This window comes from Eschrichtius robustus, chromosome 1, assembly GCF_028021215.1.
Source record: "Eschrichtius robustus isolate mEscRob2 chromosome 1, mEscRob2.pri, whole genome shotgun sequence".
Classification (NCBI taxonomy): Eukaryota; Metazoa; Chordata; class Mammalia; order Artiodactyla; family Eschrichtiidae; genus Eschrichtius; species Eschrichtius robustus.
Window position 1 is genome coordinate 52,250,945 of NC_090824.1, and position 1,153,433 is coordinate 53,404,377.

Genomic DNA, 1,153,433 nt, shown 5'->3' on the forward strand with positions numbered 1-1,153,433 from the left:
GGAATATCTTTTTCCATCCCCTCACTTTCAGTCTGTGTGTGTCCCTAGGTCTGAAGTGGGTCTCTTGTAGACAGCATATATATGGGTCTTGTTTTTGTATCCATTCAGCCAGTCTATGTCTTTTGGTTGGAGCATTTAATCCATTTACATTTAAGGTAATTATCGATATGTATGTTCCTATTACCATTTTCTTAATTGTTTTGGGTTTGTTATTGTAGGTCTTTTCCTTCTCTTGTGTTTCCTGCCTAGAGAAGTTTCTTTAGCATTTGTTGTAAAGCTGGTTTTGTGGTGCTGAATTCTCTTAGCTTTTGCTTGTCTGTAAAGATTTTAATTTCTCCATCAAATCTGAATGAGATCCTTGCTGGGTAGAGTGATCTTGGTTGTAGATTTTTCTCTTTCATCACTTTAAATATGTCCTGCCACTCACTTCTGGCTTGTAGAGTTTCTGCTGAAAGTTCAGCTGTTAACCTTATGGGGATTCCCTTTGTGTTATTTGTTGTTTTTCCCTTGCTGCTTTTAATATTTTTTCTTTGCATTTAGTTTTTGATAGTTTGATTAATATGTGTCTTGGCGTGTTTCTCCTTGGATTTATCCTGTATGGGACTCTCTGTGCTTCCTGGACTTGATTAACTATTTCCTTTCCCATATTAGGGAAGTTTTCAACTATAATCTCTTCAAATGTTTTCTCAGTCCCTTTCTTTTTCTCTTCTTCTTCTGGGACCCGTATAATTCAAATGTTGGTGCATTTCATGTTGTCCCAGAGGTCTCTGAGACTGTCCTCAGTTCTTTTCATTCTTTTTTCTTTATTCTGTTTTGCAGTAGTTATTTCCACTATTTTACCTTCCAGGTCACTTATCCGTTCTTCTGCCTCAGTTATTCTGCTATTGATCCCTTCTAGAGAATTTTTAATTTCATTTATTGTGTTGTTCATCATTGTTTGTTTTCTCTTTAGTTCTTCTGGGTCCTTGTTAAACGTTTCCTGTATTTTCTCTATCCTATTTCCAAGATTTTGGATCATCTTTACTATCATTATTCTGAATTCTTTTTCAGGTAGACTGCCTATTTCCTCTTCATTTGTTTGGTCTGGTGGGTTTTTGCCTTGCTCCTTCATCTGCTGTGTGTTTCTCTGTCTTCTCATTTTGCTTAACTTACTGTGTTTGGGGTCTCCTTTTCGCAGGCTGCAGGTTCGTAGTTCCCGTTGTTTTTGGTGTCTGTCCCCAGTGGCTAAATTTGGTTCAGTGGGTTGTGTAGGCTTCCTGGTGGAGGGGACTAGTGCCTGTGTTCTGGTGGATGAGGCTGGATCTTGTCTTTCTGGTGGGCAGGTCCACGTCTGGTGGTGTGTTTTGGGGTGTCTGTGGCCTTATTATGATTTTAGGCAGCCTCTCTGCTAATAGATGGTGTTGTGTTTCCATCTTGCTAGTTGTTTGTCATAGGGCATCCAGCACTGTAGCTTGCTGGTCGTTGAGTGAAGCTGGGTCTTGGCATTGAGATGGAGATCTCTGGGAGATTTTCTCCATTTGATATTACATGGAGCTGGGAGGTTTCTTGTGGACCAGTGTCCTGAAGTTGGCTCTCCCACCTCAGAGGCACAGCCCTGATGCCTGGCTGGAGCAGCAAGAGCCTTTCATCCACATGGCTCAGAATAAAAGGAAGAAAAAATAGAAAGAAAGAAGATAAAATGAAATAAAGTAAAATAAAATAAACTTATTAAAATAAAAAATAAAAAATAATTATGAAGAAAAGAAATTTTTAAGTATAAAAAAAAAATGGACAGAGAGAACCCTAGGACAAATGGTAAAAGCAAAGCCATACAGACAAAATCACACACAGAAGCATACACATACACACTCACGAAAAGAGAAAAAGGGAAAAAATATATATATCTTTGCTCCCGAAGTCCACCTCCTCAATTTGGGATGATTCTTTGTCTATTCAGGTATTCCACAGATGCAGGGTACATCAAGTTGACTGTGGCGATTTAATCCGCTGCTCCTGAGGCTGCTCGGGGAGATTTCTCTTTCTCTTCTTTGTTTGCACAGCTCCAGGCATTCAGTTTTGGATTTGGACCCGCCTCTGCGTGTAGGTCGCCTGAGGGCGTCTGTTCTTCGCTCACACAGGCCGGGGTTAAAGGAACAGCTGCTTCAGGGGCTCTGGCTCACTCAGGCTGGGGGGAGGGAGGGGTATGCGGGGAGATCCTGTGGCGGCAGAGGCCGGCGTGACGTTGCACCAGCCTGAGGCGCCGTGCGTTCTCCCGGGGAAGTTGTCCCTGGATCATGGGACCCTGGCAGTGGCGGGCTGCACAGGCTCCCGGGAGGGGAGGTGTGGAGAGTGACCTGTGCTCGCACACAGGCTTCTTGGTGGCGGCAGCAGCAGCCTTAGCATCCCATGCCCGTCTCTGGAGTCCGCGCTGATAGCTGTGGCTTGCGCCCTTCTCTGGAGCTCCTTTAAGCGGCGCTCTGAATCCCCTCTCCTCGCGCACGGGGAAACAAGGAGGCAAGAAAAAGTCTCTTGCCTCTTCGGCAGCTCCAGACTTTCTCCCGGACTCCCTCCCGGCTAGCTGTGGTGCACTAACCCCTTCAGGCTGTGTTCACGCCGCCAACCCCAGTCCTCTCCCTGCGATCCGACCGAAGCCCGAGCCTCAGCTCCCAGTCCCCGCCCGCCCTGGCGGGTGAGCAGACCAGCCTCTCGGGCTGGTGAGTGCTGCTTGGCACCGATCCTCTGTGCGGGAATCTCTCCGCTTTGCCCTCCGCACCCCTGTGGCTGAGCTCTCCTCCATGGCTCCGAAGCTTCCCCCCTCTGCCACCCGCAGTCTCCGCCCACGAAGGGGCTTCCTAGTGTGTGGAAACCTTTCCTCCTTCACAGCTCCCTCCCACTGGTGCAGGTCCCATCCCTATTCTTTTGTCTCTGTTTTTTCTTTTTTCTTTTGCCCTACCCAGGTAGCTGGGGAGTTTCTTGCCTTTTGGGAGGTCTGAGGTCTTCTGCCAGCGTTCAGTAGGTGTTCTATAGGAGCTGTTCCACATGTAGCTGTATTTCTGATGTATTTGTGGAGAGGAAGGTGACCTCCGTGTCTTACTTTTCTACCATCTTGAAGCTCCTCCCCCTCTGCTAGATTCTTACTTCTCCTTGGGCTCCAAATATATGTGTTAGACCATTTTATATGGTCCTATAAATCTTGCAGGCTCTGTTCTCTTTTATTCACTCTTTTGACTTTTGCTATTTAAATTTGGAAAGTTTCTTTGACCATTTAAGGACACTGATTTCACTGATTCTTTTCTCTGCTGTGGCCAGTCAGCTGATAAGCTCATAGGAAGACTTTTTCATTTCTGTTACTATATTTTGCATTTCTAGCATTTATATTTGACTATTCTTTTATAATATCTAACCCTCTGATGATACATACCATCTGTTCATTCTTGTTATCTGCCTTTTGCCCTAGATCTTTTAACATATTTATCAGTTACTTTGAAACAGCTGGCCTTTTCCATGAGACCCTTTAAAATTTCTATTTTGGTTATTATTAAATCACTGGTTGATAATTCCAACATCTCCTGACTGCTTCATTGTTGATGATAGGTCTCATTTTCTTTCTTCTTTTCTTGTCTAATAAATGTCTCTTAAATGTCAGAAAATTGTAAAAAAAAAAAAAAAAAAAAATAGATACTAATAAATTATATTTATATCTAGAAAAAAGCATGCCCCTTCTTCTGAATCAATCTTGAGTGTAGTTGAGCTTGGTCTAGAATCTGTTATTGCTTTTGTTAGATTTAGTTTACTGAGGTTTCAAATTATTTGAAGGTAAGTTCAGAACCTTTCTTTTAGTAGACTTGGGATCTGAATGCTTACAGCATTTGTTTCCCTGTCCTTAGACTTCAGTAGGTCCCATTCTCATGCACCTTGGAGAGTTTTAATTCATTTCTCTTTCCCACACCCACTCACACATGACTTCTGCCTCATGCTCATTGTAAGACTCAGAGTGTCTGTGGAGATTCTATTCCTTCTTCTGCATGGTTCTCAGCCTTCAGGAATCTCTGTGCACCTGCGTCTGAAGGGTTACTCTCAGCTCTCCTCCAAGCATAAACAGATGTTGCCCCCTACTCAGTAGAAGGTGTGGAGGGCTGGAGGCTTTCTCTGTTATCCTTCCCCTGCCTTCACGTTTTAGCAGGCCCATCGCACCATCACACAATGAGTACCTGAAGTGCACAGGGGTTTTCTCAGTGCTGCTGTCCTCCCCTCAGACTTCAGCATTCTCTGCATACCTGAATCCCAGGTAGAATCTGTCTCAGGTCTCCTGTGCTGCTCACAATTTTCTCATGAGTGCTCAACGAAGCTTGTGGAAAAGATTTGGCAGGTGGTTGCAAATTTTCTTTGTCTCTGCCTCCCTGGGATTCTAAACTGTCATACCAGCCCGTTATCAGTCTTTAACAACTTATTAAAAGTATCCCTTTTCTCCTTAGTCACAGCTATGATGGCTTCTTCCTCCTCCTGCTGTTTCACCAGATAAAAAAGTAGCCATGGATCACTTCTCTTCTAGGTCAAGTTAATTACTCTGTGGGTTATAATTCAGTAGGTTTCTTTGCATGCTCATATCTCTGATAAGCTTAAGAAACTATGACTTTAAGGTTCTTATTGCTAAGGTGGAGGAACATTCTCTTGCAACTCTTTCTATATCCAAAGTGGAAGCAGAAGTGCTCATCACAAATTTTATTTCTAATGGAGTAGTTCCTTCAATAGCCTCTTTGAACAATGACTAATGAAAGATGTTTTAAATTTTTTTAATATTTGCAATTCATTTCTCTTATTCCTAGAAGTTTTTTACTTTTAATTTCTCTAAAACTATTGAGCTGCCCACCATCAGCATTTCTCAGAAAGATATAAAATTTCTAGGTTCTGGATTTATTAAGCCTCAAGTGATTAATCCAATGTACAGTAGTAGCTGAGGTAGCATACATGGCGAACTGCTTAAGAGAATATTCTGATTCCCACAAGAATTATGAGCAATATTTCCCTACATGTAAAACTAGAACAATATTGCTACAGAACTAAAAGAAGGTTATGAATTTTCAAGTATAACTTTTCAAGTATAACTACGAAAGTCCAGGTGAGATTGATTAAGGTAATTCTGGGGACATAAAAAGTCAAGTTGAATACAAAGATTTATTGCTTAAGCCTAATCCTCAGAGTAATAGAAAACTAGTGCAATTCATTGAAATAATAAAGGGTCCATTTACTGGACTTTATATAAAGCGCTGTTTGAAGCTTAAGGGAAGCAAAACAATATTCTTGACATAACCTTAATATAAAATATTATCACATTTTAAGATACAATCACCTTGAATACAAGCTTGAAAACTTCAAATTGATTTTTTTAAAGCACTGATAGGTGGTTTTATCATCAAAATAGATAGTCAATAAATTCCAAAATACATATAACCATCCCAATGTAATGAATTGATATTACTGTATTCCAGCAATGCATTTCTAGTTTAAAATATATATAATTGTCCAAATAATCAGGAAAGTTCTGAGTTAGCAAGCAGGAAATTCAGAAATAAAGGGAAGAGAAACAAATACTTTATTAAATATTAGTATAGATAGATAATAAATGTTGAATAAAAACTACATTTGTTATTAAAAATTTCTCATGAATTATCCTTCAATACAAAAGGACTAATTATAACTGCAATATGGGTGAAAGGGAAGTAGAGAAACTGAACTTAAAGTATTTACTATGTGCCTGGCACTGGCACTGTTACATCACAACTTTATTTACGTATCCCAATGTGCATTTTATAGAACTTGTGGCTCAGCAGTCAGTATCCTGGCCTAAAACAAACACTAGTAGGGCTTAGTTTCCAAATCAAGCGTGGCTGACTTTTAATTCCATGTTCTGAGAAAAAAAAATTGGAGGTACTATGATCAGAAAGATAGGTAGAGGAGGCCTAACTTCAAAGGTAATAAGTACTCTGTGAAACCACAGAAAGCAGACATCAGAATGGGGAGAGCCATCAAACAACAAAATTCTCTCAGGAACCACTGAATCAATTCTTGGCCACAAAGAAAGGAATACAAAGATTCTGGCAGCTCTCCACTCTGGTTATCTAATAGTGAAACAACTTAGGCAGGGATTTAAAATATTACCAAATCACTCAGGGCTATGGCTGGAAGCATCAATCAAAGGAGGCATAAAAATGCCTCATAGGTGAGCTGAGGGACTCCTTATAAAATAAAGTTTGGTTAAAACATAGCTAGAGATCAGCAAATAGCTTGAATATCCTTCAGCAATGCTCAAGGCAATGAAAGAGTTGACTTGTTCATATACACAGCTCCAAGATATCCAAGCAGTGGTAAGGCTGGCAGTTTAAAGACACAGAGTGATCTTAAAAAGCAAATCAGCTGAAAAAGGAAACAACCTTCTACTTTTCTGAATAATTGTCTTCCTCATGACACTTATTGCCCCCAGAATATTCCTTATGAAATTAATTAAGGATTAACTTTACACATGTTAACTTTCTAAACTCAACCCACTAGTCAAAATCTTCATAATATACAGTAGCTCGAAAGAATGCTCTGCATTTGGATCACAGCATTTATTTATGCCATTTATACATGGCTGTTTGAAAGAGAAAAATTAAGAGCTTTGTATCTGACAAAGGGCATAACTGACTGGAAATAGAATTTTGCATATTAGAATTCAAACACATAATAAATATGCACATACATACATGAAGTCAAGTACGAAATTAAATAGAGATTATCCTATCATGCTGAAAAATATGTAATACAGCTATGAAATATGGAAGTTTAAATACTATCTTGTAAGGAGGATTATCCTCTTTAAAAGCTTTGCCTATGAAAATCAGCAATGTAGGTCAGTAAGTATAATGTTGCTTCCAAATGTATCCCAGCAGAATCAAACCTAATAAGTATTGGCACAGTTCTTTTTCTCACATAGAAAACTTGTTAATACAGACGATACTAATTATCGAAGTCTATGGATATATCTGTGAAGCTTTAATTTTTAATCACGGTGAATGATTTGTCTGCAAGTAACAGAAAAACCAACCAAGAAGCGAGAAAATATTTATTATTTTACCTAATGAGAACCCGAAATTAAGCAGTTACTCTTTCCATTATGTGACTTGAAAATCAAGAATCTGAATCAGCATCAGTGTTAGTTTAATTTTGGATTTAAGGGACAGGAAACCCCAAAATATAATGCGGGTCAAAAACATGGAAAATTAATTATTTATTACGTAAAAGTTCAAGTACATGGTCTGTGGCCAGAAAGATGCTCCACAGAATTGGAGATCTAGAATCTATCCTGTTGCACCACTATTGTATCACTTCCATTCCCAATTCACCTTATAGTATAGGATTGCTTTAGCCAGAGCCATCTTATTTTCATTCTAGACAAAAATAGGAGACAAGGGAGAGAAAGAAACTATCGGAATTTGCATATCTTTGGTCAGAACTTAATGACCTGACAGCAACTACCATCAAGAAAATTTGCTACATGTTAGCTTTATTTCAAGCAGCCGTGAACATAGCTAAAATTCAGAAAGCCTGTTATAAAGAAAAGGGTGGAACACCTGTTCCTTCTACAATATTCCTGCAATTTTCTTGTTTTCTCCAAGATATCAATTTTTTTCCCCCAGTACTCCCACAGGAGACCTCCGATTACAACTTATTGAACAGAACTATGTCACGTGCCCACCTGTAATTACAAGGACAGTTGTGAAAGCAAGGATCTGTCCCGGCGAATAAGATTGGTTTGAATGATCAAGACCAACAATAATTAATCTTCTCAGACTAGGAACATTCACGTCAAAACAAAATTAATTCAGTGGCATGTACATATATACACTACCAAATGTAAAACCAATAGCTAGTGGGAAGCAGTCGCATAGCACAGGGAGATCAGCTTGGTGCTTTGTGACCACCCAGAGGGGTGGGATAGGGAGGGTGGGAGGGAGGGAGACGCAAGAGGGAAGAGATATGGGGATATATGTATATGTATAGCTGATTCACTTTGCTATAAAGCAGAAACTAACACACCATTGTAAAGCAATTATACTCCAATAAAGATGTTAAAAAAAAAAAAGTTAAAGTTTTGTTAGCAAGCAAGACTGGAGTTTAGCTATTGACTGAGTAAGCCACAGCGTTTGTCAATATAGCAATGTTTTGAGTGTGCTGTTAAAAATGCAATGACATAATAAAGCCAAACATAAAAATACAAAACACACACTTTTCAGTTTTGGAAAGTGGTATTAGTGAAATCAGTGGAATTGATAGGGAGGAAGGAAGGAAGAAAGGTAGGAAGGAAGGAAGGAAGGAAGGAAGGAAGGAAGGGAGGGAAAGAGAGAAAGAAGGAAGATAGAAAATCAAAATCGTTTTTGTTTCTAAATATTGTTTTGTTTAAATAGGAAATCTATACATATTATATACTATTAGAATTGACTGAAACTGGGAATAAAACATATAAAATAATATGTGATACAGCTGAAATTTTTCAGAAGAAAATGTCTTAAATGTTTTATGAGAAAATAAGAAAGATTGAAAAATAAACTAAACATTCAATGTTGGAAGTAACAATAACAATATATCAAATCAAAATAAAAGAAATATGCAAAGATGAAAGTGAAAATTATGGGGTAAAATTTGAGAATGTTTTAGAACTAGATATCTATTAACCTATTTTAATATTACATTAAAAGATAAAAATATATTAAAATTTCTTTAGATACTAAAGAGGAATTGGAAACAATAAGTATACATTCTTTTTTTTTTTTTTTTTAAATGAATAGCCCAGTTTGCTTTTTTTTTAAAGAAATTCACGTTCTTTTATTTATTTATTTATGACTGTGTTGAGTCTTCGTTTCCGTGCGAGGGCTTTCTCTAGTTGCGGCAAGTGGGGACCACTCTTCATCGCGGTGCGCGGGCCTCTCACCATCACGGCCTCTCTTGTTGCGGAGCACAGGCTCCAGACGCGCAGGCTCAGTAATTGTGGCTCACGGGCCCAGTTGCTCCGTGGCATGTGGGATCTTCCCAGACCAGGGCTCGAACCCGTGGACCTGCATTGGCAGGCAGATTCTCAACCGCTGCGCCACCAGGGGAGCCCTAAGTATACATTCTTGATTTTAAAAAAATAATAATCACGTGACAAACTAAGACTAGGAGAAATTGCCTTTAATCTATGAAAGACTATCAGGAATCAATAAGAAACTCCTTATTAAGAGTGAACAAAGAAAAAAAGCCCCAAATCGTCAATTATTATTCACATTATTCTTCCAATATAGTAATAAAATTAGAGAATCTAGTCATCTGAATAATAGAAAGTTAACACAAATGATAATATCACTGTTATTATCATTAATAATAAATAGAAAATATAGGTACATTAACTAACATAGTAGCTAAACTTATGAGAAAATTCAGCAAGATGCAAGACAAAATACACATAGTCTATACCATATCCTTGCTCTATACCATAGGTCTATAATATTATCAGAAATAGCCAGCTTTTTAAAAAAGTAATGCAAAAGTATTTTATTCACAATACAAATAAAATAAATCAGAATAAAACAAACTCAAAATTAATCAGCAAGGGGCTTCCCTGGTGGCGCAGTGGTTGAGAATCTGCCTGCCAATGCAGGGGACACGCGTTCGAGCCCTGGTCTGGGAAGATCCCACATGCCGCAGAGCAACTAGGCCCGTGAGCCACAATTGCTGAGCCTGCGCGTCTGGAGCTTGTGCTCCGCAACAAGAGAGGCCGCGATAGTGAGAGGCCCGCGCGCCGCGATGAAGAGTGGCCCCCGCTCGCCGGAACTGGAGAAAGCCCTCACACAGACACAAAGACCCAATACAGCCAATAAATAAATAAATAAATAAAAATTAAAAAAAAATTAATCAGCAAGACTTTTATGAAGAAATAATAAATCTTTACTTAAGAAATATAAAACATGACCTGAATAAGTAGAGAGAGATCACGTTCCTAGAAAAAAGAATCACTGTGTAAAAGAGTTCACTTCTCTTCCAGCCTACATAAATACAGTACAATTAAGTTTCTATCACCCAGTAAAACCTGGATCGATGGCTTTCCCTAGAATATAAACTTTATAGAGTTCCTGAAATTCAAATTGGAAGTGCTGGGAAGACCTCAATAAACAGCTGATCTGAGAATCAACAAAAAACTTTGCAAGACTTCCAATTTCAAAAGATAGGCATGAAAACATCATGGTTAGACAAAATAATCCATGATTTCAATTATCACTCCCCCAACACAGAGCAATGAAAACCACAAGCCCAGTTGGTTCATATTCCCTGTAACAATTTGAGATATAGCTGCTGCTCACAGTAGCTAGCTCTAAGCTGAGAAACCAAGGAACTTATTTTCAATAGTGGCTAATAGTTACACTGAGCCAAGAGAGAGAAAACAAATCAGTGACAGTAAATTTAATGTAATGCCAATAGCAATCCCAAGGTAATTTTTTTAAGTTGAAAAAATGATTCTAAAGTTAATCTGGAAGAGTAAATACATAAATTTTGAAGGAAAATTCTAATGGGTAGTTCTACCAGCTAAACTTTAAAGTGTTCTATAAAGATATTGTAAATAAAAGGGTAAGTCACAGCACAAGACAAAGAAATCATTGGAACAAAACAGAGAGTACAGAAACAAATTCACAAGGAAATGTAGGATTTGATGAAGCATCGAAGGTTATGATATTTGTTCATAAAACAGTGTTGGGATAACTGAGTATAAATTTGGAGAAATAACATGTTTTATATCTGTTCCTCATGCCATAACCAAAACAAACAATCAAAAGGATTAAAATGATAAGCACTAAGATTTCAGAAACACAAACAAAACACAGGTAAATTTTTAGAAGGTATGCCAAATATTCTGGTGGAAGTTTTCTTCTAAGCATAGGTAATCAGAGACAACAAAGGGAATGCAGTAAACAGATATAAATTACCAGATCCTCAGCACTCTGTAAGAAAGCTCGGGATAAATCCTTGCAGGGGAGACATCTCATCCCTAATTTTTATTTTTCCTGAGCACAATAATTTGAAATCCTTGTCAACCATTTAAAATATACATAAATTCTTTTATAACATTCAGAAATCTTTTACTTTTCTTTTTTTCATCTTGAACTCATATTTCCATTTCACTCCATCATTAAATTGCATGATAACACAATATCATTTTATGCTTAAATCTCTTTTATTAAACACCCCATCTTAATTCTGTCACAAAATATGTATATATAATAAATTTTACATTTTGTTATACAAGGCTTTATTAAATTGTTTTTCTTCTAGATTGACTTGCATTATAATTATTAGTAGTATGTAATTGATCTTAGCACAAACATACCACTAATTTAACAAGTAATTTTAAGATAAAAATAATTTATTCAAAATGCATATCTCAATGAGATTAATAAAGCTATTTTTTAATTACTAAACTTATCCATGGATAAATGTGTTATTGCTGGAATATGACAGTTTATAGTCAACCTACTGACAGTTTTCATTTTATTACTTGAAGCAGTAAAGAAACTTGTTTATCTGTAAAGCGGATAGGAATGAAAGAGGTTTTATTTTAACATCACTCAATTATTTGAAATCCTTCAGAATTAAATGCCAAATAACATAAGTCTATTATCAAAAATTATTATTAATTATAAATCAGTTGATTAGGTTATGGTTTAGATTTGTGGAAAGCAAAGAACATGAAGTAACTTGAATTAGAAAATTTTTTAACCCAGTAATTAGCATCATTCATTGTTTTTTTTTGAGGAGGGTGTGATACTTAATTTTATGATCAACTTGACTGAGGTAAGGGATGACCAGATAGCTGATAAAACATCATCTCTCAAGTGTGTCCGTGAGAGTATTCCCAGACGAGAATAGCGTTTGAATTAATAGACTGAGTAAAGAAGAGTACCCTGCCCAATGCAGGTGGGCATCATCCAATTTGATGAGGGCCTGAATAGAACAAAAAGGTAGACGAAAGGTGAATTTGCTCTTTTTACTTGAGCCGAGACATCCAACTTCACCTGCCCTCTGGTATTGCTCTCCTGGTTCTAGGCCATTAAGACTAGGATTGGGACTTACACTATTAACTCTCCTGGTTCTTAGGCCTTCAGGCTTGAACTGAATTGCACCACAGGATTTCCTGTTCCACCAGGTTGCAGATGGTGGATCCTGGGCTTCTTGGTCTTCATAATTATGTAAGCCAATTCCCATAATAAACCTTCTTTTATACATATCTATGCATATGCTATTGGTTGTGTTTCTCTGGAGATCCCTAATACATCATTACAATCAACCTAAGTTTAAAATCATCATAAAATGATTATAATTTATGCCATAAAGGCATTTGGTTAAATCCATTAGCCATGCAGATTGGGTGAGTTAGCAGTTGGAGAATAACCAGGAAAACAACATCAACAACCAGAAACAACAACACAAACAAAGCTTCGACTAAACTGTATCAATATGAAACCAATACTCAATGGCATTCTGAACTGTTAAGCGCTAGAGGCATTCCAATTAAAATCTGAAGCATGTTGTCCCTAACATTTTTCAGTTTTCTAATGGAAGTTCCTGCCAATGGAATTTCACAAAAAGGGAGAAGAGGAGACTCACTACTATTGGAAAGAAGCAATCAGAATCATCAATACTAGCATATTATATTACTGCTCACTTACTGATAAACTCAAGACAAAGAAAAACAGGCCTAATAAGCAATTTCAGCTGATTAACAAATGAAGAGATTAGCATTTGACTTGATAAACTGAGTAAAGAAGACTGCCTTCACCAATTCAGGTGGACATCATCCAATCAGTTGAGGGCCTAGATAGAACCAAAAAGTCAGAGAAAGGGCAAATTTGCTCTTTGCTTGAGCTGGACGTGCATCTTTTCCTGCCCTCAGACATCGGGTGTCCTAGTTCTCAGGGCTTCCGACTCAACCTGGGATTTACACCATTGTCTCCCCTCATTCTCAGGCCTTGAGATTTGAAATAGAACTACACCACCAGCTTTCCTGGAACTCCAGCTTGCAGACAGCAGATCAAAAGACTTCTCAGCCTCCATAATCATGTGAACCAATCCCTCGTAAGAAATCTCTTTCTATATATCTATATATACGTATATCCTATAGATTGTTTCTCTGAATATCCTTCATTAATACAGGAGGGATCCCCTAAAATGCTTTATCAAAACTTTGTAAATGATAATTGATTGTACCTGTTATTCTTTCTCTTTGGTGCATCTTGTTTAACTTGATATAATAAGAAAAGACTTCTATTAGATGATAACTTTTATGTGCCCCTCCAAATTCTTCCTCTTTCCTTCTCTTCCCTGCTCTCTGCTCTGGTATGCTGACTTGCATCAAGAAGTCAGTGGGCTTCCAAGCCTTCTAAATTTCTCTCTGGCTTCAGCTAAAGGAAGCCTTAGCAGATTATCTGAAGGAGAGAAGGGAGCAAAATCAGCGTCTTTATTCTCCTGAATCCTTCCGCTTCAAGACTGCCTCAGACCGGCTGTGTCCCTAAACAAAAGGCAGCGCTCATTTCCAAGCAGCCTTGTCTACAAGATTAACTCTCCTTCCAGGGTTCAATAAGCCCTCCCTTCCCTTCCCTTGTCCTTGTGGCTAAGTGGTGGTGACAGCTTCACTGCTGCTTGGCCCTAGTTCTCATTTCACTGCTTGTGGTTCCTCTATAACTCCACCATTCCCCTTTGTAAATAAACTGTCTTCAAAAATTCTAATTTTAGCGTGTCATCTGCTGAATCTTGACAGATATAGAGTTGGAGTTATGAAGATATTTTAATTGTTATAATTTTATTAATGTTTTTAAATGTTCTTAGCTTGAACTTTAAAGATGTATTTGTCAGATATTTTGGAGCTGCAGATTAAGTTCATTCAATTTATGAAAAAAAATGTCCAGAATACAACCAAATTAGCAAAGCCAGTTCTCATTTTCAAGCCAAACATCCAATTCTTTCTCTTTGTCACATAAAGTCCTATTTCATTTATCATTTTGCATAAATATGTGTTTCAAGGAATATTATTAAAAAGATTCAGAAACAAATAGTGACACACATCTTGAAAGACAAATTAGTACATGCTGTGCACTCAAGATTGAAATGTTGTACATTTGACATAATGAGTTTATTTTAAATTATAAAAATTACATAATATATCAATATGCTATTTCCCATTATTTAGTTGTAATACGGCTATGCAATGTGTGTAGCTAGAATTTGTCATTTATGAGGCAAGGAGCATGATAAAATACATAATATTTCTTTGATAAACTTGTGTGGGTACATATATTTTTAGCTTTCAGAATAATTAAGTAATAATCAGAATAAAAATTAGAAATAAGTTCACTTTGTTATACATTGATCATGTTTTCTTACATATTTAATGAAAGAAACAATTATCTATTGCTAAAACTAGTATACCTGATAGCCAGAATACAATTTGAAAATTATAGATATAAAAGATTTTAATTTTATGTTTTATATTTTAATTTTATATAATTTCTTCTGCGTGTAAACAAGATGAGTTGACTGTCATTGGAGATATAGCTTTTGATATGATTTAATAAAATAGGATTTAACTTCCTTATTAAATACAGTGAAATTACAGATCAAAAAGAAATCTTTCTCTCTCTCTCTCTCTGTCACACACACACACACACACACACACACAGGTTTTATATTGAGACCATTTGCCTTGAGAAATTTGCTGTACAACATCCCACATACATTTTTATGTATTTTTATTAATAGCATAGATTCTTCAGTTTGAAAGTGCTTTTGAAACGGAACAGGGCTCTATGGTCCTTCCTGCCCCCACTTGCTTCAGCCTGCCTTTTGTCTGTGAAAAAAAACTTTAGCCAAACAATAAGTTTCATCAGAGTAGTGAGAAAATGCAGAAACAAAAGAAAACAGTCAAACTTGAGACCAAACAATAGTTTAGTCATTAAGCAAAGTCAAGGACCTTTAGTTCCTCCTCAATGACTATAGATAATATTCTGAGCCCTATCCTGTGAGCTGTCCTACAGATACTGAAACCCCCACCAGGTGGAAGAAGTTAACTACATGATGACCAGGCTGTAGCCGTGACATAAGCCGCCACAATTCCAAGAATTGGCCTCAAGGAAATGGGAAAAAACCGACCCTGGAACTAAAGACTACCTGTACCTACAACTAAAGACTACCTGTACCTACAACAATCAAGATGATGCTGATCAGACCACTGCATGACTAATTTCAAGGTGACCATCAGAACTGACAGTGCTGCTTCTACATGTAGCCCCTACCTCCATCAATAAAAGCTCTTCCCCACTGATTGTCAGGTAGGGAGTCAGCTTTTGGACAGGAGTCCGCCCTCCCCCCACCCAGGTTGCTGGCATCTGAAATAAAGCAAACTTCCCTTTCCACCAACTTGCCTTTTTATTGGTTTTTGCGCAACAAGCAGCTGGACCCCACATTTGGTAAGACTTGCTTTTTTTATTTTTTTAACATCATTATTAGAGTAATTGATTTACAGTGGTCTGTTAGTTTCTGCTGTATAACAAAGTGAATCAGCTATACATATACATATATCCCCATATCTCCTCCCTCGTGCATCTCCCTCCCACCCTCCCTATCCCACCCCTCTAGGTGGTCACAAAGCACCGATCTGACCTCCCTGTGCTGTGCAGCTGCTTCCCACTCACTATCTATTTTACATTTGGTAGTATATATATGTCCATGCCACTCTCTCACTTCGTCCCAGCTTACCTTTCTCCCTCCCTGTGTCTTCAAGTACATTCTCTACATCTGCATCTTTATTCCTGTCCTGCCCCTAGGTTCTTCAGAACCTTTTTTTTTTTTTTTTTTTATGATTCCATATATATGTGTTAGCATACGGTATTTGTTTTTCTCTTTCTGACTTACTTCACTCTGTATGACAGTCTCTAGGTCCATCCACCTCACAGCAAATAACTCAATTTCGTTTCTTTTTCTGGCTGAGCAATATTCCATTGTATATATGTGCCACATCTTCTTTATCCATTCATCTGTCGATGGACACTTAGGTTGCTTCCATGTTCTGGCTATTGTAAATAGTGTTGCAATGAACATTGTGGTATGTGACTCTTTTTGAATTATGGTTTTCTCTGGGTATATACCCAGTAGTGGGATTGCTGGGTCATATGGTAGTTCTATTTTTAGTTTTTTAAGGAACCTCCATACTGTTCTCCATAGTGGCTGTATCAATTTACATTCCCACCAACAGTGCAAGAGGCTTCCCTTTTCTCCACACCCTCTCCAGCATTTATTGTTTCTAGATTTTTTGATGATGGCCATTCTGACAGGTGTGAGGTGATACCTCATTGTAGTTTTGATTTGCATTTCTCTAATGATTAGGGATGTTGAGCATCCTCTCATGTGTTTGTTGGCAATCTGTACATCTTCTTTGAAGAAATGTCTATTTAGGTCTTCTGCCCATTTTTGGATTGGGTTGTTTGTTTTTTTGATATTGAGCTGCATGAGCTGCTTGTAAATTTTGGAGATTAATCCTTTGTCAGTTGCTTCATTTGTAAACATTTTCTCCCATTCTGAGGGTTGTCTTTTCATCTTGTTTATGGTTTCCTTTGCTGTGCAAAAGCTTTTAAGTTTCATTAGGTCCCATTTGTTTATTTTTGGGTTTTTTTCTATTTCTCTAGGAGGTGCGTCAAAAAGGACCTTGCTATGATTTATGTCATAGAGTGTTCTGCCTATGTTTTCCTCTAAGACTTTTATAGAATCAGACCTTACATTTAGGTCTTTAATCCATTTGGGGTTTATTTCTCTGTATGGGGTTAAGGAGTGTTTTAATTTCATTCTTTTACATGTAGCTGTCCAGTTTTCCCAGCACCACTTATTGAAGAGGCTGTCTTTTCTCCATTGTATATTCTTGCCTCCTTTATCAAACATAAGGTGACCATATGTGCATGGGTTTATCTCTGGGCTTTCTATCCTGTCCCATTTATCTATATTTCTGTTTTTGTGCCAGTACCATACTGACTTGATTGCTGTAGCTTTGTTGCATAGTGTGAAGTCTGGGAGCCTGATTCCTCCAACTCCTTTTCTCACATGTCTAACAATGTGAAAAGAAAAGGAAAGAAAAAGAAAGAAAAAAAGAAAGAAAGAAAGAAAGAAAGGGAGAAAGAAAGGGAGAAAGGGAGAAAGAATAAAATAAAATAGTTATTAAAATAAAAAATAAAAAAAAATTTTTTAAGTAATAAAAAAAAGATGAGAGCAACCAAATCAAAAATTAAATCCACCAATGATAACAAGCGCTAAAAACTATACTAAAAAAACAAAAACAAACAAAAAAAATGGACAGACAGAACCCTAGGACAAATAGTAAAAGCAAAGCTATACCGACAAAATCACACAAGGAAGCATACACATACACACTCACAAAAAGAGAAAAAAGAAAATATATATATTAAAAAAAAAAAGAGAACAACCAAATCAATAAGCAAATCTACCAGTGATAATAAGCTCTAAATACTAAACTAAAATAAACATAAAACTATAAACAAGTTAGATGCGGAAAGCAAACCCCAAGGCTACAGTTGCTCCTGAAGTCCACTGCCTCAATTTTGGGATGATTCGTTGTCTATTCAGGTATTCCACAGCTGCAGGTACATCAAGTTGATTGTGGAGATTTAATCCACCGCTTCTGAGGCTGCTGGGAGAAATTGCCCTTTCTCTTCCTTGTTCACACAGCTCCTGGGGTTCAGCATTGGATTTGTCCCTGCCTCTGCCTGTAGGTCAGCTGAGGGCATCTGTTCTTTGCCCAGACAGGACGGGGTTAAAATAGCAGCTGATTAGGGGGCTCTGGCTCACTCAGGCCGGGGGGAGGGAGGTGTATGGAATGTGGGGCGAGCCTGCGGCGGCAGAGGCCAGCATGACGTTGCAACAGCCTGAGGCACACCGTGTGTTCTCCCAGGGAAGTTGTCCCTGGATCACGGGACCCTGGCGGTGGCAGGCTGCACAGGCTCCTGGGAGGGGAGGTGTGCATAGTGACCTGTGCTTGCACAACAGCCTCTTGGTTGCTGCAGCAGCAGCCTTAGCGTCTCATGCCCATCTCTGGTGTCCCCGCTGGTAGCCACGGCTCGCACCCGTCTCTGGAGCTCATTTAGGCGGTGCTCTGAATCCCCTCTCCTCGAGCACACTGAAACAATGGTCTCTTGACTCTTAGGCAGTTCCAGACTTTTTCTGGACTCCCTCCCTGCTAGCTGTGGTGCACTAGCCCCCTTCAGGCTGTGTTCACGCCGCCAACCCCAGTCCTCTCCCTGGGATCTGACCTCCGGAGTCCGAGCCTCAGCTCCCAGCCCCCACCCGCCCCGGCGGATGAGCAAACAAGCCTCTCAGGCTGGTGAGTGCTGGTCAGCACCGATCCTCTGTGAGGGAATCTCTCTGCTTTGCCCTCTGCAACCCTGTTGCTGCGCTCTCCTCCGTGGCTCCAAAGCTTCCCCCCCTGCCCATCCCCCTTTTCCACCAGTGAAGGGGCTTCCTAGTGTGTGGAAACCTTTCCTCCTTCACAGTTCCCTCCCAGAGGTGCAGGTTCCGTCACTACTCTTTTGTCTGTGTTTTTTCTTTTTTCTTTTGCCCTACCCAGGTAATGGGGAGTTTCTTGCCTTTTGGGAAGTCTGAGGTCTTCTGCCAGCATTCAGTAGGTGTTCTGTAGTAGTTGTTGCACATGTAGATGTATTTTTGATGTATTTGTGGGGAGGAAGGTGATCTCCATGTCTTACTCTTCTGCCATCTTGCAGGTCGCCCAGTAACACTTTCAATATGAGAAAAAGTACTGAGAAGAGCTTAAAAGAACTGCCTATGTTTAAATACCTGGGGTCAGAGAGGATGGAAGTTGTTGTTAGCATTCAATCATTTCTTCATGTTTTTTCTTGTACTCACGGAACTCTCCCTCAAGTGTGATGCATTATTGCTGGCAGCCAAATGTTGGAAGGATGTCATTAAAAGAAATTTGTCATCATACTTACCACCCCACTGTACCGTATAGCAGATTCATTATATCGTATGAGGTCAAATGCCCCCTTTCAATGACCACATTTTGTATGCTTCACATACTTCACATAAATATGGTAGAAGCAGACATTAAGCCCTGTGGGTTTGGGTGGCTTTAACTAAATCATCAAAAGAAGTTGTTTTTGTTTCATGTCCTGAAATTTGTCAAACAATGCATTTTTGTGGTTAAAATAGCCACAATATCTAAGTTCAATTTCTTAAAACTATATTGCCAGATTGCATTTGAAAACTGTATAATAAAGTATTTAACCTTACCCAGCTGCTGGGCAATGGGAGATGATCTCTAGGACCTTAGGACATCCTCCATGATAAGCGTGTCTTTATTTACATGGAGGTCTTTACCACTGGATGTCTAACAATGTGAATTATGATGAGAACTTTGGGCCATATACCATATACTTTAGATACCCCCACTCTACCGCCAATGAGCTGGAGGCTAAAGGCCAGCCATGTGGAAAGTCAAACATGGAGCCCCAATAATAACTCTGGACACATGCTCAGATGCGCTTCCCTGGTTTCCAATATTCTGTGAATGTTGTCACATGTTGACGCCAGAAACATAATGCATCCTAAGGAAAATGAAAGCTTCACTTTTGAAACCCTCCCTGATTCTTCCCTATGTATGTCTCCCCTTGTCTGATTTTAATCTCTATCATTACCCTGTAATAAACCATACTTGAATAATACAGTTTCTGGTAAGTTCTATGGGTCCTTCTAGTGATTTATCAAATCTGAGAGCGATATTGGGAAACCCCAAGCTTGCAATTGGTATTAGAAGTGAGGACAGTCTTACAGACTGTGCTTCCTAACTTCACAGAAAATATCTCACATATCCCCCCTTACAGATACTCCCTTTGATAACATTGCACTAGAGGACGTTAAATGCATGTAAAATCGTGCCTAACGTGGATCTTTAATATGAAGTTAAGAAAGTAATCATGAGCTGGCTAGCTACCAAGAGATCATAGGAGGTAAGGAGATTTTCTTAGAACTGTTGTTCCCAAAGATTCCAGTTAGTAGAGGAAAGAGGAAACACTGGATCAGAGAGGATACTGCTGGCAACTACTGCCATAACCTGTGCTGCTGGTGTTTATTAACTGGGACATCCACTGGGAGAATGTCAAGCTGGAAAGACATTACAGACTGGAGGAGCCTGGTGGTTTCCACCATCCCAAGGAGTGAAACAATGAACATCTTGGGAAAAGGCTAAAGATGCCTAGGCTAAAACATTGCTTCACAGAGGAAAACCTGACTCCAGTAAGACTAACTTGCAAAAATTGTAGAAAAGCACTGGAATTTGAGGTTGTAGCCTAGCATTGGGTTTTCAGTAAAAGATTTGGTCTGCTAAAAGGGAATTACAGTGCTATTTTCTAATTGGATTTCATATAAAATTAGAAATGTGTTCATCTGGAACATAATTTCCTCCTAAGAATTACAAGTTACTTAACATCTTATAATTAAGCTAAAGTTAAAATTTTATATGTACACATATATGAATATACGAATGCTTGAAAATAATTCTAATAAATTAATAATAATATTTAAATTACAATAAATATTAACCGTAATTTACATTTGGCAGAGTGGCTTAAAAGTATAAGTAAATCAATATACGTATAACTAAAAAAACAAAACAAAACAAAGTTCCATTTAAATTACCTTGCTTGCTTGACAGAATGTGAACAGGTAGTTCAGTCTTTGGTGGGTCACATTTAACTGTTTTTCCAATGTTCGGTTTTTAGTAAGAAGCAGTTTACTTCAGGCTTAATGGAGGAATCAAAATACTATATCAACAATCAAAGATAGGGCTCTATCACTGTAAGAGAAGTTAAGGAAATAATAGGAAAAACACCTATGAAAATGTGTGGATTTAAAATATATAATATTAACTCAGGCAATGCATACTTAATCAGTTCACTGTTTAAAAATCCTGTGACAGTGAATTTCTGATCATTGTTTCTATATCGTAAGGTACATTTGTGTTCAGCGTTCCCAATAACCTGCAGAAGGGTGGAGGTATCAGGTGAAAATCTTCTCAACTTACTTCCCAAGAATCACCAGAGTACCTAGGGTTGGGGAGGGGGGGGGTTGGAAATTAGCCACCAAAGGTACTCAAGGACCTGTCAGGAGGGAAAGAATAAAAATACATTGGTAACATTCAGCAATAATTTATCTCTGATTGTAAGCTAAGCATATTTCTGCTTCACAGGAAAAAAGCTGTTGTCAATAATGATATTTGATTAACCTGGTGAATTATATGAAGTATTATTTAGTGGTATAATCTGACTCTTTCTACAACTCTCCAGTGGCAGGAAGGTGGGTGAACAGTTTGTATTTCCAAATTTTGGAGTTTTAGAGAAAATGATCTGTCTTTTGATAAAATTAAGAACTGTATAACTTTGTGTAATGCTAGGGATTGCAGCTATCTCTCTGACTTCTGGAAGGTAGCCTATTTTAATTGCAAGGTCAAAACCAGACATAATACATGTTTCTGAATGGGCATAGTAGATTTTTGCAATGTTCTCATACTTAGAGATATAATGCTGTGAATAACAGCAGAATGACAAGGTGGCTAAAGAATAGCTCCCCAAAAACATTCAAGGCAAACAACTGGGGGAGAAACGTGACCCAATATTTCCACTGAGTTCTTAAATCATTGCATTTTGGCAATAGATTAGGGGAAAGGAGGAGAGAAAGAAGAAAAAAATAACGAAAGAGATAACACAAGGACTAGAAATAATGAAGCTATAGGCATTTCAAGTGATTTAAATAACTCCCTTTTATCAAATTTCACCTGTGTGTGCAAGGCAGTGTTGTTCAACATAACAGTTGAGAAGTTACTGTTTATTATTGATGGCTGTTCAGGCTCGTTCAGAGGGAGGAAAAGCTGAGCACTTCTCCAGTGCAGCCTTATCTCCGTGAAGCAGCAGCCTTGAGAACATAGGCGCTCCATCTGTGTTATAGTCTGATCGCAGCAGCTGAGGAACAGCAGGTGATAGACTCCTAACCTCTGGGGAGCTGGAAAAATCAGAAAGCAAAGAAATAAATGCCTGGCACAAATAGCTCATTGTATCACCACTGTTTACCTACCTAGAGCTCTTTGGAAATTATGCATTATCAGTTTCAAATCATACACCTGAAGTTGCCTGATACTTGAAGCTGTTGTAGTATTTGGCTGGTAGCCTGAATTTTATTGGGTTATAGATTCTAGATGTTTTATGAATATTGTGCCTTTGATGCTTGTTTCATTTCATTATAACGGACAACACGTGTTATTTAATGCGTTATATTTTGCACAATTTGCTCTGAGTAAGCATGTTGTTTGGGTGAATATTTTTGTAAAAGTATTAGGAAGAACTCTGAAAGAATTCTGTTTTAAAATTTTCAGTTGTTGGGACTTCCCTGGTGGTGCAGTGGTTGGGAATCTGCCTGCCAATGCAGGGGACACGGGTTCGATCACTGGTCCTGAAAGATCCCACATGTCGCGGAGCAACTAAACCCAGGCGCCACAACTACTGAGCGTGTGCTCTAGAATGACAACTACTGAAGCCCAAGCACCTAGAGCCCATGCTCTGCAACAAGAGAAGCCACTGCACCGAGAAGCCTGCGCCCCCCAGCAAAGAGTAGCCCCCACTCGCCACAACTTGAGAAAGCCCACGCGCAGCAACAAAGACCCAATGCTGACAAAAAATTAAAAACAAAAAGTTCAGCTGTTATTGTTGCTTTAATGAGCTGTTTTGTTTTTGTCTTGATTTTGCCCATCGTTAGCTCTGCTAAATGGAAAAGGGGAGCAGGAATTTTTTTCTTCACACTTAAATAGCCTGATACAGCATCTAAGCTGTAACAGGGAGTGGATATAGAATCCCTTGGGATCGATCAGGGGTTTGCATAATTCTTCTAGGTACTCATTTTACTGGTGTTTATGTAACATATAAATATATTCAATACTTTTTAAAGGGCTGCAGATGGTTATTATGTGATTTTTAAAGTTCTGCTTTCCAAGCCATGGAAAATTGATGAGTTAATAAGAGAGGGAGAGAGAGAGAATAATTATAAACTATGAGTTGGTGATGGTGAGTAAAAGATTCAGAAGAGTATGTTATAAATGTGATACGTCAAGCCTTTCTCCCAGCTGAGCATGCATATCTCACTGGCTTCCCTTCGTGTACTAGCTGTGTGAACTTGGGCAAGTTCCATAATCTATGTATATCTCCCAGTTTCCTCTTATGAAAAATATGCAAAAGATGATTAAATAAGACTATTGTAAGGAGTAAATGAGATAACCCATATTAACAGCCTAGAATCATGCCTGGCACATAGTAAGTGCTTAGAAAATGCTAGCTATTATCTCTACCCAAATTCCCTTCCCCAAAGTCACCAAATAAAAAACGAACTTATCTAAATTATAAATCCAATAATTAAATTCTAGGGATTTAGTTGCTGGAATATGGTTCAGTAAAGTCTAGTTTTTGTGTTGTTCATAATATTTGCACATAACACCTAACACTCTATACTCCTTCTAGTTTTCAATGACAATCATGCAGGTTGCAGGAAGTATATAACATGGCATTCATGAGAGAAGTAAAATTCATACTCAGATTGGGAAACATTTGGCAGATGAAGAGACTTTTGAAGTCTTTTGTAGTGTTGGCATACATTGCTTATTTTGGATTTAATTAAGACTTCAAAAATTTAATTTTCTTAGAAGTAGTCTCCTTAATGTCCACATGCAGATATATTATTTTTGTAAATAAAACTCTTGGCCTTGTAGAATAGATGAATATGTCATCCCAAAATATGCCATTTTGGCATAAGGATTATTTTGAGCTGAAGGCAGTTGAGAAGAAGCAGGTACAGAAAAGCTCTTTACACTACCCCTATATGCCTAAAAGTAGGACATAAATTTGCAAGGGTGTCTCCCCTCCCATCTCTACCAGGAAGGACAGAAGTTAATTACCAGGGACAACTTTAGACTCCATCAACCTGGAGACTACAACAGTAGAATCTCCATAACAAACCTGGCTAAAACTAGCTCTCATCCACCATTAGTTTTCCTTTTCCGTATATTTGTCTTCCCACAATTTGCCACCCTAGAAGCTCAAAGTCCTTTTCCTTTGTCTTTCTACTTCTCTAGAAATTTTTTGTTCTTTTGTTAAGGTGCTAGTAAGCCCAAGTTCTAACCATCCCTTGGAGTTACTCACCTCTGGGTATTCTCATGTCTATGCATGTTGCACATGCTAATAAACTTCTTTTTGTTTTTCTCTTGTTAATCTTTCTTTGGTCAGTATAATTACTGGACCGTAGCAGGAGAACGTAGCGGGGGTAGAAGGGAAAAGAATTTTTTCTCGTTTACAGCCTTGTGGGAAAAGTTATTATGTGTTTTTAGTGTGTTATATTTTAAAAATGGCTTTATGCATAGTTCAAGAAGGGGTAATTGTTACAAAATTTTAAGGGGCTATAGTAAGGCTCCACTTGTTCACCCACTGGTTGATACTTGAGATTTAATATTTAGTGTTCTATTTTAGTTAGCAAAACTTTGATTTTTGTAAAACAGAAACTCTGCAGAATATGTAGAGGACACTCACTCAGCTGATTTCAGTCTTTTATATTTCAGAGTGAATGAGTTCATTCCACAAATCCCTTGAATGTTTAGAGATGATAAAAAGGAAAAATACCATGAAAAACATGAGTGTCAATGAGTGGGAAAGGTGCATAATTAGGAAGTAAAGTGGTAAAAAATGGAAATCTGAAGTACTACAAAAACATCTTTGCCTACTTTATAATTCCCTAGGATCTGCCCCTCTGTGCTCAAAGTCAGGGTGGGGAAAGGAGACCCCAAAGGCCACTGCAGAGGGACAGTGTTGGGGAAGGAATAAAGTCCAGTAAATCTAGGCCATTATAATATAAGGAAGGGACCACGGAGGTAGATCAGGACTGGGAAAACCCAGAAACCACAAAAAGAATAAAGCTCTTCACCAGCGCCATGGGGAGCCATGTCTGATCCTGAGGCAAAAGGAAAAGTGTGCTCTCCAATATGCACTTATCCAAAATATCAACAAATCCCATTTGTTGAACCAATGGAAAAAAGTTAATAAAAGCTCTATAATAAAACATTTATGACTAAAGTCCTACATTGCCCAATTGTTCCTATGCTATTGTCCACCCTCATTAACCCACTTCATGTGATGTGACAGAATTGCAGCCCTGCCTGGAACTCAGGGACTCATTAGAAACAACTATTCCTTTTGCACAGCACAGGGTCTTAAACAAACAACAGTCCGTCTTTATTTATAATTGTGTTCACCATAGTTTTTCTGGCATTAACTTTTAGTTTTAAAATATTGCATTAAAATGTTATTTTCTTACCTGCCAGATTTTTTTGGTGCTCCTTTACATTTTGGGCTGAGGTGAGCACCTCACTTGCCTCACCCTAATCATGGCCCTTCTGCTTATACACAAGTTTCCAGATCAATAGAAGTAAGAGTAACAGAAGAGGACTAAGCAATTATATAACTGTGACAATAATATAAGAATTATATAGAGAGAATTTTATAATGTATGGTTCATGTTTTCTTCCCCATAAAGCCTTTTGTTTTTTGTTCCTTTTTATTATATTTCTACAGAGATTAGGACCTCTATCACCATGTTAATTTGAAGTAGAGACATTCTGCATCTTTGTCATATTTGTGGTATTAAAGGAAATGTTTCTAACATTTCACCATTAGGAGTCATATTACTGTAGTTGTTAGTTATTGTTTATCAGGTTAAGGATTTATCACTGCATTTTCTTCAACTAAGTGATATTTCTCTTTAATCTGTTGTCATAATATTAATAATATTAATTGATTTTCTAATATTACTATCCTACCATTGTTTTGGTTCTCTGCTAATTAGATTTTTCTATATTTTGTTTAGGATTTTCTCTTCTAATAAGTTTGCCATGTTCTTTTATCATATTATTATCTGATATTTATATCAATATTATACTGGATGGTCTCAAAAAGGAGTTGGAAGGCATTCTTTCATTTTTTAGCCACTGGAGTTTTGTATAGAATTTAAATGATTTATTCCTTTACATTCTGGTAGACTTCACCATAAAACCATTGAATCTTTTATTTTCTTTATGGGAAGAGCTTTAAATTCTGCATCTATTACTTAAAGGCATTTCAATTATTCTTTGTAAAATTTGTAAAGTTATATTTGTCTACGTATTCTTTTCATTTTTTCTGCTTTCAGATTTTTTAGCAAAGTTTTTCATGGTTCTATTTCTTCTAATATCTGTTTTGCTAAATTGTGCTCTTCAAGAAATATGTCCTTGTCATTGAAATTTATATTCTTATTGGGATAAAGTCATTGATAATATCTTCTTATTATACTTTTCACATCTTCAGGATCTACAGTGATGTCCCCTTTCCATTCCTGATATTTTAAATTTGTGCTTTCTGGATTTGTTGATCAGTCTTGCTTGAGGTATATCACTTTGATTAATTATTTCAAAGAAAGAATTTGTTGCTTTGTTGATTCTCACTTTTGCATATTTGTTTTCAGGCTTTTGATGTTGCAGGTCATGATCCCTGGGATGCAGACTACAGTGAAATTTAGCACAGGAGGTTGATTAGGCAGTGTTCTTGGAATTAACTCATGCAGGAGAAGGGAAAGAATTAAAAGACAAATAAGTTGGGTTCTCTGATTCTTTACAAAAAAGGCTTCAGTCAACCCCACAGAGAGTTCCAGATGGCATTTTAGAGTTCTTCTAAGATGATGTGACTGGACCAGGACTTTATACCCCAGCATCCACAATTGTGTTTCAGGGAAGGGCGAAGAACTTCAAGTAAGCAGCGCTCCAAGAGCCCACAGAATAATAATTAGTTTAGTAAATGGGTGCTGAAGCAGAAATCCACTGTGGAATTTAAAATGTCCACTTTTAAATTCTACTCGAATCCACTTCCACGTATGTGTTGGGAACAGCAGCTTCTCCCTGACTCCAGTGTGCTGGTTTTTGTTTCCTGTTGGAAACTCATGAGAGAAGGAACCACAGCTCCCAACTGTGCAGCACATCTTGAAGCTGCAACTGATACTCAGCATCACCCTCCTTATTATGGACTGAATGTTTGTGTCTCCCTAAAATTCATATGTTGAAGCCCTAACCCCAATATGATGGTATTTGGAGGTGGGGCCTTTGGGAGATAATTAAGTTTAGATAAGGTAATGAGGGTAGGGCCTCCATAATGGGATTAGTGTCCTTATAAGAAGAGGAAAAGCAAACAGAGCCCTGTTGTGCTCTCTCTCTCTCCATTAGGTCCTACCTTCATCTTGTGAGGACATAGCAAGAAGACAGCTGTCTGCAGACGAGGGGCCTCACCAGGAACTGAATCTGCCAGCACCTTGATCTTGGACTTCCCAGCCTCCAGAACTGTGAGAAATAAATGTTTGTTATTCAAGGCACCCAGTCTATGATATTGCATTATAGCAGCCAAAGCTGAAAGACATTCCTTAACTATTCATTTCCATTCCCTTCAGTCTTAGATAGCATCTCTGTTGGTCTCTATGACCTAGTTTTGGATGACTCAGACCTTCATTCATGAGACTTCTGTAGTCCTGGTCACAATACCATCTCAAGCATTGATTGCTGTATTATTACATTTATTCTCAACATTGGGCAGTAAGAGACACCCAAGTGGATCACCTAGTGTTAAACACATTCCTCTCTGCTCTCATCTTGTACAAGAGCTCTACCTCTTCCTGAAGTTTAGATCAACTAGTGTCTCCAGTATGGTGACTTCTCGCTTTGCCTCTTGGAAAAAAATTGCCTGAAGTACTCAGGAAGAAGCCATAGCTTAAGTTCATCCCAGGGCCAATGCATTCTACCATTGTCAGTCAGAACTTCTATACCCATAGAGTCCAGAATTATGGGTCTGGAAAGCTCAAACACCCGAATTAAGTAACTGGGGTGATGTTGAGTTATTCCTATTTTAATATCTTGATTTTCAGACTCATGTATTCTACCTTTTGAGAACATAAAACCATATTAGGTTGTTGAGTTAGAATAATTACAAATCCTAGAAAATGACATGTATGGTCTCATGTCTAAGCACCTCATTAGAAACGTTAAATGGCCATGCCATTGTTCTACCATGTGACTGACTGGTCTCCATGCAGAATGGTGCTATTAGAGGGCTCAGTGATTGTCTCTGTATGTCTGGATATCATGCAGTGGCAATATATAGATACACTGGTGTTGGAGAGGGAGTGGATACTACTAAACTCATGCATAGACTCCCTCACAGCACTGTGGTACCCATTTTCACATGCCCATCATGCCAACATTTTGAGGTTGCTGTCAACTAAGCAAGTCACTCTGTGACCTAAGGGGTTTTTTTTAGTACTTTAATACTTCTTCCATAGTTAGTGTGCACTGATGAATGTGAACATTTGTAACATCTAATATATGGGTTGGAACAGCATCCTCAGATGTGGAATATGCTGTCTCCTGTATCCAAAAAGAACTACCTAGTATGTGCTTCCTTCCTGTTGATGAGCAGTGCAATAAGTAATCATTTGTCCTTTACCTTGTAGATGTCCCATGATGCCCCAAACCATTGAATGCCTAAGTTTCACTAACTTGGCAGCCCTTATTTTTGTAGTGTAAGAGAGAGATTAATTTTTTCCTTTATTGATATTTAGTTGTTCCAGCACCATTTACCACCACCCCTCCCTTAAAATGCATTGGCAAATTTGATGAACACCAACTGACTACATAGTTATGCATACCTTGCTGGATTACATTCTGTTCTATTAATTTAAATATTTGTCCTTCTGCCAATACTCTATTCCCTTTATCACTGTCACGTACCATACATCTTAAAATCAGGAACTGTGTGTTCTTCCACATTGCTCTTCATTTTTAAAGTCACTTTGACTATTCTAAGTTGTTTGCATTCCATAGAAATTTTAGAATCAGCTTGTCAACTTCTACAAAAGTCCTGCTGAGATTTTAATTTATTAAAAATATAGTTTCATTGTTTTCTGGATGATAATGTTTCAGATGAGAAGTGTGCTAATATTCTTGTTCTGACTGCTCAGTAAATGATGTGTCATTTTTCTCTAGCTGCCTTTTTTTTTGTGTGCCAGGTTAGATTTAGGGTTAGGGTCAGCTTGATACTTTTAAGCTGTTTAGGGTAGTTTTAGAGGATTCTTTACCTAAGGATTACTTTAACTCCTGTACTAAGGCATGACCCCTCTGAATGTTCTGGCTGGTTGGAAAGCAAACATTTCCAAGCCTTGTTTGAGCTCTAAGAATTATTCACCTAAAAGCTCCCAGCTTACTGATTTTCTTCCATGCATGTGCAACTTAGTGTTCAGCAACAGACGAAAGGAGTCCCCAGTGTGTGTTCCTGGAGCTCCTCCTCCAGGTATTTCTTTCTCTTTGGTGATTTGCCTTACACATTCCACACTCCAGGTACCTCAGCCTCCCCTTACTCTGATCTCTGCAACTCAGTGAGATCACGTGAGGGCTCATCCTCCTGTGGCACAGTTTGGAAAATACTTCCAGGCAGATCATGGGGCTCACCTTGTTTGTTTCCTTTTCCCTTGGACTGCAATCCTATGTTGCACATTATCCTATATCTGAAAGCATTTGACTAATACATTTTCCAAGTTTTCTAGATGTTTATAATATTAGGAAAATTGCAATCCCTGTTATTTATCCTGACTAGAGCAGAGTTCTGTATCTGCTCATTCTTGGTAACATTTTGTAGTTTACTGATTTTGTGACCTCGCATATTATTTGCTTAAACATTTTATATATGGTCATTCTACATTCCACTTCCAATCACTCCAATACCTGAAGCCCTTAGGAATCTAAATGAGATATTTGTTGTTTCTGGCATCTCACTCACTGTGGCTTGATTTATTTAATCTCAATCTTTGGGTTTTCTAGGATCAATTTTTCTCCAGGAGGTATATGAAATTATTTCTCTGAGGAGTTTGGTGTTGTAAGAACTGGGACCAGGCTTACTAACATAATGCCTGGTTCCCAAGATCAGCTCCCTCAGGCTTAGTCTTAGAACACAATGCTGATAGCAGCGTTTGTCTCAGACTAGCTCTGTCTACATTTCCCTTTTGTGTCTCGAAGGCAGTTTACTGTTCCTTGACTCTTTCTCAGGATTCAGGTCATTTTTTGCATGTTTACTAGGTTATTTATTCAAGGGGTGCTTAAAGATTCACTTATTTCCCTTTAAGCACAGCAATGCATTGAAATGTAGATTTTTATGAAGAATCTATATAGATTCTTTTTCCTCGTGGGTTATTTATGTTGATTTTAAAGATCTTTTTTATGTATGGTATTACTACAATATATCTATGTGTAATTTTGTTTTATCTCGCTCCAGATTCAGTGTGCTTCTCAAACTTTAGGATTCATACTATTTATCAATTTAAAAAAATTAATAGTTACTATCCTTTCTCCATTGCATCTATCCTATTTTAATTTATCACCTTTTTTCCCATCTTTTTTCTCTCTCAAACTTGCTTTAGTCTACATAAAATCTTCAACTCTTTGTGTTTGTTAATGTTCTCTTGGGAAGTGTCTTACCTGCTTTTTAACCATTGTGTCAGAAACTACAATTTGTTTTCTCAATATCCACATTCTCCTTTGTAGTAACCCAATTTTTAAATGGGTAATTGTCCATCAACCTACCCTTTTCCAGGCTCCATTGCAACTACCTATGGCCAGATCAATGGGATATAAGTAAAATTGACATGTACAACTTCTGGATCACAGACTTAAAATGAAAAAAGCAGGCCCTCCTATTCTTCATTGTCACTCAGGTACAGTGGAGTGCAGATGTGATGGCAGGATGTGGAGTAGCCATGCTGGACACAGATATAAAAGCTCACTGAGAATGTTACAAAAAGAAATCTGGTTTGCTGACAATACGGAAATGCCTTATCAGCCACAGGAGCCCTGAATTGCTTGCATTTAAGAAAGAGGAAGAAATATCTATCTTATTTGAACTACTATTTATTTGGAATTTTGTTATAGCCTCCTATATCCTGTTCAGAGAGTATACCTATTAAACCCATATGTTGGAAGGTTTTTCTTTACTTAATATATTTTTCATTTTTATAACTTCTACTTGGCCTCTTTCCAAATATATCTGCTTTTTTTGCCATCTTATCTTTTATAGTAATTGATTTCTTATTTCCTGCTACGTTCAGTTTAAAGCTACTTATTTTATAGTCTCTGTGTCAGTCAGAGTTTGATCTGAGAAGCAGCACTGCCAGATTTGTGTGTAATAGGGGATTTATTTAGGGATTTGTCCTTATATATTTGTGAAAGCTGTTTAAACAATCACTGTGAGGCTACCGTTTCTGTATCTGGTGCCAAGCCTGAAGTTATCAGGACAAGTAGTGAGGAAGAAAAGATGGGTGTGAAATGGGGGAAGCAATGACTACCTCATACCTGTAAGAATAAGCCAGAATCAATCAGGATGGATGGGAATTCAGGTTAGGTTTTCGCTGCTTCCAAGTCCCCAACCTCAAAGGTGGGCTGATCTGCAGAAGGCCTTGATATCAGCTAAAACACACCTCATTCATAAGTCAGAGGCTGAAAGGAGGAATCTGGCAGGAGTGGCATCCCTGTAGGCCCAGCTACTATCCCACTTCAACTAGGCAAGACAGCAGAGTAACAACAACCTGCATGAGTGGCAATAGCGCCCTGTGCCCAGCACTGACTTTCTGAAGAGAACAAGAACATACTTCTTGCTTCGCTTCACCTTTCCAAATCCATACAAAATCTCTCCCATGGCCCTCACTAACACAGAACTATGCTGGGAGGGCATTCTGGGAAGCATAATTTGAACTTAGTTAATTTAGCATAATACAAATCTACCACAGTCTCTGTGGTAGCCAGCCTCCGAGATTTCCCCAATAATCATTGCCACCTGGTATTCACACCCTGTGTAATCCCCTCCCACATTTAATAGGACTGACCTGTGTAACCAGTAGGATATTGCAGAAGTGACAGTGTGTGATTTATGAGGTTAGGTCATTAAAGATATAATGGCCTCCTCCTTGGTCTCTTAGCCTGCTCCTTCTGGGACAGCTGGCTACCGCATTGTGAGGACACTCAAGCAGCCCTGTAGAGAAGAATACATGGAGAAGAGCTGAAGCTTCCTGCCAACAGAAGCATCAACTTGCCAGCTGTGTTAGTCACCTTGAAGGCAGCTCTTTTAGCCCCAATCAAGTTGCTTTGGTCTGAACATTTGTGTCCTAACCAACCCCATATGTTAAAAACCTAATGCCTGAGGTGATGACTTTGGGAGGTGATTAGGTCATGACAATGAAACCCTCATGAATGGGACTTGTGCCTTTGTAAAAGAAGCCTCACAGAGATCCCTTGCCCCATCCACCATGAGAGGATAGAGGGAGAAGGCACAGTCTGGGAAATGAGTCCTCGCCAAACACCAAGTATGTTGGTACCCTGATCTTCAACTTCCTAGCCTCCAGAACTTTAAAAAATAAATTCTTTTGTTTATAAACCACCCAGTAATATGGCATTTTTTTGTAGTAGCCAGAACAGACTAAGACATAAGTCTTCAGCCAGTTCCAGCTAGTCAGCCCTCAAGTCTTCCAGCTGATACCACAAACAACATGGAGGCAGAGACAACCCATCCCATCTGAGCACTGAGTTTGTAACCCAAAGAAACGATAAGATAATGAGATTGGTGTAACTTAAGCCACTAGGCAACAGTTAAAGAATACAGTCTTTAGTTCTTCATACTGCTTTGAATGGATTATTTCTTCTCATGCTTTGTGATTTAGTATTTTGAACTCATTTTAGAGGGGCTTTATCTGAAATGACACCAGGTGGTTTGGCTTGAAAGTGTTCACCACCAGAGTGTTTGCATTTGTTATTGTCAGGTGCATGCATGGATTCACTGATCTGAGTATAACTTGGCATTGATACTTGTAGCTTGAGAATTCCCAGATCATATGGGTTATATAAATTTGAACCCCAAATTTACATGTGGTAAAAATTCCATTGTCTTAATTTGTATTTCTCTGAAAGCATTACTTGATACAATGACTTGTGTATACGTGTCATATGTGGGAGTTGATCCCAAGAAGTCAGAATGAGAAAGTAAAGACAGTAAGGCAAGGAAGGATGTAATACAAATAAAGGGCATGCTATTGCGCTATAGTCATATCTGGAGGCAAGTGGGGCTCAAACTTCTTGACGGTCTTCTGAGACACAATGTGGGGTGTTCCTCAGAATCTTACCTTTGAAGGGAGGGAGTTGAGAAATGTTTTTCCTAGTTCCCATCTTCCATTGACCGAGGATTGTTCAACAGGTGCTATGGGCTTCAGAAAAAGCTGGGGTGGAGGGCAGTAACTTGAGATGGGAAGTCTGCTAAATGCATGGAAAGTGTCTACCACCACTGGAGCTGAAATTGAAGATAGTCCTGGAGCATGTGATATATATAGAGCCTCTGCTCCACATAAGGTTTCAAATTCTAAGGGGGATATTTTTTTACTCTCCATCTAGAGACTAAAAGTCACAATAAAAAAGTTTTTGGATTATCTTACTGTGCCAGTGGGAGGATTGTTTTTAATTCCATCACTTCATTGAAGATTGATCACTTTGTGGATCCCAGCTTTACAGGGAAGACTCAGTTGTAACTCACTACCAGCATCCCTACTTTATCTTCTATTCTGATGTGGACACTGGAACCAAGCTACTAAATTAATTTCTTGTTCCCTGCCAGTAAAGCTGCAACATCAGCTCATAAATTTACCACTCAGTGTTCCATCTCGTCATCAATCTGAACCATAGACATTTTCTTTACTGAAAGTTCAGCTCTACATTTATAATATTTGTTTTTCAGTATTTTCATCCAGTATTTTAGGTGTTTTACAATAGGAAGGTATTCAATATATCTAGTCAAACATGTTAGCAAAATGGAAACCCCTGGTCTTCTTGATTGATTGTAGTATGGAAATTGTCTGAGGAAAGAAATGCTAGCCTGTCTGTCATTAAATTCAAATCATTCTCCAATGATTGAGAGGGCATTTTGGATACAAAGATCCTAATAGTATCCCTAAAATATAATTTGGGACATAATGAGTCTAGGGGGAGGATGAAAGGGGTTGGGAATGACATGCAGGACAAGGTCATTTGTTTTGGCTGCAAAAGTTATCCCCTAATGTTTAGCCTAAGATTGAAACCATACTTAATTTCAGGCTAAATGAAGTAGAGCATTGCAGTGATCATCTAAATAATTCATGACAAAATAAGACATAAGTGTGTTTCACATATATTATGTAGCTATTTCAGGATACTATTTATTTTTAGAGAATATTGGCACAGGGTTAAAATTGTCTCATCACCCTAAATTTCTACAATTATAGTCTAAATGTATTGTTATATTTTATATCCTTCTATCAGGAGATAAGCGAAAAGAGCATTTACTCTTCTCCACTTCATTTTATACTTGCCCGGGCTTCTTAGCAAGTGTTCATCTTCACCTGTTCCTTCTGTTGCTGAGGAAGCTTAGGTCTCTTTATGATCTCTGACAGGCTATCTTATCTAATTTGTTAATCACAGTTGAGGCTCTCCTTTGAAGAAATGCATCTCCTTGAGCCTATAAATTAATGCAAATCCAGTTATCAAGATTTTTCTAGTTCTTACCCATTGCTTGTAAAGAAGCCCTAATGTTTGAAAATGGCCAGGGGTTCCCAAGACTGGCCATGCATTAAGTATCAGCCCAGGAAGTTTTTTTTTAAAATAAAGATTCCCCATCCCAGACAAAATAAGCATTTACAAGGATGTGGATCAAGTACTGATAATTTTAACAAACCTTTCCAGGTGATACATATAAATTCAGTTTGGTTCTTATCCTCAGATTAGCAGTGAGAATTACTGAATTAGAACAGGTGATCTATTGTCCTCCAGGATTTAGACAAAATCAGGTAAATGATCTAAAGTTACAGGTCTTTCTAGGGACTTCATGTACCCTGGTACATTGTATTCTTGAATGAACAAGGGAACTATGGTTTAGAGGAAAAAAATCAAAATACTACTGCGAAAAAAGGGTCCAATCACTAAAGAAAATTGTTTAGAAGAAAACAAGGGCATTTTTAGACAGAATAGTTAATTTGCTACTTTATCTCTACAGTGGTGAGACTAAGAAAATGCTTTTATATTAGACAAAAGCATAAGGAAATACTTTCCCAGGGTAAAAGATTCAGTAAAATGTCCAGTCATTTTTGTATGATCAAACTGGTTTTATGTGAGAACATATGCATTTTATTTTGTAATTAAAATGTTTCATATTTTTGTCTGCTCTTTTAATTGATGTATAATCCATATATATCAACTGCACATATTTAAACTTTGATGTCTTTTTAAAATTAAGATATATTTACCATACATTATGTAAGTTTAATGTGTACAATACATTGATTCAACACATTTATATTGTAATATATTTAATTCCTCAGAGGAAGTTCTAGTAATTGCAAATCTAGAAACCAGAAAATCTCACTTAAACTTGTGCCTTAATAAGTTTGGAAGGGGAACAGTGGAGGAAAAGTATAGTATTAGCACTATCAACGTCTTGGCAGGTATTTAATAGCTGGATAGAAATTTAGGAACATCCATGTTGGATTAATCTATGAGAAAACTCTGGAGAAAGCAAGGCAAGGAAATATGGAAGGGCTGACAGAAATAGATTTTAGAAGGAGATTTGGAAGAATATTATAGTACTTCTAAAGTTTCAGTAAGATTTTTGGTACTGTCTTTCTCTAGTAAAGAGGGAAGGGAAAAATCGAGTAATTCTCAGAAGTTCCTCATGGTCTGCATATTTAAACTATGTTATTCACAAATTTGCACAGACGTGTTCAACTCCATGAGTAATCTACAAAGTATTGTAACATTTCCTTACTTCGTGTGTGGTATAACAAGATTATTTTAGCTAGGACTATTCAAAATTATGAATACGACATTAATTATAGATTCATATAACCATATGATATTATGTTTTAATCTTACATGGACACACTTTAGAAATAGAATATTATTTTTCATTTAAACAAACTCTGAGCTGATTGGTTCATAGGAAAAAAAACTCTTCATCTGTTTATATGATATTCACTACAATTATTTCCTAGTAAATGAAAAGGGAGCTCTATAATGTGATTCATCCATTCTGACTAAACTTTTCATGCAGCAAATATTCAACATATTTCATGCCATTAAATTTAGTCAGTCTCTTATTTTTCTTTACCTGTATATTCCATATAACCATTTCAACTATAATTATTCATTTTCTCCAACATAGTTTTTCTCATTTGAAGTCATAGAAATCCAAATAAGACTGAAAAAATATAAGAAAGAATGTTAAATATAAAAATATAAGGAATAATGTTAAAACCACCCAAAATATCACAAAACAGAAGCAAAGCTTTTAACAATTTGTCTATATGTATATATTCTGTTCAGAGCCAAACTTCTTTTGAATAACTTGGCCTTAGTGCTAAGCCTAGCTAAAAATGTGGATGTCTCCCTTTAGAGTAATTTTCTTCTTAGGGACTCTTGAATTTCCCTGCAATCATGCACTTGTAATTATAGTTCTAAATATCAAATATAATTTAATGTATTTGATCATCTACTGGGATGCAAAGGAATATCTGTTTCCTGGTCCAGAAGTCTTTTGACCTTCGCAGATGCATAGAGACAAAGAGGAGTGCCTCCATACTTTACTCAGCAGGACCACAGCCACCTACTCCCACCTACAAAGAGCATGTCTAAACCATGCCCGGGCAGTGGTGAGGAGGAGAACAGTGGGGAGGGCCAGGCACTGGAGGCATTGTCCTCTCCTTCACTGCCCATATCCCTCCAATACTAATAATCTCTGAACCTGAGTCTTGGAAAATTTTTAACGACTTTGAGAGCAAATACATTATAGGTTGCAAATTTGAATATTACATTTAACAAGTATTATCAAGTATTTAACAAGTATTTTCCTGAAAACCACCACAGTGGAACAATATTCATTTTCTTTTACCATCCTTGAACGATAAATTTGAACATCAAGAGAAAGAAGCTTTCTGTTTTGTTCTCTAATTATAATCTGAAAGTCAATTTTCCCTAAGGATGTTTATTTTCTTAGTAAAATAAATTAAAAGGCATCTTCCTCTTTAGGTATATACATAAAATCTGTTATTTAATTTATGTAGAATTTAATGAGGGATTAGGCAATGTGTTATAACAGTCTGCTGTTAATAGGGAATGGCAATTTTGTTTAATGATTATTAAATAGCTTTATTGCCAAAATGCATCATCAATACACATTATTAAATTGTCATGGAATCTGAAATGCAAACTGCATTAATTGTTTCCTTTTCATCCTCTCTGTATTTTCCCTCTGCACCACTGCACACAAGTGGCACCTACAGAGATCTTGTTGCAAAGTTACTAACTACTTTGAAGCAGATGTCCACCACAGTTTGATGGGCACAGCATCACTCAGGTTCCTTCACATCTCCTATTCCAGAAATTAATCACAAAGGATGGGAAAGCAGATTATGTGTTTTTTCTTCCCTGAAAAACTTAAGTTCAAACAGAAAGCCAATGCCAACATTGTGCATTAGCCTCCCAAATAAGAGGGAAGGCTAATAACTAAATATAACTTAGAAAGTGAATTGATTCTGCCCTGCAGCATAACTGCTTTCAAGTTGCAGGAAACTATTTCCAAAATATAAGAATCAGAACAAAATGAGTTGAAATACTAATTTATTTCTTCTACCTATTGCATTATCACTACTCTGTTAGACATCTCAGTATTTTTTCCCCAGGACTGTCATACTTTTATAAAATGAAAGCAAATATGATTCAATCATAATAGAATAAGCACAAACACAGAGGGTAGCAAAAATGATGTATCAGGAGTGACATGGAGATACGATTTAAGAAAAAAAAACTTACTTGTTTTTAAGCAGTCATTGCAGAATGTATTAGCAAATGCTGACAGCTTTCCAATCCTTTTCACAGCTCCCATTATAAACTTCATCTGAGTTCTCCAACACTCTCAGTAGTTCTTTCCAGTTATTGTTACTCAGTAGCTCTTTATTATGGGACAGAGGTTTGAAGGTATACCATTCTTTATTTTTTCTAAGATATAAAAGTGCAATGATAAAGTTACCTTATAATTCTTTTAAATAAAATTATAAATATAAAAATTGAGAAATATTTCCTTGGAGGATCTGAATCTGAAATCTTAGGACAAAAAAAGAAGTCTAAAATTGATTGCTGGATAATAGAGAATTATGAGATATTTCTCAGTGTATGTGTGCACGGGGAGGGGTATAAAATTTTTTATAACTTTGCTTTCTTTTCATTTCCATATTTCCATTAAAATGAAGTAGTATTTTCCCAGAAGACTCTAGCTTGCTAGGAACTCATAAAATTAGAGACTAGAAGAACTAAGAAAGAAATGAAGAGAATCACATTTAGCTCCTCTTTATTGCCTATAACAGCATTACTTAATAGTGATGAAACAGTAGCTCTCATTTTGATCTTTTGAAGTCCTATATGTGTATTGTATCTCAGCTTTAGCAATCAAAGTTGTGTTTGCTAAGGATTCATTAAATTCTTTTGAGTAAATAAATACAATAATTTGACCTAAAATATTATTTTACTTGTTTTCAGCTCTCATTGTCTTCAGTGATATGCTAATGCCAAAATGGGAAGCATCTCTGGGTCAACTGATGCCCAAATGATAGTACAAAAAACATTAGACACATTTGGACAGAGGTATAGCTAGTGATTATTATTGTATTTCAGAGTGTAGTACCCCTTTTGGGCATAAGGCAACTCATAACTTACAAATGTTGTGAATATTTTTATACTTAGGGTAGCTTGATTAATTGCCATTTTAGACCACTGACACACAGACACATTTTTATCTAGAAAACTAAAAATTTTCTCCCGAATGATAGCAACTTAGTTCCATAAGGTAATGGAGAAAAACTAAAATATCACTCAAGATTAATAAGATAGGTAAATTAGAAACCTGGGTCTAAATAATTGACCTATATATTAGATGAACTGTAATCCAATAATCAGATACCTTTTATTTGCCCACTTCTACTTTGTTTCTGATTGGTACCCACAGAGTGAAATCTTGCCTTGACCCCAAGACTAACTACTGTCTTGAAAGCACAATTTCCATGAATGAGTGCCTCAGTGCTTGCTGCATGATCTCTCTCAGTTTAGCACATGCCTTTCTGTTGTCAGCTCCTGCTATTCTTTTCTCTGCCCATTTTAAGGATATGTTTCTTGTCTACTGATTGATTTGGCCAACACTAACATAGTTAACTATCCTGGAAGTAGTGAGACTGTTTAGTGATTTCTACTCTATACATTTTACTCACTTGCCAATTGAACCTCAATTCTGAAAGAATGTATGTTTATTTTTTGAACTGTGACTATGCTTGTCATTATAGTATCTTATTTTACAAAGGTGCTTGCCAGAGCAGATCAAGTAATAATGAGTGTGTTAGCCCTGTTGTTCTAAATTATAATTTATTTTGGAAAAAGAGATTTTTGAAGTTATGTTCCTATTGCAGAAACACTTACTGTATTGTTATGCTTTGTCTCCATGTTGTACTTCCCCAATTTAAATATAAACACCTTCAAGGAGGAGACCATAGCAGACGAAGACAAAAAAGCACACAGGTTTTGAATGGGGACAAATGGGAAGGTAGATTTCTGCTCACATAAGAAGGTACTTTTTAATAGCCAGAGCTACTCCAAATGGAATGAGATAACTCAAGAACAACTGAGTGAGCTTGAAGATATTAAAATACAGATTAGCCAGTCACGGGATCGTGATGCTGTGAGTCTTAAAATATCAGAGAAAGAATGGTTTAGGATATGATCTCTAAGAAAATTTCCAATTCTATGATTTTATAATATTGTACTATGGTAAAAGTGTAACAAAGGTTATAAACCCAGCTCTTTCCAAATGTCATAGGCCCTTGCACAATTTGCTAAACTTTTCTGATCCTCAATACTCTCACATGTAAAAATAATAAAGCTTTCTTTCAGGGCTGTGGTGAGGATTAAAGAGAAAGTATATAAACATCTCAGACAATTTATTTGTAGGCAATGTTATAATTTTATTATAACTTATTAAAAGTGTTTGATTAAACTTTAAAGGCCATCTAGTTCAAGTGCTTAAATTTTCTTTACAGCACTACTGCCAGATGATTATGTAATTCAGTACTTGTAAAATTTTAAAATATAGATTTTTTTCTTTTAATCTTATATAAGCTGGATTCATAAAATATATAAACATGGAGCTGTTTTTATTGAGTTAGAGATGGAGGCCCCTTATCCTAGGAATTTGCCTCCTTAGCCATCTGACATCTTCTGAGCTTGAAATAATAATCACTGATTATTAATATATCTTCACAGCAACATAACTCTCACTGCTTTTTAAGACAGTTTTTTTTTTTTTTTTTTTTTGAATAGCTGCCAGTATCAGAAAGCTCTTTCTTACAGTGGAAAAAAAAATCTGCCTCTCTGGCACTTCCTCTCCATCATGGTGGTTCAACAATTTGAGGCCAGATGGAACAAGTCTACATGTTTCTCCAACAGGCATTCTCAAACATTTGAAAACAAAAGTTTTCCCCCAAGTCTATTGTTCAAAGGTAAAATTCCCCAATCTTAAGGAACATACTTCATACATATTTTCAAATGTCTCTAAATCTATCTACACTCTTTTATCATTTTTTAGTTATCTTAATGTTGTCACTTTAATGCCCCTGGTTACTCTGGGATAAAGCATAATAAGACTATGTCCTCTCTTATTCTCAAAATGTAACATAAATGTGTATTTTTTAGAAACCATACACCGCTATCGACTAATTTTAAGATTTCTGCTAACTAAAATTTCTAAGACTTTTAAAATATACTCTGCTGCTAAAATTTAGCTGTCTCATCTTGAATAGGCAGGTTATTTTTTTTCTTTTGACCCAAATTTATTTTATTTTCTCTTGTTAAATCTGTAACTCACATAATAAATACGATAAATTATTAATCCAAATTATTGATTAAAAGTGTTGAACAAGATTGGTGTAAATACAAAGTTCATGGCGGCAACCTCTCTCCAAGTTGACAATGAATGATTCATTAGATGTTTTTGAACACTGTTATTTCAGCCCATCCAAAGCTACCACGAGTATTCAGCTCCTTTTTTTCATCTATGCACAAAGGACATAGGAGGACATGTTCACAAGTTGATTTAAAAAATGTTCATGTATTAAACTCGTTGTTCCTCTATCTGTTGGTACTGTGATTGTTGATAATGACAAAAGCAAAAGGTAAACTGAAGTAAAATCTACTAACCATTTGTTATAATTTATGCCTTGGATTAGCACAGAGTCAAAATATTTATTATATGAGTAAAAAGTGGAGATGCTGAACTTTTGGCATATATAGAATATGAGGCATGATCACTGAATGATGGTACAAATGTGTACTTCATATTACAGCGCAACATTCAAGTTTAACCATTTATTTTTATAGTAATAGTATGATGAGAAACGGATGCTATTTATCATAGAAGGGAATAATTTTGCTGTTTGTATAACTAATAAAATCTTCATGTGAGATAACTGACTTATTAAAAGATGTCTATAAAATATCAAGAATAAAAGTTTTCACCAGCACAAAAGGATTAAAAATTATAAAGATGGTCAATATGGTATACAAACAGCCTACACGTTAACTCTAGCACTGATGAAAATATTGGAAATGTCAGATCTCAATTCTAGAGTAAGATAATAGGTTATGAGGACAACGGTCAACATTTGAATTTAGATAAATAGACTAGTTCTGAAAACATCACGAACACGTAGAATATTTCTACAGAACATCATGCTTCACATTTTGAGTGATAAACATTCATTCTCTTCTTCTGAGTAAAGTTAAGCAAAGTATTTCTAAAGAAAATAGTTGTCAGGATGAAAATATAGGTGTCTGGGCCTATGCAAAAATATATGTCAAAATCCAAGGAGAAAATTGAAGATGTCTGATACCCAAAAGCATATATGCTTTAAAAATCACAAATGAAGCCAATAGAGTTTATTTCCTCTGCATTAATGATGATCTTTATGCATAATTCTTTTCACAAGATCAAAATGTCAATCAAGTTTAGTATGTAGAAACCGTCCATTATTTCTAAAATTCAAGATGATAAATCTTTACCGTCTTTGAATCTGCTTTTAAAAAGAATATTCACAGGTTTTGAATATAATTTCAAAGAAAACATTTTAAATGGTTAGCTCAACATCATTCCACAAATGCATTTATGTATAAATGCATGTATTTAACTTATTGTTTCCTTTTCCAAAAAGGCTTTAAATGCAGAGGCAGCATATTTCGAAGAAGTGAATAGCCTCTCAAATAGACTGATACCTTTAAAAAGTTATTTTTCAATTGTACAAGCTTCTGGAAAGTTTATTTTTAAAAATCATTAGCACTATTTCCTAAAAGTATATTAATTACTTTAAATACAATTTTACAATAGTAAACACCATAAAGAGAAACAATTTTTATGGTTGAATTAATATGCATCCACTCTTTTTTTCTTATATGCATTAATTTATATTGTCAGTAATTTACTTGCTCTTATATTATTATGAAATTTAACAAAGAGTTTATTCCACTTAAAAATTGTGGGGCTTCGATAACTGTTTATCTTCCTTTATTTAAACAATTTCTGAAATGGAATTTGTTTTAATGGACATCTGTAAAATTAGCTTTTAATCACCTATCTTTATAACTAAAAGGGTTTTATTTTCCATTTTATTTTTTAATAACCCACAAAACAGACAAAAGTTTTAACATAGTAATTATTCATCTGGCATTTCATTATTAATTCCATTTTATAGGAACTAGCCATTTTATTCTGATGGGCTATTAACATTAGGGCAGATAAATTGAGTGTTATTAATAAATGTGTATATCTCCATGAAAATAGGGTGGATTAAGGAAGAAAATGTTATGACTTGAATATTTGATATTTTTATGCAATAGTTCCAAGTAAACTATTTTATAACCAAAGTGTTTTAAACTGCTCTACTTTGTGGTATATCTATTTAACCCTGTAAATTACCACATGGTAGAATGGGACATAGAAAAATATTTGAATATTAAAGTTCACTTGTCTTAAAATCATATATTATTGTGCTGTTTTAATCACAAGATTATATTTTTAATTCATTTGACAAATTTTATCATTATTACTATGTGCCAGGCAATGATTTAGGATCTGGAGCTACCTAGTGAAGAAAACATTTTAAAACATTCCTTTCCTCAATCTTACATTCTAGTGTGTACGTTTGAATAAATGGGCTGGAAGTGAATGTCAATTCACTTCCCCATAAACCATAAATGTTTTGATGTTGTTTGACAACTCCAACTTCTTGATTTAGTCTCTCTTGGCTCTACTTCTTTGCCAAATTCCTTCATGGTTCTTTTCTACCTACTTGATGTTACTCTCCTTTGCTAGCCCTTCTTTCAGTACTTTAAGTATTGGTGTTTCTAAAAATATGTCCTTTGGTTCTTTTGTCCTCGCATACTCTTGCTCTGAATATTTCCACTCACCCCCAAGGTCGTATATAACATCTTTATGTACATGATATCCAATTCTAATCGATGGTCTAGTCAATGCCTTTGAATTCCCGATTTAACTGCTTCCTGATCATATTCTGCTATGTACTTCAAAGTAAAATTCAAGGCAAAAGCATTGTATAAGGCAAATAGGGTACCTTAATTGATAAATAGTAAGTTTAATAGAAACATTGGTAGCTAGTAACATAGTTTTAAATGTTAAATCCAAGAATTATTATAAATATATACATTTGTTAACAAACCCACAGCAGTAAAGATGGTCTTAAACACATCTCTCAATAGGCTACGTTGATAAATGATCAATACAATTACAAAGCATCTGAATATGATAAATTAATTATAAGATATAGATTTGTCAAGTATTATACTCAAGAGTCGTTTTTTCAAGACTATGCAGTGCTTTTAATTAATTTATTTTATTTATTTATGTTTGGCTGCATTGGGTTTTCATTGCTGCACAAAGGATTTTTCTAGTTGCGGTGAGCGGGGGCCACTCTTCACTGTGGTGCACGGGCCTCTCATTGCGGTGGCTACCCTCGTTGCGAAGCACGGGCTCCAGGCACGTGGGCTTCAGCAGTTTTGGCACGCAGGCTCAGTAGTTGTGGCTCGTGGGCTCCAGAGCACAGGCTCAGCAGTTGTGGCACACGGGCCCAGTTGCTCCGTGGCACATGGGACCTGGCCGGACCAGGGATTGAACCCATGTGCCCTGCATTGGCAGGCAGATTCCTAACCACTGTGCCACCAGGGAAGTCCCAATATGTAGTGCTTTTACAAAATTTCAAATGTAGAAAGTGTATTCAGGTAAAAATATGGAACTATAACACAACAAAAACAGAAATTATATGTGAAAATTAATAACAAAATTTTATTACTTAAAAGTTACAGAAATTACAAAATTACACAATATTCTCCTGAACAATATCAAAATCATGATTAGAAAAACAAAACCATTAATATACAGTTATAAATTGAATACTAGCAAATTTAACTCAACAATAATTTTTTAAATATGAAGATAACATTACTAATTAACATTACTAATTAGAGTTCATTATTAAAGTCAAATACATATATTAATATCATTCATCATTCTTTAGTGAAAATAGATTATATAATTTTTTAAATTCTGAAAATGTTTGACTAAACTTATCATTTATTCCTGATAAAACTCTTGACCAACTTGAAGTAGAAAGATAGTATGATAAAGAATAAAACTTAAATTATTAACATTATACTTAATGGAAACAATTTTAAGATATTTTCATTAAAATTAAGAGAAAATAGAGCTCCTGAAGTTCTACAAGAAAAAAAAAAAGACATACAACTAGAAATAGAAATGAAGATTGTTTTTTTTTCTTTTTCTTTTGCCATTTTTATTGAAGTATAGTTGATTTACAATATTATATTTGTTTCAGGTGTACAATAGTATTTAATATTTTTATAGATAATAGTCCATTTAAAGTTATTACAAAATAATGGCTATATTTCCCTGTGCTATACAATATATCCTTGTTGCTTATCTATTTTATACATAGTAGTTCCTATCTCTTAATCCCATACCCCTAGCTTGTCCCTCCCCTCTTTTCTCTCCCCACTGTTAAGAACTAGTTTGTTCTCTATATCTGTGAGTCTGTTTCTGTTTTGTTATTTACATTTATTTGTTTTTTACATTCCACGTATAAGTGATAATAGAGTATTTGTCTTTGTCTGACTTATTTCACTAAGCATAATACTCTCTAGGTCCATCCATATAGTTACAAATTGCAGAATATCATTCTTTTTTATGGTTGAGTAATATTCCATTGTATATGTGTGTGTGTGTGTGTGTCTGTGTGTGTGTGTGTCTAAACATTGGGCTCCATGTATCTTTTTGAATTAGTATTTTCATTTTCTTCAGATATATACCCAGGAGCGAAACTGCTGGATGATATGGTAATTTTATTTTTATTTTTTTGAGAAACCTCCATACTGTTTCCCATAGTGGCTGCACCAATGTGCATTCCCACCAACAGTGTACAGAGGTTCCTTTTTCTCCACATCTTCCCCAACACCTGTTATTTGTGGTCTTTTTGATAACAGCCGTTCTGACAGCTGTGAGGTGATATCTCATTGTAGTTTGATTTGCATCTCCTGATGATTAGCGATGTTGAGCATCTTTTCATGTGCCTTTTGGCCATCTGTATGTCTTCTTTGGCAAAATGTCTATTCAAGTCTTCTGCCCATTTTTTAATCAGGTTGTTTGTTTTTTTGATATTGAGTTGTCTATATATTTTGGATATTAACCCCTTATCATTAATATCATTTGCAAATATTTTCTCCCATTCAGTAGGTTGTCTTTTCATTTTGATGATGGTTTCCTTTTCTATGCAAAAGCTTTTAAACTTGATTTGTTGATTTTTGTTTTTATTTCTTTTGCCTTGGGAGACAGATTCTTTTGCCTTTTTTTGCCTTTGTCTTTTTTTTCTCTTAGTATGATTGTCTATATGAATCAGACAAAATAATCAATTTAAAAGTATTAAAAATAATTATAGAATTCTATAAAGTATCACTGAAAACATACATATACAAATATCAACGCTTTCCTTATTACCAGCAAATCTGATAGAAAATTAAGATAAATGATGTACATGTAGTTGTAAATAAAACTTTTAAATACTTAAGAATATGAAAAAAATGAGTAAGAGCTCTTTAAAAATAAAAAATTAAAGTTAATATAAAACACATAAAATGAAGATCATGTAACAGGTTTAATAGGTAGAGGTTTTGCTTATCACAGAGAACCACTGCCATTCCCAGAACACATTTAGCTCATATTCACCACGGGGCCTGAGCTCTTCTCTCTGCCTGGGTCACTTCATTCCTAACACATTTGTAAGTTCACCCTGGAAATCAGTCTGGCTTCAATGTTGTCTCCCTAAAGAGGATTTTCCTGACCATCCAATTTAACCTAGAAACTCCAGAGCTCACTCTTACACTAAATTGCCACCTGTCATTCTCTAGTTTTCATAGTAATTATCAATATCTACAATTATTCTGAGTCTAAAGTTTTTTTCTTATGTACAGTTTCATGAATATTATTTTTGTGTTTCACCCAATTGGATCATAAGTTCTAAGAAAGCAGGCACACACAGTCTTGTCTTCTACTGTGTCCTCAGACCTAGGCTAGTGTCCAACCCACAGTAGGTTTGTAATAAAAATCCACTGTGGTAGTTGTTGGTCAATATGTCTAGACACCTTTCATCTCGTAACTGCTTGGTGCAGCCTCTAGGAGCTGATTTGTAGATTCACTAGTTGAAAGGAGATTTTGAATATCCATGGCTGGAAAGAAAACCTAGAGATCGGAGAAGAGCAAGGTCTGTTTTGGATACTCTCCCTGAGCCAGGCATCATTTCTGCTGGAACCTTGAGGAGAGAGAATCTGAAAGGTGAATTGTGGAGAGAGGATCTGAAAGGTGAATCTAAGACCACTTTTTCTTCAAGAGATTCTGAAACAAACCATCAATGCTTCAGTATTATGGTGAAAATGTGTTAAAAGAAGCTCATGGGGTTAAAGAATGAACTTGAAATACCTATCCTGTGGTCTAGCCACACAACATAATTTATCCCAGCTCCATGCCCTCACATACTCATGCCCTGCTCCCACCCCAAAATGTACTTTTTCACTTGTGGCAGAAACAAATTCCACCTCAGTTTGCAAAGGAAGACTACGTTCCCCAGTCTCTCTTGCAGGAAGGATAGTGGGCACGTGAACACATTCTTGTCAAACTCCTTATATTAGTTTTCAGGGCTGTACATAATCTGAGCATCATCTGTCTCTCTGACTCTGATTTCAACTCCAACTATTTCCTGTTTCGCTTTTTCTGTTCTTTATTATTTCTCAAACCCATCAGCCAAGCTGCCAATTCAGGGCCACTGAATAGGCTACTCCTTGCTGCTAAAAGCTATCCACACGCTCACTTTCTCATTTCATTCAAGTCTTTTCTTCATCATCACAATAATGCCTCCCTGGTTACCTGATATAAATGTGCAACTTTATTTTTCATCCTCGGTAGTCCTTATACTTCCATCTATGCTTTATCTTTTTTCATAATGCTGATCAGCTTCTAACCTACAATCTTGTTTGCTTTTTAATTTTTTATTTATTGGTTCTCTCTCCATGAAGTCTGGGATACTTCTTTTTCTATTTGTGTGTTGTTGATGTATCCTCAGTCTATTTTTAAAAGTGTTTTAATATTGAATGAACGAATGAATTATCAAATAGATATGATTTTACCCTATGAATTCTGGTTGTTATTGCCAAGAAACACCTAATATAAATATTTTATATGTATATTTAATATCAGCCTGTGGATCCAGGCTATATGCTCTAAAGATATAAACTTGATGTAGCTATTTTAGAATCAAAATATTTGTCTGATTCAGTCTTACCATGAGTTGAAGACTCTTTATCTGTAAAGTTGGGCCACAACATACTACCACTAGATGAACTTATTTACATGTTTGTTGAAACAAATACTACTAGACTACAATGTACTCTGTTTATGCAAAGCATTTATTCCAATATAAGAAGTAATTATTCTGCTTAAAATTTTAAAGATAATAACTGGATCATCACATATTTTCTATTTTTCATGTATTGGAAAATCCTCATAGAAAAAAGTTCAAGACAGTTTGCTTATAGCAATGAAAACTATCCTTGGGTTTGTTTCTTCTTTATAGATAAGAGAAATGAGACCTAAGTAATCAAAAACAGAAATGCTGTAATGGCAAGTTGAGAACAAAATTGTAATAAATCTGTGGCACAGGGTGGCATTCACCTGAGAGCTCTGAAGTACGAACCTCCCACTCAAAATAATTAATATTAAAGCAATAATTTTCCAGAAGCACTGAAAGTTGTCTAACTTTGTCCTGAATTTTAAAGATGTTTGTGTCTATACAGGGAATTATGGACCAGTAGGACTTATATTAGAATCCCCTCCTCCCTCAAAAAAGTCACAAGGTAGTTAAAAGAAAAAAATAAATATAGTCATAAAATACATAAATGAGTTTAATTACCCATGAATAAACCACTATGTTTTCTATAAGGGCACAAAAACTGTGGCCTGCATAGGTGAAAACAAGCATGCTAGCCGTCTCAAAACTATAAGATATATTTGAAAGAGGTCAAAATAATAATTCATCAAGGGAGGAAATTTAACCTTTTAAAACTTAAAAGAAATTTTATAATTTCTTAATGAGAAGATGAGAAAATAATTAACCATGGTATTATACAAAAGTCATAGATTGAGTACTAAGTGAGAGCTAAAACACAAAACTAAACAATCATCACTCGAACTGAAAAAAAAAAGTAACATTAGGGCAATAGTCTCTATCTTAGGGATTTAAATATGATTTTAACAGCTGTATATCTTTCTACCATGCATATTAGACTTCCTTCAACATATATGGCAACATTTGTTTAAAGACTTACATAACATTATATAAAATCATATAATTTTCTTTTGTCGTAAAATTATTATACAAAGGTGTGAAAATAACAAGTTTAAATATTTTTATGTGCTTATTATACATAGGTATAGTAGGCAGACTTTTAAGATGGCTCCCAAGGATTCTTGCCTCCTGGCATTCACATCCTTCTGTAATCCCTCCCCTTGAGCATAGGCTGGACCCAGTGACAAAAGGAATACAGTAAAGGCAATGGGATCTCACTTCCATGATAGGTTACAAAATATTATGACTTCCATCTTGTTGGCTGACATTCTCTCTGTTGCCTTCTTGGCTTGCACACTTTGATGAAGCAAGATGTTATGTTCAAGAAGCCCATGCAACAAGGAACTGAGGGCAGACTCAGGCCAACAAGCAGCAATGAACAGAGACCTTCAGTCCAACCGCCCACGAGGAACTAAATCCTGCCAACAACCACGTAAGTGACACTGGAAGTGGCTCCTTTCCTAGTCAAGCCTTTACATGATTCCTCAGCCCTAGCTGACATTTTGAATGCAGTCTTGTGAGATGAAGCAGAGGACCAAGCTAGGCTGTGCTGAGAAGCCTGACTCACAAAACTGTTGCTTTAAGGCACTAAGTTTTGGTGTAAGTTGTTATCCTCAGTAACTAAGTAATACAACAGGAACTATTTATTTAGCACCTACAGTATGCCAGACATTTTTCTAAGTGTTTAGTTAGTATCTATTAGATTTATCTTTTGACTTGCCTTATGAGATAGATGCAATTATTATCACTAACACACGTGGAAACAAAGACACATAGATGCAACATTCTCAAAGTTAAAGCATCCTCAATTAGCAAGCAGAAGATACAGTCTGACTTTGTTCATAAAAAATATGCTCTTAACTATTTGATATTGTCTTTCACTTAACTCTAACAACAGCTGTCATTTGTATAATTCTTTATGAGAGATAAAATTATCTAGCTTACTTCATTCGATCCTTGAAACAACTGAGTATTCTTTTTAATCCAGTTTAAAGAAAGATGAGGACCTACCCTACCTGATTTCAAAGTTTATTTTAAGCTACAGTAATCAAGACAATTTGGTAATTCTCTAGATAGTAAAATAGATCAATCAGAAATAGAGAGTACAGAAATGAATCTACATGTATATGTTCAATTGATTTTAAAAGGCACCATAGGGGCTTCCCTGGTGGCACAGTGGTTGAGAATCTGCCTGCCAGTGTAGGGGACACGGGTTCGAGCCTTGGTCTGGGAAGATCCCACGTGCCGCGGAGCAACTGGGCCCGTGAGCCACAACTACTGAGCCTGAGCGTCTGGAGCCTGTGCTCTGCGACGAGAGGCCACGATAGTGAGAGGCTCGCGCACCGCGATGAAGAGTGGCCCCCACTTGCCGCAACTAGAGAAAGCCCTCGCACAGAAACGAAGACCCAACACAGCCAAAAAGATTAATTAATTAATTAATTAATTAATTATTTAAAAAAAGGCACCATAGGAAGTCAATAGGGAAAGTCTTTTTTAGGAAAAACATACTTGAATAACATTATAGAAAAAATTCTCAATTCCTATCTCACACCATATCTAAATGTTAATTGGAAATGGGCCACTGACTTAACATATAAATTAAAATTATAAATCTTCTAAGAAAAAAATATTAGAGAATGTTCTCACAACTGGGGTAGTTAATGATTTCCTAGGACACAAAAGTGTTTACCACAAAAATAAAAGGTGGTAAATTGGACATATTCAATGTGAAATTTTCTGCTTATCAAAAGATACCATTAAGAAAATAAGATACCATTAAGATACCATTAATCTTAATACCAATCTTAATAAGGTACCGTTATATTAATGCCAATGGTATTAATATATCATTAAGTAGTGGAGCCACAGTCTGAGAGAAAAATATTTAGAACACATATATATGACAAGGGACTTGTATCCAGCATATGTAAGAAGCTCCTATAGCCCCTGAATTTTAAACTGGGCAAAAGATTTTAACAGAAACTTTACAATACAAGATATATGAGTGACTAACAAGCACATGAAAAGATGTTCAGCATCATTAATAATCAAGAAAATGTGATATAAAAACCATTAGATACCATATTACTCCTATTAGGTTGGCTAAACTTTGAAAATATTGAAAATACCAAGTGTTTCGGGGGATATATGGCCCCTTGAGTTCTCAAATATTGTTGGTGGGAGTGTATAATGGTATAAAACTTTTACAAAGTGTTTGGCAATTCCTTAGAGACTCAAGCCTACACCTACCCTATGAGCCAGCAATTCTGCTCATAGTTGTATTTTCAAGAAAAATGAGTGCATATGCCTCCCCCCAAAAAACCTGTGTAAGAATATTTGTGGCAGTTTTATACATAATACACCCAAGCTTAGTTAAGAGTATATTTAAGGTCCATGCATTTTTGTGTATGTTAATTATATAAAAAAGCAAAAAAAAAAAAAAAAAAGAAAAAGAAAAAGAAAACCTTTATATATGAAAGAATGAAACTCTTATAGATTAAGTAATTTTTCCAGGATCATATCATACTGCTAACACATAGAAATGCTTGGCCTGGGCTTCAGGTCTGCTGTTTCTAATTTAATTGACCTTTTCTATTGTGCCAGTTGTTTTCTAATACGTTTTAGAATAAACATTCTTTTTTCAAATAAAGTGTTATTTTAACAGTTTTATAATTTACAATGTTGGAGAGGAAAACACACACTCATGTGTGTGCATTTTTGTGTGTGTATGTGAGATGTGTAAATTGGTGTGACGTTTTGGAGGGCATATACATAATACCTATCAACGGAAAACATGTATAAGCATATTAACCAGAAATTACACTATTAGAACTCTATTCCACAGCGAACAATGAAAAAGACAAGGTATTGATTGTGCATTCCACATAACAGCCAAAGAGTGGAAGCAGCCTAAGTGTTTATCAGTGGGGAATTAGCAAAGAAATTACATAATGTCAATATAATAGAAATTAAGAGGTTATTTGAAACAAAGTTATAGATTCATATATGTGACATAGGAAGATCTCTGAGACATAATAAGCATAAAAGTGAGTTCCTAAGAATTTGCAAGTAATAACTCTGTTCAACTGGAAATATGAACATATACTTACATATAAGTGCACAGAATACCTCTGAAAGGATACAGAAGTTATTAAGAGAAAAGGACTGTAAGTCAGAAATGGAAGGAAGACTCACTTTTCACTGGATGACTTTTGACCTGTTAAATATTTTTTGAACAGACGTATTTTTTCTTTCACGACAACAAAAAGAACACACAAAATGTATGCTAACTCACAAATAATGGTTTCTCCTCTGTGAGAGTGCGTTGAGGTGAGTAGAGGCAATGATAGCAAAGAGGTCTGTGACTTTATCCAAATGATTTATTTATTTCAAAAACTAACATGAAAAAATGTTTAAGATCAATAATTCTAAATGATGAGAATATGAGTGATTTGTATTTAACATTTTATTGTTTCACAGATTTTTCTCAACTCAGAAAAAAGAAGAGAAGGAAGAAATAAGAGAAGAAAAAGAGAGAACAGAGGGAGGAGAGAGAAAGATAGAAGGAATTAAAGGAGAAAGGAAGGGAGGGTGGGAGAAAGGGAAGAAGAGACACAAGGAGTTATGGAGAGTGTGTGGAAGGGAAGAAGCAAGAGAGAAGTAGGGGAGAAAGAACTCCATACAGAACAGGAGGAATAAGGCTGCTTTTGTGGAAGCTGAAAAAGACCTAGATCCCCAAATGCTTTGCCTGGTTCTATTGCAGCCCCTGAGGCATCTTTAAGAATTTTAACACTCTTCAGAGCATAGCAAATAAGGCCTGTTTTGTACTATAGCAGACTTCTGGGTTTGCAGATATTAATATTCACTCACTGCGTGTGCAAAAATGTACAGCACTGGGCACTACCCAGTGATACTATACATGTAAACAAGTATCAACACTTGTTTGTATACATTTCTGGCCTTGAGAGTGACACCTGGAATCACCTACACTCTGCAGGTACTAAGTTTCCTATTTTTTAATTAATAAATATACACAAAGATGTATACTCACCTCATGATACTGGGGTAGAGAAGGAACAGATCTGGACATAATTTAAAACTATAAATTTCTTAATATGGCATCTATGGGAAAATTCCACAATGGAAAAATTATTGCCTTTAGTTGTGAGGAATATAATTGAGCATTTTTAATCATGTGCAGGTTATGAGAGAAACCACAATCAGCTGAATTCCTAAACACTGGATAGTTACAGAAAAGTAAAGAGAAAGAACATTCATCCCAAATAAGTGAGTTAACTGCTGACTTAGCTGATAATCCTAGAATTCCATCATTTTCAGAAAACTTGTAGAGGAAGCTTTCCTGGAACCCATATAAACTTTCCTTGAACCCATAAACTTTCTAGGATCTGAGAAGTTTACCTGGAAAGAAGTCTTTCTGGAAACACAAAATCAATTTGTACAATATCCTGCAAGGTTAGTAGCTGGCCAGTATTGGGGGTAGGGATGGAGGAATCATTCCTAATAAAGTACCAGTGGTGGCCAGTCAGATCATCATTTGGCCTAACCCTTCGTGTTCTTGCTTGAGTCTTAGGGCAAAAAGGATGCAATAAAAGTACAAGTAAAATTATTTTACTCTGATATTGAGAAAGCAAAATACGTGACAACACTGGATGCGAGCAGCTTCTGTGACAAGAAGTGATAGTACTGGTAGAATTTGTTTTGAAAGGAGTGTGTCTGAAATGACCAGTACATCTAAGCCTCAGTTATGGACAAGCAGCAGGAGGGATGGCAGCACCTCCGAGGGTCTCTGGCAAGAATTGTTGTTTTCTTGCATCAATAGAAACAGAAAGCATCACTATAGAATGTTGGCATAAGAAAGGAATAAAAAGGTAGGTGCTAAAGGGAAATCAAAAGTGCATTATCTGGAAAATTTAAAGAAGTTTTAAGAATCATTCCATGGTGAAGAATTAAAGATATATAGATATAAATATGTCCCCTTACTTTACATAAATAAATGAAAATCAGGGTAAGAATACCATACAATAGACAAAAAATAATGTTAAAGATGAAATGTTTGATAATAATATAAAAGAAATAATAGTTTAGAGAACATAGGAAAGAATTTGTTAAGGACTTGTAAGTAATAAAGCATTAATGAGTGACGGTATTTCATGGATACCCATTATATTTCCCCCAAATAGACAAGCTTTACAGTTAAGGTTAGAATCCCTGAGGCTCTGGCCTCCTCTTTCTGTACACTTCACTCTTTCCATAGGGAAATGCATCCATGTCCCTGCTTCATTTCCCATCTGTGCTACGACTTTAAAATGTATATCTTCATTCCAGACCTCTCCTTTGGACTCCAGACCTATATATCCAAATATCTATATTTTGGATATCTAAAAATTGTCTTAGGATGATGGGTCAAATCATTAAGATGTCCCCTAGTACCTTTCAGTCTGTTGTCATGAGTACCTCTTTAGCCTAAGCTATCATCATCTCTCACCAGGAATCTTTCTCCAGACTCCTAATTCATCTCCCTCTATCCATTTTGGTCTCTCTCACCAATTTGTTTTCCACAAATTATAAGATACAGAATGATATTTTCAAAATGCAGATATAATCATGTCACCCTGGTGTTTGAAACCCATCAACAGCTTCACACCACTTTTAGGATAAAGACCAAAATCCTTTACCTGGCATGCAGGGTCTTACATTTTCTGGCCCCTGTCAAGTGTTCAAGACTTACCATAACTTCCTCGTTATCTTTGTGCTTGAGACACTCTGCCTTTCTTTCAGAGCCTTAGATTCAACACTTTCTATTCACTGCAAGACCTTTGCTCAGGCCTCCTCTGCTGCTTGGAACATTCTTCCCTTCCCCAACCCCACTCTTGTCCCCTCCAATGCCCCTATTCCCAATTAACCCTAACTCCTTTTGGCTTAAGGAAAAATATTCCTGGAGCCTCTCATGTTAAACTAAACACTTTAACATACACTTTCAGAGGACAACATAACTTTCTCCTTGAAAGTTATGCAAGTGTGAATTATATGTTTATCAATGTGATTATCAGTTTAATATGTGCTTTCCCAACAAGACTGTAAGTTCCACAAGGGCAGAGCTGGTGTTTATCTATGCAATGAATCCCCAGTATTGCCTAAAAATATTAGTATGTAAATTATGGGCAAGTATAATAGAAACTACTTTGTATTAGCCCTCACAGCAACTATAATAGTGTACTGGCAGGAAACAGATTCTCTCTTTGAGACAGAGCTACACATATCCATTCCCATAGAAACTGGTGGCTTTCCTTTATTCCTCTCCGTGAAAAAAAAAACCACATCGTTTTCTTTTATGTAGATTTATATATTTCTTGAGCCATTCAAAATGAGATATCCACATAGGGTGATTTGAATGGTGCTCGGCAATTCTTAAAATTTAGGTAGGCACCACGCTGATGAACAATTCATAAGCAATAGGCAGGTGGCTCTTGATGAGAGCTGTTACTAGATACAACCAGAACAGCTATCATGGCTCCTCAGAAGAGACAAAATACAGTACTAGCTTCCATGACATTGGACAGCGTACAGCTGTCTTAACTTGGCTCAACTCCCTGATTTGAGAAAAAGAGTGTAGAGAAACCCCTCAGTGCTAACTTTGTCTAGCCACATAGTCGCTCAGATTCAGTCCCCTTATTGCCCACCCTACTGACCATGCAATTCTTCTTGCCTCTTCCCAGGCTGGATGATGCTCATATACTCTCCCTGAGGTCAGTGTTGTCTAGACCTTATTCTATACTAATTTCCAATCTATCAGATAATTTGACTTCCTTATTTTCAGGGCATTATTTCCTCTAATCAAATTTTTTTTTAATCAAAAGTTTTGACTTTCAGAATAACTGTACTGATCTCTCAGAGCCTAATTTGGAATTCTGAAACAAAATATTGACTGGATCTTTCTCTTCACATTCCTGGCCATAACAATTTTACTCTTCTGCAGATGTTCCGTCTCTGATTGCACAGGGAAAGAAAAGTGCAAACCCAAGTGTTACAGCGTATCATCTCACTTCACATGTTAACTAAGCACCTACTCTATGCCAGGGGGACGAGACATGCATCTCAGGAATTCCCTCTCAACTAGTTTGTCCTCCTTCACTCACACAGTCAACAAGGAAATACTTATGTGAATTACTTGAAAAGTAAAAGCAACCAGCCTGCATTTGCCACTAGTGTCACACTTATAGTATGAATAAATGGAATATATTAAAAGAATATTCCTCCAAAGGGAAATCTAAAGACCATTTAAGTTACCATAAGGAGAAATAAATAACTGTAATCACTAAGAACATTATAATTAGATTATGAGGTAATATGCTTTATGATTTTTTATATGAGCTTCATTTTAGGTTTCATTTTGTGTTCCTGCCTTTGTTTTTTCATATTTTTTCCTGTCTCACCTATTCTTATGTTATTGAATACTTTATATATTATTGTAAATTGTAAATTTCCTTTATGTATTTTTGGAACAAGATAGTATATAAATAACTAGGCCTTTAATGCATAAATAGGTTAGTTCAGAAAAAGTTAAAGATATCCACACGTGTACTAAGTGGAGTAGCAGATCAGTAGCAAGTCTAATCCCACATATCTTTGGTATATTTTACCCAAGTAATTATTGTCCATGGAGAATCTTTTTGACCTTTCATAAAATGTATTCTCAACCAAAAGTTCTTGGTATGCATTAAAAGCAGGTGTTGACAAATCACATGGGCTGAAAGACATGAAATAAGCTGATAAAGAATGTCTCCACATTGGGAATGTGGCATTACTGCTGCTATGAGTATAACTATTTGGATGGGAGTGTAGGTCATAGAGAAAGTAAAAGAAATACTGGTATCAGATAATTAACAAGAGAGACATCAATATAGGAAATATATAGGAAAAAATAAAATGAGATTCCCAAATTGCTGGCCAGAAGGATGCACAGAAGGATCAAAATACGTAGAGAAAAAAACAAGAAGAAAGAAGACTAAAATCTCTATTTCTATATATTGAATTAAATGGTGGGAGAGAGAACACAGGGTTAAAAGAAGACAAATTAATAATAATTGAAAATATTATAGCACATATCATAGCTCAGACTGCTATGACAAAATACTATAGAGTGGGTATCTTAAATGACTGACATTTATTTCTCATAGTTCTGGAGGTTGGGAAGTCCAAGATCAAGGTGCTGACAGATTCACTTCTTGGTGAAGGCCTTCTTCCTGGCTAGCAGAAGGCCACCTTCTCACTGTATCCTCACACGGTGAAGAAAGGAAGCTCTGGTGTCTCTTTCTCTCCTTGTAAGGGCACTAATCCCATGATGGGGCTCTACCTACATCATCTCATCTAAATGGTATTACTTTTCAATGGCCCCACATCCTAATACCATTACATTGTGGGTTGGTGTTTCAACATATTGATTTTGAGGGGACACAAGCATTCAGTCCATAACAGAGTATGTTGCAAGAAAATAGGGAAAAGAGAATGCAGTCAAGGAGAGAAGCCTGTATGACACACACAGAAAAGAGCATGGGAGAAATGCCAAAACCAGGTAAAATGTTATAGGATACTGAGCATATGTATTCTCATAGGATCATAGGCCTGAGAACACAGTGAAGTGTTTCAGATAGCAAAGAGTTCAAGAACGAGAACAATATTTTTCCACCTAGACTTTGAGAGGGCATCAAAAGCTTACTTCAGCAATAATAAATAACTCCCCTGGAGTGATGCAGGAAGTAGCCAAACTGAACAAAATCTACTAACTGTGAAAGAAATTTAGCAATACACAGAAGGAAGACAGAAATGGAGGGAACTACTATTCATTGAGTAATATCTGGATGCCAAATTCTGTGCTAGATACTTTGCTTGTGTTCTCTCATCCAGGGCTGCAAATACTGTAGGAATAATAAGAGGGTAGAATAAAACAAAGGTATTTATAAACTAGGAGACTTCAGGAATGGCACAATCAAGAAATGTTTCAGTCATTTAAAAGAAATTTTCAGACAAACAAGGTTGAGGGCTATTTATAAGCAATTAACTGGACTCTTCAAAAATGCTAAGATTATGAAAGACAAAGATAGACTGAGGAATTTTTCCAAATTAAAGGAGACTAATGACACATGACAGCTAATAGTATCAGAGTGTGAACATGGAAGTTAAATAACAATACTGGTATTTTCTAGATTATGTGATCTTGATGGTATTTTTCAACTTTTTAGTATTTGTAGTTTGTTATGATTTCTTTTTATTTCTAAATAAATATTCAGTCATGCTTATTATTTTGTAATGCCGTATTCTTTTTCTTCCATGGGATTCCTAAAATGTATGTGTTTCAAGCCCCACAAGGTCTTATTCTTCTCCTAGAAAAGAAATAAAAGAAAAAAAAAAAGAATAGGGGAAAAAGTTTTTATAGAGCAGGCATGTGCTCTAGTACAGTAAAGAAGTCGGGGTATTCATCTAAAATATGCACTTATCTTCTGACTGAAGTGAGTCCAGACTTTTAGATGGATGCATTTAAGCTCTAATCTTGAAGATCAATACACATTATTTAAATGATCAGTTACTGTGTACAGTGAATGTATACATACAATAAAGACTTAATTACCTATATTATTATAATCAGTAGTATTGATAGGTTTACAGAATGACTGGCATTTTCACTGAAGCAGAATGAATCTTTAGGGCCCTACTGGAATGTTTAAACTGTGACAGAGAAGAACTAATTTAAGGAATGCAGAAGTTAAAAATGAACAACTGTGAAGCTGGATTACCCTAGACATTTGCATTTAATTTTCTAGGCTCCTTTTTCATCCTGTTCATCTGGTATTAGGCAATTCTGTGATGACAATGTGAGCAACTGTACACACAGGCCCAAGGCAAAGTTTTAGGTACCTAATGTTTAAAAGACTAAAAGTTCCCATTAGTGGGTACAACTATTAGCTTTCCTCTTTTACATAAGTAATCCAAAAAAGACCTGGCTTTCTTCAAATGACAGCTGTTCTTTAAAACAGCACTCTTGGTCTTTACCCATTTTGGTTCTAATATTACTCAGGTACTTTTTGCCCATTTGCATTCTCAAGCTGTTTCTTTGTTCTATTGTCCTCAAAACTAGGCACTATTTATTACTCATTGACAGACCACATATTATGTCACCGGCAAAGCCCATTAACTCCCAAGAAATAAAAATAGAATCTGGGTAATAAACTAAAGTCTAACCTTGTTTTTTTTTTCCTTTATGTCTCGTCTAGTTTCACTTGCTCACAGGAAGCTGTGTGCAGAGGCCTTGCACCCGGCCCTTCAGACCAGAGTTCCCGGTGTGAAACGTTTGTGCCAACACCTCAGCTCCGTGGGCCATGTGCAGAAGCACCCGCATGACGCTGCAATTCAAGATGGCAGCGGCGGGCCAAGTGCAGAGACGCTACACCTGGGACTTCAGGCTGAAATACCAAGGTCAACATGACTGAGCCCAATCCCGCGAGAACTCCTCCCCGCTGACGGGATCCTATAACGCAGCCCCGTCCACCGCCTGCGGAAGAGAGCCTGTGCTCTAGAGCGAGAGCTTGCAGCTCTCCATTCTTTGATCAAAGAATTAAACTCTCCTTTGTTTCTGAACTCTGTCTTGGCACCAGTGACACGCTGGGCAAAAGGCCCCTTGTTGGGGACGTACTCCAGAGGGTTGGTAAAAACTTTAGGATCTATAAAATAGGTATATACTATATTTTATTCAATTGTATATTTGTATACAGACTTCTGTATCATATACAAGTAAATAAATATTTTGAATTTCAATAGCCATTTCAGTGCTTCACAATGACATGTAAACTCCCCTCAAAAAAAATTCTCCCCTGATATTGTGTATTAGTCACCTGCAGCAGTGTTCAAAAGATTTGGGTATGGTTTCTTAGTAACAGTCACTCATTATCTTAAATACGTGGTGCTTAACTTTAAACTCATCAGCCACTCCATGAATGTTGTCTTGTTTAAAGAATGTCTTGTTCCTGGTTTGTTCCCCTGAGTAAATAAGGTACCAACAAGGTATTAGTTACACTTATCTGTGACATCAGCCATCAAACTCACCAATAAACTGTGACTGTGAAGCAAGAGATGAGCCTTTAGAAAAGAGCACTGAAAGCCTGTCAAAGTTCCATTAAGTACTGATTCGGCTGGCAGGGTTGCCTTCCTAGCATCCACTCCCTGACATTGATTAGAAGCAAGGGATCTAAGGGCAGCTCATTGTTAGTTAGCCCCAAAATTGCACTCTGGAAAGAGATACACAGCATCTGGCTGAATTCTGTCAGAAATTCTTTAAAGCAGGGCCAGAAAAAGACGCGCTGTATCTCATTTCTGTGGCCAACACACTGTTAATTTCTAATCTGGTACAAAGACCTGATTAGTCAATGAACATATTTTGTTGATAAAAGTTCCAGAAAACAATTAAAATGCACACTGCTTTGTTTTGGAAACTATTGATGCTGTCTAAAAGACTTGCATCTGGCACCCTAAACATTTCAGCTTTCATCAAATGTTGCATGTCCCAGTTTTTGGCCATCCCAGTTCATGATTATTCTCAAATTTTTGGAAATAACCAAAGGACTAATTAGGTCACTTGTAGCTTGGCTTCAGTACCAGGCCCAGGATCCCAGCTGGAAGTGAAGGCACTTAGGAGAGCAATCACCATGTCTAACGCTGCTGCCTAGCTTTGGGGATGATTGACGTTTCAAGAGCTGAACAAGCTTAACATTGAATGAAATGCATTGAGGCAGAGCTGACACTAGGAAATGAACACATGTGTTCTACAAATATTTGCCAGGCATTTGCTATGTGCTATACATTGTGCTAGATGCTGGAGAGAGAACGGTTAGTCTGAAATTCCCCTACCCAAAGAAACCATAGCCTATGGATTTAGACAAATATGTTATTTACAATATAGTATGATAAGTGCCACACTGAGGGAAAAAAAGGGGGGGAGGGTTACTAGAATATAAAGTAGAAGAATAAAATTAGTTTTAAAAGAAAAAGGAATGCTTTGAGGAGGAAGAAATATCATTAGGGGTGGGGGGTGGCTAGGAAAGAATAGCACATGTAAAGAATCATGACAGTAGAAAACATGGCATCTTCTGGGAAATCAAAATGTTTAGAGTATGGAGTACAAGCAGTTTACCATGGCCCTTAATATTCTGCATTATTTGCTTCTCACTTTTTTAGCATCTTTTAGGTGTTCACTATTCTTCAGTTGCTCAGACCTTTGTTCAGATCCTCCAGTACTCCAGGCTTTTTCCTGGCTCAGTGTTTGCCCACATGGTTCTGCCATGATTGGGTCAATCTTATTAATCTCAGTTTAAATATCATCTCCTCAAAGACATATTTAAGTGATAACATCTCCTTTATATTATTCTCCATCAAGGCAACCTACAGAATTCTCGTATTAATATGTATTTCATTTTGTAATCACTTCTTTTTGCATTTATTTGTTTATTGCCTATTTGTTGAAAATCTCTATCTGAACCTTGACCTCTTTGCTTTCTTTCATGCTTCTTACTTAGTGGTATTTAGATAAATTTTGGAAACTGATTTAATGGTCCCAGATGAAAGCTATCTAATGTTTTATTAAGTCTGATAAAGATAACATTATTGTTGTAGAGTTTACTTAATATTATGTGCCTTTCATCATTCACTATGACAAAAAATAGTGATAGATTCCCTGAAAGTTTATTAGTTTTTAATATCTAGATAAGCATGAAGAGAAAGTTAAAAGACTCTCAGACACTTGTAATTTCTCCTCAGGAGACTATGTATATACCACTTAAGTGTAATAAATGACCAGAATTTCATAGCAAGTCAGCAGTAGAGCTCAGGTTTGAAAATGTTATACTTATACATAGACTTTGATTTAGTCTGAAACCAGGTTTGGTTTCTTTTCATCACTCTTTTCTTAGTATCTCCCAAATTCATCACATGAAGGAAAAATAAATGTCCCTCAAAGCTATCCTTATTCAAAGATCCTTTTTGCATTGCAGATCTTAAGCTCTTTGTAGGAGCATCTTGTATGAGCTGGTGCCTGATCAAACGGCATTAGAACTATGTATTTATAAATTTCATTGTCTCATAAAAATCCATGAGTCCTCAGACATGATTAGAAAAGAACAGATATTCAAAGAAAGAATACTTAATAAATACTAAGAAAAAGTGACATAGCAAGTGACCAACAACAATAAAAAAGAGTAAAAAATTGGACATTCACAAACTAAGATAAAATTGAAAACATCTTTAAGAAGATAATATTCTTAATAGCTTTTAATTGATAGAAATCTGGTAACAAAGGATATTTATTCACTTATTTATTTGTGCTCATATGATCTATACAATTGGAATCTGCTTTCCTTAAGCTAAAAAGAAAGACATAGGGCATGCTAATGTTATGACTGTGCTTCTTTGATGTCCTATGACCTTAGTAGAATACTCTAATTCTGAAAAGTAGTTTGTTTTTATTTACTTCTATTTGTTAATGCACTAATAGATTTTAATTATCAAGTTCATTGATAGAAATCTTTGCAGGACGGCTGAGTACTACCTAAGGAATACAACCTGAAGTTTATCCTATAGTTCTAACACAGTGCATATACAGAAAAGACTGGCCTTAAATATGTAAATGTCTTTGCCAGGGACAATATATCATGAAACAGTTTTTCCTGGAGACCAGGAAATGATTTATTGAAGCAGTAAGCCAGCCATGTCACAGTTCTTTACAGTCCGTCTATCGTCTATCCAAACATCTATAGGAACAATAACCGGGACTGGGGTTTATGATCTATTTTCTTGTTGCACTTAATTTCTGGCTTTTTATGGTAAAATATAAATTTTTAATTCCACTTAATGGATAATAACCTTCTAACTATTTTTAAGAAAAACATAGTTTGCCAATAATATTAAGCAAGATAGTGGTTTTTATTGGATAATTGTTTTATATGTCTCCTGTAATCTTCAGTTTTTGTTACACCATTGATTATTACATTTCAAAGACATTAGGCAAATCAATGGATAATATGGTTTATTTGGGGGGGCATAAATAGTGTTTCTAAAGCCTTTATCATGAATTAATTTTTATGCCACAATAAAATATTGTGGTTGATTCAATACCTACAATTGCTAGTTTGTGGAATCTAAGGGGCCGGAGGGCAACAACTGGCCAAAGGTCTTCTCTGTGGAGTATAAGCTCCACTCTCTCCCCTGTGGGAGAGCCGGACCATAGTGGTGCCTCATTTCTCATACTCTGGGGTTACTTCTTTTCTCAGCTTCTCAGCCAGCAGAGTGCAGTCAAACACATCCATGCTGACAGCACTCTCTGAAAAAGCAACTTACATACACACCTCCACTGCTTTCACAACTGCTGGGTTTAGGCAGTTGAGTGTTTAGAAGGTTTACTGGTGGAATACAAAGGGGCTTTGTTTTTTAACCAAAGGGAGTATTTAATAACATTATTTCTGTATTGCTTAATATGGGCATATTCTCTCTCCTACCATCACCGCTAACACACACACACACACACACACACACACACATTTTGTGGCTCATCTCAGGTCCCATGAATCAAAATTTTAATAGGTTGGGCTGAGGGAATTTTCAGTTTTATCAAGGAAATAAAAGTTTGAAAATCCACTCTTCCTAGGTAGTAACAGACAATAAGGCTATCTGCCCATATCACTTTAAGAATTTTAATGATTCTTAAAGGGACACTTACTACCAGACACAGAGGAGAAACATTATCTTACTTCCCTAGTTAAGCTCTGAGAATCTTCTAAATTAATGAATTTAGATTAATGAATAACTACAACAATTTTAGCCATGACAGAACCTAATCTATTATATAATCTTAAGAACAGCACTACATGTATTATTTTTATGAAAGTTTCCCAAAATACTGATTTAATCACATGTTATTTTAAGTTATTAGAAATGTTAATGTTTATATCTGTCCTAGTTACTAACATCTGTCAACTGATAAGTGTATGCAATTTTTTATTTTTCACATTTAGATGTGAACCCATCCTTTTGTCTATTCACTATCCATCACCAATGCAATACTCCTAAATGAGCAACCTTAAATTTTCCTTTTAATGTTTTAACATCACAAAGTTTGTTCTATTTGTAACTAGGTATGTTTTGGGGTAGATATAGAAATAACTGCTAGCAGTGATTCAGAGTTTCATAAAACAAAGAGCAAATGGAAAAAATGGTTTTAAATGTATTTGATTTGACTTGATTTAGATAAATTGGGTAGATTAGAAAATTTTTAAATGACCATTATGTTTCTGTGAATTGGCAGGAGAGGTGAAAGGTAACTGGCCTGTTTAACCTCCTTTCTGAAGCAGACTGATAAAATGCTGTAGTTAAAACTAATACTTGGCAGTAGCAAGAAGCTCATAAACCTGGAGTGACTTGAGCCCTTCATTTAAAAAAGGCAAATGGTAATATAAAAATGGACTCATTTCAGGTTTTAAATTTAGACTATATAAAAGATTAAGAAATGAAAAACACACATTATATAGAAAGAGAGCAAGACATGGCATTCAGAAACAATCTGCCTCAAAGCAAAGAGGGTAATCCCACAAAAAAGAGCCAGACAATAATTCTTATATTGTGGTTAATCAAATAATAACACTTGTATTCTATATTTATATAATGCTATTTTATTATATACATTTCCTATCAGTGAACCTGATTTGTAAAAGAATTGTCACCTAACTATAATTCACCATTGTTCCTTGCTTGTTTTTGTGTTTGTTTGTGCAACAGAGCAAAGTGATTCAGCAAAATTAAGTAATTCAGAAATTCAATAAAGGAACTAAGAAAAGAATAGTCCTTATTCTTGAGTTTTTAAAATAAATCCCTAAAGAGAGTCAAAATTTGGAAATTGTGTAATTCAATTAAAGTATAAAAACCAAATCTTTTTTCTGAATTATAAAATCTTAGGTATGACAAAGGATAGATGTGATGCATGGATTCTCACAAAGTTATGTGCCATAGAAATTTTTGAGAAGCTCTAAATTATAGCAAAAAATACCCAGCAAGAGAATTATGTTTTGGCTTAAAGGCCCACATACTATGAAGAATTCCAATAAAGATTCTCAGTAGTCTACTTGATCAGCTCACTCTCAGTTTGGGGGATATGTTTCAAGGCCACCAACTTTGATCCCAAGACCTCATCCTCTTGTGAATACAAAATAAATCAGGCTAGCCATTAATCCCACATTTTGTACCTTCATAACTACAGAACTTCAGCCCTCTTCCAAGAGATTCGCCCCACTCCAGAATCTATAGATATAAGCTATTGGATTATATCTCCAATGAGGCACAGAATCATCAAGGACCAAGGCCAGCTCCATACTCTGTGTAGCATAATCTTCTATCTCCTGTTTCCCAGTTAGGTAACTATTCAGAGCACCACTCAGGCTAATGCTTATGCTGCTGCTGAATTGCCTCAGACAATGGTGTCATCTCTGTTGTCTGAAGAGAACAATGAAATGTCTTCTTTACCTTTATTCTGCTTCTGTACAGCAGAGCCTCAAATCAATACAGACTTCGGGGATGCGGCTTTTTTCAGAATTTCACACAGTTCTTTACCCCCGCAGCATACACTGCTTCCAGCAAGTCTAGGTCAAGGCTGCCACACAGTACAAGGAGCCTTGGTATCTGTTGTTAAAGCTGCCTCATCGAGTCACACTTCATCAAGGTAGAATTGTCTCTGAAAATGTACAATCCCACCAGTTGTCTTCATTCTCATATCTCAATGTATTCACCCTGTAAGTCTACATGTGGCACTCTCCTATGAGGCATTTCTACTTCCATGTAAATCAGAAGATATAGATCAACTAGTTGTCAGGAAAATGGGGTAAAGCAAAACATTCCCTATTTCTATAAGCCATTTTAACATTCAGCAACCACAGTAAACTCAGCTGCTACAATGAACAGATAATTACAAACAAATAAGTGATATCAACTTAACAAGGTTGTTCAACTTAGCTTGTTATATACACAATTTTATAATCTCTTATGAAAGAAAATACTTATCTTTCTCAAAAACTCACCTGGAAAATTTCTGTGGTATATTAACATGACCATGATTTTGATCATCCTCTCCAACAACATCAAAAAGAAAAACAAGTTCTTAGGCTTTCCTTACACATTGTTCTTTTCCTCCATGGCACTAACATGTCACATGCATTTCACGTTTGCCAGGATGCTCTCCTTTATTCAATGTTCTATCCCCAGACACTAGGAGCATATCTGGATTAGAGTGGACGTTTGTAGTAAATATTTCTTGAATGAATGAATGAAAGAATAATTAAATGAATGACTCTATTAGTTTGCGAGGGCTGCCATAACAGAATACCACAGACTGGGACACTTAATCAATAGAAATTAATTTTCTCATAGTTCTGGAGGCTAGAAGTCCAAGATCAAGGTGTTAACAGGTTTGGTTTACCCAGAAGCCTCCTCTTCCTTTGGCTTGCAGATGGCCACCTTCTCACTGTGTACTCATATGGTCTCTTCTCTGTGCATGCACCCCCAGTGTTCTTTTTTATGTCCAAATTTACTCTTCTTATGACAAAAGATTGGATAAGGGCCCACCCTAATAGCCTCATTTTAACTTAATCACCTCTTAAAAGGCCCTATCTTTAAATACAGTCACATTCTGATGTACTGAGGTTTAGGGTTTCAACTAAATTCAACAAGAATTTTAGGGGGACACCGTTCAGCCCATAAAATGAACTATGAACATTTACACCACTTATCTAAAATTCAAGATTACAATAAAAGAGACAAATGCTAACTCACTTATGTGTAAAATCTTATTACTATCTATTTAGTCAGTATGTATGCATATCTTACAAGATATCTAAATATTTTATTAACAGAGAAAAAATTCTGTAACTATAATAAATTTTAATGGAAACAATCAAGAAATTAGCTCAAATGTCGATGTTTGTACAAGGAAACTAGGTAATGGTTTGCAGCAATTCTCATAACCTTTTACAAGTATATTAAGTAAGTAATCCTGAGAGAAAGTATGATGAATGAAGAGTAGCAGAGACAAGAGGAAAAGTGAAAACAAAGCTCTAGAGTCTCTATATCCAAGGACAATATTTATAGTTTAGAACTTAATTACATAGATGGGTTGTGTAAAAACTTTTCATAAAAGCATTGTAAAAGAGAAGCAAAACCCTGCAGTGGCTAAAAGCAGAGGCTGGGAGCAAAGCCGACCTGTGCCTGAATCCCTGTCCTGCCATAGCCTGGTTGTGATTTGGACAAGTTATTTCACCTTTCCGAACCTCTTTCTCCTTCTGTAAAACAAGTCATAATTGGAGATTAAAAGAAATAAGTAGGGCTTCCGTGGTGGCGCAGTGGTTGAGAATCTGCCTGCCAATTCAGGGGACACGGGTTCGAGCCCTGGTCTGGGAAGATCCCACATGCCGGGGAGCAACTAGGCCCGTGAGCCACAACTACTGAGCCTGCGCGTCTGGAGCCTGTTCTCTGCAACAAGAGAGGCCGCGATAGTGAGAGGCCCGCGCACCGTGATGAAGAGTGGCCCCCACTTGCCGCAACTAGAGAAAGCCCTCGCACAGAAACGAAGACCCAACACAGCCAAAAATAAATACATAAATAATTTTTTAAAAAAATAAGTAAAGAGCTTTGCACAGTGGATAGAGAACACTAAATATTCAATAAGTGAGAGAAAAAAGAAGGATGTAAATCAAACTGAATGCTAAATATTTGATTATCTCACGTTAAACTATGATTATGGATATGTGGTTCATTTGGCACATATTTAGTTTCCAGCTCAGAGCAAGAGATATAAGAGATCAAATCATCATCTTCTTCATCATTATTATCAACATTTTAGAATTTATATTTATTAAAGATTTACTCTGTGAGACAAAATATGCTTTAAGTTTTATGTTCATGATCTCATTTAATGTTCCCTCTACACTCACACACACACACACACACACACACACACAGGCACACTTTATGGGGTAGGTACTAACATTATCTACATTTTACAAATGAAGGAAAGCAATTTTCCCATCATATACTTACCTGTACTTAGGCCTTTATGATTCCAGACTGAACTTCGGTGCAGCATAGTTACTGTCAATTGCTAATAATATTCAGATTGAATCCAGAGAAGCCAACTGCAGAAGTATGTTAATGAGATTATTCAAAATGTTCAGGGTTAAATATATATTAAGGTTATCTATTTATTGGAAATCTGAACAAACAAAAAAGTCAAATGTTTTCTCTGTGTCCTATTTTACAGTGTAAAAAGGATATAACTGCCAAGTAGACAAGTTGTTTTTGGACATATACTTAAGAAGGTAACTAATCCACAGGATCTTTGACTTAACTGGTGTGGGCCATGGGTTGATCCTCCCAGAGGAACTGCCTTAGCTATTCACCTTGAAGAGAACCTTTGCACTGATAAGGAGGTAGTTAATTGAAGGGAACCCACACCCTTTCTTCTTGCCTGCCTTGATCACTAATGTGGAAAGACAGGATGCTTGAAGCAGCATAAATGATCTTATGACCATGACAGTAAAGCCAAGAGCCTCTCAGAGATGTTGGATTCAACAATTCTGGAACAACAGTTATTAGGACTTCTTGCTATAATTCTTGAATTAATTGTCCTTATGTTTAAACCATGTTGAATTGAGCTTTCTCATATGGAGAGCTGAATGTCTCCCTGAATGACCTAAGTTTGCTTCACTATGCAAAAATACTGAATAATCAAATGTGAATTAACTGTGATAACTCTTTATATTCATCGATTTTCTCTTTAGTTCACATAAAGCTTACTATATTCCTTCCTGGGGAAAAATAGATTATAATTTTAGAATAGAGAATATGGAAAGTTGTTCTTACAGAAAAACTATTTTTATGTGTGGCTAAATTAACATAAATGCCCTGGGCAAAAAATGAAATATCTGGCAAAAATAATTTCACAGATGATGTGAAAATTTTCCATACAGCACTAATTATGATTATATTGCCCATGAAGCAATTGTTCTTTTCTATATTCAGATCAATACCATGCCAAAAAATAAAAAATAAATAGAGAATGTCTCTTGCCATAACTCTAAATGCTAGTTTGGCTAAAAAGAAATTCATTTTGAATGAAGTACATTTTGTCTGTACTGCTTCATCATCAATAATAAAGAATTCATTCTGTCTTTCTGCAAAAATTGTTACATGATATATTCTTAGTGCAAATTTTTCAAAATTTGGAGACTTGATTCATGTGAACTGTATGTAATGCTGTTGCTGACACTTTCCCTGGTACTTACTATCCCTGAAATACTTTCTGAACTTTTCAAGTTATCATCACAGAATCACTCAACACTATGGCCTCCAGTCATCTGTACCATCACTGAAATTCCTTTTAAGGGCAATAAAAAGAACAAGAGAAAACATTCAGAAGCAAAAAGACAGGCCTTTCCCCCTAAGAGGTTTATATTACAAGATTCTCAAGCAGAACTGGACATATATACATAAACTAAGAAATGCATCACAGATTTGAAGTATACCTGCACCCACAAGCTAAATAAATAGTTATTTTTAAAATGTAAGCAGTTAATACAGATTAGACACCCGTGGATCTGCATAATTTATTACTTTCAAAAATGGTAGGCTTTCTTCTTTCCTCTCACACCCTTCACAAACCCTGCACAATGTACTGTAATATCCCTGTTCCTACGCTAGGACTGAAAGCGGGTGAACAAAACAACTTTATATTTCCACCTAACAAGACACATTCATACTTCATACAAATAAAGACGTTCTCACTCTCTAAAATAAGGAGACACACAGTCCCAATAGCATTGTATCTATAGTTGTTATATTAATTAATTCTCAAATTCATTCACCGTCCCATTGGATTTACTTTAAAGTAAAAACTGCACCTTTGAGGTCTGCCTGAGCGCAGCCTCTTATATACTGTTTCCACTTGATGACATATTAATTTTGCTCATGCCCAACCTTCAGTTTGATCAAAAAACAACATGACTGAGAGCTCAGACTTCATGGTCACCTGATATCCCATGGTGCATTGTCTTTCCTAATGGCAAGTAGTAAAAGTCAGAAGCTGCTTCTCAAAATAATAATAGTTACCGGCTGAAGAAGGTATGAGTTTTCTCCAAAATTTTTGAGGTTTGTACTACAATTCTCCTATAGGTTCTTGCCAGATTCTCCATACAGCATTCTTATGTGCCACAGATAATTTGAATATCATTGGATTTCCTGGATTATGAGGCCCAAGGAGAAAAGCAGGTTGCACTGGAGCCTGAACTTGCTTCAGAGTATTCTTTTGCTCAGGGAATAAAAACTTTTAGGTAATTTGGTATATAGGTTAAAAGAGAACACACAAATGTAGTATATGTTGCTTTTAAATTCCAAACATCATGTCTCATTGTGTTTGTGTGTGATAAGTGGTGTGAAATACAGTAGCTTGTGTTTCATCCTGATGAATATATCTTGTGCTCCAGATTATTCAACCCCTAGAAACTTCATTGAGGTAAGAAAGTCTTGAGATTTTGTGCAGTTTATCTGTTACTCTCTGGTTTGCATATATCTTACTAAGGCATTTAAATTATCTACTACCTCCACCTCATCCTATCTAATCAGAATAATATCAATTTATGGAAACAGTGTGGATAATTAAGATATTTGCAGACTATGTTATGGCAGAGAGCAGGAGAGTAGAAATAGCTCTAAAGTATAGCCATGAGGATGTACTATTGCCTGCTAGAAAAGGCAAACGTTCTGGTGGTCCCTGCAATTTTTTGTATGGAGAAAAATGGATAGGCCAGATCAGTATTTGCAAACCAAGTCCCAAGGGCTGTTTTGATTTGCTCTGTGCCTGTTTTATTGGCTGCAAACAGAGCCACCAAAGTTATTCTCCAAGATCCATCCAACTTTTGCACAGACCAAATAGTCAAGTTAAATGAGGATGTGATAAGTATAGCTTCTCTGCATCTTTACAATCTTCGATAACAGTAAAAATCTTTGCAATTCCTTCAAGGATGTAATATTGTTTCTGGCTTAATATCTGAATAGGAAGGGAGAAGCTCAGGGACTTTCACCATGGTCTTTACCCATGGGTCACAAAGTTAATGTAGGGATTCTGCCAGTTCCCAAGCATATCTATTTCAATTACATATTCAAGAACTGCTGTGAGTTAAACTTGGGCTGAGACTCCGGCTTTCCCCTAACTAGCATTAGCTTCTGCTTTGACTGGTGAACCATAGTGGCACTTTAGGTGGAAAAGAAATTACCTGGAGAATGCTGGCTTCAGGAGAGCCACCAGGGCTGCTGCCATGGGATGGAGAAATATTTCAGAAAGCATGAACTTCTAATCTATGAAACTTGGTACAGTGGTGAAGAGTACCAGGCCACTTGCATACCAATCCACTGACTGCCATGTTGAACCCAGAACACCCTTAAAGGAAAAGAAGTCCCTTCCTCCTGCTCTGATCTTGCAATGGCCTTTCAGTGCCCTCTATTGGTGAAGTCTAACATCAAGTTACCTAGCAAAGGAGAAATGTCCAGAAAGTCCAGGATCACAAAGCCGGGCAAGGCAAGGCAAGGCAAGATGGATTTGGAGCTCAGAAGTAATAAATAAATAACTAACACAGGTAACAAGATTAACTAAGTGAGAGATGAGTGAGTAGATCTCTCATGATAGATTTTAGAGGGTAAGAACAGTTATATCCTTTGTAAGAAATAACCAAAAGTCTCCCTTGCATTAATAATCAAGTATAGAAAGCAAACTTCTCCGTGGATGTCATTTGACCTCTCTCCCCTGCCAATATGGTATTTTATGAAATTTTAAGTTCTTTTTGTGTGACATATTCAAATGGAATATCTTTTTCAATCCTTTAACTTTTAACCAATTTATGTCTTTGTATGTAAAGTGAGTCACTTGTAGACAATATATAGTTGGATGGTTTTTTAAATCCATCTCTGCATTTAATTTGGAGCATTTAACTCATAGATATTTACTATTATTACTGATAAAGAAACACTTAATCCTGCCATTTTGCTACTTGTTTTCTGTAAGCCTTATATTTTTTGTTTTTTTCAGTTCCTCTTTTACAGCTTTCTTTTGACTAAATTGATATCTTCTGGTGTATTATTTTAATTCCCTTGTCACTTCTCTTACTATTTATTTTTTAGTTATTTTCTTAGTTGTTTTCCTGAGCATTACAATTTATAACAGGGTTACCAGAGAGGAGTGGGTTGGTAGGTAGGGGCAAAATAGGTGAAGGGGATTAAGAAGTACAAACTAGTAGGTATAAAATAAATAAGTTACAAGGATGTAAGGTACAGCACAAGAAATGTGGTTAATATTTTATAATAACTCTGTAGGGAGGGTAACCTATAAAAATATCTAATTACTATGTTGTACACCTGAAACTAATATAATATTGTAAGTCAACTATACTTCAATTAAAAATTTATGACAGAAGGAAATTTTTTAAACTCACAAATATGTGGGAGTCAAACAACAAACTCCTAAAAACCAATGAGTCAAAGAATGAATCAAAAGTGACACTAGAAAATATTTTTATATACTTGAAAACAAAACACAACAAACCAAAACTTATGGGATGCAATGAAAGTACTCAAAGGGAAATTCACAGCAGTAAATACCTTCACTGAAAAAGAAGATTTCAAGTCAATAACCTAAACTTTCAACTTGAAAAGCTAAAATTTAAGGAGGAGCAAACCAAACCAAATCCAAAATAAGCAAGAAAATAATAAAAGAAGAAAATAATAAAGATTAAAGAATTAACATCAATCTTTATCAAATTCTACCCCCCAAAAAAGAAAAGAAGAGAAGTGAACTCTTTCTAACTCATCCTATGAGGCCAGCATTACCCTGATATCAAAACCAGACAGACAATAAAAGAAAAAAGTCCACAGATAAATAACTCTTATGATGATAGTGCAAAAATCATCATTGACAACAAATACAGCAAATCAAAACCATAATGAGATGTCAATTTACCATTAGTAGGATAGCTTTTTTTTTTTTTTTAAGGAAAATAACAAGTGTTGGTCAAGATGTGGAGAAATTGAAACCCCCATATATTGATGACTGGAGTGTAAAATGGTTCGGCTTCTGTGGAAAACAGTTGGAAGAGTTTTGGCAGCTCTTCAAAGAGTTAAACATAGAGTCACAAAAGGACAGAGAAATTCCACACCAAGGTATATACCTAAGAGAACTAGAAACATAAATCTACACACAAAAACATGTACATGGATGTACATAAAGCATCACTGAAAATAGCCCCAAAGTGGGAACAACCCAAATGTCCATCAGTTGATAAATTTATATTAAAAATGTGATATATCTGTATAGTGGAATATTATTCAGCCATTAAAAATGATGTACTGATGCATGCTACCACATGGATAAGCTTTGAAAACATTATGCTAACTGAAAGTGAGACACAAAAGGCCATATATCATATGAGACAATTCATATGAAATGTCCAGAATAAGCAAATTAGTAGAGACAAAAAGTATTAGTGATTTCCAGGAACTGGGAAGAAGAAGCAAATGGGGAGTGACTGCTTAATATGTATGAGATTTCTGTTTGGGGTGATGAAAACATTCTGAAATTAGATAGTGATGATGGTTATACAACACTGTGAACATACTAAAAACCACTGAATTGTATGGCAAATTTAAGTTTTGTCAATTTTATCTCAATTTTTAAAAGTTTAAAAACTGATGAAGATAGTTTTTGCTATATACACAATTATACCAACTTAATGAAGAAATGTTCTTCTTCATATATGTTTATATCTTTATAAATAGACTTAATTTTTAAAAACAGTTTTATATTTACAGGAAAATTAAGAAGCTACTTATAGAGAGTTCCCAAATGCCCAAACCTAGTTTCTCCTAGTATGAACACTCTATATTAGTGTAGTACATTTGTTACAACTAAAAATGAGATTAATACATTATTATTAAGTCCATACTTTATTCAGATTTCTGTAGTTTTTACCTAATGTCTTTTTTTTCTATTTTAGGAACCCATTCAGGATACCACATTAGATTTAGTTGTCATGCTTCCTTAGGTTTCTCTTGGCTGTAACAGTTTCACAGATTTTTCTTGTTTTTGATGACCTTGACAGTTTTGAGGAGTACTAGTCAAGTATGTGGTAGGATGCTCCTCTATTAGAATTTGTTGATGTGTTTCTCATGATTAGAGTGGAAGAATTTCTGCTATATAAAAATTTCAAGAACTTTCTGTCACTGTGTATGTCACAGGAATTCACTCTATTAGACAAGAGGCTCATCAAGAGACTTTTCTGTCAGCTTTATTATTTATAACTGACAAATAAAATTGTAATATATTTAAAGTGTACAACGTGATGATTTGATATACATATACATTGTGAAAGGATTCCCCCTGGAAATCTTACCTAAATAATCCCTTCTTAATTTTTGCTTCTGCTGATACACCTGAAGGACTTTGCCCTCAAGTTTCCTAGAGGCTACTTAGTTTAATTGAGGGGATTTTTGAGTCATATCGTTAATCTCTCAAAGAGATCTTATGAGGTTCTAAGGGAGGATTTTATGGTCACACCTTCAGCATTTTCTCTAGAGTATTTTCCTGATAGTGAATTTCTGAATTTCAGCATTTTTTGCCATCTGGGTGGACTGACAGTTTCCCAAATCATCAGTTCTGGTTCTTTTTACTTTAATAATTTTTCCCTCAATTCATCTCTCTCCTCTCAAATTTTACTATAAGCAGCAAGAATAAACCAGGCCACATCTTCAACACTAAGCTAGGAAATCTACTCAGCTAAATACCAGACCATAGTATATTTAATCAGTTCCTATTAATGGATATTGGGTTGCATTCTGTTCTTCTACAATTACAAATAGTACTACAATAGATTTTCTTGTACATATGGCTTTTTATATGTTCTGTCAGTATGTATTTGAAATAGTACTAAAGAAGAACTGCTGGATAAAAGGGAAAAGTGTATATGTAATTTGCCAAATTACCTAATTTCTCTCTTTAGCTTGAGTGATTTTTGTACTATATGAGAATGCCTGTTCCCCAAGTCTTGCTAAGACAGTATTTTCAAAATTCAGTGTCTGGCACTCTGATAGATGAGAAATGGCATTTTAGCACAATTTTATTTTGCATTTTTTATTATTGTAAGAGAACAGTTTTTTCCTAATTTTTTACCTCTTCATTTCATTTTTGAAGACTATTTTCTGGGTATAGAATGTTTAACTTCTTTTAATACTCTGAAGATAGTATTCCATTGTCATATGGCTTCAATTTTGTTTTTCTGTTTGAGGAAACTGGCTTCAGTCCTATCATGACTTCTGTGCAGGTGATTCATCTCTTTTTCCCCAGATGATTTTGTCATTTCTCTGTGTCTTTTTTGTTATCTTTAGCACATTTACCTTGTTATGTATAGGTACATTTCCTTCATTTGCTTCTTAATCTGAGGATTTATGTCATCATCAGCTATTTAAATTCTGAGCTATTATATCTTTAAATCTTTAATATTTTTCTTTTTTCCTCTTTGGAATTCAATCATATTTGCATAGACCTTTGTTTTTTTCTTACTCTCTTATCTCATATGTTCTGTTCTGTATTTTTCTACTCTTTTAAATATTCACATTCATTTTTGAAATTTTCTTCTTTTAATCCAGTTCAAAATTCTCTCTTCATCTGTATCAAATATATATATATATATACCACATCTTTTTTATCCATTCATTTGTTGATGGACATTAAGGTTGTTTCCATGTCTAAGCTGTTGTCAATAGTGCTGATATGAACACAGGGGTTATGCTTCTAAATATTTTCTTCAAAGATTGATTTAAATGGATAGATTGGACATCTTTGAGGAATGAATTTGGTAAGGACATGAATATATTTTAAATGCTTGATGAATTAGAAAAACAAATGCAAGTATATGCTATCTGCAGAATAAACAATGTGGATGAAAAAATTTTCAATTCTGCTTGCTGGAAGTCACTGTTTCTGAGAGTAAAGTCTTTAGGTAATTTGAAAATTAAGGTCAAAAGAACAGAAACAATAAATTAATTTTCAATAATTTGTCACAACTTTAAGATTCTTGTATGTAATATTACTTTGTACTTAATTTTTTAACAATTGATAAGAAATCAGTATTTGTGCTTACTTTAATGTTTTATAAACTAAATATGATTATGTTAGTATTTGAATTGTCAGAATATATATTTGCTCCATATCATTAAAAGGGGAAAAACATTAAAATTTTATTATATGCCTAGAATTTCTCAAAGAGTGATGATTAACCAGATATGTTTTATCAATGTCCTACTTACAATTCAATTTTTCTTTTTAAAAAATTATAAACTCAAGATGGAAAATGAACATAAAAGCCAGGCATTATTCTGAAATTCAAATAAGTAGCTTGATGAAGTTCACTATCAGCTCTTTATTTCTGTGCTAACAAGAAGAGGACTACATTTTAGCTGAAAAAATAATACACTGAAACAGACACTGCAATAATTGTCTCCTTCGGGCATTTGTCTGTCAAATAAGGAAGTATCTAATGAATATGGAATTACTCTGCATTGTAGGGAAAGGCTGTTCCAGAAATACATTGCATTATGTCACTGTTAAAATTAATTACTTGGAGTACTTTATAAATTCAAAAATAGTTTTTTAATCAACAGATGTATCCTAATAAAAAAAATTATTATTCCAAAATGCCTCTAGTCATCCTAAAATAAAACTTTCAACATAGATTATGACTTAAATCCAAATAAAACAATTACTTGCAAACTGGGTTAAAGTTAGAATATAATGCTACAATAAAGGGATATTATTAATATAATTGTAGGGTTTCTTAGCAAAATAATCCAGTTCAAGTTGGGAAAGGGTAGCAATTCACAAAAAGTCAGTGTGCTTCTTACATGATCTTTGAACATAGGACATTACCTTCCCACTTAGTCCAAGCCCATATAGTGAAAATATGCCTTTTACTTCCTTACTATACATATCTCTTTGATTCACTAAATCCAGGTTTTAGTTCATTTCTACTTGAGGAGAACATTTTCCAACAAATTTTGGAAAAATTATATGCGTGTTTGTATGTAAAGTATGGTAGAGTTAGGGAGCAGTTTTGCCTTTAGGTTAGACTTAATAATATACAATATAAAGCAGGGTAGATGTAGAGATAAAATGACAGGAAGTCTGTTATTTGCTTAAAAGACTCATGCAAGCTAGAATTTAGAATGGTATTTAATTTTGTTAGTGTGAGCAGTAATTGACAAAAAGTGTATGTGTGGCAGGGAGGGAATTTGGGGGTGCTGGTATTAAATATTTTATTTATTTTATCTGGATGCTGGTTACATGAGTATGTTCAGTTTGAGAAAATTCATTTTGCTATATATATTTACAATGTGCATTTTCTGTGGGTATATTAAAATTCCACGAAGATCTTAAAAAACAAAAAATAAATAAGATAGGATATGTAAAAGTATAGTACATATGGATATTTATTGAAATTCGACGGCAGCTGCAGGATTATTCACAATAGCCAAGATATGGAAACAACCTAAATGTCCATCAAGAGATGACTCGGTATATATAATAGAATATTAATCAGTCTTAAAAAAGAAGTAGATCCTGCCATTTACAACAACCTGGATAGACCCCAGAGGACATTACACTAAGTGAAATAAGACAGACACAGAAAGAAAAAATCTGCATGACTTCACTTATGTGGAATCTAAAAACGTCAAATCCGTAGAAGCAGAGAGTAGAACTATGGTTAGTGGAGGCTGGGAGCACGGGCTGGGGAAATAGAGGGATGCCTGTCAAAGAGTACAACGTTGTAGTTATGTAGGATGAATAAGTCTAGAGCTCTAACGTTTCAGCATGATGACTATAGTCAATAATACTGTATCAAATACTGGAAGTTTGCTTAAAAAGTAGATTTTAGGTGCTCTCATCACACAAAAAATTGGTAACTATGTGAGGAGGTGAGATGTTAGTTTGACTGTAGTAATCATTTCACTATGTATATGTATATCAAATAATCATGTTGTACATGTTAAATATAAGCAATTATTATTTTAAAATAAGTTAAAAGAAAAGAGACTAAAAAAAGAAGTTGGATGACAGAATATGTGGGTTTTTATATTCTACATTTAGAATTCTGAAATATTTAAAAATTTTCAAAATACAAAGATTTTTAAAATGAAGTAAAATGATACAAGGCAGATAGCTGATTCGGCAACCATTGTTGACTTCCTGACATGAAACTTCTACATAGAAAACTAGCACTATTGTTATTGAGTAAAACAGTGGCTTGGAATAAATATTTCGATGAAATGTTTGATTGAATAGAATCATTTTCTAAAAATTACCACTTGCACTGCTTGCATTGATTGATTCCTCCCCCTAATATTTGCTATCATGTATACCCTCTGGGACTTTCCTCCTTTCTTCGAATGGGGTTCCCCCAAAAGCAGAAAGTCAATAAAAGATGCATTAATTAATAGAAATTGCTATGGGCAACTGGAGCTCAGACTTGTTGACTATTTGCTGAGAGAACTTTCCCACCAAGGAATGAGGAAGTCGAGGCATTTATCTCCCAATAAATGTCCCTTACTGTTTGAAGGTTGCTTCTGTGGGCACAACTCTGGCCTGCTCCTTGACTTACTATGTTTCTACACCTTGAGAATACCCTCACGCTGAAGTGCTTGAGGTGGGAAGCCATTCATTTATTCCATGAATTATTCATTAAAGACACAGGTGGCCTCCAGGGGGATCAAGAGACTAAGGCCAGAGCCTTATACAAATGCTACATTTTCCTATATATGGATTTAACAAGTATTTAAAATGAACAAATGCTTAAAAATGAACTAATATTACTACCCATCTAATAACTTGTAATTAATAGTTTGTGCTTTTGATTCCTTTCCTTTCATATGAAGTTGATTATAAACAAAATAGGAATGCATGATCTATAGAGTACAAGGATTTTGTACGCCCTCATGGTTCTGAGTATTCTCTCCAAGATTTTGAAACAAGAATTCTCTTACTTTCAACACTGATGACATGTGTTGAATCCATCTCAGTTTCATTTCTGTTGCTCTAGAGTGAGATTTGTATTATAAAAGATTTTATCTGTGATTCCATCATTCTCTTTACAGGTCTCTTGTAAACAATAAGGACGGCTTAACAGAATTCAAAATAACTTAAAGAATAAAAACCAAGGAAAATTCTTCATAATTACCAAGTAACAATATGAAGAATGATACCACTTATTCTGGGTTGCCTACAGAATGGAAGTAAAGAGAATATCTTAATGTAAAATAGATCTAGAAAATTAAATGTGCTAACACCCATTTAAATGATATGTGGCTAATAGACCACTAATGCAGCCCTCTCTATATGGAAAAAAAAGGTGGAAAAAGACAAAAACTAAAAGGTAAGTAAAACAGACACATAAACTCAGGCTAGAATCTGGGAGTAATTGACATAATATAAAGAGAAGTAGTTTGAGGGAGGAAAAAAAGAAAGGAAGAAATTTACTCTGGATTTAGTCCTTGACTAAAGTCAAGAGATTAGCTAAGAAAAAAATTAAGGAATATGCTTCGTATATCCCCCAACTAAATGACGCATTTCAGGTGCCATTTGCAGAGAAAACACCACAATACACACATTCTGGAAAGTATAACTACTACAGCTGAGCACTGGAGAGAGGACAGACATAACAAATCCTGTTGCAGCATGCTGGGAACTATAATCTTTACCTACTATCTTGGTTTGGAACCAGAAAATCAGATTATGCAAGTAGTGGAAAAATACCTTGAAGTAATAGAGAATTGCATGGCCTGTTCCTTGTTAAGGCTACATCAGTCTATCCTCTACTGTGACTCTCAGAAGAGAATTTCACCATTACTTAAGTGGAGAGAGAGCAGGACTTAAGACAATCCATATATTCCGTTAACAAAGATTAAATCCTGATAAATCTCAACTCTCTTTAAAAAGAAAAATAACCAGCATTGGGCTAATAAAAAATTACTGCAGCAACAGAGGAAGGGAATGGCATGGAGAGAGTGCATCTTTGACAATAGTTTATTGCAATATCTAGAAGAAATTACAATTAATTATTTGACACGTCTTGTGGCCCTGAGTGTCGGGCAGGACATAAGAAGAAACAGGATGAGGTAAAGAAAGCAGTGAATGAATTATCAAAGGGCTTCGATGATGATTATAAATTAGTGATAAAGTTAAAATTTCCATTTGACTCTGGTGTGGATATCCACTGCTGTAGGCAATCAAAGCAGTGATATGGACCAGAAGCATGGGAAGCTTTCCAAAAACGTAAAGGAAAATGACAAATTTGAACTAATAAGAGAAAATGAATGCACACACATACTATATATTTTGGATATATGAAGTGACTATATTTATATATATCGAGAGAGAGCAAAGAGTAAAGATAGAGCAAAGAGTAGTTGTTCCTGAAAGAGTATAGCCAGAATAAATAGAGAAGACATAAGTAAGAGAAAACATTTCAAAGGTGAGAAAGGAATTACTGACATTTAAGGTGTAGTTGCTGGGGAAAATCCTTATCTAGATACATCCTGATAAAATATGTGAATCACAGACATGAAGTAAAAACATTGAACGCACCTAGGGAGAAAAAGCAAATATCTATAGTGAATGAAAAGTCAAGCTGGCGTCAGACCTCTCCTTCCGTAATAATATTGACAAGTTACATTGGTGCAACAGACATCAAAATATCATTAGGATATAATGAAGGTAAATAATCTAATCAAGAAGGTTGCTTTTATATATTTATATTTACATATACAACTTTGTATCTTACATTTAAGATTACACTGTGTTTTCAGAATCCATGAAATATTTACCCAGAAAAAACCAGCTAAAAGACCACAGGGAACATTTCAACAAACATAAAAAACTAGAAATTGTATAGTCTACATTTTCTCATTATGCAATAATTGACATGGAAGATAACTAATCGCAGCAAATATTTTTAAAAATCTCTTTGGCAGCTGATTGGTTAACCAATAATTAAAAACTACAGTTATTATAGTCTAAATCCAAACTAACAAGAAAGACAACATATGTCAAAAATACAATGAAACAGGGGGCTTCCCTGGTGGCGCAGTGGTTGAGAATCTGCCTGCCAAAGCAGGGGACACGGGTTAGAGCTCTGGTCTGGGAAGATCCCATATGCCGCAGAGCAGCTGGGCCCGTGAGCCACAACTACTGAGCCTGCGCGTCTGGAGCCTGTGCTCCGCAACAAGAGAGGCCATGATAGTGAGAGGCCCGCGCACCGCGATGAAGAGTGGCCCCTGCTCGCCGCAACTAGAGGAAGCCCTTGCACAGAAACGAAGACCCAACACAGCCAAAAATAAATAAATAAATTAATTAATTAATTTAAAAAACAAAAACAAAAACAAAAAACAAAAACATCACCAGCAAAGCCCGTTAACAATTCCCGGGAAATAAAAATTAAAAAAAAAAAAAAAAAAATACAATGAAACAGCAAATTCTACACTCAGGACAAGAGGCATAAATCTAAATACTTTTATCAGTAACTAGGTAAGAATAAAAATAAATAAATGAATTAATCTAAGAAGCTATAACTGGAATGCCAAAATTATCCCAAGGAAACTAAGATAGTAATAGAGATGAAAACTAATACAAAACTTAATTAGGAAATATGAAATAGTATAACTGACAAGTAAATTTGAAAGCTGGTTGATTGAAGAGACAAAAAAAGATGAAACTTGAAAACTCACAAAACTTATACACTGACACATACACACAAAGAAATTAAAAGTACTAAATTTTGAGAATGAAAAAAGTGATGTAAACGCAGATCTAGAGAAGATGTTTATTAAATTTTAAGACTACACCACTCATAAAACCGTATTTCGTAAATGTTAAGAAATGCATGAATTACTCTGATACCATAAATTGAACAGGAATGCCCTTCAAAAACGTGAATGTCCAGATGACTATCATGGACCTTTCTGTAATAATTTTTATGATATTCTAGAGCTCATAAAAATTACAAGCTTCCCAGTTAACCTAATGATTACAGCACAAAGAAATTTCAGACCAGTTTCAAATAAGAGTATAAATATAAGAAAATACTAAATAAAATTATTAGTAAATCCAGAACTTTATTAAAGCCATAATACATTCTTACAGAAACATACACAAAGATATTTCAACATAATAAGCCCTCTGTGCCTCAGTTTCCTCATCTATAAACTAAATAATGATAGGTTCTACCTCATATGGTGATTTCAAAGATTGAATATATTAATAAGTTTAAATGGCTTAGATATTTTGTTATATAATTTCTCAACAAATATCAACAGCCATTGTAATATTAACAGCAATTAAAATTGATTACATACATCAAAACCCATCAAAGTAGTTTTGGATCAGATTTGTATTTAAAAGTCTGTGTCTACCAGTGAATTTAACCCTCTCTAACATCTCAGCTTTCCTCAGGTGCATATGCATAATGATAGCTTTCTTCTAGCTTTATTATGATGATTACATGATATAATACTTAGCGTGTTGCCTAGTACATTATAAATTTTCATGGTAGTTGTCATTGCCATTTGTGATGGTTAATTTTATGTGTCATTTGACTGGGCTAAGATACTTAGCTAAATCTCTGGTATTTACCTAGATAGCTAGTGAAACATTATTTCTGGGTGTGTCTCTGAGGATGTTTCTGGATGAGATTAGCACTTGAATGGATAGACTTGGTAAAAAAAAAAAAGATTGCCCTCCCCAATGCAGGTGGACATCATCCAATCCATTGAGGGCCTGAAGAGAATAAAAATGCAGAGAAAGGGCAAATTTGCTCTCTTTGCTTGAGCTGGGACATCTATCTTCTCCTGCCCTCAGCTATCAGCTTTACTGGTTCTAGGGCCTTAGGACTGGGACTGGGATTTATACCATCAACTCCCCTGGTTCTCAGGTGTTCAGACTTGGACTGAATTACACCACTGGCTTTCTTGTTTTCCAGCTTGGAGACAGCAGATCATGGGACTTCTTGCCCTCCATAATCTCACGAGCCAATTCCTATAATAAATCCCTTTTTGTGTACATCTATATATATCTTCTTGGTTCTTTCTCTAGAGAACCCTAATACATCATTACAATAAACCTAGGTTTAAAATAATCACAAAATGATTATAATTTATGCCAAAAAGGCATTTGGTTAAATTCATCAGCCATGCAGATTGGGTGAGTAGGTGAGAGAAAAACAACATCAACGACCAGAAATAACAACACAGACAAACCTTTCATTAAAATAGCAATTATATATCCATTTGAAATAGATAATGGCATTCTGAACTGTGAAACACTAGAGGCATTCTAATTAAAATCTGAAACATGTTATCACTAACATTTTTCAGTTGTATAACAGAAGTTCCTGCCAATCGAATCTCACAAATCGGGAGAAGTAAAGACTCATTACTACTGGAAAGAAGCAATCAAAATCATCATTATTAAAAAAAAAAAAAATCGTCATTATTAGCAGATTATATGGTTGTCTTCCTAACTGATAACTCAAGAAATCAAAGAAAAAAGAAAAATAGACCTAAAAAGCAATTTCAGATGGTTATCAAATGAGTATACAAAAATTAAATAACTCTCCTACATACCAACAATAACCAATTAGAAAATGTAAGTTTTAAAATTTCTCATTCATAGTAATGACATATAATTTTTCAAAAGTGTACAAGGCATACACAAACAAAACTACAAAATATGATTACGAACTTGAAAAAGTCTAAATGAATTAAGAAACAGTCCATGTTCCTGGGTGTATGTAAATTGTTTCTGAACTCTGAAACTGACTGTAAGTTTTATATGGTCAGTACCCAGATAGATTCATTCATAACCATAACCAATATATCTGCTGACTATAGGCTCTTTTCTCTCTTGGGATAGTCTCTGCCTCTGTCTTTCTCTGTCTCTCTCTCATCTCTCTATTTCTATTTCTCTCTGAGCTGTCTACGGGCTTCCACTTATACTGAGAATACAATCTTCTCTTTACACTGACCCACAGGGTTCTTCATGAGTTGGTCCCTAACTACTTCTCAGAAAGCCTTCTTTCTCTTCCTTCAAGGCATTAATCTCCAAAAACCCTTGTTTTTCCTTTTGTCTGTAGATCTCACCTCTTTATATGGTGGGCCTTTTATTCCTGAGGTCTATCTCATAATCACTTTCCTAATGATACTATCTAATCTAATCCCCAACCCTTTCAGAGTCTAACACAACACTGTTGTTTTTTTTTAAAGTACTTATTGCAATCTGAAATCATCCTTACTGTTTGTTTGGTTGTTTATTGTTCAATATCTGTCTCCTGCCATTAGAATGTAAGCTTTGAAACCAAACAAATGCCCAACATAGGGAGTTTAGTTAATTGATTATATTGCATTCATGCATTGGGATGATATTCAATCATTAAAACTGTTGCTGAAGATGATCACTTACCACCATGGCAAGATGTCACTCTATACTGAATGGAAAAAAGTGGGATACAAAATAGGTAAAGAAGTATGTCACTCAAAATACATCTTTAACAATTATCTCTGCTCCAAGCCTAACCAAGAGATTTATTGTCTCAGGGCAAGAGAGTTAGGGTGCATGCTCTTTATCTTAAGATAGAGAATTTGCTTTTTTTTTAGTAACACTACAGCATGTCAAAAGCCAGGCATTTGCACCCGATATGATGCTTGACACATTAAGGGGTTATGGAAAAAATTTAATATAGTCAGACCATACTTTTTAAAAGTAAAATAACATGGAAGAGAATGAAATGGAATGGAAGAGAAAGGAACACATCAAAATACATGCGGTAAAGGTAATCACTTTATGAGAAAAAAATGTGTTTTTTGTGTGTTTGTGTATGTACACTGAGTCATGATGTTAAATAAATTGTTGTGGGTTGAGGTTTAAAAAGATGGCAAGAAAAGAAAGTTTGAAAACTGCTGCTCTAAGTGAGTTTTATTTAAGGGAAGTAGACAGGAAGAAGAGGCAAATTCCCCTCTTCTGGTCACAGGAAAGTAAGAAAAAGAGAGGAAAGAGAAGGGAGAGATTTCCTCTTTCCAGGCTTTTGCCAAATAGAGGGTACTCATCAGAGAGTTGCAGGGGAACACTGAGGACAGAGACTTGTACTTTAATTAGTCTCTTGGGCATCCCAGGCTCCCCACCTCTTTACGGGGAGTGCTGCAGCAAAGTTAACTTGGGAATAGGAGTCCTTTAAGCCTAGTTTCCCTGGTCCTCTCTGGTTCCCTGAGAAAGGGCATGATCACCTATGTTTTAATAAACATCATTCCATTTAACTTTCACAACATTTTCCTGAGTGAGTAGTATACTTTACAGATATGGAGAGTCATGTGTTACTGAGGTTATTGGATTTGTCCAAGCTAGGAAAGTGTGATTCCATAGTGATTTAGAAGAAAACTTACTACAGGCAAGGATTTAAGATAGAAGCTCCAGAGGTTTCAACCAAATAGCCTTTGTGTAGACTGTTGCCCAAGAGACAAGTGTGGCTCCACTATTAGTTTTCTAGGGCTGCTGTGACAAAGTACAACAAACTGGATGGTTTATAACAAGAGAAATTTATTCTCTTATACATTTGGAGGCTAGAAGAATAAAATCAAGGCGTCAGCAGGGCCTCGCTCTCTGTGATGCTGGGGGAGAATTTGTTCCCTGCCTTTCCCTTAGCCCTTTGGCACTCCTTAACTTGCACATGCGTCACTCCAGCCTCTGCCTCTGTTGTCACCTGGTATTCTCCCCTGTGCATGTCAACTTCTGTGCCTTCTCTTTTCTAAGGACATCAATTTTATTGGATTAAGAGCCCACCCTACTCCACTATGACCTCACCTTAACTAATAACATCTTCTACAACCCTATTTACAAATTAAGTCATGTTCTGAGATTCTGAGGACGTGCTTTAGAGGGACACTACCAACCCAGTACAGCTCCCTGTGCCTCTTCTCTGCCGTCGCCTATTTTATTTCTCGCTTATTAACCCTCACCAGAGGACTCAGCCACATTTTTTTCTTGGCTGCTCTTATTTTCTTTGCCAGTTTGGTGGCACGCCGGGATATTTGTCTCTCCAACCTCCTAACAAACAATTTCCTACCTACAGGTTTTTTCTCCCTTCTTCAAGGAACTTCCCTCTGGAAACTCTCTGGCCCACCCAGCCCTGCATTCCTTTGGATCTGCCCTTGAACTTTGAACTTCCATGTGATATTTTGCCTTCCTGGGTCACCCCAAGTAGGCAAGACCTGGTCCTATCCCCTTAGTAACTTATTTATAGGGGACCAGGCCATGCAGCTATAACTAATGTTTTGAAATATTACCCTATATTCAATTTGTTTCTGACTGCCTGTAATTCTTGCTGCTCTAGGGTAATATATTTATTGAAGTTGGGCATCCCTTCAGGGAAAGGGCAGAAGCCAGGGAAAAAAGAAGTGTCAGACATTTGAGAGAAAAAAGGATTTTTGGGAACTCCTAGACCCAGGCTCTAAATTATTAAGCTCTGGCTTGGAGGATTCAGACCACAGCAGTTTTTCTACAAACCAGAGAGTAGGGAGAATGCAAGGTTGAAATGAAGTCCATTTTTCCCTTTAGAAGGAAGGTGAGTACCCCTGGTGTGAAGCTTGTAGTGGGGGAGAGTGGAGGACCCCAGAGAGAGACTGAGAGAGAGAAAGGAAAAAGAGAGGTAGAGTTGGAGAATAGGGATATGCATGTCCCTGAGGACTTCCCTGTCCTCTTGTGGTTGCACAGGGATTAGTGACCTTCTTATACTTTAAGAATTCCATGGTATAGAAAGCTTGTTTTTTGAATCTTGCCTTAACTCTTGGATGAAAATGCCTCGTAGGATGAAAATCAGAATTTCTACAAATGAGTAGAAATGTCAACACGGTATATTCAGGTAAGGGGAGAATGAAGAATAGTGCCATTTGGTTTCCTAATGTGAGTCATGTGTAGGAGATCCAGACTCTCCCGGTGGCTCCAGAGGAGCATGGGAAGGTGCTTCCATGGCTAGAGGTCTGGGAGAAGCCTGAGCTCGGAATGAGGTGGGAGCTGAGTCCTTATGATTCAAAGCCAACAGGGAAGATGGGAGCACTGGGTGAAGCAGGGTAAGTAGCAGACACCCAATAATCAAGTGGAGGACAGCAAAGCTGGATAGAAGAAGACACCTCTCCCTATTATCGGGACAAAATCTGAAACAACCACTAGTCAGATAAGGACAAGGAGAAGAGCAAATGAGAGAAACCCTAGAGAACGAAGTAATTACATGGGAGACAAAGTTTTAAACTGAGAAGAGACTCTGCTTCCTTGAATTTTTCCAATAGCTAGCTGATATGATTAGCTTGTTTGCAGATTGAGTTTAATTACAGAGAATGTTAAATGTTGATATTGTACTATATTATATTATGTCATATTGTATTGTATTGTATGTATTTTAGTGTTGTGATGACACATTTTGAATCCACCACCTGATTGTGACTCAGATTTCCTTTCCTTTATTTCCTATTACATGCATATCTGTAAATTGCTCCAAACATAGAATCTTGGGGGAAATTTTTGTTCAACTCTCTCGTAGTCCTTGATATCTTATCTGTGGCTTAATCAAATCACTTCTTTGTCAGAAACAGTGGGTTTCCTTATATTTCCACCACAAATCTTCTAATCCAACGCTGATGTTGATCTTTAATCTGGTCTCCTGGTGACCTAGATGTGTAAGCATTGCTTCACACTAATCTGTTTTTGAAAGATAGTAAACCAAGCATAGTGATAAGGAGAAACTTCTCTGCATTAATATTTAAGCTGTTGAGTTCTCCAAGGATACATCCAGGGACGCAGCAGTTTCAAAAATAATCTTGAAGCAGAATTGTACTCTCAAATTTTCAACTTTCCAGCTATACCTAAGTACTGAAATGCCAAATTGTTACAGATAAACTGTGGAAGGACTTCAGAGTTCAGTGTGACTGGACAGAAATGGGACAGATGAACTTTGAATAAAAGCAAGTGAAGTAATGCTTTTAGAGAAAAACACTTCATCATCCTTATAAAACTAAAGGTTCCAAGCTGTCAGCTAACCTCAGATGGAGTTCATTCCAGTTATTAGGCCCATATATTAATGCTCTCCAACAACTAACAAATATTAAGAAAAATATTAACAGTAATAACAATAACAATGTATTGCTTAAGTCAAGTGCTGAGCTATGTAACATTCATGTATTACTTTATACAAAACTCTTAGTAACCTCTTGCTCTCTTTTCATTTTATGGGATACAGGAAATGTCAAGGTCACAATGACGTCAGAAATTCAAGCTCAAGGCAATCTGATGTTAAAGCTCAGACATTTACCTACCACATTACACAGCCCTGCACTGAACATCTGCTCTGGAACAAATCAGCATTAGGTTTGTTCCCAAAATAGTATCAGAATTTTAATAATAGTGGAAAGGAGACATGTCAGAATAAGAATAAATCTAGGGCAGGGCTACTAAAATCACCAAGAGGTGATATGAGGGTATATGAGGGTAGACTTTTAAAAATAATTATGGGTTCAACATACAAACTGTATAGAAAACATGAATGGTTCTCAAAATCCCAGAAGTCTGGAACTAGAAACTAGCATGTCTGTCTTGAAAGGAGGGCCTATGAGAGGGAATGCTCTTTACCAAATGAGTAAAAACTCTCAGAAATTTGCTATTTTTAGCTGATGATAGAGTATCAAGAATATCAAGGCCCTTGGCTCATATTTTCTGCCTCTACTTTCCTCTGTTTGTCAGATACTCTTCATTGGCAGCCACGATATATCTGAGACCTTAGCCCCATCATCTGGTAACAAATTACTTTGGCATCCTCTCAAAACAGTATCCATATAGTCAGCCTCTCCTGGGCACCTCCTTTTTTATCTGGACCCTGTATTTGCTACTTCCAGGGATTATTCTTTGGGTACTTTGTTGCCTCCTCAAGCTATACATCTCTCCTTGACTTCTCTCAGTCCTTACAAAGGGGATTTGATGTGCTTCCTTATTTCTAATATTAGCAGTTACCATTCTCATTGTCCTTTTTGTTCTCACCAAAGCCCTGTCAAGGGACAACACTGTTTCCCAAAATGAAATCCTTGTCTCATATTTAACACCAGTGTCTGGGTTCTGCTTCTTATAAACAATTGCTCCCACCCTACCGCCTGGAAATTACCAGCACCTGGAACCTCCAATGCTATGCTCTGCGTCTCTGATAGGAAATCGTATCTGTCATCTGAAACAGCCAATTCTATGTGATGCTGCTTAGACTTCCAAGCTTGCATGCTGGAAGCTATTACTAAGTAGGAGGAAATAAAACCAGGCGAACAGGCATTTGGTTAGAGAAAATTTACCAGAATAGAAGATTCTGTGCCCTACAGAAGTGGTTCCAATTTAGGTTAGTCAAACTTTATTGTAATCTAGGTTAGCTTTCAAGAGATCTGGTCAGAGGTCGAGGGGGTGATGGTTCGTGGTCTCAGGTACATGTCTGGGCCATAGAACAATGAGCTTGCCTTAACTGATTTTGAAATATCAGAAGTATATTTAGTCTCAAGATTAAAGGAGTAGGCCAGGGATACAGACATGTAGCCAACTGCGGTATGATTCAGGGCTGGTTATATTCCTAGTAAGCTGTGATATGAGCCAGGAACCTGTGACCATGAAGAACAGAGCAAGCACAAGGAAGTATGGAACAACAGGTCAGGGTGCACAATTCCCCAGCGATTACTATAAACCACTGATGATTTTTACATTCTTGTTTGGTTGTATAAACTAGAAAGGGAAGAGTATGTATGGGAGTCAGTGTGATTTAAAGGGCCATAAGGGAGTAGCCTTAGTAAATAGTACAGAAGACCTGGTATTTGCTTTGGGGGAGGAGGCTAGCTCTGAAAGAAAGGATGCATTTGCCACTGATAGTCTGATTTTGCCTACTCCGCTGTATCTCCAGAGTTACTAGTTTTTCTCACTTCTGTCCCACTACCTTGGGTGGATTTTGTGCCAAGCTGTGACTCTCTCCATGACATTGCCTCTCTTCATGCTACCTAGGTTGGAACATCCTGCTTATACTGCAGGACAGAGATAGAAATTTAAAATGAAACTACAGTCAATAAAACTCTAAGGGGTTATTAAGGTAATTAAGGCTGTCAGAGGAGAGCCCCTAAATTTTCCTGGCCTTGTCATCACAAATGATAAAGTGTCCATTGATGTTTCTGTTAGAGACAGAGTAGTACTCTTGAGCGGGCCCTGGCAGTAATGCAATGGAGGATTCCTTTGAGTTCTGTACAATTTCCATATTCACTATGCAAAATCCAAGAAGCTGGCAATCCTTAAAGTTACTTACCCTTCCCCCATAGGAAAGTGCACTAATTAGGCCACACAGATTATCCTGGTCCTGATTTCATTACAGCCTTTGGACCTGCCTTCTGGAGCATCTCCCTTTCTCTCTGATAAACCACCTCCCTGCCTGCCCTTAGGACTCAGCTCAGCCTCACCACCTGGAGGTCTTCAATAGTTAGTGCTAAGGTGTGGCTGGATACATCATGCCTATTTGGTCAGGGCAGCCTAAAAAATGTTGACTTTTAAGAAAACAAACAAACAAAACAAAAAACCTTGGTTGATTGAATTGGCCAATTGTTTGTAGAAGTAATCTATCATTTTCATTGGAAGGAAAAAACATATGAGATCCAGTGCAATTTTTATTCTTACTGTCATATAACCTAATTAATGGTTCCATGTAAAATCTGCCACCATGGGACTTTCCTTAGATAGCACTTATAGTGTCAATAGAAGTAGTGGTGCATGTGTTGACCAACAAACCCTGTCCACTAGATTGTGTCTTTCTTAAAGGAAGGGATTCTGTCCTGTATATCTTTGAATGTTCAATATCCAGGACAGGACCTGGCCCAGAGTAGATACACCTGGTGGTTTCCTCAACTGAAGTAAATTGTAAAATGACTGGGTTCTCTACAAGCTCCAAATATTTCATTCAGGAATGCTGAGGGCTCCATGGGTGTTTGGTCCTTACCTAGGCGGAGGTGTGCATTACATGGAAAAGAAAGGCCCTGATCTTCTGAAGCTTAAGTCCTAATGTGGCAGGTTAAGAACAGTAATCCCTCTTAGAGATACTGACTTAGTCTGGGTTACTTTGTTAAAGTGATACACTGACTTTTTAGGATAATAAAATATTTCAGTGTAGAGTCCTGAAATCACTCAAAGAGCCTATGCTTCCATAAATAAAAGTCAAAAAAAGGACAGTACAAATATACAGGTGAAGTACTATCTCAGAACATGAGTGGCCAAAATCTGGAAGTGCCTCATGGACAAGACATATTCTGAGCTGCCATCTGAGAGAGGAGTTGCACTTTACTGCTCCTTGAAGCTGCTGTGCTGCTGTATGCAGGAATTATCTACTTTTAAAAGACAGATTTCCTGAAACATAAGACAATTCCCCTCACAGCTGACCAGTGAGTGAACTTCACTCATTCTCCTTCAAAAATGCCACACATTGAGTTTTGCTTCTACAGTGATACTTAATTCCATCTACTATGTGAAAGTGTCATTTCATAAAGAAGCGGTCTTCAACGCTGAGGCAGCCTTTGGGAACTTCTCAACATTGGTCCTCTTACCTTGTAAACCCAGAGCGTAAGCAGTAGATCACACCCTGTAAAAATAATATGCATAATTCACTTAAGTGAGGAAAAGGACCTTGGTGGAAACAATGGGGACTATTCATTTCCTAGTGCTCGGAGGTAACACACCCCCTCCTGCCCCTCCTAGCCATAGCAGAGGGAAAGGGACCTGCAGTGTGTTATACCAGTCTATTATGGGAGCAGATAAATGAATACTATGCTCCAAATTTTCCATAGCAATTACTTTTTTTAAACACATGTATAAATGCACGTTTTTAGCTATTTTAATCACTTCCCTACCCATATGTTGTTTGAAGAGTGAAGAACATATTCGACAAAGTGGATTGCGTGCAGGAAGCACTAATTTTTGTGGCTACAGAGACAAATCAGAAACCACTACTTATATTACCAGTTTTCCCCTATAAATCTTCGGTGGACTATTTCTACACTAGTTCCAATGTAAATTATAGATGCTTTGCATTTGCTAATCCTTTTGTAACTATGAATTTCTTAAGCTCCTCGAGAGCCTCTGTCACAAAAGAGAAAAGATTTTCAAAGCGGTTAACTTTAGTAGGAGACATTGCATATTAAACATACTAAGCTCTGAACTCTTAGTGTTTTCCCCCTAGAGCCTTCACTGCTGTGATGACCATATTTCCATTTAAAAGGACAGAAATGGGGAAGAAACAATGCTGTTTCCAAGTGCTGTGGCGGGTTCTGCCCCCTAGTCAAGCGGAACGGATCCTGGGAGACCTTGGGCGGCGGGGAGGGGATGGTGTGTCCTTTAATTACCCGGGGTCTAAGGTGGTAGCTGCCCTTCCGCGTGCAAACGCCAACAGCGGCATCGGAAACGATAACCGGTGTCCGAGGACGCGCAGCTCCGGGAGGTGGGGGGACGGGGGGCTCGCGGGGAAGGCTGAAGGCTGGAGGCCGGATGCCGTCGGCCTCGCGGAGCCTCTCTGCACTGTCCATACTGATGAGCTCCACGGCTGACACAGGAAGGCAGAGTGAGGAGGAGGCGCGGAGGCAGGCGACTGAGCCGCGCACCCGGCTTTGACGTCGCCCGGCTGCGGCTAGAAGCTCGCGCTCTCAGCACGTAGCGCACAACGTGACCACACACAGCCTTCCTCTCCGGCAGCCCGGCAGCTCGGCAGCCCCGCAGACCCACTGGCCGCTTCGCCCTCCTCCTCCTTTCCGCCTCCGCGGCGCGCACCCCCGCGCACACCCAGGGATTCCGGCCGGCGTCGAGCCCTCGGCGCTTCGCCGCCCGGCCCGGGCACCTCCGCCGCAGCTGGGGCCCGAACGGCGGCCACGCAGCCGGTGTCCTTCTCAGGCGGCCGCTCCCGCGTTCATCTCCGGATGCCAGCACTACGTTAGCCCAGGCGGGGAACCCCTTCTGCGGCGCCTTCCTCTAAACTCCCGCCTGTCCCGGCCGCCCCCACCCCTCCACCTGGCGGGGGCAGCGCGGAAGCGAAGAGGACGCGCGCGGTGCCGGTGGGCACGCGTAGACGTGTGTGCGATCCGCTCTCTGCTTGGCATTCTCCGTCTCTTGCAAGGGACGGTGCCTGGACTCTGCTTTCGGCTCCCGGAATTGGTGCGGCCGGCCTGAGCCCCCTCTTCGCTGGCGTGGCGCTAAAGGCTATTTTGGAGAACGGTGGAGGTGGCCGCGGCGGCGGCGGCGGCGGCTGAGGCTGGTGCCCGAGAAAGCTCCAGACTCACACTCTGCGCCCTGTCGGTCCCTCTCCTCCTTCTTCCCCCTCCTCCCTTCCCTTCCTCCCCACCCCCGTGCCCCTAGCCCCACTCCTCCTCTTCCTCCTCCTCCTCTTCCTCCTCTCCCCGCTCGGCGATGCGAGCCTGTATCGTGTAACAGGATTGGCGTTGCAATGGCAACTGATGGAATGGGGGAAGGCAAGACAGCAGGGCTGGGGGCTCCGGACTGCGGGCGGGCGGGCCGCTGCCGCCGCTTGACGCTCCTCCGGGGACCTTCGCGAGTTACTTTGTAAAGGCGAACCCAAGCGAGGAAGCCCCTGCTCGGTGCCCCGAGTCAGAGGCCACTTCCTGCTCCCTGGCTGCCCGCGTCAGGCTCGCACCGCTCGGCACACCCGGCCCCTCGCCAGCACCCGCCGCCGGCCCAGCGCGCCGCCGCCGCCGCCGCCGCCGCCGCAGCCGCTGCGGAGACTCCAGCCCGCTCCCCTGAAGAACACTTCGCCTCCCGGCCCCGCTTCCCATCACGCCCCCTGCTCCTCCCCGGCGTCTGCGATTTTCCCAGGCGCCCAGTGTGAGTGAGGCGTGCGTGTGAGTCTGTGTCAGGGTATTGTGTTGTGGGAGTGTGTGTGTGTGTGTGTATGTGTGCATGAGTGTGGGGTGTGAGGGGCTCCTGCGCTCCGCTCACGGCCGCCGCCGGGGGAAGACGGACGGACCGCGCTTCCCTCTTCCGCGAGCGGTTCCCGGGCACCTCGGCTCGGCTGGAGAGCGAGCGGAGCGCGCCCGGCTGGCCGCCGGCCTCCAGAAGGTCCCGCTGCGTCCACCCTGGGCTGGATATGTTCATGTTCACGTGAAGATGGATTTAGTGTACGGTCTCGTGTGGCTGCTGACAGTCCTCCTGGAGGGGATCTCCGGCCAAGGAGTGTACGGTGAGTGGAATCGCGACGCTATTGTGACCTTGTGATTCTTAGGGAAGATGGGCTGGTGAGCGAAAATGCACGACTCGCGCCGTTCCGGGGCCCCTCCCGGCGTGGCTTTTGATTTCCACTTCACGTTATTGGGAGCGATAAGGAGGCGGCGAGCGCGCTGCGAATCGGGCTGCGAACCGCTTTCCCAGCGCCTCGGCTCGGGCTCGGAGTTGGGTCGAGCCGGCAGCCCAGCACTCGTGCAAATAAGTGGCTTTGCACTTGATTTATCCCCCCTGGGGGACCCGAGCTCTAGCTGTCTTTGATTTAATAATGATTTGGCTCCTTGCATGCCTTGGTGTCGGTGCCGCGGTTTCCTCCCAAGGGAAGCTTCGAATGTGACCCCAGTGAGCTCCCCATTCCTCTCCGCCCCGTCCCTCAGCCTTCTCTTTTCCTTTTCCTTTTTCTTGGGGGGGGGGGGGCGTGGGGAGAGTTGAATGCCTACTTGACTTGATTTTCCGGCTCAGGAAGTGGGTTGACAGTCGAGTTGCGTTCTGCACCAACCGTTGCCATGAGCACTGACTTGGGGAGGGGAAAATAGCAGGCAAGATTCTCGGTGCCAGACACAATTAAGGGACATGTTTATGTGAATGGATGAGCAAATGCATGAATGAACGGACGGCCAAGTCTGCGCGTCTCGGCTCCGGGGCAGGACACTGGCTCACTGCAACAGGAACATAATCTCAGTTCTCCGGAAAACGCAGGTCTGGGAGGGTTAGGACGGAGAGAAGGATGAGCTAGTTAATTCGGATGTTTTTAAGTCCTCAAGAGCCAATCCAGGTTCCTTCGCCTGTCAGCAGTTGGCACCCTTGGTTTTCGGGACTGAAAGATACACACACACACACACACACACACACACACACACACACACACTCTCTCTCTCTCTCTGGCTCAAATGTGAGTCTTCTCCTGGGATAAGCAGGCGGTGCTACAAAGGAAAAAATAACTTTTGTGTTCTCGAGGTATGGTGGGAAGGTTAGGAGAAGAGCCCTTGAGGGGACAGCAGGCCGAGACTCACCCACAGCTCCCAGGCTGGGGCCGACATCCAGAGAAAGTGTGTGCTGGAAATTTGGCAGCTCGCCCTTTGTCTCCCTCGGGGTTGGGACCCCAGCGCTGCAGTGCTAGGCACCGGCTGCCCCGGGCAAAGGGCATGAGTGTTTGTGGAAGCGCAGACCCTAGAAGTGACTTGGGAGTGGGCGCGGATGCAGGGGGACCTTGAGCCCTCAAACTGTCTGGGAACGTGGAGTGCGCAGTGGGCAGGTGTTTGGGAACCGAGGCGGGAGGTCCGCCTTTGCTCTCTCCGCGGTGTCTTGTCCAGGGCTGAGCGGTGCTGGGGGCTGGTGGGGAGAGGGTCAGGAGCGGCGAGCTCTGGCCTCTGCTTCGCTTCATCGGCCGCTCCCCTTGCCTGTCTTCCTACTTCCCTCCTTGGCTCTGGACAAGAGATCTTCACTTTCTCCCACCTCTAAGCATCTTAATTTCCCCTCTCTCCTCACTCCCTTTCCCGAATGAAAGAGAGCTTTCTTGGTGGTGGTGGTGGTGCTGGTACCGCTGCTGCTGGTGTGTGTAGGAGAGATGCTGAGGTCTTGAACCTCTTGGCTTAAACCGCTTGGCTGATGGCAGGAGGTGAGGCCTTGAGCGGAGCAGGAATTCATTTAGTGCTGTTTTGACTTCTGCTGGACTCTGGTGTCCCGAAGCTGAGAGTGGCTGGGATTCTAGGGATGGAGGAATGCTGCAGATAAGATGGAACCTTCTCAGCGAGCTGTTCCCTAGTGTGAGTCTGAACTCTGCTTGTCCAAGTCTTTATTTCTCTCCCATTGGTTCAGATTAGCCCAAATAAAAAGTTTTTGTTTTTTGTTTTGTTTTTTTAAATGTGTGTGTTTGTGTGTGTGTGTGTGTGTGTGTGTGTGTGTGTAGGAGATGAGAAGTGAGAAAAATCGGGGGGGTGGGTAGGGGATGTTCTGGAACTGTCTTGATTAGAAAGGGTTCCATTTTTCTGTCACTGTTTGTCATTCAGATTGTTTGTCCTGGCAAGTCTCATGCAGGGCGGTGGAAAAGTGTAAGATGTAGGAGTGGAGACAAGTAGAGAACAATTGCATCAAAACAGTCCTGGGCCATGCTGCTTAACAATAAGGGGGAAGGCATTTCTGCTACTGAGCTGATCATTGTGAAGGTGGTGGTCTTTTTTTTTTTTCTTTTACTATTGATGTGGTTATTAGTCACTTAGCTAGGAGTAGAATTGACTTTGTTTGAAAATTAGTCAGCATCTCTAGTCATTATAAATGTCATAGCTATCAGGTGGGTGAAAAAATATATATATTACTTTTCAAATATGTCTTACAAATCACAGAAGTTAGATTCTCAAGGTGGGAATCCCTAACCTTCAGCATTAGCATCACCTGGGAACTTGTTAGGAATGCAAATTCTCTGACCCCTCCCAGGATTTCTAAATCAGAAATTCAGAGTGTGGGATCCACATTCTGTGTTTTTCACCTCAGGTGATGATTAGGATGCATGCTAAAGTCTGAGAACCACTGATAAAACTTCACATTTCATTGCTTTGACTTTGTAAACCATGACCTTTCTTAACCTGAAGTAGTTTCATCTTTTTATTTTTTGTGGAAGCATTTATGGGGAAGAGAAGATTTTATTTTTATTTAGGTATAAAATATTGATTAACTGTAAGAAGGACGTAGACATAAGAGTTAGTGTAAGATTATAAAGTGTGTTTTGAACATTTTACATGAGGAGTCTGGAAAATGATTAATTAAAAAAAGCAGTGCAATTATAAACAGAGACTTCAAAGACCTAGATAGGAACTTTGCTAGCATAAGTCTGTATCCCTGTCACCCTTTATTTGCCTGTGTTGGCCAGATGTAAAACCATTCGTGCTACACACAAAGTATTATTTCTTAATATTGTTTTCTAGTAGCTAAGTTCAAGAGAAAATAAAATTATTTTATCGGTAATTCAGGCAAAATCACTTCACTGTAGCCTAAAACTAATTACATGATTTAGAAATATATCATTGTAACCTTTCTTCTTTGAAATAGCTAGTCAGCCCTTCATTCTTCTACTGCTAGCCTGGAAAATTCTGAGCATGAAATTCAGATGTTTTTAAGTAATTGAGACTATTTGTTTTAATATATAGATTATATTGTCTTGAGTTACTGTAATCTTCTTCCTATTGTGTTTGATCAGCTTGGTACCGTGTGTACTACTTAAGTATAAAAGTTTCTGCTATAGACCTAGGGACTTACTGTCATTTATCTGGGGATATTGCTTAGCAGACTTACTGCACAGTAGCTGAGATTTGTGTATATGTGGCATTTGGGTAAGGGAGATTATCTTTTGATTTATATCTGCCTGTCTACCCTCCACCAATGATTCTGATGTCATTAAAAAACATTTTTTAAAAATGGCATTTTTCCCTGTAGATATCTATATTTGTGTAGTTTTTATTTTTTGATTTTTTTTAATAAATTTTTTTTTGGCCATGCCATGAGGCTTGTGGGATCTTAGTTCCCCAACCAGGGATTGAACCCGGGGCCATGGCAGTGAAAGCGTGGAGTCCTAACCACTGGACCACCAGGGAATTCCCTGTGTAGTTTTTAAAATCAATTTTCTTAAGTTATATATTCTCCCTTCTTGAATTAAAAAAAAATTTTTGGTATTCAAGCTTTTTCCTCAAAATAATCTTGGAAGTTTAAAGTTTTATTTTAATTTTCTTTTTACTATATTAAACGTCACTGAAAACCAAAAAGTCATTAAAGAACAGTGAACTGGTATCCATTTTTGGCATTGTTAATTTTGTTGCACTAAACCCATTGCATTACATTTAGGATAACTGATTAAACATAGCATCAAGGGTCACAATGTAAACCCCAGCTAGGTGTATGCAACTGCAATACTTAGAGCTGTGTGATCCAAAGTATTTTTCCTAGTTTTGAAAGTTTTCTTTGTAAGTTATTCTGTGGATGTTTAACTGTGTTTTTTAGAGAACCTGTTGATAATTACATAATTTTGAGAATCATATCTCCTGTAAACTTCACAGTTGTCTTGCTTAAAAAGGAAAAAACTGCTCCATTGCCACACATTGTATTTTTACTTCTGACCTATTATACCCTTAATTTCCGAGGAGGCTAATAAAAGATTATAACTGCATTAGCACAGGACAAATCCCCACTGCAATTGAAAAACAAAATAAAAGTCTATGTCTAAATAGTTTTTAATGGGAGCCAAATCTACCAATGACTTGGTGTCCTAAAATAATTAATGTACTGCCCATAAATAGCTTGCAGGATGTGCTAGAAAGCAATAAATAGAATAAGTTTATCAACACACGTGTATGACAAATTAGCAAGCTATATTCTCTCCATTCAAGTAATATCAATTAGTCTCGTAAATTTTAAGAATGACACCCTAGGCAGTAGATGACAGAAAAGGCTTGGTGGAATTGAGAACCAGGGGATAAGGTAAACAGGAAGGATCTGGAAGATCTTTCAGACTGTCAGTGGGTTGAATCTAAATGTACAGATAGACCCAAAGGGATAAGAGTGCTCTGGCAGGTCAGTTGACCATTACATCCAGTCCCAGGATGTTTCCATCCTCACAGCAAAATTATCCCAAGGTGCACTGAATTGTGATTTTTGTCCTGTTATGAGTTTGGAGGAACCCTGTGATCAGATTCTGCTTTTGACTGAACACATATTTAGGGTGTCAGCCTGTGGGAGATGACTTTAATGAGTGTTGCTAAAAAAAGGTAAATCTGAAGCTCTGTCATATGCAGTTAGCTTTAACCTTCTCTCTTCCCACTCCTCACCGCACTGTCCCTATGTGCACGCGAGGACACGCACACACATGCGCGCACCCTGGGTCATCACCACTTTGGTCACCATCACAGGAAAAGTGGGCTGTCCTTTGTACCTTGAGATTATTTTTGTACATTCAAGGTTGTCCTTACTGGTCGTGTTACTGAGAATTCGCATGACAAATGAGCAGATTATTTTATACAGTGTTACTTGCTCATGTCCTGTTTGTCCCTGGGAAGCCCCTAAGTGGGCTATTAAGTACTTTAGATTGAGCAGGTTGAACATTAAGCCTAAGGAATCATTTTCTAGAGAACAAATCGGTGAGGGTGAATAGATGTCATAAAAGAAATTCAAGGGAGGCATTTTTCATGATCTTCATTATCTTGGCTTAATTTTATTGTCTCTGATACCAGCTCTTATTGATATTGTAAAATTATTTTCGTTTTTGTTTTGTAAGGCAAACCACCTTAAACCTATTTTGAGAAACAGGTTTTCTGGAAAAAATGTGCCCTGTATTCTTTTAAAATGCTGTTTTAATGTGATTGGGGTAGGGCTCATGGGATGCAACTAATAGCATGAGCCTGTGGGTTCAGTTTATGTCTTAACACAGTGTTAGGAACCGTGATCTTGGGTTGCTTTCCACCTATTGAGATAATTCATCACTCATGTTCTCTGGCCTGGTCCTCATGCTTTGGGAAGAGTCTTGGAAGAGTTGGGCTCAAGGCTCGAAACCCACAAAGTCAAAGGCAAAGAGTCAGTTATACCTGCCTAGTCCTGGAACTGAGCTCTTGGCAGCTGCAGTGAACTGAAGAAATGTGCTATCAGCTCCCAGTTGAATTGGGGGAAGATCTTACTTTCCCTTTTGGCTATTTCGGAAGGACAAGCAAAGTATTATATTGAATGCATTTCAAGTATGAATAGGGTGAACGTTTTTAGCTTCACTGTAATTGCCGTTAACTGAATAGCCCCTCAAAATGAAATTTCATTTCTTTGCTTCAGTGACTGTCAATGTAAATATATTACTTAGAGCAGAATGAAGAAATGATTTCATTTATAGGCCACTGTATCCTATTTTTATTTTCAAATCCAATTAATAAACTTTTGGCCCTATAAAATCATAAAGTCAGAAGAGACTTTACGATGGCATTAAATCATCTCACTAATTTATGACACAATGGCTTTATATTATGCTAGTCTGATGGTGGTCCTATCCTATTCGTGAGATTTCTTTCACAACTCTTTTTTCCACAATCCAGGCTCATTCACTGGATGGATATTTTTTTGTCACCTTGCTAAAATCCCTCATCTCCATTATTGGATCATGCACTTAGTTATTTCCCATTTTATACCAGTACAATTCCATTTTTTTCTTAACTTATATGACCTTGAACTGATCCCAATTAACCTCTCTTATATTGGTTTCTTACTACTTTTCCAAGATACTAGTGCCAAGATACTATTTCCAAGATACTATTTCTATCTTGTGTTTTAAAAGACTTATTTCCTTTCCTGTTGATGTAATTGATTGAATTCAGTAAGAAAGATGATTTCCATTTCATAATCTAAATCATACTTTCCCCAGGAGTTCACAGTCATAGAAAAGGATTTCAAATGTTAGGAATATTTTTTTTGGCTATTACACATTTACTATAAATTTACCAATTAAAGACATATTATGGTAGGAGCAAAGGTATTAGAAATTATGACGTAAATTTTCTTTCTGTCTTTTAGTATGCTACCTCTACAACTTTACATAAAAATAGGAGACATCAGTTTCTTGCTGTTCCCTGTCAAAACTATACCAAGGACTATTGTGTGGTTGGCAGATGGGGTCAAATATGTGACATGTTACCATATCCGCAAGCAGCATATTTCTTGTCCTGTTTTGTTGGAATAAGAATGAGAGGGATAAAAATAATGAAGTGATTCTGTGGAAAGGGAAACATATATGTCTGAAAGAGGAAGGGTTGGTTCATAGCTAGGCCTCCCACAGTCTTAAAGGACAGCACAAAGGGCATTGAAATCTCAATGAGGTGAGTAGGAAATCAAATGCTGGCCTGAAAAGGCCATTCGAAAAATATATCTGTCCTATAAGTAATAGCAAAACAGCAAACTAATATTTTTCTGAAGTAAATAGAACTTTGTTCATGTGTGTCAAACAGAGGAAGAAAAAAAAATGTCTGCCATTTGACTGAATGACAACTTCAGGGAGATTTTTCTGTTCTCCTGAAAGGGAAAGATAGAAAGATGAGGAATCCTTAAGCAGAGCCTATGGTCCCAGTGGACCAGATTATCCTACCTGCCAATTGATTGTACTTAAGGAGAGATAGGCGCAGATTAAACATTGGGGCATTCTCTCTGTTATTTCTGAGTGGAGCTATGAATTTGGTCCAGGCCTTGCCTCGGGTCCACTTCCTACTGAAGAGGGGGAGGCTCCCACGAGTCTCCTGAGAAGGATATAAAACTCTGAGGAAGATATGCAACTTTTCAGAAATTTTCAGTAGGAATTGTACACAGATTCTGGTCCGATTGTGGGTAAGTTCTAGTAACTTGAGTCAGCAAATTAAGGTATAACTTCTATGGATTAAACATGTAACTAAGTAGTAAGAGCTGTGAACTCAAAGAGTTTACTAGTTAATTAAAAGACAAAGCCAAATGGAAAAACAAACAAAATAAGACTATGAGAAATATACAAATATTTGTGCAAGACGAGAGAGCATTGATAGCTGCCATGGTTGGAGGAAACTTGAAAAAGCTGGTACGTCATGATTTGAGTCTTGAAAGTAGGTTGATGTAATATAGATAAAGAGGGAGGATAGGCCAGTGCTAAAGCACAGATCCCAGCTGCAAGAATAATAGGGCAGAAAGGAAAATAACCCTGCAGTACGTGTCTAGTATTAAGCCTAAGCAATTTCTCCAAAGTTTGTCCCAACTAGAAAGATGTATCCATCATTAACCTATGGTAACTCCCTCTTCCCCAAAGTCTGTAAGTCTGTGAAATAAATTTGACTGTGTGATACTCTGGAACTTGCTCAGATATTTATGTTTACCAAGTTCCTAGGTTTGTGTGTGTGCAATGTGGAGCCACTTGACCTCATTAGGAGTTAAGACAGTTGTCTCTAAAGTTCCTGTAGGATACTGAGCCCTCCCCAATTCTACGCAAACTTGAGAAGCTTTGAACTTACATGGCAGCTCCTTTTGGAGTTAAGGTCAAAGACTTTTCAAAGCCTTTTTAAGAGTCCATGTTGTTCTTTACAAATGTACAGCCACTGAGATGAATGCGTTGCCTTTATGAAAAGAGGTATGTGCTTTCATTATTATTTTTTTTTATTCTTGTGCAAGGCAGCATAATGTGGTTGAAAACTGTTGGGGAACTTGGGCTTTCTTCTTGTTCACCTGCTGCTCTACTCCATGACCAGAAGCAAAAAAAATCTTAATCTCTTTATCCCTCAGTTTCCATCTCTAATAAACTCTTAGGAAAGTGGGCTGCTATACAGAGAAAATGTAAATAACAGCAAGAATAAAAAAGTCTGGTTGCATTTTTATATCTGGAGTAGAGGGAGACTGCATAGCAAGCATCCTTTATCTTCTTAAAAAAGTACACTCAGGTGGTCCAACAATTGGACCTCCTAGTGGGAGTGCCATTTGGTTCTCAGAACAGAGTAAGGGGCTTGGAAGTAACAGGGAGCAAGTAATTTTTTTCTGGAAAAAATAATTCCCATCTGTCAGTCTATCAGAAAATAACTCAAGTGGTATATTTTTAAACAGTGTATGTAATATTAATATGTGCATGAAAAATGCCATTTGCTATTGCATCTTGTATGCACATGTGGCTGGTATTGCTCCTCAGGCTAGTCTTCTTCTCTCAATCCATATAACCCTGGAGTTTCTCCTTTTGCTCCTTAATGGTGGGGGTGGGGAGCTGGTATCCCCCCTCATTTAAGAGCTCCAGAGACAGTGTCGCCTAAACCTTATGACCATGAGTATATTTATATATGTGTGTGTTCAAATATATGTATAAATCTTGCTTTTGTACCAAGGAGCGAGAATAGTCTCAATGTCCTGCCATTTCGAGACTAATCTAAAAATGATACAAATAGGGATATATTTGTGAGACTACAAGTCATTGGTAATTTAAAAATAAAACCAGAGAAAATGAGAATAAATCATTAAGTGGGGCTATCGCAAGTTTATTGTGTATTTGGTCCCAAAGTGACCAAAATTACTGTTTCCCACCTAGTCACCTAATCATTAAAAAAAATCTATAAAATTAACTGAAAAGGCTGGGACCTTATTCACCATTACACTGTAACAGCTACATACATAAGAAAGCATTTTTATATATAATGGATTTTAATTATCCTTGGTAAACACTTATTTTCTATTTTTTGAGGGAGAAAGGTAGCTCACCTCAATAATACCCATTCATATAACTAACTACATGGAAGAAATTCATTAGGCTAGTTTTCTGAGTGTCAGAATATTAGCTAGTTATTGGTTGGGAATATTGGTATATATATTGGGAATATTCTGTAACCAAACCAAAAGGTCATCTTTACTTGAGACTTTAAACAGGCAACAAAATTATTAGTTGAGAATAATTTTCCCCACTACGAGGGATGAACAATATTGGCTTTGCTAAGCATGTCACCTTAAGCATATACACACAGTAGACTCTGTGACATGCACAGATTTAACTGACGTGTAGTTTTTGAGTTGTCAGTCTTATCCTGGTAGTATTTCAGAACTAGTGAAGTTATTATCAAGAAGTTGTATAGTTGTTTTTATCCTGGTTCTGAACTTGTTCATTCTTTTTCATGGCTTATTCTACACCATTATTGTGATTCTCCCCTCATTCTTTTATTTACTTACCTTTTTCATTTGGTTCATGTTTCACACTGGACTATATTACCTGTACCCTTTCTTTGTACAGAGCTGCTGTGTTAATATTAAAGTTTTCAGTCTTAGTTCACAATTAATCAAACCTCAATCTTGGGCTAATTTTGTTCTTACTTTGTCATGTGTAGCTTCATCTAAGTGTAATTGCCTAAGGAGGCGCAGCTCTCTTCCATTCTGACCCTGTAATATTGCTAAGATTGGGGTTTAGAAACTTCCCCCTCTTTACCTAAGACAAGAATAATTCTCAGTGGGCCACAGCCATTTTACTCAGAGGCTACTTATCCTCTGATGATTTTCTGTATCTCACTAACAAACATTCCTCTAGTTGCAGCAGCTGGGGTTAAAAGTGGCCTTCTTCCTGCTTCCTGTGATTTCATAATTTACTGTTGAACTCTATTATGATTATATGATTTTAGTTGATATTTCAAAAAGCATTTAAGTTTTTAATTTTCTGTCATCATTGAAAACTCACTCGTTAATGCCTTAATTCTCTAAGCTTACTTATGCAAAGAAGTACTTTGAAACCTTTTAAGTTTAATCACCTCTCCAGTTTCAGAGAAAGTGTAAAGAAGATATCTATCTTTCTACACATAAACTACACATATATATTTGTATATATAATATATGTGTATATACTCTAAAATATATATTCATATATATTAACTGTCTATGAGTGTGTGGATATGTGGGTGTATCTGTGTATTCATGGAGTGGGTCTCATGGAGTAGCGGCTGAACTTTAGACAAGGAATTGGATGGCTTTCTTGCTTCCCTTGCAAAGCTGACTCTGATTCAGTGTTGACAGCAGGGCATGCAGTCTCTCATCTAACATTCATTTTGCTTTTAGATATCTTTTGTGATAATTCATGTTTGTATTGTTCACCAATTTCCAACATTACCTTCAGAAACTCTCATTACTTTTTTCCTTCTATATCTTTGCAATTGACAGAAATGTTTCTCAGCTGCATAAGAGCAATACACGTGAAGTTTATTTTACCTGAACTATAGTGATGTATACACTTAAAGCCCAGTGTCACTTGCATACTCAAAAGACCATGCCTCCTGCTCTATTAGCCAGGTCTTTATACTGGTCTTTCCTCTTTTTTAAGTGGGAATTTAGAGCATAAGACATATCTGTCTTCAAGTATGGATTCTAAAATATATCTGTAAACCAAATTCAATTAACTTGGGTTATCTGCTCTCTTTTTCCATCTGTCATTGAAAAATAAACATAGGATATCGTAATTTTTTCATAGAATAATTGCCGTTTTTCAAGTGCCTCCTATATGTCACACCTTCTACTAGGAGTTTTTTATACATTATGTCATAGTCTAATCTTTGAATGAAATAGATGAGAAATCTGAAACTCATACAGTTTAAATAACTACCATACAGTTACCAGTGGCTGAATTTGAAATCACATATGAAGTGTATATGAAAATAAATATTTGTATATATTCTTATATGTATTATTAAATTATATTCATATATGCGTGTTTATACCCACTATGATGAAGCCATGCAAGTTACCTGGATCATCTTGTGCCATGTATGTGACATCTCAGTCTATATTTGAAATGCCGACTGGGTGATAAATTCTAGCTTTTTGCCTGAGAAATATAAATAGGTAGCTAATGTCAGCACTTTGTATCATAATTTTCTTACTTGGAAAAAGAAGATATGATTTATAATTTTGGTTTTTTTTTTTTTGTTTTAGAAGCAAAATGCCCATACTGAGGACTCTCTCTGGTATAATTTATTTTTGGACTAGTAGGATATTTTAAGCATATTCATAATTAGTGACCTGTAAAAATGAAGACATGGCTCTACTAGATATTCTGCAGAAGTAGTTATATTCCTCCATGTAAAATAGGAAGCATGTGCTCATAAAAAAAATAAACTGTCAACTGTACTACTTTATTTTCCCCCAGGCTGATTAACAATCACTGGCCTTGGTAAGATTGATAGTTAAGTGTGATATTTGGCCTGATTTTTGCCTTGAGTTCCCTCTGGGTATTGCTTGGGCATTTTTTGCAGAGTTAATTGAGGAGACTATATCAGCGTATCAGCGGGTTTCTATTCTTGAAAATCGTGTTGTGCTCAAGAGGACAGTTGATTGCAAGCTCTGCCCTTCTCTTAGCTGCCAGGGAGTTCCTCAAACCTCAAAGCTTACAAATTAGTGCAGTTTGGTGATTTGTTTTAGGCTTTTAGCTACAGCATTTGCTGCTATAAAAGTAATTTTTTTCCTGTGCTTTTTGAATGTAGCTATTGTGTGATATAGTATAACCCTGTACCATTCTGGCTATTGTGTGATTGATACAGAAACTGCTTCGATAGGAAACCATTTCAAGCGAGAACAGGAAAGGTATTATATTCAGCTGTAATGCCATGCATTTCTAAACAGCTGATGTTTTCTTTAACTGATAACCACCCCCCAAATTTTCAGAGGCAGTTGAGGCTTTAGAACTTTAACTCTTAATTCAGTCTGGCTGCAAGAGCAGTGCCCTGAAATTCACTATACATTCACAATGCGGAATTCATTAATTCTTAGTATAACTGGGTGCTGTGATTGTTGTGTTTTAAAGTCAGACCTCTTTAAGAATATGGAGAAACATCGATTTTGTGAATTTTTCTCTAAAGAGTGCTTCTTCATACTCAAGCCAGATAGTTGAAACTAGTGGTCTATGACTTTCTGCACACTGAAAATTGTGATAATGTTGTGAAATGGAGTGGGCCATCATGTATTTTGCAATCTAAGAATCTCAAATTAAATTGCAAGCCTTTGTAAAGGAATAGAGTAAGAGATGAGTCAAATCAAAGTTCAAAAGAGTTTAATCATAGATTGTATGTTTTTCCTACCTCACATATTTAATGATATATCTGGGAGTACTTACAAAAAATAGTGCACCCTGTTTTTATGTCTTTACTTCTAATTTTTGTATTTTATGATACCTTGGATGCAATGATCTATTTTGGATGAAGGTGGATAGTGTCTTAATGATTAGGTATAAAATTATATACCTAAGATGCATCTGTACGTTATGGTTTATCATTTAATTGGATATTATAAATATTAACAATATTAATTCAATTAAATGTCTAAAAGAAGCTGGAATAGAGATTCTTATGAACTTGAAAATGCTATTTAAATATCTTTAGTTGTGACAAAAGGTAAAGTCTAGATATTTTTAAAGATTATTTTAAAATTGCTCTAAGAATCTTTTCTGGTGGCTTAACTATTGACTGCTTCTCATTCATTGTACATAGCTGTCATCCTTCCAACAATAATTATGACATTGCAGAGGTTTTCTCATTATTAATGAAAAACTCAGCATTTCTACAAATAGGAAGTGTTTGATAAAGCAAATAAATGAAAACCAGTAAAGCAAACTTCCAGTATACCATTGTGTGCTGCTCTGGGGGGATTGGATTTGAAGTTGCATGTGGAGGAACAGGTGAGTTAGTCTGGTCATGGTATTGGCCCCAAAATAGGCAGGATCAGCTGGAATCAATTTATTGCTATTACAGGAAAATAGTTGGGCCCAGGTCATGGGAATTAGTAGGATGGATCAAGGCAGGATGAGGTGTCTGCTTGTCAGAGACTGAGAGGCAGATTAACATGCAGGTGGTTTCGGAGGGAGTGCTTTTGGAACTACCACCTGGAAGAGAGGGAGAGGGCCGGAATTCAGCGGGGGGAGAATTTGAGCTGCGATTCAGTTACAGCAGAGTCCTAAACTGAGCAAATGGGGTACTGTGAAGTTGGGGTAGACCTTCAGAGACGTCCCAGATAGAGAAAAAATCCTTTTCACCCCCTTTTCCACCCATCACTGGGTGTGGGCTGCCCCTGGGGAGGGGGCAACATATCTCAGGTTCCCTTGGGTTGAAGGCAAATCCTGGGAGGAACTCAACTGTGAGCAGTCAGAAGGTAACACTCTTGGGAGTTGGGGGAATGAATGCCTTCATGCAGAAGGGGTTCTGGACGGTGCATCACATCTTCTAGACATCACCCCTGTGGTGTTCATATTTGCTTGCTTATGAAAGTTCATCCCTTCTGGGAACTGGTCCTCTGAGAGCAGGCCTCGTTTCTTAGGGATACATACAAGAAGAAAGTCTGCGGGATAAACTTCAGCCCCTGCTGCTGTTCCTGATCTCTGATACTCATCATCCCTTTTTTAACCACCTTTTCTATATCTCCCTTACCCCCAACGAGCAACTCTAATGGGCTGGTTGGGGAAGTGACCCTGAAGGGCTTGGGATCCTGGTCTCTATGCCCTTTTCAGGCTGCTTCCACAGCTGCTGCATTTGTCAATTTGCTTTCAGAATCAGGAGGGAGCACCAACAGATACTTAAGTGGGTCACCTGGGTGCCTGATGTCTTCTTCCCTCCTCACATTGAGTTCATAGCAGTCTTGCCTTCTCTCAACAATCAGGGTTAATTATCCCTGCCTGAAAGGTGACTTTTTCTTGCCTGCTTGTCTTTTGCACAAGGAACCCACAGTGGCTAGGTGGCAACTGTCACAGGAGTTTGAGACTCTTGCTCTTTTCCCTGGGGGATGTGTTACCCCTCTGGAAACCAGGAATCTTAGCCACACAGGGTCTATAATTATGGGGATTGGAAGCACAGATACCCCATGTGGGTTACCAGGAGTGAAGGTAAAGGGACTCTTGGACCTGTGTGTTCTACTTGCTAGGGACACAGTTCCACATAATGCTCATTAATTTAGGGTTATACTACATCCTGGGGGTGGGTACCTGATCCACTCAGGGTATTATCCCCAAGTTGCTCTATTAGATGCTCTTTCTTCTATCATTCTATCAGATCAGCAGCTTTTTTTTTTTTAAATTTATTTATTTATTTACTGCTGTGTTGGGTCTTCGTTTCTGTGCGAGGGCTTTCTCTAGATGCGGCGAGCGGGGGCCACTCTTCATCGCGGTGCGCGGGCCTCTCACTATCGCGGCCTCTCTTGTTGCGGAGCACAGGCTCCAGATGCGCAGGCTCAGTAGTTGTGGCGCACGGGCCCAGCTGCTCCGCGGCATGTGGGATCCTCCCAGACCAGGGCTCGAACCCGTGCCCCCCGCATTGGCAGGCAGACTCTCAACCACTGCACCACCAGGGAAGCCCCCAAGATCAGCAGCTTTTGAGTGGCACCTGATGTGGTATAACCAGTATATTGTATGATCACATAGTCATTGCTGTACTTTCTTTTCTCTTCTGTGGATCCCTGTGTTCAGTGCAGTGTTATGAGGGATCCTGTTTGGGTGGATTACATATTCTGAAAGCCCTTGGATTGAGGTGCTTGCTGAGGCCCTGTAGGCAGTAAATATAAACCCATATCCAGAATATGTGTCAATTCTAGTCAAGATGACTCTCTGCCTCCTTCATGTCTGAACGGAGTCCAATGTAGTCAATTACCACTGAATAGCTGGCTAGTTTCCTTGAGGAATGGTATATGTCAGGGTCTCTCTTACTGGTAGGTTGGACATTTAGCATCAGCGGTAGCTGATAAGCCTCTATGAATGGGAGCCTATGCTACTCAATATATGCATAGTGTCCCTACTTTTCACTGTGGCTGCTTTCTCCTTGCACCTGAGGTGACTGATGGCAAGCTGACTGATGTCAACTGGTCAAGTCTTTATGTCTATTTGGCTGTTTATTGCTTTACTCTAATTACTATTGCTCTGTAAAAAGCTATCCAAACTTAGTGGTAGAGAACAGCCACTTTATTATGTTCATGGAGTCTGTGGGCCAGGAATTCATACAAGGGACAGTCAGAATGGCTTATTTTTGCCCCATAGTTTCTGGACCCTTACCTGGGAAGACTTGAAGGCAGAGGGTGACTTGACATCTAGGAACTAGAATCATCTGGAGGCATCTTTATTCTGGCTGACAGCTGAGACCTCATCTGGTTGGCAGGTAGAATGCCTATATGGGGTGTCTCCATGTGGGCTGTCGCATCATTTGGGCTTCGTCACAGCATGGTGGCTGGATTCTAAGAGCATGTATCCCAGGAGGATAGAAGTAGTCTCCTGGGATCTTGCTTGGGAAGCCACGTGCATCAATTCTATATACTCTTGTTTGAGGCAGAGACAAATGTTCACCCAGGTTGAAAGGAAGGGACTATAAATCCCACTAGTTGATGGGAATAGTGCCAAGTTCACATTGGAGGAAGGATTTGTGTGATTAGAGAAAATTTTGCAGCCTTCCTTAGAAAGTACAGTTTGCAACATGACTCTTTCATGGTGGATGCTCTCTTGGGGGCAATAACATGGTAGACAAAGATCTGTCTACTTTGTGCCCACTCCAGGCATCCAGCCAACCAACCAGCCAAGCTATTCACTGCCAATAAATAAACAAGTAAGTAAGTAAGTATATATTCTTACCTCAACTACTTCTCTTTCCACACAGAGTGTATGATCCCTGAAGTTCTGTCCATGTTCTGAGGGTAGATTTCCCCTCACCACTGACTTTGAAGGCACCCCCTAGTGGGGTGCAGTTCCTTTTTAGTTTGTACCACATATCAAGCCAAACCAATCTGTAGACCATTATTGGACTTGGTGATTATAAGGGACTTCCCATGCAGTCACAGGTAGGAGTTGAGGATAGGGAGCCAGTGCTCATTATTCAGGGTAGTTGTAGGGGTCCGGACCACCTCCTCTGCATGTAGCTCACTGGTGCATTCTCTGTCTACTTGTGCTCAGTCCCAAATATACCATTTTTATCTAATAATGGATTAGTTCTGGGCCTGCTTGATCTTGCATGACTTGGCTGACAGAATCCAGCTTATAATGGACATTTTTGGCTGCATGGTCTCTTGATAGCCTGTGGTCAGGCACTCTGCCTCAACAAGGCTCAGTAGTACCTTATAAGCTATTTTCAAATGATTTTTAATTCTCTCTTGCAAATGACATGGGCTTTCTTAAAATCCTTAGGTGTTTATGCTGTAATTCTCTTGCTGCGGCTTGCCATAAATTCTATATGGTATTTTCTCCCACCAGAGATACTACTAATATCGTGGAGTTTGTGGGATCATATGGCCCAAGCTTCAGGATTTCTTCAGTGAAACCTGTACCTTCTGCAAAGCCTTTGACTTCCCTATGCCCCATTCCAACCCAGCATCCTTCTGTCACACATGGTAAATGGACCAGAGCAGTATTCCTAGCATAGGATGTGTTCCCTCCTGAATTTAAAGAGGCCTGTTAGAGATTTTGCTTCCTTCTTATTGATGAACGATGTGAGATGCAATATTTTGTCCTTTCCTTATGAAGAGTTGTCCTCGCATTACTCAGGTCTTCGAGCCCTAAAACTTTCATTGGTAAGATGTTAATTTTGCATTCTCTGAGCACATGTGTTTTTCCAAGGCTTCTAAAGTACTTGCCAATTTTTGCTTATCTGGCCCACTTAATAGGATGTTATTGATATAATAGACCAATGTACCAATGTAATGTTTCACATAATGTCCAGTAAGTTCATATCCTTATGGACTATATTATGGCAAAGGATGAAAAACTTATAGTCTTGGGTCAGGATGGTAGATGTATACCTCTGTTTGCCCCATGTGAGTGAGAACTGCTTCTGGTTCTTCTTCTTGATAAAGATGGACAAGAACGCATTTGCTAGACCAATTATCAATTACTGTTACTTAAAGTTGTATCAGTTTGCTCTAGCAAAGATACCACAACTAGCCACACACCTGTGATTGATGCTTCTACTTGGTTGAATATCTGGTAGTCCACTCTCATCTTCCATCATCCATTTGGTTGTTGTATTGAGCAAACTAGTGAATAAAATTAGGACATAATGTCTCCTTTAGGGTTTTAAGAGTGGCACTAGTATCTTCCATTCCTACTGATAAACAATATTGTTTGTGATTTGCTATCTTGGTTTAGGGTTGGGATAATAGGCATTTTAGTGACTCCCCTCACCCTGGCTGCCACTCTGCTGCTTTTTATGATTAATTGTGCCAACATTGCTACTGATGCTTAAGTGCTTCAAACTGGCCTCTATTATTTAGAGATCCTATCGTTCCCACTGCTGTCAGGGAATCCAAGTCTGTAATGACATCTCCTACTGTCAGTCCTGACCTCAGCAATGTCAAAACCCCTCTCACTGGTGCAGACATAGTCAGTTGCTGATTTCTCTGGCTTTAAATAGTATATGTACTCAAGCTTTCCCACTCTCTTAACCTTTTAGAAATATTCTTTGTTTAGTCACTCTGTGATAAGAGTATAGTGTTTGGTCTGGTTAGCCCCATTTTTTGGACAGCCCAGAGATAATGAAACCCCTTTCCCCTTCCCCCAAATAACTAGTAGTCTTGGTAACATTTAAAAATACTCCATTGTCATGCATTGTATTTCTACGTGTGACCAATTATACATTTGGTTTCCAAGAGGATTGTTATGGACTAAATTATGTCCCCCAAATTTATATGTTAAAGCCCTAACCTTCAATGTTACTGTATTTGGAGATTAGGGCTTTAAAAAGGTAATTAAAGACAAATGAGGTCGTAAGAGGGGGACTCCAAGAGGACTGCTGTCCTTGTAAGAAAAGGAAGAGATACTAAGAAAACGCTCACACAGAGGTATGAACACAGCAAGAAGGTTGCCACCTGCAAGCCAAGGAGAGAGGCCTCTGGAGAAAACAGTCCTGTCAGCACCTTGAACTTGGACCTCCAGCCTCCAGAACTGTGAGAAAATAACTTTTTGTTGTTTAAGCCACCCGATCTGTGGTTATGGCAGCTCTTTTGTTATGGCAGCTCTTGCCAACTAATTCAGGGATCAATAAATAAACTGACTACAATAGCACATATCTATCCCCCTTACTAGGAATAAAACACACTCTGTCTTTTGATCTACTTTTCCATTACATGCTGTGTTTCTGTTTCTGGTATTTCTGTTTCACCTAGTAAGGGATGTCACTTGCAAACCAGGTTTGCAAGCCTGTTTTACTAGTATTATTGCACCATTTCCTGGGGTCCTCACTAGGGCGTTAATAAATCCTTTATCACAGGAAGGTACTCCTATGTCAAAAAACTCTCCCTTTTATCCAGCTTTTTTATTCTTTCCCATCTTAATCCAGCACCTTCAGAATCTGTTTCCCTGCGTATTCTTCCAGCTCCTGCTAGTACTTATTGGCTAAATCCACTTCCTTCAGGGCACAGTGTTCTTTCTTCCTTGGCAATTCTAATACCTCCATGGCTGGGTTATGTTTTAATTTAACCCTGGCTATTGGATTGGCTACCAGTGTGGGCTTTAGGGTTAGTTTCTAAGGGAGAAAAGTTTTGTCTTACTGGACAGAGGTCTCTGTATCAATGAACTCTCACTGATCCAACTTTATGTCCCATTCCCTGTAGACTCAAGCATCTTCATACTCAGCCCCGAAGTTACTCTACAGCTCTGCTGGCAGTGTTGGCGAGGTCCTGTGTCTCTTGTGGGCCATTGTCCCTTTCCTCCCTCTGCAGGCTCAGCGCTTCCCCAGCCAGCTGTGACTTATTCCTAGTTGTGGACCTAGGCAGGAGAGGACACGGTGGCAAATCCTCAGTGAGGCTCATGTCCTCTTGCGGAGAACTGTCATTTGACTTGTCTTCAATCAAGGAGGAAGTAGGAAGCACTAGTCTCTAATGGGGAGGAATGTGCCACTTCTCGAGGCGTACATAGTCCAGGGAACCTGATATCGAGATTGTTGCATGTGTCAAACCCGATGTTCATTTCCTAAATCTCCAGGGTCCACAGCTTCCCAACTCGGCCCTTTATTTTCAAGTAGCTGACTTTTTAGTTGAATTCATCTGTATCTAAAGCCCCTAACATTATAATTAAATTCTGGACCTGACCCTCAAGAATTTTTTTTACCTTCTATTTGTAAGGAGATGAGATTTTTTCCATTTACTGACAAGAAAATTCTCTGGCTTTCACACTTGATCTTAAATTGATAATTGTATTAGTTTTCTATTGCTGTTTTAACAAATTACCATAAACTCGGTGGTTTAAAGCAATAAAAGTTCTCTTACAGATCTGTAGGTCAGAAGCCTGACATGGGTCTCAGTGGGGTAAAATCAAGGGGTCAGCAGGGCTGTGTTAATTTCTAGAGGCTCTAAGGGAGAATCCATTTCCTGTTCCTTCCCGGCTTCTACAGGCTGCCCATATATCTTGGCCCATAGCCCATTTTTCCATCTGCAAAGCTGGCAATGTTGCATCTCTCTGTGCCCTTTTTCCATAGTCACATCTACCTCTGATTACATTGGACTCACCCTGAAAATCCAGGATGTTCTTTCTATTTTAAGGTAGCTGATAGCAACCTTAATTTCATTTGCAGCCTTAATTCCTTTTTGCCTTGCAACCTATGTGGAAATCTTTGAGGAGGGGGCAGTATTCTGCCAACCACAGTAATAAATTGATGCCAGCCTTCCATTGTTTTTTCTCAAGTGCATGGGTAGTCCCCAGCAATAACCATCTAATTCTGCACTCCTTGTAGTTGCTACTTACCCCAACCTCTTAATACCTGAGGCATTGCATACACCTTCCTCTAGTATACCATCATTTCAGTTCACCTAGGTAAGACAGAGGTAAAACTATGAAAAGCTCAAGCAATCCTCATCACAGATCTCAGCAAATCTCAGCAAAGAACTGTTGCTTCCACAACATTGCTTTGATGAATGAATTCTTTTCTCTGGGGAAATTTGTTACCACTGTCTTGTGTTTCTTGTGGTCTATAGGAAATGAATCTTTTATTTTAAAGGACCTTAACTGTAGCAATGTCAGTTTTTCTTATGTTGAAATTTTTTTCTTGTCCATCTAAGATTCTCACTGTATAATAAGGATCTGCCATACCCACCAGTGTGCCATGAATTGGTTGTTGGAAGTTAGGGGAATGAAAATGGAGATTAGATGGTGTGTCAGAAAGCCGGATCTGGCTCAGAATTCCAACTACCCTCTGTGGTATTTTGGCCTTATGTGCCAAATCTTTAGGGATTTTGAGATCCTGATTTCAGAGTGTGAGTTATAGTTCTTACTCATTTTTACTTTTTTGAAAAAATTAATATATATTTTGTTCCACTATCAATTATCAGTTATTGGAGAAATATGTGTGTGTGTGTATGATATTGAAAAGATCTTTGCAATTTTAAAAATTATTAAAGAATTATAAGATACTGTTTTCTTATCCAACCTCCATTTTCCTGTTTTGCCGATATTTTACAGGACTTATTTTCCCTCAAGAAGTAATTATATAAACCTGAAGCAATTTTAATGGCATCTTCATAAGTTTTACATTTGTAAATTACAGCCTAATTCTATTTTAAAATGTGTACCTATTATAGATGTTGAATAAATTGATCTTTTCAGATGCAGGAAAATTACCTTGTGAGTTTTCCATCATTGGAGTTAGTCTTGTTTATGCAGAATTTAAGAACATTTGTGTATCACTTGATACTTCTATTGGTTGTTATGTATATATAATGAAAGTTCAGGTTTCTCTGTGAATAATTTATTACGTCTATATAGAACTTTTATTCTCAGAAATAATAGATGAGAGGAATATTGGCCATATTTAAGTTTGCTGTAAATAACCTTCCTTATTCCAAACAATTTGAGATGTTCCAATAGTACTTCATAGTAAAAGAAAATAATAATATTTTCTAACAAAGAAATCTGTTTCATAGATAATGCTTATCTGTATCCTTTGCTAATTCCTCCTCCTCTTAGTCACGAGATATTAGAGATTCTCAGAATTCTGTTCTTGTTGCTCTTTTTCTCCTCACTCTGCACCTTCTTGCCTTAAGACGTTTTACAAACCATCTCCCTCTGATGACCTGCAGACTTATACTCCATACCAGATCTTTGTTCTGAGCTCCAGAGCAACACAGGTAACTGCCTCTTTCACATTTCCACTTTGATTCCTCAAAAGCATCAAAGTTAATATGTCAAAAGCTGGACTCTTGATCTTTGCCTAAATCTTTCTCCTCAGCTTTCCCCTTTTCGTTACAGGTCACTCTGGTTTACACAATTATACATATCATCCACCTGGAAGTCATACTTAACACCACCATCTCCTTCATGCCACTTTAACCAGGCCCCAAACAGGTCTCAAATGTACTGCTGCCACCACCCTGGTCCATGTCATTTTTATAGTTTGTCTCTATAGATGCAGTTGGTTCTTAACTGTTCTTCCCCCAACCTTTTTGAACAACCTACTTCATACACCTCTGTACAGACATCCATACGTCAAGCCTGCGTGATTTTTGAAAACGTAAGTCGGATTATGTCACTCCTCTACTTTAAAAGTCATTCAGGAATCATTCCCATTCCTCTGAAGATAAATTTGAAACTCTCCTGCCATGCTTACACATCTAAGATGTGGTCCCTGCCCACCTCTGTAGCTTCATTTTGAATTGCTGCTTTCTTTAAACATGGTGGTGGAGACACAGTTGTTTTTGTTTCGTCCCATAAACCTGCTAAGCTCTTTCCTGCTTTAGAGTCATTGTACATGCTTATCCCTTGCTCTGAAATTTTCTGCCTAGTATTAGTCAGGGTTCTCTGGAGAAACAGAAGCAACAGGAGATTATCTATCTATCTATCATTTATCGATATAAATATATATGGTCAGAGATTTATTATAAGAAATTGGCTCATGTGATTATGGAGGCCAACAAGTTCCAAGATCTGTAGTCAGCAAGCTGGAGACATAGGAGAACACATCGTTTATAGTTCCAGTAAAAAGGCCATCAGGCTTGAGACCCTCAACCCAGGAACAGCCAGTGTTTCATTTTGAGTTTGAAAGCAGGGAAAAAACCCTGTGTCCCAGTTCAAAGGCAGTGAAGCAGGAGGAGTTCCTTCTTATTTGGGGAAGGTCAGCCTTTTATTTTATTTAGGCCTTCAACTGATCAGACGAGGCCCACCAACATTAGGGAGGGCCATCTGCTTTACTCAGTTTATCGGTTTACATGTTATAAATTCATCCAAAAACATCTTCATAAAACCACATAGAATACTGTTTGACCAAATGTCTGGGCACCCTGTGACCCAGTCAAGTTTACACGTAAAATTAACTGTCACATTCCCCTTACCCTTTACCAGTCCTTTCTGCCTAAGATTTTTCAATTCTCAGATTAAAAATAGAGCAGCCCACCATGACCACTCCGTTGACTTAACTTTAAGTCCACTGTTAAACCTCTCATAGCTTCATACATTTTATCTTTGAGTGCTTATCATGATTTATTATTCTGTATTTACCTGTGAAATAATTTGTTTAACATGTATCTTCCCCACTAAATTGGATGACCCGGAAGAACAAGGACTGCTCTAACTTATTCACCATTTATACGTGGAGCACTTTGCAGTTTGCCTGACACAACAGTTATTTTATTGGGGCTGGAGCATGAATGGATATATTCATAAATGAGCTCTTTAAGTTTGTCACAGAAGTAGAACATTGTGTGATTTTATTTATTTAGTCTTGTTCTATCTAGAAATGCTTTCACTTCCCATTTCTGGTGCCTTGTCTGCCATTGATCCTTCCCTGACTACACCAGCGCACTTACATCACATTCTGTGAAGCTGAGGTTTTCTTGCACTTATATTTCAATGCCTTCTGGTTTAGTACTTAATTGCTCTCTATTTATCTTTGGTTACAATTGTTCATTGAGCAAATCATTATTAGACATTATGTACATAGCATGGTACTTTCTAGACATTCAGGAAAACATTCAAACAATTTTGAGAATGGTCTTTGTCCTCAGATAACATATACTCCCATTGACAAGACAAGGAAATTCATAATCATACCCATGATACCATCATTTACTGAGAATGAACCTTGTGTTAGAAACTTTATTTCATAAATTCTCAAAATACTCCTTTAATAGTATCTGAATTCAGTGGAAGAAGCTGAGTCTCAGACAGATTGTATAATTCGTGAAAAGTTGTGTAGCTAATAAGCGCCAAAGCCCAGATTAGAAGCCAGAAGTGTCTAATGCCACAATCTGTATTCATGTCACTTAACAATATAAAATAGCACATCATGACATGGGCAGAGAATTGGAGGTTTTGCATGCAACATAGTTTGAAGTTGTGTGTATTTGAATGGATATTTGAGAACACAATTTAAGTGGTAGGCATAGTTTATTGTTGTTTTGTGATCTTTTAAAAATGTGTTTTAATCATGATTACTTTATAGTTGAAGAGAAAATAAAATGATAACAAAGGCACTATATCGCATATAGCTGACTTCATGTTTTATTATATTTCATTTTTAATGTTCTAGAGCTTTTAAAACAGTTATACAGCATATATGTTTGGGACATCTGGATATCAAATATCTATGTTATTTTGTGGTTTCACCCCAATATTACCCTACTGCATGGAATAGTATAAACTAAGTGTCAAAGTAAGTAATATGACTACTTTTGTCCACAAAAGGAGATCATATTTTATGCAGTCTTTCTAGAAGGTTATTTGTTTTTCCAATTAGGTTTTACTCATTCAGGATAAGAAATCTTATGATTATCAGTCTCTAAGCCAAATGGTGGAAGTTGAATTACATTTTAAAGGAACTGTGATTTTTCTTTTACCATATTAGCTTGTACCTGATGTTATTATATAGTGTTATAGGGAAAAGTCTTTCCAAAGATGACATTACAAAGACGCATACAGTGCAATCAATAATTCAGTTGAAACAGGCTGTATATGTTACTGTTCCAATATAATACACTGAAATTAATAAGAAAACTTTGAAGCATATTTCATAAGGTGAGGCTTCAGAGTGTATGTACAGATTCAAAATACTTGAACAATTAAAGTTTTAGAGTATTTTAAATCTTTTCAACTTATGAATGGCATGCATTTTGGCAAATGGATAAAATGTACATAAATTTAAAAAAAAAAAAAAAGTACATAAATTCATTTGAGATATTAGAGCACCATATGTGATACTAGAGCTAACGATTAATCCAAGCAATATTTGCTATAGACAGCCAAACTTCCTGTGAGAGGGCAATATGTTTTATTAGTAAACCATCTCATAGATATTCCTGTATATCAGTGTAGTGGAGTATGCCTAAATAGTTGTGTTAAACTTGGTACGATGGAAGCAGAGAATTCAATCATTGTTTGTCAGCTGTGTACATGCTAGAGAATGTGTATTTAAGGACCTAGTAAATCAAAGCTTCAAATTTCAGATTCATGAGCAATTTTATTTTATGTAAAACTTCTCTGTGATGCAGATTCACCCCTAAAACCAAACTGTCACCTAATGTTTGTTGAGCGTGTGGCAGATTTTGTGCTAAGGTTTGAATGGCATAAAACAACGCCTAATAATAACATAATAATTGAAATTGCACCCATGGTAGGGCAGGTACTTATATGTATTGTCATTTGCACACCATGACAAAGAATGCATTATTGTTATTCTCATTTACTGACTAGAATACCAAGCTTGGAGGGATAAATAACATGTTAAGTTCACCCAACTAGTAGGTGGCAGACCAAGGATTCAAACTCAAGCAGAATGACTCTGAAGCATCATTGTCAATCACTTTGCTACTCCTTCCAGGCTCAGAGTAAAAATTTAAACTGCAAATCTAGAAAGAAGTGAACACACGTTTTAAGAAAACTAGTTTGGTAATCTATCCTAGACACATCTTTAGCATGTGGAAAAAAACCCAACTATTGTTATATTATGTGTATTTATATCTTGATATTTGCATTGGGCATATTTCAGAAATAGAAATTTTTGTGTTGAAGGTGATAAAACTGAGGAAAGTTTTCTTCTTTTATGTTGTATATTAATCTGTCTTGAAACAATTAATGGTTGCACTTTGATTAGATCTTCTTTTGATCAGTTATAGACCTTTTATTCTGGTACTAGGTTTATGAGAACTTAAAAATTGTGTAATAATAAAACAGACATGTCTAACTTGAATTAAGTCCTTGAAAGTAATTTTTTCCTGTTTAGAATTTTCACTTGCAGGAGAAAAATAAAGATGATCATTCAGAAACTCTTGCAGATAGAAAAGAGGCAAAAGATAGTTCCCTTCAAGAGTGATATAGTAGAGGCTACATTATTTTTGTAAAAGCAGTGCATTTATTTCATATTACTGCTATAACAAATTACTATAAACTCAGTGGCTTAAAGCAGCTCAAATTTGTTATCCTACAGTTCTGGAGGCCAGAAATGTGAAATGGGTCTTAACGGGGATAAAATCAATGTTTCTGCAGGGCAGCATTCATTCTGGAGGTTCTAGAGGAGTATCTCTTCCCTTGCTTTTTCCAGCTTCAGGAGGCTGCCTACGTTCTTTGGCCCATGGCCTTTCCTCCATTTTCAAAGCAAGCTTAGTAGTAGTTTCAAATCTTTTCTCCTAGTCTGACACTCCTACCTATATCTTATGAGAACCCTTGTGATTCCATTGGACCCTTCCATCGGAAGGTAATCCAGGATAATCTTCACATCTCAAGATCTTCAAAGTAATCACATATGCAAAGTGCCATTTGCTGTGTAAGGTAACTTAATCACAGGTATCAAGGATTAGGATGTGGACATCTTTGGGGGGCTGTTATTCTGCCTACCACAGTCAGATTCTACAATATAGATTAAATTACTGTTTTCATATAAAAAGCATATCTTTATAATTCTTGCTGCATGTGTATATATGCTCTAATAAAATAACTTAAAATTAGCCATGAGAAAACTCACTTGCTTTACACTCTGATCCACTGAATGAACCTTTAATGGCTCATTTCCTCCTTTTCACTATGTAAATTATACGCAACAAGGAGAGTGCTTGGTAATGAGCTTTTAGCAGTTACTGCATTTAAAAACAAAGACTTATTTAATCAGTTTCCCTCACAAAACATTTTTTCTATTTAAATAAAGAAGAGTAGAGAATAATCTAAACCATTCTATTTTTATTTTAGCACTGATTATCCCCAAGTTTATCTTTGCAGAGAAAATGGAAAAGTAAGAACATTTTTGTTATTCTAGTAAAAAAAGATTCTTATTATTATATAAAGAAACTGCCAGTCAAAGTATGACTTCTTGATATTTTTATGAACACAACAAAGCTTTTAAGGAGAGATTAAGAGGTTCCACCAGGTATGTTAACAGTTGGTACCTGCTTGCTTTCCCATATTTTGAATGATTGGTGATAAAAAAATGCAAGGTTTTATTTCAATAACTAGGATGCTATTTCCTTGCATGTTAAACTACTTCTGAGAGATGAGTTTTCAGGAATTATTGGGAAGAAATTGCCATTTCATATTTAACATCATTAGCCTCCCTACAGCAAACCTGATGGGCTTAGAGAAATCAGTGATTTGCATATGCATCTCCAAAAATGGTGAATGTTAGTGATTTCTACGTCATTTTTATAATGATTGACAAGAAGTACCAGAGATGCTAAAACATTCTGCTCATTAAATATCTTTTCAACTTTTGATAGACATTTTATTAAAATTGCATAATGTAGTACTTTAAAATATTTTCCTTTTTTGCCTTTCCTTCAGGAACATAATTTAAAATAAATGAACATTCACAGAATCCATAATTTTTTTTTTTTTAAAGGAACTCCTTTATTTATTTATTTATTTATTTATGGCTGTGTTGGGTCTTCGTTTCTGTGCGAGGGCTTTCTGTAGTTGCGGCAAGCGGGGGCCACTCTTCATCGCGGTGCGTGGGCCTCTCACTATCGCGGGCTCTCTTGTTGCGGAGCACAAGCTCCAGACGCGCAGGCTCAGTAGTTGTGGCTCGCGGGCCTAGTTGCTCCGCGGCATGTGGGATCTTCCCAGATCAGGGTTCGAACCTGTGCCCCCTGCATTGGCAGGCAGATTCTCAACCACTGCGCCACCAGGGAAGCCCAGAATCCATTATTTATTTGGCTATTTCTTTAAGAGTAGAATTTGATTTCTCATCAGCATAGGGAAAGAGTATAGTCATTGTGCTTTATCCAGAATAACAATAATAATGATAAAGCAAAAGCTTACATAGTGCTTACTATTTGCCAGGTAATAGTCCAGGTGCTTTGCATATATACGTGCGTGTATATACGTGTGTGTATATGTATGTGTGTGTGTGTATGTGTGTATGTATATATGCACATACATACATTGTTGTTATCCTCATTTTATATATGAGGAAATGACTCAAAAACAGGTTAAATCTGAGTTCCATAACTAGTAAATATCAGCTGGGATTTGAGCCAGTCAATCTGTCTCAGCAGTCTGAACTCACAACAAAACAAATCATTACTGTACTTTTAAAATATTGTTAAGCAGTAATCCTGAAGAATATGCAAATAATTCACCCCACATAGAAATCTTCCAGAAGTTAGACTTTCAAAGATAACTTTTTTTTAGTTAACAGAGGTTGGAGTATAGAATTCACAATGTTTATGTTTTAATGTAGATATTTAGGGAGTTGTGACCTTAAGGGCTGTAAGGTTTCTATACTAATGAGTTTAGGGACACGGTTTGTTTGAGAAGAAGGAGGTGAAGCTGTGTTTGCCTAGCAATGTGTGTGAGGTTGAGAAAATGTTAATTTTTGATTCATATATATCTGATGGAGAATGAGTGAGAGCTAAAGCTCTGTCCAAGTCCTCCTTTGGAATGGCTGCTGGATATAGGTCCTTGTCTGTTTTCATCTGTTGGAAAGTCATGTTTTTGAGCTCATTTTGTTATGTTAAAATGCGTACATGTTTATTTAGCACACACAGTTATATAGTGATTATTATGTACCAGACTCTGTTCTAAGTGCCTTGAGAATATCGATTTATTTAATTCTTGTAACAATCCAATGAGATAAGTACCACAATAATCCCCACTTTACTGGTGAGGGGACTGAGTAGGGAGAAATTAACAAACTGCCCAAGGTCACTGAGATAATAAGTGGCAGACCCAGAATTCGAATCTGGGCAGTCTGTCTCCAGAGTCCATTCTCTGTTCATAAAGTAGTCCAAATCTGTGAGAACAAGTTTCTCTTGGGAGACGAGCCTCCCCTCTCCTAATTTTAGCCCAGTGCACACTTTTTCCTACTTTCCTGTCACAATTGGAATGAGGTAACTAAATACTATGGCACCCTACCCCCTCTCCTAAACCCTTGAGTTCTCATCTACAGATCGTATTAATTCTGTTCTGTTCTCTCCTCTCTTCTCTCCTGTTGTTGCCTCTCCTTCTCTCTCTCAAGTAAGTTGTATAGACTAATGGACTGGTAAGTGAATTTATATACATCTAAAGTGGCAGTTTGCGTAAAGTACCTGAGAACCTTAGCTTAAATTATTACCTAGGAATGAAGTATTACAGTAAAACTTTCTGATTATTGCATTTTAGCTTGGAGGGTTATCACAGTATTCAGCCAAAATTGTTTTGTAAGAGGATTAAATCCTTCCAATGACAAATAGCTTGTTAGAGGATTGCCACTGCTTATCAATCTTTCTGTTGATTTATTATTGATCGTGGTCTGGACTTTTGAACTCTTAGTCATCATTCAACTCTCTATTCGAATACTACTTCTTTTTGGTATCACTTTCCTCTGCTGGAGTTTCTCTCTCACTTCCCTTTTTCTCTGATACTTGGCCCCTCGTTGTAGTGTTTTCGTTAGTCTACCTTTTATGGTCACATTTGCATTTAGAATCGAGTAAGTAGAATGGTGAGCCATTTCTAGAAGCATTCATTGAATCAGGGATTACAGCTCCCCAGAGTGAGCAGAGTTGATAAGATAAGTGAGAAAACAGTTGATTGTGCTTTGGAATCAGACTTGCATATACTTGACAAAGGGGCATGTTTTATTCTTTAGACCAGTCATGGTAATATAGGCATCAAGGTAGTGATCTGTATCCCTGATTATAATATGAACTTCTTGGCTTGACTCCAAGTATATCAATATTTGATATATTTAATTTGCATTGGATGGATACATATGTGTAGGTGCACGCATATATTTTTGCAGTTTCTTAGTTGAATGAATAAAACAAAAAAGTTGAATACCTATCTGCTGTGTTTAATTCACTGGGAATAATGAGATGAATATTTCTTCTTGCCATTGAGGAGTTACTTGAGTAGGAGAGACAGAAGAGTAAAGAAATAATTGCACACTTGTTTCTTCAAGAAGTGTTTGACATGTACTTTCTAGGTGCGGATCATACTAAGCTCTCTACATGTAGTTGTAAACCAGAGAGGTAGTGCTCCTGCCTCTGTTGGGCAGGCTGTGATCTTATGTGATATGTACAATAAGAGAAATGCACAGAGAACTTGATGATAGCTCAAGACAGGAAGACTTCTTAGAAGAAATGATGTGTGAGCGAGTCTTCATAAAGCTATCAGTAGCATTGAGTGAGGGAGAGTGTATTTCAGGTGGAAAGACCAGCATGTGCAATAAGTCAGCCCTTGGAGACTACGAGTGGGAAAACTACTGGAAAATAGATGGTTGCGGGTGGGTGAGAGCAAGAAAGAGACATGGAAGAGGCTAAAGAAGAGGTGGAGCCCATATCGTTTGGGGCTTTATATGATATGCTAAAAAAAAAATATGGATTTTTAAGTACTCTAGAAGGATATAGGAATCCCTCCACAGATTTTCAGCAAGTAATATGAGATAGTTAGTTTTACCTTAAAAAACAATAGCAACCACAGCGACATAAAGGCAGCCATGTGGAAGGCTACTAGGATATAACTGGCGGCAAGAAGGACACTTAGTCATTGCAGTAAACCTGTTAAGGAATGACATGCATTGACATATTTGTGTCAGTGTTAAATGAGGGAGGATTTACTGAAGAGGCAATTAAAAGAAGGAGCCAATAGAAGCTAAAAGCTGGATATACATGGAGAAGTGTTTCTCAAATCCTTGGCTTGTGTGAATTTCATTTCTCAAGATGTAGAATATAGAAAAAGGGAACAATTTAAAGTTAAACTTAAGGAAGAGGGAAGAAGAAATGGGGAAATATTTGACTTATTTTTGAACATGTTGTGTCTTACATATTCGAAGAACCTCAGAGTCAAGTGAACATACCCTATTGGTAGGTAGAGCTTTGGCTCTGGAAATCTGGGGAGAGGTCTGGCTTAGAGTTGTGCATTGACTTGGGGTCATCATTCATTTAGTATATATTTACTTACCATCCATTTTGTGCCACATACTATGCTTAAAGCTAGTGATTCAGTAATGAGTAGGATATGGCCCTTTTTCTCAAGGAACTCAGAATGGAAGAGCCAATAAGGGTGTTTGGGAGTCAAAGCTGTGTAGATATCTGAGGTCATCCAGGAAGTGTTTCTACAGAGAAAAGACACACCATGGAGTCTTAGGGAACGCTAATATCTTAATAGATTGATGGTGGTGGAGAGGTCCTTGAATGAGACCGAGAAGCAGCAACGGTAAGATGGTAGGAATTGAACCAGGAAAGGCATGGAAAAATAAAACAGTATACAATGTGAACTACAATAAAAGTTTTAAATGGAAGATGAAAAAAAATGACATTTTTATTCAGAATTAAAGAGATGTTATATGTGACCCTAATGAGAAGAGTCACAATATAGTTGAGTAGAATTCAACTTTGCAGTGGTTCGGGATGAAAATACAAAGTAGACTGGAGCCCATGAATGATTGTGAAAGGAGAGAGAGTTAATTATTTAGATAAAATCTTTAAACAAGTGCATTACTATCTTAGTTGTATTCAAAGGGAAAGGAGGTGGATGTGAGAGAAGGGATTTATCCATGTCTTGGCCGGAGTAGATCAGATAATAAAATACATTGAGGGGATGATGCATGGAGATGGCAGCAGTAGTGCTTAATAATATGTTTGTTCATCAAATTTTTAATTGGGTGACATCCTCAAAAGACATGAACGGTTCTCATGGTGCCTACAGTCTAGTGGAGCAAAATAGACAACAAATTTACATCTATATGTGTCTATCTATACACATACACTTACATAAATATAGATTATATCAGCTGGTAACAGTGCTACAAAGATTATAAATTAAGATGAGAAGGTAGGGAACAATGGCAGGAGGTTCCTATTTAAAGTACAGTAACCAGGGAAGACTTCAGGTGGTGACATTTCATCAGAAGCCTAAATTACATGAGGAAGCTAGGACAGAGCATTCCAGGCTGAGGGAACTCCGAGTGCCAAGACCCTGATATAGGAGTGTGCCTCATGTGTTCATGGACTACCAAGGAACTGCACAGAACTGGAAGAAGTGTCAATAATAGAAGGTAAGACCAGAGGGATAACCAGGGACCAATCATGTAAGCCCTGAATATCATTAAATGCATTAAACATAACGAAGACTATTAAATACATTAGAATATATTCTGACTGAATGCAGTGGAAACCATGGGGCCTGAATAGAGATGTGAGATTATCTAGTACAGTTTTTAAAGGGATCACTCTGGTTGCTGGGTGTATGATAGACTAGAGAGGTTTGAAGTTGGCTGAGAGAGGCCCATTAGAAGGCATTTTCCATAGCTGAGGAGAAAGATGATGTGGTTTGACCAGAATAGGAGATGGTATGAAGATCCATGATTAGACTTTCTGTTTTGAAAGCAGGGCCTATCAGGATTGGCTACTGAACTGGCTGTGGGTAGGAAAGAGTGGAGGTCAGAACCTCCTTGGGAATTTCAGCTTGAGTAATTGCGCAGAATTAGACTGACTAAATCTGAGGGTAAAACTTGGGAGTTCTGCAGTTCCTACTCCTTTACCTAGTATTGGGGATTGTAGGTAGGCATCTGATGAATGTTTCACTTAGTCTCAATTTCATCTTCAAGGAAGCACAGAGGGAAAGTTTTGTTTAAGGTGCTAAGAATCACTCTAGGTACTGTTTTTTGCTAATTTCTTTCATAGCAGAACTGGATTTCTAATTTATCATTTTCCTGTGAATCATCTCAGCCCCTCACTCCTATCGCTCAAATTAAATTTATTTTGAATGATTTTAACTGCAAAATGGATTTTACGTTCCTATCTAGAAATTATGTGTCTGCACACACATCCATACACTCGGGCGTATTTTGTGGAGGTGCCTAGATTTATTGGCACTAATTTCTTCACTATTGAGTATTTCTGCCTCTGGATGTCAGTTGCTTCATCTGAATTCTTTGTGTTAGGCATCATTAGGCCAGCTTCTTTGACTGTTGTAGCTTTGAAGACCATAATCACATGCTCAAAGTCTGGCAGGATTTGATTGAGAATGACGATGACAAAGGAGACAGTAAGCAAAAGAATCAGAGTTGTGTCATTTCATCTCCTTGGGTAACCGCAAAGACATTTAATCTAAGCTTGTTGCTGTTTGCCTCGCCAAGGGCAGTGTGGGAACAGAACTATGCAATTAGCATGATAGTTCATTCAGGAAGAACAATGATACGAGACCAGCTAGAGTTTAGGATTAAATATATCCCATCTGAAATCTGACATTTTGCCCTATTTAAAACTATCTTGCAGTGAAAATTTGGATAACATTTTCTATGGTGACTTCATACTGGTATATATTTCATATAATATACTACATGAGGACATTTTTGTGCAGCGCTATACATATTTATAATCTACAGAATTTTTATTTCTTAGAAGTAGGAGTGATGTGACCTTTCTTGGGAATTTTTTAACCTTCAAAATTCTTTCCTTAAAGTCTTTGTAGGGTTATTATTCTTACAACATTATTTAAAATTATAACTTGTATTAGTTATTTTAAGTGGCCATTTGGCTATGTTATTCTAGAGGGGACTAAACCATTAAAAAGAGTCAATTCTCTCAAAATATTTTGATCTTTCCCTCAAATTCATTTTCTTTTATTGACATTTATGCCAGTTAGTTACTTTAAATAATTTACTGCCCACTGCTAAATGGTTTATCCATAAAATTAAAAATTTTGATACCAAATTTTTAACTACGGTCATCTTAAACACAGACATATTCTCATAGTGGATAGAGTTAAAAGTTCTGGATTTATTCTACTTGGATTTGAATCTTGTTTGTATCCCTAGCCAGCTGAGTGATCTTGGGCAAGGCATTCAACTCTGTACACACATCCATATGGATGTTTTATGAGATCTTGTTTCTTCATGTGTAAAATGAGGATATAATACCGGATTTCGTAAACTTGTACATTAAAATGAGAAAAATGCATGTACAATACATCTCATGAGGCTTAGCACATTGTATCAATAAATAAACACTTTTTAATTCCTGGAAGTTGTTGGATTTACACATGTATACATTCATTTACTAATGCTGGTTTCTGGATACTAGCTATCTTCAATTGATGTAGCTATCTCTAGCCCTGCAATAATTTTAGTAGATTTTCCGCTAATGATTGAGTCAAACCTAAAAACCAACAAAAGCTGTCTCCTTCATTTGTATTCAGTGAAGGCAGGTTAGACTGTGTTGTGGTTTCATGTTTTCTTTCCAGTTATTCTTAGAAGTTGTTGCTTTTAATAGTAAGATTAATATTCCATGTTATCTTTTTGCTTAAATTCAAGTTATGCTTTTAGGAGGATATCTTTGTTTAAGGAATTTTTGAGTCTGGGGGGAACAAAGTGCTTGAAAGTACTGTGTTACCATGAAAAGACCAGACGTAGTAATAAGATATCCCTGTTGTAAGAAATTATTGTCCTTTAGTGGCAAGCCTTGTTCCTTCAGCAGCTTTTTGAAAAATGTTCCCATTTATCCTACTTCCTCTTAGTTGCTCTTTGAGAATTTTAAAGTAGGTGACTTCTTGAATGAAGATTTGCTAGGGTCTATATTTTTTGTCAGTGAGTTCAGTGTCTGTCCTTCATTCCCTTAGATTATGTCTTGCATAAAGTGTGTCTGTTTTTACCATTTCTAAATTAATACCTTACAACCATTTTCTTGGATACCTCATACACTGCTTTGGATGAAACCTATGCTCTCTGGAGGGTAACAACCCAGCATGGTTGCTTTTCTTGACAGAAAATCAGCACTTAAGGGCCTTATTGTTCCTGAAAGTTTGAGTTGCAAGATTAGCAAAATTAACACTTCTGATTTCAAGGACCATTGAATTTTGGGGATTAACTGTTTTCTGTGAAGATAGATTTAATTAAGATAATGACCATAGTCCTGTCTATCCACACATTGATAATTTTTATTCTTGTAGGAAGGTGTTCGCACTCTGGCATCATAATACATTTGATAAGTAAGGAATAATGACATCTCATGACATTTGACCTGTTGAGGTTATTTTTTAAATTCATGTCCCCTAGAGAAACTGTTTTTTGCACAAGTATACCTACTTTAAAAAATTATTATTATTTGTAACCCATCTGTTCTGTGTCAGATACTGTGCCAGTCCATATAAAATGTAGGAGAGAACACATTGATTGTATCACACTGATTCCTGTTATACGTCTCACGTAATCCTAGCTAAAACGTATAATGTAGGTATTCATCCCATTTTGTTAGTGAGGAACCTAATACTCAGAGAAATAAGTGACCTACCTAAGGTCAACTTTAAGATAAAGAATTTCAGGACTTTCTCTTAGGAAAACAAAATGAAATTTATTTCTTTCAATGTACTTTGCAGAGAGCTTTAAATAAGAAAAAATATGTGTAAAACCTAGCTCTGATTAAAGTTGAGTGATGATTATACTAACATTTATATGCTGTTTTCTGTGTGTCTCTTCCTGTTTTAAGTACTTTCCATCTGTAAATATATTTAATGCTCACAACCACTCTATTAAGTAGGCATACTTAATTATTACCCATAATAATTAGATAAGAAGTTTGAAGCACAGAGATGTTAAACAACTTGCCTGAAGTCACACAGCTTAGTATGTGAGGCGCTATGATATGGTTTCAGAGCCTGTTCTTAAATTCAGTTCTTTCACATTAATGGTCTCTTTTAAAATGATTCAGTTAAAGGACTGATACATAATAATGATTCACATGAGAGAATCTAAGAACATTGTGCCTTTTAACTAGCATCCTGCATATTCTTCATTTGTTACAAATCAAAAAATAAAAATGGTTTTCATGCTATATAAACTGTGGCTGAGTAACTCACAAAGTCAAATTAACCAGTATTGAAATCTGTCTTTCTAATTCAAGTCCTGTGGTATGGACTTGAGACACAGAAGTAATCATTTTATTTTACAAAGTATAGTCCAAAGCATGGTTTATAAAAGCCCTTCTTTTCTATTGAAGACCAGACTCACAAGCAAATTTTTTTTCCAGAATGATAATACTAATAAACTTATAGGACTGATTTTTTACTTTTGAGGAACTTTAAAAATGGACAGATATTATAACAAATATATATATTTCACAGAATTTATTAAAAAGTGACTTCACAATTATACAACTCTTATAAATTATTTCTTAGCCATATTCACATCTATTCCTCAACATGAATATGCAGGCAACCTTGGAGATGTAGTGGGTTCAGTCCCAGACCACTGCAATAAAGCAAATACGGCAATAAAGCGAGCCACACAAATTTTTTGGTTTCCCAGTGCATATAAAAGTTATGCCTACACTATACTGTAGTCTATATTAAGCGTGCAGTAGCATTATGTCTTAAAAAAAAAATGTACATGAGTTAATTAAAAAATACTTTATTGCTAAAAATTACTGGCCATCATCTGACAACACAGGGTTGCCCCAGACCTTCAATTTCCAAAATCACAATACCTGTGAAGAGCGATAAAGTAAGGTATGCCTGTATCACTTCCATGTAATTGAAGTCAGTATATATAAAATATGCTTTTATTTGATATTATGTAACAACATAAAAATGCTTATGATATGGTCATAGTTTAATTTTAATTTTAAGGGCTGCATATGATCTGTCATAATACACTAAACTCTTTTCTTGTTTTGAATATAGTTTCTAGTTTTTCCTCTCTATTTTGAGAAATACTACAATAAACCATTGAATTTTGATGCACTTGGTTTTTTTTCTTTTTTCTTTTCTTTTTTCAAACATCTTGATGCATTTGGTTTTTTTCTTCTTTCAGAGTATTTCTTAAAGTGAATTCCCAGAGGGAGGAGTACTGGGTCAAGCTATACAAACATTTTCCAAATTACATTCCAGAAGACATGTACCTTATTTTCTTCCTTAAAGGATCCATTTACTGGTTAGGTATACATCACTATGTGTTTCATCCTAGAAGAGGACAAACAATCTGTTTTTCAAAACTTTCGCCTCCACAGTATTTCAAGATATAGAGTTTCTCATCTAAACTTTTACCCTGTTAATATAGTTGGCACCAACCCTCAGGTTACAAAAGCTCAGGGATCTTATATCTAACCTACAGGATATACTTTTGAAGGTGATTTGGGTAAGAAATAAATCCGGGGACAAAGATCTGCCTTATGTTTAAGGTGGATTACAAACTGAAATTTATAGTGTCTTTATAGCAGCATCAGTAGAATTCTGTGTCTTTCACATGGCATTTGTAAAATAAGCAAAGTACGCCGTATAGTTCACTGTTGAAATTATTGATATGACACCTGTTTTTCAGAATATATCATAATTCTTCAAATTAAAATTTTGGTGTTTCTTTTACATGCCCATTTAACATTTTGTCAAAATTTATCTATGTAATTATTTATACTTTACACTTACTAAAATATGTACAACATAAACTAGCATCTCAAATTAAACATAAAATTTAAAGATTATTCCTGAATGGTTTAATTAATACACACACGCACACACACACATACACACATACATACACTGCTTCATTGCTTCAGGAAGCAGCATGATGCTTTGAGAAGTGCACAGCCTGTGCAATTGGAATGGTTTCTTTTTAATTCTGAAGCCCCTGCTCATTTACGGAACTAATATTTAACTGGTGCTATTATAGGCTTGTCTCTGTGCCAGATGTCAGGAGTTCAATATTAAGTAAAATGGATGTGGTCCTGACCCTTAAAGAGCTTCTGTATAGTGGGAGCTAAAGAAAAAGATAAAACACTTGGTCATTCTATATAATGGGGACGATGGCAGGAGCAGTAGAGGGCATGGTAAGATCACTTAGGATACTGACCAAAAACATTTCTGGGGTCAGTGGAGCCTTCCCAGGACCATGTGAATAATAATATTTATTGACAATTAATATGTGCCAGGTAGTGTGCCAACCACTTTACAAGCATTATTTCGTTTATATTTTATGTATTCTATGACATGAATATTTCTATTATCCTTATTTTAAAGATGAGTTGACTGTGAATTAGGGAGGTTAAACAACTGTCGTAGGTTCACCCATTAAGAAATGCTAGAGTCCCGATTCAAACACAGCCTGAGCCTGAGGTATGAGCACCTACTGTTGAACTAACACCTGAAAGATGAGTGAAGTGTTATCCAGAAGGGGAGGAAGTCTGGGGCAGGGAAGAAGGGGAAAACAGTTCTAGGCAGAGCAAAGAGCCTGTGCCAAGCTGTGGAAGCCAGAAAAGTCACATGACAAATGGGAGGGACTTTAAGAAGTTCATTATAGGCGGTTCTTCGAAGGTGAAGGAGAAAAATCACATGAGATGAAGCTAGCAAGGAAAGAAGTGATCAGTTTATGAAGGACCTTTTAAGCTAAATCCGTAAGTTTACATTTTATTCTGAGGGAAATATGGGGCCATTGAAGAGTTTCCTCAAGGAAAGTGACATGATCCAATTTGCCTTTTACAATGATGCCCGTAATGGCCATGTGCAGATGATACGGTAGAGGGAACAAAATTAGAAACAGAGGGGACACTTAGGAGTAGTCATCTAGGTAGTAGAGAATGGTCGCCAGACTAGGGGAGTGGCAATAGAGGATGTTGTCAAGATGATATCTTTGAGAATTAAGAGGACTTAATGATTGGTTTAATGTTTTTGTAGGGGAAGAGAGGCTTCAGGAATGCATGTATGTGTCTGGGATGGGGCTGAATCATGGCACCCTTCATTGCCAAAGGAAAGAAAGCATGATAAGAAAGTTTGTGTGGAAGATTCTGAGTTCATTTTTAGACATACTAAGTTTCCATCGCTTGGAGATGTCTAATTTATAATAGGGTATATAAATCCACAGTTCAAGAGAGATTAAAACAGGGCATCAAGATTGGTGATTTACTTCCCTAATGGTGTTCAAGTGGGATTCATGTCTATGTACTATACAGGGTGCGAGAAGTATTGAATACAAGGAGAAACATAAATATATGAGACAAGAAGCCTGCAGAGTGACTGAGAAGGACCTTCCATATCATAGGAGGAAAGCCCAGAAAAGTGCAGTGTTGCAGAGAAGGAAAGAAATCAATTGAAAAAGGAAAAACTTAAGGGTCAAATGCTGGCAAGAGTTGTGAGGTATTGGATGAAAAGTGACATTTGTGATTTGGGTAGACTGCATCTTATTGAATGTTGGGGTAGAAATAAGACGGGACAGGAAGGGGAGAAAATGTCACCGTCCCTTACGGTTAACTTGGTGAAGAATTTTGGCTGTGATGGGTATAGACAGAACAGGCTAAAATGGTTTGTGGTGACAAAGAGGGTTTGGGGGCTTTGTTTTAAAAGATAGGAGAACCATGAGCATTTTAAGTTAGGAATGAGTTGACAAGGAGGGACAAGCTGAAATTACAGAATAAAGAGATGACTGTATATTCAAGAAGGTTCCAGGAAAGGAGGTGGAGGTGGGGGTGGGAGAAGAAGGTGCTGTCCAGCACTTAGGGGGAAAGAATTGGCATTAAGGGTGTGCGTGGGGGGGCAGGAATTAGAATGAATAATCTCTGGTGTAAATTGGGGGAAAAGTGAAAATTGGGGGAAAAGAGAATATTTGTTAGAGCTAGGTATCTAGGTTATGGTGGTGACAAGTTGAGGAAGTGCCTATTTGACAGAGTCTACTTTCCTTGTGAGATAAGAAATGAGAAATGAGGTCATCTGTTTAGACTGAGGGGGAGTAGATGAGGACAGAGGTATTCAGATGCTCCAGAACGGTGGCTCTCAGCTTTGGTGCACATTAGAATCAACTAAGGAACTTTTACACTCCATATATGAAGACCAAACACCTGGCTGTTTAAGTTAGAATCTCTAAGGGGTGGGATCCAAGAATTAGTCTTTTTAAAAGCTCTTCAGATTATTCCATTGTGTAAATGTGGTTGACAGCTATTAAAAGGATTTACGTATCTTTACAAAAGAAGATAGGAGCTGTCTTGCTCTGTGACCAGGAACATTTGTTTCATTTGTAGAATGGGGATAATAGGACCTACCTGATCTAGTTTGCCTTTAGAAATAGATAAGCAAAAAGATAAAGCAACTAGCAAAGTCCCTGGAACACGGTAAATTCTCAGTAAATATCGATTCTGTTCTTCCTTGTACCCCAATTTAAAGAATCTTAGAAATGTGTTTCATTTCTAGTATCTGGCTGTTCTGTGGACTCAGGACATTAGCATAGTTGTACTGACTTCATTGGAATGAAGGGAATAGATGTTCTGGATGTCCCTTTTTCCTTCAGCATTATCGCAATAATTCATTTTCAGACTTGTACAATGCACTTGTGGGTTGTTTTAATGTTTGGCTTTGTTTTTAATATTCAAACACCTGAAAGTATAAATCTCCTTACAGAAAGAAAGTCTCTGCATTGTTTAGATAATTCCATAAGCACAGAAAAAGTAAGATTTTTATTAAAGAGACATGAAACAAGAATAGTATGTGAATCAGCTTGTATTATCAAGCATTGTATCACATAAAATTTGACATAAAAACTTTCATTTGTGTGTGTATGATACACACACACAGCATAGATATGTATAGAAATTTCCATCCTGAAAATGTGGTTTTTGCAGTATGAAAATAACCTACTGAAACTATTTATTGTACCATGTAATTCATAATTACAAAACATATAACACTTTGAGGTTTACATTACAGAAATGATTTTCACTTGCTCCCCACAACTGCTCATTAAGGTCGACTAGGCCTTTGGTGTATTCATTTTATAAAGTACAATGAAGTGGCTAAGTGACTTTTTTTCATATATACTTGTGTGTGTGTAATTTTTTTTCCTTCAAAAATGGCATATATCCTTTTTTCCCCCCCACTGAGCAATATATCAGAGATATTGGCTTAAATCTAGATCACAGTCTATAAGCCCTAGCTACACGTTCTTTTGTGTTTTTTATACCCTTGTTCCTCAGAGTATGGTCCATAGATCGGAAACATCGGCATCACCTGGGTGCTTGTTAGAAACGCAGACTCTCAGGTCTCATCGCAGACCCCTAAATTTGAATGTGCATTTTAATAAGATTCTTTGGGTGATTCTTTGGGTGATTTGTGTTCATAATAAAGTTTGAGAAGCTCAGATGCCTCAAAAGAAACCTGTTCTTTCCTCGTAGACATTTTCTAATGAGCTACAGAGGTAGGAGAATGCATATGCCTTTAGAAAAGGGTAGGTGTTTAATTGAAAACACTTAGCTACACAATATGCATAGTTAAGGTACAAGAGAGAAAGTAATAAGCGTTAAATTTTAGCTAGTATGCTGAAAAACAGCTGCCAAAGTCAGCTGGATAATTCCTTTATTCTAATAACAAACATTTATATATTTTTCCTTTTGTATAAGGCCTCCCTTCTTACTCTGAAACTAGTTATATCTTTATCCTACAGCATTTACTGTCTGAACCAATGCTTATAAGGATGAGCTCCCATTTTCTGGAAAGATAAACAGATCATTGTGGTGTTGCACAAAATATGGCATATTTACCCTCCATCATTTCCTCCCTTGACACAGAAATAGCTTCAACAATGTACTTGTTCTCTTCAAGCAAATACAGACCATAATGCTTAATATTAAAAAAAAGAAAGCTGGACAATAATACCAATATATCTGTAAATAGCCACTCAGCTCAAATTAACTAGAATTGCTATTATATATAATGCTATTGAAAGAACCATATGGTATCCTTCTAATAGCTTAAAAAACCCTTTAATAATAATATATACATCTTCACAACACCAATGTATCATAAGTTCTTTATCTATCATTTTTATCCACATAAAACGCTAATTTTTCTTCTTGTCACAGAAAGGGTTTGCTGTGAAGCAGACCCTGAGATGGAATATGGCAGTCAGAATGTTCATTAGGGGTGGCTCTTGAGATCAATGTCTATAGAAGTGAAGGGAAAAAAGCAGGAGTGGGTAAAGGGAGAAGTTGAAAATGATCCAGTCCCTGGCCAGCCTCTGTGGACCCCAAGGAGAGCTCTGGAAGTGGGATGGCCCTTCAGCATTGTCCCAGGTTGGAATGAAGGGGCTGGACCTTTGGACACCCGGATGGAGAATGCCTCTGCAAGTAGGTGAGACCTGAAACATAGTGGTTTTCTTCAACTGAGGCAGTCCCCAAAGTGAGCTGACTAGGGTCACTCACTAGTGACTAGTGACTAGATTACTAGGGACGGTAATCTTCCTGAAGCACTCCTACCATCTGGGGGAGTGTCTTCACTTCTCAAAGGGGATCCTTCAGTATGTCTGGATAATCAAAGAAAGGTTAATGCTGTTCAGCATAATTTTTGATTCATCTTTGAAAACTGCCCATTCATTGATCTAATATTTAGTGAGAACCCACTATGGTCAGTTCTGCACTATACAATTATTTGGTATTACAAAGTCAAATAAAATCATTCCTCAAGAACAAGGATGCTTAGTAAAAGAGGCTTTGAACTCATTCAACAAATATTCCTGAGCCCTACTCTGCACCAGTCACTGGGCCAGGCACTGAGTCTGGAGTGATGAACAAACCCCAAATAGTCTCAGACCTCATGGAACCTACAGAGGATGTAGAGACAGACCTTAAACAAATGGTCATGTAAATAAGTACATAATTATACGTTTTGATAAATGCTGTGAAAGAAAAGTAAAATGTGCTATGAGAGGGGATGAGATGTGAGTTTTCCTGAAAATGGGTGGGGGGATGACTCTCTGAGGAGGTGTCATATAAGATGAGGCCTGGAGATGAGCAAGGGCACAAGTGGGGAGAGAGGCACTTGAGACAAGAGAAGAGTAGATGCTAAAACCGGGAAGGGGTTCAAGTTTTCTCCCCCTGCCCCCAAACTATGGCAGGGGCATAATGGGAAGGAAGAAAAATGTTGCCAGGTAGATAAGGATTTAGGCTTTGGCTGGGCAAGTCAGGTAGCACCGTTGGAGGCTGTTGTCCAGAATTCAGGGGGCAAGTCTGGACTGTTTTTTAATAATAAGATTAGATTTACATTTTTTTTAAAGTAACACCCTAGCTGCTATGCAGAAAATAGATTTAAACATGGATTACTGACTGATAGGATGTGACAGTTTAGAGGATGTGGTGAGGACACACAGGAGAGCATCTAATCAGATTCAAGGGTAAAGTAATGCTTGAGTGAAGCTTTAAGTCTCAGTGAGGTCAGCTGTACCAGCGAAGGGCAGGAAAGGACCCTAGGTAAGGGAACAGGATATTGGAATTTACAGAGATTTGAAACTCTGTCTCCAGTCCTGAGTCCCTGTGATTAGCTTGATAAAGATAGCAGAGGAGCCTGGGGTTAAAGAAAAGGCAGAAGCTAAGTCTTATGAACTTAGAGGTTAAGGTAGGAATTTTCCTTTTATTCTGAAAACTGTGAAGAACTAGTGAAAGCTATAAAGCAGAAAAATGACAGTCTAATGAGCATATTAGAAAGATAACTCTGATGGTCATGTGGAGTAAAGACTGGAGAGTGATAGGGTTAGAAATAGGGAAAAGGTTAGAGAGACATTTCAGTAATCCAGATAATAAGCAAAGGTGGCTTATTTTAAGATATTGAAAGTAAAGAGGAAGGAACAGAACCTAGAAATATTAAGCATGAGTGTATTTATATCTCTTTTCATGACCAATTTTGTTTAATAGCCAAAAGTCATTGAGCAGTTTTGATAGTTGCAAACCACAGTTATTCTATTTAAGACCTGAAAACACAATATGAATTTTGTGTAACATTGCTCTTAGGGTAATATTATCAATATTAGCACTGGTACGTGATTAGGAGGTACAATCTAAGTTTTAATATGAGACTACGTAAAACACTGTTATATAAGTCATTTAGTGCAACAAAGAATCTTGCATTCTGAAGTTAAATGAATTTTATTTTTTTTGCTTATACATTATTTAGGATCATCTGTGTTTTTTGTCTCTACTCTTGCTGCAGATATAAGAAGTTTGACCAGATTTTAACAGAGACTACTGTAGTGCTCTAAAATAAACCATTCCAAGATGAGTAAAAACCTATGCAGAAACAACTATACTATAACCTGTTGTTGAAAAAGGAGCCATAGATTTCAGGAGATATGGCTTGAAGTTTTTAGCTGTCACTTGCAACAAAATCTTGAGCAAATCATCTAATGTTTAGGACCTAGGAGTTGGTCAAGGCAAATAAATTCACTCACTCTATAGACAAGGAAACCTAAAAAAATGAGAGTTTGCGTGATTTGTTTAATTTCACATGTCAAGGTCATGGTCAAACCAGAAATAAATGAGGGCTCCATTTAATTGTGATTCTAATAGAAATGTCTATACAGGCAAAGGTAAAACCAATCTGTACAGAATCGACTTATCCAGCATTTGAAAATAGTTTTATATGGTGCCAAACATACTATCCCCTTATTTTTATGTGATACAGTCTTTGTTTCATCTGAAAAGCATTTATTTGGTATAAAGAAGATAAGCAGAAGTGTATATTTCCTAGTTTGAAATCAAAGGAACTGAATTGGTTTTGACTTCCACCAGTTCAATGTGACCTCGATTTTAATTTAAAATTAGAAGCACATAGGAAAATTGTTTACCATCTATTTCACAGCCTGGAGCTGTTTTCAGCTGATTGGTTATAAGAATATTCATTTATTTTTCAGGTCCTGGAACCAACCCTTTGGTTCTATTTAGATCCTTATAATTGAATAAGATGTATAATTTTTTTTTTTTTTTCCTCAAGGGTGAATAAAAAGATCTCCCAAACTAAAGGAATAAGGACATTCAACCTTACTTGGTTGAAGACACATCCTTTAAAGTTTACAATGATCAGATAAAAACAATATATCATAAAGGTAGACATTAAAGCAAAAGCAGTGCCTCAAAAAGGAGGATGATAAGGCTGATTAATAACTCCTAAAGATAATTCTCCCTGGAATGACCAGGAGGAGCCAGCCATTGGCCTGTGGTTTGGGAATCACACAAAAGAACTTGTTTGAGATGATGGGTGATTTCAGTATATACTGGGAGTTTGCCACATGGGTAGTCTACTTCTGCTTCTGAGTTTTCTCCATAAATTTCTTAAGAGACACATATCAAAGGAGTAATAAGCTGGATTTTATTATAATCCATCACAAACTCACCTTGGAACCTTAGGCAAGTTTTAAAATTTGCCCAAACCTCAATTGTTTCCAGTTATAAAACGAAGATATTAATACTGGTTTCCCATTACCATATGTTGTAATGTCAATCAAATGTGGTGTTTTCAATGAATGGGAAAACATTTGAACGTAAGGGAAGTGCTTGAAAATAAAGTAATAATAGAGGCTTAGATCACGTAAGTTATGCCTGTGTTCGGTGGTTTACAGAGAGAAGTGTTTACTGTATCCTGATGATACTTGTAGAGAGCAACTCCATCAGATATTGTATGGAGCCTAAATTTTTTTTTAAAAAATCCATGCTTTGGCTTCATTGAGGCCTCCAGTCCCTTGAAAACCTCTGCTTTTGCCACATCTATCGGTGGAAGCACCCACCCTCCTTTATTTTCCTGACTTAGACATCACATTCCATAGCAGCAGCCACGTCCTTGCCAGTATTCACAATTCCAGTTCCTTGCTGGCTTCAGTGCAACCATCTGGCGTCAGAAGCTACTCTGGCACAAACCACCTGCCTGCTTCCCTGTGAGCGTAACCAGTCTGAGTGCCACTGTAAAAAATCACCCCACTCTGATGATCAGTGCCACTCTACTGCTATGCTTTCCAATACGCCAGCAATAGTGCCTAGAAAGCTATCCCAATCTCTGGTCAGTTTCCTCACTCATTGTCTGTAATGGCAACATCGGTCCTTATCTAACTTCCTAAAGATCAGCTTTACTCCCTCCACCCCTTTCAGTGACAACAGATAGGTTTTTCTGTTTTCACCTGAAGAAACCTTCCTTGACCCCTTCTACGTGTTTCAAAGTCACTGTGCTTTTCCAAATGGGAGGACGTATAATTGCTACTTACTTTTCATTATTTCCCCATCTCAGTGAAGGCAAAATTGCCTCATTCACAGTTGCCTCCTTAATGTGTATCACTGTGTCTGACTCACAGTTAATTCTTCAATAAATATTTATTGAATAAAAAGAGTGATGGCATCATTCTTTCTCCCCTCCTCCCTCCAAATCTTATTCTTTGCCCTACTGTGGCTTTCTTCAGGTTACCTGTTTGTTACTTTTTCCTTTGACTTTATTTAATACTTATTAGGTACCTGTTACTCTTCGAGGCATATCAAGAATGACTATTTAGAAAACACATAGTTCTGTTCTTTGAAAAATGTGAGAAAATGAAACAGATACTTGTGGAATGATGCTGACTTGACAGTAGCTCACATGTATTGAATATCTCCTGTGTCACCAGCACCATTCACATTCTCTCATTTAGTTATCACTATAAACCTATGTAGTATTGTATTAGTTTTCTCTAAGTTATGCTGGGGTGACAGATAATCCCAGAATTTCAGGGGCTTACAGCAGTATATGTTTATTTCTCATATACATGTGAAGTGTGGTTCAGTTGTGATTCTGCCCTATGTCCTCCTCACTTTGGGAACTAAACAGAAGCAGCAGCCCCTATTTGGGACATGCCATTCTTGTGCTCACATTTTATTGGCCAGTGCAAGTCACATAGCCAAGCCTAATGCCCGTGTTTTGATGTGTTCTAAATATAAATAAGTGCTGTTTTCTAAGGGTACATGGTCAAGAAAATTAGATAAAAAGAGGCAAGAATTTGTGACTAATAATGAGTGGGCAGGAGTTCCTTTGGTTGGCTGAGTATTGTGAAATGTAAGATGGAAGGAAGAAGAGAGAATAAAAAATCCCTAAGAACTAGATCTTTAATGCATTCAGTGAAGAGTTTGGGGATTTGTGAAAGGAGTAGGGACTTTGAAAACAAAGGACAATAAAGTTCTAATACTTTGAAAAAAAAGGAAAATAAAGTTCTAATAATGCAGGGGTATGAGTAATGGGAAAGGGGGTTGGGAGTTAATGAGAGTGGTCAGTGATGCAAAATGTATGTATTCAGATATAAAGATCATTGCATTGATCAGGTAGTAGGAGGATGACTGGAATTGCAAAGGATTTGCTCTATTTAAGTAATCTTCAACTATTTGTTACATTAAAGTGTTTTAGAGGTAAATGACCGAAACTAATTTTCAGCACTGGGGATGCTCTGTGATTACAGTTGTAATTAGGCTTCAGGTGACAAATAGTGGGCAATTCTGCCTGTATGTGCTTCACATTGTCTTGATTAGAATGATGATGCCTCAGCCAGCCTAACTCAGTCAGAGTGAACACAAATATCCAATCATGTACTGCCAGGGGAAGTTCACATTTGCTGTTCCAAAAGACTGAAAGACATTGCCTTTAATTGTTCCATTCTCTCCTCAAAGCCTTAGCCTGCCTGCAAGCCATAACATGGCAACCAGATTCTTATTTTCTCGTAAGATTGTTTTGGACGCTTAGAAGAGTCGAGTGTGTATGCTAATCTTATCATTTAGAGATAAAAATGTGCAAAATTTTTGGGACAAAGTTTATGGCACAATTAGGCAGCAAGTAATTAGGTTCTTCTGCCCTCTCATTAATTGAAGAAGGAGGAAAAGCATTTTAAGCATATAACGTATACCTACAATTAAATGAAATGTACTTACACTTAATTGGATTTTTATGATTTAAGAATTTAGAACTCAGATTGAAGAAAGTAAAAAAAAAAATTACTCGTGTAGAATCAGTAATGCTTTCTATTTCTTTTAGGGAAGAAGTATACACTGTGTTGATTTGGTATGATATACTGGGAAACTAAGAACTACATGTGCTATCTTTAAAATTTAGAGACTTTAACTTCATAGGATAATTTAATTTGCATTTGCCAAAGATTTCCCAAAGTAAACAGTTTTCTTATGGTACCTTTATATATGTTAACAACATCACTGTGTAGTCCACTATGTATCATTTTGTTCCACATGTCCTCGAATAGGCTACAGTATCTTAAGTGCTACTTATTGTTCTAATTCAAGAACTCCGTTATTAGTATTTATCTCTTGTATCAGAAACAGTGATTAATGGCTTGATAAACCATCATATTGATATTAGCTTCTTGATTCATTTATTTCTAAAAGTTGGCATTTATTTGGTGCCTTGGTTTTCTTGATATATGCCCTATTAGATCTAAATTCATTTCATTCTTCAGTATTTAACTAGATCTCAAATATCAGCATTACGCCAAGGATTGTATGTGTATCTAGTCTGGAGCTTCCTGTGAACCTTTTATCGGGGTCTCTGGTGTAGCTAAGATAGGAAGGCAGGTCTGGGCCAGCAGAATCAAGTAGATGGCTGTGTGCTGTGATGAGGACAGCAGCGGATCAATGTGTGGGTCAATCATACCCCACTGTTGAGAGTGGAGCAGCTGTGGCTAACAAAATAATAAGTCAAATTGCAATCGCGTTTAAGATCAGTGTTGAAAACCTGTTCAAATATTGACTGTGTGGGGGAAAGTGTCCAATCAGATGACTGTATTTGTCAAAGGAAACAAAACATAAAATCAACAGCCTTTTTAAATGTCAGTACCAGGCTTGAAAAGGGCACTGGAGCTCCTTATGCTCAACCTGTGAGTACAGGGAAGTACCTGTTCATCTGTGAGTTGTGCTGCGTGGTCTCTTGAGAGCCTTCTGGGCTCTTTCGTTCTGAGATTCCATCTCTGCCAACAGAAAGCTTGAGTGGTGTTTCACTGCGCTCTGTATCCACCTCCCCCTACTTGTTCTGACTGAATACACAGTCCTGATTCATGGCTACTTCCACCCTTTATTTGATGCGTGGTTTTAGAGAAGCCTTTGATTTACCTATGAAATTATTGATATCAGCTTTAATGTACTTAAAGCTCTGCTTACTCATTAAAAAAAATCAATCAGCTAGTCCTCTATTAGCAGCCTACTTCGTGGTATTGACAATGCACCTGACACTATTCCATGAAGGGTACTGTTTTCATTCATGTGACTTATACTTTGAATATCATTATTAGGCACTAAAGTTATTAGGTACTATTTATGAGTGTCCTCTTAGTGTCTAACATAATGCTAGATGTTTTACTTACATTGTTTCCCATCAGCGAAAGTATTGCTACATATATTTAAGATTGAGAAACTGAGGCTCAGAAATGCTATTATGTTAATGTATCAAAAGCAGTATAACCCAGAGATTTCCATTCCAGGGTTGTGTGCCAAGGTCTTGATTCTTTGAGCCTTTGGGCCTGCAAAGAGGGGCCCAGGGAAGCTAGAGCCTGTGAATGGGTCCCACCTGACCACCATGAAAGGATTTGTTTGTTCCTTTTAGTGTACCTTACAGATGTGGTCCTTTTTATGAGTGCCATCAGTAGAAAGTTTGGAAAGCTCTACAGCTTACTAAGTTGTGGTACTGCAATTTCAACTCAAGCCTACCCGAATTCAAAGCTGTATTATTTTTCCTTTTTTTGCGTGACTTTTGTTTTGTTTTGTTTTTAAACTTAAGCTAACTTTGTTCATGATCTGAGTTTAAGGCCTCTTTTTATTTCTGTGGCGGTATAAAAGTACTGGAATAGTAATTGTAGCAAAGCAAATGAAAAGAAGAAATCCAAAGTGGTTAAAATAGAATATTGTCCTAGCTAGAGGGCTTATTTTCAACAGACCTAGAACCTTTAACACAGTAGGTATTGCAGCAAGAAAGGTACAAATGGAGAGTTTTAGAGAGTCTTAAGAAAGGATGTGTCACTTTCAGGTAGGGAATGATTGGTGGAAACATCCTGATAGATATCCATGCATCCATGGGTGGATGGGTAGGCTTTTGATAGAGAGCAGGATGCAGATGGATATTTGGCAAAAAGGAACAGAACAGCACAAATAGAGGTACTGAGCTGGGAATACTACTGACTTTTGTGGAATTTACTTATCTTGCATTTTGAAGTTTGCATCTGCAAAAGGAAACAAAAATGGTCCCCACTGCTTTCCAGGCATCAGAATGATATTTAAGAATTGCTGTGATAATATATATGAGTGGAACATTTTCACTGATTGGAAGAAACATCTCCATCTAGTACAGTTATGTGTGTTTACCTGTGTGTTTGTCCTTGTCTTCCTTTTGGCTGTAACAATAATAATTAGTATGTTTTGTCATAATTGCTCTGGGTTTAGCCATTTTCACCCCTACTGAAGACTGATCAGGTTTAGTAAGAAATTAAAAACTTCTGAATTCTTAGTTAAATTCAAATGTAAGATTCAGCCTATATTAGAAACTTTTTACATTTAATGTTCTTTGGGCTCTTTCCAAATGCTGGCATTGTTTTGATAAAAGTCTTGTACTATTCTCTCTCCCTCGCTCTCTCTTTCCTTTCTTTCTTTCTTTTCTGTCTTTCTTTCTTTCCCGCAGTGCAGCTTATAGGATCTCAGTTCCCTGACCAGGGACTGAACCCGGGCCCATGGCTGTGAAAGCCCAGAATCCTAAACACTAGGCCACCAGGGAACTCCGCATCTTTCTTTCTTTCTAACATTTATCTATCTGTCTATCTATCCATCTTTCTCTTTCTTTCTTTCTTTCTTTTTCTTTCTTTCTTTCTTTCTTTCTTTCTTTCTTTCTTTCTTTCTTTCTTTCTTTCTTTCTTTTTCTTTCTTTCTTTCTTTCTTTCTTTCTTTCTTTCTTTCTTTCTTTCTTTCTTTCTTTCTTCCTTCCTTCCTTCCTTCCTTCCTTTCTTTCTTTTTTTCTCTTTCTTTCTCCTTTTTTTCTTTCTTTCCTTCTCTCTCTCTCTCTATCCATCTCTCTATCTACCCACCTTTCTATCATAAAAAAAAAAAAAAAAAAATCTTGTACTAATCCACTCATTGGTGTACAGTGAATATGAAATTACCCGCACCCTCCAATTGCATTGCTCTTCTTCAAGCTGTCTCTATCTCACCTTTTGTCTCTGTATAGTATTTGGTGTGCATGTAGTATGTTGTATGCAAATATATAAATAATATACATCTAAACCTAAGAAACAAACAATAACTACAAGTTACTTTGCACCAAGCAACCCAGTAACATTTACATGTTTACAAATCAGCCAAAAAGAAACTGTCTTGGAGAGTGTCAACAAAGACACTAAATATTTATATAAATATATATTTATAAATTCAGTATATACTTATGAACAAAATATAATATATATATATGTAGTCTTGATGTTTTATGAAGTCTAAGAACTGCAGTGAGCTGGTAGATTTAGTGCATAAATAATTTTTTAAGATTGTAGTGATTATTAATAGTAGCATGCAAGTTCACCATTACCTTATTTAAAAAGAACTGATAAAACTTAAATAATCTTAGAAATGCTTTATTATTCACCTAGCTTACCAGATTATATCTACTCTTCACTATATAAAAAGATTAGATCATTTGGAGGCATATGCATTTAACTCAAAGTCTGTCATTTAACAATGAGGTTATTCCAGCAGTGATGCTCTAAAATCAGTGCTGTCCAATAGAACTGACTCTGATGATGGATATGTTCTTTATTTGTGCTGTCCAATGGGATAGTTGCTAACAACATTTGGCTTTTGGGCACTTGAAATGAGGCTAGTGCAACTGATGAAGTGACGTTTTAATTTTGTTTAATTTTAATTTAAATAGTTGCATGTAATTAGTGGCTACCTAGTGGATAGTGTAGCTTTAGATGACAGATCAGGTCACATTATTAATGTTTCTGGACAAATATGTCTTGTGAACATTCCATATATACGCTCATACAAATGTGGAAATAAACTTACATTGGCAGTCCATTATCTTAAAAATTGCTGTGTTTGGGCTTCCCTGGTGGCGCAGTGGTTGAGAGTCTGCCTGCTAATGCGGGGAACACGGGTTCGCGCCTTGGTCTGGGAAGATCCCACATGCCACAGAGCGACTGGGCCCGTGAGCCACAACTACTGAGCCTGCCCGTCTGGAGCCTGTGCTCCGCAACAAGAGAGGCCGCGATAGTGAGAGGCCCGCGCACCGCGATGAGGAGTGGCCCCCGCTTGCCACAACTAGAGAAAGCCCTAGCACAGAAACGAAGACCCAACATAGCAATCAAGCAATCAATCAATAAATAAATCTTAAAAAAAAAAAAAAAATTGCTGTGTTTTATATTATGGTGACTTAGGTGAAAATTTTAGAAATCAGTGGGGTTTCAGTTATCCTGTTTATGTGACAACCTCCAAAGTAACAAGTCACTGCTTGGCCTGTTATGTTATACTTAAAGCAGACCCAGTAATTAGCAGGAGAAACATAGGGATGGTGTTTGGAAGCTCAAACATGCCTCAAGCAAAAGGCTTCTGAGCTAAAGAAGTGCTTGCCTCAAAACTGCCCTGGCAGGTGTAGAAAGAGGAAGCAAGAGTTTAACAGCATTATAAAATCTAGGCTTTTTTTTCATGTTAGTCCAATATCTAGAACAACAATAAATCACCCGTTATCTCATAAATTATACAAGAGTAGCATAAACAGACACTATTAAAATAAACCCTCTAACTGGCTAATTCAGAGTTTACTGCCAGAGACAAAGTAATCTGGGAACTTTAGCAGCCGATCAGACAGTGCACAGATACTCACTTTGATTCTTCCGTCAAACTTGACAGTAATGCTCCGTCATATTTTACTGTCTGCTTCAAAACTGGAGTCAAATATATTTTAGTTATAATATATAACCTTATAGTGCTTATTGATCTTATGCTGAGGTTTCAGTGGTCTTGATCGCTCCTCCTCACTCTCTGTCACTCCTCGCAGGGGAGGTGCCGTGACTTTTCTGCTTGGCGAGATTGGAAGGAGAAACAAGGTCTGTTCTTCAACGTTTTCAGTCCCACTTGGGGTAGTGCCAGGAGCCCTGAACGAGAGGCCGAGGCTCAGATCGTTGAGTGCAGTCACTGTGGAGCTGGTTAGTCCGCTCGGTTCTGGAGTCAGTATCAGGATGCCCGTTTGCTCATATCAGCCACATTTTACAGTTTCAGTTTTGTCAGTTGTCAAGGTGAGAGTTGGTTTTATTTCCTAGTTCAGAACTCAGGTTGGGGAGGAGGGTGATATTGATGAGACTCCTTTGAAAATCTAATAGTTCCCACCTGCAATGGGAGGAAGGTGGCTGAGGGTTTGAGATTGTCCACTAGAATCACCAGAATAGCTTTTTCAAAGTGCATTTCTCCTTCTTTCCTCTCTCCAAACTGACCTCACTCCACCTCAACCCCTGTAAATATCCCCCACTGAGAACTGGCCTGGATATTGGAAGACCCAGTTATGATTTTGCTTAGCGTAGTTTCGCACACAACCCACATTTCATCCTCTGACTCCTCCAGGCTACTATGCTATGAACGTCCTGTCTGTTGGCTCAGGCTAGAGTCATACACTTTAGGGTTATCTTGGGCAGTCCCTTAATGCTCAGTATAGCCATGGATCTGGATAACTGGAATTATCCTTAAAATGTTCATGAATTTCAAATGCTCCATTAATTTTTAATAAACATACATTATTATAGAATGGTTGAAATAGTTATTTTGGTGGGAATTAAAAGCACCACTAAATCAAATGTTATTTTTATATTCTGAATAGTATCATTTTATATTAATTCAGCATCTATTCCTGAGGAGGTCAAGAGAAATAAAATACATGCCCGTATCTTTCTGATGGCCATAGATGTATGAAAGAGAATCGAAAAAATAAAACAAAACAAAAAACAACAACAAACCAGGAAGACGGAATTAACCTTGCTATAAGAATTTTTTAGCTTAAATAATCATTTTTCCAAATGAGTGTTTAATAAATACGTTTTTAATCAGCCCACCAACTGGAGAATCCACTTTGTAGCTGCCAAATAATAATAATAATGATAATAATGACAACAAAAAAACTTATGGAATACCTACTGCATACCAGATGTAGAGCTAAATCCTTAATAGATAGAATCTTTTAAAAAAACTAAACTCCACTTGAAGCAAGTACTATTATTGGCACCATTTTATAGAAGGAGGGACACAGAAGAACTATGTCACTATTAAGCCTTAGAGACATGGGTCTTATCTTTTGAATGTTCTGAATGAACTAGTTGATGTTTGAGATACATTAAAAAATTACTACCCTTCTTATTTACCCCTTCTTATTTTACAGTTAAAATGATGAACCACTAGAGATTTAATCTGATCAGGTACCATTTTAGACCTTGCTCTACTGGAGGGTTCTAAACTAGGAAACTTGACAGTTTTTCACCTGTAGCCATTTCTGAGAATCACTTAATGGTGAACCTTCTAATTAATATGGATTCATTAAAGAATGTTATATTAGAATTAATCTGTAATTACTCCACTGGTTAGCATAATGGATATGAACATAAATAACATGAATACATACAACAAGGCCAGTAGTTGCCTTAAGTAGGCTTTCTGCTCTATAAAATTGAGTGGAATGCATCTGAGGGAAAACATTGGTTTAAAAAGTGAATAACCTGTTTCTGGACAAATTTAACCAAGGTTTCTTATGGGGAAAAGAGGTTTTATAGGTCAAAGTTTATCAACTTTGTTTATATACTTTATAAACCTTGCATACTTCATAGTATATAAACAAGTTTATATACATTTTATATTGAAATATAGTTAATTTACAATGTTGTGTTAGTTTCAAGTGTACAGCAAAGTGATTTGCTTATGCATACACACATATATATATATATATATATATGTATATATATATATATATATATATATTCTTTTCCAGATTCTTTTCCTTATAGGTTATTACAAGATTTCGAGTGTAGTTCCTTGTGGTATACAGTAGGTCCTTGTATTTTACCTATTTTACATATAGTAGTGTATATATGTTAACCCCAAACTCCTAATTTATCTCTCCCCTGCCCCTCTATTCCCTTTGGTAACCATAAGTTTGTTTTTTATGTCTGTGAGTCTATTTCTGTCTTGTAAAAGTTCATTTGTGTCATTTTTTTAGATTGCACATGTAAGTGATATCATATGATATTTGTCTTTCTCTGACTTCACTTAATATGGTAATCTCTAGGTCCGTCCATGTTGCTGCAAATGGCATTATTTCATTCTTTTTTATGGCTGAGTAATATTCCATTGTATATATATATACCACATCTTCTTTATCCATTCATCTGTTGATGGACAATTAGGTTGTTTCCATGTCTTGGCTAGTGGTGCCATGAACATTGGGGTGGATGTATCTTTTTGAATTAGAGTTTTCTCCAGATATATGCACAGGAGTGGGATTGCAGGATCATATGATAACTTTATTTTTAGTTTTTTAAGGAACATCCGTACTGTTCTCCATAGTAGCTGTACCAATTTACATTCCTGCCAACAGTGTAGGAGGGTTCCTTTTTCTCCACACCCTCTCCAGCATTTTATTTGTAGACTTTTTAATGATGGCCATTCTGACTGGTGTGAGGTGATACCTCATTACATACTTTATACTATATAAGCAAGTTTATATACTTTAAAATAATGTATATGAATTTCTTTCAGAATGGCACAAATTCTGTTCTCAATTCCTCAAATAGGGTTATAGAAGCTATATTTAACACAACTCCAAATATAGCTCCAAATTTATATATATATATAATTCTAATATATATGTTTTAAATGTGTTCATATCTGATGAAAGAAATTAAAAATATTTCATATAAAAGTGCAAGTAAAATATCCTAATAAGTACATGAAGTTTCATTTTTAGTGTGATGTGGGAAGTTAACTATTATGTGAGATTGAGATTTTTCCATAGTAAAGGAAATGATATGGTCATCTTGTGTGGTGAAAGTTGACATGACAGATGTGTATTATTCACAAAGGAAATCAGGAGAACTATCTATAAATGTATGTGCAGAAAGCATAAAAGTCCATATCCTAAGCTATTTGGTTTACATTGGCCCTCACGGTATAAAGTGAATCCCTCTTTCATGATAAGTAATATTGTAGCAAGTTCACAATTTGTTTTTTGGTGTATGTGTGTGTGTGTGTGTTATACATGCAGATATAATAAATTAGGTAACGTTGTCTGCAGAGTGTGAATTCAGAACCTCTCCCTCAAAATACGCGTTCCCATCTCCTGGTGAATGTCTGAAATTGCACCATGCAGCTTGCGTATTTCTTTGGTTTAAGACTTCACTAATGGGTTAACATGCAAAAATTATTTTCTTGGGAGATGCTCTGGGCAGTTTGCCATCTAATGGAAAACAGGGCTATTAGGGTCAGACAAAGCCGGGACTGAACCTTGCTGGTAGTTGGCTGAGTGGCCATAGGCAAGTTATTTATACTCTTAAGTTCCTCAATTTTCTCTTCAGGAAAATAAGGTAACAGTAGTTACTTCAGAGTTGGTGTGAAAAAGAAGTGAGAAAATTATAACAATTATCACAGTACTGGCATATGGAAGTACTTAAAACTCAACGTGAACTGTTGTCTGAAATTCTTCCCCAACTTCAGTTTTCAAAGCTAAGTAATAGGGGAAAGAAAACATGGTGTCAGTAGGTCTCCAAAGGACGCTGAGAGAGGGGTGTCAGTGAGGGCCAGGAAGGGGAGATCCTACAGACAAACTTGGTCCACTTTTAGTATGGTCAGACTTAGATTTCAGGAACATACTTGCCTAACAAGTCGTGAACCAGCCGCGTATTTTAAACTGGATATGAAGTTTACTTTGTACATTTTTAGCTGTGGAAATAGAGTATGTTCACTTTATGTGTATAACATGTTTCCTGAGGTAGAAATGTTATTTCAGCACTTTATTTGGGAAAAGAAAAAACACCAATACAGCTAGTACTTAAAGAGCACAAACAGTGGCAAATTACTTGGAGAAGTTTTAAGGGTTTTCAAATAGGAGCACATCCAAGTAGCTTTGCATAGCCAACAGTGAAAAATATCAGACGATAAGTGCTGTATACGACTTAAAGCCAGTTCACTTTCAATGTTAATGAAAGTTAAAATTCACATGCCAGTAGTTATAACCTTAGGCATCTAGAACTTTGAGCAGCTTAAGAAAGTTATAGAGCCTATTTTGTTGTTATTGTTTTAAAGCTTATATTTATAAATGTTTTCACTTTAAAGTATAGTAACATAACAAATAGTTCTTTTACATTGGTGGTCTTCCCATAAGGGTGTGTAACCTCCTAAATTACTTACATGAATTCTACGCAGTAAGTCTTTGTCCTGCACCTACTAGATGTCGCACTCCATTCCAGAGACTGGCATTTGATAAAACCCAGGAAATAGGTACATAAACATATATTTTAAATATAAAATAGAATGTGGTGAGTGCAGTAGAAAAATAGTATTGGGATACAGATTAGGGGAAACATATTTCTTGGATAAAGTATTTGGAAACTTGGAAAATATTTCCAAATAAGATAGCCAGAGTTTTCCCCTCTAAATGCTACACTCAGGATCCCCAAATAATTGTTTATATTATAGTTCTGTGCTATCTGTGTCTTGCTAAACACATCCTTCCACTCTTGGGAAGTAATGGGCTATAGTGCACCTCTCCTTACTGGGCAAGTACTGCTCACACACGTGAGTCCCTGCTTGCGCCCCAGAATTGCTGAGAGCTAGCCTTTTTTATGTGCTGTGTTGGGTTGTTGGGCAATAATATGCTTGGTCATTGTGCACTAACTATATCGCCAATATCTTGCTATTTCTCTCGGTTCTGCTGTGCTTGGTTTGTCTGGCAATTGGCTTTCCAAGCACCTGAGATTTGGGACATCTCAAAATGAACATCAGAACTGAATGCCTGATTTTTCCTGATTGGACCTCCTCTTCTAGGATTCCTTTCCTTCTTGGTAAATGGCTTCCAGTTGCTCAAAGTAGAAACCTGGACTTTTCTCTCTCTTCCCAAACCAATCTCCAAACTGTCAGCATAGCTCTACGTTGATGTATATTCAGAATCGAGCCGCTTTCACTGCTACTGCCCTCCCTCGTCCGAGTCATAACGTCATCTCCTATCAACCGGGTCACAGACTAGCTCCCAACGAGTCTCCCGCCTCTGCCCTTGTGCGCCTCGGCCTACTTTCAATACAGCTGCCAGAGTTATTCTTTTAGAAGTTATGTTTGACATCTTTCTCCTGCTGAGAACTTTCCATGACTTCCCACCTCACTCAGGAGGAAAGCCCGACATCCTTACAGTGGCCTACCAGATGCTACCTGATCAGGGCTCTGTTGCCTCTCTGAACTTACCTCTCACAGCCCTGGTCCCCCACTGCTCCAGCCACAGGACTTCCTGACCATCGTTCTTCATATATGGACATTCTTTCACCCACTTCACAGCCTTTGTATTTGCTTTTCTCTTTGGAATTCTTTTCTTAGTAGCCCCATTGCTTACTTATTCATCCCTTCAAGTCTGCATGCCAAGGTCTTTCCTGACCCCTCTATAAAAGTGCAAGCTCCTCCACTCCCAGCAATGTAACTTTCCCTATACCTCTTACCTTGTTTTATATAGCAACATCGGATATATTATACATTAGCCTATTTATTTGTTTCTCTCTGCACCACCACCCCCACTCATCTCAGCTCCGTGAGAGCCCATATTTTTTGTATGTTCTGTTCACTGTGCCTAGACTTTCCTCTGGAGCATTATATGCTCTCAGTGAATATTTTTTGTAAGAATGTATGGTTTGGTGGGATCTAAACAAAAGTTGATGTATCACTTGTCTTACTGCTGCCCGAGGATCATACTATATAATTACGCTGATTAATTTCTCACAGTTCTAGTCAGAAGAAGGTGGGGAGGTCTTCCGGAATGAGCTATAATATACCCCAACTCACCAGGAATTGCTAGCACCTATCACCTATTCCTGAGCCAGTGTCTATGAGTGGTGATATGGCTGTGCTCGGTTTAGTGATGCCTTCCCCGCCATGGGGTATAGATATTACTAAATGGACATTAAAATATTTATTTTTTTGGGCTTACATGGAATATCTCAAACCATTACCAGTTGTGTGGTCATAGGATTGCAAAAGGAACTCACAGTGATTTTTGGCAAGTTTTTTAGAGTTTTATATTTTTCCCCCGTTGGGGAAAAGCAATCAGCGCAGTAAGTACATCAGGAAAACAACAACAACAGCAAGAACAACCACATGGCAGTGTTGCAGTGCAAAGTCTCTCTTTAGTACTTGATCTTATCACATTATAAACACAATTTTCCCGTGGGGCTGGATTAGGCCGTTTCCTATATACACAAGAACATTAACCTGTTTTAAGTAATTGAATAGCTATTGACTACTTATTTGAACGTACTGAATTAAGTTTGCTTATTAACCAGTTTTCTAAAATACAAATCCCATATCCCTTCTGGCCTACATGGTGCAGTCAAGACCACTTAGTCTGAATGTAGGACCCTTCCTTCTGTGTCTGTGGGTGTTTACATCCTCACCAGGCTTTCACCTGCAAGGATTCTCGCCCTTTATGCCATCTCCATTTGGCTCCTTGATTACTTGTTACTGACCAACACTGCCACCACTGACTCTCGCTGCCCCACCATACAATGATCTGAACCATTTCCTGGCTAGAAATGTTAGACTTAAAATTAAGGGCACAGAAGAGTATGTTAAAATTTTTATTTTGCCTGAGCTAAGTAGTTCCATTGATATACAAGCAAGTAAAATAACTTTATGCTTTTCCCACTTAGCTGCAGTAAAACTGACAGTAAAAAATAAATGGTGAACAAAGTGCGAATATCATTAGTTGTGACATCCCCTTGTTCCATAAGCGACACTGAAATACCTATCTTTATAAAGATAAAACACCTATCTTCATGTGCTTTATTTTCTCCCTTTTCCTACTCTAATCTCTATTATAGGAGAGTAAATCTACACAAATTCAGAGGCAACATATATCTGGAGACAAATGTCAAGCAATTTGTTTTCTACTGAAATATGCATTATAATAAAGAAATACGTGTTTATTTTCTTGGGCATGCATTTCTTACAGGAAGTCTTAACTTTAAAAATAATTTGACTCTTGCTATTACCCAAATAATCTTTAGCAAACAGTAACAAAAAATTTTGAAATTCAATTATTCTACAAATCCTGGGCCAATTAAAATTTAGGACAATTTGGTTATACTAGTGTATGCTTTTTTTTTTTTTAATTCAAGCTTCCTAGTGTTATAACCTTTTCTAACACATGACATTCTTCCTTAATATTCATTAAACTATTGATAAAACTCTAAAGTTTAAGTGGTAAGGAAAACTGGTGAATTATTTTAAAAAAACAACAAAAAAACCCCAAAACCAATTCTTTGTGGTTCATGGAGCGAGGCATTTCAGCTTTGCACAACATGCATGCTTTCTGACTCACTCACAGCAGCTCTTTTTGTCCTACAAACCGTTTCTTCCCAGTGGGAAACGAATCATATCATACATCTTTATAAGCGTACTGTGTGCTGTAGGGAAGGGTGGTGCCTTTTCAAAGTGGTGTGGATGGATCTGCTGACACAAGGCAAACTTGTACCTTTAGTATTTAGCCTCGGATGTAAGGTCGGAGCTGGAGGCCGTGATTCCAGGCTAGCTCTACACAGTTAGGTCTCAATTACTTCCACTAATGGAGAGTGGCGGGTGTCTCATGCCCTGACATGGTGATTACCAAAGTACATTTTGAACATATAGAATATATATTTAGCTCTTGGATTAAATTAGGTTCCTTTCAGTAGATACCATTTAAAAAGAGTTTCACGACCATATCAAAATTTACCTTTCTTTTCTGAGTCCTGGTTTTGATAGAAAAGGGAAGCGATTCCAAATTGTGTGATGTGGCAGGAAGAAGTTACATGGGATGACTTTTCGCCTGGCGAGGGAGTCAGCTCTGTACTTCCTATCTATGTAGTTCATTTGCCCACTCACACATTATGTTCACATATTCTAGGTGCTAAGGACATAGTCGTGAGCAAGAAAAGGAAGGTAACTGAACTCATAGACTGTATACTTTAGTTGAAGAAAATAAAAAATAAAATAACAGAAACATAAAATAATTTCAGTTAGTGATGTGTGATATGTAAAATTTTATAACCCGATTATATGTAAAACATTACCTGGGGGGAGCACCGTAAGGTACAGTGATTGGAGACAACCTCACTGAGACAGCAACACGAAGGAAGAGACTTGGATGTTGGTCAGGAGACAGCCGTGTGCATGGGCTGAGCATATTTGAGAAAAACCAAGACCGCAATAAAGAGGAGAATTGAAGGAAATGAGGAGAGATAGGGAAGGAGCTAGATTACTTAGGGTATTTATTACATTATGAAATACACTTGTACCTTATAATCAAATAGCAATAGCGATTGTTGGAACCTACGCTAAAATCTGTTTTTCTTTTTGTGTGGAATACTTCAACTTGTGAGAAGGAATTTCACAAACCTGCCTCAGAATTCATGTTAAAGTTATTTTGGGGAATTCTGAGTTTCATTTCTCTCATTGTAACCATTGTAAAGCTTATGTATAGGACTGTGGGAACATTGGATATTACCATAATTTTGTTCCCTTGAATATTTGCTGGGCTGATTTGATGTGATTTTCTCCGTTCTTGTAAATGATGTTGTTCCATCTATAATGTCTTATAGAAAAATATGAGATACAGCAGTTTCTAATTTCCTCTCCATCTACCAGCTGACTCATCCATCCCCCAGCTGACTCATCCATCCCTGTGGGTCCATACGCTCCTCTTGTAGTTAGGACTTCCTTATAGCTATAATCAAAAAATGTGTGTGTGTGCACATGCACACAGACACAAACACGCATGTATTGCCACTTAACTATTTTGCTTCTTATCTGTAAGTAGGAAAGTAATGATTGTCTTCATTCTCGCTCCTTGAGGTTAAATGAATTGATGGGTTTATAGCTAACTGCTGTTACTTACTAAAAAATTATTTACCAAATACAAAAATATGAACCCAAGGAAACACCTGTTACTAGACAAATGTCAATAGCATTGGTAGCACAAGATATCTTAAATTGTAGAGAAGAAAATAGGAAAAAAAGAGGAACTGAAAACAATGTATTTGTTGTGTATCCCTCCATAACAAACCACTCCCCAGTTTGGTAGCTTAAACACAATTTATTATTCCTAGTGATTTTGTGGCTTTTTCTTCTGCTGGTCTTGCCTGTACACTGTCATGCAGATGCTTCAGCAGGTGGGTCACCTGGGACAGCTGCACCTCTCTCTTCATGTGGCCTTTCAGCCTCGAGGAAGCCAGACCAGGCTTTTCCAGAGTATGACGATCTCAAGGTTGTAAGAGGGGGAGAATGAGGCCTTCTTGGAAATTGTCGGATATCATTTCCATGAAATTCACAAGGCCCACCCAGATTCAAAGGGTGGAGAAATAGGCCCCCTTCCTGATGGAAGGAGCTGCAAAGAAAGTGTGGCTATTTTTAATCTGAGAGAGCTAGAGTGAGATCCAGATTCAGGAGGAAGGAGGAGCAGAGGTGAGAGTGGTGGTGGGTAGGGAGAAAAAAGGGACAAATGAGGTACAAAGGAAGTGAGAAAAGTGACATCTGAAGTATCAAAGTACAAGTATTCCTTTCACATTTTACTCCAATTTGGCTCAAGGACTATCAGTCAATTACATGTATGTTCAGCAAAGTTTTCCAAAGGTTTGGAGACAATGGGCATGGAGCAGAGAAGGGAAGAGAGAAAGGAAGGGGGCAGAGAGAGACTATGAGAGATGAGTGGGGGAACAGGAAATAAATCCACATCTAATTTTAGCTTAGTCTTCGGACAAAATCAAAGCATTTGCTAATCAGCATCTTGCAGAATATAGATCTCTTGTTCCTTCAGAGGAGCAATCTGACACAGGAGCATTTTCAGTGTGACATCAAATAACACCCCTTTTTGAAGAAGTGCTTCTTTGAGCAGTGGTGATTTCATGTCTACTGTACATAATTTGAGGATGTACTCATGCTTTGGACTAATGCATCACTATGTGGAACTAGTACAGACTGATGTATTAGTTTAATAAAGCATTCCAGCGAAATCGGTTAGTTTCATTAATGGCTGGGAAAGGACTGTAAAAGCAAAATCAATTAGTGGTGAGACAAAAAAAATTAGAATCCCTTTATTTAAATCATTGCAGATGGAAAAAGTAAAAATATTGCATGTCTCTGTGTCTTGGCAGACAGACTGTGTTGTTGCTTAGAGAGCCATGATCCTAATTCTTGTTGGGGTAGATTTTATATAGACTCATTAATCTAAACCCCTAAATTGACCAGATGAACTTGTAAGGATAAGCAGGCTCCTGTGGCTTTGTGTGGGCAATAAATGAATGAAAGTCCTGTGTAGGCTCTATTTAATGTATGACTTATGGCCCATGTTGTTTCCTTTTTAACTGATAACCTTAAGCTTTCAGACTAAATACCTCACTTGGACTCCAGTGATATATATCAGAACAAAGTTCAAAAATATGCAGCATTGAACCTAACCTTCTGCGTTCTGGGGCCACTTCTATCTAGTACAACATGTTTCACAGTCCCTGAGCCCTATATAAGGGAAACATGGGTGTTGAGCTAGTTTTTTCCCCCAAGCTCTATCTTGCATGAAGTTTGCATACTGCGGACAAACTGATAGTTCAATTTTCCTGCCTTTGGAAGCCTCAAGCATACAATTCAGGTGCTTTGTCACTCCCCCCCCCACCCCTCCCCAAAGAAATTCCTGTTTAAAATCTTCTTTACTGGAAATAGTTTTCCATAGAGACCTAGTAGGAAACTAAACATATGCAAATTTCAACCTAGTAAGAGAGGAAATATAGGTGGTCTCTTTTTCCTGCTGCTTTTAGAGGTTGTAATTGTTTGTATTTTACAGAGCTTCAGAGCTCTGTAAACACCCTCGAAAAATAAAGCGGAATTATTCTACTGGTTTAATGAGTGATTCAGCTGATCAAAGTTAATGCTGCTCATCCCTCTTGGCACTGTCTGATCTAAAATCAGGCGCTAATTAGTGCTTTTACTGCGCTCACTCTGTGCTGGGCCTCTTGGTCTCGGCTGTCTCTTTGGATTTAGAATAACTGGTACTCACAGTACACCTTTGTGATTGTGCCTGTCGGTTAGTTGGTTAGTTGTTTACCATGGTCATTTCATAAACACATTAAGTTGCTGGTACAAGATAGAAGCCAAACACGTGCTACTTATTTAAAAAATAATTTCTGTTTAGATTTAAAACAGTAATAGGTTTCCACAGTCCTGACAGGAGCTTTTTTAGATTAAATATGCAGCATCAATTGTGGCATTTCTGTTCTTTCTAAATGAGTGAATTTCCTGCAGTGGTCATGTCTAAAACAGTAGATAGTGACTCCAGGAAAATAAGCCTAAACCAGAACTCCGAAGCTAAAAGAGAGAATATAAGTTTTGTATTTGTAAGGATTCATGAGACTTCTTTGCAGTTAAAGCGAGTTCAAGTTTTATTAAAGAATATCTGTTAGTACCGGCCCAGATACACACAAGCATGCTTTCATTCCCAGAGCTACATATACACTGGGCTAACACATCCAAGTGCTATTCACTGATGTAGTTGGATCATGACCCTTGGGCTTGTCTCAGATGCCACTGAAACTGGAACAAAAACTCTTTTACCCATATTTTTGAGAGCAAAATTTGAATTTCATCTCAACTATGTATGTAATTCTGACAGAGTCCTGTCTTTTTTATTTAAAAGGAAGAATTTTTTATAAAACCGTTTAGTTTCAGTATTACATAGTGGAAAAGAAAATGAATAGAGTGGTTTTATCCTAGACTAGTAGACTAGTAATAGAATATAGGTTTATATGTGAGCATCCTTTGTAATTTAAGGGCCATACCTTAAAACTCTTGCTCCCTAACCTTTTATAATCTTCCAAAAAAAAAATAACTGCTTTGGATCAATACACTTTTTTTTTTGATTCTACATCCAGGATGCAGAGGACTGTTGGAGAAAGTCACAAGTGTTGATTTCTATCACAATAGACACATGGCCTTTCACCTCACATGTGTCCTGGATCTTGCTCTGTAACCAAGGCTGTTCCAAACAGTTTCTCCTAGTTACTCTCTGCAGCTCTTACAGACCTTCAGTTTTTCTTCATGCCCTCTGTCTGACTCCTCAGATCTAGCTGATGGTATCAACTACCATTTATTCTGCAGAGTAAAAGGAGTTCCTCAACCTACAACCTAGTTGGTGCTCAAAAATATTTGTTCAATTAAATGCCTAGTATTTCTGTTTGTGTTGATATCAAATATTCTGTCAGCTTGTACTATCTTTGGAAATCTTGTGACAACAGACTTGTATTATTACTCTTTATAGCCATACAATATTATAGATGGTAGACATTTTGGGACACATCTCTCTGCATGTTGTAACAAGGTGCTAGTAATAACAGCGTATAATTCTGGTGTCACCAAATTAAAATTTCTTGTTAAAGTTGTCCCTTTAGTCAGGGAAAACTTACCGGCTCACATGACTTTTCAGTGTTTGAAAATGGCTTTTATTCAGCTGTCAAAAAGACACTTAAAGCTGCCTTTTAGCAACAGTGATGAATTTATACCAATTTTAGTGAGCTCTTTCCAGCTTTTATTCATGATCTGACATGCAGACACACATCTTTGATGTAGTTTACTAGGACAAGGGTGACTGAGGCTGTGACTATGGACCATAAGCATCCCCACCTATGGGTTTTGATGCATTTCTTTTGTCCCCAAAGCCTGACACTTTAAGGAATCAAGACTACTGAGAGCCCTTGAGAAGGTATGCACACAATTCTGTTACATCCAAAAGCAACCATGTAGTCATTAATTCAATAAGATTTAGGTAAAGTATTAAACTGTCCTCCTGGGACAACCATGTAGAGTAGTAGAGAGGAGAAAACTTACCATAGCCATGTAGCCTATACAGGTGCAAATCAAATGTATCTCATTTCCTTGTAAATTTCAATTACAGTTCTTTACTCTGTATGGTATAAACTAGAAACTAAATCATTTCTTATTTTCCTTCTTTGATAGAGCTATTACTGAGGATATCCAGAACATAAATAAGTTATCCACCTAAATCTGTATTAAATCTTTGCTTTCATTTATGTATATTTTTTACATTTCAAACAGATTTATGATTCATTTCAAAACACAGTGGGGTGAGGTGATAATGACACAGAATAACTCTTCAGCAGACCTGATGCCCAGCACTGACTCTATCCTTAACCAACTAGGTGATTTTGAGAATATGATTAACCCTCTCCTCACCTGATTTATCTGTGAAGAAAGAGGGTGGGAGCCAACTTATTTTTAAAAATTTGTTTCAACTGTAAATTAATGTAATTTTAGAACACAAGCTTGTAAAGTATATGAAGGAGACATTGTGTTTTCCAGATGGGGAAATTGAGGCAAACAAGATCAGTTACTTCTTCAAAGCCTATTCTTTTGTATGGGGTTAAACTGATTGATGGAGTTAAATGGAAAACTCATGACTCCTACGCTAAGCACATGCCACCTTCTGCTACTTCTTGAAAGAAATATTGAATGCAGCAAAATACTCAGCTGTGTGTCAGCGATTTGAGTTCCGTGTATTGCCTTTTCTTTGTGTGCCTAAGTAGACATCAGTAATTATTGTAATTTGATTTGCTGCCATTTGAATGAAATGGAAAACACCAGCACTTCTTAGTTTCCAACTGACTTCAGTCTTTCCTGCTAGCAGATTTTCTGTCTCTTTGTGTTTCAGATGGAATTGACTTGACAGATTCCTTTTAAGTTAAAAATCATTGACTCGGTTATGGAATATCCTTCTTGTGCATAATGATATTGTGAAGCATACTAGAGGAGGACAGACATGACATCTTCCCCAAGTGATCTTATTATCTAGTTTAGGAGGTGAAATAAACTGATGGGAAACAAATAGAGGATGGCACACTATTGGTGTTGCATCCCAGTTTCATGATTCCTTCTACTAAACTATATTCTGTCTAGATATTAAATATAACCCCTTCTTATAATGTATCTAGCAGCAGTTAATTCTCCTAGTTAATTGTTTCTGTGGAGAAATGCGCTGAACTACATTTGGGGGGGAAGAGTCTAGAGATAATTGCAACTTTCTTTCCTTTAAATTATTGTAATTGTGGTAAAATATACATAGCATACCATTTATCATTTTAACCATTTGTAAGTATACAAATTCAATGGCATTACATCCATTCATAATGTTTTGTGACCATAACCACTATGTATACTCAAAATTTATCATGCCCAACATAAATTCTGTACCCATTAAATAATAACTCCCCTGTTTCTACTTTCTGTCTTTATGAATTTGTCTATTCTAGGTGCTTCTTATAAGTGGAATCATACAATATTTGCACTTCTGTGTCTGGCTTATTTTACTAAGCATGTTTTCAAGATCCATCTATACTATAGCCATGTATCAAAATTTCATTCCTTTTTGTGGCTGAAAAATATTCTGCTGTATGTATGTACCATTCATCTGTTGATTGACACAGGTTGTTACCACCTTTTGGCTCTTGTGAATAACTCTGCTATGAAATTTGGTGTACAAGTATCTGTTTGAGTTCCTCCTTTCCGTTATTTTGGATGTATACCTAGGGGTGGAATTTCTGGATCATATAGTGTTTCTATGTTTAACCTTGTGAGAAACCGTAAACTGTTTTTCACAGGGGCTGCACCATTTTACATTCCTACCAACAATGTATGAGAATTGCAATTTCTCAACATCCTTGTCAGCACTATTTATTTATTTTATTGTAGGCTTCCTAGTAGATGTGAAGTGATATCTCATTATAGTTTTGATTTACATTTCCCTAATGACTAATGATGTTGAATGCCTTTTCATGTGCTTATCAAAGCTTTCTTTTACAAAATATATGCTAAAGCATACTTTGCATCTATATCTTATAGATACATTACTTGATAAGCTTTATACCTTTGATGTCCTAATAAATCAATATCTGTCCTTTCCCAGGGCTTGAAGAATTATATCTGGAGGTGGCAAGTCCAGACTCTGTGTTTTTTTTCTTTTAAATAAATCTTCCATATATGTAACTATCTTTTTGACTGTAATCTACTATATTTTTAAAGAGGAAGCCATTGTAGCAGCTGTTGAACCCAAACAAATATACGTGAAAGTGCTTTAAAGTTGTTATAGTAATTATGATTAGGGAGAAGGGTGTTGAGCAAAGGTCATTTTGATTCAAATGACTATTAACTTGTCACTTTTACATTTATAAAATATCTCTTTGAAAGGGAAACATAAAGTTATTTTTCAAAATTTTCAATTTCTGAGATGTAAAAATACAAGGTGAAGGATCATAATAAATTCCAAGATCTCCCATGGGCTAGTCATATTATAGTTGGAGTATTTTACTGACATTATTATTTTTAGTCCATTGTTGGAAAAGAGTGTTGGTGAATTTGCTAGGAAGAAGAGAGGAAGTTTCACCTAGGATATTTTCCCTATTGAATTTTACTGCAAAAAATTAAAATATTTTCTTTAAAAAATGGACAGACGGCTACATAGATGTCATTTCTTGATTGTGGAAGCAGACAATTTTAGTCAATCTGTGAGAAATAGTCATAGAGAATTTGTTTATTTTGATGATTCCTTTAGCTTTTTCTTAAATGACTAACTATTAAATTTAACCTTAAAGGGAAAATTTTCTTGACCTCAGATTCTTTGTTTTTTTTTTTTTTTAGGTAGGTGTTAAGTGGGAAGGAGGCAGAGGAATGGAAAAGGGGCCCTTGAGCCTATGGAAGGGTCTGCTTTCCCATAAGTCCCACAAGGCCGATACATCAAAGGGAGAAAGAAGAGATGGAGCCTGTCTGTGTGTGTTTTGGAAAGATGTTATCATGAAAGGTGCTCCTGAATCAAATTAATGCAGCATTTTCTGCGGTTGGGAATTTGTGTGAAGAGTCCGTGTGTGCAAAGAAAAGGCATTTGAGGAATTTATGTTCTCCCTAAGTATGGAAATTTGATTACAAGCACCACAGATACCCAGGACAGGTCAGATAGGAAAGACACAGAAAGTCTTTATTTTATAATGATGGGAAAATATGCATGTTTCTATCCTGGTATATTTACACACCTCCTCCATTACTCCCTCTCCACCAAACACATACACACTTTGTTCATTCTCTCCTCAATAACTTAACAAGTCATGTTTTTGCTCTCTCTCTCCAAATTGTTCCCACCCCCAGCCTGGAATGCTCATTCTCTTCTCCCAAATTATTATTATTATTTTTTTCTATGTCATAATATTGACATTCAGTCCAGTAATCCTCCACTGTAACAGCTCCTTTACTTTGCAGTGAAAATTGATTTGTATATTCTTTGCCTCTGAGTCCTTGTGGGATTTTTTTTTTTTTTAAATTCAGACAGAAAGTCACAAAAATTATACTCATCCTCATCAGTTCACTCAGTCCCATGTAATTAATTTTTTTTTTCATCTTGATCTTTTTGTTAGCACTTTTATGAGTTCATCAGTTTTTCATTAGAGTTCTGAAAATGCTTATTCATTCAGTTCAGCAGTACAGTCAGTTACCAGAAACCTGTACTTGTCAGAGTCTTTTCCATGAATTTCTTGAAGATGAAACCCTTTTATAGGAACATATTTGCAAAATCATCAGAGTACACCCAGAACTGTCTGTAAATGACAAAAGACTTAAAAATGACCACGGTTAAAGATTTGATGAAAGTTCATAATAATGCAGTTGACAAGAAAATTAGTTATTTCTGAGATATACATTTTAAGGTAATAACTAGGATTATTACTTATAACATTATACCAGAACATATAAGATTTTTAGAAATTTCATGTAATGTCTGAAACATTTATATTAACATATTTCCATACATATTTCCATACAAATACAAATATAAGATTTTTAGAAATTTCATGTAATGTCTGAAACATTTATATTAACATATTTCCATACATATTTCCATACAAATACAAATATAAGATTTTTAGAAATTTCATGTAATGTCTGAAACATTTATATTAACATATTTCCATACAAATAGCCCAATGAAAGTTTAGTATTAGTTGTTTTGTTTGTTTTTTTATACTGCAGGTTCTTATTAGGCATCAGTTTTATACACATCAGTGTATACATGTCAATCCCAATCGCCCAATTCAGCACACCACCATCCCCACCCCACTGCAGTTTTCCCCCCTTGGTGTCCATATGTCCATTCTCTACATCTGTGTCTCAACTTCTGCCCTGCAAACTGGCTCATCTGTACCATTTTTCTAGGTTCCACATACATGCATTAATATACGATATTTGCTTTTCTCTTTCTGACTTACTTCACTCTGTATGACAGTCTCTAGATCCATCCACGTCTCAACAAATGACTCAATTTCGTTCCTTTTTATGGCTGAGTAATATTCCATTGTATATATGTACCACAACTTCTTTATCCATTTGTCTGTCAACGGGCATTTAGGTTGCTTCCATGACCTGGCTATTGTAAATAGTGCTGCAATGAACATTCGGGTGCATGTGTCTTTTTGAATTACGGTTTTCTCTGGGTATATGCCCAGTAGTGGGATTACTGGGTCATATGGTAACTCTATTTTTAGTTTTTTAAGGAACCTCCATATTGTTCTCCATAGTGGCTGTATCAATTTACATTCCCACCAACAGTGCAAGAGGGTTCCCTTTTCTCCACACCCTCTCCAGCATTTGTTGTTTGTTGATTTTCTGATGATGCCCATTCTAACAGGAGTGAGGTGATACCTCATTGTAGTTTTGATTTGCATTTCTCTAATAATTAGTGATGTTGAGCATCTTTTCATGTGCTTCGTGGCCGTCTGTATGTCTTCTTTGGAGAAATGTCTATTTAGGTCTTCTGCCCATTTTTGGATTGGGGTGTTTGTTTCTTTGATATTGAGCTGAATGAGCTGTTTATATATTTTGGAGATTAATCCTTTGTCCGTTGATTCATTTGCAAATATTTTCTCCCATTCTGAGGGTTGTCTTTTGGTCTTGTTTATGGTTTCCTTTGCTGTGCAAAAGCTTTGAAGTTTCATTAGGTCCCACTTGTTTATTTTTGTTTTTATTTCCATTACTCTAGGAGGTGGATCAAAAAAGATCTTGCTGTGATTTATGTCAAAGAGTGTTCTTCCTATGTTTTCCTCTAAGAGTTTTATAGTGTCCAGTCTTATATTTAGGTCTCTAATCCATTTTGAGTTTATTTTTGTGTATGGTGTTAGGGAGTATTCTAATTTCATTCTTTTACATGTAGCTGTCCAGTTTTCCCAGCACCACTTATTGAAGAGACTGTCTTTTCTCCATTGTATATCTTTGCCTCCTTTGTCATAGATTAGTTGACCATAGGTGCGTGGGTTAATCTCTGGGCTTTCTATCTTGTTCCATTGATCTATGTTTCTGTTTTTGTGCCAGTACCATATTGTCTTGATTACTGTAGCTTTGTAGTAGAGTCTGAAGTCAGGGAGTCTGATTCCTCCAGCTCCATTTTTTTGCCTCAATAGCTTTGGCTATTCGGGGTCTTTTGTGTCTCCATACAAATTTTAAGATGATTTGTTCTAGCTCCGTAAAAAATGCCATTGGTAATTTGATAGGGATTGCATTGAATCTGTAGATTGCTTTGGGTAGTATACTCATTTTCACAATGTTGATTCTTCCAAGCCAAGAACATGGTATATCTCTCCATCTGTTGGCATCATCTTTAATTTCTTTCATCAGTGTCTTATAGTTTTCTGCATACAGGTCTTTTGTCTCCCTAGGTAGGTTTATTCCTAGGTATTTTATTCTTTTTGTTGCAATGGTAAATGGGAGTGTTTCCATAATTTCTCTTTCAGATTTTTCATCATTAGTGTATAGGAATGCAAGAGATTTCTGTGCATTAATTTTGTATCCTGCAACTTTACCATATTCATTAATTAGCTCTAGCAGTTTTCTGGTGGCAGTTTTAGGATTCTCTATGTATAGTATCATGTCATCTGCAAACAGTGACAGTTTTACTTCTTCTTTTCCAATTTGTATTCCTTTTATTTCTTTTTCTTCTCTGATTGCCGTGGCTAGGACTTCCAGAACTATGTTGAATAATAGTGGTGAGAGTGGACATCCTTGTCTCGTTCCTGATCTTAGAGGAAATGCTTTCAGTTTTTCACCATTGAGAATGATGTTTGCTGTGGGTTTGTCATATATGGCCTTTATTATGTTGAGGTAGGTTCCCTCTATGCCCACTTTCTGGAGAGTTTTTATCATGAATGGGTGTTGAATTTTGTCAAAAGCTTTTTCTGCATCTATTGAGATGATCATATGGTTTTTATTCTTCAATTTGTTAATATGGTGTATCACATTGATTGATTTGCGTATATTGAAGAATCCTTGCATCCCTGGGATAAATCCCACTTGATCGTGGTGTGTGATCCTTTTAATGTGTTGTTGGATTCTGTTTGCTAGTATTTTGTTGAGGATTTTTGCATCTATATTCATCAGTGATATTGGTCTGTAATTTTCTTTTTTTGTAGTGTCTTTGTCTGGTTTTGGTATCAGGGTGATGGTGGCCTCATAGAATGAGTTTGGGAGTGTTCCTTCCTCTGCAATTTTTTGGAAGAGTTTGAGAAGGATGGGTGTTAGCTCTTCTCTAAATGTTTGATAGAATTCACCTGTGAAGCCATCTGGTCCTGGACTTTTGTTTGTTGGAAGATTTTTAATCACAGTTTCAATTTCATTACTTGTGATTGGTCTGTTCATATTTTCTGTTTCTTCCTGATTCAGTCTTGGAAGGTTATACCTTTCTAAGAATTTGTCCATTTCTTCCAGGTTGTCCATTTTATTGGCATAAAGTTGCTTGTAGTAGTCTCTTAGGATGCTTTGTATTTCTGTGGTGTCTGTTGTAACTTCTCCTTTTTCATTTCTGATTTTATTGATTTGAGTCCTCTCCCTTTTTCTTGATGAGTCTGGCTAATGGCTTATCAATTTTGTTTATCTTCTCAAAGAACCAACTTTTAGTTTTATTGATCTTTGCTATTGTTTTCTTTGTTTCTATTTCATTTATTTCTGCTCTGATCTTTATGATTTCTTTCCTTCTGCTAACTTTGGGTTTTGTTTGTTCTTCTTTCTCTAGTTTCTTTAGGTGTAAGGTCAGATTGTTTACTTGAGATTTTTCTTGTTTCTTTAGGTAGGCTTGTATAGCTATAAACTTCCCTCTTAGAACCGCTTTTGCTGCATCCCATAGGTTTTGGGTCGTCGTGTTTTCATTGTCATTTGTCTCTAGGTATTTTTTTATTTCCTCTTTGATTTCTTCAGTGATCTCTTGGTTATTTAGTAACATATTGTTTAGCCTCCATGTGTTTGTCTTTTTTACGTTTTTTTCCCTGTAATTCATTTCTAATCTCATCGCGTTGTGGTCAGAAAAGATGCTTGATATGATTTCAATTTTCTTAAATTTACTGAGGCTTGATTTGTGACCCAAGATGTGATCTATCCTGGAGAATGTTCCGTGCGCACTTGAGAAGAACGTGTAATCTGCTGTTTTTGGATGGAATGTCCTATATATATCAATTAAATCTATCTGGTCTATTGTGTCATTTAAAGCTTCTGTTTCCTTATTTATTTTCATTTTGGATGATCTGTCCATTGGTGTAAGTGAAGTGTTAAAGTCCCCCACTATTATTGTGTTACTGTCGATTTCCTCTTTTATAGCTGTTAGCAGTTGCCTTATGTATTGAGGTGCTCCTATGTTGGGTGCATATATAATTATAATTGTTATATCTTCTTCTTGGATTGATCCCTGGATCATTATGTAGTGTCCTTCCTTGTCTCTTGTAACATTCTTTATTTTAAAGTCTATTTTATCTGATATGAGTATAGCTACTCCAGCTTTCTTTTGATTTCCATTTGCATGGAATATCTTTTTCCATCCCCTCACTTTCAGTCTGTATGTGTCCCTAGGTCTAAAGTGGGTCTCTTGTAGACAGCATATATATGGGTCTTGTTTTTGTATCCATTCAGCCAGTCTATGTCTTTTGGTTGGGGCATTTAAACCATTCACGTTTAAGGTAATTATCGATATGTATGTTCCTATGACCATTTTCTTAATTGTTTTGGGTTTGTTTTTGTAGGTCCTTTTCTTCTCTTGTGTTTCCCACTTAGAGAAGTTCCTTTAGCATTTGTTGTAGAGCTGGTTTGGTGGTGCTGAATTCTCTTAGCTTTTGCTTGTCTGTAAAGCTTTTGATTTCTCCATCAAATCTAAATGAGATCCTTGCCGGGTAGAGTAATCTTGGTCGTAGGTTCTTCCCTTTCATCACTTTAAGTATATCATGCCACTCCCTTCTGGCTTGCAGAGTTTCTGCTGAGAAATCAGCTGTTAACCTTATGGGAGTTCCCTTGTATGTTATTTGTCGTTTTTCCCTTGCTGCTTTCAATAATTTTTCTTGGTCTTTAATTTTTGCCACTTTGATTACTATGTGTCTCGGCGTGTTTCTCCTTGGGTTTATTCTGTATGGGACTCTCTGCGCTTCCTGGACTTGGGTGGCTATTTCCTTTCCCATGTTAGGGAAGTTTTCGACTATAATCTCTTCAAATATTTTCTCTGGTCCTTTCTCTCTCTCTTCTCCTTCTGGGACCCCTATAATGCGAATGTTGTTGCGTTTAATGTTGTCCCAGAGGTCTCTTAGGCTGTCTTCATTTCTTTTCATTCTTTTTTCTTTAGTCTGTTCCACAGCAGTGAATTCCACCATTCTGTCTTCCAGGTCACTTATCCGTTCTTCTGCCTCAGTTATTCTGCTATTGATTCCTTCTAGTGTAGTTTTCATTTCAGTTATTGTATTGGTCATCTCTGTTTGTTTGTTCTTTAATTCTTCTAGGTCTTTGTTAATCATTTCTTGCATCTTCTCAATCTTTGCCTCCATTCTTATTCCGAGGTCCTGGATCATCTTCACTATCATTATTCTGAATTCTTTTTCTGGAAGGTTGCCTATCTCCACTTCATTTAGTTGTTTTTCTGGGGTTTTTTCTTGTTCCTTCATCTGGTACATAGCCCTCTGCCTTTTCATCTTCTCTATCTTTCTGTAACTGTGGTTTTTGGTCCACAGGCTGCAGGATTGTAGTTTTTCTTGCTTCTGTTGTCTGCCCTCTGGTGGTTGAGGCTATCTAAGAGGCTTGATGGGAGGCTCTCTGTTTTTTTTTTTTAAGAGCTCCTGACTTATTTATTTATTTATTTATTTTGGCTATGTTGGGTCTTCGTTTCTGTGCGAGGGCTTTCTCTAGTTGCGGCAAGCGGAGGCCACTCTTCATCGCGGTGCGCGGGCCTTTCACTGTCGCGGTCTCTCTTGTTGCGGGGCACAGGCTCCAGACACGCAGGCTCAGTAGTTGTGGCTCACGGGCCTAGTTGCTCCGCGGCATGTGGGATCTTCCCAGACCAGGGCTCGAACCCGTGTCCCCTGAATTGGCAGGCAGATTCTCAACCACTGCGCCACCAGGGAAGCCCCAACCTCAGATTCTTAATGAAAGGTCTCTTGATTATTCCAGCACATCCATCTCTCACAGAATATTTCAGTCTTCTATGGGAAGAAGACCTTGATGGGATTTTGGATGTGTGGCCTCAGTGTGGTAACACAGTGACTCACTAACACATTAACAGTAATGCTTTATTTGATGTAGCTACCAATTAATGCAGAGTGGGGCTCTTATAGAATGGCCTTAAGCACCAAGGCATATTGGTTATGGATTCAAGCTCTTGATTGAAAGTTGAATCAAGACTCTGTAACCTACTAATTTTTAGAAGTTGGGAAAATTGCCTCATCTCTACAGGACTAGTTTCTTTATCTGTAAAAACGGTTATAGCAAAATACTTCAGAAGGATATTTTGAAGGTTAAATAAATGAATCCAAGTAGCAGAATGTCTGGGAAATACTGTGTTCAGGAAGCATTAGCTGTTGATGATATCGGTAATAATTTTTGGTAGGGATATGAGGCGAAGAGAAACCAGAGGACAGAATGTGTTTCCTGGGAGGAGACAGAGTAGGGAAAGTGGTGCTGAAAGTGGAGCTGGTTGGGTGGTCAGAAGCAAACTGCTTAATAATTTTACCATGGAGCTGAACATATGAAACATCAAAGAAAAATATAAATAAGAAAATAAGCCACAAAAAAATGACTTTGAAGAATGAGTCAGAAGTGCTTTTGGAAGATGATGAAGAGCTAAGTCCACATGTTTTTAGGTTTCAGTTCTTAGAATGAATCAATTGCATAATTTTTAAAAATTCTCATCAAATTCTACTTCTTGACTCCAGAATTATTAGTACAACACTGGAGACCTTTTGGGTTTTTTTTTTTTTTTTTTTAACTTTTAAACAAATTTTATTGAGTTATAATTAACATACAATAAAATTCACCCATCTGGAGTGTACAGGTCAACAAGTATTGACAAAATATGTGCACTTGTGTAAATACTCCTATAATCAACATATAGAATACTTTCATTACCTACCTTCCCAAATTATCTGGTTTTCCTTTGCAGCCAGTTCCCCCACCTTAGCCTTGGGCAACAACTGGTTAGGTTGGATTTTTGTTGTTGTTTTAGAATTTCCTATAAATGGAATCATATAAGATACACTTTTTAATATTTGAATTATTTTTTTCAGCAGGGGAGTCTCATAAAGTCAGACTTGTTCGTATAGAAAAGGCATTATACCTCATGCAGACTGTCAATTTCCTTGTTAGGGCTTTGAAAACTACCAAATCATAGAGGAAAAACTGAGTTAAGGGACAGAGATCTCTATATGCCTACCTGCTTCTGCCTAGTGTGGGCACTGCCTTGGTGACTCACTTCAGGTGATGAACATTTGATATGCGTGGCTGAGGATGGCTCCTTCAGAGAGTATAATTAATGCCTCTCACTCTATTAGGCTGTCATGCCCTTGAGTGAATTCTTCACTTGGATTCAACTGAAAATATAGTAGGATGAGTTTGTGTGGGTTGCTCCTTTTTTAAAAATTTCTTCGAGTACATTAGTTTTTATGTGTTCCTTCAGTGCTAGGGATCGGCAAAGAAACATGGTTGAAAATGTCTAAAGGATCTTCTTTTGAACGTCCCAGTTATTTCTTCTTGTTGGTTATGTGCAAAATCATTAAGGGTCTACAGTATGCATAATTTATTGTTAGGCACTTTCAGGGTGTGAGAGAAGCTGAAGTTATGGGCCTTGCTCTAGAAGAGCATGTATATGTGTTGGAGTGGGATTTGTGAAAGAGACTAGGTATTCAGCTAGACCTTGAATTTGGGTAATGTCTTAATTGTGAGGAGCGAGGAAGCATTCTCAGATGAAGGGGGAGAGCACCAACAAAGGCCAAAAGGTTGGAGGATATGGAGGAAACTGTCGAGACAGGTAAATGTGATGTACACCATATAATCTCTCTTATCCATTGCACTAGAAGCAACTTGAGAACAGAGAGCCTTCCTTGACCCACTCTATTCTCAGCATCTAGCATAGTGCTAGGTACACATTAGTATTCAGTAAATATTGGTTGAAAAAATAAAAAGCATGCATGGAACTTCATGGCGAGCACAGAGCCTAGTGGGGAGTGGCTCTGTCTCTACTACACTTGCAGTTAAGAACCAAGACCAAGTCCTTGTTTAAGTAATGAGCACAACTGCATCTGACTCCTGAGAATACAAAGACCACTTAGAAGGCTGCACTTCCTCCTTAAGCCCTGAGGGACACTGAACCTAAAAGTCTATTTCAAAACAATGACAGAAACCTACTTTTACTCAACCTGAACCTTAATGTTTCCATTAATTTATGTTTTTTGATTGAAACAACTTTATGGGTCCTTCAGAGGAATCTGTAGAAGAACCTATCCTCTTATTGGAATGTTGAATTTATTTACAAGCTCTCAAGACATTTTACTTTCTAACACTTTAAGATAAAAATTAGAGTAAATCAGTCATCAAAGCCAATAAATTATTATAGAGGTATGGGAGAGAATAAAGTAAAAGAGAAGGATATACATATCCAGGTTCTTACCAAAGTCCCAACAAACTAGCTCTTTAAAAGTATGAACACTTATTCTAATGTTTATCCTAGACAAAACCGTGAATCTCCTGAAAGGGAGCAAGCCTTAATTTAGGAGTTAATTGTACTTTGTACAAGGACTGTATTTCTCAAGCCACACTGAATCTGAATTCCTTACTGAGGCAAAGAGGTGAACTGATTGATTTTTGAAAAATTTACTTTTCAAATTTTTTTTATTTTATAGTTTTTATTTTGAAAAATAAAATTTTATTTCATACTTTTTTATTTTGAAAAATGTATAAGTTTCATTCTAAAAAACTTCTGGCACTTCTATAATTTCACTAGTGTTTTTAGTTTAATTACATTTTAAATATCATTTAAAACATGCATGTCACTGATGAAATCTCCCCACAAGAAACTGTTTGGAGTAGCAAAACACAAATAATCAAGCAGGGTCTTAACTAAACTGCTGTCTTTACATGACACTGAGTTTTCATATTGTTTGAATTGGTGCCAAACCTTAACAAATAAGTGTGAGAGCATGAATGGCAGATGTCCAATCTCAGCAGTCAAACCTGGGAATCTTCACATCAGAGATTAGCAATTTTCCTTTGCCATGAGGCAGCAGAGACAAAAATTTTCTTTTGTAAAACTGGTACTAAATTTCATAAGATTCCACAGGGGAGAGTCATTTCTTATGACATATCAGAGTTCTAATATAAAGATGAAATGGCCTCTCCTGTTCCAAAATTAGCCTGTAATTGGGTTAAATCGATACTTTTTCCTAACATTTCATCATTATTTGTTGATTAATCATCAGATTTCAAAAATATTACTTGGTTAAGCTAATGGAAAAATTTCCTTGTCTTATGGGTGTTCAGTGAACATATTACAAAATACCGTTTGGTGCATTATTACTATAATTATCCTAAGATACATACTGCATATGAAAATTTCTTGGTTTAACTGATCTGTATTATCTTCTTGACATTTTAATAACTAAATTCACAATAATGAGGACATACCTTCATTTTCTCTGTAAAATATTCAGTTATACCTAGTGTTCATAATCATGCCCTATGTCTTTCTCCCTAAATGCCTTTGCTTACACTTTCCTTCTGCCTAGAAGGTATCTTACCTTGTCAAAATCCAACTCATCCTTTAAGATCCAGTTTGTATTCTTTTATACCTACTGAAAAATGATAACTACATCTCCTGAAACTTTAGTTATTTGCATCTTTCTTTTGACAATTTTCATATTCTGCTTTTCATTTAAAATATTTATACTGAACATCAGCTATTTACTGTACCATGAACTAAGCCACTGCCGAGCTTATATTGTAATGGGGAAGACAGATAATTTAAGATAGTATTAAAATAAAGAATGATATCTTCTCTTACCACTCTATTCAACATTAGGGTCTAGCCAGAGCAGTTATGCAAGAAAAATAAATAAAAGGCATCCAGATTGGACATGAATAAATAAAACAATTTATATTTGCAAACAACATAATTTTGTTTATAGAAACCCCTAAGGAATCCATATATAAAAACTGTTAGAACTAATAAATGAATTCAGCAAAGTTGTAAGATACAAGATCAACACGTGAAAAGTAATTGCATTTCTATACATTGTCAATGAACAATTTGAAAATGAAAATAAGAAAGCAGTACCACTTACAATACCATCAAGAAGAATAAAGTACTTAGGAATAAATATAACAAAAGAAGTGTAAGACTTGTATACTGAAAACTATAAAGCATTATTGAAATAAATTAAAGACCTAAGTAGATGGGAAAATGTCTTATGTCCATGGATTAGAAGATTTACTATTGTTATCATGATAATATTCCCCAAATTGATCTACAGATCAACAAAATCCATATCAAAATCCACACCACCTTTTTGCAGAAATTGACAAGCTGATTCAAAAACTCATATGGAAATTCAAAAGACTCAGAATAGCCAAAACAATCTTTGAACAAAGTTGGAGGACTCAAACCAACTGCTATCAAAACTCACTACAAAGCTACAGTAATCAAGGCAATGTGGTATGACCTATTGGCATAAATCAATGTAATAGAGTCTGGTAATAAACACTTGTATTTTGGTAAATTGATTTTTGACAAAGATGCTAAGACAATTCTGTGGGAAAAGAATAGTCTTTTGAACTTATGGTATTTGTACAACTGGATATCCATAGGCGAAAGAATGATGTTGAACCTTTTTTTCATACCATATACAAAAATTAATGCCAAATGAATTATAGGCTTAAATGTAAGAGCTATAACTATAAAACTCTTAAAAAGAACGTAGGCCTAAATCTTTGTGATCTTGGGTTAGGCAATGATTTCTTACAAATGACACCAAAAGCACAAGTGGCAAAAAAATAAAAATAAATTGTGGCAGGTAGAATAACATCTCCAGAAAGATGTCTACATTCAAATCCCCCAAACTTGTGGTCACCTTACCTGGCAAAAGGGATTTTGTGGATGTGATTAAGTTAAGGATCTCAACCTGGAGAGATTATCCTGGGTTATCTGGGTGGGTCCAATAGAATCACAAGGGTTTTTTAAGGGGAGAAAGGACACAGGAAAGTCAGAGGAGGAAATGTGAAGACAGAAGCAGAGTTTGGAGTGATGCAAGACCATGAGTATGCAGTTTTAAGAAGCTGGAATAGGTAAGGAAACAGATTCTCCCCTAGAACCTCCAGAAGTAGTGCAGCTCTGCCAACATTTTGATTTTCACCCAGTGATACCCATTTTGGACTACTATATTGCCCAGAACTGCAATATAATAACTTTGTGTTGGTTTAGGCCATTAAGTTTGTGGTTGTTACAGCAACAGTAGAAACCTAATACAAAGATAAATTGGACTTTATTAAAATTAAATCTTTTGTGCTTTAAAGGACAACATCAAATAAGTGAAAAGACAACTTCCAAATGGGAGAAAATATTTGCAAATCACATATCTGGTGAGTTGTATCCAGAAAATATGAAGAACTTGTACATTCAACAACAAAAAAAGACAAATAACCCAATTACAAAATGAGCAAAGGATTTGAATAAACATTTCTCCAGAGAATATATAAAGATGGCCAACAAGCACATGATAAGATTCGCAACATTGTTAGTCATTAAGGAAATGCAAAGGAAAACCACAAGGAGATAACACTTCACAACCATTATGATGGCTGTAGTAAAAAAGATGGATAATAACAAGTGTTGGCAAGGATGTAAGATATTGGGACCCTCATACGTTGTTGGTGGAAATGTAAAATGAGTCAGCTATTTTGGAAAATAGTTGTTGGTTCCTCAAAATGTTAAGCACAGAATTATCTTATGATCCACCAATTCCGTTTTTGATAATATCCCCAGGAGAATTTGGAACATACTTTTTACACAAAAGCTTGTATATGAATGTTCACAATAGCATTATCTATAATACTCTAAAAACAGAAACAACTCAAATGCCTACCAACTTTTGAAATGTTAAATAAGATGTGGCATATGTATACAATGGAATATTATTCAGTAATAAAAAGAAATGAAGTAATGATATATGCTCAACATAGATGAACCTTTCAAACCTTCTAAATGAAAGAAGCCAGACACAAAAGGACACATATTTTATGATTCCATTTATAAGACAGTCCAAAATAGACAAATCCATAGAAAGAGAAAGTAGATTAGTGGTGCCAGGTGCGGGGAGTGTTCTGGGGAAATAGAAAGTGACTTACTGCACATGGGGTTTTTTTGGAAATGATGAATATGTTATACAGTTAATGGTGATGGACACAGAACTCTGTGAATATACTGAAAACTACTGAATTGTAAACAATAAAAGGTGAGGTTTATGGTGTGTGAATTATATCTCAATACAACTGTTATTAAAAATATGAAAAATTAAATTAGAAAAGGCAGTACGTGCTTTGAAAGGAAAAGTGCAAGGTGCTGCCAGAACCTAGGAGGGCCACCCTGGCATGACTTGGAGTGTTGTGGAAGGCTTCTTTATAGAAGATATCTAAATTGGAACATAAAGTAATTTGCTTCCTCCTCTTATGTTCTCTTGTAGGCTGTGAACTCCCTGAAAACAAGGACTATATTTTTGTGAGGTGCAGTATCAGAGGGGATAGGCAGTTGAAGAGAATAGAATGACACACAGTCAAGCCAGCAGAGTTAGCTAGATGCCCTTACTACTATAGGAATGTATAGCCTAGATTCAGCTCTATGGCCAAAAGTAAGGAAGCCAAGAATTATAGCTATTTATAGTCAGGATTCACGTACTGAACTCCAAAAGAAAGACAGTGTAGTGTTGACAATGACTGTCCAGGAAGTTGGAATGTGAGTAGGCATCAGGGATAGGACATTCATTAAGAAAGGGTTATTGGATTATAATGGAAAAGGATCTGAAAAAAAAAAATACATATATACATATATATGTATATATATCTGAATCACTTTGCTGTATATCTGAAACTAACACAATATTGTAAATCAGCTATAGTTTAATTAAAAAAAGAAAGGGCAAAGCAGGCCTCAATCCTAGAAAGTACATGGAAGGCCACTTACTGTGCGATGCCCAGCCCAAGTCCCCTCAGCATTCACCATTCCTACATTGATGTACTCCAGCAAACCTCTGTGACTTTTGCCTTGAAGAGCTTTCTTTCAGCCCTCATAGGGGATGTCTGGAAGCGCTTGAGGAAGGATATACCCTGGAGCTGCCCTCAGCCACTAACAAATGGACATTGGAGGATAAATATTCCAAATGCCTCATTCCTTGGGAGGCACAATTCAGAGAAGTGTCTCAGATGATCTTCCAGAGGTGCCCAGTGGAGTTAAGTCCCTGATGCCTGCAGAAATAACTTGTTTTTTTAATGCGTGCCATACTGGTTTGCTTCCATTCCTTGCCTTGCTTTGCTACTTCATACTGATGTTTCTGAGGATTATCTTACAAAAAATTGTTATACTCAAATCCTTATATTTGGGTGGGTACCTGGGAAAAACATTTTAGACACCACTGAAACGGGGACTATGAGTTAAGATATTAGGGAGCAATAAGAATAATAAACTAAATCTCATGGAGTAACATAGGTGGTCGGGGTAGAGCATGAAGGCATTGTGTCCTTGGTCAGGGTTGTGGCAAAAGTACGTAGTACTAAGTACAGTCCGACGCCAGTGGTCAATGCTGCTCACCACTTCTTTAGGTAGCAGTCAGTTAAAAGGAAAAATCAAAACAAATTTAAATTTAGCTAAGATCAAGTAGAAGATGGAAATATTAAGATGGATAATATTATAGCTATGGTTTTCATCTGTCCAGTAACAGACCTCACCCTCCAGAACTCGGGAGTGAACATGTGACCTAGGCTCTACCAGTCCAAGTAGCCTCTCTTCCCACCTACAGCAATCGGTTCCAGGCTGACTGCCGTAGTCCCTTCAGGCTGCTATAATATAATACGCTAAACCGGGGTGGCTTATAAGAAACTAAAGTTTATTTCGCATCATATCGATATGTATCGATATGTATATTCCTGTTGCCATTTTCTTAATTGTCTTGGGTTTGGTATTGTAGGTCTTTTCCTTCTCTTGTGTTTTCTGCCTAGAGAAGTTCCTTTAGCATTTGTTGTAAAGCTGGTTTGGTGGTGCTGAATTCTCTTAGCTTTTGCTTGTCTGTAAAGGTTTTAATTTCTCTGTCGAATCTGAATGAGATCCTTGCTGTAGAGTAATCTTGGCTGTAGGTTTTTCCCTTTCATCACTTTAAGTATGTCCTGCCACTCCCTTCTGGCTTGCAGAGTTTCTGCTGAAAGTTCAGCTGTTAACCTTATGGGGATTCCCTTGTATGTTATTTGTTGTTTTTCCCTTGCTGCTTTTAATATTTTTTCTTTGTATTTAATTTTTGACAGTTTGATTATATATGCGTCTTGGTGTTTTTCTCCTTGGATTTATCCTCTATAGGACTCTCTGTGCTTCCTGGACTTAACTATTTCCTTTCCCATATTAGGGAAGTTTTCTACTATAATCTCTTCAAATATTTTCTCAGTCCCTTTCTTTCTCTCTTCTTCTTCTGGGACCCCTATAATTCGAATGTTGGTGCATTTAATGTTGTCCCTGACGTCTCTGAGACTGTCCTCAATTCTTTTCATTCTTTTTTTCTTTATTCTGCTCTGCCTTAGTTATTTCTACTATTTTATCTTCCACGTTACTTATCCGTTCTTCTGCCTCAGTTATTCTGCTGTTGATTCCTTCTAAAGAATTTTTAAATTCATTTATTGTGTTATTCATCATTGTTTGTTTTCTCTTTAGTTCTTCTAGTTTCTTGTTAAACGTTTCCTATATTTTCTCCATTCTATTTCCAAGATTTTGGATCATCTTTACTATCATTACTCTGAATTCTTTTTCAGGTAGACTGCCTATTTCCTCTTCATTTGTTTGGTCTGGTGGGTTTTTACCTTGCTTCTTCATCTGATGTGTGTTTCTCTGTCTCCTCACTTTGCAGACCTTACTGTGTTTGGGGTCTCCTTTTCGCGGGCTGCAGGTTCATAGTTCCCGTTGTTTTTGGTGTCTGCCCCCAGTGGCTAAGGTTGGTCAGTGGGTTGTGTAGGTTTCCTGGTGGAGGGGAAAAGTGTCTGTGTTACAGTGGATGAGGCTGGATCTTGTCTTTCTGGTGGGCAGGTCCGCGTCCGTTGGTGTGTTTTGGGGTATCTGTGATCTTATTATGATTTTAGGCAGCCTTTCTGCTAGTGCGTGGGGTTGTGTTCCTGTCTTGCTAGTTGTTTGGCATAGGACGTGTAGCACTGTAGCTTGCTGGTCATTGAGTGGAGCTGGGTCTTGGCGTTGAGATGGAAATCTCTGAGAGATTTTCGCCATTTGGTATTATGTGGAGCTGGGAGGTCTCTGTTGGAGCAATGTCCTGAACTCGGCACTCCCACCTCAGAGGCACAGGCCTGACACCCGGCCAGAGCACCAAGAGCTTGTCATCCACATGGCTGCTAGTGTTGGAGGCTCTACTGCAGAGGTGGGGGACAGCTGTGGCTCACCATGGGGACAAGGGCACTGGCAGCAGAAGTTCTGGGAAGCACTCCTTGGCATGAGCCCTCACAGAGTCCTCCATCAGCCCCACCAGAGAGCCTGTAGCCTCCAGTGCTGGGTTGCCTCAGGCCAAGCAATGCAGTTAACAAGTATTCATTGAACAACCCTCATGTGCCCAGATTAAAGGTTAAGCTATAATAATTAGATGATTATTCACAAGTGTGATCAGGTTTTATATTTTATAAAATGACATTAAAATATCATTGCCAGAAGAGGCCAAATTTGATTCCTTTACATTTATGTGCTCAATGCCTAGAATTGTCTCTGAAAAATAGAAGGGGCACAATAAGTGCTTCTTCAGTGAATGAGAGATGAACAAATATCATGGAATCGGTGGATTAAAAAAAAGCGGAAAGTTTTATTTTAAAAAATGGATGAATTTATTTTTTAAATAAACACCTATGTGTTTCTCAAATAGCTAGCCTCTTGTCATCAGGAAGATAACTAGCTAAGATGATTACTTTTTATCCAGACACTTTGAAACCACGAAAATACAGACTACAGGGTAATCAAGAATAAGTAATTTAATTGCCCAGTGCCTCAGTATACTCATTAGCATAGTAGGGATAAGGTTATCTTCCCTCTACATCAATAAGATGTGTTGAGGATTATGTGGGTTTAAAGTAATTAAAAATAAAAGTCTGAATGGACAACTAAGCTCTTCAGAGAAAGGGCTGTTTATACCTAAGGTAATCATTTCACCTTCTAAAGACAGCTAGTAAGGAATTTATCTTAGAAAGTAATCACATATTACCTGGGGATCATATTTTGGCTTGAAGATAGTTGCAGTTTTATATTATTTTAATCCAAGATCCAAATAAAGGGATTTTAATAAAGAAGAGGTAGTGATTAATAAATAGGTATATTTAAAATCTCCATCATTTCTCCATCCCCCTGAGAGTTAGAGGCAGATGATTTTGTTGCTGAGACCTAAAATTTTCATCAATTTTTCAAGGTAGAGAGAGCTCAATACATGTATTTGATATACATATATATGTATATATTTACACATGTATGTATATATGTATATTTCAATAAAATCTTGGTTATTCAAGACCCCAAAGTCTGGTACCCTAAAGTCTCTGAAAATAAATTAAGAATCAATTACATAGTTTTAAAGAGAATTGTCAAGATGAATCAAAGGCTCTAATTCACATTTAAGCCAGGAATTGTAAAACTCTCTCTAGTTTCACTGGATAGCTGCTTCTTGTCATTTGGAGCTCACCATAAATCCAACCTCCTGAGAGAGATGTTTTCCCCAGCCATCCAACTTAATCTGGCTGCCCGGTCTCACATCATTCTGTCTTAAGTCTCTGCATCACACTACGTTTATTCATTTATTTACTTGCACATTATGTTTCCCCTTAAGCTCTGTGAGGCTATCTTGCTTACATCTTTCTCTCTGGTGCCCGAAACAATGCATTGTGGGTTCCTGATAAAGGTTTAGGGCATTAATGAGTAATGAATAAAAACCACAACTTGGATGGATAGTCTTGAGGATGAATATCTGAAGTTTTCACAAGATGGTGTTATTTTCCCATCAAATAGAGTGCTCTGGCATGCAATCAGATGCATATTTGCTCACTTGCCATAGTTAGAAGTTTGTGAAAGTGAGAGACTGAATTGAACATGACAAAGCAGTTGAAGTGGTGACTAATTCTGAATTAAGAGAAAATGTTTTGAATAATGCTATAATATCAAAGGTTACTGATAAACAAAATATGATTTTATTAAGAGCATAAAATAACTTCAAAGAAAACTGGTTCATCCTTTAATTTGCTGATCTGTTTGGGACAGAACAATGGTCATCTAGCAAAAGCCAAGCAACTATCCTTGCTGCACTCTACTTTTATTTAAACTAAGTAAAGGAGAAGATGCTATGTATATTGTATTTAGGAATGTAAGTTGTAGTGTTTATCCTATAATCAGTACTGGTACCTCAAATTTATATTAAAAATACAGTGTGATAATTACAAAAAATAAATAAGAAGACAAAAATAGAGGGACTTCCCTGGCAGCTCAGTAGTTAAGAATCTGCCTGCCAATGCAGGGGACACAGGTTCGAGCCCTGGTCCGGGAAGGTCCCACATGCCACGGAACAACTAGGCCCGTGTGCCACAACTACTGAGCCTGCGCTCTAGAGCCCGTGAGCCACAACTACTGAGCCCACGTGCCACAACTACTGAAGCCTGCGTGCCTAGAGCCTGAGCTCCGCAACAAGAGAAGAACCTCAATGAGAAGCCCACACACCATAATGAAGAGTAGCCCTCCCTCCGCAACTAGAGAAAGCCTGCATGCAACAACGAAGACCCAACACAGCCAAAAATAAATAAATGAATAAATTTATTAAAAAAAAAGAAAACAAATATTGAGTCATGGAAAATGCTTAAAACTTGAAACGCATATACAGAGGAAAGGATGTTTAGCATGTAATTTAGAAATATTTCCATCAAAATGATTTAAAATAATTTTAGTGTGAAAGAATTCCTATTCAGCCACATGTAAAAGTCATTTATTCTCAGCATCACATTTTTAAAACATGAATTTATTATGATTCCCATTTTGTTGTTGTATTTTTTATGAAAAATCTTGGAGTGTTGAGGTCCATTTTCACTACACTAACATTGAAGACTGGCCATTGGAAGGTTGCCCCCATCCCTTCCTTCCTTCTACTTTCACTTCCCATTTCCTACCTAGACCTTCGATGGCAGCTTGTGGCATGATACTGTGTCAATAATTAAGACATAAGTAAAAAAAAAAAAAAATAGTAAAACCATAGCTAACATTTAGTGGATGATTGCTGTATCCCCAGCATAGTACTATGGACTTTAAGTCTCTTATCTTATTTAGTCTTCACAGTAACAATATGAACTAGATACTGTTGTTATGCCAGTTTCACAATTGACTAACTGTGTTTGCAGAAGTTAGCTTACTGGAGGTCTGTGGTATTTCAGAGCTTGCATGCTTAACTGCCATTGTTTTGCCTAGAGTAATGAATGCAGCTCTAGGCAGAATGAGGGGAATGAATATGGAAAGGAATTATTAAAACACAATGTACTTTAGTCAGGTTTATACAATAATCAGCCCTAACAATGTTCAGAGACTTTTAATAGCAAACATTTATTTTCCATCTTAGGTTCAAGTCACTCCACCTGTTTTCATTTTGGGGCCAGCAACTGCTGGGAATACTTTTCCCATGGAGGAGCAAAAGAGCAGACAAATTTTATACTAACTGTAACCTATGCTTTGAATAGGCAAACTGTCACTTCTGCTCAGATTCCAATGATCAACACAAGTCATGTGAACGAGCCCAAACTCAGTGAGGTGAGAAAGTGATCTTCCCCCACAGAGTGAGAATCGTGAGTGGGACTATGTCCTGTATGTATTTCATATGGTGGAACCTTCTGTGTTCTGTGTTCTTCACGTTTATCAGCTAAGTGTCTCCCATAGATTTTCTGATTTCTTTTTAAGAGACTGTATTTGAACATATTACCATAAAAACCTGATTGTTCACAATTCCCAATTCTCATATCCTCAAATAATCAAAACAGTAGTCTTCAACCAGGGGCTGAGTTATTGGAAACTTGAGGACGGAGGGAAATAAGCGGGCAGAGGTGGTGTGGAAATACCACCTCCACATCGTACACTGCCCTCCCCCCCACCTCATCCTGTTGAGAACTGCTTTCTTAAAAATGTTGCTTTCCTCCACTCAGGAAGTAGGCCCCAATGAAGAGAGTAACATAGGATAGGCTGTAGAGAGAATTTCTTTTCCTATTTGTCTGTGAAGATAAAGGTTTAGGGCTTTCATTAGCTGGAAAGCTGAATTAAGGGATAAAGACTTTTAAAAGAAAATTGCTGAAGATATGTAAGGCACTGTGATAACTTGTATGTGCTTCTTGATTTCAGATGATTAAAATCTTGCTTTACCCAGTGATTGAGTCCTCGTGGCTTTACATTTATTAGCAATCATTTTTCTATTCTAAAACAATATGAGTTGGGGATATCTGCAAAGTCAGGCAACCACTGTTGATGTGCCCCTTTGATGTGTGACCTGTGGAGAGTGGCACTGTCACCAAGTTGACTAAGAGGCAATAGGCAGCATGTTATATAGCAGTAGCATTATTTCGCATAATTGCAAACTGTGAGGTAAGAAAACCAGTGCCTTGTTCTGATTTAAAACCTCAGGAAAATATAAATCCATATTGTTTCAAAGAAAAAAAAAATGACTTTCAAAGGATATGCTAGCATTTGTTTCTTTGTGTTCTCAAATATGTAGAAACCACATATATTCTACTCTTTCAGAGATTATTGCAGGTGAATAGTTCTTCTCTACATTCCTCTTCTACAATCTCATATTGTCTCCTCATATGGTTTATAACAGTGGGTTGAGTGGAAGCGTATTTATATGATTACATTTTATGAAAACTAATTCACATGTAAAAGCTTGAGCGTTGGAGGGTAAAATAAACATAAATAAAATAAAATAAATATAAATATAGCTGGGTTCAAATACTTACTCTGCCATTTAATTGTGATGTGAATTTAACAGAGAAAAGCAGTCTCTCTGGATCTGCTTCCTCATCTGTAATATGGGAATTATAATTATAATTCCTCCTTCTTGGACCTACTTTGTCAGTTAAATAATAGTATAATGCCTTGTATATAGTAAAAGGTCCCCCATAGTTTTTAGTGATTTCTGTCTCTTTTTCTAAAAACTGTTTTAACAAGAAAATGGACATGCAGAAAAAACTATCTACCCACTATATATCATCAGGGCCCATTGGATCCAATTTCAGATTTTCGTGTTTTCTGAGAGCAATTCTAACTCTTTGTAAGGATTGATATATCATGACTTTTGTTTCTTAGAGGTCTTCCAAAGGACAAAGAGAACATTTACTTGTTTATTTAATTAGAATAAAACTCACCCTATCTTGTAATTATCATAAGGGTCCATTGGGCCCCTTTATAAATCTAAGTCATATTATGGGATTTTAGTGATATTATTTTTCCCATATCTTAAAACATTTTGCTATTTCATTATCATATGAATTAGTTCATTTTTCATCTTTTATTCCTAGCTATTCTAAAAAAGACTTAAAAAAGAAATAAAATAAAGGAAGATGTTTCACAATATTAAATAAATCAGAAGATGAATGAAAAGAGACAGTAGCATTCTAGACTTTCATGATGTTGATGAAGTTTATTATGTAAATGAAATCTCAGACCATGAATCTTCAGATTATGATATTCTAGATGAATTTTCCCAAAATCAAGAATAATAAGTGGATGAATAATACATTTTTATGGACAAAAATAAATATAGCATTTCACTTCATTAGTCATTCAACTGGAAGGACTTAATCATGTAATACTTTACTACAAAAACCTGATCCATCCCATTTTGATAAAAGTTTATCTTTTATAATATTTGTATACTAAAATTCCCTTTAAAAAAAGAGAATGATATGTTCAAAATCCTATGACAAATTATAATAAAGTTTTTCACTATCACTTTACACATCTGTAAATTATATACAAAGCTTAAAATATATATTAAAATATATTTGTATTTTAAAAATTGGATGAAGATGGAAAATGGTGATGATTATTTTTCCTGGTGTGTTGAGGGTAAACTATTCATATACTTTGACCTAATATTGTACTCCCAGAAATTTGTCCTAAGAAAATATTTCAACCCAAGGAAGAAGAAATTCACTGTAGCCCAAAAATGGAAACAAGCTAAATGCATAACATATAAAATGCTCTAATAAGTTATGGTGTGTCCCCTGACAAGGATAATTGTGAACACCATGGAGATTTAGAAAACTATTTATGATGCTGAGTGAAAACAACAGCATATTAATTGATACATAATGATTATAGATGGTTTAAAAGGTAAATCATTAACTATGCTGTCCTTCAATTATAAAAAGAAAGTTAATTATCAAAATTAGCTAAGCTTAATTCTGCCCTACCTTGGTCATATATTACTATCATTGCTTGGTTGGGGATCTGAACTCAGATTTTGATAATTTCCAGAGTAAGGTGGAAATTCACCATGCTTTGGGCACATTATGAAGCCATTTTGCTAAAATGGGTTATTTCTATTCTATACTTCCCATCTCTTGTCTCATTTAACTTATTCCTTCCCAGAAATAGGCACCATAGCGTGAGTAACTTTCCAATTTTTCTTCAATAATACTCTGGTTAGTTGAGAAAGTAGAATTTCAAAGACCAAGACATTTGTTCTGCATTTGAGAATCCCCCAAATTTCATTTGATGCTTGATTATATGTTCTGGCCTATTTTTCTTCTTTGTAATTAGGTTGTAAGCTTTCTGAAGGCTGGGATTGTTTCCCACTTCACATAGGACCTGTGGTAAAAACACAAAAAATATTTCATAGATTGAACTTAAATGCATCTGTGAGAATAAACCTGGTGCAATGAGAACAGGGCATCTTGAGATAAGGGGAAGTGACTGAAGAAAACTGAGTCTTCTTAAGGAACTATAACGTGCCAGGCATGTAGATGAAGATTCTACATCTGTTCTTATGATAATTTTCACTAAAATTTGTAAAATACGTATTATTATCCATTTTTTAATAGTTCATGAAATTTAGGCTCAAGAATGTTATATGTTCAAGATCACGGTGCTGGTAAGTTTCTGAGCCAAAATTCCAATACTGGTCTACATGCTCCACACATAGTGGGCATACTGTACACTACTCTGTAGTGTGAAAAAGTAGAGAAACAGAAAAATATTGCTTACTGCATAGGTTAATCTCTGAGATTGGGGACACAGAAAATTATGTTAAGTTGTCTGCCATCTTTTACTAATGACTAAACAGAGAAAATGAGAAAATGTGTAAGTAATTATTTGACTAGTCCAAGGTTGTACAGTGGTCCACTTGGTAAAGAGAAATGAGCTTTGATCAGGTTTTGATTCTCAGTTTTGTGTCCTATAAGATAGTCTTTTTGGTCTTTTTAAACACGCACATACACTTTCTAGTATGATGTCTTTACAGTGAACCATCTTGTTATTACTTGAAGCTGCTTGGCTGGATGTAGCAAATCTATGGGCATATGTTACTCTGCGATGAAGTTCAAATAAGTGGGAATGAAAATAGAGCTATAACTAGGTTACTACAACAAATGTTTCAGGGCTTTTTTTCCTTCTATTTTTATTTGGAAAAGGAATAGCAGGTCATGGGTTTGTGTTGGCATTTTTATGGTGTGTACTCCAGAGAAGCTAATCACAAGTTTACAAAAACACTGACCTTGCAGTGGGCATTGGGAGTGCATTTGTGGAATTTAATTTATAAGGAAAGGAAAAACAATTATGACTTGAAACAACTGAAGACTGCGAAATATCATCCTCAAGTTAAGTTAGTGTGCTGGGATTTCTTCCTGACCTTATTAAATCTTATTTCCCTTTTCCCACTGAATTTAATAATGTTTCCCAACCTCCATAGACTTGCCGTGGATGGAGCTGCTGTGGAACAGAATCTCTGTGACGTGAATAACCTTTTTTTTAAGACTACAAAGCTGAAGTAAAAGTGGAAACATACTGATGGAGAGACCAGAGCTAGCAAACATACCGTGCATTTTTTGGAGTTGGCTATAAGAGGTTATTTAAAGTTAAATGAGTATTTGGCTCATAGTAAGTTATTAATACTCTTGTTGTTGTCAATAGTAACATTTTAGTTTCCCCCACAATATCCGACTAATATATTTATGCAAGGCTCTGTTCTCACATTTGCTCCTCCTTATTGTTTTCCAGTATTGCCAGGTTTACTCTGGTGATTGACACATGGGAAATATGGCTGTTTGATTTTTATACTGATTGAAATAATATTTGTACCACCAAGCATAACCTGATTTTGTGGTAAGACATAAATAGGGAGATGAAGAGCCAAAGTTACAAAGAAGAAGGAATTCCTTTATTTTTAGTTGTTCTTAACATCATATCAATTATCCACATTAAGGATGCATTGTAACAGCAGATTTTAAAATATTGATCTGTACTCTAGAGAGATAAATTATTTTTAGGGTAAGCTGCTTTTTACATTTATTTGTTTATGTTTACAGTACACTTGTTTCATGAAAGCTTTGAGACTGGTTAAAAAATAGGAATCGGTAATGAAATAGTAAAATAGAAATTGAATTAGAAAATCTGTTTCAAATATAAATATTCTATATTATAAGGGTACAGATAATCTCTCTGTGATTGACACTCAAATTTGGCTCTCAGCTTCCAGAAAGCTGGAGTTGAGGTTCAGGAGAAAACATGGTGTAATTATGTAGCTTATAATACTGAACCAGAATATATATACTGGTTCTTCAGAGGAAACACAGATTTTTTTTTAGCATTGAATCCCAAAATGTACCATGTTGGTTTTTATGTGCTGGATATGAATTTATATAATAGAGCCCTAAATTATAGGTTACATAATATTCTACATTAAATTTCATTTATATTTTATTACACTCAAAAAAACTGTAGGGGACACAATATTAAAATGTCTTTCAGTAAAGTTGATTCTGTGAATGTTAAGACTAATGTCATTCAAATGCATATCCTTGTATAGTAGCTGATTTTGATCTCTAATAAAATTTAAAATACTGAGGAAAGGATGAGATATACGTATTTTCTCTAAACATCACTTCTTGTCCTTGACTGGTAATGGAGGGCAAAACACCCAAAGTTTTCTTTTTTCTTTTTTTATCTTTGGCCACGCTGCATGGCTTGCGGGGATCGTAGTTCCCCGACCAGGATTGAACCTGGGCGCCAGCAGTGAAAGTGCCGACTCCTAACCACTGGACCGCCAGGGAATTCCCTCCAAGGTTTTATTTTCTGATGATGACCTGTGATGTTGGCATGATAGAACTCATTTTTGCCTAGAACTATTTTAAGCCCTATACTGATGGTCACCATGTTCAGCCAGTTGATCAGTGGTTCCAAGTGGCATGGTGTACTTTCTCTGTGAGTCTACGTAGTGTTTAATACAGACCAAATGGCTTTAGTTACTTGCCAAAAATAATGTTTTTGCTTTTGATAAAATTAATGTTGAGCTCTCATTCCTTTGACTATTTAGATATTAGGACCAGGATGTTGTTTTTTGCTATTTTATTTGAAAGCAATCCATTATGATGATTAAAATCATGTCAAAAGGGTATTGCTTTTCATGGTGCAAAGTTAGTAGATTGACTGCATTTGGTACAGTGGACACAGTGATTAGAAATGATCTTAATCTGCTTACTTCAAAAATAACTTGGAATGGTAAACTCAGAAGCCACTCTTACTGAAATAAATAGCTATGGGTGTTCTAACAATAGAATACTGTTAGTCTTATGCATACAGACACACATACACTCACTCACCACTGTCCTACAGTGGCATGGCATACACCTACTTCCAGCCGCACTACCCCCCCCAGTCCCAGCTGCCATTCTAGGAAAGAGGGTGTGGGTAGCCCAGTACCACACAGCAGCTGGAATGGAGTGGTGAAATGCACAGACTCTGGGGCCAGACTTGCTGGGTTCAGTTTCAGCTCCACTTACTGGCTGCATGACTGTGGGCAGGTTGTTTACTCTTCAGCGTCTCAGTTTCCTCATCTGTAAAAGGAGCTATCAATAGCAACTACCTTATGGAATTGGTAGTTTGGAAGTTGGAATTGGTAGTTGGAATTCCCAACTACCTTAGGGAAGTTGGAATTGGTAGTTGGAATTCCCAACTACCTTAGTGAATTGATGTCCAGATTAAGTATTTTGTATATGTAAACTATTTAAAAGTATTTGATCCATAGTAAGCACTCAATAAATGTTAGCAATTGTTTATGTTAGGAGTAGTAGTAATAGTAGCAGTACTAGAAATGAAGGCAAAGAACTTTCCTTATTTTAAGGGGAGAATTTAGATATTACAGTTGAGCTGTCATGGCTAGAGTAACTAGATTGGGTTATAATTCATGCTTAAGAAAATCAGAGTAAATTGTTTAATAAAGAGCATAATTGTAAATTGTAATCTGGTCATCAAAATGGAGTCAGAAATACAGAGTTGGGCTTTGGGGTGGATGAAGTAGGCCGAAAGGTCAGAGACAAAGCAAAGTCTGTCGCTGAGCCAAGGTCAAGAACCCAGGGGAGCAGAGAGACACTGATAGTGCTGGCTTATGCATAGGATTTGAACATGGGGATCTTAGCAAGGAACCTGGGAGTGACAATATAAAGGGTTAGGGAAGAGAAGCGTCATAATTTAGGCTTATGATATGGGTAAGGCCACAGATGCCAATCTTCAGCGAGAACAACAGTCCATGAGTCCCCTAATATCTGCTTGTGTTTAATCCACTCTCTCCTTGGTCTGACTCTAGCTTGCTAAAGATACACAGTGCACAGAACCCATCTTCTCCTCCATAAGAACTTGCCATTGATAAGCTAGTGTCTATGCTTGTACATGTATACATCATATGAGTTTTATCATCAGCAGAACAAAGAGAAAGGAGAACAGTGAAAAAAAGGCAAACAATGTCAGTTTGGGTTCAAAAGCCCTTTTGGTGCAGTCCATGGAATTCAGAGTACTTTCTTCCTATCAGTTTCAAAGCTTTGCCCTATACAGTTTCACCTTTCTGGGATTTTTAAAGACAGCAACATTCTACAATGAAATCAATTTTTAATTTTCAAAACAATGTTAACAAATTCATGGCTTGTAAAACACTCCTTCCATGTCATTTCCTCCAATCAGCTCTTCTGATTGCTTTTAGCTGATTTTAGCTGATTTTCTACTGCTTATTAAGAGCAGCTGTGTTTAAGCAGCTGGCACACAAGTTGGCCAGTAAATGCATGCTATATAGATATTTAATACCACTTAGTGCTTTATCAGGCTGTACAACCTCTAATTAGTTAAACCACAGAATACCCGAGAACATTAGGTAATTATTACTTTTCCCCCATTTCACAGATAAAGAAACTGAGCATGAGAAAGACGTGTTTTCTACTAGATTCTAATGGTTAAATGAAGACACATGTAAGCCGAATGTTGGGTTTGTTAAAAAATGTGCTATCTGGTAAGGTGGCAAGCCCTCGGGGCTCTAGCAATGAGAAATATAATAATATATCTGCCTGCATTATCCAAGGATTATAATGTGATTAATGACATGCTACTTTTCCAGGGCTAGAAATAGTCTATGCCTATTATGCTGGATTCTCTATCCAACAGTTCATGCTTAACTGCTTGGAAAACACTCCCCAAAAGAATAATACTTATTTCTTCAGTGTTGTTATCTTAATCAAATCTCATATTATTTCATATTTTCATTCATAATTTGATGGAATTGATGTCTATTAATGTTTCCAGAGATATAAAGTAAGCAGAGAAGCAAATTCCTTAATGGATATATTCAGTTACAGAATTAAGTGCTAAATTAGAGAAATAATCAGTTGCAGAGGGATTGGTGATTATTTTAAGGGATCTGTTCAAGGAAACACAAAACCATGGCAAATTAATTAAATTGATTCTTAGGATAATTTCTGCCTTTATTGATTTGGACTGAAGAAAATAATCAGGAGGTAAAGAGCATTTGTATCAAAATGCTAATCAAAGTTGAGGAAATTTATTTCTTACATGAAATTTAAATGAGTTTGCTGGTCTGCTTGGTTTATAATGCTGAATGATGCTACCAAGGCCAGAATTTTTAGTTCTATTTATATATAGGCTGGTTAATTTACACTGAGAGAAAAAAAACCACAACTTTTCTGCTTCTGTAGTTTGTATCCCCAACCCCAGCTTGTCATTTTCCCAGGAGTTGGGCTGGCTATCTTGAGTGTGGAGGTGGTAAGATCTCCCAACCAAGAGACTTAAAGAGATTCTATGCTGCCTCTTCTAGGTTTCTGTGGAATTTCCATCTGAAGGATTGACTTGTGATTTGGTCCTTTCTAAGGCAACTCACCAAAAAGCTGAGTATTAACTGAGGAATACTACCAGTTCATCAGGTGAACCTCTTTCGTGACTAAGTCTAATGTTTTAACCAGGTCAGAATTTTTAAAAATTGTCCAGCCAAAACTTGAACCATATTTAAGGGATTGTTATAGTTAATAACATGATCACAAGTATTTCTAAATCAAGTAAGGTATTATATGGCTAGGAATTATGAGGATATCAACGCACAAAATGTGGCTCATGATGTATATAGCTTAAAGTTTATATGAGGATGTTAGAAACATATGAGTGATTTTTGTAAAGTAATACAAATGACATAGAGGTCAGAATTATCGTTAATGGTCATTGTCCATACATGTACCTTGTTTTTTGCAGAGAAGAAAACTAGCAAAGCAATGAATCTTAAGTATCAGAGGCAGTGCAGGAATTTGGAGGAGCAAGGGATGGGATGGGGTAGCCTAGGATTCTTTTTGAAACTTCTTCCTAAAGTAGGACAAGAGATGTGCTATTCAGAGGGAATAACGAGAATAAATAGTGGAGGCCAAAAACCGAATCCTGTATTATTGCTCCATTGGCTTTTTTAAATTGGACACATGAGAAAAGTACATATGTGTATGCATAAGAATGTACTGTGCAAGTATGTGTGTGTGTGTGTGTTGATGTGTGCTGTACATTTTTAAGAGAAGATAATGACTTCAGTTGAAAATTTGAAATGGAAATACAGAAAGAGACATTTTTGTCCCTTACAGTGTGAGACGTCATTTAATCTTCTAACAGCTCCATTAAAGGGATTTTATTATCTCTGTTTTACACTCAAGTATGCTAAGTTTGAGAGGTTAAGGAACTTTCCTAATGTGAACATGTGTCTAACTCCCAAATCTGTGTTGTTGTGTTGTAAGTATGTGTTGGTATCTGTCATTTCCTTCACATAAAAAAAGCTTCCTCATTTTATTTTAATTTTTCCATTAATTCTGGGGCATACTTGAGAAAGAAGACAAGTTTTTTAGGATTAATTTTTTAAAGCAACTTACAACTGGATACTTTCTAATAATATACGTGGATAAAACTGTTCCTTTTTTCATTAAGTTGGATCATGTACAAAGTTAAACTTAATTTCATTTTAAACATTTTTCCGTCGTCATCAGTAATGTGGTTTGTTTTGCCTAAACAGTTTATTCAACACTTCATTAAAGTTCTTGCTTTGTGAGTATAACCAAAAATCTTTAAAAGCACTTTTAGTTTCCCATGCTTAAGATGAATCTTTTCTTAGAACTGATCTTTTTGAAATTAAGACATTAGACGTTATTACTTGCACATCAGTGGATACTGGACCTCAAGAGAGGGATCAATATCTGAAATGTACTTAAGTTTGAATTTTCAACTGGATTTTTCTTAAACTATATTTAATCAGTTAGGATACTATGAACTGTAAGTAATGGAAATTCAGACAAAGATAGCCTAAGCAATAGGGTATTTCTTATCTCCAGAATTTGTCAGTGCTCAAGGATTGTTGATTGAACCATATGGCGGGGGCCTTTCTATTTCTTTGCTCTGCCATCTTTGGTGTATTAGTCTTTTCCTCAGGCTCTTTTTCATGGTGATTGCAAGATGGCTGAAATCGTGACCTAGGACTGTGTGTTTTTGGTTCATATTTAGTGAGAGACGGAGAACTTATCCCCCAACTATGGATAAATCGTCTCGTTTATCTGACTGGGCCAGACTAATAGCAGTTGCCACGTTAATGCCATACGCTGGATAGCTCAGAGTAATCAAGATCCATCCTCTAGAGGCAGTGATGGGGTAGATATCTGAACAAAACTGTGGATTGAAAGGAAGAAAACAATGATTAGATTTTGGTCCTAAACTCTGTATGTGTGCATTTTTTTAAAAATCCAGTATCAGTGTTACTCTGATATCAATCCTAGTTTTTCTGTAGGATGTCTGATTATGAGAAAGAATTATTTTGTAAAGCAAATAAAGGCATTAACAACAAAAAGAACGCAAAATTGGGTTTTATTATTTATTTCAGTAATCAGCCAAGTTTATAACTAGAATGGCCGAAGTTTCATGCTTAGTTAAAAGTGATAGAAGAAACTTATATACCAAAAGGAAATAATAATCTCCAAATAGTGGCTTAGTTCATAAGCACTAAGTTAAAAAAAAGTATATATTTTATAACCAGCAAAGGCAATGCCATCTAAAATTGATCACATGAAAATTCTGCGTTTAAAAAATTTTTAACTCCACCAATAATTTCAAATATGCCAGGCTTCCCCTATTATATACTATACCCATTGATAGAAAGATAATTTTACCAGTCTACAAAGACTTCTTAACAGCAATTATCTAAACCTGCTTCATTTTTATTCTCCCCAGAGAAAAGAAGTTGAATCGTTTTGGGGACAATTTCTGTGAAATGGGAATTGGAATAAATGACCATATAAATAGACTTTGAGTGGTCTGAATCATCTAACTACCTTTTCTAAAGACATATTTTGAAGTCTTTCTTTACCATGCAGAGAAAATGTTCTTTGTTTTTGGTTCTTTTTTTTCTTTTGCTAAAAATTGGTTATTAATCCATATCCCCTACTGTCATATTTATATTTAGATGTGGTTGTCACAAAAAGGAGTTCACAAATAATTGCATTTTGTTAAATTGGAATGATTCATTCAGTTTTATATTTTATTTTAAAATTTTAAAAAATGACTGATGGTGAATGCTTTAAGTGGACGGCAGTAAGGGAAGCTGAGCAGCCATAACACTCTGACTTGTAATATAGGAACAGAATTCCCTGGAACAGCAGTTGGTTGATGACTTTAGTCTATATAGACAGCCTGAGGTCCAGAAAATCCACATGTGATTTTAAAACTTTTAACTTTAATGACCTTTCCGTGTCATCACTCAGCAGGCTGGAACATAATCCATACTGTTAGGGCCCCAGCAGTACTGACCAGTGAAGAAAACAAGGACACTAGGATCCTGTGGAAACACGGGAGTGAGCTGAGGAGAATTCTAAGGCTGGCTCCTTGTTTGGGGGCACTGGTATGGGAGTAGCCAGGAAAGTCCACAAATAGTATCCAGTTGCTGGGAGCATGCCAGCAAGCAGAGGGACAGGAGGTTTTAGAGAATCTGACAATTAAAAGCAGCATTCCAGCCAGGCCTAGGAGTAAAACAAATAAAATATACCTTACCAACACAAAGGACAAGATTTTGTTTGTTTATATATATATATATATATATATATATATATATTTATTTATTTATTTATTTATTATATAACATATATAATATATATTATATTATATATATTCATAATCTATATCTATGTATCTGCATATGCATACACAAAAACGAAACCAAAATAAAAAAGCCAACCAGACATAATGTCAAGTTAAGTGAGCTGCTCTGGCATTAGGGAAGTGGACTCAGAAGCCGTAGGCAAATGGCCTCAAAATGGTATGAGACACTCAACCCTCCCATTAATGCTAATTACCGTGTGAGCACTGGATCTTATAGAACAAGACTTAATTTCACCTTACTCATCCGTGTTTTGTCCATAGAGGACACTCCCTGTAGTGGGTGGAATGGGCTCAGAGAGTGGATGAGATTTAGCTTCTAGATGAAGAGTCCTGCTGCTTGGGCAAGCAAACGTTGAGTGGTTGCTAGAGTTTATATCTCAGCATTTGGCATCTCTATAATAATGTATGATGTGTTTGTCCCTTAGTTGATAAGGACCTCATTTTTGCTAGTCATAGGTAAATCTCACCATCTCATTCTATTATAGATCTTGTTTGGGACAGGTTCTATAATAAGAATACATTGCAAATACTTGTATATGATGGATGTTTGAATTATGTTTTTAAATATTTTAAAATAATACTTTTTTAACCTTTTATCTATTATTTTATTCATTAATATTTTTCAAGTGCTTACTTATTTGAGACATCTGCATAAAAACTTGAACAACTTCATGCAAAACTCTTTTGCAAGACCATATATATAATATACCTATACACACACACACACACACACACACACACATATATATAAACATATATATCTACATAGGTATATATAATTTTTTTTTTATGTGGACCATTTTTAAAGTCTTTATTGAATTTGTTACAATATTGCTTCTGTTTGTGTTTTTGGGTTTTTTTTGGCCGTGAGGCATGTGGGATCTTAGCTCCCTGACCAGGGATGGAACCTGCACCCCCTGCATTGGAAGGCAAAGGCTTAACCACTGGACTGCCAGGGAAGTCCCTGGTATATATAATTTTTAAGAAAATGAAGTAAAATTTACAGATTATAGCTGTCTATTTTACTCCCTTAAGAAGGATAAAATATCTCCATGCAGGAAAATCTTTAATCAGGGTTCTTTGAGAAGTTCTATTATTAAAAACGATCATTTATCAGCACAAATTCACCCCTAGGTTTTATTACAACAGTCTTTATATAATGTATATTCCCTACCTGCCCTAAGGGAAAGAGTTAAATTTATATACACTTTTAAAAGTGCAAGCATATTATCATTGACTGGCAGGCAACACTTATTATAATAGAGTCAGAAAACTCATTAAAACGGACAAAGAAAATGTGCCTATATATGTTCTCCCTGAAGACAGAGGCTGTTTATAAAATTCACTACTTAAGGGACTGCTTTCTTTTGTCAATTCACATCATTTATTCCTGAGATCCAGAGATGTTTACTCATTATTTTTGGAATCTTGACAGTTGTTCTTCATTTTGTTTAGGTATAAATAATGTACTCCCCCAGAAAACTGCATGGTGAGTCAGTCATTTTCAGTAAACATTACTTTTCTACTGAAAATATAACTTCCTCCAGATGCTGGGTTAAAATCAAAACTGGCATTATACCAGTCTACACCTAAAATTTGAGGATATCAAAGTGGATTTATTTTTTTTCTTATACCCCTGCCCACCCCTACCACAGATTTTTTTGAAACCAGGATTGGAATTTCTTTGAAAAATAATATTATTTTTTAGAAAGCATTATACTTTTATCCATAGGCATAGATGGGAATAGTCAGAGTCTTCATCCAGTGATAAATCTTGTTTTCTAAGGGTGCTGGAATCATGGTCTTATATATTATCAGCCTTCTTTCTGACACTGCTCTCCACTTGCCTTCCTCTTCACTGTCAACTATCCCACAGGATTCTATTTTTTAAAAATTCATGACAGCTCATCTGTTTTAGAAATGTGATCATTCAGACTTATATCTGAATTATATAAGTGAAAGAATTTTAATGAAAAATGTGGGAAATCCCAAAATCAATTTATTTGACTTAAAGCTTTGTTTGCAACTTTTTTATATGACAATGTGGAGAGGTGAGTTTTTCATATACAAGCTAACAAAGGGAAGCCAAATCAAAATGTGTTAAAAATTACTCACAAATCAATCACTCACAAGTGCGTGCACGCGCGCGCACACACACACACACACACACACATACACACACTCCAGTTATAGAACTGACCCAGGGTAGTTATACTGCTTCCTAACAAACAGATCATTTGTTCAACGTTATAGCCATAGTGCCTAACATAGAACATGGCACATGATAGGTACGTAGTAAAAGTTTGTTGAATAAATGAATAAATTAATAGATGGATTTAGTTGGACACAATGTAAGATTTGTGAAGAATTTTGAAATTTTGAACAATGACTCCAAGCTTCCTAGCTTTGTATCTGCCCTCCCTCCCTCCCTGTCCCACCTCAACCTGCCCAGGTACTGGAAATGTCATCTCTCCTTCTCTGGTTCTTTTTTGTTGTTGCTGTCTAGTCCTTAAGGCCTGTGCATAGGGGTTTTTTCTCACAATTGATTTGTGAGCCTGGACTATCAAGAAGTTTTATAGACATAACACTTCAAACGAGGGATGTTAAAACCAAATCAATTGACCTTTTTTTTTTTTAAACAAATTATACACTTAGTGTAAATTTTCCCCGGAGATAAGGTGACAAACCAATATCTGAAATGTCCCTAATCTTATTATGATGTTTATAATCAGTTAAATACTAAAATTTGTCCATCCTCAAATTTTTGTGAATTTTGCTTCCATTCTCAGTGATTCTCATTTTCACTGGCTCAGTATTGCTCTGTTTTCTTTTCTAGAAAAAGTGTCTCTTGAAATGTAGAAATAGTACTTTAAAAAAACCTCTTAAACATCACTATGATGGATTCTTACTTATACTCCTACTTATGAGTCCTCCCCTGGAGGATAAAATGTCAAGTGGCCCTAGCACATATACTGGTCAGAATAAAGATGCTGTGTCCTTCCCAGGTTTAGGAGTATATATTCTTAGTTCCATTTGGTGCCTGATTTTGTTAGTCTCTCTTACACACAACTCACAAACTCTTCACCATCCCACACCCCAGTTTTCATGAGCATGCGATCCCAATGACTAATAACGTTGCAGTGCTGAGGAATGAAAAACAATGGAAAGTCAAGGTTTCTGGGTTCTAATTCTAGTGCTAGTGCCAGCTAGCTGTATGACCTTGGTTTAAAATATTAGAGAGAGATTTGCCTTCAGTTTGCCAATTGAAGCCAGAGAAAGCATTGGCGATCCCCTTTTTTTTTTTTTTCTCAGTCAGTCGGTGAGAACGTACATAGTATCAAGCCTCTCTCTTGTTGCCACCCTGTACTCTGACAAAGGCAACAGCCCTGTTCTAATAATCTGCTTCCTGTAACATTTATAGGATGTAACTCAGCATTCAGAATGTTGTTTTTGGCTGAGTTGAACTTATTTATTTGTATAGATTTGGCCTTATTCTGCAATTCTACCAGGGAAAATTAGAAAAGAGAAATATGAAAAAAAAGAAAAGAGAAGTGAAATAGATAGTGCCATAGCAGCTTGTGGCAAATAACTTTTGCCCTCAGTTTCCACATCAGTGAAAGAAAGGAACTAAAGGAAGTGATTGCTAAGGCCACTTCCAAATATGAACTTCTAAGATTCTGCATTTGAATATAACCAAAGTATTCTGAGGTAGTGGGTTTGGATAGAAAGAGTCCAATTTCAACCACTGACTCTTAGGTGAAAAGGGAAACTAATATCTTCATCTTTAAAAATCAGAAGATTGGATCAGCGCATGTTAAAGCACTTATTATTTTAAAAATTATTTATCATGAATACAGTTCGGGAACAGAGATTTATTAAAAAGTGCTGGTAGTAAATTTGGCCTGCTCCTTGGAAACTTTCCGAAAGAATCATTATTAATTTTTCAGCCATCCAGTGTACCTGTATGTGCACATCTTCATCTGTCTGGGATAGTTTAGTTCTAATGTTGCTGGGGTGGTTTATGAAGACAAGATGATTTTTCATGTTTTTCTTTTTTGCATTCCTCTGAGCTTCTGTTTCTGTTCTTATATACAAACATACTCAAAAACAAACAAACATACATTTCAAAAAATAGTCTTCAAAGTTATTTTTTCCTAGCAACAAAATTTCCATCCATATCTCTGTTTTCCTGTGAAATAAAATAAACTACTAGGTGTGCAATAGACTCATTATCAGGCAGTCAGATGGCAAATGTAGAGTGTAGCTCAGAGAAAGAAAATCAGCCCAAATCAATAACACCTGTAATGGAACTCCCACTCAAACCCAGGACACAGGCATCCAGGGAATCAAATACCCTTCATAATGGGGAGTGATTTCAGCAACTGAACACTCATTGAAAGAAAATGGATTTCTTAAATGATAACAGAAGAAAAAAAATAGGGGAAGGGTTAAAACAGCAAGTTTGGACTAAAGTGCATAGAATTGCCATACCACACACCTGAAAATAAATAGAATGCTTGACTTCATTTTATCTGTGACTTTGCTGTTAGGACAGTATAGGGTATTTGCATATTTTCTTCATAGTTAGTAAACAAATATTTATTGAACACCTAATATATAGAAAACAACAGAAAGTTCTAGAGATGCAATAAAGTATAAGAAAACATATATCCTTATATATTATAAACAACTAAGTTACAATTCTGTGAAGTTCTTGATGAATGATTCTGGGTGAATGCAGATCAATGTGGAATGAGACAGCAAAATTGTGTGGGAGATATTGGACTTGAACTGATCCTTCAGATAACTTAAATTTCAATAATATGGGATTGCCTAAATAAATTAATTCATGTGCATTCAATGGACTATAATGACACTATTAAAATATTTTTGACAAATGGTTAATGACTTGATAAAGTATTTAAAATTAAGTATATTTTTCTTTATTATAAATTACATCTTATAGTATTGCTATATGTGTGTATGCATATGTATATATACATGTATATGTATATAGCTACTTGTAAGTATATGTGTATGCATAGGAAAAAAATTAGAAATATTCCAAAATATTGATCATATTGAGACAGAGGTGACAGTTTCTTTTTACCTTTTGGTATTTTCCAAAACTTTTCTAGTGATCACATAATTATTTCAAAAAAGGAGCCATTTAAAAATTTAACAAATAATAAAGGTATCAAACATTTTACATGTTATTTATTTATATCAAATAATGATACAAGTTATTGAATACCTAGCAGGGTTCCAAGTGGCTGACGGTAATACACTAGTTGACTTCCAGACATCCCATGCCTCATCACCATAGTTTAAAAATATTAATTAGGCATTTACTCTGTGTCACTACGTTTCTTGTTACTAGGAAGCGGTGAAAAAAATAGACAAAATCCTTTGCCATGATGGAGATTACATTCTAGTGGGGAGAGTTAGGTAATGATAATGAAAACAGAAAAAACGTATAGTATATCAAATGTTAAATGTATAGACAAAATAAAGCAACGAAGTGGCATGAAGAGTGCTGGGGGAGAGGTTAGGGCTGCATTTTAAAATAAGGTGTAAGGCAAGGTCTCACTGAGAGGGTAGTAGTTGAGCAAAGATCTGAATTGTTTGAGGGAACCAGCCAGCCAGCCAGCCTGCCAGCAGATATCTGAGGGAGGAGAAATCCACGAATGGAAGGAAAGTAAATGCAAAGATCCTGAGGCAAGAGCTTGCTTAGTGTGTTTGAGGTACAGAAAGGAGCTAAATGCGGGGTGAAAATGGCAAGCTTGAAGTGGTAAGAGATTGTATCATGTTTTGTAAGCCATTGTAAAGAATTTGACTGTTACTCTGAGTAAAAAAATAAGCCATTGGTGGATATGATCTGATTTATTTTTCTTTCTCTTATTTTTTAAAAGGATGTAAAGATAAAGACCAGTTATAAGGCTATTGCAGTAGCGTGGTTTTGTGGTGGGGAATGATGGTGGCATGGACCAGTGTAGAAGGGATAGAAATTATGAGATGTGATCAGATTCTGCACATATTTTGACATAACATATAGGAGTTGCTGAAGGAGCGGATACTGTGGTATGAGACAAAGAAAGGAATCAGGGTTTACTCCAATAAATTTGTTGTATTTGGTCTGGACTATAGGAGGCATGTAGTTGCAATTTACTGAGGCTGGTGAGACTGTGGGGAAGTTTTTTTGGTTGAGATATATCATGAACCCAGTTTTAGACATTGATTTGGAAGTGCCTATTTAATATCCAGGTTGAATGAATGAGTAGACAGTTGGTTAGTCAAGTCCGAATTTCAGGGGAGAGGTCCCAGCTGGAGAAATACTTTTGGGAATAGTCAGTTGGGATGGTGTTTAAGAATCTGGATTTAGATAAGATCTCTGGTGGAGTGAGTGCTTATCTAGTAGGATCACGGAAGCACTGTAATATATAGGGTCAGTGAAATGAGACAAAAGGACTAAGCTGGAATGGTGAGGGAGGAAGAAAGAGAACTAGGAGAGCTGAAGTCTCGAAATATTATTTTTACACTAATTTAAAAATAAACTCCAAATGACAATAACTCTTTCAAAAATGAAGTATACCTTCCTATTGGAAAACAGAAAAATAACTTGAGTCCTTTTGTAATTACTATTGTTGATGTTATTTCTACTGCTGCTTCTCCCTTTCCTCTTACACATACAATAATCTCTTCAATAAAGATAGAGTATATTGGGAAAGGACAAATGGGAATTGATTTTTTTTTAATTTTTAAATTTTATTTTTTTTAACATCTTTATTGGAGTATAATTGCTTTACATTGCTGTGTTAGTTTCTGCTGTATAACAAAGTGGATCAGCTTACGTATATGGGAATTGATTTTTTACCTCATGAGTATTTCATAAAAAAGAAGACATTAGTAGACATTTTTAGAAATATGCTTACAACTTCTTTTGATCTTGTTTGTTTTGCTTTCCAGTCTGTCAAGAAATAGTTATGAACATATTGTAATACTAAGGTCTTGGGAGACTTGGCTTTGAGTCTACTTCTATGGCGTTCTATTCTGTGTCTTAATTCTTGGGAGACACTAGATTGTAAAATATAGAAAACATCTAATAATGCAGAAACCCTTCCTTGGAGATTAATGCGAGATCAGATTTGGGGGAAATGTTGGGATCATTACAGTAAGATGCCAAAGACACCCTTTATTTAAATAAAATGCCATTAAAGTATTGCACAGAGACTCAGAGGAGCAATATGTACATACTTAGGTGGGTTGTGAAGACTTGAGAACATCACAATATTTATCCTGAACTGCAGCTGCATGCAGTAGAGATGTTTTGATAAACAGAAAAGCATAGAAAGCAAAAATGTTTATCCCCAGGCAAAGAGCAGGCTCAGTGATTTCTGAGCTGGTAATCAGACATCATTCTAATAGGTTAAAGGCTGGTCTGTGATAAAAGGCAAAAGGAAAACCACCACCTAAGCTGTCTGCAGGCAGAATTTAAAGGTATGTATATTTTGAGAATTTTTTGAACCAAAAACAAATGGTCTCCTCTGAATTATATTAAATAACTAATAATTATAGTTTTAGTTTAGTTTGGAAGATGTCATATTGTGCTTAATTTCTTCATAAACTTCTTTTGATTTTCATCTTTACTTAAAATTTAAAATATATTTAATAAATTAATATTAAACATACATGTTTCTCATTTCAACAAATACTTTAGATGATGAAAACACTCCAAAAGCAAAAATGGATGAGACTCTGTGCTTTGAAAAGACTGGGTTGGTTTTCCTCCTTGTGCTGCATAGGGACCCATGTAGCTGGATGGCCAAGAGTCGGCTTGGAAAGGGTGAGGATTCTGAGAGAGACTCTACCATTCTCTCAGTGTGCACCTTGGGCCAATCTCTGGACTTCAAATTCAATGAGGGAGTGTTTTCTTGATATGTTATCTGGTTATCAAAAATGAGATCACCCTAGGCAGAATAGGATATAACTTGTAACAGAGAAAAACCATTGTCCCTTCTGGCAATGCTCACATAATTCCAGGAATTCTGCCTTGCTGCTAAATGCGAGGACAATGACTGTTTACAAAGACACAGTCTCATGAAGACTATGGTGAGGCAGAAATTTGGTCATATTTATTTGTGAATTAAATAGTGAATTAAAAAGTGAAAAAAAATCAGTCAATGAATCATGTTTTGACTTATGTAACATCTAAGGATTACTGTAATTTTGCTTTTTCTTCACCAAATTTTCAGTTTTACTGGTGGGTTGTTTGCAGGTACTATGGATACAGGTTTAATGTCTTGCAATATCAGTGGCTGTGATAGCAATTTTCTATTTATAGAGCATAGCCTTTATATGCTTGATGTTATTGATTCTGAAGAAGGTGATGGAAGTATTAACATATCAAGCTGGCTTGCCAAGCACACTGTACTGTATCTTATAGCCACATCCATTAACATGGGTTTATATTCACTATAAACATGTTTATAACATGGGTTTTATATTCACTAAGAAGTCACAAGTAAAGAAAAGAAAATTCTATCTAGCCTTTAATCCCTTGTTTAGAAATGATCACTAAATAGCTTTAGAAAACATTTTATACGATCAACTCTGCTAGGGTATGGGTATGGGTAGCTGGGAGTGGGAATCAATAAAATTTAGAAAGGCAGGGAGAGTTGCTGATTTACAGTTATGAGTTCCAGTTGGAATATGTCAAGATTATGAGGCCAGAAGGGCATCAAGAAAGTGATACCAAGCAATAAGTTAAAAATACATGCTGATAATTTATAAATGGGTTTAAGAGTTGAGAAATAGATTTGGGGGAGAGACTATGAATATAAATTCATCAGGTTGGGTTGCCATAAAAACATACCACAGACATGGTGGCTTATTTTCTCACAGTTCTGGAGGATGGAAGTCTGAGATCAGGGTGCCAATACCGTCAGTTTCTGGTGAGAGCTCTCTTCCTACTTGTAGATGGCTGCCTTCTCACCACGTGCTCACATGGCCTTTCCTTGGTACGTATGGGTGGAGAGAGAGAGCTCTCTGGTGTTTCTTCTTATAAGGACACTAATCCTATTGGATCAGAGCCCCACTCTTACATACTCATTTAACCTTGATTATACCCTTACTGGCCCTCTCTCCAGTTACACTGGGAGTTAGGGATTCAACATATAAATTTGATGGGAGGAGACAATTCAGTCCATAACAGTAGCCAAAGGCAGGGAAGAGGTGGAATCACTGATGCTTTAAGTATAAAGAAATGACCCAAAGGAAAGGTCTGGCAGTCAAGAGTAATGAGGACTAAAGAAAACCATTGACTGTAGATATTAAGATGTCATAATAAGAGAAGCACTTCTGGAAGAACAAATAAGGATTTCCAAAAAGTTAGCTGTTCCATTAGAGAAAGAGAGAGATGGCGGGGGCGGGGGGGGGGAGCAGAAGGGATACTGGTAAGACCTGTCAACCTGAACTTTTTCAGAACTCTGGAAATCAATCAGAGTTGCAGCAATCCAAGGAGTATTTATTCAAGAAAGACCTCTGAATATCATAAGAACAGAGAGCTTAGTGGCACTTTTTTTTTTTTACCTTCTCTATATTTATCTCCCTTTCCCTACCTTCACAGTACCTATGAAAATCATCAGCCAAACATGGTAGCTATAAGAACCCATAGCCTATCAACCATTGGAAGGGTAAGACAGTTTTAGAGCCCCTTGAAAAGCTTCATCCCTTAAACAATCTACATACTTAATAGAATGACCAAAATCTAGAAGACTGACAACACCAAATACTGTTGGGATGTGGTGCAATGGGAACTCTCATATATTACTGGTGGGAATGAAAAATGGTACAGCCATTTTGGAAGATAGTTTGGTGGTTTCCTACAAAAGTAAACATACTCTTACCATGTGATCCAGCAATCATCCTCCTTGGTATTTACTCAAAGGAGTTGAAAAAATATGTCCACAGAAAGAACTGTACATGGATGTTTATAGCAGCTTCATTCATAATTGCCAAGATATGGAAGCACTAAGATGTCCTTCAGTAGGTGTATGGATAAATAAACAGTAGTACATTTTCCAAGACAGTGGAATATTATTCAGTGCTAAAAAGAAATCAGTTATCAAGCCATGGAAAGCCAATCTGAAAAGGATATATAATTTATGATTCCAACCAAATGACATTCTGGAAAAGGCAAAACTATGGAGACATTAAAAATATCAGTGTTTTCTAGGCTTTGGGGATAAGGAGAGGGATGAATTGATGGAACACAGATTTTTAGGACAGTAAAAATACTCTTTATTATACTATAATTATGGATACTTCTCATCATACATTTGTCCAAACCCATAGGCTGTACAACACCAAGAATGAATCCTAAGGTAAACTTCAGATTTTTTGTGATTATATGTATCAATGTTGGATCACTAATGTTAACAAATGTACCACTTTCGTGGGGGATGTTGATAATATGGGAGGGTATGCATATGCAGGGACAAGAAGTAGAGGAGAAATCTCTGTACATTCATCTCCATTTTACTGTGAACCTAAAACTGCTCAAAAAAAAAAAAAAAGGCTTAAAAAAAAACTTCATCCCCACTGAATTGTCACTATTTGACCTGTCTGGCAGATCTCTGGAAAAGCCTATTAGTAGGGCCTATCTTAATTTGACCTGAGTCAAGAGGTCATTTAGTGAGGACCAAGGACTTGGTTGAAAAAATTCAGCTGCAGTTGTTAACAATTGAAATGGTGATACCAGTTGGGAAAAACAAGAGGCTGACCAAAATCTTAAAAAGAAAACCTGACGAATAAGAAGTCCATGGGGGGATGTGAAACTCTCTGCCATATTCCTGGAGATCCAGAAGCCCACAGCCATAAGCATAGCTGTGTGCATGCCCAGGAAGTAATTCAGAAGGTTTTATTTTCTTACCTCTGGCTGAAAGCTTTGCACAATCAGGAAGTGAAGGCTCAGACAGAGTGCATATGGCTAATTCACTTTGTTGTACAACAGAAACTAACACAGCATTGTGAGGCAATTATACTCCAATAAAGATGTATAAAAAAAAATGCTGGGATTTTACAGGCATGTCTCCAAACATACACACACACACAGAGCTCCTTTTCAAAGGTTTAGAAACGTATTGGTTCAATGCATTTAAGCAAATCTCTGTCCAATCATTGGCTGCTCACTAAACTAAGCAGAAACTTCAATGACTAGACATGACAAAGAACACAGACTTTCTAGAATTAGTCTAGAAGATTCATTAAACAAACAGCAGCACCAAAAAACTGTCAGGATGGGGATCTGATTTATTAAATTGTAGTATCAACAACAAAAAGTATGGCCCATATACAGGTTTAAAAAAGTCAAAAGAAACCATCCCTGAGGAAGCTCAGATGATGAACTCCCCCCTCCCCTCCCCCAAAAAAACCCCTTAAACCAGCTATTAATAATATATTAATAATATATTCACCAAGCTAAAACTATTATATAAAAACTAAAATGAAAAATTCACTAGTGGGGGGCTTCCCTGGTGGTGCAGTGGTTAAGAATCCTCTCCCAATGCAGGGGACAAGGGTTCGATCCCTGGTCCGGGAAGATCCCACATGCTGTGGAGCAAATAAGCCAGTGCACCACAACTACTGAGCCTGCACTCTAGAGCCCATGAGCCACAACTACTGAGCCCACATGCTCTAGGGCCTGTGCTCCACAACAAGAGAAGCCACCACAATGAGAAGCCCGTACACCACAACAAAGAGTAGCCCCTGCTCGCCACAACTAGAGAAAGCCCACACGCAGCAATGAAGACTGAATGCAGCCAATAAATAAATAAATAAATTTATTTTTAAAAAAAATTCACTAGTGGGGCTCAACAGCAGATTTGAGCTGGCAGAAGAAGTGTAAACTCAAAGATAGATAAATTGAGATTATCCAGTCTGAAGAATAGAAAGAAGAAAGAAAAATGAGCAGAGCCTCAGAAACCTGTGAGACACCATCAAGTGTTCTAAGATGTACATAATAGGAATTCTATAAGGAGAAGAGAAAGGGCCAGGAAGAATGTTTGAAGAAGTGATGGCTAAAACTCCCCAAATTTGATGAAAAATGTTAATCTACATACCAATTCCAAGTAGAATAAACTCAAAGAATTCCATACCTACACACATTATAGTTATACTGTCAAAAGCCAAAGACAAAGAGGGAATCTTAAATGTACCAAGAGAAAGCACCTCATAATACATGCAAAGGATTCCCAGTAAGACTTTCAGCTGCCTTGATTAGGAACCATGGAGGCCAGAAGAGAGTGGAATGACATATTCAAAGTACTGAAAGAAACAAATTGTCAACCAAGAATTCTATATCCAGCCAAACTATCCTTTAAAATTAAGGAGAAATTAAGAAATCCCCAGAAAAACAAATTGAGAGAATTTGTCAACAGTAGACATGCTCTGCAAAATAAAGTACAAAGTCCTAACCCAAATCCACATGTAGAAATAAAGAGCACAGAAAAACAATAACTGCATACATGCATAAAAAAGACAGGAAGAACATGTTTTTGTTTGTAACTATCCTCCTATTTGACTTAAAAGACAAATGTGTAAAGCAATAGTTTTAAAACTTTGTTGACGGGTTTATAATATATGAAGTTGTAACTTGTATGACAGTTTTAGCACAAAGCAGGGGAGGGGCAAACAGAGCTATATTGGAGCAACATTTTTTCATACTTTGAAATTGAGTTGGTATTAGTCCTAACTAGATGGTTTTAAATTAAGATGTTAATTACAAACCCCAAAGCAACTACTGAGAAAATCATTCAAAAAATATAAAGAACATCAAAGGAATTAAAATTGTACACTAGATAATATCTAGTTAATACAAAAGTAGAGAATAATGGAAGAATTGAGGAAGAAAGTGACATAAGGTGTATAAAAACAAAAAACAATGGTAGATGTAAGCTCGATCTTATTGTTAATTACATTGAATGTAAATTGATTACAGATCTCAATCAAAATTAAAAATCAAAAAATAAACCACAAAGGAAATTAGAAAATACTGAGATGAATGAAATGAAGACACCACATACCAAAATGTACTTGATGCTGCTAAAGCAGTACTTATAGCTGTAAATAACTATATTAAAAAAGAAAATATCCTTAAATCAATAACCTTTTACCTTAAGAAACCAGAGAAAAAAAAAGGGCAGACTAAATGGAGAGCAATCAGAAGGAAGGAAAAAATAAAGGTTAGAATGGAAACAAATGAAACAGGGAATGGAAAAACACTAGAGAACATCAACAAAACTAAAAATTGCTTCTTTTAAAAGATCCAAAATTGCCAAACCTATAGCTAGAATGACCAAGGAAAAAAAGAGGAGACTCAAATTACTAAAGCAAGGAATGAAAAAAGGGACATCACTATTGACTTTGTAGAAATTAAAAGGTTTATCAGGAAATACTATTGCATCATATATCTTTGGTTACTGTCTTTATCACAAATTTAGTGCCCAAAACAACACAGACTTATTATTTTATAGTTCTTTAGTTCCAAAGTCTGAAATGACTCTCACTGGGTTAAAAGCAAGGTAGCAGCCAGGCTGCATTCCTTTCTGGAGGCTTTAGGGGAGTACCGGTTTCCTTGCTCTTTCTAGCTTCTATAGGGTGCCCACATTTCTTTTTGGCCCTCTTCGTTCTCCTATTCCTGTGATGGAGGTATTCTCATTTCACATCAGTCTGACCTCTTCTTTTGCCTTCCTATTCCATGTTTAAGGACCCTAGTGATTACGTTGGGCCCTCCTGGATAATCCAGAATACTCTCACTATTTTAAGGTCAGCTGGTTAGCAACTTTTATTTCTTCTGCTACCTTAATTTCCCTTTGCCATTCAAGGTAAAATATTCACAGGTTCACAGGTTCGTGGGCATCTTTGGAGGGCTGTTATTCTGCCTACCAAAATGATAAAACTGGATGCCAATGAAGTAGATAACCTAGATGAAATCGAAAAAATCCCTATAAAGATACAAACTACTGAAACTGACTTTAGAAGAAATAGATAAACCTGAATATATATATAACAAGTAAATAGATTTTTACTTTTGGGAAGAATTTTTAAAATTCCAACAAAGGAAAGCCTAGGTACACATAGCTTCATTGGTGATCTACCAAACTCTTAAATGAGAATTAATAATATTCCTTCACAAATTCTTTTCCTATCCCCCCACCCCCACAAAAAAAAGAGTAGGAAATACTTTCCAACTTATTTTCTGAGGTCAGTGTTACCTGAAACCAAAACTGGATAGACATCACAATAAAATTAAAGGCCAATATCTCTTGTGAGTATAGATGAAAAAAATCAACAAAATGCTGGCAAACCAAATCAAGAAGCATTTATGAAAGATTATACAGCATGACAAATGGGATTTATCGCAGGAGTTTAAGGTTGATTCAACATCTGAAAAATCAATCAATATTAGTAAACAACAAAAAATTACATGATCATTTCAATAAATACATAAAAGTGTTTGACAAAATCCGTAACATTTTAAAATTCAGGTAAACAGAAGGAGAGGGCAGTAAACTTTAAAGGAGTAAAAGAATCATAGATAAGTCCTGTGAGAACTGGAATGCAGGGAAGAAACTGAGAGAGAAATAAAAAATATAAGTAAGGGAGCATAATTTGATCATTTTATTTCATGTGAAAAAATACAACTTTCTTTAAATACAGATACATTGCTTTGAATTGATTGATTGCTGGTATTATCAAATTAAAACTGTATAATTATCCAATTTATGTACATTAAGTGCTTTTCCTCCTCCAAAGTTTGCATGACATTCTAACCCAAGCCAGATGTGAGTTAGGTCTGTGCTGATTCTGTGATTAGAAAATATCAAAACTGCATATTTTCAGCCTTGACCCTCTCAGTCATGAGAGTTGGCCTGTGCCTGACTGAAGTGTTCATGGTTTTCTCATTTGTCAGCCCATAGTAGTTTCTCAGCCTTTGTTGAATGGTTACAAAATTGTCACAATATTTAAAATATGTGAACTTGATTTGTCTGCTTCAACAATTTGATTGTTGCCTCTAAAACTCATATCTGAGGCTGTTATTTTTTTGTCAGATCTAGCATAAAATGTTTTGAATATTATCTTATTAGAGAATTTGACTTTTATAGGTTTTGTTCCCTAGTATCTAGAAACCTTAAGCTCCTAGAAATTCAAGAAAATATTATTGAGAGGCTCTTAGCCTTCTTTTCAGTGTATCAAAAGTACTAATAAAAGCCTACATTTACCTATCATAAGGCTACAAAGAATACCTAAGGAATCAAGATCATTCATTTAAAAATATATTCATGCAATGTGGAAATACAATGCTATAGTTAGATCCCCTGAATAGAAGCCCTGACTGTATGTCTACCTGTCTTTCTATTTATATGTTAAAACTGGAAAACTAATGTTGTTTCAAAATCAAATAAGTTGGTAAAAAAAAAAATCTCTTTAAGAAAAATCTCTCTTAAAAAGGCAATATAGAAGTCGTAAACGAAAGGCTTCAGATATTGCAATGCCTACCCCCTTAGGTTGGAGAAGATGTGGAAAAATATATCAATATGTAAATCAAATTTTATGTTTAAAGGAATGATTAGCATCTACTTTAAAAATTGACAAATATTCAGCATTATGGGTTTATTAATTATTTTTAGATTGTCATGGCAAACTTATAAATAGTACATCTCAACTAGTATCTTTTGTTTGCATGTAAAGATTTCCAGGCGTGGTGTAGTTTTTGTTTGCCTATGTCCAGTGATAATGAATAATTATCAAAAATGGTTCCCCAAATCTAGAGAGATAAGTTTAAAATAAAAACATTAGGGGTGATGAGAGTTAATGTATGCATGCTAGAAAATATTCTAAGCATTTTTCTTTCCTTGTGAACTCAGGAAGTCATTACAGCCACTCTATTATCAAATGAGATGGGAAGGACCAGAGAGGTAAAGGAGCATGCAGAGGTATGCAGCTAGTAAGTGGCTGAACTGAGATTTGAATCCAGACAAGCAGGCCTTCATTCATAATCATTATAGTACACTGCAATTTTTTCTTTTCTTTCATTTAGACAAAACATCTCTCATTCCTCTTTCCTTTCAACTTTACCAACATCCCCGAAGTAAATGCATCAAAAATAGGTTAAAAATGTATTCTTTTAGGAAAAGTATATCTAGATTTTATGGCATTAAAATTGTTGGAGGTTATTCACATGCTTCCATTTTTTCCCTGTCTGGTATAACAGACACATAGTTAATGCTTACATTACTCAGATAGATGAGCAAGTTCAGACATTTTTTTAAGAAATATTATGTGAAAGTTGGACTCAAATATAGCAAGACTGATCTCTCATTCTGCACATGAAAATTAATCTCATTATTACCATGGCTGTAGCAGTAGCAGATTTTTAAAGGACACCACTGATTATAGCAGTAACTTTACATTTAACTTCTGCAAAGAATTACATTTGACACAATTTTAAAGTATAAAATAATCTCGTTTAAAACTTGTTTAGGGACTTCCCTGGTGGCACAGTGGTTAGGAATCTGCCTGCCAATGCAGGGGACACGGGTTCGATCCCTCGCCCGGGAGGATCCCACATGCTCCAGAGAAACTAAGCCCATGCACCACAACTACTGAGCCTGCACTCTAGAGCCCGTGAGCCACAACTACTGAGCCCGCGTGCTTCAACTACTGAAGCCCGCGTGCCTGGGGCCCATGCTCCACAACAAGAGAAGCCACTGCAATGAGAAGCCCGTGCACTGCAGCGAAGAGTGGCCCCTGCTCCCCGCAACTAGCGAAAGCCTGCCTGTGACAACAAAGACCCAATTCAGCCAAAAATAAATAATAAATTAATTAATTAATTTTTAGAAAACTTGTTTAAAAATCACCTTGCTTCTCTGAGACTGAAGACATTATTATTCACGGAAATGAGGTTATATTGTTGGCAATATGTTATTATCCCATTTAAAGGACTATGAATGTGTGTGTGTACTTAATTTAAATAAATTTATTTGGCAATTATTATGGTTAACGGTAAGGTATAAATTCTTTTTGTATTACTACTAAGATTATGAATATGAAATTTAGCTTTAGAAAATATATACTACTATTAACAGTTTTTATTGTATGTATTCAGAATGGTGATGAAACAATCTTCTACAAAGAATAACCATTCTTTTAGATCTTTAGAGCTATTGATACCATCCACATATGTACCACAAATAGAATTGAGGTTTTGTTTGCTTTTCTTTTTTTTTTTTTGCTATTTTATTTATTTATTTTTGGCTGTGTTTGGGTCTTGGTTTCTGTGCGAGGGCTTTCTCTAGTTGCGGCGAGCGGGGGCCACTCTTCATCGCGGTGCGCGGGCCTCTCACTGTCGCGGCCTCTCTTGTTGCGGAGCACAGGCTCCAGACGCGCAGGCTCAGTAATTGTGGCTCATGGGCCTAGTTGCTCCGCGGCATGTGGGATCTTCCCAGACCAGGGCTCGAACCCGTGTCCCTGCATTGGCAGGCAGACTCTCAACCACTGCGCCACCAGGGAAGCCCTGCTTGTTTGTTTTTAATCCCAGTGCTTTTGCTCTGCTCACATTTGCTCTATGACAAATAAAAATTTCTGAACTTGGAACTAAGGATGTGGTTTATAACCAAACTTGAACAAAGATTACTGGTCCATCTGATTATTTGACTAGTTTTCTTATCATTCTTTTTTTTTTTTTAGAAATAGCATTGTTCATCCAGTCAACCAAATTTTTTTTTTTTTAAATGATATTCTTGTCTGCTTACATTCTTTTTATTTATGTATGTATGTATAGCTGTGTTGGGTCTTCGTTTCTGTGCGAGGGCTTTCTCTAGTTGTGGCAAGTGGGGGCCACTCCTCGTCGCGGTGCGCGGGCCTCTCACTCTCCCGGCCTCTCGTTGCCGAGCACAGGCTCCAGACGCGCAGGCTCAGCAATCGTGGCTCACGGGCTGAGTCGCTCCGCGGCATGTGGGATCCTCCCAGACCAGGGCTCGAACCCGTGTCCCCTGCATTGGCAGGCAGACTCTCAACCACTGCGCCACCAGGGAAGCCCTGCTTGTTTGTTTTTAATCCCAGTGCTTTTGCTCTGCTCACATTTGCTCTATGACAAATAAAAATTTCTGAACTTGGAACTAAGGATGTGGTTTATAACCAAACTTGAACAAAGATTACTGGTCCATCTGATTATTTGACTAGTTTTCTTATCATTCTTTTTTTTTTTTTAGAAATAGCATTGTTCATCCAGTCAACCAAATTTTTTTTTTTTTAAATGATATTCTTGTCTGCTTACATTCTTTTTATTTATGTATGTATGTATAGCTGTGTTGGGTCTTCGTTTCTGTGCGAGGGCTTTCTCTAGTTGTGGCAAGTGGGGGCCACTCCTCGTCGCGGTGCGCGGGCCTCTCACTCTCCCGGCCTCTCGTTGCCGAGCACAGGCTCCAGACGCGCAGGCTCAGCAATCGTGGCTCACGGGCTGAGTCGCTCCGCGGCATGTGGGATCCTCCCAGACCAGGGCTCGAACCCGTGTCCCCTACACCGGCAGGCAGACTCTCAACCACTGCGCCACCAGGGAGGCCCCTTATCATCATTCTTAAATGAATATATAAACATGTTTTTATTTAAAATATGCCATAAGCAAGATATTATAACACGTAAGCTAACTTTATTCTCAGACGTAAATCTTCATTTAAAAAGCAGTAAGTTAATGTGTTTTCTCATTTTAAACCACAGTGTGATTGTATATTTGTATTAATGGGCAGTAATAGCAACAGTATGTGATACTCGGTGGTTATTGCCTTCTCTCTTCAGTGCTAAATATTTTGGATTTATCGTATTTAATACTAATAACCATAGGTAAAGTGAGGGATATAATTTATATCCATTTACAAATACTCAACTGATACTTACAGAATTTAACTAACTTGCTCACGGGCATACCAGGAGGAAGCACAGGGCCAGATTTTAAATCGAACACTTCTTACTCTAGAACCTCTGTATTTAACCTATTTTGAACTTTGAAAGAATTTCATAAAGCAATAACTGGCTTTCATGCTTTTACGTGGATAAACCTGGGAATGTCAAGTAGTTGTGAAAATACCATTTCTGTATCAGCTACAGCCAGTTCATCTCCTACCATCCCACTTCCTTGGCTTCGCTGATTCCCAACTCCTACTCTCCCCTCTTTGTATTTTCTCCAGGCCAAGTCCCGGGGGAAAACTCATGAAAGCACCTGGGAAAAGAAAAGAGGAAAGATGAGGTAGTAGAGGAGAGCAAATTCCTAGTCTCCTCATTCAGTCTTTGCTTCTTTTGCGCATCAACAAAGTGATACAAAGTGTAGGTACAAGGATGAAAAGGCAAAGGGCCAGTGTTCAGAGGTTTCACAACCTGTAATTAATGCGGCAATTGCTAACAGCAGTTCTGTCCATGTTAACTACTGCCTTTTATTGCAGTCCTGCCCGTCTTCTGTCCTGAAATGCCTAAAATATACTGAACCCAGTTTTTCTCTAAGATGTAGCTGAGTCTTAATTCATTCTCTAATGTACAAAAGCCCACTACAAAATTTATCTATTATTTAGCTTTCACTATCTTATAAAGAAAAAAATAGGTTAGGACTAAAATGGAGCTGTTTTCTTCTAGAATCCCTTTAAGTAATTTGTGTGAGACACCTTCATTAAAAACTCAAGGGCCTAAGTATTTGCTTCAGGAAAATATACCTTGAAGAGAATTTGTGAAAACACGCGGTGCAGTTCCTTTGTGAGTTACAGAGGGTAATCTTTTTTGAAATAAAAGTGAGAATTTAACATTAATTCATTCAGTTTACTGTGAGCCTAAAATGAACCAGATACTGTTCTAAGCACTAGGTCTCAAAGTGAACAATGTTAAAGGCCTTGGCTTTATGGAGGTTCACTGAAGAAAAGAAAGAGGCTAACCCAGGAACTAGAGGAACCAAGAAACACTTTTGAGGTTTTAAAGTAATCTAAAGCCCCAGACACACAGCCCCAGTTCTGGAGCTCTCCTCCCCCGCTACTCTTCTGGGATATCCAGACCCCTTGTCAAAACCAAAGGGGCTTCCCTCTGTGGATTTTATGAGTTTCCATTTCTAATGGAGACAGAGGAAAAGTTCTTCATATGTGTGGAATAAATGCTTGACATCCCAACTAAGGGCTTTGAATTTGTCTTCCCATAGAAATGTGACAGTTCTCTTCATAGTCAATGGATATTGCCACCTGCTCCAATAGTATTATGACTTAAGTAGATTCTGTGAGTCAACAGAGATGTGTGTAGGTTTATATATAAACCTACACACACAAAGACACAACCTCAAATAAATGAGTGCAGATATATTCCTATTACTCTTGGAAACATATATTCAGAAGCAAATATTACATAAAATCGGTCCACATTATTAATTGATGAATAATTGCATGTTCTATGCTTCCCCATTGTGACCAGCTGACCTCCCTGAGTGCTTTCTGCCTGGACTCTTCCCATCATACCCAGTTACATGCTGCTCTCAGACTGTGCCTTGTTAGTTTGCATTTCTTGTCTTTGCCAGATTGTCGTCCCTGTTAAGCTCTATCGTTTTCCAAGTTCATATTAAAAGGAACCTCCTATGTAAAATATTTCCCCCCCATTATCTGTAACCTCCCCTCTTGTGAATAATCATAAAATTCTGTTTGCATTTATTTCACGGTACAAATATACCATTTGGAGTAATAGTTGTGTTATTCTCTTAAACCCAGCATGCTCTCCATTTCACCATCATACCAGCTATTTAAAGGCAAGGATTGAGTTTTAAATATCTGAATATTCCTTCAAAGTACCTAGCACAGATCACATACTTCGGTGAACACAGCTGGTTCATAAACTGGGCTACCTTATTCTCAAACATCTCAGTAAACACATGATTCTTAAATTGTTCACAATGCACTTGATGGGCATGGCTTTCGAATCCTTCCCACTATCTTCTTTATTTCTGTTTGTAGCACACTGCTGTATTTGAGACTGCTGCTGGGTTTTCATATTATCATTATTAAATGCTCAGTGTAAGGATTCAAGCAGGTTGTCTTTTTCCCTTTGACTGTGACTGTGACAGTTGTTAAATGTCAATGATTGACACTGCAGATTTGAAATGTATTTAAAGGTAGAAAGCTTTGTTGGCAGAAATTCACCTGTGTAAATAATACATCATAAGTAGCACCCTGCATAGTTTTCCTTGGCTTTTGGTGTGTATGGAGAGACCTTTAATCTATGGCTTTCATTCTTGTTTGCAATGTATATCAAATCATGAACATACTCCTTTTTGAAAAATAAAGTGTATCTAGCACATGATCCCTGCCCCTGTTCTAATCTTTTCTAATCTATAAAAACATGAGATGTTTTCAAACCAAATATTGAGTCTATCTGACCACAAAATGGAGATTTCTTTTTTAAATAAAAGTGTGTGTTGATGGGTTTTATGGTACGCAGTTTAAACTGCTTTCCAGCCATTAAATATGGACACTTAAATACATTTCGGGCTTAGCCATCAGCTTTTAGTGGCATCAGAATTTCTTTCTATTTTGTCCTTTTATTTGCACAAATATTATTAGACGCGACCAACAGTGACAGAATTAATTCTTTGATATGAAACTCATTTGTCACAGAATTTGACAGATTTTTACAATACCAATATGAGGCTAGGAGTTTTCATTTCAATACTGAACTTGGTGTTGCATAGATGAATAATAAAAATGATTCTTTTCTGAAAATAAATCATTTTAGTTGGCACAGATCATATAGATCATTATTTTATACCCACTTTTCTTAGTACTGTTCTTTTGGTGAATTAGATCAAATTTAGAAAAGGTTGGTTTACCTTTAAAAATAAATCCAGCCTTAACCTGCATATCTCTGGTAACACAAAGTAGTTATAAGACCAGTTCTTTCATACTGGTCCTGTGTTGTGACTCTCATGGTATCTTTATTTCTCTCTACAGATTTGATCCCCTTAGATAATCTTTGTATTCTCCAGTCAGATTGACTGTGAGAACTGGTCTGATTAGCTTTGCTAATTAGAATCAATGTAATTGTTTCACATTGTTCTTTTGGGCAATTAAAAAACATGTGCAGGTTAGGAAGCATGTATTTTATTACAGTTGTTAGTCCATGACTACAAGTTTGAAATATACAAATTATACATTTTATATCTGGAAAGCAAGTTAAAGGCCACTCTAACCGGCTAATGGTTTTGTAAAAATCAAAAGTGTTTAAACACTTAGTCTTATAACTGTTTAATCCTGAACACAATTAAATTTTTGATAACTGTTATTGTCTCACTGGTGATATTAACCCCAGCATTTAGTCTATGACATGCTTTCTAATCTTTATATTTCAAATATCTGGACATTATCTTTAGTTCTTTTGAATATGTTTGCTATTAGAACTTTATATGAACTAATCACAAACCTTCAAGATATTCCTGAGGAGTTAGTGAAGAAGTTTGGCCAAATGTTTCACTGGTAAATATAATGGAAAGATACTGGGTTAAAGGAAATTAATCAGGTTTGTTTACCACAAGTGTCCTCAGAGCCTTTATATGTTAATGTACTTTGAGATACATGCAGAGAGGGGTCATAGGCTACCCCTCCCCCTTTTTTTCCTTAATATCTCACTGGACTAAGTGCTGTGCCGTATTCACTTTGCTGAATTATATTTTAGTGCTTGATATCTTACACAGCATCTTTCAAACACATCTCCCTTGATGAGTTATAGATTTTTTTGGAGTCTGGTGGCTAGATTAGATGATTTATGACAGTAACTCTAGGAGTGTGCGTGAGAAAACTCAAGATATTTTTGAATCATATGAGTAAATACATTTGAAGTGGCAAGAATAAGGATCATTAACTTATTAACCATGTGGAAAAGCTGGAAAACTGATAATGTCACCTGCTCATAAGTTATATTCCATTCACTGTTTTGGACCATGCCTATGTCCTTAACTCCTTTAGAGTATTAACACTTTAACCAACTTCCCCCTTGTTTCAGGGTTAGTGCTTACTCTCTGCTTGACCGTCTTTAGGCATTAAGGGTTAATAATAATTACCCACGACACAGTGAGCTTTGTGCCTGAGGTGATTTGTTACACTTTCATAATTGAAATTATTAATTATATTATTTTCTACATCTTATGTTTTTCTACTCTCTATTCTTGTTAAAAGTGTGTATGCATTACTTTTTATAACCTGAGAAATGAAACACATTCATAGATCTATTTTCTAATTCAACACAAAGTCTACCACACCTTTGCATTAACCAGGTATTGATATTTAGAAATTAGTTGATAATACAAAATATAAGAGAAATAAATTAGAATTTTTACAACATTTTAGAAATCTAGTGTCAAAATTTTTTAATCTAATTTAATTGATTTGTTTTTATTACAGTTGACTTGTGGATAGTTTTCCTTAAATTTTTTTACCAATACAAATTTACTGTTTTACCTAAATGATGGTATTATGTCCTTGACCTAGGAATGATTTTTAAATGCTATCTCTCTTTAAACTATACTGTAGTCTAAAGGCTAAAGTAAGTATTGACTCTGAATTTACCGGTAAGAACATGAAATATTGCCAAGATTAAAGGAAAGTTGAAAGAACATCAGCTAGGCTAGTTGTAGTCAATCTCTGACTTCCCTTGTGTGCTAGAAGGCTAATCAAATGTGCTTCCTAGAGGTTTTTACAAAACCGATGGAGAGTTTGCTACCCACACATCTTTTCAGAAATAAACATGAGTTTTTAAATGTCTGTTAAGGGCATCATAAAAAGAGATTATCCTTTTCATGAACTATCAGGGAGAAATAAGTACTTTGTTGGAAATAAGTATTTTGTCTATAAAATACGCTGTCCTCTCAATTATTTACTATGACCACGTAGTCACAGAACCATGGAACACACAAGTAGTGCTTTAAGACTATGGAATCCATTCTTTTGCCTCCAAGAGATACTTGGTAACAAAATAATTATTCCTTTCTTAGTCTTCCTCTTCCTCTTCCTTTTCCTCCTCCTCCTCCCCTCCTCTCTCTCTCTCTCTCTCTCTCTCTCTCTCTCTCTCTCTCTCGCTTGACTGAGGAAAGTAGATAATAACACATTGAGAGAATAGCTCAGTAAATAAAAATAGTCTATGCTGAAAGGAGGTTATAGTGCCGGAATTTGGCTTCTTTTAGAAGACAAGCCTTGTGTGAGTCTCCCTATTAAGCAGAGATGGAATCAGGCTGCTCAGGGGAAGCGCAGCCAGAGGCCTGGGGGACAGCCCAGGGTATTGGAAAGTTATAGAAAAACTTCAGAAAAAGTGGTGTGTTTTCAAAGGAAACTCAAATACTATGAGAAAATTAGGGGTTGGAGTTGTAGAAATTGATCCAAGTTCTCATAAATATCAAGAGCTAGAGCTATAAATTCAATTCTTTTTTTTTTTAAATTCCAAAACAGATGGTCCTTTTGAAAATTTACTATGTGTAGGCAGAAAAGACTGAAAGAATAAAGGACATAAAGAGGACAGAGGGAAGAGATGTCTTTATGGGGGCAAAGTTTATTTGATAAGAGAGATGACTGAAACATTAGGGCTGAGCGTAAGTACCAGAAACATGAATTTAGAAATTAAACATGGAATTTCTGTAGTATAGCAGTGAGGGAAAATCATGTGATTCCTGGCTGCCGTGGCTGCCTTCTGCCTCCAGACATATTTTGTTTGTTTAGCAAAAGTGTTTTGGTTTTATTTTTGGTTTCTTTTTTTTTTTTTTTTTTTTAATTTTTATTTATTTATTTATGGCTGTGTTGGGTCTTCGTTTCTGGGCTAGGGCTTTCTCTAGTTGCGGCAAGTGGGGGCCACTCTTCATCGCGGTGCGCGGGCCTCTCATTATCGCGGGCTCTCTTGTTGCGGAGCACAGGCTCCAGATGCGCAGGCTCAGTAGTTGTGGCTCACGGGCCTAGTTGCTCCGCGGCATGTGGGATCTTCCCAGACCAGGGCTCGAACCCGTGTCCCCTGCATTGGCAGGCAGACTCTCAACCACTGCACCACCAGGGAAGCCCCTGGTTTCTTTTTGTTCTTAAATTGAATCATTACCTACATTTGCAAACTAGGAGATTATACCCAAAAGTCTTTATTTCCTGCCACTTTTGAAAAGTCTTAAATTGGCAAGGCTTAGTCTTATTCCTGTGTGGCCACAATTTTAAGTAGAGATGATGAACAGCTAACTCCCTTCAGACAGGACATGCATTCTTCCCTTCATCCAGGCACTCACCGCAGCCTGCTTACACTTACATTTCTTGCTTGGCATATGTAGGCATTTGAATTTTTAAATTTTGAAAGAGTGAGTCATGATCTGAGCTTACCTTATAGAATAAAATCATTCCACATGTATTTATTAATTACCAGGCATGCGTCGGGTGCTGATCTAGGACCTAAAATATAGTGCAGTGAAGAAACCAGAAAAGTTCCTCCATGGAGATTCTATTCTAACGTAGATGGCAGGCAATAACTAGTATAATCAGCTAAAATATATAGTGTGTTGGTGATAAGTGCTAAGGAGAAAATAAAGCTGGAAAGGGGACAGAAAGTATCACTGGGTTACTATTTTAGACAGGGTAGTTAGGGAAAGTCTTATTGAGAAGGTGACATTTGTGTAAGAACCTAAAGAAAACAATCCCTGTGACTCTTTGAGGGGAGAGTGTTCCAGGCAGAGAAAAAAAATCAAGGACAGATGCCCTGAATGGATTTGCTAGTGTGTTAAAGGTACATTAAAGAGGCCAGTGTGTGTGTGTGCGTGTGTGTGTGTGTGTGTGTGTGCATGGGTGGGGGGTTGCATAGAGTGAACCAATAAGAGCGGTAACAAGGGTTTGGATCTGAAATGCCTTATAAATTGTTAGCAGTCCAACTTTCACTCTGCGTATGAACTGTATGTCCATAAATATTAGGCCCTAAAGGAGTTGCATTTATGCCAAACTTGCTCTAAGCTACAAATATTCCCCAATTCTCTGAAATAAAAGTAATGGTAACCTGTGCTCTTTACCTAGATACTCCATTGCAATAGATTGCTTGGAAGAAGGGATGCAGGTTGGACCAACAGATAAGAGAATCAGAATGGTTAGATGCTAATCCTGATCCTCTTTTGATTGTTGAGTAATATTCCAGTTATTCATTCATTGCCTCTCAGCTTCAAATCCACCCTTCATTACCTGCTCAGCTATAGTGGAGTTAGATCCTTTAAGCATTTTTCCTTTGCAGTAAATGCAAAATTAAACTTTGTCAGTAGAGGGTGCTAAAGCAACATGACAGAAGGAAGAGTGTTTTCCCCTGCTGGTTCTCGTGTGAATCTGTTTTGCTTCTTGCTTTTAGTGCAAGAATGCTGGTGTAGGAACATACAGTGGTACCCTGCTTCAACCCTACACCCAGAGCATGCAGTCTGATGCACCATCTTGCTGTAGCTCTCCCAGTGGGATACCGTATATAGTAGCTCTCTTGGTGCTCTGCTGGTGAGCAGGCTCTAATACCCTGACTCCTTCAGTATGCCCACCTGCCAGCCTTGACCAGCCTGCACCCCAAAAGGTATTTCCTGCTTGCCTAGCAACTGTAGACCAGCTCTGGCCTGGACAACTCAGCGAACTTCTCCAATTAGACCTAATTCCAGACTTGGAGAGGTCTCCTCACCTGTCCAAGCTGTACCTTCCTCAGGTACTCTCCCTCAGCTCTAGAGTTTTCTCTTGAGCTCTCATTACACCTCTATATTGAACTTATACTTAATAATTCTTTGTTAGTTAATAATTTAAATATCATTTAATTTGTATTTACTGCTTATCATAATTCTTGGTATTAACTTTTGCCTGTTCAAATCATGGTATGGTTTCTGACCTGACTGGACCCTGAATGATACAGGTGGTAGAGCAGAATATTAATTCTGAAACTTACAGACACGTGTTTATTTTTTCAGTATTCTCAGGGACGCATCAAGTTGAAAAAGTCAGCCAAAGCATTACTTGACTTGCAGTTATCAGAGAACTCAAGAGTGAGACTAGCATGACAGGTGGGGTAAGAGAGGCAACTGATAGAGGTGCAAAGCATTCTTGACTAGCAAAGTGAACTTAATAAGGAATAGAAAGATATGGCTTAATTCAGGGACGTGCATATTTATTGAGCAATTTTTACATGCAAAGCAACTGTGTCACTTGCTCTGAAACTTACAGTGATTTTATTCACTATATATATTTGTTGAGCAACAGTTAAGTGCTGGCACCAGATAACTTATGGGTAATTCCTAGGATAACCATATAGTGTAGACAGGAAATTTCTACCTTTCAAGTAACTTAGAGCCCTATGTGGAGGGAGGGGTCGGGGGAGAGAGGGAGGGAGGGAGGGAGAGAACATGGGTGGGGAGGGGTAGGGAAGAAACACACACACTCACACACGCAGAGTCACATCATGATGTGATAAGGCTTGTGATGGGGGTGGTAGAGAAGTAATAGAAAGGTCAAGTATATCAGTCATGGAGAGGTAGAGATGTTTTCAGTGTGAGCAACCTTTCAGTTAAGGACCCCAGTCTATAGATATTGCATTGTTATCTTTATGTATAACACTAAATCTCCATAAGTTAATTTCTGAGACCACTTAGTCTCATTACAAGACTTAGACACTTTGACCTACCACTTACTGTTCTTGAACAATAATTTACTGAATCACCTGGTAGTCGAATAATGAAGTCAACTTCTTAGATGCTACTCAACACTCATGGAATAATTTGCTGGCCAGATTCTGCTAATTAGAGGAAAATAATTAATTCACAAATTGGAAATACCATGCTAATCACAAACAGTCAAACTTTAATAAAACATTAGGGCAGGAAAAGCACCCAATAATTTTATTTCATCAATAAGCCATGTATATCCAGGGCATACATTTACATATGGTTAAAATGTGTTAGCACAGACTCAAAACAGCATACCTTTGTTTAAGTACTGCCTCTTTTAAATAATTAGGACTTAAACCCAGCCAACATTGTAATTTAAATTGCAAATAGAAAAACACAGAGGATCTATTTATCTGAATCTGTATGGTCTTAAACATCAGTGCTGGTAACAGTGCTTTTCATTTAACAATATTTTTTTCCTATCATATAAATAATACATTAGGATATAAAACTGCCCACCTGTGCTGTACATGTTTATTATTCATTATGTTTTCTTGGGAAGTTTGGTTCCGAAATATTTATTAGTATGAGCTCATCGAGTTGTTTTATCCTTCAGGAGTACATTGAAATCTTAATCCTGTTCTTTTGAGATGCAGTGAACCCTGGAATTAATATGGTAGCTGAAATAGGGGAAAGTTTAAACCGCACTTCTTTGGCACAGGATCAATGGATCTGTTCCACTGTAAACAAATGTTGGTTCAGTCAAATTAGCCATCTGTCTCTGATGAATTTAAACAGTAATGTGACACAGTTTAGTACTGTAACAAGCTTTTGCTTATTTTTAAGTTTTTACAGTGAGAAGGTATCAGTGGATAATAGTAGGCCCCAGGTTTCCTCTTCAGAGGAATTCTTGAATTCCACTGTAGCATCCCTCTTCCATATCAACAGCTGTTGCAATTTGTTACAGCTGCACATTTGAAGGAACTTTCATTTCTAGATTCTACAGTTCTTAAATTCTTCTACAGTCACTTGACCTCTTTTCAAAGTCTTTTTTCTTTGTGGGTTAACCAATTTAGTCTGCCATTCTTCCGTGGAGTGGTCTATAAGCTTTAACTATGTGCTTAGAGTTAGTGCCATGCTTAACCTTCGAATAGACACAGAAGGTGTCTGCTTCTTTTGTTATATGACTAACTTTGGGGCAAGATCATATATTTAGGGGAATTAGATCACTGAAATGCCTTGATGGCCAAGCTGTATGGAATATTCATGCTGAGCTGTCAATATTGTTGGTGATGTAAATAAAAGCCTTTTACTTCTTACAAAGAAGTTATTAGTAATTCTAGATTGTCTTGCTGGAAAATTTTCATATTATTACAAACTCTCAATTATGTCTCACAATGGTATGGATATATTCTAGTGTTTATTCTTCACCACTGTTTCAACTGGTATGATTATTGACTAGTGTGATCAACTAGTTAATGGAGTACTTGTGAACTCTCAGTCTGAGTAATAGAACACTTGGAAACTCCCATCTGCTTTAGCAATGTAAAGCTCACAAGAACTTTCATACTTCACAATAGACATAAGACAATTATTACTTTTTTGTATGTGCTAATGTTGACATCACATCTGTACACACAATGCCCAAGGCTACAGATGTGCTCTATAAATATTGGACCAACAGCTGGAGGGGAAACATATGTCTTAGTTCATTCAGGCTGCTATGACAAAATACCATTGATTGGGTGAATTAGAAACAAAAGAAATTTAGGGCTTCCCTGGTGACGCAGTGGTTGAGAACCTGCCTGCCAATGCAGGGGACACGGGTTCGAGCCCTGGTCTGGGAAGATCCCACATGCCACGGAGCAACTAGGCCCGTGAGCCACAACTACTGAGCCTGCGCGTCTGGAGCCTGTGCTCCGCAACAAGAGAGGCCGCGATAGTGAGAGGCCCGCGCACCGCAATGAAGAGTAGCCCCTGCTCGCCGCAACTAGAGAAAGCCCTCGCACAGAAATGAAGACCCAACACAGCCATAAATAAATAAATAAATAAATAAATAAATAAATAAATTTATTTCTCATAGTTCTATAGGCTAGGAAGTCCAAGATCAAGGCCCCAGCAGATTTGGTGTCTGGTGAGGACCTGCTTCCTGGTTCATAGACAGCTGTTTTTTGCTGTTTCCTCACATGGTGGAAGGGGCAAGGGAGCTCTCTAGGGTCTCTTTCATAAGGGCACTAATCCCATTCATGACCGTCATGACCTAATCACCTTCAAATACCATGACATTGGGGATTAGGTTTCAACATACGAATTTGGGGGAACATGAACATTCAGTCTATGGAGACAATTAAATTTGTTTTAATAATGCATTTGTACGTATTTTATTTGGTAATTTTTATTTGCTTAACTGTTTTTGTGGTAGGTTAAAGTATGGCCCCTAATTCTTCACCGTGCCCTATGTCCGAGCCTTTGCCCGTTGTCTTGTGTCTTTGTAGTTCTTCCAACTAGAGTTAGAAATCCATTTCTTGATTTGGATTTAGCCAAGTTATATGCTTGGATCAATGGGATGTTAACAGAGCTTGGGAGTGGTTTGTTATGCATTATTTTTGTGGCTAAAATTTTGACTGACACCGTAGCTTTTATTGTGTATATGCATTGACTTTAGAACTATTGTTTTGGAAGTTAAAGAAGATGAAAAATTTCAGTCGGCATCTATTTCATGTTTACTTGTCCTCTTTTTTTGTCTGTGAGTTATTTATATAGGACATCACCATTCCTAAGACCCATAATCTCCCTCTATTATTTTGTCTGTCACTATTTTACTGAAATCCACTCCTCAACTCAGAGCCACTGCTTCTACCTCCTTTGTAACCCAGAGCTGACTAAACCCTTTCCTATTGTCTGGGTAATAACTGCAAACTCCTCACAATGACTGCTAACTCCCTTACAAAATCTTTCAGAACAGCCCTTTCCCCTGCCTGCTAATGTAAGACAGGACATTACTTCCATTCCAGTTAAACTGTTTGCACTTGACTTAACTTTCCAAAGTCAGGAGTTAACCTTTAGAAACTAATAAGTTCCTGACTTACATCTGCATGCCCAAGAGAGGAAAACAAAATGGCTCCTTCCAGAACAAAGAATCTGCCATAAATAGGATTTTCTGTTTCTGTTATTAGAACCACTAAAAACAAATAACCATCTGTTTTAGATATAGAAGTTTTATCTTTATTATTAGTTTTTGTGTACTCTTTTATTGAGTTGGTCAGTCAGGTGTGGCTACAAGAGGAGACTGAGGAGAGGCTCAGGAAAAAGCTAAGTGTGTTATACTCACAGGTGTTAGATATGGGAGGAAGAACATATAGTACAAGGCCATGTGGAAGAACACCAGGGTGGTCAGGAGTCAGAAGACGGGAGCAGGGGAGTGCTTAGGCCAATGGCCTTGTTTGGGGTTTCCCCAGGAAAGGCAAGTCAGGGCAGGGTACACAGTTTAGGATTGGCTAGTTTGAATAATTTTGGTGGGCTTTGGGCTATACAGCTGTTCTCTGGTTGTTGGTACTGGCCCTGGGGTGATTAAGACAAAGAAATACTGTCTCCTGGAGAGAACAGGCCCCATAGAGGAGATGTGTTTGCATATCAAAGGTCTGCTCTTGGCTGGGCCCTTTGCTGTCTCTAAGAAATATCCACCAAAGGAAGGGCAGTCTCTCCCAGGCAGAAAGATTTCAAAAAATCAACGTCATATTATACAGAAAAATTTTAAAAATACACACACATACACTCAACAATACACTAGTTGTCAAGTCTTCAGGAATAAGAAGGTCCAGTGTCAGTGCATCCTATTACCTGAAAGAAATTGTGTAAGTGACATAAATGGAATTTATATTACTGCTTTTTAATTTTTTCATTTTGCTAGATAGGAACTAAAATATGGCGTGAATCAATGTACAACACCTGGCAATCCTAATGATGACAAATAGATTGTGAAGAAACAAAAATGAAAACATGTTGTCATATGAATGTGGTTATCTGGCACATAACTTTTCACAATTCAGTTTCTAATTTTGAGACACAGTTTATGTTTCCCTAGGCTCTACCTGACTGGCTTTCACAAAAGGCTGCAAGAAGCACAGTAGTATTGTGTTCTTTGAGTTCTGTCCAAACAGATCTTTGAGACGTTCAGGCCCTTTAGTTTCTCTCCAGATAGTTTGGGAGTTCCTGGGGAGGCTCTACATTAAATGCTTCACTGTGGTCCTCTCATCTATCACCTGCTGTCTGACATTTTCGACCTTTCCTGCTATTGGTGCCTAATATATTCTCCCAAAGTCCTCAGACCTGGTTCAGTGTTCTTATCAAAACAACCTGTGCCCGTGAAGCTCCTATATTTGCTGGTGCCAAAGCTGTCAGATTCAAAGCCAGCACTTTTCCTTGTTACTTGCTTTTTTATTGAAGCCACCAGCCTCCCACTCACTGCACCTCCACCCTGGGATTTTATGTATGAGGACCTGAAGACTGGACCACAGATCAATCAGAGTGACAGACGTCTTCCTCACCTTAAAGCTCTCTTACCTCTTTAGTACTAGCTCACTGCCCTTGAATCTCTATTGAGCCTCACATCTCATCCGTAAGATTTTCTTTTCCCAGAAGTTTTCTCTAACATGAAGCTCCCTAGGCATATCCAGACCCATTTGAATACTATGGTGAAAAGGTTTAGGCTGCTTAAACTAGGACCTCCTATGAAATATAAGGAATTTCTCCCAGTGATGAATCTGACCACTTCAGTTGTATTTACCATGACTAAAGGAATGTCAAATTGTACTTATTTGCTTTCTGTCTTTATTAATCAAAGAATAGAATAATAATGCTATTTAACAAATAGATATTTGGGACCTACTATGTATCATGTCTTTTGCTGAATTCTGGAGCTCATAAAACAATCAATAACAAGTGATTTATTCTTCTAAATAAGTCTACAGTCTACTAAGGACATATATATTCATTAATAATACATTCAGGTGATAGGTAGAGGATATCAGGGCATAGGCAGCATAATGAGGTCATAATTCTCAGATATGCAAATTAGAACATAGGTATGGTAATATATGCTTTTTAAAATTATATTCTAGATACGCAGTTGTGTTTTAAGCATCCTCCCTATGTTTGTAGAGGTGGAAAAAAATGGATGGATGGACACATACCCTTCGATTACTTTATTCCTCCAAGCATTTAACCGGGCCTTAGATAGATGCATTAAACCATTTGATCCAAACATGTATGTCAGGTTGAAATTATTATTGATCAATCAATAAACCCCAACACATGTATTAATAATCAACTTCTGGATTTTCTGCAGTGCTGGATATTGTGGGACTGAGGAGTGAGGACAGGAGGGAAGACGATCTGTGCTTAGAGTTTGTCACCTGATGGGCCTGGTTTCAGACATTTTTACTTTCCTTCCCAGCATCTATTTCCCCTTCTCTCCACTCGGTACCCTGATTTTCCTTTGAAGGATTCATCTGCCCGCATTGTAAGCCTTGTGTTGTGGGAAGACTTGAAGCTTCCTCTGACTCAGTAGAGCCGTCTCTGATCTCAGTGATTGGTTTAGGGGTGTACATCTGACCTAAATCAGACCAAGAGAGAAGTAACCCCAGGATTTGTGTGGAAGCTGTCAGAAGAGATGTTGTCTTCTGCCCTGGAGAGTGTGATGTGAGGATTGGAGAACTGGAGCTGATGCAGCCATGCTGCTACCATGAGGGAAGGACATGATGCTGTTTCAGTGGCCATAGTATGAAGGCTAAGATGTAACTCCTCCTGTAGAAGGTAGAAGAGGGAAGCACAGTGAAATCCGCAGCACTGTTGTAAAGACTTTCTGTGAATTCATTTAATCCTTATATAAGGATTATAAGTTAAAAGTTGGAGTTATTATTATCCACATTTTATAAGCAAGGGACTGAGGCTCAGATAGGTTGTTGCACACCTAATAATATTGTATTTATCTGATGGCTGTCTAAAATAGTTCAAACACTTTCCTTTCCCTTTTAATATGGGACTTTGTTAGTACTGGCTTTTGCAGGACAATGTGACATGTGCACATTTTGTGATCATACACCTTGTATCCTCATTTTGAGAGTGATCATATTTGAAGTTCTGCTGAAATAGGGGTACCAAACTCCCAATGTTACATCTTCTACCCTGGAACTCAATGTTAATTTTCCAGGCAAATTTTAACCTCCTTTGGAAAATTAATTTTAGCCTGGAAACCTAATGGAATGTAGATTACATGGGTTTAATTAGCTTATAATTCAGATAAGGAAACCTTTAAGGTGAATGCTAGCAGAAAATTATTCTTTGTTTTATCTTACCTATCATTTTGAGTGCTGCTCCCTCATGTTTCCAAGTAGCAAAAATTCAAACTAAAGAAAATATGATTCCTGTATGGAAAATGCTTGCAGTTGTGTAAATGTCATAGCCGTACATAGCCTGCAACTCCTTCTGTGCATCTGTACAATTGCTTTGAATGACAGGATTTCCAAAATAGAAAAGTCTCCAGCTGTGACACGCAAAACAACATTTAGTCAAACACGCAGACTTCTTTCTTACCTACCGAAAAAGATTCTCTCTCCAAGTAGAGTTCTAGTTGACCATTCTCAGTGTTTTTCGTGACAGAAAAGAATTCAGAAATTCAGGTCAGGAGTTCAGAATGCTGGAACAGAGCTCTCTGTAAAAGGTCACTAAGAGTGTGGAAATGATGAAAAACGGGAGAAGAATTGTCCATTTTTCCTTTATAAAAATACAGCTTTTTTATTACTTAGTGAAATATTCTCTATAAAAATGCAAATAATAAATGTTCATGGTAGATATTCCAAGAAACAATGGAGCTAATGTGCATCTCTGATTTGTAGTTTTTTCAGGATGGTTATACGAAAAGGGGCTCGCTAATACAGTAAAGAGCTGTATTGCAGATGTAGTTTGTTATGAAAAAGTCCTTAACATCTTTCTCACTGCTACTCTGAGGTAATGATGTCTGCCCCTTGTCCAGAAAACTTTATGAAACTGTTTCATGGAATACAGATAGTCTCTACCCAAGAGTGGATGTTCAGATAGATAATTTTCTCTGTATAGTAGATGGATTGTCTTACAAAATAAAATCTATTGATAATCCTTATTCATGAGCTTCCCAATTCGATGCAAAAAGACCATTTATTTTAGGCTAAGTAAAATTATAAAAAATTATTTGATTTAGTCAATTCAGTCTAAAAGCTAATACATCTGAAAGAAAATCAGTCTTAACCGTCATTTCTATTACACAGATCATTAAAAAAATAACCTGGTTAAATGTAACTTTTAAACATTTGTTATACCGAATTTTCATAATGTATCTATAATTTCAGTGAATGTTTATTTTCTAGTCTTATTACCTGAAAATCTGCTGGAAACCTACTCTCAGACAATTATAGAAGAGACCATAATTTCTGTCTTCAGTTGGAAGATAGAAAGTTGCCACAAGTTTCCACGGCCACTGACTGAAGAACTTCCATATTTGAGACCCGTAACAATATGGTTGTTTGATGGGAGCATATATTGTTCTGTAAACAGCTAGAGTATAAGCTCGAGGGGGCAGGAACAGTGTCTGTTTTGGTCACTGCAATATTCGGCTTGCTAAGCTTCCTGCTGTGCCCACAGTGAGCACTGATTAAATATTTATTGAGTGAAAGCTTTGGAGGGCAGAGGTGGAATTTAGCAGTGCTGTGTCTGGGCACAGGAGAAGGAACACTAGCCCACTTGGGCACAAACAGATAAGAAAAGGCCTGGCTTGGCAGCAGTTCTTGTAAAAAAGATGTGTTGGTTTTATTTGGCCTTGAGTTTAATGTGCACCTGCTCTGAAACATGGGTACAAAAAAATGTCCGGGATAATCATATGCTATATCATAACATCCAAGGAAGGGATCTTATTTTGTTAACTTCATGTTCTCCTGCCTGCATTTTCAGTTTCTGCCTTCTGATTGTTTCTTGCCTTTAGTTGCTAAACATACCTAAGTCTCTTTTTTTTTTTTTTTTTTAACATCTTTATTGGAGTATAATTGCTTTACAATGGTGTGTTAGTTTCTGCTTTATAACAAAGTGAATCCGTTATACATATACATATATTCCCATATCTCTTCCCTCTTGCGTCTCCCTCCCTCCCACCCTCCCTATCCCACCCCTCTAGGTGGTCACAAAGCACCAAGCTGATCTCCCTGTGCTATGCGGCTGCTTCCCACTAGCTATCTATTTTACATTTGGTAGTGTATATATGTCCATGCCACTCTCTCACTTTGTCCCAGCTTACCCTTCCCCCTCCCTGTGTCCTCAAGTCCATTCTCTAGTAGGTCTGTGTCTTTATTCCCGTCTTGCCCCTAGGTTCTTCATGACTTTTTTTTTTTTTTCCTTAGAGTCCATATATATGTGTTAGCATACGGTATTTGTTTTTCTCTTTCTGACTTACTTCACTCTGTATGACAGACTCTAACTCCATCCACCTCATTACAAATAACTCAGTTTCGTTTCTTTTTACGGCTGAGTAATATTCCATTGTATATATGTGCCACATCTTCTTTATCTCTTGAGTTAAATCTAAATAACTTACCCACTGCTTTATCACTTTTCTTTCTGTCCTCAGCAAAGATCAAGGAGAATAATTGAGCACTGATGTCTTCCATTTCTCCTTTCTCATTTCCTCTTACCTCTGTGAAACCTGGCTTTGCCACCACTGCTTTACTCAAAATATTTCCATTTAAGCCCCCCGTGCTGGTATTATGAGGGTCCCATGAAGAGGGTGTTTGTACGAATCTTTGCTACATTTGAGGCTCTGCTCACGTCCTCTTTTTTGAAACTGTTCTCTTGCTCATGGAGAGTCTTAACAGTTTCCTCTTTTCTAACTACCCCAATCTCACTTCTCTCCAGCTTTTATACTTTAGCTTTTTCCAAGGTTCTTACCTCAGTTTTCAGTCCACTGAGTGTCTCATGGGCAAAGGCTTCAAGGATAATCCTTTCCACTGTTAGTACTTTTTACCCATCCTATATGCTGATGGCTGCCTTTTTCTTTCTTTCCTATGTCAACTGAAAACAATGCACACCCTAAAAGTTGGGAGTTATGTTTTATTCGGCAGACTTTTCTGAGGACTTCAAGCCCGGACACAGCATCTCAGATAACACTGAGAAACTGCTCCAAGGAGGCAAGGTGGGGGAAAGGGGAGCCAGGATATATAGGAGTTTTTGCAGTAAAAGACAACGTAGTCGGAACATCAAAAGATTACTGTTAATAAAAGAAAACCAGATATCTCAAGTTAAGGAATTTAGCGCTTTCCTATGTATGGGAAGATGCAAGAGTCTGGGCTCACTGAAATCATACCTTTGATATGCACCTCAGCTATCTGGGGTCAGTATCCTGTCTTTTCTCATCCTGAGTTTCCTAAGGGTGCACCGTTGGGGGTGGCTGCAGTGGCTGCCTGGTAGATGGACTTGGCAGTGGGCAGCCCATTTGTCTCCATCCTGAGTTCCCTCAGGGCTCACCATCTGGGGGGCTGTAATGTGATGGCTTGATGGCTGCAGCGTCCTTTGTTTACTGGTATGGCAGGCAATATTTTAGTTTTCACCTACCTCCTACCTTTCCTTTCTCTCTTCCTTCCATCCCTCCTTCTTTTCTTTCTATGCATCTATCTATAAAAGTCGTGATGGGTAGACAATAAAACAGTGACTGTCTGCTGGTGGGAATCAAGAGGTAGTTTCTAGTTTATTCTTCATAGTTTTATTCCTTTTCTGATTTTTTTTACAGTGAATGAGAATTACTGTTTTAATCAGAAGTAAAAAAAAAAAAACTGTTTCTTATTAGAAATAAACAAATGAACAGCGAATTTGCTCAAGAATAAATGCTTTCTTCAACACGCCCACTATCACCTTACACACTTAACTTTACTCTCTGTGTCAAGTGAAGTTAAGGGTGGGGATCATATCTTAATTATCTTTGTAGAATGTTTAGCACAGTGCTTAGGATTTAGTAAATATTCAACAAACATTTTTGAACTATGATAACCTCACTGCACCCTGCACAATTAAAATCACATATTCAAATCTTGATGACATGGGTGAAAATCCAAAGCAGACAGGACTTGGGCCAACACCCTGGAGAAAAGGGACCACCATGGTGGTCTCAACAGATCATTCTAGTTTTCTGTCACAGAACTTGTCAATTTTCAGCAGAGGGAAGAGAGACCGAGGGAGAGTGTCAGCCAGGAGCTTGCAACAGACTTGCTGGGCTGGAGAGAGAAAATTTAGTATTCAGGGCTACCGAGTAGATCAGGACATGAGGAAGAAACCTCCAAGAACTGAACCAGAAATAATATATGTGATTTCCTCTGAAAGCATTTTCCAATTCTTAAACTATACATGTGCAGGGTGAAACTCCTAGAAATCAAGTAGAAACCTGTTCCCAGGAGACCAAAGAGCTTAGCAAAGATATCAACAACCTGGTGGTCCTAGTGAGAGAGAAGTTAGAGTTCAGGGCCCAGGAAGGTGGAGTGGCCCTTGTCGATTTCACAGGCTTTCAGTCTTGATCCCAGAGGTACTCTCACCTAGGAATAAGGGCAAACTGGAAAAAAGACCAGCCCTAACAAAATCCAAAACCCACGCTTAACTGAATATGCCAGTATTCTACCTGCCTTCCAGAATTTGGTTTGGAATAACATGAACCAGAGCCTTTGCAACAATATTTTATATATGATGTCTAGTAGTCATTTAAAATTACCTAGCATGCACAAAAACAAGTCCAGAGAACTAAAAATAAAAACAAAATTTTATAGACAGAGACCCAGGGGATGATTTAGATATTGGAGTTATCAGATAGGAACCTCTAAATAACTATGATTAATATTTTCAAGAAAATAGAAGAAAAAATGGAGAATTTTCCCAGAGAACTGGAATCTGAAAAAATGCAGTGACTGAAAATTAAGGATCCAGTGGTTAGGTTAATCACAGATTTGACATGTTGGAAGAGAGGATTAGTGAACTGGGAGATAAAATGACTTAAAAATATCTAGATTAAAGCCCAGAGAGGGAGAAGCCTGGAAAATGAGGAAGAGTATAAAAAAAGTGACATATGCCTAACATATATATATAATACAGAGTTCTAGAAAGTGAGGTGCAAGAGAATGGGACAGGATCAGTGAAAATTTTCAAAAACTGGCAATTAAGCCACAGATCCCAAAATCTTCAGACTCCAAGGAGGAAAATACAATGACAAACCACACCTAGGTGCCCCGCAAACTACTGCAAACAAAAGAGGAAGAGAAAATCTTAAAAGCAGTGAAACTACATTTTAATTTTGTTCATTTTTGAGTTCCACATGTATAGAAGGTGACTGATGAACTAGAGCATATCCAGTGGCAAGTGTCCAGAGATCATAAAACACCTAGAGACTGGACCTAGAGACCAGGAAATAATAAAAAGGTGAAAGAAGTGGGAATGTTGAACCAGAAAAGAGTGAGTGAGACAATTATAGTAGTCTTAAAATTTTGAAGTGTTGTCAGGATAAAAAGGCAACTTACTTGTTCTGTGTTATCCAGGGGACAGACCTAGGATACAAGTTGAAAGGAAGCAATTTGTGACTCAGCATAGGAAAGTTTAATAAATATGCCTGAATGAAAATGACACAGTGAACTCCGGAACATTGGGAATTTTTAAAAACTGAGATTTCGATGACCAAGTTTCCGTGAGGTAGAAGGTATTTTTAAACTGAACGTGAGTTTAATGAGCTCTCCTGTAAGACTCCTTGCAACTCTAAGATTAAATAATTCTATAATGTGCATTCCAGTGAATGATTGTTGTATTTTCATGACCAGCACTGATTTAAGAAGCTGTCCATTTAATCCTTAACTCAGCAAATGTTAATGAGTACCCACTTCATGTAAGGCCCCATCACAGGCAGAGGAGCTACCAGGAGACGTAAGACACGGTTTCTGGCATCATCTGGATCGTGTACTTGAGAAAAGCCTATTCTGGAGAGTTTATATCTTATTCAGGTCACTATAACTTAATACAAGGGAAGATAGGACATATATTATTAAAATGGAGCTGAATAGTGTAAAAGAATAATTCATCTCCACTAGATGGGTGTTATATTCCTTTTTACAGAGGGGATTACACACTGTTTGTCAAACTGAACACAACTGCTATAAATATAACCCTTTTCAGGACAGCCAGGTGATCTTAGCATACTGTTGCTTCAAGGCTCTAGAAGGTATGCTTAGTACCTCAATATTGTTAGTTTAAACAATCTTGTATTTCTTCAACGAACCCTAGTTTCTGTATTGGTTGTTAATGTAATGATTCCAATTCTCTATCATGAAGTGATCAAATAAGTCTTTTTGTGGTGGTAGGAGAAAGATGTTATTAATAGTAATTTTTAAATGCGTTTTCTGTGCCTTTAAATCAAAATCCTCTGCAATTATTTTCTACCTCAAACATTTTCTCCTACTTAAATCTAAAGGGATTGAGAATCTTTGATCCCATCATTTTAATAACCCAGGCTGAGGGGTTGGCTTACACTGTAGTCTATAATGATAATGACACATATCTTCAAAAACATACTTTTCATACCAAATTCTATTTTTAAAACTATATTCATAGTAGAAAAGAGGTTTTACATTTTAAAAGCACCTTTTTAACTGGAGGGAAAAAAAGAAGGAAATACCACGTATCTCAGGTCTTTTTTATCTGTCCTTGATTTGCCCTCAAGCATCACAGAAAAATATTGTCAGTTCCACTGCCAGAAGATTGTTTTCTGGGGAAAATAAATGTTTCAACTGTGACATTGTGTTCCCATTTGATACACCTTTCAACTTGTAAGCTGCTGAAGAAAGAAATAGGGATATTTTGTTTCAGTCACAAACTAAGGCAAAAGCAACTTCTAATAAGATGGATAGCAAAATAAAAATGGAGATGTCCCTTCGTTGGGATCCTGTGCTGAAGGCTTAACGAACCTATGCATAGTCGAGCTGTAAGCCCACGTACAGGCAGGCACAGAAGCCTGGAATCTCTGTGGGGCAGGGTGTCTGGAGGTCAGAGCAGAGCACAGGTGCACTTGCCTTTCCATCTCCCTGAATGGTCCTTCCCTGTAGTCATCCCTTCAAGTTTCATGTGAATTTAGGTCCAGAGAATCTGAAGATTTTATGGCCCAATTAGAGATGTAACCTCCCTGTGTTCCACATTTCAGCCTGTCATTTCTTTTTTCCACTTCAAATAGGAGATTATGTTTAAAGTGTACTGATCTAAGGGCCTTCTTTCTCTAAATTGCTTTAAAATTAAAAAAATTAAAACTAAAATAATAGCCAGTAACTTAGGGTCAGTATCCATTAAATTATCTTCAACCCCTACTGTTTGTGTTACCCCCTACTGTACATCCCAGATTATTTTGTTGGTTCTGATTAGTGTAGGTTTTCCGTGAATAAAATTGTATACAAGGGAGTACTTTGTCATTCAAAACTGAATGAGCAAGGTAAATGGACTTGATTGTATTTTCATTATTTTTTTGGTCCTCTTTGGCCTTTGCTTAATAGGGCGGACAGGCTGTTTCTTATATCGGGGCATGTCGTTAGTGTTTGATAACTATATGAATGCATACAACAATACCGATGAGCCAGTGAAATTAAGTTTTTCAAAGGGCAGCTTTAATTTGTTGATTTGGAGCTTGAAAATGTGGGTTATTTTGTGATTGAATAACATTCTTGAATGTTTAATGCAGGGCTCCATTTACCTTGATTAGCTCAGCAGTTCACTACACATTATTTCCAAAGATGCTAATCAATATTAAATCAAAATAGACTGAATTGCCTCTGAAATTGTGAAGATTGCCTGAAAGTGTCAATCTCTTTGGGAAATTGAAATTCTGGCATCTTAATGAATATAACCTCATTATGGAAGTACTATATAAGAATAATGGGTTTTGGAAATATAAGCTGGGGTTAAATTTCTGAACATAATAGTTACTTTTAAATTAATTTAGCCCTAGAATTATTTAATCAATTTCATTCCAATTGGAGGAAATAACCTGTGGTATTATTGTGGATCTCATTCCTTCCAGTTGATAAAATTTGAAATTTAAAAATACTATCTCATTAGTTATTTATTACCTCATTCATTTCTTCTGGACTGTTCAAACATTACAATTTTAAATATTCTCCCTGATCCGATGGCAATGACACTGCTCAAAACTGCATCTATAAAGTTATTTAAAGCAGAAATAGAAGACAGTTTCTTTAGTGAACATACCCAACTGAATATAGCATTTCTAATTATATTTAATTAGTGTATATATGTGTATATATATATATATATACACACAAATATATTAATGTATTTTGGATATTCAAATATTGGAATACAACATTACATTGTTTTTATTAACCTATGTAACACATTAAAGGCAGACATTTATACTTCAACAGAAAATAATTGGCTTGCCTATAGAAAGAAACTGAAATGCAAAGCCTTCTGACCACGGGTTTATATTAGTTCATGTGTTTATTTTAGTTCAATGGAGTATTTAAAATAAGAGGGGAATAGAAAGGGAAAGTATGTTCCCGTTGAAGATTCATTGAGGGGCTAAGATATTAAGAAGTAGAAGGAGAGGTTTATTTATCCAAAAAGGAAGTGTAAACATGCATAGGGAGATAAAGTCCCAATATTTTAAAACATGAAGGCATTCTGAAGAGTGGTTCTAGCATTTTGGAGGTTGTAAAATCCCATTTCAAACTTGAGCTCCCTTCATTACTGTCCTTGGTCCTTTAGTTAAATTATTAAACTCTCTGAGCTTTAGTTTTTTTCATCTATAAAGTGAGACTAATTACAGCTGCTGTATAGTTTTCTCTTTTTTTGTGTGGGTTTTCTTTTTTTCTTTTTGTAAGAGAAAGGGTAGTGGAAAGATCAAGATGTAAAGAACTTAGCACTGTACCTGGTAGATGCTCTTGTTATAACTGCCCTTAAATGCATGAATTATGAGTCAGGGAACTTTACAGAGTACACTGAGTAAGGCTGAAAAGAAAACATGTAAGAGCATCCAAGAAAATATTCTCCAAATTCAGTTTCTGTTGCCTTATTCAATAATTGAATATTAAGAATGACAGTCATTGAACCAATGATTAAGATCCCCTGGAAGGAGGGAGCAAGTGTTTTCACGGAAAGATTGAGACTGGATTTGAGGGAGGTGGAAAATCAATTTTAGTTTCTGTGTATGTGTGTGTCTACAAAGTGGAAGTTATCTTTGTTAATTGCTATATCGATGACAGGTTTTGCCACCCTTGAGTTTAAATCAATGACAAAGTGTCAATGCTCTTTAATAAGCATTAGAAAAGAAATAAAACTCTGATGTGAGTTGAAATTCATTCTGTATTAAGATTATTTTACAAATTATTTTCCCTTAATTTTGGATGACACAGTTCTTATACTTTAAGAATGGTCAATAATTAGCTGTAATTTGGATTATTCTTTTAACTTAAGAGAAATTTATTTGAGACTTTCATGTAATGAATCCAATAGTTGGGAATCATATTTCAAGGAGTGGTTACTGATTCCTGCAGTGTTCTGAAGTGTACATTCATTTCCAACATGTCAGGTGCTTAATTTAAAACACTTACTGATGCTTGATTTTTGCTTGGCTGTGAGCTCATGTATTCTAATGGAGTTGTTAATAAAATGTCAGTTTTCTCCTGTTCTGTGTCAATTTTCTGACTACACTTGCTTGTGATCTGCCATAGGCAAAAAAATGGCTAATATAATTTCTCACGGCTTGCAAACTACTTACGCTTTAATGTCCATCTTATAGATTTTTGCGTTAGAAAGTTCACATGGGTTCATAATATGTAGCTTTAATTAGCACTGATATCAGCCTCTTCTGGGAAATTAATCCCGTGAATTGCTTCTAGTGTGCTAATAGCTGCCACTGTGATTTGGACAATCATTTTCAGTGTTTTAAGATTTTAGACAGCGTTTTTGTTGTTGTTGTTATTCCTATTTTCAGATACCCTTGAGTGCATTGTGTTTAGCTAGTTTCTGAAAGAGCAAATTCATTGAGTTCAAAACATGTGGTGGCTTAAAAAAAGGAAAGGAAAACACCATTAAAAAGAGAATAGTCCACAGTGAATGCAAATCCTTAGAAAGCTCTTGGTTACTACCAAGAATAAGTGAAGTAGGATGATTTAATGGTGTGGTGCTTCACAGAGAACATGGCTTAGAGGTCTACACTTCAGAGTACCTGAGATCTGGAATTAGCCTATCTAACAAACCAAATGCATAGACATGGAGCTAGCCTTTGCCAAATCAGAAGTGAATTTTCAAAAATCTGAGTTAGTTCCAGTATGGTTCTCCTTGTTCTCAAGCAGTGAGTTCAGCTGAGTTAGTATCTGGCTTCATGGAGAGAGAGAAGAGTATCAAGAAGAGTAATGGCCTTCCAACTCAGTGCACTAATTTACCTTAGATTAATATTGGAGAGAGGGGGAAAGTTTGTTAGACTCTTGCTTCTCTTTTAATTCCAGAAAAGAGGGGGAAGAGTTCTTACTGAGTTGGAAATCACTGTCTCATAAACTGTAGTTGCTTGGATACTCAAAGGTAAGAATGGTTGTGTACAGTATAAACTCATGATTTGTTTCCAGCTGACAGGATGACTTAGAAGAACATTGAGACAAAAGGACTTGGAAAGTAATCAGGAAGAGTAATGGGAGACAGAATACTTCCATTTCTCGTCTGACGAAAAGAAAAAATCAAATAAAATCTTGGGAGAACTTTTTTGCCATTTTTGTGCTTTCTTTTATTGCCCATTTTTCAAAGAAAACAATCAACCATTTCGATTAAGCATTATGTGTAAGTTCAAATTCTTTCCCTTAAAATGGAGTTGCAATTTAATTGCCCAAATGAGGAGTATTTTTAAAGTCACACATTGTACATAAAGTTGCAATTTTTTAAAAAATTTCATGAGAAAAGAAAAAAATGAAACCCCAAAAACAGGTGGCCAAAAGTATTTCGATCTTCCATCTGAAGAAAACCTGCGAAGACTGAATCAAAAAACTAAATCAGCTCCTTAAATAAGAACATAGCTGTGAGTAAAATATAAAATAGGTTAAGAACTAAAGATAAAATTGAACAAAATATTTTTAGTCGATAGGGATCTTAAAACTACAATACTACTTCTTATTTATTTTCTATGTTTTCGAGCATTCTACATAAAGATGAATATTTTATAAAGATACTCACTAGTACTTGCTAAAATAGGAAGCAAAATAGCACTAAAACATTTAGGTTTAATAGCTTTTTTTTTTTTTTTTAATAAAAAGAGGACATGTGGCTGCCAAAATAGGCAACAGTTAGAAAGTGAAAGCTGTAAAAATGATGATGACCTAGCACTTACCTGGTTCTGTGTGTCTCCTGAATATATGTGTGACAGCTCCCAGTGTCACCAGACCTTATATAAAGCAGACTGCCGCCATAGATGGCTTAGGGCTCTTGCGTAGCCATTTGTCAAATTCCTGTAAGTGATTTTCATGTTAGTCCTCAGCTTTCCTGTTTTTAAAAAAAAGCTTCTCTATAGGGATACCTAATGTAACAGAATATCAAATAGAAACTTAAAGCAGGAAGCAGGTGTAAAATAACAGTACATTTTCTTGGCAAGTACACTGCTGCAAATTATCTGTTATAGTGTGTGATGTGTACATCAGTGATAGAAAGCCTAAATAGTGTTTTGTTTTGTGCTAAACACTTAGTGTCATATAATAGTTTGCGCCAATTTTTATATATATATATATATAAACATATATCTATGCATATATATAATTTTAGCAAATATTTCCTCCAGAAATTATGTATTATTATATGTAAATATGTTAAAAATTATATGTTTTCTTTTTATTCAAAGGAAATTTATCAAATCTCTTCTACCTCAATATCTGTGAAGTCTATTGACCTCACCACCGCCTGCTCACCCTCTACCCCCACAAATTTAGTATGTTTTCATGGGTAGAATTTTCTGCCTCTAGAATTCTGAAGTATCATTTAGTCAGTTGCTGGGGAAGCATTATTTCTTAACCCACCTTGATAATATGCATATGCATATTCACTTATATCAGCATACAGTATCTCCTTACTCTTTACTGGTCCAGCCACTTCCAAAGTATCTCCTTAGTTCAACTGTGTCACGCCCCCTGACACCCACCAAACACCCCCCCGCCACACACACACACACACACACACACACACACACACACACACACACACACACACATATTCTCTCTCCTCATCGTGGGCATTCATCACCTTAATTTTTTATACTGTTGGATCTAAAAAATAATAATAACTGAAAAGAAAGGAAAAGAAAAAATTGAGGAAACTAAGACATGCAATACGTTGAGGACATCTTTTCTTTATACCAAAAATTTCCAGTTTTCTGGTTGAGAGCTAATAGTTTAGTAAATAGGGAATCAATGAACTCACATAATTAGGTTATTAGGCATTTTTGTAATTTTCATGCATTCAAGTATGTTATTCTTCATGTCTGAATGATATAATGTCTTCAATACCCTTATGTACAAATGTGTGAAATAACTGACAGTCAGAAGGTGTCTATGTACTGCTCAAGTTCATTGAGCTGATTCCACAGCAGAATCTAAATTAGAGTTCATTACCTCTATCTTTCTGGAATGGGCTAATTTTATACTGAATCATCTAATATAGTGTTTTGCATATAATATAAATTTAACATAATGTAAGTTTTTGATTCTCTCTGATTTGCATATTGCTTGTTTAAAATGAAAGAGTTAAGAAAAGTTAATATTTTTGAAAGTTATAACCTACTTTGTATATATTTTGCTCTAAATATCCTGTTTGCTTCTCTCTTTTTGTACCCGTGGGAGGAGTGTACAATGGCACACTAGTATCTCTGCATTAACTTTTGCTGGAGGATGTATTTTGACATCATAATTTCCCTTCAGAGCTCTAGGGTGTTTTAAACTTGACTTCTCTCCATTTCAGTCATTGAACGACTCCCACCTGCAGTCTGAGTTAAACTGTAAAAGTCAGGTGGAAACATTTTTGGCAGGCATGATTTTTTTTTCTCATGTACTTGTGAAAAAAAATTCAACCTAAGATGCCTTTTATCTGACTGACATTTTCAGTCCAAAAGGAGGATAAATAGTCATATGTGAAAACATTTGTTGATGTTTGTAAACAATTTGTTACTGTCACAACTACTCTGAGTCTCAATCTGGGATTCCTTCTGAAACAACTTCTGATTGTTTCTCTGCTGAATGTATTGCAGTAGGCAATTTTTTGGTAAATGTAATATCCATTATTTTTGTTCTTATGTGTAAGAATATATTTTCTGATCATTTTCTAGTTTGCTTTTGAATTAGGAATCTTTCACTTGCACATGGTAGAAAACCTAACCCAAATTGGCATAAAAAATAAAAAATAATTTGACTTATATATCTACAAAATAAGAGATTTTACTGACTTGAGGCACAGTTTGTACTAAATGTTCATGATGTCATCCAAATTTTGGCTTTTTTCTCTGTAATTCTCTAGCTGTGCACACGCTGTGTGTAGGCATAATATTCAGGTCGGCTTTCCACATGATGGCCACAGAGGGGTCAAGCCTCATAACTTCACACCATGAAGTCTGGAGAAAGAGAAGGCATCTGTTCTGGTAGCTCCCCTAAAAAAGAGGGGGAACTGCTCTCCTGGCAGTCCCAGTAAATACCTCCTTATGGTTCATTGGCTTGATCATCCCTGAACCAAAGTCTGCAGCCCAGAGTATGGAATTTGCTATCTGGTTTAAGCAATGTGGCTTTCTGAACCTGAGGCTCAAGAGGCAGGGAATGAAGTGATGTGGATTAGCTGGAGGAAAGTCTGGGTGCTGTTGAAGAGAGATTAGTGGAGATTAGATATTGAGGAGGCAATCAACAAATGTCTGCTCCAGGTCTATGCATAAAAGACCACTTCCTTTATAAAAAGAAGCATTGATTTGTTTTTAATGTCCTATACACTAATGGTTTTACTTGGTAAAGTGTAATGCAGAGGGAGGATTAGTAATAGGTATGAAGAATTGAAAATGCAAATGGGGGTCCACTGTGGCCATAAGGATCACCTATAAAAAAGCTTTGCATAAGTGCAGTCAATGCATAGAAAAGGTACTGAGTCTTTTGAATTGGGGTTAATGATTGAGCTGTGCTTATTTTCCGTTATCTCTAGGAATGAAGGGTCTCTATCTGCATTTCAGTAAATCCTCTTTGATTTAGGTTCCTAACAGTTGAATTCAGGCAAATCAGCTTAGTAACTGGTTGTGGTTCTAAAATTTAATTGGTGGTTCAGAACTCAGAATGAACATGTAGATATTGATTCTGTACTATTTTCAAGATGAGAAGACTGAGGTACAGAAAACTGGGCAGATTTGTCCAGGGTCACACAGTTAATAAGTGGCCAAAACAGTGTTTATACCTGTGCAGTCTGTGCTGTTAATCACTGCATACACTGCCTTTCAGACTTTGTATACTTTTCTCCTAAAAAATATTGTGGAACTTGATGATTCACTCATGTTTCCAGACTTGCCCACCATGGCTTATTTATTTCTTCATGCAGCTGAAGCATAATAATCTAAGGCTTGAAATTAACCCCTTCAAATGAGAGATTCCTCTCTGGTCTCTGTCTCAATTACTTGTTGATGTTTGGCATTCGGCCACTGAATATTCATTCCGTTATCAGTGTTGGGGGGGGGGATTCCAAAACAGTCAGGAAGCAACGCCCCACTGATCCCTATGCAAATATAAACAGAAGATATTTCATCTCCCTGTTCTTGGCCTGCAGATGTGTCATCACGTGACCCAGACGTGGCCCATCAGTTGTGAACTTTGCATCTTTGTGTGTGCAGGGTGTTCACAGGTTATTCACCGTGGTGGTAACCAAATTGAGATTTCGACAACACTGCTGAAAATTACTGTGATGATACCAGGGCCGGCATCCTAAATATCCATGTCTGTGGCATCACCTTTCTGTATAATCAATGGCCGAGCCCCTCATCCAGGCCTAATTCTCCTTTTCTATACAAGTTATGAGCCACCCTAAATCCTGAAATAAATTCCTTTCCTGCTCAAGCTATTCACAATCACTTTCTAATTCTGACTGGCAGAACCACTTTTTCTGCTCCCTGTTCTTCAACTAACCTTCTGTTTATTCAGTCAACTTTATAGGAAAATACAAAATGGGCACAGATACAAAGGTAGAACTTTGCATATATGAAAAGATAAAGTATAGTTAATCTTTATTTCAGAGACAACTATGCTTAGATTATCTAGAGAAATTCATCACAGGAGATGAAGTGGACCGCTAGTCTCTTGCTGGTATCATAATAACTAGAGAGGTGAGAAAAAAGAAATAACTTGGGGAGAATTTTTAACATTGTTGTGACGCCCTTGTAATCAAGAGTTTTGGCTGCTAAGAGGTATCTGAAAGTAGCAGAAAAAGAAATGAAGAGGAAAGGTGACATAAGAGGAGGGAGGAAAGGATCTCTTAGTCGGGACTGTTATTCATAGGTGGTCATTCAATTATAAGGCAGAATTTACCTTATACAAGTATAAATTAAGTACCACCTGTATAAAATGTACTGCAAGGCATGGGATCTGACAGAAGTATACTGATGATAAAATTACAAGGTATTCTTCAGGACCCAGGACTGATGTTAATAGGTTTGTGGTCTTCTGGAAAAATCTCAAGAGTTTCCAGTGTTCTCATCTGTAAAACAAAGATTAGAGGCACCTATAGATTCCTCCTTCTCCAATCATCCTGGAAGACTCAGAAGAAAGACAGAATTTCAGAAGTTAATTTTAGCCTAGGAGGACTTCTTGATCTAATTTTACTTGCCTCCTAAGCCCATGAGGAGCTCACAAATGAAGGATGGCTTGTACATATCACATTTCTCAGGAACTTGGAAGCATTACCAATCTCTCTTTTTAGACTTTGAAGAAGGAGGAACATTGTCTGAAGGGGAAAAAACATGTGTTAGGTGCAGTTTTCTCTTAACCTGGAGCAAGTAATTACAACAAGTACCACTCCACCTTTCTGAAAAACAAAACAAACAAGGAGGAATTTAGTAAAAAGTCTGTTAAGGTGCCCTAGCTAAAAATCAGAGCTCCTTGTTAAGTGGGCTGGTGGTTGCTTTGCTGTTAGCTTCTGAGTTGCACCTTCTTCTTCAGTGTCACTACATTCTTCATGGTGTTTTAGCCTAATAGACTATTCCTAGAAATCAACAAGATTTGTTGAGTATTTACTGTATTTCAGATATTACACATTATCTCAGTATAACCCAGTATCATCCAAAGGTGCTTAACAAAGAGGGAAGGTACAAAATAAATGAATGCTAGTTGGTTTATGAGTTAGTGACTGTCTTAATTTGGACAAATCATTTCATATTAATTTTTGCAGCATTAGAAATGGAGGTCAATGAGTTTGTAACTCAGGACATACGGGAATGCTAACCTAATGTGCTTTTCAGTTCTTTGAATTTCAAACATTCTGCAGCAATCATTTATGTATGGTTACTAGCCTTAGGCACAATATGCATTAGAACTCACATGCTAGGCAGTGTTTACATTGCAATTGATTCTGCTTTCGATTACTGAATGAAATGCTTATTTACCCATTCAATTTTTAGACCCCCAAATTATCGCTCTATTTCTCTATGTGGGTAGAAGAAAGATCACTAAATATACTAAGTAGGTATATTTAGATTTAATGGTCTAACATTTTTTATATAAGGAACCCTAGAACAAAAATATTAAGTTATCCCATGAGTTTATTATAGTAATTGTTTTAGAAAATATCTTTCATTGTAAGCTCCATTAGCACATAAACTATAATATTACTGTTTTGTTCATTGCTGTATGGGCATGTAGAAAGTTCTCAATACGTATTTGAAGAATTTAAGTGAATACTTCTCTTATATAATTTGTTAAATTTCCTATTTTCAATTAGCCAGCACATTCTCTCATCACGATCTTTACTTAAGTAACACAGCTATCTAAGAAATATTGTTTTTGTAAAATTCTTGCGTTGTTTTAGATTTGTTTGAAGGAAATTCATACTATAAACATTGACTGACTGGATACAATAGAACAAGATAGAACAATTCTTACTAAAATGTACATGAAATAAATTATATAATAATTAACTTTGGGAATATATAATATTATTAAAATTTTTCTTGAATGCCATTTAGTCAAATTTTTATGGCATTGTATAGAAGCATAGCAGAGTTTCAAAATTCAGCTCTGAATTGTGCAATTTAGGAAAGAGGATATGTTACATAACTATGATAACATGGGACATATTTTCTTTGCATTCTTTCATCCAACTCAAAGATGGCTGATACCCTCACAGTGAGAGAAAGCCATGGATTTTGAGTGGCTCTATAGGGAATCTGCTGTATTAGAGACTGACATCAATAATTTCAACATTATGCTGTCATCTCTTAAGAAAATCATTGAACTGTGGATTTAAATGAGCATTTCACAGTTGAAGTACTGTTAAGTATGGACCTTGGTATGGACTATGATAGATTTATGATGTCAATAGAACAAGGCATCTCTTCATAAGTCATTCAAATCTTTGGCACTTGAAAGGTTGATACCATTTCAGTAAGTAAAGTGGAGAATCTGATTTATGGTTTTATAGTCCTATAATTTTAGGATCTCTCTGAATCTTTATGAGCAATTTTGAACTATAGTTAGATTGAGATCATATTAAATGTTTATATCCCGTGAATTACTATATATGCCAAACATTTTAATGACTTTTCTAATGCAGAAAAATCAGAAGAACAATTTTACAGTGGGTAAATTTACAAGTCAGCCTTTTTTTTTTTTTTCATCTGACACATTCAATTTTGACTCATTGTTGGAGGTCAAAATCAGATTAAACAGAAAATATTTTTTATACTTTAATATTTTTATGTGTCCAAGTGTGTTACTGAATTTAGAAAGAAAATAAAGTGTTAAGACAATTGATATGCCTGTGTTCCCTGGGCAGTTTTCAGTAGCTCTCATGATGTCCCATGAAACAGTATCACATACCAGCTCTATGACCCTTGGCAAGGACTTCACTGAGCCAGTTTTATTATTTGTGGGTTGTTGTGCTTATGTGTTCAACATGGCTAGAACATTTGGGGTATGTAGACCTGCAGGTGTTCATCATAAAAAAAATCTATTTCTTTGAGGCGAGACCTGATTATGTCTATTTCTGCAGACTTGGTCATCATTCCTTTTTCACTCTCTTCATGCTCCTCCTGCATACTCAGTACAATGAAGATAGACTTCTAGCTTGAACTGGCTGCTCCATTAGTTGCATTTTATTTCTGGTTTAAAACTGTGTTTGTGTATTGTGGTCTGTGTAATTTCCTATCTTTCCTCTTTCTTTTCCATGTGTGCAATACTCAACAATTTTAAGAAATAAGTTGGCGGAAAGATTTTTATTCTCAGGAAAATACGTGGCATGTTTATGTGCATTAGAGTTGAAACCATCAAAAAAGGGCAAAAAAAAAAACACCCAACACTCTTACATGTTAATTATTTGCACATTAAAGAAATTTTTAAAATATTTAGCCATTTAATAGATGATTTCTATTTTGTAAATGGTTATATTTTTCTGTAAACATAATTGATGTTCACTTTATGGTAGAGTCTTTCAAAATTCAATTCCTTTTCTACCAGTAATGAGATTTCCTTTGGGCACCGTATAAATTGTCTTCATTCAGTCACTAATTCATTTTAATGAGATTTGTGTACTGAGGGCCTTCCTTCTGCTTGGTGTTACTCCAAAATCTGAAAACACACTAGTAAATGAAACATAGCCCTTACCTTCAAGGAGTTAATGTATGTAGGTGGATTGGTAGATGCAAATCAAACCAATAAAAATTAGAGAAGTGTAGATAGTGATATCTGTATAAAAGAATTAAGACTGGGTAATGGAATAGAGACATCCGCTTTAGCTAAGCTAGTTAGGGAAGTCTGTGCCAAGAAGATAGCATGTAAGCTGAGATTCAAACTATGGGAACAAAGAACTCACGTTCCAGACTGAGTAAATGGCAAGTGGCAAAGTCCCTCAGGCAGGAGTATATTGGAGGATGCCAGGACAGAAAGAAGGCATATTTGATGGAAGGTAAAATGTGATGAAGTCAGAGAGGCATGAGCCAGCTCCTTTAAGGACTTATGGGACAACCACAAGGAGTTTAGATTTTACTGCAGTACCAAGGGGAAGTCATTGGAAGGCTTCGCGTTTGTCCTTACATCCCTTGGTGACATCAGTCTTTTATCTCACAAAGAAAAGGGGGAGGAGGAATAACTTAAGGAAACATGGTTATTTGAGGCCGTGCTGATTGTCATATTTTTATAAGAGATATTGAATTAGAAAATGAAAATAAATGAAATTGCACAGAAATCTCAAGCTAATATCAGGAAGGCTGAAGACCAAAAATAGGATGAGGTTTATAAAATTGCTAACAAAAAGGACTTTTGGGGGGGTCTTATTTAGAGCAACAAGTTAAACAAGGGGAGCTCTTCCTCTCTGTCTCTTTCTCTGTGTACCTATCTCCCATGATTTATTGCTTCGCCCACTCTTGACATAAAGGGGCTCCCTGAACTTCCCTCTCCTGTGCTTTCACACTACTCTTCTTGAATGAGCTGATCGACTCTTCTGGATCACCACTGTATTTATAATTCCTAAACTGATGTCTTTAACTTGTTCTTTTTAGTTCCAGAATAAATATTCCAAGGGTTTTACTGTGTATATTCACACCCAGCCCCACCCTACCCCATCCCAGCAAAGTCTCTTCTAACATTCTATCTTTTTTGTATGACAGTCTACCCAGTTATTCAATGTCGACTAAATTCTCTCTCATCTAGACATTTCTATTTTTCTCAGCCCTCCCGTACAAATGGCAACTACTTTTTTACTTTCTCATTTTTTTTGTCTAGTCCTCAATAACTCAACTTTTCTCATAGAAACCTATATATGTCTGCAACTATCTCAGCTCCTCCCCTGTAGGCCTGTGGGAAGCTGTGTCACATTTTGCCCAGACTATTACTTGTATGTGTGTGTGTGTTTATCTTATTCCCACCTATATTGTGCAAGTCACAATCTCTAAACCATCCACCAGATCTCAAATCCGTATATAAATAACCACCCAAAACAAACAATGAAACAACAACAAAATAAACTTCCTTGCCTCACTCTTGCTTAGAGACTTAGTTTTTATACCAACAATGAACGGAAATATGGGGAAGATCAATATCATCCTTTTTTAGAAAATTCTATTTCTCATGCATAATAAAAACTTGTGAAAAATTACTGGTGGGAAGAGAATTGAGGCAATTGACAAATTAGAAAATACTTGGTTGGTACTAGTTAACTCTACATTACTCAGGTATTTTTAGGGGCATTAGTAAGCCATTGGAGATGCATACAATGTATTTATATTTAAAAAGAACAAAAAGTACAGTCCAACAATAATAATACTTACGTTAGATACCAACATTGATTACTATGACTTATTAATTGGATGATTAATAGTACTTACAGAGAAATTCAACACCTGATGCAGCATATAGGCACTAGGAATAAGAAATGCAACAGGACCTCAGTTTCTTATGTTGTTGTTACTCTTTTGTCTGTTTCTTTGTATTTCTGTTCTAACTAGACTAGAAAAGCTGAAGTCCTTTTTTCAATAATAGTACATATGATATATATTATTTATATTTAGACAGATTACATAAAAAATGACTTTTTAAATAATTTTGACTAATTTGGAGAAATAATGTCTAGATGATAAAATACATTAAGTTAATCTCATAAATGGGTTGTATGACTATACATGAAATCTTATAAATGAATGTATCAATACATCACCCTAGAAGGAGGCCTCTAGTGGCATTCTACTGGGTTCAGTTTTCAATTTCGTCCTTTTAAAATTTTTTGTTTATTACTTTGAAAGGGAGATGCATAGCATAATGATAAAACCCAAACACAAAGCAGTGATGAATAACCTGGGTATAGGATTGGGATGTACTTATTTTCTCAACAGGTTAGAAGAATAGAATGAATCATTCAAGGTGAAATTGAATAAGAATTAATATAAAATCTTTTACTTAGATAAAAATTTTAGCTGCACACATACAGACTAATAGCATATTTTTTAAAGACATGATAATTTTAAATGACTAACTTTGTTGTGTTGCTATTACTTACTGTTGTACAAAAAGGGCCCATAATAAGTTTTGAAGATAGCAAAATGTTGAACTAGTTTTAGCATAATGGTTTGATCATTATAGATAAGACTGCCGTTCCTGACTATTCTGCACTGATCAAATTCTCTTTAATTTTGTGATCCCTTCTAGATATCTGCAGAATATGGGCATATGAATTCCCAGTATGGTAAAGGTAGTGCAAACAGCTATATCAGAGATGACTTAAGGAACTGGAAGTGGTTAGTTTGGAAAGAAGACTTACAGGAGACATAACAGTTTTTGAATATTTGAATTGTAGTCATGTTGAAAAGGAATTATCTTTATATTGGGAGTCTTCTATAGAGGGTTGAAATGATTATACTACTATATCAGGAAGACTTCTGAACAAATAGAGCCATTCAAAACTTGGATTCTCTTTCACTGATGTCTGGAAGTACGTGGTGATATTTAGATAGAGGTAGGACTTGTCAAGAGAGGTGTAGAGAGATTCAAGCATGGGGATGAGTTGGGCTGCACTGGACTTGCAATCACTGTTTCAGTCACTGCTTCAGTTCTCAGATTCTCTATTGGAGTGGAGTAAAGAGCAACCTAGGCAATAAACTTAGAGATCTTAAGCCAAAATTTAATTTTATTCAGTTACTGACATAATCTCGGCAGCAAGAAAAATTTTGTATGAATTATTTAGGCAGTTCTGAAAATGAAGATAAGACCCATGTGAGTATTATCTGGAAAGAATCCTTTAGGTATAAAGAAAAACACTAAGAGAATAATGCATTACCTTGATCACTAGGGAAAAGTTGAAATCACTGTTCAAAACCTTTCTTCTTCTTTCTGTCTGATAATCTATAGCTAACATGTTATATCTACTTGAAAGGAACTTAAAATGAAAGGTTTATCAGCTCTGTCTTATTTAGGATCAAATATGGATCTGTGAAATCCTGTCCTCTTCCCTTTTCAGATCTGGCCTGTTTTGTACACTCTTTACATTTGGTGTTATACTGAGCTTATTTTCTCAGCTTATCTTTGAGCAAATGGTTTCTAAACTGAAGTTTCAGTCCTGCTTTCTTGTTAGTTCTTCTTCTAAACTTTTAACTCATCATTGAATATATATTTTTCATAAACTGTATTCATAATTCCCTCTTTTAAATCCTTTTCTTTATTCTGTGTTACTAATTTGAAAGAAGCCCAATCTCCATTGTCTCCTAAGCTAATATCACAGCTAGATAATCTTCTATTACAACTACAATTCTGTATTTTCTACAATTTACCTTTCTGTTCCCTCTGTTACATTCTCATATATGATATTAACTGATTTGATCTTGTCATCTATTCTTACTTCAATCCATTCAATGCACAACTTCCAATAAATTCTTCTCATCGAATTATAATGAAATAACTTGGAAAAGCACCATGGTAAGTGTGAAAAAAAAAAAGTTAACTATCTTCTTTTCTCTTCTTTCTTCACCTAATAAAGACCATAAAAACAGAAAAAAGTCTAAACTCATCCTGGCATTCAAAGACATAACATAAAGTCTGAATGTTAAACGTCTAGACTGGCTCTGCTCCAGGAAATCATCTAGGGACCAACCATTCTTCTCATGGCCCCATATTTTAGAGCATTTTCTTCACAAGTGTTCTTGAACCCTATTCAAATGCCAGAAACATTTAGCCCATGAGAATGGGAAAGTGAGAGAAACAAAGAAAATTCAGGGCAAGCAATTTCATCTAAAGCAGAAAAAAGGGATTTGCATTCGTATGCCAAGACAAGAAGTTGGTCACATGGCTACATCTGGCTGCAAGTAAGGTTGAGAAATATAGTTTCTAGATGGGTGGCCAAGGGAAAAATAGATTTTTGAGAGGACAATTAGCTGTGTCCTTCATCAATTCTATTTTTCATATGTCTTTATTCTATATCTTATGTATCAGCCCCCGTTCTGTGCCTTTGCTCTTCCTGGTCAGTCTATTTGGATATCTTTTCTGACATCCAGACTCCATTTTCCCAAACACCTTATGTTGAAATACTACTTTCCCCCATAAAGAATATGTTGATCACTCAAGCCAAAGGTAGTCTACTGAACTCCAATAGTTTTTTGTCTGTACTCTCTCTCTCTTTTTTTTTTCCACCAACCTTGCCTCTTTACTGGCTCTTTTTTTTTAATAGATCTTTATTGGAGTATAATTGCTTCACAATACTGTGTTAGTTTCTGTTGTACAACAAAGTGAATCAGCCATATGCATACATATATCCCCATATACCCTCCCTCTTGAGCCTCCCTCCCACCCTCCCTATCCCACCCCTCTAGGTCATCGCAAAGCACCAAGCTGATGTCCCTGTGCTATGCTGCTGCTTCTCACTAGCTAACTATTTTACATTCGGTAGTGTATATATGTCGATGCTACTCTCACTTCACCCCAGCTTTCCCCTCCCCCCTGCTATGTGTCCTCAAGTCCATTCTTTATGTCTACGTCTTTATTCCTGCCCAGCCACTAGGTTCATCAGTACCATTTTTTTTTTTAGATTCCATATACATGCATTAGCATATGGTATTTGTTTTTCTCTTTCTGACTTACTTCACTGTGTATGACAGACTCTAGGTCCATCCACCTCACTACAAATAACTCAATTTCGTTTCTTTTTATGGCTGAGTAATATTCCATTGTATATATGTGCCACATCTTCTTTATCCATTCATCTGTCATTGAACATTTAGGTTGTTTCCATGTCTTGGCTATTGTAAATAGTGCTGCAATGAACATTGTGGTACATGTGTCTGTACTCTCTTATCACTGAAACCTACATTTTATTAGTTATTCATGCATGTGCCTATCTCTCCTGCAAGCTACTTGTTCAAAGATAATAGTACCTTTGCCCTATGAATAATTTTCTCTCACTCCACTGAGAAGAGAGTGCTTTGTGTATCGTTTCTACTCAATATTCATTCAATGAGTGCATGAGTAATGTGGTTATTGTTTTTCTAAACTTGGGTTCAAAAGAATGAAAAATAAGTAAACAAGACACATAGTGAAAATATATAGAATAAATGAAGGTCTTGGCAGGGATTAAGAATTATTCGATGGATAAATGACTCTGGATTTGAATTTAAATTATATTCCTTTATTAATTTTGTATTAATATCACAAGAGACCGCAATGCAATTTGAAATTTGGAGTTTAATTGAAGATAAAGGCAGGATTAGTCTGCACTTTGCAAATAATGGCAAAAATTCCTGGCAAAAATTCCTAGCACTTTTTTTTACTAATATGGATTATAATAACCTAGATAATTCACTTATATATGAGTTTATTCATTCAACAAACACTTATTGAGTGCTTAATGATGCAACAGGCATTATTCTAGGTCTGTAGATAAACCATGAAGAAAACAGATGCTATCCTTACTCTCCACCTCATCATTTTATAACATGATATGACATATAATGTGATATGATATGATACAATATGATGGAGGATAGAGGAGAGGGGCACTGGAGATATTTATATGTATATCCCCATTTTTGTTGTGAATATTATCAGAACCAGTGAGCAGTAGCAGTTTCCTAGCCTATAATTCAGTACTCAAAAAATAATTTCCATGTCCAAAGAGTAATTTAGGAACTAACTATTAAAAAAAGAATTTTCAAAATGAAAATGTGAAAAAGTGAATCATTAGCCAGTTAAAACACCAGTCTTACAAGAGTTTGTTTACATTTTTTTAAAGAGTAATTTGGTCCTTAGCCTCCCTTAACTTTTAACCTCAGATATATTTGATATTAATTTTATTATAGAATAATCATTTCATATTATGTCACTCAGCTGTATGAAAGAGCATCATAAAGTTGCCTTGTACACTAAGTTGTTATGAAGATATTAGGGTTACACATTTTAACATCTTTTTTTTTTTTTTTAGTGCTAGGCTCTCTAAAGGATGAAAACCCTTATTTGGAAACAAAACCTAGAACTAAATAGTCAAAAACTGGATACAGGCTAACCACATTCCAAAAGAGAGTCACAGGTAGGCAGTGAAAAAGAAGAAGGTAAATAGGGCATTAAATGTCAGCACCACTCAGCCATTTTCTGGAAAGTGTGTATTGGTATTACCAGCCAGAGAGGAACAAAATAAAAGTATAAGAATCTAGGATAGGTTTGAGATAGTAGAGCATAGTGTAGTGGGAGAGTGGTGACAATTAATTTTGCTAATCATGTTTCTTATCTAGGGCTGTTTTTTTACTAAGCTGTGCAAATGTGGCTTTAAAAAAAATTATCTAAAGCCTATTTTTCTCTTTGACCCATTAGTTTTTCCTGAAACTAATTTTAGACATAGAACCCATCTGTCTACTATATTGATTATCAATAAATTTTGAAACAGCTTTACACTTCATATATTTAAAAAAGAGTAAACAGTCAACCTCTTCTCACTGTAGCCCATGCTAAAATGTGGAGGAATGTCAGGCGGCTAAGTGTCACTTTGCAGGATGAATTTGAATCTCTATACTTTAAAAGGGGCTTATGTTTTTTGTTTTTTTCCCCCTGAAGCACCCAGGAATGTTCTTAATAAAATAGTATATATTTAGAAGAGTGTCTTTGATATTTAATATTTTATACTGGATTTATAAAATATTAAAATGTTTGCACAGTATTTGTAAAAACCTTTTTAGAAAGTGAGTTGTTAGAGTGAGCTTATCAATACTATAAAAGGCATGAATTTGGGTATAAATCATCATCATCAAACTAATGAATGGCATTTCTCCTGCTAGATTTTTTGGTTTTGCATTTTGGTTCTATACACAAGTCCAAACGTAGCTCTGGAAGCCAGCCTTAATTTCACCTGTATGTTCATGTTTAATCTCAAACATTGATTTTATGCTTTTATTTTATTCTAAGAAAATCCTTCTTATGGACCTTTTTAATCACACTAAATAAAGCAATATAATATGATTAACCCTATGTACCCATAACTCATCTTTAATAATTATGAATAATTTTCTAATCTTATTTCATGTCTTCTCTCAACATACAATTTTGCTAGATAATTTTAGTGGAAATCTCACACATCATGCCGTTTCACGTGCAAATACTTCACAATGTATTTCCAACTAATAAAAAAATGTATATGGTGTATTATTTGCTAGGGCTGCTGTAACAGAGAACTATAGACTGGGTGACTTAAAACAACAGAAGTGTATTGTCTCACAGTTCTGGAAACTAGAAGTCTGAAATCTCTTCTGGCCTGGAGATGGTCATCCTTTCCCTGTGTCTCTTTACATCACATTCTATGTGTGTCAGTCTCAGTGTCCAAATTTTCCCCTTTATGACAGTCAGTCATATTGGATTAGGGCCCACACTAGTGACCTAATTTTAACTTGATTACCTCTGTAAAGACTTTCTCCAAGTAAGTTCACATTCTGCTGTATTGGGGATTAGGGCCCTAACATGTCATTTTGGGGGGACACAATTCAACCATAATAAATGGTAATTTATACTAGCAAAATCCTTAATAGTATCTAATACCCAGGTCCTATTCAGGTTTCCCATCATTAACTCTAAAATATCTTTGTAGAGTTGATCTGTTCAAATCAAGAGCCAAACAATGTCCAAACATTACATTTATTTGTGATGTATTTTTAATATTATAATGGATCCTGTCTGTCCTCTTTTTTTGTAAATGTCACTGATTTACCAAGAAAGTGATTCATTTGTCTGGTAGAATGTTACCCATTTTGGATATGATTGACTCATTTCTCATGACGTCTGTAACTTATTCTGCTATCACCTATTACATGTAAGCTGGTAGTTATATCCAGAGGATCTATCATGTTCAAGTTCAGATGTTTTGATATTATATCATGAAGCCCACTTTTAGTGATGCTAAAATTCATCAGTGGTTTCAGGGGTTGTTATCTTTATTTCTGCATTATAAATTCCCCATCAATATTTAATTTAGTAAAATTCACTGAGGGTCATTACCGACATCTGTTATTTATTAGGCTTACAAAATAGCAATTTTCTAATTCTAAGTACACCTTTCATATTTTTAGCCGGAATCTTTAATAAAGAACTCTCAATTATGCAGGAAAACATGGTAAATGCTATTTTCCTTTTATTTACCAACTTTCCTTATAATAAGCTGGTTCTAATAAACTTGAGTTACACTTCTTTGGTTCTAGTAACTTTTATTAGTGTCGTTTGAATATATGGATTTTTAAATATTTGATGTGTTTTGATCAATTGTAATCATGATTCCTTTTGATGATGAAATTAGTCTGTCTTTGACCAGTTGCATCCCTCTGGCCTGACTCTGGCAACTTCCATCCTTCTCAGCACATGTCCCTGGTTCATCTTTTATATATCCTCCCCTCATCTGGAAATCAGCTATTTCTCCAAGAAGGTCTGGTTCCTTTAATGGGCACTAGGTATTTGGATAACACAAACTTGGTAGCAGATATTGAATTTTGATTTTTAATGAAGTCTTATTTCATCTTTTCTGGATCAAATATCTAAGTCAGTATATATTCTCAGCTACCGGTTCTGATCTTCTCTTTTAGTCTTAATTTTCTTATCTCAACAATAGAGTAGCAAAGATTCCTAGTTACAATTGTAATACTATATATAGATACATATACTTACATATATTACATATATATTATGTATACAAAATAATCTCAATTGGGAAGAAATTCCTGTTACTGATTTAGGCCTTTAAATGGTCCTTCAGTCACAGGATTAATTTAACTTTTGTGAAAACTTTTAGAAAAACGAAGGAGTTCAGTCACTAAGAAGATATGAGGAATTTGTGCAACATAGTTTTTGCCCTAAATTCAAAATGGTATGAGCCTCAGACTCATGTGTGGGGATTGCACATGTTTTCGTGTGTATTTTCTGAACATCTGCAAATGATTTTTCAGTGGAAGTAGACTTGCAGATACGAAAATAAAAAACAAACCTTAAACACTTTTAGTGTTGATATATTTTCCAACAATGTCTACCACTAAATTTCACATTTTCTTTCATCTTCAAGTTAAATATAGGCACATATTTCCCAGGGGTTATCTGGGCAAAGATAAATGCTAGTTCACAAAACTAGAGAATGCACAGTTTTACTAGACTAAATTAGATCTGATTGAAAAAGAAAATCTATTTGTAAATCCTCAAGCATGGAATTTGCAGTGCCTATGAACTGTCTTTTCTCAGAAGGCAGAGCCTGGCTATCCTGATTTAGTAAGTAGAAAAACTCATCAAAAGATAAGTGTAGGTTCTGCTCCTGTTGTACCTTTTATTCCTCTCATTATCTTTGGAATAGCCAGTCTACAGTCATCTCTGCTGCTGGAAGCTATAGATGTATAGGCTGATGGTGGTAGTGAGCTGTAGAAGAACTGCACCGTTAAGATTCTAGCAGTTCACATTAAAATAGATTAATTACCCGCTTACAGTTTGTAAACCACTCTCTTGTTCTAGAAGAATAGGAAGAATAGAGTTTATGTATGTTGTGGCTATAGGTAGAAGGGCATTAATCGGATTGAATAGTTATAATTCTGTGTAAGTAGGAGAAGGGAAGACTATATTTGCCAATGTAATGAAAATAATTTTTCAATGATTTTTCCAACAGTAAGAAATAGATATGCAAGATCTGCATATAAAAGGCAAAGCTCCCCTTGATACCTCCAGTACTCTCGCATTTGCAATGGACCTAAGATATCTCAATCTAGCAAAGACCAATCAGTGGGAAGAGAGCCAGGTACATTTTATGCAACTTTGTTCCATTATATTATGGATCAGCTCCAGCTGGAATGATAAGGAAGAAATATGCCTAAATAATGAACACACACCTTTGGTTTTAAAAATGGACTAGTATTAGCTGTGCTGGAGAAATATGAACAATTAGCACATGATACAATGAAAAGAAGTCCTACAGGAGAGGAAAAGTGCCAAATTGTTGAGTATTAGAATCGTGGATGACTACTTCCCTGCTACATGATTCATAAACTGTGGTTTCATAAACTAAGAATGGTGGTGCCCTGACAGTGATTAAGAAAACTTTCTTCTTTTTTTTAAGTTTTCAGACCAAAATAAGTACTGATACACAGGATGTTTGTATGCCAAAAACTATGCTGAAATCCTTCCTGTTATGACTACATTTTCCCATCTTTCAAGTCTTGACATGTTTGTTTCTTGATATTTTTATATTGCCAAGCATTGGGTGTCTTTATTTCATATGCTTTGCTACTGTGGAAATACGAATTCCAGTGCATTTAATAATAATTTAAATAATGCCATTGTTTTATCCTGACTTAAGGGTGTATCTTAAATAGATCCTTTGTGAGTGAATTCCTGAAGAGAAGTTTTGTTATGTTCCTTTTATGAAGTCCCGTTTCTCTTGTACCTACCATGGTGGGAAAGGCATTGTGAGTCCACGTTTACTAACACTAGAGTATAAGGATGAGGATTCCTTCATAATAGCACCAGTGTAACTTTGGAAATCAAGGTTTTCTATGTCTATATTGTTCCAGTAACAGCTTCATGGTAAAAAGAATTTGTCCTTTGCTCAGCATTTTATTGTAGGAATATTATCTCAGTTAACAAGTTAGCACGTATAATTAGCGTTGATAAGAGGGGGTAACTGCTTCAGAATACTGCATGGAAATGAAGAGAATTACATGTAGCAAAGCAAGATACATGTAAGAGATGCTGGTATCTGGATATTGATAGGAAAGTCAGAGACTTAAAGTTACAGTTGACCCTTAAACAACTCAGGGCATTAATCTGAATATAATTTATAGTCAGACCTCCGTATCCGTGGTTCCTTTGCATCCTTGCATTCAACCAACCATGGACCCTGTAGCACTGTAGTATTTTCTATTGAAAAATACCCACGTATAAATCGACCTGAGCAGTTCAAACCTGCATTGTTCAAGGGTCAACTACTTTATCAGGTTTCCTGGTCAGTGGTCCTGTTTTCCTCTGTGCTCCTTCTGCTGTTTTGTGTCTCCCAAGTGAAGCTTGTTGAATAATTACTTAAATTTTGGAAAGAGCACCCAAAAGAGAACATTATAACTGATTCTTAATTAAAATAATATTTACCAGAACAGTAATATACAAAATGAATTACTGTGAATTACATTGTATTTTTCTATTAATTTACACCAACTCCAGACATACTTGTCAGCAGTTGTGATTTATCTTGTTTCAGTACACTCTGACCTTGTAACTTTTTATAGCGCCCCCAAATTTGCGTACATCAGAAATTAATGGTAACAGATACTTCTTAGATAATCACAATTTGAAGAGAATGTTCTGATTAAGTAATTATAAAAGGAAAAATATTCTAACAACACTAGTAATTTTACACTAATATCTTTATTTTTAAATTGGAATTTTAATATCCTGTTGTTTTAATTGGAACATACCCTATTCATAGAATATAAAGTCATTTTTAAACCCGTTATTAAATTGAAGTACAGGTAAATGCAATGAATTATCCAAAATCCCTCGCTAAGTCAATGAATGATAGTGAATGACTTGTTTAACTGAATCTCTGTATTGAAAGACTTGATATTGAGAATCTCAAGATTAGTCAAATCTTGTTTTTAATGAACAATTTTTAGGGTTGCTAAATTTATGAGACAAAAGTGACCTGTGACAAAAATTATGCAAATTTCAAACCTTCCATGTTACAGAGATTATTATAATTAATTAAAGACGATATGCCAGTGTATTTAATTTCTAACTAAAATGCAAATCAGTCTTCCTTTTAAAATTACTTACATAAATTTTCTATCTCCATTTTTCCAAAATTAAAGTTAAAATTATGTAAAAAATAAATAAGTTCTAAGGATATATTTGTTCTATTTGTGATACTAAAAATTCCTCTCAGGCATTCATTCATTTATTCATTTGGTTAAAAAAGTTTTGGTCGAGTTATAAAAAAAATGGCAAACAAATTATGAACACATTTAGTAAATAAATACAAAAAGAATCCTAATTAGTGAATGTACCAAGTATGTGAAGAGACGATTTACAAAAAATGCAAATATCAAATAAACTTTGAAAAAATATGTAATCACTGATTTTCAAAGAGAATAAAGTTAAAATTACAGTGAAGTAAGTTTTCAATCACCAAATTAACAAATGCTTAAAAAATGAAGTAACCCAATGATTATGCAAGAACAACAAAATGGACATTTACGTACACTGCCACTGAGAATGAAAATTTATCTACCCTCTTTGTAAAGCATCCAGAAATGGGGATCTGAAACAATGATATTTTCTGTGTCTTTCTATTGAATGATCACCATCCTCCTTACATGTACTGTAAGACTGTTAAAAATCTATGTTAATCATTTAATCATAACAAATGCCATTCCATGATAGTAGGAATAGTAGTTCTTTTCCATTTTGGAGTTTTAAAAAATGAGGCTATGAGAAGTAGATAAAATTTCTCAAAACCATGAAGATGGTAAATAGGGGATACATAATTTAAAAATAGGATTGTCTGACTCCACACTTGGTTGATCTGATTTGCCAGGCAATTATCTGTGGAGGATTTATAGATAAAGTCAAAACAACATGGTATCTAGTTTAACATAGCAATATTGCCAAATGTTTTTCTAAAGGTTTTGTTCTGGATCCTCTGAGGGAATGTAGCTTTGGCCATCAGCTACAGTTTCAAAACAGTAGGATAGTCACCAAACTATGGTCATTATGGAATGAGTTTCAGGAAAACTAAGTTTATGTAACACCCATTTCACAGATTTATATAAAACTCAATTATGTATGGTACACAGTGATCTGTATCTATACCTTTCTCTTGAATGGCTACTTGGTGCCTTCTTTCCAGAGCCTTGCAAATTATATTTAAAATTTTTAAATCATGAGTTCCATTGGATATATCATATGCATTGGTAATAACAAAAAGAACCAATAATTTAAGTGTTATTATTAATAATCTATGGGATAGGAAAATATTCCTAGGTGGCATGTTAAAAATATTTGAGAGTTACTTTTTGAGATATATAATTAAATAAGCAGATATTTAAAATCTATTTTAGATGATTTTAATATATCAGAGTTCTAGACGCATTTTAATGTAAAAATATTTTATATATCTATTAAAATCTTTCTGAGATGGAGAAATAATTGAATGTCACAAGTATTCTATATTTGGTTTCCCATTACCTGAAAACATGGAGGTATTTATATTAAATATTTCATATATAGTTTAAAATGTAGAATTAACAAATGTAACTAAGTCACATTTATGAGAACTATCACTATATTACCTTGATTCTGGTGATAAAATATTAAAAGTGATACAGTAGTTTCAAAATTTGCATGAAGAATATAAAAACAATTAAAAAGTAAATGTCTGCAGTTTTGGAGAACATGAGAAAGTGAAACACAGTTTCTCTAGATTCTTGTAAAGTAAGTATTCAAGTTTTGGGTTTGATTCTTTTTTTATTTTTTATTTTTTTTTTTTATTTTTTTGGGGGTTTGATTCTTGTAAGATATAGCTGACTCACCTTGAATCATGAACTAACAGACTGTTTGCATTGCTTAAGTCTGGTATCATGAAGATAATAATTTTATTATTGCTAATATAATTCAGTAGGGTCTTGGATGTGGTTCAGAACTTTTTTTAAAAAAGTTTCCTGTACGTTTTCAATAAATTTACTTATAGAAAAAGTTATACTCAATTCTTATTAAAAATAAGCTCAGACAACATGGTCTGAAATTGACCGTATTTTAACTTAACTATAGGGATGACAAATCACTTAGAAGCTAACCTTTATTGAATGACTGAACCCAACCAGCCATAAATGATCTTTCCTTCCATTGAAGTACCAAAAATTTTCTCTGAATCTCTTTTACCATTTCTGTCCTGAATCATAATTTTGGACATATCTATCGTGACTACTCATATTGTAAGCTCATTGAGAGCATATCTCTGTCTGATTAATGTTTATATTGTCTGAAGAACCAAGCTTGAACCCAGAAGTTAATGTGTCAGTCCTACAAGACTGCCACCCATGTCAGATGCCATTTGATAGTCCAGGTTGTTACGTGTACTTCTGACCTACTGGCTATAAATCAGAGATTCCCATGACCTCCTTGAGTTCAATTAATTTGATAGAGCGGCTCACAGAGCTCAAAGGAACATTTTCTTAGTTGATTACTGGTTTATCATAAAAGGGTGTAACTCAAGAACAGCAAGATGGAAGACATGCATTAGGGAAAAGGACGTAGCGGGGGTGGGGTGCAGAGTTTCCATGTTCCCTCTGGGTGTGCCATTCTCTCTGAGTCTCCATGTGTTCACCAACCTGGAAGCTCTCCAAACTATGTCCCTTTGGGGTTTTATGGAGGTTTTATTACATAGGCATAATTGATTAAATCATTGCCCATTGGTGATTGATTCAATCTCCAGCCCCTCTCTCCTACCTGGAAATCAGGCACTCTCAGTCTCACCCTTCTGTTCATGTTCTGTTCCCCTGGCAACCAACACCCATCCTTAGATGCGTTCCTAAAGTTACCTCATTAATATAAACTAATATATAAATATATATATAATATATATATATATATAAAATATGATGGAAAAGGTCTTGTTATGAATAACAAGACACCCACTTCATCTTTATGTCTCTGAAGCTATTTCAAGAACTAAGGACCAGAGACCAAATATTCTAAGACAAAAAGTTCTCATTGTTCTTGTTGCTCAGGAAATTCCAAGGGTTTTAGAAATTGTGAGCCAGGAGCTATGGACAAAGACCAAATATATATTTCTTACAAATAACAATATTGCATAGATAGAGATTTTATACAATTTTTTAAATAGATGAGTGAATGAAGATATGATCTCCTTCTGGTCGTCTCTGTTCTGACTTTGAGACCAGAAACCATAGCAAATTTGATTGGCATCTTGGGTTCATTAGAATAAAATCAACATTATTAATATTTTAATACTGGGAAATGAAAGATTAAATGAAAGAAGTAAGCGTGCAATTACTTGGACTCACTTTGGGGTTCTTGGCATGAGGAAGCATTGGAAGGAAAGAGGAATTTATATTTGTGGTTCCTGGTTCAAAGAGAACAAATGTTCCTGAATGATCACAGATTGCTGGAGACTCTGTAGACAAACATATGTACTTGCTGGTCAAACTCAGCTTCTAAACGATGTCATTGCCGTAAATAGAAGAACAATTTATTTGTTTATTGAAAAATGGATATTACCAGGAATGTTTGAAAATACTACCATGATTCTCTGGTCAGATGTGGTAACTTTTGTTAGAGAATTTTTTTAAGAGAGACTACTGTATACTTTGAAAATTAATGATAGCTTTAATATCATTGTCTTTAAATCAGACTTGTTATATAGCAACTAAGGTATACACATAAAATAATAATTGTCCAACAGATATTTATCATCCTGGTAGTATTCCTGGGCTTCTCCCAGGAATCACTGTTAACCATGGCTATACATCCAGGTTACAAGATCAACTTAAAACAAAAACAACTACAGCTTCTTAGGCCCCCATTTTGGTCACCCTATTTGTCATCATTAGGTCTGCTTATTTAGGCTAATCAGCAAGTCTCTTGCTTAAGCAGAGATTCTGGGAGATGAAGTGCTAGTTTCTCCATCCTGTAAGCATCCTTATTCTTCATGATTGATACATTGGTGCCCTTTTGCACTTAGCTTCATGTAGGAGAGTGTTCCTCTCTCCCTTTCTTCCCAGAGGGGAAAGGGCATCTTTCTCACTGTGAATTCTGCATTCTTCACAAGACCTTCAAAGAAACTCTGGGGAGCAGTTGATGGGTTGGTGTTTGGTGGTAGTAGGGCCGGCTGTGCCTTACTCAGTAAACTCTGTGTGGCATATGGTCCTGACACTTTGAGCTCTTGCACATCTCTTTAGAATGCAGACTAGTTAATGAATTTCATTTTCAGCAATGGGCCTTAGCCATAATTCTCAGGTAACAGAAAGAATTCCACTCAACATCCTGCTATAATTATTTTCTAAAGATCAACTTATCTTTAGAAAGTGATTACATTTGTTTAGCTACCCATGTATCTATAAATCTACCTATTGTCAGAATACCAAGGGCCAATTCTCCTAGTTCTTCAACAGACAAATAAAACACAGGTAACGAATAGTTTCTTTTTTTTTTTTTTTCCAGTTCACCTTACTTTCCCAAACTCAAAGTCTTTCCCTAACCCTTTCTCCTTTTTATTGTAGTAAAATGAACATAACACAAAATTCACCATTTTGATCATTTTACAACTCACTGTACCATTCAGTGGAATTTAGTGCTGTCACAATGTTGTGCAACTATCACCACTGCCTAGTTGCAAAACATTTTCATCACCCCAAAAGGAAACCTACACCCATTTTAAGCAGTCATTCCCTATTTCCCTCTCTTCCAAACCCCTGGCAACCACTAATGTGTAATATTTTCTGTTTCTATGGATTTGCCACTGCTGGACAGGTAACGAATAGTTTCCGAAACAAAAGGACTTTTAACAGGATCCTTGTCACAGATCCTGTGAAACATTCTTCTCACATAGTGCATACATACAGCTTGTCTCTAGACGTGATACCTGCACTGGTCCTAACCATCTAATTCCTATAAGAAGGGGAACCATTCTGTCAGAGTAGGACCTGATCATAGGACCCTTGGAGGGGATTCTCCTGAGTCCACCGTAACAAACTGATCATTTTGCTTATTACCTCTAATCTAATATTCTTCCTTATCACTTCATTCATGTCTTTAGATTTTCAAGGTTTTCTCCTTTGTAAATTTTTATTCCATATTTCCCTTTGCTTAAAATTCTACAATTTAATACTTTCAGTGTTGCTTGTAATATAGCTTTTTTAGCATCTCTTTTTTATTCCCACAAATATATATAACATTGTGAAAGTGAGATTCGGCAATTATTAAGTTAATGTGATCTGCGTAGAGGAGACAAACTACACTATCTGATTTGGTTTCAAAATGAGTCTTCATTTTGTCCTCAAAGATGTATTATATGATGCTGTCCATCACCAGTTATCGGAGAACAGCTTATTTTCTTGAAATGTATTCAGAATAAAATTATTTTTCACAACTTTTTCATTTCTTTAGCTTCTAATAGTATTTGCTTTAAATGAAATGTTTTCAAATTACTGAAGATGATTCCTCTATATATGCTCACTATCGTTAGGGTAGTCAGTAGGGTTCAGCTTTTCTGCAAGTAGGAAAGTGATTTTGTTTAAATAACAACAACAAACAGAAAACTAAAATTCAAAAACATTTCATATGAGCTAACCCCAAGAGTGGTAATTTCTACACAGTTTATGAGCAAAAAGGCTCACTAGTCTCATTGTAGACGTTTGTTTGGGGAATAGATTTTATCCTGGTGTTGACAATACCATCTCTCATTAAATCAGCCATCACTGTCACATTTTCATTTTCCAAATTAAAAGTAGGTGCACATAGTCATTCTTTGTTAGAATCCCTTTAGAAAACAACCTGCCACAAAAGAGTGTAAGAGTGTGAAAGCTGCTGAGTAATTTCTGATCTTGAAAGTTGCATAGTTTTCAGAAAGTAACCCACTGAGTTGTAAAGGAATGCTGAGGATTAGCTTGAGCTATGTAAGAAAGAAAAACCTATCCCATGGAGAAAAAGAGAGCTGGAGACATATTGAAGCTTGATAAGATGTGGAGAGTACCAAATGCTACCCAGCTCTTTCACTGAGCATTTATATGACTTTGGTAGTATTCCATTTGCTGCCTCAGTTTACCCTTTATAAAGAGGAGATGGTAGCTGTTCTGAATGCTTACAGAATTTTTATTGTATAAATGGCGTTAAAAAACTTGAAAATTTAACAATTATCTTATGCAAATTTTATATATGTAAAATGCTGTTTGGATTATCAATGTTGTTTGCCTCTCTTGTTCTGATGGTTTAGGCATTTCATAGACCACTGTTAGCTTCACCAAATAGATGGGAGCAGAGAGTTAAAATGTTAACCAAAAAAGTAGCCTTTAGGAAATGTCTTGTCTATTCTTGTCAGCAATTAGTTAGCTGTCAGTTCTTTGGGTAAGATGTTCAAGGATGAAGCATAAACTGAAAGGCTTGTTCAATTTAGTAAAGAGATGAATCCTTAAAGATACACCAAGAAAAAATTATCGTGAATTCAATATTCAAACATTATTTAATGAACTCCATTTATAAATTTGGAAAGAAAAACATTTAAAGATGTGATTTAGTTTTCTAAATGCTAGTTCTTGTTAAGGTTATAATCCTAAAATTTTTTAGCTGTCACGGAAATGCTAGTTTCTCTTTAACCATTTGTAGTTTTAAATCCCATCAGTCCTCAAAATCATTATAGCATAACAAGGAACTTCAATAGCCCACATCTCTAGATATAATTTTAGCTAAACCTACATCAGAATAATTACCAAGAACCACATTTCCTAATTAGATTGTTTGGTCACTTACCAGATCATAACTTTGTCCTATGCTTTATATGAGGGACACCTCTTATTAGCTAAGAGGAGATACTACAAGTCATTTGTCCATTTCAGCTGATTATGATGTGTGTTTCTCATGGCAATGTTTTTCTTTAGTTTTCCTAGTCAACTTGTGTTGTGCAGAAGTGGATTCATAATCATCCTTTATTAATTACGTACTTTCAGTACTGTTCCATGCATTTATTTATCTATTGTTTACTAACTTTCTTATTTGCTTATAAATCTCTAATAATCACTCACTAACTATACTGAAAATGAAAACTGGGACCTTGACCATGACCTACTTTTAGTTATGTGCTTCTCCCTCACCTCATTCCTTTTCTCTGTTCACTTTTCTCTTATTCTTTTTCATATATAATATGCCTTAAAAGTCTATTATGTTAATTGTTTTAACCTTATAAAAGGAGTGGCATGTTTTTTCATGATGCATTGTTAGAAAGTCTTTAAATCAGTCACAAAGCACACATGTAAAATAGTAGAACTATAGGAGGCAAAATATTAAGAGCATAATGATTTCCTTGAATTTGATCTATGAACAAAATGCACAGGCCAGTTGCTTCATTGGGAGGGGGAACTAGTCAGCTTATTTCTCTTGCTTTGCAAAAGTTGGCTTTGTAAAGAGATTTTCTTACTGAAGTTTTGAAGTTTAAAGGGTTCTATTACTTCTCTGGCCTAAGTACACTCTGTCTTGGTTTGAAATCTCACATGTCAGCTCATACACCTGACTGACGAGACAGCTCATAAGGTGACTGGATTCTCTAAAATATCCATTTATATTTAGAATGCACAAAGATGTAACCAGGGTAGAGGATGAGTGGCCTGGAGCAGGGAGACAGCCCAGAGAGCCCCCAGGGCTCTATAGAATTAAATTATTCCTACAAGGTGATAGAAGACAGCCTGATTCAAACAGACTTTCCTAACTCACCAGTAATTTTACTTTCTTGTTGTAACAATGCTCCACGGATAAGAAAATCCTTGCATGATATATGAAAATAAGTGATCATTTAACAGCAAGTGAAGGGTTACATTTTCTATTTATGGTACAGCTTCCAAATTTAGAAATAAGCTACCAAATAAATTTTAAAAGTGACAGTAAGCAATATTGGGCTCAAATAATTATCTGATATTCTTTTCCATTCTTCTATTCTGTGAAGAGGGCATTTAGAAGACATAATAATGAAGCCAAAGTGCTAGGAACATGTGAATATGAACAGCCATGATGTGATAATAAAAGTTCTCATTTACTGTGAGCCTTCTCCATACTACACTCTTTCACTTACCTTATTTCATTCAACCCATACAACTCTGTCAATTATGTTTTATAATTTTTGTTTCATGGATGAAGAAACGAAGGCTTAGAAATATTTAGTAACCTACTGAAGGTATAAGTTTTGATAATGTACTGCCCATATCCCTTGTTATGGAAAAATGCTATATCTCCTTAAAGTCAGACCTAGATGGTCTAGCCTTGTATCTGACTGAATGTGATCTACTGTATTTGTTTTGGGATCTGTTGCTGTACATAAACATCTGTCAGGGAGATTGAATAAGGCAGTGTTGCATAAGGCACTTACATTCTTTGTTTTGAATAGGGTCTGTGATACTGTTTGCTTTCTCAAGGTTTGGCTTAGGAAGAGATGAGTGAGAAGAAATTAGCAATCATTCAAACTGAGCAGTTATTTTTCATAGCATATTGTAAGTGTAAAAAGACTTTTGTGTTTCTAATGTTGTGAATTGATGATGAATGCATAAACCTTCTCAAACACATTTACACATAAGAGTAATAAAGGAAAAAAAAATTCAGTGCTAATTTGACATCCACATGTCAATTTGAAGAGCTATTTTGGACTGTGGAAATCTCCATAATGTTAACACCAAGCAGGAGAACAAAATTAACGGATAGTGTTGCATCTATTGGCAATTTGAAGAAAACTTTGTTATCAAACCCTCCTTAAAATGAACAAACATCTCTGCAAGTTTTGGACAAATCTGTCATAAAGCATTAATATATGAATTATTTTTTTCTAATTAACCAGGTACCATTAAAAGCTGCTCTGTTTGGGACTTCCCTGGTGGTCCAGTGGTTAAGACTCTGCACTTCCACTGCAGGGCGCGCGGGTTCAATCCCTGATTGGGGAACTAAGATCCCACATGCTAAGTGGTGCAGCTGGGAGGGGGGGAAGCTGCTCTATTTGATAGACTTAAATGTTGTACTTTACTTTGCAACCATATGAAATATTCCCCTATAATTGTATGAAACTGTATAAATTGTATGAAATATGAAAACTTAAAACCAACATTCATTGTGTTTTTGAAAATAAATTCTTTGGAAATATATAAATATATATTTATTTATAATTCCTGGTCCATAATTTCTGTATAATAATTATGATGTGGCTTGATGTTTCAGCTTGTTTTTTAGCAAAGCTGAAATTTTGTTAAAAGCAATAGATAACTCAAAAACTATTGTAAAGCAATAAATCTATGTAGCCATATAGTCTTCATTTGGAGTTTTCTCCCCCTCACTTCTCCTTGAATTTCTTTTATTAAAATAATTAGACAAAATTTGTTTTGAAAACTGCTGGTTAGAGAAAATTTATATCTCAAGGGTTATGACACCAGTGGACAGGAAAGGTACTTTTGTCACCAATACTGAGCAGTGAAACTAAAAATTGCTGAGGAGTGGGTATACTCAAATGCTTCTAGGGGGCTAGAATATGCTTTTGGCACTTGTCTTTATAATATCACACTGTTTAGAAAACGGAGACTCAAGAACTACTAAAGCATGAAAATAGATGCCAACCACTCACTGCCTGCTGAGATTTGCCAGTGTGAGTGGAAAGTAAAGAGAAGTACTTGTGAGAAAATGAGGTAAATGTGAATATGTTAACAGATGGAAAGCCACTGTTATTTTGACGGCTGTGAGGCACTCATGAGCTCTCAGCTTTGTCTATAACCATCTGTACTTCTCTGTACATACATGGTGGACCTCCATGCTGTGTGAGACCAGATTTAGAGCAGTTCTCCGGGGTAAATGTTTGAAATGTGAGCTCTCAGATAATGAGAATGATTCTTAAAATTGGAACCTCTCAACATTAGAGGTCAGCTTTGGACATGAAAATGATGGGGCCGGAAGAGTGACGAGAAATGTAAAAAGCAGCTGCAGTGATCATAATTATGGTGATTGTGTGTGTCTGTTTGAGGAAGACTCTTGCTCATCAGTGTTTCTGATTGAAAGATTGACAAAGGCAGGCCAATAGGTGTAAGGGAGGAGGGAGAACAACATGGAACACATAGAATGTGTGGTCATTGGAAGTAAATGTAATATGGAATAGCAGTAATATAAGTTAGTACATTTACAAAAAACACTTGAGAGGTGTTTTAGAATTGTGGAAAGCAAAAGATGGGGTCAATAAAAGCACTCAAAATGGTGTTCCCATAGTTATAATTGCCATGATCTGAAAGAAATATAAGTGAAACACTTTATAAAATGTGAATATTTTTTATTTTTGAAAACTTGAAAGTATTCCATGAAGTACCAGTTCAATATTGTAAAATAATAGTCATTGTATTGTAAATTTGGAAAGGAAAAATAAATGTCTTTAAAATAGGAAGAGTTGGGATTGCAGAAAGAGAAATTGCAGTAATACTCTTTCTTTTTTCATTATCCCACATCCCATCCTTCAGCAAACCTTCTTGGCTGTACCTTCAGAATATATCTAAAATCTGACTGCTTTCTCATGACCTCTGCTAATAACATCCTGGTACAAGCCCAGAGTATTACTATAGCCTCCTAATAGGTCTCCCAATACCACTTCACTTCCTACAGTCTATCAATATAGAAGTTAGAATGATCATTAGCAGGTAGTCAATAGTATTGAGTGAAAGAATGAATGAATAAAAGGAGAATGAAGAGAAGGATATCATGATATGATATATTTTTCTTGTTTCACAATCTAGAAACTTAGATTCCAATTAAGTTTTGTAAAACAAATTAGCATTATTTTATATTTAAAAATTAGAGATGTTTAAATTTTTCAGAGCTGGAGTGAACTGTAGTCTAGTGCTCTCTGTGCCAAATGAGGAAGCTGAGGTCCAGTGAAAGAGATAGCCAATATGTTCCATGTTATACTTTTATTAAGACCTGGGACTAATTTCCAGTCCAGTTTTCCTTCCAATATACCATACCACTCCCAATATGAAAATGAAAAGTATTGGTAAGGAATTGTTTGGTGTCCTGTATCATTCAAAATGCTGTTTGTTTTTTTTTTTTTTAATAAATTAATTTATTTATTTTTGGCTGCGTTGGGTCTTCGTTGCTGCGCGTGGGCTTTTCTCTAGTTGCGGCGAGCGGGGCCTACGCTTCGCTGCGGTGCGCGGGCTTCTCATTGCGGTGGCTTCTCTCGTTGCGGAGCACGGCCTCCAGGCGCGTGGGCTTCAGTAGTTGTGGCTCCCGGGCTCTAGAGCACAGGCTCAGTAGTTGCGGCGCACAGGCTTAGTTGCTCCACGGCATGTGCAATCTTCCCGGACCAGGGCTCGAACCCGTGTCCCCTGCATTGGCAGGTGGACTCTCAACCACTGCGCCACCAGGGAAGCCCCAAAATGCTGTTTTATAAAAGTCCTATAGCAGAAACTTTGTAATTCTTCAGAGTCTTTTTTATCTTAGGGAAACTTCCCTCTGTTCCCCTCTTCTTAAACGAGTGTTATTCCTGAGACAATATAATTTTCTTCCATACCTGGAGTCAAAGCTTCCAGAGCTACAGCTTCCCTTTTTTGCTCTTCACCTAGAAATTATAATGCCTCTAAGAGCTACCTATGGAGCTACACTGCACTCACTATTGTAACCCCATGATAAATTCTAACTGGAAAATCTAAGTTCAACCTACAGAGCTGTTAATTCACTGCAATATGTTACTAAAAATATGTCAAATAAGGCCTACTCCTATATTATAGTCCTTGTATATCTTTAACATTATGAAAATGTGGGGTAACATATCATTATATGTTTTTAACCGTTCATTTCTAACAGTTTATATAGGTCCTCATACACAGTACACATTAGATATATTCTCTTTTTGTTTTTCAGAAATAATCCATGCTAATTCAAGTGAAAGCTCTGAATTCTTTTCTCTGTGGTGTTTTAATTTTCAGCATTGGAGAAAGAACCCTGATGTGATATTTTTATTGAGAAATTACTAAGTCAAATATAATTTCAAACCATAAATGTTTCTCTGTCTTTGAAGGCCTTCTACCTAAGATGGAGAAACTAAGCACAAAATCACTTCTCTTTTGTGTGCTTTATCTGATAATAAAAAGGACTTAAGTGATTATGTGATATTGGAATAATTTGATTATTTTTCTCTGTGGGTAAAGACTGGATATTTTTGAAACAGAGATATTTTACACTCAAGGCACAGAGGAAACATTACCCTGAAAGTTCAGGATATTAGTGTCTGTTAGAACTCCTTCCTATTGGCTATTAATATGGTGGACAAAATACCTTGCATCTATAAACCTTATTTTGCATCACGGGCAACCATATCCTGTAAACTGTTGCATCATGTAAATGTTGTCAAAAAAAATCTGATAGTCTATTCAGTTACATGTTGATTTTAAAGTTTCTAAGTGGAAACTGTTTTCTGCACATCGGAAATAGTACTGGCTCTTTGCCAAGACAGATCTCCTCCTACACTTACCACTTTCTAGGTGGCAAAGGGAGTAAAAGAGTAGGAGGAATAAGACTAATATCTTTTCCTAGTATCACATTAGCTTAAGCAAAGAATTGGACCTCCTTAACTTATATTTGCAATGGCAGTGCCACTACTTATGTACCTTTTAGGGATTTTAGTAGTTCTCAAGTGTTAGAATGTTCTTATCTAAAGACTTCTAATATCTCAGGTTTTTTTCCCCCCTTCTTTATCCATTTCTTTTCTCAAACAATATGAGATTACCATGATAATAGCAAGATAATTATTACTGTTGGAACAATTCTCTAGGGTGCTTCTCCCTATCAGTGTAAAAATGAATCATATTATCATCCTATAGTGTGAGAATTTTTACAATACCACTTTGTCCTAATTACCACAGGAGAATTTACAACATCTCATTCTTCTTAAAGATTCCTATTTGGGCAAAAAAACCCCACAATCTTCCCTTTCCTAGTTTGTCTTCAATACTAGGTTTCAGAAGCCACAGTGGTTGTTCAGGTTTAGTGCTGGTGGACTTAGTTTATGTATTCCTTCCTGTTCTGTGAATGATAGATAAAACCTTAATTGCATCTTTATCATTTTGAAAAAAAGGTGAGAAAACAGTATTTTTTCTTTTTCATAATATAAATGTCATACTAACCATCCAAACTATATTCTTTTGATAAAAAATCTTGGATTATTATTACTTGTTGCTTGAAATGTTAATTCTTATAATCATTTTTACCAAGTAATAAAAGAAATTAGGAACTAAATGTTAGTGCTATTGTCAAGTATCATTTTATCATAGATAAATTAAAGACGTTATTTTCTTAGAAATATTGTTTCTTAGATTTAAAAGATGTGTGATGGGAAAAATACATTAGACATATTAAAATAGTCAACCCAATATTTAAGCTTAAATATCACTAGAAACAATTTTAGTTCAATTCGTGCAGTTCTTAGCTCAACTGTAAACCCTAATATGTTAGGTCCTTCTCTTTGGAAATGTTTTATTTTGTATGTGTATTTATGAATTAATTTTTTTTTTTCACTTGGCATAATGTCTTCAAGGTTCATTCATGTTATATTTATTTATTTATTTATGGCTGTGTTGGATCTTCGTTTCTGTGCGAGGGCTTTCTCTAGTTGCGGTGAGCGGGGGCCACTCTTCATCGCGGTGCGCGGGCCTGTCACTATCGCGGCCTCTCTTGTTGCGGAACAGAGGCTCCAGATGCGCAGGCTCAGTAATTGTGGCTCACGGGCCCAGCTGCTCTGCGGCATGTGGGATCTTCCCAGACCAGGGCTCGAACCCGTGTCCCCTGCATTGGCAGGCAGATTCTCAACCACTGCGCCTCCAGGGAAGCCCCCTATGCATTAATTTTATATGTGCTAAAGTATGGCTGATTTTTAAAGAGCTGTCCATTAGAAGCTTTTAAGTAAATATTAAGGAGGGAAGGGCATTAGGTATGAGATAATTTCTAAATGATTAAAATTTTATGCTTTTTTATGTAAAGGAACCATGTTCTAAAAATATTTATGCCTAGTTTAGCATAAGCGATTTGAAAGGAATGAACCTGGAGGGAGAGAGAACAGAACGGATGTTATTGCATAACCTTTGGAAGATAAGATGTGAACCTGAACAATTGGCAAGTAGAGATGGAGCAGATGTGATTTGATTTGAGAGAGATTGTAGGAACTGGAAGCTATAAACTAGTGGTGAAAAGATGACTCAGATTTTTGTGTGGTTAGCTGGGGGCGTGGTACATCACTGGGAGAAGGAATATAGGACATGTTATGAATAATTACTATCTGGAATCACTTGTTTCTTGTACTGTGTGAATATTTTTCCCTGTGAGATAGAGTGAATGTTTACTGGCGGTTATTTAGAAGCACATTTCACCAAAGGTAATGTTTACATCATTAAATTTTTATGTCCTCTGTACAGGACAATAATTGCTTGTAGGGAATAAGCCTGTAATGAAAATTAGATGCCAAGAGGAGGCATCCTTCAATAGATCGCACGGTTTGCAGCTTTGAGTCTGTAGACAACAGCATGAGAAGTGTTGTCAATGTGTACCTTACCTTACTGTAGGACCTAGATTTTGAATCGATGCAAACCTCATTTGAAAAATAAAGAATTATGTTTAGCATTGCATGTTATCGTTTGAATCGTCATTCTACTCTATATCTCAATAGGGAAGCTGTTAATCGATTTTGAAGTATTTCTGAGTTTATATCAACATCTAATATTCATCTATTGGACTCATAATTAGGATAATTATTATGCCTATATGCAGTGCACCTTGCAAATTCAGTTTAATTCAGACAAAATTATCATGTGTATCAGATCGTTACAATAAAGAGGCTATGACTGTTACTCTAAAAAATAATTGTTTTAAAGTGAGCATGATGGATATTTCCTTTTGATGGATCCGCCGAGTACAGGGAACTACAGCCAAATCTGACTTGCCTATAAAGAGCCAAAGGTGACGTTCTCTGGAAATTAGCTGCCATTTCAGAGGCTTTAAGATGTCAAAATATCTCCAACAATTCAAAGCCGTGTCTTTTCCTCATCCATTTAGCATGCTCTGTCATCCACTGGTAAAATATTCTCCACTGAATTCCTAACTCACGAGAGATTTTTCTCAATGCATTCTCTATCAGAGAAGGGTCATTTGAATTCATTGTTGCTAGAGAGGTACTGTCCTTGGATATGAAAACATATGTAAAATGATATTTGTAAATATAATTGCATTTCAGCAGTTGCATTTCAGCAACTGAAAGCATTATTTGATATTGCATAACTATCTTTGTTTTGGCCACCAATGTGTCCATCTAGAATACATGCAATATGTCTGTGTTTTGAAAGATAGAAAGTTCAGCCCTGAAGTTTGGTTGATTTAGCATATGGAAAACAAAATTTCTACCCAGTCAACTGCAACTTTTTAAGCTGAACTGAGTTATATTTTCTTCAGAAAAAAATATGTAGGGTTGAGTTTTGCCTTAGGCATCGTGAACTAAAATACCAGAAATGTTGTCCTTTTAAAAAACAAAAGCAATCTGTTTCAGCAGCATTGAGTTTATTTTTAAGTAACTTAAAAGCCACAGGATGTCGTGGGAAGGGCAGTGGCCTGGGAGTATGGAGGCCTGAACTCAGTCCTCTTACTATTTAGCTATTTAACCATGGACAGTTATGCCTTGACCTTCAGGGACAAAGTTTTGTCCTCTTTAAAAGAAAGAGATTGTCTGGATGATCTGTCAGGGTTCTTGGTACTACATGTATGTGTGAGTATCTGTGGAATATCATGGATGGTTTCTTTTTTTTTTAACTTTTTATTTTATAGTGGAGTACAGTTGATTAACAATGTTGTATTAGCTTCAGGTGTACAACAAAGTGATTCAGTTTTACATATACATGTATCTATTCTTTTTCAAATTCTTTTCCCAATTATGTTGTTACAGAATATTGAGCAGAGTTCCCTGTGCTATACAGAGAACAAACTTATGGTTACCAGGGGGGACGGGTGAGGGGGAGGGATAGTTAGGGAGTTAGGGACTGACATGTACATACTGCTATATTTGAAATGAATAACCATGGACGGTTTTTGATAGAGCCAGGTAAGATCCTCTTACACATAGAATCTATGAGGATTGCTCTCTCTTTACTTATAAATGAATGAATATCATTCTCATATCTCAGACAAAGGATTTGTACAGAAAAACAAAAGTTGCTATAGTGGAAGAACATTAGTCAACTATCACATACAATTTGGTGTACAAAAATAAAGTCCAAGGTAGAAATCAAAGTTGAGAGCCAATAATTATTTAAATCAGGTAAAGACAAAAGCCCCGTGGAACAAAAAGTCAGAGTTAGGGTCATAAATGAAAACTTGGTTAAGGACCTGAAAAATCAAAAGAATCAGGTATGGACTGTGGTTGAGATATTAATCATAGTAGGAGCACACTTTCCATATTATGCCTTCATTCTTCCTTCCATTTCACAATTTTCACAAAATTTCATTTTGTACTTGATAGTATTTTAGGTTCCAGGGGTATTCAAATTAAAGACATGTTTCCTAACATCCAGAAGCTTAAAGTGCTTTCAAATCAAATGTCAAAAGACTGAACAAATATTTGAGTATTCACCTCATGGCAGTCATTGTATCAAGCACTTTACATGTATTATTTAATTTAATATGTGTGACTTGATAATGTGGATGCCATTATTAGACTTAAAAAACTGAGTGTTAAAGAGACTGATTGTTGGCAGAACTGGCTCTCCATATCTGATTTGACTGGGTCCAAAGGTCATGTTATTACACCTTCTATCAGATTTTCCCCATTACAAAACTATGTGCAGATGTCCACATTTGTTATTGAAAATTTATAAAACATTAATTAGGGAAAAGAAGGTAATTTAAAAATATATAGTCTCATGTTAAATGATAAACTCTGTGTCCTTCAGATCTCTTCTAGGCACAATATAGAATTTACCCATAAAAAAATCAAGTCCTACTGTGTTTGTTTTCTAATTTCTTTTCTTCACCTGAGAATATGTTTATATCTTTATAAATCAATAACTGTTTATAAGATTAGATTCAGTTAATATATATGCTGTTTTATTAAGTAATCCCTTATCAGTAAGCATTAATAATATCTTAAAATTTTTCTAGTACAAAATGTTCTAAGTATATTACCTTTATATTTAAACCTTCATGAATATCTTTATTTTATTGTTTAGGATATTCAAGATTAAGTTTTATAGTTGTTTTCAAGAGCTTTGTTATATTTTGACAAATTGTGCTCCAGGTAATTTTTTAACATTTTATACTCCTAGCAAGTACGATTACCTCTTTCCCCATGTCCGACACTAGATTTTATATACATGTGCATATTTTTTACTTTTGACAATTTGCAAGTTTTTATATTCATGGATATTCATTACTCAGATTAAACACTTTGTCTATGCTTTTTAGCCAAAGTTTTAAAAAATTAATTTTGTCCTTGAAGCTTGTCCATTTTTCTATTGGAATTTTTATTTTATTTTATTTTTTGGTGTTGGACTGAATTTTAATGATGAGCTTTTTCTTGTTAATGGAAGAAAAGACATTTCAGGTAGAGAGCAAGTATACAAGGCCTCCATAAGCAGGGAATAAAATTTAAATTTTCTGATAACATATCTGTTCTAGGTTCATCCTTTGCCCTCATTCCTGCCCCAGTTGGAAAGTTGCCTCATATGTTTAATTAGTCACTGTAAATTTGATCTCCCCAATGTCTCCTGAAGCTCTGCCCTCCTCTCTTTTCTACCCTGAGGCCACTGCTTTTAGTTCAGGTCCCCATTCCTTTCTCCTGTGGACTATCACAGTAGCTTTCATGCCTCCAGCCTTGCCTTCCTTCTCCCCTTATTCACACTCTTCTCAAAATGAGTTTCCTGAAACACATATCCAATCCCATCATGGAGTATTCATTTTAGAAATTTGCTTTGTAAGTCTTTTTACATATAATGATATTAACCCTTTGACCCTAGGTTACAAATCCCCCTGCAGTTTGTCCTTTGCCTTTTAACTTTCTTCATGATGCTTTTTCACATTTAAAAGAGGTTAATATCAATGTAGTCAAGTCTGTTGGTGCTTTTCTTTTTGATTTCTACCTTTGGTTTCAGACAGCTTTATTTTAAAATATTAAAGTCCTTGCTCTCTCAAAAATTGTTTTGGAGTACATTGATGTTTTCTTTGGGCATTTGTAAGGCCTAAATCTGACATTAAAACAAAATATTGTTTATAAAACAAGAGAGAGTTGTTATATCCATGGCTGATGGTTGGAACCTGTTTTACTCCATGACTTGGTGGAGAGAGACCTCTGGTGCCTTAACTCAAAATGAAGGGAATTGGAAGCACAGCGCTGCCAACTGGCAGGGCTGATTGGGCCTTTGCCCTGTGATTTGTTACTTGCTCTGATCAGTGACTCTCCCTATTTCTAACTGCTTTGTCATTACACCTTGCTTCCAGGTGTCCTTTGTTACAAGTGGCCTTTCTTCCCTTGGGCTGTGTATATGCTTCTCCTCACATTTCCCTAAATGAACCTCCCGGCTTCTCATGTTCGGTTACCCTAGACTTGGCTCAATAAATTGACTGAAGAATACTATCAACAACAAAAATGAACAGTTTTTTTTTCCTTTAAATCTAGCACAGAGATGCCAGTAAGCACCCTTCAGGTGCAACTTCACTGAATCTCATAACCATTCAAAAAAGTAGGTATTATTAAAATTATTTCCAGCTGAGGAAATGGAGGCACAGGCTTTTTTTTTTTTTTTAATTTTTTATTTATTTATTTTATTTTTGGCTGTGTTGGGTCTTCATTTCTGTGCGAGGGCTTTCTCTAGTTGCGGCGAGCGGGGGCCACTCTTCATCGCGGCGCGCGGGCCTCTCACTATCGCGGCCTCTCTTGTTGCGGAGCACAGGCTCCAGACGCGCAGGCTCAGTAGTTGTGGCTCACGGGCCCAGTTGCTCCGCGGCATGTGGGATCCTCCCAGACCAGGGCTCGAACCCGGAGACACAGGCTTTTAAAGTTGCCCAGCTGATGAGATAAGGAGAACCTCCCTCCAGCTCTTCTCTCTATACTCCTCCCGGATGATCAGGTTCCTCAAACCTTGCCTGACCCTTTCTTGCCACCATTTCTAGGCCATGACCTGCTAATGTGCTAAAGCCGCTCTAACCGTCCCGTCCTTAACAACCACTGGCATTAACTGAACCTAGCCTGCCTCATCATGGCTGCAGAACTAACAGTCCACTGCCTTACTTTTGTGGAATAAATCACTTATGTGCATTGAGAAGGGTTTTGTCTTACAAAGTATTTTGTCATCCAGTGACTAGTATAGTAAGTCTCACAAAGTAAGCACTTGATAACTGTATGGCAGAAATGACACATCTACCATAACAATTAAGTGTTCTATGTTCTAAAATTTAGCTCTACCTTATATTTTCTGGCAGACATAAGAAATCGTTGAAGCTTTATGATTTTAGTATCCCTAAAATTAAGTGGGCCATAGTATAAGCATCAAGAAAAAAGGATGAAAATCTGAGCAACTGACAGACACAAAAATGTGAATGATATTGTGACATAGAGTTACAAATTATCAAGGAATTGCAGTTGCTTTAAGTCATCATTCCACTTTTTAAAAATCTAAGATATTTTAGTTAAAAAGTTATAGGGTAGCTGTTTGATGGACTAATGTGCAACCATTACTAATGGCATTAAAATATGGAAAAGCATATGAGATAATTGTTAAGTGAAAAAAACTGAAAACTAAAATTAGACATATGCTATTACTATGGCTACATATTTTACAGCTAAAGTATACATATAGGCATAGATCAAAGCTGAATAAACTATAATAGAATCATTGTGTTAGAATAATGGGATTATATATTTTTTCCTTTTCTGGATTATCATTAGTTTTGATATGTTACTTTTACAAACTTAAAGGAAAAACAATAACGTTTTTTATTTATTTCCTGTTCCCCAATATAACTTACTACATTACCTTGAATAAAAAGCATTTCATTCACTAGTCACTGGAAATATAATAACACCATAAACATTTTATTTGTGGAAGCCTGGTCTTGTAACAGACTAAAAGTTACTTGGAAAGAGATGTAAATGATTTTTCAGCTATCATCTTCTAATTTAGTAAATTATTACTCTAATACAAAATTGGAACTCTCATGGAATCCAAGAATTATTGTACTTGTCAAGCCTTTAATATTTTCTGCATTCATAGAGTTTATTACTAAGTTAATTCCCAAAGAGTAAATATGCCACTAAAAAGATTGAGGCAATTTTAAAATTTGGAATTATGTGAACATTAACTGAGCAAATTATCTAATGTTAGTTATTTTATTTGAGTTGAATAAATCAATTTAACCAAGATTAAGTGTTTCTAAATGAAAAGGAGAAAGCATTTTGCTAGAGAAGATTAGTTCTAAAAATGGGGAAAAGGCTGCCATGATTGTTTTTTAAATAAATAAGCATTTTGCTGAATTATATTTCTTAGACTTGTTCATACAATAATTTTCCTCTTCATTTTGCTTTAGTTGACTTTAAAATATGTTTAACTAGTTTAATCCAGAGTAGAAATAAGGGGATATATTTTTAAATGTCAAGATAATTTTATAACCTTCTCACTACTAAGTGATTGAGCACAGACTGTGTTAAAATGATAATGTGACAACATCCAGAGTCTGTTACTAAAAGAACAAAACCAAAACAAAACAAAAAACCTTCCATTAATGCCATTAGTCACAGGAAATAGAAGAATGCTCAAGAATCTCTCCCCTTCCCCTCTAGTTTCTTTTTTTTTTTTTTAATTTTTATTTATTTATTTATATTTATTTTTGGCTGTGTTGGGTCTTTGTTTCTGTGTGAGGGCTTTCTCTAGTTGCGGCGAGCGGGGGCCACGCTTCATCGCGGCGCGCGGGCCTCTCACCGTCGCGGCCCCTCTTGCTGCGGAGCACAGGCTCCAGACGCGCAGGCTCAGCAGTTGTGGCTCACGGGCCCAGTTGCTCCGCAGCATGTGGGATCCTCCCAGACCACGGCTCAAACCCGCGTCCCCTGCATTGGCAGGCAGACTCCCAACCACTGCGCCACCAGGGAAGCCCTCCCCTCTAGTTTCTATTCTGAGAGGCATCTAGCTTTTACCTGGCAAGATAAAAAAGAAAAACAGAAAACTTACCAATTTTTTGCACTATCAATCCATAATATTTTGGGATACTAAAACAGTGGTAAGAGTGATTTAGAACCTCCTGCCCAGTACCACCCCAAGTGGAGAAGAACAGTAATTTTCCCTTACCACTCCCCCGCAACCTTGAGATGAGACTTGTAAACAAATCCACCATTGCTGGTAAATCATAACATAGAAATTTACTTCCTAAAACTTTCTATTATAAACTTTAGGGGAAAATGCTGTCTTCTCTGCTGAGTATAAAATCAACCTTGATTCCATGCTTTCATTAACTGCTGCCAATCTGGCACTGGAAATAGCTACTCCTGGGAGAATTTTTCGCTCTTAATCTTGATAGACCTGGTGGGTAACCCTTCAGTGGAAATCCCATTAAACTAGAGAAACCAATCCCATGGGAAGCTTCATAAAATCTGCTGCCTGACACTGTGGTAGAGCTGAACCTTAGTGAGCCTGGCTGTAGTGTCACTGGCTGTTTTAATTTCTTTCATACAGAAGGGAGACGAGGAGAGTAGGAGGGAAAACTCTATCTACCTTTATAGACATTAACTTTAGGTTGCCCTTCTAATATAAAAAGAAGATGTTAATTTCTTCCCAATTCAAATCCAAACTAATGTTAAATAAGTCTGTTGAGATAGCAATTTTTGAGTATATCATGACATCAGGTAGGTCGTTGTTATGTGACTTTTATATTTCTCTGGAGTATGTTATATATATAGCAATCAAATAGAATAGAATCATATTTGTTTCCAGAGCCTTCCTCTGGATGTAAAACATGAAAGAAAAATCTTTTTCCAAATTTCCAGTCCTCAGTGTGGAGCAGATTTGACATTTCAAAGGCAATTTTAAGTGATTATTATTTGCATAGTAAATTGTCAAGATTCCCTATATGCTCAGACACTTTGCAATGAGCTAACGTCATTTGAAAAGCAATGCACCTGGCATTTATATCCAAAAGAGGTGCCAAATTTAACTAAAATATACTTTAAAAAATTTCCCTGTTGGTTTAAGCTAAATTTCAATGCTACTTTAACTCCTTAGTTAAAGGAAAAACACCATGAGAAATTCAATTTATGAGGTCAGGTGAAGCTCTACTGGGCATGGATAAGGACTCCAGTCTACTTTTGTTTCAGCTGATTTATTAAGTATCATTTAGAATTGGATTAATTTTGGCTTCAGCTGCCAACCCTCATCACAATCAGAGTTACTATCCACACAACTCTTTCCTTGAAGAGGCTTTAGAGAGAAAAACTACTTACTCCACTCAGCCGTGATTAAGAGTTTTCTATTGTATGGGGGCCAACAATTGATGTCCAGCTTTTCAACTTAGAAATAAGATGAAGGGCAACAAGACCAACACGAGCGTCCATCAGCTTTGGAGCTGCCATAATTATTGATATATTCAGTTTGTAATTCCCATAAAGAATAAATCTACTGATCTCTTTTCTTTCTTTGAGACATCTTTTGAAGATTATGGATAGGCAAGACCTCAGAAAATTTAAACAAGTCTCATGAAGTTGGTTTGAAGCCATCCCAAGACTGCTTTTGTCACTGTCACCCAGGCAGAAATGCTTGGGTTATTGGGCTTTTGCAACACTGTCCTGATTGCCCTCACCCCTCAGCTCTTTTCTCCTGTACCAACCTGATAGCAATGCAAAACCAACGTTGCTTTCACTCTGCCACCTCTGTAAGCTTCTACCCTCCATGGCTCTCCGTTATTACAGGATCAGGTCCAGTTTCCTTAGCCTGATTTCCAATGCTTCTCACTTTCTGCTCCATCTTTATATAAGCATTTTATTATATGACAGACACTATATTAATAGAGTTTTTACTTTAGCCATGTTTTAAGTATGGAGTTAAAGTTTATTTTATATGAGTTGTTATAACCAGTTAACAAGGTTAAAATATTAAATAATGTTAAATTATATATATGGTGTTTAATATGAGTTAGGCTCTGTTCTAAATACATACACATACACAAACACTCATTTAGTCATCAGCACGACCTCATTTATCCCTCATTTTACAGATAAGAAAACTGAGGCCCAAGGATCTAAATGCCTTCCTCAAGGTCAAAGAGCTGGTAAGTGGGAGGGTGAGAAGGCATCCCCAAGCAGTGTGGCTCTGAGGGGCTGTCCATTTACCCACTACATTATGCTGCCTCTTCAGCTGCTTCAGAATATTAAAAATTATGCCAAGCTATCAAAATGATGCCCTTTAAATGATGTCCTCATTCATGCCATTGTAGGGCATATTAATGGAGGGAGGAGGATGAAAGGTGACAGTCTCTTTCCCCAGAGCCCTTATCCAGAACCTTTGTTGCATGTCATGCTGCAAGATTCATGTCTCTCCACTCCCAGATTTCCTACTGCATGAAATTTGATTGTGTTACTTTTGCATTCCTGCAGCACATGTACTTTGTATGCCATTATTTTGATCACTCAGCTACCCATATAGTCAGCCATGGATACATAATAATGCTTAGTCTTTGAGGAGAATAAAAGAAACCTTTCTGTAAACTCCGTTATTTTTTCCCCTCTCTAACTGCCAGCCTTGTTTTGGCTTCTCCTTTTAACCATTTAGGCAGGCATTTATCATAAATCTTTGTGGCTTTTTGTTGAGAAAGTAGTAATTTATGATCTTGGTGCCATTTTGAAGAATAGAGTTACCTCCTTGGCACCTTCACTATCCCTCTTTAGTCATAATTGCTGCAGTTCACAGTCTCTGAGTTGGTGGTTTGTCCCAAACACTTGGCCTTGTTCCTTCTAGAAGTGATTCAATTGCCCCTTTCCCTTTTCTGCAGTTCCCTCCATTACTTATGTTCTGCACAGGAAAGCACAAGCTTCAGGAAGTGAACTTAAAGATATCTATCGAATGAAAGAATGTATATTGTATATATATAATTTTATGTTATAATATGGTGTTAATATATGGTATTAGATATATATCATTAATATATCAAATGTATCATGTGTATGTGTATGTATACACACACATATTTCAAAGGAAGAGTTTGAAGACTTCACTTTGAAATATCATTTCTCTTGAAAAGATACCCTTGTTATTCATATAACAGGAACAGACTTGTTCTAACGTTAGTTGAAAGGTGACAGCGTTATCTCGTTGACATCCAAGTCCTGTAAATGAGGCACAGCCTTGTGGCAGAGACTGAAACTGAAATTGGAAAAGCAAAAAAAGCAGACTTCTCTCTCTACCTCTCAAGGATAATACCAGCGCTCTCTCTCTCTCTCTCTCTCTCTCTTTCATCTCTTTATCTGTGTCCCATCTCTCTCCATCCGTCTATCTCTGCTAGTTCCAAATGACTATGTAAACCTCAGTCTGAGTTATCTAACAAGACTTACTGTATCACTTAATTCAAATACTTGCAAGAAAGAGAATTGGATTGATGTTTTTCCTAGCCTATGAGTTGTTTTCTCTTGGATCTCATATCCACCTCTGATCCATCTGTGGTCTGGTCAGCTGTGGTTCCTGTCTGCTGGCACGGTCAAAGCAACAAAGGCTGTGTGTGCGTGTATGTTCATAGTAAATTAGAAATGACCTTTAAAACTAAACTACCCAGTTTATCTTGCAGTAATTGTTCTAGGGAGAACTTGTGACTAATGTTATAAAATTCTTAGGTTACGTATGCACATTGGTGATCTGTCCTAAGCAGTCCTCTCAACAAATGTTTGGCCATTAAATTGAACTATCAAGTACAGCATTATACTTTAAGTTATAATCATGATAGACTAAAGGGATGCCATTAAATAAGGAATGATCAGAAAAACCCTAGAATTTCCATTCTATTACAGGAAAGGAGTCAAAACAATAATATGAGGATTAAATGAGATGAAAAGTACTTTGCACAATGTGTCGCATGTAACTGGTGATCGTAAAAGTATAGCTGTTATTTAACAATACTATTTATATGTCTCCAGAAGTTTGCTTGGAGATTAAGAGCTCTTACTTCCAGAGTATCCCCTTTTTGTCTTCTTGCTAAAATGAATTTCCCTATATTTCGAAGTTCACCTCAATCACTATGTGAAGACTTAGCTGATTAGTTAGGCTCAGTTTATAAGTATATAATATTTATAAATTGTATCACATACAGGTATTTGGACTCCTATACGTTATGGACTGTTACTGTAATTTTAGTTTTGGGATAGCTGTGCCCCATCTTTTTCCGCCTAAGTTATAAACATCCTACAAACAGGAGCTAAGACTTATAGTCTGTACAGTATGTACCATTATGTTACATGCTTGGGGGGCAAGCATTCATGTGATTTTTTTTCAGGAGTTTGTACATAAATAATTCTCAAAGGAATTTTTTTTTTCAGTGAAATGGGATAAGGAAGTATGAAAGTAATTTTAATAGAAATTCAGTTTCAGATTCAAATTTGCTGAAAATTATTATCCATGACATAATGTTTATTTTTTTTCAGTTCTATATTTACCTTTTCAGGAATTGTAGGATTCCTGAATATTCTGTTCTGAACTGAGTATTCCTGTTCTTTTCCATGACTTAGAGTTTAACTTATTTCTTTGATACACACACACACACACACACACACACACAAGATTATTAACTTCTTCAAAGTTTTTGTTAGTAAACCACAACTATACATAAATGCTTCAATTTTGCTAGTAAAGTCCAGTTTTAAAACCTTGCTCTATGTTCTCTGAGAATCTGATGTTGATATGTTGCTAATATGTTCAATCATTTTAATATGAGAGGTGGGAAGGGAAGAAGTCAAAATAATTGTTTAGTATTGAAATCGTCTAGGCATAATTAACTTACTTTAGTCCTTTATTTCTATTTTAAAAATCCTCCATTATTGGTATCACTTATTTCCAAAATTACCATGTTGATAATAATCCCTTGGGGCCCTGAGCATACAGCTTCTTGTTCCTTCTTGGGGGATTATGAGTCAGCGGCTCTTAGATTGAAGTTGTAATTTTAACAGGAATTTGTATTTTTAACCATAACTTCTATTCTGACAGAATTTTATTGTATATTTTTAAAATTACCTCAGGCAGTTCTTAACATCCAGGAAGTTTGGAAAACATCTGAATGAAGTAGTTATCCTTCTTGTCTGCTCGCTTTATTCCTAATTACAAATCCCTGTGGATATCACCTACCACAGTCACTAGTTTTATTGGGAACATCTCTTGTGAGCTGGATTTAAAGGTGGCAAAATGATTAGAGTTTATTAAGTTTCTTTTAATGGCAAAGACCTAAGAGGGCTGTTAGCTGGTGAACTGTCTTCATTGCTTACGAGATATTTCTAATTAGAACAATTTACTGTCCTCAATTAAATACATAGGGATTCCACAGATTTCAGTTTAGGGACTGTTACTGAAAGCACATTCCTCATCTATGAGTTTCTTTTATTCTTATTGTTTCGGTCCTTTCAAAGTGTTCCTCTTTGAAATAATTTGAAATTGGGTTTCTGGGAAAAGCGAACAGCTTTGAACTTCACTAGTATCGTTCACTTCATATGAAAATAAGAAAACCAAGATCATGTGTTGCTCAAATCTTTTTCAGTAAGTGCCTACCTTTGGTCTTTTTTTTCTTCTCTTTTTTGATGCCTTATTGTGGTTCAGTCTGTAGTCTGCAATCATTACAGGTATTTGTGGGCTGGAATATATTTGAGCTGCTGAGCACAGAGTCTGTGAAGGAGCGAATGCTCACAGTTGGAAGCCACTTTCCTGAGAAATAAATGTACCACAGAAAATTTAAATTGCTTCTACTTTTTTTGGACAGTGCTCTTCTGTTTATAAAACTAAGACACGCTCTTTGTTGTTACTTCCAGGTCTGAATTCCCTCTGTTCTAAGATCTTTACAATGCTCTTTCTTATTTCTACTTTGAGTCAGAAGTTTGACCAAATGTTCTTCCTGGTGCAACTGCCTTGGACCCTGCTGGTTTTGTGCTTCCATCTCACAGTGTGTATATTTTTTAACTTGAGCTGCTGGCAACTATGAAACTACTTAATTTTGACTCTTTCATGGAATAATGAAGACGCTCTGGGGTTATTCCGCTTAGACTCCATGGTTAGCCTCCTCCTACCATCCTCTTAGTTGGTAGGTGGGGCACTGTAGCCATGTGAGCCGGGAGAGTTCTTAAAACGCAGAGTCATAACTGATACGCAGCTTTACACTTGCATGACCAGAGTGTATTGCCCTCAGATTTGGAAAGCGAGATTGCAGGGTTTTCCTTTTTTGTTTGTTTTTGAAATCAACTCAGAGGCATTTCCTTTGTAAAATGTGAAGCTGTGTGAAGTGAACATAGTACATCTTTCTTACTTAAATGTTGATAATTAATGTTATCATTAATGTTAATGGGACTTGCGGACCTCTATAGTTAGCTTGGAACATGTTCCGAGGTGAGCAGATATGGATCAGGAACACTTATTTTATCCTTTGTCCTAGTCTATTTGACTGTCCCTACATAGAACCACAGGCCTCCTGGGTTCTGTTTTCAGAGCACTGTGGAATGCCATTATGTAATACCTCCTCTTCCAAAGAGGGCACACCCTTGGATGAACTGCACTGTGCGTCCTAGATTACCCAAATATGACTGCTGGATAAAATTTTATTTACTGTCTTCCACTACCAAAACACAACGTTCTTTTTTGTCTTTCTTTATGAATGTGGCATGAATTTATAACTCTCTCCTCTTTTAGAGTAATTCTTTCCTCTCTCCTCTCTTTGTGTTTTATCTCAATGAACAACTCTAATGTATTAGTCTCCTAGAAATAGACAAAAATACACCAAATTGTAAAAATTGCAATACAGTGCTTGTTTTTTTACATATCTCCTTTTAGTTTTAACACAGTTCCATTGTTCCTATTTTATTTTCAAACTATTTCAAAATCATTTCCTAGCTCCAAATTATTCTTTTTCTTTCTGTTGTATTCATATTTTCAGGCAGAGCAGAAACGATACTTATTGCATATGATTTAGGATCACTTACGGAATCAAAGGTTATAACACCCAAAACAGAAATGAGATGCCCTCAAAGCATGTTCTGTGTTAGGCATATCTAAAAAAGAGTATTAAAGATCTCATAGGAGTCAATTTTAATACTGACTATGGGTGAGAATGAAGGAAATGGTATTACCTTTTTTTTCCATAAAAGATCAGAATCAGATCAAGTGAAAATCTTTTATTTTGTAATTTTAAAGTTTAAAATAAGAGATTCAAATTAATGTGCACAGCTACTTCTATATTTAAATATCTACTCTGGATCATACAATAATAAATTACCTGGCTTGGAAATTATGAACGTACTTTTCTCCTTTTCCTACCTCTTCCTACCACTCTGAAAATATTTCTGCGTCTTAGCATCTTTAACAGACCTTAGCAGAAATAGTTACCATAAGAGTTATATTAGTTCCTTTTGGTATTAATTAATTCTCATAAAATTTTTGATAAGAGCAATAGAATTTGAGACTTACAAAATTATGAAATAATATACATTTAGATTTCTTGGAATTTTTTTTTCAGTACATCATTTCACTTTAAGGGTTTGATATACCCTTTCTAACAACTTTCTACTATTGAAACACACACACACACAACACAGAAAGCAGAAAAGAAAAAAATATGGGAAAAAAGGAGAGGGAGGTAGACAGGTTAGATAGATATTATAGATAGATAGATAGATAGATGTATAACAAAATTCTGAAGAAAAAAATGAAACTAACCATGAAACAATGCCACAATCTAGGAGGAATTCTTTACCCTGTAAAATGGCACAGCCCAATCACATTTATTCTTGGAGATACATGACCTGTACTGTGGAGAAAACCAGGCCATTGTCTCGCATTCCTAACTCCCACCCTCTGCCAGCTTTCTGTAGGTTTTCTTCTTGGGAAAGTCATTTCCCTTTTACCCCTCATCAGTAAGTCAACAATTCAAAGATATCAAGAAGAGAATATAGAAGAGGGATTGATGGCATTGCATAGCCTTGTTGAAGTAATTTTCCAGCACATAATGTTCTGCATAACAGTAGAAATAGGCTAAGCCATGATGATTTGGAGATTTTTCTGGTCAAAGAATATAGACTGCCTCAGATTCATTAGGACATAAACACTTCTTCTGGTTAAAGAACAGTTGGAGGGTAGAAGGAAATGAACCTCATCCCACAAAACCATACTAGATACATTTCTGGCCATTGCTGAAAATTGAACTGGAAGCTCTGCATATCAGCTCTGCCAAAAAGTGGAATATTCTTTCAGTTCCAGAGGACAATGGGAATGCAAAGATTAATTCACACATACCCTGCTTCTGTCAGAAGACTTTTCTGAGTATGTCATTAACTCAGGATATCAGAGCAAGGTAACAAAATTGGAAGGGGGGAGGGTCTTATGGGAAAGATTGAAAATTTTAAAAATTAGCTGCATGAAAATAGGTAATATCTTCTTAACCACTTGGAAGAAGAATGCACTTGTGAGAATAATTTACTATAATAACAGTGAATGATTTTAGAAAATATCTACTATTGTCCTTAAAAAAAAGCAGTAAAAATTAAATAAAAAACAAAATAAAGCAAAAAATGACCATACAACCTGAGAGTAGGAAGCCATAATAAAAGATCAAAAGTATATTTTAAAAATATAGACTGATTCAAGCTAATATGAAATAAGGAAATAAGCTAAATTTTTTAAGTAGCAAAACAACAAAAATAAAGCAGCATAACTAACTGCAAATATGAGGCATTGAACTGTAGAGTTAACAGTGCAGAAAATCAAATAAGTAATACCAAGGAATATTTTAAGAAGGTATCTCAGTCTCCTTTGGAAAGCATATATTATCTCCTCCCTCTCCATTTTTTTTCTAAATTATTGTTTACACCATTCCAAAACCATTTATCACATAGCACCTTGAATTGGAATTACTTGTCTTCATGTATTAATTCTCAATTGTATTTTAATATGGAAGGTAATGAGTTTGCATTAGTGTAGTCCTTACTGCATTCATCAAATATTTGCAGAAAGCATGCCTTCTAAAATACATGCTGATTGCTAATATATGATTAATATTTCCTCCTCTGGGAAACCACATACAAACAAGAAATACTAAATCTTTCTACTCCAGACTGATAATATCATGTTAAGACAGTTACTGTTAGTATGATTTACCTAACTCCACTAAGTAATCCAATCCTTTTGACTATACACCTCACTGTTAATTCACATGTGCTTTATTAGAATATTTCTTCATTCAACACTCCAACTGTTGGATTCAGCCAGTTGTTGCAGTATGTCAGCTTTGGTTCTAAATATCTCATTATACTGCCTAATCTAGAACATATTTTTATCCAGAGTCTACAGATAGCATGACATTTTTTAGTGTGTTTTAAGTGCTTTTTGTAAGTATACTTGCTCAGTAAGGCCTAGTGCTGTTTTTAACCAGAACACATTCACAAACTGAGAGTCACCATATTTCTATTGCTCTTCTGTAAAACATTAGGGAAAGAATGCCCTTGAAATTTTCAGACATCATATTTCTTTTTTAAAAGAGGTTACTGCCTTTAATCATTTGTGTTTATCTTTCACATAGAGGCATTCTAACTTTCCATTTGTTTTCTGATTCATTCCTCACCCTATGGTTTTACATCTCTCTAACTCTTTAAAAATCTACACAACTTTCTTGCTAACACTGACTCGATTATCTATTTTAGTATACATGTTATAATCTGCCCTTAAAGATTTTTCCATGATCTCTTAATACTCTAAAATGTCCTCCCCTCTAAAGCCTTATAAAAGGCTTCTCCTTCTCCCCTCATGTTCCTTTTAGTTACAACATTTGATACAAATTTATTTAAGCAATTTCGCATTTTATTTTCCACAGCCCATTCTCACTCATATTCTAATATTTAACTGCTATGTTTCTGTGGCTCATATTCAGGGTTCTAACTTTGTGCATCAAAGTTCTTTAGTAACCCATATTATTCAATATTTCCTTTTAGATTAATCTGTATAATGTATCCCTCTTTAGGGTACTTCTATGCATTCTCAAGTGACAGAGAGTATATATTCATAAACACCTTATATTCATTTTTTGGTTCATTATTTTATACACAGGACTGTTATAACTTGCTTCATCATTCTCATCTTAATATAATGTCCATGCTCTGTATAACCTAATGTTCATATTTTTAAAAGTTGTTACATGATAGTGTTTTTCTCATCTTTTTAGAATACTAAACAAAGCCGAAAGAAAAGATGTATGTATGCTTTTTCAGTCACATTATTATGTCCACTTGTCCATTGTCCTTATTAGTGTTCATTTGTCAGTACTATCTTCCCAACATTCTCCATTGCCAGGTGTTGATGTCTCCTGATTCTTCACATTTTATCTTTTGAAGTCATCTTTGCTTGGAGGAGTTTGAAATTATCTTACTCAGAAGAGTGAATTCCAAATCTGAGAAGATCCTGAAAGATATTTTTTATCATTCGTTACTTCAGGCAGTCATTCAGCACACTTTCAGGTCCTTTAATTTCAAGCATCATAATAGATGCCTACTAGCGAGCCTCTCAGTTGGAATCTTTTTATGTAGACACCACTACTGAAATTGAGAAATGATTACATAGTTCAGAGAATCTGGTACATATGTAAAAGCTTGTACTTACTGGGTGTGAAATCTATACACAGAGTTAAAAACAACTACAATGGAAGAATGAATAATAATTTTCATTGATCCCTTAAGGACATTAAGTATTATAGAGTTAGCTTTTAGATAGTTTTGGTTCTACATTTTATATATTTAAAGTATTAAAGAAATTTTGAGGTTGTAAATATACCACAGACCAGTCATTCCTCTTTCTAAAAAGCAGAATGTAAAACTTCATGATTTATGGTAAACAATATTGCTTTTTTTCACCCACCTTCCCCTTCATCATAAATAAATGTTGATGCAGTTTGGAGGGGAAAGGAAGTCTCACATGAATTTCATTTGCTCTGTCAGACATCAGAAATTACAGAGTCTGCTGCCTACCACACTCTCCCACCTCCCTGAATGAAATAGAAGCTTCGATCAATCACGTGGATCAGCCATCTGAAGAACAAAGCAGCTACATTTATTAAGCTAAACCTCCCTATTGGGGCCTATTTCACAATTCTAGTAGCATAGGGAGTATGTAGGCTACCCTATGACAAATCAAAGATTTTCAAGTACTGTATGCCGTCATTTTAGCATGGCATGGAACATCTGTTACCTCAGCTTTTTAAGTGTTCATCTGTGTGGCTTGAATTTTCTGTGAGATTAAAAGACTTGCAGAAGCAGAGATAGCCTTTATTGAACCATTAGCTAGTAACACCAATTCATGGAATTCACTGCACCTGATGGGTGTCAACGCTCACCCAAAGGCAGATCTTGTCAGACATTTCCGACTCTTTCCAGCTCTTTAGCTCCTTTCATAAATTGGCTAGGTATTAGTCAGTTATTCAGTGGTTACCAGAGTATTGAAAATGTACCGTCGGTCTATGACTAAAGCAACTTTTATCAAAACGACTGTTCTAAAATTTAGTTACCCTATATTCTGAAGATCTTTACTCTTTTGGGATTTCAAACCTTGTGCTTTTCAGATTGGCCCATAGATGAGGGTTAGAATTAGAGCGAGGCCCAATTAGGAGGGAAGAGAATAGTAAGCATAGTGAGAAATTAGTAGAAGACATCTAGAAAGCTCAAGGTTTACTTAGTATTTACCACGTGAGGGACTTATCTTTTGCTCAGTAACAAAACTACCCCCAAATGTTGTACCTTATACAAATTTATTCTTTTTCAGAATTCTGTAACTCAGGTCTTGAATTTGTCAGAGACAAAAGACCTCAAAGTAAGTTGAAACTCTATAGCATCCCTTTGTAAGGACGACTTTTATATTTTAAAACAAGAGGACAAAGACAAGGGGATTTAAGACATATGAGAAAGTTGGAATAATTAAAAGCTAAACTCAGGCCCAGTCAACAGTTGATCATACTTGAAGAGCATAGGTAGCCTTTACTTAAAATTACTCTTTTGACGTTTCTTCCATTGCCATCAATGTACCTAGTAATAGAGTGCCCAATAAATTGTAATAATATTATTATATTATTATAGAGCAAGAATGTGTGAAATGCTTTAAACTTTATTAGAGAAAGGGACATTATCATAATTTTTATTACTCAAAGTAGACTAACTGTTATAACAAATTAACCCTAGAATGTTAGTGACATAACGTAATAGAGCTATATTTCTCACTACTGTAACATTTACTATAATGTGCTTGTAAAGTTGGTGGCCTTCCACACTGTGATTCATGGACTTAGATGCCTTTAATTTTATGTCTCTACCATCCCCTACAACACTGATGTTTTTTACCACATTTTTGCCTTTTAGCCAGAAGACAAGAAATAAGAGCATGGTGAAGATATACCGATTTCGTTGCCATTTCATCTTAGAACTGACATACGTCACTTCTGCAAACATTCCATTAGAGAGAATTAGTTATGTGGCCCCATCTAGATGCAGTGGGCCTGGGAAAAACACCCTTGGCTGGGCTGGTGCTTTGTAGCAACAATTATCTTTTTTGGAAGAAGAGCACAGATAGTATGGTGGAAATTCTACATAATTTACAAGCTGTCTAATCTATACAGGTATCTTCCATCTATGGGGTGTGTGTGTTTGTGTGTGTGTGTGTGTGTGTGGAGAAACACTGAGAAACTTTTAGCCTTTCTCTGCATGAATACCGCACATGATAGCATACTTATTACCACTCAAGACTGCTTTTTCTATTTGTAAAGAATCCTATCAGAAAGGTTTTTCGTTTTTTTTTTTAGCAACTAAAAAACATGTCTTCTTGAAGCCCTTGGTTCCCAAATGTGTATGTTATTGAGAAAATCTAATATTTTTCTGCGTTGGCATTCTTCAAATATTCTTCAGTCACAAAGAAATTGTATCTCCATGTATTGTCAAACGTATACATAATATACCCCCTGACTTGTCTCATCATTCTCCAAACATTGATGAGTCTTTCCAAGGTCTCCTGCTATCTCTGTATATTTCCATTTGTCTAGTTTCGTGTTGGTGTGAAAATGGCAAATATTTTATTGTGATATATGTTACTGAGTTTTCAGTTACATAGGGGAGGATAAATAAAATCTATTGGCCAGGACCAAAATCTCATTACATGGAACAGCTAGCCATCTAATGTAGCCACAGTCAATTCTATGTAGTTAACAAAAGATAGATGCACAGAGAAATCTGTGACTAAAATTGTCTTTATTACTCTAGATTTTTGGTCCATTATCTGCATCCATTTCTCCATCCTGGTACACTGGTTGACATATATGTTAGCTTCAAAGGTTCCTTTAGTTTAGGTTAAGATTAGAAGGAGGTTTAACAGGAAGTTCTATTTTGCCTTTTCCCTGAACCATACCTTGCTATCTCTCTAGCCTTCTAAATAAGGGAAATCCGTGTGGACATGTTCTCAGGCTCCATTTTAATGCCAGGTACATATGATGGAAATTAACAGGTGACCAGAGAATAAAAAGACCAAAAAGCAATATTTGCCCCAGTTCAGATTCATATGATCACTTTATTCCTTCCACAAAACCACTAAAGTTTCTCTCTTTATCACAATGACCCCCTTTGGATATTTTTAAGGATTCCTGATGGACTTGTCCAAGTCAGAGATCTTCCTCCCTGGGTTGGTGAATTTAAGCTTAAGGTTACAGAGTGTGCTGTTTTAGTAAGTCTTTAGAATTTACAGATAGTAAGCCTTATTCCAGTGATTATGGAAGGGGGATTTGGAGGGGTGTCACAGTGGACAGATGTGGTGAAGGGTCTCCTGAGGTACTTTTTCTAGAGTGGCTGCCATTTTAGCATCCCGTTGTGGTAAGCTATAGTTACTAACAGATGTGTGTCTCTCTCACATCCCTCTGATGAGTTGGGGAGCAAAAGAACTTGAGAGTACCTGCCATATCCAAATGTTAACTCAGTAGTGCCCCAGCTAACTAAGAATTTTGAATTTGCACTCGTAAGTTCATTTGAAAAGCAAGACTTTCAGTTCTCTATTCCATCAACCTTTATCATGAATTCCAATAGCAACTACTTGAAAAAAAATTAGATTATTTACAATGTTTTTGCAACCATTGTGCTTCCCTTCAGCTTGAAAATAAGCAGTCCTTATTCATATTCACTCATGCAACATTTCTTCCATTGTCATAAAGGCTATAAGTAACTGCTCCTTTAGTTTAGATTAAGATTACAGTGTCTTAATTCTAAGACAAAAATGTGTTAATAAATTCTGGTAGATGAAATAAGAATAATCTCAAATGACAGGTGATAAAAAACCAGATAGCATTATTTGACAGTGATTTTTTAAAAGTTTTACCTTTACATTTGTTCTGGAGGTTCTCTTCAATTGCTTTAATGTCAACGTGAATATAGCACTGCTGGAAAGTATTTCCCAATTTCTGGCCCAGCAGCTCCCCTCCGCAACTTACTTTATGCTGGAAAGAGATAATTCTACTTTAAGTGATCTGTGAGATGCACCTTTTCTCCAGCTGCCTTGGCTGAGGGGAAGTTAACGTGTGTTTCAAAGGACTTTGCTCAGAGGAAGTGAAAACAGCAAAGTGACAGATCCATACAGCTGTGTTTAAACACACTGGGGATCTAATATTTGCTGCCAAATATTAGGAAGCTTATATCTTAGTAAGGTGGGAGTCAACTTCAAAAGTACAAAGAGCTGTTTATTCTCAGAAAATCTTCACAAGAAGATACGAATTAAGAACATATAAGTTGTCTGTCAATAAGGACTTTAAAAAAAAATAGGAAACGCTTTTAATTTCAGAAGTCCTATTTAGACTAAGTAAACGCTTTTTTATGTTTTTAGGTAGAAATTATTTTTAAGCCGCCCATTTTTTTCTCTTTTCTTTCTTTTTTTTTTTTTTTGCATAAGAAAACCCATGCTTAGAGAAACATTCTTATGGAGTTTGTCAGTGCCCGCCTAGGTAGTTTTATTTTTGCTTTTCAGAGTTGTGTATATTTAGAAATCCTGAAACTTAAATTTCTTTCTCCATCTTCCTTGTTATCTTTTGTGATTGTTAATTACAAAATAATGTTAGTGACCTTTCAACTGTGTTTAACTTTCTCAGCTAAATCTATATTATTGAAGAAGTTAGCTTCTAAATTCACTTCTATTTCTAAACAAAAATTCACTTCTATTTCTATTTAGAAAGATGACTTCTAAATTCACTTCTATTTCTAAACAAAAGTTATGCTCCTTTAAAAAAACACTCCCACCATGGCCAGTTCTCATTGATCCCTACTATGTGAAAAGACTGTGAGGCACAAAAATAAGTTAAAAGCCTGTCGTCAATTAATTTATAATAGGGATGAGTCTGACTGTGTCTCTATAACAAAGCCCTCATTTCTTCCTGCTTAAGACCATATACAAACGGAATTTAAAACATGAAATATACTTTTATGAGTGTAATAGAGTGTTTAAATGGAAATAAACTCTTTCGGACACAGACAGGGCTGGGGTTCCAAACGCAAAGAACAAAGTAAGTGCTCAGTACCCTCCACATTATAAAGAAGGGTGGTGGACCACTGTTTAGGACTCGCAAATGCAGTGGCAAAATACCAGTTTAGTGAGTCTTAGCTGTTCATCTGCTTCCAAGGTACGTTAAGAAGTTGAAGAATCGAATAGACTTAAGATTCCTCTGGAAAGAATTGGGGAAATGCTTCCTTCTCACCTCAAGTCAAATGAAAGAATTTTTAAGATGTCATTCATAGATTTTGTCATAGGTCACCTGGAGTTGAGAAGAGTTCAAAGATCTGATATCTGTTTCTATCTGAACAATTTAGAGGCAGTAGGCTTTGGCTGGAGCTGCTGGCTTGACTGTCTACCAAAGAGGTTATATGTTGGGAACAAAATCACTTCTACTGATGGTGGGAACGAAACGCCTCAGTTCCCATGAACCATAATGAATTACAAGGGAGGGGAGCCAGCCCAGAGTGAATTTAAAGGGACTTTTTCTAGGAGTGCTGCTAGAAGCGCAGTCTCTATTCAGTGGGCTGCCATATGCCCTGGTAGAGTGCTGAGGACTGACCTCAGAAAAAACCAGCTGGAGAAGAGCATTGCCACAACTCCAGGCACTTTGAGGAATTCCCATGTAACCCACAGAAGCATCCAAAAAGAGAAAGGATTTATACTGAGAAACTACCATACGAGGGAGACCTACAGCCAGATGGCATCTGAGGCAATCAAGGAAGACCTTTCCTTTCCCTTCCCTTGGTCTTCCTTCCCTGATCTAATTCCCTTAAATGGATTCCAAAATTAGGGCCAGGGGGTAGAGACAGGCAACGGGAATAGGAATGAGAAAAGATTCTGACCTTTCCTCTTGTCTTCACCGAAAAACTTCCCAGGCTGAGCCATACCAAGGTTAGCTGAGGTAGGGAATGGAGGAAAGCATTAAATTCTATGAAGTTAGGAGTTCCCTGGACTGGACATTCTTTTTGCTAAAATGGTAATATTTAGTATGTGAGCACAACATAAAATATTTTATTATTTGGAAGTAATAGGAGAATATCTCATCCATGAGTTAGGGAAGAATGAGTCCATAGATCAAGTTTAAGAGAGCAGTGTGGGAAAAAAATAAATTTGTTTTCTGATTACATGCCGTGGAGTTCAGCCCATTCAATATAAAGATGAAAGTCACTACAAAGATGCATGAAATTCATTCACAGTATGAGAACAGAATTCCAGTCTGCCCCACTTAGGTATACAGTAGAGGGGCATAAAGTGAACATGATGGATATTAGTATGATGTATTCAAATCTGACTTTGGAAAGTGGCTGCCCTTCAATCTGACCTCCCACCACCGATTTCTCTACTTTTTCTTTTGTACACTTGCATACCCTGGCTCAGGCTTCTTAATTTAACTTAATACTGGGACAAAGCTAAGGAGATGCAAAAGAGGAGAATGGATGATCTCATTGACAAGTGGGGAGAAACTATCTTTTTGAACATTATATAAACTTCACCTCAGTCCTTCAAGTCTTTATGAAGTGAAAATGTTATCTTTCTCTTTTTTTCCCCATCACCCAACTATACTCCCTACTTTTCTTTTTACAAATAATTATCATTTAGAAGAAACACCAACCAAAATGTTTCTGTTTCTTCTTTCACAATGAGCCACCCCCGAAAAGGAGAGGAAACCAGTAATATGTCCATTTAAGCAGCTTTCTTTTCATGGTTTAAGCCTTGGGGAACCAGTGTAAATTCTGGATCACAAACACATTATGTTTTTGCTAATAGCCACTGACTGCATAAACTTCCACTCAGATTTCTTGCATAATCTGCTCCCACATGATTACTAAGGTGTTTTTGCTTTGTTACAGCAAACCAAGTGCTCATATATATCTTCGTGTAAAATTCTTCTGTTGGCAAGCCATTTTTCTTAAAAATTCCACACTGGGCTAACTCTTTGGTACAAATTTTTTTTTTTTTTTAAGGCAGTGAGTATAAAATTGTGGACAATTATTTTTATTTATTACTGCTAAAGAAGTTTTTTAAGCCATAAATAATCCCTTCCCCTTCTGTTGGCACATAGAGACAAGCTCTAAGAGGTTGAGGGGGTAGGCTTGTGAGAGTTTCTTGAAAAAAATAACTAAATGACTTTGTAGCCTAAAAATACAAAGCTATGCACTTCACACGAACAAAGTATTGACCCAGATTGCTTTCTGTGTCCTTAAGAGAGTTATGGAAATAAATTATAGTTTGCTCTATTGTGTTCCTTTCTTTTCTCTTTGTCAGCCATCATAGCCTCTACTACTGTGGTATCAAGAAATTGAATTCCATTTCTGACTCATTACTTTGCTTTTTCTTTTTGCGCTTATCATTGCCCCAGACCATTTACAAAGGAACCACATGGCAGCCAATGAAGCTGGTGTGCAGTGATTTTGCTCTCTCTACCCTCCCCTTTTCCTGACTCCTCAATATCTTCTTCACTTTCTTAATTTCTCTCTTTCTTATGGCCGTCCCCTCTGGAATTTTTTTTTTTTTTTTTTTTTTTATCTTATTATGTCTTGTGATCTCAGTGGTTGAGAAAGAATGGGTAAGAATGCAAACTGAGAAATTAAAGTTTTGGTTTTTTTTTTTTTTTTGGCTTCTCTCTCTCACCATGTGGATGCCTGCATTCCAACCCTCAGGGTCTCATTCCTGCCTTAAAGATCCCCTCTTTAGGGGCAGCCCTAGTATGTGAAAGGTGTCTTCCCTTGCTGCGGGTACCTTACTGGCATCTCAGGTTTGACCTTGGATTTATTCTTCATTGAGACCTCATTGTACAGTTGATGGTTTCTATAGAATTACCAAACCACGAAATAGTGAAATTCAGAACAATGAATATTTATGTAGCTTACATATATAGAGAGACAACCAGATATACAGAAATGTAATTATGTTCATTTTATGAGCCTGTTAACACGATGATCATTTCTTAATCCATTTTGAGGCTAGACATCTCCTAGTGTTTTATACACAGACATGGTCTCTGCTGGGAAGTGGTGAGAGGAGGGTTAGGGCACATGCTCTGCGTGGCAGTCACTAGGCCCCACTTCTTTAGTGTCTTTAAACTTTTGTTTGCCCAAGTGGAAAATGAGGAATATGATAACACCTCCTGTGTAGAATCATTGTGAGAATAAATATGTTAATGTGCAGCTCTTGCCTTCACCACTGATCTCCTGGCCACTCTTTTTTTTTTTTTTTAACATCTTTATTGGAGTATAATTGCTTTACAATGTTGTGTTAGTTTCTGCTGTATAACAAAGTGAGTCAGCTATACATATACATATACCCCCATATCTCCTCCCTCTTGCATCTCCCTCCCACCCTCCCTATCCCACCCCTGTAGGTGGTCACAAAGCACCGAGCTGATCTCCCTGTGCTATGAGGCTGCTTCCCACTAGCTATCTATTTTACGTTTGGTAGTGTATATATGTCCATGCCACTCTCTCACTTCGTCCCAGCTTACCCTTCCCCCTCCCCATGTCCTCAAGTCCATTCTATACATCTGTGTCTTTATTCCTGTCCTGCCCCTAGGTTCTTCATAACCATTTTTTTTTTTTTAGATTCCACATATGTGTTAGCATACGGTATTTGTTTTTCTCTTTCTTACTCACTTCACTCTGTATGACAGACTCTAGGTCCATCTACCTCACTACAAATAACTCAATTTTGTTTCTTTTTATGGCTAATATTCCATTGTATATATGTGCCACACCTTCTTTATGCATTCATCTGTTGATGGACACTTAGGTTGCTTCCATGTCCTGGCTATTGTAAATAGAGCTTCAGTGAACATTGTAGTACATGACTCAACCCAATCCAAAAATGGGCAGAAAACCTAAATAGACACTTCTCCAAAGAAGATATACAGATTGCTAACAAACACGTGAACGAATGCTCAACAACATTAGTCATTAGAGAAATGCAAATCAAAACTGCAATGAGGTATCACCTCACACCAGTCAGAATGGCCATCATCAAAAAATCTACAAACAGTAAATGCTGGAGAGGGTGTGGAGAAAAGAGAACCCTCTTGCACTGTTGGTGGGAATGTAAATGGATACGGCCACTATGGAGAACAGTATGGAGGTTCCTTAAAAAACTGGCCACTGTTTTTGCTCACACCACCCCTGTGCATCGGCCACCAGGTCAGGTGTGCCCCTCACTCCTGGCTGTCCCCTACCCATTCTCCCTGCCAGGGAAGCTGAGCCTCCAGACGGCCACCTGCCTGACTCATTTAGGTCTCTCTCCAAGTCATCAGAGAGGCCAGCTTAGCTGACAATGGACTCATTATCCTCTTATCCTGTTGATTTCACTTTAGTGCTGGAATTAGATTACATTCTTCCTCTATATGTATTTATTGCTGTGTCTCCACCACTAGAAAGTAAGCCCCAGAAGGACAGGAACTTTTGCTGTTTATTCACGGTATGTCTGTAGTATCTGGGACAGTGCCTGGCATGAAATAGAACCACAATAAGCGTAATTTCAATGAATATAGGCATAAGTGAAAAAATGCTTATGAATCCCTTAACAGACTGCTTGTCACATAATAAGAACTCTAATCGTGTTATCCATTACCGTTATTATCAATATGATTATTACAAATTGATGCCAACCTATGATAAATCACACGATGAACAGTGAGTGTAGAACAATTTCTACACCACAGTCCTGTTTATCTTTTCTGCACTATTCTGAGTTTTTCCTCCTAAGTAAAACCTTGAATCAATATATTTGACTGGTTTATCTATTTTCTGAAATCAAATAGGAAAATATTTGTTTTGTTGCACAGAATGTGTGCATCTGACACAGTGATTCTTTTCCAGGATATATTGTGGCAGCTGTTTTCTAGTCATTCTCAGCTTTGTACTCATGATGTTGTGTCTGATTGATAAGTTTCATTCAAACTTTAGGTACTGGTTTGTGTTTCTTTTAGCACTATTCTATCTATTGTCATTATAACCTATATACATCTATATAGTTTATCTACCAATTATTTATTTTGCTACTCTGCTAGTTGTCATTTGTTGTACCTATCATTAACCTGATTTTCACAAAACTGTAAGTTCCATGAGAAAAGGGAGTGTTTCTGGGCATTCCTAGTACTTATATTATAGGTGTTCAATATATGTTTGTTAACAAAATATTTATTTGTGAACTCATCTTGGTAGTTGAAACTAGATTACCCCTTAATTTTCCCAACAAGTCCTTCAATATGGTCAAAAAGTGCCTTGCTTCAATCACTTATTTGGCTTTTTAAGAAATTTACATTATCGAGTGATTTTATGGGGTTTATGCAACTTTATTTTCCTTGAGTCTGGATTAGCTCCCCAACTACTGTGGTATTGTTTCTAGTTATAATTTCTCATCAAATTTCAAAATTTAAATTGTCATAATTTATATCTGATTAATTAATCTGTTATATCCAAGAGTTTTCAGTCCAAAAGAATTGTTAATATAAATTACTGATGTTTACTATTCCTCTTTCCTTCATTGTGAGAAACAGTGCTTTAGTCATATGTTTTGTTTTGTTATCCAGTTAGTTTGTGGCTATTGCAAAAGCCTGGGTGAAACTTGCAATGTGTTAAGTGGGCAAAGTGTGCTTTAGCTTCTACTCATCCTCCCCTAAGGAAGTAGTCAATTCATCTTACCTCTCCTCTATCAAAGCCAGCTGTGAATCAAATTATTTTAGAAATCATTCACTTCAATATAAAAATGACAGCTAGCCTAAAATTACACTTCTTTGCAAATTTGAATTTTTAATGACCTAAGATCAGTGGAATTTCAGTCATAATGAAATCGCCATTGGGTCTTCAGTGCATCCCTGCTACACCCCCTAGCCCTATTCCAATCTTGCTTAAACATTTTAAACAATGCTACCTGCATCACGTGCTCATTCTTTCTCTGCTCTCCATATTTGCCTTCCCAACCTGCTGCCCTAGTCTCTGCACATCATAACCTCCCATGTTGTTGTCACATTGGAAGGTCTTCTCCTGGACTCCACTTGACCAAATCTCTCATATTAAGGATCTCCTCAAGAGTCATCTTGGCCATGCTGCTTTGCCTGGCCACACAGTTCAAAGTTCATTCGCTTTACCTTTCAGCTCCCATAAACCTTTATTTATAGTTCTCTTTGAGGCAAGTATTTTCTTCCCTGCTTTACAGCCTCTGTGCACAGATCTCTCTTTCCGATTACACTGTGATACCAAAGGTAGAGAATGTTTTAGATTGTGAATATGCAGTCCCCAGATGGAATCAGAGCTTGCCACGTATTCAGTCCTTAGCTGTGACCTTGCATTTAATTCTACTTTGGAAAGGGATAAGGGAGTGAGATAGGAGAAGTGAAAAAATTTCTATGTAATAATGCCTTGGATTCCAAGGAAAACAACCACATCTTTCCCTCATGTATGCATAATGAGGAAGGCAAAGGGCACCCTTAGATTGAGACGAAGGTCATTTTATTTTTTATTTTTTGACACTTCTCTTCCCAGGGAACCTCTTGAAGCCTACAGAAAGGGTAGAATCATGCTGAGTAAGACCATGGGGTTTATATTAGCTTTTCTTTTATGACATTGGAGCTACCAAGATACAAACTAGAATAGACTTTTTTTTTTCACTCTTCTCTAAAGAGAGGGTATATAAAATTGTCCAGTGATTCACAATTCTGCCAGTTCTAGGTTAACCAGTCACTGGGGCCTAAGGGTGCCCTCTCTCTCCCCAGAGCGGACCCCAAGACAAGGTTTCATGAGACAGTGGTTTATTAGAAGGTACTCCCAGGAGTGAAGAAATGGCACAGGACAGGACAAGTAAGGATGGAGATAAAACAACGTGCCGTGGAAAGTACATTGGACTCAGTCTCGCAGGGGGCTCTGGTGATGATGAAGATCACACCTCAAGCTGTCCTCTCTGGGCACGATATCTATATGTCCTCATTAAGATCTGCCCCCAAGGGTGCATCTCTTCCTGGATGCAGGCAAAGCCGAGTCCAGAGGCTTGGGGGCAGCCCTCCTCTTGGGAGCCACAGGTGCTTGCTGCTGGGAGTGAGAGCACTTCAGAGGCAGTGCACACGCTGGTGAAGGGATCGGTACATCAGCATGGGTGTCGGGGGAGCAGTGGCATAGCTGCAATCCCAGCCTGCACTCCACGTTGGTTTCTGCTGAGAATCCTGGCCCAAGAGGGAGAGCTGATAGGGGCAGTGCAATGTCTGTTGAGAGTTTACAAACGAAAGTAAAATAAAACTGGCTAAAAGTCAGTCTGCTTTTTATTATCACCAGCAATTCTAAATACTGTCACTGATAAAATACTTCCAACCCCCTTTCCCCTCATCCCGTGTACATTATCTTGGTGTGCTGCCATCCTGGCCCACTCTTAGGTACTTAAGTATATAAAATTTTAATCCCTACCATGCTTAAAAAATAATACTTGGACAAGATATGTATTTTTTCTAAATGTCAGTCCTTATCCCTATAATTACAAATGATTTGGTGATCTTTTTAAACCATGTGAAAACAAAACAAAAAACGAGAAAAAAATTTTCTGTACCTATGAGGCATAGATGTGTCTTTCTAAAGCTGAGTCATCACAGGCATAGAGGGGGTGGAGAAGCGGAGGGGCAGGACCATTTGCCAATGCGGGAATGTAAACCCAGCGTTTTAATTCATCCATTTCACAAACGTTTCTTGAACAGCTGCTGGGTTCTGGGTGCTGATTGCTGTGCACATCTTGTAATAAATGATTATGTAAGTATAAATTATTGTATAAATATGTAGAGGATACACACACATACATAAAATATATCTTATGTATATGCACAGCAACTATGTACATATCTCTCTGAACTGTGGTTCCTTTCCTTATTTGACTTAAGTCACTGCTGTGTCTCTCAATATAGCCTGCTATATTTATCTCCATTATACCAAACTCTTCTAAAGAGAGACATGTCTTGCCTTTGGAATAACTTTTCTTCCTTCTTTATTAACCAGAGCACTGCTGCAGTTCATTTCAGCATCCTGAGCAAGACAGAAAGACCTAATTCACTACAGAAGCCTAATGCATAGTTAAATTCTACAGATTATTTGCTAGTGAGTCAGCCTGTTTACCAAGATAATTCAACTTGCAAATTAGTCATGTAGAAAGATTTAGTTGGCGAGGATTGAGTAGGCACATTTGCCCCTAAAAATAGACACACTATGCTTGTTCCTGAAGCAGTACAGTAGCACCACACATAAGAGACACAGCGAGGCAGCGAGAGACTTTCTTTTTTTTTAACTTATCCAAATGATCAATTCCTTTCCCTGATAGAGCTTGGAGCACATTGCCAAGCATTTGTGCCAGCTTTTTTCTACACTGGAAAATAACCCCTGGCCCATGCTAATGAATCAGGCACTAGCAGTACCAGTTGGTCTGGTTCTTCTTTTGCTTTTTGCATTGCTGACATTTCCTCCTTCCAGCTTGGGAGTTGCAGCTGCAGAGCTAGAGCTGTAGCATATTTTTGGCTCTTGTCTCTTGAAAATGGCATCATGGAGCTAGAGAAGTGAAGTGCCGTACTGGCTTACGTATATGAGGAGTGGAAGGTATTTAGAGCCTGAGTAGGAATATTTGAAATCCTTTGTAGAAATGTAATGTGTTGGGCTATGAGGCTGGAACAGTATCCCCCTATCAGGTATATCCAGTGATATTTCTTTCAGAGATGCGAGGTGAATCTAAAGCTTGGTGGACGTTTGTACCAACCATTCTTTCTGGAGAGAGACATTTGCTCTTAGTTTGCTGTTGGCTACCCTCCAGTTGCATCACTGCAAAATGTTAGCTTCCTCGCGTCTTGGAGATGAGCTAAAATGTTTTCCCTTTAGATTATTCTACTTTTAGACTTTAAGTTTGCAAATGTAGTAAGAAGTTAAATCAATGCACAAATAGCTAATAATAGAGTACAATTAGTAAATGGATTAGTTATATCCAGTCTGTCCACTGGTGTTGCTGAATCACATCCTAATGTCGAACAGAATGTGATAATTCAGTCTAGAGATACTTCAGAATGAGGTGCTGAGAAATACAGAGCCCCCATGTGTATTTGACAGGCTGTTTGTAATGGGAGAAGGTTCTTGACTAAAAGGACTGGTGTTTTATGGGGAAAGACACTGCACATAGACATGACCTTATGTAGCACTCAGGAAGACGTTGCCTTTATTAGAGTATAGCATGACTTCTCAGAATAAACCAGTGCTAGAACTCATTAATGAGGCTTCTTCAGCAAATTACTCCTACTGTGGATATGCTTGCATATTGCTGGACTGAAATATGAAAATTTGCATGTGTTTTTCCAGCTGTGCTTGTTTGTTTAATTTAAAAGATCAGCTGCAAAAGAAATTCTGATCATATTCGTAAAGTACAAGAGTGGCCCCAGTTTCCTCATCACATTTGAAGACTGATTTGTTTCACACAGTAACTTCCTGTCACTTGTTGCCTCCACTTTACCCAGTATGCCATTTGAAATTTGGAGAACCCATTCTATGTGCAAACTGTGGGTGGATTTGAGTACAAGTCATAAGGAAATACTGTAATTGCTAAAGAAATAGAGGCATAATCATTGTCTTCTAGCAACTTGCCATTTTTCTGTAGTGGCAACATACACTATATATGGTTTGAACAACTGGAAGCCTGTCAAAGCTATGAAATAGAATACAAACAACAGCTAATGTTTATTGAGATTTGCCATATGCTCTGGAATAGGCTAAGGTTAGGTGCCTTATCACATTTAATCCTCTCAACCCAATTGAGATATTTGAAGCCCAAAGGGGTTAAATAGCTTGCTTTAAGATTCCAGGGCCAATAGCCCATATAGTTACCATTATTCAGTATGGTCATGTTTCTATACAACTGCTTTGGAATGAAGAGTAATTCATCTGAGGTTATTTCTCATAGAGGTAAGTTTAGAAGAACTGAGAAAAGGCACACTTCTAGGCACTGAAGATAGAAAAATGACTAAGTAATGTGCCCAATCTTAAGCAGCTTTCCATGGGAGTGGTAAAGACACAAATCAAGCAATGTTACATTCTATAATCAACATTATGCAGAAGAAGTGCCTGGTGGGGGTCTGTGTGCAACTATGATGAACACAGAGGAGCACACAAAACCCAGAGTAGATCCCATTCTCCTTCCTGCAGGTGCAGATGCAGTGAGCTTGTGTCAAGAACTCGGATCTGAGCCAGTGCTTTCCCCAAGAAATCAACTGGCTAGAGGACACTTTCTGTGGTTTCCCTAGAAACCTGGGGCATTATAGGGAAATATGTTGTGTTGACCCGGAAAGTATGGAACACTGTAGTAGGTGAATGTGTCCATTTTTCTTTCTTTCTTTTTTCCACTCTATGAACTCCACTTGGGATCCCCTCTTTATAGATATTATATATACATTTACATAATTAGATATATATTTTATGTATAAATGATGTATAGTATTATGCATACTATATAGTATATATATAATAATAAGTAATATAAATAACATTATATATACTATATTTAGAAGGAAATGCCATTTGCTTTGCTTGTCTGGACTACTATAAATGTAATATGTATGAAATTCAGTTTATACACAAGCATGAAACATATGTCCCTTAATGTTAAACCTATTTCTAATCCCCATTCCACTAGAATGCCTGAAGTATTCATCCAGGACTAAAAACTTCAGCAGTTTTTTGAAACCTGAATCTCATATCAGTTTCCATTTATCTCTGTGAGAAGGGCAACGTCTCAAGTAGCGAAAAGAAAAGGCTTGGGGTATTAGAGATGTATTCATGGATGAGTTTTCTGTGAGCTGGCCCAGTTTGAAGAAAACTATGATCTCTGGCCTTAACTACTGAAATCCTGGGTGCACAGAATGCAGAGTGGAGCTTGAGGAGGCCTTATCTGGCAAGGATAGGCTCTGTGACAAGAAGTGACCAGCTTTAGGAAGAGAGAGAAGAAGGAAAAGAGCCCTAGAATAAGGCTGAAGGATTCAGAGAGGTCAGGCGGGAACACTGTAGATTTTCTAGAAGAAACTGAATTATGTAAATACTGTTCGATAGGTCATGTTCTGCCAAATTCATAAGGCATGAATTTGAGAGGGGCGAGTACAAAATCAGGAAGTCCAGGGAGGCTTTTTCGGTACCTTGGTCATGAGGGAATGTGGTCCTCCCTCACTGCACTGGCGACAGGGTCATAAAGCCGTGTGCTCCTCAGTACAAGAAAGCCTTGGTCTGAGGACCAGGATGGGCTCCTCTACTCCAAGCCCACTCTCAAGCCCCTAAGACTTGTTCCTATCTCCTGTGTTCAGGACAACTATTTTTTAATAAGCCTTTAAATAGTTCCCAGCGTTACTATGAATGCAAATGGCAATTTGTGGTGACCTTAGAAAGTTTTACAAAACAAGTTAGTTATTTTGAAGGCAACCGTAGCTATACTTCACAGGTCATAGAAAATGTAAGCCAGGTTATTAAACTGTGAGTAAAGGGTGTTGTGAGTGAAAACAACTGACGTTCAAGACAACTGATTCCCAGGTTGTGCTAAGACATGCTGGCCTGGTCCACATTTCAGAGCCCAAACTCTTACTAACATGTGGGTCTAATGAGATGAAGTGTGCATAATTCCACATTCAAAAAATGACGGGAGGGGCTTCCCTGGTGGCGCAGTGGTTGAGAATCTGCCTGCCAATGCAGGGGACACGGGTTCGAGCCCTGGTCTGGGAAGATCCCACATGCTGCGGAGCAACTAGGCCCGTGAGCCACAACTACTGAGCCTGCGCGTCTGGAGCTTGTGCTCCGCAATAAGAGAGGCTGCGTTAGTGAGAGGCCCGCGCACTGCGATGAAGAGTGGCTCCCGCTTGCCGCAACTAGAGAAAGCCCTCGCACAGAAACAAAGACCCAAAACAGCCATAAATAAATAAATAAATAAATAAATAAATAAATAAATAAATAAATAAATAAATAAATAAATAAATAAATAAATAAATAAATAAATAAATAAATAAATAAATAAATAAATAAATAAATAAATAAATAAATAAATAAATAAATAAATAAATAAATAAAATGATGGGAAATTTGGAAAACATGCACGGCAGACAGAAATACTTGCATCTCAGACATGCATTCAAGAAATGTCTGGTAAAACACAAAGGATATCTTGGCTTAGCTAAAAGTTAAGGGACTCATATTTTTAGGAAGGTGCGGTCGCTCTTCCTCATGAGTGACACTCCCACTAGAGCTAAGTATAGTAACTCACTGCATTGTCCACATAAAATAAAATTTTATATTGCAGGATGAATTTTAATAAAAGCATTGTATTCTCTCCCTTACTGGGTCTTGAAGTATTGGGGCCCAGAGTGACCAAATGAGAATTTATGTAACCCACACTCAGACATTACTCTTCAGATACTTATCTGTGTGTCTGCCATCGATAGATAGACAGATTACACATACAGATTTATTTTACCTATAATTTGGGATTATCTTGTCTTCTCCTTACCACCCATAAATAGCGAGTTGTTCTCTCTTTCAGGTGTGGAGAGGATATTTTTATGACTACGCAGTTTCTCTTCCAGTGTTTAGACACTAAATCCTTGTTTTCTCTACTTTTTTGTTTCAAATTATTCCTACATATATAACACATAATTTGTCTGTCTTTATGTATTAAATAAATTTTACCCCCATCCATAGAACCATGAACTAAATTTGAAATTAATCATTTTTCTACTTATTGTTGATTAGAAAAATACGGGAAAAAATCAAGAGTCTTTAAATCCCTAAGTAATTTGTTTCTGTGAGTCATTTTTCTCCCTTTTCCACACTAATTTATGTACACCCAATACCTATCAGTAACGACTGGGAAACTAATGTTTGCTGAGTACTTGTATACATGTAAAATATATTCTTCTAGGTCCTTTACACGCACTGTTGATTTCATTTAGTCATCAGAGCAACTTATTTGACAGGTGAGGAAAATGAAGCTCAAAAATTTTAAGTGATTTACCCAAGATCACAGAGCTACTGATTAATTGTCAGAGCTCAGACTTGAACTCAGTGCTTGCTTTCTCTCTCTTTTTCTCAATCTCTGTGCGTGTGTGTGTGTGTGTGTGTGTGTATCTTTCTCTCTCTCTCTCTCTCTCTGTTGTTCGACTTCAGTATGGTGATGAGATGGAAAGCAAAAGTTAAGAATGTTTTCTTATGCATTAAGATGCTTTATTTTCTTACTTACTTAGTTTTTAAAGAATCATGTGGTAGAACTCAATACGTTATTCCCTACTGAATTTTTCCGATGACAGAGATTGTTAAACCAAAAGATATGTGTGTATATGTGTGTGTACATACAAGAACTAACAAGAACTAACACACAATTTATCTCCTTTAATCAATTATTTAAATTCTTATTTAATTTTTGAGAGAGTATAACTGAAGTTCAGAGAGATTATTCACTACTCCAAAGATGACCGAGTAAGTAAAGGACATAGGTGGGCATTTGAACAAAAGTCTCTTGAGTTCATTGCTCTTTCTAATACTCCACATCTTCCCATGTGTGTCAGGACTTTATTACCACTTAAACAATCTAATATGTACATTAGAAGTACATCACTCCTAAACATGTATGATTATGATGGAGGTGATTCCGATTATTACTTAAGCAAATGGTGAAACTCTAAATGTTACATGGACTTTATAAAATTGTATAGTCAATGCAGTGTGGAGCTAGAGGGTCTTACAGCTAGAGGTTCTTAGAGGAGCAGTACATATCCTTGTGACTTCGGTAACTGGTCTCTTCATGTTTCTGTTTCCATAAGTTAATTTCATTAACTTTATGATTTTACAGACTAATACAAAAGCTCACATCCTCCACCTGTCTTCCCATCATCCAGTTATCAATAATCCAAAGCAAACAACAACTAATAATCTCATAGATTTAATTTTTGTAATTTTAAAGGAAACATGATGAAAAGATATCTTGTGTTGGAAAGTTGCAGGAGAAGGCAACCTGGAGTGTGGAGAGAGAGGTAGGGTATGAGAATAAAGATAGGAGGATCTGGCAAGGAAGTAGCCCAAGTGTGATGGGAATTGCAGCAGCTCCCAAGGTAGATCTTCAAACAGAAATTCTCATTTAAAGTTATCAGGCAATTTAAATTTAGCTTATCTGGTAAACCTCTTAATCCCTTGTGTATTTCCGTAAATTTGCAAAATCCTTGTCCTTGAAAAATATGGTTCAATGTTAATGCCTTACTGGGAGAAGCTATACCAATATTGACATTTGCATTACAAACTTCAGACTTGGGGATATCAATTTTTAGTACGACCTGGCAAAACTGGTTTCTAGTAATAGTGTACATATCCATCTAGACAATAAAATGAAACCAGATAAATAAACCTTCACTTAATATCAGTAGGAAATAAATACAGGAAAAAGTCACCTAAAAGTACAAAATAATAGTATCCATCACCATCAAATCCTGAGAACACGTTCTAATGGAAACCATTAAGAATAGTCAATATCATGTCATTAAAATGTCTAGGAGTGGAGGAGCTTCAAGATGGCAGAAGAGTAAGACGTGGGGATCATCTTCCTCCCCACAAATGCATCAGAAATACACCTACATGTGGAACAACTCCTACAGAACACCTACCGAACGCTGGCAGAAGACCTCAGACCTCCCAAAAGGCAAGAAACTCCCCACGTACCTGGGTAGGGCAAAAGAAAAAAGAAAAAACAGAGACAAAAGAATAAGGACGGGACCTGCACCAGTGGGAGGGAGCTGTGAAGGAGGAAAGGTTTCCACACACTAGGAAGCCCCTTCACGGGCGGAGACTGCGGGTGGCAGAGGGGGGAAGATTCAGAGCCATGGAGGAGAGCGCAGCAACAGGGGTGCGGAGGGCAAATCAGAGAGATTCCCGCACAGAGGATCCGTGCCAACCAGCACTCACCAGCCCGAGAGGCTTGTCTGCTCAGCCGCCGGGGCGGGCGGGGGCTGGGAGCTGAGGCTTGGGCTTCGGTCAGATCGCAGGGAGAGGACTGGGGTTGGCTGCGTGAACACAGCCTGAAGGGGGCTAGTGCGGCACGTCTAGCTGGGAGGGAGTCCAGGAAAAGGTCTGGAGCTGCCGAAGAGACAAGAGACTTTTTCTTGCCTCTTTGTTTCCTGGTGCGCGAGGAGAGGGGATTCAGAGCGCCGCCTAAACCAGCTCCAGAGATGGGCGCAAGCCACGGCTATCAGCGCGGGCCCCAGAGACGGGCGTGAGACGCTAAGGCTGCTGCTGCCGCCACCAAGAAGCCTCTGTGCAGGCACAGGTCCCCTCCCGGGAGCCTGTGCAGCCCGCCACTGCCAGGGCCCCGTGACCCAGGGACAACCTTCCCGGGAGAACGCACGGCGTGCCTCAGGCTGTTGCAGCATCACGCCTGCCTCTGCCGCCGCAGGCTCGCCCCACATCCGTACCCCTCCCTCCCCCCGGCCTGAGTGAGCCAGAGCCCCCTAATCAGCTGCTCCTTTAACCCCTTCCTGTCTGGGCGGGGAACAGACGCCCTCAGGTAACCTACACGCAGAGGCGGGGCCAAATCCAAAGGTGAAAGCAGGAGCTGTGCGAACAAAGAAGAGAAAGGGAAATTTCTCCCAGCAGCCTCAGAGGCAGCGGATTAAAGCTCCACAAACAATTTGATGTACCTGCATCTGTGGAATACCTGAATAGACAACGAATCATCCCAAATTGAGGAGGTGGACTTGGGAGCAACGATATATATATATTTTTTTTTCCCTTTTTCTCTTTTGGTGAGTGTGTATGTGTATGCATCTGTGTGTGATTTTGTCTGTATAGCTATGCTTTTACCATTTGTCCTATGATTCTGTCTGTCCATTTTTTGTTTTTTGGGGTTTTTTTAGTATAGTTTTTAGCGCTTGTTATCATTGGTGGATTTCTTTTTTGGTTTGGTTGCTCTCTTCTTTCTTTCTTTTTTTTTTAAATTACTTAAAAAAATTTCTTTTAATAATTATTTTTTTTATTTTTTATTTTAATAACTTTATTTTATTTTTTTATTTTATTTTATCTTCTTCTTTCTTTCCTTCTTTCTTTCTTTTTGTTCTCCCTTTTATTCTGAGCCATGTGGATGACAGGCTCTTGGTGCTCCAGCCAGGCATCAGAGCTGTGCCTCTGAGGTGGGAGAGCCAAGTTCAGGACACTGGTCCACATGAGACCTCCCAGCTCCATGTAATATCAAATGGAGAAAATCTCCCAGAGATCTCCATCTCAACGCCAAGACCCAGCTCCACTCAATGACCAGCAAGCTACAGTGCTGGACACCCTAGGCCAAACAACTAACAAGACAGGAACACAGCCCCATCCATTAGCAGAGAGGCTGCCTAAAATCATAGTAAGGCCACAGACACCCCAAAGCACACCACCAGGCGTGGACCTGCCCACCAGAAAGACAAGATCCAGCCTCATCCACCAGAACACAGGCACTCGTCCCCTCCACCAGGAAGCCTACACAACCCACTGAACCAACCTTAGCCACTGGGAGCAGACACCGAAAACAATGGGAACTATGAAACTACAGGCTGTGAAAAGGAGACCCCAAACACAGTAAGGTCAGCAAAATGAGAAGACAGAGAAACACACAGCACATGAAGGAGCAAGGTAAAAAGCCACCAGACCTAACAGATGAAGAGGAAATAGGCAGTCTACCTGAAAAAGAATTCAGAATAATGATAGTAAAGATGATCCAAAATCGTGGAATTAGAATGGAGAAAATACAAGAAACGTTTAACAAGGACGTAGAAAAACTAAAGAGCAAACAAACAGTAACGAGCAACACAATAAATGAAATTAAAAATTCTCTAGAAGGGATCAATAGCAGAGTAACTGAGGCAGAAAACGGATAAGTGACCTGGAAGATAAAATAGTGGAAATAACTACTGCAGAGCAGAATAAAGAAAAAAGAATGAAAAGAATTGAGGACAGCCTCAGACACCTCTGGGACAACATTAAGTGCACCGACATTCGAATTATAGGGGTCCCAGAAGAAGAAGAGAAAAAGAAAGGGACTGAGAAAATATTTGAAGAGATTATAGTTGAAAACTTCCCTAATATGGGACAGAAAATAGTCAATCAAGTCCAGGAAGCGCAGAGAGGTGCATACAGGATAAATCCAAGGAGAAACACGCCAAGACACATATTAATCAAACTATCAAAAATTAAATACAAAGAAAAAATATTGAAAGCAGCAAGGGAAAAAGAACACATAACACACAAGGGAATCCCCATAAGGTTAACAGCTGAACTTTCAGCAGAAACTCTGCAAGCCAGAAGGGTGTGGCAGGACATATTTAAGGTGATGAAGAGGAAAAACCTACAACCCAGATTACTCTACCCAGCAAGGATCTCATTCAGATTTGACGGAGAAATTAAAATCTTTACAGACAAGCAAAAGCTAAGAGAATTCCTCACCACCAAACCAGCTTTACAACAAATGCTAAAGGAACTTCTCTAGGCAGGAAACACAAGAGAAGAAAAAGACCTACAGTAACAAACCCAAAACAATTAAGAAAATGATCATAGTAACATACATATCGATAATTACCTTAAATGCAAATGGATTAAATGTTCCAACCAAAAGACATAGACTGGCTGAATGGATACAAAAACAGACCCGTAGACATGCTGTCTACAAGAGACCCACTTCAGACCTAGGGACACATACACACTGAAACTGAGTGGATGGAAAAAGATATTCCATGCAAATGGAAATCAAAAGAAAGCTGGAGTAGCAATTCTCATATCAGACAAAGTAGACTTTAAAACAAAGACTATTACAAGAGACAAAGAAGGGCACTACATAATGATCAAGGGATCAATCCAAGGAGAAGAGATAACAATTGTAAATATTTATGCATCCAACATAGGAGCACCTCAATACATAAGGCAAATACTAACAACCACAAAAGGGGAGATTGACAGTAACACAATCATAGTAGGGGACTTTAACACCCCACTTTCACCATTGGACAGATCATCCAAAATGAAAATAAATAAGGAAACACAAGCTTTAAATCATACATTAAACATGATGGACTTAATTGATATTTATGGGACATTCCACCCAAAAACAACAGAATACACATTTTTCTCAAGTGCTCATGGAACATTCTCCAGGATAGATCATATCTTGGCTCACAAATCAAGCCTTGGTAAATTTAAGAAAATTTAAATCGTATCAAGTATCTTTTCTGACCACAATGCCATGAGACTAGATATGAATTACAGGAAAATACCTGTAAAAAAAAATACAAACACATGGAGGCTACACCATACACTACTAAATAACCAAGCGATCACTGAAGAAATCAAAGAGGAAATCAAAAAATACCTAGAAACAAATGACAATGAAAACACGACAACGCAAAACCTATGGGATGCAGCAAAAGCAGTTCTGAGAGGGAAGTTTATAGCAATACAATCCTACCTCAAGAAACAAGAAACATCTCAACTAAACAATCTAACCTTACACCTAAAGCAATTAGAGAAAGAAAAACAAAAAACCCCCAAAGTTAGCAGAAGGAAAGAAATCATAAAAATCCGATCAGAAATAAATGAAAAAGAAATGAAGGAAACAATAGCAAAGATCAATAAAACTAAAAGCTGGTTATTTGAGAAGATAAACAAAATTGATAAACCATTAGCCAGACTCATCAAGAGAAAAAGGGAGAAGACTCAAATCAATAGAATTAGAAATGAAAAAGAAGTAACAACTGACACTGCAGAAATACAAAGGATCATGAGAGATTACTACAAGCAATTATATGCCAATAAAATGGAGAACCTGGAAGAAATGGACAAATTCTTAGAAAAGCACAACCTTCCGAGACTGAACCAGGAAGAAATAGAAAATGTGAACAGACCAATCACAAGCGCTGAAATTGAAACTGTGATTAAAAATCTTCCAACAAACAAAAGCCCAGGACCAGATGGCTTCACAGGCGAATTCTATCAAACATTTAGAGACGAGCTAACACCTATCCTTCTCAAACTCTTCCAAAATATAGCAGAGGGAGGAACACTCCCAAACTCATTCCATGAGGCCACCATCACCCTGATACCAAAACCAGACAAAGATGTCACAAAGAAAGAAAACTACAGGCCAATATCACTGATGAACATAGATGCAAAAATCCTCAACAAAATCCTAGCAAACAGAATCCAACAGCACATTAAAAGGATCGTACACCATGATCAAGTGAGTTTTATCCCAGGAATGCAAGGATTCTTCAATATACGCAAATCAATCAATGTGATACAGCATATTAACAAATTGAAGGAGAGAAACCATGTGATCATCTCAATAGATACAGAGAAAGCTTTTGACAAAAGTCGACACCCAATTATGATGAAAACCCTCCAGAAAGTAGGCATAGAGGGAACTTAACCTCAACATAATAAAGGCCATATATGACAAACCCACAACCAACATCGTTCTCAATGGTGAAAAAGTGAAACCATTTCCACTAAGATCAGGAACAAGACAAGGTTGCCCCCTCTCACCACTATTATTCAACATAGTTTTGGAAGTTTTAGCCAAAGCAAGCAGAGAAGAAAAAGAAATAAAAGGAATCCAAATCCAAAAAGAAGAAGTAAAGCTGTCACTGTTTGCAGATGACATGATACTATACATAGATAATCCTAAAGATGCTACCAGAAAACTACTAGAGCTAATCAATGAATTTGGTAAAGTAGCAGGATACAAAAATAATGCACAGAAATCTCTTGCATTCCTATACACTGATGATGAAAAATCTGAAAGTGAAATTAAGAAAACACTCCCATTTACCACTGCAACAAAAAGAATAAAATATCTAGGAATAAACCTACCTAAGGAGACAAAAGACCTGTATGCAGAAAATTATAACACTGATGAAAGGAATTAAAGATGATACAAACAGATGGAGAGATAGACCATGTCCTTGGATTGGAAGAATCAACATTGTGAAATGACTGTACTACCCAAAGCAATCTACAGATTCAATGGAATCCCTATCAAACTACCACTGGCATTTTTCACAGAACTAGAACAAATAATTTCACAATTTGTATGGAAATACAAAAGACCCTGAATAGCCAAAGCAAACTTGAGAAAGAAAAACGGAGCTGGAGGAATCAGGCTCCCAGACTTCAGACTATACTACAAAACTACAGTAATCAAGACAGTTTGGTACTGGCACAAAAACAGAAATACAGATCAATGGAGTAGGATAGAAAGCCCAGAGATAAACCCACACACATATGGTCACCTTATCTTTGATAAAGGAGGAAAGAATATACAGTGGAGAAAAGACAGCCTCTTCAATAAGTGGTGCTGGGAAAACTGAACAGCTACATTAAAAGAATGAAATTAGATCACTCCCTAACACCATACACAAAAATAAACTCAAAATGGATTAAAGACCTAGATGTAAGGCCAGACACTATCAAACTCTTAGAGAAAAACATAAGCAGAACACTTTATGACATAAATCATAGCAAGATCCTTTTTGACCCAGCTCCTAGAGAAATGGAAATAAAAACAAAAATAAACAAATGGGACCTAATGAAACTTAAAAGCTTTTGCACAGCAAAGGAAACCATAAACAAGACAAAAAGACAACCCTCAGAATGGGAGAAAATATGTGCAAGTGAAGCAACTGTCAAAGGATTAATCCCCAAAATTTACATGGAGGTCATGCAGCTCAATATCAAAAAAACAAACAACCCAATCCAAAAATGGGCAGAAGACCTAAGTAGACATTTCTCCAAAGAAGATACACAGATTGCCAACAAACACATGAAAGAATTCTCAACATTATTAATCTTTAGAGAAATGAAAATCAAAACTACAATGAGATATCATCTCACACCAGTCAGAATGGCCATCATCAAAAAATCTACAAACAATAAATGCTGGAGAGGCTGTGGAGAAAAGGGAACCTTCTTACACTGTTGGTGGGAATGTAAATTGATACAGCCACTATGGAGAACAGTATGGAGGTTCCTTAAAATGCTAAAAATAGAACTACCATGAGATCTAGCAATCCCACTACTGGGCATATACCCTGAGAAAACCATAATTCAAAAAGAGTCATGTACCACAATGTTCATTGCAACTCTATTTACAAAAGCCAGGACATGGAAGCAACCTAAGTGTCCATCAGCAGATGAATGGATAAAGAAGATGTGGCACATACATACAATGGAATATTACTCACCCATAAAAAGAAAGGAAATTGAGTTATTTGTTGTGAGGTAGATGGACCTAGAGTCTGTCATACAGAGTCAGAAAGAGAAAAACAAATACCATATGCTAACACATATATATGGAATCTAGAAAACAAACCAAAAAAATGGTCATGAGGAACCTAGGAGCAAGACGGGACTAAAGACACAGACCTACTAGAGAATGGACTTGAGGATACGGGGAGGGGGAAGGGTAAGCTGGGACAAAGTGAGAGAGTGGCATGGACATATATACACTACAAAATGTAAAATAGAGAGCTAGTAGGAAGCAGCCGCATAGCACAGGGAGATCGGCTTGGTGCTTTGTGACCACCTGGAGGGGTGGGATAGGGAGGGTGGGAGGGCGGGAGATGCAAGAGGGAAGATATATGGGGAAATATGTATATGTATAAGTGATTCACTTTGTTATAAAGCAGAAACTAACTCAGCATTGTAAAGCAATTATACTCCAGTAAAGATGTTAAAAAAAAAATGTCTAGAATTAAAGGAAATACTAAACACACACACAGGCAGACCATAGAGGCTAGACACTTCCAGAAACAGGAAGTAAAATTATTTTCTGTACAGGAATGTTGAAGGGTGTTAAAATATCTTTCACTAAAGTGTAATTTAAAAGCCCACTTTCCCAGAGAGTTTAAGGGGAAAAAAGTTCATTTTAGTGCAAGTTTGTTATACTATTCTGAGCCACTATGTAAGTATGTGTACCTACCTGTCTATCTATCTACTAAAACAAAATGATGTGAACAATCTAGATGTCCAACTATTGGGGATTGACTAAATCATAGTATTTGATGCATGTAACTTTTAAAGTATGATAAAGATTCATATTTACAGAGGAGGAAGGACATTCATAACATACTGCTTGGAGATGAATAGCAGGCTATGGAATTCTCTACCTATTGTGAGTTTTGTGAGTTATTTTTGTAACCATAGAAAAAATGTCTGGAAGTAAATACACTGAAGTGATAAAAGGTTATGGCTGGTGAATGTCAAGTGCTCTTAACATTGTGTAATAATTTAAATAAAAATGTTGCTGAATTTGATTACTTTTTGATTGGCAGTATTGAAAGTAACTCAGCTTAGTTTTAATAGATATAAACTTCCCATAAGCTGCTGTCATGCCACCATTGTCAATATAAAAAATGGTCAAAAAAATCATTGCCTTTGTTTTGGATTTTAAAAAATGTTTCAAATGTGTTCTCTGAAGGCAAAAAAACAAAAACAAAGAACCAAAACCTATTACACCTCCCCTCCCTCCAAAAAAGCCTGAAATTGATGGGGATACAGAGAAAGATTTAAGGAAAATAGAATTTTTGGTTATGGAGCAGAAAGAGAGAACTGAGGGGTGGTAGGTAAAAGGGAGAGGAAGGATTATTACGATTTTTTAGATGTTAGGGTTTGTAGATACTATGTTTTCAACATTAAATACTCTTTTAGCACTCACCAATTTGATCAAGGTAATCAGGAAAAAGAAGTCGTTGGATCACGTTCTCTTTGTCATTTGGTTATTATTCATCTAAGCATAAGTTACAAACAAGAAGTCTCCTCACGCTCTGAAGTCCTCTCCTTTTTTTGCAACATCCTTAGGGGAAGCAAGACTTAATTGCAATTGAGTATTTGTCACTAAGCTAGGTGCTTGGAGCCAAGAGATGGAGTTAGAAAAGCAGAACCATTTTTCTCTTTCCTGGGACTTAATGTGATGTCATCTACTTCCTCAAGTGGTGAGTTTGTTTCAATTGTCTAGCAATTCTTTCTCTCTCAGAAAGTGCCAGTGAGCGGTGAGTTAGGGGAAGCTTCACATGGTTCAGCTAAACATTTGATTCAGGGCAGGCTCCGTGAGAGATGTGCTTCTCATTATTAAGAGATCTATTGCTGGAACATGCCAAGATTAAAATTTATCATGCTGTTAGTCTAGATCTATGGATTAGCTGCACCTAAGAAAGAAAGAAACTGGAGCCAAACTCCTAAGAAAGATAAGTTATTCCTTGATTTCACTAAAGCACATTTATTGATCTTGCCAGATTTTTCTTTCCTTTTTTTGAATCACTATTTTAATTTGATGTTAAGTTCACAGAGTAACTTTTCTGGGGATGAACTGCACTGAAAATATATTCTATTTTGTGTGCCACTTCAAACTCAGTACATAATTGGAAACCAAGGGGAAAAAAATTAAAGAGCATTTGTTCTCTCACTTTGTTGTCTGTATTACTTATGAGGAAGGATAATTAATCTGGAGAATACCATATCATTATCATTCAGTCCTTCTCACAGTTAAAAAGATGAATGTGCAATCCTAAAGTTTGATTGTGTTTCACTGAAAATGTTGTTATGAATTGTTTCAAGGTTTCAATGAAGTTAATTTCTCCTTACATTAGAGAAATACAGAAGTTTTCATAATAAGTTATTCAGTCTTACTACCAAATGAGGAAATCCTTGTGAGCCTATATAAAGGACTAATTTTCCGAATCAAGTTTATATTTGATTCTTAATAGTGAGAGTGTACTGCTATTGCAAAATGAAAAAAATGTCACCTTAAAAAGAATATAGGGCTTCCCTGGTGGCGCAGTGGTCGAGAATCTGCCTGCTAATGCAGGGGACACGGGTTCGTGCCCTGGTCTGGGAAGATCCCACATGCCGCGGAGCAACTAGGCCCGTGAGCCACAACTACTGAGCCTGCGCGTCTGGAGCCTGTGCTCCGCAACAAGAGAGGCTGCGACGGTGAGAGGCCCGCGCACCGCGATGAAGAGTGGCCCCCGCTTACCGCAACTAGAGAAAGCCCTAGCACAGAAACGAAGACCCAACATAGCAATCAATCAATCAATAAATCTTTAAAAAAAAAAAAAAATTGCTATACAGAACATCTTTAAAAAAAAAAAAAAAAAAGAATATAGTTTTCAAGAATCTGCTTCCAAAACTCTCATACATACATGTTTTATATTCCGATACTTAAGTATCATCAGTCAAACCCAAATAATAGACCCTGCTGGGACAGCCTTCACTAAGCCGAGCCTTTCCCTGTTCTATATAGAGAGCTTTATATATGTGGAGCTGTTCTATATATATTATATATGGAGCTTTTCCCTATTATTGTTCTCTCTCTCTCATGCTCACTATATGTGTGTGTGTGTGTGTGTATAAACACACACATATATATACAGATATAATATATATGCTAAATTCTTGATGACATTTTTATAAAATGCTACATAGAATGATGATTTATACAAAATAATAAAGGCTTTGTTCAGCATAATTCAAACCACAGACTGAGAATAGGATCATCCATATGTTTTTTTACAATAAAATTGAGGAAATCAAGTAACCATAAAATATAAGGATAGATATATGCATATACATATATATTTATATATATCCCTATACATACACATATATACATAACATAAAAATAATAGAGAGAGTTTTGATATTCAGTCCCAATTCTTTCTCACTAAGGAAATTATAATCATTCTTTGCAAATATGTGTGTTGCATTCTCTGGGTTTCTTGTTTATTTTATTCATGTTCAGCAAGTCTTTTCTATGGCATTCTTATCTCATTCTGTTCTGGGATAGTCTTATACCCATTATAAAGTGTGCATCGTCAGCTGCATCTCTGCACTGTGAATTATCAAATGCTCAAAATTCACTTTAGGCACAGTCTTTACAAATTAGTTTATGCAGACTGGCTCTTCCTTGCAATGTGATTAATGCCAGCTTCATTTATTATCCATAATATGATGTATTTATTCATTCATTGTAAGAATTTTTGTAATCATCAATGTCCTAGGAACCATTCTTGGTATTGAAGATAGATCAGTGAACAAGAGAAATAATATTTATATCTGGTTGGAAAGATGGAGCATTAACAAGTAATTTCACATAGCAGTGCATTCTAGGAAGAAAATAAAATAATGTCCTACAATGACCAGATAAGGGAGAAATGAAAACGGTAATATCACAGCATTAGATAGTTTGAGGTCTGAAGATTGACTGAAAATGAGGATTGGATAATAATGACAGTAAAGAGCATTCTAGAGGGAAAAGCAAGTGCAAAGTCCTTGAGGTGGGAAAGTGAGAAGGACAGTGTATCTAGAATGTAGAGAATAAGTAGGAGAGTAAAGTTGAAGTCAGAGAGGTAGGGAGGGTACAGATGCTCTAGTGTCTTGTTGACTCTGCTAAAGAGTTCGTATTTGATTCTAGAAGTATTGAGAATAGTTTTAAGCAAGGCAATGACATGATCTATTTGTAAAATAAATATATTTTGCATATTTGATATATTTGAAAAGACCATTGTACACTGAAGTAGTTAGGAGATTGTTGTAGTAGTTTAGGAGATAATTCAGAGATAGAGGGTGACTCTGAATATATTTGGAAGAAAAGCTATTAAAACATGGTGATTAACTGATCAGCAATCATAAACTAAGAAAGGAATTGAAGATAAATTTTTTTTTTTACCTGAGCAAATGAGTAGAGAGCAGTGCCACTTACCGAGATGGTGAAGACAGATGATTCAACTTACATTCCTGTCCTTAACCAGGTAGCTTTCTATGACCAGATTTGTCTTCATCTTGCATATGATCCCTTTGCCATGATCTGTGTTCCTTATGTTAGATTGAAGAAAGTGCATATTTAAGTAATTAGAGTGAGAAGAAACATTTTTATTGGGGTTAGAAATTTTAAATGTCTAAATAAGGAAAATTTATTCTCCACGGGGAAAAAAGAAACAGGAGTATCATTATTAGATGGAATCACAATTAAAAATCCTTCTCCAACCTACCCATACTGGAGGAATTCAAAAGTCGTTTCTGTTTAAACATATAAGATGCTATATTAAATAAGCACTTCTTCACTGAAGTTTAAAATCTTACTTTGTCAAATGATGCCATCCCATTTATTCAAATGTTGACAGCAAACAAAATGATCAAGTGTGGGATTATCTAAATTCAAGTCCTGGCACCACTATTCTAGCTGTTTGACCATGGACAAGTTAATTCTGTTTCACTTTCATCAGCTGTAAAGGGTTATTTATCTCATACGGTTGTTTTGAAGGTTGAATGAGTACACACATGTGGAGGACTTAAAATTATTCATAGAGTAGGAACTCATCAAGCATTTTCTGCTATTATTGTTTTTATGTTATTTGTTTTGATATGTAACTGTAAATATATATGTGTGTGTATATATATGTATATATATATATATATATATATATACATACGTATACATACACACACACACGCTAAGAATGTCTGGTGGGAATAGATAATCATTAAACAGTTAATCAGAGATTACAAATTCCACTGTAGGCAGTGGCAACTCACTCAGCCTTGGGTACTGATTCACAATGTAAGTTGTTGTTAACAGACTTTATTGTTTTAGAGTAAATTTTAGGTTCAGAGCAAAATTGAGCAGAAAGGACAAAATGTAAATTTTCATCATCTGGTTTAAAGAGTGGGGGGGCAAGTATCAGGTACAGCTGTATAAATTTAATTATAAAAATTGCTTAAGGGCATTTACATTTATCTTCTCAGTCAAAGGTCCTGAGTAAACGTGGAGTTATGGTACCCATATCACATGAGTATTATGAGAATTTTATGTGGTGGTATATATAAAATATTAATCTTGGTGCCTAGCATATAGAAAAAACTCATTAAATATTATGTTTTTGATAGTTTTATAATGGGAAATGCATAACACTGGAGGTAGGTTCATGTCATGGCTTTACTACTAATTATCTCCTGAAGAAATTTGATCATATTTCAAATGTTGCTTGGGGTGCAGTTTTTTCTCGTCACAGTTGAGGATTTCTGGAGTAATAATATCATTTTATTACAGGAATAAGTTATACTTTACTGCCTACATTTTTGAAGTTTTATGGTGAACAATGAAACTAGGGAAGTTAAAAATAGGCAGAGAATTAGTTACTGAAAAACTGGATTTGTCTACATTCGATTTTTTTAAAAATGGCAGTTTATGATACACATCAGTAAACTAAAGCCTCTGAAAAGTCCTGCAGTAAAGAAACCTCTTTAAATTTGCCTAATACAGCTCTCTACAAACATGTTTGACTAAACTCTATTTCAAATACCCTTGTTAACCCCCTGAGGCATTAATTACTACTTCAAGGAACAAAGTAAGGGAGATATGAATGTAGGTGGTACATTATTTGTATCAACTTTTTTATTCAGTGAAAACAATCAGCTCTTGAAAGAGAATGTCCATTAAGTCTACATACACTGAATAATTTGGCAAGTCTATGGGTGTTTGTGCACATGCCTATCTCTGACTTTTTAAAAAAGATTTTGCAGGACAATTGGGTTTCATATAGACATTTTTACTTCATGGTTTTGTGGTTAAAAAAATTATTAAAAAATCTATGACAATATAAAAGTCTGTTTCATCTTCAGAGTTAGATATTCTTGAATTAACTTCCATTTGTGATGATTGAGGAAATCTCATGCTTTTATGTGAGGTCACAGTTCTGCTCAAATTTTGTCCAGCAGTTGAAATGTCTCGTATTATGTTGTCTTACATGTATCTGCCAAATTAGATTAATAAGTCCCTGGAATAAGAATCTGTATATTCACGTTATTTTATATGTACTTTCCGGCTCCTCTCCTAATGCCGTTATAGGTAGAAGGGATTTCTCCATGGTGTTTTTAGCTGAAAATGTATGCCAAAAGAATGATAGGATCTCAGTCTAAATATATTTCTATTCTCACTTATATGAACAAAAGGCCTTACAAACTCCTGCTACTCTCTGTGTCCTTTTGAAAAAAGAAATGCTGTATCGAGTAAGGAACTTGAAGAGTAAGAAAATGCTAAATGTTAATACTTTGAAAATTGCCCTCTCAGTCTTGATATCACTAATACATGCAACGTAGTTTAAATAAATCACATTCTCAATAACGGATTTTGAAGGAAGACATTTTAGAAGCTCTAGTTTAAAACTATTACCCTTATTTATTTATTTTTTTTTGATGAACTAGGTAAATGCAGATAAAAATTTTGAAGATAAATGATTATCATAGAGGTTGTTTGCAGGTCAGGACCCAGGTATTAATATAATTTCATTCATCCATTTCCTCAATATTTATTGAGTACCTACCATGTACCAGAAGCTGTGCCAGACACTGGGATACAGAGATGAAGAGGAATGGCCTGTTCTTCCTGCTCTCAGGGAGCTGCCCTCATGGTCACGTGAGGAAGGCGTGTACTTCCTTCTGTAAACCAGTAATTATAGATATAATTGTCTTTTCAAAAGTAAAAAGGTAGGGTGTAAACAGAGCATAAGAACTTGTAGATCAAAAGTGTTTGAGGAGAAATTTTAATTCGGGTAATTATAAAGTGGTCACAACCACAATACAAAGTTTTTGTTTAAAACCATTTTGACACTATTAGCCATCAGAACCTTAGAACCAGCAGAGTTGCCCTTCTGGGAAACAGAGGCGCCTCTTCATGCTACTTGGTTTCTTAGTCAGGACTGTCTTCTGGAAACACTAAGCACTGATTAAGAAAGTGAGTGACATTCCACCTGATTTACATTTTTTAAGAGATTATTCTTTGATTCCCCAAACTAAACTCATAGGAAAATAGAGAAGACAAGAAAACTAAAATAATTTAGAATCACTTTGAAAAATGTTTATACCCTGTAAAATAATCAACATGTCTATTGCCAGTTTTGAAGTAAGTAGCTTGATATCTTAATGGAGATATTCCCTAAAGCTTTATAAAACCTAACTCGGGACTGAAGAGACATTTGGAAAGCTCCTCACTAAAGGAAATGAGAAATTCTGGATTCAGGATGTCAGGGAACTGAAGTGCTGTGGGGCTGATGCTGCCATTTACATTGTTATTCCACGAAAATGGAATAAAGCTGTAGACTTCAACTGTAAGCACACTGAGAAAAATGAAATTATCTTTTTGTTATTCAAGGCAGACAGAACATTCTCTGCTATTTAAGTATCTCCTCTAGTTGTGCAGGAAACAAATTCATGTGGTAATTCAGGAATGTGTTGAAGCTTCACAGAGCATAGCCTGAGATAGAGTCAATGAAACAATTATCAGGCATTGCTGAAGTTTTGCATGTGTTTGATAATCATGGTGGGCATACCTGAAATTAGCATACATATCCATAATTATTAGTTTCAAATTAATTTTTTTACCATTACTAAATAAAGACAATGTAAGGCAAACATATTTCTTAAAAAGAAACAGAATGCCTTTGGTATCTGAAGAGGAATCATGGCATAAAAAAGCCACTTCACTGGCAAAAATCTAGTCCTTTAGTTAGCAGATTACTGTTAAGATCCTCTAGTTTAGGAAGTAATCATTGAAGAACAACCTATCAATTATCGAATAGATGACCTTTGTTATTCCTGCCAAAGACTCCATTTCTCTCTGATATTTTCAATTTTAACTAGAGTTCAGCTGTCACAATAGTACTCAGGTACAGACTGTCTTGAAACAGTTGCTTAAATACCGTCCAATAATTTGTCATTTGTAGATGTTTTATGCTATTGGAACTATCAGCATTGCCCTTTAATTTGCTTCAAAAACAGATTATGAACACTGCAATTTATAGAACTGGGATTATTTGTAGCTCCATGAAACTCTGTCCTTTTTGAGTTCATAGCTTATCAATGGATTTTTCAGTTAGAAATTTAACACATTGTTTATAGCACAAAGATATATGGGGAATGGATATATCACCATATATATGTTGAATGGGCTGATGCTATTTCAGCCTTCTAGTTCCTTTCCTCGTGTCAATTCTAACGTAGTCCTTGTAAATGTCCTGGTGTATAGAAGAGACATGCATTTTGGCTTTCCTGTTGTTGATGTTTGAAAAAAAGGATCAAATTTATTTTTCATGCAAAACTTTAGCCAAATGTGGTTTCTTTTTTAACTTTGTGTCGTAGCCAACTGACTGGTTACCTAGGAAGACGAATGGAGTAGAGAGAGAGGGACAGCAAAAAAAAAATAAAATAAAATAAAACAAAACAAAACAACACATTATAGACGTTATAATGTAAAAAGTTAGAAAACTTCAGACCTAATATTTGAATGAGGAAACAAAACTCCACTCAATGTATTGAATAAATTATGTCTTTAATTTAAGCTTCTTTTCCACTTGACCCTTGTTTTTCAAAATTTTTTTTTTTAAATAAATTTATTTATTTATTTATTTATTTTTGGCTGTGTTGGGTCTTCGTTTCTGTGCGAGGGCTTTCTCCAGTTGCGGCGAGCGGGGGCCTCTCTTCATCGCGGTGCGCGGGCCTCTCACCGTCGTGGCCTCTCCCGTTGCGGAGCACAGGCTCCAGACGCGCAGGCTCAGTAGTTGTGGCTCACGGGCTTAGTTGCTCCGTGGCATGTGGGATCTTCCCAGACCAGGGCTCGAACCCGTGTCCTCTGCATCGGCAGGCAGATTCTTAACCACTGCGCCACCAGGGAAGCCCCCAAAATTCTTAATATGAACTTCAGAAGTATCCTGGCAGTTCTCTCATTCTTTGGGAGACATGTTGGTTCACTTCATTTTACTTTTGTTAACCTGGAATCTGGAGGTGGGAAGTGGGGGTGGCTAGGAAACAAGAAAAGTCTGCCAGATTGGCCTTGCTAATCAAAACCAAAAGAAAACCCAGGCATCACCAGGAAGAAAGGTAACTGGAAGGTCAGCGTAAGTACTCATATTTCCCTTTTAGTCTATAGAGATTTTGCTCACAAATGAACTCAGATACTTAATTTATTGCTATCGTAGAGTGCTGAGAATGCTTTACTGAAGGAGAGAGCAGAAAATTTATGAGTTTAGAGATAAAAATCAGAAAATGCAAGTCTGGCAAGTTAGTAAACAGAAGAGAGAGGGTGAATGTTTGTGCACATAGAGGGCAAATTTTAGGTTTTAGGAAGAGATTAATATACTGTTTAGTGACACTACAACTTCAGAGAACATTGTTAAAGTTGTAAAATACAAATATTTTTTATTACAGTCACCACACCTCCAAAATTATCAAGTACATGATTTCTTTTAACTTGGAAAAATGAATTTAAAAGTTGACACAATTGGCAATTTAACACCAAAACATAGGCACACTCTTAAATATTTGAAAAACTTAAAGACATTTAAGAAATATAATCTGGTTTTGCAATGGAAGACTTGTCTCATTCTATTAAGACTTTTCTGTTAATAGTAAGTAAACGATTTTAGAAATCATAAGAGAGATATTTCTTTTAAAATTTGGCATTTTTCCTCACAAATATAAATTAATATATATTTGATATACACCATTAGTTCAATAATATATCAGGGGTACTTACAACTCTACTAATGCACCATTATATAAAGCAAATATTTTCTGTAAATGTCAGTAAAATATGACTGTACTCCTTCTGTCCTGAAAAACAAGAAACTCAAGGAGTTTGCTGCCCAGTTGTGCTTTTGTTTTCTTATTGTTCAGCTTGACCACATATTAAGGGATAAAAGTTAATGAAATATGTGCTACTGTCCATCTTTTTCTGAAAACATGAACCACAGTGTTCAAAATTGTTTTGTTTGACTATCCATTAACCAGGGAAGGCAGACTTTTTCTCCACAGTTTGAAGTTTTGTTTTGTTTTGTTTTGTTTCTGACTCTTTAACCTCAGAAGTCACAGCTTTAAATTTCTTCATACTTTTTGAATAACAGAATTTTAAAATGTAAATATTACAGAGGGGCAGACCCAGAATGAAGTTCTCCAGATCTATTACAGTGCATCAAACTGACACAGAAGGTGTTACTGAACCTGGACTTGGGTCCACTCGCCTGCAGGTAGTAAAGCCAATCTCCTGACTCCAGGTTGTGGTGAAGAAAAGTGCAGGGTTTACTGCAGGGCACCAAGCAAGGAGAATGGGCAGCTCATGCTCAAAAGAACTGAACTCCCCGATGGCTTTCAGGGAAAGGATTTTAAAGGCAGTTTGAGGGAGGGGGCCGCAGGGTGCCTGATCAGTTTGTGCTCAGTTCTCAGATTGATTGGCATCAAGGTGAACTTTCAAGCATCATTAACCTTCTGGTTTCAACTGGTCTGGGTTTTATGTGCTTGTGGTTAGCAGTTTTAATCTGATGGGGATCTGCTTCCCGTAAAAACGATTTAGAAATATGTGTCAAATCTTTATCTATACCCTTCAGGGAACTGGGAGTTCAGTAACTCTACTATGTCGCTGATTTATAGTATAAACTGTTAACCAGTTTCCCAACCTAACAGCTATTCTTTGTTTCTCCATCTTCCCACTTCCTCATCATTAACTCTTGAGCCAGCCTTTCGAGACTTGGGGGAGGCCTAGAAGACTGAAGCAAAAGCCTTTTATTTCAAAAGACAGGGATACAGGAGCTTGTATACAGTTTCAAAGATAGATGCTCAGATTTGTTAAGTAACAAAATTTCAACCAAGTAAATTTCAAGATATGATTGGCTTTACTGAGCAAGTCATGAATGGGACAGCATCCTATCTAGCAAGTAGAGAGGAGCTCCAAGGAGTTGTACAACATGGAAGGCTTTTATAGGCAAAAGGGGAAAAGAGCAGATTTTTTTAGGTTTAGGCTATCTATGTAGCAGATTACCTCATTTGTGCTGACCAGAAAATTTTAGACTGACTGGTTAAGACTATATTCCTGGGGGAGGTTGTAATTGAAAGTAGGTTGGGTATTAAGTCTTAATTTGCTTATGTAGGGCTTAGCACAGGTGACTCCATTTTGGATCGGTCCTTTCTTTTTTTAACAGATTGCATTAGGGGTTATTGAATGTCCATGCAAAATGTAACATTTTGCTATAATGTGAGTTTTCTCTAGGAAAAACACAGGGGCTCTCTTCCTATCTTGTTCTCCACTCTGCAGTCTATTTGCTTCACCACACTTCTCAGTTAGTTTTATTTTTTTTAGTGGCTATGTTTTCCTTGCACATAAGTGGATGTAAAACAACAGTAATCAAAATGGTCTCCAGAGAAGGTGCACCATACATGTTTCTTCTTCCTGATGGAAGAAATAGAGCTTGTGTTATCATGGCTATAAAGTATATATGTATATGTTTACATACATACAGACTTTGCTTTTATATCTAAGGAAAATGGAAGTCCTTATAAAATTAGTGCCTGATATTAAAAATAAGGGCCTTTTCATTTCTCAAAATCTGTAGTACTTACGGCTTCCTGAAGAAAGAATTACAATGAAAATAGGATTCTTAAAATGGTCAGAGACTTGCATACAACTGAGCCTATCTGGCCAAATGTTTACCTTCTCATCTGCTTTAAATTTTAGTGCCTGTGTGTTTTACAGCACCAAGAAGAAAATGCCTACATATATTTGGAAGACTCCTTTCCGATTCCCTTCTTTCCTATCTCCTCTCCTCCCCTGCTTTTTTTCTCACTTTTACTATCCTTAAGGTTAATTTAAAGATCTAAATCACCCTTCATATTAATTCATTGTGTAATTTTTCCCAAATGTAGAATTTATTGGAATCACAATAGATACTGTCATCCTTAAAATAACGTACAATACTAGGAACTGTCTTAGACCCAGTCTGTTTCTTTCCGTTACATTTGAACTCTATCATCCATCTTTATCTTGTTACATGGCCATGTTACTTTACCAGATGTATTTCTGAAAAGATTCATGTGAATTGATGCCTTGTCAATTATCAAACTTGAATTGCTCATGTGACTTTCAATTTAGAATAATTATTCTGAAAGTAATTTTTTTAAATTGGTTATAAATTGTTACTATATATGTTACATACAAGTATATGGATATATATGGGCAGAGTTTGGATTATTTGATCATGTATCCAGTATCTGTTTTGTTCTTTCTTCCATTCAAACCCCACTCATATAATTTGCCCAGTAATCTTTCTTATATTCAGAGCCCATCATCCTTTTAATCATTTCTTATTTCTAGCATTTATTCACTTATGTCTTATTACCTTTGTATAAGTTTGGATTATCCTTCTTCATATATGAATGCTCCAGGTATAGCCTTAAAAATATCTCGGCTTTTAGTAAGTATGCCTAACCCCAGAGAAAGGTCCTCCTTTTCCCTCAAAAATGATCCTTACAGAAAAATATTTCTTATCCCTTATTCAATTATCAAACCAATTCTATAACTATCAATTTAAATTTGAATATTCAGTACATTTTACTGAATAATAGTCTTGATCTTTCTTGTATATATTGAGAGATATGGTATATTTTATTTACATGATTTTTTAAAAATTAACTAAATTTACTTGATGCTAGAATTATACTAAGCATATATAAATGAGCAGTGAACCTGTGTAAGGAATATGTCAGGAAGGGTCTTGACTGATAGGAATAAGAATACAAGAGTCCTAAGTCCAGTTAATCAAATTCATTCTTCTGTGCTCAGGTATGTTATTTAAAAGAAGATTAATTTAAGAAATATTTTATACATTTTTTCTTATGATTACTAGAAACATGTTTAAGGATCTTGACTATCTTACTTTCTTTGAGGCATGGCCTTTGACTTCTTATTTGGTCTTTCAATATCTAAATCTTTCATAGGACCAAGAGAAAGCCCCCTTTTGCTAAATTATTCTCTCATGTGAGCAATATTGATAACATGGGGGCAGTGTATTTATTTCCCTGTGCCTTTGCATTTAATACCACTTAAGCCAGGAATCCTCTTTCCCTTGCTAATATCCCTTTGTCAATCCCAATAGTTTTTCTTAACATCTAAGAATTCATAGAGTACTTAGATTATAGTAGTGTAATGTTTTTTGGACAAATAAACCCTCCCCAATGAGCTGATTTCCTTGACAGCATTTCAGGTCTAATATTCTTCCTGTTCTCTCAGACCTAGGTTCTATTCCTTCATACCAGTTAGATATAATGCTTGGAAAGTGAGGTAAGAAAGCAAATTGCAGTAAGATGTTAATAAGTGATGTCTGCATATGTTTTTCTTACTAAAGCCATGTTTGTTTTACTTTTAATGAGTCAGAAGCTGGGTTATGTAATTACAAGGGAGTAAATCTCTACTGGTGAAATTTTAGGTAGTCTGAAAAACTGGCTATGAAGATATTTTGACTAAATGAACCTTTCTACCTGGAAATCCTCTTATTTCCTTCAAATTCAACCATGGTGGTGACTGCTTTACTTTATTTGTGCACAGTACTTTTGGGACTTTGCAATTTGTGAAGGAAAGTCCATTTTTTACAATGCCTTGAGTGTATTCTGTTAAGATTTATACAGTAATTCTTATGGGGTTAGCAGGATTGGCACATTTGCAATGAAAGAAGAGCCTTTCTATATTAGAATAAAACTGGAAAATAAATCTTGAAGAATAAAATACTTTAATTTACTCTATGTTGAGTATGAATATATGTATAAATGTTAATACCTAAATTCTATGTAATATGTATATAGAACACATTTTCAACAAGGTAGAATGCCTAAAATTGGTTAAATTATCATATGTATGAGGGTGTTTGCTCTCCATGATTATGAAGCAATGATAGATCTTTGAGTTTGTTACTCAGAAAACAACTCTATTGATTAATCCAGGCTTCTTCTTTATTTGTTAACAACCAAAATCATCCATACACTTAAAGAGTTATTGGTGTGGAGATTGCTCTGCTCTTGGATCCACTTGGGTTTATTAAATAAAGATTTTTCAAAATAGGTTTCGTCATGTCAGAATAGTGACATTAGTTCATTAGTTTTAAGGGGAATGAGTGAACTAAACAAGTGACCCTAATGAAAATACCCATATTTATATGTAATATATATAAACATTTACATTTTAACTAAAGATTCTCTGAACAAAAATGGATTCTTCTTTTATGTTTTTTTATTTGTCATAGAATTAAATTTGGATCTTTACAATGTTTGTAAAAATGACGATTGCATTAATCTTAATTATTGCTCTTTTGACTTGCTTTCATCTCTTTTTCAATATCTGTTTTGTTGCATCTAAATTTTTGTTGGGCTCTTGGTTACATGGTATGAACTTAAATCAGGACAGAACTTCATAAATCTTAATAATGGTCAAATGTTCAACATAGTAGTGATGTATACAATGAAATATGAATCAAAGAAAGTAATTTTGAAAACCCCAAGCTACGCAGGTTTTATATCCACAGGTACAGTGTGCGTTAGCATTTTTGTAGAGCTCTAGCAATGCTTTTGTTTATTTTTTACTTGAATTAATGAATCAGCAAGTGTTTAATCTGGATCTATTTATTTCCATTTTCTTATGTCTGTGTGTATATATATATATAAAGAAATTTATTTCTAAGCACTGATTTGTAATTTAGCAAAGAGTATTAATTCTTGCCATTAGTAGCTAACGTTTATTAAACACATTGGTATATACTAGGGATTTTTAATGAATTATATAATTTAATTCTAAAAACTAATCTATGAACACTAGTGAAGTGTGCATTTTATCATTCTCATACTATGTTGAGGATACTTAGTCTTAGAAACGATGCTATACGGCCAAGGACACAAAACTTGTAAGGGATGCTGTTTGTTTCTAGTCAGTGGTCTTGACTACCATGCACCTGGAGCTTATGGAAATGAAGAAATTTGATTAAGGATAAGGAGATTAATAGTACCCAAGGTCTGTAACTCCATGGCATGCAAAGTCTTTCCACACTACCTTATTCCACTGAAATTTCACACTTCTCTTAATTCCTATAGGAAAATTTATCATTTTCTTTTGGCCTTAAGAAATGCTACTTATCATTTTATAAATGTCATCTTCTGAATAGACTTTCAAGTCCTAGAGAGCATGCATCTATTCCTTTTCTCTCCTTCCTTGGAACTTAAAAAAGTCTGTGACATAGCACTCTGTATTGTGGATGACATTGATGACAGAACTAAAGCTTCCCTTCTCTCTGTTCCCAACACATATCTAAACTTGCCATTGTCACAACTGTTTCACTAACTCTCCACTCTATTCTCTTGCTTGCTTAATGTCCTTTTGCAACTTTTGTTTCTTTGCATATAGAACAGGGCATTTTGGTTTATTATTGCTTGTGATGAATAGATCATCAAGCAGGCTGGCCAATCTATTACCTTGTGTTTGTGTTTTCCTTGTAAGTGGTTTACTCCCTCCAATTATTTTGTAGACATTTTGTAATCCTTCTCTCATAGAATCATTGAGGACATAGGCAATGCCTTTAGTTATTTTTTCATTTCCCTTTTTCATGTAACTTCCATTGTTACCACTACCCTTCCCCTTAGAAGCAGAAATGAAGTCTTTTCCATCCTTAGTCACTCAGTCATTTAATGCAATACATAAAACGAAGTAGGGGCTTAATAAACATTTTATGAGCTTAATTTTGTTAAAGGACATGCTCACAACCTCAAAAATTAGGCAGGCACAGGTTCTAACCTGCGTGCCAGGAAGTTAAGAATGTGCTTTTCTTGATGTCTAATGTTCACTTCCAGTCAAATATTTTGCAATCTAGTGAAAACTTTTGCCATTGGATAGATGTTTAATATTGATAGGCCAAGTTTAATATGGGCCTGAAATATAGTTCAAATGCTCAGTCAGCCTCGTAGAATACTATTATTCACATGAAATAAAAAGGTTTTGACACTATACAATTTTCTGGACTAACAAACAGTTTTGAAGAAAATCAAATGAAATTTTGATGAGATGTTGATAGTTTTAGAAAGCACATTAATGAATCTCTGAGAGAGTCCGTTATTTGTAATATATTCAGCTTTCAAAGACCACATGTCTTGTGATAAAGGATGAGGTTGGTTTGCAAACTGGCTCCCATATTCAGAGGGTAAGGATAGACTGAAGGAAGAGGCAGAGCACTCCAGATTGGTAGGTTGCAGGTTTAATGAGCAAGGAAACTTACTTACAAGCTTGTCTTTGGCAGCCACAAGACCAGTAGATCTCCACACCTGTCCTCCAGAATCTTAAAACTTTATATAGAGGCTTTAATGGGTTTAGTCGCTGTACACAGCCTAGATGGTCTCAGCAACACATTACTCTCTCAAGGCTGTGTCCTTGCAACAGCTCCCACTGTGGGAACAATAGAGTGTGCATTCCAAGGGCAGGGGAGGGGGTGAGGAGCCTCCGATTTCCCTGGTCCAGTTCACAGGTCAACCAGTGGTCAAGTCCTCTCGATTACCTACTCCAACAGATGAATGCAAAACTGTTTATCTCAAAAGGCCTTTTCCTCAAAGCTCACCTTGAAATTGTATGAGCAACGTGTGGTTTGGTTTGTGTGTGTACATCAGTAGTATCTGTAAACCTCAGGGCTTCTTTCCCAGGGAAATTCAAGAGTCTGGAATTGGTGACAGCCTAGAGGACCATTTTCATTCCAGCCTGTCTCTTTCTCAGCAAATCTACTGTCAAAATAATTTATTTTACTGCATTTTGACATTATCAGCCATCTACAACATTTTAAAAGTATTTTTGCCACTTGAAATATTTTCATTTCTATTTTGTTTTTCTTCTAAGTAATTGTCTGTAGAACTTCCTGTCTCATGCTTTTCACTGCCTCACATTATTCATCCTTCTTTCCCATGGAGACTCACAGACACTTTATATCAAACAAACTGAAAACAGTTGTGATCACTTTGATGGTTGCATTTTCCTTCTTCCTTCCAGAAAATATTACCAAACAAAATGGGAACTGGACTGCATTGGGACTTTAGGTAAGCTTCTTAACTTAGCTTTGAGTTTCTATAATCTGTAAAATGGTAATATCCCTAATAAGAGTACCTACTTCTTAGGGTCATTGTGAGGAGGAGTTAATACATGTAACAGCGCCTGGTACATAGCACTGCATAGGCAACCTATAGGCAGAATGCATGAATTTGACAAACCAATAGAGCTGATGGCTGTGATCTTCCTGCTTTCCACATAGATTACTGCTGACATTTTTCTTACCTAATCCTTCATGAGCCTACTACCAATTAACATTTTTCATTTCTGCATGCTTTAGTTTCCTATCTTCTGGCCTTATATGAGTTTTTCAGTTTATAGTTTTTTTTTTTTGTTTGCTTCCCAATACCGACTGTTAAGGTTCCAGAGATGTAATGAAATTTAAGTGATGGAGATCAAAAGTTTGGATAAACTTGTACTTAATCATTTTAAGGCATATGAGATTTGACTACAATCTCCCTACCTGGACTTACTTAGAAGAAAATGGCCTTAATTCCAAAACATTCTAGAATGTTCCAATCCAACCACACAAACCACTCTTATGCATGCCATAGTTTCCTTTTCCCCAACAGCATTGTATTCTGTAGTGCACTTTCAAGGCTTGCGGGTATTTTTAAATTTTTCTGTCTGATTGTGAACTCCTCCCCCATGGGGGGAAGAAAGAAACTTCTATGTATTTCTATCACAATTATATGGAGATTAATTAATATTATCTTATCTTTCTCTTTGCAACTCACAAATGTCCCTTTTCGGATTACTCCCACTCCCAGAAGAGATTCGCCTTTCCTCCCACATAAACTGTGCTCAAATATCTCTTGTGCAAGTGACTATAGTTGGTACATCATTTGTTGTCTGAAATCACTTCTTATAAGGTTGTTACAAAGATAAAGGTTAAAAAGAGTGAGGAAGTGAACCTCAAATATATAAAAACAAAAGGAAAACCGGTAAATTCCAGTATCAAATTAGTACAATAGAATTGAAAGAGAAGGACAAGTAATCTCTTGGTTTCTTTGAATGACCTTTAACACTTCTGCTCATAAAATTTGCAAAGACTGGAAAGTAGTGATAACTTTCTCACCATTTTTCTTTCTTTTTTTAAATCTTTCATCTTCCTCTTAAGTAAGCTATAGCAAACCAAGGCTTACTCTGGATTAATTATGCTTCTCTGGGTACTAAATTGTTAAGGCTGTTAGTGCTGGAGATTAATTTATAGGTACGTCTTCTAACCAGTGGTTAGAGTGCAAAATGGTCCTTGCTCACATCCTGACAAGTTTCCTGTTTGAAGACAGCAAATATTAGTTGGCTTTTGTTCTTGTTAGAATATGGCCAGGGCAGGAAAAAAAAAGGTAGTTTATTAAACAGAATCAAACTCATAGTCTGTAATGACTATGCTGCTTATTATTGACCAGAAATCAGTCGTTACACGTACTTCATGGCTTTGGAAATTTTTTGCAGCTTACTCCTCAGTGATATGTAAATATTCTGCCACCGCCGACTTTTCTTGGATTGTTCTAGGCTTTTTCTTTAGAATGCTCCAATCCAAGGATGGAAAAACAGTGAATTAAAATCCAGGAAACAATATTCCATTTGGACTGTCTTTCTACTGGTGATTATACTATTCCTGAGGTTTTTCTTTTTACTGAAAAACAAATCAAAATAATATGAATCTGATTTTCACATCTAGGTGTCATCCAAGTTGTTTGAAATGATATATAGCTTCTGAGAGAAGTGGCCTGGAGGACTTCTGGTATGTCATAAAAGATAACTCTCCTTAGAAGCCTGGATGGTACCTGCAGTACAGGTTAGAAATAGGGCTGGCAGCATGTAGCTTGTTATTAGGCTCACCTGAAAATATGCAGTTGCCTTTCTAAGGGTCCAGCTTGAAGTCTAGCAGGAGAGAAAGAGTAAACAGCTCATTTCAGATCACTGTAGTGTGATAAGTGCTATGAAAATAGCATGAAGTGTTATGATAATTAAGTAAAGCTATCTAGGTGTGTCACAGAAGCTTCCTAGAAAAAGAACCCCTTAACTGTTATATGTAAATTAAAAAAAAAATATTTCCAGAAAAGGATCCCTTCTCATCATCTTTATTTTCACTACCTTAATTTAAACCATTACGATCGTTTGTGTGGATAAATGAACAAGTTGTGGACCTCTGAACAAATTTCTTGGCTCCTGTTCCTGCTCCCCTAACAGCCTGTTCCCAATACAGCAGCCAGATTGGTCTAGAAACTTTTAAATTAGATCATATCACTCATCCACTCAAAACCTTTCAGTGGATTTCTATTTCGTTCAGAGTACAAGCTCAAGTTTCCAAGGGCTGAGATGGCAAATGTTCTGACCTCATCTCCACCTACCCTGTCCAGCCCCAACTCACTCCACTCCAGCTACACAAGGCTCCTTGCTGTTCCTCAGAGACACCAGGTCTGCATTAGAGTCTTTCCACCAGCAGGTACCTCTGTCAGAAGAGACTTCTCTCATTATGTCAACTTGGCCAACATTCTTTTTTTTTTTAAATTTATTTATTTATTTATTTATGGCTGTGTTGGGTCTTCGTTTCTGTGCGAGAGCTTTCTCTAGCTGCGGCAAGCGGGGGCCACTCTTCATCGCGGTGCGCGGGCCTCTCACTATCGTGGCCTCTCTTGTTGCGGAGCACAGGCTCCAGACGTGCAGGCTCAGCAATTGTGGCTCACGGGCCTAGTTGCTCCGTGGCATGTGGGATCTTCCCAGACCAGGGCTCGAACCCGTGTCCCCTGCATTAGGAGGCAGATTCTCAACCACTGCGCTACCAGGGAAGCCCCTGGCCAACATTCTTACCTCCTTTGTTCACATCTCACCTCTTGATAAGGCCCAACCTGACCACCTATTTAATGCTCCATCTGTCCAGTCTCCTCATACAAGCATTCCTGATTTCTCTGAACTTGCATTAATTTTAATTTTTCCTAGACCATTTAATGCCTTCTAATAGATTATCTAATTTACTTATTTATTATGCATTTTGTATTTGTTTTCTATTGTTGTCAGGACAAATTACCACAGACGTAGTGGCTTGCTTCATACAAGACAAATTTATTATCTCACCATTTTGTATGTCAAAAGTCCAGATTGGCTTGCTGGTTTCTCTGCTCTGGATTTCATAAGGCTGAAATTAAAGTGTTCATCACCTGGGCTTTTCTCAGGAGGCTTTGGGAAGAACAGACGTCCAAGCTCATTCAGGGTCTTGGCACAATTCAGTTCCATGTGCTGATGGAACTGAGGTCTCATTGACCTTGCTGGCTGTCAACTGGGGCCACCCTTAGATCCTAGAATCCTTTCTCCAGTTCTTACATGTGGTTCCCTACGTCTCAGAGGCAGCAATTGCTCATAAAATACTTCTAAGATGTGGAATATCTCTGACTTCCCTTTCTGCGTCATCTCTCTTCCACTTACAACCAGAAACAGTTCTTTTTTACAGGCTTATTTAATTAGATGGGTTCTCCAGATAAATCAAGATAAACTCCCTATTCTAAGGCCCACAACCCTAATTTTATCTGCAAAGTCCTTTTTGCCATGTAGAGTAACTTAGTCGCAGGTTCTAGGGGTTAGGGTACGGACATCTCTGAGGAGCCATCGTTCTGCCTCACACATGTTTGTTGTCCGTCTCTCCTTACTAGAATTAAGCGAAAACTCATGCAGATAAGAATCCCCATCTATTTTGTTTACTGATGCATTCAAAATGCCTGGAAGGAGGCCTTTCTGCTCATACCTGCTCAGTAAATGTTATTGAATGCATGCTCTCATTTTCACCATGATACTAAATAATTGTGCAATTGATTAGTGGTGAATCAGATTAATGGTGAAAAGGAAATTTTAATTAGCACACAGAGAATCTAACCCTACTTTGTATACATATTTTAAGTTAGAATCTGAGAATCTAACCCTACTTTGTATACATATTTTAAGTTAGAATCTGATTACACAAATGCATTCCCATAACTTTTTCTAATATACAATATATGAAAATCTACTAAAAGCCAAAGGACCAGCTGTAAACCATATTTTCAGGGGTGAAAACTGCTTTTGGGGGATAACATTTAAAGATTTCATGGTAATCTATGAAGAGCTCACAAAAATTCCAGTTGAAGAAAAAGGCAACACATATGAATAAACAATCACAGAATAAACACAACCTGTTTTGTTAATGTTCACTAAAGGCAAAGAAGAGACAGAAATGAAGAAGAAACACCCCAGTTATTATGAGAAATATTTCATAGCTACATCTTATCTATTCTCTTTGATGCATGGAAGAAGAGAAAATATAAATGTAACTGGACATGAAGACTAGAATATGTCATGTTTTCTCTTTGTTCCAAATTTTCCCAGGTAAATTCTGCTCCTCAGACTTTTATTTTTTTGTTTCCATACTTACTGCTCTTTGAGTGGTCACCTAATAAGCCATCCTTAATCGGTACCACAATTAATTACACAGTTACCATACTGTCAATTATTTGCACTGTATTTGCCCTTGTAATTTCAAAATTTTGTATTGTTTTCATTGCTTTGCTCTTATAAAAGATGCAACAATGAACTACTTAATTTATATATGAGTTTCTGATTATTTCCCAAGAACAAATGTCTGACTTAACAGTGTAAAATGTATTAGGTTTATTGAAAATTATTTTCATATTTCTCCATAATGAATCACTAACTTGCACTGTGAGAATATAACTTTTTTATATACGTTAATTCTCACAATGAGGATCAACTCAATGAATTTCAGTTTCTATGGACCCAGGCCTGGAAATTCATACTTTATGGAAAAGTGTTAGTTGTACATTTTGAAGTTTCAAGTTCTTAATTGTTTCTCTTTTATTCAAACATTGACTCTACAGGTGCTATTAATAATGCTGAGTCATGCATGAACATAGATAACTTTCTGGAAAGATTCTTCATGGAGTTAAATCTGTTGATTGAATTATGTGATTGCCTCATATGTCATTTATACTCTAGCAATTCGAGCACTTTAAATCTCCCTCTTATTGTCTTCATGCTCCAAGTGCTTGGAAGTTTATGCAAAATTATGTGACAAAAGGCACAGACTCTAAAAATAGAATCTGTAACTGTCAAAGTGATTTTGCCGTTCATAATTCAAGAAAAGGTGTTTGGAAAAGACTCTGAGATTGGACAAACTGTTGCACCTTCAAAGTCAAGTGTGTAGCTTTGTTTGGGGATTGATAGTTTCATTTTCTCCACTGGTGAGGATAGTAATACTGCTTAACATTACTACTCCCCTTATCTTTGAAAAACATGCAAAGCATAAAAGACATCTCAGGATAAGGGAAATAAATGATTAATTCTCAGACATTTTTAAAAAAACAGCATGTAACCATCTTTTTTATGGCTTAAGACTTTGTGGAATTTATACATAAGATGGACTATTACACTCTAGCAGTAATGCATCAGAGTTCATATTCATCAGGAGAGAGCCAAGTGGAAAACACAAGATGAGGCTATGACTTAAATTTTATTTAGGAATTCGGTTAAGAACTGTAAGATGAAGAACACATTACATTTCCTTGATTTAAAAGGCAGTTTAATTAATTACTTTGTATTTTGATAAAGCTGCATCGAGGTACACTTGTTATTAATCATTTTTATATAAATATAAGAATACATGTATGTATCAGGGAAGAAATATATAAGAAAAAATGTTTTGTGAGATCTTGCTTAGAAAGCACTGATTAATTAATGATCGCTATAAACATCATTCATTGCTTCATATTCCAAAATTAGGAATAATGTGTACAGAAACTGAGCTGCAGTTTTTTTCATTATTGCTGTCTTGGGTAAAGGCTTTATTATACAAACAGATAATCTAAGACTCATTTTGGAGTAAAATAAAGTTTGCTTAAAATCCTTAAAAGATATATGTCATAATCATTTTCATAAAAATTTATAGGAAAGTTAAATAAGCCAACAATCCCATAATAGCTTAAAAATGTGCTTGCTATTTTGAAAAGTTGCATCTCAATTGCCAAATAAAGTTGGAAAGTAATCATTTTATTTGGATCTGCATAGAGAATGAATGAGTGGTTGCTGTCGGGGGTGGTGTTCATAGTGGTAGAGATGGTTGAGAAAAAGAGGCAAGTACTGTTAGCAAATGTATAGTGGTCCACGTGATAGAGAGCAAGGAGCTGAGTTAAGGCGTTGGCAGTGGAAATGGAGAGGGCAGATTGGAAATTCAAGAGATTCGTTGGTCGAACGGGTAGTCCCTGGTGTTCAGTTCATAATGGCAGTGGAGAAAGGGAGAGGGAAAACTCCAGGAAGACTGCAATATTGACCATGAATGTGATCAGCTAACATTCGTCTAGACAGCAGAGAAAAGAGAGTTTGCAAAAGAGACTGATAAGGAATGCCCAGAGGGGAAAGGTGAAGAGAGTGGTTTCCAGGTTCTGTAACAGCAAATGAAAAAGAGCTCTAGGGAGGAGGAAGCCGGTGTTAAATGAAACAGAGATACCAACTTGGATAAGAAATGAAAATGCCCAGTTGAATTTGCAGTTAGGGCGTCTTTGGACTTAGAAAGAGTGCTTTTGCAGAACTGAGAAGGATGGAACGAAGTTGAATGTGTTGGAGATGGAGAATGGTGACTAGAGATGAATCTCAAAAAGCTAAGAAGGGAGCGTAGCATAGTAGCTGGGGAGAGACAGTGTTGAGAGAACAGCTGTTGTTTTTAACCTGAGAAAAAGTTCAAGAAGGATTTCATGTTGAGGGAGAAAAAGCAGGTCAAGAGGGAAAAGTTATATAGGGAAGGGAGTTAAGTAATGGTGCCAAATAGCTAACGAGATGAAAAGGTGAAGAATGTTCACCCACAGGAATAGAAATTCTTTGTTAATGAGACAGAAGAGAATTTTAAAATTAGCTGTCATTCTTAATGGACACTTTTGAGACGTTATTTGTTTTCCAATCTACTAATTTGTAATTTCCCTATGACACACTGTTTTTAAGAAACATGAAATGTGTGCACATAATATTTTGTAAACTATGTAATGTTATACAAATGCAAAATACTATTGCTGAAGTAAAACAATTCATATTCTTTCTTATCCTTCTGTTTGTTCTTCCTTTTTTCACATTCTCCTCTGCCACTTCCTGTTCCCGTATTGTTCCAGCAACATTACAGAATAAGCATGCTTTGTAGGCTAGAAAGAGAACTTCTGTATCATTTATAGAATTGTATTGGAGGGATAATGTACTCCTTGGTGAGATGGAAATGTGGCACCCGAGGACAGGTTTACTCCCTGTTTGTAGCAAATAAAAAGGGTCTGTTAAGGTAGCATTTTTTTTTTTTTTTTTTTTTTGTCTGTAGGGTTTTTGTTCTAGCATAAATCAGTCATTTATTTTTGGGTTTGTGAAAACCTAAATCAGATTTGTGGAAACATAGTGACAACAATACCCTTAGTTTGGATTTAACTTTCTTCTATCCTTCCAAATATACTGGAAGCTACTTGAAGTCTGGAACTCTGTCTTTAATACCTTTTAAAGACGCATTGACTACCTGTGGCAGATCTATGAACATGGGCACAGAAGTAAAATGTTATTTGCTGAACGAGAAATAAGCTATGAAAAAGTCTTAAATACTTCTCCTAGCCTATATGAAATAGGCACGATAAACTCTACCTGTTTGTGATAACTTTGGACCACAAAATGGAATTTGATGGCCACTGATTTTTCATACCTTTAGGCCATGTCCTAAAGTCAGGTCTTCACTTGTTATGAGGTATTCGAATTTTGCTTACTTACTGTCTCTCACCTGTCACTCCTTGGAGATCTACTGCATTAAGTCGGCTTCACAATAAAGGAACTTTACCTCTCAGCAGACATCATAATTTATTACTTAATTAAATCAGCGAAAGATATGCAATCAGTGGCCCAGCCAGACCTGACGTTGGCTGTCACGGGTTTCCAGAAAAAGGGCTCTCAGGTGATTGTGCTGGAGACGTGGCTAGGGAAGACGGACACAACTTCTGAGTGAATTGATCTGATTGAGTGCATAGCGCTGGCCACGTAACAGCTGTAGGTTATAGCCTGGCCTGTCATGTGCTGCCGGGTTGCCTGGTACCAAATTCACAGCTTGATTATATTTAATCATTCAATGTTGACATGTAAACATAGCCAAATTGTATAGGAATTTATTGGTAAAAATTCAAGCATGTTGGTGACTAACCTAATGCTAAGTAAGGTTAGTCAGACCAGTTGTACATAATTATTAGGCTGCATTAGTGCTTTTCTCTGGCAAGCAGAAGAAAACTTACTTTGCTCTCTCCCTCCTTCTAACTCCCATACATCTTATGGCTCTGAATCTTATCTTACAGCACCCTAAGCTTTCAATGTCTGTTTTCATTATACATATTCGTGTCATCTTCCATTCCCTCTTTTACTGTTTCAAAGGCTAGAGTTCCGTTCTGTCTTTTTATCCAGTAGTGCCTACTGGAATAAATGGATATAAGAATTAATGATTAACTAAATAGATGAAAAAAAAAAATGAGCAGTTCTTTTGTTACTGTATTCAGTACTTCATTTATTTAACATGTTTTTATTGAGGTATTTTTTTATTAGGCAAGGAAAACACCTAGAACAGTACTGGAAACATGGAGGGAAAAATATTTGCCTTGCCATCCATGATTTTAAAACTGATGTGTTGTTTTCCTTGCAATGTTTTGTTCATTGTAGGTGTTACCAATATAATTTCTACAAAGTGCTTCATATTATCATTGGCTAAATGTCGCTGGTAGATTTTCAGTCAGAGCCAGATATAAATGTACAAATATAGGGAGATAGGAAATCCAAAAGACTATTCTGCATAAAGGACAAGTGGAGAAAGATAAGTTCCAGAAAATAATTTTTAAAAATGATAGTCATGACAAGAAGAGAATTAAACATTGAGTAGTTGAGTATAAAGTTGGGTGAGTTTGCAGGAGAATTCACATTAAATGATATACCTCTGGTAGCTTGGGACTGCAAGCTATGTTGGAAAATAAAGATTTTAACATTAACTTGTGAAGGAAACAGAAACAAAATATAGTATAGGAATATGAGTGTTTCAAAAGACTTTTTCATGATAAGCATGCATTTCAACTGTTCTAGACTTTGAAAATTTTTTTCTGTATATGATTGTTCTGTCAACAAGATTATTTTTACCAGAATATTATGCATCCGAACTGACAAAACACTGTCAGGAAAAAAAGGAAGTAAATTGAAGATACATGCTATTCTTGTGCCATGGGTCAGCATTTTAGGTGTCGCTGCTTAATTATATATTCTCAGTACCACAGTAAGAGACTTGGCTGATGACCAGACCCACCTCTTTACAGATGCCTTCTTTGACCACATCAGCTGACCCATGGTGATTTTCCTTTCCTCTGAAATCCTAAAGCTTGCTATTTTATTATTTTTATTTATTTATTCCATGTATTTATTTTTGGCTGCGTTGGGTCTTCGTTGCTACATGCGGGCTTTCTCTAGTTGCAGTGAGCGGGGGCTACTCTTCCCTGTGGTGCGTGGGCTTCTCATTGTGGTGGCTTCTCTTGTTGCAGAGCATGGGCTCTAGGCGCATAAGCTTCAGTAGTTGTGGCTCGCAGGCTCTAGAGTGCAGGCTCAGTAGTTGTGGCGCGCGGGCTTAGTTGCTCTGCAGCAAGTGGGATCTTCCCGGACTAGGGCTCGAACCCGTGTCGCCTGCATTGGCAGGTGGATTCTGAACCACTGTGCCACCAGGGAGGCCCAAGCTTGCTATTTCTATATCCCAGATTTGACAGTTACCATATATTGTTATGTAGCATTGTTTTCCTTTTAAATCAGACATTTTTTTGTTTCCTGAACTTTTTATAAACTCTTTGTGGAAGTAAAGAAACAGTTATTGAACATCCTGTCTTTACTGGGCATTTCTCTATATGTTACATGCTTCATCAATCTGCTCTGGCACCTGTTAATGTGTTAGGTGTGCCCTGTGGGAGAGAAAGGCATTTTCCCTACAGCTGGACACCCTAATCAACCATGATATTCAAAGAGTCAAAGAATCTTGTCCAGTCATATGAACAGTTTTCTGAGGTCTCAAAACAGATGGAAATAGGGAATCCCCTGGCGGTCCAGTGGTTAGGACTCTGTGCTTCCACTGCTGGGGGCAGGGGTTTGATCCCTGGTCAGGGAACTAAGATCCCACATGCTGTACGGCACAGCAGGGGAAAAAAAGAAAAAAAGAAAAGAAAACAGATGGAAATAAATCTCTACTTCTAAGATAATAGAGAAGTGGCTACTTATTTTGAGAACAAAGAAGCAAATATTGGGCTAGTTATTATTCCTTATTCTCCCTCTTCCTACTATGCAAGTAGATATTCCCAACCCCAAGTTTCTTTACCTGCTTTCCCCACTTTGCAATCTTCTGTTGGTCCTTTTTATTCTTATCCCCATGTGACTGTGTATGATAAACTCTGTGTTAGATCCGCTCCTCTTCCTGTCCCTCCTCCTCCTTCCTTTGTTGTGTCCTTTTTTTTTTTAAACATCTTTATTGGAGTATAATTGCTTTACAATGTTGTATTAGTTTCTGCTGTATAACAAAGTGAATCAGCTATACATATACATATACCCCCATATCCCCTCCCTCTTGCATTTCCCTCCCACCCCTCTAGGTGGTCACAAAGCACGGAGCTGATCTCCCTGTGCTATGTGGCTGCTTCTCACTAGCTAACTATTTTACATTTGGTAGTGTATATATGTCGATGCTACTCTCACTTCACCCCAGCTTTCCCCCCCGCCCCTGCTATGTGTCCTCAAGTCTATGTCTATGTCTTTATTCCTGCCCAGCCACTAGGTTCATCAGTACCATTTTTTTTTTTTTTTAGATTCCATATATATGCATTAGCATATGGTATTTGTTTTTCTCTTTCTGACTTGCTTCACTCTGTATGACAGACTCTAGGTCCATCCACCTCACTACAAATAACTCAATTTTGTTTCTTTTTATGGCTGAGTAATATTCCATTGTATATATGTGCCACATCTTCTTTATCCATTCATCTGTCGATGGACACTTAGGTTGCTTCCATGTCCTGGTTATTGTAAATAGAGCTGCAATGAACATTGTGGTACATGACTCTTTTTGAATTATGGTTTTCTCAGGGTATACGCCCAGTAGTGGGATTGCTGGGTCATATGGTAAATTCTATTTTTAGTTTTTTAAGGAACCTCCATACTGTTCTCCATAGTGGCTGTATCAATTTACATTCCCACCGACAGTGCAAGAGGGTTCCCTTTTCTCCACACCCTCTCCAGCATTTGTTGTTTGTAGATTTTCTGATGATGCCCATTCTAACGGGTGTGAGGTGATACCTCATTGTAGTTTTGATTTGCATTTCTCTAATAATTGGTGATGTTGAGCAGCTTTTCACGTGCTTCTTGGTCATCTGTATGTCTTCTTTGGAGAAATGTCTATTTAGGTCTTTTGCCCATTTTTTGATTGGGTTGTTTGTTTTTTTAATATTGAGCTGCATGAGCTGTTTATAGATTTTGGAGATTAATCCTTTGTCTGTTGATTCGTTTGCAAATATTTTCTCCCATTCTGAGGGTTGTCTTTTCACATTGTTTATAGTTTCCTTTGCTGTGCAAAAGCTTTTAAGTTTCATTAGGTCCCATTTGTTTATTTTTGTTTTTATTTCCATTACTCTAGGAGATGGGTCAAAAAAGATCTTGCTGTGATTTATGTCAAAGAGTGTTCTTCCTATGTTTTCCTCTATGAGTTTTATAGTGTCTGGCCTTACATTTAGGTCTTTAATCCATTTTGAGTTTATTTTTGTGTATGGTGTTAGGGAGTGTTCTAATTTCATTCTTTTACATGTAGCTGTCCAGTTTTCCCTGCACCACTTATTGAAGAGACTATCTTTTCTCCATTGTATATTTTTGCCTCGTTTTGTCACAGATTAGTTGACCATAGGTGCATGGGTTTATCTCTGGGCTTTCTATCCTGTTCCATTGATCTATATTTCTGTTTTGTGCCAGTACCATATTGTCTTGATTACTGTAGCTTTGTGGTATAGTCTGAAGTCAGGGAGTCTGATTCCTCCAGCTCCATTTTACAGTCTTTGAACATCAATTTTCTCAACTTTAATGGGAATAATAATGATAGTTTAATAATAGTTATCATTGATAAAGTACTTGTTAATGTGCCAGAAAATGTATATACAGTTGCTATTACCTTGATAGCATCCCTTTAAAGAATGCACTTTTCCTGTATAGCATAATATAGTAAAATGAAGCTGAAGAAGGTTAAGCCATTTTCCTAAACTTTCACAGGAAAGAGTTAGTAGAGTTGGACTAGGAGTCAGGTCTGCCTGGCTCGATGCTGCCTCTTACAAGACTGTTGAGAGAACTAATGCATGTGAAATTGTACCTCTAAAAATAATCTTGATTTCTAAATTTCAAGAGTTTCTGAGTTATAAGTAAACTGGATAGACTATATTTAAGCCATGGTTTTTTTTAAATAGATGTTTATCAGAGTATAATTGCTTCACAATACTGTGTTAGTTTCTGTTGCACAACAAAGCAAATCAGCCATATACATACACATGTCCCCATATCCCCTCCCTCCTGAGCCTCCCTCCCACCCTCCCTATCCCACCCCTCTAGGTTATCACAAAGCACTGAGCCAACCTCCCTGTGCTATGCTGCTGCTTCCCACCAGCCAACTATTTACATTCAGTAGTGTATAAATGTCGATGCTACTATCACTTTGCCCCAGCTTCCCCCTCCACCTCAAGTTCTCAAGTCCATTTTCTATGTCTACCTCTTTATTCCTGCCCTGCAACTAGGTTCATCGGTACCTTTTTTTTTTTTAGATTCCATATATATGCGTTAGCATGCAGTATTTATTTTTCTCTTTCTGACTTACTTCACTCTTTATGACAGTCTCTAGGTCCACCCACCTCACTACAAATAACTCAATTTCATTTCTTTTTATGGCTGAGTAATATTCCATTGTATATATGTGCCACATCTTCTTTATCCATTCATCTGTCGATGGATGTTTAGGTTGGTTCCATATCCTGACTATTGTAAATGGTAAGCCATAGGTTTTTATCATGGAAAATTTGGGCCTAGACAGTTAATTAAAGGGCATTATGGTGGAGGTCATGGACTCTGGAGCCAAACCACTAATGGCTTTGATTCCTGGATCAGACACTTACAAACGACCTCAGTCATGTCATTAAAATTTATGGTGCCTCAAGTGCTCTTCTGTATGAGGATAATAATAGTCCTGTTCTCAAAGGGGTGCTGTAAGGATAAAATGAGAATACATAAAAGTGCTTAGAACAATGCCTGGTATATAGTAAGTGCTATATTAGTGTTAGTTACTAGATATTGCTAATTGTTGAAGCATCTACATAATTGAGACAGATATGCATAATTGACAATAGGAACTCTACATTTTCTATATTGCAGCTCTCTTAACCTGGGTCTCTTCAACCAGCCCCCAGCGCTATCTTGTTGCATTTAGTACTCAGTTATACATGTGTGTGTTTCCATGAATTTATATAAAAGTATCTGTCTATGTTTGTATGTATTTATATATATGTACATATATAATGCATATTTATGGAGAGAGTATCTATCTATTTATAGAGATATCTATCTATAGTTCTACAGAGAAAAGAAATCCTGTAGATTTGCCTACATTCTATTTTATTTTGAGTCTTGAAAATTATCCAGGTGATTCTCCTATTATAATTCTTTAGGTCTTAGTTTGGTCTCAGAGTACCTATAAGATTCTATGAGTACAAATGTGACTACAATAGTAAAAGCCATCTGCATTAAATAAAATACTAAGAGAAAAAAAGAAACCCTTAAAAGTTCCTTAACTTTAAAAATATGCTTGTTAGGAAAATTTGTTTATTCACTTAAAGTTATAGGCCATGTGTGTTATTGGAAATTGATTTGTGTATTCCCTTATGAATATTAACACACAGCTTAGTACTTCACCTCAATTTCACCCAGCCCAACACTTATGAAATATGTAAATTACCTTACTAGTCAGAAAGTACTCAGACTTTTTGTTTAGTTTTCTTCTCCCCGCTTACTACACACAAAAGTAAATATGGCAACTAGTGGCAGATATTGCTAGTTACCTCCTAGTTAAAAGAAGAAGTCTCTTATTTATTTTCTAACTTAATATACATTTAAACATTCTGATATGTGGGGAGGAAGAAAATTTCCCTCTGCCCTTCTAGGTTTTTCTGGCTGATCTAAGAATTAAATTGACATGAGACAGATTAACAGGAGAAAATCAAATTTAATTTTGTATGTACCAGAATCCCACATATGTAAGAGGTCAGAGACCCTACATACGTGAGAAGTCCAAAGACAGAAAGATAGAATGAGGTATCTATGCCATCCTGAGCTAAGAAATGGGATAGGGGGTTGGCGTTTCCAAGGAGAGGAGGGTCATTCCAGGACAGGTCCATAAGAAGAGCAGATGTTTGATGTTTAGATGTTTGCCTTGCCATTTAGATGGGGTCACTTAGATAAAATTTATCTCTGGTAACATCTCTTTTGCTGGGAAAAATCCCCAATTTAAATTTTTTCTAGGGAGTTAAGGGAGGAGCAGTAGTTTCTCTTGAAACCATAGGGTCTCAGTTGCCTGTAGCTCAAAGTTAAATGTTACTTTTTAAGTCATTAATACATAACTTTGCATTTATAATTAGTAATGTTTCATTTAAAGACCTTTTATCAATTGTGGTTTTGAGCATAATTCATGATCTTAATATACTTTTGTTCTAATTGGCCATTTTACATTTTCATCATGTGAAGAAAACCCACACATTTTAATAGTTATGTGGTTGTGAAATTCTCAAATTAAACTGTTCTAATTTTAAAGAGAAGCACTAACTACAAATAGAAAAGCATGCGTGTTGGAATATATGAAGGGAAATGTTGTGTACTCTTTACGTTCTATGCCAGATGTATACACTCAAATGGCAATGTAGTAGCTTTCCTGGTTTGGGATTAAGACAGTTTTTTAAAGTTATAGTCAAATAACTGCTTCTATATGATATGCTTTCTGATTTGGTTAAATTGCTAGAACAGTTTAGATTAACTTTAAGATGGGTTTTGGTTGGTAAATCTTTGGTGTCTGGGACATTTTCCAGGGTGTTTCAGGTGACCCATTGCTGATCCGTTGTGCTAATTCAAGAAGCTTTGATTCTGGTTCAGTCTCTAACAAACTATTTTCCTTCAGTTGACGACTCAAAACCTTAGTAGCCTAGTTTCCTTAATTTTAAAAACAAGTAAAATATATTGTTTCTACCTTGATGGATTATTTAAAAGTTCAAATGAATGAATAGGTGCAAAAGCAATCAGAAAAAGTAATGTCACATGCTTCCAAATATATAGTGTGTTTGCTACATATAAAGTTTAAGTTTTCTTGTGATGTTATCTTTATGGTGGAAGTTATGAGTTTGCATTTGCGTTTTAACGGGGAAAGAGAGGGCCAGAAAAAGGTAGGTTAACAGCAATTTTGTCTTTGGGGAACATGATTAAGCAGGCTTCGTTTTCCTCCTTCTGTTGCCTAAACCACTGTCCAACCCAAAGTTCTAGTGACCAGCTGGCCTGGTTTTAGCACTGAATGTCTCATTTCCCAAGAAAACCTTCAGACCTTGGTAAATGGGTAAGACTACATAGTCAGTTTGCAAACATATTTTCTCACTTCCTGTTCAAGCATAAATCACAGGATATTCTCACTACTGAAAGATAGACAAGTAGCTGAGGATCTTACAGAGGTAGAATGTTAATCATGGGTATCACACTCAGATTATATTGGCTCCCAAAGCTTGTACAATTTTGAGGTGGAGGGGGAATAGTTCCCATGGAAATAGCATATAAAATAACAAATCAAAAACTAGAGATAGGGCCTTGTACAAATAAGGGGCCTTAAGATTAAGCTTCATGGGAAATTTGCTTCTGCTGATTATAAATCCACCTTTTTCTTCCTCCTCATTCACCCACAGTTTAAAAGAAATAGCTTTTAGCTGTTGAGTTTTAAGTTTTAAATAGCAAATACACTCAGGCATTAAATATGTAATTATATTTCATTTAAAAAATCAAAGAAACACAGTTTATTAAAACTTTAAAAAAAACAAAGTAAATTCTGAAAAAATAAATAGGGACCTGGTCTGTAGTTTCCAACAGTATTAATTTGACGTTACATTGCTGTAACACATTACACAGATTCTCAAGGATATAAAAGGAGTGAATGCTTTAGATTTTGCAATTGAAGCAACTCTAAAGTTGCTTTTTTTCTCAAGCCTGTCAATGTTTGAGAACAACGATTTTGACACAGCTAGCTCTTTGTACATCTTGCTGCAATTCTTTTTTATTATCTGGTCATTTAGCTTGTAGCAATTTAAGGTTCATCTAGCAAACACTTTAGTTTTTAAGACTTTGGAAGACTAACTTCTCTGTTAGCCATAAAGGCTTCTGAGAAAACACTGGGCTGATCTGATATTCCCCAACAGAATTTCCTTGGCTGATGAAGAAATAAGAGTAATGAGCCCCTAAACTCATATTATTCCCACCCTCCTCCTTGAGCCTTTTCATTTCCCTAAATGTGATCTTTATTTCATTCAGGCAGTAACAGACTTGTGTGCTTTTTGTTTAAATTCAGAAATCTTATTCATCAGATATTTTTTCTTAAATATGCATATTTTTTTGTTTGTCAACAAAATAAATCTACAAAAGTAAATAAATCAACAAAAGTCAATCTACAGAAATAGATCTACAAAAGTAAATAAATCAACAAAAGTAAATCTACCTCTGCACAGCAAGTTGAAGTGGAAATATAGGCTAAGCCAAGTCACCATGCACAGCTGCTCTTCCTCTGTTCCCAGGAGATGCTCACAGACATTTGCTCTGGCCCTTCCTGCCTGCCAAGAGGCGTTGCTTGGTTTGTGAAGCTCAGTAAGGCCACTCTGGACTTTTTGCCTATAAATCCACTTGCTTCTTGAAGTCTGGGTCTATATTTATTTTGTTCATCACTATATCTTCCACTCAAAGATATTTGTGGAATGAACAAAATTTTTGCTGAAATTTTGCCTGTACTCAAAGGCCTTTTTGCATGAATCTGTATTATAATGCTGTTGTGGGTCAGCATGAGCTATCAGCAAAAATTAGATCTTGCATTATAATGTACTATGTGTATAATTTCCCATCACTTTAATGTTGGAACATTTGCCTAATCAAATGATAACATTTAATGATTTCTAAGCTTCACTTTTTCTTCGCCTTTGACTTTAATAATTAATAGTCTTTTCCTCTCCTCAACCTTACCCTCAACTAGTTATGTATGTATGTATGTATTTGTCTATTTACTTACTTATTTACTTATCCATCATTCATTCACTCATTTACACATACCTTCTATTTGATGATCTCCTCAGGAGATCTCAGGGTTAAAAGACTGGCATTCTGCAAATCTGATAAGATCAAAGAGAACTTAGTTTCAGGTCACTTTCTTATTGGCAATTTGCACACAAACATCCCCCAAGCAATCTTGTTAAACCTTCTAGCCTTTTAGGTGATGCACATGAAAATAAGTAACAAAAAGAGGAGAAGTATTAATCAAAAATAAGGAAATAAACTTTAATTTTTTAATGATGAAAATAGATGCAGAAACTTTGCTTGGAAAAAAATTTAATGGAAAAATAACTTTTATTTAACGCTTCTCAGCTGCTTATATGAGATTTTTGAGATGCTTTGTTGATGGGGTTTATAGTCCACAACAGCCCACCAAGGAGAAAATTGAATGTCTGACACTGATTATAGATACTTGAGGGTTCCTAGCATTTTCTGATATTGACACTGCAGATTCGGAAAACATTTTCAGATTCATGTACTTTACTTTGGGACTTTTAGAAATAATCAAGGTCAACCTGACATTTTATAATTGACTAAACCACGATCAGAGAAATGACTTGTCTTGATTAGTGGATTATATTTATATGCAAACTTGTGACTAGAACAAGTGCAATTTAAACAGATGTTCAAAGTGAGGTGAGGTTGGCATATAACCAGGGAAGCCCAACTAGATGGCATCCACAGAGTCCCAAAGGCCACCATTACCTTGGGACTGACCTTCACAGCCTCAAAAATTCAGAAATTCTCTGAATGGATCATGCCTTTTCTTAAAACAGTATCACACTCACCTAATCCCAGAAACTGATTCATAAAAACTATAGCAAAACAATGCCAGCCAATTTAATAATGAGAAATCACTGTCACATGAACAGGAATTCTGGAGCAGACTAGTGCATTTTCTCCCTTCATCAAATCTACACCTTATGCAGTTACAATCAGAAGATTGCGTAACATGAAATCAGAGCAGATTTTGCAGCAAAGGAAATAACTGTTTCTAGAGTCTGGTCAGGAAAAGCTTAACAGAGGAGATCAAACCGGAGGAGGAGGTGACTCCAGCCAGAAAGGACGGCACCTTAAAGGCATAGAATCAAAACAAACATGGTGTGTCTCTAGTAATATTGTTAGGTTGTACAATGTGCAAGGGCTGGCTGGGCGGGGGTTGGTAGAGCTAGGACTGGCAAGGACTCGGTTTGAAAAGGTAGAAGGGGACCAGACCTTGAAAAACCTGGTCAGTCAATGTCAGGAAAGAGAATTCAACCAAGGGCACCAAGAAGGCAGACAGAGAGTCTTACCCGAAAACTGGGTTCACCTCTTGTTGGGTGTCGGGTGTCAAGCCAAAAGACACAACCAAGCCAAATATCAGGAGAAGGAAGGATTTATTATTACTTGCTGCAAATAAGGAGAACACTAGGAATCTTTCCCAAAGCAGTGTCTCTCTGAACAGCAAAACTGGGGAAGTTTTAAGCTAAGGGTACATGCGTATTCATGAAGGGGCTTGGGCAGTCACAGAGTCCAAGCTTTAGTTGATTGAGGTCACAGGGGTCAGAAAAGATCAACATTATCCTCCCTTAAGTTCCAGTTGATCTGATGGTTGAGGCTTCTGGCTGATCTCTACCACTGAAACAGAACTAGGAGTCTTTACAACTGATATACTATCTTTGTATTGTTACTTCCCTTGTCTGAAAACAGGCAATGTTTTGCACTGTTTTGTTCCCTTAAGATCATTAATTGCTGAGACCTGTTCAAGGACAAACATCCTGGCCAGACTTAGATCACAGAATGACTTAGGCCAAAAATGGCTTCTCTTCTGATAAGAAAGCCATGCCTAGTTCTCTTTCTCTGGGACACCCTACGGTATCTGCTTAGGAAGCAGGAGAAAAATACAGGAGAAATTGGTGTCCCAGAAGTCAAGAGCTGGTGTTGGGGCAATATAATTAAAAACAAAATCTTCACCTAACCCAAACAACCTCTGAACTGTTAAAAGACGAACTGAGGCACATTAAATTTTCTAGAGCTTATTTGCGCATACATCCATACGAGTCAGGCAGTACCAGACTGAAAGTCTTTGGGACACTCCACTAACAGGAGCTACGGGAGAGGTTTTTATAGAGAAGATAAGGAAGCAAAGCAAGAATGTTATTTGATTAGCTCTTGCCTAAGCTTGCTTTACTTGGAAAAGCCTCCTTTGCTGTTTGGGATTGGTAGTTCTTAAGTTTCATTTTCCTGGACTCCAGTACTTTGACTCTGGCTTTGGTTTTGGTTGCTACCAAGGCATTAAAGACACCTCAATCTAATGGCCTCGTTGATTAATTACTGTAACATCACAGAGGTAGAAGGGTAAGAAAACAGTTTTAGTATTGAATAAGGGTTATACCAGAAAATGATGTGCATCACAGGTAACCTGCTAAGAGACTGCAAAGACAGAAAGACATCTCATCCTTTCATATAGCCATCACATACATGTTCTCAAGATAAACAATAATTAGTCCTCAGGTAAGAGGACTTGACAACACCATTTGCTGCACATAGTTCTTCCTAAATTCACTCGGTAATTGGGGTGACCTTCTGTGTTAGCTAGTTGGCTTTATCCAAAGGAAAAATACATTTATTTTTCTGACAGAAGGTAGCTTTGGTGCCAGGCACCCACCAAAGTTAAACTCTTACCCACATACCCACCCACAGAGACTAGGAGATAGGGTCCCATTTCCTTGATAATCACATTTCAAAGGGTTGATTCTCTGGTCCTTGAGAGACATGGCTGTATTGCGAAGATGGCAAAAGCTTATCTAGCTTTCAAAAAGAGTTATATTCAGCAAAGTGATTCAGTTATACAACACTGTAAATCAACTATACTTCAATTAAAAAAAAAAAGAGTTACATACATTTCAAAGAGAGGGAAAGAACTTAAAATACAAGTTTTCTCAAGAAATTGCTCTAAGAAAAAAGAGCGGGGAGAAGTCTCTCCCTTATTTTCAACAGGGAGAATTAAGCCTCTCATTTTTAACTTGTATGTGCCTTTAGTAAGTTTTAGGCTGAGAATAGTTAGTTGATCAACTACCTGAAACACTGAAATTCAAGGATTTTTCAAAAAGGGGAGGGGCAATGGAGAGGGTCTAGAGAAAATATTGGGCTGGCCAAAAAGTTCGTTCAGGTTTTTCCATAACATCTTACGGAAAAACTCAAATGAACTTTTTTGGCCAACCCAATACTATTTCCAGCTCAAAGAGGCCAGTCTTCCAGTCTCAGAGTGTCCTCATTTTTGGAGGAGCATACTGAAGGAGCCAGCCTACATTGTTTTCTCTGTAAGAGTCAGGAAATTGATTACTAAATGGTTAAATGGCCACTTTCTTAGTATCCTTTTAAAGTCAGTTGGCTTAATTCTTAAAAGTTGTTTGAGAGAATTATGTTGGAATTCTCTATCCTTAGGCATTTTGAAGTACTTGACTGTGGCAACAGTTTTATTCACAGCTCTCTGAGAAATTCCCCCGTTTTTTTACCCTGAGGCCCAAGGACTGAAAAGTAGGGCAGAGCTTGGCCTGTTCATTTCTACAGCTGCAGGGGGTGAGTAAGACTGCTTTGCTCTCTTAAGGTTGTTTTTTTTTTTTTCCCCTCAAAAGGAAAATTGTCAAGTCCTTTGTAATTGTTCACACGGCATTTTTTTTTCATTTATCCCATTGTCTGAACACATTCCTACATAGCAATTTTTTTAACCTTTATTTTTTACTTTTAAATAGTTTTACATTTCTTTATTTCCCCCTTCCAGTTTTATTGAGCTACAATTGACATACAGCACTATGTAAATTTAAGGTGTGCAGCATACTGATTTGACTTACATATGTGAATGAAAAATATTGCCTGCTGTATCAGTAAATGAAGGATGTTGCAGCCATCAAGCCATCACATTACAGTCAACCAGATGGTGCACCCTGAGGGAACTCAGGATGAGAAGCACAGGATACTGACCCCAGATAGCTGAGGTGCATATCAAAGGAATGGTATCAGTGAGCTCAGCCGCTTGCATCCTCCCATGCATAGAAAAGCGCTAAATTCCTTAACTTGAGATATCTGGTTTTCTTTAATGATCAGTAATCTTTTGGTGTTTCAACTACCTGGTTTTTGTTGCAAAAACTCCTATACATTCTGGCTCCCCCCTTGTTGCCTCCTCAGAGCAGTCTTTCAGAGGTATATGAGATGCAGTGTCCCGGGCTTAGGACCTCAGTTTTGTCCACCAAATAAAACATAACTCTCAACTTTTACGTTGTACATTTTTTTCAGTCAACACATACATCATGAAATTATTACCACAATAAGTTTAGTGAAAATCCATCATCTCATATAGATACAAAAGAAAAAGGAAAAATTTTTTTTTTCCTTGTGATGAGAACTTTTAGGATTTGCTCTCTCAACTTTTATATATAACATACAGCAGTGTTACTTATATTTGTCATGTTGTACATTACACCCCTAGTACTGTTTATCTTATAAATGGAAATTGGTACCTTTTGACTGCCTTCATCCAGTTCTCCTTTCCCCCAACCCCAGCTTATGGTAACCACAAATCTGATCTCTTTTTCTATGACTTCATTGGTTTGCTTTTGAAGTACAATTGACCTACAACACTGTTCCTGGTGCACAACATAGTGAATCAATATTTCTGTACATTTCAAGACAGCAGTTTTTAAAGACTGCATTACAGCATGACCAAAAAAAAATAAAGAATCTTTTTTGGTTGACATAAGTATTTCCATATACCATTTTAAATAACAAAAATTAGTAAGTTCAGCCTACAAGACATAAACAATGCTATTACTGATACTTTTCTAGTCATTATATGTTAGTTTGGGAACTTTAAAAAATTTATTTGCATAATGCCTACTCTATTTTAGGAGTCAACATGCTTATATGTTTACACATATGTTTTCTCTATGCAAAATTTATATAACATTTATGTTTCCACTTCATAGATCAATATGTATACAGTGCTAGTAAAAGCTATTATGAAACACAACTATTTGCTAGCAGCATGTTGTATGTATTGGCAAATAAAAACTAAAGCACTTACAATCTTGTCAGTGAAATGTGACTAACAGACAAAGACAATGCATCATTAGTACAGGCTTTTGTGACTCAAAGCCTCTTTTTTCAATGGGATTTCTGAGACTTAGAAATCAATAAGGAATAATCTTAGAAGACTTCACACACAAGGTGAAATGTGACCTTTAGTTTGAATTATAGTCAGTGTCTTGGTTGAGACCCATGGTTGTAACTAATCGAAATCCACTCAGCCAGCTTAGACAGAGATCAGCCTGTACTGAGAGGAGCAGACTTGGTCATAGTATGATCAGGAGTTACTCTTAGGCCTCAAGAGCTGAGAACCACAATGGTCTTGTTCTGTCTTTGCCTTTTAATCTGGGCTCAACTATTCCCCTCACTTGGGCTTTTCTATGAACACCTGCATCACTCTCTTTTTTCCTGGAATCAGCTTTGTTTACTTTTCTGCACATGAGGGAAGATTACAACTCACACTCCAAACTCCTAAGCTTTTGTATCCTCAGTTTAAGTGCCTAGCAAATGCTGACTGGCATCTCAGACTCCTGATTTCAGTAGCCTAAGAAAAAGAGTTTGACTTGGTCAAGCAAGGTCATAGGGCAACCAGGTTGGATGGCTGCCACTAAGCATCTCTTAGAAAAGAAGTAAGGTAGGCAGGAGACAGATTGTTCAGGTGGAGATGGAAGTGGTGGGAATGCAAACAAACAGGAAGGAGTGTTGGTAGATGAGAATGAAAATAGTGTGTTAAATGGGGTAGGTCCTTCTAGGAAGGGTGAGTTTCATTTACAGAAGACTATCTTATTGAAAGGCTGTTGAAACTGACAATGTCTCACACCCGGAGAGACAAGTAACAAAGATCGGAGAGACAAGTAACAAAGATCGTTAAGGAACAAGGTGGTACAAATCCTTCCTTTATCTCCTCTCTGTGGAGGGCCTCTTAACACTGCCCCCACGTCCTGTCCAGTAGCAGGAGATACTGGATTGTGTGGAGCCGAGCCCAGAGGCCAGACCTCTGGGATTAGGGCTCTTCTGAGTGTCAAAACAAAACAGGGTCTAAGTCAGGGTTCCAAGCAGACAAAAAAAGCCTCGAAGATAGAATTGGACTCACTGAATCAGGTCAGTCAGTGTGTGAAAATAATGGATTTCAGGCTACTAGGATCAGTAACCCATATAAAGAGTTTTGTCCATAAAGGAGAAAATCCAGGTCAGGATTAAGCAGCCTCTTAAGTGGTCTCTGTCAAGAGCAGGAGACGATCTTTGGCAAGAATGCATCACTGGCTCATGGTTTTCTGGGCTAGAGAAGGGGTAAAAGGATGAAGAGCAGGATACTTCGTGTCATTTGATAAAGCCTGACCATTCAATAGATTTAAGAGTCAGGAGCATAGAGAAGAGGGTTGACATCATGCAGAGAAACAAAATATGCAATAAGAATGAGGGCATGCAGAGCCAGAGGATAAAGGATCTAGGGCTGGCCTTGAGGAACGTGAATAGTTATAGGGAAAAGAGGACACAAATCTTACAACTGAAAAAGAAGATTTGTCAAAAAGTCAATAGAGAATCAAGATTTGTAAGGCCACAAAAAAAAGGGAGGGGGGAAAAACATTTCAAGGAAGGGGGGAATATGTGTTAAATGCAACAGAAAGGTGAAGAAAAATGAGATTGGAGAAAAGGGCCATGGCACGTGGCAATAAAAAGGCTGTTAGTGACCTTTGAGAGAGTAGAATCAGGAGATTGGTTTGGTCAGAAACCAGGTTTCAAGGAGTTAAAATATTGAATGGATGTGAAAAATGAAGGCAGCAAGTATAGATCAGTGGTTTCAGATGCTTGTCTGTGAAAGGAAAGCAATAGGGAGTAATGGCATTTTTTTTGTTGTTACAGGAGACACATGTTTGAAAGCTGTCTACTTACCTTCACTTTCCATAAGTCTTCATTCTCATGTATCCTGGAGTTCTCCAATAAACTGTTAGTCTGTTGGGTTCCCCACCCCCTTCGTAATGCTTACTTGTCTGCTGGTCTGTATAACCTCCATTTTTTCATTACTGATAAAACTTCAAAGAGAGAAGTCAAATTACAAACCTATACATTTTACACATTTTTAGGAGGATTTGGAACACAGTTGAAACACTTGATTTAGTGCCAGTAAGAAATTATTTGAGGATTCAATTTAATTTGCTACCCGTAGAATGGAACATGGTGGACAGTATTTAATTTCAGACTAGATTTAGGGAAAAAAATTCTAAGGAATCATTTGCACCACTACTTCTTATTACTTATACCTCCATGTCCAGTATAATTTCAGCTAGCATTCTGGGAATACCTAACATAAGAAAGGTAACAAAAACCCAAAACAAGTAAGAACAACAACAATAGACTCCTCAAAGCGTCTAGTGATGAGTTCTCAGGATGAGAGATAGGAAAATATGGAAACAGGGTTTGCTGTCACTTATTCTCAAGTTTGTGGTCTCTTAATAACCAGACATTGAGAATAGGGGAAATAAGCAGAGTGAATTTGGTGAATGTGCAAAACTGTGATTCACTGACTAAAAGGCATTTCCATCCACATATTATCATTTTCCCTGATATTGGAGCCTGTACTGTGTCTGAGCCAGCCCTAAATAAAGACTGGTTTGGAAAAAGACAAGGGATCTGCTTACATATAAACATACCCTCAATCTAGAAAGGTAGTGAAATCTATGACTTTTAAAGTTTTCACATCCATTCTACAGAGGGCCTAGAGTGTACCAGATAAGAGTACAGGATGTGTTTATCCTGACACAAAGATATTTAAAGTGCAAATATGTTAAACAAAATTATGCCCACATGATGACATTTGAACAAAGAAGTGTTCTCTGTTGCAAAAGTGTTTGAAACAATTGAACACTTTGATTGATTTACTAAAATGAACAATTTAGAGCAACTTCTAAAATTTTCTCTGGCTGAAATTATTTACGTCAAGAGTAGGAGAAAGTAACAGAGAGAGAGGTTGGTGAGAATAAAAGGTACCTAGTAGACAGTGATGAGAGATAGAAACAGAGAGCTATTCTGATGTATTAACCATAAAGATCCAAATGCACAATAGTCAAACATCTGTAGCTTCCATCTCCAACCTCCGATTTTCCCTCCACATGTAGCATGGGGTGGGGGAAAACAACGGCAAGACCGAAGCAACCCACTTTACTCTGCTTGGTCTTGTCTCAAAGTATCTGTTCATGAATTGAAAAAAGGAAGCCGACTGCAGAATCAGTTGTGCTTACAAAATTTTGAAGTAACTGTTAGAGAAGCCCTTATATTTCCTGAGTTTGTAGAGTAACCAACTCCTAAAAATGTATTCTAAGAATAGTATCAGAAACTACTGTCATTACAGGGTGCCATAGTCATGCCCTTTGAAGATGACTTTGAAGAACAGCGCTCACACTTGGGGATGAGTATAGTCTGGTCATATTTGTTTTGTTGTTGCACACAGTACACATGCCATATGTACTGTCTTTCATTTACTCCTCATTAAAAATCCAGTGAAGTAGGTATTAATGCCCCCATTTTGCAGATGAGGAAAGTAAGCTTCCAAGATCATACAGCTAGTAAATGGTGGAACAGGATTTAAAGCCAAGCAGTCTTCCTTGTGAATCCATGCTCACAACCACTCCTTTACAAGGAGTCATTCCACAGCTCATATGTAATCTCTGAATGATCAGATGCATAGTTGTGGAAGTGGCTTCTTTTATTATTTGGTTTGACAAATTATCAAAGGCTAACCTCAACAGGTATTGATAGTTTGGTACTTGTCCTTCCATTTGTCTCTTTTCTCTTTGTGTTTGCACTCTGCTTCTGTAGCTCATCAGTACTTTTCAGCAAGGCTAGCATTTTATATTGTCATTGCCTAAGGACTCTTTCACCTTGTAATTGTCACTTTTGTTGCTGTTTTTTCTGAAATGATTACCACGTTCACATCTTTGAGGAATGGTGGCCATTTTACTGTGAAACTAATGGTGATGATTATCTCTTTGTTAACTACATATTAGCAATCAATGGTTGCATTTTTTCCTTTGCTAGAATCCACCATAATCAGTTCCTGTGAAATCAGAATCATTGAGAAGATTAAAAATGAATTCTGTACTTTTAAAATTAAAAAAGAAATGACTCTGATGGATATGATATGGATACCTTTATTTCATTATACTGTTCTGAATGATAATCTGCACTTATTATTTTTTCCTCTTTCATGCATTTAAGGCTTCCAGCCTTGGGGATGAGTAAACAGCTGCCTCAGTTGCTATCATCACTGACTCTTTTGGACACCTTAAGGGATAATTTGTTCATTGTGGTCACATAAAAGCTATCCACCCCTTCTTCAACAGAGAGCAAATATGTGACTTCTCTGCTTGGGGCACATAGAGAGAGACAGTGAGGGCATTGCTAATGGGTGAGTGAGGAGGGAGGGTAGAAGGAGGAGTCTGATGGTCACTTGCCTTGCTTTTGAACTATATAAACCACTAGAAGGCAAAATTAGCTTTTTAATGATCAGTGCCCATCTCTTAAATAACCATATTATGACTCCATATTTGAAACAATGGCCTATATATGCACCATTCTTAAAAATATTTCTGATTGTATTTGAATTTTTAATCTAATAAGTACTTTCACACACAAAATGCATGTGAGCTAACATCTCTCAGTAATAAATTACACATCACTTATTTAGAAATTCCTTTTTAATTTTTACTAAAAGTATTTTACTGTGTCTTAAGGGAATGAATGTCAATTCTTAATCTTGATAAATGTGACCATTCTTAATTAATTTTGTTTGGATCCAGAAACTACCAGGGGCATCAGAGATATTTACATCCATATAGTTAAAATCTTTAGGCTTTAACATGCAGTTTATTAAAAACATGTATAAAAAACTCTTAGAAATAAAAACTATAATTTTATACTTCTAATTGTTTCACACATATTATTACATGTGCATTATATACATGAGGTGGGTCAGTATTCTCTCCCACTAGGGCTCTACAGAATGTTCAGTTGCTTTGCCCAAGATTAGGCAAGCAGCTAACAGCACAGCTGGGGCTTTAAATCATGTCTGTTCACATCAAGAGCAGTGTTTGCTCTCTTTTAGGAAACCCTAGCAAGACACATTTGAAATAGCTGAAAGCATCAGAAGTACTCATTGTACAGTTCCTCCCTTGTTATGGGCTCAGCTATCCTTGTGATCCCAGGTTGCATAGTTTCCTGATTACCTCTGCAGTGTTCTGTTCATCTGGGCCACTCCACTGTGCTTAACACCCCCATTTGTTCAGTGACTTTCAATTTGTTTTGCAATATTTTCTTCTCCACTGGAGAGTCTGTAAGTGGGTATATCAGGTGGGATGGAGCCTCTGAGAGCTGTGTGAAAGCACTGTGGCATCCACCCCAGCAATCAGGAGCAGTGATTTTGATGGCAGTATGTGATAAAGTTGCCCTTTCAGCCATACTGCAGAACACAAAAATATGAAATACTCTAGATTAGCGAGGAGGGGATGCAAATAATGGTAAACCTAGTAGTAGTTCCAAGCGTAGTCATGTACCAAGGAAAGTCATGTACCACAGAACAGAGAAGGAAAGGAAGAATAATACAGTGTAATAATTCTATGAGAAATGATCCTAGAAAGTTTATTTTGAAGAAAAACAGAGTTTGTACATTTGATTTTTTCCAGGTTTTAAGATTATTATAAAGTTTAAGACCATGATGAGCTTACATTAAATTAATTAAGCAAGTTTAGGGAACTTTCTCAGCCTTGATACAGCTTAACTTTGGAGAACTTCAGAGTTGAACTTTGGAGTTGTCTGGATTCTGGAGTCCCTCTCACGGCTCAGCAGCAACTCTCATAGTGTTCCATTTTCTTGACTCGGTTCCTCTACCTCTATCAGTGCTGCCAAGTATGAAATCTCTACTTTCTTCACTGCCTCCTGGACTTTTCTGTTATATCTATATGATTATAAGCTTCTATTTTAGAGCACTTTGTAAATCACTGGATATGTATCTAATATTCAAATGTCTGAGAGAATATTTGATAGGATTAACTAGTCACTAAGCAATATAGAACACCATTATGCTGCACGTATCTGTCTATGGAACACCATACGTAGAGGCTTTATGCCAGGCTGCCTTTAAGGACTGGACAGTCCATAGATTGCAACATTTTGTCTCAGGCATGATCACAATCAGCTGATGAAATATTCCTAATTAGAGTGGCTTATGCATGAGAAATTCTTATGAATCTGTGTTCAGCAGAACAATGTGATATGTTTCAATCACTTTCCGCTTAGAACTTTACTGTTTTCTGTAGTAATCACAGATTGCATACAGTGATGAGTTAATACATGGACCTTATTAGACAAGCATTCAGTATGCACCATCAATTAATGTAGTATCTGTTTCTTCAACTTCTGAAACCTCTGCTTCAACTGAAGCAGTGTGTGATGCCCTGAATTTCAGTTTCCATATTTCTCCTCTGTGCCTTTTTATAGATAATAAATAGCCATCTCTCCCTTCCCTCCACAGAAAACCATAGCTTTTTTTTTGTCAAGTTAACTCATTTTATTACTTCCAAGGCTCACGGCTCTTAACATTTGCCTCATTAAGTCCAAATAAATTAACCTTTTCTTTAAACTATCCATCTCTTTATTTTGTATTCCACCAATACTCTTAAAGAAAAATTATTCATGACACTTATTGAAGACAGTAAGGCAGACTTTATTCAGGGGCCTACTACATGGGGTTTTGTGAGGACAGAGATTGGACTCAACTCAAGACACAATGAGGAAAGGTTGGAATTGATAGCCAAGTTGCAAAGTGGGGATCAGTGGATGGAAAATTGCTAAGAGGAAATATCACATCACTGGTAAGGGGGAATTCTGACTAAATGACCTAACAGGATTCTTGCTGAAAGGAGGCCAGAGGGATAGACATCACCTGGGGGACTGTGGGGGATGAGGGACTTGATCAGATATTGAGAATGATCAGATACCAAGGTGGGGGATTCTGGTCGGACTGACTTAGCAGGATTCTTGCTAATATTGGACAATGCAGAGAAGATCATGAAAGCTCAAAAGTCAGGGTCTAGTTGAAAGGAGAATTCAGAGGAACCTGACTAAAGTTTGGTCAAGGAGAGATTTTTTTTTTTGATCAATTCTTATTGGTACTCTATACTTGTAACATGCTGATTTTATTTCAACTGATTAAAATTAATCTTTAGGAAAGTTCATGTTTGTTTTTTTGCTCTCTCTACCTGAATTGGAAAGTGCCTCAAGACTATGCATTTTAATATTTTCTGCACCCTTCTACTACAGTGCCTAAGTCAGCCCCCGTGCAAAGTGACTGCTCAATAACTCTTGCTCTGGAACTCATAACATGGTTTTGCTGGAAAGCTGTGATATGTATGGCATGCCAACATGGACATCTCATGCAAGAGCAATTGCACAAAAACAAAGGGGTCAAAGGAAATCAGCAAGTATTTCCCAAATTTTAATATTCCCTATTGAGGAGAAAATAAATAAATAAATAAATAAATAAATAAATAAATAAATAAATAAATAAATAAATAAAGTCAGAGAAGATAGTATTTTGGAAGTTAGCAGTAAATGGAAATTGTTGTAGAAAATAAATTTGTGCTTGTGAGAAATCTGTGTTTATAATTTTTTTTTAATTGAAAAAGAGAACAAACCTGAGTTTGACCAACAATAGTTGGGTTACACAGCTGTAATTTTTATTTTTCGTTTTTGTTAGATATATGGGCCTTTATGTACAGTTGACATGTCAGTACAGATGATAATGATATTTACCAGGAAAACAAGTGTGGAACGAATATGTGTAAAACATTTGGCCCATTTATAGGAGGTGAGCTCCAGCATCAGTTGCATTTTTTTCTTTTTTGCAGTAACTCTTGACACTATGCACGTAGGTTTTCAAAAATAAATGGTCAAAACCCCCAAACTAATTCAAATTCAATTAGCATGAAATAAAATTGATGAACATGCTTTGAGATTGAAGCATTGGAATAAATTGCATTTTCTGTTTAAGTGAAATTCTGCGAAATGCCTTTTCATTGTTTTGAAAATATTTGGCAGAAATCTTTTCTGTTTTATAAAGTGAATACAATGGAATTTTATTTTCCTGATGATTCAGAAACATGTGTTTTTGTAAAGATGGATAGAACTCAGTTGGCTGATTGACCTGAAAGGAAACTGACTAAATAGGAGCAAGCCAAGTTTTCCAAATGGTCATAGACTACCCACTGAGCACCAGGTACTTTGTGTGTGTGTGTGTGTTGTGCTTTTCCTGAAAAGCACACATTAGACATACAAAAATGAAGAGCAACCCTAGGAAATAACATCAGAACATTGAATAAATATACAAAATTAATTACCTCCTAAACTCTAAAAACTATCGTTTTAGAGGTTAAAGAAGTGGAGAGACATGACTTCTAGTTAGAATAATCAGGAAAAGTTTTACAAAGTAGGTAAAAATTTAGATCTGGATAATTGTGAGGATTGGGACAAGTAAAATGTCATTATATCGTTTAATGGAAAGGAAAATTATAAAATGTGTATAATCAGGGAAGCAGAGAAAAATAAATTAAAAGTTAATCTTGTTTTTTCTTAAAAAAAAGACTGACATTAGGAAAAAGGCAGATTTAGGGAAAACATGTTATTTCAAATATACATCAGTTTTACTGAAATAGAAGGAAGATGAAGCCAGATTAAGAAGACTCTTAAAGGTCAAGTTAAAGCATTTCGAGTTTATTTGGCAAATGAATACCATAATCTGGCACTGAAGATTTTTGAGGAGTGAAGACCTGAAGTATATTTTAGAAAGGTAGAACAGGCTGTAGTATGTGGCAGAAAGATCAATTGAAGTGATAAGGGGTGTGATTAAGATGGAAATTGCGGAAGCCGGTACCTCTGGGACTGAACGGCGGCGGGTGGGCTGCGGGCAGCCTCTGCAGGCCTGGGCAGGCCTCCTGAGAGTCTAGGGCGTAAGAGTTTTGGGGGCTTCGGAAAGCGGGCTGCGGACCCCTGCCTGAGGCTTTGGTTTGAGCCCTGGATCCGGCCTTGTGTTTCCCCGGAAGGATGGCGTCTCAGTCTTTCCTGAAGTTGGTGGGGTTTGGACTTTATTATTATTATTATCAGCAGTAGTTTTGTTATTGTTGTTATTATTATCGTTTTGAGGATACACCGTGTATAAGTATTGGTGGTCCTGCGCAGGGCGCCATGCAGAATGCCATGAGTTTGAAGCTGGAGGACGGAGGGCTTAGAGATGCTTGAGGGACGTCCTTAACCTACGTGAAATGTTGGAGGTTGAGGTGAAAAATATGGCTTTGATATCTTCATGGAAAACTGCATTATTTCAATCCTGAATCTGGTTCGGTTCCCTTATTGACTTATTACTATATTAAAAATGTTTATTTAGCAAAAAAAAAAATATATATATATATATATATAAAAAAAAGATGGAAATTGCGGGGCTAAAGAAATTTTAAAAAGAACTATTATTGACTCATTTTTTAAAAAGAAGGCACTATATTAGACTTTTTTTTTTTTTTTATTAATGATGACTAGTTTAACCCCCTTGCAGAACTACAAAATAGATACTATCTTCTCCACTTTGTCAGTGAAGAAATAGATTTGGAAAGGTTAAGAAAGTGATCAAGTAAAATCTTAGAAAACAGTTAAGCCAAAATTCAAGATAAGCTCTGTTTGATTTCAAAATTCAAGCTCTTACCATTAAAACACTGGAAAACAAACAAACAAACAAACTTTGTAATGTTGATAAATGATTAGTTATGGGGATGAGGTCAGGTTAAAAGAAAACTGACTTGAAGATGACTATGGCTGGGAGGGGGAACACTTGGGTGGGTAATAGGTTTTATATTTAATCCACTTGACATCTAATAATATATAGGTATGGGTATACATTTTGGAAGACATACCATTACAAATACCAGATTGGAACAGAAAGGATCACATATTTCTTTTTTTTTTTTAAATATCTTTATTGGAGTATAATTGCTTTACGATGTTGTGTTAGTTTCTGCTGTATAACAAAGTGAATCAGTTACATGTATACATATACCCCCATATCCCCTCCCTCTTGAGTCTCCCTCCCACCCTCCCTATCCCACCCATCTAGATGGTCACAAAGCACCGAGCTGATCTCCCTGGGATCACATATTTCTAATTCTAAATAATAACTTTCACCGGGTTGAGGAAGAAATGTGCAGAAAACCATAGAAGCAAATCCAGTCTGTGTTTTTTCCAGCACCTGCAACTTTTCCTTGCTCTTATATAACACCCCTAAATTGATCTGTCACAGATTTAGAAACCATTTTGATGTTTAATTTAAAAATGTAAGTGGCTGAATTCATTGCCAAAAAAACATGTTTGGAAAACCGTAATCTGAAAATAGATATTCATGCAGTAATTGTAATTCCCCATGGAGTAAGAATAGGTCTGAAAATCTTAAAAATTTATCAGACTATCAGGAGCCCTGCCCAGACTGAAAATTAGAGTATTATATCACATTTTCCTTATGTCTGACAAACTTGTTTATACAGAACAGAGAGGAGAACTAAAAATTGAGGAAAAAGACATCTGAAGAGTCAAAACTGATCTCACAATATGTAAGCATTTAAGGTCAGGTACATTATTCATGGGAATTCATGCTTTCTCTTAAATGAGATTTATTCTTTTACTCTTATTTAGTTGTATATTTAATGAGATTTACTGTCAAAGAAAATTAGTGAGAAATCTTAGGGGAACTTCTGTTTTAATCCTTATTTATGTTAATATGATATTTAAACTATATTATATCATAATATTAAATATGACATTCATATTATTGGTATACAATTTGCAAGAAAGGTATGCCATATTTTTATTGGACACTGCTGAAAAAGTCAAGTAGGTTTATAACAAAGTTTAGAATTTTTTTCTAACCAAAATAGCTAAAGTTGAAAAGACAGTGTTGACATTTTAAGTGGAAATTTTCAACCAACAGCAAGTTTCACTGATATGGAATACCTTATTCTTGTTTGATGCTATATTATAAGGTATTTAATTTAATGAGCATAACACTTAAAAGTTAATTTTTTAGGAGACATTTTGCATGCTCCAGCAAAAGTCATCCTAGGTTTTATTTTTTTCAGGCTTTTTGAGCTATCGTTCAGATACCATACAACTCATCCACTTAAAGCGTGCAGTTGAATGTTTTTCAGTATATTCACAGGGTTGTGCAACCATCAGCACAATCTAATTTTAGAATATTTTTGTCCCCATCAAAAGAAACCCTCTACCTGCTAGCAGACATTCATTAGCCTCCTCTTGTCAGTCCCCTCAGCCCTAGCCAACCACCAATCTACTTCCTGTCTCTATAGATGCCTCTTCTAGACAATTCATATATAGGTATGATACACTATGTTTTTTTTTGTGACTGGCTTCTTTTACTTAGCATCATGTTTTTAAGGTTCAGCCATGGTGTAGCATGTATCAATACTTAATTTCTTTTTACTATTAATTAATATTCCATTGTATGGATATGTTCCATTTTATTTATCCAGTCATCAAGTTGATGGATATCTGATTGTTTCTACATTTTGGTTGTTATAAATAATGATGCCATAAATATTTGTTTACATATTCTCTTGAATATATTACCTAGGATCACAGATATTTTTGAACTGATATCCTAGGACTTGACTTACACACTTTATCTCTTACCAGTATTAATCATTTTAAATGTCACAATATTTTTCCAAATTAATTAAATGAATTAGTGCTGATATATATAAACAGAAAAAGCAATTAATAATTTCCCTCATCCTTTCTTCTTTTCATCAAACCCTCCAAATAACCAAAGGTAATAGCCTAATGTATGTCATTCCATATCCCTTTACTGTTCTCACATGCTAACAAACATAAAATCTACATACAAACTTATACAAATACAAAATTATATATGCACACATATGAGGGTTTGTTGTATGACTTTTTAAAATGGAATAATACTGGTGTTTGCATTTCTCTGCAATGCAAATTGTTTTTCTCATTTAAAAATATACCATGAGTATTCTTCTAGGCCAGAAGATGTAGCTCTAACTCATTCTTCTTAATGATGACACAATGTTCCACAAAATTGGTATAACAGAATTTATATAAACATTTCCCTCTCATTGAGTATTCAAATTTAGTTGCTTTGCCTCTTAATTTGTCACAGTTATAAAGAAAGAAAGCCACAGTAATCATTCTTGTACATATGCTTTTTATAAATAATATGTTAACTTCTATAGGCTTGCTTCCATGAAACAGAGTTGCTAAGTCAATAGTCATCCTTAATTTTAATATATATTGTTAAATTTATTTTCAAAAACATATATAGCAATTCATGCTCCAAAGTAACAGTTCATGAGAGTAACTGTTTCACAGACTCTCCACCAACACTGGATATAGTCAATCTTCTTAAATTTGCCAATTTTATGTGTCTATTTTGTTGTTTATATAATTTGAATTTCTCTGACTGCAAATGAGAGGGGACATCTTTTCATATGTTGATTAGCAATTTAAATTTCCTCTTCTGTGAACTGCTAATTATTTTCCGTTGCCCTTTTTTCCATCAATTTTGTTTGCTTTCTTCTTACAACTTATTGGAGCTCTCTGTATGTTAGGGATATTAATATCTGCTTATCATTTGTGTTGCAAATGTTTTATCATTTGTTTTTGAATTTGTTTTTGTTGTTTTACCATATAAATTTTTTTAATGTATTCATATATGTCTATTCTTTTTTTCTTTCAGTCATTTTAGTTTGCTTAGGAAAGTTTCTTCTACACACTAGTAATAGGAGTATTTTCATACTTTTTTTATTAAATTTATTTCAACCGGTATTATGTTTAAGCAAAAGAACATAATGTTTTTAAGGTATTCAGTAATTAACTGCAGTTAATATATAATATCCAACATTTTCTTCACAGTTCCTTTCTAAATATTGAATGCTTTATACAATCTCAGAATATTTTATAAAATGAAATTATATATATTTTGTCTTTATATGTTTCAAAATGAATAACGAAAAATAGCAGTATATATTATAAATGTTTAATTCAAAAAGCACAGGCTACTTAAAATGCTATCAGATATACAATGTAAAATAATACTAATAGATATTTTTATCCAAAAAGGAGAAATACTGATTTATGTGATGCCATAATATAAAATATCAAGTTGTAGAACTAGATATTATCTTGGTGTATATTATTTTCTGGTACCCTTTCAATGAAAATGAGAATCCATTATTCTTACAGTTGGAAAACAATTCGGCTATGGAAAAATTTTAATTTATATGAAACCTCTTGATTAGTACATTTTTGGGATGAGGGAATTGCAGGAATATTATCATCTAGGAAACAACTTTTTTGCATTATTATCCTCGAGCTATTTATCTGATTCTGTGCTTCTCTTGGTTCTATTCAGAATATAAATATGTTCCTGGGGCTAAATATTATTAATTACTATAATATTAATATTTTATGAGAAAATATATTAAATCCTATCTTGAATACAGTTTATGGCTGGAGAGAGTCAGTACATTAATTTACAGGACTAAGAGAGATTGATACTTCCAATAGGTAACCTGGGTGTATATTTGAGACTTTATGTAGTGACTTTAGGTTTTACAATTTTATACTAAAGTTTAGCAGCTCTTTCTTTCATTGAATTAGGAAGATCAGTATTTGAAAATGGCTCATACATAGTTTTTAAAAGGTCAAAATTGTTACTCTAGTAATAAAATCTCTTAAACTAGACTGCCTATGAAAAAAAAAATCCCATATCGTACCACTGAATTTTGGCTTATAATTTAGTTTGAGAGAAGAATAAAAGTATCTCCTACTTTTCAGGTTTATTTCAAATTGTAAAATCATTTTATGTGACTCCTTTTTCATCCTCTCTTTTATTCTGGTTTCTTTTACAGACTTTTTCAATTCGAGGTATTTTACAATTCCTTTTGTGCTGTCTACTAGATGTGAGATATATATGCAACTCTTGATGATTTTTTTATAAAGTTGGAGATATAAAATGTACACTCAAGAAGGTATTAACTAGAGAAACAGGAGACAAATTTTTATAAATGTTTATTAGGTAGTGTACAATCAACTTAGTAAAACAGAAAAGAATGTACCACTTGAGGTTTGAAAGTCATTAGAAACTTAAAGCAAGTGTTTCATTTGTGTTTAAAAGCGGGTATTACCTGAGCAAAAAGGAAAAAGCAGAAATGAGTAGCTGCTATATGCTTGGAAATATGCTTGGAAGATGTTGGGGTAAGATATCTGACACTAATAATTTACAAAATTATTGATGGACTTTTATGAATTTAGCAACACAGTATTTCAATGGCTAATCAGTTTGAATAACATACTATATAAACAAAGCTATTTAGGTGAATAGCATAATCTTTCAATTAATTTGAGGATAATATATATTTTTTAATAGATTTATTTATTTATTTTTGGCTGGGTTGGGCCTTCGTTGCTGCGTGCGGGCTTTCTCTAGTTGCGGCGAGGGGGGGCCACTCTCCACTGCAGTGCGCGGGCCTCTCATTGTGGTGGCACCCCTTGTTGCAGAGCACAGGCTCCAGGTGCGCAGGCTTCAGTAGTTGTGGCACATGGGCTCAGTAGTTGTGGCTCACGGGCTCTAGAGCGCAGCCTCAGCAGTTGTGGCGCACGGACTTAGTTGCTCCGTGGCATGTAGGATCCTCCCGGACCAGGGCTCGAACCCATGTCCCCTGCATTGGCAGGCGGATTCCCAACCCCTGCGCCACCACGGAAGTCCCTTGAGGGGAATATTTAACATAGAATATTATAACTTGTACATCAATTTCTTTCTAGATGTCCAAACACAAAACTTTACTCACATTTATACATACACAAACAATAAACAGACCTACAAAATATTCATTCAAAATCAGATCACTGATCAACTCCCTTTTCCTAGGAGAAGTGTTTTGTCACCTAACTTAAACATCTCCCCTCCATGCACACATATTCAGCCTTCTCTATGTTCTAACTCTGCTTTTGATTTTATCTTCAAACATTTGTCAACACGTGCCATTATATTATATAATTATTTGTTATTTTCTCTTCCCCAGGAATGTAAATTCCATGAGAGCAAAGGCTCTGTTTCACCCCTGGATCCCATCACCCACAACAATACTAAGCTCATGGTATCTTCGTAAATAACTGTTGAGTGCATTATTGAATGATTGAATTCATTAGTCCTTGAATGATGTTGAGAAAAAGATTACCATTTAGGAAAAAAACAACAGAAAAGGAATAAGCCTCATACATTACGTCTTATTTCAAAATAAAATGTCAGAATGATTAGAGTTATTATTTTTTAAAAATGACCACAAAATGGAATGAGAAATCATCTTTTAAGCATTAAAACTAGAAACAACATACAGGAAAAATTTTACTTATATGATTACCTAAATGTCTAGAAGCCTGTATACACAAAATTATCGTAAGCCAATTAAAAACAAAGTGGCTAGTTGGTTGAAATATTTCCTACAAATATATAAATGAGATAATATTTTTAATATAAAATGAGTGTACAAATCATGATGAAAAATATTCAGCCTTTCTAAATGATTCATCTAAAAGCTAGGCAGAATGATTAAAATATTTAAAAGAAATACAAATGACTACTATATTTATGAAAAAAATACCATATCTTGTTTTTAATCAGGTGAAAGTCAAAATAGTGACTAGTGAGCACCATTTTTTATCCATCCTGTGACACCTTTTTTGTGGGGAGAGAGGTGAAAATCCTGAGTTCTCAAACATTATTATAAAGAGGAAATGAGGACTTCCCTGGTGGCACAGTGGTTAAGAACCCACCTGCTGGTGCAGGGGACCCAGGTTTGATCCCTGGTCCGGGAAGATCCCACATGCCACGGAGCAACTAAGCCCGTGCGCCACAACTACTGAGCCTGTGCTCTAGAGCCCGCGAGCCACAACTACTGAGTCCACATGCCGCAACTACTGAAGCCCGCGTGCCTAGAGCCTTTGCTCTGCAACAAGAGAAGCCACCACAATAAGCCTGCGCACCGCAACGAAGAGTAGCCCCTGCTCGCTGCAACTAGAGAAAGCCCGCACTCAGCAACGAAGAGCCAACGCAGCCAAAACTGAATAAATAAATAAATAAATTTATTAAAAAAAGAAAAAAAAGAGGGAATGAGACAAGTTACTGCCAGTTGCAGGAAGCAATTCAGAAATGGTTTCAATCTTAAAAACATTCTTACCTTTGACCGTGTACTTCCCCCTCCAGAATCTATTTAAGGGAATTTTCAGAGAGGTGGATAAAAACATATACAAAGATTTTCAACGCAGCACTAGTTTTTGATTGTAAGATTACAAATATGTACAAAATTGGGAGAAAAATTAAATAATTGTTATAATAAGTAAGTATGCAGTTGTTTAAAATGAAGTTATCAGAGAACTTTTACTATCATTGGAAATATTTTATGTATAATGGTACATGAGAAAAAAACTATAATGAAAAACTACATGCCCAGCATGTTTATCTATCTATCTATCTATCTATCTATCTATCTATCTATCTATCTATCACATATCTTGACATAAAACACTGAATTGTATAGTAGTTATTATCACTGAATAATGTTATTATGGGTTGATTTTTACTTTCATTTTTATAATTTTTGTTCATTTGTTCAGAATTGTCTTAACATTGGGTACATACTATGTTTATAACCTAGAAAAAAGGGAATAAACATTATATAAAATTCAAATAATATATTTGAGTGCATGTATGGCATAAAATGGTGGGAATCACTTGCCAACTTTTTGAGATATAAATTTAGCCTTAATTTATTAAAGTTAGCAGGCAGGATAATGACTTTTTTAAAAGTGTATTATTATATGACTTCTCTATGCACTTTATAATAAAACTTTAATTCGCTTAAGTCTGAACTTAATTTTTTACATTAAGGACAGTGTTAACCTTGAATAAATAAAAAATATAATGGTATTCTTCAGAATAGATGGTGTTATTATAGTTACTATTTGTGAAAATGAGATAAAATAGCTGGAGTTATATATTTTAGATCCTAAATAGAAAGTGACATGAAATTGCCATTGACCAGCGGTATTTTATGTTTCTTTCCGCAAGTGTATTATTGAGAACACAGATCTAATGAAGAAAATTTTAAATCTCTTTCTTTGTCTTTCAGCCATGCACTTACAAAACAAAGATCCAATTGTATTAAACTGCATGATTATTCAATTGTATTTTCCTTTGTATCACTGTCTAACCTCGATTGAAGAAGTATTTAATTTGCGAATGGATCTTGTTAAAGTTAGTGTTTACTCTGTCTATAGCATCATTTATTCATTTCAGTTCCAGATTACTGTGGCATATCTTCCTTTTTATTAAGGAGTGTGGCTAACATAGGGTAATTTACTTTGGTACTTTTAGGGGAAAAATAATAAATTTTATGTTTCAAGAACACTTTGCCTTTGCAAAGATACATATTTACTCTCCCAGATAATAAGAACATCGCCTCAGTAATTGACAAACTTATTTACAGTCACCTAAGTCAAGTTTGGAGAAATGCCAAAAGGAACATTGGCCAAGTAAGAGAATTAACTAAAGCAGAGAAAACTGAATTTCAAAAAGGGATTAGAAGATCAAGACACACATGCTTGTAATTGTTGCTCTTGTTTCAATTAGATTTGTTTTAGCAAACTGTGGAAGAAAAAGAGTAACAATTTTTAAAATAGTTTCCCCATAATAGTCTGGTAACTAATGGTCTATCATTCTGTAGTTTTACTTTGGGAACATATTGGCCCACAACTAGACAATTGACATTTGGTTACCTGGCAAAGAGTATTTTTGGTAGTACTAGAATCAAATTAATTCTATATGAAAATAGAAAGTAATTACAACTTTAAAAGTATTTCCTAGATAGTGAAAAGAAGAGTTTACTACACTTTATTCCTTTATGAGCATCTTGGTTACCTGACCTCTTAATTGATTTCTTTTTTATGGTACAGCCAAAGAGAAGCATCAAATACAATCAACCTTATCAGCACTCAGAATTATCAGATCAGAAACCATATTACATTAAAACATATCTAGTATCTGTCTTCTATTATTTACTAGAAAATGGTGGATTTCATGAAGATTTTTTATTTTGTTTTGTGCCTTAAACTTAATTCAGAAAATAAGTCTGTTTTTTCAAAGAGAGAAACTTAGAACACTTTTATGCCCCTTCTGAATGTTGATAAGATTTAAGATATTGTAGGACTGTATGTTGGGTAGTAACTGCTGCTATTCAGAAAAGTAAGATAAAAATAATTGCTTCAGTAATTGACATCTGTGTACCTAAATTAAATGGGAGTCAAAGGCAGGTGATTTATTATTTAGATTAAATGGGTTGCAAATTGGGTAATACTGGATACAATATTACTGGCTATAAGACAGACATTCTTAGAGATATATATCTCTAGGAAAGATTTAAATGATTTTGAAAACTCTAGGGCTTTATCTTACTCTGAAACAAAAATAGATGGGTGTTATTGCAAAGACACAAAACACTGTGAAATTACTCATAAGAGTTAATGGGTGAATTAATACCACTGTGTTTTAACTGCTTACTATAAAGTAAAGAAGAATTAAGATAGCTCAGTTTTATTTGTATTCCTCTGTGCATGTTAACAATAATTAGCTAATAAACTCCAGCTCAGTTCTTATTCACAACTGTCAGTCTTTCATTTGATGACAGATGATTAGGCTTTGGAACACATCTATTTATAACAGTTCTAACTGCATAGATTAAAGTTTCTGTTCATTAGTTCTTACTTTTACAGACAAATCAGCTTTTCTTTCTTTTTTTCTTCTTCTGTTAGAAGCAAAACTAATGAACCAAACTGAAATGAATGCATTATGTTTAAATGTTGGTAAAAGTACAGTATCACATGTAATGTTTAAGGTATTCAAATGTACTTAGGTGTAAGTACTGTTATGAATTGAAGTATATATAACATTTTTAAAAGCTTCTGATGAAATAACATAGTCACTTGAGCAAAGGCAAATAAATAATAATAATGATGATGATGATGATAAAATTGAAGAACTCAACCTATACTGATTAATGATAAATGAACTAGAAGGCAAAATTTAAGTAATATGTACTTTAAAAATATACAGTCTTTGTAACAGATGAACATGTTATATTGACCATTTTATTGGCTGATAAATACAACACTTACTATAACATAACTTCCTGGTAAAAGTAACCAGGATGAAGCGAAAAATTAGGAAGGAACCCCTATTTTGCTGTTATTTTAGCCTTCACTAAAAGAGACCATGGGGAATGGATACATCCCAGCTGATCCCAGAAGGGTTAGAAGGAATCACTCTCTCTTCAGAGAAACTCTAGAACAGACTCCTTTGTTCCTGGATGTTTTGCAGACTAATGAAATCAGAACCAGATATCCTTGGGCGTTCACATTTTAAAGTTCTGTCTACCCTTCCTGCAGAAAATATACTCTTATGTAAGAGGGATTGTTGCTTGGGACTCTCCCATCCAGTATTCTTCTAATAGTTTTCCTGACTTCTTTTCAATACCCAAAGCCCTAAAGCCCTCAATGGGGGAAGTTTGAGCTACATGAAAGAACCCTTGAATGCTTCTAGTGGTGTAGGGCAAATAGGTCCTGTTGTGAGAATTGCAGTCACTGAAAGTATGACTTATAAGAGTGGTTTGGAGCTGGGGATTTTGTCCTCTCCTTTTCTTTTCCCCTTCATGCATGGTTATTGAGATTGCCTATGTGATTGAGTTCTTGGCACCTCAATTCTAAGAAATATTTAGATAAATTAAAGAGCTTCCGAGAAAAGCCACAAAAATGATGAAAGAGTTGGAAGTACTGATTTATGAAGAAAGATTAAAAGAATGGATATGCTTTGGCCTGGCATCAAATTAGGATGTGGTGGCATACCGTAGCTATAAATATTTGTAGACAGAGGGAGAAGGAAAAATCTTTACAATGGTCCAGTGAAGCAATATGTTATGCAAGAAAGAGGAGGTTAAGTCCGTATTTAATGTCCTTCACTCTGGGTCTCCTCTGTAGGTATTCTGGCTGTATCTGTACTTTGAAACAGAGTGAGTTACCATTCACTGTCTGAAACAACTGCCTTATACTGCTTAATGTGGGAGAAAAAAGGAGAATAAAAGTGAGGAAATCATTTTTTGAACAAAAAAGCTGTGCAGTGTCCCTGGGCTTTCTTGGCCTTTCCCAAGTTTCTGCTCCTGGTACTTACTGGTCATGGCACTAAGCAGCTTAGGAATGGCAGGGGGCTGTGCTGTCAGCAGCAAAGCTGTTGTGATTCTGCCCATTCCAACACAATCAGTTCTTTCTGTTCCATGGGGTAAAGAGCTTCACTCATTTATTACGGGCAAAGTTATCTCCGCCTCAACAGCTGTGCATACTGCTGGCTGCAGCTTCCGTGGGTAAACCTGGACAGACAGGAAAGATAGGGGTGGGACACCAAAAGGCACATTTTCCAGCTGTACTCGGAAAGGCATGTCTTCCTTCTAATCCAGAGGAAAAAAATGAACTCTATCGTAACTCTTTCAGATTATACTATTGAGAAATGGATGGAAGTGATGGAATTGAATTTTATTTGATTTCTATGATAATAGCTTGAGCACCTGTTTAGTTGAGATCCCATTATATAGTGTAGAAATCAAACTACAATTTCCCAAAAGGAACTTTATTCTGCTTACAGATGGGTTTTATTCAAGTTTTCTTAGTTGTTTCTCAGAATTCATGAACATTATATTATGAAAGCAGTATTATACTTGGTGATTCAATTATAGGTGAGACCATGAAATTCTGTTTTACCTATAAACTACTCATAATTCCATTTTAACTTTACTAGGCAAGTCTCCTCACACAGTTTATATAAGAAATGAACTCTAAGATCCAACTTAGAATACCAGGAGGACGTTTCTCTGGAGGGTCAGTTCCCCAGTGAAAATTTGTGCACCACAGCTTAGCGTCAGTCACATTTGCTTTAAGGAAGGACCTCATTTGGTTGTCACTCAACAGAAGAACTATACTCTGTCATCTAATATGATTCATGATTAGCAGATTAGTGGATTCAATGTTAAAGAATTACATATTTACCTATTATTTAGAGATAGCATATATATGTATTGTTGAATTGGAATTAATAAAACTCAAAGAAAATCACCACAATGGTTATCTGAAATAAAGATGACAACATCAAACATTTGGGAATGCCCAGATTCTATCTGAGTTTCATCTATAGTCATGTGATTTGGTATAGGTGATCTATCATTTTTTTCCCTTAACTCAAAATTTCTAAGAAATTCATTTTTATTCAGGCAGCTACTGCTTTGAAATATATTAACGCTTTTAGGTATGTGCTCTAAATTTAACAGGTGCAAAGCAAATAAAATATACATGTTAGATATGCATTGAGTATTAAAATGTATACTCACATACTAAATTGGATTAGTTGTTCTCCAGAAATACTCCTATAGCACATATGTTTTGGCTTCAGATCTCTTTCCCTCTTCCCTCCCTTCCTCCCTTCCTTCCTTCCTTTCTTCCTTCCTTCTCCTCTTCCTCCTCCTTCTCCTTCTTTGTCTCTTCTTCTAGCCCTTGTTTATGAAATAATTTCAATGTTTACCAATTCATTTACCATGCCTTGTGACTTTAGGTTATAATTCAACGAGCAGGAGCTGTTTGAAACTTGGATCTGTCATCAATATTTGGTATAAGCATACAAATTTGATACAGCCCAGATATTCAAGCATTTTTAATAAACTTGAAAATCTGAAAGTGTACATAAAAGATATGAAAGTAAGGTATATACAAGTATAGGAAGACATTCTGCATAGCTTGTCATATTACCAAGATGATAAACACAGATATCTTTATCTTCCACAGAGCTTTTCCTAAGGGAAAGAAAAAGATGCTGTTTTATGAGCATATAAAATTGTGCTACTGTGAACAAGCTATTAACTAATTTTAAAAGTTTACTAATTGCTTTTGCATCAGGAATGTATATATAAATTTAAAATGAAAATTATCAAGCAATTTTAGTCCTAAGTGCTCCTATAGAATGAGATTTTACTGACAGTGTTCAGTCCATCAGTACTATAGTCATTGATGTATTTATTTTGAAGTAATTCAGGATAAGTAAAATAAAATAATACCTAGTGTCAAAACCATTGAGAAAGCTTCAGTTTTTGTTTTTTTTTTTTCACACACACACACTGTATTTTATTTTTACAAGAGATAAGTAGACTGACACCAAGCATTGTACATGGATGACCACAACAAAAGCAACAATGATTGCAATTACCAAACATGAAACACACTCATACTATGTCATAATATTGACATTCAGTCCAGTAATCCTCCACTGTAACAGCTCCTTTACTTTGCAGTGAAAATTGATTTGTATATTCTTTGCCTCTGAGTCCTTGTGGGATTTTTTTTTTTTTTAATTCAGACAGAAAGTCACAAAAATTATACTCATCCTCATCAGTTCACTCAGTCCCATGTAATTAATTTTTTTTTCATCGTGATCTTTTGTTAGCACTTTTATGAGTTCATCAGTTTTTCATTAGAGTTCTGAAAATGCTTATTGATTCAGTTCAGCAGTACAGTCAGTTACCAGAAACCTGTACTTGTCAGAGACTTTTCCATGAATTTCTTGAAGATGAAAGCCTTTTATAGGAACATATTTGCAAAAGCATCAGAGTACACCCAGAACTGTCTGTAAATGACAAAAGACTTAAAAATGACCACTGTTAAAGATTTGATGAAAGTTCATAATAATGCAGTTGACAAGAAAATTAGTTATTTCTGAGATATACATTTTAAAGTAATAACTAGGATTATTGCTTATAACATTATACCAGAACATATAAGATTTTTAGAAATTTCATGTAATGTCTGAAATATTTATATTAACATATTTCCATACATATTTCCATACAAATACAAATATAAGATTTTTAGAAATTTCATATAATGTCTGAAACATTTATATTAACATATTTCCATACATATTTCCATACAAATACAAATATAAGATTTTTAGAAATTTCATGTAATGTCTGAAACATTTATATTAACATATTTCCATACAAATAACCCAATGAAAGTTTAGTATTAGTTGTTTTGTTTGTTTGTTGTTTTACACTGCAGGTTCTTATTAGGCATCAATTTTATACACATCAGTGTATACATGTCAATCCCAATCGCCCAATTCAGCACACCACCATCCCCACCCCACTGCAGTTTTCCCCCCTTGGTGTCCATATGTCCATTCTCTACATCTGTGTCTCAACTTCTGCCCTGCAAAATGGCTCATCTGTACCATTTTTCTAGGTTCCACATACATGCATTAATATACGATATTTGTTTTTCTCTTTCTGACTTACTTCACTCTGTATGACAGTCTCTAGATCCATCCACGTCTCAACAAATGACTCAATTTCGTTCCTTTTTATGGCTGAGTAATATTCCATTGTATATATGTACCACATCTTCTTTATCCATTCGTCTGTTGATGGGCATTTAGGTTGCTTCCATGACCTAGCTATTGTAAATAGTGCTGCAATGAACATTCAGGTGCATGTGTCTTTTTGAATTACGGTTTTCTCTGGGTATATGCCCAGTAGTGGGATTGGTGGGTCATATGGTAATTCTATTTTTAGTTTTTTAAGGAACCTCCATATTGTTCTCCATAGTGGCTGTATCAATTTACATTCCCACCAACAGTGCAAGAGGGTTCCCTTTTCTCCACACCCTCTCCAGCATTTGTTGTTTGTTGATTTTCTGATGATGCCCATTCTAACAGGAGTGAGGTGATACCTCATTGTAGTTTTGATTTGCATTTCTCTAATAATTAGTGATGTTGAGCATCTTTTCATGTGCTTCGTGGCCGTCTGTATGTCTTCTTTGGAGAAATGTCTATTTAGGTCTTCTGCCCATTTTTGGATTGGGGTGTTTGTTTCTTTAATATTGAGCTGAATGAGCTGTTTATATATTTTGGAGATTAATCCTTTGTCCGTTGATTCGTTTGCAAATATTTTCTCCCATTCTGAGGGTTGACTTTTCGTCTTGTTTATGGTTTCCTTTGCTGTGCAAAAGCTTTTAAGTTTCATTAGGTCCCATTTGTTTATTTTTGTTTTTATTTCCATTACTCTAGGAGGTGGATCAAAAAAGATCTTGCTGTGATTTATGTCAAAGAGTGTTCTTCCTATGTTTTCCTCTAAGAGTTTTATAGTGTCCAGTCTTATATTTAGGTCTCTAATCCATTTTGAGTTTATTTTTGTGTATGGTGTTAGGGAGTATTCTAATTTCATTCTTTTACATGTAGCTATCCAGTTTTCCCAGCACCACTTATTGAAGAGACTGTCTTTTCTCCATTGTATATCTTTGCCTCCTTTGTCATAGATTAGTTGACCATAGGTGCGTGGGTTAATCTCTGGGCTTTCTATCTTGTTCCATTGATCTATGTTTCTGTTTTTGTGCCAGTACCATATTGTCTTGATTACTGTAGCTTTGTAGTAGAGTCTGAAGTCAGGGAGTCTGATTCCTCCAGCTCCATTTTTTTTGCCTCAAGACTGCTTTGGCTATTCGGGGTCTTTTGTGTCTCCATACAAATTTTAAGATGATTTGTTCTAGCTCCGTAAAAAATGCCATTGGTAATTTGATAGGGATTGCATTGAATCTGTAGATTGCTTTGGGTAGTATACTCATTTTCACAATGTTGATTCTTCCAATCCAAGAACATGGTATATCGCTCCATCTGTTGGTATCATCTTTAATTTCTTTCATCAGTGTCTTATAGTTTTCTGCATACAGGTCTTTTGTCTCCCTAGGTAGGTTTATTCCTAGGTATTTTATTCTTTTTGTTGCAATGGTAAATGGGAGTGTTTCCATAATTTCTCTTTCAGATTTTTCATCATTAGTGTATAGGAATGCAAGAGATTTCTGTGCATTAATTTTGTATCCTGCAACTTTACCATATTCATTAATTAGCTCTAGCAGTTTTCTGGTGGCAGTTTTAGGATTCTCTATGTATAGTATCATGTCATCTGCAAACAGTGACAGTTTTACTTCTTCTTTTCCAATTTGTATTCCTTTTATTTCTTTTTCTTCTCTGATTGCCGTGGCTAGGACTTCCAGAACTATGTTGAATAATAGTGGTGAGAGTGGACATCCTTGTCTCGTTCCTGATCTTAGAGGAAATGCTTTCAGTTTTTCACCATTGAGAATGATGTTTGCTGTGGGTTTGTCATATATGGCCTTTATTATGTTGAGGTAGGTTCCCTCTATGCCCACTTTCTGGAGAGTTTTTATCATAAATGGGTGTTGAATTTTGTCAAAAGCTTTTTCTGCATCTATTGAGATGTTCATATGGTTTTTATTCTTCAATTTGTTAATATGGTGTATCACATTGATTGATTTGCGTATATTGAAGAATCCTTGCATCCCTGGGATAAATCCCACTTGATCGTGGTGTATGATCCTTTTAATGTGTTGTTGGATTCTGTTTGCTAGTATTTTGTTGAGGATTTTTGCATCTATATTCATCAGTGATATTGGTCTGTAATTTTCTTTTTTTGTAGTGTCTTTGTCTGGTTTTGGTATCAGGGTGCTGGTGGCCTCATAGAATGAGTTTGGGAGTGTTCCTACCTCTGCAATTTTTTGGAAGAGTTTGAGAAGGATAGGTGTTAGCTCTTCTCTAAATGTTTGATAGAATTCACCTGTGAAGCCATCTGGTCCTGGACTTTTGTTTGTTGGAAGATTTTTAATCACAGTTTCAATTTCATTACTTGTGATTGGTCTGTTCATATTTTCTGTTTCTTCCTGGTTCAGTCTTGGAAGGTTATACCTTTCTAAAAATTTGTCCATTTCTTCCAGGTTGTCCATTTTATTGGCATAAAGTTGCTTGTAGTAGTCTCTTAGGATGCTTTGTATTTCTGCAGTGTCTGTTGTAACTTCTCATTTTTCATTTCTGATTTTATTGATTTGAGTCCTCTCCCTCTTTTTCTTGATGAGTCTGGCTAATGGCTTATCAATTTTGTTTATCTTCTCAAAGAACCAACTTTTAGTTTTATTGATCTTTGCTATTGTTTTCTTTGTTTCTATTTCATTTATTTCTGCTCTGATCTTTATGATTTCTTTCCTTCTGCTAACTTTGGGTTTTGTTTGTTCTTCTTTCTCTAGTTTCTTTAGGTGTAAGGTTAGATTGTTTATTTGAGATTTTTCTTGTTTCTTTAGGTAGGCTTGTATAGCTATAAACTTCCCTCTTAGAACTGCTTTCGCTGCATCCCATAGGTTTTGGGTCGTCGTGTTTTCATTGTCATTTGTCTCTAGGTATTTTTTTATTTCCTCTTTGATTTCTTCAGTGATCTCTTGGTTATTTAGTAACGTATTGTTTAGCCTCCATGTGTTTGTCTTTTTTACGTTTTTTTTCCCTCTAATTCATTTCTAATCTCATAGCGTTGTGGTCAGAAAAGATGAGAAAGCTTCAGTTTTGAGTTACATAATAACTAGCAAAATAACAGACTGATAGGAGATAGCAAAATATGAAGAGTTTTATTAAACATGATGACATATTCCTTCAAAAATTTTGGGAAGACCTAGAAGCTGATGACGTTTAGTTTTACCTAATAATTTTATAACCTTATATTGTACATTCAGAGAAATCATTTAGAAAATAAAATAAAATGGAGGGGGAAATCTATGTAAGGTAGAACAAGAAACAAAAGTAAATGCAACCAAGAATATCAATAATTAAATTTTCATTTTTATAGTGTACTTAAATATAGTTGATGCCTACCTTGTAAAGACAAAAACCACTAAATAATCACTGGATTAATTAAAAGTGGAATGAATTAATGTGTTACTATATATATATACAACACTCAAAATCATCAAAATTATTTGATTTTCATTATTTTTAAAGATTTATAACTTTACTATGATACATATGTGGAAAGGAGTCCTGCTTGAAGGAAAGGGAAAATAAACTAAGGGTACTTCAAAATCCATGGAGGTGTCAATACTTCCTTTATGAGATTCAGTTAGTGATGCAAATGTGTTTGAATGAGAATGCATAAATCTAAGGCCATTTGGGACAGAAGGCCAAGCCAGGCTCTGGTTCAAGTTTAAGGACTGTTGAATTTAATGGTAGAATGAAATATATGCAGATATATGTGCTCTGTCTGATCTGAGGTTGGAAATTCTACCTTAAAAAACAAAACTCTACAACTATCTCCTTTCAAAAAAAGGACACATTTTATCAACAACAACAAAATTTAAAAATAAAAGGAAGTGTAGTATCTCAGAATAAGAAGAGAGCTTGAAAAACACATTCCAATATCCTTTTTTTTTCCCCCTAATTTCCTGTATTCTGGTGAAAATCTTCTCATAGATTGACTAGATATGCAGATGAGTGATTCAGCCAAACTCCTAATTCTCTAGTTCAAAATCAAAGAATTCAAGAATGGAGACCTGTATAAACAGTCTAAGAGACTCAGTTGGTCCAATCTTTTATTTTTAAAAGTGAGGAAACCATATTCTGAAGTGTTTTAGAAGGCTTTGGATAATAGTTATGCTTATCTGAATACGATGAATCAGATTTATGAGGGACAACAGAATTACAATGTACCTTTTCTTACCTAAAATCAGAGGCAACAATAAGAGTTTTAAATGACACTGCAACTTCCTCTGCATTTAGGCATGGTGGGTTAGTTTGCTAGGGCTGCCATAACAAAATACCACAGACCAGAGGGCATAACAGAAACTTATTTTCTTAGAGTTCTGAAGACTGTAAGTCCACCATCAAGATGTTGGCAGGGTTGGTTTCTTCTGAGGCCTCTCTTCTTGGCTTGTAGGTGGCCACCCTTTTGCTGCCTCTTCACATGGTTGTCTCTGTGTGTGCCCAAGTCCCTTGTATCTCTTTCTGTGTCCTAATTTCCTCTTCTTATAAGGGTACCAGTCAGATTGGACTAAGACCCACCAAAATGGCTTCATTTTAACTTAATTACCTCTTTAAAGACCTTATCTCCAAATACGATTACATTTTAAAGTACTTGGGGCTAGAACTTCACCATACGAATTTGGCGGGAAAACAATTCAGCCCATCACACATGGTGTATATGACTTTTTGCTAAAGCATTAAGCATTGTAAAATAAAGCATTTTCTGAAAAGGACTTGGAACTATTCACCACAATGTATTAAAGTTTAATGATGAGATAGTGATATTAAAATGTAGGGAGTAATATAGTTACTTTACTAAAAATGCTCATTAATATCTGTTTAGTAATTTATAATTTACAAAGAGCCTTTACATATACTATATCATCCATTCCTCACAATAATCCTGTGGGATAGGTAAGGTATATTATAATAAATGTAAGAACATGTAACATTTATTTTTTGAACCACTATGTGTCAGGCATTATGGTGGGCATTTTATAAATATTCTCTCAATTAATCTTTATAACTTCTTGTCTCTACTTTACATAAGAAGAAACCAACACTTAGAGGAAATAGGAAAAATTTCTTTCCTTCCTTGACCTCTTCCTAGGATTTGGTGCTGTTGAACATTTCCTTATATTTTAGATTGTATAATATTGCACTTTCCCAATTATATACCTATATGTCAGACCATTCGTTCTCAATCATTTTTGTGGGCTCTTTACTCTGTCCATTCTTTGCATGTTAATGCTGTACGGATGTCCTTAACACTCTCTCCTCTGCTTCATATTCTTTCAATGAACTATCAGACTCCCATGACTCATTTCCACTGTATGCTGATGATTCCCAAATCATTATTCCTGCCCAGATCTCTGTCCTGTGCTTCATGTTGAGATACTGTAAGCATCTTAACTTCAAAATGTTGAAATCTGAACACACAGTCTTCCAAAAACCCATATTTCCCCTTGTGTTCTCTATTTCAGTGACTGAGAACACCAACCACCTAGAAGTCTAAGCCAGACACCTTGGAATCATTTGTCCATTTGACTCAACCAATTTCCCCATTTCCTAATGCCTGCGCCTGTCACAAGTCAATAAAATGTAAAGTCTTTAATTCTACCATCTAAACATCTATTCCATTTATCACTTTTATCCATTCTCATTACCACTTTTTCTCCCTTTTTCTCTAATATATCCTACCCTTATTACTTACTGGAATTATTGCCACAGTCTACTAAAAAGTGTTCTGATCTCTACTTTTACTGCTTAACTCATTACCCACAATTGCTCTCAGAATGACTTTTTAAAAATGAACTTCTGACTGTGTCACTTATAGGCTTAGAATCCGTTGCTCTTAAAGTCCAAAGTGCTTAATGTGGCTACTGAGCTCTGTTTAAATGGTTTCCTACTTATGTCTGATCACTTCTCATTGCTTTCTCTACATACTTTAGAACCAGACTTTCAGTTCTTCAGGCATACACCCTTGCTCTGACTCTGTGCCTTTTCATGGATTGCTCTCTCTGCTTGTGGTGCATTTCCTCAACCCAGTTCTCCCTCCACTGGCTCATCTTTCTTTTCTCAGAGTAGCCACCAACTTCTTCTCAGCCTTTCTTGAATTCCAAGATATGTTGAACTGCTCCTACTTTGTATACTTCACCATATAAACTTTCAGCTTTATTAATTGCCTGTTTTCCTGTCTTTTATGAATTATATTCTTTAAGGATTATAAGCTTCGTGAGGGTGGTAAGTATGTCAATACTGTTCATCATTAACTCCCCAGCACTTAGAATGGTGCCAGGCACAATAAATGATTAATAAATATTTCTTGAATGAATCACTAAAAATAAGTGATATTCCATAATAAAACTACAATTAAAAGGAACATTTACTTTAGTTGGAGGATTAATATGCAATTTGTAAAGTGTTTTATATACACTGTAACATGCAATCCTAAAGACAATTCTCTGAATAGAGGGACTGTTGTTTTATACATGAGTATTGAGATGCAAAAAAAAAAAAAAAAAAATACAATGCCTTGCCTAAAATAAAAAATAAAGGAATGTTTTAAAAAAAATAGAACTAGAGCCCCTGACTTCTGGTTCAACCTTGCTTCTGCTGTATCTCACTGGCTGAAATCTGGAAGTGCTAAAAGTACAAAATTTGCATACTTTGTTCTATTAGACAGTTTTATATAATGCACAAGCTAGTATGGCTAACTGATTAGTACTAACAATAAAACAAGAATAATAGTTACTATTTATTGAATGTTCGCTATGTTACTTACTAGTTGTCCTTTCATTGATGTTAGCTTGGCTATTTGAACAAAGTTACTTTGACTCAACTCACTAAGATACCATACGCAAATGTATTTGTCTTTATAATGAGAAGAAAACAGCACACGCTTCACTTCTACAGAATATAAAACATCTAGTATTTGGGTTAGCTAATTTATGACTATTCTTTGAGCCTCATTGTAATTCATCTGTAGTCTTACAGTGGAAGAATCCTCATGCTGTGGAAATTGCCAGATCTCAATGGTGTTATTGTTTAACCAAACTTCATTTGAGAATTTGGGGGGGGGGCACATAAATTTTCAAATTGTAAAGGCACTATGTAGTTAAGAGTTGTCACCCAGAAATTACTAAAAGTAGGAATTCCAAACCTTCTTTGAGATTTTTTTCCATCTTTTATTCTCTCAGTACTTCACTTAAAAACGGATATATAAACTACTCTTTGGGGAGATATTTGTTTACATAATGAATATTGGTACAGTCCTTAAACTCATTGTTTTATAGAATGAGCTTGTGATTCTTACCTTCCTATTCATAGCTTGTGTGGGAAGTATATTTTATTAGAAAAGGGACAATCTGAAGACCATCTTTGTTTCCTGTTGGGGCATTTCCAGATTGGATGAAATCTAAGAGCCATCTGTTGAATATTTAGTATTCAGAACGGTAGAACTACTCCTGGCATGTGGTTTTGCCAAGTCCTAGCTAAAAATAAATATTAAATGGAACTTGCTTCTTTTTTCATTGGTTTCGAACTCTCCTAGAAGATGTTGTAAATTCCCAAGGGAAAGAAATATAGGAAAAAGAAATTTAGGCATTTAATTTTCATTTTCATTCACAGAATAGTAGGTTGAATTTTAAGATCAAATATGCCAAGACTTTTCTACTTTCATTTCTTTGTCTCGCCTGTTTTTTATAAATTGTTAAGAAATAATGATTACCACGAAAACACACACACACACACTTTTCCACAGTGGTATATTAAGTTGTAATTTTATGGTAAGGTAATAAAAATTTCAAATTATACTATTTTTCTGGCTCTTTGTAAAGTATTTTTTGTATTTAACTTATGGTCATTGGTGCAGTGTCTTAGCTGTCATCTAGCTTAAACAGACCCCCTCAAACATTAAATAGTGCTCTATTAATAAAAGTGTCCCACCAGATTTGAAGTTACATAAAAAAAGAGACAAACGGAATTAAGACCTTTTTATATAGGTTAATAAATATTAATTAAATCATTCTTTATGTCTTATATGATGAAGAAAATGTTAAGAAGTTTCATAGAAATTATCTGCTCTCAAGGAGCCACGGGCCAGTTTGTAAAAAAATGGTAAAGAATCAGAACAGATTTCCTTTTGTAGAATCTGCCCAAATACCAGAGTATATATAGTTTATTGTTATTAACCATCATACACCTTGTAAAAAATTCCCTGATACTGACTAGGGCTTTGAAGACACAAAATTGGAAGAGAGAGAGAGTGGCTCACTTTCTTCAGTCATCTTTCTGGGACAGCAAACTAGTGTTTAAGGAAAGAATAAACTAGTTTCATAAATGGCTGTGGTTTTGCCTGGCAAAATATTGCATCAAGACTGTTTGTTCTCGTATTGTTGAGGGAAGGTTCTTCATACAAAAGAATGTCAATAAGCCCCACCCTGGCCAGTCTTTAACAATAGGATGAGAGGCAAAACAGTTGTCCTGACAACATGGCATAGTGAACAATATTTGGCTTATACACATGCCAGAACTAAAAATGCTTTCCTCTTTATGAAATAAAGAAATCTCTTATCCCTCTGAAGACATGTTTTTGATAAATGCCAGGGATAAAGAAGGCAGAAGGAAATTGGAAAGAAAATGAGGGAAACAACTGTAGTTGAGCATGATTGTGTGGTAAACAATGATTAGCTATTTGCACTCGGGAGGGGCAACAACGACAGTTGAGTTAATTCTAGATGTACAGAGGTGTATGCTCTTATTTCTTTGAGAGTCAGGGTAAATGAATAAGCTATAAAATGGTGAGTTCCATTATTGAATTGAATACTGAATAACTTTGTTGCATTTTTAGATACATAGGGCTATTTTATTCTGAATTATTGCATATCACCTTAACTGTTTTCTTTTTTAATGCATTTAAAAATGCACACAGGCCATATAATTGTGCAATGCTTGAATACACAGGAGAAAATAAAAGGCACAAAGCACTAGGGAAACCTGTAACAAATCAATTAGCAAAGTAATATGAAATTATCATAACCTAAATGCAAAACTTTTTTTACGAAGAGAAACAACTTTCCTGTTGTGCGTGTGTGTCATTATATTTAGATAATGAGTGAAAATGGCATTTTTGTTCCTTGGGATCTGCCTTCTTTGTTAGAGAAAACATTTTCACTCTTTGGCAGTTAATTATGCCGTATCAATTCAAGATAAAGATAAAAGAAAGCCATTGTGAAAATATTTGGGTGAAAAATGACAGAAAGAAGGAAAGAAAGGGAATGGCAGTACCTAGATGAAACAGATAAGTGAAATTTAGTAATGTTGATGGAAAGAATGGATGTATTTATTTTGGGTTCAAAGTTAGGCTTTTCACTCTGGGTTGTGCCCTCCTTTAAGCTATGGGAACACTCAATTCATCACAGATTCACCATATCTCATTACTGCTTGTAATTTAGGTGACATTGCCTTCCTGATGTAATGCCCAGGATTCAGTAATATGTCTCAAAAATTAGACCATGTTCCTTTTTTTTTAATGGCTTGAGACCTTATCAGAAAGATCATCAGGAATTAGTCCTTGTCAGAGTAACCTTGGCTATTTCTTGGATCCATCAACAGTGTCTTGAGCATCTGTTCCCCAGGGTGTCACCTCCCTGTTCAGGTGTGAGTACTTTAGGGACAGTGCCCGGCCTCCTAGTCGTGCTGTCTGCTTTTCCCACTCTGGCGCTGGCTCCCTCGAGGCAGGGCTCTACCAAAGCTGCCTTTCTCTTGCTCCCGCTACTCTGACTTCAGAGGAAGAGACATGGTTTTCATTCATCTAACCCAAATATGAAATAAGCCCTTCTGGTTTTCTTCAAAGTAGAACCTAACCTTTAAGTCCTTAAGGAAGCTTTCCACGGGTAACAGAAGAGAAGTTCAACATGGAGAAGAACCTATTACTACTACTGTGACTCCTCTCAGGCCACCCAAATCCAGACCCCTTTTCATGAAGTCTCTCATAGGCTGCTGTTTACCCCGCTCGTAGGCCATTTCATGCCTAGGTTTGGGACAGGTTACCTCCCCCAAGGAGAACCCCCTCAGTCAAGTGTTCAGTCTTCAAACTGTGGGCCTTCCTGAGAAAAACACTTCTTCCTTTCCCCTGGTGACACCTTCACAAGACTCCACATATTCTGTCTCAGGATGGAGTTCTTCCTAGTATAATAGATCACTGCATTCTCTGCTTAGAGGAAAGCCCACCACCAACTTCATCCACGGGTTTAAGAAAACAATAATCTGAAAGGAATACATTTCTCTACTTCTGGATTATTCAACGTGAGGCAGTAGGGAATAAGAACTTGGGCTGTGAAGTAAGAGATACCAAGATTTGAATCTCAGCTTCACTGTTCACTAGCTATGAGCATCTGTTTCCTCATCTGTAGAATGGGAATACTTATTATTCATTTCATATAGGAATTGAATAAGATAGACTTTATATATTTATATAAATATATATATATACATTTCATCTAAGCTGGGCATACATTTTAACTATTAAAAAATATAAATAAATAAAATCTCTATGTGGGAACTCACAGACCAGTTCATGAATCTCTAAATAAACCAGTCTAGATCCTAGTCACAGTCTGTCCCACAGGGTCTTGCCGCCATTCTCTCCACCTCAGCTGTTCACCTGCAAATAGCTGCCCAAAGAATAGCACAGCTAACTACTCAAGAACAGCCAGTTACTTCTAGGGAAAGGGAAGCAAGTAACACTTTTCCCCAAAGAAACATCAATGTTTACCAAGAGGAACTTTTATAAGACTCTTAAGAGGAGGCTAATTGTCAGGTATATCCTTAGATAATGATAATGTTAGTGTATTATCAAACCTAACCTTATTTGCATTGGGGTAACTTCCCTATTTTCAGACTTTCTTGAAGAACTGAGTGTATTAGTTTTATCTTTTCATTAAAACAACAACAACAACAAAACAACTTAGAATTTACCCCAAAGTAAGAAATTGCCTACCAAGGGGCAGATATTCTTACACCTTTAATATGATTTATTTTCCATTTTATGATTATCAGTGTTGAAAAAAAAATCAGCTTTAGTCACTTCACTCTATGACATCTATCACAAAGGTTTATTTGGTCATATAGCATTGTTATCAATAAGCCCAGAATTTTTGGATTTTTATTATGGAAAGTACTATTAATGTCACTTGTATTTCCTAAAAAATAGTTCCCCAATCTATCCTATTATGTGGAATACTTCTGTTCCTTTGCATATCACTAAACTGCAGTGTGTCTTAAAAGGAAAATTTAGAATAAGATCAGTGTGGGGGAAAGCGCAAGATTATCTGATAGCAGATGGAACTAAGTGTGGTTAGTACGTGGAAAGCAACAGTAAGTTGCCTCCAAAATTTGAAGATAAGAAATTCATTGAAAATGAAGTTATGGAGTATTAAATATAGAAGGTGAGATCAACCAAACATCTGTATAAGCAACCCACCTGAACCAATATTCTGTAACTGATGGGTCTGGAGTCACAGAAACAACATTATCACAAGCAGGGAGAATTCCATGGCATTGAATCTTGAATGTTTGAATACATAACATGTCTGAAAGTTAATTCTAACTCTGGGATGGCAAATGAATTTCATTTAAAATGACAATTATAATCAACTGATGGTGACTGCAGTGGGCTGCTTGCTGCTCTGAGAAAGAGTGTAAGACTCAGTCCAGATTTATCAGAAAAGAGGGCCATAATTGATATCTCCCATGCTATAGCATCAAGGAATGGCAGCAAATGATTTGCGGATCCTCTTGGTACTCTTTCTTGTAAAGGCTATGTTCACAAACTCTAGGAGATCAAGAAAGTTTTTTTTTTTTAAGGCAATTGGAAATGAATTGTTGGTTTGGTTCTATTGCTAAAAAGTGAGAGTGCCATCACTATTAGAAACCCATCTGGAAGGTATATGCCTGTGATTGAGATGGATTCTATAAGGAGGCATAACTAGATGGTACTAGCTATTGATGTCATCTGTCTAATTACCTTGGGTCCTGAAATCATGATTAAAATCAGTATTCTGGGTAATTTTTATTCCTCATAGTCATTTGCTTGATGGGAAAGACCATACTGATCAAGTATATATAAGTATTTAGTTTGTTTAGTACTCATATTTCTCATTATAAATTAACAAGTAGGAAATCTGTTTATAAATTGACTTAGGCACTGATGTCTTTAGAGTTTGGTGAGCCAGAATCCTTCCAATTGAGTATAACCTGCTGTGATCTCTGGTTGTGCAAAATTAAGTGATTGCCTGTGAAACTGCAGACCCTAAACTAAGAATGTCCAGTCAAAATCAAGGCCTCGCCAAGTGGCCAGCTAGCCTCACGGCTATTACACCTTTATTTTCTCCTAATAAAATTCTAAAATCCAAAGCAATGTGTTACCTGTATATTTATTTATTTATTTATTTTTTTACCTGTATATTTATTTTTAGAAGGTACATATTTGACAAATTCTGTTATTTTTTGAGACTATATAAGTTATGGTATTTGTTGACAATTCAGAATACTGGCATTAGTAGGGGAAACACCTACGTGTATACAAACTTTATATATATATATATATATATACATACACACATATGCTTACATAAATGTAAATTAGTCTTCGAAATTTTGCTTTCTCAGTTATAAAAATTTTAATATGTACTATAAAGTATACTATTTTCAAACTTTTATAACTTACGTTCCCTCTTCATGAGAAACATGAAATCTCTTTCAATAACTTTATTTAATATCTAGTAAAAAATTACTAAAATTAAATAAAACTAAACAAAAAATAGTGTTTCATTTTTTAACTACTTATGCCAGTTTCCTCATTCTGTTACACTCCCTAAAGATGACTACATACTGGTGCACTTTGAAGACTGAATGATGACAAGATGTTACTGTATAGCCCATTTTAAAGGACTGTCCTTGTAAAAGTTACAAGTTTATTACTAGTGTTTAATTTAAACCAGAATAAAGTAGACATGATTTTTTTTTCCTCCCTGAATACTTAATAGGCTTATAGAAATTCTCAATAAGTGCAACTCCTAGTAAAGTTAGTGGCTAATGGCACTCTAGTAATTCAATTAGAAGTTTGTGAGCCAGTGAGAAAGGACTGTACATCATATGAACAACAATACATGCCCTTAATGTTGCTTCACACCAAGTTTCAAGAATGGAAATATTGACTGTTGGGCTTTATATATTTGTAAATGTTTCAGAGTTGAGGAAATAAATCATAGTATCTTATAGATCAAAAACCTGGTGTCTTCTGAATTATAATGCTTCTGTGAAATATCCTTATTTGAGTCAATAAATACCTTTTATTTCTAAGCAAAGAAACTCATAGAATTTTGAGGGATGTATGAACCTACAGCTACACCTCCACAGGATTCTAGACTTTACAGATGGACTAAAACGGCCACTTCTGTTCATCAACTGGTTTGAACAACGTTTTCCTAGAAGTGGTTGTTTGTTTAGGTATTATGCGGACACTGCCTTAGGTTATAATTACAAATATAAGTTATTAATATGCCTTCTTAAGACAGAGACTAATACTTATGGCTTTCAGAAAACAAAGAACTGGGGCTTTGGTACACCACATTACTGTAGAACAAAACTAATCTGGTAATGCTAAGAGGACACATTTTGGTTCTCTGCTTTGAGCAATGAGTCAGTGGACTTTTGAACAATAGCTAGTGCTAGTATCAGAGCCTATTGATTTGCATAAGCCATTTAAGATATAATCAAAACTTTTACTATTGTCTTTTAAAACCAAAGTCTAATAACTATGTCAAATCTATCTCTCTTGCCGTGCTTGAAAGCTTTATAAGTTATGAAGCACTTACCAAATTTTATGCTTATTTAATTTCACTGTAAATTTGCATAAATCAGTGAGGATGTGATCATTCTTTTATGCTTAAGATTGAATATCAGGAACACACACGCACACACACACTTAGGGTGATAGTATAGCCCACTTACATGTATGTTACTAGTGAGATATATAGTCTGTTCAGACGCACCTTTTGTCGTTTTAGCAATATGTTCCCTTATCTGATGCCATCTAGCTCCTAATAGAGTTCTTCAGAAGCTACATATTTAATATATCCTATCTAGACAGTAAAATTATTTCCATAAACCTATCCAAACTGTCTATTTAAAGCAGACCATATCAAATGCAATGAAATCTCACTCACTCTAATCCTCATGATATAGTTTGATGAAATGCTAATTAAAAAGAACAAATACACAATTAGGATAAAACAGCTATTGAAAACCACTCTTGTGTCTCCTAGATTATTTTAAAGAGTAAACATACAGATTATTTTAAGATACTTTCAGAACAAAATTGTTCTGTTGCACCATACAATTATTTACCCAACTCTCAAAGGAAAAATCAGACTGTAATAGAAACTACAGTGTAGTGTTCTAGTGTACGTGTAATAAAAAAAAAAAAAAATTGTATCATGGAGACTGAAGCATTGTAAAAATAATTATTTATAGACTAGCTTATTCCAAACACAGTGGGGAATGTGGTGACATGTAGTTTTTTTCTTGATATTCCCTATACTATAATCATACAATAATATACAAAATTTGATCATGTGCAATTGAATACTGTCTAATCCTAAATCTAGAGTATTTAATATAAATAATGAACTTAAGGGGAAAAGTTATTAATGGCACCTAGACACTGGCCATCATCTGAACAACTTATTTCCCCCTCCCTTCTTTTTATGATCTTTTTCTCCTACTTCATCAAAGCTATTTCCAATTTCTCTCAATTTTATTTTTGCAGCTTTTTTCCCAATAAACACTACTGGGTTATCAGATGCCAGTATTCATACCTTGAGAAATTCAAAAGTACCTCTGCTCTTTCTCATTCTTTACCTTCCTTTCCTTCCTTCCTTCCTTCCTCCCTCCCTTCCTCCCTCTCTCCCTCTCTCCCTCTCTCCCTCTCTCTCTCTCTCTCTCTTTCTTTCTCTTTCTCTCTTATCTCTTTTCTCTTTTAATTTTATTGGCATGAGAGCTTGGGTTTTTGTTTGTTTGTTTTGTTTTATGGACAAATTATATAGATGGGAGCTTTAATGTATAAGCAGATTTGTGTCAGCATTGATCCCAAAGAGGCCAAAAAGACAAACTAGTGCTTACTTTTCTCTTTTCTCCTGAAGTAAGCCTACTTTTTTTTAAAAAATCTGTTAGTGGCACCCAAACTACTAGATTTAAAGTCAGGATTAAATCTTAGCCCATGTTGTAACTGAAGACTCTTTAAATTGAAAATATTGTAGGTAGAGAGAATGCAGGCAAGAGAATGCTGAATAGCAAATGAATTGTTTGGAACTAATACGATTCTTCAAGCAGATGCTTCAAGAGTAATATCTGTGAATAATACTTTTTGTGGCTATATGTGTGAAATATATTAAAGTATTATCATTATTGAAGGTCTAGAAAAACTAACTAGTTTGAACAACTAGATTTCCTAATTTAACATATTCTCTATTGACATTTCACATATTTTACCTTTATTTTTCTACTTGATTTCACTGGTTATTTTTTAAGAGAAGCTGAGTGAATAATATAATTTATATGAAAACATTATCACCATAATTTAATGTAATGTCACATCCATAACCAGTATTAGAGTTTGAATTGTAAATGGAATCAGATTTTAGAAGAGAGTGAACATTTGTACTTTTGCTTCTGTATAAGAGAAGAATATCCAAGAAGATAGATGTATATTTCTTTTCTCTCTATTGGCATGATTATGAAAGGGGTGGATGAAGTAAAGGCAGTTATTTATTTAACGAATATTTATTGAGCATATACTAGTGTGAGCAATGTGTTTGGTACTGTGGAAAAAATTTAGAGCAATTCTGAAAAAATTCCTGAATTCATTTACAATTGGGAAACAAAAACGAAATGAGTAAATAAGCAAAAAATAGAGAAATAAATGAAATAACTACACATTTTGCTGAGTACTATGAAAGAAATGTACTATACGATGTGGTGGAGATCTTGAGGGGGCCTACTCTTCTTTGAGGAGGTGACATTTCAGCTGAGAACTTAAGCCCCTACCATTTTTAAGCCAGTGCGTTTATATAAAGTCTCTCTTCTTAAACCCTAAGATGGACAAAGTGAGAGAGTGGCATGGACATATATATACTACCAAATGTAAAATAGATAGCTATTGGGAAGCAGCTGCATAGCACAGGGAGATCAGCTCGGTGGTTTGTGACCACCTAGAGGGGTGGGATAGGGAGGGTGGGAGGGAGGATGATGCAAGAGGGAGGAGATATGGGAACATATGTATATGTATAACTGATTCACTTTGTTATAAAGCAGAAACTAACACACCATTGTAAAGCAATTATACTCCAATAAAGATGTTAAAAAAAAAAAAAGAAAAAAAAACCCTAAGATGCTAAGACCCTAAGTAATTGATCTAAGGCAGTGATTCAAAGTGGCTCACTTATTTAAATAAAATAATTTGTGGTTACATACTATTGTAACTTACTAGTCTTGTGGTCTAGGGCAAGTTACTTAAACTTTATAAAATAGAAAAAATAATGCCGACTTGAAAGGATTATTCTGAGGATGCAATTATTTCTTCCTCTCAAATATATCCTTTTTGGCCATGTTCTCCTTATGCCATTCTCCACTTTCTACTTCCCTTCTCAGCTAATTCGTGGTGGCTGTGTACGTACTGATGCTAATTTCTCTCCTTTCATCCTTTCTCAAAACCACTGCAGTCAGACTCCATCACTCCCTCCACCAAATTGTGCTACTGAGGTCAACGATGACTTCTGTGTTGTTAAACGTAAAAGTAAGTTCTTAGTCGTCACTTTATCAATCCATGAGAACCACTTAATATCATAGAGTCAATCTTTCCCTTCTCCCTTTGGCTCGGTCCACTTGGCCTCCAGAGCCCATGAGTCTGTATTTCTTCATTGCCACTCTTTCTCAGCCTTCTTTAGTAGTTCCTCCTCATTTTCTCAGGACTCAGTCCTTGACCTCCTCCCTCTAATGTCTGTGTTTACTCTAGGCCTAATGTGAGTTGATACATGAATTACACCTAAATATATATCTTCAGCCCAAACTTCTCCCTGGACCCCCAAACCATAGATCCAGCTACTTACTTGGCATCTCTATGTGAGGTGCAAGAGACATCTCATGAATGTTGATATGTACAATTACGGACCTTTTCCCTGGCCCCCAACCTTCCTCTCCCGCACATTTTTTTTCTTATGTATTAGTATTAGTGAAAGCTTCATCACTTCATTGCTCAGATAAAAACCTTGGAGTTATCCTTGAATTCTCTCCAGGACCAGCTTCATGAGAATGTAACCCTGTATGCAGTCACATAGGGCTCCACACTCAGAAAGGCTCTGTGCTTGGTTTAGTGTTTTGCCCTCCCTGTATTAAAGTTCTTAAAATTTTTCAACAAGAACCGCACCTTTTCATTTTTCACTGAGCCCTACAAATGTTGTTGCTGTCCTGGTCCTCTCTCACACTCTATGTTCAACTGTCCATGCATCCACAGTCGTCCCTTGCTTGAGTTAAATGGACAGCATCCAAACTAGTCTTCCTGCCTCAAATTTTGTCTCCCTTTAGTCTAGTTTCAATACAGCAGCCAGAGTGATCCTGTGTGTGTGTGTGTCTACGTATTACATGTCAGATTATATTCCTCCACAGTTTAAAATCATCTGATGACTCTGATGGCATCCCATCTTGTTCAGCATAAATACAGTTATCAAAAAGGTCCTCCACAATCTGATCTCCTGTAATGGTTGACCTCATTTGCCATTCCTCTCCCCTCAGTCTGCCCCATGCTATGAACAGTCTTCACCTTGGGTCTTTGCTTTGCTGTTTCCGTAGCCTGGAAGGCTCTTCCCCTACTTATCCCAATGGCTGTCTCTCTTATCTACATCAAGACTTGGCTCACATGTCTTCTCTTCAGGGCAGTTTTCCATGACCACTCTATTGAAAACTGCAGCTCCTCAATCTCAGAAATCCTTTTTTCACCTTATTACCTTATATATTTTTTTCTCCATAATATTGACCACCAAATAACATAGCATAATTATTTATTTGTTATCTCTGTCTGTGCTACTACAATGTAGGAGATATGAAAACAGGATTTTTTTTTTCTGCTTTGTCATTGCTGCACCCCGCATTGTAAAGAGTAAGGGGCTAAAACATAGTAGATATTCATAATAGCTTTGAGTAAATGAAATTAAATGAGGCAATACATAAAGGGCATGCTGTTTGCTTTATAGTAAGCCCCCCCCCAAAATAATAATTTACTACTAAATGTTAAAAAAAAACCCACTCATTTTAAAGCTAGATGAGATCTATCTTAGCAATTATGCAGTCCAGCTCCATAACATTTTAGGTGGGAAAACCAAGTCTCAAAGATTTTAAGTGCTTACTCAACAGATATTGCCCATTCAATGTAAAGACACATCTGGTCTTGACCTCCACCCGAGGGATCCTTCCACCACATCAGACTAACTTTCTGAGCACTCACAGGCTCTTGCATTTGATTCTACTTGAATTATCAATCATGTTATAGCCTGAGTCCTTCTGACACTTAAAATGTGGCAACACCTGTAAGATGTGCATTTTGCTTGCAGAATTATCAGCAAAATATAAATAATTCAGATAACTTAATGCTTATTTGTCTTTAACCTTGAAATGATGAAAGATATTGAATAATGTATTTAAATAATTTTTAAATATAGCCACTATTTCTCTTATGTTGTTTGAAGTAATTGTCTCATTAATCCTCTTAACAGCCCTATGAGGTATCACTATGCCTCGACTACAGGTGAGGAAACTAACACTTAGGGAGGTACAGTAACTTTCCTGTGATTATACAAGTGGTAAATAAAATCTGAACTTAAAATTTTGCTCCCTTACTCTAGAACCTTGCATTTTAAAAATGACAATATACAAAATAGATTTGCTCCACTTAAACATACAGATTTCCTACTAAAAGAGTCACTTACCACAGTGTTCACTGCAGCTCTATTTACAATAGCCAGGACATGGAAGCAACCTAAGTGTCCATCGACAGATGAATGGATAAAGAAGATGTGGCACATATATACAATGGAATATTACTCAGCCATAAAAAGAAACGAAATTGAGTTATTTGTAGTGAGGTGGATGGACCTAGAGTCTGTCATACAGAGTGAAGCAAGTCAGAAAGAGAAAAACAAATACCGTATGCTAACACATATATATGGAATCTAAAAAAAAAAATGGTTATGAAGAACCTAGGGGCAGGACAGGAATAATGACACAGATGTAGAGAATGGACTTGAGGACATGGGGAGCGGGAAGGGTAAGCTGGGACGAAGTGAGAGAGTGGCATGGACATATATACACTACCAAATGTAAAATAGATAGCTAGTGGGAAGCAGCCGCATAGCACAGGGAGATCAGCTTGGTGCTTTGTGACCACCTAGAGGGGTGGGATAGGGAGGGTGGGAGGGAGGCTCAAGACAGAGGGGATATGGGGATATATGTATATGTATAGCTGATTCACTTTGTTATAAAGCAGAAACTAACACACCATTGTAAAGTAATTATAGTCCAATAAAGATGTTTAAAAAATAAAAATAAATTAACAAATTAATAAATTTTAAAAAAGATTTTTTAAATGCATGTATATATAATGTGTGTTTCATCATGAAAATGAGTTAAATTCATGTAACCTAAGATTGGAAAACAGGTCTGCTCTATCTCAAATCTAGACAATTTTTTAAAAACTTTTCTCCAGTGAGTCTGTGCTGTAGAGGTCTCCCTCAAAAAACCAGGAAGTTTTTTGCTTCTTTTTTAATGTGTCATTGGAGGATTTCAAACCTTTCTAGCTATCACCTTTCGAGTGTGATGAGTGTGGTGAGTCACAGCTCCGCTCTAGACTTATTTTTAGTTTGTTATTATCATCTCAGTTGAGAGCTGTGATTCCTCCAACGTCTCAGCGTCAACATTGTGCTAGAGGGAATATCTTAACCATAACTTAAAATACATAGGGATCCAGAAATATTACTTGTTTGTCACCTGGAACTGAGAAGTCACTTCAAATACAAATTACTACAACTAATAGTATAAAGTGTATATACATATATTTTATATATATATATATATATATATATATATTTTTTTTTTTTTTTTGGCCACATGGCACGGCTTGTGGGATCTTAGTTCCCCACCCAGGGATTGAACCCAGGCCCTCGGCAGTGAAAGCGCCGAGTCTTAACCACTGGACCGCCAGGGAACTCCCTAAAATATATTTTTAAATGTTGGCTCAGGATACTCTTGTTTCTTACTCATTTGTCAGGTCAAAATAGGATTTAATATTAACCAGGTTATTTATTAAAATAGACTTAGAATGACTTTGTGAAATCATATTCTTGTTTTGTTATATAAATGACTTGTTCCATTTGTGCATGTGTGAGCATCCAGGTTGAGGGTGGAGACTGGGAGGAATGAGAGAGCAACACTTATTTTTGTTTTCCGGCCTAGCATTGATAGAAGAACTACAATTAAATTCAGTAAGTTTCAAAAATTAATTCCATAAGTGTTATGTTACCAAAACAAAAATTCATATCGTTGAAGCAAAAATTCTTAGATCGCTGGATTATAGTTTTGAAGAAGTGATCATGAAAGTGAAGACTTTTGATATTTGCTATAACTTGGGATAAAGTTATGTACTGTGACTACATATTAGCATGTAACTGAATTCAAAATAGTTAGACAAAAATGAATTCTTTACTGTTGTGATACTTTGTGAAACCTTATTTACTTAAATTGGTTATTCATTTAATTTTGATTTTTAAATCTAAGACTAGCAATGTTTTTTGAAAGATATTTTACACTAATATTGAGCTGGCTTTGTGCTAAGTCTTGAATTCTTTTAAAGGACTTTACAACTTTTTCTTAGGACTTGGTGATAACCAAACTTCCCTCTCAGCTGCATAGGAAGGCACGTGCTGTTATTTTTCCTGACAGGCTTATAGTTTTTTGTATTAACTCAAATTGGCTATTTAAATTCTTTTTGTTGTCATTGTTTTAATATTGTTTGGACTCAACAGCATATCTGAGTTTTGCTAATGGGAGCGCTGACATGCTGTTGCCAACACTGATTGGAATAAAGCCAGTGTGGTCACTTGGCCAATTTCTGAATGCAAACTAATCACTAATTATCTGAATTTGAGAGCTTACAGGAGATTTCAGAATTGTCTATGCTTCGGTTTTACAGATGAGAAAACTGAGGCTTAATGAAGATGGCCAACTTGTCCATGATCACACAGAGAGTTAGTGGAGGAGTTGGGACTTGATGCCAGCCATGGGATGAACAGAATGGTCTTGTAGTCAAACTTAATATTGTTATTTTATGTCCGTAGACATGGTCCAAGTCATTTTAAAGATTTTTATTATGGCCAGACATGAGAAAACCTGGATTTTTTTTCCTGTAATTCTATTATTCGTGTCTCCTCAAATTGTTTGATTTCTTTATGCTGAAATATCCCTATGGTACTAAATGAAAATTGGTTTATTTTTCTTTTAGAAACAAATATCTGTGGTCAATTATTATAAAGAAGAAAGGACTTCTTTTGAAATGTTTGAGATTTAGAAATGAAAGTTCAAATTGGGAGATTGGGATTGACATGTATACACTACTGTGTATAAAATAGATAACTAATGAGAACCTACTGTATAGCACAGGGAACTCTACTCAGTGCTCTGTGGTGACGTAAAAGGGAAGGAAATCCAAAAAAGAGGGGATATATGTATATGTATAGCTGATTCAGTTTGCTGTACAGCAGAAACTAACACAACACTGTAAAGCAACTATACTCCAATAAAAATTAAAAAAAAAAAAAGAAAGTTCACCAATAGAAATAGAAAGTTTACCAATCATTAATGGCAAAGGTGTCACTGGTCTAGTTAAATATTAAGCATATACAAAATAAGGCAGCTGTTCTGTTAATCCTATTCAAATAATCTAATAATCTTATCCTTCCAATAGTCCCAATAGGCTAATTTATTAACAAAAATCAAGCAGTATCAGTAGCTTTCCAGTCAAATATTAAAATAACTCAGAATAATATCAAGTGATTTGACTGAGAGGAAATATGTTTGTATGAGGTATGGTAGGAGAAAGTGGGAGAGTTTGTAAGGCATTTGTGTCAAGAGGAGCATTTATGTGAAACAGAACTTTTTTCAGATGTCTATGTTTGTAAACTAAACTGAATATGGATAGATTAGGATACTAGTTTCTACAGTATAAATTTTATTTTAGCACATTTTTATTACTTGGCATAATGACATGTAGGGTAATTTTTCTGTTGCTTTTCCTTTCATGCTTCACACCAAACTGCTCAGGGCTAAATACAGAAAATCATGTTTTATTTTTAATCTGAGCATTTGATTGAGGAATTATGTCATCTTACAAGAAGAGTATTTTTTCATGAAAATATGTTCTCTGATCTTAAAAGCAGTGTTGCTTTTCTTGAATTTATGTATGCTTATGCAGCTATATATGTTCATCTTTAAGATTAACATAACATTTTTTTCATTGATATTTAATGCAATTCTTCATGGATTAGTACTGCAATTCACAAAACTTTCATCGTAAAAAACTTTTTGATTAGTAAACCTATTTTGTGTTAAGAGGAATTGAATTTTTAAATACTGATAAAAACAAAGTTGGCCCATTTCCCCCACATCCCCAGCCCCTGGCAACTACTATTGTATTCTCGGCTTCTGTGAATTTGACTATTTTAGATAACTCCTATAAGTAGAATCATACAATGTTTTTTCCTTCTATGATTGGTTTATTTTACTTAGCATAATGTCCTTCACATTTATCCATGTTGTTGCAAATGGCAGGATTACCTTCTTTTTTAAGGCTGAATAATATTCCACTCTATGTATCAATATATACCACATTTTCTTTACCCATTCACGGGTTGTTTCCATGTCTCGGCTATTAAGAATAATGCTGCAATGAAAACGAGACTACAAATATTTCTTTGAGATCTTGATCTCAATTCTTTTGGATATATATCCAGAAGTGAGAATGCTGGATCATATGGCAGTGTGAGGGAAATGGAGAGTTGTTATTCAGTGTGCATAAAGTGTCAGTTATTACTACATGCCCAGAGTTCTACCTTACAATGTAGTGACTATAGTTAACAATGCTGTATTGCACACTTCATAATTTTTTACAAGCGGAGGTCAAATGTTAAGTGGTTTTACTACATATGCAAAAGAAACAAATGAACCAAGGAATCTCTGGGAGATGTTGGATGTGTTTATTCCTCAGATTGTGGTGATGGTAACATGGATGTTTGCATATGTCCAAACTCATCGAGCTGTTATACTGTTTAATAAAGCTATTAAAAATAAATAAACTAAAACAAAACAAAGCTAAACTAAAATCAGCCCAGTCTGAAGTCCATTAATAGTGGGTAAATCCTACAGCTCTAAACTACATAAAAATACAGAGAGATTACATAGTCCAGAAATATGTAATTCTCTCATAGAAACTGCCCTTCTATCTTTCTTTACTTTTTGAAGGTATATGGATTTAGATGGGCAAATATATCCAGTAAAACTGTTCGAATGCTTCCTCATTTCACTCATACGTATTTGAAGTGTCAGAAAGGAAATATACTCTGTGGTTCTTTGAGAAATCACTTACATAGATTTTGGGGTGAAAGTATAAAATATTTGATTTTTTTTTTTTTTGCTGGTGCCTACAAAGAAGTGTGAATCATTATGATATAACAATATTTACTGTGGTCTGTTACCTTATGTCATGATTGAAATTGAGTTGGGAATTCAGGTTATTCTGGTTATACATTGCAATAGATGAAGAAATACATACTGTACATTTAAGCCTCTCTTTTCACAGGCATAACTTAATTTTACTATCAGAGTTCTGCTTTTCCAACTTAAAGTTTACCAAATGTTTATAGATTATTCCTTTTGATGTTGTATTGAATTATGACATATGTCATGTAAATACTGTTTGAAAATATGTCCTCCTTTCTCTGAATTTCTTTGTATATCCCAGTTTTTCAAAGCACAAACTATGGCAGCTAATGTCTCAAGTAGAAATTGTATTATAGACTAATGTACCACAAATGTATAGAAGAAGAAGAATTCCGTTTATATCAATTTTAGGTCTAGGTATGTAAAAATAAATCAAATTGACTTATAAAATACTTAATATAAATTAAAAATTTTATTAGGTGACCTGTAACTCATTAAAATGACAGAAATGGAACCCATTTAAAATCGCTATTCATGAAATATACATGTAGGTATGGATACATTTATTTTAATATTCTTCCTTTTAAATTGCTATGCCTTAATATTTCTAGCCCAAGTGGTTTCCCAGAAGCTATTTAAAGAAAATAAAATAGAACAATGTCAGTTTGAATATTATTGAAGCATTTGTTCATGAAATTTTTTGCATCTCAGAATCTCATATCTTTGATTTTTTTTTCTTTCTCTCTTTATAAATATAGAGGATTTTTTTTTTCAGTTCTTATTTAGTGTTTTGAACTAAATTTTAAAGTCTCACTCTGACTTCCAAAGAAGTGACTTTGGGTAAATCATTTAATTTTCCTTTGCTTCAGTGTTATTATTATAAAATGATTGCTAGATTACCTAGAGTTCTGAGATTCTTGATTTTATATATGTTTCTGACTATCCCTTGGTATCAGATTTTACATATCCACTAAAAACAATTAATCTATAATAGTCAACACTTGGCATTTTTACTATGAGGTTTTGAGGCTTTCTGACCCAGTATTTGTTACTTTAGAGTTTTCAAAATTTCTTCGAGGTCAGAAGATACAGGAAAAAGAACTTATTAAGTGATCATAAACACCTCTACTTTTGTTTCTATAAGAAAATAAAACACACTTGAATCGTATAGAAAAGTACTGTGTTCATTAGTGGGAGTGAGAACTTTTGAAGACTATCAACCTTGGAAAACTCAGACAGAAGCAGGTATTTTTCTGTTTCAGGAATTAGGAAGGTTCACTTGAGCCTCCCCTAGCCGACTGACACCCTCTCCCATGTTCTTTTTCTTTTCTTTCTTTTCTTTTCTCCTCCCTCCCTCCTCCCCTTCCTCCCTCCTTCCCTTCCTCCCTTCCTCCCTCCCTCCCTCCCTCCCTTCCTTCCTTCCTTCCCTCCCTCCTTCCTTTCTTCTTTCCTCCCTCCCTCCCTTTCCCTCTTTTTTTTCTTTCTTGACATATTTAAGAAAATAAATCCCTGTGGCATACAAGTACTGCTTTGGCTTTAGGTAGTTCTTAAACAGAATAAAAAGTACAAGAAATAACGATAACCAAGACTACTTGAATCCAATGACAACGACAAAATCTTGCCTTGTTTATGCTATAAATATATGTGAAAAATGAGTTGATCCAGTTAAGTACTTTGTCAATTCAGAGTGAAAACAAAACAAAACAAAACATTTTGGGAGCTTGCTGCTGGATGATAATTTGAAACCTAGAAAGTTACTTTAAAAAATCAGCAAAGCAAACAAAATCCTTTCAGAACAACTGATAGAGAAAACAGTTGCATACATAAGAATGATGTCCTTTATCTATAACTGAGGGCACAGTAGTTGGCCTGTGGGCTGTTGCCCACCTGCACATGTGTGTGGCTTGGAGTACAGAATGCTTGCCAGCACAGTGTCTCAAAGATTTTTGCATCAGTTGCCAACAGTAAAATGGGGAGGTTTCACACACACACAAAAAATATGTATACATTTTCCTTTTGTCTTTAAAACAAAGGAGATTTATGAACAATGAGACCACATTCACACCTGGCAACTATCAACTGGAATGGAGTAAGAGCTGGCCCTTCTCCCCCCGTATTTCATACTTCACTGGGCCAATTCTTTCTGGTTCTCAGCAGAACCCACCTCTCTCTCCCTTCTGTTTCTAACTTGTGGTCTGTTCCAGATGATATCTGATGTGTCCCCTTAAGCATGTGAAAAATGTTCCCCTAGTTTATAACATACACGCCATTTTAAAATATGGATTGGTTTAATAGGATAACACATGTATGGTGTTTATCAAGTAAGCAGTTAAGATCAAAACCAAATCTCAGTTAAGAATTTTGTCACACTGCTCTGTTCAGGTTATCCAAAATGTGAGAGTTAACAAATGTTGCCATAATTCTCATCTCATTTCTTTGGGGATGCAGCACCCTCCAAAACACTTGAATTCTCCACAATCCTAGTTGGCCAGATGGGCAGCAGGTTCTAAAAAGAATCCACTACTTACATTTCAAAAACACTGGAGTTATTTGTTTTTATATTTTTTGTCTCGTATTTATAACATGAACTAACTTCAGTAAAATACTTTGTGCAAGGCTTCTTCTTTGATGATTGTTACCTATCACATCCCATACCTGGAAGAATAAAAACAAAAATAAATAAAAATCAAAAACACCTGGATACATACAATCAGGGACACAGTTCTTTCAGACAGACCTATGAATTCATGCCTGCCAATTTGTTCCAGGAGTATAGGCAGTGGGGATGTATAGTGTGAACAAGGAGGGCTCTTCCAATAGTGCTTAAAATGTACACATTGTAAAATTAGGCTTGTATTACTTAAAATCTTTAAAATTCAGCATGATATTAGCGTAAATTTTGGTTGTATGCTCTGAAAGAGGAACAACAGATCCTCTAATATGTAGTGTTCTTCTCTGCACATTTCTGTTTGGTACTGCCCTCAGCTTATCATTAAAGTTTCCCTGGGTTGGTGGAAATGGAAGATTTCACAGTGGGTGATGAACACTGTGTGGAGAAAATCTTTCCCTTTATATTTCTTCAGGAATTTGTGTCTAAATCCACATTGTCTTTTAGACAGTGCTTTCATTTGTCCCTCTCTGCTACTGTGGAGTGCTCAGACCAAAAATTTATATATATTTAAAGTGATGCTTAAGTAATCACCTCAACTCCTTTATCATGAAAGAGCTTCTAGACTGAATTTGTTAATGTTATTAGGGGGTAAGCAGTATTTTTATTTGTTTTCCAGAAACAAATGTATGATAGTACATTCCTCTATGTGAATCAGCATTTGTAGGCAGTAAACCTTTGTGACTGAGTGTAACGCGGCACTAGATTCCTGTGGTTTGAACCCTAGCTTCCACCTTTTCCTTAATATGTGAACTTTTGTTGTTGACTTACCCTTTTCCAGCTTCAGGACTCTTCTATGCTAAATGAGAACGATACACACTATCCAAGGTTAGTAAATGTTGAGTGAGTAATGTTATGTGAAGTACATAACACAGAGCCAGGTATATTAAAAAACATTAAAATATTCACACACACATATATGTATGTGCATGTATGTGTGTATGCTATATTTATGTTTTGTGTAGTAATTTACATTTTACATTTTAAATAAACTATGATGGTAAGCAATTCTAAGAGCCATGAGGAGTAAAGAAACATGTTTCTGGAAGATGAGTACACTAATCTGGTCTTGCTCTGCATCAGGATTTATTTGTTGGCAGTAAGGGTTTATACATGTCTCTACCTGCCCAAATCCTTGATTTTGTAGTAGGTGAGAGGCAAGACAATTCCAGCAATAAGGCAGTAGAAAATGGAAGCCCAGAAAGCCTCCCTGTTGCTGAATGTCAGATGATATGCTTGTTTCATACATTCAGATAAGCCTTAATTTATAGAATTCCATGTCAAGAACAACACTGTTAAATATAAAGACAGACAAATGTGCTGGATATTCCCCTATTAATGCTTCCTTATTCACTCTCTACCCTTGTGTACCTTGCTGTGTTCCTTGACAGGGGGACTGTGCAGGCTGCCTCAGCTGGGCTCCCTAGCCATCCAGGTTCTGATTTGATTAGGACAGTGGGACCACAGGAGACTGACTGGTTCATAGACGAGGTTGGGGGGGTTATTTCACTAGCTTCCTGTCTTAGGCGGGCCACAGTTTGTCAGTGGCTCTGTTCTCTGCGTAAGCAGTGGCTCCGTGGGTGGCCCTTCCCATCCATAAATCTGGCCAGATTCAGGCTTCTGGTCCCTTCAGGCCCAGGTTGGGGGCATGGCTTCCCTCTCTCACTGGTCCTGGTGTCTTTCCTTGCTGTTTTCCTTAACTCCACCCACTCCTTGGTAAACAGTCTCTTCGTTGATATCTCACCTGGCATGCTTTTTGAGTGTGGCCTCTGATTCCTGACAAGACCTTGACTGATAGAAATGTCTTCAATGAAATAAAATTAATGATTTCTCTGTAGAGAGGAAGGAATAATAGATTCTTCTACTTCAGGGATCAATAGCACTTAATATCTCTATTTATAAAGCCAAGATGACCGTAACCAATTTGCCTGAATTTTTCTCTCTCTGGAATTAAGAGTTTCTACAACTGTGTGTATGTATATACTATCTTATTCGCCTAAAGGCAGAGTAATGCTGTGGCTTGCATTTTAGACAACGGGTGTGACAGCATCATGGAAAGTGGCTTGAGAAGGGATAATACTAAAGGTAGAAACATTCATTGATAGACTGTCATGTAGCTGAGGTAACAGATGAGAGTAACTTTGACCAGATAAGTGAGAGGAAAATGTACTGGAGAGGAATAATTTAGAAGTTATCTAGGGGGTATTAGAGCACAATGGTTAGCTTCTTACTGGCTCTGTGACCCTAGGCAAATTATTTCACTTTTCTGAGTCAATTTCTTCATCTGCAAAATGAGGACAATAGTACCTATCTCAGAGTTGTTGTAAGGATTAAATTAATACATGTAAAGTACATAGTATAGCTCCTGGCACATAGTAAGCATTATATAACATACACTTTAAATATTAGTAGTAGTATCTTTATGGATGTGGAAGGAACATGTATGGTAGAGAGAACGTGCATGGGATGACTTGCAGACATATGATTTGGTGGAGTGTGTGATTTTTAGTACTGAAGTAGGTAATTTAGCAGAAAGTTCAGATCTTCAAATTTTTCTATTAATTCCTATTAATTTCTATTAATTGTTTTTTCAGATTTGCACTGCTGCCATCTTAATGTCAGATGCTGTCATTACTATGCTCAAAATATGGCAAAATAAAACCCAAATTCCTTTGAATTCCAGGTGTATTCTGGGTATCTTCCACTATGACTATGTCTTACATTGATCCCTTTATATCCAGTAAAGTCCTCCATATTGGCCTAGTGGATCTTTCTTTCAGTTCTTTTCACCTAAATTGGCCTCTCTATAACTTTATCTGATTTAGTCTTATGTATCCTCAGAAATCTGTGGCTCTTTATGTTTTCAAGTATATGGTCTTAACTCCTTAATCTAGAATTCAATGCCCTTATTAGTTTAGCTCATCTGTTATATTGCTTTATTTTCTCATTGTACTCCATTATCAGATATTTAAAGACCCTTGAGTGTTTTGATTTATTTTGCCTCTGAGCCTTTGTTATAACTGTTCCCTATGACTGATATATATCCTCCTTTCCTATATGTACCCAATAAAGTACCAATCATCCTGCAAAGCTCAATCAATCCCAGTTTCTCAAAGAGATACTCTTCATATTCCCTTCTCCCATTTTAAAGTTCTCTCCCTCCCTCACTTTCCCATGTTATGCTAAGTGAAGCTCTATTACAGTATTTTTCAAAGTGTTCTTGTACTAGAAAATAAGTTCTCAGATTTTATAGTGAATGTCATTAATACAGCTTCTTGGGTCACCTGATCCAAAAGTTTCTGATTCATGAGGTCTGCATGTTTCAATGCAGATACTTATTGTATGATGATAAATGGTCAAAGAGAAAAGGATTGACACTGCCTGTCACCCAACCCCTCCTCTTGGTATGAAGCCATGACTTTCTCATGACTGAGATATCTGCCCCTGGGATGAGTGGATGGATGCAATCATCCCAACTACACTAGATTCATGACTTGAACATTGCTGAATTCTCAATTTCAGTTTCTTAGTTAAGGATAAGTTGAGAAATCAGGTCAGATCTTGAATACCAACCAAAAGATCAGAATATGTCACCTCTCATACACATACCTTCTAAGCTATTTCCTGGTTTCAGTTATCACATTCTAGTTCTTTCAGTTCTTTCTTATTTCCTCTCCTGCTTTTGCCAACATTTACTTGCAAAATTGTGCTGCAACACAGTAATCATGTCCTGTTACTGACTTTTGTTATAGCACTGTTCTTCTGCTTTATGTCCAGATACATGTGCCTGTTTTTCCTTCATCCATCTTCCCCAAGTTTGCTCTGTCATATATGTAGCCTACATGTTTTAAATTTAATTACTCCAAGGCTGCCTAATTGCTCACTTTCTCCCTCTCTCTCATAAAATACTGAGCAACAACATTTACAGCACTTATCATCCTTTCCTCTTTTACCAAGTTAAGATAACCATTGACAGAAATCAAGAAAAAAAACCTCACATCTTTAAATTTTCAAACAATTTACAAAAGACGACAATTTAAACATCCTATATTAGAATCTGAAATATGAAGACAAAGGTTCATGGCTGAAAAGAAAATATGAATGAATTTGTTTCCTGTGTATTTCCATCATATTTTTCAAGCAAACTAAAAAGAAAAAAATGAAAAAAAATTCTCCTGATAATTTTGATACAATAATGATTTGACTCAATAGTTCTGGGTTAGAAAGGTCCACAGAGAATTCCAGATTCTGGACTAATTTGCACTGAAGAAAGAAAATATTCTGACCTTCTCTAGATGGAAGGTAACTTTGATATTTTCTAAGTGATTAATGGAATGTGCATTTTTAACATACATCCCCAGTGATTCTGTTATAGCTGGTCCATGGGCAACATTAAAGTATCTGACTCTCCTGATTGTACTTTGGGCTTTGGGGAGAAAGAGAATGTTTTATATACTTTTGTATCACTCACCAATCTTAATACAACATTTCTATAGAGTATCTACTCAATTAAACATTTCCTAAATTGAATTGTATGGAATTACTTGAGATTAGGTTTTTCCTATATCTCTTATTTTCCAGGCTACTTCATGCTTTCATTTTTATCACATTCCTTTTTAGTTTAAGTTCTTCCCTCTTTTGCTTTTGCCAGTCTCCACTTTCGAAGTTGCATTGCAAATTAATTCTATTTGAGGATGTCATTCCAGTTGAGAATGTTTAGTCTTTTATAGTTATAGACAGCTTTGTTTTCTCTTTTTTCTTTGTCTCCTATGTGAGAAAATGAACCATTTATTTTATCACATCTATTAATCAAGTCTAGCCACAAGTCATTTAGTGAATAACTGTGGTCAAGCCCTTTATTTTGAACCCTTACATGTAGTCAGTCAAAATTGTCATCTGGCACTATATACAGTGTATATGCATGACTTTTTTCCCCTGGGGCTAGAGTTATCTAACACCTCACAAAGTTCACCCCAGGAGACAGTAGATGAAGTTAGTCTCTAAAGGAGGGGAAAAATCTTTTACCACCCCCAAATTTGTCCCTCTGCTTCTATGTCACAGACTTAGGACCCCTTTCTCCTTTATTATTTGTGGCAACTGCAAGCTTTCTGTTAATACTAATCAGCTTGCAGAGGGAGGAAGATGTATATACTTGTGAAGAGTGGGTGGTGGTGTGGAAATCATGGCGGGCGATTATACATTCCCGGAGTTAATCCAGTGCTAATAAATGTTCCCTGTATTTGCATCATGGCTCATGGTGCTGAAAAAATATTCATGCTTTAGGTAAATAAATAGACTTTAAAAAATAATAACACTCGATTCTTCATAGAACCTAGAATTATTGTGCTATCTCAACCCAAAGGGAGAAACTGAGTACCCACAGATGATAAATACAATCTGAGATGTGAATATGCCATAGAAGTTACCTTCTTTATATGCAGATCATGTTTTCTGGGTGTTGTCTCATTAGAAGTCCTGCCTCTATTCCAACACTGTTCCTGAAGGATAAAATCAGATTGAATTCTGTTTCTTCAGAAGCTGTATCTCCTTGTCAAGTTGCTTGATTTCATCAAATTTTAGCAGTAAGTTTCATTTTTTAGTCTCTTATTTTCTTGATACAGGGCACTAATATTAAAATATTAATAATAATAATACATAATAAAGGGCTAAACAAATTACATTGCAAACCGACTTCCCAAAACTGCTGTCAGAGGGTAACTTAATTTTGACACTTCAAAACCTGTCAGCAAAATACCTGAGGAAGAGGAAGCATTTATGTTACATGTGGGAAACCTTAGCTTCCCTCCCCTTACAACTGGTTACTCTGCTGTTTATGGCAATTCCAGCTGCGTAAGTTTTAGAAAACTGTGCTCTGTGACATATGTCTCATGTCTGGTCCGCCAGTGTCTCCAGTGACGGGGAATCAATCCAAATAGAACACTGTGAATGGAAAATGCTTTTCTTTATATAGAATATCTTGGAATCTGTCTCTCTCTCTCTGTCTCTCTCCCTTCACTCAGTTTACTATTACCTTTGAAGTTCGATATTTTGGGATAAAAGCCATTTTTAGCATTTTAATAACAAGTAGCCTAGATATTTCTGCCTAAGTAGAATGCTGCATGCATTTGTAAAGCTATCACTTCCAGAACTGATAGGGGCCTAATTAAAATAAATTATTGCAGAATGCATTATTAAATAATTGCTATTTCTTTCTTAATATATGTGATCAATAGTTATTAATGGGAGAGATGAAAGTATGGGTGTGTCAATTTTTCAGACAAAAAGATGGTGAAAGTTTGTTTTGGTAATGCAATATGATTACATCCTTATAAATATCATTGTATCTCATTTTGTAAGCATCTTTGACTTGTACAGCTGAAACTGTCACTTATGAAAAGTGTTGTAATTTTTCTTTTTTCTCTGGTTAAGATAAAACCACAGTAAGTTGAGTGCCACAGAGTAATGGCTGACTGTTAATGAGCTTTAGTAGTTCTTACTAGATCTGTTTGTAGCACAGAAGAAACCACAGAATAGGAAAAGGTAACCTCATTCCTAGGTGGAGACAGCTGGCATTGAACACTGACAAGCCTAGCAGCTGGAGGCTGGGATTCAATTACCAACCTTTAGGGCTACCGAAATATATAGCAGCTAGCAGTGGGATATACCCTGTGGTCAAGACATTCCATTTGATAAGTAAAATTTCAGTAATTATTATATGTGATGTTAATAATGGTCTATTGAATACTGGCTGTGTCAAAAAGCAATTCATTGAAAGATAAGTAAAAATACCAACAGACTCTACCCTTACTGCAGTTACCTTGCTTAGGTCTGCCACACAAGAGGGAACCTCAAAAGCAAATGTACAGGGTTACCCAGAACTAACTGGAATGTCACTTTGGTCTGTGTGTGTGTGTGTGTGTGTGTGTGTGTGTGTGTGTGTTCACTCTCAAGCTAAGAAAGGGTAGCCAACTAATCACTCAGGAGCCACAATCTACTCTGCCTTCTTTCACTTTCAAATTTATCATTCTAGTCACATATATGTTTTTATGTTTTCTGAGAAGGTCCCACACTTACCATAGTATTCCATAGGGTGTCCTTGATATTCCTCAGTCAATGAAGTCCTTGCTTGTGTCCCCTTCGACCACTTCCTCATAAATTTTGGTTCAGCTTTATATGGGTTAGAGTGGTCCGTGGTAAATGGTATAGATAGCTTTCTCCTAACTTCAGTGCAAATACAGATTCTCAAGACAGTCTTAAATCTCTTTAGTCCAGGCTATTCCCTTCCAGGAAAAATAGAGGGGGATTTATGTTTTTGATAAAAATTTTAGATGTTATAACATCTCCCTTTTTCTCTTACTGAATTTAAGTACAAAATAATGGACTTCTTTGCTCAGAAAACGCCCTTCTTTTTAATGGTATTCTTGGAGTTAGGGACCATGACTTATTCATCATGTTATCCAAAGGAAGGAAGGAAGGGAGGGAGGGAGGGAAGAGAGAAAAAAACAACAAAGGAAGGAAGGGAGAGTAGAAGAGAGAGAGAGGAAAATAGAAGGGGACAGGAAGGAAGGAAAGATAGGTAGATGTAATGCTATCATTCCTACTCATACCTGTTTTGGTGACTATCATTATATTATCACAGGAAAATGCCAAACTGTAAACATCCCATCCTTCTCACTAATTGTTCAACAGTGTGTTCGTTTCCTAGGGCTGCTGTAACAAAGTGCCACAGACTGGTTGGTTTAAACAACATAAATGGCTAGAAGTCTGAGATCAAGGTATTGGCAGGATTGGTTCCTTTTGTTACTGAACCAGGTCCGTTTTCCCGATGCACAGCAAGCCAAACTCTGAGTTGCAGAGGTTTACGGTTTACAAGCCAGCCAAGCAAGGGGACTGGAGAACAAGTTTCAGAACTGCCTTCCGAAAGGTGAGGGGGTTGGGCTATTTATGGAATAAGCAAGGTGGTCTTAGGGGTGGGGAAAGGTGATTGGAAGCAGGAAAGAAGGTGAGGTAATGAGTAACGGTAATCAGTGTTCTGCTCAGGCGCATCTCGTTAGGAGATTCTGCATACTCAACATGGAGGCGCTGAGCGAGATTGGGGGGTGGAGTTTTCCGGCCTCTGACGTCACCAGGCCGGTGTGAGGGCGCCTGCGCAGGCCCAGTTTTGGGGGCGGTGGTTGCAGCCAGCCGCAGCTGGCTCGCGCCGGATGAGAGTTGACTGCAGTCCTGAGAACCGACTGGCTGTGTGAAGCTGGCAAGGTATACAATTAAAGAGAAAACAGCAAACAAAAAAACTACAGCGAACTTAGTGAAGGCAGTTTACAAGTGGAGGGGTTTTAACACGCTGTTCCCTTATTTGTTGGTGTATAAGAGGAACTCAAGAATTTCTGTTAGTTATCAGCTTCTGTTGACACTGTGTGGCGCACGTTCACTTCGGAGGGCTCTGAGGAAGAGTTCTGTGCTTCTCCCCTAGCTTCTGCTGGTTTGCTGGTAAGCTTTGGTGTTTTGTGGTTTGGCTGGCTACGTCATCTCTCATCTCTTCCTTCGTGTCCACGTGGGAAAGCTTTCAGGGTTTTCAGAGTCCTGTTAATAGCAATTTTATTTTAAAAGCATTAGGGAGCCACTGAAGGTTCTTAAGAGGTCGATACGGTCATTTTGAAATATCACCAGTGTGCCGTCTGGAGATGCAGTTGGAAAGGGGCCATCAGTGAGGCTGCTTTTGCAGTAGTCAGGGAGAGATGGTAGTGGCTTGGGCGGGGGTGTATGGTGAAGGTGGAGGGAGGGTGCCGATTAAGAGGGTAAAATCAACAACACTTGATAATTAGGGCAGAGGTGAGTTCTAGGTGTCTAGTATAAGCAACTTTTTTGATAGTATTGCCATTTCAATGACATAGGAAATGCTCAAATAAGACTTTTTTTTTTTTTTTTGAAGGGAGAGTGTTGAGTCATGAGTTCAATTTTGGATATATTGTAATATAAAGATATTCAAGACAAACTGTCAAGTAGATAGCTGGATATATGGGCCTGGAGAGCTTGTCCAAGGTCTGTGTTGGCAATATGAATTTGTGAGCAATGAAAGAGATGGTAGATGGGCCAAGCCATAACTTAATGTGCATGTACTATAGAATAAAAATGAATGAGAAGAGGCCTGAGTAGCACAGGAAATAGTCTTGCCATGTTTGACTCTTTTTTTAAAGATAACCAAATTGATATGGGCCAAAGGCCCCACCTCCCAATATAAATGACCAATGGGAAAATGTGATCATTCTAGGAGAGGATTTCTTCAGTTTTGGTAAGCACGATGGGAAGCTTTTCTTGAGAAGTACCATTGAGAGCTTTAGGCAAACTCTTCCAAAAAGTATAAAAGCCCTTATCTCCACAGCACACTGTTAGTTGTCTCTACCTCAGGAATAATAAAAAGTCACATATTTTAACCTGATACATTATATGAAGAAAAAAATTAGAGACAAATGTCATGTCAATAAGTCAAATGTTTTTGATTTGAGGTTTTCATGAATATATGCATAAATATATCATGTCAAAGTCTTTGTCCTTATATTTCTCAGGATTAGTTATTTCTTGTTCTAGTTATTTAAAGAGAAAGTTTATTTCCAGAATTGAATTATGTAACCTCTGTACAAAATCCTAAGTAAAAAAGATTTTGAGAACCTGTACAGCTATTTACCATTATATTCTTTTTTTTAAAATTTTTTATCAAATAAAGTAGAAACAGAGATATTCATGTTCCACTGTTATTGTGGTACTCTAAGTTTTTGGCTAGAGACTGTAATCTGAATTATTATTGTGTGAAGCCATTAATTGCCTGTCATAATTTGATATACTAATGTAGGTCAGTGACAAAACACCGCTTAAAGGTACTGGTAGCTAATAGGAACATACTGACGTGAGAACTTGTCACAAAGGCCTTTCATTGGAGATTAAGGAACATTTGATATATGTCAAAATAGCTCTGGAATTAGACCCTCAGGTCTCTCGTTCTCAGCCCTTAAAACGGAGGCTTCATCTGCATAATAACGTTTTTGGCTTATGTCATTCCTCCGTTATTCACTTTAGGTTTTGAAACTTCAGTATTGAAAACGTCACTTAATAATTGTTCGTTTGGATATATCTTTGAAATTCCTACAAATGTTGGACTCCTTTTTAGTTTATGGAAGGGAAGCAAATACTGCATGATTTGTGCCCTGAGTATTAAAATATTATTTCTAAGAATGCTGAATATAGTGATTAATTAGACAGAAGCCTATCTGAAATGCTTCTCTGTTGATAAATATACTTGTTATTCATTAGGTGTTTCCTTATTTTTTTTAATTTAAAAGTGGTTTGTGATATTAAGTAAATAAAATAGTATTTACCTTGTTAAGAAGTTATTTTTCCATGTTTATTTTTGAAAAGCACCAGCTTCAGTTGATATTTTCAGCAATGATTTTTAAAATTTATTTATTTATTTTTGGCAGTGTTGGGTCTTTGTTGCTGCGTGCGGGCTTTCTCTACTTGTGGCGAGCGGGGGCTACTCTTGGTTGCAGTGTGCGGGCTTCTCATTGCAGTGGCTTCTCTTGTTGCAGAGCATGGGCTCTAGGCACAGGGCTTCAGTAGTTGTGGCATGCGGGCTCAGTAGTTGTGGCTCGCAGGCTCTAGAGCGCAGGTTCAGTAGTTGTGGCACATGGGCTTAGTTCCTTTGTGGTATGTGGGATCTTTCCAGACCAGGGCTCGAACCCGTGTCCCGTGCACTGGCAAGCGGAATCTTAACCACTGCGCCACCAGGGAAGCCCCCAGCAAAGATTTTTATTCATTTACTTAATCAACTGGCCTTAAAAAGATAAGTTTAGATTTGCTGACAAATTTGATCATTTTATTATGTGGGCAATTTACATAAAGTTTATAGTGTCATTTTTTACAAATGTTTTTCATTTCTAGTTTTTTTGTTTCATGTAAGTTACTGGGATGAAAGTTTGTAATGATTTTACTAATCAGCAATAATATTATTCCTCCATTGTTTCTTCCTTACATGGAGATTTCAGACTGCCAACAAAAACTGAATGCTCAGTGCTATGATCCAGGCACTATGGTAAATCCTAGATATGATTATCTAATATGATCGCTACAACAGTGTGAAGTAGAAAGTCATTTCATCCCTACTTTATACATGAGGAAATTGAGATTATTGTAGATTATATTCTAGTGTTTCCAACCCAGGAAATCCAACTCCAAACCCAATACTTTAAATTAGCAACATTAGAAAGATTCAACTCTTGTTGTTAGATACTTTTTAATTAGAGGAAAAAATATATGTATATATACACATGTATATATGCATATATGTGTGTGTATATATATACACACATGGATATATACAGACATGTATATGTACACATTTGTTCATTATTTACCAAAAGCATTAAGCAGGTGTGGGAGAAAATTACTATTAAAAGAAAAAAATTCATTTTCCTTTGCTTGAAATTTTGACTGTTTTAGTTATTGCTTTAAATTATGTTGATATTATAAAATTATAATATTGGTGTTTGGGAGATAGATCCCTAGGAGTGTGGGCCAGTAAAAGTGGGGGTTGGTAAGATGATACATGAGTGATGACTTGTTGCAGGGGACCTGGCAAACTGGATAAAGCTAGTGACCTGAACCGTAATGAGCTTGATCATTCATTGGATATTCATGTATTGTCTTATTTCCCATACAAATAAATTGAAAAAAGTTAAAATGAAATTGGGAGAATGTAAGAAGTTATTAAGAGTTTCACTAAGGAACTTGGGAGCGGGAAGAGCAGAAGTCTACATTAGCATTTTGGAAGATGAAAAGAATTACTTGTCATACTTCAGTGATGATACTGGATTTCAATACCAAGGATGCTTACTGAGACTTTGCTAAGACAGTTGCTTAGAATTACACAATACGTGAAAAAGTCAACCTTCTTCAAAGTTGCAAACAGAGGTGGTGGTTATACTGCAGACAAAATTGGCAGAGCGAAGAAGAGGGTAGAATTGTTGAAGTCCAGAAACATAATTTAAGAAAATGCAGAGGATTCTAAATCAATAACAAAAAAAAAAAGGCCTGACATTTATGGGGAAAAACGTGATGGATCCAGATAGACAAGTGTTTCCTTTATCCATTGAGATTAAAAGAATTGTGCAACTGTGAAGTGGAAGTAGAGAAAATATTACAGTCAGAGAGGTGGAGTTTGGTTCCAAATCTTAGAGATGAACTACAAGGTCATTTTAGTAGTTCTGGGGGGAAAAAGTGCTTACTGTAAAGATTGGAAATACAGATAACATTAAGAAAAAACAAAGATATCAGAAAACTTACTGCCCCGAGAACCATGATTGTTAGCATTCTGGTCAGCATCCTTCTAGACATGTCTCTAGACACACAGTTGCACATAGTACATGAACAGGGTCATAGCATACATGTTATTCTTAGCAATAATTATGGATTTCTTTCCATGTCAATAAGCATAGATTGCATCATTTTATACTGGTTGTAGGGTAATCTGTTATTAATCCGGTACTTTATTGTTTGATACTTATGTTGGTTCTATACTTTTTTATTTTTAATTTATTATTTATTTATTTATTTATGGCTGTGTTGGGTCTTCGTTTCTATGCGAGGGCTTTCTCTAGTTGTGGCAAGCGGGGGCCACTCTTCATCGCGGCGCGCGGGCCTCTCACTATCGCGGCCTCTCTTGTTGCGGAGCACAGGCTCCAGACGCGCAGGCTCAGTAACTGTGGCTCACGGGCCCAGCTGCTCTGCGGCATGTGGGATCTTCCCAGACCAGGGCTCGAACCCGTGTCCCCTGCATTGGCAGGCAGACTCTCAACCACTGCGCCACCAGGGAAGCCCGGTTCTATACTTTTATCAGTCATTAAAAAAAATTAAGATTAATGGTTATACTTGATCATATGTTTTCCCTCTTGTGTGATTACCTCTAAATTACCTTTTAGAAAAAAATTCAGAGAACATCTTTATAGAGATCTCCTTATATGTATGTCTAATTTGTACATGTAAAAACTTTACATTTGAATTTGAAAATATTAATGGCTTACACTTGCTGCCAGCTTTTGATGAGGTGACCATTCTTCTAATAAGCATTATTTTCACATTGTCACTAGATCCTTTGACAGAGGTTTGATTTTTAATCAGTTTTACAGATACCAAAACAGAGGCACAGAAAGATCATTTGCTCAGTGTCACACAGTAAATGTCAGAGTGGGAATTTGAACCTGGGCACCTCAATTCAGAGACCTTGCTTATAACCACAGCACTTTATGTGATCCACATTCTTCTCAAACTTTATTTTTAAAAATCAATGACATCAACATTTTTGTATGTAAATAAATTTATAGCTACATACCCATCTTTAATAGCTTATTAGTTTTCTATATATGCTATTGTTTCTGTGGTTTCCCTTATAAGTATTGTAGTGGAAATATTTGCTTCTGTACCTTTTGGCAATTTGTCTCATTAGTCAGTTCTTTTTAGAGATAGCCCAAATGTAATATATATTTTACATTTGGAATCTAAATTGGCAAACTGCTTCCTCCAAAAAGTGTACTGATTCCCATCTAACAAATATGGGGGTATATATTGCCTCAAGCTTACTCCAACATTAGGTTTCATTTATTTATTTTTTATTTTTATCAATATCTTTGGCAAAAACAAATACTTTAATGGTTTAAATTTCTTTTTTTTTTAAACATCTTTATTGGAGTATAATTGCTTTACAGTGGTGTGTTAGTTTCTGCTTTATAACAAAGTGAATCAGTTATACATATACATATGTTCCCATATCTCTTCCCTCTTGCGTCTCCCTCCTTCCCTCCCACCCTCCCTATCCCACCCCTCTAGGTGGTCACAAAGCACCGAGCTGATCTCCCTGTGCTATGTGGCTGCTTCCCACTAGCTATCTATTTTACGTTTGGTAGTGTGTATATGTCCATGCCACTCTCTCACTTTGTCACAGTTTACCTTTCCCCCTTCCCATATCCTCAAGTCCATTCTCTAGTAAGTCTGTGTCTTTATTCCCATCTGGCCCCTAGGTTCTTCATGACCTTTTTTTTTTTTCTTTCCTTAGATTCCATATATATGTGTTAGCACATGGTATTTGTTTTTCTCTTTCTGACTTACTTCACTCTGTATGACAGACTCTAGGTCCATCCACCTCACTACAAATAACTCAATTTCGTTTCTTTTTATGGCTGAGTAATATTCCATTGTATATATGTGCCACGTCTTCTTTATTCATTCATCTGTTGATGGACACTTAGGTTGCTTCCATGTCCTGGATATTGTAAATAGAGCTGCAGTGAACATTTTGGTACATGACTCTTTTTGAGTTATGGTTTTCTCAGGGTATATGCACAGTAGTGGGATTGCTGGGTCGTATGGTAGTTCTATTTTTAGTTTTTTAAGGAACCTCCATACTGTTCTCCATAGTGACTGTATCAATTTACATTCCCACCAACAGTGCAAGAGGGTTCCCTTTTCTCCACACCCTCTCCAGCATTTATTGTTTCTAAATTTTTTGATGACGGCCATTCTGACCGGTGTGAGATGATATCTCATTGTAGTTTTGATTTGCATTTCTCTAATGATTAATGATGTTGAGCATTCTTTCATGTGTTTGTTGGCAATCTGTATATCTTCTTTGGAGAAATGTCTGTTTAGGTCTTCTGCCCATTTTTTTTTTTTTTAATTAATTATTTATTTATGGCTGTGTTGGGTCTTTGTTTCTGTGCGAGGGCTTTCTCCAGTTGCGGCAAGCAGGAGCCACTCTTCATCGCGGTGCGTGGGCCTCTCACTATCGCGGCCTCTCTTGTTGCGGAGCACAGGCTCCAGACGCGCAGGCTCAGTAATTGTGTCTCACGGGCCCAGTTGCTCCGCGGCATGTGGGATCTTCCCAGACCAGGGCTCAAACCCGTGTCCCCTGCATTGGCAGGCAGATTCTCAACCACTGCGCCACCAGGGAAGCCCCTTTCTGCCCATTTTTGGATTGGGTTGTTTGTTTTTTTGATATTGAGCTACATGAGCTACTTGTAAATTTTGGAGATTAATCCTTTGTCAGTTCCTTCATTTGCAAATATTTTCTCCCATTCTGAGGGTTGTCTTTGGGTCTTGTTTATGGGTTCCTTTGCTGTGCAAAAGCTTTTAAGTTTCATTAGGTCCCATTTGTTTATTTTTGTTTTTATTTCCATTTCTCTAATAGGTGGGTCAAAAAGGATCTTGCTGTGATTTATGTCATAGAGTGTTCGCCCTATGTTTTCCTCTAGGAGTTTGATAGTGTCTGGCCTTACATTTAGGTCTTTAATCCATTTTGAGTTTATTTTTGTGTATGGTGTTAGGGAGTGTTCTAATTTCATACTTTTACATGTAGCTGTCCAGTTTTCCCAGCACCACTTACTGAAGAGGCTGTCTTTTCTCCACTGTATATTCTTGCCTCCTTTATCAAAGATAAGGTGACCATATGTGTGTGGGTTTATCTCTGGGCTTTCTATCCTGTTCCACTGATCTATATTTCTGTTTTTGTGCCAGTACCATACTGTCTTGATTACTGTAGCTTTGTAGTATAGTCTGAAGTCAGGGAGCCTGATTCCTACAGCTCCATTTTTCGTTCTCAAGTTTGCTTTGGCTATTCGGGGTCTTTTGTGTTTCCATACAAATTGTGAAGTTTTTTGTTCTAGTTCTGTGAAAAATGCCAGTGGTAGTTTGATAGGGATTGCATTAAACCTGTACATTTCTTTGGGTAGTAGAGTCATTTTCACAATGTTGGTTCTTCCAATCCAAGGACATGGTCTATCTCTCCATCTGTGTATATCATCCTTAATTTCTTTCATCAGTGTCTTATAATTTTCTGCCCAAAGGTCTTTTGTCTCCTTAGGTAGGTTTATTCCTAGATATTTTATTCTTTTTGTTGCAGTGGTAAATGGGAGTGTTTTCTTAATTTCACTTTCTGATTTTTCATCATTAGTGTATAGGAATGCAAGAGATTTCTGTGCATTAATTTTGTATCCTGCTACTTTACCAAATTCATTGATTAGCTCTAGTAGTTTTCTGGTAGCATCTTTAGGATTCTCTGTGTATAGTATCATGTCATCTGCAAACAGTGACAGCTTTACTTCTTCTTTTCTAATTTGGATTCCTTTTATTTCTTTTTCTTCTCTGACTGACGTGGCTAAAACTTCCAAAACTATGTTGAATAATAGTGGTGAGAGTGGGCAACCTTGTCTTGTTCCTGATCTTAGTGGAAATGGTTTCAGTGTTTCACATTGAGGACGATATTGGCTGTGGGTTTGTCATATATGGCCTTTATTATGTTGAGGAAAGTTCCCTCTATGCCTACTTTCTGCAGGGTTTTTATCATAAATGGGTGTTGAATTTTGTCGAAAGGTTTCTCTGCATCGATTGAGATGATCATATGGTTTTTCTCCTTCAGTTTGTTACTATGGTGTACCACATTGATTGATTTGCATATATTGAAGAATCCTTGCATTCCTGGAATAAACCCCACTTGATCATAATGTGTGATCCTTTTAACGTGCTGTTGGATTCTGTTTGCTAGTATTTTGTTGAGGATTTTTGCATCTAAGTTCAATAGTGATACTGGCCTGTAGTTTTCTTTCTTTGTGACATCTTTTTCTGGTTTTGGTATCATGGTGATGGTGGCCTCGTAGAATGAGTTTGGGAGTGTTCCTCCCTCTGCTATATTTTGGAAGAGTTTGAGAAGGATAGGTGTTAGCTCTTCTCTAAATGTTTGATAGAATTCGCCTGTGAATCCATCTGGTCCTGCGCTTTTGTTTGTTTGAGGATTTTTAATGACAGTTTCAATTTCAGTGCTTGTGATTGGTCTGTTCATATTTTCTATTTCTTCCTGGTTCATTCTCGGCAGGTTGCGCATTTCTAAGAATTTGTCCATTTCTTCCAGGTTGTCCATTTTATTGGCATAGAGTTGTTTCTAGTAATCTCTCATGATCCTTTGTATTTCTGCAGTGTCAGTTGTTACTTCTCCTTTTTCATTTCTAGTTCTATTGATTTGAGTCTTCTCCCTTTTTTTCTTGATGAGTCTGGCTAATGGTTTATCAATTTTGTTTATGTTCTCAAAGAACCAGCTTTTAGTTTTATTGATCTTTGCTATCGTTTCCTTCATTTCTTTTTCATTTATTTCTGATCGGATTTTTATGATTTCTTTCCTTCTGCTAACTTTGGGGTTTTTTTGTTCTTCTTTCTCTAATTGCTTTAGGTGCAAGGTTAGGTTTTTTATTTGAGATGTTTCCTGTTTCTTAAGGTATGATTATATTGCTATAAACTTCCCTCTTAGAATTGCTTTTGCTGCATCCCATAGGTTTTGAGTTGTCGTGTCTCCATTGTCATTTGTTTCTAGGTATTTTTTGATTTCCTCTTTGATTTCTTCAGTGATCACTTGGTTATTAAGTAGTGTATTGCTTAGCCTCCATGTGTTTGTATTTTTTACAGATCTTTTCCTGTAATTGATATCTAGTCTCATAGCGTTGTGATCGGAAAAGATACTTGATAACGATTTCAATTTTCTTAAATTTACCAAGGCTTGATTTGTGACCCAAGATATGATCTATCCTGGAGAATGTTCCATGAGCACTTGAGAAGAATGTGTATTCTATTGTTTTTGGGTGAAATGTCCTATGAATATCAATTAAGTCCATCTTGTTTAATGTATCATTTAAAGCTTGTGTTTCCTTATTTATTTTCATTTTGGCTGATCTGTCCCTTGGTGAAAGTGGGGTGTTAAAGTCCCCTGCTATGATTGTGTTACTGTCAATTTCCCCTTTTATGGCTGTTAGTTTTTGCCTTATGTATTGAGGTGCTCCTATGTTGGGTGCATAAATATTTTACAATTGTTGTATCTTCTTCGGTCAATCCCTTGATCATTATGTAGTATCCTTCTTTGTCTCTTGTAATAGTCTTTATTTTAACGTCTATTTTGTCTGATGTGAGAATTGCTACGTCAGCTTTCTTTTGATTTCCATTTGCATGGAATATCTTTTTCCATCCCCTCACTTTCAGTCTGTATGTGTCCCTAGGTCTGAAGTGGGTTTCTTGTAGACAGCATATATACGGATCTTGTTTTTGTATGTATTCAGCGAGTCTGTGTCTTTTGGTGGGAGCATTTAATCCATTTACATTTAAGGTAATTATCAATATGTATATTCCTATTCCCATTTTCTTAATTGTTTTGGGTTTGTTATTGTAGGTCTTTTCCTTCTGTCGTGTTTCCTGCCTAGAGAAGTTCCTTTAGCATTTGTTGTAAAGCTGGTTTGGTGGTGCTGAACTCTCTCAGCTTTTGCTTGTCTGTAAAGGTTTTTATTTCTCCATCAAATCTGAGTGCGATCCTTGGTGGGTAGAGTAATCTTGGTTGTAGGTTTTTCTCCTTCATCAGTTTTAATATGTCCTGCCACTCCCTTCTGGCTTGCAGAGTTTCTGCTGAAAGATCAGCTGTGAACCTTATGGGCATTCTTTGTGTGTTATTTGTTGTTTTTCCCTTGCTGCTTTTAATATATTTTCTTTGTATTTAATTTTTGATAGTTTCATTAATATGTGTCTTGGCGTGTTTCTCCTTGGGTTTATCCTGTATGGGACTCTCTGCACTTCCTGGACTTGATTGACCTTTTCCTTTCCCATATTAGGGAAGTTTTCAACTATAATCTCAAATATTTTCTCATTCCCTTTTTCCCTTCTTCTTCTGGGACCCCTATAATTTGAATTCAGTGGGTTTAATGTTGTCCCAGAGGTTTCTGAGACTGTCCTCAATCCTTTTCATTCTTTTTTCTTTATTCTGCTCTGTAGTAGTTATTTCCACTATTGTATCTTCTAGGTCACTTATCCTTTCTTCTGCCTCAGTTATTCTGCTATAGATCCCTTCTAGAGAATTTTTAATTTCATTTATTGTGTTGTTCATCATTGTTTGTTTGCTCCTTAGTTCTTCTAGGTCCTTCTTAAACGTTTCTTGTATTTTCTCTATTCTATTTCCAAAATTTTGGATCATGTTTACTATCACTGTTCTGAATTCTTTTTCAGGTAGACTGCCTATTTCCTCTTCATTTATTAGGTCTGGTGGGTTTTTAACTTGCTCCTTCATCTGCTGTGTGTTTTTCTGTCTTCTCATTTTGCTTAACTTACTGTGTCTGGGGTCTCCTTTTCGCAGGCTGCAGGTTCATAGTTCCTGTTGTTTTTGGTGTCTGTCCCCTGTGGGTAAGGTTGGTTCAGTGGGTTGTGTAGGCTTCCTGGTGGAGGGGACTAGTGCCTGTGTTCTGGTGGATGAGGCTGGATCTTGTCTTTCTGGTGGGCAGGTCCATGTGTGGTAGTGTGCTTTGGGGTGTCTGTGGCCTTATTATGATTTTAGGCAGCCTCTCTGCTAATGGATGGGGCTGTGTTCCTGTCTTGCTAGTTGTTTGTCATAGGGTTTCCAGCACCATAGCTTGCTGGTCGTTGAGTGAAGCTGGGTCTTGGCATTGAGATGGAGATCTCTTGGAGGATTTCGCCATTTGATATTACATGGAGCTGGGAGGTCTCTTGTGGACCAGTGTCCTGAAGTTGGCTCTCCCGTCTCAGAGGCACAGCCCTGATGCCTGGCTGGAGCACCAGGAGTCTTTCATCCACACGGCTCAGAATAAAAGGGAGAAAAAATAGAAAGAAAGAAAGAAGATAAAATAAAAAGTAAAATAAAATAGTTATTAAAATAAAAAATGAAAAATAATTATTAAGAAAAAATTTTTTTTAAGTAAAAAAAAAAACCAAAAAAATGGACGGGCAGAACCCTAGGACAAATGGTGAAAACAAAGCTATACAGACAAAATTACACACAGAAGCATACACATACACACTCACAAAAAGAAAAAAAGTGGAAAAAATAATATATCTTTGCTCCCAAAGTCCACCTCCTCAATTTGGGATGATTTGTTTTCTATTCAGGTATTCCACAGATGCAGGGTACATCAAGTTGATTGTGAAGATTTAATCCGCTGCTCCTGAGGCTGCTGGGAGAAATTTCCCTTTCTCTTCTTTGTTCGCACAGCTCCCGGGGTTCAGCTTTGGATTTGGACCCGCCTCTGCATGTAGCTCACCTGAGGGCGTCTGTTCTTCGCTCAGACAGGACGGGGTTAAAGGAGCAGCTGATTTGGGGGCTCTGGCTCACTCTGGCCGGGGGGAGGGAGGGGTACGGATGCTGGGTGAGCCTGCGGCGGCAGAGGTCAGCGGGGCATTGCAGCAGCCTGAGGCACACGCTGTGCGTTCTCCTGGGGAGGTTGTCCCTGGATCACGGGACCCTGGCAGTGGCGGGCTGCACAGGCTCCGGGGAGGGGAGGTGTGGATAGTGACCTGTGCTTGCACACAGGCTTTCTGGTGGCTGCAGCGGCAGCCTTAGCAACTCATGCCTGTCTCTGGGGTCCGCGCTGATAGCCATGGCTTGCGCCCTTCTCTGGAGCTTCTTTAAGCGGTGCTCCTAATCCCCTCTTCTCGCGCACCAGGAAACAAAGAGGGAAGAAAAAGTCTTTTGCCTCTTTGGCAGGTCCAGACCTTTTCCCGGACTCCCTCCCAGCTCGCTGTGGTGCTCTAGCCCCCGTCAGGCTGTGTTCCTGCCACCAACCCCCGTCCTCTCCCTGGGTTCTCACCTCCGAAGCCCGAGCCTTAGCTCCCAGCACCTGCCCGCCCTGGTGGGTGAGCAGACAAGCCTCTCGGGCTGGTGAGTGCTGGTCGGCACCGATCCTCTGTGCGGGAATCTCTCTGCTTTGCCCTCTGCACCCCCGTTGCTACGCTCTCCTGCACGACTCTGAAGCTCCCTCCTCCACCACCCGCAGTCTCTGCCCGCGGAGGGGCTTCCTAGTGTGTGGAAACCTTTCCTCCTTCACAGCTCCCTCCCACTGGTGCAGGTCCCGTCCCTATTCTTTTGTGTTTTTTTACAATTTTCAATTTCTTTTTTCTTTTTTAAAAAATTTTATTTATTTATTTATTTATGGCTGTGTTGGGTCTTCATTTCTGTGCGAGGGCTTTCTCCAGTTGCGGCAAGCGGGGGCCACTCTTCATCGCGGTGCGCAGGCCTCTCACTATCGCGGCCTCTCTTGTTGCGGAGCTCAGGCTCCAGATGCGCAGGCTCAGTAATTGTGGCTCATGGGCCTAGTTGTTCCGCGGCATGTGGGATCTTCCCAGACCAGGGCTCAAACCCGTGTCCCCTGCATTGGCAGGCAGATTCCCAACCACTGCGCCACCAGGGAAGCCCCCTGTCCGTATTCTTTGTCTCTGTTTTTTCTTTTTTCTTTTGCCCTACCCAGGTACGTGGGGAGTTTCTTGCCTTTTGGGCTGTCTGAGGTCTTTTGCCAGTGTTCAGTAGGTGTTCTACAGGAGCAGTTTCACATGTAGATGTATTTCTGATGTATCTGTGGGGAGGAAGGTGATCTCCGCATCTTACTCTTCCGCCATCTTGATGCTCCTCTCGGTTTAAATTTCTTTAAAAATTAGGTAGATTGAACAACATTGAACATGTTTATAGGCCACTTGTCTTTGGAAGTATATTTTGAAAGGCACTGGCTCAGCTGTGTTACAACCCGGACACCTTAAAATCTGAATAACTTATTTGGTGTAACATCTAATAGATATGATCTCATCAGTTCTGCAGAGAAAACTAGAAGAATTTCAAGCATAACATTTGAAGTTAGGTGAATGGTGCTGTGAGAATTTAAGCATAACAATTTTGTGTTTAACGTAACGGGCTATGGCTACAAGCAGTTATTTATATATTTTTATATATTTCTTGTTTGCTCAAAAAAATCAAGGAAATACTATTAATTAGAAGTTTGTAATAGAAAAAGGTTAAGGGTAAAAAATTAAATTTAAAAATCTTGTGTACTTGTTAAGCGTTGTGGATCACCCATTTGTTTTGCTACTACTCTGAAGATTTTAAGATTTTGTGACACTGTAGATTTCTCATATTGTTTGTTTTGTTAACAAATCCTAACATTAATAACGATGACAGTTCTTAGAAAGGGTATTTATGAGTTCATTTAGGAGAATGCGGAAATTATTTAAAGTTGAGGACAGAGTCTTGCTCGATGGCAAACTGAAGGAGCACAGGTGATTGAGTGGGAGGTCCAGCCCCTGGGACCTGATGGTAGGGGATCTGGGAGATGGCAGGTCTAAGAGCCTTCCTGGGGAATGCCGTGTCACATTGCCACAGAGGTGAACCACTGAGATACTTACAGGGACAATTTCAAAACTTCATCCTCAGACAGATGGAAATTAAATTGTTTGAACAGAAATTTTGGGCAGTTCCTCAGCTCCTGAGTATATTTCTTTGAAATTGTCAAGCCTAAATAAAAAATTAGAGGTTGAGTGATGATATTTACCAATAAGTGCTTTTGTTTCACATTTCATGGTTTAGAAAAACGTTTTTACTTTGAATTCTTATGGTACTAAATAATTTAATAGAAATATTCTTTGTCTATGGGACTATAAATGATTGATAATTCTTTTTTTGTGTTCTGTTCTTTCCCCCTAAATTCTAAAGACAAAGGAATGTCTGTCCTTTTTAAAATGAGGCTGCAGCATGGCAAAATGAAAAAAAACTAATATATATAACACAATTTTTTTCTAGAATAAGACAGAACTGTAGATGAAACTAAACTTTGAATATTCACTAACCTTCACTGGGGATGTCTTATTTTTTCAAATGGAAATTAAAAATATACTTTTTATGGTTTTGGATAGAACTAGAGGTTGTCATAAATAACAAGCTGTGCACAGGTTCCCGGTGTTTGCTAAGTTCTTAGTCTATGAGTGTTGCCTGGTGGAGTCCGAATCGTTCTTGCTTTGTGATAATTGCTCTTCTGCCCAGTTCTGAAGGGGACTCTGGGTTTTTGTCATTATCACACTGATTCCTGTATTCTGGGGTTTGAAAGGCATTTTTGTGACATGCTGAAGGTCTTGTCCTTCTTGGGGCTAGTCACAAGCAGAAGCAGTGATTTCTCAATGGAGAGAAACAATGGAGAAATTGGCAGGCCAGATCCTCAAAATCCTCTGCCTGCCATTGCCACTCTTGGAGAAGCAAATTGAAGTTTTCATTTTTGGCATATTCTGTAGTAAATCTCATTTGTTTTGTTGATTAGCTAGACTGGAAGAAATAATAGCTGCCTCTAAATACCCAATTTGTGATTAAGGTTGGAGCACAATGATGACACTAATTTCATTTTAGTTAGTATTTGCTGGGGCTTTGTAGTTCTTTCCAAGAAAGCTGAGAAGCTCTTAATTCTAGAGAAGGGTGAGTACATTTAGGTATACATTTCAGTCCAGAGGGTTTAAAAATGATGTAATTAGTACCTGTGGGTTCAGGAGTCCTGATCTCATAAGATGCTGTGATAATTCATGAGAGTCAGGAAGATTAGGTTCCAAGAACTTTGGAGGGTTCACTGGCCACATGATATATAGCTTCAGACATTACTAAGAGTAAGCCATTTCACAAGTTTGATTTAGAGGGGGAAAACCTAATCAAAGGTTTTAAGGATTAAAGCCTGCCCCCTCTTGTAGCATTATAATAGTTTCTCTGCATCCTTTACTCTGCTTCCATCATGACTCAAAGCACATAAAGAATGGTACCATAAAAGAGGCGACTCCCTTGTGTTTGTCAGGTTTTTTTTTTTTTTTTTTACTGACAGTTTATGGCCTAGCTGCCAAAATTTCTGAAGTAGTTTTTTTTGTTTGTTTTTTTGTTTTTCCTCCTAAAATTTACTGATTAGATAGAAACATGATTCAACCTTTAGATGGAGACCATTCAGGATGTGGCATTGGATCCAATATAGAAAAAGGAACTTGTGTATAGAATCTCAGGTTTCTACCTACTTGGGGAAAGCACAGTTCACCACAGTATTTAGCTTTAAGTGATAGCACACAGCTTAGTTCAGTCAAGTCCTTTGTGAGCAAAATATGAGATCAATGAAAATATTTGATAACCTTTCAAATATTGCTTTCATATGTTTCACCTGGAAAATACTGGGAAGAACATAGCGAAGGGCTTGGGGTAGGAACATCCACGTAGAGATGCAGATGTCTATGTCAGACTTTGGGGCCCATGGTTCCTCTCCAGCACGCGTGTCAGAGGTTGTCAAATGCTGAATTTGAAAAGAATGTTAAGAACCTTAGATTCAGTGAAATTTATATTTTTTTAAATCTATAAAACATACTAGGGTCTTTGAAGTTTTAGCCTTAGGAATTAATAGGTGATGTTTTGAGATGAAAACAAAAAAAAATGATGAAATCTGATGAAAGAAATCTGATGAAATCTGAAGTTGTTAATATAAAAACCTTAATTTAGTAATATTTAAAAATTTTATAGTTTCATTTAAGAAGCATAGGACACATATATGTCATTTTATGGAAGATAATTCAGATTAATATTTTGCCGTTATGTATTCAGTTTTTTGTAAAGTTAGTACTTTGACTCGAGAATGTTAAAAGATGACATTACAAGGTAATTCTTTTACACAAAAACATTATTGCTTTTATCATTGCTTTTAACTTTAAAATTTAAATTGCATTATGGCTTTTTTTGTTTAACTTTAAAATTTCGTGAACACAATTACATTGTTATTTAATGTCATTTTCTTTAGTGACAAACGTTCTTCCATCTTAAATAGTATCTATTGCATATAACAGATAACTTACGTTTAAATTAAAAATTTAAGCAATTTCAGCTCTTTGCTTTAAATTCTTGGCTAACACTAACCTAAAAAATCATATCAACCTCTGTTATTTAGGAAAAATTAATAGCTGCTTTCTAGAACCAGGGGCTTCAGGGTTTAATTTTCTTACCTTACTTTGGGCTTTGCAGAGTCTCTCAGGGCAGCTCAATTAATTTATAACAGTGCTGCTCAACTTGTGCTGAGGAAATAATACAAAATATTCAAAACCTTTCATATTCAGAGCCTTTCACCAAAGTCATACTGAGGTAGATATGATCTTCTTTTGATTAAATCCAGAATATCAATATGATCTTAGTACTTTCATTTTATAACTCATCAAATTAAAGATAAAAATGTATTTCCCTCCAGTGGACAGGAGTACAGTATTAACCAAGTATGAGGGATGAGGGGAAAGAGATAGGGAAATAAATTCACATTGATGCTGAAATTGTAGTTAATTCAAAATAACCAGTGGAATCAAACAACTCAAATGAGCTAAAAGCTGATTAAAAATAATCTGTAAATTGTTTGTGTATCAAGATATTGTCCTATTTGGGATTATTTAAATGACAATGACAGAAGGATTTTAACTATTTTTTGAGGAAATTGTTGGAATGGACATATAAATTGAACATTCTGCTATCTGCATGTTTCGATATATGATTATATTCATGATTGTAAGAATAATAGTGGGATGTAATAATATTTTTTTTATTGTTTTGAAGTGTAGAGCAAGTGTATAAATTTCAAAAGATCCTCATAGTTGCATAGAAATGAAGTCTGGTTAACTAAGACTGAAGGAGATGTAAGAGATCAAAATAATGACAAAAAATTAGCAGTTAAGCAAAGTGGTCTTCTATATTCCTGCCTTATTCTTTTATAAATACAAATGATAGGGCAGATGCCAAACTGCTGTGGCCTGAGGATTGCAAAGCAGGTGCAGAAGTGTGACATAGAGTGGGTACCATTATTTCTGTTCACTAGGCTGTGAAGGAAAGGCAAGAGGAGGCCTGCTGATGGGAGGATAAATGTTGTTTTGTCTCCATTCTTTAATATGGGAGAGATTAAGCATATTTATGTTCTGTGAGGATTAACCTTGATTTTTTTTTTTTTTACAGAAGAGATTAGACCGTTTTGAGAGATTTCTGCATATTTGGTACAGAAGTTAGCAGAGTTAAACTTGTAAAAGAGTAAAAGAACAAAAAGATAAGAAAAAAGAAAGAAAGTCAGTTTTTAGGGAAAATTAATTTTAAAAGAATGTTGAAGGATAGTAGAAAAATAGTATAGTATTGGTAAAAGTTACAGTTTATGTTGGAAATACAAACATTATGGTTTGTTTCTTATAATATAAATAATTAGTCTTTGCAATCCTGAGATGGTGGTATAATATTGTTAAAATATTCTGTTTTATACTTATTGTTTTATACTTATCATTTCTTTTTACGTGTGGGTAAACCTCAGGAGCAGTTTTACTTTTTGCCTGAAGCTTGGTTTGACCTACTAAGACTTTTCTCCTTCTCAAAACTCACCTCCTTCATCTTTTGCCCCTATTGTTCTACAGCCAAATCTCACTTGAAATTCACCAATGCCCTCCTAACTATCATTGGCAATGACCTTTTGTCTATGCTCCTCCTAATTGACAACTCTGTTGTAAGGGACAGTTTTGGACAGTTCACCATTCTTGAGCATCTCTTTGTGTAACTTTTAAAGCACTACATTTTCTTTGTTTTCCTTCTACCTCTGAGTCTCTTTTCTTGGCCTCTCTGTATTCATAATCTTATGGACACCAATTCTCTATCAAGAATTCACATTCCTTACGGTTCTATCATTATCTTCTTAATTTCTCACTCTACATGCTCTGTTTTAGAGATTTCGTCCATTCTTTTGCTGTCAACCATCGACTACCATTTAAAAGCTCTAAATTTTATATGCAGTAACAACTTTTCAGTTGTTAGACAGCTTAGCATCAGCATCTAAATCTAAAATTTTACCTACTCTCCCAAATCTTCATATTCTTCCCTTCCCTATCTGAGTTTTTGATATTAAAATATGTAATATAATGAGCCTAAGGCAAAAGACATTAGGCAAAAGAGTTGTCAACAAGAAGAGAGATAATTATAGACTATACCTGTAGACACAATTTAATTTAATTTAATACTTAATACTTAATTTAAAAGTCGCATTGGGAGATTATTGTGAAAAAGGGAGGGAGGAGACGACTCATGTAGTATTTTAAATTAGTAACTCAGGTAAGAAAGAGAGAAAATAAGAAGAATGGAAGACACCATGCTTTAGAAGTACTGTTCACATGTGCTACATTGGAATTGTGAAATAAGCAGAAGAGACCAATTATTGACAGTGTTAATTAGGTAAATGTAAGATGTCATAGAAAACTGATAAATGTTTTATCAAATCAAGTAATCACTTAAACCAATAGAAAAATAGAAGGAAATTTGATTATTGTTTTGTTTGCTTTACAAGCAAAACTGATCCTGCTAAGAGAATGGTGTAAGCAATAGTGTTAGTTCTGTTATCTCTGGCCATATGAGAGTAGAAAGGTGTGAGACATTCTATCTATCTGTCTCTGAGTCTCTGTCTCTGAACAGAATCTAGAGTGTGTGAGAGATGATGGTGCAGGGTGGCTCACTGATGTCTTCACTGGAGCTTCTAACAGAGGTTCCGTGAGCTCCCTCTCTCCACACTAGCTATCCCAGGGGATCTGTGACCTGCGCCAAGAACATAAGTTACCTTGACCTAGTGGAGCATAGTGGTGAGATTTTACTGGCAACTTGAATTCCCAAAGAATAGTTGGACCAGGGATTTGAAGGATTTACCAAAGTACAATGCTCTTGCTTGGGGTTCTTAGAAGAGAGAAAACTCCTAATACCAAACTTATTACTGGCTAATGACAGCATGTCCTTCAGAAAACATGGAAAAAGTTTCTCCCTCAAAAACACTTCACATCTAAGTCCTCACTCTAACAAAGCCCTCCATAATTTGGGCTCAGAGCCCCTCATCTTAAGTCTCTCCCAACTGTGAATAATGTGGAGTCCATAGTGATCAAGAGAGTATTTTCTATTTAAAAATTTATCTTTCACCTATTTAACCAAAATATAGACTTCACTGTCATCTTAACTCTTGCTCCCTCGCTCCCACATCAGTCAATCCTCAAGTCCTGTCTAACAAGAACTCTCAAGTAGGTTTCTCCCATCATTTCCATTTGCAGGGCTATACAGTCTCATGTCTGGAGACATCATGGCAAATTGAGAGAGTGGCACTGGTGTCAAGGTTTGGAGTATATTATAAACTATGTGGACCACATGTTCATGTAGTTATTTCCTAAACACTGCAGGCAGTCTCTTATAGACATGCCTTTGAACACACTGTTTCCTTTCTCTGGAATTCCTTTCACCACATGCATCTTTCCAAACCTAAGTTAAATGTCACTGGCTTCGTGAAACCTGTTGGAATCCACCAGGCAGATTTAGTCAGCTTCTGCTTTGTCCTGTTATGGTCTTTTCATTTCCTTCTATTAGAATATCTATTCTGCTCAATGGTAATTGTTTTATTATTTTTGTATTATTTATATATATATTTATATATATAAATACATATATATATTATATATATATATACACATATATATATATATTATATATATATAATATATATATATATATATAAATAAACTGGACAGACCCAATAGGCTATAAACCCATAGAGGGCACAACTCATAGCATTAATCTTCATATCCTCAGCTCATAGCCTTGTGCCTGATCTACAGCAGTTGCTCAATAAATATATGTTTGAAAATCTGTATATGATATAAAAGACTTAAAAATGCTCTTGCTGTTGCCATTGGAGAATAAGAAAGAATTTGTGTTCTTTCTCCAACAGAATACAGTGAGAATTTGGTTTGACTTTGGATATACTGTAACAAGATAAAAGAATGTCTCTCTTTTGCCCTTTTAGGCTGACCTCTTGAACCCAAAGCCAGTTTATTCAAATTAAGGGAGTTGATATGATTAGTGTTAGAAAGATTTTATGTAATGGGATTTGGTTTACTGCAAGCAAATTTGGATGAATATGAGTCTCTTGCAATATTTTAACATTTTAATTCATTGCTGACTCTACAGGGCAAAGGGGATCATAACCCTTAGTCCAATTTCAGGATGATGAATTGAGGTTTTCTCTAACAAGGCAGAGGATAAAACATGTCTTGTTTCAGATGTAGTACTGCAAATTGCATATATATTTAAATTCAGTGCCATAATGGTTAATATTTTTGCTAAAATAGGTTAGAGTCCTTATAGTGATATATGCTTAAAATTATAAATTAATTATTAAATACCTACTCTGTGCTCTGAATTATGTGATGTGGAATAGATGCTGAAAATGATGTTCATCCTTGTAATGAGGTGCTTCCTATCAAGTTAGAGTGTTAAGAAAAAGGAGAATCACTGGGCAATACAGATTTCCTGGAAAATAGAGAAGAGACTCATTGCTAAGTAATCCACGAAAGTTTCAGCAACATTGGTCCAAAGATCAGTGTGGGAATTCTAGATGGGGAAACATCATGATCAAAGACACCTGCATTCTCAGTGCTCTTTATCTTCCCACTGATGTTGGGCTGATGTTACAGAGAAGTGGGATTTTGGGTTGGATAATCAGTATGAGGCCCATTTACAGGGCACCTAAATGCCATGTGGGGTGATTTGGACTCTGTGAAATGTCATAGGGAGACATTATAGATTCTTAGGCAGGAATACAACATGATGAAAAAAGAAGTTACAATATATTATTTGGGAAATTTTAAGATTTCATGGATTTGATAGGGACTGGAGACAGGATGGTGAATTGGGACAATGTTACACTGGTTAAGTTTGGAACAATTATACTGTTTATATTGCTGATCTAGTTATGGTGCTTTAACTTCATGATCTGTTTCTCAATCTTTTTTATTTCCCTAGCGTAGTCTAGGTATAGCTTCCAAAATTTTCACCTTATCATTGAGATTCTAAAGTACTGATCATATATTTTAATGCATACTAGGAAAAATACATCTTTAACATTTATAATTTGGTAGAATATTCCACCCTCCTATAAGGTAGGTGGTAGGTTCATAATGACTACAATATATAGGCAATTACCTTTTCCAAAAATGGGTTAAAATACAGAAGAAAATAGCAGAAAATTTACCCTTGTAGATGAACACAGTGTGCTTACTGTATAATTTAAATGTTTTAAATTAAGTTACTTATTTGCATAATGATGCTTTGGAAAGATATGTCTTAAAATAACAATAATACTATTCATTGATTTGAAATTAAAACAAAAATAAGTATAAATCTGGAAAAGATGTCATGTTACTATATAATTAGATGTATTAATAAACATGTGGGCTATCACTTGTTAGGCTAAATTTGGCAAAGAAACGTATTTCAAGGTAATGAATCTCTATTTTTTTACTTAACAATTTTCTATTTATATTTTGCAAGTGTTTATTGATTGTCATCAGTTTGTTCATCTCCATAATAGGTATACAGTTGTATGACAGATATTTTAAAATAAGTAGCTTTCTAGTATTACTTGTCTAAATTGAAGTTTAAATTTGATCACTATAGGAAATGATTTGTAGGAAACCTTGTGTGAAATATATCAGAACACCCAGATAAACACTACAGATGATTTCTAATGTCTTAAAACTAGGCAAATTATTACAGTGTCTAGACAGAGTCCGAAGACATGGTAGAAAATCTTTGATAAATTGGTTTTATAGACAAAAAAATTATTTGGTTTCTTTAAGTTTTTAAACAAACTTAAAAAATTGTTTGGTTTATTTAATTTTTAAACCAGTGAGAAGATGCATAACATGATGTTTAGTTACTTGAAAAAAATTAAAAGAAAAGGACATTTTATCCCATGGTATATTTTCCTTTAATAAACAAATATTTATAAGAGCCATTAGAAAATTATCTCTAATGATCTGGTCTGAGTAGCACTGTCATTGTCATCACCTGGGATGTTCTGTAAAAAGGCAGATTCCAGGGCTTTTCTGCAGACATAACAGTCTCTGTGTATACTTCTGACATCTCTGTTTTAAACAAGTTCCTGGGGAGTTTATTATGCATACTGAATGTAAGAACTACTTTTCTAAATATATTATTCATTCTTATCCAGCTGCTGGCAGTTTTTTACATGTTGTTTGATACTGGGTATTGGAGAGTGGGATCCTGAATTTGAGGGTTGAAGAACAGTACTCTGCTTGGATATCCAAAAAAAAAAAATGGAAATAACTGGTTGTTTTATTATCTGCAAGTAGGCTTTTCTATCTTTCAGTTTGAAATTAAGAACAATGACAAAATATGCCCTTTTCAGTTCTTAAACTCTCTGAGTGTTCTATACATTTTTGTTATGTAAAACAAAGTATTAGATATTGGAAACTATTGTTTTTTTACTTTCACAACACAGATTTTCCCAAAAGAAAGTTTCCTGTAAGTTGGACTTATAATCATTTTATTTCCTCCATAAAATCACAAAATTTATCTGCAAATTTTATAGGATTCATAGTCTTTTAAATGTTAAATAAAAATTCCAAATATGCCCATATTAATTTTTAAGCAACTATAGCCTCTGCTGATAATACTGCTGTTTAGGCTGAGATTGCTATCCGGAAATTCTTGAGATCATTGTTCTTACATGTAGATATAGATTTTCTCTTGCCTTTAATTAAAACAAACTTTTTGCCTCCACTCCAAATGTATTACAAACAAATGCTGAATTCACAAATGGGGATGATCTCCAATTACTGTGAAGCTAGTCACAGTAATCTCCTTGATGACAAGAAGCGTATCTTATTATCTAAGTATTTCTCATTACCAAAAGAATTTTTGCATACAGTGGGTTTCCAATGATATGTAAGTCAATGAATGCTAGTCAAGTTTTATAGGCCCATGTGGCACTGAAGTCAGAGAAAATTATATTATGGAATTTGGACAGTTTCATGAGAAGTCTATCTTGAATCAGAATTTTATACTTAGACACCAGTGATTTATGGCCTTCATCAGTGGCTTAATTCAGTGATTATCTTTTGCTCATATTAATACATGAGTCTATAAATATTGAAAATTAAGTTGGTGTTCAATTCCTGATAACCAAATCTTCCTATTCTTTAGCTCCCTAGTTACACCACAGGACTTAAAAAATTAATAGAAAAATGACAATGTCTTTAATTCACATTCCTTTTTCCTTTCTGATGGTCTTTCTTTTGCACTACCTAGTTTTTGGACAACATCCCTTACTATATTAAATTTTGGATTTCAGAGAGGAAGGGAACTATCACATTTTAACAATCAAGTTTTATCATTGGTCTTGTAATGATGGTGATTTCCTGAATCACCAATTTTTCCCCACTACCCTATTCCCCTTTGCCATTTTCAGACCGTGTTGGTGACTGTAAGGTAAACTTGAAGTTTTCTGTCCGGCAAAATCTTTAATCCCTTGGGGATGTTCAAAGTGTTAAGACTGATGGATCTGACAGTGGTAAAGTCTGATAAGAATTGCTGTAACAACCATGATGATCAGGGGAAGACAGTTTGCTTATCTTTTTATGTATCTTGTCTCTCTTCTTCCTGACTCGACAGCTCCCCCCACGGTTCGTATTGTGCATTCAGGCTTGGCCTGTAACATTGAGGAGGAGCGCTACTCGGAAAGGGTCTACACTATACGGGAAGGAGAAACCCTGGAATTAACCTGTCTGGTCACAGGACATCCACGTCCACAGGTGAGTCCCGAACCGTGATATTGTGGAAAACTCTCTTTGACTTTTCTTGGAAGTCAAAAAGTGTATATTTTAGATGATTTAGCTAAAAATGTGTTTGTGTGTGTATGTGTGTGTGTGAAATTCAAGTATGTGTGCAATGCAGGATAAGAGTAGTGACTGCTGAACATTCAAGCTTGAAGTATTCACGTGGATAAGACAAAAAAAAGAAATTTTTGTTTTGGTATTGTGAGAAATTTAAAAGACACTTCTAAGGAGGCTGTTAAAAAAGACAACTACAAAAATATCTCAGTCAGATAACAATTCATATGGCAATGACTTTATTTTAGAATGTGGAACATGATTTCACGATGACATAATTGCAGTGGAGGAAACATTTGTTCTAAGAATGTGATGAACGAGGTCACATGTACTTTCCTTACTCCTAGTCATTATATTAATAGAAAACCTCGAAAAACAAATGTTTGCGGGTGCTGTATGAATTCAGGTTCTCAAGAGTCAGCAGCTACAGCTTTCATAGCTGATTTAGTAGCAGGAGCAGAAATTGAGACTTTCAAAGGGCACTAAAATTACAAACAATGAGCAAAGAAAAAGCTTGTAGGAGTGAAAAAAGGGGTTAGATATAAGATAGTATAGTTAGGCTATGTATCTATGATGTAAAAATTTAATTCAGATACAGAATATTCAGGATGTTTTTATTCATTAATTGCCAATTCTTATTGTCATATATTTAACCTGACTGGTTCAAAATATGGATTGGTATTAAACACAAACACTGTGATGGAAAAGAAGTCTCATTTGTTTGATAGACAAAGTTACATATTTTAAGTATTTGTATTACAGAAAAAAAAAAATCCAGCTAACACGACTATGTATGGGAAAGTAAAGAACAATGTGGAGATTATAAAGTCTCCCATCATTTCTATCTTGTCTTTTGGTCCTGTCATCCTTAACTCTTTAATCCTCAAGGATGTTTTGACTCTACAATTTTGACCCTGAAGAACAAATAAAAATAAGCATATGAACTTCACAGAATGAAGCAACAGATTGATAAGACCATAAATAAACTGAAATGGTGAAATATGTTTTATAAAACTTATGCTGCTGATAAAATGGAAAACAGTAGAAGTAATCTAGAAAAAAATTATTTAAAAATATTGAAAAATATTAAAATCCATAGTGGCTAAAATTGTAAATTATGACACTTGCTAAGAACTGAAAATTTATTAAAGAATAAAATTGTCTCAATAAAATTGAGTTACAGAAAATTTGACCCAATATAATTAGACTTAGTAGAAAAAATGATTGCAAAACTAAATATACTTTGTTATAAAGCAGAAGCTAACACACCATTGTAAGGCAATTATACTTCAATAAAGATGTTAAAAAAATAAAAAAAAAAAAACCTAAATATATAAGCACAGAAGCAATAATTGTTAAAATATGATGTAGATGAAGCTGATATGTAAAGCATTTTTATTTTCAGATTTATGCAGAAAACTATAGTCCAATGAAAATAATTTTACTAAAATTAAAAAATGATAACACTAACTCAAGAATATTATCCCAAAGAAAGTTTAGTGTTGTTATAATTTGATTTTCTTAATTTATATACATAGAATAAAAATTCCAGAGTAAAAAAGTTGGGATCAAAGTAGGAAGGTCCGAGTAAACCTAAAAGAAGCCACAAGAGAAGACTCATTGATGCTCCCATTATTCCCACAATGAATGTACCAAGTTCCGCAGCTTCTGAACTTCAAATTTTACTTAAAAATGCAACTTTTCTTTGTTTTTAAGTCATCCCAGCTGTTCCTCTCCCTCTATCTTCATCCTTGCATTCCCTTAATATTAGACATTTCTTATTTTCTCCATACATCTTCCCTTTCGTGATTCAGCAATCTGGATGCAATCTTTGAGCTCTGGCCAATCCAAAAGTAGTTCTGAAAAACAGGAGTAGGTTACTGCCTTATTTATTTTTCCTGAGAAATTCCATTTTTGGAAACATTTCAATGTGTTATGAGCCTATGAAAAATTTATTATTTCAGTATTATTATTTCTTCATTCCTAGAAGTAATTCAGGTGTTTGCAGGTGAATCAGTTTCAGTTTATATTGCATATTTGGAAAATTAACTGGGCCTCTTCTTTGTCAACAAACTGTATAAGGAAGGCTGACAGAACAGCTGGGCCTTTGTATCCTGTCCAAATACTAAAGGGCATGCTGTTGGCATCTGGTCCTGAGGATAATTTTTCTTGGCTGATACCATGAAGCTGGAATGACTTTCTTGCTCCTATGTCTAATCTGAATATGATAATTCAGTGAAAGAGAGAAGTTCCTCATTCACTCTTCAGAAGATTTCTTAATCTGTTGCCTATTCCTGTGGCAACGAGAGTCATAAAAATTTCCATTTCTACAAGTATTCTAAGGCAGCATTTTTTTCTAGATTCTTTAAAAGTTTCTTTAAAATAAAATAAGAAGGTCAGTACATAGCAGTGGTTAAGAGCATGGTACTGGGACTGCCTGGATATAATCCAGGATCCATCATGACTACTAGTGTGACCTTGGGAAAGTTCCTTAACCTCTCTGTTCTCTGTGCCTCAGTTTTCTTATCTATATAATAGCAATGATGCTAACCATCTTATCTATATCATAGACTCCTTTCCAAAGTTAAATGTATGTGTAAATATATATGTACATATATTATGTATATACACATATATACATATATACATGGTACATAGTAAGCATTATATTGGTACATAATAAAATATATATTGGCTTTATATTATTTTTAGGTAATTTATATTTAGACTCCAACGTCGAACATATTTGAAATAAGTAAATTTTAAAAAAAGGTTCTTAGCATTTCTATAGTCTAAATTAAATGCATTTCAATAAATTTCAATATTTTTGTGTTTTAATGCACTGCAGAGCTTTTGCATCTCTGTTAATTAGCTTTTTTTAGCTTGCAAGGACTAGAACTGTGTTCAGACTACCTCATTTAAGGAGGGCTTATTATAAAAGTACGTGGGAAGGTACAAAAGAAAGGAGACAAGGGTTTGCCAGTAAATCTACCAACCTAATATTACTTCTGCATATCCATAATTTCAGGATTTTGCTACCTACTCTCTTAATTTTCCTTCTTTTCTTTTTTCTTTCCGTCTTTTCTTTTTTCCTTCCTTCCTTCTTTCATTCCTTCTCTCCCTTCTTCCCTCCTTCCTCTGTTTTTTCCTCCCTCAATATTACCACACCAATAACAAATGAATTTTGAATATAGTCCTCTTGTAAATGATTTAAACAATAGGATATTTGACATACTGGACCTGTTTTCTGCATCATGTGAGAGACTCTCCAACTGAAACAACTAATATTTTTTCAGTGTATCTTTGGATAGAATATGGGAAAGGGTTTAGGAGAAGTATGCAAAAATTTATTAATCACAAATTTTATATCAATGAGTAACTTCACAGTCCCCCCCCCGCCACACACACAGTCTCATCCCCTGGTGACATACATCTTTATTAAGGTCATGGTTACAAGGGGAAATGTACTCACCATAGCTGTTTAGGAGAAAGCTCTTGTAGCCTTTCTGATCATTGATGTCACACCTTCAAATAGTTTTGTTACCATTACTTTTAGTATAGAATATGGAAAGCCTCTTTTGGTTCAACACTTTACTCCAAAACTACTGATACATTTTATTCCCAGTACATCAGCATTAACCAAAGATTTTTTTAAATTTAATAAAAATCCTCATGAATATAAAGGGTCATTTTTGTTCCTCAGGAGATCTGAATCCATTTGCAGTTATTTCAGAGTTCATCATTTGTTTAATTCCATGGACAGTCCTGATGCTTAGAAGAAACATTTATCATACAGTTCCAGATACTTGCAAAAACAACATTAGTCAGTGTACTTAATGAGATAATACATGTTGATCATTTAGCGGAGTACCTAGCAAAAGTAAATACTTAGTCAGTCATCACCATATTTGTGATTCTATTACTGATACAAAATAATAATTTATTCTATAAAGTTAATAATTCTCAGCTATTACTGTCATCACTACACAATTGCAGGTAACCCAGTAGAGTAGGTAGAGTATTTCTTACTCTCCCATTGAAGTTGATTTTGGTCATATGCCTGGCTTTAACTAATGTATTTTGAGCTAGCTGTAATCTGGGCCAGATGTAGTGTCTGCACTGGAACAAGTTGACACACCTCTGATACTGGCTGGTATATAGCTAGTCATCTGATAAATGAATGCTTTTCAGTTCTCAAGAAGAAGCTCTGCTCTGCCCTGGGTCAGGATGAACTCTGTCACTCTCTGTAACATTATAGTGCACAGGGAATTTGATTATCTTCATCATCTACATAACATTATACTAGTCCATTATATTGATTATATCATGTCATTTTGACCTTTTGAACAGGAAGTAGCAAGTACTCTGGATGTCATATAAGATAGACACATGCCAGAGGATGAGAAATACAGTACCAAAATATTAGTAGTCCTTCAAATTGGTGAAGATTTTTGGAGTCTGATGGTCTGGGGCATGCTAGGACATTCCATCTCAGGTTATGAAAAAGTTGTTGCTCCTCACAAGCCCACCAGTAAGAAGGAGGTCCAGCATATGGTAAACTTTTTTGAACTTTAGGAGCTGCATATACTACATTTGGAAATACTGCTTCAAGTCACTTTATCAGGCAACTTTAAAGGCTATGATTTTCAAGTAGGACTCAGAGGAAGAGAGGGCTCTGCAGCAAGTCCGGGTTTTAGTGCAAACTGCCTTGCTATTCAAGCAATATGATCTAGCAGATTTGGTGTTGGACACGGATGCTGTGTGGGTCTTTTATTAGGTCCTAAGAATAGAGTCACAGCACAAAACTTTAGATTCTAGAACAAAACTAAACTTTCTACAGCAGAGTACTAATTGCTGTTTGAAAAGCAGCTCTTTGGTCAATAGGGAGTAGAATCCAGTCGATACATGCCCCCTTGGTCAGGCAATTCTGTAATATATTCTACATGGCTCCTTAGAGGGTCCCAGTAGAATGGAGCCCCAGTCACTCTCAGCAGTGACTGGCATAATAACACTTTGTTGTATTGGTTTTTCTCCTTCTCTGTGTCACTTTTCACAGCCCCCTACTCGGCTTCCCTGGGATTAATTCTGAAAATAAACTATGTACTTGTAATCTCTCGTCTCAGATTTTCTTTCCTGAGGCAACTCCAGCATATGACAGTACCTGTCTCCTGGCCTCAAACCTAATGAGGAGTGTGTTATGCACCTAATCAGTCCTAGTCTCTGCCTCCTTGCTGCTGACCTTATGTTGCTTAATTCTGATTCAGAATTATTGTACTTCTGCTTTTCCTGAAGACTTGTAAAGGTAAACCACAAGAAACTAGCCAAGGTAGGATGTTTAATTAAATTTTGCTTTTATTTCTTAAGACTTTTATACAATATAATTAGCATGCGTGTGTAGTATATTGTCCTCGTTTACTCTCCTCATCTCTTGAAAAATATGTCTTCTACTCGAATTAAATCTAAGCACTGAAAGTTTGCAAGTTCATTTGCAAGGAATGTCGTGTGATGAAGATTTACAATATAAATACAGACTGAGAATTTGTTTGGTTTTGACAGCTTTGCCTCTCGTGGTCAAAATTGGATCTTCAGAGTGATCAGAAAATGGATATCAAAACAGAGTCAAAATAATTGAATATACAGACCACATGAAAGTTAGAAATTAGATGTCTCCTTTTGAGATCTACATATTTCAATGAAAAATATTATATATATGAGTGATGAGACCATAACCATTATTTTATTACAGCAGTTGATGTGAAATAAACTTTAAAATTACCAGGGCATTTCCAGAAGATAGAAGGAAATCAATATTGCCTATCAATATATAATAGAGAATCTGTTAGTTGTATAGTTAAAATGGATCATTTTACGGTAAATAGTTGCAATTCTTTTAATGTAGAAGTTCTGAATAACTACATAGACATTGATGATTTGGTTTTGTATTTTTATTATTAGAAGAATAATTAACATATTAACATATTTTCCCATTAACATATTTTCAGATATGTATTATTTGACATGAGGAGATTATTAAGTGGTAGATATCCTACAATACAGTTTTTTTTCCTTAGATTTTTAATCTTTTTTGTAGTAGTTATTGAGCTGTCAACAAAATCTAAATGGACTAATCTCAACATAGTCTGAAGTGAATTTTTCATGATGGAATGATAATCAAATTAATTGATCTATTTTTAAGTCTATATTACATATACTTAGATATATGTACACATAAAGATAACTTCATGATAAAGTGTGAGGCATTTGGGCACATTCAACATGTTGTAAATGTTCATTTATGGTTATATGAATCCCTGCTATTTTAAAAAGGTAGCATGAAAACAAATATAGTAGTGGTCTATTTGTAATCGTATTGAATCAAGTTTATCCTCTTCACTTCTAGCTATTACATTAAAGATGACAATTAAGAGAGTTGGATTTACTTGAGTTTTCAAACTCCAATTTAATGAAACACTCCATAGGTTGACTTTAAAACATTGAGGTTTGAAACTTAAGTTTAATGATTTTAATTAAAATTATAGAAAATAATACCTATCTACTTCTATGCTAAAGAATATCCTGTCAGTGGTAATTAATAATCTATACCAGTGCTGGTTGTAAACATGACACATTTATTTCAAATTAGGCTCATCACAGGCATTTCCTGAAATGCTCAGAGATGCTTCAGACAAAATCAGTAAGGAATAAAGCCTTTCCATAATCTGAAAAAGTTAACTTATGCTACACAAAAAAGTGCTTGTAAAATATGAGTATTTTCAGGACTGAAAAATGAGAAACCGTTATTAATAATGACTCAATTTTTTTTAGGAATTGCTAATATTTTCATTTTCTTTTAGTGCCAAAGTCTTATCAAAAACCTAAAAATAACGTTTATTTTCCTGACAGTTTTATCTGTTTCTACCCGCAAACATTGATTTCTTCCTTTTTCTGCTTTGTGTGGAACATATAGAAACATTATCCCATACAACCCGGTCCCTTCTTGTTTACTTACTTGATTTTGGCAGGTATCATTAAATGATGTTGGATAAGCTTGAGCAGAACAAAATCTTTAGTTAATTAGTGTCTTCACTGTTGGGTGTCATAGGAATTCTGTATTTTTTAAGATTAACGTTTAGGCATCCAGCTAAGTGCAGTATGGTGCTGAATCTAAGCGATCTTTTGCATTGCATTTATAATCAGAACACTTTACCATTTTGAATAACTCTTCACGGTGCCATCAAGAAGATGGATTGTAACCAATCATTTTGGAAAGAGTTTTCTAAAATAACACAAAGCATTACGTGTGTTATTATATAAAATGCATGTAAACACATTTCATGAGACATATAAATTCTACATCAGCTAATGTCTCATATTAGCCTAAAGAGTTCCCTAATTCCAAAATTGTGCAAGTGCCTGAATTGCATAGTTGTACATTGTATTAGTTTCCTAGGGCTGCTGTAATAAAGTACTATAGACTAGGTGGCTTAAACAACAGAAATGATTCTCTCACAGTTTGGAAGTCTAGAATTCTGAAATCATGGTGTTAGCAGGGCCATAATACTCCCTCTGAGATTCTGCATAGAATCCTTCCTTGCATTTTCCCAGCTTCTGGTGGTAGCCATCAGTCCCTGGTTTTCCTTGGCTTTCAGCCACATCATTCCAATCTGTGTCTCTGTCGTCACCTGTGTGTGTGTGAGTGTGTGTGTGTGTGTGTGTGTGTGTGTGTGTCTTTTGAATGGCATTTTCTTCTTCCTGTAAGGACACCAGTCATATTGAGTTATAGGCCCTCATACTCCAATATGACCTCATCTTAGCTAATTACAGCTGCAACAGCCCCATTTACAAATAAGGTCACATTCTGAGGTACTGGGAATTAGGACTTTAACATACCTTTGGGGGCACACAATTCAACTCATAACGTATATTATTTGTTCTTTTAAATTAGATAGTTTATACCTTTGCTGGCCATATTCTGGGGCTGCTTTTAAAGAGCACATTAGACATGTAATGACTGCTATGCATCATTAATCTTGAAGGAATTTACAGTGCTTTGCCTACTGATTTAATATATTTGTTGTCTCTTCCACTTGTCTGCACTCCTTTCCCTTGTCCAACTGAGTGAGTGGCTTATTTATCACCTCTTTCATAAGGTCTTGCTTGGTCAAAGAGGCTTGCTTAAGTGCCCTTTCTATGTGATCCCAGAATATCAGGCCATTTCTTACCATAATACATCATAGGGTCCTGCTTTGGGGAGTGAGTGAGAATTTAGACTCTGCAGACAAACTACATAGTTTCACATTTCACCTTTTCTACTTTTTCAGCCCTATGAATGTGGGTAATATATTTAACCTCCCTTTTACTTGTTTTCCTCATGTACAAAATGACAATAGTAGTAGTAAATATAGGTTCTTTAAGGATCAAATAAAATCATACAAGGGAGGACAAAAATCTTGAATAACGATGATAAGGATGATAGAAATAATAAAATAGAATAATCATATTGTTTTTCCATTTCCTGTCTCTCTCACTGAGCTGTAAACTAGAAAGCAAAGGACTGGGTCTTGCATTCCCATTTTCTATCACAGAGTGAACGTATGTCATGATTTGCCTGGGACAGTCCTGGTTTATAGCTATTGTTCTGGTACACTTGTTGATGTCATTGTCTCTCAATCCCCAAAAGTATCCTGCTTTGGAGGATAAACTATATGGGACCATAAACATAAAAGCTTTCACATAGAGGATCTCATTTATTAAAGGAGTAAATGTGGCAGGCATTATCACTTGGGGTTAATTGTTGAATATTTTAATTAATTTGGTTCCTTTTTAAAAGTACTAAATTGTGTTTGCCTGTGCCTATGTCATTTACATCTTAGAATTAAGCATTTAAGGAAACCTTAGATTCACTTGTGTAGGCACTGTTGGAAGCCGCATACCTCAATGCCTGCAGGGATGCATTAACTGCTCCCTTGGTGGTCTCCATGAGGACTTAATAGGTCTTCTTATTTTATTACCCAGCAAGGATTTAAAGACACTTGGGAAATGGGGCCCAATAATATGAAGCTATTAAAGCCCTGCGGTGGGAGAAGAGTCTAACTTTAAACCCTCCATGCCACTTTTGACAATGGTTCATTCATTCATTCATTCATTCATTCATTTATTTATTTATTTATGGCTGTGTTGGGTCTTCGTTTCTGTGCGAGCGCTTTCTCTAGTTGCAACAAGTGGGGGCCACTCTTCATTGCAGTGCGCGAGCCTCTGACTATCGCGGCCTCTCTTGCTGCGGAGCACAGGCTCCAGACGCGCAGGCTCAGTAATTGTGGCTCACGGGCCTAGTCGCTCCGCGGCACGTGGGATCCTCCCAGACCAGGGCTCGAACCCGTGTCCCCTGCATTGGCAGGCAGACTCTCAACCACTGTGCCACCAGGGAAGCCCAATGGTACACATTTTTAATTACAGATATAACAGGGCAACCTTGGGATCTCAGTGACGGAAACATATTCTTAAGTATCAGACAATTCATTGTATCAGGTAATTCTTAAGTATCAGGTAATTCATTGCTTGGAATTCGTTGCTTAAAACCAAACTACAAAGTCGTAACCCTATGTCTATCTAAATAATTTAGAAATGATGGAAGCCTGGTTTTCATCAGAAAAGGGAAAAAATTGACATCAACAGAAAGTAGAACAGAGTTTGAAAAAGTGCATGCTAAGACATGTTTGACTTCATATTGTCAACTGGCCCCAGCTAATTTTGCTGGAAGCCTTTGAGGGAGTATAGCCTTAAAGTTGTTCACATGGTGCAAAACAGAAAGCCCGTTCCTTCATAAGCACAGGGAATTTGGATGCATGATATAGGATGGATGATCCATAGGTACTTTTTCTCACATATGTTTGGAGCCCCTGCCTGCAGACCAATGCACTCCCTTGGCCAATATTTTAGTTAACAAAACTGGTAAATACTCCAATATTGTGATGACATCTGTAACATTATGTTTATCAGTCTGAATATTGCCAGTGGTTTGATTTGTTCATAGATTAAATTGAAAACTACATTTACTTTCTTATTAGACGTACGCATAATCTAACTCTACAACTACCCTCACAACCACTTGTCTACTTGAGATTTTAATTCACTCTGCTCTTTGATAATCACAATAAGTCACACACTTGGCTTGTGACTATTTAACATGGCGGCTTAGTATAATTTACCAAAAAAATACAAACCAAAATTTTGATTGGTTTATATAATTTTATTATGAATCTGTGTGGGGTGTGTGTCTGTGTGTGTGTGTGTGTGTATCCATGGGCACATACTTAATACTTCTTGAACAGATGGTGGCAGTTACTAGTGAGCTCTTATGTCACATGGTCATCAGTTAGGGTTGGAAAAGGAAAACAGAAACCATTCTGATTATTTGAAACTCTAAGTTTAGAAAAACAACAAAGACTTACTGTATAGCACAGGGAATTATACCCAATATCTTGTTATAACTTATAATGTAATATAATCTGAAAAACAAAGAATCACCATGCTGTACATCTGAAACTAAAAACAGTACTTAAATTAAAAAAAAAAAAATCCTCTGCGTTTAGAACTGAGAAAATTTAATGAAGGAAATGAATTGCTGGGAATGGAAGTGGCTGAGAAGAGGGAGAAATACATGGCTTTTCCTTTTCTTCTATCATTCAGTCTTATGTCAGTACCAATCCATTGTTTGAAACCATTGAGAGTCTGGGAAATAGATATAACGTACAAGTGTTTAGCCTCTGCTCAATGATACAGAGCAGAGTAGAGGAAGGTTTAAAAATGGATTTATGAGCCAACTGGCCAAAACCATCCCTCACAGCAGTGGAGAGAGGTACCACCTGGAGAATGCTGGCTGGCTTTCTAGGCAGTCATCCACAGAGGGACTTTTACCTTGGTAAATAAGACCACTTCAGGTTCTAATACTCATTTTGCAGGTTCATAAGCCTGGTTTTGTTAGTATAATGAAGGCAGATTAGGGATGAGTTTGCATTTTCCAAACTCATAAAGACAGATACACATACAAACAATGCAAAAATCAGGTTAGGCATTTATAATGAGAAATGCAATTGCAGATTACAGCAGACTGTTCCACCTGTAAATCAGTGTAGGTAAGCTGCAGATAAAGCAAAATTTTAATGTGCAATGGCAAATTGAATATTGCTCTTGTATAGCAGGATCACTCTCTCAGCAGGCAAACCAATTGAGAAGCCAAGCAAAAATCATGTTGGTTAGCAAGGAATTTTAATTGGGATAGCTGAAGGCTGTCTAATCTATTATGGGGTAGGAGACCTTAAGGCTTGAGTCCAATAGTAAAGATTTTCTCTCTCTTGGACAGTTCCCAAATAGTTACTACTTGCCAATTTGTCCTCCTAAAAGCTTATTTTTCTGTTCCCAAGGCAGAACAATTTCTGTTTTGATTGGCTCATTCTTTCTTTAGATATATAACCATTAATACATTCAATCACATTATAGTCAAGTCCCAGAGATGTGTTAGTATGGTGCTGACTTTGCATTCTCGCTGTTCTGAATTGTTGTGCTTAATTAATTATAACTGCCCTCTCTCAGGACAGTTGTAGTTCCTATATTTCTAATTTCTTTAGGATAGGTGAACCTTATTATTTTTTATTAGCATCCCAATACTCTGATGAAACTTTAAATATATATTATCCTTTCTTCCGCAATTCATACATGTGCAGACTGAGCCTGGAGAAGTTAAGTGACTAAGTCAAGTCTACTCAGATTGTTAAGCCATAGAGACTAGATGGTGGCTGCCAGACTGCTGACCTCATACTCCTACTCTACCAACATGTTGTGACCTGAAAATGATTTTACTTGATCACTATTTTTTTTTTAATTTTTTTTTAAAATTAATTTTTATTTATTTATTTATTTATGGCTGTGTTGGGTCTTCGTTTCTGTGCGAGGGCTTTCTCTAGTTGTGGCAAGTGGGGGCCACTCTTCATCGCGGTGCGCGGGCCTCTCACTATTGCGGCTTCTCTTGTTGCGGAGCACAGGCTCCAGACGCGCAGGCTCAGTAGTTGTGGCTCACGGGCCCAGCTGCTCTGCGGCATGTGGGATCTTCCCAGACCAGGGCTCGAACCCGTGTCCCCTGCACTAGCAGGCAGACTCTCAACCACTGCGCCACCAGGGAAGCCCTGATCACTATTTTGATTGGCTTTTATTATTATTACCAATTATAGGCATAGCCCATTTGATTTAAATTGTGATCCCTGCAACAACAGGATCAACATCATCAGGGAACTTGTTAGAAACACAAATTCTTGGGTCCCAATCCAGGCTTTCTGAATCAGAAGCTATAGGGATGGGGTACAGCAACATATGTCTTAATAAGGCTTCTGGATGATTCTGATGCATTTTAGAGTTTGATGTTCATTCATTTCATGGATTTATATAGTGATGCATTCCAGAAAATCCCCAAGATGCTCATATGTAACCCCAGGCATATGTGGGTCCTAGATATTTACTTACCTTATAAGAGGTACTGCATGCATGTTTTTCATTTCCACAGACTTTCCATTCTCTAGCAGGCAGGGACAATTCTTTTATTGTCACTGAGGTCCCCCTACTGATTACATTTACTGATTCTTTGGAGGCAGTTCTCTTTCAGAGTATAGTTAATATAGGGTAATACTAGTAGATTGTTTTAGACTTACTTCCTTAGACAGAGTGGACCATAGTGGTTCACTACAAGCTTTAGGGAAAGAGATTTAGGTTCCACTTTTGACTTTGTCCCTTAAAAGGTTTTTATGAGGATTAAATTTCATAAAGTATGTAAGGAATTTGAGCGCAATGCCTAACAAATGTTAGGCACTAAGGTAGGTGCTAAATCACTACTGCCAGTATTACTAATACTACACAGAGCACATACTGCTACCTAAAACTACTGCTGTCTTTGACACCATGTCTGCTTTTCTTTGAATCACAGAGCTCATTTCTTTGTTTCTCATGGCCCCTTTATTTCACATGCACTCTCAAGAACCTATTCTCTTGTATTATGATCTCAATAAAAACATCAACAGTATGGAGGTTCCTTAAAAAACTAAAAATAGAACTACCATATGACCCAGCAATCCCACTCCTGGGTATATACCTGGAGAAAACCATAATTCAAAAACATACATGCACCCCAGTGTTCACTGCAGCACTATTTACAATAGCCAGGACATGGTAGCAACCTAAATGTCCATCTACAGAGGGATGGATAAAGAAGAAGTGGTACATATTTACAGTGGGATATTAAAAAAAAGAACAAAAAGAACAAAATAATGCCATTTGCAGCAACATGGATGGACCTAGAGATTGTCATAGTGATGAAGTAAGTCAGACATTGAAAGACAAATATATGATATTGCTTATATGTGGAATCTAAAAACAGGGTACAAATGAACTTTTTTACAAAACAGAAATAGAGTTACAGATGGTTATGTGACGTATGGTTACCAGGGGGTAAGGGGTGGGGAAGGGATAAATTGGGAGATTGGGACTGACATATGCACTCTACTGTATATAAAATAGATAACTAATAAGGGCCTGCTGTATAGCACAGGGAACTCTACTCAATACTCTGTAATGGCCTATATGGGAAAAGAATCTTAAAAAAAAAAAAGAGTGGATATATGTATAACTGATTCACTTTGCTGTACACCTGAAACTAACACAACATTGTTTTGATAAAACAACTATACTCCAATAAAAATTTTTTAAAAAGTCAACAGGATATTTTAAAATTAGGCAGGCTTATTCTAAAATTTATATGGAAACAAATAAGAAATCAAAAATATCTAAACATTTTTGAAAGAGTAGATTAACTTAGGAGGATTTACTCTACCATATTTTAAAACATATTATAAAAAATAATTAAAATAGCGTGGTGTTGTTGCATGAATAGACAGACCAACCAACAATTTATAAAGCCCTAGAAAAGAACCATATATACAAACAAACAATGTAAAATAAAGACAGTATTTCAAATCATTAGAAAAAACATATATCATTTAATAGGTCATTTTGGCACAAAATGTTGTCTTTCTAAAAGAAAATACATTTAAATCTTTACCTCACATTTCACACTGTTGAAAAAGACATGGTACATCTATTCAGTGGACCCCTAGGTGTCAGTGAAAGAGATGAGGAAGATCTTCATACACTACAGAGGAATGATCTCTATAGTTGAGATCTATCTATCATCTGTCTATCTATCTATCTATCATCTCTATTTATCTCTATACAAATATTTTGATATTTTTAGAAATAAATAATGGCAGAAAAAAACTAATGAAAACAGTTACCATTAGGGAGTGAAAGGAACAAGGATGAAGGGACAGAGATTAAACTAGATATCTTTGAATGTATTTTATTCTATATTTTTGATGTTGAAACCATGTATTTTTATATAGTTCCAAAAATTCTAAATTATTTTTAAATTCCTAAAAATTGAAGATAAGGCAAATTAACTAAAGTCAATATCAAGGTGATAGAATCAGCACCCAAGGAAGAATGATCTCAAGTGATTTTAAACCATAGTCTTTTGGTTATATGTTAGTGGGATATATCCTAAATGGGGGCAGGGAAGGAGAACCGCAAAGGAAGACTAAATTGCTTTCAATAGTTGTTTTTTTTGTAGTTATGACATTATTGTTGTTATTTCTGTTGTTGTTGCTTTGAGGCCGAATAATGGCCCCTAACGATGACCTCATCCTAATCGCTGGAACCTGTGAATGATATGGCACATGAACTTTGCAGATGTGGTTAAGTTAAGGATCTTGAGCTGGGAGATTACCCTGGGGCTCCATGTAAAAGAGAGAAGATGATATGCTGCTGGCTTTGAAGATGGAAGAAAGTAGCAATGATCCAAAGGATGTAGGCAGTTGCAGGAAGCTGGAAAAAGCAAAAACAAACCAAAACAAAAAAACCAAAAAACAATAAACAAACGAACAAGCAAAAAAACCAGTTTCTCTCCTTGAAACCCCAAAAGATGCAGGTTTGGGACCCATTTTTAAACTTTTTTCCACCAAAGCTGTTAAGATAGTAAATTTATGTGGTTTTTTAACCTCTAAGCTTGTGTAATTTTATCGTAGCAGCAATAGGAAACTAACACAATAGATTAAAGAATATAATAATAGAAAAGATATAAGTATGCACTTAATTTAAATCAAACTTTGTAATTTTAATTTTAGTTGGAAGAATCCATATGAACTTGTAATTTTCTTTTTCAAAAATATATGCATTTCCTAGCTCAGTCTAATGAAAATTTCTAGAGACAGTATAGCAAAGAGCACTCATAGCACCTGGATTTTGATCTCTAAGTAAAATTTTGCAGTAAATGGGACTAGGTCTCCTTGGAAGAATGGCTGATTCCTGTCCAGGGGCAGGAAATACACAAATACACAAGGTGAGCCTAGATTTTTATTCCAGCCATAAAACAAAGAAAGGATCAAAGATGACTTAGTGTCATTTCCAAAGGACACAAAAGCCAACTGGAAAGGGTTTCCACTGGTCAAAGAAGAAACAATTTGAATCTCAAAATGACTGTATTAATGTCAAAGACATCAAAATCTGAGTATATAATGATACCAGAAAGCCAAAACAAAAACCAAAACCACAACATTAAAAAATAAACCAACACAAATTTAATGGTCACATTTAGAATTTTCTGACACATACTCATTTTTTTGAAAATTCCTTGCTTTTCTATACAGCTGTATTTCAAAGTAAGCAAACACTTGTTGAAGAAAATGTCTTCTTTAGAGATGAACTTCAGCTAATACATGCTGAAAAAAATACAGAATTTAAACTATCACCATTTTTCAACCTCCCCCCAAATTAATGGATCTAGGCAGGGATCATCAATGACTGCTAAAACTATTAGTTGAAATATGTTGAGGAAATTTAAAGTGATGGATCAGTGTAAGAACACCTGGACCCTCTGATGAGTATTAACCTAACTGACAGTGGGACAACCAGGTATTCTATGCCTCTTGATGATAAGCACTAGGAAGTACACAGTGCTACCCATGAATTATTCTTGCTCTGTTCCCAAATAAATTTAAAAGTGAACCTAAATATAATGAAGCCTATAGAATTAACTAGCAATTTCTAGAAAATATGGAGTTAGAGAGCAGTGTTAAATAGCACCAGGATACAATCACCTAAATATGGATTGTAGGAAAATGTATAGGACAGATCACCTAGTACATAATATGGGTGGGGAAAAAATGTTATAGATTTAAATACCTAAGTGTCATATCATTCTAATGGATAAGATTTTTCCAGATTCTGACTGAAAAAAAATATTTAAAAGGACTTTAAGGACAATCGAGGACTATTGAACACAGCCTGGTTTATATTATATTAAGGAATTCTTGTTCGTAGTACAAGATGTAATGAATAGTATTATGGTTAAGTATTTTAAATGGACTATTCAATAGAGATAATGTGAAGTATTTACAGAAGATATGATACAATGTCTGTAATTTGCTTAAGATACTTCAAGAAAACTAAAATAAGTGATTGTTTTAAAAAGATGAGAGGAAGGATAGGGGAACCATGAATGATAAATTATTGTTTGTTGAAGCTTGTGAAGGGTATATATGGGCTAATTAAGCAATTCTATCTACTTTTGTGTAGGTTTAAAATTTTCCAGAATATTATGATAAACATCAAAAGTAACATTGGATTGGGATTTCCCTGGTGGTCCAGTGGTTAATAAGACTCCACGCTTCTTCCAATGCAAGCGGCACGGGTTTTATCCCTGGATGGGGAACTAAGATCCCACATGCTGCCTGGTGAGGCCAAAACAAAAAAAAATTAACATTGGATTGGCTCTAGCACATAGATGACAAATAATTAAGTCTGCAGAGTCCTGTAACTCAGAGCTGGACAGTGAGAGTTTTAGCCTGGAAAACATTTTAAAGCAGATAAGCCAAATATCTAAATACCTAGAAAAATTGTTTAATTGTGATATAATTGGCATATAACATTGTGTCAGTTTAAGATCTATAGCATGTTGATTTGACCAGTTTATATATTGCAATATGATTACATTTATAGTGTTAGCTAGCACCTTTATTATGTCGCATAATTCTCATTTCTTTTTTGTGGTGAGAATATTCAAGATTTAGTCTCTTAGCAAATTTGAAGTATATAATACAGTATTGTTGACTATAATCACTAAGCTTTGCATTACATCTCCAGAACTTTTTCATCATCTAGTTCCATGTTTGTACACTTTAACATCTCCCCAGTTCTTCCACCCCCAGTTTCTGGTAACCACCATTCTCTCTGTTTCTATGAGTTCAGGCTTTTTAGATTCCACACATTAGTGATATCATACAGTTTTTGTCTTTTTCTGTCTGGCTTATCTCACTTAGTGTATTGCCCTCAAGGTCCATCCATGATATAGCAAATAGCAGGATTTCCTTCTTTCTCATGGATGAATAATATTCCATTGCACATATATGCCACATCTTCTGTATCTATTCATCCATTGACAAGACACTTAGGTTTTTCCACGTCTTGGCTATTGTGAATAAAACTGTAATAAACATGGGAGTAAAGATATCTTTAGGTCCTGTTTTAAAAATGTTATTTTAAATCTTAGTAAAAACATTCATAAAAATTTTAACCTTAAATATAATAACTTCCTCTTATATCCATCATAAAATGGATTATATAATATTTAATAAATTACACTTGAGAATTAACTTGCATTTTTATTTTGGTAACTAGATAGATAAATGTCTGAAAATATTCTTTTAAAAAAAGGGTATTGGGTTTAGAAATAACTATTCTCTAGTCCTTTTTATTACTAATAATTACACAGACACATTTCATAGTTCTGGCAGATTAGGTCCAAGTGACTTATATACTGTTCCCTAGTTGATATATTCAATTTCCACTAATTAATATTAAGCCCATTATCTGCAATTAAATAGATTTCTTCTCTGAAATCTGTCTCTGGTCAGTATTGCCCAATCAAATGCATAGGAGTTAGTTAATGGGTATATGTGTTCTATATTTGTTGGTTAAATTAATTATTCATAATTGTTCACCCAACACATATTTATGAAGCATCTACTAGTGCAGTGCTAGTCAAAGCAAGGTGATAATGGTCTAAATGTGCAATTCGTTATTTAAGTATGGCTTCCTTGAAAAATATAAATCCATCTTGTTAATTATTTATCCTCACTGCATACCTTTTCATTGTTTATCTTCTATCATAGTATCTTAGATCAAGTTTCCTGGAAGCAGTTCCTGAGATGAGGATTGGTGTATAAGTGATTTGTTAAGGAAGTGTTCATAGGGGAGACTGGTAAAGGAGTTGCGGAAGCAGGGCAGAACAGAAGGAAGCCACAAGACGATGTGATATCAGGCAAAGGCCCTTAGAGGGTGGCTTCAGCCTGATCCTGAAGGGAAGGTCTGCAGTGTAAGTTATAACTCAGAGTTTTCCTAGCCCTCGTAGCTTTCAGTTGGACCTTCTACCCTACACACAGTGACCTAGACCTGATAAATGTATATTTGTTAGATAAAATAAAAGCTAGACATGGTGAGGAATATCAAGGAGCTTAGACTCTAATCATAGGTTAAGACACAGAGGAGTTAATCAAATCTGTAAGAGCAGTAAAAATAAATCGCTATTGGGTTTAGAGGAAGAACAAATTTTTTTTTTTTCTTTTCTACCACCTTTTCATAGAATTATAATATTTGAAAAAAATCTTAAGGTATACTTGACAGTCTCTTAGATACAGTTTAGAATCCAGAATAATAACTAGGATATGTAAACTGAACTTTGCCTCAGGGCCTTCAAATTAGAGGATACAAATCATTTAAATAGTTAAAAGAATATAGATATTTTTAAAATGTTTGCATTACCTGGACCTTCTTTTAGAATGTACACTCCTTTACACTCCTTTACACTCCTTTAACTGAGCTTAACCTAGAATAGTGTTACTAATACCCTTTTGAGAACTACATTGTACATTATAAAACTGGTATGATGGTGTGCCAAAGTTACTAGGTATGGCTCTGTGGGAATCTCCCCTGTTCTAAACAAACAGGAGGATTTCACATTGCATCATGCTTCCATGCCATTGCTTGCTCTATTACCTTTGCCTAGAATGAGCTTCCGCTGTTCTTTTTTTTTTTTTTCCTGTGCCACTAGTCACGTGAGGCTATTTATTTATTTTTAACATCTTTATTGGAGTATAACTGCTTTACAATGGTGTGTTAGTTTCTGCTTTATAACAAAGTGAATCAGCTATACATATACATATATCCCCATATCTCCTCCCTCTTGCGTCTCCCTCCCACCCTCCCTATCCCACCCCTCTAGGTGGTCACAAAGCACCGAGCTGATCTCCCTGTGCTATGTGGCTGCTTCCCACTAGCTATCTGTTTTACATTTGGTAGTGTATATATGTCCATGCCACTGTCTCACTTCGTCCCAGCTTACCCTTCCCCCTCCCCGTGTCCTCAAGTCCTCAGTCTACGTCTGCATCTTTATTCCTGTCCTGCCCCTAGGTTCTTCAGAACCATTTTTTTTTTTTAGATTCCATATATATGTGTTAGCATATGGTATTTGTTTTTCTCGTTCTTAATTTGGTTCTTTCTTACTCTTCATTCAAGGCCTAAGCTCAGATGTTTTCTTAGATATGACACCAAAAGCACAAGCAATAGCAACAACAACAATAAAATGGATAAATTAGACTACATCAAGATTAGAAACATATGTGCTGCAAATAAGACCAAGAAAGTGAAGTGACAACCCACAGAAAGGGAGAAACTATTTGCAAATAATATATCTGATAAGGAACTTGTATACAGAGTATATAAGTAACTCTTATGACTAAATTATAAAAAGATGAAAAAACCAATTAAAAGATGGGCAAAGGATCTGAATAGACATTTCTCCAAAGAAGATATACAAATGGCCAATAAGTACATGAAATAGATGCTCAAATCTTTAGTCATTAAGGAAATGCAAATCAAAACCTCAGCAATATAACACATCATAACCACTAAATTGGCAATAAACAAGAAGAAGGATAATAACGAGTGTTGGTGAGGATGTGGAGAAATTGGAACCCTCTTACATTGCTGGTGGGAATGTAAAATGGCATAGCCACCTTGGAAAACAGTTTGGCAATTTTTCAAAAAATTAAACAGAGAGTTACCATATGAGCCAGCAATTTCACTCTTAGGTATATACTTGAGAAGTAAAAACCAGTTCACAGGGACTTCCCTGGTGGTGCAGTGGTTAAGAATCCGCCTGCCAATCCAGTGGACACAGGTTCGATCCCTGGTCCGGGAGGATCCCACATGCCACTGAAGCCCGTGCGCCACAACTGCTGAAGCCTGTGCACGTAGAGCCCATGCTCCGCACCAAGAGAAGCCACCGCAATGAGAAGCCTGCGCACCGCAACGAAGAGTAGCCCCCACTCGCCGCAATTAGAGAAAGCCCGCGCGGCAACAAAGACCCAATGCAGCCAAAAATAAATAATAAAAATAAATTTATAAAAAAAGAAACAAGTTCACAGAAAATTTGTACACACAGATGTTCTTAAAACATTACTTATAATAGACTCAAAGTGGAAACAACCCAAATATCCATTAATTGATGAATGAATAAATAGAATATAGCACATTCATACGATGGAAAGTTATTCAGCAATAAAAACAAATGAAATAATAGCACATGCTACAACAGGATGAACTTTGAAAACACAATGCTAAGTAAAAAAATCAGTCACAAAAGGTCACATAGTATATACTTCTATTTACATGGAAAGTCCAGAATAGGCAAATCCATAGAGACGTAATGTAGATTAGTGGGTGCTTAGGGCTTGCGGGGGTGAGAGTAGAGGTGGTGGAGGGAGATGATGAGTGACAGCTAATAGCTACCGAGTCTCTTTTAGAGGGGACCAAAATGGTCTAAAATTTGATTTTGGTGATGGTTGTACAACCATGCAAATATATTAATCGTTGAATTGTAAACTTTAAATGAATGGATAGTATGGTATATGAATTATGCCTCAATAATATCTCAGTAAAACTTTTTTTTTTAAAAAGCCCTGAGTTTAAATGTGGCTTCTAGAAGAATTTTCCTGAAACTTCAGTTGGAGCTCATTTCCCTCTCTTTGTGTTGCTGGTGTATATATTTATATTATCAGACATATTGCATTAAAATTCCTCATGTGGATGTCTTTACCACTAAACTAAAGTTCCTCAAGATCAGAGATAAATAAAAATAATTCTCCTTCTCCTTCTTCTCCTCCCTCTCCTCCCCCTCCTCTTCCCTCCTCCTTCTCCCACCTTCCTCTTTCTCCCCCACCCCCCTTCCTCCTCCTCCTCATCATCACTATTACTATTATTATTTTGCCAGAGTCTAACATAGATGTATAGGAAGAAACCAACCGAACTTAACTATATTATCCCTTACATTCATACAGCCTTTTGAGCCTGTTTAGAAATTTTATAATATTGAAACCAATTTTGAAATGCTTATGGACAGTAAGTAAGTAATCCTTCCCTAAATGTTAGAAAATGCCATATGCAATACTCTTTTTTTTTTTTTAACACCTTTAGTGGAGTATAATTGCTTTACAGTGGTGTGTTAGCTTCTGCTTTATAACAAAGTGAATCAGCTATACATATACATATATCCCCATATCTCCTCCCTCTTGCGTCTCCCTCCCAACCTCCCTATCCCACCCCTCTAGGTGGTCACAAAGCACTGAGCTGATCTCCCTGTACTTTTTTTAATGGAGGACAGGTTTTGCTTTGAAACTGCAGATGATAAAGACAAGTTTCAAGAGCAGATAATCAAAATTTGCATGCAAAAAGTGACAGAATGCACTGGGCTATTAATGTCATGACCTTATGAAAGATCAGACTCATTTTACTTTTTTCTCACAATATAGACTTTATCAATTTAAAAAACCTTATGATTATTTTATCTTTTTAAAAACACCACAAAGGTTAATTTGCTCTGACTTCTCCTTGCCTCAGTATACTTGAGTGAAAGATGGATTGAACCACCAAAAACCTTGTTACTCAAATATTATTTTATGGTTTTACTAAAAGATTTCATTGTCATCTTAATTTCATTAATAACACGAATATAATTTGAGCTGATTTTTGAAGACAGCTTTATGTAACTATTACAAATTGGTTTTACGTTAAAAGTTATTCTTGAAGAAAATAGAAAGTCCCTTACCTCAGTGATTTTCACGATTTTGTGAAATGAACTCTTTTTCCCAACCAAAATCTCACTCAAAATCCAGTATATAAATCATATAAGAACAAAGTTCGTCTGCTCATTAGGAATTTAAAACGAGGGTCAAGAGACCCGGCCTCTAGCCACAGTAGTCTTCTGGGCCACCTCCAAAGATTGCTTAAAGCTCCTTAGAGTAAAAACCATTGCCTTAGTTAGGTGGAAAGTAGGTCTATGCATCTTCCTGCACCTGGGGAATTACATTTTTTTAGTAACCAATTACCTTGAAGTAAGCTAAGTTAATGGCATTTTGCTAACTGATTAGCAAACACTGGAAGCTACCTCATATGCATATTGTTTTATATAGACTGTTTTTTATAAAAAGGCATTAATAGGTTAACTCAGTGATAATACACTGGGGTGATGAAAACAGCTATGAAATGGATTGCATGTAATTTGTTAGTAGAAATATTTAAAGTGCCAATTTTTGCAAATAGTTCACTTGAAAAAAAAGAAAATTCAGGGTTATTTTTACAGTAAAATTATTCTATTCCTTTTTGTCCTTCATTAAAAGCACTAATTGGAGAACAGAGAAAAGAGTGGAGTAACAGTTGGCATGGGGATTGCTTATAACCTGAATGTGACTGTAGGAGTGGGTGAAGAGTGAACAGTATCCATCCACTCCTTATCTTCATCTCCATCTCAATCTCTCTCTTTTTTCTTCTGGATCACATACCTGGACATCTGTCTCAGCTCTGCTGTTCACCCACAGTGGAATCTTCAAATAGACCTTTAACTTTCATTTCAGTTTCCTCATCTAAGCAATAAGGATAATTGTGCTGCCTTCCTCATGGGGTTGTGTGATATCTAAATGATACAGTCCATGTAAAGCACTTAGCAGAATGTCTGGCTTGTAATTAGCGTTCAATGAATATTAATGATTGACCTTTTAATTAGCTGTTTCCTTTCCCTTTTTTCTCCCTTCCTTAAATTTCTTTTTAACATTTACTGTATTTCTTATTTATACTTACTGAAGAAAAGTGCTGAGCATTCTTGTTTGACTTCTCAAGGCTTTAGTTTGGGTGTGCTTTAACGAAATAATAGTTTAAAAGGGGAAAACAAAGCATTGTTACTTATGACTATCTAGCTTATAAAAACTGGGGTGCACAAAATAGAGAAATATCAACACTTAAATTAACAAACAATGATTTTCCGTATATTGTTAGATTAAACAGGTTTTGTATGAGTTGATCACCCTTAATGGAGAAGGAAAATTATTTTAGAAATCCAGGGGAAATAAGGAGCTAATATTTGCTTTGGGGAAATCACTTATAAGCATAATTTTATTAATGATTAAAAGTTATTTATAATTTTAATAACTTTTTAAGAATTATTTTCTAACATTATTGGTGTTGTTGTATATAAAGAGAGTAATAGTCTCATCAGCTTAAGTGATTTATTCAAAATCAAGAGGTGCACAGCCAGCCACAGGGCTTGGGATGGGAACTCTGATGTTACCATTCCTGCTACTCTGTGATACCTCTTTCCAGGCTTCCAGGGTCTTTTTCAATCACAGTCTCTGTATTTCCCCGGGTTCCACTTATACTCATTTCTCATCCTCTTCTATAGAGTGACCCTTTGCAAAAGGGCCTAGAATCACAGTTTAGACTTTTACATTTCATCTGTATTTCTATCTTTAAAAAAAAAAACAAAACTACACACGCCTTTGAATAGCAAGCCAGCAAACTTGCTCACATAATTTCCTGCACTTTTGTAGGTACTTTCTTTTTAAAATTGGTAGGAGGAGGGCAGAATTATATTAGTGATTTTAAGTGTGCTTAAAGATTAAAAATAAAAGGAAGGCAGGCATTCAGAGGTAAAGTTCTTGCTAATTATTAGTGGAGTGATGATTGAAAGGGGAGTGGTCAAGGCTTTGGGGGAAGGAGAGAGTAAGTGGTGCAGATACTGAGGTTTGGAACCATTTTAGGTCCTCTCCCTCATAGTGAGGATCCCAAAACTTGCACTGGCTACTGTCAGAGGATGTTCCTTCATGCCCGAAGTGAGGAATCCCACACAGGAAAGAAAACAGCCAAATGAGACAGAAGAGAAAGAGTAAATTTCTCTGTACCTCAAGGAAGCTTCTAGAGACAGCTTTAATCCTGCCAAATACAGATTTTCTCCATAAAATTATGCTAGAAGAAATCACATGAATAAACAAATTTTATGGTTTTGAAAATCAAATTAAGTAATACATCCTTCCAGCTATTTCTGTTACTTTCGGTATATATTCACACACACACACACACACACACACATTCACATACACACACACGTGCAATCTGTCCCAAGCAAAAATAAATATATAATAATTTGTAATTTTCTTGAAGTGATGATCATCCCTCTATGAACTATTTAAATAGTTTAGTGTTTTTCCACCACTAGATTTTGTCCTAAAAACACTGTGAAAGACTTCATCATATTCCACTTCTCATTCCAGGCCACCTTGTCTTTTGAGTGACACATAAACCAAGAATAGATGTGAAACACTATGATTCCTTTTCCCCATTAACATTAATTTATATTCTCTAAATATATTTGACTATTTTGCATTTTCTAGGCCTGTTAAATTACAGCAGCTGAAACCCTTTTCTCTCTGATTTCCTAAATGACATATGCCCATATTACCAACATGAATATGAATGCTTCTCTTCTTAGTTATACCACTTCAACACGGCTGGAGTTCTCTAGTTTATGTAACCACTTACTCTGTTCTATTAGGCAAAATCCAGATTGCATGCACATGGGATAGAAAATTCTGGTACTTTGAAAAGAGTAGAAGAAAATTACATTGCCTTTTTTTAGAGCACAAATAACCTCGATATAGCGTTTAAGTGTCTAATATTGTTTAATGGAAAAATCCACTGTACAGTTCAAACTAAATGACATAATGATGTAAGTTAGGGTGCTCCTTCAAGCAGCATCTTAAGTAGGTACTTATACACTTCTGAGTTCAACCCACAGCAGCCATGCAGCCTCAGAGCTTGTTATGGAATTTCATATTCCTTTAATGGAAGTGGCTCCATGCTGTGCTTTCCCTTTTCCAACTGTGGCAGGAATAGTTGGTAATCAAGTCGTAATGTAATAATCACAAGTACAGGGAAAGGCTGGCTGATGTAATAGGTTGCAAGGGGAAAACATATTGGTGTTTTTCCAGACTTCATTTCATCAGTCTTTTTGTTGTGTGTTGAAAGAATCCAGGCTTATAGGTGAAAACCGCCCCTCAAAAGTGCCTATACAGATAAGACCATATCACTTGCTTACTTGTACTGAATTTTTCTCATCTGGGTACTCGCAAAGAGCCACAAATTTGAGAATTTTATGTTAAAATCTGAAAAAGCAGTGTGCTCTGAGCAGGAGCCCAGAGCATTTCATTCTTAATTCTAAAGTCCCTCACATATGTAACTGATATTTTAATGAAGCATATATCAATAAAACATTTATATTCTGTATCGTGCAACTATCTGACTTCTTTCAAAAACTGATTATTTATAATGTTTCAGGAATTTTCATAACAAAAGCTACTTGCTGCTTAGAAAAAGCTATTACTACTGCTTCTTATTTTATGATCCCCAAAACTGTCTCAATTAAGGTACAGAGTCCTCTAATTTAGAAATTAAATTATATACTCATTCTGTAAAAACTATCTGGTCCACTCTTTTCATTTTTTTCTATAGGGAAACTGGTCTCTGGGAAGTTAACTAACTTTCTCTGTTCATGCTTGAAAGAGTGGTATGAATGAATACAGTTAATGATGATAACGGATCATTTAAAATGGCCTATAGCTTCTCTCTTACAAAAACAAATATATGACATAGCCTAGCTGAAGAAAATGTTTGTGCAAGGGCCCATGAAATACAGTTATACAGTACCAGGCAGTGATCTTAAGGGTTAGAGCATATTTTCCTTAATTATATCATTCAGCCAATTCCATCTACTTAATTGCATGAAGTCTTCCTCCCATTGGATGTTTCCTTGATCTAGAAGGACGTCTCTCTTCCTCAGATATTAAGGAAGAGGTTTTAGCTCACAGGGGTGAGCCTTGCTTCAAAGTCCTCTGTGAAAACCATATACAGGTACCCCTCGCTCTCTGAAGGTTCACCTTATGCCATTTTGCTTTTATGAAAGACTTATATTCATACCTGTTTTACGTTAATTGAAAGAAATCCAAAGAGGATTTTCACTTTTACAAAAAAAAGCAGTTACCTTACCAATGTAGGTCTTTCATAAAAGGGAAATGGCTTTTATGAAAAAAAAAGAAAAAAAAAAAGCAGGGGAAACCTGTAATCACAACAGTGTTAACATTTTTTTTAAATTAGAACTTACTAATTTAAATAAGATTTTGCTATTATTGCCTTTGCCTATGCAGTTTTTATCCCTAAACACTGATTCCTGCCAACCCTGCCATCGCTTATTTACTCCTAAAATTCATGCTTCATGAGTGCTGAGAATGTTTTGGGTATGGTTTGAAGTAGAATTATGGTAGTATTCTCAGATCATCACAGGGTGGAGATAACTGTGTAACCCAAATCGCGGCCCTGTTTCTAAGGAATAAATAACCATTTAATGTTTTGACACTAAAGAGATCAGGATTGTGTCTAGACTTTTGACGAAAAAATAGTTCATGTTTTAAGAGATGGAAGATTTGGAAGCATTTGCCATCTTGCCTTCTCATTCATTCCCACGTTTAAGGATGAAATGTCTCTGAATTCTACTCCTGCAGTCCTGCCTTATTTTAATATCTGAGATATTCCAGATATTCTTGTAGTATTGTTCTTTTTTACTAAATTTTCTAAAATTCCTTCTGTGATGAAAATTCCATTCCTATATATAAAGAGAAAATAAAATGTTTTTGAGGACACTTGAATAGGTGAAGCCTTGGTCATACTATAGGAAGTACTTAAGCACAAAAACAAAATAATGTTTAAGGAAAATTGAAAGGACGTTGTTCAATACAACCAATAAATATTTCTTAAATAAAGCACATTTTAGGCATAGTGCTGAGCACCTGAAGAGTATACCTTTGGCCTATTAAAGGGCTTTAATTTTTTTTTAAGTGTTTTAAAAATAAACCAAACTATGAGTCATCAGATTTCCCTGGTGGCACAGTGGTTAAGAATCCACCTGCCAATTCAGGGGACACGGGTTTGAGCCCTGGTCCGGGAAGATCCCACATGCCGCGGAGCAACTAAGCCCGTGTGCCACAACTACTGAGCCTGCGCTCTAGAGCCCGTAAGCCACAACTACTGAGCCCATGTGCCGCAACTACTGAAGCCCGAGTGCCTAGAGCCCATGCTTCCCAACAAGAGAAGCCACCACAATGAGAAGTCCCTGTGCACTCACTACAACAAAGAGTATCCCCCACTCACCGCAACTAGAGAAAGCCCGTGTGCAGCAATGAAGACCAAACACAGCCAAAAATAAATAAATAAGCAAAGTTTTAAAAAACCTATATGTCATAAAATAACCTTTTAAAAAAATTTTAAAAATAAACCAAATTATTAGTCATCTATACTACTCATAATAAATAATACTGGTAAACATAATAACACAAAATAAAGCCAACAATGGATAGACTGAACCTTTTAGAATTTGTAAAAGAAGCAAGAGGAGACAGGATGGTGGAGTAGAAGGACATGAGCTCATCTCATCTTACAGTAACAGCAAAACCACAACTAACTGCTGAAAACCATCAACAAAAAAATGCTAGAACCTATGAAAAAAGATACCTTACATCCAAAGAAAAAAGAAGCCATAACAAGATGGTAGGAGGGGCACAATCACAATAAAATCAAATCCCATACATGCTGGATGGGTGACCCACAAACTGGAAAATAAGTATACCACAGAAGTTCTCCTACAGGAGTGAAAGTTCTGAGCCCCACGACAGGCTTTCCAGCCTGGTTGTCTGGCAACAGGAGGAGGAGCCCCCAGAGAATCTGGCTTTGAAGGCCAGGAGGGTTTGATTGCAGGAACTCTACAGGATGGGGGGAAACAGAAACTCCACTCTTGGAGGACACACAGAGGGTCTCACGTGTGCCAGGACCTGGGGAAAAATGTGGTGACCTCGTAAGGGACTAAGCCAGACTTATCTGCTAGTATTGGAGGCAGGGGGTGACTGTGGCTCACTGTGGGGACAAGGACACTGGCAATGTAGTTCTGGGGAGTACTCATTGGCATGAGCCCTCTTGCAGGCCGCCATTTTCTCACCAAAACCTGGCCCCACACAACAGCCTGCAGGCTCCACTGCTGGGACGCCTCAGGCCAAACAGCCAACAGGGTGGGAACACAGCCCCCACCCATCAGTAGACAGGCTGCTTAAAGTCTTCCTCTGTACACAGCTGCCGGATAAACACAACCCCTGACAAGGCCCTGCCCACCAGAGAGATAAGACCCAGCTCCACCCACCAGTGGGCAGCTTCCTTCCTCCCACCAGGAAGCCTGCATAAGCCTGTTAGACAGCCTCATCCACCAGAGGGCAGACAGCAGAAGCAAGAAGAACTACAGCCCTGCAGCCTGCAGAACAGAAACTGCAATCACAGAAAGTTAGTCAAAATGAGGGCAGAGGAATATGTCCCAGATGAAGGAACAAGATAAAACCCCAGAAGAACAACTAAGTGAAGTGAAAATAGGCAATCTACCTGACAAAGAATTCAGAGTAATGATAGTAAAGATGATCCAAGATCTTGGAAAAAGAATGGAGGCACAGGTCGAGAAGATACAAGAAATGTTTAACAAAGACCTAGAAGAACTAAAGAACAAACAGAGATGAACAATACAATAATTGAAATGAAAAATACATTGGAAGGAATCAATAGCAGGATAACTGAGGCAGAAGAATGGATAAGTGAGCTGGAAAACAGAATGGTGGAAATCACTGCTGTGGAAAAGAATAAAGGAAAAAGAATGAAAAGAAATGAAGACAGTCTAAGAGACCTCTGGACAACATTAAACGCACCAACATTTGCATTATAGGGGTCCCAGAAGGAGAAGAGAGAAAGGACCTGAGAAAATATTTTAAGAGATAATAGCTGAAAACTTCTCTAACATGGGAACGGAAACAGTCACCCAAGTCCAGGAAGTGCAGAGAGTCCCAGGCAGGATAAACCCAAGGAGGAACATGCTGAAACACATAGTAATCAAACTGACAAAAAGACAAAGAAACGATGTTAAAAGCAACAGGGGAAAAGCAACAAATAACATACAAGGGGACTCCCATAAGGTTATCAGCTGATTTCTCAGCAGAAACTCTGCAGGCCAGAAGGGAGTGGCACGATGTATTTAATGTCATAAAAGGGAAAAGAATACTCTACCCAGCAAGGCTCTCATTCAGATTCAACAGAGAAATCAAAAGCTTTACAGACAAGCAAAAGCTAAGAGAATTCACCACCACCAGACCAGCTTTGCAACAAATGCTAAAGGAATTTCTCTAGGAGGAAAAGAAAAGGCCACAAGTAGAAACAAGAAAATTATGAATTGAAAAGCTCACCAGTAAAGGCAAACATACATTAAAGGTAGGAAATCATCTGCACACAAATATGATATCAAAACCAGTAATTGTGAGAAGAGAGCACAAAAGCAGGATATTGGAAATACTTCTGAAATTAAAAGACCAGCAATTTAAAACAATCTTGTTTATATATAGACTGCTGTATCAAAACTTCATGGTAACCTCAAACTGAAAATCTACAATAGATGCATACACAAAAAAGAAAAAGGAATCCAAGCACAACATTAAAGTTAGTAATCAAATCTTAAGAGAAGAGCACAAAAGAGGAAGGGAAGAAAAATGACCTACAAAAATAAATCCAAAACAATTTAAAAACTGGCAATAAGACCATACATATCAATATTTAACTTAAACATAAATGGATTAAGTGCTCCAACCAAAAGACATAGACTGGCTGAATGGATACAAAAACAAGACGCGTATATATGCTGTCTACAAGTGATCCACTTCAGACCTGGGGATACATACAGAATGAGAGTGAGGGGATAGAAAAAGGTATTCCATGAAAATGGAAATCAAAAGAAAGCTGGAGTAGCAATACTCGTATCAGACAAAATAGACTTAAAAATAGACTGTTACAAGAGACAAAGAAGGACACTATATAATGATCAAGGGATCAATCCGAGAAGAAGATGTAACAATTGTAAACATATATGCACCCAACATAGGAGCACCTCAATATATAATGCAGATACTAACAGCCATAAAAGGGGAAACCGACAGTAACACAATAATAGTGGGGGACTTTATAACACCCCACTTTCTTCAATGGACAAATCATCCAGGCAGAAAATCAATAAGAGAACACAGGCCTTAAATGACACATTAGATCAGATGGACTAAATTGATATTTATAAAGCATTCCATCCAAAAGCAGCAGAATACACATTCTTCTCAAGTGTACATGGAACATTCTCCAGGACTGATCACCTTCTGGGCCACAAAGTGAGCCTCGGTAAATTTAAGAAAATTGAAATCATATCAAGCATCTTTTTCAACCACAATGCTACAAGATTAGAAATCAACTACAAGGAAAAAAAACTGTAAAAAACATAAACTTTGTAAAAGAAAGCGTAACTGAGGGAAGATTGTTTTCTATGTGATTTTCAAAATTGTGTGTGCATGTTTTGCATTTAATCTATAAAACACTAATATTGGTCAGATAAGCATAACTGTAAAACATTATCTATAGAAAATAATGGGAAGTAAAATTATCCTGACAAAATTTCTGATTGCCAAATTTAACCTGAGATATTTGGAATCAATAGGCACAATGAACACAAAAAACAATCAATGACAGAAATCACAGTTAAATTTTCATATGGACAAAATCAAATGGGTGAATCAAATTATTTTTATGTAATATTAAAAATGATGGACTGAAATGAAAATATTCAACCAAATGAATGTAAATCATTTAATTTCCTTTTCCAAGAATTAAGTTCCCTTTGTGATCTTAATTTTAAGGTATATTTTCTCACTTAAAATATATTAATGTTGCTATTATTATGACTAAAAGATACGTATTCATCAAAAAGGATCACCTTTGGGGCTGAAAGTGGAGGAGTCATTTTCCCTCCATTTACATTTATACTTGCATATTTAGGTTCTTGCAGAGGACAGTGTGACCAAGTACTTTATATCGTTATCCCCTTTTAATCCTCAGAACAAACTTATCAATTCATTCAACAAATGTTTATTGATCGCCTTTACTATTTAAGCCACCGTTTTCAGGGTTGGGCATACAGAGATAAATAAGACAGACATAGTTCCTGAGCTCACAGAATTAACAGGACAATTACAGTACAGTGCGGTAAGTGTTTTAAATGGAGAAGTTGTGGATAGCAGGAAGGCAGGATATCTCACCTAGACTTTGAGAGTCTAAAAAGTTTTCCAGAGAAAGTGACTTTTAAGTTGAGAGTTACATAACCAGAGCAAACCAGGAGCATTGGAGAAGGGTAGGAACAAAAGATTAGCACTTCAGACAGAAGAAAGCACTTGTTCAAAAGCCAGTTGGTGAGAGCTTGGCACTTTCAGAGAATCAGAAGTCAGTCACTATAAAAGGGGAAGCTGCAATGCCAGAGCCTGAAGAGATTACAGGGAGCAAATTGCAGAGAGCTTCGGGAAGTCCTTTTAAGGACTTTGGGCTTAACTTCAGCCCTCACTGAAATATTTTAATTAAGATATTGATACAATCAGACTTTAGTTTTAGAGACTATTCTAGCTACACACTAAGAAATGATGGAGCATGGGGATGCAGAGTGTAGTAGCAAAATGGAAGGAAAGGAGAGTAAGTAGAAGATTCATACAGATATCCAGGCCAGAGATGATGGTGACCTGTACTGGGGTAGTGGCAGTGGAGATAAACGAATTTTGGACCTATTTTAGAAGTATAACCGATAGTATTTAGTCATTGAGTAAGTGTAAAGGGTGAAGGATTACACAACATTAAAAAAGTCTAGAGTTTCTAGTTTGAACACTGGGTGCATGGTGTACAAGTGAACTAGTTATCATAGGTTTTGTAAACATAGTAGAGTAAAGAAAGGTCTTGGGAGTTAGCCAGAATTGGCTTTATGTTCCAGCTTTATCCCTAGTATTATTTGGGCTAATTACTTAGTCTAGTTAAACCTTATCTGTTTGCTCGCCTGTAAAATGGGGATAGCAGAGGTACCTCCTGCATGTGATTATAAGGATTAAATGAGGTAATAAATGTAACAACTTAGACCAGTGCCTAGCAATAGTGTTTGCCATTAATAGCATTAGTTGTAAAAATATTAGTAAAGGTTTTTGGAGGGTGGAGATTATGATTTCTGTATAACTTGTGCAGAAGGCATTGCAATTTGTGATTTTTCTTTTTAAAAGCCTGGAAGATGCTCGATTAGAAAACACTGAACTTCTGTGTTATTAAGAATTTGGTCTCATTAGTTTGGTCAGTATTAACATGAAGGCCTCTGAGGTGAGAAAAAATTATACTAATGTCACTGGTCCTCACAGTAGACTTGTGATCTCTCTAGTTTTCAGAGATTTGCCCAGCCAGTTAAAAAAATTGTCACATCATAAATCAGCAAGTTTAAAAAGAATGTAATTTATAAAACAAGATGAAACACTGCCTTCCACAGCAATGTCAAGTTTATGCCACTACATTTAGTCTTTCCTCCATGAGTTTTAAAGCAAGGAAGATAGTAGTATACTCCAACTACCATGAGTAGAGAAGTTAGCAACCGATTTAAAAAAAAAATGTGGAATGTATTTAAATAGAATATGGATTTTGCTATCATGAAGATACATATAAATTTAAATCTTGATCAACTGTTATAATGCAGGCAGTGGTGTGCTGGAACCAGCTCTTAAAGATTTGTGAAAAATAATCGTTAAACATGGAGATTATTAAAAATTAAATGATATGATCTTACCATTAAATAAATTACATTAAAACTAAAGGTAATAAATCATCAAAACTAATCACTTTCTAATTATTTTACTGCATCTTATTATTGATGATCTTGAAGTTGTTTATGTCTGTTGTATCTAAATGTTTGAAATGTTATATAATGCTGTATTGCGCATCTCTTAACTCTACAGTCAATGTCACTATACTGGTAATTTGAGATCAGCCCCATTGGAAGTATTTATACCACAGTAATTGGCAAATGTTACAAATCAATACTTTTTGTTTAATTTTGTTTCTTTTTGTTCAGTGAGTTGGTTATTAAACATTTACTAGCACCCCACTGAACAAAGGTGTGAATTAGGGATCAAACTCTTGCAGCAATTTTAGAATGAAAAACAATTATAAAAATTTAAAGGGAAAGTCTAAAGTATTTTTAAAGCTAGCCTGAAAGGTATTGAGGAGGGGCAAGACAAGGAAAAGCATGAATCACTAAGAAATTTTAAAAAATTCTTTGGAGCTTCCATAGCCAGTAAAACTTGGAATTTAGAAAACTTAGTTTAGTTAAGCCCTGTATTGTTGGTAAGGCTGAGAATGTATTGGACGTATTGTTTTTAAAAGTACCCTCTTTCAGCATTGCCACAGAAGGCAAATTTTGTGTTCAAAAACATGCTTTAAAAATGTTGAAAGATGGGGCTTCCCTGGTGGCACAGTGGTTGAGATTCTGCCTGCCAATGCAGGGGACACAGGTTCGAGCCCTGGTCTGGGAGGATCCCACATGCCGCGGAGCAACTAGGCCCGTGAGCCACAATTACTGAGCCTGCGCGTCTGGAGCCTGTGCTCGCAACAAGAGAGGCCGCGATAATGACAGGCCCGCGCACCGCGATGAAGAGTGGCCCCCGCTTGCCACAACTAGAGAAAGCCCTCGCACAGAAACGAAGACCCAACACAGCCATAAATAAATAAATAAATTAATTAATTAAACTTAAAAAAAAAATGTTGAAAGCTGTAGTTTACCCCAATTTTTTTTTTTTTTTTTTTTTTGCCTACTTGGAGGAAAGAAGTATGAATTTTAATAATAACTATTTCATTGGTTTTTGTTCACTACCTTTTAATGGTGATATCTGTAAAGATGTTAATTTGCCACACATTTGAGAGCAGAAAAACTGGTGAAGAAATTTTCAGCAAGACATGAGTTTTTAGTGAGCACAATAGAAATGAAGCCCAGAGGTACGAATTTAAGAGAGATATTCAGAAACAGGACCTCTCTGCTCCTTGAAAACAACTCAACTTATTAAATTATTCCCCAGGAAAATCTTGACTTAAAGAGCTTGCTTCTTGATTTTTCATGGGTTCAAGGAATAGTAGTAATATAGTACATTTTGTGAAACAGAGAGTGGTTTGAGTATCATCACTTTAGATAAATCTGTTACAAAATGGAAGGTGGCTTTGAGAACTCATGCTACTCCACAGAGACAGGCTGGCTTTGTCACAAGTTGGTGCTTGTCAGGGTTTTTGAACTCAGGGATGAATTGTTATTTTCTTTAGGAAAGAGAAAAAAAAAAAAAAAACACCAGACATTGTGGACATGAGAAATCATAAAAATTAGAATAAAGTGAATGAATTCATTGTTGTAAGGAATGACTCAGAACATTGGCTTGTGAGAATATTTGCCAAGGCAAATCACCTTCAGACAACTGTAAAGCAAATGTGAATGTTTTTGCTGTGCAGATGTGATCACTTACAATGACATGAAGTCTGAGAGTTGACCTAAGGGAGTCTAATGGGTACTGTGAATCTGTTGGAGCTTTCTAGCTCCTTTGTCCGTAAAGATAACCACATGTTAATCCCAAAATAAAGAGCATCATCAGTTATTCTATCCTATAAAAGATTTTTAATGAGGACCTCGCTGAAATACTAAAAACCAGTAGTAGATCAGATATCTTTCTAATGCAAATGATGACTTCTTAGCAAGAAAATAGAAATCAATCATTCTGGGGGAGAGGCTTGAAAAATATTGCTTTATACCACTATTTAACTGTGCCTGCGTACTTTTTTTTTAGCAGTTACCTCGATGAGATCATAAGACTGTAGGGAAAACAAAAGCAAAACAGCTTGTAATTTCAATCCACATACCTAAATAAATCTAGGTTCTATAGATTAAATTTTAAGATTTAATATTATGCAGTACCCGTTCTCTATGACTCAACTTAGAGAAATTTAAAGCCTTAGTATCTGAGTAGCTAGGATGTCACTAGGAAGATGCAGCCAGGCTGGCAGGCAGGCGAAGGCCATACAGGGAGGAATTATCCTGGCGACTATGGCTTTATCCAAGGTCTGCCCCACAGCGTGGTAGGCCCTACAGCTCAAACTTTTCAGTGAACTTGGGAGGCTGACTCACGATGACAAAACCCACAATGATTTTAAGTTTACAAGCAGAATGATTATTTATTTATTTATGTATTCATTTAGAGAAATTCAACTGGTAAGGGTTTCATTCTTTGACTAGAATATTCTTTTCTTGTTAGAAAGCTGTAAGGAAAGACAAATTTTAATCAAGAGAGTTAGGCTTATGGTTCAACATAAAATGACATTAGGTTTCAAAAATCTGTTCTGTTTGTCTCCATGAGGTGAAGTCCAAGATCCCAAGTCCTGTCAGGGCAAATATTAAAACCTTTGTGTCTTATTTTTCCTGGTCAGTGCTTGAACAGGGACTGCCATCTTTGTCTTTTGACTCTGCTTTATTCAAAACTTCCACATCTTTGTCTTTCTTTGTGTGTGTGTGCTGGGCCTTCAGGAGCCACACTTTATTTTTTTATTTTTGGCTGTGCTGCACAGCATGTGGGATCTTAGCTACCCAACCAGGGATGGAACCCACACCCCCTGCATTAGAAGCGTGGAGTCTTAACCACTGGACCGCCAGGGAAGTCCCCTATCTTTGTCTTTTGACTCCACTTTATTCAAAACTTCTGTCTTTCAGATTGATGGGCTAGGTGGGGTTATGCAAGCAAATTCATGGGGCAAGGGAGGAAAGTATTATCATTTTTATTTGTGCATATTTTCATTATTTTCTATTTTATGTATATTTTACATTGTACATAATATATAATGAGAATATTAAACAGTATATAGTGCAGATTGTGTGTTGGTTACTGTTCTAAGAGCTTTAAATGCATTAGCTCATTTGATGTTTAAAATAGCCTTGTGAGAAAAATACTGGTGAAGCCCAGATTAGTCACATATTTGTCCAGAATAAAGGACCTGAGATTCACACCAGGTTGTCTGGCGCCAGAGTCTATTCTCTTAACCATTACATCATGCCACTTCCCCAAGGTAATTTCTAAGTATAATTAATAGGTGAATGAGTCTACATACATTAATGAACAATATTTATTGATAGGGCCATGCAAGTGAATCTATCTGTAAATCTCATCCTGTTCTTTCTGATTTGGGAGAGACTTTCACATGTCTTTGACTATACCCTACTGCTTGTTGTGTGCTTTTGTAGTTGAAATGTCTATGGGTAGCTGTTTATACCCACTACCATGTGTGCTCACATTTTTGAAGTCATTTCCTGGCATCACCTTTAATAATCTCAAGGTCACTCCAGCAAAATTTACTGTCATGAGTTAATGAGTGTTCTTTTCTTAATAACTAATTCAGAGACCAGAGAATTCTTCACTCTGCTTGTCGCAAAAAGTTCTCTGCAAGAGTGTGCAGTATAGCACGTTCCTCTTAGGTTGCCTGTTTAGTTTACTCTCATTTGTCTATATCACACAGGTAGGCTTGTAAGACAAGGGCACCTCATTCAAGGAGAGAGGTTAGTTTCTTTCATCTGAGCATGGCAAGCACCCAGATGCTTAAACATATGCAACAGACCAAGAGTAATTCAGAAAATAGCATCAAGTGTAAGGAGGAAAAACCTTTTTTTGCAGTGAGATTCTTCCTCAAGGTATTTTTGCTGCTGTACTTGGCATCTTGTTAATAAAAATATTACTTTGGCTATTTTAGTTCTAGTACCCGTACTTCTGTGATATAGCACTGTGACTTAGGCCATCTGTTCTAACATCGTATGATATATTGCTCTTTGCTGCTTTTAGCGATTAATCTTTCAAAGGGAAGTTCATGAAACTTGATCCTTTCTTCTTTATTGCATCACCTTTTTCTCTCTTAAAACTGTCTGGATATCTCAGAGCTAACTTTACATTTTACTCTTCACCATGTACTTGAGATGAAACAGGGAACAATAAGATCAAGGCCATGTAGTTGTAAAAGATTTTGGCTAAATTGAAATTTGTCCATTCCAATTTAACTTTTTTGTCTTGTTTTGTTTAAATCCTGAACTTGGAATTTTAGAAAGCTTGAAGAATGTGATAGGGAGCAGGCATCAATAATGTGCTACAAGTTCTAACAGTTACTGATTGATTTGTCTTTTAAACTATGTTTCTCCAAACCCTCTGAACCCTCTCTTAAGCCTACATGGCTTTCACTGTCATTGCTATGTGATATGACATTGAAGTAATTTGCTTTTTCTCAACTTTTATACCATTTTTATCTGTATTATTAACTCAGTGGGCTAGAATGCTAATAACTTTAAATAGCCCATTGGTTGTCATAGTAACTGATATTAAAGCTAAATATAAGTTTCTCTCTTGGATTTCACATTTAAATCATTGCTAGTATTTGCATTCTTTAGGAACTCTAGGGCTGACAATGGACTTTGTATAAAAGGGACCTTGAGAATTTAGGTTGAGGAGTTGATTCAGTGGCATCTATTTTTAGCCCAAGGTTATGATTTGTTCAGACTCGGTCCAATTCCATTAAATGTATGTTCATAAAACCCAAGAAGGATGCCCATCTAAATATTACAGGGGTTATATGGACAAAGTTTTACTTTTAAAAATTGTGTTTATTCACTGTGGGTATTTTCTATGCTGCTTTTCTCTTTTATTTATCTTTGCAATGATTCCTCTAATGCTTCTAAACTGTTTTTAAAATTACATTCTGAGGACTGAAATGAGAGAAGGCGCATTCAAGGAAGCTCTATAAGAGAAGACTTCTAGGGCTTCCCTGGTGGCGCAGTGGTTGAGAATCTGCCTGCCAATGCAGGGGACACGGGTTCGAGCCCTGGTCTGGGAAGATCCCACGTGCCGCAGAGCAGCTGGGCCCGTGAGCCACAACCACTGAGCCTGCGCGTCTGGAGCCTGTGCTCCGCAACAGGAGAGGCCGCGATAGTGAGAGGCCCGTGCACCGCGATGAAGAGTGGCCCCCACTTGCCACAACTGGAGAAAGCCCTCGCACAGAAACGAAGACCCAACACAGCCATAAATAAATAAATAAATAAATAAAATTTAAAAAAAAAAAAAAAAAAAAAAGAGAAGACTCCTAGATACATTCTATCTGCTCTCTGTCTTGGGTGACTTCTGTTCCTCCTCTCTAGGGGCTCAGTAAAGATTTCATGTCTTGCTTAAAGCCTGACTGTCCCCTTTCATTTCTCTTTTGTCACTCTTTTCCAAAATATGTGCACTGCATTGAGCACGCAAAAATTTTAATTATAGTTCTAGACAGTCTCCAAGAGAAAGCAGAATCTCTCTCTCTCTCACTCTCATATATGTATATATAAATTCTTCCTTATGTCAGATATTAATTCGTGTTGCACTAATTTAAAGAACTCTCATCTGGAGTTTTTAATCTTTCTCTCCAGGTAGTTCAGTTTTCCACATAGCATTATATTTTGGACCATGCTATCCTTTTTCCCCCTTAAATCTCCATTTTTCCACTTAGCACCAATTTAAAGCTGAATGAATTTTCTCCCTTGATCTCTGGAGATGGAAAGTTATTTTCTTTCTAGGCTCCCACCCCCAGCTTCCAGAAGAAAGAACAGTCTATTATCAGCAGCAGCTTATCTGTTGAATATGTATGAAGTATCCTAGATGTTGAACAGTCTTGTCAATCTCTTATATAATAATTTGGTGGTGACACTGTGTCCTCTCCCTTCCCCCATATTTCTTGAACTAGTCCTTTTTCTGTTTTGAATATGCAGTATCCTGCTCAGCTCCTGGATCCCTCTCTACTCTCTCAGATTCCTTAGTTATCAGAATTCACTTTCCTGTGACATCAAGCCCTTCTTTTCTAAAGCCAGTTTTCTATTAAAAGAAAGAAAGAAAGATAGATAGATAGATAATCTCTCCATGCCTCTCAGTGGCAGCATCTGGTTTTAGTGTTAAACATGTACCAATGGAATATTAGTTTTGTGGGTTGCCAAACAGTGAATGTTACAAGGGAAAAAGGTTCTGTGTTCAAATATGATTTAGAAAGCCTGAGTTAAATAAGCAAAACAGGTTTCCTCCCCAGAGAACAATGAATATTGTGAATCTCTTCAAAGGGGAAAAACAAAAGCAGCATTTCTGAAACAGGTTTACCTTGTAAACATGTTAAGACCCTCATTTATGGGGACTTATTTTTAAAAAATGTAAGCAACAACTTTCAAACAAGGGTCAGTGGGTAGAGGGAGAGTGTTAAGGGAATTACCTTAATATTTTCAACCTCCATGTGTTCACTTTCCTAAAATTGATGTGCTTAATAAAAAGTTGGTGGGATTTAAATTCCTTTTCCCCCCCCATGATAATCTCTCTTATCCCTTTCTACAAATACAAAAAATACATAGTTCACAAGCTTGATCTTATTATTGGTACATTACCTCTGGAGGGTGAAAATAACCTTCAGGGCACCAAACAAATAGAAATAAGTCTTGGCGTTGAAAAAGTGAGTAACTATGTTTGGGTAAGAGATTCTTCTGCAACTAGGGTGGTTTCAAGAAAACTGAAGATGGACCTAATGGAGTTATCAACTGACAAGTTACTGGAAGTAATTTTTGATGATGTAGCAAAGAACTAATGATATTCTTCCCAAAGCTTGGAAGAATTTCAAAGAATCAAAATTCTCATCTTCTTATTTATATGAACAAGTTTCTCAGTTTTAGGAAAATGAAAAGGGGAAATAAGAATGATGCACAGCCTCATTCTAGCAATAAATGGTGATCATCCAATATATATGAATTAATTGGGGAAAAAATAGACCCACCCATCTGATTAAGAGATGTGTTTCCAATGAATATTTTTTTAAAAAAGTAACATATTTATATTGTTTAGGTCAGTTATGTACTAATAGAATTTTAGTGATGACTCAAAGAAGAACTTCAATCTCAGCCTCAAAAAATATACTTCTATTTCCCCCACAGATAATATAAAAAATTGATCAGTAAGTGACTTTCAAGTACATAAATGTATATCCGCAAGGTAAAATTCTGTGGAGAAAAAGTGGAATGAAAAGTGATTCAGGGAGAAAAAGAAATGCTATAAAATTTCTGACTATTAAAAAAGACCATGTTTTCATATTTTTTCAATAGATGATATGGAGTATGAAATTGTTGTATAACCTACGGATCCATTTAAAAGACTGATGTAATCATTTTATTTTCAAATCTCAGTAGTTACAATGCATCTTTGCAACTACTTAAAAATATGAGAATAATTTTAAACATTAACCTAAAAATATGTGAGGGGTACCTGGTTTTTCAAAGGTCTTTTAGGAGGAATGTGGGCCAAAGAAATGTGTGAAAGCCACAATTCTACCTAACACTTTTTGGGAAGCATTGTTCTAAGACAAGGTTCTTGTTCTGGTTCCCATGTCCTTCCCCTCTTCTCAGGCTAAGTGGCTCTATCTTGGTAGAGCTCTTGAAGCACTATACATATGATTAATTATGCAGTTAGTTTAGATAATTGGTAATATCTTTAGAGTTCAACCATTACAAAAATTTTAGTGAGCAACATATGTGCCAGACACAGTTCTAGGTACCAGACAAACCAGCAGTGAATGAAATGACACAAATCCCTGTCCTCATGGATATTCTAATAAGGGGACACAGACAGTGGACAAATATATAACTAAAATATGAGTAGTCTATGAGGAGAGCTGGAAGAGGTAGTCAGGGACAATTTCGAGTTTCAGTAAATTGTTTGAGAAAGCCTCTATGAGAAGCTGATATTTGAGCAAATATCTGTAGGGAAGTACAGGAGTGAAGCAAACATTTCCAGAAGAGGAAACAGCAAGCACAAGATCCCTGAGGTAAGATCACACTAATTATTAGTGAGGAAAAGAAAATATTCTATTTAAAATCACAAATAAGTAAAATCATTTCGTCCACTAATGAAGTGCTAGAATATTTTTTTCCAGAGAAATGACCTTTTGTTTGGCGTATCTTTTTTAAGATATATAAGATGAGCACTTGAGTGCGTGGTTTGGTTGGAAAGAAGGGAGCAAATAGATGAACTGTTCTAGTAGAGAAACGTACTGAAATTTGATGGTAAGGGGAGCCAGAGAAAGGTAGCAGGAGAGGCAGGTGGTGAGACAGAAGGAGAGAGAAAACAGAGACAAGATCACTAATTATCGTGCTTTTGGCAAGTGTCAGCTGCTGATAAACTCCTGATTGGAACGGAGGGAAAGTGGCTGAAAGATTTTTTAGAAGCTGCTTAATGGGTATGGAGTTTCAATTTTGCAAGGGGAAAAGTTCTGGAGATCTCTTGTACAACAGTGTAAATATGCTTAACACTACTGAACTGTACAGTTAAAAATGGTTAAGATGGTTTAAAAAAGCCATAGGAAAAAACAATTTTTAGTTTTCTTCTTTTATTGAGACATTACTCTCACTTTTCTTTCACCTTACCCCTTTGCTAATTCCTCCCAATCTCTATTAGCAATTGCACCATTGTATAATAATAATATTAATTGCCTCTGCACCTGTTTGTCTTTCCTGAGAGAATGTATGCTCCATGAAGGCAGAATCCAGGTCCTAGTCTCCCTTGCATCTCCATAGCTTGGTCATGAATGACCCGTAACACATGTCTAACACTTGTTGCTGACTATGTGAGTGAATTAAGAATAAAAGCATCGACCATTTCCTATATCACCCAGCAATTTCAACCCAGCCTGAAAAAAAAAAAAAAAGAAAGAAAGAAAGAAAGAGCTAAATGGGGAACAAGACGCACCACAATCAAACCACCTCGAGGTACTCAGACATCATATTCATTGGGCAGCAGAGCCCTACCATTGCCAAAGTGAGTTTTCCATCCATTAATTGTTTGTAAATAGGAGAGACTTTAATTTTCACGAACATTACTCACAGTTGGCTGAGCTTGAATAGCAAGTTATTTTCTCAATTTCAAAAAGTAAAGAAAGCTGCCAAAGAAGTATTGACTGAGATATTGACCATATGTTAGATTTTTCCTATTTCAGGCATTTCTGTTTTTCATAAGATATTACTGTTAGAAAAGTGTTTTGTTGTTTTTTTTTTTTTTGGCTTTCTTGCAAACTTAAAATATGTAACGTGTCACACATAATGTTATTTTCTTCCTTTTTTTGAGACATCACTCTCACCTTGTCCTTCTCCTCACCTTTTTGCTATCTCTGTCTATATTTTAACATGCGGATATGTTTAGCATTTCCACATGTATTGAGCTTTGAATTCAGGTTGTGACTCCCAAACAGTGCTCCTGTTAACGCTCATGTTTTTATCACCAAAATGGAATAATAGTGTTATGTCTCAGTTTGCAGGAAAAACACAATATGTTAACAGAATAAATTTTTTTAATTCTACACATTTCTTCCATAAATAATTTTAAATCTTTAGTGCTATCACTAGCCCACTAGATTATGAATGATGAATAGCTAACCCATATTAATAGAAATGTACAAAATTGTGATTAAATATTTTTCTTGTTTTTTTTTTAAATTAATTAATTAATTAATTAATTTATCCTTGGCTGTGTTGGGTCTTCGTTCCTGCGCGAGGGCCCTCTCCAGATGCGGCAAGCGGGGGCCACTCTTCATCGCGGTGCGCGGGCCTCCCACCGTCGCGGCCTCCCCTGCCGCGGAGCACAGGCTCCAGACGCGCAGGCTCAGCAGCTGTGGCCCACGGGCCCAGTCGCTCCGCGGCACGTGGGATCCTCCCACACCAGGGCTCGAACCCGTGTCCCCCGCACTGGCAGGCAGACTCTCAACCACTGCGCCACCAGGGAAGCCCTCTTGTTATTTTTTGAGATGGGATCTGTGTATGTGTATTATCATTGTATTTTATGTGGAAACATTGATGCCTTCCAGAGTTAAATGTATCACAACCCTCTTCTGAAAGTGGCCTGCCTGAATAAGCTTGACAATTTATTTGTTGTTCATTATAAGAATAGCTTATTTTTCACAACGTTTCTATGCTTCATGAGATTCTTATATTTAAAATTCTAGATTTTCTAAACTTTGTCTCTCCTTTTCATCAAAGTATGTTCCCTCTCCTCTTTACGTGTAAAAGGGCCTCTTAGTGTGTAAAAAATGACACCATCTTCCCATCTTACATATTTAGATTAAGAATGAGGTCATGTGAGTCACGGTGGTAGAGGAAGAAGGAAGAATAGCTAAGGAAAGGAACGGAAGTGACAGGGCTAAGGCGTGGCTCTGGGTGGGGGCTATAGGTGTTTCTCTTATTTCCAGTAGCCCCCTCACTCTCAACCAACATGGAATAAAATAATAATAATAATAACAACAACAACAGCAACAAAGGAAACCACTCTGCTCTAGGAGTCAGGTACTGTTATTTTCCCTATTTTTTAGGTGGAACTAACTCAAAGAGAGGTTAAGGTGCTTGGTCAAGCACCTCTACTAACAAATGAAGAGAGCTAAAATTAAACCCATGTAGTTTTTTCTTTATGCTGATTGTGGTTTTTAGCCTGAAGTTTTGTTTTTTTTTTTCTTAATAAGTAGATGTCCTTTTGTCTTGATTTACTTCCAAACATCTTCAAGCTGATTTCTATGCAATTGTGGAAGTCTTAGAGGTTCATGAGGAACCTAGACATCTTGGTGTGCTTTCTGTCTTGGTGTGCAACAATGAACAAGTGATGTTTACTTGTAGTAACCATACTAAATTTTACTGACGGAAAATAACAATGTAAGACTCATGTGATAGTTTATTCATCTTCAGTAGAACAACGCCCAAGATATGGCATATGCGCTTCAGGGCTAGTGAGTCAGAGTTGGCAAAGTCCTATATTCCTTTCACTCATGTAATAAATATTATTGAGTACCTACATATGCGATGGGAGTGTTCTAACCTTTGGGAATGCAAAAGTGCACAAGACAGAAGCTTACATCGTAGTGGAGGAGACAGTGAATAATGAACAAATACAAACAATGGCATAAGTTCTAATGGTGGCCAGTGTGGTGAGTAAAAAAGCAGAGCCAATGAGATAGAGAGAGACCGAGTAGGGGACAGCAGTACTGCTCTAGAAGGGCTGGTCAAAGAAGGCTTTCAGGGATAGCAATATCTAGCTGAGATCAAAATGATGAGAAAGAGCAAAGTGTGTGATAATCTCAGTGGGTATATGAGGCAAGAGACCGAGGGGAAACTTTCCAGGTGTATAAATATATATATTTATACTTAACTATATAAATATATTAACTCTTCTGAAAGATGGAGATAGTGTCTCCATCTGGAATAACAGGAAGGCATGCTTACTATCCAGAATAAAAAATCTGGCTTCCCTAAGCTCAAGTTTCCCTTCCCATGACACATGTGCAGTGTTCACCTGGGCCCTGTTTGAATAGAGACTCAGGGAACTGGGGCCAGTGCTGGCACTCTGGTGACTGCTAATGCTGTAATAGCAATATTGTAAAAGAAATTACTTTGTCTTTCACCCAAGAATAATAAAGTCTTTCGTTTCTAACCCAGGAGGCTCTTGTCTTCTGCCAGCGTTCTTTTACCTGTGGCAGGCTACTAAAGCTTGTTAGTTTGCAAGTAGGGTAACAATGACAGCCCCTTCTGAGATCTTGACAGCCATTAATAATATTGAAAAGTTTTCTCTACAGTAGAGAGTAAGGAAACCTAGGTTCAGGAAAGGCACTCTTGAGAGATAGTGTTCAAACTGAGACATAAAGGATGAGGATTATAAGAATGATTTTACCAAAAGGATCTTGGTGGCATAGTGGTTTCAGGCAGAGTAAAGAGCTCATGGGACAGCATAGAGTACAGAGAGCAAGCTCGGCATAACAGAGGACCTGAAAACATTCAGTAGGACATATTCTGGACCATTTGTTTTTCCTGTCTTCTAAGTTATGTTATTTTATCCTATAATATGTTTTTTTATAAATTTAATTATTTATTTATTTGTTTACTTTTGTCTGCTTTGGGTCTTCATTGCTGCGCTCAGGCTTTCTCTAGTTGTGGTGAACGGGGGCTACCCTTTGTTGCGGTGCATGGGCTTCTCATTGCAGTGGCTTCTTTTGTTGCGGAGCAGGGGCTCTAGGCGTGCAATCTTCAGTAGCTGTGGCTCACAGGCTCAGTAGCTGTGGCTCGTGGGCTCTAGAGCTCAGGCTCAGTAGTTGTGGTGCACGGGCTTAGTTGCTCCACAGCATGTGGAATCTTGGACCAGGGCTCGAACCCGTGTCCCCTGCATTGGCAGGCGAATTCTTAACCACTGCACCACCAGGGAAGTCCTATCCTAAAATATTTTATGTGTCTACATTTAGTGTATCTTTTGTGTGTTCCTATTATTTATCATACAACAAACCTCAAAATTAGTAGCTTAACATAATCATTTTATTATAGCTTATTTTTTTGTGAGTCAGGAATTTTGTTAGGGCTCAAGAGAATGATTCTTCTGGTTTTTTTAGGGTTTTTTTTGTTTTTGGGGGTTTTTTTTTGGTGTGTGTATGTGTGTGATTTTTACCCAAAGTTGCTTGGTGGCATTTAGTTAGCAGGTAGGCTGTTCGAGATGATTCAGTAAGGCTTCACTGATATGTGTGTTGCCTTGTCATGAATGGCTGAAAGACTGAGCACAGCTGGGAAAGAAAACCACAGTCCCTACATATGGACTCACTAGTGTGATGGCCACAGGGGAGTTGTACATCCTACAGGGTGGCTTGGGCTCCCAAGAATGGTGTTTCAGAAGATAAGGTAGGAGCTGATGGCCTTTTATGACCTTGCCTTGAAGTCACATGTCATCACTTTTGCCCTTTTGCTATTATTCAAAGCAATCACAAGTCTGCCCACATTCAAATGATAAGGACATAGATCCCAGCTTTCAATGGGAGGAGGACCAAGGATTTATGGCTGTGTTTTCAAATTACCACAGTATCTTAAATTCTGTTTTATGCAATATACATATATGGTGTGAAGGGTGTATTAATTTAATAAATGATAGATAAGAAGACAAATAAGTAACAAAACTTAAAAATACAGTGCTGTCTAGAATTCATCAATGGCAATCCTGCTCCCAGAATCCAGCATGGCCTGCCCCTCATCATCTGTTGCAGACTTTGAGTATCCTGCCCCCTAAAAGTCCAGAGAATTGTCTGGCTTCAGCAATTAAGCATTCCCATGAAAAGATCCATGTGAGTGTTGTATTCTTCGCCACAGTCTAAGGGTAGGAATACATTGACTCAGTGTCTAATCTAATGTAAAGCATTGTGATACAACAGATACAACTGTAACGGAGACATTTCCCTTCTACCCCAGAATTTTCCTTCATAGCCCTGTGTCTCTAACACTGCTTCCTGAGACTTTTTAAAGCATTCCTTAGTTCCTCTGGATATGACCGTAATACACTGTGGGTGTTCTCTTAGAGCTTCTTCCACAGTGTGAAGGTCCATTTCCTTGCCATAGAAGTACCAGGTTACAGGTGCAAGGTTTCCCATTATGTTCTCTCGTTATCAATTTTTCAGGAACAAGATTTGTTACATAAAGGAAAATACAAAGAACAGACTTTTAAAAGCTTTTTCAGCTCTTGAGCTCATTTCTGTCCTACTTTTTATAGGAGTATCTAAATCTGTTTCTCTTAAAAAAAAAAAAAAAAAGATAGCCTATGATTAATCCCTGTCTTATCTTAACAACAAATTCTGAAGAAGGTAGATTGACCGTAAGGATTTTGGTAGAAAAGATGAATTGAAACATAAATTTAACTTCTGGGTTTTAGACAATGGTATTAACATCAAATACACTAATTTTTTCCTAAGTTCTTATAGCAGTGTTGAAATGGTTTTACCAGCATTAATTGAAATTACTTACTTTGACAAGCCTAATACTGTGTTGTTCTTATACAAACTATTTTGTTTTAGAGCCACTAATAAGATTTATAATTATTCTGATGCTCAGGAATTATATATTTTTCCAAAAAGGAAAGCACAACAAAAATAACAAAACCAAGACACTATAGTTTGCCTGATGCCAACAATCTGCCAATTTTAAGGCTCATTTTATTTCTATAAAACTGTATAACTTTAACAAGACATTAGGAATTTGTCATATATATTTTTTAATATAATTTTCTTTTTGGCTCTGAATACTATCGTCTGAATCACTTTCTTGTGGCTACTGTCTAGCTATGCTTTTCTGCAAATTCATGGAGAAAATTATCTTATTATCTTCCTAACCTTTTTTTAACATGACATTTCCTGTGTCACTTCTGTGAAAATTATGTAAGATATGGAAAGGGGTATGCTCTTTACATTACGTTTCATTATTGCTATTATCCATCTTATGACTCTCATGTTTTTTAAGAAAGATTCATCAGTATCTTCTCTCCTACTCTTTGCATAGTACATATTTATTCTTTCATGTACTTATTTATACTTTCATGTATTTAACAAATTATATTGACTCTATCAATATGACACTATACTAGGCACTATGGAATATACACATGTTTAATTCTGTCCCCCCTCCCTTCCTGAGGAGCTCTACATCTGGCTCCTTTGATTAAAAGCTACCCTTCTCCTTCAGGTCTAAGGTATAGGGACTCAGAGCCTCTTGTCCTGCAAGGCTTTCATTTTCTTTGTGACCAAGGTGGTCCTGGCACCAACAAACCAGTCAAGATATAGCCTGAAGAATAGTCTCAACATGAGAAATACAAAGTACTTTTAGTTAATAGGAAATGCATCAACAAAAAATCTGTACTGTGTATCCGTTAACTAAGGATCCCACAAAGTAGCAGTAACCTCTGCTAGTATTGCTCTCTGGCATCGGATAGAAGTCCTGTCTCCCAAACCCAGGACTGAGGCCCTGCCCTCTGCCAAGTATTACACTTTCAGGGATCCTTTGGCTTTTTTTTTTTGGTATATTCAAGTGTTTTTTGTTTTTTTTGTTTTTTTCTTTATCATCTACCCCCAGAATTCACGAGTTTCTGATTCTTTCCTGTTGCCTTTCTTTTTGTTTCTCTTAGAAACCCTACTACACCTTGAAATTTAAAAAAGAAAAGAAAAGGGAGATGTCCTGTTTGTGCATTTTGCTAACCATATTATTAGACCTCATTGCTGGAGAAAGTGTTGTTCTTTCTAGGGCCACAGATATTGAGTAAGTGACTCATTCTACAGTTATTTAGGAGTTATCTAACTCAACTTTGCATACCTGTCAGCAGTTCCTGATATGTAGGTATATATACAGTATCTGTTCTAACATGTGAGCATCTTGAGTTGCATGAAGGGAGTATGGGAAACGGTGGCCTCCTGGAATGTGTTGAGATAGGTTGTCTCTATATTTCCGAGTGGCCTTTGAATGCCTCTATTTTTCTGCTAACGATGATGGTGTTAGAAATAGGTGTGAAATGACCGGATCAGGACCTTGAGGAGGACTGATAAATTTGGGGCTGGCTGTTAAGAGGAGCAGACTGAAAAACTGGACTCATCAATTAACTGGAAGCAGAGATTATCAAGCAGTGCTTTGCACATAATTGGTGCTCAATGTATATTTGTGAAGTAAATGGGCGCAAGGTAAATATCAAATCGTATTGCCAGTGAGCATGATCATCAAGTTAGGGTTTTGAATGGGCTGTGGAGGTAAGAGCATGGAGCAGCGCAGTGTAGTAGGTGGGCCTGGATAGACCTGGCCTGTGAACTGAAGTGCCCCGGGTTTAAGCCCCACTCCACTGATCACTAGCTCTGTATGACCTTGAGCAAGGCGCTTGATCTCTCCTTACCTCAATTTTATCATCTGCAAAATAGGAGTAATAATGGCAACTACTTCGTAGTGTTTTTATGAGTATTAAATGAGTTAATGTTTATAAAGCTCTTTAAAAAACACTCCTGGAGTTAGGCAATATAAGTGATTGCTATTATTATTCTCTTTAAGCAAATGGTTGCAAATAAGGGCAGGTTGTTAAAATATTTGATAAACTTTTAACTAGGTAATGAACTATTTTAATGTTTTATAGAAGTATTTTCTTTTATATTGGAAATAAGAATAAATTTAAAATTTTATATATTTACAAAGAATATGACCACTCTGTACCTAAAGTTTTACAACTTGCTTTTTTCACTTAAAATATATTTTGGACATTTTTCCATGTCAGGATATATAAAATTTTCTCTGCTTTCATAGTTGTTTAGAGTTAGGAAGGAACTTTGAAATCATATATTCCACCCTTCCTCCTCCATATTATGGATCGATTGTACTTTTTGGGAGAACTGCAGTTTTTCAGCTTCCTTCTTACAATATGCAGTTTGCAATTCTATACAATGTGTCGTATTTAGTACTTGGTTCTTTTGTTGTTGTTGTTTAGAGTGACTTCTCCCTCACCCCCCACAAAGAGAAAATAGCTCTTGCTATTAATAAAACCTTGAGTTCTTTATAGTGGACAAAGTGTAAACCTGTGTAATCACCTGAAATATTGCACACAGAGCAGTGGCAAAAGTAAATGTGGAGTAACATAATCTTTTAAAACCTAGTTAAAATAATGGATTGAACACATGCTTTAAGACTGTTTTGTTATAAAGTTGTAAAAATGACAATTAGAATGGAGAAGCAGACTTTAGCAAAAAATCATTGGAATGAAAACAGCAGCTGGTCAGCAGAAAAGGGAAAATAAAGCTGAATCCTAAGCCAGCATTGTTAAAACAGAGAAAAAAATGTAATTTACATCACAGGATCCTTCCTTTCCAACATCAAAGCCTTATAAACTTGTAGTATCAGGTACCTGTAGAAGTGGAGGAGATGGCAAGACTGAAAAACTGGGAGAATTGGCTGAAAATCTGTTTAAAAAGCAATTAGACCCTGATCCTCTCTCCTCGACTCTGCATGGTTGAATGGTCCTTCCTCTCACACTCTGACAAAAGATGAAGGTTTTAGATACTGGAAAGGGCAAATGAGAGGATCTCTGCTTGGGGAAATGAGAGGGGCACTAAATTATAACAGCGTGAGCAAGTGAGCATTGAGGGATAAAGTTGAGATGCCCAGGCCCTAGCTTCCTGTCACCTCACACCCAGGACTCTGGAAACATGGTGTACATCCTGCAGGTATGCAAATGGAAGCTACTTGTACAGGTAATCTGACGTGGGTGGTCAGAGAATCCTGAAAATACCGACTGATATCACAGGTCCCCAAGCAAATGGCCCAGAAGATCATCATATTAAGAAAACCACAGTTAACAAAACCCACCCACGGGCATGGAATTTCCAATCAACTTCTTAATATTCTACTCTTAATATGAGCAGAGAGCTATGGACCACTACGTATTTATGGAAGACATATGAGACAAAAGATGGAGGTTTAAAAAAAAAAAAAAAAAAGGAAAACCTTATGGATAGAAAGATGCTAACCAGGGAGTGAGGGTATCTTCAAAATTGTTCATTAGTAATCTTAGAGTGATAAAACATACTATTACATCCATGAAACAAGAATAGCTTGTTATTTAAAATAGTTATCAAACATAAATGAGCTATTGGAAATTAAAGGTAAGAGAGTTGTGAGGGAAATCTCAATAGGAGGTTTGGAAATTAAGAAATATCAGAAAGTAAAACACAATGAAGTTGAAATTATGAGACAAAAAAAAAAAAAAAAAAAAAGAGAGACTTATTCCAGGAGGTCCATCATTTGAAAAATATAACTCCCAGAAAAAAAGTGAAGAATGAAAATGGAGAAAAAGTAATTATCAAAGAACTAAGACAAGAAACTTCCTCAGAACATAGAGACCACAGGAGAGAAGCAAGTTAAAGATGACAATGGTGAAGGGATATTCTCAGATTAGAGCTGCTGGAGAAATTGAGATGGCAACCTATCCAAACTGGAAAGGTAGAAGCTCTTGGCAGGGACTTCTTTAATAAGAGGAAGTGAATGAAGTAGTTAATGTATTTGTATATACTGAGATAGATAAGCACTTCATTGAGAGTTGAGAGTGAATTAATAATAACTATTAAAAAGGGATCAGACAAACAATTATTTACTTCAAGGAAAACCAAAAGTGTAAGAAAGGAAAAATTACATAGTATCCTCTATGGTTCAGCAGTGAATAGCATTCATACAGTCATGGTACTATACACATTGAGTAATGATTAAACTAAAACTAATGGTAGAGTCTATCATACAGAGTGAAGCAAGTCAGAAAGAGAAAAACAAATGCCGTATGCTAACAGATATATATGGAATCTAAAAAAAAGAAAAGAAAAAAAAAGTGGTTTTGAAGAACCTAGGGGCAGGACAGGAATAAAGATGCAGATGTAGAGAATGGACTTGAGGACATGGGGAGGGGGAAGGGTAAGCTGGGACGAAGTGAGAGAGCGTCATGGACATATATACACTACCAAATGTAAAATAGATACCTAGTGGGAAGCAGCCGCATGGCACAGGGAGATCAGCTCAGTGCTTTGTGACCACCTAGAGGAGTGGGATAGAAAGGGTGGGAGGGAGACGCAAGAGGGAGGAGATATGGGGATATATGTATATGTATAGCTGATTCACTTTGTTATACAGCTGAAACTAACACACCATTGTAAAGCAATTATAGTCCAATAAAGATATTTAAAATAAATAAATAAATAAAACTAATGGTATAACTATATTTGGGAATATAGGGGGATAAGAAGTGTGTTGTGTGTCTGTGCATCTGTGTGTCTTTGTGGTGGGGGTAGGTGAGGTGGGCAATGGAGGAGAACTAAATCCCCATTTTCTACAATGGAAAGCCAATACAGAGTGCTCTAATCAGAAAGATAGAAGAAACAATATAAATATGTTTTTTAGATATGTGGAAGTATCATAAAATATGCTAGAAGAGTTGAAAGTTATCCCCTCTGGTGAGCAGGAAATGAGTTCACAGGGTTTTGGGTAGCATTTGTGTTTTAAAGACAAATTTCTTAAAATCATTTGATGCTAAATTATATATAGAATTTTGTTAAATTATAGGGGGAAATTAGATGATTTTCTACACCTTTATAATACTTGCAGATTCCTCATAACTAGATTTTAAGAACAAAATCATAGGAAGAAAATCCTTCAAAAATCCCTTTTACTTGTGAAAAAAGGGCCTTTGTTTTCTGCTGTTTTATTCAGGAATTTGAAGAAATGCCACAAGAAAAGTTATAAAAATGCTGTATTATCTCCTTTACCACTGTTTGTCCCAGAACTAATTTCTTTAGGAAGTGAGGGTGAGAAATTCAAATATCATTTTATAATGAGTAGGAGAACACCTGGCACCAGTGTGGGAGTAGTTTACCTGTCAACATATCTTTAAAATTGAGACTGCCAACCGCAAATCTCCATGTAAAAGTTAGCTGCAAAATACCTATCCATATCTTGCAGTCATTTTTTTCTCCGTTCCCTATCCTTACCTCAGTGATGAGGAAACCATGCTTATTCTGTTTTTATCATTATACAGTATTTCTTACAAGAGACTAAGGGAACCAGAGACTGTTTTGGGTAGTGTACATAAAAATATACAGACACAAACCCCACATTTCAATTGCCTTTTCACTAGATAGCATCTTCTATCCCTTTAATCAAGATGTCGTGCCACTGAAAAACGCTGCCTGATCTGTGTGCTACAAACTAGACAACACGTTTTCCATGAAGGCTTGACTCTATTTTACAGAAGCTTTGAAAAGCAGTGTTGACATAGGTGCAAGAATCACATTGAAAGGATAGAAGGAAGATGATTTTAAGGAATTAAGACAATTATATTTATAAAGGTGTAAATATGATTCTTTTAATGAACATTTATTGAGTATCAGAATATATGTGACCAAAAAATATGTAGACACTGGAGGCCAGGGAGAGGCCTTCAAAGAGCTAAGAAAGTGTAGCAGAAAAGATTGATATACAAATAAAAAAATTGCAAGAGTATAAAATTGCATACAAAGAATCTTATTTAATTCTGGAGGGTGCATGACTTCTACTGAAAGTACATTGCTTTAGGGCAAATAGAAGATATATCACATTAAAATTAAACTTGTATTATCTTTTCTACTTCAGTATGTTAGGCATTTGCTCATTCATTAAACTAATTCACTGTAATTCCACGGGTAGTTTTTAAAAGCCTGCTATGTGTCAGGCATTCTGCTAGCTGATGAGGATAAAATAATTAAAGAGAGAGCTAAATTTTTGCCCTCAAAGGCAGGATGTTAGGGGAGAGACAGATAGAAGCAACTATCAAAGTGTGGTAAATGCCATCAAGGGAAAGTCAGCAGGACAGCAATGAGTAGAATTATAAAATTATAAAAGTAGAAAGAACTGCTTGGTCATCTAATTTTCTATAGACCAGTAAATTGAAACTGAGTAAAAATAACAGTGTAACTAGAGACAGAGGCAAAACATATGCATGTTCTGATGCCACTGGGGCATGGCTTCCAGTTACCACTTGAAATGGTTGGAGTGTTTGGCTCCACAAGGATTTAATATCCTCTATGCAAAGCAATATTTCATCAAGCTATTCAATAATCATGTAATTATTGAAAAATAGAAAATTGCAAGTGTGTGTGGTAGAGGGGGTATAGTTTAAATTAAAAATTATTCTAAATGACATATTAGCAATTTTTATAGGTTATTGGAATAAAACATTGGAGTAGATTTTACTGGGTTTACTGCCAGGGAAGCAGTAAAGATACTAAAGTGAATAAAAACATTCTCTGTCCTCATTTATCAGAACCTATCTTATTTTTTCTTCACAATGGACCTGTGAGTTGAGTATAATTGTTTCTAATATACTGGAGAGGAATGTGAAGTTCTAGGAAAAAAGAGTAACTTTACCAGAGTTGAAGTTAAACAAATAGACTGCCAGTTATTTCTCCAGCAAAAATGGGTTTATTTGGGATCAGCAAAGAATTGCAATCCAGGGTCTGCAATCATGGTGAGCCACGTGCAAAAAGGAGAGGAAAACTCCTCTACTATGGGGAAAAGGAAGTTGGGAGGGCTGTAGTAAATGAAGAGTCCATTGGAGGAATTGAGAGTTCGAAGTATAGTGACTTTTCATTGGCTGAGTTGTAACAGTCTCTCATTGGCTGAGCTCTCACCAGGCAAGAAGGGGAAGTCCTTCTTCTTCCTGTTGAGCTGGACTAACTTCCTAGGGAGTGAGAGCTCTCTTTTGTGGCCTCCTGCCTCTTTTAATTTCTGTTCATTAATGTTTACACCAAGATCACAAAGCAATTTTGGGGTATAAAAGGGATCTCAATCTAGCATGCTATATAAGCAACGTTTTACTGTTCCCTTGCCTAAAAAAATTCTTGGTAGGTAAACATCACTTTGTTCATTTGGATATTAAGCATTATTTTTACCCCAGTGGAAAAATTTTAGAATGTAATATACTAGAGTTTTATGGTACAATGAAATATTCTGGAAAGCAGGACAATTAATCAGATAAAAAGGTTGGAGAATCCAGGAGTTACGGGAATCCGTTTTACTCTTTCCCCATAGGAATTCATACAAATATTTTAGGCCACAAGTAATTCACAGGAGACCTTATCCTTTGGTTCAAGGATGATCTTTAAATAAAGGAAACCCCCTTGCTAAGACAAACAACTAAGACCTACATCATTTATCAGTATTAATACTTTAATAAAAGAAACTTTTTTTCCTTTTGACTCCAGAAGGAATTGACATTTTAATGGAGAAGATAAGATGTTTCTGGAGCTGGGTGGGAGTGTCCCTGTGAAGACAGACTGAGGCAATATGAGGATGTGTGGATGTGTATCAAAAAGAGATAGGAACCTAAGTGAGACTACTAGTGGTTTCAACATTTTGCCTGTTGTAAGTCCAGCTTTAAAGCAAACACTTGACCTTTGTTATAATTACTTAATACACTATTCCTCCCTCAAGTCATGGTAAGATTCCTACAAGCTGAGTTACACCTGTTTTAGGGAAGCATTAAAGTAGCTTTTTAAATGCTCATCCTTGAAGCATCAAGTGAATCTGAATCCTCATCTCCTGGTTTGGGCATCTAGTCATAAGAGTTAGGTGAATAGAATTTGAAAACCCAATAATTTCAGCAAATATATCTATGCCAGGCTTCTTCCACATAACCCATTTTCCAAAATCACACACACATAACCCTTTTCATACTCTCTATATGTATAGCATTTCCTAAATTCAGCTGAGTCAGCTGAATGTTATGGAAAAAAAGCATCTGATTAAAGTAATTGCAATAAGTATGAATAATTAACTGAGACCACCCTCCCTAGAGGTGCTTTCAAGAGGATAGGCTAAGTGCTCACTAACTGTTAGATTGGGAGAGCAGCAGCAATGTCGCTTGCTGTTCCCCCTCCACACCTTCCTTTCTGGGTAATGTATTTTTTATCTAAAACCTCTCAGTTGTGTATATTCTAAAACATCTGCTACCTCCATAGCAATAATCATTAATTCATTTCTGTCCATTATTTCCATGATTTCTTTACAAATACTTTTTTTTTCTCTCCACTACCACACTATGCTCCTTTTCATTTTCAATTTATACCTTCTCAAGTGTGGGATATCCACAGAGACAGGCACATTTGATGGTCCCTTCCTTGACATTGATGATGCACTATACTTCTTAAATCCTTCTAATTATCTAGTTACCCTTTATTATTATGATGGTTATTATATATATATATATATATATATATATATATATATATAATATATATATATATATATATATATATATATATATATATAGAACTGAAAACACTCCTACAACCCAATTCAAGAAACAGAACATTGCCAGCACAATATTATTCCTCTTGAAAAATGTTTCTTACCAAGAAGAGTGTCTATCCTCATTATTTTTGATAAGATCACCTTGTTTTATCAGATACTTGAGTGAGGAGGTTAGAATAACTGAATGTACCCAAGATGTTTCAAGGAGTGAAATGTTTAGAGAGAAAGATTGCCACTATACTTCAGTAAAACATATACATACACCATAGAAAAGGTGATATAAAATTCTGATATAAAGTTTATTGTTTCAAAAAGTGAGAATGCCATAGCAAATGTGTAAGCAGAGGACAAAAAAAAAACTAATAAAATGTTAATTAAAATAGTGACTTTTTAAACATAATTGAATTTATAGTGATCTCATTTGTCAAGCATTGAAGACATTGTTTCTAAGGAAGATACATTATTATTTTATTGCAAAGGTAATAATAAAATAACCATTTGACTTACAGCTCCTTTTGGTACATGTTCCCTTGAAATGTTAAAAATTAACAAAAATCCTCCTCAATTAAAATTGAATGTCTAGTATCTTTTTTATATGGAAGAAGACTTTTATGTTTCATATTAAATTGATCAAAGCATATTGCTTGCCTTTTTCTAGGCAAAAACATCTTTTTGAGGAGGCTGATTTGCTTATCTGTAAGAAAGTTCATAAATCATTTTATATAATGTATAGTAATTTACATTAGACATGTTAAGGTAGAAGCCTATACTAAAGGACTTATGATTAAAATAATGATACTTTTCCTCAACTCAGTGATACTAGTCCATGAAAATAATGCTGTATGGCAGAATTTGTCTATAACTTAATTGAGCACTTACAGCAATTTTCTTATAAATTTGGTTTTCCGTATAGATTGTGGTCTTCAGGATCACACAGAATATGCTTTGTTTCCCCAAGTCAGTGTAAATCTCATATTAGACGTTCAATAAAACTTCAAGTGATGGCAATAGTCAATAGCACTCAAATTTGTGGAAGATAATTCTTTGATAGTATTCCAGGAATAGTCCAACCCTGCTATATAAATGCTGATTATGGGAATCTTCGGTGAAGAATAAACAGATAATTGAAGAGCTGAGCACAGATGACTTACATCAATTTAAAAATTCTTTCCTGTCTTGGATTTTCTACCTCTTAGCTCAATTTTACTTTCCATTAATTGAAAAATATTCCTCTATATTCCTCTGTATTATTTGGGGTCCTCTGGATTAGCCATATTTTACTAAAACAATCAGGGTTTTTGTTTTTGTTAAGTTTTATTTTGTTTTTACATCGTTAGGTGTAGAGAAGTTTCTGAAATATATTTCCTTTTTTGTTACTGAGTTTTCACTTTTTTTCTTCCTGAAACTGCTGAGCTTTAAAGTCTTTTCATAAAAATTCTGTGAATAAAATGCCCTTCTGGGAACACGGTGTTTTCACATTTATTTGGAGAGGTCTATAGTTAACTTAAAGCACAAACATTTTAATTAATGATGTTGATGTTTTTATTATTGCTGAATGGGTAACCTGTTTTTTGTGAGCATATAAGAAATTGAGTCTCTTAAATAGAGTTCAGTTCTCCCTCAGAATTACATGGGGTGTTAATGAGGTCCTTTATACTTTCTAATGACTACCCAAGGAGTTGTAAAAAAGGCAGCTGGATGCCATATGTTAGGAAGTGAGCAATAAGCACCTACAAAGTGTGAGGCACTCTTTTGGTGCTGGGATACAGACCTCCCAAATCCCAGCCCTCATGGAACTTATATTTTTTAGGGGAAAACAGGTCATAAACAAATAAGCATATATTCTGATTTCTGATATTAAGTGTCCTGAAGAAAACTAAACTAGAAAAGGTGATTGAGAATAACAGAAACCACTATTTTATATAGGATGCTCAGGGAAAGCTACAATCGTGAAATGACATTTAAGCAGAGTCTCAAGTGAAGTTAAGAGAAAGGAGCACAACAAAGTCGCAGGCCCTGAAGCAGGAAGAATATTGGTGTGTTTGAGGAGGGAGGTCAGTATGGCTGGAGGCCAGTGACTGAGGGATGATTCGCAGAGATGAAGAAGGATAGAGGGCCTGATGAAAAGGAGTTGGATTCTATCCTACTTAAAAGGAGAGGCCAAAGGAGGGTTTAAGCAGAAGATGATACAATGTGACTTGTGTTTTAACAGGATGGCTTTGGCTACAACTTGGGGAATAAATTAGAAGGTTTGAGAGAGGAAGCTGGTGCTTTGTTCAGGGAGAGATGATGGTGACATTGGCAAGGAGGTTAATGTTTGGAGGTGGTGAAAAAGAGTAGATCAAATATATTTTGGGTGAAACTTTTGTTGATGGATTTTTTTTTAAATGCAGAGGGACTGCTTTTTTTTTTTTTTTTTTTTTTTTTTTTTGCAAAGCTCTCCTTTTTATGCACCAGATTCTCTGGCATTCTGAATTAATAATAAGTCTGTCTAAATTAGATTTAGGTTGTAGGAAAAGGAAAACTTGCCCTACTCTAGGGAGGCAATAGCTATTTTTATAGGAACCTGAATATTGTACGTACTGCATATTCAGGGTGTTTGCACTAGTAAGTTATATTAAGAGGTAACTCAATAGCAAATTTCTAAGAACTGGGTCAAAGAGAAATATTAAGTTGGTACCTTGTAAGTTTTTCTAACAACCTGGCTTATTTTGCAAGCAAAGTTAAAGAGTGAATTTTCATGGGGACTCTCCTTTATATTGTATGGCCTGGCTCAGGAAAAAAGGAAAAAGTTTCTGAAATATTAGCTTTTTTTTTTTTTTTTTTCTTAAAGCTGATATTGCCTGTGAACTTGTTTTAAATATTTCAAACAAGTTGATTATTGGGTATTTTAACACTTTGCTAATGTAGAAAAAGTCACCATAAACTTTATCTCCTCCCTGAAGGCATTGAAGAGGTTATTCATTTATTTAACCATCATTGATCGTGTCCTGTAAGGTGCCAGTAATCATTGCATCATCAATCCTTACCCAGCATCTAGGGAAGCATTTGGGAAAACATCATTATCCAAGTTAGTATTCATTGTGTTTTTATAAACCTGTGGGAAAGAACATCTTGCCTACTTAACATTCCTTCATCCCAGAAATAGTATGTGACTCTCAATCTACTTCCATCAATATTATCCATTTATGACTTTCCTCAACCACTATCTGCTCCTAAACATTTCCTACTAAAGTTAATTGTATCCTTCAGCTTTGTTCTTTGGAACACTTATCTTGTAATAAAATTGTTGTCTTCCCACAGTGGAGTCTTCTCCTGTAACCCCATTTTCTCTGACATTGATTCTTCACTCTCTTTTTTCTTGACTCTTGAACCTAGGCTTTGGCATTGGTAAAGTCCTTGATTCCCAGGACCATTTCTGGGTGTTCAGATATAGCTTTTTGAGTAGCCACTGGGACCAGGTGGGAGAGTCAGTTCTTCTTGGCATGAAACTAGACAAATAGGAAGCAGGAGACAGGGGGAGATAAGACTGATAAATTCTCTTTCATCCCTCATAGAACTGCAATGAAAGTATGTTTCCCATTTGAAAATCTGAATAATCCTGCATGCAGAAACAGGCACATCAGGAGCAACATATCCTTTGCATTGCCCTTCATCTTTCTTTGCCTCAGTCACACCTCTCACTTTCTTTCCCTCTTCATATCCCTAGGATTGCGTTTCCCAAAGAAAATGTCAGCACTCTAATTCTGATTTGGGCTCTGCTCTTTTTAAAGGATCTGGATTAAGTTAGATGGTATTATTATTCTATTCATTTAGCAAAGATTGTGGAAAATAGAAAGGTTTATAAAATCCCCTTCTGCCTACACTCTGAGTTTCTATCAGTTGTTCATATTATTCTTTCTATTATTAGTTCTGAAACAAAACAAAACAAAAACTTATCTTTCAGAAGACATAAAACCTCTTTTTCTATGATTATTCCAGGAATTAAAAAAAAATTTATCCCTGGTCAAAACTTCCAAGTAATAAATGCATAATAAATGAATACATTGAATGAGTGAATCAAGGAATGGTGAGATTTCACTATTAGGCATTTTGGCACATCATAGTATGTAATAATGCAAAAATATATTCTGTGGCCTGATATGGATACGTAAGATTTATGCCACTGTCTTCTCTTTATTTCCCTCTAATATCTAAAAATAGTTAACTTTGGAAAGTCAGCAATTTGAAAGACAGTATCGTTAAGTGATGCTTGAAACTTTTCTCTTTCAGGTGCTTAATAAATATCATGCACTCTTTTAAAACCAATAAGATAGTGAAGATTTTGATCATTTCAGTATATCCTGTAATTGTATAATTAGATATCATAATTACATGTTCAAATGATTATACATGTGAACACTAATTTCTTAATTATAGACAATTATGTTAACTATGTAAATATACAGTAATTGACTGAAGTGACAAAAATGAAATAAGTACTTTCATCAAAAACATGTCAGTGAAAAATAAAAATACGTATTTATTGAAAATACCTTTCAATGGACTCTAGCATTTTCTGTTTATTGGAAGTTTTATGTGAACTGTATTAATTTTGGAGTGAGACATAACAAGATTGCATCTTACCTGAAGTAGTGAATGTATAAATTTATTAGAGGAGGCAATTATGCTTTCCATGAAGTGTTATGATAGCATCTTAGGATGTATGTTATCTCCTGTCATCTGATAAGTTCAACATATATTTATCTACTTTTGGTTTTGTATGCTCAACATGTGCCATTGCCAAAAAGTATTGACTATTTGAGTATATTTGAAATCTTGGGGCTTCTTGGTATCAGGCATAGAAGTAGCATTGGTAGATGTACATTTGGAATAATGAGATCTTAGATACTTATAATTTTCTTTACTTAAGGAATACATATATGAAAACCACTGATGATAAAACTAATGTGTCCAAACCTTAATTAATAGTTGAGGAATGGTGTCTACACATCATGTTATTTTGTATCTTTTTACTATTATATAGATGACTTATGATTGTAATTTCATATAATTGCCTATATTGCCTATATATAACATAAATGTAAATGTGAATTTATATAAAATATATAAAATATAAACATTTATAAATTGAATATATACTTATATCATATATACGTATTTATATACGTATATATTATTGGGGCATTATCCAGAATTATGAGAGGTGGGTTATTGTATCTCTGTCACTTGCTATGTGATTTTGGTCTGGGTATCTAAATGTATGCAATAAAGTTAGTAAAAAAAAACCAAGATGTTTATATAAGATATTTTATAGTGCTATGTATACTGGTTTTATTATGAACCAACGAGGTAGATAAAAACATTTTAGGGGTTACTCTTTATTAGCTCAGGGGGCAATAAGCTGAACTAGTTACATCTGTTTCACTTATTTTCCTAAAAGACCTGACTTCAAAGTATGGGGCTGTTGGTGAAATCCATTGGTAGGGGCCCTACTTCATGATTTTAAAAATGTTTAAATTCCCTTCAACTCTAGGGGTGAGAGTGAAATGTTCTCAGAAGTTTCTTAATGTGAGTCTCAACTGAAAGTCATGTATTGTGATAAGTCAGTAGTCTGACTTTTAGATAAGGAACATTATATGGCTCTTTTAATGTGCTTTAAAAAAATGTACTTTTCCTGTGGTTTGTATAAGATATTCTAGAGCAGCCTCTCACTGTTTGTACTATGTGGCCAGCAGGCCCTCCTTTGTTTTCTCTGTCTGCCATCCTTTCTTTAATGCCCCACCTCATATCCTACACCTCAGATGAACTCATATCACATATCACATGAAGAGTATTGAAACTGTGAGATAAACTTAACAAACTGAGGACTAAAAGTGCAAAGTCTGACTTTTTTCTTTAAAATTAATGACAATACACTGATACAAATTGAATATATTTCCTCACATTTTCTGGCTTGAAAACTAAGTTGGGGGGGGCGAACAAACTTACTGTAATCATTGTATCTTTGACATACATTGTGATATATCCATTTTGTAATAAGTATTTCATTTATTTTTTTACCCGAAATATAGTTTAGTTTTTCATATGCAGTTGATTCTAAATATTGTGAAATAAATCTTCATATAGGTCAGGATGAAACTAAATATTCATGACTTTTTGTGTAGATACTGGTGTTAACTTTACATGGATAAATGAACTTGTAACATAATTTACTATCAAACAGCAAGTATTTATTTTAAAACTTCATAAAATAATTTATTGAAATGTAAATACATTGATATTCTATATACTGATGATGTAGCTCTTTTATAACAGTGCTTACCTTCAGTTGAAGACACACTAAAGTCTTTATGAATCATGCAGAGTAGCTTGTGCATATTTCATGCAGCTCCGTGCATATTTCATGCAGCTCCTAATAATGTTTCTGTTAAGCAGAATATGACACCTGATTGTTTACACTCTGTTGAAGGTGCCACTTCTCTCTTTAGTTACCAGTGCTGACCTATTCTCCATCATTCCTTTTCCTCATTAAAATTATAAGATTGAAAAACATCATTTAAACTTGCATGTTGATAATACTTAGGCAGCCAAGAGTTTCTGTCAATATAGTAATCCCACTGGGCAGCTGGATTTCATGGTGCTCATTTATATTTGTGGAATAAATTGTGTAGTCTCCAGAAAATACTAACATAGGTAATTCCAAGGAGATGAGCATGCTTTTGGAGGACGGAGGCCCCTGAGGTGACACAGTAGTGCTGACATGACTCTGCTAGGCCTGGCTTTGAAGGTGAACCTGATTGAGGGCAGGTGAGAGTGAGGAGAAAAAGGGTGTATCAGTCAAGGTTCAGTTGAAGATAAGAGAATCTATTCTGGCTAGTTTAAGCATAAATGGATTAATCGAGGTAGTTAATTCCTTACAAAAACTAATTTTAAGGGCTGCAAGAGGCCCTAAGGCTGCTTCTACAGGAATGACTTCAAAATAAGACCCCAACATTTGCCCACCATCGAACTGTTTCCTCTATTAGAATCACAAAGTAACTCTCCTAGCTAGTAGATTAAAAAAAAAAAAATGTACCTTAGTTATGATTGATTCCTCACAAAATACCTCTCTTCCCACTTAATTTATTTCTGAATTGTCATGGATAAATCTGAAATTCTGTCTGCAACCTTAGTGTAAAGGAGTCTAGTAAATGTTTTTAACTTTCTGGCTTCTGAATTATAAGAAGGCATCCTAGTCAAAAGTTAGAAGAGATGGTAAGCAACCAATGAACTGTATCTTGTGGTCCTAGGGGAGAATTATATTGGATGATTTCCCATTCACCTATCCCCATAAACAATTTGGTCTTCACTATCTTTGGACAAAAGTCAAAATCTCTAACTTGCTATTGAAGCCTTAATTCTTGAAGTTACCAACATGTTGAAGATTATATTCTAACAATTTCCTGTTGTTTGTGGAAACCACTCTGTTTTAGGACAGCTTTTCTGTAGACCTTTCTCTTTTAACTTTAAAATTCCTCATTTTTCTCTCTTTTTTTTGCCCAGCATACAGATTCAAGTTCCTTTTCTTACTCCTTTCCTGTCCCAGGAATATTCAGTCCCCAGAATCACAGGGTAATTTTGTGCTTTATTCTTCATTTCCATTTCAGTTGGAAAAAAGGTCTGGTAGAAATATAAATATGTGCAAGAAATGTTAGAGTGGGTCAGTAAAGGTGAATGATATGTTCTCTCTTTACTAAGAGTTAAGGCGCCATCCATTTTCATCTGTTCTTAGAGAAAGGTTCTTCGATCTACTTGCATTAAAGCCACTAGAATGAGTTTCTATTAGGAACACCAGAGCAAGACTAAAACCAGACTGATTTCAGATAGAGTGGAACCATCCTAGCTTCCCCATATACTCATTGTAGGACCTTGGACAATTCATTTTACTGTCTTCAGCATCAGTTTCTCATCTGTAAAATGGGGCTATAGTACCTAATTGATATGATTGTGAGGATTAAATGACATCATAATAAAGCATTTACCAGAGTAAACCTTTAATAAATTATTGATTTTTTTTAGTAGAAATTCAGAGTCATACAGATGTTTGTTAAAATCCTGGAACCACTAGTTACTGATTGTATGGTCATTGTATGGGATTGTATGGTCTTGGAAAAGTTAGTTAACCTTTCTGAATCTCAATTTAGTCATCTGCAAATTAAGAATAATAGCATTTACTTGTAGGATTTTTATGAAGACTATTATGCAAAAGTGCATAGTATAGAATCTAACACAATATTAGTTCCCATATCTTCCCTTTCTAAGCTTTATCCAAAGTTGAAACAAGTTAAATATAAATTCTTACAATATTTTACCACAACACTAATCTAGTGGGCTGAAATGTTTCAAATATGTTCGAAATGAACATACCATTAATACTCTCTGATTTGTAACTCCTGAAATTGGGCCATTTGCATGAACATTTAAAATGGTCCTCTTTCATTTATATTATTTTTGATGCCTCAGTTTAGTTTTGCATGTCTTCTTGCGAGAGCTTTCAGTCACCTGGGTGTTGCGTTGAGTTTAACTTCCAAGTCAGCAGCTGTGAGTAAAGATCATTTGCACCTCTGAGTGTTGCAAGGTGCCGATAAAATGTCTTATTGTTCTTATTCTTGTTTTTCTAAAAGTTGCTCAAATATTTAGGGGAAAAGTGTGTGATAAAGATTTTTCCATAGATTGAAAGTGTACCCATAGGAATTGGAGATGTTAATTTCTCTTTCTAGTTTCAGGTGCCCAGAAAAGTACAGAGGGACAGATAATTTACTCTCAGATATTTTCTTAGGCCAGTTTAATATAACTTTCTTTTGGTATTTTAGATGAATTATTAGAAAACATGGAATAGAATTGTACTTTATTATTTATTTGGCACAATCTGGCTAAATTTATTTATTAGGAGAAGATTAGAATACCATAATTACAAACATCTCTTGTCAAGCCTACATACCAGAAGACATTCTCATTTTTCTGTAAGTGTGCTGGTGTTTTTTTCAGTATCTTGAATGGCAAAAGTTCATTTGGTTATCTTATGAATAAATTTAAATACGGCTTTAGTAGAATGCTATCTTGGAGTGAGTGAAGCAGAGCAAGTTATTTTTTATTACATTTCTAATACTCTGCAGTGTCCGAAATGCTGTTAATTTAGATTATATTCTATTATAAAAATCATTAAAGAAATTACTGCTTTGCTTTCAACAAGATTAAGAATGATGGTGAAAAAAGTCCCATAAGAAATCCATAGGGGACTTCCCTGGTGGCGCAGTGGTTAGGAATCCGCCTGCCGATGCAGGGGACACGGGTTTGAGCCCTGGTGTGGGAAGATCCCATATGCCACAGAGCAACTAAGCCCGTGCACCACAACTACTGAGCCTGCTCTCTAGCGCCTGCGAGCCACAACTACTGAGCCCTTGTGCCACAACTACTGAAGCCCCCTTGCCTAGAGCCCATGCTCTGCAACAAGAGAAGCCACTGCAATGAGAAGCCCATGCACTGCAAAGAAGAGTAGCCCCCGCTTGCTGCAACTAGAGAAAGCCCGTGCAGAGCAATAAAGACCCAATGGAGGCAAAAATAAATAATAAAATAAGTAAATGAATTTATTTAAAAAAATAAAGAAACCTATAGGGAAGAAGATGGAAAGCTAGCTGTTCAGTAGCAACACTTAAAAATCCTTAATTGTTAAAATTTGTGGTTAAATAAATATTGATTGTTAAGTATAAAAGTGCTAAATTTAAATCAGGGAAAACTTCTATTAAAGTTCTGGAAGAAACACTATAGTGAAATTTGACTACCCTCCTGTATTTATTCTCAAGTTGTCAAAAAAAAAATGTGTTTGGAATACATTGTATGCCATTACAGAACCTTCCCCTCCATAAAAATGACATACCAATGATTAAGTTGTAAAGCCTCAGTTTAATGATTTATTTATTTTTTAACCAATGGTTTGTTCTTTCTCTCATGAGCTGGCACTCAGCTCTTTTAGATGCTTTAAATATAGCATTTCCAATGCATACAGTTTATTTCTTTGAGTACTTCTAGTTGCTTCTTCAAGGGTATTATTTTTATCATTTTGCATTTGGAAAAACAGAGCAGATCTTTTATTTATAGGGTCTGCAAATGTTAAAAATGTATTTCTTATTTTTATTTAATTTTTTTATGACAAGTTGTGTTTGGCTGCTAATTACCGAATGCAGAAATAATAGTAACTTAAACAAGATAAGTATCGATTCTGTCTAGAAAATAAATCTAGATGTCAAAAATATTGAAGTGGTATGATCCCTTCACAGTGTCACGAGGGATCCATCCTTAGCACATGACTTCTGCCTTGGAGTTGACCCACAATATAAGATGGGTCCTGGAGCCCCAGCTATCACAGATGAATTTCAGGCAGCAAGGAAGAAAAGGGAAAAAGATAAATGGATCCATGCCCTTCTCTTTTAAGGAGCTTCTTCAGAGGGCCCACACAACACTTCTGCTACAAGGTATACATATGTGCAGAAAGAGTAAACCTAGCAGGTCTGAGAATACCATGCTTAGAAAGGCCTGCTTGAAAGGTTGGTCCTTGGTTGGCATCTGGAAATTTGGATTTCAGGAAGGGTCACTCCACTCCCTCTGATTAGAGTGGTTCATTTTGCCTAAATTGTTTCTGCAAACGATATGATTGACATGGAACACTTGCTTTACTTTTGCAGAATGAATTTTGGTATATCCAAGGCAGATGGTGCCTATGTGACCAGACCCCAGTAAAAGTGGAATCTCTAGTAAGCTTCCCTGATAGAACATTTCATAAGTGTTGTCATAATTTAATGCTGGGGGAATTAAGTGCCTCCTTTGTGACAACATGGGGAGGGGATTCTTGGAAGCTTGTTCCTGTTTTCCTTCAAACATCTTTCCCTTTTGTTACTCTTGCTTTGTATCCTTTCGCTGTAATATGTCATAGTCATGAGTATGACTATATCATGAGTCCTGTTAAGTCTTTTGTGAGTCATCAAACCTAGATGTGGTCTAGGGGACCACTGCCAAAAAACATGAAAATTCAGTAGATTACTGTGTTACTACTTCTCAAGTTATAAAACACATTTTAAGGTCTAGCACAGATGTGGTACTTTTGGGCACTAATGTTAATAGTTTTATTGGCCTTCTCTTTTCATCAAAGTGACTGCAAAGTTTTGGGTCTGAATGACTGAAAGGATGAAGTTGTCATTAACTGAAATGGGAAAGATGGTGAGAGCTGGTTTGGAGGGGAGATCAAGAGTTCATATCTTAATCAATTTCGGATGTGTTACATTGGAGATGGAGGGTAGATGGTGGTACCAGAAGACTGGGACTAGGGGAGAGGCCTTAACTACAAATCCTAAATTAGGAGTTATTGTCATGTAAATGATATTTAAAGTACTTGAGGGGACGACCAAGGAAATGAGTGTAGATGGAAAGGACCAAACTTTAAGGCACTCCGTCATTCAGGGGTCAGGGAGATGAGTAGGAACCACCAAAGACCAGGAAGGACTGGACAGTGAGGAAGCAGCTAAACAGATCTCTTTCCCGTCACCTTGTGGAAAACTTGGAGAACATCTTTTACATTTTTTCCTATTTTTCTGTAGCCTATATGGAATGTTATACTCCTTAAACATTTCAGTTATGATAAAAAATGAAGCCAAATCTTTACATATCAATCATATTTGAATATATTTAGCACAGTGTTTGATATTTGCAATGTTGATTCATTTAGCAGCCTATATTCTAAAACTTGGTTGGTTTTCTGATAAATCAATTCATAACTCACATCATGTATCCTTCTGTTTTTATTTTTATATTATTTTTCTCCAATATTACTAGCTCTCTTGAATGAATATATCTTTATAAATTTACTTTTTCCCATTTATCAAATTTTTTTCTTGTCCTGTGTAATACTGCTAATTGCTAATTCAATAACAATTTAAAATGTGACAGTAGAGAAGTATCATTTGATACTTTCCTCTAACTTCAGCCATCCATATTCAAAGTATAATCCTATGCTTATAAAAATGAATGGGAAAATATTTAGATATATTAATATAAATTTATAAAAAATTATAGAATTTAAATAAAAATCCCTCTGTGTATATTCCAGAATGAAAGCAGATGAGTAGACTCAGCTTTCATTTGAGGAAATATTTATTAAAAGATCAACACCTCAATTAACTGAAACTCATTATACTGTGGATGCCTTGTAGAGTGGATTTTTCTGTAATTTATGTTTCATTGTCAGCAGAATTATACTGCTAGGAATCCATTCAAGCAACAGTGATTTTGTTAGTCGCTACTATATCCTAGGATCAGTGCTTTGGACTGGAGACACCAAGATCAAGAACAGTCCTTGCTGTAATGGCTTATAGTTTATTAAAAGGCAAAAAAGTTATGTCTTAGGTCTGGTTCTTTAGAAGTAGAACTTGAGAATTCAAGTCTAAGTCATTTGTCAGGGAAATGCTCTTAGGAGAAACTGCTAATGGAGTAAGAAAGCAGAACAGGAAACGGAAGAAGCCAGGCAAGAGTGATTTTAGGAGATTAGCTTCCACCTTATTCTGCAAAGGAGCTCTGGAGTATAAATTATGCTTCAGAATCTGTGCCAAGGGTGGCAAGGGAGCTGGGCTTTCATATCCACTAAAAAGCTGCTGGGTAGAGAGGAAACTCTCAAGCATTTCCCAGACTCTGCCTCTGAGAGCAAAGTGGCTCCACAGCCCCAAGACCTTTTTCCAAGAGAAAGAGGGCGTCCTAGGGAGGTACACATGAGAAGCACAAAGGGACTCTGAGAGAATCAGGTGGAATAAATAGATAATTTATATAGCATGTGATGAGTACTCTCGCAGAGGGAATTGCAAGGTGCTGTGGCAACAAAGAGGACAGGGTGAGATAGAGCTTTATGAGAGAGGGGAGGCTTTCTCATGTACTTCTGGAGGATCAGAGGGAGTTAACTAGCTAATAAGTGAAGGAAAAAAGGAGAACTTTCAGGTCAGAAGGAGCCCAGTGTACAAAGGCAGAGTCACATGGTCATGGAAGAACTGGAGCTGTAAAATGGGGAGAAAAAAATTTCCTACCTTTCAAGCCTGTCATGGGATTCAAATCAGCCAGTAAGATAAAAAAGCTTTTTGTGAACTTTTAAAGAAGTAAAATCCTGTTACTGGTTGTTTGGAGTCCTTGATTAATAAATATCTTGGTTATGCTACAAAAGAAAACCCTTCAAGAAGGCAACCGACAGTAACCCCCAACATTTTGTATTTATAAGCATTTGCACCAAGATGTACCCTCTACTGTCACCTTTGGTTTGAAATAATGCTAGCAGGCCCTGTTGTAGTTCTCCATATACATGTAGGAAGCCTGACGTTCTTAAAGATAAGCACAAAATTTATTTAGATTCTTTCACTGCTTATTCTCACAAGAGATGAATAAAGTCTTCAAAGTTTAAGTTCAAAAGAAAAGCCACAGCCAAAACAAAGATGAGAAAACCTAAAGTCTTCTCTGCTTTAAGGCATATGTCATGTTCAGAAATACCCAGGTCCTCACCTCACGACTTTCCCAATGCATTTACCATGATGATTCCCTCTCCTTCCTCATTCTGTTTTCTGGCTGGTGAGAAGACCCCTGGTTGATGTTCAGACTCTCTTTTCTTTATTGCTTCCCTGAACTTCTTATTTGCACTGCATACTCTAAGAAATTCTTCCTTATCACACTGTGGACATATTAACAGATAGTAACTCTAACTTGCAGAAATCTTTTAAAGCTATAAATTATATTCATAGTAGTAGTAGTCATATTAGTAATAGTAGTAGTAGTGGTCTCCAATATTGGGGGCATACTAGAAAAATATGTTTCATGCATAGAGTATAGAAGTTTTCAGGTTAAAAATTTGTTGCTTTGCCAGACAATTTTTTTAATAAAACTATATTTAGAAGCAAGTGTGACATTTTGCTATAATTTATGGTAGACTGATACAGTTTATTAAAAATTGGAACCTGTGTGATCTGAAGTCCTGTGCCACTCAGAATTCTATTTTTTGTATTAAGTAACTCAAAGAAAACATATTTTCTCTGTAATTTTCCCTGATATTAGTGCAGGATAAGAGGATAACCTTTATTTTTAAAACTGTAAAGAGCACTGTTTACTCATTATCATGCCTTTATGCTTTTTCAGGCTGTCACTCCAAAAGCAACAAGAGCTGTGACTGGCTTTGTGTAGCTCCCAAAGGCTCTGGTGGCAAATCACCCCAATAATTATAGCAGATCAGATGATGTTTATCTTTCTTTTTCTCTGGCTTTCTTTTACAGATAAGGGATCTTCTTTTAGAATATGAACAAGGCTGGGACAAAGCTCAGATTTGTCTCCACAGATTGACCTGAGTATATAAAGCCTAACTCCTTGGCAACTGATAGAAAGTATCTTTAATTCACAAATCCTCATTAACTAGACATTAATTAAAGGGGAGAACCTAGAAGTCTGAGCATTGTCAAGGGCTGAGTACTTATTGAGTTTGTAACATCTATGCAATATACTCTTTTGGATTCAGCTAGGTCCATCTGTGGTCTGCACTTGAGGTTTTTAACATTTTCTTAAGTTATCTCAGTCAACACTGATTTTATTTGACTACATAAAAGCAATGATGTTTCCGAAATATCATTATTTACAGAAAGAAAAGTAGAAAATTTTCTGTTGGGAGTTGGGTCACTCTAAGCTAAGTGTTATGATCTGCAACCTAGGAGTATCTCCAAGTTGTTTTTTTAGATTATATAGTTACAATAAAAAAAAGTATCTCCTAAAGTCTAGTATCTTTTTTTTTTGTTCGTGTTATTTTTTATGGAAATTGTTGTTTAATATTGTAACAGGATTTAAACACAATCATATTTAATAATGCAGCATATCTGAATATTGGATATATTTTATTCCCACTGTGGGGCTAGCAGGTGTCCCAAATATCCCCTCTTCTCTTTTTCCTGGGAGGGAGGAGCTGTTTATGGTAAAGAGTAGGTTTCCCAGCCTTTCTTGTAGCTAGGGGTGGAACTGTAACTGTATGAGCTGAACCAGTGTCCCAAGGCAGCATCCTAGAGCCTTCTGTAAAAGGTAACTAGTGGGCGCTTTTTGTCTTGTCTTCTTTCCTTCTGCTAGGAGTGGGATGCGAAAACTAGATTTGTAGCTGCTATTGTGGGCCTTGAGCTCAAGCAGCACATGGTAGGGAAGGCACCTCCAAAGAGCGTGAGTCCCTGAGCAATGCCATTAAATTTGCACTGGTCTGCCTTACTCCAGATTTTTTTTTTTTTTTGACATGAGAGAATCTAACTTTTATATGGTATAAATCACTGTTAATATGTCTATCTTACAGCTGAGTCTAATCCTCACCATTATATCTGCCAACACCTCAAGTTTCAACTCAAGTCCTATATTTTCATTCAACAGATACATGTAAATTATCTACTGAACTAATTGCTAGGTTCCAGAGTTGAATTATCCATAAAGTCTTCTTATGGTACTTCTTGTCTATTTTATTGTTTCCCTATGACATTCTTCATACATATGCCAGGCTAGCCCAGGGTAGTCTCCAGAAGAAATTAAAAATGAAGATGGATTGGTTCTACTTGTATTGATTAACAAACAGTAGTTTAGGGTAGAGACCAGCAACCTACATTAAATTAAAATGAATTAAATAAGTACTTTATTTATTTATTTATTCATTCATTCCTTAATATAGAAGGTATTGATGCTTAGGGTTTATATTTTCCTCTTTGTACTCCTTTCACTGTATGCATAGATTATATATGAAATGGTTTTCTATTCATTGACTTTTAGATAGTTAGCAATTGTCCTTTTAATTTTCTCTTTGAACCATGTATTTTTCATCTTTTGATTATTTATTTATAACTATATTGAATTAAAGTCCAGAGATAGCCTGTACTATCTCTGCTTTTTTAGTTAATTGAAGGTTTAAGGGTGGTTGTTGTTTTTTTGCTTCTAACTACGTGATCATTTTTGTAAATGTTTAAATGGACATAAGAAAAAAATCCAGTATTCTATGGATGGAAGATTTTCTGTAGTTTTTTTTTTTTTTTATTCATTCGGTACAAGGGATCACAGTTTTTATTTATTTATTTGTTTATTTATTTATTTATTTTTGGCTGTGTTGGGTCTTCGCCTCTGTGCGAGGGCTCTCTCCAGCCGCGGCAAGTGGGGGCCACTCTTCATCGCGGTGCGCGGGCCCCTCTCCATCGCGGCCTCTCTTGCTGCGGAGCACAGGCTCCAGACGCGCAGGCTCAGCAATTGTGGCTCACGGGCCCAGTTGCTCCGCGGCACGTGGGATCCTCCCAGACCAGGGCCCGAACCCATGTCCCCTGCATTGGCAGGCAGACTCTCAACCACTGCGCCACCAGGGAAGCCCTTCTGTAGTTTTGTTAGTCATAGACGTTAGTTATATTTTTTGATTCCTCCTTGTCTTACTTTCTAACTTAATAGAAAAAAACTATTATCTAGAACTGCCTAGTTCTCAGAGATGTATTGGAATTTCCCACTGCAACTGCTGCATGTTTCTCAAATTCTGTTCCTAATTTTTTTTGTTTTATAATTTTAGCTGCTCCGTACTTTACTGCATACCAATTCATAACAATATACTTTTGCTGTCAGTTGTAACTTTTAACATTACATAAAGTAATGACCTTCTTTCCCTCTTGGTGTTGTAAATGGTAAATTTCTTCTCAATAATTGAATTGTATTTTCACTTCTGATCATTTACATATTCCTGTTATCACTCTGTCCATGCCTCTTTTCCAATCTTAGCTTACAGTCTTATTGACACCTTGTTTTAATATACATGCTATACTATATATATGTGTGTATATATATATAATATGTAATAAGTTATATATATTTGATAAACAGCATATAAACTTGTTACTTTTAAATGTGGTTACTGTACCCATATACTATATAATATATAAATTCTATAACATAAATTCTATATCTTTATATGTTATATTATTATATAACTATATATATGTATATATATTTGGTAAACAGCATATAAACTTGTTGTTACTTTTAAATCCAGTCTAACAGACTCTTGAAATGGGCAAATTCAATCTATTCCCATTTAGTCTATGACTGATACAACTGTTTCCATCTTACTCCATATAATTTTATTTATTTAAAATTATATATTTCTCTTTTCCCTTTGCTCTATTTTTGCTAATTTTATCAAATTACTATTCTTTCCACTCTTTATGCTTTATCTCATTTTCCCTCCCATTACGGGAATTATACATTTTTCTATTATTTTAAGCGGACTTTTATACTACTGTTATTTGTAAATAAGATACCTACTGTTTCTCCCATAGAGACATACTCTTCACCCTTCCAAGGCGCCAAAGTTGAAGATTTTAGATAACTTACTTCTCTCCTTCCCTTTCCTTTACTGAGCCATTAAGAGTTTTACCTCCTCTTTGTGTCCTACACCTCCTCCAAACTCCTAGGTTTTGCAATGATATTACAAATCACCTTATTCTGTGTCCTTTCAGTTTTAATAACTTTATTTAGTGATTAAATTCTGTTTTACCCAGGTGAACCATACTTACCCTTAAATGCAAGTATATTAATATTCACTGCTCACCACCACCTGGTTTTCTAGATCTTCTCCAAATCCAAGGCCTTAGATCTAGTTTATTTGTTGGGTAGTTGGAATATTATCTCAAGTATTTTTTTTTAATATTTATTTATTTATTTGGTTGCGTTGGGGTCTTAGTTGCAGCAGATGGGCTCCTGAGTTGTAGCACGTGGGCTCCTTAGTTGTGGCAGGTGGGCTCCTTAGTTGAGGCTCCAGGGCTCCTTAGTTGCAGCTTGCCAGCTCCTTAGTTTTGGCTCCTTAGTTGTGGCATGTGAACTCTTAGTTGCAGCATGCACGTGGGATCTACTTCCCTGACCAGGGATTGAACCCAGGCCCCCTGCATTGGGAGCGTGGAGTCTTATCCACTGCGCCACCAGGAAAGTCCCCTATCTCAAGTATTTTTGTCAGGTAGGGTTATGTTATTTGAACCCTGAGGTTACTGACGTTTTGTATATCACTTTATATATTTTTTCACACTAAGATGAATCAGATCTTGGCTGTTGGGTATTGGGATATAGGCCCTCCTCCCACCTTTTTCAGTAAATGCAGATGCTGTTCTACTGTTTTCAAACTTCCAGTGTTGGAGATGAGAATCCTGAAGACAAGCTGTCCTTCCATACCACCCCAGGCTTATCAATTAGAATAAAGTTTGGCTGTTAGTCATAGAATACCCCCCCCAAAAGTATAACATAAGATAGAATTTTATTTTTCTCCCGTAAAGAAGCCCAGAAGCTATAAACAGTTCAGGTTAGGGAGGTACAACTCCATGTCAGAGATTTAGATTCTTCTGTTTTATTGCTTCTCTGTGCTTGACTTTCATTCCATATCAGCTCATGGTCCAAGACAAGAGCCAGAATAAATGTGCTGAAATGACTGAAATATGGAGTGCTGCTTCCCTATAAGGACATTTCTACTTGAAACACACTTGCAAGAACATAGCTGAATGGATAGCAGGGAAATGCCTTTGTTTTGGGCAGGCTTGTGCCTGATGAATAATGTGGGATTCAGTTACTGTGGAAGAAGGAGAGAGTCAACATCAGGGAATGAGCAGGTTCTGACACGTTGTAGCAGTTTGTTCCTTCTGCCTGGAAGCCTAATACAGTTTTCTTTGAAGACTTTGAGGTCACAACTTCTTTCAGAGTATGTCTGGGGTTTCTTTTCTCATCAGTTAGACATATAATTTGATAAGCTCCCTCAGTGAGTAAACTTATGTCTTTCCAAAGCTCAGGAATATTTCCTTTCAGTATTTATTATTTATTTATTTATTTTTAACTTTTATTTTATTTTTTAAATTTATTTTTATACCTCAACGGCCAAAGTAGTCTTGATATTTCAGCTCATCTTTTTTTTTTCTTTTTTTTTTAGTATATATTTTTTAAAAGTAGAGAACAAAAACCCTTTCCATAAGTGATTATTTTTGCTTCTTTCTATTCTTTTCTAGTTCTTCTATTTCTTATGTTTCACTACTGAATTGTATTTTTTCTTTTAAATTTATTTATAGTAAATACAATATTTGCTCATAGTAAAATAAACTGTAAATAAGAATTTTAAATAAGAAATTTTTAAAAAGAATGTTTTCACTATTCTTTTGCCAGTCCCACTCATAGAGTTAATCAATGTTAAATTTTGTGTGTATTCCATGTATTCCATGTATAAACATATTAACATATAAGAATACACACATGTACACAAACATATACTCTTTTTACACAGATGAGAATGTTCTCTTTGGTTTCTTTTTTTTAACTGAATAATCCATTTTGTATTTTAATTCTTTCAATGACTGCATTCAATTCAACTTTAGAGTCAATCAATTTATCACCATTTCCCTATCATTTGACATTGTATTGTTTCCAGTGTTGTACTATTATACATACATTCTTCTGCATTCTTGTGCAAATGTTAGTTATATTAACTAGATAATTGCTAAGTCGAAGTCTGAATGTGTTGCCATTTTTTGACATAATTTACCAGGTTCTCCTCCAAAAAGGAAGGCTCTACCAGTCTACCCTTCCAATCCCAACTATGAAAGCTCAACAATATAAGATATTATCAGTGTTGGTGGCTATTTGATACCTGAAATTTGATTTCTCATGCTTTATTTATAGTTTAAAAAGAAAGAAGTTGAACATCTTTTTATTTATATAATGCCAATTTATAGTTCCATTTTTTCCCCTCGATTTTCTGTTCTTATACATTAGCTTATTCATCATTTAGTGTACTATATTATAAATATATACATTATGGAAACTAACCCTAAATTCTGACATTGTTAATAGTAAATTGTCTTATATAATTTTAAAAAATGAGTGACATATTAATCAAGATTTTCTTATAATATTTTTTAGTGTTTGTATTAAAAGCCTTGCTCACTTGAATATTGTAGCAGATTACTCCATGTTTTATTATAGAACTGTTATGATTTCAATTTTCTACATTTAAATCTCTATTGTATCTGGAATTTATTTTGATATGAAGGGTGGGTTAGAAAGTCAGCTTTTGATAGCCTCATCCACCAGAGGGCAGGCAGCAGAAGCAAGAAGAACTACAATCCTGCAGCCTGTGGAACAAAAACCACATTCACAGAAAGATAGACAAGATGAAAAGGCACAGAGCTGTATACCAGTTGAAGGAACAAGATGAAACCCCAGAAAAACAACTAAATGAAGTGGAGATACAAAACCTTCCAGAAAAAGAATTCAGAATAATGATACTGAAGATGATCCAGGACCTTGGAAAAAAGATGGAGGCAAAGATCGAGAAGATGGAAGAAATGTATAATAAAGTTCTAGAAGAATTAAAGAACAAACAAACAGAGGTGAACAACACAATAACTGAAATGAAAACTACACTAGAAGGAATCAATAGCAGAATAACTGAGGCAGAAGAACGGTAAGTGACCTGGAAGACAGAATGGTGGAATTCACTGCTGCAGAACAGAATAAAGAAAAAAGAATGAATAGAAATGAAGACAGCCTACAAGACCTCTGGGACAACATTAAACACAACAACATTCGCATTATAGGGGTCCCAGAGGAAAAGAGAGAGAGAAAGGACCTGAGAAAATACGTGAAGCGATTATAGTCGAATATTTCCCTAACATGGGAAAGGAAAGAGCCACCCAAGTCCAGGAAGTGCAGAGAGTCCCAGGCAGGATAAACCCAAGGAGAAACACACCGAGACACATAGTAATCAAATTGGCAAAAATTAAAGACAAAGAAAAATTATTGAAAGCAGCAAGGGAAAAATGACAAATAACATACAAGGGAACTCCCATAAGGTTAATAGCTGATTTCTCAGCAGAAACTCTACAAGCCAGAAGGAAGTGGCATGATATACTTAAAGTGATGAAAGGGAAGAACCTACAACCAAGATTAGTCTACCCGGCAAGGATCTCATTCACATTCGATGGAGAAATCAAAAGCTTTACAGACAAGCAAAAGCTAAGAGAATTCAGCACAACCAAAGCAGCCCCTCAACAAATGCTAAAGGAACTTCTCTAAGTGGGAAACACAACAGAAGAAAAGGACCTAAAAAAACCCAAAACAATTAAGAAAATGGTCATAGGAACATACATATCGATAATTACCTTAAACATGAATGGATTAAATGCTCCAACCAAAAGACACAGGCTTGCTGAATGGGTACAAAAACAAGACCTATATATATGCTGTCTACAAGAGACCCACTTCAGACCTAGGGACACATTCAGACTGAAAGTGGGGAGATGGAAAAAGATATTCCATGCAAATGGAAATCAAAAGAAAGCTGGAGTAGCAATACTCATATCAGGTAGAATAGACTTTAAAATAATGTTACAAGAGACAAAGAAGGACACTACATAATGATCAAGGGATCAATCCAAGAAGAAGATATAACAATTATAAATATATATGCACCAACATAGAGCACCTCAATACATAAGGCAACTGCTAACAGCTGTAAAAGAGGAAATCAACAGTAACACAGTAATAGTGGGGGACTTTAACACCTCGCTTACAACAATGGACAGATCATCCAGACAGAAAATTAATAAGGAAACACAAGCTTTAAATGACAAAACAGAGGAGATAGATTTAATTGATATTTATGACATTCCATCCAAAAACAGCAGATTACACTTTCTTCTCAAGTGTGCATGGAACATTCTCCAGGATAGATCACATCTTGGGTCACAAATGAAGCCTCAGCAAATGCAAGAAAATTGAAATCATATCAAGCATCTTTATAGACCACAACGCTATGAGGTTAGAAATGAATTACAGGGGAAAAAAACGTAAAAAACACAAACACATGGAGGCTAAACAATACATTACTAAATAACCAAGAGATCACTGAAGAAATCAAAGAGGAAATCAAAGAGGGAATCAAAAAATACTGAGAGACAAATGATAATGAAAACATGGCGATCCAAAACCTGTGGGATTCAGCAAAAGCAGTTCTAATAGGGAAGTTTATAGCTATACAAGCCTACCTCTAGAAACAAGAAAAATCTCAAATAAACTACCTAACCTTACACCTAAAGGAACTAGAGACAGAAGAACAAAGCCCAAAGTGAGCAGAAGGAAAGAAATCATAAAGATCAGAGCAGAAATAAATGAAATAGAAACAGAAAACAATAGCAAAGATCAATAAGACTAAAAGCTGGTTCTTGGAGAAGATAAACAAAATTGATAAACCATTAACCAGACTCATCAAGAAAAAGAGGGAGCGGACTCAAATCAATAAAATTAGAAATGAAAAAGGAGAAGTTACAACAGTCACTGCAGAAATACAAAGCATCCTAAGAGACTACTACAAGCAACTCTGTGCCAATAAAATGGACAACCTGGAAGAAATGGATAAATTCTTAGAAAGGTATAACCTTCCAAGACTAAACCAGGAAGAAATAGAAAATATGAACAGACCAATCACAAGTAATGAAATTGAAACTGTGATTAAAAATCTTCTAACAAACAAAAGTCCAGGACCAGATGGCTTCACAGGTGAATTCTATCAAACATTTAGAGAAGAGCTAACACCCATCCTTCTCAAACTCTTCCAAATAATTGCAGAGGAAGGAACACTCCCAAACTCATTCTGCGAGGCCACCATCACCCTGATACCAAAACCAGACAAAGATACTACAAGAAAAGAAAATTACAGGCCAATATCACTGATAAATATAGATACAAAAATCCTCAACAAAATACTAGCAAACAGAATCCAACAACACATTAAAAGGATCATACACCATGATCAAGTGGGATTTACCCAGGGATGCAAGGATTCTTCAATATACGCAAATCAATCAATGTGATACACCATATTAACAAATTGAAGAATAAAAACCATATGATCATCTCAATAGATGCAGGAAAAGCTTTTGACAAAATTCAACACCCATTTATGATAAAAACTCTCCAGAAAGTGGGCATAGAGGGAACCTACCTCAACATAATAAAGTCCATACACAACAAACCCACAGCAAACATCATTCTCAATGGTGAAAAACTGAAACCATTTCCTCTAAGATCAGGAGCAAGACAAGGGTGTCCACTCACGTCACTCTTAGTTCAACATAGTTTTCGAAGTCCTAGCCACATCAGTCAGAGAAGAAAAAGAAATAAAAAGAATCCAAATTGGAAAAGAAGAAGTAAAACTGTCACTGTTTCCAGATGACATGATACTATACATAGAGAATCCTAAAGATGCCACCAGAAAACTACTAGAGCCAATCAATGAATTTGGTAAAGTTGTGGGATACAAAACTAATGCACAGAAATCACTTGCATTCCTATACACTATGATGAAAAATGTGAAAGAGAAATTAAGGAAACACTCCCATTTACCATTGCTACAAAAAGAATAAAATACTTAGGAATAAACATACCTAGGGAGACAAAAGACCTGTATGCAGAAAACTGTAAGACACTGTTGAAAGAAATTAAAGATGATACCAACAGATGGAGAGATATACCATGTTCTTGGATTGGAAGAACAATATTGTGAAAATGACTATACTACCCAAAGCAATCTACAGATTCAGTGCAATCTCTATCATTCTACCAATGGCATTTTTTTACAGAACTAGAACAAAAAATCTTAAAATCTGTATGTAGACACAAAAGACCCTGAATAGCCAAAGCAGTCTTGAGGGAGCAAAACGGAGCTGGAGGAATCAGACTCCCTGACTTCAGACTTTACTGCAAAGCTACAGTAATCAAGACAATATGGTACTGGCACAAAAACAGAAATATAGATCAATGGAACAGGATAGAAAGCCCAGAGATAAACCCACACACCTATGGTCAACTAATCTATGACAAAGGAGGCAAGGATATACAATGGAGAAAAGACAGCCTCTTCAATAAGTGGTGCTGGGAAAACTGGACAGCTACATGTAAAAGAATGAAATTAGAACACTCCCTAACACTGTACACAAAGTAAACTCAAAATGGATTAAAGACCTAAGTGTAAGGCCGGACACTATAAATCTCTTGGAGGAAAACATAGGCAGAATACTTTTTGACATAAATCACAGCAAGATCTTTTTTGACCCACCTCTTAGAGTAATGAAAATAAAAACAAAAATAAACAGATGGGACCCAATGGAACTTCAAAGCTTTTGCACAGCAAAGGAAACCATAAACAAGACGAAAAGACAACCCTCAGAATGGGAGAAAATACTTGCTAACAAATCAGCAGACAAAGGATTAATCTCCAAAATGTATAAGCAGCTCATGCAGCTCAATATTAAAAAAAAACCCGCAATTAAAAAATGGGCAGAAGACCTAAATAGACATTTCTCCAAAGAAGACATACAGATGGCCAAGAAGCACATGAAAAGCTGCTCAACATCACTAATCATTAGAGAAATGCAAATCAAAACTACAATGAGGTATCACCTCACACCAGTTAGAATGGGCATCATCAGACAACCTACAAGCAACAAATGCTGGAGAGGGTGTGTCGAAAAGGGAACCCTCTTGCACTGTTGGTGGGAATGTAAATTGATACAGCCACTATGGAGAACAGTATGGAGATTCCTTAAGAAACTAAAAATAGAATTACCATATGACCCAGCAATCCCACTCCTGGGCATATACCCAGAGAAAACCGTAATTCAAAAAGACACACGCACCCGAATGTTCATTGCAGCACTATTTACAATAGCCAGGTCATGGAAGAAACCTAAATGCCCATTGACAGACGAATGGATAAAGAAGATGTGGTACATATATACAATGGAATATTACTCAGCCATAAAAAGGAGCGAAATTGGGTCATTTATAGAGATGTGAATGAATGTAGAGACTCATGCAGAGTGAAGTAAGTCAGAAAGAGAAAAACAAATATTACATATTATCACGTATATGTGGATCCTAGAAAAATGGTACATATGAACCGGTTTGCAGGGCAGAAATTGAGACACAGATGTAGAGAACAAACGTATGGACACCAAGGGGGGAAAGCGGTGGGGGGTGGGGGTGGGGTGGTGTGATAAATTGGGAGATTGCGATTGACATGTATACACTGATGTGTATAAAATGGATGACTAATAAGAACCTGCTGTATAAAAAAATAAATAAAAGAAAATTTTAAAAAAAAAGTCAGTTTTTTTTTTTAATTATGGATATATAGTCAGTTGCCCTAACACCACTTACTGAACAATTTTCCTTTCCCCTTTTCATTCATTTAAAATACCTCCTGTATGAAATCCTAAATTATATATATAGTATATATATATCTTTTTGTACTCTTAACAGTGTTCCCTTGTGTGGTGCGTAGATCTCTATGGGGACCGTGTGGTCTTTACAGGGAATTTATGAAGTAAAACGTTGTTTCTCACTGTGCCGCATTTGCAGAGATGGTGTAAAGTAGTGGAAAATAAAGCAGGAGGTACCTTAGCACAAAACAAAGCTGAGGCATCAAATTGTATCAGCAATCTTTGTATTCTTCACTAATTCACTTCCATGTACTCACAGCAAAAAAAAAAAAAAAAAAAAAAATCGATGTCACTAAGAATATTTTTGATAAATCAGTAAAAATCAATACTAATTTTTAACATCTTGAAAATTGATTACTCTATTTTTAATATTCTAAGTGAAAAAATGGAAAATTCCTATAAAACATTTCTGATGCTTATGAAAGAACAGTGGTTGTCTCAAGGTAAAGGACTTGTATGGTTGAGTTTTGTGGTGTATTAGCCACTTTTTTTTATAACATCTTTATTGGAGTATAATTGCTTTACAATGTTGTGTTAGTTGCTGCTGTATAACAAAGTGAATCAGTTATCTGTATACATATATCCCCATATCCCCTCCCTCTTGAGCTTCCCTCCCACCCTCCCTATCCTACCCCTCTAGGTGGTCACAAAGTACAGAGCTTTTCTCCCTGTGCTATGAAGCTGCTTCCCACTAGCTATCTATTTTACATTTGGTAGTGTATATATGTCAGTGCTACTCTCTCACTTCATCCCAGCTTACCCTTCCCCCTCCCATGTCCTCAAGTCCATTCTCTAGGTCTGTGTCTTTATTCCTGTCCTGCCCGTAGGTTCATCAGAACCAGTTTTTTTTTTAGATTCCATATATATGTGTTAGCATATGGTATTTGTTTTTCTGTTTCTGACTTACTTCACTCTGTTTGACAGACACTAGGTCCATCCACCTCACTACAAATAACTCAATTTCGTTTCTTTTTATGGCTCAGTAATATTCCATTGTATATATGTGCCACATCTTCTTTATCCATTCATCTGTCGATGGAGACGTAGGTGGCTTCCATGTCCTGGCTATTGTAAATAGTGCTGCAATGAATATTGTGGTACATGACTCTTTTTGAATTATGGTTTTCTCAGGGAATATGCCCATTAGTGGGATTGCTGGATCATATGGTAGTTCTATTTTTAGATTCTTAAGGAACCTCCATACTGTTCTCCATAGTGGCTGTATCAATTTACATTCCCACCAACAGTGCAAGAGGGTTCCCTTTACTTCACACCCTCTCCAGCATTTGTTGTTTGTAGATTTTTTGATGATGGCCATTCTGACTGGTGTGAAGTGATACCAAATTGTGGTTTTGATTTGCATATCTATAATAATTAGTGACGTTGAGCATCTTTTCATATGCCTCTTGGCCATCTCTATGTCTTCTTTGGAGAAATGTTTACTTAGGTCTTGTTCCAATTTTTTTTTTTAACACCTTTTTTAGAGTATAATTGCTTTACAATGGTGTGTTAGTTTCTGCTCTGTAATAAAGTGAATCAGCTATACGTGTACATATATCCCCATATCTCCTCCCTCTTGTGTCTCCCTCCAATCCTCCCTATCCCACTCCTCTAGGTGGTCAAAAAACACCAAGCTAATCCCCCTGTGCTATGCGGCTGTTCCCACTAGCAATCTAGTTTACATTTGGTAGTATATATAATAAGTCCATGCCACTCTCGCACATCGTCCCAGCCTATCCTTCCCCCCTCCCTGTGTCCTCAAGTCCATTCTCTAGGTCTGGGTCTTTATTCCTGTCCTGCCCCTAGGTTCATCAGAACCCTTTTTTTTTTAGATTCCATATATGTGTGTTAGCATATGGTATTTGTTTTTCTCTTTCTGACTTCACTCTGTATGACAGACCCTAGGTCCATCCACCTCACTACAAATAACTCAATTGCATTTCTTTTTATGGCTCAGTAATATTCCATTGTATATATATGCCACATCTTCTTTAACCATTCATCTGTCGATGGACACTTAGGTTGATTCCATGTCCTGGCTATTGTAAATAGAGCTGCAATGAACATTGTGGTACATGACCCTTTTTGAATTATGGTTTTCTCAGGGTATATGCCCAGTAGTGGGATTGCTGGGTCATATGGTAGATCTATTTTTAGTTTTGAGGAACCTCCATACTCTTCTCCATAGTGGCTGTATCAAGTTACATTCCCACCAGCAGTGCAAGAAGGTTCCCTTTTCTCCACACCCTCCCCAGCATTTATTGTTTGGAGATTTTTTAATAATGGCCATTTTGACTGGTGTGAGGTGATACCTCATTGTAGTTTTGATTTGCATTTCTCTATGGTCAGTGATGTTGAGCATCCTTTCATGCGTTTGTTGGCAATCTGTATATCTTCTTTGGAGAAATGTCTATTTAGGTCTTCTGTCCATTTTTGTTTAGGTTGTTTGTTTTTTTGATATTGACCTGCATGAGCTGCTTGTAAATTTTGAAGATTAATCCTTTGTCAGTTGCTTCACTTGCAAATATTTTCTCCCAGTCTGAGGGTTGTCCTTTCGTCTTGTTTATGGTTTCCTTTGCTTTGCAAAAGTTTTTAAGTTACATTTGGTCCCATTTGTTTATTTTTGTTTTTATTTCCATTTCTCTAGTAGGGGGTCAAAAAGGATCTTGCTGTGATTTATGTCATAGAGTGTTCTGCCTGTGTGTTCCTTTAAGAGTTTTATAGTGTCCAGTCTTACATTTAGGTCTAATCCATTTTGAGTTTATTTTTGTGTATGGTGTTAGAAACTGTTCTACTTTCATTCTTTTACATGTAGCTGTCCAGTTTTCCCAGTACCACTTATTGAAGAGGCTGTCTTCTCTCCATTGTATATTCTTGCCTCCTTTATCAAAGATAAGGTGACCATATGTGCATGGGTTTATCTTTGGCCTTTGTATCCTGTACCATTGACCTATATTTCTGTTTTTGTGCCAGTACCATGCTGTCTTGATTACTGTAGTTTTGTAGTGTACTCTGAAGTCAGGGAGCCTGATTCCTCCAGCTCCATTTTTCTTTCTCAAGATTGCTTTGGCTATTCGAGGTCTTTTGAGTTTCCATACAAATTGTGAAATTTTTTTTTCTTATTCTGTGAAAAATGCCATTGGTAGTTTGATAGGGATTGCACTGAATCTGTAGATTACTTTGCATAGTATAGTCATTTTCACAATGTTGATTCTTCCAATCCAAGAACATGGTATATCTCTCCATCTGTTTGTATCATCTTTAATTTCTTTCATCAGTGTCTTATAGTTTTCTGCATACAGGTCTTTTGTCTCCTTAGGTAGGTTTATTCCTATGTAATTTTATTCTTTTTGTTTCAATGGTAAATGAAAATGTTTCCTTAATTTCTCTTTTAGATTTTTCAATGTTAGTGTTTAGGAATGCAAGATATTTCTGTGCATTAATTTTGTATCCTGCTACTTTACCAAGTTCATTGATTAGCTCTAGTAGTTTTCTGGTTGCATCTTTAGAATTCTTTATATATAGTATCATGTCATCTGCAAACAGTGACAATTTAACTTCTTCTTTTCCAATTTGGATTCCTTTTATTTCTTTTTCTTCTCTGATTGACATGGCTGAAATGTCCAAAACTATGTTGAATAATAGTGTTGAGAATGGGCAACCATGTCATGTTCCTGATCTTAGAGGAAATGTTTTCAGTTTTTCACCATTGAGAATGATGTTGGCTGTGGACTTGTCATATATGGCCTTTATTATGTTGAGGTAGGTTCCCTCTATGCCTACTTTCTGGAGAATTTTTATCATAAATGGGTGTTTAATTTTGTAGAAAGATTTTTCTGCAGCTGTTGAGATGATCATATGGCTTTTATCCTTCAGTTTGTTAATATGGTGTATCACAATTATAGATTTTCATATATTGAAGAATCCTTGCATTTGTGGGAAAAACCCCACTTCATCATGGTGTATGATCCTTTTAATGTGCTGTTGGATTCTGTTTGCTAGTATTTTGTTGAGGATTTTTGTACTGTGTTGATCAGTGATATGTCCTGTAGTTATGTTTCTTTGTGACAGCTTTGTCTGGTTTTAGTATCAGGATGGTAGTGGCCTCATAGAATGAGTTTGGGAGTTTTCCTCCCTCTGCTATATTTTAGAAGTGTTTGAGAAGGATAGGTGTTAGCACTTCTTTAAATGTCTGTTAGAATTCACCTGTGAAGCCGTCTGGCCCTGGGCTTTTGTGTGTTGGAAGATTTTTAATCACAGTTTCAAGTTCAGTGCTTGTGATTGTTCTGTTCATATTTTCTATTGCTTTCTGGCTCAGTGTTGGAAGGTTGTACTCTTCTAAGAATTTGTCCATTTCCTCCAGGTTGTCCATTTTACTGGCATATAGTTGCTTGTTGTAATCTCTCATGATCCTTTGTATTTCTTCAGTGTCAGTTGTTACTTCTACTTTTTCATTTCTCGTTCTGTTAGTTTGAGCCTTCTCCCTTTTTTTCTTGTTAAGTCTGGCAAATGTTTTATCAATTTTTTTATCTTATCAAAGAACCAGCTTTTAGTTTTGTTAATCTTTGCTATTGTTTTCTTCATTTTTTTTTCATTTATTTCTGACCTGATCTTTATGATTTCTTTCCTTCTGCTCACTATGGGTTTTTTTGTTCTTCTTTGTCTAATTGCTTTATGTGTAGGATTAGGTTGTTTATTTGAGGTTTTTCTTGTTTCTTGAGGTAACCTTGCATTGGTATAAATTTCCCTTTTAGAACTGCTTTTGCTGCATCCCATATTTTGGATTGTTGTGTTTTCATTGTCATTTGTTTCTAGGAATTTTTTGATTTCCTCTTTGATTTCTTCATTGATCTCTTGCTTCGTTAGTAACGTATTGTTTAGCCTGCATGTGTTTGTATTTTATACAGTTTTTTTTCCTGTAATTGATATCAAGTCTCATAGCGTTGTGGTCAGAAAAGATACTTGATGCAACTTCAATTTTCTTAGATTTACCAAGGCTTGATTAGTGACCCAATTTCTGATATATCCTGCAGAATACTTCATGAGCACTTGAGAAGAAAGTGTATTCTGTTGTTTTTGGATGGAACATCCTATAAATATCAATTAAGTCCATCTGGAGTAATGTGTCATTCGAAGTTTGTGTTTCCTTATTTATTTTCATTTTGGATGATCTGTCCAGTGGTAAAATTGGGGTGTTAAAGTCCCCTACTATTATTGTGTTACTCGCTTTTCCCTTTTATGGTTATTAGAATTTGCCTTGGGTATTGAGGTGCTCCTATGTTGGGTGCATAAATATTTATAATTGTTATATTTTCTTCTTGGATTGATCCCTTGATCATTATGTACTGTCCTTCTTTGTATCTTGTAACAGTTTTATTTTAAAGTCTATTTTGTCTGATATGAGTATTGCTACTCCTGCTTTCTTTTGATTTCCATTTGTGTGGAATATTATTTTCCATCCCCTTACTTTCAGTCTGTATGTGTCCCTAAGTTTGAAGTGGGTCTCTAGTAGACAGCATATATATAGGTCTTGTTTTTGTATCCATTCAGCCAGTCTGTGTCTTTTGATTGGAGCATTTAATCCATTTACATTTAAGGTAATTATCGATAAATATGTTCCTCTTACCATTTTCTTAATTGTTTGGGTTTGTTTTTTAGGTCTTTTTCTTCTCTTGTGTTTCCTGCCTAGAGAAGTTCCTTTAGCATTTATTGTAAAGCTGGTTTGGTGGTGCTGAATTCTCTTAGCTTTTGCTTGTCTGTAAGTCTTTTAATTTCTCCGTCAAATCTGAATAGATCCTTGCTGGCCAGAGTAATCTTGATTGTAGGTTTTTCCCTTTCATCACTTTAAATATGTCCTGCCACTCTCTTCCAGCTTGCAGCGTTTCTCCTGAAAGATCAGCTGTTAACCTTATGGGGATTCCCTTGTATGTTATTTCTTGCTTTTCCCTTGCTGCTTTTAATATTTTTTGTTTTGTATTTAATTTTTGCTAGTTTGTTTATTATGTGTCTTGACGTGTTTCTCTTTGGATTTATCCTGTATGGGACTCTCTGTGCCTCTTGGACTTGATTGACTATTTCCTTTCCCATGTTAGGGAAGTTTTCCACTATAATCTCTTCAAGTATTTTCTCAGACCCTTTCTTTTTCTGTTGTTTTTCTGGGACCCCTCTAATTCGAATGTTGGTGTGTTTAATGTCCCAGAGGTCTCAGACTGTCCTCAATTCTTTTCATTCTTTTTTTCTTTATTCCACTCTGTGTTAGTTATTTCCACTCTTTTATCTTCCAGATCAGTTATCCATTCTTCTACCTCAGTTATTCTGCTATTGATTCCTTCTAGAGAATTTTTAATTTCATTTATTGTGTTGTTCTTCATTGTTTGTTTGCTCTTCAGTTCTTCTAGGTCTCTGTTAAACGTTTCTTGTATTTTCTCCATTTTGTTTCCAAGATTTTGGATCACCTTAATATCATTACTGTGAATCATTTTTCAGGCAGACTGCCTATTTCCTTTTCATTTGTTTTGTCTGGTTGGTTTTTACCTTTCTCCTTCATCTGCTGCATATTTCTCTGTCTTCTCATTTTGTTTAACTTACTGTGCTTGGGGTCTCATTTTCGCAGCCTGCAGTTTTGTAGTTCCCATTGTTTTTGGTCTCTGCCCTCAGTGGGTGAGGTTGGTTCGGTGACTTTTGTAGCCTTATTGATGGAGGAGACTGGAACCTGTGTTTTCGTGGGTGGGGCTTGATCTTGTCCTTCTGGTGGGCAGGGCCACGTCCGGTGGTGTGTTTTGGCATGTCTGTGAACTTAGTATGAGATTAGGCCGCCTCTCTGCTAATGGGTGGGGTTGTGTTCCTGTCTTGCTAGTTGTTTGGCCTGTGGTGTCCACTACTGGAGTTTGCTGGCCACTGGGTGGAATTAATTCTTAGTGTTGATACGGAGGTCTCTGGGAGAGCTCTTGCTGATTGATATTATGTGGGGCCAGGAAATCTCTTGTGGTCCAGTGACCTGGACTTGGCTCTCCCACCTCAGAGGCTCAGGCCTGACATCTGGCCAGAGCACCAAGACCCTGCCAGCCTCATGGCTTGGAAGAAAAGGAAGAAAAAAAAGGAAAAAAAACAAAATAATGAACAGTCAGAGCCATAGGACAAATTGTAAAAGTAAAAATAAACAGGGAAAATCACACAAAGAAACATATACTCATAAAAGGAAAACAAACAAACAAACAAAACGAACAGTCAGAACCCTAGGACAAATAGTAAAAGTAAACCTAAACAGACAAAATCATACAAAGAAACATACACATACACACTCACAAAAAGAGAAAAGAGGGGAAAAAAAATAAAAAATTAAAAAAATTAAAAAAATAAAAAATAAAAAGAAGAGAGCAACCAAACCAATAAGGAAATCCACCAATCATAACAAGCACTAAAAACTAAGCTAAGATAAACGTGAAAAGCAGAAAAAAATCAGGTGTGGAAAGCGAACCCCAAGTCTACAGTTGCTCCCAAAGTCCACCGCCTCAATTTTGGGAATATTCATTGTCTATTCAGGTATTCCACAAATGCAGGGTTCATCAAGTTGATTGTAGGGATTTAATCCACTGCTCCTGAGTTTGCATGGAGAAATTTCCCTTTCTCTTCTTTGTTCGCACAGCTCCTGGGGTTCAGCTTTGGTTTTCGCCCTGCCTCTGCGTGTAGGCTGCCCTAAGGCGTCTCTTCCCTGCCCAGACAGGAGGGGGTTAAAACAGCAACCAATTAGGGCTCTCTTGCTCACTCATGCCAGGGATAGTGAGGGGTGTGGTAGTCATAATTGGAATGCAGGGTGAGCCTGTGGTGGCAGAGGCCAGCATGACATTGTAGCAGCCTGAGGCACGCCATGTGTTCTCCCAAGGAAGTTGTCTCTAGATCTCAGGACCCTGGCAGTGGTGTGCTGAACAGGCTCCTGAGGGGGTGTGGGTAGTGACCTATGCTTGCACACAGGATTCTTGGTGGCAGCAGCGGCACTGTTAGTGTTTCATGCCCATCTCTGGGGTCCGAGCTGACTGCTGCGGTTCGCGCCTGTCTCTGGAGCTCGCTTAGGCAGTGCTCTGCCTTCTGTGGGTACACGGAGCAGAAATCCCCTCTCCTCGCACATGCAGAAACAATGGTCTCTTGCCTCTCAGGCAGCTCCGGACTTTTTCCTGGACTCCCTCCTGGCTAGGTGTGGCGCACTAGCCCCCTTCAGGCTGTGTTCACACAGCCAATCCCAGTCCTCTCCCTGGAATCTGACCTCCGTAGTCCGAGCCTCAGCTCCCAGCCCCCACCTGCCCTGGTGGGTGAGCAGACAAGCCTCTCGGGCTGGTGAGTGTTGGTCGGCACCGATGCTCTGTGCAGGAATCTCTCCACTTTGCCCTCTGCACCCCTGTTGCTGCGCTCTCCTCCATGGCTCTGAAGCTTCCCCCCTCCGCCACACCCCGTCTCCACCAGTGAAGGGGCTTCCTAGTGTGTGGAAACCTTTCCTCCTTCACAGCTCCCTCCCAGTGGTGCAGGTCCCATCCCTATTCTTTTGTCTCTGTTTTTTCTTTTTTCTTTTGCCCTACCCAGGTACGTGGGGAGTTTCTTGCCTTTTGAGAAGTTTGAGGTCTTCTGCCAGCGTTCAGTAGGTGTTCTGTAGCAGTTATTCCACATGTAGATGTATTTCTGATGTATTTGTGGGGAGGAAGGTGATCTCCACGTCTTACTTGTTCACTGTCTTGAAGGTCTCCGCCACTTTTTTTCATAGAATAATGTTTTTACTTAAAAGGATGATTGTTATGCAAATAATGGTTATTCAGACTTGGGTATTTGGCAAATATTTTCTCAAAAATGATTGAAGTGAATTTGCCATCCCAAATAAAATACCTTAGTTATATTTATTACTAATGATAAATTTTACATTTTCAAGAGAAAAATTAGAAGTTTGGAAAATCTGCCAACATAAGTATCACTGCTTCCCAACACTTAAAGACTCTTTTGTAAAGTTTGATGATATTAATATATGTGACTTGTATTATATAATGAAATATGTCAACATCTGGAAGATCTGCATAACTCAGTGAATTCATATTTTCCAGATGACTAATGTATGATGCTACAAAATCATGTATGAGGAAACAATCCATTAAAAGTGCAAGATAGACCAATGGATTTTAGTGTCACAGAGTGCCAAAAGGGCATTTATATGGTTTTTGATTCTACTTTGCCATCAAATGTTAGGAAACTAACACTTGTGGGGTTTTAGTTTAGTATTAAGGAAGGCTATCCACAATTATCTGAAAAGGCTATTGAAACACTCCTGCCTTTATTACCAGATATCAGCGTGAGGCAAGATTTTCTTCACATATTTCAAACAAAACAATATGTTGCCACAGATTGCATGCAGAAGGTGATATAATTATCGAGACAGCTCTTTTCCACTAAAGCAGGTATTAAAGAGATTTGCAAAGCTATAAAGCAATTCCATTCATTTTACTCAATTACTTTTGTTTTGAAAAATATAATTTTGTGATTAAAAATGTTCCTTATGTTGTCTTCAGTTTATTAATATGATTTAAAATGAGTTAATACATAATTTAACATTGTCTCAGTTTTAATTTGTACTACAATGATTATGAAAAGATATAATTCCAATAAACAAAAGCTATTTGGGGTCCTTAATGATTTTTAATAGTGTAAAGGTGTTCTAAGACCAAAAAGTTTGATAACTGCTAGTCTATATCATAATTTCTTCTTTCACGCTTTCTTTTCTCTTTCACACACACACACTCACTCTTGTTCTTTCCCCCACCTCCAATTCCTGTACAATTCCCAATACTGTAACATTATTCTATAACTAAATTATTGTATTAATATTATATTTTTAATACCTGAAACTGCTAGGCCATTTCCATAACTCTTTTTATCCTGAACTTTTTATGTTCTGAAATATTTATTTTTAAAAATCAATTTTGGTACTATATTGTGATACTCAAAGAAAACTTGGTATTTTAATTGGTAATTGGTACTTATTATATCTTAGGTTATATCTTAGAAATATCTATTATTTTAGAGGGAACATATCTCTATACAAGAACAAAATTATGTAATTTGCTTATTTATTTCAATTTTCTTTATTTGGTTACCTATAAATTTTGAAATTTAAATTAAAATAGAATCCTAGATTTCCCCATGGAAATAGTACTTATCAAACCAGTGCCCATGTTACCCTTCATCTTTTTATGAGCATATTAATAATAATCAGCTTATAAACTGCTTGAAATCAGGAATCATTCCATTTACTTATTTATTTATTTATTTATTTATTTATTTACTTATTTATTTATGGCTGTGTTGGGTCTTCATTTCTGTGCGAGGGCTTTCTCTAGTTGTGGCAGGTGGGGGCCCCTCTTCATCGCGGTGCGTGGGCCTCTCACTATCGCGGCCTCTCTTGTTGCGGAGCACAGGCTCCAGACGTGCAGGCTCAGTAGTTGTGGCTCACGGGCCTAGTTGCTCCGCAGCATGTGGGATCTTCCCAAACCAGGGCTTGAACCGTGTCCCCTGCATTGGCAGGCAGATTCTCAACCACTGTGCCACCAGGCAAGCCCATTCCATTTATTTTTGTGTATATTTTCTGCACAAAGTGTTGGATAAACATTTGATATTTGTTTTTATGAATTACCTAATTTCTATTAATCTCTAGGTAACATTTTCATTTCATTCACAATTAAGGGCAAGCACGAATATATTTATACTGATATTGTAATGATTTGGAGAACTTTTTGAAGATAATGTCATTAGATCATAAATTTTAATTAACATTGTGTGAAAATAGCATAAATAATAGCAGTATTAAAAGATTTCAGTTTTGATGACCCACTCCTTAGTTGCATTTTTCTATGTTTCTTCATTTGTGTTTGACCAGAGGATTTCTATCAGCAGTTTTTCAACCTAAACATAATAATAAAATATATATATATATTATACAGCAGGGACAAGGAGAGAAATAAACTGAATCTTTTTTACATCCTGTTTTATATCACTTTACAGTACTATCATGTGACTTTTGTTCAGGTTTTATAAGCTAAAATACACAAAATTTGAGTTGAATGCCAGTCTTTATTTCTAGTAAAATCTAAGACTGTTGTGCACAGCTGTGTTTCAAAGAATGGTATTGTTTATAATGGAATGTTTTAGACATTCAAAGCGCTTGGCAGTTTAATAGAAATGTTCTCTTTGGAAAAGTTTACACATTTTTTGAAAATAATTATTGATGTAAAGTGAATTCTAATTATCAAAACAGACAAGTCATTTGTGGGCTTATTAAAGCAAAAACATAATAAAAAAAAAAAAAACCATTTTTAACAACCAGGTGTATAAAATTACACATAATTTCAATAAGCTATTATGGTAATATGCTTAAATTATCCAAATCAAATAGAAAATTTTGAATAAAATACTGAAGCATGTCCAGAAAGAAAGTGAGAACCTACCTGTAGTACCTGTACTAAATAAATAAAAAGTGCCTTACAGGGTTTTGAAAATATGAGTGAGAATTTTATAGGCTCAACAAAAGAAACTAATCCATATTTTCAGTGCACTACTTATATTTAACTTCCTTTGTATTATATTTATATTGCCCTTCACACTGATTAAACTATCGATGAACCCTATGCAATTGAATTAGAATTATACACACTATACAATGATGACATTGCATTTTAACCTTTTATAGTTGAATTACATGTATAAACTTTTCTTCTTAATTTCCAATAACTTGCCAAAAATGGCACTGTAGCAGTTCTGAACGCCAACTCTTCAAATGAGTAATTGCTATTTAATTTTTCAGTGAGAAAACCAACCTAAAGTAACAATCTTTGTTGATGCTTGCTCAGATCAGGTGGACCAAAACAGCAGGAAGTGCCTCTGACAGATTCCAAGACTCAAGTGTCTTCAACGAGACTTTGAGGATTACAAATATTCAGCGACACCAAGGAGGCCGGTATTACTGTAAAGCAGAGAATGGCCTGGGGTCCCCAGCGATAAAGTCAATCAGAGTGGATGTGTACTGTAAGTAAATTTCCCAGAAATCTATACTTAAGTCTACTACAGGTTTCTTCTGTCCTACAACTTAAGGTCTATTTTTTTTTTATTGTTACATCTATTGAGAAAAACTAGGGTCTGTTCCAAAAAACAGAGTTCTATTTAGTTGAGAATGACAAGTGTATACGGTTGTAATAGCTCATTTAACGTATTTCCGGAAGAAAGAACCTCCATTAGAAATGTTCATAGTTTTTATAATTAAATAATACATATTCATTACAGAACATTTAAGAACCAAATTAATAAGACAATAAATATCACTGAAAATCCCACCAATGACTGTTAGTGTTGAATGTATATACTTCTTATCTTTATATATAAGTATGTAAATGCATATTTATATTTGTATAAAAAAATCATGCTGTACATACTGTAATTGGTTTTGTTAACTTTACCTATGTGTAATTTCTGTTATTCTTATTTTATTTTTTTTAAGATTTATTTATTTATTGATTGATTGATTGCTATGTTGGGTCTCCGTTTCTGTGCTAGGGCTTTCTCTAGTTGCAGCAAGTGGGGGCCACTCTTCATCACGGTGCATGGGCCTCTCACTATCGTGGCCTCTCTTGTTGCGGAGCACAGGCTCCAGACGCGCAGGCTCAGTAGTTGTGGCTCACGGGCCTAGTTGCTCCGCAGCATGTGGGATCTTCCCAGACCAGGGCTCCAACCCGTGTCCCCTGCATTAGCAGGCACGTTCTCAACCACTGCGCCACCAGGGAAGCCCGTGTTATTTTTATTTTTTAAAATGCACATCATGAGCAAAGCTATTTGAATTGACTTGTGAAAGACCAAAATATCAGTGTAGAGTCTGTTTTTGATCCAATTCTGTTGAAAGTAATCAGTACCTAGGGCAATGCTGTGCCACCTGGAAATTGTTTGTTGATTTATTTTTGTTCTTGGTCTCAGTTTTCTACTTTTTGCTGTTAGCAAATATATTTAAAGTCCTCTTGGTCTCCTTACTTTCTTCCCCACCAAGACAAATTAAGGACCTATATTCAGTTTGGTCTTTTGCATAGGTTTCTATCGTTCCATTGTCTTTTTACAAGAACTTGCATTTTTTTGGTTAACTCTCTAGTGTTAGAAAAAAAGGATTTTTTTAGTGATTCAGACATAAGTAACAAGTGAGGAGTTCCTGTTTTTCTACCCATCTTTCATTCTTTCCTTTTTTCTTTTCTTTCAATTCAGGGTAAGTGTTGCAAAGTTGGGAAAGTGATGGGAATTATATGTGATTTATCAGATCCTGTGCTGTATCTCATGTAATTATTCAGGTGACTGAGAAGTGGGTGACAAGGCTGCATTTGTGATTCACCTTCCACGTTCAGGTGCTTGCACCATTCCTGAAAAGGATGAGAGAGAAGAAGCCCATGTCCAATCTTTCTAGCATTTCCTAGTCCCTTAGGCATCCCCTGGCATAACTAGGGCATCTGTAGCCCATGTGCTGCTCTCTCCCTGTCCTTACGGGCCTTCAGGTTAGCCTTACCCCTATGCTTCCCAACAGTATAGCCTCTGGACCCCCCTCCCCTGATCAAATATTTATAGTAACATATACTTTAAAAAAGTACTATGTTTACTGTTTTTTCACATATAATTTTAAATGACACTAAATTTAATTTAAATGAATTAAACACTTTTATAATATAACTTTTTAAAGTACACATCTGTGTCTTTTGTTATAGTTTTGGTCATGAAGTTTTAAAATACACAACTTCAATACCTTAGACACAATTCTAAAATCTAAAACGTTTTGCAGATTGAATGGGTGTGTTTTGTTTAATTTTATTGGTAACTTTTTTCAGCAAAACCTGATGTGAACTAGTTTGGTGGCAACATCTAACCTGAAATGACTTGAATACAAAAATAGAAAAGACTTTCTGGTCTTTATTTACCCTACTTTGTCTGAATAATCATATGTTTTGCTCTGGAAATAATGTATTTGATTACACAGTGTTGCCACAGAGCCTGCTGGCTGTGTTATATAATACATGGTATATGTACTTTATTATCTTCCTAAAATCTGAAATATTCTGAAAAACATTCCCCTAAGGCTTTGAATGAGATTGTGACTTGCATTGCCACTCCAACGAGTTTGATAAAAACAATCAAATTGTATTGCTGTGTTAAAAATCTAATACAAGAGGGAAATGACATTTTTTTTTAATTTTTATTTATTTATTTATTTATTTTTGGCTATGTTGGGTCTTCGTTTCTGTGCGAGGGCTTTCTCTAGTTGTGGCGAGTGGGGGCCACTCTTCATCGCGGTGTGCGGGCCTCTCACTATCTCGGCCTCTCTTGTTGTGGAGCACAAGCTCCAGACGCGCGGGCTCAGTAGTTGTGGCTCACGGGCCTAGTTGCTCCGCGGCATGTGGGATCTTCCCAGACCGGGGCTCGAACCCGTGTCCCCTGCATTAGCAGGCAGATTCTCAACCACTGCGCCACCAGGGAAGCCCGGGAAATGACATTTTTAAAGACTTTTAAAAAGAGGCTTCTCTTCTTACTGCAAAGCCTTTTCAGTACTATTCTGCATTATACCCACTCTTTTCTGTTTGTTCATATCCCTTGCTGTCCAGACTCAGTTGTGCCTCAGGATCTTAGTTCACATTGCACACTTGGGTGGAACTGACAGCACGACTCCCTCCAGTTTTCCCAAGCCCTGTTAGTCTTTTAAGGTCTGTGTTACCTTCCAAGCAGCCATGCTTGAAGGCACTAGCTCTATTCCCTTCTTTTTATGCCTCCTTTGGGATCTTTCTCACACAACCTAAACTTGACAAACGTCTTGTTCTATGTTGTTTAAGTTAAATGTCATGGTGATGCATACCATAGTGAAGTACTACTTTCAGTAAGTTTCTGGTGACAAGGATTTATTAGAAAGCTGTCTAAAATTATATTATTTGAGAGAATAACATGTATTCAATTATGGACTCTATAAACAAATGTGACATCTCAATAATATAAATTTTCCTGGGAATACCTTACCTTCAGCTCCAGAGAAGATTTTTTTTTTTTTTTTGGCCACGGCTGCGCAGCATGTGGCATCTTAGTTCCCTGACGAGGGATAGAACCCACGCCCCCTGAAGTTGAAGCGTGGAGTCTTAACCACTGGACCACCAGGGAAGTCCCAGAGAAGATCTTTCTTATGGGGATCTAGACATGTGTTTTAAGTAGTTATGTCCATTTTGAAAGTTCAAATAAATAAATTCCTTCACACAGTAACTTTTCAAACATGTTTTGACTGATAAGAATACTTTACAGCTGAGACAATTAGGCCTTTTTGGGAATCCATGTTGTCCAAATATAACCTTGATTGAAAATCACAGTTTTTAAGTAACACAGTTTTTAGGCTCAAGTATGTTTTCTCTACATGAATATTTATACTTTAAAACCTGTCCTATCATTGTCAGTAGGAACATGACTGGCATATCAGTGCTGAGTTTAAACTTGGCAACCTTGACATCTAAAATTGGATTATAGTCTTAAGATTCATCTGGTACTTGGATTTTGATTTGATGTTGGACTGGTCAATTGAATAGAAATTCATTTTTATAAACCATAAACAAGTGAGCAACTTTATTTCAGGTGCTGTTGCCATAACTTTTTGGAAATGCTAAAACAATAGGATTAATTATTATTATTTTTTTTATGCTTGAAGTCATGGTTTTAGAATCATCAACTACACTGTAGATTTCTATTTCTTTTTCTAAACTAATTCGTCAACACTGGTAGAACTTGGAACAGAGTATAGGCATAGCATACAAAATACAAAATAATCTGCAGGTAAGGATTATATTTGCAACAACAAGCTGAGGCAGACTATGGCTTAGATTTAACAAAAATTCTAATAAATGATATTAGAATTTATCCTTGAATCCTTTGTTATAGGTTGTCTTTTAAAAATCTTCCATAAAATATTAAGTTTATAGCCATCCTGGAGAGATTTCATAATAGTAAAATATGTATCTCTCATTAAACCCCATGTTCTGATCATAAGTTTCTAGACTTTAGAGCTAATACCTACCTAAAATAAAATTTAGTGCTAACTCCTCATTATTTTGATAAGGAAATTTATTTTCAGAAGAGGAACCTGCTGCAATGCTGATTGATATAAAATGAGGTGATTTTATTAGATAGATATTTTGAAATATTTGTGACACTATATTAATATTTTGATCAATTTGGGAAGATTGATTAATTTAAATTAACAATTTCTTCCCACATAATTTTCTAAAATTTATTATAGCAGAAAAATTGGACCACGTAGGTTTTATAAAGCAACTACCAAATGTATTTTTTTTTTTGTTTTCTCTGTGTTACTATTTTGAGAACATATAGCTATGTTTCTCAGTTTATCATGACCTATCATTTTGTTTCTTAAGAATTCTAAAAACATTCCAAAATGAAGTATAATTCCTTTAAAAGTATATTTATGAACAAGCAGATTTCATAACCACATAACTTATTTTTTTGTAAAATCTGACCTAGTCATTTATACAAATATTTCCAATCAAAAGCTCATCAATTGCAATTCTTCTTTTGCTGGGAAATAGCTTCTGAGGGTCTGAAAACTAACAGCTGTATGTTTAAGAAAAACATGTAGGATTAGTTCTACTTAAACCTGCTGTTTTCAAACATATTCATTCTTCACATCTTCTCCCTAAAACTATGCTAAAACAATAATAAAGGCATAAAACAACAACAGTAACAACAACAAAACACATATCAACAGTGATAGAGGGAATGGGAGAGGAGATGACAGAAAAACAATTTTGAAGGAAAAGAATCAGATCAGGGAATGGCCACTGCTCAGCATACTAAAGAAAACTTGATTCAAAGCTGTCAGTATGTAGGAGGACAGAATTAGGCATACTGAAGTGTTACAGAATTCTTAAATAACTCAGGAATTGGAGACACCATTTAGCTCTTAGAGTGTAATTCAGTCTAAAAACAGAAGAAGTGGTTGAAGGTCTATATAAGAAGAGTTAAATACTCAGATCTCCTTTCACATTTCACACAATTCAGTGCCCAGCTACCTCCCTTCTCCCACCAACTTCCTAGTCAAATCCTTGCAGAAGGCTAGAAATTGATTTTTGTGAGATGTTGAACCAGAGAAACTTTGAACTAAGAAACATGGAATCATTGAAAACAAAGGCAACGTAGTCTTAAATCAGGGTTATTAAGTGAAAGTTTACATACTCAACACAATCCCTTTTGACACTTGGTTCTGAGAATTCCTTTCTGGTGGAATATTGGAGAATTCCTTTCTAGGAAAATTGATGATCTCTGGAGAAGAGGCTACAGATCCTGACAAAAGGGTCCTTGTCGAAACAACCTCAGTAATACACTCACAGTGAAGCCTACTGTTGATCAACAGAGCTACCAATAAGCTCTTTTATAACTGAGTCTAGATGTGAGTATACCAGATAACCAAACATTTGAGACAATCTTCTAAAAAATAAAAGAGAGAAACCAAGAAAAATAAATGGGAAAAAGAATTCAGGAAACAAGAATACTTCAGGGAGCCCAACTACAAAATAAAACACAATTATTGATATTTTTAATTAGTATTCTCAGAAAAAAGGGGAAATGTTGCATTCACATAACAAGAATAGGAAAAGAGAAACAAGGAATTTTCAGAGAACATCAGTGAACTCTTAGAATATTAAAAACGTTAACATAAAAATCAATAAAAGGGATGGAGATAAAGTTGACAAAATCTTAAAGAGAATAAAACAAAATTTAACAATCAAAGGGATGGAAGAAGAAGGAGAAGATAAGAAGATTAGAGAAATGGTCCAGCTAATCTAACGTTTGAATAGAATTCCAAAAAGAGAAATAGAGATGAAGAAATTATTTTCTAAAAAATTAATTAAAATTTCTATCATATTTAGACATACGTTTCTAATTAAAAAACACCCACTAGGTGTCTAGCACATAGAGTAAGCAAGATCCACACCAAAACACATCCACATGCAATTCAAACACTAGGATAAAAATGAAGATCTTAAATGTTTCCAGTGAGATTTTCATTTTTTCCAAAATGATCACATATAAAGAATTAGGAATCAAAATGGCATAATAGAGATCAGAAAGCTAGAAGACGATTGAGTAAAGCTTTTGAAATTCTAAAGGAAGACTATTTTCAAACTAGAATTTTTCTACACAACCAGACGTATTTTTTTCAGGTATTGAAGAAGAAGGAAGACATTTTTAGACCTATAAGATTTCCAAATTAGTTCTGTCATGTTCCCTTTCTCAGGACACTACTTTTATGTATGTTCCACCAAAACTGATTTAAAAAATAGGAGATTGTATATAGGAGAATATAGAAGGGAATCCCAAGATGATAATGAAGCAAAATACCATGATGATAGCTGTGCCTTGGAAGTCAAGAGCAACCAAGACAGACTGAGTCTGAGAGAAGAGGCTTCATGAAGGATGTCTTCAGGAGAGAGATGCAACTAGTGGGTTATCTGATGGTTTAGAGAAGGATTTTACACTTCTCATGGAAAGCTTAATAATATGGTAATGATGGGTGTATACATGATTGAGGAAACAAAATGTGAGTGTTAGTAACAGAACACAAAGAAAAAGTTGTATGAAATGAAATGTAATTGAAATATATTACAAGGTTCAACTCTGAAGATATACTTGGATAGTTAATGATAACAATAGCAGTTGACTTAACCATAAGTATATAAATATAAGGAATATGGGGAAGGAGGAGAGTTAGTATAAGAGAACTAAAGGCTTCTCTTCAACAGGAAGAAATCAGTAAGACAACGTGAAAATGGAAAAAAATCTATAAAGAGCAGTTAAACATGTAGAAATATGAAGGCAAAACCAAGAATGGTTAAGAGATGCATTAGAAAGGTTGCCTCCCAGGTATTAGAAATACTTGAGGTTGTGTTTTGTATAATCATTGGCTTTCTAAACTATGTGCATGTATAATTTGATAATTTTTAATTCGTAAAATATAGATTTGAAGATTTTGCCTTGGAGGTCCTTGTTATTAAGCTCCTAGAAGTGAAAACTAATCCCATTCCAGATTTTATCAGAGGATTGTTGTCAATTCTGATTATATTTACACTTTTATTTAATTCTCCGTAAGAATTGATGTTTTTTTGATATTTGACACCAAATCACCAAATAATAAAGTTGACTGAAAAGGTATCTTACAAGAAAAGGACAGACAATAGCATAGGGAACATTGTTGCCACATTCTAACTAATTTCCCCCCAACAGATAGAATAAAACTCTTTCACTACCATTTGTTTACTGGTGTTTTAGATGAAACATTTACAAAGTAAATTTTTACCCTTCTTCATGCCACAAATATTTGAGAGGCTATTCAAAATATAGTTGCATTAAATTTTATGAGGCTAAGAAGGAATTTATTACATAATTTGTACCTTCATTGAGTTTGAACTACTTAAAGAGACAACATGAAATATATAATTTATTTAAATGGGACACAAATGTTAAGCAAGAAAGTAAACAACATAAATGATGCCACACAACATGAATGATGTGTCAAATGGCACAGAAAATGGAAGAGTGAGATGGTACTGTGGCCTCTTATCATTAAAGAAGTAGGATTGACATTGTAGTTTGAAGGATGAGATTTGACATGCATCCGAAAACTTTTGGCAGTTTTTTGTCCTGAACTCTTTTTCCAGGATGTTTGTGTAGCAAACAGCCTTAGATATTAGAGTCAGTATCTGCCTCCAGAGCAGAAGGAAGATTTGCTTCCTGACCAGGATAATAAAGGTAATGTCTCCCTCAGGGACAAAGATTAGGTAGGTTTGCTAGTAGGACCTTTTAAGATCAGAAGTTTCTTAAACTCTGGATTCCTTAGCTGTGTCACAAACTGTGTACAACATTCACTTGGACTGCTCCCACATTGCTCCTTTGGAAATTGAAGGAGGAGAACCTATGACGACATGAGGCTCATCTGAGACTTGGGTGATAAAGTCCTTTGCTTCTGACCCAGGAGTCTCATGTCTCTGTGAGCTTCCATGAAGCTGTGGCAAGCTAACTTGTTAGCTAGTAAATAGGGAAAATACCCGACTCTTCAGAGTTCTTACACAGTAGGTTTAAATAAACAGAAGGGAAAGCCAAATGTATTCCATAATGAGTGAGTAGTTTGAAGACACAGAAGAGAGATTAAGTGAACTGTGTTTGGGGAATAGTGACTCAAATGGTGGGTTTAGAGGAAGAATGAAAGCTTAATTTGAAAAGTGGGCTGTCATATTGTGTTGAGATTTTACTGCTAATGTTTTTAGACCATATGAATGATTATCTGCTATTTATGTGAAATATAAAATGAAGAAATTATAATTTTAGGACTTCAGAATTACTGATGAGAATCAGCATTCTCCTAATACTAATACTGCTTCATTTGACCTACGAAACAATGGCCACTCATAAGGAACTCCAATATCTGTCTTTGGAGGAAGAGAGTATATTCTACAATATGTAAAAAAAAAAAAAAAAGTAGGTTCACAGAATTTTGAAGTCCTCGTACTAAAATATATTTGTTACCTTGAGATTCTTCAGGGCATTTAAACAATTTTTTGAGAATGTGTTTCCATAATTCTTTCACTTATTCTCAGCCATGACTGTATTGCTCACAGGGTAATAGAGGTCATACAACTTTAAAGGTTAGGGTTTGATTAAAACTTATTCTTAATTCAAAAAGAAATTAGATTCAGAGATGTTAGCTTAATAAGTTTTCATCTGTGCAGACACTGTTCACACATGAGACAAATCTTTTCCAATATCCATTAAACCTTTTGTAAGCCTTCTTATTTCTGAAACATACTCCCCACTTTAGTTTCACTTAGGTAGATTGTTGCATTTCATTATATTCAGAACAAGCAGTGAAATTTTTTGTCCTTGTCTGTTAGATTTTTTATTACATCTTCACCTGAGAAATTAATGGGAGATTAGGACGACATGTTATCAATTTATTCTTCAGATATAATTTACCTGTGTTAGAATTATAAACGTCACAGTTAAAAAATATTGGCAGTGAGTTGTTTGAGTTTATTTTTATTAGACCCATCAACATGACTTCTGGACAACAAAGTTTAGGAAAAATGTCTACAACGACTAATGGAAATTCTGGTAGCAAGACTACTGCCTTAAGTCAATCTCATGAAACATAATTTTCTCACCACCACCCCTCCTCCCTTGGGTTGGAAGGTCTTAATGATGCTTGATATGGTAATTACGATGCTTATTAAAAATGGGTTGCTGTCATGGTAATTATCCTGTTAATAAATTTCAAGACAGAATTTTGCAATGTTGTGTATCTGCAGATGAAGAATGCTTGCTTATCAGAGTTATTTACTCACGGGACACATGACCAATCTAATTCCCGAATAGCGTTAGCATTACTAATAAAAGAACTTAGTAACACACAAAAAAACCCTTTAGTGAAAACTACAGTGAGTATATAGAGACTCCTACTGGGTCAAAGACCATGTCAGCGTCATGCTAAGAATGCTTAAATTCCTGTAATCTTAGACATGAATAGGCAGATAAAGATGTATATTACATTCCTTTTAAACCCATCTAACTTCTTCTCCTCAGAGTCTTACATAAAGTGTACTTAGCTTCTGTAATATATTTTCAGCTTACAAGTCCTTTACTATTCTTTTTCTTGTTCAATTTTTTGTGCAACATTTGTAGATTTTTAAAAATTATGTTGCCTTTCCTAGGACTTTAAGTATGCAAACATACGTCTACTCTTTCTTTCGCGTGACCATTTTGTATATATGAACAAAGGCAATCTGACTCCCTGCACCTTTTTTTTACTGATTCATCACTCCTATGTAATTTATTGTTGTTTGTATGAGACAGTTTCCAAACATTTTACCTTCTAGTGGACTCTCCTACCATGCTTAAGTTTGTCAGTATTTCCCAAAAAAATTTTAGTATAGATATCAGGTGATCCACACAGTCTAAATTGGAAGTATTATCCTTATAATCAAGAAATTTGTATTCTTGCTAAAAAAATTATTTATTTTGGATTCTTTAAAAATTCAAGCAATAATATTTTTACTGTGTTGATTTGAATTGGCTTGTGGTAAGAATGTTCTTCACATAGACATTTGAAAATTTACATTCTGTTAACATTTTTTGTGCAGTTGATTATATTGTAACCTGAAGGCAGAATCTTATATTTATTCCTGTTTAATTTTGTCTTATTTTTATCTGTGCGTATTTTAAGATTTTAAAATATTTTTGTTGTAGAATTATATTTCCTATTTATTCATTTTATATTTTTCTATTTTGTTTAAAATATTATTTGTTTCCTAAATTTCATCAAATTCATTGCTAAAATATATCCTAGGGGCAAGACCAAGATCAACCCACTTTAATATGCTGTACTAAACCACACCTCCAAATTTTAGGCTATCAATTATGACCTGCGATAAACACTTTCCAGATGTTTACCAAACCGGTGTTAATTTCCTTAATACACAGATGAACTCTATTTCCCAGTCTGTTTGTCTAGTGGGGTCATGAGACAAGTTTGGCCAGTGGAATGTGAGAGGAAGTGACATGTGCCATACTCAGGTTGAGTGTCTGAAACATCTCACACAGTTCTGTACAGAGTGTCTTGATTTATCTATCTCTCCATACAGAGGCTCCTGTAAAGTGTCTGAGGACCCATTGGTTTTTGGAGCCACACAATGGAAAGATTGTGAATAACAAAAATCACCATTTATTTATTTATTTATTGGCCATGCCACGGAGCATGCGAGATCTTAGTTCCCTGACCAGGGATCGAACCCATGCCCCCTGCAGTGGAAGCGTGGACTCCTAACTACTGGACCTTCAGTGAATTCCCCAGAGTCACCATTTAGAGGAAAGCTACCCAGGAGACCTATAAGAGTAGGAGAAATTGCATTGCAATTTTCATGAAAGGAAGATTTTTTTGTTGTTTTTTAAGCCACTGAGGTTTTAGGGATATTTGTTATACTTATTCTAATCACTATTTTCTTGATTACTACTTCCATCTATTCTCCATTTCTACAGTGTATTTATGAAATTATAGAGAGTCTTCAAAAATGTTGGTCATTTTGTTCTTTTTAGCACATTTTAAGGGTCAGAAGTAAATACACTTTAACAAAAACAACCACATGAAAGAAAAGAAATCCATTTTTTGATTATGTGTACTAAATGGATAAAGTAGGAAAATTACTAATTTCTCAGATTCCAATTTTACAATCCCTGCCCACAGTGTAGGAAATACTCCTGGTCTAAGACTTCTCTCCCTTGGAACTCTACATTAATATCTTCTGCAGCTGAACCATTTTCTAGTTTGTCATTTTTCCCATTCTTTCATGAAACAAGAAGGGTAGGACTGTGTCTCAATGGAAGAATATAATGCCAATATGTCAACTTCATTCTATGACTTATTCTTAGTTTTTATAATGTTTCAAATTCTATTCATCAGAAAAGGATCCAATTTTTATTTGTCTAAAGTTGCAACAACTGAAGTATGAAGAAGTAGTTGCTATTTACTTAAGCAGACCAGTTTAATAAATTGGGTTAATCCAGTTTTACATTTTGACCTGCAGTATGTTTTAGACAAACAAGATTTAGTTTCTAAAGCTAAATATTAGTATAGATTGTTTTAATAAGAAAAGAATATTCATCTGTGAAGGATGGTTCCTATAGCAAAACTGAAAACTGATTACCATTTTTATTCTAACCCCATGATTAATCACAGAGATAATATTTAAAAAGAGTTCCTGCATGTGTAAGAGTGGAGAATGTAAAAAAAAAAAAAAAGATTTCTCTCAGTCATGATGAACCCAAAATACAGAATTTCTCTGATCAACTATTGCAGTAGAAAATGTATTGGTGACCTCTGATACCTTCTTCTCATTCTTTATTTCTGGGTACACTGGAGTGACTTCCAAATGCATGTACCTGAAAATTCTTTTCCTAGAGATTTTTTTGGTTTCCAGAGTCTACTCTACCCATATTCTCAGCAGGCAGAAGTTTTGAGAAATTAATGCTCACCCCCATATCTTTGAAAAATTTATTAGTGGGAGTTGGTGTACAGATACCTCAGCTACCATGGTCCTTGGATGGGATGACTCAGAGAGACTGTTTCACTGTTTCCCAGAGTTCCTTGGGAAAATTAAATTCTAATTCTTCACAATTGTCACCAGTTTAATAATGCATCCTTTATATACATATATATATATATATATTTTTTTTTTCCCACACACTTTCCCAATACCTTATGGGTGTTTCTGGGAACACTTTTCAAATACCTATTTTGCATTTGAGTCTTTGTCATAGAGATTGCTTCTGGGGGAACTCAAAAAGACACATGTTGGTAAAGGGAAATATGATGATAAATTATTCTAGAATGTTAACAGTTTGATTTTAGCTTCAGGAGCAAGCTACACATCTGACTCATTTGTATTTTCATAACCTTTATCAAAAGTTATTTTGTACATAGTGAGTGTTAAAATATTGATTAGCACATATTTTGACTCATCTAGTTTGCAATATAATTTTCATGTAATTACCCAGTATCTTTTTTAATAATAAGTTCAGGATTTTGTCCAGCATCAATTTCAAGGTATAATTTTTTTATTTCATCTCTAGAGAAGAGGAAATCTTGAATACTCTTTTATTCTCTTCTATTGGTGAGTTTAATTTACAGTTGTCAAATTTAGTGGAACAGATTCTGAAGCATATCCCTGGGTCTATAGAAGACTTGGCTCTTCTTAATTCCCCATAAACATTGCCTATTTCATACCTGTTCACTGCTTCTTATTCAGAGAACATAATGGAAGAGTTTCTTTGAAACCAGTTTAGCCCTATCTTTCTCAAGCTGATTGTTTCTCATTCATTACTGATCAAACACACCCTCCTAAGAGCTATTCACAGAGCACCGACTGGAATCCTTTCCTGATTGCACAGGCACACAACCAGAGTAGCTACCAACAGCTTTCTCTCAGTTGCTCTGCACCTGTTCCAACTGCCTTTAGGTCCTTGTGCTCATTCAACCTGATTCTGAAAATCCCAGGCATTCAGAGCCTTCTGGACTGGAGGTCCCCAAAGGCTACTTCCAATTATAGTCAGTCAGTTTGCAATGTTATTTGAGGACCCACTATATGTAAAACATTCTAACTAGAAGGTATGGTGAGAGATAAAACAAAAACACAAGGCCTTTGCCCTAAAGAAGTTTACAGTTAGTTGGAGATTTGAAAAATAGACATAGAAAGGAACTTGTTTGAAAAATAGGCTGGTGAATAAAATGTGTATGTGTATTAAAAGTACTAAGGGAAAAGTGATATGAAATATGACATCAATTAGAAAGTCTTTCCACGAGGTATATTAAAGAATTCAAGAAAACAGGTATAATGATTACATCAACGTGCACTTAATTGCTAGGTTGTTAGGTAAAAACGATCAATTCTTGAACAAACTTATTTACTGAAAAGTAGCAATGTTTTTCACAAAAGTTGGTGACTATTCTAATGGGCAGCTATGTTGATATTTTTATGTTTATTTTTACCAACAAGTTGAAACAAAATGTTTGTGTCTAAATTCAGTAAAGGTTCTTTCTCGTATCTAAAAAATTATTTAAAAGTTTTATCTGTCATTTTAAAATGGTAAATTCATTGATTAAACCAAGTAAAAGGACCTTTAGAAAACAGACCATTGGCTATGTGAGATTCCTTAGCCTAAAGTTAAATGACAGGCAGATGTTCCTGCTGAGTCAACCAGAGACTCAAGATTGGTATTCATTGTTTTGATTTCCAGTTCATGGACCCTCTGTGTCTAGTTTTCTCCCTGAGGATAAAGTCTACTACTATCAAATCTATATTGCATACATATTTCATTTAAAAAAGTTAGAAGCAATATAATTTGTACAAATAAAGTAGCAAATAAAATGATTTGAATCTGAAAAATATGTATGAGGATGTTTAATTCGATTTATTTCACATGTTTTTAAATCTAGCAAATTCTGAGTCTCACTGAGAGGATAAAGTAAAAGTTTGAGTAGTAAAGTATTACACTTGAGGCTATTGATGTGATTAATACTTTATCTGAATTTATTCAGAATGTATTACAGTCTCAAATTTATAACAGTCCCAAGACAACCTAGTAAGCTTCGCTCTGCAGCTCTGTCTATACCATGAATCAGATGAAATAATTTGGAATATTAATTATTGGCTAACTTTATAAGACAAGATGGAAAGATACTCATAGAGGGTAAGAAAGCAATTAGATTTATACAAGATAAGAAGCTCTTTAAAATTAAAATGACTTCTACCTCCAAATTTAAATTAAGGCAAGATTTAAAAAAAGTTTTTTTTCCTTTGACAATTAAAGAAAATGGTTCTTGTCAGCCTGACCAAGGATATGACATGTGACCTTGTTTTGATACTTCATATTTCGAAAAACTTAGCTCTCTTCTCTTGATAGAGGGAGAAATTAACAGTTTTTAGCATCTGTCCCATACTAGTATGGCTGAACACCATATATTAAAGTATCTGAAAAGTACGCCTACTTTCAAGCTCTTAAATTGAAAATGAAATGAAAGCATTTAAACTCTGCTAGAGTGCAGCAGTTTTGTTTGTTTTGTTTTTGTTTTTAATTCATGGTCACTTGGGTTTGACACTAGGCTTAGAATATAAAAATTCATGTTTTTTTATGAGGTAACTATGAGGCATATATGTATTCAAGACATCCAGATGGCTGTGAATAAAGTCAATTTCAGCCATTTTCAGGTGTCCATCCCTAAGAGTTATATTCAAAATGTGGCGTGAACACATAAAGAAAGGCTTTTAGAAATCTTTTCCAATGTTCAGAATGAGCTAAATTAGAGAAAGGGTAACAGATGCTGTTTTGTAATCCCACCTCCAGCTGTTTTATTCCAGTCCCTCAGCGGAAAGCCACACCTGCTTCCTGCAGACCTCTCCTACAACAGTAGTGCTCCTCTTGAATTTATCTGCATGTCATTGCCAGATCCATCTCTCTTAATTCAGGGCTCATCGTAATACTTGTCACTTAAAATTCTACATTCATTCTGTACTTTTTTACTAATAAAACTCCACATTCCTTGTGCTTGTTTTTTTTTTTCCTACTTTTGACATGTAATCCTTCATCCTCCCAAACCGATGTCCTCCTCACCTCGCCTCTCCTCTTTCTCTTGCTCTCTGTATTCTAGCTGACCTTGGCCCTCTCCTGCTGCTGAAGGACCTGGGCTTACTTCTGTCTACACACTGTGTTCCTGTTGTGTCTTCTGCATCCTCATCTCCTCTGTTTTGACCAATTTCCCAACCTTGCTTACCCTTCAAGCTTCCTTGCTGACTTCTTGAATTCTTTTCTTCATCTCTTCTCCTGGGAATTATAACTTGGTTTTTTTAACTTTATACCTCAAATATTTCATGTAATTACCTGCCTCTTTATGTTACATGTACAATATGCTTTGTGAATCCTCCAGGACATTTTAAGATTCAGTTTTTAAGATTTTTAGAAAGGTTGTGGTGAACATACAGTATTTTTTGTAACATCACCAGTGACTCCATGATGAAAAATATTAATATTCTCTAGCCCTCTCTATACCCTGAGTTATATCAAACATGAAGTGGGAGAAATGAACTTTATAAATAGCCTCAAATCATTTGAAGGCAATGTTTGTCATCACAAGAGCTCAGGCCATGTCAGATTTTGTTTTCAAATGGGTTATGGAAAATCTTTCCTTTTTGAGAGCTTCTTGTTCTTTAGAATTGTGTGGGAGAATTTGTTTAATTGTACATAAGGCACAAGGTCAATCTGTATCAATAGTTGTTTTGTATGTTGACAGGTATTATATAATGATTCATGCCTATAAATTTTGTTTTTCTAAAGGCCTTGTAAACTCCTAGAGAGCAAGGATCACCTTATGTCATTATTTAGTATACTCCTGTCCAAATGACCAGCTCAATGATGAACTTGCAGTAGGGTATAAGAAACGGGTGTTTGTGGAGGGATAGATTAATTTCTGAGGTGCACCTAGAAGTAAAATCAAACTACTTGACCTAATCTCTTTCAGAATGTGTATTTGAATGTTTATCTTTCTTTAGACATGTGGCCCTTCTTTTATGACCTCCAAATTCTTAGAAATAGCCTATATAACTTAAATTCTGTGATTCCCCATTTCCTGTCATAACATTGCCAAATAATAGTAATAATATTTAAACTCTTTATGGTTTTCTACTGCTTAAAAATTATGTTCTGATAAATTTTCTGAGTCAAGATCCAGGCAAAGAAATGATGGCATGTGTCCATATGTCCATTGGGAACAGATAGCAAATGGCTTGTGATTTTAATGGCAATTCACTGAGAGAAGACAGTATGCTGTAGTTGGAAAACTCAGTTTCTTTCCTTTATTTTCTCTGTGAGTATGAAACAACGTTTTCAATGAGAGGGTGACATCTGGAAAAAAATGCCTTCGAATAGTGTGCTTTGTGGGAGTGAAATCCTGCTTCATATGGTATCATATATAGTGGCCCATTCAGTATTCATTCAACAAACAATTCTTAAGTGATGTCTGTGTGGCAGATTCTATATGACTCTGTGTTGGTGTTTTACAAAGTCAACACAGTTCATATCATCAGAGAGAATATGATCCAGAAGAGATAGTTAAGATACTTGCTGTAGTAGCTGAAATGCTGAGCTAAGATTGAGAAATCATGGTTCCATGTTTTCTTATGCTGGCCGTGAGACTTGCTAAATTATGAATTCAATAAAGAGACAACTTTCCTGGGTTTCATGATTTTTTTTCTTTCTAAATGAACAGATTGGACTAAAATATCTTTAATCGCCACCAAAATTTTAAATTCCTTCATTCTGAACTTTTTATAGAAAAGATGCTTCAAATTAAACAAAACATCTAGAATGAAGATTTTGAGTGTGTGCTGGGGCATGGAAGAGATTAAAGCTCCAATAAAGCAAAAATTTACTTTTTTTTCCTAAGAACAGTTCTGAATAATTATAATGATATTTCAGTAAACATTTTTTGGGTACCTATTAGCCTTGGGGATATTAAAATGTATAAAGCATACTATCTGCCCACTAATAAGTTACAGCCTCTTTTGAAAGTATGAATAGATGTAAGCTCATAAACACAAAGATGTATTACAGAAGTCAGGGAAAGAAATAGTCACTAAATATTGGCATGATTAAAAGAAAGGCTTGAAAGAAAGTTACAAAGAAAGATAAGACTTAGATCAGTTGAGATGGAGAAGGGAGAATATTCCTGATTGGGAGAATGGGACTGGCCAAGGGTGGATATGAAATTATGTATGACATTCTTAGGAGAGCTTGACTGTATTACATTGGTGGGAGAGAATGATGTGGGTAAAGGTTACAGGCCAAATATTTTCTGAATATTCAGGCAGTGGCCTGGAATGTAAACTTAAATAGTTCGTTTATCGTCTTGTGGGGAGTGAGGAGCCATATATGAATTGCTGAGCAAGGATATGTGTATAGTTTGTAATGTGAAAAAAAAAATTGCTGGTAGAAGTATGAAGGATGAAGAGAGAAAGCAAGAAAAGCCTCATTTCCTACACCTGTGACTTGGGTCACTCAATTTAAATAGCTTGTTCTAGTCTTCACAGCATGTTGGTGGCAGGAATTAGAAAGTAAATCTTTAAACTATGTGATTGGTATCATGGTGAAATTGTCTTAGGATGAAATAATATCGGTAATAAAGAAACTCTGGTAAGTTTTCCTCTTTAGCATGTTATTTTTCACCAACTCAGCAAAACACTGTGAGCCTGAGCTGTTTAAAACTATTGTCAATGAGCTAATTTATTTAGTGAGCACACATTTTTGAGTTTCTACTCTTTATAAAACAATACTAAGTGTGGAGAAGGTGTTACAACTAATAGGAACTTAAAAAAGAATGAGAGAGTGTATTTTTTTAAAGAACTGAAAATATAGTCTCTGTGCTCTAGTTTGGAAGAGAATGGAAAATCTACCTGAAATGAGGTAACAGATTATTATATGGTTTGTCAATTAATACATTAGAAGATTTAGTTTTTCTTTTGTATTTCATGATTTCCTTTCCCACTGAATTTGTTTTATTTTATTTGAAGCACATGTAGACACAGAACACATATCCTCCGCATAATTTTATAATTTTATAAGGTCATTTTTAATGGATTGTTGCTACTGAATTTTCTCACTCACCATAGTAAGTTCATAACCATTCAGTTCTGTCTTTTATATAGTCTCTTCTTGCAAGGTAAACATGCAGTGTTGTGTTAAAACAGGAATGAATCACTATAATTGGTCATTTTCACTGCACTTGATAGAAGATAATGAGGTGGAATGAATCCGTTCAATATGCATAAAAAGTTATTAATTAGTCAGCCTTTCAATAAAGATTGTATAGCCTTTTCAAAATGTTCACTATATATGAGTTCATTTCTAATTGCGGGGTTTTTTTTTTAGTATATCTTCATACTTTTCTTTTCCAGATATTATACTGTGCCAACCCTAATTTTTCCTGTTGACACCTCTCAGAACTCAACCATCCCTCTAACCTTGCCAAAATGCCCCACGTGTATTCATCTGCTTCCTTGCAACCAGAGTGTGTCCTCAGGAAGTGTTGCTGCAGATGCTTCTTTCTTTCTCACAGCCCTGAAGCCACGTTGTGCTTCTTATCTCTGGTTATATATCTTGATCTCTTGTGAACCTTTAAAAAAATTACAGATCCTTAGTCAATCTCTGGTTTCAAAAGTAGGTATCTGCCTCAAAGTTATGCCCTTTTCACACTCTGTCAAAATCCAAAGCTCTCCCTCAAGGTTTTTGAAAGTTGCCCTGGTTTGTAGAGCTTTCTGCCTCCTGGGCTTCCGCTTCTCTGTCTCTGTCACCATGCACTCCTATTTTGCCCAGTCAGGAAGCATGGTCCATTTGATTTCACACAAAACTCCACAACCACCAAGCCTCCATGAGCACAGTAAACTTTATTAAAACTTGCAAGCTATGATGGAGGCAGATTTGCATCCCAGCAATACAAACAACTTTACCTGGACCTGGTGGAATTATTGATCTTCTTGTGTTCTCTTGGTGTGTTCAGATGCTCTATGTCTTCCTGGTGCCTTTCTCCTGGTGCCTTTCTCTTTCTTTCAGGAACAGTACAATAATCTACCCCCATCTGCCACCAACTCCTCCCTCATGAAAAGCAATATAGCCTTCCTCTGAAGCCTAATAGGCTGTCCCTCCAGCCCTTCCAGTTTCACTTTCATCTTGAACACTTATAATTGTATTTTCAAAAGAGTGATCTCCTTGGGGGACTTAGTGTGAGATAGTAGATTATAAAATTCCTCCACCTCATTAGAGTTACATAAAGAGTATCTAGATCTTTGTAACTGCATAGTGCCTAGGCAATATCTATGATTGACTCTACTTGCTTATACTTTTTATTAATATGTATAGGTATATGTTAAGACCATAAAGGCAAACCTTTACCTTCAAGTCAAACATGACAATTGATAACTCTTTTCAAGTGTTTTAAGCACCAGAACTGGAAAGAAAAGAGTTATTTTCCAGTATTTCAAATATTTCTCTTAACATTGTATTTAGTTGATTATTGTTATAATAATTTTGTAGCAAGCATTTGTTCAACAATGCACTGAGAATCAATTATGTGCCACTAATCTGGGCACCATGGTCAGTAGAGTGTCATTCTTATGAGTACAGACATTGAACAAAGCTGCTGGGTTCCAATCCTGGATCTACCATTGTCAATTCTGTAATTTGTGTAACCATATAATCCATACATTTTCACTCTCTGAACATCATGCAACTAATTCTGCTCATTATTATACCAGATATATATGGTTGTTGTAAGGAGAAAATTATTTAGGACATTTAAAGTTCCTAGATCCATGGCTGACACAAAGTCAAAGCTCAGGAATGTCATCTCTTAGTTGCTATTAACAAGTGGCATGCTAGCAGTATAGAAGACTACAGAGGAGTTTCAAGAAGGGTGGTCGTCACTGTCACCATTTTAAACTTAATATGAATTGATGCTTCTAAAGAGGCACTTCAGTAAATTAGTGGACCACTTCCAAGGGTAGGAATTGTTCAGCGAGTTAATCTAATCACAAGAGACCATCTCCACAATTACTAGCTTTATGACCTTGGACAAATTGCTTAACCCCTTATTAAAGGGCAATAATGATATCTAGTCCATATAGCTTTTATTACCTAATTATTACAACTGCATTTACTAACCTTAATCAAGTGCCTACTATTTGCTTGGCAAAGTGCTGAGCCCATTTTAAGGATTTTGCCATTTAATTCTTACAACTATAACGGTTTAGTATGGTGACTGACATGGTAAGAACTCATTAAAGGATATCTAGAAGAAAAATTGTAGGAATGAAAAGAAGAGGCAGTGGGATGTATCATATTGATTTTGTTTGTTTATGCATAGGTACAAGAGACTTAAGCATATAAAATCATTATATCACTATTAATACTATTACTACTCAGTAACAAAGATAACATTTCATAGCATTTAGTATGAAGGTACACTCTGTCAAGTTCATCACGTGTTAATTCATTAAATATACACACTTTTCATTTTACAGATAATGAAATTGAGTGTAAAGAAAGATAAATGATATAAGACAGCAGGGGTGTTTGATGGGAGTGAGATTCTGGAGGGAATAGAATAAAAAACTCAGATAGGTAACTTGAAGAATATCTAACTTTCTTGCTTTGTGCTAACAAGGCAGGCAAGAAGGAAATAGAAAAGATACAGATAAAGTAGGCTGGTAGTGGCTGGGAAGGTGAAGAAGTTTTGGTCTACTAAAATAAAAGGTAAGTCATTTGATGAGAATGTGGGCAGAGGCTGGGTTAGAGGTCTGAAGAAAATTCTGCATATTTGGAGCATTTGTGAGGCATGGAAATGCCATTTATTTCGAGGAGGGTGGCTTGTGAAACATCATGAAAGGCTCAGTTAGTTTGGCCTGTAGGTACACCAGGCAAGACAGAGGGAAAGAATAGGGGCCCCATGTAAGGAAAGGAACAATCTGTGTTTACAAATGCAGGGATAGACTGCCTTTTTGTATATCTCAAAGTCCAGGTAATAATCTTGTTAGAGCATGGCTAAGGTGGAATGAAAGTTACCATCCTTTTGGTAGAGGGTAGATAAGGAGTTTAGAGTTAGGACTCATGCAGCACTGATGTGGATATTGAAATCACTGAGTTTGATGGCAGGAAACATGGTGGAGGAAGAGGTTGTAAACTAGGTATAAAAGAGTTCCTTAAGTTGATGGAATGGATAGGTTAGCAGATGATGCAATATGAATAGGAAAAGAGAAGCTGCATATATATAGTTCCCTGTGCTACACAGTAGAACCTTGTTGTTTAACCATTCTATATATAACAGTTTACATCTGCTACTCCCAAACTCCCAATCCCTCCCTCCCCGACCCTCCCTGATTTTTCTATTTGTATAGATTTTAACTTTATTTTAAATGCAGTTTTTAATTCATTATTTTCCTTTACTAGGCATAGTTTCTGGATGACTGTCTATAGCTATTTGCTATAGGTCTCTGGCATTTTAGATATCCACAAATTGAAGAGAATATACAATTTACTTATAAGTTCCTTAGCTGTCTTCCTAACTTCCAACTGTCAGTTACGGACTGAAGCAAACTTTGAATTATTGTTACAATAATATTTTAAGGTTCTATCCAAGAACTTTGGAAAACTAGATATGTCTGTATTAATCATTTTCACGTGGCCCAATAAAACCAGTTCATTTAAACACACCCCGCAGTGAGATATAGTACAACTTCTGGTCCTTAATGTCTTCACATTTTGATAATAGGTGTCTTCAGAGACTGAAATTTTAAATTAATGTAAGGATTTAAAAGTGCTCCTAGGGGACATAAGAATATTTCCTCAGTTCCCTAGTTAAATTGCAGTATTATTATCCTTGGACTGTTAAGCCACAATTTTGTTGAAAAGAGGATGCTTTTTGTGGTGGTTCAATAAATGTAAAAACTATTGCCAACATTGATGGAAATTTGCAGAATTAAATACAGTCATCGAATATCAAAACATAAGTAATGTGTACATGGAAAGAATACAATTTGAAGTTGAAAGAATGAACATTTTCACCCCACTGGTTTTAAATACAATATGTACTACCTTTATTTAACCATTATACTAAGGTTTGCACTAAAATACAGGGATTGTACTTTAATGCACAGGAGAGAAGATGTGAGAGTTTGTGTGTTATATCAAACACATTCATATCACAATCATTCCAGAACACATGAAATAAATAAGAAAGTGATATGATATAATAGGAAACATGAGCAATGCATTTGATCCTGTCTCTATTTTAATAGTAAATGGCTATGGGAAGGTAATAAATTGTCTTTAAAGTCAGGTTTTCTGTTGCTAGAAAAGGAACAGTGGTAATAACCTTTGCAAAGCTGTTTTGAAGGGGGGGGCGGGGAGAGGGAGAGAGATTGACTGATTCATCTAATTACCTAATTGCAATACTAGGGTAACTTAAACCATCTTTACCTGTGTGCTATCCCTTTATCTGAATCTTCAGTTCAATACTATAGTTTTGTTGTGGTTTTCTGGTTTCTTATGAGCTGATTGCTTTACTTCATCAGACCCAAGTGTTATTTTGAAACTGTGCTTCCTAGAGAAGGCCCAAGGGGCAAGTTAACCTAGTCGAACAAGAACTCTTTAATAATCACTCTTAGACAAAGGAATGATCTCAAGATAAGTATTTTTAAAAGGAACAAGAACTTCTGTGTCTGAATACTATAAAAGGGTAAAAATACATCAAAACGGGCAAATTAACTGAAATTTCATATCAAGAACCAACTGATGATTAAACTGATGATGCAATAATATATAGAAAGTAAAGCTACTTTGAACACTTTTTGTAAAATTATTGGTTATTCAGCAAAAAAATGGAATATTAATGATCTACATTCTTCTGAATAAACCTGAGCCTGGATCTTCTGAATCTGTTGTTATTTTATTAAATTAGCATTTCACATCAAATATTTAAAAACGTTGCTATGTGTGGAGATTCTTTCAATTAAATTTCAACTCTATTAACAAAATATAATTTTGTTGTCCAGGATACAGTATAGTATAATGCAAATACAAATATGATACGAGTTAAAAAAATATTTTCTGCTCCTTATATTAGTGGTTAATGAGCAAAATATTGCATCTAAGTCTAATTAAAATGACCATTTGATAAATATACTCTAAGACTAAATTAATGGAAGTCTACTATTTAGAAGTTCATCTTTTTACTATTGTCTTCTATTTTTATAGTATGTTTAAAGTAATTTTAGGCTGAAGGTGGTAAAGAGGTACAAAGTTCCATTTCTAAAATAAATAAGTCGTGGGGATGTAATGTACAACATGGTGACTACAGTCAATAATATTGTATTGTGGGGGAGGAGTCAAGATGGCAGGCTAGGAGGATGTGGAATTTGTCGCTCCTCACGAGTACATCAAGAATACATCTACAAATGGAACAATTCTCATAGAGCACCTGCTGAACGTTAGCAGAAGACTTCGACCACCTAAAAGGACAAGAAAAATCCCCTCACAACTGGATAGGATGAAAGAAAGAATAAAAAAAGAACACAGGAATCAAAAAAGGGGCCAGCAACCCCAGCAGGAAGCTGAAGGTGAGGGAAGTCCCTGCACTCAGAAAAACTCCCTCACAGTGGGGAAATCAGGCTGGGACAGAAAAGGACCTTCTTGGGATCAAAGGAGAATGCAGCAGATGGTCTGTGGAAGGCAAGACAAAGTAAGAATGACACGCATGGTTTACACCACAGCTCTGCACATTCCAGCCTAGGTCCTGAGTCACCTGTTGCAAAGGGGGGCTGTGTGCTGGAAAGTGGGGTTTGGAGCACAGACCCAGGGAGGGGACAGCTGTTGGCTGTGAAAATACAGCCTGAAGGGACAGGATGAAGGAGCTCCACAACTGGGAAAGTCTGCGGAAAAAGCCTGGGACACCATAGAAGCAAGGCATCACTGTTGAGTGGTGTGCAAGGGGCGGAGCCACCATTACAACCCCTTTCCCACCCACTGGCTTCTTCAGTTTCCACGGGCACTGGGAGAGGCTCCCATTGGAGTGGACCCGCCTGCCTCTCGGGCCAGGGTCTCCTAAGCTCTCGTGGGCTCCAGAGTCTGAGCACTGCCCATCCCAAAGCCTACTTGGGAATCAACCCTGGGTGGCCCTGCCTGGGATGACAGTCCACTGATGCTGGCTGGGGCTGAGTGCTAAAGCGTGGGGATGGGAGAACATATCCAGGGAGAGGAGCACTGTTGGCTGCCTGGATACAGCAGAGGGGGCAGGATTGAGGGGATGCGTAGCCGGGAATGCCCCTAGAGGAAGCGTGGTCTCCCTGGAAAGCGAGGTGCCATTGTTGAGAGGCAGGTGGGGGGCAGGGCCACCACCGCCCCCACACGCCAGTTCCTCCTTTGTGGGCAGTTGGAGGGACTCCCACCAGAGCAAGCGTGCCAGTGTGTTGCAACTGCCTGCAGGTCCCCACCACTGCAGGCAACTTGCACACACCCACATTTGTGGCCACCGTACCCCTCCCCAGCCTGAGTAAGTGTGCCCCAAGCAGCCACTGCTTTCTCTCCCTCTCGCCTGGGCAAGGAACAGATGCCTGAAGATGGTACACACGAAGAGGTGAGGTCAAAGCCAATGCTGAGCCCCAGGGGTGGTGCAGATAGGGAAGAGGAATGGAAATCTTTCCATGCAGCTACACAAGCCTCGCATTAAACCCCCGAGATCGGCTTGGTAAATCCTGCGTCTGTGGAATACCTGAATAGACAATGAGTATTCCCACAATTGAGACTGGTCTACCCTTCACAGCAGTGGACTTTGGGGGCAAGTACACAGGGGAGTCGGGACAGGTCAGAGTCTGAGCTGGGCCCACAGTGCCCACAGCAGGTCCAGAGATCTACTTAGAGGTATTGGAAGGCTTCCTGGGGAGGCAAGGATTGCCTCTACTCATTGCAGGAGCAAGGACACTGATAGAGGAGACCCCAGGAAAATATTCTTATTACCATCATTATTTTTTTGTTTCTTTCATTTTGTTCAGTTGTTGGTGTTGTTGCTTTTACTATTTTTTATCCTCTATTTTTAATTTTAATTAAAAAAATTTTTTTTAATATATGTATTTTTATATTTCTACGTTCACTTTTTGTTGTTTTGTCGGGTTTTCTTGTTTTTGTTTTTTCTTTCTTTTTTTGATTGTTTTTATATGTATATTTTATGTTTTCTTCACTTTTTTTGTTGTTCATTTGCTTTCTATTTTTATGTTTCATTTTTGATTTTTGTTAGTTTAGTCCTTATTGACTGTTCTCATTTTTGAATTCTTTGTTCTCTTGTTTTTATTCCTCTCTTCTTTTTTCTGTGTATGTGTGTTGTATTGTTGTTGCTGCTGTTTGTTGTTGTTTTTGCTATTTGTCTTGGGTTTTGTTTGTTTTCTTTCTTTTTCTTTTCTTTTTTTTTTTCTTTTCTTTCTTTTTTCTCTGGCCACACTGTGTGGCTTGTGGGCTCATGGTTCCATGGCCAGAGGTTGGGCCAGGGCTTCTGGGGTGGGAGCACCAAGTCCATGATGCTGGACCTCCAGAGACTTCCCAGTCCCAGGGAATATTAATTGGTGTGTGTGCTCATGGAGGTATGCATAGCATATCAACACCAGGGCCTGGCCCCACAACTGCCTGCAGGCTCCGGTGCTGGACACCTCACACCAAACAACCAGAAAGAGAGGAACACAGTCCCACCCATCAGCAGACAGGCTGCCTAAAGTCCTACTAAGCTCACAGACACCCCAAAACACACCACCGGACGCTTCCCTGCCATTCAGAGGGAAAAGACTCAGCTCCACCCACCAGCACACATGCACCAGTCCCTCCCACCAGGAAACCTACATAAGACCCTGGACCAACCTTACTCACCAGGAGGCAGACAACAGAAGCAAGAGGGACTATGACCCTGCCGCCTGTGAAAAGGAGACCACAAACACAGTGGGTTAGACAAAATGAGAGGCCAGAGAAATATGTTGCAGATGAAGGAGTGAGGTAAAATCCCACAAGACCAAATAAATGAAGAGGAAATAGGCAATCTACCTGAAAAAGAATTCAGAGTAATGATAGTAAAGAAGATCCAAGATCTCAGAAATAGAATGGAGGCACAGATCGAGAAGATACAAGAAACGCTTAACAAGTACCTATAAGAAATAAAGAATGAACAATCAGTGATGAACAACACAATAACTGAAATGAAAAATACACTAGACAGAATTGATAGCAGAATAACTGAAGCAGAAGAACATAAGTGAGCTGGAAGACAGAATGGTGGAAATAACTGCCGAGGACCAGAATAAAGAAAAAAGAATGAAAAGAAATGAGGACAGTCACAGAGACCTCTGGGACAATATTAAACACACTAACATTCGAACTATAGGGGTCCTAGAAGAAGAAGAGAAAGAGAAAGGGCCTGAGAAAATATTTGAAGAGATTATAGTCAAAAACTTCCCTAACATGGGAAAGGAAATAGTCAATCAAGTCCAGGAAGCACAGAGAGTCCCATACAGGATAAAGCCAAGGAGAAACATACAGAGACACATATTAATCAAGCTAACAAAAATTAAATACAAAGAAAAATGATTAAAAACAGCAAGGGAAAATGAACAAATAACCTACAAGGGAATCCCCATAAGGTTATCAGCTGATTTTTCAGCCGAAACTCTCCAGGCCAGATGGGAGTGACAGGACATGTTTAAAGTGATGAAAGGGCAAAACCCTACAACCAGGATTACTCTACCCAGCAAGAATCTCATTCAGATTCAACGGAGAAATCAAAAGCTTTACAGCCAAGCAAAAGCTAAGAGAATTCAGCACCACCAAACCAGCTTTACAACAAATGCTAAAGGAACTTCTTTAGGCCGGAAACACAAGAGAAGAAAAAGACTTCCAAGAACAAACGCAAAACAATTAAGAAAGTGGTAATAGGAACATCAATAATCACCTTAAATGTAAATGGATTAAATGCTCAAGCCAAAAGACACAGACTAGCTGAATGGATACAAAAACAAGACCTGTATGTATGCTGTCTACAAGAGACCCACTTCAGATTTAGGGACACATACAGACTGCAAGTGTGGGGATGGAAAAATATATTCCATGCAAATGGGAATCAAAATAAAGCTGGAGTAGCAATAGTCATATCAGACAAAATAGACTTTAAAATAAAGGGACAAGGAAGGACACTACGTAATGATCAAGAGATTAATCCAAGAAGAAGATATAACAGTTGTAAATATACATGTACCCAAAATAAGAGCACCTCAATACATAAGGCAAATACTAACAGCCATAAAAGGGGAAATCGACAGGAACACAGTAATAGTGGGGGTTTTAACATCCCCACTTACACCAATGGGCAGATCATCCAGACAGAAGATCAATAAGGAAACACAAGCTTTAAATGACAGAAGACACCAAATAGACTTAATTGATATTTATAGGACATTCCACTGAAAAGCAGCAGAATACACTTTCTTCTCAAGTGCTAATGGAACATTATCTGGGGTAGATCACATCTTGGGTTACAAATCAAGCCTCGGTAAATTTAAGAAAATTGAAATCATACCAAGCATCTTTTCCGACCACAACACTATGAGATTTCAATTACAGGAAAAAAACTGCAAAAAATACAAATACATGGAGGCTAAACAGTACACTACTAAATAACCAAGAGATTGCTGAAGAAATCAAAGAGGAAATCAAAAAGTACCTAGAAACAAATGACAATGAAAATATGATGGCCCAAAACCTATGGGATGCAGCAAAGGCAGTTCTAAGAGGGAAGTTTATAGCAATAAAATCCTACCTCAAGAAACAGTAATAATCTCAAATAAACAACCTAACCTTACCCCAAAAGCAGCTAGAGAAAGAAGAACAAACAAAACCCAAAGTTAGTAGAAGGAAAGAAATCATAAAAATCAGAGCAGAAATAAATGAAATAACGAACGAAGAAAACAATAACAAAGATCAATAAAACTAAAAGCTGGTTCTTTGAGAAGATAAACAAAATTGATAAACCTTTAGTCACACTCATCAGAAAAAAAGGGAGAGCACTCAAATCAATAAAATTAGAAATGAAAAAGAAGTTACAACAGACACCACAGAAATACAAAAGATCATAAGAGACTACTACAAGCAACACTATGCCAATAAAATGGACAACCTGAAAGAAATGGACAAATTCTTAGAAAAGCACAACCTTCTGAGACTGAACCACGAAGAAACAGAACATATAAGCAGAACAATCACAAGTACTGAAATTGAAACTGTGATTAAAAATCTTCCAACAAACAAAAGTCCAGGACCAGATGGCTTCACAGGCGAATTCTATCAAACATTCAGAGAAGAGCTAACATCCATCCTTCTCAAACTCTTCCAAAAAATTGCAGAGGGAGGAATACACCCAAACTCATTCTTCAAGGCCACCATCACCCTGATACCAAAAACAGACAAAGATATCACAAAAAAAGAAAATTACAGACCAGTATCACTGATGAACATAGACACCAAAATCCTCAACAAAATACTAGCAAAGCGAATCCAACAACACATTAAAAGGATCATCCATGATCAAGTGAGATTTATCCCAGGGATGCAAGGATTCTTTAATATATGCAAATCAATCAATGTAATATGCCACATTAACAAACTGAAGTATAAAAACCATATGATCGTCTCAATAGATGCAGAAAAAGCTTTCGACAAAATTCAACACCCATTTATGATAAAAACTCTCCAGAAAGTGGGCATAGAGGGAACCTACCTCAACATAATAAAGGCCGTATATGACAAACCCACAACAAACATCATTCTCAATGGTGAAAAACTGAAAGCATTTCCTCTAAGATCAGGAACAAGACAAGGGTGTCCACTCTTGCCACTATTATTTAACGTAGTTTTGGAAGTCCTAGCCACGGCAATCAGAGAAGAAAAAGACATAAAAGGAATACAAATTGGAAAAGAAGAAGTTAAACTGTCACTGTTCGCAGATGACATGATTCTATACATAGAAAATCCTAAAGATGCCACCAGAAAACTACTAGAGCTAATCAATGAATTTAGTAAAGTCGCAGGATACAAAAATTAATACACAGTAATCTCTTGCATTCCTATACATTAACAATGAAAGATCAGAAAGAGAAATTAAGGAAACAATCCCATTTACCTTTGCAACAAAAAGAATACCTAGGAATAAACCTACCCAAGGAGGTCAATGACCTGTACTCAGAAAACTATAAGACACTGATGAAAGAAATCAAAGACGGCACAAACGGAGAGATATACCGTGTTCTTGGATTGGAAGAATCAATATTGTGAAAATGACTGTACTACCCAAAGCAATCTACAGATTCAATGCAATCCCTATCAAATTACCAGTGGCGTTTTTCACAGAATTAGAACAAAAAATTTACAATTTGTATGGAAACACAAAAGATCCTGAATAGCCGAAGCAATCTTGAGAAAGAAAAACGGAGCTGGAGGAATCAGGCTCCTTGACTTCAGACTATAATACAAATCTACAGTAATCAAGACAGTATGGTACTGGCACAAAAACAGAAATATAGATCAGTGGAACAGGATAGAAAGCCCAGAGATAAACCAACGCACCTATGGTCACCTAATCTATGACAAGTGAGGCAAAAATATACAATGGAGAAAGACAGCCTGTTCAATAAGTGGTGCTGGGAAAACTGGACAGCTAAATGTAAAAGAATGAAATTAGAACACTCCCTAACACTGTACACAAAGCTAACTCAAAATGGATTAAAGACCTAAGTGTAAGGCCAGACACTATAAATCTCTTGGAGGAAAACATAGGCAGAATACTTTTTGACATAAATCACAGCAAGATCTTTTTTGACCCACCTCCTAGAGTAATGAAAATAAAAACAAAAATAAACAAATGAGACCTAATGAAACTTAAAAGCTTTTGCACAGCAAAGGAAAGGATAAGACGAAAAGACACCCTCAGAATGGGAGAAAATATTTGTAAACAAAGCAACTGACAAGGGGTTAATCTCCAATATATACAAGCAGCTCATGCAGCTCAGTATCCATAAAACAAACAACCCAAGCCAAAAATGGGCAGAAGACCTAAATAGACATTTCACCAAAGAAGACGTACATATGGCCAAGAGGCACATGAAAAGATGCTCAACCTCACTATTTTTTAGAGAAATGCAAACTCCTAGATATCCTGGTTCCCCCCTTGTCTCTTTAGAGCAGTCCCTCAGAGTTTTCTGAGATGCTGTGTCCTGGGCTGAAATCCTCAGTTTTGTCTGCCAAATCATAACTCTCAACTTTTAGTTTGTGCATTTTTTTCAGTCAACACCATCTTATTACAACACGTAGCACACCAAAGTGGAAATGAACAGTGTTAAGGCAGAATTCTGAAAGAGCAGGCTGACTTTGCTTCTTCAGGGGATCTATCTAGACTGTATCTAGATAGGCTGATTCCTCAAAGGTTATATTGAGATTTCATGAAGATGACAAAAAACTTACTGATAGTTACAAAATGTGTTATATGGACTTTGGAAGATAATGATGTGTCTGTGGGTTCAACATCACTAATTATTAGAGAAATGCCAATCAAAAGTACAATGAGGTGTCACCTCACACCAGTCAGAATGGCCATCACCAAAAAATCTACAAACAATAAATGCTGGAGAGGGTGTGGAGAAAAGGGAACCCTCCTACACTGTTGGTGGGAATGTAAATTGATACAGCCACTATGGAAAACAGTATGGATGTTCCTTAAAAAACTAAAAATAGAACTACCATATGACCCAGCAATCCCACTCCTGGGCATATACCCAGAGAAAACCATAATTCAAAAAGACACATTCACCCCAGTGTTCATAGCAGCACTATTTACAATAGCCAGGACATGGAAGCAACCTAAATGTCCATGAACAGAGGAATGTATAAAGAAGATGTGGTACATATATACAATGGAGTATTACTTAGCCATAAAAAGGAACAATATTGGGTCATTTGTAGAGATGTGGATGGACCTAGAGAGTGTCATAGAGAGTGAAGTAAGTCAGAAAGAGAAAAATATCACATATTAACCACATATATGTGGAATCTAGAAAAATGGTATAGATGATCTTACTCACAAAGCAGAAATAGAGACACAGATGTAGAGAACAAATGTATGGATACCAAGGGGGAAAGGGGAGGGGTGGGAGTAATTGGGAGATTGAGATTGACATATATACACTGTTGATACTATGTATAAAATAGATGACTAATGAGAACATACTGTATAGCACAGGGAACTCTACTTAATGCACTGTGGTAACCTAAATGGGAAGGAAATCCGAAAAAGGGGATATATGTATATGTATAGCTGATTCATTTTGCTGTACAGTAGAAACTAACACAACATTGTAAAGCAACTATACTCCAATAAAAATTAATTTTAAAATATTGTATTGCATTTTTAAAAGTTGCTAAGAAATTAAATCTTAAAAGTTCTAATCACAAGAAAAAAATTGTAACTTTGTATGGTGACAGATGGTAAATAGACTTACTGTGGTGATCATTTCACAGTATACACAAGTAATGAATAATTATATTGTATACCTGTAACTATTATAATGTTATATGTCAATTGTACCTGAATAAAAAAGTGATTTTTAAAAAAATAACAAGTGACAAGATACTACAATGCCATTTTCAGGGCAGGAGCCACCAAGATGCACTCAAAGAAAGACAGGCACAATTTTCTCTTAGTCTATCTCACACTCTGCACTGGAATAGTCACTGCCTCCCATTATTATTAACTACTAATTGCAAAAAGTTCTCAATGTCTGCCTTCTTGCACAGTTCAGATTTTAAGTGAATAGACCTCATTTATTGCACAGCTAAGGTGGTTGCTTTCTCCAATATGCTCAGTAAGATACAGGCGGTTACTCATTATCTGATATGGCTTTTTCATTTACATAAACTGTGGCACTCTGCACCTTTGATTAACATCTAGGTTTCTCTGCCTCCTACTCACGCACTGTGTTCTCCACAGGTGGGTCCATTTTACTGTGTTTTGGCTTTGAGAAGGAAAGCTAAAATGGGTGTGACATTATTAAGTATTTTCTGACTGCAGTGCATTAGATTTACCATTTAACCTCTGAGCAGCAGAGGTAAAAACAAGTAGACAATTACCAACAAATCATGAGTGGGAAAATTTGGAAAGCAGTATTATTCTTAGTTTGGTAACCTGGTGTTCTCATGGACATAGAGTCCTTTTCTAGTAAAGTGTTTTGGATGAAATTGAAGCAGTTAATTGACACCTTAATCAAATGAAGATGTTAACTATAGATGTGAGAATCGAAACTTTTGAAAAGGTAAAATGGCCATAAGATAGCCTTTTCTAATAATGGATACCATAATTAAGAATTGATGGTAAAGTTTCTAGCATTTTCGTAATTGTTTTTAGGGATCACAAATCAATGGCTTTATTTCATTCTTGAAATAAGTGGTACTAGTTTATTTAAGGGGAGGTCTGTAAATGATGCTTTTAAATACTTTCATAAAAGGAAGAACATTATGGCAGGTTTCTAGGGTTTTCATATTATTTTCTAATTTCTGAAGGCTTAATATAAATAGATTTCTAGTCCTAGGGAAATAAAAACATACACACATACACAGATAGATATGTGTGTGTGTATATATATAAATACATAGACATATATAATGTATATATAATATATATGAAATATAAAATGCATGTGTATATATAAATATATATGGGACACTAGCTAAATTCATACTAAGAATATCTTTTAAACTTTTGAAAATAATTTTTTAACATTTCAGCTGAAAAATTATCCACCTTCCCTAAATCTAATATCACAGATTGTAGGGCAAATCTCAACCTGATTTTGAAACAGTTAAGTGAATGAGTGCCTCCTGAAAAACCCGGGGAAAAAACTACATTAACTCACCGCTAACTATATTGTTTCAAACAAGGTACTGCAGTAAGATTGAAAACTCCAGTGTACATAGAATTCTCCTACATTGGATTTTCTGCTATATTACTCCAGCAAGTCATAAGCTGTATTCTACTGTGGATGTGAAGAGAAAATTGATTTAGATAGTTCTGTACTGAGCCATTTTTTTCCACCACTGGAAAGATTTCTGTTGATAAAGTTCATTTCTTTAAGGGGGAAAAGGAAAGAAAAATACTCCATGGTTTATATGCCATCATGATCTTCTGAACATTATGAGACTAAATGTTACATAATGTCATGCAGATATGGCAGTCTTGTAGAGATGCATTTATTTTTCTTTCATAGCCAAAGATAATATTTTAAGGATTGTGTCATGTCTGAGAACTTTGACCTTACATTCAAGTTGATCTGTGAAGCATTTTATTGAATTTGCTGATGTTTATATATTTCCACCAGAGATTATGAGAAAAATTCCAAAGGACATCCGCCTTGAAAGCAGATGTGTTAATATAGTACAACATGTCTTGACTGCCTAATATTTCAGCCCAGAGGACAGGCAGGCCTTCCCACCCACATAATTGATTTTGACCTTGCTTGCTGTCCCGGGAAGCTGTGTATATTGCAGTCAGTGAGACTTGTTACACATTCATGCTATTTTACCACAGCAGCATTGCAAAGGGTCATTAGGTTCCAACTCCTAGATCAGCAAAGTAGCCATTTCCAGGCCCTACATGGAAACAGAAAGAAGATGCTGTGCATTTCAGTTTGCTCGGATCAACTCTAGCCTCATTTTGGATGTTATGGCAGGTCAAACTGATTTGAATTTATCATGGCCTGTTGGTTTAGTAAAGCCAGAAGCCTGAGCACTTCTGTAAGATGTTGCCACTACCATACAGTGAAAGCTACAGATAAATGAGAGAAAGAATTGGACTTGGTAGACAAGTGAAACTCTGGAGAAGTAATCGAAGGAGTGACATTTTACTAGGCTGTTAGAGCACAACCTCATTATTTTTTTTTATTGCTACGCTGAGGTGCTTTTTAGGTGTTAATTATCACCATATCAATGAGAAAGAGCACCAAATATGATTTCAAACCTATTAAATCCATCTCCTACCTGACATGGTGATTGAAGGTTTAAATCCATCCTCTTTGAAAAGAGTGTATCTGAGCTGTGCCTCTCAGAATCAGGGTTTAAATATGAATTGAAATTCAGTAGCTGTTTTTATGATTTAGGAAACAAGTTTGGGCTTAAAATTAAATGATGCTTGTTTGCGTAATGGCACAGGGGTGTTTTCTTCAGTCATCATTAAACTTGCAAATCAATGATGACATTTTTATTTAAGAGGTGATTGGGAGGAGGAAAAGTGGATAAGTTCAGACTATCTCCATGTTATACTAGGAAGAATAGAAATGACAGCTGACTCAATATCAGCAGCTGTGGTTGCCAGGAATAATGTTTTTTACCTATATCTAGTGATTTTGGTGAGTCTTAAAAAGAGGTAGTTGAGTCAACTATATTCCATGGCTCTGAGGCAATAATTCCCATGCTTTCTTGTCAAGTCACTCTGGCAAGAACATTTTTCACAAAGGAGCGACAAGATGGCTTCAAACTGCTCTTGCACCTTGGGGAGTGACAGTAGCAGCAACTGACAATCAATTATTGCTAAGCTTTAGTGTGTATTTGTGAATGTGTGTGTGTGTGAGAGAGAGAGAGACAGAGACAGACAGAGACAGAGACAAACAGAGAATATGCATACCACAGGAGGATAGGGTTACAAACTCAGGATATCAGAGCTGTCGGCTCTCCTGTTCACTTGCCTATAAGTGAAAACATCTCAATCAAGTGAGCTATCTTTGGCAGCAGCAGCAGCAGAACTTCTCATTTCTAAGGCTTGCTTAGACTACGATGAAGACGGAGCCTGGTTGGGGTAGAGGAGTAGCCACAAGCATAGATACCACAGATTTGTGCTATTCTTACCTGAAGTTCAGTAATTTTGTGAGTAAATGTTTCTCAGTAGGTTGTATGTCCTAAGTCAATTTCCGGAGTGTTGGAATGTTTGTTGCCTTCTTTGGGAGAGGATTTGTTGCTCTCCTTGCTCTGTCATGCTAGAAATTAATCTCCTCTAGTTATCTTTTAGAATATATCAAGAATACTTCAATTTTATTCTCTTTAACTTTACTGCTAGAAATATTTTTACATTCCCATGGTCCAGTTTATTTTCCTTTCCCAAGAATAGAGTGTTTATTTATTATTGCATAATAAATTACTCCAAACTTAGTGGCTTAAAGTAACAAACATTTATTATCTCACAGCTTATGTGTATCAGGAATTTCATCATGGCTTAGGTAGGTCTTTGGGCTCAGAATCTTTCACAAGGCTGTAATCAGGTTGTCAGCCAGGAGGACTGTAGCCATCTCAAGGTTTGACTGGGGGAAGATTCACTTTCAAGCTTAAATCATATGATTGTTGGCAGGCTTCATGTCCCCACCAGCTATTCCCCAGAGATAAAAGTCCCCTGCCACATGGCAGCTCACAACATGATAACCAGTTTCCCATAGACCAAGCAAGAAAAAGAGCAGGAGTGGACACCCAAGAAGAAAACCGCTGTCCTTGTAATTTAATCTTTGAGGTAAAATCCTGTTACCTTTGCTATATTCTGTTTATTAGAAGTGACCCACACTCAAAGGGAGAAGCTTACACAGGTCATACATGCCAGAAAGAGGGGTCTTTGGGGTGCATTTTAGGAGCTACTTACCACAAATGGTAACTAGTAACCAATGGCTTTAGTGAAAAAAATGACAGTTTACTTAGTCATTTTTACAAAATCTCAAATGGGAAATCTATTTTACCTTTATATTTTCACCTAAAGGGATTAACTTTATGTAATTTGATAGAGTATTTGGGAACATAAAAAATGTAGAGATAATAGAACAAACAACTACATATCTACATCCTACTTTAGTAACAGCAAGGCCAATGTATCTAAAATCCCCTATGTACCCCTGCTTTCTTAAGGATAATTGCTGGCCTGCCTTCAGTGTTCTTTTCAATATACATTTTTATAATTTTATAATGTATATGCATTATTTAACAATATATTATTGTTTCGCTTGTTTAAAATCCTCATATAAATGCTCCCCTTATTTTATCTATTCATATGCTCCCAAGAATATATGTTAAAGGTTGCTGGAAAGAGCATTAATCATAACAGAACAAGGAAAAAAAAGGGAGACTACATATTCATTAACAGTAGAATGGGGGTGAAAACTGTGGTATATTCATAAAACTAAATATTATACACAGTGAAAATGAATAAACTGGAATCACATATTAACATGAATTCATCTCACAAGCCTTTAATCAAATAGAGAATATCTTAAATAATACATATTTTCACTCAACTAATTTTTAAGTGATTTAATGTTATTCTTAGTTACTTGTTTAAAATGTGTATAAAGAACTTTTTTATTAAATAACTAAAGGCATTATGTTATCTAATACTCTGTTGTTCTTCAGGTCACCAACTGGTTATGTGAGGTAATCAAACAGAATATTTCTGAAAATCCCAGGCAAGTGTAAACTTTAAATGACTAATTTCAAACCTGTCTTATGATTACGCTCATTGTATATGTTAGGTGTTGATAGGATCTATATGAGTCCATTCAGTTTGAAGTTGGTTGCCCTGGAAACAAATCATTCTTTCTTGGTCTTTTTTCATATATTATTCTGAATGCTTAGACAGTTGATAGATGATGTATTTGTGCCCTCATCTCCTCACCTCATTTTTCTCTCTAACAGTTGGGAAAATTGCAGCAGCTGTGGCTAACTATTTACATTGAAAATAGTAACATGCATAAATAGGATCTTTCTAACTCTTCATTACTGGCAGCAGAAGTAAGTGGGAATATTGGCCTTGCCTCATCATAGAAACAGAGCCACATCCAGAATGAGATAAAACAAATGATTATAAACTCAGAGCTAAACAAGAGAACAAATTAACAAAAGAAGGTGGTAATAATGTAATCAACAATACATGATCATCCCAGAAAAATCAAAGTGATCCAGTAAATATATTTCTTTAGAGAAGATTGAGCTCCATCTGTTGATTTACAAATTCTAAGTAATTTGAGAAGGATTGAGTGACTGTTGGTCTCAATAACAATCAAAAGTCAACTTGTGTTTAAGGCACATCGAGATTCAGTAGAGTATTTGGTTAATAGCATGAGCTAGACCATACTATTCAAATCCATGTCTGGATTTGAAAATCATCTCAGTCACTTAAAAGTTACGCAATCATGAGAAGTTTGCTAAATGCTCCAGGACTGTTCCCTTACTTGTAATCCTCATAACCCTATAGGATTTCTGTTAGTATTAAGTGAGTTAGTATTTATAAAGCTTGTAGAACAGAAACTAATCTATAAGCATTATATAAATATTAGCTTTTATTATAGTTAGATATACAGATTGTGTGATTTTCCAATTATTTGAAAATGGTTAATATATTACTTTTAATAAAAATAATTATATTTCTGTAATACTCTATGCTCTACCCATATTGGATATCTATATCTATATATCTGTAATATCTAGTAATACTAGAATTAACTTTCTAATTAACTATAATTACTAAACAGTTTCATCAAAATGTATTGCATTGGACTCACAGTACTGCATAGAATATGAAACAAAAATTTGTCATTCTTATCCAAGTTTTGACTGTTAGCATTTGTTATATGTTTTTGTATGCATAAATCATATGTAGTATTTTTTGTGTTTCAGTAGTTACAGAAATATTGTGAAATGATATGCATTCTTTTGCAACTTAATTTTTTTATTCCACATGAATTATTTTGGAGCTATCTAAGTTAATACATGAAGATTTAGCTCACTTATTAAACTATAATACAATATTCTGAGTGGATAGTGATACTAAAACTTTTCTCTAAGTTTCTGCTAGGAACTAATTGAATATATGTGTAAATGTCTCTGTGTGCACATCTGTAATATTTTTTCAATGTATATATCAAGAAGTGGAATTACTTGGTCTGAGAGTGCATCTTCAACTTTACTCAGTATTGTAAAAATTTGTATCCATATGTTGGCTGCTGTGAATAAGGCTGCAGTGACTTTGGAGGGCTAATATCTCTTTGATATGCTGATTTCAATTTTTTTAGATAAATATCCACAAGTTGGATTGCTGGATCATATGGTAGTTCTATATTTAATATTTTGAGGAATCTCCATACTGTTTCCCATAGTGGTTGCACTATTTGGTATTTCCACCGATAGTTTACAAGGGTTTCCATTTCTCTATATCCTCAGGAATACTGTTTTCCTTTGTTGTTTTGATAATAACCATCCTAACAGGTGTGAGGCGATACCTCATTGTGATTTGCATTTCCCTGATGATTAGTTATATTGAGCATCTTGTCATATGCCTTTTGGCCATTTTTATTTATTCTTTGGACAAAAGTCTATTCAACTTGTTAGTCCATTTCTTAATAGAGTTTAGTTTCTTTGATATTGAGTTGTATGAGTTGCTTACAACTGTTGGCCATTTTTATGTCTTCTTTGGACCAAAGTCTATTCAACTTGTTAGTTCATTTCTTAATAGAGTTTAGTTTCTTTGCTATTGAGTTGTATGAGTTCCTTACATATTTTGGAAATTCACTCCTTATCTAATATATAGTTTGCAAATATTTTCTCCCATTTCATAGGTTGCTTTTTCACTTTGTTCTTTGTTTCCTTTAGTGCAGATTTTTAGTTTGATATAGTCACACTCGTTTATTTTTCCTTTTGTTGCCTGTGCTTTTGAGTCATATCAATGAAATAATTGCCAAGACCAATATCCAGAAGCATTTTCCCCGTGTTTTCTTCCAGGATCTTTATAGTTTCAGGTTTTATATTGAAGCCTTTGATCCATTTTCAGTTGATTTTTCTGTATGGTGTAAGTTAAGGATCCAATTTCATTTATTTGCACGTGGCTATACAGTTTTCTCAGCACCATTTGTTTAAGAGACTATCCCTTCCTTGTTGTGTATTCTTGGTACTCTCGTTGATCAATTGACCGTGTATTCATGGATTGATTTCTGGTCCCTCTATTTTGTGTCATCCATCTATTTGTCTGTCTTTATGGCAGTAAAATACTGTTTTAATAGTCTTTTGTGATTCCATATTAGTTTTAGAATTATTTTTCTGTTTCTGTAAAAAAAAGCCATTGGGATTTTGATAGGAGTTGTATGGAATGTGTATATCATTTGGGGTTGTATAGATACTTAACAATATTAATTATTCAAATCTGTGAACATTGGATATTTTTCCATTGTTTTGTGTCTTTTAAAATTTCTTCCAGTAATATTTTGTAGTTTTCAGTGTACAGTCTTTCATCTACTTAGTTTATTTCTAAGTACTTTATTCTTCTTGGTACTACTGTGAATGAGATTGTTTCCCTAATTTACTTTTCAGATAGCTTGTTTTTTAGTGTATAGAAATGCAACTGATTTCTGTATGTTGATTTTGTTTCCTGTAGCTTCATTGAATTCTGTTATTGGTTCTAAAAGTTTTTTCAATAAGTCTTTAGGGTTTTCTATATATTATGATCATGTAATCTGTAAAGAGGGACAGTTTTACTCTTTCCTTCTGAATTGTATGTCTTTTATTTCTTTTTCTTGCCTAATTGCTCTGCCTGGGACTTCCAGTACTATGCTGAATAAAAGTTTTGAGAGAGTGCATCCTTGTCTTGTTCCTGATCTTAGAGGAAAAGCTTCAGTTTTTGACCATTGCATATGATGTTAGCTGTGGGTTTTTTATATATATATATAGAGAGAGAGAGAGATTTTTTAAATTGAACTAGAGTTGATTTCCAATGTTTCAGGTGTACAGCAAAGTGATTCAGTCATATATATATGTGTGTATATATATATATACATACACACACATATATACATATATATATATTCTTTTTCAGATTCTTTTCCATTATAGATTATTACAAGATATTGAATATAGTTCCTTGTGCTATACGGTAGTTCCTTGTGCTACAGTAGGTTCCTTGTTTATCTATTTTATATATAGTAGTATGTATCTGTTAATCCCAATTTCCCAATTTATTCCCCACCCCTTCCCCTTTGGTAACCATAAGTTTGTTTTCTATGAGTCTATTTCTGTTTTGTAAATAAATTCATTTGTATCATTTTTTTAGATTCCACATATAAGTGATATCATATGATATTTGTCTTTCTCTTTCTGACTTCACTTAGTATGATAATCTCTAGGTCCATCCATGTTGCTGCAAATGGCATTATTTCATTCATTTTTATGGCTGAGTAATATTCCTATATATATATATATATATATATATATATATATCTTACATCTTCTTTATCTGTTCATCTGTTAAGGGACACTTACTTAGATTGCTTCCATATCTTGACTATTATAAATAGTACTGCTATGCACATTTGGATGCATGCATCTTTTCAAATTAGCGTTTTCATCTTTTCTGGTTATATGCCCAAGAGTGGGATTGCTGGATCATATGGTAACTCTATTTTTAGTTTTTTAAGGAACTTCCATACTGTTCTCCATAGTGGCTATACCAATTTACATTCCCACCAACAGTGTAGGAGGGTTCCCTTTCTTCACACCTGAGAGAGAGTGTTTTGTGGATTAGGGTAATACATGTAAAATGTTTAAGAACACTAGCATATAAATCTTTATTGTTTCTCTGAAAAATTATTCAGAATTATAAAATAATAACACACTTTATCACTATCAATGATTTTGCCTTATTTTATTCATATTAATAATGCTGCCATAATATTATTCTGGTTAGTATTTGTCTTTTCTCATCTACCCTTTTTTATTAAAATATTTTATAACATTATGTTAACATTGTGTTTAGGTATGTCTTCTGTAAAGAGCATATCATTAGATTTTTTAAAAGCAAATTCTTGTCTTTTATTATCAACTTACATTAGTATTATTAACATATTTGGCATATTTCTAGCATGTTATTCATTAGTTTCATTTTATATGGTTTTTTGCTTTATTTTATTTCCTTTATACATTTTATTTGACTGTTCAAGTTTTACTTATTCTTTTAATGTATTTTAAAATTGCACATTCTATTTTTATATTTTAATAGATAAACTTAACTTTTGGTATGCATTTTCAACCTTCTAAGTTAAACATTAATCGGTATCTCTGTTCCTTTCATAATGCATGTGTCTTAGTTATCTTTAACTCTGCAGCTCAGTCTTCTTTGTGCTACAGCTCACAATTTAAACTGTACAGGATGTAGTTTTTAAAACTACATATATAGTGTTGTTAGTACTGAGAATTAAACAACAAATACCGTATTCTAGTTTTCATAAAACATGTCTTTTACCTCGAGTATTATCTAATTAATGGTATTTTCAAAGGAGGGGGAGGATAGAATGACATTTATTCTACAATGCTCAAATTGATATTAATTAGCTAAACTTCCTTAGAAACTGCAAATTTTGCTAGTTTTATCTGTTAGAAAATATTGCAGCAACTTTGGAAGGAGGAAAAGAGGAAATGATAGAGAAATAGAGAGAGAGACTGAATAGAGAGCTGCATCTGGACCACATGGCTATTTAATAAAATAATCCGAATTTATACCAGTATCAATTTGTAAAATTTGTCATTATATGGGTTGATTTCTAATTAACTACATGGACAAAAAATGTTCTAAAATATCTCAATAGAGGTCTAATTTGCAGCTGTTTGATTGTTTTTTCCCTACTATGATCTGCAAAGCAATTATGCATGAATAAAGACTGCTTGACTAGCTTTCAAGGAAATATTGACCGCTAATACATTTTAATTAAGGAATATTGAAGTAGAGAATTTAAATCAACAAAATAAACAATGTTAAATGTGGGTGAAACTTCAACAGTAAGCAATTTTAATACCTACGAATAAATGTTTCTGTTTCACGTTCAAAATAAGTATATACATAGACCATCTGTTTATTTAGATACACACACATATATATAAACACATGTATGTGTATGCATATCATTTAAAATTAATTTATATATGATATATAATGAATGTATGAGAAATATAGTGTCTTTGCCCTAAATCAAATAGGGAGATTTAAGCCATTATTTGAGGGGAAGGGTCATTATCATAGTAGGTGTGTTCATAGAATTGATATCTGACACCTTAAATATCAAATAAGAATTAGAGATGCAAAAAGGGGATGGATACCCTGAGAAAACCATAATTCAAAAAGATACATGTACCACAGTGTTCACTGAAGCACTATTGACAATAGCCAGGACATGGAAGCAACCTAAATGTCCATCAACAGATGAATGGATAAAGGTGTGACACATATATACAATGGAATATTACTCAGCCATAAAAAGGAACAAAATTCAGTTATTTTTAATGAGGTGGATGGACCTAGGGTCTGTCATACAGAGTGAAGTAAGTCAGAAGGAGAAAAACAAATACCATATGCTAATGCATATATATGGAATCTAAGAAAATGATACTGATGAACCTAGTGGCAGGGCGGGAATGAAGACGCAGACGTAGAAGACAGACTTCAGGACACAGGTGGGGAAAGAGAAGCTGGGACAAAATGCGCGAGTAGCATTGACATATATACACTACCAAATGTAAAATGGGTGGCTAGTGGGAAGCAGCCGCATAGCACAGGGAGATCAGCTCGGTGCTTTGTGACCACCTAGAGGGGTGGGATAGGGAGGGTGGGAGGGAGGTTCAAGAAGGAGGGGATGTGGGGATATATGTATACATATAGCTGATTCGCAGTGTTGTACAGCAGAAATTAACACAACACTGTAAAGCAATTAGACTCCAATAAAGATGTAAAAACATTTTTTTTTATAAAAGGGGAGGATGGAGATTTCCAGGTAGGGGGAACCATATAAGGCACAGAGGCAAAAGAATGCATGGGAGTCAGCATAGCCTCATACGTTTTGGTTTCCGGAAGACTTGGATTTGAATTCTGATGCTGAGGTATTTTGTAGAGGTCATTTAATTTCTAAAATTCTGGTGAATTCCAATGATAATATTATTTATATCAAAATTAGGTTTTGGAGGTTTGATATGTTTATGTGTATATGTGTTTTGTATAGTTATTAGCCCAAAGTAAGTGACCGATAAATATGCTGTATTATTATTATTATTATTATCTTTGCTGTAATCATTGTTGCCCATTTAAGAATCTGTAGTTATTTCAGCATAACTTGAGCACATCTAAAAATTGAGTAGCAAGAGTTAGGGTAACAGAAAGAGGTCATCTAGGGCAAATTATGACCCCCTTTATAATCCTCACCAAAACATATGAACATTATTTTGTGGCATTTTGTAGTTATTGAAGTAGGTGTCTAGTTTGTAATATAGAAAGCTCTCTTTCACTATACTGTGAAGGATGGATGTAGGAGCAGGAGGAGTGAAACTGGAGGGAGAAATACTCATAATGTAAGCTAGAGATGGTGTGTGCCTAAATTGTGGTAGATGCAGTAGAGATTGACATGATAGAATTTAAGATGTACTTTGAGGATAGACCTTACTGGCTTAGAGATTTATTAAATTCAGCAGTTGAATCAAGGTTGATGAAGATATCTTGACCAGGGTAAATTAGGTATATGATGACTCTATTCCCTGGAAGGATAAACACAAAAGGATGGAAAGGGAAGATGATGAGTCCAATTTTACACATGTATAGATAACAAATGGTTAGAAAACAATAAAAAGTATATGTCTAGCAAGTGTTTTACTAAACTGGATTTTAGTTCAGGAGATATGTCAGCTGAAGATAAAGAATTAGAAATTATCAACATGTAGATTAAAATTAAGTCATACTTGGGCGGCCATAGCACAATACCACAGACTGGGTGGCTTAAACAACAGAAATTTTTTTTTTGAATTTTTGAATTTTATTTTATTTATTTTTTATACAGCAGATTCTTATTAGTTATCTATTTTATACATATTAGTGTATATATGTCAATCCCAATCTCCCAATTCATCCCACCAACACCACCCACCCCGCCAGTTTCCCCCCTTGGTGTCCATACGTTTGTTCCTACATCTGTGTCTCTATTTCTGCACTGCAAACCAGTTCATCTGTACCATTTTTCTGAGTTCCACATATATGCGTTAATATACGATATTTGTTTTTCTCTTTCTAACTTACTTTACTCTGTATGACAGTCTCTAGATCCATCCACGTCTCTACAAATGACCCAATTTTGTTCCTTTCTATGGCTGAGTAATATTACATTGTATATATGTACCACATCTTCTTTATCCATTCGTCTGTCGATGGGCATTTAGGTTGCTTTCATGACCTGGCTATTGTAAATAGAGCTGCAATGAACATTGGGGTGCATGTGTCTTTTTGAATTATGGTTTTCTCTGGGTATATGCCCAGGAGTGGGATTGCTGGGTCATATGGTAATTCTATTTTTACTTTTTTAAGGAAACTCCATACTCTTCTCCATAGTGACTGTATCAATTTCCATTCCCACCAACAGTGCAAGAGGGTTCACTTTTCTCCACACCCTCTCCATCATTGTTTGTAGATTTTCTGAAGATGCCCATTCTAACTGGTGTGAGGTGATACCTCATGGTAGTTTTGATTTGCATTTCTCTAATAATTACTGATGTTGAGCAGGTTTTCATGTGCTTCTTGGCCATCTGTATGTTTTCTTTGGAGAAATGTCTATTTAGATCTTCTGCCCATTTTTGGATTAGGTTGTTTGTTTTTTGATATTGAGCTGCATGAGCTGCTTGTATATTTTGGAGATTAATACTTTGTCAGTTCCTTCATTTGCAAATATTTTCTCCCATTCTGAGGGTTGTCTTTTCATCTTGTTTATGGTTTCCTTTGCTGTGCAAAAGCTTTTAAGTTTCATTAGGTCCCATTTGTTTACTTTTGTTTTTATTTCCATTTCTCTAGGAGGTAGGTCAAAAAGAATCTTGCTGTGATTTATGTCATAGAGTGTTCTGCCTATGTTTTCCTCTAAGAGATTTATAGTGTCTAGCCTTACATTTAGGTCTTCAATCCATTTTGATTATTTTTGTGTATGGTGTTAGGGAGTGTTCTATTTTCATTCTTTTACATGTAGCTGTCCAGTTTTCCCAGCACCACTTATTGAAGAGGCTGTCTTTTCTCCATTGTATATGCTTGCCTCCTTTATCAAAAATACGGTGACCATAAGTGCGTGGGTTTATCTCTGGGCTTTCTATCCTGTTCCATTGATCTATATTTATGTTTTTGTGCCAGTACCATACTTTCTTGATTACTCTGGCTTTGTAACACAGTCTGAAGTCAGGAAGCCTGATTCCTCCAGCTCCGTTTTTCTTTCTCAAGATTGCTTTGGCTATTTGGGGTCTTTTGTGTCTCCGTACAAATTTTAAGATTTTTTGTTCTAGTTCTGTGAAAAATGCCACTGGTAATTTCATAGGGATTGCATTGAATCTGTAGATTGCTTTGGGTAGTATAGTAATTTTCACAATATTGATTCTTCCAATCCAAGAATATGGTATATCTCTCCATCTGTGTCATCTTTGATTTCTTTCCTCAGTGTCTTATAGTTTTCTGAGTACAGGTCTTTGACCTCCTTAGGTAGCTTTATTCCTAGGTATTTTGTTCTTTTTGTTGCAGTGGTGAATGGGATTGTTTCCTTAATTTCTCTTTCTGATCTTTTGTTGTTAGTGTATAGGAATGCAAGAGATTGCTGTGCATTAATTTTGTATCCTGCAGCTTTACCGGATTCATTGCTTAGCTCTAGTAGTTTTCTGGTGGCATCTTTAGGATTCTCTATGTATAAAATCATGTCAGCTGCAAACAGTGACAGCTTTACTTCTTCTTTTCTGATTTGGATTCCTTTTATTTCTTTTTCTTCTCTGATTGCCATGGCTAGGATTTCCAAAACTATGTTGAATAAGAGTGGTGAGAGTGGACACCCTTGTCTTGTTCCTGATCTTAGAGGAAATAATTTCAGTTTTCACCATTGAGAATGATGTTTGCTGTGGGTTTGTCATATATGGCCTTTATTATGTTGAGGTAGACTCCCTCTATGCCCACTTTCTGGAGAGTTTTTATCATAAACGGGTGTTGAATTTTGTCAAAAGCTTTTTCTGCATCTGTTGAGATGATCATATGGTTTTTATCCTTCAGTTTGTTAGTATGGTGTATCACATTGATTGATTTGCATACATTGAAGAATCCTTGCATTCCTGGGATAAACCCCACATGATCATGGTGTATGATCCTTTTAATGTGTTGTTGGATTCTGTTTGCTAGTATCTTGTTGAAGATTTTTTGCATCTCTATTCATCAGTGATATTGGCGTGTAATTTTCTTTTTTGTAGTATCTTTGGTTTTGGTATCAGGGTGATGGTGGCCTCATAGAATTTGAGGCACCAATTTTGGGAGTGTTCCTTCCTCTCCAATTTTTTGGAAGAGCTTGAGAAGGATGGGTGTTAGCTCTTCTCTAAATGTTTGATAGAATTCACCTGTGAAGCCATCTGGTCCTGGACTTTTGTTTGTTAGAAGATTTTTAATCACAGTTTCAATTTCATTACTTGTGATTGGTCTGTTCATATTTTCTATTTCTTCCTGGTTCAGTCTTGGAAGGTTATACCTTTCTAAGAATTTGTCCATTTCTTCCAGGTTGTCCATTTTTGGCATAGAGTTGCTTGTAGTAGTCTCTTAGGATGCTTTGTATTTCTGCCGTGTCTCTTGTAGGTTCTCCTTTTTCATTTCTAATTTTATTGATTTGAGTGCTCTCCTTCTTTTTCTTGATGAGTCTGGCTAGAGGTTTACCAGTTTTGTTTATCTTCTCAAAGAACCAGCTTTTAGTTTTATTGATCTTTGCTATTGTTTTCTTTGTTTCTATTTCATTTATATCTGCTCTGATCTTTATGATTTCTTTCCTTCTACTAACTTTGGGTTTTCTTCTTCTTCTTTCTCTAGTTCCTTTAGGTGTAAGGGTAGACTGTTTATTTGAGATTTTTCTTGTTTCTTGAGGTAGGCTTGTATTGCTATAAACCTCCCTCTTAGAACTGTTTATGCTGCATCCCATAGGTTTTGGATCGTCGTGTTTTCATTGTCATTTGTCTCTAGGTATTTTTTGATTTCCTCTTTGATTTCTTCAGTGATGTCTTGGTTATTTAGTAATGTATTGATTAGCCTCCATGTGTTTGTGTTTTTTACGTTTTTTCCCTGTAATTGATTTCTAATCTCATAGCGTTGTGGTCAGAAAAGATGCTTGATATGGTTTCAATTTTCTTAACTTTACCGAGGCTTGATTTGTGATCCAAGATGTGATCTATCCTGGAGAATGTTGCGTGTGCACTTGAGAAGAAAGTGTAATCTGCTGTTTTAGGTTGGAATGTCCTGTAATTATCAATTAAATCTATCTCGTCTATTGTGTCATTTAAAGCTTGTGTTTCCTTATTAATTTTCTGTCTGGATGATCTGTCCATTGGTGTAAGTGAGGCGTTAAAGTCCCCCACTCTTATTGTATTACTGTCAATTTCCTCTTTAATAGATGTTAGCAGTTGCCTTATGTATTTAGGTGCTCCTATGTTGGGTGCATATATATTTATAATTGTTATATCTTCTTCTTGGATTGATCCCTTGATCATTATGTAGTGTCCTTCCTTGTCTCTTGTAGCATTCTTTATTTTAAGGTCTATTTTATCTGATATAAGAATTGCTACTCCAGCTTTCTTTTGATTTCCATTTGCCTGGAATATATATTTCCATCCCCTCATTTTCAGTCTGTGTGTGTCCCTAGGTCTGAAGTGGGTCTCTTGTAGACAGCATATATTTGGGTCTTGTTTTTGTATCCAGTCAGCAAGCCTGTGTCTTTTGGTTGGAGCATTTAATCCATTCACATTTAAGGTAATTATCAGTATGTATGTTCCTATTACCATTTGCTTAATTGTTATGGGTTTGTTTTTGTAGGTCCTTTTCTTCTGTTGTGTTTCCCACTTAGAGAAGTTCCTTTAACATTTGTTGTAGAACTGGTTTGGTGGTGCTGAATTCTCTTAGCTTTTGCTTGTCTGTAAAGCTTTTGATTTCTCGGTCGAATCTGAATGAGATCCTTGCTGGGTAGAGTAATCTTGGTTGTAGTTTCTTCCCTTTCATCACTTTAAATATATCGTTGCCACTCCCTTCTGGCTTGTAGAGTTTCTGTTGAGAAATCAGCTGTTAACCTTTTGGGAGTTCCCTTGTATGTTATTTGTCATGTTTCCCTTGTTGCTTTCCATAATTTTTCTTTGTCTTTCATTTTTGTCTATTTTATTACTGTATGTCTCAGTGTGTTTATCCTTGGGTTTATCCTGCCTGGGACTCTCTGCACTTCCTGGACTTAGGTGGCTATTTCCTTTCGCATGTTAGGGAAGTTTTCAACTATAATCTCTTCACATATTTTCTCAGGTCCTTTGTCTCTCTCTTCTTCTTCTGGGACCCCTATAATGCGAATGTTGTTGCGTTTAATGTTGTCCCAGAGTTCTCTTAGGCTGTCTTCATTTCTTTTCATTCTTTTTTCTTTATTCTGTTCTGCGGCAATGAATTCCAGCATTCTCTCTTCTTGGTCACATACCTGTTCTTCTGCCTCAGTTATTCTGCTGTTGATTCCTTCTAGTGTATTTTTCGTTTCAGTTATTGTATTGTTCATCTCTGTTTGTTTGTTCTTTAATTCTTCTAGGTTTGTTAAACATTTTTTGCATGTTCTCAATATTTGCCTCCATTCTTTTTCTGAGGTCCTGGATCATCTTCACTATCAGTATTCTGAATTCTTTTTCTGGAAGGTTGCCTATCTCCACTTCATTTAGTTGTTTTTCTGGGGTTTTATCTTTTTCCTTCTTCTGGGACAAAGTCCTCTGCCTTTTCATCTTGTCTATCTTTCTGTGAATGTGGTTTTCCTTCCACAGGCTGCAGAATTGTAGTTCTTCTTGCTTCTGCTGTCTGCCCTCTGGTGGATGAGGCTATCTAAGAGGCATGTGCAAGTTTCCTGATGAGAGGGACTGGTGGTGGCTAGAGCTGGGTGTTGCTCTGCTGGGCAGAGCTCAGTTAAACTTTAATCTGCTTGTCTGCTGATGGGTGGGGCTGGGTTACCTCCCTATTGGTTGGTTTGGCCTGAGGCAACCCACCACTGGAGCCTACCTGGCTCTTTGGTGGTGCTAATGGTGGACTCTGCGAGGGCTCACGCCAAGGATTACTTCCCAGAACTTCTGCTGCCAGTGTCCTTGTCCCCACGGTGAGCCATAACCACCCCCCACCTCTGCAGGAGACCTTCCAACACTAGCAGGTAGGTCTGATTCAGTCTCCTATGGGGTCACTGCTCCTTCCCCTGGGTCCCAGTGTGCACACTACTTTGTGTGTGCCCTCCAGGAGTGGAGTCTCTGTTTCCCCCAGTCCTGTCGATGTCCTGCAATCAATTCCCACTAGCCTTCAAAGTCTGGTTCTCTAGGAACTCCTCCTCCTGTTGCCAGACCCCCAAGTTGGAAAGCCTGACGTGGGGCCCAGAACCTTCACTCCAGTGGGTGGACTTCTGTGGTATAAGTGTTCTCTAGTTTGTGAGTCACCCCCCAGCCGTTATGGGATTTGATTTTTTTGTGATTGCACCCCTCCTACCGTCTTATTGCAGCTTCTCCTTTGTCTTTGGACAAAGTTTTTGGTGAGTTCCAGTGTCTTCCTGTTGATGATTGTTCGGCAGTTAGTTGTGATTCCGGTGCTCTAGCAAGAGGGAGTGAGTGCACATCCTTTTACTCCGCCATCTCGAACTAATCTGCCAGTCACTTTCTATGCTCATTAATTTGTCTTACTTTTCTTCATTGTGTGTGTGTATAGAATATTATTTATTGTCCATCTTTCTGCACTAGAAAATAAGCTTTATGAGAGTAGAAACTTCATTCACTACAGTTGTTCGGAGTGCCCCGCTGTCTGCCGCCTCCTCCCAGCTCTCCAACCACAGAAATTTGTTATCTCACAGTTCTGGAGGCTGGAATTCTAAACCAAGGTGTTGGTTTCTGGTGAGGCTTCTCTTCTTGGCTTGCAGATGGTTGCCTTCTCACTTTGTCCTCAACACAGCCTTTCCTCTACACATGCACTCATGATGTCTCTTCCTCTTTTTATAAGGACACCAGTCCATTTGGATTAGGGCCCCACTCTTATGACTTCATTTAACCTTAGTTAACTCCTTAAAGGTCCTGTCTCCAAATATAGTCACATTGGGGGATTAGGGCTTCAACATACATATTTTCTGGCAAACTAAATTTAGTCCATAATAGTTACAGTATCATAATGAGGTAAAAATTCTGATAAGCTATGTGATGAAAACTGCCTTAATCAAAAAAAATTAATCATAAGAAAATATCCTTTAAGAGAGCTCTATTTGAAGAGATAAAATAATGTGCAATACTATCCTCATGTCACAGTTAAACAAGAATCAAAATATTATGGGGAGTGCCCCCCACCCTGGCCCCAAAATGTACTTGGTACAATTCCTGGCATAGAATAAGATGTTGAATTATTAAGTTTTGAATTAATGTTGAATGAAAAAGTGGCTCATTGGTTCACCAAAAAATAAATGTAGACAATTAGAGGTTTATATTAGGGAACTGAAAAATCAGTTACTTTCAACTTCTTAGTATAAATATGATGAAATTAAAATTCAGACAGGCTAAATGCCTTTTACAATGTCACACTCTTAATTAATAGAAAAAGTGGGTCTGGAATTAGTCTTTCTGATTTTATTTCACCCACACTATTTAATGATTTATGATGATGGATGTAATGTGATTTGCAAAGCAGGGTATAAAAATAGAAGATAAGAGAGAAAAGGAAGAGAAAAAGGAAGAAAAAGCAAGTGATATTCACTTATTAAATAGGAAAGAAAATTAAATCATTGAAAACAGAAAATTTAAATTGTCTCAACTAAAATGGACTGCTACTTATGAATCTAAAATGATAAGCAGTAAGCTACAGTTATCTTATTAAGCTCACCAGTCAAGATTATCTTAATAAGTTTATGATTAAATAGAAAGCAAAATAAATAAATTAAAAGAATGAGAATAGAGTAATACAGTCACATTATGGATTAAAACAGAGGACTAATTCATTAGAATATAGTAAAACATTAATTTAACTGATTAAGGTGTGTCTGTTATTCCCAAGATAGTCAGTAAGAAGATATTGTCAAATTTAGGAAATATCCAAATTAAATTATTAAAAAAGATGCTCTTCTGGTTAAGATAGAATAAAAATAGAATAATTCATTACCTTGAATTTGTGTGTAGCTACTAGAATATTTTGATGGGAAGAATTTATGAGTTTAAAATATTGATGTTTAACAATTAAATATTTTGCATAACTGTACATTTAAAATGCTTCCCCTCCCTTTGTGTTCCCATAGAACCTACAGTGCTGTGCTTTATTTGCTTTTTATATTAAAAATTCTATATATAAGCAATAGTCTATTAGAATATATAATAAAAAATATCTGATTTTATAAAGAAAACTCCAAGCCTTTAATGATATGTAAATGGACTTGAATTGATGTGGATCTGTATTATAAACACGGTTTAGGAGTCTGAATAGTATGGAGATGGTCCAATAGTTTGTTTGGAATAATAAACAGATTAAAAAAACAAAGAAAATGTTATTAAAAAATGAGGCTATTTGCCCTTAAATGTTGTTAAACTACAGTAAAGAACTATGTAATACATATGTAAATAGAGGAAAAACAGTAAAAGTTTTAAGTGACAATAAGCCATAAAATGAAACAATAAATGAAAATATTGATTTTTAAAATTAGACATTTAAACTTTATGAGTCTTGTTGATTTGGTTCCTCCACATAACATTGTATACTTGTAATCATTGCTTACTTATAATTATTTGTTTAATATTCATCTTCACGAGGACAGTCACTGTTCTGTGGTCACAATTGTTTCTCCATGACCTAGCAAAAAGCCACAGTAGATTCTCAATTAAAATTGCTTATCAAGCAAGTTAACATTCTAATATATAGACTTGTTTTCATCATCTACCAAAAGTTTCTGAAGACCTTCATTGCTTAAAAGAATACTCATATGTACTGCTCTAACAACTTTGAACTCCTTTCAGTTTCCGGAGTATACCATGCTCTCTTATACCTCCAAGTGCTTGCTCATTCCTTTTCCAGGAAAAGGTTAGCCTCTATTCACTTTTTTAACCTCAGCTCAAGTGTCCTTCTCTATATTCCCTCTTCTGGCAGAATGTTTTGCTATTTCTGCCTGGATCCCTATAAAAATTTGGCTAGGTTGTGTAATCACGTATCTATAATATAGCTGTCTCCAATCATTCCCATAGCACCTTCCACATGAGGATGTTTATTTTTCTGTATTTTCTGCCTCACTGAGTTGAGAGATCTTCCCAGGTATAAATTTTCTTAGTTACTTTTATATTTCTGTACTAGCTCAATGCCTGGTACACAAATGGTAGACATGAAACACTTTTATAGAGCAAATGAATTAACTGACCAATGCATTTTGTAAAATTTCTTAAAGAATAGACTAGGAAGAAGATATTTTAAGTATCTCTAAGATACCAAAGTTAGAAACAAATAAAAGACAGAATAGTCAAAGGTTTACTGGCATAGTACCAGGTTTAAATATCCACTATGTACAGTGAAAAAAAGTCGAAGTCATCCTGGTGGCTTTTGACCAAGCATAGATGCTTTTGAATGCTCTTTACTTATGAAAGGAAATAATAGCTCTAAAGAAGGCCTGGAATTCAAAGACTTGCCACATGTGCATTTTCTTTGTTAAAGCAGAAAATGACAATATGGCAGTTACTTTGAAATGCCATAGTGGTTTTGTAATGAATTTTAATAGTATTTAATGCTTTTTTAAAAGTTTCTTTTAAGGAAAATGGAGCTATTCTGGACTATGTTTTTGGATTACAGAGTCTTCAACACCTACTCCCCTCAACGTGTGCTTTATAAGTCATGTATCTCTGGGATGCATTCAAAGCGGAATCTTTTTTTACACTGTTAGCCATAGAGCAGAATTGGTTATGATGAAATTTTAGTATGTGTAGTTATAGTTAATCTGCTAAGCATTTCTATTAACCTTTGTCCTTAAACAATTCACAAATGGAAAATTAGTAAAGAATGTTTTAAAAATATATGCATATATATCATAAATTGACATAAAATTTGACATAGATTCTGAAATGATTACAGCACCTGTCTAAAATGGATATTGTCACTGATGAAATTATCTCCCTTTGAACAGTAAGAAATCACCTACTTTGCTTAGTATCATTTGTCAATAAGAAACAATAGAGGAGAATTCTAGAAAAGTAGTACCATTTTGCATGTAATCTGACCTTTGCCCCAGGCCAAGAACATAAGAGAAATGCTTAATTTTTCTTCCAGTTAAACATAAGGATTTCCTCAGTTATTTCAATGAAAATAATATGTTATTTGATATATTTTATTATTTTCATTTTTTTCCCTAGTATATGAAATTAAAAGGATTCATAACATTCATTAAGCTTTGGGCCATAGTATTATTAAAGTAAAGGAAACTGTCAGTCTTTTCAAATACCATTTCTTATTGCTGTTGCTGTCATTTTTCTTCTCTTTTACTTTTGGTTAACTGAGAATTTAGTAATTAAACCAGGAAGCAATTTATTATTGTATCTAAAAGCTTGGATTGGAGGCCAAAGAAAAGTGCTGGGCCCTATCAGTAAAGAGCGTGGACATCTTTTTGTTCCTTCAGAAGCCCTTTGTGTTTATGTGTAAGTGCTAGGATTGGTTCTGGTGGTTGCTGATATAGATAAATTAAGTCAGGATAATTGAACTATTATTCTATTTATCTACCATTTGATATTTATTTAATAATACACTGTACTGCTTTGGCCTGACTGGAACAGTGTGAATGTGGAAAAGGGGGGAGGGAGTTTCTGTAACAATACATTTAAATTTTCAATTTCTGGATTACTTATTTAATGTATTTGCATTATAATAATTAATATTTTCTGAAAAATCATCATTCATAAGTTGTATAATCAAGAGAGAATCTACTTAAAGTTGAAGGGCAAAACTATGGAAATTTTTGGTTTTAATAAACTATAGAAAACCTTGTCTATCATAATTAATGCCATTTTATCGTAACTGTCAAGTAGAAAGACATTATGTTTTATCAGTAAATATAAAATGTCAGTATTTTTAAAAATTATGTTTACTGTTTTTTCTAATTAGATCCATAGGTTTATATCTTAGTAACAAACTTTTTGTTCATATATTTAAGTAATAGCTTATTATTTGGAAATTCTTAGCAAAAATTGTTGGTTATCAATAAATATGAATCTTTTTATTTGTATTTATAGGTAGTTGAAGGCAGCAGAATACATTTTAAAAACTGTAGATACATTTTGATTGTAGCTATATAAATATCTGTGGGCATTTTAAGAGCAAAGAATGGAAGAAAATATTCTGAAAAGAAACTAGTTGTCATATGTTATTCTTGTCATATTGTTGAACTCATTAGCTGAATTTCAATATGCTCAGCATGCCTGTTTTGAAATATGCAAATAAAGCAAAGTAGCTTTTGAGTTGTTTCTTATCACCCTACTCTGCCCATTTGGAAGGGCAATTTTTTTCTGTTTTTTAACCCAGGCCCTCGGCAGTGAGCGAACTGAGTCCTAACCACTGGACCACCAGGGAATTCCCTGGAAGGGGAATTTTAATGCCCAGGAAAGACTGACTAAATAAATACATAACATGAATTAATTAATCTTCCTTTAATGTGACTTTGAATGAGCCAAAATTAGACCAATTAGTTTTATAACTAGTGAGACAATAAAAGACTAGTGTTTAAGTCTCATAGAACTTATATCCATAAACATCAGTCAGGTCTAAATGTTGCTAAGGTTTAACAAATTATATACTTTAGGTGAATCAGTTCTCAGTCAAAGGGGAACTGTGCTGAGGTACATGTAACTTTCATTGAATTAGTGTCTTGAAGGCAGAATTTCTTCCATTAGCTTTATTAGCATTTTATTACTTCACTGTGAAATTCCAGCTTCTTAGATTTAATGTATAAATATAACTTAAGGTGAATTAATTTGAGTTTGAGGCAGTTCTTTAAAATTGAACTTGGTTGATAGCTCAATATCAGACTATAAAATTCACACACATTTATTAAACTTATCTCCTTTTATAGAACTCAGTTCATGCTGTTTAGTAGCATTATATTCTGAACTATGTAATATGTTATTTTAAAAATACTTTTTTGTATAGTTTCAATTAATATTTAGTATGGAGAGATCCCAGCCCAATTTACTAATTTATCGATCATTTTGATTGACAGTCTCTAGTTCTGCGGAAACAATAAATCTGACCAAAATCAATTATTTGATTCCTTGTGGTCACAAATCTGAGATTCTTTTATCATTCTCAACAGCAGAACACTAGTCCCTGACTTCCTTTTCTTATATTTTGACAGATAAAAGAAGGGAATGGCGTGAGGCATTGTAAGTCAGTTCTGCTACTCTTGCCTCCTTTCTGCTCCTTTGGCCTCTGCTGCTTTGTCTTGTGAGAAGAATGCTCACCAATGCTGATTTTCTCCTCTTGGTTAATCTCCAGTGCTCTCTTCCCTCTCTACTCAATCAGAAAGTCCTTTTTGCTTTTCACGTCAGCTGGCTCCGAGGTGCTTCCCTTGGCAGAGCCTATATGAAGAGAAGACATGGGAGCAGAGAGAGGTTAAGTAAATTGCCTTAGACTGCAATATTAGTAAAGACTTAGAGCAGAGATCTTGGAGATTACCCAGTTCTCCTTGTAACCAGAAAGTTAAATTGATTCCTATTCAACTTTAATTAGAATTAGTTTCATGTAGTTACTTTTTAAATAGGTATCAACTTCAGTAATAAGGGTGGGTGGATTCTCACAAGTGGAGCATGCCAGTGGCGACTAGTCAAAGTCTACATTGGCAGTATTGCTAATTTCCTCCAATTTTCAGAGAGCTAAATCCAGACCATTAGGAGATGGCAGCTGAAAGCAGAATCCTATACTCTGCATACTGGGCTAGACTGCCTGATATATTCTAGCTGACACAAATTGTCTTGTCTGCCTGTGTGGAGTCCCTGTTGATTAGTTTTTAAATTAGAATGAGAAGCATTTGGTAATCAGTAGTGGGTACAAAGTCAGTTATTTTCTTTGTACCATCAGGCCAGCACTGGAGTTGTATGTAAAACACTCTCTTTATCTCAGGTGAGGTTTTCGTTGAGCTGATTCACATATTTGCTTTTTTTTTTAATTTTAATTTTTTATTTTAATAATCATCGGTTTCCAGTTTTGTTCCTTCAGGCTTTGTAGTCTAGACCTAAGGTTGTGTCTCATTTTGAGGTATCTTTATTCTATTCTAAAGACCCATTCTTACACAATGTGCTACGAAAAATACCTTGCCAAATACCAGAAAGACGCTGAAGCATGTATTATGGATGAGATAACCAATGTTGTTAAAAGCACGAAGATACATCTTGCATTTCTTTTGAGAAGATAGAAAAAATAATTATATCGAAATATATATTTTTGGATTGATGAAATAGTATATATGTATTAGCTATTATATCTTTTTTAAAAGTTTCTAAGGATGAATTAAAGATTAAAGTAGTAAACAGGGCTACTTATAAAACTGAAGAAATCAAAACTTCAGAAAGTGTATATTGACCTACAAAAATTGAACTGTCTTAATAATTAGCCACCAGTGCTACTCTTAGGTATGAAATAAAGTAGGAAGTAGGACAAAAGTGTGTCTTTATCTTGCCTATCAATAAATAAGGGATTAGGTTTAGGAAAAAGGCTTATCAGAATGCAAAAAAGCTCTATGTGTCAGGGCTCATAGTTGCAAGAGTAGCAGAATACTTTGCCTTGAGTCTATTTGTGTATCAGTTTTGGCAGAGACTGGAAGGCTGAGATCAATTTAGAAGTTGCCAAATACCTCTCGCAAAGTGAGCTGCTAGACCATCTATGCTGGCATTGGAGACACGCCACTTCAGTTTTATAAGCAATTTAGATTGGGGCCTGGGGCTAGAAGACAAGGAATTCTTTGTTCAGAGTGCTTCATTGAACACTCTCAGGTGGATTAAGATGGTAATGCTTCCTCCAGCCAAGTGAGAGGGATTTCAAGAGTTCCACCTTAAGATCTGCAGACTTTTTCATCTACAAAAGACAGGGCTCCATAGTTCCTACCACTCCTTCCTCAGTCATCATCCCTACAGTCCTGAAGGGGCTAACCTCTACAGCTAGTGAGAGTAGGAACGAAGAGTCAAAGAACAAAAATAGGCAAAGGGAGAAAAAGACACTAAGTAAAGCCCCCTCACTCTCCATTTGTTCCCCTCAGACTTTCAGGATATCAAGCTTACATTAGTATACAGCTGGAGGCAATGGAGAAAGTCTAAATTAAAAGATTTACAAGTTTTTTTTTAATTATTGAACTGGACATTTTAATTACAAAAAGGGGACTGTGCCTGTGACTGACTACAGGGAACTGGGAAAGCTGTGAAATATGCCCCAAATTTTATCCAATAGCAGGAAAAGAAATAGCCTGTCCAATGACAAGTGGCAGAAGGAATAAAGTTAATTTATTCCTTCTGCCACTAATACTAATATTTATTAGTACTTACTGCTAATTCAGTAAACCATTGCATACAAGCAGGAGACTTCAACTCTGGCAGATTTAAACTAACTGAATGAATGAACTTAAATTTTTTAGACTGGATTTCAGGCTTCAGAATGAAGTTTAGAAAACAATCAGCGATAAATGAGGCTAAACAACATGGGGGAGCACACACCCAATCCTTCCACAAACCAGTGAGGTCAGGGCTACCACTTCTGCAGGCACAGTACATTGAATTTCCCAAAGTGCCCTGCTGTGGCATGTATCAAACCCTGGCTGCTGTCACTAGCACAGTTCACCCTGCTTACCAGAAAACTCAATATTATTGCTGCTACCTCCACCACATGCCACTGGAATGGATTCTTCCATTCTGTCAATAGCTCCTTATTCAAGGTTTATGGTGGATGCATCCAGTTGGATGAGCTTGTGTCATGTGCCCACACTCTGGCTACAAAAGGAGGCTGGGAAAGAAAGTATTTATCATCTTCATCATTTTTGGTGGGAGGTGGGTAATACTCAAAATATAGGGATGGAGTTCAAATGTTAGTCCTCGTACTTGATGAGAGCCAGACATTTACCTATTTTTTCCCCAAATCTTTACAGATCCCAAATATGAGAACCGTAATATAAGAAGTCCAATTTCCAAGACATTCTTTGACTCCTTCAAACTGTGTACTCTTCTAGTTAGCCTCATCTCAGCCCTCTTGACTGTCAGGATTTACATATTTGTCATTTGTAGAGCCTTTCTTTTCATATTGATCACCACAAAGAATAAAGTCAAACTGTATTAGACCATATAGTTAAAACAACTGTCTCTTGATTTGATGATTTATATTATGAAATCAACTTCAAAATGTTCTTTGTGCATGATGAACTCAATGTAATTGCTTCTGCAAAATTTGTGACTTATTTTACAATTTCATTGTGTTTACAATAATACTGTGGGTTATTATATAGCCGTTTGAAAACAACTACTCCATTTCTATTAGCACCATTCTAGTCCCTTGGACACTTGTAACAGTCATACGAACTGGTCTCCTCATATTCATTGTTGTCGCTTGCTTTTCAGTATCTTCTTGGCAATGCAGCTCGAGCAACTTTTTTTTTTAAATTTTTATTAGAGTATAGTTGCTTTACAATGTTGTGTTAGTTTCTGCTGTACAGCAAAGTGAATCAGCCATACATATACATATATCCCTGCTTTTTTGGATTTCCTTCCCATTTAGGTCACCACAGAGCACTGAGTAGAGTTCCCTGTGCTATACGGTAGGTTCCCATTAGTTACCTATTTTATACATAGTAGTATAAAATACATCATACATCTCCCAACTTTTATAGGTCGAATTTGCTTATGTAACACCCTTCTTAAAACTCTTCAAAAGCTTCCCACTGCCTAATATGCTATATGACCTGGTTCCACTGAGCCCTGCCTACCTCTCAAGCTTCACCCCAGGTTTCCTTCCATTTCTCTGCCTTTGCTTCAGCCATGCCACTTTTGTTTCAGTTCCTGGAATTCACAAAGCTGCCCATTCCAGGGGCTCTGAATAATCCACCCTTTGCCTGAAATTCTCCTCAACCAGCTCTTACCAAATCCTCCCCTGATGCTACAGACTTATGTGTTCCCCTTTTACATGTTCTCATAGCATCCTATACCTTCCTCCTAGCCCTTATCATAATTTATAATTCAGTGATTTTTACAAATTATTTATTTAAGTAATTATTTAGTGCTTTGGACTTCCTTTCCTTTCCTCCCTCTCTCCCTTCCTCCTTTCTCTCTCTCTCTCTCTCTTTCTCTCCCTTCCTTCCTTCCTTCTTTCCTCCCTCCCTCTCTCCCTCCCTCCCTCTCTCTCTCCCTATTCCTTCCTTCCTTCCTTTCCCTTTCTTTCTTTCTTTCTTTCCCTCCCTCCCTCCCTTCCTCTCTCTTTCTTTCTCTCTCTCTCTCTCTTTCTTTCTTTCCTATTGAAAACTCAGTACGTAGACTACTGCCGGGAAAATGAGAGTAGGAGAGATACAGTGAATGTTTATGAAAAATATATGATGTCATAATACACATGATATAAGCAAGAAATATAATATTTAAAATGATATTCAATCTGGTTTTGGGACTGGGAGACATATACCCAAATTAAATTTTCATCTAGATTATGGGTTGGTTTTTTTTTTTAACATTCTTCCCTGTACTTTTCCATGTTTTCCTATTATTTTGCTAGATAGCTGTTAAGGAACACAAAACATGTTTAAGGGAATAGTTCATAATATCTCATAAATGTTCATTATTACTTGAAAATAATTTTTTTACCAAAAAGTACACAATTTTGACTTGGATACACTGCCCCCTTTATCTACAGTGGGTAAATTGAGACATTTCTTCTTGATATTGCTTATAAATGTATATCTCTGGGAACAAGAATGCTATCTGCCCTCTTTATTTTGTTGTTAATTTATGCAATGTGTATGGTCATATAGAAGGTACTTTTATGAAGCTTTACTACACAGTTCACTAAATTATAATTAAAATTTTAATTCATTATTGAAATGTATATTTTCAAACTCAACTCTTGAAGTAACTAAATAATGGAGAAAAAGAAAAGAGTTACATAATGCTATACATTGTAATTTTGTTTTCTGTAGACATTAGGCTTATATTAGGAATAATGATTTTGTTAGCATAGATAATACACCTTGTTGAAAAGCATGCTTAGAACACAAAGCCATATTTATTAAGTAGAGATATTTTCTTATGTTCATGAAATTAAATTAGATATTCACTGCAGATGTAAGAATGATGAACACAAGGGAGAATTATACATGAATTTTTATGGCAATGAATACAAAAAATTTAAGTAAAATTTAGCAAATTAATTAACCAATAGAATAAACGTGCAATAAATATTACCAAAAAAACCCTACTCAAGGAATACAGTAGATTCCTCACTATATGAAAATGTATACACACATCACCAATAGGTGTTTAAAAAGCATTTAATACAATTTTGCAGCCATCTTAATTTTAAAACAGATCTCTAAATAAATTAGAAGTAGAAAAAAAAGAACTTAAATCAAGAATATTCAATTTAGAAATCCTAAATGACAAAAAGAGAAAACTAAAATAATTTTCCGGTAACATTAGGATCCAGATATGAATGCTTGTTTGCACTATTAGTTTTTATATTGTCTTAGGTTTCTAGCAAATGTTCTAAGAAAGGAAAATAAAATTATTGATGTAAATTTTTTAAAAATTAAATTTTGCTTATAAATTATAAGAACAATTTTATATATAAATATATTTTAAATATATATATAACGTGAATATAAAATACATATTTATGTATAAAAACACAAAAGACTAACAAAAAGTTCTTGGATGTTTGAAAGACTATGAAAGTAATTGAATATGAGTTAAGTATACAAAAATTAATAGTCCTATTTTAGTAATGAATAATGGCAATAAAAATATTTCATTATTTCAAAAATTATGAAATATTTAGAAAAATTTTTCAAAAATGACATAGAACCTAAATGAAGAAAGTGTTACTTCATATCTAAGAATATATGTTCTGAATTACTGAGAAGACATACCATGTTTTTGAATGAGTACTGCTAACAGACATAAAATATTCCAAATTAATGAATGAGTTTAATGAAATCCCAAATCATTCCCAGAGTTTTGTGTTTATATAATTTTTAAGTTTGAGTGAAATAAAATAATATAGACATTAACTAGAAGACAGAAGCCTAGGAATAACCTAGAAAGGTGAAATAGAATAGCAGTGAGGGGCTGGGACAGAATAAAGTTGTCTTAATAGAATTCAGAAGATAAAAACTACTGTATCATGCTAATATGATTTTGCACAGGAATAGACAAAGTCATAGATCCTATTACACATGGGAATTTAATATATGATAAAGCTGATGTTCAATTCATTGTGAGATAATAAAATATTAAATGGTGCTGCTGATACTGTACCTACATCAGAAAGAAAATAAAACTAGACCTCTAAATTGCATGATATTCAAAATTCATTTCTTGATGGAGTAAAGACTTCATGTGCAATCGAGGAGAAAATGAGGCATACTTTACCACACGTTACCAACCAAAGCTATACAAAAAAGATAAATGTACTTCATTACATTCATCTGTTGATGGACACTTAAGTTGCTTCCATATCTTGGCTGTTGTAAATAATGCTGCTATACAGTAGGGCATATGTATCTTTTCAAATTAATGCTTTCCTTTTCTTTGGATATAAACCCAGGAGTGGAATTGCTGGATAACATGGTAGCTCTATTTTTAGTTTTTTGAGGAACCTCCATACTGTTTTCCACAATTGCTGTACCAATTTACATTCTCACCTACAGTGTACAAGGACTCCCTTTTCTCCACATCCTCATCAACATTTGTTTGTCTTTTAGATGATAGCCATTCTGACAGGTGTGAGGTGATATCTCATAGTGGTTTTGATTTGCATTTCCCCTGATAATTAGCGATGTCGAGCAACTTTTCATGTGCCTATTGGCTATCTGTATGCCTTCTTTGGAAAAATGTCTATTCAGGTCTTCCACCAAGTTTTTAATGGGGTTGTTTGGTTTTTGATATTGTTATGTGAGCTGTTAATATATTTTGGATATTAACCCCATATTGGACATAGCATTTGCACATATTTTCTCCCATTCAGTAGGTTATCTTTTTGTCTTGTCAATAATTTCCTTTGCTGTTCAAAAGCTTTTAAGTTTAATTTGGCCCCATTTAAAACATGGGGTTACATTTTTTTAATTATTGAAGATACGGTGTATTCTACCCAGTGTAAGTACATGAGTAAGAACAAAATTTCAAATAAGAATGAGTCTAAATCTTACAGATAGCTTCACTCTTATAAATGTCCCATGTTAAGAATTTGGCTGTAAGTACTCATTGTGTCTGTTTTCTTTTATGGGTTATCAAATAAAATTAGTCATTGTTTACAAATCACTATGCAGGAAAATATATAAAACATTTCTTGTTTTCAAACTTGCACAAAATTTCTCATTGATTTATCTAAAAACACAGTGCTTTTGTATTGGTATCTGCAGAAAGTACTACAAATCATTGACACAGAAGCTTTGTTTACAATAAGTTACCTTATTCTTGGTTATTGATATATCTAACAATGATTTAATTAGTTTCTCTTGTATAACTTCAAGGCAACTTAATTTTATTCAGGTTAGTTACTCAGCATTATCTATTGTTATGTACATCCATCCCATAGTTATAATAATAACATAAATTTTTACCCATAAAATGAAAAAGTAGTATACTTTACTAATTTAGTGCCTCCAAGTATATTGACTGGTTATTTTCCTTAAGAAAACACATTTGGATTTCTTTTGCATATGATTTTTAAGATTTCTGGAACTTCCCAGAGGGAAAGACTACATCCAGTACAGTATTTAGTGTGTCTTTGCCATCTGGGTTTTTAGATTCATTTGGTTTAATTCAAAGATTAAAGAAAGAAAAATTGGACCAAATGGTGGAATAAACCCCTGTGGAAAACATGCTTCTGCTGTGGTTATATTTGAGATTAATTGATTCATTAACTTGTAACTACACCCATGACTTCAGCTGAAGTTAATAACTGATTAACCATAAGCACAGAGATTAATTATGCTGGGAGATGAGTTATCTCTTCATGTCACTAGAGTATCCCAGTTTAAGTGCAGAGTAGACTAAACAAATGCTTGCTTCCATGACTTAGTGAACCTTTACTCAAACAGGTACCTAATGTATAAGAACTAATTTTGGATTTTTTTTTTTAACTTTTGGGTTTATTTATTTATTTTATTTTTATGGCTGTGTTGGGTCTTCGTTTCTGTGCGAGGGCTTTCTCTAGTTGTGGCAAGTGGGGGCCACTCTTCATGGCGGTGCGCGGGCCTCTCATTACTGCGGCCTCTCTTGTTGCGGAGCACAGGCTTCAGAAGCGCAGGCTCAGTAATTGTGGCTCACGGGCCTAGTTGCTCCACGGCATGTGGGATCTTCCCAGACCAGGGCTTGAACCCATGTCCCCTGCAGTGGCAGGCGGATTCTCAACCACTGCGCCACCAGGGAACCCCGGATTTTTTTTTTTAAGGTGAACTATCTTGCCTAGATAAAAAGATAGGGAAGGATTAAAATAATTCCAAGTTTTCTAGCCTAAAAGGCTGGAAGCTTGGAAGAAAACCCCTAAAATAGGGCAATACTACTGATAAAGGAAATCTTAAAGAATGTTGAGTTGTAAAAGTTCATATCATAATTATACCATTAAAATGATTATTTATTAAAGTAGCTAGTTCAGGAGGAGCTTCAAGATAGCAGAGGAGTGAGATGTGGAGATCACCTTCCTCCCCACAGATACATCAGAAATACATCTACATGTGGAACAACTCCTACAGAACACCTACTGAACACTGGAGGAAGACCTCAGACTTCCCAAAAGGGTCTTGGTAATCCAGCCAGGTATCAGGCCTGTGCCTCTGAGGTGGGAGAGCTGAGTTCAGGACATTGGTCCAACAGAGACCTCCCAGCTCCATGTAATATCAAATGGCGAAAGCTCTCCCAGAGATCTCCATCTCAATGTTAAGACCCAGCTCCACTCAACGACCAGCAAGCTACAGTGCTGGACACCCTAGGCCAAACAACTGGCAAGACAGGAACACGAACCCACCAATTAGCAGAGGGCCTACTTAAAATCATAATAAGGTCACAGACACCCCAAAACACACCACTGGAGGTGGTCCTGCCCACCAGAAAGAGAAGATCCAGCCTCATCCACCAGAACACAGGCACTAGTCCCCTCCACCAGGAAGCCTAAACAACCCACTGAACTAACCTTAGCCACTGGGCGAGACGCCAGAAACAATGGGAACTATGAACCTGCAACCTGCAAAAGGAGACCCAAACACAGTAAGTTAAGCAAAATGAGAAGACAGAGAAACACACAGCACATGAAGGAGCAAGGTAAAAGCCCACCAGACCAAACAAATGAAGAGGAAATAGGCAGTCTACCTGAAAAATGAATTCACAGTAATGATAGTAAAGAGGATCCAAAATCTTGGAAATAGAATGGAGAAAATATAAGAAACGTTTAACAAGGACCTAGAAGAACTAAAGAGCAAACAAACAATGATAAACAACAAAATAAATGAAATTATACATTCTCTAGAAGGAATCAATAGCAAAATAACAGAGGCAGAAGTACAGATAAGTGACCTGGAAGATGAAATAGTGGAAATAACTACCACAGAGCAGAATAAAGAAAAAAGAATGAAAAGAATTGAGGACAGTCTCAGAGATCTTGGGAAAACATTAAACGCACCAACATTCGAATTATAGGGCTCCTAGAAGAAGAAGAGAAAAAGAAAGGGACTGAGAAAATATTTGAAGAGGTTATAGTTGAAAACTTCCCTAATATGGGAAAGGAAATAGTCAAATTCAGGAGGTGCAGAGAGTCCCATACAGGATAAATCCAAGTAGAAACACGCCAAGACACATATTAATCGAACTATCAAAAATTAAATACAAAGAAAAATATTAAAAGCAGCAAGGGAAAAACAACAAATAACATACGAGGGAATTCTCATAAGGTTAACAGCTGAAACTTTGCAAGGCAGAACAGAGTGGCAAGACATGTTTAAAGTGATGAAAAGGAAAAACCTACAACCAAGATTACTCTACCCAGCAAAGATCTCATTCAGATTCGACGGAGAAATTAAAACCTTTACAGACAAGCAAAAGCTAAGAGAATTCAGCAACACCAAACCAGCTTTACAAGAAATGCTAAAGTAACTTCTCTAGGCAGGAAACACAAGAAAAGGAAAAGACCTACAATAACAAACCCAACACAATTTAAAAAATGGTAATAAGAACATACATATCAATAACTATTTTAAATGTAAATGGATTAAATGCTCCAACCAAAGACATAGACTCGCTGTATGGGTACAAAAACAAGACCCATATATATGCTGTCTACAAGAGACCCACTTCAGACCTAGGGACACATACAGACTGAATGTGAGGGGATGGAAAAAGATATTCCATGCAAATGGAAATCAAAAGAAAGCTGGAGTAGCAATTCTCATATCAGACAAAATAGACTTTAAAATAAAGACTATTACAAGAGACAAAGAAGGACATTATATAATGATCGAGGGATTAATGCAAGAAGAAGATATAACAATTGTAAATATTTATGCACCCAACATAGGAGCACCTCAATACATAAGGCAAATGCTAACAGCCATAAAAGGGAAATCTACAGTAACACAATAATAGTAGGGGACTTTAACACCCCACTTTCACTAATGCACAGATCATCCAAAATGAAAATAAATAAGGAAACACAAGCTTTAAATGATACATTAAACAAGATGGACTTAATTGATATTTATAGGACATTCCATCCAAAAACAACAGAATACACTTTCTTCTCAAGTGCTCATGGAACATTCTCCAGGGTAGATCATATCTTGGGTCACAAATCAAGCCCTGGTAAATTTAAGAAAATTGAAATCGTATCAAGTATCTTTTCCAACCACAACAATATGAGACTAGGTATCAATTACAAGAAAAAAATCTGTAAAAAAATACAAATACATGGAGACTAAACAATACACTACTTAATAACCAAGAGATCACTGAAGAAATCAAAGAGAAATCGAAAACTACCGAGAAACAAATGACAATGAAAACAGGATGACCCAAAACCTGTGGGATGCAGCAAAAGCAGTTCTGAGAGGGAAGTTTATAGCAATACAATCCTACCTCAAGAAACAAGAAACATCTCAAACAACCTAACCTTACACCTAAAGCAATTAGAGAACGAAGAATAAAAAAACTCTAGAGTTAGCAGAAGGAAAGAAATCATGAAGATCAGATCAGAAATAAATGAAAAAGAAATGAAGGAAACAGAAGCAAAGATCAATAAAACTAAAAGCTGGTTCTTTGAGAAGATAAAATTGATAAACCATTAGCCAGACTCATCAAGAAAAAAAGAGAGAAGAATCAAATCAATAGAATTAGAAATGAAAAAGGAGAAGTAGCAACTGACACTGCAGAAATACAAAGGATCATGAGAGATTACTACAAGTAACTATATGCCAATAAAATGGACAACCTGGAAGAAATTGACACATTCTTAGAAAACCACAACCTTCCGAGACTGAACAAGGAAGAAATAGAAAATATAAACAGACCAATCACAAGCACTAAAATTGAGACTGTGATTAAAAATCTTCCAACAAACAAAAGCCCAGGACCAGATGGCTTCACAGGTGAATTCTATCAAACATTTAGAGAAGAGCTAACACCTATCGTTCTCAAACTCTTCCAAAATATAGCAGAGGGAGGAGCACTCCCAAACTCATTCTACAAGACCACAATCACCCTGATACCAAAACCAGACAAAGATGTCACAAAGAAGGAAAGCTACAGGCCAATATCACTGATGAACTTAGGTGCAAAAATCCTCAACAAAATACTAACAAACAGAATCCAACAGCACATTAAAAGTATCATACACCATGGTCAAGTGGGGTTTATCCCAGGAATGCAAGGATTCTTCCATATACGAAAATCAATCTATGTGATACACCATCTTAAAAAACTGAAGGTTAAAAACCATATGATCATCTCAATAGATGCAGAAAAAGCTTTCGACAAAATCCAACACTGCTTTATGATAAAAACCCTCCAGAAAGTAGGCATAGAGAGAACTTACCTCAACATAATAAAGGCCATATATGACAAAACCACAGCCAACATTGTTCTCAATGGTGAAAAACTGAAACTATTTCCACTAAGATCAGGAACAAGACAAGGTTGCCCACTCTCACCACTATTATTCAACATATTTTGGAAGTTTTAGCCACAGTGATCAGAGAAGAAAAACAAATAAAAGGAATCCAAATTGGAAAAGAAGAAGTAAAGCTGTCACTGGTTGCAGATGACATGATACTATACATAGAGAATCCTAAAGACGCTACCAGAAAACTACTAGAGCTAATCAATGAATTAATGCACAGAAATCTCTTGCATTCTTATACACTAATGATGAAAAATCTGAAAGAGAAATTAATGAAACTCTCCCATTTACCATTGCAATAAAAAGAATAAAATACCTAGGAATAAACCTACCTAAGGAGACAAAAGACCTGTATACAGAAAATTATAAGACGCTGATGAAAGAAATTAAAGATGATACAAACAGATGGAGAAATATACCATGTTCTTGGATTGGAAGAATCAACATTGTGAAAATGACTCTACTACCCAAAGCAATCTACAGATTCAGTGCAATCCCTATCAAACTACTAATGGCATTTTTCACAGAACTAGAACAAAAAATTTCACAATTTGTATGGAAACTCAAAAGACCCCGAATAACCAAAGCAATCTTGAGAAAGAAAAGCAGAGCTGGAGGAATTACGCTCTCTGACTTCAGACTATGCTACAAAGCTACCGTAATCAAGACAGTATGGTACTGGCACAAAAACAGAAATATAGATCAATGGAACAGGATAGAAAGCCCAGAGGTAAACCTACACACATATAGTCACCTTATTTTTGATAAAGGAGGCAAGAATATACAATGGAGAAAAGACAACCTCTTCAATAAGTGGTGCTGGGAAAAGTGGACAGCTACATGTAAAAGAATGAAATTAGAACACTCCCTAACACCATACACAAAAATAAACTCAAAATGGATTAAAGACCTAAATGTAAGACCAGACACCATAAAACTCTTAGAGGAAAACAGAGGCAGAACACTCTATGACATAAATCACAGTAAGATCCTTTTTGACCCACCTCCTAGAGAAATGGAAATAAAAATAAAAATAATCAAATGGGATCTAATGAAACTTAAAAGCTTTTGCACAGCAAAGGAAACCATAAACAAGGCCAAAAGACAACCATCAGAATGGGAGAAAATATGTGCAAATGAAGCAACTGACAAAGGCTTAATCTCCAAAATTTACAAGCAGCTCATGCAGCTCAATATCAAAAAAGCAAACGACCCAATCCAAAAATGGGCAGAAGACCTAAATAGACATTTTTCCAAAGAAGATATACATATAGCCAACAAACACATGAAAGAATGTTCAACATCACTAATCATTAGAGAAATGCAAATCAAAACTACAATGAGGTATCACCTCACACCAGTCAGAATGGCCATCATCAAAAAATCTACAAACAATAAATGCTGGAGAGGGTGTGGAGAAAAGTGAACCCTCTTGCACTGTTGGTAGGAATGTATATTGATACAGCCACTATAGAGAACAGAATGGAGCTTCCTTAAAAAACTAAAAATAGAACTACCATACAACCCAGTAATCCCACTACTGGGCATATACCCTGAGAAAACCATAATTCAAAAAAAGTCATTTACCACAATGTACATTGCAGCTCTCTCTACAATAGCCAGGGCATGGAAGCAACCTAGGTGTCCATCGACAGAAGAATGGATAAAGAAGATGTGGCACATATATACAATGGAATATTACTCAGCCATAAAAAGAAACAAAATTGAGTTATTTGTAGTGAGGTGGATGGACCTAGCGTCTGTCATACAGAGTGAAGTAAGTCAGAAAGAGAAAAACAAATACCGTGTGGTAACACATATATATGGAATCTAAAAAAAAAAAAAAGTTATGAAGAACCTAGGGGCTGGACAGGAATAAAGACGCAGATGTAGGGAATGAACTTGAGGACACGGGGAGGGGGAAGGGTAAGCTGGGACAAAGTGAGAGAGTGGCATGGACATATATACTACCAAATGTAAAATAGATAGCTAGTGGGAAGCAGCCGCATAGCACAGGGAGATCAGCTCAGTGCTTTGTGACCACCTAGAGGGGTGGGATGGGGACGGTGGGAGGCAGATGCAAGAGGGAGCAGATATGGGGATATATGTATATATATATATAGCTGATTCACTTTGTTATAAAGCAGAAACTAACACCATTGTAAAGCAATTGTACTTCCATAAAGATGTTAAAAAAAATTAACTAGTTCAAGCATCTACCATTCTCCTAGAGCTCCCTCTTATTTTATTTTTTTCCTTATAAACTCCATGCTCTTCCCTATTTGGATTTAAATATGTATCTCTCAAGTTAGAGGAAAACAAAACAGTGAAAACAAAGCAAGACTCCTATGATCACATGTTGTCCTCCAGCTACTTCCCTAACTCTTTCTTGTCAGAACCAAGTCTCTTGAAAGGATTATATCCATTAATTATTCCGTGTTTTCATCTTTTACCTCTTAAGGTGTAGAAAAATGACTACTGGTTCCATGACTCCACTGGCACAGCTCTGATGAAGCTCACCAGTAACATATTTCTTGCCAAATGTAAAGTCCTTTTCCAGTTCTGTTTTTACCTTGATTTCTTTTCACCATTTATTCTGCTCTCCAACCCCTCCAAGGGCGTGGAATTACTTTTAAAATTTATTTTGTTTCCCACTAATTTGTTTTGTCTCCACTTCTCTCATCACTTTTCCCTCAGTCTTTTTCAGGTATTTCCCTTCTTTTTTGCCTCCACTTGATGTTGACCAGGGCTCTCTCCTTCGTCCTTTCCTCTTTTCATTCTACACGCCTCTTGAGTAGTTTCATTCCCTCAGAGAATACTGATGTCTCCTGATGCACATCTGTAGCCCAGACTTCTCATTCTGGCTCCAGCTTATAAATATTGTGATTAAGAGAGCAACAGGTGCTTGACACTGAGCACGGTCCAAACAAAAATAACTCCTTTCCCTTTCACATTTTCCTTCACCCACTCCCATGGCCAGGTATAGGTCTCACTCTACATTTCCTATTTCAGTTAGTGCGTTGTCTACCCAACTGCCAAGCCAGGTCCTTCCTAAACTCCCACCTTTTCCTCAGCCCTATATCTAATCAGTTACCCAGTTCAGTTCATGTAAGTTTCTAGGGTTAAGAAAGGTAGCTTACATCATTTTATATATATAAATGACTTTAATTTGTCAGTTTATGGCATATTTAATCAGCCAAAGAAAAAGTTTACAGAAAATTATTTCAGTTAGAAAGGGTTAGGTAGCTATTGCATTTATGGGGAAAAAATGAATTTTCCTTAGCCTTATTATTGTAGTATGTATAGATAACCTTGTTGAAAATTGACATTGAACATATTAGTTACAGATTAATCTTCCTTTATATTAATTTATTAGATCATTATTGACTACTTTTGCCCCTATGTCCAGTTCTAGGAATACAACAAGACTAAGATATAGATCTTATCCACATAGGGGTATATTTTATAGAAAATCATTTTAGTGTTGTTATTTAAAAATATATAAAGCAGATATTCAGGTATCAAATAATATATTCAATGATTTACATTATCGTATAAATAGGAGTTTTGGCCTCCATTAAATTTTAAAAATCAGTCTCTGTTTAAAGTAACATTTTGCATTTGCCAGTGAATATCATCTCTAGGTGTTTGAATTTTACATACTTAGCCTATAAAACTGAAAGAAATTTATTTTAAAAGAAGAAATAAATGCAGATAAAATGTCAGCAATACGAAGACCCAACATAGCAATCAATCAATCAATAAATAAATCTTTAAAAAAAAAAAAAAAGTCAGCAATAACATAAAATATCCCAGTGTTGTTTTGTAATAGTATCTAAGCCACTTAGTGTGAAAATTGATGATTGAATAAATATAAGAAGTTATCTTATGGTCCCTGAACTGTAAATAAAGACTGAAGAAAATTAGAAATGAACTTCAAAGCCCTCAGATGGAACAGCATAGCAAGTATTCTGTCTATATCCTGGGAGTGTTGGAAGATATTGACTCTCAAGTGAATCCCTCTCATGAAATTACCTTCAGCTGGAAGGAGGCGCCTAACCCAAGTCCAAGCCTCCTCCTCACCAGGCCTAATCCAGTGACTGATCATTGTCTTTCGTAGGATGACTCTGAAAGACCATCTCCACTCTAGAGCTCCTTCTGGACCATATGGAGACTTTGTAGTGATGCATTCCAGTTTAATTCCCCCACTACCTAATCCTGCCTCTTTTTTTTTTTTTTTTTTTTGGTCTGCACACCATCACAAGAATTGATCCTGAGAACACTCCCCAGTAAATTTCCTGAATGCATCTCTTCATCAGAGAATCATATTTTCAAGGAAACATTCTAGATGGTTTGAGGAAGTAGAGTCTAAATAGAATGTTAGATCACCCATCAGTGCACTAACTGGCTGGCAATGAGGACCCCATAGATGGTGGTAGGTGGACTATGGATAGCCCTTGAATGCTATAGTGGTAAAATTGTTAAAACCTTCACAGATGGTGAACAAGGATAGGTACCAACGGAAGGTAACGCTCTGTGAATTCAATATCTCAGGCTTTTGAGGAATTCAATGGAAAGTAATAATTATAAGAACAATGGAATCAGTTTCTGCTGAGTGCTATTTATACAATGGAGAGACAGAATAAAAGACTGAGCGTGATTAATCATGAGTTTAAGGTAATGTGTGAGGATAGAAAGCCTCTGTAGCAGAATATAAAGAAAGTCTTATCTTCTTTAGCCAGAGGTTATAAAAGCTGATAATAAGGCTTAGAATTTATTTAAAAGTATAACGGAGTTCCAGAGCATCTTGAATCCTCAGTCCCAGCGTATCAGCCAAGCCAAGATCTGAACCCCAGCTGGGAATAAGTAGAACCCTGACTTGGGGAGGTGGGGTATATCTGGGTTTATGATCTTAAAAACCTTGAAAACCTAGATATTCCTAAACCTTCTGGGCCTACAGAAGTGGACCATTTCTTCCAATTAGGGGCTTCACTTCTATCTTGCTTAAATATGATGCAGAATCTTCTTCCTTTTGTGGTAGTACATACCCCTCTTAGGATATACCCTTACCTCCATTTCTTGCCACCAGATTGGCATATAGGGTCAATAGATGACATGATTTGACCGTAGAAATGCTTTTTCTCTAAGGGAGGAAATAACCTATGCTATGCTTCAAATGAGCTGCAGACCCTAGCCAATATTTAGTGGTAGGAGTCAGGAGAGTATGTAGGGAGTAGGATCCTGAGGCTGCTGGACCAAGTGGGATTGACAATAAGATTGAATAAGATTGGAGGTGGAGAATAAGATCAAATGGAGATAAAGAATAAGGGTTTATTGATATGGGAGCATTCTCCCATGATGTATGATCCAGACCCTGGCCAGGATAGCAGGACATAGTTGCTGCTGTTAGGATGGTTCTTAGAAGCTTGAGGAAAGCAGGGGTCCCATAAAAAGAAGTATACATGCCACAACTGCTGTGCAGATAGTAGAAAAAGGGATCAAAAGGCTCAGATATGTAAATTTACTGGTTACAGCCACAAAAGTCATCAACTCAGTATATTCTGTGTAAAGGCTTAGAAGACACCACATTTATTAAAGCAATAGGAATGTGCTGATGACTGAGATGCAGGCATCGTTGATTCTCAGAGGTGACTGTTCTCTGTAGGCAAATGTTCATAGCAGGAGATGCTATTACAGAATTGATCTTCCTGATAACGATGGGATGGTAGGATCTCAAAGTAATAGAGGCTAGGTGGCAGTACGTAGTTGTCACAAGCAAGATGGACACAGCTGTCTTAATGAGCAGCTAGTTCAAATGCATCCAGTGCTCTAGACTCACAGAGAGCTATGGAGATGGTTAATAGAACACAGCATCCCTTGAGGCAAAATAAGAGGACAGTCAACAAGTGTATTGCCCCATATACACAGTTAAAGAAATCATGGCATAGATGATCTTATTTGCAAAGCAGAAATAGAGACACAGACATAGAGAACAAACGTATGGACACCAAGGGGAGAAAGGGAGTGGGGTGGGATGATTTGGGAGATTGGGACTGACATATATACACTATTGATACTATGCATAAAATAGACAACTAATGAGAACCTACTGTATAGCTTAGGGAACTCTACTCAATGCTCTGTGGTGACCTAAATGGGAAGGAAATCCAAAAAAAGAGGGGATATATGTATACGTACAGCTGATTCACTTTGCTGTACAGTAGAAACTAACACAACATTGTAAAGCAACTACAATAAAAATTAATTAATTTTTTAAAAAAGAAATCAGATGGATGATCAGGAGGCTGAATATGGTCATATAATAAAAAGTCAGGACTCCTTGTTCAATTGTTGAACCTGGTAATTTTCAGACCACGTGGCCTGAAGTGCCAATCATGCATTGGGTTTTGTCATATCTACCAACACTCTGTTATAAAATAGGGCAGACCTATCAGTGGTCCATCATAAGATGGAAGTGGTACATCTAAGATGAGGCATGACCAGGGCCAAAGCACCTAAGTAAAATGTACAAGCAAGTGCCCAGACCCCTATGGCATCTATCAGTGTTTTACCAGTGTCTCTATCTGAGTTCATACCTGGTCACACAGAGGGTCTCTTTTGAGCTGATGGTGGAGAAAAAAGGCTGAGCTTCTTTCTTTCTTTCTTTCAAGCCCAAAATTGGACGGCTGCTTCACTAGAACCCCACTCTGTGATGTCCCTGATAGACAGGAATAAGGGGAAAATCTTCCCAGTGGACAGAACTTTGACTTGGGTGGTGTACCTGGTCAACCACTTTGTGTGGAAAGGGGAGATCTGTTCAAGTATTTGGATGGAACTGTGGGCATGGCATGAAGTGTGATAATATTTGTATTGCATGTTAATGAGCACCAATAAGTACCTACCACAGAAGCAGCACAAAACATGAAATAGACAGAGTAATGCAGACAGTTGATATCAACCAACTTCGGTCATCGGCTACCCATAGCTGGGATAACAGGCTCATGAAAAGAATAGCTATAATGGTAGGGATAGAGGCTATGCATAAGTTTGAAATATGGGTTATCATTCATGAAGGTTAGTCTGTCTACTGCCACTACTGAGTATCTAACCTGGCAGCAACAGACACCAACAGTTGACTCTTTATAAAGCATTATCCTTCAAGAATACCAACCAGTCCCTTGGTAGCAAGTTAATTATATTAGAACTTTTTTTACCCTGAAAGTGACAGTGCATCGTTTTGATTAAATTTGACATGTATTCTGAATATGGACTTTTCTGCTGACCTCAGCTAGCATCAGCCCTATCCAAAGGCTTTCAGAATGTTTTATTCTTAATACATGATCCTACCTAATCACTCATGGGACCAGAAGCACATTTTATAGCAGTGAAGATATGCAGTGGGAGCATTGCCATGGTAATCTCTAGTCATATCATATTCTATGCCACCTAAAAAAAACTTACTAGAGTGATAGAATGGCCTTTGGAGGAGGCAGCTGAGTCTTGGAGAGATAATATCCAGTAAGGAGGGAGTGCCATCTTCTGTGATGCAGGATACATCCTAAATCAATGACCATTATTATATGATGCTTTTGTTCTTTTCTTTCCTTCTTTCTTTTTCTTTTTCTTTTTCTTTCTTTCTTCTTTTTTTCTTTTTTTTTTTTTGGAGAATACATAGGTTCAAGAATCAAGAATCAAGTAGAGACCCTACTTACTACCATCACATTCAGTGATCCACTTGGGGAATCTATGCTTCCCTCCCCACAACTCTGGTCTCTCTGCCAGTTTAGAGGTTCTAGTTCTCGGAAAGGGAAAAGCTTTTATTAAGTGACACAGCAAGAGTCCCATTAATCTTCAAGACATGGCTGCTACTCTGTTACCTTAGGCTTCCTGTGTCAGAAAATAGCAGAAAAGAGGAGTCACCATCCTGGCAGGAGTAACTGGCCCATATAGTCAGCTTGAAGGTAGGATTGTCATTAACAGTGAGGCAGCAAGAATATATTCCATACCCAGTTGATCCACTGAGTCATTTCTTGCTGTTCTGTTGTCCAGTTTTGGTGGTAAACTGACAAACACATCAGTAATAGCTTGAGAAGAGCACGGTTACCAGGGGCTCAAAATCCTCAGTGACAAAGATCTGGTAGCCTCACTAGGTAAGCTACTTATACCAAAAGATGTACTAGCCCAGGATGAGAGCAATCTAGAATGGTAATAGTAGAAGGAGATGATGACTATCATCCCACCACAGTTTCTTGTGGAAGATTTCTTAGGAAAGGTGACTACCCAAAATCCTGGAGTAGCTTTTCCGAGATAGAGTGAATTTTCATACCTCACAGGTGGATCTGGGTGGATGCTGTAATACACCCCCAGATCCCTTCCTCAGGGCTGAAGCACTTATTCCTCCAGCCACTGGAACTTTTAGCAGCTGATGGCTATCGGCTAATTCCTTCTCTAGAAATTGCCATAAGCCAAAGAGAGCTGCCCCTCCCAAGGTCAAGGCCCCTGGTGGGGAGCAGCACACTTGCCAGGACTGGTTGATGGGAGAGAGGGTTGTAGTATAAAGGCTTCGCCTCCTTGTCTTACGGCAGGACAGCTCTGAGGGGACCTCAGGGCTCCAAAACTTCTCTAGAGTTAGAGACCTCAGTTGCAACTGCACTGTAGTTCAGCTGTCCTCCTTAACAAATCTATTTCCTTCACTCCCCCACGAGTCTTGAAGGTACTTTCCAATACACTTCCTGCACACATCTCTCTGTCTTAGAGTCTCTTTTCCGAGAAACCTGACCTAAGGCAAATACATATATTCAGTAATATATAGAGTATATATTAAACATATCTTTTAAATGATATATTTCTATATATCACTTAAACTATATATCATGTATGTATATATGTATATGTACACACAAACACAAACATATAATCTCACTTAAAATATATTTTTTAGCCATGCCATTATTTGACTTGTCTAAAAGAAATCTTGTTTTTGGCTTGTTTAGTTTTTGTTTGTTTGTTTGTTTCACTTTTAAATGTGTTTTTAATCTTTTAAAATAGTAATAAAAATAACAAATATTTTATACTGTACAGAAAGGTAACCACCAATGGCATATTTGTTTTTAAGTGTGAAAAAAAATCATTTGGGAGTTTTATGAAATGGAAATTCCAAAACATGGGTGAGTCTAACAGATAATTCTGCCAATACAATGTTCAGTAAGCCATTGTCACAGGATTAGATCCTCAGAAGGCCAGTGACTCGAAACTCATCTAAGTCAGGGAAGAGCTTGTTTAAAGGATTGTTTGGGTTTGGTCTATTCCTGACTGTGCCTATCAACACCACCACCTAACATGAAAAGAGCTAGGGATACATCAATAAATGGGTTTGAAAAATGCAATATTAATAGCTATTTGGAACCCAAAGAGTGTCACCACTGTTACAATGTTTCCCATCCAAATCTGTTTTCTTCTGAAAGTTTCTGGCTTGAGAATTTTGTTTTTACAATATAACACAGCTTATATTTCTAAAAAGGAAACTGTGACTAAAAGAAATTATGTTTTGAACAAGAGAAAATAAGTTGTTTACTACTGACTCACAGTACCTTTTTTTCAAGCCACTAAGACGGAGTTCAGCTAATCAATCGCCTGTAGGATTTGATTTATATGTAAAAGCCTAATCATCAAATAAGAGACTATTTCATTTGATGGATTTTAAAGACCTTTAAACATTTCATGATAATAATGCTGGTATCCCTAAGTACTCCAACTTATTAAAACCAGGCATATATCCCTGCAGAGCTAATAGAATGAATTTAAGCTGAAAGTTCCTACAACTTTACCGAAAAAGCAGCAGTTGTTCTGTAAATTGTCACTACTAAAATTAGAGGCCATTGAGATAGCTGTGAAAAGATTCTAATGTTGGAAAAAAAAAAGAAAACTCAGAATGTTGCAAAGCTAGACATCTAAGTAGGACTGTCAAGCAATTCACATTGGAAAAAAGCTTTTTTAAAACTGGGGAAATTTGGGATTCTGTTCTTCACTTTGATTCCTTAGGGATCACTTAGCTTCCTTAGGGAAGCTATTACTTCACTAATTTAGTTGCCTTTTTATTATTTTAACACATCTTTATAAAATATTTATTTGTATTTTTTTTTATTGAGGTATAATTGACATATAACATTATATTAGTTTTAGGTATACAAAATAATGATCCAATATTTGTATACATTGCAAAATGATCGCCATAATAACTCTAGTTGCCATCGGTCACCATACAAAGTTACAAATTTGTTTTTCTTGTAATAAGAACTTTTAAGATATACTCTCTTAGAAAGTTTCAAATACACAGTACAGTTGTTTTAAAGCAAATACACTCCTTAATTTCTTTTTCTCTTAAGAAAAGAACTTGGGATATGGTATATAGGGGTTGGCAATCTATGGCAGACTATGGCCCATGAGCCAAATCTGGCTGGGGCACCTGCATTTGTAAATAAAGTTTAATTGGAACTCAGCAACCCTCATCTTTCATTCATTTTACCTATTGTCTTTGGATGCTTTCACACTACAATGGTAGAGTTGAGTAGTTGAGACAAAGACTGTGTGAACCACAAAGCCCAAGATATTCATGAATTGTTTCTTTCCAGAAAATGTTTGTTAAACCCTGTAGTAAATATCCCTTCTTTAGAATGTATGTAAAATGGCAAAAATTTAGTTCCAGTATTCAATAATAGAAATATTAATGCCTTTTAATAGTACCTTCTGTTAGCACATTTTTAACTAGCAAATATGATCTGGGATATAAAGTATGAGATGAAGGAAAAATGTAACCCAGTACAAGATATTTTCTTACTACAAAGATTATAATAATTTATAAACATAAGTTATTTTTAAAATATAGGTTATAAATAATTGGAAAAAGAAGTATGTTAAAGTTAAGAGCTAGTTGAGCTACTTGATATTTTTATGACTGTGGTTCTTCGTTTTGGCTAACCTCTTAAGTTTTCTGATCTCTCTCATGGAGCTCTGTTTTATGTGGCTGTTGACGATGTGTTGGAAATACGTAGTCGTACTATTTCAGCAAATAGAGATCTTAAGAAGTAACTATTATTTAGCTTTACCTTCTATCACTGGAAATTTCTCTGCAAATGAGTTCAATAAACTCAATGAAAAAGACTCTAGTTAAAAATAATACATTCAATTAGGAAAATTCATCTTTGGTTAGGTTTTATATGTACAGTACTTTAAAATCCATGTAACTCATAACACTGTTTTTATGTTTTCTAGATTTGGATGATCCAGTAGTAACTGTTCACCAAAGTATAGGTGAAGCTAAAGAACAATTTTACTATGAGAGAACAGTGTTCCTCCGGTGTGTTGCCAATTCCAATCCACCTGTTCGGTACAGCTGGAGACGTGGCCAGGAGGTGTTACTACAAGGGTCTGATAAAGGAGTTGAGATTTATGAACCCTTCTTTACCCAGGTAGGAATTGAGGTATAGTATTTCCACCCCACTCTGCTGGATACCTTTCTAATTCAGGCAGCATGCAATACTACATCAATTTGAAAAGATAATTTCTCCCAGTCTGACCTTTGAAAAAATAACATGTGCTTGAAAGATCAGAGGACTCAAATAATGAAGAACAATTTATTTTTCATGTGGTAGTTAAATGGATAATGTTAACTCTTGAAAACAATCTAATGTATCCTAACATATTTCTTTGTCTAGGTTTGCCTAGGTTTCACTCTAAAGTAAGTAATTATATACTTGCTGCCTGCTTTGTTTTTTTGTGGGAAATATTTCTTAAAGAAGAGATTTTGATTTCCCTACTTGCAATGGTAAATACATTTTAAAAGAATGAAGAAATCTACTTGAAATTTATTTGGTTTTGGTTTTAGGGAAAAAAATCTGTCTAATTTTTTTTGTTCATTTTCAGTTTTGGTTTAGTTTAAGTATAGAACCGTAATTATGTAAAAGCTAAAATATCTGAGTCATTAAAAACTTATTTAATAAAAAGAAAATTTGAATTAATTTTATATAGAGTGAATGTAATATGGAACATTCTTCTGTAATGTATTTTTTTTAATTTTATTGAAGTATAGTTAATGAATTAATAATTCTTGAGGAGGACATTGAAGTTATAGGACTATTTAAATGCTGTTATTATAAAGATTTTTTGATGACCAGAAAGGAACACAAACCTAACTAACAAAGAAGAAGTTTTAAATAAAAAGATGTACTTGGAAAAATTTTCAAAATAATTGTGACCATGAATTTTTTTTAAAAAATTATATGGGTAATAAGATAAACAGGAATTTGACTACATTGTTAAAGTTTGGAACATCATATATCCTTAACTAGGGAAGTATATAACCAAATTTAAAATGTTGTAAATATTCTACTTCAGAATGTTAAAGATTAATAAAAGTTTCACATCTCAACTCTCTAATAATATAAGATTATCCTGAGTTTGTAAATTTCCCAGCATCCCATTTTTTTGTCATTAAACACAGCATTAAATAAATATGGCAATTCATTCTTTAATTTTTACTAAAATCCATTTTTTTTTATTGAGCAAAATAACTTAAAAATTTGTCAACAGTATTTAGTTGCTTGGATGTCTCTAACGTTTAGAAATCCAAATAAATGATCACCTATCATTTATTTGATTCTTTTATTGTCAATTTCTTTTAGAATATAGACATTGTTAAAATTTAGAAAACATAATTTTCTGTTTCACATGATGTTTACCATACCAAGGCAATTCTAAACACATATTCACTAGGTACATAATCACTGTAGGCAGTTTCTTACCTGCAGAAGGGTCTTATCACTTAGAAATGAACACGTGGCCCTTGTCCAAATTGGAGGAAAACTTCTATACTTTCAAAATAATTAAGAACTTGTTTTAAAGTTATTAAATAAGCACAATCAAATTTTTCATTCATTTTGAATTTGTTGCTGTTTCTGTGTTAGCAACTCTTAAAAAATCTGTCTTACAAGAACTCTAAACTAGTAGCTATTGATTCTACCTTTTAAAGGTAACTTTTATTTTCTCTTCCTTCTTTTTCTTCCCCCATTCTTTTGTGAGAAAAACAACTTTTTAATTTGAACATTTCAATACTGATACTTTCTTTGTTATGAATATTAGCTTATACTATGCTGCATAACACACACTTTTTATTTTGCTATACTCGGAACTCTGCTGCTTGGACCCTCTGAATTAATTCTGTTAAAAAGTGTTTAAGAAACAAACTTTTCTTGAAATTCTCTGCTCTGGATTCACCTGCTGTAGCTGATAATCGCCAATAACATGTAGTTATAGCTCCTATTTAAAAATGTCTTTCCTGCCTTTGGTTACTTGATTATGTTGTTTATCTCTCCTTCTGAAATGGCTATGTATTTGTGTATTTGGGGTGTTTTTTGTTTTTGTTTTCTATATTTATTTATTTTTAACTTTTTATTTTATACTGGAGTATAGTTGATTAACAATGTTGTGATAGTTTCAGGTGTGCAAGAAAGTGATTCAGTTATACATATACATGTATCTGTTCTTTTTCAAAGTCTTTTCCTGTTTAGGTTGTTACATAAGATTGAGCAGAGTAGGTCCTTGTTGGTTGTCCGGTTTAAATATAGCAGTGTGTACATGTCAATCCCACACTCCCTAATGGTTATATATTTATATCTGTCCTAAAAATTATGTAGAAACAATACTTCAATACTTTTATGTTATATATGTACTTAATTTGTTAACATTAAACATATTTTGTAGGCTGGATTGATAAAACTCTCAAAGAGCAGCACATGGGAAGTTTAGTTCTTATAACCACAGAGAATGTTGGATTTCTCACAGACAAAATGCTGTCAGTGGTTTTTCTTCATACCATGTGCGTTGACATACTGAACATGGGCCTGATATACACAAGTCCAACCATATCACATGACTTCTATTATCTCTCCATGGAATATAGCAGTAGGTTCCTAACTGGCTGTCATGTTTTATTACAGAAACCTCCAGACATCTGAGTGATCATTTTAAAATGTAAATATTTTTTCTGCTTTAATCTCTCCAGTGGCTTCCCAATGTTTACAATAAATCCAAATACATATCGTGACCTACAGGGCCATGTTTGACCTTGCTCTGCCTTGTTCTCTCTTGCCTTCTGTACCTTATTCACTGTTTTGGTCACACTCGCCCTAGACATGTCTAGGGTGTGAATGTTCTCAATTCCTCCAAGTAGAATGTTATTTATTAGATAATATGGCAGGGATCTACTTAACACCAAGCACTCATCACCAGAGAAAGGCTTTCCCTGACAGATCTATCTGAGGTAACATCTTTTCCCTTCCACAGTTACTCTTTTGTAATACCCAGTTTTTTGTTGTTGTTGTTTGTTTGTTTTTATTTGTTTTGTTTTTCCCTACAGCACTGAAATTATCAAATTATCTTATTTGTGTATTTGGACATAAACTCAATAATTATAGTGACTTTGTCTTTTCAACAGCTCAAATGGTGCCTGACACATGAAAGATTCTCAATAAATATATTGAGCCAATATTCCCATGGAGATGTCTGGATTTGTAACTAAGGAATAGTTAAAATTATTAGTAACTCCTGAATCACTCTCTGTAACTCCATTCCTCTTTACCCACTAAAGAAAGCTTAGTGAAATGTGAATGACAATGATGTTATAATTAAATCAATTTTAAAGTATTTAATTTCCAAACTGTTGATGATTTTCTTATTATAATTTTTAATTGATTTCTAGTCTAATTTCACTGGGTCAGAAAGCATACTCTCAACATTTTCAGTCTTTAGAAATTGAGACTTGCATGGTGTACTTGCTTGTGATGTACCTCCATGAATGATCCATGTGCACCCACAAAATGTGCATTCTAAAATTGTTGAGTTTCAGATAGGTCACATTTGTTAATTTTGTTGTTCAGATATTCTATGTATTTCCTGATTTTTGTGTCTGCTGTTCTAAAAGCTATTAAGAGAAGTTAGTTAATGTCTATGACCTATGGCTGTGGATTTGTCTCTTTCTTCTTTATTTTTATCAATTTTGCTTTATATATTTTGAAGGTATATTATTAGCACATACAGAATTAGGATTTTTATATCTTCCTAGTGGATTATCTGAGTATATTATCTTCCTGGTAAGTTATCATTCAGAAATATCCTTCTATACCACTGGCACTGTTTCTTGCCTTAAATCTGTTTTGTCTGTCATTAATTTAACTATACAAGCTTTCCTTTGGTTAGTGGGGTTCTTTAGTGGGTGGGGGAGAGTGATAAATATTCCTCTCTTTTACTTTCCAACTTTATATTTACAACATGTCACTTGTAACCAGAATACAGATTTTTGTTGTTGTTTTAATCCAGTGGGACTATCTTAATTTTTAGTACATTTAATCCAATGACTAATATCAATTTTTTACCATATGACCCATTTGTTTTATTTTACTTCTCTGTTTTCTTGCCTTCTGGATTTATCAGATGATAAATTATTATCATTGGATGATAAATTATTCCATTTTATCATCTATTTAACCAAGAGGTTTAAATTATCTTGGTAGCTTTTGGCACTTAAATTGAAAATCAATTGGCCCTATGTATTAGGGTCTATTTCTGAACTATTTATTCTGTCTCATTGATTTATATGTCTGTCTTTATGCCAGTATCACACTGTGTTAATTACTGTAGCTTTATAACGAGTCTTAAAATCAGAAAGAATAAGTCCCTTAACCATGTTCATCTTTTTCAAAATTGTTTTAGATGTTTTCATTTCTTTGTATTTCCATATAAATTTTAGGATCATCTTGTTGACTTCTACTGAGAGTCTGATAAGGTTTTTTTGTTTTTTTTTTATATAAATTTATTTATTTATTTTTGGCTGTGTTGGGTCTTCGTTGCTGTGCGTGGGCTTCTCTCCATTGCAGTGCACTGGCTTCTAATTGTGGTGGCCTCTCTTTGCAGAGCATGGGCTCTAGGCGCTCAGGCTTCAGCAGCTGTGGCACACAGGCTCAGCAGCTGTAGCTTGTGGGCTCCAGAGCGCAGGCTCAGCAGTCGTGGCGCACAGGCTTAGTTGCTCTGCGGCATGTGGGACTTTCCCGGACCAGGGATCGAACCCATGTCCCCTGCATTGGCAGGTGGATTCCCAACCACTGCGCCACCAGGGAAGCCCCTGATAAGGTTTTGAGTAAAGTTTTGTTGAATCTATAGCTCAATTTGAGAAGACTGATATTAAAGTTATAGAACTGAGGATGATTGATATTGGCAATGTATTATAATCAAGCAAAGAAAAACCTGATCTCCTTCATTTTGACTTTACCTCTTTGTCATGCATAGTATTGCTCTATGAACAATTTGACAGCATATGTAAGATTTTCCAATACCAGTTTTATTTAGGTTTATCAACATTTAAGATACTGCTTTGAGTATTTTCATATATAAATGTGTATTTATCATAAATGCACAGGAAGCTAGTCATTTACTTAAGAAATTCTCGAGGGTTTCTTATAAACAAATTACCTCTTGGGGCAAGGCAGCTAGGTGTATATATCCACCTGAAAATCCAACAGTTTTCTTTTTCAGTGGGCCATAGGAGGTTTACTTTTATGCAGGAAACACAAATGCAGATGCCTACTGAAACTATCTGGTAACATAAATATGTGATCTGTTGGAGGGGGTTATGTAGTATGAAAATAAGAACTGGTAAGGCTTGCTGTGCATGCCCACTTTTTATAAAACAATATACCACCTGTTGCTGCCAGAGTTCTATATTTGACCCTCTGGGCTGCCATTTTGAAACTCTGCTTGAGTCCACAGTTTCTTCAGGAGGGGGTGGTACATATGATAACATTATTACTTTTGTATAATTTCAAATATAGGGAATTACAGAATAAGCAGGATTTCTCTAAAAATTCTGTTGAATGAAAAAATTAGAATTAATAGATTGAGAATTCCAGGACTGATTCCAGCCTCCAGGGCACATTTTTATAATACAGACAAATATGATGTAAAGAACATTTTTACCCATGAATCTACTTGATAACAAACTACGTCCTCATTAGTAGCTTCTAGCTGCATTGGAAATTTGGAAGGACAGTGAATTGTGGTTGTCCAGCAGTAGAAAGCAACACAATGTATTTAGCATGTGGTCTTTATTTTTACAATGATAAAGCATAATTTTTATGTAGATTCCAATTTACAAAGTTATCATATCTAGTTGTTTTTCTCTACATTAAAAGGTAACCCAAACATTTGTAAGTAACTATTCAGAATTATGCTATTGAAATAAAGGCATTAATTATTTGGTCTACATATCATATTTGCTTTAGATTTAAAATTAACTTTTTTTTGTATCCTTGAAATGCTTCCCAAGATAGTCTTTGTTTTATTTTGTTTTGTTTTGCCTTCCTGTAATGGCTTTGCCATTTATAATGAGATAGGAATGGTGTTCACTTTTCCTTTTGCTTATCAGGTTAGTGTGTATGTATATGTATTCTTAGGTGTTATTGATTTCTTGGACTATTGTTTCCCATCAATTGCCGTGTGTACTTTATGAAGAAAAAACTTTCCATTTTAGCTTTGTTTGTATTGGAGTACTTCAATAATAATTTATTTTCATAGATCTATCACCTCTGTGGCTTCATAGTGTAAATAAGATCCAGTTAAAATGACTGAGATCTGTTTTGTGCAAGATATGGGCAACTCTCTATCAGAGATATAGAGGCTACTAGGAAGGCTCCTCCTCTAACTTTGATAAACATGGGTAGAAGTCAAAGTAAACAGTGATTATGATACAAAGTAGAAATTATTGTCAAAAAGAGGCACACAATAGTGCTATGGAGAGAACATTTCAGGATGGAGAGCAATAGCACGTGTAATATACAGAAGGAAGACAAAATCTTCAGAGACTGGCCATGTCTCTGGATGGCTGGAATAATAATTGGTGTATGTGGGGAACAGTGGACTGTAAAGCTGGGAAGGTATACTGGGACTATATCATGGAAGGATTCAAATGACAGATCATAAGTCTGCTTATTTTTAATATTAGAAAATTAAATTTCTTTTAAAGATATTATGTTTTGCTATTCAATAACAATGTCTTGTTTTAAATAAAACAGAATTTCAAAGATAATGAGATATATCTACCCCACATGCACATTCATACTAAGTTAATACCTATATCAATTTGAAGTGAATATTTATTTCACCATCCTGTAGAAATACAAAATCTTGATTATGCCTTTTTATAGATCATGTTTCCAGAAGGAAATTGGTATGTGTTCCTGAGGCCGATATGAATTAAAAAGCATATACGTCTAAGAGGAATAATTATCCTTTTCATACTTCCACTCATTTAATACGGAAGATGTTGGCTAGCATATACTGTTATTTATTTAGAAGTTTATTATAAATTAGTCATTAGAGCTACAAAAAATGAGTGTAAATTGGAATGTTTGGTTTTTTTTTTCTTTTTACCGATATCTGAAAGTAAATATTAAAAGAAAGTTTCAATTCCTTTTCTAAGTAAAATAGAAATACTGCTTCAGGCTATGGGCATTATTTCACTAGACAGTGTCACCATTGGTAAGGGCCACTGACTAATGCATAGAATGCCTTCCCTTTATTTATTTTATTTAAAAAGTAGTTTTAAAAATTTAAATACAGGAGTTTCAAATAATTTTGTGAATGTTAAAGAAATGTGTACTTAAATTTTACAAACTATATGTACTCTTGCTATTTCTCAAGAACTTTTGTAAAGATGTTCATGACATCATCTTGTGTATTGTAATTACACCATCTAATTACAAGACTGAACATATTTACATCAATTATGTAATTAGTTATAATTAGACTAATTATACAATTAGACAATAATCAACTGAAAATTCCTTTTTACAAATCATGGAAATTCACATGAAAAAAGACTTCCAATATCACAGAATATTAAATTTATATGTTCAACAAAATAAATTAATATTATGCAATAAAACAGTTATAAGTAGTAAAGTCTAAATCATTATAAATATACTCATATGTATACGTACATGCCATTTGATAGCATATGTATATGCACACACATGTTTTATATATTCTCTATTTTGTTATACATTATGATATATTTTTTAAAAATATTCTGAGCTTTGGGAGTTGTTTATTGAGAGGAAGAGAGTCAGCCTGAATGCTTTCCTCATTTCCTGAATGTGGTGAATTAATTGAGTGGGGTTCAAATTCTTCCTTAACTCTGCCTGTTATTTTCTACATTCCTTTTACAGATTTTGTCAGTATTAGCCCCTCTCCCTCTTTGACATACTACATAGAGGAATCTTACATATTAACCTAGATGGCTGTCTCGTAAGCTCAGACACCTTGGTAACTTGTTTCCTGACTGCAAGATGTAAATCTTCTTAGTTCATCCAAAACGATTCTCCAGTCAAATGAGAGCTGAACTATGGGCAATTGTGGACCTAGAATTCACAGTAAAAGTTATTCCTCCATTTTGTCTGTCCTTCTCATGTGTCCACTTTGCTGCTCTGATCTGCATAAGAATTAACTAGGATATGCTGTGCACAAACCGTTATATTTATTGGACTATATTTTTTGGTCTTTAAAGAGTGGGAGTCATCTCAACAGTAAGGCCGTTTAAGCCTTAAAATCTCAATTACTACCCAATTTGTAGTCTTTACTTTTGGATAACATAAACAGTAGCAGCATTCCTAATCACAAGAACTTAGGTATATAAAATATTTCCAGAATGCATCTACTACAAAAATGACCTCTGTATTTTAATGGCCATAGCTTCATTGCTGTTGGTTCAAATGTACTTGATTGTTTTATCAGTGCCTTGGGGCTTACTTCCCATTTACATGCTCTTGCTAATAATTGACTGTTCAGTTCTTCTGTGGATGGCCCCTAGCTCAGCTTCTTAAATCTGTCTTTCAGCTTACCCTAATATAAAGATTTTTTTTATTGTTATTACTACTATTAGAGTCAGTGTGGCTCAAAAAGGTTTACTGAAAACATTATGTGCAGGACAGTGAGTTGGCTCTGTTCTTTTCTTGTCAGCAATCTTGACTAAGTTGATAGCATGCAAAGCACTGCACAAATGGCAGGAATGGAATTTAAAGTGGCCTTATCTTATACAATGGAAAAGGCAGTATTAATATAAATATATAATGTAAATGATAGAAAACATATATAAACATATAAACAAATACAACTGGTACAGACAAAACATTAACTCAGAAAATAGAAAGAATGTAGGAAAAATACTTTTAGAGACTGTCTCAAGGGTAAGAGCTTTTAGTTTGAAAACTCTTCCTTGAAATAATGGCTGTATGGAAATATTCAAAATAACTGTAGGGGCATTTGTTGTTTAATGGGTATACAGCTATGATGAGTGGAAATCATGTTTAAAATATTTTCCAACAAGAGAGGGCAGGTTTTGAAAAAAAATAATAATCAGGTAGACAAGTGGCATTCAACACCAAATAAGTAGTATTAGAATAAATTAAAACCTACTCTCACAGCCCATCTAGTCTGGCCTCTTCCAGGCTCTGAAATTTAATGTCAATCAATTGTCTTCATTTCTCTATATTCCAGCCACATTGATTTTCTATCTAACCCTCCAACAGGGCAACCTTACTGCTGTGTTAGGTCTCCTCAGTTTTGGTTCCTATTATCTTTATCATACTATATGTGATAACTCATCTTTCAAACATCCTTCTAGTCATTCAAGTTTCAGCTCAAAAGCCTTAGAGATACCTCTCAGAATGTCCTATCCAGAATAGCTCACCACATCTCCATCTCTCTATCACATACCTTGTTTGATTTACTTGACAGCATTTAATACTTGTAAAAATCATTCTCTGTCTTTGTTTACATATGTATTGTTTCAAACGTAAAGTTTAATGTATTTTTCACTGTGTTCCCAGCATTTGGAAAGTACTTAGAGTAAGGCTATAGTTAGTTTTGTCTAAACATTTTTTCATTGAAATATTACATATATATAGAAAAGTACCTGAAACATAAGTGTATAGCATGATGCATTTTTTCACAGAGATCAGATTTCACTTCGTAACGTGAATATCAAGAAACAGAACTTTCGAGCACCTCCTCTATGGTTGTAGTTAATTTAAGTCAAGAAACTGACGATCTCATAAAATTTGATAGACAGGAACTGTGGCATAACATTTGAAAGAATTTGAAAGGATTGACTTTCTGTGATACAATTTTTATTTTTTTTACAAAGAATAGGGAGAAGCAAGAGAATTGACAGTGTATTTATTGTAGTAGTGCAAGTAAAAATATTTAATTGTAGAAAAATTACAGAGAAAGAATCAGACAGTTTCCAATTGATTATTAATGTGGCAAGTATTATAGAAAGGGCAGAGAAATTACAAAGTAATAAGAATGATACAAGAAATATAGCATCATACACGTAGGACAGAATGCATAGTGGGAAAAATGAAGTCTAATTTTTATAGATTTTATATTTTTGTACCTTTTATTTTTAAAAGTCATTATGATTATATATTATAACTACATTACTTCTTGCAGAATATTATGAGTGGGAAGACCAATTTTAAGTATATCCTGTCAACCAACAAATATTTATTAAGCAATGGATATAAAAGGCTCCCTATTAGGTGTTATTAGAGATATAAGATAACTCTGCCCCTAGGGGCCTCATGATTCAGTTAAAGAACATAAGTCAACACATTGAATGATAATTTCATAACCAAATACTCAATAGTGAGTTATAAATAGATATTTTGGTATAAAAATGAAATAGAAGTTCCAAAGGAAGAGAATTTACTTCTAACTGAGAAGGTCAGAAAAGAGTTACAGAGTAGATACAGATTTTTTTGAACTGCACTTCGGTTTAGATGGGAACAGAAAAAGATTCATATCAAGGGATAGTTTTATTAAAAAAACAGAGTTGAAATCATAAAAAGACATCTTAAAATAGGGATTAAACTAATTTGATGGGGATAAATATTAAATAAAAATAATAAATTAATACATAATAAATAAACTAATTTGTGTGAGGAATAAGAAAAAAGTAAATTTGCTTAGACTGCATAGAGTTTCAAATGACACACTAAAGGTTTTTGAAATAACCTTTCAGAGTAGGAGAGCTATTTAGGGTTTTCTAGCATGAAAATGACATGATGAAGGCAAGTATTGTGGCAGCATGCAGAGAGATTAGAATAAAGGAGAGCAACAGTTCTCGATACTAGGCAGTCCATTACCTTAGCCGAAATAAGCTCTCAAGCCGTCTTCATTAAATCAGTGGTTGATGAGGGACTACAGCAAATATCATGCCTATAGATTGAAAAGCAAAGGTCATTCGTGAAAGCAAAACTAAAGAATAATCTAAGGCACTTGATGCCATTGAATGTGGGGGAATGAGAAACAGTGAAGAGTGAATGATGACATGAGTCTTGAGTCTGGATTAGAGGAGAATGATAAGGTGATCATTAAAAAGTAGCACAACATCAGAAGAGAAAATTTATATGAGGTGATGCAGTGAGTGTAAGTGGAATGGAATGGTGAACTCATTGAGTTAGATATGACATTGTATGTCTTACTGATGAAAATCTTTGTCAGTCAGTTATCGAAGAACTTAGGTTAGAGGTCAGAGGTATAGATAGAGGTGGTGGAAGAGGACATGCATAGAGAGGTCAAGGGGAATCCAAGAGAGAAAAAATTCAATCTAGAAACAGAAGAGACAAGTCTAACTTGTTTGTTGGCAAAGTATGTAGTGGCTTTTTTGGGGGTAAGGGCTCTGTAATGCAAGAAGAAGTCGATAAATGTAAACAACAACAAAAATAATGGTCAAAAAGAATTAGAAATCCAGGATAGATTATCTTAAGAGATCCAGATGGGGTGGGGAGAAACTCAAGTGCAAGAGTGTAATGGCTAGCAAACATTGCAACTAAAAGGACAGGAAAAGTTTTGAAAAGCAGGATTTCATTAATTACAATACTATTGGTGATGGTTTTTAAGTGTGATATATATATATATTTTTTTTTTTGCTTAGAAATTTGTCAGGTATCTATATATAAATGCTAATTGAAACCATGATAATGCATCAGATTGCTCTAGGAATATAGTATAGTAGAAGATTGCAGACTAAAATTTGTATAGTAGATAGAAAATGAAATAGAATACAACCAAAAAGTGTCTAAATTATTATATTTCTAATTTTTTACCTACACACAAGGAACTGTCAAAATTGCAAAGGTAATCTAAAGTGTTAGAAGTAAGCAGAGAAGTACAGAAGCATAAAAAAGAAATAGATTTATTGAATTTTAACAAAAGAGCATTGTTAATGACATTAGAAGATACAGTTTCAGCAAAGTGTTGAAATAGTATCCAGAAAATATGGATTAAAAAATAATTTGTCAGTGGAAACAGAAACAAGAAATACTGGCAGAATATGATTAATTCTATGTGAATAAAGAGACTTTATCATTAAATACGCATCTAAATGGCACTGTTCATCCTCTGCATATATTTGAGAATTGTTATCACTGCATGATTCCTTTTAGAATGTTGACTATGTATATTAACATCTCTTGAGTTCATATCAGGTACCAAGCAGATAATAAATTCTGGATAAATAAATATGCATAAAGCAAAACCCTGAGTGGTGAACGATAAGTAGTCATAGTACTTTTAATTGCAAAAGTATTCATTTAAAAAGTGTCTCTCTACGCTAAGTCCTGTACTAGGTGCTTAGAACATAGTGCTGAGAACAAGACAGACATAATCTCTGCCCTCTAGATACTTACTGGCAAGGGGAGGAGTATGGCAGAAAATAAATCTATTACCAAAATAAGTGGAAAAATGAGACTGTGTTATAAAAAGATATAGGCAGAACTCATAAAAATGAATTTCTCCTTTTCCAGAAAGTAAGGAAAGACTTACCTGTGGAAGTGAGGAGTGTTGGGATTTAAGAATGAGATGAAATTGATTAGGCATAGAGAGGTGAGGAACCAGGCATATGCAAAGGGTCTGTGGCCAAAGGAAGCTGAATGTGTGTAAGGCATTACAAAAATGAGAGGAGACTGGGGAGGCAAGGAGAATGCAGGTCATATAGCGTTGACAGTCATGTTAACAACTGTTACGTTTATGTTAAGGACAATACCATGTTATTCCTGTGATTTAAGCAGAGAAATGGCATGATCAGATTTCCATGTTAAAAAAAAGTCCTGATTCTAGATTAGAGGATCATGCTTGCTTGGATTCTTAAACTATACCAAGCACAATCAGAAATTTCTCAGCTGAATGTTGGGTTTAGAGCATTACTTTTAAAAATAAATAAAAGAATGTTCAGAATTGAACATGTTGAAAGGTCAATAAAATCTGAGATAGAGATACTGAATATATGAATAAGATGTAATAATTGAAAGCCTAAGATTCCTGTTAACTAAAGAAGAAAGAGTAGATTTAGACTTGAAGTCCATTTTTGCATATGTTGAGTTTTAGGTACTTATGAGACATCAAAATGGACATATTGAGGTAAAAAATTGGCATATACTTCTAAAACTTGAGGGAGAATTTTGGAATAGGGATAAAGACTTGAGGGGGGCCAGGAATAAATTCATCAGGCTTGTAGTATAAATTCATCAGCAAGGATAAAATCATTTAAGGGAATTTTATAAAGTGTGATTAACTGTAGAACAAATAGAATTCCAGAGAATACCAACAGTTAATTAAGTGTTGAGAGGAGAAAGAAAAGTGAAGAAATCTAAGCAACAACAGTCAAAGAGGTAGGAGGAGTAAGATGTATTATCTCATTCAAAAAACTATCTGAGTCAGCAGGTTCTAGTGTAACATTCTTTAAACTATGCTTTGTAACTAAGCACACTTTTATATGCATTGTATATAGTTAATATAAATGAGAACTCTGTAATACTTTGAGAGCATGTTTTAAAATTTGGAATGGCCAAAAAGTTCGTTCGGATTTTTCCATAAGATATTATGGAAAAACTCGAACGAACTTTTTGGCCAACCCAATATAAATTCTGGAACCATACACTCTGACTCTGTGTATATTCCTGTGGGGTGTATTTGTGTCTGTTTATACAGAAAAAAGGCAATGTCTTTCCTAAAGAAAAATTGAAAGATAGAAGATTATTATTTATCCCACTGAGGAAAATGCTCAAGGTGTGACTGTTTTAAGACTGAATTTTGACAATGAATGAAAGGAATTATGGCCAAATACCCATGCACACTGAAGGAGAGACTCATTTGACATTTGGAAAACTCTGTGTACCTGCATATGTGTGGGCAAGCTTTTTTTTCTGCAACTGAACAGGCAGTGTCTTTATGTATTAAATCACTAAATATTCTGATTCTTCTGAATAGTGTATCAAAGTATTGCAATTTTTAGGACTTGAATGATGTTACTTAAGTAAAATAAAAGAAACACATGGTTCTGTACAGATGTTATCTGGAAAATATTAACATTTTAAAAATGGCTCTACCAAATATGATGTCATTGGGAGACTTTTTACCATCTCCATAATTACTTGTGAAAGGAACTATTTTGAGAGATGCATTAATAACTTTAGATGGTAAAGAAATCCCAGGAGACCTTATTTGAATCGGGCAGGTTTTTTCCTCTTCTTATTGTTGTTGTTTGTTCTTTTTATCTTTTGAACAATTTCAGTGTTTTTGCATGGTCTTTTTTGGCTCATCAAGAGTGTGTAAGATGTTTTTTTTTTTTTTTTTAAATTTTATTTATTTATTTATTTATTTATTTATGGCTGTGTTGGGTCTTCGTTTCTGTGCGAGGGCTTTCTCTAGTTGTGGCAAGTGGGGGCCCCTCTTCATCGCGGTGCGCGGGCCTCTCACTATCGCGGCCTCTCTTGTTGCGGAGCACAGGCTCCAGACGCGCAGGCTCAGCAATTGTGGCTCACGGGGCCAGTTGCTCTGCGGCATGTGGGATCCTCCCAGACCAGGGCTCGAACCCGTGTCCCCTGCATTGGCAGGCAGATTCTCAACCACTGCGCCACCAGGGAAGCCCGTAAGATGTTTTTGACCACTTGCCTGATTTGAGTCTATCTGCAATTTTGCAGATTTACCCAGGAGACTTAAACCTTGAATTCCTGAACATAAAGTAACACAAATAATAATAATATAGAAACACTCATGAATACTTTTTAAATGCAGTTTAAGATTTATCATCTGTCATTGCTCCATATACACAAAATATTTATGTATGTTTAATTTAATTATCTATCATTAGATTGACCTCATTAACTTTCTTTTACCAACAGTGTTTCATTTATTGGCTCTTCAGAATCCTTTTCTTTCATAACATTTCATGTTGAAGCCTGCATAGGTTACAGTGTTTGTTGAGTAAACTCCATTATTAAGTACACTGTTCTGATCTTTGCATAATAATTTGCATAACTACCACCAGAAATAGATTTCCCCCCTTAGGAAGCTAGTTTGCAAAAAAAAAAAAAAAAAAAAAAAAAGCTATGGATTTTCATTGTAGTCAGTTTTTATCTCCAAGCACATTACAGTTTGATTTTTAAATGTGATAGTTTTTTTTGTTTTTTGTTTTAATTTAGGGCATTTTCCTTAAAAAACGGCAATCTGCCATATTTTGATAATGTAATTTTAAATACAGTGCCATGATTCATCCATTTATTAATTTTGGTTACCATTGACTTTTTCTAATGACTTTTTCTACATTTTCAGGGTGAAACAAAGATATTAAAACTAAAGAATCTTCGACCTCAGGACTATGCTAATTATAGCTGCATTGCTTCAGTGAGGAATGTATGTAATATTCCTGATAAGATGGTGTCATTTAGACTTTCCAATAAAACAGGTATGGAACTACCTCTGAATGTTTTATTTCTGTTATCCACAACAAATGTTTAAAAAGTCTCTTTAACTTTTTTATACACCAAATGATTTCTATAGTATATGTAAGGAACAAGGCATCTTTTCTTTCCAGAAAATTCTGTAGTATATAAAAAACTTTTAAGTGGACACTATAAAATTTAATTGCAATATGCTCCCATGTAATATGTTTGTTTATACAGCAAGCAAAATTATAGTTCCTTAAAATAATGTATTCATAAATGTCACAAGCCAGCCTATATTCTGTTCAAAGAAATTGCTGAGAAATATTAGATTTTTCATATGAAAATTTGTGCTCTAAATTGCTAAAAGTGTTTTGTGATTCCAAAACTGAGTAAAAGAACCTTTTTCTTACTCTGTTTCATGTCAAGAAAGCTAATTGGTAATTTCAGGTAGGTGTTTTTAGGAAAGTATTTTTGTAGAAAATGTCAAAACATTAGCAAGACTGCAACTTATGTTAGCCTGTGTTTAGTAATATAGACCTCAGAATAATTGCAAACATATTAAGAAGAAATGTCTAAGTGAAAGAGCAAAGAGAGCATGTGAATGAACTATCTTTTGTAAGGTTGTATATAAAGAAGCACTTAAAAATTAGAATTTGAACAGGTTTTGAGAAATTTTCATTGGCAATTAATATGAATTTTTACTCTTAAATCATTATATTAAAATATAGAGTTTTAAAGGTACTTTTCCCATTAACAAAAACCTTGAAAAGTGTGGGCTTTGGTGTTCCTTGGTTTGGGTCCCAGTTCTGTCACTTATTAGCTCTTGGATCTTGTTGAGCAAGTCACTTCGCTCTTCTTTGCCTCAGTTTCCTCATAAACTCATAAACTTATAGGAAGGAATTACTGAGTTGATGTATATAAAGCATGTGGAACATACTTTATTTATTCCTCTGACAATGAGCTAGTAGTTAGCAACCCCATCCAGCTCATTTGGTGGGAAGATTAAACCTAGGACTTTCTGCAAAGATGAAATCTTGTGTGCTCATACGTTGATTCATCAACATGTGTTCCACTGAGTTGTTCAAATTTTGAAAGGTCATTCTTTTATTTATTCATTCATTTATTCATGCATTTATTCATCAGAAACTTACTGTGTTCCAATTATGGGTCAGCAGTGATAGGCATAGGGCTATTGGCTAAGATGTAAATTGCCTTAAACTAGAGAAATCCTCATTAAGCACTGGATAAAAGTATTAGAGGAAATTAAAAGAAGAATGTGGCAGACAAAAACTTTATCAAGAAAGATGAGAAGGACTTGATGAAAACTGTGTTGTAGGAAAAAATAGAATTATAAAATCTTGCTGGCCCTAAGACTTATAAAAGTTAATAATTTCATTTCACTTAAAAGAACAAATAGGATATTGAGAAATAAAAATCAGATATTAATGTAAGAACTTGGTGTGATTACATGATTCTTCTTGGCATGAACTATTTTGTGAATTATTATAACTGATTTTGTTTTTTGTAGTTTCTTTAATGTATTTTTAGAATACACATGATTCAGAGAGAAAAATTAAAAATTAAATGGAAGTAGGTCCTATGGGATGGGTAAAGGCATTGCAGTGTGTCAATGGAGATAATCCATAAATAATCTATAATAGGAATATAAAAGAATTTTATTTGAGCCAAAATGAGGACTCTAGCCCGGGAGACACAGATTCAGGAAACACCTGAATTGTGTTCCACCAGGCTGCAAAATGGGGGATGCTTATAAAGGCAAAATTACGTAAGTTGTTTGTCAAGAATTAGAATTGGAGCTGGCAAGAAGTAAGGGTGCTTGTTAAGCAAGTATTGGTTGGGGTCTGAAATGGTTGCACAGTTATAAGGCAAGACCTTGAGACCATAAGGTTGCAGCTCGCTGCTGCTTGCAGATGTCATTTTGAGAACAATTGATGGTGTGCTTGAGTCTGATACAGTTCATAAAATTCAAGTTCCCAATGATGCAGGAATGTGTCTGAAACCACATCCACAATGGCCACCTGGCTCCATCCTGGATGCCTGAAACACAGTTACTCCATTTTGATTTTTAAATTCATTCTTTTCTTTAATGGTTAAAGCAGACATACAATGCATGTTGACAGGCCATAAGGTAGGCTGTTCTAGTTCAAGCCAAATCATGTATAAGCCAGACTGACTTCCCCATACCTCAATGTGTGTGAAAATTTCTTCCATCCAGTGGAATGAAAAATAACATAATAGTGGTATATTATTACTTATGTTACAACCTTTCACTTGAGAAGTACTTTATTAATTTTAAAAGTACTTCATGTTTATTATTTTAGTTTATCTTTATAACTACTGGGATGTAAACAGGTGGATTTTTTTTTTTTTTTTTTTGCCATGTGTTTTCCTATCACCTGACACGTAACAAACTGGCCTGTAGCAATTGAAGTATCTTCATTGGGACCTACTGTATAGCACAGGGAACTCTGCTCAATACTCCGTAGTAACCTAAATGGGAAAAGAACTTGAAAAAGAATAGATACATGTATATGTGTAACTGAATCACTCTGCTGTACACCTGAAACTAACACAACATTGTTAATCAACTATACTCCAATATAAAACTAAAATTTTAAAAAATAAAAAAAGTATCCTTATTGGGTTATTTTGAGGATGAACTGAATTAACACAAACAAAAAGTCTTTAAAGACCAAGGTACAATGAAATTATATTTAATATTTTTATGTTGAACAAATGTGTGATTTTATTATTTTCTAATTCCCCACAGCTAGTAACCAAGGGGAGGGGACAAGATTGATCCCAGTGTTTGAAGGGTTATTTTAAAATAGGAGACTGACTAGCTACTCAAAATTTTTGTGGAGCTGAGAAAATGATCTTAAATCTCAGCCATAGTGTTTTAGTAGGAGTAAATAAGGACTTCTTAAAGTGGAAACGAGAAGATTATCAGAAGAGGTGACAGACTTTCCAACTCCTGACATCTTGTAAAGCAGCTGGGTGACTATTTCTAAGATGATTTTTAACAATTATCAGCTCAGAAAACAGAGATTTGACTTCTTGTCCTGTGAAGAGCACAAGATCACTTTCAGCTTTCTGGTCCATTATTTTTTAAGCAAAAATATTATATATCTAGACTGAGCAAACAAAATAAACTACTATTCTCTTTTATAAACTCACAAAATTTTAGATTGACAGTCATTACAAAATGAGCTTCAGAGTTATGGTAAATAATTGGGTTTAAAAATATAAGCTAGTACCTTGTTTGACTCTTAAATAACTATAATCAGGTATGTCATGTGCTTGGTGCTTTACATATTCAAACCAGGTTTGCTTCAGCACTTTTCCCATCTGGCTGTGCACAAAATAGGGAGAGTTTGTGCATTTCAAATAGGTGAAATCATTGAGGTAGCTCTCAAAGTACACTAGGAATAAATTAAGCTTTCATCATCTCCATGCAAGCAGGTCTATAAACTAACAAATAAGTTCATTGCTTTTCTAACATCAGAAGAAGATCCTAAGTCACCATTGTCATAACCAACATGAGAGTCAGGTGCTCTTTAAGTTTTCCCTCTTGTGAATCTCTAAATGAGAGAGATAAAGTTCCCATATTTTTAACTCATGGTTTGCACAATGTCAAGGAAAATGTGTAACTTATTGAGGGGGAGAATATTCTACAATATTATAAATACTGTAATATGTTTGATTAATCTCTGTTAATATACTTAGGAAAGTGTAACTTTGGAAATAATTTTTGGAATAGAGATCAAATAATTGACTAAAAAATGTATTTTTGGTACAGACAAAATTTCACTTTAACATCTCTATAGTCAAATAAACTTTTAAATTTCAATCAGTCTATTGACCTGATTTGCACAATGCCCAAATGACACAGCATATGAAGACAGAAACAATGTCTGCTGTAGATAAGGATTTCTAAAAGTTTTTTGCAGCAGAACAGTTGTATCATGGAGTACAGATTCCTGGGCCCATTCCATACCTACTGAATTAGACTTTCTGGGGAATGACCTGGCAATGTATATATTTAAACAAGTGTAAATAATTGCTTTGGAAAACAAATGTCTTTGTTATCAGTCATGTTTTCCATGACCCCATTACATTTTGTGAATAGGAATTTTTGTTAATAAAAATCAATTTCCTAGAACTGCTTAAAAAAGCAATGTCTAGGCATCATTTTAAAAGTCAGTGTCATCTATAGATTTACCAATAATGTGTTTTCTTAACTTTCTTACTCTTAATTGACATCATAGTAGAGCTTATAACTGTATATCTGTCATGGAGTGTCCAATCATTTGTTGGCCCCTGTTGATTACTTGCCATGCTATGAAAAATCTTCTGTTACATAAATGTCATTATTTATCATACTAATCTAATTATCTTAGACCTTATCAAGAACAATTCACAGAATTTTATAAAACATAAAATGTTATGTTTATTTATTTCTTGTCATGCACACCCCCTGACCAATTGGCATAATTTTGTAGCAGGGTCTAAAAGTTGTTTTGATTGTTTTTCTACTCCCATTTGGAAGAAAATGAATATTGGCTCTTAATTGGTAAATTCTTAATTTAGTTGTATTTTTCATAGTTTATTAAAATAAACCTATTAAAATTTGTAAATTTAGAAAATTTTAAAATACAGGTATATTTTAAATTATCATAATTATGGTAACTATAAACTATTTGAAATTTCTCAGATTATGTGTATTTCTAACATGAGGGCACCTACAAATTATGATTTTAAAAAATTAATTTATTTTAATATATTTCAAGCAGTTATATGTTGATGACTCATAATTTCAAAGGCAAATAAGAATTAATTATGTTATTTATATTAGGATGAAATACAAACTTTGTACCTGCTTGAGAGGTTATGATGAATTGTATAAAGAAATGGGGCAGGTGGGGCTAATTTTACTTAATTATATAGGTCCTTTGATTCAGTCTGCTCAAATTTAGCATTTATAAAATTATCCAGTTAGGATGCTTTCCATAAATGTGCATTACATCTAGGAACCAAGTCATTGAAATGTATTACTGGCTATAGAAATACGGAAACCTATACTCCCTTCTTCTTTTCCTCCCGCTCTCCTTTCTTTCTTTCTCTCTTTTTTTCCCCTCCAATCTGTCTCAATAAATTTTACCACGGAAAGAGATAGAGGTTAGGAAGCATCTCTGTTCCCTTTGTTAGACAACTATTATCTGTTCTTATTATTTTATATAACCTGTAGGGAAGTTAATGTAAATGTTCAGCAATTGCTGTGAGACTCAATATAAAACTTTTTGTATGCTGTGATCTATTCATGGTAGTTCTCTTCTATGTTTAGAGGTATTTAAATTATCTGAGTGTTATGAAAAATAAAATAATGTTTCAGTTATAGGAATTTCATAGAAATAATTGTCTGTAATAAGGATAGTGTGGACATAAACACCTCCTCTTGTAAAATAGCATGTCCATTGTCATAGATAGCCTGTTTAAGGGCAAAAGGAAATGGCAGGAGAAACTTTGCTGTCATCATACCTGAGTACTAACTTCATGCATCTTTCTTAGCCATGTGGATATTTGCACTTCTTTCCTTCAGGCAAGCTCCACAGCATCTAGACAAACAGTAGCACCAATTATTAGACTCTACGTGTATTTTTTTCACCAACAATCACAGCTTTAAAGAAAGACTATGTTTGTGAGAGATACTTAGTGTAAATACAATGACTTCCTGTATTAGTCTACTTGGCTGCCATAACAGAATACCACAGACTGAGTGGCTTAAACAACAGAAATGTATTTTCTCACAGTCTGGAAGCTAGAAGTTCATGATTAAGGTGCAGTCAGGGTTGATTTTTGGTGAAGCCTCCCTTTCCTGGCCTGTAGTTGTCACCTTCTGATTGTGGCCTTTCCTCTGTGGTTCTTGGAGCGAGAGAGTAATGAGCTCTGATGTTTCTTCTGACTCTAACAAGGACACCAGCTCTAGCAGATTAAAGTTCCACCTTTATCACCTCATTTAAATTTACTTAACCACCCTAAAGGCCCTGTCTTCAAATACAGTCACATTGAAGGTTAGGGCTTCAACATACAAATTTGAGGGGGGCCACAATTCAGTTCATAACACTTTAAAATGACTGAAAATGGCCTCTGCATTTAGGATTCCTTTTCTTTTAAAATTTCAGATATAAGTTCATAATATATGTTACATCAAAGGAAGAAAATGAATCAGCCATTTAAAGGAAAGAGTCTACTCTTCAGTAGATTCTCAACCTAAAGAGGGAACTCTACTGAGAGTATGTGTGGTCCTGTATTCTTAGCTTTGGGGAAATAGGAAGGAATAAACTGTAAAGGAAGAAGGTAAAATGAAACTTTAGTGAGGGACAAAGATCACTTTTGTAATAGTATCATAATAAAATTTTAAAAGACTGGATGTATTAAAATATGGATACAAATGATGTGTCAGTGAATCTGCACTTTTTTTTTCTAATTTTCTTTTTTATGATGGAGAAGTTAGTATGTGAAACAGAAGAAAGAAACAGGAGGAAGAAAAGGGAAAAGAAGCAAAAAATGTTTTATCTTTTCATGTACTAAAATATTGGGAATATGAATGCCTTAGTAGATTTTTTTTTATCATAGGTAATGCAGATTTTCTAAACAATAGTACTTATAACTACAGATACCAACAGAATACAAAAAATAGTATTAGAATATTGTTGATAGGCCATATTGTTAGAGAATGAGATGTTTCCTATAACTCTCTTGCAAGAATTTTGACATTCAAAAACCTAAGGTTCGGGGCGTCCCTGGTGGCGCAGTGGTTGAGAATCAGCCTGCCAATGCAGGGGACACGGGTTCGAGCCCTGGTCTGGGAAGATTCCACATGCCGCAGAGCAACTGGGCCCGTGAGCCACAACTACTGAGCCTGCGCGTCTGGAGCCTGTGCTCCGCAACAACAGAGGCCGCGATAGTGAGAGGCCCGCGCACCGCGATTAAGAGTGGCCCCTGCTCACCGCAACTAGAGAAAGCCCTTGCACAGAAGCGAAGACCCAACACAGCCAAAAATAAATAAATAAATTTATTTTTAAAAAAAACAGAAAACCTAAGGTTCAAATTTTGTTTTTCTCAAATTGGAGTTGTAATTTAGCTTCTCTAAACTTACTTTTCTCCTCCCCAAAATAGGGATAACACAGAGATCCATATTATTTGGTTTTATAGGCTGTAAATGCTATTAAATGGAAAATTTTTAGAAGAGATTCCAACACATAACAAATACAATAAATAGTAGTCATCATTGGGTTGTTAACCTTGATAATGGAAAGAAAGAATAAAATTGGTATCATCAGTAACCATGGAGAGATGATGACAAGAACCTTAGACTTTTGCTAGGATATGGTGTATAGCTTCAACCATTGATGACTAATCTTAAAATTGAGTTCTCCATCATTTTTTAATTATTTTCATCAGTGAGTAAATTAAATATTAATATTTTCCAGAAAAATATATAGAAATGAATACATATTCTGGCATATGTCTGTCTAAACTATGATTGGCAGAAATGTGTAACAAATATAAAATATTATTCTGTGAAATTAATAAGGGTACATAAGGAAAATTAAAGAAAATTGCAATTTTGTTGATATGTAATAGATTCTTCATCTGAGTGCTCTGTCATTTCCTACAGTAATTGAACGTATATATGCCCTATCCTCACTAATGTAGCTTCGTAAATGTGAAAATGTAGGTGATGAATACACAGTGAATCTGGGGACAGAAGCAATGGTTATTATAGGGCTTCAGCTTTGGTCTTCCTGATACTATTTTCAGAGAAACAAGTTAGCCCAGATTTTTCAAAATTCTATTACCATAGTAACAGGAAGTATGCATGTTTCTGGGATCTCTCTACGCCTATGCATTTTATTGTCCTAGCAATGAATTTTTCAGGTTCACTATATTGAAATTTATTCTTAGACTATGAGCTCTTATATAAAATATCCCCCATAAACTATTAACTTGCCCAGAAGACATCATAACCCAGATACAGTAGATAGCTAAGCAAAGAAGATTAAAAAAACTGTTAAACAAATGAAAGGCAATGCTATCATATTTATTAAAAAGGGTGTAAATGATTGAAATGCTATCTCACAACTTAACCAAATACTTTGGAGCATGTCAAATAGTCTGTGTTTTAACAAACATCTAGAATAATTTATTGATCAGATTTTCCCAGCTTTACGTAGTTATTTTTCAAATGCTATTAGACTATAATTATAATGAAACAATTTAAAAGTTATTCGTAAGAATAAAGAAGTTCAAATCATGTGATATTTCTTTCAGTGAGTTGAGTGAGAATATGTTAAAATAAAGCAATAGAATTTTTATACACCTTAGAACACTTAGTTTTTAATTTTAAACTGCTTCTGATTGCAAATTTGTAGACCTTGGCTTAGTACTTGATAAGGTTCTATTGTTCTAGTGAAGCTGCTGAGAATTGTGTTATTATAGACAATTCAGTTACTAGAAATGCATTTTAGACTTCTTGTATGTTTTTTTGAGCTTGCCACTTAGAACTTGTGATTTAGAATATCTTTATGATCATTCACTGACATTTGATTTTATGTGTTACTGGATCTCATGATGAAGATACAATAATTTCCATAAGTGCATGTAGCTAATCCCATAATTTATTTACCCAAACTCCTAGAATAGATTATATCAAGGGATGGTCTTTAGGGTTCCCAACCATCCCAGTGTGTCCTGGACTCAGTGAAAGTCTCACATCCTATAATCTCGGGCAAACCAGTATAATTGGTCACTTAATGATCTAATCCACCATGCAGCCTACCCTCATATAGAATAGTCTTAATGTCAGTTGTTAATGCTGGTACATGTGCAGCCTTAAGCAGCTCTACGTAAAGAAGCATTTGTAAAAAAAACCAGGGTGTAGCTCCTGACTCTCCCCAAGTGGTGGTGTGACTAAGTCCTTCAACTCTTTGAACCTGCTTTTCTTGCTAATTCATGTTGATAATGGGTTCTAGGTGGGTGGGCCACCAATTGATAGAAAGAAAATATTTACTCTCAGATTTCATTTTTATTTACCAAGTTAACATTAACAACAACAAAAACTTAGATTAAATGAGATGGCTGCAAAGAAGTAGATGCAGCCTCTATGTACACAGCTACTCGTGAGCCCCAGGATTCATGCAAGCAAGTTTCAGGCTTGCAGAATTTGACAAGATTAATACCTCATTGTGCTGTTGTCCTTTTATATGTAAGGCTTACATTACTATCTATTCAAGAAAAAGATTTAGCAAATGAATAACCTCTGGACCTGATGCACCTATTTGAAGAAATCTTTGCACATCTTGGACTCTCAATATTTCTTTTACAAAAAGTCACTGTCAGGGAGGTTTTCAAATTTCCCCACAGAACCTTACCTCATTGCACATACTGTGAAGATTAAATGAGGTTGTATTTAAATTGCCTGGCAAATGTTGGGCTGTTAGTTTTATGGTATTGTGATTGTTAGATTAAAAAAAAATTACCTTTGTGAAGAAACTAATGAGGATTTCCAAAATCTCATTTAGCCCTTTGATTGTCCTTTTTTATTTATTGAAAGTATCAGTGATACAATATACTACTCTCTACTTTTCAGCAGAAATACTAAATCGCAGCTAAATTCCAATTTGTTTCAATGGTTACAGAAATAAGTGAATATCAAATATTGTATACTCATTAAATATAAATTATATTACTAGTATGTACATTAGTAATGAGTAGATGTTTACATTAGGTCTGCAAGATTTTTATAAAGCCTTTTTGTAATATACTTACTTCCATAATGAAGAAATAGATACAATTTATGTTCTTACCCTTTCTTAAAATCAAGTATACTAATCAGTACCAGGTAAATGTGCATTTAAAAAAATTTTTAGGAAAATAGGAATTGATTATTATCTCATCAAAGAACACTTATAGAATACATTTTCTAGTTTAAAGAACAGGAAAAACGCAAACAGTTTTTTTGGGGGGGAGGGGTGAGCCATAAATACCTACTTTTATCTCTGACATTCTAATATGATGAAATGCATGTATTATTGTTAAAACTTCATGCTAAAATATTTGTGTTTTCAAGGAGTCCTCTGACCTTAGCCACACTACTCATAGGATTTAACATCCTGTGTTGTGGCTAAGAGTAGCCCTGTGGTCACTGTTAATATAGATTCATAGAGTCATTTGAGTCACAACTAGACATAATTTAAAAGATCCACATTGGTTCATGATGGCTTTGAATTAAATTTAAAAATTAAGAAAGTCCTTGTAGTAGTCCATACAGTGGGAGTAGGGTATCTCATGTATTCTTACAGGGACTGAAAGAAGAGAGGTGAGAGGTAGACTGGAGCATAATGGACAGGCAGAGTATCAGAAATGCATTAACATCAACCTTTTGACTATAAGTCCAGATGCCGCATGTACTTTTTGGTTTGCTGTTGTGGCAGTTATTTCCAAAGCATCACAAAGATTTTGGCTTTTCCCTCAATTTTCATTTTCTGCAGCATCTGTTCTGAGACATTTTTTTTCTGATAACAACATACTCTTCTTGATATAATTGCTACTGTTCTATTGCTATAGAAAATAGGTTTGCCCAATTGTTTAGTAATATGTTTTAGTTTATGTTTTGAACAGCATTTCTTTCTGTCAGCTCCTTTTAGTCACTCTGCTTTAGTTGCTATATTGTACTACTTGAGCATTTTATTGACTGTATCCTTCAATCACATACCATCCAGTGAATGTGCTGTAAAGTCAACAGTATTGATTTCTGATAGACATACTGTGTAATAGAAATTTATTGATGGCAACCTTGTCCTTTTGTTCTATTAATGGTACCTATTTCCCTGCTTTGACAAAAATGGAAATCATCAAGAAACCAGGTATAAAATTTTTGGCATAAATAGATGTGACAATTATATGAAGCCACTCTTTTAAGTTTCACTTTGATTTGGCACTGCAACCCTGTGCACAGCCAAGCAAGAGGCAGAATTTTTAGTCAGTCAAGAATAAAACATTACCACGTGGTGTAATGCTCCACATGCTGTAATGCTCTTTAGCAGCATCTGGCAACATCAGTTTGCTTTGTTTTACTGAGAAGAGTTTATAGTTCTAAAATGGTAAAATATTGGCAATTTCATATAGTTTGACTTAACAGGTAACAATAGATAAGAAATTTCTTCAAAATGATTATCACGTATTGAGTGCAAATTAAAATATATATTTTCAAAGTGAAGAGAGAAAAAGACACAACAGGAAATAAATGAACAAAGCTATTGGAAAAACAAACCGTATAATGTGGGTTCTTATAAATTTCCTGGGACTGAATCCACTAAGACAATCGCCTGGGAGGAACAAAATAGGGGAAAAGAAGCAAAACTCCTTCTATTCTTACCATATCTTTCTAATTCTCTTGGTTTTGATCATGAATACTTAATAACTAAAGTCCTGCCTCATTGCATTTTCTTTCAGCTTTAAAATTAGCTCAATCTGAAAAAATTGTAATGTTTACGTCTTTCTCATTTTGGAACCATAAGCAAAAAGCAATCAGATGTGATGTCCATATAGAGTTACGACACTATGGACTATACAAAAATATGATGCTACATTTCAAAGACCCTGAAAATTCAGTGAATATGCAATGGTTTTCATACTAAACATTGTTTTGTGTGTTTAAGTAAAATGTTAAATATGAATACGGGTTTAGAAAAGCATTACTATATGTATACAGATCTACAGTCAAAGAATATGTAATATGGATTTAATTCTTAAGTCACTGGAGAGTTAAATAGGCAATTCAATACATACCAATATTAAAAACTTGAAGAAAAACAAAAAATAATTCGACATTTCAAACAAATGGTACTTGTTTCCTCTGCAAAGATATTTCATCAGTTCATATTAATCATGTAGAATGGGAAATATGGGTTTAACAAAATCTATATGGAAAACATCAGAACTAGAGTAAGAAAGTTATATTTTCAGTAGCTTTGTGAAATAAAATATTGGCAGGACATTTTTTGTACATGCAATTCATGTGTAGAGAGGAATTGAATTTGGAGGTGATTCAGTCAGTATTTTATCTTTCATATTAAAATAGTATTAAAAAGCTTTTATTGACTTTTAGTCTTTCCTTAAGCAACATTCCATTTTGTGCAGCTTTTTAGTTCCTTCACGTATGTTACACTACAGTATTATCTTACTCAAAAAAGAAACACCTCCCTTATCATATAGCAGCATTGTCCTAGAATATGGCAACAATACATTTAAATGTACTCTGTCTGAAATCCCAAGATAAGAAATGTAGCTAGTTTAATAGTTAGGCTTGAATTGACTTGTGTTAGAATTAGATCTGTAATAACATTCTTAAACAGCAGTTAGTATTTACAGTATGTCAACCTGATACTGCACTGAAACCTACTACAAGGCCTATAGTTTAAAACTGTCGTTTTCTCCGGTGCAAACCACAATTTTATTGTTTTGTAATTTAGTCCAATATATTGGCTCCTAACCACACACAAAACTTGGAATCAAATCCCTCTGCTTTGGCATATTTATTTTTAACAAATTATGCTCTGATTCTGCCTCTCTTTTTCTTTCTTTTTCATTTAATTAACCATGGGGAAGGAATATCAATGTAAGCCTAAAAGTAAATAATAGTTAATGTATCTGTACTTGAAAGGAGAACACCTCCTGAAAACATGTTTAGCCCTTTATAAAACAAAGTCTACACATTTCTCAGGTTTCCCAGGGCAGGCCTTAATTTGTTGAGGCACCCCTCACGTCCTAGAATTAGACTCCTCATTCCAGCATTTTCAGATGCACATGTCAGTTGGAGGCTAGAGCAGAAATCCCAGCTAGGAGGTTGGTAACAGATACTTGGCAAGGGCTGAGGTACTCATGACACTGCACTTGTCTGGGTTGTGACCCAATTGAGCGATCAAGGTATGATATTCTTAATTTTATGAAACTACTTCTAGAATCCAATGTAAATAATCATTATAATGCTTAAATGTGTTAAGTATGAATGTATGTATGACTTGTATGCTTTGATTTCTTTAATTTGACCTTTGGTCCAATATTGTATTTAGCAAAATATGACTACTTTTGTCCTTTGCAAAGTAGTATTTTATAGCAAACTTTAGAAGCACCAGCAAAAGTCTCCCTCTCTTTTTCCCCCCATGCCATGATTAATACCTAAATATATGGATATATTACTTCTTTTCTTGCTTTTTAAAATTGTATCCGTGTAATCTGATATTTTGGGGTTGGCAGTTGAAATGTCAATAAATGAAGATTTGGTTAATAGTTTATGACCATGCTTACTGTTCCATGTAATAATATACTTGTTTTTCTTACTCTTTTCTTAGTGGCATATTGTCAACTGCCACTGTTCTCCACTGTTCTGTCTCGGGAAGCCTTTCCTTGTTTAAATTTCTCCTCCTTACCTTGTGAAGTCTGAGAACTTGGTGGTGGTGATAAAGTTCTTCTTCGTCATGTTTTAACAATATTTATGAAGACTTTTTAGGCCATTAAGTATTAGTACCCCAACTATTGGCATAACTTATTGACTGAAATAAGCTTTTGACTTTATCTTTTGCTCACCTTGGAACACAAGTTCCAGTTCTAGTTTTTCTGTTTATCTTGTTTAATGACTAGATTCAAATGTAAATAACACTCATTATAATTTGTAAAGTCTGATTTCATTGAAGAATATCTTCTGGCAAATTTTTTTTTAAATATTATTTATTTGGCTGCACCAGATCTTAGTTGCGGCATGCGGGATCTTTTTTTTTTTAAGTGGCAGCATGTGGAATCTTTAGTTACGGCATGTGGGATCTAGTTCCCTGACCGGGGATCAAACCCGGGCCCCCTGCATTGGGAGCGTGAAGTCTTAGCTACTGGACCACCAGGGAAGTCCCCAGATTTCTTTACTCATTATGCTGTGATGGCATAAATATCCTGGTCAGGGATCAAAAATGCACATGACTTCAGAGAACAGGGAGGTGATGTAAATATGTGAAGTCACCCAAGACAATGGGAGTCATGGGGAGAAGGCTGGTTCTCATCCTATTAAGATGTAAGATTCTGAGTGCAGGAATTCTTGGGCTGTTTTGTTCACCATTATATCCCAAGTACCTATCACAGGCCTTGATACATAGTAGGTGCTCAATAAATACTTATTAAATGAATATGTTGAAATGTGTTATACTAGGGAGACCAAACAATACCTAAAGACATTTATTCCTAATAATGATAACAACAAACAATAAATAATATTGTGCCAATCAAACAAAACCCATCTAGGGAAGCCCTTTTTGGAACTCATGGCATTATGCCATGAGTATGCCATTTCCTAGTAGGTCTCTTCTAGGAAACTTTTATGCAATTTTCCATGAAGGAACATATTTACTCTGCCTTCTCAATCATTTGCAGAACTATCTGTCCTTTGAACATTAAAAAAATGAAAAATGCTTGTTAGCTTCAGTATCTATAGGAAAGGCTCTCTCTTGCATTAGAGACTATTTATGAATACTATTTCAAATATTGCCATATCCTGAAACATTGTTTTAAATAGAATTTCCTAATGTTATATCATTCCTGGGCTTCATGAGAATCAATCAATTTGTCAATAATTATAATATTTGAATAATAACTTCAACTATATGCGTGGATTATTTTGAATTTTCAAATCAACTTCTAATATATTTTCTCATTTTTAGCATGTGAAATGTCCATTGCTACCTGTATTTCAATGAAACGTCTGTTGAAAATGAATTCCAATGAAATGCATGAAAATACAGTGATTCTTGTATCTTAGTGAAATGACTTCTTTTTGCAAGAGAAACTTTTTTCTATTCTTTGAATCTGTAAACATAGCATGTCTCTCCATATAGAAGCTGGACTTGGTTTGTCTATCGTGTATATTTTAGTTTAAAAAATGTGCGGCCATGGAAAAGAAGCAGAAGGTTAATTGTATGTATTTTTACTTCCTCTTCCTTTTATTCATGCTGTGCTCTTACTCATTTTATTTTGTGCTTATATCCTGATGGGTAAAGGTGCCCCTACTCACCACTGATTTCTTCCTTATTCTTTCTTTAGCCTTTTCACATTATCTCCATGTGGCCAACTACTGATCATTGAATTTACATGGAAAGGGTGTCCTAGCAGACACTGTGAGTGCCCTGCTTTCTCCTCTTAGCCTGTTCTGGAGGTTATTGTAGTTTCTTTTGACAGATTCGATTCAATATCCTTCTGTTTGAAAACTTTCGCTGGACTCAGCAATGTGTTCAGCCAATGCAGAAGGCTGGTAAGTTAAGACCCATAGAATAATCCTTAACTAATGAAGGACACGAGTTGGTAGGTAAATACCCCAGCCAGCCTCCTCACTTTTCAGAGGGAGAGTTCTGAGATGTGTTCTATCTAGTTTCCCAAAGGGTCCCCAGCAGCAGGGAGTCAAGTTTCTCACAGTGACAACCGCTCATTAGTGCTCCATTACTGGGTTTTCTCCCTTTCTTTGTCTCTTCTCTTCTCCTTCAGTATTCTTCCTGCGATCTCCACCCAGATGAACTATTTTCTTATATTAGGACCTGCTTTTGGGAGGATTCAAAATAAGACTAATACCATCCTAGCTGAGGATTTTTTATTGGAGTTCATTCTGGTGGGGGTTTTTTTGTTGTTGTTTTATTGGTTTTGGGGGGGCTTGTTTGTTTTTTCATGTTCTTCCTTCCTTGTGATTTTTCTCTGTGACTCAGTATTCAAATTCCTTCCAATCAAAGAATCATATGTCTCAGATTATCTCTAACTCAAGGCAACCGGCAACTTTTACCGTAGTTAACTATTTCATATTAATTTAATCGAAGCGTCGGGGGTGAAAGACGAAGTTCCTTTTTAAAAATTAAAAGGCCCAGATCCATGGAGAGCCAAATCTCTAAAATATAAAGATGATTAGCACTGCATTGTTTTCAATTTTTTTAAACCATGTTTATCTTCAGCTAGCTGTTATGTGAGGTAGTAGCCAAAACAAACCCACCAATACAGTAGTATTTTCTTCCTACAGAATGTATTCTTAATTAACCCCAAACTAAATCTTTGTATTACAATCCAGAAGACCCCACGAGGAACTGACTCTAAAATTAATGGTCATGAATCCCAGTCTACAAACTCAGGTTTGAAAGAAATATATCTTTATTATTCTATAATTCAACTTCATTTTTATTTCAACCACCTATCCTGCCATAATTTCAGAAATTGTATCTCAGTCAACGTGGAGTTCCCATTTCCACCAGATTTTATTTAAATTCTAGGGGTTGCTATATTATACTAAGGTGTGGGGCATGAGATCTGGATCTTTTGACAGGCATGTATCGTCTAAGATCTCCCTCATTCCTACTGTCTTGCCACATTCAGTTCTGGCCCGTCTCTCTGCTTCTTCCATTCCATTGTGTGGGGCTGGGGCTGTTCCCCTGAGGCGTGGAGCCTTTCCCATGAGACTCACTATGGCCTGTCTGTGTAGCCAGTCATACTTAGTGACCTCAAAGCAGGAAGGGACACACACATCCCCTCTGCTCTTGAATGTGCAGGTGTTCAGGATTTGGTGTGGGAGTCAAGAAGCCAATCCTCTCTGTCTCAGACCAACTGAAGTAACTGTTGCTTAGCCCAAGAAAACTTTTCTTTTTGTTGGCCAGGAGGGGAGGAACTGAAGGGAACATGGGAAGAATTCTCTTCCTCAGAGATATTTCCTAAAATATACTTTCCGTGTTGCAGTTATTGAAGGGTTTAGGATTTTGGAAAATAAAAACCACAGACTGTTTGGTCTCTCCTCTCTTTTGTTTCCCTTCCCTTCTTTTCTCTTTCTTTTTCTGTCATTCTACTTCATCACATCCCTCCCAGGACGAATAATTTATAGATCGATCTGTCTGTCTGTCTGTCTGTCTGTCTGTCTGTCTGTCTGTCTGTCTGTCTATCTATCTATCTATCTATCTATCTATCTATCTATCTATCTATCTCTCGTATTTCCACCACAGGGAACATCAAGCATGCTAGAATGTTGACATACTGATCTTAAAGGAGCCAAGTCTCCAAGGCAACTGCTGTGGTGACCCATGCCTTCCATCATTGAGTGCTGGCAAGATTCTCATTCGGATAGTCTGATGGGCACTTTTTTATGAGCACTGTATACATAGAGAATGTTTATAGCTGGTGGTGTATGTCTGTGCGTGTGTCATATTAAACGCAGACTTAGTTGGAATAATTTTTATGTAATTTGAGCCATGTTTTGGCAGTAACTATAAAACATGTTTACAATAATCTATGATTTTTAAAATATACTACAGATGCTTCACTTAACTTGATAGATTTCCTTTTTTATTTTATGTATTTCACCTTTTTCTACTTTTTACTTTGGTTTGATGAACATCCCAAATAAAAATTAACATACTGTCCACTCAGTGTTTCTCTTGTCCCTTTTCAACTTCTCTGTTTCATTTCTTTATTACTTAAAATGAGCTTCAAATAGTAATCTGTCTCTGATATGTTGCTGTGAAGAATGACTGAATATCTAGATTTCTGCAGTATGTTTTAGAACAATGCTCTTGTCTCATGGTTATAAGGAAGCTGATGATCTCGATGGCTTTACATGTTTATTCTTACATAGTGATGGGATAATTCAACCAAAACATGCAATAGATATTTAATGAACACTCAACCACATACATGATTCAGTGCAATGAGATTAATCTTTCTTAATTTCCTGATTACCTATATAAGAGCAGAAAAAGAAACATAATGCATGGACTCGAGGTGGTGTTGGAGAGTTTAAGAGCACTATAAAAAACTAGCATTCACTTGCACTTCACTTTTGCCTATGAGCTTTTTTTTCTTTTTGTCTTTCTGTGTCTGACTTATCTATTTTTTTTAACACCTTTATTGGAGTATAATTGCTTTACAATGGTGTGTTAGTTTCTGCTTTATAACAAAGTGAGTCAGCTATACGTATACATATATCCCCATATCTCTTCCCTCTTGCGTCTCCCTCCCTCCCTCCCACCCTCCCTATCCCACCCCTCTAGGTGGTCACAAAGCACCAAGCTGATCTCCCTGTGCTATGCGGCTGCTTGCCACTAGCTATCGATTTTACATTTGGTAGTGTATAGATGTCCATACCACTCTCTCACTTTGTCCCAGCTTACCCTTCCCCCTCCCCGTGTCCTCAAGTCCATTCTCTAGTAGGTCTGCGTCTGTATTCCTGTACTGCCCCTAGGTTCCTCATGACCTTCTTTTTTTTTTTAGATACCATATATATTTGTTAGCATACAGTTTTTGCTTTTCTCTTTCTGATTTACTTCACTCTATATGACAAACTCTAGGTCCATCCACCTCACTACAAATAACTCCATTTCCTTTCTTTTTATGGCTGAGTAATATACTATTGTATACATGTGCCACATCTTCTTTATCCATTCATCTATTGTTAGCCATTTAGGTTGCTTCCATGTCCTGGCTATTGTAAATAGAGCTGCAATGAACATTGTGGTACATGACTCTTTTTGAACTATGGTTTTCTCAGGGTATATGCCCAACAGTGGGATTGCTGGGTCATATGGTAGTTCTATTTTTAGTTTTTTAATCAATTTACATTCCCACCAACAGTGCAAGAGGGTTCCCTTTTCCCTCACCCTCTCCAGCATTTATTGTTTGGAGATATTTTGATGATGGCCATTCTGACTGGTGTGAGGTGATACCTCATTGTAGTTTTGATTTGCATTTCTCTAATGCTTAATGACGTTTAGCATTCCTTCATGTGTTTGTTGGCAATCTGTGTATCTTCTTTGGAGAAATGTCTATTTAGGTCTTCTGCCGATTTTTGGATTGGGTTGTTTGTTTTTTTGATATTGAGCTGCATGAGCTGCTTGTAAATTTTGGAGATTAATCCTTTGTCAGTTGCTTCATTTGCACATATTTTCTCCCATTCTGAGGGTTGTCTTTTCGTCTTGTTTATGGTTTCCTTTGCTGTGCAGAAGCTTTTGAGTTTAGTTAGGTCCCATTTGTTTATTTTTGTTTTTATTTTCATTACTCTAGGAGGTGGGTCAAAAAGGATCTTGCTGTGATTTATGTCAAAGAGTGTTCTGCCTATGTTTTCCTCTAAGAGTTTTAGAGTGTCTGGCTGTACATTTAGGTCTTTAATCCATTTTGAGTTTATTTTTGTGTATAGTGTTAGGGAGTGTTCTAATTTCATTCTTTTACATGTAGCTGTGCAGTTTTCCCAGCACCACTTATTGAAGAGGCTGTCTTTTCTCCATTGTATATTCTTGCCTCCTTTATCAAAAATAAGGTGACCATATGTGCGTGGGTTTATCTCTGGGCATTCTATCTTGTTCCAGTGATCTATATTTCTGTTTTTGTGCCAGTACCATACTGTCTTGATTACTGTAGTTTTGTAGTATAGTTTTGTAGTATAGTCTGAAGTCAGGGAGCCTGAATCCTCCAGCTCCATGTTTCTTTCTCAAGATTGCTTTGGCTATACGGGGTCTTTTGTGTTTCCATACAAATTGTGAAATTTTTTGTTCTAGTTCTGTGAAAAATGTCAGTCGTAGTTTGGTAAGGATTACATTGAATCTGTAGATTGCTTCGAGTAGCATAGTCATTTTCACCGTGTTGATTCTTCCGATCCAAGAACATGGTATATCTCTCCATCTGTTTGTATCATCTTTAATTTCTTTCATCAGTTTAATTTCTTTCATCAGTGTCTTATAGTTTTCTGCATACAGTTCTTTTGTCTCTGTAGGTAGGTTTATTCCTAGGTATTTTATTCTTTTTGTTGTAATGGTAAATGGCAGTGTTTCCTTCATTTCTCTTTCAGATTTTTCATCATTAGTGTATAGGAATGTAGGAGATTTCTGTGCATTAATTTTGTATCCTGCTACTTTACCAAATTCATTGATTAGCTCTAGTAGTTTTCTGGTAGCATCTTTGGGATTCTCTATGTATAGTATCATGTCATCTGCAAAGAGTGACAGCTTTACTTCTTTTCTGATTTGGATTCCTTTTATTTCTCTTTCTTCTCTTATTGCTGTGGCTAAAACTTTCAAAACAATGTTGAATAATAGTGGTGAGAGTGGGCAGCCTTGTCTTGTTCCTGATCTTAGTGGAAATGGTTTCAGTTTTTCACGCTGAGGATGATGTTGGCTGTGGGTTTGTCATATATGACCTTTATTATGTTGAGGTAAGTTCTCTCTACGCCTACTTTCTGGAGGGATTTTATCGTAAATGGGTATTGAATTTTGTCGAAAGCTTTTTCTGCATCTATTGAGATGATTATATGGTTTTTCTCCTTCAGTTTGTTAATATGGTATATCACATTGAGTAATTTGCATATACTGAAGAATCCTTGCATTCCTGGGATAAACCCCACTTGATCATGGTGTATAATCCTTTTAATGTGCTGTTGGATTCTGTTTGCTAGTATTTTGTTGAGGATTTTTGCCTCTATTTTCATCAGTGATACTGGCCTGTAGTTTTCTTTCTTTGTGACATCTTTGTCTGGTTTTGGTATCAGGGTGATTGTGGTCTCGTAGAATGAGTTTGGAGGTGTTCCTCCCTCTGCTATATTTTTTTTTGGAAGAGTTTGAGAAGGGTAGTGTGTTAGCTCTTCTCTAAATGTTTGATAGAGTTCGCCTGTGAAGCCATCTGGTCCTGGGCTTTTGTTTGTTGGAAGATTTTTAATCACAGTCTCAATTTCAGTGCTTGTGATTGGTCTGTTTATATTTTCTGTTTCTTCCTGGTTCAGTCTCAGAAGGTTGTGCTTTTCTAAGAATTTGTCCATTTCTTCTAGGTTGTCCATTTTACTGCCATATAGTTGGTTGTAATAATCTCTCATGATCCTTTGTATTTCTGCAGTGTCAGTTGTCAATTCTCCTTTTTCATTTCTAATTCTATTGATTTGAGTCTTCCTCCTTTTTTTCTTAATGAGTCTGGCTAATGGATCATCAATTTTGTTTATCTTCTCAAAGTACCAGCTTTTAGTTTTATTGATCTTTGCTCTTGTTTCCTTCATTTCTTTCTCATTTATTTTTGATCTGATCTTTATGATTTCGTTCCTTCTGCTAACTTTGGGGTGTTTTTGTTCTTCTTTCTCTAATTGCTTTAGGTGTAAGTTTAGGTGTTTATTTGAGATATTCCTTGTTTCTTGAGGTAAGATTGTATTGCTATATACTTCCCTCTTGGAACTGCTTTTGCTGATTCCCATAGGTTTTGGGTTATCATGTTTTCATTGTCATTTGCTTCTAGGTATTTTTTTGATTTCCTCTTTGATTTCTTCAGTTATCTCCTGGTTATTAATTAGTGTATTGTTTATTCCCCCTGTTTTGTATTTTTTATAGGTTTTTTCCTGTAATTGATATCTAGTCTCAGAGCATTGTGGTCAGAAAAGATATTTGATATGATTTCAATTTTCTTAAGTTTACCAAGGCTTGACTTGTGGCCCAAGATATGATCTATCCTGGAGAATGTTCCATGAGCACTTGAGAAGAAAGTGTATTCTGTTTTTGTATGGAATGTCCTATAAATATCAATTAAGTCCATCTTGTTTAATGTATCATTTAAAGCTTGTGTTTCCTTATTTATTTTCATTTTGGATGATCTGTCCATTGGTGAAAGTGGGGTGTTAACGTCCCCTACTATGATTGTGTTCCTGTCGATTTCCCCTTTTATGGCTGTTAGCATTTGCCTTATGTATTGTTTGGTCTGGTGGGTTTTTACCTTGCTCCTTCATCTGCTATGTGTTTCTCTGTCTTCTCATTTTGCTTAACTTACTGTGTTTGAGGTCTCCTTTTCACAGGCTGCAGTTTCGTAGTTCCCGTTGTTTTTGGTGTCTGCCCCCAGTGGCTAAGCTTGGTTCAGTTCGTTGTGTAGGTTTCCTGATGGAGGGGACTAACGCCTGTGTTCTGGTGGATGAAGCTGGATCTTTTCTTGCTGGTGGGCAGGTCTGCGTCCGATGGTTTGTTTTGGGGTGTCTGTGACCTTATTATGATTTTAGGCAGCCTTTCTGCTAGTGGGTCGGGTTTTGTTCTGGTCCTGCTAGTTGTTTGGCATCGGGTGTCCAGCACTGTAGCTTGCTGGTCGTTGAGTGGAGCTGCATCCTGGCGTTGAGATGGAGATCTCTGGGAGATTTTCCCCATTTGATATTATGTGGAGCTGGGAGGTTTCTGGTGGACCAATGTCCTGAATTCGGCTGTCCCACCTCAGAGGCACAGGACTGACACCCAGCCAGAGCACCAAGACCCTGTCATCCACACGGCTCAGAATAAAAGGGAGAAATAAAGAAATAAAGAAATTAAAAAAATAAAATAAAGTTATTAAAATAAAAATAAAAAATAATTATTAAAAATAAAGTTAAAAAGTAATTTAAAAAAAAGAAAGAAAGAAGAGAGCAACCAAACCAAAAAACAAATCCACCAGTGATAACAAGCGCTAAAAACTATACTTAAAAAAAAAAAAAGGACAGTCAGAACCCTAGGACAAATGGTAAAAGCAAAGCTATACAGACAAAATCACACACAGAAGCATACACATACACACTCACAAAAAGAGAAAAAGGAAAAAAATATATATATTGTTGCTCCCAATGTCACCGCCTCAATTTGGGATGATTCGTTGTCTATTCACGTGTTCCACAGATGCAGGGTACATGAAGTTGATTGTGGAGATTTAATCCGCTGCTCCTGAGATTGCTGGGAGAGATTTCCCTTTCTCTTCTTTGTTCGCACAGCTCCTGGGATTCAGCTTTGGATTTGGCCCCACCTCTGCTCGTAGGTCTCCTGGGGGCATCTGTTCCCCACCCAGACAGGACGGGGTTAAAGGAGCAGCTGATGAGGGGGCTCTGGCTCACTCAGGCCGGCGGGAGGGAGGGGTATGGAATGCGGGGCGAGCCTGCGGCGGCAGAGGCCGGCGTGATGTTGCAACAACCTGAGGCGCGCCCTGTGTTCTCCCGGGGAAGTTGTCCCTGGGTCACGGGACCCTGTTAGTGGTGGGCTGCACAGGCTCCAGGGAGGGGGGGGGAGGTGTGGATAGTGACCTGTGCTTGCACACGGGCTTCTTGGTGGCTGCAGCAGCAGCCTTAGCGTTTCATGCCTGTCTCTGGGATCTGCACTGATAGCCGCGGCTGGCGCCCATCTCTGGACCTCATTTAGGCTGTGCTCTGAATCCCCTCTCCTCATGCACCCTGAAACAATGGTCCCTTGCCTCTTAGGCAGGTCCAGACCTTTTCCTGGACTCCCTCCCGGCTAGCTGTGATACACTAACCCCCTCAGGCTGTGTTCACGCAGCCAACCCCAGTCCTTTCCCTGGGATCTGACCTCCGAAACCCGAGCCTCAGCTCCCAGCCCCAACCCATCCCAGCGGGTGAGCAGACAAGCCTCTCAGGATGGTGAGTGCTGGTCGGCACTGATCCTCTGTGCAAGCATCTCTCTGCTTTGCCCTCTGCACCCCTGTTGCTGCACTCTCCTCTGTGGCCCCGGAACTTAACCCCCGCCACCTGCCATCTCTGCCAGTGAAGGGGCTTCCTAGTGTGAGGAAACTTTTCCTCCTTCACAGCTCCCTCCCAGAGGTGCAGGTCCCATCCCTATTCTTTTGTCTCTGTTTGTTCTTTTTTCTTTTGCCCTACCCAGGTACGTGGGGAGTTTCTTGCCTTTTGGGAGGTTGGAGGTCTTCTGCCAGCATTCAGTAGGTGTTCTGTAGGGGTTGTTCCACATGTAGATGTATTTCTGATGTATTTGTGGGGAGGAAGGTGATCCCCACATCTTACTCTTGTGCCATCTTGAAGGTCTCCCTGCCTATGAGCTTTTAAAGGCACTACGAAAATTAATCTTGAAAAACAATAGTTTCAACTTACAAATTATAATATATCAATAAAACAAAATTAATAGATGTTTTATTATGTGTCCTCAAAATGTATGGGTATATTTAAATTTGTTTTTTGTGATATGGCGTAGGACCTCCAAAAGTTAAAATGGTTTTAAAATATCTCTGTCAAATGCTTCAGAGTCAAATATAAAAATTATATTGTTTAGTGACTACATTTTTTACACTAGTCATTCATTTATTCATTTGCCCACTTATTGATTTGCCTTACCAATATTTATTAAGCACAGTAGCTGTAGAAGCACAGGACCAGGGTATGGGGGTGATAATGAAAATAATGACAAAATAAAATGCTTTTTCAGTGCATGTTTTGTACTAGGTACTATTGTAAGCACTTAACACGTGTTAAATCATCTCACCTCTGTAAGACAGGTAATTATTTTCCTCCATTTCAACAGTGGAAAACTGAGGCACTCAGGAGTAGAAGAACTAGCCCAAGTGCACACAGTTATTAAATAATAGCAGAGTCAAGAACCCAGGTATTGTTCTCCAGAATTTGTGCTTTTACCTTTCAACTATCAGGCCATATTTCAGAGAACGCAGTCATGATGCTTCTGTCTGAAGAGCCATGGTGGAAGCCTGGCTAATGTTATAAGATGTGATATGAAAGGGAAAATAAGGGGGCTATGGAAGCTTATAGTGAGGGACTTAACTAGCCCAGGATGAAATCTCTTCTTAAAATATTTTTAATAATACCCAAAAATATTTTTTTATGTTTTTCCTACTTTAATTTTTTTTCTCTATGGCATGATTTACACTTAAGCTTGATGAATCCAATGACCCTATGGTTCTTAAGCATAGCCTCATAGTTTAAAAAAGCTGATATTTATAGAATCAAACATAACACGCTAGAACAAAATGACAACAATTTCACCTTTATCTCTTTAGAATTTAAAGCTATAAAATTTTGTTACTAAAATATGTATGAGCATTCTAAAGTCTTGAAAGCATTAGCCCATTTTGGGGTCTTTGTGGGATATTTTTAATATCAGGGATTATCAGAGAAAATAATGCCATCTTTAATAAAACTAAGTTGGACAGTGCACTGTTTTCAATTTAGATTTGGAAAAGAGAAATTTCAATAGGATTGTGAATACACTTCTGCAATGCACTATAGGTAAAACAGTGGTCTCGTTATTTATATATTATTTTATGAGCTTTGAAATTCTCTTGAACCTTTTTCTTTAAATATTGTCTATCTAATAGAAAAACAACTCATCCTTATACAAGTCAATTTCAGGGGCAAATATTTCTTAATGTCACCATTGTGTGTTTCCGTAATCTAAACATATGCTATTAATGGCCCTCAGGCCTTGGGACTTTTAATTTTACTAAAACATGATGTAAAACAAATGAGTTTTACTAATATAATATAACTGTTGGACTGTCTACAATTGTATTTTAACTAAATAGCTTTGTAAGATTATATTATTTACCTCAAACTAAGCTATAGGGATTTCTTTTAGTTTTTCATAATGCTATGTCAATAATTAAGTATATCTATTTTAAAAATATTTAATTAGTAGTTTCTTTTTTATCAGTTTAACAGTATTAAATAACTCTTTGAGATGCTTTCTTTTCTACCAAATTGCAATGCCTTTTGCCTCTTATTTTCATTTTGTGAATTCCCCAACAGGTTTATCATAGATATTTATAATTTCAAGTCAACATCTCACAAGGGCAATTAAGATACTTTGGAAACTTCTGTGTTCCTTAAGATGATGTTAGAAGGGCCAGCATGCAACAATGATGTTTAAAAAGGTCCTCCAGGCATTCCATACCTATTCCACAGAACCATAATTATAATGTGGAGTTGTCTTCTTGCTCTCCTCTGGCGTCTTTTCAAATTTATTTTTTATTGAGGCAACATTGACTAATAATATTATATAAGTTTCATGTGTACAACATTATATTTCTACTTCTTTGTACCATACATCATGGTCACCATCAAAAATTTAGTTTTCATCAGTCACCATACAGTTAATCCGCTTTACTCATTTCACCCTCCCCCTGCTCCTTTCCCTCCGGTAACCACTACTCTGTTCTCTGTATCTACATGTTTGTTTTTGTTTCGTTTGGTTTGTACATATATTTTGGGTTTTTGTTTGTTTTTTATATTCCAAGTATGAGTGAGATCATATGGTATTTGTCTTTCTGACTTATCTCACTTAGCATAATACTCTCAAGGTCCATCCATGTCCCAAAAGGCAAGTTTTCATCTTTTTTATGCTTGAGTAGTATTCCATTGTATTCAAACAAGACAGACAATATTGAATCACACAAGGAGTTTACCTTGTATTCTGAGAAAAGCACTGTCCAACTCTAAGCTGAAATTAATATCTAAAAAAATTACACAGTACAATTGAACACTTTGTGTTCCCAATATGGATAGATTTCAGTTTTAACTTTGGCATCAAATATTTCTGAATGTGTGAACTCAAACATTGGCCTAATGCATTCCCCCTGTTTTTATTTAGGAATGCATTATATAGGCTGGCACTGTGGTATAAGCAGAAAAAAAGTTCTGTATGTGAACAGAGTTTTTGTGCAGTTTCTACTTTGAGTGTTTGATGAAAAGTCTGTAATACAGCATTTTTTATTGAATGGATATTTATCTACAATTTTTTTTACCTGAAAAGTTGCAAACAACTTATTTTCACTGGGGAGATTATTATAACCCAGACATTGGAGTGGTGGCTGTCATAGTTTGGTGACTATGTTTGAACAGTGGTTTATTTTGTTTCTAAGTTTTAAAGCAGTGATTATGAAAACTCATTGCCTAAACTTTCTGAACAGAGAGGTTAGAGAGGAAATATGGGGGCTGCTTTAAATTACATGATTTTGTTATTCCTTTCAAGATGAAAAACCAGGCCCACTGCTTAGTAAAAACCTCCAGTGATCTTTTATCTTACTTGGTTGTGTTCAGGTTGCAAAATATGTATCATTTCACCTCAGAATGATCCAAAAATTAAATAAATGACAATCTTCACCATGAAAATACAAGGACTAAACAACTGCAATATTTATACCTGGAAGGACAAAAGAGATTGTCAACATTAAAAGAGAAAGGGATTTTTGTTTTAAAACTTTAATCCCTCTTGTCATTCTAATTTTGGAACAATAATCCAAGAATACATACATTTTAATTCCCTTCTCCATGTGTAAGATCTTAAAACAATTCCATGGGTTTATAACATGTAATTAAAATGAGTAACCATTCTACATGATTTAAACTTGACTAATACAGTAAGATTTTGGCACAAGAGAACAATATTTCATTTTAATTTTTTGAGGAAATATAAGGCATACTGTTACTCTAGTTGTAGTAGATCTAAATAGGTTCATGTTCTTTTGTTTATGTCTTTTAGCATCTCCGTCAATTAAACTCTTGGTGGATGACCCTATAGTTGTAAATCCTGGAGAGGCCATAACATTAGTATGTGTTACGACAGGAGGAGAGCCTGTACCCTCTCTCACCTGGGTCAGGTCCTTTGGGACTCTGCCTGAAAAGACTGTTTTGAATGGAGGAACTTTAACCATTCCTGCCATCACCTCAGAAGATGCTGGTACTTACAGCTGCATCGCCAATAATAATGTGGGAAACCCTGCGAAAAAGTCTACCAACATCATTGTGAGAGGTAAGTTTGCATAGAGAATGTTACAGCATAAATTTCTATATTTGCATTGAATAGTTTTCATAACATATTTTTAGTGATACTATGGAATAGTTTTATAATATGTTCTTAGTAAAAAAAAATGATTAAAATCCAAATGTGGCATAGAGCATTATGCATTGTAATACAGATTGTGTATTAGTTTAAGGATTTAACAAACGCACCAATTTAATGTTTAATAAATATTTATTGAAACCCTATTACATGCAGAGCTTTAAATTGTGGGATTACATAGAGATCTATAAAACATTATCTTGTACTCAAGGATTCTACTCTCAGATAGTGAAAAAATATATATATCAATTTATAGCCATAAGATGCAGTGTTTGGCAAGCATGAGTAAAAGCTATAAACGTAAAAATTACAGTGGTTTCTGGCTGAAGTTATTAGGGACTATCTAATGACATTTGCATCAGGTCTTGTAGGCTGGGTAGAGTTTTAACAGACTGAGATTAGCTAAGGTCATGGAAAAGTCAGAGTTAGTAAAAGGTAAAGTTTATTTGAGGAATTTATATAAAAGGTGGTTCACTAAGTCAACAGCAGTGGTGTTCTAGCTAGTGTGCTGGTGCTCCCTGTGGAAGAGATGCTAACCTTCCATTTCGGAGAAGGTGAAGTCACTGTGCAAGGAAAGCATATGCATCTTCATGTCTCACTTTACCTGGTGTGGTCCTGGGCTGGGGATGGAGGATGGTCACCAAGGCCTCTAAAGTTAAAATAGACATCCATATGCCCAAGAGAACTCTTCCAGCAGACAAATGAAAATTTATCATTAATGAAGGATTATAATGGAAGCAAAACATATCTGAGTACATTGAGATAAACGCTTGTGATTCTGTGAACATAGACTGTGGTGGTTTTAGTGACCATAGTTATCTGTTACCACCCAAACTATCAGAAATATGCTACTTGGCCAAAAATATACTCTAGTCAAAATATTGTAAGATGTTACAGTGTAAATCAAGACACTGTGGATTTCATAGCTACTAGTTTCATGTCTACTGCAAAGCTTAGGAGAAGGGAAGGAGAATAGAGTAAGTTAAAATGCCAGAAAGCTTTCTGTTCTTACCTAGTTTTAGCTGTTTTTCTTGAATAAATCCTTCTCGAATTTTATCAAGGCTTCGGTTAATTTCCAGAATTCTGAAAAAGTTGATTTTGACATTTTTGCCTGTGTGTTTGTTGCTTGTATGGAGGACCAGATTTTCAGAGACCTTTATTATGCCATTCTGGAAGTGCTTCTATCTGTATTCATTTTTTCACAAAAGGAAGGGATAAAACACGGGCTAATAAAAACATTATTGGGGAGTAATCCACAAACCATTTTGGATATATATTATAGGGTAGAACAAACGCACAAATATATATTGCTTTTATTGAGAACCAGGGTTCCCACTGTGGGAGAAGGAAGATACAAATATAGAAGGACAGAGATCTAGTGGTATTTGTTGAATTTGAATTGGTGGTATTAGGATTTTTTCAAATGTATATGTTTTTCAAGAGTTCATGATTTTTGTTCTGTCAACTGAAAGAGCTTAGAAGCAATGATACTCTAGTAGCAATGAACATATCTGACACCCAGTTCTTGGTTCTAAACACTATGCCCCCTTGAAAAAAAAAAAAGGAACATTTGGAGAAATAGATGATTCCAGGGCAGGGGCTGGGAAAATAGAAGGTGAGCCTGGGATGTATTTTGTGCCAGAAAGCAAAGAAGACTAAGAAGGCTAAAAAAAGGGTGGGGGAGGAAAGAAATAAGTGAGAGAGACTAAGAAGTACAAACTTCCAGTTGCAAAGTAAATGAGTCATGGGTGTGAGATGTACAGTGTGGGGAAGGTGGTCAATAACTATGAAAAGTAAAAATAAAAATAATAAAGTATCTTTTTTTAAAAAAAAGAAGACTAAAGAAAGCTCAAAGACTAAGGGAAATGTCAAAAGGACATAGGAGACAGCTTAAAGTGACTCCCGTTGGCCAAATTAGTGGCAATTTGAGTATTGAAATGCGTTAATGATGATAATGGTTTATAATATGTTAAATTAAAATTTCATTATTCCATAGTAATAGTAAAATGAAAAAGAAAAATAGAAATGAAAAGCTCTTCTTTACAGAAGGATCCCAGGTAAAAATCATAGAAGGAATGGTAGAATAAAAGAAAACAACCATTCTGCAATCCCCAGTGTAATAGTTGGTTCCAGCAAGGATTATCAATGGATGCTGAATTATTGGGTAAAATATTTGGAGGCAATAGAATATTCACAAGATCTCCAAGTATCACCCCAAACTACAAGCTACCCCTTTGTAGTTTTTAACTAACTACAAAGCAGGAAAGGTAGCTTTTCAGTTGAGATATTCAGCAGTCTCCACTGTAACCAAATGATCAGACTTAGGGACCACCAAAAGGGACAGTTTGACAGGAAGAGCCTCCTGATGAGATTTACTAAAAAGCCACAATATCACCTATGTAGGTTTCTCACCAAAAAAATGTCAAACCTGAACCTAATCATAAGTAAACAATCAGATAAATCTGAACAAGGGTTTCTCAACCTTGGCACTACTGACATTTTAGGATGGTAATTCTTTCTTGTGGGAACTGCTCTGTGCATTGTAGGATGTTTAGACGCATCCCTGGCCTCTACCCACTACATTCCAATAGCACCTTGCTATAGCTTGAATGTTCGTATCCCCCGCTGCAAAGTTCATATGTTTATATCCTAATCCCCAAGGTGATAGTATTAGGAGGTTGGACCTTTGGGAGGTGATTAGGTTGTGAGCGTAGAGCCCTCATGAATGGAATTAGTATCCTTATAAAAGAGGCCCAACCCAGGTTCAATCCCTGGTCAGGGAACTAAAATCCCACAAGCCACATGGATTTAAAAAAAAAAAAAAGAAGCCCAAGAAATCGCCCTTTCTCCTTTCACCATTTGAGATTATAGCAAAAAAAAAGTCTATGAACCAGGAAGTGGGCCTTCACCAGACACTGAACCTGCTGGCACCTTGATCTTGGACTTCCCAGCCTCTAGAATTGTGATAAATAAATTGCTGTTGTTTATAAAAATTAAAAAAAAAAAAAGACGCTGTGGATACTGCACTATCTGCTACAAAATTCTAAGCCATACAATATTTAGTAATTGCAAGATATACCATTATTTTATGTATCATTATAAAATAAAACATCATGCCAATTGAGCTACCACAGTGTTTTCCTATGAGATCAAATGTTATTGAAAGAAGTCTTTCAGATTTGTTATACTTAGGTTTTCTTTTAAACCATGTATCACCCATTAGCATACATAAAAAGGAAAATAAAATAAAAATCAATTGATTAAATTATTCCTAAAACTTCACAATCAGAACCAACCCAACTTCTAAATCAGTTTTCATCCCAGTCTTTGATGACTATGGTTTTCTAAATCTAGTTTGATCGTAGGATCATCTGAAACTATATTGAATCCCGGTACAACTGGCAAAATGTCTAGCATAAAATGTTGGTGTTGCTCAGGTACCCTCCATAAAGAACTAACTCAATTCACAGCAATAGATGCTCCCAGAATGATTTGCTCCTCCCCATCTCATCTAGAATTTCTCATCTGTGTTCTTACAAAAGACAGTTTTCAGTTTTGACGTGAATGACCTAAAATAAATAGAGCCTTAAAAATGTACTTCTCCAATTTGTAATTTCTTTTTTATGCCTTAAATTTATCTGAAGTGTACATTTGCATAGTCATATTATATTACCAGTAGAACTTCTCAGCAGTGGCATTTACATAATTCATAAAATTGAGTTTGTATGTAGTCTTACTGAATATAGAAGTAGCCTTGGTTAACGAGTCCTAGGTTCAACTGTGGGGAGAAAAACTACTACAATAATATGAGGCATTTGATTTCTGCCACACAGGCCAAGAAATTCAGTTAAAGAAAAATGGTTTTCTTCTTATTATATCAAAGAAATTATTTTCAAATCTTCTGAATTTGTAGACCTCTGCAGTGTCTTAGATTAACTGTGTCATGGATACAGCAAAAACAGAACTCTAGGTTCATTTTCCCCCCATTCCCTTCTGTCATTAAATCAAGATCCACAGACCAGGTTTTCTGAACAATCACGACAGTATCCTGTGCATAGAATTCCCACTGCCATTTGAGAATATCCACGAACAAAATAAGATTGTAGGATGCAGACAGGAATAAAACTCTAGAAACATTTCTGGAGTGCACTTGACTTTAAAAAAAAAAAGAGAACACTTTAAATAATGTAGATAATCCTCCATGTAGATAACAAGCTCCAAAACTGAAGAAGACTCTCGTATGTTTTAAAATTTTGTTAGGCATTCATAAATATAGCAGCAGTGCCTTTTCTTATGATCCTTTAAGAAGTTGCTGTGATTGAGCCACATTTCTCTCAAGTCAGGAGAGAAGCAGTTGCTTAATACATTTGATAAGAAAATTATGTTGATTTCCTAGGTGCATGTGGGGTGGCCTGAGGTCAGTGCTTTCCAAACTTTCCCACCTAAAGTTCTCTGTTGTTGTGAGTCACTGTATTTAGAAATGCCCACATTTCTCTTCCGTCATGAATTGAATGAGCCACTGTCTTGAGCAAACATGGTTCATAATATGACCAAGACATTACTGTATCTTAGTGTCCTGTGGTCAGTGGCTTAATCTTCCCCTGCTTCAGAAGAAAAGTCGGCAGGCCCCATAACTCTTTTGTTCGTTATTAGAAATAGAGAGGCCTACAGTGCATTCAGGTCACAATCATGCATTTAGTTCAGTGTTTTGGATACACGTTCCAAAATAGTAATGAAATTCCAAACCTGATTTAATGTAAAATTTTCTCCCCTGCCCAGCTTGGGTCCACTTTGGGCTGGAGACTTGCAGTGGGAAAGGGGACAGGGGCTGGTGTGGTTGGCTTCTTCCTGTTTGTCTGTCTATTCTCTACCCTCCTCTCCACCACCCCATCCCTGATCTGATAGCCAGATTCTGACCTTATAGCCAGATTCTGACCTTATAGCCAGATTCTGACCTTCCTGGCTTGGGGCGGGGTAGGAAGGTCTTCTCTATATAAAACATTTTTTTTTCTTCCTTGGCACATTAATGGACTCTTGAGAGATTCCTCTACCTAGAAGAGATGCACATCTGTGTGCACCAAGGAGAACTCTCTAGTCACGGATTCTCCCAAGACCACTGATGTGCCACATTCCCTGAGCATCTCATGCCCTACCTCTACTGCCTTTCTGCTGAGAGCTTCTCTCTCTCCTCCAGGTAGCCAACTCAACAGAGCCCAAGACAAGAAGCCCGTACTACCTCTCCTTCCGTGTGTGACTCACAGCTGTAAGCAGAAGCTCTTACCAATAAATTCTGTGAGAGCACACAGATTCCAATGTAGCCACCTCTATCCTGTTGTCACACAGGTTTTGGTTTCCTCAGATATGTCAGGCATCATTTCAGGAAAAATATTTTAGAGCTTTGGCTGGTCCCATGAAAAGTCCCTCACTAGGACTGAGATGAAATAGACAGGCTCTCTTGCTGCCTTGGGCCTGGAAGAAGCTTCATCTCACAGTTTTATCCAAAGATATCCTTCCAAACAAATTTGGTCTCTGCCACTTTTTATGTGCTTAATTTCTATAAAATCCAAGAATCAAAGAATGGAGTTTCTTTGAAAATTCTGCATAAGAAGGAGATTTGTCTTACACTCATTGTGGAATTCTGTGGATTTTGTTCTCAGTCAAAAGTGAATCAGGAAAAGTCTATTCTATTATCTGGTTTCACAAGAGTATTGAAGGATTACAAGAATTTTCAAAACTTCTAGCTGATATTCTTAAATGTGATTATCAGTAAGTCCTTCTGGTTCTATCTTCAAACTATACTCTGAATCTGACCATATCTTACCAAGTTCACTGTTACCACCCTTGTGTAAACTATCAGTATATTTCCCCTAGTTGATTAAAATAGTCTTTTCATTAATCTTCTTTCCAGTCCAGCCCCTCTTTTAGAAGGGGCTGTTTAGCCACTGTATTAGATAAGGTAGACTTGACTGAGTTAACAAATAGACCCATACATGTAATTACTCAAAACAAAATTACTTTAGCTTTTTTTCAAGAAAAAGTTTAGGGTGTTTCCTAGTTGATTATGCTGGCAGTGGTGTTGTCTATGATTGGTGTTGTGGGGGGCGGGGGCGGGTGTAGGAGTAAGAGAGTCTATTCCATGCAGTCATTAGGCACCTAGGGAGATGATGTTTCTGCCATCTTCAAACTGCGGCTGCTAAGGTTGTTCTGAGTATTACCTCCATCTCTGTCAGCTGGAAGTGGGAAGGAGCTTGAATGATCCACACATGGGAGACTTTTATGGGCCAGAAATGTGTTAGTTCCAATCACATTCTGTTGGCTAGACCTTAGGTACATAATCACACCACTGCGTGCCAGGTATACGAGGGCATGGATTTTGGTCAACAGCTAGCCATCTCTGTTACATTCATACAAGAGCCAGAGTGATTGAAATCATCTCATTCCCCTGATCAGATTCCTCCCATGGCTTCCCATCTCGCCTAAAATGGAATTCACATTCCTCATTGTCATCTCATGTCACTTTCCTCTTTACTCACTCTGCTCTAGACACATTATTCTTCTTGTTCTTTTTCACAACTCAGGACTTAAACATTTGCTGTTCTTTCAGCCTGGGGTGTTAATTTTCAAAAACCGTCTTCTGGGAAATATCTTCCCTGACTACCCTATCTTAGATAATCAACCCCTAATCCCTTGAATGATCTATTGTTTCTTCTTATCACATAACTACCTGGAGTTATTTTATACATTTAAAAAATTTATTGCCTGTCTCTTTTATGACACTGTATATAGTGACAAAGAATTTGTCTGTTTGTTGTGTTTCTCAGTGACATCCCTGGAGTCTAAAAAATTACTCAGCATATAGTAGATTCTTAATAAGTATATGTTGAGTGAATGAATCACTTTTTATAAAAGTTTACTGGCTTACATTAGATATTTCTTTTGGACATCTATCACCCTTTGATACCCTGTGTATAATAAATGATATCAAGCAAAGTAAGGAAATTCTATATACATGTTAAATCATATTAAACATTTGTGTGATGTGACTAGATCATGTGAAAGGCCACATTGTTCTAATCATTCATTGCTGTGTAACAAACCACCCTAAAACAGTAGCTTAACATGATAGCATTTATTTATTTTACTCAGAAATCTGGGGGTTGAGAGACTCAGCTAAAAAATCCAGGGTCTCATATAATTGCACTCAGAAGATGGCAGGGCTGGAATCATCTTCAAAGCTTTTCCAATCAAATTTCTGGTTCCTGGACTAAAAAGTTCAAACATCTGGGCTCCTTAGGTCAGTCTCTCTCTGTCTCTGCCTATCTGCCTCTCATTCTCTCATTCATTCTCAATAGGCTCTTTATATGGTTTCTCTGCATGGCAGCCTCAAGGTAGCCAGACTTGTTACAGGCTCCCAGAACCAGGGTTCCAAGAGCTGCATGAGTTCTAGCCTTTGAAGTCATGCAGTGTCATTACTGCTATTGTCTATTCATCAAGGCAGTGCCAAAGGTTGGCCTGGTTCCAAGAGGAGATCAAGTATCTTCACCTTTTGGAGGGATGAGTGTCAGATCATCTGCAGATGTGTTTTAAAGCCACCACAATACGCAGTGTACTCCACAAGCCATATTCTTCACATCATACCTCCCATGCTGCCTCAATGCACATTTATGCCTCTATTTTTTCCCCTTTCCTCCTCAATTTCATCAGCCCCTATCTTGAACCCATAGCCTCTGCAAAAGTGATGTCCTAAACATATTTCCTCTTTGAATTCTAGAATTTCTCCAGCTTATCTTTGTTAGCTATGATCTCAGATTCCTAATATGGAGAAAAAACACTTGTCAATATTGAAATAGATTTAACCTTTATGGAAGAAGTCAATATGTATTCAGTGAGCCATGAATATACACCGTCCTAACTGTACAAAAATATATACTGTAACCTCCAGGAATATCATAACCCTCTGTTCGGAAAAGTGTTGATTTGCCTAACTCTAGTATATCCACGTGAAAGGACTGAGATCTTTAAAAACCTGAATTTTTATATTAAACATATTTGTTCAGAACTCATTTAATGGAAATATATCAAATATTAGCACTGCTAACATTTCAAAATGATCTTTAGGCTTATTACCAAAAAAAATCTTGTAATTCAAAAATTCTATGAAAAAAAATTTCAAACCTTTGAGTATGCCAGTTCTGTTTAGGTAATAGTAATAGTTATTATCGATTTGAGCACTTACCATGTACTGGGCTACCTGGCACACCATGTACATGAACTCTTTAATCATTCCCAGATATTTATGAGGTAAAAAATATTACTGTTCCTATTTTAAAGGATAGTAAAACTGAAGAGGGAGCAAGTTAAGTAACTTCCCCCAAATATAAGCCTTATTTAAGCAGCAAAGCTGGGATTCAAAACCCACACAGTATGGTTCCAGGGCCACTGTCTTAATCAAGGTACCATAGTGCCTTTCAAAATTTAGCCAAGTTTTTAAAAATGTATAATTCCTCCTCCTCCTCTCCAAATTGAACTGACTAATGTCCTTTTCTATTTCCTCTACCCTTGCCTTGCCAAAAACTTACTAAGGATTCTTTCTGGGTTGTAAATTGAATACATTTTTATGTTTATTAAAAAAAAATCCCCAACACTATACAGTCCTTCCCAATTACACCATTTACCTCCCAAGTATACAGTCATTTTTGATTGGAGGAAATTCTGTGTTTTTGCTAATCAGTACTTTTTTCTCCAGTAATGGTGGGCATACTTTAATTTCAAGTTCTAACCAACATACTGTTTGTAGTTTATGATTTTCTAGATAATATTATATTTGAAGGACTGAGCATGACTCTGTTACTTTTACTGGCAGTCTTACAGATTATTGTACAAAAATGTTAAAGAATTTCTGTTAATCATAAGAGATCAGGGACTTCCCTGGTGGTCCAGTGGTTGGGACTTTGGCTTCCAATGCAGGGGGTGCAGGTTCGATCCCTGGTTGGGGAGCTAAGATCCCATGTGCCTCTCAGCCAAAAAAAAAAGAACCAAAACATAAAACAGAAGCAATGTTGTAACAAATTCAATAAAGACTTTAACAATGGTCCACATCAAAAAAAATTTTTTTTAAAAGAGATCAATTGAATTATGAATGACAAAGATACAAAATAACTGCACAAATAAGACAACTAGTGTAAACAAGGAACAAAACAAGACCTATAAAGTGTGTTCATTGTTTTTGCTGAAAAGTATATACCTTCAAGCTATTGGTCAGTAATTCAGTCAGAGTTAATTGTCAATTTTCCAGGAAGAATTGATCATATTTAGCTTACAGTGCATTCTAAATGTAAATTATTTGTGAATTTCCAACTACAGGGTTGTTGCAGTTCCTCCCAAGCATTTAATCAAATTAAATTTCCAGTCATCAATAGTTTTCTTCCATGACCTTTCATTAGTAAAAACTATAATGATAATAGCTGAAATTGTAGAAAACTAATCCTTTAACATTCTCCAAGAGCAAAGCTGTCTGCTGTGTGCAGGTGTCCCGATTACACATATAGATTAAGTGCTCTATTTCTATTTTCCCAATTTAATATTCTGTATAATTACATCTCCCCAAAACACCAGAGAGAATTTTAGTATATTATGTTTTTTAGCTCTGAAATTGTTTCATTATTATCTTTTAAAAAATTAATCAGGGCTGTACAAAATCTAAAAATTACCAATTCGGTAGTTCTCATCTGAATATAGATAACTCACTTTACTCTTACAAATGAGATAAATCTAACATCTTTGTTCAGTGAAATAACATATGAGGAATTTTAAGATACAATTTCAAGTAAAAAAGTTTATCTACATATTGTATAATCTTATAATTACTTTTATATAACTGTATACATACAGCTTAGTCATACATTTTATTTTATTAAAACTTAGGTTGTCCTGCTTGGTAGTTGGAATTTCTGTCATATTTACTCTAGTCAAAAGGAGATGTACCAGTTGGTAGTAGTGCTTTAAAAGTCAATACCTGTTAACATCCAGAAAAGAAGAATCTTATTCAGTAACATTATTTTTAAATTTCTTTCGTCAGTTTCTTTGAAGGCATTTTATAGGTTTTTTGGCAGGGGGCAGGGGGGTGGTTTGGTTTTTAGATACCCTACAGTTGTAAAACACGGCCAAAACTATGATACTAATTTGAAAACTCCTGATTCAGATTTTTTATCCTGTTATGGCAGGCACCTATTTCCCAAGCCTACTGGCTCACCACACTTAGTTTGTGCGGGTTAAACAGTCTGTAGGCAGTAAGGTATAGGGAAAGAGATCTATGATATGGTTCTGGCTTCCTTTAAATTAGCTACCAGATCACAAGTATGTAAAGAAGCCTCTGCTTACTTTACTCTACACTAAGAAATTGGAGTGAATAATTTCTAAGATATTTTTGCTCTAACCATCTATGATTCTATACTATCAAAACGTACCTTGACCTTATGCCCCTTTCTGGACTTAGTCACTCTATTTTTGCTTACAAATTTACTCATACAAATGCATGAGTACAAATACATGGCAGTATAGATATGATTACTAAAAAACACTGAACTTTCAAACAAAATTCTTTTTTAAAAAATTATTGTTTACTTACCTTAGGATATTAAACCAGGAAGATAAATGTAAATGGTACTTTCAGTAGGTATTTAGAAAATTTCTATTCCACACTAGATCTGTGTCAGTTGCTGTAAGGGACAGAAAAGGAATGAGTACAATCCCCGAGCCCATGGAGTTCTTACACTTACAGGGAGAAAATCATCGGGGCAACTCCCTCCGTAGATCGTAAGAAAGATAACTTCACAATAGAAGCATAGACAATGTGCTGTTGGAAGCTCAGATGAAGAAACAATTAATTCTGATTAGGGAGATAGAGGAAAATTCCCAAGAAGGTGGCATTTGAGATGGTCTTTGAGAAATGAGAATCCTTATATATTTAGAAATGAAGTGTCTCTTTCCTGTGCTGTCCAGAATGGTGGCATTAACTAGCTTTTTGAACTTTCTCCGTTTTCTTATTTATTGAAATATTAGAAACTATTGATAGCCTTTAAAAGAAAAACCTGTGTTCAACTTCCATATTTTATAGTAAATATTTTCAGAAACTAAGTAATTTATACATTTTATTTTGTGATTTTGAAGTAATGCTTAAAGGTTAATATTTTGCAGTCTTGAGTTGCATAAGATTTTATATAAAATTTTTAATTTAATTAGTCAACCTGCCAAATTTTCTGTTTACTGTGTTTTCTGTTTCCATTTGAATTCTGTCCAGTGTTCTTCCAACATCAGTGCTTTTTCTAAATGCTTCAGGAAATTTCTAGTGACCATCAACCTAATTCTTAAATTATTCCTCATCTAGACTCCGTAAGATGATTTCTTAATTTTAGCATTCAAAGAATCTTTTCTCTTTTTCTCTTTTTTTTTAACCTTATTGTCTCAGCAAGTATATTTATCTGAAAATTGTGTGTGCATGGAAATCATCAACCCAGTCATTCAAATCCATCTTAATGAAAATGTACCTGTTAAAATCAATCAAGTATGAATGACTGGTAAGAGAAAATTTATCCATGGAAAGTCCATAAATTCATTCCAAAACTAACTAATTAATTTCCAAAATCCAAAAATTAGGAAAATACTTTTTAAACTTACTAAAAAAAATCATTTACTTTTTTCTAATTAGAGAAGTTTTTTTTTTTAGTCATGCAAACATTAGGATTGGTCTTTCCATGGTTCTTTCTATAATTTATGCCCCACATAACCTTATTTAGTTAACATGCACAGGGATAATAAAATTCACATTCAAGTGTCAGCCATCATTGAGTAGATGATGGGAACCCATTGCAAACAAAAGAGGTAGAAGAGAGAGGTGGCATTTTATTTATCTGCTTAGGTCAGTGGTCCTGAATTGGGGGCAGTGTTTCCTTTTAGAGGACATTTGGCAGTGTACTGAGACATTTTTGATTGTCATGACTGGGGGTGCTGGTGTGCCACTGGCATCTAAAGGATAGAGGCCAAGGATGCTGCTAAACACCCTACGATACACTGGACAGCCTGCACACAAAAAATAACCTGGTCCAAAATGTAAATAGCGCTGCTGTTGAGAAACTCTGGCCTAGGTAAAGGCTTCCCTTATAGCCAAATTGAAAGATGCATAAAACTACACACTCATGCGTGCACACAGGCGCACACACACACAATTCCAAAAAACACTGTACATTTTGATACAATATTGATGTTAGGTTATAATCATTCTTGACATATTTCTTAGAGTTTCAGATGTTAGTAGTTCTTAACCTGACATGCATCTTTCTCTGTATCTTGGGAAAAGTCTGTCATCTGGCCCTTCTTGGGAAGTACTTATTAGAAACTTAGAGCAATGCCTCTTTTCTGTGGTCCATATTTATGAGCTCTTGTCTCCTGGGTTGTAGTGATCTCTCTCTGTGAATCTCAATTGTTCACCTAGTCAATATCTTAGACTCATTCCTGTGAACCTCCATACTCCTTTTGATAGCAAAGCTCACTTTGTTTATTGAAGTTTTTCAACGTGCTTCCTAATTTTGAAATGTAATATTCACTCCAATAGTAAGAGCTCTTTTTTAGGCTTCTAAGATGTGCTCCCTCCCCCAAGTCATCCACTGAGCCTATGGAGTCAATGAACACAGTCAGATGAGCACAATTTTGTCATGTATGGCCCTCTTGATTCCTATTCAATCTCCATGTTCCCAGTAGCTCTAGAAGATACCCTGTCAGGTTGTCCAAGACATGAAACCGGGATGATGGAGAATGAAAAAATAGATATTTATGTTGCTGTTATCAATCTTCCTAAACTTTCTCCTAATTATCCTGTGTGTGTGTGTGTGTGTGTGTGTGTGTGTGTGGTCTAAAGAGCTTATAAAATCATATTATAGCTTCTTCTTGCACTATGGGTTAAATGCTGACTTTCTTTATAGAAACTTATTTTGAAGGACTGTTTTTAGCATGGCACATTTCATTTCATTTCATACTGACTATTAATTTATTCTGAGAGAAGTAGGAAAACCTAAAAAGGGAGGCATGTAACTGATTGCAGTTGGCCTATTAATTTAGAAGTTTATTTGGTGTGAGAGCCCAGAGAAATAAATGATGTTCACTAGGATACAAAGTTTCTGGTTCAGTAATTTTTTCCTCTCACAGTAATGGAAGTCTAGACTTGGTGACCCTGTGCATTTATTTTTAGTTTTAATACATTATTGTCATACAGTACCCTCCTGCTTGCTGATTATATAATCTGGGTATATTAAAGCACTATCTTAAAAAATATAGTGTAAGATATGACTTTATTTTAACTTATTAAAGTGTAACAGAAATTGTAGACTTTATAAGTATATACCTTAATTAACTTTTACAGAGTGGACACATCTGTGTCAGCAGCACCCAGATTGAGAAGCAGAGAATTTAGAGCTCTCAGGAAGCTTCTCTCTGCCCCTCTTTCACAGCCTCACTAAAATGTGACCTCTATTCTGACTTTAAACATCCTAGATTAGTTTTGTCAGTCACCTCTTCAAGTCTTTGGCCTATTTCCCCCTTTTTGGGTTGTATCTTTCTTCTTTATGCATAGAGTTCCTTATATATTTTATATGTCACTTATTGAATATATTTATTAAAAATATTTCCTTCTACTTTGTGGCTTGCCTTCTCACAATCTTAATGCTATACTATAATGAGTAAAAGTCCTCCATTTTGATCCAGTCTGAACTATCAAAACTTTTTTAAGGAATTTAAGAAATCTTTTTAAATTCTATTTAAGAAATAGAATATTTCTTTTTCTATTTAAGAAAAATTTTCCTAACCCTAGATAATAAAAAATATACTCTTATGTTTTCTGCTAAAGTTTCATTGTGTTACCTAAATATCTGATGGGAATTCATTTGGAATTGACTTTTGTATGTGGCTTGAGGTAAGACTAAAGGTTTTTTTTTTTTTAATTTGAATATCTGGTTAAATCATTAACACCTATAAAATTGATCATTATTTCTCATTATACTGCCTTGTCACCTTTGTCATAAATCAAAGGATCAAATACACGTGGGTCTGTTTCTCGACCCATTTCTTTTCTATTTGTCTTTGTTTATCCCTATGCTAATACTACTATGTCTTAATTACTATAAAATTGTATTAAATCTGGTAATGCAAGGATTCTGGCTCTTTTCTTTTTCAAGATTGCCTTGGTTAGTCTTGGCCCCATGTGTTTCTATATATATTTTATAAGCAGTTTATCAATTTCTACTTCACCCCTTTCCCCTAAAAAAACAAAAAACAAAAAAACCTGAAATTTTTATTTGGACTGAATTGAATCTGCAAATCTTCCAATTATTGACATTTTGTATCCCTCCATTTATTTGTCTTCTTTAATTTCTTTCACTACAGTTTGTGTTTTTCAAAGGAGTGATCTTAAACATCTTTTGTTAGATTCATTCTGAGTAGTTGAGAATTTTGTTGTTCTTTTTCTTGGCATTGTAAACAGTATCATTTTAAAAGTTTTATTTCCTATTTATTTTGTGCTGATGTATGGCAATGCATATGATTTTGTATATCAACCTTGTATTACTTAACCTTGCTAAATTCACTTATTGATTATAATAATTTGTCTTAGAGTCTTTTGAATTTTCTATGTACACAATCATGTTGGCTTCAAATAATGAAAAATATAGTTATTTTTTTTACATATTTTATATCTGCTTCTTGATTTGTTTTATTGCCAAAGATGTCCAAATTACATGTTTAATAGATGTAGAATATCTTGTATCCTTCTCCTTTTTCCAATCCCAAAGGGAAAGTTTTAAGTATTATACCATTAAATACAATGCTTACTGCTGGCATTTTAATGATACTCTTCTTTCATAACTAGCTAAGAACTGTTAATGAGTGCTAAATGTCATAACATAATGGAATTATGCTTTAAAATGCAAGAAAAGAAGAATAGGGGAACAAGGACATGTGGAACATATAGAAATTAGACCTTAAGCAGGAGAAAGAAAATAATGAAAGAGAGCATATGTCAATGAAATATACAAAAACAACAGAGAGACTTAATCCAAAAATGCGTTCTTTGATAACATTAACAAAGTTGATGAATTCCTAAAAGGACTGATTAAAAAAAAGCAATAGATAAAATATAAAATACTAACATCAGGAATGAAAGAAGTATCATTACTACAGAATTTACAAACTTAAAAGGACAGTGAAGGGGTTTTATGAGCAACTTCATGCAAATATATTTAATGAGTAAAATGGACACATTTATTGAAAAACACAATTCATCAAAACTAACATAAGAAAAAACTTTAAAGATGAATGCCTTAATATTCATTAAAGAAATTGAATTCATCATTTCAAAATTTCCAAAAAAGACAACATGTTCAGATGACTTCACTAGTGAACTCTGTCAAACCTATAGGAATAAACAGTGACAATCCTACACACACAAGCAAAATTCATAAAATCAAAGAGAAGCAGAAACTCCAATTCGTATTACAAAGTCACCATAACCTTAGTAGTAAAAGAAGATGCTAATATATTACAAGAAATGAAAATTTAATACCAATATCCTTCATAATCTTAGACACAAAAATCCTAACAAATGTTATCAAATCAATTCCACTAATATTTAAAGAGGATAATACAAAATTATCAAGTGGACTGTATCCAAAAAATGTGTTGGTTTAACACTCAAATAGCAATTAATGTAATCACTGCATTACCAGATTAAAAGAAAAATAATATTAATATTTCAATTAATACAGAGAAAAAAATAGTTAACATTTAACATCACTTTTAGAAATAGAAGGGAAGAGTCAATCTGATAAAACACAACTACAAAAACCTACTAAGATAATACTTAATAGTAAAATATTGAATGCTTTCCTTCCCAAGACTGGCAATAAGAGAATGATGTCCTTTCTCACCACATCTATTCAGCGTTATACCTCCTGCAGTTTTCACCAGTGAAATAAGACAGGAAAAAGAAAACCCTGTGGATTATAAAGGAAGAAGTAAAACTCTAATTATTCTCTGATGACATATTCTTAATGAATCTATGAAAAACAAAACTTGCCATAAAATATGGATAAATTGAATTTTATAAAAATTAAAAACTTTTGTCCATCAAAAGAAACTATTAATAAAATAGACCAGAGATGGGAAGAAAATACCTTCATCACATATATATATGATAAATAGCTTATATCCTGATTATATCAGTAACTCTTGCAACTCAGTAATAAAACAATAAACAAACCAGTTTTTTAAAATAGGGAAAATATTTATACAGACACTGATAAACGAATGGCTAATAAGCACACAGAAAAATGCTCAACATCACTGTTCATCAGGAAAATGCAAATTAAAACCACAATTAAGTACCACAAGACTCCACTAGAATGGATTCATGAAAATGATTTACTTCACCAAAAGTTGTAGGGGATGTGGGGCACCCGGCACTCATAAACTGCCAGTGGGAGCATAAAGGAGTCAGTCCTTCTTGAATACTGTCTAGCAGTTTTTAGCAAGTTAAACATAATTTACCTTATGACCAAGGAATTCTTTTCCTAGGTATTTTTCAAAGAGAAATTTAAATTATATACCCCAAAATCCTTGTATAATACTGTATAACATCTTTTTCATATTAGCGAAAATATGGAAGCAGTCCCATCACCTTTAAAACAGATAGAAAATAATCTGTGATATATTCATATGGTTGAATACTATTAAGCAATAAAATCGAACAAGTACAGTAATGATACTTGAAACAATAGAATGAATCATAACAACTATACGCTTAGTAAAATAAATCAGATGTACAAAAGTACATACTGTATGATTTCATGTATATGAAGTCTAGATTAGACAAAAATATTCTTTATTAATGGAAATTATATCAGTGGTTGCTTCTTGGGAAGGACTCATTCACTAAGATGGGACTTGGAAGAACTTTATGCGATGATAAAAATTTCCTGCATCATAGAGATGTGGGTTTCACAATGGTCTAGATCTGTTCAAACTGATCAAATGATACATTTAAGATATTAGTATTTTTGCCACAGAGCAGCTAAGCCCATGTGCCACAACTACTGAGCCTGCACTCTAGAGCCCGCGTGCCACAACTACTGAAGCCCACGTGCCTAGAGCCCGTGCTCCGCAACAAGAGAAGCCACCGCAATGAGAAGCCCACTCACTGCAACAAAGAGTAGCCCCCGCTTGCCACAACTAGAGAAAAGCCCGTGCGCAGCAACGAAGACCCAATGCAGCCAAAACTAAATTAATTAATTAATTAATTAATTAATTGCTTTAAAAAAGATATTAGTGTTTTGCCGTATGTAAATTATACTTCACTACCAAAAAAAGGTAATAAAAAAACCAAATCCATAAACATTTCTTCTTTTTCGCTATCTTAAGTTTATGTAAAAGCAGTGTAACTTTAATTGTTTAGAAAAGAATTTTCAGGAGAAGCCACCATCTGGGATTATAGATTGCTTTGTACAAAGATTTTCAGTTATAGAGTGAATTTCTTTAATAAATACAGAACTATTAAAATTTCTATCTCTTCTTCAATTTTTGTTTTGTTTTTCTAGGAATCTGAATATGTTGTTTAAATTGTTGAGTGTATTGGTATAAAATTGTTATAATTACTGTAGTTATCTTTTTAATATTTTTTTGGTCCAATGATGTGCTGGTAAACCAGTTTTCTGGGGAAAAAAAAAAACAACCACTTGATTTATAGTGTTTGCCAATTCCACAGTGTATATCACCAGACCATAGCCAATTTCAAGTTGTATAGTTGGAAGATATGCACATAGTTTGTTATCTTGAGCAGGTATGAAGTAGTTCCAACATACCACTTTTGTAATCTGTAGTGAAACCATGATATTGGTAACTTATGTCTTCTTTACTTGGTTTTATTGGTTAGTTTTTCTGGAGGTCATTCAATGTTATTAGTTATTGTAAAGAATTAACTCTGAACCTTTGTGGTTTTTTAAAATTTTCCTCTGTTGTACATATGTTTTGTATTATAATAATTTTTACCCTTATTTCCTTTCTGCTATATCTGTAGATTTAAAAAGCCAGTTATTAAAAAAATGCCAATTATTTTTCCAAGATCTTAAAGCATTGATTGGATTATTGATTTTAAACTTTTAAAATGTTTGCTATATAGGCTTTTATAAATCTCCTTCTAAACATAATATTAACTTTCTCACAAGTTTTGATATGTAATATTTTTATTATCATTCAGTTTGAAATACTCTCTAATTTCCACTGTGGTTTTTTTTCCTTTGACCCAAGGGTTACTTAGAATTACATTGCTCAAGTACAAAATAAATGAGATTTTTAAATTATATTTTTGTTATTGATTCCAACTTAATTCCATTATGATCAGAGTTCATATAATGAATTACTCTTATTTTTATTTTATGACATTGTGTTGAATTTATTTTGCTCTTCTTTTTTTGAATTCTTGTAGTGGGGGCTTAGATAATTTACTTGAGACTTTTCATCATTTCTGTTGTATGCATTCAATGTTATAAATTTTCCTCTCAGCACTTCTTTAGCTGTGTCCCACAAATTTTGATATGCTCTATTTTTATTTTCATTCTGTTCAGTGTGATTTTTTTATTTCCTCGGGGACTTCCTCCTTGACCCATGGATTATTTAGAGCTATGTTTTTCAGTTTCCAAAAAGAGTTTGGAAATTTTTCTGTTATCCTTCTGTTATTGGTTTCTAGTTTGATTCTATTATGGTTGGAGAACTCATTCTGGATGACTTCATTTCTCTTAAAAATATTGAAGTTTGTTTTATAAGCAGGATATGTCTAGCTTGGTATGTTCCATGGGTACTTGAGAAGAATGTGCACTCTGCTATTTGGTATAATGTTCTACAAATGTCAGTTAGATCCTTTTGGTTGATGGAGTTCTTCAGTATCTTTACTGATTTGCTGTCTAGTAGTTCTATCAATTTTAAGGGAGGGGTGTCAAAGTCTCTAAATATAATTGTGAATTTGTCCATTTGTGCTTTCAGTTCTGTCAGTTTTTGCTTCACATATCTTGCTGCTCGTTTTTTGTTTATTTTTAGTGTATACACATTTAGAACTGCAATGTCTTTTTGGTGTCTTGACCCATTGTCAATATATAATGTCCCTCTCTGAATCTGGCAGTTTTCAGTTTCTTTGCTGTGAAGTCTATTTTATGTGATATTAATATAGCTCCTCTTTCTTACCTTTGATTGAAGTTTACATGATAAAGTTGTTTTGTTTTTTTTTTTTACTTTTACTCTACCTATATCATTATATTTGAAGTGAGTTTCTTATAGACAATGTATAGTTGAGTCATGGTTTCTTTTTTAATTCACTCTGCCAATCTATGTTTTAATTGATGTATTTTTATACCATTTACACTGAATGCAGTGATTGAAATGTTAGAGATTAAGTATGCCACTTATCTTTTGTTTTCTGTTTGTTCTCTGCTTTTTTATTTTTCTGTTTTCTTTCATCTGTCTTCCTGTGGATTATTTGAACATGAGGAACTTCTTTGTCCTGGAATATGGAGTAGATGTACTTTTCCCTCTTTGTCCCACTAAATACAACTAAATTTTTAAAGTTTCCATTTTGATTTATCTGTAGTGTTTTTGAGTATGTCTCTTTATGTAGTTCCCCAGACCCACCCCATGGCTGCTTTCTAGCAGTCTTTTTTTTTTTTTTTTTAATTTTAGATATTTTAATAGTTTTCCTAATATGTGCTTTGATGGGATTTTCTTTGTGTTTATCCTATTTGAGTTTTTCTGAGCTTTTTAAATCTATGGATTTTAGTCTGTTTCTTTGTTCCACTTCTTTTTCCTCTTCATTGATTCCATTTATACTTATATTAGACTTTTCACTGTTTCATGTGTCTTTTATGCTCTTTCCTATCTTCTCCTCCTTTTTCTCCTCCATCTGTGCTTCAGTATTTCTTATTGCCCCATCTTCTAGTTCACCAATGCTATATTTTATTGCTTCTAATCTATAGTAGAACACTTTTACTGAGTTCTCAATTTCATTTATTGTATTTTTCCATTGTAAAATTTGTTTGATTTATGGATTCCAGTTATTTGGTGAAACTTGCCATCTTTTCATTTCACTTTCCCCAGTGTTTTGTCTTATTTTGTTGAATGTTTCAATCATAACTATTTTAGTGTTTTTATCTGAGAACTCCAGTGTCTTGATCACCTGTGATTTGTTGTTATTCTTCTGTTTTACCTTGTCCTGTCTCTTGACAAGCCTTATTTTCTTATTGAATGCATATTATTCTGTATTAAAAATTGGCTCAGGATTATGTTATGTTTCTTCAGAATATTTCTTTCTTTTCTTTTCAATTTTTTTCTAGGCAGAGAGAGTGTAGTTTTATTGTCTCAGTTCAGTCAGAGATTGAGCAGATTCAAGGTTGGGTTGGTAATGCTGTGTCTCCTATTTGCCCCACTCCTAGGGCGTGGCTCTTCACAGCTTCCAGCTGAGTATCCTGGGCTATTCACTGGAGCTTTTTGCTTGGATCTTCAGCCTCCTGCTACAGGCAAATGACTTGAAAGAAAAGTGGCTGCAGTATGTTAGCTCACCTTTTTGTTTTTCCCTTCTCTGGGATTTTGACCCCTCAAGTTCAGGTTGCCTGAACTGATGTTTGATGCTTTCAAAAAGGACTTTTAATAATTTTTATTGGATTTTCTAATTTTTCTCCATGGGAGTGACGGTCAGCTACAAGTGACCCTAGTAAAGTCAGAAATAGAAGTCTGATTCAGTATACTTTTAACAGTAATGTATTTGTAGCCATAGAGACTAAATTTGTATTTGAAGAGCAATGATGATAGAACACAGAAAACTCAAACATCATGAGCAAGTAAAATAGAACATAACCAAGTAGTTTAGGTTTGTTCATTTTTCCACCGTAAATGTGATGCTTTTTAAGTTCCTACGGTTAATTGAAGCTTTTGTTACCTCTTCATTTTTGAGGAGCAAAAAATGTAATAGAATATGATAGGATTTGCAATTTGATGTATTTACATGGTAAAGGTGCTAACAGTAGCATAATTTCACAATATAATGATCATCAGCACAGAAACAATAATAGGCAAATGGCTTAATTAGCAAATAATGAAAAATTTAAATTGAGCAATAAATTCACAGTTCTTTCTTCCCTAATTGGATATGTCTTAATTGTAGGCACTGTGCAATGAAAATAATATATTATGGATGTGTATTTTTCCAGTGATAATTTAGGAACTGTTCATAGTTACTAGTCAATATGATATAGCAATTTGTGTAATTCAACCATTTTATTTAAGGAACACATCATTTCCAAAAATAAGCTCACTATGATATTCCCTTGCCAAATAAACTCTAGTGTTTTTTCTTCAAAAACACTGTGCATCCAAATTTCCTGCCTGATTTTCCTGACCATATAGAAAAAGCCCAAATGCACAAATGATATGTAAGCTTAGAGATTGCATTAATGTATGAGTAATATATTCTTTTGTTAACAAAAGTAAAATTGTTTTTGTTAAATAATATTTAAAATATTACTTGACTTAGAAATATTTCATTTTTATAGTTTTGATACTTATGTCTTTTCAGTAAGTTGTTCTGTTCTTCTGTTTCAATATCTATAGCTTAAAGGCAATATAGGACACATGACCTAGACATGAACCTTTGGAAATGTATACATGTAAGGGATACAACAATTTTTAAAAATTGAGAAAGAGTTGTTTGCAAGGTAAAATGAGAAGCAGAGACGTATGCTGTTCCAGAGGCAAAAAAAGAAAAGCAGATTTCACAAATGAAGGTAGGGTCAACAGCATCTAAGTGCAAAATGCCCAAAAGAGTTAAGGTAGACAAGGACTGAAACTTGAAAATGATGCCACTGGAGTACTGTGACACTAGAAAGGTGGATCAGAAGCCAGATATCAGCAGATTATGGGAGTAACTGGGGTTTGAGGAATAAAGATATATATTCAGTAAGGCTGGGAGAAAATAAATAATATAAAATGAGCCATATATCTCTCAAGATTTATAGAAAAATTATTTTTAAACCTATAGTCAAAAATTGTTTTCTCATTGAAGTAAAACTCATTCAAAGCCTTTGTGGAAGGAAATTAATCTGATCCTGTGTCCCAAATAAACCGGTGACTATATAAATAGAACAGACATCTCTTCAACCAGAAATCATTGAATTAAACATAAGCGCAATATAAATTATTTTTACTACTCTTAGTTTCTAGCACATTCAGCTTTGTTTTAGAATCATAGTTTATTCTGCATATGTGACGACAGAGAACAGGACCCTCCAATGCCTGAATTATGTAACTGATATGCAGTAAGTATCTGTTTAATTTAATTATACAGAGTGTTAACCTTCACCTACCTATAGCTCCTTCTTTCTATTTTATTCAGTCAGGTGGATTGCAAATAGAAATTAGGAGAAAAACCACAACTGACCCAAATAACGTAGTACATTGGTAGCATTTTTTTGTCAACACTGCCTAAAACTACTTATTATCAGCATTAATACTGACATTTGAATTCAGTAAATATTTTCTATAGTAAAACTAAGGGACAGATAATTTGGCTGTCCTTATCACTAAGCTTTATTATCAAATTTAAAATACTGCTACCATAAATTATCTATATTTTTCATGTTTGATTTGCCTGCATTCCAATATTATTTTGTGCCAGTTTCTACCTCAAGCAATGTTCACAATGAAGGTATACTTAATAAAAACATAATTCCATGCTGAGCTTCTCTGCTTTCTAAAAGGTTGTGGTAATGAAATTTCATTATTGCTTAAATTTTTCTCTATATAGCAAACAGAAACATTATAATCAAGGCGAGAATTAAATGTGGCTTAGTTCTTTGGAGCAATTAGTAGTTTGTGCATCTCTCAATCTATTAATGACACATTATCAACACAATTTTTCCATCATGTATTATCCTAATTAGTACCCTCCTTCAATGGGTAAAAAATCACCCAAACAATGTACAAATTATAGAGAGTCCTTCATTAAGGAAGATTTATGTCAAGTCAAGATTATGTCAAGTTATGTCAAGATTAAGTAACTGTGTTGAAGTTCAGAAAGGTCTCTTCACGCATGCCAAATGCTGATCAAATATTAGTGACTGCCCATAGTACAATGTCCTGAATGATTTCGATATGTTATGCAGCCTGGATAGGAAGGACTAATGTATGATAGGAAGGATTAATGTATGATAATGGCTATAGACCTATGAAGAAGTAGGAAAGCAAATGTCACATATTTGACATGCCGAGTAGTCAACATAATTTTTTTCAAAAATTTACTTTTAAAAGATTATCTCCGTCATGAAAAATATGTGAGAGAAGTCATCTAAGGTTTTCTCTTAATAATTTCCCCTCAAATTTGAGAAGGAACAAACAGTTATATAGGTTGGGCTGTACTAACATCTAAATTGGATTTATATTTTAAACATTTGATACAGATGTTTCATTTTATATGTTGTTATTCTAAGGAGTTTATGTCATCAAGACTCTGAGCTAATTTAGGGTAAGCTTCTACTTAGCAGTGATTTTTAAGCTCCACAGTTTTTATGGGAGGCTGTCTTGGCTTAGCTGATTGTTGAAGCATCTGGCTCTGTAGTTGACTGTCAGTATAGATTGGTTGCCCTGTGGTTACTTGTCAGGGATTATGACCACAAATTTATTGCTGCTCAGTATCTTTCAGAATCTTGATTAAGAATATCAAATATATGGAGGAGTTCAGGTAGGCTGTTTTTCAACTCTTCCTTTAGGTCAGTAGTTTTCATCTCGATGCATGAATCAGAATCCGTGGTGTAGCCTACAAATGCAGATCCCCAAACTCTACCCTAAAGTAGCTTACTTGGAGTCACTGGGGTATGTGACTCAGACATTGTGATTCTGATGCTTACTTTTAGTTAAGAACCCACTGGCTCAGTGCTCTAGAATCAGTCCCTAATGTGACATATCATAGAGTATTGCCTCAACCCACACATATTAGAATCCTCCTTGCTGAATTCCCCTTGGTTTGATGTTTTAAGCCTATACGGAGCAATTTTTTAAAAAGAAATAGCCTTCCAAAGTTGTTCCCTATTTGTCGTAAGAAACTGTTCAAAGATATTGTTCATTACTCTATCCTGTACTCTTCTTCTGAGGAGCATAGGAATGGTTGTACTTCTCTTGTACAACTGTTTTGTTTTTATTCTAAAGATACTGCCAGTTTTATAATTGGCTATGTTTTCCTCATTATTTTGGCTGCTATAATGTTTAGTATATAATCTCTGTCTTGCCGTGATTGAATAACTACATAGAGGTTTATTGTATTTATTTTTCATATCAGCTTCACTCTGGCTCTGTCTTATTTTCCTAACTTGAGTTAATCATTGCTTCCTTGTTTCTTGTTTTTACTGCAAGATGTAGTATATTAACAATAAATGTTGTAAGTCCCTTAGATCCTTCTTAGAATATGGCAAGGTATAAATAAGTAAGCAGCAACCTCTAAATTATGTTAAGTCCCACTATGTAGAGAGTGCAAAGTGATAATTACACATATACAGCAACCATACCAACTCAAAAGAACACAACTAAGAATTGAGATACAACAAAAGAAAACCCCAAAATAACAGAAAATATAACTATGGAAAGAAAGAGCACAACTGCATGCAATAAACCTCACATATATCTTTGGTAAAAGAGATGAAGTAACAAATTAGGAGAGGAATAAAAGTTGTTGCACTAACGTTTCTATGCTGATAGTGGAAATAAGAGTTGATAGTCATCAATAAAGAAAATAAGAGACCAAAAAGAAACTGACACAGACTAAAAATACATACCTGTCTGTAGCCTTTAGTAAAGAAAAAAAGTAATTCTGTCATAATTAGTAGTACTTAGTGTCTAACAATGAGTTAAGTAAAGTAAATTGCTGATGATAGCCCTCAAATTTTCAAGAAAATGCAAAATTATGTTTCACCTCCTTTCCTAAAAAAAGCAGGGACGTATGTAATATATTTTAAAGTAAATGCTTTTAAAAAGCTTAATGTTTTAAAGTTGTGGCCCTAAGATGATGTATTTTCAACAGAAAAACCTTTTTGTAAATCCAAAATGTTTTCTCTGAGTTTCCAACTGGATGAGTTTTAAGTTTGCTGTAAGAAAATGTTTATTTTTTTAAAAGGAAAGAAAAAAGAAAGTAGAATTGTGCAGGATGTTCAGGTAAGGAAATATTTTCCAGATCAGCTAAATTCAAATTAATCCTTTATTTTGTTATCATGTAATGAAACAAAACATATGAGGCTAATGTATTGCTCCATCACCTAGGTCAAAGGAGTGGATTCAGGAGAATAAATTTTGAGAGAATCTTTAGAATAACAGCTTCATAAAATTCTCATTGATTTGTTCCCAAATTTCATGTGGACCTCCAAATAAAGGTTCCTGGTCCATATAGTATGATCTCAAATATGTATTTCTCTTAATAGATTATATTTACAGAAAGCAAATAGTGAAAAAAAGGAGAGTCACACAGATATTTCTTAAAGTGGTGATAAAAGAAGTTTTAATTGAGGCCCATGGACTCTGAAGTGCTGCATCACATAGAAAGCTAGCAGGTGTTTGGAAATAAGCAAGTATAACTCAGTGAGGTGGGTGCAGAGGGTTTTACTAAGGTGGCATCTGTGCTGAGACAGAAACTATGGATGGAAAAGCAAGTTGTGAAGTGATAGTGTAGACGGAGAAGAGAAAAGAGGAGCACAGATTCAGGACAAAGGAAGCGGAAATAGAGTCCGTCTGACAGCTAGAAACAAATGGTCAACCGTTAAAAGTTGTGCTACTGGTGGGAATCAAATCTAATTGGAAGAGGTTAAAGGTGAGTGGTTTATATCTTAATGTTTTGACAGTGAGAAAACAAAAGAGAGTGAATAAGAAGTAACTCCCATGAGATAAAAAAAGTTGAAGACAGGTTCTCTGCATTATTAGTTGTTGTTGCTTTGTTTTCTTGTAATTAATGAGGGGATTCTGATCATGTTTATAGATACAAGGGAAGGGCCTCAGGTGAGGGAGAATTTAAGAGAAAAAGAGAGGAGAAAATTGAAGGTGTGCGATATTCCATACAGAGCTGGGGCTGAGATCAGGAGCACAGTTTAAGACGTTAGCCCTGAAAGGAGGACCAAACTTGTATCCTCAGAGACCGGAGGAGAATGGATGTGAATGGTTGAAATCACAGAGAAATACAATTTGTGGAATCATGAGAGGATTTGCTAGAGTTAGAGAAAGCTGAACTAGACCCAATTATTGGTACAGTAAAAATCTTTCTGAAATGACCTCTCAGCATCTTCAATCCCCTGTATTCCCTTTCCTCCCTAACTCTCAGGCTTTCCCTGCCTCCTTCATGTTAACTAACTTTTTTTTTTTAAGTGTTCCCTTCCGTAATACCTAGTACAATGAATCTTTGTCTTTATTGCTCTGTATATAAAATTATTTATTTCTATGCTTTTCTCCACCACTAGCCTCTTCATCTTTGCACTGTTTTGGCAGCAAGCAGAGCAATAGATGTGTTGTGAGTGCTCAGGTGACACTGAATAGGAAGCAGCTGACATCTACCATTTGCTTACTCAGTGGCGGTATCAGCATACTCAGAGCTTCATGGATTAATTTTATTATCATCTCCGTTTTACAGATTTGGGAGACTGAGTAAATTACACAAGGTCACACAGCTAATAAAAGATGAAATCATGTTGAAACCTAGACAGTCTGACCTCAGAATACTTACTCTTCATTGTTACCTACATTGACTCTCTGAGAAGCCATTGACTCTCAGAAGAAAGTTGGCGGGCTATCAATCTCTCAGTCACAAATTATGAACATAATCATTTTTTAGATATTCCTACATGATATTTGGTTACATTCTTAATACTTCAAGAGTTATAATTTCTTAGGTAAAGAAGAGGAAGTTACTTTATATTGGCCACTGTTAACATCTTTGTCATTTTGTGAAGAAACCTAAAAATAATAAGTGCTTTTGTGAACCTTTCCTCAGGCTTTGGCTATGTGGAAAGGACGTAGTTACATGTTAAGCTGTGTGAGGTCAATTTAGACCCTGTTGTTATTGATACTTGCAGGAGCTGTTCACGTGTCATAATCAGGGTAAACAATTTCTTGAGGGCCTTACAAAGAAAAAAGATATGCTGTGGCCACTTTTAGCATGCACTTTAATAACTCAGTAATCCTCTGGCTGAGCTGATGGCATGTCTCCTTCTCTTCTGTCTCTGCATTTCTGGAGGATGGATGGACAGTTGTTTTCTTTGGGCGCACCACGTGTCTTGCAGGATCTTAGTTCCCCGACCAGAGATTGAACCCAGGGCCCTGGCAGTGAAAGTGCTGAGTCCTAACCACCGGACTGACGGGGAACTCTCAAGGATAATTGTTTTCTAAGACAGTGGTTCTCAAACTTGAGAGTACATCGGAATCACCCAGTGAACCCTTTAGATGTGGATGGCTGGGTCCTACCCCAAGAAGTATAGTTTTGCTGTGGAGGGGCACCCAACAGACCAGCTGTTGCTATTGGTCTAGGATCCACACTTCAAATACTAATGCTCTAAACTGTAGATGTCATAGTTTTAGTTTCAAATAGTAGGCATACCTTTAATATATTACTAGCCTTATTATCTAATCATTTCCTTGAAGAATGAGTTAAGAGCAATTCTTCCAACACAGAAGTCATTGTTTCTGGTAAATGTGTCCTAACACTGAACTGGCTTATATCCAACAATTCTCTAAGTAATGCAAACAGTTGATTTGATCTGGGAGATATATTGTGAAACCATTTTTTTCTTAAAGTACTCAGCATTTTTTACGTCTTAAAGTTGTATTTTCATTGGATTTCAGTACCATGTGGACCTTTGTCTTGTTCCTGTCCATAGGTATCCCACTATCCATCTCTTTATAGAACTTGCATCCTAGTTTGGCTTTTCTCCTTTCTAAGAGTATGTGAATCTTACATCTATGTCAGTTAACACTTAAAGCAGATATTTCCATATAACCCTCAATATATAACATCTGCAATACCACACTCCCACCATGACCACCAATGATAACCTCCCTGGGTCATTCTTATAGACTATAAACCTGTATTCGCTACTGCTTAATACTCACTGAAACACTATCTTTCGATTTATCTTTGAATTGAGCCTGAACACCTGTGCACCTGGACCATACTCCTTTGTTCCAGTATAAATTGATGTAATTAACAATCCTGTAATTGAGGGACAGATTGACAACTAGTTCTGTAAATTACATTGTTATGATCATCATAAGGATGTGGTTAAAATGCTGCTTGTTGTGTGTCTCATTTATGCAGGTTCAGGAGATAAATTCTACTCAGATCTCTGGACCAAGAATATTTTTTGTCTGTTGTTTGTTTGTTAGGAGTTGGGATATTTTGAACTCACAGATACTATGAAACATGAAATTAGTATTTCCCTCTTTTTTATTCCTGTAAAGATCAGAGCCAATTTATGGCCCAGCTACCAACTTTACAGGATATGAAAACATTTCTATACCACCGTCATTTTGACCTTATCTCATCTGCTTATTTGCCAGAATTTTCTCATTAAAAAGAGAAAAGGAAAACTATAACATATATTTCTAAAATCTGCTTTAAAGACTTCTAGAGCAAGGTAGGGTGTTCTTTTTAAAAGGGAAATATTACACATTTCTCTTTATAATATACATATTAAAGGTATTTAGTTTTAGAGTCAGTCTCTTCACACTTCATTTTAGCAGTCCTGTCATCTTTTGGTTAACCCACAAACCCAGAGTCTTGTCCTGTGGCCTATTATCAGAAATTCTAGACCCACAGGGCATTAAAGATTAAATAGGGCTTACCACATTGGAGGAAACATAGCTTTATAAAGGGATTAAATTAACCTCCTTAACTCTCAAATACACTTGTACTCATGCAACATTTCATCTTTGAACAACATACTACAACGTGTGTGTGTGGTGTGACCGTAAGCGTTATTTTCTTTAGTATTTGAAACTTTGTAGCAGTGAATTTCCTAGAGTTATTCAGTTTTCATCTATTTCAATAATGCACAAGACTATAATGTAAAAGACCATAATGATGTAAAAGAAAAATTACATCAGACACGTGATAAAACAGCAAAGAAGACTGTTGCAAAAGGAGTCACGACTCTTGCACTAGAGGAGAGAGATTAAATGTAACTCTGCTGAAACAAAAGACGGAGAATTTTTTTTTTTTTTTAAACATCTTTATTGAAGTATAATTGCCTTACAATGGTGTGTTAGCTTCTGCTTTATAACAAAGTGAATCAGTTATACATATACAATATGTTCCCATTTCTCTTCCCTCTTGCATCTCCCTCCCTCCCACCCTCCCCATCCCACCCCTCTAGGTGGTCACAAAGCACCGAGCTGATCTCCCTGTGCTATGCGGCTGCTTCCCACTAGTTATCTATTTTACATTTGGTAGTGTATATATGTCCATGACACTCTCTTACCCTGTCACATCTCACCCCACTCCCTCCCCATATCATAGGACGGAGAATTTTTAAATACTAGGATGAGCTAATGGAAAAGTACTAGAAGACATTAGGGGAGGTTGGTGAATGTGATTAAGCTGTCTGTGCTTGCTAAGTGGTCTTTTCAAACTTAGGTTCCTACCCTCCTATAGAAACTGGGATTAGAAGTACTATCTCTTCTGATGATTACAGGCATACCTCATTTTATTGCACTTCACTCTATTTTGCTTTGCAGATATTGTGTTTTTTTTAACAAATTGAAGGTTTGCGGCAATGCCGCATTAAACAAGTCTATTGGGGCCATTTTTTCAACAGCATTTGCTCACTTTGTGTCTCTGTATCACATTTTTGTAATTCTCATAATATTTCAAACTTTTTCATTATTGTTATATTTGTTTGGTTATCCGTGACGTTACCATTGCATGGACTTGCTGAATGTTAGGACTTGCTGAAGGCTCGGATGATGATTAGCGTTTTTTAGCAATGAAGTATTCTTTAATTAAGGTATGTACGTTGCTTTTTTTAGACATAATGCTAAATTGTGCACTTAATAGACTACAGTATAGTGTAAACATAACTTTTATATGCACTGAGAAACTAAAAAATTTGTGTCAGTTTATTTGAATATTTGCTTTATTGCGGTGATATGAAACTGAACCCGCAGTATCTCTGAGGTATGCCAGTACATTTTAGACGGATGGCTCCTGGGTCCTTAAGAAAACAATTTCTGGCTTGTAAAAGATTTACATCTCAAAGAGGCAGAGAAGGAGTCTACAATTGAAAATTTTCTAAAGTTAAATGCTCTAAGAAAAGGGAGACCAGGGGCCTAGAGTCAGGAAGAAACCTGTCTAATGTTTAGTCACACTGATGGGAATGTTTAGTTGGTTTTTGTCATTGGTATTGACACTTGAGCTCCTTTCAAAATATAATAAGATAGTTAAGATAATTTTTATAAATTCCTAGTGAGTACAGATATTTTTCATTTGGTTGTTCAACATACCTAGGTTATTTTCCTTGCTCTTTAATATTAAAAATGAAATAATATATTCAAATGATTAAATCATTATTTTAATTTAAATTGAATATGTTGCAATCTTTTGTGTGTCAAGAAACAAAACAAACAATGATCACATGTCCCTAAACTTGCGCAGCAAATTGGGAGGTAGAAGATTAAGTAAAAACTCTGTGATCTGCAATTATGACAAAATAATTTATAAAAATCCTTTCTTTCTCAACAAAGACTGACTTTACAACTACTGTTTGAATGATGAAATTCAAATGAAGTAGGGAGGGCTTCCCTGGTGGCGCAGTGGTTGAGAATCTGCCTGCCAATGCAGGGAACACGGGTTCGAGCCCTGGTCTGGGAAGATCCCACATGCCGCGGAGCAACTGGGCCCGTGAGCCACAACTACTGAGCCTGCGCGTCTGGAGCCTGCGCGTCTGGAGCCTGTGCTCCGCAACAAGAGAGGCCGCGATAGTGAGAAGCCCGCGCACCGCGATGAAGAGTGGCCCCCGCTTGCCACAACTAGAGAAAGCCCTCGCACAGAAACGAAGACCCAACACAGCCCTAAATAAATAAATAAATAAATAAATAAAAAAAACAAATGAAGTAGGGAACTAGGAAGTGTGTCGTGACAATTGTGATGCAAATGTGCAAAGTCAAACTAATTTATTTCCTTAAATATTACATTTTCCTAGTCATAGAAGTCTGTAGAAAGAATTTTCAAGAAGGAAGAAAGAATCAGTAATGGAAAGTGATATGAAGTGCAAAATGCAAGTGATATAAACATGGAGAAGAACTGGAAAATATCTTTGTGTTAACTGAGTAAGAGGTTATTGCTAACCTTTGAGACTTCAGTGTCAGAATAGCACCAGTGAAAACCAGGGTGTGAACTGTCAAATTGGATGAGTGCATAGTGACACAAGGAGGCAATTGGTGTTTCACTATTTTTTTTAAGAAAAATGCTACAAATAATTTGCAGGATTATTAGGGTTAAGGAATGTCTTCTAAGTTTAGATGTGACCTAAACAACTTTCTACTCTGAAATTAAATAGCATATGAAAGAGAAAATATTGAAACTTCAAAAGAAAGTGGATAACCAAAAGAATGCATGGCATCAGGGTACAGGGAGAGAGGTTGGCAGATGGGCAGGATCATTTTGGAAAGGAGAAAGTCCACAGCTTTTGAGACAGAAAATAAGGAAAGCAAAAAAAGTAAAGAACAATTTTTAGTTTGTTAGTCTCATTATTTTCATCCAGTTTTCACTACTACATGATCAATTCCGTAAATATTAAGGATGTACTATTTTCAAAAAGACTTCAGAAGAACTATGTTTAGCACAGGCTTTTCTAAGCTGCAGTTCATGTTATAGCTGTTTCTAGTCCTAAGTCTTTAAAAACTAATAAAAAATATAACTCATCCTGGACTCGTTCTTCTTCTCATAGTGAAGGGATATATTTAATTTGATAGAAAAGGTGAGCTCAAAATACCTACTGATTTTTAATGACATAAGATGCGTAAATTGTGCTGATTAATATTCTCCTATTCAAGTAACTAGTGCTAAGACATACTATGTCAAATACCATTTACATAGTAGCCATCCTATGAAAATGTTTGTTTCTATTTATGACATTATATGGACACTTAGATAATTTATAGCTAATATATATTTGCTCCTTACTTAAGATAAGGCTGAAATAAGAATGGTAAAATAATAATGATGATAGTAATAATATGAATTTAGTCTACTTTTTCATCTCTCAAGGAAGGGCTTACATCAAAAAGCAAAATTTATGCCCCCCTAAAAGATTTTTTCTTCCTTTCATTTCTACTCAAAATACTTACCTGCGGTTATTCTATTAAGCAAGGACATTAAAAGACAAAAATTCAACCATACTTTGCTTGACCATTTTGAATGATTAACTGCAGTAATTAGCTTTGAGTAAATTCACAAAATAAATAGAGCCTTGATACTTGACAGTTAAACAGAACCCCACCTTCCTTTCAGCATTTAATTCTGCATTCAAATTATCAGGGGTGCTATTTTAAACTACTTTTAGGAAATGGGTGTAATGAGTTTTTGGTTCTTGCATTATTAATGAACTTTCATTCAGACTATAGGTTGGCGATTGGTGTTGTTAGATAAAGGGAAGTGAGTATAAGAATGCTGAACAGTATATAAGAAAAAAAAAGAACTTCCTCCTCCTATCCATCTTCTAGAAGTTTTAATACTTCTCATAATAACACTTTAAATACTTTTTTATAACAACATAAAATATAAATAAATAAATATTATTATTATTTCCTCAAGCATCTGAGCTAGATTAAGTCTTTCTAGCTTATATCAATAATTGCAAATTATACAGATGCTAATACATTTAATTCCTTTTTCATGCTATTTGCATATTTCAAAATGTGCATTTCCAAGATAGGAACAAACTGTTAATTCAGTTTTAAGAAATCCTGGTTGTTTGGGAAAGGAAGGAGCCACACTGCTGTTAGTGCCGATAGCTTTATTAGATGGCTCTGAAGTATGTTTTATAAATTCATTGTGCCATTAGACATTTCCCCTGTCCTTTAGTTTTTTTAATTATAAATTTTATTTTCACAAGAGAGTTGTATCTTGTCTATCATTTTGTGATGCTCATAATGGAAATGACTAAAACATCAAGAATGGAGTCTAATTTTAAAGTCATTTCAATGATTTTCATCAACTAATAGATTCTCTTACTTTATTCTGTGAGATACTAGTCCCGAAAGATGTTCCACAAATAAAGGGTTTTTTGTTAAGTATTATCAGCCCCTCTAGGAATGTTGCAATGTGCATATTAGCATGTTCAAAGCTCTGAAAAGTTCTGCAGAAAAGCGAACTTTTACTTACATTACACAGTCAATCCTCAAACTGTGTTCGTTCTGCTTTCTTTTAACATGATTCCTATTAACATTTTTCTGAAACAGGTTTTGGCAAATGCTATTTTAGATAATATAACTATGTTTAGATATCAGTTTTCTTCCTTCTTCCATATTTCCTTAGAAATAATTATCAACTGAGCTCTAAAGCATGCGAACAAGCCCTTTTGCATGAAATTCAGTCTCCTTTATAAAGCAGGGATGAGTAACTGATATCTTGTTTGATAGCTGATGTCCCTGGCACATTATATAACAGGGACACAAAGCTAGCTAGTCACTAGGTATGATGGAATGATGTCTCCTGAGTTTTTCTGTACAGAATTCCCTTCCTCACATACATCCCTATGTTAATACTGTTAGTTCATCAAATATATTTTGCTCCCAAAACAAAACCCTTAAATCCTTGAAGACATCATTTTTTTTTCTTTTTTCTCTATCCTGTTTCCCCCCATGCATCTCAGAACATAAGACTACCAAACAGAAACAGAGTTAACATAGACATATCAGACTGAATGGAAACAATTAGAATCTGTAAAGTTAATGCTTTGTCAAGTTTAATTGATTTTAAAGAAAACCATTGAATACCAACTATAACAAGGAACCGGGTTCAGGATTAGGGACAAAAAAGAGAGTAAGGCATGGGCCCACTCTCCAGGTGTTCACAGTCCCCTTGAGGAGAAAGATAGGCATCTAATTATAATAGGACAGGTTATATCTATATACTATCATTTACTACCTCAAGTTGCTTTGCTGATGTAATATATTTCCAGCTCTTTATTCAGTTGGCACCCAGTACGACTAGCAAATACTTTTTTCACTCAGATATTTTTATTGTCTTTAACAGAGAATACATGAATAGAAAATCAATTTTTATTTCTCTGATTACACTATTAATTATTTCTAGATTCATTCTTCTTAGCAACATTTTGCCAGTGTTTCATGTTGACCAGAATCCTACTGAGATTGTAAGAAGTGATGTATTTGGAGATTTTTAACTAATTTATCTACTTGGAATGGTGGTCAATGGTCAGTCTGTGTCTCATCATCCTTCTGAAACAAATTCTTAGCAGAGTTTCAGAAGCTGACACCTGATATTTCTTCTCTCCAAAGAGATGCTTTGTCATTAAAATTTAAAACATTTAAAAAATGTCATTTAATTTAATGTTATTTTTGTTCCATCTACAAATTTTATTTTAATACGGACTATTATGTGCTGTATAATTCATGGAACGTCTGACAGACAATCGGTGCATTTTATCATTTTAAATCTATAGCTATAGGAAAGATACAATCTCACAGCCTCCTCTTTGTCTTTATCTGCATATTGTATTCCTGGAAGCCATGAGCCTAGACTTCTCCAAAGCCAGTGGTCTTTAGCTCAAGGATAAACTCAAGAAGTAATCTAATTTTAAATAATTGAAGTGTGCCTTAGAACTTTAGTCATTCATAGGCAAAAATCCACTTTTCTGTCTAGGGAAAGGTTCGCAGCAAGCCCCACCCAGATCTTTGCAGTGGCCTTACATTTATATACTAGTTTCATTCTATTCGCAGAACACCTTTGTAAATCTCAAAGTAGAGGGACTTTAGTGAGTGCAATTAGAATGTCCTGGCAAGTAACCTCTCAAAAGTGAATGTGAGCCAATTGCATTCAGTTCTCACAATATTATGAAAGGAGGCTATGGGTTATATTGCAGTGTTTCTAAGCTGATTATCCAGAACAGAGGCTCAGCTTGATGCCAGTTCTTTACATGCATTGCCAGACTAAACAAGTACCTTTTGAGGTTCATCCATCACAATGTACGATACATTAGGCTAAATCTAATGTTATCTCAGGCTGGTGTTACGGGATTTTCTATATTCAGGCTAAGAAATTGCATTTGGGGAAAGGGATTTCTCCTCTCTTTTTCCATAGAATTTCTTTAGTTCTATAGAGTCTTGTTATGCCTGTTGGACCCCCGTTATACTCTGGTACTAATTGCAGATTGATTTTAAGTATTTGAAATCTTAACTGGTAGCAGGAAATGACTTTAACATTGCATGAACTACTATAAATTGTTCACTGAAAAGAGTGTTTAATTATAAACGAAGAAACCTGCTTCCCCGTTGATTAACTATATTAAACACTTCATATTTTCAAACCTCTACACTATTGTTAATAAGCTATTTCTCACAATGGGTCTCAGAGGGAGCGTAATACTATCACCTCCTATTTTTATAAATGATGCAATTGACCCATAAAAATTAGATTGCCCATATCGGACCACATAGAAATGAAAAACTAGAATTGGGTTTCAAGTTCGTAATGCACCTGTGCCTAGTTAACAGAGCTATGCTCTTAGTTTTCTGAGCAGCCAAAATAAATTAGAAAATTAAGTAAATTTAACTGTCAGATGGCTACACACACACACACACACACACACACACACACACACACACTTTTTTTTTTCCTTAGAACATTTCTGTTCAGTATGCAAAACCAGATATTTTGTTATGGAGTAACATAAAAGAAACTCAAAGAGATGGCTCTCCAGTCAGTTGATCCATGCTACTTATTCTGATATTCCCTACCTTTAGCTCACTTGCCAGACTGACTTGTCCCTCTCTTCCTTTTCAGAATATGTCATTTGAAAGACTAATATGATTGACTTTGGCCAAATCATAGAATTGTCTGATACTGAGATCAACAAATATTTGTGTCAATGAGTTCGTTCTTAAAAGCCCACTTGCTTATATTGCCGTCTATCAAAAATATAGTTACATATCATATTTAATTTTAGTTCTGAATTTATTATTAGATTTATAATATTTAAAATATTTTTACTTTGGATTTTAAAAGTTATTTCTCATGAATAAAACAGTCCATGATATGTAACATAGATATTGATCTCTTGTTTTTTTATCAGTGGCTTTTGAATTGTTTATTAGTTTAAATCTAATTTGTCTGATGAACTTGCAGTTCTCTCAACATCAGTATCACTTTAATATGTCACTGTACAGAGAAAAAAGCTAGAAAACAATACCTGCCTAGTCAATAAATTTTAATCACTGAAACATCAGAGTTTTTTGTCATATTTGTATATGACAACCAACATATAACTTAGGAGTGGAATTTATCCTAAATGTACCCCCATATGAAACTATTACACATATATATATAAAATTTTTATCTTTGAAAAGTATGAATCGTCTGTTTAACTTTTTTTTAGCTTTATTATTTCTCTATAGAAACAGGATAAGGAAAATTCTTACCAAATGAAAGGAAACTTTCATTTAAATGTTATGAATGCTAACAAAAGTAAATGCTCCTTGACATACTGTTTTTTTAGGTCTGTTAAATAAAGTAAAGGACATTCTATGATCTTATAATTTGCTTTGTGCTACAGAAATTTAATTGCATTTGAATTATATGTGCACAGTATATTATACTAAATATATAGCCAGATATGGACATTTTCAGCACATTTCCTTTTCTAGATATAAAGTCATATATTTCAGCACCCTATTAAAATATAAATATATGACTCTACATAATAGAATGCCATAATTTCTCCTGTTTTCACCCTAAAGTCATGTACTGATAAAGTTATGGTTGGGAATAAATAAGTTTCATAAGTTGCATTTGGAAGATGTAACAAACAACAATATAAGAATGTGATTTAAATATTTGTCTTTCGGTATTTTCATTAAGACTGAAGCTTTGTGCATTTTCTAAACAATATTTTGGAGGATTCTCCTCTGAGATTCAGACTTCTTCAAACTTATAAAACATTTCATATCTCTTTTTAGACATAGGTATCATATGCATTGGGTAGATAAACTGGACTATAAGTTATGAGTACACAATTTGCCATACATGAGGGTCAAGTTTAGTCTGTTTTGTTCATCTCATGTTATAAGGTCCTTGCCTAGTGCCTAGTCCTGAACAGGAGCCCTATAAATATTTCTTGAATAAAAAGAAAGATATAAACGTTGCTTTTGATATTCATTTCTCTCTCCTTATTAAGATGCAAACAAGAAAGCAGATGAAAATATTTGAGGTTGAAAAGTAAAGAAAATTAAAATAAATTTTTTAAGATTTAAAAATGTATTAATCTCTAGTGCATTCTTAAATAGTTCTACAGATTTCCGTGGTATTTCCTGGCCTTTATTGGACTGAGGAAAATCAAGTTAAATTCAGGAAAGTTTACCCAGAATGCAGTTAGAAGGCCTCCAATATCTGCAGGTCTTCTAAATTCACGTCACTTTTGCCAGTGTCATCATATATTTAGGTTTAATTGTAAAAGTGAATGAACAATATTTTATTCTGATAATTATGTTTCACTGCATATGCTACATTTCATCATATAGGGATGGTGATGTTAAAGGAGAGGGACATGAGTAGGATGTTGGAAAAGAGAAAGATGTGTATATGAGTATAACTGCCATAAAAAGGAACAAACTCTATTCCAAATTGAGTACACAGTATCATTCAGAGTTCAGAACTGGAGCCCTTAAGAAGCCAATAGATGCTCCCCCAGCAGCTTCTGGTAGGTATCATTACTGACACAGGTTGTGAGAACAGCACTGACCTTAGACTCAGAAAGCACTGCTGTTAGGGTACAAACACAGCATGTTTTCCAAGCCATCTGCCAAGAGGTTCTTTTGGCCATCTGCATGAAATAGCCAGCAAACAGTTTCTACTGGAGACATCTATGAATGGTGGAATAGAGCCATCATAGCAAATTTTTTGAAAAAAATGTTTCTTTCAATTCAGGTTATTTCGCTACTATTGAAAATACCTCATGAATATGAACTGACTGAATTTTTACCAAACTAGTTTTGGTCAGCATGTAGATACAACCTTAGAAGAATTTTCTTTAATATGAAATTTGTTCAATATTTGAGTTATTTGGGAAATTGTGCCATAATTAAAGTATGACATGGGTAAGGAATTGGGCTTAATGATCCGTATAATTATTTTTAACTCTAATACCTAATGACTTTATATAAGCATGTTTCATCATTTGTTCAAAATTCAATGGCAACAATGTTTAAGTATCATATATAGATTTAAAGCATTTTTTATATTACTGGAAAATATTATCCAATTTATAAAAATCAGTTTTAGAGTGTCTAAGTGACTTAGGTCTTTAGATTATTTCTAAATTACCTAAATGAGGTTTATTAATATGCACACTACTTAGAAACTGAAGAAACATATGTACATTTTACTTTATTTTGTTTTACTTTATTTCAGCCCAGAGATGACTACCTAGAGTGAATGCATCCCTAACATTATGAAAGTAACACTAATAACTTATGAAATTTTTATGTTTTAGCATTAAAAAAAGGACGATTTTGGATCACACCAGATCCTTATCACAAAGATGACAACATCCAGATTGGGCGTGAGGTGAAAATATCTTGCCAAGTAGAAGCTGTTCCTTCTGAGGAGTTAACATTTAGTTGGTTTAAAAATGGTCGTCCATTAAGAAGTTCTGAACGGATGGTTATTACGCAGACTGATCCGGATGTCTCCCCGGGAACGACAAACTTGGACATCATTGATTTAAAATTCACGGATTTTGGGACATACACATGTGTAGCATCTCTGAAGGGAGGAGGAATTTCTGATATCAGTATTGATGTTAATATATCCAGCAGCACAGGTAAGAAACATATTTATGATTCAAAAGATGTTCACATTGAGAATAATTTTCTTTTTTTACGTAAAACAAAATAGTCTTCAGCCAAGCTAAGAACATTCTAATTTTCAAAAACCTTTCTGAAACCAAAGTCCTAACATTCCGAATGCCCAATAAATATCATGTTAAGAGACTTTGATTTTGATTAGATTTAGATTTACATTAGGTTTTGATTTAGACTTCGATTTGATTTAGATTTACATGAGGTTTTACAGAAATAGTGCAAATAAAGTTAATAGTGTTGTCTATGATAGGTATAGGCTTCTGGGTTAAATGGTACCAGGTTTTAAATTATTAACTAGGAACTCTCTGTAAAGCCTAAAATTATGTTAATTAATAATGTTAAACACCAAATGGCTAAAGAATTAGGACAATTTTCAGAAGTTTGAAGCAAGCAGAAGCTATTTAGTCCATTGAAGAAAATACCGAGAGATAATTTGAGTATTCAAATATAAGGAATATAAGAAATGTATTTTCCACCAACAAAAACCAATGATAAGCATGTTAAAATTGTAATCAGATGTGACTCCTTCAAGAACCTTATGATGGAATCTCTTCACAATGAGAATGGCTAAATATAAAAATAGATTGGAGTGAAATTTCTTCTATTAAGGTTAAAACCAAAAATATGTTATCAGTTTTCTCTCAATTAAATGAATGTCTATGGATAAGGAAAATTACAGGGTAATTTTGGTATGGGAGGACATATTAGCTTAATTCTTAGGATGTTTTAAAGCGCTGTGATTCTATGAACTGCAATCAGTATGCATCTGGAGAACTCCAACGTTGCTTTATTTGTTTTATCAGCTTGTTACTAGATTGAATTTTAATTTAGGATTTTTATATAATCCTAGGGCAAATAATGTGTGTTGAAAACATAGAGCACAAATGTAGATAGCAGACATACTCTGTTTTTTTTTTTTTAATTGGAGTATATTTGCTTTACAATGTTGTATTAGTTTCTGCTGTACAATGAAGTGAATCAGCTCTATGTATACATATAGCCCCTCCCTCTTGGACTTCCCTCCCACCCCCATCCCACCCATCTAGGTCATCACAGAGCTTTGAGGGAATTTAAATGGTTGGCTTCTCCTTTCCAGTCAGACAGTATTTTGACTCTTGTATGTTAACAGATTGACCTGAGATTTTGTGTCTTTTCATGATTCCAAATTGCAATGCACACTGGATTGATTTTACTCCTTAAGGGATATAGTCCATACCTCAGGCTGACCAAATGTGCTTACTTTTCACCATTCTGCATTATTTCTAAAGGATATTCCATTCTAGGGTGATGAAAGGTACTTGTGTTTGGAAATATGTCCTTTTCTAGGTAACAAACAAACAAAACCACAATGACTATTTTTTATCTAACTTGTGTTCAAAATTAGTGCTATCCCTAGATGGACTCATTTGAGGATATCTAAGGAAAGCTGTTGATATGCTCAGTCAGTCATCATTCATTTATGTATTTATTCAATCAACAGATGTCCATTGAATGCCTGCATCAACATGCTGGGGACACCCATATATGATATTTCCCATAAGAGTAAGAACAATTTTGTAAAATCCATGATCATTTTTCCTTATTTATGGGAGACAATTTTCCAGATGGTCTACACTGAATTATGCCCATTGCTTTGTTTGTTTGGTTGTTTGCCTGGTTTTGTTTGCTTGTTTCTTTTTTGAAACCAATGACAAAAACTTACATGTAAAGAATCAGTGCTCCTATCTAAACAGACTTGTCTGATGGGAGTGCAGTTCATATACCATTAAACTTAGACAAAAGAGGGAGCAGAGAATGGAGAGGAGAAAGGAGCATTATATAATTATTCACAAAATGAGTCCTAACATTCATTTTTTTTTTTAAACATCTTTATTGGAGTATGATTGCTTTACAATGGTGTGTTAGTTTCTGCTTTATAACAAAGTGAATCAGTTATACATATACATATGTTCCCATATCTCTTCCCTCTTGCATCTCCCTCCCTCCCACCCTCCCTATCCCACCCCTCTAGGTGGTCACAAAGCACCGAGCTGATCTCCCTGTGCTATGCGGCTGCTTCCCACTAGCTATCTATTTTACATTTGGTAGTGTATATATGTCCATGACACTCTCTCACCCTGTCACATTTTTATATACACTAGTTAGTTACCTATTTGAAACTGTATTGTAAATGACCAGCATTGATTCATGAAATTTCCAAAAATCTTAAAAGGAAAATTCCAGAAGATGATCAGAAAAGCAGAAAATCCTCAAGAAATTCCTCTTATTAATAAAAGTTTAGTTGTAATAATTAACTAAATAATATTTTTATTATAATTTTATTTTATTTTAATAATGGTTTATTTTATTTTAATAATGGTTTTTTAACCATTATTATTTGTCTGGTTACCAAAGGTGACAGTACTCGAGATGAAGGAGATATATTAAATCCAAAACACTCCCCCTTTCTGTTCCCTACCCATCACAGACAGAGCCGGTTGTGGTCTGTCTCCTCCCTAGAGTGGAAGCTCCATGAAGGCTGGGACTTTCTCTGTATTGTTCATTGTTGTAATATCAGCATCTGGAACAATACATGGCACTTAGAAGATACTCAATAAATTCTAATTAAATCAAAAAAATGAGCTAATTTGTGCATGTAGCTTTCCTTGTAGGTTTCTTTCCTCCTATTATTACGTCTGCAAGGTAGACATTTGGTGTCTCTCTTCTTGATCTTGTAATTCCCTGCAGACTTTAAGAAAATCATTCATAGACCAATTTATACTATTATTTAATATGTTATCACTCTCGGGAGCAGGACTGGCTCCATAATTTGTGGCATCCAGTGAAAATTTTTAAAGATGTGTCCCTTGTTCAGAACTTGATAAGGATTTCATGATGGCAATATCAGAGCATTAAACCAAGTGTGGGACCCTTCTAAGCATGGCTGCACAGGTGACATGCTTGTGGGACTGGCCTGTGCACGGGATTGTATTTTGATAGAGAGGTCTGCAGAAGATGGTTTTTAACCCAAAGGATAAGTCACAAGTGTGATTACATATTCTATTTTCATGCTGAAACTGGATTTGATGTTTCATTTTGCTTACAGTAGAGTTGAATACCAGAGTGCAGTAGAAAGATCTGTACATCAGAGATTGTGTGATTCAGTTGGTATCAATAAAAATTATTTTTATCCCCACAGAGTAGAAGACTACACTTAAAGCAGTGCTTTAATCTGAAATATAGAGATATTACTGGGGATAGAGTTTGAACAAGCTATAGCATGGAGGAAAATCTTAAACTATATTAATTCTATGAACCATATAGGATTCAGAGGAAATTTCCACAAATTCAGCAAAGTCAAAAAGAAGGAAACTACTGTTAAGACATAAGTAAATATGTGGGGCCCTTTTAGATTTTGGGTTTTGCTAGTTATTACTATTTTAGGGAATTTAGAATTGACCAAGTGGTCAGTGGTTTTCTTATGTGTTAAGCATTGTGACTATGTTAAATGTAAGCAATTTTAGGATGACATTTTAAACTTAAAAAAAAATCTGAACCTTTTGTTTTTCATACAAAATCTTACATTGAATCTTAGTTGTTACTGTGTTTTAAGAGACATATATGAAACTTATTAAGATGAGAATGAGATACCATAAGGCACTTCTGCCTAATAGTTTGAAAACTGTTTCTTTAAATGACAGAACTGCATCTCTAGATATGTTTTTGAGGACTTTAAAATTGAAATATAAAATATCTCAGGAAGGTAAATCCTAGTTTACAGAATTATTCATATTTTTAAAAGGCAGTGATTTGATTTTTTCTTTTTTATAAATTTATTTATTTATTTATTTATGGCTGCGTTGGGTCTTCGTTGCTGTGCGCGGGTTCTCGTTGCGGTGGCCTCTGTTGTTGTGGAGCACGGGCTCTAGGCGCGCGGGCCTCAGCAGCTGTGGCTCGAAGGCTCTAGGGCACAGGCTCAGTAGTTGCGGCACCCGGGCTCAGCCGCTCCGCGGCATGTGGGACCCTCCCGGACCAGGGATCGAACCCGCGTCTCCTGCATTGGCAGGCAGACTCTTAACCACTGTGCCACCAGGGAAGCCCCAGTGATTTGATTTTTAAAAAAAACTTTGAAGAGAGAGGCTACACTACATGCATTTTGGAGTTTTCCTCATGCATCTGACTGAATAATAAAAACTATGATATATGTGATAATAGATTATGTCTTCTTTTCACATTAATTCAACATTAGAAATATTTTTTTTCCTCCTGGTTCTGTAAACATGCAAACTGTTTTATTGTGAGTATTTGTTGTTCTGTCAAGTTAAAATCATGTCCCTTGCAGGTTCTTTTACTGTGTTACTGCTCTGTATCTGGCTGTATGTCTCATGGTGACAGACAGTGGGCCTTGCCCTTAGGGAGCTTACAATCTAAGTTGTCAAATTACTTAGTTGTCAGATGATTTAAAAAGTAGGTGCGATACATAGTGGAATGGATGCTGTACTTAAAGTTTTGTCAGACTTCTGTAGGGATCGTGAGTGTTTTTGTCAACGTGGGCACAGGAAAATTCCACAGAAAAACAATATTTAAGTTAAATCTTGCTGGAAGGAGCATTATGACAGTGACAGTGAAGGGAGAAAACATTTGGCAAAATATACGGGATGAAGAAAGTCCCAGAAATATTATGTGATTCTTGCTTTTTACTGTAGAATTAATATTAACTGATATTAATACAAGCAAGTTTTATTGGTTTATTTCAATTTTATTATTATCCTTAATGAAGCTATATTTTATGTGACTAGACTGCAGGTAACTTGCATTGTAGTAATTGTAAAGTTCTCAATTAAAAAATTAAATATACTGAAATATTAATTGTTGCAGTTAATCTTGTAAAATGAAAATCCTTCACATACTTGCTGGAAAATGCATGTAAATTTTAGCCTAAAATTTTGACAACAGTTAAAATCAATGCTTAAAATATTGTTTCTTGTTTCTTATTCGTTTACATAAGTATAATTGTTACAGTAGATTTTTAATTTTCAGAGGGTTGCTGAAAAATATCCCATTGCTTCCTCCAGTATTGTTATGCATAAAGTCCTTTGGTGCTCTTCAGCTTGCATATATTCCTTTGCATGACCTGGAAACTCGTAGGTTTATAGTAAACTCTGAAACATCTGCATCATGCCTAGAAAATATAAACAGTGAGCCTGGTGATCTGTGGAATTCCGTGGTGAGACATCTGGTAGGCACATATAGCAGAAGACTCAATACAAATTTGATGATTTTTTTTTTCTCCCCTGTTTGAGTACAGGGACATTTTATATAGCAGAAAATGGAGCAAGATTTAGAGGGTTAAACCGGAGGCAGCAACATAAGCATAGGTACACGGAGAAGGTAACAAATTGAGAAAATTAGTTGGAAATTTTATCTTTGCTGCTGACTACCTGGCTAGTTACTATAATTATGATAGTTAATTGTCTGTACAAGTATTCACACCTGTGAAGTAAAAGTTCTTGATAATAGAGGACTATGGTACACAACTAATAAGAATAGTTGATGAGCATGAGAGCAAAAGACAAATGATTGTCTTCTTAATTGGATTTGCTTCTTTGCCCTTTTCAAGTTAAGGAGGACTAGAAACTCATAAAATTTTGCTGATCAGAACTGAAGTTTTATAGAATGACTATAGTGGGTGACAGGTTGTTTTACGTAAGAGGAAGTCATAAGTAAGACTAACACATGTAACGCCTGACAATGATTTGATCAGAGGAAGCTTTCATGTAGTCAAAAGTTATGTAATTGGTTCCTGAGTTACTGGACAAAGAAAAATTCATTTTCTTTCTTGACTCCAAAATTGTGAGGTTCGACCATGACATCCAAGTTAATGATGGAGAACAGAGGTCAGCAATTTTTTTCTGTAAAGAGTCTGATAGTAAATATTTTAGTTTTTCAGGCTATATGGTTTCTGTTGCAACTGTTCTGCTCTGCTAATATAGTAGGAAAGCTGCCACAGACAATAAAATGAATGGGTACCGCTTTGTTCCAATGAAACTTTATTTACAAAAACAAGTGGTGGACCATATTTTGTCCATAGGCCATAGTGTGCTAACCTCTAATCTCAACTTCTGAAACCCTGTTAATTAAGAAATAAAATCATAACAAAGCTAAACTCTGTTAACTTACTAGGAAATTAAGTTAAATCCACATATAACTTATTTGTCTGTACAAACATCAATATATTTTCTAATGATTGAGGCAAAAATCTCAGTTATTCCTTATTCCTCATTTATATGTATACAGTTGACCCTTGAACAACGTGGGGGTTAGGGGCACTGACACCTGAGCTGTGAAAAATCCGAGTATATTATAGTCAGGCCCTCCATAGTCGAGGTTCCACATCCTCATATTCAACCAACCCGGGATCATGTAGTGCTATAGTACGTGTTTATTGAAAATCCACACAGTTCAAACCCATGTGGTTTAAGCGTCAACTATATTTAACTGGGCTCCTTGTTAAACATATTGTTCTCTGCTAGGGTGTCCAAGTTCTAGAATTATGCTGCAAGGATTCCTGAGATTACTTTGCAATTGCTCGTCTCATTCCTAGCACATAAGATTTTCTGCTACTGTCTCTATTCTGTTTGTGAACTCTTTCACCTATTTTTTTATCTGTTTCTATATACATATATTTAAATTTTCAATGGCTGAGGAAACAATGAAAAAAAACCACAATTTTAAAACAATGAGATTTACTCCGAACTTTAGAGTCTTCCTGGATATGGAGACAGTTTCCTCATTTCTGAATGGATGGCTGCTTTTCACACTGGCCTTAGGCAGGACTAATTTCATACAGATTGAATTTACTCTTTAGGTGTTGAAAATTTCTCTCTCTCAGTTGACTCTTGTGTTTATTGGAAGGGGTATTATAACTGTCCCTGATAAGGGCCAGAAAGAATAGTGTTTTAATCAGTGTGTCAGTAGGAAAACTATCCCCCTAAAAAACATTGAATTATCTCTTCTACAGCCTTTCCCACTTTCTTTTCATAGACATTGAAAATGCCTCTTCACCTATAGCATTGGAACTGGAACTAAACGTGGCTAGCTGATATCTTTACTGTGGTTCTTAGACCCTTAAATTGCTATTATGTTTAATGAACTTACCAGAGAAAAAATGAACTGCATAATATTGTTTTTATTGACCGTGTACACAGAACATTCCTCAGGAAATATTGGGCTTACAGCATACTTGTAGAGATACCTAATTCCATTCATTTGTGCTTTTTTAGTAAAGGATGGTATTAATGTCAGCGTACATGGCAGGCATAGTTATAAAATTCATATTTAGGTATATAGAATTTACCAAGAAGAATATTTTATGCTTAACATTGCCTATTAGAAAATAGGTTTTACTCCTTATATTAAATGTGTTTTATAAAAATTTATTCAGTAATTTGGAATTGTTTCTTCTGCTCATTTATGTTAGTCTTACATTGTTCTGTGGCTGATGCAGGTTATCTACATAGGAGACATTTAAACACAACAATCTGGAAGTCTTGGGAGTGGTTAGGGGGCTTGTCTGGAAACTGTTGGAATGAGTAATACAGTTTTTTTTTTTAACATCTTTATTGGAGTATAATTGCTTTACAATGGTGTGTTAGGTTCTGCTTTATAACAGAGTGAATCAGCTATATATATACATATATCCCCATATCTCCTCCCTCTTACGTCTCCCTCCCACCTTCCCTATCCCACCCCTCTAGGTGGTCACAAAGCACCGAGCTGATCTCTCTGTGCTATGTGGCTGCTTCCCACTAGCTATCTGTTTTACATTTGGTAGTGTATATATGTCCGTGAAACTCTCTCACTTCATCCCAGCTTACCCTTCCCACCCCCCATGTCCTCAACATTCTCTACATCAGCGTCTTTATTCGTGGCCTGCCCCTAGGTTCTTCAGAACCATTTTTTTTTACAGTTTTTATTCAGATTATATATTTAAAATAATGAAAGAAGGAGGGCAGACAGCAGAAACAAGAAGAACTACAATCCTGCAGCCTGTGGAACAAAAACCACATTCACAGAAAGATAGACAAGATGAAAAGGCAGAGGACTATGTACCAGATGAAGGAACAAGATAAAACCCCAGAAAAACAACTAAATAAAGTGCAGATAAGCAACCTTCCGGAAAAAGAATTCAGAAGAATGATAGTGAAGATGATCCAGGACCACGGAAAAAGAATGGAGGCAAAGATCGAGAAGATGCAAGAAATGTTTAACAAAGACCTAGAAGAATTAAAGAACAAACAAACAGAGATGAACAATACAATAACTGAAATGAAAACTACACTAGAAGGAATCAATAGCAGAATAACTGAGGCAGAAGAACAGATAAGTGACCTGGAAGACAGAATGGTGGAATTCATGCTGCAGAACAGAATAAAGAAAAAAGAGGGGCTTCCCTGGTGGCGCAGTGGTTGAGAATCTGCCTGCCAATGCAGGGGACATGGGTTCGAGCCCTGGTCTGGGAAGATCCCACATGCCGTGGAGCAACTAGGCCCGTGAGCCACAATTACTGAGCCTGCGCATCTGGAGCCTGTGCTCCGCAAAAAGGCTGCGATAATGAGAGGCCCGTACACCACGATGAAGAGTGGCCCCCACTTGCCACAACTAGAGATAGCCCTCGCACAGAAACAAAGACCCAACACAGCCACAAATAAATAAATAAATAAATAAAAATTAAACTTTAAAAAAAGAAAAAAGAGAAAAAAGAATGAAAAGAAATGAAGACAGCCTACGAGACCTCTGGGACAACATTAAATGCAACAACATTCACATTATAGGAGTGCCAGAAGGAGAAGAGAGAGAGAAAGGACCAGAGAAAATATTTGCAGAGATTATAGTCAAAAATTTCCCTAACATGGGAAAGGAAATAGCCACCCAACTCCAGGAAGTGCAGCAAGTCCCATACAGGATAAACCCAAGGAGAAACACACCAAGACACATAGTAATCAAACTGGCAAAAATTAAAGACAAAGAAAAATTATTGAAAGCAGCAAGGGAAAAACGACAAATAACATAGAAGGGAACTCCCATAAGGTTAACAGCTGATTTCTCAGCAGAAACTCTACAAGCCAGAAGGGAGTGGCATGATATACTTAAAGTGATGATAGGGAAGAACCTACAACCAAGATTACTCTACCCAGCAAGGATCTCATTCAGATTCAATGGAGAAATCAAAAGCTTTACAGACAGGCAAAAGCTAAGAGAATTCAGCACCACCAAACCAGCTCTACAACAAATGCTAAAGGAACTACTCTAAGTGGGAAACACAAGAGAAGAAAAGGACCTACAAAAACAAACCCAAAACAAATAAGAAAGTGGTCATAGGAACATACATATCGATAATTACCTTAAACGTGAATGGATTAAATGTTCCAACCAAAAGACACAGGCTTGCTGAACGGATACAAAAACAAGACCCATATATATGCTGTCTACAAGAGACCCACTTCAGACCTAGGGACACATACTGACTGAAAGTGAGGGGATGGAAAAAGATATTCCATGCAAATGGAAATCAAAAGAAAGCTGGAGTAGCTATACTCATATCAGATAAAATAGACTTTAAAATAAAGAATGTTACAAGAGACAAGGAAGGACACTACATAATGATCAAGGGATCAATCCAAGAAGAAGATATAACAATTATAAATATATATGCACCCAACATAGGAGCACCTCAATACATAAGGCAACTGCTAACAGCTGTAAAAGAGGAAATCGACAGTAACACAATAATAGTGGGGAACTTTAACACCTCACTTACACGAATGGACAGATCATCCAAAATGAAAATAAATAAGGAAACAGAAGCTTTAAATGACACAATAGACCAGATAGATTTCATTGATATTTATAGGGCATTCCATCCAAAAACAGCAGATTAAACTTTCTTCTCAAGTGCGCACGGAACATTTTCCAGGATAGATCACATCTTGGCTCACAGATCAAGCCTCAGTAAATTTAAGAAAATTGAAATCATATCAAGCATCTTTTCTGAACAGAACGCGATGAGATTAGAAATGAATTACAGGGAAAAAAATGTAAAAAACACAAACACATGGAGGCTAAACACTACGTTATTAAACAACCAAGAGATCACTGAAGAAATCAAAGAGGAAATAAAAAAATACCTAGACAAATGACAATGCAAACATGACAATCCAAAACCTATGGGATGCAGCAAAAGCAGTTCTAAGAGGGAAGTTTATAGCTATACAAGCCTACCTCAAGAAACAAGAAAAATCTCAAATAAACAATCTAACCTTACACTTAAAGGAACTAGAGAAACAAGAACAAACAAAACCCAAACTTAGCAGAAGGAAAGAAATCATAAAGATCAGAGCAGAAATAAATGAAATAGAAACAAAGAAAACAGAAGCAGGCTTCCCTGCTGGTGCAGTGGTTGAGAAACCTCCTGCCAATGCAGGGGACACGGGTTCGAGCCCTGGTCTGGGAAGATCCCACATGCTGCGGAGCAACTGGGCCTGTGAGCCACAACTACTGAGCCTGTGCGTCTGGAGCGTGTGCTCCGCAACAAGAGAGGCCGCGATAGTGAGAGGCCCACGCACTGCAATGAAGAGTGACCCCCGGTCGCCGCAACTAGGGAAAGCCCTCACACAGAAATGAAGACCCAACACAGCCATAAATAAATAAATAAATAAATAAATTTTTTAAAAAAAGATGACTACTATTAAAAAAAAACAGTAAGAAAGATCAATAAAACTAAAAGCTGGTTCTTTGAGAAGATAAACAAAATTGATAAACCATTAGCAAGAGTCATCAAGAAAAAGAGGGAGAGGACTCAAATCAATAAAATTAGAAATGAAAAAGGAGAAGTTACAACAGACACTGAAGAAATACAAAGCATCCTAAGAGACTACTACCAGCAACTCTATGCCAATAAAATGGACAACCTGGAAGAAATAGACAAATTCTTAGAAAGGTATAACCTTCCCAGACTGAACCAGGAAGAAATAGAAAATATGAACAGACCAAGCACAAGTAATGAAATTGAAACTGTGATTAAAAATCTTCCAACAAACAAAAGTCCAGGACCGGATGTCTTCACAGGTGAATTTTATCAAACATTTAGAGAAGAGCTAACACCCATCCTTCTCAAACTCTTCCAAAAAATTGTGGAGGAAGGAACACTCCCAAACTCATTCTATGAGGCCACCATCACCCTGATACCAAAACCAGACAAAGATACTACAAAAAAAGAAAATTACAGACCAATATCATTGATGAATATAGATGCAAAAATCCTCAACAAAATACTAGCAAACAGAATCCAACAACATATTAAAAGGATCATACACCATGATCAAGTGGGATTTATCCCAGGGATGCAAGGATTCTTCAATATATGCAAATCAATCAATGTGATACACCATATTAACAAATTGAAGAATAAAAACCATATGATCATCTCAGTAGATGCAGAAAAAGCTTTTGACAAAATTCAACACCCATTTATGATAAAAACTCTCCAGAAAGTGGGCACAGAGGGAACCTACCTCAACATAATAAAGGCCATATACAACAAACCCACAGCGAACATCATTCTCAATGGTGAAAAACAGAAAGCATTTCCTCTAAGATCAGGAACAAGACAAGGATGTCCACTCTCACCGCTGTTATTCAACAAAGTTTTGGAATTCCTAGCCATGGCAATCAGAGAAGAAAAAGAAATAAAAGGAATACAAATTGGAAAAGAAGAAGTAAAACTGTCACTGTTTGCAGATGACATGATACTATACATAGAGAATCCTAAAGATACCACCAGAAAACTACTAGAGCTTATCAATGAATTTGGTAAAGTAGCAGGATACAAAATTAATGCACAGAAATCTCTTGCATTCCTATACAATAATGATGAAAAATCTGAAAGAGAAATTAAGGAAACACTCTCATTTACCATTGCAACAAAAAGAATAAAATACCTAGGAATAAGGCTACCTAGGGAGACAAAAGACCTGTATGCAGAAAACTATAAGACACTGATGAAAGAAATTAAAGAAGATACAAATAGATGGAGACATATACCATGTTCTTGGATTGGAAATCAATATTGTGAAAATGGCTATACTACCCAAAGCAATCTACAGATTCAATGCAATCCCTATCAAATTACCAATGGCATTTTTTACAGAACTAGAACAAAAAATCTTAAAATTTGTATGGAGACACAAAAGACCCCGAATAGCCAAAGCAGTCTTGCGGGAAAAAAACGGAGCTCGAGGAATCAGACTCCCTGACTTCAGACTATACTACAAAGCTACAGTAATCAAAACAATATGGTACTGGCACAAAAACAGAAACCTAGATCAATGGAACAAGATAGAAACCCCAGAGGTAAACCCACACACCTATGGTCAACTAATCTATGACAAAGGAGGCAAGGATATACAATGGGGAAAAGACAGTCTCTTCAACAAGTGGTGCTGGGAAAACTGGACAGCTACATGTAAAAGAATGAAATTAGAACACTCCCTAACACCATACACAAAAATAAACTCAAAATGGATTAGAGACCTAAATGTAAGACCGGACACTATAAAACTCTTAGAGGAAAACATAGGAAGAACACTCTTTGACATAAATCACAGCAAGATCTTTTTTGATCCACCTCCTGGAGTAATGGAAATAAAAACAAAAATAAACAAATGGGACCTAATGAAACTTCAAAGCTTTTGCACAGCAAAGGAAACCATAAATAAGACCAAAAGACAACTCTCAGAATGGGAGAAAATATTTGCAAATGAAGCAACTGACAAAGATTTAATCTCCAAAATTTACAAGCAGCTCATGCAGCTCAATATCAAAAAAACAAACAACCCAATCCAAAAATGGGCAGAAGACCTAAATAGACATTTCTCCAAAGAAGACATACCGATGGCCAAAAAGCACATGAAAAGCTGCTCAACATCACTAATTATTAGAGAAATGTAAATCAAAACTACAATGAGGTATCACCTCACACCAGTTAGAATGGGCTTCATCAGAAAACCTACAAACAACAAATGCTGGAGAGGGTGTGGAGAAAAGGGAACCCTCTTGCACTGTTGGTGGGAATGTAAACTGATACAGCCACTATGGAGAACAGTATGGAGGTTCCTTAAAAAATAAAAATAGAATTACCATATGATCCAGCAATCCCACTACTGGGCATATACCCAGAGAAAACCACAATTCAAAAAGACACATTCACCCCAATGTTTATTGCAGCACTCTTTACAATAGCCAGGTCATGGAAGCAACCTAAATGCCCATTGACAGACAAATGGATAAAGAAGTAGTGGTACATATATACAATGGAATATTACTCAGCCATAAAAAGGAAGGAAATTGGGTCATTTGTTGAGACGTGGATGGATCTAGAGACTGTCATACAGAGTGAAGTAAGTCAGAAAGAGAAAAACAAATATCGTGTATTAACGCTTATATGTAGAACCTAGAAAAATGGTACAGATGAACCGGTTTGCAGGGCAGAAATTGAGACACAGATGTAGAGAACAAACGTATGGACACCAAGGAGGGAAGCCGCGGGGGGGTGGGGATGGTGGTGTGATGAATTGGGCGATTGGGATTGAGATGTATACACTGATGTGTATAAAATTGATGACTAATAAGAACCTGCTGTATAAAAAAATAAAGAAAATTAAATTAAAAAATTAAAAAAAAAGAACAGATGAAAAGCCAAAAAAATAAATTATGAAAGAAAAGTAGCAAAGTTTTCTAAAAATGGTTATACTCACTCTAAATTAAGTTTGAGAAAATGTTAGTTGTCCACATCAGATATTATTGTTTGTATTATTATTGTTTTTATCATTTAGCCTCAGGTAGCATTGATGAAGACTGTTTGGAGCTAAAGTCTAGTGCCCCATTGATATCAATCATTCAAACAGTCAAAAATCCATGCTTGAATATTTTCAGAGTAAAGATACCTCCTGAAGGCTTACCAAATGCCCCATTAGAATATGCTAAATGACCTAGGAGAGAAATTGCTAAAATTACACAAAATAAAGGTATGGTAAATCAAATGAGAGCAGTTTACAGAGACTTCCTAAAACATCTGAGGTTTTCTTAATAAAAATAGGAAACCTACCACAAGAGATGAACACAGTATTTACAGCTTACATCACTGGTATTTTTTTCCTTCCATTTGGTATATCTGACCTTTATTTCACAAGCCCTCAGCCTTAAATAATCTGTTCTTAGTGGAGGAAGATTGTGGTTGAAAATTTAAATTTGAGAGGCAAGGTTAACTGACAATTCAAGTAGGAATAATGCCAAGTATTCCAATATGGTAAAGAGAAATTAGGTAGAGCTGTCATCCACAATTCTGGGATTAACTCATGAAATTTAGTGCACATTCAACCCCCCAAAATATTTATTAAACAACCACTATAGGAAAGGGACTATAGGAAGAAATAAAAATGTATAAGGTCTAGTTCATGGATTTTATATCCCATACACTTGAAAATTTTTATTAACAGATAAAGTCAAGTATTTGCTGTATAAACTATCAGAGTGATATAGAAGCATACAGGATGAAATTATTGAATCTATTCAGCAGGAGTTCCATAGAGCAGGCGGCATCTGAGCTGGATTAAGAATGGGGATTATTTGGCACTAGATCTTAGGAGGAAATGAATTAATTAGATCTCCTTCACACAGTCAAGAATGACCACAGAATTTTATCAAGGTAGCAGCATAATCAGATTGGTGTCAGGAGGGCCTATTCATTGGATGAATCTGCAGTGTTCCAAAAAGAGACAGAGGAAATACGGTGGAGAAATAGAAGAGAGTTTCAGAAGACATTTCAGAAGCTTCGCAGTCAGTCAGTTGGGCAAAGAAAACTTTTCCTCTGTTTTCCCAACATTGTAGACTACCTTTGCATTGTGAGGAGGTGTTCAGTGAGTCAGTTAGTGATAATGTGAGAGAGGAGGCAGAATATTTTTATTAGGAAGTAAATTAAGGCAGTGGAGATATGTATTACTTTATGGATGTGTCAGGTGAGAGAGGGAAAGATACAGAAGGCTTAGCTGGTAGAAGAAGCATGAGACTCGCTCATAAACTACATCTGAGAAGTCAGGTAACCTCTTTACATCTTAGTTCCTTTTCTCTCCACCACGGCTTTAGGATACTTTTAAGAAAGAGTTTGAGGAAATAGAGTGGAAAAAAAGGAATATAAGAAAAAAAGAGTCTGCCCATTCGAGTGTGTGTGTGGTGGTCAGGTTGGGGGGGAGACTATTTATTCAGCTGAAGAGGTTGATAGGAATCAGATGAGGTGCTGAGGGACACTCACAACCTCGTTAAGGGGCAGTTAAGTCAGTGACCAATGCTCTCAAGTCAATTGGGAGAGTGCCTGATTGACATCAGGCAGCTTAGTGTGTGCAGAGCCCTGGACTTGGGTCCAGGCCCAAATTTACCACTTAATAGCATTGCAACCTTATGTCTGGCTGGACCCCAAAGCTTTCCATCTGTAGAATAAAGGGATCAGCTAGGTAACTGATTTCTAAATGGTGTTCCAATGGCAACTAGAGATTTTTAAAAACTATTCTCAGGGTCTACTGAACTGCGAGGGGAAGGGAAGTAACCAGATGAGAATTTTACCCTTTTTTATTTCCCTTGCCATTTCACATAGAACAAAATATATCTCTCTTTTATATATAGAACTTCTATCTACGATTAAATTTGGACAGGGGATTCTGACTTAAGTTCACAAACACATACACGTGCACACAGTATTCAAAACATACAGTTGAAAGCCATTTGCTTAGATGAGTTCTTCCTCTCCTCCCAAAGTGTGTTACGCTTCTATGATTCCAAAATGTTATACTTCAGTTCAGAATATGGTAATGCCACATTCTGAGGAATGTTAGGTCTGAATGAGGGGCTGAAGGAAAGGTTTGAGAGGACAGATTGGTTTGGGATTAGGTGTACTTGAAAGGTTGGTAAGACATTCTCAAGTTTCTGGTGACCAATTAGAAAGTAGCGTTTGGGCTAAGGCTCAGGCTGCCTGGCCTGGTGGTGACACGATTTTTGGGAAGATCATTCACAAGGAAATTCCAGCCAAAATCATTTATGAGGATGACCAGTGTCTCACTTTCCATGACATTTCCCCTCAAGCACCAACACATTTTCTGGTGATACCCAAGAAACATATATCCCAGATTTCTGCAGCAGAAGATAATAGTGAAAGTCTTCTTGGACATTTAATGATTGTTGGCAAGAAATGTGCTGCTGATCTGGGCCTGAAGAAGGGTTATCAAATGGTGGTGAATGAAGGTTCAGATGGGGGACAGTCTGTCTATCGTGTTCATCTCCATGTTCTTGGAGGTCGGCAGATGAATTGGCCTCCTGGTTAAGCGTGTTGTAGGGATAATTTTCCCTTCTCTATTCAGTGATCAGGTTTGCACGTTCCAATATGCTAAACAATACTTTTATTTTTTTGCCTGTGTATGGAGAGATTGCAGAAATAATTTTAAAAACCCATACATAATAAAAGATTGTTGTATGGTCCAAAAAAAAAAAAGGGGTTTAATAATCTAGAGAAAGGTCAGAAGTAGAACATGGACTTCACAAGCAGTTGCCTTAATTAGAAGTGGATGAGCTTATCCAAGAAGAGAGTGTGAAGCAAAAACAAACAAACAAAATGTCCAAGGACATGGTGGAAAAAGCAGAAACCATGAAGAAAATGGAAAAAAAGAGTGGTCAGTGGAAACCAAATGAAAGAGGGGAATATCCAGTGGAAAACTTCCTGTATTTACAGCATCTTTAGAGCCTTCAATACCTTTTCATCAGCATGTGAAGATTATATTTGTTTCAGGTACTTTAATATTGATGCATGGAATTTGATAGTGGAGGTGAGCTCTTATATTTCTTCAAGTGAAAGGATTGGGAATTGAAGGAGGGAAGGTGGGTAGGAAGGAGAGAGAAAATAAGAGAGAGAATGAGAGAAAGAGATTTACAGACAGTAACAATTACACTAATTCTCTTTTCAATTAGATCATTTACAAACGTGAGAAGGATATTTGAAACATTTTTAGTTGGCCTTGTCAGGAAGTTATAAGTTGTTTTGAGAAGCATAAATTATATCAGTATTTATACTGCTTATTTTTGGGGAGAGCATAAATGCAAAGATTGGCTGCATTAAATTAACTCTATTTTCTGTAGTAGTTGAATAAACATTAATCATGTTTTTATATTGAATTTTCTCATAAAACTGAATCTATCTAATTATGAAAATAACATCGGATTTACGATTTTCCTCCAATTATCATTTTAAAATATCCAGCACTTTCTTCCCCAAATATCAGAACCAAGATTCTACCTTACAAGCCATAGTTTAACAGTGGTTAATTAGCTGTTGTCTAATTACTGTGTCATGTGTTGAGGATTTCCTTCACTTGGCAGAATTAAACACTTTTTGAAATTCCCAGATTACATTGAGATAAGAGCAGGTCAATGAGAAATAGGAAAGAATGCCCAATTTATGTTTCCTATACCCTTCATCCACTTATAAATGCAAGCAATGGGGACGTGGAAACTATTTGAATTTTAAATGACTGAATAGAGATTCTTCTAATCCAGAGGACTGAACACAATTAGTTAGTTCCATAATTTGTACTTAATATTATAATAACTAGCAATAACTTATACAAGTTAAAGAATTATGAAAATTATATTCATTAACTGATGAAGAATAAATGTCTCCATCAAACTTATAGTTGAGAATGGATGTAAATCAGGGTATATTATTTAAAGCTACAATACCAGGACTCACTCTGCATCTCTTGACAAGAGGAGAAGATAGAGATGTGGTGAGTGGTATTAGATTCACTACTGATATGATTATGATAACACTTGGAATTTTTATGTCATTTTTAGATGACACTACCAAGTTACCATTATCAATTGAACAACAGAGAAATAAATAGAAGTAGCCATAGAGACTAGATCCATAGACTAACAGTTTGATCGCCGTTTTGGTCTATGTGATAGCAAAATATCTAGAATCCTAGATTTCTGGCATTAGATAGAACAATTATTATAGTGATATAATTTGTTTGTAGTGACTAAGTTTCATTTTACAGTTTGGAATGTCTTAAAGCTATTTCTTACAATAGCTCCAAAATAGAAGTTAGAACTACCATTAATGCAAAGGACTTTCCCCGGAAAATCTGCTTACAAATGAATTCATTTTAATATATAAAAAGGGCCTCATTAGTTTTTACAGTCTTAATTTTTCATCCCTCATTGTGGGATATCAGTGAGCTTAGCAAAGAGATTAAATAAATTTAGAAAATCATTACAATTAGGATTTTGGTGGCACAATTTGAGGATATTTATGAATTCTGAATATCTATTTTTAAATAAAAATAAAAGATTATTGGAGCAGGTCCCCATATACCTATTTTGTAAAACATTTTAAAAAGATTTCTAAATGTCTCAGTTATTGGCATCGTTTTTAAATACTGAGGACGTTTATAGATTACCTAGTGCCTTCCATTTATAGAGAGGGAAATGGGATCCCAAAGCTTAGGTACTTGTTCACTTCCTATAACCATAACCTGATTCAAGTTTACAGTCTCAGATTCCAAATTCAGTATAAGCTTGCAGCATCTTACGTTACATGGGTATGTCCCTTTACTATCGCAGGTGATTCTGATATTCAGTTATGGCCTTTGACAAGGGCCTTGCATCAAAAGATCATTGTAGGCAGGTATTAAAATATTCTAAAAGGAATTCAGGTAATATTCTAGTTGGTTCATGTGACCATGTGTTGGGTTGATAGTGGGGCACAACACTCTCCCCTACTCTGAGAACACCACTTCAAAGAGTGTTAGGATGTCAGGTCCCATTTGCCCATCTCATATTCCTCTCACTAAAATGGGGCATGGCCTTACCCTATTCTAACCTAGGTGCATAGATTGAGCAATATTCATTTCACCAAAGGAGACCACTTTCAGCGTTATGCTAGGTTAAAAATTCTCTAGGGCAACTCAACATGATGATACTTGTCTTGTTCTAGCTTCCTGAGAAGAGTGGACCCAGGGTTTGTGTCTTTAAAATGCTGCCTAACCACATCTAGGGATGTGTACTCCTGAGTGGCATGAATTACATATTAAAGTAACCCTAGTCTATACATTAAAACTTGCAGCACGCAAGTGTAGATCACATTGTCTATGGTGAAGAATTTTTTTTTTAACTTTTATAGCAACATAACAAAAACATAGAAAAATGCATGAATTGTAAGCATGAAGCTCGAATAGTTTACACACAAATATAACCACACCCAATTTGAGAAGCAAAGCATTAGCATATGCTGATGCATTTCAAAGTGTTGAACATAGGTCGATTCTGACTGCAAAACCCAGGTTCTTTACACAAAACACACAGCTTCTCAACGGAGCAAGCACACGTAATGAGATTTCAGACTCCAGGGATAAGCTGTGAGAAATGTAAATATTTTTGTTAAGTGAATCCATTTCAGGAAACCCAAATCATGGCATGTCTGCCTTCTTACCTCTCTGACTAAAGAATTGGAGCCTGGGTGGTCCTGTTGGGTGAAAGTCAGCCTAAGAGACAGCCTAGGCTCAGAACTGAAAGCTTTAGATAAGGAGACAAGACAATAGTTTGCAGGGGAAGGGAAGAACTGAGGGCACCAGATTCCTCTGAGTACATAAATAAATCAGGTAAATACATCAGAATTTCCCAAATTTTAGGGATGTTCTACCATAATAATGATGAGATTTAAAAAGATGTGAAATTAAAAGCATATCATTGCACTTTAAAAAAAGGTTCTATGCACAGTATGAAATATATTGGTAATTTAAATACGTGAAGTAGAAATAATAAAATGACAAGGAGTTCAAATGTCTGCACTCTAAAATGCATTTAGTATGAATTACAGTTCACTATAAATGAAACGTAAGTAGTCCACTTTCACCAAGACTATCTAAATAATACTTGTAAACAGAATGTATTTATTTGACATTTAAATGGAAATATCCTTGCTTAGGAATAAAATGGAATGTAAAACTATATTAATAAAATGGTACTAAACTCTATTCACACACTTATTAGCTTAGAATGAGTTATATATCATTCCAATCAATGACATTATATGAGTTTTTATGTGGTTTTAAAATTAGGCCCATATTTTTACTGTAGCATTCTATACTTATACAGACTGGCAGAATGCATCATAAAATACAATCATGCATTTGTAGAATATTTGTTAATAAAGTGTCCATGTGTTATAAGTAAACCCTTCTCCTATGTTTTAACTGACCAGTTCTCTGCTAATGGATCTGTTAATTAAACCTCATTTGCTCTAAAGAACATGTGGTCCTGATCTGTTGATGGAACATTGTGTTCACTGGTTATTTCACTTTGCTCTTGACAAAGCATGAAAGAGCCAGCTTCATTTTATGTCAAAATGTTTATTAAAATGGTGATAGTGTCTATTTCCACAGGATAAGGCATATTCAGTAGTACATAATCAGTGATTTAATTAGGGAATTTGTAAACCACAGGCATTGTTCAGAGTTATCATGTATAAGAGGCCAAACAACGTCAGATGGATTCTACAAGGAGACAAATGGCCTTTTTATTATAGAAGTAAATTGATTTTTCTAGCCATTAGGCATTGAAGAGTTTATCACTGTGAGCAACAGTTGCTCTAGAACAGCGGTCCCCAGCCTTTTTGGCACCAGGGACAGGTTTCGTGGAAGACAATTACTCCACAGACTGAGCGTGGTGCGGGGAGGAGGGGGCCGGATGGTTCAGGCGGTAATGCGAGAGATGGGGAGCGGCAGATGAAGCTTTGATCGCTCGCCCGCCCGCTGCTCACCTCCTGCTGTGTGGCCCGGTTCCCCAACAGGCCACGGACCAGTACCGGTCCACGACCCAGGGATTGGGGCCCCCTCCTCTAGAAAATAAAATAAATTGTGGATTTCTTTAAAGCATCTTTCTTTTGCTATGCTTTCATTGCACTTTTGATATATAATTTATAGCTTATCCTTTTAATTTAGAATTCCTTCACCCACAGGAAAGCAATCACATAATTAACATGATCAGACAGTTCCTTTTTACTTATTGGTTCCCAGTTTTCATGGCAACACCCTGACCTTTGTAAAAATGTACAGCAATGACATTTTGTCATCTTCATAAGAGAGAGATAGATGTATTGAGGAATGTCCAAACCTCATTACTTCATAGGAATAGAATGGGCGCTAGGATATCTGTATTATGTGCCATTTTATAATACAGTCCAAACACACAGTTCAAATTATTATAACTAACGGCAGAAATCTGCACCTTCTTTCCTTGGATGGCTTTGGGGGATGCCTCTGACTACTCAGATTAAAAAGGTTCACTCCTGTCCTTTCCAAAATGTTATCTTCTTCAAATAGTGTCCTCATCTGAAATGAATGCATATTTCCAAGACAGCTGTCAATGGTAATGATATATATATATATATCAAATTTATAAAATATTTTGTTGACCCTATGTGTACCCATGTTCAGTACTTGAGACATCAGAGGTATGAATAAAACAAAATATTTGCCCTCAATATAGAAATATATGCAGAACAATAAAATACAGTCATTGATATCACCATAATAAAAGACATTGAGGAGAAAATACAATAACTAACATATATTGAGTGTTTACTATATGAGAGACCTTGTGTTCAAGATTTTATGTGTATTATACTGCTTAATTCTAAAAAAAGAAAATTGAAGTAGGTAATATTATATTCACTTTACTTAAACTGAGAGATACTGGCTAGATAGCTTTCCTGAGGTCATGCAGCTAATAGGTGGTAGAGCTAAGATCTGAATCTAGGCTGCCAGACCTGAGCCTTGCTCTTTACAAGTGTATTACACAACTTGAAATACTTTACACTTCAGAGGATGCTCTAATGTGCATTATGCCATTTTATCTTTAAATTCTCATTAAATTCTCCTTTTCCTCAGCCTTATTTGCTGATGAGAAAACAGATTAAGACAACCCAAGATTGCACAGCTAGTAAGTGGTTAGGCCCTGTGTCCAAGTCAAATTTCTAATCTTGTACACTTACAACTCTTCCAGACTATACATGTCAATTAAAAAAGGCCTTCTGATTTAAAAATGATTGTGAGCAGTTATCAGTTACTGAGAATTCTCCCTATTAATCAGGTTCCATAATGCATACTGAAAGTTTTAAAGGTAGTTAAAGGTCTAATTTATCTCTCTTGCCTCCAGTCTTAAGCATATTTACCTATTTGAGGGGCTCAAAAATGTGTATTAAAATGAATCGGTAATAGCTCCAGCCTAGGGCATAAGTTTTCATACATGCAGTTCTGCTTTTGTTACTCCCATAATGTTAATTTAAGGGATAGTGCATTTATACACACATTTAAATATATTCGGATAAATCATGGCACCATTTTCAAGAGTGAGTAGGCAAGAACACAAATGTGTAATGGAATATCAGGATTCCAGGAATTTGGGAATCTCTGAGCTAACTTTTAAGCTATAGGACTCTTTCCTGTTTGTTACCTTTACTCTGTATAATGCATGTATAGAATGTGGTATTCAACTTTTCAACTTTAAATTCTTAATTGTTTATACCCAATTAACTATAGTTTTCCACATTTACTCTGCATTATTGAAAAAAATATATACCAAACATGAAATGGAACTTGATTAACAGTAGAGAGTTAAGTTGAGGAATTGGTCCCCTATTTCCCAGAAATGATTATAGATTGATTATCTTTTCATCAAATGACCTGGTCATATCTTAGTAATTAAAGATCTTAGCACTTTGAGGTTTTGACTATTATAGTATCTCCTTTCTTATTACAGAAAAAAGCAAGGTCGTCTCAGTCTAGTTCAGATTCCTAGCTTGCTAAAATGTTAACATAATTTGAGTCACTAGCAAGCAGAATTATCTTGGTCCTGTTTTTTTATTTAGTTGTCTCAAAGAAAACAAGTTTTTCACATGCGAGACTTTACATAATTAGTCAGTGACCGTCGTTCATTTCTGTACTTCAGTACATGAGAAACACATACAATAAGTCAGGAAAGGGAGGTTAAACTCAGAAAAAAGGTATGCTTTCACATCTTTTCCCAAAAATGTCAGTAAAAAATTGTCTTGTTGATATAGATTTACATTAATGATTCTAGAAAATATTTTACTATAAGCTCAAGTTAGCAAACCAAATTATGTGAAGATCATAGCAATTCAAGATCCTTGAAAACTAAACTTAAGCAAATGCTACATAAGCAACCCCAGCTTAAGGTCCCCTTCATTTATCTGTTTATGAGGCAGCAAGAATAGAACCTGTATTTATTTGCAACTGGCCTTGTAGTTTGTGTAGCAGGGAAAATATGAATGCCACTCAAAGAATGATTTTCTCTTTTGCTCTTTCATCTTACACTTTATGTTCCACTGAATCCCTCAGAGGCTATTCTTGTGCCATAGCAACACCTGCTGGGAGAGGGAAATTGGAACAGCCATAACTGTTGCCTGCCAAACCTGTTTTCCTGATTGAATGGCACTGCATGTCCTCCATCTTCTAATACTAAACTCTCCAGAGTTGCTACGCTTCAGGATCCTGCCTCTCCCCATATGTTTCAAATAACTAACAATACCATTGTAATAAGATTTTCTATAACTCTTTAAAAAATAAGGATTGTGCATGTCTGTACGTATGGGTGTGTGTGTATGCGTACATGCACGTTTCCCCTAAGAATTTCAAAATGCAAACACCGTGCTATTTTAACCTCACGTCTGTTTTTAATACATGCTTTCTTCTTTCTCTGTAGCTAGTTTTGTAAAACATTGTCAATCCTGTTTTATTAGCATCTCCTCATTTATTATAGGTGAGTCAATAAAAAAAAGTGTGTATGTCAGTGCAGAAAAGGCAGTTTTTATTTACAGAGTATGATAAGAGATGTATTTATGCTTATTCATATTATGGACAAAAACAGTAGGCTTACCATATGGTATGATGGCATGTTGAAAAATAAGTGCCTATTTCATATATGATTTACCCACAAGACTGTAAGTAATACAAGTCTTAGAATATGGGTCCAAATGGTCTGTTGTAGAGCTAACTAGCCTTTTTTTTAAATTGATGATAGAGGAAAGCCATAGCATGGACAAATAACTCAATACTACCAAATACTTCCAATATTTTACCTCCCTGTTTCATTATTATGCCCAAATTAAAATCTAGTATACGTGCTAACTTTATGAAAACCTATTGTTTTTGTGTTTTTTTAAACTAAAAATAGAAAGAGTTGATGTGTGAAAATGATCTTGAAATTTATATGCTTTATAATTAAGCCTTTGATAATCAAGAGGTGATTATTCATTAATAGTTTTCTTACTTTGGTTGCTTAGTAACCTTGATTGGTGCTCCATCAATCAATCATGAATTTATTAAGCACCTCTAAAATATTTTAAAATATCACATGTTGTGGGAGCTATTTTCTGAGGAAACAGATAAAGCCTAGTACTGACCTCAGAATGTTTTGGCTACATATGTAAAAGAGTAGACATTTTGTCATGACATAGATAGAATAAATCAGATACACTATAATTCAGAGACATGGAGGATGAATAAAAGTTACAGAGATCAGGAGACTTAAGAGAACAGGAAGTTTCAGTTGGGTCTTAGAAGAATGGGAAATCATTGGATGGGTATTATGACGGGAAAGTCATTCCTGGAGTGAAGGAAGGAAAGCAAGCAGTAAGAAAGGAAGGCAAGGAGTAGGGAATGAGCCAAGTGTTAAGCAGACCAAGAGACCTATCAAAACTGAATAACGAGCTTTTCACAGAAGCACTATGGCTTAATAAGGGTTGGCAGGTAAAACGGAAAATAAACAATGGGATTTAGACGTTCTAGAAAATGGGGAGCTACTAAAGCTATTTGAATGGTAGAATAATAGGATTTTTAAGAAAGATTAATTCAGAAATGGTAAGATTTTTTTAGGAGGAGGAAGAAGCATTTGTCAATTAGATTTTAGTGATTCATTTATACGGGGGAAGGTAATTCAGAAGGAAGTGCAGCAATGCAATATATTATTATATTATTAACCTTTGGCTCAGGGAAGTTCTGCATATTTTAAAACGACAACAATTGCAAAAATACTCTATGTGCTGCATATCATATAAAGCACCATATTGTCTCTGTGTTTTTACAAAACAGGAAGTATCCATTGGCAACCTTCATTCCTTTCATGAGAAATGAGCTCTAGAGTGTCTCTGTCTTTCCTCAAATATTGTTACCCGTCATGGTCTCTAAAAGAAAGCAAATATGAGCAAATCCATTAGTAAATGAGGAGTCTTTAGCATGTTGGATTTGTTTTGTCACCTTGAATATTTTTCAAGCACATCTTACTATACATTTTAATTGACATATAATTATTAAGAAAATGGGTCAAGCTTATTAGTTTAGAAAGTATTTTGGAGATTTGGATTAGACTTATTTTTAAGTTGAAGGGAATTCTCAAATTTACCTTATATCATCATATGAATATTTCTCAATGATCACTTATTCTTAAAAATTCCATGTATTAAGGCAGTTATTCCAAATCTTAGTGTGTGCTCATCAAATCAGCTATGAGGTGCATGAGAATTAGAATAGTTCCACTATTAGTGTATGGAGGTTTTAAAATACAGATTACAGTATTGATATTTTTCTCACTTACAGTGAAGATACTTAATTGAATGGAAGAGAATGGAGTGGAGTTACAAGATGCTGACAATTTCACTTAACCAAAGGCTTATCTTACTTATCCCATAGTCCATTATCAGAAGGTATTACTGATGTGCCATTGATAGTGGTTGCAATTGCAAGCTATTCAGTTCTTTACTTCCATGTAAAATTATTTTGTGATTTTTCAAAACCTCAAAATCTGACTATATCCATGTGCAAGTCTCATGCTTACAAAGCTAATCTGTAATGTGTTGGAAAAAAAAAATTGAGAACGGCTGACTCGGACACTGAGAAAACACTCAAGTGTGATAGAGGTATCTTTCCTTTAAAACTATGTGGTCTGCAATAAGGATATAGCTAACCTTGGAGTTTCAATCAGTAGATCACCAAGGATGAAACTCACGTCAAGTCTATCATAATTTTTTTTACCTCACCTTTTGTTTTTGAAGGTTAAATAATACAATAAATTTGGTTCATTTGGATTAGTTGAGTCTACAAATTCACTATTTACTTGAGTCATAACTTTTTTACGTGTGTTTATATATACCTAGTCAGCGTGAGAATTCTTGATTTCTGATTTCTGGGGTTCACTTTCATAAACACAATATTTTTGGTCTTATTTACTTATGCTTTAAATATAGATTATACACTCTACTCTAAAACATACATATGTGCTATAAAATACTTCTCCCCCTAAATTCAAATATGAATAAATTAGTGCCATACTTATTTTAAGATTCTTGAAAATATGAGTCTGATTGTCCTTCTGGAGACAATTCTACTTATTACTTAGTTTATTATAAAAAATTATAATGTATTAAAAGAAGTATATCTTTTGTTTAAACATCTACTGTTAAAGTGCACTATGCATATTTACATATTTAAACCAATAAGTTCATAATAAGCATATTCTTATGTCTTTGTTTCAAACAGCATGATATTTTCTCATGTAGTTGAGATGAACTAACCTTCCCCTGTATTCTTCTGAGTAAGGAAAAATAAGCCAACCATTTTCTGAGTAAAAACTGAAGATTAAATTTCCTCACCTTCTTTCCCAATGAAGAAATGGAAGCATTTATATTTTCTATACTTAGTTTATTTTACAGTCTGTGATACAGTGGAAAAGTTGACAGAAAACCAGTTTGTTCATATTACTTATCTATTTTTTTTATGTTTGGAATGAGAAGTTTTGGTGCCATACCATGTTTTTTAAGTTTCTCTGATTATAGCATCTCCTACAGTAGCATTTCAGGTAAGAAAAATCAAAGCAAGGACAGTGTATAGACTATACGTCAAAGAATGTATCTTTGTGTTTTTATTAGGAGGGACTTTTTTCTAGCAAGTGCATTATGAATAAATCTCACAAGGTGCAGACATTTCAAATTTTTCTACTTAACGTTTTCATTGTGAGACTATTTTAAGAAAAAATAATTTAGTTGATTAGAGAAGAGCTTAAAAACATCATGACAAAATTAAATGCCATGTCCTCAAATTGGCTCTTTTGTTTGTTTTCTGTTCGTTTGTTTTTTAAATTTACAACTTATCTATCCAAATCTTAAAGGAGAAAGAAAAGGAAAACTATATGAATCCTTTTTTACTCTCTTATCTCTCACACACCTTCACAAATTTGAAGATCTACTGCATCTGAAATCTATACTAACAATATATTTTAGAGGAGATTCTGCTAGTTGTATGGATTACTAATTATATAGAATTATTATGTTTCATTGTTATTTATTACTTTTTTAAAATGTTCATGATTTTTATCTATTACATTTATTTCTTTTATATTCACAGATTTTAATCTTTTTCCCTTCTTACCCTCTTGCCCTCTCTCCCCCTCTTCCTTCCTCAATTATTTCATGGCTTCCTGGTCTGTGCCATCCAGGAAAGCAGGGCATCAGGCTTTAGAGATAGAGTTAGACACTCTGTGCCTTCAAGGAGCTATCTGGTCAGGGATATAGACATGGAAGAAGATACAGGGTGAAGCTTCGAGTACAGGTTAAATGGGTATATAACATAATATGTGGTCAAGAAGAGTGAGCAACAAACTCAGCCTAGGGGTAGGCAAAGTATCATCACATAAGTGGTAACTTTGAACTGAATCTCAACACACGGGGCAGGTAGGGGGTGCTAGAAGACAAGGGCCTGACTTGCCAAATACAGGAAAGAACTGCAAGGGCACTGAGGTTCACTAGCCAGTGAAACTGTAAGTGATGAGTGTAGTAGGAGTGATTCTAGAGGAGCATTTCTAAGACTATGTTTCTAAAATACCATGTCCGGAGTGATACACTTGTTGTTATTAAAAAGTGGAGTTTTCATCAGATGAGCTTTGGATAATAGATTGCATTAACATTTTAATTTTCTCTGGGCTTCTTGAAGACTATAATATGCTAATATGCATAGCACATATTGTACAAGAATGAAAAATGAACAATATACAAAAAAAAAAGTTTACCAATAATCCCACACTCAGAGAGAACCACTGTTAGTGTTTTGGTATAGTTCCTTCTGGGCTTTCTTTTCCTCTACATTTTTCCCCACGTAAATCTTGTTCTCTTCCATAAATCAGTGCTCAACTGCCTCACTGTCTTAATTTGTACATTTGGTATAAACATTTTTACTGAGTTCCTATTATGTGTAAAATAGAGTGTGGGATGCTGCAAGTATAAAGATGAATCATGTATATTCTCCCTTTAAGAAACTCTCTGTTATCAGTCATTAGCATATGTCTTTTTTTATATAAAAATGTGATACTGCACATACTGCTCAGTAACATGTTTTACTCACTTTTTAATAGTGGTTGTAGCTATTCATGCTATTCACTAGCATGTTTTTCTTGCTTAACAATATAAATATCTTTGTCAATAAATGTGGGTCTATTACATCATCATTTAAAAAGGCTGCATCATAATCTATTATGTGACTGTACCACGATTTTTTTTAGTTAATCTGTCAGGCTGTTTTCAGTTATTATTTTTTTTAATTAAAGCAGTATTATGATGAGCACACTCATTGAGGATTGAAGTTTTTCATAGTTACAGGAACATAATTTTATTTATGATGATAAAGTTTATGACACAGAAGCAGGAGGCCTGGAAGAATTAAACTGGCAGCAGAAAGACCACTTAGGACACTGTCACAAGAAGAGATAAGGATGACTTATACTAAGAAAGCTACCTATAGCCATGAAAAGAAATAAGCTGATATGAGAGATATTTTTGATAGAGAAACCAAAGCTGCTGATTGGAAGTGGTGAGTTAGAAGATGGTGAAACAAAGAAAAGTCTATTGTTTTTAATTAGCAGATCAAGTGGTCTGATAATTAACTAACAACTAAGTCAAGAAATAAATAGTCCTTAGGTTTGGGGATTTGCAAGACTTTTGGAAAATAGTAGTAGGCTGCAATCACTGACTGGAAGAACCTTGGGGTAAAGTTACAATTCACATTATAAACATGCAAAACAGAGAGATATTCATGAGAACAAACAAAATCTCCTGACAGAAAAATTATGATAATAATTTAGAGCATTCTAGAGAATGGAAAATTTAATGTGGAGAGAGAGAGAAGTCTGTAAAAACTATGACAAGTTTTAAGACCTTCTTGTCCAAGAAAGTTGCAAAGAAAGGGTTAACTCTGAAATCAAGATTTTAAAAGCCTCATGGAAAAGATGGAAAATAAACTTTATTTTAATTAGGCTTTGGTGTTTATTTTAAAATGAGCAAATTTATTAAAAAATCAACTTGTAACTTACCTAGATTGAAACTGAGGTTTACATTTCTATAATTTTGATTACATAGGGAGAAAAGTTTATCTAACAAATGAATAACATACATTAACAAGGGAGTTTTTGAACTATCTAGCATGATAAACTTAAAAATATATAGCTAGTCAAGGATCTATTTTTGTTAGACTGGCCTAATGTAATAAGATCTTTGAATATTCATCTTGTTAAGTTAGAAAATAGATACTTATTATTTACCCCGCTTCTATCTTTAACTTTTTACTGTTTGTTCCTATAGTCAGAACACTAATAACCTTGGAGCTGGTAAAGTATAAATTCTTAGTTTCAAAAATGAAGAAATTCATACTCAGAGTGCTTAAGCTTGGCCAAGGTCATGTGGTTTGTTTTTGGAAGATATGAAATCTTCCGATTTCAAATAATAACATTCCATTAAATAATCTTTTAATGTATAATTTCTTTTCATTTATTTCACATAAATGTATCATAATTTGGATACTTATTTGGAGTGGTATATCTTATAAGAAGTTTTGACTTGTATACGGGAATTATTCTCATACAGGTGGATACAGATATTTAAAATAGACATATAAGATGTAAGACAGATAGATAAGGTAATTTGCAACATATGTGTTATTTACTCCCTCGCATTTCTACCTTGACTCTTTTTTATTGTCCCTGAGACAGTAACCAAGAGATGGGCAGGTAAAACTGGTCCAGTTTGTCCATAAGAAGAGACTAATTATGAGCAAGAGGAGTCCAGTGCTAACTCAGGTTATTCATTCCAGACACCACACTTTACTGGAGCCTGCTTCAGGGTTCATATCTCTGCATTGGCCACCTGCTATAAATTGGCCTCAATTTGAGTTCTGTTCAAAGTATTTATCCGCTCATTCTCAGTGTTCTCATTTGTTAAATTTTAATATTAAATAGTTGATCCTAGGATTGTCATGAGAACTAATGAAAATGTAAAATCCCTAACTATGCCTGGAACACAATAGGAGCATAATTAATGTTAAATGCTGAGCTTATTGCTGTTATTCTGTGTCCTTTCTCATGGAGGGTGAAAAAATACTGCAGCTTCTTTCAATCCTATTGTTACTAGATGACGCTTATTTAGAATTGCATCATTCCCTGGTGGTTCACTTCAAAAAGAACAAATTATTTAACTAAATTATTTAGCTGTTTATATTTACAAGAGTAAATTATCTAATCATGTAGGTTTTAAAAATGCAGCCATTTTTAAACATGTTTTTTGTTAATGCCAATTCCTAGAATATATATATATCTGCTTCAAGAAGGTAGTGGTTAGTGTTTCATATTATCTGATTTCTAAGATGCTAGCATTATTTACGTTTTTTAATTAGAAGTAAATGAAGGAATTAAAAAGACATGAAGATATTTAAATAGCAAGATAACTAATTCTCATATCACTTTGTGCTTAAATTTATTTTTCTCTGTGTAATAGAGAGGAACAACATTTCAACATTAGTTGAAAAATACTTTAAAAATTAATTATATTTGTTTTTGTTCCTGGGCACTGGAGCACAGTAATGCTAGAAGGGAGAATAAAACCTTTGCCTTTTTGTCCATATTCAGTAATAACTCCAAAGAGGGGAAGCATATGACATTTATCACAAGGATAGAATTATTCATATATTTCTGGTTATTCTTCTTCTGCCGTTCTAATTTAGCCCATGCTTTTTTGATAGATGTCCTATTCCATAAATACTTTTTAATTCATACACATTTGTATGAGAAGTAAAAGTCTTCCAGTGGAACAGGTGATATTGTTTGTAGGAAAACCCATTGAGTAGTACTTGCCTCTTATTAGTTCATTTTTCACCAAACCCTAACATAAATATATTCCAGCACAGTAAGGTAAGTTCCTGTAAAATCAATCTAATTTTCTCCTAAATATCTTCAGTAAAATCAGAAATTAGCTTTACTTGAGAAAATTAAATTCTTAGATTATTGAAATATATTTTTGAAAACTCACTTAAAATTAATTTTACAGAAATAGTGGCAGCATCATGACAAACTATTTACAGTGATCTCAAAATCTTAAAGTGAAATCATTTGAAATTGTAAAAAAATACTAAAAGTCAAAAAGAACAATACACTGGATTGTCAGAGTGTGGCATTGTAGTCAGTTGTTCCATTTCATTTCCTCGAGGGAGAGAACGAATCCTAAACCTTAGCAGTTTGGCAGCAGTTTCTAAACCAAATTTAGAACTTCTGGTTTTATATCAGAGGTTCTTCTTTTTCTCTTTCCTATTGCATTTACTGTGCCTGCTAAGTCTATAATGTCTCTTATCCCTTTCTTATAGCATCCTTGGATAAGAGATAACAGCATAGGAAGCAGAAGACTGAAAAGCTAAATCTTACCTCAGCAAGTAGGATCACTCTTCTGTGAAATGCAGATCTTAAAGACCCAGTTAATGGCTGATAATGACAAGTCATTCATTGAGTAGATTGTTCTTATGTTGACCATTCGCGTTCCAATGTAATGCTTTATTTATTTTGCTAATGTTTGAAGACCTCATTTGAGACAGTTCTACGAAAACAATTTAGAATTATTTTAAGTGAGGGTAAGTGCCACTTATCCCCAAGGTCTCTGTAATTTTTGTCATCTGAATTGTCACACATCTTCAACCAGCAGAAGTTGTTTCCTTATGATTTTCTGTGTTTGAATATGCTTTACCAGTACATACTAACCTTGAAAAATTTTCTTTTTCCCATTTCAAGTTCCACCCAATCTGACTGTTCCACAGGAAAAATCACCTTTGGTCACCAGAGAAGGAGACACAATAGAACTGCAGTGTCAAGTAACTGGAAAACCTAAACCCATCATCCTTTGGTCTAGAGCGGATAAAGAAGTTGCAATGCCTGATGGGTCAATGCAAATGGAGAGTTATGATGGAACACTGAGGATTGTGAATGTATCTAGGGAAATGTCAGGAATGTACCGATGTCAGACCAGCCAGTACAATGGATTTAATGTGAAACCAAGAGAAGCCTTGGTGCAGCTCATCGTGCAGTGTAAGTACATTTTTTTTCTATGTATTTCGAGACTGGGGGGACAAGGGAAGAAAATGAGGTGATTTTTGGAATTGGATTAGTAAGCAATATTTCTACATTATTGCTACCCAATTTAAACTATAATTTCCCTAAGTCTGCCTATTACTTGAACTAATACACACTAATGGAAAAGAATTGTATTAGTGTGTGTGTGATGATTATGATGGTGTTATGTCATTGGTTAATGCCAAAGAATCAACAAGCCTAATGGTTAAATACTGGCCATGTACAATGAAGCAAAATGGAGATTGGAAGTAATTGCTAATTCAGATTATAATACTCTTTTGTTTTCATAGTTTATTTTTCTGCTTCAGCAATTGCGTGTCCTTTGCCCAAATTATCCACCTATTTCAAGGCATCCCTTTGCTTAAATTGTGGAGACCTAATCATTGCAATGCTGTGTGCAATCTGAAGTTGTAAGAGTAGATTACATAATTATCTGGTAATATATAGATAATTCAGGCAGATATTAGGAGCTAAAGTTTTGCTTGACTTTCTCCACAGATAATTGTTTAACTGTGAGAGCTGAATATGATAGATTTTTAACTATTTTCAATGAAATCACTGTTAGAGTTCTAACAAAAAAAAAAATGCAGACATACTGTGCTTTGTATTTGCTTTTAGTATTAAAAATACCTAAATTCATGATATTAAGAAGTTTAACAATGTCACTGGTGTTAGGTTATTAGAGGATGATGCCCTGGTATTTTGGATAGCAGGTAGTGTGGATATTGTTAAAGAGAAGAAGCAAACTAAACACAATCTGTTCAAACTCCAGGAGTGTTGCTGTACATTTTAGTTGATGTATTATTTGTTAACTACATGGTGGCAAAGTCTTCAAGAAAAAGAATGAAGTAGATGAAACTATACACTTCAATAAACAATGATGTTGTTTTCTTTCTGTGGTTCTTCTGTAACTTGGAAAATAGCAATTAGTCCAAAATGTCTATTTTTATATAAGACTTAAGGATGCTGGCAGATTAGATTATCTGACTTTAAATTTGGAAGGTTAACTGAGATACGGAAGGATTACGTTTGGGGCAGGTAACAATACATGCGCTTTTGTATGAGGAGTATGAGTGGTGAGAGGAGCAATGTTCTGGGTGCTGCTGAACCATTCCCTGTCCCTGTTCTTTAGAAACTCAGATTTCAGTCTGCTGTGTATCCTGTAAATATGCAAACTTATATTTGTCAAATATCTTGGCTGATTTCCAATTGATTACTAGTTTTATCTCTAAAGAATGCAGCTTTTAGGTGGCAAGTTCTATTCCACAGTTTAATATTACATTTTTTCCTCACTGGCCTTTATACTCATGATAATAAGCTCATGGTAGGAGGTTTACGTGAAAACAGGTTTCAGAAAGAAAAAAAAATTTTTTTTTTAACGAAACCTCTCCTTAATTCTCCAAAAAATAAGAGACACGCTCAGGTAACCACAGAGGAAACTGATACAGTTTGGAGCACCTCATTCGTATTGGTAATCACAGGATTGTGTGCTTCCTCCGGAGTTATGCACCAAGCTTCAGTGTTCCTACAGCCGCAGGGCAATTCGTTGTCACCCTGCTCACACTCTCTGGGGAAGCTGTGAAACCCACTGGCTCTAGGGAATTTTAAATTAAAGGTTCAAGGACCAGGATCTCTTATCTCCATAGAATAGACTAACTTGCAGGATTCTATTGACAACCTAAATTTCCTTTTTTTTTTTTTTGCTTCCTAATAAATTTCATAGATAATATTAATAAGTTCAGCACAAGATCTTAAAATTCAATCCTATAATAGCACATGAAGATAAATACTGACACAGTTGTCTCTAGTGTCACAAGGATGTAATTGACTGAACGCCATCAATAGACATAGGCAAAGCCGAGTTCATTTAATGTAGATAAAAAGATCTGCATCCCAAGGTGACTGCAGAGCAGGGGGTATAATCTAATAGCACTTCGTCTCAGAGGCAACTTCCCTGGTCTACCCAGAAAGGTGGCTGGATGCCAGCAGTCTTGCCAGTTTCGGATGAGTATGCCATCATGTCTTTCCAAAAGCTTCATTTCATGGATTCCCAACTCTTCTGAAGAATCTAGTTATGTGTCTAAGCATTTGCCAGGTACGAAAACTAGTAAGAGCTCCAGAATATTTCTGAGTCAAGCATTCATTTTCCAGGCACGTAATCCCTGCTAGCAGGTCCAGCTTGCAAGCCTACCTAAGCATTATTCCTGCAAAACTAGCCATGTAGGAATCCTGATACATTTTTAAAATCATAAATATTTTAACTTTTATGGTGACTTCTTAAAACTATGAAAATAATATGGTATTTGTGCTTAACTGGGATAGCCATACTACAAGTGAGAATTCATATAGAATATAAAATACTAAGTTATTTTCATACACACATGCACACAAATACACATATATATGTGCATGTGTTTGTCATCCTCAGCAATTAGTTACATCGTTGCAGCTAACAAGCTATGCTTTGTATATTTTGTATTCCCAGCATAATATATTTTACATTATAGCTATTCAGAAAATGTGTTGAGTAAATATGTTATGATAACAAATGTAATAAGAATATATATACACACACACACACACACACACACACACACACATCTTGCTTCTTGCATAACTAGTCCTTATTATTTAGGTTTCAGGATTATCTGAGGACTTGTTGCATAACAGTTGTTTTTTATTTTTTAATCTTTACTGGAGTATAATCACTTTAAAATGGTGTGTTAGTTTCTGCTTTATAACAAAGTGTCAGCTATACATATACATATACACCCATATCTCCTCCCTCTTGCGTCTCCCTCCCACCCTCCCTACCCCGCCCCTATAGGTGGTCACAAAGCACTGAGCTGATCTCCCTATACTATGCGACTGCTTCCTGCTAGCTGTCTATTTTATATTTGGTAGTATATAATAAAGTCCATGCAACCCTCTCACTTCGTCCCAGCTTACCCTTCCCCCTCCCCATGTCCTCAAGTCCATTCTTTACGTCTGCGTCTCTATTCCTGTTTTGCCCCTAGATTCTTCAGAACCTTTTTTTTTTTTTTTTTAGATTCCACATATATGTGTTAACATATAGTATTTGTTTTTCTCTTTCTGACTTACTTCACTCTGTATGACAGACTCTAGGTCCATCCACCTCACTACATATAACTCAATTTTGTTTCTTTTTATGGCTGAGTAATATTCCATTGTATATATCTGCCATATCTTCTTTACCCATTCATCTGTCGATGGGCACTTAGGTTGCTTCCATGTCCTGGCTATTCTAAATAGAGCTGCAATGAACATTATGCTACATGACTCTTTTTTAATTATGATTTTCCCAGGGTATATGCACAGTAGTGGGATTGCTGGGTTGCATGGTAGTTCTATTCTTAGTTTTTTAAGGAAACTCCATACTGTTCTCCATAGTGGCTGTATCAATTTACATTCCCACCAACAGTGAAAGAGGGTTCCCTTTTCTCCACACACTCTCCAGCATTGATTATTTGGAGATTTTTTGATGATGGCTCTTCTGACTGGTGTGAGGTGACATGTCATTGTAGTTTTGATTTGCATTTCTCTAATGATTAGTGATGTTGGGCATTCTTTCACGTGTTTGTGGGCAATCTGTATATCTTCTTTGGAGAAATGTATATGTAGGTCTTCTGCCCATTTTTGGATATGTTTTTTTATTTTTATATTGAGCTGCATGAGCTGTTTATATATTTTGGAGATTAATCCTTTGTCCATTGATTAGTTTGCAAATATTTTCTCCCATCCTGAGGGTTGTCTTTCGTCTTGTTTATGGTTTCCTTTGCTGTGCAAAAGCTTTGAAGTTTCATTAGGTCCCATTTGTTTATTTTTGTTTTTATTTCCATTTCTCTAGGAGGTGGGTCAAAAAGGCTCTTGCTGTGATTTATGTCATAGAGTGTGCTGCCTGTTTTCCTCTAAGAGTTTTACAGTGTCTGGCCTTTATTTAGCTCTTTAATTGATTTTGAGTTTATTTTTGTGTATGGTGTTAGGGAGTGTTCTAATTTCATTCTTTTACATGTAGGTGTCCAGTTTTCCCAGCACCACTTATTGAAGAGGCTGTTTTTTCTCCATTGTATATTCTCACCTCCTTTATCAAAAATAAGGTGACCATAGGTGTGTGGGTTTATCTCTGGGCTTTCTATCCTGTTCCATTGATCTATATGTCTGTGTTTGTGCCAGTACCATACTGTCTTGATTACTGTAGCTTCGTAGTATAGTCTGAAGTCCAGGAGCCTGATTCCTCCAGCTCTGTTTTTCTTTCTCAAGATTTCTTTGACTATTCAGGGTCTTTTGTGTTTCCATACAAATTGTGAAATTTTTGTTCTAGTTCTATGAAAAATGCCATTGGTAGTTTGATAGGGATTGCATTGAATCTGTAGATTGCTTTGGGTAGTATAGTCATTTTCACAATGTTGATTCTTCCAATCCAAGAACATGGTATATCTCTCCATCTATTTGTATCATCTTTAATTTCTTTCATCAATGTCTTATAGTTTTCTGCATACAGGTCTTTTGTCTCCTTACGTAGGTTTATTCCTAGGTATTTTATTCTTTTTGTTGCAATGGTAAATGGGAGTGTTTCCTTAATTTCTCTTTCAGAGTTTTCATCATTAGTGTTTAGGAATGCAAGAGATTTCTGTGCATTAATTTTGTATCCTGCTACTTTACCAAATTCATTGATTAGCTCTAGTAGATTTCAGGTAGAGTCTTTAGGATTCTCTATGTATAGTATCATGTCATCTGCAAACAGTGACAGCTTTACTTCTTCTTTTCCCATCTGGATTCCTTTTATTATTTTTCTTCTCTGATTGCTGTGGCTAAAACTACCAAAACTATGTTGAATAATAGTGGTGAGAGTGGGCAACCTTGTCTTGTTCCTGATCTTACTGGAAATGGTTTCAGTTTTTTACCATTGAGAACGATGTTGGCCATGGGCATATCATATATGGCCTTTATTATGTTGAGGTAAATTCCCTCTATGCATACTTTCTGGAGGATTTTTATCATAAATGGGTGTTGAATTTTGTCAAAAGCTTTTTCTGCATCTATTGAGATTATCATATGGTTTCTTTCCTTCAGTTTGATAATATGGTGTATCACATTGATTAATTTGCATATATTGAAGAATTCTTGCATCTGTGGGATAAACCCCACTTGATCATGGTGTATGATCCTTTTAATGTGCTGTTGAATTCTCTTTGCTAGTATTTTGTTGAGGATTTTTGCATCTATGTTCATCAGTGATATTGACCTGTAGTTTTCTTTCTTTGTGACATCTTTGTCTGGTTTTGGTATCAGGGTGATGGTGGCCTCTTAGAATGAGTTTGGGTGTGTTCCTCCCTCTGCTATATTTTGGAAGAGTTTGAAAAGGATAGGTGTTAACTCTTCTCTAAATTTTTGATAGAATTCAACTGTGAAGCCATCTGGTCCTGGGCTTTTGTTTGTTGGAAGATTTTTAATCACAGTTTCAATTTCAGTGTTTGTGTTTGGTCTGTTTATATTTTCTATTTCTTCCTGTTTCAGTCTCGGAAGGTTGTGGTTTTTTAAGAATTTGTCCATTTCTTCCAGGTTGTCTGTTTTTTTGGCATATAGTTGCTTGTAGTAATCTCTTATGATCCTTTGTATTTCTTCAGTGTCAGTTGTTACTTCTCTTTTTTCATTTCTAATTCTGTTGATTTGAGTCTTCTCCCTTTTTTTCTTGATGAGTCTAGCTAATGGTTTATCAATTTTCTTTATCTTATTAAAGAACCAGCTTTTGGTATTATTGATCTTTGCTATTGTTTCCTTCATTTCTTTTTCATTTATTTCTGATCTGATCTTCATGATTTCTTTCCTTCTGCTAACTTTGGGGTTTTTTGGTTCTTCTTTCTCTAATTGCTTTAGGTGTAAGGTTAGGTTGTTTATTTGAGATGTTTCTTGTTTCTTGAGGTAAGATTGTATTGCTATAAACTTCTGTCTTAGAACTGCTTTTGCTGCATCTCATAGGTTTTGAGTCATCGTTTTTTCATTGTCATTTGTTTCTAGGTATTTTTTGATTTCCTCTTTGATTTCTTCAGTGATATCTTGGTCATTAAGTAGTGTATTGTTTATCCTCCATGTGTTTGTATTTTTTATAGAATTTTTCCTGTAATTGATATCTAGTCTCATAGCATTGTGGTCAGAAAAGACACTTGATATGATTTCAATTTTCTTAAATTTACCAAAGCTTGATTTGTGACCCGAGATATGATCTATCCTGGAGAATGTTCTATGAGCACTTGAGAAGAAAGTGTATTCTGTTGTTTTTGGATGGAATGTCCTATAAATATCAATTAAGTCCATCTTGTTTAATGTATCATTTAAAGCTTGTGTTTCCTTATTTATTTTCATTGTGGATGATCTGTCCATGGTGAAAGTGGGGTGTTAACGTCCCCTACTATGATTGTGTTACTGTCGATTTCCCCTTTTATGGCTGTTAACATTTGCCTTATGTATTGAGGTGCTCCTATGTGGGTGCATAAATATTTACAGTTCTTATATCTTCTTCTTGGATTTATCCCTTGATTATTAGGTAGTTTCCCTCTTTGTCTCTTTGTAATAGTCTTTATTTTAAAGTCTATTTTATCTGTTATGAGATTTGCTACTCCAGCTCTCTTTTGATATCCATTTGCATGGAATATCTTTTTACATCCCCTCACTTTCAGTCTGTATGTGTCCCTAGGTCTGAAGTGGGTCTCTTGTAGACAGCATATATATAGGTCTTGTTTTTGTATCCATTCAGCCTGTCTGTGTCTTTTGGCTGGGGCATTTAATCCATTTACATTTAAGGTAATTATCGATATGTATGTTCCTGTTACCATTTTCTTAATTGTTTTGGGTTTGCTATTGTAGGTCTTTTCCTTCTCTTGTGTTTCCTGCCTAGAGAAGTTTCTTTAGCATTTGTTGTAAAGCTGGTTTTATGGTGCTGAATTCTCTTAGCTTTTGCTTGTCTGTAAAGGTTTTAATTTCTCCATCAAATCTGAGTGCGATCCTTGCTGGGTAGAGTAATCTTGGTTGTAGGTTTTTCCCTTTCATCACTTTAAACATGTCCTGCCACTCCCTTCTGGCTTGCAGAGTTTGTGCTGAAAGATCAGCTGTTAACTTTATGGGGATTCCTGTGTATGTTATTTGTTGTTTTTCCCTTGCTTCTTTTAATATTTTTTCTTTGTGTTTAATTTTTGATAGTTTGATTAATATGTGTCTTGGCGTGTTTCTCCTTGGATTTATCCTGTATGGGACTCTCTGCGCTTCCTGGACTTGATTAACTATTTCCTCTCCCATATTAGGGAAGTTTTCAACTATAATCTCTTCAAATATTTTCTCAGTCCCTTTCTTTTTCTCTTCTTCTTCTGGGGCCCCTATAATTTGAATGTTGGTGTGTTTAATGTTGCCCCAGATGCCTCTGAGACTGTCCTCAATTCTTTTCATTCTTTTTATTCTGCTCTGCAGTAGTTATTTCCACTATTTTATCTTCCAGTTCACTTATCCATTCTTTTGCTTCAGTTATTCTGCTATTGATTCCTTCTAGAAAATTTTTAATTTCTTTTATTGTGCTGTTCATCATTGTTTGTTTGCTCTTTAGTTCTTCTAGGTCTTTCTTAAATGTTTCTTCTATATTCTCCATTCTATTTCCAAGATTTTGGATCATCTCTACTATCATTAGTCTGAATTCTTTTTCAGATAGACTGCCTATTTCCTCTTCATTTGTTTGGTCTGGTGGGTTTTTACCTTGCTCCTTCATTTGCTGTGTGTTTCTCTGTCTTCTCATTTTGCTTAACTTACTGTGTTTGGGGTCTCCTTTTCGCAGGCTGCAGGTTCATAGCTCCCGTTTTTTTTGGTGTCTGCCCCCAGTCGCTAAGGTTGGTTCAGTGGGTTGTGTAGGCTTCCTGGTGGAGGTTGCCTGTGTTCTGGAGGATGAGGCTGGATCTTTTCTTTCTGGTGAGAAGGACCGCATCCGGTGTTGTGTTTTGGGGTTTCTGTGACCTTATTATGATTTTAGGCAGCCTCTCTGCTAATGGGTGGGGTTGTGTTTCTGTCTTGCTAGTTGTTTGGCATAGAGTGTCGAGCACTGTAGGTTGCTGGTCGTTGAGTGCATTTGGGTCTTAGCGTTGAGATGGAGATCTCTTTGAGAGCTTTTGCTGTTTGATATTATGTGGAGCCGGGAGGTCTCTGGTGGACCAATGTCCTGAACTCGAATCTCCCACCTTGGAGGCACAGGCCTGACACCCAGCTGGAGCACCAATACCCTGTCAGCCACATGGCTCAGAAGCAAAGTTAGAAAGAGAAAGAAAGAAAGAAAGAAGAGAGCAATCAAACCGAAAAACATATCCACCAATGGTAACAAGTGCTAAAAAATATACTTAAAAAAATAATAATAAAATAAAAATAACGGACAGACAGAACCCTAGGACAAATGGTAAAAGCAACGCTATACAGACAAAATCACACACAGAAGTATACACATAACACTCACAAAAAGAGAAAAAGGAAAAAAATACATATATCGTTGCTCCCAGAGTCCAGCACCTCAATTTTGGGATGATTCGTTTTCTATTCAGGTATTCCACAGATACAGGGTACATCAAGTTGATTGTGGAGATTTAATCTGCTGCTCCTGAGGCTGCTGGGAGAGATTTCCCTTATCTTCTTTGTTTGCACAGCTCCTGGGGTTCAGCTTTGGATTTGCCCCACCTCTGCGTGTAGGTCGCCTGAGGGCATCTGTTCCCCGCCCAGACAGGACAGGGTCAAAGGAGCAGCTGATTTGGCGGCTCTGGCTCACTCAGGCCGGGGGGAGGGAGGGGTACGGAGTGCAGGGTGAGCCTGTGGCGGCAGAGGCCAGCATGACGTTGCAACAGCCTGAGGCCCGGTGTGTTCTCCTGGGGAAGTTGTCCCTGGATCACGGGACCCTGGCAGCAGCGGGCTGCACAGGCTCCCGGGAGGGGAAGTGTGGATAGTGACCTGTGCTTGCACACGGGCTTCTTGGTGGCTGCAGCATCAGCCTTAGCATTTCATGCCTGTCTCTGGGGTCCACACTGATAGCTGCGGCTTGTGCCTATCTCTGGAGCTGGTTTAGGTGGCGCTCTGAATCCCCTCTCCTCGCGCACCCTGAAACAATGGTCTCTTGCCTCTTAGGCAGTTCCAGACCTTTTCCTGGACTCCCTCCCAGCTAGCTGTGGCGCACTAGCCCCCTTCAGGCTGTGTTCACTCACAAACCCCAGTCCTCTCCACGGCATCTGACCTCCGAAGCCCGAGCCTCAGCTCCCAGCCCCCACTTGTCCCGGCGGGTGAGCAGACAAGCCTCTCTGGCTGGTGAGTGCTGGTCGGCACCGATCCTCTGTGCAGGAATCTCTCTGCTTTGCCCTCTGCAACCCTGTTGCTGCACTGTCCTCTGTGGCTCTGAAGCTGCACCCCCCCCACCAGCTGTCTCCGCCAGTGAAGGGGCTTTCTAGTGTGTGGAATCTTTTCCTCCTTCACAGCTCCCTCCCAGTGGTGCAGGTCTCCTCCCTATTCTTTTGTCTTTGTTTTTTCTTTTGCCCTACCCAGGTTCCTGGGGAGTTTCTTGCCTTTTGGAAAGTCTGAGGTCTTCTGCCAGCGTTCAGTAGGTGTTCTGTAGGAGTTGTTCCACATGTAGATGTATTTCTGATGTATTTGTGGGGAGGAAGGTGATCTCCACGTCTTACTCTTCTGCCATCTTGAAGGTCTCTCGCATAATAGTTTGATAGCTGAAAACATCCAAGTGTATGAAGGGAGAAGATGTCAATTATTCTAACCCTTACAAGACAGTTTTCAGCACTTGAACTCTATCTACACTTTAGTTTATTAAGATCTCCTTTCTTAAAATGGTTATTACACTGGCAAATTGTAGGACAGTCTATTCTAGGACAAAATATGTGTATATATGCACACACAATATGTATACATAAACACATATATATTTATATATAATTAATCAGTTTTGAAATATAAAAGAATGAAACAGATGGTCATAATAAATAAGAAACAAAACCAAATGTGTCTCTAAGGCATTTTTTTTTCTCATTAAGTTTTAGTTGTGTCCAATTAAACAATAACCAATCAAAAGGATTAAAGGACCAAAGAAGAAATTGTATTAGGCCTTTGATGAGTGTAGGTTTAAGGACCTAAATATAAATAGTATAAATGCTTTCATATTACCTAAAAATGTTGAACAGTACATTTAATTAAATGTTCTGAATCTTCAAATGAGATTTATTCTTAGCCCATGTGTTAAAATAATAGAGCAGTTCTTTTATTAAAACTTTTTCAATTATTTACTATCTCCAATTAATTTTCTTCTTAAAATGTGTGGATAAAGATTTAACAAGTGACAGAAGCCTAGAGGTATTTTACAGCATTTTATATCTTATTAAGAGTAGCTTAATCACCGTAATGAAATGGTTTAAATTATTAAATTTTTGTGCACATTGCTCATTCCTTGAAAGCTGAAGGTTTATTTTATAATATTTTTAATTTCTACGATTGCCAATTACTACAAATGATATAGACCAGAATAGGAAGTTGCAAATATAAGATTTTGAAAAATAGTGGTTTAAAATTTATCTATATTTTTTTAAAATGCTAGATGAAATTGCAACATATATTGTAGAGTTTTTAACAGACCTTTGAATATTCAGCCTCTATTTAATTTAATTTCATTTACATGTTTTTGAAAATGTATAACAGTTCTTTTAACTTTCTTGCTTATATTTATGTGAAGCAGTATTAGGATAGAATCATTGAAAATAAAAATGTTGGATAGGTTAATTGATTAATATCATTTAAAAATTACAGTATGTATAGAGCTTATTGAACAAAACTAGAACAATTTCCTAAACAAAATAGCAGTAGTAAAAGCTATTTTTAAACATCAGTAGAATACTGATCATTTGAATATTGATTAAATAAAAATGCCATTGGAAGAATATATTCAAATATTAAATGAAGAAACTAAGATATGCCTATTGTCTTCTTAAAAGAAATTATTGCTCTTTCTTATATTTGTGTTATAGATGTGTACATATTGCATACTGTGATTTTAATTTCATAAACTGTTACATTTTATTTTTAATAAAAGCTATACTTTAAATGATTTTATCTCAAAGCACTAGTAAAATCTTTTAGAGAAGTGAGTATATTTTGAAGTACATTTCCTTGATAATCAGGTGAAGAAGATAAATACTGTATTGGATGTTAGTTTTATATTAAAAGCTTTATTATCTATAGACACATTTATTGTACCTACAAGTAAAGATAAGATATTTCTGTCATAAAATATAAAATACGCACTAAAAACCAAAAACTGACCATAATGTTAAAATGTATTAACCATCTTTCAACTGCCTTCAAATGAGATTTCATGCACCCTTTACTTACAATTTCTATTTACCAAATGAAGAAAAATTACGAAAGAAAATAATCAGAGCTATTGAAAGACCCCATGTTCCTCACCTATTTCCAAAGTAAGACCGAATTTTGTGAAGAGGATGGAGCCATAGATCAGAGCTTTATCGCTTACTCTTTTTCTCAAGTAATTTAGTGAAGTGTGTATGATTATTACTTTCAATCAAAATGAATATTCAACCAAAGCAGAACACCATGGACCTTATAAACAAAAAGAAAATTAAAGATAGATTGGAATGTAATGTAACAGATATGCTCACTATTGTTAGATGAATTACTGAGTAATTTTCTGTAGTGTTGAGATATACAGAATGACTGTGTTGAGCAAGTATAACTACTTTTTGGATTTTTTCAAAAGCAAAATTGCTCTGCAAATATTGTGACTAGAGATTGATCTAAAGCTAATATAAGAGACTAATATAAGCTAATAATATAAGAGGTAAATATTGATTAAAGAGGAAACAAGGAAGCAGTTTGCCATATTCACACAGGAAGATGTTAAAGGCTATCCAAAGGAATTTATAAGTGAATGGATAAGAATTTTAACTTAAAAGAACAATAAAATGCCTTCTAGCATAGCCTAGAATGCTCTACTTATTCAGATGTGTTCCTTTTTTTTTTTGTATTAATTCAGCCCATCTCTTCTTAGCCTCATAGACATGGTAATTTGGTGTTGCCTCTGTAGTAGATTCCTATTCCTCCCTTCTCCTGTTCCCACCAACTCTTCAATTCTTTTTCACCATTTAAGTCTTGCCTCAGTCCTCCCTCTTTAGGAAGCCTCTTGGTGACTGAGAAGAGGGCCCTCCTTGATAGCCCTGTGGACACTGGCATTTAGTCTGCACAAGTTAGAACTTCAAAGCAAAACTTCATTTTGAACATATATATTAGATGATAAACTTCTTTCAAAATCATTGGTTATTATTTCACTGTTGCCTTCATCAAAACTCTCTTTACTATTGCTTATAGAATTAGTTTGAGTGTTAATTTAATACTATATATATGGCCCTTGTCCAATATCTTAATTTCTCTGAGCTTTAGTTTTCTATTTCCAAGAAAAGAAAAATGTTTTCCATTTTCAATTAACATTTATTTGAAATAATTTTGCAAAGCAACTAGAACATTGCTCACCATGCAGCACAAAATGGAAATTATGATTATCATTTTAATATATCATTTCTGGTATATTTTAATGTAAAGAATCCATTTTCTTACTTGTAATTATTGCTCCTATACCCCATTTTACTGTTTACTATTTTCTTTCTTTTTTTTTTTCTAAAGACTGTTGATCCATTCCTACTATAACTTAAGCGCTTTGTGGGCCTAAGCAACTCTTATATTTCTAGCACCACAGCAGTTGTAAAATTGGTAGATTCTTAATTAACTGATCCATTTCCAGGGTCTGTGTACTTGGGAAAAGTTTAAAGCTAAACCTCTGCTCATAAGAAATTTTAAATTTTATCTTCTCAACTGAATGTAGGTTGGGGAAAGCTTTTACGTTTACTAAGAAAATACTTAATATTTTAAGCATTCATTTTTCATATTTTAACATTAATGATTATTAAATAGAACTCAGCGTTTATTACACACTGTTCCTTTATTTGGATTAAGTGGTCATGTTTGTTCTTCTAATGTTTGCAGCAGTTATTAGAAACATTAATCAACTGAACCTTGAGGCAGTGTTAATATTTTGAAAACATTAATATTTGTGCTATTTTCTCCCATCCTACCTTCCCCACCCCCAGGTAGTTAAGATCTTTTCTTTAAAAAGAAGAAACAATAGCCGTATACGATGGTGTATAATTTAAACTGTATAAAATAAACTCTAAAATTTTTATTTCAAGTCAATATGTCATATAAATATACTCCACCTCATTTCCCAGCGGATTTAGTGAGAAATTATAATGGAACTGCATTGAAAACAGATTTGTTGAAATATTTTATTTTTATGTTCCTCTTGAATATTTGAAATTTGAACTTCCCAAGTGAATATGATATTTTGCAGAGTCTTTATGATGAATATACTTTAGCTGAACTGCTCCTGCCTTCCTGGGCTATCCCCTTTCTCCCTGTTTCTCACTCTTTCAGAGAATACAGCAGGGTATTTAATCTAAGGAAATTGTCAAAGACAATAGAAACTCTCCCATTCTAAAGAGCTTCTCAATGTAGAGCACAGACACGATGTCATTACTGAGCCATGGATCACAGATTACCTGGAAAGAGGATCGGTTTGTCAAGTATATGCATCTTGTAAAGAAAATACATGCATAATTTTTCCCCTGGTTCCATCTCTGCTTCTGTCTTAAAGTAGATACAACCATAGTTTAATATTTAGAAAAAAAACCTTTCATTAATAGTTTTATTTTCAGCATCTATGCAAAGAAGTGAGATAGGGACCAGCCAGCTTAAACAGAATGATTAAAAGTATTGACAGCTTAACTCAGACAAGTTTTTGTTTATTGATGTTGTCAGCTAAGTACTTCTGCCCACCCCTGTTGTGCAGAAATGAATTTAAGATGATTGTAGTATTTCCATGATACTGAAAAGATCATTTTCTCCCTTGAAAGCCTTCAGATATGTGATTAGATTAAATGTATTTTGAATGAAGAAGGTTTATGTTGCCTATTTCCCTGGGTCTTCTCTCCTTCCCCCTTCCTCACTTTATGGAAATATATTCTCTAAGAGAGGTGAACATAAACACGTTTGTAAATATATATGTGTAACTATAAAAACCTGTGCCTTTTTAATCTTTCTTAGTTAAAAAAGGATTTATCTCTCATCCAAAAATAAACGTATTCTTCCCAAATATAGAATTTATTGTCTATAAATTGTCTAAACACTGTGCTTTTCTCCCATGAAAATAAAAAGGTAATAATAATAAACCATTAAAATAAATCACACATAGAAGTTTACAATAATATATCCCATGAATGTGCTTGTGACTTGATCAATTTATTTTATAAATATACCCCCCTATGAAATGTTTAGTGCAGAGGAAAACATAAGGTATGCAAAAGACAGGACTCTCCTGTTAGGAAAAAAAGCACAAGCACTTCAGAAGTTAGGTAACAATGTAAGAAATTGAACGGCAAAAAAGCACTTCAGTCAGTGCATGATAAAATCATCAGGAAGTGAGAAATCAAAGGCTAGGATTGTGAAAGGAAGACATGACTTCCTATCTCTCCAGCAAGAGAGACATAGTTACCAAAGTTTAATCCATTTACAGACATTGTTCATATAGAATTTTAGCTTACATGTTGTTGTTAGCAATTTTATCTTTATTTATTATCAATTGTTTGATCCAATATCATATTTTAATATTTAATACCAGCCAAAGATTTTTGCATATATTATATTATTTGGGGTTATATTATATTATACTATATTATGTTATGTTAATAACTCTTAACCTAGTAGTGAACTCCTCTATTATATAACCTACCAGAGGGTCTTCTTGGTTCAACTACATTCAAACTCGTGGCATTACTGTAGACACATATGGAATCAAATTCACTTTGCAGATATAAGACAGGAACCACAGCTTGCCAGCATGTCCTCCCATCCCTACTTCTGGGGATGCTTGAAAATTCTGAAAACATTTTTAATTGTCATAATTGGGGAAGGAGGGATACCACTGGCGTCTGCTACGTAGAGGCCAGAGGTGCTGCTAAATGTCTCAAACGCATAGAACTCCCAACAGGGAATTATTCTGCCCAAAATGGAATTTTCTGTTGTGTGTGGGGGCTATCTTGTTAACGTTAGGATCTTTGGAGGTGTCCCTGGCCTCTAATCTTGAGATGCCAGTAGCACGCCCCTCCCTCATGTCATGACAATAAAGAATATCTCCAGATGTTGCTAAGAGTTTCTGATGGGCAAAATTATCCCAAGTTGGGAACCTCTGCCTAGACGATGGCTCATACATAAGGAGACAATATCTATGTAATTTGGGGATTGGAACTCTGGCAGAACCCTCTGCCCCACAGGAACCAGCGTCTCTATGTCTCTTGTAACAAACCTATAGGTATAACTTCCAGAGTCCCTGAAGCTACAAGAGTCACTAACTACACTAAGCTTGAAGTTAATGTCTTTCTATCCAATATTAACATTCCTCTCAATCCAGAAGCAATTTAATACAGAAATGTTGCCTAAAATCATAGCTGACATTCTTCCCTTTTCACGGAGAGCACAGCTAGAACTTTAAAAGGTCAGATTCTCATGCAGGAGGGAATTTTTTTTTCATTTTTTCAAATTCATCTACTCTCTTCATCTGCCATGTTAAACTTTCTTAGTAATTCTTTTGCCCTAGTATTTTTCTTCATTTGGTTGTAATAATTACAGTTATGTATATTATGCAAGTATGTTTCTAATATACCTTACTTTTTTTCTCTTAACTTGCTTTTTGTCTCATTTTCTGTGTACTGCTGTGCTTATGTTCTCTCTTTGTTGGTCTTTCGGCTTTGTATCTGGGTTTGGGAGGAAGTAGCTGTATTTTATTCATGGATCATTTTGATCATCTTTTGAATTCCTTTCTTCTGGCAAACGCGTGTTTCCTTGAAGCCCTAAAGATTCTAGTAGGCAAAAGCAAAAGTTCTTCAAAAGGAAGCTTTGAAACTTACGCTGACCACGCACTGTGAATTTGAAAGAAATTCTCCATTGATTTCACACTTATTAGACTTATTTTAAATGTGGAAATTACTTTCTTCTTAATTACAAACTATTTCCAAAGAGAAAAAAGTCAAATAATGTTCTTGAAAATTAGTGAATACATGGACTTTGTTCTTTAATATTGTTTCTCAATGAATTAAAATTATTGTTTTTCTTGAGAAGAAAATTATGTAGCTTGAGTATCTTTCTTAAATTTAAGAGGGATTTAAACATACAAACTTAATAAGGGAAAGAAAATGTTCAAAATCAAGCAGGAAGTTGAAAAATATTTAAGAAAAATGAGACACAATTTCTTAGCATTTAAATTATTTGCATTGAAATGTATGGATGAAATGGCAGAAGTAATCTGACATTTCTTCAGTTGTTCTTAGTTTCTTTCTGCTTGTCAGTGTCAGTATTTTCCCTGGTGATCCTAGTGTTTGAAATATATGTTCTTAAACATAAACTAACTGCTTTGTGTACAATATAAGATGATAAATATAGCACTTTTTTATTCAGTTAAAAATATAAGTAATCTGAGTATATGAAGTTTTTGCTTTAAGTGCTGACTTCAAACCCTAAGGTACAAATGTATCAATCAATCACACGTATAAATAGATATAGATGCATATTATGCAAATATGTAGAGAGAGATAAATACATATGATGCATATCTATCTAACTCAATGTTGGCTCCTTGAAGAGAGCATGTTTATTGAGTGAACACTCATTACTGTTGAGGCATTCTTCTTCTTTGTCTTTTATGATGCCGTACGTGCTAGTTTTGTTTTTACCTTCCAGTCTTGTCTTTATTGCTGTTTATCCTTCCTTTCTCCAAATCAGGCTTTGGTCCTATTGTTTTCTTACTTTGCACTCTCTCACTTGGCAATATAATGACTTAAGCCATCACTGTTGTGCAGATCTTCCCCACATTTATATCTGAGACATTCAGCCAGCTTCTGTGAAATTCCCACTTAGTTTCCTGATGAATTCTAAAATCTAATGTGACTGAAATTAAACTTTATAATTATTCCCCTTAATTATTTTTCTCCTCTTGAATTCCCTGTCCCACCTTAAAGGATCTCTCTCCTCTCTGTTACCAATATTAGAGTCACTATTCTATCTTCCCTTTTTCCCCATATGCATTTAAAAATTAGAATATTGGATTCTGAAATTAGACATGTGGTTTAAATTCCAGCTTGGCTACTTTAACCATAATTTCTCTCAATATTTGTTTTTTATATCTGTCATAACGGAGATTTATTTTCATTGTATCATAGATTTATCTGAGGATAAAATTAGATGATGCCTGAGACGTCTTTAGCCCAGTGTTTGACACATAGATAGTACTTCCTAAATATTAGCTGTTATTTCTCAAAACATTCTCTGAATTCATTCCTGCCTCTCTAGTCAAACTGTCATTTTCAAAGGGAGGCCCTTTTATCTCCTGCAAGAAATTCCTACTATTTTTCCCCACCTCTGATCTTCCCTTTCCTCTCAGAACATTGATGTTGGATGAATGTTTCTTTATGAGCAGGAACACTGTCAGATGAAAGTGACAGAAAATTCTTGTCTTTTATGGGCAAGAAAGTATAGTGGGTTTCAGGAGCTTAAATGTTGCCTTCTTCTCAACCATTAGCTCCATTCTCTGTTTGCTTTATTTAGTGGTTCTTATTATTTCCAGCTACACCTGAAACAAACAAACAAACTTGCCCTCTTTTGCCTCTCATCAAGGATTAACTCCAATGGGACATGATTTGCTTGGCTTGGATAACCAAGCCAAATTCATGCAAAAGCATGAATGCAAGCATTGATTGTTCTCTCTCTGTTCAAAGACTCTATATGACTACTCATTACCTGTGATTCAATGTTCAGACTCCTAAACTGGAAAACAAGATCCTTCACCCTTCTCTGAGATCATATACCATATTCCAGTCAAGGTGAACAGTTCATTATCCTATGCACTTTTGAACTTGGTGCTTTTTGTAATTTCATTTCCTCTGTCATAAATATCCTTAGAGTCACCTCTGTGAGCTCACTCTTTACCACCTTCAAAGCAACAGTCAAATGCCTTTTCTCTAATGGTATCCTCCAAAACCTCCAGCTATGTGTAATCTTTTTATCCTGTAAATCTGACCCTTTTTCTGTTCTTAGTAATGTCAACCTTCCAACTACTAATTGATATAGGTATAAATATAGATATAGATATAGATTTTATCTGTATCTATCTATTATATCTATACATGCATGTCTCTGTTCTCTCTCCCTTTTTTTCTGTCTCTTTCTCATTAGAGTATAAGCTCTTCCCTTTATGAATCATAATTACTTCTTCCAAAAGAGCCTAGATCAGTAAATGCATTAGTTAATGAATATTTGAAATACATACTCCTGACTTTAGCCATGTTTTTCAGTTACAGTTTTGTTAATGAAAATATAACACTACACATAGTTTTTACCATAACTATGAATATGGGTCCTCTCTGGAATAGGGGAGAAATAGGAGACTATAAGTTGTAGGATAGATTCTAAATCTGGCACTGGGTTCTAATTCTAGCAGTGACATTTTTAATTGTGTGACTTGTCTCAGTCTCTACCACCAGTTTCTTTATGCAAATGAAGAACTTAGTAAGATGTTCTTTTAGTATTCTTGAAGTTTCAAATTGTTACCAACAAACCATTACAGTAGTATTCTTGAAGTTTCAAATTGTTACCAACAAACCATTACAGTTTATGCATATATCACAGAAAACACATATTCTAGTAACCATTTCAGGAATCTCCTAGAAACTACATACTTGAATTAAAAAGATACATGGATTAAAACATTTCATCACATAAATACCCAGGATTAAAATAATTCAGATGTCTATTCTAAGTGAAAGACGAGAGTAAAAAATTTTAAAAAAAGATAACTTGGAGACTAGAGGTACCTATAATTATATGTGCTTGGCTGTTTTGCATCTCTTGCATCTAGAGAGTACAATGTGTTTGAAATCTTACTGAAAAAGCATTCGTGGTACATATAATTACAAGATTTCAGTGCCTGATAAATTAAAATTTAAAAAGTTTATTAAAGATGTTGCCTTGTGAATTTTACCTGAACCTTTCCCCTTTTTTTATAAACTATGATTAACTTCATTTTATAATAACAATGATCACTAGGTACAGTACTGGATGCATATACTAGTCCAAACATCGTGCATACAAATATGTGTTATTTTACAATTACTTATGTTTACAGACTTTGGATCTACTGTCTGGTTCCTTCTTGAAAAAAATAACACCAGAATACTTGGTAAATCAAATTAAATCATTTTATTTTTGTGTGTATGTCTGTTTCTATGTAGATATCCTTTGCAGCTTATCTGTAAAGAAGATAAATAAAGCAATGAAAAGATATGGTAGCTTGAAAATTACTACTTCTCTCTCAAAAGTGATTTTATGTCAAGTGCCAAATTTTAAAATTGGATTACCTGTTGGCTTTAGCAAGTGTATTTTTTTTTTTTTGAGAAGTTCCCAAGTCTTTTTTAATAGAACAATCTGTTAAAAAGAAGTTGTGCTTCCAGTATTTTAAATATATGACTTCATTTGGGTTAAAAAAAAGAAAAAACAAATTTCTTCAGCATACACATTGTATTTGTCTGGATTTGAAAAATATTTTAATTGAAATAGTCATTTTGACCTTGGGCTACACCCAAAGTAGCATGTAATAAATCATGTGCCAACACTACAAGAGGTGTGTCAAGTTTCCTCCAATAGTCTTGGGAAAACATGATTATTTTCTTAGGTAGCTTTGGAAGAGTCTTACCTTCAGAAAGTCTGTCTGTTTGTCTGTCTTTTCCTCCCCCACCCCTTGTCATCTTCTCTCCCCTCCCCATATGTATATACACACACGTACATACATACATATTTACTTTTAGGTGATTATAATTTGAGCCTATTGCTCCTTGTTTGAAGATGGAACATATATTGCCACTCTCTGTTTTAAATAATCAGACTGGTTTTCTCTAGAATTCTACATGAAAAATTCTTGATCTTTTCCTTTCTTCATACTCCTGAAGATGAGTACGAAGCCATCCCATGTTATGGAATACACATGGTCCCAATTTGTAGCTTGGCCATAATCACATTGATGACTAAATAAACCAGTGTTTCTTAAGAATCATATTTGATCTTATAACCCCCAACTATAGGCTCCAATAATTTAATATTTCATATTTTAATTAGTTCATCTACAGAATTACTTAACACTGATGTGTTTATTCATGTGATTGTTAGATAGATTCTCCTAAATGAAAAAAAAATAGATTTGATTATCTGAATATGCATACTGTTTGTTCACACTTGATATCAAAATATCAGTGCCTTGAATTTTCAGCTTTAATGTTGAATGTGGGCCTGAAAAGTTGGGGTTAATCTGTCTATAAAATTCAAATAAAGATTCTGTATTCACCCGAATATACTAAAACTAATAGGAATGGAAGTGTATATTCTCTCCCTTTTAGCAATAGTAATGCTACATAAATTCAGTGTAGATAAGTTGCTAGTTTTTGGAAGTGTTTCATCTCTTTTGCCAAATAAATAATTTGACTTTATTTCTCCATATAAAATATTCATTGTTCCAAATCCCTTTATACATTGTTGAAACAAAAATTAAAAGATAACAATAACAATGAACTGACATAAAGAAATAAAGCCAAATTACAGAACATTTACTTGTAGTGTATCTTTTATGCCTCACCATGACTTTTGTATACTTCCTTTTTCCTCTGTTTTGCTCAAAACAATGACTATTCTTCCTACATTATAAACTCAAACATTGGCATTGTTTTGACTCCTGGCTTATATATGTTTATTACTAAAGGCTTCATTCTTTTCCAAGGTAATGAAACTGTTTCTCTTTTCCTTGTTTTCACTTTAATCGGTATTCAAATGGGGAAGCTTTAATCCAATTCAGTCAATAAATATTTACTGATAACCTATCAATTTTTGTGCTAGACTAAGGGAAGTTTTCAGATAAGAAAAAAAAGTAGTCTGTATGCCAAGTAAGATAATAATGTAATGTAGTACCAGACAAAAACGTTTAACGTAAGTTATATAACAGGTACCATATGAGCACAGAAGAGGAGGTGGTTTTAGATAATTATGCTTTGTCCTGACAGCCATATATGTTCAGTATATATTTTTACATTTGAATTCACCAATATCGATAGATATAAATATGAATGTATAAAAGTTTTATTTCAATTCTCTCACTTCATTTTTATTCTCTCAACATAAACTTTATAAAATGATTTGAGCCCTACAATTAATTATGGGATGTTTCCTAGCCTGCCTCCCTAATATTTCTAAGAATTTTGGGGGTTCTTAATTCTGTGAATCTCTCACTCTGAATTCCTCCTGTGTTCTCAGCATTCCCTTTACCATCATCCCTCCCTTAGCAAATCATAATTTTCCCCTCACATAATTTAATTTATTGGACATAATCCCGCTTCCTAATTTCCCTCAAACAGTATTAATCTAACGTTGAGAGGCAGAACAGATTACTGAAGCTTTCCAGGACTGGGGGACAGAGTAGAATGAATTATCAGAGTTCCCAGATAATCATCATCAGCATTTCCCTCTGTAAGCAGTCACTCTCTGGTTGGTGTTTCCTTAATTCCCTCCTAGGTGACATCTTTACTTCCTACCCGTGAGCCACTAATAAAAGGCACAATGCACATATATCTTACTTATAATGTATAGAAATTTAGTTTTTTTTCATGGTGGTGCCCTCCTATTTAGACTGTTCTGTTTAGACTAGTAAAGATATTTCTTTAAAAAAGAAAAGAGAGCCAATTACCCCAGGAAAAAAAAAAAAAAAGACATTTCCACGGAGTATAGTCATTTGGGGCTTTAAAACAGTACATTTTTTACTTTCCTTCTCTGTGTGGTGTGTGACTGTATGTTTCTGTGTGTACTGGTGTGTTTGCATATGTGTGTGCATGTGTGTGTGAGTGTGAGTCTGTATCTGCAGAGTACATATCAAAGAGCAGGTAGTGTACACTGGGAAAAGAACAGAGTAATAAATACCACAAGAATTGAAATGAAAATTCAACAAAGTGACAAAAAGGGATAATACCAAAGCAAATGTCCACATTTTGCTTGGGGGTCCTCTCTAACAGCTTGACAGCATATACGTCCTACTTCATGCATTTTGTCTTAAAAATCATTATGAACAATATTGAAATTTAAAGGAACACAAGATGGTAGTGTTAATCCATTTATGTAGAATCTTTCCCTTAAAATTTGAGAACATATATTTCCCACATATCAGAACATGAAAGTAGGGCTTGTCTCTCTAATAAATGAAAATAAAAGAAAAAAATTTTAATAATTATGTTTTTCAGCTTTATGTGGAATTTTAAAACTATTTTCTTAAGAAATCATGTTAGGGTTTTCTTGTCCCTTCTTTTGTCAAGATTCACCATTTCATATCCTCTGATTCCATTTTAGATTGAAATCCTTTTACACGTTTTTCCCCCTAAATGTTGACGATTGCATGTATGTATATAAATGCTAGAGCTCTCAATTTAGGGTTTGGTTAAATCCTGAGACTCTGTCACGTTTCTTTCTCTGGTCTTTTCAGTTCTCTCTTTTTGTTTTTGTATCTCTTTCACAGCTGGACATAATATAGAATTAGAATGCATTTTACTTCTTATTATATATTTTCCTACTTGATTTAAAATATTGATTAATGGAGTATTTTATATTTATCACTCAAAAACTTTGCAAAAAAATAAAAACTAGATTTGAATTTTATTTCTTTTCTTTATATGAGCTTAGATTAATTCTTTTTGACCCTTTGGGTGGTGGCTTTTAATGGAACTAGGTTTTCCTAACTCAGTCTAAAATAAAACCTGTCTCTATGGGCAGCAAGGGAACATGAAGTCAGGAAAATGTTTTCCTTGATAAGCTTGAAAAGTCAATTTCAAGGATAAAGTACCTTGATAAAAGTGAATCAGACTAGATAAACACAAATGGAAACCAGGAGAAATAGAGACATAAATAGGTACATAATATCTCATTTTCCTAAATAAGAAAGGTGGTAACACATAAAATGCTGGTACTTTGCAACATGGAAACATTTTGTAAAAAAAGAAAATAGAAAAAAGGATAGAATATGGAAGAAAATAATAAAAACTACCAAGAATGAGAGACACGAAAATATTTTAAGTGTTTTAGAAGCATTTGTCTGTGAGTTACGTAAAATTTAAATACTTTCCTATTAATTTTGAACTTATCCTAGATGTATTAACAAATATATCAGAAATTTAGATTCATACGTTCATATTTACAAAAAAATAATGATAAAGCTTCACTTAAAAAGTACTCATTTTAGCTATATTCACTATGAATTTGCTTGGTAAGACAGTTTTCCCAGCTCCAAGGTACATCATTGCAGATTCCAAATTAATGGAGTAATAATGAGAGTTTCAGGCTCTTTTCCTTTTCCCAATGGAAATTTTAAAATATATTCCGGGTAGTCATTGAAATACATATACTGACATCTCCAGTATGTTTATTTTCTAATTTCATGTAAACTGATAAATCTATGTTCACTATACAAAGTGAAATGTAAAGAATAAATTTTGAATAACAGAGAAATTATCTAGCCGAGTGTGCTATGTAAACCTTGAAAATCTAACAGATTTAAGGAAGTTATAGAATGATGATTATTTGAGAAAATAATATTTTAGGTATTATTAATAATATACTTTTGATTGTATAAATAATTAATTGTAATTACTCACCGGATTAAATTGTCATCATTAAAACTAGTAATTGTTATTATCTATGTTTGGTTTTATTTTTTCTTGTTTTCCTTCACAAAAATAAGAGTTATATACATGTTTATACTCCTTGCTCTTCTTCAGAGCTCACAATGTAGGTTGCTATAATTGTTATACAGTATTAGAACTTTCAGTCCCACCCCAGACCTCTGGGGAGGAGGGGAGAGAAGCTGGAGATGGAGGTTTAGTCACCAACGGTCAATGATTTAATCAATCATACCCATATAATGAAGCTTCCACAAAAACCCAAAAGGATGGGGTTCAGAGCGCTTTCATGTTGGTGAATCTGTGGAGGTGCTGGGAGAATGGCTCACCTGGAAGGGGCATGGCAGCTCCCTGCCCTTTCTCCATACCATACATTGTCCGGTACATCTCTTCCATCTGATAGCTCTATTCCCAGAACAGGCCTTTTATCTAAATTCTTTTAAATAGTTAAGGGAGAGGTAACAAGAAAAACTTCCTGAACCTTCCTTTTCTAAAAAAGATAATCAGCCTGTATTAATCCTCATGTCAAAAAGAGATATTTTGTGGTGGTAAATTTCACTCCCCTAGAAGTGGTATGTACATTCTTAAGGCAGACCACAGATACATGTAATGTTCATTTCAAAACACCACGCTTAATTAACACAATATTTAGTTGGTTAACAAAAGGAAGTTGGACATTCTAAGCACTGAGTGAATTAAGTGAAGACATTTCTATGCAGTCTTTATATTAAATGACTAGAATCATTGACTGCTCATGCCCACCTAATATTCCAAGTACTGTAGGAGGCAAAACAGGGTTTTGAAGATACAGTTATGAATTGAGGTAATCAGTTCCATAATATGCAGATTTTTTAAAAATTGATTTATTTATTGAGATATGTCAGAAAGGTGAATTCTACCCTTATTTTAAACAAGTATGTGCCTCAATATTCAACCTCAGAGTGTATACATTCAGCTTTAATGTCCTGGAAATTTCGATTTTTTTTATATCTAATTTACATTTCTTTTTAAGAAGATCTCAAAAGCTTCTCTGATTAGCTCTAAACTATTTTTTCAGATAAGTCCAAAGAACATATATTGAGCATCTGCATGTCAGCAGTTGGACTAAGTACTGAGAGCACAAGGTTATTAAGGTCTAATTCCTATCCTTAAGAATTTCCAGTGTGGCTGACTAGTCAGAATAGCCATGGATCATTTCTGTGCTAGTCATAAAGGGAAAGATTCTTCAGGGACCTGATAGTCAATGGAGAACATCAATAAATGGAGATTCAGTGTTGTCTAGTAGAAGGGGGAATCAGAAATCTTTCTTAAGGTGTTGTCTAAGCTAGGATTTGAAGGATGATCAGGACTTAGTTGGTTGGGAAGAGTGTACGGAGCACAGAAACCAGCATGAGCAAAGGCTCAGAGGCCTAGAAATAGCATGTTGTTTATGGTGACAAGAGGAAGTCAGTATTGCTAGAGTGAAAATTGAAGACAAAAAAAGGCACAGCTATGGCTAGAGAGGTGTGAGGGGATGGAGTCATGGTATGCTCCCTCTTGTGGCTGGCTGCAGAGTTGACTGTCTCTTACTACTGCTGTCCTCTTTCCCTGAGAGACTGAGTTCAAAATTCTTACCTGCACTTAACAGGATTTAGTAAGTATGTCCAACAGGGGAAATTAAATGCACTATCTTACCAGGAAAGATGGAATCACAATTTAATGTACAAATAGTGCTCACTCATTATATCACATTGATCATAGCAAAATAATTCTGAAGTCCTAGTCACTATAAGTCTGATTATTTTTTCTTTAACGTTGTATTTCTGACAGAACTTAAAACATTTGCTATGTGCTAAAGAAAAGTGGATATTGATCAGGTTTTAAAGATTAGGAAGCAGAGGGCCAGAGAGGCCAGTTAACATGTCAAGATTCCATAATTATCAAAGGAGGTAGAAAAGGGTCAGGTGATCTGATCCGTAAGGCACACGTTTAAAGAGTGGTCAAATTGAAGTCACCTGTATTTACGATTTTTTTCCCTCATAATAGTGACCTTAAGAAAAACCACAGTATATTAAAATAGCCAACTTCATTAGGACATCTAATCATTTTATTTGAACATTTCCATAGTGCATTATTGCCCCGTGCTTATTCCAGAAAAAGAATATTCTTATACATAAGTAAAAAAAATTGTTATGCATCAACTTGATTAATGTGGGTAATGCAAACTAATCTGTAGGACTGTTTGGGTGCCATACTATACTATTTTATTGTTCTATGAAATAAATATTGCATTAAATTGTATTGCCTGATTAAACAAAGTTAACCTGGTGATATTTGCTAGGAAGTTTAATTTTGAGTTGGGTAATGGAAATATTTTCATGTAGTTCCATGTTATTAGGTTAAAAATAGAAAGAAATAGACATTAGCGTCATTTGCTGAATAACATTTAATGATTAAACAGCTAAGATGTGCTCAGGGAGAAATAAACATTTGAATGAATTCTTAATAAGGATCTTAGATATTTTTAAATAACAGGAATATTATTACAAAAAGAATAAAGACACTTTATTGAAGGGACTGTGAGATTTGATGGAATGATCTACAATTATAATTACGCAATGTTTTAATTTTTAAAAACTCCTTTAAGAACATTTTATTTCATCTTTACTTCCAGAGAAGATATTTTATAGATAACGACATTGTAACTTAAGAGGTTAAGTGACTTAACTAACTCATACACCTGATTAGTGGCAGATCTGGGGCCAGAATTTGTAGTCCAGTGTTATTTTTCACTTCATTACTGCCAAATTCTGTAAAATATTTAAATATTTAAGTCTGTGCTGGGCAGAAACATAAAATACACCATGCTTTTTAACTGTAGGGCTCAAAGGATATGATAGAATTAGTACACTCAGATCAGTCCTAGGAATTGGAGACTGATTAGCAAGGTGGCCCAGGGAGTATTTGTATTCAAAGACTTACTTCCACATTCCAGATACAGATGGGAGTTATCACTGTTTAGCTGCTTGCATGAGCCAACTACAAGAACAATAACAATTAGACATTAGCTAATTTCTCCAACACTGTCTGTTAGGAATATTTTGATCTACCTTTAGCTTTGAAATTTTTATTTAAACTTTATGTTTTTGTTTTTTTCATAATCCTTCTTCATTTTTATCCAGAGGAGCTCTGAATTGTTTTTGTTCCTCTAATGCACGTATGTCCAAAACTTACATCCTGCCCTCATAAAGTACATATAGAATGATACTTCAGTACATATATATACTATGGAATATTTAAAGGTGTGATTATACAGTAGTTGTTTCACATTTGCCATTTTATAATAAATAAACTTGAAATTTGAATTGTAGACACAAATAAAGGTCCCAAATAAAACACATTTGGAAATTGGATGCTTTCCAAAATAATTTTCATCATGGTAAAATTCACCCTGTGCTTATTTTATTTCCCTAAATCATAATTGGAAATGAATATAATTGAATATTTTAAAAATTTGCTTCACCTAAACTTAATTCCAGCAGAGAAAGCAACCCACAGCATGAAAATGAGCATGATTTACACAATAGACAAAACAATCTAGTACTTATTTATATCAGTAAAAGTTCTACCCAATCAGCATAATTGGGGAACAAGAGTAAAGATCTAGAGATCATTGAAAAATATCAGTGCTTTTAAACTGTATTACATTTCCCTACTTGTCTTCTTTCATTTTCTAATCATAGAGGAGAAACAGACTTTCTACCGTCAAGATGGTAACATTCTGAACAGTCTATGTAAAGTTCCTTAATTCTCAGTGTAGCTGTGTTGTTCACTGTAAATACCTCTAGTAAGTGGTCCACAGTGCCCTCACAACTAACAGGATACCATGTAATCTTAATGTTGACTAAAATAGCCTTTATGTTTATGTGTAAGTATATGGTAAGCTCTTTCCAACTACCAAACTAATTTCTCTCACCTTCACTCACCAGACTCATCAAATCCTATAGCAAATACATCATAACACAGAGGAAATACAACATAAAATCTCAACCTTCGATTAATTAATTAGAATTGATCTGAAAAATTATAGGGCAGCAATAATTTTGACTGGATTTTTTTCCTAAAGCATCTGTGTTAGATGTGTATAATTCTGCTTGATGAATATATGTTGCTCTGCATCATCAGACACCTCTGTGAATTACTCCATCCTCTTTATAAATGTCTTGACTGAGGAGTTGAGTTTCACTCACAAGACCAGAATTTCTACTTTCATATGATACAAATCCTATAGGAACTCCTCACTGGTCTTTCAACCTGTTTTCTTTAATAAAGTATCAGTTATCCAAAATGCTGAACTTTGTATAGAAAATGTTCCTTCCTGAAAATTTCTTGTATCTATATAAATTTGAAGAAAAATGGTTGCATTGAGAAAGAACATTGCCTAAATTACCCCCCAGAAAGCTTATCTAAGTCTCCAGCCTGCTCCAGGCCAAATAAGTCTGTTAGGCTATTGTCCCAGAATAATGCATACTTTCCTCCTTTACATCTACATAGCTGAAAGGAGCCACCCAGGTGATTATTTTCAGACATAGGAACTCTGCTTAAAGATGAGTTTGAATCTCCCTTTTTAAAGAAAGAAAAAAAAATGGCAAATTTTAGATGGCAGTCTTCTAGCTTAAAAAAATAACAGAAAAAAAAAATTTCCATTCCCAGGTCATCATTAGGTGATACCCCAAGCAAGTCATTTCTGGGAAGGAGCAAAATATTAGACATCATCAGCTTCCCTGACAATGGAATAATAAAAACATTTCATTTTCCTTTTCTAAAGGAAAAAGTTTTTTTATAAAATATTATTTAAATTTTCTCATGTGATAAACAGTTGATTGAGTACTCACAAATTCACATTTTATATTCAAACTGAAGTGATGGTCACTCTGTATATTTAATGATGTTCTATATTTTAAGCACATATATCATTATCTTTTATATATCAATATTATAATAAACCATTCTTACACCATCATTCTATTTTTTGTGAAATGAGGATTGGAGATTATTTCACGTTTAGTTATTGTAAATTTATTAAAAATCTTGAAAATAACTTGGCTTGAAATGAATTGTATCCTGATAGCTGAAACAAACCTGAGGTTTACTGACCAGAATAGTCCTTGCATTGCATGCTCAACCCTTAGGAATATAATGGTTGTTAATAAAATAATATTTTTTGAAAACAGTTACTAATCTACATTTCAACTTGGTAAACATAAGTGAAAATTTTGAATTTACTGTTAATCCCCAGAAACAATCATACTTACTGATGACCACTTTAAAGGACTCAGAATAATTCGGTGATTGTCAGAAAACATGTTGAAAAATATGGTTCCCTAGTAATCAATGTAAAGTGCTGACAATATCCATTTATTTAATTACAGAATATAATTTTAGAGACTTTTTAAGTCCCTCATAGCATTTATAAAACACACAATCAATGCATAAACATATGAAAAATAGAAACAAATCACCTGAATTCCTAACACCCATCAATTAGTATCATTATCTTTAGATTGATATTAATGTATATATATATTAGGAGATGAAAAGAGATAAATATATGTTCATAAATATTTAAATCAAAATTAGATCATATTTGCAAATATTTTCTCCCTTTCAGTAGGTTGTCTTTTTGTTTTTTCAGTGGTTTCCTTTGCTGTGCAAAAACTTTTAAGTTTAATTAAGTCCCACTTGTTTATTTTTTTGCTTTTGTTTCCTTTGCCTTAGGAGACGGGTCCAAAAAAATGTTGCTAGATTTGTCAAACAGTGTTCTGCCTATGTTCTCTTCTAGGAGTTTTATGGTTTTTGGTCTTATATTTAGGTTTTTAATCCACATTGAGTTTATTTTTGTATATGGTTTTAGAGAATTTCATTCTTTTACCTGTAGCTCTCAAGTTTTCCCAGAACCCCTTACTGAAGAGACTGTCTTTTCCCCGTTGAGTATTCTTGCCTGCTTTGTCATAGATTAATTGACCATAAGGTGTGGGTTTATTTCTGTGCTCTCTATTCTGTTCCATTGATCTATGTGTCTGTTTTTGTACCAGTACCATACTATTTTGATTACTTAGCTTTGTAGTGTAATCTTAAGTCAGGGAGCATGATACCTCCAGCTTTGTTCTTTTTTCTCAAGATTGCTATGACAATTCAGGGTCTTTTGTGTTTCCATACTAATTTTAGAGATATTTGTTCTAGTTATGTGAAAAATGCCATTGATATTTTGATAGGGATTGCATTAAATCTGTGGGATGCCTTGGGTACTGTGATTATTTTAACAATATTAATTCTTCCAATCCATAAACATGATGTATCTTTCCATCTGTTTGTGTCATTTTCAATTTCTTTCATCACTGTCTAATAGTTTTCCAAGTACAGGTCTTTTATTTCCTTAGTTAGATTTATTCCTAGGTGTTTTATTATTTTTGATGTGATGGTAAATATTATTTTCTTAATTTCTCTTTCTGTTAATTTGTTGTTAGTATATAGAAATGCAACAGATTTCTGTAAGACACATAAGGGATAATATCCAAAATATATAAACACCTCATATAACTTAAACGACCCAATTAAAAAATGGGCAGAAGACCTGAATAGACATTTTTCCAAAAAAGACATACGGATGGCCAACAGGCACATGAAAAGATGCTCAACATTGCTAATCATCAGAGATATGCAGATCAAAACCACAATGAACTATCACCTCACATCTGTCAGAATGGCTATCATCAAAAAGACCACAAAAAACAAATACTGGTGAGGATGTGGAGAACAAGGAACCTTTATATACTGTTGGTGGGAATCTAAATTGCTGCAACCACTGTGGAAAACAGTATGAAGGTTTCTCAAAAAACTAAAAATAGAACTATAATACCATATAGTCCAGCAATTCCACTTGTGGATATATATCCAAAGAAAACAAAAACACTAATTTGAAAAGATAAATGCACCCTAGTGTTCATAGCAGCATTATTTACAATTGTCAAGATATGAAAGCAACCTGTATCTATCCACTGATGAATGGATAAAGAAAATGTGGTGTATATATGTGTGTGAGTGTGTGTGTGTGTGTGTATATATATATATACACATACATATATTGTATATATACACACACATATACACACACAAACACAATGGAATACTACTCAGCCATAAAAAGGATAAAATTTTGCCATTTGCAACAACATGGAACGACCTGGGGGGTATTATGCTTGGTTAAATAAGTCAGACAAAGAAAGACAAATGCTGTATGTTTTCAGTTATATGTGGAATCTAAGAAATAAAACAAACAAATGACTATAACAAAACAAAAACAGACACAGATATAGAGAACAAACTAGTGGTTATCAGTGGGTGAGGGAAGTGGGGAGGGGCATGATAGGGGTAGACAATTAAGAGGTACAAACTACTATGTATAAATTAAATAAGCTACAAGGATATATTGTACAGCACAGGGAATATAGCCAATATTTTATAGAAATTTAAATGGAGTATAATCTATAAAAATTTTGAATCACTAACTTGTACACCTGAAACTAATATAATATTGTAAATCAACTAAACCTCAGTAAAAAATTAGATCATGTTATACACAAGTTCTTTCAGAAAACTTAAAAGTAAGGGAATTATTTCCAAGTCATTTTACAATACCAGTATTACTCTGATACAGAAAACAGACTATATTTATTGTTTGTAGATTTTTTGATGATGGCCATTCTGACTGGTGTGAGGTGATACCTCATTGTAGTTTTTTTTTTTTAAAGTTTGACTATTATTGCTTATATTTCCAATGTACACACCCATTTACTCCTAGACACTGCATCTTCTACTGGCTTTTTTTTTTTTTTTTTAAAGCAAGTGATTTTGTAAATTTATTTATTTTATTTATTTATTTTTGGCTGTGTTGGGTCTTCATTTCTGTGCGAGGGCTTTTTCTAGTTGCGGCTAGCGGGGGCCACTCTTCATCGCGGTGCGCGGGCCTTTCACTGCCGCGGCCTCTCTTGTTGCTGGGCACAACCTCCAGATGCGCAGGCTCAGCAGTTGTGGCTCACGGGCCTAGTTGCTCCGCGGCATGTGGAATCTTCCCAGACCAGGGCTCAATCCCGCGTCCCCTGCATTAGCAGGCACATTCTCAACCACTGCGCCACCAGGAAAGCCCCCTCATTGTAGTTTTGATTTGCATTTCTCTAATAAGTAGTGATGTTGAGCACCTTTTCATGTGCCTCTTAGCTATCTGTATGTCTTCTTTGGTGAAATGTCCATTTAGGTCTTATGCCCATTTTTTAACTAGGTTTTTTTTTTTTTTTTTTTGATATTGAGCTCCATGAGCTGTTTATATATTTTTGAGATTAATCCTTTGTCCATTGCTTCATTTGCAAATATTTTCTCCCATTCTGAGGGTTGTCTTTTCATCTTGTTTATGGTTTCCTTTGCTGTACAAAAGCTTTTAAGTTTCATTAGGTCCCGTTTGTCTTTTTCTTTTTCTTTTCATTACTCTAGGAGGTAGGTCAAAAAAGATCTTGCTATGGTTTATGTCAAAGAGTGTTTTTCCTGTTTTCCTCTAAGAGTTTTATAGTGTCTGGTCTTACATTTAGGTCTTTAATCCATTTTGAGTTTATTTTTGTGTATGGTGTTAGGTAGTGTTCTAATTTCATTCTTTTACATGTAGCTGTCAGGTTTTCCCAGCACCACTTACTGAAGAGGCTGTCTTTTCTCCATTGTATGTTCTTGCCTCCTTTGTCATAAATTAGGTGACCATATGTGCATGGGTTTATCTCTAGGCTTTCTATCCTGTCCCATTGATCTACATTTCTGTTTTTGTGCCACTATCATACTGTCTTGATTACTGTAGCTTTGTAGTATAGTTTGAAGTTAGGGAGCCTGATTCCTCCAGTTCGGTTTTTCTTTCTCAAGATTGCTTTGGCTATTCAGGGTCTTTTGCATTTCCATAAAAATTGTGAAATTTTTTGTTCTAATTCTGTGAAGAATGCCATTGGTAGTGTGATAGGGATTGCATTGAATCTGTAGATTGCTTTGGGTAGTGTAGTCATTTTCACATGATTCTTCCAGTCCAAGAACATGGTATATTTCTCCATCTGTTTATGTCATCTTTAATTTCTTTCATCAGTTTTTTATAGTTTTCTGAGTACAAATCTTTTGCCTCCTTAGGTAGGTTTATTCCTAGGTATTTTATTCTTTTTATTGTGGTGGTAAATAAATATAAACTCTTATTGTTACATTAAAACCATTTTATGACAGTCTCCTTATAGTTATCCTTGCATTATTTTAAAATATGTGAAGAAATAAATTTTCACACTCATACAATTATATTAAAGATGTTTCTGCTGAAAAAACCTCTAATTTAAATATTGTCAAAAGAAGCTTTAAAACATTCAGAACAACTAGCAAGAGTTTTTTCTGATAATGAATTCAGCAAAAGATACTGTCAAACAAAGCAATTGTCATATAAATAATTTAAACACATATATTACCTGACAAAAATCACAAAAACTATGTAAACAATCATAGTTAATTAAATGGTACAATGCTGAAAATTTTAACTCCTAGAATGCAATTAAATTCCATAAACATTTATTTAGTGCAAAGCAATGTGCTAGGTCCAATCTTCAAGAAACTTTATTTAGTTGATCAGTAGTCCTTAAATTTTGATATTCAAGAGAATCATTTATAGAGCTTGTTAAAATATAGAAACCCGGGATCCTACCCAATCTGCCAATTCAGAATATCTTGGGTTAGGATCTGGGAACCAAAAACTCACCAGTGGTTCTAAAGGACACTGATTTGATCAAAGTCACTGCAGTAGATGATAATGCAAGAGAATATCAATGGAAACAGAGTAAATAGAATTTTTTTTGTTTTACTTTACTTTAAAATTCCAATTTTAATTCATCTGTTTTAATGCTGTCTCATACTTTTCATAAAATGATATTCATAACCATTTAATGGTATACCTTCTCTTTCTGATTAGAGAAATATCATTCTACTCTGATCAGGTTTCAGAAATATTGTTTTGTTCTGCACTATATGAGCTAAATTTGGAATTAAGAATTATAAATACTTCATTTTAATGTTGGTGTTGATAAATGTGGATGCATCTACAAGAATAATATTGTAATGAGGCAAGGTCTGAAAATGATGTCTTCAGAGAACTGATTAAAGAAACTATCCTTTGTGTTTTAAAAACATGAAAAGATTATAAGGAGTTACATTTAATTGCATTTTCTGCTTTGCTATGTATTATTTCCTTTGCATCAGGACATGAAATTGATGCCTTAATGCTTTCCATTATAAAGGCTTTATATTTAAGGGTTTTGCTCTTATATTTAAGATTGTTTTGCATGAACACTTGAATTAACTATTAAAATCTATTTATAGTGTAAGAGGCATGAGAGCAAACATACATGGCACTGACAGTATGTTACTGAAATATATTTGTTAATCTATAGTTTGTTATGATGTTCATTTTTATGTTGAGACTGAGTTTCTGTGCAGTGTTTTCCAGTGGGGTGTGTGTGTGTGTGTGTGTTTACCTTTTAGTTAATGTGTCATCTAAACACTTCTGCCTGGGAGTTAACCAAACTGCAAAGTTTGAGGACACAGTTCTCTGCAGACGGCCCTTACTTCTGACACCAAACGCAAGGATTAGTTCAAGGGGTCTCCTAAACCACCCATAGATTCCACAGTTTGCTAGGAGGACTCATAGAATTCATTGACAGCTATGTATTCAAAGTAACAGTTTATTACAAGCAAAGGAGACAGATTAAATAGGAAGACAGAGAAGACATACAGAGGGTTCCAAATGTGAAGGTTCCTCTGTCTTCCCCAAGAAGCCAGTATGTGTTACCCTCCCAGCACTGATGTTACAATATGCACGGAGTATTGCCAACCAGGGAAATTTATCCAAGCTTCAGTGTTTAGAGATTTTATGTACCAAGCATGATTGATTGATTGATTGCCCACATGGTTGAATTCAGTCTCCAGGTCACCTAATACTGCATGATCCAAAGCTCCCACCCTAAATTACATGGCCTTTCTGGTGTGACAAACCCAAGACTGTCTGGTGTGGCCAGCTGCCGCCCTGAACAAAGACATCTCTGTCAGTTATGATATAGATATCTCCTAGAAACTGAGAGTGAAAGCCAGACCACTCTTCGGGCAAGGCTAAATTCTTTACTTTTACTACACAGCTTTTTAAAGCAGAAAGATAAAAAGCTTGAATGAGTTAAATAGAGATAGTCAACATGGACCCTGGTATAAAAGAACAACATAGAAAAAAAAGTGATATTTGTGTGAAATTCATTATAAATACTATTTATTAACAGTGATTTAAATGCACAGGATTTGGAATTGATGATTCAGTATGAGGTATCTTAGGATGAGAACCTAACTAGGGAGTGAAGGAACCTTCTGGAAATAAAATGTTGATAGAGGGAATAAATAGTTGTTAGGTGTTTTTTGAATAATTTATATCAATTTATGGATAACTGGGATACAGTTTGAAAAATATGCTTAATAAACAGTGCTATTTTATTAAAAAATGCTTCACATCATCATATTGCCAGGAAAATAAATTTTTTTATTTTTTCCTAATAACCTGTTAACATCTTTTTTATCAGGGGTGACTCTTTCTCACAATTTCATGAGAAATTGTGTGTGTATAGATAGATACATATATTTATATTATATATGTATTTCCACACTAAATAACTAAAGAGACAAGTAAAGCTCAAGGTATAGTAATTGAGTTATTGGGGAAAGAGGTATACAATTTTGGGACATTTGGTTGAAAATGTTTTCATATCACTCATTTTCTCTTGTCAGTATTAAATATGTAAGTGATTAGGTTAGTCAAGGCATATTGCTGTGTCATTAATCAACTTCTTGCATGGCTCAGGAATCATCGGGACAATTCTGGAAACTATTTTTGTCTCATAATTCATTTCTTAGAGCTGAGCTCAAAATTTAATTCCTCTGACATATCAGAAGTGACACAATTTACATAGGTATGCTTATTACATAGACGCTTTTAGCAAAGTACAAATAAGTATATGATTGCTGGAAAACTCAGGTGTCTGTCTAGCTACTATGAAAAATGTATCAATAAATGATAAGAATGATATGACAGAATATTCTCTTCTAGAGTGAAAACTTGTACAAATGAAAATAACTACACTAACATTTGTAGTGTGTAATAAATTTGAGCATTAATTTTTGTCACAAGCTACTGTAGTATATAAATTTTTAGTAAATTGTTCTGTAGCGCTTAATTATAACAAACATGGAATTGTAAGCAGTTATCCCCTCATAGGAAGAAAACAACTGTAAGATTTTTAAAATATTGTTTAAAATTCTAAGCTAATTGCTTAATTTTTGTAGAATTTGTCTATCATTTATCTATTTCTTTTGAATAAAAGTATGGATTTAGCTTCACAGTAGATATTTTAAATCCAATTACTTCCAAATATGAAATTCCAAGTTAGAGTTACCATTAAGCTATTCTCCTTTCCTTTCTTTGCTTATGCCCACACCGAGGATTTGAACTGTGCAAGAATTTCTTAATCATTGTTACTGGAAGTAGTTTTGTTGTCAAGGTGTATACCTCAACTGCTGATAGCAACTGTTAGTTCTTCTCTTTGACAAAAAGATTATAGTTAAAACTAGCTTTTCTCACCAAATCATGGAATATGAGTTGGAAGCAATTCTTTTCCTCCTATTTAGCTCACACAATTATGCGTTTTTCTGAGTCCATGACAAAAAGCCAACATACAACAAGGCTCTTTTTGTATTTTAACCTTTGAATGGGATCCAAGAGAGTCTTATACTAAACTCTATGGTATGATGGATCGTGATCTAGCAAAGTTCCAGGATTTTGAATGAACAAAGATATTAGAAAGTTTACTTTTAATTTTAGGAATTTATTATGAAACAGAGTTGCATTAACTATTTCTTCTTGCAGTCATAGGGGAAAATAACTGCCTTTTAGTTTCAGTGGATAAATGTTCTCTTAGAAACATTCAAGCCTGAGAGGAGAAAAACTAATTAACTGTTGATAGAAGTTATATGTTTGGAAATGTCCTCACAGGCATCATTAATTTTTTCATGAAAAGTATTGTATTTTCATTTAGTGGATATAAAATTGCCAAATAATTTAAATATTAAAGCAATCGATGACTAAACTTTCCTGCTTCAAATCTTAGGACATAAATTTAAAAAGAAAGGAGGCATTAGGAACTATTACGGTAAATTATTGAGCGATGGCTAGTATTGCTGTTTGACAAGTGCTCTGTGTGATCAATAGTCTGGACAACTCAATACTTAAGAAAATAATGTGTTCTAAGTACTGAGATGAGGATACTGTTTCTTTTCTTTCTGAAACCTATAAGATTTTCTTTACATTTCATGAAGGATTTAAATAATCCTCAGGAGATGACCTTTCTAAAGAAGAGGATGTCTTCCTTATTATTCTGTATCTTAAAGTTTCTTTTAAGTGTATGACATTTCCACAGAACTTTAAATAGAAATATTAAAGGACAGAACAGGAAGTACATTCATTGTAATAAAAAGTATCTGGCTATATGACCCCAATAAGACAAGTTAAATATATTAACACTACTTATTCCATATTGAAGGGCCAGATGGTAGCCAGAAAAAAATCACTGAGCATAAAGCCTAATTCAGTGTGTGCTCTGACACTTACAGCCATTATCCCATAATACTTTATGGAAGTGATCAACAACCGCTTGCTCCTGTATTTCCTGGCTCTGTCTTATGCATGTGCATAATTGATTCCATATATGAAGAGAAGTCAATAACTAGAAGCTTGATTTTTATACCTTTTCTAGCACTTAAATTATTAAGCATATTACTGTATATAACAATGTAAAATTTGATATAGTTTACAAATAAAATTTATATTTTATTATATATCCATACCTAGTATCCTTACTAGAAATTATTTTAAATCTTTGATCTTATTTTTTTTTAATACAATATTTCAAAGACACCATTTTCCAATGTGCATTGCATACAACTCTAAACATTAGCAGAAACTCAAAAATAAAAGGAGTAGTTAACATTTTTGGAAACTGCTTAACAAATGTCAGCAGGTTTTGTTACCTGTACCTGTTTATAGTACTTCTCAACACCTTTTATTTGTTAAAGTATATCGTGGATTCCCAAGAGAAGAATAGAACCTGCAGCATTTTCCAAACTAATTTTACTTTAAAACTTTGTATCTTGTAATTTATTCAGGAGATGTTTGATGACTGTGTGAATCACCATAGTAAACAAACCTGAACAAGTCCTTACTCTCATGGAGCTTATGTTCTAATAAACTAGTCTCATAGGACTAGTGTGCTACAGAGCCTTTACAGTAGCTATCAAACTGGGAGCAAGGAACTACATTAAATGCTTCATATATATTATCTCATTTCATCTTCAGAACAAACCTGTGAGTTAAGCACTATTATCATTCTCATTTTACAGATGTGAAAACTGAAGCCTAAGAGAAATTTAGTTCACATATTTCAAGGTCATATGTCTAGCAAGTGATAAAGTCTGGGTTCAAACCTGAGAGCTCTTAACTACCCTATGTTATATAAAAGACTGATCCTTTATAATAGTCTGCCCTGCATAAGACATGACAAGGCAAATATTTTGTCATATTTATTAAATTTGATGCTGTAATTTTAGTTTCATAAGATGAATAAACTGAATGGTAGAAAGTAGTAGCAGGAACTTGGGCACTAATGGGCTGTTGAACTTCTAACTTTTAATGTTTCTTCCAATGCTGAGAATTCTGTGATTTTATGAAATATTCATAATCCGTGTGATGACTCACTCTTTGTGATTCCTGCCACCGTTCTCCTCTGCCAACTGGTGTGGTCCTATGTAGCTAATCATATAAAGCATGCATAGTTGCTTGTATGTAGTTCTATCTCTGATAAAATGCAATCTAAATGGAACCTATCTTAAAAGAAAAAGAGCAATCCATTATTTATATTATCTCTATCTTTTGCTCTCCTATTGGTACAGTCACTCAGGAGTTAACTGGATGTGTTTTGTGTAGCTCTTGCCAGTAGACTATTTAAGCTGATGTTATATTTAGGCTCTCCCCTCATAGTACTAATATTATGTAATTCAGGCGATTTTGAAAAAGATTACTCACGTACTGTCAACTGCCAAAATTAAAAAATATAAGCTTGCCACCTTGTGTTTTTATTTACCTTTAGTTCATTTTCCAGTAAGAATTTTCTCCAGACTTGTCTATTTTATTGTCTTTACATGTGTGCTTTTATTTCACTGTCCCAATATTTTAGGGAAGTTCCATTTCCCCATCAATTTCCTGTAAATATTTCTAACCCATATAGATGTAAAAGACCACTAAGAGCTGCTAGTGAAATTAGGGCAAACAGAACACAGAAGGCACAGAACACAGAAGTTTGTAATGACATTGGACTTTGGAGAATTTACTGCACAGATACAAAGAAAAGTGAACTGGGCAGAGAATTATAGGTGCATGTGATGAGTAATTCCCTATTAGTATAAGGAACTAAAATTTGTGACTTGCTTTTTAAATATAAATTAAAAGAAATTAGAACAAATCTCAGGTTATGCCTTGGATATGCTTTCTTTAAAATGAAGGGTGGAAGTAATGCTAGCATTCCAGGAATTGCATATATCATTTAGTGTTTTAACAATCCTTGCCCCTAATCTGAGACTACATGGTATCGTATTGTGCCTGACAACACATTATCCAGGTGTCATGGTAGAGAAACAGTTGAAAATCACTCTTCTAAAGGGATCTGTTTTGCAATGCGTCTCATTCCCACTGGCAAAATCATAGAACATGAATTTCAGTTCTACTGAGAAGAGACAGGTAAATCAGATCTTCCTGAGATTTCTTTCTTAAAGCTCTGCTCCATACATCCCTCTTTCCAGCTTACATATGGCATCCTTGCTAGCATATATGAAGGCTGTACCTGTTCATTCTCTTTATTAGCATTTACTTTTCTATGAGTGCTTCTGCCACTGTTTAGCTTCTTCATGTGCATAATATTCTTATCCTGGTATCAAACTGCTACACTGGGTCTCTTGAGAGCTGAGACACTGCTATCACCACACACAGCATCAGCAGCCTTTCTATCAGCCAACCTGTCAGAATCTAACCTTTGCTTCCCTGGTGTCTCAGGTTCTATTAAGTTGTTTATGTCCAAATTTGACTTTGTGGCAGAAGCTGTCTGAGTTGTGGACTCAGAATTATGCTAATTTGCTTGATTTTTTCCATCAACTCCTCCTTCCTAGCCACTCCATAAGGTATATATAAATCCTCAATTATTCTGTGTATTTTTTTATTTGACCCTAATTTTTTATTCCTATTCTTTATGATTTATGGAATACTCAGCACAATTCTCCCATTGTGAATCTGAGGACACAATGATCAACCCTACGGAAGGAGGACAAAAGACAACCCTTCTCCCTCACTCCTATATGGCATTGCTAACTAGTACCATCTTAAAAAGCTATCTTCACTACGATAGTAGTGAGAATATGTCCTAAAAATCTGAAATGTACTCTTTCTTGAAGAGAGTTAGTAAATATCATTTAGGACCCCAGTTCTTACTGAGAGCGACCTCTTTAGATGGTCCTGCTGCGTATTCCTCCCTGTCCTTCTGTTTTCATGATTATGTTCAGAGGAAGGGAGAGGAAAGAGAAAACCAGTGTTTAGAGTAAGTGATGCCAAAGACAGGAGAATGGGAGTGTTCAAATGAATGAGCTTATTGATTGGAGGTACTGGGATACTCAACTTGCATCCTTTGAATGCTTATATCCCTTTGATGCCAATTTATGCTATAATTCCTATTTTAGAACTTTGAATAGTCTATTTTTCCTTTCAAAATTAGTTTTGGGCAAATATAATTTGTCTTTATTTGTGGTTATCATAACCTCTTCACTTTTGTATTTTTAACTCTTGATAATTATCTTCTTATTGGCTATAATGTCGTGTTGACGATATTTTGCTTTTCTCCGAAGGGCTATGAAATGTATTCTTGAATAGACTTTTCCAGAGAGCTGATTGGAATGTTATGAAATGGTTTATTGAACAGATTCAGTCAGATTTCTACTTTTAAAGTGGAGACCTTCATCTTAGGCTTCTTCTCTTATCCATCTCCATCTCCATGACTTACCCTCAGCTCCCACATAACATCAGAATTAAAACTTTCTAGTTTCTCTCTACTCTGGTCTCTACTTTGTTCTTTTTCAATGATGGATTCTACTCTCTATGACTTTTTAATAATATATAAAATAATATTATGTTAATGATATTAATTTCAGCACTATTATTTATATTTCCTATCACCATCACATACTATAATCTCCACCCTAAATAACTGTAGTATACTTCTACAGTAAATTATTACACACACGCACACACACACACACCCCCCCCCAGAGTATTCTAAATCAGCATCCTTTCCATACATATTTCCCTTACCTTATAAGACATAATAATTTATCAGTAAAGAAGTCCTTTTTTGAGGCCCTAATGGTATATACTATATTTTGACTTCATTTAATCCAGGTTAAAATGCCTAACATGTAGTAGGAACTTAGTAAATGTCACTCGCATTCATTTGCCTTGATTATCAAAGCAGTATTCTAATATTTTTGTGAATCTTATGCATATTTAGGAGGTTAATTAAACAAAAATTTTTATATACACTAGTGTTGCTCCTTAAAGTGATTTTCTGTTTTCAACTCATCAAGGTAAGTTTCTTCTCAATTTATCAATATGGTGAGTATCATGTTGCTTCTTCTGTGCGCTGGAACACTCAGAACATAGGCCTTATGCCCATCTGCATAGAAGAGAGAATCTCTTAAACTGCTCCATCGTTCCTGAGAAGGAATAGGACTTGTGGATATTATGAATAAGTGGTGGATAATGACATTGTTTTCCTTGGACATTTTAACATCAAGTTCTCTTAGCAGGGCAGATCACAAAAATATTTTGTGACATTGTCTCAGTATTAATGAGGAGAGTGACTCATCGCATGGACTAACATATTAGCAATGAGAAATTCAGCCCTGTTTGCTCGGCCAGCTTTTTATCCAGAATTCACCTTGATCATATTAGTACTTTAATCATTCACTTGAGAAAACTGTCATTTTGAGAATGATAGTTCAGATAATGTTTGTGTGAATAAATTTCTTAAAATAAGTTGAGGTAAATGCAGATTCTATGTCAGTTATCTTAGTGTTTTACTATCATGAATTACTAAAAGATAGATGACAGACTAGATAGATAGATAAGTAGATAGGTAGGTAGATAGATAGGTAGATACATAGGTAGGTAGATAGGTTGGTAGATGGCAGACAGACTGGGACAAAGTTGTAAGCATCACTGTAATAGCTTGAAATCAAACCAAGGCCACTTTGGGTAAATGTGAGAAGTTGCATTTAAGAGTCATAAAGTTCTTCCCCCAGAATGGTCCTGAAAATCAATATGCATTCTTAACCAAGGTTTCGAAGTAATTTCTGATAGAAAATCAGACACTCTTGACAGGCTATGCTAAGAAGTGTAGAACAAGTTAGTTCTACTGACTTCAATAATTAAGTCAGTCCTAGGCAATCAAATATAGCTCACTGCCGATGCTTAGGGACAAACAATGTGCCAGTGTATTGGTAAGAAAACTAAGCATGCTAAACAGCTAGTTGTGCCTTTTGGGTAGATGATTTCTGTTAAACCTTTAATTTTCTTAAGAAGTTTCTCTTTTGGATATTTCCTCAATAGCCTGTTTCCTCAATAGTATCCCACAAAGTTAAACCTGAATTTAATCAGCCTGTAGATGAGAATCAGAAAGAAAAATCTCACATCAGTATTTTCAGGGAAGGTGGTTGGGATATTCTGGGATCAGTATTGGCAGATGCTCAGGTTGTCAGCCTTCAATATTGTTCTTCCATTTTATGTGGTCATTAGTGTTGAGCAAAGCACCCCAGGGTTTTATAATTAAAGGGAGTAGCTTACCTTAGAAAGAATCCCTGAAGAGGTTTTGTTGGTACAAATAATAAAGGCACAGATGTGGAGGTAGCTGATAAAACTTCTGTACAAAGGGCTTCTGTATCCATTTGTGCATAATTGAGTTCTGTATATGACGCTGTTCTTGAATGGAAAACAGTTGATATCTCTGTGCTATCTGTTATCTTGTGTCTGTGCCAAGTGCTAGCACCATACGGTAAAAACAGTGGTTTGTGAGCACTGCAGTGTTCTAACACTCACTTGGAACCTGATATTCCAGGAAGGGTTCCTCTGGCTGTCAAAGCTAACAAAATACAGTGATGCTTTTAAGTAGACAAAGGTAGTACTCAGTGTTACCTTTTGGTGAATCACATTTATGGAGCAATCAGTAAAACCCAAGAAAGCTTAATTCTTTTTTTTTCCTGGAAAAATGTCTCAGTTGCAGATAGCTAATGGTGATTTGATAAGGTGGAGGACACCAGTGTTGATGCTGTAGGATAAATTGATGAGATCTGTGATTCTTCTGTCAAATGTCTCCCTTTTCACTTGAATACCTGATTATTGAAATAATGCAGGATTTATGAAGGTGTTCCTTGACTCTGTTATTTCATGATCAATGTATGATACCACCCCGGATCCAGTGCTGGCCAACTCTTTGTTAGCTCCAGGGTAAAACATTCAAGTAAAGGTTTGCTTAGTTGTAGGAGAGATGCCATATTTCACTGCTTGACACTGAGAGTGGATTTTCCCACTGTGGTCTGATTTTCTTTATAAGTGCATAGTATCTTGTTGCCAGAGCATGCTATTTTGAGTAGCAGTACATCAGGGAGGGGATGAGTGTGCCTTCAAGAAAACTGACCTTTCTCTAAAACATTATCTGTCCTAACCATACTATAAATCACCAGCATTACAAAGAACTGAAACATTAGTAGGAACTTTAATAGGATAAAGCAAGGTACTGACTTATCGATTTAGCATCCCTTGGCATCTAAATACTTACATGTATAATTACATATAAATGCATACTCCTCTAGGGTCAGTTCAATCTTTGTCAATGTTTTTTCTAGGAGAAACACTTGTTTTCAAGAAACTGTACTGGCTTTCTCAAACAAGTCAAATAAATTAGTAGAAAATAATGTTAATAAATTATTGCCTGCCATTGTATTATCTTACATTTTTTATTACCTCTTTTTTTCAGTTTTCAAATAAAAATTTATTCTTTATTAAAACAGCTAAATTTGAATAATACAACTGAATTAACAGGAAAAATTAAACTTTTATTGAACTACTATTATACGTATGGACCTGAGGTAGATGCTCACTGCAATTTATTTATTATTTTTTAAATTTAAAAATTTTTTTATTGGAGTATAGTTGATTTACAATGCTGTGTTAGTTTCAGATGCACAGCAAAGTTAATCTGTTATACATATACATATATCCACTCCTTTTTAGATTCTTTTCTCATATAGGCCGTTACAGAGCATTGAGTAGAGTTCCCTGTGCTATACTGTAGGTTCTTATTAGTTATCTATTTTATATATAGTAGTGTGTATATGTCAATCCCAATCTTCCAATTTATCCCTTCCTGCTTACCTGTGGGTAACCATAAGTTTATTTTCTACTTCTGTAACCCTATTTCTGTTTTGTAGATAAGTTAATTTGTACCCTATTTTTTAGATTCCACATATAGGTGATACCATATGGTATTTGTCTTTCTCTGTTTCCCTGCAATTTAAAGATAAACTAATAATAGCCTTTTTGGGTTAATATTGAATGATAACTATTACTAAACAAGGAAGAGAATGTGGTAAATACTAATTTTGCACAGTAACAATGGTCATCATTTGTTGAACATTTATTATGTCAACAATATCGAAGGTCAGAAAATATCTAAATATTGGCTCTAATGCTTCCAACCAGTGATCTCTGTAGTTTTTTATTGAGTGTTTCTATCTATAAAATGTTTCTGAGTATGCATCTCCCATATGTGCTCATCTGTAGAGTATGTATATGCTTTTATTTTTTATTACTTCTTTTTAACCACTTTCACATCTGTTTCATTCAGTCTTCATGAGAACTCATCGACAAAGATGGGTCTATACTTAAAATTCACAAAATAAAGACTAGAAAATTGAATCTGATCAAAAGTATGTGGCTGGGTCCCAGTCACCTAGACCATCAGCTTCAGTAACAGGAACAGACTTCTGGTTCCTTGTCTATAGCTCTTTGTACTTTATTCTTTCCTTATTTCTTTGTAATAATCTTCAGAAGGCCCCAAAGGAGAAAATGAATGAAAAAAGAAAGAAAATACACTACTGAATATTGAAGAACAATTCCTATTTAAAATAAAATTGGGGAGGGAAATTCAGCAAATGCCTACTTAGAGATTTCAGTACTAACTATAATTTAGAACGACTGTTACTAAGTTTATTGCTAAAGTTTTCCTGGTGACTTGGGTATTAGAGATGAAAGAGCAAAATAGAAACTTCAGTTGTATATACATGTCGTATTTCTGTTAACAGAAAATTAGAACATGAAAATAACTTCTACTTCTTTTGCATGTTGGCAATTGCAACCATTTCTCTATTGCAGTATTTTGATATGGTTGCCAGAGCAGATACAGTTCAATAGTTAAGGAGAAACCGTCGTGTCGTAAATCAGCTGTGTAAGATTTTAACTGGTGAATGGATGGACTGTGTAAATATTCTTGACAAATGTGATGGAGATCACTGGATACAAGTATCCACTGGAAATCATTGTCCTGATTTGGACATAATGGCACTGATTTGCTGATTATAGATGTGTGAGCAGGAATCATTTATTTTCTATGAGGGAATTTTATGATTTTATTGATTATATTTTGCATATTTGTATAATAAATAAACTTTTACTAAACATTCTTAAAGAATAGAATACATGTGGAAAAGGGAGGAAAATTAGTAGAAGGTATATCTCATGTTGCATCTACAAACCTTCATTGAGGCCTTTCCTTGTAGGATAATCCAGAACCCAGGCCAAAGTTATTTTTGGAAGATTATAGTTAGATAAAGGTGAGCAAAGGATCTTGAGGATACCATATAAAATTATTTATAAAAATTCGTTAAAAATAGAAAATACTTATACGTTAAAAATGGAAATAGGATCATTAACTTCCATAGAGACTACAATTCCTGATTAATTTCCCTACTACAGTTTGACGACTCAGAAATGCATGTCAGGTACTCTTTTGAAATACCAGGAAAATTAAGTAGTGGGTATAGTTTGTTGTTTTGGTAAGATAAATAAAGAAACAAGGCTCAGGATGTAAATGCTAGTAGCTATGTCTGGAAGTTTAGAAGTCAAGGATCTAAGTTAAGATGTTCATTAGAACCATGCAAAATATTTTTGTGTATCCTTATTAGAATAATATATCTATATTGTTACTATTATGCTTATAGTCATATTTATACTAATATTAGTGATTTGTTAATTCTACATTAATAATAAATTAATATTCAAACTAATTTCATTGAGCACCCAGTAGGTATTATGAGGTCGTATTTTGTTGGATGAAGAAGAGAATTAGTCAAAACTCTCTTCTCTGTTTTTTTTCAACTTCTATTGAAATATAATTGATTTCTCACAGTGCTTGACAAACTGATTTGCATTTGGTAGTATTATGAAGTATATGTAACTTATATTTTTTATTTCTTATCTACTAGTTCAGACTCAGAGTTTCTTAAAGGTAGAAAAAATGTCTTACGTGGTGCTTCACATGATTCCTCATCTCAGTATATTTATTTACTGACTTAAATGTGTACAATTTTCCAAGGAAAAATAATAAAGATACTTTAAAATCAGGGATGGTCAGAACTTTTCAAAATTTTAAACATAGACATTTTTATGAAGTCGAATACTAACCCAACTGTGTTTATGTTTCAGTCAATGCATCTATATAGGGAAAGTCTAGGAAAGGGCCTATTTTGCAAACTCAGTATTTAATAGAAATGTACAGTTTCCAAAATACATCCTATAATGTTTGAATGGAGATACAAATATCATCTTGCATCTCTGAATCACTCTTCAGGAAAGATTTAGCACTTTTTAGTAGGGCTTCTGTAATATTTTCCCAATGTTGCAAATGTAGCAACTATGATTTGGCAGAGGCAATGAAAGCATTTCTTCCTCTGTTACCAACAATGACTCCCAGAAGCTGCAATTTCAGATTTATAGTTACATGATATACAAGAATTTACAGCAGATTAATAAGTGCTTTGCTTCTTCTGTCATTACCACTAAGTGAAACATAGTGAAACGGTAGGTGGGGTTTTTTTTCATAGTTGTTGTCTGTTTTGGGGTATATCCTGAAAGCTCCACTATACGGCCCTATAATTAATGTAAATAGCATAACACATGGCTATCTAAATCACTACCTATATCCCTCATTTCTACACAAACGTATTTAATGTACTTCTTGACTACTAGCATGTATGCTAAATGTTTTTGTTAAATTATGATAGATGGAGAAGCCATTTTTGATACCTAAATTAGCATAATATATTAATTGAAATATTTTCTCCATATGAGTGGTTCATAACAGTCTTTTTCATCAGACTGTTTATCTTTGTTATAAGTCAAACAAGTAAAATAAAACAATGTGATCACTATATTTGATGATACAATTTTGCAGCCACTGGTATTATAATCATTTCAGTTTTGTTTTCTTGCTTTGTTTTTTTTTTGTTGTTTTTGTTGAAAATATCTTATGTATAAACAAATAGTACATGAAGAGTCTTTAACCTTTAAAGAAAATAAGGTAACTAAAGCATCCACTAAATACAAAAAAAAATACTTTGAAGGAAATCATAAGCCAGGAGCAAAAACTAAAAAACCATACAACTTCTACTTTGTAATATTTTTGGTGATGGAGTTCATTTTTTATAGCTCCTTGCTGCCAAGACTAAAGCAACACATCATCCACTGTGATTGACATAAGATTAGACTTCACAATTTCATAACAAGATTTTCAAGGATAATACTTTTGCTGAGTTCCCCTCTTCTGAAAATTTCTACACCTACTAAGTTTACTATTGTGTCAATGATCCATAGTATCTAGATATACGATTTGTAAAAGATGAATGAATTAATATTTCATTTGTCAAAGTAGGAATCTATTTTCTTAAATATATTCCTTTGACTTAGAGCAAACATGTAAAATGGCTATATATAACAGGCTTCTATATGTAAAATGCAACATTTAAAATATATTTTTGGCAGATCTACATGGTTTCATGTGTTACCTAATTGGGGCTATTATCGAATAACCATTTCATATTTGGATGTAGAAATATGGGCTGAGATCAAATAAATGGATTTTCTAATTATGAGTTTTTACTTTGAACATAGAAAATGAGCAGTCTCTCTGTTTTTTATTATTAATATTTGTCTATCCGTGTGAAAGGAAGAAAGTATTAAAAATTTAACTCATTCTCATTTCCACCACTTTCATTTAACGTTTTCAAAGATACTTTACATTATCGTTCGAGAAAAAAATGAGGGTCTTGGACTCTAAGCTGACTACTAAAAGTAAGCCATAAAAAGGATTTCTGAGGATGGAATTTGAAAATTGACATTTTTTTTCTAATATAAAAGTTCTAGAATTAATTTTTGCTCTTTTTGAGCTTGATGATAAACATGGCATGTGGTCATGTTAATCCTAATATTCTACCTTATTAAATATAATTTATATAACACAGAATTGAGAATTTGGTCCCCTTGTCCTTAGTAGCATAATTTGGATTGAATTTCTCTCATCTTCTATCCTAAATTCCAAGGGAATGATGAAGTTTGAAAGATATAAAGCAATAGTTTGTGCATATTCTAAGACCTAAATTTATTAAAATTACAATCAATCTCGAACTAGCTACACATTAGCTTCAGTAATGACACATATAATCTTAAAGAGCAGATGAGTAAGAAAAGTATATTTCCTTCCTAACTGTGAAGTTATTTGCCAGCATCTGCCATTGTAGAGACTTTTGGGGACCAACCTTGCTTATATTGTCAAAGAATTATTTGTAAATTTGTTTACATGTATTGCAGATTATATACATAAAGCAAACTTCTGCCTGGCCCTCTAACCAAATGTTAAGCTGCTTTTCTTACTCTCTGATTCAAATTATAAAGACACACCAAATGCAACCATTGGTTCCAGAGGAGCCAACTAAGTGACTGTTCTGTATTTGTGGGTGAAAAAAAACTTTGATGTAATCTTTGTTCAGTTTCCACAGTGGTGGTACATTGGTATTCTTAATCGACCCTATTCTCTTTTTTCCATGCTCAAGGAAAATATTAGTCTCTCTTTACTGTGCCACATACCTTTCCTTCCTTAAAAATGCAGGATGTCTACTCTACTGAAACCTTAATTTTCCTGTTACCTTTATCTTTGCCAAAATACATTTTCATAAAACTTGTTCTCTTACTCTGCCTTTTGCTTACTTCACATTCCTATTTCCAATGTCTCATCTTTTTTTCTAAACATCTCCAATAGGAATTGCATTTGCTAGAGGAATCCCTGAGTCACACCTATAAATTCATGTTTCTTATTCCTATATCTTATTTGCATATTGGAACCACAATATTCAACAATCCTTTTTTAACTTATTCAAAATTGAATTTTCTATGTCAAAACTACTTTTTTATAGACCTCTCAATTCCTCTTTAATTCCATCAGAAACTAAATTTTCTTGGGAATGCTTTTTCATGAAACAATTAACTTATCACTTCCTAAACTTAAAACTTAATATAAAATGTAAAATTTCTTGTCCCAAATTTTCAAGAATTGGTTCTATGATCATTGGTAAGCTACTGCATCTTCTAAATGCAGATTCTTCTGTGTTATAGATTCATCTTTCATTATATAAAAGGCTGAACTAGATGATTACCACAGTTTGTTAAGTCCTAAACCTGTTCTAAGGTGATAGGTTAATGAGTCAATTCTATTTATTTTCAGTTTTATTTTAAATTGAACTAATTTTTAAACTGGAATTTTATAGCACGTATCAATTTCCAAAACTCAAGGACAGTTACACGACATCATAGTCTATGGACCAAATTCAAAATTTACTGTAAAATCTAGTATGTTATTTTTCATTTACTGTGTGTTGTAAAATCAAACATGAGCACAAATAGAGGCTATTGAAATTTCATTTTCTGCGAAGGTTATTCTGCTTAATTGAACTTCTTGGTTGACTTAGAGTTAAGTAAAAGGCCAGTTTTATTGAAATGATCCTTACTGCTTATGATTCTGAAATATTCCTTGCATTGATGAATACAAAGATAGAAAAGGTTGAGGTTTTGAAGATTTAGTTTCTTCTGGTTCTTCTGCTTCTTCACTAAGGACTCCATCTCAGATATTGTTTGACTTTGTTGCTAACAAGTCAGTTTTCCAGCTTTCATCTAAGCCTTTATTTTAGCTTTGATACCAGCTTGTTGAGTTGTATGGACACACAAGTAAGCTCTAAGAGGCTTTAAAGGGACTGGATTTTTTTAGCTGATTTCATCAATAAAAATATGTTGCATAACTGCTCTTACCAACCTCCTAAATTTCCCACTCATATCATCAGCTGACTTTAATAATGTGCTGTGATGTAATTAGTTTACATTTTGGTACAAACTCCTTATCTTGTCACAGGCATGTAACAGTTTTTGAACCAGACCTGGACCTTAGACTATACATTAAATTGTGCAACACTAGATAATTGACCTTAAAATATTTTCTGAATAATAATATTGTGAATATATTTTCTTTCTTTTCGTGTTGCCCTTTTTTCTCATAAAACAAAGGGAGGATCTAGTTAGTTGAAGATTTCTATAATGTCCATGTTAAATGTGCACTTCCCCCAAATTAACAAAGAACTAAAGCATAAAAAGTTATCCAGAAAGAATAGGTATTATATTACTTATATTAAAAATTCCTTTTACATTGAAATTATTACCAAATCTATGTTGCCAGGAGTTCCTTGGCATTATTTTAAATATATTTTTAATTGATATATAAATGACATATAACATTTTATTAGTTTCAGGTGTACAGCATAATGATTAGATATTTGTAGATATTGTGAGATGATCACCATAATAAGTCTAGTTAACATCCATCACCACACACAGTTACAATTTTTTAATAAAAAAGTAAGACTATTTCAAAGTAATCATCTACCATTTCAAATGTAGGCACATATGTAAATAATTTTGAAGTAGAAATAGCTATTTTAGATACTCAGTCCTATGTTTCATTGCCTAATATTAGAAAAAAGCACAAAGACTCTTTCTTTGGATACACTATTATAGTCTAGTTAGGCTTTTGCCCACTTTTAAAGAGTGATATTACAGTAGAATTTTCTTTTTTGTATTTGCCTTTTTGACTAAAAGAGCTATATGTTTAAAAAATCAGGAAAACAATCTAATATAGTGTTCTCTTCTGACTCAACATTTTTTTCTTGTGTGTTCAAGAAAGAACACACAAGCAAGAGAATTTTATTAACTAAAACTTGAGGTAGTGTTGGAGACAGGGAAGCAGTTGCACTGATTCTCCTGAGCAAAGCAATGGAAAGGGTAAAGAATGCTGCTTCCCAGGGAAGCCATACATAATGAAAATGTTATGTGTTGGGGACATTTGGTCACAATAAGAAGAATGTAGAGAATAGAGTAGCAGAAGCTAATGTGTACAATATTGATGGAAGAAAGAAAAAGAAGTTTTTATAGTTTGAGGAAATTTAGAAGAGAAACAAGGTTTTGACAAGATGAGCTGCTTAAGATGCAACTCCTCAGTTTTTTTTGTTGTTTAGTTTGTTTCTGTAAGTCATTACTTAGTAAAGATTTAGCGAATTCTTTAGACAGATGACTGAATGTGAAATTTAGCGAATTCTTTAGACAGATGACTGAATGTGAAATCATGACGCTACTGACCCTATGGGTGATTTAATTATGTATGAATTGTATTCATTTATACTGTTTCACCCTCATTAGATTTTTAAACAAAAGATCAAGTCTGAAACTCTGCAAATTCATGAACAGATATAAATTTTTGTCATTTACGAATCTTTAGGAGAAAGCTTCAGAGATTTGCTGTGATGAATGCTCAAAACAGAAGGTGTTCCAGTCAAATCAGTGATTATAATCATAACTCTTGATCACTAGTGTAACAAGTTTAATATTTTACAATTTTATCATACTACTCCACTAAAATATCTCTTACACATACCCATGTGCATGTATGTAAACTAAATAACTACAAGAGACTGTTTTTTTTTTTTTTGGAATGTCTCATTTTTTTGTTAGTAAGACATATTGCTCATACATTTAAAAAAATTGTATAACTATTAGCAACCATTTTTCCCAAGCATATAGCATATAACAACTTAATTGCACCACCTTGCACAAAGTTGACCATTATAACCATTTAAACAACAAGAAAAATATAAATAAGACAATGAGGAGGGAACAGGAACAAAAGACAGGAAATATATTTTTTCAGCTTTATTTGGGTATCATTGACAAATAAAATTATGATATTTAAGGTGTAACATGATGATTTGATATATGTATACATTGTGAAAAGATTCTCCCCATCGAGAATTAACACATCCATCACTTCAGATATTTGCCTTCTTTGTGTGTGTGTGTGTATGTGTGTGTGTGAAAACATTTAAGTTGTTCTTTCTTAGGAAATTTCAATTATACAGTACAGCATCATCTACTATAGCCACGATGTTATATATTAGTTCCTCAGACCTTATTCATCTTATAGCTGAAAGTTTGTACCCTTTTACCAACTTCTCCTTATTTCCTCTATCCCCCAGGCCCTGGCAACCACTTTTCTGCTCTGTTTTTATGAGTTTGACCTTTTAAATTATAGATGCAGGTATAGATATAGGTATACTCCATCTATAAGTGATTCCATGCAATATTTGTCTTTCTCTTTCTGACTTATTTCCCTTAGCATAATGCCCTCAAGATCCACCCATGTTCTTGAAAATGGGAGGATTTCCTTTTTTTCTCATGGCTGAATAATACAGCTCATATGTTTTGAATATTAGCCTATTATCAGATATGTGGTTTGTGAATATTTTCTCCCATTCCACGGATTGCCTTTTCAGTTTGTTGGTGGTATTTTCTGTTTGTTTGGTTTTTTTTTTTAATTGTTTTTTTGCTGTGCAGAAGCTTTTTAGTTTGATGTAATTCCACTTGTTTATTTTTGCTTTTGGTTTCTTTGCTTTTGTGTCAAATCCAAAAATAGCACTGCCAAAACCAGTGTCAAGGAGCTTACCCCCTAAGTTTTCTTCTAAGAGTTTTATGGTTTCAGATCTTATGTTTAAGTCTTTAATCCATTTTGAGTTGATTTTTCTTCTATCAAGTAAACTTGTGGGACACAAAATCAATATATAAAAATAGTTGTGTTTCTATACACTAACGATGAGCTATCAGAATAAAAAAGAAATTAAGAAAACAATCCAATTTACAATAGCATTAAAAAGAATAAAATACTTGGGAATAAATTTATCCAAGGAGTTGAAAGATCTATATACTGAAAACTATGAGACATTGATGAAAGAAATCAAAGAAGACACAAATAAACAGAAAGATATTTCTTGCTCATGGATCTGAAGAACAAATATTGTTAAAATATCTGTATTGCCCAAAACAATCTACAGATTTAATGAAATCCTGATCAAAATTTCAGTGGCATTTTTTACAGAAATAGGTAAAACAATCCTAAAATTTTATGGAACCAAAAAGACTCCAAATAGCCAAAGCAATCTTGAGAAAGAAGAACAAAGCTGGGGTCATTATGCTTCCTGATTTCAAACTATATTACAAAGCTATAGTAATCGAAAGGATATGGTATTGACATAAAAACAGACACATAGTGTTACCAAACCAAACTGGACTACTCACTGGCCTACTCACTCGACTAACACATGTGTCAAAGCCAATCTACTGACACTGGGTTGTGGTGAAGGAAAGTACAGTGTTTACTGCAGAGCACCAAGCAAGAGCGTGGGTAGCCAGGGCTCAAGAGACCCGAACTCCCCAATAGCTTTTACGGAAGGGTTTTTAAAGACGTGTGAGAGAGAAAGTTGCTGGGTGCCTGATAAGCTCATGTACAATTCTCTATTCGTTGATGGTGAGGTAACAGGGTGGTATTTTAGGAATCTCAGTTACCAGTTATCTGGCTCCAACCAGTCTGCAGTCTACTTGCTGGTGGTCAGCATGCAGTTAACTTCTTTTACCTGGTGGAGGTTTTAGTATCTTCAAAACAGCTCAAATATACAGCTCAGGATATTATCTACAGCCCCTGAGGAGGAACTAAAGGTCTTTGACTTTGTTTTATGGATAAACTGTTATTATTTTGTTTTGGTTGACTGCTTTCCTTTGTTTCTGTATTTTCTTTTAAAAACCAATTTTTTCTGATTTAAAATATAACTTCTCTGATTGAATTTGCTCTTTGGAACTTGGTGAAGGCCTAGGAGGGTAAAGTTTTTCTACAAACAAGAGGCAGGGGACTCAGTTTCAGTAGTCCAGTGGAACAGAATAGAGAGTCCAGAAATAAACCCAAGCTAATATGGTCAACTAATCTTTGATAAGGGCACCAAGAATATACAATGGAGAAAGGATAGTCTTTTCAATAATGGTGTTGGGAAAACTGGACAGCCACATGCAAAACAATGAAACTGGGACCTTATACCATACACAAAAATAAACTCAAAATGGAAATATATTTCTGTACTGGTTTAGGATACCTTTATCATCATAGTGAGTAATATTGTTTCTAGATCTATTTATACATATATCAAGAATCTAGTTGAGTGAGTTAGAAGCAAAACATTTTAAGTTCCATTTAGATTCTCTCTAATTAAAACAATTTTATTCATATTAATAGCCTAGAAAAATTCAAATAATTAAATCAATTGTTTTATTATAAACGCCTTGAATTATTTAGAGTTGTTTTATTCTTCACTTTCTTTTAGACCTAGGAACAGTATAACTAAGTAATAAATAGTATCTAATAATCATACAAAGCAAAGCTTCTATAAACAGATTAAGAGTACTGAGAATACTATCATTTTTGTTATGAGGAAGAAATTGCAATTGTTCTGTACATTATCCATCATGTGCCTAACTTGAACAATACAAATGTACCAATATTTTCAGTCACATAGCAATAATTCTACACTGTAACTCCAAAATTCTGTCCTGTTGAGAATAGTATCAGAGATATAAAGTAACAATTATTAACAATCTCAAAATGTTTGTGGAGAGAGGTGAATACTAATTTTGTAAAGTGTATCACCAGATCTTTGGGGTTGCTTTCCTGCTAATTATTTACAAATGCTATAGACTATTTTATTTTTAAACTACATTTCCCAATATTGCCAGTTTCCAAGTTAGGCTAACATTATGTTAGGGACTAATTTACAATTTGCTTTTGGTGCTACTTCCTCAATCTGTTGTGTTGGAAAGAACATGGACTTTGAAGTCATGTTGTTTTAGGTCTGAAGTCTGTCACCTGGGCTGTGTGGGATGCTTGAGAATGTAACTTCTCAGATTTAGTTTCTTTATGTGTAAAATGGAGATACACACTTTACAAGGTTGTTGTAAGAATTGAATGAGGTAATAAGTATGTGAAATGTGCTAGCACAGTCATACAGAGTATATTAATCCTAAAAATGTTAGCTATTTCAATCCCCGTCTCTTCTAGATACATTAGCCAGACCCTACAAACTTCTCAGTATCTTTTTCCAAGTCCATCCTTTTTCGTATCTTTCCCTATTGAATAAATTAGGTTTATTTCAAGACTTGATTAGCAATTATATTGTTCTTTCTGACACCAAATAAGTGGTGTGTCTTCTAACACCAGTTCTCTGATTCTCTGACATCATCTGGATGTCCAAAATTCAATTCACTTCTGACACTAACTGCCTGGCGTTAGTGCAGATCCTACAAGTTAAAGGGCTCAGTGCCACGAGACCGCCTCCACTTCAGACACCAGTCACAATTCCCAGTTGCCATCCATACTTCTAACAAACCAACTATAAATTCGGGGGTTCCCATGACTTGGTAGTTCCTCCCCTACCAACTTTGGTAATTTGCTAAAATGACTCATAGAACTTAGGAAAACACTTTCCCTTGAGTTTACCAGTTTATTATAAAGGATACAACTCAGAAACAGGGAAATAAAAGAGATGCATAGGGCAAGGTATGGGGTGGAGGAGGGATGCCGTGTCAAGATTTCATACCTTCCTCAAGTGCACCACCCTCCCAGCACTTCAGTGTGTTCACCAACCTGGAAGCTCCCCAAACCCCGTCACTGAGGTGTTTTTATGGAGGTTTCATTACATAGGCAAAATTAATTAAATCACTGGCATTGGCGTTTGAACTCAGTTTTCAACCTCCAGCCTCTCTCTCCTCCCTGAAACTCAGGGGGTGGGACTAAAAGTTCCAGTCTTCCAACCATGGCTTGGTCTTTCTGGAGACCAGCCCATATCCTGAAGCTATCTAGGGGCCAGCAAAGATTCACCTTATTAGCATAAATTCAGGTATGGTTGAAAAGGGCTTGTTATAAATAATAAAAGGTGCTTCTGTCACTCAGGAAATTCCAAGAGTTTTAGGAGATCTGTTCCAGGAATGAAAAACCAGATCATATATATATAACATATAATTTATATATATATATATATATATATATATATATATATGTATTTCCTATCATACTACAGCAATTAATTAATTATTGCCTTCTAAGAATTCATATATTGTTTGTATTAAGTTGTGCATACTCACATCTGTTAAGATGTTATCTTTACACTGATACTGTAAATTATATGTTAATAGGAGCCTTTTTATTCATTTTTGTTTAATCTCTTAATATATCATCGTGTACCCAACATTATCTAAGAATTTTCTAAGCATTTATGTGCTTGATTGATACTAATAAAATAGGGATATTTTGAACCTATATCTGTATGGTAACAAAATGCTTCAAGATATCACATGGTCAAATCTAAATGGCTAACATCTTGAAGATAAATTAGCCTAGGTTCAAATATGTTTAGTGTCCCTCGATGGCCATAAACAGGTTACTCTCGCTCATCTCTTTGAAATTCAGTTTCCTTACCACTGAGATAGATATAAGACCATGAAAAGATTTGAGAGAAAGACGCACACACACAGAAACAGAGGAATAGAGGTTGTCGTACACTAAAGGTAATAATTTCACTATTTTTATTGGACAAAGGAAGGATTTAATTTGCTGACTTAACACTCCAACTCCTCGATTTTCTCATCTCAGTACTAGACTTTTTTATTTTTAAGGGCACAATTTTCCTAGATCTCCTTAAACAAAAAAACAGCAAAGAGCAGACAGGTGTTATATTAGGCAGGCATTTGACTTGAGAAGAAATGACCCTATTGTGTGCATGTTTATCAGTCCCCTCTAAGGGTTCAGTAATTAAGATCATTCTTACCCTGAAGTTCTCCAAGCAGGTGAGCATTCTCGTCTTTTAAACTGTAACTAATTTTTCATCTATAGTCTCACACTCCCTTAAAGACTTTAAAATGGGTTTTATTAATATTCTTTAAGATAGCTTTGGAAGGTTTTTACTTATTCAAATGTATTTTTTTTAAATCAAAGGCATTGATTTGCTCACAGTCCTGGTTCTCATTAGAATCTGGCTATTGTTTTTGAGAAATAGAGGCAAATTTTTATTCATACACAATGTTAAAAGAACTCATGAACTTGTCTCTGATCCCCTTATTGAGAAACAAACATTAATCACATTTCCCTATAGTCTGGTGTTTTCATTCATTACTCTTTCCAGATAAGTTAGACATTTGTATGTGAATTTAAACATTAGAACCATTCCCCATTTCTAACACTTGGAACCAGTAGGTGCAAGAACAGAAAATGCTAAAATCTTAATTAATTTTGTGCACTTTTTACTTAATTCCTATCAAAATCCTTAATAACTTTAAAAGATTACATGTTTGCCTCCAGATAGCTAATCTACAGGCACTCATCATGTATATTAATACATGGATAATACAGAAATTCATTTACATGAAGCACATTGCTATATAAACTGCAATTTGAATCTGGTTTGAAATCGTTAGCAACATTTTTCTTTAACATAGCAATTTTGTTGCAATACTTTTATGCTCTCCACAAAACATGTTTCCCATTTTGACTTATGAAAGTTTGTGAATTCTAAATGCTGGTGTGAATAGGCCAACATCTACTTCAATTGATAACTTTAATAGGGCAAAATTTTCAAAATCCTCTGTGGAAGAGAGCGAAATCATGAAACACTGGTAATATTTGTAATTGGAAAGAATGAAGCATAGGTTGTTGTTAAGAGTGTACATTCTGAATCAGATTACCTTGTTTGAATCCTTATTCTGCTACTTTTTAGCTGTTTGGCTTTCCTTAACTGCTTTGTGCCTCAGCGTCTTCTATAAAATGACTTATTATTATAAAAAGATAAACTGTGTGAAGATTTTAACACAATACCTAGCACTTAGTAAATATTCAGTACCAACAAATATAATTATTATTTTTATTACCATCATCCTTCAGTATATTTGTAGGGAGATATTTTGACAAACTTTTCAACCAGAGATTTTTAACGTAAGTGAGTCCATTCAGTATAATGTAATGATGTATTTTTAGAATCATTTTATTTAATTGAACGAAACTCTGGCACCTATTTATTTCTCCTAAGCAGTCCTACTTTTAAGCATTTCATATCTAAGTGGACTTTTTTCTCACGATATTTTATTTAATTTAGTTTCTTAAGATTATTTCATAGTAGAATGTACTGAATAACTCTTACACCATGAAAAACTGGTTCTGTCAGAATAGTGAACTTTAACTTTTTTGACACCTGAAGCTTTCTTTCATCATATTCAAAGACTTCATACTACACCATTTAATCATAACTGCACAGGTTATCCTCACTGGATATTCCAAAGAATGAGATGCTGAGCTCATTAATAGCCAGTGAGCTTAAAGTAAACCGTATTATCACAGAAGTTTTCCATAGGTAGACCTGATTAACTATAATGAATATTCTCAGTTTTACATTCGCTAGCTTTTTTGAGGTTAAGGAACCACCTTGGAATCCAAGTAGTTTGGGCAGTATTTTAAATTGCAGTAACGATTACCTTCATTTAGGGATGCTTTCCAATTCAGACTCTATTGAATGTATGAAAACACACTGTGCTTGAAAAGTTTTAACCCAGCACTGTCAGATGTCTTTACAGGGCTAAATCTTCTAGGTTTGGATGAATGACACAGTCATATATAATGAGGGTCTAAAAAATCCATTACTTGAAATAGCCTAATAGGTGAGATACATTCAAAGAATTCTCATAGAAAATCATTCATAGAAAAAGTAAATATGTATTTTAAGATATATCCCTGTTAGGTATAATTAATTACATTTATATTCTTTGCCATTTAAAAAGAAATTAACAAGAAGGGAGATAAGCAGTTGCAAATACTTTGTTTTGCTAGACAAATGCAAATATAATTTGAAAGTAATTGTATATTCTCTTAATTTATTTTCATTTGACTCTAGTATCATTCATCTCTACTCCACTTTAGCATTTTGTTTCAATGGCCATATCTCTGATCTTGTAATCACTCTAAATTTCTCTATCACTGAAATATTAAATTGCGACAAAATTCAATTTATTGACTACAAGGTTTTTGCTTCCTGACTCCGTTGTTTTCAGTGTATTTGCTTTTCAAGTTTTCCAGTTGTCCTAGTAATCCAACCCATTGATTATCTTCCCCCATTAGTTTCCTTCTGAGCTAATTCCTTTCCAGAGCCAGTTTGGATCCCATGGTCTGTTGCTTACACTGTGTCTCCTCAACTGCCGTGTCTCCTCAACTGCCCTGTCCCCTTGTCCTTATGCCTCACTCTGCTGAGTCTTCACACAAAATATCAAACTGCTGGATTTTCAAGGCTAAAAGGCATCTGTGTAAGTTATTTGTTACTGTGTTAAAAACTGCTGTATTACCTAGGAGCTCAAAAAATATCACATCTTACTAAATCTAGTTATCTAATCTCTAGTGAGTCAATAACTTGAGGAGGCTATTCTTTTGCTTCATATGGATTGTGGTATTATCTGGATCACTTGGTGGTACTTTGTGGGTGGCTGGTCTGGCCTGGAAGGTCCAAGATAGCTTCACATGCCTGAAACCTTGGTAGGGATGGCTGGAAGCCTGGGCTTAATTCTGCCCTCTCCTTTATGTAATCGCAGGGCCCCTTCACCTCATCTCTTTAGCAAAGTAGTTGGACTTATTACATGGGTCAGGACTCTCAGAGTGAGTATTTCAAAAGATAGGAAGTGAAATTCCTTGTCTTCTGTGGCCTGGGCCCAGAAATCAGCACAGCATCATTTCTGCTATATGCTATTGGTCAAAGTAATCACAGAGCCCATCTATATTTAACAAAGTGAACATAGAATCCAGGTCTTGATGCGGAGAATATTGAAGATACTATGGACATCTTTACTCTTTTACATCATTCATTCATTTCAGCATTCATTTATTCAATCAATAATGATTTGTCACTAACTATAATACTAGGTACTTGATGGATACAGAGGGTGATGCAATGACTAGGAAGTTGTAAGTTTCTTTATAATGGAGCTTACACAGGAGACAAATACAATGGTAACTAACGTTATATTATTAACAGTAGGAGGGATACTTCACTTACTGGTAGTCAAGGGTGGGCTTTCTGAAGGTAAAATCTAAAAGATGAGAATCACAGAGCCGTGGATAAAGTAAAGGAAAGACAAAACAGAAACAGGGGTCCATTGTCCAGGAAGGGTTTATCATGCAGAAGCAGGAAGAAAATCTATGTTTCTGAAACATAATGTTCAAGATGAGAATAGTTGGGTATACGACCAGAGCCAGAACTTTCAGGACCTTGTAGGCCTGGTTAAGAAGCAGGGGTGAGTCAATAAAGTGTTCTAAACAGGAGAATAAAAGAGCTGATTCTCTGGTAAAAGAACATCTGGCCAGTTTCAGAAGGTTGAGAGAAGGTCAAAAGAGGAAGCACGTTGGCCTGCTAGAAGGCTATCACAGGACATTTGTAGTAGTCCATGTGAGAGGTAATAGTGGTGATAGTGGAGACTGAGAGAAATGTATAAACTCGCAATATATTTTGAAGGTAGAATCAATAGAAATAACCATCTTTTCTAATCACAGACAATATTGTTGAACAAATAGTTCTCATTACTGATCTCTACTATTTAACCATCCTTTCATATGCCAAAAATCTGTAACCCAGGTTATAAATACTTCACAGAAAATGCTTTCACTATAATCATTAATAATATTAAACTTGTCAAAAACAGTAGATATTTTAAGTATTAACTTCTGCCTTGCTAACATTTGGCACATTGTATTACTTCCTGTTCTTTGAAGCATACAACTCCTTTAATTTTTGTAACACAACTTTCTGGATCCACATATCTCTCTGCTAATTTATGTTTATTTTCCTTTAGGAGCTTTTATTTTCCTCCAACCCCGTAAGTGATTATATTCAAGAGTAAATTCAAATTTGACATTTTATATGGCTTTGTTTATACTTTCTTTGAGATATCTCAACAGAACTGTAGCCTGCAGTCAGCCTTCCGTTCTGAGCTTTAGATCCATATTTCTGCTTGGCAATCAGAGACATGCATTTCTGGGCATAAAATAGATAAAATATTCCACAAAACCCTTTCAAAATGCAAACAACTGAAAATGCTGGAAAATATTCTTAAAATATTATGAAAGCATTAAAGTGTTTATTTAAAAATTCCAGGCCAAATTTATACAAAAATAGTACAGTGAGCCTACTTTTGCCCTTGGGGGCATTTGCTGACATGGGCAAATTTGAGCTTCAGTTTTTGATGGCATCTCTGGGCAAGGGATGCAGAACTCCAAACCCAGGGTGTTCCCTGGGAAAGTGTCTACCAATAGAAGTTGGAACTCAAAGGACTGTACCCACAGGGTAAGAGTAGAGCAGAAGTAAACCCAGTCTACACATTCCTACTCTCAAGGGAGTGCAAAGAGCCTTGCCTTTGACGTGACAAGGGTGGAGGTGACGTAGGAACCATTCTTGAAGTTATAATCACAAACCAGCTCTTATATGGATTTTTAACTCAAATTCATGTCACCCAGATGATTAAAATAAAACTTCAAGCAATGAACTTGGATTAATGTGATCCTAGACATTGATGCCAAGAGTTGCCTATGGACACAAATCTCTAGAGGAGGAAGCCATCATCTGAGGCATGAAGTATCCTCATAAATATTTTTTAAAGGACAATGAGTAGCACAGAGTTAAAATTAACCAAGAATACACAGGAACAAGGTACCCTGAGAGAAAACCAACAGAAAAGCCCTCTCAACACTATAATTGGAAATATCAGACGGTATAAAACAATTACTTTGTTTAAAGACAAGTGTCTTTAACCTTTGCAGGTTAAAGACACTTTGCAGGTAATGGGAAAGTATTAAAACAGTGGTATTAAAGGTAAACCAAAGAACTACACAGAGCATTTATAAATGAAAACTACATTATTGTAAATAACACAATGCAGATTAAGCAGAGCTAAAGAAAGAATTAATGAACTGAATTAGCTCAGAGAATTTATTCATGCAAAAACCTCAAGAAATGGAAAAGTTGGGAGAGAGGTTAAAAGACATGGAAAACAGAATAAAAAGGATTCTCAATTGAGAATAGAAAGAGAACAATACAGGTTTATTTGAAGAGCTAATGATGAGAATTTTCCAAAAATTTCCTAAATGACGGACACCAAACTTAAATCAAGAGATTTAAGAAGCCCAGCAAATTCCAAACTATAAGTAAAAAGAAATCTATACCTAGAAACATTATATTGAAGCTGTAGAACATCAAAGCAAAAAGATTTTGAAAGTAGCTGGAGGAAAAAAAGATGTTCACTTCAAAGTATGAGACTTTGAGCTTACTTTTCTATGGCAATAATGGCCATCTGAAGACAATGGAAGTATATCCTGTTGTGCTGAAAGAAAATAACTGCTAACCTATAATCCTATGTACAAGGAAAATATCTTTGAAGAATGAGATTAAAAGCCCAGAGATAAACCCATGCACATATGGTCACCTTGTCTTTGATGAAGGAGGCAAGAATATACAGTGGAGAAAATACAGCCTCTTCAATAAGTGGTGCTGGGAAAACTGCACAGCTACATGTAAAAGAATGAAATTAGAACACTCCCTAACACCATACACAAAAATAAACTCAAAATGGATTAAAGACCTAAATGTAAGGCCAGACACTATAAAACTCTTAGAGGAAAACATAGGCAGAACACTCTATGACATAAATCACAGCAAGAGCCTTTTTGACCCACCTCCTAGAGAAATGGAAATAAAAACAAAAATAAACAAATGGTACCTAATGAAACTTAAAAGCTTTTGCACAGCAAAGGAAACCATAAACAAGACGAAAAGACAACCCTCAGAATGGGAGAAAATATTTGCAAATGAAGCAACTGACAAAGATTTAATCTCCAAAATTTACAAGCAGCTCATGCAGCTCAATATCAAAAAAACAAACAACCCAATCCAAAAATGGGCAGAAGACCTAAATAGACATTTCTCCAAAGAAGATATACAGATTGCCAACAAACACATGAAAGAATGCTCAACATCATTAATCATTAGAGAAATGCAAATCAAAACTACAATGAGATATCATCTCACATCGGTCAGAATGGCCATCATCAAAAAATTTACAAACAATAAATGCTGGAGAGGGTATGGAGAAAAGGGAACCCTCTTGCACTGTTGGTGGGAATGTAATTTGATACAGCCACTATGGAGAACAGTATGGAGGTTCCTTAAAAAACTAAAAACAGAACTACCATACGGCCCAGCAGTCCCACTACTGGGCATATACCCTGACAAAACCATAATTCAAAAAGAGTCATGTACCACAATGTTCATTGCAGTTCTACTTACAATAGCCAGGACATGGAAGCAACTGAAGTGTCCATCAACAGATGAATGGATAAAGAAGATGTGGCACATACATACAATGGACTATTACTCAGCCATAAAAAAAAAAGAAATTGAGTTATTTGTAGTGAGGTGGATGCACCGAGAGTCTGTCATACAGGGTGAAGTCAGTCAGAAAGGGAAAAAGAAATACCGTTTGCTAACCCATATATATGGAATCTTAAAAAAAAAAATGGTCATGAAGAACCTAGGGGCACTACAGGAATAAAGACACAGACCTACTAGATAATAGACTTGAGGATACGGGGAGGGGGAAGGGTAAGCTGGGAGAAAGTGAGAGAGTGGCATGGACATATATACACTACCAAACGTAAAATAGATAGCTCGTGGGAAGCAGCCGCATAGCACAGGGAGATCAGCTCGGTGCTTTGTGACCACCTAGAGGGGTGGGATAGGGAGGGTGGGAGGGAGGGAGACACAAGAGGGAAGAGATATGGGGGCGTATGTATATGTATATAACTGATTCACTTTGTTATAAAGCAGAAACTAACACACCATTGTAAAGCAATTATACTCCAATAAAGATGTTAAAAAAAATAATGAGGTAAAATATATATTTTTTGAAATTCAACATCAGAAAGTCTACTAAAGATAATTCATTTCCTGCGGCGAGCAGGGGTTACTCTTTGTTGCGGTGTGCAGGCTTCTCACTGCAGTGGCTTCTTTTGTTGCGCAGCACGGGCTCTAGGCACGCGGGCTTCACTAGTTGCGGCACGCGGGCTCTAGAGCGCAGGCTCAGTAGTTGTGGTACACAGGCTTAGTTGCTCTGAGGCATGTGGGATCTTCCCGGGCCAGGGCTCAAACCCGTGTCTCCTGCATTGGCAGGTGGATTCTTAACCACTGCGCCACCAGGGAAGCCCAAGAAGAAAATTTTTAAAAGCTACTACCCTTTTAGAAGAGTACAACACTTTCTTCTAAGTTAATTCAAGTAGAATAAATGCGGCGAAAAAAAAAACCCTAACAACTATATAAATGATATGGACAACACAGTTATCAGACTTAACCCAATAGATCCACATCACATCCCAAAACTACAGACTACTCCTTCTTTGCAAACACAAACAGGATAAAAATCGATCATATTCTGGGAGATAAAACAAGTTTTAACAAATTTCAGATGATTGAATATATATGAACTGTTTTCTCTGAGTATGATTCAGTTAAGTACAAAATCAAAACAAAGAGAAAATAAAACATAACCATATGTTTGGAAATAAAGAAGCACTTGGGTACACAAATTCAACATGTTCACCAAACTCCAAACTACCCCTCCTTTCTTCCCTGTCTTCATCACTCATCCCCCTCTTGTCTAAGGCATCATTTATGGTCCCATGACATTGCCTTAGTTCAGGCCTTCTCTTTGAGTTTCCTCTCTTATTTATTATGACAATTGGGAGTCATCATTAAGAAAAGTCCTGCATTTTGCATACCCTAATGAGAGAAATGTGTAACACCTTTTGGAAATCTTCCCATCAAAAACAAAAAGGTTAGGTACCTAACGTAGCAAGTTTTGATTGTATGGGAAAAACCGTCACAATTAAGCCAAATAAATAAGCCATTGCAGTGGGTTGAAATCCATATCCACCTGTGGTGTAATTTGCAAAGTTTGCTTAAGGTTTACGCATGAATATTATGACTTGCAGTCAAATTCTTTCTGACCGAATAATTTAGAAAATAAATTTATATACTTGTGTTACCCATTTTATTAAATAATTGGTATCCAGAAGCCCAAGGACTGAGCCTCATATGGGATAATTAGAATTCACTGACTTGAACCAATGGCTTCATCTGCTTCAGAATTTCATGCTAGTGTGGATACTCTGCTTTTATACCCAGAACATCATTTGCTTGCTAACAGTATAAACCAAACATACTTATGACATTTTTTTCTGGGAAGCAACTAGCAAGAAAAAATAAACTCTGCTTAGTTTCACCTGCAAATGCTTTTTTAAAGCTATGAGTCTTATTCATTGCCCACACTCAGGAATCACATTTCCCTACCCAAGCTGAAATTCCCAGGCCTAAATATGTTCTCCACCCACCTCTTAATATTCCTTCCCTGTTGCTAGATGTATTCTTGAAAATAGCTTCTCACAGTAAGAGTAGCCACTGGCTTATTGCAAACCACATATTTTATCTGTTTTAATATCTCTTTTCTACAGATCCTCCTGCTGTGGAACCAGCATTTCTGGAAATCCGGCAAGGACAAGACCGCAGTGTCACTATGAGCTGCAGGGTCCTGAGAGCCTATCCAATACGGGTGCTGACCTATGAGTGGCGCTTGGGAAACAAATTATTACGGATGGGTCAATTTGACTCTCAAGAATACACAGAGTACCCGGTGAAGAGTCTTTCCAACGAAAACTATGGGGTTTATAATTGTAGCATCATAAATGAAGCTGGAGCAGGGAGATGCAGCTTTCTTGTTACAGGTAAGATGCTGAATATTTTGCTTTTTTTTTTTTTTTTTTAGATCATGGGAGCTTAGGCTTATGTCAATATAAGAATGAAAGCATTTTGCAGATCCATGGAGCATACCATGAACAGCTTGACTGTTCATATTTAGAGCTTCTACTCATTTATTTTCAAGGCAAGTCTATTTTAGTAGTTAAGATAGTTTATGTGCCTATAAAATCAGAAGTTTATGTGAATTCAAATAGAGTTGGTGACGAGGTTGGTTATGTTGAGTGTTTCAGTAATAAAGTGACAAATCTTAACTAGCTTTATTTAGATCAAATTGCAAATATTAATACATGTTTTCTTTTGCAAGTTTAAAATCCCTTGCAATCCAATACCTGCTCTGGTTTTAATAGTAGAGAGTGCTTTCTTTCTTTTTCTTGTTTATTTATTTATTACCTCTTAATGTATGGTGAATCTTTATTTTGTCCCTGGCTTACCATAGGACCACAGATATTCAAAGGGAAATCAATATAGTTGTATCTGGTATACAATGAATTAGAGAGAATTATCATTTTTGATATCATTATCTTTTAATGTATTTAAGGAAATATTAAATCTGTATTAAATCATACATGTTTATTTAAATTATTTTGGTAATCTAAAGTAAATCTGTGTAATTTTTGAGCTAGAGTTTAGGCATGCATTAAAAGGATATACTCCTTTTCATTATTATTTTGTTCTAGATTAGTTGAAACAGTTATAGTGTTTATGCTACTAAAAGAAGAAACTGGACATTGTATGTTATCTGGAAAGCAATCATAAAAATCATGATTAAAATGTTTCAGAATTAATTAAATCTTGTTCATTGGTAATGTAAATTCTTATTAATAAGTTCTTATAAGAGAACTCTCTAATATGGATTGCCTTGAGACATTTTTGCTTCCTGAAATGGGATATTAGGTGGATAAAATACAATTGACTAACCAAAGAATATGAAGACATCCTCTCTGCTGGATCTTGCCACCTCTTGGTTTTGCAATCTCTTTTATTAACATTCAGTTGAACTTAAGGTTTTTCTACTTTGATACTTAAAGTGAACTATTAAAACGAAATAAAAAATCCCTAGGACAATTACTTACATGGTGATCTAATTTTTCTTCCTAGGAATATTTACAAGGGTAAGAGAATGTAATCTATTACTCTATGGGGTAATTTAAATGGCATGATATACTTTCATTCCTTATTTATATGTTATTATCCCAAACAATAAGAATCCTTCAAAGGCAATTGTTTTTCACATATTGGTACAAATGGAGCACTTTGCTTTCTTTCATTAACCCTCCAAAATAAAAATACTCCATAAAATTAACTAAACCCCTTTCTTCAATCTTTTTGTCTTTATACACATTCTGATTTTCTCTGGTGACACTGTTTTCTAACTTTGACTGGTTTAGACCATGCTGCCTCTGCAAGATTTTCATTTGTTCTCTATTATATGATCCAAATCCTATTTTTTGAGCTAGAAGACAAGCTGAGACCAGAATAAACACTAGCTCCATTCTCCCATTCCAGATCCATGGGGTGCAGTAAGTAGATTTCAGTAGTTGAAGAAAGGAATAAACCTGTTGTGGCTTGCCCCATAGAGGGAGAGGAAACAGCCCCGTGCATTAATTTGTTTCCAGTGTGCATTTTTCAATCTCCAGGTCAACCTCATTGTTTCAAGATCACCACATAAAATCTAATAAAGTTTTGAAGAAGAGAAAAAGAAATGATTGAATTCCAAATACAGTATAATTCAGGAAAATACATAAAGAAATCAATGATTCCATAGAATCAGACATCTGGAAGAAACTTTGAAAGGCTATTTACTTTTCTACTAAAACATACCAGAATTAGTAGTAATCCTTACCAATTTCCCATAATTCAAAACTCTTTGAAGCTATGCAGAAGAGAACTAGAGAATATAATATATGCAAGGATTCATATATTTATTATGCATATGTTCTTTACCCACAAAACAGATCTTTGAAGACAATTCTTTGAAGACAATTCTTTTTCCTTGAGGCCCAAATTAACTAAGAAACATTTAAATTTTCATAGTTATAACTATTGTACCAAATTTAAGAATTTAAACTCTTCCACTTGCTTGTCCTAAATGTCCTGGAAGTGGACTTGATCTGACTGCACATCAAAACGTACAGAATTGAACTGAAAGGCAATGGCAGCCCTCATGTCTATATGTATTCTAGCTCCTGGGAAAGCTCAAAAGTTCGGACGTGTTTTCTTCATTTATATCATGAGTATGCAATGTGTGTGGGTGTTTGGGGGTAGGAGAGTGGGGTTGTGTTTACCAAGAAGTCAGAGGGGGTGTGAGAATATTTTCCTGGAAAGGAAAAGAAGATAGTAAGCAAAGGTATTTTGGGAAGAGTGACCAACCTAGCTTGTTGTGCACTGTCCATATTAGAGAATATTAGCTATAATATTACAAAATACTATGTACTTTCATTTATTTTATTTACTAGTATTGTTATAGTGAAGTTAAGCCTAGTTTTTTTGTGTTTTAAGCTTTTGTGAACTATGGCAGGAACCCGAACACCATTTATCATATTTTTCTGTGGGAGAATTTTTACAAGTTCTATAAATAAATGTGACATATTAATTTATTATAATAAGTCCACTTGTAAATGTGCAATTCCAAGTATATATGTATAAATACATAGACATAAGTATTTCTATATTAATAAATAGTTCTGTACTGTTCAGCAGATCACTCAACTGGAGCATGGATTTCACTTTATCACAGGTTCAAATGCTCCAAATTAACATTTGGAAAAAATGTTTTTAAAGATGTCAAAACGTCTAGGCACATTCATTACATTACAGATACGAGTGAATAACATGCTAGGTTAGATCCTAGCACACAGCTTGATCCAGAAAAGAAAACCAGTAAATCTGGGATGATGGAATAGATAGAGGGATGGCCAAGAGTGAATGATTAAATGGAAGGAATCTTACTGAAAATTATTTTTTAATGGGAAAAGAATGAGGGTGAAAGTGTAGCTCAAGTTGAAAATAGTAGTGGGCTGAATAGTGTCCCCCAAGAAGGTAAATCCATGTCCTAATCCCCAAACCCTGTGAATATCACTTTATGTGGCAATACATGATTAAGTTAAGGATTTTGAGAGAAGGAGCTTATCCTGGATCATGTAAGGTTAATGAAAGATTTAATGTCCTTATGGTTGCATGATAGAGGGCCCTAGCATTTTGCTGGTTTTGGGCTGAAGGCCACTCTCATGTCTTAGAATATTTCTGCAGGTCCTAGAGATCACCTGTGATTCCTTGTCACATGTGCTTTTCCAACGTGGCTGCTTAATTCATCAAGCCATGAGGAAGAATCTCTAGCTCTAGTCTGTTAAGATGGAATCTTATATAACATAACCTAATTACTGAAGGAACATCTCATCACAGTTTTTTCCCACCCTCCATGGGAGAGAATTATATACAAAGACATTAATAACAGAGGTAGAAATCACTGGAATCACCTTAGGTTCAGTCTGCCACATATATCAACATTACCTGCTGCTAGGAGTACTTTTAAATACAACCTACATATGAAACTGTTTTATCTATGGCAATAGTTAAAGAAATTCCTCATAGTTTAATCCCTTTCAATAAACATGGCAAATAGGATTTTACAAACAAAAATTTGCCTGTGACTGTTGCTTTCACCTCTAATTTGGAAGTATTTGTACTGGGATTGTGCATCCTCTACTTTTCTTTTGCTATACTACAATATTCAGATGGACATTTTGGAACTACTCTTTTCTCCATATTCAGCACCGGCAGATCAGACACATAACCAAAATTAGACAGATCCTAGAGAACAAATAAAGCAAGAGTGAGACATTTTTATGAAAGGGAGCACATGCTATCACCCAGTGAATGTAAAGAAATTCAGGGTGACTGAGAACTGTGATATGCTTAAGACAGGCTGTTGGATTACTCTAGCATTACTTAGTTCTAAAGAATGAAAAGGATGAAATAACAACCAAGTCAAATTTGACTCCAAATCAAAATGTTTTATTCTTGTTTTCTAAAGTCAGATTGAGTTATGTAGTAACCAGATAGAAAATGTATTTTATTCTCTGTCAATGCATATGTTTGTGCTATTCAGCTGGATACTTGTTTGTTATGAATGTCTAAACATGAACAGCATAACACTGTAGAAAAATCATTAGAACTATCAGAAGTAAGAGCAAATGAACTAATGGAAAAATATCTAATAAAATTCCCTGTGATAACTCTAAAAGGCAAAAAACTTCAATGTCAACTATTTTTCAGAGCCAAAATTCTGTTAAATTTATTAGAATTTTACTTATGATGATAACAGATAGACTAATGGATCCCAGTGTTTCAGCCAGCCTTATGAATTACAGTTATGTTAAAACTATAGAGCAGAAAATGCATTATATGTCCTAACAACTCTTGATGTATTCTGTGGTGTACAAAGTGATTCCACTTGTATTCTTTTCATTCAAACAATTCTGCTATGTGTGTAGAAGAAGCGATATCACCCTTGTATGACAGGTAAGCTAATAGAGGCTAAGGAAACCAAAAGTAAAATGTGTATCTTCTGACTGTAAATTCAAGCTCTTTTTGACACACCTCAGTAACTCTTTTATTAGTGGTTCTAAAGGAATTTTTGGATAATTAAGCTAGATAAAATGTAGATGAGTCCATGCTGAATCTAAAAAAGTAGAAATAAAAATGTAAATATTAATTAAGGAAGTTAATACTATCACTTAGCAAAAATTTTACCGAAATATTTACTTTAATATTGAATCTAATTTATACAATATTTTAGAGACTGGAGCAGAAAGGGCTGATTAGAGGAAGGCTTATAGGAGTTTATGTTGATTCCATCCTAGTCCTTACCTGAGGATTGGGATGCATAGATAAGGTGAAACTGTTGAGGCTTAGCACCCTCTTCTATATCAGGTTCAGAGCGGAAAAGTGACAGTAGAGTTCAAGCAGTGATGGAGAAAGCTAGAATTTTCAGCTTAGCAAAATAGGATATACCTTCTTAAAATTCTGAACATCCTGCTGAGATATCAGAATGCTTAAGCCTTAGGAGTCAGGGCCTTGCTTGAGAATAAAGGCTTATTCTAGATACTCCCAAACAAAGGCTAACACCAAGCCCCGATAAGATTCATGGGGAGGTAGAATTTGGAAGTAGAGTTCCACCAATTTGTAAGAGCAAGTCTCTACATTCTCCATACATCTCACCCTAATAAAATGTAAAAAGGCAGAATACAAGAGTTTGAGGTGGTTAGCAGGTAGCTGAATTACCTACTAGAATAAACATCGACACTCTTTAGAGGAAGAGAGCATAGTCCAGTTATCTATAATATATTATATAATATGTATTATACATTACAATGTAATAATGTAGTGGTAATTACTAACAATGCTCAATAAATAATAAAAATTACCTGACATGCAAGGAAAATAGGAAAATGTTACCCTTAGTCAAGAATAACAGTGGTCATGGGACTTCCCTGGTGGCGCAGTGGTTAAGAATCCTCCTGCCAATACAGGGGACATGGGTTCGAGCCCTGGTCTGGGAAGATCCCACATGCTACAGAGCAGCTAAGCCCATGCGCCACAACTACTGAGCCTGCGCTCTAGAGCCCACGAGCCACAACTACTGAGCTCGTGTGCCACAACTACTGAAGCCCATATGCCTAGAGCCCATGTTCCGCAACAAGAGAAGCCACCGAAATGAGAAGCCCATGCACCGCAACGAAGAGTAGCCCCTGCTCGCCGCAACTAGAGAAAGCCCATGCGCAGCAAAAAAGACCCAATGCAGCCAAAAATAAATACATAAATTTAAAAAATAAGCTAAAAAAAAAAAGAATAACAGTGGTCTTTTAAAAACTAACCCTGAGACGGCCCAGATGTTGGATATAGCAAAGCCTAGCTATTATAATAATTTCAAAGTATTAAAGGAAAATATGTTCAAAGATTTAAAGATAAATGCAGTATTTATGAGCAAATGCATAAGAAATTTCAGCAGATGGAAAAAATCCTTTAAAAAATAATCAAATGCAAATACTATAACTAAAACGGTATAATAATTGGAATGAAAAAATTACCTAGATGGAATGAACAACATATTGGAAAAGGTAGAAGGGTCAGTGAAATTGAAGACAAATTGAAAGAGCTGAGACAATCTGCTAGATAGAAAAAAGATTGAAGACTAAAGAAAAGAGACCTAAGGACCTGGAAGATAATGAAAAATGGCCTAAAATAATTGCAATTGAAGTTCCAGATGTTCTAGAAAAGAATGAGAATGGGACCGAAAAAAAAAAAAAAAGTTTTTCAAACCCACAGATCCAGTCATATCATGGAACACAAACCAAGAAAAAATATGAATAAAATCACACCTAGACACATCATAATCCAATTGCAGAAAACCAAAGACAGAAAGTTTTCAAAGCAGCCAGAATAAAAATGATATTGTGATGATATGCATGACAGTTACCTTCTCATTAGAAGCAATGTGAGCTAGAAGACAATGACACATCTTTAAATCTTTAAACATCTTTAAAATACTGTCAGTTAGTAATTTTATTTCCAGTGAAAATGTGCTTTAAAATAGGGTCAAACAAATATATTTTTCTGGAAAATGAAAGCTGGAGAATTAGTAGTCAGTAAAGCTGTACCACAAAATATGCCAAAAGATATTCTTCATATTAAAGGGAAAAGTTATCCATAGAAACCAGGATCTACAAAAAGAAATAAAGAATCTTTTCTCCTATGTTTTCTTCTGTGAGTTTTATGTTTTCAGATCTTATATTCAAATCTTTAACCCATTATGAGTTAAATTTTGTGTATGGTGAAAGACACGGGTCCAATTTCATTCTCTTTAATGTGGATATTTAGTTTTTTCAACATCATGTTTTAAAGAGACTGTCCTTTCTCCGTTGTGTATTCTCGGTACCTTTGAAGAAGATCAGTTGACCATATATGAGTGAGTTTATTTCTGGGCTCTTAACATACACACCTACACACCCACACATGAACACAAGGAAACTTTTGGAGGTGATGGATATATTTATTACCTAGATTGTGGTGATAGTAACAGGAGGTATACATATGTCTAAATTTACCAAATTGTATTATATTAATTATATGCACTTTTTTTGTATAACAATTATACCTCAATAAACATGGGGAAAAAATGGAATGAAGATGATCAGATCCAGTAAATAGGTGGGTAAAGTTAAAATTTTTTGTAATTTCCCTAATAAACAGCTGTACAAACAATGGTCAGCACATTACAGCTTGGGGACCAGCCAACAGTTTTTATAGATAAAAGTTAATTGCAGCATAGCTTTCTTCACTTGCTTACGTATTGTCTATGGCTCCATTCATGCTACAACAGGAGAGGTGAGTAGTTGTAACAGCAACCATATGGCTCATAAACCTAAAATATTGGGTTGGCCCAAAAGTTCATTCAGATTTTTCCATAAGATGTTACTGAAAAACCCAAACGAACTTTTGGGCCAACCCAATATTTACATCTAGCCTTTTGAGGAAAAGTCTGTCAATCCTTGGTTTGAAGCAAAAATAATAACATTATAAGTTAGGGTTTATAACATATCACGAACCAAAATGTTACAGCAATAGCACAAATGATGGGATTAATTTGAGTTGTATTGTTCTAAATTTATAACATTTGTGAAGTAGGAACTGAGAAGCAAATAGGGACCTCAGAGAAGCATGAAATGTGAAGTGTGATATAATAAGTGATACAATATTGACTCTAAATAGAATCAGTAAGTTAAAGTTGCATAGGTTTTGCCATACAGAAACTTCTAAAAAGTTTTTTAAAAAGTGGTGCATTGCTGCAATGAACATTGTGGTACATGTCTCTTTTTGAATTATGGTTTTCTCAGGGTATATGCCCAGTAGTGGGATTGCTGGGTCATATGGTAGTTCTATTTTTAGTTTTTTAAGGAACCTCCATACTGTTCTCCATAGTGGCTGTATCAATTTACATTCCTACCAACAGTGCAAGAGGATTCCCTCTTCTCCACACCCTCTCCAGCATTTATTGTTTGTGGATTTTTGGATGATGGCAGCACTATTTACAATCGCCAGGACATGGAAGCAGCCTAAGTGTCCATTGACAGATGAATGGATAAAGAAGATGTGGCACATATATACAATGGAATATTACTCAGCCATAAAAAGAAATGAAATTGAGTTATTTGTAGTGAGGTGGATGGACCTAGAGTCTGTCATACAGAGTGAAGTAAGTCAGAAAGAGAAAAACAAATACCGTATCCTAACACATATACATGGAATCTAAAAAAAAAAAAAAAAACTGGTTATGAAGAACCTAGGGGCAGGACGGGAATGATGACACAGACCTACTAGAGAATGGACTTATGGACACGGGGAGGGGGAAGGGTAAGCTGGGACAAAGTGGGAGAGTGGCATGGACTTATATATACTACCAAATGTAAAATAGATAGCTAGTGGGAAGCAGCCGCATAGCACAGGGAGATCAGCTCGGTGCTCTGTGACCACCTAGCGGGGTGGGATATGGAGGGTGGGAGGGAGGAAGACACAAGAGGGAAGAGATATGGGGATATCTGTATATGTATAGCTGATTCACTTTGTTATAAAGCAGAAACTAACACACCACTGTAAAGCAATTATACTCCAATAAAGATGTTTAAATAAATAAATATTAAAAAAAAAGTGGTGCATTGAAGAAACTAAAATACATTCGAATTTACTCAAAATATCAGAGGAAAAGATAACAGGTGAACAACAACAACAAAAACACTGAAGGGACAATGAAAACAATGAGCAAGATGATAGACTTTAACCCAATTATATTAATAATGACATGAAATGTAAATAAACTTAACACTTCAGTTGTCAGAAATCATTAGACTGGATTTTTAAAAAAACAACAAAAAAGCAAGCTATCTACAAGATAGACACTGCTATCTACAAGACACACATGTTAAATACAAAGACACAAAGAAGCTGAAAGGACAGGATGGAGGAATACATAACACACAAAGAGCACATAAGAAAGCTGACATGGCTATATTATTACTAGACAAATAGACTTCAAGCCAGAAAATTTTAAGAGTTAAAGAGGGACATTTAATAATAGTAAAAGAGGAATTTATAGGGAAGATTTTACAGATATAAATATGTGTGCACCTAATAATAGAGCTTCAAAATTCATAAATAAAGAAGTGCCAGGATGAATAATCTACTCATAATTACACTAAAGGTTTTAACATCCATCTATGAATAATTTATAGAATATGTACCCAGAAAATCACTAATGTTTTAGAAGATCTGAACCATACTACAAGCAAACTAAATTGATATTTGTAGATTATCATGCCCAAAGTTGTAAACTACACATCATTACATGTGCACATGGAATACTCACCAAGATAGATAAAACGCTGATCATTTTCCTTCTAAACTTGGGAGCAAAACAAAAATACCCACTCTCATTAGTCACAAATATTGTACTGCAGGTCCTTACCACTACAATAACACAAGGAAAGTAAATAACATGCATAAAAATCAGGAAGGTAGAAGCAAAGTTACTTCTAGTCACAGATTATGTGGTTGTTTTTGAAGACAATGCTAAAGTATCTATGAGACAATCTATTTGAATTAAGATAATTTAGCAAGAGCATAGGGTATGAAATTAGTATGTAAAATCAATCATATTTCTGTATAATAGCTACAAAAATTTGAAACTGAAGGGTAAAAAATACCATTTCCAGTGACATCAAAGTGTAAATAAATTTAATAAAATATGCACAAGACATACACTGAAAAATATTAAAAAATTGCTGAGGGAAATGAACCTAAATAAATGGAGAAATATACCAAGTTAGTATTTTGGAAGAATCAATATTGTTTTCATACTTATTGTCTCCGAATTGATCTACAGATTCACTGCAATCCCAACAAAATACCCAGCATGGTTGTTTTTGTTTTTGTTTCTATAGAAATTGAAGAGCTGACTCTAGATTTTATTTGGAAAGCTAAGGCTTAACAATAGCTAGACTTATGTGGAAGGGGAAAAAGAACAAAGTTGGAGGACTCACACTACCCTGTTCCAAGTCTTACTGTAAAGTCACAGTAGTCAAGATAGTGTGGTTTTTGTATAAATATAAACACATGGTTCATTGAAACAGGATAAAGGATCCAAGAATAGACCTCTAAGGTCACAGAGATGATACACATATGGTCAAATGAGTTTTTCAAAGTCATCAGCATAATCCATTAGGAAATGATAGTCTTCTGAATAAATTGTGCTAGAACAACTGGATATTCATATTAAAAAAATAAACCTTAAACAATACCTCACATTACACACAAGATTAAAATTGATTGTAGATGTAAATATAAAAAAACTAAAATTGTAAAATTCTAGGAGAAAACTCTGGAGAAAATCTAGGCAAATTTGGAATAGAAAGTAAACCCAAAAAATCACCAGTCATTTAAAAATAATACAAATAATAATAATACAAGCATAATTAAAACTGCAGTCTTCCTACTCTTCAAAAGACCTCATTAAAAAAGGAAAAAGCTTCCACATATAAGCAATATCATATGACATTTGTCTTTCTCTGTCTGACTTACTTCACTCAGTATGACAATCTCTAGGTCCATCCATGTTGCTGCAGATAGCATTATTTTGTCCTTTTGTATGGCTGAGTAATATTCCACTGTATATATATACTACTGTATAGCACAGGGAACTCTACTCAATACTCTTTAATGACCTATGTGGGAAAAGAATCTTAAACAGAGTGGATATATGTATGTGTATAACTGATTCACTTTGCTGTACACCTGAAACTAATACAACATTGTAAATCAACTACAGTCCAATAAAAATTTTTTTAAAAAAATTATTGGCCTAAAGAAAAAAAAAGGGAAAAAGGAAAAAGCAAGCCACAGGCTGGAAAAAAAATTTGAAATACATGTTGTGACAAAGTGTTTGTATCCAGAGTATATAATTCTTAAAATTCAATAATAAGACAAGCGGTCCAAGTAAAATTGGCAAGAGACTTGAATATACATTGCACAAAATAGCATACAATTGACCAGTATTTGTATTAAAACTGGTAGCCATCATTTGTTATCAGAGAAATGAAATTTAAAACACACTGAGTTAGAACTACGCACACATTATAATGACAAAAGTTAAAAAGACTGACAACAGCAAATGTAGGTGAGGATATATAGTCACTGAAATTATCACACATTCTTGCTTGGAGTGTAGAATGGGATTTCTGTTTTGAAAATGGCTTGTAAGTCTCTCAAAAACTTAAATATTTACTTACCAAGTAATCCAGCAATTCCACTCCTAGATGATTACTCAACAGAAATGGAAATGTATGTCTATACAGAGATTTATACACAAACTTTAATAGCAGCTTAATTTGTAATAGTGTCTGACTAGAAACAACCCAAATATTCATCAACAGGTAGCTGGATAAACAACTTGTGATCTAATCTACTCATGCAGTGGAATTTTACTCAGTCATAAAAGTGGAGAGAACTGATACAATACATGAACGGATGGATTTCAAAACCAATTATATTGAATAAACATAACTAGCCACAGAAAGTACATACTTTATGATTCCATTTATATGAATTTCCTGAACATGCAAAACTAATCTCTAGTAATAGAAATTATATTCTTCGGCTGGGGCTGAGGGTGGAGTTGATTGATTACAAAGGAGTAGAAGGTAACTTTCTGCAGTGATGGAAATCTCCTATATCTTGATTGGCGATTACATAGTAATATATATTTTTCTAGACTCAGTGAAATCTGCACTTAAAATGTGTGCATTTTATTGTATGTAAATTGTACCTCAAGTATTACTGAAAAGTGAATGATATTTCCCAAATAAGATAGGGTTGGGAATAGGAGGTGTTTCATAATATGAATGGCATTGTTTGATTTACTATTGTCATGTATATACTTTTTCTAATCCATATTGTGTTAATTTTTTAAACATTTGGTTGTTCTCAAGAATCGTTTGTTCCTTTTTCCTCCCCTAACCTCTAAATTACTTTCCTTTAGGAGGAGACAGTAAACTGGTTATCTTCACAGTAGTTCCCCTCCCCAAAATAACCACTACCATCTTTGCCCAACTGTATCTGTTACTTTAAGAGATAGTGACTGTTACATTAAGAATATTGAATGACCCAATATATTGGTAACAAAGGTCATGTATACAAGTGAAATCAGAAAGATATGAATCAGGTTTTGGAGAATTACTAATTTGTAAGCAAGACCGTCACTGCTGGGTAGAATAAAGGGAAGACAGAGATATCAGCATAACAGGGTAGGACACAGTATTCCAAAACTATTGCTCACAGCTTCCTTATATTATTTTGGGCAGGCATTAGATCCAGTTTGTAGAGGATAAGAAATGGTTCGAAACCACAGTTTCTCCTGAGAGAAAAGAATTTTTATAATATTCTCTGACACCAGAAAAGAATAAAGCAAAGAAACCCACATGTAGAAATCCACACATATGTATGTGAATATTATATGTTTAGTATTTCTATTCTTAAGAGTCTGTTTAGCACTTAGTACAGTTGGATTTTTTCAGTAGATATTGGGTGGTAATAAAATCAATCTGTGAAAGAATCAAAGGACTTTTTAGTTCAGTGGAATCAAAGCCGTATCCCAAACCTCCAAGTGTCTATTTAAGCACTTGGCCTTTGTCCATCACCCTGAAGGGCTGATTAATGGATGAGAACAGTGCAAAACTTGTTCCAGAGACATGCCAGAAACCAGACTTAAGATGGTCAGGTGAGAGATTCCACAGATAATTGCCCACAACTTGATACGTTGTCTTTTCTCAAGGGATATTTTGTGACATAGCAGTAAGTTGAGAAAGTCGATAGAGGTTTTCTTTTTATAAATTCCTTTTGAATTTCAGACCAGAGGATATAACCAAGGTCTTATAATTTTACATTACTTATGTAAGCGTTACTTAAGAAATCACCTTCTTTCATCGTTCTAATGAACTTTGTCTATTTCTAAAGCACTGATCAAAATGACAGTTGCTAGTAGCATCAGGATCTAACTGCAGGCAGATACTTGCTTTGCAGTCAGATCCAGACCTGTGCTTCTTAGCAATACGATAAGAACAGTTATTTGTGCTTTAATCTTTTTCTTGCTCTAAGAGTCGTATTCACAGATCTTTTGGTTATTCTTAGAGAGTCACAGTTATTCAGTTTCAATGACTGGTTTCCTTTATTCACATCTAAATCCACTTTGTTAATTCAAGTTATATGTTTTGGAGAAAATAAATGTTCCTAGAGGATAAACAGCATACCTTCGGGGCTCCTCTCCAACTCACTTGAACACGTCTTACTCCCTGCCTCAATGATATTCCGCACATTCATATTCGGCGGTGGACCACCCACATGTGTGGCAGCGGTGCTTGCCAGGAAGTTAATGTGCTTCGTAAGTGCACCACTGAACAGTCAGTCCTCTCGGCCTGAGCGCTGCTGGGTCAGTTCAGCCATCCGTTCCCCCTCCGTGCACACCCCCCAACCAGTGGTCCTTTAAAGGAACCCAAGGCTTTTAGACACTTTGGAACTTTTCAGTTTTTAGGGAACGTAAAGCTTTAGGAAAGACTGAATTATTTGCAGCTTATTATATATTCATTATTTCTGAGTTAAATGCTTAACAAGTACATGTAGTTCTCATTCTAGAGATTTAGTCAATCCTTATCTTTATAAATTCCTGACTTGATAATACTTTCAGATAACGATATAATATGTCACATCTGGTTGAGTCCCAAGGGTAAATTGTGGTTTAAGTTTCCATACTCACAATGGGCAGAGTAGGGAAGTAGGGATCCTTGTTAGATTACTGGGAGTAGCATCTTATCAGGAAATCCACCTGCCTGTACAGTCTTTGTGTGTGAATTAGGAAAAAGGTGCCCCTTTCTTCAAGCAGTTGTAACTCCCATACCAGGGCACAAGTGGTTGCAACAGAAACAGAGCCTGGATGTCAGCCCTTCTCACCCCTTCAGCCAGTCATGCATGGTAGAGAGCAACCCTATCCAAAGACATTGGGTGTTAGAATAAAAAGGGTTTCGGATGCGGATTCAGAATGCAGCTTTGTTACTCCACAGTTGCTTACTATAGGGCAATTTGTTTAAGATCGCTAATCTTCACTTTCATCTTTCACAAAAGGAAAATGGTAAGAATATTCTCATCTTGCAGGGGATTGTGAATATTAAGAAACACAATGTATGCAAGTGGTTAGCATGGTGCCTGGCAAATAACAAAAATTAACCACATAAGTGCCTTTAATAATCTTATTTTTGTCTAGGAGAGATCAAGCATCAATTCTTCTTTAAGCCAAAAAGAACTGTTTTATTCCATAGATTAAGCTTTCTCCTAATGTCACAATTAGAATATTTTCTGTGTACAGGTAAAACACTGCAAGCAGGCTTACAAAGAGGAAGACCCCAGAGGAAAGCATTTCATGAGAATTTTATGAGAAGTTGTATATCTACAGACATATACATGCTATATGAAAAGAAAAATCCAAACTGAACAAAAATAAATTGAATCTCTAATATTGCATTGTCTGTGGGGTTTTTCCCTTGTTTGGGCATATTCTATTTCAAATTTGAACACTGGTATGTTTTTCACATACTGTTTCTCTTACATGATTCAGATTTACATAAAATTTCCCCACACTGTACACAACCTCAAGGGAGAATTTCTCGGACTGTCCCTTTGATGGAAGCTGGAATGAGAAAGAAAGGGCAGGAAAGCCTAAAGTGACTGGCTTTTGAATTATATGTGAGACGTCTTTTGAGGATTCCTAGAAAAAGGAAAGGAAAAGTTTTGAAGTCTTATAAAAATGTGGGCCCTAGTAAATAAGCAGAGATTTTGGTTATTCCATATCTTGACTCATAAGTATCTATGTATATTTGAGGGGAATGCATATAGCATTTCTGTTTCCTTTCTGGGCCATATAAGAATTAGCAATTGAGTTTATGAATAAATGGTTGCTAGCTACTTCAGTGATTTGATTTTCTAGCAGCATTTCTTAGGCGTGGGATGTATAGGACGGGTGAGGGGAAATGGTCAGAGAACAGGGATGCACTCACTATTTTTATAAAACAGTGCACTTGCTACAAAATAGATTTGTGCTTAGCCCAGGAACTGGACACCATGTATATTTAATCATTTTCTGTTTCTGAATCTGCTTCTGTTTTGTGAAATTTAATGATCTATAGAATTTCTTCTGCAACCTCAATTGTCTGTGCTTCCCATGCCAGCACATACATACATATTATAGAGTTGGCTCATTAACAAGCATAGTTGTGATATATGAAAGAAATGGCATAACTCTTGAAAGGATAGCAAAAGAGCATCACAAAATCAGCCTAGAGCGATGATTGTGACATAGCCAAATGTGGTACTCCAGATAGCTACTCCGACCTTGGCTTCCCTCACCAATGACAAGAAAGTTTGGTGTGTGCTTGCCTCACCCACTGACAGTTGACATGTACCATGTATTAATGAAATGTTTTTCTAAAATATAAAATGAAGCAAAATAGTTTTGTATTCTGCCTTGGGAGTATTTGCTGCAATATTTCTGAAAAGAGAGATTTCTAATAATTTCATTTTATCCTAACATTCCTGAAATAAAATACATTGAGGAAGGTAGGGATGATCAGACCCTCTCAGTCTGAAAGCCAACTTCCTTTGCATATTTAGGTGAATGGTGTAACCTCTCTTCCTTCTCACAAAATATTCATTCGGATCTTTTTGAGGGATGATCTGCAGACCAGACAAGGACAGTAGTCTGCATTAGTTCATTAATTATGATATTCATATTAACTTTCCAGATTTGCAGTTCAAGCCAAGTAATATCCCTCTGCATATTTGCCCTTCCAACTTCTGTGAAGACTAAAATAAGTTAATATTTGTAGAAGTACTTTTTTTTTTTTCAATTATTTATTTATTTATTTTTATTTATAGCTGTGTTTGGTCTTCGTTTCTGTGCGAGGGCTTTTTCCAGTCGTGGCAAGCGGGGGCCACTCTTCATCGCGGTGCGCGGGCCTCACTATCGCGGCCTCTCCTGTTGCGGAGTACAGGCTCCAGATGCGCAGGCTCAGTAATTGTGGCTCACGGGCCCAGCCGCTCCACGGCATGTGGGATCTTCCCGGACCAGGGATCGAACCCGTGTCCCCTGCATTGGCAGGCAGATTCTCAACCACTGCACCACCAGGGAAGCCCTGTAGAAGTACTTTTTAACTGTAAATTCCTATATAAATTTGAGATACAGTTTTCATCTCTCAAGATGTTTCTTGCTTCATGAGTCCATGGTTGTAGTGGTAAATTATAATAGAATAACTTTTAACAGCAATCCTAGACATATAATTCTGGTAGGTGTCTCAAATACTTGACAGAATAGTAGTGAGCAAAGGCCCTTGGGCCAACTCTATTTTGTACAAGGGGATAATTGAAGTACAGAATTTAAGAGCTGCCTTTTCTTCTTTCTCTCAAGTCAACCATCTTTATTCCCAGAGGAGCTCTCCAGATTATTTTTCTTTAGAACATGTGGTTTTCAATACACATAACACTTACTTAGATATTTCCAAGTAAAATATCAATGGATTTATAATTTTTATTTCTAAACTTTCTCTAAACCCTTAGCAGTTTCCTATTTACATGCCTAATGTGAAAGCTAATTGTTTCATCAAATCCAAATCATCTTTTAAATTTTTTGGGCCAGATCCTAATCTAAGCCTATTTTGGAAAAAAAACCCCTCATATTATTCATATTTAACATCATTTTTGGCAAAGTACATTCAGGGCTTTAGAGTAAAAGGGTTATTCATTTAAGTTAAAATGTTATCTGGTAAGTGCATGCATTTATTTTATATTACCCAAGACAACCATATATATTTGGTGTGTAAGCCAGTAACTACTTTGCATAAATATTTTGTTTTCTAGGCTGATGCCTAAAAGGGGTCAGAGGTGACTCAATTGTGTTGAAATAGTGCTTCATTGAAGTTTTAAAAAAATAAATAAGAACTCATTTAAATTTGTCTAGTTTAGTTTTTAAATTGCTTCAAGTTCCTGTGCTTTTAAACAGTAACAATGGAACCAAACTATGGAACTCTTCCTAGAGAATTTTATTTTACATTTTTTTCTTTTTTTTTTTCTTTATGGGAGAGGGTACAGTGTGAGATTAATGTTTATTAAATACTTATTATTTCCCCAGTGCTATCATAGGTATTTTATATAGACTATGTCAAATAATTTAAATAGAATAAATTTTATATTTTCATCCATTGGGATCTCCAGAGATATCTTTTTAACCTAACTACTTCATAAAATAACTATTATTTTTGAGAGCCAAAAAACCTAATAGAGTCCTTAACAGGAACAAATGAATCTATCATTATTTGCTGACTATACTATATTCATTAATTCTTTATTCTATTAAATAAAGAATCTTGACTTTATATGGTAGATCCCTACTGAAATAAAATCATGCACCCTTCTGAGAAGTATCTTAAATTGGGGGAGAATTTTTACAGTGGGAAACATATCACATTAGCTTCCAACTGAGATGGATATACATGGCTTGAGCATTTAGTGATTTGTTAAAATGAATCCTTTTCTTGCAAGAATTACCAAGCCATATTACTTCTGAAAATCCTACCTGCTTGCCTATCTATTGCAATCTGAGTGATTTGTTTCCTAATAACCAAGGGCAGGATTCTTGGTAAGTCATACAGTCTTTGCGCCTGATCATCATTTTCAGTTTCTACTTCCTAGCAAATACACCTGGAGACCATATTCTTTGGTCTTATTTTAATGGCCTCTGCCTTCCTAGAGATTAAGGAAAAGGCTAAATTATTAATATATGAAGATGATTTTAGGAGAGTGTATAAAATTGGATCGTGTGTTCATGTTTCAAGAAATGAGGTAAAAATGATATTTTAATTTAGACAATTTGAACTCATTATAGTTAAATAATTTTCCGAGTAGATATTTCTATAAACATATTTACTCTAAATATCTAATTATTTAGGAAGTATCTGTAAAGGAAAATTGAATTATATGATAGGATATTATATTCAAGTGAACTTATTGAAGCAAACTGTGGAAAGACTAAGCTAGTTTTGCACACAAGTCTTAAGTAACTTCTTTTAATGTTTTTTTGTTAATTAGGAAAAAAGCATTGGTATCTATGTAATTTTAATTACTTAATAACTCTTACACTTCATGCTAACACATTTTAATAAATAGTATGAATTTTATGAAGATGTTTCATGAGAATCTTACTATATGGCATTTTCTCTGAATGCGCCACCAGGGAAGCACCAGTAGAGATATTTTTTTAGTTCAATTGGTTATCTTCGTATCCTCAGCTGAGGGAACAGTATATAAAAAAATGTATCTGCCGGGCTTCCCTGGTGGCGCAGTGGTTGAGAATCTGCCTGCCAATACAGGGGACACGGGTTCGAGCCCTGGTCTGGGAAGATCCCACATGCCGCGGAGCAAATGGGCCCGTGAGCCACAATTACTGAGCCTGCGCGTCTGGAGCCTGTGCTCCCCAACAAGGGAGGCCGCAATAGTGAGAGGCCCGCGCACCGCGATGAAGAGTGGCCCCCACTTGCCACAACTAGAGAAAGCCCTCGCACAGAAACGAAGACCCAACACAGCCATAAATAAATAAATAAATAAAATTAAAAAAAAAAAAAATAGAAACGTGTGGTCTATCCAGCCAATGGAATATTAAAAAAAAAAAAAAAAAAAGGAAAGCTTTAAAAAAAAAAAAAAGTATCTGCCATCAAAGTGTTTATAATCTATTAAAAGATAAATTAACATAACCATAGAAAGGGGGCAAATATTATAATTCGGGCAGTGCATGGAGTTAGTACAGCATGTTAACAGCCACCACTGTATCAAAACGATGCAAGATGTAATAATAAGGATTTTATGAATAATTCTGAATCCTATTTTGTATTTGTCATTAAACAGGGTCTTATATAGAATAATTTAAGCATGAGAAATGAGTGCTTTATTTTAGTCAACGTTTTCTTTTAAAGGTTTTAAAATTTGTGATGTTTTAAATACTTCATTAAATCTCTATTCTAAATATTATTTTTATTTACAATTTTTTTTTTGTTTAATGATGTTGATATATCAGAGAATAACACATTGAATACCAAAAGGCTATGATATAGTAGTTGACCATTTTGGGGGGTGAATACACTAATGATATAGTAAATCTATTTCAATTTGCTCTAGAGAATTTTTTTTAAGTATTGCTTGTATACATCTGCAAACTATAATTGGTTCTTTTAATCAAATGTCTATGAGAGATAAACTAAATTCTCTTAAAATTTATTAAAGTCTTTGTCAACATGTAGCTACTACATGTGAGAATATTGAACTTCTAAGTCTTTTCATTTTGGACACTTTTAAATTCCTTGGGTTGTTTGAATACTTATGAAAGATATAGATTTTCAGCTGTGAGTACGTACAATTGGAGAGACATGGCCAATTCTGAAAACCATAAAATTTGGAATATTATTAACATGTGAACTCATTGGATAAGTAGAAGAATTTTGAATTTGTATTATATTACCCTCTCAAATTATATCATCTTGAACTACATGAATTAGTAGTAGCTATAATATCATAGTTGAATAGTTGTGACAGATATCTTATGATCACAATTTAAAGCCTTAGAATACTTACTATCTGACCCTTTACACAAAAAGTTTGCTGAAGCCTGGTTTAGAAGGTGGTCTGGTAGAGTCACAATTACCTTAGGCATCCTTGAGGAGAAAGGGAGCAAGTTACAGAGTTTCTTAACTTTTTCTTCCCTGGCATATCAGTATTTATGTTAGCATATCCTTATCAAAGCTCTCAAAATAATATTTTAAACTACAATCATAAATAAAAACATGTAAATGCTCTATCAGTTTTACAGTAATTATCCCATTTTATTTTCTCTTTGCAAAAATCATCCTAAATATCATATTGATGGATTAATATTAAAAACATAGGCATGCTTAGGGAAGGTTGTTCTCGGTCAGTAGCATTAAATTTATTTAATGGCTATAATTAAATTAAAACTGGCTTTATTTAGAGATAGTATCTATTATACCACAATTCTGTTTTTTTTTTAAAAATGTATGTGTGTGAAAATTGAAACATCAATATTATTCTAAAACAACAAGGCAATAGTTGCTTTATATTGTTCAGTCCACTCTGTTGGCCCCAATTACATTATGTCTAAATCTGGGAAAGGGCCTCTAATCAGAAAAATAAAAATGATCATACAGAAAATATTTTCAGGAGTACAGATATATAGGTATAGTATTACAATGTGTTTTCCTAATTAAACGTTAAGTATGGTAGTATAAATATTTATCATTGAAGAAAGAGTAATTAAAGAAAGGAAGGGTAGTTGTGATTTGGGTACGAAAAGGTAAGAATTGATAAGCAGGTAGAAATTACACCAAGAAAGCATTTCAGTTTAAGGAGTCAAAATGTGTGAGGATAAAACTAGAGTTTTAGGAACTTTCAGTCACTGGCAAGCTGATTCACTAGAATGTAGGCAAGCGAAACGCAATATGGAGGAGAAAAGTTTACTGACTCATTTATACAGTACTGAGATTGCTGTTTTTACTGATCTTGCTGTTATGTGGTACCTCATTTCTAACATCTCATCTTAATTGGCCCATTAACCTCATCTCCTGTGGGCTTAAAATTCCAGCTCCCAAGGATACAAACACCAGCAACACTCCTTTTCTCCCTAAGCTCCTATTCAGTGTCTGATTTCAGTTCTTTGTTTTTTGACCTCTAAGAAACAATTCCCTTTCTGCTTGCAAGCTTAGGAATGCATGTAAGAAAGATTTTTGTTATACTTTAATCTAACATTTTTAGACTAGGAAAGTGACATGTCATATATTCTTAATATGTCTTTTACTTTGAGGTTTATGCATAAAATAATATTTTGAAAACAATTTACTCACTTTTGAGAAGCTATTTGCAAAATGGAATAAATGTACTTTTATATAAATTTTTAAATTTGAACAATTAAATTTTTCTCTATATCTATTTTAAGAATATTTTAAAATCCAAAATCTGTAGATAATCATACATATCTAAAAATTATCTGCTAATTTAGATAATAAATGTAGTTCTAGGTCAGTTAGTTTAAAATGATTTAAATTCGAACAATGTTGCATAAAAATAAAAGTAGACTATAAAAGAGAATGAAAAAATTTTTTGGCGTGCTTGCTAGAAGGACAAAAAAAATGTCTGAAGGATAAAAAAGAAGAAAAATTATGAATTCTTTCCCTGTTGAACCAGCAGATGTCATGTTTCGTTGTTACAGCCTAAGATTATTATAAGGGCATTTCCTTAGTATTACTATGTGTACTATGTGCTTCTTACAAAACAAGTGTATAAATATTAAATATGATTGGCTCTGAAATCAGAGAACAAATTTGTGGGTTTTTTTTTTTTTTCACTTTTAAGATAGATTTCTCAAACAAAGTCAGAAAGCATTTCTTTATCAAGTTTATCCAAAAGAGGTTTAGTACAAAGTATGCTCTGAGACGTAGCAAGCATATTTATATTTAACTATACCTACACAAAATCATTTCTTATCAGTAATTATTTGTTACTAATCAATACTATTTATGCACCAGCTAAAAAAGCTTTTTTCATCTTTAATTCTAAGGTGGTACAATTATTCAACTAAAATAAAACTTTATATCAACATCCATATATCATCACCATATCTATTCTGTCCCAAAATTTATCTGTCATATGAGACACTGGAACTGGTCATCTCTATTTCTTTTTCCAATCTAATGTTTCATGAAAAAATATTACATACGATGTCACTCATATGTAATGCAGACATGTCAATGCAAATAAAATTAAGTATTTTCAAAAAATACATTGAAAAGCCTTCGTAACAATCTGTAATTAAAAATAAAGATAGGGCTTCCCTGGTGGCGCAGTGGTTGAGAATCTGCCTGCCAATGCAGGGGACACGGGTTCGAGCCCTGGTCTGGGAAGATCCCATATGCCACGGAGCAACTAGGCCCGTGAGCCACAATTACTGAGCCTGCGCGTCTGGAGCCTGTGCTCCGCAACAAGAGAGGCCGCGATAATGAGAGGCCCGTGCACCGCGATGAAGAGTGGCCCCCACTTGCCGCAACTAGAGAAAGCCCTCGCACAGAAACGAAGACCCAACACAGCCATAAATAATAAATAAATTAAAAAAATAAAAAATAAAAAATAAAGATGAAGATAGAATTTTATAGTAAAATAGATCTATTTAGAATATTCAAATGAGGGTTAAATTGTAGCTTAATTTTTCACAACCTTGAAAATAGATTTTGATAAACAAATTCATGTTATTCACAAGGTCATGAGAATTTTTTTTTTAACTTCAGTGTCAAACTGCTTCAATAACCTGAAAAGTATTTATTTAGATAAACAATCAGTTCTAGTATTATGACAATTTGCATTTATGACATGCAGCTAGTTTACCCTTCTGGCAGTCAACAAAAAGCAGGATTAGAGTATAGATAATAGAAACATTAAATGGAATTTATAAATAAGTGTGCTTAAAACAATTGAAATAATACAAGAAACAGTAGGCAAATGTTTCATAGCACCCTAGAGATTTGAGACTGTGCCTTACCTTAATGGCCATTTTGTGGACAGTCACCCATCTCGACCCTGCTAAATGGCAGTTAGGTATTGACTAAATACCTCTAGTGAAGGGAAAATCATCCGTATTCAGAGAGGATTGCTAGAACATTTCTAAGTCAAAATATGTATCCTTTAATACCCACTCACTGGCATTCATCTTATTTCATAGATCTGTTCAAATTTAGCCTGTGATGGAGTTTCAACTCTCAGAAAACTTCATTTGCCAGTTTTTGAGAGATTTTTTTTTCCTTTTCCATGCTAAACAGACTTTATTCTCTTCTCATTTCTATTTGAATGTATCATTCATTTTATGAAAAAAGTGATACTTAGAACTAAATCTTATACCCCTTGTATTTTCCTCTTGGCTAAAAAACAAAAGCAAGCCCCTCTTCGCCCTGTGCCCCTCAAAAAAAAAAAAAAATTACAATAAGCAAAATGAAAAACCAACCACTGAGACTCTTATCTCCTCAATTCAATCTAGACACTAATGTCTAATGAAAACACTCTAAGTTGACATTTCTCACTTAAAAAGCTCATTACTTCATTTATAGGTTTTGGATGCTTATTTTTAATCAAAACCCCTGGCTCTTTATCTAGGCTACTACTAAATGTACCTCCTCAATAACAGTTTGGGAAATTTGGTCTCAAATACAAGTTGTCAATGATGTTTTGGATATTGATTCCTTCATTCAGTATATTGTGTTCCTCTCATCTAGATTTTGCTAAGTGTTGTGAACATGAATCTGTGCTATCATTTAGTTAGTAATAAGTAAAAATATCATACAAGATACAGAAGAAATAAAATGAATGTGATGACTCTTTTCCAGAGACCTCCTTCTATGCAAGATTGTTTGTATAGAGTTGATAATCCATTTTCAATAAAACTGAATGAATATTCATATAACATTTTTTAATGCACACAGTGTTGATGTAGGAGATTTTCCAAATGTTACTGAAATTCAGATATTTAATTCAATGTATTTAATTTTACTAGTAAATTTGTCAAAAATTAAATTCAGTTCATCTGACATTTTTTCCTGGTGAACCTCACCAGGGTAATAGAGACCATCACTTTCATTCTTAGTGTTCAACATTCATACTTTAACTATCTGTTATAAATTCTTACGAATCAACTCTTCTGCAATCCCTAGATGATAGATGACTAATGATGAAGAAAAAGAAAAAAAACAGGTAAGATATATTCCTGCATACAGGAACCCAGGAGGAAAACCGCAGGAGGACATTTAATATTTAATCTAATTTTTTTAAAAAATCTGTTGAATAATGTACAAATTATTAAATCATAATCCAGTAAAAATTGCAAAGCTATTTGAAAAGTTGGAGAAAATGTAAGCAATTTCCAGGAAAACAGAGGACATACCTCCTCATTCATTGCCTAGAACACTACTTGGCATTCAGTAGGCTCTAACTAAATATTGATGTAATAAATAAATGTATTATTGGTAAAAAATAGATGGTGTGAAAAAAATCTATATTTCAGAATATCAAAAAGTTGGGGGACTTCCCTGGTGGCGCAGTGGTTAAGAATCTGCCTGCCAGTGCAGGGGGCACAGGATCAATTCTCTGGTCCAGGAAGATCCCACATGCCTGGGAGCAACTAAGCCCGTGCGCCACAACTACCGAGCTTGTGTTCTAGAGCCCAAGAGCCACAACAACTGAGCCCACGCACCACAACTACTGAAGCCTGCATGCCTAGAGCCCATGATCGGCAACAACAGAAGCCACCACAATGAGAAGCCCGCACACCACCATGAATAGTAGCCCCTGCTCACCGCAACTAGAGAAAGCCCGCACACAACAATGAAGACCCAATGCAGCCAAAAATAAATTAATTAATTAATTAAAAAAATAAGTTGGACATATAATTCCCATGGTCTGTGCATTTTTCTATTTGGCAATTAAAAGATAAAAACTGAGATGGTTTATGTATGTTACATATCCTATGTATACCTCACATATCCTTAAAATCTAAATAAAAGCCTTTTTTGTTATTGACCAAAGTTCTTGTGTTGTTAAGTTTTTGTTTAGTTAATTTCAATTTAGTGACCAAAGACATGGATAATATAAACACAAATTGTCATCTTCACTGATTTTTTTTTGACAGAGTTGATCATTTACTTGCTGATATACTTCTTTTTTATTTTTTTATTTTTTTCTGGAAGTATAGTTGATTTACAATACTATATTAGCCTCAGGTGTACAACATAATGATTCAATATTTTTATAGATTATATTCCATTTAAAGTTATTATAAAATGATGGTATATTTCCCTGTGCTGTACAGTATATCCTTGTTGCTTATTTTATACATAGTAGTTTGTGTCTCTTAATCCCATACCCCTATCTCACTGATATACTTCTTTTGATTTCTAGGATGCCACATTTTAAATTTTCCTCCTGTTCACTGGTTGTTCTGTCTCAGGCCTTTTTGGGGTTTGTTATCTCCTTCCATATCTCTTAACCTTGGATTGCCCCAGTGGTCAGACCTTAGCCTTTCTCCCTATCCACACACACTCCCTTGGTGATCTCATCAGTCTCACGGCTTAAATTTAGACTCTTATCTATACACCTATGGTTAGCAAGATTATATCTCCAACCCTGGCCTCTCCTGAATTCTAGTCAAGTGTATCCCACTTAATGGCTCCATTTAGATCATTCAAATTGTTCAAAAATAATTTCCTGATCTTCTCCCCCCAAATTTGATCCTCCCATAGCTTTACATATCAGTTGATGGAAACTTCATTCTTTTGGTTGCTTAGACCAAAAAACTTGCAGTCATCCTTGATTCTTCTCTTCCTCTTACACTGCTTATACAACCAACCAGGAAATCTTGCATCTCTTCTCAAATTCTCCAGAAATTGATTAGATTTTTAATCACATGACTTTTTAAATACAAGAATTACTTATGGAACATGAAGTAGAAAGTAATACAAGGGCGTAAAGAATAAGTAAGTATGTTTAACTGTAACATGTCATTTAAATTTAAGGACTCTTTCTGTTTTTAGGAAAGGCCTATGCTCCAGAATTCTATTACGATACCTACAATCCTGTGTGGCAGAACAGACACCGTGTTTACTCCTACAGTCTACAGTGGACTCAAATGAATCCTGATGCAGTAGATCGGATCGTTGCATACCGGTTGGGTATTAGGCAGGTGAGGAATTTAATTGTCTTCTTATGTGTGTGTGTGATCCTCTGTGAAGACCTTATTACTATGATGTGTTGCTATAAAGTTTTAATCAATTTGCATGAATTCCAAAATATATTTTTTTATATCAAAGATAATATAACCTTACCCAGAACTGTTCCAAACTATTTACAAATCTTTGAAATTAATTTATGCATTTTTCACTATGACAGGAGACATATTAAAGTGAGCTTTCTGAAATCCTTCATCATTACATGTTCTATAGAAATTACATGGTATAATTTCTGTGAAAGAAACTTATTTAAGATGTTCTCACACTTACCTATACTGCATAATTCTTTGTCTTGTTTCCTAAGCTAGAAATTCTACATATTTTTATTCTAAGAGGTTCAAACTATATATAGGATTTTTAAAAGCTAATTTAATGTGTCTGTAGAATAGAAATGTTTTGGTAAAATGAGAAGAAACAATGAAATATGATGTTTTCCTAAGGTAGCTGAAGATTATAGATTGTGTAAAAATATCATAGCTTTTTCAAATGAACCACTGTTAAACTCAGTTATCCTTCGTTGGTATAAATGATATTTTTGAAATTTAAATGTAGGTCTTTACATTATTTCCTGTTACATAGTAGGTTATCTGGAGTGAGTATTTCAGCATAACAAAATGTTTTTGAAGATTTATTTGATTACCACATAGGCTGTTAGCTCTCTTTCACATCTTTGTATTATCTATAGATTTGTAAAATATGTTTTCCACTTCCTTAGCTAAATCACACAATAGCATTTTGAGTTTGGATAGTAGAAAGGACAGAATTTGCTTGGAGAAAGATTGGTCGACCATCAGCAGTCCACTCAGTGTTACTATCGTAAGACCAATGATTTTTTAATCTTGTTAACAAAGTTATAATAAAAGACTATGTAAGATACATCATTAAAATTAAGATACATTGTAAGTTGAATATTCTTATCCTTCTTGTCTAAGTATTCACAGGTCACAGACATGGTAGACAGGAGTGGATCATTCGGAAACTTTCTTTATTACTCTCATTTACTTTGGTCCCTAAGTAAATCTGAGTAAATCCCAAATCCATATCAAAATTGTTTGTTGTACTCATTCTAATTTAATGATAATTTTCCTTGATAGAGAAGATAGAAAAAAGAAAGATCAGCAGTCTCCCTCGGTTTATGGGCTTATCCCTTTCTTTTTCTTTTCTCAAAACAGTTAATATTTTTAGATCTTTTATATTTGGAGCATCTTAGCACATTCTTGACTTTAGACACCTCACATTCATTTCCAAGTCCTTACTACATGATTTTGTCATTCACATTCATCTTTTATTACCTATGTTTTCAGAAAACTAAGAACCTAATACCAAATTGCTATTTGTAAAATTGAATCATTTTATTTAGGTGTCTTTTCCTTTTTTCTGGTGATAGGTTTTTTTGCAACAATAGAGTCAGAATTTCATCTTTAGTTTCTCACTTTCTTCCTCAGCTATATTTTTTTGGAGTGTCTGGGTAACTGCCCTTTGCTTCCTGTATGCTGAAGGGCTGCGTGTTTTAATCTGCCAAATTAATTTACCCAACCCTACTCATCATTCCTTTCTTTTACGCTAACAGTCTTCTAAACCTTCGTTCCCAAAGTCTCCATTATGTATTTAAGTCACCTTCTCCATAAGTCTAATTTAACAGAATGATTACCATCTCTGTCCTCCCCCTCAACTGGAGCGATCTTAGCAGAATTAGACTTCCTCCTAAGAGGCATCCACCTAATTAAACCCCTTCCTTCTCATCCATATCTTGTACTAGTTATTAATACACTACCTTCTATAATTTCTTTTGCTAGGATTGCTATGCTATTTTCCAATGACAGTTTCTCCTCTTAGATTTTCCTTTCCTGATATGAGCATCTCCGCTAAATTCCTGTCTTTATGTTTCCTGATCATAAAACTAGTATATAACTCCCTGATATGCAGTGACACACATTTCCCAGTCTGTGTTCATCCTTGTGAACAAATTAGTTAGGTAATTTCCCCCTACTCTGCTACTTTAGAATACATTATATATGCATGCATATATATGTATAAATTTCCCCTTACTGTGTTTTGCGAAAATTATGAATTCCTGACACATCTGGCTTCCTATTCTAGCCGATCTAGCCTTATCATTTTTAGCTATATAACCTTGAACAGGGTTCTGAACATACCAAACCTAGGCTCCTATCTGGGAAGTTGAAGATAATGATACCTGTCAGGCAATCGAAGTGTGGAGTGGGATACGTCCCCCACTTATCCCATAGGCCAGGTTCCCTTGTGCAGGGCACTCTCTGCACAAACATCTGTGGCAATTCTTGCACTCATCTGCCTGGGTTGTGTAACAGTTTTTTTAAGTGCATCTTAAGAGCTTAACATGTCTACTATTTTTATTTCAGTTTTATTTAGTACACTGTATAACCTGGGCCTAAGTATTATTCCAAGCCATGATTTTCACAAAATAATTTCTAGACATTTTTTTCACTATGTCTTATTTTTATTTCAAACCTGCTGTCCTCCATAATATCCATTTTACTGATTCACATTTTTCTCTTCCACTTTGAGTCTTACTTTAAAGCCTTCCTGATCAGATCAATAAGTCTGCTGCTAACACTATTCTTCCCAAGTTTGTGAGGTTCATGCTATGCACTAGAGGACAACATATTTCTAGTGTTATAAACCATAGTCCAGAAAACAATCCTTTCTCTTACACAGTTTCTGAAGCTACCTCTTTACTTGCCTTAGCATTATTTATTTTACTAGAATTTTCTTTTATATTTAGAAACAAGTATTATTTTTTCCTAGAGTGCTTTTTTTGTAATACTCTATTTATTGATAATTTTACTCAGATACTACATCTTACCATGGAAGAGAAACTTTGATATATCTTTTGTGGGTGTCTCAATAAAGAGTAATGGCCTTCTGCTGTTCTGCCAATATGAATGGAAAGGAAGTGTTCGTAGATATGGTGTAGGAACAGAAAGATCATGTATAAACACTACTCTTTTCCCCACTCCCATATTCTCTACACTTAACCCTTACATGAAAAATCTTAACATGCAAAATGGCCTCAATAGATATCATTTCTTTTGAAGATCTCCTTGCATACCAAAATTGAGGATGATAGGGCAGAAGCATTCTAGATACAATGAAATTGATATAATTCTTTAAGAATATCCCCTGTTTAATAATAGGACACAAAGTTTTTAAGTAAAATAAGGTTATTTTTCTATATTAACTTAGAAAATTTAGATTCCTTCTTCCTCAGGTATGTACATTTGGTTATCAACATTGTTTTAACACACAACCAGACACCAGCATTTAAAATAATCACTCTTGAATTCTGATCTGATGATCATTGTAATGAAGATTTTATATGACATGCATATGGCCTTTTTCATGTCCCAGGCTTAGAATCTTGAATCTATGAGCTTTTGAATGTAACCAACATAACTTGGATGATGTTTAAATAAACTATGTTAGGAATATAACCTAAACAACATAAATTTTAAAAATGGATTTTCTTCTCTAATAATTAGTATTTATGTCTTTGACTATGAGACTAAGTTTTCTTCAAGGGGTTATTAATTTATGTTACATATGTTATGATTTTAAAATCGTTATTTTACCCTATATTTTTATTTTGAGCCTGCATATCTAATTTCTTCTATCCATAAATTATCTAGATTATCTAATGAAAAGTACTTCCCCTTTTAATATCAAACATGGCCTAAAGTATACAACCCATTTCTGATCCGATGAAGTCTGAGAAGCAAATTTGATCCTTTAAGACTCATGGCAAATTCAATTGTAAAGCGCCCGACTTTGTTTTTAATCCACAAACTGTTAGAAACTTTATTACTTATTCTTAAATTAAGTAAGATTATAAAACCACTAGTATATTATTAAATCCCTGGCTGGATGGGGTTGGTAAACTGAACCCAGCATTCCCCCACCATTCTGGTAAAATTAGCTGATCCTTTTGGTTAAACTGTAGGGTCTTTATTTAAATATAATGAGGAAAATTGTCTCAGAATTTGAGTATTGGCTTATACACTTTTCTTAAAAGTTGCTGCAGTCGATCTATAAAAAAGCACTGTAATTCTGGAATCACTGCTTTAAAAAACTTAAAAAGAGAACAGATATTTCATGTGAAGTTAAAAAATTAGTGTGGAAAAAAACTTTTCTCAAAATCTTAACGTCCTTATGTTGTACTTTTTAGGCTCAGCTAAAGCAGTTGTTTAATCTCCTTAGACAGCTACTAGCCTCCCAATTGTTTGCTTCATTTGTTGCTTAACAGGAAAGAGAAAAAGGTTATTTGAATGTCTGCTTTCCTTAGTATCAAAGGAATTAAGAAACAAGCAAAACTATTTCTAAATTATCTGAATATACCAAACAACACAAACATCATTTGACTCCATTTAACATACACACTATAGGTTCTGATAATAAAGGATTTTAGACTTTTATACAGTTTCCTTTTTATACTCCGCCTAAGACATGCACAATGAATGTGACTTTTTGACTGTCATCTTTGGAAAGTGGGATATTTTATTGAATAAAATATTTTAATTCACCGTGTTCCTGTCTTCTTAACTCTTGATATATTAAAATGCTTAGAATTATCATACCCACATGCTTACCCAGTCAACAAAACTTTTAGTAAATTAATCATCTAGTGAATACCAGGATTTTAAGAAAGTATTGTCCTCAATGTCCTGTTAACAAAGTGCTATAATAGGAGCATGTCCAAAATTTCATAGGAACATGAATGGGAGCAGTTAGTACTGTGACATAGTGGTTAAGTGACATGATCAGCAAAGTAGAGACTTGTTAGTTTCTATAGGTTTATCTTCATATAAAGTTATTGTTAATAATGACTAAGAAATCACTAATCACAAATACACTTTTTGGTAAAATTGATTAGTGGATGAATTTATTATAAATTTTATTTTGGTCTTCATATGTGCTACTATAATGATTGAGCTAGAGTTTATTTCTCCTTCCATTTAAAACATATTTTTTATTTTATTAAATAATTCATTGCTTATTATTGTTTATTAAAGGGTTAATGTTTTAATATATCATAGTAATTAAAATTTTATAAATTTATTGTATACATAAATGACCGTATGCATTGTAACTATGGTTATTAATACAGCTAATACCTAATTTAATGCATTGATAGAAGAAGCAGAAAAACTTGAAGAGATGGCTTTTTATGCTTTAGCATCTTGTATGAAATATTAGTTTCTATGGCACAGTCTACACATGCTGAAGGAAAATGGTAGAATAAGATAGAAGTGAATAGAATAGAATATTCTATTATTATGAATAATAATTATTATATTATTAGATAATCTAATAATATTAGAATATAATAATAATATTAGAATTATGTACATTAGAATAATATACATAATTGACTTAAGCCCATTGGACAGATTTTATTGAGAGAGGTGTTTGGCGAACCATTTGACAAAGAGCATTTAATGCCAAGTCCAGGGAAATCTGTGGAGAATTGACAGATCATCTGAATTGATTTTATAGTCTTAAATCATGAGTAAAATGACATCTATAGATAGATTAATCTGATCATATCATACATAGTACATTGAATGATATTACAATAGAGGCAAGGCCACAGTTAGGCATGTTTGAAGTAAGTTTGAGTAAGATTTAAATTAGAGTAGTGAAGGGGGAGAGAAAGAAAAAATGAATTAAGAAAATTTTGAAATGGACAGAACTTGAATATTGATTTAATTTTGAGAAACAGTTTTTAAGAGTATAGTGACCTTATGTTCTCTTCTGTTTACTTCAATTTCTTTAGTGAATGCTCAAGAAATTATCAAATATATAGATGAAGAAGAGAGTAAGGGATATAGAGAAATGTAGAGAAGCCATTTTGTAAATGGTCTTTTTGGCTTCAGAAAAGGAATAAGCCATAAGCCAGTTGGTAAAAAATGACATTGTCTCGATATTCCAAGTGAAGGACACTGCACATATTCCCTTTATTCCTATAAATACTAACATCACAATGTATCTACTAGGAGGAATTAGCACAGTAAATTTGAAAGACCTGGATGACCTACAGACCTTTGATATAGAAGGCTTTGTGAAATAAGGGTATTTTGTCTTGGAAAATTCCAAGTACTTTCTAAGGAGTTTTTCTGAGTCTGTGGCCTTTTGTACAGATTTCATTGTATGTAGTAATACTGCTAAGGAAAATTAATTAGAATTTTCCTTTTTCTTGACCCTGAATGTAGTGAAAAATGAGCAACCTCAAAGAGACTTTTGGAGTGAAAAAGTATTAAATTATTGCCAGAAATAAGATATTGAATCAAAGTTTGCAAATATACTCATGTTTTCAAATTGGTCTTGTTAAATTTGAGTTGACAGAGGAACATAAAACAAAAGTTACCGTAGTTAGAAACATGTTACTAGAATTTGAGTGAACACTTCCCCTTGAATGTGTAAATTTATAGGTCAGAAGGATTAGACATGAGAACCGAAGCTAGCAAAAATGTAGACATAAATGTACTGTATGAAGACAGTAATGATAGAAGTTCCAGTGAAAAAGAAAGAACTGAGAGGTAGAAAAATCTGCCAATGTCATGGAAACTAAGGGAAGAATATGTGAGTGTGTGTGTGTTGGTGGTGGAGGTATTTCTACCTGTAAACAAAATTTTTAAAGATTAAAAAGCCCTAAATTTTTAAAATACCAGACACTGACAAATCAGTGTTGCTTTTTTAAGAGGGAAATAGGAAGAAAAAAAAGATTGTATATAGGTTTAATATTATTCCAAGGTCAACTGATTACAAATTTAATTAAATTTACCTAAGCCTATCCTGGCTGTCCACTTGAATCAATATTTTATAAAGAAGAGAAGGCTGACTGATATATTTCCTTGGATGAAAAAACAATTTTTAAATGTCTAAACTGTATCTTTTACAACCTATAAACCTATAAATACATGGTTATTATGGATTCCAAGACTTTATCCAGTCAAAGAAACTGTCCAATAGACCAATATATATATTCAGTGTCTTAAATGACTGGGAGTGTAGAGTTCAATGGAAAACAGTCACTTTTGGGGTTTTTATGGTTTTTTTTTTTTTTTTTTTTTGCCTGCGTTTGGTCTTCATTGCTGTGCGCGGGCTTTCTCTAGTTGCGGCAAGTGGGGTCTACTCTTCGTTGCGGTGCACGGGCTTCTCATTGCAGTGGCTTCTCTTGTTGTGGAGCACAGGCCTTAGGCACGCGGGCTTCAGTAGCTGTGGCTCGCGGGCTCTAGAGCGCAGGCTCAGTAGTTGTGGCGCACGGGCTTAGTTGCTCCATGGAATGTGGGATCTTCCCAGACCAGGGCTCGAACCCGTGTTCCCTGCATTGGCAGGCAGATTCTTAACCACTGCGTCACCAGGGAAGCCCGAAAATAGTCACTCTTTCAACTACTTTTCAGGAAAAAAATGATCAAAACTTGAAATGAAAAATGGAGTTGGGATTAACAGTCATTTTCTTTTTTTAGGCTTTAACACCATGCAAGTTTCTTGTTTGAGTACAAATTTGTATATGGATTTATGATCTATTTATGTTCTGTATCTATTAATAAACTTAACACAGTTTTCTTTGTCTTATATCAGTGGTTCTCAAATTTGAGTGAGCATCAGAATCATCCATAGGGCTTGTTAAAACAGTTGCTGTGACCGACCCCCAGAGTCTGGTATAGTGGGTCTGGGGTGTGGCCCAAGAATTTGTATTTTTAACAACTTCCTGTGTGATGTTGGTTTGGGACCACACTTTGAGAACCACTGTTTTATATTTTCAGACTATAATGAAGAGACTAAGATCAGATTCCATTTTCATCTTTTGGCTTTTCCTTATTCTAACATTCCTATATGATCTCAATGTGAAAAACAGTATTATAATTACTGATTTAAGAACAGAGCTTGGCATATGGTGCTCAATACCATTTGCGGAATGAATGGATTTGAAATTTACTGTTACAATAGGTAACCATTAAGTTCCAACTGGAGGTGCATCCTCTAGTTATGCCTGGATTGATGCATTTCCAAAACCAGTGATTATTGAAATATTGTTCTCAGTCCACTGTTGAGTTTCAAGATTTATACCATGGACTGAGAACTAACCCAACTGCACATATTTTCTTTAGTTCTCCTGGGCAAGAGATACACATTTCCTTAGGCTTACATTTGTATATATTTCTAAGGGCTTTTTTTTAATAAGAAACCTATTAATGAGATATTAAAAGTTACTTAATTGTGGTATGTGTAAACTAAAACTTGCATTTGGTAATTCTGATGGCTAATTCAATGCTTTACAAAGGAGCATGACTACATTAAAACACAACTCCTCAGTGAACATTCCCTCAGATTTCAAGAATGAATGTCAGAGTTGTCTTGAATTGATAACTATTTCCTATTGCTTCTTTTCATTTCTAAATATAAATTACTATTTGTTTAGCTTTATCATTTTCAGTTGTATTTCTTTAAGTTTCTTAAGTTGTTTTAAAATATGGAGTCATACTTATTTTTACACTATTTCTATACCAAAAACCTGACTACTTTTCAGCAGTTAAAATATTTTAACTAAAATAGCTGGAACAATATTTACCTTTGAATAATAAATGTTGAACATGACAGATTTCAAGAAAATGTTAATAAAGTTACATACAATAACTACTGCTGTATGATAGCTTGATTATAGATTGCTGGCTTTTCCAAGTTTCTATTCTGTTTTAAAAAGTTCAAACAAGAAATGCAAAATATCACAAAGCGCTTAAGTTGCTTTAGCGTACTTCAAATTAAGGAAACCATTTCTGAAAAGATGGAAGCAAGAAGTTGAGTAGAAATGTAAAAGTAATCGTTTGAATGTCATAGGCATTACCTATTTTTAATAGCTAAGTTGTCCTTGATGTGTGTGTGTGTGTATATATATATATATCTCAATACCATACAGTCTGACACTATTCTAGGTGCTTTACGTATATCATCATGTTTAACTCTTAAAACAACACAATGAGGTAGATACTATTGTTATTTCTATCTTAAGGCTAAAGAAACCATGGGGTTAAGTAACTCATCCAAGATCATAGAATTAAGTGAAAGACTAAGCTGGATTTGAACTCAAGTCATCTGGCTTAGAGTCTGGCAAGTGTAATTCAGCTGAATACCATCTGAGCCATGTGCCTTTATCTTTATATTTTTCTTCTGTTTCCTCCTTCTCCCCCCTCCTCCTCCTCCTCCTTTTTCTGATAGACTCTACCTTTTTTCCTAATTTCTCTTGTAGTAATTTTCTGTTGAAATTTTCTATCTCTTTTTGTATTAACGTCAGTTGCCATTCATATTTTAATTAAATTATACACTTCTATATTTATAAACTTATGTCGACATATTTGAATATTATATTTTTATTCCTTTAATCTCTTCTATATTTGAGAATATATCTGCTTTTCCACCAACAATGCATGTATATATTTTATACAAGGCTTTTCTGTTTCTGGGTATCTTTTCCTCAACTTTTAATTTTATAAATTTTATAAACTGTTCAATTATGGTATGATATTAATATCTTTTTAAAATTTTTTAATGATGAATGAAAAAATAAAATAATTGGTTTCAGAAAAAAATGTAAATTAGGAAAATATTCAAGTATAATATTAAATATCAAAAAATTCTGTAAAATTGGTATTATCACTGTTGTTTAGATGCAGAAATAATCTTACAGAATTTAAGCTGTATAACCATGCTCTACAGAGAGAGAGAGGTCACTGGGGAACTAAATTATTAACCTTTTTTGTCTAATTCTAAAAGCTCTCTTAACTTTTATACTTTACTGCTATAAAACTAGATGTAATTCTATGAATTATTAGAATATAAAGAGAGATGGGGTTTTTTTGGAGATGAGATTGGATAGGCGGCACAGGGCTCTATCATGAAGGGCTGTAATGTCTACTCACCTCTTGCTGCTCCCTCTCCAGACAAATAAAATAAGTTTATAAATTATAAATGCCAATACAAGAATAGGGATTTGCTTTGCCTTAAATAAATGAGATTAGACAAAATGGGATTAGGCTTTATTTTAAAACAATACTTAAATCTATATTCTATATTTCATGTCAATTTATAAATAAGTCATTAATAAGAAAGAAGAATTATTTCATGTAATCAACAAAATATGTACTAAGTTCAGATTAAAGATGAAAGACTATGTCAAGCATTTGAGTTGCCAAAAGAGTGAGGATGGGAGGGTGAGAGGATAGTTCTTGTCTTCAGAGAGTTTAAAACAAACAAGGAGATAGGCAACCAAGCAGATATCAAACTACAATATAGTTTGATAAGTATTATAGTAAGTGTGGATATAAGGTATTATGTGAAAACATTGGAGGGGAACCTAAGATGACTTTGGGAGGTGAGGAATGCTGATGGAAGAAGTATTAGCAAACTGATACCAGAGGGGTGAAGAGAAGTTACCCAGATCAAGGGACTTGGATGAAATTAACAAGTGCCTGGATACAAAGCCAGCTTGATAACGTTTGGAGAACTGAAAATAATGCAGTGTATCTGGACCTTTCCTGAATCATAGTTCAGGAGAGAAGGAAGAGATCAAAGTGGAGATACGAGGGACTGAGATCATGAAGGGCCATGTGAACTAGTCCAAAGAAATTGGACTTTACCTTGAGAGAAGTGGGAAGACACATACAGAGCCAAAACAGAGGAATCAAATAATCACTATCATGGTACAAAATAAGGGACAGCATAGAGTAAAAGCTGTTGTTTTATTTCAAGTGAAATATAATGACCTGAATCAGTGCTGCTACACTGGTAATTGGAGACAAATTTATGTGGCAAAATCAGAAGGATTTGATGATTAAGTGTAGGTTGGGGAAAAAAGGGAGCAAGAAGGCAGAGATGAAGAAAATGTTCACTGCTTAAGTGCTTGTTGTCTTTACAAGATCTTATGTCAAAACATGTTAATATTGGTTTTCTCATTTTTATATGTTAATAAAATATTCTTGAATATTATTGTTTATATTGAGAGAAAAATGAAGTTACTGAGATGAATATTAGGCACATATTTAATGGAATATTTTCAAAGAAATGTAAAATGATGAAATTTTAAAACATAAAATGTGAAGGAAGCTTCTGTTATAATGTAAAGTAACTTTAATGTATCAATATATCTATGCAACATTTTTTAGTGTTCTAAAGACACTAAGCTGAAATTTATTCTCAAAGATCCATGTCTTAACAAAATGACACAATAAAAAATTCATAGGAAGTTTTCTTATATTTAATTAGCAGCTTCTTAAAGAATCTAATTTGAACATATATGTTTTTATAAGGTGCTGCAATAAAAGGTCCTAAATGTAACAAACAAACTCTAGAAGAATTTTTGATAAGAATAGTTTCACTTAACATATAATTTTTTTTCCCTTTATACTGTCTCCTCTATATTTTTTGTATTATCCTTTCCTTAGGTGTCCTAGTGTCCCACAAATATTGGTTTACTAGGTTAAGTACTACTGTATATCGATACAAAACAATTGTTACAATATCAATTGTTTTTTGGAAGGGACCATGTTGAAACATGCACCAGCTTTTAAAATCCTCCTCCTGGAAGGAGCACATGTCACTTCTGTTCATATTTCCTTGTCCAAAGTAAGCCCTATGACATGATCTGAGGTTAAACAGGGCAAACAAGTGTTATCCTTATGTACTGCAAGGAATAAAAGAACCAAATATTTATGAAGAGCTCAAATTACTACACAGATCTACCTTTCTGGCCAGCAGTATTTGATTGAATATATTAATAATACCATTTGATTTTATACTGAAAATATAACCTCAGAAAGATCTACTTCTTAAGTTTACTTATAAAATACTAAAAAAAAAAGTAAAGTTTTTTTATGAAGTTGTACCATTTATTTCAAATAATGAAAGTATAAAGAACTCAAAGGGGCTTGTGTGTTTTGAGTGCCTGAGTCAATAAATAAAGAATGAAATAAATGCCCTTGCATACATATGATCTATGTAAAAGAACACTAAAATCTGACACATGCTCCTCTAAGTAATTCATCAAAGCCTTAACGTTAATTCTTATTTTGTAATTAAATATTACATACTGTTATATGTACATGGAATATGAAGTAAACAGGACAGAAAAAGGCCATGATCTCATGGACCTTGTATTCTGGTAGAGAGCAGACCAAAAAATAAAAATAAAATAATATAATATAATAATAATAAAATAAATGAATAGAATATTATCAGAAATGATTAATGCTATGCAACACATAAAGTAGAGATAAAGGAAAACTGGTATCTTTAAAATTCATTTTGTACTCAGAGAATCTCATGATAACTTGAGAAGTAACAGAGGCTTATCTGCTTTTTCCACATGTTCATCATTTTGAGACAGTTATCAAACCATGTTCGTAAGAAGTGGACTTATAGTTCAGTCTGGGAGAAAGAAGGAATATAATTTGGAATAATCAAGTACATTAGCTAAAATAAAAAAATAATAAACTTCTCCTGCATTCAGTTGCCATTTTAGTTATTCTTAAAAACTAAATGAAATAAAGTAAATGACCCAAAAATTCAGTGACTACATTCATAATCCTTAATTATGTTCAGGAATAAGAGAATAAATCTGAGTTGGAATACAGTTTAAATCTATATATTTTGAGAACATATTTTGACTGGTCAGTGTGTAAAAACCCATTGACAATTTGCAAGACAGATCACCTGCATAGGAACAAATTAACAACTAAGAGGAACATAATGAGGTTATAAGAGGCATTACTGTGGGGACAAGAAGTCCTACTTTCAAAAGCGTTGAGACTCCTAATGCTTTAATCATAACTGTATTTCCTTACTTATTTAAATAATTAGTTTGTATTCCAAAAATCACAGTTATTTAATTGGTATAAAATGAGCCTAAATAGCGCCGCCACCAAAAAAAAAAAAAAAAAAGATACAGGGTTAGAGTATCAAGATGCTAAGAGACAGGTGACAAAAGATAAAATTGAGAAGGAAAGAGCTGCCCAAGGCAGCACACATGATACCAAGAAATCAAGAACTAGAATCTTAGCTATTCCCCCCTTCAAAACAGCTCTATCCATGGCAAATGGAATATATTTTGGTAACCTTTAGTTTCTGAAATCCTGGATGAGGTTTATGTACTCTGAATTTTTACCTTATATTTTATAATAAGCACCAGGAATAGAAATGTTAAGGATCATTTTGGTTTTATCACCAATAAATGGTTAGGTGATATGTGTGGCTTTATTAGTATCTGGTTTTATTGCTAACAGTGGTATGATGATATGTGTAGGGGTTGTTTGTAGGACATTATATCAAGGAAGTTGTCTGAAACTCTTCCTGTTGCCTTTAAATTGGGACCACAGCTGAGGACAGAGATGTGCCTCCCACTCTGAGCTAATGAGAAGACAGAAACATCCCTAACAATATACTCAGGAAAAACTCCTTACCTTATGAAACTTTCCTTTTGATTTAGGAAGAAATCCTTTCCACAAATAAACAGCTATTATGATTTTGGATAGTAAAAAAATGTTTTGGGATAAAATGAAGCAAGATTATGGAGTAAAGAATGAAATCGATACCATATGAAATAGTGTGGTCAGGGACCCCTTTCTTAGGAGTTGATGTTGAGTAGAAACATGAATGAAGTCAAGAAATATGAGCCAGGGGCTTCCCTGGTGGTGCAGTGGTTAAGAATCCGCCTGCCAGTGCAGGGGACACAGGTTCAGTCCCTGGTCTGGGAAGATCCCACATGCCACAGAGCAATTAAGCCCATGCGCCACAACTACTGAGCCTGTGCTCTAGAGCCTGTGAGCCACAAGTGCTGAGCCTGTGTGCCACAACTACTGAAGCCTGCACACCTAGAGCCTGTGCTCTGCAACAAGAGAAGCCACCTCAGTTAGAAGCCCGCAAACAAAAACGAAGAGTAGCCCCCACTTGCTGCAACTAGAGAAAGCCCGCGCACAATGAAGACCCAACTCACCCAAAAATAAATAATAAATTAATTAATTAAGGGAAAAAAAAAGAAATATGAGCCAGAAAATTGAGCTTAGAGATAAAAGCAACACATATGTATATCAGAGGAAATTAAATGCATATGTAAACTGTATATTTTTTATATTTAGTTTTGCAGGCATTATATCTTCAAATGTCTATTGGAAAAATAGAGTAGTTCTATTACAAGAAATAGTGGACTCAATACATAAGGCAAATGCTAACAGCCATAAAAGGGAAAATCGACAGTAACACAATCATAGTAGGGGACTTTAACACCCCACTTTCACCAATGGACAGATCATCCAAAATGAAAATAAATAAGGAAATGCAAGCTTTAACTGATACATTAAACAAGATGGACTTAATTGATATTTATAGGACATTCCACCCCAAAACAACAGAATACACATTTTTCTCAAGTGCTCATGGAACATTCTCCAGGATAGATCATATCTTGGGTCACAAATCAAGCCTTGGTAAATTTAAGAAAATTGAAATTGTATCAAGTATCTTTTCCGACCACAACGCTATGAGACTAGATATCAATTACAGGAAAAGATCTGTAAAAAATACAAACACATGGAGGCTACACAATACACTACTTAATAACGAAGTGATCACTGAAGAAATCAAAGGGGAAATCAAAAAACACCTAGAAACAAATGACAATGGAGACACAATGACCCAAAACCTATGGGATGCAGCAAAAGCAGTTCTAAGAGGGAAGTTTATAGCAATACAACCCTACCTCAAGAAACAGGAAGCATCTTGAATAAACAACCTAACCTTGCACCTAAAGCAATTAGAGAAAGAAGAACAAAAAAACCCCAAGGTTAGAAGAAGGAAAGAAATCATAAAGATCAGATCAGAAATAAATGAAAAAGAAATGAAGGAAACAATAGCAAAGATCAACCAAACTAAAAGCTGATTCTTTGAGAAGATAAACAAAATTGATAAACCATTAGCCGGACTCATCAAGAAAAAAAGGGAGAAGACTCAAATCAACAGAATTAGAAATGAAAAAGGAGAACTAACACCTATCCTTCTGAAACTCTTCCAAAATATAGCAGAGGGAGGAACACTCCCAAACTCATTCTACGAGGCCATCATCACCCTGATACCAAAACCAGACAAAGATGTCACAAAGAAAGAAAACTACAGGCCAGTATCCGTAATGAACATAGATGCAAAAATCCTCAACAAAATACTAGCAAACAGAATCCAACAGCACATTAAAAGGATCATACACCATGATCAAGTGGAATTTATCCCAGGGATGCAAGGATTCTTCAATATACGCAAATCAATCAATGTGATACACCATATTAACAAATTGAAGGATAAAAACCATATGATCATCTCAATAGATGCAAAAAAAGCTTTTGACAGAATTCAACACCCATTTATGATAAAAACCCTCCAGAAAGTAGGCATAGAGGAAACTTTCCTCAACATAATAAAGGCCATATATGGCACACCCACAGCCAACATCGTTCTCAGTGGTGAAAAACTGAAACCATTTCCACTAAGATCAGGAACAAGACAAGGTTGCCCACTCTCACCACTATCATTCAACATATTTTGGAAGTTTTAGCCACAGCAATCAGAGAAGAAAAAGAAATAAAAGGAATCCAAATCGGAAAAGAAGAAGTAAAGCTGTCACTGTTTGCAGATGACATGATACTATACATAGAGAATCCTGAAGACGCTACCAGAAAACTACTAGAGCTAATCAATGAATTTGGTAAAGTTGCAGGATACAAAATTAATGCACAGAAATCTCTTGCATTCCTATACACTAATGATGAAAAATCTGAAAGAGAAATTAAGGGAACACTCCCATTTACCATTGCAACAAAAAGAATAAAATACCTAGGAATAAACCTACTTAAGGAGACAAAAGACCTGTATGCAGAAAACTATGACACTGATGAAAGAAATTAAAGATGATACAGACAGATGGAGCGATATACCATGTTCTTGGATTGGAAGGATCAACATTGTGAAAATGACTATACTACCCAAAGCAATCTACAGATTCAATGCAATCTCTATCAAAGTACCAATGGCATTTTTCACAGAACTAGAACAAAAAATTTCACAATTTATATGGAAATACAAAAGACCCTGAATAGCCAAAGCACTCTTGAGAAAGAAAAACGGAGCTGGAGGAATCAGGCTCCTGGACTTCAGACTATACTACAAAGGTAGAGTAATCAAAACAGTATGGTACTGACACAAAAACAGAAAGGTAGATCAAGGGAACAGGATAGAAAGCCCAGAGATAAACCCATGCACATATGGTCACCTTAATCTTTGATAAAGGAGGCAAGAATATACAATGGAGAAAAGACAGCCTCTTCAATAAGTGGTGCTGGGGAAACTGGACAGCTACATGTAAAAGAATGAAATTAGAGCACTCCCTAACACCATACACAAAAATAAACTCAAAATGGATTAAAGACCTAAATGTAATGCCCAACACTATAAAACTCTTAGATGAAAACATAGGCAGAACACTCTATGACAAATCACAGCAAGATCCTTTTTGACCTACCTCCCAGAGAAATGGAAATAAAAACAAAAATAAACAAATGGAACCTAATGAAACTTAAAAGCTTTTGCACAGCAAAGGAAACCATAAATAAGACCCAGAGACAACCCTCAGAATGGGAGAAAATATTTGCAAAGGAAGCAACTGACAAAGGATTAATCTCCAAAATTTACAAGCAGCTCATGCAGCTCAATATCAAAAAAGCAAACAACCCAATCCAAAAATGGGCAGAAGACCTCAATAGACGTTTCTTCAAAGAAGACATACAGATAGCCAACAAACACATGAAAGAATGTTCAACATCACGAATCATTAGAGAAATGCAAGTCAAAACTACAGTGAGGTATCACCTCACACCAGTCAGAATGGCCATCATCAAAAAATCTACAAACAATAAATGCTGGAGAGACTGTGGAGAAAAGGGAACCCTCTTGCACTGTTGATGGGAATGTAAATTGATACAGCCACTATGGAGAACAGTATGGAGGTTCCTTAAAAACCAAAAATAGAACTACCATACAACCCAGCAATCCCACTACTGGGCATATACCCTGAGAAAACCATAATTCAAAAAGAGTCATGTACCACAAAGTTCATTGCAGCTCTATTTAGAATAGCCAGGACATGGAAGCAACCTAAGTGTCCATTGACAGATGAATGGATAAAGAAGATGTGGCACATATATACAATGGAATATTACTCACCCATAAAAAGAAATGAAATTGAGTTATTTAGTGAGGTGGATGGACCTAGAGTCTCTGATACAGAGTGAAATAAGTCAGAAAGAGAAAAACAAATACCGTATGCTAACACATATATATATGGAATCTAAAAAAAACAAAATTGTTCTGAAGAACCTAGGGGCCGGACAGGAATAAAGATGCAGACGCAGAGAATGGACTTGAGGACACGGGGATGGGGAAGGGTAAGCTGGGACGAAGTGAGAGAGTGGCATGGACTTATATGTACTACCAAATGTAAAATAGATAGCTAGTGGGAAGCAGCCATATAGCACAAGGAGATCAGCTCTGTGCTTTATGCCCACCTACAGAGGTGGGATAGGGAGGGTGGGAGGGAGACACGGGAGGGAGACACAAGGGGGAGGAGATATGGGGATAAATGTATATGTAAATCTGATTCACTTTGTTATAAAGCAGAAAGTAACACACCATGGTAAAGCAATTATACTTCAATAAAGATGTTAAAAAAAAAAGAGATATTGGAAGTCCAAATAAAAAATTTTAGTGTGAATCTGATTATTATAATAATAAAAAGGCCAGCAGAAGAGAATAAGGCATTTTGCTAATTAGAAATGTGATTAGCAGATGTTTTCATAGTGTTAGTATGAGAGGACTGATGGGACACATTATGTGGGAGATGAAAATGCAGAGTCCACAGCTGATTTGCTAGAAATTAAGACAAGCAAAGAATGAAACTTTGTTTTAATTGGGATTGCTCAATGAGAGACAGTTGGTAATGAATTTTGGTGTTGGCCTTGATTTTTTATTAACTCTCTGTCAGTAAATGTAAGTAATGGCACAACATTTTGTCAGGATGGGCAAAATGCCTTTTTTGCTGATCCAGAAAGTAAGATCCCTCTTTCTACTGAGTAACTGACTCAATAATGCTTATACATCAATTCAATAAATACTAGTCTAGACTGTGGGAACGTTACAGTGTACCCCCCGGCCCCCCCCCCCAAAATTCCTTCACTATGTGGAGCTCCATTATAGAGGATAAATTAACCCATTGTCAGACAGTTATAAAGGGCAATGAGTTCTAGCAATAAATCAAACTTCATGCTTATGAGTGCTTCATTTTTTTCTGTCACTAGCTGATCATTCATACTGCTGTAAAAGCAACTGGCTGACATGTACACACTGCTATATTTAAAATATATAACCAACAAGGACCTACTGTATAGCACAGGGAACTCTGCTCAATATTCTTTAACAACCTAAGGGACAAAGAATTTGAGAAAGAATAGATATATGTATATGTATAACTGAATCGCTTTGCTATACACCTGAAATTAACACAACATTGTTAATCAACTATACTCCAATATAAAATTTTAAAAATTTAAAAAAATAAAAATTAAAAAAATATTCTGTGATAAACCATAATGGAAAAGAATATGAAAAATAATTTGTGTATATATATGTATAACTGAATCACTTTGCTGTACAGCAGAATTAACACAACACTGTAAATCAACTATACTTGGATAAAATAAATTAGAAAAAAGCAACTGGCAATAAAGTAGTTGTAGTTTACTATATTTTAGTACCATTTTGTATAACCAGATAATAACTTGATAAATTTTAATGTTTCAGAAGTATCGTGCACTCCTCTGCTTTGATTTCCTTACGTTTGCTTCTATTTCCAGTTTGTGTGTGGTTTAGTGTGCCTATGCATAATGATGCAAACTGGTATCAGTAATTACATATGAGATAGTTTGCATGCAATCTCAAAAGAATATAAATAAAAGTGTAAAATGGAATTTGAAAGATAATGAGTACTTTTGCCAAGTGAGAAAATGAGACATGGTTTTATATGTGTTCATGCCAAGGTTACTACTTAGTATTTTGACAGAGATTTCAAGAAGTCCCACATGCTCAAAAATAGCTTTCCCAATCTTGAGACTGCACCACTGGGAATTGCTTTGAACGTCTGAAATCTTTTCTATCTTTATTTGTCTTCTTGTGTGAAGTGAGTACTCCAGATAAGATGAAATCCTGGACTTTTCATCTAGTTAGCAACTTATCTCAGAATAACTTAATAGACAACGGTCTTGTGAGAATGAAATGAGATGAAAGATGATCATCTAGGCATAGAGAAGAGTCTTCTGGGAGATTGAAATTTTTTTCTGATTATCTGTTTTGCATAGGGTTGTCCCCGCATGTTCCATTAATTTTGTTTTAATAGAGCTGTGACTTCTCCATGCCTTCTCACAGCTGCAGAAATTCACATTTACTTCCAGTGATCCTACATAGTCTACCCGGGTAGTACCACTTAAGATACTAGGATATAGACTTCCAAGAACGCAAGTGTGAATTGTCTAAAAAGCAAGGATGTTGTGACCCTGAAGTTGGATGTATTGAAGGAGAACTCACTTGAGTGCAGTTTTTAGTCAAGTTTCATCTTATGAGTTTATGGATGTTTTAAGAATGATATATGCTATTCATTATTTGTGGACCCCTAATTCTTTAAAAGAAAACTTGCTAATGTGAACACTGAAACATATTAACTTGCATATTAGAGACATCAAAAAAGATTTGATAAAAATAAATAGCTCAGGTATGAATTTTCTCAACTATTCTTAATATGTTTGAACACTCAATAATAATTCTATTTTGGGTAGCTCATCTGAGAATTGTATTAGCCTCAGAAAAGTACTTAGTCTGCCTCACTGACATGCTCTGGATGTCTATATATTATTTTATGTATTATAATGTTTAAAATTATCAATTTTATTATTAATGCCAGTGTTAATAATAGCAATGCTGTGATATGTAACAAAATATTTCAAAGAAAATTTAAAATCTCTTATAAATTTTTCTTTTTATAAAACTTTTTATAAAGTTTTCTTTTTTTAACAAATGTATATTTTGAAACCACCTTTGTTTACAAAGTGATGCTAATTGACTCAAAATCGTCTAAAATCTTATTATTTTTAGTTAATATAAAATTATTTTATAATGTGTTCTAGATTTGACAGTTCTAATCAGATGAGTGCAAAACAACAGTAGTCAAAAAATTGCTATATACAAAGGTATTTAATATCATTTCAACTTCAAAAAACTGTTCCTTGTAAACCAAACTATCATAATAAATAATTAAATAGTGCTTAATTAGCAAAACCACAACCCAAGATAGAGTAGGAACTTTTAGTGGTAGAGTGGGAAGAGCATTTCATTATGCCATATAGTACAAATAACGTGACAGGCACATATATTAGACTAACAATAAGTTCAACTAGGTCTCCTTGGAAAATAAGTAAATTATATTGGCTATCTGACACAGTGGCTCTATAATGGAAGTGAAGAAGGAAAATACTTTCTCGGACTGGAAACATAATAAAGTTCCCCCAAGTCAACTATAGAATTGGACATTTTGGTCAAGATTAGAAAATAAAACTTTTGAAGCATCAAAATAAAATTTATTGTTTTGAGATAGTAAAAAGTCAAAGCACATAACGAACCATCAATTTTATCTATAAATGCTACACTAGGCTAACTCTCCCCTAACACTAAAATTAAATGAATATATTTCTTGACATTAAAAAAAAACCATAATTTTATTTTCTAGTGAAATCTATTAAAAATGGGAAATTAAGTTATACTGAAAAGAGAAGCACTGATTAATCTGTGTATTTAACTAGATCTGTGGATTCTCAGTGCCTTAGAGAACGCAGCAAATGAAGTATTGCCATACATAGTAGTGTAAATCTTCAGAAAATGCGTGTTTTCTCCACTTTAAAATGCTACCTTCAACATAAAGCAGATTCTTAGTCATTATTAGTTGATAGCATGAGGATATTATGCCCATATATGAAGCAATAAAGATAGACAAATAGTGGGAAGAAACTTGTTGTAACTCTTGTATTATACACATTCTACATCAACACAATGCCAGGCCCACTTAGGTGCAATTGCTTAGAGAAAAAAAAAAAAAAACTCAGTTGTATAAAAATTATTTTTAACATAGCAAAAATTTGGTATTTTAGAAGAAAATAGTTTTTTCTTTTTCAAGCAGCATAACTTCTATGTATTCAAATATATGTTGAAAAAGTATGAAACCATATTTAGGAAAAGATAAAAAAGCACATCCTATGTATAGTCCCTCCATGAGATGAGGGAAAAGGAAATGTATCAGGAAAGAGGTGGATTGTGGGGTTCCATTAATCTGTAAAATTTTATCTCTTTTTAAAAGACATCTAAGCAAAATATGATAAAATATTGAGTTCATTTTATTAATAAATACAACATGGTTAATTGTTTATATATTCTCTGTATGTTTCTGCATTTTAACCTTTTTCATAGCTTCAAAATTGTTTTAAAATTAAAATGCTTCCATAGTTCAGATGGTTGGTTTTTTTGGTCACACAGTCTAATAATCTTCAAGCACTTATAGCAGATATTCAGCCAGCTCACTTATTAGTAGAAAGGAAAAATAGTGGATTATGATATAGTGTTAATAGTGCATCTCATCTACAGAATTAGATATTACATAATGTTCAAATATTCATCAATTTCAGTGCTACAATAGATTTTAAAGACCGCCTTATATTACTACTGAGGAAACTGCAGCCCTCAAATTTCCTGATGGGCCCAAATATAAACAGCTAATAGTTATGAAAATAGAAATGAAAACCAAGTAACCAGACTTACGTATTCCATCCTTAATCATCCTGGACCCTTTTGCTTTTAAGACATTTCAACTCAATTATATGCCTTTTCTCTTCTAAATCTGTTTAATGAATCTTGTTAGGTAGCGTCCTTGTGTTTTTATAATAAAATTTTAGTAATACGCAAGCCACATTATAGCTATCATTTTTAAATAAAGATATAAAAGGACAAATACAATATAAAGTCCCACTTGAAATAGAAGAAAAACCATAAAAAAGCACTTCATATCCCCACAAGTCTGGGAAGGTTCATATGGGGTCATAAGTATACTCTAGTTTTGCAAAATCCAGATTAGGGACTAAGGAATTGTATTTTAAATAATGTGGAATTTTTCTTTTCACCATAATTTTTGTGAGATCCTTTGTTCATTATCCAACCTTCCTGATTTGTCTCATCACACTTATTACTCTCTGACATATTATGTATTTAATTTTTATTATTGTGTAGTGTTGTTTCCCACAACTGAAATGATAGTTTTGAGAAAGCTGGGTAGTTTTCTTTTATTATGATTATTATCATTATTGTTGTTGTTAATTTTTTTTCTATGAATTCCTAGTATGTAGATAATGGACTACTGTATATCTCTTAGTCTGGTTAAGCGCCTGACATATAGAAGGCACTCATTAAATCTTTTTTGGTATATTAATGATGATGTATTTTTAAAATCTACTAATTATCATTTATGTGGATAATGAGAAGTAAAAAAAAAATAGTAAGAACAATTCAAATGTTAAAACTCTTTCAAAATCGAGACCTTGGTTACACTGTTGAAAATATGAACTAATTTAAAAAATAGAAACATTTATTTAACTGAAGACATTATACTATTTCTACACTTGTATATGGTCTACATAAAACCCTTTCTTGTAAAACAAGGAAGGGAAAAGTGAGAGCAAATAATAAGTCGTGCTTATGTGTCCCATGAAGAGGGGAAGTGGAAAGAAGGAGGTTCATCAGTGACTCTGGATTTAGACCATAGTAGCATCTGTATATTTGCCTTATGAAGTTACTGCTGAAAACTCCTCCACAAGCCCAAGCAACATTGTCCGTGGTGGTGAATGATTAAGTTCCCAACACAAGCCACAGTTATCTCTTTTTAGGTTTACTCCCAGGGTTAGCCATAGTTCTTTAGTTAAGATTGCCATGCCAAGATGGTCCAGAGAAAGCTCCAGCCTTGGCCACCTGCTCGGCTCACCATTTTTAAGCTCTAGCAATGAGCCTAGGACAGTAGGGAAAGGAAAGGTGTAAGCATGGCTTTCCAAACTGGTTGGGAAAACTAGAGACAGTCACAGGTTGGTGAAACAACATCTACAATGGCATAGAGGCATGGAATAAGATATTTGGGTCTGTTTAATTCATTGTGCCATTCATTGGGTTTGGCACGTAGCTGCAGTGCAGTAAATATTTGCTGAATAAATGAATGAGTATACATGCGATAATTTAGCTGGACATTAGTACTAGGTTTGATTTTCTTTTCCTTTACAGTTTGAAAATATTGCTCCATTGTCTTTTTTTATGCACTGATGCTATTGAGAAGCATATTGTCAATCTGATTTTCCAGCTTCCAATATTTTCTTTTTTATATATTCTTAAATTTTACTAAAACAAGTTAAAGTGTGTTTGTGTGTATGACTTTTCCTCACCATTATGTATATCCTTTAGTGCTTTAAAAGACTTTTCATTATGAAGTCATTTAAAATTTTTTAAAAACTTCTATTTTGAAATAATTATAGATTCGTGAGAGGTTACAAAGAATTGTACAGGGAAGTTCCATGAACCCCTCCTCCAGCCCATTTCCAAGCCAAAATCCCACACAGAGTATATTACCAAAAGCAAGAAATTGATATTCATATATTCCATAGAGTTTAATGAGAATTCTGTAGTTGTACAGGCACTCATTTGCCTCTCAGGGAAACTTCTTTTTCTCCTGTGCTGGAAATGCTGTATCTTGTAGTCATTTCCTCCAGGAAAAATTTCTTTTCTTCCCACTTTTCTCCAGGAAAGAAGAGTGAGGAGGAAAGAAAATACTCAGGTTATTAATCTGCCTACAAGTAGTATATCCACTTCCCAGCCTTTTATCTGGTATGATTAAATTTTGGCTTCTCAGCAAGAAAAGCCTGAGCAAAGATCAACTCATAACAATGATGTGGGGCGGGTGAGAAAAAAAATTATGTGCCAACCTGTCTCCTCTTTGTGACATGGCCTTTTCCCATTAGGGTTGCAATTTACCCCCCTCCCCAGGTTCATTAATCTCCCTGTTGCTTTCATGGTGTCTCCAGGGTTAGGTCTGGAGAGGAGCAAAAATCCTGTTAATTTCCTTTTTATTGAGAACTGCACTGACTATTAAATACTACATTTGCTTAATCTGTGCTAAAATTTATATTGTTTTCCAATATTTTTGTTGATGCTATCTGTCTAATTAAAGTGATTGACACCCTTTGTCTTAATTACTTGACTGACCTTAATATATTATTTCCTTCCTGAAGTATTTGCTTTTAACCTTTCTTTTCAAACTTTCATTTTCTTTTTCTTTAAAGGAGCCACTGAACAATATGTGATTGCCATTAACTTACATTATTTGTCAAGTACCAAAGGCCATGTCCATGAATTATGTCCTCAAAGTTTTAGTGTTACCTCCCTAGACCTACCCACTTGATAAATCTGTACTTGGATGCCTCATTGCCTCTCAAATGTAAACATGCCTAACTGCTAACTTATTCTATTTCAAGCCCAGTCTTCCTCCAGTGTCCCCATTACACTGAATAGTCCTATCATGCATCCCATTGTTCAAGCCAGAGATAAACTGGAAATAATTCTTGACACTTCTGTTCATTCTTCCTCTCCAGTTCATCACCAATTTCTGCCAGTTTTTTTTCTTGAATATCCTCAAATCTTTTCGCCTTTATCCATCTCTACCACCATCACCAAATCCAATTTCTTGCCAGAGAAATTACCAGAGCCTCATGCTGAATACTCTTGCCTCCTTCAAATTGTTTTCCATAGTTATCCATTTTATTTTTAATTGCTAATATTTTTATTTTTGATTATACAAGCTCTTCTGTATATATTAAGAATTCTGTCATAAAGTTTGGAAATATTCTTTCATGCACTTATCCTTTCATTTGTTATTTTTATTGTGCGTATTTTTAAAAAATTTTATACAATTGAATTTTTCCATCTTATGATTTCTGAATTTTAAGTCTTGGAAAAGCCTAGCACACTCAAAGATCTAAACAAAATCGCAAACGTTTACTTCTAATAATTTTACGGATTCATTTATTTACTTTAAAATTAGAATCTAGCTGTAATTTATTTCAATAAATTTTCCTTTTTTTAAAAATTAATTTATTTTTTGGCTTCGTTGGGCCTTCGTTGCTGAGCATGGGCTTTTTCTAGTTGGGGCGAGCAGGGGCTACTCTTTGTTGCAGTGCGCGGGCTTCTCATTGTGGTGACTTCTCTTTGTTGCAGAGCATGGGCTCTAGGCACTTGGGCTTCAGTAGTTGTGGCGCACAGGCTTAGTCGCTCTGTGGCATGTGGGATCTTCCCGGACCAGGGCTCGAACCCGTGTTCCCTGCATTGGCAGGCAGATTCTTAACCACTGAACCACCAAGGAAGTCCTGAATTGTCTAATTAAAGAAAGTGGGTAAAAATGATTACAATCCCCCAAACTAGGTCAGATCCCCATGTTAATCATGTTATAATTCCCAGCTTATGATTATATATTTTTGAGTGATAATTAAGTTAATCTCTCTCTAACTGCACTCTTTTTACCAATTGCCTATCAGTAATAATAATACTAGTCTTAGGACTAACAGATGTAATTATTGTTGTATTAGCTAACACTTATGTAATGCTTGCTTTGTGTTACACATTGTTTTGAGTGTTTTACATGTATTAAGTCTTTTAATTCCCACAGTATCTCAGAGGCAGTTGCTAGGTTAGATTTTTAAGCTCTATGAAGAACAAAGATTCTGTTTAATTTGTTTAAGTAATAGGCTGTCAGTATATGGTTTTGAATGAATTAATCAACCAATGATATTGTGCAACATTTTCCATTAAAATAAGGTATAATTGACTTTTGTTATTGAAAAAGCAAATGACCGTAGTATATACCTTTGCATAACATTGCTTGCTTCTCTGATCATTTTCAAAAGCAATATTCTAAGAATACTTGGATGATTATGACATTTTTCTGGAAAATGACAGGAATACAGGATATAGGTATGAGGATAATATCAAGTTAAAATAATATTTAAGCATAGGTATACTTCATTAGAGTGATGTTAGATTATATGCTTAATAATACATGTAAATATGTTAATAAAGAGTAATAACCTAAATATGGGTTTCAAATATGGATATATATAGATATCGCATTATGAGTTTTCTCAAAAACATTTAAATATGTTATTCTATAATAAGACATTGATTGCTTCAATTATCAATTTATTTTTTGCCATTTTGGGGGAAGGGGCTCACATATATCATTTCTTTAAACAAAAGACTGTTGATATATAACTGTTTCAGTATTTACTAATGAAAATTTGTAGAATGATTTCAGTAATTACCTCTTCCCTAAAACTGGAATTAGTTTCATGTTATAGAAAAGAGCTATAACTAGCTAAGCATTTATAGTCGATGACATTTTTTAGATAAGGTAAATGTTAGCTTCTAAAAATATTGCTTTTAATTGTCATATATGAAAAGGAGTATGAAAATGCAATTATATGACAGTATGATACATCTTGGAGCTTAAAGCTCCAAGAACTTCTATATTTAAAATTTTCCCTTTAATAAGAAAACTTTGCTGTTGGAAATGTTTGATACACTCAAAGTTCTAATACCACATTATAGAATATTAGATTGTTGTTCATCTAAAATTTATTTCTCCCCAATTATGATCTTCATGGAAAGAATGTATCCTGTATCCACAGATATTGGGCTTGGGCATGTGATTTCCTTTTGTCATTATGGAGTATGTACAGAAATGTTAGACGCTAGTTGTAAGCCTAGGCATTAAGAGGCCTTGCATGATTTCTGCTCACCCTCAAGGACCATCTGACCTCATCAATGAGACAAACGGTAGGTTGGTGGTCCAAGAAGAATAAGAGACATAGAGTTGACTTGAATTTGATCCATGACTAGTGACAAGTAGAATCAAGCGTAGCTTAAATAAGCCGAAACTGAACCAACCTGCAGGTGCACAAGCGAGAAACAGATGCTTATTGTTTTATGCCATTAAGATTTTCTGGTTATTTGTAAAACAGCATTGTTATGCAACAGCTAAATGAAACAAGCATACTATTATTTTTTCCTTGATATCTTATATTTCAATTTTGCAAAGTGAGTCTTTAATAGAAGACAACATTAACGCAACCATAATCCGATCTGTTAAAAATGTCTGGAAAAATTTATTTTACAATTTTACATTGAGTAAACTCAACAGTCTGTTTTTTTTAAGATATATAGGAAAAGAAATTATTAGTATCTATAATAATTAAGATTGTGTATAGTTTCTTATAACTGAAAAGAGCAAGATAGTAAGGGCTTAAATGAGATAGATGTTTATTTCTCTTTCACATAGAATCACTTCAGACATCAGCAATCCAGTGTTGACATGTGCTCCATAGTATCGTCAGAGACCTAAGGTTATATCTTTCTTTTTCACTGTCGGTAGGCATGTCTTTCATGCCCAGGTTACCTGAGGATCTAAGATAGCTGCTAAAACTTGAGCCATCACAAATTAATCACAGGCCAGGATCAAAAGTAAAGGCAAAGCATTAAAAAAATAAAATCCTTAAAAAACAAAAAACAAATAAAAACCCTTACTGGCTGATTAGACTGTCTGCCCCAGCCTTCCCAGAATCACCATGCAGCAACTCTACTCACCTCTCATTGGCCAGAATTAAATCACATAACCACATCTTGTTTAAAGGGAGACTCAGAAATGTAACACAGCTAAAAATTGGGTTTTCTTGCTAAAGAGCAAGGGTACTGGGAATGAGTTAGGAAGCAGTAGCTTTAGTGACAGTGCTCTATTTATTTACTAAGAAAAGTTATTGTATCTCATTGGCCGTAAACTCACTAAAAGATAAAGGCTTTATATCTCAGGAAACTTTTAAATCTAAGTTTCCTAAAACTCTAAAAAAATGTACACAGAGTTTGAAATTATCTTTGAAACGTGTTTGAATATGTTTTATATAACATTTCCATCATCTTGTTCTCTCACTCTTCCATTTTCAGTTTAGCAGATATAAAAAGAGCTTACTCTGCATGGTTTCTCCTTTTTTTGTTTTTTAATGCCAATCTAGTTAGGTGATTTTTTAATAAATGAATAAATGTATCAGTCAATGTTGCTGTGCAGTGTTTATTATGAAAAGAGAATATTGTTGATTTTCTTCCCCAAATGCAGTAAGAGATTCTAATCTCTATTTACACATTTGGGTAAGCATTGTTTTTTCTTCTAAGCCTATAATTTGAAAGCAGTTGGATGATTAAGACTTTTTATCATTGTCAATAATTGATAGTATCAGTATATCAATACATTTAAATTGTTATATGATTAGTTTCTATTATATAAAGTTTATGAAAATATATTAACCTGAGGCTTCTCCCTATGAGTGTCAAATTGATTGCCCAAATGGATAACTATTTAAGTGGTATCAACATATTCTAATGAAACTTAGAAAATATTCATGGTGATATTGTAGATTCAACTAAGTTTAATTGAATAATTCATCAAAGTACCTAGTGAGTGTTCAGTAATGTTAGCTGTTATTATAAATAATACTACAAAAGCATTACACTCAGGTAATTGGAGCAGGAAAATAAGATTAAGTTACTTTGGTGGCAATATATAAGATGGGTAAGAATCAAAGTTCACTAGTAGTAAAGAGTCCAATTAAAAGATTAGAGAAAGTTGTTGATGAGACATGGAGGGGTCAGGTGGCATTTGTAGGATGAAAATACAAAGCTATTAGTAATAAATCCAGAACATAGCTGTAGTAAAATATCTTAGAGATGGAAAGCAGTACACTGGGTTGTTCATAAAAGGAAAGATGTGATTATGATCCCCTTTATATCAGAAATACCAAGATGAAATGCCAAAATCAAAACCCTAAAAAATTGATCTATTTAACATCCTGAAAACACTAACTTATGAAAAACGATGCAGCCTGAACTGCTTAATTCCAATTTATTAGGGTTGAAATCTGTAATGAATTAATCTTTAGGCTGAGGTGTCCTTTCACCTGCTGATCCAAGCATGGCAAGAAAATAATTAGACTGTTATTTCCAAACTTGATAGGAAACCAGTTTTTCTTCTATAGTGATTTATCACTACCTGCTAAAGAATGATTATTTTTACTGTTTTACATGGTCTCTTGAGTGGTTTCAACGTTGTTGTTTTAACAGATGAGAGTAATAAATACGTGGTTGAGGGGATACACCAGTAACACAGGTGAGTTCTTTCCTGAGGCAATATAAAATACCATGTCATTTAATGATTTATGTAACAGTTATGAGCACAGAACTTAGCCCAACCAGAGCATACATTCACTGGAGTCCCAGAGTAAACTTCAAAAGCAGAATCTGAATTCTCTTAAACTGTCAGGACTCACAGAGTCAAAAGCCTTTTGTATGACTAACCCTCATCCAAAAGGTAGATCCATTAGCTTAGTCTATCACCCATTGCTTTGTAATTCAGTTCAACATAATTAGGCCTTCCCTAGTGTAAAACTTCTTTATCACTTTTCTAAGGGGATGTGAATAAAGTGCACATAGGTTTGAAAAACTTGTGAAGGCAACACATTTAATATAAATAATAGGAAAGAAAGAATAGTGATTAAGAGGGTAGCCTTGAAATTGGGCAATATTGGGTTCCTATATCATCTCTTGCTTCTTATCAGCCATGTGACCTAGAAAAGTTTATCAGTTCTTTAAGTCTCAGTTTCCTTGACTGGGGAAATAAATATAATAATTCTAACCTCATTGGAGTTTTATAAAAATTAAATGAAAAATAGTATATAAAATCCTTAGTACAAAGCTTGGCAACAGTGAGTCCTCAAAAAGTTGGTAGCTATTATTTTTTACTTCTCTTAGTAGACAAAAATACTTAAATAATTTAGTTGAGTATTACCAGCTGTCATCCCAAACTGCAGTTCCATAAACTGTGGAAGATGAACCAACCATACTTTTAAAGGATCAGCCTTTCTTGTGTCTGGTGGTTGAATTAAAAGGCATACTATACAGGAGTCATCATTTATGTAGCCTGTTCCCTGTGGTCACAATGGATTGAAGGGATCCTGATTTACTACTATTTATGCTCAAAGAGAATATATACTTAAAGAGAATCTTTAAGTAAGCTCAGTCTTTTTGATTAATTTCTTAATTCCTATGTAAAGAACACTGTAGTTGTCAAATTTGTTCCTAGAAATTTAAATATAGCATTGAAATATGAATGTAGTATATCTACATTTTTATATTTAAAAATGAGTGTTATATTCCTTAAAAGAAACTTATACTTCATTTTTAACAGAGTTGTCATTTGTATCTTTAGAATTCATGTTTCTCATAATGGGACCATTTCCCCACGAGTAGAGATATGTTAGCCTGACCATGACCAAAATGACAGTTTTTCTGAGCTAGAACCACCCATATTCACTTCTACTACACATTAACACATGTTTAAGTTTAGATAGGAACTTTTTCATATGTTCAAATTTTGTTTTATTTTTAAATCTTAAAATGTTTTATTGTAATCATAGTATAAAATGAATCGTTATCAAAAATGTCCATAATCAAGGAGTGCTTTGGGTGATGAATTGTAGTTATTAGAATTTTATATTCTAACCTTTAGACAAAAATAATCTATTCTTTATAAACTGAGAGAAAGATCACTTTAGTATCAAATCAAAAGATTTCCTTATGCTCTGTTAAATACTAGATGTTTTAAATTCTACCAATTGTGAGTTTAAACTATATTTTTCAATATAGTTTACAATTATGCCTACAATTCATCATTAAAGTTATTATTAAGTAACTTCATAAAACAGGGGAAAAAAATTTATCTCATATAACAAGATAAACGTGTTCTACAGAGTTAAAAGAAAAAAATGTTTCCTGGAGCATTCCGTAAGCTAAGTGTTAGCAGCTACCTTTCAAATGCCATGTATGTTACAAAGGATCTAAAATGTTCATGCAAGGGGCAGGAAAAGAAGATTGGCAAGATTCATTTGAACGCTCAATTTGTTCTGTATGTCTTCTGAGGTACCATATTTACTCTTTTTCTCTTTACTTTTATTATTTTACTTTTATCAGATGTTTTTATCTTTGGAAACAATAATTGTGCACATTATAATAGAATAGGTGGAAATATAATAATACAAGCTAAAGTTAATTTAGCTACCACATTGAATTGTTTGTGCTTAAATTAAATAATAACTAAAATACTTAGAACATCCTAGTATATATTGAATTGGCCAAAAAGGTCCTTCAGTTTTTTTCTAAAAGATGGCTCTAGTAGCTCTTAGTTGTCTTTAACTTCATTCGAAACAATTTTGTTAGACTGTATTGTGACAGCTGTCATATCAGAGTGCATTTTAAAAAAGACTTATAAAAATGGGTGAATTTTTGTGTAGCCATTTTAATACTGAAGATGGAAGATAAAAGCAACATTTTCAGCATATTATGCTTTATTATTTCAAGAAAGGTAAAAACGCAACCGAAACGCAAAAAAAGATTTGTGCAGTGTATGGAGAAGGTGCCTTGACTGGTCAAACGTGTCAAAAATGGTTTGCGAAGTTTCGTGCTGGAGATTTCTCTCTGGACAATGCTCCACGGTCGGGTAGACCACCTGAAGTTGATAACGATCAAATCAAGACATTAATTGAGAACAATCAACGTTACACCTACATAGAAGAGATAGCCTGCATACTCAAAATATCCAAATCAAGCGTTGAAAATCATTTGCACCTGTAACCAAAACTGGGATCCGGCTGCTCGCCGTTCAAAAGCCAATAAAGAGGCCAGGGTGGTAGAAAGGAAAGTTTGTTTTATTTTGGATGGTGGCAACCAGTGGGGAGGGCGGATGCCTGTCCAAAGGCTGACTCTCCCCACTGACAATCAGGGGGCAAGAGCTTTTATAGACAGAGGGTTGGTGCTACATGCAGAAACAGCACAGTCAGCTCTGACAGTCATCTTGAAATTGGTCATCCGTGGTCTGACCAGCATCATCTTGATTGTTTTAACTACAGTTAATCTTCAGTTCCAGGGTCAGTTTATTCCCATTTCCTTGAGGCCAATTCTTGGAATTGTGGCAGCTTATGTCATGGCTACAGTCTGGTCATCATGTAGTTAACTTCTTCCACCTGGTGGGGGTTTCAGTATCTGTAGGACAGCTCACAGGATAGGGCTCAGAATATTATCTATAGTCCTTGAGGAGGAACTAAAGGTCCTTGACTATGCTTAATGACTAAACTATTATTATTTGGTCTCCTTTGTTTTCCTTTCTGTCTGCATATTCTCACTTCTCTGATTAAGCTTATTCTTTGGCTAAAGTTTTTCCACAGACAAAAGGCAGGCAGAGACGAAAATACAACCCTCAGAATGGGAGAAAATATTTGCAAATGAAGCAACTGACAAAGGATTAATCTCCAAAATCTACAAGCAGCTCATGCAGCTCAATATCAAAAAAACAACCCAATCCAAAAATGGGCAGAAGACCTTAATAGACATTTCTCCAAAGAAGATATACAGATTGCCAACAAACACATGAAAGAATGCTCAACATCATTAATCATTAGAGAAATGCAAATGAAAACTACAATGAGATATCATCTCACATGCGTCAGAATGGCCATCATCAAAAAATCTACAAACAGTAAATGCTGGAGAGGGTGTGGAAAAAAGGGAACCCTCGTGCACTGTTGGTGGGAATGTAAATTGATACAGCCACTATGGAGAACAGTATGGAGGTTCCTTCAAAAACTAAAAATAGAACTACCATACAACCCAGCAATCCCACTACTGGGCATATACCCTGAGAAAACCATAATTCAAAAAGAGTCATGTACCACAATGTTCATTGCAGCTCTATTTAGAATAGCCAGGACATGGAAGCAACTGAAGTGTCCATTGACAGATGAATGGATAAAGAAGATGTGGCACATATATACAATGGAATATTACTCAGCCATAAAAAGAAACAAAATTGAGTTATCTGTAGTGAGGTGGATGGACCTAGAGTCTGTCATACAGAGTGAAGTAAGTCAGAAAGAGAAAAACAAATATGCTAACACATATATATGGAATATAAAAAAAAAAATGGTCATGAAGAACCTAGGGGCAAGACAGGAATAAAGACACAGACCTACTAGAGAATGGACTTGAGGACGGGGAGAGGGGGAAGGGTAAGCTGGGACAGAGTGAGAGAGTGGCATGGACATATATACACTACCAAACGTAAAATAGATAGCTCGTGGGAAGCAGCCGCATAGCACAGGGAGATCAGCTCGGTGCTCTGTGACCACCTAGAGGGGTGGGATAGGGAGGGCGGGAGGGAGGGAGGCGCAAGAGGGAAGAGATATGGGGATATATGTATGTGTATAACTGATTCACTTTGTTATAAAGCAGAAACTAACACATCATTGTAAAGCAATTATACTCCAATAAAGGTGTTAAAAAAAAAAGAAAAAGGCAGGCAGAGGACCTGGTGGAGAAGGACCATAGGGTCCTGCTCCATTTCACACCAGCTTGGTTACATTAATTGCTTTGATGTTTGGGTCCCACATAAGTTAAGCGAAAAAAACCTTTTTGACTGTATTTCTGCCTGCAATTCTCTACTTAAACGTAACAAAAACGTTCCATTTTTAAAACAAATTGTGACAGGTGATGAAAAGTGGATACTGTACAATAATGTGGAATGGAAGAGATAGTGGGGCAAGCAAAATGAACCACCGCCAACCACACCAAAGGCCAGTGTTCATTCAAAGAAAGTTATACTGTATATATGGTGGGATTGGAAGGGAGTCCTCTATTATGAGCTCCTTCTGGAAAACCAAATGATTAATTCCAACCAGTTGGCCCAATTAGGCCAACTGAAAGCAGCAGTTGACGAAAAGTATCCAGAATTAGTCAACAGAAAACACATAATCTTCCATCAGGATAACACAAAACCGCACATTTCTTTGATGACCAGGCAAAAACTGTTACAGCTTGGTTGGGAAGTTCTGATTCATCCACTGTATTCACCAGACATTGCACCTTCGGATTTCCATATATTTCAGTCTTTACAAAATTCTCTTAATGGAAAAAATTTCAATTCCCTGGAAGACTGTAAAAGGCATCTGGAACAGTTCTTTGCTCAAAAAGATAAAAAGTTTTAGGAAGATGGAATTATGAAGTTGCCTGAAAAATGGAGGAAGGTAGTGGAACAAAAGGGTGAATACATAGTTCAATAAAGTTCTAGGTGAAAATGAAAAATGTGTCTTTTATTTTTACTAAAAACTGAAGGCACTTTTTGGCCAACCCAATAGTCACTCAATAAACACTAACTATAAAACTATAAAACTATTTAAAATATTCTCATGTAACTCTTCTAATATATTATAAACAGTACCATTGGGAATGTAAAGTTAAGTCACATTAAAAAATATGAACTAAACACTTAAGACTATATAAAATGCTAGTCTTTACTAAATGTTTAGCTACTGCAGAAACATTAATTTTTTTAGGGTACTAAAGGACCTCCTTTCATCCAAAGTTCTGTTCTAATATTTGTCTTCATTTTTCTGGAACTGCATTTTTAACTCTAAGCCACGGCACACAATATATTTAGGAAGTTTTAGGCTCTAATTTTCTTCTACTTCTTGTATTTCTTCCATTTCTATGATCACTGAGCAAGCATATTTCATTTGGTTGTCACTGAAGACTGTTCTATGTGCCTAATGCTTAGTTCTCACTTTTTAAATTCTTGAAATGTATTTGCAAGGTCTTTCATTTATATACCAGTGATGTTTACCAGAGACTCTGCCCGCATATCCACTTTTCATCCCTCCAGACAGCAGTGGCCCACCAAGGTAGGCAAGGATGGAAAACTTCAAAACTGCATGAACGACTGAGAGATTGACTGAAGCTGTGGACCCACTCGATGCTGTCTTTACCTGAGGGTTGTTGTATTCTTTTGTTTTGTTTTTTAATCAGGTAACTATTATGATAAGGAATATAAATTAGAAAAACTATAGGGAATGACAATCAAGACCTTCAAAGCTAAATGCAGATTGGCATTCATATACTATGTAAGTTAAAATGTTGATTACAAAGGACAGTTGGGAATTTGAAATATTAACAAATGCATTTTTTTATCCTTGTAATTCTCTTTTATCAGCTACTCTCTCATTATTTAAAATCACAACAAAGGAAGCTGAGGTTTATGGTCCAAGAACATGAATACAATCCCACAAACACACACTGGTACAAAATTAAAAAGATAGCAAATGAGCTTTGAACAGATTTTATAAAACCTAAGGACAAACGATAGCCTTGAAAGCCTAGACTTTAAATCAAACAAGAGTTCATAGAAGTGGGCAGGAGGTCGTTAAGGGAGAAAAGGTGTTCAGTTTCAGAATAAAAATATAGAAAGATATTCCAATGCAAATACACAGAGTCCCCAGGTATCAGGAATATTTTAGTAAAAGTGAAAGAAGAACAGTAGCGTAAGTCCTAGAAATTCCTTGAGAAAGGTACCTACAACCCACTTGAGTAGGAAAGAAATGGCCCACTTCCCCACCGGTAGATCAGGAAGACTACAGAACTTGCCTTGAAGCTCTGGGTCCTGCCTGAGGGGGCCCTTGAGTATCACAATAGCATAGACTGAGTCTGATTTTCAGGGACTGGGGCCTGGCAAGTCTTGCTTCACTGTGTTACAGGAGAAACAGGATTCTTCAAACCTCTAAGAAAGGGCAGAGATGGAGCTTTTAGACCAAAAGAACCTGTGATTTGCCTGAGAAAGATGCAGATTGAGTAGAAATATTGGCCATCGGCCAAGGCAGTTCCAAAAACAATGCAAAAGTGCTAGTACAGGACAAGAAAGACCCGATGAAGTTGACTAAATCCAAGAGAATATCAGTAGGAAACAGGATAAACCAAGTGACAGTTATCCCCTCCACCACCAAGCCAGGAGCACTTAAGCTGGGGAATGGGCTTCCTCTGCCCCTGCCCCACCTAAGTACTTCCCTAGGTGGTACCCAGTACACAAAGTGATTGGGTTAAATTTATCAAGTTCAAATCTTAAACGTATTAAGTTTAACCTGGATTGGCAAGAATTAGTATTTCATCAGCAGAAATGAGGTAAGTAGAATTCAGTTTTAGAAGAATAAAGAATATCTGATTTTTAAGAGAAGCACATTGGTGCTTATAAAATCCATACTTTCTCCAATTGCTATTGAATATAGCTTTCTAATACTCCTCCATGTCATGCTGTAAAACTGTTCTGAGCCTCACTCTCTAGAAGTCAGGATTTCCAGATATTGTGTGTTTCAAGTTACAGATCTTAGCATTCAGAAAAATTATGGCTCAGTTCTTCTTCAAATAGTGAAAATAGTCTTCTAAATTATATGAAAGCAACATATCTCCTAGGAACAGAAAAAGTTATATGAAAATTTTTTACAAATAGAAATGATAAATACTTTACACATTGTTTTCATATCAACATGCTTACCAGGTATGTTCTGGAACTGTCATCTGTAGTTATGTTTTAGGTCCACTTTCTCTGAGGGTTTTGTGGTATTACCTCCAAACAGTGGACTAATATTGTATTTTCTATTGCGTATGTGCAAACATTGCATTTAGTTTTCCATTTTTACATTTTGCACAGCTCACTGAGATACAATATGAAGTGAAGTGCTTAATTGCTTATTCCTCAACTACTGAAGTATATACTTTCATTATAGCTTTAAGTTAAATATTTAGAATCAAAGTTATTGCTTTTTTAATACACATATGAAGTTATCTACTCCAGAGTTTGTAATAAGTAACAAGATCAATGTACATGCCAACTAAAATTACTTGAGTAAAGCATCTCATTTTAACGACAGAATACCAGTCTCTCCTTGGGATGTACTATAAATACTGAGTGGTATTAAACTTATATTTAACATCCAGAAAAGTATACCTTGATTAAACTTGTATGTCTTTAGATAATAGTATAATGTCGAATTATTATGTATATATTCTTGTGGGTTTTTATCTTCTGAAATAACAGTAGTTTGCCTTTAGTTCATATATAATAATTTAAAAATCTAAAGACATTGAAAGAATTGACATTTGGATTATATTATTTTATAGAATGTTTAGTCTCCAAAACTGATAGAAACTTTGTAGTGTCTAGTATCAGCTATGCATGAGTAAAGTACTTTCTGTCAAATTAGGTTTTAGGTCCATTTTTACTAGTGTTTGTAAATTCAGTGACTGTATGCAGTTATCACTAAGTTAGATTTTCTGCTGCACTCATTGGGTCAGTTAAATATACACTGTGTGCTGGAATTTAATCTTGTCACATCTTTACCTAGTTAATGACCAGACACTATAGGTAAAAAAATTAATAAGAAATTGTTCCTGATATATAATCTATGTGCCAAAAAAGTACTTTTAAGTGTATTATAACTAAATATATAAAGACACTGGTTAAAACAATTAAGGGAGCAATTAATTCTGGGGAAGCAAAGGAAGAAATGATGCCAGATAGAGTCATTCTGGGTGTAACCAAATTTTGCAGCTGCTACTCTCTAGACAACCTTAGGAGAGTTACAGTAACTTGCTTCTTCCTCAGTTTCCTCAGTTTGTATAATAGGGCTAGTATTAGTTCCTACCTACTAAGGGTTGTGGTAGATTAAATATAGTAGGTATAATACAGTTAACATGGTGCCTGAGTGGCACATCGTAAGGATTAATAGATGTGGCAGGAGTAATCAGTGTAGAGGTGGAGAAGAAACCACTAGCATTAATGCTGTGGAACTAGCAAGGCTGAGCTGTGCCTCAACAAACATAGACTCTGGGGCACCTGCTTCCAAATTACCCTGTAAAGGAGGAGGTGCTTTAAAAAAAAAATGTATTTCTAAACTCACTGAAAAATTATATCTGTAGACTTCATTGAAGCAGAAATACTGGTGGTTAAGACTTGGAATTTTGGTTTTTAACAAGATTGTCCTGTGACTTTCATGCTTGCCTAAAAGTGAGAACCACTAACACAGTGTATTAAAAACACCAAATATAAAACTCCAGAGACTATCAACATTTAGAACTCAGGAAAAGGAAAAGCAGCCCGGCAAGCAGGTGAGTTGCCACAGATGTAGATGGAGGAAGCAATCAATACAAGAGCGCAATCTTTTTTTTTTTTTAAAGATTTATTTATTGATTGATTGATTAATTGACTGATTGATTGCTATGTTGGGTCTTCGTTTCTGTGCTAGGGCTTTCTCTAGTTGCGGCAAGCGGGGGCCACTCTTCATCGCGATGCGCGGGCCTCTCACTATCGTGGCCTCTCTTGTTGCGGAGCACAGGCTCCAGACGCGCAGGCTCAGTAGTTGTGGCTCACGGGCCTAGCTGCTCCGCGGCATGTGGGATCCTCCCAGACCAGGGCTCGAACCCGCGTCCCCTGCACTAGCAGGCAGACTCTCAACCACTGCGCCACCAGGGAAGCCCAAGAGCGCAATCTTAACATTCAAGGGAGAAAGCGTTTTAAGAAAACTCACGGTTGCCTGTCTCTTATTCTTCAATTCTCTCTTTGAAAAACAAAGAGAAATATTTCAGGCATAGCCAAAAATAATATAAGTATTTTTATATACCTGCTACCAATCTAAAAACTAAAAATCACCAGAGTTAAGTCCTTTGTTATCTCCTCACAATTGCATCTTCTCCTCTTGACGCTCTTCTAATCCACGTGACCAGTATGTTAAACATAGCATTTACTATTTTCTGCATTTCTGTATACTTTAATACATATCTATGCATCCCTTATCAAAATGCATATTTTGAACTTAAATTTTATAATATGTCTGCTTTAAAATTAATTTTCGCTCAATATTTTGTGAAATCCATCCATGGTGATGTATTATGGCTTAGGTTCGTTTTTCATGCTATATTTTAAATTATATTTTATAAAGAGTATACAATTTGATAATTCTATCTCTTACTGATGTTTAGATCATTCTCTGTGTTTTCTATGCCATGAATATTCCTGTTTCCTGTGTACACGAGTTTATCTGTTCTCATTGTAATATTGTTTTTATTGCCAAATGCTCTCCATACTTACACCAATTTACATACTCATAAAGACTATATTTTTAGAAGACAGTTTTCTGTAGGTCTCTTGCTTTTTTGCATAACATATGTGCAGAGGCACTGTCTTTTTATTCCAGCCTATCTTTTCAAGGTTATTTGCATAGCAAACATCCTTAGAATATAGAGACCTCCCCTGGAACAGAGGTAAAGCCCACTTAATATCTAGTATAATAAATATAATGTCTCCCTCTTGGGCAATGGTTAGACAGGCTTGGGTACTGTCAGTTATAAAACACTAAGGCCTCTTAAGCTCAGGGTCCTACAGATGTGATACAAACAGAAGGCATGTGCAAAATCCAATTGGGCACTTCTGCATCACCCTGTGGGAATTGGGAGGCAAAGGGAACCAGTTTGAAAGTAAAGCTTGTACCGTCTGCTGTGTCATGAATCCTTTTCTCTGACTCAGTAGTCTGGATTCTTCTGCTTGTGCCCATGAACTGTTGCAGGCTAACTTGTTAGCTTGGAAGTAGACTAAAATCTTACCCATCCACCCTCTGCTGCTGCAGGTTCTTGACAGGTATAAAGATTCTCATTGTTTTATATTTGCAACAAACCTTAATGCGGTTATCTTTATAAGCTTTTATCTGGAAAATGACATTGTGGCTTTAATTTTCACTTCCTTGATTCACCGTGAGGCTGAGACTTTTCTCTAATTAGTTATTTGGGCTTTCTCATTTATGAAATACCTGTTCCTATTAGGCTCATTTTGCTATTGAATTCTTTTTCTTATTTAGTTATAGGAGTTTTTAGTATATTCTGATTAACTGTATTTGTTCTAAATATCTTTTTTCAAGCCTCGGCCTTTATTTCACCTGTTTAATGAGGAGCGCTGTTGAGAAGAAATTTTTATGCTAAAATTTTAAATTTAATATTAATTTCAAATTTAAGATTGGCTAATTTATCAATCTTTTCCTTTACTAATTGTGCTTTTCTATTCTGTTTAAGAAAGTAACACCTTACCTGAGGTCATAATGACATTCTTCTGTGTTTTTTCTAAATGATTTAACTTTTGCCTTTTAAATTTAAGTATTTGAAAAAAAAAAAAATTTAAGTATGCGATCCTCCTGAGACTGCCTTTTCTTTTTTTTTTTAAAGTATTTAGCCTGCATTTCTGCTTCGCCTCCAGATCATTTAGTATTACATGACTTTTTTTTTTTCAGGGATGTATTTTTTTTTAAGATTTATTGATTGATTGATTGATTGATTGCTATATTGGGTCTTCGTTTCTGTGCTAGGGCTTTCTCTAGTTGTGGCGAGCGGGGGCCACTCTTCATCGCGGTGCGCGGGCCTCTCACTATCGCGGCCTCTCTTGTTGTGGAGCACAGGCTCCAGACGCGCAGGCTCAGTAGTTGTGGCTCACAGGCCTAGTTGCTCTGCGGCATGTGGGATCTTCCCAGACCAGGGCGCGAACCCGTGTCCCCTGCATTAGCAGGCAGATTCTCAACCACTGCGCCACCAGGGACGGGAAGCCCTGCCTTTTCTTTTTTCTTTTCCTTATAAGATATGCAATAGGGATTACATTTATGTATTTTTTTATATACATAACCAATTGAGTAGTATATATTTTCATGTCTTCTATTGAACAACCCCACAAATCTATATATGGGCTTTCTGTTCCATTTCATTATTTGGTTTGTCATTTGTCTAATGCTGTGCTAATAGCACATACTTGAGATTTTCATTTCCAGAAATATAGCAGGCTAGGCTATATAATTAGGATTAACCCACCCTCAGAAAACAAGCAAATATATAAATATATGAATATGTATATATATACACATTAACATATATAGAGTGTGTGTGTGTGTGTGTGTGTGTATATATATATATATGGTGCAGGCACACACACACATCCCTTAGGTAAAAATCTAAGGGACAATGGAAAATCAAAGTAATAAATGGGATTTCCCACCCAAATTGCTTTTGTCCTCAGCTATTAACCAACCCAGACAAACTTGAACTTTCTTATAGTTTGGCAGTGGTGAGGCAGACAAGATTGAAAACCCAAGGCCTGCCCAAAGCAAGGGATCATCTCCACTTTAATCTGTGACGCCAAAGGGCTTCATATTCAAAGTAAAAGTGAACCATACTATTGATGCCCCTAGGAGCATATCAGAAACAAAGGTACATCTCTAACGGAATATAACTTTGTCCTAGGCCCCAAAGAATCCCCAGCAGTAGTATTTTTAGCCACATGACCAACACACAGTTAAAAATACCAGGAACATTATTATATAATTCTTTTAATTTCAGGCTGGACAGCAGCGATGGTGGGAACAGGAGATTAAAATAAATGGGAATATTCAAAAGGGAGAATTAATTACATATAACTTGACTGAGCTAATTAAACCAGAGGCTTATGAAGTCCGACTGACTCCTCTCACCAAATTTGGAGAAGGAGATTCAACAATTCGTGTCATCAAATATAGTGGTAAGTAGCTTTTCATTTAAAAGTATTTATTTGCATGCTAAACTCTCTAGAAGGTTGTAACTATCTACCAAATTTAGACACAAAATAAAACTTAGCATATTGACTCTCTGGGTCATTAACCAAGTGAAAAAAAATCCCACAATACTTAATCATCATAAATTGTAATATTTGGTTATAAGTAGAGATATAGAAAAATGCTTAATTAACATTGAACCTAGGTGATAATGTCACAGTGTCTTTTTATTTTCTATCCCATAGTTATGAAGCAGTATGTATATATATTTTTTCAAATTCTTGATGATTTTAAAATTAATATCATTAAGAAATTAGGAAATGTGATTGAATTTTAAGTTTTTTTTCATTTTTTAGAGCAGTTTTAAGTTTACAGAAAATTGAGTAGGAAGTGCAGGGTGTTCCCATATATGCCTTCTCCCCCTGTCACAGTTTCTCCTATTATTAACGTCCTACATTAATGTGGCACATTTCTTACAACTGATTAACAAATATTGATACATTATTAAAGTCAGTAGTTTACACTGGGGGGTCATTATTTGTGTTGTACAGTTATATGGATTTTGACAACTTTGTAATGTTATTTATCCACCCTTACAGTATCATATAGAATATTTTCACTGCTCTAAAATTCCTCTGTGCTCCACCTATTTATCCTTCCATCCCTCCTCCAACCCTGACAACCACAGATCTTATATCTATAGTTTTGCCTTTTCCAGAACACTGTGTATTTGGAATCATACAACATATAACCTTTCCAAACTGGTTTATTGTACTTAGCAATACACATTTAAAGCTTTTCCATATCTTTTTGTGGCTAGGTAGCTCATTTCTTTCTATTGTTGAATAATATCCCGTTGTGTAGATGTACCACAGTTTGTTTATCCATTCACCTATTGAATGACATCTTAGTTGATTTTTTTTGGTCATTTTTTTCTTTTAGATCACTAATATTAATGTGTATATGTTAGTTATAGTTTGCATTTATAAACAATATGCATTTAATATTTCTTTACTATTTAAATGTCCTACTTAAAAGTAGAAAATAGTATAAACCTGTGAAAAAAAGTTGGTAAAAAACTTTCTAATAGTTCAAATAGAAATAATGGTGATTAGATATGATATTATTTTTAACATATACCTGACAGATTAATATTTTATCAGTTGAGATTTATGTACATCTTTTCGGTTTAAATTTATAATATTCAAAGCCTAGCTCTAAAATCATCAATGTATTTTTCAAGGTTGAATAAGTCACTGGCAAATATTTCATATGTGTTTCATTACTTCAGTGGAATATTATTCTTTTTATTATTGATTGTTAAGGTTTGAGTTAAAAAAAGATAATAGAATGAGGTTTTTTGCAGCTGAAGTTCTCCATTCTGTTTAGCATTAAGTATTTTTTCCTACTTAAGAGGGAAACAGTGAATACTGTCAGAAGTAAAAAAATAAAGTGAAATTATTAAAAACTCATTAGAGTTGTGAAGTCACTTTTCTTCACTCTCATCAGTCAGAGTACACATTGGGCATTATATATTCAATTTTCATTAAAAAATTGAAATATATAATGTATAGTGGAATATTCATACAAGATCAAGGAATGTAAAAGCATTAGAATCACTGTGTGTATTTCCTTGAATATGATTCTTTTAAAAATGTACATTTTCTTGTTAGTGATATAAATATTATTGCAGAAGAGCAATTGTTATTCTGTAATCACCTTCCTGATTCCGTCGAGCAAACAACTAGATAACATCCCAGTATATTTTTCTAAATTTTTAGTGTCATATGTTTTTATAAAATATGAATTATCTCCTCCTAACTAGTATTTATGCTCCCTGCCCCTAAGTTGTAAAACTGTAAACATGTAATATGGAGGGGCATTGGAAACCATGCATTACTATCCATTCCTTTAAAAGATGAAGATATTAAGACCCAGAAAGTTTGTGTCCTGTAGAGTTAAACAACTATGAAATGACTAACTCTGACTAAAACTAGGGCTCACTCCTCCATGACAGAAATCTTTACTTATTTGCTAAGTTTAGAAATTATTAGAACTTGTCTTACAGAGATATAGAAAAAAATCTTCATAAACTCAGTAGCTCTTATTGAAAACTCTGAGGTGACAAATGAAATGAAAAATAAATCTGGAAAATAGATATTATGTTTAGTTCCAACTTTCTTTAATTATCTTTATACCTTAGGCATGCTTATTAAAATCTTAAACATTTTAATTAAAAATTACTTCTATATACTATGGACTTGGGTAAAGTATACTTTAGTGTATATAAGCATATAATGTATATAGGCATCTATAAGAAATTTGACATGCTAGTTGGAAAAAAGAAAAATAGACTCACTGCAATATTTCAAATTTAGAATTGCAAATTTTCACAAGGTTAATTGTGATATTTATAGTGAATTTGGTGACTAAAATATTGTAGGAGAAGTCTCAAAATTCAGTCTGGTCAGAGGTTACATGTAGCTGTGACATTTCTTAGAACTAAATTATAATTTAAAGATGCTTACTTCTTTCAAAGACAATATATAAAAATTGTAACTTCATATTATTGTAATTATGAAATAATTTTAATTTTTAACAATTAATTTTCAAATTAAAATATACCAATACCTTGCAAGAAAGGGAATTATTTTTTCTCCCCTTCAGTGGAACTAATAAATGTATAGCCCCTTCTCTGTGTTATTCATTTCATAATTTACAATGGGGAATGAACAATTAGAACAATTAAAATAATGGGAATAGTCTGTCTTCTCAATGTAGAGATAGTAAAAAGTAATTTATTGAGAAACTAATCACTTTGTTAAAATTGATCTCAGTGTACTAAACTTAACAATTATATATGAACTTACTTCATGCATGTGTGTGTATTTTTGACTATCGTACTTTACTAGTATGTCCAAGTTTAACAAAAGTGGTTAATGGCAAATACTAGGAATTTACAACAAAGTAGACAACCTTCTGGAGGTTAGATTAACTGTCCATTGTAATTTTGGGAGACTGCAATAATGCTTTCTTTTATCCAGAATGGAATTTTCTCTCAGAGTGATAAATGCCTAATTGATGTATACAGCTACCATTTTGTCTCTTAGGTTAGACATATTTTTGATGCTGTTTCAGTAATATTTAAAGTATTCATTCCTCTTCAGGTAGAAGTCACTTGGCACTTGTATTGCAAACACAATTAGTTTTTTGAGATAAATATTTATTCTGGTACACGAAAATACATATGCATTGCTTAGCATTTGAAGACTGTGTGTGTGTGTGTGTGTGTGTGTGTGTGTGTGTGTGTGTGTGAATGTAATTAAAGCAGCATCAAAGTAGCTATTTGTTTTGGGACACACATAATGACATGATATGAAGATTGCTTTAGTTTCACCAGAAGTAGATAACAGCAAAAAAAAAAACTAAAGTGTAATCTCTGTTGGATAATTGCATTCATTGTTAAAACATCTAGATTATAGGTTGTCAGCCTCAGTTTTGATTTCTCGGTTTTGTTTAGCACTGGTTAAGATATAAAAGATCAGCAACTCCATTCCTTGGAAAATGAACAAATCCCACAGCTATTTAGCATTGATCTTTTGGGTACTTTGAGGCTGTTACTGCTGAGCTCCAAAGTAGATTCTATTCAATCCTCTAGAACAAAATGGATTACAGATATAATTCTCCATGGCCACAGTGGGCAAGATCATTAAGTTTTGGTTAGGCACTATGAGACACTGATTAGACTTTGATTTATAAAAGACATTCAAGCCATGCTAACATTATTTTTTGCTTTTCTTGTAGCTCCTGTTAATCCTCATTTGAGTAAGTATATTTTCACTTTAAAAATGGCACTCTATTGGCGAAAAATAGAAAATGCATAAACATACAAAGATTATTTAGCAACTGTTCATATTTGGTTTAAAATAGAATGGCTTAGAAACAGTAAAACTGACCTAATTGTAAATTTTAAATTTCAAAGGATATGGGTGTAAAGAAAAATAATTTAATATTGATAATTGACTTTTGCTAAATATGGAGCCATTTCCCCAACATGCTTAACATTTGTTATTTGTATAACTGTAGTTTACACAAATAACAAATGTTATTTGTGTAAACTACAAATAATAAACTGTTGTTTCTTTTGTGGCATTGCATATTATTTGGATTGCTGTTATTTGTTTCTTTAATTTTCATTCTTTGATTTCTACATTCTACTCATGAAATATTATATTTACTTAGAAAGTTAGTATTTGAATGGTTTAAGCAAGATTTTTCATGGATCATTATTCTATATCCCAATCTTATATGGAGAAGAAGATAATCTGAGCACCATCCTCTTGATAATATTTCATTTTAAAATTAAGAATTGATTTTTGTCTTCTATTTTGTGTCTAGCAATATATTGTTCTTGTCTAACAAAAGAGAGAAGAGCCAACTTTTTACTCTTACGCAAATCCATTCAACATTCTCAGTTTCCTATACTTAGTGAAGAAAATGTCCAAGTCTTTTTTCTCATTTTACTGTATTCTCTTTTCTGCAATAGCCTTTAACTGACTATATAACAAAGACCAAATTCTGTAACCTCTGTTCTTGCTGTATTTCTTACCAAAGATCCTCTTTTACTCTGCTTTTGCATATCCAAATACTAATACTGAATATTTTTATAGATCTTTATTGTTCACATCTTGCTTCAGTGCATAAAAGTTCATTTAGTCATCACAATGACCCTTTAATGTGGATATTATTATCAACTCTTTGAGGTTCATTTTTCTTATAATGTTTAGCACAAATACTTCTTCCTCCATTAATTATTCCCTCATTTTGATTTTCCATAACAATTTATCTTCATCTATGTGGAAGCTATTTTTGGTTTTCTCATATCCTCCAGTAGACTGTAAGATACTTAAGAACTAAATCTGTTTCTAATTTCTCTCTGCATCTCACTATCTTTGTGTCTATCACAGCATCTCATATTTAGCAGGTGTTCAATGATCATTTGCTAAAAGAACAAATACATGACAGTTTCAAGATGAATTAATGGCATAAATCAGGTTCTCCCTGGCTTCTACCCAGGGTACTATTGCTAATTAGTTACTATATTGATTATAATTCTTTTGAAGGTAAGTTCTCTGACTGCACTTCCAGTAGAAATGTTTAAAAACAGTTGTCATGAGAAGATTAAAAGTAAATACAGTCCATTAATGGACACTTAGGTTGTTTCTATTTCTCGTATATTGCAAATAATACTGCATTGAACATGTGAGTGCAAATATCTCTTTAAGATACTCATTTCATTTCCTTTGGTTATATATTCTTAAGAGGTATTGCTGGATAATATGGTAGTTCTGTATTTAGGTTTTTTTAGGAACCTTCATACTGTTTTCCATAATAGCTGTACCAATTTGCATTGCCACCAATAGTATAAAACTACTATACTCTTGATTACTGTAGCTTTGCAATATATTTTAAAATCAGTAAGTGTGATGTTTCCAGCATTGTTCTTCCTCCTCCTAATTGTGTTGGCAATTTGGGGTCTTTTGTGGTTCGATAAGAATTTTAGGAATATTTTCTATTTCTATTTAAAAAAAAAAACGCCACTGGCATTGTCATGGGGATTGCATTGATATATAGACCACTTTGGGTAGTATAGAGATTTTAACAGTATTAATTCTTCCAATCCAAGAACACGAGACATCTTTCCATTTATTTGTGTCTTCTTTAATTTCTTTCATCAACGTTTCGTAGTTTTCAGTGTACAAGTCTTTCATCTCTTTGGCTAAGTTTATTCCTAAGTATTTTATTCTTTTTGATGCTACTGAAAATGAGATCGTTTTCTTAATTCCCCTTTCTGATAGTTCATTGTTAGTGTATAGAAACACACAGATTAATTCAAGGGCATGATCCCAACTTCAAGGGCTCCACTCCCAGGAATATCTGATAAATCTAATCCATTGCAGGGGGAAAAAAATGGGAGTTTTTATTACTTAGGTGTTTATATCTTTATGAATTGCAGGGAATCTGTACTCAGTTTTGACTTCATTATTTACTAGCTGGAATTAGCCAAAGCTTTCTCCTACATGAGCCTCATGAGTTAACATTTCTGTATTTTCACAGAGTTCTTATAAGTTTGAATGAAATAATATAAACTATGTTTATTTTTTTTCAGTTAAGGATAATTTTAGTTTTGTTTCTAGTGGAGATTATAAACTCCATTATTTACCCCCCTGTTTCAAGCAGGGTCCATCCCAGTAAGAAAACCTTTTGATACCTAGAAACATTACTACCACCCTCATTTCAGGGACACTTAAGGAAAGCTCTCAGTGAACTTGTCGTTGGGCCTTAACTCAGCATGTGGCTGGCATCCAAGAAATCCCAGTCCTTCCACAGGGTCTTCATAAAGTTCTTTTCATTACTTTATTTCTAGTGAATTTCAAGCACCTGGCAAATCCACATTCAAATAAAGCATGAAAGATAACTACTTTTAAAAATAATTTGCCATTATCTTCCCCTAAGTAAACTTCATTTGTGCAAATGGGTATACGTGAAAGCATCTCGAGACATGGAGTGAAAAATTGTAACCTCAAGATATACAGCTTTAAAGTGCTGTTGGGTAAATTAATAAAGATCTTTTTCTAATTGACAGTTTTGTTTGGATTGTACCTATACTTGAACAATGAAAGCTGGGGAAATTCTTCAGCCATAATTCAAGCATGCATTGTACTCTTTAATTTCAATTATCTGTATATTTCAGAGGAAAATGGTTTGGGTTTAAATTATTAAATAAGAGACTGATTTACATATCAAGATTATTTTTCATTTTCATTAAAATTGAAATAGTTTTAAGTTCAGTCATCATCTTGTGCATTATTTTGGCTATGGTGCCATTATTGCAATCTTGCATTATTATTGCTGTATAATGTTTTAAATTTTTCTTATAAGAATGTTGCAATATTTGTATTCATTTAATTTATTTTAATTATTTTAATTAAAATTTGTCAACAGGAGAATTTCACTGTGGATTTGAAGATGGTAACATTTGTTTGTTTACCCAAGATGATACAGACAATTTTGACTGGACAAAGCAAAGTACTGCAACAAGAAATACAAAATATACTCCAAACACTGGACCTAACGCTGATCGTAGTGGCTCCAAAGAAGGTATGAGGGTATGAAATGTTATGTTCATGACAATCATACTCCAGCCTTGGACTTTTTAGAAATGCTGTTAATACAAAATGCAAGATAATGTTTAGCAATAGATTTGAAGATTTTGGAATAAAACATGAAATTTTTATGTACCATACAAATAATTCAGATATTTCCAAAGTTTGTAATCATTAATTTTCACTCAGAACTCACTGACATATATAGAGAGTTTAGGAATTTTTTTTTGATAATTCAAGTCTAAAATTCCAATTTTGTCTCAAGTTTTTATACATTTTAAACAATTTTATCTTTATATAGGTTATTTATTCTTTATATTATGTTTGTATATATAGATTTTATAAATGAGATGCAGACTCTCCTATCAATCTTTACTTTGTGTGAAAACTCTAAAACTTCTCAGTGATTTTAAATTTCATGTTGCCTAATAATAATTTGCTTAAACATTTTATTTTGTCTTTTTAAAGGTTTTTATATGTACATTGAGACATCTAGACCCAGATTGGAAGGAGAAAAGGCTCGACTTCTCAGCCCTGTTTTCAGCATAGCTCCCAAAAACCCTTATGGACCCACGAACACTGCATATTGTTTCAGCTTCTTTTATCACATGTATGGACAACATATAGGTGAGATGGAAAGAATTACTATGTTTATTCTAAAGTAAATCGTAACTCAGAAGAAAAAGGTTCACAAACACATAGCATGAAATCAATTTTAGTCAAAGAGTATCATCATTGACTTTTAAACGGCTTACTGGCAAATTGCAAAATAGGATGCTAAGAATGTTCCCCCATCATGTCCTAATTCCCCAAATTTATATTAAAATTCGAAATTTGGGTGCATTACCTACCTCCTCTAGAATCCTAACTCAGGCAGACCATCAATAGGTTAAGGTCTTTATGAGATCTTCTTGGGAATTAATACCGGTATAATTTACTCTGTTACTTTCCAAAGAAATTTGCTTGAATAACGACTCAGTGTATATTAATGACCGTGAAAAGAAGCATTGCCGTACTTGGAAGACAAGTGCTTTTAGCACTATCTACACTTTTGGAATATTGGTGATAGTTTCTTGTTTATAAACTATGCCTAACACACCTAGTAGGATTTAAGAACATCCTTGATCCTGAAAAACATACAAATATGAAGACACACTCCCTGCCCTTAGAGACCTTAAGAGTAACAAAGGCTAAGATGAGTAAATACGCAATCATGCTAGACACAATACCACATAACCTTGAGAATGAACCTAACAAACCTGGTAAGGGCCGGGGATGGAAGGAATTCATACAGATCTACAATTCTTGATGTGCACTTCTAAAATCAAAACAACTGAACACAAAATTGTTTTAAACGTAATTATCTGCCAACACATGCTAACCTGATCTACATGTTTTAGAATATCTGGCCTGAAGTGATATGAACATATGTATAGTCTTTATTTATCCAAATGAGTGTGAACATATGTACTATTTACAGCAAAAATATTACTATGTTTAATTATGGGATTCTGTTTCAGTTCTTTCCTGGGGATGTCACATAATATACAAGACATACACTCTTTTAGCTTTCTAAAATAAGACAAAATTCTGAATGGTGAAGCATATCTAGCTCCACAGAGGTTGGCAAGGGATTGTGGATCTCTGTCTATTTGGAGGATAAGGCAACGCTTTGGGACAAAGGGAAATGTTTCTCTATGAAAGAAGTGTACATTTTCAATAGACAGAGATAAGCATAAGGAAGATTAAAGCACTGGTAATGGGGAAGTAAAATGCAAGATGTGAGGATAACATTGTCTTAAGATAAATTTAACAAAACTAAAAATGTAAATATTTTCATATAAAGTAACAAAATTGTGCACATGATATATACCAGCTACTATACTTATTTAAGTGAAGTAATCCTTTTAATAAATTTATAAAAATGAGCATCATTATCCATCTTTCACAGTTGAGAAAACTGAACCTCAGTGAGTTTGTATGAATTACAAGTAACTGGTTATGCTGGTGTTCAGATTCATAGCCAACATTATTACCAGTATTCTTCACAGTGGAGCAGTAGGTGACAAGCCCAGAAAGGAAAACTCTTATGCAGTAAAAAATGCCCTCAACATGAAGTTAGGAAACCTGGGTGGGAATTGGGTTGTAGCAGTCAGTCACTGTAAGAATTTACAGAAGTCACTTAAAATGTCTGGATCTTGGTCTCCGCATCTGTAAAATAGGAATAATAATTCCTATTTAGTTCAAGTTAAATGAGATAACATATATAAAATCTTCTATCAGATGGTAGACACTCATAATCTTAGGTTACTTTGAATTTCAAAGAGCAGCAATATTAGCAATAATAAAGTAATAGCTAATATTTATGAAGTACTCATGATGGACCAGGACACTATTCCTAACACGTGATGGATTATTTCTCTTAATGTTCACAGTAAACATTTGCACTCATTAAAATTGTTATCCTGTTTTTTATAGATAAGGAAACTAAAATATAGGGAATTTTAATGACCATGCCCATCATATCATAACTGATAAGTAGTGAAGCCAAAATACTAATCTGGGAAGCTGGACACATAGTTTGCGTGCTTCGCCACTCTTCAGGGAGACCTTTGCAATGTTGTGAAAGCTTAGCTATTTAGTAGTCAGGGCGGAGTTATTACGGATTTTGTGCAGACAGCAAGCATAGTGAGATCTATGATTTGGAAAAATAAATCTTACAAGCGTGGGTAAAATTATTGAGAAACAGAATATAGACTGGAAAAGCAATTAGAAAACTATGAGAATAGTCATGGGTTCACTACGGCCTAAACTATGAAGGAAATAAATCTCCACACAATTACCAAACCATCTTACTTATTGTGAGATTACTCTCATTACAAAGATAAAATTAGCTCAACTCTAATTCTTCCCTTTAGTTGATGAGGTATGATTTTACTTACTCTCTATTTCGAATATATTTCATGGACCTTTTTTTCTCCCAATTTACCTTGGAACAGGCATATTTAAAATGGTTTTTAAATAAATAATTCCAAGATCAATATTTTGAATTACTTTAATGAGTAAACTATGTATTTACCTTATTTTTGAGGCTGGCTACCTTAGAGCTCCCTCTCAAACTTTCTCCATATTTAGGCTGAATCCCAAGATAATTTCAATATACTTTTAACTTCACAGTTGTTATTCTTAGGCTCTTTATTGTCAGTGAATGCCTGCTTGTTCTGCTAGTTTTGTTCTGCTTATTTCAAAGAGAAGGCAGTTCTCCATTTCTTCCATGTTCTCAAACATTTACCACTTTGATACCTGTGCCATTTCTCTGCTTCCTCAGATGGTTGAAGGTTGCAGGTATTAGGTCTGTCACTTGGGTCCCCTCTCAGCAGGACACAATCATGCTGCTTACTAAAATCTAGGCAAAAATATCTGTTCCAGACATGACTAATCGGTGATGGCTAGGTGAACTACCTCATTAGAGAGATGCTGCCTGTATCTAAAACCCTTCCTCTTTGCAAATATTATTCTAAGACACTCATTCATCTGTTAAACTGGGGTGCATTTATAGTCACTGGTTTTTACAAATTACAGTCTTAGTTTTATTCCTTCTTTTGGAAATCCAGATTCAAAAATGATTTGTCCTGGATTTCTAATAGCCTACTTGCAGTTATTACTTCTTGATCAACCATAAATAATCATTGCTCTTTTAACTGGGACTAACGGACAGTATATCACTGAGAAGAGTCACAATTTTTTTAATAATACAGAAAAGGGTGATCAGTTATTCATTATTTAGAAAAGAGTTTCCTCTTTGAAATAAAGTCAGATATGTTATATTACTTATCTATTGCTGCATGATAAATTTCTCCCACATTTTGTACCTTAAAACACAATCATTTATGATCTCACATTTTCTGTGGGTCAGGAGTATGGGTATGGCTTATCTTGAGTGTCTGTAGCTCTAGGTCTCTCATGAGGTTGCAGATAAGCTGTCAGGTAGGACTGCAGTCTAGTTTGAAGACCTCATTTGGGGATGATACCCTTCTAAGCCCACTCACTAGGTTTTTGGCAGGTCTCAGTTTTTTGCCATGTGATGTCTCTATAGGACTGTCTCATGGCAGCAGGCCTCCTCCAGAGCAAGCGATCTATGAAGAGAGAGCAAATACATGCCCAAGACTTTTTAATAACCTGATCACTGGAGTGATATCCCATAACTTATTCTATTTATTATAACTGATTGATCATTCCAGCTCACATTCAGGGGGAGGAAATGACACAAGAGTGTTAATCCTAGGAGGTTGAAATCATTGGGTAGCATCTTAGAGGTTATCTGCCACAGTGGTACAATTTCTTGTTAAGTTTTCATCAAAATTGATTTAAGAAAAAATAAATGAGAGCTCTAATGTGTCACCCTTTAACTGCTGATTTATATGTACATGATATAATACAATGTACATGATCTGGCTATTGACAATAATATAAGACTATTTCAGCAATCCTATGACCACTAGTAGGCATTTTGATTGATTAATCAGCTAAATTTCTAATTTTCTTACAAAGAAATTGAACCTCATATGAGGTCACTGGATATGACAAGACCTTATTAAAAATCAGTAAAGTATGTACTTCATTTATTTCTAGAAATGAGAATGTGAAATATAAGCATCATAACATACCAGGAAATTAAATATAAAAATACAAAAGACACTTATGAATACATTCATTGAACTTGATAACAATGGTTCAAATACAGTTGTGCCTCTAGAAAGCTAATTTCACTGTGGAACAAATGGGAAGCAAGAAAAAGGAGTTCATTAATGACATCTATTCTCATGAATCTTGAGGGTGAGGAAGAAGTGATAAAGTAGAGAGACGTGGGATTGTAGAAGGACTTAAACAAGAGAAAAAAGAGTTAAAAGAAAGGGTAAGTTTAGAGATACACAAATCAGAGGGAAGCAAGTTTCTTGAAGAGATGAGAATTTAGAGGTCTGGTGGGGGATTAGCCTTGAAGAGGATACTAATGTCTCTTCTACTGAGATGGGATGAAAACAATTAAGAATGTGGCTTCTGATTCATTCTTAGATGCAAGAACAGCAAACAGATGTAAAATTCGTCTTCCGAACAGTTTCTATTTCCTCTTTAAAATAAATGCAAAGGTTTCATTTTCAAAGAGTAAACCTTTTTAGGAAAGTGGTAAAAGGAAATCGATACTGATCAGGGATATAGAGAGAGTTGGAGAGGTTGGAGATCAGGACATCAATTCTCAGCGTTTTGAAATGTATTTTAGGATATAATGCTCAGTTCGACTCTCCATCCCTTCTTGTGTATTGTACTGAATTAGTCTGCTAACTGCCTTCCTTGCTGTCTCTTTGGCCCCTAGTTTCTGGGGATAAAGATCATTCTCTAATACTAGTAATGTTAGGGCCTCAAGGATACATGCTTTTCTGACATCTCCTTGGGGCAGCTCCATGGTTTATTCCAGTTATACCTGAAGTTCTCCAGATCAATCTGTGTTGTATCTGGGGCTTCTTTACAGACTCTGTTTTTTGTCCTGCTTGAACTGTATGCTTGGGAAGAGCAGAAACAATGATTCTTCCCATCACATGGTACCCTGCAAATGTAAATGTTTATTTGACCACTCCATAAATATTTATTAAGTAAATTAATATTTTTTTAAAACATATGGTAGAAGTAGTACTTTTTCTCCTCTTTAATCATCTAGGTTACTCATATTCTTCCTTCAAAATCCAACTCAAAGACATCTGCTAAAATTCCTCCCCATCCTCCCTGCTCCTTCTGTTCTCATAACACCTGGTGCACATCTTTGTCATAATGTTTGTCACCCTGACCCCTGTTAGACTGTAAGCTCCTTGAGAGCAATAGCATGATTTATTTATATTTGATCCTCTGGAAAAAACAAATGCTCAATAGATTTTTAAAAAATCATCCAAAAATAGATACTTTAGCTTCTGAGTGTGCTAGAAGAATGACAACATGAGGGAAATGAAAGTATGAGTTTAGATTGAAACCAGAAGGTAGTTTCACCAAGACCTTATAGGATAGGTTGGAAAAAAAATAGAAGTTAATCACTGACTTAACTTGAATTTGAATTTAAGTTATCTGGCAGCTAAAGTGTAGAGGAAAACAAAAGTGTCACATATTTCTTAATTAATTAAAGGGAAATTTATCTTTATGAAAGTACTTAGTATTTTGTAAAAGTACTCAGTATCTATAAGCAATATAGATATTGCTATACTATATAGATATTGCTATACTCTTAGCAATATCTTCGTGTAGTATTTTTAGAAAAAACATAAAACATGTACAAATAAAAATTGTATATACTGAAAGGCCATAATACATTAAAGAATAAAATATGGGTTTTTAGCTGAAATATTATGATCCAGATATGTTACCTTATGATGATCTAACAAAATGTAGAAATAAAATTTAATGAATCTGAAATTAACCTCAATTAAGTTTCTCTTCATAAGATATCTCAGGTTATCCTTTAGCAAGAGCTGGATTAACGCTTTCTCAGTGCTGACATTCAAAGATTTTTAAAAGGGGACTTAAATGTTTTTATACAAGGTGTAGAGAAAGCAAAGGTGACAATCTTTTGCATGATTTTAGGAGTCTGATTTTTATTCTTATTTTAGTCAAAGATCATATTTCTTCTGATTAGTATTTTTTTAAATCAACATTTTTGCTTATATCTCAGATATATTTGTAAAACAGAAAATCTACTCATATATTTTTTCCCCTTGGCATTAAATACCACGTGAGAGTCGATTTGAGCCTGAAAAAAAATATTAAGGTGCCATTATTTTAGAGTCTTAATTACATTGACTGTAGAAGAATCTCAGCAAAATAAATATGTAATTTTGAGATACTTAAATCTTGATAATTTCTCGGAACTAAGGTCCTTGAAAAAGACAATTCTCTGGTGGCTGAGAGAATAGATAAGGTTATTTAGTATTCTACATTTAAATGTTAGAGAATGGCTACCGACAGTGGGCTGTTTGTTAATGATTGATATTAAGCCACTCTTTCTGTTAAGAATTATATAATGCTTTCAGTGAAGTCTTGTTTGTCGTTAATACTGATAATGCCAATGTCATCAGTGTGAAAACAATGCAATAGAAAGAAGACATTCATTCAGTAAACTGCTTTGTTAAGTTAAGATGTATTTTTTTTAAGGGGGTGGTAGATAGACTTTAACCATGATTTATTACCACTTATAATCAAAATATTATTACAGATCCTTGTCACAGACTCTCTAATAAAACCATATGTAATATGTAGTACATTTACCTTTTAAGTCTCTGGTTATGAACCACCAACTATCCCTAAGTTTATTTTCTTCCTATTTAATTATTCATTGATGATGGTCCTGTTGAGGAGGAAGAAGTTTTCCTCTACTTTTCTGGGTTCTGGCTGGTCTAAGAATTAAATTGATGTGAGATAAATTAACAGGAGAAAATCAAACAAAGTTTAGTAACGTGTATACATGGGAGAGACCCAGAAAAACTGAGTAACTCATCAAAATGGCCAAAGTCCTCACCTTGAATACCCTCCTCAGCTAAAGATAAAAGAGGATGTTGAAGGTGGGGAGAGTCAGCTATGGGAGGTTACCAGGAAAAGCGCAGTAACACCGGGTGATTGTGATGCAGATTTAAGTCATTGCCTTCTCTATTGATAAGAGTTTCAAGAGACCTGGTTGTCCTCATGTATACATGTGTCCAGGTATAAGAGGGAGACACACTTACAAATGGAGATTTCCCTTATAAATGTACATGTTTCTTACAAAGGGGCAACTCCTACTTGGTTTTCAGAGTCTTTCCCACTTCTGCTGTTTCTCAGAAAATAACAAGCTTAAAACAATTAACATGCCAAAGAGACATATTTTAGGGTGGCAAATTCTGGTCCCCTACATTCCCTCAGACAATGTATAGTAGAAGCTAGGATGCTTAAACAAAATTAATAATGTGACTGAGAAAGTCTCGTGTTTCAAATATACATCTCGCTTTCAGTGTAATTAATAAACAGTATTATTTCATCAATCGAATTAATGGTAAGCACATAAGTTAAATGCTTTTGTTTCTCATCCAGTGTACCAACCTTTTTAAACTAACTTCATTGGAAGTGTAGGTTTATTATGATGAGTACTTTTACCCTTAGGTCTTAGATTCACTCATTTCTGTTCAATAGGATGAATTGCACATGCTATGTGCCTAGTGGTGTTTAGGGAACTATAAAGGATAAAAGAGAATTAGGATAAAAGGTTCTTATCCATCAAATAGTTTATCATTTATTTAGGGTAATAAATTACTGAATGAAAGCCAAAAAGTAATATACACCAAAAATGCATGACAGGCCCATGCCATGGGTGAACAAGGAGAGAACACCTAGAACAGCAGAGTTAAAATAAAGTTTCTAAGGAAGAAAAGAAATGTAAACCATCCTCTAAAAGAGGTAAGTGTTGCTGAATGCAAGTTAGTGTGCCCTATGCACAGTGAGGCCAAACAAACCCAAGTGTCAGAGTTTGTATCAGGGGAAGGTTTATTGCAAAAGCCAAGCAAGGAGAATACACAGGTCAAGCTACAAAGCCCAAACTCCCTGATGGTTTTCAGGGAAGCATTTTTATAGGCAAAATTTGGGGTGAGGGATGCAGGGTATAAGACTTTCTTCTGATTGGTTGGTGCTGAGGTAACAGGGCAGTGCTCCAGGAATCTTGTGCTCAGCCGTATGTTACCATCCTCCACCTAGGTGGGGGCCTTAGTTCGTGCAGAAGAATTCGAAGATGTTGTTATGTATACTTCTTCAGGAGGAACCAGGACCCTGCCCCATCATTGCACTATTGTTTCTTGACTGTTCCTCCTTTGTTTCTGCATTCCTTCACTTTTCTGGTTAGCACCTGTTTGAATTTGCCCTTTGGTAGTCCTGAAAGGTCTAGGAAACTGAAGCCTTGTTCCTATAAGCAAGAAATGGAGGGCTTGGAAAGGATTTGTACCTGGGAGGGCCCCACAGGGTCCTGCTCGGCTTTAGAACCAAATAATGACAAGATCTATATAAGGTCTCTGCATATATCAGAGAAATAGAAAGCCTGATGAAAGCTATGTTTTAGTAAATTTATTGGACACTAATGTAGAGATTCAGCTGGATACAAGAAGGCATGGTAATGACTGGAGAAAGTGAACAGACACTTTTTATTTAAGATATCATTGCAATTATATATTTTAGAAAATAATAACAATGAATGCATGCAGCTGTTTCTATTCAAGCAGAAAAGAATGATTTTATAATTTCCCATTTTGTCTGTGTGTATAATACAAATGATGTTACCAATTACCTATCAATAGACATTGCTCTTCCCTGGAGCTAGGTGATTTTGGCACATCTTGAAACTCAAATTAATGAGTCTGTATTACTGATTAGAATAAAAATGTGATTTATATTCAAGTGATTCCCCAGGCTTTGGGGTAAAGCAAATTACAGATTAATTTATATGAACTTGGTAATTTCAAGTATCTATTAAAAAGAAAAGTATACACATTTTAGGACATATATTTAAATTATTTATCTAAAACATATAAAACATATTTATAGTAAAATAATTAAAAGTAAGTTTATGCTAAGGACTTAATGAAAGAAGAGAACTTGGTAACAGTAATTATAAATAATATTTAAGCAAATTATATTTTATACTGCAATTTATATGAAATAATATTAAAACAAGAATTGTGTTATTGAATAACGCCATGAATAACCCCAAAACTTAGGTCACTGCTCATGAGATAATACAGCATTTAGTTCATTTAGCCTTTCTGACTGTAATCCCTAAGCATGAGATGAACAAAGTTATCTCTAACTCTGGCACGTAACTCTTAAAGACTGGTGACCGAAAGATAAGAATTAGGAAACCCAGAAGAAAAAGATAGTTAAGTTTTGCTTACCAACTTCAAACTTGTGTCATGGCACTACATAACATTTGAAAATCCTTGGGGATGATTAAATTCATACCTATTGGCATCTGGTGCTTACCAAAGCATAACACTGCCTCTGAGGATTTAAAGTTACTTTTAAAGGGTATTAACACAATCCATCATATTCACTTTGGAATTTTCTTACTGTAATACTATAATAATGGGTTGAAGCAGCTTTGCTGAATCTAACTTCTCTTGAATAGCTGTATTCTGTTTTGCAAGTTCTAATTTTGTTGACCAAGATGACCTGGACATAAGTTTAAGTAAGTTTTGGTACTTAATTCTCTTTTATAACTTAAAAGCTGGAAACATGCTATAAAAAAATGTTCCAAAATCGTTTGTCTGTTAATAGCATTTTTGTCATCAGCTCTAAAATAGACCAGTGAATCAATAATTTGTATTCATTGATTTGGAAAATGGAATATAATTAATATTATGTACATAAGAATAAGACATTTAAATTATAATATATTTGAACTTATTTCAATCAGTTATATTTCTAGTGTCTTTTTGTTATAAAACAAGTAATACTTGCCTTTTTAAGTAAAATCTAGCTATATAATCTATTCAAAAACTAACTCAAAATCTGGGATAATTTAGACCTGACCTCTTTAGACCTAAGAAAAATATTTTTCACATAGTACACATTCAATAAATATAAATAGTAATAATTCAAGTTTGAAATTATATCTGTAAAAAGAAAATGTTATTTAAGAAAAAGTAAACATGATCACAGCAAAGCATATTCTCTGATATAAAATACAGTCAATATAGGTATAATAATCTATCATTATTGATATAGTAATGGTAAGTCATATATATTAATATGTGTTTTATTTCAAAGGTATGTATTTATTACTTTAAGTAAATTCTGAAAGACATATAGTAAACACTGCTATTAGCCTAATTAAAATGAATAAGTCTAAAAAGTGTATAATCATTTTATTAACATTTAAAAGAAACTTCCATGTATTAATTTGACGACAGGATTGATTCCTGTCACTTTAATCAAAATAACAGGCCATGCTACCCAAGAGAAATAAGACTTCCATATAAAATGGTAATTCATTCACTGCCATCTATTTACATTAGCACCTCACATTTACTGAAGTATCCATTGATGATTTTTTAATGTATGGAACAACTTGAACTGCATTGGTAGCTTAGAAGGAGCAGGCTTCGTTTTTTTACATGCAAGCTATTGAAGGACTTCTACTAGGTTAAGAAGCTAAGGTGATACATTTAAGAAATACACAAAATAAAATAAAAATAAAAAGATAACTGATACTTTCCTTTCTGAAAAAGCAATACAGTTTAAATAGAAATCAGTAGAAATTATTACAGCTCAACTCAATCAGTTACCACTGATACAGCTAGAGGCTATAGTAGAGGTAGGCCATGGAATAGGCAAGCAGTCCTTTCCTATTTAATTCCCACACAGGCTATTTCTTCAAATAATTTCTGAAAGGTATATGCTACATAATGCTTTGTTAATCCAATGACAACAGGTTCAAAAAAGTATTATCACTTTATTTAATGTTTAATGCCATTTATTTTTATTTGGGCTTGATTTCCTTGGGACCCCTCCCTATTGTGGATTAACGTTTTAAAGTATAATGCAATGACATCACACAGAAATATGTGCTGTGGTGATTTTTCCTTCTGGCACAAAATTGCCTTTCTGAAGCACAAGAGACCAACACCAGCAAGCAAGAAAAACTGAGCCCCATTGAGTGTCCAAAATAGAAAATAGAAAGATGGATTCAGAAAGCTACTCCCTGCCATAGTGGCTCACTGAGCACAGAGGGAAAACCCCAGAAAGTTCAACTCTTAAAAGGCTCAAGGTACAAATGCTTTTCCACTATTCTCAGATTGTTAAATCTTTATCTAGTAGTGAAACCTCACATTCACCTGGCCTCCAGCTTTAGATCTTAGAGGAGGAGCTAACAAAATCCACACCCATCCTGTGCATATAAAAGAAGCCCCATTAGTAGTTTTGGGAAAAATGCCACAAGATTACTAAGTACTATTTAAGATGAATAAAGAGGAAGAAAATAAGAGAGAGAGAAAATCAGGCTCGAATAAAGATTCCACAGTATAAAAAGAGGCTAACATGCACACAGTAAAAGAAGCACATATTGTTGAAGAAGAATTACTGACAGTTCAGGGGAAGGCAAATTTGTACAGTATATGCTTTATATTTTCAATAAAATTGGAATATGAACTTTATGAGACAAATAAAGATAAGAATTTTACAACAGTGGACCAAGAAAAGAAGGAACTGTATAAAACACTAAAATAAAGGGGAGCTTGATGAGATCAGAGAAGAATGTAACATCATAAATAATACAGCTGGATAAAGAGGACATTAGAAACAGGCAAACAGAATCTACACTATGGAAAATAAATCAGTACCAAGGAGGTACTGATTTTATTTCTTACACTGAAGGGGAAAAAGATAGACAATAATAGATTCTGAAGCAAAAAGTCATCTTGCAAAGTGGAAAGATAAAACAAGAAAGCTGGATAAAGTTATATATACATGCATTATTTCTAAATACAATATATATGCATTATTTCTAAATATAATACTAGCAAATTGAATCAACCATAATAAGAAAATAGTAGTCCTATACCAAGTAAAATTATTCCTGTAGTATAGTCATAGTTCAACATCATGAAGTGTACTAATGTAATCTATTGCACTGAGAGAGAAATAGAGAAATATTATTTGAATATCTTGATAGATAGTAAAATATAGTGAAGATAATGTTTGAGACATAATTTATGGTTTACATACTTTAACTCATTTTAATTTTTGCAAAAGAATCTTATGCTAGTTACTATTATCATTATCACGCACCTGATGAGGAAATTGAGGCAGAGAGATTAGGAGATCAAGTCAAGGTCATCCAGCTAGAAAGTGACAGCTATGATGTGAAGAATGCAGATTTTTTTGTTTAAAAATTGAGTATTCATATTTCTACATTTGTATATAATATGAATATATGTGGTCTTATGTATAATTAGACAAAATTGCTCTAAAATTCTGAAGGATAAACTACTTTGCACCATACAATTGTACATATGTAGATATACGTTAAAAAAAAAACTGAAGCAACATACAGCAAAATACTAAGGAAGCTACCTCTGATTGATCAATTTAATGATGATTTTGATATTGTCTTTTCTGCTTTTCAGTATTTATGTGCAATATTCGCATAAACAAAAACATAAAATATGCAAGATATCTGATACATATGTATGTGTATCTTAACCATTAACATGATTATCTGTAAAAGTTATCAAAATGAGAGTATCTTGAAGCCATGCAATAGTAACTGGTTCCAGAGAAGTCCTGCTGCCATAAACAACTATTAAAATATCTTTTATATTAGGTAACTGTTTTCAGAAAATAGAAAAGAGGCAGGGCAAGACTGAAATCTATGAAAATATGGAAAAAAGAGAAACTAATAAGGTGATCTCCGTAAGAGTCCAATTCTCTGACTGAGGACAATCTCCTGACACTGGCACAAAGCCCTGAAGTTCAAGTGGAATGTGGAGGTCCCACTGAGTTCAGGAGGCAGAGATCAGAGTACTGGGCAGCTGGAACAGAATCTGTAGTCGGGGTAACAGAAAGAAGGGATGCATTCAGGGTTGACTTTAAAAGACTGTAGAGGGTTTTCCATGTGTCTTTGCCTGAAGGCTAGGCTGTACTTGTGCAAGACTAGAAAACCCCAAGGCTTACAATAGGGCAGTATAGCAGTTTTTATGGAGTTGACAACAGAACACAAATGGGGAAGTCAAGGAGTCCTGGGAGAAGAACAGTAGGAAATATTGAAGTTTAAACCATTTTAGAGTGAAGAGAGTTCATAAAAGCTCCTGGCAGCACAAAGAAAACGAGGCAGGTTCTTCCTTAGTAGTTAGAATTATGCCCTGAAGAAATATCTTCTCTAGACCTTTCCTTAAAGAGCCTAAATCTAAGCTGCAACAAGAGTCGCAGTAAAGACAGATTTGGAGGTTAGTTCCCACAAGGTCAGAGTCTAGGGCAACAATTTGGGTTTTTCGCAGATCTGCACCGTTAGTGTAAAACTAAGCCTATACAAGTTCAATATAATTTATCAGTAACTGAATAGTCTGTTAAAACAAAGCTGCTTTCTGAGAAAGATTACAGATCTAAAGTCTCTAAAATATAATATCTCCAATGCCCATTATTCAATAAAAATCACTAGTGGACAGAGAAACAGGAAATGTGATACGTAATCAATGAAAAGTAAAAATTAGTCCATAGAAACTAAACCAAAGAAAGTTAAACATTGAACTTAGCAGATAAAGACTTTAAAGGAGTCATATATGTATATATATATATATATATATATATATATATATATATATATATATATATATATATATATATATAACAGAAATGATATATATCTAAAGTCAGGAAAGTCTATATATATATATAACAGAAATGATATAACAGAAATTATATATATATATATATATATATATATATATATATAACAGAAATGATGCTGAGTAGCCAGACACACAAAAAAGTACTTACTGCATAATTGCATTAATATGATATTCTTGAAAAGGCAATAATCATCAGTTAATGAAGGAAGTCAGATCAGTAATTGTCTGGCATAGGAACGGGGTTGTGAAGATTAACTACAAAGGAAAGTGAGGGAGCTTTCTGGTGAGATGGAAATGTTCTATATCTTGACTGAGTTCATGCTTACACTATAATATATATTGATCAAATGTTATTGACTTGTACATTTAAAATGAGAGAATTTTATTGCATGTAAATTATACCTCAATAAAGTTGACTTTTTATAACGTATTTATTAAAATAATGATTGCCTAGCATTAAGGTACGAGATTTTAAAACTCACTGGGTTCAAATTCTGCCTCTGCTATTTTCTAACTGTATGGCATAAGGCAAATTACTGAATCACTCTAAGTTTTCTTATCTATAACATGGGGATAATAATATTAAATACTTCAAAAGATTGTTGAGAGGATTCATTTATCTGGAGTAAGTGTTCAACATATTGTATTATTATTATCATCATTACTATTAGCACTATGTGCAGGACATGAAACTGTTGAGATATATCAAATCATGAGACAAAGCTATTCATTTTATCTTCCAATAATTCTTTAAGAAAAAAAATGAGATTTGGATGAAAAGTAGACTGAAAACGAGATGCTAACTGATGATGAAACAATTCAAGTCGAGCTTTGAGCAAGACAGTCAGTAAATGATTGCATGCTATATTAGTTTTCTGTTGCCACTCTAACAAAAATTACCACACATTTTGTGGCTAAAAACAACCACATTTATTATCTTAAAGTTCTAGAGGACAGAAATTCAAAATGAGTATAATGGGGCTAAAATCAAGACGTTAGCAGGGAGGAAGTCGAAGCTCTGCTCTGCGACTGACGTGGCCGACTGCAGGGAGCTTAATGACCCCACAGCGACTGAGCCACCCCCCTCGAATATATACATCTGCAGGGAGTCGAAGGGTGGGGCCCGCAGGTCCAGGTCACCCTTGTAGAGCTTGGGCAGCACATAGCTGTGGATGGGCATCTGAGACTTGTCAACATGGCTGTCTTCACACTGAAGAAAAATAGAGGAGGAGTCAAGATGGTGGAATAGGAGGATGCGGAATTTGTCACTCCTACAAGTACATCAAGAATACATCTACAAATGGAACAGTTCTCATAGAGCACCTACTGAACATCAGCTGAAGACTTCGGACACCTAAAGGACAAGAAAAATCCCCTCACAACCAGATAGGATGAAAGAAAGAAAAAGGAAAAGAGGCCAGCAACTCTGGCGGGAAGCTGAAGGTGAGGGGAGGTCCCCACACTCAGGAAAAACTCCCTCATAATGGGGAAATCATCTGGGACAGAAAAGGACCTTCGAGGGATCAAAGGAGAACACAGAGAATGGTCTGTGGAAGGCAGGACAAAGTAAGAACTGCACACATGGTCTACACCACAGCTCTGCACATTCCGGCCTGGGTCTTGAGCCACCTGTTGCGAAGGGGGCTGGGTGCTGGAAAGTGGGTTTTGGAGTGTGAACCCAGGGAAGGGACAGCTGTTGGCTGTGAAAAGACAGCCTGAAGGGACAGGAGTAAGGAGCTCCACAACCAGGAAAGTCTGCAGAAAAAGCCCGGGACATCATAGAAGCAAGGGGTCATTGTTGAGTGGTGGGCAAGGGAGTGAAGCTGCCATTATAACCCCTTTCCCCACCTGCCAGCTTCCTCAGCCTCTGTGGGCACTGGGAGGGGCTTCCATCTGAACAGGCCCGCCCACCCCTCGGGCCAGGGTCTCCTCCACCCATGTGGGCTCCGGGGGCCTGAGTGCTGCCCATCCCAAAGCCTCCTTGGGAATCAGCCCTGGGTGCTCTTGCCTGGGTCAAGAGTCCACCAATGCTGGCTGTGGCTGAGTGCTAAAGTATGGAGTTGGAAGAACAGATCTGGGGAGAGGAGGGCTGTTGGCTGCATGGATAGAGCAGAGGGGATGGGAGTGAGGGGATGCATGGCTGGGAATGCCCCTAGAGGAAGCGTGATCTGCCTGGAAAACAAGGCACCATCATTGAGAGGCACAAGGGGGGTGGGGGACAGGCACCCCCACCCACCAGCTCCTGCCTCCGTGGGCACTGGGAGGGGCTCCCACCAGAGCGAGCATGCTATAGTCTGTTGCAACTGCCTGCCAGACCCCACCGTGACTGGCAGCTAGCATACACCCCAATTGTGGCCGCCATACGCCTCCCCAGCCGGAGTGAGTGAGTGTGCCCCAAGCAGCTGCTGCTTTCACTCCCTCTCGCCTGGGCAAGGAACGGATGCCTGAGGGTGGCACACATGCAGAGGTGTCAAAACCAAAGGTGAGTCCTAGGGATGGTGCAACTAAGGAAGAGGAATGGAGATTTTTCTGTGCAGCTGCACAAGCCTCACATTAAATCCCAGAGATCGGCTTGGTAAATCCTGCATCTGTGGAATACCTGAATAGACAACGAGTGTTCCCACAATTGAAACCAGTCTAGCCTTCGCAGCAGTGGACTTTGGGGGCAAGTACACATGGGAATCGGGCCAGGTCAGAGTCTGAGCTGGCCCCACAGTGCCCACAGCGGGTCCACAGACTTACCTAGAGGTATTAGAAGGCCTCCTGGGGAGGTGGGGATTGGCTCTGGCTCACTGTGGGAGCCAGGACACTGACAGAGGAGGCCCCAGGAAAATATTCTTATTACTATTATTCTTTTTGTGTTGGTTTCGTTTTGTTCGGTTCTTGGTGTTGTTGCTTTTATTATTTTTTATCTTTTAAAATTTTTATTTTTATTTATTTTTATTTTTTAATATATATCTTTTTATTTTTCTATTTTTATTTTACCTTTTTATTGTTTCATGGGTTTTTTCTTGTTCTTTGTTTTTATCTTTATTTTTTAAAAATTGTTTTTATGCATATATTTTTCCTTCACTTTTTTTGTTTGCTTTCTATTTTTGTTTTATTTTTCGTATTTTCTTTTGTTAGTTTAGTCGTTATTGACTGTGCTCATTTTTTAATTATTTTGTTGTCTTGAATTTTTTTTTTTAATTTTTCTTTCTTTTTTCTGTGTGTTTGTTGCTGCTGTTTGTTTGCTGTTGTTTTTGGTATTTGTCTTGGGTTTTGTTTGTCTGTTTGGTTTTAGTTTTGGTTTTCTTTCTTTTTTCTCTGGTTGCACTGTGCAGCTTGAGGGCTCTTGTTTCTCCAGCCAGAGGTCAGGCCTAGGCCTCCAGAGTGGGAGCACTGAGTCGAAGATGCTGGACCTCCAGAGACTTCCTGGTCCCAGGGAATATTAATCAGTGTGTGTGCTCCTGGAGGTATGCATATAAACATCAGGACCTGGCCCCGCACAACTGCCTGTAGGCTCCAGTGCTGGACACCTCATGCCAAACAACCAGAAAGACAGGAACAAAGACCCACTCATCAGCAGATAGGATGCCTAAAGTCTTATTAAGCTCACAGACACCCCAAAACACACCACCTGATGCATCCCTTCCCTTCAGAGGGGAAAGACTCAGCTCACCCACCAGAGCACAGTCCCTCCCACCAGGAAACCTACATGAGCCCCTGGACCAACCTCACTCACCAAGGGGCAGATGACAGAAACGAGGAATTTCGACCCTGCAGCCTGCAAAAAGGAGACCATAAATGCAGTAGGTTAGACAAAATGAGATGACACAGAAATACGTTGCAGATGAAGGAGTGAGGTAAAATCCCACAAGACCAAATAAATGAAGAGGAAATAGGCAATCTACCTGAAAAAGAATTCAGAGTAATGATAGCAAAGATGATCCAAGATCTTGGAAATAGAATGGAGGCACAGATGGAGAAGATACAAGAAGTGTTTAACAAGGACCTAGAAGAACTAAAGAACAAACAATCAGTGATGAACAACACAGTAACTGAAATGAAAACTAAACTAGATGGAATCGAATAACTGAGGCAGAAGAACAGGTAAGTGAGCTGGTAGATAGAATGGTGGAAATAACTGCCAAAGAGCAGAATAAAGAATAAAGAATGAAAAGAAATGAGGACAGTCTCAGAGACCTCTGGGACAACATTAAACACACCAACATTCAAATTATATGCATCCCAGGAGAAGAAGAGAAAGGGAAAGGGCCCGAGAAATATTTGAACAGATTATAGTCGAAAATTTCCCTAACATGGGAAAGTAAATAGTCAATCAAGTCCAGGAAGCGCAGAGAGTCCCATAAAGGAAAAATCCAAGGAGAAACACACCAAGACACATATAAATCAAACTATAAAAAATTAAATATGCAGAAAAAATATTAAAAGCAAGCGAAAAGCAACAAATAACATACAAGGGAATCCCCATAAGGTTAACAGCTGATCTTTCAGCAGAAACTTTACAAGCCAGAGGGAGTGGCAGGACATATTTAAAGTGATGAAAGGGAAAAACCTACAACCAAGATTACTCTACCCAGCAAGGGTCTCATTGAGATTTGACAGAGAAATTAAAACCTTTACAGACAAGCAAACGTTAAGAGAACTCAGCACCACCAATCCAGCTTTACAAAAAATGCTAAAGGAACTTCTCTAGGCAGGAAACACAAGAAAAGGAAAAAACCTACAAAAAAACCCCAAAACATTTAAGAAAATGGTAATAGGAACATACATATCAATAATTACCTTAGGGCTTCCCTGGTGGCGCAGTGGTTAAGAACCTGCCTGCCAATGCAGGGCACACGGGTTCGGGCCCTGGTCTGGGAGGGTCCCGCATGCCGCGGAGCAACTGGGCCCGTGAGCCACAGCTACTGAGCCTGCGCGTCTGGAGCCTGTGCTCTGCAACAGGAGAGGCCGCGACAGTGAGAGGCCCGCGCACCGCGATGAGGAGTGGCCCCCGCTCGCCGCAACTGGAGAAAGCCCTCGCACAGAAACGAAGACCCAACACAGCCAAAAATAAATAAATAAATAAATTTATAAAAAAAAAATAATAATAATAATAATAATTACCTTAATGGTAAGTGGATTAAATGCTCCAACCAAAAGACACAGACTGGCTGAATGGGTACAAAAACAAGACCTATATATATGCTGTCTACAAGAGACCCACTTCAGACCTAAGGACACATAGAGCTGAAAGTGAGGGATGGAAAAAGATATTCCATGCAGATGGAAATCAAAAGAAAGCTAGAGTAGCAATACTCATATCAGATAAGACAGACTTTAAAGACTATTACAAGAGACAAGGAAGAACACTACATAATGATCAAGGGATCAGTCCAAAAAGAAGATATAACAATTATAAATACTTATGAACCCAACATAGGAACACCTCAATACGTAAGGCAAATGCTAACAGCCATAAAAGGGGAAATTGACAGTAACACAATAATAGGGGGAACTTTAACACACCACTTACACAAATGGACAGATCAACCAGACAGAAAATAAATAAGGAAACACAAGCTTTAAATGACACAGTAGACTAAATAAACTTGATTGATAGTTACAGGACATTCCACCCAAAAGCGGCAGAATACACTTTCTTCTCAAGTGCTCACAGAACATTCTCCAGGATAGATCACATCTTGGGTCACAAATCAAACCTTGGTAAATTTAAGAAAACAAATCATATCAGGCATCTTTTCCGACCACAACACTATGAGATTAGAAATCAATTACAGGAAAAAAAAAACTGTAAAAAATACAAACACATGGAGGCTAAACAGTGCACAACTAAATAACCAAGAAATCACTAATGAAATCAAAGAGGAAATCAAAAAATACCTAGAAATAAATGACAATGAAAACACGACAACCCAAAACCTATGGGATGCAGCAAAAGCAGTTCTAAGAAGGAAGTTTATAACAATTAAATCCTACCTCAAGAAACAAGAAAAATCTCAAATAAACAACCTAACATTACACCTAACGCAACTGGAGAAAGAAGAACAAACAAAACACAAAGTCAGTAGAAGGAAAGAAATCATAAAAAGCAGAGCAGAAATAAATGAAATAGAAACAAAGAAAACAATAGCAAAGATCAATAAAACTAATAGCTGGTTCTCTGAGCAGATAAACAAAATTGAAAAACCTTTAGCCAGACTCATTAAGAAAAAAAGGGAGAGGACTGAAATCAATAAAATTAGAAATGAAAAAGGAGAAGTTACAGCTGACACCACAGAAATACAAAGGATCATAAGTGACTACTACAAGCAGTTATATGCCAATGAAATGGACAACCTGGAAGAAATGGACAAATTCTTAGAAAAGTACAAACTTCCAAGACTGAACCAGGAAGAAATAGAAAATTTGAAAAAACCAATCACAAGTAATGAAATTGAAACTGTGACTAAAAATCGTCCAGCAAACAAAAGTCCAGGACCAGATGGCTTCACAGGCAAATTCTATCAAACATTTAGAGAAGAGCTGACACCTATCCTTCTCAAACCCTTCCAAAAAATTACAGAGGGAGGAACACTCACAAACTCGTCCTACAAGACCACCATCACCCTGATGCCAAAACCAGACAAAGATATTACAAAAAAAGAAAACTACAGGCCAATATCACTGATGAACATACACACAAAAATTCTCAACAAAATACTATCAAACCGAATCCAACAACACATTGAAAAGATCATATACCATGGTCAAGTGGAATTTATCCCAGGGTTGCAAGGATTCTTCAATATATGCAAATCAATCAATGTGATACACCATATTAACAAACTGAAGAATAAAAACCATAAGATCATCTCAATAGATGCAGAAAAAGCTTTTGACAAATTTCAGCATCCATTGATGATAAAAACTCTCCAAAAAGTGGGCAAAGAGGGAACCTACCTCAACATAATAAAAGCCATATATGACAAATGCATAGCAAACATTCTCAATGGTGAAAAACTGAAAGCGTTTCCTCTAAGATCAGGAAGAAGACAAGGGTGTCCACTCTCGCCACTATTATTCAATATAGTTTTGGAAGTCTTAGGCATGGCAATCAGAGAAGAAAAAGAAATAAAAGGAATCCAAATTGGAAAAGAAGAAGTAAAACTGTCACTGTTTGCAGATGACATGATACTATACATAGAGAATCCCAAAGGTGCTACCAGAAAACTACTAAAACTAATCAGTGAATTTGGTAAGGTTGCAGGATATGAAATTAATGCACAGAAATCTCTTTCATTCCTATACTAACAATGAAAGATCAGAAAGAGAAATTAAGGAAACAGTCCCATTTACCATTGCAACAAAAAGAATAAAATACCTAAGAATAAACCTACCTAGAGGAGACAAAAGACCTGTATGCAGAAAACTATAAGATACTGATGAAAGAAATCAAAGACAACACAACCAGATGGAGAAATATACCATGTTCTTGGATTGGAAGAATCAATATTGTGAAAACGACTCTACTACCTAAAGCAATCTATAGATTCAATGGAATCCCTATCAAATTACCGGTGGCATTTTTCACAGAACTAGAACAAAAACTTTTACAATTTGTATGGAAACACAAAAGACCCCAAATAGCCAAAGCAGTCTTGAGAAAGAAAAATAAAGCTTGAGGAATCAGGCTCCCTGACTTCACACTATAGTACAAAGCTACAGTAATCAAGATAGTATGACATTGGCACAAAAACAGAAATATAGATCAATGGTACAGGATAGAAAGCCCAGAGGTAAACCCATGCACATATGGTCACCTTATTTTTGATAAAGAAGGCAAGAATATAGAATGGAGAAAAGACAGCCTCTTCAATAAGTGGTGCTGGGAAAACTGGACAGCTACATGTAAAAGAATGAAATTAGAACACTTCCTAACACCATACACAAAAATAAACTCAAAATGGATTAAAGACCTAAATGTAGGGCCATACACTATAAAACTCTTAGAGGAAAACATAGGCAGAACGCTCTATGACATAAATCACAGCAAGATCCTTTTTGACCCACCTCCTAGAGAAATGGAAATAAAAACAAAAATAAACAAATGGGACCTAATGAAACTTAAAAGCTTTTGCACAGCAAAGGAAACCATAAATGAGACGAAAAGACAACCCTCAGAATAGGAGATCTTCTGCCCATTTTTGGTTTGGGCTGTTTGTTTTTTTGATATTGAGCTGCATGAGCTGCTTGCAAATTTTGGAGATTAATCCTTTGTCAGTTGCTTCATTTGCAAATACGTTCTCCCATTCTGGGGGTTGAGTACTCAGAAGACTTTTGCCTCAGTCTTCTGAGGGAACCCTCATGCACTGTTGGTGGGAATGTAAATTGATACAGCCACTATGGAAAACAGTATGGAAGTTCCTTAAGAATCGAAAAATAGAACTACCATATGACCCAGCAATCCCACTCCTGGGCATATACACAGAGAAAACCATAATTTGAAAAGACACATACACCCCAGTGTTCATAGCAGCACTATTTACAATAGCCAGGACATGGAAGCAACCTAAATGTCTATTGACAGAGGAATGGATAAAGAAGATGTGGTACATATATACAATGGAATATTACTCAGCCATAAGAAGAAACAAAATTGTGTCATTTGTAGAGACGTGGATGGGCCTAGAGAGTGTCATACAGAGTGAAGTAAGTCAAAGAGAAAAACGAATATATATTAACTCATATATGTGGAATCAAGAAATATGGTATAGATGATCTTATTTGCAAAGCAGAAATAGAGAACAGATGAATGGATACCAAGGGGGAAATGGGGGTGGGTGGGAGGAATTAATAGATTGGCATTGACATGTATACACTATTGATACTATGTATAAAATAGACAACTAATGAGAATGTACTGTATAGCACAGGGAACTCTACTTAGTGTACTGTGGTGACCTAAATGGGAAGGAAATCCCAAAAAAAGGGAATATATGTATATGTATAGCTGATTCATTTTGCTGTACAGTAGAAACTAACACAACATTGTAAAGCAACTATACTCCAATAAAAATTAATTAAAAAACAAAACAAAGATGTCAGCAGGGCTGCTCCCTTATGAAGGCTCTAGGGGAGAATCTGTCTACTTGTCTTTTCTAGCTTCTAGAGACTAACTGTATTCAGCTTGTGGCTCCTCACTTCATTTTCAAAACCAGCAATGTTGCATCTTATCTGTCTTTCACATGACCTTCTCTCCTGTATCAAATCTCCTTCTCCCTCCATCTTAGAAAGAAAGATATATGTGATAATATTTAGGACCCACTCAGGTTATTTGGAATAATCTTCCCATCTCAAAATTCTTAATTTAATCACATCTGTTAACTCTCTTTTGCCATATAAGATAACATTCACAGGTTCTAGGGATTAAGATGTGATCATTTCTGGAGACCTGCCACATATGCCAAGTGTCCTAAGAGCAAGATTGGAAATGAGAGGGGAAGAGAAGAGGAGACACTGGAGTGTTCTGTGAAATTTCATTTTTAATAATTTACGAGTGTTCAGTCAAGAAGAAACAAACATGAAGCCAAAGCAAATATACAAAATAAAATTTCGTTGTTATTTTTAGGTGTTTTAAATGTTTATCTACGTTTGAAAGGGCAGACAACAATAGAGAATCCACTGTGGTCTTCAAGTGGGAATAAAGGACAACGATGGAATGAGGCACATGTTAATATATATCCAATTACTTCATTTCAGGTAAGAAAAGAACAATCATGTCTGCGGATATATTTTTGCACTTGAGCATAATGTTAAAGGCAGATCTTGAGCAAAATTAGAATGCGTATGCAAAAATTCTGACATGAGCATCACAAAAATCACATGATTAAGTTTCCCTTTAGTTCTTAAAGTTGTTTTATAAATAGAAAATGTCCTTTTCTTTTATTAATTAACATCTATCAAGTAATATGTTTGAATAATTGTCTATCCGAATTCAAGTGATTTGCCTGGAGAAAACGTAATTTGTTTCTATAAAATCATATGTGTGTATTTTTTTCCTTGAAGACAAACAACATAGATTCTTATAATAAAGGAAGCTGGATAATCAATTCTCAATTAATCTGTTTGAATTTTACTTGATGGAATTTTGTATACTTTAGCAAAATGTGTCTCTTTGAGGTAATGTCATTTTAGTAATTTATTACTTTGATTATCAAAGTTAGAGAACTTTAAACAAGTTACTTTTATTTGTTTTTATATAAAAAAGAAGAAAGGCTTAGATAGGATTAAGAGAATTAGCTGCAAATATATAATAAGAATTTTAATGATTATAGCAATGGTCATCATGGCTAGAAAAAATTTTTCATAAACTATTTTAGTGGAGAAAATAATGTAGTTTTAGTGATTTTAGTAACTTTATATATGTATTTTATATACTCAGGCTGAGTATGTTTTTCTACTGGGGATTTCTTAATTTCATTTCATGGCATTTAGTAAGGGTATAGAAATTCAGAGAGCTTCAATTATGCCAATTTTCAATTGGTGGAATGCTCTCTTCTTGTAACTTAATCTATAAAATTCTAATGACTGATTTAGAAATTACACTTCTAAGACTAACCAGTATGATAAAAAATGCATTCAGTTGTTCACTCTGGTAAAGAATAATGGAGTAAGTCCTAGCTGATTATCTACAAACACATAAAAGCAACTCAATTCACAGATCCTAGTAATTATTTTGTTTCTATGAAGAATAAAATAGTTGAATAAAAAAAGAATAAAATAAGTTGAATAGAGAATGAAAAAGAATAAGAAGAGAGAATAAAGAAGTTGAATCTACGGCAACATATCATTAAACCAAATTAGACTGGGAAGACAGAACTCCAAAGCATTACTGATAAAAGTAGCCGTAATATTAAAATGTACATACCTCTATAGGCAGCAAAGAACCTTTCTTTCTAAAAAAATGATGTTCTTCTAGACATATTTTTGCTTCCTATGTCACTGCCTTACCAACACAAAATTTTTAAGCCAAAAACATATAAAGTAAGTATTTAAGGGACTAGTTATATTAATGTTTCCTTCAGGATAATCCTTTATTGCCATAGGCATCAATTCAGTAAATATTTATTGAGTACCTTCAAGACAATCATTTATTGTCACAGACAACAGTACAATAAATACTTATTGAGCTACTACTGTGTGCCAGGCACATTGCTAGACATGAAGATTTCATAGTGATTGTTTACCTCAGATTGATGGAAATACACATCTAAACACATATATCACATACTGTAATAATTGCAGTAATAGAAATATGCACAAGTTTCTATGAGCACACCTAATCAACAAGAAGAGTATGGAGGAGAGTCAAGAGAAGCCTGTTACATGGGGTGAAACCTGAAGAGAGGGATTGCAAAGTAGAAAAAGGTCTAATATTAATATTGCAGCAGATTTCAGAGTAAACCAAGACATGGAGGTCATACATCACAGGATTTGTCAGAGAAACAGAGAGACGTTTATCTGGAATTTGGTACACAAAAATAGATCAAAGACTGATGTGAGATGAGGTTAAGGAACCTCAAGAGCATAGGCACTGGGGAGTTATGGAAAGATTTTACTCAGGGGATGACATGGTGCGTCACTTAGGTTGTTGTATGGAAGATGATTCAAGGAGATAAAATCGGGCCAGCAAACCAGTTAGGACACTCATAAAATCCACATAAAGGATATTGAAAGGAAAAACTAGGGAAGTGGTATAAAGAAAAGAGGATGGTTTCAAGATATACTTAGGTATAAAAACTAGCAGAACATTTTTATGTTGGGAATTTGGGAAGTAGCCATGAATGACCAAGAAGCTTCTAACTGGGGTGTCTTGAGTAATGTCTGTTACTTTATCCATTACCTTAAATAACAAAAAGAGGAAAAGAGACAGGCTTCGGGGATGATTATGGTTACTTCTATTTTGGACATGTTAATATAAAATGCCTGTGGAATATCCTCTTAAAGATGTGCAGAATGTTATTGCATATGTTTTCCTGAAGCTTTGGGGACAAACATTTTTGTAGGTCATTAGGCTGTATGTGCTGCCTAAAACTCTGGGAGTGGTTGATATTTCCAAGGAAAAGTGTACATATGTGAACAGTGATTAAAGGCAGTGGAACCACACAGAACACTAACCAATCATTAACATGAACTGTGGAAGAGGAGCTTGATCCTAAGTAGTATTTTTTAGAGTTATAAGGAAGGAGATGGAGGAAAGTTTGGTGCTCGCAGAATTTAAAGACTGTGATTCTCAAATTGGAAAGCAGGTCAAGTCCAGTAGACTCGTCGTTACAGAGAGTGCCCACTCTTAAGAAATTTGCATAAGGTGGTAAGGAAATTGCGAAAACCACCATCTTATCTAAAATTATTTCACTGTTCACAGTTAATAGAATAACCTACTGTCTTCACATTCACTAATCATTTCTTTTGCAATGTCTAATGTGCTTTCAGCCCTACTCAGTGTATTTTTCATCTCAGCCATTATACTTTTCATCTCTGTAAGTTCAATTTGAGTCTTTTTTAAAAATACATTTCATGTCTTAAGTTAATGTTTTGAACCTATTAAATCCAATTATAATAAGTGTCTAATGTCATTGTCTGCTAACGATATCATCTGTGCCAGTTCTTGGTTGGTTTTGATTGACTGATGTTTTCTCATCTTTACAAGTCATTATTTTCCTGCTCCTTTACATGTCTGGTGGTCTGACTGGGTGTCAGACATTGTAAATTTTACCTTCATAGTTGCTGGGTATTTTTGTGTTTCTTTATTCTTGAGCTCATTTGTGGATGTAGTTTAGTTACTTGGAAACAGTTTGATAATTTTTCTTCCTGCTTTTAAGATTTGTTACATGAGACTAGAATGGTGTTTGATATCAGGCTGATTATTTCTCAATACTGAGGCAAAAGTCTTCTGAGTACTCTACCCAATGCCTCATGAATTATGAGGTTTCCCAAGTTCTGTGTTAGCTGGGCACTGTTACATTAAATGCGTCCCCCTGGGTCTTTCCCACGTCTTAGGCAGTTTCCTCACATTCAAGGCCTGATCAGGACTTTGCTGAATATTTGAGGGGTACCCTCTGCAGATGTCTCTTTCTCTGCAATTCTTTCTTGGCTGGTGTTCTACCCTGCATATTCTAGCTGCCTTGGATTCCTTGGACTCTCAGCTCTATCTCCTCAACCCAGATTTTCTACCAGGCTCTACCTTTGTTCTGCTTTCACCATAGTCTATAAATTCTGTATAGAGCAGTCATAGGGCAAACCTTGTTTGATTTCTATCACTCAGGGTTCACTGTTCTTCATTACCTGATGTCTAGTGTCCTGAATACCATTCTTTCATATACTTTGTCCGGTTATTTGGTTGTTTCAGTTGGGAAGATAAATCTGGTTTCTGTTACTCTAACCTGGCTGGAAGCCAATCAAAAAATGAAGATTTTGAGTCAATGAATTTCTAAACTATTTAAATTACCAATGGGAAATGAAGATAAATAAAACCATATTTTTATACTGGATCTCTAGGTTCTTATTTCTCTGAGATATTTCTAGGTCCATTGGCTAAGGACTTTCATTTCATAAATCTTGATTGTTCAAGGAAATGCAACTGCACCATCCTACCCCATTTTTTAAATTTAATTTTGTTTTCAAGTTTCTTGTTGTTTTCAACTTTTTTCAGACAAAGTATTTTTTTCCTCAAAAGTCATTTATAAACTATCAAGCTTTTCAAAAATCTTGCTTTGGTGTGTGATGCCTACCAGAAAAGCATGGCAAAGAAAAGTATGGAATATATTACTGTACAGATTAAGTTGTGAGAAGTTTTAACATTATTCAGATGTAGATTTGTGGCATCCTAGAATGTCTTTAATTCAAGTGGAAAGGTTATCTCTTACCTCTTGGAATTTTAAATGAAATATAAGTGATTTTGAGACTCTGTTACATTGATACATTTTATGTTTTGTTTGGAGTTGTACGCCTTCAAATTAGTTTGATCCATAAACCCTTTAAAAAAAAAACCACTTGCAAAGTTCTTTGTCTAAGTGTGTCCAATTAGTTTGCTTAGCTGAAAATCAAATTATTGTGTAGTACTTTTTCAGGCAAATAGAAGTTTTCTCCTACTGAAATGTCTTTTGGGGCTCTTTTTCTAGAATTAATTTAGCATGATCGGGGCTTGTGAGGAAAATATATTTAGCTGGATTCAGAAGGATCTGGGAGAAAATTTCCAAAAAAGTAAAATTAATATAGTGTTAGTCTTAGAATGTCACTTTTATTTTATATCCTACACCAAGGAAAATATTTAACTATCCTTTTAAATGCTTTACTTCTTTCACAGTACATTTCAAACGTTTTGTGAGGGAAAGGTATAGAGACATTATAATACCGTCTCTACATTTTCTTAGGTATAGGCGAAAAGAATTCTGTAGATCTTCTTATATCCTCATTTAAAGATTTGAAAGTACGTTTTGAGACAATTTATCTTAAATCACACAAATCCTTAACATTAAATAGGGATTGGAAAAGAGATTATAATGCTCTCATTACATCATGCTGCCTTTATATATTTCTATGAATAATAATAATCCAAAAAATATCATCCTCCTTAGTAGACATTACATGCTCATATAGATACATATCTGACATTCTAAGCCAAATTCCAGAGCAATTATAGACATGATGATGGCTCCTGAAGTAACTATTGAAAATATTTTCTAATTGCAATTCACAATGCGATCTAGTTCTTCTGTTTTTGCCAACAGTCAAAATCTCATGTTATTATTTCAGATTAGAAGCTTTGACAACCAGCTGACATTTATCCAGCAAGCTGAACTGGCAGTCTTGTGAAGTTAAACTCACTGTTAATATTTATATAGTTTCTCCAGAGAAAAGCTTAGGCTACTCACCTGGTTTATTATGTTACCTCTCTTCAAATCTCTTCTGTACTGGTTAAGGATAGTTCTGCTCTTTGCTGGTAAGAGGGAAAAAAAAAAAAAAAAGATAGTTTAATTATTTGCTGAACCTGTAATAAAATAAAGGTAAAATTGTTAACATTAATAGCTATTTTCAAATTTATTCACATCCTAAAGTTTTTCCAAGTGATGTACACTGTCAGTTTTCAAACTGCATTCCAAGGCTTTGGCTTTGCCTTAGCAGTAATGATCAGAAGCGATGTCTCTCGTCAGAAAGAAAACATTTGCAGAGGCACCACTAATGTTGAAGTCATCATCAGAAGTGCATTGTAGTCTTTGACTCCCCATTTACTTTTACTCATTAGTGCTACATGTAGCTCTTCTTCCCTTTCTGAGAAATTATATTTGAACATAAGCTTTTATAGCATCATCTGTATCTCCCTATATATTGACATCTATATCTACATGCTTTAAAGCATTATAAATAAATGTAAGAAACTGTCAGTCGATGAATTGAAATACTTCTGTGTAGTGTAATTCTAATACAGAAATTCACATACATTTTTTAAACTCCCACTTGCATTTACCCACCAGGAATTAATTTTCTGATCATGCAGTATTTCTTGCATATTAAGTTTGCTGAATTGCAGGCACACACTGTGAAAACGTTACAATTTTAAACTTGTTTCAGTTAAGGGAAACCATTTTAAGTAAGATCAGTGTGATTATGTGTGAAGAACAGGTTTTGCATAATTTGAACCCTCTTTTTAGGAGACCTAAACGTCAACATTTTCTCCCAGAGAATCTAGATGCCATTAATTCTGTCTTCAAGGCAATTAAGCCAAATGCATTTCAGAAGTATTGAAGAGGAAAAGAACATAGTCTTATCCTTGTAATGTAATAGTAGTCAGAATCATGATGGTACTTCATTAAAATATGACATATTTAACCTATTAAACTAGAGAGGATTTCTTCTCTGAGTGAATGTAATTCAGACTTTTTTCATTGCATACAGATCACATCTTCCAAGTTGAGATACATCATATTATAATGGACTGTTATAGTTTCTCATCTTTGTATGTGAGAAAAAAGATGTTTGTCACCAAGGATTTATTTTTAAAAGCACTTGAAAGTTTGGCCAAGGTACATTATTTAACTTTAATACCTATGCATTTTATTTCTGTTATCTATCTCATAGTCAATAACAATATAAGGAGAAAATACCCCTCTAGGTCTTCATCTCGAAGCCGTTTATAAGTCTATTAGAATCTATAAAATCGTGTTATAATAATTCTAGTTGGAGTTCAGAGCATAAACAGAACAATGCAATAAATATTTCTTTGTGAGAGTCAAATGAGTTAAAAAACAATCTATATCTTTCCAATAACAAAGCTGCTATGGAAATTAAAAGGAAACAAACCAACAACTACACAGTACCTTTTTCTTTCTTCATGTTCAAATAGGACCCTGAGGAAGACTACGGTACTTCTCTAGCCTATTGGATTGGATTCCCAATCATCACAAGATTTCAAATATATATTAAAAGTACCAATTATATAACTGTACCAAGAGTTTGATTGTCAAAAGTTATTTTTATCATCCCAGTAATAACTACTACTAATTCTCTGATTTATTTCCACACAATAACTAAAACACTGCTATGCTTGGAAAGTGATCAAATTGCTTTATTCAGTGACAAACTGTATTATCTAGAGTTGTGAAGATAAATGTAAATAATAAATTTACAAATCAGTCAGCTTTTATTACTGTAACACTTCATCAGGATCACCGAGGGATGAAGTATTCGTATAAAAGAATGTTCTAGATAGAGGCAGCCCTCTGTACATATGACAATTCAACTTTTGTTGATTTGTATTTCTGCTCTTCAGCTAACTACACACTTGCGGTCAACATATTGCCAGTAGGCAGGCAGCACACATATTAAATTCCATCAGTCAATCTACTCTCTGACGTTTACCACCAAAGTCTCCCCAGCACTCCCTCTCAATCTGACCACAAAAGAAGGGTGGCAGCATCCTTCACAACCTCGCTGCTTCAAGACTTTTGTTTTTAGCACAAGCCTAGGTTCAGCCTTGGGTTTTTGATCAAGCTGCACAGCGAGGCAGAAAGAAGGAAAGAAAAAGAAAATTAGTAGGAAAAGTGTTTAATACTCTAAAGTCAGTAACAGAAGTTTTGAAATGCTTTGAGCAATGGCAAGATCATTCCAGGGAAAGAAGCTTTGAAAAGTTCAGGAATGATTTTGAAGATGTAGACATTTTAATTTTTATTTTTAAAATAATGCCATTATTTTATACTGACACTTATCTCCAGGTAACAGCAACTTATCAAGTGAAAATAATTGTGTACTTTAAATAAGAAAAACTGTGGATCATTTTATTGTCTACTCGCCTCTACATACCTAAGATGGAAAAATCCATGTCTCTCAAGCGTGTTCCTCCAGCATCCTTCCCAATGCAAGGATTATGACTTAAGCTTCATCTGTTTAGATTTCAAGTGTGAGCAGGTGCAGAACATTCTAACCTACCCGTATTAGCCTTTTCACCAACATCTCACTTCCCACACAAATCATACTGGAATGCAATCCTCTTATCTTTGCCATGGCCACATTACAAACCCTGTATTCTGTTCTACAAGCAGTGTTTACTCCCTTTCTCTTTCTACTCCACCTCTTAAAATTAAAACTCTTGGTGATTGAGGCAGTTTCCTCTTCACCATACCAAAGTTTTCTGACTAATACATTCTTATTCCTGCTTCCCTCCAGAATTAAACTTGACTGGGAGGAAGAAATCTACCATTTTCTTCCTTTCAATCCTTTAAAAGACCTGCATAAAAGAAAAATTTGTGATGACAGCCCTCCACTTTCATTCAGTAAAGTATTAGTCTTGGGGGCAAAGTGGAAAATATTTGTTTTTGTGGAATCAGACACTTATAGCATGAATCTTTGAGTTCTGACTTTCTCCAAGATAACATTCCATTCATGTTGTTATCTTCAGGAGAGAAGACTCAGCATCACATGACTGAAACTAAGAAGGGGGTGGGAATACTATTGATTTACTCTTAACATTGATTCTCTACCAGGTAAGCAGCACATATCAAAAAAAGGAAAAAAAAAAACCCAAATACTTAAAAACCCATGGTTAGGAAAAAGGCAATGCCTTCTCACAGATAGACTGCTGATAGAGGCAATTTATAATGACCCTAAAGAACCATATAATAATTGTGTATAATCATATGAAATTCAGCCTTGTTCATCTCAGCCTTGTTCAGAATAACTGAAAATAATTTTAATGTCTAACAATAACAATACATGCTGGTTAAATAAATTTTGTTGCATCCATAACATGGACTATTCTGCAGCCATTAAAATGACTTCTCCTTTTCCAAATTCAGTGCTCTTGAATTTTTTTTTTTTTAAGTGAGAATTTAATGTATTTTGTGCCTGATTTCTTTTTCTTTTTATTTAATTTATTTATTTATTTATTTTTGGCTCTGTTGGGTCTTCGTTTCTGTGCGAGGGCTTTCTCTAGTTATGGCAAGTGGGGGCCACTCTTCATCACGGTGCACGGGCCTCTCACTATCGCGGCCTCTCTTGTTGCGGAGCACAGGCTCCAGATGCGCAGGCTCAGTAGTTGTGGCTCACGGGCCTAGTTGCTCCGCGGAATGTGGGATCTTCCCAGACCAGGGCTCGAACCCATGTACCCTGCATTAGCAGGCAGATTCTCAACCACTGCGCCACCAGGGAAGCCCCAGTGCTCTTGAATTTTTATACCATTCATTTTTTTCTTTAATCTTCTCTCTTGCAATTTAAATAGTCCTCTGAGGGCTGTGTAGCCACTATCCAGATACCTTCCAAAACACCACACTAACTCAAATGCAAGTTGTCATTTCCAGGCAGCCAAATTAATGCTTCATTCCTGATTCTGTCTGAGGATGGAGAATTCATATACTGCCAATTTAGTTCTAAATATTTTAACTCTGGTCTGCCATTTTATTTTGGCTTCAGTGACAAGACAAATTGGATGCCTTTCAAAGAAGTGGTTTTGAACACTCTTTATTAACATACTTATCTCAACATAGGTAAGCAGGAAACCCTCTCTACACAAATTAAATATAATAATAATATAATAATAAAAACTTCCCAAATCTTTTTCTCTTATCAAATTTTTTCCAGTCGTGCAAATTATTCTTATTCTTAAAGACCATATGTAAGTGGGGGAAAGGACTCAATACAAAAGGTGGTAACTAATGCCTCTACTCTCCTACTTAGAGATTTCGATTGATAAAATTATGATAGCATATCAGAGAACAATGGTAGCCTTCACAAAAGTAGTGTAAGTTCTCTTAAATTCATCACAAATTTGCCTTTAAGGAGTCATATTAAGGTACTTTGAAAAACAAAAATTTTGGCATTGATAAAAACAGACTTTTACTCCAATTTGTTGCAATGAAATAAGGCTAGAAATTGTATTAAAATGCACACATTAGTTTGATGTTGAAAACAGTTATTAGGCTAATTTTTCTTCGGAAAGAACAAAGTAGGTATTTCATTTTGGTATGTAGAAATTTTTCTGGGAATATAATCACTACATGCATAGGTTATTTTTTAGTATCAAAAGAATTAAAAGGTTTTACTGGAAGCAAGGAGTAATTGTGAGATAAGACAAAATTTTAGAAGACTCTTATTTCTATAAAAATGAAATAAAAATTTGCTAATTGTCCTTATATTGACCTTGTATCTAGAATTTAGTAATAAATGGAGACTGATTTCATTCATCTATTCTTTCAACACTAATGTCTTACCTCAGTGCCAGCCACTGTTCTAGATACCGGAAATTCAAAGGTCTGCCGCTAAACACTCAACATAAGTAAACCCATAAATATCTTCAAGGGTTTAAAAACAAAGCATATGGGGAATATGATGAATTTATTCACTGTATTTGCAAGAGATCAAACAGTTTTACAGAGATGGTAAACCCTTGCTCTGTGCTTCATTAAACATAATACTGTCGCAGTGAACCCGGAACTCATTCATCCATAAAATATTTCTAGAAAACCAGTGTTATGGGATATGTTTCGAAAACATTGGAGGGAATCTATTTCAGAGAAATATTTCAGAGAAAAACTTTTCTTTACCTCTGAAAACAAAAAGTGATACGATTTGTAATAGCTGCTTTTATTCTGTTATTCAATTAAGTTTAGTTTTGTTTTAAAATTGACACAGAGCTTGTAATATGGAAAACTATGCTATACAAGGAAGATCCTATTGGTTTTGTTGAGAAAGTTCATGTTTTTTGCAAGTAAGAATTCTGAAGACCATCAATAATAAATGATGCCAGGATTGTTGTCAATTTTAGGTTTGTCTCCTCGATTTCTCAATAAAAATTCATCTGCAAATCAAATCCCTACATTTAGGTTTGTTTCATTCATATTTGTAGCTCATTTTTGAAGGTATTCGAGGTCCTGGCATAGAAGGTGACATTGCCATTGATGATGTATCAATTGCAGAAGGAGAATGTGCAAAACAAGACTTAACGACTAAGAGTAAGTGTCTCTTCTTGGATCATTTGGTGTGATGTTAAAGTAATGTAATGACTATTAAACTAATGTGGTCTAATTGTTAAAACTAATTTATTTTTAGTTTATTTAAAAATTTCCTGTGCATGAGACCCTAAAATTTTAATTATATTTTAAAATCAAAGTATGAAATCCGATGGTAGGCATTTGAACTCAGTTATTCGACCTAAAATGAAAGTAATTTTGATTTAGGTCTATGTAAGGCAAGCACACTTTGGTTTTTAATTAAGATTTTTAAATATTCTTAATTTATATTATTAATTTCAGAGGATATTTTTCACTTTTATTAAAATATTTGGCTAATCTATATACTCAGCACACATTTATATAGCCATGGCTGTTTTTATTCCTCCGAGTTTATGAATGTATTTTGTAGGTCTAACTTTTGCCAACCATTTTAACAGATTCAATATTGTGAAGAGCCTTAGTATATATATTAAGTAATGGAGCAGCCTAATTCTTTTCTGGTATAATTAATCTCCTTATACCTGCATCACAATCTTGTTCAGTAATTTGGTTTCACTTTTTATTCTAGTTTGAATATTATGGTATAATGATATCTTCAAATTGTATGTTTTTCACCAAAAATCCATTTTTAGTAAAAGAGCTATAAATAAAAAATTATAACTAATGCAAAAACCATCAGAATTATGTGTTGGGCTGTTTCTTAAAATCCTCATTGTATTATTCATGTGAAGGTGAGAAATCTAAAATTATACTTATGAAAAATTCCTCTAGTTGAAGGATTTTCATAGGCCCACCTAGAATCTTTAATTTTGTGGTCATTTAAAGAGGTATCAATCAAACTAAATATATACAAATAACTCAATTATTTAGTACTTACAAAAAGAGCATGAAAATCCACTTTGTATAAGTCTAGAGCAAATCAGAGTCTTTGTTAATTGAGTATTTTTAGTGAGAAATTACATCAGTCTGGATGTTGAAAGTCAAATTTGTACAACTACCCAGTGATTGCTCATACGAACTGAATTGACTCCATTTTTAAACATTGTTGGGAGACAAAAACTAAGACTGTACATAACAATGAGCCATTTTGCCCATAGTTTTCACCTTCTTGTCATTACACTTAGCATTTCAAGTGGCAATTTTAGTAAAAGTTTCTCCCTGTGTCTGGCTAATTGTTCTTTAGAAAACCAGCAGCTATATCCAAATGAAGTAGGTTTGTCAAATGCACAGAAAAGCAAGCATTCTTCTCAGAGGAAAAAGGGATTTCTTTTGAATTTCACAACATGAATCAGTGATAGTAACATATACTATATTAACTGAAGATAGCTACCATCTGATACAGAAATCTTACATTTTGATAATTAAATCACTGAAAATTAGTATAAATAGAATTAAACTTTCCAAATGAGGAAAGCAAGAGAACATAATTTACTCCCCAAAAAGGAGAAAGCAGAAATGTAGCCACAGTGAAATGACTATGAAAACCCATAGGCACTTTATTGTTATACAATAGAACATTTTCATAATCAGTTTTCTTCTCTTAAACTACTAAATCCAGGAAAAAGTATGACTATTTCAAGTAAGATATATCTATGCTTATTGGAGGTATTTTTATTTAGCCTCTGTAAATCAGAGGAAACAATTCTAATTGAACAAAAACATTTTCTTTGGTATGAGAAAATACTCTGCTACATTTGTATCTCTTTAACTATAACTTATTAAGTTCATTTTGATGAATAGTGTTTGTGGAATCTTAAATTAATGTTAAATTCTAAGTACAAACCAGCTTGGAGGCCAAAGGCCTCTTCCTAAACTGCTTAGGCTTCCAACCCCTCTCCGGTAGTAAATGTAGTACTATGGCCTCACTATCAAAAGCTGAGATTGTTTGTCTCTTATTTTCAAAACCCAGCTCACTCCTAGGTGGGAGCCATTGTGTAACTTAAGGCAGGTTAATGAATTGTTGGGTTTGCCTATGTTAGTCCTCCTAGGTAAGCTATACATTCTAAGAGGTATCATCTGTACATGAATTTTACTTGAAATACCAGCTACAGTAGGAATCTCAAAGCAGATTGGTGAAAGAGCTCTTTTAGTTAGAATGGACTTCATAGCACTTTTAAAAATTACACTAAGGAGAAAATTATTTACCCAATTTATAGATAATAGACTGATCCTGATATGTATAATCCACTGTTTGCAGTAGTTAATTTCTCTACCCATAACAATCCCTACCTGGTTTTCATAAAGAGTAGTTTTTCTTTCAGTGGTCTTTAAGCTTAAACATTTCTAAAAGCTTAAAAAACAAAAAAAATGAAGCTGCCCTTTTAGATTTTTGAGAATTTTCTATGTGTGCATGCCTTCGTGTGGCTAGCAGAACTCTGAGGTTGAGCTTAGCCACAAACTCACATAAATATCTTCTGAACAGGTTTTCGTCGCATAGCATATCAATTTAAAATCTGAAAATATTTTAATTTTATCAAATGCCTCACCATGTATTCAAGTTATTTTCCTTTTCACTTGTCTTGGAAGTGAAGCTGATAAATAAAACAAACCAAAAAACAAGTGTTTTCCAAAAATATCTTCCATATACTAAAATTGTTTTATTTGTTCACCGAAGTTGTATTGGTAGCTATATGGAATACTTACTCTCCTTTTTAATGATTTCTTGGCATTTACTTCCCTTGTCTTTAGATTCCGTTGATGGTGCTGTTGGAATTTTAGTACATATATGGCTTTTTCCAGTTATCGTCCTCATCTCTATCTTAAGTCCTCGAAGGTGACCTTACCCTGGCAGAGGCTATAAAAGATTCACCAGGCACTGGCATGAAGAAAGAGTCTTTGTAAATGGACATTGAAAAAACAAACTACCAAAGATTCCTCCACTGACTACTGACTCAAAATAAAATAATAAAAACAAATTTTTTAAGCACTGGGGATAAAAAGACATCATGGAAATATAACTTATTCCGCACTACAAATAAAAGAAAATCTTGACCTGAGTAGAGAAGAGACCTTCAGGTGCTTTCGTGGCTAAAAAGATTACAGCGTCATCTGGTCATCTGGTTGAACTCGGAAAAAAAAAAAAAAAAGAGCTATAGAAATCCTTGTCAAAGCACAAAGTCATGGCTGGTTTTGTTTCAAATGAATAGTTTGCTTGTTACCATGGAAACCTAATGGCCTGCCAACAAAAACCTCACTGTAAACAGGGTACGTGAAGAGCTGGCATTTATTTTCCTTTTGAGAAGGTTTTGCATAGAGAATTAAATAAATGTAGGCCCTTTTACCTTTGGTTGTTACCATTCCTTGAAAATAACCCGAACTCAGAATTATTTACAATATTCTTCTTCCTCCCCACCTTATCCCCATCCCACCTTTATTATTATTATTTGTTTTCCTCCCATGGCTAAGCTAGATAACTGTATGCTGTCTCTTTTTGCATGCACTACTATCCAGGATGGTAAACCTGGGCTTACATATTACACAGGCTTATCGGAGTTTGCTTGCGGCCACTTGAACACCCAAACTAAGTCATCTGTTCCAACGAAGAAACCAAACCATCACCTTTTATAAATTGCCATGGAAACCAAGTGCCTTCAATGAAACAAGCCTGAATAATTTTCAACTCAGAAGTTTGCACTGCTAAGAGTGGTTTGTGTAAAACTGTTTTATAAACAAACTACAGAGCCTAAATGTGCAAATTACAGGCAAGACAACAAAGCCGCTTCTGAAGAAGAAAGGACCGAAGCTGCTGCGTAAGCCCATGCAGACAAGATATTTGTTGTTTGACCTCCTAGACAGCCATGGCCTTTCGGCTTATTGTCCATTAGAAAATAACTTCCATTGAGACCAGACATGGGAGCAACACTTTTTTCTTCCAGGTTATTAAATGGGTCAACCAGAGCAAAAGGTTGTTAAGATAATACTTAGCGCAGAAGGTGGTGAAACAGGAGTGATTTTTTACTCTAACCTCCATTTGAAATGAAATTGGCCCTAGCTTTAGAGGGAACAAGAAAATGTTTGTGATTGCAGTACATACAAACTCTACAGTGGAACTGGGCCTGAAAAAATCTGGCTTTATTCTAGACACTGAGGGTAATATGCCTCTGCCCTTTAGTCAGACTGTGAAAATTGTGAAATATTATTTTATTATTTTACCAAGATTAAAAAACACTTTTACAAAAAAACAAAAACCTGTAAAAATGATTTTGAGCTACCTGAGGACAAATCATACCTTTAACCAGCCAGTTTTCCAATGCATTGTAAATTTCACTTAAACCTGTTGGTTATGAAAATTTGAAGATCTTTTTCCTTAAATTATCTCAGCTTTTAACTTCATTTAAAAAGACTTTTGTCTAAAGAAGAATATTATTATTATTATATGTTCTTTCAACACCCCAGGATTAAAAAAAACTGATTATGCAAGTAATTGGGATATAAGTATTAAATTATAACATTTGCAAATATTAATATAAAAAGCACAACAAAATGTAGTGGAAAAATGACAAAGCTTGATTTTTTAAAAAAAAAATTCTGTAGAAATGTTTGTGCAAATTCAGTAATCCAACTTAAAAGATAATTTTACAGCTATGTTCAATAAAGCCTCTTTCCAGGTAAGGTATGAAAAGCAGTATGTGTGTTTGTTGAACGATGTTCACTTATCACCAAAATGAGACTAGGTATACAATTTACTGGTTACGTCTCCATGGGATAAATCTTCAGTGCTTCATATACTTTAATGTCTGCAGGAAGAAATTTTGATAGGAAATCTCTGATGCACTCTCCCTTATTTGTAATAGTTGTAAAAAAAAAGTCAAACTTTTGAAAGTAAAATATGAAACAAATATGAACTTGGAATTTAATGTGTATTTTCATAGTTAAAGAGGGAACCAGTCTGAATATCCAGGTAATGGTAGAATTGAGCTAAGCCGTGTTCTTTAAATTAAGCAGAATAAATAAATGAATTTTATAACATATTTGAACAAATCAGACATATTGAAAGAATTTCAAAATTATAGTCACCCATCTATTTTATCAAACCAAAGAGATTAAAGTAAAAATATTCAAGGCACTTAGCTTAATATTTACTAAATCTCCCTTCACCTTGACTTCCATTTTATGTGGCAACTAACCAATTCTCTCCACTATCCCATATTAGCGGATCATATTTTGAAATTGATTTTCTGCGTACTCATTTCTGATAATATCAATGAAAATGTTCTAGATCAAAAGAGAGGCTTAACTCATTGCCGCCTTCTTTCCCTGATCTTTGAGTGAGGCTTTTGCAAAAAACAAAAAAAAAATCTGCATTCAGAATATTTGGATATACATGTGTCCTTTCCAGGAAAATAATCAAGTCTTTTCTCCTAAGTAACCCTGCACAAAGAAACTGCTGTAAGCAAAAGATTCAGTTCTCCTACTAAACATTCATAAAATACGAAAGTCTTTCCATAACCTTTCACACAGTAAGAATACACAAGGCTTCAGAAGTTCATGAGAACCGGCTGGTACTTCAAAAAGTAATTTTGATTAAATGTTTGAGAAATTGCAGATGAGTGCCAAGAACAAAGGGGTAATCAGAAGAACTGCAAAGCAATCAACTTTACTGATGTGGTAATAAGTTAAAATATATAACTTAAATGGGTTCTGGATCACTTATATAAACGAACAAACTTAGAATCAATGTTTTTCACTCCAGAGCAAATGTTTAGTTGCTGTAATTGAAAGGCAATGGATAAAAATGCAAAAAATTTTTAAAGGTCAGCATATGTGAAATGTAAATTAAGTATTCCCTTCTTTAATATTAGTTATAATAATGACAACTTTAAAGCACTTACATGTTTACCAACTGCCTTCCTTCTCCTAATACTTTTTTGTATATGAGTTGAAATCTCCAATGTATTCCCCCTTTTCCTTTTTGATGACACATTTTAAGTGTAATTGATGGCAATATTTTGTTGTTGTTGTTGTTGTTCTTTTGTAGGAAGGCATTAGGCAATGGAGCTTTTGATTTCCTGGGAGAAAGATTATATCATGTAATCTCCTACTGCCAGTAGTTGATCCCAATTAATTAGAAGCATTACTTTTTTTCATCAGTTCAGAGATGATTGTTTCTCCACATTTTAACATCTCTGCAATCAGGCTATTTTAATTATAATTAGCAGCATTTCTGTGTAGTGATATATAAAATAATAGTGCATCCTAAAAACATGGCATCTTAGGTACTGAAATTCACCAGTGTTTCCAGAAGTGTCAAATCATGCCCAATGTTATTACTTTTCAGTAGTAATAGTAGCCCCTTCGTATTTGAGGGACTATATTAAATACTCATTGAATACACATTATTTAAAAATAACATAACTTTTATTTTGTGCTTTTTAAAAATCTGAGTCTTGTCTTACATGCATTTTATACATACCTAGCCCTGCTTTCTTTCTTTTTCTTTTTTTCCTGCTACCTATTTTTTAGTTCTATTATGAATTACAATATGCCATGTATCCCTGGATTAAAATGTTTTCTGGTTTTATGTGCTTCATAGCACTTAGTAGGTTGGTTAGAAGTTTGGACTGCCATTAAATTTTCTTTAAGAGATTTGAAAAATGCCTGGTGCATCACAATGTCATGTAATAGGCTAAACTAATGGTACTTCATTTCACCTACATCACAGCATCAACTTTGGCATAGCAATGAATTGTGATAATTACAATAACGAGAATTACAAACCATCTGGTCAGTTACATCATGTTACAAATGGTAAAAAATAATGCCATTCTTTACTTTTATAGTTTAAAATATGACAAAATATGAATGACAGCTATACTAACTTTTCACCAAACATGCATTTTTATTTTAAAGACTTTATAATAAACTAATCTGTAAAAATGTGTAATTTGAAGAACAGTTAATTTAGTTCTATACTTAAGACTGTATGAAACTGGCTGTGGTGTTTGTCATGATCTATTTTTGTTTGTTTTGATTAGTGATTTGAAAGATGCTGATAGACTACATAACCTGAGTTTGATAGAATGCCTTCAAAGGATTCTATTGAATGCATGTTCTTTATCAAAAAACTTTTTTTTAAATGTGCCTTTCAAAGATAAGAGCCTCTCAACAGACATTTAAACTGGAAAAATTTTATTCCAAATTCATTTTCCTCTTGAGTGATGACTACTTCTTACTAATTGCTTCGTCTGCATCTCAACAAAGCAGAAGGTATACTCTTCTTGCAACTGGGTAGTTGATGTCAATGAGGAGTTATTGCATTTTCTGTGAAAACAATAAAATCATAGGGTTCAATCCCAAGCTATTTCCTTTCCGACAATGTTCCCTTTGTGGTTAACTAGCTTACTTAGTTTTCTTAGTGCTTATTTTTAAAAAGCAATGTCTCTGGCATTTTCTACTTCTACTTAGGAAAGCTACCACAGAATGATCAGAACTTTTTTTCAAATCTAGTATAAAAAGTTCTCCGCTGAGTATCCATAATATTTATAAGTAAATATATATGTTATTACATAGAAACAGTAAGACTTAAAAACTTGAAATTTTAATGTGAAATATGCCAGTTCAGAATCCATCTATCATATGTTTATGTCTGTTTGGAAACAGAAGTGAAAGTTAGGGAGAGATAAATATTCCATATATTTGTATATGGACTACTTTATTGACATTATTAATATAAAGCTTAATAAATTATGATTGGTGATTTCATTACCGTGAACCTACATTGAGTATATTGGAATTAAGGAATTGGAATTCAAAATTTGAATAGGGCAGGGGTTAAACTCTGGGTAGAAACTGAAATAGTTTTCTTAAAGGAATATTTACAACTGATTGAATTTAATTTCAATTGTACTGATTTTCCATAAGTTGAGCTAAAATGTATTCTTATTTTTCAATAAAATGATGGGAAATTTTATGAAATAGGGATTAGCATATTAGTTTCAGTTTGTTTTCATATGGCTTTTAATTGTTGTCCTGGATTTCCAGGATATCATTTTTATTTCTTGAGACATCAGTATATTTAAATGTATACGTTTAATCAAATATACATTGTGTTAAATTCATATCGAATATTAGTTACATTTTAGATCTCCAAGTTTAGATTTAACTTACTTTTCCTTTTGATATTTTCCTTCTGCAGATAGCTGTATGTTATTTTCCCTTGGATTTTCTTTCAATAAATGAAATTATGTTAAATACTCTGTTAGTGTTTTGGGGAAATTTCTGCTGTCAATAAGCACTGAAGTTAGAAACAAAAAAATATTTAGAATAGCAATTATATTTGCAAATTAAGATGAAAATGCCATCATTTCTCTCACTATTAAAAAGCTTTTATAGACTTAACACTGCAGTGGAGCACAATTAGCCCGTTAAAGATATGTGTTGATTTTTACATCCTTTGTGAGGGATGATTTATAAGATTGTGTTAAACAGGTAGGCACTAAAATCTTCCTGAATGAACTGTGATTTAAGAATGATGGTTCAGTTTAGTAACTGTGGGCTTCTGTACGGTATGTGAATAACTGACTGCAGATTAACGGTACTGCTGTTTTCCAGGATGAAAGTTTTAATCACATATTTCACAGGGGCACTGTAGCCTAAATGTGGGCCTTCCGAGGGAAATAAATAATACTGCTTGACAACGATTTGAGTGAACCAAAGTATAAATGGAATCCTAAAACTTGCTTATTATTGTTTCCCTACTGCCTATTTAGCTTAGTTTTTTCTTCATCTTTGTTATTATATCTCTAAATATATCCATGAAATTTTGGAAATACAGATACAATTAACATTAACAGACCTATTAACCATCTTTAGAAATCAACTCCCTAACTGCTCCCTAAGTGCATGTTAAAGTACTGTTTATTCTTCATAAGCTGTTTTGCTTAATAGTCAAATTAGGGACTTTGTCCATATTTGATTCCTACAATACTTACAGTCCATTAAATTATTCTTTAGTAGTCTGCATATCTGCTTCCCAGCTGAAGCTGTAACCTCCTCCATGGCAAGGACTATGTCTTTTTACAAATTTAAGAGCTTCCAACTTACCTAGGTTCTATAGAGATTATAGAATTAATGATTACTGGATTAATCCATGATTTAGACCTACATTTAGAATGGAACTTATTCAATGAATGTAGGAAATAAGCAGCAATATCACCTTTCAGTTATAAAATCAATGACATTTCACGGACAGAAGACATCTCCTATGTGCTGAGAAAAATGAGGAGTCGAGGAACATGAAAGGTCAGTTTAAGCATTTCCAACACAATTTTCTGGCACTTCTTAGTTTAACAGAAAATGATTGTATTTCTTAATAAAAGGGCAAACGTTGTTAATGTTTCTGCAAACAAAATCATTATATGGTTAAACTAAGGAAAAGGAGACTAATTCTGCATGTTTTGTGTTAGATGCCATCCTTACACATGAGAATAATATGACATAGAATCTCTTCTTTTAACCAAAATGTATTAATTATAGAATATTATGCTTAATTTTACATTAGGGAGATCACGTGAACTAAATTCAAAGTCTTAGCTCCTTTGTAGAGTTTGTTGCAGTATATATGTGTTGGGATCCAGTCATCCACTAAACATGATACGAAGTATATTTTAATATGCAAATATTTTAAAGGGTTGTATAATAATTTGAATTATAAAACACACTTATAAAAATAAGAAGATATTTATTTAGTTCTTGGTAATATTTTAGGTGCAAAAACTGGATTCGTACACATGGGACAAAATAATGAGAAAGAAATTAATTTTCATAATTGGTAACAGTGTTGAACAGAAATGACTATAATTTTATTATTTTATTTTGTTTCAGCTTTGAATTATATGTCTCAATTTCCAAAATTGACACAATTCAGCAGGCTAATGAGCCCAAAATAAAAGATGGTACAGTGCTAGTATGTGGCAAATAGACAATAATTAATAGTTAATTAATTTACAAAAATAAGTAGTACACTGTTATAATTTTTTAATGAAATAAACATGCATCTTTTCTTTTTCATTTAGTTTTTGGCAATATCATATACAAAAGTGGGATTTTATGTGTACTCAAAAGGCCTTTGCAGTGCAGGAGTATCTGAGGGTACTGGAAGGGTATCCATTCTGAATCAACATCCCACACCAGGCGTGAGATTCCTCACTCAGCAGTCCATTCCTTCACGCCTGGTGTTGCTTTCTCCATTTAGTCTTCTTTCAAACTATAAATATTCCCATCAGGAAAACATATTAGTCCCTAATATTTGGGGGCAACATTTTATCAGCTCACAGTCTTCAAATATCTAGCAAAATTGACAGAAAACCCTGGACCTACTGGAATGGGCTAAGGAACAGGAAGGAGATGCATGCTGAAAGGAGGGGTACAGGATTTCAAAAACTACATTCATTTCACAGTTTTCCTGAGGACAGGTCCAGATTACATATCCAGTATATAAAATAGAGATAGAATGAGAGGAACGTCAGGCTGTCAGACCCAGGCAAAAGCTCAAAGAACAGAGTGAGAGAGCTTCTAGGACAGAAACATAAACAATGAAGTCACAGAGAGGGGACAATGTGAATAGATGTGGATGATGCATTTAAAAATGAAACTGATCAAACTAGATTGTTCACACTAGTAGAAAGGAGAGAAAAGGAAAATTACATAACTAGATGCATTCTGTAGAGGGACATAATCTAAAAAATGAAAATAAAATGTTTATATCAAGTAAGTTTGAAAAGGAACTACAATAAATATATATACAAATATTCACCACATGCTCCTGCTTTCTCTTCTTTCCTTTGCAGTGACTATGGTTACAACACGGCTTCTCTGTCCACTTTCTCCTTCCTGGTTATGTGGACTCACAGTACGTAGGTTACTTCTCTGTAAATTTTCCTTTGAGATGTACTTCAGCAGGCGAGTTCCTGTTTCAGACTGCCTCTGTTCATACTCTCTCTCCACCACTTTTTCATTATACAATTTCAGTTAACTTATTCAATGTCCATAACAACTCAGTTTCCTCCCCTGTAAAATAGGGATAATATCATCAGTAATAATATAGTATTTCATAGGATTGCAGGGAGGCTCAAATGACATAAACTACATAAGACACTTAATTTCCTAGAACATAGTAAGAATTAATGAGCACTTTTTACTGATATTCATGCTATTCTTAGAGAAGGAAGAAGAGAAAGTTGAGAATCATGACATCTGTTACCTTCCACATATGCCAAGTTTGGAAATGAGCATTTTCAAATTATTTTCACTCTCTCTAATAATCTTACTTCGAGCCCGTGCATATGCACACATTCATACATACATGTCATTAATATAATGATTTATCATTTTCCAAGTGCTTTCACACACATTGTTTCATCTGTTCTAACCCAAAATGATTGGTGACTTCCCCGTGGTGGGTGTGAATTGAGGTATGATGGATGTCGTCCTGTCCTCTTTCCATCACCCTGCCTCTCACAGCATGTAGGTGGGCACCTGTTCACAGTGACCCAGGACTGAAAAGAACAGTGTTTAATAAGCAATGTCTTTTGTTTTTTATTATCCAGGGAGCCTCCATACTATATGAAATCTAAAACAACATTATTTTGTGTACCACTAAGAAGAAAAAGACCACATTTTTACTGTGATTGTAAGACACCATAAGTTATAACAGGCAGTCCTATTTCAGAGATGTCAAATTGTGAAAAAATTGAATCTTTAGATTAATGAAATATGAAATCATTTTTAATGTACTAGATATTTCATTTGAAACTTACAGAAACCTGCTTTGTGTATTATAATGCAGCTGGACTCTGTCTTTAATGTGAATCAAAAGCTTCTAGAATGGTTGTTGAAAATACCGATTCCAGAGTCTTGGCACCAGACGTTTTGATTCAGTAGAGCTAGAGGGAGAAGACAGGGGTTTTTTAACAAGCCACTTAAATAATTCTGACATTTGTGATAAAAGGAGCCACAATTTGATAAAGATTGGTGCAGTGGAAAGAATATAAGTTCAAATCCTGATTTTTACCACTAGTAGCTGTGTGACCTTGAGCAGATGTTTTTAAAGCCTTGAGCCTTAGTGCTCTCGGAGACACCATAGAGCGGTCTGGAGTCAGACTGCCAGGTTCTTCATTACGTAATCTCCCTCAGTTCCCTTATCTATAAAGTGGGGTTATCGAATTAATGAGCTAATATATGTAAAACATGTCGAACATTGCTAGTCTATAGCAAGCACCACATAATATCTTGCTCATCTGCAAAAATGGGATAGTAATAATAGTACTCGCCTCAACGCCATGATGAGTAAATGAGGCAACACATCTCAAGTATTTGGTAAAGAGAAAAGTGTTTTGTTTTGTTTTGTTTTGTTAGATATTGGCTTAATAAAGTAAGATCTTTCAAAATAAATTCTTTAAAACTTCTTTTCATGGCTAATCCTTATTTCCTTTTCCTTGTTTTCTTGAAGATGGACATCTTGAAGATGGACAAGGAAAAATTTTCTATAGTATTTGAATGTTCTTATTTATCTGGCATGAAGTATACTAGCCCTCCAAATGAAGTAGGCCCTATGGCATTACTTTATAATGTAAATGGTTTTTTGAATAATCATGCTTATTTTAGGATATAAAAAATTGTTAGAAAAAGTAGACAATTGTTAGTAAATAAGCACAAGTTTGACATTCTTCAAAAGTTACCATTGATATTTGCATATATGTTGATGTTCTAGACAGAAATGCTGCTCATTTTTTAAAAATAAACTTTTATTTTGAGATAATTATAGATTCATTGTAGTTGTAAGAGATCATATAGAGAGATACTGTTTCCCCAGTGATAACATCATGTATGTGTATGTGTGTGTGTGTGTGTGTGTGTGTGTGTATTTAGTTCTGTGTATTCTTTAAAATTAGTTAATTTATTTATTTATTTATGTTTTGGCTGCATTGGGTCTTCATTGCTGTGCGCAGGCTTTCTCTAGTTGCGGCGAGCGAGGGCTACTCTGTTGAGGTTTGCGGGCTTCTCATTGCGGTGGTTTCACTTTGTTGTGGAGCACAGGCTCTAGGCACACGGGCTCAGTAGTTGTGGCTCATGGGCTCTAGAGCGCAGGCTCAGTAGTTGTGGCACACGGGCTTAGTTGCTCCGCGGCATGTGGGATCTTCCTGGACCAGGGCTCTAACCTGTGTCCCCTGCATTGGCAGGCAGATTCTTAACCACTGCACCACCAGGGAAGTCCCTAGTTCTGTGTATTTTTATCACATCTGTAGGTTCGTGTATTCACCACCACATACAAGGTACACAGTTCAGTCACCAAAGGAACCCCTGTAGTGTTGCCTTTTTATAACCACATCCACTTCCCTTCTGCCTCCCCTCCTCCAACCCATCCTATAATCCTGGCAACAACTAATCGGTTCTTCATTTCTACGATTTTGTCCTTTCAAGAATGTTATATAAATGCTATCAAACACTCTATAATTATAATTTGGAGGATTGGCTTTTTGCATTCAGCATAATTCCCTGGAGAAGTATCCATGTTGTGGCATGTATCATTAGCTTGTGCCTTTATATTGCAGAGTAGTATTGCATAGTATGAATGTACCAGTTTGTGTAACCATTCACCCATTGAAGGCCATCTGGTTTGTTTCCAGTGTTCGGTTATTACAAATAAAGCTGCTGTGAACATTCATGTACACATTGTTTTGTGAACATAAGTTTCCATTCCCAAGAAAAATGTTCAGGAGTGCAACTGCTGGCTGGTATGGTAATTGTATGTTTAGTTTTATAATTGTTTTCCAGAGTGGGTGCACCATTTTCCATTCCCACTGGCAATGTATAAGTAATCAGATTTCTATGCATTCTCACCAAATTTGGTGTTGTCACCACTTTTTTTACTTCAGTATTCTGATTGGGGTGTCATGATATCACATTGAGGTTTTGCATTTTCTTAACAGCTAATGAAGTTGAACACCTTTTCATTTGCCATCTGAATATCCTCTTCTGTGAAATGTTTAGCTATGTCCTTTGCCTTTTTTCTAATTACATTTTTTTTTAATTGTTGAGTTTTGAGACCTCTTTTTATATTCTACATGTAAGTCGTTTGTGGGATATGTGGTTTTAAAGTAGTTCCTCCTAATTTATACCTTGTCTTGTCATCCTCTTCCCATGGTATTTTGCAGAGCAAAAGTTTTTAGTTTTGATGAGGTCTAATTTATTTTTCCCTTTTTTGGATTATGCTTGTGGTGTCATCTAAGAACTCTTTGCCTAGCCCTAGATACTAAATATTTTCTCTCTGTTGTTCTTTTAAAAACAATGGTGTCTTTATCCTGAAATGGAAAACTGGACAAATTTTAAGTCCTGTTTTAATGTTAGGTACATTTATTTTAGTTTAAAAATATAATATTTTCTCATAGCAATGATGGAAGATGTTTAAACAGAGCAATAAATGAGGTTAACAAATGTAGGTATTTTAGATATTAAATCAAAATTTTGAATGTTACATTTAAAGTTATATGATATGATAATATAACCATATAAAGAGAAGAAAGTTGTATCTCTTCATCTCAGAGCATACCCAAAGATGACTGCTTTTATTTTTTCAAATTCTCCCTTAATTTCACTTATAGAAACTGTGTAATGAAAATCAGACAGCCATGCAAATAGTCATGTATTAGGTATTGTAGCCACTTATAATAGTGAGAAAACTAGAAACAATATAAATGTCCATCAGTAAGGGAATGATTAAATAAAGCATGGTTGTGCACTCCCATATGGACTCCAGGTTTCACACAGCAGTACAGCCTGAAGACTGCCAATTTTGTGAGAGATTTCTTCAATGCCTACACGTGCACTATAGTTCAAAAGTGCCAGGAATTAACATCACCACAACCAGCCCTTCCATCACTCAGCACCAGCAGTCCTCACCCAATGCATAATGCCCTAGCTTTCTAGCCCTGAGGGAGAATAACTCCAAAATGCCCGTTCTACAGACTCTCAGAGTTCCCCATGGGACCAAGTTCATTACCCACGGTGGTCCTTGGATTAAGAGAAATTTTTTATTGGTTGTCTTTCCTTCCCTTTATCACTTCCTCATATCCCTATTAGAATTTCCTTGAATCATCTTCCAGAAAAAATATTGCACTGAAACCTTGTCTTGAAGACTGCTTCTGAGACAACCAAACTAAGACAATTATTTATAGGAGAGAGAAGCAGGAATCTCTTTTTAAAAATGGGCTTGAACTTCATATAACACATAAATATGTTTACTATATATTGTTGGGTTAAAAACATACATAACATTACATATAGTCTGATATATTTATAAAAATACATATGCCTCAAACTCGTAACATTCTTCCTGTCTGGTAGATTTTGTTTAGCAAAGTTTGATTTTCTATTTCATTCCTGGATTCTTAATTTTTTGGACATTAAACATATGTTAATTTTGTAGTCTCAAAAAACATAACAAAAAATCCTAGGGAGAGGAAAGGAAGAAAATGGCTCAGTGTAAGGAAAGATTTTGGGGTTTATTTTCCTTGTTCAAAAGTGGATCTTTTCTAGATTTAGGTGGCCTAGAAAATATAGCTTTAGGCATTCTACATGGAGGCATAAGACAGTGAGGAGAAACACCATGTCCACCTAGTGAGGTCTTAGGGATGTGCTGGCGTAGTGAAAACAGGATAATTACAAGGGCAAAATATCACTGAATGTTGCTGCACACTGGCAGAGGAAATTGGGTAACATTGTAGGGTCCAAATATGCTCTGCTTAATGCAGCATACTTAATTCAAAGTTTAAATTGGGAAATATTAATTGAAAAAAAGTGAAAATCTTGTTTGTAAGTCAATGAAAACAATAACATGCACTCATTATGAATAACAATAAAGAGTTTGCATGGCAGAAGAAATATGCAAAATTCCCGTTTTAGAATATAATATACATGTTCCTCAAGACTATTTTTCTACTTTTATCGCTTCCCTTCTGTACACTAATTATTTGTTGATCTCAATTATAGTCTCTCAACTGTATTTATCTGTTCTGGAAAATAGTACACTGCACATGAAAGTAATCTTCGTCACAAAGAGTGCATTTCTTTTTATCTTTCTGGCCTGGTTAGCTCTGTTGTTTGGGGCATGTGCTAATGAGGCCGGTCCTGTATATTCAAAAACCCCATCCTAATTAGCTGTGCATAGAGAGATGAACTCTATGGATGCACGCTGATAGTCTCAGTCAAACCAATGCTTTTAATTGGTCAGAAATGTGACTATGATTGTGTGGCTAAATTGATGGTTTTCATTATCACAATAGAATGAAAATTTCAAAACCTTGTTTTACCTTGGTGTATTAATAACCACCACTTCTCCAGTATTCCTTATGCCTAGTATAGCACTAACAGTCATTATAATGTGAGCCAGAAACCTGGGAATCATCCTTGATGCCTCCTTATTCTTCATCCCTGTATCCAACCCATCAGCATGTCTTGATTTTTGCCTCCTAAATGTATTTTGAATCTGTCTTCTTGCCACCATTTCTGATGTCTCTGCCCTAGACAAAGTTACTATGAACTCTCGCTAGGATACTGCATTAGCCTCTCATCGTCGATTTCTGCATCTTACACTGGCACCCTCACTCATTCTTCACCTTGTAGCTTAGGTATATATACATCTTAAAATATAATACAAATATAAGTTCACTCTCCTTCTTGTAACCTTTTAATGGATTCCCATTTCTTGCCAAATAAAAACTGAATTCCTTAAAGTAGCATAAGAAAACCTGCATGATCTGGCTTCTTTTCATCAATCTCGCCTCACCTTAAACTGGGTACTGGCGCTTCCCAGTACCTATCATATTATGCAATCTATCACTGGCACTCACCAAATTAAGATGAAGGAATGAATGATTAACCTACCACTCTCATGCTTGCTCACGTTGCTGCAGACACAGATTTTCTTCAGTTTGACCAATGCTGCTTCCATACTCAGGGCCTTTTGCCTGCTTTTCCTATGTTTCAGATACTCTAAGCCCTCTTTCCCCTTTGCCCAGTTTGTTCTTCATCTCAGCTTATACAAGAGTTCTTCTGGGAATCCTTTCTTCATCATTTAGACCAAATCAGTTTCTTCTATTATATATTCCCACTATCTTGTCTTAAAGCATTTCTCAAATGTTTAATTGAATATTTGTGTATTGATTATTATGAATTCCCTCACTTTACTGTGAGCTCTATGAAGCCAGAGGAAACATGCTTATTTTGCTTACCATCTTTTTAAAGTTCAGAATAGGATATCAAATATTTTGTAAAGCAATGATGAATGACTATATTTCCTCCCCCCCCCCACTTTGATCTTTCAGAAGCCAAGTCCAAAGACTTACCCCCAAATTCATTCTCTTTAGTTACTTTTTGATAAATGCTCTTCACACTTCTTTGAAATTACCAACTTTTTAAAATTACCAACATTGGTATATGTTATAGTATTTGCTGGCTTTTCCTGATTGGTTTGGATACTATCTATTGCCTGCATGCCACATATTCCTTCTTCCATCTTTAACTGTAAATATTTTCCAATGGTCTAAATTTGTTTTTGTTGGTCCCATCCCATCCACTACCAGAAAAACCCTTCAATGGACGATGTTCAAATTGACCTCACTCTCCAGGCCTGCATCTTTTATATAGATTCAAGATGTATGCTGAATTCTACTCTCTATAGTCCAAATCAGTAATCCCTAAAAGCATTTTAATCCCTAAAAAACAAATTCTTCTCCTGAATTCTCAAATTCTTCTTCTGAATTCTCTGTCTCATTAATTTGACCACCATTGGTGGTCAAATGCTACCATTTTCCAGTGAACTATGTTTAACTATGCTCAAAACCTGTAGAATCACCTTTGCCTCCATTTCCCTTGTATCCTAAATTTAATCAGCAGTGCTTCCTCATTTCTGTCATCTTGAACTCTTTTTAAATTCCATTCTGCTTTTCACCAAAAATGACTGTCCAGACAGTGTAAGAGCATCCTAACTCACGTCATTGCCCTTATGTCCCCTGTTCCCAAATTCATCATCATAACTATGTCAAATTGGTCTTCCTAAATAGAGTCCCACTGCTTTACAAGAAAGTGGAGTCTCAACATTTTGGTCCCCTTCTCAGGAATTCTTAGTGTCTACAGTTTATATACTGACTAAGGTACAAATGCCTAAGTGTATACCCACAAATTTTCTTAAATGTTTCTGATACATCTTGCCAGATCACTATACACTGAAATTTTACCGGAAAGCATACCTTTCCTAGAACATATTCACCCTTTCTAAATCCTTTGAGTTTTATCTTACTATTCCACTTGACTGAAGTGACTTCTAGCTTATGGTCTTGGGAGTTGGGAGTGGGGAGGGGCGGAGAGGGGAAAGTCCTGCCCATTCTTGAACATTCATGTCAAATGCTACTTTTTTACCTGATACCCTTCTTGAAATTCATAACATCTTTTGGCATCTCTTTTATGGAATAGATATTTTGCTTTATATTATAACTTTTGGGCCCTTGTCTTATTTCCTTAATAGAGACTGTAAGCTCCTTAAGAGCAGGAATTATTTTTTATTCATTTTATGTTCCCTGCAATGCCAGTTTCACGAATCGGCATATACTAGGTGCTCAATTAATATATATTTGTTGAATTAAACTAAATATGTAGGAAAACAAACTAACAAAAATGTATATATATATATATATATATATATATATATATATATATAGAAAAAATATTCAAGAAATGACTGAAATTTGTACATCAGAATGTATATAATAAAGAATTTATTGTTACTGCTGTATCATTTGTTTTATTACAGAATTTAATAATATTATTTATGTTTATAGGATTTAATTGTCTTCAGTTTTTTTAACAAAACATTAATGTGATGTTCCCAAATGTTCTGTGAGATAGAACAAATAATAGCATGCTCAGTCTATAGACAAGGAAACCATAGCACAGGGATTTTATAACTAATCTACTTAAGGTAGCATGACTGATAACAAAGCCAGAACTAAAATCAGGGTCTTTTGACATTTGTCACCATAACATACTATCTCCTAATCTCAGTATTATTTGTTTGCAGATGTAAAGTGAATTAATATATAAATGGAATGTGATGGTTTAAGTTCTGTTTTATTTAAGGTTATAATATATGTAGAATATATTCTGCTGGATATTCTGAAAGATGACAGGAATATTGGAAAAACTCTTTAATATAAAGAGAATGCCAATGATTAGAATGTATCAGTTATTCACAGTTATGTATACATGCACACACAATTGGTTGTGTACATATGTGTATATCAGCATGTATACATATATAACATCTGACTGAAAATTCTAGTCATATAATTATCTCTCCCAACCTTTTTGTGATTTTAGAAGAAGGGTTTTAGTGACTCTCTCAGAGGCCGCACTCATCTCTTGATAATAAATCGTTAATCCCTGTATCATATAGTACCTCAAAGGAGACAAATGGAGAAAGATTTACATTCTCATCAAAATATAATCATGTTCATTTTAGTTTGAAATTATCTGTAGCATATCAGCATAAAATAACGCTCATATAATTGCAACCAGTTCAATTATTCTAGTGTTGTTTGTACACAGCTGCCTGCCCATGAATAAACCAGATTCAGAGTCTTTGTGACACGTTGCAATTTGGACCTAGAGTCACATTGGAAATTATACAAGGAAGATATGGTGTTTAAACTTCAATAGTCATCGTCATTCATCCTTAGCATTGAATGCAAGCTCAAAAGAAGAACTGAAAATGCCATGGCGGTAACATGAAATGTTCTGATACTAAAAAATATACAAAAGATTTTTTTCTGGCACACTCACACTGAGAACCTGGTGTGACCAAGAGGTTTAAATGCATACAAGTGAACTGATGTTGCCAAAGCAATGGCATGATTTAGCTGGAAAGAAAATTTATTTTTCTAATTTCTCCTCCAAAAATGTTTGTTGAGAAGTACTATGACTACTTCCATCCGGCTATAAATATCAAAAGGTATTTCTAGAATGTAAATTATGTGTTGAAATTGATAGAGGTAAGTTTTATGAGGTAGGGGAGATTGTTTATAATGTTTATATTTATAATGACTAAGAAGAATGTCATGCTTCTTTATAAAAGATTTCCTAATATTGCTACAACTATTTCTTTAAATGAATTTATTTTCTATCTTTTACATTAGAAAAGTATTGATTTTGAAACTTGATAGGATAAGACCAGTGCTTTATATGAAACGTAATCTCTTCCGTTAGAAGGGAAAGTTCTATTCTAAAAATTGTTTGCTGACAAGGGGAACATTTCAGTCTTTTAAAATAGTTTTAATAGTACAATTTGGTTTGTCAAATGTCTAAGAATTTTTTTTTAACCTTTGGATTCCTTTTCTTTATAATTGTGATTTGGTTCAGTCTATAGTGTTGAAGGGAAGGCAGGTGGATTGCCTATATTAACTAGAGTGTAAGCTTTATAACTCAATGTCGTTGAATTTATAACTGTTCTGCTTCCTTTTCACTTCTGGATTCATTCCTTCAAGTATGCATTATTTTAACAGATCTATGTAACATGCCAGGCAAGGTGCTAAGAACCAGGAATGCACTGTGAATAAGATGGAAAACACTGCCTATTCTCAAGTTAATATCATCAATTTAAATGGGCTTTTGCTTTTTTATTTTTAAGGTAATCTAGTCTTAATCTTCTGGGTGGAAAACAGACAGTAATAAACCTTGAGTAAAAGATTTATGTGCATGCCTTGCAGAAACTCTATTCAATCTTCAGTAAATATACCCCACCCTAGTGTTTCTGCATGTTGATTCCACTCTTGTTTTGCATGACAAAACTTATAAGGATCATATTGAAAATAGTGTAACACTCTATTTCCACAGACCATTCTTAGAAAGTCTCAGAGGACTTAGCTCATTAAGCCAGCATGGTTTATCATGTGAAGCTGTTGTAGTAGCCAAAATGGGGTGATCACAAGTGGAAGGAAGGAATCTTCAGATCACAAATCTAAAGAAGGGATGCTGAGAGGCTCTGTGAAGGTCACTTGCTCAAAGACTCCTCTCTTCTCTTAGCCCTGATATTTTGCATATTTATTAGTAAAACATAAAACAAATGTATTAAAAATTCTGAAGATGTAACATAAGCAAACTATCTTTTTGTGAGGTTAGCTCTGAACTGCAACTTAAATTTATTTTTTAAAAACGTAATATACTTACCAGGAGCTTAATGAAATCTATGATGCTGTGCAGTCAATTGAGAAAGAAGCTATATTGAAAGAGTCTTCGGTTAAATATGCCTGTTTCTGGAGAAGCTATTACAAGCCTGACTTTCCTTATCCTTAAGTAAAGCGATACCTATCTGATTAGCTATTGCAATCAAACCTTCCAGAACTGAGCTGTAACGATAAAGGAAGAGTAACCTAGAAATAAAATCATGGGATTTAGAGGACAGCCTATATTTTACTTCAACTCTATTCTGTCCCCAGACTGTACAAACTGCTGTCAGATTCAATAACTTTGTGAGTGACAGCTCTCATAGTGACATTGTAGTCAAAGTTGTTTAACTTGTATTTAATCAGTTACTAACTTGTAATAAAATGTTTCTCTTTACAACGAATGCGAGGGGCATCTTTAAGTTGACGGATGCATGCATGCATCTGTCCATCTACCCATCTATCCATCCATTCACTTAACAACACGAATGAGTGATTTCTATGAGCTTGACATTGCTCCACGTACTAATAACACAACAATGTAAACAAACAAAAATACCGACGCTTATAGAGCTTATACTCCAGTGGAAGTAGAAATACAAACGTCACCACCGCCAACACAAACAGCAAGGAACATAACGACAATAAAATAATTAAATTGCATTATGTGTTAAACAGTGACAGTGCTATGGAAAAAAAAAAAAAAACAACCCAGCATGGGAGAAAGAAGTGTTGGAATTGTATGATGTTGTGATATCATTTGCCCTTAATAAGTTGGAGAGTAATTTAGGCAGTAAATTGATGACAATTCATGATAAAGCACTAAAGGGAAAAAAGCATTTATTATCAAATTACCAAACAATCAAAATTACCTGAAAATTCATCTCTTCTCTTTTTCCCATAATGGAGGGGTGAGGCAGAACAAAATGAAAACCAAGAACTACACATGATCTAGAACTTATTAGAAACGAAAAAGCTCTCAAATGATTAAAGCTAGTGTTTTTATTAAATAGAAGATATAAAATCTTGATATTAAAATTCATATTTCAAACATGAAGTCTTGATATTGAAAATCATATGTGCACCCATGATTACTGTACATATCTTCCTTCTGCCATGTCACAATTTTTCTTTTTAGAGGATAGATGAAAATGGCCATTTTTAGATAAGCTTTCACTTTTTGGCCATAGAAAATTGAGAGTTACATTTAAGCCATCTAAAACTTCCAATGCTTCAAATACATTCAGAAAGAAGAAAATCTGAAAGATAAAAATCAAACTACTGCTTACTTATGAAAATAGTTTAAACATTGAATTTAATAGTTATATTGCTAGCTTACATTTAGACGGTCTGGATCGTGACAAACCTGCACTGGTTACCTGCAAATATATCTCAATTATTTGCCTTAACTACATATTGTATGCCAAGTTAACAGCTGGGTGTCTAATGACTTTAAACTGTCCTATAATCAGCAGGACACATATCACAATTTGGCATATGGGTAGAAATGAAATATACATTTAAGTATGTGATACACTTTTTACAATCTGTATGCAAATATGTGTAAACATTTAAATATAGTAATCATGTTTAAAATTAGACTTCATTCAGGACAATCTTTTGTACAGAGGGTAATTTAACAAATATTTTTGATAAATAAGAACATGTATTAAAGGAACATCTTGCAAGCAATGAATATTTTGCATACTTTACCTTATTTGATATGCAGGATAACACTATGAATTAAGTATTACTACTATGTACTATTTACAATAAATTTGTTATGTTAAGTAAGGTCAAGTAGCCTGGGTATGAGTCTTAGCTCCACTATTTACTAGCTATTGATCCTATTTATTTACTCTTCTATATGCCTCAATTTCCCCATCTGTAAAATGGGGATAATTATAGTATGCGTCTCACAGACTAATATGAGAATTAAATGAATTAAAACATGTACATTTCTCAGAACAATGTGTTCACATACTCATCACCTAGTATTTGTTAACTACCATGATGGTAGTAGTGTCGTAGATAAAGATCTAAAGCTTAAAGAAACGAATATAATGTAACTAGAAATCAGTTGAGTCTCTTACCTTCAAATCATCTATCTTTCCAAAATTCTAGGTGACCTATTACAGCTTGGATGGCTGAAAAGTTGAGTTTCTTCAGATGTAGAAAAAAAAAAAAATCATAGGTGTGGGTATATCATCAGGAATCTCTGTCTAAATTAAAACTCTATTTCAAAATGTAATTTTACTTGGAATTTTTTTCACGTTTGATTTTTAAATTTTGAAATGATTATTTGAAACTTCATCAGTTTTAGATATCTGTGCCTTTATTATATTATTGTGCAATTACCTTTATTTAAGAGAATGGATTCAAGGATGTAATATTTTGATAGAAAAAATTAACAAATTAAAAACAGCACTATATATATTGAATTAGTCTTATATATTTTTTTCATTTGTATAAATTAGAAATGAACCTTGAGTCCTAGAACTGGCTTGACATTAGTATAATATATACTTTCTTTTGCTACTTCTCTTTGATATCATTTTTGGTGTTAGTTTGTGGTAGGGCATACACAAAAAGAAGCCATTAGCAAGGACTCATCATTACTGACAGGCTTTCCTACCTTCAAAGGGTGTGACTGCAGTAAAAAAATAGAAGAGCAACACATAACTCTTATTTCCACTTTTCCATCATTCTCTTCCACAGACTTACAACCTGACAATCAGCTCGGATTCCTTCTTAGTTCATCTTCCTGATCATTTTTGTTGATTTTGACTTTACTGAGTTCTGGTTCACAAAAGTAAATGACATATAATAATTCTGGAAAAACAGTGGTCTAAATGTATAGGGTCCATCCTAGGAACGTAGGTGAATTTCTGAAGACTTTTGTATTTTTTAATGTATAGCTCTTCTCTGTTGATACCTGAAAGATGCCTAGCTGGAGCAGTCAGGTAAGGCTATTCCAGATTCTTACAAATTTATTTGATAGGTAACAAAGGCTTCTACCTGTGTCCTCTTAAATGTGTAAAGTTTCAGCTCTCTTAGTCCCTTGCTCTCATGGGGCTGATTTTTATTATACAGAAGAAATAGCATTCCATTAAAATCTGGATTGTGAACTGTGATTTAAAAGCCATCATTTGAAGATTTTATTGACATCTTCAAATATAAATTAGACCATATTATTCATTGAGTTTGATCAGTTTCTTTTTTTTTTTTAAATCTTGCCTCTCTCTCAGAGTTACAAGGATGTGAGAAAGAAGGGTCATAACTTTGACTATTTGACTTCTAAACATATATATATATATATCTTGCCTTTATATTTAAACTTTTCTCCAATCTATATCTCCAAGTAAAACATTCAAAATTTTGGATAAATTTCAACTCTTTTCTTTGCCTCATTGTATTCCTAGAATCTAATCAGTCAGCAGATTCTACCAACTTGTTCTTCTCACCTGTTTTGTATTACTGATTTTTATACCCTTTGCTCTCCTATGTGATTTTGCTCGTGTCATTTCTCTTTTCAAGATACCTTCTTTTCTTTCTGCAGAAAACGGTCCATGCATAATTTTACTTCAAATTTGTCTCAAATATCAGTTTTTCAAGGAGCTGTCCTTCACTAACTATTGCCCACTAAAATCCCATTTTTATTTCATTTCACTTAGGCGTGTTTCTCATCATTCACTAGTGTAGTTTATATTGTTTTGTCTTGTTCTGATTCAATATTGCTTTTTATTGATTTGAATCTTGGCAAGTGCTGGATATGCTGTGGCTTAGCTTACTATGGTGGGAAAACGAAGGCCTAGAATTCTACACATTCTCTGAGATGAGTGGGCACGGGGGAAGGCTGATATTCTTGCAGGGGTCAAAATCTAATTTTGTAACTCAAAATTTAGTCACTCTTTAAGACTTGATTTATGTTTCCCTCTTCCATGATACATCTCTTCAGTTGAGTTAGTTTCAACTTTCCCGAAGCTGAAACTTTGTGATCCCCAAATATAATGAATATCCACCTAAATTGTTTTATAAGAATTGCTTTAGACATCTTTCTCTCCTCTTGATTGTGGACTCCGTTTTCAAATTTGCCCCTAAAGCTTAAACAGAGTCAGGCACATAATGTTTAACGATTCATTGGTTGTCGAATTAAATTTCATTGAAGCAAAGCACAAATAAAGCGCCAAGTGGCAATAATGTTAACTTGATGACAAGCCCCAAAATCCTGAGTCAGGATCTTCTCAGTGAGGTCTTTGCCTGTCTTCTGATTGATTCTCTAAACCACAAAATAGGTGAGACATGGCCACGATGAAAAGGACCACCGCTTCACTACCTTCAACGTGTGGCTGCTCGCATTATGATTCAAGGAATTAGCTAAATTGTCATATAAATTCAAAGTCAGAAAGTCTCCTTTCCCTCTTTCTTTTCCTTATCCTATCTCCTGGGAGTAAAGGCAGAGAAAAGAGAAGGTTGAAAGAAGCGGACCAAGTTCACCCACCCCCATAATGCAAGCTACTGGGGCCTCACTGAGCCTGCAGTGGCGGGCGGGAAGAACATTAAGTCAACCATGAACCTCTGTTTTAAAACATGTAGAACAGAATTTCAATAACTGAACGGAACAGTTTTAATAACCTAAGGTGAATGACAACCTGTAGAATCAGATAAGAGGTCGAAAAGTAATCTTGATGCCCAGCAAAAATGGTGGCTGCAGAACAAAATGGGTAACAATTATAAATAAAACAATTTTATGTTTATACCTGAGATGCAGCTCTTTACAGAGCATGGCAAAAAATTTACAAAAGCGTAGCATAAATGAAGTAATTTCATGATCAGGCTTAAAAAACTGACTCATGATCCGTAAAGACTACCTTTAATTAATGACACCAGTATGATAGATAGACACCTTATCTCTAAGGATAACAGCAATTTCCAAGCAATTCTAAGCCACCAATTAAACTCAGTCTTGACATCAATTCCCCTTAGGATTATAGAGCCCAGTTTACCTCTCACTGACTAATTAAGATGTGAATACCAGGAAATAAGGATACTTAAAAACACATGCTGAGTTTTGCTGAGCTTTTAGAATTCGAACTTGGAGGGTGAATTAGATCTCCTGTAATATTTGCCTATGCTTGGGAAAATGCATATCTTAAAGATGCTTTTTCTCAGATTGTTACATTGACAAAGGTGAGTCACACTGTATTGAGAGATAATGGGTGGTCTTAAATGAGCCATAAAGCCAGTCTATTGACTGAAACTAATTACTTGGCACCAGTGGTTGCCTATGATAATAGAGCACTCATTTAGTACAACATAGAAAATTAGAATTACGTGATTATGCCTTCAGTGTAGGTAAAAAACTAACTTGTTTTTCTATTAAAAAATTTGATGCCTACTTTGACATTGTAGATTGAATAATAACTCATTAGCCCCTTGCCAACCAAAATTGTTAAATTCTTTACTGTGCCATTGCTGGAGGAGACTACAGGATGTTTTTAAAATGGTAATTTGGTTAAATATGAGAATAAAATGAAAGTAAAGCACTGAAATACTAGAGTATATGTATGTGGTTTTTCTTATTGCGGGGAGGAATAAACTTTGCATTTTGAGTAGAAACAAAATCTTTGGCCACATCTTGTGAAATATCTTTTATTTAGTATTGGATGACAAAGGAGTTTATCATAAATTTAAGAGGGTCCATATAATTCTAACATCTAACCATGTAATACTTTGGGTACAAATTCTTTTGTCATAATTATTGCTATGAGAATCTGAAAGCAAATGTACCACCATCACTGGCAATTACCAATGCCAAATTATTAAGTGCATTAATGATTTTAAGCTATTGGAGTTCCACTTAATGCACTGGAGTAGCAATTTACTAAATAGACTCAAGTGGCCAGAAAGGTCTAATGCACCCCACAAAGATAAGCGCTCAGTCACTTTATTTCCATTTGGATCATCTGTATATTTAAGAAGAGCAGAATTAGGGGAGTTAAAAATGATCGTTGAGAAACAAAAAAGACAAAAATACACCATAACATAAGCAATTTGGGAATTGCATTTTCTTGAAAAGTCAGAGATTTTAAAAGGCATAGTTTTAGAATATTAAATTCATTAAGTTTGATGTGACAAATTATAGTCAACGAAGTCAGGCTTTTTAGAAAAATAAAGATTCCAAGGTAGAACTATATTGATAAACAGTGGAATGTGAAGCTCCTCAAAAGAAACAGAAAAAGAAAAAGAAGCCACTCATGAATAGAGAAGTAGACATTCAAGGTCATTCAATTAACAAGCAAAAAATACATTTGACCTTATAAACCTAATGTTAATTTATGTAAGGATACACAGAATGCAAGAGTATACATATAGTATATGTATTGAATATTTAAAAGCACTTGGATTAACTTGGTTTGTTTTAATTTCGTATTTCAACTCAGGCTTCAAAGAGAACACCACATATAATCTCCCCTGAGTTTGCCTTTCTAACTGAAAATAAGTTTATCCTAAGAATTATTGATACAGATTCTTGCAACTAGCTATCTTTATGCAAATCTATTTTGAAATGTGGTTATAATTGATGAATATCAATGAATATATTTAATAAAGTCACTTGCATGAATATTTCTCAGTTATAGTTTTATAAGTTCATCATATATTAAGTGTGATCCAAAATTCTTTTGAAGTGGATTTTATAAATACTTAATTTCATAGTCTAGGAAATTTCCTTATGTTTTTGCTAAGTAAAGTTGATCACAGGGAATAAAGACGCACACAGGATATTTCTGGTAGTGAAGAGTATTATTAAGGACACACATGGGTATGAGAGACACTGAATGTCACAAGAGGAATTTTATGTGGCTGGGGGCTAGAATTCTCTCTGGATCCAAGGCTTTGGTAAGCACCTGGGCAGCAGGCCTTCAAAGATGTGCATGACAGTGGCTCGACTGTTCTCTGTGTGTCTATCTTTATCTGCACAGCTGTGACTGTGACGTTTCCTCCAGACCACTGAACATGATAGGGACACCCTTTAATTATGTTTAACAACTGTACTATATCCTAGTAGAATCTATCTTCTACTCTGAACCATCTCAAATTATATTTGATAATGTTATCAAACCAAGTTCTTTAGAGAGGACTACAGAATGTACTAAACAATAGAAAACTGGAAATGTAAACTGCTCCCCAATTGACCCTTGAACAACATAAGGGTTAGGGGTGCCAACCCCCTGTGCAGTCAAAAATTCATGTATAACTTTTGTATTCATGTATAACTCCCCCAAAATGTAACTACAAATTGTAATAAATGTAGCTACTGTTGACCACCTTACCAATAACATAAATAATTAACACATATTTTGTATGTTATATTTATTATGTACTGTATTCTTACACTAATGTAAGCTGGAGAAAAGAAAATGTTATTAAGAAAATCGCAAGGAAGAGAAAATGCATTTACAGTACTGCAGTGTATCAATACCGTAAGTTTACATTGTCTGTTTATAAGATAAATTGTATGCCAGTACTTGCATCAATATTGTCTTATACGATACAAAATACCACAGGTGTTATACATGTTACTAACACTAGACATCAAAAATGAAAATATAATGTGAAAAAGGAATTCATATTTATTTACAATATAGTGATTCATGCATTGATAACAAAGAAACAGTAATATGATTTCTTTATGGTGGCCTACCCTGTACACTAATGAAGACACTGTTATAAAATGTTTATAGTATACAGTATTACAGTCATATTCATAATATAGTATTGGAAACATTGTTATACTTTTAAAAAACCACTTATCTGTGATAGACTGATACGCAGTTCTCCAATTTTGAGAGAGGCCTACTGTACGGTATTGTTATTCTTCGATGTTTTCTAACAGTGTTATAAAACAGTAAGAAAACCAACACATTAATTTTATGTTAAATATCACTCACCTTATGCTTATGTAACGGTAGGCTATCCACTTATACAAGTCTTGCATACGATGTTCTACCCAATGAATGCTTAGGTAATAATGATAATGATGACACAAAAACGTCTCGTACCATACAGTTCTTACCATAGTTAGTAGATTTTTCACACAAAGACACACACAACAGATAAGTTTATTAACTGTACATCATGGTGATTATGTACTATGCATTAAGTGGAAGTGGATCATCATAAAAGTCTTCACCCTCGTCATCTTCATGTTGAGTAGGCTGAGGAGGAGGAGGAGGAGGAGGAAGAGGAGGGAATAGCCATGATGTTTTAAGGGTGGCAGAGGCAGAAGAGGTGGAAGGCAAGAAGGCAGGCACACTTGGTGTAACTTTATAGCAATACACTGTAATTTCTGTCTGATGGTTTGCTTTTTCATTTTTGTAAAACCATTTCTATATAGTACAAACCCTCCCACCTTTTGCTTTAGTTTCAGTGCCCATATCATAGAAGTGTCCATGTTGCAAAAGAAGTCAAAAGCATTCCTGAACAATGGGAACTATTCTGCTAGACTGTTGAATGTCAATTTGGTTTTTGGCACTGCTTCGTCTATGTCTTCTTCCTCATTGTCTGGCCCTGGTTTGGAAGTGTTCATCTCCATCAAGTCATCTTCTGTCCATTCCTCTGATATGATGTCTATTAGCTCTTGAATTTCTCCAAGATCTATATCTTCAAACCTTTCATCCCCCCACCTTTTTTTTTTTTTTTTTTGGTCAATATTCACAATCTCTTTCATGATTTCCTGGATTAGATTTGTTGTAAATCCTATCAAGTCATGAACAACATCTGAACACAGTTTTCTCCAGCAGGAAGTTATTGTTTTGGGCTTGATGGCTTCATGAAGTTTTCTATAACAATGGTTTCTTCAATGGTGCCAGACTTTCATAATATTCTTTCTAATGGGGTTCTCTTCGATAGCATTGACAACACTTTCAACAAAGTACTGCCTGTAATGGGCCTTAAAGGCCCTTCATGACCCCCTGATCTAGAGGCTGAATTAGAGACATTGTGTTTGGGTGCAAGTAGACCCTTCAACTCTTTTGGCATTGAACTTATGGGGTTCTGGGTGGCCAGGGGTATCATCAATATCAAAAGAACTTTAAAAGGCAGTCCCTTACTGGCAAGGTACTTCCAGACTTCAGGGACAAAGCATTGATGGAACTAATCCAGACAAAGCATTTTTGTTGTCTAAAAGACTGGCAGCTGGTGTCTATCTTTTCCTTTCAAGTCTCAGGGGTTAATAGCTTTATATTACATAAGGGCGGTCCTGATCACAAACCCAACCGCATTTGCACAAAAAGTAGAGTTAGCTCTTCCATCCTGCCTTAAATCCTGGTGCGTGCTTCTCTTCCCTTGTGGCATTTTCTTCCAGAATAGGGCACTTTCATCTGCATTAAAAACCTGTTCCGGCAGATATCCTTTCTCCTCAATGATTTTCTTAATGGCATCTGGGAACTCACCTGCTACCTCTTAGTCAGCAGAAGCTGCTTCTCCTGTTATCTTGACATTTTTTTAAGCCACACCTCTTTCTAAAATTATCAAACCATCATTTGCTGGCATTAAATTCTCTAGCTTTAGGTCCTTCACCTTCCTTTTGCTTTAAGTTGTTATATAACAGCTTTGCTTTTTCTCAAATCATATTATGCAGACCTCAATCTACAGTACATATCAAGCAATTCAGCTTCTTCTTGTAATGTCATGACTTGGCTTCTTGCGAGCACTTCCAGCATCACTAGTGGCACTTTGTATGGGTCCTCTGGTGTTATTCATGTGTGTTTGTGTGCACTAAACACAATGAAAAATTACACAAGAACTACGAGAGATCATTTTTACTGCAATATACAATTTAGACCAACTGCTCAGACAGAGATGATTATCATCACACGATGTTTTAAGCAGATGCAGGCATCACTTGAGCTCACCTCAATAGCAACAAGAGGTGGATACAAATTATTACAGGAGTACAGTATGTATTACAGTTAATTTTATGCAGTTATGATTTAACACAGCATCTCTATATTTGCTTACATTTCTCACAACTGTGAATGGTGCCATGTATGGTCTGTAAGTGTGTGCATAAGTTTTGATAAATTTTAACATTTTATAACAGATTTGTGTATATTTTATGGTAGAAAATGATAAAATAGACTAGGATCTACATATATTTTATGCATTCATGACATCCCTAGGCTTTCCTTAATTTTTTGATATACCTAGGCTACACCGTTTGTGAGTTTTTTCAAATTGTCACAAATCTCCAAAAATTTTTCTAGTATATTTATTGAAAAAAATCTGCTTATAAGTGGACCCACAGAGTTCAAACCCATGTTCAAGGGTTAATTGTATATGCCTTTCTTTTAACAGCTATTAACATTTCAACAACTTGCTTGGAAAGAAATATTATCATTACCAGGCATTTGTAAAGTCATTTTCTTTTGTCTGTTTTCTTCTCAATCCTCTGAAATAGCAGACAAGAAGAATGGAATTTCACAGATGCCTAGTTAGAACCTAAGTTTTGTTTTGTTTTGTTGTTTGTTATCTTTTCCCCAGTGGCCGAAGAATGAGACAACTTTCATGAAAACTGATGTCCCTTTAACATCTCCCAAGCTAGAACTATCCAATCTTAAATTATCTGATGCATTTCAACATTTCAGATTTCCAATGAGAAAACAGGGCACATAAGAATATTTTATCAATCTAGCATTCGCAACTTTAAAATATCACAACGAAGTATGCAACAGTCCATACCACTTATCACTTTACAACAATATGCAAATGTAAATTATTTCACTAATAGTAATTTTATTATTAATAGTAAATATCTAATTAATTATTAGTTATCTGGAAGATGGAAAAAAAGAAACTCTTCCGAAAGACTCAAACTAGCAAAAATAAGTTAAACTAAGCAAACTAAAGACATATATATTTTAAAATACCACTTTAGAATAATTTTGGAAGTTCACCTGTTCCATATGTATGAATAAAATAGTCAACACACATTTGAGGAATTGAGTCAGCTCTGTTTTAGGAAACACTGGATTTTTTTCTCTTTTTGTTGCCTCCAAAAATTGATAGGACTTCAATCTGTAAAGACAAGCACATTATTCAAACTTTTTTTAATTTATGACACTATAATATAATGAAAACTTCTTTCCTAGTAATTATCATATATAATAAACAACTTTAACCACGTTTTTTTATCCATGCCTGAGGTACAATAAAAAATACATGTTTGGTCTTTGTCCCTGGCGCAAAACCTCTGGAATCTCTTGAAAAAGACAACAGTGCTTTTGGTGTGCTAATAAGATGACTCTTGGCTGGGGAACTCCTAGACAGTTTCAGGATGGACCCTGTTTATCAGAAAGATCAAGCCTTGATTAAAAGCTTGGAAGTTCAGTCTCATCCCCAACCACTAGGGAGGGGACAAAGGCTAGAGATTGAGGCAATCACCAGTGTTCATTGATTTAATCAATCATGCCTACATAATGCAATCCCCATAAACAAGTCTCTAACCAAAGGGGTTCAGAGCACTACAGCGGTAGTGAAAGCTTCCATGCACCGGAAGGGTAGTGCACCCCAACTCCATGGGGACAGAAGCTCCTGTGTTTGGGACTCTTCCAGATATCACTCTAGGTACCTCTTCATTTCTACCCTTTATGACAAACCAGTGATAGTAAGTAAAGTGTTTTCCTGAGTTCTGGAGCCATTCTAGCCAATTATCAAATCTAAAAGGGTTGGGAACTGTGAGTGGGAACTTGTAGCCAAGTTAGACAAGAGAGTATATGCCTTGGAACTCAATTCTATGGACAGTCTTGTGGGGCTGAATCCTTAAACTTGTAGAGTCTGGACAATAACTTCTTGTAGTTGGTGCCAGAATTGAATTGAATTGTAGGACACCCAGTTTGGTGACTAGGAGTTGGAGAATTGGCTGTAGGTGTGGAAGAAGCCCGCATATTTGGTTCAGAAGTGTTATGATCAAAACAGATCATAACACCACAGAATGTGGTATAAAAAATTAATAATTTTATTATAATTGTATTATTGTCAATCATATGTAATTACATTAAATATAGCTGTATTAATATTAATGCAAACCATAATTTTTATTCAATAAGTGTTTATTGAAGATTTACTATCTTCCAGCCTTAATATAAGCACTGTGTAAAAAATGGAAAACAAGTCACCTTGAAATTCGGTGGGAATATATTTATCAAATGAGAAAAAAAACAAATATATATATACATCTATATTGTCTTTTGGAAAGTCTGAGAATTTTCAACCATATAAAACTCCTGATTATTCATATGTAATAGTCCCTCTCCTTTCTTCTCACATTTTACTCTAAGCAGCACGATATCACCCAGGCTGCATGCATCACTTAAGCTGGAAATATCCTTAGCTAGGTCATTAGGTATATTTTCTATTTGCATATTGTTCTTTCCCATTAAATTACAAGTATCCACTTTCCTCTGATTTTCGATAGAATTTTTCTCACTTTCCTTTAAGCCTTCACCCATGGCCTCCTCAAATGGTACTTCTACAAACAGCTTCTTCTAGGCTTTTCCAGCTTTTACAAACACTCTCAAATTTTTCTAGTTTCTTCCCACTGCCCAGTTTTAAAGCCACTCCTACCTTATAGGATTATTTTATGCTAGCTCCTCGCTTTCAGGTACCAAAATATGTATTAGTCATACCATATTACTACTAAAATCAAGTAGCTTAAAACAATAAATATTATATTATAGTTTCTGTGGGACAGGGATTCAGAAGAAGCTAATTGTTTTCAATCAGGATGTTTCATGTGATTATAGTCATTTGCTGGCTAGGGCTGCTGTCACCTGAAAGCTTGGCTGGGTTAAAGAATTTGCTTCAAGGATGACTCACTCCTCTGGTTGATGACAGGAGGCCTCAGTTTCTTGACTCTTGTTGGCAGAAGGCTTTAGTTTCTCTCCACATGGGCTTCTTGCAGCAGTTAACTTCCCTGAGAGAGTGACTGAACCAGAAGCTACAGGACCTTTATGACCTGATCTCCAGAGACACTCCATTGTTGCCGTTTTATTCTATCCATCAGAAGCAAGTCATTAAGTCCATCCCACATTCAAGTGGATGGAGACTAGGCTACATCTCTTATAGGAGGAATAGCAAAGAATTTGTGGGCATATTTTAAAACCACTCCTCCTTTGGGAATTTCAATTACTTCAATTACATACATATTTGGCGCTTGAAAGTGTCCCTTAGCTAAATGATAATCTGTTCATTTGTTTTCCTATCATTTTTTTTCTGTATGTTTTATTTTGGATAGTTTCTATCACTATATCTTTAAATTCATTACTCTTTTTTTTCTGTAATATTTAATATTCTATCAATCCTATCAAGTGTAATTTCATCTCAGACATTGTAGTTTCATTTCTAGAAATTAAATTGTCTTTTTGATTCCTCTATGTTTCTACTTAATATGTTCAATCTTCCTCTATATTCTTGAATATATGGAATACAGTGACAGACATTAAGCTAATGTCCTTTTCTATTCAATTGATCATCATTTTATTAATTCACCACTTCAGAATCAGTACATTTGATCAATATTTTTCTTAATTATGTGTAGTATTTTCTTGCTTCGTTTCATGCCTAGTAATGTCTTATTGAACTCCAGGTATTGTGAATTTTCCTCTGTTCTTTGCCTGGATTTAGTTAAGACACTTGGAAACATTTTGAAACTTGCAGATTAAGTTTTAACCTGTATTGTATGGGACCAGAGCAATGGAATTACAGGGACAATTTGCACAACTCCTGAGACAAAATACTTCTGAGCACTTTACTCAACACCCTGGGCTGATGGTGGCTGGTGGGAATAGGCACTTAGACTCACCCTGTGGGAGCACTGGGGATTGTTCCTCTAATTCTTCAGGAGTTCCTTCCCTTGCCTCAAGTTCCCTCACATGTAAATGTTAATTATTACTTAGCTGAATTCTGGAGGGATACTGTCTGCAAATGACCAGAGCTCATCCCATGAACAGCTCTTTTCTTTCTATTATTCTGCCCTAAGCACTTTACTTTCTTTACCTTCCTGAACACAGAGCTCTATCTCATCAACTCATTTAGTTTGTTGACGTTTCCCTTGGCCTCACCAGTTGCTCTTTGGCCTGAAATATTTCTACAGGTAGTAAGCTGGGGTTACCCTAGTGTTCACCTTATTTGACTCCCATCTCCCAAGAATCACTGTCCTTGGTTGCCTGATGTCCAATGTCTTGAGAAACATTATTTCCTATATTCTGCCAATGTTTCACTCGTTTGAAGAAAAAGGGTAAATTCTGTCATCGTTGGCCAGAAGTAGATATCCTCAGAAGACTATTTCATAGAATATATCTTGAATTTCAAAATTTTATTTTGTAAATGTTTTAGCAATTATATATGGGTCAGTCTTAATAGCCAAATAAATTCTATTGCTAATAAAAATGGTTAATATGGGCTTCCCTGATGGTGCAATGGTTAAGAATCCGCCTGCCAATGCAGGAGACACAGGTTCAAGCCCTGGTCCGGGAAGATCCCACATGCTGTGGAGCAACTAAGCCCGTGTGCCACGACTACTGAGCCCGCGTGCCACAACTACTGAAGTCCACGCGCCTAGAGCCCGTGCTCCGCAACAAGAGAAGCCACCACAATAAGCATGCGCACTGCAACAAAGAGTAGCCCCCACTCTCCACAATTAGAGAAGGCCCGTGCACACCAAAGAAGACTCAACACAGCCAAAAATAAATAAATTATTTTTAAAAAAATGGTTAACATATGTTTGCCTATTAACATAATTTGTTGTCACATAATAAGATACATGTCTTGACTTCTCATATAGATATATGTATATACTTTTATTTGGAATTTTTAGTAAAGTATACCAAACAAAGCTTTAATTTTTAGTGAAAACAATCAATCAAGCAGTAATTTGCTAACTTACATTCTAAAAGAAAAATATAATTTTTTTCATATTTTATAGATACATCAAATATAAGGCCCAGCCCCACTTAAAAAAGAAAGAAAGAAAAACATGCATCTGGCCCTATATTTATAAGATCAAGCCTCTAGTTTCTCTTTTATTAATTCCAAGTAGCAAATTTGATTTTACCTTTGTGTAGGACAAGCTCAAAATATCTTTCAGTCATGTAGTACTAACTAATCCCTATGAATTGCTTTCTGAGTTGTTTTTATCAATTATTTCCTTTTGGAGCATATTGATTGCTGTGGAAATGAATTAAAACTGTCAGCACTGGTTTATTTAGCTGACTTCACACGTTTGAATAAATTGAAGTCACAAATTTTGATGCTATGAAAGTAAAAAATTTAATTTTAACACAAAATTGAGGAAAACGACCAAAAAAACAATGATTTCTCAGAAGATGAAATGATGGAATTAGTCTCTTCCGTACTGGGAGCTATTCCAAAAATAATAATGGTTTGTAAAATGGTCCTCTCTGTATTGCTCATGAGAAAGTGCTGATAAAAGTGAGCACTACATTAGTGTTCTTCACTATCCTTCTATCCAAATTGTCATTCATGCACAATAGGACAAATGGAACTCAGCACAGACCAAACCTTCTGACTCTATGACACCATGTCTTAACAAAACATGAAGGAATATTTTTTCTCTTAGCAGTAAATTAGAGCTAAAGAAAGAAAAACAAAAAGGTTTTTGAAAGAAGATTCAGCTTGAAGTAACTACAAATTAAAACTATACTTTGGAAATAAGGCTACTATAACCCTGGAAAATGGCTAGAATGTCCCTAGAAAGCCTGAAACAGAGTCTTGAGACAGTCATTCTTATTATCATTTTATTAACAGCCTTCTGGAAAGAAGGTTAGCATCCTTTAAAGGAAAAAAATTAATTCCAGACCCTAAGTAACATAGGATTGACAGTGTCTAGCATATAATTTAAAAATCACAGAAAATGTGAAGATACGGGAAAATGTGACTCATAACCTAGAGAACCTCCCAACCACTCCTCAAAAAAAAAAAAAAAAAAAGAGAGAAAACAGAAAGAAGAGAAACAAAAGAATAGATTCAGAGTTATTATATAGTTTGAAATTAGTTGACAAGGAATTTAAAACCACAACTGTAAATGAGGTCAGTGATTCAAAGGAAACAATGGATATAATAAATAAAAAGATGGAAAATGAAAGAATATAAAAAAGAAGAAACTGAAAATCATTCAATGAAAAATACTATATATGAAATGAAAAATGTATTGAATGTGCTTAAAAACAGATTAGGCACTGCAGAAGAAAAGGTAAGTAAAAAATATCATAATTAAAACAGAGAGAGTCTGTGTGTAGAAATTTACTTAGTCATGTTAAATTATCCTAAACTTACTTAGGTTTCATGTTTATTTTTTTCATGATTCATTATTTGCTCATATACAATGAGAATGAAAACTGTTGCCTGTCATATCAGTAAACAAAGGATGTTGCAGCCACCAAACCATCACATTACAGCTCCTCCCCCTGCCCCCAGTGGTGAGCCATGACAGAACTCAGGATGGAAGCAGGAGGCCTGCCATCAAGCCATCAGCCACTGCAGCCATCCCCCAGTGGTGCACCCTGAGGAGACTCAGGATGGGAAAACACAAGATACTGGCCCCAGATAGCTGAAGTACATATCAAATGAATGTTTTCAATGAGCCCAGATTTTTGTATCTTCCCTTACATAGAAGAGCTAAGTTCATTAACTTGAGATGTCTGGTTTTCTTTAATTAACAATAATCTTTTGATGTTCTGCCTGATCTTTGCTGCAAAAACTCCCACATATCCTGGCTCCTCCCTTACTTCTTCAGAGCACTCCCTTAGAGCTATCTGAGAGGTTGTCTCCCAAGCTTGAAGTCCTCAGAATGTCTGCTGAATAAAATATAATTCTCAACTTTTAGGTTGTGCAATATTTTTTCAGTCGACAATATATATAGGAAAGGAAAACAAGAGATTATATTAAAGAGCTTAAGAGATCTTCAATGGAAGGGAAGAACATTAAAGAAGATAAAAATTGAGATGGAAAAAATATTTGAAGAAATAATATACTGATATAAATTTTTACAAAACTTTTAACTCATAAATCCAAGGATCTCAGAAAACTTCAAACGTGATAAACGTCCCCAAAATTACACCTAGATACTTAACAGTCAAATGTTGAAAATCAAAATAAAGGAAAAAAATCTTTAAGTCAGCCAAAGAAGAGACATCATAAATAAAAATGGACAAAAAGTCAAATTTTTGTTTTATCACCAGTAATGATAAAATCCACATAAATATGAAAAGATATCTGTCAGATGTTGAAAGAGAAAACAAAAAGATCTGTCAACATAAAATTCTGTACCCAGCAAAAATATCTATCAGTAGTGAAGCTGATTATTCCATTTCTGTTTAGGATGTTGAAAACCCCAAGAAAATGTTATTACTTCACTAACAATGAGAAAAGAGCTGAACAATATACAAAATTGTGTTATCTATTTTAAGTTCATTAGAGATATGAGGTCACACAGCAATAAGTATTCTGAATTCCAAAGAGTGACAAGTTTCCCTGGGAAGAGATGAAACACAGGAACTGTTTTACTTTGGACAAAGCACTAGAAGAAAAAGTGGATATCATAAAAGCAGTTAAGAAAAAAACCAGCTAAAATTTTAAAACATTCTTAAAGAGTAAATAGAAGATAGCAAGACAGTTTAGATAACTATGAGTCCCCTGCAACTCTGTGATTTCATATAGACTGTCAAGATCTCTTCCATTGGTCATCACCAGGTGCTTTTAAGAAAGACCAGGAGCAGAGCAAGAGTCAGAAGAGGGACTCCACACAGTTTCCCAGACCCTTCTCTCCCATGAAGCAAAATATAAGCCACTGGAAGAGAGGCAGAAAACTCTCATAGTCCTAGGGCCATGCAAAATCCATCACCCAAGAAAATTCCTTTAACTTTTCTTATCGTGTAGATCTACTTATGGTAAATTCTCTCAATATTTGTTTATTTAAAAAGACTTCTCTTGGGCTTCCCTGGTGGCGCAGTAGTTAAGAATCCACCTGCCAATGCAGGGGACATGGGTTCGAGCCCTGGTCCGGGAAGATCTCACATGCCGCAGAGCAGCTAAGCCCGTGCGCCACAACTACTGAGCCTGCGCTCTAGAACCCGCGAGCCACAACGACTGAAGCCTGTGTGCCTAGAGCCTGTGCTCCGCAACAAGAGAAGCCACCTCAGTGAGAAGCCCGCACACCACAATAAAGAGTAGCCCCTGCTCGCCACAAGTAGAGGAAGCCCACGTGCAGCAACAAAGACCCAATGCAGCCAAAAATAAACAAATAAATTAATTAATTAAAAAAAAAAAAGACTTTTCTTAAAAACATTGTTTAAAAAAATTTTCAAACGTGGAACAAAATTGAAAGAATTATACAGTAACCACCTGTATACTTACTATCCATATTCTATCAGTAACATTTTATCATATGTGCTTAAGCACACAGGTATCCATACATCCATCTCTCAAGATTCTATTTTGAAGGTAGAGCCAATAGGATTTTTCTTGCTTGATAATTTTCACAAATGATGGTTTAAAGCAAAATCTTAACAATATCTTATTTAGTTTATAACACAGAGAAAAAATGTTACAATAATAACACAAAGCATAAGAGGGGGTAAAAGGAAGTATATTATTGTAAAGTTCTTACATTATATTTAAAGTGGTATATTAATTCAAGGGGGGTTATGAGACATTAATGATACATATTGTGCTTACTAAAACAATATTTTCAAAAAATAGTTATAACTAATAAACCAAATCCTAAGACTCTAGAAAAAGAAGAAAAAAAAACCCCCAAAAAAGTAGAAGGAATAGAATAATATACATGTGTGAATAAATCAAAGGAGTAGAAAAAAGGAACTAGAGAACTGAAACAAAGTTGAATTTTTGAAGAGTTAAATAAAATTGAAAAATTCAGATCATGGAAAAAAGAGAGAAAACACTCTTACCAAATCAGAAATGAGAGGACACGTCTGCACATTTTATGAACATTAGAAAACTAACAAGTCAATGAAAGTCTATGTCAATAAATTTGACACGTTATATGAGATGTAAACATATCTAGAAAGAAAAAAAAAATAACAAAGCAGACAAAAGGTAGAAAAATCTGAACAGCATTTTGTTTTAAAAAAAAAGGATTTTATGATTAAAAACTTTCTCAGAAGCTAAACCCCAAGCACAGAAGTCTTCATTGCTAAATCTTACCAAACATTATCAAGAAATAATACCAACCTCACACATACTCTTGCACAGAATAAAAGAAGAGGGAACACTGTCCAACCCCACACAAAGAAATTACAAGAAATAAAATTACTAAGCAGTATCTTTCACAACCACAGATACAAAAATCCTAAACAAAATATTAGCAAATTGCATCTAGTTATAGATGCAATAAAAAGGATAATCATGATTGTGATGGATTTTAAACATATCCACAAATATTTTCACTGTCTCACAACAAGGCTACTTACTTTTCCCTTGAATATGGGCTGACTTAGTTACTTGCTTTTAATGTATAGGAGGCAGTACAGTTGATGCTTCATGCCAGATTTTTTTTTTTTTTTAACTTGGGGTATAGTTGCTTTACAATGTTGTGTTAGTTTCTGCTGTTCATCAAAGTGAATTAGCTATATGTATACATATATCCCCTCTTTTTTGGATTTCCTTCCCATTTAGGTCACCACAGAGCACTGAGTAGAGTTCCCTGTGCTATACAGCAGGTTCTCATTAGTTATCTGTTTTATACATAGCAGTGGATATATGTCAATCCCAATCTCCCAATTCACCCCACCCCCTCTTTCCCCCCTTGGTGTCCATACTTCTGTTCTCTACCTCTGTGCCTCTATTTCTGCATTGCAAATAGGTTAATCTGTACCATTTTTCTAGATTCCCAGATTATAAAGAGCAAAGCAGCTCCTGTCCAGTTCTCTCTCAAGACTAGTGTCCTTGGAATCCAGTCATTAGAGTGGGAAGCCCAGACCACATGCAGAAATTTCCAGTAGGTATTCCAGTTTGCAGCTTCTGGTAAAGTCACACCCTACAGCTAGCATCAACCACCTTACATGTTGATGAGGAAGACTGAGGGGACTCCAGCTCGACTGCAACCTTATGGGAGGCTGTGAGCAAAAAACATCCACCTGCACTGTCAAATATAAATAAATCATTTTTGCTATTACAGCAACCCTAAGTTTAGGACAGTTGACTATGCAATAGATAACTGGAAAACTAATCTAATGTGTTTTATTCCAGGAATGTATGTTGGTTTAACATTTGGAAATCAATTAATTCTATTCACCACATTAATAGAATAAAGGAATAAACTCATAAGATCATTTGAATAAACAAAGTAGTCCAGAATACAAACTTGTAACTAAAGCCAGAGAAAGAAGCTTATTTCCATGGTTTTTGTTCAGTGGTGTCTGGGAGAAAAGAGATCTTTTATCACTGATCACAAAGTTGTGAGTACATGATCCTAGAGTTAGAAAAGTAAATGCTAGTTATTTTGAGAAATACAGTTAGAGAGGATAAAGCCAGAATACAGAGAATGTAGAAACAAGAATTGGAGAGAGATCCCTGAATGCATTTTAATTGGAAGTCGTGCTCTCCAATGTATTTCCCTTAATGCTCTTATGCATACCAATAAACTATCTCCTTAACGTTTTTTCATCAAAGATAGCTCAGGTTAAGCCTTTGCACTTGCAAAGAAACTTCATTCTTTCCTATAATCGTCTTCTAAAGTAAATCTCCTGTTTTAATAACAAATATATTGAAAATAAAAACAGAGTAAGAGACTGGAAAAAATGACTACAATTGATTGTGATAATGTAAATTAATATTACAGAAGAAAAAGGTAATATTAGAGGCTTGTATAAATTTTACACAGAGCAAAAGACATAAAACCTGAAGCTATTCTCCTTTTCTTTTGTTTTTGTTTTTTTGTTTCTGACTTGAAGAAGTGAAGAAAGCAAGCTAGAGAAAATGCTGGGCCCTGAAAAGATAAAATATTTTAAATTGCTTGATTGCTCTTCTTGAAGCTAAAAAACAAACAAACAAAAAAACCTATGTAAGAATTTTACGTATATTAGGGCAAATTCCTAGAATAAGCATAACCTTTTTCCCCACAGATCAGCAAACACAGATTAAAGTATAATAATTCTGTAAAAACAATAAAGAAGGAAAAGGGATGATGAAGGAAACACACAAGAAACAGAGGAAGAAATGGTGCCAAGGCTTTAAGATACCCACAAACATGCTCTAGTGAAAGACAGTAAAAGGTACAAAACAGGTGAAGAAGCCAGAGACCTCAAATGGGCACAGAATTTATAGTCTAGAGGCAGGAAGACTTGAGGAAGGCAATCATAAGTCTGAGGGAATCCAAGAGTCACTTGCTGTATATTGAAACATGGATTTCATATTTGTTTTTGCTCCTTGCAGTTTTTCTGACATTTCAGTTGTCTGAGTACTGCCTTCCCTACTTTTGTTACATGATGCTTGATGTTTTTCTTGAAATAGACTCATTCTTTTTTTTAACTTCAGTGAATCTATTTTTAAAACAACGTTTTAAAATAACACCCCCAGTGAAAAGTTGAACAGTTTTTTTTACTTACTCACACCTTTACCTTTTACTTGTCATATTGCCTTGTGTCTCATTCTACTATATCTGACTGTGAGCTGCTTATGAACCAGAACTTTACCTCCTTCTCTCACTCTTTTTAAAACAATCTTTGCAACTTCAGTACCTGTTGCTACTAGAACTTGATACGTGCTTAATAACTATCAAAGAGTAGCTCAGAAACTATTAAAAGGCTGAAGACTCAACTTACTCTGCCAGAAAACGGGCAAAGGCGATGGCCTGGTCTTCTGACAATGGAGTGTTAGGTGTTGTATTGCAGACCTTTCTGGTGACTATCTGACAATAAGAATGTGAATCTTTCACTTTTTAAAATTGAAGTATAATTGACATACAGTATTATATTCTTTCATTATTTTTGACTAGTGTATTTCATTTCTGGGGGGTAAAACAACTTAGGTTGTAGGAAAGTGATGGCAAGGCAAAAGCTTATTGTATATAATAATGCAGACATATCATGTCCAATAGAGAATATGTATATATAAGTATATATGTATCATATATATGTCAAATTTTAATTTGAATTCATATGGTTCCCTCAATAATTAAGGAAACAAAATATTCGAAATGCATTAATTTTTAGAGTCATGCTTTTATCTTTTTGAAAATTATACTTTATCAACTCATATACGTAAGGGGGGACATCCTTCATAAAGGTTGTAACTAAATAAAAGCAAGGTGAGGTTTATTAAGGGAAAGCTCAAAATATTTCACAAGAAAAAGTGATTGCTCTTTTTAGTCAAGTTTATGGTTGACAGAATTGCTGGCTACAGGTGAATGCTATGTTGGCTGATTGGTGACCTATCAAGTGTCATAGGGTGATTTATCTGTATGTACTCTGTAGCAAAATCAAACCAGAAGAGTGAGCCAAACCAAGATGGAGAACAGGAGCGTGGTCAAATACCTTCCTCTTAACTCTTTCTAATATGAGTTCTTATAATGTAACTCTCCTGTCATCATGGAAAACTGCTGTGGGAGCAAAGATTGTAGTTAGAACAACTGAAATTTTGAAATTTCAGCATAAACAATATAGAAAGATAAGTAATTAAGTAAGGACTTATCCTTTTGCATTAGTTATAAGGAGCTTGGAAATCCAGAGGATAGTCAGCATTTGTATTTTCAGGCAAGATTTCATGCAAAAGATAGAGCTTAATTGAATCTACAAAAATGGGATAGGCAAAAGACAGGAGGTGGCACTTTATGAAAAGAAACGTTAGCAGGGGCACTACAACAACAAAGGATGAAGTTGGTCTGGAATAGCAGAGGGTGAAGCTCAGAACCTGAGTATTCTTATCAGACTTTTGGGGATGAAGGGAAAACCCCGAGGGGCTGAAAATAGGTAGTTGCATGTATAAAGAAATGGAAAGTAGCTAAGAATGTGGGTATCAGGCAAGAAGAAAAAGAGATAGATAGTGGGGAAAGCAGCCTGGCTGATGGCTGGAAGGATAGGAGTTAGAAAGCCCAGGGTTCCCTGTTGTGAGCAAAGTAGAGATTTTTGTGTGCGTGTGTGAAAAATCTCTGAGGACAGATAAAAGTAGAAAAATAAAATGTCTGATACACATAGTAGAAAGGAATGAGAAACAGTTTGCTAAAAATGATCTGAGAACAAGAAGTTATTTTTTTCTTATTATTTGAAATACAGAATGAGCTTTTGAGAACAGGAATAATATTTCGTTAACAGGCTTAGGGTTTTGAATCTCATAGCACTTATTATTCAGAGACATGGTAATATCTGTGAATAAATTTTCAAGTTTAAATTAAATCCAGTTTCTTTAAAAAAAATTTCAAGATGATTATAAAGGTGACATGTTACTTTTTAATTGAATTACATTATTCATGTTGATGCAATTGTTTCTATTAAATTCTTTACTTTGTGAAGTGTTTGTATATGATTCTTTCTCATTGAAAAATCAGAATAATATTGTATATTTATCTTTTATGTTTTGACATGTATACATGTATCTAGAGTAATAGGATGTATTTATCTGAAATGAAATAGTCCAAGAAACAGGCAGGAAAAGCAAATATTTCTTAAATTAATATCTGGGTGAGAAAATGCTGGCTTCAAAGGTTTCTTTGATGTCCAAATATTATATTTGCATCAGTGAACACGAGCCAGGGCTTCCACAGGTTGTTAGCTGAGTCCCCCTGCTTATGATTGCTTCTCTCTATTTCTCATTAAAATACCCATGAAAGTGTCATAAAACAAAAATAATAAATAGATGAACAAACAAACTGTGGCCTTTTTTCTCAAATAAAGACACCTGTTAAGATATAATTCTACAAATGTGCACTGAAAGAAAGCACTTGAAGAGCCATGTCACTTGTCCTGCAGGTCTGCTCTCTAGATGAGCTAACTCTTCCTTTAGGTGAGCTGATGAAAGGCATCATTAGTATCGGAACAAAATGGATACCATCAGTTATTAATTGAACGATAATGTAAATTGCATGAATGAATGGTTGAAGATCACAGAATATGGAGTTAAAGAGTCAGGATTTAAAATTAAGGTCTCCATTGGCTAAAACACCAGCCTGGGAAATTTACTTAAAATATATAATCCTCAGTTTCAACTGAAAGGTGGGTATCATGATACCAATTTTATAGAGTTCTTTTGACATTGTAATAAAATAATGTATGTAGATTACTCAGCACTGGTACTCACTGTTTTACTACATTTAATTTCCAGAGATTAGCAAGGTAACTGCAAGCTAACATTAGCAAGGTGAGAAAAATAAATTTATGGACCCTGATGAAAATACCTACAATATTTTTAAAAACTAAAGAAACAATGCAGAAAAATCTCAGCCCTTGAGCAAAACTCCCACAGGAAATGCCTGAATATTTTTTTAAAAAAAGAACTTTTGTTTATCCACTTGCAAATATAGGAAAATATTAATCACGATTTTTTTTAATGTTAAATTTTGCTGTAAATCAATTAGAATAATCAGTGAAACAAATAAATACAAGAACTGAAGCTGCATAAAATTTGATTTATGAAACAGCTAATTTTCAGAATGTGGAAGGCATTAGCAAAGTTATGAAAATCAGCTAGAATATGACACATTGAAAGCATGTAAGACGAAGTGAGGAGGTATACATAGTGAACAATAGAAGTGCTTTAAAGAAATATCTAAACAAACAAAACAGAATGCTCAGTCAGGGAATAACTGACGTGTCTATAGACACTAAGGAACTGAGACTAGAATTAGAAAGGGCTAATTATCTTGAGTAAAGTTATTATGAGAAAATAATACTGAGATACCATCTAGATAAAATTCAATTCAAGTTAGCAAACATCTATTAAGCACTAACTACATGGAAGATATTGTCAATCTTCTGCCCAGGACATCAGAAATGAGGACAGTTTCAAATGGGTCAGTTTTGTGCTCCAATCATATATGCATTTATGTATGGTTTTTTTTTTTCAAGTTATATGCAGTTTTATTGCAAAAGTCCCCATATACATTTATAGCAATTCTAAGACATTCTTGGTCACCCCACAAGTCACTTCCTTATAGAAGCAGGCGTAATGAAAGAAACTTCACTACTCCTGTGTGTTAGCAACTTTCAGTCCCGCAAAACACTACATCTGTTAAAGTCACTCTTTTAAATTCATCCTGAATAAAAGATGGAATTATTAAGTAAAAATGCTATATATTATAAAAACCATTCCTTACAAAATAGTCCGAGTTAAAAATCAATTTTTTTTTATAAGATTGACTGCAAAACACCACTAGGACCACATCCTGTTATGGATAGCTTTGTTCCTATAAAAGAGCTTCTATTTAAAACCCTGCATGTTGTACTTGCTCTAATTGTCCTCATACTTCTTTTGGTGAGTAAATTAGAAATCAGAATCAGTGCTAAAAACAAAAACTATGCTTTATGTATACATTATCTGTGGCCATTCTAGGGACAAGTTTCAATAACATTTGCAGAATTTTGTTTAATCATGAATGTTTAAAAATATGCTATTTGTCTCAAAATAGTTCTAAAGCATAAAAGGAAACTGTATATTTCCTATAGCAAAAGTCAATATACAAAATAGATAAAAGAAAAAGGTTAAATAGTAGATCTTTGAATTGTCCTTGTAGGGGCTTTATACCTTGAACATAAGATTGCAAAAAAAAAAAAAAAAATGATACATGCTGATACCTAAATTTGTAAGAAGATTTTCTTAATGAGAGAAAGGGAATTAGTTTACAAATAGATTAGATAAGTACCATTTTCTGGATTTAGATGTCTACAAAGTAAGGGCAAGGCAAAAGAAGAAATAGCCCACATTATTCTTATTCTTACTGTGGCAAATTCCCTCCAGGTGTAGAAACCTCTGAGGTGGCGAAATGATTGGGTGACAGATCTTTTTTCAAGGGTGGTAGTTGCTCAATCTTTGCTTTTAGCTATATTGAGTAACCAATATTGTTGGCAAATCAATCACTATTAATAATTTAATAATAAATGAAATTTATTAATTTTATGAGCATAATAATAGGTTGATATAATAGATTATATGTGATATTTGACATATAACTCTGAGTTAAAAACAGAGAAACTGTTAAATCTTTTTCTAATGTTAATGTGTTTTTCTCAGTTCTTACATCTATAAAAATAAACACAATTGATGATGTTTTCTCATTTGCTCAATTACAATTTTTAAAACATAAAATCATGACTCTCAAATACAAAATGAAGACCTGTCAAGGATTTTTCTAACTCACTAATTAATGAGGACCTCGGTAACACAGTTCATGTGAGAATTTGACTTAAGATTTACATTCTTTGCCAGATAAAAGTCTTTTTCATTGCTATGAATGGGAATTGTTTGGATTGCAATGTCTTCTATAATTTTTACTTTTGACACTACAAGTTAGTTATAAAATAGCCTAGTTAATAGAAAGCTCTGCAAATCTGCCCACCACTATAGAATCATATGATCTGTGGATTTCCACTGAAATTACACCTGGTAATCTGTTTTGCTCAGTTACAAGTCTTGAGAAATTTCTAATAATGGTACTAGCAACAAGTAATATTATATCCACATAATGAATTATTTGAGAAAAAAAAACAGTCTCATTCATTTTATTAAAACATGCATTTCAAGTGACATTGTAGTTTTTTATGTTTAATAATTATTTTTCAAACAATTTAATATGCTTATGTTGTTTGGATCATTATTTATGTAACTGCAATGCCAAAATAATCCAGAAAAAAATATGTGACTCCTAGAGCCATACCGTCATAAGAAATAAATTTTTTTCAAAATTTATGGCAGAGATATGTAATAAAGTAAACAGTTAAAGACATTCAGGCATAAAAATATATTTAAGTAAAGTACTATGGGGAAATGAAATTGAAATACAAGTTCAAGTACAAAAAGAAAATCATGTAAAATTCCAATTATTAGAAGTACCTTTTCATGATTTCGAAACATAGATGATACATAAAATTGCTATTGTATTAAGATTGCATTGAATACATTTAAAAGTGAGGTAACAGTTTGATTTAAAAGTTTAATGTTAACAATATGCTGTGTTCCAATAAACTATTTACAACAGGTCCTAGGGTTCTAGTTTGCAGATCCCTATTTTAATCCAAAATGTTTGGTTCTGATTTCTGAGACAATAGGTCATTGAAACATCCCTTTATATGAGAAAAGGGTAGCTTCTCCAGAAGCACCTTTCTAAAAGTAAAAGCGCTTTTACTTTTTATTCAGAACAGTCCCATGGTCAGGACTTACTGCAAAGAAGCCAATGTTCCGTTATCCAACCTTTAGAGTCAAAGAAAGCAAGGGAGAAAGAGGTTGGGATTAGATAACAACTAAACCTACTTTAACTGTGTAACACAATGTTCTCGCTGTGTTCGAGTTTTGCCCTTCTCTACGTTGGGGAATTCTGAGGGTAGAGTGAGTTACTACATTATTCCTTTCCTCTGCCAAACACCACATGGTGCTGAGAATTACTAAATTTCTTTTTGTGAGTAATGAAAACAAAAAGTGTCAACTGAATTCCAAATGCAAAACAAATCTGTTAAAAATAATTATAAGATATTGTTTGCCTAATCTTCTTCAAAAGTGTATTCCAGGTCTGTGATCACGTACCTCTATTACCTGTGAAGAAATTCATTTTTAAAAAGATAGGCTTATACTAATAAAACCTCACTTAAGAAAAAACTGGCATTCCTTTATTCTAATTCATATAGAAAGTTAAACATTATTTAATTTACTCATTGTAGTTGTAAAGATGACAATGTCAGTTTACATTATTATCCAAAGAACCATTCACTAATTAATAACCTAAAATAGGTCATGTTAATGAAGGCCAAATTCATATTTGCTATTAAATATCAATTGCCCTTGAAATAACATTTCGGTCTTCTCCAAAGCTGACTAGCCAGTACTTCAATGCCCGTGAAGACCACAAATTCAGTCACTCTATATTAAGATAGAAGAAGCTTGTATTTATTTAGAAATGAATTAACCCTCAAATTCTAAGCACTTATTTGTGAATAAATAATAAAAACATATTTATATGCCTGAGGTGAACAATCACCAAATAATTTAGACAAATAGAATTTCATTTGAAGCACAAGAAAAATACATTTATAATTTTGTATAAAACTAAATTTGTAAGAGTTAACTGCTTTAACTGTTCCTCATATGCTATACTGACTAAAGTTATTTTATGTCAGTCAAAGAATAAAAAATTAAAACCGTAGCTCTAGACGTCATACCACCTCTGCAATGATCCCTTTTTCTGCCACCACCTCAATACCATTGAGGTATTGAGTGTATAAGGTGTATAAATTAAAAAATTTATACACCTGTGTAATCCAGAAGCCCATCAAGATACAGAACTTTATCATAACCCCAGAAAATTCCCTCCGACCCTTCCCAGTAGAACCTTACCCTACTATCCCATGAAACAACCGTCGTTTTTATTTTTTTCACCATTTATTTTTCTTTTGCTATAAATCTTGATATAATGGATATCATACCATATATGTATGTGTACTTGTCTGGCTCAGCAGATTGATAAATAGATAGATGATAGGTAGACAGATAGATACATAGACACATAAACACGTAGATACATAGATAGATACAGAGGTGGTTGCATGTACCATTAATTCATTCCTTTCCATTGCCGAGTAGCAGTACTTTCTTATATGGATGAAGTACCATAACTTGTTTATTCATTCTCTTATTGATGGGGAACTGGCCTGTTTCCAGTTTTTGCCTGTTGTGAATAAGGCTGCTATGGATATTGTTTTATAAGTTTTTTAGAACTGTTTGTTTCCTTTTTTTTTGGGTAAATACCTATGAATAAAATTGCTGAGCTAAAGGGCAAATATGTGCTGGAGGGTGTGTAGTGGTATCTCATTGCTGTACATTTTACATAATATATGCTCAAATTTAAAACCTTATAAAATACAGGTATAGAGAAAAAATAAAATTATATGTAACAGTGATAACCACTATTAACATTTTGACATATGTCTCTCAGAATTTCTTCTCTAAATATATATGAACACTGATAACTTGGATTAAATTTTTAAATTAGAAATCATCCAAAATATTATTAAGAACGAGTTATATTCAGGTATACAGTAGAGACAAAACACAATTTATATGGGGCTTACAATGAAGAATAAAAATAATTAACTCATGCATTTGGGTGTCAAGCATTTGCTTGATGTGGTTTTGCTTGAATTAGCTCATTTGATCTCCACGTCAGCCCCATGAGTTAAAAATAACTTGCCTAAGTTTACCCAACTCAGACACGGACACAGGGGATAGAGCCAGAGCCAGAGCCCTTGCCTTCAACCCTGTACTGTAAATGTGCACCAGGACAACATTCACATTGTATTGTATATGAATGGTGCTTCTGGGATTGTGCAAAGTGGTGACTCAGTGCCTATCCTACTAAAAATACTGTGGATATGTGTACTGTGCTTTCCTCTAATAATATAAAATAAATATAATCCTGCATCACTTTTGATAATTTTAAAGTATTTCACTTTAATATAATTTATTTTTTAAATTACCTCTAAATAAATAATTCCCTCTGTTTGGAACCACGCTGACTCTACATATTTGAACATATATCTTTGTACTCACGTTCTATTGCTTCCTTAGGATACATTTTTGTAAGTAGATTTGTTGGATGGAAGGATATTCATATTGAAAAATTTTACACATATTTTTGGGTTTTCCCCTAAAAAAGATGTCAATTATACATTAGTTAGTAGACTATGAGTACCATTTCCCAAAACCCCTTATGTATACTGAAACTTGTAAGTTCCTTAAATCTTTGTCAATCAAATGTTTGAAATTTAATTTTACTTAATGAACATTTCTTAAATTTCATACTTTTACTGGAACGTTAATGTCTACTTTTGTAAGGAAAGTGTTTGTATGCTGGGCCCATTTTTAAAGGCAAGTATATATACATGATTGTCATTACTCAGTAAGTTACAAGCATGAAACAATAATTTTAACACTTTGCTCACACATTCCCATCAAACTTTTTAAAGATTTTTTTTCATTGATGAAATTTAAATTAAATTAAATTTAAATTAAATTAAATTTCTGATTTAAAATATTTGTATTATCTTTTTAATGTCTATAGAATTTGTAGGAATGACTCCATTCTGGTACTATGTTTATACTGGTTATTAACAGACAAATCATTTTAATAACAGCTAATTCTGTCCTCCATTGGCATCAGATACACAGAAACTTTCACCTACACCATACCAGTCTGAGAATTGAGAAAGGGAAAGTAAAAAATTGAGTCATCATAAATTGTTCTAACTTTTGTTTATTAGACTCATTCGCTCATTTATATTTATTGAAAGCTACTAAGAACCAGTCACATTGCTTTCAGTGCTGGGCATAAATCAACTAAAAAGAAAAAAAGTAAAAATTCCCCGTCCACAGGAGCTGACACTTTAGTGGGAGAAGATGGAGATTAAAGATGTTAAATAAATAAATTATATAGTAGCTTATACGGTGATAAGCTCTCCAGAAAAAAAAAAAAAAAAAAAAAAAAGAATAAGAAGAATAAGGAATTCTGATGGGAGATGGAACGGTGGTAGGGTTACAATTTTAAGTTGCGAAGGTGAGGGAAGTACTAAGAATAATTTTCTAGCAAAATTTGAAGGAAGTACATTATAGGATATGTTTACCAAGTAGCAGTTTGGTTTGTTAATCTACCTGTCCGGGTCTTTGTTATCTCTTGGTGTTCAGGTGGGAAACAGATGTGTCCCTGTCTAATAAACGTTGTCTGATGTGACAACACTTACCAAGTTTGTGTTTTTCTTTCAAACTCTGCAGTGCAATACCTTTTAAATTCTCTAAGATTTACAGATGGACAAAACAAATATATAACTATGGATAATATGGTATAAAAATGGTGTAATTATAATAAAAACTCCAAAACTTTTCCATCTATTTTAAGATACAAAATTTATAGAACAAGTATTTTTTCCCTGTTTCAGTGAAAACTTTTGTTTTCTGTGAAACTCCGTTACGGAAATCTCAGTGGAAATCTGTTTTTCGTTTAAAATGTGTTCACGGTAACATTCTAAGAAGAAATCTGTTATGAATTCCCCTTTTCAACCTGAGCAATAGTGAGTACTACTAGCAAACGCATCATACTCCATTACATACATTAAACTACTTAGCAAGCTCAAGTGGTAATTTTAAAGGAAATATATATTATTAAAAACATTCCACTATTTGCCCAGCATTTTAGAAACTCTGTAACAATACTGCATTTTTTTCCTTCTGTGTTTGTGGTTTAGGTTATTAAAGGTAATTATAAATAAAACTTGAAGAGGCATTCAAATTTTTGCATGAATTTTTACTCCTTTGGAGTTCTGCTAATGAAAATTGGCACTAAAAATCTAGTTGGAATGACACATTATCCTCACATGTGCATCTCTGTAAAATTCTATGGGCTCATTTATAATACACTGAGTATTCTGAAATAAAATACTACATAATTTCAATACACTTGAAAAGAGAGTTACTGACTGTAATTTTGCTTGAAACTACAAACTGAAATTAGTTTACATAAATGCAACATGCTGTTTGTTTTTCTCATGCTACTGTGCTTAAAGGAATGACAATGCCTTTGAAAAGGTAGCCTTTGCAAGGTTTCTTAGACAATTAAAGATGTGGAAAATAACTCATCTTCCATTCCCAAAAGTTAGAAAGCTTTCAACTAACTGAATATTAATTACATTTTTCACTTTATTCAAGTAAAAACACAAATTTGATTCAACATGACATCATGTGCTACTTGATAGAAGAACACAAACACTGCCTGTGAAGTAATCTTGCCAAAACACCAATTTATAGAAAATATAGAGACAGGGAAATCTATTGAATAATGCCACAGGGGATGCAATCAACAGAATACACACTGTGAAAAAGACACTGGACAAAAACTGGGTTTCGTTATCAAATAATTTGCAAGAAAAAAAGAAAGAGATGGGGAAATTATAGTTTAAAGAAAGATTCTGTGTGCTTTATATTGATCAATATTCAAATGAACACACTGTAAATAAGATGACATTTGTGAGATATTTGGAAATTTGAACACTAGCAGGATATTTGATGAAATTATTAACCTTGGTAGCTGTGAGAAAGATATTAAAATTATGTGATTTTTTTTAGAATTTAGAAATACATATTAAAATATTTACAGGTGCAATTGTATGAAGTCTGAGGAAATAGATCAGGATATGCAATAAATCAGACTGGCATGAGTTAATTGCTGAAGCTAGGTGATTTGTTCATGGAATTTATTGTTATTATTTTTCTTTGTTATATGTTTAATATTTTTTATAAGAATTTTAATGTGAATTAATTAATGGCTTCATATGAACAAATAACACCATGTGGTTAAAATTTGATGAACTCGCACAAGAATTGTGACTCTGTGTCATACATCCCGTTAACAAACAAACAACAAAAGTCATTCGGGAGTAAATGCATATTTAATATATACTTATTGAACATTATTGGCCAAATAGAATTTCTCTTCGGGCGATTATCTGTAGGAAACTGCATCTTAGAAACCACTATTATTGTATAATAAGCTTTCTAACAAATTATTTTTGAATGTAATTTTGGATTGGTTAGAAGCAGTTGTTTACAACAATATACTGTTAAGTGTTATAGAATTAAAACAATTTTTTTTCATTACTTATGTGGTTTGTATGCCATGTTTCATTCTCTACTTATTAACAGAATACAAAAAAGGGTTCAGTTCTATGGGTACAGTGTGATTATAATTATATCAAAATAACTGGATTAGTTACCTGTTGATATGTAACAATATAACCATAAACGTCATGGTTTAAAACAACACATATTTGTTAGTTCACAATTTCTGGGCCCTGTTAAGTTAATTTGTCTGCAAGATTGAAGTCAAAGATGTCAGCCTGGGCCGCAGTATCATCTGATGCTTGACTAGAGAAGAATCTGTTTCCTTATTCATGTGTTTATTTGCAGTCTTTAGTAACTTGCAAATTGTCAGACTGAGTTCTACCTACATTTAAGAGGAGAGGATTATCCTAGGGTGTAAATGCCAGGAGGTGGTGGTCATGGGGGCCATCTACTAACCAAATCAGTAATATTTATAAAATAGAACAATTTATAAAATAGAACATCAATAATATTTATAAAATATTTATAAATACATAAATATTTATAAAATCAGTAATATTTATAAAATAATATTTATTATTATATAATAATCAGAGTATAGAACTCTTTTTTTTTTTTTGCTTATTAGATTCAGTTACCCAAACTTTTCATGTGAAACTGATTTTTAAAATAATTTCATATTTTTACATGTCACAAACATTTTGGGGAGCATTCTTTAGTCTTTTTCTCTTTGATTTTATTTATTAATAGTGGAGATGGTTTTTACATAACTTGTTTCTTGTTTGCCAACAAAATTATTATATTTTTAAAAGTAAATACTTTTTATTTAGATTTTTTTATCTACCTGCAATCATGACCATGAATTCTCAGTTACATTCAGAGAATACCACTCAGTATTAATCCTAGATCTTTAAGGATGATCTTTAATATTCTTATTCACTATATCTAAAAATAGTTGTAAAGCTCTATGGAAAACACATATAGTATTTAAAAACACATGTAGTCTTTAAAAAATTAAAACACATATATAGTATTTAAAAGAGAATAGCCATCAAATACAGTCAAATTTCCTTGGAGGGCCTGAAATAACCTATCCAATGTTTCATTTCTTTCTTTTTGTGAGATGAAAAATGTCACTCTATTGTGCACTGATATAAAGCCTCAAGTCATTTTCCTATGAGAGAAATTTGGGATAACATGGGCCTATCCTGAAAAGTTAAACAATGGGAAAAAGGTATCAAAATACAACAGGACCTTTGAATTTTTAACAAGTCAACAAATCAACAAATCCAGTCTAGCTAGTTTTATCGAAAAGTATGTAGTATGGAAAAATAGGTGCTTAAACCATCGTTTAAAGACCTGGAGAAGTCTCTAGACTAAGCCCCCAAGAATCACTACCAGCAGTAAGAACCACTTTGCCTCTGCCACAATTGAGGAAGTTACAAAAGCTGATGAATGGGAAGCTAACTGCTGAAAAGGAAATCATTGCTATTGCCTCTGGTTCCAGAACCACCACCTCACTTGGAAATTTGCCCTATAATCTACTTTTTTTCCCCATCTGACTCAGTTCTATATCAAAATCTCTCACAGATGCACCTAATTTTCAGACTAAGACCACGACTGTAAAAGGGCATGGAGGAAATGTAATTTTTTAGTTTTCCAGCTAACAGGGTCTCCATTCTAGAATGGAATATTGAGTAAGCCAATTTATATAACAATGTATAGCAATATCTATGTCTATATCTATATATCTATGGACTAATTCAATAGTAAGAAAATAAACACTAGGTATATCTTGCATTCTAATTTCAAATAACCTCACTATCTTCAATGACAAAATCTTGAAAGAATGAATTTAAGGAGTTAGTCTTGTTGAAAACTTTTGGGGATTATTTCAAAATAACAATAATTATTCGTATCATAATATCGTATATGTTACCTTATCATTTTAAAGTGACTTTACATAATTATAACCTGTGTGTATCACTATACATTTATAAAAGTTGGAATAGTCACTATAAAATCTATGTATGGGGACAGAGAGGCATCAAAACACTTAAAGTAACTTGCCTAATCTATCTGTAACCTAGTAGATCTAGGATACAAAACCACTGAAACAGTACTCTTTGTCCTAAAATGTATTCACTGTTATATGAGGGAAAAGCATTTTTACTGAAATCTTATTGTCCAAGCTGACTTTTTTTCAACCAGGATTTCAGAATATGAAGTTAAGCCCATACGGACAAACTAATTTGAAAAATAAAGACTGAAATAAATAAAAGGAAAGCAAGCAAACAATGCTACTTTGAAAAATCTTTATAAATGAAGCAAATATGAGTATAATATGATTATAATTGTATATAATTACAGTGAGTATAAAGTTTACAATACACATCTAAGGAGAGCAGGTGTAACTTTCTTAATTTGTCTATAACTGAACTCCCTTTGTTCATGAGGCCCTATTTCTGCCAATTGAAAGACAACTGAATTTTGGACTTTAAGTAAGCTCATCAATTTGAAGTTTATAATTTAGTCAATTTTCATTAAATATTCAGTTAAAAGTTTCTCGCCCTTCCCCTCTCATTACCCAAGCATGAGGGCAAGGACATTATTTTCCACCGTGTTCCTATGAGCCAAGACATTGTTCCTTATATGCTCACTGGCCTAGGCTCTGGGGTTGCTCTATTTCAGCTTGCTGGTATCAACACATGCGTTGTGATGGAAGAGCAAATAAGAGGGGCAAGTAATTCTCAGACTCAGCTAACCATTAACAGGAATTTGCCAGATCTTTTGATATTTCAAGAGAGCAGAAACAATGTATTTCTTTGTAATATTATTATTTTCAAATGTTGGTTCACTATTTTTTTTAAATAAGGATGCACACAGAACATGTAAAACCATCACAGAGATTGCTGTTGGTGTACAGGATGCTTGTTCATCACATTGGACATTTTATTGCGTTTCCAGATATTTGTATCTTATTTTTAAAGTTAATAAAATGCTGCAGTATTTTTCAAATTTAACACTGAAAGATTAGTGTCTTTATGATAATGCTAATATTATAATTCTTCTTACAAGCTGTGGAGTACGTTCCTTGAATTTTAGTCATTGGTTTCACTAGCAGTCTTCTTTTACAGTTATCTTAATAGATTTAAATCGACGGGCATATCTCTGTTCCTTCTAAAAATCATTACAGGAACAGCAAAAGGATAATTTATTTTAAAGTTATTAATCTACAACCACAAAGAGAACAGAATAGTAGACAAGAACAAGAGATTTCAACATATTTTTTGGAAAATGGAAAGCAGTGGGAAGACATAACGATTGACACAGCAGAGCAAAGAACAGTGAAGGGCCAATGAATAGCCAGCTTCTCTTACAGAGAAGAAGCCAATGAATAGCCAGCTGCCTCATCCTATAGAAACTTTGACTCAGAAATTGTTGCAAAAAGAATGAAAGTAAGTGGGTGTGAGCATGGACCTAAAAATGGATGATCGTTTAAGACATTATAAGAAACAGTTAAACTTCCAGTTTGTCTGCAACTCTGGGCAGAGGGAAACCACCAATCTCCCACGTCTACAGGACAAATTGAGGCTGAGACTCAGCAGCATGAGATGTTGAGGTACTTTGCTGCAAATAATTGTAGCAAATGAAAGGCAATATATACTGAATGTTGACATCCTCTCTCTCTCTCACACACAGACTCTCACACACACACTCATCTATTTCAATCTTTTTCAGAATCTCACTCTAAATATGAAAGTCAAGTAACATACAGATATTAAAAGAAAGCACCAATATAGAAGACAGCTTAAAGAAAATGAGAAGAGACAAACAACAATGAAAGAAGCAGACAAAAATCTCAATACTATCATCAGTATTTTTAGGGAGATAAAATAATGCCTGCTATGAGAAAAGAAAACATTCAGAGACTAGGAATCAGCCTTTGAGAGTTAAGTGCATAAAAGTCAGAAAACAGACCATGGAAAGGTAAGAGAAAGTTAATAAAATTTCTTCCAAAAAAAAAAAAAATTAAACATTGAAAAGAACAAAAAGACAATTAGAGCCCCACCTAGGAGGCCAGCTATCCAATGATAGGGTTCCCAGAAGTGGGAAACAAAGGAAATGAATGGAGATACATTACAGAAGTAAAAAATAGAAGAATGTTTGTCAGAATCCAGATCGAAAGAACTATGATTCAGGAAAATAAATTAAAATAGAATTAAATTGAGAACACACTATGAAATTTTAGATAACCATAAAAAGAGAGAAATGAAATCCCATACATTTGCAGAATTAACAATTATCAGCCAATCACAAATCTGTTTCATCTATACCTCCAATCACTTCTTGCCACCCTATATTATTTTACTTTTAATTTATAAACAACTTTATTAAGACAATTTATGTACTGTAAAATTCACTTGCTGTGAATGTATGATTCAATAAATTTTAGTAAATTTATAGAGTTGTGCAACTATACCACATTCCAGTTTAAGAACATTTCCACTGCCCTCAAAAATCCTTCATGTCCATTTGCAGTAATTCTACTCCCACTCAACCCTAGGCAACCACTGACTTGCTTTCTCTCTATGTTGGCCTTCTCTGGATATATGATATAAAAGGAAGAAAACAAGTACTTATTTTTGCATTTGGCTTCTTTCATTTAGCATGTTTTTGAGGTTAATTCATGTAGTATTATGTATCAGTACTTCATCTTTTTATCGCTGAATAGTGTTCCATTTTATGGACATACCACATTTTCTTTATCCATTTGCCAGTTGTGAACATTTGGCTATTATGAATAATGTGTCTATGAAATCCACATACATCTCTTTGTATGGAAATGTGTTTTCATTTGTCTCAGGTACATTCCCAGGAGTGGAACTGCTGAATTGTATGCTCTATTTATGCTTAACTTTATAAGAATCTGACAATTATTTTAAAGTGGCTGTAACATTTTACATCCCTCAGCAACGTATGAGAGTTCCAGTTTCTACGTGTTCTTGCCATCACCTGGTATTCCTGCCGTTTTGATTATAACCATTCTACTGGATGTATAGTGGTATCTTATTGAGATTTTAATTTGTATTTCCTTAGTGTTAAGTATCTTTATACAGGCTTATTAGCCATTCACACGTCTTCTTTGGTGGAATATCTTTTCTGATATTTGCCTACATTTTAATTGTTTGTCCTTACATAATTTGCAAAAAAATTCTCCAAAGTATTTTCTTAATGCAATTTAAATTTTCAAGTACAATTTAAAAACTGGTGAAATCCAATTTGTAATTTTTTCTCTCTTATGGGTTGTGCTTTTTTGTCATATCTAAGAACTCTTTTCCTAACCCAAAGTCATGGAGACTTCCTCCTATGTTTCCTTCAGGAAATCTTATATTTTAGCTATTGCATTTAGGGCTTATTATCCATTTTTAATTTCTGCTGGAATTTTTATAGGAATTTCAAGAATGTAGAGATAAATTGGGGGAGAATTGCTATTTTGACAATATATATAATTTTTTAATTCTTTTTTTTTTAACATCTTTATTGGAGTATAATTGCTTTACACTGGCGTGTTAGTTTCCGCTTTCTAACAAAGTGAATCAGCTATACATATATCCCCATATCAACTCCCTCTTGCATCTCCCTCCAACCCTCCCTATCCCACCCCTCTAGGTGGTCACAAAGCACTGAGCTTATCTCCTTGTGTTATGCGACTGCTCCACACTAGCTATCTATTTTACATTGGTAGTGTATATATGTCCATGCCACACTCTCACCTCCTCCCAGCTTACCCTTCCCCCTCCCTGTGTCCTCAAGTCCATTCTCTATGTCTGCATCTTTATTCCTGTACTGCCCCTAGGTTTTTCAGAACCATTTTTTTTTTTTTTTTTAGATTCCATACATATGTTTTAGCATACGGTATTTGATTTTCTGTTTCTGACTTACTTCACTCTGAATGACAGACAATAGGTCAATCCACCTCACTACAAATAACTCAATTTCGTTTCTTTTTACAGCTGAGTAATATTCCATTGTATATATGTGCCACATCTTCTTTATCAATTCATCTGAAGATGAACACTTAGGTTGCTTCCATGTCCTGGCTATTGTAAACAGAACTGCAATGAGCACTGTGGTACATGACCCTTTTTGAATTATGGTTTTCTCAGGGTATATGCCCAGTAGTGGGATTGCTGGGTCATAAGGTAATTCTATTTTTGTTTTTTTAAGGAACCTCCATACTGTTCTCTATAGTGGCTGTATCAGTTTACATTCCCACCAACAGTGAAAGAGGGTTCCCTTTTCTCCACACCCTTTCCAGCATTTATTGTTTGTAGATTTTTTGATGATGGCCATTCTGACTGGTGTGAGATGATACCTCATTGTAGTTTTGATTTGCATTCCTCTAATGATTAGTGATGTTGAGCATCCTTTCATGTGTTTGTTGACAATCTGTATATCTTCTTTGGAGAAATGTCTATTTAGGTCTTCTGCCCATTTTTGGATCAGGTTGTTTCTTTTTTTGATATTGAGCTTCATGAGCTGCTTGTAAATTTTAGAGATTAATCCTTTGTCAGTTGCTTCATTTGCACATATTTTCTCCCATTCTGAGGGTTGTCTTTTCGTCTTGTTTATGGTTTCCTTTGTTGTGCAAAATCTTTTAAGTTTCATTAGGTACCATTTGTTTATTTTTGTTTTCATTTCCATTTCTCTAGGAGGTGGATCAAAAAGGATCTTGCTGTGATTTATGTCATAGAGTGTTCTGCCTTTGTTTTCCTCTAAGAGTTTTATAGTGTCTGGCCTTACATTTAGGTCTTTAATCCATTTTGAGTTTACTTTTGTGTATGGTGTTAGGGAGTGTTCTAATTTCATTCTTTTACATGTAGCTGTCCAGTTTCCCCAGCACCACTTATTGAAGAGGCTGTCTTTTCTCCATGGTATATTCTTGCCTCCTTTATCAAAGATAAGGTGACCATATGTGCATGGGTTTATCTCTGGGCTTTCTATCCTGTTCCATTGATTTATATTTCTGTTTTTGTGCCAGTACCATACTGTCTTGATTACTGTAGCTTTGTAGTACAGTCTGAAGTCCAGGAGCCTGATTCCTCCAGCTCCTCTGTAGATTGCTTTGTGTAGTATAGTCATTTTCACAATGATGATTCTTCCAATCCAAGAACATGGTATATCTCTCCATCTGTTTATATCATCTTTAATTTCTTCCATAAGTGTCTTATAGCTTTCTGCATACAGGTCTTTTGTCTCCTTAAGTAGATTTATTCCTAGGTATTTTATTCTTTTTGATGCAATGGTAAATGGAAGTGTTTCCTTAATTTCTCTTTCAGAATTTTCATCATTAGTGTACAGGAATGCAAGATTTCTGTGCATTAATTTTGTATCCTGCTACTTTACCAAATTCATTGATTAGCTCTAGGAGTTTTCTGGAACAGTCTTTCGGATTCTCTCTGTATAGTATCATGTCATCTGCAAACAGTGAGAGCTTTACTTCTTCTTTTCTGATTTGGATTCCTTTTATTTCTTTTTCTTCTCTGATTGCTGTGGCTGAAACTTCCAAAACTATGTTGAATAGTGGTGGTGAGAGAGGACAACCTTGTCTTGTTCCTGATCTTAGAGGAAATGATTTCAGTTTTTCACTGCTGAGAGCGGTGTTGGCTGTGGGTTTGTCATATATGGCCTTTATTATATTCAGGTAAGTTCCCTCTATGCCTGCTTTCTGGAGGGTTTATATCATACATCGGTGTTGAATTTTGTCAGAAGCTTTTTCTGCTTATATTGAGATGATCATATGGTTTTTATCCTTCAATTTAATATGGTGCATCACATTGATTGATCTGCGTATATTGAAGAATCCTTGCATCCCTGGGATAAACCCCACTTGATCATGGTGTATGATCCCTTTAATGTGCTGTTGGATTCTGTTGGCTAGTATTTTGTTGAGGATTTTTGCCTCTATGTTCATCAGTGATATTGGCCTGTAGTTTTCGGTCTTTGTGACATCTTTGTCTGGTTTTGGTATCAGGGTGATGATGGCCTTGTACAATGAGTTTGGGAGTGTTCCTCCTTCTGCTGTATTTTGGAAGAGTTTGAGAAGGATAGGCATTAGCTCTTCTCTAAATGTTTGATAGAATTAACCTGTGAAGCCATCTGGTCCTGGGCTTTTGTTTGTTGGAAGATTTTAAATCACAGTTTCAATTTCAGTGCTTGTGATTGGTCTGTTAATATTTTCTATTTCTTCCTGGTTCAGTGTTGGAAGGTTGTGCTTTTCTAAGAATTTGTCCATTTCTTCCAGATTGTCCATTTTATTGGCATATAGTTACTTGTAGTAATCTCTCATGATCCTTTGTGTTTCTACAATGTCAGTTGTTACTTCTCCTTTCTCATTTTTAATTCTATTGATTTGAGTCTCCTCCCTTTTTTTCTTGATGAGTCTGACTAATGATTTATCAATTTTATTTATCTTCTCAAAGAACCAGCTTTTAGTTTTATTGATCTTTGCTTCTGTTTCCTTCATTTCTTTTTCATTTATTTCTGATCTTCATGATTTCTTTCCTTCTCCTAACTCTAGGGTTTTTTTCTACTTCATTGTCTAATTGCTTTCTGTATCAGGTTAGGTAGTTTGAGATGTTTCTTGTTTCTTGAGGTAGGATTGTATTGCTATAAACTTCCCTCTTAGAACTGCTTTTGCTACATCCCATAGGTTTTGGGTCGTCCTGTTTTCATTGTCATTTGTTTAAAGGTATTTTTTGATTTCCTCTTTGATTTCTTCAGTGATCTCTTGGTTATTAAGTAGTGTATTGTTTAGTATCCATGTATTTGTATTCTTTACAGATTTTTTCCTGTAATTGATATCTACTCTCATAGCATCGTGGTCAGAAAAGATATTTGATACGACTTCAATTTTCTTAAATTTAGCAAGGCTTGATTTGTGACCCAAGATATGATCTATCCTGGAGAATGTTCTATGAGCACTTGAGAAGAAACTGTATTCTGTTGTTTTGGATGGAGTGTCTTATAAATATCAATTAAGTCCATCTTGTTTAATGTATCATTTAAAGATTGTGTTTCCTTATTTATTTTCATTTTGGATGATCTGTGCATTAGTGAAAGTGGGGTGTTAACATCCCCTACTATGATTGTGTTACTGTCGATTTCCCCTTTTATGGCTGTTAGCATTTGCCTTATGTATTGAGGTGCTCCTATGTTGGGTGCATAAATATTTACAATTGTTATATCTTCTTCTTGGATTGATCCCTTGATCATTATGTAGTGTCCTTCGTTGTCTATGGTAATAGTCTTTATTTTAAAGTCTATTTTGTATGATATGAGAATTGCTACTCCAGCTTTCTTTTGATTTCCAGTTGCATGGAATATCTTTTTCCATCTCCCCTCACTTTCAGTCTGTATGTGTAGCTAGGTCTGAAGTGGGTCTCGGGTAGACAGCATATATACAGGTCTTCTTTCTGTATCCATTCAGCCCGTCTATGTATTTTAGTTGGAGCATTTAATCCATTTACATTTAAGGTAATTACCGATATGTATTTTCCTATTACCATTTTCATAATTAGTTTGGGTTTGTTATTGTAGGTCTTTTCCTTCACTTGTGTTTCCTGCCTAGAGAAGTTCCTTTAGTATTTGTTATAAAGCTGGCTTGGTGGTGCTGAATTTTCCTAGCTTTTGCTTGTCTGTAAAGGTTTTAATTTCTCCATCGAATCTGAATGAGATCCTTGCTGGGTAGAGTAATCTTCGTTGTAGGTTTTTCCCTTTCATCACTTTAAATATGTCCTGCCACTCCCTTCTGGCTTCCCTTCTCAGCTGTTAACCTTATGGGTATTCCCTTGTATGTCATTTTTTGTTTTTCCCTTGCTGCTTTTAATATTTTATCTTTGTATGTAATTTTTGATACTTTGATTAATATGTCTTGGCATGCTTCTCCCTGGATTTATCCTGTATGGGACTCTCTGCACTTCCTGTACTTGATTGACTATTTCCTTTCCCATGTTAAGGAAGTTTTCAACTATAATCTCTTCAAATATTTTCTCAGTCCCTTTCTTTTTCTCTTCTTCTTCTGGGACCCCTATAATTCGAATGTTGGTGTGTTTAAAGTGGTCTCAGAGATCTCTGAGACTGTCCTCAATTCTTTTCATTCTTTTTTCTTTATTCTGCTCTGTGGTAGTTATTTCCACTATTTTATCTTCCAGGTCACTTATCCGTTCTTCTGCCTCAGTTATTCTGCTATTGATTCCTTCTAGAGAATTTTTAATTTCATTTATTTTGATGTTCATCATTGTTTGCTCTTTAGTTCTTCTAGGTCCTTGTTAAACGTTTCTTGTATTTTCTCTATTCTATTTCCAAGTTTCTGGATCACCTTTACTATCATTACTCTGAATTCTTTTTCAGGTAGACTGCCTATTTCCTCTTCACTTGTTTGGTCTGGTGGGTTTTTACCTTGCTCTTTCATCTGCTGTGTGTTTCTCTGTCTTCTCATTTTGCTTAACTTACTGTGTTTGGGGTCCCCTTTTTGCAGGCTGCAGGTTCGTAGTTCCTGTTGTTTTTGGTGTCTGCCCCCATTGGTTAAGATTGGTGCAGTGGGTTGTGTCAGCTTCCTGGTGGAGGGGACTTGTGCCTTTGTTCTGGTGGATGAGGCTGGATCTTGTCTTTCTGGTGGGCAGGACCACGTCCAGTGTGTTTTGGGGTGTCTGTGACCTTATTATGATTTTAGGCAGCCTCTCTGCTAATGGGTGGGCCTATCTTCCTGTCTTGCTAGTTGTTTGACCTAGGGTGTCCAGCACTGTAGCTTGGTGTTTGTTGAATGGAGCTGTGTCTTAGCCTTGAGATCTAGCTCTCTGAGAGAGCTTTTTCTGTTTGACATTATGAGGAGCTGGGAGGTCTCTGTAGACCAATGTCCTGAACTTGGCTGTCCCACCTCAGAGGCACAGGCCTGACACCCGGCCGGAGCACCAAGACCGTGTCAGCCACATGGCTCAGAAGAAAAGGGAGAAAAAAAGAAAGAAAGAAAGAAAAAAATAAAATTATTAAAATAAATTTTTTTAATTATTAAAAATAAAAAAAATTAAAAGTAATAAAAAAAGAAAAGAAGGAAAGAAAGAAGAGATCAACCAAACCATAAAACATATCCACCAATGACAACACACGTTAAAAACTACACTAAAAAAAAAAAAAAAAATAACGGACAGACAGAACCCTAGGACAAACGGTGAAAGCAAAGCTATACAGACAAAGTTACACAAAGAAGCATACACATGCACACTCACAAAAAGAGAAAAAGGAAAATATCTATATATATATAAAAAAGAAAATAATAAAAGAGAGCAACCAAATCAGTAAACAAATCTACCAATGATAATAAACTCTAAATACTAAACTAAGATAAATATAAAACCAGAAACAAATTAGATGCAGAAAGCAAACCCCAAGTCTACAGTTGCTCCCAAAGTCCACCGCCTCAATGTTGGGATGATTTGTTGTCTATTCAGGTATTCCAGAGATGCAGGGTACATCAAGTTGATTGTGGAGGTTTAATCCACTGCTCCTGAGGCTGCTGGGAGAAATTTCCCTTTCTCTTCTTTGTTCGTACAGCTCCTGGGGTTCAGCTTTGGATTTGGCCCTGCCTCTGCATGTAAGTCACCTGAGGGCGACTGCTCTTCGCTCAGACAGGACAGGGTTAAAGTAGCAGCTGATACGGGGACTCTGGCTCACTCAGGCCGGGAGGAGGGAGGGGTATGGAATGCAGGAGGAGCCTGCAGTGGCAGAAGCCGGCATGACGTTGCGACAGCCTGAGTTGTGGCGTGTGTTCTCCCTGGGAAGTTGTCCCTGGATCACAGGACCCTTGCAGTGGCAGGCTGCACAGGCTCCTGGGAGGGGAGGTGTGCATAGTGACCTGTGCTTGCACACAGGCTTCTTGGTGGCTGCAGCAGCAGCCTTAGCGTTTCATGCCCATCTCTGGTGTCCGTGCTGATAGCCGCGGCTTGCGCCCCTCTCTGGAGCTCGTTCAGGTGGTGGTCTGCCTTCTGTGCACAGACAGGGAAGGAATCCCCTCTCCTCACGCACCCCGAAACAATGGTCTCTTGATTCTTAGGCAGTTCCAGACTTTTTCCCAGACTCCCTCCCGGCTAGCTGTGGCACACTAGCCTCCTTCAGGCTGTGTTCACGCAGCCAACCCCAGTCCTTTCCCTGGGATCTGACCTCCGAAGCCCGAGCCTTAGCTCCAAGCCCCCACCTGCCCCAGCGGGTGAGCAGACAAGCCTCTCAGTCTGTTGAACGCTGGTTGGCACCGATCCTCTGTGTGGGAATTTCTCTACTTTTCCCTCTGCACCCCTGTTGCTGCGCTCTCCTCCGTGGCTCCGAAGATTCCCCCCGCCCACCCCCCATCTCTGCCAGTGAAGGGGCTTTCTAGTGTGTGGAAACTTTTCCTCCTTCACAGCTCCCTCCCAGAGGTCCCGTCCCTCTTCTTTTGTCTCTGTTTTTTCTTTTTTCTTTTGCCCTACCCAGGTATGTAGGGAGTTTCTTGCCTTTTGGGAAGTCTGAGGTCTTCTGCCAGCATTCAGTAGGTGTTCTGTAGGAGTTGTTCCATATGTAGATGTATTTCTGATGTATTTGTGGGGAGGGAGGTGATCTCCACGTCTTACTCCTCCACTATCTTGAAGGTCTCCCCTCTATTTTGACAATATTGAAGCTTTGGATCATAAATCTTAAAATTATTTTTTTGTTGATTTGATTTCTATGTAGTTCATTCTTTATGATACTATCATAAATGAAATTGCTTTCTTAATTTCATTGATAGATTTTTTGTTGCTAACAATAAAAATTCAATTGATATTTGTACATTGATCTTGTGTCAAAAAATCTTGCTAAATTTCTTATTGCTTTTGAGGGATTCCTTGGGATTATCAACATACCAAATCATGTCATCTGAAAATAAAGACAATTTTACTTCTTTTCTAATGTGGACATGGTAATTTTGTTTATTTGTTTTGTCTTATTGCACCGGCTAGAAACTCTAGTACATTGTTGAATAGAAGTGATGAGAATACAGCATTCAGTCTTCAACAAGTACCATGTTAGCTCTGGGTTTTATTGTGGATGTTCTTTTTCAGTTTGAGGAAATTCCTTTGTACTCCTCGTTTGCTAAGAGTTTTTATCATGAATGGGTGTGAGATTTTTTCAAGTGCTTTGTCTGAATTAATTGAGCTAATACTCTGTGCTATTTATGAAAGTGATATTGTATCAGAATACATAATTTTTAATGATATTTTACTAATAGCATATTTTGGTTTACCTACATATTATAAATTCTTAGAGGGAAGGAATAATGTCTCAATGCTTTTCTATCTTCCTAATTATAATCAAAGTGTTATTCATGAAGTAATGATCAGCTGTAAGAAAAGAAAATTATAGACCAATGTGCTTGATGAAAATAGATGCAAATTTCAACAAAATATTTGCAAACTGAATTCAATACATTAAAAGGATCTAACAATCATGATCAAGTGGGATTTATTGTTTAGATGCAAGAATGGTTCAACATATGCAAATCAATAAATGTGATATACAACATTAACAGAATAAAGTATCAATATAAAAATCATTTTTTATATGATCATTAATATGATCATTTCAGCAAATACAGAAAAAGCATTTGACAAAATTCAACATCCTTTCATTAGGAAAATTAGGTATAGAGAGAATATACCTCAACATAATAAAGATAATATATGACAAGCCCACAGCTAACATCATACTTAAAAGCAAAAAGCTGAATCTTTTCCTCTAAGATCAGGAGCAAGACAAAGATGCCCACTCTCACCACTTTTATTCAACATAGTACTAGAAATTAGGCAAGAAAGAGAAATAAAAAGCATACATATCAGAAAGGAGGCAGGAACATTTTCTCTATTTGCAGATGACCTAATCTTACATATTGAAAACGCTCAATACTCCACCAAAAAAATGTTAGAACTAATCAACAAATTCAGAAAAGTTGTTAGATATAAAATCAATGTAGAAAATGTAGTTGCATTTCTATATACTAACAATGAACTATCAGAAAGAGAAATTAAAAAAACAATCCCATTTACCATATCATTAAAAAGAATAAAATACTTAGGAATAAATTTAACCAAGGAGGTGAAAATCTGTACACTGAAAACTATATGATATTGATGGAAGAAATTGAAGAAGATACACAAAAATCAAAGATATTCTGTGTTCAGAGATTGGAAAAATTATTTTAAAATATCCGTATTATCCAAAGTGATTTATAGATTCAGTGTAATGCCTATAGAAATAAGGATTACTGTGGAATTACTATGGAATCAATAGTTTAGATTTGAAGGAGAATTTAAAGATCACCTGGTTCAAGGCCATAAGTATCTTAAGACAATTAAAGTACAATTTTTTACAACTTTTTAATCTTAAAGTTACTATGAGAACTCAGATCTCATTGATTAATATCCATTAATATTTCTACTCCCAAGTACGTCAAATTGGGGCTGTGAGGTTGCAGTAAGATATCTCAATGGACTTAATTCAGAATATTTAGTTTAGGTCCTAAAAATTCACTAGCAAATAGTGTAATACTGGTTCACTTGAAAGCAGAATTAAGTGGCATTTTTTTTCATTTTTCTTTTTATGCATTTCAGCCTTGTTTGAATTTGATACAAAGAACCTGAAATATTTTTGGAGTTTGAATAAGTATTTTTTTTTTAAGGGAGTTGAGAAAAAGATGAGTTAGCTGTGTTTTGTTTTGAAAATCTATGGCAGTGTGATTCAAAGACATTCTCATTGCTTTGAACTCTTAAAGAATTTGGAAGTCTGGCTCTGAGTATAAAAACTGGTCAAACCAATAAATAGGCTTTAATGTTGCTTGATACTGACTCTTCAAATACCTTGACCTTTTTTTCCCCCAAGTGTTTTGAAGTGAACGTGTAGATTCAGTTTGGATAAGTAACACATATATAAAATATTAGCATATTTCTTTCATTAATTTTTGTATGTTAGGAAAAAATGTTTTAAGAAATTATGTTTTATAAATATCAGTTAAATCTATCTGGTCTACTGTGTCATTTAAAGATTGTGTTTCCTTATTTATTTTCTGTTTGGATGATCTGTCCACTAGTGTAAGTGGGGTGTTAAAGTCCCCTACTATTATTGTGTTACTGTAGATTTACCCTTTTATGGTTGTTAGCATTTGCCTTATCTACTGAGGTCCTCCTATGCTGGGTGCATAAATATTTATAATTGTTATGTTTTCTTCTTGGATTGATCCCTTGATCATTATGTAGTGTGCTTCCTTATCTCTTGTAACAGTCTTTATTTTAAAGTCTATTTAATCTGATATGAGTATCGCTACTCCAGCTTTCTTTTGATTTCCATTTGCATGGAACATCTTCTTCCATCCCTTCACTTCCAGTCTGTATGTGTCCCTAGGTCTGAAGTGGGTGTCTTGTGGACAGCATATATCTGGGTTTTGTTTTTGTATCCATTCGGCCAGTCTGTGTCTTTTGTTTGGGGCATTTAATCCATTTACATTCAAGGTGATTATTGATATGTATGTTCTTATTATCATTTTCTTAACTGTTTTGGGTTTGTCTTTGTGGGTCTTTTTCTTCTCTTGTGTTTCCCACCTAGAGAAGTTTCTTTAGCATTTATTGTAAAGCTGGTTTGGTGGTGCTGAGTTCTCTTAGCTTTTGCTTGTCTGAAAAGCTTTTGATTTCTCCATCGAATCTGAATGAGATCCTTGCTGGGTAGAGTAATCTTGGTTGTAGGTTTTTCTCTTTCATCACTTTAAGTATAGCCTGCCACTCCAAAATATACAAACAGCTCATGGAGCTCAATATCAGAAAAACAAACAATTCAATTAAAAAAGAGACATTTCACCAAAGAAGACATACAGATGGCCAAGAGGCACATGAAAAGTTGCTCAACATCACTAATTATTAGAGAAATGCAAATCAAAACTACAATGAGGTATCACCTCACACGGGTCAGAATGGCCATTATCAAAAAATCTAGAAACAATAAATGCTGGAAAGGGTGTGGTGAAAAGGGAACCCTCCTGCACTGTTGCTGGGAATGTAAACTGATACAACCACTATGGAGAACAGTATGGAGGTTCCTTAAAAAACTAAAAATAGAACTACCATATGACCCAGCAATCCCACTATTCAGCATATACCCTGAGAAAACCATAATTCAAAAAGACACATGTACCCCAATGTTCATTGCAGCACTGTTTACAGTAGCCAGGACATGGAACCAACCTAAATGTCCATCGACAGATGAATGGATAAAGAAGATGTGGCACATATATACAATGGAATATTACTCAGCCATAAAAAGAAATGAAATTGAGTTATTTGTAGTGAGGTGGATGGACCTAGAATCTGTCATACAGAGTGAAATAAGTCAGAAAGAGAAAAACAAATACCATATGCTAGCACATATATATGGAATCTAAAAAAAAAAAAAAAAAAAAGGTACTGATGAACCTAGTGGCAGCACAGGAATAAAGACATAGACATAGAGAATGGACTTGAGGACATGGAGTGGAGAGGGGGAAGCTGGGGCAAAGTGAGAGTAGCATCAACATATATACACTACTGAATGTATAATAGCTAGTGGGAAGCAGCAGCATAGCACAGGGAGATCAGCTCAGTGCTTTGCGACGACCTAGAGAGGTGGGATAGGGAGGGTGGGAGGGAGGCTCAACAGGGAGGGAATATGGGGATATATATATGCATATGGCTGATTCACTTTGTTGTACAAGAGAAACTAACACAGTATTGTGAAGCAATTATACTCCAATAAAAATCTATTTAAAAAAAGAAATTATGTTTGTTTCATTTATTATTTGTGTATTCATGGATGCATTAGTGGATAACATTGACAGATCTCTAATTCTTAATGGTTTTATCAATTAGCACCCATCAACTTATTTAGTAAAAATATGTCATCCAAAGAATATCTAGAAATAACACAATGGTAAGTAACTTATCACCACTGTCCCCTATATTTTCATATCTGTACACGAGTATAATCTATTGGTTTCAGAATTGATTTGGAACCCAGGTGCATAGCAAAGTTGAAGGAAAATTTTCATTGGGACTTGAAATAACATGGTGCTGTCTGGAATTGTTTTTGTTGTATGAAGGAAAATATTTGAGATAGTGGTTATATTTAAACATAATTACTACCAGTTTTTAAAAATGTAGGGAATCAGAATGATAAAGTAGCTCATTCATTGCAAAGGCCCATACAGGCTTGCAAAGAGCAGGAATGCTGAAAGCAGGAGTTTCTAACAGATTACTAACTGATATGTATCTGATATGATTTTGTTTCTTGGCACACAAAATAGGGGGAACTAACTTCAATTTAAAGGGGAAAATCATATACATTTAAATCCACCTAAATTTTCTGTATTTTCCTGAGCAAACTTTTATTGTGTAGAATTATTTAGATAATTATTGAACCTCTTCATCCTCATGTAGCAATTGAAATGACCAGGGCTTTCCAAAAGTATTACAAATATAACAAAGTTTTCAATTCCTGCCATTGATTCCAGATTGGTCATTTTTTCAACGTGCATTTTGATAGTTTTACATCAGCATGAACATGTTAAAATATTTAACACAATGGTTTTCATGTAATGCAAGTATGAGGTAGTAGATTGGCTGCTGAATGAATCAATAATCTTATTTTATGTGAATACTTACATTTGAAGTCTTTTTTTTCCCAAGAGACGTGACACATATTCAAAAGAGACACTGTAGCATAAAAATAGTTAAAATTGTACTGTAGCTCTTAAAGTAGTTGACTCTATATATAAATCTCAGAAAATCCATTAGTCTTTTCTACATTGGTTAGATAGATGGTAATAAAATCCCACAGGATATAAATACAATACTAACAGTGTTTTTTGATGATTTTGGCTGATATCCTAGAAAAGAGTGACATTTTAAACTGAAAGTGGTTTTATTTCCTAAAGGAATGAAAATATAATTTCTATTCTGTATTCAGTTTGATCTATGCTAAATAAGAATCATTTAGTAGATGCCAGATAGGGCGTTAACTTGTACTGATAAGAGAAAATGTGTACAATCCCCATGGACACTTTTTAAACTATAACTTCTCATACCATGAAAATATGGCACTTTTAAATTTTAAAGCATTTATAAAAGTAACACACATGTTCAGCAGAAATACAGTATGAGGAGGGCACATACCCTAACTCCATGGGGACAGAAGCTACAGAATTTGAGACCCTTCTGGACCTTGCCTTATGTACCTCTTCATCTGGCTATTCATTTGTATTCTTTATAATATCCTCTACAATAAACCAGTAAACAAAAGGGATGTGTTTCCCTGAGTTCTGTGAGCTGTTATAACAAATTATTGAGCCTGAGGAATGGAATATGGAAACTCTCAATTCGTAACTGGTTGGTCAGAAATACAGATGACAACCTGAGACTTGTAACTTGCGTCTGAAGTGGGAGCAAGCTTGTCCGACTGAACCCTTAACCTGTGGGGTTGGTGTTAACTCTGGGTAATTACTGTCAGAATTAAATTGTAGGATACCCATTTGGTGTCAGGAAACTTGGAGAATTGGTTGTTAGTATGAAAAAAACCCACACACATTTGGTGCCAGATGTGTTCTATGTGTAGAGAAACAGTTTTCCTTTACTGTGTAAAAATATGCATTTGGAGTCAGTGGACTTTTGAGCTAATGGGCCTCAGCCTGCTTTGAAGAAATAAACAAACTAAGGGCCAAAACGCAGTGACCATCTTTGGTTCATTTATAGAACAGGTTGTGTGACCTGTGAGGGCAGGTACCATTTCTGCTTTTACTCACACTTTCCCTCCTTTTGGTGGTATATGGTGGGTGCACAATAATATATAGAATGGTTGAATTATGTAAGATCACTTTTTAAAAAATATTAGAATGTTCCAGGTTATGTTACCATCTGCTTTTATCAATTTGTGACCATTTTGGCTGATTTGAAACTTGTATTAGTTTCTTCAGCGGCAAGATACGACAAGGCCTGCTCTGTTCTGAATGTTTGTGTGCCCCACAATTATTTGGAAAACTTAAGTCTAAACACTTAATGATGGCATTAGGAAGTAGGGCCAATGGGAGATCATTAGGTCATACAGAATGAATGGGATTGTACCCTTATAAAAGGGACCCCAGAGAGCTAGCTCCTCCCTTCTACCATGTGAGGATACAAACAAATATGCAGCTGGGAAGAGGGTTGTCATCTGACCATACTGGCACCTGGATCTTAGACTTCCAGCCTCCAGACTGTAAGAAAAATTTCTGTTTTTAAGCCACCCAGTCCGAGGTATTTTGGTATAGTGGCCCAAATCGACTAAGACAGAAAATTGGTGCTGCAGTAACAAATATAAATGTGAAAGCAGTTTGGGAACTGGATAATAGGTAGAGGCTGGAAGGGTTTGGCGGTGCATGCTAGAAAACAGCCTACATGGCTGTGAACAGATCATTAAAAGCATTTTGTTGTGGGCTCAGAAGGAGAAGAGGAGAGCTGTAGTGAAAGCCTTAATCTTAGAGAATACCTAAGTTGTTGTGAACAGAATGTTGGTAGAAATGTGGAGGGTAAAGGCCATTCTGATGAAGTCTCAGACAGAAATGGGAAACATATTGCTGGAAATGGGAGGAAAGGCGATTCTTGCTGTAAAGTGGCAAAGAGCTTGACTGAACTGTGTTCACGTTCAAGCATTTTGTAGAAAGTAGAACTTCTGAACAATGAAATTGGATATTTGGCTGAGGAAATATCTAAGCAGTGTTGAAGGGGCAGCCCACTTCCTCCTTCTTTCCTTCCTCCTGATGTTATAGTAAGCTTTGAGAAGAGAGAAATAAAGACAGAATTATTAATTAAAAAGGAAGCAGAACTTTAAATTTTGAAAAATTCTCCAACTACCCATATTGAAAGAAATGAAAAAGCTTGTTTGGGAGAGAATGTGAAGAGTGCGGCCAAATCTGATATGAATATTAGTATGGATTAGCCATTTCAACAAGAAGCTAGGAGCTATTCATCCAGAAAATGGAAAAACGACCCCAAAGGCATTCTGGAGATCTTCAGAGCTGCCCTTCCCATCACAGGCAGAGTGCAAGGGCCTACAGAGCCTGGCCACCTCACACTGTGGGCTCCAATCCGAATTCCAGTGCCAGGCTCCTGGACCATCCCAGTGGGCCCTGGTGCAGCTCCTGTGGCATCCAGCAAAGCACCAGCAGCCTAGCTGCCTCCACCTAGATTTTGAAGGATGGGGCAACCTGGAGCCAAGGGCATGCAATCTGGGCAGAAGACCACTCCAGGAGCGGCCACCATAGAGCTCTCACCAGGGCAACATCCAGCAGAACCGTGGGAGCGGGGCCTTTCCTGCAACCCATACAGGTAGTCCCACCTGAATGCAACAGAGTGCAATTCTAGCTGGGAAAACTCGAAGCATGGGCTGTGCCCAGCAAAGCCATGCAGGTGGGGCACCTAGAGCTTTGGGGGCCCAACCCTTGCCTCAGTGTGTCCAGAAGGTGTGAATGCAGCTCCAGTGGGTCTGGAAGATGGGGCATACAGCTAATAAAGACTGTTCTCAACCCTTGGGGTTTAGTGCTGTTTGCCCCATAAGGCGTTGAACATACCTTGGACCTGTTTCTCCTTTTTTCTTTTCTATTTATCCCTTTTGGAATGAAAATATCTATCCTACGCCTGTCCCACCATTATGTTTTGGAAGCACATGACATGTTTTATTTCATAGGTTCACAACTAGAGTCTCATCTGTATCTGATTTAGATGATATTTAGATGAGACATTCGACCTAGATTTTCTTTTAAATTGGAGTATAATTGCTTTACAATGTTGTGTTACTTTCTGCTGTACAGTGAAGTGAATCAGCTATATGTATACATATATCCCCACCCTCTTGGACCTCCCTCCCCGCCCCACCCCACCCATGTAGGCCATCACAGAGCACCGAGCTGAGCTCCCTGTGCTATACAGCAGGTTCCCACTAGCTATCTATTTTACACATGGTAGTATATTTATGTCAAACCTAATCTCCCAATTCATCCTACTCTCCCTTTCCCCCTCTCTGTCCACATGTCCGTTCTCTACATCTGCCTTTCTATTCCTGCCCTGCAAATAGGTTCATCTGTACCATTTTTCTAGATTCCACATATATGCATTAATACACGATATTTATTTTTCTCTTTCTGACTTACTTCACTCTGTATTGCAGAATCTAAGTCCACTCACCTCTCTACAAATAACTCAATTTTGTTTCTATCTATGACTGAGTAATATTCCATTATATATATGTACCATATCTTCTTTATCCATTCATCTGTTGATGGACATTTAGGTTGTTTCCATATCCTAGCTATTCTAAATAGTGCTGCAATGAACATTGGGGAACATGTGTCTCTTGAATTCTGGTTTTCTCAGGGTATATGCCCAGTAGTGGGATTGCTGGGTCCGTATGGTAGTTCTATTTTTAGTTTTTTAAGGAACCTCCATACTGTTCTCCACAGTGGCTGCATCAATTTACATTCCCACCAACAGTGCAAGAGGGTTCCATTTTCTCCGCACCCTCTCCAGCATTTATTGTTTGCAGAGTTTCTGATGATGGCTGTCCTGACCAGTGTGAGGTGATACCTCATTGTAGTTTTGATTTGCATTTCTCTAATAATCAGTGCTGTTGAACATCTTTTCATGTGCCTCTTGGCCATCTGTGTGTCTTCCTTGCTGAAATGTCTATTTAGGTCTCCTGCCCATTTTTGGATTGGGTTGTTTGTTTTTTTGATATTGAGCTGCATGAGCTGCTTGTAAATTTTGGAGATTAATCCTTTGTCAGTTGCTTCATTTGCAAATATTTTCTCCCATTCTGAGAGTTGTCTTTTCGTCTGTTTATGGTTTCCTTTGCTGTGCAAAAGCTTTTAAGTTTCATTAGGTCTCATTTGTTTATTTTTGGGTTTTTTTGCATTTCTCTAGGAGGTGGGTCAAAAAGGATCTTGCTGTGATTTATGTCATAGAGTGTTCTGCCTATGTTTTCCTCTAAGAGTTTTATAGTGTCTGGTCCTACATTTAGGTCCTTAATCCATTTTCAGTTTATTTTTGTGTATGGCATTAGGGAGTGTTCTAATTTCATTCTTTTACATGTAGCTGTCCAGTTTTCCCAGCACCACTTATTGAAGAGGCTGTCTTTTCTCCATTGTATATTCTTGCCTCCTTTTTAGTGATGTTGAGCATCCTTTCATGTGTTTGTTGGCAATCTGTATATCTTCTTTGGAGAAATGTCTATTTAGGTCTTCTGCCCATTTTTTAATTGGGTTGTTTGTTTTTTTGACAGTGAGCTGCATGAGCTATTTGCATATTTTGGAGATTAATCCTTTGTCCATTATTTCATTTGCAAATATTTTCTCCCATACTGTGGGTTGTTTGTTTTTTTGATAGTGAGCTGCATGAGCTGTTTGCATATTTTGGAGATTAATCCTTTGTCCATTATTTCATTTGCAAATATTTTCTCCCATTCTGTGGGTTGTTTTTATATCTTGTTTATGGTTTCCTTTGTTGTGCAAAACTTTTAAGTTTAATTAGGTCCCATACTCTTATTTTGTTTTTATTTTCAATACTCTAGGAGGTGGGTCATAAAAGATCTTGCTGTGATTTATGTAATAGAGTGTTTTTCATATGTTTTCCTCTAAGAGTTTTATAGAGTCCGGTCTTAGGTCTTTAATCCATTTTGAGTTTATTTTTGTGTACGGTGTTAGGTAGTGTTCTAATTTCATTCTTTTACATGTAGTTGTCCAGTTTTCCCAGCACCATTTATTGAAGACACTGTCTTGTCTCCATTGTATATTCTTACCTCCTTTGTCATAGATTAGGTGACCACAGGTATGTGGGTTTATCTCTGGCTTTTCTATCCTGTACCATTGATCTATATTTCTGTTTTTGTGCCAGTATCATACTGTCTTGATTACTGTAGCTTTGTAGTGTAGTCTGAAGTTGGGGAGCATGATTCCTCCAGCTCTGTTTTTCTTTCTCAAGATTGCTTTGGCCATCCGGAGTCTTTTGTGTTTCCAGACAAATTGTATAATTTTTTGTTCTAATTCTGTGAAAAATGACATTGGCAATTTGATAGATGTTCCATTGAACCTGTAGATTGCTTTGGGTAGTATAGTCATTTTCACAATATTGATTCTTCCAAGGAGCATGGTATATTTCTCCATCTGTTTGTGTCATCTCTGATTTCTTTCATCAGTGTTTTATAGTTTTCTGAGTACAGATCTTTTGCCTCCTTAGGTAGGTTAATTCCTAGGTGTTTTATTCTTTTTGTGGCAATGGTAAATAGGAGTGTTTCCTTAATTTCTCTTCCTGGTCTTGTGTTGTTAGTGTATAGGAATGCAAGAGATTTCTGTGCATTAATTTCGTATCTGCAACCTTACCAAATTCATTGATTAGTTGTAGTTTTCTGGTGGCATCTTTAGGATTTTCTATGTATAGTATCATGTCATCTGCAAATAGTGACACTTATACTTCTTCTTTTCCAATTTGCATTCCTTTTATTTCTTTTTCTTCTCTGATTGCCGTGGCTAGGACTTCCAACACTATGTTGAATAACAGTGGCAAGAGTGGACATCCTTGTCTTGTTCCTGAACTTAGAGGAAATGCTTTCAGTTTCTTACCATTGAGAATGATGTTTGCTGTGGGTTTGTCGTATATGGCCTTTATTATGTTGAGGCAGGTTCCCTCTATGCCCACTTTCTGGAGAGTTTTTATCATAAATGGGTGTTGAATTTTGTCAAAAGCTTTTTCTGCATCTATTGAGATGATTGTATGGTTTTTATTCTTTAATTTGTTAATATGGTGTATCACATTGATTGATTTGCGTATATTGAAGAATCCTTGCATTCCTGCGATAAATCTCACTTGATCACGGTGTATGATCTTTACAATGTGTTGTTGGATTCTGTTTGCTAGTATTTTGTTGAGGACTTTTGCATCTATGTTCATCAGTGATACTGGTCTGTAATTTTTTTTGTGATATCTTTGTCTGGTTTTGGTATCAGGGTGATGGTGCCTTGTAGAACGAGTTTGGGAGTGTTCCTCCCTCTGTAATTTTTTGGAAGAATTTGAGAAGGATAGGTATTAACTCTTCACTAAATGTTTGATAGAATTTGCCTGTGAGGCCATCTGGTCCTGGACTTTTGTTTGCTGGAAGATTTTTAATCACAGTTTCAATTTCATTACTTGTGATTGGTCTGTTTATATTTTTTAATTCTTCCTTTTTCAGTCTTGGAAAGTTGTACCTTTCCAAGAATTTGTCCATTTCTTCCAGGTTGTCCATTTTATTGGCGTATAGTTGCTTGTAGTAGTCTCTTATGATCCTTTGAATTTCTGTGGTGTCAGTTGTAATCTCTCCTTTTTTATTTCTAATTTTATTAATTTGAGTCCTCTCCCTTTTTTCTTGATGAGTCTGGCTAAAGGCTTATCAATTTTGTTTATCTTCTCAAAGAACCAACTTTTAGTTTTATTGATCTTTGTTATTGTTTTCTTTGTTTCTATTTCATTTATTTCTGCTCTGATCTTTATGATTTCTTTCCTTCTACTAACTTTGGGTTTTCTTTGTTCTTCTTTTTCTAGTTGCTTTAGGCGTAAGGTTAGATTGTTTGAGATTTTTCTTGTTTCTTGATGTGAGCTTGAATTGCTATAAACTTCCCTCTTAGAACTGCTTTTGCTGTGTCCCATAGGTTTTGGATCATCGTGTTTTCATTGTCTTTTGTTTCTAGGTATTTTTAAATTTCTTATTTGGTATCTTCAATGATCTCTTGGTTACTTAGCAGTGCACTATTTAGCCTCCATGTATTTGTGTGTTTTACAGTTTTCTTCCTGTAATTGATTTCTAATCTCATAGCATTGTGGTTGGAAAAGATGCTTGATATGATTTCAGTTTCCTTAAATTTTCCAAGGCTTGATTTGTGACCCAAGATGTGATCTATTCTGGAGAATGTTCCGTGTGCACTGAAGAAGAAAGTGTATTCTTCCACTTTCAGGTGGAATGTCCTATAAATATCAATTAAGTCTATCTGGTCTATTGTGTCATTGAAGGCTTGTGTTTCCTCATTTATTTTCTGTCTGGATGATCTGTCTATTGGTGTAAGTGGGGTGTTAAAGTCCCCCACTATTATTGTGTTACTGACTATTTTTCCTTTTATGGCTGTTAGCATTTGCCTTATGTATTGAGGTGCTCCTATGTTGAGTGCATAAATGTTTATAATTGTTATGATTTCTTCTTGGATTGATCCCTTGGTCATTATGTAGTGTCCTTCTTTGTCTCTTGTAATAGTTTTTATATTAAAGTCTATTTTATCTGATATGAGTATTGCTACTCCAGCTTTCTTGTGTTTTCCATTTGCATGGAATATCATTTTCCATCCCCTCACTTTCAGTCTGTATGTGTCCCTAGGTCTGAAGTGGGTCTCTTGTAGACAGCATATATATAGGTCTTGTTTTTGTATCCATTCAGCCTGTCTGTGTCTTTTGGTTGGAGCATTTAATCCATTTACATTCAAGGTGATTATCGATATGCATATTCCTATTACCATTTTCTTAATTGATTTGGGTTTGTTTTTGTGGGTCTTTTTCTTCTCTTGTGTTTCCCACTTAGAGAAGTTCCTTTAGCATTTTTTGTAAAGCTGGTTTGGTGGTGCTAAATTCTCTTAGCTTTTGCTTGTCTGAGAAGCTTTTGATTTCTCCATTGAATCTGAATGAGATCCTTGTTGGGTAGAGTAATCTTGGTTGTAGGTTTTTCTCCTTCATCAGTTTAAATATATCCTGCCACTCCCTTCTGGCTTGCAGAGTTTCTGCTGAGAAATCAGCTGATAACCTTAAGGGGATTCCCTTGTATGTTATTTGTTGCTTTTCCCTTGATGATTTTTATACTTTTTCTTTGAATTTAATTTTTGTTAGTTTGATTAATATGTATCTTGGTGTGTTTCTCCCAGGGTTTATCCTGTATGGGACTCTCTGCGCTTCCTGGACTTGGGTGGTTATTTCCTTTCCCATATTAGGGAAGTTTTTGACTATAATCTCTTCAAATATTTTCTCAGACCTTTTCTCTTTCTCTTCTTTTTCTGGGACCCCTTGAATTAGAATGTTGGTGCATTTAATGTTGTCCAAGAGGTCTCTGAGACTGTCCTCAATTCTTTTCATTCTTTTTTCTTTATTCTGCTCCTCGGCAGTTATTTCCACCATTCTATCTTCCAGCTCACTTATTCGATCTTCTGCCTCAGTTATTCTACTATTGATTCCTTCTAGTGTATTTTTCTTTTCAGTTATTTGTGGTTCGTCACTGTTTGTTTGTTCTTTAGGTCTTCTAGGTCTTTGTTAAACATTTCTTGTATTTTCTCTATCTATTCTATTCCTCCATTCTATTTCTGAGATTTTGGATCATCTTTACTATCATTACTCTGAATCCTTTTTAAGGTAGGCTGCCTATTTCCTCTTCATTTATTTGGTCTTGCAGGTTTTTACCTTGCTCCTTCTTCTGTAACATATTTTTTTGTCGTCTCATTTTTTTTTGATGGGTGGGACTGTATTTCTGTCTTACTGGTCGTTTGGCCTGAGGTGTCCAGCACTGGAGTTTGCAGGCAGTTTGGTAGTTCTGGGTCTTGGTGCTGAGATGAGGACCTCCAGAAGGCCTCACTCCAATTAATATTCCCTGGGGTCTGAGGTTCTCTGTTAGTCCAGTGGTTTGGGCTTGGCGCGCCCACAACAGGAGCTCAGGCCCGACCCCCTGTCTGGGAACCAAGATTCCGCAAGCCACATGGTGTGGCAAAAGAAAAGAAAAAAAAAAGGAGCAGTACAATAACAAAGAATAAAAAATAAAATACAAGTAGAAAGATAAAAAATATATTAGTTAAAATAAAAATATAATTGAAACAACTACAACAAGGTAAAACAGAACCACAACAGAAAAAAGAATTAAAAAAAAAAAGGGAACAAGCCAAAAGGAGCAGAACAATAACAAAGTATAAAGAATAAAATAAAATTAAAACAATAAGAAATTTATTAGAAAAAATAAAAGCATAAATGAATTAACAACAACTAGGTAAAACAGAACTGCAACCTAAAAGAAAAAAAAATACAAGGCTGGAAAAGGCCTTGGCTGTGTGGGGGGGAGCTGAGGCGGGTGTGGAACTTAGGCCAGGGTGGGGTTTAGGGTCGGGGGCAGGGCCTAGGTCCCAGTGTCGTTTAAGCATGGGGGTGGGGGCCTAGGCTTAGGACCTGTGGTGGGGAAAGGCAACACAGACTGAGGGGAGCCTCCGAGTGTAGAGTTCTGGAGTTTGGAGATAAGGCCCCAGGTGAGGGTATGTGGGTGGGGCTTAGGCTCTGCATGGCCGGAGGGAGCCTCTGTGGGTGGAGGATTAGGCCCGGCAGCCCAACAGGCTCCCTGGTGCCCAAGTGGGCAGTTGAAGTGCTGGCCATGCTCCCTTCTGTTCCTCCGCTTTCCCGAGCATCTCCCCTGTCACTGCTGAGCCCCTAACCGTGGGTAGGCCTCCCACTGGGTGTGGGAACTCCTCCCCTCCCCCAGCTGCCCCCCGGGGGCACTGGTCCTGACCATCCGGCCTTGACTTTTGCTCCGCCTACACTCCTTCCCACTCCCTCAGGACCCACGCAGCTGGAGGGGGCCTCGGGGGGCAGAGGATCAAGCCTGGGATTTCAGCAGGCTCCCTGGGGCCCAAATGGGCAGGGGAAATGCTGGCCACACTCTCTTCTGGTTCTCCGCCCTCCCAACGATTCCCCCCTTCCCCGCTATGGGAGTGGGAACCCTTCCCCTCCCCCAACCTCTCCTCCAGGGCTTTGGTCCTGTCCCATCTCCACTTTTCCTCCCCCTTCAATTCCCCCCACTTCTTACCTGGCCGCTGGGGGTTCCTTCCATCCCCTTAGGTGTCTGTGGTCCCCCACCAGTGCTTTGTAGGTGTCCTAGTCATGCAGAGACACGAACTCCATGTCCTCCTGGTCTGCCATCTTGACTCTGCCCCCCTTGACCTAGATTTTTGAGTTGCTGACATGAGAAGGACATGAATTTGGGGGACCAGGGGCAGAATCCTGTGGTCTGAGTTTGTGTCCCCCAATTCATATATTGAAGATCTATTGTCTGAGGTGACAATGCATTACCTAGTGCTGAGTAAGCAGTAGATCAGAGACTCCCACTTGTTCTGTGAGGAGAAAAGGTCTTTCTTTTCCTAAAGGCGCTATCTTCAGGAAAAGCAATGCTGTCATTCCCACCAGTATGGATGAAGAAATGTTGCTGCTACTGGCAGCCCCCTCTGCTGGACAAGATAAAAGAAAGCATGTCACCTTGGCAGTTAGCCTTGTACATGACCTCCTCCTTTTGAGGTGTGCCAACTTAATTTTCTTAATGATACTCTATGTACTATTTTTCAGTTATTTGTTTACATCTATCCTTTCTCCTAGACAATAAGCTACTTGAGATGAGGACATGTCTTAGTCATTTCTGCATACCTGGCATCCAGTTTCCTGATATGTTTCTGAATGAATGAATAAATGAATGAATGAAGTCTGCCAGTTGAGGCTTCAAGATTAACTGATCAGTTTCTCTAGGATAAGACAAATGTTTGTAGCATTACTTACTGACCCTTGACCATAGAATAAATAACATAGGTTAATATCTCATATATATCGATGGTAAGAGATAAAATTTCTAGCCTAAAAGCATTATGATGTAGTATAAGACTGGCAACAACTCTGCAGTCATCAATCACATTTGAATTATGCCCTTGCCAGAATTCCTTCCCTCATCCTGCTAAGCTTCAATGCCATAGCTACTACAAATGCATAGCAGTTTCTTCTAGGATAAGAATTTCTCACCTGTAGTCATATAAAGGTTACTAAAGTTGAATGAGACTTGAGCTTTAGTTCAGATTATCAGTAGTTTATTTCAAGCTAAGACAGTAGCTTCATATGCAAAAAAGAGTGGCTCAAATGCACTGTGTATAAATTTACAGCTCAATGATTATATAATTCTAGGTAGATATCTTTCATTAATACAAAATCTACTTACCTAACTATGTTTCTTAGAGAATGAAACTTAGAAATATTCTCATCTATAGTGCATGTACAATAATATCATAATGTATTTAAATTTTTTCTTACAACAAAATACTAAAGACATGGGCATGACTCTTAGAAATTCACAAATATATGATAAATTTTGTGCCTGACCAAAAAAAAAAGAATGAAAGAAAAAAGTAGTACTTTTACTGCTTAATAAAATCATCTGGAGTTTAAAAAAAGATATGAAATGGTAAATTAACAGCACATTAGCACATGAAAATTAAAGGGAAAACTCACAGATTTTCTTGGTGATGCATTGCTATGTTTTTATTACTAGTTAAATTTTCTTACACTTCTCAGGAGACAGTGGAAACATTTATACAATAAGATACATAATCAATAAGCTGCATTCTTAAGCAATTTTATATTTCTGACAAAGTGACAGCTACGTTAAAAATTGCAGCAAGTGTTAAGCATATGGACTGCATGTCTCAAAAAAACACTTTTTTCATTAGAGTATTTATTTCAAATTTAAACATTTGGGTATTCAGATATCATTGAAACATTACTTAAAACCATATCCTATGGCTGATAGACACACATATTTCTGTGTCACCAAGATGATAAGAATATGCATTGTAGCAAAATAAGTGTATAAATTCGAATTGGAAAATGAAAGAATTCTTGATATCATTGTAGTTCAAAAAATATATGTCACTGAGTTTTGCAAAACCATTCCATTTAAAATGGGTATTTTAAGATTGACAAGAAGAACCCCACCTTAAGTGAAAGCACATACTGGTAGAACCTTGTCTAAAACAGATTATCTCCTAACTTTTCCCAAAGAATTTTATTTTCATAATTTTACATTATCTCTTGATATCTAAAATAGTTTGACTCAGTACTATGTTTCCTCCATTTGTTTAATATCAATCTAGATAATGTTTGCATTCCCAGCTTCTAGTCTCCAGTTAGGAAGCTATCCCTGAAACTTTTTTGCTATTTCTTTGTTTTGATGCATTGGGAAAACTACATCCACTAAAGTGACCTCTATGAGGTCAAGGGTTTTGAATATTTGTTTACTGCTCTATAACCAGCACGAAGAACACAGTCTTACACATAATAATTATCCAATAAATATTTGGTAAATACATTTTCTGAATGAATTCTTTTCTGATGAAGCAAAGATTTGGAACTCTTTCCATTGCTGTAGCACTAGCCCAAATTAGCTTAAGCTAATAAGACATAGGAATGTGAAGATATATATTATTGGGAAGTCCGAAGATGGAGCAACTTTTCAGCACAGTTGGAGCCAGTTGAAACAAGATTATCCAGGTTTGCTTTCAGTCTCTGTGGTTCTTCTTCCCTGGATACATTAGCAAATCCATGTGGCCCCCTAGGATGTGCACTGCCTAGTTTTAGAAGATACAGTTCACATGGGCTATGATGTGAATGTTCATCCCTAAAGTTGTGAAGTACACAACCTGCAAAAGCATACAAGGTTGTCTAGGATTCTAGACTCATTCTTTCTTTAATTTAGCCAGGGAAAATGACTGCTATTATTGGTGTTAAATAACATTAGTCAATATCCGTAGAAAACATTTTTTTTTCTGTGTGTACGCATACACACGCATGCATTTGCATGTCTACATGTGTGGTGTATCTCAAGATAAGATTCTGATTATTCTTTGACAATACCCTGCGCTGTCTCCAGAGGAATGGAATAACAAGTTATTTTTTCACTCCTGTGGATGGTGGATAGAGTGTACTTCCAAAATAAGGGGAATGGGAGAAAAGTGAGAGACAATCACAGATGATTGCTGAAACCAGGGGGAAAGTACTGTCTCGTTTTACAAAAGATATCTGCTTCTGAGTTTTAGGGATTGAAAACAATCAGCAAAAGCCCTCCAGTGCAGATCCTTAGGAATGAAACTGCCAAATAAATAGACTGAGTCTACATATAGACTGAGTCTAACATATCCTAGGCTACTAGAAATATCATGCTAAATACAAAGTCAATACAATTGACTGTCTATATAGAATTGATGAATAACATATTTGCAGTACATATATATGTGTGTGTGTGCGTATTTTCATTGAGTACAATTCTAGTTATCAAAAAGGTATAGTGATTATAAGTATTATTGTCATCTTAATTACAAAAAACTGGTGGGGCAATAAGACAAATTATGGATCTAAAGAGAAGGACTAATATAACCCTTCTCTCTCCTGTTTTCTTACTATTTCCTCCAATTTTTCTCTCTCTTGTGTTGCTTTTGATTCCTTTTTTTCTCTAACACCATAAATATTCTCTATTCTATTCTATTCTATTCTTTCTATTCTCAATTCTCAAAGCCTATCCTACATCCTTTCCTCACACTACATGTTCTTCCTTATCCTATGAACTTATGTTTATTTAACTACACCATGTATGCTGAGAATCCCCAAACATATACGAACCTAACTCCAACTCCTATCTGATTCTACCTCCAATAGGTTGTTAAGATCCTTCTCATACCATTAGTTGTGTTCTAGATCCTCATCATGTCTTGCTTTGAATATTGAAATGGTTTTTAAATAATTATGGCTTTGTTCCCTGCCTTCAAATTCACATTTCTCCTATCTCTGTTTTCACAGATCAGATCATGTTATTCCTTGCTCACTAGGCTGGTTCACTAATGCCTGAAGAGTCCATACCCAATTCTTAAATGTAAAATTTAAGGATTTTTGCAGTTTAGGTTCAACCGGCCTATTTAACTTCTCCTCCCACCTTTCATTTGGCCTCTACTCTGGCACACTAGATTACTAGTCATTCCCTAAGTACACCATGCCCCCAGCCCACCCCCAGCAGCCCCTTTGATGAGACTTGAAACGACCCAGTGCTAGCATATGGCACAATTTGTGTTCACAGGAAACACTCTGGAGATGCAGACTACACTTGGTTTGTTCTCAAAGCAGCTATAAAGTCTGCCTATCTCCCTTTAAGTTGGAATCAGACCTTCATTCTATGAGTCTGCTAAGCTCAAAGAAAGCATAGCAGGCTATTCAATGGTGTCTTTAAAGTCCCTCTCTCGGGACTTCCCTGGCGGTCCAGTGGTTAAGACACAGCGTTTCCACTGCAGGGGGTATGGGGTCAATCCCTGGTCGGGGAGCAGGGAACTAAGATCCTGCATGCCACGTGGCCAAATAAATAAATAAATGAATTCCCTCTCTCAAAAGAGGTGAAAAGAAAACTAACACGCTCCTCTGAGTAGCTGGGAGTGGAGGGAATGGGGAAGGGTGGTTGCAACCAGGCAGATCTGCCTAACTATTCTCTTCACAAGTCCTGCATTACCATATATCATTGAATCTGAGAAGCTGTAAGATTCTCTAGTCATTTACATTCTGCTAATGAAGACAGGCTGCAAAAAAAGTATGATGTGCTACTGATTTTAAGATAATTCTTGATTTCAGAGATGTCAAAAAAAAAAAAAAACACCACCACCCACTTTTCTTCTTTGAGACATGGAAGTTAAGGGTAAGACTCACAGTCCGCTTTTCTGGAATTCACTTCCATAACTTTCATTTAATCTTGACTTATCATACCCTAGATGGAGCTACAGTCACCTAATGGCCTTTTCTGGCCACCTATTTTTGCTTTAGCCAAAATTTTAATTATAACATTATGCAACATGTGTCATTTTATACAATAATTCCTTCTTCATCTTTAAAGACTCAGATAAAATATAACATTTTCTAAAAAGCTTTCTCTGATTCCTATCTACTAAACTCCTTTTCACTCTCAGGAAGAATGAATGGCTTTTTTTTTCTTTTAATTTCACTGTTTTTTGTTAATACTATTTATGATTCTTTTTTGACAAGGGAGTCAAGAACTTGCAATGGGAAAAGGATAGCCTCTTCAACAAATGGTGTTAGGAAAACTGGATAACCACAGGTAGCAAAATGAAATTGGATCCCTATCTTACACTACTCACAAAAATTAACTAGAAATGAATTAAAAACTTAAACATAAGACCTGATATCATAAAATACTTAGAAGTGAACGTAGGAAGAAGCTCCTTAAGATTTGTCTTGGCAATAATTTTTTTGGATGTGACACAGAGCACAAGCAACAAAAGCAAAAATCAACAAGTGGGACTACATAAAATGAAAGCTTTGCTTTTCTGCACAGCAAAAGCAACCATCAACAAAATGAAAAGACAACCTATGGACTGGGAGAAAATATTTGCAAACCGTATATCTGATAAGGGGTTAATATCCAAAATAGAAAAGAATTCATACAACTCAATACCAAAATAACAAATAATCCAATTAAAAAATGGGCAGAGGAACTAAACAGACATTTTTGCCAAGAAGACATAGAAATGGCCAAAAGGTACTGGAAGAGATGCTCAATGTCATTAATTATCAAGAGAATGCAAATCAAAACCATAATATCACCTCATACCTGTTAAAACGGCTGTCATCAAGAAGACAAGAGATAACCAGTGTTGGCAAGGATGTGTAGAAAAGGGAACTTCTGTTCATTGATGGTGAAATATAAATTGGTACAGCCACTGTGGAAAACAGCATGGAGGTTCCTCAAAAAATTAAAAGTAGAGCTACCATATAATCCAGCAATCCCACTTCTGCATATATGTGCAGAGGAAATGAAAAAAGTATATCGAAGAGATATCTGTACTCCCATGTTTATTCAAAATAGCTAAGATATGGAAACAACCTAAGTGTCTGTCAACAGAAGAATGGATAAAGAAGATGTGGTAGATATATAAATATGAATATTATTCAGCCATGAGAAAGAAAGAAATCCTGCCATTTGCAACAACATGAAATGACCTTGATGGCATTATGCTAAGTGAGATAAGTGAGACAAAAAAGACATGTATGATATCACTTATATGTAGAGTCTAAAAAAACAAACTTCTGGAAACAGAGACTAGAATGGTGGTTACCAGGGGTTGGTGGGTGGGAAAATTGGGGACAAATTCAAGAGTACAAAATTGCAACTAGTAGATAAATAAGTCCTGGAGATCTAATGTACAGCATAATGATTATAGTAAAAAATACTGTATTATAAACTACAAAGTTGCTAAGAGACTAGATCTTAATTGTTCTCACCACAAAAAAGAAACAATAATTATGTGATGTGATAGAACTGTTAACTAATGCTATGGTGGTAATCATTTTGCAATATATAAGTATATCAAATCAACACATTATACACCTTAAACTTACACAATGTAAACTTACATAATGTTATATGTCAACTATGTCCCAATTAAAACAAATACCTATTATAAAACACTTTACTAACTGTGATTGTGTTCATGTCTGCTAGTCTGCTTTTGTGTTTTTAGTGTCTAGACTACCGCGTGGAACATAGCTCTATAGTCGCTGAAAGAATGAATGCATCAGAAGTTATAAAATAGGAAGTCATTTTGGTATTTCAGACATGATCTAACAAGGTTTTAGTACTTTCATGTGATCCTTACACATCTAATATCTAGTCTTTAAACATTCATGTTGATTTTATTAATTCATCTTGAAGTAACTGGGCTTTGTGACAACAGGCATGCTAAATTAAATCCTGAAAGACTGATCTTCATTCTAAAAATATGGTAGTTTACCCTGGTGAGTATAACTGTCAAATGTACGAAAACTTTTAATAACTTTGTCAGATTACTCCTTCACTCTTACGGGTCTTTATAAAGGAGATAAAATTATGACCCAAAGTTGTTTGCCAAGCATGAGTGTCATGAAGGATTATAACCAAGGTTTTAATGATAGGTTATCATATTAGAAGCCTGATAAACTCTCCAGTTAAATTTACCAAAAGGATAAAAATCTTTGTAAGTTGGATAAGGTGTTTTCTACCTCGAATCTTGCTGGAGAAATAATAACACCTCTAACTAACTAGATTTTTCTTATGAAGATTAGTACTCCTTTGCTTTGTGAAAATAACAATTACCTAATTTATGTGGTCATCAGTTCTATTGGTTACAGTGTTTTCAGAAAGCCCCAGATTCAACAGAAGTGACAAAACGCTCTCATTAAGAATCAATTTCAAGTTTGTCTCTTAGAATATAATAATGCTGCAGATCTTGAGTATACTTCTTTATGTGTTGATTTTTATAGTTTTCAGTTTTAGAGGGCAAACTTTACCTTGATATTTTTAATCCCAACTGGAAAGCTACCTAAGAATTGCAATGCATGATAACTTAAAATTATGCTATATAAGGAGGAAAGAAAATGATTTACACTGTTAAAACCGGGTTGCAATATAATTAAGTACTATGGGATAAAATGACTAAGCAATATTGAGTACATACTTCTATTTAAGTAACAGAATATACTTCACTAAGAAATGTATTGGATCATAGAATAATTTCTACTGGGAATTTCTATGAAAAAAAAATAAGTATATTTGTAGTACTGATTTTCTTTCCACCTAAGCAAGTGACTCATTGAATTCTACATTACGAAAGAAGTAATCCAAGAAAAGCTGTGATAAATCTAAAATTTGATTGCATCTATTTTAAGAGTAAAATGATTCACTAGGTAAACTATAATAAAAATTTCTGGCCTACTTTAGTTACATACATTCCAGTTTTTACCCAACAACCAACCAGATAGCCATTTCTATACCAAGGTAGTTAGTTTCGCATTTGTTTTCTTATGAATATATTCATTCTGATTTCAAAAGAATATGCCTCAAGCATAAATTTTACCAATAGACTTCCTCAGATGTTTGAGTTGGAATAATTATGTTGTTGTTGTTGGTTTGTTTTGATATTTTAATACATAAGCCATATCATCAAATTAAGTTGTGATATTCTCACCGAAAGACAGCTACAGTGTAACACATCACCTCTTCTCTCCCAGATAAAAAGGAAGCAATTTTTCTTTTAGTTTTATAATATATGTGTTACTCTATATTTTAGATACACATTACTTGTAAAAACTAGTCTGAAAATAAAATGATATTACTGCTGAGGTTTTAGAGAGGGGAGCTATTTTATGTATGTTCTAGTTACAACTAACCATCTGCTTCCAGCTAGAAAAGTCCTGTGGTCACAGCTAGACCTAATCCATTGGGTTGTGTTCGCCATGTGGAAAGTGAAATATCTATTGATATCCTCTGCATGAAAACTCTCTACTATTCTCATATGAGATTTTTTTTTTTTTCTTAACTGACACTAAATAAATAGAATTTTTTAAAAAGCAAGTTTCTGCCATTTTGCTTTAAATGAAATTTCAGGAGAAAAGATAGCATTGAAAAATGGTAGACTGTATATGAACAAACTGCCATAACCTTAACATCTCTTTCTTTTCCCCCGAATGTTTTCATTTTAAAATATCACTGTTCTTACTCCACAGTGAAAAAGTAATTTCTTCCACATATATTGTTTTTGTTTTCCAAACATGTATTATTTTTAAAGATAAAAGGAATAAATGATGAAAGATTCTCTCTGTAATCTTGTTGGTGGAAATATGTATATATTGATGGGATTCAGAGTAAGTGTCCTCAGAATGTGTCACATTGGCATGCAGACTATTCTGAGCTGAAGGTGATCGAGTCCTAAAAGACTCAGGTAGAGCCTTTACCTCCCCCTTAACTGCCTAAAAGATTTAGATAGAGGACCTGGTCCAGGAAGAGAGTTATCACCAAAGAACTGCAAAGAGTGTGGGCTAGATGTGGTAAACTGGGGAGGGGCAGAGGTGGAGGCGTGGGGGAGCTCAGCAGGGCCTGTTTCAAATTTCTCTCGGTCTTCCATTGTCTCTGCATGGCATGGCAATCATTTATTTACCAAACATTTTTTCTTTCTGTCTTCCTGTAAATGGTCTTCCTCTCCTTTGCAGTACTAGATCCCTATCCCCTTCTTAGCTCTGACTGGCATATAAGCCTCAACTGCCTGACTGCCTAGGGGTTTCATATTCTATGGGACCCCCATATGTACTTAATTAAATGTGTTTTTCTCCTGTTAATCTGTCTCATGCCAATTTAATTATTAGATCACCCAGAAGAACCCAGAAGGGTAGAGGAAAAAATTTTCCACCTCTAAAATTACATATACATTTCTCTCATATAGGTTCCATTATTGAGTTTGGGTGTTTGTTTGTTTGTTTGTTTTATTGTGATTCAAATATTTTTAAACCAATTTTTTTCTTTCCATCGCTAGAATCACTATTTATAAAGAAAATGGCCATTAGTCACTACATTTTACTATGACTACATGGGCTTTTTTCCTTCATAAACTTCACATCTTCTTGAAGGTCAACAACTGATCTAACACAATATACCACTGACATTCTTGGTCAGTTCAAAAGAAATATATCCAATCCCCAAATGTGACACCATGTTAAAATAGATAGCTTTTAATGTATTTAAACATCTGTCTCTGCTCTATAAATAAAACTATTTAGTGGTCGGATTTATAGTATAGAAAAATAATCGTAAGGCTACTTTTAGTTTTAAGAGATCTCAGTTAATTTAGTTCATTTTTGTATTTTTATTCTCCTACTTTAAAAACACCTTTTGCCCATACTGTTGTTACAAGAGGTAGAAAACTCTCAATTATAGACTTTTAAAATATGCAAGAAAATGTTGATTAAAAAGCATTGGGATTTCTCAAATTTCTATTATGTTAGACAGCTGTTGCTGAGATAAAAACAAAGCATAGACCTCAAAACCTAAAGTTGTTATTTAAAAGAGTTTAATGCGTAAAGATTTTAAAATAGGTGCAGGAAGAAAAGGTTAAGTAGAACATTTGGAAATCATGAATAAGAAAAAAAAGTTGAGTTCAACTTTTAAAACATAAGTATACATTTGGTCAAAGATCTTATGTATATTGACACATAAAGTTATCTCTCAAGTTTGTTAATCATAAGCCTGAGTAGGTTTAGATTTAGCATCAAAAAGATCACCATTATTACTTTGATCCTAAAGGATATACACTTGTTTCCTAATATTTGTTTCAGTACTTGGAGAAATTTCTATAAAAGATAAATGCTATGCCCCAAATCTCATGCTCTGTGTCTTTCTGAGAAGTAATGCTATTGGTAGACAGTGGCATCTTATTCAAACACTTGAATTTTCTGTTTTACATTGATTATTTGGGACAGCAATGTAGGATAATGGCAAAATAAAACAAGGAAGTTTTATGTCTACTTGAAAATAACTTTTAACCTCATTATAATAGCTAAACTATAGGTTTTGAAAATTGTTTAATTTTTAAGATTATTTTCTAAACACACCAAATGGCTATCTTACAGAGGGCAGTCAAAAATGTTTGAATGTGGGCTTCCCTGGTGGCGCAGTGGTTGAGAATCTGCCTGCTAATGCAGGGTACACGGGTTCGAGCCCTGGTCTGGGAAGATCCCACATGCCGCGGAGCAACTAGGCCCGTGAGCCACAACTGCTGAGCCTGCGCGTCTGGAGCCTGTGCTCCGCAACAAGAGAGGCCGCGATAGTGAGAGGCCCGCGCACCGCGATGAAGAGTGGCCCCCGCTTGCCGCAACTAGAGAAAGCCCTCGCACAGAAACGAAGACCCAACACAGCCAAAAATAAATAAATAAATTAATTAATTAAAAAAAAAATTAAAAAAAAAGAAAAAAAAAAGAAGTAGCATGATTTAAGAGATGGAAATGGAAAAGTGGCACTAGTGATGCTGTTTATAACCATAAATAATATGTAATTTATGTTTCTAAGTGTTTGACGTTCATCTTCAAGGAACACTGGCACAGAGTTTGAATTTAATATTCAATGGGTCTCTTTTAGTAAGATTATAGCCTTTTCAGCGTGCCTTACCATTTATTTCAAAAGAATATACATCAGTTAATTTTTTGTGCCATAGAAGCCACTGAAAAATTAACTGTATAACCAATCATCTCATATCTAAATAAATTGATTTTTATAAATGCTTTGTTTCTATTTCTCTTATTAATATGAACTAACTTAAACCACTCATATAATTTTGAGATCTTACACTTAGAAATATATTCGTTCTTATTTGTTATTCTCTTGTATTACTCAAGAATATACATAAATTAAATATTTACATTATGTAATATCTCAGATACTAACAATGCATTAATAGTATTTATGACTTTCAGGTACAGGGTCTGATTATATCAAATGAAGTAAGGAATATTCTACTAGGTTTTAAATTGAATATGTGATACATGGTTTTAGAAAATAAAGAACTACAAGGTATCCTTTTTATCATTTACTTCCTAAAGTATTATGCTTAGTAAGCTGTATCGCACAGTGTGCATGTGTGTGAACTACAAATAATATTATTAACAGCTATTCCAGGAGGTAGGAAATTGTCTATGCCTCATCTTAGGCATCCAGTTTTAGGAATCTGTCACGTTCAGTAACTGGTTATGTGGTAATAGAAAAAGTGAAAATATTGGCAGATGTTGTTTGAGGCGTCAAATTGATGTTGCCTAAATTTCTCTAGAGTTTGGATGAATTATTCTCCACATAATTTCTAAAACTATTCACCATAAACAAGAGGCCAAATTTGATATTTCCAATTTTAATCTCATCGTCCGCCTCTGCTATTGTTAGATGATAACTTTGGTTATACTCATTCTAGCATCAAGCTGACCTGTTTTAACAAGATAATTTTGGTCACTATGGCTTTTCTTTTGAGTCCCTTAAAAAAAAAATTTTTGTTTTTCAATGCAAAAATTTAGTTTTACATTTGTGGCCATGCCTTATATAAGATATATACAATGTTTATCTAAACTTCATAAAACAAAACAAAACAAAACATACTTTTAAGTATGTTCAGCATTCTTTCACTTATAAAAAAATTACTGGTTTAACAAATAGCTATATTTTAGTATATACACATTAGGAATATAAAATTGTGTTCTGCAAACTCATTAATAAAATATTAAACCTGCATCTCTGGGATACTAAAATCCCCCATATGTTATTTAGAACACTGTTATAGCTTATTGGGACTAAATTTGTTTAACTTTTAGGAGCAATTTGACATCATTTTATAGATATTTTTAGCTAATTGATCTCATAATGATTTATACTGAATTTAGTAACAATATATTTGCTATCATAAAATGACATTTAAAAAATATTAAGTGCTCTTAAATGTGACTTCTAAAAATATCAATTTGCATATCCACACAGAAATCTTGTTGTAAATAAATGTGTAATATTGTGCTGTGTTATTAAATACTGTAAGTCACCATAATTGCTGTGGGAAATATACAAATTGGGTAGTTAGTCCATAATTTTAATTTATAAAGTACTATATATCTCACTACTTATTTGCAAACCACTCTGCTGACCCCAAAGCATTTTAGCATGAAATAAATTGCCAAAATAATGAATATTTGGGGGACCTCAAGAACTTCAAGCAGTAATATAATATATTCATATGTATATTTAACTTGCTTTGATTTTATTTCCTTCTCTAGGCTTTTACAAGCATTACAAACTTTTCTCCACTGTTCACATTTTTAAAGTCATGCAACTTTGTATCAAAAGAGTGGACAACTTTATATTTTTAAGGTAAAAATATTAAGCAGTTGGTGAAATGTTGCTGAAAAAAAACAAGCTATACGCAGAAGATAGGAAGAATGGACTGCCCTGGGTGCAGGCCAGGAAATCTAAAAGATAGTGCATAAGATTAAAAGGTATTTCAGATCCAGATTCTGTGGTCTTTAAAGCCCCAGTGAGGGGCCCATACCTTACTTAGCCTATAAAACTTGAGTTAAAAACAGTTGTGTTTGTTGTGTATATATGTGTGTGTGCATGTGCGTGTGTGTGTGTGTGTGTGTGTGTATTTGGATGAGAGTGACTTCATCAAAACATTTATTATAGCAACAGTGTTGAGACTTGATAATATCCGTGTGTGGGGAGAGGTTGTTAATAATGACTAAACAAGTAAGAACATTACTGAAGGAGTTTAAATGTGTGGTGAAAAGGTTCTGAGCTGAAATAGATACAAGAAGTATTAAGAAGCAGTAACAGAGAGAAAGAACAAAATGGAGATTTTAAAGAACTGAGTGAAAAAATTCATATGGGGAATTAAAAAGGAAGAATTGAAATACATTTGACATGTACATAATAAAATCTTAAAAATTCGTTGAATGATTGAATAAATTAATAGATGTCATAAGTGAAGGAAAGAGATATTTTTTAATGAATTTTTATTTTGAACCAAAAGCTATTTTCATTCATTTTTTGGTGTATCAAAACATTATTTAACATTTTATTTTGAACAATTTTAAATTTACAGAAGTTACAAAGATAGTAGAGTCCTGTATACCCTTCTCCCAGCTTCACTTACATTAACATCTTACATGACCATTGTATATTTATCAAATCTAAGGAATAAATATTGTTACAATACTATTAACTAAACTTCTGTCTTTATTTAGATTTTATCTGTTTTCCTACTAATGTCCTTTATTCCAGGATCCAACGTAGGAGACCACATTGCATTTAGCCATAGGTTTCCTTAGGCAACTCCAATTTTTACTGTTTCCACTACCATTTTTTTTTTCTTTTGTCTTTTATGAACTTGTCATTTTGAATACTATTGGTCAGGTGATTTGTAGAATATCCCTCCATGTGGGTTTGTCTAATGTTTTTTTTAATGACCAGACCAAAATTATGGATTTGAGGGATGAATACCACAAAGATGAAGTGACCTCATCAAAGCATTATATAAAGGGTAAATAACACAAAACATAATTACTGATGATGTCAATCTTGGTCACTTGGTTAAGGTGGTGTCTGCCAGGTTTCTCCACATAAAGTTACCATTCTTCCCTTTCCTTAAGTTTTGGTTAGAATTGAGTCCAGCTCAAAATCAAAGAAAGGGGAATTAAGCTCTCCTTTCTATTAGGGATAGTATCTACATACATTATTTGGAATTCTGTAAAATGGATAATCCTGTCTCCCTCATTTATTAATTTGCCCAATCATTGATTTTTGTCAGCATGGGCTCACAGATATTTATTTTATATTTGGGGTTATAATTCAACACTACCATTATTTTGTTCCTGATTTGACCATTAGGAGCTCTCTTGATTCTTTTAAAAAGTGTATTTTAAAATAAAGCCAAATTGAAAAAACATGCTTAGAAACCACATGGCTTTGTGAAGGAGCATAAGGTAAACATCCTTGTAAACATCACTGAGAACATAAAATAGAATGTTGTCAGCTGCTCCAGAACTCTCTCCTTGATCCCTGTCCCAATCACAGCTCCTTTTTTCCCTCTGAACTTCGACAGCAATCCCTTCTCTGAATTTTTTAATAGTCTATCACCAAAATATGTATCTCTAGACACTATAGTTTAGTCTTTCCCATGGTTTTCCATTTAACTTGATATGTCCTTTAAATCTCTTTTTTGTAGGCCCCCATGAACTTTCCCTTTCATTTAATTTTACCTATTAAAGAGCCCAGGACATTAACCTATAGAGTTTCTCAAAATCTGGGCTTTGCTGATGTCATACTCATGGTGTAGCTCTGCATGTTTGTTGGTCCTCTGTATTTCCAGTAAGTTGGCAACAGGATTCGGAGGCTTCATTAGACTCATATTCATTCCCTTTTGCAACAATATAAACTGTTATGCTTTTCTATCATTGTACACATAATGTCTGATTTCTCTCTTTTTGTAATGTTACCAGTCTTTAATGTTCATTGCCCAGATCCATTAATTCACTGGGGCTTGTAAGACTGATATTCTAATCCTTCCATATTATTTTCACTTATTATCTGGAATAATTTTATCAGGGAAGATTTAAAATGTGGTTGATTCCTTCATTTTATTTACACAGTTTTCAAGACAGTAAATTGGTTTTCTGTCATCCACAGAGGTTAACCTATTTGAGGGTTTTAAATATCAATATGAACTGAAAATTATATTTGATAGATATCAATCCATTGTACTTCATATACCAACTGAACTGCAAATTGTCCCATCTTTGACCATTAGGAGCCTCTTCAAGTTGGCTTCAGAGTCCTATTAACATAACCATAGTGATCTTCCGTAACTTCCTTGAGATCTTGTTTGTCCGATCTTGTAAAATTCCTACACCCTATTATACAATTCCTGCTCAAGGCCAGATATTAGAATTATCCCAAGAAGCCTTTGTTTCTTTTATAGGAAGTTATATTTTAAGACTGCAATCTGGGTGCTTGGAATATTGGGCCAGTCATGTTTCTAGACTTTTAAGTTATGTGTAAAAATATATGCATGAATAACATATATGTATAAAGATAAAATACCTGTGAATTCATACTAACATTTCCAACTCAAATCCAAGGCTACAGGTTTTTACCTAGCTTCTTCATCATATTTGTACCTCCTTTATTCCACACCAAGAATTCTAATTCTTAAGGACACGGATTTTGGTAGAATTAAAATAGCCCATAATTAATTATCTGCTTTATCTTATTTTATATATAAGATAATTTTATTTTAGTTTTGCTAACTAGACGCTACTTTTTGAATTTATTTTTAACGTGGAGACTTGAGAAGATTCAAGACCCTATATTGTAACTCAGAAAGAGGAGTTAAGAGCTCAGAAAGAGGAGTTATCTTAGTGTTGAAGAGGTGCTCTTCACTTATCACTTGTATGACCTTGTGGGAGTCAGTCTGCTTCCATCATGTCTCATTTTCCCCATCTATAAACTGGGAATTATGTTGGTATCTAGATCAGGGTATGGTTGTGAAGATTTAATAAGTTAATAAAGGTAAAGCTCATAGAATACTAAATAAGAGTGATGATGATGATGTGTACTGCACTAGGTCCCAGAGAGACTACAGAGAAAAAGACAGAGAAAAGGACAGATACGGTTTCTTTTTTCATATACTGGTCTAGTAGAGTAAAAAATCAAGTCCTATATATTATAGAGAAAGTACTTAATATTGAAGATGCACCAGAAAAGTAAGATGACTTTATTGAGGCTCTTGCAGTAGGGAGAGTGTTCACGACTGAGAAACAAAGAAAAGGAAGAGGGTGTGAGGTTTTAACAGAGGCAAGTAAACAAGGAAATACTTGAAGGGTGGCGGTAGGACTTATCTCAGAATATGGCAGGGTGTATTCTTTGCAGATAGACATTTCTCTGAATGTAAAGAGCTGGGGGATTTCTCAACCATCTCTGCATTCTGTGATTATAGAGTTCATGTAAATTTCAACATTGTCCATAATGTCACAATACCAAATGCAGTGATTGATTTAATCTAAATTTAGGAGTCAGGAAAAGCCCTTCAGAGGACATGACATGTGAAATTTTAAGGGCGAGTAGTAACTGACCAGATGAAGGAGGTGGAAGTGGAGGGAACTTTTAAAATTCTGGAGGCTAGAGATCATGGAGAGTTGGACAAATTACAGGTTAGTATAGCTAGAGCATGGTGGAGGTAGGAAGGATGAGGTAGATGATCCTGGAGTGATAAGCATAAGTGAGAATGTTTAGGGATTTATTGGACATTTTAAGAAAGATAAAATTTATTTGTAAGGCAATAAATCACTTCTCAAATATTTAGAAAAATTGAAGAATTAGATATGTGGTTCATATTCCCCAATCCCTGGGAAAAGCAGCCAACTTTTCTCTCTTCACAGAGCCAGCTGAATTTTTCCAGGGAAAATCCAATATTTAATTAGACTTTCAGGCATTACCAGGGTGTCTAGATTTCACATTCTGAGTTGACAGTTGAGATGGTTTTGTCTGATATGACTGTTCTCTCTAATTGCTATGAGATAGTGATATTGATTAAAAATGTTCCTCTGCACATTTCAGCTAGTCACCTTCCCAAGCTCTTACAGAAAAATGCTTATGACTCCACATCCAGATACCTCAATGTCAGTGACTTCATTGTGATGGAGGGTCTACAAACATGTGTGGACCCTCTCCAGGTTGGGGATTTGCCCAATTTCATCAGGATCTGGGATAAAAATCTAATCGGGAGTGAAACCTGATGTAACCACTTGGGTGGTGTATGATGGTGGAGTTTTTCTTGGACCCATATTTGGAGACATGTTCATTACTGTCAGCCAGAACACTCAGGTGGTTGTTGTGTGAAGGAATGACATACCAGCTCATTGCTCAGGTTCCTGTTCTTTCCAGTACCTCCAAGGGTGAACTCCTCAAGTCTATTCTGTGTGGTATTTCCTTGATGGTGACATTGACCTACGGGTTTATATTCCCAGAACTAGTTTTTTTGGTGACTCTTAAGTCTTGCAGGTTACAGTTAACAAAACGAGTTGCAAAGTTATTTTCTAAAACCAAACAAATGTGATCTGTCAGACCTGCTACCGGCTGAAGTGCGTTGGACCTTGATGTTGGTGAGACCCTCTGGTCTTGCCATCAGTGACAGTGCAGAAGGTCTCTTCCTTAGCGTGGAACCCAGACTGGATGCTGTGGAGCCTCTCAAAACTGCATAAACAGGTAACGTGGGGAGGACCCCACACTGCATCTGACCCTTTGAAGATAGCATTCTTGCTGATATGCAGGAATCTAGTCCTGCTGTGTAATAAATTCCACGTTCACTCTGAAGAAAGGAAGAAGGTGGAGGGAAGGCAGGCAGGCAGGGAGGATCATTCTGGTGGAAAGATGGGGAATGAATTGAATGACTAAAATTAGAGACTTAGACCAGAGAGAACATTGTTGTACGTTCATATGAGAAATGATGAGAAACATAAAAGAAAAACAGGTTTCAGGTCTAAGTTTAATTTTGAATTTTTTGGTTTTGAATGTCTTAGATAGTCACATGAAAAAAATCAGTAACTAAGTAATTGAGTACATAGAAATGAACCTAAGAAGAGAAATCTAGCCTGGATATAGAAATTTGGTTACTGTCAGCATATGAAGGAAGGCTGTGTCTTCCTTCATTTTCAGTCTCTTCCAAACACATGCACACACACTCACCCACATCTACAACCTTCTCTAGGACCTCTCACCTTCTCACCTAATCAAGACTCATTGAGAAAAACCCCTTACAGCTTCTTTCTCACTTGGCATCCAAATCCAAAAGCTGAGTCATAAAAACTAGTATAACTTGTCTATTTGCCATAAGTACTCATTTAATTTTGATGTTAATACAAAATAGTATAATCAGATGCATATGCCATGTTAACATGTTCTTAAAACTGTGTAAAAAGAAAAAAAATGTTGTAGGATTTTATTTTCATCTTCGCTTTTCCTAGCTGTCTTCTAGGTACTGAGAATTTTGGTTTGTTTACTTCTTATGTGACAGAGAATATGATTTTAGTCTTATGTGCTTATAAATTCATTTTATCTTTTTCTTGTAGTTAAACTGCATAAACCCCAAGAAAAGCTATTTCCATTATAAAAAAATATATATTTAGTTTTAAATGGTACTCGGGACTCTGGGAGGAAATTCCTGGAATAAATGAACCAGAGTTGAAAGAAAGGCACACAGGATGATAGATAGCAAGAAAAGGATGGAAAAGGGGGAGGGAAAGGTGGGGAAAAAAATAAAACTAAAATCGTTAAGACATTTCTGTTTCTGCTCCTCAATGTGTACTCTATCACAAAAGAAGACATGGGGTTTGTTGGCAAAAAGGGAAGAGGCTGTGGATATGAACTTATCTTCCTCAAAAAAGAAAGGAGAAAATTATAATTTCCAATAGGTATAGCTGACTAGTAAGCTGGTAGAATTTAAGGAGGATAAAAGTTAAGTGAAGGAGAGAATAAGAATATATGGGTCTGAATTGTGAGGAGAGCATCGAAAGAAGACATACCTTCATGTAACCACCTCCTAAGTCAAGAAATAGAACACTGCCAGAACCCTAGATACCCACCATGTGCCCCTCCTCAGTTGCAATGTGCTCATTTGCCCCTGGAATTGTTATTCTGAATGTTATAATTTCCTTGCTTGTCTTTGTAGTTTTAATATCTTTGTATACATCTCTAGAAAATATAGTTTAGTTTTGTCTTTTTGTATATATATTTTTTATAAATTGAAACATACTATATTTATTTTCAGTGCCTTGCTTCATTAACATTACATTTTTGAGAGTCATCCAGGTTATTTGAATGTAACTATGGTTTGTTCCTTTCCACTGCTATTTATCTACCATTGAAGACATTGGGTTGTTTACTGGATTAACGTTTGGTAAAATATTCTGTGTGTATTTTGTATGTGTAAGCTCTAAAAATACTTTAAAAGTCTCAATAGTTCCAAAACATCAAAAGAGGCAGCAAGAACTGTATCCTTTTGATTCAGATAAGAACAAAATGAGAAAGATAATCTAAGCAGTGTTATTAACACCTTACAAGTTGCCCAAAGCATTAAATTTAATAGTTACAAATCAATATTTCTCTAACCTCATCACTACTGGTGTTTGAAAGGGCCTAATAAATAGCTCTTCTTCCTATCTTAAATGTGGAAGCAATTGAGAAGCCATATGGGAGCTCAAAATATATTTTTATTACTGATAAAGCTGATACTGAAGAAACTGGCTTTTAGACGCATGGAAACAAGAAGCTTCTTAGTACTGAACCCCAGAATTAAGAAGAACTACTCAGCCTGACAACAGCAGTGCCAGTAGACCATGGGCCTCCTCTTGTAGGGACTGTCTTTGTGAAACATTTGGTGTGAAGGACAGAACTGAATATGACTTTTAAAGGAGACAGATTACAAAGAGAAGGGGACGGAAAGAAGAGACTGGGCTTCCTTTCTTTGTTTAATTGTTCATCTACCTAATAGAATTCATTCTCCTCCACTCCCCTACCCCACCCCCTTCACCTATATCTGATGAACCCCTAGGCAGGATGAGGAGAAAGGTAAAGAAAGGCCAAATATGTCATTAATTGATGTTCCTCACACAGAAATGTAGAACAAGGGGAAAGGAAATTTCTCCTCCTCAAACCTCTATAGGAACCGTAGAGCCCCTTAGATTATTGTGAGACAAACCTAAGAGGAGTAGTTGACGAATAATTTATGTCTGTTTTTCTAATTGTCTTAGTTACCTCAGAGAATCCATATTTTTATTCCCTCTCTAGGAGGTTTCTTGGTCTCTCAGGTGAATAAACAATAGATGCTTAGCCGACTTAGCCCAGTAATTCTTCAGACATCCTCGGACATGCCTGAATACTAGAGTGCACACACCTTCACCTCAAGCTGGGTGCTCTGACAGGAGAATTTATAGAGCAAACTCACCTTCCTGGCTCTGTTTTGGCTCATGCTTTTCATTCAATGTGATGTATCCTCTCCTCAGTTAAAGATTTCTATATCCTACTTGTCCTTCCATATGAATCACACAACTTCCTCTAAGATTTTTTTTAATCACACAGCTGAAGATCTTACAAAATAACAACCCAGGGTCGTCGAGTTCAAACACATTTCTGACGTTCAAAGCTTCCTTATGATAATATGACCAAATAGTTATCCTGTTTCTTTTCAAAATAATTTCCTTCTTCTTGAATTAGTCCATTTGTCTTTTGGATGGTTTTAGAAAGTAATTTCTTATTTTGAGTTAAAGTATGTGCTGAGATCTGAATGTTTGGGTCCCCCAAAAAGTCATATGTTGAAATCCTAATGCCCAATTTGATGGTATTAGGATGTGAAGTTTTGGAGAGGTGTTTAGGTCACGAAGGTGGAGCTTTTTTGAATGGGATTACTGTTCTTATCAAAGAAACCCCACAGAGCTCCCTTCCACCATGAGAGGATACAACAAGAAGTCTGTGATCTGGAAGAGGGCCCTCACCCAACCATGCTGGTACCCGGACCCTCCAGAACTGTGAGAAATAAATTTCTGTTGCTTATAAACTACCCAGTCTGTGGTATTTTGTTATAGCAGCCTAAATGGACTAAGACAGTATGACTTCCTGTAGTTTACATGTATTGGTCCTAATTGTCTTTGTAATTAAAGAGAACAATTTCCTGCAACTTCCAAATGACATTTCCTCAAACGTTGAAATATAGTTACCATAGCTCCCTTTACGAATTAAATATTCTTAGTTCCTTTCATTTTTGCCTCATTTGATTTTTTTTTTTTAATTTCTATAACAATTCTAATTTCTTTTAACTGAATGTGATTCCTAGGACTAAGGTGTAAACACTCTGGCTGTGAGATGACAAGTGCAAGGCAATTCTTTTGAACTTCCATAACATTTCTCCTGTACCTATAATAATGCTTAATAACGTCTGAATTATCTCTCCTTTCTATTCCATAAACTTCTTAATATAAAATCCAGGTCCTTTTCAACTTTGTATCACCTAAAACATCAGCGCATTTAGAAAAACTGATGCTGAATAGATATCAGAAAACAAAAGTGTGGTAGGTTGCATGACATTCCCCAAAGATGTTCACATCCTGATCCTTGGAACTCATGAAATGTTACCTTACTTTGCAAAAGGGATTTTTTAGATGCGAGTAAGTTAAGCATCTTGAAATGAGCAGATTATTCTGGATTATCTGGGCAGGCCCAGTAAAATGACAAAAGAGAGAAGGCAGTATGAAAATCGAAGCAGAGGCCAGAGTTCCTCAGGGCCACAAGCCAAAAAGTGCAGGCAGCCTCTAGAAACTAGAAAAGCTAAGGAAATGGTTTCTCCCCTGAAGAAACACAGCCCTGTGACCTATTTCAGACTTCTGACCTCCAGAACTATAAAATTATAAATCTGTGTTGTTTTAAGCCACTAAATTTGTGGTAATTTGTTACAATAGCAATAGGAAACTAAAATAGAATGGATGATAAGTAATTTACTTAAATCTACCAAGTTGAATATTGTTCCAAAATAATATTTTTAGAAAGCAGATATTCCTTCTGTGGGTTAATAAAATACACATTAATTAAGATGACCTTTAGAATACACACATGTTATTTGTGTATGTAATTTTGTTTATGTAACATTAAACTGGAAACAAAGATTTTAAAATAACCAAGATTATTTAAATGTCCCCTTAGGTGGCATTTTCTTTTCTGTTTTTAGAGGACCATTTTACCAGGAATATTTTCAATTTGCGGTAAGAAATATAAAGAGTAGTACTGAAACTCTAGGGTTCATCACTCCAATCTGTTAATTGAAAAATAACTGCAATCAAACTGAAACTAAAATCACCAAGATTTTATCTTTAGAATAATTACAATAACAGATTATTATAATTCCAGCAAGCTTTTCACTAATTACTTTCTCTGGAGAGACAGACAGAAAGCGGTGTGTGATGTTCTGAAAACTCATCAAGTTGCTCCTGGAGTAATAATTTCTCATTTGTAGTCTGAGTGCTTCATTCAGTGCACCATTTGTCAAATCTGACATAAGGGTACAAAATCTAACAGCTTTCTGAAAGGAGCTGAAAGGCAAGAGGAAACTTCATTCGCCAACAGTCTGTTATGGAGCCGAAGTCTATAAAATTCCTTTAATTTGCTCGTATTCACACTTGAATTACAAGGGGAAATCGATTAAGATTTTATTTTCTAATTTATAGTTTGCATTTTTTGCCATATGTTATTTAACCAGTTCCTTACTCTATGAGACAATATTCACAAAAGATTTTATAGTAATATAAGGAATCAATTTCAAAGTATGTAATATGTAAACAGTGAAAGGCAAGAATTTACCAGTGATTATCAGTGCGTATGTTTATGTCTGGTTGTGCTTTAACGTAGCAATCAGTTCAGGACTTTCATCATACATTAAGCAGAAAGGGAAAATGAAGAAATTATCTGGATAATCCGTAACATATAAAATTGTATTGGTGATTAGTAAGTCAAAACATATTCTCAATTCTTAAAAGATTTCTGTAGCCTGAATTATACTTTGTGACTGAAATGGATCAAGTTCACATGAGAAATATTTGTACCAAATATTACAGTGGAGTAAAGTTAAAGACTGGAACTATACAACGGACCATGTGATCACATCCAAATAATAAGTGAGGCAAATTTTAGACAAGTAAAGAGCAGTATTTAATTCGACCTGTTCAGATATCTAAAATTTCCAAGAGCTTCAGAGTCAAAGAGATGTGGGTTTAACCATTTTGTAATTGTGTGCGTCTGGGTAAATTATTTAGCCTCGTGGCTATCATTTAATCATTTGCAGTATACAGGGTAATAACAACTACTTCATCTTGTATGATGTCTAGATAAAACACAGACCTCATAAAAGCAGGCTTTTGTCTATGTTGTTCATATCTCCACCACAGTGCCTAGCACAGTGCAAATAGTAATCCTCATTTTAATAGTGTTGAATAAATGAGTGACTAGCATATAGAACACTCAATAAATGTAGATGTTAATATTAGGTATATAAATTCACTTCTCTACTTCGTTAAGTTTTATTCTGCAATCAGAGACATCAAATATCAGACAAAAGCACTTAAATCACCATATTTGCTCCTATTTCCTATATTGCTTTGCATGTGATTATAAGGATGTGTATATGCTAATGTGTATTAATTAAAGTAACACTAAGTGCTGCAATCTGTTAACCCTAAAATCTCAGAGTTGTAACACAATGAAAATTCAATTTGTTCTCTTGTAAAGTCTAATCAGAGTGTGTGTGGGGAGGTATTGGGGGAGATTCTGGGGGCATTCTGGGTGGCGGTAGAAGAAAGCTGTCCTTCACAGTCATCTAGGACCCAGGTTCCTTCCCCCTTGTGAGTCAGCCCTTTCACACACCCTCACAGTCTTCTCCATTTGCCTAGTGGTTGGAGCAGTGATATATGTCAGTTCTATCTATTTTCCATGTTTATAATTTAGTTTATGGTGACACCAAACTCCCAGAGAAGATAGGAAAAGGAGCATGCCTCTCTACCAGAAGGAAGAGGAGCCGGGTTTGGTGAACAACTTGAATGACCAGCTGTTCTCTATCGCAGTCTGCCCTTGGGATCACCAATTATCTATTCATTTCTCCTCCCACACAAAGAGACACGAAATTCACTTCTTCACCAAGTAAAACAACCCCAAGCCCCATCCAGTCACTGTATCAAGCAAAAATCCAGGATCTATCACTGGAAGATATGCTATTCTCTCTATCTGGCCGTGAGATCTGGATGTACTTCTTTAAGGCCCAATGATTTATTAACTAAAAGATATGTTGTCTCTCTCCCCAGTGCCCGATATGGAATGGTGGAACAGGAATAGGAAAACTGAAATAAAATCTTGCACTTGGAAAGGAGATGAAGGGGAAAAGGAAAATAGTCACTGTTCCCCATCAATTCTGATATTCTGCTGGGCAGGCATTTGACAGGTCCCCTTCCCTGGGACTAGTGCGTGTTCCTTGATTATACTCAAAATCTGTCTCCGGGAGGCTCTTCCTGGCCCATTATCTTCCATGGACATATGAGAAGTCAGTATTGGGGAACATAGCTTCCTGAGAGTACCCCAGGATTCACAGCTGGTTTCCTATTTAAATGATTTTGGGGGATTGAGAGTTACAGTGTATTTCAAACAATCCAAGATGTCTTATCTGGGTTTGTGTGCTATGGTCTGAATGTTTGTGTTACCCCAAATTCATATGTTGAAATCTTTTTTTTTTTTTTTTAATTTTATTTATTTATTTATTTATGGCTGTGCTGGGTCTTCGTTTCTGTGCGAGGGCCCTCTCCAGTTGTGGCAAGCGGGGGCCACCCCTCATCGCGGTGCGCGGGCCTCTCACCACTGCAGCCTCTCCCGTTGCGGAGCACAGGCTCCAGACGCGCAGGCTCAGCAATTGTGGCCCACGGGCCCAGTTGCTCCGCGGCATGCGGGATCCTCCCAGACCAGGGCTCGAACCCGCGTCCCCTGCACCGGCAGGCAGACTCCCAAGCACTGCGCCACCAGGGAAGCCCCCATATGTTGAAATCTTAATGCTCAGTGTGATGGTATTAGGAGGTAGAGCCTTTGGAAAGTGCTTAAGTCATGAGGGTAGAGTCGTAATGATGAAATTAGTGCTCTTGTGAAAGAAACCCCAGAGAACTCCCTAGCACCTTCTGCCACGTGGAGATACAATAAGAAGTCTGCAACCTGGAATAGGGCCCTCACCCTGATCTCAGACTTCCAGCCTCCAGAGCCATGAGAAATACATTTCTGTTGTTTATAAGCTACCCATTCTGTGGTCTTCTGTTGTAGCAGCCCGAATGGGTTAAGATAGATAATTGGTACTGAGAAGTGGGAGTGCTGCTCTAACAAATACCTGTCCCAGTGTGTCTGGAAGGTGGGATACCCCACCCCAGTCGGTTTTAAGGTTTTGGACTTGTTTGGGACCTGTTACCCTTCTCTTCTTTCATATTTCTCTCCTTTGGAATGGCAGTGTTTATCCTATGCATTGTATTTTGGAAGCACATAACATGTTGGATTTCACAGATTCACAGCTGGAGAACAATTTGCCTCAGGATGAATCATCTACCCATATTTGATTTAGGTGATTAGATGAGACTTTGGACTAAGACTTTTAAGTTGGTGGTAGAATGAATTAAGACTTTTGGGGGTTGTTGGGATGGAATGAATGTATTCTGCATGTGAGAAGTACATGAATTTTGAGGGTCCAAGGGCAGAATACTATGGTCTAAATGATTATGTCTCCCTAAACTTAATATGTTGAAATTCTAATGCCCAATGTGATGACACTAGGAGGTAGAACCTTTGGGAGGTGCTTAGGTCATAAGCGTGGAGTCCTCATGAATAGGATTAGTGCTACTATAAAAGAGAACTCGCAATAAAGAGGATGTGGTGTATGTATATATATACACACACAAAATGGATATTACTCAGCCATAAAAAGAATGAAGTAATACCATTTGCAGCTACATGGATGGACCTAAAGGTTATCATACTAAGCAAAGTCAGAAAGAGAAAGACAAATACCATATGATATCACTTATATGTGGAATCTAAAAGAAGACACAAATGAACTTAACTATGAAACAGAAACAGACCCACAGACTTGTGAACAGACTTGTGGTTGCCAAGTGGAAGGCAACGCAGGGGAGGGATGGATTGGGAGTTTGGGATTAGCAGATACAAACTATTATATGTATGATGGATAAACAACAAGGTACTATTGCAGAGCACAGGGAACTATATTCAATATTCTGTAATAAACCACAATGGAAAAGAAAAAAGATAAAATATAATAGTTCATTTGGGGAAAAAAGAGACCTCACAGAGCTCCCTAACCCCTTCCACCATGTTACAATACAAGAATTCTGCGACTCAGAAGAAGGCCCTTCACTCAACAAAATGCTGGCACCCTGATATTGGAATTCCAGGCTTCTGAACTACGAGAAATACATTTTTATCATTTACAAGCTACCTAGTCTGTGGTATTTTTCACCCACTTTTTCCTTGGCATAATTGTCTTTGCTTTCTTTCTTTGATTCTTTACTTAGACATCTTCTCTTTCAACTTAATGAGTTAATTTGAGGTCATCTGGAGTAGTACTTGAGGGGAATGTAATACCCGTAAGCTCATCTTTGCTTTGTTGCAGAATCTCTTTTTTCTGTTGAAAAGTCTTACTGTGACAGTGTGGCTGAAACCCTTTTTCATCTTATATTTTTACTACTTAGGTTCCCAGTGGCAGCTGGCTTCTCCAAGCCTGCAAGGCCCATGTTCTCTCAACTCTTACTAATATCTTTGTTCTCTGAAAACAGGCAATTTTTACCTAAGCTTATCCCTTTCATGAAATCTATTGCTAAAAGTAGAAAGTAAAAGCCACACATGATACTCCTTGAGTATTTCCAACCACTGTCCCTAGAGTTACAGGGTCAGTATGCTAGGTTTAGCCAACTAAATGTTTGGCACTGCCTAACGTGGGTCTCCCTCTTTACTATTTACAGCAGTTTCTTTATGGCTTGAATTTATAAATCTGTATTAGTCAAGGTAGTACAAGATAACTAGAAAATCTCAGTGACTTAATACAACAGAAGTTTATTTCTTGATCATATGAAGTCTAATCAGTAGGCAGGGGTGTGAGCAGTGCTCCGCTCAGAGACTTTGACTTCTTTCCTACTATAAAGCTGTCCCCTTTTATACTTTTGGAGTTCTCTAGAGCCAGCAAAATAAGTGTGGGAGGAGACAGAAGGGAGGTAATCATGAGTCAACCCGGAAATACACTACCTGCTCCCACATTCCAATGTTCAAAGACCACCTAGACACAACTAACTGCAAAGTAAGCTGGGCTATTTGTCCAGATGTGTGTTCAAAAGAAAATAGAAACTGGATTGATGAACAATTAGCTATTCTCCGCCACCACAGTGTGTATGTAACATGCATTTCTTAACTACTTAAGCTATTTAAAGTCTGACAAGAAGGGGCACTGTGATAAGTTGTGAGCATAGGACTCTCAGTGTAAACAACTTTTCTAAGTCTGTAGAATGAAAAGACAGCCATTATGAGAGTAAAGAAAAACAGTTAAGTGATACAATTTCAATTCTAAATCCTAACCAGCAAATGGAATAGAAAAAAATTAGCATATTCTTACCTTGTTTTAAATTTCACTCTGAAATAATTTATTACTGTTATTCTAGTAATTGAATGAATACCAATCTATAAAAGTAAAGGAGAAGAAAAGTATCCACTGTTGTACTGTTGGCTTAATTTGTGTTAAATTGATCCAGGCACTTCTTTATGAAACATTTGGTATGTTGGCTAATTTTGGCAAGGAAGAATACCCTGGCATCAGTGACACTAACATTTTCCAACGTCAGATAGAAAGTGTGCCTGCCACCCAGTAAATCAATTTATTCTGCAACGTCACAATGTGGTTATCCAGTTCCAATTCATGCTGAAAGCTCTTTAATATCATTTCTATTGAAATTCAAACAACCGACAGTGTCTTAGAGATTTTCTTCTTTGAACAACAGGTACTTTGGTAAAATCAAATCCTAAAATTTCTTAAGCCCCAACGCATAAGTTCCACAATGTGGGATTCAAACAACTGATTTCATATACTAGTTCATGTATCTGAAAGGATAATCCTGTTTTTGAAATAAAGTATTTACTTTATTGATGTCAGATTGTATTAGGTATGAAGGAAAAAACGAGTAAGATTTCGTATTTTCAAAACAAAGATGTCAAATCTCCAATATGTCTGACAAAAATTTAGATTTCTCATATGCAATTACAAAAATTGTTTCCTGCTTTCACTTATTAAGGAGCAAGTGGGACTATACTTTTTCTCTCACTGCAAACAATTATAAAAGTAAAGAAACATGAAAAAACAGTTTTTGCATATTGGACAACAGTCAGTGTACAACTATGATCCATGAGAGAAGGGAACACATAAGAGAAACCCTACAAATACTACCAAGATGAAATATCTTATTCTGGTAGGGAGGGAGGATCCAAAGAGCCTGGACGTCTTGATGAGGTGAAAATATAGATCAGAGTTGAGGAAGGCAAAGGAAGCCAGAATTTGCAAGGCAGAGTATGAGACAAGGGAACTATACTGAGAAAAAGCTTCAGAAATTTGCAAGAGACCCCTTTTGAGTCTTCCATTAAATACTAATCCGCACATAGATAGGGGAAAATTCCACGAGGCCAAGAAAATAACAATTGTCAGGAAGCTATAAATTAAACAATTGTCTGAGCTTACAGCCTAGGAACAATTCAGATATTCACCAAAGAGAGTTATGCTGAATACTTGGGGCAATCAGTAAAAACCCAAGAATATCATGCTTTAGGAGAAGGCAGGAATTAGATCTAAAGTAAAAGCAATTTTGACCCATCCAAACAAGCTTATCCCCAAGTAACTACCTGCAAAACAAACGCTCTTTAAAAGAAACAGATAATGTGACCTAGAGCCAACCAGTAAAAATAGACATAGACATGACAGAGATGATGGCCAGGAAACTTTGTTAAATGGTTATACCTAAGTTTAAGGAGTATTTGTGTTGGTTCATTTGCTAGAAATGCTTCATATAACTATCTTTTTCATTTCAGTTTTAATTGGTAATTGGCTCTTATAAAATTTAATATTTTATGTTATAATAAACCAGATTAAATCAGTTTTAATGTTTAAGGTATATACTATAATAAAATATAAAATAAGATTTTATCCAGATACACATCTCAGAAGATAATTAAGTGTGAAAATAATGTTCTTACAAAATCTTTTTTCTTATCAATAGGGTGACACTAGGCTCTGGCATAGGAATCCTGAGTCTCATCTTTCATAATCACAAATTTAAGTCTGATTAGAAAATACATATAAACATTAATTTCCTCTGAGAAAAAGGCTAAAAATTTTTAAGCCATGTGAAAAAATTCTCTTAACAACAAAAAAAATAAAAACAATGTAAAATTCTCCCTACTGTCATTTAAAAAATATTGACTTCTAAGTTCTGAATGTTTTAAATTTAATTTCAGTTAATTAATAGATTTTAATGGAGGTGATTTTCCATTATTGAAAATGAGTATTGTGGGTAGCAGAACATACTGAATTCAGATAGCTATAGAATATTGCTACTAATATATCATTTGAGGAAACGGGTATAAATTAGCTAATAATCCATACAAGTTCTACTATTTACAATACTGTACTAGATATCAGTGAACTTATCTAAGGGATTAGTTTCTTAATATCAGCATTTCTAGCACTGTTAAGAAGGGACTTTTAGACAGTGAACTATAATTTCCATATGTAGTCTTGTATCAGTGTAATTATATATGCTGTTTTGACAGTTGGCTTATGTCCATGCATTAATGTTACTAAGCTACTTCATTTTTATAAATCCAAATTTAGGAATAATTGCTCCTAAATAATTATTGCTCCTGATAAATGCATAAACACCCACTGATGTATTTGCTAGGATTAATGACTATATTCAGGTTTACTTCTCAACTCATGATTAATTAAAAGTATGATACTGAAAAGGAACAGGATCAGTTGAAAAATTATTATTAGGATTTCATGTAAAGTTTTCACTTATCAGAAAAGCACAGAGTACTGGAACATTGCTGTAATTTGTACACAGTAGACGCCATTCATAGACACACACCCTCTCTTATGTACTAGGAAAGATACCAGACTCAGTTACTCTTGCTCTACAATTGGATTTCACATTAATTCAAGTATCACTTATCACTTTCCAGATGAAATCAGGTAATTTTATGCCATGTGTAATAGGGTATATAACTTTCTTGAAGGGACTATTTTCAAGAGCTTTATTAACACATTTTTTTCTTAACAACATTTTAAAGTATTATAGGTCAAAATCTATTTCAAAAAGTAACACTCTACCAAAAATTTCTAGGTGAAAATGTTTTTAAGCCTTAATAATGGTCTACTTTCCAAGGAACATAACAGCAAGCACGAGGAGAAAATTTTTAAAACCTTAAACTTTGTTGCAGTAGGATTTAATTTTCACTATTTGTTACTAATAATAAGACCGCATTTGCAGTTGTCCAGGCGCTTTCCAGTTCTAGAGGAATGTGAAAAAAAATTACCAAAATAAAGTCTTGTGAAAGACTAGACTTTTTTTCGTTTACGAGTTGTTTCCTACTTTTTGTTGCTGATCTTATTATTTATTGACAAGACCATGATAATAGATAGTAATTTTTTAATAACCTTATTTAGGAAAATATAAATGTTAATCTTATAAAAACTTTAATCCTCACCCCTTCTAAAATACTTTATTGATTCATAGTATCACAGAGAGCTGGTATACAATGAAGACAGAAGATATGGATTGGAATAGGGAGAATAACGTCAGGACGATAATTTATACAAAAGTTTTAAAAGGCTAACTCTAAGGTAGCCATGGTAAAACTGTAGAGGAAGAGATATGTGAGGCATATAAAGTTTAATTTAGTGGAGAATTCAAACTATAAAGAGAATGGCTGATTAATCACAGAACTGATTTACTTTAGAACCAGATGACACCATGGAGTTCACTTTATCCAACCTCTTACATATGCACAGATGAGAAAAATGAGGAACAACTTAGCTAGAGAAACTTGCACAATATGATTTAGCTCCTTAGAATCAGAAGTGAAGTACTAATGAAGAGAAATGGCTGGTGAGAGTTCTAGACCTGGCCTCCTTGGGAATCTCAATATCAAATTTAAGTTTTTGTTTACTTGAAAATTTACTCACTTGAAAACATATTTTTTAGTTTTTATCCGTAATTTTTTTAGACAGCACAGAGCATTACAGGAAAAATGCAAGACTAATAAGGATTTTTGGTTCCTACTCAGCTATTAGCCAATTGAGTGACCTTAACACAACCTAGTAAGAGTCCATCTTTTTTCATATGAAAAATGAATTTAATGGATTTAAAAGTCCATAAATTACATGGAAGTCTAAAATTCAATGCACATATTTAACAAAATTGTACAAATAAAAGCATCTGTTATATAAATGCCCACTGTGCACTTTCTTCACAAGAACTTAACTTTCCAGAAGGCAGTTTATTTTTCTAATAATCAATGCTCTCCCAAGTGTTAGTACCAGTAAATGATACCTCTGAGATAATGAATTTTAATTGTATTATGATAAAAATGACCTACAATAGAAAAATCAATTTTTGTGTCATAATCTTTACATATAAGTAAATATTCTACCTTCTTTAAAGAAACTAAATTTTACAAAAACAAGCAAATTGTTTTCTGAAAACTAAACAAAAGCAGAATAATCTTCATCTGATAAATGTTAAAATGACATGGGCAATGAAGGAATAAAATAAATTTTTATATTTTCTTTATTGCTCAAGGTAAAATGACAGAGATAATTTCAATCATTATTTCGAAAGAATCAAACTGGCATGCATTTTCCAATATCTGGAGTTTACGATTTTACCATTCCTTGAAAGATTAATATGCAACTGCTATATGAGTCCTATAAAAACAACCAAAGACAACAACTGCTTAAAGAAAGGAGGAAAACTTAAAACATAGAAATTATTTCCTTTTTCCTGTAGAGTTTGATTCAGTCACATGATACGTACCCTTAGAAGAGGTAAAAACTCCCTTTGGATATGGTGGCATTGCTTATTCAAAAATGCTAATGATAAAACCTAAGCTATGGCATCCTTTACAGCCAGAAGAAAAATGCCATTTTCTGCATGCAATTTTATTCCTAATATTTTAATAATTTCCAGGAAAACAAACAAACATAAAAGGTGAAAAGGATAAGGCAACATATCATCATGTTGACAACAATGGCATGCTTTTTATTTTATTCATTTTTTATTGGAGAAGCTAAATGTCTGTTCTACATCTCCTCCAAAATCATATGAGAAATCAAAAAGAATCTTCTGCTTTAAGAAATGGAGGCCACATGGTCTAGTGAGAGGCAGTAACCTACGATCCCAGTTCGGTGTTTGGAGCTCAGGCTTTGGTATCAGATGGGCCTAGGTTCAAAAACCAGTTCCTTCATTTACTTCTGTGTGACTTTAAGGAATTAATCTATCTATAAATATCCTCATGTACAAAATGAGAAAACTGCTGCTGGGAAGACTAAGTGAGATAATGTGGAGAGCTTTGCACAGCATATGTGCTTAATAAGTCCTTGATATTATTATTATTATTAAGAATAATATTGATACAAGTACCCATCCAGTAAGGAAAATCATCTTGAGGCTGGGAAGGCAGGTGCAAATAAGGTTAAAATTTATGCTTTTGTGTAAGGAGTACCATTTTTCCTCTGTTTATTCAGGTATAACTTTCACAAGAGAAACCTAAAATCAAACTGAAAGAATAAAAATAGCTGACAAACTTCGTCATTTTTACATGCAGGAACTATCTGGTATTATTAGAATTTGTATGTGATGGGGGAAATGCCATGATGGGGAAATAAAAAATCCTTTGATAATACACCATCATTTGAATGTAACATTGATATGTCCAAAAACTTTTTACAAATAGCTTCAGAGGCACTGGACTTAGGCTGTGCCACCACTGGGTGGTTTGCAGCTTGGTCAGCAATATTTAAAACTGCAGTCTTTCTGGAAGGATTGGTGCTAAAAGGAAAGGGCAGGCCTGGTTGTGTGTCAAAATTTAAGGTTCTGTGTCACACAAGGGAACCAGTGACTTGGGAATCTGGGAGGCTGGTTATCTGAGGTGGTATTAGATATGAATAGGGAAGAGGATGTCTGAGGCACATAACAGTTCTAAGATTCGCCTGCTCAATAACTGAACACCAATCTCCTTACCCTGGCCTGTATTGAGGGCTCCCTGTAATCCTGGTCTTTCATATCCTTTCAATGTTTGCTTTCTCTACTTTACTTATATTCCAGCCAATTGAGCTAATTTTATTCTCTAAACACGCATCTTTGCTTATGCCCTCTCTGCCACCAGAAATTGCCTTCTCCCAATGCTGTATGTTCAGATCCTACCTAAGATTGTAGACCTATGATCTTTATCGCTGCCTACTGTCTTTCTCCTTGTCCCCACAGTGACCCAGAACTTATCTGGCAGGAGAAATTTATGCCTTCCTTTAATTCCATAGCATTTCACCTACTTTTCCTGAGGTACTTAACACTTTTTTCTGTTCTCTCCTTGAAGTTCATTTTTGATACAGATAAATTAATCAGTTGATAGATGAGAAAGGAACAGTGATTCTACTTCAGGAAATCATAAAAGCTCCATGGAGGAGTGGTGTTTTGACCTAGGCCTTGAAGAATGAGTACAATTTGGACTAACGGAAATGAGAGAAGCTCGGTTCAGGTTAATGAACAGATTAAGCAAAGCAAATAGGAAAGACCAACTGGTTAAAATAACATGGAGTATTGACTGGAGAGCCATGAGATATACACTGAAATAAAAATTTAGGGCTAGATTTTGCTTTTTAATAACAGCTATATATTTTGTCTAACCTTGGTTGCCCAGTACTCTGCAGACTGTTAACTACTGTCTCTTTTCTGCTTTCTCAGCATCCACTTTCCTGTAGTTCTTCCCGTTTTTGGTCCATCCATGATCCATCTGAGAATGAGTGATTTTCTAAAACACAAATCTGATTATACCTTTCTCCTAAATAAAACTGTTTATTCTTTGTTTAAAGTTTCATTGTACAATTTAAATCCAAACTCCTAAGCAAGACTCACATTAAAATATTAGTTTATGCATAATTTTCCAGTTTACTCAAAGGAGCACCTGGGGACATCTTCTTGTCAATTCCAGTCACCTTCCAAATCTGGAAGGGATTTCTTCTGACGGGTATCTACATGTCCTTCTTTAATGCACCCCTCAGATTATGTAGTGATTTCCACAGGGCCATGACCCATATGGGAATATCTTCATTAGGTCAGGTTTCCATTGCCCTTCTGCCTGATCAGATAGATGGCCAGGCTACTGGCCACTGCCCATGAGTCAGTAAAAACCCAAACATAGGGGCTTTTACCCCTATTCAACTCTTTCATTACTGCTAGGAAAACTGCATGAAGTTCAGCACACCCTGCTGATCTGTTTTTACCTTCTTTGATCAGAGTGGCAGGCTTTCAAAGAGGATCTTGTCCATTCATTTTGGAATAGCCATCCATAAACCAGCTCATTGATGTTCAGTCGGGAGCTGTTCACATGGCAATCAGTTCCAGCAGCTCCTCAGGCAGCTCCAAAGTCAGTCCTAGTGGAAAAGAGTCTCCCTGCTTGTGAGTACTCTCCTTGCATTCTCCAGGCATAAGGATCCTATATAAATCATTTCCATTTTATTATGAAACTCTTCCAGCACTGCCATCCCCGGTAGAGTGAAATTCTGACATCAAGATCACTTTATGCCCTTCAGTCATTGGGGGAGCTTCAATTAATATCCAATAGCAATGTAGTAAATACCCCTCAAATGGAAATTCTCTGGTTCAAAGTACCAGTAGTTGTCACTGGGAGGTGCTCACAGGCTCTTAACATAAGCCCGTCTCTGCTCCACACAGGGCTATTGCACAGAGAATTTGTCTCTACCAGGAGTCCAGCTTCTATTGTACATTGTTCAGACTCAAGCAATCTTACTGGTTCCCATTTAGAAGGTATGATTAATATTGCTTGAAGGGCAGATTTACATGCCTTCTGTTTTACAGTACTAGGTAAGGGACATGTTCCTCACTCAGACACAGTATCCATTCCCAAAATACAATCAGGTAGAAGAGATGCAACTTTTTTACATCATATCTGCTTAAACATTCCCAATTTCATGATCCTATTCATAACCCATTACCAAACATTTCCTTTTCCATCACTGTGTGAATTGCCTTCCTTTCCTTTCAAGTCCCAAACACTACCCTCAACATCCTCTTTTGTCTTTAGCTGAAGATGATATTTAAGGTGAAGATTTTAGTCATTTTGGTGAATTACTCAGTTTTCCTGAGTCTCTACCATGTATGCATGTTATTAAACTTTTGTTTGACTTTCTCTTATTGATTTGTCTTACATCAATTTCATTCTTAGACCAACCAGAAGAACGTAGAAGGGTAAAGGAAAATTTCTTCCTTCCGACACTTGGGTAACAGCCATTTTCACAGGTGAACATCCAGTTGTCGATCATCATAAAGCCAACCCCACTTGGCTTGCATAGGAAGCATATCTGCTGCTTCATCTGGGGTGTTTTATTTGGCATTTATAGGGGGATTTGGGAAGTTCCCCTTCTCAGGATAAACATACTTTGTATGGCTTTTATCTAGTCCACCAGGCTGGCTGTTCCCTTGGGAATAACTTCCTGTGTTTCTGGATCATGTATAGCCACCTGTGATTGTTCCATAGTGAGCTATGGGTTCTGTATCAACCCAAATATGCTCTTCCACTCTGCAGCATTTAAAACCAAAAACACAGTCCCCCAAGTTATTGCATGTATATTCCAGTCTGATGTTCAAATGAAATATAGGCTTCATGACAGATCCAAGAACTGGCTTTTGAATTGGGTATAACCAAGGTAGCAACTGATAACATTACCACAGTCTGTTCACTGAGTCAATACAGAATATTTGAAAACACATCACTGCTATTTTCCCAGATATTTAAGAGGATTTTCTAAGTGTGAACTAGAAGGATGTTAGACAATGTGCTATTTGCTCTCACTCAAATGGGGTTTAATTGGCCAAACATACCTCCATTGGGATTTTGGAATAGCTACTACCAGAAAATGGTGCATTACTGGTTTTTACAGCTCACTTTAATTCAATAAACTAGTATCTTCTAAAATTGATGATGGGGATAAAACAATAAATAAAACATGTTCTATGGGAGTTTAAACTTGAGAGAACATAATGTTGGTATAATACAGTAAACAAAAAATGCAGCTAATTTTCTGGTTTAATCAGCTAAAGCATAAAATGGATTTCCATTGAAACTATTAAAATAAGGCTTAAAATTATACTTACACTTTATTTAAAACAATGGACTACTGGAAGAGATAAAGGATATATCTTTAGAAATATCAAGAAAAAAATCAAAGTCAAGTAGGCTTTTCATGTGTGCTTTTTCAAGACTCATAGAATTACATCTGATTGCTATTTGACTACATTTAGGATTGAGTGAAAGGAAAATCACAATGGAGTCAGTATTGCTAAGAGAGAGCTCTCTAAAATGGAGCCTGGAAGTCATTAAGGAAGTGGGGCTTATGCACATCTCAGTCCAGATGCAATCTGAGCCTTCGTCACTAAATAAATCATGACAGCCTGTCCCTCAAGGGCAAATATTCCTTTTTGCAACAGAGTCAATTGTTATTCTTGCAAAACAACTTTAACAACCTTGTTGCTTTTGCCTTAGTAAGTCCCTGTTTCTCTTCCCTGGAACACTCTTTCAGTTTTACCCAAATCTGTGTTTCCTGAATTGCAATTCCTAGGACCTCAAATAAAGCTCTTTGTTCTTTGCAGCCTCAATACTAATTATTATTCAACAATTGTAATAATGATCATCATCCGGATAACAGAAAAGGAAACAAAAAAATTTAAAAACTTGGGCTCATGTAGAGAGGTTCACAATTGAGTGCTATAATGTAAGCACTTATTCTGTGTGGACAGCCTGTAATATTTTCTTTTTCTCCTAGTCCCAGAGGACTACTATGAATCTCAAATGAAATGTATGGAGGAAAAAACCCACAAACATTGTATTATTTTTGTTCTTATGGTTGTTCTATGATTCCTGCACTTTCAAGGATTCCTTTAAAATTTATCAGTTACTTTACCCATGCCCACTCTTCCTTGCTCTGCCATGAGCTCAGGGAAGGAACTCTTCTTCAGCCTTAGAGAACAAGCCTTGATTAATCACTAATCATAGTTGTCTCACTTCCATTTTTAAATCATTGGTCGTCTCACTCCCATTGTTAAATCACTGGTTTAGTTATGTTATGTCACATAATTCTGGCCAACAGGCTATGAAGGTAGGTCTGGTAGAGAGCTTCTTGTAGGTTTTCCTTGCACTTAAAAGGGATTCAGTATAAGACAATTCCTTTCTAACTCTGGACATTGTGATAAGGTGATGTTTGGAATTATGGAAGCTGTCTATGAAGGGGCCAATTGAAGAAGAAAAGTCCATTCACTGTGGCAGGTAGGATGAAATGATAGGCATCACCTGGTTTGACAAAAATCACTGTTCTACTGAATGCTTTAACTGAGCTTCTTCCAGATTCCGTTATGAAAAATAATAAATCCCTGTGTCTAAGCCAATTTTAATGAATCTATGTTGTTTGCAGTTGAAAGCATCCTAAATCATACTGAATTATAATTTTTCTAATCATTGATAAACTATTCCCAACATCTAGGTCTCTCATCTTTCTAGTTCTGAAATTAACTCTGTACCAGCCTGTTTTTTTGCATTAACTTTTTTGATTAGTCATGCACTTTATATTTGAGAAAACTTGATACAGAATATAACTAAACTGTTTTCATATAGTATGGAAATTCTTTCATGAATATCGGCATTACTATTCACTTATAACATCACCTGAGTCATTGCAGAATTATACTCCCTTAATTTTAGAACAGATCTAGATTTAAATAAACCATATCTTATCCTTGTAGCTATCTGTAGTAACTTAACTTTAGAAATGATTGTTAAAATTTGATAATCTACTCCCATCTTAAATAAGACATGCTGTAAGACAAACAAACCCCCCCCCAAATCCTTTTTTATATTTAACAAAAGCCCCTTAACTTTAACATGCACTTATTTTTTCTTGTTATAATTTCAGAGTAGGTGCATATCTGACCATCATATTATAGATTTGCTATTGAAAATTAAAATTGAATTACTTTTCTGTTTAAATTACTGAGTTATAAACCAGTACAAAATAAATTATTACTATGATTCCCTGTGTATGATTGGTACTTAAAAAAATTGAGTTCCAAATATGTACAGAATATATCAAAATTCCTATAGAATCAAAACCTAGGAAATCACTCTCCTGAATGCCTATGTACCCTCAATACACAGATGGCATCACCCCTACTTTATCAAAATATCAACAGAAGAAGGGGGAAATCCTTTTAATTTGGAAATTTTTGCTGTGAAATTTCTGATAAATGGATACTTATAAATTCATAATTTGCATTGCTTTGTATTTTATCCCTGTATTAAAAATACATCACAAAAGATATTCAACAACTGAAAAATATCTCTAAGCAAAAATTCTAATATCACTAGGCCATCAGTACTTTATTATTATTACATTTACTGTAAGTGAACAATTATATTGGTCATTATAAAACAATCCAAAAAAAAAAATCATTGTCTCACAACCAGTTTCATTACAGTTCCTATGGAGAAATGCAATTTTATTTTTAATAAATTTATTTATTTATTTATTTATTTTATTTATTTATGTGGTTGTGTTGGGTCTTCGTTGCTGCACACGGGCTTTCTCTAGTTGTGGCGAGCGGGGGCTACTCTTTGTTGCGGTGTGCGGGCTTCTCATCACGGTGGCTTCTCTTGTTGCAGAGCACAGGCTCTAGGCGCACAAGCTTCAGTAGTTGTGGCACGCAGGCTCAGTAGTTGTGGCTCGCAGGCTCTAGAGCACAGGCTCAGTAGTTGTGGAGCACGGGCTTAGTTTCTCCGCGGCATGTGGGATCTTCCCGGACCAGGGCTCGAACCCGTGTCCCCTGCACTGGCAGGTGGATTTTTAACCACTGCACCACCAGAGAAGTCCGAGAAATGCAATTTTAATTCAGACTTTTATATCCACATACAAAATATTTTCCCTAGTCTTCTCGTAGAAATATTTTTAATCAAAACTTATGTTTACTGACTAACCTTACACATTTTTCTACTTTTAATTTACACTTTAAAAACTCAATTTGTCTGAATTGGAGTTTTTTGGGGCTAACTATTCAATTACAATTTTTTATTTAATTTGCCATTTTAGATTCAAAATTTGGAGGATGATTATGCTTTATTATACAGAATATACTATACTATTTCTTAGTAAAAACTATTTTCTTAATAAAAATCCATGCTCCCATCCTGTTGAATTTTTTTTGCAAAAGTAATTTTCTGTCTTTAGTCACATATTATTCTCTGATGTGCATAAATGTCTTTATATTTTCAAGGAGCAAATTATTTTCAAAAACCTACATAATTCAAATTTTGTTAAATAGCTTCTCTGCTGCTGAAGTACCAGAGAAGTTACTAAAATTCCCAATCATTATTTTTCTCTAGTACCTTTTAAGTAAATATACTGAAAATGTATTTGATATGGAACTTGCTTTTAGTTTGGTGAGTAAATTAACATTTAGAAAAAAAATACTCAGCAGTAAAAGGCTGAGATGCAAGACTTTGCTTCAAGATAAAAATTGTGAGGTTCATGGAGAATTTTTACAGATAAGTTAGACAAAAATTAAGACAGGGAATCATATTTTAGATATGAAATATAATTATTTAGATTTTATATGGGTGACTAAATTCCAGTGAGTATGTTTTCAGTTACAAAATGATTGCAAAGTGGCCTAAAGTGCACCTATTACATAATTGGAATATGTATGGCTGGTGCTATCCAAATGTACAGTCTCTGACTGAGGTCTCTACAAAACATCTAGGTTAGAAATAAATGGGTGAACTGGGTCTCCTTTCTGTTTTATTTAAATAATTAATGTGATATAAAAAAAAAAAGATGTTATCTATGTCCTGAAAGTTTATTTTTTCAACTTTGATCATATGTTGTTCAACCTGTGGCTCTATGTCCTTGCTTATTTCATTTCCCTCCCTGGATAGACCTCTACGAGATCAGAATTGATCTGAAAGTAGAGGGAATTCCATCAAAATATTATAACTTCTCCCCATTACTGAGGAACCTTGAATAACTGAGAACAACCAAATGGGTTAAACTATCTTGATCTCCCAGGTAATTTGCTGTTCAGATAAAACATAAAACATTAAATTCGTGGTTAAAATAATACATCTTCATTCAAAAGCACTATCTAATGTTTTGGAAGAACACAAAAGCCTCTAAAATTTTTGAGTAGCATGATAACACAGTTAAAATAGGACCAAATAGAATTCAGTTGCTAATATTGACGAATGGTTTTATAATTTTTCTTTTATTCAAGAGAGGCATTAAGACTAATTCAAATGGCACCTATATTTTTAAAGATAGAATAAGTAAATATACTTCCTTGCTAACTTCATGCCAACTGCATCGACTTTAATTATGGTTATAACATCTATTTTCTTTATCTGGAAAACATGTATTTTCTGTATCTGGACACAGTTGAATTTTGAATATCATTTCTCTATTTAAAAATTCTTAATAGTGCTGTCTATGCAAAATGAACTTTGGATATAATTATCCAAATATGTGAAATCTTCCTGACACTTTCTTTCAATTATGTTCATGTATCAGAGAGTCATTCTTGGAGGCTTAACCTGGGAACTTCAATTCCACACTTCTCTGTGAGTAGATGTTCATTCATTCAGTAAGTAATAATTGATCTCCTGCTCTGTGCCAGGGGATGAAATAGGCACTATTACAGTGGGGGAAAAAATGCCCTCTGCTCAGGATTACCTCCCAGTCAAAAAGGTATACGTGTTAGCAGATAAGTCACAACAGAATGAAGTAAATTTTTTGAACAGTAAACAATAAAGTGCACAAGATCTGCCTGGAGGAATCATAGATTCCTTTATTCAAGAGGTAACATTTGATGTGATAGACGTAAAGGAATTTGCCAGGTGGAGAGAAAGTCAGAGCCTGCTAGACTGAAGAAATAGTATCTTGTAATGACAAAGTGTAGATCCTCTTTGGCAGGCTCCAGGCCTCTGTATTTTTGCACAAGATGTGCCTTTCTTCAGCTAACCTGCCTGTCATTTTTCTCCTACTATTTTAAAGCCTGCCTCTATGAAATCACTCTTGGGCTGCTACCTCACCCTCCACGACTTCAGCTGCATCATAAAACTTGTTTGACAGCCTTATTACAGCTCTTATCACACTATGCTGTAACTGGTGTTTGGGTATATCCCCACACTATAATACTTGTCTCTATTACTCAAGCACCTAAGTTAGAGCCTGAGTATAGCAGAAACTCAGTTTCTAGGTGTAAATGGATGAATGAATGAATGATATTAGACCCTAGAGAAAGGAGGGGAAATGGGGTCACCTGGGTAGACAGGATAAACTTGTAAGAGAAAGATAGATCTTTCTCTAAAGCAAATTTGAAAAATTCAGTAACCATTCATTTTAAGTAAGAAAGAAAATAGTACCAAAAGTCTCACACACACGGCTGTTTTTTTGTTAATTAGAAGGCATATTCATTGCCTTAATGTAAAAGGGGCAGAAGCTGAGGCAACTGAATAATGAATGGCAAAGTGAGAATTGCTGAGCAAAAACTCATCTTTCACTCAAGTTGGAAACATCAATTAGCTGTAGTACTATCCTTCATGGTTGGATATTTTATTCCATTAATGCTTGATAATCAATTCACTCAAATATGTTAATGAAGCTTATCAAGTTAACAAAATATTTTATAGAGTATATTAGTTATATATTACATAAATATTAAACAAAATCTTGTTGCCTTAAAACAACAAACACTCAATCTTCCACAGCTTCTATGGGGTCGGGAAGTGGGACTGGCCTAGTTGAGTGATCCTGGCTCAGGCTCCCTCATGTTTGGACTGGACAAATCATTTCCAAGGTGGCTCACCTATGTGGCTTTGCCAAGAGGTCTCAGGTCCTCACCACCTGTGCCTCTCTCCACAGGCAAAGTATTCTCATGACATGGCAACTCATTACCTCAAAGTGGGTTATGAGAGAGACAGGCAGAGACACAGAGAGAGAGAGAGAGAGAGAGAGAGAGAGAGAAAGCAGGAAGCTTCAGTTCCTTTTATGATCGGACCTAATAAGTCACACACAATCATTTCCACTTTAAAAAAAAATTGTTAGAACCAAGTTACTAAATCCAGTTCACACTCAAAAGTAAGGGAATTAGCTCCACTTTTGGAAGCAATGTGACAATTTTGTGGGCGTATTTTTAATCACTGCATGGAATTATAATGGTGAGCAAGGCAGATAAAGCTTTGCCCTTATAGAGATCATATTCTACTTCAGTAAGGTGAAAAATCAACAAATAAAATCTATAAACAAGATAATTTCAGATTGTTTTAAGTTTTGGGAAAGCAATGAATAGGTGTCTATGTTACTGGGGACCTAGGAGCCAAGAGTATTAAACAGACTGAACTTAAGTCCCCCTAAAGCCAAGTTCCTCTGCAGAGTTTATGATTAACCTCTCTAGCGAAAACGTTATTCCTTCTTGTCCAACACCTGTTCTCCTCTGCTTGGCCCTGCAATAAACCTTTCTCTGCTCTAAACTCCGAGGTTTCGGTTTGTTTGGCCTCACCGTGGGTCAGGCACACGAACTTGCATTCGGTAACAAAACTAGTCAGGGGAGACTGCTCTGTGAAGGTTAAGTATGACAAAGAGCTGAGGAGAGAGAGAAGCCATATGAAGAGCCTGTGAAAGAACTTTCCAGGGAGAGGAACCCATCCAAGGAAATAGCAAGGGCCTGTGGCAAAAGTGAGCTAGGTAGTTTGAGGAACAGAACAAAAGCCATACTAAATAGGTAAGTGATTCCAGTTGGAACAGAAGAGGTAGGAAAAGACAAGATAATACAGATCTTTCTTTGCTGCCCTAAGAAGGGAATCTCGATTTGATTATGCAATGAGAAGACACTGAAGAATTTGTATAGGAGAATAAAATGATTGACTAATATTTAAAATCCAAAGTAGGAGTAACAATCATATAAACATATAAAACTCCATTTAGAATAAAATGAAAATATTTCTATAGAATTACATGCAAAATACAGAGTACCCATCATCTCACTCTTCCTTCATCTCCATCACAAACAATGACAACATGTGTTTTAGCTTGAGAAAAAGAAGAGTGGTCAAGGAGGACATAACAATACTTGCAAATATACTGAATAATCAAAAAGCATTGGGTGGTTATTTGTCATGCATGTACTTTTAATGTGAATCGTATTTAAATCAAATTTGTTCAATAAAACTCTCACATTTATCTTCTTGGATACTTAATCATGTATCTAACTCTGTAACTTTCTAATTTGATATATTATGTTCACATCCAATAAGCATATCTAAAATTATACCAGCCATAACAATTGTCATCTTCTTACATGTACGGAATTACATACTGAGTCTTAGGAACACTTAAAACTCACATACCCACATCCTGAAAAATCTCAGAAAGCACTTTCCAAGGACAAATTTGACACCTTTAGAAATATCAAGTGCTATGTGTTAATTCTGGAATTCACAGCTGCATGCAGATGATAAAAGCAAACACATGAAAAAACATTTAAAGTGTAAAAACACAACATACATAAGCAACTTAAAAAAATTATTTTGAAATAGCAATTGAGCCATGGCTCACTATCAACTTGGAAATGCTCTTTCCTTTTTTTTCCTTCTTTCTTTTCTTTCTCCCTCTTTCCCTCCCTACCTTCCTTCTTTCCCACCTTTTCATCATCTTCTTCTTTTTTTTTTGCTCATTTTCTCACCCTTTCATTCTTTCTTTTGTTGTTTCTTCTCCATCTTATTCCAAAATGCATTTAAGGTGGATTTAAAAAATTCACTTAAAATATTTCAAAAGAAGTAATTTACATACTCAACAAATATTTATTTGGGGCCTATCTTATTCTAGGTATTTTGCTAGTTCATTGGTGCTAATATAATGAACAGAATCAAATGGATTCCTTATGAACATTTCAGGCTAGAGAGAGAACAAAAGTTAGTTAATCTATTTTACATTTGGTAGGTTAACTTTTGTTCTCTCTCTAGCCTGCAGTGTTCACAGGGAGATCAGCTCAGTGCTTTGTGACCACCCAGAGGGGTGGGATAGGGAGGGTGGGAGGGAGATGCAAGAGGGAGGAGATATGGGGATATATGTATATGTATAGCTTATTCAATTTGTTATAAAGCAGAAACTAACACACTATTGTAAAGCAATTATACTCCAATAAAGATGTTTAAAAAAAAGTTAATCATTCTAATTAATGTCTAATATCATATAGATATAATGGTTCTTAAGGCAAGGTACCTCGTGTGTGAGAGTATGTAAGAAAGGAATCTGACCAGACTCATAGGTTACTGACTTTATTTCAGAAGAAATACTTAAGCTGAAGATTTGTAAAAGAGTAGGATTTAAGTAGGTGAAGAGAGATAGGAACGGTATCCTGATCACTGATATAGGCCCTGTGCTGCTGGAGAAGATGAGTAGGGAGTTGAGGGAAGGATTGCAAGGGAGAAACAAAATGCATTTGAGGGGCTTCCCTGGTGGCGCAGTGGTTGAGAATCTGCCTGCCAATTCAAGGCACACGGGTTCGAGCCCTGGTCTGGGAGGATCCCACATGCCGCAGAGCAACTGGGCCCGTGAGCCACAACTACTGAGCCTGCGCGTCTGGAGCCTGTGCTCCGCAACAAGAGAGGCTGCAATAGTGAGAGGCCCGCGCACCGTGATGAAGAGTGGCTCCCGCTTGCCACAACTGGAGAAGGCCCTCGCACAGAAAGGAAGACCCAACACAGCCATAAAGTAAAAAAAAAAAAAAAAAAAATGCATTTGAGGAATTAAAGAATACTGCAGGCAGATTAGAGAGAAAGATACACCATTTTATGGGACACTTCTGCAGTGGCTAACACCAAACACACCTTTTGGGATCCTTTTGAGGTTCCTGCCGATGTGCTCATCATACTCCTTTATTCAAAAATGCTAAAACAATTTAGAAACATGCACACAAGTATATTAAAGCTTCACTTTGTTGCTAAATGAGCAATTAGAGAATACAGCTTGACCCGGCTTTCTACTTGTTACAAGTTAAATTGTGCTATCTGAAAAGATCTGCTGAAGTCCTAACCCTGGTACCTCAGAATATGAATCTATTTGGAAATAGGATTATTGCAGATGTAGTTTGTTAAAATGAGGTCATACAGGAGTAGGGTGGGCCCTAATCCAATATGACTGGAATCCTTATTTTAAAAGAAACAGAGACACAGAGAAGAAAATGCCATATGAAGAAACAGAGAGACAGAGATAATATCATGTGACTATAGAGACAAAGACTGGAGTGATGTAGCTGCAAACCACAGAACTCCAAGGATCAATGACCATTAACAGAAGTTAGAAAGAAGCAAGGAAAAATTCTCCTCTACAGGAGCATCGCTTTGCCAACACCTCGATTCCAGACTTCTAGCCTCCAGAACTTTGAGGCGATACATTTCTGTTGTTTTAAGCTACACATATTGTGGTTCTTTGTTACAGCAGCCTTAAGAAACTAATATACTACTCTTGCCTATCAAGTTTCCACCTTCGGATTTATCAGTGAAAAAAAAATTGTTGCCTGCCATTTCAGTAATCTAAGGATGTTGTAGCCATCAAGCCATCACATTACAGCCACCCCGAGGGAACTCAGTATGGAAGCAGAATGCCCACCATCTAGCAGTCAGCCACTGAAGCCACCTGCCCCCTGCCATGGTGCACCCTGAGGAGACTCAGGATGAGAAGGCACAGGATACTGTCCCCAGATAGCTGAGGTGTATATTAAAGGAATGATTTCAATAAGCTCTGATTTTTGCAACTTCCCATACATAGAAAAGTGCTAAATTCCTTAACTTGAGATATCTGGTTTTCTTTAATTGACAGTAATCTTTTGATGGTCTGACTCCCTGTTCTTTGTTGCAAAAACTCCTACATATCCTGGCTCCTCCCTTACCTCTTCAGAGCAGTCTCTCGGAGTTATCTGAGATGCTGTGTCCCAGGCTTATGTCCTCAGTTTTGTCTGCCGAATAAAACATAATTCTCAACTTTTAGGTTGTTCATTTTTTTCAGTCGACAGATTCCCCTTGAGGGGAGACTTACATTTATTTGTGGGACAAAGAAAGAGTGCAGAAGATGTGAAATATGTATTCCCAGTCTCTTTTCCCATCTCCCCAACCAGATAAATATGTCCTTGGTGAAGAGCAGGGAAGGAGATTGAAGGAAGGGTAGAAACCACCTTCTCATCTTCTAAGAGGTTGGAAGTTTCTCTTTCAGGATCTTGGCTAGTAATGAAGAGAGGCTGGAAATAGTTTCCCTTTGGCCTTGTAATCCTGAAGGATTTGGGGGTTTTTTACAGGGCAATTAGAAAAATTTGAAGAATTTTGTGTGTGTCTCATTTTGCTTTGACAGAAGTTATGGTGCAGAAGCACACAATTAAATTTTTATTTTGAAAAGATTATTTGCCTGCAGTGAGAAGAATGGATTAGACAGGACCCAGAGGGAACATGGATAACTCTCATAGCTTTAAAAAGAGATGCTAGGAACCTGTCCTAAGAGGATTTACTGGAAATGAAGTAGTTTAAGAGAGATTTAAATGTAAAAACCTTCACAATTTGATGACAGATTGAATATGAGAGTAGGGTGGAGGTGTGAGGCATGATAAATTAATGAGGAAATGTCAGCAAAAGTAAGTGTGGTTAAAAACAAGAAAAAACAATAAAAATGGGAAACAGGGTGAGATTAATTACACATACATTGCATGGTCCATGACTTTTGCTAGGTTTGGGCTATATTATTACCTCTGAGGTTTCTAGAAAACTACACAAAGAAGGAATCACATAATTTCTTATAGGTTAAAGTGAATCATTTGTTTAAAATAAGCATAAAAATTCCTGATACCAAGACCCAAGGGACATTATCACCATGGTTTCCTAAAAAAAGAATGCTTTATATTTCAGTGAATAACATCCTCACCAAAACCTTAGCAATAACTACATCAGCAAGAAGTTTATGCCCAGTTCAAACAAAGGGTAAAATATTCAACTATTTCAAAGTGTAAATTTTTTGGTAATGTTTTGTCAGTCCTACGTAAGCATTTACTCTCTCAGTGAAGTGTTAAGTTACTGTGGGTTGGTGATAGTTCTCACAGGAGAATGGAATATAACTCTCCCGTGTGGTTAAGTGACTCAGCAGACAGCTGAGCTGGATGTAACACTGGCATTTGCTTATGAAAACTGCGATGTGTAACGAGAGCATGCACTGAGATGTATAATAAGAACAGTGTTTAGATAGAAGGATGTCCTATCACTGCTCCGAAAGTTTCTAAGATAACATCCTTGCCTAGGGGATAGATGCTTACTTAAATAAAATAAAATTTTTTAAAAAAAGGTGATTCTTCCAGACATAAACAGAAAATGATAATGATGGAGGCCCTTTGGTTCTGTGTATGATAAAACTTGTAGCCCAAAAATAAAGGCAACTTTTGTATAAAAGAAAATGAAATTATCAGGGAAAGTAGCTGACAATGTAGTCACAACTTCCTTGAAAAAGTAAACACTTAGACAAATATGACCAATATTTTTGATAGCTTGAATTATTAACCAAATCTAGATCTATAATTATTTTCAAAGAAGAATCTGATTTTCTGGTAAGGGAAATGAGAAACTGAATAATTTGCTGTACATACAGATGACTCCTATTTCATATAGTAATGTCTCCATCAGTTGAATGGATGTGGTTTGTTTTATTCTAATGTTTACTATAAGTTTACAACATTGTAATAAGTAGACAAATATATTTTCAAAGCTACCTGTATAAGAAATTTGAATGTGTCACATAGGTTTCTTTCAGTCGTAACTGTAGACCCAAGTAAAAGCAGGTTAAATAGTAGCCCTTTGTTTTTACATAATGAAGTCCAGAGGAAAGGTCATTCCAGGGTAAGTTAATTCAGGGCTCAACAGTGTCCCAGCACTTTCTCATCTTTCTTTCTTGCCATACTCAGCCAGTGATGCCAGTGATGTCTCACTTTATTAATGGATGATGATTTCCACAATTCCAGGCATCACATGTGAAACAACATCATCTGATGTTGTACTGGGCTTTTTATTTACTTTTCTCATCTATGTCTTTTGTCTAGCAAGGAAAAACTTTCTAAGAAGTAAGATTTCTATCTCATCTCATTGCTTATGATTGTGACACATATCTGTACTTAAACCAATCAATAGCTGGAGTAATAACACTTTTATGATTGGCTTAGACCATTCATCATTCACGCCAGGGCCTCAAGGTAAGTAAGGGCTATAACCATATCTTCTGAGACCTTGACTGCATGTCAGAAGATTACCCAAACAAAATTAATGTCTTCCCAGTGAGGAAGAATAATGGCAGATGGTGTGCCTATTGGATGGGCAACCAGAGTGGCTGCCACAATGGATGAAAGCATTCATTATAAGAAATGAGACAATGACAATTGAGGGTTTCATATATGTTTTATTTTGTTTCTGTTGTAGGGAAAAAATTTATCCGTGATTGCTGACTTGAAGAGATAGAGGAAGAGACTGAATGCAAAGGAGGGAATAAATGGATTAACTATTACTCTAGGAGAGTAGCCAGGCCTTTGAAAAAACTAAACAAGCTCTTTGGTGATTGCTATTGTTTTGCTGTTGTTTTGCAGTAAGGAGATAGGTTTCTTGCTGGTGGGAGTTCAAACCCTAACGTGAACGGGCAGAATGCAGTCTCTGTGTTTCGAGGAGTTGTTAGAAGTTGCCAAAACCCTAAAATGAATCCTGGAAGTTCATGAAAAAGGACACGGTTGGCAGATTTCATTAAAGCTTTATTTCTGAGACGAGATCTTAAGTTCTTCTCCAGGATGTAAAATCCTTACAGAGAAATGGTCCCAGTCTAACCTGTTTTACATTAAATTATTTATTTTCATAGTAATTCACTCAAAATTAGAGTTACTGCATAATACAATTTGCCTAGCTATGTCCTGGCCTGGTGTAATTATCAATAGCTCATATTTTTTTTCTCTTAAAATTGTCCTTATTTGGATAATAAGTTATATATTCACCTAATCAAAACAAGGAAGATGTTCAGATGCCTGACAACTAAAACCGTGACAAATATCCACTATGCTGTCAGTTAAAATTTTAACTTAGGTCAAAACAAACTCTGTACCCTAACAAAAGATCGAACAAGAGTTAAGAGTATCTTGCAGTCTGCCCCACTGGACAGAAGGGAAGTTGAATGTACACCATCATAATCTTTTTCCTTCGATAATGTCACTGCCTGTGGATTAGACCAGGATACTGACCATCAGTGCCTCTCATGGACCGCGTCCTTCCTTTTATCTCTTAGAAGTAGAATGTCCTCCAGCATCTTTCATATTCCACTCTCTTGACAATCTCATCAAACTCTGATCTATAGCTCTAATCTATGGTAATCTGGTTTATGTATTGAATAAAATTTCTCTGTTGAGCTTCAACCTGGATAACAACCAAAGGCTATGGAATCTAAATATCCAACTTACTACTGGATATCTCAACCTGGATATCTTTTACTAAATCATTTATTCTAATCGTTAGAAGAATTCAATTTCTTGCAATTGTACCACAGTGGTCCCCACTTTCTTGCTGCCACCATCTTTTAGAATATGGAAATAGTTGTATTTTTCTCCTTCTTTGAAAGATCATTCTAGTGGCAATTTGGAATTTAGATCATTAGGTAGTTACAATATGATAGAACCTTTCTTCTTTGAAATATAAGAGTTACCTGCCAATGGGTGAATAAGGGTAAGAGTTGGTTGTAAGGCTTAAGGAAAGTGGCATGTGTTTGAAAGAACTGGTGACAAGAGTGGGAGAGTGAATTGATCAAAAGTGAGTAAAAGAATTTCAGAGGATAATTGGTGCTATCATTAATTTGCAGTGACAATAAACTATCTATTTTGCAGATACATTTTTGCTAGCAACACTATCCAGCCTGGAGAAGAAGCAATCCGGATAGATCCTGAGATAGATTTAAAGTGAGTTGTTTTCAAGTAAATATGATGAAATCAAGAAGAAGAGACTTGCTGAGAGTTAGTGGAGACAGAATATTAAGTGGTTAATAGTATTGGGCTCTGGAGAAGGGGGCTTGCTCAAAAAGGAGACTAAATGTGAAAATGTGGAGGGATCAAGGGACTTAGGTGCTCTAGAATAAGTTGATGGGGATGAGGAAATTGGACTGAGAGGAGATTGTTGTTGGTTATTGGAATATGGACATGAAAAAATAGAAAAGTAACAGATCTAAGAAAATCTCAGTTTGTCTAAAGAAAAGTAGGCATGTACCACTGAAGATAGTGGGGGTAAACTTAACCACTACTTGCTGTGTTGACAGAACTAAGATTGTTCTTAAACTTTGGTTCTTACTTGGATAGACTTTAGGATGTACATTTTTCTGGGGGGAGTTCATAGCTATCATCAGGTTTTCAAAGGCTTTGGAAGCCCCAAAATGTTAAGGCCAAATTAGATTATTAGATAAATCTACATTTAATGAAAATGTTATTTCCATATTCTTTGTGGTTTTCTACATATATGGGCTGTAATTTCCTGCCTGTTACTTATTACCTGCTCTAGCTTATTAGTCCTCCGTGATAAGTTTCAGAAAGTAATTTTGAGCAGGGTCCAGAACATGTTTGCCTTGCTCTTTTATCTTCAATAGTCAATTTTATTTTTCTAGAAACATGTCACTAGACTTAGAGAAAAAAATCAAGTTCCTTTGAAACATTAAATTTAATGGGACACACAATAAGTTTCCTTATGTGAGTATACTTAATCATAAACTACCAAAATATATCTTACTGAAAATGGATCTGAATTTTAAAATTACTATTATTCTTTAATTATTTAAATTAATTGCTCAAAAAGTTAATTCTGAAATGTTAGATGTTTACAATAAGACGATACAGGAAGAAATAGATTAATTAGAATTTTCGTAGAGATGTATCCTCTTAGTTTGATTCTAGTAACATTAAAGGCATTTCCTTTAAGTCTCAAAAGATGATTTTATTATTACTAATTCACTGGAATAATAGAGGAATATAGAGTTACTTGAAAATACTCGAGATATATCTTATTGTGTATCTTTGCAGACGAAGAAATTTAGGATGAATTTGGATTTTATAAGCTGTTTTATAATGAGAAGGAAATGATTCTCATGAAAGGGAAAGAAGTGATCATTTGTAAGCTGGAAATGAAACATTTAGAAAGCTTACCTTTTGTAATGAAAATGTAATACTAAAATTGACAGTTGATAGATTTTACAAATACCTCAGTGTATGAAAATCCATCAGGAAAACGACAAAATGATAAAAGAGAATGTTGCACAGGAATATTAGTAAAGATTGAAACTTGCGCTAAAAAAGCCATCCTACCACTGGGAACATCATTAGAGCTATTAACCAACCAGTATGCAATGCCAAACCCACATACTTGTACTGCTTGATTAGAAAGTAACTGAATTTATACTTTGTGCACTGGGCCAAAAGAACAGAAACAATATAAACTTGCTGCAAGTTACCAAGTTTTTTTTTTTTCTTGTATCAAGGAAGCTTGCATATTTAATGCAATAAAAAGTGAAATATCTTTCCAAAAAACGGTCACCAAGATTTATAAGGAAGAGGAAATAAAGTAAAAAATAAATAGGAATAGGGACCCATGGTATAGAGGAAGGACATGAGCACCTTACATATTTTATTACCTAGCACTACCTTCATTATAATACCTAAAATTACTAGTTACCATTTGAAACAGTGTATATATATTAATCATCACCACAACTGCAGAAGTATTGTTGGTTTGCTTATTTTACAAATAAGGAGGGACTTCCCTGGTGGCACAGTGGTTAAGAATCCACCTGCCAATGCAGGGGACACATGGGTTCGAGCCCTGGTCCGGGAAGATCCTACATGCCACAGAGCAACTAAGCCTGTGTGCTACAACTACTGAGCCTGCGCTCTACAGCCCGTGAGCCACAACTACTGAGCCCATGCGCCTACAGCCCATGCTCTGCAATGAGAAGCCACCACAATGAGAAGCCCTCGCACCGCAATGAAGAGTAGCCCCTGCTCTCTGCACCTAGAGAATGCCCACGCGCAGCAACGAAGACACAATGCAGCTAAAAATAAATAAATAAATTTATAAAAAAATAAAAAAATAAGGAATCAGAGGCAAAGAGCAGATAATTAACTCTCTCAATGGCAGATGGTCAGTAAATGAACAAGGATGTGACACCAATCTAACTGCAGGACAGATGTTCTTTACCACTCTACAATGATGGGCCTGATCACTGCCCATACAAAATAGAACCTTACTCTAAAATTACTCTCTCCTAATCTAAGAAATTGAGGAAGGGAGCATGAGTACAAGATGTACATTACTGACAGTTTTTGGGTGGTGTTTTTGTATGACAGCCTTTCAAAGGATATAGAAAAAAGTGTAGAAATACAAAATTTTTTATAAAATATTAAATTCTTGTAAAGAGTTTTGAACATAAGAATAAAGTAGTATGATCTTTACAAAGAAGCAAGAGGAGAATTTCATGGTTATACTAAGTAATCCAAGCCTAGGTCCTGAATTAAACCTACTGAAATCCCAACTTTGCCACTTAAAAGCTGTGTGAACTTAGATGAGCACTTAGCTTCAATAATCTTATCTATTAAATTGGAACAATAAATTAATCTATTTAACATGGTTGATGATTGCATGAATTAATGTGTGTTAAATGCTTAGCAAAATACCCAACAAATAATAAGTAAATAAAGCAACCACCACAATTAATAATAACAATAAAATAGATGGTTATTTTATTTGTTCCATTTTAGTCAAACATGGAAATGCAAGTAATTAGAGGTTCATTTATGAGGCATCAATGTGTTTTAAAATAATATACTACTTTCATTGAATTTTTAATCATTTATCTCTTTTAACATTAAAATTCAGTCATATAAGTATAATGAAATGTCAAAAGGGAAAGGGCTCTAGACTGTTAAAATATTACTGATATCCATAAAACACACAAAAAATCAGTTTATTATCTTAGTCTTGAGAATATTTTTGTACTAAAGAAGATTTTTTTTGTACCAGATAGGAAATTTTAACTTTTAATTGAATGCATAGCTCCATTCACAACATCGGAAAGCAGACCTTACCACATTATTCTACAAATTGTTCTACAATGAATACTTTAATAAAAAGACTTGACTGGCAGTTAATATTTCCCCAAGCTGAGCTTTACCTTTATGCTCTATATGCTTATTTTAAGAATATTTCAACTTGTACCTATTGACAAAAATGACATTGAGTAGGTCAATTCAATAGCGTATTTTTTACTTTGCTCTGAACATTTGTCTTTGAGTTCTGCTAAAATAAAATATTTAAAATTTTATCAAATATTAGCTTGAAAAAACTTTGCATAAAAATGCCCTATAGGGGCTTCCCTGGTGGTGCAGTGGTTGAGAATCTGCCTGCCAATGCAGGGGACACGGGTTCGAGCTCTGGTCTGGGAGGATCCCACATGCCGCGGAGCAGCTGGGCCCGTGAGCCACGACTGCTGAGCCTGCGCGCCTGGAGCCTGTGCTCCGCAACAAGAGAGGCCGCCGCGATAGTGAGAGGCCCGCGCACCGCGATGAAGAGTGGCCCTCGCTTGCCGCAACTAGAGAAAGCCCTCGCACAGAAACGAAGACCCAACACAGCCAAAAATATAAATAAATAAATAAATAAATTAATTAATTTTTAAAAAATGCCCTATATAGGAAATGTCTTGTAGCGTATATTTAAAAATATTTGCTTCAGACTTTTTGCCTTTTAGTTCCATTAGTGAAACACCAGATCAAATTTCACATATAAACCAGTACATAAAATCCCACGTTTACACTGTAATAATTTATTCTTAATAACAAACCCTGCTTAATCTCTATTGTGCACAAGGAGATTCATTGATTCTATTTTATATTTTCACTTTCTTGATACACAAAGTGGAAGTGCTCCAAAATCAGTTTGTGCTTAGTGCTAAAGTTTAGACTAAATCTTTGTAATAACGATTTGGACTTTCAGCAAATAATATGAATCTACACATGACAGAGAATTCCTAAGCATTATCTTATGACTTATGTTTCTTAAACACAATTTTGCCCCATACAATTATTCAGTAGTGCTATAGATATAACTTTAAATTTCACTTGACCAAATAGAATATAGTGCAAGTATCACAGTGGCGAAGGTGATAAATTTTACTCAGCAGTTAATCATTTTTTTCTGTTCCATAATCAAAATACCAAAATGTATAGTTATATTTTTCTACAAAAATGTTCAAAAACTGTCTAGTGGATCTAGTATGTTTATAGTATAGTTTTAATGCATTTGAAAGTGTGGCTTACAACTAACCTGTGTTTTCCTGCTATTTCCTAGTTTTAGAGTAGAATAAAATAAATAGCAGAACTATATACAATTTTAGTAAGTAAAAAATCTGCTAAATTTTTGTTCAACTTAGAATTAAATGGAGTGAACAGCATATTAATGCTTAATAAGGTAAAGTCACCAATCCATGACATTAATGAATAACACAGTTGAAATGTATGTTTTTTAATTTATCTTTTAGTTCATTAACTTAATGAGTGAAATCAAATTTTGAGCAAGATGTCTAATTTTTATAACAAAAAATATTCCTAATTATTAGGGAGTAAGTAGAGAATTTTACAAGCAAATAATATGTTAATAAATCATTGTCTTTCAAAATAAAAAAAATTAATGGGGACTGACTAAGTAATCTGTAGTTCTATTCTTTAACATTTGTGTTCTTTTCAAAATATATATTCAATGTTGACATTCCTTGTGTGAACTTATGCTGCTCTAATGAATATGCCTTCACCATGGTATGAAGACATTGATACACATATTCTTTTACATTATTTTAATAGACCTCAGTTATTTTAAATGGGTTAGTTCTTTTTTATTTTTTTATTTTTTTAAAATTATTTATTTATTTTATTTATGGCTGCGTTGGGCCCCCGCCTCCCCGCGAGGGCCCTCTCCAGCCGCGGCAAGCAGGTGCCACTCTTCATCGCGGTGCGCAGGCCTCCCACTATCGCGGCCTCTCTCGTTGCGGAGCACAGGCTCCAGACGCGCAGGCTCAGCAATTGTGGCTCACGGGCCCAGCTGCTCCGCGGCACATGGGATCCTCCCAGACCAGGGCTCGAACCACGTCCCCTGCATTGGCAGGCAGATTCCCAACCACTGCGCCACCAGGGAAGCCCCGGGTTAGTTCTTTTTAAAAGCAATTACGAAAAACAGCAGTCAAGATGACAGAAGGGGTCTTCTAGCAAGAAAAGAAATGAGTAAATCATTCTCACTGTGGGCTAAACTGACATGCTACAGGAAAGCCAGGAGGCTTGGGTTTCTCTTCCTTTTATGACAGATCCCCATCATTTCCTTTATTTTTTGCCTGCTCCAGTTGCTCACTGCAGGTCCACTGAGGAATTCACCTTCAGCCCATATCCTGCCAAGTTCCAGAATAGAAAGGGCAATCCTTCTGGAAGAAGGCAGTATATGAACTGCAAACATCCTCTCTTCCCCATCTGAAGTGTATCTTTCCTCAGCCTAGGACTCAGTGTACCCAGGAGGCCCAGTGCACTGCCTTATGGGTCCACAAATCCTCCTTCTACAAATAACACGTCCTCAAAAATAAATCATATAACACTGACAAGTATAAATATCACTTCTAACCATACTGCGCAGAGAAGCACTGTTAACATTTTGGTGTCCATTTCTATTGCCTTATACACATACACACACACATACACACAAGCTATACAACACACACAAAAGTACTGCTTTAGGTTGGGGTCTCCTATAAGCAGACTCTGAATAAAATTGGAGAGGAAACTGTTTTATTTGGGAGGTAAACCCAGGAGTACCCATAGAGGAGAAGGGATATGCAGTCAGGAAGAAAGCCCACTGAGGGGAATTAATGGATAAGTTATCCCTGTGGGAGACAGAGGCTCAATCCTGCTGGGAACCTCAGGAAAACTGTAGTGAATGAGATATGGAGTTGCCCCACCCAGTGAGTGAGAAACAGAGTATTTATTCACAAAATCCCAGGCATTATTGGCTGTGGGCTGCCTGCCCACAAGGGTGTGAACTTCCTGGCACTTCAGGCTTGCTGTGCATATTCCTGAGGCCAGAGAAATCCCTCAGGTACTTGGAGAAATCAGTTGGACAGTGTCCAGGGATTCTATGCCTATACAATTATCCAAATTTTTCTTACCTTGCTTATTTTATAGTCTAATTCAATTGCTTTAGTGTCAGTGCAATCTTACCCTTTTAAACATAACTTCAACCCTTCTCACTATAACAGCTTTATAACAGTATATTACTATACTATTTATTTCCTATTTCTTACTGTAGGACATTTAAATTTTCTATAAATTTTCTATTTTAGTTAACAATACACCAACTTGTTTATTATTTCTTTAGAATAAAACCTTAAAGGTAGAATAGAATAGTGGAGTAAGAGTTTGCACATGATAAATATTGACTAATATTTCCTGATTATCTATCCTAAAAGGTGTGCCATTTTAAACTCCCATCAACAGAACAATTAAAATGCCTGCTTACATACATCTTCCCATTGCTATGGTTTATCAACTATTCTAATGCTTGCTTGCTTTTCCCTTATAAATCTGTACTATTCATTATGTTAAGAGCCAATCAACCATTTATTCTTTTACCACATTATCTATGAGGATGTGAGGTCTGCCTTCTGTACAAACCCTGAAGAAACTCTGGTGTCTTCTTTGATGAGTTCCATAAAATTCAAAGAACTTAAGTTCGTAGTTCTGGCACAGTGTTTTCCTCTATAATTTGAAAAGGTATTGCCATTCTTTCTCTAAATGGACTTTTCCAAGGAAAACATTAGTGTTTGGTTTTGCCAGCTGGTCTCTCTTGCTGAACCCTGAAGTGCCTTCAAAAGTTTTAATTCAAAGTGCCCAGGCTTTCCCATGTTGCTGAAGCACAGATGTCATGTCATCCTCAGGTAGATGATCCCCAAAATACATTTGTTGTTTTCAGTCATATGCTTTTTAAACAAGAACACTTTTTAAATTTAAAACTCAATGCAGAATGTTTGTGTTTTCCTAGTCACTGATAAAAATTTTGCTTTCAGATTTTATTCATGGGTATGATGCAGAAACATTTCTAATTTCCAAGTGTAATAATAAGTCATTGGTCACCGAAATATCTGTGAATAGCATCCAAACAATAGTTATCCACTTAAAAAAGTTTAAACTCTAACACACTCCTAAAGCTTTAAGAGTATTCAGCTATTTTAAAGAGAATCTGTTTTCTTGACATGTCTAGGTAGAAAGCCTCTGAATTAAGAAGAAGCACTGTAACACTATATTTAGCTGGAAATATGTTTAGTAACTATGCTATACACCCTAGGAACTATTTTATTAATCTGGGTTGCAGAATCCAAAATATCCTGTGACAATGAGGAAGTTTTCTATCAAAATACTTGATTACTATTCATTTAAAAAGTCATACATTCTATTAAACTGGTGTGACCTTTAATATCACTAAAATTAAGTAACCCTAACCCTTACCCTAACCCCTAACCCTAACCCTAACCCTTTCACTAAAATTAAGTAGACCTGGTTAAGTGCCCTTAGAGATAGATTAGTTCCTACTTGTGGCTCTTCTCTGGCTTTTGTAGCTGGGTTAGGTACTATAGTCAGGCAGTTATCTTAAAGCATCAATTGAGTTAATTAACACATAGTTTAAAAGTTCTACAATCCAACAAGGTAATATACTACTTCTTATATATATATATATGCATCCATTTCAGTCAGCTAACACAGTCTCTGTGCAAAATAAGCCCTAAATTAAAAAGTCAGGGTTCCATTAGATAACTTAGCTCAAATAGGTGCCTCTCCTATCTTTTCTTTTTTTTTTTCATTTTAGTTCTCTAAGTTCAGTATCTGAAGCTTCTGCATGTAAGTTAAATGTTTTAATTGACTTCTCTTTCTCCTGAATAAGAACTCTTTGAAGCCATTCTCACTCTACAACAGCTGAATGACAGAATAAACACTGCCCACTCCAGGGTGGAAGTACTTGACTTTATCAGAAATAGATAACTAACACCACTAAGAAAAAGTCTCACTCTGTCTAGTAGTGAGGTCTAAATAACCTGCAGAGTCCTTTCCTGACCCTGCTCTTGGCTCTAACTAAAAAGGAAACTTTGTCAAATATGCCACTCCACCTGTCATTCTACCTTCCTTTAATAGGGATGACCTATCACCCCTCTGCTGTTAGCCAGATACCACATTCCTCCTCCTTCTCCAGCATGTCCACTGGAGAAAAATGTTTTTCTTAAAATTCTGTGTATGATTATCTAAACTGGGTTGAACTAAAAGACATAAATTTGACACAAGTGTCAACCTGTGTGTGGGAGATCTTTCCTCTATTAACTATATTGCTGTTTTTATTCCCTTTGTAAAACAGCTTAGATAATTGTGTTCTAAATAGATATTATGGACAAGAAACAATCAACATTAGTTAACACAATCTGGCTAGGATAATATTCTGATTGTGTTCTGCCTTCTTTTAGCTATCATAACCTTGTCCCTCTACATCACACACATACACACACAGGCTGAGAAGTCCCAAGATCTGAAGTTGGCAAGCTGGAGACCCAGGATGGCTAATGGTGTAGTTCCAGTCTGAGCCCAAAGGCCAGAGAACCAGAAGAGCTGATGATGTAAGTTCCAGTCTGAAAGCTGGCAGTCTTGAGACACCAGAAGAGCCAATGTTCCAGGTCTATTGTGAAGGCAGGGAAAGACTGGTGTTCTAGCTCACACAACCAGGGAGGAGGAGCTCCTTTTTTTCTATTCTTAGGAGGTTCGGCCTTTTTTTTTTTTTCTATTCAGGCCATCAACTGATTGGGTAAGGGTCACCCACATTAGGGAGGGCAATCCTGCTTTTACTCAGTCTGTTGATTCAAATGTTAATCTTATCCAAAAACACCCTCACAGACACACCCAGAATAATGTTTGACCAAATATCTTGGCACTCTGTGTTCCAGTCAAGTTGACACATAAAATGAATTATCACACCATATCTCATCTGACCTGAATGAAAAATCCAACAGAAAATAAAGACTTTACTCTCAATGTAATAGCACGTGGAAGCCAGGGTCTATGACAACTTCACTGTAATGTAAAGGACAAGAGCTGGCGGTGGGCGGGGTGGGGGGGTGGGGCAGAGGGAGGAGGACAAAGGGAGGAGGGAGCACTAACAAAATTCAGATCCGGGTTACAGAACGTAGCTGCTGAGACCCAACTTGACCTCTCAGGGTGTCCATGATGAAAAACAACAGCCATAACGATAACAGCCTGGAAGCAAAATACAGTCACTTTCTGGTCCATTTGGGGTTACAAATATACGCTGCTAGCCAGATCTACTTTGAGAAAAATGACCTAATATTTAAGGATATCCTACCTGAGTACTATGAGTGGAGAAGCATCAAAGTCATTACTGTATTTCTCATTTGTCTACCTCACCCTCAACACAGAATGATGATGCTTTCTCCGTATTAGTGTATAATGCTGAACAGGTGCATGAAGCACAGCTGTGGGCTCGGGAGAACCGAGAGGCAGAAACCATCCTGCTGCACTGGCTCATCTCCCAGGCTTGAGAGCACCCTACAAAACCATTCACTTCAGGCAGATGCAGTACAGAGGTGACTTTCCTTTTAAACCGACTGATTTCTTAATTTAAAAAAAAAACCTTTTTATTGAAATATAATATTCACATAAAAGTACACATCTAGTAAATATAAAAATGAATTTACACCAACTAAGCACAGCCCTGTAAGTACACACAGATCAAGAAAACAGAACGTTACCAGCCTCCAGAAGTACCCCTTATGCCTGTCAATCACTAACTTTCCCTGTCAAGGGTAACTGTTATCCTGACTTCTAAGCTGATGGGTCAGTCTTGCCTACTTTTGTACCTAATTTAAATGGAAAATATACTAATTAATTAAAAACACTTTTTAAGAGCAGTATGAAAAAATGAAATATATTTTGAACTCACACTATATCACAGATTTTAAACAAGGTCCTCAGCCCAGGGTATTACTCTTGCTTTTACATAGCACCCTCCTTTGTCTGGATTAAGGTCTCTTTTACTCTATATTGTGTCTTATTTTGACTACTTCCTTGTCACTTACCTGAGAACCCAGCATCTTAACTCTGATATGTTTCTTTCTTTTGTTACTTGCCTGTTGCAAGCCTTGTACTCCTCTCCTATTTGCCAAATGCCCAATTGAATTGCTCCAGTCAGTAAAACTTATCCTACTAACAAGGTTAAAAATGAATTTTCTCCTGATTTGATTTTAAGTCTTACTGATAAATTTATTAGTTGCCCAGCACTAAGTTGAGGCAACCTTGTTCCCTTACCCCTTTCACCTAATCTGAGTGACATGAGCCTAAATGACACAGAGAACCTTGTTAGCCTCAAATAAAACATGAATCATTCCTTCTATGCTTGATTAGGGTATACAGGATATATTTAGCAGATATTAATAATGATCACTAAAATCACTATGAGTTGTTAATAACACACTGATGTGACAAAATAACAAATAATAATAATTTAGTGTGATATTTATCCAATCTATTCCCCCTCAGAAAGACCTGAGTTGAGCATAACGCCAAACATCTTGAAGGCGTAAGTTATGTTGGGCAGGACCAAGGGCAACAAGTAGAAGTTTACAATCCTCCATCAAGAGGTGATGTGCTGAAATGAAAAAATATTACCATGGGCTGCAGACCTTCATGCCTGTCAAACAAAGAAATTAATATTTATCTAGCTTAAGGTAGTTCCAGAAACTATAGAAAATATATGTCATAAAAGACATATATTTGCTCTCTAAGAGCAAATAAACTACAAGAAAAGCTGACTTCCACTTTTCTTCCTATCACAGCTGGGCCTTGTTGAATGTCCGCAACCTGAGGTTCCAAAAACTAAATGGATAAAAATGAGTATATGTGTGCGCCTGAACAATTGTTCAGTATTCAGTATGCTGCAAATCTAATTTTTGTGCCTCACTGGTGATTATATCAAGACTTTTGTCTAAAGCACTTCTAGCATAAAAGAGGGTCTCATTCATTCCAGCAGATTGTAGGGTACTGCCAATGGTAGGGAAAGAAAAAAGGAAGGGAGACTCTGGAAATACAGAAGATTTAAAAATAAGTTACCTGTGACTTTCTGTCTGAATTTAAAAAAAAAAAAAATCCCACAAGGACTCAGAGGCAAAGAATATACAAATCAATTTTCACTGCAAAGTAAAGGAGCTGTTACAGTGGAGGATTACCGGACTGAATGTCAATATTATGACATAGTATGAGTGTGTTTCATGTTTGGTAATTGCAATCATTGTTGCTTTTGTTGTGGTCATCCATGTACAATGCTTGGTGTCAGTCTATTTATCTCTTGTAAAAATAAAATACAGTGTGTGTGTGTGAAAAAAAAAAAAAAGAAAAAGAAAAATCAGAATGCAAAAAAAAAACAAAACAAAACAAAACAAAAAAGAAATCCCCTTATTAGGTTCTAGAGCTTAAGGAATCTTCTTAGGTTATTCAAAAAAAAAAAAAAAAAAATAAGTTACCTGTCAGATACTACTCAGAGTGTCATCTTTGAATAAACAGAGGACTCATTTGGATTCGTGACGGGAAACTCTTCTCTAAGAGACTTTTCATCGTCTAATCTTAAGAAACTATTACTTCCATCCAATTTTTTATAGCTCTAATTGTGCATACTACATGGTACCAACTATATTGTAATCATCGTGGTGTGATTTGAGTTTTTAGTTATCTGTCATGTGCACACTTCTTATCTTCCAAATTAGATTTCCCACATCTATTCTTATCATGTTCTCCCACACATCTGGCACAGAGTAGAGAAGAACTGAACACTTGGCACTCAACAGATCTTTACTGATTAACCAACTGGATCATTTTAATTCTATATAAAAAACTTTTACTGATTTTAATTTGATCCAGACAAAGTCAACTGAAATTTAAAAAATGTATTTGCAAACAGATGTTATGAAAATACTTTTGTTGTGAGAACACATCTGCAGTATTAATTTTGTAACACTGGTCTTCTGCTCTTTCAGAAACTTTCAGAACTATTCTGCCTGCTGGCTAGCTAAATTAGGTAAAAAGCATGCAATTCACAATCTAGGTTTTACCTTAGTTTAAATCTTAATTAAAATTGGAGACTTTAAGAAATAGAGAAAGAAATGCCATTCCAAGCGTTGAGATTTAACAAGTTTGGGGCTGCCAGATACATGCAGCTGTACTCAAGAGAAAGAATTTGATTCACTGTGCCACCGACTGAGTGAGGTACTGCCACTGTTATAATTAGGAGAGAATGTGTGAATCTTGATGTGCCAGACAGTGAAATTCTTTCTATTTTTTAAGAGGGTGAAACTATCCATCACACAGTAAAGAAAAGTTGGGACTGCAACATAGGATCAATGGTGAGAATGAAAAGTTACCCTACAATATTTACGCCCATATAGATTTTAACTCTAAATATTTATGCTGTTCATCTGAAGAAACCAGTTAACTGTTTTATAACAATTAAATATGTTGGTTGATAACATCAGTGACGGAATTTGTACAAAATCTAAATGCTGCAACATCTAGAATATCAAGAATTGTATCTTCTAATAATGATGTTTTGTGGAAAACAAAACAAAACAGGTCCTTGGACTTCCCTGGCAGTCCAGTGGTTAGGACTTCGCCTTCCAACGTAGGGGGTGTGGGTTCAATCCCTGGTTGGGGAGCTAAGATCCCACATGCCTCACAGCTGAAAAGCCAAAACATAAAACAGAAGCAATATTGTAACAAATTCAATAAAGAATTTAAAAATGGTCCACATCAAAAAAAAAAAAAAAAAAACACCTAAAAAAAAAGACCAAAATAAAAACAACAAAAACAACCCAAAACAAGTCCTGAAATGCTTGGTTGGAGTTTTTTCAAAGTTAGTAAGAGCTGCATTAGCAAATTAGTAAGAGTTGCTTAAGAGTATTACTGCACACTAACCTAAATAGGTCATTAATAGTGTATTTCCTTAATATTTTATACTTTTCTAAAACATTATTCTTAGATTTAATTCTATGCACATTTTACTATTAGCGTTTATTTCTAGGAAGAATTGAGCCTGAACACAATATGCATCATACAGAGTTCTTCAAAATACTGTTTTTTCTTTATTTAAATATATGTATTTTATTTGTATTAAATATATCAAAGCAGAAAGGAGAGGCAAAGTATTCAGGCTAGCTCATATTGCCATATGTTATTAATGAGAACACTCTGTACATCTCATAAATTATTTCAACCTGCATAAAAGCCAATTGTTAGAATTGTTCCAATGTACATTTTGACACATTCCAATTATGCTATAATTTGGCTTAAGTCATTAAAAAATTTTTTTGAGGGCACACTACAGTTAAATCTTACATAAAATTAGCCAGCATATGCTAATCAGTGTGAATAGATATATGTTAAAAAATATTTTCTCCCATTCTACAGGTTGTCTTTTCACTTTCATGAAGATATCCTGAAGCACAAACTTTTAAAAATGGATGAAGTCCAATGTATCCAGTTTTTCCTTATCACTTATGCTTTTGTTACCACATTAAAAAACCCTGATGTTTTACTCCTTTGCTAAGTGTCTTATATTTTTTGGTCTCACATTTAGGTCTATAATCCATTTTGAGTTAATTTTTTTATGTGGTTTGAAGGGGTCCAACTTTATTCTTTTGCATGTTGTCCTAGAACCATTTGTTGAAAAGACTGTTCATTCCCTCATTAAATTTTCTTGACACTTTTGTCATAATTCAGTAGCCCATAAATATAAGGGCTTTTGGGGGGGTTCTCAATTATATTCTATTTATCTATATGTTCATCCTTATGTTTATACCACATTATTTTGATTACCATAGCTTTACAGTAAGTTATGAAATTGGGAAATGTGAGTCCTACAACTTTTATCTTTTTCTAGACTGTAATGGCTAGTTTGAATCCCTTGCATTTCTGTATGAATTTTAGGATCAGCTTAACAATTTCTGCAAAAAAATCAGCCAGGATTTTGATAGCAATAGCATTGGTTTTTTAGATCAACTTGGGGAGTACTGCCATCTTAACAATATTAAGTCTTCTAATCCATGTACATGGGTGTCTTTCTGTTTATTTAGATCTTTAATTTTTTCAACAATGTTTTGTAATTTTCAGTGTACAAGCCTTCAACTTTTTTTGTTAAATTTATTCCTAACTATTTTTTTCTTTTTAATGCTATGGAATGTTTAATGCTAATGTAATATTTTCCTTAATTTGGGGGTTTTCATTGCTAGTGTAAAGAAACACAATTGATTTTTATATATTGGTCTTGTATCTTGCAACCTTACTAAATACATGTATTAGTTCTACTATCTTCTCTTTTGAATTCCTTATGATTTTCTATAAAGAAGATAACTGCAAATAAGGATAGTTTTCCTTCTTCTTTTCCAATGTGTGACTTTATTTTATTTTTGCCTATTGCTCTGGATAGAATCTCCACCACAATGTTGAGTAGAAGTGTGAGAGAAAAACATCCTTGTCTTGTTCCTGATCTTTGGGGGAATGATTTATTCTTTCTCTGTTAGGTATGATGTTACCTACAGACTTTCATAGACACCCTTTTTCAGGTTGAGGAAGTCCCCCTTTGTCTCCTAGTTTGTTTAATGTTTTTGTTATGAAAGGGCATTGGATTTCATCAAATGTTTTTTCTATGTCTATTGGGATCATCAAGTGGTTTTTATCTTTTATTTTATTAATATATGTTGTATTGAATTAAACCAATTTTGCATTCTTGGGACAAATCTCATTTGGTTATAGCATATAATAATATATTTGGTTATAGCATATAATAATATAGCATATAGCATATAATAATAATATAGCATATAATAAATATAGCATTATATTTTCCTGGATTTAGTTTGTTAAGGTTTTGTTGAGGATTTTACATCTACATTTATGATGAATATTGATCTGTAGGTTTCATTTCTTGTGATTTCTATGTCTGATTTTGGTATCAAGGTTAATACTGGCGTCAAAATGAGCTGGTGAATATTTCTACCCCTTCTACTTTTTGGAATAGTGTGTAAGAAACTGGCATTAAGTCTTCTTTGGGGAAATGCACTATTTTTTTTTTTTTTTGGCCACATGGCATGTGGTATCTTAGTTCCCCGCTCAGGGATCAAACCTGTGCCCCCTGCAATGGAAGCACAGAGTCTTGACCACTGGACCACCAGGGAAGTCCACAATAAGTCTTCTTTGAATGTTTGGTAGAATTCGTTATCTATGCCTAGGTTTCACAGAACCCTAAAAAATATTTAAAGGAATTATATCACTAGAAACACCACCACATTGGATTCAAGGAGACAGAGATAGTACAAAATGAAAATGCCTTTAGACACCTGAATTCAACAGGCATGAAGCAGATTTAGAATTCTATTCAGCCTATGATTTTATTTCTCTTGTGTTAATATGTAGGAGTGCAATGCCTCGTTACAGGGCAGGTGAATATTTAAAATTTTAACAAACTGCCAAATTGTGTTCTAAAGTGGCTCTACCATATGTTTCACCCAGCACTGAATAAAAGTTCCACATGAATAAGAGTTAAGAGTTCTTCCATGTGTTCACCAGCAACTGCTATGATAAGTGTTTTTAATGTTTGCCATTCTAATAGGCGTGTAGTAGTAGAATCCCATTGTGGTTTTTACCTTGAATTTCTCTAATGACTCATAATTTCGAGCATTTTTTATGTGTTTATTTGCCACCTATATACCTTCTTTGGTGAAATGTCCATTCATATCTTTTGCCTGCTGTTAAAATGAATATTGGTTAATATTTCTATTCTCATTAACAGGAATACATTGAAACAACCAAAGGAAAAAAAAACTGCAGTCTCTTCTGCACTCCCGCTTCCCTTCCTTCACACTTTCCCTGAGGCCAAACAGCATTGGAATGGCTTTTGCAATCTGGGGGGTCTGGATAAAAGGAAGTTACTAGAGGATGCACTTAGTATGGGCTTAGTAGGTACATTTATGTGATTGGCAGTCACATCAACATATGGATAAGTTGATGTTAGTGGTTCTGGTGTTGAAATTGCTTCTAAGAGTATTCTGATTACTCTGTATGCTGACTCATCTAGCATTGTGATATGAAGACATACAAAGAGGCATTTATTTAAACAACTGACACAGCTGAAAATACACCATTTTTGCTGCAATTTGGAGACATTTTGGGACATCTCGCTTGGTACAAGTGAAAACCGTAGACTCTTCATTTTGCATTACTTTCAAGTTTACTTATTAAATAACTGACAAAAACTGGTAAAAATTGATGGACTATAAAACAGATGTAATAAAGATAAATAATATCAATAGAAAGATTTCTGTAATCAAGAATTAAATTGTTGCCAAAACAAATTTCAGATCCGATCAATAGCTTTAATTAATTTTAAAAAATTGTAATTGAAGTTACAAATAGGCCTTTGGATTGTTTCCTAATGCAATCAATGGAGAATAATAAATTGTCTGAACTTATGAGAAAAAGATTTAAATTTCCAACTGACCTGACATGAAGTGCTAATCCCAGTGAAGGAAACATATAACTTGGGAGAAGGTATTAACAATGGTGTGCTGGTACTTGTTTAATAACTAGCTCTCTGGAAAAAAAAAATAAACAAAAGGGCTGATGTGTAGTTTTTGCCAACGGTGTAAATACTCCCACCACAGCCAATTAAACCTACCAATATGATATCACTGAGCCCAAAGTTGGAAGGAGATGCACACAATCAGCTCTTAGGAGAAGAGATGGGATTAGTGGTTTCCAGCCTTCCCAACACTGTATTGCAAGGAATATATCAACTGTAAATTGGTTCACAGGTTTGTCCATTAAAATTTGAGAGTGGTCATGGCCCAAAGAAAACTGAAGTTCTTTGAAATATTACAGTTCATATGTGAAAGAGAAAGGTTTCTCTCAATTTGACAACAATTCTAAAGCTGTACATAGCATTAGTGATATTTGTTATGAGGCTGAAAGAAACTTTTATATGTTATCAATACAAATGTCAACAATCCTACTGGAGAATGAACTGAGTTTTTATTATTCATAAAAATGTTAGAAAACAATGGTCAAATGGAGAAAAGACCAAAGAGTACGTAGCCAGAAAATATAAGGAAGAAAGGTTTTAAAGGTGGATCAGGCAATTAATGAAAATATACTATTTTTAAAATGTTGTGCGTTAAGTTTTGTTTAATAGCTATATATAATTTGCAATTTAATTTTCTCATTCTAAATCTTTGCTTTGTCTTTAATTTTATATTAGTAATCTACATTATTTTTCTTAAAGAGGACCCTCAGAATTGTATCAGTTTCAGACCCCACAGACCCTGGATGTGCCCCACAATTGATTTATAATTCATCCTAGAGCCAGCTTAACTGTGAGACGCTAAGTGATAGTCTGCTACAGTTTTGCTGACCTCCAATGGCAAATTTTAAAGAAGAAAAAATTTTACAAAAAGTGCTCACAAATGAGTTGAGTTTTCTTCTAGATCTACCCACTTACCAAATTTTATTTTTTGGTGAGTACTTAATGTTTCTGAGTATCATTTCTTCATTTTGAAAATCAGGTTAACTTGTTTTTCTATGCCTTCTAAAATAATTATTTTAGGGAAGTGATGTACGGGAAAATATTTTTATAGAGTAAAGAAATAAATGTCATCCCTGAGTCTAGCTTTACTTTTATATACATGAATTATGTTATGGTATTTTGGTGAATTTCAACAAAATGATCCTCAAGACTTACTAACTTTCCAGAAACAACTTGGTAATATAATTTAATTATGTTAAAATGACCAATTCAAATGAATTTGTTAAAACACAAGTTTTTTATTATTAAAATGCACGTGGAGACCTTCACCATGGTGGACGAGTAAGACGCGGAGATCACCTTCCTCCCCACAAACAAATCAGAAATACATCTACATGTGGAACAACTCCTACAGAACACATACTGAATGCTGGCAGAAGACCTCAGACCTCCCAAAAGGCAAGAAACTCCCCACGTACCTGGGTAGGGCAAAAGAAAACAGAAAAGACAGAGACAAAACAATAGGGACGGGACCTGCACCAGTGGGAGGGAGCTGTGAAGGAGGAAAAGTTTCCACACACTAGGAAGCCCCTTCGCGGGCGGAGATGGTGGGGGGTAAGCTTCGGAGCCATGGAGGACAGCACAGCAACAGGGGTGTGGAGGGCAAAGCGGAGAGATTCCCCCACAGAGGATCGGTGCCGACCAGCACTCACCAGCCCGAGAGGCTTGTCTGCTCACCCGCCGGGGCGGGCGGGGGCTGGGAGCTGAGGCTCCGGCTTTGGAGGTCAGATCCCAGGGAAAGGACTGGGGTTGGCTGCGTGAACACAGCCTGTAGGAGGCTAGTGCGCAGCACCTAGCCAGGAGAGAGTCCGGGAAAAAGTCTGGAAGTGACTGAGAAGCAAGAGACCATTGTTGCCTGGTGCACGAGGAGAGGGGATTCAGAGCACTGCCTAAACCAGCTCCAAAGACAGGCATGAGCCACGGCTATCAGCACGGACACCAGAGACAGGCATGAAACGCTAAGGCTGCTTGACAAACCATTAGCCAGACTCATCAAGAAAAAAAGGGAGAACACTCAAATAAATAGAATTAGAAATGAAAATGGAGAAGTAACAACTGACACTGCAGAAATACAAAGGATCATGAGAGATTACTACAAGCAACTTTATGCCAATAAAATGGACAACCTGGAAGAAATGGACAAATTCTTAGACAAGCACAACCTTCTGAGACTGAATCAGGAAGAAACAGAATATATAACCAGACCAATCAAAAGCACTGAAATTGAAACTGTGGTTAAAAATCTTCCAACAAACACAAGCCCAGGACCAGATGGTTTCACAGGCGAATTCTATCAAACATTTAGAGAAGAGCTGACACCAATCCTTCTCAAACTCTTCCAAAATATAGCAGTGGGAGGAACACTCCCAAACTCATTCTATGAGGCCATCATCACCCTGATACCAAAACCAGACAAAGATGTCACAAAGAAAGAAAACTACAGGCCAATATCACTGATGAACACAGAGGCAAAAATCCTCAACAAAATACTAGCAAACAGAATCCAACAGCACATTAAAAGGATCGTACACTATGATCAAGTGGAGTTTCTCCCAGGAATGCAAGGATTCTTCAATATACGCAAATCAATCAATGTGATACACCATAGTAACAAATTGAAGGAGAAAAACCATATGATCATCTCAATAGATGCAGAGAAATCTTTTGACAAAATTCAACACCCATTTATGATAAAAACCCTCCAGAAAGTAGGCACAGAGGGAACATTCCTCAACATAATAAAGGTCATATATGACAAACCCACAGCCAACATCGTTCTCAATGGTGAAAAACTGAAATCATTTCCTCTAAGATCAGGAACAAGACAAGGTTGTCCCCTCTCACCGTTATTATTCAACACAGTTTTGAAAGTTTTACCCACAGCAATCAGAGAAGAAAAAGAAATAAAAGGAATCCAAATCAGAAAAGAAGAAGTAAAGCTGTCACTGTTTGCAGATGACATGATCCTCTACATAGAGAATCCTAAAGATGCTACCAGAAAACTACTAGAGCTAGTCAATGAATTTGGTAAGGTAGCAGGATACAACAATTCATGCACAGAAATCTCTTGCATTCCTATACACTAATGATGAAAAATCTGAAAGAGAAATTAAGGAAACACTCCTATTTACCATTTCAACAAAAAGAATAAAATACCTAGTAATAAACCTACCTAAGGAGACAAAAGACCTGTATGCAGAAAACTATAAGACACTGATGAAAGAAATTAAAGATGATACAAACAGATGGAAAGATATACCATGTTCTTGGATTGGAAGAATCAACATTGTGAAAATGACTCTACTACCCAAAGCAATCTACAGATTCAATGCAATCCCTATCTAACTACCAATGGCATTTTTCACAGAACTAAAACAAAAAATTTCACAATTTGTACGGAAACACAAAAGACCCCAAATAGCCAAAGCAATCTTGAGAAAGAAAAACAGAGCTTGAGGAATCAGGCTGCCGGACTTCAGACTACACTACAAAGCTACAGTAATCAACACAGCATGGTACTGGTACAAAAAGAGAAATATAAATCAATGGAACAGGATAGAAAACCCAGAGATAAACCCACGCACATATGGTCACCTTATTTTTGATAAAGGAGGCAAGAATATACAATGGAGAAAAGACAGCCTCTTCAATAAGTGGTGCTGGGAAAACTGGACAGCTACATGTAAAAGAATGAAATTAGAACACTCCCTAACACCATACACAAAAATAAACTCAAAATGGATTAAAGACCTAAATGTAATGCCAGACACTATAAAACTCTTAGAGGAAAACAGCAAGATCCTTTTTGACCCACCTCCTAGAGAAATGGAAATAAAAACAAAAATAAACAAATGGGACCTAATGAAAGGTAAAAGCTTTTGCACAGCAAAGGAAACCATAAACAAGACAAAAAGACAACCCTCAGAATGGGAGAAAATATTTGCAAATGAAGCAACTGACAAAGGAATAATCTCCAAATTTACAAGCAGCTCATGCAGCTCCATATCAAAAAAACAAACAACCCAGTCCAAAAATGGGCAGAAGACCTAAATAGACATTTCTCCAAAGAATATATATAGGCTGCCAATAAACACATGAAAGGATGTTCAACATCATTAATCAGCAGAGAAATGCAAGTCAAAACTACAATGAGGTATCACCTCACACTGTCAGAATGCCCATCATCAAAAAATCTACAAACAATAAATGCTGGAGAGGGTGTGGAGAAAAGGGAACCCACTTGCACTGTTGGTGGGAATGGAAATTGATACAGCCACTATGGAGAACAGTATGGAGGTTCCTTAGAAAACTAAAAATAGAACTACCATACAACCCAGCAATCCCACTACTGGACATATACCCTGAGAAAACCATAATTCAAAAAGAGTCATGTACCACATTGTTCATTGCAGCTCCATTTACAATAGCCAGGACATGGAAGCAACCTAAGTGTCCATCAACAGATGAATGGATAAAGAAGATGTGGCACATATAGACAGTGGAATATTACTCAGCATAAAAAGAAACGAAACTGAGTTATTTGTAGTGAGGTGGATGGACCTAGAGACTGTCATACAGAGTGAAGTAAGTCAGAAAGAGAAAAATAAACACCTTATGCTAACATATATATATGGAATCTAAAAAAGTGGTACTGAAGAACCTAGGGGCAGGACAGGAATAAAGACTCAGACATAGAGAATGGACTTGAGGGCACGGGGAGGGGGAAGGGTAAGCTGGGACGAAGTGAGAAAGTGGCATGGACTTATATATACTAACAAATGTAAAACAGATAGCTAGTGGGAAGCAGCGGCATAGCACAGGGAGATAAGCTAGGTGCTTTGTGACCACCTAGAGTGGTGGGATAGGGCGGGTGGGAGGGAGAAGCTAGAGCGAGGAGATATAGGGATATATGTATATGTATAGCTGATTCACTTCGTTACAAAGCAGAAACTAACACACCATTGTAAAGCAATTATACTCCAAGAAAGATGTTAAAAAAAATGCATGCAAATATAATCTACCTCATTCCATAAAGGATATAAGGTGGCTTTCAAATAAGATGGTGAGAAAATAAAGTTTTACGATATGCTCTGCTCCTGAATGCCTTTAAATTGTCTTTAGAACAATTTTAAAATAATATTTTATGCAATCTGAAAGACATAAGAAACAACTATCTTCCAGATTTAGTCAGAATTTTACAAACCTTCTTACTGTCCAGTAAAGTATTAAGAATTCTTATTTCTTTGAAATCAAGACTTTTACCAAAAACTGGCAGGCAGTCATGGACTTATTTTGCTCATTTTCATTTATGTTGTTGCCCGCATCATATTTTTTTTTATGCTGGTCACTAGCATTATTTGTGGCTAATCTATGCTTTGTTGTTTGTGAGCAGTGACTCATGAGATGCCTCATTCTAAAGATTATTTTGTCAGAAGTAGCAAGCTTTTATCTATGCCTAATTAGCTCCTGGATGTTGACCTCAAGTTATATCAGTAAATAAGCTGAAGCTACCTTTTATATAGTTCTATGGTACTAGCTCTTGAATATATGAATAGAACAATGAAATGGACAACCAGGAAGTAAATATATCTATATATGGATCTATAACTAAGCATATGATAAAATGTATTTTGCCATTATTAAAAGAATGTGAAGAACATTAAATCTTACAGAAAAGGCTTAAGAAAAGAAAAATCAGGATATAAAAATGGCACATATAAACTTATTGCAAGAAAACATGCTTAAATCTTGCCTACATCTTTACATTTTTGTCATGCATATATACTAATTCTTCAATAAATATGTATTATATTTTTAAGCAGGAAAAACTGTGACTTTTTAAGCTTATTATATTTTAACTCTACTAGACACTATAAACTAGATTTCCAGTCTCCTCTATGTTTCAGTGCCCCACCATTTATACATGGTTTATTGGATGTGTGGGGGTGAGGAACAGAAATAACAGAGCTCCTGAGCCAACTACAAAGTTAGAACTCCCAGTCCCCAAGACTGTCCTCACTTCTGACACAAACTGCACGTTTGGGAAATTTCCCAAATCATCTTCTGATTTGATAGTTCACTGTAAGAATTCACAGAACTCACTGAAGGCAATTATGCTCATGGTTACGGTTTGCTGCTGCGAAGGAGACAGACTAAAATCAGCCGAGGGAAGAAGCACATAGGGTAGAGTCCCATAGAAGTACCCAACGTGGAGTTTCCATTTTCCTCTCCTCATTGAATCAGGATACATTACTCTTCTAGCACTGATTTGTGACAGTAAGTATGGAGTTTTGCCAACTGGGAAAACTTGCCCAAGCCCCAGAGTTTTTATTGAGACTCCATTACGCAGCCATGATTGATTGACTGATTGCAAATATGGTTGAGTCTCTAGGTCAACTGATACCTACATCACATTATTGGTCTTTCTGGTACGGTCAGCCCTCACTCTAAATCACATTGTTAGGCTAGTGAATATGACCAAAGTCCTTAGGCAAAGAAAAGACACTAGAGATTACCTCCCGGAAGCTTTGGGCAAGGCCAAGTTCTTTACTCAGGGATTAAGCAGGTCAATAATGTATTGGTTTACCGTGTGTATCAAACAGCATGGTAACTTATCTCTCATCTAGTCCTCAATGTTTGCTGCCATAGGGAAAACCCAAAATGTGAATGGATTAAAATATTTGACAGGTGAGGCAAAGCTTTTTAAAAAGCCTTCCAAAGTCAGTACTTTATCAACTGGAATACTTATTTCATAATTAAAGAATGCTTACATCTAATTACTAAGGATGCTTGTTCACTTTCATAAAGAAAAAGTTCTGTTCAGTGGATGAAGAGGTCATCCATCACACATACAAGATTCATTTAACCTGAAATACTATTGGGCTCATGTTATGATATAAATGATTATGAAACCTTAATATTTAACTAAACATTTGCTTCATGCATGTCTGTAAACCTAGTAAACCACATAAAACTTCATACTATTGGCAAGCAACTTGGGCAGCAGGGGAAAAATAACATTGCTCTCAACATTTTGCCTTTTAAATAAATGAACAGGGACTTGGATCTAAAGGACATGCACTCAATATGTGGGAGGACAAGATTCATACACAACACCCTGACCCCAGATCAGTGCTTCTGAAATTTTCAGACTGAACTAAGGCCTTTTAATGTAACAGAGCAGGACCCTGTGGGGCCTTCCCAGGACAGAACCCTCCCCCCATATCCTCTGCTTTAGTTCCTCTCTGAAGTACATAGATAGTAGTGTCTGATGCACATTTCCTGAGTTGTTTTACAGATGCTAAAACCCCCACCAAGTGAAAGACATTAACTACTTGATGACCATGAGCACATGGCCCCTAGGCCTACTGAAATCTAAGGATTGATAATGTTGACCCTTGTGACACCACCCTGTTACCTCACCAACAACCAATCAGAGAATTGTGTAAGAGCTGATCACAGTACCCTGGGACTCCCCTCCCTCACCTTGCCCTAAAAATGCTTTGCTAAAACCCATCAGGGAGTTTCGGATGTTTGAGCATTAGCAGTCCCAGACTCCTTGTATGGTGCCTTACATTAAACACTGAACTTTCCTTCACCACAACCTGGTGTCAGTAGATGGGCTTTACTGTGCGCGGGCAAGCAGACCCAAGTTTTGCTTTGGTAGCATTAAAAGAGAAGGACTTTTAAATATATAAGTAGATTCTTTGTGTTGATTCAAGTCATCTTTAGTATAGCATTTTTATTATTATGCTTTACTATAACATCTTTATTATTTATTATAATTATAAATTATATCTGTTATAGCATTACTTATTTACAATTATAAAACTACACATTAATTACTTATCACATAAAACTGATTAATGACTTATAAATTTTGTACAACTATGCAACATGAACAAGTAAAAATTAACAAACTAAAATCAATCAAATTCTAATGAGCATATTTATGCACTACTTCTTCCTGATTTAATCCTCACCTATTTTTTTTCCAATTTTCTGGAACAATGTAAAAAAAAAATCACTCATTGGAGGAGAACTCATCCTATACCACCAAAGCACAAAGGTTAAGTATATATACTCAGTTCCTAGATCCAAAATAAAAAACAGATTCTGAAAAGGAGAAAAATCAAAATGTATAAAATATCAGTCAAAATATAAAATGCATTAGGCTCCTGGGACTAAACTGTTAAAATCATCTGACTATATTTCTATTCAGAAAATGTGCATTTGTCAAATAGTTAAGAGGACCATTGTGAATCAGCTGCTTGAGAGACAGGCAGCGGGACCACCCCTTAGCCATGACAATAGACAAAATTGGCTAACTTTAAAGAAAAGGCCAGCCATAACCATCACTCTTTTACATTCACTACTCACCTCTAGGAAAATATAGTCAAGTTGCTCATCTAGACTCTCAAAAATATTTAGATTACAGCTCCCAGGGTGAAGTTACTAAAAAACACAGATGAAAATGACTGTTCATCATCAGTGGAGGCTTCACACTTCATTGAGAGCCCAAGTGGGAACATGATCTCTGAATCACAGTATACTGTCAAACATCAAGTGATGGAATGCTACTTAATGACTCTGTGATCAACGATGCAGGTGGTCCCAGCAGCAGGAGAGAGCATCCAGGGTGCACGTCAGTCAATATATTAGACTCAGTGCATATTTTTCTTTGAGAACAAAATCAGGTTTAGCTCTTCGTGAAATGTTTGAAATGCGATATCAAAGAAGGAAAGAAAGTGCTGCATTGAATTGATACACAGAACTGTTCTTTTCCAGGCTTTGCATGAAGGCAGAGGATACCGGGAATTTGATTGTATTCCTTATACCGTGCTAATTCTAAGTACTTAAAGGCTGCCTTGATGAATACATAATCAATCAGTACAGAATAGTGCAGACTTCTTACACAAGGGTTGTGGAACAGGAGTGTGAAACTACAGAGGAAAGTGCTTCACAGTCAAAGCTGAATCATCAACTCTAAACGTTTACCTGACTGCTTTTTAAGGGCTCCAAAAAAATGATCTCTCCCTACCCATGCCAAAATGTATTATTCTAGGTTATGATTATTAGCTTTAGTCAAATTTGTTTTTTTTTTTTATTTTTCTTGGGTATACACAGCAAAATGGTCAAGTGCTACAGCCTGCTAACACTGGCTCACAAGAGCTGATTGTGTACATCTCTCCCCATCTTCATGTTCATTAATATCACACTAGTGGCTGAAATTGATAATGGAGTATCTACACCAGAGAAGTCAAAAAACACTACAAATGGGGGGTCCCCCCACCCCACTCCCCAAGGAGCAGGTTGTTAAACATTTACCAACACACTATTGCCCCTCAGTAGTGTTGTGTACTCATTCAAATATTGTGCTATGGGTCACACAATTGGTCAAAAACAGGGAACAAAACCAACGACCTGAAGAGGCATAGTTCTTGTTCTCCTAGATCTTACCGGTCTTATGTAGTTGCCATGCCCCTTTATTACCTTATTCCTTACCTTCACTTTCATATGTCCTACTCATTCCTTAAGCCATCTCTCTTTTATATGACACTAGTGTCTCCCTTTGCTAAACTTTTATTGCAGTTATCAAAGTAATACATTTTGTAAATAAGATCTAAATTTTTTCCCATGTATGATCTTCTTGACTATATTTCATGTTACTTCAAAGCAGACAAGTTTTAAACTTTGTTGCAAGGTTTGCTTAGCATGAAGCACATTGTGGGTGGCAGGAGCTGGGAGACAGGGGAACACTCAAAATTTTGGAATTGATTGAGGGGAATGCTTTTCTTTTAACATTTAAATAGAATGGTGTGACTCACACATTTTCCACAGGCTCCCCTCTAATATTTGTAGGACTAGGGAAAGGAGTATAAACAGAGAATCCCAGCCTCGCTCTCCCCTTCTCTTCCCACCCTCTGACTCTAGCCTACAACTGTGAGGGGCCCAATGCTTAAGTGTGGTAGGGTGATCAACCCCCTCATTTTGCCTGGGACTGAGGGGTTTTGGGGGATGCAGGACTTCAATGCTAAAACTGGTCACAGGCAAACTGTGATAGGTCATCTTTTGGATTAAGGAAAGAGGATTATGCAAGCAGGTCCAGATAGCAACAAAACATCTGCTGGTCAGAGATTTCTAGGGTTTTGGAAACACAAAGCATGGCCTGGACAGGTGGTGGTGAGTGCGTGATAGCACACGAACTGTGGTTGGGTATCTTCCTTTTGCCTCACACACTCATCTCTCCCAGAACTATGACATATTCTGGGCATGTAGTAGTAGAAAAAGATACAAACATGTTTTTAAAGTAAAACATATTAAAAGCATGTTCAAGTTACACTCATTTCTTTTCTTCAGTGTTGCAAAGCCTTCCTTTCTGACTTCCCTGCATCCATTTTTTGGCCCCTTCCAGTCTACTGACCATGTTGTATATATCGAGTGATAAAACCTATGTAAATCTCTTTAGTGCGTTCAAATAAAAGAGCAGGACCACTAACTTGATAAAATGGCCCACTGTGATACGAAAGGCCCCCCCCAATCCCACTGGACTCACATTATGCCACTCACCCCCTGTGCCACTCATAGGCACACTGGCCTTACTCTGGTTCCTTCCTTCAACGGTCCATCTTCTTGCCTGCTTCAGGGCCTTTGCATATGCCAGGCCCCATGTGCCACTGTCACTATGTGAAAGCTCTTTCCTGATAAAGTTTTCCCTGTCCAATCCTCAGTCTAGATCAGGGTTTCATCCCAGGCTTTCAGACCTCATCTTGCTTTTCCTTTTTGCCACATTTTGTACTTTGTAATATGATGACATGTTATTTGAATAACATATAACTTCTCCTCTAGACTTGTAAACTCAGCAAGGGCAGCATAATGTTACTTGTTGTTTTATCTCCATATACAGATTATATAGTAAACAGGCACTATTTGAGGAAAACAGAAAGGCAGAAATGAAGGAAGGAAGGGGAATTAAGCAAGCTTCTACATAATGTGGTAAAGTTCACTACACAAGGAGTTTTAATATTTCTACTCTAATATGGGTATTTTATAAAACCTCACTCATTTTAAAAGCAGGAGTTATTTTGTCACAACTTATGTTTCCCTGTTAAAGAGAAAGCATTAGCAACAGAATATATTCACATTGGAAGGATTTTGTTCCATTATGTCATGGATTTGTGAAACAGCACCAAGGAATCAAAAAAGCCAGAAAAATCCAAGGAGGGATTATATACTATTTGTAAATTCTCTTTCTCTCTTTCATTTCCCTCCTTCCTCACACTCTGATCCTAATCATAATATTTTCACAAAATCTAATACCAGAAGAAAAAAACTATTAAGCTCATTCTCAGTAATGTGCAAAAGATTAATAAAGTATAAATTGTTACTTTTTTTTTTTTCCCCACCTCGCGGCTAGTGGGATCTTAGCTCCCAGACCAGGGATAGAGGGCAGGCCCTGCAGTGAAAGCGCCAAGTCCTAACCACTAGACTGCCAGGGAATTCCCAATAGTTACTCTTTTATACAGTTCCCAGAAGCTGTAACATTTGAAAATGCAAATAGCCTAAAGTTAAAAAATTCAGTTGGTATGCCAATTATGTGGATGCCATTTTGACAATAAAATCATTTCATATGGCCAAATAAATAAAACAACAGAAGTTTCATGTTTCTAAAGCAACTATCAAGCAACATGTACAACAGATATCTTCTATCCCCGTCTCCCCTCTACTCTCATTTCTTCCTGAGCCTTACCAGCGAGCTCATGCCAAGAAACCACTTTAACCATGGAAGGTGACCACATACCCTTTGAGAAATAGCAACTGATCCACAAATGCTGACAGGAGATATGAGCTCCGGCAAATGGATTATTTAGACAAACCAGACACAAAGTACGACTAGCTGGAGAGACATTACTCATTCAAATTCTAGGAAAATACAACTTTTATAGTTAAGACAAACCTTAGGGCAGAAGTTCTATGCCCGAGAGGGAAAGCCGGAGAGAAACGACATCCTGCGCTGCTGCAGCAAGGTCCAATTCTCTACTTGGATGCCCGCAGGCCAATATACCCACCCGCCTTTCCATCCTGCGCATGTTCCAAATCCCCCAAACGCATGCGTAGAGTGTCACTGCATCTATGGTGGGGACATTGTGAAAGAGTGTCCTCAAGTCCTCTATGGTTCCCGCGCGGGAAGGTGGGCAATGTATATAAGGCGCGTGCGCAGGCGTGGAAGCAACCGCTTTTTTTCTCTTCGACGTGCGTTAGAGATACCTGGTGTCGCCATGGGACGCCGCCCCGCTCGTTGTTACCGGTATTGCAAGAATAAGCCGTATCCAAATTCTCGCTTTTGCCGAGGTGTCCCTGATGCCAAGATCCGTATCTTTGACCTGGGTCGGAAGAAGGCAAAAGTGGATGAGTTCCCACTCTGTGGATACATGGTGTCTGATGAGTATGAGCAGCTCTCTTCTGAAGCCCTGGAGGCCGCCCGAATTTGTGCCAACAAGTACATGGTGAAAAGTTGTGGCAAAGATGGCTTTCACATCCGAGTGCGACTCCATCCATTACATGTTATCCGCATCAACAAGATGTTGTCCTGTGCTGGGGCTGACAGACTCCAGACAGGTATGCGAGGTGCCTTTGGAAAACCCCAGGGTACAGTGGCCAGAGTCCGCATTGGTCAAGTCATCATGTCCATCCGCACCAAGCTTCAGAACAAGGAACATGTGATTGAAGCCTTACGCAGGGCCAAGTTCAAGTTCCCTGGGCGCCAGAAGATTCATATCTCCAAGAAATGGGGCTTTACCAAGTTTAATGCTGATGAATTTGAAGACAAAGTGGCTAAGAAGTGCCTCATCCCGGATGGTTGTGGAGTCAAATACATCCCCAGCCGTGGCCCTCTGGATAAGTGGCGAGCTCTGCACTCGTGAGATCTTTGACAGCACTGGCAATTTTGACCATGCTGGTCTGAATTTTGTGAACCAATAAATTTTATTTATGGCAAAAAAAAAAAAAATTATTTCTTAATTTTTTTATACTTTAAAAATATCCAATTTTTAGAATATAGACTAATAGAGCAATAATTTTTGTGTTAAAATTACCAGAGTTTTAATGACAAATGATAATTTCATTTCAAGTGAGAGTGAAACAATTTGTATGCCATTTATAGAGAAAGCTGTTGCAATTCTAACCCACACTTTTAACTTAGAGAGTCTACGGAAATATGTCAAAAGTTTTGTTTGTAGAGAAGTCATAAGTTATACAGCTGTCATTACCTTGAATAAAAAATAGCTAGAGAAAAATCTGAGATTTACAGAAAAATTCTTATTTTTTATAGAAAATAAACAATTGGGATGAAAATAATGGTAGGCATTAGTCATATTTCAATTACAGTCTCTTTGAAACTAAAAAGTCTATTCTTAAACTTGTTGCTTATGTTTTCCTTATACATTTCTGCACATTGTTTTTAGAATTACCTGTCACCTCCAATTATCAGCCTTAGGACAATTCGGGATCACTGCAAAAGGTTTCCCCAGACAAGCCTTACATTATCTTACACTCAAGGAATGACAATCCAATCTTTTCTTCATCACAGAAAGGTCATAGGTTGACAACCAAGTTCATATTTCTTGATCTGAGTCCAAGTAGAACCAACAGAAAAGAGAAAATGAAACTAAATCTGCTGTCTGTCCTCTAAAGAGAGAGGTTTGCAGTCATAGGTGTTTGCCCTACATTAGAGTTATGCTGATCATACAGGTGTTTTTCTGCTTTGTTTTATTTTAGAAATTACATAAGCTAAAGTTTCTGGGTCTCTTCTACATTCTAAAATTCTGGTTATTTAGTTGTTTAGTTATTTGTTATTTAGTCTTCTAAATCTCAATCCTGCAAACAGTGCCCTCAGTTTTCTTTAGCTACTCATTTTCAGAGTCAACATATTAAATAACAAAAGGAATACTAAATAAACAGTATTGAAACATATGCTTTTAAAATTATTTTCATTTACTTAAAAAAATTTCTATGTCAATCTTAAAATTTTGCATCTGACTTGATACTTCTTTCAGGCTCTTACTGTGTCTCCTACTTGTGTATTTTAAGCTAAATTGCTGTTTTAAGCAATAATATTTATTATATCTAAACAAGAAGGATAACAGGTACTAAATAATATATGAATGTATAGAAAGGGCTTTTCAATTTCAGTAGCACTTTCTTTGACATGTTTTACTTGATGCTCTAAAACTCTTGAAGTTTTCTAGGAAATTAAGTCCTATGCAGTTTGCAAATGAGGGTGTACTTGAGCCAGATCTTCTGACTCCTGTCCAATCCTGTTTACTTTTTACCGCACCATTTTTCAAAAAAAAACCAAAAAACCCTCAACTTCAAAAAAATCAAAATGGCAAACAAAACAGTTCCTTGGCCATGTGTTAATACAACTGTGATGCAGCTTTGAAAATACTTTCCGTCTTCATTATTCATCCTTATCTTTGGTCTCAAACTTTTCAAACATCTTAACCTTGAAACTTGGAACTCTGTACTCACTCACTAAATACAGGGAGGCAGCCAAGCATAAGCCCATGAATGTCCTTGCCCTAAGAGATTGGTAACTATGATTGTTTATGCGTATAGATAGGTGGGTGAAAAGGAAAAGAAAGATTAAAAATTATTACATTAAACAACTAGTAGGAAGCTGTCATCAAGGTTTATTATTTGAGTTTTCCCTACAGTTTTCTATTATAAGCTATTATATATAAATTTTATTTCCTTTAATGTTAATAGAAGAACACTCTCACTTGTTTTTCTTAACAAAAGTCCTGCTAACATGTTCTTGAAGCCATGATTTTGTTTTTTCAGCATTTTCCTTTTTTCTGGTCATTCTAGTTGTTAAAAAATTGATAAGACAGTTGAACTGAAATATAATTAAATTATATATTGCAGAGCTCTTCATTATTTCTAAGTTTCTATTCAAAATGGAAAACTTAATTTGGGAACATATGTATTCAGAATTTCATGCACTACTGCAATGAAACAGAACTATCTGCTCATTCAAAATAAAAATACAAGTACAGTTAACTAAATTCAAGCAAATACTGCCAGATAAATCTCTTCGATTTAGTTGATGGAGTTCTTCAGGTTTTATGGAAAATACTGACTGAATCAGTTAGAAAATGGACCATGTACCATGTATCAGCTTAGTTTTGAAAAGCACATTCCACCAATCATCATTGCATAATCCACCATTTCTTCCCCCTCCCTCAAAATATTGAATTATTCTAAGCGTATTTAGTCTGGAATCCTTAATTTTTATAAAAATATACACCAGGGAGGGAGGGCGGCGGCGGCGGCGGCGGCGGCGGCGGCGGCGGCGGCGGCGGCGGCGGCGGCGGCGGCGGCGGCGGCGGCGGCGGCGGCGGCGGCGGCGGCGGCGGCGGCGGCGGCGGCGGCGGCGAGCGCCAGCGTCCCCGGACCGCCGCGGGTTAAGCGCCGCCCGCCGCCGGGAGGGCTGAACCCGGAGCTACCGCTCAGAGCTCGCATTCAGATCCGCTAGAGCAGGAAGATGGCGACGGACGGCGCGAGCTGCGAGCCCGACTTCTCCCGCGCCGCAGAGGAGGCGGCGAGGGCCCCGGCGGAGGCGGCGAAGAAAGACTTTGATGTGGACAACCTCAGTAAATCAGAGCTTCGGATGCTCCTCAGCGTGATGGAAGGGGAGCTGGAGGCCAGAGACCTCGTCATCGAGGCCCTGCGGGTTAACTCTACTCAGGAGAAGACTGGCTCTGGTTTCTCTGAAAACTACGACATTGGCTGAATTGGAGGATTAGGGTGTCTTCTACAAGAGTTACATTTATTAACCTTCCCAGCTGTGTTCTTAAAGATCACCCTCTTCAGTTTTAATACAAAGAGAAACATAAGGGGGAAAACGCCCCATGAAATGATAAAAATTTAGCAGCATTACACACCTATTAGAATGGCCAAAATCCAAACACTGGCGATACCAAATGCTGGTGAGGATGTGGAACAACAGGAATTCTCATTTATTGGTAATAAGACTACAAAATGGTACAGTCGCTTTTGGTACTCCAGTTTGGAGGTTTCTTACAAAAATAAACATACGTGGACCATAAAAAAATATATATATATACACCAGCTCTGACGTGAATTGGTTGTCAGTAACACTGGGAGGCATTTTATTTCCACATTAGCAGCTTTGTACTACCTGCCCTGACATAATTCAAGTAAGGCTTTCTGGTTCTTAGAGTGTCACTATTGACCTAAGGATTGAGCTGAGAGATCATTTAGCCCCAGTCATCTCCTACCTTTATATTAATGACATAGGCTTTTTTTTTTTTTTTTAGCGTAATGACTTCATTGTTTTCCTAAGAATATCTACATATTCTTTTTTTTCAAGGTAAGTAACGTAAAAAGTAATGAGTAAAGTCAAAAGTATATTAAATTACACCATCAATAATAATTCAAAGTGAGATCATTATCATGCTCAACAGTGGATAATATGGGAAGATCTGATATCAGGATGGCTGGATTTGAATCTGTTTCTTCACTTACACAGGTAAATTACTTAGTATAGCCGTTCCTTAATTTTCAACTATAAGATGGCATTAGGACACTATGATGATAAGGTTCTTTTTTGTATTAAATGAGATAATTCATTGAGAAAATGAATAGGATTGTGCTTTGCACATAGTAAGTACACAAAATTAATGTTAACTTATAATAGTTAATTTGATGTTACTGTTACTACATTTGCTCCTGCCTCCCTGCTTCTAATTATTGTTGCTTGTAGTATTAATTTTTTCATGAGTTATAACCTTAATATTCTGTTTTGCAACCATAATTCCCTCCAGTTGTATAATTCGAGTTCTAGTTTTAATTGGATTCAATATTCTGATTCGAGTATTTGTTTTTTTATGTTTAGTTTTATAAATTTCTATTTTCACATTTTTCTATTTTGTCATCTATTTTTGGAGCTCCTTTTGAAAAATGTAATTATGCTTTACCAGTTATCCTCTACGTATGACTCACTCTGGAGATTTGTTTTATTTCCTACTTTTTCTTCCAAACTGGATATTTTATCTACCTTACCTACCTTTTTCATTCAATATTTGCTTCTTTTCTTCCCTTCTCCTCCTTTTTCTCAAAAGAATGATTATATAGCTGTCATGCCATTATTTTCATACTATGTATGTGTGATTTGTACTGTTCTACCCAGACCTTCTATTTAATCTGAGAGATTGTTGGTGAAACTTCTCTAGTCACCCTTTCACAAAGTTTTTGGGTTTTTTTGTTCATTTAGTCTTCTGTTTGGGTGGCATTGTTTGAGGACTGGGTGTTGCTATCTATCTACTTTTCCATAGCCTCAGGATGAGAGGATAGGGATAGGAGAGAACCTGAAGGCTTAAGTATAGCCTTTGATTGATGATTCCTCTTCTGAAATCCCATTAAATATCCTACATCATAGCCCATGCCTCTCTTTCGGGTGTGCAGTTTACTCCTCTATCTGTGATGTATTTCTTATCCCTCCCTTGCTTCTATTCAGTGCAGAACCCTAGAAAATGGCAGACCCAAATGCTGAGGATCTTTGGTGTTGTTTGGAGCTACACCTGTCAATGGATTTTCCTACAGTTTTCCCTTATGTAACTACTTATATGCTCAGTACATTTCTCTCCATATTAGGGCATTAGTGAGACAATTAAAAATTTCATGTTTCTTCAGGAATGCTTCTAAGAGTTTGGAGAGTTTTGGAGAGGTACATTTCATAAATCATCATTATATAATCCATTATTTCTCCCCACCCCTCAAAATATGGAATTACACTAATTATGCTAACATTATTTAGTCAGAAATTTTTAATTAAAAAAAAAACAGCTGTAGGAGGATACTGTTTTCATTTTATGTCTTCTCTCCTAAATTTATGACATGCACATGACATGACCCTTTCCTTGGTGGCTTTTAGGTGTATTTCTTTTATTATATCATTCACTTCATTAGATACTGGGGAAGGAGATTCTTTGATCCTGTTTTACTTCAGTTTATTCACCCAGAAGTTCTCTTAATATCATACTAAAAAATTATCTACTTCTGGAAATTTTAACTTTGAAACAATTCATGTAAAAATATGCTTCCACATGTTTGTAGCAACTTTAGTTATCTTTTATTGGTGTGGATCTCAAATAATTGTAGCTAAAATTACTATGACTATCAAAATGAAGAAATTTTTATATAAGTTCTAGAAATACAAATTTTGTGTATGTGTCCATACAGAATCGTAACAACTTTTATTATGTTGTAAATAATTACCTAATCAATTAATTCTGCAATTTAATTGTATAAGTTAAATAGGCATCTAAGTGTTATTTATATTTTTGTGCTCCAAATATTTAAAGAACAGGACTATATTTGCAGTAGATGCTATTGTATTTTCAGAATCATATTATTAAACTCTTCAAGGGTCCTATTTATTAAACTCCCTGTTGTCCCAAATTGACTGGTCACTGATGAAGAGAAATATTAGAGGTTGTGGGGGAGGATAGCATCTTCTGGACAAATGCAGAGTTCTTAAAGGAACAACGATTCCTCCCCCTCTCTGGGTGAGTGGAGAGGGGGAAAGGACATTGAATTGTTAGGAAATGGTGATTTTCTTTTTTCTTTTTTTTTTGGCCGCACCGTGCGGCTTGCAGGATCTTAGTTCCCCAACCAGGGATTGAAGCTGTGTCCTTGGCAGTGAAAGCATGGAGTCCTAACCACTGGACCACCAGAGAATTCCCAATGGTGATCTTCTTTTGTCTGAATATTGTGAGTCATTGAGCACCACCACCACCACCACCAACAACAACAACAAAAATATGATGCTGGTGGTTGGGACAGAAAAGAGATGGCAGAACTGAGAGAGAGAGAGTGTCAGGGGACAGTCCTCAACATCAGTCTCTGGCATAGTAAGGATAAGACTTAAATATCCCATGATGTGGGGCCATCCTGGTTCTTTATGTAACATTGCTGATTCTATGCCCACTTTCCCAAGAGCATGCTTACTGCGAGGGAACCATAGCAGCAAGAGGCTGTCTGGGGGACTTCCTTTGTGGTGGCAGCTAAAGGCAGGGAATGAACCATGCTTTAGCCAGATTTCCCTTGAGGGGATTGAATAGGGAGAGGAACTCCAGTCTCATCTAAAGAACCTACAAAAAGACCCCATAAGAGTGAGCATTTGGACACCAATCCATGGAGAACCAGGAGGCAGTCAGCACTATAAAATCACCAGCAATACTGAAAAGGAACTCGTTTCCTGTGACTTGGAGTCTTCATTTAACACAGTGAATATTGTCTATGCTCACATTCTGTTGTCAGTAATCTACATCAAGGAATGATGGAGGGTGTTAGGGGGATAAGAACAGGCAATTTCCTCTTTCCTGCTCTAAGAAGCTGAAACTACTAGTCTAGGTTACACTGAAGTAACAGATGGGAGTTCTGAATAGGAATTGAAAGTGATTGAAAAGTTAAGGATGAGGCTTAGATGTTATTAAGGAAACGTGCTAATGTAAAAGCGATAGGGCTTCACTGGAGCACAATTGGTAGTTTTTCCAGGAAAATAAAAATTTCAAGGTCACTTCAGTGTTTCTCCTGTAAAGCCAGTTATACAACCATTTTGATTAAAAACATTCCACAAACCATGCCAGTAAATGTCTGAATTACTAAAACTTAGAAGACATTGAAATTTCACCAAACTAAAATAAAGCATCATTCAACATAAAGAAACTTCCATACCACTTCCAAACAACTTCTCTACCATTTAACTGTGGTCTACTTCTCTACCATATATGAGCACCATAAGTATGAGCATGCTTTAAATTCCCATCACTGAAGCCTATATTCACGTGGCTCTAGTCAAATTACCTACAAACAATGTCTGTTAATTTTATCTTCTGTCTAGTCAGTAAGGATTTGATTTGTATACAATGGACTGCTTCAATTTATGGACTGCTTGCTCTGCGACTGCAAGCCATGTTATAGAGACAAAACTGGATTGTTGATAAAAATGCCATTTTCACAGTTTTACACATTTTTCAAAATATTATAAAATTATTGAAAATCATCAAAATATAACAGTATATAAGGTCCAAACCTAGTTTATCTAAAAAGCAAAGTTGAGGTTTTGGAAATTTGATTCTTAATGACACAGCTAATGACATATTTGTGGCAAATACCACCAGTACATATTGACTGAATTAATGAATTTGAGGTCTATAGACCCTCTAACTTCAGAAAATAATTTGAAATTACATAGTAAATTTGAAGAGGCTTTTGCCCTAAGACCAAGAAATACCACTTTTAGATATCTATCCTAGAGAAACCTGATCATGAATCAGGAGACATATGCAAGAGCTTTTATAACACTGTTCATAATAGCAAAAAAGTGAAGAAAAACAAAAACTAATTCCTCAATCCTAATTCCTAAAATAAATTCATGAATATATCTATTGGGGTATATTCACAATGGGAGACACTATAAAGAGTGAAAATAAATGAACTACAGATACAGCCAATAACATAGATAAATCTCAGAAATAAAATGTTGAGTGAAAAGAAGAAAATAAGACTCTAAATAGTGTAATGCCTTTTTTAAAGGCTAAAAACAAGGAAAGCTGGAGGAAATATTATGTATAAAGTAAAATATGATAAATCTAGTTTTTTAAAGGGATGCTAAAGCACAAAGATTTAGGCTAATGCTAAGTTGGGTGGGACATAGCATGGCAGGGGAGGAATAGAGATGGTCTATGGAGGGTTTATATTTTGGAGTATGAGTTCCAGGATATTTATTTCATTATTCCATTTCAGAATGTACAAACTTGTGGCAGACAGACTTTAAGATGACTCTCTTGATTCCTACCTCCAGATATTTCATGCTGATGTATAATCTCCTCCCCTTGAGTGTGGGTAGGACCTGTGACTTGTTTCCAACTAATAAAGTATAACAAAAGTGATGAAATGTCACTCCCAGGACTATGATATGACATATAAAACTCCATTTTCCTACCAAACTTGCTCTAGAGTCTTGTTCTCCTTGCTGGTTTTGAAGAAGCAAGCTGCCATGAGCCCTAGAGCTACAAACAAATAAATTGTGCCAACGAACTGAGTGAATCTCTAAGCTGACCCTTCCCCAGTCCAGCCTCTGGGTGAAAACTCAGCCAACACTTTGATTACAACCTTGCAGAGGACTCAGATAAGCTCTGCCCAGACTCCTGACTCACAGAAACTGGTAATATAAATGTGTGTGATTTTAAGACACAAAATCTGTGATGATCTGTTATGTAGTAACAGGTAACTAATATAGCTTGCGTTACATATATTAATTGTAATGCAGTAGAATTTATCAATCTTTTCTTTAGTTGCTAGTATTTTTTTTGTGTTAAGAAATTATCTCTATCCTGAGATTGAAACATAGTACCCTGATTTATTTACAAAGATTAAATTTTACTACTCAAATTTAATTTTTAACTTGTGGAAATTTGTTGTTTTGTATAGTTTACCAAGACATTGTTACTTCTATATGTTTAGCTAATTATGATAGCCTTATAATAAATATTTTCTCTTTTAAAGCAAGTTCTTGCAGCTCATTATCTTCATTATGTCAGGGCTATTCTTGGAACTTTCCCCTTCCAGATAAACTTAATAAACAGCTTGTCAAATTACCACACTTAACTGTCCTAAAATTCTTTATATGATGTTTATTGAATTTATATTCTCTCTTGAGTAATCTGAGAGTTGACATCTCTATGAAAATGAGTCTTCCTCTCTCCACAGTGTACCTCTACATTTATTAGGTCGCCTTTAATGTTTTTCAATATGTTTTTATAATTTTCTCTGTTATTGTTTTACACATCTTTTGTTAGATTTGCTCTTATAGGTGTCTTATGTTTATTGTTGGTATTGAAAAGGTCATCTTATTCATTACATTTTAAGTGTGCTCTTTTACTAACTCTAATAATCTTTCTGTTGATTCTCTTGCATATTTCACATAGACATCATATCATCTGCTAATATTAATCATTTTGCCACTGGCTTTCAAATATTTATATTTTAATACATTTCTTATTCTTACCATTACTAAAATCTTCAATATGATTTGAATAGAAATAGTAGGAATGAAAAATATTCTTACATTAATCCTGAATTTTTAAAAATTGCCTCTAACTTCTCACCTTTAAGGATGATATTCCCTGTGTCTTTGTGACAGATACTCTTTATGGAATAACAAAAGTTTCACCAATTTTCTATTTTGGCAAAAGTTACTTTCTTTGTTTTTTTTTTTGTTGTTGTTACTTATTTATTTATTTATGGCAGTGTTGGGTCTTCGTTTCTGTGCGAGGGCTTTCTCTAGTTGTGGCAAGCGGGGGCCACTCTTCATCACGGTGCGCGGGCCTCTCACTATCGCGGCCTCTCTTGTTGCAGAGCACAGGCTCCAGATGCGCAGGCTCAGTAGTTGTGGCTCACGGGCCTAGTTGCTCCGCGGCACGTGGGATCCTCCCAGACCAGGGCTTGAACCCGTGTCCCCTGCATTGGCAGGCAGATTCTCAACCACTGCGCCACCAGGGAAGCCCAAATGTTACTTTCTTTTATTTGTTTTCTTCTTTCTTTCAAATCTGAGAGTTGAATATATTAAATGTTTTTGTGCATCTGTTGGGATGACATTGTTTTTCTATAGTAATATCTAAATGATGTAGATTACTTTAATATATTTTTGACATGATAAACAACACTTGCATTCCTGGAATAAATCTTATTTGGCTGTGTAATTTTTAAATATTCTGCTTAAATACGTTTGATATTTTACTATTACTATATATTGGTTTCAAAGATACTCTTGCCTCATATACTGAGTTAGAATGTATCATTCCCTCTTTTCTATTTTAGAAGAAACTTATAATACTGGAATAATTTTCCCTGGAAGCTTTGTTAGAACTCCCTTTTAAGCATTTGATCCTGGTGCTTTTTGTTTGTGTGTGAGTGTGTGTGTTTGTGTATGTGTGTTGGGGGAAGATGACTATTAATTTAACTTCTTTAGTGATTAGAAAATATTCTGACTTTTCATATTTTTATGGAGATATATGTATGCATATGTATATTGTATAAGAATATATATATGTGTATATATATATATATATATATATATATATATATTTTTTTTTTTTTTTAGAAAAAACCATTTGGTTACCCTATTTTAGAGCACTGAAGAAACCACGTGGCAACATGACCCAGACAACAGGGGCACTGAGCCTCTAGTCATGCTGCAAAGTAATTAGGCAGAAAGGAATTGCAGAAGAAAATGATTGGAAGGAAAAAAAAATATCTAAGGAAATATGACTGAAATTTTTCCATATACAATAACCAGAGGGTAAGAGGTCCCCAACATGATTTAAAAATCTCAAATAAAAGCTTTCTGCTGAAGCAGGTTTCTGAGCTTGAATCCATACCACAGGAGGGTCAGAACTGTATCACAGTCAGCCCAGACTGACCCTGGGCTACTCTCGCTAACTCCAGCATGGGAAGTGTTCTGAACCTCCTGGAACAAAGATAAAATTGAGAGCCTGCCGTTAGCCCCTGCAACATTTTTTAAAAAAATAAATTTATTTATTTATTTATTTATTGGCTGTGTTGGGTCTTCGTTGCTGCAAGTTGGCTTTTCTCTAGTTGTGGTGAGTGGGGGCTACTCTTCGTTGCAGTGCGTGGGCTTCTCATTGCGGTGGCTTCTTTTGTTGCGGAGCACGGGCTCTAGGCACGCAGGCTTCAGTAGTTGTGGCTCGTGGGCTCAGTAGTTATGGCTCATGGGCTCTAGAGCACAGGCTCAGTAGCTGTGGTGCATGGGTTTAGTTGCTCCGTGGCATGTGGGATCTTCCCGGACCAGAGCTCGAACCCATATCCCCAGCATTGGCAGGCAGATTCTCAACCACTGTGCCACCAGAGAAGCCCCCTGCAGCATTTAGATGCCACAAATCTACCATGAAAGACATCTGTGGGCCATCCTCCACTGACGCTTCGTGGAATGCAATGTGCAAGAAAGAATCATGGAAGAGGAGGCAGTATCCTTCTGCCCAACAGCAGGGCTCTCCTCCCACCACTAGCTCAGAGTCCCTGGAGTTTTCAGGCCTAAATGGTATTGGATGCAGATGTTGGTGAATCCCTAGTGGTCCCTAGTAGTGGGTTATCACAGTCGCAGGGCCCTAGTTATCCTATCTCTGTCTGTCTATCCATGTATCTATGTATCTATCTATCTGTCTATCATCTACCTTTTTTTTTTTAAACTTTCTCTTTGTTATATAATACTGGTTGCTGTAACCTATTCTTTTTTTACACCTATGATTGTGGAGATTCTGCTCTTATTCCAGATCTGAAAATCTCTCATCTATTATTTCTGAAGATATTACTGTTCTTCTAATTTCACTATTCTTTTTCTGGAATTCAGATTAAACATATGTTAGAACTCATTGTATCCCCCATGTCTCTTGACATTTCTTTCATGTTTCCATCTCTTTGTTTCCTTGCACATAATTTGAATAACTTCTGCATATCCTATTTTCCTGTTCATTGCTTCTTTAGCTGACTTTGTTGTTTAATCCATCCATGGAGATTTTAATTTCTGGAATTGCATTTTTTTATTTCAGAAGCTGTACTTAGTTTTTTCTTAAGATAGCAACTTTTTCACTACTCTTTTACTTTTTTCCATGTTTATTTCATATTTATTTCTTCATGCTTTTTTATACATTATTGCTTTATGTTTTATAATTAATAATTTCAGTATCTGAGATCATAGAGGATTCAAATTTATTATTTGTTGCTTTTGCTTTCATTCCTACTTCATAGTGGTTTGTTTTCTTTTTTCTTTTAACCTTATTTTTTATTGTTGAATATATTTTGCTTAGGTTATTCTCTGGCGTACAAAGGCCTATTATGGGTACTTTTTCCACCAGAAAGGATCTGTAGTGGATTTTGCCTGTTCCCTGGGATGCTACCATCCTGGAACCAATTTCTTTTGTCATGAGGGATCAAGAATGTGGAGTTCTCAGGTTGAGCTTTCTGACTTTGCTACACACTTAGGTTCTCTAAGGATTATATATTGTTGTGTATCTCTAGAAAATATACCCCCCTCCCACTTTGAATGTGCTAACCATTCACAACTTTCTGCTTCAATTTCAACTTGCTGTTGTTTGTTTACTTCTATTTTTAGGTCTTTTGAGATTTCTTTATTTTCTAGGGAACCTAGAAATGTAATTAAAGGTAAGATTATAGGCAGAATCTAGTTATATGTTAGTGGGAAGGTCACTTAAAGTACATAGTCTTCCTTACTAAGTGGAAATCTTGTGATATTTTAAAATCTGGTGTAAGTACCTTGAAAAATACCATGGTAACTTTACCCTACTTTATATGTTCAGATTTCATAAATATTATAGAGTTTTTAATTGCATTGCCTACTTCCAAAATTTAGATCTAAAATACTGTATGCAATGCGATGGCTTTTTACTGTTATCTTACATAAGCTGGAAGTATGTTTCCCACAATTCTCTCCTTCTTAGCATGCTTGATCACAACAGAAATTTGCATGAGATTTGGAAGGCAAAAGGGAAGCAACAATTGTACTCATAAGGTTGGTGCAGAGCCTCAGGCACCACTGTAGTTCATGAATGTTGTGGTTGATATGCTGGCTTACCTCATTGAGGGATGGCAACAACCTAACTTCAGTTCTTATAGCCCCTGCTAGATTTCTCCCTTTATTTTCTTTGAGACTCAGGCCAAGCATGTGTGCAGCTGTGCTGAAGGGCACAGACTTGTGTTTAGTCACCCTGTTAGAGTTTGATGCACTGACACACTTGGATTCCAGATTGTCCTTGTGGGGTTCAGTTTGTACTCATGGATTTCATTTGCCTGTGGGATCAAGGTTACCCATATTTCTCTTCACTTTGCATTTAGATATTTTTTTCCCCAATTGCCTGTCTTTCTGATTTGTAAGGATTTCAGGCCCATTGCAAGGAGAGAGACAATAGCGTCCAGTAGACTTCTTTACGGTCCCTGGTTGGTGACTTTTATCTAATCACCCACTATCCTCTTCAGAATTATTTTCCCAGCTGTTCTCATTATTCTGCAAAGTTTAATTCCCAAAAGACATTCCTTATTCCATATTACTCTTAGTATACCCTAAGCAAACTCTAGCTGATATAGAAATGATCATTAAAATCAGGAAAATTTTGAAAATCAGTCTGGTGAAGCTATTGAAAAAGTAAAATGTTTTGGAATACATAGCCTTTTGTTTGGATTCTGGCTCTGCCCTCTACTTTCCCTTTCACCTTGAGCAATTTATTGAAATTTTCAGAGGCTTAGTTAGTTGTTTAAAATTAAAATGAAGATTATTGTGACAGTTATGAGAATATGCATTTAACACAGTTTCTGGTACATAGTATACCCTGAATGAATGTTGCTTATTATCATTATTTATTATTAAATGATTAGAAGTTTAAAGGAGTTCACTGTGTATTAGCTATGCTTATTAATATAATTACTCTGGCCATGAAGTGAAATCTAAAATATATCTACTTCTAATTGCAGAATCTCAAAATCTTTTGATGTTATTTTTAAAATTCATATTTAAAGTATACATTGTACCTATTTTTTCTGTGTAAGCTCAACAGTGATGAAGTATTTGAATACAAGTGTGAAAATGCTTAATAGCCATCATACTCAGTATTCCCTGGTAGATTAATTCTGCTTTTCTACTGAAGACATATAAAATTTCTGTGAAATAATTACTGCAGCTTGTGCAATTTGGCCATATTTTAACCTTTTACTTCTGGTTAATATATTTTTCAAAGCATTTAGATATAATTTGAATTATGTAAATAATTATTTGTATGGAATATTAAAAAGTAATTATTTTAAAGCAGTGTAAAAGATTAAAAAATTTACTATTTCCAACTTATAAGTTACAGGAGCATATTGGTGTATATTATTATAGATTTAATGAACCATGAAAAGTTATGATTAAGTTAGAGAAAGCCTTTTTATTTATCATCATGCATTTTAAGAGGTATATTAAAATGTAGTAATGGACTGCACAAATTAAAGCCATAAAAAAGTATAGACTCCAATTATAAGATCATAAAGAATGCTAGCCTAGGCATTGTCTTTCATTTTGGACTTAACGTCACCAATGCAACCAACTCATACATAATTACAATAAGTTTTCATGCTAGATTCTGATTTGGAAACCTCTCTCTCTCTGTCTCTGTGTGTGAGGATATATATGCATATACACACATGTATATTTGAGATTGTCAGTAAGTCAGTACTCTAGCAAATTCAATAGTTGCATATTCTATCCAATTTAATCACATGTCAATCAACTAAAAGAGGAAAAAAGAAAGAATCACTTCTTCTGGAACAAAAACTTTTACATATGACTCATTTGCCTAAAAATTTGTAATGTTTAACAAATCAAGCATTATGTTTTGACACTTGAGAAGAGAATAAGAATTGCAATACAAGAAATGTTACCATATAATAAGAAAGAATTAAAATTTATTTATAGAAGACCTGGTTAAGCTTACTCCTAACTGATTACAATAATGTCCCCGAGGAGTCTTATAACAAAATATAGTATGAATAATATAATGAGGCTCATTATTACCAACAAAAACTAATACATTGTTCATGCAAATATGAAGTATCTATGTGAAAGGTAAATAGTAGTCTCTTAAGATGGATGTGCTATTAGATCAAATATGTTCCATTTATAAGGTAAGATAAACCTACATATTTTGAACACCTACAGTGGGATATGGCAGACCAAGACAGAGTGAAACCTGGAAATATAATCACTGGAATGGGGTTCCATTTCCATCTGAGACTAGAATACTTTTAGAGAATAGAGTATATGGAGACATGTAAGACTTGATAAGCAGTCAATGGAATTGACACGATTTCAAGAAAGTTCTAGGCATCTTTATAGCCTAGTGGAGAAAGGCTATGGGAATTCCACAACCAATGAGGTTTAGTAATCTCAGTGAAAGGTTTGTCAACAGGTATTAAGACATAAGTTCTGATAACTGGAGTAAGCCATAGGATTTCAGCTCCTGACAGAAGTATTATCAAGACTAAGAAAAGACCCTCAGGTCTGAAAAAAAGGGTATTAGACTGGTTATCAATATAGAGATTGATCAACTCAGAACTGGTATAAATGATCAAAATGGGGTTCATGATTTGGGGGTGTATTCCTGCCTTTAAACTTGGGTAAAAAGAGGTCCTTGCCCTAGTCCACGTGCTTTACATGATACCAAAGCTGAAACCAGCCTCTGCACCCTGACACCAAATTGAATCTTGGAGACAGAGTTTTGGGTGAAGTAGAAAAGAATAGCTTTATTGCTTTGCCAGGCAAAGGAGGCCACAGCAGGCTAATGCCCTCAGAACTGTGTGTCCCAATCCAGACGGTTTTGTGAGGAGTTTTATAGTCAAGGGGTGGGCCTGCTGATTAGGATCAGGGTGCTTACGGGGCCCACACACCCTTCATCTGGCATCAGGTGATGATGGGCAAGCTGTGACCTTCTCTGTAATGAAAAGTGCTTCATCAAGTAGTTAACATCTTCCGTTTGGTGGGGGTTTCAGTTCTGCAGAAGAGCTCAAAGGTATTGCTATGTGTATACCTTGAGAGGGAACGAGGACCCTGCCCCAAGGTTGCACTGTTGTTTCTTGGCTCCTCCTCCCTTGTTTCTGCATCCCCTTCCTTCCCTGATTAGCAACTGTTTGAACCTGCCCTTTGGAACTTAGGGAAGGGGACACAGAAAGGCTTTTGTGCCCAGGAGCCCCACAGGGTCCTGCTCGGTTTCAATACCACATATTGCGCAGATTTCCTGGTGTACAAGTGCAAGAATACTTCTAGAGAAAATATCCAGGAATAGAATTGTAGGGAATAGGTTGGTTCAACTTTACCGGATAATGCTAAATACTTTTCCAAAAAGACTTCAATGCATACTTCCACTAGCAATGTACGAGAGTTCCCATGCTGAAATGTTCATCATCATTTCTTGACTTTTTAAACTTTTAGACCGTCTCTTAACTTTGAAATAATATTTAATTGTAAGTTTAATTTGCATTTCTCTGAGGAACTTTTATGTCTTTTCAAATGCTTTTTGGCCATCCATTTTTCTTCTGTGAAATGGCATATATCTCCTTTGTCAGGATTCTGCAAGGCTGTTTGTGTTTCACCTTTGGATTTAGACTTTTTCTGAATACAAGACCCTTATCTATTTTATGTGTTGCTTTTATTTCATGATTATCTGTAACTTATCTTTCCAATCTCTTTATGGTATTTTTGATGAATTAAAATAAAGTGTAGTGCATTTGGATTTATCAATCATTTCCTCTATTGTCCTTACTTTTCATATATTCTTCAAGAAGTATTTTTCTATTTCTTGCTTATAAACATATTCTATTTTTTCTTCTAATGTTTTCATAAGTTTTCTTTCATTTTTAAAGTATGCAATCTGTAATCAACTTTTGTGTGTGATATGAGAAAATCTAATTTTGTTTTTCAAATTATGAATTACCAATTGTCCCATACCATTTACTGAATAGTGCATAATTTTCCATAAATTTTTGGATCCAATTCTGGTTTCTTACTTCTGGTCCATCAGACTATCTTTCTTACCATGACTTTCTAATAAATCTTGGCATTGTAGGGCTATTCCCTTCGTAAGCAGATAGGGTAAGGAGTCCCAGAAGAAAGAGGACCAGGCTTGGCTTTCTTGACAGAAGAGAAGCCATTTTGGCCTAACCCATTTTATGATCTAAGCCTGACCACAATGCTTGCCCTTGAACAGGTCTCAGTAATTAATGATCTTAAGGGAACAAAAAAATGCAGAAACAATCAACTGCTATCAGGCAAGAGAAGTAACAATAGCAAAGATAACAAATCAGTTGTAAAGACACCCAGTTCTATTTCAGTGGTGAAGACTAGGCTGAAGCACTGTCTTTAGCGGTTTTGCAGAATTTAAATCCCCCCTCAGGTGTTCAGCCACCGGATCAACTGGAATCTGGGATGATGATGTTGACCTTTCCTGACCCTCGTGACTTCATGGCTTCAATCAAGTAAAGCTTGGACTATGTCAACCACCCAAGCCCCAATGAATATGCATGTACCCTTAGCTTAAAACTCCCCCAATTTTTCTTTTCAGGGAGACTCTGGTTTGGGAAAAATCTCCGTTGTTCTCCTTACTTGCTGCAAGTAGTAAATCCTTCCTTCTCCCGATCTTTGGTTTGGCTGTGTCTTATGGCTCAACAACCACCAAGATGAACCCAGTTTTTCAGGTAAAACTTCATATTTTTATGTTTCTTCAATACCCTTGTACTTCCATGTTAAATTGAGTATCCGCTAGTCAGTTTTGAAGGGAACATGTGGGATTTTGATCCGAATTGCATTGAATCCATAGACCAAGATGAACAAGTATGCATGATGTTGTACTTCCTTTTTCATAAATATGCTATATCTATTTATTTTGATTTTCTTAAAGTCATCAATAAAATTTTATAATTTTTCTATTAAGAAAATGTATCAGATTTATTCCAAGAAAAAAATGTTTTCATTGCTATTATAAGCTGTATAGTTCACGTTTTCTAATCTTTCATTACTGGTATGGAGAAACAACTGAATTTTATATATTAATCTTTTAACTGATAACATTGTTAAACTCTTCTGTTTATCCAAATGATTTATCCTTTTGATTCTTTTCTATTTTGTATTTTGTACATAGGCAGTCATAACTTCTGCAAATTATGATAACTTTTTAAACAATCCAATCTTTATATACTTTTCTATTCTTAGTGTGCTTACTAAGGCCTCCAATATTATGTTAAGTAGAAGTGGAGAGAGGAGGAATTTTAGCTCAGGTCCTTCAGAAAGTAGAGCATGAGACGATACTGATGCTGAAAACTTGGCCTGTGTGCACCAGTGCTGAATTGAATCTCGGAAATAGAGTTTTAGGTGAAGTAGAAAAGAATAGCTTTATTGTTCTGCTAGCCAAAATGCACACAGTGGTGCCCCTCATAAACTATGTGTCCTAACCTGGGAGGGTTTGGTGAGGAGTTTTATAAACGGTTCAAGGGTGAGGTTGCTGATGAGATTAGGGTGTGTGCAGGGCCCACACTCCTTTAATCTGGCCTCAGGTAGTCTCTGGATAACCTTCTCCAGTTCTTGAGGCTATCAAACAGTGACCTTCTCTCTGGAAGGAGGATTGCTTCATCTTCCATTTATTGGGGGTTTTAGTTCTATAATGAGCTCAAAAGATATTGTTATGGTATCCCTTGAGGTGGAACCAGGACCCTGCCCCAAGGCTGTGCTATTATTTCTTGGTTGCTCCTACCTTGTCTCTGCATTCCTGATTAGCAAATGTTTGAACCTGCCCCTTGGAACCCAGGGAAGGTCATGGAGGCTGAACAGAAAGGCTCCCGTGCCCAGGAGCCCCAGAAGATCCTGCTCGGTTTCAGTACTACTTTTGTGAGGTACAAGCAAGCCCACGGTGGTAACAATGGCAAGTAAAAGGAAGCTAAGCAAGGAGAGATGCAAAACAACAAAATACAATAAATACAGTGTGTTACAATGAGCCACAAAGGGACCTAGCAGATTGGTGTGTTAGCTTGGCATGTGGGACTTTTCCAGAGAAGGAGAACTACATGCCAGAATCTTCTTCAGAAGAGAGAGAGAGGGAGAATTTATCTAGCCCTCTCCTGTTCCTCACTGTTCATTGGCAAGGTCTATCCATGACAGAACTTCTGATTTATGTTATCTGGTGGCTGGTCTGGAAGTCAGATCCCATGTCCTATGCTGTGCAGTATTTTGTTTAAGTCTGCAAATGGAGGGGTGCTAACCAAGAGGGAAGAAGAGGGTCAAGGGAAATTGAGAAGCCCCACAAGGCTTCTAACCCAATAGAGCAAGCACCTTTGTTCTACTCTTAATTTTATGGATTGATTTTAACATTTACCTTTGGCTTTTTATTTGCTGTATGATTCAATAGATACATCATATCAGATTAAGGAAGTTCCTTTTATTCCAAGGTAGAGTTTTTATCAAGAATAAATGTTACAGAAGATATACAGATGCCAAATAAGTATATGAAAAGATATTCCACATCATTTGTCATCAGGGAAATGCAAGTTAAAGCAACAATGAGATACCACTACACACCCATTAAAATGGGCAAAATCTAGGACACTGACACCAAATGCTGGTGAGGAAGCAGAGCAACAGGAACTCTCATTCATTGCTGGTGGGAATGCAAAATGATACAGATACTTTGGAAGACAGTTTGGTGGTTTCTTACAAAACGAAAATACTCTTATCATAAGATCAAGCAATCGTGCTCCTTGGTATTTACCAAAAAGAGTTAAAAACTTACATCCAGGGCTTCCCTGGTGGCGCAGTGGTGGAGAGTCTGCCTGCCAATGCAGGGGACACGGGTTCGGGCCCTGGTCTGGGAAGATCCCACATGCCGTGGAGCGGCTGGGCCCGTGAGCCACAACTACTGAGCCTGCGTGTCTGGAGCCTGTGCTCCGCAGCAACAGAGGCCGCGATAGTGAGAGGCCCGCACATGGCGATGAAGAGTGGCTCCCGCTCGCCGCAACTGGAGAGGGCCCTCGCACAGAAACGAAGACCCAACACAGCAAAAATAAATAAATAAATTAATTAAAAAAAAAAAAAAACTTACATCCAAAAAAAAAACTTAAAAACCTGCATGTGGATGTTTACAACTTTATTTATAATTGCCAAAACTTGGAAGCAACCAGGACGTCCTTCAGTAGGTGAATGGATAAATAAACTCTAGTACATCCAGACATTGCAATATTATTTAGTCCTGAGAAGAAATGAGCTATGGGGCCATGAAAAGACATGGAGGAAACGTAAATGCATATTACTAAGTGAAAAAAGCCAAGCCAATATGAAATGTCTATGCAGGTGTCTGATTCCAACTATATAATATTCTGGAAAGGCAAAACTATGGAAATAGTAAAAAAGATCATGGCTTTTCTGGGGTTGGGGTCAGTGGGGGAGGTGGAAGGATGAATAGGTGGAGCACAGAGAATTTTTAGGCCAGTGAAAATACTCTGTATGATTTTATAATGATGGATACATGTCATTATACATTTGTCCAAACCCACAGAATGTACAATACCAAGAGTGAAAGGTATTGGAAACTATGGACTTTGGGTTATTATGATGTGTCAGTGTAGGTTCATCAATTGTAACAAATGTCCTCCTCTGGTAGGGGGATGTTGATGATGGACAACGCTATACGTATCGAGGCAGGAGGTATACGGGAAATCTCTATACACTCTGTTCAATTTTGCTGTGAGCCTAAAACTTCTCTAAAAAAAACTAACTTAAAAAAAATGAAGGTTGGAGTTCATCAGATTTAAATTACATTAATGTACATATTATTTGGGGGCACTTATTTTTCCTCTTCTGTGAAGTGATTGTTTATGTCTTTTGTCATTTTTCTAAAGAGCTAATTGTCATATGTCTATTGATTTGGGGAAGTTCTACATGTATACCAGATATTAATTTACTACCAAATTTTCAAATTGAATTTAGCATTTACTTTCAGTTATATAAATATTTGATATAGTACAAAAGTGGCATTACAGATCACTGAGTAAATGATGGACTCTTCAATATATGGTGCTTGAACAACTGACAACCTATAGTTTCAAAATAAAATTTATTGTTAATTGTGACATTCATAGAGGGTTATAAAAACATACACAGAATTTAAAGATTAATGACAAAGAGAAAACATCACTCAGATTAAGAAATAAACATTGCCAGTGTCTTAGAAACAGCCTGTTTATCATTCACAGATCTCATTTCCTCCCTCCGCCTTAAAGGGACCCTATTCTGATTTTTATAATAATAATTCCTTTGATTTTCTTTTAAGTTTGCTGTCAATGTTTGTACGTATAATCATTATACTGCATAGTCTTGCCTACTACTTTGTGTAGACAAAATCTCAATGACTCCACTGTCCACTTATCTCTATAAAATCCCAGGTCCCCTGCCTTTTTTATTTTTGTTTTTGAGTTGTCTCTCATTAAAGAATGTTCTCCCTATTGCAATAATCTGAATAGAATCATCTTGTTAATTCATTTTGTCTTCCACTAAACACACACACACACACACACACACACAAACACATATACACACTCACACACAGCTTAAAAGGTGAGAGGAGGGAGGAAATGTTTTGAGCAAGAAAAAAGTAGATTTACATATACCAGTGACGGCTTTGTATGGTTAATTGTGATATTAATGTTGAGATAAATTTCACCTTTTCACAAAAGGTAAAATTATGATTCCTATACAGATATCAATTCGAATGCGTGATATATTAGTTAATTGTTAATGAGGACAAATGAGGGATTCAAGAACAGACAGGAGATCCATTTTTGTGTGATTGCTGTGTGAATTTGGAACTCTGGGTATTTTGATGTGGCATTTTTTTAATGGTGACATACTCTCCCGTTGCATTGCAGGGCTTGTTTCAAGACTTCTCTTGTTTGTCATTATTTGGAAGCCCTTTTTATAATGAAGGCATTTTAATTTAATTTCAGGGAAAGGCTTTTGTTTAAGCAATTACAGGCCACTTTTGAATTTTATTATAAGTCATCATTAACTAAGAATACCCCTTTTACTAATTTGTTTTCAAATTAACAGTAAGACCCAAGAAAAAGGCTGCGTAGTGTGTAGGAGAGGGTTTTACCTCCTACTCATCATACATCTACGACTCTTCCACTTGAGTTCATTTCCTCATATTTTAGCTGTTTTTGTTTATTTGTTTGTTGTCTAAACAACTCAAAATCCCTTCTTTTTTCCTTTGTGGCAATTGAGCTCATATACACAGAGCTCATGAGTTTCTGTGGGCAGCTGGATAATGTGTTTTGCTGCCCCCATCACTACCATTTAGTAGTTGTGAAAGTTCCTGAAGTGTGAGTTTCTTCTTGTGTAAATTGGAGACAAAGTTAAAATGAGATGATCTTTGCAAAGTGCTTCATACAGTGATCATAAAATAATAAAAACTAAATAATTGTTAACTGTTATATCACAATCCCCTGTTTGCCCCTTACCCTTGCTCTTGGGGCCTTCTATATCTTTGAAAACAAAATTAGGGAACTAGTACTACTGGAGAAAGATGATAATAATATAATAATAGCTGATATTTATTGAGAATTCACTATATACCATTCAACATATTATTTTTTTATATGTCTCCAAACAGAAAATATTTTCCTCGAGGAAAAATCAAATTTAATTTGTAATTTAATCTTTCTTTTAATGACAACTTGAGATATAATTCAACATCATACCATTCGCACATTCAAAGTACAGTTCAGTGGTTTTTAGTATACTCAGAGTTGTGCCACTGTTACCACAAACAACTATGCATTTTCATCACCCTCAAAAAGAAACCTCACGCTCATTAGCAATTACTCACATTTCTCCCCAATCCCCAGTTCTAGGCAACCATTACTCTATTTTCTCTTTCTCTCTCGCTCTCTGTATATAAATTGCCTATTTTAGATACTTTATATGAATGAAATCATACAATATGTGGCCTTTAGTGTCTGGTTTCTTTCACTTAGTATTATGTTTTCAAGGTTATGCATGTTGTAGCATGTATCAGTACTTCATTTATTTATTTTTTAAATTTCTGAATACCATTCCATGGTAAGGATATATCACATTTGTTTATTCATTTATGAGTTTCAATTTCTGGCTGTTATAAATATGCTGCAATGAATATTTGTATAAAAGTTTATGTGTGGACATATATTTTTATTTCTCTTAGATATATAACTAGGAGTAGAACTGCTGGGTCATATGATAAGTCTATGTATAACCTTTTAAATTTTATTAAAAATTTTTGACATACAAAAAACTGTGTATAACTAATATATACAACTTTATGAATGTGGAGATAAGTATACTCCCATGAAACTATCTTCACAATGTAGACCATATAACTATTCATCACTTCCAAATGTTTCCATCCACTCTTTTATTTATTGTTATTATCTTTTTGTAATAAGAACACAACATAAGATCTACATCTTAGGAAGTTTTTAAATATACAACACATATTTTATGTTAAATGGGAAGGGGAAGATAAAATAAGGTTGCAGATAGAATAATACTGCTAATATTTGAATTTAAGGTTAGCACTCTTCCTGGATTATCCAGGATGCTTATATGGTCCATAGATGAGAAAGAAGGAGGTAGGAAAGTCAGAACCAGAGAGGTGGCTCTTCCATGAGAAAGATTCAACTGGCCATTGCTAACTTTGAAGAAATAAGGGGACCTCTAGAAGATGGGAAGATCAAGAAAGGGATTATCTCCAGAGATTCCAGAGAGGAATGAGGTTGCCAACACCCTGATTTTAGCCTGGTGAGACCCAGTTTGGATTTCAGACCTCCAGAACTAGGATAAAAAGTTTGGTTGTTTTAAGCCACTAAATGTGCACTAGCTTATTATAGTAGCAGTAGGAAATGAATACAGAGATGGCTTGGAGTAGAATAGGGGAAGGGGCATAAAGAGGAATGAAGAGTGCGGGGAGATATTTTGGAGTTAGTTTCTATAAAACATGATGGTGGGTTAGATAGCATGGGGGTGAGAGAAAAAGATATAAAACAAAATTTTCTTGAGGAAACTTGGTGCTATTAGCTGAGATGGAAAATACTGGAACAGGAGGAATTATCAAGATTTCTGTTTTGGGCCTATTATATTTGGGCTCATTGACATCCTTGGAGACAAGAAGAATCTTCGAATAATAAACCTTTAGGAAAACTCTGAACTTACCATAAAATTACTGTGCTTAAAAAAATCCAAATATTTAGTATGACATAGACCAGAGGTTGGCAAACTTTTCTATAAAGGGCCTGATAGTAAATATTCTAAGTTTTGTGGGCCAAATGGTCTTTGCTACAACCACTCAACACTATCATGCAGTAGGAAAGCAGCCAGAGACAATATGAAAACAAATGGGCATCTCTGTGTCAAATAAAACTTGATTTACACAATCAGGCTGCAAGCCAGATTTGGCCCATGGTGTGTAGTTTCCCAACTTCTGATGTAGACTATCAGAGCATTTATTTGAAAAATGTATATCACTTCATAGAGGTGGCACTAATATCACAAAAGGAGGGAAAAAACCTTCTTTATGAAAGACATTGCAAGCTAAACAAATGGATTGTAGATATGATTTATTATTATTATTGTTAGTAGTAGTAATAGTGCTAGTTAACATTTGTTGCACACTTACTCTACTAAGAATTTTTCAGGTACTATGTTACTTAAGCTTCTTTAAAAATCCAATAAGTTACATATTACCAATATCCCTAAATTTACAAATGAGGTAACTGAGGGTTAGGGGATTAGTAAATAACCAACGTTTATAAAGTGTATCTATTCTTTGTTAAACAATCCTTTATCAATTATTAAATCATCATTTTTATAGCCAATGAGTGGCAGAGCTGTGAGTTCAATCCAAATCTGCCAAATCTAAGCATATCACTTCACCATTGCACTGCAGTGTGTCAATATTATGAGGTCATGTGGTCAGTTATCTCTAAGAATTATATGAGTGTTTATAAGAATGTAGAATATATAAATTTTGGAATACTCATAGAAGGTCCTGTTAAAAATTTAATAAGATCAGTTTTTAAAATCACTAATGCTGGACTTACGAAAACCTCTCATCTGAATCAGGTATATTTTTAAATAGACCTGATTAGAATATATTAATATATGTAGTTACTTCCATTCTGTATAAAGAATGAAAACACATTTACTTCCATTCTGTGTAAAAGACTTGCAGGTCTAGGAAGTATATTAAAATCCTAGACAGTGATTAACTGTCAGGAAAAAAAAGGAACATATCTCAGCCTGTGTTACCATTTAGTACCCTCAGAAATTACTTCTTCATCTATTTTAAGAGCTATTTCTGCTTTAAAACATTTCCCTGCTTACCTCTTTTATTTAAAAAGAAAGACATTCATGTATTTTTTAACTAAGTGTTTCAAGTGCCTCTCTGAGAAATCAGTAGTGTGACCCAAACACACTACTATCATGCTTCTTTTTAAAAAGTGAAACTTATAATTAAAAAGGCTGATTTTAGATTAAAGGACAATATTAACCGAACTCTGTCCAAATATATTTACTTGTAGGCAAAATGTATCAGTGGAGTTGATTCTTCTCTACTCATTTCTTGGAATACAATTGAAAGGATAATGCAATATAGGCATACAAAGTTTTTAGATGAGCAGGATTGTGATTTCTAATATTAAATAAAGTCGCAACAAGAGAGATTGCTGCCTGGTGAGTGGCTATAGACATTTATAGAGATCTTCTGGTTTACAGATTTTACCTACACTATTCAACACAAACTACACTTTATATTGGGAAAAAGTCTGTGAAAGAGGAAGTCTAAAGTTCAGTATTTGTGGTTAGTGATGTCAAAGCAATTACATAGTTGCATCTAATGGAGTTTTTCTATTTGCAAACTCTTAAACCCAAAGGCTTTATTATCTTAGTTATTTTATCGAACATGGAAAATCCTGCATCTGTCTCTTTTGACAGAACAAATTCCATTATGTTTGATAAATATAAATAAGTACCAGAAATACCATGCACAGAGTTTTTTTTCCCCCCTCTGTTAATACCAAAGCTGTTATCTCTGCAAGTGTTTGAGATCGCTAGCATAGTAAAGAGCTTTTGATAGAACAAAATAAAATTTTTTTCCCTTAAGATCCCCTTACTATTTTTAAGATGCCACTTGCTTTGAAGGCAACTGCGACTTCTGTCTATAATGTATTTTACCTAAAAACTTTAAATCATATTTTCCCTCCACAGTATAAGGTCGATTGTGCAAGTATTACATAAAAACAAGGGAATGAACGTAGAAAAAGTCAAAAGTGAAAATAGGTGAGAAGCCTTCATTTTGCAGTTAATCTGAGGGTTAAAACCAAAAACAGAAAACCAGCCCATATTCCTGCAACTGGAGGGCCTGGAAGGATGAAGTATGATGAAAAATGGTAGACAGTGAAAAGTGGATTTGAGGGGTAAGTGAGATTTTAGTTCTCAAAAAATCTAGATCAGGGTTATTGTGAGAGTAACTAAGTGAGAAGTATCAATCAGACAGAGTATTTGCCTAGAGATAGTTAATATGGAAAGAGCAAAACCGCGAGATAAGCAGAGGAGGAAAAAACATTGTCTTGCTCACAGTAATGGCTCAGCAGCTTTGTAGCACACTAAAACTAGCTGTAATCACACATTTTCGTTTGCTACTCTCTATCACCCTGATGGCCAATTTATCCACAGTAGCATATTTACAGGCCTGTTTACGAAATTGAAATTCTTCACCAGAGCTGATGCTACATTGCCTCCGAGCACTATAGGATTTAATTGAACCAGCATGAAAGAACTGATGAATGGCTTTGCTTGCAGTGAAGAAAGTGACACAGGTCCGAATTTCAATGGAAGATTTTAGCCAATACTTAGTGGCTGGCATACAAAATTGCCGACTACTGAAGTGTTATCTTCTGTCTTTCTCTCTGAGCTTACATGTGCCTAATTATTATTTTCTTTGCCACATCCTCTTTTTTTCTTTCCATTTATGTGTGCTGTGCCATCCACCCTCAGCTCAAATCTGTGTGGCAGGGTCAAATCAGATGGGATTGCAGACCTCAGTCTCTTTACTTTACTATGCCTCATTAAAATATCCCAAAGGAATAGCGTTTTCAGATTTCTACCATTCATGGAGTTATTGAGATGGAGCGTTGTAAACCAGATGTAACCAAATTATGTGTACCTTATATATACTTTGCCTTTGCACTGCACAATCCGTACATAATACATTTGTGTCCTGTTGCATTTTTTAAGCCTATTTCTTTCACCTGTTTGTTTAAGTCCTTTATTCTACTCTTTAGGCGGTTTTCTGTATTAAATATTTACTATTCCTTTGGACTTTTCCCTCTTTACCCATTCTTATGGTAACAATCCCCTTTCCTATCTAGATATTGTTGCTTTTGCCTTGCTTCTCTGTGGTGACATGTATGAAATATCTCATAAAAAAACAAAATTATACAAATATTTCTTGAAAATCAACAATTTCCCAAATATCTGTTTCTAGTCTTGAGGTTTCAAAGTTTGGTCATCTTCTCATTCTTCCATTATACTTTTCTCTTTCTCTTATTGAGTGGAATTGTTTTCGTTTTATTTCTCTTGTTCCCATGTAATAAAAGCTAACCAGGAGTTATGTTTATTTTCTTTCTGTTTCTTTAATATTCTAATACCACCTGTTGCTTTTAACCTTGCCTTCTCAGGTTTTCCTGAATGTCAAAAAGTGGTTAATAGAAATGATATCCCTCACTTCATTTTGTGAGATACATAGCTAATCCATATTTATTTGTTTTCTCTACCATCTTACTACAAGTGGAAATAATCTGTCATTTGTATTTTTTTTCCTCTTCCACTGGATATCATTTTTCCACTCCACCTTTATGCCTCCATCTTTTTTGTCTTTTCCCATTCCCCACACTTCAATGATAAAATTAAATTTTGCTTTGATTTATTGCTTCCTGGCTTTGCTTTAGTCTTTTCTTTGATTTTTCACTCCATTCCACCTTAATTACCGTCTGTTTTGAACATGGCTTCAAATTTGTCCTAATTAAGCACTGATCTTTCTATGTATTGTCTTTACCTCTACCTCTATTTCTTCTCTTTTCTGAATGTTTCTTGGTCAGTTATGATTTGCTTGAACCCCTTGACCTTTGTACTTGTCTCCTACCAGTTATGTCTTCTGGTTTCTCTGCTTTTTCATTTACCTGCCGACCTCAGACTCCACAAATTACTACCCTAATTTTATCCTGCAGTTTTTATGCCTCTTTTGTTCACATGGTACTTTTGACTTTAGGACACAAATGTTCAGTCAAGATATAACTACTATTGAAAATGTCGTCTAGTCATTTACATGACTCAATGGAACCATATGGCCATTTCCTCTTACACATTAATAAAGATATCCATCTACTAATTTGGTCAACTCTAGGAGTAGAAGTAAGAATGATAAAAATAACAAGTAATGCAAAATGTCCTTTCTCTTGGTGTGGATATTATCAAAATTACTTTTGAAGATTGTTTTATCTAATGTTCAAAAACTCACTTTGTACATAATCTTGGGATTTGTTCTTCAATTAGCTGATTTCTTTGCTGTACACTTGATTTATAACCTCCCTACAGTTTCTTCTACCTCTTTTTCTTTTCTTTTCTTCTTTTTTAATATTTATTTATTTATTTTATTTAGTTGTGCTGGGACTTAGTTGCGGCAGGCGGGCTCCTTAGTTGCGGCATGTGGGCTCCTTAGTTGTGACGTGCATGTGGGATCTAGTTCCCCGGCCAGAGATCGAACCCAGGCCCCCTGCATTGGGAGCACAGAGTCTTAACCACTGCACCGCTAGGGAAGTCCCCTCTTTTTCTTTTTTCTAGGAAAGAACCAGACTATGAAGGATGCAAAGCATCAGTTTAAGCAGAGTTGACATCCTTCTTTTCTTTTTTTTGAGAAATATCCACGTCCTGATAAGAAAGAGAAAAAGTAAAGTCTACTTGTAACCAAGCAAGGAAATATTAAAGACCACAGAGGCAAAACATGAGCAAAATAGACAAAGATTCCAATACAGAAAAAAGAGTAATGCTTGGTGATTGAATACGGAACAACACTTTCTTTTGATTACTACTCTCCTACTCAAACTTGCTTGTTTTTCTTGGAATTTATTTTTATTTCTTGCTTTCCTTCTAAGTTAAATTAAGAATCAGTACACATTTCTCCTGAATCTTATTACTAGCTACTAAGAACACTAAGTTTTATATGTTAAATATCCAGCCAGGAAGATAGGATAGTCGGTATCTGTGAGATAATAGGCTTTCCTGGCACAGAACTCCTAGAACATTTATACATTCCTCATTGATAAGAGTGCTAGGGAGCATCTCTTTTTCTAATATTTGGTCTTTGATCCAGTCCCTGACACAGGGTTCTTAAACCTTTGTAAATTCCTAAATAATTAGAGGACTAGGAGCATGTTTTGTTCTAATGAGGTGACTTTGGGTCAGCTCCTTAATGGCTCCTGGATGGGGGCTGATTGCCAGGAGGACCAAGCCATGATTTAAAGCTTGGAATTTTCAGTCCATCACCCATCCTCCAAAGAAGGGAGTGGGGCTGGAAATGGAATTAATAACTGATTATGCCCACTTGAGGAAGCCTGCACAAAATCCCAATAGAACGGGGTTTAGAGGGCTTTCAGATTATTGAACACATCCACATACTAGGACAGTGACACCCCCCCCAACTCCATGGGGACAGAAATTGTTGTCCTCCGCACCCTCCCAGGCTTTGCTCCATGTATCTCTTCATCTGGCTGTTCATCTGTATCCTAAATCATATCCTTTAAAAAACTGGTAAACATAAGTGTTCCCTTGAGTTCTGTGAGCTGCTCTAACAAGTTAATCAAATCTGAGAAGAAAGTCGAAGGAATCTCTGATTTACAGCCAACTGGTCAAAAGCACAGGTGGTAACTTGGGCTTGCGACTGGCATTTGAAGGAAGTGTGTGTGTGTGTGTGTGTGTCTGTGTCTGTGTGTCTGAGTGTGATGTAAGGACAGTCCTAGTGTTATGGGATTGAGCCTTCAACCTGTGGGATCTGATGCTATCTCTGGGTATCAGAATTGAGTTAAATTGTAGCACACCCAACTGGTGTCCAAGAATTACTTGTTGGTAAGGGGGAAAATTTCCACACATTTGGTGACTAGAAGTGTCAGAAGTGAAGTGTTCTTCTCTGTGATGATAAAGAAGACACACAGGATAAAGAAATGTACAGTAAGGAAGAACTGGGTTTTTCCCTATGTAGTAAGGAGAAAAACTGAGAGGTTTTGCTTTACAATACCACAGTAACAGAAGTATAAAATGGACTAGTCTTAACTTCCAAGTCCTATAGTAGTGTGTGTGTGTTTGTGTGTGTGTGTGTGTGTGTGTGTGTGTGAAGGGATGAGAAAGGGATGGCAAAGAAGGACCAAAGAGAGCTTTTTGAATGACAGATGAAGCTCCCATGGAAATTTTGGGAATAAAAGGAAAATACAAACAAGTTCAGAGAGGTTTGGGGGTGGGTACCTGAAGTAAAGGATGTGAAGCAGATTTCATAGAATGAATGAGTTCAGGGAGAAAACAGTGAGTAGACCCAAGAAAGATTGTCTAAGGTATAGTGAGAGAGGTAAGTCACCTTTAAGTGAAGTTAACATGGGTGAGAAGAAACTATTACAGGTACTGTGCTAGTTAGGACATTTCATGTGTCATTAAATAATTCAACTCAACAAACGTTCCATGAGTGCCTATTAGGAACTGTACTGAGCAAAAATGCAAGCATAAATGAAGCATGTTTCCTATGCTTCAGGAATTTATAGCTAACTATGGCAAACTAAGACATATATGAAGATAGTGAATACATGACATAATCTGACAAATTCTATATTTCAAATAAAGTGCAGAGAATAGTTTGTTGTTGTTGTTTCCTGCTGAGATAAAGAGGGAAATCTTAAAGCATGAAGTTAAATGTGAGTTAGATCTTAAAGGATGGGTTAAATTTTGGTGTTGGAGATGAAAGGAAGAGCATTCCAAATGAAAGATATGTGGCCAGGACCTAAGTCGTCAGGACCTAAATGGATAAAGTACAGTGCTTACGTGTGTAAATGTTAGTGAAGAGTTTATTGTAATTATGCGGACATGATAAGAGGTGATTGGGACTAGACTGTTATGTGTTACACATTTATTCTGTTGGCCATAAAAAACTAAGAAAATCTCTGACTCAGGGTATGACTGATCATAGTTTTGCATTAAAAAATTGTTAGCTATAGAGGGGATGATAAATTATATGTGGAAGGAGATTAATGATAAGTTGATACAAGAGTTCAAAAGATAATAGGAACAATATTATTTTTAAAAAGGAAAGAATTGGCTTTTAAAGAATGCAGAATTGATTGAGAATTGAATGTATGCATAAGGAGTAAGAGAAAGAGAAATTGACTCAACGTGTCCAAGTTTGAATGGCTGAAAGATGTAGTCCTCACTCTTAGACATTGATTGTTTCAATTTAATATTTTAGTTACCTGTATATAAATATGGTTGTGTGGTTCCTAGTAATAATGTAATTTCAAATTCTTGTGGGAGAATACCCTGCATAGTATTTTAATATAATTTGTATATACTTTACATAAACTTTATGTAAGATAGTAAGTACAGGAATTTTCTTGAAAGGAGATGAATATATTTTAAACTTTAATAGAGGTTTACTTAGAAAATCAGAGATGTGTTGGGACTCCCTTCAAATTATGAAATGACATGAGATTTTCTCTTAAAGATCAGAAGAAAATCTGAAAAATCTTTGAGCATTTCTCAACCCAACTGTACATGCCAAGTGATGTGGCAAATTGAAATACTTAAAGACTTCATATATTTTTGCTTGGAATGTATGTGATTGAGAAGAAACATCTGCAGTAGGTTTTGGGTAGAATTTTCTCACATTTTAATTTCATGTCTTTTATGCAGTCCTCTGCATAAAGCAAAATACTTTCTTGTGGTTAAGCAGGATAGTACTGTTTGGAGAATATCTATCTCATCAAGTTCTAGCCATGAAAGGGAGAATAGAATAACTCCCAACAGATAGATATTGATTACTAGAGAGCCAAAGAACAATAGACCAAGCAACAAAAACAGCTCTGTTACAGCTGTGTTATATGCATGGCTGGAATACAAAATCCAGAACTGGAGCTGTTTCAAACCAGTGGAGCCTGAGTGTAGGCAGAAGACACTTTTGCTAGAGTGCTATCATTGGCCATGTTAGAACACAGAAGCTGAAAACCAGTCTTGGCATTGGCATATGAGAAGGACTAAGACAAAATCTCTCTTGTGTGTGGAAAACTATCGAGATAAGTAAGCTTCCTACTTATGAGTGAGTCTGCTTTATGTTGGCCTGTGCTTTGAAGTCCTGGAGGTCATCTGAGTGTACAAAAATGATTCCAGGTGGTGCAGGCACAAGGGCATGGGGGTGAAACTCAACCAAACCCTCTCGTTTTTCAATCAGAGAAACTCCAGTTAATGCCTTTTCTGTATTTGGTTTCTCTAAAGATTTTGTTTGAAGAAAGTCTTCAGAGGCTAGTTTTTCTTGTTGTTTTGTTTTGTTTTGTTTGAGAGCACTGGTTTAGACAGCATAATGCTGGGAAAACTAATCAAAATGTTAAAATGTAAAGAGGTAATATTTTCTAACCTCTACATTTTACATAAATGAGATTGTGAATTCTTCGGAGAGACAAATTAAGGAGACCCAAGGGGTGAGTCATTCCCAATATCGTTGCACTGTATTGTGCTTTTTAAATGTTTACAATTTTGTACAAAAGAAGACAAAGTTTTTAACTTGCAGAGTTTTTTCTCCTGAAAGTAGAAAATGATATTCAGAATTACAAAAGTATACTTGAGGCATTCGATATTTGTTTCTTTGCTCAAAAGTAAGCAGCAGAATCTTGTCAGTTTTTATCCCATGAACACTTTCCAGCTCCTCTTTGTCAACTACAGTTTTTACAGGGAGACACACACAAGCACACACAGACACAAACACGCACACAGGCACAGACATTTGCATGCAGGGAAGGAGAATGAAGAAGGGAGGGGAGGACAGAGAGACAGAGAGAGACAGATGGGGTTTAAAGCCAGTCTTGTGAAAAAAAATTACATTTTTCATTTATCTGTTTTGTTTTCTTTCTTCTCAAAGGCGTACTTCTGCAGATCTGTGGCAGAGTACCAGGGAAAGATAAAGCCAGAAAAATATTGGGTTGGCCAAAAAGTTCATTTGGTTAATGAATAAGTTGTTCAATAAAGTTCTTGGTGAAAATGAAGAATGTGTCTTTTATTTTTACTTAAAACCAAACGAACTTTTTGGCCATCCCAATATTTGGTGTCATTGACTAATAATTTAAGACAGATTTGTAAACATGAAGCATAAAACTTTTAGACAACATACAATGTCACAATATATTCCCCATTATCCATTTCATTCACTAGGAAAAGCTACTCTCGTAGTTTGATCTTAAATGTAGGGGAAAGAGTGGAAACATAGAATGAGTCTTTGGGATGGCATGCATTTGTTCTAAGTCCATGTGCAAGAGGGGTTGCACAAGGAGGACACAAACAACCCTAGAGGGAAACACCAAGTAGATGAGGTTTCTGTTGTAATCACTGTAATCCCACTACTCCAGTGCCTCAATAGCTACCCTCCAGACCCATCTTTCTGCTAAAGTTTCCTCGGTTTGGTAAAATCTATTGTTATTAAGATACAAATAGAGGAGATCATGGGCCTTTTCTAAAAAAAAGTAGTTGTTGAATGCATATTCAAACATCGGGGGCTTCCCTGGTGGTGCAGTGGTTAAGAATCCGCCTGCCAACTCAGCGGACATGGGTTCGAGCCCTGGTCCAGGAAGATCCCACATGCCACAGAGCAACTAAGACCATGCACCGCAACTACTGAGCCTGTGCTCCAGAGCCCGTGAGCCACAACTACTGAGCCCTTGTGCCACAACTACTGAAGCCCATGCACCTAGAGCCTGTGCTCCGCAGCAAGAGAAGCCACCGCAATGAGAAGCCCGTGCACTGCAATGAAGAGTAGCTCCCGCTCACTGCAACTAGAGAAAGCCCACGTGCAGCAATGAAGACCCAATGCAGCCATAAATAAATAAATAGAGAGGATTAACCAAGATGGCGGAGTAGAAGGACGTGCTCTCACTCCCTCTTGCGAGAGCACCAGAATCACAACTGGCTGCTGGACAATCATTGACAGGAAGACCCTGGACTTCACCAAGGAGGATACCCCACGTCCAAGGACAGAGGAGAAGCCACAGTGAGACGGTAGGAGGGGCGCAATCAGAGTAAAATCAAATCCCATAACTGCTGGGTGGGTGGCTCACAGACTGGCGAACACTTATACCACAGAAGTCCACCCACTGGAGTGAAGGTTCTGAGCCCCACGTCAGGCTTCCCAACCTGGGGGTCCGGCTACGGGAGGAGGAATTCCTAGAGAATCAGACTTTGAAGCCTAGTGGGAATTGATTGCAGGACTTTGACAGGACTGGGGGAAACAGAGACCCCACTCTTGGAGGGCACACACAAAGTAATGTGTGCATCGGGACCCAGGGGAAGGAGCAGTGACCCTGGGGGAGACTGAACCAGACCTACCTGCTGGTGTTGGGGGGTCTCCTGCAGAGGCGAGTGGTGGCTCTGTTTCACCGTGGGGATAAGGACACTGGCAGCAGAGGTTCTGGGAAGTTCTTGACATGAGCCCTCCCAGAGTCTGCCATTAACCCCACCAAAGAGCACGGGTAGGCTCCAGTGTTGGGTTGCCTCAGGCAAAACAACCAACAGGGAGGGAACCCAGCCCCACCCATCAACAGTCAAGTGGATTAAGGTTTTACTGAGCTCTGACCGCCACAGCAACAGTCAGCTCTACCCACCACCAGAGCCTCCCATCAAGCCTCTTAGATAACCTCAAGCACCAGAGGGCAGACAACAGAAGCAAGAAAAACTACAATCCTGCAGCCTGTGGACCAAAAACCACAGTTACAGAAAGATAGACAAGATGAAAAGGCAGAGGACTATGTACCAGATGAAGGAACAAGAAAAAAACCCAGAAAAACAACTAAATGAAGTGGAGATAGGCAACCTTCCAGAAAAAGAATTCAGAATAATGATAGTGAAGATGATCCAGGACCTCAGAATAAGAATGGAGGCAAAGATTGAGAAGATGCAAGAAATGATTAACAAAGACCTAGAAGAATTAAAGAACAAACAAACAGAGATGACCAATACAATAACTGAAATGAAAACTACACTAGAAGGAATCAATAGCAGAATAACTGAGGCAGAAGAACAGATAAGTGACCTGGAAGACAGAATGGTGGAATTCACTGCTGCGGCACAGACTAAAGAAAAAAGAATGAAAAGAAATGAAGACAGCCTAAGAGACCTCTGGGACAACATTAAACGCAACAACATTCGCATTATAGGGGTCCCAGAAGGAGAAGAGAGAGAGAAAGGACCAGAGAAAATATTTGAAGAGATTATAGTCGAAAACTTCCCTAACATGGGAAAGGAAATAGCCACCCAAGTCCAGGAAGCGCAGAGAGTCCCATACAGGATAAACCCAAGGAGAAACACGCCGAGACACATAGTAATCAAAGTGGCAAAAATTAAAGACAAAGAAAAATTATTGAAAGCAGCAAGGGAAAAACGACAAATAACATACAAGGGAACTCCCATAAGGTTAACAGCTGATTTCTCAGCAGAAACTCTGCAAGCCAGAAGGGAGTGGCATGATATACTTAAAGTGATGAAAGGGAAGAACCTACAACCAAGATTACTCTACCCGGCAAGGATCTCATTTAGATTCGATGGAGAAATCAAAAGCTTTACAGACAAGCAAAAGCTACGAGAATTCAGCACCACCAAACCAGCTCTACAACAAATGCTAAAGGAACTTCTCTAAGTGGGAAACACAAGAGAAGAAAAGGACCTACAAAAACAAACCCAAAACAATTAAGAAAATGGTCATAGGAACATACATATCGATAATTACCTTAAACGTGAATGGATTAAATGCCCCAACCAAAAGACATAGACTGGCTGAATGGATACAAAAACAAGACCTATATATATGCTGTCTACAAGAGACCCACTTTAGACCTAGGGACACATACAGACTGAAAGTGAGGGGATGGAAAAAGATATTCCATGCAAATGGAAATCAAAAGAAAGCTGGAGTAGCTATACTCATATCAGATAAAATAGACTTTAAAATAAAGACTATTACAAGAGACACGGAAGGACACTACATAATGATCCAGGGATCAATCCAAGAAGAAGATATAACAATTATAAATATATATGCACCCAACATAGGAGCACCTCAATACATAAGGCAACTGCTAACAGCTATAAAAGAGGAAATCGACAGTAACACAATAATAGTGGGGGACTTTAACACTTCACTTACACCAATGGACAGATCATCCAAAATGAAAATAAATAAGGAAACAGAAGCTTTAAATGACACAATAGACCAGATAGATTTAATTGATATATATAGGACATTCCATCCAAAAACAGCAGATTACACGTTCTTCTCAAGTGCGCACAGAACATTCTCCAGGATAGATCACATCTTGGGTCACAAATCAAGCCTCAGTAAATTTAAGAAAATTGAAATCATATCAAGCATCTTTTCTGACCACAACGCTATGAGATTAGAAATGAATTACAGGGAAAAAAACGTAAAAAAGACAAACACATGGAGGCTAAACAATACGTTACTAAATAACCAAGAGATCACTGAAGAAATCAAAGAGGAAATAAAAAAATACCTAGAGACAAATGACAATGAAAACACGACGACCCAAAACCTACGGGATGCAGCAAAAGCGGTTCTAAGAGGGAAGTTTATAGCTATACAAGCCTACCTAAAGAAACAAGAAAAATCTCAAGTAAACAATCTAACCTTACACCTAAAGAAACTAGAGAAAGAAGAACGAACAAAACCCAAAGTTAGCAGAAGGAAAGAAATCATAAAGATCAGAGCAGAAATAAATGAAATAGAAACAAAGAAAACAATAGCAAAGATCAATAAAACTAAAAGTTGGTTCTTTGAGAAGATAAACAAAGCTGATAAGCCATTAGCCAGACTCATCAAGAAAAAGAGGGAGAGGACTCAAATCAATAAAATCAGAAATGAAAAAGGAGAAGTTACAACAGACACCGCAGAATTACAAAGCATCCTAAGAGACTACTACAAGCAACTTTATGCCAACAAAATGGACAACCTGGAAGAAATGGACAAATTCTTAGAAAGGTATAACCTTCCAAGACTGAATCAGGAAGAAATAGAAAATATGAACAGACCAATCACAAGTAATGAAATTGAAACTGTGATTAAAAATCTTCCAACAAACAAAAGTCCAGGACCAGATGGCTTCACAGGTGAATTCTATCAAACATTTAGAGAAGAGCTAACACCCATCCTTCTCAAACTCTTCCAAAAAATTGCAGAGGAAGGAACACTCCCAAACTCATTCTATGAGGCCACCATCACCCTGATACCAAAACCAGACAAAGACACTACAAAAAAAGAAAATTACAGACCAATATCACTGATGAATATAGATGCAAAAATCCTCAACAAAATACTAGCAAACAGAATCCAACAACACATTAAAAGGATCATACACCACGATCAAGTGGGATTTATCCCAGGGATGCAAGGATTCTTCAATATACACAAATCAATCAATGTGATACACCATATTAACAAATTGAAGTATAAAAACCATATGATCATCTCAATAGATGCAGAAAAAGCTTTTGACAAAATTCAACACCCATTTCTGATAAAAACTCTCCAGAAAGTGGGCATAGAGGGAACCTACCTCAACATAGTAAAGGCCATATATGACAAACCCACAGCAAACATCATTCTCAATGGTGAAAAACTGAAAGCATTTCCTCTAAGGTCAGGAACGAGACAAGGATGTCCACTCTCACCACTATTATTCAACATAGTTCTGGAAGTCCTAGCCACGGCAATCAGAGAAGAAAAAGAAATAAAAGGAATACAAATTGGAAAAGAAGAAGTAAAACTTTCACTGTTTGCGGATGACATGATACTATACATAGAGAATCCTAAAACTGCCACCAGAAAACTGCTAGAGCTAATTAATGAATATGGTAAAGTTGCAGGATACAAAATTAATGCACAGAAATCTCTTGCATTCCTATACACTAATGATGAAAAATCTGAAAGAGAAATTATGGAAACACTCCCATTTACCATTGCAACAAAAAGAATAAAATACCTAGGAATAAACCTACCTAGGGAGACAAAAGACCTGTATGCAGAAAACTATAAGACACTGATGAAAGAAATTAAAGATGATACCAACAGATGGAGAGATATACCATGTTCTTGGATTGGAAGAATCAACATTGTGAAAATGAGTATACTACCCAAAGCAATCTACAGATTCAATGCAATCCCTATCAAATTACCAATGGCATTTTTTACGGAGCTAGAACAAATCATCTTAAAATTTGTATGGAGACACAAAAGACCCCGAATAGCCAAAGCAGTCTTGAGGCAAAAAAATGGAGCTGGAGGAATCAGACTCCCTGACTTCAGACTCTACTACAAAGCTACAGTAATCAAGACAATATGGTACTGGCACAAAAACAGAAACATAGATCAATGGAACAAGATAGAAAGCCCAGAGATTAACCCATGCACCTATGGTCAACTAATCTATGACAAAGGAGGCAAAGATATACAATGGAGAAAAGACAGTCTCTTCAATAAGTGGTGCTGGGAAAACTGGACAGCTACATGTAAAAGAATGAAATTAGAATACTCCCTAACACCATACACAAAAATAAACTCAAAATGGATTAGAGACCTAAATATAAGACTGGACACTATAAAACTCATAGAGGAAAACATAGGAAGAACACTCTTTGACATAAATCACAGCAAGATCTTTTTTGATCCACCTCCTAGAGTAATGGAAATAAAAACAAAAATAAACAAGTGGGACCTAATGAAACTTCAAAGCTTTTGCACAGCAAAGGAAACCATAAACAAGACGAAAAGACAACCCTCAGAATGGGAGAAAATATTTGCAAATGAATCAACGGAAAAAGGATTAATCTCCAAAATATATAAACAGCTCATTCAGCTCAATATCAAAGAAACAAACACCCCAATCCAAAAATGGGCAGAAGACCTAAATAGACATTTCTCCAAAGAAGACATACAGACGGCCACGAAGCACATGAAAAGATGCTCAACATCACTAATTATTAGAGAAATGCAAATCAAAACTACAATGAGGTATCACCTCACTCCTGTTAGAATGGGCATCATCAGAAAATCTACAAACAACAAATGCTGGAGAGGGTGTGGAGAAAAGGGAACCCTCTTGCACTGTTGGTGGGAATGTAAATTGATACAGCCACTATGGAGAACAATATGGAGGTTCCTTAAAAAACTAAAAATAGAATTACCATATGACCCAGCAATCCCACTCCTGGGCATATACCCAGAGAAAATCGTAATTCAAGAAGACACATGCACCCGAATGTTCATTGCAGCACTATTTACAATAGCCAGGTCATGGAAGCAACCTAAATGCCCATCAGCAGACGAATGGATAAAGAAGTTGTGGTACATATATACAATGGAATATTACTCAGCCATAAAAAGGAACGAAATTGAGTCATTTGTTGAGACGTGGATGGATCTAGAGACTGTCATACAGAGTGAAGTAAGTCAGAAAGAGAAAAACAAATATCGTATATTAATGCATGTATGTGGAACCTAGAAAAATGGTACAGATGAGCCAGTTTGCAGGGCAGAAGTTGAGACACAGATGTAGAGAATGGACATATGGACACCAAGGGGGGAAAACTGCAGTGAGGTGGGGATGGTGGTGTGCTGAATTGGGCGATTGGGATTGACATGTATACAGTGATGTGTATAAAATTGATGCCTAATAAGAACCTGCAGTATAAAAAAACAAACAAAACAACTAATACTAAACTTTCATTGGGTTATTTGTATGGAAATATGTTAATATAAATGTTTCAGACATTACATGAAATTTCTAAAAATCTTATATTTGTATTTGTATGGAAATATGTATGGAAATATGTTAATATAAATGTTTCAGACATTACATGAAATTTCTAAAAATCTTATATTTGTATTTGTATGGAAATATGTATGGAAATATGTTAATATAAATGTTTCAGACATTACATGAAATTTCTAAAAATCTTATATGTTCTGGTATAATGTTATAAGTAATAATCCTAGTTATTACTTTAAAATGTATATCTCAGAAATAATTAATTTTCTTGTCAACTGCATTATTATGAACTTTCATCAAATCTTTAACCGTGGTCATTTTTAAGTCTTTTGTCATTTACAGACAGTTCTGGGTGTACTCTGATGATTTTGCAAATATGTTCCTATAAAAGGGTTCCATCTTCAAGAAATTCATGGAAAAGACTCTGACAAGTACAGGTTTCTGGTAACTGACTGTGCTGCTGAACTGAATGAATAAGCATTTTCAGAACTCTAATGAAAAACTGATGAACTCATAAAAGTGCTAACAAAAGATCAAGATGAAAAAAAAAATTAATTACATGGGACTGAGTGAACTGATGAGGATGAGTATAATTTTTGTGACTTTCTGTCTGAATTAAAAAAAAAAAAAATCCCACAAGGACTCAGAGGCAAAGAATATACAAATCAATTTTCACTGCAAAGTAAAGGAGCTGTTACAGTGGAGGATTACTGGACTGAATGTCAATATTATGACATAGTATGAGTGTGTTTCATGTTTGGTAATTGCAATCGTCGTTGCTTTTGTTGTGGTCATCCAGGTACAATGCTTGGTGTCAGTCTATTTATCTCTTGTAAAAATAAAATACAGTGTGTGTGTGTGAAAAAAAAATAGATAAATAAATAGATAGATAGATACAACATTAAAGAAATAAAAATGTTTTTTTAAAAAAAATCTGCAAACATCGGTGAGAAAAGGAACAGAAAAGAACATCTATTCTACACCTATTCTGTGTCAGATACTTCTCAACTCAATCATCTCAGCTAATCTTCACGGTAGTCCTATGAACCAGTGTTATGGTCTGCATTTTACAGATTCAGACACGCAATGTCAGAGAAGTCTCTTGCCTAGTGCCACACAGTGCAGAAGAAGCAGAACCCGGACTTGAGCCCAGAACTTGCTGAATAGAACGTTCATGTTTTACATGGACTCCCAGTGCCAATCAAAAATAAAAGTCAACTAAGAATAATTCTAATAATAGGTGATTTAGACACTGCTGGTGGTTGGTTTTCACATTTTGTGTTGGGGTGTCCCTCTAACCATGCTGTACACATTTTCATCTCCCCACATCACATACCATATCACTCTGAGACAGATATGTGTTCACAGAACTAGAAATGGGGTGTACTCCCTAGATAGAACCATCAACCAACATTTTGTAAAGTCTCAGGACAGATAAAAATTAAAATGACATATTGTTCATGTTGTTGCTTTATTTTTAATTAAGCTTGTACATGATTGGTGGGTGAAAAATAGAAAAAAAAAAAAAGATTTTAGGCTTCTACCAGGACATGATCATCTAGAGCTTAGTGGTTCTCTCCTCTGGTGCAAAACTGAGCTGACATACTTTCATTAAATATAATAATTTCCTTAAATTAAAAAAAAAGTCTTATGCAGTTCCAAATTGCTTTCCTGGGCGTTTTCATCTTGAGAACAGCAGGTGAATATGAACAAGTTCAAACCTATTTTTATTTTCCAGTAAATCCCAAATGCCTTAGCTTTGCAAGCTAATAGCATCCAAAAAACATGCTGATCTTGGCAGGAAGGAGAGTCCTGAGAGAGACCAGTCTGAGTGAAGGAACACAGCTCTGGGTTTTTGTGAGAAAATTTAAAAGCAATCAACATAAATATGAAAACTTTAAGGCTTACCTCTTCCTAATTCCAAAATTTGAAAGAATATGTACTAAATGAATTAACTTGAATTTCTTGTTAACCTAGATTAAAATGTGTTTCAGACTAAAAGACGTTGAAGTGATACAACAAATATCGGGTACACACAGTACCATGAAGAAATAAATAAAATATGGTCATCCAAATCAATATATACATTTTTAAATGAAAGTAGCCAAGACTAACTGTGAAACTGTGGAAATAATACAAAACCATTTCCTAGTATGATGCTCACAGTCTAATTTCTAGAGTCACACCACTTTGCTGAGAATGTGTTGTTTGAATTTTGTGACTCTGAGAAAAACTTATCTTCCAAAAAAATGAAGATTTTATCTATTTTATGCTCCTTCTGTTTTATGTTTCTAAAAGTAACTGTCATCATGATTGAACACCTTTTCCTCAGTTTGACGTTTGTTTGTTCAATTATTTGGGTGGAAGAAAATATCTTGTGATTACAATATAAATAATAGATTTGTTGTTGTTAATTTTTATTTATTTATTTATTTATGGCTGTGTTGGGTCTTCGTTTCTGTGCGAGGGCTTTCTCTAGTTGCGGCAAGTGGGGACCACCCTTCATCGCGGTGCGCGGGCCTCTCACTATCGCGGCCTCTCTTGTTGCGGAGCACAGGCTCCAGACGCGCAGGCTCAGTAATTGTGGCTCACGGGCCTAGTCGCTCCGTGGCATGTGGGATCTTCCCAGACCAGGGCTCGAACCCGTGTCGCCTGCATTGGCAGGCAGATTCTCAACCACTGCACCACCAGGGAAGCCCAATAATAGATATTTTAATGAAACAAACTTCCCATTGGGTGACTGATGAATCATTGATATTGTTGATTTTTGCCTCATATGTAGCTTGGAGTATTGAAATTTCTTGCTGTACTAAGAATAACTCCTCTATTAAAAATAACACATTACTCTTATATGGCAGGGGAAGTATACATTTTACATATTTTTGAATGCAGAGCGGGGAACCATTCAAAGGAAACTCCTTTACCTTTTGACAAAGATGACAATGATGATAATAAAAATGAATTTTCTCTTTGTAAGAGCCATATGGGTTCTTAGAAAGGGATATGTCTTTAATAAAATCTACAAAGTTAGAGTAAGTAAAATTTAAAATGTCCATAAGGGTAATGTTAAAGCAAATACTACAACAAAGGGCAGACACAGCATAAGGATATTTCAAGTGAGACAATGGAATCTCTTCTCCAACTTCCATTTCGGGCATATTTCGAGGTTGTAAAGAAAGATGGGGAACCATTCAGCTCATAGCTAATGTTTCAGAAGTTGAAGCCCCAGTTCCACTGATAGATGACTCGAGGACTTAACCTTACAAACAGATGACCTGGGAAAAGGTATGTATGTAATACTTGATTTCTGGATTTATGCTTTTTAGGTCTCTGGTACATTCAGGTTGAGATTTGCAAATGGTTGTAGATATTCAGTTATAGAACTCAAGATTCTGTTCAGGGATCAGTTAACAAACATAACTGAATGTCAGAAGTGTGCCTGGAATGCTGAAAGACACTGTGATACACCGGTGAGTTGAACAGACTTGGAACCCTGTAGAGCTTATATGCTAATGGTAAAGACAGGATAGTGACCATATAATTTGAGAAAAGGACTACAATTTTTAAAAATCATTATAAATTGTAAAAATTCTGGCAGAATTATGAGGCCCACTTCATTTGGGAAATATGAAAAGGCATCTCTGAAGCTCTGACATTGATGGTGGGACCAGAAAGAGAGAAATGTGGACTAGTAGTGTTTATATGTATGTTAAGTGAGGCCTCAAGCACAGATGGGATTGCCCAGTAATAATGTTCCGAATGAGGAAAAAGAAAGGGCTAATAACAGAGTCCTTGACTAATACCAATATTGCATGTAGGAAAGAAAGTGAGTGTAGAACTAAGATGTCATAATGTAGGAGGAACAGTCAGAGATAAATAAATCCCCCACATACGAATGAGTTATGTTCTAAGAGTGCATTCGGAAGTCCAATTTGTTCATAAGTCCAACAAAGTTAGCCTAGGTACCTGACTAACACAATCAGCTATATACAGGTAGTACTGTGCTGTAGTAGGTTTATCATACGTTTCACACAAATAATACATGAAAAACAAACAAACACAAAAAATAAAGAAAACATTTTTAATCTTATAGTACAGTACCTTGAAAAGTACAACAGCTGGCATACAGGAGCTGGTAGCAATACCAACTACATCATTGCTGCTTTTACACTTGCTTCCGGACAACCTGGGCTTGAAATAAAGATACTGTACTACTGTACTCTATACATTACTGTACAGTAAAGTACACAAAAGCACAACCACTTGTAGAGGATGCACGCACGTGACAATGTATGCCAGACACGTGAACTAACTTACGTGACTGGACATGCGAATGCACATTCACATCTTTGAAAGTTCGCAACTTGAAGGTTCATATGTAGGGGACTTACTGTAATAGTAAGGGAAGAAGAAAAAGATGACAAAATTTTATTATATTCGTTAGCATATAACAAACCCTTTCAAGTAATTTACATGCTTTAATTTATTTAATCTTCAGAGATGTAGTTTGTTTACACATGAGGAAATTAAGGCATAGAAAGTTCAAGTAATTTTCCCAAAGATCATAAAGCTAGTAAATGGAAGACCAGGAATTTGATCCAGGCAGTCTGAATCCAGAGCTTATGTTCTTAACCTCTATGCCAGTAAAGAAAGAAATGCATGGATTAGTAGTTTGTTGAATACATACTATGCTAAACACTTTACATATAATATCTCAATTAATATTCAAAAGAATCCTATTTTGGAGGTGAAGTTAATATTCCCACTTTAGAGACAAAGAAACTAAAGCTTAGAAAAATTAGATAAGTAAGTATAGAAGTCATATTCAGGTCCGTCTAATTTCTTACCACTCCTCCTCCCTGTGTCTTCAAACTCTACTCCAACTTGTCTTTGGCATATGAACAAGCTCAAGTATTTCTCATATTTAAACACACCTCCCACACACTATCTCACAATGTTTGTTTTCTTTAGCTTAATGCTTACTGTTCATCTTCCCTAAGCTTTGGTTTCCTTGCCTCTCACTGTGAATTGCTGTGCGAGTACAAATCATGATTTTCTGAAGGGACATTAAGTCTCTTAGTACCCTCATATATCAATCACTCCTGGAAACTACAAAAACCATTACAGATATGTAATAGTTATCATATTATCAAATATGCAAATGTAATCCAACATAAGTGATGCAATGGGTATGGTGGGTGAGCATGTAACATTTCTGAGCATACTACCATGAGGTATTACCTAGTACATTATTTTCAATTGGGTGATAATAAAATTTTAGAGAATTTTCCTCCTGCCTTGTAATTTTGAAATTAAACATAATAAGTAGGGAAATGTGAGATAAGAAACTGATTTATATGGAATTTGATTTTTTTTAACATCTTTATTGGAGTATAATTGCTTTACAATGGTGTGTTAGTTTCTGCTTTATAACAAAATGAATCAGCTATACATATACATATATCCCCATATCTCCTCCCTCTTGCATCTCCCTCCCACCCTCCTTATCCCAGCCTTTTAGGTGGTCACAAAGCACCGAGCTGATCTCACTGTGCTATGCGGCTGCTTCCCACTAGCTATCTATTTTACATTTGGTAGTGTATATATGTCCATGCCACTCTCTCACTTCGTCCGATCTTACCCTTCCCCCTCCCCGTGCCCTCAAGTCCATTCTCCACGTCTGCGTCTTTATTCCTGTCCTGCCCCTAGGTTCTTCAGAACCATTTTTTTCCCCCTAGATTCCATATATATGTGTTAGCATACAGTATTTGTTTTTCTCTTTCTGACTTACTTCACTCTGTATGACAGACTCTAGGTCCATCCACCTCACTACAAATAACTCAATTTTGTTTCATTTTATGGCGGAGTAATATTCCATTGTATATATGTGCCACATCTCCTTTATCCATTCATTGATTTTGTTTTAATGGATGAACCTTTTAGTCATGGAAAAAATCCCCTGAAAAATTGATCAAAGCCCTAAATTCAGTGTTATCATCTAAATAATTTGCTTTGATATTAAATTATTACTAGACTTTTTAGATAACCTATAAATAAGGTTCTATCTCTACACAGATAACAAGAGAGATAATATAGTATATTTGTGAAGCAAATATGCATATGATGTTAGTAATAGTTAATTTTTCAGATGAGCAGTTTAATAATATCATTGATTTCAGGTCAATTAAATTGGCATTCTTTATGAGGACATTTGGATAAATACTTAAGCATAGAAATTATAGTACTGAGCATAAGGTATACATTTCTCCTAGAGGTTTTATTTATTTATAGTTATGGGAGAGGAGAGGCTACAAATACATGCTCCAAGAACTCCTGAGATCCCAGGCTTGTTAAGCAAATGTTCATTTTTGGTTCATTCCAGTTATTAATCTGCAACTCAACTATAACACATAAATTCATTACAAGGAACAAGGTGAATGTTGTGGAATATTTAACTTTTGTTTTTCAGATGAGCAAGGTGAAACAGTACAGAGAGTCACGTTGGACAATGTTGCTGAGTGGTGAGCTAGACAAGATGACCTTTCCAATCAAAGCACATTAAAATTCTATGAGAGCCAATTGTTTGTAATGGAAATGGAACAGGCTTTGTCTTTGATATTTGCAAGCTGTACACTTTCAGCTAGAAAACTTTCTGAACCCCCGTTTCCTCATCAGTGAAATGGGGTAGCAATAACAGTCAGGACTGTTGTAAGATTTATAAATTTTGGTAAAAACTTATAATGGGTTTTGAATATTAAATGTTCAAGGGTAGCTACTATTGTGTTTTCACCTAGTAGTTTAATAATTTTAATATTACAATTTTCCATTTATACATACATATTTAATGTAATCTCATACTATGACATAGCAACTTTAGAATCCATTTTTAACCACTGTTTAAGATTTTGAATTGACTTTTTAAAAATAACCTCTTATTCGAAAGTGTAAGACTTCCAAGAAATTGTAAAAATAATACAGAGTTCTCATATACCCTCCAATCAGCTTCCCCAATGTAGTATTTTACATAACCATAGTAACATTTTTATAACCAGGATATTGATGTTGGTACAATATTATTAACTCAGGCACAGACATCTAAATTGACTTTGAGCATGTATCAGTTTCTGTATTACTCTGCACTAATATGATAATGCCAAATACATCATCAACTGTTTGTCAGGTTATCAGCCATATTGAAATATTTAAAGCAATTATAACCAAGATGCAGCATGTATTACGCCTAGGGTTTGGAGGAATCATCTAACTAGATCAAATTATTTTTCAGCCATGAGCCAAAAATTGTATGCATTTTAACATTATTTTGGTATTTCCATTCCAACATATAATGCTTGGTATCAAATATCAACACTGTATTTACCAACTATGTAAAGTTGAGTAGGTATCTTAATTTCCCTTTGCCTTAGTTTCCTTATCTATAAAAAAGAGATCATGATAGAATGCTGTCATATTGTGTTGGTAAAATGAGTTAATGTGTGAGTTCTGGTAATTTACCTATTGTTTTTCTGCTCCAAGCTTACTATTCTATCTTCTGTTCTGTGACGCTGATACAAGAACTCTGCAAAGTACATTTCTTGAACTTTCACACCAAAAGAAGACCAAACATACACACATGACTCCTTAGGTTCCACCAATGGAAGGTTCACAAAGGAGATTGTAAAGTGGAAAGATGGCACTACCTTTTTTCTTTTTTTTGATATTTTATTTTATTATTTTTTATTAATTTTTATTGGGGTATAGTTGCTTTACAGTGTTGTGTTATTTTCTGCTGCACAGCAAAGTGAATCAGCTATACATATACATATATCTCCTATTTTTTGGGTTTCCTTCCCATTTAGGTCACCAGAGAGCACTAAGTAGAGTGCCCTGTGCTATACAGTAGGTTCTTATTAGTTATCTATTTTATGCATAGTAGTGCATATATGTCAATCCCGGTGGCACTACTTCTAAGGAAGACACTACCTTCCTGTCTTCAAGTCCTGATCAGTATCATTTCATCAGGCAGCTTATAGCAGTCTTATCTTTCATTGTACCCCTTTGTTAATCAGAGTGCAACTTTGCTCATGCCTTTTCTCCCAGAGTCTGACACAGCCTCACAACAAGCATCTGATGGGTCAGATCTGCTTCTCCAATGTCTGAGCATCAGCTGCGCAGTTTCCCCTAGAGGGCCAAGCACCATCCCTGCAGGACACACTGAGTTCCAGGTTCTGGTCATGTGGCTTCTTTTGTGTTCTTCTGGTGGTAGATGTTTCATGCAGTACTCTACATGAATTCAGCATCCCTTTTGCTCTTTCAGCAAAAGCTTCCTAACACTTCTATAACCAATTCTATACATGAAATCTCCTATTTTTGAGATACCTAGTGGGCTTTGCTTTCCTAACTGGACATTAAATACTATAGTATGTGGTACAAAGAGTATTCCAGGGCTAATATTGATTTGCTTATGCCTTTGACCTTGAAACAAAGGTCAGTTTTGGCTGAGTTCTTTGCCAATGGAAGATAGGATTCTGGTAATCTCTTATATGCAGTGTCATTGCAGAAATTAAATTATCACCACAAGTAGTTTGGGATATCTATTAGAATCAAGTCTTTGGAAAAGCAAGTAGTCCCTGAACTCAACTATTATGGTAGGAATTCTGACGGTAATGACTGGGAGTTTTGATGGCTGTCTCTAACTATACTAGAGAGTTTTAAAAAAGAAAATGAGAAAGCTGAGGGGTTTAAACTCTTTTAATGTCATGTCAGAGAACCAGAATTCTATGACAGCCTTAAATTAATCTCTAATTTTTTGTAGCCACAGTAAATAGTTAAAAGTCAGACCTATATTTTAATGTACATTTTTCAAAAATTAAATGTTAAGTCTCTTTTATGCATATTGGGGCATTGATTAGGAGTAATGAAATCCTGAGACCCAGAATAGTAATATATACTTGTACTAAAATAAAACTGATAATCTTGAATTGCTAAGCCTTCCTGACCCTCCCTTTCCCACAGAAGCATCCCAGCCCTTTCTCACCTGAATGTAGATACCAATCTTCCTTTGCTTGAAGATCTTTATAATAACTGAATCTAAAGTAGTTGTCCTGCAAGGGTAAGACATTTTCCCCAAGACATATCCCCATTATCTTTCACTGCCTTTAGATGCATAACTAGCTTTGGATCCCAGAATGTTCCAGGAAAGACAAGTGCAAAGTCTAATTTGGAAGGAAATACACTTCAGAAGAATTGTAGAACTTTGTAATTTCTTATATGCAGAATCCTGAAGAATTCATGTGGGAATGTTAGGTCAAGCAGGAATGAACATACCTTTGATTCATTCAATTTATAGATTTAAGGACACATGAACAGAAATTTTGGATTAAATGTATTAGTTTGAGCAGTTTGCTTGAACGTTTGACTGAAGCCCGGAGTCAAAGGGGTCTAATATTAATATAAAAAGGTTAACATGCCAAAACTTCCCTGGCATAATATAAGGGAAATAATCCAAAAGCTTAAAAAAATGAGAATGTAGAAATGGATTTTATCATATGCATTCTGCATATTCCCTCTGTACTACATTCTCTGAGGGAAAACAGAAACTTTCTCTTCAGTAAAACAGTAGGAAATGAGAGGGCATCAGCATCCTTATAAAGCTTTGAGGTGGTTGTTCTCTGTAAGCTGAGGATAATGGTGAGAGTTGCTACCATTGAGATAATCTAACTTCAACCAGGATGATGGGACGCCAACTGATACAATATACAAAACATCTAGTAGAACACCTGTCATAAAGCAAATGATATATAAACGTTAACTAACATTAATCTTATATTCTTTGTCCCCTGATTGAAGACTATCACCTTATATTATGCTTGCATGAATGCTATTGTGGTCCAGTAGTATTACCAATAATAAAGATATTCCAGTGGATATATAACGTACTTTATATAAGTTAAATTATGCATCTATATATTCTTAGGATTCCCAGTTGAAAAATGAGAAACATTTTTGCCAATCTTAGGTAAAAGAACTGAGTATTCAACTAGATGTTTTCTTTTCTATGTTTTGTCAAAGTAATGGATATTTAATAAACAATTGGCAATCACAAAATGCACAAAAATAAAATATCAAAACCAACCAACCAAACACACAAAAACAAAATAGAACAACAATACTTCAGTCTATCCTTGACATTTGTCTTACTCTCATAATCCAACGTTAAGATGCTATTAACTCTACCTGAAAAATATATTCAAAATATTGGGCTGGCCAAAAAGTTCATTCAGGTTTTGCCATAAGACGTTACTGCAAAACCCGAACGAACTTTTTGGCCAACCCAATACATCCAGATTCCAACCACTTCTCATCACCTCCACTCTACTTTGGTTCAAGAGTCTCTCTCTCTCCCCCTCTCTTTCCTAAATGATTACAATAAGCGTCTAACTGGTATCCTTGCTTCTTCCCTTGTCTCTGAATGTTTATTTCCAATAGCAATGACCCTTTAAAAACATGTTAGATCATTACCTGCTCCTGCTCAAAATCTTCCAGTGGCTCCCTTTTTCTCTAGCTCGGGATAAAAGCAGAAGTCCTTAAAATGGTCTACGAGGCCCTATGTCATTAGCTATGTGGCCTCTGTGAGTCCTTACTGTATTCCTCAACTTTGTCACTTCACTATGACTCACTGGCCACCTTGCAATTCCTCATCAACACCTAAGGGCTTTTGAATTGACTGTTCTTTCTGTCTGAAAGTCTCCTTTATTATAATAAAGATCCCACTTTATTTTTCCCCCCACAGCACATACTTAGGTTTCTCAGAGCAAAATTTCCACTGAGCAAGGTTAAATAGGTAAGAAAGACTTTTATTCAAGGTATTGCAATAGGGGAGAGAGACCAAAACGCAGTCAGAATTCAATTCTGCTGAAGCATAAGGGTGGAGAGTTTTTAAGGACTGGTCTGGAAAGGATGTATTTGCTAATTGACTTTACTCCAAGGAAAGGTAAATTTTCTTGTATTTTCATAACAGGAGGTAGTTTTACAACTTAGGCTCCTACCCTCTCTGACACAGGGAGATAGGGGAATTATCTACCCTTCAAAGTGTTGGCTCCCAGGTCCTTGAGAAGGACAATCCCTGGTTGTAAAACTGGCAAGGGGCTTTTAAAAGATTTACATCTCAAAAAGGAAGAGAAAGAATTTACAAGTTTTCTAAGTAAATGTTCTAAGAAAAGGGAGGAGAGGGACCTCATTAGGTCATCTGGATTCTGTAAGGGTCTGAATGACAAAATCAGGGATCTAGAGGCAGAAAGAAGCCTGTCTAAAGCTTAGTTAAGCTAAGGGAAACATTAGGGCTGTCTTGGTCAGGTTGATATTATCTATTTTTTCACCTAGAATGTACATTCTGTAAGGGCAGGAGTTTGTTTTGTACACCTCTGTTTAAAAAAAAAAAAAAATCCCAGAGAAATGATTTCTGCTGGATGGAACTAAGGTAATGATATAATCTTTTCATTTTAATATGTACAACACTTAAAGCAAAGAAAGAATTTGGCCATAAAAAGATATTAAGTTGAAAGACTAATGGGAACTTCCCTGGTGGTCCAGTGTTTAAGACTCCACACTTCCATTGCAGGTGGCATGGGTTCGATACCAACCCACCCCCCAAAAAAGAAAGACTAATGGATAAAGTTAGGTTAATTTATACTGGTTGAAGACTAGACATGTGTAAAGACTAGTAAACACTAGTATGCATATTTTTCTTAAAATTCTTTTCAATCTGTTTGTTCATCTGTTTCTTTGACTTTCATTTATTTCCCATCATACTGGGATCTCAAAATGAGTTTAAAAGATGTGTAATTTTTTTTTTTGCTTATTCCTTACACTTTTTCTCTTTACAGTGACTGATCATCTGAGCACAGTGATATAGTGATAGAAATGCTTTTACGTATGCTAGAAGATTTTATTAGTGCAACTGATATAAACAAATCTAAATATTGTAGTCTTACCCTAGAGCTGGGCCCTTTTTATGAGCTGTGAAGAATAATGCAGTGATAAGAGAAAGAGAGCAGTTATCGTGAAGTTGATATATAAACTCTGACTTAAATTTGTCTTTAGAAAAGGCCAGCTGTAAATATTAGAGAAATTACATATTCCCTCAAAAGATTCTTTTATTAGCAAGTGAAAAAAATATATCTAAATCAAATAAGCTACATTCAGTTCAAAGGAAATTCAATTATTATCATGAAATAAGGTATCATGTAGCCCAGCTATTTTAGATTTTCTTTTGTAATCTTGGTATTTAGATTTGCTTAGATTTTCTTTTGCCATGTTGGTATTATCATAATATGTAGATATTAACAAATAGGATGAAAATACTCAATAATTTATTAAAGTATGTATGTTCCAATTGTTTTATTGATGAGTTACAAGGGTTTATTGCAAATATTTATATTTTGACAAGCTCCAACTGTCCTATGATAATTTGAGCATGGCATATGTGGAAAGCATTCATATTAACAATACTGTACATTTAATATGATATTTTAGAGATTAAGTACTGGTAGGAAAACATCACATGCGCTATACTTTTGAAACAAATGATACTATTAAACCTGAATAATCTTCTTGGTGAAAGTTCTTGGTATTTTATAAGAAAGAAAAATGAGGCTCCCAAAAGTCATATAGTTTGCTCAAGGTCACATAACCAGCTAAATGGGAAAAGGGACTAGAATAAAGGTTTTCCAATATGGTGCTGAGGTAGTTGTTGCAGAGAGCTCTTAGTAAGTGCTGGAGTACATACTCATATGACTCAAGAAAGCTTATGCCAGTACTGACTTTTCATTTTGTGTTCCTTATCACTTTTAAAACCTCTCTTCTGGTCCTCAAAGGAAGAGCATACTTTGTTGGGAGAAATTCATATTACCACTGTCATCTAATATTATCTTCATGAAACAAAGCCATCCCCATTATTCAAATCCTCAGATGCTTATATTCAGAATAGGCACATTCCAGTTATACCTGCAAATGGTTGAACTTACAGATTCTTTTTTTAATTGGATTTCTTAATTGATGAGCTATAAATACTCAAAAGAGCTTTTAAATGAGAACTACACTTATTTCTGCCTAAGAAAAGAAGTGTTACAACATAATCTGACATCCTATGAAATATTCATCAGTAAAGTAGCCTCTTTGCTACTAAAAACAAAAGAACTAAGGCTTGAATTCCATACTTTAGTTACAAAAATGAATTTCAAACACATTTTGAAATGTTTAATTTTAACCATTTCTTCATTCTCTGAAACCCCTTAGAGAAAACCCTTTGTGAGTTTTGAAGAAAAGACTATTAAAATCACAAAATTGATCTGAAGTTCAGCAGCCAAAAAGACCTTTGCCTGATGCTTTCTGATTGTGCAAACTACTTGAACCCACCACATTTAAAAAGGACAGACATATGGAATACTTGGGAAATCTATATATTTTTTCTATAAAAATTATTTTAGGAGTGATTTTTATTCTTTGTATTTTGAGAAACAAAGTGATACCTAATAGGTGGTAAGACATATGGAGACAAATTAAATAAAATCACTGGAATTGAATGAACTTTTTATTAGATGTATAAATCTTCTGTTCTTTTATTAAGTCCTGTAAAACTTTATTAAATTTTGCTTGATTTGAGAAATACTGCTGAATTGTAATAAAAAAGATGGATGGATTTTAATCCAGTTTTCATAATGATCCAATGGGTTGATTGTAGCATTTTGATGTAGGGAATGTGAAGATATTTTAAAAGAAGATTTATTTTTAAATTACAATTTTTGAAAGTTATAATAGTTTCTTCAGTACATTCAATTGTCTTTAGCCACTGGGTTTTCTCCCTGAAGTCTTTCTATCAATGATCAATTTTTAATTCAGATGAATTATAAGGGACACGTTTTTTAAAAAATTCATCAAAAAACTTTCAAAAATTAAGTCACTTGGAAACATTGCATTCTTGATGTATATACAATCATAAATAAATAAATATTGCTTTGTTTACCGTAATTATATTTTTGAGGCTGTTCTTCATTATACTACATAATATTCTTTTTATTTGATCTCAGAGAAAAACATTTCATCCATTTTCAAGCCAAAATTAATTGTGCTTTTCATACAGCTCTTATTTCTTTTTTCACATCAACACTGTATATTGTGTGTGTCTGTGTCCCTGAAAAATTTAGTCACATTTATAACTCTATTCTAGAAACAATAAAAGTTTATAATATACACCACTGGGGGACAGGGCATTGCTCTGCTCACATTGTTTTCCATTGATTACCCAACTCACTCATGTTCCAGATTCCACTTAGAAGAATTTCCTCTCTTCCCTAATAGCTCACTAATTCAATGATATGGACCGAACTGTAACTGTCATCTTCTTTCATCCATCTCCTTTAGTTCATTCAACAAATATAAGCTGTGACCCTTCTACCTGTCAAGCCCCCTTGGAGGTCTTCCAGCTACAGAAATAAACAAAGCAGAATATCCCTTCCCTTCGTAAAGCTTACATATTAGAGAGAGAAGAAAGACAGTAAACAAATAAATATATATGTCAAGTAGTAATAAGTGCAATGACATTTACTAAAGAGGTTAAAAGAATATGGAAGGTTGTTACACATGGTATTCAAAAAAGGCTTCTCTGATCATGCAACGTGTGGACATGTATAAGAAGTGAAGGCTTGAACTATGTAAATATCTGGGGGAATATGCTTGGCTTATTCAAGGAAAACAAGGAGGTCAGTGTTGATAGAATGAAGTGAAGTAGGGACAGGAATAGAAGAAAAATAATCAGATTATGTATGTTTTTATAGACCATTATGAAGACTGGCTTTTCCTCTGAGTAGTTTAGTAAACTGTTGGAATGTGAACAGTAGAGTGTTAGTTTGATTCACGTTTCTAAGGATCATTCTCAGTGCGATGTGGAGAACAGATTTTAGCAGGGCAAGAGTGAAGAATGGAGACCAGTTAGGATACTACTAGAACTATTCAGGCTGTAGAAATAAAGGTAGTAAGATATGGTTGAATCTTGAGTATATTTTGAAACACACAGGCATAGGAAATGGCCAAAAGAAATTGCCAAAGCATCTGACCCAAAGTAGCCAACATGAGTATTTTACCCGCACAGTCACAGTTATGGCTTTATGATTGGGTATATGACCCAACTTGAATCTGAGTCTTTCTCTAATTTTGTTTTAATTTAGCTCGTAGGGAAACCTCCTTTGCTTTCTGTTTGTGGATTTTTGAGGATGTAGACCATTGGCCAGCTAAAGCCATTCTGCTAACATATGAGAAGGACTATTGCAGTAGAAAAAAAAAATCAATAAAAAAAGAAACAACTATGAGTGACAAGGTAGTCCTTAAAGTATTTTTGTCCCATGATCTGTTAACTGAAGATTTCAGAGCTGCCCTTATCCTGATGCCTCATAATGCTGGTTTTCTTTAATCTCTGACCTACTCTAGTGTTCATAATAACTCTCATTTATGATCAGCTTAGCTTGAGCTGTGTTTCTGTGATCAACAATTAAGAGAGTTCTTACTTATACAAAGACTTCTGTGATGCATTACACTTAAAACTTTTTTCTGCTTTCATTTTTACCCTTATCCCAATTTCCTTAGCTACTCATTCTTATTTAGTACTAATTTATATTTTGAGAATTTGCATAAGCCACTTTATTTGCTAAATAATTTAGATTATAAATAAATTATTAAAAATCAACTGTTTCCTTCATGATAATAACTTTAAAAATAAAGCACCACAATATAAAACTCACATGTCGTATTAGCTATAGCTTTATACTGAATCTATGAAAAAATAATTGTTTCATTTATAGGTAATATTTTATTTTAAACATTATATACATTTATCATTATATAGATCATAAGGTAGGTCTCGTCTTGAACGCACACAAATGAGTTAATTTAGTGGTTGGGCAGTAAAAAAAAAAACTCAAAAAATTTATAATGCAGTCCCACAGACTGGACCTGAAAACTGCATGATGTTGAAGCTTTAAATACTGGAGAAACAAGTATGGCAAAGGAGGCTTGATCCTGCAATGAGACAAAAAATCCCCACCCCCGCCCCCCGCCCACCATGGATAATTCGTTTGTGTAATTAGATAAGCAAATTATTTCAAGATAATGACCATTTATTCTTTTCCCTGACTAGCCAAATCCGAGTTACATTATATACAGCTTTAATCCTAATTCAGATAAGTTAATTTTATTTATTATTTCTTTTACTTGGGGGTACTTATTTACCCCAGGTGACTTATGATGAATTTAAATAATATGCCAGCTACTGGATGATATTGACGTAGGGGCCCTGGAGCACAGCTGGTAAGAGTAAGGTTTCTGGCATCAGACTGCCTGGGTTGGTAGCCTGGCTCCCCAATTTACTAGTTGTTTTCTTAGGGCAACCTCCTTACCCTCAACAGTACTCACTTTACAAGAATGTGTGTGTATTTCATGAGTTAACATATATAAAACAGTGTCTTTAATATAGTAAGTAGACAATAAATGTTTGCCATTATGTGCTAATGATAATGATAATGGTGATCAAGAACATCTTAATTATTCTATGTCACACTGGGCTCTGGGACTTTTTATTCACTAGATTTCTGGCAAAGATTCACTATTTCCTAAGTTCTGTCCTTTTCTCTCTCTTGATTTACTCTTATTATATACTGCATATCTTCCAGTAACTTACTCAGATGTATGTGTGGTAAATCTTTTTGAGAGTTGATATCTCTAAAATGAGATTAATCTGTTCTCTCACTTGAGTGGTTGTTTGCTGGTTGTAAATCCCTCTATCTGTGTGTTTTTCTGATGTATTTGAATCCCTGTATCAGGGTCCTGCTCTGTTCCATGAGATTGTTCACTCAGGGTCCTATATATCTCCCTTGTTACCAACTTTTCTGGTGAGAATAAAGTTGGCCAATGTCCAGACTTCACGTGTCGCTGTTCAGAACCTAGATCAGAGAAAGAAAAACATGGAGGTATATTCAATAACCCAATCTCCCAGCTCCTACACCACAACTAACACATGGCATAGAAACAGTGTTTAAATGAAGTGGCTTATGCCTTTGCTACAGTCTGTATACATCCCAGACTTTGTACCTGGGAGTTTCTGATGAATGCTTTAAAATTCTCTTCCTCAGTTTCTTGCAATACTGAAATGTACCTGAGAAAGGGAAGCTGTGTCTTGACTCATAGTCTACCATTCTGGGGGGATCAAATTAGGTTATTTCTGCAGAATTTACAGACTGAAGATTACACTTGTTCTAAGTATAACATAGATGGAGTAAACCTCTCTATTCCTGTTTAGGATACCCCTTTATATATAAATACTTCTCATTTTTAAAGAGAATCTGGGCTCTTCTAGATGTGAATCTAATGAAATGCTGATATAAGTTGGGGTTTATTTATTTGAAAAGTGCCTCAGTCTCCTGCTCCGGGAGGGAATATTTCCATTGCTATTGTGTATTCCATGTATTAGCTCATTTCTATGACATTTTTCTCAATATGGGCAGACTCCAGGGATGGTGGGGTTATTTTTTTAAAGTAAAGTAAGAAGAAGGAGCAGTTCCTCAGTCTTTCAAAAATGTCTTTGACATTTGTTGATCATCTACTACAGCAAAGTCTGCAAGGCAACCCACAGAAATATTTGAGGAATATCTGTATGTTGGTTAAAAAGTTTCAGCAGTTCTGGAAGTTTCAAGACTACTTTTGTTCAAATTCCTTAGAAAAGAAAAGAGTAATGATCAGTAAAATTTAATGTAGTTCAGAATATGTGCAATAGTACCACTAGGAGAAAATGTTGTAATGATAATCTTGGGAAAAGTTGGTTTTTGTTGTTGTTGTTTTATTTTTAATAAGATATAATTAACATGTAACACTGTGTAAGTTTAAGGTGTACAACATGTTGATTTGATACATGTATATATTGCAGTATGATTATCACTATAGCTTTAGCTAACACCTCTATTGCATCACTTAATTATCATTTCTTTTTTGTGGTGAGAACATTTAAGGTCTAGTCTCTTGGCAACTCTGAAATAAGACAGTATTAGTGATTATAATCATTATGCTGTGAGTTAAATATCTAGAACTTTTTCATCTTCCAGTTGCAAGTTTGTGCCCTTTAACATCGCCCCAATTCCCCCACTCCCCTGGTCTGGTAACCATCATTCTACTCTTTGTTTTTACGAGTTCAGCTTTTTTAGATTTCACATATAAGTGATATCATACAACATTTGTCTTTCTCTCTCTAGTTTATCTCACTAACCCTAATGACCTCAAGGCCCACCTATGTTGTTGCAAATGGCAGGATTTCCTTCTTTCTCATGGCAGAATACATTCCATTGTATAAATGTGCCACATCATTTTTATCTATTCATCCCTAGACAGACACTTAGGTTGTTTCCATATCTTGGATATTGTGAATAATGCTGCAGGAAACACGGGAAAGCACATAACTTTTCAATATCCTGTTTCGTTTTCTTTGGATATATACCCAGAAGTGGGATTGCTGGATCGTATGGCAATTGTTTTTTAATTTTTTAAGGAACCTCCACATTGTTTTCATAGTGGGTAAGCCAACTTACATTCCTACCAACGGTGTACAAGAGTACCCTTATCATGCATATATTAAGAAAATAGAAAGATCTTAAATAAACAACCTAAGCTTATACCACAAAGAACTAGAAAAAGAAGTACAAACTAAGCCCAAAGTTAGCAGAAGAAAGGAAATAACAAAGATTAGAGAAGAATTAAGTTCAAGAACATATTAAAAGGTTCATACACTGTGACCAAGTGGGATTTATCTGTGGGATGCAAGGATGGTTCAGTATACACAAACCAATAAGTGTGATACACCACATTAATAGAATGAATGAATAGAATTAATAGAATAAATAAATCATAAAAAATAATATAATCATCTCAATAGATGTAGAAAGAACATTTGATAAAATACAAATCAGTTCATAATAAAAATTCTCAACAAACTGAATATAGAGGGAACATTCCTCAACATAATGAATGCTGTATATCATAAGCCCACAGCTAACATTATACTCAACGGTGAAAAGCTGAAAGCATTTTCTCTAACATCAGGAACAAGACAAGAGTGCTCACTCTCACAACTCTTACTTAACATAATACTGGAAGACATAACTAAAGCAATTAGACAAGACAAAGAAATAAAATGCATCCAAGTCAGAAAAGAAGAAATAAAATCGTTATTATTTGCAGATGATATGATGTTATGTATAGAAAATCTGAAAGACTCAACCAGGAAACTGTTGGAACTAATCAATGAATTCAATGAAGTTGCAGGATATAAAATCAACATAAAGAAATCAGTTGTGTTTCTATACACTAATAATGAAATATCTGAAAAAGAAATAAAGAAAATGATCCCATATACAATAGCATCAAAAATAATAAATTAATTAGTCATAAATTTAACCAAAGAAATGAAAAATCTGTACAATAAAAACTACCAAACTCTGATGAAAGAAATTGAAGAAGACACAAGGAAATGTAAAGATACCTTATGTTCATGCATGAGAAGAACTGATATTGTTAAAATGTCCATACTACCCAAAACCATCTATAGATTCAATGTGATCACTATAAAAATTTCAATGACATTTTCAAAGAAATAAAAAAGTGATAACCCTAAAATGTGTATGGAGATACGTTTTGAGAGTCCTTTGGCAGAGGAGCTTAAGTCAAAACTAGAAATTAATGAGGAGTCATTAAAAACTTTTGAATATAAGGGTTGTGAGGTGAAAATAAGATTAATTGATACAATTAAACATAATAATGAAGACAATGTGGAATAGATCTCATACTCTATGTCATATATTGAATAAATAAATGTTTTTATGTTTAATCAAAAAATTTTATAGCAGGTAAATGAAGATACATATATTTTTATTAAATCATAAGAAGGATGGTTATACATTATAATATTCTAGTACAAAAGACATACAATAAAACATAATGGAAATAAATGTTAAAAGAAAAGCAAGAAAATGAAAATATTTTACAAACATAACAGAGAATTGCCATTATCCAACTGTAAAAAAATGTATCCAAATATGTTAGTGTAATCGTGAAATTATATTTAAAAATCAGAAAAGGAAATGTTCAGTTGGAATGTACTGGTTATTGTTAGATATTTGCATACCTGATTATACAAATATTTTGTAAGCTTCCTGACTCAGAATTTATATCATATTGGTATTTTCATCCTCAAACAATTAAGAGAATGTTGTGTCACACTATGTTCACAAAATAACTAGTTGAATTGAGTAAATAAAATGATAAGTTCAAAGTATAAAGCAAACTACTATCCTCATTAGCAATCATAAATAAATAAATAGATAGATAAATAAATAAATCTCTGTATAAAATTAGGTAATTTTCTTTCAAACAGTAGAAAGCTACTGACAAATTTAAGTAAATAAAGGATTGTTACTTGTATATTCAAAGAAATACTTGTATATTCAAAGGAAAAGCTACTGACACAGGCTCAGGAAAGACAGAGTGTAATGCTGCTCTGGGGATCTGGATGTCCAAATTAAACACAATCCTACCAGAGTGTGCATCCATCAGGATGAATCAATTGCTGTCACTTTTAGTCTTTAGGTCAATGTTTAATGTTTAGGGAAAACCACGTGTACTTAGAGTAGGTGATTGATTCTGCAAAACACCTGACTATTACCAGAACAATGAGTACACTGGACAGCTCAAAGCAATACAGGTCAAGTACAGATACCATTACTCACCAATTAAAATAATAAAAGTAAATTATATATAATTCAGTGTTGTGAGAGAATGGATACACTTATATGTTGATAGTAAATTGCCTCAGTATTTTAGAAGAGCAAATTTGTTATTTGTAATGTGAAGTATACAGTCACTCATGTATTTCACCAGTAAAGTGTTACTTGGGAAGTGTACTCCAAGGAATTTATCCCCCACTTTCCTACTCTGTCCCTTGTTTTATTGAAACATTCTTAGAAGTGATATTTATCACTCTAAATTTTTTAAAATACTCAAATGGCCAATAATAGGACATGGTTAAGCAAACTATTTATATTCTGCATAACATGAAATGATACCCATGTGAACAATGAAAGCCCTTCAAAAGAAGAGACTATACATTTGTTACTTTTTTTATATGCAATTAATTTTTTTCAATTATATGGGTAATACAAGGTAGTCTCACTTCTAGTATGACCTAGTAAGCTTCTAACAGATCAATCCTTCCTTAGATAACAACTATAAACACTGGATAAATTTTAAAAAGCAACTACTGGAAGACATTAGAAAGTAAAACCCCAAAAAAGTAGATACTGAGAAGAATTTACTCTTGGATAAAGGGTATGAAAGAAATTGAGTACCCTGCTTTTATAACTTTTATTCTGAGGTTAGTTCCCAGTCTATACCATATGGGTTATCTAAAACTCCAATGAAAAAAACCTGTGGTCTTATTGGCTTAAAGAACCAGAAGACAGGATTTGAAAAAAACATAACTACTGAGTGTAAGGGAGAAAACAGAAGGCGATAGCCAGAGAGAAGGAGCACCAAATCCTGTGTATAAACTCTACCTCAATATCTGGCTAGCCATATTTATCAGCTTCCAAGTCCTTCTTATACAAATCACCACACAATGAGCGGTTTAAAACAACACAAACATTGTCTTACAGTCACAGATGTTACAGGTTTGAAAAGTGTCTGTCTCACTGGGCTAAAATCAAGGTGTTGGCAAGGTTCTGGAGGAGAGTCTACTTTCTTGCCTGTTCTACCTCCTAGAGGCTGTGCACATTCCTTGGCTTTTGGCCCTCTTTCTCCATCTTCACAGTCAGCAATACCACATCTCTCTGACCATTTTTCGATAGTCACATCTCTCTCTGACTCTGATCTCAGCTGGGAAAGATTCTCCGCTTTAAGGCTGCATGTGATTAGACTGGGCACACCTGGATACCCCGGAAATGATTCCCATCCCAAGATCCTTAATTAATTCACCTCTTGAACATCTCTTTTTTAATGTAAGTTATCATATCCACAGGTTCCAAGGATTTAAACCTGGGTATTTTGGGAGGCCATTATTCTGCCTACAATACCAAGCACCTAGCTAAGACTAAAAGAAATACCCTGGAATTTGAGCTTCTGCCTACCCCAGGGGAGATTGAGTTTTTTTTTTTTAAACAATTTCCGCCATTCCTTTTCTACGCATAATAAGTTCTTTTTTATTTATTTATTTATTTTTGGCTGTGTTGGGTCTTCGTTTCTGTGCGAGGGCTTTCTCTAGTTGTGGCAAGCGGGGGCCACTCTTCATCGCGGTGCGCGGGCCTCTCATTATCGTGGCGTGCGGGCCTCTCATTATTGCGGCCTCTCTTGTTGCAGAGCACAGGCTCCAGACGCGTAGGCTTAGTAATTGTGGCTCACGGGCCTAGTTGCTCCGCGGCATGTGGGATCTTCCCAGACCAGGGCTCGAACCCGTGTCCCCTGAATTAGCAGGCAGATTCTCAACCGCTGCGCCACCAGGGAAGCCCGAGATTGAGTTTTATAGGCTGAATTCAGCCAAGTTAGCTGCCTGCTTACAAGAGAAAACACATATACACAATACTCACTAAGGTTCAAGATAATATCCAATATTACTTGAATTACAAAGGAACTAGAAAACATGATCTATTCTGAAGAGAAACAATCAATGGAGCAAAATGTTGGGATTAACAGATAAGGATTTTAAAGCAGTTCTTATAACAAGGAAAGATATGCTCACAAAGAATGACAACATATGAAATAGCAGAGATATAGAAATTATACAACAGAGCCAAATACAAATTCTAGAACTGAGACATAGAAATAATACGTGTTCCTTTTTTGGTATTCAAAATGGCAATTTGTACCCTCTTCACTCCCCTAGTCTCATGAAATGACAAAAAATTTTTTAAAAAATTCTTTTAAAATTCTGTTCTGCTTCTGAAATCAGGACCAGGGCTTTCAGAGAGTTCTGTACAATTTCTGTAATATATGAAGCAGAAGGACTCAAGTTGAAGGAAAAGACCACTAATGCTGAAATACCAAAGATGTCATGTCAGAAAAGGATTGACTCCCAGAGAAATATGTAAATAATTTCTCCCCAGTATATCCCAAGCTAAGGGCAGAAGTTGTTGAGAGTAGGGTTTTGGGTGGGGAACTGTGTGAAAATTGGGAGGGGACAAACTGAAGAATATTGGATGAGCTCAGCAAATGTACCTCATGGGCTACTCATCCTCAGATTTTGCTGATTCACTCAAAAGACAAAGCAAGGAATTAGATATTACAGGATTCTGATACTGTTAGTATGAAAATGAGGGGAGGTAGAATCTCTAACTAATTTCATATTGTTAAAACACCCACGAGTGAAGCCACTAAGGTGACTACTTTTAGTAGAGCCCTATTTCCCCTGATAACTATATCTCTTGCTCAATGCAGTCACTAAGAAACCAAAGCAGAGGCTACAAGGTGCAAGCAGGTGGGGGTGTAATCAGTAGAGAGAAAACTGAATGACATTAGGAAATTCCTCAGAACCTGGCCACCAGAGAGCCTGGCTGCAGCATTTTATTTCCAGTTATACTTCTTAAGGCAAAGACATTGAATGAATTGAGCTTTAATACTAAACAAGTCTCCCTGAAGATAGATGAGATAGTCTTGAGATCCACAAAGGAAAATCAATGAAATAGTGATTTATACAATTGCTGGGAGCGTCCAAAGAAGCTATCAGTAAGTCAATGTGACCTAGTTTTCCTTAGTCAGAGGTATGCATGATAATGCCCTGAGCAGCTTTCTCAAAATATACTGGATCACAGGCCTCTCTGGGTTTTCTGATTCTTATTTAAGATATACCAGTTGTATCCAGGCACATGTATTTTTAGAAAAAAAATCTCAGGACATGATCATGAAGCACAGTGTATTTTGAAAACTACTGATATAGATTATCATTTGCAAATAGAAGCAGATAATGAAAAATCAGCAGGCTCATGAAGAAAAATGGAGATTCAAAAGAGAAAAATTAAACTTAGCTAGTATAGAGGTTGTGGTCCCCAGAGAAATAGAGACAATACAGAATGCAGAAGATAATTTTAATAGTTTATGTATTCTTGTGTGGCTCAAGATGTTACTAACTTAAATAATCCAGTATAGGCTATTGTGAAAAACTCTGGTACAATAGTTCAAAGCCAGAGCAATAGAGAAAAACTGAAAGAGATAGGGAAAAGTTATAGGAAAAAATTGTCAATTCAGGAAAAAAATTACAAGAGAAAATATGAAGCAAGAAAGCAAAACAAATACAAAACATTGGAAATGATATATGAAATAATACCAAACAAATATGTAATTACAACAAATGTGCACAGGTTAAAATTGTATTTTTTTAAAGTGATTCATATTGCATAAAGAGAGAAACATAAAGAAAAGATTTTTAAAAAGAGATAATCAAAGATATGAATTCATCCAACATAATTCGATGAGTTCAAACTTGCTTTTGTTTTTTATTTTTGCAAAATTCTATCAATAGTTGATATATTAAATAGTAAATGAAGTAAATAATTACTAACAGAATACTACACAGCTTTTACTAAGGTCAGATTATAACTACATATACAGGCATGGAAAGATATCCATGACATACTGTTGATTTTAATACTGATTATATAGCAGTAGGCATAGTATGATTGAATTTGAAGGTATAAAATCAAAATAATGTTATTTCTTGTTGATGCAGAACACGTGGAAGAACTTTTGATGTTCTTTTACATGTACATCTGATTGTTTTAATTTTTGTGATAAGCATGTACCATTTTTAATCATCATTAAACACATGAATATTTTAATCATAAAAAGAAATAACTAGAATGAAAAAACCTCATAAATTATGAAGAATAAATGCAGAAAAGTTGAACAAAAGAAAAATGATTCATGATTCCTCTAAAAATATAAGCACTACTAACATTTCAGTGGACCATATTTTATTAATCTCTGTGTTACTAGACCTAACACAAAGTCTGATACATGGTAGGTATGCAACGCATTGGTTAAATGGAACTGAACTAAGCTGATACTGAAACAGCTATATAAAATGTTATGTTAAATAAAAAAGTTCTACATAATGCAATCAGTAAAAATATTGTAAGCAGTATGTAGCTGGTATAAATATGTATTTTCTGTTAAGTCAATAGGGAATGGGAGAGAATCAGGAGTAATGGGAATATTTGGAATGTTGTACTATTCTAATAAAAAACATTATTTTCCATCTGCTGGTGGTAGTAGTAGTAAACAAGACAGCCAACTTCCTGCCTTCTTGGATCCTGCAATCTAAAAGGGAGACATACAATAAACAGATAAAGAAAAAATGGAGGAGATAATTATATATTGATGTAAATTCCATAACAAATAACTGAGAAAGGCCATTATAGGGCATATATGTTGAGTCAGGAATTTAGAGGAATCAAGTGCAAAGTCTCAGAGGCTGTAAAAGTGGTGACATATTCAAGGAAAATTCACTAGTAATAAATAGAATGGATATCAGTACTTTAGAGGGGAGTAAAAGGAGCTAAAGTTAGAGAAATGGGCAGAGACCAGGTAATCCAGAAACTTGCAGCCACAACAGAATGTTTGGATTTTATTCAATGTGTAATTGGAGATCACTGAAGAATTAAGCAAGGAGTGACAGGGTTAGATTTACATTTAACTAAGGTCAGTCTGGCTGCCCTATGGGGTTTCAAAGGTTGAGGGGTGGAGGAAAAAGTGGAAAATATGTGCAATAGTGCAAGAAAAGATGATGGATGTTTTTGATCATATGGAAGCAGGAGGGTAGGAAATATTTGAATCAATTAGAGATGAATGTGAGAGGAGGTCATTGTTATATGTTGGTTATAGAAAGTGAGGGAAGGGAGAAAACAAGCACCTAGGACCATTCACTGAAACATAAAGGCAGGGAAGAATAACATGTTCTGGTAAATGAAACCACAGTTTATTTTGGAAACATTGAATCTGTGATCCTAATTAGAGATTCGAGTGGGAATGTCAAGTAGATTGTCTCGGTTTCAGAGGCAATGTCTGTCCTGTGGATATAAATTTGGGAACCGTCACCACCTAAAGTCATAGGAATAGACACCTATTCCTATAAACACTATGCTACTGTTTAACACATTCTTTTTATTTCTCTATGATTAAGAAAGTCTCCTTAGGTAATAGGTGTGTACAAAAGCATATTTTTGATGAATATGCCAGATTTGAGAATTTTATCATTGGGCCTTACAGATCTTGCCTTACACATATTGGACTGACAATAAATGTTTGTTTTATGAGAAAAAAATTATTTTATTTTTGTAGAGATGACTTTTTTAAGCCTACTTATGACATTTTAAAAGTATATTACTCTAGAGGATCTTCAAGATGGCAGAGGAGTAAGACATGGAGATCACCTTCCTCCCCACAAATACATCAAAAATACATCTACATGTGGAACAACTCTTACATAACACCTACTGAACACTGGTAGAAGACCTCAGACTTCCCAAAAGGCAGGAAACTCTCCATGTACCTGGGTAGGGCAAAAGAAAAAAGAAAAAACAGAGACAAAAGAATAGGGACAGGACCTGCACCTCTGGGAGGGAGCTATGAAGGAGGAAAAGTTTCCACATACTAGGTCCTTTCACTGGCAGAGACTGGGGGTGGCAAGGGGGAAACTTCGGAGCCACGGAGGAGAGCGCAGCAGTAGGGGTGCAGAGGGCAAAGCAGAGAGATTCCTGCACAGAGGATTGGTGCCGACCAGCACTCACCAGCCTGAGAGGCTTGTCTGCTCACCCACCGGGGCAGGTGGGGGCTGGGAGCTGAGGATATGGCTTCGGAGATCAGATCCCAGGGAGAGGACTGGGGTTGGCTGCGTGACACAGCCTGAAGGGGGCTAGTGCGCCACAGCTAGCCGGGAGGGAGTCCAGGAAAAAGTCTGGAGCTGCCTAAGAGGCAAGAGACCATTGTTTCAGGGTGTGTGAGGAGAGGGAATTCAGGGCACTGCCTAAATGAGCTCCAGAGACAGGCGCAAACCACAGCTATCAGAGCAGACACCAGAGATGGGCATGAAACGCTTAGGCTGCTGCTGCAGCCACCAAGAATCTTGTGTGCACTCTCAGGTCACTATCCACACATCCCCTCATGGGAGCCTGTGCAGCCCGCCACTGTGAGGGTCCTGTGATCCAGGGACAACTTCCCCAGGAGAACACACGGCGTGCCTCAGGCTGTTGCCACGTCATGCCAACCTCTGCCACCGCAGGCTCGCCCCATATCCTGTACCCAACCCCCCCAGCATGAGTGACCTAATCAGCCTCTCCTTTAACCCCCTCCTGTCTGGGCAAAGAACAGACACCAGAGGACGACCTACATGCAGAGGTGGTGCCAAATCCAAAGCTGAACCCAAAGAGCCATGCGAACAAAGAAGAGAAAGGGAAATCTCTCCATGGAGCCTCAGGAACAGTAGAGTAAGCCCCACAATCAACTTGATGTACCCTGCACCTGTGGAATACCTGAATAGACAATGAATCATAACAAAATTGAGGCAGTGGACTTTGTAAGCGACTGTACACATGGGGTTTGCTGTATGCGACTGACTAACTTCTGATTTTTATGTTTATCTTAGCATAGTTTTTAGCACTTGCTATCACTGGTGGATTTCTGTATTGGTTTGGTTGCTCTCTTCCTTTTTTTAAAATTACTTTTTAAATTATTTATTATTTTTTATTAATTTTTTTAAATTTTATTTTAATAACTTTTTAATTTTATTTTTTCTTTCTCTCTTTTTTTCTCCCTTTTCTTCTGAGCCGTGTGGCTGACAGGGTCTTGGTGCTCTGGCCGGGTGTCAGGCCTGAGCCTCTGAGGTGGGAGAGTCAAGTTCAGGACATTGGTCCACCAGAGACCTCCTGGCCCCATGTTATATCAAACAGCGAAAGCTCTCCCAGATATCTCCGTCTCAACACTAAGACCCAGTTCCACTCAATGACCAGCAAGCTCCAGTGCTGGACACCCCATGCCAAAGGACTAGCAAGACAGGAACACAACCCCACCCATTAGAAGAGAGGCTGCCTAAAATCATAATAAGTTCACAGACACCCCAAAACACACCACCAGATGTGGTCCTGCCCACCAGAAAGACAAGATCCAGCCTCATCCACCAGAACAAAGGCATGAGTCCCCTCCACCAGGAAGACTACACAACCCACTGAACCAAACTCACTCACTGGGGGCAGACAAAACAAAGGGAAGTAGGAACCTGCAGCCTGCGAAAAGGAGACACCAAACACAGTAAGTAAAGCAAAATGAGAAGACAGAAAAATACACAGCAGAAGAAGGAGCAAAGCAAAAACCCACCAGACCAAATAAATGAAGAGGAAATAGGCAGCCTACCTGAAAAAGAATTCAGAGTAATGATAGTAATGACGATGGTGGTGTGCTGAATTGGGTGATTGGGATTGACATGTATACAGTGATGTGTATAAAACTGATGACTGATTAAAAAAAAAAAAGTGGTGCTGGGAAAACTGGATATCTACATGTGAAAGAATGAAATTAGAATACTACCTAACACCGTACACAAAAACTCAAAATGGATTGAAGACCTAAATGTAAGACTGGATAGTATAAAACTCTTAGAGGAAAACATAGGCAGAACACTCTGTGACGTAAATCACAGCAAGATGCTTTTTGACCCACCTCCTAGAGAAATGGAAATAAAAACAAAAATAAACAAATGGGACCTAATGAAACTTAAAAGCTTTTGCACAGCAAAGAAACCATAAACAAGATGAAAAGACAACCCTCAGAATGGGAGAAAATATTTGCAAACGAAACAACTGACCAAGGCTTAATCTCCAAAATTTACAAGTGGCTCATGCAGCTCAATGTCAAAAAAACAAACAACCCAATCCAAAAATGGGCAGAAGACCTAAGTAGACATTTCTCCAAAGAAGATATACAGATTTCCAACAAACACATGAAAGGATGCTCAACATCACTAATCATTAGAGAAATGCAAATCAACACTACAATGAGGTACCACCTCACACCAGTCAGAATGGCCATCATCAAGAAATCTACAAACAATAAATGTTGGAGAGGGTGTGGAGAAAAGGGAACCCTCTTGCACTGTTGGTGGGAATGTAAATTGATACAGCCACTATGGAGAACAGTATGGAGGTTCCTTAAAAAACTAAAAATAGAACTACCATACGACCCAGCAATCCCACTACCTGGCATATACCCTGAGAAAATCATAATTCAAAAAGAGTCATGTACCACAATGTTCACTGCAGCACTATTTACAATAGCCAGGACATTGAAAAGCAACCTAAGTGTCCAGCAACAGATGAATGGATAAAGAAGATGTAGCACATATATGCAATGGTATATTACTCAGCCATAAAAAGAAACGAAATTGCGTTATTTGTAGTGAGGTGGATGGACCTAGAGTCTGTCATACAGAGTGAAGTAAGTCAGAAAGAGAAAAACAAATTACTGTATCCTGACACATATATATGGAATCTAAAAAAAAAAAAAGGTTCTGAAGAACAGAGGGGCAGGACAAGAATAAAGACGCAGACGTAGAGAATGGACTTGAGGACACGGGGAGGGGAAGGGTAAGCTGAGACGAAGTGAGAGAGTGGCATGGACATATATACACTACCAAATGTAAAATAGATAGCTAGTGGGAAGCAGCCTCATAGCACAGTGAGATCAGCTCGGTGCTTTGTGACCACCTAGAGGGGTGGGATAGGGAGGGTGGGAGGGAGACGCAAGAGGATGCAAGAGGGAGAGGATATGGTATATAAGTATATGTATAGCTGATTCATTTTGTTATATAGCAGAAATTAACACATTGTAAAGCAATTATACTCCAATAAAGGTGTTAAAAGAAAAATGAAAGTATATTACTCTACCATCACACAATTAACAAAAATAACTTCCAACAAATTATTTTATTTTAGACACTTATCTGAATACTCAAGTACTTTTTATTTTATTTGAATAAAATAAAAAAGTATTGGGGAACTTTAATCTTACATTCTATCTATGTTTGAAAGACACAGGTAATAACACTACACTTAATGACAGCTTCCTGCTTTACACTCAATAGAATCTATTCCTGAGAGCAAAGCCCTTGGGTGGGTTCGTCTGTAGTCTCCTTCATGGTTTTGAAGGACACTTCCAACCTGGCTTCCCAATAGGCTGTTCAATTCTCTATTTGCCCAGCACCCAGACACCAACGCAAATCAGTTCCGTATCTCCCTCTGACATCACTCACCAATCCGCCACCATACTAAATATTTCAAGTGTTTTTTTACTGTTGTTCATCTGTTATTGTTATTGAAAATTATAGACATCAGATTAGTTTCTTGGTATAGTTCCACTACACTTTTGCAAGTCTATATATTAATCCTATTCCACAGAAAACAATGACATATTTAGGTATTTCAATTTTAACTATCTTCAGAAAAAGATTTATTTTCCTTTCATAACAAAAAAGTCAATATCCAAGACAAAGTCAAAGCCCATTAAATCTCTAGTACATAGGCTTATCATTTGTTTAAGCAAGAATATCAACACTTCCCTGAGACATGTTTCCCTAATGTTTACAGAACTACACCACGATTTATGAAGAATTTTAAACCAGCTTATCTCTACTGTTTTGAGTCATCGTTTTCATTTCAGATCTACAAACCCAAACAAGTATTCTAAATAACAGGAGCCTTCCAATATGCTACTATTCCATTCTTGGGCATGCCAGAAATTTAGTTCCAAAGAGGAATTTTTCCTTCTATGTTTATTTAATATGAGAGAAGGGAATCTTTTTACTGACAGATTGTTACTATAGCAAATTTGGCAGATTACAAATTCATGAAGGTAACTTTGGTTATAAAGTTTAAAGGCCTTTGTTCTTTGTGGATTCAGAAAATAATATTGACATAAATATAAACCAGATTATCATGAAAAAGCTTTCTGAATTATTCACATGAATATTTTAAATACTGTAATAAAATATTGCTATGACTAAGTCTCAGTTGACATGTATAAGTTTTAGATTAACTGTTACATATATTATCCAGTATAATATACATTATATTAGATTTAACTGTTAATGGCCACAGAATGCATTACTCAATTACAAGCACTGAAGCATGAACTGGTAAACTGTAATAAGTATATTTTGTGATTTTTTTCTTGAAATTTAGAAAAATTAAAATGCTAACTGTTCATGGAATAATTTCTTGACCCTCTATGGTGTTCCGTGTACCCTCCACATATATTAGTTATGTGGTTTATCCTGCTGAGTTCCTTATTGAAGCATTCTCAAGTGTCTATAGTTATATTAAAATTTTCACCCTCTGATGTTACAGTCATCAATAACTACAACCCATTGATTTTATCACCTTTTCACTACCCTCCTAAGCCATCTTAATTTCCATGGCCAATTACTATAATAGTTCCCTTAACTCTCTTGTCTTATTCTCACTTTCCCACATTTACTTGGCAAAACTCAAGCCTTGGTTTGTACCTACACACACACAGACACACGCACACACAGACACACACACACACACATATAGCCAGGCTGATTGCTTTTACTTTAAATTCAAGGGCAATAACTTCAAAGAGGTCCTTAAGGCTGCCCAGCAAATACACTCTATTGTGCTGGTCCAATATTCTTCCATTCTTATAGACAACTACACACCTTCTGCTCTTTAAACTACTCACACTTCCCCTACTCCATTCTAATCATCTTCCAACTTTTGTGAGAATACAGGGTAATCAGAGGAGGATATTCTAAATTTCCACCATCGTCATTACTGAATAACCAGCATCTGTGTCCTTTCCTTCCTTTACCATGGCTGTACTACTGTTGTCCTTATTGAAGACCAACTCCTCTCTCTACTTGTGCCCTCTCGTATAGTCAAGGACATCGTTCAGCAATTTCTTTCTTATGGATTGTTTCCAACAGCATACACACATCCTGCAATTTCTTCCACCTTAAAAAAATATTTATTTCATTCTATTTTCTATTCACCTGCAGTTTCACATCTGTGCTCTTATGTACACCAATTCCCTTGGAAAGAGTGGTCTATATTCACTGTCTTAAACTTTTCTGCCCCTTCTCTCTCTTTTTTTTTTTCCCACTTTCACCAAGAACTTTATTGAACAATGTCTTCACCCTTTTGTTCCACTACTTTCTGCTATTTTTTTCGGGCAACTTCATAATTCCATCTTCGCAAAACTTTTTATCTTTTTGAGCAGAGAACTGTTCCAGGTGCCTTTTACAGTCTTCCAGGGAAATTTTTTCCATTAAGAGAATTTTGTAAAGACCGAAATAAATGCAAAATCGAAGGTGCAATGTCTGGTGAATACCGCGGATGAATCAGAGCTTCCCAGCCAAGCTGTAACAGCTTTTGCCTGGTCATCAAAGAAACATGTGGTCTTGCATTATCCTGACGGAAGATCATGTGTTTTCTGTTGACTAATTCTGGAAGCTTTTCGTCAAGTGCTGCTTTCAGTTGGTCTAATTGGGAGCAGTACTTGTTGGAATTAATCGTTTGGTTTTCCAGAAGGAGCTCATAATAGAGGACTCCCTTCCTGCCCCTTTTCTCTTAAACTTATACCAGCCAGGCTTTCATCCTCACAACTCACAGAAAATGTTGTTTTGGATGTCCCAATGTCTTCCCCATTGTTAAATCCACTGGTTATTTCCTGGTCTTCATCTGGCTTGACTTCAGCAGCCTTTGACACAGATGATCAATCTGCTCCCTGAAATATTTGCTTCACTTCTTATACAGAACACACACTTTCATGTGGGTTTTGTTTTACTTCAATGACCACTTCTTCACAAACTCCTTTACTGATTCCTCCTTATCTCCCCAATCATTTCCTTTGTCATGCTTCAGGGCTCAGACTTTGAACCTCTTCTCTTTGGACCTCTAATGAATACAGATAAAGTGGTTGATTGGCTCTAGTCCCATTGCTTTAAATGCCGTCTGTACAGTGAAGACTCAAAAAATTACACCTCTAATCCAGACCTCTCCTTTAAATCCCAAACTTATATAGTTATCTGCCTGCTGAGCATATCAATTAGGAAGTACAAAAGCTATCTTCAACTTAATACACCAAAACTCCAAATCTTGACATCCCCTCCTGTACTCTATTTCTCTTGAAGATTTCCCCATCTAATTAAATCTTTTCTTCAGTTGCTCAGGCTTAAAACTTTCCTGTCTCCCTTGTCTCATTTCCTACATCTAATCTATTAGCAAAACCTGTTAGCTATTGTAAGGACAAATGAAAACTAAAAAGAAGAGGTTTAATTTTCCTTATTGAAATTAGGAAAACAGACTGATCCCTGAACCCCACTCCTCTTAGAGCATTTACTTTAGAAAACCTGTAATTTTAAGTGCTTTCTTTGAAATATATAGGCCTCATTTTATTAGGAGCACTTTGGCTTTATGGATTGATTTTTTTAAGGAATTTAATGTGTTATAATTCATGACTATATTATTTCAGTGTCTACACAGGAGTCAAAAAACACATCAGATATTTTGAATTTAATACAAAGAAAAATTAACCCTATGAGGATGCTAGCCAGAAATTGAAAAGGTAAATAAAACAAACACAACAAAACACTAAGGTATCATGGAAATAGTGACTGTATGAAGCAAACATCACTCTAGGATCAAGAAAGAATAATGATGGCAATTGAGTAAAAAAAGAATTCAAAAGGCCAAAATTATATGCAAAAAAGGGGTTAGAATAGGTAATAATTTTTAGATGATGGCTAGAAAAAAATATGTAGAACAGTGATATCAATAGTTTTGGCACTCCATATGAAATTATGCTGGCCCACTACCTTGGTAACATTATTTTGATAGAGTCTCATGAGAAGCAACTAACAAGTATTTTAGGTGCCTTAGTGAAACACAGGCAGATTAGATGGTCACAGATAAAATCACAAAAAATCAGGGTCCTTCATCACAGTGAATTTTCTGGGGGTCCAATGGTAAAAGAGTGCTTGCTTCCCCACAATTTAAGAAACAGAGTATGCTTTCTAGATTTTGAATTTTTAGTTTTCTGATATGTGAAAAATGGCATCTTAGAATAGTTTTCATTTGAATTACTTTTATTATAATTAAATTTTAAATATCCTCATATGTTTAAGGGCCATTTTTATAGCTTTTTGTTCTTTCTTCTCAGGATTTCAGTGTTTTTATTTTATTCTTAAACTTAAGAACACTATAGTGTTTCCAGTTTTTTAAATTTAAATTATGCTAATTAAACTTAGGGAAGACAATCCGTTCTCACACATGGACAAGAAATCTAAAGGAGAAACATTCAATGTTCTTGACCTGTACGGTAGATATTTCAAAGGAAAGGAGAAACTCATGGAGAGAGAGGAACTCTTTGATCAACTGCTCTCTTCTACATGGAAATTCTTCTAAGAGTAAAACTGGGACTTTGTGGATGTTACTTAATGCAAGAGGTTTCTTCTACAGATTCCAAACATAGATATTGTATACAGCTGCAATTCTTTGTATGGCAAATTGATTTAGTGAGTTGTTTGCTGCAGGTATTTTTGTGGAGGATTTAGTTATTCTCTGGACAATATTAGCAACTTCAAAAATAATATATTATGTACTTTTCTCTGATGATTCACTGCCTCTGGAAAATGCTGTGATCAACTGATCTATTATTTACACAGAAACTGTTCTTCAAAATGTGCGATCCTTAAACTTTATAGTTGAATGCTGGCATGAAGTCATGAGATTTTGTGGTTTGGATACTCATAATCATATAAATACACCAGGAATCTCTATACTCAATATTGCAAGCATCCTTGGCTTCTAACTACATCTTAAGATCCTATTTTTCTTCTATTTCTCAGCAGAGCTATTTGAAGGCGTAATCTGGAAACAGAGGTAAAAAGAAGTCAGGTTATATCTAAGCAACATTATGCCTCCTGTAAGTGTAGGGCCAGAACACTAAGCCAGATACCTGATCACAAAATTCTTGAGATATTACTACATAAAAGAGATACTTAAAGAAAAGGTAATGTGAGCAAAATTTTGGGGTAGCACGTTTTTTGATTCGTCACTGACTTAGTTCAGGCTGCTAAAACAAATCACCATAGACTGAGTGGCTCATAAATAACAGAAATTTGTTTCTCACAGTTCTGGAGACTGGAAGCCTGAGATCAGTCTACCAGCAGCTTCGACATCTGGTAGGAAACTTCTTCCATGTTGCAAACTGCTAATTTCTTGCTGTACTCTCACATGGTGGAAAGAGTGAGAGAGCTCCCTAGGGTCTCTTTGATAAGGGAATTAATCTCCACAAGGGTTCTCCCTCATGACCTAATTCCTTCCCAAAGAACTCCACCTCCTAATACCATCACATTGGGGGCTAGGATCTCAACACATGAGTTTTAGGGAGACACATACATTAAGTGCATAATAATCACTCAAATGACAATCGTTGAAATCAACTCAACAATAATTTTAGCTATCTCTTGTGCATTGCTCTGTGCCATTTAGTTTGGTGAATATAGGAATAAACATGGCAGAAATCCTTGATCTGAAGGATGCAAAAGAAGGGCTATAAAACAATTGCAATAAACTATAATGCAAGCATAATCTGTAATACACTAGTGACAAATTAATGGCCCTTCATAAGAAGGAGATATCACTAGTGGAAGAGAGAATTATGAAAACATGAAATGCACATTAGAGACAAAAATCTCAACAGAAAGAGATATGGGATAAAAATGATGAGCAGAGAATATCAGATATAAAAATATAAAAATGTATAGGAAATTGTGAGTACTTCAGTTGTTCTGGAGTCTCAGACACATGTGAGTAGAATGAGGTTTTGAAAGATAGGTTGGGGGGCAGAGTTATGGAAGACTTTGAATGTCAGACTAAAGACTGTTTCCTTAAATTGGGATGCAGTGGAGAAGTAAAGTTTAACAATACAAAGACAGAGATGATGTGAAATACTCTCAGTAATAAAGTAACCTGGAGGCAACTTAGACTCTTACAATAATCTAAACAACTTAGACTATTACAATAATGGGCACATTTTCCCAGGATCAGGGCATCAAGAATAAAAAAGGGAGGATATGTGTCTCATGAACAGCCCCACTGTAGAATCTGTAGTACTTGGCTGCAAATAAGACATGTGGATAAGGGAAGGAAGAGACAAGTACCAAGGTTGAAACTGGTGAGAGAAACTATTATCACAATCTTGAGAAGGAAGTTAAAAATATGATCTGTTATAAGGGATGAGAAACAGTGAATGGTATTTGAACATGGTAAGTCAATATTATTCTGTTTTTGTCAGTGTTTACCTTAATTCCATATAATTATGCTATTATGTATTTTCTAAATTAACTTGAATTATTCTTTAGAACATTTCCTGCATGATGATAGTGCAAACAAATGTCCAAGAAATTATAAGTAGTATAAGAAAAATGGCAAGTAATGCAACACTGTAGAACAACTAGGTCTTGCCATTACTCCTGAGAGATTTTTTACATCATTACAAACTGATTTAAAAATCATCTTTGTAAAACAAATTTATTGAGATACAATTGACAGAAAAATTGACAATAACCCACACATAAACAATCTGATAAATGTTGACATATGTATGCCCTCATACAGTCAAGGTAATGAACATATCCGTCATCCCCCACATTTCCTTGTGCCCCTTTGTAATTGTGGTTGAGGTTTCATATTTTTTAGTGTCTCAGAATATTGTCTATCTTGGTAAATATCCCATTTGCACATAGGAATGTACACTATAGAAATGTATGTTCTGCTGTCTTAAGGCAGAGTCTTCTATAAATGTCAATTAGATCAAATTGGTATACTTAAATGATTTCCTGTCTATTCTGTCAGTTATTGAAAAAGAAATGTCAAAATCTGCCTAAAATGTATAGATTTCACTATTTCCACTTTCAGATCTCTCAAGTCTTGCTTGATGCATTTTGGGGTGTATCATTGTTTAGGATTGTTATATCTTCTTTAAGTGATCCCTTTATCATTATGAAATTGAATTCATTATTTCTCCTAGGGTTTTTTGTTCCTAAAACTACTTTGTTTGAAATTAATATAGCCACTCCAGTTTTATTTTGTTTAGTATTTGCACAGTATATCCTTTGCTATCCTTTTACTTTTTTTATTGGAGGATAGTTGCTTTACACTGCTGTGTCAGTTTCTGCTGTACACCAAAGTGAATCATCCATACTTACACATATATCCCCTCTTTTTTGGATTTCCTTCTCTTTTAGGTCACCACAGAGCATCGAGTAGATTTCCCTGTGCTATACAGTAGGTTCTCATTAGTTATCTAGTAGTGTATATATTATTCTTTTACTTTTAATTTTTTTTTTTTTAATATTTTAAGTGCATTTCCCAAAGACTCATACAGGTGGGTCTTGCTTTTTATTCAATCTCTCTGGAGGATTTCCTTTAACATTTCTTGTAGTAGGAATCTGATGGTGATAGATTCTATCTACTTTTGTATATCTAAATAAGTCTTTATATTGCATTTATTTTTGAAAGATATTTTCAGTGGCTGTCTTGGTCATCGCGTGCTGTCATAGTAAAATAACATGGATTGGTGACTTAACAACAGAAATTTATTTTCTCACAGTTCTGGAGACTGAGAGCCCAAGACCAAGGGGATAGCATGGTTGGTTTCTGGTGAAGCCTCTCTCCTTGGGTTGCAACCTTTTTGCTATATCTTCATATGGCTGAGAGAGAGAGAGAGAGAAAGAGACTTCTTCTTATAAGGGTGCTAATCTCATCACGAGGACCCCACCCTCATGACCTCATCAAAACCTAATTATATACCAAAGGCCCCCATCTCCAAATGCCATCACACTGGGGGTTAGGGCTTCAACACATTAACTTGTGGGGATAGGGGCACAACTCAATCCATAGTACTGGGTACAGAATTCTACCTTGACGTTTTTTTTCCTTTCAGTATTTAAAAAAGATTTTGTGTTCTTGCTTCCATATAGTCTAACAATAATTTTGCTGTTTCTTTATTATTGTTCCTGGATGTAACATGCTGTTAATCCCTAGCTGCTTTTAAGATTTACTCTTTATCTCTGGTTTTGACTAGTGCTTTAATGTAGTTTTCTTCATGTTTATTGTAATTGGGGTTTGTTAAGCTTCTTGTATCTGTGGGTTTATATATATATATATATATATATATATATTTAAATCAAATTTGGGAAATTGCCAGCCATTATTTCTTCAAACATTTCTCTTTCTCCTCTTCCTCCATCTCTTTCCTATCCTTAAAGGACTCCCTCCATCTCTTTCCTATCCTTAAAGGACTCCAAATATATGCATGTTGGGCCCCTTGAAGTTGTTCCACAGCTCACTGATGCTCTGTGTATCTTTTTAGATTTTCTTTTCTCTCTGTCTTCCATTTTAGATAGTTGATATTGCTATGCCTTCAAGTTCTTTGCAATATCTGTTTTACTGTCAATCACATCTAGTGTATTTTCTTTTATCTGAGACATTACAGTTTTCATTTATAGAAGTCTAATTTGGGCCTTTTTATATCTTCCATGTCTCTACTTAATTTTTTGAACATACTGATAACAGAATAACTGATTTAATACCCTGGTTGCTAATTTTAACATCTGTCTGTTCTGGGTCAGTTTTAGTTGATTGTTTTACCTCCTCTTTATAGGTCATATGTGCCTGCCTTTTTCTATGTCTGTTAATTTTTGATTGAATGTCAGACATAAAAAGTTTTACCTTGTTGGGTTCTGGACATTTTATATTCCTATAAATATTCTTGAGCTTTGGTCTATGATGCAATTAGTTGGTAACAGTTTCATTCTTTTGGCTCTTGCTTTTAAGATTTGTTAGACGAGGCCAGAACAGTTTTCAGTCAAAGGCTAATTATTTCCCACTGCTGAGTAAGTAGTGTAAGAAAAATGACAATAGCACAAACAATAGTTTATAGATAAATCAGGTCCTGATCTGCTCCTGGAAGTTCTTTTAGACTTAATCAGCATCATTACAACTGGCCTAAAAGTCATCTTTAATGATAGATTACATATGATAGGTTACATTATTTCTGCAAATCTTTTAGAGTTGATTAGCACTATTCTTACATGTATATAAATAGAGGAGTAAAATGAGCCTATGGGCATGGTGCACGTGGTGTAGACTTTTTAAAAGGACGTTCTGGATACATTAAAATTCCCCTACAATTACTAGGTGAATGATGTGTCATTTCATTTATTCCATAGTGAAAATGCTGCTTTTACATAGGTAGCTAATAGAGGATAATATAAATAATTTTTTGTAAACCTTGAATTTACCCAAATGAAAGTTGTAGTTTTACTTCAAAGCATTTTATAAATCTTAGTCAAAATTAAAATTGTGTCTCTAAGTTACTGAAGTAGACTTTAAATATGCCAATATTTTAAACAAGAATATTCACTTTTCCAAGAATATAGTTAAGACAACAGGAAAAATGCATAATAAAAATAAACTAAGTTTATTTTCAACTAAAGAAATATGAAATATTAAATTGCTTAGATATTAAAATTGGGAAATTAATTTGTCTCTTTGATCCCAGCTGATGCTTTCAGGTTAGTGAGCAACCCTGGCAATAATGTACAGAAATGAGAAAGAGTGAGTCTACGATCTTATCTCACATCCATTGATCATCTCCATGGCAGTCATGCTCATTGCCATTATGTATATGTTCATTGTCAGTTGAGGAAGCCTGAGAAAGAATCATTAAAACCGAATTGTTTAGTAAAAGCCTTTAAATTCCTACAGAAACTTTTAGAATCTATGAGAAAAGTTGAGTGATGTTCCATTAATTGTCAGAATTTATAAATGTTATCTTCTTTTTATAGGTAGTGAAACTGACAGTGTGTGATTGCATGGAAGTTTACAGGTGGAAATGGAATGTGGACTCAGTCACCCAAGTCTTCCTGAAATCAAATCCCAACTCTTACACTATCATGGTTCTTCCATTTCTTTCATCTCATTTTAATACATAGGAAAAAACTGCTTTTCTTAGATAGATGTTTTCATTCATTCAAGCATGTATTTATTCACTTATATATTCTTTATTTATTACTTCTAAAGATCTCATGCTAGTATAATAATTCAGATATTATTTTTTTAATATTGACTAATTATCCTCTTTTCTGTCACAGAGAATTTGTGATTTGGTCAAACTACTGAAAAATATCTTTAATATCCTTCAAGCAAATAAATTCAACTGGTAAACTGGTCAAAAGTATCAAATTGGTAGTACTAATAACTACTATCAGTTGCATGTAGGTGTTGAAAAAGCCCTTAACAAAGAAGTATATAGTAAGTTTTTACCTTGTGAAAGAAGGTTTTGTATTTATATATCTCTTACCTTTATTACAGTAACATTTTGTTATATTGAAACTAACTTTTAATATTCATCTCCCCAATTAGATAGTGAACTTCTGAAGGGAAGCAACTGTTTTTTATTCATATCTTTATATTGAATTATAACATGGTTTCGAGCATGTATTAGATGCTCAGTAATATTTTCTGGGTTAATTGGGTATTGCTCTGAAGTGTGTTTGTTTGATAGGCTAGTAGAACAGCAACATCTTCCTGCTTTGATCACAACTCTCAAGAAAGTAAGGCCAGGTCATCTCAGAATATATCAGAATTAGTTATAATAATGATTTATCATTATTTGAGAAATTTCATGTTTTTACAGACTAATTGTGATTATTTGGTCCACCCCAGAAATTGTGTAATGCTTACTTTCTAATGTCAGTACAATTATAGAGAAAAGAAGCAGCTTATAATATAACTTGTCTTCACTGATCCCTTTCATGCTTATGATGCTTCTACAACACTTAAGAGAATTCATACCATAATATGATTTACATGAGCCAAATGTTATGATCTTTATTACATTTTTCACCTTTTCTATATGCATCAGCTTTATTTTCATGTACATGTTGCCTAAATAGACTACCTGTTTGCTTTCAGATTTGTTCTCCACCAATACCCTACACTGTTCACAGGGAACTGCCTTCTGGATTCAGAGTAGCTTCACCGGTAGGAGGCTCTAGTGGAAAGTGGGAGGACAGGAGTAGGGGAGAGACTAAGGTATCCCACCATTTCCTGTGGCATATCTAGCATCGCTTCTTTGGCCCTAACTGTCAAATAGTCCAGAGTTCTGAACTCTAGAAATACCATCTGCTCTCTTTGTCCCTCAAACACTGGCAAGGGTAGCAGCTCCTACTGCTTGTAATTTTGGAGTTGTTTGGTCTCTGAAATCTTCCGTCTTCAGTGTAACCATTTATCTTCACTAAAACTCTTCTATTTATAAGACTGAGTGGTTTCTGCTTCCCTGACTGATAACACATGTCCAAATTTAAAATTCTACACAGTTCCAATGATGTCAATTAATATCACATATCCCTTATATATTACAAAAACATTTTCTAGACAATTTTAAATTAATATGGTCTGTGAGCATCAAGTCCTGTTGTGCTTGTGAATTATTCTGAAGTTATCTGGGTTGTATGCACAATGTCCAGTCTTGGCAGGTTAAGCACATATAGACAAGGGGTATTGGCCATCTCTTATATAAACAGATAAATACCTACATACACAACTCACAGACAGAAAATATGTCCCATTTTTCAGGTCTGGTCATAAGAACTCTGGTTATTGATGAAATCTAAAAAAAAATACCATTATCAAGCTTCAGATAATTTAGTTCTAAGTTAAAAGTATTATGAAGACATCTCAAATGGTGAGTTTTTGTTAACTATGAGCTACTTTTTCTGAAATGATATAGTTATTTTATTTTAAATTCATGTATTAGACCCAGTATATTTTAAAACCATATTACTCAAAAATATTACATTAAAATTTTCTTCTTGAGGTTAAAACGTGTGTGTGTGTGTGTGTGTGTTCAATAAGGTCTGTGGATATTTTTTAAAATGTTAAGCACTGCAAAATGCTATCTTATGATGCATAAATGGTGCCACCCATGATAAAATTAAAAAGAGAGAGAAATCCTTATAATCTACCCTCACTAAAAATTGAGGCAGACGATAGGAATACAAGTAAACAATAAGGAAAGTTTTTAATCAACCCCAAACCCAACTAAGTAGATATTGACTAATACTTCACAGTGTTCTTGTAAGAAAATGCCAGCAAATACTGGTTAATGGAGACTAATTTTGCTAAAATATCCTTTTTACTTTTTTTTTATGTTGGGTTTAATATTCTCAGTGGCCACAGCTGATTTGAACTGTTATTTAATTAGTTCCCTGGCTGCTCACAAAGACTTTCCTTAGTGCTTAGCTTTCCAGGTATACATACAAAAGCTCACTCAGACTTCTCAATACAGGGCAAGGAGGGCTTCTATTTAAAAGGTAACTTTCCACTTACCATTATAATGTAAGCAGATACTTTTACCAATTCAATAAAAATTTAGTAAAAAAAATTTAAAACCTTGTGATATTAATTCTAAAGCAAATTATGAGGAGTATACAAGATTATTATTTTAAAAGCCCATAAACCATACCTTTCACCCATTTTTTGTGGGAAAAAAGAAAAATAAGGGAATTTTCTGATATGGATGAGGCCTTTTTGGGAATGTGCTCCCTTTTGAGTACTTCAGTTTTGCTCCATTCAAGATAAATAAAATGTACTTTTCTTCTAGAAATTTCTTAGAAAGCAGATGATGTTTTCTGAAAGGCACAGCAACTGAAAACTATATCTGGAAGACAATATATTTTTTCTGATTCTTACAAAACTAACTCAGTATTTTCTAAAAAAAAAGAAAAAAAATCAGAAGCTGCAGACTACACATAATAGCACCTAGAGAGAAGACCACTGACAATTAGGTTATCTGAACATCAATTTCTCTTGGAAATTTTGCCCATGTCAAACTCAGATCTTACAGAACAGGCCAATAACTCACAATTGTGTTATCCGTATAAAAAGACATAATGACCGGAAGATGGTCACAGATCTTGCTCTTATGTCCTAGAAGGGTATAACTCCTGTACCTCACTTCTAATCCCCTCAGCTTCACCTCTTATTCATACCATTACTGTGATACAGCTTTGAACAGGTGTGAACGTGCTTCATCTTGGACCTACCAGCCCAGGCCTCCACTTCCCATGCCTAAATTCCCTCCCCAGGGAATGAGACCCCATGGGGATCCCTTCAGCATGTGTAATCTTTACAGCTGTAATCTTTAGTGGCCTGCCTTCCTTCTTTCCCTCAGTTTGGTCTCTCACGCTTACTCCCTAGGATCCACTCCCGATTAAAATACTTGTACAACAGCTTTTCTCTCAGTTCTGCTCTGGGGGAAACTGGGGCAAGACAGGAGGGAAATAGAACAAATAATCCCCCGAGTAACTATGCAATTAGAAAGAACTTACATGTAAAGAGTTTAATCCTCCAAATAAATATACGATTATAAAGAATATTTTGGAAAGCTATTGACCATTACTGCTGAAGTAGTTCACCAAGTCTAAAGGGTCATGGAAGGAATCTGAGGAAATGATGCTTGAGCTGAGAGTTGAAGAAGGCATTGAGGATAACAAGGCAAGTTGAGGGGAAATCCAAGCAGAGGGAACAGCATGTGCAGAGACCCTGAGGACAGAGGTAGCATTATAGTTCTGGGAGAATGAGAAGCAGCCAGCGTGGCTGAGACACAGGAAGCCAGTAATTAGAGAGGGGGCCAGGCCTTGCAGGCAGTATAGGCCAATTAAAGATGCTGATTATTCTTTAAAGAACCACAGAAGTCTACCTAAGGATTTTAAACAAAAGAGCTTTGAACATTTGCTTTTTTGTTTGTTTGTTTTAAAATTACTCTCACCACCTAATGTGTACAAAGACAATAATCATAGAGTGATATAAAGCAGTTTCAAGGTAAAACCACCATTTATTCCCAAATATTGTAATTAAACCCAAAGTTCTTATTTGCTAATTCTCAGCTTCTATTTCCCTATCTAAGGATCTTTACATTTATTTTATTTATTTATGGCTGTGTTGGGTCTTCGTTTCTGTGCGAGGGCTTTCTCTAGTTGTGGCAAGCGGGGGCCGCTCTTCATCGTGGTGTGCGGGCCTCTCACTATCGCTGCCTCTCTTGTTGCGGAACAGGCTCCAGACGCGCAGGCTCAGTAATTGTGGCTCACGGGCCCAGCTGCTCCGCTGAATGTGGGATCTTCCCAGACCAGGGCTCGAACCCGTGTCCCTTGCATTGGCAGGCAGACTCTGAACCACTGCGCCACCAGGGAGGCACTCTAAGGATCTTTAAATCTTCCAATTCTAAGTCAGCTGTTTTCATTTTTTCTACTTCAACTTATGATTTTATGATTTGAAATAATGATTTCCTCATTACATGCATAAACTTATATAAAAGTAAGTATTAGTTTTGAATTCCTGCCATTTATAGCCCTTAGTAACTGCAGACATTAATTAAGGTAAAACTTTATATTTTTCAGCCCAGAGTTTTTGAATGATTCATGTAAAGTCTTTAACCTGGTAAATGTTCAACAAATATCAGCCGTTATTAACAAATAAATAATACAAATTGTAAAATTATTTTTCTACTAGATTTAAAGCAAGTTGAAGATAAATGGTATGCTTGATTTACTTTTATCTTCAGCGTCTAACATAATTTCTTATACTTGGTAATCTTTCAATAGGTGAATTGAATAAGTGAGTAAATGAATGAATGAATTCTTGCACATTTGAATGAAAACAACCTATGTGGACCACAAGTCAAGTGGGCAGAAATTCATTTATTCACGTGTAGAGTCACTATCAGAGCCATATGGCTTAATCAGCCATCACCTTATGTTCTGCCTATTTCTTTTTGTCCTTTCTTTTCCCAGATAGCTTGTTCTGAAATGCCCTGCCTCCCAAAAATGCACAGATGATCAGGACTCTTCACCTCAAATGCAATCTACAAACTATGATGGTCCTATCATTTTACGAATTAAAATGCCCATATTTTGCACTTTTGTGTCTGTGTTTTTTTCCTTATGCCAGGTTAAAATATAGACCAGAGATACTACCTTTGATTCCATATTAAAAATCACCCTTTCTCCATGTGATGCTTTTAAAAAAATGTAACAAATATTTTAAAAGTTGTATATGATTCTATGTGTGTTTTACACTTGCATAATATTAATGCTAATTCAAAATCTTTATTTTATAATTAAATTGCCAAAGTGCAATCTACTTTAGTCCAGGTGTTTTCCAGATCTCTATCTAGTTCTACACCCTAGTCCAATATGCCCAGTTTTCCACCACGTGTTTCTGCTTGATTAACTCTGCTCGTGGGCAATGGCAGTGCTCCTGTAGAGAGGTGTATACATCTATTCCCCACTGTCACAGGCTGAAAAGAATCTAAACATTTCTCTAGTACTTCATTATTCACAGAGCACTTCTCCTCACAATAATGCTGTAAGGTAACTTATTCCCACTTAGATAAGGAAATTAGGATGAGCAAAATAAAAGTTTAAGCGATTTCTTTGAGGTAACATAGACAATAATGTAAAATTGGCAAATAAACAAGGTCTTCAATTCGCAGATCTTTTGTTCTATACATCCCTCTTTACACCCAAAGAAGACCCCAAATGGTCAAATACACCTAGCAACCTTATTCTATTCACAGTTCCCCAAACACATCACATAACTTCTCCTTCTTATATCACTGGTCAAAAGAGCCCCTTACTTTGGATTTAAAGCCCTTGAAAAATGTCATAATGAAAATGTATGAAAAACTATGAACACCAGGTAAGAAAGGTTTTCTCCATAGACCTATGTGTGGGGACCGTAAGAATTCAGGGGTGTTCTCATTTAATCTTATGAAACATACAAGTGGGCTCAAAATTTAATTAAAATTTCTGATGAAGGGATTAGGTTCCACAATGAAGACTTGCTTGAAAGAATCATGTTTCAGATATTTTAGAAAATGTTGCCAAGCCCTGCTTCATCTTTCTCTCTCTCTTTTTTAAAAATCTGGCATGGTCTACAATGAACACAAATACCAGACTTGCCAAGATGTCTGAGTGGATTAATATCAGGATCTACATTAGGTTTCTTCACCTCACTGTCTCATGCCTGGCTTCTAATCAACACAAAATTACATGTCTAAGACCTAGACTTCCACTTGACTTTGAACAACAGGACTTCTGCCATGGTTTACAAATATGGTGTGCCAAGTCCCGAGTAAGACAAGAACGTAGAGTCCTGAGATTCTACCCACTTCTGAAAAAATCCTTAATCTAGAAGGATCTGATCCTGCTCCCCACAATCCCTAACCACTAAGTGATTCTTATAGTAAATAGATTAATCTTCCACTCCATTCCTGAGTAAGCCTGGTTGACGCAGAATGTTAGCATCTTTCATTGAAGCTGCCACTATGCCTGACTTTGAAGATTAGACTTCTCACAGAAAATTGTAACAACTGAATTATACCTGAAACCACTGTGCCTGTAGAACAGTGTATATGTTGAATAATGCTATATTAAACTGTTTGGCTATCTTTGAGGAACTAATTTCTAGGTGGGTTAGATTCTTTCAACCCAGATATATTAGCTCTGGCTTTCTCCATTACCTCTGCTTCCAAAAAACAATGACTTAGAAATTTGACATCATCTTCCTGGACATGCATAAATTATATTAAAATAGTTATTTTAAAACGTAAGGGTACATAAAAACATCAGCAGAGTTTACTTAAAATGAAAAATTTTGGACATTGCATCTAGATTCTGATTATATAGAGCTGGGATATAGTCTGGTAATCGGAATTTTTAATAAGTACCTCAAATGACTCCAATGGAGGTGTTCTGAGGAACACAGTTTGAGTAACATTGATCTAGAGGTTACAGAGTTTATATACAGAGTTTTCAATAAACTGATTAATCAAATAGTAGTTTATTTGCAAAGTATGTTTTTCTGTTCAGCATAATTCCTTTTTTAGATCTCATAGGAGGTATCAAGAAAAACATTAAAAAATCCATCCTTCCTGATTCTTAAGACTATTACAATAAAGTAAT

At 35.6% G+C, this 1,153,433-nt stretch overlaps 2 protein-coding genes and 1 pseudogene across 3 annotated transcripts; all 3 read left to right on the plus strand.

Annotated features, from left to right (window-relative positions):
• The first annotated feature begins 94,259 nt into the window (after positions 1 to 94,259).
• On the plus strand, positions 94,260 to 908,601 carry MDGA2 (MAM domain containing glycosylphosphatidylinositol anchor 2). The gene is made up of 17 exons (XM_068545716.1): positions 94,260 to 94,754; positions 440,264 to 440,403; positions 533,865 to 534,039; positions 612,941 to 613,137; positions 628,391 to 628,523; positions 655,857 to 656,126; positions 695,045 to 695,374; positions 727,665 to 727,958; positions 794,245 to 794,514; positions 820,327 to 820,475; positions 862,114 to 862,291; positions 866,109 to 866,129; positions 869,310 to 869,465; positions 869,939 to 870,097; positions 893,486 to 893,616; positions 904,253 to 904,358; positions 907,047 to 908,601. The coding sequence occupies exons 1-17, from the start codon at positions 94,475 to 94,477 to the stop codon at positions 907,133 to 907,135; spliced, it is 3,078 nt and encodes a 1,025-aa protein (XP_068401817.1). The 5' UTR covers positions 94,260 to 94,474; the 3' UTR covers positions 907,136 to 908,601.
• LOC137763176 (adenosine 5'-monophosphoramidase HINT1 pseudogene) lies at positions 701,260 to 711,842 on the plus strand (annotated as a pseudogene).
• Positions 908,602 to 1,065,504: 156,903 nt separating the features above from the next.
• Positions 1,065,505 to 1,066,383, plus strand: RPL10L (ribosomal protein L10 like). 2 transcript variants are annotated; one of them, XM_068531333.1, is made up of 2 exons: positions 1,065,739 to 1,065,847; positions 1,065,929 to 1,066,383. In XM_068531333.1, exons 1-2 carry the CDS (start codon positions 1,065,739 to 1,065,741, stop codon positions 1,066,381 to 1,066,383), a joined length of 564 nt encoding a protein of 187 aa, XP_068387434.1. The 2 variants fall into 2 exon arrangements, with proteins under 2 accessions (XP_068387359.1, XP_068387434.1); XM_068531258.1 differs by having other exon boundaries at positions 1,065,505 to 1,066,383.
• The last annotated feature ends 87,050 nt before the right edge of the window (positions 1,066,384 to 1,153,433 follow it).

Coding starts and splice junctions, on each gene's coding strand:
- RPL10L (XM_068531258.1), top strand. CDS start 1,065,505: ATGCCCGCAGGCCAATATACCCACCCGCCTTTCCATCCTGCGCATGTT.
- MDGA2 (XM_068545716.1), top strand. CDS start 94,475: ATGAGTGTGGGGTGTGAGGGGCTCCTGCGCTCCGCTCACGGCCGCCGC. Junction 727,959..794,244: donor GGTGCAGCTCATCGTGCAGT/GTAAGTACATTT, acceptor TCTTTTCTACAG/ATCCTCCTGCTGTGGAACCA. Junction 893,617..904,252: donor ATCCAATTACTTCATTTCAG/GTAAGAAAAGAA, acceptor TCATATTTGTAG/CTCATTTTTGAAGGTATTCG.